The sequence below is a fragment of the Pongo abelii genome, chromosome 8, assembly GCF_028885655.2.
Source record: "Pongo abelii isolate AG06213 chromosome 8, NHGRI_mPonAbe1-v2.0_pri, whole genome shotgun sequence".
Taxonomy (NCBI): domain Eukaryota; kingdom Metazoa; phylum Chordata; class Mammalia; order Primates; family Hominidae; genus Pongo; species Pongo abelii.
The window spans coordinates 792,168-1,945,600 of NC_071993.2; the positions used below are offsets into that span (position 1 = coordinate 792,168).

The following is a 1,153,433-nucleotide window of genomic DNA, read 5'->3' on the forward strand; positions in this document are numbered from 1 at the left end:
GAGTCTGCGGCTCTGACAGCGCCCAGGGGATGCGGATTGGGCCACACTTTGACGAGGACTGGACTCTGACGTGCCTTTCACAGATGAAAGAAGGACAGGCAGGAGTCGAGGCAAGGAGTCGAGACAAGGCGAGCCTGTCGCCAGCAAGTCATGGAGTTGTGCAGGGTCTGCCGCAGAGCTCCCAGTGCACTCCGACCCCACCACCGGACCAGCTAGGCCAGACCCCCCGGGAGGCAAGCACCTCAGCTTTACAGTTTTCCCAGGTGGTTCTGAGTCACTGAGCCACAGGCAAGCCTGGAGCCAGGAACAGCTATGGAGGGTCCAGATGCAGATGCACTGAAGCCCACACCCGCTCCCCAGTCCAGCCCAGTGAGTGTGCATGTGTGCACCTGTGTGTGCAGGTATGTGTACCTGTGTGTCTGTGTACACGTATGAATGTGCGCATGTGCGCATGTCTGCCTGTGTGCATGCATGTGTATGTGTACATGTATGAGTGTGTGCATGCATTCCTGTCTGCCAGTGTGTGTACATGTATGTGTGCATGTGTGCCTGTGTGTGCATGTATGTGTGCACATCTGTGTGTGCACGTGTGTGTGCACTTATGTGTGCCTGTGTGTGCATCTACCTGGGTGTGCACGTTTGTGTGCCTGTGTGCATGTATGTGTGTGTATCTAGCTGTGTGTGCACGTTTGCGTGCCTGTGTGTATATCTGTGTCTGTGTGCACGTATATGTGCCTGTGTGCGCATCTACCTGGGTGTGCACATATGTGTGCCTGTGTGCGCATCTACCTGGGTGTGCACGTATGTGCATGTATGTGTGTGCATCTAGCTGTGTGTGCACGTTTGTGTGCCTGTGTATGTCTGTGTCTGTGTGCACATATATGTGCCTGTGTGCGCATCTACTTGGGTGTGCACGTATGTGTGCCTGTGTGCAGGCACCTAGTTGCCAAACAGATCATGCCGACTCACTAGTGATATGTTAACAATAAAACTGGATTGTCATCTTCGTAGAGCAGTAGTTCTCAAAGTCAGTTCTTCATCAGAAATCTAGGGGCCAGGCTTCCAGGCAGCTGTGACACAGGCCAACAGCCAAAAGCTGCAGGTATTGATCAGATTGCAGGGCGTCAGTCCTCCAAAAAAGGTGGGCACAGCTTGTCCATCAGGGTTGTGGGTTCAGGGCAGCTGTGTGGGGCCCCTTCTTCTCCCACCAGGATCTCTGCTCACACAAGGTGTGTGTGCCTCTCTGGGTGTTCACCTGATAATAGAAACCTGGTGGCCCAGTCTTCACTCACAAGCATAGGTCCCAGGCTGTTTACCAGCCTGTGAACTGGCTGTGTTGGAGTCAAATGCTCACCCCCAGTATGGTCAGCATTCACTGGGAATGGTCGTCTTGTGAAGCCTTGAGCACCACTGGGCAGGGGTGGGCGTCAGGGCCGGGCCATCCACGGGAATAACATGAATTAGAAAACAGAATACTACTAAGATATTTAAAATTTTTAGCCAGGTGTAATGGTGCACCCCTGTAGTCCCAGCTACTCGGGAGGCTGAGGTGGGAGGATCCACTGAGCCTGGGAGATGGAGGCTGCAGTGAGCCATGATGGCACCACCACACTCCAGCCTGGGCAATGGAACAAGACCGTGTCTCACCTTAAAAATAAAAGTGTTTTAAAGGCTCTCTAATGTTTCTTTTCATGCTTATTGTTGGAGATAGCTGCACCGAAAGACCACATTCTAAGTCACTGCTGTGTCAAATTAAGTCAGGGCTGCTGGATAACAGCTGTTCTATTGCTGTCACTGATTTCTGGTGTATCAAAAACAGTCCAAATGAAACATAAATGGGATGAGAAGGGGCTGGAAACCAGGAGAAATGGTGTAACATGTTGCAGACTTCAAAAACGGAGCTACAGCCATGGTTTTCCCATCTAGCACTCACCCTCTATAGCTTTGTTTCCTTAAAGTAAACGAGTCTGAGGAAAAAATGGCACAAGACATTGAACCATGCTATTAAGCATTTTTAAACAGTTCTTCTGACTTTCCCCTGGGGCTCAGCTCTGTTACAGGACCAAATGCTGGCCCAGCACTAGGGCCTGGGTGGAGCAGGATCTGTGATATTTGTGTAAACAATTTAGGACGTTAGGCCTAGAGTGCTTCCTTCTCAAAGGGCTCCTTTAACTCTCACTACTCCGTAAAATGAGCAGGGGAGAGCTGCTCATGCACATTTTAAACAAGTTCAAAGGATGCAGAGATTAGAAGATTCAACCCAGGTGTTCAGAGGCAACAGTGAATAAAAGTCAGGCTTGGAACCAGCTCTGAGAGTTGAAGGAAAATAAATTCAATATTAAAAAACCAACCATATTTCTATATGCTTGCAATGAACAGTTAAGCAATGGAAAAAATCACATCAAAATATGAAATCTCTACAGATAAATTTAACAAAAGGTGTGTAAGACCTAAGTATGTTGACTACCAAACACTGAAATTAAGTGAAACAGTGACAGTAAGACCTAAATAGAGAATCAGAGGACATAATACCGTCAAGATGTCAGTCAAGATGTCAGTCCTACCCAATGTCAGTCCTACCCAATGTCGGTACTACGCAATGTCAGTCCTACCCAATGTCGGTCCTACGCAATGTCGGTCCTACGCAATGTCGGTCACACCCAATGTCGGTCCTACCCAATGTCGGTCCTACGCAATGTCGGTCCTACGCAATGTCGGTACTACGCAATGTCAGTCCTACCCAATGTCGGTCCTACGCAATGTCGGTCCTACGCAATGTCAGTCACACCCAATGTCGGTCCTACCCAATGTCGGTCCTACGCAATGTCGGTCCTACCCAATGTCCGTCCTACGCAATGTCGGTCCTACGCAGTCAGTCCTACCCGATGTCGGTCCTACGTGATGTCGGTCCTACCCGATTTCGGTCCTACGCGATGTCGGTCCTACGTGATGTCAGTCCTACCCAATGTCAGTCCTACCCAATGGGTGTATAGATTCCCTGCAATCCCGATCAGAACCCCGGCAGGAAACGACAAGCTGCCACTAAAGCTTACATGGAAATACAAAAGACCTAGAATAGCCAAAATTACCTTGAAAATTAAGAACACAGTTAGGCTTGGAGCCGAGAAGGTTTCCCAGCTCCACACCTGGGCCCACCTCTGTGTACCTAGTGGCCGCCCCCTGGGTTCTCCCTTGGTGCTGGTGATTGTGCTGGCCATCGGAGGACCTGTGGGTGGACCCGTCCAGTCTAGCCCCGCACCCCTCCAACCCCCTCCTCCCCACCCTACCTCCGGGCTGAGCAGAGAGCTCAGACCTCTGTGCGCTCCAAGTATCAGCCCATTGCCTAAGGCAACAGAAAGCTTCTCCCAGTAAACAAGGATCCAGGATACACCCAGCCCCAGTGGCCACAGCCACTCCTACCCATACGCACCATCTACTGGCTTGTGGGTCAAACTGCACACCCCGATATAAAACCTGCTGAGAGAAGTGCATAAGGCTCTAGAGGCAAAGCCAAAAGACCCCACCTAGTACTCGCAACAGTCACAGCCCCCCACCAGGGGGTGGGGGAGGGATTAAAAGATAATATTACGGAGAAAGAAAGAGAAAAATCCTACCTGCAAGAAAATAATTACAAAAATTAGAAGTGCCAGCATCTCCAGATGAGCCAGCAGAAGAATTTTGGTGCCATGAAAAATGTGAATGTAGGGACACTTCCAAAGGATCCCAGTAGCTCTCCAGCAATGGTCCCTGACCAAAACAGAAACTCAGAAATGACAGGTAAGAAATGTAGGCATGGATTTCAAGGTAAGAGAGGAGACCACCCTCATATTGTCTTATGCCCAATTTCTGCCTCCAAAGAAAAAAGAAGTAAAAACTAAAAGGCAGAAATGAAATCCACAAGAAGACAGCCTGGCGCCATGCCCTGGGCCTGGTAGTTAAAAATCAACCGCTGACTTAACTGCTTGTGTTATCTATAGATTTCAGACATTGTATGGAAAAGCATCGTGAAAATCCCTGTCCTGTTCTGTTCCATTCTGATTACTGGTGCATGCAGGCCCCAGTCACTGCCCACTGCTTGCTCAATCGATCATGACCCTCTCACACAGACCCCCTTAGAACTGTAAGCCCTTAAAAGGGACAGGAACTGCTCACTCAGGGAGCTTGGTTTTTTGAGACATAAGTCTGCTGACACTCCCGGCCAAATAAAGCCCTTTCCTTCCTAAACTCGGTGTTTCAAGGGGTTTTGTCTGCAGCTCGTCCTGCTACAAAGGGAGCTTGACAAGATGCAAAACAGAGTTGAAAATTAGCACACAGAAACTTCTAAAGCCACCCAGGAAATGAAGGAAAAAATAAACATCTTAAAAATAAATAAATCAGAGCTTCTGTAACTGAAAAACTCATGGAATTTCAAAATACAATTGAAACTTTACCAATAGACTGGGCCAAACAGAATAAAGAATTTCAGAGCCTGAAGACCAGTCTTTTGAACTAACCCAGACAGACAAAAATATAGAAAAAAAATGTTTAATGAACAAAATCTTCAAGAAACACAGAATTACGTAAAGTGACCAAACCTACACATTATTGGCATTCCTGAGAAGGGAGAAAAAGTAAATAACCTGGAAAATATATTTGAGGGAATAGCTCAAGAAAATTTCCCTAATCTTGCTAGAGAGGTAGACATCCAGATAGAAGAAATCCAGGGAACATCTCTGATGTGGTTTGATTCTGTCCCCACCCATATCTCTTCTTGAATGGCAGCTCCCATAATCCCCACGTGTTGTGGGAGGGACCTGGTGGGAGATAACTGAATCACGGGGTTGGGTTTTCCCATGCTGTTCTCATGATAGTGAGTAAGTCTCATGAGATCTGATGGATTTATAAAGGGCAGTTCCCCTGCATACGCTCTCGTCTGCTGCCATGTAAAACATGCCGTTGCTCCTCCTTCGTCTTCCGCCATGATTGTGAGGCCTCTCCAGCCATGTAGAACTGTGAGTCCATTAAACCTCCCTTCCTTTATAAATTAACCAGTCACAGGTATGTCTTTATTAACAGTGTGAGAACAGACTAATACAGTAAATTGGTACCAGAAGTGGGTGTTCCTGTAAAGATATCCAAATATGTGAAAGCAACTTTGGGACTAGGTAACAGGCAGAGGTTGGAACAGTTTGGAGGGCCCAGAAGAAGATATGAAAATATGGGAAAATTTGGAACTTACTAGAGACTTGGAAGGCTCAGAAGAAAGGAAGATGTGGGAAAGTTTGGAACTTCCTAGAGATTTGTTGAATGTCTTTGACCAAAATGCTGATAGTGATATGGACAATAAAGTCCAGGCCAATGTGGTCTCAGATGGAGATGAGGAACTTGTTGGCAACTGGAGCAAAGGTGACCCTTGCTATGCTTTAGCAAAGACACTGGCAGCATTTGGCCCCTGCCCTAGAGATCTGTGGAACTTTGAACGTGAGAGATGATTTAGAGTATCTGGCAGAAGAAACTTCTAAGTGGCAAAGTGTTCAAGAGGAAGCAGAGGATAAAAGTTTGGCAAATTAGCAGCCTGACAATGCAGTAGACAAGAAAAACCCATTTTCTAGAGAGAAATTCAAGCCTGCTGTAGAAATCTGCATAAGTAACACTTGGTTAATCATGAAGACAATGGGGAAAATGTCTCCGGGGCGTATCAGAGACCTTCAAGGCAGCTTAGGAGTTAAAAATGGTTTTGTGGGCTGGACGCAGGGCCCCCCTGCTGTGTACAGCCTAGGGACTTGACACCCTGTGTCCCAGCTGCTCCAGCCATGGCTAAAAGGGGCCAAGGTACAGCTCTGGCCATGGCTTCAGAGAGTGAAAGCCCCAAGGTTTGGCAGCTTCTACATGGTGTTGGTCTTACAGGTGCACAGAAGATAAGAAATAAGGTTTGGAAACTTCCACGTAGATTTTAGAGGATGTATGGAAATGCCTGGATGTCCAGTCACAGGTGTGGCTGCAGGGGCAGAGGGCACCAAGTCCTCAGACTGCACAAAGCAGCAGGACCCTGAGCCCAACTCACAAAACCATTTTTTCCTCCTAGGCCTCCTGGCTTGTGATGTGAGGAGCTGCTCTGAAGACCTCTGACATGCCCTGGAGACATTTTGCCCATTGTCTTGATGATTAACATTTGGCTACTTGTTACTTATGCACATTTCTGCAGCTGGCTTAAATTTTTCATCAGAAAATTGGTTTTTCTTTTCTATTGCATTGTTAGGCTGCAAATTCTCTGAAATTTAGTGCTGTGCTTCCCTTTTAAACATAAGTTCCAATCCCAAGCCATATCTTTGGGAAGGAATGAAACTGAATGCTTTTAAGAGCACCAAAGTCATGTCTTGAACACTTTGCTGCTTAGAAATTTCTTCCACCAGATACTCTAAATCATCTCTCTCAAGTTCAAAGTTCCACAGATCTCTAGGGGGCAAAAGGATGCCAGTCTCTTTGCTAAAGCATAGCAAGAATCACCTTTGTCCAGTTCCCAGTAAGTTCCTCATCTTCATCTGAGAATATCTCAGCCTGGACTTTTTGGTGAAAACCATTCAACAAATCTCTAGGAAGTTCCAAACTTTCTCACATCTTCCTGTCTTCTTCTGAGTCCTCCAAACTGTTCCAACCTCTGCCTGTTATCCAGTTCCAAAGTTGCTTCCACATTTTTTTTTTTTTTTTTTTGAGATGGAGTCTCACTTTCTTCACCCAGGCTGGAATGCAGTGGCACGATCTTGACTTACTGCAACCTCGGCCTCCCGGGTTCAAGTGATTCTCCTGCCTCAGCCTCCTGAGCAGCTGGGATTACAGGCGCTTGCCACTATGCCTGGCTAATTTTTGTATTTTTAGTAGAGACGGGATTTCGCCATGTTGGCCAGGCTGGTCTCAAACTCCTGACCTAGGTGATCATCTGCCTCCCTTGGCCTCCCAAAGTGCTGGGATTACAGGCATGAGCCACCATGCCCGGCCTCAGGTATCTTAATAGCAGTACCCCACTCTACCAGTACCAATTTACTATATTAGTCCATTTTCATGCTGCTATAAAGAAATACTCAAGCATGGGTAATTTATTTAAAAAAAAAAAGAGAGAGGTTTAATGGACTCAGTTCCACATGGCTGGAGAGGCCTCACAATCATGGCAGAAGACAAAGGAGGAGCAAAGGCACATCTTACATGGTGGCAGGCAAGAGAGTGTGTGCAGGAGCCCTTTATAAAACCATCAGATCTCATGAGACTTCTTCACTATCATAAGAACAGCATAGGAAAAAGCCATCCCTATGATTTAATTACCCCCACTGGGTCCCTCCCATGACACATGGGGATTATGGGAGCTACCATTCAAGATGAGATTTGGGTGGGGACACAGCCAAACCATATCAGCCTCTGAGATCTATTCAAAATGAACATCACCAAGGCATATAGTCAACAGACAGTCCAAGGTCAACACACACAAACACACACACACACACAAATCTTAAAGGCTGCTAAAGAAAAAGGTCAGATTATGTGCAAAGGGAACCCCATAAGGCTAACAGCAGATGTCTCAGCAGAAACCTTACAAGTCAGGAGAGATTGGGAGCCTATTATCAGCATTCTTAAGGAAAAGAAATTCCAACCAAGAGTTTCGTATCCCACCAAACTAAGCTTCATAAGTGATGGAGAAATAACATCTTTTTCAGACAAGCAAGAGCTAAGGGAATTCATTGCCACTAGACCAGTCTTACAAGAGATCCTTAAGGGAACTCTGAACATGGAAACAAAATAATGATACCTGCTGCCACAAAAATAACTTAAGTACATAGCCCACAGACCCTATAAAGCAACCACACAATAAAAACTACAAAGCAACCATCTAACAACTTGATGATAGGATCAACACCTCACATATCAATATTATCCTTGAATGTAAGTGGTCTAAACACCCCACTTAAAAGGTACAGAGTGGCGAATTGAATAAAAAAGCAAAACACATCTTCAAGAGACCCATCTCACATGTAACAACACTGATAGGCTCAAAGTAAAGGGTTAGAGAAAGATCTACCACACAAATGGAAAAAAAAGAGCAGGGGTCACTATTCTTAGATGTTAAACCAACAACAGAAAAAAAGCGGGGGGCCAAGAAGGGCATTACATAATGATAAGGGGTTCAATTCAACAAGAAAACTATCCTAAATATATATGCATCCAACATTGGAGCACGCAGATTCATAAAACAAGTACACCTATGCCTACAAAAAGACTTAGACGGCCACACAATAGGAGGGGGGACTTCAATACCCCCCTGACAGCATTAGACAGATCATCAAGGAATAAAACTGACAAAGAAATTCTGGATTTAAATTCAACACTTGACCAATTGGACCTAATAGATATCTACAGAACCCTTCACCTATCAACCACAGAAAATACATTCTTCTCATCTGCACATAGAATATACTCTAAGATTGACCATATGCTTGGCCATAAAGCAAGTCTCAAGAAATTCAAACAAAACTGAAATCATGCCAACCATCCTCGGAGACCACAGTGGAATAAAAACAGAAATCAGTACCAAGAATATCTCTCAAAACCACACAACTACATGAAAATTAAACAATTTGCTCCTGAATGACTTTTGGGTAAACAACAAAATTAAGGCAGAAATCAAAAATTTCTTTGAAAAAAATGAAAACAGAGACACAATATACCAAAATATCTGGGATGCAGCAAAAGCAGTAATAAGATTAAAGTTTGTAGTGATAAACATCTATCTCAAAAAGTTATAAAGATCTCAAATTAGCAATCTAACATCACACGTAGTGGAACTAGAAAAACAAGAACAAACTAACCCCAAAACTAACAGAAGGAAAGAAATAACCAAAATCAGAGCAGAATTGAATGAAATTGAGATGAAAAAAATCCATACAAAAGATCAATGAAACTAATAGTTGGTTCTTTGAAAGACTAAACAAGATTGATAGACTGCTAGCTAGATTAACAAAGGAAACTTAAAATCTCCCACGATTGTACAGGAAAACAAACAAAAGAAAAACACTGAACAGACCAATACTGAGTTGTGAAATTGAAGCAGTAACCTACCAATCAAATAAAGCCATGGAATAGATGGATTCACAGCCAAAGTCTACGAGATATATAAAGAAGAGATGGTACCAATTCTACAGAAACTATTCCAAAAAATTGAGACGTGACCCTTCCCTAACTCATCTTACGAGGCCAGCATCAGCCTTTTACCAAAACCTATGCACCGATAACACTCAAGCTGAGATCCAAATCAAGAACACAGTCATATTCACAATAGCCAGAAAAAAAATACCTAGGAATACATCTAACCAAGGAGATGAAAAATCTCTACAAGAGAGCTAAAACATACTAATGAAAGAAATCACAGATGACACTAATAAATGGGAAAACATTCCATGCTCGTAGATTCGAAGAATCAATATAGTTTTTTTTTCTTTTTTAAATTTTTTTGAGACGGAGTCTCCCTCTGTCACCCAGGCTGGAGTGCAGTGGCGCAGTCTAGGCTCACCGCAAGCTCCGCCCCCCAGGTTCATGCCATTTTCCTGCCTCAGCCGCCTGTAGCTGGGACTACAGGAGCCCGCCACCACGCCCAGCTAGTTTTTTGTATTTTTAGTAGAGATGGGGTTTCACCGTATTAGCCAGCATAGTCTCGATCTCTTGACCTCGTGATCCACCCGCCTCGCCCTCCCAAAGTGCTGGGATTACGGGCATGAGCCACCATGCCCGGCAGAATCAATATAGTTAAAATGGCCATACTGCCCAAAGCAATCTATAGATTCAACGCATTCCTATCAAATTACCAACATCATTTTTCACTGAACTAGAAAAATTATGAAAAATTTTAGAACTATTCTAAAATTCATATTGAACAAAAAAAGAGCCAGAATAGCCAAATCAATCCTAAGCAAAATAATAATAATAATAAAGTTGGAAGCCTTGTATTACCTGACTTCAAATTATACTATAAGGCTACAGTAACCAAAACAGCATGGTACTGGTGCAAAAACAGATCCAAAGATCAGTGGAACAGAACAGAGAACCCAGAAATAAAGTCACACACTTACAGCCATCTGATCTTTGACAAAGTTGACAAAAATAAGCAATCGGGAAAGCACTCTCTATTTGACAAATGGTGCTGGGATAACTGGTTAGCCATATGCAGAATGACACTGGACCCCTACTTTCACAGATTTTTACAAAAATTAACTCAAGATGGATTAAAGATTTAAATGTAAGACCTCAAACTATACGCATCCTAGAAAAAGACACAGAAATCACCATTATGGAAATCGGCCTTGGCAAAGCATTTATGACTAAGTCCTCAGAAGCAATTGCAAGAAAAACAAAATTTGGCACAGACCTAATTAAACTAAAGAGCTTCTGCACAGCCAAAGAAACTATCAAAAGAGTAAACAGACGAACTACAGAATAGGGGAAAATATTTGCAAACTATGCATTCTACAAATATCTAATATCCAGAATCTATAAAAAAAGAAATCAACAAGCAAAAAACACACAAACCAATTTAAAAATGGGCAAAAGACATAAACAGACACTTCTCAAAAGAAGACACAAGTGACCAACAAATGTGAAAAAATGCTCCACATCACGAAACATCAGAGAAATGCAAGTCAAAACCACAATGAGATACCATCTCACACCAGTCAGAATGGCTGTGCTTTCAGATGTTGAGGTTTTTTTGAGACAGGGTCTTGGTCTGTTGACCAGGCTGGAGTGCAGTGGTACGATCACAGCACAGTGCAGCCTTCACCTCCTGGGCTTAAAAGGATCCTTTTACTTCATCCCCCTAAATGGCTGGGACTACAGGTGTGTGCCACCACACCCAGCTAGTTATTTTTATTTTTTGTAGAGACGAGGCCTTGCTATGTTGCCCAGGTTGGTCTCAAACTCCTGGGCTCAAGCAATCCTTCTGCCTTAGCCTCCCATAGTGCTGGGATTACAGATGTGAGCCATTGTGCCCAGCCAGAATCGCTATTATTAAAAAGTCAAAAAACAACAGATGCTGGGGAAGCTGCAGAGAAAAGGGAATGCTTATACACTGTTGGTGGGAATGTGGGGCCTGCGGTCCTGGCCTACGGGGAGACGCCATCCTACAAAATAAAATGTAGACATGAACACTCCACCCCGTCCCACGTGGCTGCAAACATCAGAGTCCTTTGGGGATCAGCTGTGCACAGTAACCCCAGGACAGAAGTGTGGAATCACAGCAATTAGCCACTCTACCCACAACTTCCAGCCTGTGAGCCAGGGACGAGGATGACGAGCCTCAGGCCTCCAGGGGCGTGACCCCCGTGTGCTGCCCCAGGTCTCACAAGACCCCAGGACACAGCTCTGGCCTGCAGCAGCCAGGACCGCCCTTCAGCCCCATGCCGTGTGACACAGTCATGGCCACACAACACAAACTGTCTACTTCATCATGTTTTACGTAGATTGTGTTGAAATGGTCCTATTTTGGGCAGAGTCAAATAAAATATTTCAAAAATCACTTCCCCTGTCTCCTGTTGGGCTTTTCTAGGGTAACAGGACGCTCCTACTCACACTGCAGGAGCCCCTCCAGAGTGGGGCTGGAAGCTTCTCTGGATTTACTGAGAAGAGGGCCCAGGGTTCTTGCCTGTGGGGGTGTCTGCCTGGCACTCACCGGCCAGCTTGCTGACCTGCAGGGAGGCCTGTGCACCCCAGTGGGGCTGGCTCCCACAGGCCCAGCTCGGCATCCAGGCTGTAGCCATCTTGCAGCCCATATGGCAGTACCGAGAGGGGGGTTGGTTTGGCAGTTTTCCTCCCATGGAACAGCCAGGACACCGTGAAGCTTGTCTCCTCCCCACCCTGACCCAGTCTTCCCCAAGCCCTGTCTCTCCAGGTCCGGTGTTTCAGGCTCGAATGGCATCTGAACAGGGCAGGAAATACCTCTTCCTGCCAAACCAGAGGTCAGGCGGGCGAAGGACATGAGGGTGGGGCCATCTGCTTCAGGAAACGAAGGCAGCTTCTCCTGGAGACATGGAGGGTCCACATTCGTGCCACCTAGGTTCCTGCTGTCTAGACGGGTAGGGCCCATGATCCCCACCTCTCCACACCTCCCACCGGCTGTCCTGCCCTGTCCTGTCTGTGCACAGAAGGGAGGTGTGGGTACCGAGGTGGTCCTGGGCTGGGGGCACGCTCTGGCCTTTCTCACCTTGAAGCTCCTCGGGGCTCTGCACTAGCAGCCCACAAGATGTGCGTGTTTCTAGGCCAGGTGGCCCCTTAGACTCTGCCACGCAGGGCCCCTCCCAACTTGAGTCACTGGCAGGGCACCCCCCAGCTCACTCTGTGCCCTCTGCAGGCTCAGCCCTGCTGGGAGGGAGGGCCAGTCCTGTGCAGAGGGGCCACGCCACGTTCCCTCCCATTCGTGGCCAGTGGGAGTGAACACAGGGTCGGTGGGTGAGCCGCCTGTAGTTTAGAAGGAAGAAGCAAAAAATTTAACAAACTTGAAATGTAAAAACCATGATTCTTACAGAAATACTATGTTCTTAAAGCATTTAAGATGGTGAGCTCTGCCACCATTTTTTCATGTTTTATATTTTACATTTAGGTTTGAGGTTTTCATTGTCATCATTAAATTTCAGTATATTTTCTGCAGTCATCCACAAAAATGGATCAGTAGCACAAAAGTGTTTCATCAGAACATAAATGTAACATAAATATTAGCTGGAACCATATAAAGTTGCTACTTGCTCACTTTGACCTCTAAAAACAGTAATTTCATCTGGCATGACCAAATGCAACTGTAAGTAACATGTATGTTTACAAGCAAAGCTGACTGGGCTCTCCAAGCACAGGGACAGCAAGATGAAGTTTGTAGGACACAGCTGGCGCCGATCACTCAGGGCATCCCTGAAAGTGGCTCTCCTGTGGCAGGGCCACCCACCCGGGAGGTCACAGCCGGGGTCACACGGAGCTGCAGGGTGGGGCTCTGCCTCCGCCGCTCCGGTGCGACAGCAGAACAGCAGGCATGACACGACACAGATGAGCCCGGCCCTGGCTCCTCAGGGAGGACCCTGTAGACCTACACTGGGGATGGTGGGTGCCCTGAGGAGGGGTCACCTCCCTGGCAGGCCCCTCCACTGGGCGCCACCCTGAGGTCTCTGGCTGCCAATGGGGCAGGACCACCTGAGTTTCCAATAGGAAGGATGAAGTCAAAATATGTATCCTGGGCAGTGACAGGCGTTTTTGCAGCTGCAAGGAGAAAACCTCCAAGATGCCTTCCCAGCCTTGGGATACCACAAACCCACTGTCCACAGGGCGGGTTTTGCACAGGAGTACCAGTGTCTCACACTTCAAGCTGTGCCGATTCTCCTCACCTGGGGAAAATGCTTACTTAAATGCTTGTTTACAACTGCTCTTGTCAAGGGTACCATAAAACTCCGTGTTCAGAATCTGGGAGCTGATGGCTTCCCATGGCCTAAGTGGGTGCTGGTGACATCCCCAGCGTGCAGCGTGGCTGGAGCCCCTGAACCCTGGCTGGGGCCACGTCCTCCTGTCACTTTGGGCTCCTCTGGCTAAAAGAGGAACCCTGCCTCTCCTCTCCCGGGCTCCTCTCTCCCCGCCTCTCCAGCTTGCAGTGGCAACACCACGAACCCACGTGAGCTCCACCCTGGGCTTGCTCTATGTTGATGGTTTCTTTCCCACCCTCCCCCGTCTCCCAGGTGGCCGGGGGCTCTTCCCATCCTTCCTGACCTTTCCCTCTAGGTTATTTCCTATGAGGCAAGCTCGCCTCGGAGGGGCGGCTGGAGGCTGAGGGCACGTGGGGGGCCCGGAGGGTGCAGGGGACGCCGAGGGCGCGGGGCCCAACCTCCGGCCAGCCGCCTGGATTCTGGTCTCTGCTCTGAGCGAGGTGCGTGGGTGCCTCCCTGCTTTGCAGCGGGGATGCAAAGGACCCCCGGGCTGCTGCGCGGAAAAAGGCGGACGGGGATCCAGGGCGCAAGCAGGGATGGAGGGAGAGGCCGGCACAGACGGCGGCAGGTGCGCGTGGTGAGGCCGCCCCACGCAGGGAGGGGAGGGGCGCGCAAGCCGGGACTTGCACCTGCACTGACTGAGCTGTGGACGCGGACTGGCGGCCTCTGCGGAGCTGCCTCTGGCACCTGTCCACAGCGTCTGGACACCGGGCTAGGAATGGACCCGGAAGCGTCCCCTCCCCAGGGGGTGCTGCAGGTACCCAGGGGAAGAGCATTCACAGGTGCCAGGCCCACGGGGCTCACGCCAGAAGTAGACCACTTAGACGACTACAAACGGTGCTCAGTGCTGGACGTAGGCAGGTGACAGGCGGCTGTCGGAGAGGGCGCCAGGCATCTCTGGGAAGGTAGAAACATCCTGCGAAAAGTGGGAGAAATTCCACGGGAAGGGGCCAGCAGGTCCCAGGCAGTGTGGGCAGAGAGTGTGGGGTCAGAGATGAAGCTGCAGGTGGGTTAAGGAGTGACTTGCAGGCGCGCGTCTAAACCTTATTTCTTCCTGCAGGAAACCATTGGAACGTTTAAAGCAAGGGAACAGGGCGCGCTCACTACCACCAAGGAACCCTCGGGCTGGGTGGAAAACGGGGCAGGGAGACTGGCGACGAGATGGCCGGTCTGGACAAGGCGGAGGCAGGAGTGGGCAGGACTCTCGGAAGGATCTGGGGAAGAACCAAGACTGGCCCAGGATTTGGGCTTGCCCGTCTGCGTGGGGGCTGCCCGTGGAGATGGGGTTCCTGTGAGGAGCAGGAGGATCCAGGCCGGAGGGTGAGTGGTCCCGTCTGAGATGTGGACTGACTGCAGGTGGCCACGCCAAGGACACAGTGAGACATGCGCTGGAGGCTGAGCAGGCTGGGGCTGAGGAGCTCGAATGTACTAAGTGGACGTATAATTACCCCTTCTTTCTTAATGGCCCCAATTTTGTTCAGGGACCCACCTCTCCAGTCACCATGCACCTTGGGGGAGGTGGCTCCACCCCTGAGCCCAGGATGGACCTCACTGACCTGAAAGCCCCTTCCCCGTGACGGTGTTTGGATCCTAAATCTAGCCAGTAAGATGTGAAATTTACTGGCAACTTGTTTCCTTATTCCCAAAGCCACACAAAAAGAAACTCGTCTCCCCACCCCCACCCCGAGGTTAAGATGTCTGGCTGCAACACTCCCAGCTGCCGCACACTCCTGCTGCCTGCCGAGGACGCTGCCACCACGGTGGCCCGGCATGGAGCTCTGCCTTCCTCTGCAGGGGACAGTACATCACACCTGCCCCCGGGCCCAGCCTGGGGCCTCTGTGCTTCCAGGCTGATGCATTTCAGCTGGTATGGAAGGTGTGGCATTGCACGAAGTAGAATAGAAAGGTGTGGGCCTGGAAGAAACTACCCAGTAGCAAAGTGCAGACACTGAAGAGGGCACTGCCCCCGCTGGCCTCAGGAAAGGGGATGCGCAGCAGCAGGAGAAGGTCAACTGGGAGCTGAGAGCACCAGAGGACTGAGAATTGGCAAATTACAATCCCCACGAAGGCAAAGAGAAAAAAGAAACAGCAGCAGGGAACAGCGAAAGGGCAGATGTAATTGGTCCATACGCAACAGTTGGAAGACTGAGGCTGGCAGAGTGGATTACAAAAACCCACCACTCCGTGCTGTCCACAAACTCCCTTCAGACGGGGCACAGGCGGGCTGAAAGTCAAAGGATGAAAAATGGCACGTCACACCGACAGGAGTGAAAAAGAAAGAGCTGGAATGGCTTTGTTACTATCAAAGTAAAACTTCAGAGCAAAGACAATTACTTGGGTCCAGGGTCCTAATGACAGATCTGTCCAACAAGAAGACACGGTGATCCTAAATATGCATGTGTGGAATATGTGCCGTTAGGACAGGGGTGAGGAACAGGCTGCGGCTGCTCACACTTGTAAGCGCCCCACATTTCTGCACATGTAGCTAACCTTAGAGAGAGCCTTTCTGTACACTCACATCCTATGTAGTAAACACATAGTGAGCTTCGGCTGGGAAAAGCGGCTGCTCCGGCCGAGGAAATCCTGGTCGTGGATGAAAATGCATCTCTGTGGGCCCTCACAGGCCCACGCAGAGGTGAATGAATTTGGCTGTCTTCTGCATCTGCATCTCCTGGACGCTCACTGATCTGCCCCGGGGCCTGGTGGTTGCTGTCCCAGCTTGGTCCTGCAAGCCCCTCTGGGTGGAGCTGCTCACTCCATGCTCCGGGGCTCATGCCTACAGGGAGGCCCAGCCTGTATCAGGATCCTCTTCACAACCTCCTGACCCCACCGGGCAGCCCTGCGGCCCTCCAGCTCCACCAGGGCAGGGCTAAGCCTCTCTGGCTGGCCTGGCATATATGCTCCAAGACGTCATACACTTGGCTATGGCCTGGGCTGACACAAGTTCCATAAGCACCTGAAGGCTGGTGCACAAGGGTCTCTGGCTAAGCCACCGCACGCTTAGGCTGTACCCTTCCTGGCCTACGGCCTCACCTGCTGTCCCTCCTCTCCATGGTGGAGACACCCACACACCTTCGTCTAAGCAGACCAGCAGTTGACTTGGATCGGAAACAGCTTGTGCCCAAGCAGGCCCAGCAACACATGTGGTCCTTCTTCAGTTGGTTCAATCCAATGCTTTAGAGAAACACGGGATTTTGGCATTATTAAAAGGTGTGGATATAGCAAGGAATGGAATACAACAACTTCAAACTTTGGGGGGCGGAATACGTAAACCTCTGACAGCCATGAGGAGACCGAGCCCTAGCTCTCTTGTGGGACCTGCTGACCCCAGCAGAGCCCTGCAGACAATCCACAGATACACGGTGGTCACTTCCATCCAGGGAGTTCTGGCAGGGTTTGTTATGTGGCAACAGCAAGTCAATACCTCATCCTAGTTCTTCCCAGGGCAGCGCTGTGCACAGAGAAGACACAAAATATACTTAGAGTTAATACACATTTACCGAGTATCTGCTAATTTGCAGATGGCGTGCTAAGGACAAGGGAGAGGCTGGTGATCCAGATGGCATAATTCCTGCCCTCAGGGAGCACAGTTAATCATACTGTGATGAGTTATATGAAGGAAATTCTCAGCAACACAGGATGATGGGTGAGTTAAATGCTACGGTGTTAGGACAGAAAGGGAAATAAGCAGTGTAGAATAGAGACCCGACAGACCCCAGGTTGAGATCCATGCGCACATGGGAAGTCTGCAAGTAACAGAAGCAGCACTGCAGACCAGTGCAGAGACAGTGAACTCACTGGTGATACTGGAAAAAGAGACTTTCCACATGGCATGAAGTAAAATTGGGTTCCTGCCTAAGCACACACACCACACACACGATTAGGCCCAGCTGGATTAAAGGCATGTGTGTGTGTGTGCATGTGCGCACACACACACACACGCACACATACACACAATTAACTTTATGACTCTGGAGTAGGGAAAGCCTTCTTAAGCAAGTCCAAGACACTCAACAAAGGAGAAGATTGACAAATTTTACTACACAACAATTAAACACCGTAAAAGATACTATTCTAAATGAAGAGTTAAGACAAATGGTAGATTGAAAGAAAATATTTGTAACATATATAACAAAGGATTAATAGCCTTAACAGATCAAGAATATTAATTCCATCAGAAAAAGATAGTAAAAATGGGAAGACGACATGAAAAGGCAATGCACAGAGGAGGAAGGCAGCAACATCTTAATCAGTCCCCCATCCACTCGGTGCCTGGCACAGGAGGGGCCCCGCCTCCCGCCAGCCTCTTCCTAGTGCAGACATCACTGCTGCCTAAGGATGAGTCCATCACCATGAGGACCCAACGTTAGCTCCAAACAGCTTCATGGACACAGCTTTGGAGAGAGTGCCATTTTAACAAAATCAAAGTCCTGATACAGGAACATCTATTTTTGCAGTAAATCTTGGCAGTCACAGTAATGACTGTCTCCGCATGAGCACTTGATGTTAATGCTCACTCTGAACCCCTAAAACACAAAGGGTGAGCCCCGTGTGCCACAGCCAGCCCCCACGTGGGTGAGAAGCCTTTAGGATCCAATCATATATGAGGCCCGTGTTTCTTTCTCATGCACTTATGGGAACAGACAAAAAAACTATGTTTAGAAAAGATGCATTATTGAAGAAATTTTAATTTTAAAAAAACAAAAGAAAAATTGAACAGTGCCTAAATCTTTATTTTCATAACCTACATTTTTTTTTTCAAATTAGACAGTTTTACACTGAATGACACAAAAGGAAACTTAAATTACCAATAGTTTACATGTAAGCTTGATTCCAGTCTTAATGAAGCAGAACAAAAACGAAACCCTCGAGGAGCGACCACATGACCTCCCCGCTGTGAGCTGCAGGCGGCCAGCGCCCTCGCCTCGATTGTCTGCAGCCCTGTAGTGGGCTGCGAGGCACGCAAGCCGCAACTACAGCTCGCCAGCGGGGCACGCAGACAGGCATGCACCACCACTACCCGTTGCCCGGATACACTGAACTGGTTTTTAAGCCTGAACTGCAGAGATCCTAATACAGCAACGCAGGACGTTTACTGCCACCCGCCAGTGACAGCTGGTGATGTGACAGTGGGTGAAAATGTCAAGACACTCACTCTCAGAGAACGAGACTCCACTTGAAATTCATGTCTGGTGAAACGGGACCAGGTTTTTATTCTTCTATTTCAAAATGATAAGCATCATCACACGATTTTACAAGTTAAAATGCCATTTGTCACTGCTGCATCTCTGATTCTATAACCTGAGATACTGCTGGGGGTAAAGGAGGGTGTTAACTTAAAAAAAAATGTATGAACGCCACTCTCATTGCTGTATGTGACACAGCACAGTTGGCATGGACCGCCACAGCTTCCTATTATGAAAACTCTCATTTTCTTCTGAGTGGAAACTCTTGAAGTAGTATCAGGTTTTTTCAGACATTATATAGCAATCTGTATTTCACCTTTGTTTAATTAAAAAGGATGCTATAAAAATCACATCCGAGCAAGGTTTCAGCTCTTGATGCAGAAGACTGCTGCTGGCTAGGCAGTAACTACAGTGTATTGACCGGATGGCAGCAGAGCCCTCCAGTGGCGACTGGCTAATGCACGCGCTGCCCTCCTCATGCAGCTGTTGAGCTCACACTTCAGTCGACAAAGTGAAGGACTAAGCTGGCTCTAACCACACACACACACTGCGCTGCAATGCTCACACCTTGGGGGAAAGGACTTCTCATTATTAAAAACCAAGGACTCACTGGTGGATGGGCAGGCCTTGTGTTTCAGGAATGGCTGATGGCGCCCTGGCCCTTCCGTAGCGAAGATGCACCTCGTAGGCCCAGGCCTCGAGGTTGCCTCCCAGCTTTCAGAGTATTGAGAGTTTGGGTTTCAGAGATCAATTATTTCTGACTTTTTTTTGGTCAGTGAACTGACAACTACAAAAAAAAAAATCCCCACGTTCTTTAAAATGCATTTGAAAAACACTAGCCCTGTGGCTATTTCTCTGTATTTGAATAATGGCAACTGCTTTAAAGGAAACGGTCAAATATGTCAGGCATGTTTTCCTCTGGCAAGGTCAATCATGCTTAGCTGCAGGTGATTTTAATTAGATTACTAGTCACCTTCACTTATGATCCGGCCAGTTTTTGCTCTCTATATACTTTAAAACTCTTTCACATTAGATATGATTAGTATGCATTTACATACATTTTAAAAGAGTATGAAAACATCTGGAGGCTTTTAATAAGACTTTCCAATTCCCTTTTGCAGCAAAGAGGCAGAATCAGTTCAACACACCGATGTAAGAAAAAAAGAAAATCTCAACAAATCAAAATAATATTCAAACCACAACATTTAGTTTATCTACATCCCGCTCAACAGCAACATTTATAATATATCAATAATCTGTATCAGAATTTTCTCTGTAGGGTACCTTTTTCATATGTTCTGATTATTTACAACTGTACAAGCGAAGCACACTCCAAGTGCACGTATTTAATACAGTATTGACTATTTGCATTTACAGGATTTTCCAACATTCTGAAAAAAGATCAACTGTTGAAGATCTTTAAGGTATATTACAAAAACTACTGCTAGCTCTTGTACTACAGTATGCTTACTCAGTAAAACTAGCGACAGGAGATCCACGCAGTAACTGAGTAACTCTGACCCACTCACGCCAACCCAGGGCCGGGCTCCATGGACTCTAAGCTGTCTTATACAAAAGTTAAGGCAAAGTCATTTTCAAGTTTAAATAAAATTCAAGTCTTTAAATATTGGATGGAAATAATTTTTTCTTAAAAAAAACCCTCAGTCTTGTTAAATAACATTTTGTGGAATAAAGTGTATGGTTACATTTAGCAGGAAATATTCTTATTTTAATGTTTGCTGCTTAGAATAAAGAAAAATTTGAGGCATTTTAAAACAAAATAATTTATATTTAACTTTATTATAAACTTGCTAACTTTAGTGCATCCTTGTTCTTCAGAAGTGCAGCACTTCTGGAAGTGAATCAATGAGGCCCTCGTCTTGGAGGTAAAAGAGCAGGAACTTTATCCTCCACCAGCCAAAGAGGGGGAAAAACCACAAACACCATTCTCTCACGATTACATAACTCTTAAATCCATGTGCTGATGCAGAGGTACAGGAAGATGTCCACACGGAGCTGAAGATGTGGACTCTCTCCAACCAGAGTGCTGGGGAACACGGACAGAAATGTGCACAGAGCAGGGCCGGGGCTGTCAGCTCACAGGGGTCAAAACAACATCATGGTACAACTTCTGGTAACATGTCAGTGGGCAACAAAGTGTATGTTTTCATTTAGGTCCTATTCACAATGTGCTTTGAATTTATATTACATAATAGCCACTTGAAACTGGAGTGAGAAGCTGGTTACTTGCTTGCAGTGCATCAGAACCAAGGTTTCTGGGGTGGCCCCTGCAGGTTCACTCTGCCCAGGAGATCAAAAAGGACACGCTCTCTACATTCTTAAATGCCACAGTCCCCTACCAACGGCTTAGGTGGAAGCACAGCTCCCACATCAGCACTGATGCCCTGGCGCGGCCAGCACTGCCTCTACGAGGCCACACCTGCCTCTCCCAAGGCCATTGGCCCTCATTCATCCGCGGGGACATTCTAGAGATATGCACTTGCAGACCAGTTACTTTAAAAAAAAAAAAAAAAAAAAAGCAGAGTTCCCTTAATTTAGAAAAACTCACTATATATAGCTTGCATTCAGAGCCACATGGAGGCTTAATAAAAAATACCAATTTGTTAGGATAAATGCTTTTTCTATCTTGGAAAAAAAAATCAGACTTATGCATCACCTCCAGTTAAGCACCAACCTAAAATAAGGTTTGTATTAATTAAATCCTGAAAAATCGATTTTTTTTCAAGAGGGGGAGAATCCAACTCACAGAAGAAAACCAACTTGAGGATCCCACAGGCCTCAGACACTGCAAGCTCCTAACCAGCGGCTCGCCCTCGCACTGAGTGGGAAGAGTGTCTCGTTTGTGGTTAACACAGCGCTCTGCGACCCCTCCCAGACCTACGGTTTTCACTGAGGAGACTTGGGGGGAGTGCTCTGCTCTCGGCTGAGACGCTTCCCCATGGCCGAGGGCGAGGGCCGGCCCCCCGCCGGCCGCCTCTGGTCTCTGGGGGCTCCAGGTGTGGACTTGAGGGCTGGGGGCTCCCGGTATCTCTCTGCGGACTCTGCCAGCTTCTTTTCCTCTTTCCCACAACCAACAGTGTTTGGCTTTTGTTCTTTTTGGGGTTGCAGTGGGGAAGAAGGAGGCTCTTTACTCGTTCTCTGACAAATCTCTGCGTAGCTGGGCTTTCGCAATTCCTGGAAACAGACAATCCTGGGTTACCTGTGTGAAATGGTGTCTCTAGGGACAAGACAGGAAATCAAGTTCACTTAAGATAAAAGAGTTTTCAACTGTAACTAAGTTTCCATCTTCACTAGTGTTTTTAACTTTTAAAAAGTTCATAAAATCTAATGATTTAGTTTCCCCTGCAGCATAACACTCCCTCTGTGCTACTGTAGTAATGGATAAAATTAGAAAAGGCATGACGAAGAAGAGTGCTGACTGAATGCCATCCCCTACCCAGCCCTAGGCCTGCTTGGGCAACGCAGAAGTCTAGGAAGAGTCCGGATGCTGCCCACACTGGCTCCGCCAGCTCAGGACAACAGAAGGGTGTCCCAGGTGCCCACGGTGGGCAGTGGACCCTCACACGGTACTCAACCCTGAAAGGCAAACTCCAAAAACAGTCTTTAAATAAAAATGTTTTGCACATTTCAAACTACAAAGGACTGGAAATGTATAAGAATGATGAAGACAGCTAAAATCTTCAAAGAAATGTGTAATAGGGTTTTCAGATAAGTGGAAGCATAAAGACTAAATAACAGAAAAGTAAAATATTTCCCTTAATTTTTTTTTTTTTTTTTGAGACACAGTCTCACTCTGTCGCCCAGGCTGGAGTGCAGTGGTGCAATCTCAGCTCACTGCAACCTCCGCCTTCCGGGTTCAAGTGATTCTCCTGGACTACAGGTGCCCACCACCAAACCCAGCTAATTTTTTGTATTTTTAGTAGAGACAGGGTTTCACCATGTTGGTCAGGACTGTCTGGATCTCCTGACCGCATGATCCACCTACCTCGGCCTCCCAAAGTGCTGGGATTACAGGCATGAGCCACCGCACCTGGCCTCTCCTTTTATTATTATTATTTATTATTAAAATTATTAATTTTAACCTATAAAAAAATCCTTTTTTAGACTCAGCCCAGGGGACAGTAAGGGATTAAACTCCCAAATTCAAGGAAAAAGCTCACCCAAGATCAAACTACAGAGGCCACAACTCAGAATAAGAGAGGCCACGGTTCACCCAGTAGGAAAAACAGCAGAAAGGAAGTCGCTGGGGTTCAGGCCTGCTGGGCCCACAGGGGTTGGAGGCTGGTGGGGCCACCATCTTGCTCTTCCTGTCTCTTCATCAGACACACGATGCGCACGCACGCAAACACACACGCGCGCGAAATGCTGAAATGATCCTAACGTCTATGGAGAAACAGGAGCTGGGGTCTTGTTACTACTCAAGAAACCTCTATTGAGCAACACTGAAATAAAAGGACTACATGGTGGTCTGAGAAAGAACTGGGGTAGTTAGTGGAAAATTATTAGCAAATATTAAAGGTATTTTGTACAGAAAACACAACACAGACAGACGCAAATAAAAACCCACCAAATTAGATGTGATTAAAAAACGAGCAGGTGCAGGAGTGCGCAGCGTCTGTTCACACCAGAGCCTCGCGGCTGTCGTGTAGGAAGGCAGGCGCAAGGTACGTACCGTGGCGACTCCGTTCACCTGCACCGATTTACATGCGGTCGCAGTGAGGGCGGGAGGAAGTCTGTCCACACTGTGGGTTTCCCTCTGTTTCTCCGCCACCTTGGGATCACTGTAAAAATGCCACCCAATAGTTGAATCTCATGCAACATCACGGGCCATTCAAGTCAGTCAACACCAAGGCGCTGGAAGAACACCAATACTCACTCGGGTAAATGAGCTGGGGAGGGGGATCGCTCGTACGTTGCTGATACAGCACAAGAAGCCGGCACCGAGGGCTCTCTGGAGACCACTACAGGAAGGGTGTTCATGCTTGCGTCTGCACTGAGGGTCTGAAACAGGGTCAAGAGTGTTCATCAGAGTCCTGCCGGCACTAAGCGGAGCTGGTACCAGTGCCCGTTCACCCCACCCGTGAACAGCCTTGGGAGAGCGGCACAAGGACACAGGGCAAGAGGGTCTTCTCCAGCAAAAATGTCACAGAACCCAGGACTATCCTCTGCCCCACAGAGAGCCCACCCTTCTCTTTCTCGGCAAATGCCCCACTGTTCTTACATCGCAGGCCCTTATCTCCTCTCCCGCAATGATGATCTACAAGCTTATTTCTTAACTGAACAGGCATCAAACACATCTCACCCACCTGGCACTTTGGGCCCAGCATGGCACGGCACAACTCAGCATATCTGCTGAGTGTCGAATCCTAACACAGTTCAACACAACTCATTCACACAGCTGAGAAAAAACAATTGGCGCCTCCACACCCGTACAAATGTGAGCTCCCAGCCCTCCCTGAATTCACAATCCCAGGAAGCAGGTGTGCGAATGCCCCCATCTCGACAGGTGAGGAAACTGAGGCCCAATACCTCCAAGTTAATTCGCCCAAGGCCAGGAAGCTAAGGACGGAGTGAAACTTATTCCCTCCTTACTCCAGCCAGCAATCCCTGTGCAGGGGCTATTTCATGTGTGCTTGATCTTATACATATGGCATTTGATGATACACTTGTCATGCAACTTAAAAAAGGCAGGAGGGCAGGTGATCTTCACACTTCTGCCCTTAGATGAAGGCTGACGACAGACCTAGAGGCCTTCCAGCTAGAGAACCAGAATCTGCTGCGATTCCTGTGCCCGACCAGCAGGAATCCAGCTTGGTGGAAACAGGATGGCAAAGGACTCCTTTTTAAAAGCTCATTTTAAATTCAGGGTAGGGGCCGGGTGCAGTGGCTCACGCCTATAATCCCAGCATTTTGGGAGGCTGAGGTGGACGGATCACCTGAGGTCAGGGGTTTGAGACCAGCCTGGCCAACATGGTGAAACCCCATCTCTACTAATAATACAAAAATTAGCTGGGTGTGGTGGTGCATGCCTGTAGTCCCAGCTACTCGGTAGGCCGAGGCAGGAGAATCACTTGAACCCAGGAGGCGGAGGTTGCAGGGAGCCAAGGTCATGCCACTGCACTCCAGCCTGGGTGACAGAGCAAGACTCTATCTTAAATAAACAAATTAATTAATTAATTCAGGATATGTTCAGTCCCAATGCAAATGAAATGCAGATCCACAACTGCAGGTCATGAAGCAAGTCAGAGTGACCATCACGAGCTCCATGTCAACAGGGGAAGGGCTGAACCCCATCATTTCTGGAGCCTCCACCCCACTTTGAAACCCAAGGGCCACACTGTTGACTCAAGAAGCTCCCAAGCAGCAGCAATGGAGCCCACTACACCTGGGTGGTGGCATAAGGCTCAGGGTCAGGCTTTTCAAAGAAGCAATTCTTTCTTCAAGAGAAACCTTACACAAGACTCAAACTGGGCACAGCGGTAGCTGCTGTTTCTGAAGCAGGGTTGGAGACCTGCCTCTTCTCCTCCACTCAATACCAAGGGGAGTAGGCTACAGTTGGAAAACTAGAATTCATGATCTTTAAAGTGAATTTCTTCTCAAGGCACTAATACCTTAGAAATGACAGTGTGGAAATTTAAGGTTAATGTGACAATCCTGGAATGTACTCAATCTCTAAACAGGAGCATGACCATCTACCAATATGAAAAGGACTAGACACGTCACCTGGCTTTCAGTGTAAAGATACTGCATCAAAATCCACCTTAAATTCTGCCCTAGGAAGTGACGAACGGTTCTATCTACTGCGGGGCCTTCCCTAAAGCCCAGGGTGGAAGAGACACTGACTCTGCAGACCTGGGTGGGGTAGCAAGTGGCACAGTCATGTGGCGTGGAACAGACACGTGGGGACTCTGGGGCACAGCTGGGGAAAGGGCCCCTGGCACAGGGGACACCGGCAACCAGGAGTGCTCAGCAGGTTCTTCCTGGGCTCTTCCTATGCACAGTAGGTAACTGGGCAGAAAACTTCCTCTGTACTTCCCAGAGCCTTCAACGCCAGGTGTGGCAGCTGGCCAAGTCCCACCTTCACCTCCTAAGCACATTAGAGGCCAGAGTGCTGGGCTGAGTGTCCTCTGTCATCCGCAGCTCGGGATGACTCCTGGGATGATGTTCACTGCAGTGGAGGCGGCACCTCGTGGGGCAGCCCAGACCTCACCAGAAGCCACCAACACTACAGTGAGGTTCTCCCAGGCTTCTTGCTCCTGTCTCATGGAGATTACTACACATTTTAATTATTTCCAATACAATTCAGATTTTTCTATTTCATTCTGTTGTTTTGTAAAATAAAGTCAGGTCTGAACTACAACAATGACAATGCAATGTAAGTTTCTGGGTGACAGAAAGGGTGTGTACGGCACATCATAGCACAGGTTTCTACCTCTGACTTCATCAGACAGCAATGTTAAGGAGAAGGCCCAGCCCTGGGTTCAAGGCTGGCCTTACTCCAAATCTGTGTGACCTCTGCAATCACGTGGCCTCCAAGCCTCTCTTATTAAAAACAAACATGTATAAAGAGCTCAGCAAAGTGCCTGACACGGAACCCGTACTTAGACACTGTTGGCAACTATTAGACATGCAATGTATCCCTTACCCTTTCTTTGGATGGTCCTATTATCAAGCTAGATAGCCTGTTTTCAAACAAGTCCTCTGTCTTCAAATTGCCGGCAGCTCCAGGTAATGGAGGGAAGCTGGACAGCCCCAGCTCGAAGCTTGGCGACGGAGGCTTTGGTGGCGTTGGAGACTGTGTCTGGCTGCTCTGCAACAGAATGACACCCCAGGGTCACGGTATGGAGAGAGAAGGCCAAGCAGCTTCTCGTTTCCACACCTGTCTAGAAAATAGCTGTAGAACCAAGCAGACCATTCAACCCAGACAAGGGCTTCCTCACCCAATTGAAGGTTCTCCCAAGCAATTTCAACCATCTAGAGCAGAGCTGTAAAACTGAAATCTCAAGGATGCTGCTGCCCAAGAGACGTGTCACAAAGGACACAGTGAGGCTAAGGTGACATCCAAAGAGCCATCCACCCATGGCTGCCAGCACTCACGAACAGCAGGGGCAGCTGAAGGCAAGGGAGACACTCTGGAGTGACTCCAGCCCACCAGATGGAAAGCAGGGCAGCCTGAGTCTAGACATTAAACTTTCTCACTTTCAGACAAGTGTTGTGTTATTACAGCATAGTTTTTAATGTGAGTCACAAGATAATTGTAAAAAACAAAATATGACACTCTCCACAACTCCACAACCTGTGTAAGAAATTTTACACACGTGCATCAAGAAAGCGGTTTAACAAAGGGAGGGGCTCGGATTCTCTGAAAATAAACTTAATGAAAGTTTCTATTTTTAAATAATTAAAAACAGGATTTGATAACAAATTCTAATCAGATTCTTTGACTTCACGAAAGCAAACTCAGTATAAGAAGAAGTGAGTGTACTTTGTAAGCCCAAATCTCAGGAGAAAGGCAGTAATACCTTTCATTGGAAAATGATCTATCAACCCGCTTTAACAAGCTGGCAGTCATTTTGTGAGTACGCAGTTCCTCAGCTGAAGGACACACGGCACAGAAAGGGGAAATGAGTTTACATTTAGTTTAGAAATGAATTTGTATTAACTAAAGAATACAACTATTTTTAGTTGAAACAATGAGCTACTCTGACCAGGAAGCAAAGATCCCATGGGATCCACCTAACTGGAGAGTGCCAACATTTCTCCAAAGTTTATACACAGGAAGGTGAATCCCTGCATCAGTAGATTCTAGAGAAAATATGTTAGAAGTGAAAGCAGGTCAAAGGATGAAAATGAATTCAGGCTGACACAAACCCCAGTCCAGTCTGTGTTGGGCTCTCCGCTTGCTTCTCTGCTCCATGGGACAGGTGCCTAATTTTAGCTTAGCTTTTCCCAGTAAGCTTGTTACCTACTGAGCAGCTGGCTGTTGTATGCTCTCTGTAACCTAGTGTTGTGAACATGATGCTCAAAATAATCCTGCAAAGCTCTAAGTTACACACGGCCACTGTGATGGCAAAGCGGTTTCTGAGGTGAACACAGCGTTTCAGAAGATAAGCATTATTAGAGAGACAGCCTTCCCAAAAAATGCATTTAAATCTCAACTCGTAGAAGCAAAAGAGGCAGGCAACAACTACCCAGATGTGGGAGTTACAAAATGACATCACCCACAGATGGGACTTGACTTGGAAGGCAGTGTTAAAATCCTCTAGGATCTGAGCACCTCTGGGTGAGGTCTGAGGACTGCTCAGGTCCCATGGGTGTGGTTAGGCCCGAGGCTCACACACTTTTACAGAAAAGGCATCTGGACCCTTCTGAGGTCCTGAGAGCACGTACATAAGACGATGGGTGTGCGCTCTGTAATCAACATAACACTGGGCCACACGCCGAAGCTTCTAAGCGGTCACAGTCATGAACACGTGCATCAGGAAAGCAAAACATAATGGAAGAGAAAGGGCTGTGGGAAAACATCATGGCAGGCACCACAGTGCCCCGTGTTTACATGCTTGCCTTGTTAGTCCAAATGGAATTCACCAATTCCAATTGGAATTAACCAGTAAAAACTGCCTCACCAACTGTTAAACAAAAACTCGACTAAGCTGACCTTATGAAAGGCACAATTTCTGAGTTCTAAACAGAGATTGTATCTTTTGTGATGAGAAAGCACCTGTGTGATGGCTTGAGCGGCTGGACCAGGATTTGTCCAGGTCTTCTCCAGCATTCCTTGTATGGAATTCCACATGTGCAAGCCTGTGGAGGCATCCCTCCCATCTTCGTGGGTACTGCTAACTGCCACCAAGCCGCCCCTCCCATCTTCATGGCTACTGCTAACTGCCACCATGCCGTCCCCCCCATCTTCGTGGGTACTGCTAACTCTGCCACCGTGCCATCCCACCACTGGCTGTGGAGAAGTCCATGCCATCCTCCACTAAAGACCAGCACAAACATTTTCCACAGGAGAAACTCTGTTTAATCAACCCAAGCAAAAATCACCATGTCTCATGTACTTACTGCCACAAAAACCTATCACTTATGTTTGGGTCTGTCCTGCCAGTAAGTTATAGCAGAAGGAGGTAATGCTTTCTACACAGCAGGAGAGTATTCGAAAGTTTTGAAGGAAAAACACCGACAAACAAATTGCTCCGTGGAAGACGCTTACTCTGCTCTTTGAAATGAATGCCTCCAGTCATTTCAGGCTCTCTGGTACAGCTGCCACACAGAAGAGCTCACGTGCACACCCGTGTGTAGGCTGCACTGCATGCGACAGCAAGCTCCTGGCCATGCCTATGCCACAGCACAACACGCCTGTGCACTATGGAGTCCCGTGCAGCACATTGCTATTTCCAAAACCTCTACAGTTGCTTCCTCCTAGGCCAGCCAGGGTGTCATTTATTACTTAGTGGATTTCACGTTACAAGTCTTTTGAAATGTTCATTCTTGTGTCTTAACCTTAATCCATTTAATTAAATCTCAGGTTTGGTATAAATTAGATTTAAATGTCTTGTCAAGAGGTATATGCTTTATGTACTCACTGTAAACTTCTCCTCCCTTTTCTTCCGGTAGCCAAAGGAATTCTTCCTAGAGGAGTGGAAAGTGAAAGACTGTTATTTTTTTTCCCACTTGGAGAATTTACTGTTGAGCACGTTTGCACTCACATAAAGTACACATCAATTCAGTCTTTATCACTTTGAAACCTTTCAAAGATGACTTTCAATTCTAAAATCCCAACTTTAAGAAGCATAAGCAGAACAACACAAAGTTGACAGCAAGGGACTAACGCGGAAGTCCAGGCAAGTGATAAAGAACGGAAGAAAACACTGACTGAAACCAACTCCCTGGTGCCTCCTTGGGATGTCTGTTAGGACATGAGTACTGAACATCCACTGGGTGGTAATGACAAGACACATAAAATCTGAGACTGAGCTCCATCAATGAGTTGTTTAAAATGGTGGTGAGAATTTTCCCGGTGCAGATTTGCTTTACATCAGATTTAAAAGATCCCAAATACCCCGTCCCATCCCTTCCTCTGCCCTCTCAGCTCCCTCCACTACTGCTTCAGTGGCCGATCCCTTCCCACGAAAACCACACAAGGACCTCTGTGCCCCCAAAGACTTCCTGCCCTCGCCTGCCAGCCTCAGGAGCCACATTCTGACCTCCCCATGCAGGCAGCAAGGCCACGCCACACACGCAGCTGATAACCACAGGACAGACACTGATTAAGTGGTGACTTCACGTGGAGACCTGGGACACTAGGATGGCCAAGACATTCCCATTTCCCTGGACAGGCTTATGTGGTCTAACAAGTCACATGACACACATTAATCTCAATTTATAATTTAATGGAATGCAAAGACTCCCCAAAGAGCCTCGTATTACATAACCTGGAAAGGAGTTAAGAAATAGTCTTGACTAATTCCTTCATTTACAGAAAACCAAAAAGTAGTCTTGCCTAAGATGGCCTAACATTGGCACACTCTGTGGAACCTTGGGCCAACCCCTCTAGGGCAAGGACAGCACAAACCTTTAGGATTCTGGAGCAAATCCCTATTATCTCCTACAGAAAACTTTCTGGAAATAGCTCCTGGCTTTCTCCTGGGGCCTTGCGGAGACTGCAGGCCAGACTATGGGACATGGATGAGTACTGAGCCACAAGTGGGGCATGAGTCCTGACAACCCAACCTCCTGTAGGAACAGGGGGCTTGGTGCTCCTTGTCCTGGATCCATGCCTGTGGCCTCACAGGGAGAGAGGGTCCTGGGCCTGCATTATGGACAGCTACCCCAGTACACACTTGGCTCAGCACCACTCCCTAATAGGGGGTGCTCCCAAAACCCAGGGAGCTGAACTCCCACTCCACTGCGCCAGGATTCAGAAGTAGTGGAAAGGTGGGGCTACAATGGCCCATGAGCAGAGCTAGGGATGCAACCAGATGAGTCTTCAGTGGGACAGGACTCAGCTGGCCCTGGGGACCTGGGAGGGGTGTGAGATGGATGGTGTCAGCACCTGCTTGCCCAGAGGCATTGCCCTGAGCGCTGGACGGAGGGACAGCAGCCACATGGGAAGAGGACACCCTGCAGGACTCAGCACAGGGCATCCCTCCACCAAGGGCAGCCTGCTCGTCACTACCGGCTGGGACGCAGGGGCACCCATCCCTTGGAACACAGTGGTGTCCAGGACACAGACTTCCTGCCATGGGGTCCTATCCCAGTCACCATCAGTGGGCCCAGCCAACACTCCCCACACCCTCACTGGGCTCCACGTAACCCATGTCAGTCCCAGAAGCCCACCTGCAGCCGTAGAACACTGTCAGCTGTCAGTGCCCATCATGCAGAGAGCAGGCTGGCCCAGCCAAGGCTCAGTGACAGGGCCATGGTGGGTTACAGCTCACAAGGGGTAGCAAGGGACCCAGGGTGGTCCCAGCACCATAGAGGAAACATCACTGTGACACCTGTGACTCTGAATGCAGTGGTGTGAAGGCCTGAGACCCTGAAGAGGTGTGCTTCCCCCAGCTGATCCTAACAGTAGCTCCACGAAGGCAGCCACCTGGCGCCTGGGGCTCCTCATGCCATTCAACCCAGCTGGGCCGTGCCCTGCCATGGCCACTATGCAAGGGTAGGGACATGTGTCTGGACTCTGGTAAGGGCTTCTCCAGGACATCTTAGCACTTTGGTCCAATAGAGAAAGTTAATGGAAACAAAACAAACCCTCCCAAAAAGAGGAGGTGGAGGCATGGCTGCTGTGGATCAGGTTCTCAGGGCAAGCAAGGCCTGGCGCACCTCCCTGCGAAACAGCACAAGCTCTTTCTCAAGACAGAGGGAAGGAGGAGGTTACGAAGCTCAGCTCTGGCTTCAGGACCCATTGCAGAAACAGGCTGCAGGAGTTGCATGCGCTTTCCCTGCCCACCGTGCCCGTGCTGGTGCGCGCTTCCTAAACCACTCCCTGCCCACCGTGCCCGTGCTGGTGCGCGCTTCCTAAACCACTCCCTGCCCATCGTGCCCGTGCTGGTGCGCGCTTCCTAAACCACTCCCTGCCCATCGTGCCCGTGCTGGTGCGCGCTTCCTAAACCACTCCCTGCCCACCGTGCCCGTGCTGGTGCGCGCTTCCTAAACCAATCCCTGCCCATCGTGCCCGTGCTGGTGCGCGCTTCCTAAACCACTCCCTGCCCATCGTGCCCGTGCTGGTGCGCGCTTCCTAAACCACTCCCTGCCGCAGTGCTCAGGTCTCAGGTGGGAGGACAGTTGTCCTCCCTTGGTGGGGAGATAGAGGGTCTCCATTGGTGCAAAATCTGCATCTGTCAGGCAAAAGCATAAACTTGTTACAGTTGCATTTGGAAGTTCAAGTATTACTGAAGAGTATCCTGGGTAGACCACATTCGTTAGCAAGCTTTGGACTCTCAGCTTCAAAGCCACCTGTATACATTTTGTGAGGCAGCTGGAATTCAACAAGCCCCACTTTCATTTGCCAGGAAACTCCTTGTGATGCTCTTATGAACAAGGCACACTGAAGAGAACAGGAGGCTGAAGCCGGGGGCCTTGTCCATCTAGTCTGCCTCCTTCCACACCATGCCTACAATTGATGCCCCTCAGAGGGAGCCACATGGCCTTGATGAGTGGGGCTCTGTCCCAGGTCTGAGCCCCAGCTCTGCAGCCCTCCTCCCTCCAAGCTTCTGGGCCTTAAGAACCCCAAACTGAGACCCAGGGCTAGCAACTGCTCCCTGAAGTCACTGACTCTCCATGACATGGTGGGCCCCTTTTGGCTTTGCATCTCCAAGGCCTGTTGAGCCAACCTGATGCCATGTTTCCTGTGAGACACAGCCCAGTGCCAACTCTCCCCGACCATGGTGCCTTCCAATGCCACTGCACAATCCCTGCAGGAACTACTATGTGCTCATTTAATCATTATGGGCAGGAATGAGATGCTTCTGATGCCTCTTCATGCTGAATTCTCACTGCACAGAGCGTGTGCACTGTGGCAGGCAGGAAGAGGAGCTTGCACATCAGGCATGGTGCTGTACACTTTGTATATAGAAAACTCTGAAAAAGCTCAGGAATTTAAGTCACTTGTTTGTCACTTATGAGAGGAAAATCCTGACAGTCCTCATCAAGGCAAGGACTGAGAAGACGAACTGGCCTTATCAACAATGGGCAGGTGCAGTGGCTCATGCCTGTAATCCCACCACTATGGAAGGCTGAGACACGAGGATGGCTCTAGGCCAGGAGTTCAAGACCAGCCTGGGCAACACAGCGAGATCCTGTCTCTACAAAATATTTAAAAACTAGCCAGGCATGGTGGTGTCCATTTGAAGTCCTAGCTTCTCAGCATGCTGAGGCAACAGGATTGCTTGAACCCAGGAGTTCAAGGCTGTAGTCAGTCATGATCATGCCACTGTACCCCAGCCTGGGCAACAGAGTGAGACCCTGTCTTAAAAACAAACAAACAAACAAACAAACAAAAACCTACTACAGGATTGATGCCAAAAAAATATTAAACAAAACCAAAAACAGTGGGCAGGAAGCACAGCTAAGACCCATCCTGGCTAGTTTCAACCCTCCAATGAGATGAGACTTCAGTGCTGATCTGCCTGGTTACCTGCTCCAGGCTCCACCTGCAGTGCCTGGTGCACACCCAGCTGGAGGGCGCCACGCCAGCAGCCATGGGGCAGAGCCTGGACACCGCCCTTGCAGAGAGGCCTGATGAGCCAGGGATGCTGCCAAGAGGAGACTGCAGGCACATGGGATGGAGTCTATGGCTGTTGAGCTCCAATGTTTCTACAAATAATGATCTAAAACAACTACAGTTCTCACTGAATCATTTCATATTCCAAAAAAGATGAAGCCATTTAAGTCTCAGCAATTACATAAAACCCTTTATGTTTATAGCCTTCAATTAGATTTTCTGTGACATATTTAAAGACAATTACAAAACATATCTAAATTAAATAATTTTTAAAATATTAGTTTATGATGTTACACAGTAACTGCTCAACAACTCACCTTCCCCTCCCTAAACCAGGAGAGGATTCGAGACTGCCTGGCTCCACACGCCCAGGCCCAGCCTCTCTCTTGGCATATGCTGAAGAAGGGTTTTGAATCCGTGTTCTAGTTTGACCTGCTTGCCTTGTTTGTGGGCTCCGGACACCATTAATTAATCGATCTGCAGTGAAGTTAAATATTGAAGGACTTTCTAATAACCCAGGTCCCCTCTCTGCACTAGGAATCGCATGCCGCAGATGAGATTTACTAGGATTCCTGTAAATAAAAATGGTTTTATGTGTTCAGTTATAAAACGATCAAGGCATTACATAACATGCATACTGACATGGAACAGCTAAGCTGAAATCTGGTTTCTGTTTAATAAAATATAAAAATAGGATTTGGAATGGTTAACTCCTAACGTATAGGATAATGCAAATCTGTTAACAATGTGCCACCATTATGCTTAGCTGTTTTTTAGTCCAGGCCCAAATTAAAATCAGGCACACCTGATGTGTACAAGTTGCCCAAAGCCTCCTCTCAGAGAGTCTGAGGCAGGCACCCATGCCAGATTGTAGTGCTTAGTCTTTACAGAATGCAGCTGTGTGCTTCAGGTGGCTCTGTCTGCGAGGAGCAGAACTAGTGATCAAAGCTCTCTCATCCCAGCTCCGGAAGGGCAGTAGCGCAAAGACCAACAGTGCTAGGACCGCCCCGGAACTTGCCTGCTTCGAGGAGGATACTGTCTGAGAGAAGTCAGAGGAGATGCCGCAGGCTTGAACGTTGGAGACGTAAACCCATTTATAAATCCAGTATTTGGAAATGGAGTTACCTAGATTCATTTGAAAACAGACAAGTAAATAAACCATAAAACAGACTTCAATTTCATTAATACCAACAAATCTGTGGAAACTGAGGGCATTTCTTGATGTTGTCAGAGTCATGACCCATGTTGAGACATGTATTTTACAATTTTATCACCAATGGGTGCTGTTTAGAAGTAGGCTGGAGCTTTTGTGCATCCTTTCAGCCAATCCTTACAACAATCCGGCGAGGAGAACTGACACATGCGGAAGCTGGCACTGAGAGGAAAGACGTGGTCGAGTGCATGGGCTCCAACAAGTGTTGTAACCATTAGCATGTCAGTCTGATACGACCTCCATCACTGGCAGGAAGTCAACAGTTCTTGATTCCTGATGGCTTTAATACAACTCATCAACATTCTCAATCTCAGGAGCATCTGCACACCCACTATTGCTCACTGGGCTTGATCCAACCACAGCCTGACAGGACCTTTACATTTACCTCGACACAAGTCCTGCTCTGCAGATCAGGGTATTTGCAGATCATCATTATTCCCCAAGTCACAAGGTATGTATGGCATGCAAATATACTAACATAAGATTCAGAAGAAAATTAGAAAGGGTCACAGAACCCCTAAAAGATCTTAAGTAGTTAAAAATATTGAGCATAGAATTTTAAGTATCGACCAACTATTTTTAAAATCTAGACACATACAAAAATAAGATAAAACTTAGTGTTAAAACAGTTCCTTTAAAAACAAACAAACAAACAAAACTCAAGATCATTCATTCCAATTCTCTAGCTTCCAGACCCATGGTTTCCAATACATTCCGAATCACTGATATTTCGCTCCTAATGCTCCTGACGCAGGGCACTTAGTTCCTGAGGGCCTTCCAGTCCACACCCTCAATGTCACTAAAGTGACAGAGATACGCATAGAGCCCTCCTTGTTTGGAGAAAAAGAGAAAGGAAAGGAAAAAAGCAAGTAATTCTCCTTAATTAGAGCTAACTGGAAGATATAACAGAAAAAGAATATTAGAGATAGCTTAGGACCAAAATAAAATCATACAAAAGGGAAGTTAGAATCTCCAATTTGCTACTTGAGAAACTCTTCAATCTGTAAGAATCGGATTCTTTAAAAATACATCACACATGGCCGGGTGTGGTGGCTCATGCCTATAACCCCAGCACTTTGGGAGGCCGAGGGGGGCGGATCACATGGTCAGGAGATCGAGACCATCCTGGCTAACATGGTGAAACCCCATCTCTACTAAAAATACAAAAAAATTAGCCGGGTGTGGTGGCGAGCGCCTGTAGTCCCAGCTACTCAAGAGGCTGAAGCCGGAGAATGGCGTGAAGCTGGGAGGCGGAGCTTGCACTGAGCCAAGATCTGGCCACTGCACTCCAGCCTGGGCGACAGAGCGAGACTCCGTCTCAAAAAAAAAAAAAGAAAAAGAAAATACATCACACATGAAGAGCCATGAATGCAGACCTAGATCTGAGGCTGTAAATCACAGGAAGAGCAATGAGGACTAGTCATTTCCAGCAAGTCATTTTACAGACAGAGCCCTGATATTCCAGTAATTTTGCTCAAGATAAAAAATAAAATTGGTCATATATAAAAAATAAAGTTGATTATTAATGCGTTCCTATTATTACTTGTTGGGGATTAATAGGCACGATCTCTTCAGTTGCAGAACAAGGGACTCACATGTTTTAGCACAAGTAAAAGGCTGCGATGGAGAGCCCCAGTTTCACAGACTCAGAGCACGACCAGCTGTCTGGCACACATCGCAACCTGAACATACAACACAACTCAAGGCCATAAGCTGACCCAGAACCCCAAGGATCCCCGAGAGGGTCAACCATTATTAAAGAAATGGAAGAAACAACTGCTGCAGGAAGAACTAAAAGGACAAGCATGGCAAGCCACCTGCAGCGATGATTCTTCAACACCCAGAGCCTACGGACTAAAGTCTCTCTGAGGTTCTCTCATGATATGCTTTTGGGAAAACGAAGTATTCAGCTATGGGTACACTTTCATAGAATGTGCTACTTCAAAAAGCCAGAAACTTTTCTTACCATTAGGACTTACTCAAAAGAGACAGAAGTAACTTTACCAAAGGTTCTTCTACTGCAGTGGTTCCAGACTCAGGGGGAATTGGGGTCCTCTGAAAATCTCTCCCTGTCCCCACCTGCCCTTCACACGGCCTGAGGAGCTATTTTCTAAATGGAGTATGGTTTCATTTCTCCGCTTAGAAACCTTAAACAACTTCCCACAAGCACTAGGCCAAAGCCCACATGCCTCAGGACAGCTAAGCACCTGCGCAGTTAGGCCTGGAAACTTCCAGCTCGCTCCCCAACTTCCTGCCACCGGTCTACACTTCAGCTCAGACACCCATGAATCCACCACCATCTTCTGTTCATGAAACTTCTTTCTCTTTGATTCCTTCTGAAAAACTCATACTTAACCTGAAAAGCTCAACCTAGATGACAACACAATCCCTGATAAGCCCTGTCAGTGTTCTGGCATTCTGTACATGTGTCTCCTTGGCATGTTTGACTTTTCCAGCCTGAGTTGTTTCATGGACCCGTATCTTTACTTTACGTGTATACAGGCACTTGTTTTCTCAAATTCTCTCTGCTCTGAACCTACCCTCCTTTTCTGCCTGTCAGCAGTGACGTCCCTGCACATCAGGGTGCCTGGCTCCCAGCCATCCGACCCTGAGGACCACCCAGTCTTTCCCTTAGTCCACAGCGAAACCCTGGACATGAACTCTTTTCAAAGTTACTAACTCAATTTCTGCTTTCTGACCATAACCTTCTATGTATGCTACCCTTCAATCTCTCCAATTCCAACTAACCTGCATTGCTACCTCATGCAAACCTCTAGTCCATGAACCCATCTTCACTTCTCAACTAGACTTCAGCTTCAAGGACATGCTCATCCGTGTATTGCTGACTCTCGTGAATCCAATGCCACCAAACTCATGCTAATTCCCACCCAGGACACACTTGATCTTTCAAGCATCTATAGCAGCACACAAAGAGACAATGTCTAGATCCAGTACAGACTTATGAACTCCAACCATAGGCCTTAACAAAGGCCAAGATCCATAAAAATTAATCATGTCGACCAACTCTCACACTGGTGAGAAGTGAGTAAAATAACGCTGGTAAAACAGCAGGCCTTCTCCTTGGCCTTGCTGTCAGAAGCCTATTAAACACCTCTTCCTCCTCAGTTAATCCCCCTTGCATTGTCCTCCGTGTAGGGGACACCAGGTACACTACAGCACTTATCGCCCTCTGTGTCTTGCTAAGAGCTGCATGACAAGAGGGGAGACGGGCTGTGCAAGGATTGTGATCACAGCAATCCAAAGTTCTTTATGCATAAGCTCTGTTCTCAGCTAAATTTAAAATCCCCCACATAACTTGAAGGTCTGTTTTAGTATGTCAGACTGCACACCTATCTGGCTTCCTATTAGATGAGGATTTTAATCCTTCAAATTATCTAGCATAGTGTCTACAACATCAATTCCTAGTAAAGAAATGACGTACCAAGGGTGGGTCAAGATAGCTGTGCGTTGCTGACCACGTCTGGGGCGTGATCAGGCTGTACAGGGGGAACTGCTGCTGGGGGCTGTACATGGGAGGGAAGTAGAACGACGTCGCGTAGCGCTGCTGGGCATACAGGCTCACGTCCAGGGGTCTAAATCCATTCTTTGGCAAAAATGTGTTTATAGCTATTGCCTTTGCTTTTATCCGTGCCTGTTTGAAAATATGTAAGTTTCTATTAGAATACTTAAGAACATCAATTTGCAAATAAACAAAGTATAACCAATGGTCTTGCTTACCTTAATTGGTTTTCCTTGAAAAGTTTTGACTTCTTCTCGAAGGTATTTGTAAGCCTAAGGGCAAAATTAAGTATAAAATTCCATTCGATTAACCTTATGAATAAGAGGCACCAATAGTTCACTCAATAGCTCAAATAGGGAAATACATAATTAAATTATGGTGAACAGAACCTAGGATAATGATTCTTGACACTCCCTGGGTCACAGATCCCTTAAAATAACCTCATAAGGGCTATGGAACATGTATCCCAAATTCTCACAAACAAGATTTGTACACAATTTTGTAAGTATTAACAGATGCCATAGAAGTCTCCCAAAGACCACTGGCTAAGAACCTTGACCTGGTGGAAAATGATGAATACTGAGTTCCTAGTATTAATCCCAATTTCAGATTAGGAGTATGCAGTTCAGGAAATACCAGACAGGAAGGAAAAGGATTAGGATCATAACATCCAAAAGTCATTCTTTACATATCTCCTTGTTCTTCTCCACATTAATTCTACATTAAACCCCTATAAAACTGTGAGGGCTCTGCACCTGATTCAATCTCATCCGACTACATTCGTCAAGCGGGCTGGCAGAGCTCACACTCCACTCCACAAAAATGGTTACTCTATCTTCCGTTCCCCTTTCCCCCTCCATCCAATTAAAACGCATCTTTCAGGTTTCTGTGTTTTCTTTTCTGAACTCCACATATTGTTTATATCATTTAACACTTTATAATACATGTGTTAGTTTCCTCACAAATAAGATGCTTCCCTTAAAGGCAGGAAAACTACTAACTCCTCACGCCTCCTTACAGAGCTTACTTCTCAATACCATTAAAAGCATCTTCCAAAATACAATGAAGTCTGCTGGGAGATGAAGATTAGGTTCAAATTTCCCCCCAAACACTTTGCAAATAGTAAAACTTCTCTGCCCAGATAGAAGAACACAACTGATTTTCCTAGGTTGCTTAGCTTGTTGTCCTTAGAAAGTAAAATCACATGCTTTTTATATAGCTATAAAAATTGTCCATACAAATACACTCATTTAAGTTTCTACAACTTGATTTCCTCTGCAGATTATATGCAAACTTACCATCACAAGTAATCTCAACGCCCAAGTTTAGTCCCAACATGCACTAATACTAAAAACTGGTAAACTATGCAATTCATAGGGTGATGGTGGAAAGAACTTACCTGTTGTGCATCAGCTTCTGTTTCAAATGTAATAAACCAATTATCATTATATGCAAATTCACAGTTTATAAATTTCGGTAAATTATCTCCTTTAAATAGTGCTTCTACTTCCTACAGGAAATAGAGATGTTAGAAATTAATTCTCAACAATGTCAGTTTTTGTCCTCACCAAAAATTTTTTTAACAAATGCATTCTCTTAAGGAACTATCCTTAAACAAACTAATGTACCATGATGCCTAGTAAATCTTTCTTCCAAAAAGGATGAGGGTTCAGCAGGGCTTCCAGAATTAGAATCACAATGCCATAGAGAAAAACAGTCACACAACTTACAGCTTCCCCTACTCTCAAGATACCATTAAGCTAAATTAATGTGAAAACTATCATATCATTTTCTGGGCTGATAACTGCACAACTTTAAAAAAAAAAAAAAAGGCAATTTAAGAAAAAAAAATTGCTTGGACTTCTGCTTCTGGCCATGATGGACTAGATTTACTCCCCCAGATGACTCAATTAAAAAACCAAAGACAAAATACATGAAGAACGGTTTCAGGCCCTGAACCCCAGCGTGTACACGAGTGTGATCCCTGAGAGGGACATGAACGGGGGGGTGGCCCTCAGTGCCTGGGCCGCAGAGCCGGCAGGGTAAGCCTGCAGATGGCCTTCCCCACATCTTCAGCCTGGGAAACAACCGCCTGAGGGATGAGAGGGAACAAGCCCAGGGAAGGCTCACCAAGAGAGGAATGGTTTGTTTTCCCACCAGCCACAGTGGAAAACTCTCCTAAACCCACAGGAGAGCAGGGACAGTGCTCAGAAGGGCACTGCTTCAGCAGTGGGGAAAATGAGCCCTAGAGAAAAGGCTGCTCTGATTCCACCTAGAAAGTTGGTTCCAGGTAACTTAACTGCATTTCAAAACAAAGCTCAAGAATATTTATTAGAATACAAAAATATTCAGTAAAGTAAAATTTAAAACTACGGGCATCTCCTCAAAAATCACAAAGCATGCAAAGAAATAGAAAAATATGACCTATAATGCAAAAGATTAGACCTAGAAATGACAGATATGATAGACTTAATACACATAAAACATTTACTGCATATATATTCCATATCCCATAAAAGGTAAAGACTGAGCATATTAAATACATATGGAAGATTTTTTTTAAGACCAAAATCAAACTTTACTGGAGATGAAAAATACAATGTCTGAAATTAAAACTACACTAAATAAGATTAACAGCTGGCTAGACACTTTCTGAAGAAAAGGACAAAAGGCGGAGGAAAACATTTAACAAAATAATGGCTTGATAAATTTCAGGTACAAGAAGTTTGAAAACTACACCAAAGCACACTGCAATCAACCTGCTTAAAACCAGTAGTAAAATCTTCACAGCAGCCAGAGAAAGACTTATTACATACAGAAGGATGGTGATAAAAACCACAGAAAACGTATACCAGAAGAGAGAGTATCTTTAAAACACAGAAAGGGAGGAAAAAACCCCATCAATCCAGAAACCTATATGCAGCAAAAATACCTTTCATAAATAAAGGTGAAATAAGATTTTCCCAAACATACTAAAGCTGAAAAAAACTCATCATTGGCAGACCTGTACAAGACATGCTAAAGGAATGTCCAGGCAGAAGGAAAGTCCAGATTGACATAAAGGAATGAGAAGCACTGTAAATGGCAAATACTGAATAAATATAAAACACGTTTTTCTTATTTTTAATCCCTTTTTAAAAATGACTTGTTTAAAGCAAACATAACGATGATGTATTGTGAGGCTTATGACTGTGTAGAATTAGAATGTGTGACAACAGCACAGGCTAGAAGTGGAGAATGGGACAGCATGGCTGTAAATGGGACAGCATGGCTGTAAGGTCAAGAGGCATGGTGCTCTGTGAATTACACGGACTCTAGTAAAGTTAGAGGGTCAGCTAAAAACCCTAAAGAAAGGGGGTCCAATATTTTGGCTTCCCTGGGACACATTGGAAGTAGAAGAATTGTCTTTGGCCACACATAAAATACACTAACACGATAGCTGATGAGCTTTTAAAAAAAAAAAAAACCTCATAATGTTTGAAGAAAGTTTACGCATTTGTGTTGAGCTGCATTCAAAGCCGTCCTGGGCGGCATGCGGCCCACGGGCTGGAGAAGCATGCCCTAAAGCACCACTAAAAAACAGAAACAAAGAGTTATACCTATTATGCCAAAAAAGGAGATAAAAACACACATTTAATCCCAAACTAAAGGAGGGGAAAGGGAAAGAAAATAAAGAAGAGAAGAGACAAAACAGAAAACAAACAGCAAGATGATCAATTTAAATTTAATCACATCATTACATCATTAACCTCTTAAATGTAGATGGGCTACACTCCCAATTAAAAGACAGAAATTGGGCCGGGCGCGGTGGCTCACGCCTGTAATCCCAGCACTTTGGGAGGCCGAGGAGGATGGATCATGAGGTCAAAAGATCGAGACCATCCTGGCCAACATTGTGAAACTCTGTCTCTACTAAAAGTACAAAATTAGCTTGGCATGGTGGCGCATGCCTGTAGTCCTAGCTACTCGGGAGGCTGAGGCAGGAGAACCACTTGAACCCGGGAGGCGGAGGTGGCAGTGAGCTGAGATCACACCACTGCACTCCAGCCTAGCAACAGAGCAAGATGCCATCTCAAAAAAAAAAAAAAAAGACAGAAATTTTCAGATTGGATATGAAAAGCAAGACCCAAATTATACACTGCTCAAAGAAATCCACTTTAAATATGAAAACACAAATGGGTTGGTTAAAAGAGGATAGAAAAGACATACCATACTAATGTCAATCAAGGAACGTGAGAGTGGCTATATTCACACCAGATTCCAGAGGAAAAACAGCAACAAGGAAAAACAGGGCCATTCCATAAAAAATTACTAGCCAGGTACACTTCAAAAAGTACAAAAGGGATTTGACAACCAAATGAACTACAAAAACAGTTTCCAGGGATTCTAATGCCCTATGTTGTTGTCCCATCACTGGTAAATGCTTACTGGTTAAAAGATAAAACACATCAATGCGAAGTCATACTTGACTAACGGTAAATTAGGATTATGACTTTTAAAGTCAAACAATAATACTTTAAGGCCACTAGACTATGAGTCTACTAGTGGCAAGAATGGTTGACTCCTCTGCCTCTGGGAAAATCCTATTTTTAAGAAAATCAGAATCAGTATTTAAAATGTACTAATCACTGACAAATACCTAGTGACATTTAAAGAAGAATTTTCTGGAAACTCCTAGCCTACATTTCTAAGACCCAGTAGAAGGGCTCTATAATAATTATAGAGTCCTTGGGAACTTATGTTCTTACGTGGATTGTTTTAGGCTACTTATTTTCCTTCCTTTTTTTCCCCAACTTTTAATTTATCAAAGAGTTTCCTTTAAACTTTCTCTCTTAAGACTTTCATTGCTCAAGTTTTACAACAGACATAAGGTCAGCAGTTTTGAATAATATAAATACTCCAAAATCAATGTCTACTGCTAAATGCAGAAAATTCTCCTTGGTTAAAGTTTTACAAACATTTCAAGTCTTAAAAATTAGGATCTATGTTTTAAATATTACTTTGCGTTAATACAGATGTCCAAATTAATCATAAGAAATATGCTGGTCCTCGGCTGGACACGGTGGCTCACACCTGTAATCCCAGCACTTTGGGAGGCAGTAATCCCAGCTACTCGGGAGGCTGAGGCAGGAGAAGCACTTGAACCCAGGAGGCGGAGGTTGCAGTGAGCCGAGATGGTGCCACTGCATGCCAGCCTGGGTGACAGAGCAAGACTCCATCTCAAAAAAAAAGAAAAAAAAAAAAAAAGAAAGCAAGAAATATGCTGGTCCTTCATATTCAGACCCTTAATAAAAATAGGAGGAAAAAATATAATCCTAAATTCTTTTTCTCCACATACTACAATATAGAACTAGTAAAGACAGGCTAAGTTGAACAGAAGGTAAAACTTGCTAGAATAAGACCATACTTATATGAGAGTAACAGAATTTCTTACGCTAGGCAGAGAGCTTTGTTGGAATCCTGCCCTTTGTCACATGACAGGGTTGTTTTCCTTAAGAAACTCTCACACACACTAACCCACTCGGACTGAAAAGCCTGAGCCGCAATGTCCATTTCCTCTGCAGAGAAGGTGTGTGGAAAGAGGTAGCATGAATGACGAGGCGGAAATCATGTGAGAGATGAGACCAACAACAAACCCAGGCTTCCTGTGTTCTGCGAGTCCCCAAAGCAGGCAGATTCCATTTTCTGAGGTAGGATAAACTAAGTTGCCAGCACCTTCTACAAAGACTTTACTTCATGATCTCAAGGTGTGACCATCAGTGTGTTTACTACACAAAGCAACTCAGTTTAGGCATCTGGACAAATAGTAGATTTTATAGCAACACATAACAGTAAATGGCTTTTCATTACTTTTAAGCTATCAGATACTGTGGTTCCCTAAAATTACTGCACCAGTCGGGTGGATCATGAGGTCAGGAGTTCTAGACCAGCCTGGCCAAGACGGTGAAACCCTCTACTAAACATAGAAAAATTAGCTGGGCGCAGTGACAGGCGCCTGTAATCCCAGCTACTCGGAAGGCTGAGGCAGGAGAACTGCTTGAGCCCGGGAGGTGGAGTTTGCAGTGAGCCGAGGTTGCGCCACTGTACTCCAGCCTGGGCAACAGAGCAAGACTCCATCTCAAAAAAAAAAAAAAAAAAATTACTGCCCAAGTTACCAGTTCTCTAAGAGTGGCCATGCTGGCTTGGACCAGGCCACACTGGTGGCTCAGGGAGTTATTCACGATGCCCCTTTGTCATAAAAATACTTGTTTTGAAAAGTTATTTATCACAAAAGTGCTCTTTTTCATTATTTGTGGGTTTACTAATCTTATTTTTAAATAAATATTTAAATGTGTTATTTTTAATTTCTAAATATAGAAATGCATAAACCTTCACTATCTAATTATAAGGAGTACTGAGATCAAAAGGTTTGGGAATCATTCCCTCCTACTCTGTAGCTCAGTGTGTGTAAATCCTGGGAAAACAGTGTTAATGTAAGTATTCATTCTAAAAAACACACAGCCCAAAAAAACACAAAAGTAAAAAAAAAATCAAAACCAACAAAGACCTTTGGGAAAATGTCCAAGTAACCTTCAGAGGAGAAATTACTTACTTCCACAGGGGTAGATTCAGATATTTCACGCAATATTACTATGCAGCGATTTTGATTTGGCCTTACTTTTTCTCCCTTTTCATCCACTTGGACTAAAGGTAAAGCTATAAAGAGAAGAAAAGTCAGTGGTGAAACAAAAATATTAAAATATGATATGCCAGTGGAATGTGTTACATTATACTCATATATTACTAAATAAGCTAAAGAAACCTGCAAATGGGCAAACTGTCAAAAATTCTGCTAGTTAACACAATCCAAAGGTTTTAAACCAATCTCACATGTTAGATTTTTCAAAACTAAGGAATATGGACATTTAAAATCCCGCAAGAGCCATAATGTATGTAACACTATGAAACAAAGGTTCTGAACAGCTCAAAAAAGCAGACGAAAATACAGGGTTAATGGCCTTCTCCTTTCCACAAGTACCTGAAGTGAAATAATCTTGTCTTATAACTTGTTTCTGTGTGCCCTTCCCTGGCTCCCTGATGATCATGTCTCACCTAACTGTCGTGCATCGTTTACATCAGGATGCTCATGTGACTACAGTAATAGGCCTAATTTAGATTTTGCCAGTTTTTACATAAATTGTGTTTTGGTGTCACATCTATGAAATTACGCAACGCGCAGATTCGAGTCACAGCAAGTAATGATCACAATTAGGGCTCAGAGGTGCCCACCGTCACAAAGACACAAATCACCAGCATCAGGATGAAAGAGGCAACATCATTACAGGTTCTATCAACAGGAAAAAGATAACAATGGAATATTATGAAAAAGTTCACACTAAGAAATTACATGAAACAGAAACATTCCTTAAAAGACATAAACCACCAAAGCTCACCCTACAAGAAAGGTAACTGGTGCATGACTGTAACTTAGTTTTTATATCTTAATCTGACAAAAGATCATAAAGACTCGTATGCTGAAAACTGCAAAACACTGCCAGAAGAACATTTTAAAGACCTACGTAAAGACATATTCTGTGCTTGTGGGTTGTAAAGCTTAACACTGGTAGAATGGGTAAATTCTTCTCGAGTGAATTTACAGAATCAATGCAATCCCAATAAAAACACCAACAGGACTTTTTGAAAAATTGTAATGATGATTCTAAAATTCATATAAAAATGCAAAACATTTAGAAGAGCCACAACAAAGCTGGAGGTTCTGAACCTACTTTAAGACTTACTATAACGTTACAGTGATCAAGACACTGTAGTGTTAGCATCAAATCAGACAAGTAATCAAGGGAATAAAACACACGTTTCAGAGAGACCAACACCCACGTGCACGGGCAGTCAACACGACAAGGCCCCAGACACGTGGGGTGCTGCAACAGATGCACATAGGATCCATACCCCACACCATGTACAAACATCAGCACAAAACAGATCACAGACTCAAATGTTCAAATGTAAAACATAAAACTAATAAAAGGAAAACTATTATAACCTTGGACCAAGCAAAGATTTCTTAGGTACAACACCAAAAGCAAGATCTGTAGCAGGAAAAAAATTTACAAATTGGACTATATAAAAAATGTCTACTTCTGCTTCTCAAAAGACACTGGTAGAACAAAAAAAAAACAGCTGTACACTGAGACAGCATATGTGTGATAAGGACTTGTATCCAGAATACCTGTAATACATATTCAAGTGTACACACACATCACTGACAATGTGACTGTGGAGCAAAGGAGCATCTTTTCAACAAGTGCTGCTAAACCACTCGACACCCACATGCAGAAAATTAATCTAGGTGCAGACCTGGCACCACCATTCATAAAAATTAACCCCAAATGGATCATGGACCTAAGTGTAAAATGCAAAACCTGAAGTCCTAGAAAACATAGGAGAAAATCTAGAAGACCTTGGGTCTGACAATATTTTCTTAGATACCACACTAAAGGCATGACCCATGAAAAAATTTCATTAACATTTAAAACTTCTGCTTTGTGAAAGGTGACATCGACAAGATGAGAAGCCACTGACTGATGGAAAATAGTTGCAAAAGACATATCTGATAAAGGACTGTTAACATCAAAATGCACAAAACTTAAAAACTCAACAATAAGAAAATGAACAAGATTAAAAAATGGGCAGAAGACCTGGACAGACACTTCACAGAAGATTTACAGAGGGCAAATCTACATATGGAAAAACGCTTCACATCATATGTCATAGGGAATGCAAATTAAGACATCAATGAGATGTCACTGCATACCTGTCAGCATGGCAAAAATCAAAAACAATGACACCAACAAATGCTGCTGAGGATGTGGAGCAACAGGAACTCTCATTCACTGCCAATGGGAATGCAAAGTGGTACATCCACTTTGGGAGACACTTTGGTGGCTTCTTACAAAACAAACAATATTCTTAGCATATGATCTGGCAATTGTGCTCCTTGGTATTTATCCAAAGGAGCTAAAAAATTATGTCCACGCAAAATCTGCATACAGATGTTTATAGCAACTTTACTCTTAACTGCCAAAACTTGGAAGTCATCAAGATGTCCTTCAGTGGGTAGATGGATAAACAAACTGTGGGACATCCAGACAATGAACTATTATTCAACACTAAAAAGAAATATGTATCAAGCCATGAAAAGACATGGAGGAACCTTCAACATATATTGCTAAGTGAAAGAAGCCAATCTGAAGAGGCTACATCCTATAGGATCCAACTCTAGGACATTCTGGAAAAGGCAAAACTACAGAGGCAGTAAAAAGATCAGTGGCTTCCAGCGACTGGGGGAGGCAGGGATGCATGGGTGGAGCTCAGAAGATGTTTAGGTCACTAAAATTACCCTATATGATACTGTAATGTCAGTAAAATTACCCTGTATGATACTGTAATGGTAGATAATGACCCTACACGGTTGTCTGAACCCACAGAATACACAATACCAAGTGAACCCTTATGTAAACCGTGGACTCCAGGTGATAATGATGTGTCAGTGTTGGTTTCATCAATTATAACAAATGTTCCTCTGCTGCGGAATGTTCATATGGGAAGAGGCCATGCATGTGTACAGGGGATATCATGGGAGATCTCTGTACTTTGCTCACAATTTTGCTGTGAATCTAAAACTGTTATAAAAAATAAAGTCTCCTTCTAAAGAAAGGACTCAATTGTTAATAAAACTAATAAAGTATGTGTGGGACATCTAAATAGACACTACTGCAAAGAAGAAAAAGGAAGGCAAATAAGCACATTTAAAAAATGCTCAACTTCATTAATTAGAGAAATAGATGTTAAAACCTCAACAAGATATCACTATATAGTTATTAGAAAACATAAAATTAACATGATTGCATACCAAGTGTCAGAAGGATATGGGGCAACTGGAGCTCTCATCCCTGCTGGTGGTGGCCAACCATAAAATGGTCCAACCACTTTGGAAAACAGGCAGGCGGTTTCACAGTTAATCACACACCTAACCACACAATCCAGACATTCCACTTGGGGCTATTTACCCAAAAGAGAGGGAAGCACATGGTCACACAGAGACTTTTACACAAGTGTCCACAGCAATTTGTAGTGGTCAAAACCTGGCAATAACCTAAATGTCTATAACTGGTAGGTGCATAAACCAACTGGGAATATCCATTTGAGAGAATACTTCCCAGCAAAAAGAAGCAATCACCTACTAATCCAGTAAACAACAATAGTTACGCCAGACCAAAAGAAAGTGATATTGCATAATTGACTCCATTTACATCAAATTTGTAAACACTGCAAGCTAATCCGTAGTGACAGGAAGCAAATCAGTGGTTGCCTGGGGAGGGGGTAGAGGAAGCTTGGCGGGGGTGGGCTGTGATGGCTGTTTGGTATCGTGATTGTGGTAGTTTCATGGGTGTATAAATATGTTAAAACTTACCAAATGTACACTTAGAATGCATAATTTATGGTATGTAAATTCTACCTCCATACAGGCAGGGGTGACACCCTCTGCACTTCATGCCTCACCCAACTCAGCTGCCCCCATGACGTGACACTGAATGATGAGCTTCAATCCCATTCATGCTTTCACACCATCTACGTGCTCCTCTGAACCCACAAAAATTCCTGTGCTTCAGCTTTACACACCCCCAAGCTTTATATACATGGTACCACCTTGCACAAATTTGGAAATATGCTTTTATAAACATTATAATTTTAAAATTTATTCTTGTTGGAATATGTAGGCCTAGCTCACTGTAACAGCTCTGGTACTCACTGTGTGTATATAACACAATGTATTTATTCTGGTGACAAATATTTTAGCATGTCTTTTTAATTAGCAGTTTTAGTTATATTAAGGGTAAAAACAGCACTTGACAGACATACTGGGACATGCGCTGTATGTTTATTGTGATATTAAAAATAATCTAGAAATGTAACTTATACAACTTAACACAAGAGCTGCAGTACTCAAAGGAAAATCATTCAGACAATCTTGAGTTTAATTTTTAAAAAGATAAAATTAAATATTCATCAAATATCTGCTGTGTGTCTGAGTCTCTGCTAGGTATTTTGGGCACAAGATTTAAACATAAGATGAGGACACGCATGGTGGCTCACACCTGTAATCTCAGGACTTTGGGAGACTGAAGTGGGCAGATCACTTGAGGTCAGAAGTTTGAGACCAGCCCTGCCAATGTGGTAAAACCTCGTCTCTACTGAAAGTACAAAAAATTAGCTGGGCGTGGTGGTGCATGCTTGTAATGCCCAGCTACTTGGGAGGCTGAGGTAGGAGAATTGCTTCAACACAGGAGGCAAAGGTTGCGGTGAGCTGAGATGGCACCACTGCACTCCAGCCTTGGCGACAGAGTGAGATTCCATCTCAAAAATAAATAAATTCATTCATCCATTCAACTTAATTTTAAAAAAAAGTAAGATGAGAACTTTGCTCCTGTGGACCTATTTATGACATTTTCATCCTCTTAGGAGCTACAATGAATGCAATAACTTGCTAACTATATTCTTATCACATAGGTTCTTACAAAGGCATGTACATTTCTGTCGAAAAATCGAGTGAAAAAAACAAAATGAGAAACTAAAGAGCTGAGTGCAAATAGATAAAAGGTAAGTCATAAAAAAGGCTGGAGGAGATGGGACGAAATAGGTGACAAGGCTGCCCTGGATCGCCTATGGGCAGGCGGGCTCTGTTACGCAACCACACAGAGCAATTTAATATCCTCATGGTTGGTGGAAACGACCCCTTGCCAGTAACAATCAACTGAGAAATCATCCCAGTGGGGCAGCAGCGTTTGCAAGGTCTGTCCTAAAAGGAATAACTAAACCTGAAACTCCTAATCATAACCAAAAAGACTTCAGAGTATAAACAGGGACAAGAATGCTGCTGGCCTTTCAAAGATGGGGCCCAATACAGCTGGCACAGACAACAGCTTCTGTTCTGCATGATGACACCAGGGAGCACGGCGCCATCCTGGGAGACAGCAGTGCCACTCTCAGAACTCACAGTCAATGGTAATTATGTTTGCCAGTTTCTTCACTGTCTCCAATAATTTAATAACCCATGCTATTTGTCTAAAAACAGAAAAATATAAAACTTTTATTTGTGAAAAGAAAAGCCAACTAAGTTCTAACATAAGATGCTCACTTTTTTATACTACTGTAAAGTCACGTTCATACAAGAAAAAAAAAAACCTGCACAGACTGTCGTCAGTACAGTTAAGCCAGGGACAATGTGAAAACCCTTCTATGTGAGTGTAGGCAGTGGACTTAATTGAGACTTGAAGTCAGGCTTAGCAATGTCCAATCACTCAAAACTATGTAGGGGGCACCATCCGCACTTAATGCTTAAACACTGATGTTGCCAAACTTCAAAGAAACAACTTCACTCACAACATAATTTTTTTTTTTTTTTTTTTGAGACGGAGTCTATCTCTGTCGCCAGGCTGGAGTGCAATGGTGTAATCTCAGCTAACTGCAACCTCCGCCTCCTGGGTTCAAGCGATTTCCCTGCCTCAGCCTCTCAAGTACCTGAGATTACAAGCACGCAGCACCACGCCCAGCTAATTTTTTGTATTTTAGTGGAGACGGGGTTTCACCATGTTGGCCAAGACAGTCTCAATCTCATGACCTCATGATCTGCCCAACTCGACCTCCAAAAGTGCTGAGATTACACGCGTAAGCCACCACACCGGGCCCACAACATAATGTTAAGAAAAATTGCAATAATTATTTCATCCAAACATAAACAGGAAGTTGCAATTTGAAAGAAACACCTTTAGTGGCAAAACTGTAACTAAAATGTATTTTACTTTAACTATAAATGTTATTTTTATTTTGTTTTTCACGAATGAAACAGCTATCTTTAAAATTCCCATTAACAAGATTCTTTTCTACTTCATATGTCCCAAAACTTGTCTGAGGTTTCATAATGGGTTCAACTGGCATTCCCAGGGACTATCAGGCACTACTCCAGAATTATTGGACCTGGGCAGAAAGGAACGGAAGGCCACAAAAGAATCTGATTCGCCATCAAGGACCTTAACGTTTGACGGCTACAGATTTAAAGGTTCACGCTGATAAGACAAATACTCTAAGGACAAGTATTATTAATTTAAAATCGTCATTTACTTACATCTTAGCACTTCCACAATCAAGTCCACATCAGTGCTGAGCTTCTTGATGTGGTCGAGGTTAGCCACCGTTGTGATTGGCACATACTGGTCACTATCCATCTGTGATATAAGATACATGTCACTAGCAAGGTTCTCCCTGTTGAAAGAAAACAATCTCTTTTAATCAACATTTCTTTAAAAGGAAGTTTCACCTACTGTAATTTCAGTTTCACAAGAGGCGTGAGTGTGGCATGGTATTGCTTTGGAGTTAAATCTCAGCCCAGGACCCATCTGTTATTTGCTATCTCTCCAGCCTCAGGTAAATTTTTTCAAAATCTCAGCCTTGGAGAGGCAGGGAGTGCAAAAGTAAAAGTATACTGCACTTTCTACAATCAAAATTCATGAGAAGATGGTTATTTTTAAATAAGATGTAATTATTTATAGCTGTCATTTTTGTCCTAAGAAGTATCTGAAGAGTTTATTAAAAATACATACAATTTTGTTAGGCTGGGCACAGTGGCTCACGCCTGGAATCCCAGCACTTTGGGGGGCCAAGGTAGGCAGATCACCTGGGCTCAGGAAGACCAGCCTGACCAACATGGTGAAACCCCATCTCTACTAAAAATACAAAAATTAGCCAGGCGTGGTGGCGGGCAGCTGTAATCCCAGCTACTCGGGAGGCTCGGGCAGGAGAATTGCTTGAACCCAAGAGGTGGAGGTTACAGTGAGCCAAGATCGCACCACTGCACTCCAGCCTGGGCGACAAGAGTGAAACTCCATCTCAAAAAAAAAAAGAAAGAAAAAAATTTAAAGTAAAGAAATCCAGCTCAACGAACAAGAAAGGAAAACATAAAAAGGCCAGGATAAGGTCATACCCAAAATTCCTCCCATAGACTCCAGAACACTCACTAGAGGGCCTCTATCCAGCCCTGGCTTCCCAGCAGCCAGAATTAAAAAGAAGGAAACAGTAACTTTACCCACAAAATCCAAAGGCAAGCCACAAATCATCAGCAGTTTGGGCCAAGATGAGCTATTTTTCTGGTGTTTTGGCCAAAGATCAATGTTTCCTGTGAATTCTCAAGGCATCATGTAATGTAGTGAACAAGGCCCTAAGAAACATTTCAAAACTGAGCACAGTGCTGGGTTCCTGGGGCCTCTGCTCAGTGTCCCTCGGTGAAGGCCCATGACTGCCGATCAAACAGAGGCCATGCAGGAGGAGGCCCTGCTCCACCCTCATCTCGGCCACCTTCCAGGTGTAGCTGATTCTGGCCCCATGGAGCTACAGATGGGTGTGAGTGGCAGAGAGCTCACACTTGTGCTCCACTAGGGTGTTCCACTGGTGCCCCTGCACCTTTTGCGTCTACTGTGTCATGGTGCGGTATGCTCAGACTCCAAACGTGGAACAGCATGGGCATGGGGAGGAGGCCAGCAGAGCCCCTCACACCTCCACCTCATACACCCCACAGGCTTCAAGGAGCCCCTAGCAGACACCTGTGTGGAATCCTCAGGGCTCCAGAGAAAACACTTGGAAAATCATCATCGACAGAAAACCTTATACACAGCCAATCGGTTGTTGTCATACTCAGAGAAATTACATCAAACCCAATCCCATCTTCCTTTATGTCCAGTTCTGCCATTGGAACTTTAAAGGTTTTACTAAGAAAAGGGTATTATTCAGGGGAAAGAAAAATGATTAAAAATGAGTGTTATATAAATAAAACAACTTGCTATCTCAGTGTCTGGTGTTTTCAGAAACAACGTGCCACATTTGTTCTCAAACTTCAGTGTGATGAAGTCTGATTCAGGAGCACAGGGCGGGCAGGCACTTTAGACGCATTCCAGACAGTGACCACCAAGATCACTGGGGACCACAGACATGAAGGTTACGTTCCATTCTCAAATGTCAAAAGATTGTTATTACTCAATATTCCAGGTCTTAATACACATATATATGGATATGAGTAGATACTCCTTCATAAAATATCACATTTGTATATACTTTAACTATTTGCACAATACCAGAAATATCAGGTACTAGAAAAACCACCACCAGCCTTACCTAGATAAGCAGAATTCCAATGTTTTTTTAAGTACTTCTCGGGGGTCTTCCTGGCTTTCTGGTTGAGACTCATTTCCTCCTACATAAAAGTAATAATCAACTTAGGAAAACCGGCTTAAAATTTAGGAAGCAGATAATTCAGTACAGCAGTTCTAATGCTTTCAACTTATGTTCTGACACAACTACATAAGTGTATACTAAGTAAGAAAAATGCTACTTTACCTATCAAAAAAGTAAATCACGCAAAAAAAACTATCCCTTTATCCCCCAAAACAAAAACAGCACAGTTTAGAAAAATAATCTAAGTCTCATTAGCAGAGTTCAGCAGGGGCTTTTTCTATCAGAAATGACAAGTGTAAGCTTAGTTAATGCCTTGTCTCACTGCAAAAAGAATTTTCAAGTAACCTACACAAACACAAACCCTAAACAATAATAAAATACAGAGGAAAAAATTAAAACAACAACAACAAAGATAACCAGCAAAAAACCAAGGCTGGAGATCAAACAGGCTCTAGGACTAGACAGTTTCTACAACAGAGGCTTCAATTCGCCTTCCAACTTCCAGAGTCGAAGGAACAAGTGAGAACTGTCATGTTACAGAATTCCCATAAGAGAATGATAAATAAACCAGATCTTCGAGAGGAAACAAAAGCTGGTTCTAAATCCTGGAAGAAATTTCTGAGAAGATGCCAGAGGGCATGGTGTGTGTGGTCACAGGCAGCATAGGGCTGTGAATTTGGAGCTCTAGAAGACAGAGCTGGTCTCTGGACACTGCATAAACAGGTATTTTAATAATGTTGAGATGACAGGCACTGAAATACTAAGAACTAAGTTTTTTCCTACATTCCTATATAAATTAGCATGGTACAATCATATAAGAGCCATGCTAACACAAGAGACACTTGTATCTTAAAAGTCAAAGTTAAAGACCATGAAAAGGCAAAGACAAAGTGGGGCGTTCAGGACAAATGAGAGAGACAGAGAGTTTGTATGGTGTTATACAATGAGCTTAGTAAAAATCCACCCCCATCAGCAAAAAGAAACCAAAACTGCTAAAGTAACCATAACACACAACCAAACCATGGGACTCAATGAGACTGAAAATGGAAAATTGAAAACACAACCTGATGCCACTGTCCATCTAGACTAAGGTGTCTCCGGGTCACTCATCTAAATTCACACTCCACTCCCCATGTTTAATAGGTATTTACTAAATATTTCCATGTGCCAGGCACTATGGCAGGCTCTGTGAATTCAGCCTGAATAAGGCAAAGCCTGTGCTCTCGTGAAGCCAACACTCTAGTGGGAGAGGCAGATAACAGACAGTTAACCAGTAACTACAGTAACTATACACATCACGTCAGACAGAAACGGACACTGAGGAAACAACCCAGGATGAGGGGCAGCAAGGCCTGGTGCCATCCAGACAGGAAGTGCCATGTGATCTGATAGAGGAGGGGTGGGGCACGCAGGAAGGTGGGAAGTGTGTTCTAAGTGGGGAGCCTCAAGCACAGGGGTCCCAAGGTGGGGCCTCTCAAGGGGTAGAGTCCAGCAGTAGGAGGCCAGCACAGCTGAGAAGACGGGTGACAGACACAGTAAGAAATGAGGTCACAGAGGCTGGTGTGTGTGAGTGGGATCAAGGAGGACACTAAAGAACCCTAAACGTAATAGAAAACCAATTCAAGGCTAACATTTTGAAAATCTCTCTCTGGTTCCTGTAGACAGACTGTGCAGGCACCAGCTGGAAGCTAATGCAATCATCGAGGACAGGGCACTAGGGAGGACTCTCCAAGTGACAGATGATGCCAAAGCCACTAGGGAGGGAAGAAAAGCAGCCCAGGACTGAACCCGGGACACTCCCACCTTCAGCAGGAGGCAAGCGCATGAGGGCCAAGGACACAGGCCCACAGCCAGCAAGGTGGGAAGACCACTAGGATACTGGGAAGTCAGGAGCCAAGAGAATCATCCACTATAACATGACACAGTAGAGCCAGGTAAGTTAAGAAGTTGAAACTAACTACTAGATCTGGCTGCACCGGGGTCACTAAAGAGCTCGACAAATGCTGCTTAGGACAGCTGTCTACCTGGACTGCACTCAACAGGGAATGGAAACAAGCAGACCTGGACTGCACTCAACAGGGAATGGAAGCAAGGAGATGGGACAGCAAGCAGACAGCTGCAGTGTTCTACAGTGGAAGATGGGCTGCCCGGGGTGGCTTCACCTAAGATGAGAGATAATACCACCTTAGAAAGATGGGGAGTGACCCAACTATGCAAGAAACGCCTGGCACTGCAGACAGAGCAGACTGAGGAACAAAGACAATGACAAGTGAGACGGGCTCTCAGGGAGACTGGAGGTTGGGCACACGGTGTTGGTAAGACGAAGGCCATCTGCCGCCAGGTAGATGGAGTCACAGGGGCTAGGTTAACTTTCCCTTTAAAACCACCAAGAAACCAAATAAGACAGATGAAATGACAGTTTTCCAGATGTGGGACATAGAGCAACAAAGGACATGGATTCCTATGTGACATGAAACTTTTTTCTTTTTTTTTTTCCGAGACGGAGCCTTGCTCTGTCACCCAGACTGGAGTGCAGTAGCGCGGTCTTGCAACCTTGCCTCACTGCAACCTCCACCTCCCGGGTTTAAGTGATTCTCCTACCTCGGCCTCCTGAGTAGCTGGGATTACAGGTGCACACCACCAGGCCCGGCTAATTTTTTTTGGTATTTTTAGTAGAGACAGGGTTTCACCATGTTGGTCAGGCTGGTCTCGAACTCCTGACCTCGTGATCCGCCCACCTCGGCCTCCCAAAGTGCTGGGATTCCAGGCGTGAGCCACCATGCCCAGCTTGACATGAGACATTAAAGTAACTCCCACACGTCCAGCCCACTGCCCTGAGGGAAGTCCCAGGCTGTGCCCAGGGAGTGGGAAGTCAGGTGGGAACCCAGTGTATGGCTGTGTGGAAGAGAAAAAGAGAATGCAGGAGATGGGGAGGCTGATTGCATAGGCCAGACAGCAGGAGGAGCTCCAGAGAACCACAGGGCCCAGGGCCCATCACGTTGTCAGCCAGGTTCTTTGCAAACCACGGATGTGATGAAACTACCCAAGGCTCGTGGAAGAACCACCTGAGAGGATCAGAAGTATAACAATATATGTCATTCACGTGCAGAGCCTGAAATGGTTAACCCTCCCCACCAGAAAATCTTCTGATTCCCGGAGCCCTGCCTTGGTGACAGGAAACAGGCCCCACACAGAACCATCTCACTCACACCTAACATCTTAAAAACAAGATATGAAAGGATCACACTGTTTCCAAGAAACTTGGCTGCATCCCAGAACATATATCAAATATTTAAAGAAATACAAAAATACTAAGCCCTGAATAAAGTAAAACTCAATCTAACCAAAAATTACCATGCATGCAAAGAAAGAAGCAGGAAGACATGACCCATGACAATGAGAAGTAGCAACCAACAGAAGCCAATCCAGAACTGACACACATGTTAAAATTAACTGAAAAGGATGTTAAAAATTATCATAACTGTATTCCATATGTTCACGAAGTCAGGTAAGGATATAAAAGTTACAAAAAAAAAGAAAAAAAGAAAAAACTTATAGAGATGAAAACTCCAATGTCTGATATTAAAAATACTTGATGAGATTAACAACAGGGTAAGCATTACAGCAGACTCGGGAACCTGAAGACACAGTAACAGAAGCTTCCCAAAATCAAATAGAAAAATGAGAAACACAACCAGCTCAGAGGATCAGTAAGCTGCGGACAACATCGAGCAGCTCAGCTCAAGTGTAACAGCAGACCCTGACATAGTCAGCCCCCAACACAGAGAAAATCTACACACGGGAATAGACAGCACCAGAAACCACCATGACACGGATAAACATGTATGCTGTTTTGCTTGTTATAATTTAAATCTCTTTTAAAAATAACTGACTTTTAAATAAAAATAAAAACAATATATTGTCAGTTTATAGCATAAGTAACTGCAAAAGGCATGATGACCAAAGCATCCGGGCCACGAGAGAAACGGTGGCAGACTGCCCTGATGCTGTGCTCTATGTGAAGCAGCACGCAGCCACCTCTAGGTAGACTGTTAGCCAGAGGAAGTGGAGCAAAACGCAAAGAAATCATTAAAACAGCGAAACGAAGAAGGCTACTCCAAAGGAAAACAGAAAAAGAGGGAAAGAGGAACGAAGAACAGATGGGACAAAAAGAAACAGAACACGTCTAGCACTCAATCTTGGTTTCTGATATCACTGTCCAATGACGGACCCGGCGCTCCTTGGAGAAATGGCTGATTCTAAGGCTGAAGCAAGGAGAAGCAAAACAAAACAAAACAAAACAAAACAAAATAACCACAAAATGCCCTACGTTGATGGGGCATGTCAAAGGGAGCCGACCAGAACTCCTGATGGCCAAAGCTAGAAGAACAATTTGAGCAACAAAATAAAGCAGTATTGGATTATAACCAAAAGTATAAAACAAACATTCTTGAATCCACACTGCTATAAAGAGTTGAATAAGTAAATAAATAAAGGAGAAGAGACAAATCTCTCATACATAAGAATTTTAAATAATTTACGAAGATTTGTGTCCTCATGGAGGGGGACCATAAATCCCCAATTCCTTACGTGTGGGCTGTATGCAGCAACTTCCTTCCAAACAGTACAACATGGAAATGGGGAGGGAAAGGGTAACTTCATAGTGAGAAACCCAGTAAACAGCCAGGTGATCAAGATCAACACCAACAGTGGTAAGTCACGTTGACAGTGTGCACCCTTGATATATGTGATAAAAGTGGTGTTTTACCTTCTCAAACCCATTAACACTATAGTATCATAACGACAAAAACATCAAATTCTAATAGAAGAGAATGTTGTTACAAAATACTTGACTAGTACTCTTCACAACGATTATATCAAAACTACCACAAACAAGGAAAGCCTGGGAAACTGTTACAGCCAAGAGGAGCCTAAGGAGACATAACAATGAAATATAATGTGGTTCTCAGCTGAGATCCCGCAACAGAAAAAGGACGTTAGGTTACGATGTATCACTACTGGTTCAGTGATTGGGACAAATGTACCATATTAATGTAAGATGTCAGTAATAGGAAAAACTGGGTGCCAGGTATATGGGAATTATGTGTGTTCAATCATCTCAATTTTTCTCTAAGTCTAAAACTATTCTAAAACGAATAGCAAGATGAGAGACCTAAACCTAACCAAAGCAATTACCACACTAAATGTTAACATTCTAACTAGAGGACAAAAAAGCAAAACCCAAATGTTATGTTATCTACAGCAAATGCACTTTATTAGATACACAAATAGGTTAAAGTAAAAAGGACATAAGATATACCATACTAAGGCTAGTCAACAGAAACCTGGAGTGATTACATTAATGTGAGACAAAGTAAATTGAGAGCAAAGACTAAAGATAAAGAGAGGGGCCAATGAATCAAGAGGCCACAAAAATCTTAACAAGTCTTCAAAATACGTGAAGCAAAAACTGATAAAACTAAAAGGATAAACAGACACATGCAAAAATTAACAGAACCTTTCTTTCAATAGTTGACAGAACAAGTAGGCAGAAATCAGAAAGAGTACAGTAATCTTGAACACTACCACTGAACCTGACCTCATTAACACTGACAAAATATTCCCCATAGCAACAGCAAAACACACATTCTTCTCAAGGACAAATGGAATATTTAACAAGACAGCCCATATTTGATGCCATACAATAAGACTTAATATATTTAAAGAAATTCAAGTCATACAAAGTATGTTCTTTGACCACAATGAAATTAAACTAGAAATTAATAAAAGCAAGATCCCTGGAAAACCCCCAAATATTTGTAAACTAAATCAAATATCTCTAAATTATCTATGAGTCAAAGAAAAAAGAATCAAAAAAGAAATAAAGTGTTTGGAAGTAACTGAAAATGAAAAAATGCATCTAAATTTGAGAGATTCTGCTTAAGCACTACTTATGGGGAAAATAGTAAAACTAAATGACTGTATCAGAAAATAAGAAAGGCCTCATATTAATGAGCTCTGCTTCCACCTTAGGACACAGAAGAAAGGGTAAATTAAACCCAAATAAATCGTAAGAGAGTATATTACAAACATCAGAAGAAAGAATGAAATAGGAAAGAGTAAAACAAATGAGAAAAATCGATAAAATGAAAACACTAACATTTTCTCTTTTTTTTGAGATGGAGTTTCGCTCTGTCCCCCATGCTGGAGTGCAACGGTGCGATCCTGGCTCAGTGCAACCTCCATTTCCTGGGTTCAAGCAGTTCTGCCTCAGCCTCCTGAGAAGCTGGGACCACAGGCACCCGCCACCACACCCGGCTAATTTTTGTATTTTTAGTAGAGATGGGGTTTCACTACGTTGGCCAGGCTGGTCTCGAACTCTTGACCTCAGATGATCTGCCTGCCTCGGCCTCTCAAAGTGCTGGGATTACAGGTGTGAACCACCGTGCCCAAAAGAAAACACTTTTTGATAAGGTCAATAAAACTAACAAACCTCTACCCAGATTGATTGGGGTTATAAAGAAGACACAAACTATCAATAACAGAGATGAGTGATGTAACATGACTACAGATTTCACAGGTGATAACAGAGTATTATGAACAACTCTGTGCTGTAAATCCCACAATTCAGATGAAACAGACCAAATCTTTGTAACTATATAAACCAAAGCTCCCTCAAGAAGAAATAAATGAGTAGCACTATGAAAAAATAAACTGTAGTTGCAAGCTTTCCCACAAATAAAACTCCTGCCCAGGTGGGACGCGGTGGCTCACGCTTGTAATCTCAGCATTTAGAGAGGCTGAGGTGAGCGGATCACTTCAGCTCAGGAGTTTGGAGACCAGCCTGAGCAACATGGTGAAACTCCGTCTCTACAGAAAATACAAAAATAAGCCAGGCGTGGTGGTGTGCTACTGTAGTCCAAGCTACTTGGGAGGCTAAGGCGGGAGAATCGCCTGAGACCAGGTTAGGACTGAGTGAGCCATGATGATGCTACTGCACTCAAGCCTGGGTGGCAGAGCAAGACTCTGTGAGTAACTAAGTAAGTTTAGTAAAGTAAGAAAGGAAACAAGAAAAAAGGAAAACTCCTGCCCACATGACTTGTTTCACTTCCTCATATGAGGGTGAAATAACACATAACCTCTTCCAAAAACTTAAATAGAAAGAAAAACACTGAAATGAAAACTAGAAACCAAGATCCCAGGTGTAAAAATTCTAAGCAAAGTTTTGGTAAATGGAATCCAATAGTATATCCAAAGTATACTGTATCATGATCTACAGAGGTTTAGACCACAAATGTTGGTATCACATTTGGAAAACAATTAATACAATTCATCCGAACACACTAAAAAACAACAAATATATGCCCATCCCCATAGATGACAAATTACAATATTCATTCCTCATAAACACCTCTCAGCAAACCAGGAAAAGAAGAGTGCCTCATCAACATATAAAGGGCACAGACCTAAAACCACCACTAATGTTATACTTCATGGTGAAATACTGAGTGCCTCTCGTAAGACCAGGGACAACCCAAACGTTTGTTCATTCTTTCCACTTCTGTTCACCTTTGTATTGGAGAGCCTATCTAGTACAACGGGGCAGGATAAAGAAATAAAAGGCATCAAGATTGGAAAGAAAGCAAAACAGTCTTCATTCTAAAATAATCCAATCATCTGTGTAGAAAATCCAATGTAATCTACAAAAAAGTGTCTAAAACTAATAAGTGAGCATAACAAAATTTCTGGGTTTGGACTGAATACATAAAAATTAATGTTTTGATATACTAGTAACAAACAACTGCAAATACAAATTTTAAAAATCACTTACAATAGCACCAAAAAATATAAAATACTTATAAACTGGATAAAAGATGTAAAAGACCAGTACACTGAAAACCAAAAAATACTTCTGAGAGAAATTAAAGATCTAAACAAGTAAGAGATAGATCTTGTTCATGGATATTGTTCAGATGTCAATGTTCTCCAACTGATCTATAGATTCAGTGAACCCCCCGCCAACAAAAATCTCAGCACTTTGTAGATATTAACAACGTCATTCTAATTTGCATGGAAATACACAGGAACTGGAATTTAAAAAGTAACTATGAAATATAAAGTTGGAAGGCTATCACTACCTAATATCAAGAATTATTAACAGTACAGGCATACCTCAGAGATATCATGGGTTCAGTTCCAGAGTGCTGCAATCAAGCAAATATTGCAATAAAGCAAGTCACACAAAATTCTGTTTTCCCAGTGAATATAAAAATTATGAGTACACTAAACTGTTGTATATTAAATGTGAGATAGCAGTATGTCCTTTAAAAAAAAAAAAAAACTACAATACCTTCATTTAAACATACTCTATTGCTGGCTGGGCATGCTGGCTCAGGCCTGCAATCCCAGCACTTTGGGAGGCCGAGGCAAGTGGAACACCTGGGGTCAGGAGTTCAAGACCAGCCTGGCTAACATGGCAAAACCCTGTCTCTAATAAAAATACAAAAATTAGCTGGGCATGGTGACACATGCCTGTAGTCCCAGCTACTTGGGAGGCTGAGGCACAAAAATCACTTGAACCCTGGAGGCAGAGGCTGCAATGAGCTGTGATCATGCCACTGCACTCCAGCCTAAGTGACGGAGTGAGATTATGTCTAGAAAAAAAAATCAATAAAAAGAATCTATTGTTGGAAAATGTTAACGATCATCTGAGCCTTCAGCAAATAATAATCTTTTTTGCTGGTCCTGCCTTGATGATGAGGGCTGACTGTTCAGGATGGTGGTTGCTGAAAACTCGGGTGGCTGTGGCAATTTCTTAAGACAACAGCGAAGTATATAACGTGGACGGACTCTTGCTTTCACCAAAGATTTCTCTGCAGCGTGTGATGCTGTTTGATATCATTTTGTCAACAGTGCGACTTCATTCAAAATTAGAGTCAATCCTCTCAAACCCTGCTGCTGCTTTATCAACTAGGTTTATGGAATATTCTAAATCCTTTGTTGTCATTTCAACAATATTCACAGCGTCTTCACCAGGAATAGATTCTAACTCAAGAAACCATTTTCTTTGCTCATCCATAAGAAGCAAGTTTTACGCATTCAAGTTGTACATGAGATTGCAGCAATTCAGTCATATTTTCAGGCTCTGCTTCTGATTCCAGTTCTCCTCCTATTTCCACTCCCTCTGCAGTGACTTTCTCCACTGAAGTCGTGAACCCTCAATGTCCTCCATGAGGGCTGGAATCAACGTCACTGAAGTCGTGAACCCTCAATGTCCTCCATGAGGGCTGGAATCAACGTCACTGAAGTCGTGAAGCCTCAATGTCCTCCATGAGGGCTGGAATCAACGTCTCTGGTTAAGGTTGACATTTTGACTTTCCCTCATGAATCACAAATGTTCTTAACAGCATCTAGAATGGTGACTCCTTTCCAGAATCCATCAGAGGAACCATGATCTATAGCAGCTAGAGCCTTATGGAATGTATTTTTTAAATAAGAAAATCTGAAAAACACAATGACTCCTTGATCCATGGGCTACAGAATGGATGTTGTGTTAGCAGCCATGAAATCAACATTCGTCTCCTTGTACACCTGTCAGAGCTCTTGGGTAACCAGGTACATTTTCAATGAGAAATTAAAATCTGAAAAATATCTTTTTTTTTTTTTCCTGAGCAGTAGGTCTAAACAGTAAGCTTAAAATATTCAGTAAACCATGATGTAAACAGATGTCCTGTCATCCAGGCTTTGTTGTTCCACTTAACACAGGGAGAGCAAATTTAGCATCATTCTTATGGGCCCTAGGATTTTCAGAATGGGAAATGAGCACTGGCTTCAAGTTAATGTCACCAGCTCCATTAGGCCCTAACAAGAGAGTTGGTTTCTAATGTTGAAACCAGGATTAACTTCTTCTCTTTAGCTATGAAAGTCCTAGATAACATCTCCTTCTAATATAAGGCTATTTTGTCTCGACTGAAAATCTGTCATTTACTGTAGCCATCTTCATCAATTATCTTACCCAGATCTTCTGGATAACTTGCTGTTTCACCTTGCATTTTTATGTTATGGAGACTGCTTCTTTTCTTTAACTTCATGAAATAACCTCTGTGAGCTTCAAACTTTTCTTCTGCAGCTTCCTCACCTCTCAGCCTTCACAGAACTTAAGAGAGTTAGGGTCTTGCTCTGGATTAGACTTTGGCTTAAGGGAATGTTGTGACTGGTTTTTCTATCCAGATCAAAGTTTCTCCATCTCAGCAAAAAGGCTGTTTTGCTTTCTTATCATTTCTGGGTTCACTGGAGGTGCACTTAATTTCCTTCAATAACTTTTCCTTTGCACTTACAGCTTGGTTAACTGTTTGGCTCCAGAGACCGAGTTTTCGGCCTATCTCAGGCCTTTGACATTCCTTGCTCACTAAGCTTAACCACTTCTAGTTTTTGATTAAAAGTGAGATAAGTAAAACTCTTCCTTTCACTGGAACCCTCAGAAGAGGGAATGTAGGGCTATTAATTGGCCTAATTTCAATACTGTCATGTCTCAGGGAAAGGCCCAAGCAAAGAGAGAGAGAGAGACAAGGGAAGAGCCAGTTAGTGGAGCAGTCAGAACACACACGTCATTTATATATTAAGTTTGCCACCTTAAATGGCATGGCTCCTGGCACCCCAAAACAATGGCAGTAGTACAAAACACCAAAGATCATCAATCACCATTAGCATTAATAATAATGAAAAGACTTAAAATATTGTGAGAATTATGAAAATGTGACACAGAGACATGAAATGAATACATGCTATTGGAAAAATGATGCCAATTACTTGCTTGATGCAGGGTTGCCACAAAACTTCAATTTATAAAGAAGGTGGTAGCTGCAAAGCACAATGAAGAGCAGCACAATCAAGCAAGCTCTGCCGACAATCCAAGCAGTGCACTACTGGAGTCAAAGCGGGCTAGCACATCAATGAACAGAAGAGACAGTCCAAAAATAAATCCAGACCTACGTGGACAAACGACTTCTGACAAAGGTGCAAAGGCAACACAGCAGAGAGAAGTCTTTCAACAAATAGTGCTGCAATAGCTGCAGATTCCTATGCACAAAATGAAAATAACTTTGATCCATATTTCATACCTTATACAAAAACTAACCTAAAATAGACCTAGAAATGTAAAATCTAAAGCAATTAAACTTATAGGAGGAATATAAACCAAAAGGAAGAGCCATAGAAGAAAAAAATGATAAACTTGATTATACAAGAAATTTTAAACTGCTTTTCAAAAATACTCCAGGAGAACAAAGTACATTGCGTATCTGTACTTACATCCAAAACATATAAATAACTATCAAAAGTAAATAATAAAACAACCCAATAAGAAAATGCACAAACAGGAACAACACCAAATAAAATATATGCATTACAAAAAAATGCTGCAACTTCAGGTTCTACATGTGAGAAGCCTGGAAGTTATCACTCTGGTCTGACAAGTAAAAAATCTAAAAAGAACAATTAACAACTCCTCTTAGATCTTAAGTAAGGTCACAAGGCAAACAACTGCTGCCAAATTGGAAAAACAGACAGATAAATAGAGAAGCGATCACAATATATGGAGCAGAAATCTTTGCAGGAACCAGGGCAAGGACAGAAAACACTGTCCTGGAACTGATGAACTGCTGGAGGCTCAGGGTGGCCAAGTCTGAGAGTTAAAAACTGCAGGGAGTCTCAGTCATTGGCGGGTGAGGGGTTCCTGCACTTTTGTGAGTTATACTTTCTGGAGCTCCATCAGGTCCTCATAGTGAATACTAGAGAAAAATCCCTTTGTGCTTCCGGCAGGGGTAGGAGAAAAGTAACCATTTTGAAAAATACCAGAGCACTCTGTTCTTAACAAGGTCTGCCCTCAGGAAAGACAGTTTAACCAGAGTCCAACTTGCTGGGGTTTAATCAGAGCAGAACATACCTAGAGGAAGGGAAATACCTAGCTCCTGCCTCCTCTAGTCATGCTGCCCCACCTAAGAGGGGAGGAAAAAAAAGAAGCTCCTGTGAGCTTCACAGTCCAGGGCCCGGGTTCACTACAGACTTGAGACTCCCAGGCCTCTTACGGAAGGCATCCCCTGCCCACACCTCACCCCACAGCACTGAAGGCATAGTCACCACAGTGCCTTCCACCCAGCACGTCACAGTTGGCTCTCAAGAAAGTTACAAGGCATACACAAAGGCCAAAAACACAATGTCAAGAGCAGAGCATTAGGACTAGGCAAGACAGAGAAGTTAGAATTATGAGAAAGGGAATTTAAAAGAACTAGGATAAGATGCTAAGGGCTCAAATGGATAAAGGAGACAGCAGGTAAGAACAGGTGGGCAATGCAAGCAGAGAGATGGAAATCCCAAGGGGGAAAAAAAAAAAGAAGTGTGAGACATGAAAACTACCGTAACGGAAATGTAGACTGCCTTTGATGGGCTATTAGGAGACTGGACATGGATGAGGATCTATCAAGAGAAACCTCTGCTGGGACTCAGAAAACAATACCCTAAAATGAAGGCCTCAGAAACAAAAGTTTTTTGGGTCTTGTTTTATGTCCTTGAGAGCTTGAACTGTGACCAAGTGGGAGCACTCTTTGGTCTCCACCATTGGGGGAGGTACAATTTTCGGATCAAGTCAGGTGGCCGGTCTGAAAACAGGAACCCAAGACTTTTTCTTCTGCATACGTCAAGTGCTCGGGAGTTTGTCTTAGTAAGAGGTCCCATGTGTAAGGGGCTTTTGTCATCTCAACTCCTGCTGCCTGGTTAGTCTGTGTCAACAAGAGTCTTTGCTGATTGAGCTCATTCCTGACAGTGAATGTTTTGTGGGAGATATCTTTGGAATTGTGTCTTCTATGTCCTCTCCAGGATCTATCCTGGACTGTATACACCACTGAAAATTCTAAATGTCAATGGCCAAAAGACGGATCCTTTAAATTAGAATTGTAAATTTAAAAAAGGATTTTAGAAATCTCATCCTAAACAACTGATAAAAACATCAAGAGCAAAAAGGGCGCTTGGCATCACTAACCATTAGGAAACGCAAGCCAATTTCTAGAAAGACCCAACAGTGCTATGGTTAGCCTTAAAAATTCTCTTTAAAATTAAAGCAAAAATCTGACCTGAAACAAAATTAAAAATTTTTTAAGCTTAAACTCCTACTTTGGATTCCCCTATTGGTTAACAGTGAGGGCTGCTCTATATTCTTGTAGGCCGACAGTTAAAATTCCAGGCTTTCCCTTCGGTGGCCTATTAGACACACAGCCCAATGCAACAGAAGAGAGGGCTGAGAAAGAAATCCTTGCATACATGGCCAATTGCTTTTTTTAACAGGCGTGCCACGACTGTTCTATAGAGAAAGGTCAGTCTTTTCAATAAATAGTGCAAGGACAACTGGATATCCACATGCAAAAACAAAGCGGGATCCATACTTTATACCATATACAAAAATTAACTCAAAATGATCAAAGATCTGAATGTAAGACTCGAAACGATAAAACTCAGATGAAAACACAGACAAAACCTTCATTATAATGAATTCAACAATGTTATCTTAGCTATGACACCAAAGGCATAGGCAGCCCAACAAAAAATAAACAAACTGAACATTATGAACATTTTAAATTTTGTACATCAAAAGACACTTTGAATAAAATAAAAAGGCAACCCATATAATGGAAGAAAATAATTGTGATTGATGTATCTGATCAGGGATTAATATACAGAATATATTGAGAACTCCTAAAGACATTAACAAAAACCTGATTCAAAAACAGGCAAAGGCCTTGAATAGACATTTATCCAAAGAAGACAAATGGCCAATAAGAACAAACCATTAGGGAAATGCGAGCCAAAACTACAAAGATATACCCACTAGAATGACTACTATCAAAAAAATCAGAAAATAGGCTGGGCGCAGTGGCTCACGCCTGTAATCACAGCACTTTGGCAGGCCGAGGTGGGCAAATCACCTGAGGTCAGGAGTTCGAACCCAGCCTGGACAACATGGTTGAACCCTGTCTCTACAAAAAATACAAAAGTTAGCTGGGTATGGTGGCTCACGCCTGTAATCCCAGCACTTTGGGAGGGAGATGGGTGGAGGTCAGGAGTTTGAGACCAGCCTGACCAACATGGTGAAACCCCGTCTCTACTAAAAATACAAAATTTAGCTGGGCGTGGTGGCTCACACCTGTAATCTAGGCTACTTGGGAGGCTGAGGCAGGAGAAATGCTTGAACCCAGGAGGTGGACATTGTAGTGAGCTGAGATTGCTCCAGTGCACTCCAGCCTGGGCAACAGAATGATTCCATTTCAAAAAAAAAAAAAAAAAATCAGAAAATAACAAGTATTGGCAAGGATTTAATAAAATTGGAACCCTTCCTTGTACACTGATGGTGGGAAGGTAAAATAGTACGGCCTGTATGGAAAACTGTATGGTGATTCCACCAAAAAAAGTTAAACATAAGAATTACCATATGATCCAGAAATTCTACTTCTGGAAGGCAGTTCGTCAGCTTTCAACAAAACTAAACATACTCTGACCTTATGATCCAGCAATCATACTCCTGGGTATTTACCCAAAGGAGTTAAAAACTTCCTTCCATACAAAAACCTGCACATGAATGCTAACAGCCTCTTTATTTGTAATTGCCAAAACCTGGAAACAACCAAGATGTCCTTCAGTAGGTGAATGAATAAGTGATTTGTAGTATGTCCAGACAATGCAATGTTATTCAGTACTAAAAAGAAATGAGTTATCAAGCCTTGAAGACATGGAGGAAGCTTAAATGTATGTTACTAAATGAAAGAAACCAATCTAAGAAGGCTACATCCTACAGGATTCCAACCCTATGACATTCTGGGAAAGGTAAAACTATGGAGACAATGAAAAAACCAATGGATGCGAGGGGTTGGGGGAGTGAGGGGTGAGTAGGCACAACACAGATGACTTTTAGGGCAGGGAAACTACTTTCTCTGATGATACAATGGAGGGCACACGTCATTATACATTTCTCCAAACCCACAGAACATACAACACCAAGAGTGAGCCCTCATGTAAACTGTAGACTCCAGGTAATAATGATGTGCCAATATCGGATCATCAATTGTAACAAAGGCACCCTCTGGTGAGGGAGTGTGGATAGTGGAGGAGGCCATGCATGTGTGGGGGTGAGGGGAGGGGAGTATATGGGAGATCTCTATACCTTCCACTAAAACTCGCTGTGAACCTGAAAGTGCTCTAAAAAATAGTCTTTTTTTAAAAAGGATGTTTGATAGCATTAGTCCTTAGGGACACATAAATTAAAGCCACAGTAAGATTCTACTGTCTCCCTTTTACAACAGCTAAAATTAAAGACTGACCCTGAGGTCATAAGGGTCATAAGGATGTGGTGCTTTAATCCACCACTGGTTGAGAATAGAAAATGGTACCACCACTTTGGAAAACTGCCTTACCATTTCTTAAAAGGATAAACATGCCTACCAGATGATCCAGCTACTCCATTCCTAGGTATTTTACCCAAGAGAAATGAAAACATATATGAAATCTTGCTGACAAACGTTCACTTTTATGAACACTTTTTTTATTGGCAAAGCCACATTTTGAAAACAATCCCAAAATCCATGAATAGGGGAATGGAAAAACAAACTGTGATATATCCATATCATGAATACTTCTCAGCAATAAAAATAAATGATTAATTCATGTTACAACATGAATCAATCTCAAAAATAGTAACCTAAGTCAGACAAAAACAGTACACACTGTCAAATTCTATCACATGTCTGTTGTCCAGCAACTTGTGGGGCGGGCTGATGCAGGAGGATCTCTTGAGCCCAGGAGTTCCATTTTTTTTTTTTTTTTAAAGAGAAAAAAATCTACGAAATGCAAACTGACATATAGTGATGGAAAACAGACCACTGGGCCGGGCACGGGGGCTCACGCCTGTACTCCCAGCACTTTGGGAGGCCGAGGTGGGTGGGTCAAGAGGTCGGGAGATCAAGACCATCCTGGCTAACACGGTGAAACCCCGTCTCTACTAAAAATACAAAAAATTAGCCAGGCGTGGTGGTGGGCGCCTGTAGTCCCAGCTACTGGGGAGGCTGACGCAGGAGAATGGCGTGAACCCGGGAGGCGGAGGTTGCAGTGGGCCGAGATCGCGCCCCTGCACTCCAGCCTGGGTGACACAGCGAGACTCCATCTCAAAAAAAAAAGACCCCTAGATCGCGCCCCTGCACTCCAGCCGGGGCGACACAGCGAGACTCCGTCTCAAAAAAAAGACCCCTAGATCGCGCCCCTGCACTCCAGCCTGGGAGACACAGCGAGACTCCGTCTCAAAAAAAAGACCCCTAGATCGCGCCCCTGCACTCCAGCCTGGGGGACACAGCGAGACTCCGTCTCAAAAAAAAGACCCCCTAGATCGCGCCCCTGCACTCCAGCCTGGGGGACACAGCGACACTCCGTCTCAAAAAAAAGACCCCTAGATCGCGCCCCTGCACTCCAGCCTGGGAGACACAGCGAGACTCCGTCTCAAAAAAAAAGACCCCTAGATCGCGCCCCTGCACTCCAGCCGGGGCGACACAGCGAGACTCCGTCTCAAAAAAAAGACCCCTAGATCGCGCCCCTGCACTCCAGCCTGGGAGACACAGCGAGACTCCGTCTCAAAAAAAAGACCCCTAGATCGCGCCCCTGCACTCCAGCCTGGGAGACACAGCGAGACTCCGTCTCAAAAAAAAGACCCCTAGATCGCGCCCCTGCACTCCAGCCTGGGGGACACAGCGAGACTCCGTCTCAAAAAAAAGACCCCTAGATCGCGCCCCTGCACTCCAGCCTGGGGGACACAGCGACACTCCGTCTCAAAAAAAAGACCCCTAGATCGCGCCCCTGCACTCCAGCCTGGGGGACACAGCGAGACTCCGTCTCAAAAAAAAGACCCCTAGATCGCGCCCCTGCACTCCAGCCTGGGGGACACAGCGACACTCCGTCTCAAAAAAAAGACCCCTAGATCGCGCCCCTGCACTCCAGCCTGGGGGACACAGCGAGACTCCGTCTCAAAAAAAAGACCCCTAGATCGCGCCCCTGCACTCCAGCCTGGGAGACACAGCGACACTCCGTCTCAAAAAAAAGACCCCTAGATCGCGCCCCTGCACTCCAGCCTGGGGGACACAGCGACACTCCGTCTCAAAAAAAAGACCCCTAGATCGCGCCCCTGCACTCCAGCCTGGGAGACACAGCGAGACTCCGTCTCAAAAAAAAGACCCCTAGATCGCGCCCCTGCACTCCAGCCTGGGGGACACAGCGAGACTCCGTCTCAAAAAAAAGACCCCTAGATCGCGCCCCTGCACTCCAGCCTGGGGGACACAGCGAGACTCCGTCTCAAAAAAAAGACCCCTAGATCGCGCCCCTGCACTCCAGCCTGGGAGACACAGCGACACTCCGTCTCAAAAAAAAGACCCCTAGATCGCGCCCCTGCACTCCAGCCTGGGGGACACAGCGACACTCCGTCTCAAAAAAAAGACCCCTAGATCGCGCCCCTGCACTCCAGCCTGGGAGACACAGCGAGACTCCGTCTCAAAAAAAAGACCCCTAGATCGCGCCCCTGCACTCCAGCCTGGGGGACACAGCGAGACTCCGTCTCAAAAAAAAGACCCCTAGATCGCGCCCCTGCACTCCAGCCTAGGGGACACAGCGAGACTCCGTCTCAAAAAAAAGACCCCTAGATCGCGCCCCTGCACTCCAGCCTGGGAGACACAGCGACACTCCGTTTCAAAAAAAAGACCCCTAGATCGCGCCCCTGCACTCCAGCCTGGGAGACACAGCGAGACTCCGTCTCAAAAAAAAGACCCCTAGATCGCGCCCCTGCACTCCAGCCTGGGGGACACAGCGAGACTCCGTCTCAAAAAAAAGACCCCTAGATCGCGCCCCTGCACTCCAGCCTGGGGGACACAGCGAGACTCCGTCTCAAAAAAAAGACCCCTGGTTCCGCGGAGAAAGCAGAGGGCACAGGAAGCTCTTTCTGGTGTTTGGGATGTTCGTGATCTTGATTGTGACGAGGATTTTACAGATACAGAACAACTTATCAAACTGGGTGCACAAAGCAAAGACGAATGAAAGAGGTGACAAATCAATAATGTGTTATTTCCTCAATTGTCCTTAAGCTATGGAAAATCTGGGGTATACCTGAAGTATATGATGTTTATTGTACATCAGCTATGCCTCACTAATGCTTTATAGGAGTGAGGGAGGGAGTAGGGGGAGGGAGATGAAGGAGGAAGACAGAGCAGAAGGTATTCTTTTTCTTCTTTTGAAAATAGTTTTAAATACCCCTTTTAAAAAGAATCACCTTTTGAAATTAAACTTTCCAGAATATACTTTAACATGTTGTTATTTCACTTTTGATAATGTTCCCTATCTTCTATCTTCAGACAGATTTTAACATGTTATTTCACTTTTGGTAACGTTATCTATCTCCCATCTTCAGGCCGATTTTCACAAGTTATTTCACTGTTGATAACATTACCCATCTTCCATCCTCAAGACAGATCTTCACATCTGTCTACCTCCTATCTATCTTCCATCTTCTGTATAAATTCTGACCCCAGTTCAAGATTAGGTCATTTCAATTTAGTCTGAAACTTAAATTGTTTATTTTGAACCCTTTTACTTCCCGCCATTAGGATTCTCACTCCCTCAATGTATAATGCCTTTTTATCTTTTGTAAAAATCTGTTTTAATGATGAGCATTCCTTTCCTTTGCCATCTTAAATTCAATGGACTCTAACATGACTCCAATTTATCCCAATGTTCTGCCATTCCCAAGTCACTAACCAGTTACCAGTGAATTAACAAGGGGGATGTAATCAAATTACATTGCTGAATACTGGCACTTCCTCAGATTTAGAAAACTGCTCATGTAGACGGGAAATTCACTTTATGCAAATTCAAGATGGCAAATTTATATTTACAAGAAACAAACATGGCTTAATTTTTGTACCTTTATAAATACTTGATTCATTTTACCAATTATTATTTAAAGCAATAAGCTCCACTGAAGTTAAACAAAAAAAAAACAACCGTCACAGAACATCTACACATTTTCCCTCTGAAGTGACAGTTTCTGACTGTGACAGTCTTAAGCCAATGAAGTCACTCTGTATGGCTGTGCCTTACAGCATCGAGGTCTGGCCTCTCCAGCCCTGCCCAGTGCATTCCCTGGACACTGGGATGATGAAAAGTCCATGCAAGTGGGGTGGGAGAGGGGACAGGGACTGGTTAAGAACAACTGTGGTAATAAAAATGAAAACATGGGAGGCCGAGGCGGGCAGATCACGAGGTCAGGAGATCGAGACCATCCCGGCTAACATGGTGAAACCCCATCTTTACTAAAAATACAAAAAATTAGCCGGGCGTGGTGGCGGACGCCTGTAGTCCCAGCTACTCAGGAGGCTGAGGCAGGAGAACGGCGTGAACTCAGGAGGTGGAGCCTGCAGTGAGCCGATATCGCGCCACTGCACTCCAGGCTGGGTGACAGAGTGAGACTCCGTCTCAAAAAAAAAAATGAAAACATGAAAAAATTCCTGCATTTCCAGTAACGTGTGTGTGGTACACTCCATAACTGGGCCTGAACATCCCCTTTCCCACCTACTCTCTTCCTTTCCATTTTTTAGCCACTACTACATACTGAGGTACTTACAACCCTACATGAGAACAAGAGATTCTATCCAGATGGTCTTACGTTTGCTTTCCTCCAAGCCATTCTTTCACACTCCTGCAAAATTTACCTTCCCCAAACAACTTATTTTCTTCATGTCACTCATTTCCTCATCAACAGGAAAGAAGTTCAAATGCGAATGGCTTCTAAGACTTGCAAATGGGGCCTCAATTGCCCCTACCTACAATACCACAGCATTCCCTCTCTATCCCCCTCCCTTTACCCAAACTGTCTCACTCTCAAATCCAACATTAACGTTCCACCTCTGCACCTTTACTGCCACTTCGCACTACTAAATAGGTTTCTTTTTTTTTTTTTGAGACAGAGTCTCGCTCTGTCGCCCAGGCTGGAGTACAGTGGCGCGATCTCGGCTCACTGCAAGCTCCGCCTCCAGGCTCACGCCATTCTCCTGCCTCAGCCTCCCGAATAGCTGGGACTACAGGCGCCCACCACCACACCCAGCTGATTTTTTTGTATTTTTTTTAGTAGAGACGGGGTTTTACCATGTTAGCCAGGATGGTATCGATCTCCTGACCTCATGATCTGCCCGCCTCAGCCTCCCGAAGTGCTGGGATTACAGGCATGAGCCACTGCACCCGGCCCAGGCTTCATCTTTTGAGACCTTACATTCTCCATGGCACCCTACCTAACCAGGGCCTCTCATCTTCTCTGCATCCACATAAGAGTGAGTTTAAAGTAGAATTAAAAGGAGGCAAAGAAAGACACATTGTTTAGAGAATGTTAATACGCTAAATAAAAAAAATAAATAAAGCAGCCCATATTCCCTGGGAAAATGCACCCATAAGATATGTTTACCTGTCTCGCTATTTTCAGGCAGAGAGTCGTATTCTGAGGGACCCAGAGCGAGAGTGTTCATGTCTGCTGGGTCCGACTCCTGCAGGTCTGGCAATGCGGCATTCTCATGGCCCTGGTCACCATCACCATTGGCATCTGATCCTACAATTAGGAGTTTACCCCAAAAATGCAGGGTTAGAAGCATAACTTTCTCTTAAAACAAAGCTTACACTTGCAGTGACTCAACTTCTTTGGACTGTAAAAGACCTCTGGGCTCTCAAGCACTGCCACATACCATGACACAGTTATGAATGAGCAACATCTTAAAGACAGATTAAAATGGCAACAAAAGCACAGGCCTGAAAGCAGGGGCTGCACACCACGGCCATGCTCAACTTACTCTGCGGGCCACGGTCTGCGTGGTGGCCAGCCACCTCCTCCCACGCAGCACTCACACCGTCAGCAGCACTGCTTGCTTCCAGATGTAACACAGGAGCCCCCCACACTTCTGCATTAGGGTTCAGCTCTGAAACCTTAGTTGCTGGTACCTAGGAAGAAATATGAGATAGACATTTGTATCCAAATGTCAACCAAATACAATTTTACTCATTAATGCAGAGTTAAGAGACATCTGATATAGGCTCCAAAGGCTCAGCCTATGTATTTATAAACACCTTTGGAATGAAATCAGTTTCAAAATTAAAAAAAAAAAAAAGCACTCAGGATTCCATTAAATTCCCCCCAAGTTTTAAGTTCCTCCTCCCAAGACCAAGGCTTGCAGAGATGGGGAAGGACAGGCCTGCCACCAAAAGATTCAGTGTTCCACAAACTATACCTGAGGAATAGCTGGTAACTTCCTAGACTCCTAATAAAATCACAATTCAGGGTTTTACAAACTTGAATACAACGTAGATGAATAAAATTCTAATTAGAAAGCTTAAACAAGTCAGCAGTGCGCAGTGGCTCACGCCTGTAATCCCAGCACTTTGGGAGGCCAAGGCGGGCGGATCACCTGAGGCCAGAAGTTCATGACCAGCCTGGCCAACATGGAGAAACCCTGTCTCTACTAAAAATACAAAATTAGCCAGGCATGGTGGCGTGCGCCTGTAATCCCAGCTACTTGAGAGGCTAAGGCAGGAGAATGACTTGAACCCAGGAGGCGGGGGTTGCAGTAAGCTGAGATCGCACCATTGCACCCAACCTGGGTGACAGAGCAGAACTCCATCTCTAAAACAAAAAAAGGAAAGAAAGCTTCAAAAAGTCACATAAACAAAAGGTGTAGAAGATGAAAATTGCTCCTAAGAATGAAGGTGTTCTAACAGGTCTGTCAGGGATACTGTAGGATAAGAAAGCTCAGGCATCCTTTGAGGAAGAAGATAAAATATGTCATACTTTTCACAGAACTACCTGTTCCCATTCCCAATAGAGCTTCAGTATCACCTTGAAAGAGAATCCACAGGTGACCATGAAGCTGCTAGTCCAGTGTTCTGGACAACGGGCTCTCAGATCACTGAGGCTGAGGCCAAAGCTGCCGTGGACAGCTGTGGAACATGGGCTAAACCTCACCTGGAAGACAGCACAACAACATGATGCCTGGCACGTACCAAGTTCATCGGCCATCATGACAGTCACGCATGCTCTGTTAGTCCGACAGGGCAGTCCTCTACTCAAAACCCTCCTGCATCAGCTTGGCTCATTTGGAGTAAAAGACGAAGTTCCCACTGCAGCCACAGTGCCCTCCTGTGCTCACCGCTCCCTGGCCTTGTCCATTTCCAGGCACACTGACCTCCTTGCTGTCTCTGGGCACACTGCCACTTTTGCTCTTCCCGTCCGTCTGTCCAGAACATCCTGCCCAGAGACTGGGGACTGGTGGTCCTTCCTGACACAGCGTATAAACCCACAACAGTCCCCCACCATGTGGATACTCCTTACTCCCCTGATTCTTCTGATACAAGCCTTTCTTATGCTTACATAAGCACTCCCCAAAGCCTAAAGAAAAGTCAAATGTCCAAACACAATCCTTCAACAAACTTACACATGATTTGCCTTTTCAAATGTACCACCCACCTTCACACCACAGTGCAGGAAGCCAAAGCTTCTGGAGGAAGGGACAGGTCCCTGGTCCCCAGTGCCCCTTGGACCCAGGCTGCAAGCTGGGAGCAGTTACACTGCACTACCCCAGCATGCAGCATAGACACACCAGTTTCTGTGGCCCAGAACACAGGAGAAGGGCTGGGAAGTACCACCATGAGCCGTCAAAAAAACAAAGGGTGCATTAACAATTTTTAAAAGACAGAATAAATCCACATTGACTCAGGTGATGGGGCTGGTAGTAAAAAACATAAAACTATTTCTGAAACTGAGAGAAGGCAGCTGATGTGGTTTGTTCATTCCTGCTCCTCCAGTCACTGGACCACCAATGAGCATCATGCCCATAAAACCAGATGTTTAAATGAGTACCTATCTGGAATTCTTTTTACTTTTTTTTTTTTTAAGTACTGGTGATAGGGCAAATAATTGGGTTCCTTCAAGAATATTATAATCAAGAAACACCACTTCTTCAACTTTCCCTCTGGCATTGCATCTAAACTTCATTTTTGGCCTCTGCTTCTGCACAGTGTTACTTGCTCTCTTCTCTCTCATCCACCCATCTGTCCAACAAGTGCCTCTGACATGTTCACCAGCATGCTTGTGCCAGGCACGGCGCTGAGCTGGCAGGTGTGATGGTGAAGGAAGCAGACAGGAGCTCATGGAGCTACATGAGGGGGCAGGAGACAGCCACAGGTCACCCACAACACTGCCTCTGGCAGCATTTACGCCGTTCCACCTGATCTGTTGTCTTCATAAATTCATTTCTCTATTCTCTTTCCTACTCTAATACTTCCATACATCGCCTTTCCTAATTAGACCCAGTCTCTTTTCACCACCACCACACAATCCAGTTTTCCGGCCTCGGTTCCATTCCATCCACTTAGCTGGCTCCCTTCAGCTCACGCACATACTACACGTGCTTTAAATTCCCAACACTAACTAACAGTAACGTTCTCTATTATTAGTACCTTTCGCAGTGGACTGTCCTATAGTACCAAAATACATTTTGTAGTTTATTAATACAGACCAACAGCACTTTGAAAGCAGTGACAGCATGGCTGTTGGGGCTCCCGTGGCCCTCGCGTTCCTCCCGTTCCAGGGTGGCAGTCACCATGGGCATTTTGCTCACCGCAGTACTGCTGATGGCTAGCACAGCCCTGAATTCAGTAGGGAGGTGCTCAAGATATATGACGAATGCATCAATGTTTACTAAATAACATAAATTTATATTTTCCACTATTTGACAACTTCTGCAAGGTTGTATGCCACAAATGACTAGGACTCTACCCTTAACCAATGACTACCTCTTAGTGAAGAAGTCCAAATCAAGTGTATGCAGTTAGGAAATGTTCAATCAATACTGTGACTGAAGAGATGTGACCAGGAATGAAAGAATGAAGATGTCTTTTAAGGCTTGATGACATTCGAGGATCTACCACGTGCTGAGCACATTCTATGCACTTCCTTGTACTGAATCAGAACAAGTCTTGGAGGTCGTTATTCACTGGACTCATTTCACAAATGAAAAAACCAAGGCAGAGAAAGGTTGAGTAACTTCCCCATAAAAACGATGGTAATTAGAAAGTTAGATTCTAAGCAATTGCGTTCAGCAAAATTCAACATTCATCAAGAGTTCATTAACTTATAATTTACGAGAAATAGTTTGTATTAAACAAAGATCTGAATCTCCTACTATTTCTATAAAGTATGGTTATTCTCTTGCAGTAATATGGAACTCTAAATGGTTACCAAGAACTCCAGCGTCGGCCAGGTGTGGTGGCTCATGCCTGTAATCCCAGCATGTTGGGAGGCCAAGATGGGCAGATCACTTGTGGTCAGGAGTTCAAGGCCAGCCTGGCCAACATGGTGAAACCCTGTCTCTACTAAAAATACAAAAGTTAGCTGGGTGTGGTGGCACACACCTGTAATCCCAGCTACTTGGGAGGCTGAGGCAGGAGAATCATTTGAACTCAGGAGCCGGAGGTTGCAGTGAGCTGAGATGGTACCACTGCACTCCAGCCTGGGTGACAGAGCAAGACTCCATCCTTAAAAAAAAAAAAAACAAAAAAAACTCCAGTGTCGTCTGCTTGACTATAAGTCTTATTTTTCCATTAAAAATGTATGGCTAAGCAATGGTTATTAAAACCACAGGCAAGCTGACCTTAACAGCCTCATTCCAAAGTGAACATGCCTGAGTTCTGATGCTTTAAATAAACCCTTCTACCCCACCCCAACCTGTGCGAAACAATATGCTCCATTTTGAAAAATAACGTATCAATTAGTAAGTTTGTATAACTACCGATACGAGACAGAACAGTCTCTCCGACAAGTTCCTGAGTAGGAACTAGAGTGACTAATGCTGGAGAAGGGGGACTGGCCGGTGAGGTACAGAAAGCAGGTGAGAGATAGGGGAAAGAAACATTCCATGCAAGCACCAACCACTCCTACAGATGCACTAAAAAGCTTAGTAATTCAGGGCAATTTGCTGACTCCAGAACCATACAAGGCTCTACCTCCAGTTCTTTATTTGTGAAATGGAGTAATAGCTGCTATATTAAGATTTGCTTAAAAAAAAAAAAGACACCTGTAACAGCACTTTGAAAATTGAAGCTCTGAAAGGCAAGGCACCATCGTTTAAACATGGTAATGCCTCATATTAGAATACTGTTTGGGAATACCTCATAATGGAAAAGCTAATTTAAAACTGGAAGCACACCTCTCACTTAGGCATCATTTATGCTCTTTGTTGACGTCTGAGGCAGTGACACTGGTAACTGAAAATTACGTCACTTCTGTAAAAGATTAACTGCAGATTATCTTAAAGATGCAGTTTTATACTGTTTTGCCTCCACAACTATTTAAGGAGCAAAACTAATGAATTTGAACATAACTCTCTCCAGAAAAACTCCCAATGTGGGCACGGAAATAAAAGAGGTTGATGGATCATTCCTTACGCTACATAAGGGGATTTCTACTTGTTTATTTCCATATAGTAAGTGTTGACATTTGAGCCATCTCTACCTCCTTAATATCAATACTTTTCCTTGCTTCACTGCCCACAAAAATCATGAATAAACCACTGGTTGAATAATGAGATCTTGCTACTCTGAGTATGTGCTTTCAATCACACCGCTTCGATAAATGTCTGTTTTCTGAGCAAAACTAATTTCCTGTTGTTGAATGATGTTGACATTTATTACAGAATTTCTGGAAAGATGCTCAAATTAGCTGCCCATAGAATCATTTGCTAAGCTTCTTCCAAACCAGAGGGACAGCCTTAACTCGGGGTTCTGAAAAAGAAAGAGCTCCGCAGTAATTCTAACTGCAAGACAGAACCAAGATTTCATAGCCAGCTAAAAGCAGCAAATTCTACCTGCCTCAGACACACACAAAGATCTCAGGAAGAACAGATTTTCAGGTAAGTTTGTCTTCTGCAGTGTGACTTATACCTTCAATGGGCTCACATGCTTATCGAATCAACTACACTGCCCACAAGATAAGATGCCCTCAAAGGGCTCTGACCGCACTGCAGCCAGGAAGACAGAGAGCTGGCAAAATTCACAGACAGAAAAAAGTCAACACAGAGCTCAGGGCATGCTTTAGTGCTAACAAGAGTTTGCACACAAACTCTGGCTTAAGTACACCAAACAAGAATTCATATTCTCCAATTTGAAAATCATTAATGTTATAGTAATTCACAGCCATATATAAGCATTCAAACAACTACCCACTGTTTAGAGTAAATCTTTATTAAGTTAAAAACAATTAAAATGGGCCAGCCCGGTGGCTCATGCCTGCAATGCCAGCACTTTGGGAGGCTGAGGCAGGTGGATCTCCTGAGGTCAGGAGTTCAAAACCGGCCTGGCCAACATAGCGAAATCCCATCTCTAAAAATACAAAAATCAGCCAGGCATAGTGGCACATGCCTGTAATCCCAATTACTCAGGAGGCTGAGTCACGAGAATTACTTGAACCCGGCAATCACTTGAACTTCGGAGGTGGAGGTTGCAGTGAGCCGAGATCGCGCCACTCTAACCTGGGTGACAAAGCAAGACTCTGTCTCAAAAAATAAATAAAAATAATAATCATAATAAATTAAAATGTATAGCCCAGCATACTGCAGCACAATAGAAAACATACTTACGAACTGTCCATCTCTATCATGCCATCCCCAAACAACACCGTCCTCTGACACCAGTAGCTGAGGAGTGTTTTCTGAAAACAAAGCAATTTCCAAGGCCTGTGGCTTATGGTGCAGATCCTCACTAAATACTGTTTCACCTTCTAGAGCACCTTTTGTGACTGTATTAGTCCAGAGATAGCCCATTTGATATCCACCACAACCACTGGCCAGTCTTTCAGAAAATGCTGGATTTCCTAACCCTCCCATCGGGTAATAGGAAAATTCACTCAAAAAACGGGAGACTCCTTCTGGGAAACTCTGCCAATCCACTTTTGAGGGATGTTCACATCTATTTAGGACACCTTCTGTGAATGATACAATGTGGCCACTACTTGGTACGACAGTGTCTTTGCTGTCCACGGGGACAGCGGGAATCCCCTGGGCTGCGTCGCAGGGGGCAGCTGTGTATCTGTCCGCTAGGGTGGGATCAACACCAACCAGAAAGAAATGGCCACTGGAAGCGTCACGTGACTCTATTTTCTCAAAACTCACCTTAGCATTTCCCATAAAACCCATTTCACAATTTAAAGTCGACTGTGTGAGAGTGGGCTTGGCGTTTCCTCCTCTGAAATGGTGTGCACTTTCACTCGTCCCACATGGACCTAGGCAGTCAATAATTTTGGGGTCAATACTATCTTTCTCCAAATAAAGTCTCTCTTCCTCTTCTTTACATGTTAGTTTTGGTTTACTCAACCCTGATGTATTATTACCAAAGATACCAGAAGCTTCTTCAATTGATTCAGAGGAAATTCCCTTCCATTTTGGGCTTTTACCACTACTAACAGAATTCTCTACTATTTCTGACTTCTGTATAAGTGGATTAACACTTGGACTTAAAGGTGGTAACACATTAAGACCATTATATTTGCAGTCGTATACTCGGTGTGTTTCATAATTTTTTTCTATTTGATTAGTTTCAAAATCAGCGTTCTCTGTTGCACTAGAACTAACGCAGGAGAGTACATCCTGACTTGGCACTGCCTCATATCTTTGTGTACCTGTTTCCCACTCATAGGTTGTTTTAGAATCTGACTTGACAGTCTGTATGTCATCTTCACTTGTCTCTCTATACTTTGCTTGCAGTGATTCTTTTTCACCACCTTCTAACCTTTGAGGGTCACTCAGCTGGTCTCCTGACACACTGACTGAACTCTTCACACATATTTCACCCTCTGTTTCATCACCTGGGCTTGTTTCCCTCTCTTCTTCCTCTGTGCAGGTAAAAATAAATGTGGAGGAAATACAGTTACTGTGAAGAGATCTGGAGTGACTGGGAGACTTGCCATCGGGGGGCACTCCTTGTCCCATGCTAAGCTTTAGGCCATCTCTCCTCTGCACCGTCCCCTTCGTGTCCACCACACGCTCCATGCAAGTTTGGTCACAGGTCTGTGTTGCAGCCTCATCTGCTTGACACCAAGATTTCGACTCAAAAGCCCTTACACCATGACCCTCAGCCTTCCAAACGCCAATTCTGCCCTCTTCTTGGTAAAAGGCACTATTTTCAGATTGCAGAGACACCTCACCTCTGTCTGGCAGCAGGGGACTTCTGGCATCCAGGCTGCAGTCCCCTCTGCGCTGCGCCTTCCTGACTTGTCCGGGGACAGGTTCCAGCTCCCAGCAGTCATCAAGCTGGCTTGGGGCTGCTTCTCTTGAATTAGCGTGACCTGAGAGACACCCACTTCCAAATCTCACTGCAGTGATAGGCCTCTTAGGACTTAAATCAATTCTATCTAGACCAATGGGAAGGATACTATCTGATTTGTTAACATCCAAGTAGAAATCATTGTTGTCTCTTAGTGGTGTGATAGAGTTATTTTCTCTCTCCTTTTTAGAATGTAAACTCTGGTCGACAATAACTGTTACCACCTCCGGGTCATCACTCCCTGCAACATATGCAGTGTCAGTACAAAAGCTACCAGGTGAATGTGCAGTGTCAGTACGGAAGCCACCAGGTGGATGATCCATCTCACTTCCTACTCCTGAGTTATGGCTCTCACTTTCTTCCAGGACACACGCATGTCTTAGTGAGTCACTGTCCATGTTGTTATTTAATTCAGGGAGTAGGTCAATACCATGTAGTGCGCTGCTTTCTGCATAATTTTTAGGGAATTCAGTGCAAGCTTCTGCCTGTAAAGCCTCCACCTGCACGTTATCGGCATTTGCTTCACAAGGTGCATGGCTGAACGCCACAGGCTCAGGGCAAGGCTTGGTTTTCCCACTGCATTCCTCTGTCCTTTCACCTGGACCCAGCGTGTCCCAAGGCGAGAGCTCTTCCTGCCGTGGCTCTGGCTCGCCCACCCCTGACACGGCACGCAAGGCTGAAGGCACAGCAGAGCAACACTCTCCTCTTGCAGCTACTGTGTCTGCCCAGGTGCCCAACTCCTCTGCCATGCTTGGGCAGGCAGAGTCGGCAACACAAATGCTGTGAAACTTGCACTCTCCTGAATCCTGACATTGTTGATCATCAATACCAATAGGGTTTCCATCTTTCTTCTCCCTATCGGATAAGTCTAAAGACTTACTCTCATCACCACTGCTGAGGTGAATGCTGACCACCATTTCTTTCTCTACTAAAGAGTTTTTACAAGTAGCTGGGTAACAGTGCAGATGGCCACTCACAAAGGTTTCCTCCTGCAGGCCTCGGTCAGAAGGCACCAGCACACATGAGAAAGGCTCCTCATCTTCCCAACAACCTTGTCGGCTGCCGTTACCCACACACAGTAGATCACAGACCCCCTCAGAATTCTGCTCATTAACAACAATATTTGAATTCTTGTCATTCTCATCCAAGTTTTCATACCTTGTTAAGAATGTATATATAAAAGAGGAAAGAGGGTTCAATAACTGTTTGGGTCTATGACCCTGTTTGTGCCCAGACCCTGCGAAAATCCTTGTCCGCGCGCTAACGCCAGCGGCACTGCTGGCTCCACTGCCAATACGGTGAACCTGCTCACCTTCGAGGGGATCAAATAATGAAGATAAAGTTTTACTTATCTTGTTTTCTGGTTCCTTCTCCTCCACAGATTTTTGTAACAGGCCAGTTTTTTCACTGTCACTGTCACTACTTAGTTCTTTGCTGAAGCAACAGCCCATGTTTGAGAGCTCACAAGCACACGACAGGCGTGCCGATCCCGAGCCTCCACAGACGCACCTCACATTAACTTGCTATAATTTCTGAGGAGAAGCCAACACCCAGAGACCAAAAATAACCCCTTGCACAGCGGTCACATGTTCCTGCCACTCAAACCCAAATCCTAATGACAACAGAGCCCAACTGACAGCCAGCATATTCCATGTGCCCAATTCCAAACAGGATCAGGATCCAAAAGCTCAGAACAGCAGCAAGAATGCTGCACTGTATTTTTTCTTATTCTCATAAACTCAATAAAACATAACTTAAAATATTATCCCAGCCAGAAAGATTTCAGGCTTCTGGTTTTTCTACAGTGTTCCAGTATTTCCCAAATTATATTTCAATGGGATGGTGGTAACTAAATAAAATAGTTCATAAATTCCCCCAAAAGAAAACAGTAACAGAATTTTGTTCCGTAAAATATATAGCTACTCACAGTTGTATCTAATTTTCTAGCTTTATGAAATGATGTCTGAAATAAATAGCAATTAAAAAAAGACGAAAAAATCAAAGGAGAGCAAAAAAATAAGTAGCAATAAAAATAGTATCTGTAGGTCTCAAGAAATTATTACTAATTGTGTCAGGTGTGAAAATGGAATGATGTCAGTTAGGGATGCATGCTGAAGTATCTGGGATAAAGCGACACATTATCTACAATTTGCTTTAAAATACCCTAGCAAATATAGTAAATATATACACACATATATAAAAGTTAAAACAGTCATGTGCATAGGTGGAGGAAAAGATTTAAAGACAGTAGTCCAGGCCAGACGTGGTGGCTCATGCCTGTAATTCCAGCACTTTGGGAGGCCGAGGCGGGTGGATCACCAGAGGTCAGGAGTTTCAAGACCAGTCCAGCCAACATGGTGAAAACCCGTCTCTACTAAAACTACAAAAAATTAGCTGAGCATGGGAGTGCGTGCCTGTAGTTCCAGCTACTCGGAAGGCTGAGGCAGGAGAATCACTTGAACCCAGGTGGCAGAGGTTGCAATGAGCCGAGATTGCGCCACTGCACTCCAGCCTGGGTGACAAGAGCGAGACTCCATCTCAAAAAAAAAACAAAACAAAACAGTAGTCGAATGTGGGGATGGGTAATGTTCAAGTTAATGATGCTGCACTTGGTTCATGGTATTATTCTCTTCACTTCTGCAGATGTCTGAGCACTCCAATTAAGAAAAAGGAAGGAACAAGAAAAAAAAGAGAAAATAGATCTACAAGCTCTGGTACCAGAACTAGAAAGTCTCTTGAAAGTACTTGATGCAGGAACGCACAGCTGCCATCTGGTGAAAAACAGGCGTTGTCCACAACTAAACAAGTTGCTCAGGTACTATGTGGTCCAGTCCCTAACTGTGGACTCATGTAATGGGTCTTGTCTTACGTTGACACCTGTAATGTTTTGCTTTTAGTATAAGTAATTCTTTTTCTTATTACGGTTCTGACATGCTATGTGAAAAACAAAATAATTCTTTTAATTCCTCTGCAAGAGAGATTTTGCTGTTTCTTTAACCTACGAGTTATGACTGGTGTCCTATTAATGTTCTACTTTTTGAAAATATTAACATTTTTATGATAAAAAGTTTAGGAATTACACTTAAACATAACGGTAACAGGAACACTTCTGAATATACTAAAATTCAAGTACTGAAATCATCATAATAATAATGACTATGATGATAATGGTAGTCAACCCTTTATATAGCACTATGTGTCACAAAATATTAATTACATCTATGCATCCATTTTGTCGCACGTCTTAATTTGCACTCTTAACAACCCCCAAGGTAGATACTACTAATTCACTGTACAGATAAGGGAAATGAGGCACCAAGAACTTTAGTAGCAGCTTCGAATGACAAAACAAAACTCAGACCATACATTGACCATACTGTTATGCTACTCAAAGAGAATTAAATATCTACATGGAAAAAACGTTCTGCACTAAAGACACAAACGATTCATACCAGCTGTAGAATGAAAGGACACAGTAAAGCAGACAAGCTCACAAAATCACCTGCCTGGGTTTGAGTCTCAGCTCCATTTTTACATGTGTCATTTCTGGCAAATTATTTAACCTCTTTGTCTCAGTTTTCTCATTTGTAAAATGGAGCCAACACCGACATCTATTTTAAAGAGCTGTTATGCAGACTTTAAGCAGTTGGAATAGAATCCCAGAGTCCCACTTCAGAGTCCCCCATAATCTGGCCCCAGCCTGCCTCTATGATCTCGGCTAAGATACCATTCCCCCAACCTCTTCTATCTCATACTAACCAAAGCCAGCACACTGCCTCAATGTTGTTTCTTTCTGCAGTCTCCTCCCCACACTTTTCAAGCCTTAAAGTCCTTTGTGAAGCCATTCTGTGCTGCTCTAACAGAATACCTGAGATGGGGCAATTTATAAAGAACAGAGATTATTTCACACAAGTTTGGAGGCTGAGAGTCTCAAGTCGAGAGGCTGCTTCTGGAGAGGCCTTTGTGCTACACCATCACACACGTGACGAGATGGAGTCACTCCCGCCACAATGTTACTCATCCACTCCTCCACTTGTGAAGGCAGAGCCTGGTGTCCTTATCACTCCTTAGAAGGCCCTACCTCCCAATGCTGCTGCACGGTGGACTGATTTTCCAACACATGAACTTTAGGGGGCACGTAAAAACCACAGCATTCCATTCCAGCTCCCACAATTCATGTCCTTCTTATAATGCAAAAAATACTCATTCCATCCCAATACCTCCAATAGTCTTAACTCATTTCAGCATCATCTTAAAAGTCCAGCATCTCATCTGAATCAGATAGGGTGAGACTCAAGGCACAATTCACCCCAAGATCAATTCCTCTCCAGCCCTGAGTGTTGAAAGTAACAAGTTATGTGTTTCCAAAATACAACGGTGGGACAGCCACACACACACAAAAAATTCCCGACCAGGTGCAGTGGCTCACGCCTGTAATCCCAGCACTTAGGGAGGCCAAAGCAGGCGGATCACCTGAGATCAAAAGTTCGAGACCAGCCTGACCAACATGGAGAAACCCCGTCTCTACTAATACAAAAAATTAGCCGGGTGTGGTGGTGCATGCTTGTAATCCCAGCTACTCGAGACGCTGAGGCAGGAGAATCATTTGAACCCTGCGGGGCAGAGGTTGCAGTGAGCAGATATCACACCACTGCACTCCAGCCTGGGCAACAAGAGCAAAACTCTATCTCAGAAAAAAGAAAAAAAAAAAAATCTCTTTCCAAAAGGGAGAAATAGGCAAGAAGAAGCAAGAGGTCCCAAGTTCAAGACCCAACAGGGCAGACAATATTAAATATTAAGCCTCTCTGGAGAATCATCTCCTTTGACTCCACGTCCCAACCCTCTGGGCACAGTGGAACAGGGTTGGGTCTCCAGGGCTTCAGGCAGCCCCACCCGATGGCTTTGCTGGGCTCAGTCCACCCAGCAGCTGTCAGGGGTTGGAGTCTCCTGCCCACAGCTCTCCCAGGCTGATGCTGCAAGCTGGCAGCTCCACAGTTCAAGGTTCCCAGGCCACTCTCGCCACTCTACTAGGCAATGCCCTGGTGGGGCTTCTCTGCAGCAGGTTCAACTCCAGATTTCTGCTTGCCATTGCCCGAGTACAGGCTCTCTGCAGTTGCTCTGCTCCTGTGACAAGTCTCTGCCTGGGCCTCCAGGCTGTCCATGACATCTCTTGAAATCTAGGTGGAGGCTGCCCCGCAGCTCTAGCATTCTTCTTGCCTGAAAAATCAGCACCACATGGATGCCACCAAGGTTTATGACTTGTACCTTCTGGAGCCGCAGCTCAAGCCACCACTGGGCCCACTCGAGCCGCAGCTGGGGTGACTGAGGAGCAATGCACCAGACGTGGGGAGCAGAGGTCCGAGGCGGCTCCGGGCAGCAAGCCTGTGGAGGGCCCCCAGTGCTCATCTAGCAAAACCCTTCTGCCCTCCTAGAGGGCAAATGTGATGGGCCTGTGATGGGGCAACAGCCGTAAAGATATCTGAAATCGCCTCGCCAACACAGCAAGACCCCATCTCTACAAATAAAAATTAAAAGTTAGCTGGGTGTGGGGGTGCGTGTCTGTAGTCCCAGCTACACGGGAGGCTGAGGCAGGAGGATCACTTGAGTCCAAAAGTTCGAGGCTGCAGTGAGCTATTACTGTTCCACTGCACTCCAGCCTGGGTGACAGAGCAAGACCCTGTCTCTAAAAAAACAAACAAAACAAAACAAACAATTCTGAAAAGCCTTTCAGATGGCTGAAAGAGCTGGGTGTTTTAAATTATTTCCTTCTGGTTTCTCTTTTTAAATGAAATAATGGTGCCAAATACAAAGTATTTCCTCTTGAGTTTGGACTCTGAAGCCAGATTGCCTGGGTTCCAATCCTGGTTCTACCACTTTTTAGTCCAGTAATCTTGGGGATAAATTACTTGCGCCTCTCTGTGTCTCAGTGTCCTCATTTGTAAAATGGGGATAACAGTACCTGGGGTTAGACAGGAATTAATGAGTAAACGAAGTGTTAGGGGGTGCACAGGAAGAGCCATGAGGGTCTGCAGTGATTACCACCATATGTGACATATTCTTTTATACTGGAGACATTTATGGAGCACCTACCTGTCAGGAAGGCACTGGGATACATCAATAAACAAAACCAAACCCCAGATTTGATGGAGCTCGCATTCTAGTCCAGGGAGACAAACACTAAATCTAACAAATACCTAACACTGTTAGAAGGTGCTAACTGCTACACGTAAAGGGTCTGAGGCAAGCCAGAAGTGAGGAGACGGATGCGGATCGATAGGGCTCGCTGAGAAGGTGAGGCCGAGACTGAGAAAGGTAAGAGAATAAGCCTCAGAGACTTCTGGGAAAGGGGCACACCAGAACCAATCGAGGCAGAGAGCCCTGCGGTAAGGTGATGCTGGAATGGTCAAGGGTCAAGAGCCCACTGGGGCTGGAGCAGCGTGCCAGAGGAGAGCCAGTGGGCAGCAGAGTCAGAGAGGACAAGTGCCAGACTATGAAGGCTAGGGACCTGCCAGGACTCAGGCTGACTGTGATGTTGAGCACAGGAGTGGCAGGTTCTGACTTGGCCTTCTCGAAGGGATCCTCTGGCCACTGTGTTAGAAAGGAAGGGTGGGGGCTGGGCGCGGTGGCTCACACTTGTAATCCCAGCACTTTGGGAGGCCGAGGTGGGCGGATCACGAGGTCAGGAGATCGAGACCACGGTGAAACCCTATCTCTACTAAAAATATAAAAAATTAGCCGGGTGTGGTGGCGGGTGCCTGTAATCCCAGCTACTCAGAGAGGCTGAGGCAGGAGAATGGCGTGAACCCGGGAGGCGGAGCTTGCAGTGTGCCAAGATCGCGCCACTGCACTCCAGCACTCCAGCCTGGGTGACAGAGCGAGACTCCGTCTCAAAAAAAAAAAAAGAAAGAAAAAAGAAAGGAAGGGTGGGTTGGGGACACCAGTGAGGAGTGACTGCAGCTGTCCAGGTGAGAAGCACTGGCTTCATGAGATGAGAAGTCCAAACAAAGAATGAAGCAGCCTGACCATCTCAGAAACTCTGACACCCCTGCGTGACTCATGTATCTCATCTACACAAGTTCCCTGATTTGAAGATACACATTTCTCCTACTTTCGCAATTTCTATAATCGTGACATGTCTTCGAATTGCTGCCAAAACTGAAAATTGCTGTTTCAGGATCTGGCAGTGGATTACCTACGTGTGTTTATTTTGCAGAAATACACTGAGTTGTACTTTTACAATCTGTGCACAAAGCTGTATGTGTTGTACTTCTACACATATGTAAGGACACCGGGGCCTATGAAGGCAGCCAGTTGCCAGGCAGCGGACTCCGACACATCTGTCGCTTCCTCCCAGTGATGTGACTATTCTCTCAGTACAACTGTTTGCATGGTACTGCCACACAAAGTTGATTTATGAATCTACTATTGAACAAAATGCCTTAATAGCAATTAAACTGAATCCTAAAATGAAAAAGAGTTTGCAAAAAACTATTTGTCATATTCTAAATGATGCAAATACTAAGCAATAAAATTACTAATTTTTTTACAGAAATTACAAAATGTTCTAAGTTGAGAGATGTTTTTACTGATCCCAGTGCCTTGAAAGACTACTATTACATCTGTCACACTTCCACAAGAGAAGTTTTAGCAGCATGTAACTCATTTACACAAGGATAAAACTAAGAATAGTAAGCCAAACAGAGAATGAAGACATCCCTCTATTTTTAAATATGCCTTGGAGCTAAAAAGATCAGGTGTATGTGTTATAGAAAGCATTCCTTCTGTCAGTGGCCAAAATGCTACAATCAAAATGTTACAATACTGTGTCATCAAAAAGAAATATCCTACATTAAAAAGGATCTACTCCGTCTCAGCACGAATATATTCTAATAGGAAAAGAGGGCATCTGGTTAGAGTATCCCCCATCCTGGGGCAAGTTCTCCGAAGTTACCAGGAGACCAAGAACCGTGCATACACTCTGGGGGTAAATGGATTGTTTTGTCACTAAATCATGCTGAGGTAAAGGCAGCTTTACACTTCCTGACATAGTAACAAACATATTTCTAAGACAGGAAACTGTATCAACAACCTTAAGGAAAGTTCTTAGGTCTTTTGTTTTTATTTTTTTAGAGTCAGGGTCTCCCTCTGTCACCCAGGCTGGAGTGCAGTGGTGCAATCACAGCTCACTGCAGCCTCGACCTGCTGGGCTCAAGCAATCCTCCCCCATCAGCCACCTGAGTAGCTGAGACAGCAGGCCCACACCACCATGACTGTTCTTTTTTGCTTTGTAGATATGGGGTCTTGAACTGGGCTCAAGCAATCCTCCCGCCTTGGCCTCCCAAAGTGCTGGGATTTATAGGTGTGAGCCACTACACCCGGCCAAGTCTTTTCTTTTTTTTTTTTTTTTTTGAGACAGAGTTTTGCTCTTGTTGCCCAGGCTGGAGTGCAATGGCACTATCTCGGCTCAATGCAACCTCCGCCTCCCGGGTTCAAGCGATTCTCCTGTCTCAGCCTCCCAAGTAGCTGGGATTACAGGCATGCACCACCATACCCGGCTAATTTTTGTAGTAGAGACGGGGTCTCATCATATTGGTCAGGCTGGTCTTGAACTCCTGACCTCAGGTGATCCGCCCGCCTCGGCCTCCCAAAGTGTTGGGATTACATGCGTGAGCCACCGCACCCAGCCCAAGTCTGTTCTTAAACAGATTGACAAGGTGGCAACAACCTGCCAAAAGGTTTAACCTGCAAGATTAACATGCTAAGAGCAGCCACATGTCATTTGCGTACAAATACAGGAGTTGGATATTTTCATAGAAATTCAAGCTTTCTGATTGCTAAGCCTACTCTTATTCAAAATATAGGCCTGCAATAATTAATCTGAATTGCTAATTAATAGTTATTCATTCAGAAGCTGTGTCACCAAAAGGCAAAGGTGGTTTTTTTGAAAACTGATAAAGGAAGGGACTAAAGTTTTTTGGTATTACCATCTGTAAAGGAGTTAAAAAAAAAAAAATTCTGGGCCGGCTGCAGTGGCTCATGCCTGTAATCCCAACAACTTGGGAGGCCAAGGCGGGCAGATCACTTGAGGCCAGAGTTCGAGACCAGCTTGGGCAACATGGCGAAACCCCATCTCTACGAAAAATACAAAAATTAGCCAAGCATGGTGGCGCACGCCTGTAATTCCAGCTACTCAGGAGGCTGAGGCACAAGAATAGCTTGAACCCGGGAGGCAGAGGCTGCAGTGAGCAGAGATCGCACTACTGCACTCTAGCCAGCCTGAGTAACAGAGTGAGGCTGACTCAAAAAAAAAATCATTCTGATATAGATGTTTTGCTGAACTGTACATAGAGTTTAGTATGAGGACGAGTTAGATTTCCAATTTCAGCTTTCCAGTTTCACACTATGATTAGAAAAGACTTGCTGTGACTTTGCATCTTTCTTCTGAGGAGGTAATTTAACATAAACAGTTTTACCTAATATTACCTGTCCCTTAAACATCATCATTCACTCACATTCCTCTCAAACCTGCTGTGGATTTATGATAAAACACAACAGGATCATTTCAACAGAAAATGGTTTCCAGGCTGATGTAGTGTCTCCAAGGGAAAAGCAGCTACTTGGCTGGTCACTGGAGTCCCTGAGTGGGCTTCAGGAGGGGCAAAAAGCCGCTGAGAATGATGTTTGCTATAGATGAAGTTTGTGGCGCTAACAGGGAAGGTAAAGAACCTTTAACCAAACAACATTGTTGCCGAATACCAGTGGTCAGGTATTTTTTCTTCCTCAAGAAGGAGAACTCATCGCAGTGGCCCACTGCCAGTGGTCACTCTTCATCATAAACACCCTCAAAACCCTTTCAATCCCCTCTCGCTTTCTATCACCTTACCTTCAAAGCCAAGATCTTAGGAGGAATGTCACTGTCTAAGTTGTGTCTACCACTCCTGTCTCTCGCCCACTGCAATCTGGCTTTTGCTCCTATCAGTCCTGGGAAATACTCTTGCTAAGGTCACAACTGACCCCTCGCTTTGTTACTTTACTACACTTCACTTGAGTCAGCCTCTCTGCCTCTGTCTCCACCCCACACTGTCCTCTGGTTTTCCTCCCATCCCTCTGACCACTCCCCGTCCTAGTTTCCTTCCTGTTTCTGATATATTGAGGGACTAGAGAGTTTCATCACTGTCCCTGCCTGGAACTCAGGTAAACTTAATGCAAAGTACTGTAATCATAACTATTAGTACGATATACTTCAAAATCAGTAGATCCTTATTACCTCAAGGTGAGAACATTCAAACTGACCTCGCTTGACTAGGGGCAAGATAAAGAGTGCTTCTTCTAGACTCACCTACGTCTCAGTGCCTCCCGCCTCCAGGTGTACGCTCATCTTTTACCTAAGGCTCACACACAATGTGATCATGCAATCTTGCATGCTGTGTTAGGGCTCCTTGAAGACGTGTATCCCATGCTCATCTGAACAACCTCTCCATAGAAAATGTCTTAGCCATCATTATCACTTGCACTCAGTTTTGATGAATGGATGGATGCTCAAATTTTATGCAGGCAGTACTAGCTGCTTGCCTACTAGACACAACGCATTGAGCTGGCCACAGAAGGGGACAGAATGCACAGACACAGAGCATGTTTGTGGTTGCCCAAGGATGCCCCCATCCTTAGAAAAAGGGCCTAACTATAAGTGGGCCTGGAGGTGGGCTGGGGGTTTAATGGGGTAATGTAAAAGTTCTAAGACTACATTATGGTGATGATTGCACAACTCAGTAATCTACTAAAAACAATTCAGTTGCATACTTTAAATGGGTGAGTTTTACAGAATGTAAATTACACTTTATTAATAAAGTTTTTTTTTTTAATGAACAGAACACAGTACCAGAAGTTTACAGTTTAGTGAAGAAAACATATGTACACAAATTTGAGTAATTCTGACAATCACGTCACTCATAATATACTATTCTCATACTAAATAGGGAAACCATATATATTTTTTTTCTGAGACGGAGTTTCGCTCTGTTGCCTAAGCTGGAGTGTGGTGGCACGATCTCGGCTCACTACACGCTCTGCCTCCCAGGTGAACACCATTCTCCTGCCTCAGCCTCCCGAGTAGCTGGGACTACAGGCGTGTGCCACCACACCCGGCTAATTTTTTGTATTTTTAGTAGAGACAGGGTTTCACCGTGTTAGCCATGATGGTCTCGATCTCAGGGAAACCATATTCTTACAATCTAATAGAGATCACTTTTTTGTGTTCTTTGGCTAACCCTGTAAATAGTTACTAGCTCAGTAAGTTTTCTGGAGAGGGCAGGAAGCTGTATAATAAATACAACTAAATAGTACCAGTGGATAAATGCAAACCTGCTCCTGAATTATTCATGTATTTCTTTGGGTATCTCTATTGCAAGTCTCCTCCTATTCAACTCTGACAGAATGGCTAAACTGTAAATAGCCTGGGTCCTCAACCCTGACTGCTAAATGTATTCACTTGCCCATCATAACAACTGGCTGAGCACTGCCACCTAATCACTAAACCAACGCAAACTCCTGGGCAACTATGAAGCATGCAACTCTCCACCTGCCACCTAATCACTAAACCAACGCAAACTCCTGGTCAACTATGAAGCACGCAACTCTCCACCTGCCACCTAATCACTAAACCAACGCAAACTCCTGGGCAACTATGAAGCATGTAACTCTCCACACCTTTAGGTGCACTATGAACAATGCTAATTAGAAAACATTCATAGCAATGCCTACAATAGGTTTCTAAAGATGTCTGAATATTATGTTGGACTGAAAGTCAACCATGGAGAGAATAGGAATTTGTTGAAGCAAACAAACTCCCTTAAATATTTATACTCAAGGGATATCTATTTTATGTCTTATATAATTTTCTTCTTAGACTACCAAAGGTCTTCTATTTGGATATTTTTAAAAAACCAATGTGCGCCGGGCACGGTAGCTCATGCCTGTAATCCCAGCACTTTGGAAGGCCGAGGCAGGCAGATCACCTGAGGTCACAAGTTCAATACCAGCCTGACCAACATGGTGAAACCATGTCTCTACTAAAAACACAAAATTATCCAGGTGTGATGGCGCATGCCTGTAATCCCAGCTACTCGGGAGGCTGAGGCAGGAGAATCCCTTGAACCCAGGAGGTGGAGGTTGCAGTGACCGAGATCGCACCATTGCACACCAGCCTGGGCAACAAGAGGGAAACTCTGTCTCAAAAAAATAATAATAATAAAATTAAATTAAAAATCAATGTAAAACAGAATACACAAAAATTTTACATAAATAATATATTTATAAAATATAATAATTTGGAAAGTGTCTTTTGTTTTTTTAAAATTCTTCTTTGTTAAAAGCTGGCCGGGCATGGTGGCTCACACCTGTAATCCTAGCCCTTTGGGAGGCCAAGGCGGGAAGATCACTTTGAGTTCAGAAGCTCGAGACTAGCCTGGGCAACACAGTGAGACCTCATCTCTATTTGAAAAAAAAAAAAAAAAAAAATTAGATTAACAATCCAACTCCTCAATTCCTACATGAACTGCTTATAATGGGGGGGAATAGATGAGATTTATGGTAATTCTTATTTTTTACATAAAATATTTTTACTTTTTAAATTTTATGCAATTTATAAGACCCATTGATCAAACTGAATTTCGAGTAGTAGCTCTCTGAAGCACTTTATATATGCATATGCAAATGATGAAAGGCAGGATTTAAAAACCAATGAATTCTACTTCCTTATTCTTTCATTAATCACAGCTAAAATGTGAAACAAATTTTCTGAGTAAAAGCTTACTATTCAATTTGTGTGGTTTAAGGAACACAAGCTACCAAAATGTAAAGCTACTCATATACATACAACAGATTATCAATGATACAATAAAAATTTTGTAATTAATATTTGAAAATAAATTAATCTAAATGGTATGCTGCTGTTGGCAGAACTGCACACAAAACAGATACACACAGAAGCTAGAAAGGACATACAGTATTGACAGTTACCATACCCAGGGGGTGTGGTGATGAATGGATCCCCTACCACAACTTTTTGAGAAATATCTACATTTTCTAATTTTTGTTACAATAAACATTTTTCTTAAGGAAGTATCTCTGAGCCTTGACTGTGATTAAACAATCTGTGATTAATCTCAAAATTGAATTACCTGACTCAAAGGTGGGATGGAACTTGTCTGAGAAGTGGTTTGAGATATAGGACCATTCATCTGTAAAATTGAAAACAAAGACAACATCAGTACAATGTTTAAAAAGAAACAACAACATATTTTCAAACCACAGTAATTAGGCAAAACTAAATCCACCAAGAAATGCACATTTCATATGACAAATTCATGAATTCATAAGATATTCAGAATCTAGGAGCCTTAAAATTTTTAAATTCTGAATGAACATCATAGATAAAGTTCTTTGTAGATTCAATGGGGAAAACTAAGAAAAGCTACTTTGCTCAAAGCCATTTTGGAACTTTAAATATTACTGCTTCACATAAAATGTTTAAATGAACAAAAGTAGTCAAAAAAATTTATATTAAAATCCTAACTCTTTAAATACATCCTACTATAGTGACTATAATGTTATTAAACTATTTACAAATCACTACATATCCTTGATTTAAAAAATAAATGGATTTAAGTATCTAGAGCTATAACAATTTTGTTTTTGTTATCATCTACTACTTATAGTTTCCTCTACTAAGCTACCTCTACATTTTTCAGACTGATGGGGCTCAGGACTTTCTCTCCAAAAAATATGGCACATTGACATTTGAGGAAACAGCAGAATCAGGCCATGGAAACTAGAAAGAATTCTCCTTACCCCTTCTCCCTTGAAGCAGGCCATAAAACACAGCTGACATTCCCCTGAAGACCCTTCCAGAGGGGCCCTGCTCTGTACCAGGAGGAGTATCACACAGGGATGTCAAGAAAAACCTGAACACACCAGCCTTGCTAAGTTTCTCCAGTTTATTAGCTCTAGGTCACATCCCTTTTGTCCAATCATGCTTCTCCACAACCGTCAACATCTGCATTAGACTTCGCAAAAAAAAAAAAAAAAAAATACAGTTTTCCCTATTTCTTTGGTTCTTCCTTTGTGGAGGCTCCCATGTCACATACAACTTATTACTAAATAAATGTGCATGCTTTTCTCTTGTTCATCTGTCTTTTGTTGCAGGGGTCTCAGCCATGATCCTCAGATGGGTAAGAAATCTGTTCTCCCCTACGAGACTCTAATCATCTGTATGCAGATCCTAAGATGTGCCAGTGTTCCTGTTTAGAACTCCTTACTAACTCCAATATAGAGTCCTTTATCAAAAAAAGCAATGGACTCCCCACCACCCCATTCGACAGCACCCACCAGATGAGCGCTGTCCTTGCCCTCCTGGACTCTCTGCGTCTGCGGTTCAGCCACAACCTTAGCGTCCTGATCAGAAGTCATGGGCTCCACTGGGAGAAGTGTAATGCTAACCTCAGGATGCTGTAAAATGGCAAAGACATTAAATAGGTCATTTGAAGGCCACAGTATGATTATTTAAATAAAATTAAAATCCTCAAGTTTTCCAGGACACACGTTTATCCCTCTGAATTCAAAAAAGTTTAAAGAAGTCTTGCCATATGCATACCTTACTCACCAAGAAGTGATACTTAATTTTTTAAATAAGTAAGTTTCTTCTTCACACCATTTTGGTGAAGATGGCTACACTGGAAAACTTGGAAACCCATGTGCTGACACAAATAAACCCATTTGTGCCTGGAAACTCAAGTCTTTTAAAAAAAACAGAAAATTGAAGGCTTATATAAGGAACTCGCACCACTCGATAGAAAAATAAATAAATAAATAAATAAATAACCTGATTAAAAAATGGTCAAAGGCATGAACAGGCACTTTTCCCAAGACAACAGAAAAATGGCAATAGAAATAAGAAAAGGTGCTCAGCATCATTAATTATTGGGGAAATGCAGAACAAAACCACAATGATATTTCACCTCACAACTGTCAGAATGACTATTATCAGTCAGACAAGAGACAACAGGGCGTGGAAGAAACAGAACCTTTGCACACTGTTGGTGGGAATGTAAATTGGTGCAGCCATTATGAAAACAGTATGGAAGTTGCTCAAAAATTTGAAAATAGAACTACCATATTATCCTTTCTGAGTATTTATCCAAAGGCAATGAAATCACCACCTCACAAGAATATCTGCACTCCCATGTGGATTGCAGCATTATTCACAATAGTCAAGACATAGAAACCACCTAGTTCTCCATCAATGGACAAATGGATATAGAAATTGTGATGTGTGTATCTGTCTGTCTATGCTATGGAATGATGTATTTACTCAGCCTTTAAAAAGAAGGAAGCCCAGTCGTATGCTATAACATGGGTGAACCTGAAGGATATTATGCCAAGTGAAATACGCCAGCACAAAAACACAAATACTGCATGATCTCACTCATATGTGAAAGCTACTATCTTAAAAAGTCAAATACATAGAAACAGAGAATAAAATGGTGACTAATCACCGGGCACGGTAGCTCAAGCCTATAATCCCAGCACTTTGGGAGGCCGAGGCAGGCAGATCACCTGAGGTCAGGAGTTCGAGACCTATCTGACCAACATGGAGAAATCCAGTCTCTACTAAAAATATAAAATTAGTTGGGTGTGGTGGCGCATGCCTGTAATTCCAGCTACTACAGGCTGAGGCACAAGAATTGCTTGAACCCAGGAGGCGGGGGTTGCAGTGAGCCGAGATAGTGCCATTGTACTCCAGACTGGGCAACAAGAGTGAAACTCTGCCTCACACACACACACACACACACACACACACACAAAATGGTGACTACCAGGGGGCTAGCAGGTAAGGAGGAAATGAAGAGATCAATGTCAAAGGGTACCAAGTTACAGATATTTTGGATGAGTAAGTCTAGAGATCTGATGTACAACATAAGGCCTATAGTTGTAATATTGTATTGTACACTCGAAACTTGCTGAGAGTATATTTTAGGTGCTCTTACTAACACAAAAGAAGGGTAAAACTATATGAAATGATGGCTATATTAATGGGCTGGACTCCAGTAACCACTTCACTATGTATATCAAAATATCATGCTATATACCTTATGTATACACAATTCAAAAAAAAAAAAAAAAAAGGTCAGGTGTGGTGGCTCATACCTATAAATCCCAGCACTTTGGGAGGCTGAGGTGGATGGATCACCTGAGGTAAGGAGTTCGAGACCAGCCTGGCCAACATGGTGAAACCTCATCTCTCCAAAAACTTTAAAAATTAGCCAGGAACGGTGGCGGGCACCTGTAGTCCCAGCTATTTGGGAGGCTGAGGCAGAATAATCACTTGAACCTGGGAGGCAGAGGTTGCAGTGAGCCGAGATCATGCCACTGCACTACAGCCTGGGCAACAGAGTGAGACTCCATCAAAACAATAAAAAATACAAAATAACAGAAACCTGGCAGGGCGCAGTGGCTCACACCTATAATCCCAGCACTTTGGGAGGCCGAGGAGGGCAGATCACTTGAGGCCAGGAGTTCCAGACCAGCCTGGCCAACATTGTGAAACCCAATCTCTACTAAAAATACAAAAATTAGCCAGGCATGGTGGCACATGCCTGTATAATCCCAGCTACTCGGGAGGCTGAGACACTAGAATCGCGTGAACCAGGAGGTGGAGGTTGCAGTGAGCTGAGATCTCGCCACTGCACTCCCGCCTCGGCAACAGAGCAAAACTCTGTCTTAAAAACAAATAACAGGCCAGGTGCAGTGGCTCACGCCTGTAATCCCAGCACTTTGGGAGGCCAAGGCAGGTGGATCACCTGAGGCCAGGAGTTTGAGACCAGCCTGGCCAACATGACGAAACCCCATCTCTACTGAAAATACAAAAATGAGCTGGGCCTGGTGGCACATGCCTGGAGTCCCAGCTACTCAGGAGGCTGAGACACTAGAATTGTTTGAACCTGAGAGAGGCAGAGGTTGCAGTGAGCTGAGATCACATCACGGCACTCCAGCCTGGGTGACAGAGCAAGACTGTCTCAAAAACACACACACACACACACACACACACACACACACACACACACAAACCCAGAAAATTACAAAGTTAATAGGACTCCAGAAATAAAAAGTTGATGAATGCTAAATTTAGATATATTTAAGTGTCCTCACTTATCATCATCAATAGGTTCTTGGAAACTGACTTCAAGCGAAAGGATGTGTAGCAAAATCAATTGTACCACAGGCACAAACAAGTGTTAAGTTCCTACAGCATATTTCCAGTCACAAAAATATCACCAAACTTCTAAATAAAGACCCAAAACTCCTTCTAATATTTAAAATGGCAATAAATATGAGCCACACACATTTTTAAAAGATTAACAAGGAAGACAATTACGTACCTAATTTCGGGTGAGTCAGAAAGTGACAGTGGTCATAATGGTGGCATAACCACCACTGGATTTAACCAATCAAGGAATAAATGTTTGCAAAGTGAAAACTGTAAGAATATTATGGCAGGGCGCAGTGGTTCACACCTATAATCCCGCACTTTGGGAGGCTAAGGCAAGCAGAATGCTTGAGCCCAAGAGTTGGAGACCAGCATGGACAACATGGCGACACTCATCTCTACACAAAATACAAAAATTAGCCGGGTGTGGTGGCATGCGCCTGTAGTCCCAGCTCCTTGGGAGACTGGGATAGGAGGACCACCTGAGCCCAGGAGGTGGAGGTTGCAGTAAGCTGAGATCGCACCGCTGCACTCCATCCTAGGGGACAGAATAAGATCCTGTCTCAAAAAATAAAAATAAAAATAATATTTTATTATTATATATTATTATTATATTATAATTATATTATATTATATATTATGTAATATAATTATATAATATATTATATAATTATTATATTACATAATATATATTATGTAATTATTATATAATATATTACTATATAATATATAATATATATAATGTATAGAATATAATATTATTATATTATAATAATATTATAAAAAGAATATTGGTACCACCAAGCAGTTAAAAAACAAACTAATGATAACAAATAGGGCAGGCTCGCTGAGCACTTTATTTGTTGTGCATTTATATTATTATAGTAGACTTTATGAATTTTTGTTTCACAACAATTTATATTCATCCATTCATTTCTCAACCTGCTTATTCCAGTTCAGGGTGACAGGTGGCCAGAGCCTATCCCAGCAGTTCAAGGAGCAAGGTGGGAACCAGCCCGGAGAGGACACCATCCCATCACAGGGCCACTCACACACACACCCACACTCTCACTCAGACTGGGACCAGGAAGACATGCAAATCCACCGAACGTGCACACCTTTGGGATGTGGGAGGAAACTGGAATACCCGTAAAGAAAACACACAGACATGGAGAGAACATGCCAACTCCACACAGACAGTGGTCCTGGCCAGGAACTGACTTCTTTCTCATCATGTTGAAATGACATTGAAAGAAATGATGTTTTTCAAAGTGGTTCTTCATGAAGCATTTACTCAATCCAATGTCTAGACACTAAACTTCGCATGTAACATCTCATTCAATTTTCCCAAACAACGTAAGAAGTAACTGGATCACCAGTACTTTGGGAGGCTGAGGCGGGCGGATCACCTGAGGTCAGGAGTTCAAGACCAGCCTGGCCAAAGTGGTGAAACACCATCTCTACTAAAAATTAGCCAGGTGTGGTGGCAGGTGCCTGTAATCCCAGCTACTCAGGAGGCTGAGGCAGGAGAATCACTTGAACCCAGGAGGTGGAGGTTGCAGTGAGCCGAGATCACCCCTAAGCATACTCTAGCCTAAGCGACAGAGTGAAACTCTCTCAAAAGGATCAGAAGGGATAACTGTAACAATCCCGTATCCTTAGGATTCCTAGACATCCAGGTCTGACTTCAAGGCATTTCTTTTCACTGCAAGCTACACTGCTTCCCAAACAAGATAAATATTGTTATTTAACCCAGGTATCTTTTTAGGTACATCTGAAAACGTACATCAGACTGTCAGAAAAAATACCTTTAAAAGTGTAACTATTTTTGTCTTACTAGGTAGCTGTACAGGTTTTCCACGGTATAGTGGAGCTCCCTATTCTCAATAATCTGCTTGTGATAAAGTCTCAAAAACCTTGTTAATGAAATAATCTGATGATCAAAGGCAATCTCATCCAATTGTGTAAATTGTATCATCAATCACAAAAACATCTAAATGCTATCAAACAGAGCCAGAAATGTAAGCTAGCAGAGAAAAAAATGCTTGAAATAAATATGGGATGTATGACAAATATTACACTTTAACAGATATATTTCATTTTAATGTATATGTATCTTCTTTTTATGTCTGTGTAGTACCAACATCTTATTAAACCAAGAAAAGAGTGAATCAATTTAAAGAAATATATTAAGTATTAGTATAAATGCTATCGGGACTCAAAACGATCTTGAAAACAGAATGTAACTAAATGTTAGAAGACACAGATTTCGGGAACATCTGGACTGAGATTCTAGGTCCTTGGTTCTCAGGCCTCGGATGCAATGAAGAATCCCTGGAGCAAATTGTGATTTTGCAATTTTGTAGTTCGGACTTTTTTATTATTTTTTTTAACTATGTAGGTGATTCTGAAAAACCTGAGCAAATACTTCCAGGTGATGTTGAAGTAACACACAAGGGGAGTAGCTCCCACTCCCTGAGGTGGTTTTCTATGAGAGAACAGATGGATTCCATTGTAAAAGAAACCTACATGTCATTAAACATCAATTCTCACACAACCATGAAATCCAGAAACTAAAGACATATTAATAGCTTAGCAATCAAATGGGCAAGTCATAGAAGGCGCTGTGGATGCTTTTGCCAACACTAACTTCCAGATTTTTAAGATTCTTATGATAGCCAAAGGGAAAAATAAAAATCAACTAAAATAACACTTTATTTAATACCTGTATTTTTTTAGACAATTGGAATTTACATACCTCCTGATGGAAATACCAGCAATACCATATATGAAGTGGTCTTGCAAAAAAAAAAAAAGGTAACAAAAACCAAAATGTGATCATGGCCCTGAATCTTATTACGAACTAACCGCAAATACAAGAGCCAGGGTCCAGCAAGGGGCTCCACGCAGCGGGGAGTTTCGGAACAACTGGCTTCTTCAACACAAAAGGAGACGTAAGACACACGCTGGTCAGTCAGACTATGGCTTTACTTGGATAAAGGAAACAACCCAACTACTAAAAAAGAAAAACAATAATAAGAGAAACAACAGTAAAAGGACAACTGATAATACTAAAAAATGATTCTAGTTTCTCAGATGGGATAATGATGCGGTTATGTTTAATAAAAAGGAAACCCTATCTTTTAGAGATGTATATTGAAATATTTACAGGGAAAATAATACAATGTGTGAAATTTTCCTCAAAGTACTACGTGGGGCAGAGACCCAGAGGTTCGTTATTCTTCCACCTGAGAGAAGGAAGTTCACTATACTATTCTGTCTACCTTTGTACATTTGAAATTTTCTATAATAAAAGGTTAAAAAGTAACCATGCCACAGTCTCAGCACAACACAGTGATCCCAACTTGAACACTCTGCATCCTATCTATTAAAAAAAGTAACCTTTACACCAATGTATCTCTTAATTACTAATCTGATAGTTTTTCAAAAAAGGCTTATAAAGTTTTCCAACAGAAGGGATTACTGATAGTCACCTCATTTAAACAGTTAATAACGTATCATTTTAACGCTTTTTAAATTTACCTAATGTGTGAATCTAGAATGAGATTTAAAGAATGATACGAGTATTGACAGCTGTTTCAATAAATAACAAATTTTTTGTTACTGGTTCAAGAGACCTAAAATATTTTGAGACTTAAAATATACCAACTATTGCCTCCCGGCATGGCCTAAAAGCAGATCTCTAGATTGTAAAGGGAAATATTCAAGGGGAGAAAAGAATCCTCCAGCCAAAGCAAAGTACTTCCACACAGCAGATCAAGGAGTTGAAGGCAGGCTCCACACTCGCCAGTGCCTTACACCACTCGCAGGCCTTAGTGAATTGGAGAGGAGGGTTTTATTTAATGTCTCTTTATGTAAAAAGCAGAGAGAATAAGTCCAAGGGTTCTCCCTTTCTATCTGTGCCTCTATGCTAGTAACACATTTTTAACCTCATCTGTCAAAGCTACCATCTAAAAAAGAAGTTTTATCAACCTTGTTCAACACTTGGGAGAACATAACTCTCTTAAATCAGTTTCTAAAAATTTCTCTTCATGTACACCAGAAATGTGTATTGCATGATTAAACAGTTATTATGGTCTTTCTAGACACACAAGACAATCTTAAAAATATAACACCATCTCAAATAAACAACTATATGTCAGCTTGGTGACATAATGATTTAGAGAAAAATTATCATTAATTTTTTCTTTTTGAGACAGAGTATCACTCTGTCGCCCAGGCTGGAGTGCAGTGGCGCGATCTCAGCTCACTGCAAGCTCCACCTCCCAGGTTCATGCCATTCTCCTGCCTCAGCCTCCCGAGTAGCTGGGACTACAGGCGCCCGCCACCACGCCCAGCTAATTTTTTGTATTGTTAGTAGAGACAGGGTTTCACTGTGTTAGCCAGGATGATCTCGATCTCCTGACCTCGTGATCCGCCCACCTCAGCCTCCCAAAGTGCTGGGATTACAGGCGTGAGCCACCGCGCATGGCAAAATTATTGTTAATTTAAAGGACAGCTATTTACACACAAAACCCTACAAATTCACCAAGAGAAAAAATTTTTTTTTTTTTTTTTTTATACAGAGTCTTGCTCTGTCACCCAGGCTGGGGCGCAATGGCACTATCTCGGCTCACTGCAACCTCTGCCTCCCGGGCTCAGGCAATTCTCATGCCTCAGCCTCCTGAATAGCTGGGATTACAGGTGTGCAACACCATACCCTTTTTTTTTTTTTTTTCCAGTAGAGACAGGATTTTGTCATGTTGGTCAGGCTGGTCTTGAACTCCTGACCTCATGTGATCCACCCATCTCGGCCTCCCAAAGTGCTGGGATTACAGGAGTGAGCCCCTGTGCCTGGCCACGCCAAGAAATCTTAAAATGTACTCAGTAGGCTTGTTCTTTGAGGTAAATGTTGGTATTATTATTTTGAAGCTATTTTACATATTATATATATACATGCCTACACATATTCGCACTGAACAAGATAAAGTTGATAAGAATTTCCTTAATGTTAGGTACACAAATTTTCAACACAAAAGGAGATATGAATACCAAATTAAAGAAGCTAAGTAAACTCCACGTGGTCATTTTTTAAAACTGGAAGTGTAACTTTTTCAACTACAGTACAGGCTTCCTTTGCGATACACCACTGTTACCACTGACATCCTTTTCCTATTCTGGGCTCTCATCTTGGACCTCATGCTGTACTTAGCTGTCCTTCCGTTGAGTCTCCTTTAAACTGCAGCAGCTCCTCAGTCTTGCCTTATTCATCTACGCTTTTCCAGAGTACTAGTTAATTACTTTGTAGAATGCTCCTCAATTTGAGATGAGCCTGGGCCATCTTACCATGAAGCAGGAAGCCATGAAGACAACTGGTCCCATCAGGAAGACACAGAGGCCACAGCAAAGGGAGGGAGGGATTCCCAATAGCCATGCATGGGACCACATCAGGATCAGGAAGAATGAACGGAAAACAAGTCGGCAGCAATCATGAGAGCTACCACCACCACCACAGTGCTCGCCTTGGGACTGCAGGACACCCATTCATTATTCCCAAGATCACTAAAGGACAACAGTTATTTCAAGCTGCTGTTCCTGGATGAACTGCATTTCTGAATAACCAAAAAGCTGGTCAGGGCAAGAACCACAGTCAATGGGGAGTGAATGACAGGATCAGAAAAATCAAAATATCCCAATATCTACTACAATAATAAAGTCAATAATCATTGATGTCTGCGGAAATTATCAAGTGAAGAACGTGACGGGAGGTTTCCAAATGGTTAAGTGAGACACTGACTGAAGCTATTTTTCAGTATTATCATTAAAACTGGGCCTCTAGGCATTATATTTTCGACATGATCAAAGACTACCATCCGCAAAGTACTCGTGCCAAAAAAAGAGCCTGTATTTAATCACACCTCTAGATCTCACTCCCAATTTAAAGGGAATTCTAGGGAAATACATGTTAAATCACAGCAGCACAAAGCCATCATCTAAATCCAAAATGTGGGCAAGAGAGATGACCTCATTTCTATAGCAAATAAAAGATATTTAAAAGGAGAGCTATTTTTATTGCCACAGAATTGAAAAGCCTTAACCAAAATAATCTAATGTGATGCAAGAACTGTGTTTGGATCCTGAGTCAAATAAATTAGGTTTAAAATGACATACAAAAACTTTTAAGGTTGCCTAGGTAATAAAGACATAGAAAACTTTTTGACATAGAAAAACTTTTCAGGTTGCCTAGGTAATAAAGACATGATAAAATTACTATTAATTTTATTGAGTTCCAATGATAGTATTGTTATATTTATTTTAAAAGATCTTGTTTATAACAGCTAGAAACTAAAAGACTCATGAATAAAGATGTACATCTGGAATTTGCTTTAGAATGTGCCAATTTTTTTCGGTAAGTTTAAGGGGAGAGAAGAAATAAAAATACATGAATGGCGGCAAGCTGATGGTAGCTAAAGCTAGATGACTGGTAAACTGAGGATCACTATAGTATCCTCTCTACTTCTATGTGTTTAAAACTGTCCACAATAAGCCAGGCACGGTGGCTCACATCTGTAATCCCAGCACTTTGGGAGGCCAAGGTGGGCGGACTGCCTGAGCTCAGGAGTTTGTGACCAGCCTCGGCAACACAGTGAAACCCTGTCTCTACTAAAATACAAAAAATTAGCTGCGCATGGCGGCGTGCGCCCGTAGTCCCAGCTACTTGAGAGCCTAAGGCAGGAGAACTGCTTGAATCCGGGAGGCAGAGGTTGCAGTGAGCCAAGATCACGCCACTCCACTCCAGCCTGGGCAACAGAGTGAGACTCAGTCTCAAAAAATAAAATAAAATAAAATAACATAAAATAAAATAAAAAATAAATAAAATTGCCCACAATAATAACTAAAAGAAAACCTAACTTGGATATATTATCAGTACACACTTAAGACTTCATATGCTTATTTCTATTTAAAATTTGTATTAATGAAATAATACTAAATGTGTAAACAAATTTATTAACAATGTTCACAGCAGCTTAGCAAAAAAAAAAAAAAAAAAAAATGGTGGAAATAAAAACACAGAAAGTAGGCTCATGCCTGTAATCCCAACACTTTGGGAGACCAAGGTAGGGAGATCACATGAAGTCAGTTCAAAACCAACCTGCCTAACCAGGCTGGTGAAACCATGTGTCTACTAAAATAAATTCAAAAATTCCCAGCTACTCGGGAGGCTGAAGCATGAGAATCACTTGAATCCAGGAGGTGGAGATTGCAGTGAGCTAAAAGCGCACCACTATACTCCAGCCTGGGCAACAGAGCAAGACTCCATCTCAAAAAAAAAAAAAAAAAAAGCAAAGCAAAAACGAATGCAGTATGTTACAATTACTTAAAATACTCTTACTTAAAAAAAAGACAAAACTGTAGATACTAAAGTTGCAATGTATTTATAAAAATTCAAATTTTATAAGTACGTAAAAACAAGAAACTAGAAGAAAATATACCAAAAGACTAACAATGTGTGATTAACTTGTTTACTTCATCTCCCAGAGTCTGTTTTCTAAATAGCGTATTATTTTTATTACACATCTTAATAAAACATCCAGCTTGCTGATTCCATCAGTTGCTGAGTCCAAGGTCCCCTGCCATCTTTCCCACAGAAAGGGCACTGTTGCCCATGCAGGAGAAGCTGCCCATGCAGGAGAAGCATCTAAGTCACTTTGCAGTTGTTTTTCAATACAGACTAATCAAGTGCAATTCAGTGAGCAAATTTTCTTGTGAAACTACACTGCTCAGTCCTGTTCACTAAGATAATGGTTCTCAACGTGTGGTGTAGGCATAGTCCAGAGCCCCAGAAACACTTCCAGTGGGGCCACAAAGTCAAACCATTCTCAAAATAATGCAAAGATGTTCTCTGCTTTTTTCACTCTCATTCTCTCCTCACAAAACGACAGTGGAGTTTTGGTATAGCATCAAAGAATATTCAATATTCATTTATATGAAATGACCACTAAAATAATAAAATAAATTACCTGAGGCCAGATTTCCTTCACACACTTCAACCAAAATAACACAGTACTAAGAGATGAAATGCAAAAGCAGATAAGAATCCAGCCAAGATTCTATTAAGTCAGACATTAAAGAGATTTACAAAACATGAAAAAACAATGCCACTCTTCCCAATAAATTATTTTTTGTTTTGGAAAATACTGCTACCTATCATAAACAATGTTATTTATATTACCTAATGAGTTTGTTATTATTAAAAATGTATATTTCTAATATTAATTGATTCTTGATACCTAACAGAGTAAATACAGATAGAGATAAACCATAGATGGAGACAAACCATATAATAAACTCAAGCTTTTAGGCATCTTCAGTAATGTTTAACAGCATAAAGAGGTCCTTAGACCAAAAGCTTGAGAACCACTCCGCTAATACAAACCCTTAAAACCTAGTTCTCAAGGACAGATGCCCATGTTCATGGATGGAAAGACATCCCATGTTTATGAATAGGAAGACATCCCATGTTTACAGATGGGAAGACATGGTATTTTTACAATGCCAACAAACCCCAAATTAAGCTACAGATTGAATATAATCCCTATCAAAATTCACTTCTGTGGTAGAATTTTTTTTTTTCTTTTTTTTTTTTTTTTTTGCAGAAATTGCTGAGCTGATCCTAAAATTCCTATGGAAATGCAAGGGACCCAGAATAGCCAAATCAATCTTGAGAAAGAATAAAATTGAAAGACTCACACACTTCCTAATTTCAAATCTTACTACAAAGCTACAGTAATCAAGCCAGCATGGTACTGGCATAGACCAGACAAATAGATCAATGCAACAGAAACGAGAGTCCAGAAAGAAACCCTTACATTTATAGACAACTGATTTTCCACAAAGGTGTCAAGACCAGTTGAGGGGAAAAGAACAATCTTGTCAACAAATGGTGCTGGGACAACTAAATGTCAACATGAAAATAAAGAAGCTGGGCTCCTACCTCAACATACACAAAAATTAAGGCAAAATGAACCAAAGAACTAAATGTAAAAGCTAAAACTATATGACTTGGAAGAAAACAGCAGTAAATCTTCATAAACTTGTATTAAGCAATGGTTTATTATGACACTAAAAGTATAAACAAGAAGAAAAAAATATACCGGATTTCATCAAAACAAAAAACTTTTGCCCTTCAAAGCACACTATCAAGAAAGTGAAAAGATAACCCAAAGAATGGGAAAAAACACTTGCAAATCATATATCCAATACAGGACATATATCTAGAATATATAAACAATTCCTAAAACTTAATAATAATGAGACAAATAACCCAATTTAAAAATTGGCAAATGAGAACCCGGCACGGTGGCTCACACCTGTAATCCCAGCATTTTCGGAGACCAAGGCAGGCAGATTATTTGAGGTCAGGAGTTCGAGACCAGCCTGGCCAACATGGTGAGACCCTGTCTCTACTAAAAATACAAAAATTAGGCAGGCATGGTAGTGGGCGCCTATAATCTCAGCTACTTGGGAGGCTGAGGCAGGAGAATCACTTGAACTTGGGAGGCGGAGGTTGCAGTGAGCCAAGATCACGCCACTGCACTCCAGCCTGGGCGACAAAGCGAGGCTCCATCTCAAAAAAAAAAAAAAATTGGCAAATGATCCGAATGAACGTTTTCCCAAAGAAGATATACAAATGGCCGCCAAGCACATGAAAAGATCGTCCACATCATTTGTCATGAGGGAAATACAAATCAAAACACAAAATACCACTTTGAAATGAAATTAAATGAAGTAAATACAGAAAATTAAAACAAAAATACCACTTTGCATCCACTTCGATGACTATTATCAGAAAGACAGGTAATATCAAGTGTGGCAAGTACATTCAGAAACGACAATCTTCACACACTGCTGGTACAAATATAAAACAGAGCAGCCACTATAGGAAGCAGTCTGGCAGTTTCTCAATATGTTAAACACAGAGTTACCATATGACCTAGTCATTCTACTCCTAGGGATATATCCCAGATAACTGAAAACATGTATCTGCCTGAAAACCTGTATGTGAATTTTCAAAGCAACATTATTCGTAACAGCCAAAAAGTAGAAACAACCCAAATAACAAACTACTAGGTTAAGAGCCTCCCTTTTGTACATGTGTCTGGCATAACTCATTGGATTTTCAAATAATAGCAAAAATCATAATTTCAGAACTTGATAATTTCTAAGAAAATCAAAATAAAGAGGCATTTCCTAAACAGCAGGTAATTCTTTTCTGGTATGAAAGGGTAATGTGGAAACACAAATTACTTGTCTCTGAATCAGAAACCTGGAAAGAAAAAGAATGAGTCTGGTAAGGATTATTCTAAGTGCTTTCTCCACGTTACCAAATAAACTTAATTCTGTTAATTAGGTTCCATGCCTATTTAGCAGAGCAAGAAATTAAGATCAGGGATAATTTAAGGTCACAAAGCTACTAAGTTCAGTGAGGCTATATTAACGCACATATAATTTTGCTATTCAACTATATGTGCCTGGAGATCATTTAAGTACTACAGGCAATTCACTCTATCAATCCCTGCGTGTGGGTGAATGTTCCATCGTAACATGACCTCAGAGAAGTGCACCTACAGTTTCCTTAGCTCGTCTTCATTCCTCCTTCCCTTTTACAGTAATATTCACTGCACCAATGTACAGATCATGATTTTAGCATGTAAAGATAAGCATCTTTTTTCTTACAATATGGTACTTAAATATAAGCTAAATACTTCTCTTTTTATACAACAAAAACAGTGATTTGATTCAATGCCAGAATAAAACTGGTATTGGAACAATTGTACCAGTGATAATATTAAATACATTGTACCTTACACGGGGATCTTCAAGTATATTGATGATTTTTGCATTATGGGTTGACCTTAGAATAGACATTTCCCATGAGAGTGTGCTGTATGGGAGCCAAATATAAAACCTCTCTCCTGAATCTAAAAACATTATTCTGAAGTCAGGAACTCCCTACTCAAAACAGATTATTCCCTGTTCTGTCTGCCATGTTCTGCACATTCTATTGCCTTTTCCTGGAACACAGCTATCCCTGTGTTTTATCTTATCTACAGCACACAGTGATACTGAGAACAGGACAGAAATACATATCCCACCAATGATATATTACAACTTACCTTGATCATCTTCCTTTTGTTATTAACATTCAAATACATGCAGTTTTACTACAGTGTTGTCTAAGTACTCCATTTCTTTATTTGTAAAGTTTGCTAAGTTATCTTCTAACTCTAATTGTCTATGATTAGGAACAATGAGTTAAGGGATGGCACACGAGCAGAGATGGACAGCACAAGCTGCTCCTAGACAGACATGTGTTCCAAGAACTCCAACATAATTAAGACCCTTTTACAAAAACCTGTAAATGAATATTCAACTAGATAAGTAAACAGAAATTTACCTAAATAAGGAAAAAGGGCTATTAAGAACTTTAGAGATTGCCTTAATTAAGTACTATACAGTCTCCTTGGGAGTCAATTAGAAAAAGTCAAAATGTGTTACTTTTAATGTCCAAACATAATTTGTAGAAAACAGTTTACCACCTAGACTGTGATCCCTTTGAAGCTACATAAATTGATCAGAAAAAAAAAACGATGACAGAAGCTAAATCAAATCATCAGAAGCACAATCATGGCCAGGCACAGTGGCTCACGCCTGTAATCCCAGCACTTTGGGAGGCTGAGGCGGGTGGATCATCTGAGGTCAGGAGTTTGAGACAAGCCTGACCAACATGATGAAACCCCGTCTCTCCTAAAAAAATACAAAACTTAGCCAGGAATGGTGGCATGCGCCTGTAATCTCAGCTACTGGGGAGGCTGAGGCAGGAGAATTGCTTGAACCTGGGAGGAGGAGGTTGCAGTGAGCCAAGATCGCGCCATTGCACTCCAGCCTGGGCAACAAGAACAAAACTCCATCTCAAAAAATAAAAATAAAAAAATAATAATAATAAAAAGCACAGTCATAGCATTCTAGGATCGGAAAGAAGGATGTCTTTTTTTTTTTTTTTTTTTGAGGTAGGGTCTCACTTTTTCACCCATGCTGGAGTGCAGTGGCCCAATCTCAACTCATTGCAGCCTCGACCTTCTGGGTCCAAGTGATCCTCCTGCTTCAGCTCCCCAGGTAGCTGGAACTACAGGAGCATGCCACAAAGCCCAGCTAAAAAGGATTTTTTTTTTTTTTTTTTTTTAACTCTGTTTTTTAAACTCTGTTGCCCAGGCTGGAGTGCAGTGGCACAATCTCGGCTCACTGTAAACCCCGCCTCCCGAGTTCAAGCGATTCTCCTGCCTCAGCCTCCCAGGTAGCTGGGACTACAGGTGCACACCACCACGCTTGGCTAATTTTTGTATGTTTAGAGAGACGGTGTTTCACCACACTGGCCAGGCTGGTCTCGAACTCCTGACCTCATGATCTGCCTGCCTCAGCCTCCCAAAGTGCTGGGATTACAGGTGTGAGCCACCAGCGCCTGGCCTCTTTTTTTTTTTTTGAGATGGAGTCTTGCTCTTTTTGCCCAGGCTGGAGTGCAATGGCACAATCTCAGCTAACTGCAACCTCTGCCTCCTGGGTTCAAGCGATTCTCCTGCCTCAGCCTCATGAGTAGCTGGGATTATAGGCACCTGCCACCATGCCCGGCTAATTTTTTATACTGTTAGTAGAGACGAGGTTTCACCATGTTGGCCAGGCTGGTTTTGAACTCCTAACCTCCTGATCCGCCCGCCTCGGCCTCCCAAAGTGCTGGGATTACAGGAGTGAGCCACCGCACCCAGCAGAAGGATATATTTCTTAATAGAAATTTTCATTATGATTCCCACATGTCCATACCTAAATAAAAAAGTGCAGAAAATAAAATACAATAGGAATTATAGTTCCTTATCCATCTGCCTTGTGCTGTTAGTTGGATGATATGGTTTATCTCACAGCTGCCAGCACCACTCTGTAATATTTGAAATGCACATTCTTATCTTACAATAGAATAATTTGAGAGCATCTTAAGGCAGATTATTTTATGTTCCTTCCATGTACCTTATACAGATCATATACTCAAGTGAATCTGTAAGCTTGAATAGTGGGAACATTTACAGAGCAACAGACTGCTGCTTCCAACAAAACTGTTATTTTAGTCTTTTGTTTTTTTCAAGATTCAGTATCTCTATGATACTGAATCTTGTTCGTTTCATGTTCTTATAGTAAATGTGTCACTCAAAGATACTGACGGATAAAAGAAATGCGTCCAATCTCAGTAGAGTAGTTGTTTAATTATACATTTAAACTGGCACTCAACACTGGAGTATTCCTAAGGAGATGCTGCCAATGAATTTCAAGATTAATTTTGTAAAATGTCCTTTATATGTGTACATCGGTGCTTCTATTGAAAAAAACAGCAGTGAGAAAATGTGAATTTTTAGTTTGAGTTGGTTCTCCTCCTAAGGAGGACATAATCAGACACAAGATACAAAAACTTATTTCTTAGCAAGATCTGATTGAAAAAGTACCTATATGAGAAGACCACCAAATAATATACTTTCAAAATCTTCCTGTTTTTAAATTTAAAACGTGTCTACTAAGTCAACACAAAAAAAAGGAAAATGGTCCCCTCCACCGTTAAGGCCTGTGACTGGGTCTACGACATTATCTTCTGGAGAGTACAATCTTTTGAAAAGACCATTTTAGCTAGGATTCTTACCAAAACATAATACAAAACAACCACCGAAATTGGAGTTTAGATCATCTCATTAATAACCCTCTGGCTAGGAGAGCATTTTACTCATTAAACCTTTGACGAACTCAAAAACCACCACTCTTGGTTATAAAGAAGCTGAAATAAAGTATCTGAACCAAATGCACAGAACATTGTTTTGCACAAGCCCTAAGCTGCAGCAGTGCAAATCACGGCCCTCAGAGTACCACTTCTTGCTTTTATCCCGTGCTACACCTTTTCCAGTAAAGAGCTTCTTAGGAAAGGTTTCCACATCTTTTCACACACTTTCACAAGGGGAAAAGCAAATGGAAAAGTTGACAACTACATTAGGAGTATCTTTTTAGGACACAAGCTTAGCTAATTCACACAGCTTCCTTTGTCAAATACTGGACTACCAGGAAGCACCAAAACCAAAATCTGCAGTCTAAGCAGGGCACAGCTGCAGCACGTTCACTTCATTTAACCTCAAGTTGAAGCAGAGACATAAAATCTTTTTTTTTTTTAAATTTTGAGATAGAGTCTCACTCTGTTGCCCAGGCTGGAGTGCAATGGTGCCATCTCAGCTCACTGCAACCTCCACCTCCCAGGTTCAAGTGATTCTCCTGCCTCAGCCTCCCAAGTACCTAGGATTGCAGGTGTGCACCACCACACTCAGCTAGTTTTTGTATTTTTAGTAGAGACAGGGTTTCACCATATTGGCCAGGCTGGTCTCAACCTGACCTCAAGTGATCCGCCCACTTCGGCCTCGAAAAGTGCTGGGATTACCGGTGTGAGCCACTGTACCTGGCCTAAAATCTTTTAAATATAGACGTTAAATTACCTGGTTGAAAAGCTAGTTGTCTCTTTTGTCCAGTCTGTTTAGAATATATTCTAACCTCCATTTTTCTGTCCATCAGCAATTTATTCCATTAGAAATTACTTCTCATGTTGAGAATGTCAACCTGGACAAACAAGATTCAACTTAACCTGGCAGGATGTGTGCTGGATGCCCAGGAAGCCTCTCCTGACTTGCAAGCGTCCCCTACTTCCACTCTTCCGCATCCTTCAGACCCACCTGCTCACTGCTGCACTCCCGCTCACTTATGCCATCTCTCAGCCATGGACTGATCTCGCAGATGGCAAACAAAGTATAGCCAGAGTACAGAGGAGAAAAGGCAACTTCCTGTTGATGTTTCACATGCAATCTTACCTTTTGGATAAAGAGCAGAACTGCCTGATTCAATCTTTTATAATTTACTTTTACCTTAAGGAATTGCATATATAAACTTATCTTACTGCACAGCTTTAATTCCATTTTGAATATGTGAGTATTTTCTTGAGATTATTGATAGTCTCCATAAAAATCTTTGCTTCCTCTCATTTACATCTGAAAACAAAACAAAACAAAAATGCTGATGGACAAACGTAGTAGCACTGGCATACACCTGAACCAAGGAAAAGCCAGAATTGGCAGCACAGCACACAGGGCCTTCCTCGTCAGGAATGCACCTTGGAGAGTACACCGCTTCACTCTGCTGGGTGGAAAAGGTCTCTCTCCACCTCATTTCCAATGGATCCTGCATTTATTCAAGGAATACAGATCATGTTCTATTGAGCTTTCCAATTCATAATCACAGAACTACAGTTTCCAATTGAAAATACATAATACTCAAAGAGTAAGATGGGGAAGTGGTGAGTAAACTCATTTTTTAGAGTGGCAAAATGTCAGAGCTGAGAAGCAGCTCGGAGCTGCTTTAATCCTGTGCGGCTCAAATGGGAACGCATATTTGTCCCTAACAATGAGTCAGAGAACCATGAAATGATACATCAATTAATTTTGTTAAAAAAAACCTTGACACTCAACACTGACAGAATACAAGCTGAGCAGCACTAATCTGAAAATCTGAAATCTGAAATCCTCCAAAATCTAAAACTTTTTGAGCACCAACATGACATCACAAGTGAAAAATTCTGATGTTTCTTCTCACCTACGAAAATTAAACACAATCCAAGCACAATGATGCATACCTGTAGTCCTAGCTACTTAGGAAGCTGAGGCAAAAGGATTACTTGAGCTCAGGAGTTCAAAACCAATATGGGCAGCATAGCGACACTCTGTCCCCTAAAAGAGAAATAAAATAGGCCGGGTGCAGTGGCTCACACCTATAATCCCAGCACTTTGGGAGGCCAAGAATGGCAGATCACTTGAGCTCAGGAGCTTGAGACCAGCCTGGGCAACACAGTAATATCCTGTCTCTATAAAAAAATACAAAAATTAGTCAAGTATGGTGACATGTGCCTGTAGTCCCAGGAACTTGAGAGGCTAAAGCAAGAGGCTCACTTGAGCCTGGGGGGCGGGGGGACATTAAGCCGAGATCATGCCACTGCACTCCAGCCTGGGCAACAGAGGAAGACTGTCTCAAAATAAAATAAAAAATAACATAACATAAAAATACATAAAACATAGTGTACAGTGACCTTTTAATCACAACACAGCATCGTAGGTGGAGACTGAAAAGTCTGCTGCTGCTGTTATCTGACGGCTGATCCAGGTACTGTGGCGATGTTACTGGGCTGGTTAGTTACCTGAGCACATCATTTCCTCACTGTATTAATGCTATGTCATGTTCTTCACTGCTGAGTACTCCCATGTGAGCAAGGCTAAGAAGATGACTGCCACTTGGTAGCATATAAATCCAGAACCAGGCACGATGGTGACATTAAGCAACCAGACTGTCCACATGGGTGGCTGGGATGCTGACATCTTTGCTTTCTGATGGTTCAATGTACAGACCTCATTTGACACTAAATTTATTTAAAACATTGTATAAAAGTACCTTCAGGCTATGTGTATAAGGTGTATACGAAACAATTCTGTGTTTAGACTCAGATCCCATCCCCAAGATACCTCATTATGTATATGCAAATATCCCAAACTCCAAAAATAACTGAAATACAAAACACTTCTGGCCTCAAGCATTTCAAATAAGGGATACTCAACCTATAGTTATAAAAATGTCTTCCTCAAGTTATTAATACAGCCCTGGAGGCATTCCCTAAAGTCTTATTATCTGAACCTGCAAATTACCTTCCTTAATAATTAAATGCCATTTAACAGTGTTATAAGTGGTGATAAAATACACCTTATTTTACATATGCATTAATGCGAAGTCTTCCTTTCTTGAATTTAATATTCCTAATAGATACGTATTTCTTAGCACTTCAGTGAAAGGGAAATATTCCATAACAATTATAATAATCCTATATAGCTCTTGAAAATCACACCTCAGAAGTCAAGACAAGGAATCTAAATAGAGCAGACATAAAACATTTGACCAAAGTCAGGATCCCATCTTCATTAGTCCCTCCATGCCCAGTCTAGATCCCATTTACTCCTGTCTTTGCAATTATGCTTTTTTTTTCCGTTATGTTCAATCCTTCCCTGTCACTGTTTCAACAGCTTATTCTGTCGCAAAAGAAAGAAAGTGAAGGTGGGGAGGGGAGGAGCTGAGGAGCAGGGAAGGAGGGCAGAATAAGCGGGACTGGATGTCCTCCTGGCCTCCTGCTGAAGAGGCAGCTCTCAACTGTTTCTATCTCCAACCTCCCAGAATACGTTCCTTCTACAAGCACCAGCCTCCTGCTTGCTGCTGGACAGGGAGGACCTCTCACAGCACAGTGGAACAGACCAGCCTTTCCCTTGAAGCTCACTCTACCCTCTTCCACTTCATCTGCTTTCTCAGCCTCTCAGGAATGCTCTTCTGCACTAAGTAGGGCAAAAGCTCTCTTGCCCTGTGCAATCCAAAGAAATAGTAAATCAAACGGGCAATCATAAAGAGGAATACATAAATATTTAGCTATTTTATACATCTTCATTCACGTGGGCCTTTTTCTGAGACTTGGTCAATTAGATATTATTTCTTTCTCACATAAACCACATCCATAATGCATCAGCAAAGATCTTCCTTGTTTTTAAAGCGCAGCTGAGAGACCGGAAAACACTCTGAATAGTACAATGCTTCCAGGACTCTTCTTCAGTTTTTGTCCTTATCTTTATACCTAATCCATCAGCAGTTTCTCTGGGATTTGTTTTCGAGATACTCCAGTTTTCAAATGAGTAACTGCTTTTACACTATTCTGATCAATTTATATTAATTAAATCACACAGCTGCACGAATGAGTATGATCGATGAACAAGTTTGGAAGCTGACCTGGCTTTAGTAAGCACACAACTCCACTGGTGGGAAGAGGGAACAGCCCTGCTGAAGAGAAGCCCAGCCCCAGTGTGGTGCAACCCACAGGTATGCATGGATCCACAGACAGCGTTGATCCTCGTGACAGGCCACGGTATGTGTGCAAAGAAGTCTACCTCCTTGTCTCCTTGAGTTATGCTCCTGTGCTCCCAGTTTCTCATGGCTTCTGTTCACAACCATATGCTCAATTTCAGCACAAAATTATCTAAGTGAATGTCCAGTGAACATCTTACGATCCCACAGAGTTCTCAAAATCAATTCCCTACTTCTCATTTAAAACAAATACGAACTGATAACCAATCTCTCTTATTGAAGGACATATCATTGACTCAGGTGCCCAAGGCAGAAACTTGCAAATACAGCTTTAACTTCTGCTCAAGTAAGTTTCTAACCCCGTCATGAAACTCTGCAGAAAACCACCATCTGAACTGAATTACCACCCAGTTTCTTAAACCATCTCCCTTCTTCCCACCTCCCCGAACTCCACAGATTCCTCCAGACTGCCCTCCCTAAAGCAAGGGACTCGCAACTGAAACCTTCTGACAGGCTGCACCAGGATAAAGTGAAAAGAACCATAGCTACTGAGATGCTCTCCCCATCCTCCCACAAAGCCTGGGTTGGTTATTCTATGTACTCCTGCAAACCTTTACACCCAGGAATGCAGCATATCAAATTATCATCCTCACTCCAACACAAGAGTTTTATCACTCGGAGGTCAGAAATATGTCTACCCTGTTCACTGTTATATCCCTAACACAGTACCTAACGAGTAAAATCTCAGTAAATACATTAATAATTTATTATCTTGTGGCAACAACGTGGGAAAAATTAACTAGCATTTAAAATATGAAGCCCAGAAAATGGGATGAGTCCAAAGAATGGCCTCTGCTGGTGCACTTTCCAAGTGGTGTAATAAGGGAAAAGGCAATATTCACAGCTGAGGGCAAAATTACTTTGAGTTAATTTTCATTTTCATTTTATTTTATTCTCTAGACTTTGTATATGCATACATGCATGTCCGTTTAAGTGTGCACTTGGGATCTAAACATACAAAAGAGTTAAATACAAAGTGATGACTTAAAATTTTTAATTGTATTATCCAAACAAATCGCTAAACAAGTTCCAAAGTGGCAAACACACACTAAAACAATTGTTTGTACTGGGGATGTGAGGCTGTGAAGCATATATCTTTGGTCCTCCTCCCGTTTCACGGCATAGAATTCCTCAATTCCCTGCAGTCTCCAAAGTCCTAAATGTCTTTCTGTATACTGATGATACGACTGCGCTGTCCCAAGGTGCTTCCAGGATGTCGTTTTGTATACTGATGATACGACTGGGCTGTCCTAAGGTGGTTCCAGGATGGGAACTAGTCACCAGAAAGACCGAGGCAGAATTAGACGGTTGGGACTTGCAGCCCACTCCCAATCTCCACGTAGGGGAAAGTGGCAGAAGGTTGATCATCAATGGCCAATGATTTAAGCAATCATGGCTATGTCATGGAGTTTCCACAAAAACCCTAGGCCGGGTGCGGTGGCTCACGCATGTAATCCCAGCACTTTGGGAGGCCGAGGCGGGCGCATCACCTGAGGTTAGGAGTTCAAGACCAGCCTGGCCAACATGGTGAAACCCCATCTCTACTAAAAATACAAAAATTAGCTGGGCCTGGTGGCAGGCACCTGTAATCCCAGCTACTCGGGAGGCTGAGGCAGGAGAATCACTTGAACCCGGGAAGCGGAGGTTGCAGTGAGCCTGAGCCGAGATCATGCCACTGCACTCCAGCCTGGGTGACAGAGTAAGTCTCCATCCCAACAACAAACAAAAAAGGACTAGGTTTGGGGAGCTTCCAGATAGCTGAACACGTGGAGGTTGTTAAAGGGTGGCGGCCCAAAGAGGGCATGGGAGCCCCTTGCCCTTCCCCCACACCTTGCCCTACACATCTCGTCATCTGCATCCTTTGTAATATCCTTCAAAATAAACCAGGAAACATGTTTTCCTTACTTCCGTGAGTCTATCAAGCAAAGTAATGGAACCCAAAGAGGGGGCCATGGGGATCCTGAGAAGCATGGGTAAACAACCTGTGGCGTGGGAGTGGCATCAGAAGGGGCAGTCTTGCAGGACTGAGCCCTCATCCTGTGGGACCTGACACTATCTCCAGGTAGTGTTGAGACTGAAGGGGAGGGTGCCCCACTGGTGTCTGCTGTAAAACTGACTGGTTGCTGGTGGGGAGAAATCCCCGCACACTTCTTGGTGACCAGCGGTCACAGAATTCTTCTGGGTTGACTGTTGTGACGCGAGAGCAAAGGAGAACCCGTTTTTTCTTCAGGAGGGAAAGGTCAAAAAATCCTTTCCAAAATATACTGAAAGCTATGATACAGAATTCAGAAGTTCCAGGACTCCTCCAAGTTCATCTACAAACAAGAAAAGGAAACGTCAAGGAGTGCAGGCTGCAGCATGGGGGGGCCTCCCTTGCCAGGTGGTGAGGGGCCGACCCACCTCTCCTCCTTCGGGGGACACCTGAAACAGCACAATGCCTGGCACACAGCGTGTGTTACACACCACAGCCAGTGTTACACACCACAGCCAAACGGCAGGCGTGGGAGCTATGAAATTCCAAGTTGCGGCCAGGCGCGGTGGCTCATGCCTGTAATCCCAGAACTTTGGAAGGCCGAGGCGGGCGGATCACAAGGTCAGGAGATCAAGATCAACCTGGCTAACACGGTGAAACCCCGTCTCTACTAAAAATACAAAAAATTAGCCGGGCATGGTGGCGGGTGCTTGTATTCCCAGCTACTCGGGAGGCTGAGGCAGGAAAATGGCGTGAACCCAGGAGGCAGAGCTTGCAGTGAGCCGAGATGGCGCCACTGCACTCCAGCCTGGGCGACAAAGCAAGACTCCGTCTCAAAAAAAAAGGAAATTCCAAGTTGCTCAGAGAGTCAAAGTCACTGACTCCAAGCACAGAATCCAACAACAATCTTCAAATATTAGGCAATACACCTGCAGACCAGAACTGTTTCCCGGACAACAATGCAAACTGTTTAATATTAAAATAAAATGAATGTCCCCTAAAATTGTTACTTACAAAAGTACTTTTTACAAAAGAGACCGGGTGCTGTGGCTCATGCCTGTAATCCCGGCACTTTGCGGGGCCGAGGCAGGTGGACCACCTAAGGGCAGGAGTTCAAGACCAGCCTGGCCAACATGGTGAAACCTTGTCTCTACTAAAAGTACAAAAATTAGCCAGGCGTTTTGGCGGGAGCCTGTAATCCCAGCTACTCGGGAGGCTGAGGCTGGAGAATCACTTGAACCCAGGAAGCAGAGGTTGCAGTGAGCTGAGATCGCGCCACTGCACTCCAGCCTGGGTAACAAGAATAAAACTCCATCTCAAAAAAAAAAAAAAAAAAGAATTTAAGTTCCAAGATTTTTTTTTTAATCTTATTTTGGTTTACTATTCCAAATGACAATTACCTAAGACATAGCAGTACCATCTCCACTCTATAAACAAATTGGATTACAACTATAGGCCAGTTATGGTTATATGCCTACTTCAATAGACAATGTGACTGAGAAAAGAAAAACAGCTCAGAGCAGTTGAGCTATGTGAGGTATGCAGGCCCAGAGAGCCATGAGTGTGGGACTTGTCATGCCTCCCGCCCCAGATCCATGCTGAGCACAATTGTTTAAAGTCATTTTGTTCCTGACTGGCTGCCTTACCCTTATCTTCATGTTCCTGAAATCTATGACAACAATGAACAATGTACAGCCAATCAATAGCTTCTGTTATGTTGATGTATTTTTTTTTGTAAACAACTCAGGAACTGCCTTTTTTCCCTTTAAAAATCTACTTCCAGCTTCTGCTAATGGGGTGTATACTCAGAGCAACCTGAATCCATCCACCTGGGCTGCAATCCTCAGGCTTGGCCCAAATCGACCCTCTACTTATATTAATTTTGCCTCAGCTTCTTTCTTTTAGGCTGACATACCTGATATAAGACAGCAGGATTCAGAATGTCTCCCCTCAATCACTTGGTTTTTCTGAGAGCGGCACTGGGAACCAGTGTGACACTCTCCATCTTCAGAGGTCTCATGTAGTGTTTTGTGTGAGGTCTCCTGAAATTGGAACTCCCATTCTTTGGCTGAACATCTAGACTTTACTTGGACTGTTTTTCAAACTCCCTCTTTCCTTTAAGAGTGAGGGCTTTGCTGTCTTTGGACAAGAGATTGGGGTAAAGAGTTCCGCAGACAACTGCCTTCTTTCTGCCTCTGCCTCAAGGCCAAGATTTTGGGTCAAGGTTTTTCCACCTCTGCCTCATGGCAGAGGTTTGGGATAAAGGACTGGCAGATACTGGTGGTTATGTTTTACAGAGCATGCTTTTAAGATTGCAGCTGTTTTCTATCATTTGAAAATCTGGGCTTAGCCTTTCATTTGTGACCAACTCCTGTTAGTTTCCAACTGAAAAGTACACAGCCTTTTTGCTCCTCCAGATGGGGGTGAGGGTCTGGTCCCCCGTACCTTGCTTGAGCACTCCCGTCCCCTGGCAGTTAGGGGACAGTCCAGGATACATCACACTTAGACCCTAAACACATTCCCAGCCTTTTGTCACTTTTCAAAAGTTAGTAAATTATACAAAATTGGACTTTACAATCTGAGCACTCGTTGTAGAAACATCAGCTGGATGTATGTGCACTTACGGGGCACTCTCTTACATTTAGAAAGTAGAGCCACCTAACACAGGACAGCTGTAAGCAGCAGTAGCCAAAATGAGGATCCTTTAAGTGTCTAAAATAATTAATTTGTGTACCTAATTGGGGGAAAAGCTGACTTTAGAACCAGAGAAACTAAATGGGAAACCTACTTTATGTTTGTGCTGAAATCTGATAATAAGATTTGAAAACATTCTTTTTCAGAGTTCTACGGTCAGAAGTATAAAAAGCTGATACTTTGGCTACTGCTTTTTTGGAAGGAAAAAAAAAAGCTTTCTGCTTTTTCCTCTTTTGGATCCTGTTTCTGGGAACTCTTTTCAGTCAACTGAAACTCATCTTAAAATGTGTTTGATCCATGTTTGTTTCCTGTCTTGTTGGTATGATTTTTGTTGAGGAAAATACAAAACTTAATTTCCCTTTCAGAAAGCTTAAGATCTCCCTAAAATGGTTCCTCTGAGACTTGTTCTTCTGTTTCCTTCCACACTTCTACTCCTTCTTCCTTTTGCCATATTTGATACATGAAGAAATCTAGAGGAGACTTCTAATGACTCTGAGACCCGCTTAGGAACACAGAAAGGGGCAACACTCACCCACTTCTGGAAGGGTCTTCTGTTTTCATTACGGAGTCTGAAGAGTTGTGAGTAGTTTCCTCTCAGGTCTAAAGCTCTGCTCCCTTTTGCATTGTGCTGTCCAATTTCGTGGTTTTCAGGGGCTTTAGGGATTACTTTACACTGTGAGAGAGAGCCTGACTTCTGTGTGTGCGATGGCGGACAGGTCACTGGTGAAAGCTGCAGTTTGGGAAGTGGCTGACTAAAGAGTTGTTACTGCAGGATGGCTACTGTTTCTTTACACATTTAGACAGATGCAGTTTGAACACCTGGAGGTTATGAGAGTGCTCACCACCAAGTGATAAGATTCCCATATGGGATGGGCTGCTCACAGTGGGCTGACTGGGCCACTCACCAACCTTGAGCGAATGTCCTTGCAGTGAGAAGCACTGTGGAAGCTCTGCGTGACAGGTGTTATGGCGTTTCCCTCCTTTGGGGGGACCCAAGATTCAGTCTATTAATAAAAGTAGAATCCTTGATTTTTAAAGATCTAGATCAAGGGTATCCAATCTTTGGCTTCCCGGGGCCACACTGATCTTGGGCCACACATAAAATACACTAACACTAATGACAGCTGATGAGATGCTTAAAAAAAAGAGAGAGAGAGAAAAGAAAAGAAAAAAAAAATCGCAAAAAAAAAAAAATCTTCATACTGTTTTAAGAACATTTACAAATTTGTGTTGGGCCGCATTCAAAGCCATCCCAGGCCGAGGGTAGGACAGGCTTGATCTAGATCCTCTGCTTTTCATCTGTGCCTGCTTTTCAAATTTAAGTATTAGGCCCTAGAAACTGCAAATGTTTTCTTTTTCCACTCATTAAAGTCAGTAATCTAACCAAGAAACATCTACGTTGGAAGACCACCTATCTAACCAAACTGCTCTCCAATATATGACTTTCTATGTCCGAGCGCATTGGCTCACACCTGTAATCTCAGCACTTTGGGAGGCTGAGGCGGACAGATCCCTTGGGCTCAAGAGGTCAAAACCAGCCTGGGCAACATGGAGAAACCTCGTCTTGACAAAAAAAAAAAAAAAAAAAATTCAAAAAAAAAAAAAAAATTAGCAGGACACGGTGGCGCGCGCCTGTGGTCCCAGCTACTCGGGAGGCTAACATGGAGGGATCACTTGGGCCTGGGAGGCAGAGGTTGCAGAGGTCACTGCACTCCAACCTGAATGACAGTGAGACCCCATCAAAAACAAAAACACAAAATAAGACTTTCTGACATTTAGCTAGCTATCCTGAACCTCTTTATAAAAGAAACTGACATCTGTAAGGGCATCTCCCTTCCGGCACTCAAGCCACTATAAACTTTTACAATGAAAAAAACACTGGCTTAAAGTTTACAGAGCAAACCTTACCTTTGCTTGATGCTTTTCCTGGCAATTCCTGACTATCCCTTTTTCATTCAACAAATAATAGCGCTTAGATCTAAGTTCTCTGCCTTTGGGATGTAAGTTTTCACCTGAGAGTCATGTGTTTGGAAGTGAAAATTTAGGGTTGCCTAGCAATCTGAATTGTTTAGGGGAATGGAACAGATAATTAAGAGACTGATAGTCTAAAAGAGGGGAGGGATTATTTTCACTAGCAAATGAAAAATCTTATAAAACTATAAGATCTGCTTCTGTTAGTGCAGCTGCATGTCTTTACTTTTATGTATCATATATATGTGATATTTCACTACCAAAATATATGAAAGACCTCTAATTAACCAGCTTAAAGAAAACACAAGTGCTTAAATCAAATATTTCATCAGACAAATAGAAACTCAAATGTCTTTTAGTTCATGACTTGGGTAGATCTTTGGTAAATAAAGATTAGTTTGTTGGTTTAATGAAAGGAGCTGTGTCTTCTCATCAGCAAATACTCATTCATTTAACTCTAGGGTTTCACAGGCTGTAGAAATGATTAACAAAGAAATAAATTGAGATGATGGATAGCTTTGTTTAATGAACTATTCAAGCATAATAACTGTTAAGAATGAATAAATTAGGGCCAGGTGCAGTGGCTCACACCTGTAATCCCATCACTAGGAGTTCCAGACCAGCCAGGCCAATACAGTGAAACCCCCTCTCTACTAAAAATACAAAAATTAGCTGGGCATAGCAGCGCACGCCTGTAGTCCCAGCTACTTGGGACGCTGAGGTGGGTGTATCACCTAAACCCAGGAGGCTGACGTTGCAGTGAGCTGAGATTAAGCCACTGCACTCCAGCCTGGGTGACACAGTAAGGCTGCGTCTCAAAAAAAAATAAAAATAACAAAGAGTAAATTAGATGAATGTAAATGAGATATTTATAAACAAACTTTTCATAGTTTCACAAACCCTTTTCAAAAATTTAATCTTAAAGCCATGTTATGTTAATTAACAGATAATCATAAAATATCTATGTCATTTATAGGGTACAGAAAAGTTAAATATATTTAGGTTATAAACAAAATATATTTAGGTTATAAACAAAAATTGAAGAAATATTAAGAAATTGTTTTCATGTGGTATAAAACAGTTCAAAATTACTTCCTGGGTTTTTCACTGGAAATTCGAGTTACTAAGAGTTAAAATTGTAGTTACTATATATAATTAAAACTATTAGGTATAAGAAACAACTTTATATACAGAGTATATTTTAAAAGATGTAAGGAAAGTTGAAAAGAGAAAGTAATTGTTTTTCCCTTGTACACAAAGATCTTTGTATGGTCAAAATGATAAGGGGGAAAGGAAAGTAAGTTTTTCTCTTAAGGTAAAATGCCAATATAAAAAAGAAAGGTAGGTTGCAGTGAGCCAAGATTGCGCCACTGCACTCCAGCCTGGGCTACAGAGGAAGACTCAGCCAAAAAAAAAAAAAGTCGAGTCAGGCATGGTGGCTCGCGCCTGTAATCCCAGCACTTTGGGAGGCCAAGGTGGGTGGATCACGAGGTCAGGAGTTCAAGACCAACCTGACCAACATGGTGAGACTCCATCTCTACTAAAAATACAAAAATTAGCTGGGCATGGTGGCGCGTGCCTGTAATCCCAGCCACTCGAGAGGCTGAGACAAGAGAATTGCTTGAACCGAGACCCGGGAGGCGGACGTTGCAGTGAGCCGAGATCACACCACTGCACTCCAGCCTGGGCTACAGAGGTAGACTCAGTGCCCTGCCCGCCCCCACCGCCCACCCCATGCAAAAAAAAAAAAAAAAAAAAAGAGGTATAGGTCAAAATCAAAGGCTTCAGCAAGTTGTAGACCATTTGTGGAAGATTAATCTTGTGAAAAAAATATTGTGTCTAATCAAGCTTGCTAAATTAGAAGAGAATTATTTAGTTTTGCTAAAATTGAACATTAATATTCAACGTACACTAATGCAGGGCCAGAGTCTGGGCCCCTGTGTCAGAAAAGCAGACTTTTCTTGGAGCACTGGTCTGCTCTTTAATAAAAAATTTTAAGTGGTTGTAAAAAGTTTATGGAAATTTTATCTTGCATGGTCCAAGCTGATTGAGATTTGATGGACAGTTTTATTAAAATAGCTTTATACTCAGGATGCTGAGGTGGAAGGATCACTGGAGCCCAGGAGTTTGAGGCTGCAGCGAGCTATGATCACACCACTACACTCCACCCCAGGCAACAGAGCAGACCCTGTTTCCAGGGGGAAAAAAAAAAAAGGCTCTAGCACTGACAATATACTGATGCAAAGGTAAAATTTATTTTTTTCTTTTGAACAAGATGTTCATATAATATTAATGAGGATAACAAAAGACTTTTGTTCACCTTTTGAATAAGCTGCAAAAAAAAAAATTCTGTTGGTCTCATGCTGTCTTTTTAGGTCTTTTGATTGTTTAGAAAACTGAGTATCAAAAAAGAGTAAAGGTTTTTGTTTTTTTGGCCGGGTGTGGTGGCTCACACCTGTAATCCCAACACTTTGGGAGGCCGAGGTGGGTGGATCACGAGACCATCCTGGCTAACAGGGTGAAACCCCATCTTTACTAAAAATACAAAAAATTAGCCGGATGTGGTGGTGGGCGCCTGTAGTCCCAGCTACTCAGGAGGCTGAGGCAGGAGAATGGCAACTCAGGAGGCTGAGGCAGGAGAATGGCAACTCAGGAGGCTGAGGCAGGAGAATGGCAACTCAGGAGTCTGAGGCAGAAGAATGGCATGAACCCAGGAGGCAGAGGTTGCAGCGAGCCCAGATGGCGCCACTGCATTCCAGCCTGGGCGACAGAGCGAGACTCCGCCTCAAAAAAAAAAAAAAAAAAAAGGTTTTTGCCTTTTGAAATATTTCAATTATCTGGCTAAATGACTATTATTTTACAGCAACCTGTGACTGTTTTGAACAACATCCTTTAATATTTGACACATTTCCCAAAATCAACTTTCAAATTCTAAAATTAAGTCTTTTCCAAAAGGAACCCCCTGGAAGTCCGAGAGAGACCTATTAGGCTTAATTGGTATGTTAAAACTGTATGTGAAGCTTCGTCAAATAAGAAATGGTGTTTAACTTTGGGTTATATTTGTGTGCATGTTATTAATGTGTGTTCCAAAATTATATGAGATTTCTGAAATCCTGATATGTCTTGATATGTCAGACAAATTATGGTTATTATGTTAAATTGTTGTATGCCACAAAAATAACCAAATTTCCTTGTAAATTGTGTCTTTAACAGTAGCTACTCTAAGTCTTTTGGCATCCACAGACAATTATTGTTCTACTTTGACTCTTCTCAGAAAGTAGTTTACACTTGGCTACAGTCAAAAATTTGCTTTTTCTTCAAGGGAATTCATGGAAAATAATTTTTTTTTTAAGAGACAAGGTCTCGGCCGGGCGCGATGGCTCACGCCTGTAATCCCATCACTTTGGGAGGCCAAGGCAGGCAGATCACCTGAGGTCAGGAGTTCAAGACCAGCCTGACCAACACGGAGAAACCCCATCTCTACTAAAAATACAAAACTAGCCAGGCGTGGTGGCGCATGCCTGTAATCCCAGATACTTGGGAGGCCGCGGCAGGAGAATCACTTGAATCTGTGAGGTGGAGGTTGCAGTGAGCCGAGATCACGCCATTGCACTCCAGCCTGGGCAACAAGAGTGAAACTCCGTCTCAAAAAAAATAAATAAAGAGACAAGGTCTCGCTCTGTTGTGTAGATTAGAGTGTAGCGGCACCTTCTAACTCACTACAACCTCAAACTCCTGGACTTAAGTGATCCTCCCACCTCAGCCTCCCGAGTAGCTACAACTATAAGCACACACCACCACACCAGGCTAATTTTTCAATTTTTTTTCGAGATGGGGGTCTTGCTATGTTGCCCAGGCTGGTCTTGAACTCATGGCCTCAAGCGATCCTCCCTTCTTGGCCTCCTAAAGTGCTGAGATTATAGCCATGAGCCACTGCACCAGGTGGTAAGTACTCTTGAATACAAGTTTCTGATAATTTTGAAGATCATTATCATTGGAGTAAGTAAAAACTTTCAGAACTCTAATAAACTGTTGTGTTCATGAAGATTGCTAACTCTGTATATCAAGCAGAATAAAACTTAATTACATGGGACTGAAATTACAGATGACTGAAATGATTTTTACGACTTTTTGTTTGAAACATTGCTGATTCTTTTCATGTTTTGTTTTCCCAAGTCGAGGAAGCTTTTTTCTTTCAAGCTTTTTATAGCTTGTAGCAAATGGGTAAAACATAACTTTATAAGCAAGACTGAAACATTGACCTTACTCTCTACCTTATTTCTCCAAAATGTATAAACTATTCATGAGTATTCTTATTTTATGACAGTCTAACTATATGCGTTTTAAGTTCAATAAAAACCGGTTTATTGTAACAGGACACAATTAAGACACTGGTTATTCTATCGACGCTCTTGACTGGAATGGCGTATATGAAGATATGACCAGACTGGTTTAAAGAACTGAGGTTGATTATGTAGAGCCAATAAAAAGCCTGTTGGAAAGACTAGCCTGGTACCTTGTTTACATGGCTCCTTTACAAGGTTCCTGATGTGCAGCAAGTAAAAGAATCTTACTTTCTGACATGCCCAGGAACCTCAAGATATTTTGCGACCTCAAGAAGAGAGGAATTCACCCAATTCATGTAAGTATTACCAGCATAGTCCTTGGCTTGGCTTCCTAGCCTTGAGGCTTTATAGTTGAATCCAAAATTCCTTATGAAAGTTCCAACAAAGACAACTTAAAGAAACTATATGGCCAATCATTATTCTTGTTGTATTTTATGCAAATAATCAGCCCAAATATAATACTAAAACTTATTTTGCAAGTAAGCTGGTCCTCCTAAGATTTATATCTTTGGTAAAAATGGGGACTGGAGAGAGAAAAAATTATGCTTAAGAAAACTATAGTATCCATGTTATTAGACTCCAGCCTTAACCATTGTTTTTGAGTTTTTATTGTTTTCCTACAATTTGGACTGAATCCCCAATGTAATAGGATTTTTACTATGTATTTTATTGTTTTACCTCTAAGAAAACCAAAAGCATGAAATTCAAAGACTACAGAAGATTTAACAAGCAATGACAGTTCCATAAATCAGTGACTTGACTGAGGGCTGAGAATGAGCCTTCCCAGCACCGTCATACATCATTCCATCATAAAAATCCACTTGTAACTGCCGCTGAGCAACTTGGTCTATGCTCCTGGGTTGCAATCATCATGCTTGGCCCAAATAAACTCTTTACTCAGCTTCTTCATTTTAGGTCAACACTAACATCACAAAAAAAGTTTCAGACAGGCCGGGGATGACGGCACATGCCTGTAATCCCAGTGCTTTTGAAGGCCAAGGCAGGAGGATTGCTTGAGCCCAGGAGTTTGAGACCACCCTGTGCAACAAGACGAAAACCCATCTCTACAAAAAAATACAAAAATTAGCCAGGTGTGGTGGCACGTGCCTGTAGTCCCAGCTACTTGGGAGGCTGAGGAGGGAGGACTGCTTGAGACTGGGAGGTCAAGACCACTATAAGCCAAGATCACGCCACTGCACTCCAGCCTGGCAACAGAGTGAGACCCTGTCTCAAAAAAAAAAAAAAAAAAACAGTTTCGGGCAAACTATAAGAATCAGCCATTGAAAATTCCCATCACTTCCAATGATTCTGAATTACTGTTCGGAAATGTAGATAACTTTTCTCAATCTTGTAGTGTAAGATATCTCTGGCTTCAAAGATAACCACAATGGGCCAGGCGCGGTGGCTCATGCCTGTAATCCCAGCACTTTGGGAGGCCGAGGTGGGTGGATCACGAGGTCAGGAGATCGCAACCATCCTGGCCAACACGGTGAAACCCCATCTCTAATAAAAAAAAAATACAAAAAAATTAGCTGGGCGTGGTGATGGGCGCCTGTAGTCCCAGCTACTAGGGAGGCTGAGGCAGGAGAATGGCGTGAACCCGGGAGGCGCAGCTTGCAGTGAGCGAGATCAAGCCACTGCACTCCAGCCTGGGCAACTGAGTGAGACTCTGTCTCAAAAAAAAAAAAAACCACAGTGAAAATTACTATTAATACTTTCTGTTTAACAGTAATTATTAAACTATTAAATATTTAAATATTTCAGTTATTAAACTATTAAGTACAGGGCCTGTATCTCTGATGCTGAACTATGATGTGTGACTTAAGCCTCCAAATACATCATGTTATTTGGATCCAAGGTGCTGCACAGAACGCTGACCCTTTCTAAGAGTTGGGTATTACTTGCAAAAGGCTTATAAGCATCGGTGCATGGGTGGTTCAGTGGTAGAATTCTCGCCTGCCACGCAAAAGGCTTATAAGCAAGAAGCTAGAAAGTTCCCATTTTCTGTTGTTCCTGTATTGGATGATGTAAAGCCAACTGTCACCAAGACTCAGTTTCCCAAACAGTAAAACAAGCGTTCTGAAGAATAAATGGGGAAAAAGCGGGGGGGGGGGGGCCTTTCAATCCTCTGAATTACAATTCCAATACATTGTTGAGGGTGGGAGTTGTTGCAATTTGCAGTAGTTTCTTAGAGTGTAAGATAGCTGTGTGAAAGATCCTGACACACACCACAGTTGCCTGAGGACAGTAAACCAAAGGCCAGGAAAGCTCACAGCAAGTCACATTATCTCTAGTGTGAGTTCCTCTACACAAAGGTGACGGGTACGAACACAGGTGTTGAAGTTGGATCCGAGCCTGCACACAGACTCCTGAGTTAACAGCGTGGACGTTAAAATGAACAACTCTCCCTGAATGCTTTAGGAAGAAAACCATTTAATTTACATGAATTTCTCTTAGACTGTTTCTCAAAGATGAACTGTAAGCTGCAGTCTGATTACATGATACAAACCGGAGGGTGTTAACCAGAACACCAGTTAGCACCTCCCTATTTGGATTAAGGTTAATGGATTATCTAAAATGACAAAACACTTAATTTTCCTGGAGTAAATATATTTCAATCTTTTAAAAAGCACAGTCTAATAACTGCTTTAAAAATCTACCTCAAAAAGTTAAAACACTTATTTAAATTATCTAACATACATAAAATTAATGCTTTCACCAACTTCTTTTGATACACTACAGTGGAGGGTACGCCTTAATAGCGACCACAGTAAACTCTGCAATTACAGGGCAACGGGATGCTGGACTTAAAGAGGAGGCTCGTTACAGTCCTGGCTCTGTCACCAACTAGCCAGCTGTATCTCTAATTAATTTTACCTCATGGGCTTCAGTTTCTGAGTCTTCAGAGATCTAAAATCCTAAGTCTGCAACTGCAATATTACACTGTTTTTCTGACAATTATTTTCACAAACTAGTTACCAAATCTCAGTTGACAAAATAATGTAGAACAAAACTCAAAGTCTTAGAATATAAACATCTTACTTCAAAAGTACTATTTAATTCACACCTAACATTATATGAATTAAGAATTAATCAGGCCAGGCACAGTGGCTCAGGCCTGTAATCCCAGCACTTTTGAGAGGCCGAGGCAGGCAGATCACTTGAGGCCAGGAGTTGCAGACCAGCCTGGCCAATATGGAGAAACCCTGTCTCTACTAAAACTATAAAAATAAGCTGAGCATGGTGATGTGCCTGTAGTCCTGGCTACTCTGGAGGTTGAAGCACGAGAATCACTTGAAACCAGGAGGTGACGATTGCAGTGAGCCAAGATACAGCCACTGCACTTCAGCCTAGGGCACAAAGTGAGACTCTGTCTCAAAAAAAAAGAATTAAAAAGAATTAAAAGTTCCTTCAGTCTTTTAATTCCAGACTGATAACGATGGAACTGATAAAAAGAAAACACTCCATGCAACTGGGTTAAGGCTGATTAAATGTTATGTTCACTATTATTATTATTAAACATTTCATAAATATATGCTTTACAATAAATTTACCTAACCACACCTCCCAACATCAAATTGAAAACTGGAAGTTAAGGGTCAGGCATGGTGGCTCACACCTGTAATCCCAGCACTTTGGGAGACCAAGGCAGGCAGATCACCTGAGGTGGGGAGTTCGAGAGCAGCCTGACCAACATGGAGAAACCCTGTCTCTACTAAAAATACAAAACTAGCCAGGCATGGTGGCGCATGCCTGTAATCCCAGCTACTCAGGAGGCTGGGGCAGGAGAATCGCTTGAACCCAGGAGGTGGAGGTTGCAGTGAGCCAAGATCGCACCATTGCACTCCAGCCCGGGCAACAAGAGCGAAACTCCATCTCAAAAAAAAAAAAAAGAAAGAAAGAAAACTGGAAGTTAATGATCCAGCATTTATTTGCCTTGCTCATATAATTATCTAATACAATTTGTGGCCATATAACGATTTTGGGAAAACATCTAGTCTATAGCTATTTATGTTGAGCTGTAACTTCATGTGATTTCATGAAAAACCTAGTCTCAATAACAGAATAAAACTACCACTTCTTTCTTTCCCATAAAGTTGGCAGGCGGAGGCGGGGCCGGGGAGGACTACCACAATGACCAACACACTTCCAAAATTCTGAACTTACAGGAAATAGTATGCCAAGAATCTGTGCGGCCTTGCCTGAAAGATAATAAAACTTGTGGTCACTCGGAATCCCAAGGCACACTGCAAAAGTTTACTCTTCACTGGAATTTCGCCAGGTCATGGAGATTTTTAAGTGCCTCAATGCTTCTACAGTCTATTTGGCAATTCTATGTTCCACTTCCAGTCCTTTCATGCTTAGGTTTAACTCTTCTGTACTGAGCCCTAAAGAATAATGATTTCAGCAGAAGAGATTAAATTCATCAGTGTATACAAGGAAATGGGAAGAGCTGTGAAAAACTGAAGGCCATGTGCACACACAGCAACACTGGTAATACTGCTTCCCATATTCATTCTTTGGTCTTCACTGACAGTGTGAGGAAGCAACTAATGCTGATTCATCAGTTACTCATTTTCACAATGGTCAGTACTCCAAGTCAGCAGTAACCAACCTGTTTTGGCACGAGGGACTGACAGGTTTCATGCGAAACAATTTTTCCACAGACAGAGCGGAGGGGTCAGGGGGTGGGGGGTGGTGAGGAGAATGCTTTCAGGATGAAACTGTTCCACCTCAGATCATCAGGCATTAGATTCTCATAAGGAGCATGCGACCTAGATCCCTTGCATGTGCAGTGCACAGTAGGATTTGAGCTCTTATGAGAATCTAGCGCAACTGCTCATCTGAGAGGAGGTGGAGCTCAGGCAGTTCTGCTCGCTCACCCTGCTGCTCACCTCCTGCTGTGCAGCACAGTTCCTAACAGGCCATGATGGGTACCGGTCAACAACCTGGGAGTTAGGGACCCCTGCTCCAAGTGACCCACTGAAAGGCAACCTGATCTAGCAATCTAGCCTGGTAACAGTTGTCAATGGAGCAAGGCACAGGGGCTCACACTCATATTCCCAGCAACCTGGGAGGCTGAGGCTGGAGGATCACTTGAGGCCAGGAGACTGAGGCCAGCCTGGGTAACACGGCAAGACCTCATGTCTCAAAAAATTATTTAAATAGCCAGGAGGATCACTGGAGCTCAGAAATTGGAGGCTGCAGTGAGCAATGGCCACGCCACTGCACTCCACTCCTGCAGCCTGGGCAACAGAATGAGACCCCGTCTCTTAAATAAATAAATAAATAAATAACAAGTATCACTGGAGGTATGGATATTAACCACAGAGGAATATGGAACATAGAACTTAAAATCATGCCAGGCAGGCCGGGCACAGTGGCTCACGCCTGTAATCTCAACACTTTGGGAGGCAAAGGTGGGCAGATTGCTTGAGGTCAGGAGATCAAGACCATCCTGGCTAACATGGTGAAACCCCGTCTCTACTAAAAATACAAAGAAATCAGCTGGGCGTGGTGGCACACGCCTGCAGTCCCAGTTACTCGGAAGGCTGAGGCAGGAGAATGGTGTGAACCTGGGAGGCAGAACTTCCAGTGAGCGGAGACTGCACCACTGCACTCCGGCCTGGGCAACAGGTGAGACTCCACCTCAAAAAAAAAAAAAAACAAATCATGCCAGACAAAAGTCCACCCAAAAAGACTTTCACAGTAAGCTGCTGTATTTACAGTACTCAAGAAACACTAAATGCCAGTGTTCTATCAGTGGTTTAAATGTTTTTAACCTCCTAAAAGCACAAGAGACAATGCTTTTATCCTTTCAAATGTCTAGATTTTTAGAAGGTAACTTCCCATAGGGACTTCAAGTCTACTTTTAAAGTCAGGACTGAATGGTTAAAGCAATGAACTAGAAATCCATTGGGGTTTCCCGGCACAGATCTGAATCCTACCAATTACCGCATCTTTTCCTTTGCAAACGTGATTTACTGACCCCTCCATCCTCCAGATGGAGAGCCTGGTATTTATTACCTCTCAGGAAGAAGTGTGACTGCTCCCCAACCTGACTAAACTTTCCCCCTTTATGGACCCAGTAAAAAAAAAAAATCTGTACGTTCCTCCTAAAGGTTACTGGTATTCTCTGACTGATAAGGCAAAAATTACAGACGATAATCCCAACAAGGAAATACAAATATGTAATCAACAAAGATAAAAAGAATGCTCAGAAAAGCATGAAGCCACCTTTAAAGAAAATTTTAAAAGACTTGATATTTTTAAAAAGAGAATGTTCAACATGCTAACAGATAACAATCACTGAAGCAATTTGTAAATCTATACCAAATTGATCACTAGGTTTTTATCTCTGTATTTTGAGCACTGACAATAAAAACAAAGCTCTCTGAAATGTGAAAACAAAATGTTCTCATTTTTCAGAGACATTCCTAAAAAAGGCATGTTTGAAATTATCTGAAATAACAAACATATTTTAAACAACTGGCAAATATTAGCAAATTTAAGACATATTTTCTAAACAATTTTTAAAGCATTTTTAGGCCAGGTGCAATGGCTCACATCTGTAATCCCAACACTCTGGGACTGCCTGAACCCAGGAATTCGAGACCAGACTGGGCAACATAGTAAGACCTGCCACCTCTACAAAAAAAATTTTTTTTTTAAATTAGCCAGGTGTGGTGGCATGCACCCATGGGTCCCAGCTACTCGGGAGGCTGAGGTGGCAAGATCGCTCAAGCCCAGGTCGAGGCTGCAGAGAGCTGTGAGCATGCCACTGGACTCCAGCCTGGGTGACACAAACTGTCTCAAAAAAATAAAATATTTTTTAAACACACACGATTATATGTAATACAAATTAAAGGGATTTTAAGGAAGCTGGCTGGTCTCATTCAGACTGGGGCTTGGCCTTTTCAACTATGAAGAGAGGTGTACACAAGAAGAAAGAGGTTCCCTACCTTGCTGTCCAGTAACACCCACATGTGACCACTCCCTGCTTCCACACCACTCTGCAAAGCAGAATCATCTAAAAAAGACAATTCTATGACGTAAAATCCTCCAACTGCTTCCCACTGGTGTTAGGATAAAGGGCAAAATAATCAACTTATATGGGACCTCCCAAGCTCTGTAAAATAAAACTCTCCACCTACCTCCCAGCCGCGTTCTCTTCCTTCAGCCTTGTTCACACACTAGTTCCTTCAAAGCACTCTGCACCTTCCCACTTGGGGCACTACACAGGTAATTCTCTCTGCTGACCCCTCACTCCACCACCATCCCTCCAATCTCGGTGCCACCATCACAACCTCAGGGAAGCCTCCTGACCCGTCCCCTCCAGGCCAGATCTTAGTGCCCTGCACTTTCCTATTGGATTATGTGATTGTCCACCTATCTCAATGGACAGCAAACTCCAAGAGATGGCAATCTATCCCTCTTGTTCACCATACTGGGATCTACTCATCAACTATTTAGTGCATGCTACGTACCAGATATTGTTCTAAGGCTTAGGTTCATACTGAGGAGCAAAATATAAATCTTGATTTCATAAGAGTTTACATTCAAGCATGAGAAGACGGGCCATACATAAAATAAGTAAATTATATGGCATGTTATAGTGTCATAAACACTACGAAAAAAATACAGCAAGAAAGGGAGACATGGAGAGCGCAGGGCAGGATACACCATAATATATGTGACTGTTGTAGCAGACTATCCAAAGAAGCATGGAGCTGAGAGCCAGCCACTTCCAGAGGCCAGTCTCTACGGCTTTACATAGAACAATGCACTTTCCTATTCCTGCTGGATGACGGGCCTTACAGAAAAATCCTGTTGCCTTTCATCTTTGCATCCCTAGCGTTCAACTCGTCAGAACCCCTGCCACAGGAAGAAAATGAACCCTCTTCTTACCTCTCAGTGGCCCTCCTTTATGCCAGGCCCTTTAGCAATACTTAACAGAAAATAAAAAACGGGAAAACATCCACTAAAGTTTAAAAGATACATTTTCAATATTGCGATTGTTTTATTTTGGGTTAACATGATGTTTTTATTTTAAAGCAAAATAAAGGTAAGAAATTCTATGGCTATCAAAAAGGGGGCATTTATTTATTTTATTTCATTTTTTTTGAGACAGAGCCTCACTCTGTCGCCCAGGCTGGAGTGCAGTGGTGTGATCTCAGATCACTGCAACCTCTGCCTCCCAGGTTTAATCAATTCTCCCACCTCAGCCACCCAAGTAGCTGGGATTACGAGCACACACCACCACGCCTGGCTACTTTTTGTCTTTTTAGTAGAGACGGGGTTTCACCATGTTGGCCAGGCTGGTCTCGAACTCCTAACCTCAGGTGATCCACCCGCCTCGGCCTCCCAGAGTGCTGGGATTACAGGCATGAATCAAAGTGCCCGGCCGAAAAAGGGGACGTTTTTAAAGACTGAGAAACAGTATAATTTAAAGGTCATGTGGTTAAATTACTCTATCTGAAAATACTTTATGCACTATACGTAGCTATGAAAAGTCAGTTAAAAATCTGTAAATATAGCTTTTATACTCTATAAGAAACTTTCTAATGTATCCTTTCTGAGTAAAGATTTTCCTATTTGATTTTGATTTCCTATTTTCCTATTTGAGTAAAGATTTTCCTATTTGTTTACAGAAATGTGCAAGTATACAATCAGCAAACAATTTCTCTGGAACACAGGTGGGAGATGTCTTTGAGCATTCTTATCTCTTTACTTGAATTAATTTCACTAAACATCTACAGTGTACCAGTCCCTGGACTGGGCAGAGGTGACAAGCATAAAAAGAGAATCTCACTCACAAGGAGCTTACATTAATTATGTGCTAAGTAACACAAAGGTACTTAGTTGCTACAGAAACAGAGAAGCATAATCTCAGAAGTTAAGGCAAAGCAGTCTGGAGGACTCCTAAAATATCTTTTTAAGGATGGTTTAAGGAGCTAAGTAAAAATTTTTAAAATTTTTTTAAAGGAGGTGGACATTCAATTTCAGGCAAAGAATCTACCAACAGCAATGGCTACAACGTTTGCAACACCAAGGCAGGAGACGGAGGCGTGGTCCTGACTAAAAGGTGGGGCTGGGCAAGAAGGAAGACACAGAAGTGGAAGCACACACAGGGCGAGGCCTAGGGCAGTCCTGATGAGTTTCTGAAAAGAGGCCAGCCATCAGGCTATGCCACACTCTGGCTACAGTGTGACTAAAATGATTTGTGTAAATAAAAGAGCATTTTATTGGGCAAATTTATGCACAGCAGACTTCATAAAGAACATTTTCAGCAAAGATCAAGTCTCATCTCTATGATTATCATACGCCCCCTAAAAAATTAAGTAGTACGCTTTCAAATTTGTGTTAAACATGGCCGGGCGCAGTGGCTCACGCCTGTAATCCCAGCACTCTGGGAGGCCAAGGCAGATGGGTCACTTGAGGTCAGGAGTTCAAGACCAGCCTGGCCAACATGGTGAAACCCAATTTGTACTAAAGTACAAAAATTAGCCGGGCGTGGTGGCACGCACCTGTATGTAGTCCCAGCTACTCAGGAGGCTGAGGCAGGGGAATCGCTTAAACCCTGGAGGCAGAGGTTGCAGTGAGCCGTGATCATGCCAGTGCACTCCAGCCTGGGCAACAGAACGAGACTCGGTCTCAAAAAAAAAAAAAAAACACACAACTTGCGTTAAATATGAAATACTTTCAATATTACAATGTACTCCATGGTCTAGGTCTCCTAACCAGAGCAATGGGGTTGATGGGAAAGAAGATGTAAAACCAGTAGCATCACTGAACTGCAAATCCTTTATGGTTGAAATAGGAGCCATGACAGCTTCACCAGAAAAACTATGAGAAGACAGAGTTTATAAAGGCATTGAACGGACAAAAGCTATTAAGGTATGGGGTGGCAGGGGGTAGTGAGAAAGAGAAGGGAAGGAAACACAGCTGAGTTAACAATTTTCCTTGTTCCTAAGGAAGGCATTTACACACAGGAAAAACAAAGCATTAGAACGTTAGGGGAAAAAACTTTCAAGTTGGAATTTATCTTCCTTCTTTTGAGAACCTAGCAGTTTTCTACCTTACAATTCCATGTTCTAAAAAAGGAATTCATTTTCTAATCAAAATAACTCTAGAAGTAGAGTAGTTACAAAGATATCAACAAGCATAAGAGCAAAAAGTTTAAACTGAACTAAACTCAGACCTGATGAGGTTAACTCTCTGAGTGCCTCATTTACTTCGTACTCTAAAATAAGCTTTTAGACAAAAAGGAAAACTCTTCACATCAATAAAGTTCTACAAAAGAGCATAAGCAAGCAAACCCTTACAGCAGTGTCTGTTTTTAACAAGGTATTTTCCAAAAACATGACTTCAGTGTTCATGTCTTCTCCCCATTGAAAAAAGGTTGTTTTGAGAATTTTGTAGAAGAAATTACAAGAATATACTCCAAGATTTTTGTGCAATTTATCAATCTGAAAAGAATATCCCTAAATCTGACACAATCTATAAGAGTACTGTATGCATGATAAAAGCATATTTAAAACTTGTATCTTTGGCCGGGTGCCGTGGCTCACGCCTGCAATCCCAGCACTATGGGAGGCCGAGGCGGGTGAATCACCTGAGGTCAGGAGTTCAAGGCCAGCCTGGCCAACATGGTGAAACCCCATGTCTACTAAAAATACAAAAAAAAAAATTAGCCAGGTGTGGTGGAGGGCACCTGTAATCCCAGCTACTCGGGAGGCTGAGGCAGGAGAATCACTTGAACCCGAGAGGCGGAGGTTGCAGTGAGCCAAGAACGCACCATTGCACTCCAGCTTGGGCGACAAGAGTGAAACTCCGCCTCAGGGGAAAAAAAAAAAACTTGTACCTTTAACACTAGGATAAAAACAAATGAAATTGACTGATGGTAACACATCTACATAGCTTTTTTACAACCTCGAGAGACCCTAACATAGACAACACATTACTAAAATTGGAAGACCTAGATTATAATCCTAGCTATCACTATTTTGACGGAAAATATGAATTTTAACATGACAATGAAATAACAGTGAAAGCAGTTTGTCAGCCACTCCTTGGCTGGTAAGATCTACCATACCCTATCACTACAAAAACTTGCAAATCTATGTAGAGTAGCTGCAGCTACCTGAAGGCACTGTTCATTGTAAACACCATTAACAATTTGATGTCCCAATTTGCATGTTTTGGGGGTGGGAGGAGACAAGGTCTCACTGTTGTCCAGGATGGAGTGCAGTGGCAGGATCATGGCTCACTGCAGCCTCAACCTCCCAGGCTCAAGCCTCAACCTCCCACTTCAGCTTCTCCAACAGCTGGACTACAGGTGTGAGCCACCATGCCTGGCTAATTTTTTGATTTTTTGGTAGAGATGAGGTCTCTCTATGTTGCCCAGGCTGGTGAACTCCTGGGCTCCTAAACTCACCTAGGCCTCCCAAAGTGCTGGGATTACAGGAATGAGCCACCTCACCCAGCCTGCACGTATTTTAGAACTACATTTTAAGATAATGTGAAGACTGCTTCATAAAAACAGCTTAAATATATACTTGTCAAAACTTGTGCTTACTTATGGAAATTGCATTAAATTCAATAAATTCTTTAAATCTCACTTTTAAAAATGGCAATCTTCCCGAACATTAAACCAAATTACATTTCTCTCTGAATTTGCTGCCACTTAATTTCAGCTACTCTTCTACAGAACTGTACCCATGTTATCTTTTTTTCTGTCTGGTTCCTACTCAAAAATAGTGGAACTGCTTTCTCCAAATATGCATTCTGTGCTCAGAAGCTCTTTTCTCTGCCCAGATACATGTGTAAACAAGCCAAAAACAAAAACAAAAAAACAAAAACAAAAACAAAACTTTCTGCTAATAAATTGACAGCTACAAGGTAGAATATTTTAAAAATTCAGTAAGCTGGGCGCGGTGGCTCCTCCCAACACTTTGAGAGGCCGAGGCAGGTGGATCACTTGAGGCCAGGAGTTCGAGACCAGCCTGGGCAACATGCTGAAACCCCGTCGCTACTAAAAATACAAAAATTAGCCAGGTGTGGTGGCACGTGCCTGTAATCCCAGCTACTCGGGAGGCTGAGGCAGGAGAATAACTTGAAGACCTAGGAGGTGGAGGTTGCAGTGAGTTGAGATCGTGTCACTGCACTCCATCCTGGGTGACAGAGCAAGACTCCAACTCGGGGGGGAAGAAAAAAATCAGTAATAGTAAAAATAGCAAAAACAGACAACATTTCCATGTTTGTGTTACAACAGTCCTAAAAAAATGAGATTATCATCATCCCCGTTACAGTTGAGAAAATGTAGGCAACACAAGGGTAACTTCTAATGAATAAACCATGCCTTTGTTTCATATAAGTCAACTCAACTCACATTAACTTTTCAAAATATCGGATAAAATTTATTTCTAACCAATGCAAGTTTCAAAGATAAGTACACAAATTAAATTTATGATTAAATAATAAGCTTGTTAATCTGATGCCTTTCGGAACGCATTTCACTTAGCAAACCTCAATTAAGCTATTTCTTATATGGTTTGATTACAAAACTGCCTTTCAGCATATTAAATACAAGGAGAAAAAACTGAAAAGCCACAACCATTTCAACTTCTGTAAATTACCCTGACTGTAATGAGGGGCGCCAGGCAGGTTGGGGAAGTATGGAAATTGCACACTGCACACGCCACCTGACCACCAAGAAAAAAGAGGACACCACTCTTCCCCACCGTGGCCTTCACAAACTACAACTCAGCACCTATTTCAAGTGCATTTAAATATTCAAACAACTGAAACTAAGAGAAAAAAACTTTCGAAAGGGAAAATAACTTTGTCCCCTTCAATGTTCACCTTGGAGTTCCTCTTATCTCTAGAAAAAAGCCTCATGCATACTGTTTATACTTACAAACTCCAGTGCCCTGTCAAGGAAAACCTTCCTGTTTTCTCAGTTATCCAAAACTTCAAACTTCCAATTTACTATTAAGACAAGTTATTGGGCATCCACTTAGAGAATCTCAAACGAAAGCCAGATAGGAGGTAGTTTTCTACAGTTAGCTTTCTCAAGTTTCATCTCAGCCAAGTTTTAAGAACGTTTTACGTAAAAATAAGGGGAAAAGCAAAATTACATTCGCATGAAGTTTCGATGCACAACGGCACTGAGACGAAAAGACTCTTAACGCTCCCAAGCACACCCTGAGAGGCAGGTGCAGCAGCTTTCCGATGGCTCCTCTGCCGCCCGTGTATCCCAGCCCCAAGACCAACACAGGCAATCTTCACATCTGACTTTATTTTTTTAACTCCTTCAGATCCACCTCTGCTCAAGTCTATCAACAGGAAAACAGGAGCGTTCCAAACACACACCGAGCAACAGGATCCCAACTTCCTGGTTCTAAAGGAATGCGATGCCCTGATGACCCGTCCCGCCCCGCACCCGCACGGCAGCCTACCCGGGCTCCGGAGGGACCAAGGGGCGAGCGGCAAGGCTGGCGCCGCACTGCGGGTGCCGGCGCCCGCCCGGCCTGGGGGCGCTCGCGGCCCGCGACCCCGGCCCCGCCCAGGCCCTGCACGACCCCCGTCCTCGCCGGCCTTCACCCAGCCCCGGCCACCCGACCCTGACCCCGGCCCGGTCTTCCGGGCACCGAGCTCCGTCGACTCCCGCCTCGCCTCAGCGGGTCCTCCTCAGCCCCGGCCTTCCCCTAACCCGGCCCCGGCCCTCCTCGGCCCGTTTTCCCCTGCCCCGGCCCCGGTCCTCCTCAGCCCCGGCTTTCCCTGGCCCTGGCCCCGGTCCTCCTCAGCCCTGACCCTTCCCGTACCCTAGCCCTGGTCCTCCTCAACCCGGCCCCGGCCTTCCCTTGCCCCGGCCCCTGCCCCGGCCCCGGCCCCGGCCCCGGCCCCTGCCCAGGCCCGACCCTGCCCGCCGCGGCCGCGTCCTCCGGGAAGATGGCGGCGCAGTGACAGACGGCGCGGCGCGGGTCCGAGCTGGGCCGAGAGGGACCGCCCGCCGCGGCCTAGGGTGCCTCACCTGTCAGCGCCGCCGCCCCGCCCGACCGGCCGCCCGCGGGCTCCTCGCCTCAGCCCCGGGGCCCGGCGGCCGCGCCACACGCGGGGACGGCGAGGAGAGAGACGGCAGGGAGAGGCGGCGCGGCCGGGCCGGGCCGGGCCGGAGGTAGGGGAGAGGGCGGGCGCGAGCTGGCGGCGGCGGCTGCGGCGGATTCTTCCCCTTTCGGGCCCGAAAATGTCTCAACCCCGGGACTCCAGATCCCCAACGCTCCTTCCCGTTCGCGTGAGAACACACAGCTCCCACTTCCGGGGCCCTGCGGAAGTCCCGCCCCCGCGCGGACCCGCGCCCCGCGCCCTGAACTCGCGCACTCACCCGCCGGTCCCGCGGACTGGCGCTCCGCACCCGGGAGAGCTCACGTCATGGCGTTGCGGCGCGCTGATTGGGCGCACCCGACGTCCGGCCCGCCCCGCCGCCTTCTTGGCCTCTCCGCGCGTACACCCTGCTCGCGGCCTTGCGATTGGCGCGTGCGCGCACATCGCCCCGCCCCGCGCACGCCGCACGTCCGCCCTGCGTGCCGTCCCCGGCGCGACCAGAGCGCCTGACGCTGGGGGCCCGTGTGGGCCCTGACTTCCGGAGGGCTGGGCCCTGGTCCTCCGCCACCGCGTGCGCCCCTTAGAGACTCCTACCCGCCGCCCAGGACGGATGGCGACCCCGGCCCTAGCCCGTCCCCAGACCCTGGACCAAGGCCCCGGCCCTGCCCCGAACCTCTCATCCCACCCCCGGGACCCAGGCCCAGGCTCTGCCCCGAACCCCATACCCGGGACCCAGGCCCCGGCCCCGGCCCTGGCCCGAACGCCCCACCCCACACACAGGACACAGGCCCCGGCCCTTCCTCGAACTCCCACCCCACAGCTGGGATCAAGGTTCTGGCCCTGCCCCGAACACCCCACCCCACACCCGGGACCCAGGCCCCGGTCCTGCCCCGAACTCCCAACCCACACCCAGGACCCAGGCCCCGGCCCTGCCCCGAACTCCCACCCCACACCCGGGACCAAGGTCCCAGCCCTGCCCCGAATGCCACACCCCACACCCAGGACACAGGCCCCAGCCCTGCCCCGAACTCCCACCCCACAGCTGGGATCAAGGTTCTGGCCCTGCCCCGAACTCCCACCCCACACCTGGGATCAAGGTCCCGGCCCTGCCCCGAACTCCCCACCCGACACCTGGGACCCAGGCCCCGGCCCTGCCCCAAACTCCCACCCCACACCCGGGACCAAGGCCCCGGCACTGCCCCGAACGCCCCACCAGGGACCCAGGCCCCAGCCCTATCTCGAACTCCCGCCCCACACCTGAGACGAAGGTCCCGGCCCCGAACTCCCAATCCCACACCCAGGACCCAGGCCCCAGCTCTGCCCTGAACTCCCCACCCTACACCCGTCACCAAGGCCCCGGCCCTGCCCCGAATCCCCGCCCCACACCCCTAACCAAGGCCTCGGTTCAGCCCCGGAATCCCCAACCCCACACCTGGGATCAAGGCCCTGGCCCTTCCCCAAACCCCCAACCCACACCCGGGACCAAGGCCCCGGCCCCACGTTTCCCAGAGGCGCTGGGTTCGGGCCCACGTTGCAACGAGTCAGATGCTCTTGGTAGCTCAGGGAGGCGTTCACACTCCTGCCGTTTCCCTGAGGATGGTGACGACTCCGAGCTATAGCAGCATACTTTACCTACTCCTGAACAGTTTATGGAAGAAAAGGAAACCAAACAAAGTATGTTGCATTTCCCTTAAGCTTGCTGCGTGATTTCCTGGTTTCTGCTCTGATTGGCTACATATACACATATTATCAATTATTCCAAATTTTAGGTTTGTTCCCCCATTAAAACGGCTTTTCAGGGATACCATATTCATGGTTAACCGTGTACCTGTGCTTACAACTGCTTTTTTAATTTTGTTTTTTGATACAGGGTCTTGCTCTATGCAGGTCTGCACTCTGAGCTCAGAGTGCTGTCCGGGGCCCCCAAAATCTGGGATTAGAGATGGGAGCCGCTGTACCCAGCCTGTGCTTATAATTTTTCGTACTCAGCGTTCAAATGCTGACAATTCTACATTTTGGAAGAAAGTCTCTCCGACTTCCCATAGTGGGTAGACTGTTGACATCAAGGTTGGGTGCCTTCTTTGTGAAACCTTGTTGCATCCTAGCTTTAAGGGAATTTGCAAGTTAAATAATTATATTCATAGCAATGTTTTTAAAGAACATTTAACGACATAAGACAGATTTCCTTTAATATTAAAGGCATGTACATATTTCAGAAAACTTGCTTACCTGGACAACCTGCCCTGCCCAGTAGCCCATAGTGTCCTTGCTTAGGTGCCTGGTTCCTTTACCTCCACGGATAACCTACAGGAGCTTACTCTTGGTTCATAACATTGCTAGGGCCATTGATGTGGTATAAGTCTAGGAATTCTGCCCCAAAATTGGTAGGTTAAACTTTTTTTTTTTTTGAGACTGACTCTCCCTCTGTCTCCCCGGCTGGAGTGCAGTGGCATAATCTCGGCTCACTGCAACCTCGGTCTCCTGGGTTCAAGTGATTCTCCTGCCTCAGCCTCCGGAGTAGCTGGGACTACAGCCGCATGCCACCACGCCCAGCTAATTTTTTGTATTTTTACTAGAGATGGGGTTTCACCGTGTTAGCCAGAATGGTCTTGATCTCCTGACCTCATGATCCGCCTGCCTCAGCCTCCCAAAGTGCTGGGATTACAGGCGTGAGCCACCGTTTTCCTGGCTGGTAGGTTAAACTTCAATCTTTTTTGTCTATGTCTACATTCCAGCAGACATGTATGTCTTACCTATTACGAAAGAAAGTAATGGGATGGGTTCAGTGGCTCATGTCTGTAATCCCACACTTTAGGAGGCCAAGGCAGGCAGATCGCCCAAAGCCAAGAGTTTAAGACCAGTCTGGGCAATATGTCGAAGCCCCGTTTCTTTAAAAAATTATAAAAAAGTAGCCGGGCATGTGGTGCATGGCTGTGGTTCCAGCTACTCAGGAGGCTGAGGTGGGAGGATCGCTTGAGGTTGAGGTTGAGGCTGCAGTGAGCTGTGATTGTGCCACTGCATTCCAGCCTGGGTGACAGAGCGAGACCCTGTCTCAAAAAAAGAAAAAGAAAAAACCAAAACTAAAACTAAAAGAATTCCATCTCTTATTTCTCTTTGTATTGTGTAATCCTTTCCAACAATCAGAACTGGGCTTTTTGTTCCCTCATGATCTTCTTTTTTTCAAACCTGCGTTTCAGAAGAAACATCCATTTTCACCTTTAGATGTGAGGTTATAACATGAAATACATTTTCATGGCATTTCTACTTAGACAAGATCAGTTTTTTTAAACTTTAGTATAAATTTCTCAAACCATGGTCAGATACTCCCTCATTTCCCATGTCAAGTGGTTACAAATTCTGTCAATCCTACCTAAAAACTCTTTCCTTCTCCCCCTCCCCCAAGTGGTTTTGCCTGTTTTTACTGCTCACCTGGTTTGATTCAGTAGCATCGCTGTTGGTCTCTGCTACAGTCCATTACTCACAGTGCCAGCACACGTTTCCTTAAAAAGCCTCATCACCATCCTCCTGCAATGCGACCTTCACCGGCTCCCTGTTGCCTGCCTAGGAGGATAAAGTCCAAGTTCTCTTATGGAAAGAAGACCCTTCACACGCTAGTTCCAGCCTGTCTTCAGCCCAGCCCCCTGTGTTTCCTTTCCTGCCTTATCCTAAGACACCCTTACCTTCCAATTACACTCACTTTCCAAGCATTTTTGAAGGTATTGAGGGAGTTGATGAGTCTACACTTGAATAAAATACAGACTTTACACTCCAGACTGCACAGTTGACAGGTAAGTCCACAGTTCATAGTGTGGACAGTCCTATACAAAGAAATGGAGAGGTGCCCCAGCTCCAGACGCTGCGCTGCTCTGGAAGTCGAGGGCGGCATTCTTTTGGAGCCTAAGCACTTAGGTCCTAATGAGTGTGAGTCCCCTGGCCTCAAATGTGCTTCCTCTACTTGGATGTCTCTTCCTGGCGGAATCTCGCTTATTTTTCAAGTTACAGCCCAAATGTCAACCACTGAAGTCTTTTAGACAGTTGATTTTCCTTCCGGGCCCTATTATTAGCACTCTGTTTGTAGCTCTGTTGAGCTTCATCACATCATACAATTTTCAGCTGACACTACTGTCATCCCAAAGAAATGGTCAGGCCGCAAGGGCAGAGGCAGCGAGGGCAGTGATCTTGGGACAAAGTCTCTACCGAACAAATACAGCATGTGTATTTCTCCAGCAAAGGCCTACATTTCAACTGGTGTCTGAGAACATTGTTTTGTTTTTCTTTTTTCTTTTCTCTTTTTTTTTTTTTTTTTTTGAGTCTCCCTCTGTCTCCCAGGCTGGAGTGCAGTGGCACAATCTTGCTCACTGCAACCTGTGCCTACCGAGTTCAAGTCATTCTCCTGCCTCAGCCTCCCGAGTAGCTGGGATTACAGGGATGCACCATGACACCCAGCTAATTTTTGTTGTTTTTGTTTGTTTGTTTTTTGTTTTTAGTAGAGTCAGGGTTTCATCATGTTGGTCAGGCTGGTCTCGAACTCCTGACCTCAAGTGATCTACCTGCTTCGGCCTCCCAAAAATGCTAGGATTACAGGTGAATATTCTTTTCTTTTATCCCCAAGCATTTTCTGTGAAAAAATAAACACCACTTCTCCATTGTGTAGCCGCACTGCTCAAAAATTTATTTTTGATGATTTAGGACTATTCCTTTGCCTATTAATTAAACAAATATTCACTGAGTACCTACTCGGTCTCAGGGACTGCTAATGCTGCAAAGACCAGGGGAGCATCACAGATGAGAAGCAGGCAACCAGGGATGGAGGGTGAGGATGAGGGATGGAGGGTGAGGATGAGGGATGGATGGTGAGGTGAGGCTGTATAGAGTGCTTGGGTGGCTCACAAGCAGGGTCTAAGCCAGCTTAAGAAGGAACCAGAAAACGATGACTAAGCCAGGGCCAGAGACAAACCATCCACGAGAAGGACACAGGTGGGAAGAAGGAGGCAGTGAGTCACGATTTACTATGAGGCAGGCGAGACGCAGTAGCTCAAACCTATAATCCCAGCAAGTTGGGAGGCCGAGGAGGGTGGATCATCTGATGTCAGGAGTTCAAGACCAGCCTGGCCAACATGGTGAAACCCCTGTCTCTAGTAAAAATACAAAAAAATGAGCTGGGCGTGGTGGCAGTCGCCTGTAGTCCCAGCTACTAGTGAGGCTGAGGCAGGAGAATTGCTTAAACCCAGGAGGTGGAGGTTGCAGTGAGCGAGATCGTGCCATTGCACTCCAGTCTGGGCAACAAGAGTGAAACTGTCTCAAAAAAAAAAAAAAAAAAAAAAAAACCAGATTTACTATGAGGCAAGAAAGACCCTTAGAAGGTTTTGCTATGGAGTATCTCCAGCCACAAAAGCCACTCCAATAGAAACACAATAAGGAACTGGCCTAGGCAAATTAGGTGGAAGTGTTAAAATGAAGAATGGTGGTAATACATTTGAATACTCTGAGTAAAAAAGAACGCATGAGCTTTTACAGATACTAAGAAATATACATGAGTGGGTAAGTAAAAAATAGTAGCAATGAGGAAGGAAAAAAGAAAGCTCTTCTTTACAGTAAAGTGCTGACTAATATATGAAGAAGAGATTTTTTTATTTTTATTTTTGGAGACAGGGTATTGCCCTGTCGCCCAGGCTGGAGTGCAGTGGCACAATCCCAGCTCACTGCAGTCTCGACCTCCTGGGCTCTAGTGATCCTCCTGCCACAGCTTCCCAAGTAGCTAGGACTACAGGCATGTGCCACCATGCCCAGCTAATTTTTGCATTTTTTGTAGATACAAGGTTTCATCATGTTGCTCAGGCTGGTCTCGAACTCCTGGGCTGAAGCAATCCGCTTACTTCGACCTCCCAAAATGCTGGGATTACAGATGTGAGCCACCACACCTGGCCGGAATTATTTTAAAAATCACTATCTTGTAACCACCAGAATTCTGGCAGGAATCACAGATGAATGCTAAAATCATTGGGTGAAATTCTGTTGAGGATATAGATTATGTACACCACCTCAAAGCTTATTAATTGCTTGCTGCTTATTAAATTCAAAGGGAAAGGAGTATTTTTACAGTGAACAAATATGGTAGACCCCATCTGAATCAAATAATCAACGTTAGCATCACTAATAATGGCGGCCTGACCCCCCCTCCCCCACACCACTATGTGTCTGTCTCAGTTATATGGTATTCCGGCTAAAATTCACAAACTTATCATGAGGAACAATCAGACAAACTCAAATTGAAGGATATTCTGCAAATGGCCCATAATCTTTAAAAATGTCAAGGTCATAAAAGACAATGAACACTTGAGGAAGTTTTCCAAATTATAGGAGACTAAGGAGAGAACTCAAGCACGACATGGGCAATCCTAGATTAGCTCCGAGGTCAGAGTAAACATTAGCTGTGATTAACATTACTGGATTTTATTTTATTTTATTTATTTTATTTATTTTTTTTTGAGACAGAATCTTGCTCTGTCTCCCAGGCTGGAGTGCAGTGGTGTGATCTCGGCTCACTGCAACCTCCACCTCCCGGGTTCAAGTGATTGTTGTGCCTCAGCCTCCTAAGTAGCTGGGACTACAGGCACGCACCACCACACCTGGCTAACTTTTTGTATTTTTAGTAGACAGGGTTTCTTCATGTTTTCCAGGCTGGTCTTGAACTCCTGGACTCAAGTGATCTATGCCTGCCTTAGCCTCCCAAAGTGCTGGGATTACAGGTGTGAGCCACTACGGCCGGTTTGGGATTTGAGTATGGACTGTGTGTCAGTCTTCTAACCAAGGCTAAATTTCTTGAATTGGTTCTTTTTCTTTTTTTTTTTTTGGAGACGGAGTCTCGCTCTGTCACCCAGGCTGGAGTGCAGTGGCGTGATTTGGGCTCACTACAAGCTCTGCCTCCCGGGTTCACGCCATTCTCCTGCCTCAGCCTCCCGAGTAGCTGGGACTACAGGTGCCCAGCACCACGCCCGGCTAATTTTTGTTGTATTTTTTAGTAAAGACAGGGTTTCACCATGTTAGCCAGGATAGGCTTGATCTCCTGACCTCGTGATCCGCCCGCCTCGGCCTCCCAAAGTGCTGGGATTACAGGCGTGAGCCACCGCGCCCAGCCGAATTGGTTCATTGTTTTATGGCTGTGTAAGAGAATGTCTTTTATCTTAGGAGATAGCAATGAATTATTTAGGGGTGAGGGGTTAAGATATCTGCAAGTTTCTCTCAAAAAGTTTAGTGAAATATACACACACATATGAATGTGTGTGTCTGTATGTATGTGTCTATATATACATCTCTCTCTGTCAGAGAACATGACAAAACCTTAATTGGTAAATCCAAGGGTAGGATATATAAGTGGCTGCAATTTGTCTGTAAACTTGTAATTCTTCAAAATAGAGAGTTATCTTATAGAGACACATACTGCAGTTATTGATGATGCCATGGTATTATGTTTAGGATTTTCTTCTAAATAATCTAAAGAGGAAGCAGTTAGTAGAGACAGGTAAGAAATAATGGACAAGCTGGTGTGGTGAAAATTGTTGAAGCTGGGTGTGATGGATACAGGCAGGGTTCCTGACACTCTTCTCCCTGCTTTTGCATGTTTTTAATTCCCTATGGCAATAAAAACATAGTAATGAGATGGAGGATTTTAATTTGTCATAGACATTCTATGACAGTGTATGGCTCAAAAAGCAGTCAGAGAGGACTCCACCCTTCCTGGCTGTAGGAAAGAGCTCTGGGTCTCCCAGCCTGGGAAGCCAGGGGGGCTGCATTGGAGTTGAATGAAGGAGTCCCGCTCAGGCGAGGAGGGTACAGGCTTGGCAGGAGGGGATGGCACAGGAGGGAGCAGCCAGGGACAAAGGAACCGCATGGGTGAGGCCTGTTAGGAGGTTTAGGGTCTGCAGGAACATGGAATTTTGGAAAGACCCTCTCTAGGGGGAGATGAGAAACTCTGCTGTGGTGTATTTTGTTACTCTGTAGGGCTACAGCCTTTGCAGAAACCCACATTAAAGGCCTAGGCTGCCCTGAAATGGCTTCTTGAAGTTGGATGTGTGTTTCCTTTGAAACTAACACCACTCTGGCCTAAGATGTCTGGGGCTGCAGCTTATATTCATGTGATTTCTTGCAGAAATCTGCTGGGGTGTTTAACCTACATAGCACCCGTCTGCACGTAGGCATAAAATTATCTTCTAGGCCTGAGAAAAGGCTGCACTTGCACCTTGATGACTTGCCTGGCCTTAGCCCTCATAAAGAAGAGGAATGAGTTGATGAGACATGAGATTTGGGAAAGACTCCCCAGTTGAGGATTGGATGTTTCAGGAAGAGGCAGAGAACCAGACTTTGTAAGCACCTGGAGAACTGGCAAAGTGGACATTGTTTTTAATACAGCATCTCTGGAGACTTGACTTTTTTTTTTTTTTTTTTTGAGACAGAGTCTTGCTCTGTCACCCAGGCTAGATTGCAGTGGTGTGATCTCGGCTCACTGCAACCTCCACCTCCCAGGTTCAAGCGGTTCTCGTGCCTCAGCCTCCTGAGTAGCTGGGATTACTGGCATGTGCCACCATGCCCGGCTAATTTTTTTTTTTTTTTTTTGAGACGAAGTTTCACTCTTGTTGCCCAGGCTGGAGTGCAATGGTGCGATCTTGGCTCACCGCAACATCCACCTCCCGGGTTCAAGTGATTCTCCTGCCTCAGCCTCCCGAGTAGCTGGGATTACAGGCAAGCGCCACCACACCCGGCTAATTTTGTATTTTTAGTAGGGACGGGGTTTCTCCATATTGGTCAGGCTGGTCTCAAACTCTTGACCTCAGGTGATCCGCCCGCCTCGGCCTCCCAAAGTGCTGGGATTACAGGCGTGAGCCCCCGTGTGCGGACTTAATTTTTATATTTTTAGCAGAGATGAGGTTTCACCATGTTGGCCAGGCTGGTCTCAAACTCCTGACCTCAAGTGATCCTCCCACCTTGGCCTCCCAAAGTGCTGGGATTGCAGGCATGAGCCATCACGCCCAGCTAATTTTTGTATTTTTAGTAGAAACAGGGTTTTGCCATGTTAGCCAGGCTCTTCTTGAACGCCTGGCCTTCAGTGATCAGCCTGCCTCAGCCTCCCAGAGTGCTGGGATTACAGGCGTGGGCCACCGTGCCCAGCCTTGACTCTTAAGGGGGATGAGTGGTGGGTTGCAGTGGCTCACGTCTGTAATCTTTTTTTTTTTTTTTTTGAGACGGAGTCTCGCTCTGTCACCAGGCTGGAGCTCAGTGGCGCGATCTCGGCTCACTGCAACCTCCGCTTCCCAGGTTCAAATGATTCTCCTGCCTCAGCCTCCCGAGTAGCTGGGATTACAGGCACACACCACCACGCCCAGCTAGTTTTTGTATTTTTGGTAGAGACGGGGTTTCACCATGTTAGCCAGGATGGTCTCGATCTCCTGACCTCATGATCCGCCCGCCTCGGCCTCCCAAAGTGCTGGGATTACAGGCGTGAGCCACCATGCCCGTCCCACATCTGTAGTCTTAACTCTTTGGGAGGCCCTAAGTCACTGGGAAAGGTGATGAGGATACAAACTCCAAGGTAAAGTTCCAGCTTTCAGAGCATGCAATGAAGCAGGAACTAAAACAATACATAAACCCAGGCTTGTCAGCAGTGCAGCAGGGGCTGTGATGAAGGAGCACAAGGAAGGGGGGACCAGATGTGTGTGTGTGTGTGTGCACGGGGCACCTGCACAGAGGCCAGGTGTGTATGTGTAAGGCGCCTGCCCTGCCTGGGTGTGTGTGTGCGCGCACGCGCGCGGGGCACCTGCCCAGAGGCCAGGTGTGTGTGTGTAAGGCACCTGCCTTGCCTGGGTGTGTGTGTGTGTGCACGCACGCGGGGCACCTGCCCAGAGGCCGGGTGTGTGTGTGTAAGGCGCCTGTCCTGCCTGGGGGTGTGTGTGTGTGCGCGCGCGGGGCACCTGCCCAGAGGCCGGGTGTGTGTGTGTAAGGCGCCTGTCCTGCCTGGGGGGGTGTGTGTGTGCGCGCGCGGGGCACCTGCCCAGAGGCGGGGTGTGTGTGTGTAAGGCGCCTGCCCTTCCTGGGTGTGTGTGTGCGCGCACGCGGGGCACCTGCCCAGAAGTAGCTGGGATTACAGGCGCCTGCCACCACACCTGGCTAATTTTTGTATGTTTGGTAGAGATGGGGTCTCACCATGTTGGCCAGGCTGGTCTTGAACTCCTGACCTCAGGTGATGCGCCCGCCTCGGCCTCCTGAGTGCTGGGATTGCAGGCACCAGCCACAGCCCCCGGCCTGATCTTGCTCTTCAAGCGACTGCGATTCCACCTGGTGCTCTGGTGCTCTGGTGTTCCGTGGCCGGTTTACCAGAAGAGCAATGCTTCTGTGGTGCTATATTGTTATTTCAGTTATTTTTTTATTTTTTATTTTTTGTCTTTTTTGTTTGTTTGTTTTGTTTTGTTTTGTTTGAGACAGGGCCTCAGCCTGTCACCTAGACTGGAGTGCAGTGGTGTGATCATAGCTCCCTGCAGCCTCTAACTCCTGGGCTCAAGAGATCCTCCCACCTCAGCCTCCTAAGTACCTGGGATTATAGGCTCAAACTAGCATGTATGGCTCAGTACATTTTTTAAAAAATCTGAATTATGTATATCTTGAACTATACCTAGAGAAGTATACATTGGTTGAAATTTTGAGGTGAACAAATGTGCCACTGTTCAGAAACATTCTAATCACATTCTCCACTTTTTGAAATTCCCCAAGGTATCTATTTTTGCCTTAATTTATATTCCCTATGTTAAGAAGGGCATTTGAGCACATTTCATGTTTGTTAGCTATTTCTATTTTTCCCTTGCCTGTTTAGATCTAGATTTATTACAAGAAGTCCATGATGGAGACAGCTCAGGAATGGAAGAGGTGAGAAATAATTCTGTCAAGGAATATGGGGGGTGTCATAGGGAACAGGGAGATGAGGGCAGAGAAGGGATTGAAGCTGCCCGATTGCGTGACCTTCCCAGGATCCCAATCCCTCACTGCTTCCAGTGCCAGATTCCATGTTCCTCCTCTCCCCCAAGTTTTCTCTCCGGAGTCAGATGCATTTCCCTAAAATAATTTATTTTAACCAGGATCTTCTTTTACGAATGTTCTGTTTGCACAGACTCAAGCCCAGAGATCAGAAGAACCTCTGTCCCGGAAGTCGGTTCTCTTTCCAATGGAACAGCCTCTGCAAAGTGTACCACACGATGAGTTAATATATCTCACTTTTTAAAAGAAAGATACTGATATGCCACTGATGTGGTTTGGATGTGCATCCCTCCACTCCCACCCACAGTCCCATGCTAGGAGTGTCACTCATATTCAGCTTTGAATCAATGGGGAACCCATACAGGAAGATCGTAAGAAATACGGAAAATTCTGATTATTTTGTGATTCCATCAGATAAGAAAAGAACTTCCCTCTCCTGGAAATCTCACTCTGAGGGGAGCCAGCTGACATGTCTTAGGCCTCCCTGCACCCTTGGGAGAGGCCCACATGGAGAGAAGCCCACAGCCAAGGAGGCCTCTTGGAAGTGGACCCTCCAGCCTCACTCCAGCTTTCAGATGATCACAGCCCAAGCTGACTTTTTTTTTTTTTTTTGAGACAGAGTCTCACTCTGTCACCCAGGCTGGAGTGCAGTGACATGGTCTCGGCTCACTACAGCTTCCGCCTCCTGGGTTCAAGAGATTCTCCTGCCTTGGCCTCCCAAGTAGCTGGGATTACAGGCACACACCACCACCCCTGGCTGATTTTTGTAATTTTAGTAGAGACAGGGTTTCATCATGTTGCCCAGGTTGGTCTTGAACTCCTGACCTCAGGTGATCTGCCTAGCTCGGCCTCCCAAAGTGCTGGGATTACAGGCATGAGCCACCGCACCTGGCCTCACAAGTCCTTTCTGAAACCACAGATGGGCACTTTGCCTGCTGTGTGTTATTCTGGGACTTCAGCAGCCTCCCTCCTCCTGTCACCTCCATCCTTCTGTGGGATGCACGTGGAGCCTCTTCACAGGACAGCAAGCATTTGAACATAGCAGGAGGATGACCTGGGGCCAGGGTTTGTTTTGTTTTGTTTCATTTTGTCTTTTCGAGACAGGGCCTCACTCTGTCACCCAGGTGGGAGTGCAGTGGTGCGATCATGGCTCACTGCAGCCTCAACCTCCTGGGCGCAGATGATCCTCCCACCTCATCCTTTTGAGTAGCTGGGACCACAGGCATGTGCCACCACACAGGGCCGGTTTTCAGCCTCCATTCTGAGTGGTTAGGATTTCTGTTGAATTCTTTTTCCAAGAGGTGATTGGGTGAGCTAAGACTGACATTATAAAGTATTTTTAAAACAAGGTTGTGAAGGAAGCAGTGGGTGGCGAGGGTGATGGAGTGGAGGGAAGGTGCAGGAGGGCCTGGGTCGGGAGGGTGCGGGGAGCACAGCAGCATTTCCGGGGTAATTGTGTCTACTTCGCAGCTTTTTTGGTGGTGTCCACATAAGCTCCACAACATTAGAGCCGCTGCTTTATCCCCAGAACCTGATACAGGCACCATCGAGGCTCACTGCAGCCTCAGCGGGACGGGTGCCTTACAGCCCTACAGGGCTGCAGAAAATACGGAAGAACATGAATAGCATGATTCAAAAAGAAAAAGCGATCTTACTGGTGCATAACAAAGGGAATTAGGAAGAAATGAACCAAAGACACATTGAATTTTGAGGTCAGACTTGTCTGTTTCTTTAGAATTCTCGGTAAAGTACTGAACATTGGCTGCACAAATTATTTACACATTTGTCACCATGTAGCTGAGGACTGAAACTTCAACATTCACCTGCTACCAACCTCCGAACAGTGGCTATGTTTGTATCAAGAGTTACCTGAATTGTAGGTGGGGAAGTCTAAATATTCCTATTAAAGACAATTGTATTCAAGGCCTGGCTGGTGAGACCTGTTTCCTGGGAAGGTAGTTAGTTGGTTTTCACCACAGGGAGAACCTGGACATCTTCATTCAACATCATCAGCCTGGGGTATGGCTCCTAGAAGAGGTTGGAGGGGGGATCTTGGAGCTGGCAGATTTGGGTTTGCATGTCAACCCCCAGCTTGCCCCTCCCCTGTCACCCCCAAGTCTCTGCTTCCCCATCTGTGTGGGGACAGACCTCACGTTGCAATGCTGCTGTAGGTGTGAAGAAACAGCATAGCCTACGTGCCTGCCACTCAGCCAGCGCTGGGGAAACAGCACTCCTTTCCTGCCAGCGCCAGTGCCGGGGCAAACGCCGGCTGTGGGCATCTGCTCTCAGCCCCACACGTGTCTGGGCGTTGCCCCCGCCCTGCCCTGGTGTCTGCCCGTGACTCACTATTCCTGCTGCCTTCAGCTTTGAGTTCCTGTTTCCCATCTTGAAGTCCTGGCCCTAACTTCCAGTTTCTGTTTCTGGTGTTCTTTGATTTCTAATTAAATACAGTCCCTAAATGGTTGGCTGAAGTCGGTGTCTAAAGGCGATTCTCTGACACTGTGAATCTCAGGAGTACATTACAGTCCAAGTCGTACTTACAATTAGTGGCCAGTAAATTGCTGATAGTCTAACAAATGTTAGCAATTTGGAATTCAAGAAGTGTTTGTTGATACTTGTGTTTATGGATTTTAAAATGTTTCCAATTTTTTACCTATTACAAAAAATACAAGCATAGATTGTAACCATGTTTTTAATTCATATTTTATAAATGCATTTTTAAAAATAAAGACATTTTTAAGGCTGGGCATGGTGGCTCACCCCTGTAATCTCAGCACTTTGGGAGGTCAAGGCAGGTGGATCACTTGAGGTCAGAAGTTCAAGACCAGCCTGGCCAACATGGTGAAACCTGGTCTCTACTAAAAATACAAAAATTAGCTGGGCATTATGGTAGGCACCTGTAATCCCAGCTATTCAGGAGGCTGAGGCATGAGAATCACTTGAACCCAGGAGGCAGAGGTTGCAGTGAGCCGAGATCACACCACTGCCCTCCAGCCTGGGTGACAGAGTGAGACTCTGTCTCAAAAAAAAAGACATGGTCCAGGCATGGTGGCTCACGCCTGTAATCCCAGCACTTTGGGAGGCGAAGGCGGGCGGATGACGAGGTCAGGAGATCGAGACCATCCTGGCTAACACGGTGAAACCCCGTCTCTACTAACAATACAAAAAAATTAGCTGGGCGTGATGGCAGGCGCCTGTAGTCCCAGCTACTCGGGAGGCTGAGGCAGAAGAATGGGGTGAACCCGGGAGGCGGAGCTTGCAGTGAGCCAAGATCACGCCACTGCACTCCAGCCTGGGCAACAGAGCGAGACTCCATCTCAGAAAAAAAAAAAAAGACATTTTAGCATTACTGTCTGTTAGGAACTGAATGTATGTGTCCCTCCACAAATTCACGGTGATGCCTTAACCCCAACCATGGCTCTCTTTCGAATAAGGAAGTATTTATAGTTAGTTAAGGTTGTAAGGGTGGGGCCCTGATCCAATGAGATTGTGTCCTTATAAGAAGAGACAGCAGAGCCCTCTGTCCTGGGAAGACACTGCGAGAAGCTGCCATCTGCCTGCCAGGGAGAGGCCCTCAGCAGGAACAACCTTGACGGCCCCCTGGTCTCTGACTCCAGAGCTGCGAGAACATAAGCCCAGCCTGTGGTGTTTTGTTACGGCCGGTGGAGTAGACTCATATCCCATGCAGTGGTGTGTCTATGAGCCTTCTTTACATCTTGAACTGAAGTTAACTTACAGCCAGGAAAAACTCAATTACAAGAGGATAAATCCCAGAAAAAAGGTCTCTCTATGGATATGATTTGCTGCTGCTTCTTCACGTTTATTGTTTTTTGGTTGATACCACATTACAGAATACTGAAAATCCACTAGCAAACACAAAAATGGCCTTTTAAACATTTTGCATACTGTCTGAAAATTTCTGGGGACGCCTTTACACCCCTTTCCCTTCTGTGGGAAACTTTCTAGGAGCTGAAGTTTCTACGCCAATTACATCAGCTGGCTCTAAAGCGAAAATACAAAGATTCTTAAATTGTCTGATTAGGGATAATTGTGATTTTTAAAGTGACATTTATCCAAAAGGATGTAGAAAGGTAAGCAAGTTCCTTACCTGATTCACTCTTAGGTCGGTTAGAGTGGCAGTTTCTGTTTCTCCAGTTATGAAAGAATCTCACAGGGTTAGGGAATAGGCCTTTCCTTTAAACTTTGTCTTGTAATTCAGTGTGGTAACATGACGGGACCCCTCTCTCTCTCTAACTTTTGGCAAGTTATTTAACCTCCTTGGGGCTTGTTTCTTCCATTTGTTGAATGAAATACTGAACTAGAAACTATTCTGTGACTGAACAGAGCAGTTATATCAATTTTTTTATCTTACAAGTTCATCTCCTTCCTCTTCCTTGCCACCCTCCCTCTTCTTTGTGGAAAACATTCAGTGATGAGAACTTAAGTCAAAGGTGCCTGGCCATGAGAACTTCCATACTTTTGACTCTGAAACACCTTTTTTTTTTCCTTTTGAGACAGAGTCTTGCTCTGTTGCCCAGGCTGGAATTCAGTGGCGCAATTTTGGCTCGCTGCAACCTCTGCCTCCTGGGTTCAAGCGATTTCTCATGCCTTAACCTCCCGAGTAGCTGGGATAACAGGCACGTGCCACCACATCTGGCTAATTTTTATATTTTTAGTAGAGACAAGTTTCACCATGTTGATCACGCTGGTCTTGAGCTCCTGACCTCAGGTGATCCACCCACCTCGGTCTCCCAAAGTGCTGGGATTACAGGTGTGAGCCACTGCGCCCAGCCGGAAGCACTTTTATCTGCCAATCTCCAGAAGTAAACCTATTTCAGACTGACAAGGAAGCAAGGCAGCGTTTCGTCATCTGCGTGTCTTGCCGGTTCTTGCCGATAAACAAACAAAGTTCTGTTCTGCTTCTTTCAAGCATGGAAGATACAAGGCACAGTTCCATTCAGCAAGACAAACAGCAAACGTGCTGTGGCTCTCGGGGGCAGGATGGCCATTGAGTGACCCACATATTCTGAGGCCATCACAACCCCGTCCCAGGCAGTCAGGACACACCACGCAGTCCCAGGAAGACGAAAGAAGTGACAGCCTGCTACAACAGAACAAAATGTTCTGTGGCCCTGGAAGAAGGAGGCTGAGGAGTCTTCGATTTTCTTGATTGACTGAGGAATACTGGTTTCTTCTTTAAATGTAAAAACTCCCAAATCATGACCTTAATGAAATGGGTTTTTTGTTTTGTTTTGTTTTTTGAGACAGAGTTTCACTCTTGTTGCCCAGGCTGGAGTGCAATGGCGTGATCTCGGCTCACCGCAACCTCCGCCTCCCAGGTTCAAGCGATTCTCCTGCCTCAGCCTCCCAAGTAGCTGGGATTACAGGGATGTGCCACCACGCCCAGCTCATGTTTTTGCATTTTAGTAGAGACGGGGTTTCTCCATGTTGGTCGGGCTGGTCTCGAACGTCTGACCTCAGGTGATCTGTCCGCCTCGGCCTCCACAAGTGCTGGGATTACAGGCATGAGCCACTGCACCCGGCCAATGAAATGTTTTTAAATTAACAAATCAAGCAAAAGTGGTTGAAAACTTACCACGCTGAAACTGCTGGCAGTGTGATAGTGGACCTGAGACCTGAGGAGGGCAGCATGGGAGACCTCCGAGAGTGAGGTCCTCCTGCCTGGAGCCGCGCCCACCGCCCACCGCCCACCGCCCACCGCCCACCGCCCACCGCCGAGATTCCTGCGCTGCTCCCTGCTGATGGGGCCCAAGGCATGCATTCATTCAGCTCACACACGGTCAAAGACCCGGCTCCAAATACAAAGCCATGCTGCCTGATTTTTAAAATTAAACTGTTAATTTTGAGATAATTGTAGGTTCATATGCATTTGTAAGGAATAATACAGAGAGGTCTTGTGCAGCCTCTACCCAGTTTTCCCCAATGGTTGCATCTTGTTATTTTTTTATTTTTTATTTTTTTTTGAGGGTCTCACTCTGTCACCCAGGCTGGAGTACAGTGACCTGATCTCGGCTCCCTGCAACCCCCGCCTCCCAGGTTCAACCGATTCTCCTGCCTTAGCCTCCCAAGTAGCTGGGATGACAGGTGCCCACCACCACAACTGGCTAATTTTTGGCATTTTTAGTAGAGACGGGGTTTCACCATGTTGGTCAGGCAGGTCTCGAACTCCTGACCTTAGGTGATGCACCCACCTGGGCCTCCCAAAGTGCTGGGATTATAGGCATCAGCCACCATGCCTGGCCTCAGTGGTCGCATCTTGCACAATTGGGGGACAATATCAGGATCCTGACTTGTGGCCCAGGCACAGCCATCTACCCCCACAGGACCTTCCGCTCCCTTTAAAGCCACAGAACTTCCCTCCCATCCCTGCCTCTTTCTCGGCCCTGGTAGGGTCTCCATTGCTGTACTTGGATCATTTCAAGAATGTTCTATAAATGGAATCTCATGGTGTACCACCTTTTGGTCTGGACTCCCTTCACCAGGGCCACTCTCTGAAGGTTTGTTCAGGCCGTGATGTGTACGCTCATAGCTTGTTCCTTTTCACTGCAGAGTATACTCCATAGTGTGGGTTACGACCGTCTGCTTGACCACACACCGGTTCAAGGCCATCTCAGTAGCTTCCAGTTTTTGACCATTATGAATAAAGCTACTACAAACAGTTGTGTACAAGTTTTCATGTGAACGTCAGTCTTTGTTTTCTCCGGGATGAACGCCCTGGCCCGAAGTTGCCAGGTCCGACAGTGGTTGCATGTTTAGTTTGTTAAGAAACTGCCAACCTGTTTTCCAGGCGGTCGTACCATCTTACATCCCACCAGCCAGGCGTGAGTGAGTGATCTCCAACTGTTTTCCAGGCGGCTGTTTTCCAGGCGGCTGTACCATCTTACATCCCACCAGCCCCACGAGAGTGATCTCCAAGCCGTTTTCCAGGCGGCTGTACCATCTTACATCCCACCAGCCCCACATGAGTGATCTCCAAGCCGTTTTCTAGGCGGCTGTACCATCTTACATCCCACCAGCCCCGCGAGAGTGATCTCCAAGCCGTTTTCCAGGCGGCTGTACCATCTTACATCCCACCAGCCCCGCGAGAGTGATCTCCAAGCCGTTTTCCAGGCGGCTGTACCATCTTACATCCCACCAGCCCCACGCGAGTGATCTCCAAGCCGTTTTCCAGGCGGCTGTACCATCTTACATCCCACCAGCCCCGCGCGAGTGATCTCCAAGCCGTTTTCCAGGCGGCTGTACCATCTTACATCCCACCAGCCCCGCGCGAGTGATCTCCAAGCCGTTTTCCAGGCGGCTGTACCATCTTACATCCCACCAGCCCCGCGCGAGTGATCTCCAAGCCGTTTTCCAGGCGGCTGTACCATCTTACATCCCACCAGCCCCGCGCGAGTGATCTCCAAGCCGTTTTCCAGGCGGCTGTACCATCTTACATCCCACCAGCCCCACGCGAGTGATCTCCAAGCTGTTTTCTAGGCGGCTGTACCATCTTACATCCCACCAGTTCCACATGAGTGATCTCCAAGCCGTTTTCCAGGCGGCTGTACCATCTTACATCCCACCAGCCCTGCGTGAGTGATCTGCTCTCCCTGTCCTCACCCACGTGCGGCTGCATCACCCTGTTATTTTCAGCCATGTGGATAGATGTGCAGGGCTGTCTTGTTGTTGTTTTAATTTGCATTTCCCCAAGGGCCCACTATGTTCGGTATCATTCTCTCGGACGTCTCTTCTTGTGCTTATTTGCCATTCGTATCCTCTTTGGTGAAATGTTGTTTTCCTGTCTTTTGCCAATTTTTCTAACTGGACTGCACTTTTTTTTTTTCTTTTTTTGACACAGGGTTTCACTGTGTTGTCGAGGCTGCAGTGCAGTGGTGCGATAATAGCTCTCTGCAGCCTCAGCCTTCCAGGTAGCTGGGACTACAGGTGCATGCCACCACGCCCAGCTAATTTTTGTTTTTTCTGTATAGTTGAGGTTTTGCCATGTTGCCCACGCTGGTCTCGACCTCCTGGGCTAAAGCAATCCACCCTCCTTGGCCTTCCAAAGTGCTGGGATTACAGGTGTGAGCCACTGTGCCTGGCCTTAGCTTTTTTTTTTTAACCATTGAGTTTTGAGAGTTCTTTGTATATTTGAGGCACTAGTCTGTGTTGGATATGTAGTCTGAATATATTCAGAATATTTTCTCTCAGTTTGTAGCTTGTCTTTTCATCTTCTTAACATAGCCTTTTGCAGAGCAAAAGTTTTTATTTTTTGTGAAGTCCAGTTTTTTTTGTGAAGTCCAGTTTTTCTATTTTTCCTTTTATATATTATGATGCTGGTAAGAAATCTTATATATTATCATGCTAGTAAGAAATCATTTCTTAGTCTTCAATCCCAAAGATTTTCTCTGTTTATTTTCTAAAAGGTTGATAGTTTTGCATTTTACATTTAAGTCTGTGATCCATTTTGAAATCAGGTAGATTGAGTCCATCGCTTTATTCCTTTTCAAAATTGCTTTAGCTACTCTCATTCCTTTGTCTGTACATATAGATTTTAGAAAAATATTCTCTATATCTTCATGATATTTGCTGGCATTTCAATAGGAATTGCATTAAATCTATATATCATTTTGGAAAAATGAAATTTTTGCTATAATGGGTCTTCCAATCGATGAACACCCTGCGTCTCTCTCTTTATTTAGGCTTTCTTTGATTTCTTTCACTGGCATTTTGTAGTTTTCAGCATATAGATCCTGTGCATGTCTTAGATTTATACCTAAGTATTTTTTTGAGTGACTGTAAATAATATTGTATTATTCACTTTGGTGTCTTTGTATTCATTACTAGTATATAGAAATATTATTGAATTTTGTATGTTTATCATGTATCCTTTGATCCTGATGAACTCACTTGCTAGTTGTAGGAGGGTTTTTTTTTTGAGATTCCTTGGGATTTTCTCTGTGGACAATCATGTCATCTGCAAATAGGGACAGCTTCCTTCCATCCTTCCTTCCTTCCTGCCTGCCTGTCTGCCTTCCTTCTCTCTCTCTCAGTCTCTCTCTCTTTCTTCTTTTCCCTTTATTTTCTTTTTTTGCCTTATTGCAATAGCTAGGACTGCCAGCACCATGTTGAATACCGTGGTGATAACAGACATCCTTGCCTTGTTCCTGATCTCAGGCTGGGGGCTTTCAGTCTTTTCCATTAAGTATCCTGTTAGCTGCAGGTGTTTTATAGATGTTCTTTATTAAGTTGAGGAAGCTTCCCTTTATTTCTACTTTTTAACAGTTTTTTAGGTGGGGTGCGGTGGCTCATGCCTGTAATCCCAGCACTTTGGGAGGCTGAGGCAGGTGGATCACCTGAGGTCAGGAGTTTGAGACCAGCCTGGCCAATATGGTGAAACCCTGTCTCTACTAAAATACAAAACTTAGCCGGGCGTGGTGGTGGTGCCTGTAATCCCAGCTACTCGGGAGGCTGAGGCAACTAGATCCACTTGAACCCAGGAGGTGGAGGCTGCAATGAGCCGAGATTGTGCCACTGCACTCCAGTCTGGGCGGCAGAGCCAGACTCTGTCAAAAAAAAAAAAAAAAAAAAAAGTCCACTCTGCAGAGATGGCTGAATTAAAAACAATGTCCACTTTGCCAGGAACTTCAAACAGGAGACCAAGTGGTGCCTTTATGGACATCCAGGGTGACGTTGCATCCCAGGACAAGAAGATGCTGCCACTAGGAGCCACAGATATAGAGCTCCAGGGAGTTTAACATACAACCTTTAAAAGGAAAAAATCACACCAGCCCAGAATCAACTGCATAACATACAACCTTTAAAAAGAAGAAATCGGCCAGGTGCGGTGGCTCACGCCTATAATCCCAGCACTTTGGAAGGCCAAAAGTAGGCGGATCACAAGGTCAGGAGATTGAGACCATCCTGGCTAACACGGTGAAACCCCATCTCTACTAAAAATTAAAAAAAATTAGCCAGGCGTGGTGGCAGGCACCTGTAGTCCCAGCTACTTGGGAGGCTGAGGCAGGAAAATGGCGTGAACCTGGGAGGCACAGCTTGCAGTGAGCTGAGATCAAGACGCTGCACTCCAGCCTGGGTGACAGAGCGAGACTCCGTCTCAAAAAAAAAAAAAAGAAAGGAAGAAATCACACCAGTCCAGAATCAACTGCATAACAGACAACCTTTAAAAGGAAGAAATCACACCAGTCCAGAATCAACTGCATAACAGACAACCTTTAGAAGGAAGAAATCACACCAGTCCAGAATCAACTGCATAACAGACAACCTTTAGAAGGAAGAAATCATACCAGCCCAGAATCAACTGCATAACAGACAACCTTTAGAAGAAAGAAATCACACCAGCCCAGAATCAACTGCATAACAGAACGGGCCCCAGTGTGTGATTGGCAGGATTTGCTGGAGGACGTCTCCTAGGATGCGCTAGAAGCATAAAGAGACGCCGGTTGTGAGGCTTCTGCCTCAGGACTCGTGGACTAGGCAATCCAGGCCTCTGGAGACCACTGAAGAGGCAGCATTCGAAGTCTTCTGGAAAACATCAGAGGACTAACAGGACATGAAGAATCCCTGAGCAAGCTCCAAGGAAAGACGGGAGCTCGCTTCAGCCTGGAGGCGTTTGCTGAGTGGGAGCAAGGGGAAGGCAAGGTGCAAGGCGGAGGCCAGGCCTGCCAGGCAGAGCCACATGGGTTTATCCTGGAGTCCTGTCTGTGTGTGACATCGGCCGGGAGGGCTGCACCCTCACTCACACAGGTGGCCGGGCAGCCCAGGAAGTCCCAGGCACTCAGGCTGGATCTCCGTGGCCTTGGGAACATGCTTATTTGTTTTTGCGCCGTCTGCAGCACTTTGAGCTGCAAAGGCGAGACCACCTACAGCCTCAGCCAAAGACCCGTCTTTTACGGTAGCCCGTGTCCACCAGCCCGTCCTTTACGGTAGCCCGTGTCCACCAGCCCGTCCTTTACGGTAGCCCATGTCCACCAGCCCGTCTTTTACGGTAGCCCGTGTCCACCAGCCCGTCCTTTATGGGAGTCCCTGTCCACCAGCCTGTCCTTTACGGTAGCCCGTGTCCACCAGCCCGTCTTTTACGGTAGCCCATGTCCACCAGCCCGTCTTTTACGGTAGTCTGTGTCCACCAGCCTGTCTTTTACGGGAGTCCGTGTCCACCAGCCCGGCTGGGAAAGGGCTCCTGCTCCAGGCCTCCTCCATGTGGACGCGGACGAAAAGGGGGCTCTAAACAACCAGTAGGAAAGAAGCGTGTGATAAGGACACTCTCCGGCCGTGGTAAATGTGATGGAAAGACGGAGGTGTGAGGCAGAGCCAGGGAGGGTGGCCGGGCTCATTCAGACCAGTGGGTCAGAGAAGGGGTGCAAAAAGTTGGGCCCCGTGGAATGGGAGTCGGGACGTGGCCTTGGCTGCCGGAGGTCAGGAGGAGGACACAGCTACTGCGTGGAGTCAAGGGCTGACAGGCCACAGAACCTAAATGGGACCCGTGGGTCTGGGGGTGCTGCCATGAGTGGCAGCGGGGTCCTTCAGGGTACGGGCCGGGCACATTCGCTCAGCGCTGGTGCGACACATGCATGGCAGATGTCTCCTCCCCGCACTTCCCAGGACAGCTCCCATCCCACGGCCACACTCTCTGGCAGCTCTGACACTCCTCCCAACAGTAGGCTCACATTCCCTCCCTCTTCACCCCAGTGGGCTTCCGAGGTGGTGGAGGTAACACCCCGACTTCTGAACTGAGGGCCCCACCCCTGCCTCACTTCAGTCTGCCCCTGCCCCCTCGCCCAAGCTAGGACTGCAGCCCGTGGGGGGCCCACACCACAGGCGCCAGGCAGGCTATGGGGTGGCAGCTTAGGCAGGTGTCTGAGTACACTGCTAGGTCATTCTTCCTTGTCCCTAGTCCCCAAGGGATTAGAAGTGTTTCTAGCACGTCCATGCTTCCTGAGATGACTCCCTGTTCTGTGGTTTTGGTGCCAGTAATTGATAAACCTCCAAAATGCTGCTGATCGGACTGTGTCCTCGCTCCTAACACTAAGACCTTCAGCTCGGGCCGTTGCCTCTTCAATAAGACACTCCACGGCCCCTCCACACGTGTCTCCACCTGTTGCCCAGGACGGGGAGTTTACGTTTGCTAACACCATGGTTATTAAAGAGCTTTTCCGGGCTGCCTGACTTCAAAATCTGGGGAGCTTAGTGTTCTTTCTGCTTTCAGTTGTAGCAGGAAATAAACAAAGTAAAGACTGCCCTATTCGCTGGAATAACTTGAAACTGCACTGTTAATAAAAAAAAAAAAAAAAAAAAAGAACTCTAATCCTTTGAAAATCCTGGCAGAAAGGAAACTGTGAAAGGCCATTCGGAAACCTGGCCTCAAGTTCCTCTTCTCGCTCCCACCTGAGGCGACCGTTCCCCCTCTCACGCCCGCCTGAGGCGACTGTTCCCTGCTGGCAGAGCGTCCTTCCCTCCCATCCTGGCCCCTGCAGTTTGAGGCTCCCACTTCCTGCCCCAGTGCCTGCCAGGCGCCCCACAGAGGTGGCGACACAGGCTCTGCAGGACAGAGGCCCCTGCCAGGTTTCCGGCTAATCCACCAAATGGGCACCTTCTTTGCACAGCGGCTCTGGGAGCTGACTCAGATGGCAGTGACTCCATGAACCCTGACAGATTCCATCAAATTACACCCAAGCCAACCCCTACAGCTGAGCGTGATGGCAGCTTGGAGCTGGACGGACACCGCAAACTACACAGTTATGTTATGGGAGTACGTATGAGCCCCTGACTATGGGCCCAAGAGTACACCTGCGTCTAAGGGGTTCAAGCAGTGTTGTCTCACTCAGAAATTCTTTTTTTTGAGACAGAGTCTCACTGTGTCCCCAGGCTGGAGTGCAGCAGCGCGATCTCGGCTCACTGCAAGCTCCACCTCCCGGGTTCACGCCATTCTCCTTGCCTCAGCCTGCCGAGTAGCTGGGACTACAGGCGCCCGCCACCACGCCCGGCTAATTTTTTGTATTTTTAGTAGAGACAGAGCTTCACCGTGTTAGCCAGGATGGTCTCGATCTCCTGACCTTGCGACCCGCCCGCCTCAGTCTCCCAAAGTGCTGGGATGACAGGCGTGAGCCACTGCACCCGGCCCAGAAATTCTTTAACTTAGGATTCCAATCAGCCTAAAAGACAAGCACTAAGCAGGTTCTGACTGGACTGCTCCCTGGAGGGTGGGCTGTGGGCTGCAGGATCCGGGGCTCCCACACCTGCTGCTGGAGCCATGACCTGCAGCCAAGAGGAAAGTCCCTCCAGGCCCAAGGTATGTGGCTGGAGCTAGGCCTGGGCGGTCAGGAGAAGGGTAAAGACACCGCAGGAGCTCTTAATTTGGGCTAGGAAGGCGATGCATGAGATATGATGTAGGCAGACACTGAAGAAGAGCTTGACATCTCCAAGGCCTCGTCTGGAACCTGAGACACGGTGAACAGTTTGCTCCTTTACATCCTGTCATTCTGTGATGGGAATGAACTCCAAATGGGAAAACAGCAAAGCGTCAAATCCCAAACCAGCAGCCCTGCTCACTATTCGGAAGCACTTTTGTGATGGGAGAGTGCAAGCTGGTCCTTCCGGGGAATCTGGTCCTTCTCCTGAACCCTCTTCTTTTTTTACTTTTATTTTTATTTTTGAAACAGGGTCTTGCTCTGTCACCCAGGCTGGAGTGCAGTGGCATGATCTCAGCTCACTGCAACCTCCACCTCAGGGTTCAAGTGATTATCCTGCCTCAGCCTCCTGAGTAGCTGAGATTACAGGCATGTGCCATCACACTCGGCTGATTTGTGTTTTGTTTTTGGTAGAGACAGGGTTTCACCATGTTGGTCAGGCTGGTCTTGAACTCCTGACCTCAAGTGATCCACCCACCTCAGCCTCCCAAAGTGCTGGGATTACAGGCGTGCGCCACCATGGCCAGCCTGTAGTTCACTACTCTATTGGCAATTTTGGGATTGATGATGAATGTTTTTAGATACTTATATGAATTGCTTATTTGTCGATTTTGGAGCTGGTGTTCTTATTTTATTGTTGGACTTTGTATACCAAAAATATAAATGCTTTTTAATATGTGATGGGATTATTTTTTGGGTTATATGTATTCTTAATTGTGTTCTTATGACACTCAAATATAATAAAAATTTTATAAGGTTAAATCTAAGCTTTGGAGGGGGTATGATTTTGGCCTTTTGAATCATGCTTAGAGATTTTATAAAATATTCTTGCCTGTAATCTTACCCTTTTCAATTCATTTTCTTTCTTTTTTTTTTTTTTTTTTTCCTTGGTCTGACTCTATTGCCCAGGCTGGAGTGCAGTGGTGTGGTCTTGGTTCACCGCAACCTCTGCCTCCCTGGTTCAAGCCCTCCTCCCTCTTCAGCCTCCTCAGTAGCTGGGACCACAAGTGTGCACCACCATGCCTGGCTAATTTTTGCATTGTTTGTAGAGATGGGGTTTTGCCATATTGCCGAGACTGGTCTCAAACTCCTGGGCTCAAACAATCCATCTGCCTCAGCCTCCCAGGGTGCTAGGATTACAGGTGTGAGCCACGGTGCCTGGCCTCCAATTAATTTTCTACGCGTAACTGTGGTGATATTTCTAAAATGCCCACTGGTTTTGTCACTTGGATTTGCTTAAAATCCACCCAGTGCTCCCCACAGCTCTTGGGCTGAAGGGTCCCTGAGAGCTGACCTGTCTTGCTGGTCAGCTGCTCCCTGGCTTAGCTGGGTGCTTGCAAACATGCCTCTTCTGGGACCTGTTTATCTGACCACTATCAGGCCCAGGGACGCCGGCTGCACCTGGGCACAGACACCCCGTGAAAGCACCTTGTTCCTCACGCTCAGTGCCTTGGCATGCACCGCTACCTTTCCTGATGTTCTTTCTACTTCTTCAATTGACCTTTGAAATGTTTAAGCATCCTGCAGCCTAAGGCAGGTCTCTTTCTCTTGATGGCTGCCAAGAAAAGCACCTGTGAAGCCTTGCTGGGGGTGTTGGTGCAGGTGCTGTCCACCCACCGGGGAAGGCAGGGGCCTCTGCACACCCCACACCTCTGATTTATATCTTCCCCTAAAATTATGTTATAAACATCCTTCCTTGTTAGCACAGAAGTACCTGCCTCAAGTCTTCATAGCTCCACAGTCACCTAAAGGGACGGGTGAATCCGTTTAGCTGCTTTCTCTGCTGACCTCATCCAAGTCTCACCACCCAGTGTTTCTCCTGTAAATGGTATAGCTTCACGTAGACATGCTGACAATGTTCATGGGGGTCCACGTGGAGTCACAGGCCTGCTGCCCACATCATCCACTATGCCAGCTTAGACTTAAAGGACTTATCAGAGACTTCAGGTTGAACATGAAACATTAGTTCTGAAAGAACAGAAAGAAACAAAACACATTAGACCAGAAGGACAAAGAGCCTGGGAAGAGCAACTTCAGCCAGGATGGGGTGGCATTTGGAAGAGTGGAGTCTCTGGGCAGAGGAAGGACGCTCCGCCTGAGGTCCCAGGAGGCAATGGCCCTGGGCTGGTGGCTGCCGAGTCCCTGGAGATGGCAGGGCAGGGCAGGTGGACAAGGTGTGGTTGACAGTGGGTGATGGCTGAGTTTGGATATAGATTGTGTGGTCCCAGGACACCCTCAGAGAAGTTTGGAAAATTTATTCCTGAAAATGTGAGATGTACTGGGCTTCAGGGGTGTGGAAATATGTGTATTCTCCCCTAGTGATGCAACTGCTGGGAAGGGAAATTTGGCAGCATTTGTTGGTGAAAGGTGTAAAGCAGGCATTCCTGCTGGTTCAGCAATCCTACCTCCTCATCAATCCACCTCCCCGTCAATCCCCCTCCCCATCAATCCACCTCCCCGTCAGTCCACCTCCTCGTCAATCCACCTCCCCGTCAATCCCCCTCCCCATCAATCCACCTCCCCGTCAATCCACCTCCCCGTCAATCCACCTCCCCGTCAATCCCCCTCCCCGTCAGTCCACCTCCCCATCAATCCCCCTCCCCGTCAATCCCACCTCCCCGTCAATCCCCCTCCCCGTCAATCCCCCTCCCCGTCAATCCCACCTGCCTGTCAATCCACCTCCCCGTCAATCCCCCTCCCCGTCAATCCCCCTCCCCGTCAATCCCCCTCCCCGTCAATCCCACCTGCCCGTCAATCCACCTCCCCATCAATCCCCCTCCCCGTCAATCCCCCTCCCCGTCAATCCCACCTGCCCGTCAGTCCACCTCCCCGTCAGTCCACCTCCCCGTCAATCCACCTCCCCGTCAGTCCACCTCCCCGTCAATCCCCCTCCCCGTCAATCCACCTCCCTGTCAATCCCACCTCCTCGTCAATCTCACCTCCTCATGTCCCCTCATGAGTCACCCACACATGGGCATCCTTCATTGTGAAACGTGTTGCAGTTGTTGGAAACAAGATTGTTCAACAATAGAAAGAACGAGCTATGAAGCCATGAAAAGGCATGGAGGAACCTTGAACGCACGTCACTAAGTGGAAGAAGCCGATTTGAAAAAGCCACATTCTCTATGAGTCCAACGACAGGACGTTTTAGAAAAGGCGGATCTGGGGATAATAAGATCAGTAATAAGATGAGTGATTGCCAGGGGTTGACAGAGGGGGAGGGATGAAAGGGGGAGCACAGAGGATTACTAGGCCAGTAAAATGATTCTGTAGGATACTGTAGTGGTGGATCCAAGTCATCATACATTTGTCCAAACCCATAGGATGTACAACAGCAAGACTGACCCCCAGTGTAAACTGTGGACTAAGAACGGGAGGGAGACGCTGGGTATGGTGGGAGGTGCTGGGTATGGTGGCTCACTCCTGTAATCCCGGCACTTTGGGAGGCCAAGGAGGGTGGATCATTTGAGGTCAGGAGTTTGAGACCAGCTTGTCCAACATGGTGAAACCCCATCTCTACTAAAAATATTACAAAAATTAGCTGGGTGTGGTAGCACACCTGTAATCTCAGCTACTTGGGAGGCTGAGGCAGGAGAATCACTTGAACCTGGGAGGCGGAGGTTGCAGTGAGCCAAGATCATGCCACTGCACTCCAGCCTGGGCAGCAAGAGCGAGACTCTGTCTCAAAAAAAAAAAAAAAAAAAAAAAAAAAAAAAAAAAAAAGAATGGAAGAGAGGGTCATTACCAAATGATTGATGAATTAATTATGTAATTAATATGGTTAATTTCATGGACTCCTTAGAGCATTGAGGATTCCACTCTGGCATGTAAGGAGCTGGGATGTCATCATTTATATCCTCAGAACAAGAAAAAAGTGGAACAATGTGAAAATCAACACCTTTTCTTTGGTCTGCCACAGAATCGAGGCATAGGGAAAAATCACTGCTCAAACCCTAGAGAGGCAGGAGAACACAGAGGAGCACAGCTGAACGGAGCAGAAGCCGCGTGTGGCTCCAGCACCAGCAGGAACGCCAAACTGCCACTGATGCCTGCTGGAGTGTGGGAAGAAAAAACCATCTACCTAAGTTCTGTGTCCAGTGAAATTACCTGAGGGGATTTGTTGTCAGTAGATCTGCCTTGTTAGAAATGTTAAAAGAAGTTCTTCAGAGAAGGAAAATGATATAGGTCAGAAACTCATATTTCTCCTTGGCTCGTTGATGGCTGTTGTCTTAGTCCATTCGTGTTGCTATAAAGGCACACCTGAGGCTGGGTAATTCATAAAGAAAGGAGGTTTATTTGGCTCACAGTTCTGCGGGCTGTACAAGAACATGGTACCAGCTTCTGCTTCAGGTGAGGCCTCGGGAAAGTCCACTCATGGCGGCGTGGTGCCAGCCTCTGCTTCAGGTGAGGCCTCGGGAAGGTCCACTTATGGCAGCGTGGTGCCAGCCTCTGCTTCAGGTGAGGCCTCGGGAAGGTCCACTTATGGCAGCGTGGTGCCAGCCTCTGCTTCAGGTGGCCTCAGGAAGGTCCACTCATGGCAGAAGGTGAAGAGGAGCTGCTTGTACAGAGATGATATGGCCAGAGAGGAGACGAGAGAGAGGGGGCAGGCACCAGGCTCTTTTTAACAATGAGCTCTTGGGGGAACTCATAGAGCAAGAACTCTCTCATTCCTGCCAGGACAGCACCAGCCATTCATGAGGGATCCAGCTGCATAACAAGAACACCTCCCACTGGGCCCCACCTCCAACACTGGGGATCACATTTCAACATGAGGTTTGGGGAGACAAATATCCAAACCACAGCAGGCAACTTCTCCCTGTGTCTTCCTTTCATCTTCCCTCTGTGCACTTGTGTGTCCCAATCTCCTCTTCTTATAAGAATACCAATCCTAGGCCGGACATGGTGGCTCACACATGTAATCCCAGCACTTTGGGAGGCCAAGGCCGGTGCATCACCTAAGGTCAGGAGTTCGAGACCAGCCTGGCCAACGTGGCGAAACCCCATCTCTGCTAAAAATACAAAAAAAATTAGCCAGGTGTGGTAGCTCATGCCTGTAATTCCAGCTACTTGGGAGACTGCGGCAGGAGAATCGCTTGAACCCAGGAGGCAGAGGTTGCAGTGAGCAGAGATCGCACCATTGGACTCCAGCCTGGGCAGTAAGAGTGAAACTCTGTCTCAAAAAAAAAAAAAAAAAAAAAAAGAATACCAATCCTTTTGGGTTAGGGCCCAACAATATGACTTCATTTAACCTTATTACACTCATATAGGCCCTATCTGCAAATGCAGTCACATGGGGGGTTAGGACTTCAACATGTAAATTTGGGGACACACAACTCAGTCCATAAGAGTCCAAGGGAGAGGTCAAGGCTTAAAATAAGAATCTGGCTTCCTTGACACAGAGATGACTGTACTCCGTAACCCTCCTCCTGTCGTGTGAGGGACAAACCTGTTAGCTTTGTGTGATACAAATCCTGTGATTATGCAATGTCATGTGGCAAAAGGGATTTATAGATGGAATCAAGATCCCAAGCCAGTTGACTCAGTTAATCAAAAGAAAAATAATATCGAGTAGGCCTGACCCAATCAGGTGAGCTCTTGAAAAGCAAAATTTTCCTCTGGCTGGCCTTAAGGAAGAATGCAGAGACCTAAGCTTTGAACCCCCACTGGCCAACAGCCAGCCAAAGCCAGGGACCTCCCTCAGACAACCACAGGGTCTGACTTCTGCCACAGCCTCAGTGAGCTCGGAAGACCACCTGAACCCCAGATGCAGCCTCCCGAGACCCTGGGCAGAGGGCTGAGCTTCACGTGCACGGAATTCTGACCTACAGAAGCTGAGGTGATAGCTGGATGTTGCTCTCCACTCTAAGCTTGTGCTAAATTGTGCAGCAGTAGCGTTCCCCACACTTGCCATGCCATTTCCTTTCTCCTCCTTCCTCCAGCCTGTGGCCAGGTGCCTGCTCTCTGCACCCCATATACCATGGTAGTCCAGGCCTTGGTCCTCCCCAGCCCCAGGATCACCACAGTGACCTGCTATTTTTAACCATATGTTTAAAATAGGGTAGGAAGACAGAAGCATGTCAAGTTCATGAAGCTTGAGTTCCAGAGACACCCTGACTTCACAAGTGAGTGACCGTGGATCTTTCTCACCCCATCATCTTCTTTCTTGGTTCATTTTCACCACGTGCTTCTTATCCATCACGTTGCTATTCCTCGACATGTGCTCTGAGGTCCACCCGTTGCACATGGCTTGGGGAGCTGGGGCCCTGCCTCCAACATGCAGAATCTGAATGATCAGCACAGGGCCGGGCATTTGCCTGTTCTCCGGGGGGCTTTTGGATATATTAAAATGTCATAATTCCTCTGGCATCTAAACAGAAGTGTGGGAGATAGAAAGATGAGTGGGTTATGGTCCCCATCTTCCAGGAGTTTACAAATTCAACCTAATAAAGAGGAAAAGATGCCTTCAATGACAATGTAAGGGAGTGTCTGAGTCCATTTTGCAATGTGATAGCAGAACACCACGGGCTGGGTAATTCAGAAATAGTCGACGTTTATTTGGCTCATGGTTCCAGAGGCTGGGAAGTCCAAGATCGAGGGTCCTTCTTGCCATGTCATGACATGGTGGAAGGCGTCAGTTACACGGCAAGAGAGAGCACGGGCTCAAAGTCACATCAGCATTAATCCCTTCATAAGGCTGGAGCCCTCGTGGCCCAAACACCCCCCATATGGCCCCACCTCCCAGTGCTGTTGCCTTGGGGATGAAGTTTCCAATATGTATTTTTTGGGGGACACATTCAAACCATAGCAGGGAGAATGTGGTAAGTTCTATAAACAAGCTCTAAGGCCTAAAAATGTAGATGCCCCCATTTATAAACCTGGCTGTGAGTTGAGGGTGATCCGAATCTTTTTATTTATATTTTTGAGACAAAGTCTTGCTCTGTTGCCCAGGCTAGAGTGCAGTGGCGTGCTCTCTGCTCACTGTAATCTCCGCCTCCCAGGTTCAGATGATTCTCCTGTCTCAGCCTCCTGAGTAGCTGTGATTACAGGCGCCCACCACCATGCCTGGCTAATTTTTGTATTTTTAGTAGAGACAGGTTTCACCATGTTGGCCAGGCTGGTCTCGAACTCCTGACCTCGTGATCTGCCTGCCTCAGCCTCCCAGAGTGCTGGGATTACAGGCATGGGTCACCACACCCAGCCCAGATTCATTTTTTTTAAATATGGTTTTAGTAATATTTTAGTAACATTAGTTACATCTGTTTTTTTTTTTCTGTGGACTAGGGCACAGTCCCCAGAAATCTGTGGATTAGGGCCAAGGATAGATGAAGGAACCTGAAACCAGGATGTCAAATGTTGTTGCAGCAGATGATCAATTTGGGCTCCATAAAAACTGGAATGTGCTGAAGTTAGCAGAGGTCTGGCTCAATGGACATGTCAGACGTCAGAGGCCACGTCGATGTTAAAGGTCATGGGCCACAAAACGCAGGGTCCAAGTGTAAGCCCAGAGTGACACCGGGTTTCCTGACCCCTCTGAGGATAACGCTGTTGGCCCCGCTAACGAATGAGGGTGTTTGTGATGAAAAGGCGACAGCGGCCAGGACTATGCTGACTGTGGGGTGCCGGGGCTGCGGGGAGAGAGGGACCTCACCAGCCATGTGTTTGTCGTGGGCGTGGACAGCTCAGGACAGCACAGGACAGCACAGCTCTGAGAGGGGTGGACAAGATAAACACCTACTGTGGGGCCAGGCCTCACCGGGAGCCCTGGGAGTGAGGCTGATGGAACACTGACACACACTCGGTGTAGACGCACAGGCTATGACGAATGACCCCAGGCGGGGCCTCCACCCGGGGCTGCCTTGCACGCTGAGCCCCGAGAGGGCTGCCTGGGAGCCATGCAGGGTCAGGCCGGGAGTGGACGGGGGACCTGCTAGGTCCTTACGGCTCAGCACCCGCCTGCCCGTGGTCCACACAGCTAGGGAGAACGGGTCCTTCCAGCCGTGTGTCTGCGTCTGTCCTGCCAGGAGTGCCCGTGGGGCAAGGCCGGGCTGAGGGCCCCACTTGGCTGTCGGCGTCTCCCACGGTGGTGCTCAGTGGAGCGTCCCAAGGACAGAAGGCAGTGGTGCTGATTCACTTCTGAGGCACAATCAGAAACCAAGGTCCTGCCTTGACTCTGAGGCCCCCAAGGCCTGGGCTGGTTTCTCTGGCCTCATTTCCCCACCTCTGTGAGGCTCCTGGGTCATCTCAAAGACACGGTGCCCGCTCCTCCCCATTTCTCGGTTACACAATTTGAAGGCAATCCATATTTTCAAGCAGCTTACAGTCTGGTCGGAGACACCAAGAATGCAGCAGACGCGATGGAAGAATTAGCAACTGACAGATATTTGTATATAAGCAGAAACAAACTAAAGAAGAAAGGAAACATGCCATTTAGAGTCATTTCTGCACTAACCAGGTGCTGATTAGTTAAATAATCGATGAAACGGTTGTTTATGCGCCAAGTCGTTCAAACATTTGTTAACTGGCACCTCCTAGATACCAAGAGCCGGTGCTGTGAAGAAAACACGGTGATGTCACACGCTGGGAGGTGACTGCCTTCTGGGAGAGAGTTATGTCTGCTGCTTAACATGAGCAATAAACAGGTGACATTCTGGTTTAGAATCATCAACTGATTTATGTCAAACAAGCAAAGGAAGCAGCCATGGAAACAGAGCCCAGGCCCCTTCCTGGCAGTGGCTTTGCTGTTTAGGAGAGAGGCCTCATGGTGGACTCACTCATTATTTTAATTTATCCCTGTTTGGAGCATAACGTTGTTTGAAAAAGCAGAAAGGGACTTACGTGTAGGTGAATTGAATACACAGTGGGTTCTCGTATGTGAGGGTTTTGTGTGTGTTTGTGTGTGTTTGTGATTTTATTTTGTTTCTATCCAAAAATCTCTCTAAAAAGACAGTAGAGGCGAGGAAGATAGAGAAGGAGAAAAAGAAGAAGGAGGAGGCTGGGTGTGGTGGCTCACATCTGTGATTCCAGCACATTGGGAGGCCAAGGCAGGAGAATTCATTGAGGCCAGGAGTTCAAGACCAGCCTGGGTAACATAGTGAGACCCCATCTCTATAAAAAATTTTAAAAAATAGCCAGGCATGGTGGCGCACACATGTAGTCCCAACTACTTAGGAGGCTGAGGTGGGAGGATCACTTGAGCCCAGGAGTTTGAGGCTGCAGTGAGCCATGATCGCACCACTGCACTCCAGCCTGGTTGACAGAGCCTGACCCTGTCTCAATAAACAGGAGGAAAGAAGAATGTGGCACAAGCCTTTGAGGACAAAAGGAACAGAAGAGGAGGCATGGATGAGGAGCCGTGGGAGCTGGGTCAGCGGTGTCCGCACATCCTACTGAGGAAGCCGAAGGCTGGTGGAGCCGCAGGCAAACACATTTGCAGCTCAAACTGGAGAGGCACAGAACGGGAGTGTCAGCACCCATGGGAGTCGGGCAAAGGCAGGCCTGAAATAAAAGGCTTGCTGGAGACAGGGCAAGAAGCCTGCTCCTCCACCTCTCACAGAAGGTGAGTGACCCCCACTGTGGCTGACGTCTGCAGAAGGTGTGTTCTCTGGACCACACAGAGACAGGTCTCTCCTGGGATGGTTTGAGTCTGAGGCCACCCCCTCTTCCCCACTTGGCCCTCAGAACACTGGCAGCCAAAGGATTATCGTCTCCAAGACAAGGCATTCAAACCCTTTCCTTTAAAGGATCTCATTCATCCATTTGGAAAGCCACAAAGATCCTAACAGGAAGGGTCTCCGATGAGGCCTCTCCCAGGATCACGGAACAATGTGGCCACACACAGAGCTGCAGTCAGCCTGGTAGTGCCTGATTTGCTGGGTGGACAGCCCCAAATCTTCAGACTCCTGGGGAAAGCACCCACGGTCAAGTTCACACACAAACAGGACAAACGGAAAGCTATTCAGAGGAAATGGTGCAGCACAGGGAGAACACCTCAAGGAGTAAAAGTGCTGGAATTTACATCCTTAGAAAGAGGAGTAGACATTGAACACATGAAACAAGAACAGAACACCTTAAAAAGGAATGTATTAAACAAAAGCTTGTACAAAAAAATTAAACTATGAGAGCAAAAATGCCAACCTCAAAAGAAAGGTTGGAAGATAAAATCTTTAAAAACTCTCAGAAGGTGAAACCAAAAGACAAAGAGATGAAAAATAAAAGAATAAAGATACATTTTTGGTTCAGTGGGGAGCTAAAACATTTAAAAGAAACGAGTTCCAGCCTGAGCAAAGAATGAACAAGACTCACAAGGCATGTCACGAAATCGCAGAACTCTAGGGAGGAGGAGGCTCAACCCTTGCTGCAGAGAGAATAGGAAGTCAACCTGACACTGGGCCAGGCGGAGGCAACCCCGGACTTCGGGGGCAACAGAGGGAGGAATGCCAGGAATTCCGTGGGCACACCATCTTCATTAAGCTTCCTCACCCAGCCACGATCTCGGCTCACTGCAACCTCCGCCTCCTGGGCTCAAGCAATTCTCCGGCCTCAGCCTCCCGAGTAGCTGGGATTACAGGCGTGTGCCACCATGCCCCACTAATTTTTTGTGTTTTTAGTAGAAACAGGGTTTCACCACATTGGCCAGGCTGGTCTCGAACTCCTGACCTCAGGCGATCCGCCTGCCTCGGCCTCCCAAAGTGCTGGGATTACAGGCATGAGCCACCGCACCCGGCCCTGTTTTCTATTTTCTAGAGCAGTGTTTTTGATGGACTGTGTTATCCCCTCATATGTGTGGTTCTGGCTCAGGAAATAGTCAAGCAGAGGCTTCTAGAAATGGATAAAAGATTGGATTCAATTCCCACTAAGATTCCTTCTGTCTCCAAGACCCTATAATCCTTATGGCATGAAAACCTCATTAACATGAAACCTGGTAATTTGTAGTTTGTACTAATCATACTGAGCTCAAGTTGGAGTGCAGCGTTGAGCTAATAAAAAGGCTTTCCCAGCAAGTAATGCTGCTTAAGAACAAACTGAGGTCAAACTTTATAAATGCACCATACAAGCAGTTTGTGTGATAATTAAAATAGTTCTTGGAGATAGTTTCCAAAGAATGTTTTTCTACTTAGCAACCCTTTATTAGCATATTTTTTGGTTACTGAATATACTTGACTTTTCCCTCATTCCACAGCCTTCCCTCCAATTAGCCTAAATTGATGGGGTTTTACCCCATGTAAGCATCTTGACTATCGCCGCAGAAAGAAGATGTGAATGAGAGTCCTCTAATCTAAGGAACAAAGACAGGTCACTGAGGACGGAGACTGACTTCCACTTGGCTGTTGTCAATAGGATTTTCCTGAAAGCTCAGCCTCTGACAATTTCACGTGCTTTGTTGATGATATCTCAAAGAGCTAACATTCCTTGAGCCACAAAGAAGAACGTGGCTGACGGAATGAAGTGATGGCAACATCGGGAGGAAATGCCATCTTCTTCGGAGTCTGGTAGCTGTGGGCGTGAGCGCCTTCGCGTGTGATGGCTTCTTGCGTGACAGCAAGCACACATCCTGGGGAAAGGGCTAGAAAGAGAATAGGCAGTTCTATCTAACTGCAAATGCAATATAAATCACAGAATGCTGTGTCTGGGGAGAAAGCTGTTATGATCTTACGCTTTACTCATTGTGCATTCCCCGGAACAATGGCTATTCTCCAAGCCCTGTGACCTTCGGCGTCGGTAGAACACATCTTCCATGTGCCCTTGGGCCTTGGCACTGTGTCTTAAGAGAGACTTGGGCAGACAAGTGCAGACTGAGATAAGGTAAAACACCAGGAACTCTGTCTTATGAGGAATAGTGGAAGGAAACGGGAATAATTTCTGGATTGGATAGGATTTCAGGCAAACACGAAAGATCTTTTCAAATATTTGGGAGGAAAGTAAGGGGAAAAAATGGTTCCTTTTACGAGGTAGGCAGTGACAACCTGTATTATGTCTGCCTCCATTTACCTTCCCCGTTTGTTCTCCCATCTCCCAACTCCACTCCAGGTGACGGTTCAGACTTTGAATTCGGCTGCTGCGGGTGTCTTTCAGAAAGCTTGATGACAAGCACTCTTCCTGACTTTTATAAAAGCTAGGAAGAATGTAGTGGTAGGGTAGATAGAGGAGTGATGCATTTAAGAATTAGGAGAAAAGGCTCGGCACGGTGGCTCACACCTGTAGTCCCAGCACTTTGGGAGGCAGAGGTGGGTAGATTACTTGAGGCCAGGAATTTGAGACCAGCCTGGCCAACATGGCAAAATCCTGTGTCTACTAAAAATACAGAAATTAGCCAGGCATGGTGGCGCACGCCTGTAGTCCCAGTTACTCAGGAGACTGAGGCACAAGAATTGCTTGAACCAGGAGGTGGAGGCCGCAGTGAGCCAAGATTGCGTCATTGCACTCCAGCCTGAACTGCACAGCAAGACTCTGTCTCAAAAAAAAAAAAAAAGAAAAGAAAATTAGGAGAAAAAGAACTGTTCTGGGAAGAAGGGAATGGAACTATCCCAAGATTAGAGGAAGGCTGACTCCCATTTTATGGAGACGTCCAAAAGAGAGGACCTCAGGTGCAGCTGACAGGAGTTCGTGACCTGCATGCCCACGTGGAAGGTAAGGGACCCTGAGCATTTCAGCAGTCATGAGCCCACGTGGAAGGTAAGGGACCCTGAGCATTTCAGCAGTCATGAGCCCACGTGGAAGGTAAGGGACCGTGAGCATTTCAGCAGTCATGAGCCCACGTGGAAGGTAAGGGACCCTGAGCATTTCAGCAGTTATGAGCCCACGTGGAAGGTAAGGGACCGTGAGCATTTCAGCAGTCATGAGCCCAGATGGAAGGTAAGGGACCGTGAGCATTTCAGTAGTCATGAGCCCACGTGGAAGGTAAGGGACCGTGAGCATTTCAGTAGTCATGAGCCCAGATGGAAGGTAAGGGACCGTGAGCATTTCAGCAGTCATGAGCCCACGTGGAAGGTAAGGGACCGTGAGCAATTCAGCAGTCATGAGCCCAGATGGAAGGTAAGGGACCGTGAGCATTTCAGCAGTCATGAGCCCAGATGGAAGGTAAGGGACCGTGAGCATTTCAGCAGTCATGAGCCCACGTGGAAGGTAAGGGACCGTGAGCATTTCAGTAGTCATGAGCCCACGTGGAAGGTAAGGGACCGTGAGCATTTCAGCAGTCATGAGCCCACGTGGAAGGTAAGGGACCGTGAGCATTTCAGCAGTCATGAGCCCACGTGGAAGGTAAGGGACTGTGAGCATTTCAGTAGTCATGAGCCCACGTGGAAGGTAAGGGACCGTGAGCATTTCAGTAGTCATGAGCCCACGTGGAAGGTAAGGGACCGTGAGCATTTCAGCAGTCATGAGCCCACGTGGAAGGTAAGGGACTGTGAGCATTTCAGCAGTCATGAGCCCGGACTGACGCCTACAGGAGGTCCCTGGGTGCTTGGCTCTGCGCCAATTCTGGTGACCTCTTCGTTGCCCCAGGGCCGTCAGGCAGTGACTGGGAACTAATAACGACTGAGATGAAGTGTCGCCACAATGCTGATGGAAGGAGGCTTAGACATGAATGTAAATTGACTTAAATAAATTACTTTGTTGCATGCCTGTATTTATGGATTAGATGACTATACATTTATACAGCTCAAGGACAGATCAAGGACCAATGAGTAGAAGGTTCTGGAAGGAAGATTTAGTTAATGCAAAAAGAAATTTCTAAGCATTGTCACTCCCAGCGGTAGGAGAGTGCTTTTGGAAGCCAGAGCTCCTGCCACAGGGCAGAACACTAACACCCATCTTTCAGGGGTGTTTTAAGGGAAAATTCCATGATGGGTGTCACACACTGGATTAAGCAATATCTTCCATCCCTCCCAAATCTGGGGTTCTGTCATTCTATGAATTATCAGAATCCCTGGCTCACAAGTGGGACTGGACTGAGGCTCTAAGAGCTTGTAAATATTTGCACAGCCGTCCTTTGAAAGCACTCATCGGGACTTCTGTGCCATAACACTCTGCCCTGAGTGACCGCCGAAGTGTTTATTTTATTCTGGATCCTCGAATGGGTGACTGAACTCATTTGCAAACAGGGAAAATTCAGCCGTGTCAGCTTTGATTGCTCTCAAGGTCAGAGGTGTTGTTTTCTTTCTTGATGTGTAAGGAATGTGTTTTTTCTTCTTATGGTAACTGTAAGACTGGACTGAGCATAAAGAGAGAAGACATTTGAAGTACATGTTGCAAGTAGAGCTGGAGGGATTCGGGGCAAAGGAAATGGAAGGCAGAGTCTGGGAAGAGACAGTGCAAGTATTAAGGTTACTTCCCAGCCCAGCTGAGCGTTTTATGATGGATGCGTCAGGGCTCCAAGTGTTGGCCTTGGCTCGACTGCCCTGAGATTGCTCTGCTGTGTGTCAGAGGACATCATCAGTGTTTGCAAAATCCAATTAAAGCAGCATTAGTGCACACGGGCACGCTGAGCCGCCCAGCACATTTCATGCCCAGTCCCTCTGGCAGTTCTGCAAGCCCAGCCACAGTTTTAGAAAAGAGGTATTTGGGTAAGTCTTTGGAACAGAATTTTTTTCTCCAGTTTAAATTATTTTTCATTTTATTGAAAACTTCCAGAGCTCCATTTGGTTCAAATATCAAAGCAGGGAAAAGAAACTTTTCCTTCCTTTTTGTGACATGCTTATAAAAATTATTTTTGTCACTCTTAGGTGAATTATTAGCAAGTATAATGTAATGCTGCTGAGATTAAGCACAAGGACAGGGGAGACGCAAGGCAGGAAGGCTCGGCTCCCACCCCTCGCTCCTTAGATGCAGAATGTGGAACTGAATCGCAGCTGTTACTGCTACGTAATCCAGGGATACTAGGAAGTAGAAGTGGCCCAAGCTATTTTATAACAATAGTAGGAAAATACATTTTCCTCAATTTGTAAAGATTTCTAATTTTGATTATGTATCAGTCCATAATCCGAATGTACATCCACATGGTGAAATTGTTTTGCATAATCTGTTTTAGGCCATGGCAGAGTTGCCTTTACTGGAGGAACTCTCCTGCTAATAACCATGATAACTTCTGTATTAGATATTAAAACAACAGTTTGAAGGCCCTAGAGATCACCCAGAAGCTGACAGAAACTGGAAGGGCAAAACCCTTGCAATACGGGAGGCAAACTGAACAAACTTGGTGTAGCCACATGAATCTGACTATTTGCTGAGGGCGCTTCCCAGTTCATGCAGGGCGTGTGAAGATAGAGTTCAAACGAGAAGTGCCAATGTTCTGAACGTGGCAGTTTGTCTGTGTCCCTGGAGTTCACGTGCTGGAAGCTGAGTTGCTCTTCTAACTGTGTTGGGGACTTTCTGAGATGGTTAGGCCTGAGGCTTTGCCCCTGTGGATGGAATATGCTTCTGTGTCGGGAGTGGATTCATTGTCTAGGGAGGTGGCTCCTGATAAGTTCATCCCCATTCCTCTCTCTCTCTTTTTTTTTTTTTTTTTTTTTTGAGACGGAGTTTTGCAATTGTTGCCCAGGCTGGAGTAGTGTAGTAGTGCAATCTCAGCTCACTGCAACCTCTGCCTCCCAGGTTCAAGAGATTCTTCTGCCTCAGCCTCCTGAGTAGCTGGGACTACAGGCATGTGTCACCACGCCTGGGTAATTTTTGTATTTTTAGTAGAGACGGGGTTTTGCCATGTTGGCCAGACTTGTCTTGAACTCCTGACCTCAGGTGATCTGCCTGCCTCAGCCTCCCAAAGTGCTGGGATTACAGGCATGAGCAACCGCACCCAGCCTCTCTCTGTCTCTTGCACCCACTTCCACCAGGGGAAGGCCCTCACCAGATGCGGGCACTATGCTCTTGGACTTCCCAGCCTCCAGAACCATGAGCCAAAAAAACTTCTATTCCTGATGTATTACCCAGTCTGTGGAATTGTGGCGGGACCGTCCACAGCTCTCGTTCTATTCTCAGAGGGGTGACAGGTTCCAAAGGGGTTCATGTCCACTCATGTAGAAGTCAGAGGAAGACAGATCACATAGCCACAGCATCAGAGTTAGACCAAGAAAGGGGTGTTTAGAGACTTCCAAGCAATCATGAAACATTCCATTTCTATGTAAGCCGTTTGACTGGTATGAAGTATGCACTTGCTGAGAATCAAACACTGAGAATATCAGGCATTCTGCACTGAGATCTGATATTGACAAGTAAATGACATAAGGCGGAGAAAAGTAGCTAGAAAACAAGGAAGATACAGCCCTGGGTAGCTGCCTTCTTTCCCCTCTCCAAGGCCACACATGCTGCCCAGCAGGTCTTGGCATTGCAGAGAATGCTGGCAGTTCTGTCTGTGGTTTGTTTGGAGGGCTCGCTGCTGAGCCACATCGAGTTTTCTGGAGACGCATCAGCTAAGCTACTGAGACCATGCTCAGTTCCTCCCCGTGCAGTGGGCGTTACCACTGTGATTCTGTGGGTGGGACAAGGAGGCAAGGAGGCTAATGGGAGAAGTCAAGGGGCAAGTGCCCACTCAGTACCCATTCAGCTGCTCACCGTGTGCTGCGGGCTGCCTTTCTTGCAGAGAGTAAAGGAGCTCTGGTCTGGTGATGGAGGTGGATGTGCTATGAGAGTCCCACCTGCCAAAGCCCCGATGGAAATGGGCCCAGACTGCTGGTGAGTGCAGCAGGGACGACTCACTGGGGCAGGGGGAGCTCGCAGGGTGGCTGGGATGGCACAACCCCTTCCTCACACAGGGCATGGCACACCCCACTCCTATAAAAAAAACAACCACTCAGTTCTCACTTAAAAATCCGAACATGATCCACTTTTGGTGAACTTTTTTTTTTTTTTGAGACGGAGTCTTGCCCTGTCACCCAGGCTGGAGTGCAGTGGCGCGATCTTGGCTCACTGCAAGCTCCGCCTCCCGGGTTCACGCCATTCTCCTGCCTCAGCCTCTCAAGTAGCTGGGACTACAGGCGCCCGCCACCACGCCTGGCTGATTTTTTGTATTTTTAGTAGAGACAGGGTTTCACCATGTTAGCCAGGATGGTCTCGATCTCCTGACCTCGTGATCCACCTGCCTCGGCCTCCCAAAGTGCTGGGATTACAGGTGTGAGCCACTGCTCCTGGCCTGTTGAACTTTTAACATACTTCCCTGTGCTCTAGCCACAGCCACACTGGTTCCCATTAGCTAAATTTTTAACCATACAGTATTGTCATTTGCATGCTGTAGTTAAGAGCTTCCAGAGGTTACATGCACTAGATCTTAACAGCTTAGCCCTCATGAATAACATGTTATCTTCCACCATCCCAGGGAAGCAGTGATACTGTGGAGCGAGAAAAGTGCATTCTCCCAGGATTTCTGCCGTGTTTTCATGCTGAGGTGTGACAGAGTATTTCCAGTCCCTTAACTCTGGTCCATTACCTTAAGTTAGGTGGGAATAACCTTAGGAAGTGCCCTTTCCCTGTGTGGTCCTTTACAACCTTCAAAACTCCCAAGGATGAACCCAACTTGACAAACATCAACAGCTCCCCGTGTCCCAAAGGTGGACAGTCGGAGAACCTGGGGAGTGAGCCTGCTTCCGCACAGCTAGTCAAACATCACACCTTTTGTGCGAGGTCTGGGAGAGCTGGTTTGGAGTGGCAAACCCTCGATTCAACCTCCAGACAGCACGGGGTAACCAGGAGGGGCAGTGGTCAAGGCCCCATGAGGAGCGACTCAGCGGGTGCTTTGTCTACACAGCTCACTCCCACGGAGACCCAGGGTGGGTAGGAAGGGGTTTTCCCCTTGAGGAGTGTTCCCTGGGGAGTTTGCCTCTTTCCCCCATTAACTCTTTCTCCAGACAATGCTGAGTTTCTAAAACCGCAACTTCCCAGGGAGCCTTGCCGTGGGAAATGTGTCTGAGTGTTTCTCAGAGAGGCCTGGGTGCCCACTGCCTGTGTGGTCTCAGCTTCCTTCATTGTTCCAGGCCTCGGTTTCCTTATCTATAAACTGGGAATGTGAAAGCCTCTCCTGAAGCCTTACTCTCGGGACTAGAAATAACTCACGTAAAGCAAGGGGCTGGCGTGCACACTGTCATCTAGAAAGCACTGCTCTGACCTGGGCTGCTTGTCTCAGAACACAGAAACGAGGCCAGGCCACTGGTCCGAGCTCCCTCGGCCATTAGGCCAGACTGTAATGGGTTCTGTGTTTACAGAAGTTCAACAAGATGTAGTTTACCTCAACCGTGAAACACCTGCTAATACAGACCTCAAGGGTGCTGTGAAGATTAAACAGCTTCATACTCATCGAAAGCTTGGAGCACCACAACATTCAACAAATGTTGGCTGTCACTGTTGCACAGACACTCAACCCTCTCACTCTGTCATTCAAGGGTCTGGGGACAGGCATGAGATGATAGTGTGATTGGGAAAGTAGCGGTGGAGGTGGAAGCCAGGGCAGGCTCAGGAGGCTCAAGACCTGGCACTGTTCGGTGGCTGGGATGGGGTCTGGCCTCTGCAGGCCCTGCCTGGCTCCTTCTGTGTCCACTAGTCACCACCACAGTGGATCAAACCAGCACACAGAAATGCCTGTGCTTCAGAGGAAGTCACTTACATAAAAATTTGATGTTTAAAAGGGAAATACATACAAGTTACTTTTACGATTTTATAGGTTCTCAGCAGTCAGAAAAAGTAGCAAATCTATTAATCAGAAATAGTTTACAATACAGTTCTCAGATGATGTGGTTGTTTGAATTAATTCTCCTAACAGCATCCACCCGTGGTGTCCCGAGCACGCGTGTTCTGATGCAGCAATAATTACATGTTGTTTTATTTACTGATGTCTCCACGTGTTTAGTACAGGGTCTGCCACACAGCTGGAGCTCAGTGTCTGTTGAATTCAGTTACGATGCACTAAACACCCTGAGGTGTACTCCTAGAATTTCTTCTTATTCTTCTCCCAGTCACTGGGGCACAAGCCCTGCCTAGATTTTCATATACAAAATGTTAGGTTTGAAGAAATGGAAGAAATGCTGTTTTCTTACGTGCAATCAAGGAGCTACTTTCAAGGGAGCTCCACTGAGTGGCGAATTGTCTGAATGCACACAGATCTCTTGGGGTGGATGTGACAGAAGCCAGGCAGTGTGAAGTGGGAAACACAATAGGAAGGCAAGAATCATGGCCCAGCCTAGTAGAATGTAGGCCTGTTGCGTAATGTGCGGCCCGGCCTAGTAGAATGTAGGCCTGTCGTGCAACGTGTGGACCCGGCCTAGTAGAAGGTAGGCCTGCCACATAATGTGCAGTCTGGCCTAGTAGAAGGTAGGCCTGTCATGCAACGTGTGGACCCGGCCTAGTAGAATGTAGGCCTGTCGCGTAACGTGTGGACCCGGCCTAGTAGAAGGTAGGCCTGTCGTGCAACGTGTGGACCCAGCCTAGTAGAATGTAGGCCTGTCGTGTATTGTGGGGCCCGGCCTAGCAGAAGGTAGGCCTGTCCTGTAATGTGTGGACCCGACCTAGGAGAAGGTAGGCCTGTTGCGTAATGTGTGGACCCGGCCTAGTAGAAGGTAGGCCTGTCGTGTAACGTTGGACCCGGCCTAGTAAAATGTAGGCCTGTCGCGTAACGTTGGACCCGGCCTAGTAGAATGTAGGCCTGTCGCGTAACGTGTGGACCCGGCCTAGTAGAAGGTAGGCCTGTCGCGTAACGTTGGACCTGGCCTAGTAGAATGTAGGCCTGTCATGCAATGTGTGGACCCGGCCTAGTAGAAGGTAGGCCTGTCACGTAATGTGCAGCCTGGCCTAGTAGAAGGTAGGCCTGTCGCGTAATGTGCAGCCTGGCCTAGTAGAAGGTAGGCCTGTTGCGTAATGTGTGGACCCGGCCTAGTTGAACGTAGGCCTGTTGTGTAATGTGTGGAACTTGCTTTCTTGTCTGCAAAATGAGACACTTGAGGAACAGATCTTTCACTTAGCAGAGAGGAATCAGTGGCATGAGTTTAAATCAGTGAGTCTACCGTAAGGTATTTACATAATGCTGAATTTACTTTATTCATTCATTTATTTATTTATTTTTACCGACAGGGTCTGGCTGTCTCCCAGGCAGGAATGCAGTGGTGTGATCACAGGTCACTGTAGCCTCTACTTCCTGGGCTCAAATGATCCTCCCACCTCAGCCTCCTGAGTAGCTGGGACTACAGGAACTTGCCACCATGCACAGCTAATTATTTTATCTTTTGTAGAGATGGGATCTCACTGTTGCCCTCTTGAACTCCTGGGCTCAAGAGATCCTCCCAGCTGGGTGCTGTGATGCACACCTGTATTCCCAGCTATTCGGGAGGCTGAGGCAGGAGAATCACTTGAACCTGGGAGGTCAAGGCTGCAGTGAGCCAAGATAGTGCCACTGCACTCCAGCCTGGGTCTGGGCTACAAAGCGAGATCCTATCTCAGAAAAAAAAAAAAAAAAAGAGAGAGAGAGAGATCCTCCCGCTTCAGCCTCCTGAGGTGTTGGGATTATAGGCATGAGCCAACGTGCTGGCCTAGAGTTCTTTTTCTTGTCATTATTCCCTAAACAATACAGTACAACAACAATTTATATATCATTTACGTTGTATTAGGTATTATAAATCACCTAGAGATGACAAAGTACACAGGAGGATTGCATAGGTTATATGCAAATACTATGCCATTTTATACCAGGGACTTGAGCATCCACCGATGTGGGTGTCCACAGGGATTCCTGGAACCAATGCTCCACCCATACCAAGGGATGACTACATACAAAGACCCTGATGAAAGGCAAGGGTAGACTGAGGTCACTGGGTGTGGGGGTGGGTGAGGCAACTCTACCCACACTGCCACACTTTAAAAGTGAGCCCCCCGCCTAGGGTGTGCCAGATGAACTACCCTATCCCATAGGCTATTTCTATAGAGTTACAAACAGAATAATGGGGCTGAAGAATGAGGCCACACATTCAGGAGCCGCCTCTAGGCTGGAAACAGTATTTCCACTATTCACTTTTCTTCATCAGTCTTGCCCCAGGTTTGACCATTTAGTCTTTTCATTATCAACTTTTGTTTTATACAGCATGAATTTCTGCTCATTCCTTCATTTTATTTGTTCTTTTACCTTATTTTGCTGTTCTTAAATTTAAGATGGATGTTTACCTCGTTAACTTTCAGGTAGAATTTTATACTCATGTACAGAGAAACGAGTTTCTCTTTGTAAGTCAATTTTTGCATTCTATATTTCAAGGTTATGTTATTGGTTTACATTAAAGTTATCTTTATGAATTAAACATTTATTGTACTTATTAACACATTTGGATTTATAGCTACCATATTATTTGTGGTTTTTCCATTTTTTTCTGTTTCTTTTCACTTTTTTCTTGCCTTCATTTCAATTAGCTTTTGTTAACCATTTTAGGTCTTTTTTCTACTAATTTGGAAGTTATACATTCTGCTTGTGTAGTTATAACCATTAACCTAGGAATTATAACAGGGATACTTAATTTACCAAGTCTGAAGTTCATCAGTACTTTACCCTAGTTCTGAAAGTAGGACCTAGAACTCTTAACTCTATCCCTTTCTTGATTTATAGGCCTTACTAATTATGTGTTAAAATGTAATAAGATATTACTATTGTTTTTTATGCACTTTATTTGTTCCTCATACTGATCACTTTGCTTCTACTGCAAGTATATTATTTAAACTTTCTTTTAGAAAAGGTTGGCTTATGGTAAGATTTCTCAGTGTTCCTTTGTCTGTAAATGTTTTTCTCCTCGTCCTTAAAGGATATTTTCTCTGGGCATCGAATTCTAGTTTGGCAGCATTGTTTGTTTTTTTCCCTCCCTCATCATATTGAAGATATTCCACTGTCTCCTGTCTCTCAATGTTACTGTTGAGTAGTCAGCTGTCACACTCACTGTTGCTCTTTTGATGGCAATCTGGCTTTTCCTTTCAGTTGCTTTTAACAAATTGTTCTTGTCTTTGGTATTCTGCGTTCTGATTATGATTTCTTATTTATCTTTCTGGTACTTTGTCTTTCCTGGAAAAATCTTAGTCTTTATATCTTCAAACATTGCCTCCTTCCCTTGCTCCTTCTCCTGTCCTTCTGGAGTACTTATTGGACAAACATTTGTTCTCAATCCTACTGGTCTTCTCAATCGATTTCAATCTGCTTAAGTTCAGTGTTGTGTGTTTTCCATTTGCCCCTCCAGATTGTGTCTTCCTCTGCCCTGCTCTATGCCCCTGAAGTTGACTTCTACAGACTGGATGTCCAGGCCCTCTTGCATTCTGGCTGTTGAGTTAGCCAAAGGGAGGCCCCCGCAGAATTATAAGGAGGAGAGACTGCTCTGGTTATTAATTTCTCTCACTCCCTTTCTGCAGGGCTGAGGCTTGGTGTCATTGTGTTCCTCTATGGCTGTGGCTCCCACCTGGGGCCCTTCTACATGGCTTTAGCATTTGCTAGGTTCTACCATTGCCTTGCCCCTCAGTCCTATGAATTGTGATGGCTTCCCACAGTTGCCAGTTAACTGGGTCCTTCGTCATCCTTTGTTGGTTCTTTTAACCCAGCTAACACTTCTGTTAATAGTGTCTTCAGCCGGATGCAGTGGCTGATGCCTGTAATCCCAGCACTTTGGGAGGCTCAGGTGGGTGGATCATGAGGTCAGGGATCGAGACCATCCTGGCAAACATGGTGAAACCCCATCTCTACTAAACATACAAAAAATTAGCCGGGTGTGGTGGTGGGCACCTGTAGTCCCAGCTACTCAGGAGGCTGAGGCAGGAGAACGGTGTGAACCTGGGAGGCGGAGCTTGCAGTGAGCTGAGATCACACCACTGCACTCCAGCCTGGGTGACAGAGTGAGACTCCATCTCAAAACAAAACAAAACAAAAAATAGAGTCTTCTAAAAAATTGATTCATGGCTGGATGCAGTGGCTCACTCCTGTAATCCCACCACTTTGGAAGGCCGAGGTGGGCAGATCACGAAGTCAGGAGTTCGAGACCAGCCTGGCCAACATAGTGAAACCCCATCTCTACTAAAAATACAAAAAAAATTTAGCTGGGCATGGTGGTGGGCGCCTGTAATCCCAGCTACTCGGGAGGCTGAGGCAGGAGAATCGGTTGAACCTGGGAGGCAGAGGTTGCAGTGAGCCAAGATTGCGCCACTGCACTCCAGTCCAGGTGACAGTGTGAGACTCCATCTCAAAAATAAATAAATAAATAAAATAAAAAATTATATTCATTTAAATTCTTCGAACGTGCCATCTATTTCCTGCCTGAAGCAGGAACTAATATAAATTTATATTTCTCACTACTTTTTTGTGATTTGAATTTCTTTTCATCTACATTTCAGTTCTCTACTTCTCTTCAGCTATCTCTATTCTGCTGTTAAAACTGTCTATTAAGTTTTCATTTTCAGTAATTAGTTTTTTTTAAATCAGGAAAGTTCAGTGAGATTTTTTCCAAGTCTTCTTGGTTAAGTTTTATAGCCTGCGTTTCTTTCTTTTCCTTTCTGCATAGATTTAAAGTTTGTGTATTACTTATTTAAACATAAGAAACAATATTATTTTGTATCTTGTGTCCTGTAATTCCAAAACCTGAAGTCTTTGTGATTTATCTTATTTGTTGTTTCTGCTGGTTCTTGTTCTTAATGCCTTGTTTTCTTTTGGATTTAATGATTTCTTTATTATGAGTTATTCATTTTCCATGGAAAATTATTTGTAGGTATTCTTGGGGGCCTGGTATGAAAACAAGTTTCTTCAGAAAAAATTGTGCTGTTTTGCCAAGTTCACTCTAAGAACAGCATGAGGCCTAGGGTTTGGCTACAACTTCTCAGGGGCCTCCTTTACCCATTTTCTTAGTGCTCAGTGTGCACCCTTTGGGACCCAGCTTTATAGAGTGAATACTCTATTCACCTTTGGTAGCCCTAGGCTTTATTTCCAGTGCCTCATCCCCACAAGACTATAAACACCAAAACTGGAGTTCACTCAGTTCAGCAAATGCTCTGAGAGTGAAAACTCGTGCAGAGCTCCATCTGAGTACCTGCTTTCACTGACACTTTTTTTCAAAGTGTATTAGGCCATTCTTGCATTGCTATAAACAACTACCTAAGACTAGGTAATTTATAAAGAAAATAGGTTTCATTGGCTCATAGCTCTTCAGGCTATACAGGAAGCATGGTGCTGACATCTGCTCAGCTTCTAGGGAGGCCTCAGGAAGCTTACAATCATGGTGGCTGGTGAAAGGGGAGTAGGACGTTACATGGTGAAAGCTGCAGCAAGAGGTGGGGGAGGTGCCATGCACTTTAAAATGGCCAGATCTCAGGAGAATTCACTCACCATTGCAAAGACAGCACCAAGCCATGAGGGATCCGCCCCCACGACCCAAACACCTCTCACCAGGCCCCACTTTCAGCACTAATTCAACATGAGATTTGGTCAGGGACAAATATCCAAACTCTATCATTCTACTCCTCATCCCTCCCAAATTTCATGTCCCTCTCACATTGTAAAATACAATCATGCCTTCCCAATAGTCCCCTAAAATCTTAACTTGTTCCAGCATTAACTCAAAAGTCCAAAGTCTCATCTGAGACAGTAAAGTACCTTCTACCAATAAGCCTGTAAAAAAAAAAAAAAAAAAGTTATTTACTTCCAAGACACAGTGGAGATAGAGGCAGCATTGGGTAAACATTCCCATTCCAAAAGGGAGAAATCAGCCAAAAGAAAGGCACTACAGGCCCCAGGCAAACAAAACCTAGCAAGGCAGTCATTAAATCTTAAGGCTCCAAAATAACCTCCTTTGACTCCATGTCTCACATCCAGGGCACACTGCTGCAAGGGTGGTCTTCCAAGGCCTTGGGCAGCTCTGCCCCTATGGCTTTGCAGGGTTCAGCCCCCTGGGCTGCTCTCACCAGTTGGAGTTGAATGCTTGTGGCTTTTCCAGGTGTAGGGTGCAAGCTGCTGGTGGATCTACCATTCCGGTTTCTGGAGGATGATGGTCCCCTTCTCACAGCTCCACTAGGCAGTGCCCCACTGGAGACTCTATGTGGGGGCTCTAACCTCACATTGCTCCTTGGCACTGCCATGGCAAAGGTTCTCTGTGAGGGCTCTGTCCCTGCAGCAGGCTTCTCTGTGCACTCAGACTTTCTCATACATCCTCTGAAATCTAGGTGGAGGCCACCAAGAGTTCTTCATCCTTGCATTCTGTGTACCTGCATGCTTAACACCATGCAGGAGCTGCCAAGGGTTATGTTCTCCAAAGGGGCAGCCCAAGCTGTACCTGGGCCCCTTTGAACCACAGCTGGAGCTCAGCAGCTGAAATGTGGGAAGCAATGTGCCAAGGCCGTGCAGGGCAATGGATACCCTGGGCCTGACCTGTGAAACCATTCTGCCCTCCTAGGCCTCTGGGCCTATGATGGGAGGGGCTCCTGGGAAGATCTCTGAAATGCCTTCAAGCCTTTTTCCCTATTATCTTGGCTCGCTTTTAGTTATGCAAATATCCCTAGCAAGTGGTCATTCTGCAGCCTGCTTAAGTTCCTCTCCTTAAAAAGCTTTTTCTTTCTGTGCCACATGGCCAGGCTGCAGATTTTCCAAACTTTTATACTCTGCTTCCTGTTTAAATGTAAGTTCCAACGTTAGGTCATTTCTTTGCTCCCCCATCTGAGGTAAGCTGTTAGAATTAGCCAGGCTATCTCTTGAACACTTTGCTGCTTAGTAATTTCTCCTGCCAGATGCCCTAAATCATCACTTTTTAGTTCAAACTTCCACAGATCCCCAGGGCACGACTAGAATGCAGCCAAGCTCTTTGCTAAGGCATAACAAGGGTGACTTTTGATCCAGTTCCCAATAATTTCCTCATTTCTATCTGAGACCTCAGCAGCCTGGACTTCACTGTCCATATCACTATCAGTATTTTGGTCACAACCATTGAACCAGTCTCTAAGACATTCTAAGCTTTCCCTCATCATCCTGTCTTCCTCTGAGCCCTCCAAAGTCTTCCAACCTCTGCCTGTTACCTAGTTCCAAAGTTAATTTTACATTTTCAGATATCTTTATAGCAATGCTCCACTCGTTGGTACCAATTTTCTGTGATCCAAACACCTCGCACGAGGCCCCACCTCCAGCACTGGGGATTACAATTCAGTATGAGATTTGGGTGGGAAAAATACCCAAACTATATCACTAAGAAATATTTAGATAACTTTAAAGGGTGTTTAAAACATATTTTAGGTACTTTGTACTGTTTTTTTGTTTTGTTTTGTTTTGTTTTGTTTTTTGAGATGGAGTCGCACTCTGTCACCCAGACTGGAGCGCAGTGGTATGATCTCGGCTCACCGCAACCTCTGCTACCCAGGTTCAAGCGATTCTCCTGCTCAGCTTCCAGAGTAGCTGGGATTACAGGCGCCTGCCACTGTGCCCAGCTAATTTTTGTAGTTTTAGTAGATATGGGGTTTCACATCTTGGCCAGGCTGGTCTTGAACTCCTGACCTCATGATCCACCTGCCTTGGCCTCCCAAGGTGCTGGATTACAGGCATAAGCCACCGCATCCAGCCATGTACTGTTTTCAATATGAGACTGTTCTTTATCCCTAGCTGACCATGTAAAAGAAATGGCACTTGTTTTAAAATTTGTTATTATGTGTGGAACAGATAATGTCTGAAATTGCCTGAATCTAGCAGCAGGCAGCAGGCAGCAGGGTAAACATGCTTTTAGCATATATGTGCTAATCAAAGCTATTCTTGATCTGCTACTTTTTCAACCTACAGCTTTTTTTTTCTTTCTTTTTTTTTTTTTTTGAGATGGAATCTTACTATGTTGCCCAGGCTGGAGTGCAGTGGCACAATCTTGGCTCACTGCAACCTCCTGCCTCAAGCAATTTTCCCGCTTCAGCCTACAAGTGCGTGCAACCATGCCCAGCTAGGTTTAGTATTTTTAGTAGAGATGGAGTTTTGCCATTTTGGCCAGGCTGGTCTCGAACTCCTGACCTCCAGTGATCTGCCCACCTTGGCCTCCCAAAGTGCTGCGATTACAGGCGTGAGACACTGCACCCAGTCTCAACCTATAACTTTTTATATTTAAAAAAATAATTTGGACTAGACCACATTTTCTCATGGCAGAGTGGGCCAGTCAAGTAAAAAGGGAAAAAAGAGCAAATTGTGATGAGTTGACAAAATGGAAAACGCTATCTAGATAAAGCCACACATAGCAGGCAATAACATATTGCCTCAAAATATGAAATCATGAAGTTTTTACATATCTACTTCTAAAATTTACTATTTAAAGTTATTAAAATTCTGTATGATTGAATTTTCTCCACCAATCACATGGTCTCCTAGTACTTTCCCATTTTGAATGTGTTTCAACTTCTGTTTACGGAGGATTGGCATGGCAGTCTGCCATAGAAATTTTGGAAATGAGAATAACTTAAAATAAAAAAGTGGTCTGCATTAATCCCAATGGAAAGCGAGCTATGAAGATGATCAGCTGAAACAGACTATAAGGAGAAAGGAAACAGGATAGGAGTTATTTGCTGGGTAGGGATCATTCACGAGAGTTCCTTTATGTTTTCTTAAGAGTTTGGATTTTCTTCTTTGTCAGTCCCCAGGTATACTGATGCTTTAATGGAGTTTTTAAATGAATGAACATTTATGAAGAAAGACCTGCATGAGTCAATATTAGCCTGGGACAGAGGAACAGAAGAGAGTTTATTACCTGTCTCTTTATATAACGGTCATAGGTTCGGATTTTCTAAACGTAAGTATTTTGACATTATACGTTGTACCATATTTGGATTAATTATCAATTTAACACAGATTTAAAGAGCATCTGCTTTAGATGCCAACGCAGTAGGCATCAGTACTGTTTACAAATAACTCTGTTATTCTTAACTCATTGTCCAGAAATAGGCCCATGGGAGCTGAGACGGAAACATTTAATTGTCAAACTCATTCCCCTTTCCTCAGCATAGCTATTGTCAATCTTTACTCCAGGACTCTGATCCCTCAATGACCATCCTGAACAGAGGCCCCTGCTGACCTGTGGTGAGTATCTTAACCAGCTTGGGCTGCCATAACAAAATACCAGACTGAGTGGCTTAAACAACAGAAAATTTTCTTTTCACAGTTTTGGAGACTGGAAGGTCAAGATCAGGACACCAGCATAGTTGGGTTCTGGTGCAGCCTCTTCCTGGCTTGTTGAAAGCTGCCTTCTCTCTCTGCTCACATCGTCTCTCCTTGGTGCATGCATGGGGTCAGGGAAGCCTGGGAGCAGCTCTCTGGTGTCTTTTCTCATAAGTGTGCTAATTCCATCAGGAGAGCTCCAGCCTCTTGACCTTTTCTGAACCAAATTACCTCCCCAAGGCTCCATCTCCAAACACCTTAACACTGGGAGACAGGGCTTTCACATATGAATTTGGGGAGACTTAATTTGGTCCACGGCAGTGAGCATGGAGCATCAGAGAGAAATAACCGATGCTGAGATTTGGAGACTATTTGTTATCACAGGATAATTTAGACTGTCCAGACACATACATTCTGATAGTGAATATTATTATTTTTATACTTCTATGCTTTTGTGAGGAAATAATATGTTTTTAATTAAAAATAATAGCAGGAAAGGCACTTAGCTTACTATTAGTCTAGAAGTTGGTGGCAGGACTGGAATTGAAATTTTAAGCCTCCTCCCTCTGGAAAACGGAAATTGCTAAAGCATTATGGTTTCCTTCTACAGACCTTCAAAATCAATTATTAAACTTGTGACAATGACGTCACATCATCAAAATGAATTTTTTTCACTGTTTTTAACCTGAGGGTCAGACATCACAACCACCTGCTTAACCAGCTTCCAGAAACACTAAGGATTCAGATGTCTGTTGCAACATGAAACTTGTCTTTGCTTATCTCGAGTATCTTTTTGGGTACAGCACAGAATGCTAATCTTAAGAAATTCTGCCTGCAGATATTTAGAATCATTTGGAAACTGATCATACAAGCATAAGTACATGCATTCCAAAGACGTGTATGTTTATTATCACAAATCTTCTCTAGGAAAAGAGATCGCAAGATTTCCATTAAACCTAAAATTGTTCCTTTATGGAACAGCAGAATGCAAAGAATGTTTTTAACAGTGTGTCAATAGAATGACTCGTACTCAACCCATAGAAATACCCCTTATCAGCAGCTCTGACGTGAGCAAGGGCAGAAGTTCATTAGCACAGGTGCCTGTCATGATCCACACACAGGAACGGAATTCTCACAGAAAAAACACAACCTGTCTGCATATGCAAACAGTGCTTTAGTGAAACACAGGTGCTGGGGGATTATTGACAGCATATGACCCCAAGTGCAATCCATCATGTACCTCCATTTAAATACCAAACAATTCATGACCAGCCTGGACAACATGGCGAAATCTCCCCTCTACTAAAAAATACAAAAAGTAGCCGGGTGTGGTGGCGTGCACCTGTAGTCCCAGCTACTCGGGAGGCTGAGGCACTTAACTCTGAGAATTGCTTAAACCTGGGAGGTGGAGGTTGCAGTGAGCCAAGATCATACCACTGCACTCCAGCCTGGGTGATAGAGTGACACCCTGTCTCATAAACAAAGAAACAAACAAACAAATACCAAACAAGGTAATAACTCTAAAGAGGTCAAGAACAAAGCCACTCTCAGCTGGCAGTGCAAAAGGAGAGTGGCTTTGGAGTTCCATGCGCCCTGAACCCACCTCCAGTTGTGTCTCTCCAGCTGTGTGACGGTGGGCAAGCACTCCACCACCTCAAAGCCAGCACTCTTGTCTGTGAAACACAGACAATCACACCCACCTCACTATGCTGTCCCGAGAAGAAAGCAAGTGACCTGGCATGTGGTGGAGGCTCCCTGCATTGCAGTTGTTAAGGTTCAATGATAATTTAATAAATAGAACAAAAGTTTAGCAAATATTATTGTAACTAAGCAGCTAATAAGAACATAGATAATACATAATAATGCATAACTAATAATACACAATCTCTTTGCTCACTTATTAATGCCTGTACAATAGGGTTAGTGAAAAGCTAAAATAATTCACACAAAGTATTTTTAACATGCCTGGTAGATAGTAAGTGAGCAAAGAGTGAAGAAACAGAGGCCTGGTGAAGCTGAGACATTTTCCCAGGATCACAGCGGGTGGAGCTGTATCTCAGAAACGAAGCTCACACTCTTAACTCACTGCGTAATTCTGCAGAGAATGTCAGGCTGCACCTTTGGCCCGAAGGGTGGCTCTCATGCCATTGCTGCCTTCCACAAAGGAGGTGTTTCCTTAGACCTCCCTGTCGACAGCTTTCCTCTTTATGGCACAGTGTGGAGTTCTGACCCACTTCAGGGTTGTGCAGAGGGGGTCTCACAGTACTGTAATTCAGTAGGACTACTTGAGTATTGCAGAAGCCAGATTCCAACTGCTACAGCCCCAACGACATCAGGAACTTACTGAAGCCAACATTCAATCAACGGAGTTCCACGGTCAGTGTGAATGCTCTTGGCAGTGCTGCCTGAGGTGAGGGATGGCAAAAAAGTAAGACACAATTCCTGTCCACAAAGAGCTGGCTACTTCTTTTGGAAACAAGATGTACACAAGGAAGCATCTAGGTACAAAGCAGCATGTGACTCGTTCTGAATGAGTCCCTGTGGGGATCCAGGGAAATGGCCGACGGGCCCAATGGAGCACTCATAGGACCCTCTAAGACCGGATGCCTACTGATGGCTAATCCCCATGTAAAGGCTCCTTTCAGGCAGGAAGTTCAGTTCTGCAAAATGTACCTTTCATCCATCAGAATTACAGCAACGAGAAGGTAAAACAGAAAAGACCAAGCCCACAAAATAAAAAGGCCTGAAAAACAAAGCTTTTTACTGAGAAGTGCCTCGCAGTCAGAAGCTTTGCAGAGTACCCTTGAGAGCATCCTTTACTACAGCTGAGAAGTACCTTTCTCTGTCACAAGGTACACACTCGGAGGCGTCCTGGTAGCTGGAACATCTGTTAACACAGTCAGGAACTGGCAGTGTGCCTCTTACTGCAGGAAGCATTTCCGACACTCCTCAGAAAAGGCCTTTAGAGTTTGGCTTCCCCAGAGAGGCCCAGAAGTGTATGACAGAGAAACTTCTCCTAGTGGTGTAGAACACATACTTGCCCCCAAGAAGCTATACTCAGCCAGAAAATCACAAGAACAGGCAAGGATGTTGATTCTCATCAACGCACACATGGTGTAAGATGCTTGGTACCTTATCATTGTTATAGCTCTGGGGCCATGATGAGTCATTACGGTTGTGCATTCACAGACATGCCTTTGTAGCTGAACAAGTTAAAAGCAGGTGGCTCATGCCTGTAATCTCAGCACTTTGGGAGGCCAAGGCGGGTGGATCACTTGAGGTCAGGGTTTGAGACCAGCCTGGCTAATATGGTAAAACCCTGTCTCTACTAAAAATACAAAATATTAGCCGGGAGTAGTGGCAGGTGCCTGTAATCCCAGCTACTCGGGAGGCTGAGGCAGGAGAATGGCTTGAACCCTGGAGGCGGAGGTTGCAGTGAGCTGAGATCGCGCCACTGCGCTCCAGCCTGCGCGACAGAGTGAGACTCCGTCTCAAAAAAAAAAAAAAAAAAAAAAAAAAAGAATTAAAGAAAGGATGTTTGCGCCCATCTGAAGCAAAGTATTGACTGGACTTATCTAAATACCGGATTAAAAGAAAAAGAGGAACTGGCTGTATCAGAGTGAGAGAAAGTGGGAGAGGTTGAGGAAACATACAAGAACCTAAAAGAAAGGGCAATAAGTATGAGCATAGCTTTGCTAATCTCAGAAATGGTGGCCAGAACTGTCCTGTGGTTTGGCAAATGATCATAGCCAGCAAATCCTAATTACCCTAGAAGCTTCCTTTAGAAGTGCCACAAAGATGTAGGAGGTATGCTTATCCGCCTTGTGACACAAAAATGGAAGCATAGTTAATAGATGAGAAAAGCATGACTCAGAATGATTTTCAATATTGGAATGCTGGGAATTTATGAGAGGTATTTTCGCGTAAGAATAATAGGACTTGTTTAAAAGGATTGGAGAGTGGGGGGCATCCCAGATGCGTGAGAAGCAGTATAGCTAATGGTTAGAAGCAGGTTTGCTGGAGCCAGGCTGCCTGGGTTCAAAGCCCACCTCTGCTGCCTGTTAGCTTGTTAGCTGCACAACCACGGGGTGCTTTCGAGCCTTGTGTGCCTTTGTTTCCCCACGCACTTCATGAGGCTGTTGCAGAAATTAAACGAGTTAATATATAGTCAACAGCTCTGAACACTGCTTGACTGAGTCAGCCCTACCTAACGTTTAATTTAAAGGATGTGGCCCTGGGTTCCCAAAGGGAGCGGCCACTCTATTCACAAACATTAAAGCAGTAAAGGCTCCATCCTCATCAACCTTCTCCTCAGTTGGACCCCACAGGACTGTCTCTCGCAACTGTTCCCTTGGCTCTCCTAAGGCACTGTGCGGAACCAGCTGCACCTCTTTTGCTTTAGATCAGGCTTTCCCTTCTCCGCCCGTTTTGGGATTTAACAAGCACGAGAAAGGAGGGCTGCAGGGAAGCCGCGAGGGCCTCCTCACCACGGCCCGGGATCAGGTCCCACGCGCGAGGCCGGGGTGGGGGCGTCACCTGCTCCACACCCAGAGCCTGGGCACGCCCCGCACGCGCGGCTTCCTGCTCCTCTGCGGGGCTCGCCGCGACCCAGGACCCCCAGACTCCCGGATCCCCTAGACCCTCTGGACTCCAAAGCCCCGCAACCTCCAAATCCCAAGACCCCGAACCCTCGAACCCTGGCCCAGGGCGGGTGGCTGGGGGCCTGAACCCGCTCCAGAAACCCGCAGGGCAGTCTGTCGGAAGCCCCCGCTTTACTCAGCAGGAATGTAGTCTCCGCGCTCCCCCTAAAACCCGGGTGTCCTCTCCCCTGCACCCTCGCTCCTGGGGCCCCCACACGCCCTCCGTGGCGGACCTCCAGGCCGGGCGGGTGCGCTGTGCAACGCGGAAAGCGCCATAGACCACGCAAGACACGTTTGGCTGAGCTCCCGGAAGTGACGTACCTTAGGCGCCCGACAGTTGTAGTACCACCCGCGCCCGACGGCGGAAGTTCCGGGAGTGCCAAGTACCCGCGTGCATACGGCAGCCGGCATGGCGCATTACAACTTCAAGAAAATTACGGTGGTGCCGTCCGCCAAGGTAGGCGGCTCTGGGAGGGCCACTGCGACTTTCGCCTTCTCCTTAGCTGGTCCCCAGGGAGGGTCCGGGCCTGTAGCCGTGGGAGAGCGGTCGCCTTCCGCTCGCCCACCCCCCGCTCCTGGGCCCGACCGTCTGGCCGCGTACTCGGTATCATTTCCCCTCCCCCAGCAGAATCCGGGGTCCACCAGAGATCGGATCCCCCAGAGACCGGGGTCCACCTAAGACCGTGGTCCACCCAAAGACTGAGGGCCCCCAGAGATCGGGGTACACCCAGAGTAGGGTTCCCTGGAGGGGCCCCGGGTGACGATGTGGGCGAGTGGAGGGGGACCCCGACATGTGAGGGAGGAAGCGTTCCGTGGTGCGTGATGAGCCTTCGGATTCTGGGTTTGGCGTAGCCCCCTCCCCTCTCAGGAATCCTCGGTTCGTTGTTCTCGTGATTTAACGTTTCTTAATTTTTAAGTCATTCTCTTTCACTGTTAGATTTGGGAATACCTGTTCTTTTTCAGACCATAGTAAGCCCAGACTAAATTTTTACAACGTTGGTTGGTGTGGCAAGAATGAGTCAACAAGTGTTGAGTATTAGAACTTTTTTTTTTTTTTTTTGAGACAGAGTTTTTCGCTCTTGTTTCCCAGGCTGGAGCGCGGTCTCGGCTCACTGCAACCTCCACCTCCCGCGTTCAAGCGATTCTCCTGCTTCAGCCTCCCGAGTAACAGGGATTACAGGCGTTCTGTCACATCTCTTGATCGATTGTAGTATTTTCTTTCTTTCTTTTTGAGATGGAGTCTTGCTCTGTTGCCCCGGTTGGAGCGCAGTGGTATGATCCTGGCTGACTGCAGCCTCCGCCTCCCAGGTTCAGGTGATTCTCCTGCCTCAGCCTCCCGAGTAGCTGGGATTACAGGCGCGCGCCACCAGGCCTGGCTAATTTTTGTATTTTCCGTAGAGATGGGGTTTCACCATGTTGGCCAGACTGGTCTTGAACTCCTGATCTCAAGTGATCCACTTGCCTCAGCCTCCCAAAGTGTTGGGATTACAGGCATGAGCTACCGCGCCCAGCCAGATTGTAGTATTTTGGAGTGCAGGAGTCATGTCTTATTTGTATTTTTGGTCAACCATCTCTCAAGTTTGTTGAAGGAATTTGCTCTTTGGATTATATGAACTTTGTTCATGTTATTGACTTATGTGGAGAACTTTAGAATATATTATACACCATCCGTCTTCTGTGGAGTGAGATTTGTATTTTTAGAGAACAGATGACTTTACTTATCTAAAAGATGGGCGATGGTAATTGTTTGGTGATTGGAAGTAAAAAAAAAAAAAAAATAACGTCAGGAAAGTATGGTATTCAGTTCATTTTAGAAGATGTTGAGTGAGTGCCTGTCCTGTGCATCGGGTACTGTGTTAAAAAAAGGCATTAGATAAAATACCTGCCTCTTTGGAAGTCATTTTCAAGAGGGGTAAGTCGAGGCCGGGCGCGGTGGCTCACGCCTGTAATCCCAGCACTTTGGGAGGCCGAGGCGGGCGGATCACGAGGTCAGGAGATCGAGACCATCCTGGCTAACACGGTGAAACCCCGTCTCTACTAAAAATACAAAAAAATTAGCTGGGCATGGTGGTGGGCGCCTGTAGTCCCAGCTGCTGGGGAGGCTGAGGCAGGAGAATGGCGTGAACCCAGGAGGCGGAGCTTGCAGTGAGCCAAGATCGCGCCACTGCACTCCAGCCTGAGCAACAGAGCAAGACTCCGTCTCAAAAAAAAAAAAAAGAGGGGTAAGTCGCATCTCGTATGACCGTACTAGAAATAAACCATTGTTATCATGGAGGATACACATGAATTGGGAGAGGAGAAGAGTGTGGTTAGCTGTGGTAAGTTGGAGAGTCAGGGGGAACCTTATGAAGTAGGTAACCTTTGACTTGGTCCCCCTTCAGGATGTGTGAACACCATTAGGTGTAGAAGAATGTAGAGAAGAACTTGTGTGGGCCCAGAGGGGAGACCGTGTGTTTCCCTCATAGTACTTGGCAGACTGTTCTGATCACCCGTTTACTTGTCTCACTTGTAGGCCCAGAGGGGAGACTGTGCGTGCCCCTCATAGTACAATACGTGGGAGACTGTGTTGTGCCCACCTGTTTACTTCTGTCACTGGACCCTGAATTCCATGAAGGAAGGGACAGTATCTTGTTCATTATCTTCAGCACCCAAGTATCCCTAACAACCTTTGTATGAAATAATATTGAGTTAATCAAATTGTTGAATTAATCAAAGTGTTCAAGAAAAAAGATCAAGTAATATTGTGTGGCTAGATACATTGGATTTAGGAATCCTGGGGATCGAATCGTTATTAAAGAGAAGTGCTGACTCTTTGCACTGGGTAACTCATGCAAAAATCCTTCATCTCCTCACATAGTTCCCTTCCATCTCTTAAGAAATTATAAACAATGGATTTTAGTTTTACCTGTTATTTTATGTACTTTCAAAGTCAAAGGTATGCATAAAGAAATGGGAGGATTGTTTCTTTTTCTCAACTATTTTTTCTAATTTATGGTTTGAGTTCTCTGATTATTTAAGTTTCAAAGGTTCTTAGGTGTTTGGAAATTAAGATAGCATCAAGAAGTATGGCATAAAATTTATCTTAGCAGCCATGTGTTTCAAGATGGACAAGGTTGTACATAAAACGTTTAGTTAGTAAATTTTTGTAATTTAAAATATGTAGTACTGTAAGATATTAGTGTTTTAAGAAGGTTTCAGGGCCGGGCATGGTGGCTCACGCCTGTAATCCCAGCACTCTGGGAGGCCGAGGCAGGTGGATCACGAGGTCAGGATATCAAGACCATCCTGGCTAACATGGTGAAACCCCGTCTCTACTAAAAATGCAAAAAAATTAGCTGGGCGTGGTGGCAGGCGCCTGTAGTCCCAGCTACTCCGGAGGCTGAGGCAGGAGAATGGCGTGAACCCGGGAGGCGGAGCTTGCAGTGAGCCGAGATCGCGTCACTGCGCTCCAGCTTGGGCGACAGAGCGAGACTCCATCTCAAAAAAAAAAAAAACAAAAAAAAAACAACAAGGTTTCAAGTAAATGGATGAAAAGTAGACACTTTTGATGTAATTATGTTTTATTTTCTTTAATTGCAGGACTTTATAGACCTCACGTTGTCGAAGACTCAACGAAAGACTCCAACCGTTATTCATAAACATTACCAAATACATCGCATTAGACATTTTTACATGAGAAAAGTCAAATTTACTCAACAGAATTACCATGATAGACTTTCACAAATTCTAACAGATTTCCCTAAATTGGATGTAAGTGACTTGGGGTTCTATGGTTATGTAAATATGAGCCTTCAGAGAACCAGCGTTTAACCGGTTTGGTGTACTCATTTGACAGAAAAGGAAACAAAATAATTGACTTAGATTACTCAGTAAGTTAGTAGCAAAGAACTAATTTGTTGAATTAATAAAAGTGAGAACAGAATTTGGGTTTTTTGATCCCCTAGTATTCTTTCTTTCCTCCAACCAAACCCCACCTAAGGAGGCCCGAAGCTGTCTTCTCAGGCTTTCTGTGTAAACCCTGGACTTGCAGGTGCCAACCCAAGTGTTCATGATAGCTGTGGGTTATGAACACAGAAGCTAGCAGCTCACTGGTTGTCTGGCTTCATCTCCTCCACCTTCTTTCCAAGGGTTTTTTTTTCCTCTGGGCTCAGCTTGGGTCAGTGGCGTAAGATCCACCACTGTTTGTGATCTTGTTGCTTCATCAGCTGATGACGGTCAGTTCAGCACTGACTGTTTTCTTCTTTGGCAAGAAGAGATCACATGGGAGCTGTGACTTTTGAATGAAGCCAGAAACCTTGAGCTCCTTTCTCTGCTGCACATTGCAGTTTGCCTGTTTCTTTTTTTCTTTTTTTGGGGGGGGGGGACTGAGTCTCACTCTGTTGTTGCCCGGGCTGGAGTGCAGTGGCGCGATCTTGGCTCACTGAAGTCTCTACCTTCTGGATTCAAGCAATTCTTGTGCCTCAGCCTCCCGTGTAGCTGGGATTACAGGTGTATACCACCACGCCTGACTAATTTTTGTATTTTTAGTAGAGACGGGGTTTCACCATGTTGGCCAGGCTGGTCTTGAACTCCTGACCTCAAATGATCTACCTGCCTCAGCCTCCCAAAGTGCTGGGATTACAGGCATGAGCCACCATGCCCAGTCTGCCTATTTCTTTAGCTGTAGAAAAGCAAGAGCAGAAACTGCTTGGCAAACTAACAAAGCCTTATGACACCACGTGTGGGGTAATGCAGTTGCAAGGTTAATTGAGGTTGTGAAAGGCGTGGGGATCAGCAGTATAGTCTCAAAGCCTAAATCTGCCGTTGCCCCAGAATAGTCCCTGAAGGCAGGTGTAGGCAGAGAGAAACATTTGGCTTCTGTGACAGTACTTCGTATTTAAACAAGTTATAATGGCTTTTTTTTTTTTAAAGCCGGAGTCTCGCAATCTCGGCTCACTGCAACCTCCACCTCCCAGGTTCAAGCGATTCTCCTGCCTCAGCCTCCCAAGTAGCTGGGATTACAGGTGCCCACCACCATGCCTGGCTAGTTTTTTATTTTTAGTAGAGACAGGGTTTCACCATGTTGGCCAGGTTTGTCTCGAACTCCTGACCTCAGGTGATCCGCCTGCCTTGGCCTCCCAAAGTGCTGGGATTACAGGTGTGAGCCGCCGCACCCGGCCAATAATGGCTTATTTTTAAAATACAGAAGTGCTTAAAATAAAATACAAAAATTCTTGCTAGAGGACAGACACTTAGGTTGTATCTATCTAGGATTTGACACAGTTGCTCAGTAGATGTTTGTTGAATGAGTGAATGGTTTCTTGGGAAAGGTCAGGTACTAGAGGGTACCTGGGGGTGAAGAAAGTGATAAAATGAGATTTTTTGTTTTTTTGTTTGTTTTTTTGAGACAGAGTCTTGTTCTGTTGCCCAGGCTGGAGTATAATGGCGTGATCTCAGCTCACTGTAACCTCCTTCTAGGTTCAAGTGATTCTCCCACCTCAGCCTCCCGAGTAGCTGGAATTACAGGCATGTGCCACTATGCCTGGCTAATTTTTGTGTTTTTTTAGTAGAGACGAGGTTTCTCCATGTTGGCCAGGCTGGTCTCGAACTCCTGACCTCAGGTGATCTGCCTGCCTTGGCCTCCCAAAGTGCTGGGATTACAGGCGTGAGCCACAGTGCCTGGCCAAGAATGAGATTATTCTCATTTGATATTAGGAAACATTTGATTTGATTTGATATTAGGAAACATTTGATTTTAGCCAACAACATATTTTGATCTACTTAGTATCAGATTTTTGTGGTTCTTTTTAAGAAGTTTTGTCTTTTTCATCCTCAGTGTTATAGCCATCAGAGGTAGGAGAGTTCAAATGTATTAACATTCTATTACTCCTTTTAAAGCCAGGACTAGTTATCTGAGAACAGCTTCAGAGTGGAGGGTTAGATATTAAGTTGTCGTTCACTGAATGCTTATTGTCTGTCAGGTACTGTTCTGAGCACTAGGGATCCAGAGGTGGTAAAGGTTGCTGCTCTCCTTCTGGTAGAGAAAAGACAGTAAATAGCGTGTCAGATGAATGCAATGAAGCCATAGAAGGGAATAGGGAGTATCTGTGTGGGGAGAGGGTGTCAGGCCTGTAGTCAAAGAAGCAGGAGACCCAGGAGGTGAGACGGGGTAGGGAGGTGAACACTGGGACGTGGGATTGGAGATGGTAGTCAAGGGTCGAGTTTATATGCACTGGTGAGATATCTCAGGAGATGCTGGCCTGGTGATTTAAAATGCATTAGTAAAATGTAGACGACATTTAAATCTGTCTGAGATTACCTTGGAAGGGAATGTAGGAAGAAGGGTGCTGTGGGGAGCATGAATGTTTGGGGTAGAGCTGTGAGCAGTAGCCAGCACAGGGCTTAGAGGGGTCAGACTCTCCACCTGGAAGCTGTGAGGAGAATACTACAGGCAGGATGCATGGCCAGCCCGCAGCGCTTCAAGAGGTCTGTGAGATAAAGACAGAATTGGGCATTGGGAGGTCCTTGGCGAGCTTGTAGGCTATTTAGATGGAGTGGTGGACACAGACTTCTGGAGAGTGGGTTCAAGAGCGGGAGGAGAGGAGAGACACAGCATCTCTTGGGAGCAAAGAGAGGGAATGGAATTGGAAGGATTTTGGGGCTATGGAAATTTTTAATGTTTTTCCTAAAGATTGAGAAATAACGGCAAATTTTTAGGCTGATGGGAATAGTCAGGTGAAGGGAAGAATTTCTAGGGCTGAGTTCCTGAGCAACAGGAAGGGTACATGCAGGGTCGGGGGCTGGTCATTGCTGGGTCGCACAGCTCCACCACTGCACTGGGAGCGAGGTGGGTGGGAGCCGTGACCATTGGCACCCGCCTCCCTTCTGAGGCTTGTTTTCTCAGAGGACTAAATAGACAGGGCCCCTGGCCAGGAGAGGGAACTGGGGAGGAGACACTGCAGGCTTGAAGGGAGAGGGAAAGAAATTGTTCTTCAAATGGTGCTTCTATGTAGGGATGAGAAACTGCTGGCCCAAAGTGACCATGGTGTGCTTTTGTTTGTTTGTTACAGGATATTCATCCGTTCTATGCCGATTTGATGAATATTCTCTACGACAAGGATCATTACAAGTTGGCTCTGGGGCAAATAAATATTGCTAAAAATTTAGTGGACAAGTAAGGTACTTTTTTACTGTAGTGTCTTTTAAGTTATCGAAAGTGGAAAAAAGCTAATATTTTTTATTTTTTATAGTGTTGCTAAAGATTATGTGCGACTGATGAAGTACGGCGACTCTCTCTACCGCTGCAAACAGCTGAAGCGTGCGGCCCTGGGACGGATGTGCACGGTGATCAAGAGGCAGAAGCAGAGTTTGGAGTATTTGGAGCAAGGTACTTGTCATGCGTCTGCAGGAACCGTGTTAGCATCCTACTGAGAGGATGCGTCCTTGTTGAGGGCTTGAGATGTCTGTTTTTGTTGTATTTTGGAGATGACGGGGTCAGTTATTTTTCCTAGCTTTACCTGTGAGAAACAGTAATAGGCTGGTTTTTATTGAAAAAGTGCTAGCACTTAAAATACTTACAAATCAATAGCACTGATAAGAAAATTTATATATTTCATATTTAATAGGTAAGGCACAGACAAAAAAGTCATGAGAAAATACTGAAAAGTATAAAAACTAAGGTGGCTCAAAGTTTATTATTGACTTTTTAATTTTTTTATTTTATTTATTTATTTTTTAAACCAGATTTTCTCTATGACTTTATTTCCTGAATTCATTCTCAAAGATGATGCCATGTATAGAACCCCTTTATAGATGGAGACCTCTTGTTTACTTCAGACTCTGAGCTTCTTGTATAAACTACAGTAAAAATTATCTAATCCCAGATTCTTCTCTAAAGTATACTGGATTATGATATTAACATATTTTATCAATTCTAAGAGGTTAATTTCTTCACATTTTATTTATTGTTTTATTTTATTATTATTATACTTTAAGTTCTAGGGTACATGTGCTCAATGTGCTGGTTAGTTACATATGTATACATGTGCCATGCTGGTGTGCTGCATCCATTAACTCGTCATTTAGCATTAGGTATATCTCCTAATGCTAGACTTTTTTATTTTTAAAAATACTTTTATTTAATAGGACTTTCTGAATTAATGTAGTAGGATTCTATTGAAACAATTACTTGCTTATTTATTTGTGTGTATTCTTACATGACAAATTATTTTGACTCATTTGGTTTTGTTTTCCCTCCTGCATCTTAGAAATAATTTTTAACAAAATTTATGGTACTTGGATGCTTTGCAGGTGCTTTCCTACACATCTGTGTGGTCGTCAGGATGGCCCGGGGGTGCCACCCTGGAGCCGTGTTTGTTACAGATGAGGTGGCAGAATGGCAGTAACCCATGTTGTAGCCAGAGCGGCATGGCGTGCAGGCTTCAAAGTACACTGTTTCCCTAATGTCATCTTGCTAATGAGAATTGTCTGGACACTTCCAGACATGCTGTTGGCCCCATCTTTCACCTAATGAGTTAAAACATGGGCTTAGAAGGGCTGAGGAATATGATTCTTACTGGAGCCAAACTTTGGAAATAACAATTGAATATACTATGTATATACTATTACTCTCTGCAACTATTTTCTCCATCACTTTTGCATTACAAAAGTTGGAGTAAGATTCATATCACCACAGGCCTGGACTGTAACTAAGTTGAAAAGAAAATTTAAAGCAAATCTTAAACTTCGAGTTTCTTAATTTTTCAATTTGAACTTTTCCTAGTGCGTCAGCATTTATCCCGTTTGCCAACCATTGATCCGAATACCAGGACCCTGCTTTTGTGTGGGTACCCAAATGTTGGGAAGTCCAGCTTCATCAACAAGGTTGGTCTGGTTTTTACCGTAAAGCAAATCATCTGACTATTTTAGGTCAGTGTTACTGTATTCTGACGGCATGGGATTCAGGATGGCCTTGGTAATAATTTTGGCCTCTGAGTTGGTCCTTGAGTAAACACTGCCCTGGTCTGCAGGAGGCCCCGGTGCCTGAGTACGCCTGAGTTCCTCTTGGAGAGGATTGACTTTGTCTGTATCTACATTTATATTACTATTACAGAAGCCATTACTTTTTGTTCTTGTGTGTGTCCTATAATTTCTAAGGAATTTGAGACATGTAAGGGCATTTTTGTTGACAACTGGAGAGGTTTTCTTGGGTGTTGTTGGCCAGTCCTGGAATGGCTATGCCAGAGGGGCTCTGGTGGCAGGTGACACTCACCCAGCTGGGGTCTTCCCGTCTGCAGCTGCATCTGAGTGATCTGTTACCTTGGTTGCTGTGTCAGCTTTCACATGAAATTGTATGTGGTCCAGTAGAGGGACGGTGCTGAGTCGCTCTTTCCCTGGGTGAGCTCACTGACTAAGATAAGCGTAACATTTAAGGGACTCGGTCATTTGGTGCTTCAGGAAAATTTGGCTGAGTTTCAGGGACCCAGGAAGAGGCAAAGCAACATTTAAAATGTGAATTTACAACCAGCAACAGCTCATGTGCCAAGAAAATTGTCAAATTTTATGGCTTACTCAGTGCCAAGATCACTTTATTTTTAGTTAAAAAAATTTTTATCTTTTTTTTTTTGTTGAAACTTTTTCTTTTTGAGACAGGGTCTCGCTCTGTTGCCCAGGCTGAAGTGCAGTGGTGCAGACATGGCTCGCTGCAGGCTCAACCTTCTGGGCCCAAACAGTCCTCCCACCTCAGCCACCCAAGTAGCTGGGACCACAGGTGCACACCATCGCACCTGTTTAATTTTTTTTGTTTTTTGTGGAAATGGAGTCTCACTGTGTTCCCCAGGCTGATCTCAAACTCCCGAGCTCAAGCCATCCTCCTGCCTCAGCCTCCCGAAGTGCTGGGATTACAGGCATGAACCCCTCCACCCTGCCTTAAGGCCACTTTTGCTTTGAAATAGATTTGTGAGTTTTATTTTGTCTACAGGTTGCTGTGACGTGGTGACCAGCAAAGCTCTGCAGGGTCCTTGCTGATGTTTCAAATGCTTGTCAGCTCTGAACCCGCCACAGTGAGCCAGTGCTCTGTGGCCGATTTGGTGGCCACTGGACCAGGTGGCTTTTTAAATTGCAGTTTAATTCAGCCAAATGAAAATTTCAACTCCTCAGTCACATGAGCCACATACTGAAAGTTCGTTAGCAGTGCGTGACTGGTGGCCCGGTTTGGACAGTGCAGACAGAACATTCCTGTCATCATCAAGAGCTCTGCGGGCATTGCAGGTGGTCGGGCAGGACGTGGGAGGGTGAGGGGAGGTGGTGGCTGTCCTCCAAATGCCGGCCCTCACGCTGTCCTAGTACCCCAGTCCTTGGCCTGGTGGTGTAAAGGGAGAGGTACCAGGCTCCTGTTTGATGCAGTTTTATCATGTGAGGTTTCTTCTGTGGTTTTTTCCTACCCAAAATTAGTCTTGTTAAAACACACCAGATCCCATGTGTACACAGAGGAAATGAGGTGATTCTGAAAGTTCTCACTGTTGTTCCAGGTGACAAGAGCAGACGTGGATGTCCAGCCGTATGCGTTCACAACCAAGTCTCTGTTTGTTGGGCACATGGATTATAAGTATCTACGTTGGCAGGTGAGAGTCTTGTCTTTATTTATTTATTTATTTATTTTGAGTTGGAGTCTCACTCTTGTTGCCCAGGCTGGAGTGCAGTGGCGTGATCTCAGTCCACTGCAACCTTCACCTCCCAGGTTCAAGCGATTCTCCTGCCTCAGCCTTTCAAGTAGCAGGGATTACAGGTGCGCACCACCACGACCAGCCAATTTTTGTGTTTTTTTAGTAGAGAGTGGGTTTCACCACGTTGGCCAGGCCGGTCTTGCACTCCTGACTTCAGGTGATCTGCCCGTCTTGGCCTCCCAAAGTGCTAGGATTACAGGTGTGAGTCACACTGCACCTGGCGAGAGTCTTGTCTTAGAACAAATATCTTGGTTTATCAAGAACTTGAAATTTCTCTGTCATCATAAAGAAAACTCGTCTGAGCTCGGGATGCACAAGAACAGGTCGCATGTCTCTGATACAATTCAGGGGAGGCAGCCAGCTGCCAGTGTGGATTTCTGTATTTTGTTAACATAAAATGAAATTATCTTTGTGTCATTTGTAACTCTGTTATCAGAAATGGCATATGTACAGTTTAAAAGCATGAAGCAGGCTGGGCACGGTGGTTCGCGCCTGTAATCCCAACACTTTGGGAGGCCAAGGCGGGCAGCTAACGTGAGGTCAGAAGTTCGAGATCGGCCTGGCCAACATGGCGAAACCCTGTCTCTACTAAAAATACAAAAATTAGCTGAGCGTGGTGGTGGGCGCCTGTAATCCCAGCTACTTGGAAGGCTGAGGCTGGAGAATCGCTTGAACCCGGAAGGTGGAGGTTGCAGTGAGCCGAGATTGTGCCATTGCACTCCAGCCTGGGCGACAGGAGCGAAACTCTGTCTCAAAAAAAATAAATAAATACAAGCAAGAAGCAATGTTTCCACACTCTAATTTTATAAATTGTGAAGAAAGTAATTCCTAAGACATGGGAGGGTTCTCAGTTATCCCAGTTTTTGTGTTTTATGATGTCACTGGTAAAAAGAGGAGTCATTTCTCTCAGCGTCATGGCTAGCATTTCTTTGAGCTCTACAGGGTTCCTCCTCCCTTTTTTGATGTTTAAATAGTATGTACTTTTCTGTCACTGGTTTACTTTCTGGTGTTCAGTTTGGGAGACCTACTTTTTTTTTTTTTTTTTTCTTTGAGATGGAGTCTCTGTCGCCCAGGCTGGAGTGCAGTGTCACTATCTCGGCTCACTGCAAGCTCTGCCTCCCCAGTTCACGCCATTCTCCTGCCTCAGCCTCCCAAGTAGCTGGGACTACAGGTGCCCGCCACCACGCCCAGCTAATTTTTTGTACTTTTAGTAGAGATGGGGTTTTGCCATGTTAGCCAGAATGGTCTTGATCTGACCTCGTGATCCACCCGCCTTGGCCTCCCAGAGTTCTGGGATTACAGGTGTGAGCCACTGCACCCAGCCCTACTTTTTTTTTTTTTTAATACAATTCTCCTGTAAGATTATTAGGTCTGGTTGGACGTGTGTGAGTGACTTCTGGGATGTGCTGAACGAGAAGCTCGTGGGTGAGTGTGCTTTCAGTGACAAGGTCTGGCTGTGTTAGGTTGTAGACACTCCTGGGATCCTGGACCACCCTCTGGAGGATAGGAACACCATCGAGATGCAGGCCATCACTGCCCTGGCCCACCTCCGTGCTGCAGTCCTGTATGTGATGGATTTGTCTGAGCAGTGTGGGCATGGGCTGAGGGAGCAGCTAGAACTCTTCCAGAACATCAGACCTCTCTTCATCAACAAGGTATATGTGGTCACTCGTGTTTTGCTTCGTATCCTGCAGTATGAGAATAATGATTTCATTACTTTTCTTCCTTGCCTAGCCTCTCATAGTTGTAGCCAACAAATGTGATGTGAAGAGAATAGCTGAACTTTCTGAAGATGATCAGGTAAATCACGTTAATATTTTGAATATTTCTTACCAATTCTGAATTCTCAGACAACCAAAGTTTAGATGAAGGAATTTTAACAATACTAGTACACAATTGTACTTTATAGTTGAGATAATATCCTCAGTGGTTTAGTGAAAAGACATAATAAAAACCTAGTTATTGGCAAACTGAAACGAAAACATAGATTTCTGGATTCTTTGTTCTTGAGTGTGTAGAAGCATCTGTATTTGATGGGTTGGACTTTTGGAACATGTGATTACTTAGGAGAGAACTGTTGGAAAAGGGTGCTCACAGGTGTTACTTCATAAAACAGGTTCTGTGATTAAATGAGTTTGGAAACTAATGATTGAGTGAAGGAGAAAGAGGATCTTGGAATTTGGGGCTTTCTGGATCTGGATCTATGAGTGAGACGTGCCTGCTAGCTTTCTCCAAGAGGCAGGCAGTATTGTTGGACATAATTTTTCAAACTAATTGAATCCTACAACCCTTTTTAATAGGCATCCTTCACGATAGATGCTTTTAGAAGCGTGCACTGGTGGAGTGGCTTTCAAATTGTGGTCCTGGACCAGCAATGTCAGCATCACCTTCTTCATTTCTTCCTTCATTTCCTCATTGATCTATTGGTCATTTTGGGACATGTTTATAATTCCCATGGGTTTTTTTTTTTTTTTTTACAGTTTTGAAAGTTTCTCTTGGTATTGATTTCTAGTTTTATTCCATTGTGGTCTGAAAAGATACTTGTCAGTTTTTAAAAATTGATGAGATTTGTTTTGTGGCCTAACATATGGTCTATCCTGGAGAATGTTTCATGGACTGAGGAGAAGAATGTGTATTATGCAGCCGTTGGGTGACATGTTCTGTAGATGTTTGGTCTACAGTGCACTTTTTTTTTTTTATTTATTTTTTTATTTTTTTTTGAGACCGAGTCTCACTCTGTCACCGAGGCTGGAGTGCAGTGGCACGGTCTCTGCTCACTGCAGCCTCTGCCTCCAAGCTTCAAGTGATTCTCCTGCCTCAGCCTCCTGAGTAGCTGGGATTACAGGCGTGCACCACCACACCGAGCTAATTTTTTGTATTTTTAGTAGAGAGGGTTTCACCATGTCGGCCAGGCTGGTCTCGAATTTATGACCTCAAGTGATCCACCCACCTTGGCCTCCCAGAGTGTTGGGATTATAGGCGTGAGCCACTGCGCCTGGCCTACAGTGCACTTTAAATCCAGTATTTGTTGATTCTTTTTTGCCTAGGATCTGTCTAATGTTGCGAGTCTGATGTTGATGTCCCCAAATATTATTGACCCCTTTTATTATTATATAATGACCTTCTTGTCTCTTTTTATTGTTTTTGACTTAAAATCTGCTTTATCTGATAGAAGTATAGCTATTCCTACTTGCTTTTAGTTTCCATCTGTGTAGAATATCTTTTTGCATCCCTTCGTTTTCAGTCTATGTGTGTCTTTACAGGTTAAGTGAATTTCTTGGATACTTTTTCATGTTTTCATGATAGTGATTATTGTCTTCGCTTCCAGATGTAGGACTTTCTTAAGTATATCTTGTAAGGCTGGTGTAGTAGTGACGAATTCTCTCAGTTTTTGCTTTTCTCGGAAAGAATTTATTTCTCCCTTATTTCTGAAGGATAGCTTTGCTGGATGTAATATAGTTGGCTGGCAGTCTTCTTTTTTTTCTTCAACACCTTGAATATATGTCATCCCATTCTCTCCTGGCGTGCAAGGTTTCTGCAAAGAAATCTGCTGTTAGGCTAATGGGGATTTTCTTATATGTGACTTCAAGCTTTTCTCTAGCTGCTTTTAGAATTTCCTTTGTATTTGACTTTTGACAGTTTGACTATAATGTGCCTTGGGGAAGACCTTTCTGGGCTGACTCCATTTGGGAATCCTTGAACTTCCTGGTTTTAGATGTCTATACCTCTCCCCAGTCTTGGAAAGTTTTCAGCTATCTCATTAAATAGGTTACTAAGCCTTTTCCCGTCTCTTCTCCTTCTTGAACTCCCATAATGCCAACAGGTATTCACTTAATGTTGTCCCGTAAATCTTATAGGCTTCCTTCATTCTTTTTCATTCTTCCTGCTTTTTTTTCTCTCTCACTAGGTAGTTTCAAATGACAGAGATTTTTTTCTGCTTCATCCAGTGTGCTGTTAAAACTGTCTATTGTATTATCTCATCCATTGAATTCCTCAGCTACAGGATTTCTGTTTGACTCTTTTTTACAATTTCTGTCTCAATTTAAGTTCTTGTTCATGTCATGAAATTGTTTTCCTGATTTTGTTGAATTGTCTATCTGTATTTTGTTTCTCATTGAGTTTCCTTCAAAAAAGTTATTATTTTGAATTCTCTTTCTGGCAATTCATTGATTTCCTTTTCATTAGAGTCTGTTCCTAAAGAGTTAATATTCCTTTCATGATTTCTTATTTCCTTGATTTTTCATGTTTCTTGTGTCCCTGCATTGATGTCTCTGCATCTGGCAGAACAAGAGCCTCTTTTATACTTTCTTCTAGAGTGGCTTTCATGGAGAGACTTTCACCTCACTTGGGTTTTGCTGTGCCATTTGGGAAGGGAACCGTGACTTTCTGGATAGGAGCAGTGACATTGTTTCTGTGAAGCTTCCTCACCTCCATGAAATGTTGGCAATAACTGGGTGGCTCAGTGGCCTCAGCTCTGGAAGTTTGTGCCAGTGGTGGTGTACGTTTTTAATGTCCTTGGTGTCAGGGGCTTTTGGGGTCCTGCTATTCTTGTTTTTCCCACAATGGGGGACTTATCTGAGGGGACCTTTCTTGGTGTCAGGTCTGACATGGTCTGCAAGCAGCTGCCACAGTGCTGGGTTTCAGCTACAGGTACTCAGGGTAGCTGTGGGACTGGGGTCCTAGCCTTAGGGTCTTGTGTACCTATCATGGCCTGGCCTTGGGATGCAGGTTTATTCTCTGTGGTGGATCTCTGATCCTGAAGCACCCCTAGCAGCTTAAGCCCACAGGGCAAGGTTGTAGCTGTGACTCCACCCATGGGGTCCGGGCACAGTCCTGGCCTGACTCCAGGGAAGATGTACTCTGGAGGTTTGAGCCTGGGAAGCAGGGTAGAGCTATACTTCAGAAACCTGAGCCAGTAGGGAGGGCTTAGTGTCAGCTTGAGGGGAACTCTGGACCCTGGGATGGTGGGGCCCAGCAGTATCCCAGACTCTCTGATGCCAGGTGAGGTGGCAGCAAGGACCCTAGAATGGACTAGTCCAGCTGCCATTTGGGCCCTAGAGGACAGGGAGGAGGACAGCAGTGACTCCATTTCCTGGAAAGAGTGGTGACTCTGCAGCTCAGACTGTAGAGTTAGTCCCGCTCCAGGGAGCAGGTGCTGGAGCTGTTTGCGTGGTGGGGCAGGTGCCTCTGCTTAGCCCCTGCCCTGTTTCCCTGGGGTGTGGAGTACAGTGTCAGCTCCTCCCCATGGTGTGTGGCTGCTCAGCTTGGGCCTGAGGGTTGTGACTCTTCTGGGCGGCCCAGGCAGACAAGGGTGTCCTGAGAGGCCACGGTGCTATTTACCAGGAGGCAGGGTACCGTTGGGTGCTGGAGCAAGGGCTGGTGGAGGGGCTCCACCTCCACCAAGGCCTGCTAGGAAGGGGGGTAACAGCTGCTCGCAGCTGGCTTGGGGATGTTGGGCCACCAGGTTTGGGTAGTTTGGAGGCAGTTTAGCCTCAGGGATGAAGGGGAGCTGTGGCCACTTTCCCCTGAGCAAGACATACTCCAGCCGCAGTTCCAGTCCCAAGATGACGGGGTATAGCTGCCCCATGGGCCCAACAGACAGGGCCCAGTGTCAGCTCCTTCTGTGTGGGAGCACAGCTGTGAGGATGCCAGGGGGATCCGGTGGTGAGGGCTGTGGGTGTCCAGAGCGGTGGTGGGGCTGCTGCCATCCTCTTGCTTACCCCCTCGCCGTAGGGAGAACCTTCTCCTGGGTCCCGTTGCATCCCAACTGTGGGGTGGGTTGCTGGCTGCCCAGCGTTTTTTTTTGGTTTGTTTGTTTGTTTGTTTTAAGACGAGTCACACTCTGTCGCCGAGGCTGGAGTGCAGTGGCGCGATCTCTGCTTACTGCAAGCTCCGCCTCCCGGGTTCACGCCATTCTCCTGCCTCAGCCTCCTGAGTAGCTGGGACTACAGGCGCCCGCCACCATGCCTGGCTAATTTTTTGTATTTTTAGTAGAGATGGGGTTTCACCATGTTAGCCAGGATGACCTTGATCTCCTGACCTCGTGATCCACCCGCCTCGGCCTCCCAAAGGCTGGGATTACAGGCGTGAGCCACCGCGCCTGGCCCCTGGTGTTTTCTTTGGGCTATATTTCATCGTCTTGTGTTTTTCTGCTCCCCAGGGTGCCTGTCACTCCTGTGATGCCCTCTGGAGCTCCCCCTCAGTTATTAACATGTAGTTGTTCGTTATTCTGATTGCCTCTGTTGTGGGGACAGATGTGGGGCCCCTGGTCGACCATCCGTGGGGGACAGATGCGGGGGCCCCTGGTCGACCATCCGTGGGGGACAGATGCGGGGGCCGCTGGTCGACCATCCGTGGGGGACAGATGCGGGGGCCGCTGGTCGACCATCCGTGGGGGACAGATGCGGGGGCCCCTGGTCGACCATCCGTGGGGGACAGATGCGGGGGCCCCTGGTCGACCATCCATGGGGGACAGATGCGGGGGCCCCTGGTCGACCATCCGTGGGGGACAGATGCGGGGGCCGCTGGTCGACCATCCGTGGGGGACAGATGCGGGGGCCGCTGGTCGACCATCCGTGGGGGACAGATGCGGGGGCCGCTGGCCGCTGGTCGACCATCCGTGGGGGACAGATGCGGGGGCCCCTGGTCGACCATCCGTGGGGGACAGATGCGGGGGCCCCTGGTCGACCATCCGTGGGGGACAGATGTGGGGGCCGCTGGTCGACCATCCGTGGGGGACAGATGTGGGGGCCGCTGGTCGACCATCCGTGGGGGACAGATGTGGGGGCCGCTGGTCGACCATCCGTGGGGGACAGATGTGGGGGCCCCTGGTCGACCATCCGTGGGGGACAGATGTGGGGGCCGCTGGTCGACCATCCGTGGGGGACAGATGTGGGGGCCCCTGGTCGACCATCCGTGGGGGACAGATGTGGGGGCCCCTGGTCGACCATCCGTGGGGGACAGATGTGGGGGCCCCTGGTCGACCATCCGTGGGGGACAGATGTGGGGGCCGCTGGTCGACCATCCGTGGGGGACAGATGTGGGGGCCGCTGGTCGACCATCCGTGGGGGACAGATGTGGGGGCCGCTGGTCGACCATCCGTGGGGGCCAGATGTGGGGGCCGCTGGTCGACCATCCGTGGGGGACAGATGTGGGGGCCGCTGGTCGACCATCCGTGGGGGACAGATGTGGGGGCCGCTGGTCGACCATCCGTGGGGGACAGATGTGGGGGCCGCTGGTCGACCATCCGTGGGGGACAGATGTGGGGGCCGCTGGTCGACCATCCGTGGGGGACAGGTGTGGGGCCGCTGGTCGACCATCCGTGGGGGACAGGTGTGGGGGCCGCTGGTCGACCATCCGTGGGGGACAGGTGTGGGGGCCGCTGGTCGACCATCCGTGGGGGACAGATGTGGGGGCCGCTGGTCGACCATCTGTTTGATGTCATGTTTTCTTGATCATAGAAGAATATGAAGAAAATAACTGTTTTTAGGATATGTCGGTTTTTTAAGACTTTGAAACAGCCACAGATGTTTACATTTGCATCCTCCATTTGCAGAACTGTACAGTTTGTTCCATAGGGAACTGGAAATGAATAATACGTCTCTCATTTTTTCTTTGCATTCCCAGAAAATATTTACAGATTTGCAGTCTGAAGGATTCCCTGTAATAGAGACCAGCACCCTGACTGAGGAAGGTGTTATTAAAGTTAAAACAGAGGTCAGTGCTGCCTTAAGTCAGGTATCAGTCTTTTTACTGTGTCTTGTTTGATTCAAGTCAGTCGTGGGGAGAAAATAGTTTTCTTTCTAGACATTATTAACACTTGGAGCCCTTGCAGTAGCGAGGCGGGTGGTGTGCGAGAGCGGGGCATGAAGATAGACCCTTCTAAGACCCACTTTGCCCCCAGTGGACAGTGGGGTGTAAGGGGATGCTTTGCTCTTCTCACCCGAAACAACTTTACCCTAAAGCAGCTGTTGTCTCTGGCCTTCTAATATTTCAGTAGCAAGTGCAGTGAAAATTATTTCTATGGAACCTGTTCAGAAGTAGAAGGGAGAGAAGTCTGAAAAGCAGAACAGCTTTTGCAGGAGGCAGTCGGCTGCTGGATTTCACATGCTGTCCTAATTACTTTGTATTTCATGTTGTTTTTATCTCAAATAAAAGGACATTTCTGGCTGGGCACGGTGGCTCACACCTGTAATCCCAGCACTTTGGGAGGCTGAAGCGGGTAGATCACCCAAGGTCGGGAGTTCGAGACCAGCCTGGCCAACGTGGTGAAACTCCGTCTCTCATAAAAATACAAAATTAGCCGGGCATGGTAGTGCATGCCTGTAATCCCAGCTACTCGGGAGGCTGAGGCAGGAGAATCGTTTGAACCTGGGAGGCGGAGGTTGCGGTGAGCTGAGATGGTGCCACTGCACTCCAGCCTGGGCAGCAAGAGCGAGATACCATCTCAAAAAAAAAGATGGCGCTCCTGATGCCGTGGTGGCACTCAGGGCTTTCTTGCTCGGTTAGAGTCCTGAGGGGCAACATTGCCTCCAGTTTGTGAAGGGCTGTTGGAGGGCACCCTGCGTCTGTGCAGAGGGTCACTGTGGCGGGAGAGAGGCCTGGGCACTGGAGATGCACCTTTCCTCAGGGCCACTTCCACCTGGGCCTCAGAGAGTGTGGCCCCCTACGTGTTAGTTACCTTGAGGGAAAAGGCTCAGTGGCTCTGATCTGTGGCTCCTCCTGGAACCTGTAGCCGGAGGCTGCTGGAGGATGCGTTTGTGACTGTGCCTTCTTTTTTATGTTATTAGGCTTGTGATAGGCTTTTGGCTCATCGAGTGGAAACCAAAATGAAGGGAAATAAAGTGAACGAGGTGCTGAATAGACTGCACCTGGCTGTCCCAACCAGGAGGGACGATAAGGTAAGATGGCCCCTGGGACAGCCGTGGGCTCACGGTACTGTCAGCAGGTGCTGTCCGCGTGCCTTTTCCAGAAGCCTCCCATGCAGCTTCACACACTCGCAGGTGGATCTTGTGGGTGGGCCTCAGTTTCACCTTCTTGCATACAGTAAAGGATCGAGAAGGTGAAGAAAGTGCAGAACGCCACATGGCACCCGTTTCCCACTGCATGACGCAGTCACTGTTAGTTTATCCTTCCAGAAATGTTTCTGACATAGAAGATTAATTTCTAAAAAGTTCTTTAAACACAGATGGAAATCTGTTTCATTCTTTAAATTTTCATTTTTTTGGCTGGGGGAGGTGGCTCACACCTGTAATCCCGGCACTTTGGGAGGCCAAGGTGGGAAGATTGCTTAAGCCCAGGAGTTCTTGACCAGCCTGGGCAACATAATGGCACCCTGTCTCTATGAAAAATAAATAAAATAAGTTTTCATTGTTTTGTCCATTGTGGATGGGCACAGATCGTTACGCTGTGTCTTCGTGTTTTACTGCAAATGTGTCTGCACTTCACCATGTGGTGTTGACAACGTTCCTGTCCCACAGACGCCTTCCTGGTGTGTGCTGCACTGACACTGGAGGCTGTGTGCTTCTCTCTGTCTTTCCTTGTGTCCTTGGCGTGGTCGGGCGCTGACTCTGTCAGTCTTGTGTAAAGATGATTTTATTGTTGTGTGTTTATGTAATGCTGGGTGCGGTTGAACATGTTTGTCTGCTTATTGGCCTTTTCAAAGTTCTTTAGGCTGTTTATCTTTTTCTTGCTGATTATATTACAAAGGTTGGATTCTTGTCAGATACATTGTAAATATTTTTTTTCTCTTTTTGTCACTTGCCTTTTTAACTTCAAATGTGCTGTACATTTTTGAACTATTAACATATATTAATATTTTATTTCTGGCTGTTTAGGTTTGCACTGTACATAGAAAGGCTTACCATTCATTCCAAAGTCATTTTAAAAGTATCTTTTCTTGCCGGATGCAGTGGCTCACGCCTGTAATCCCAGCACTCTGGGAGGCTGAGGCGGGTGGATCACCTGAGGTCAAGAGTTTGAGACCAGCCTGGCCGTCATGGTGAAACCCCATCTCTGCTAAAAATACGAAAATTAGTTGGGCGCGCACCTGTAATTCTAGCTATTCAGGAGGCTGAGGCGGGAGAATCGCTTGAACCTGGGAGGCGGAGGTTGCAGTGAGCTGAGATCACTCCATTGCACTCTAGCCTGGGTGACAAGAGTGAGACTCTGTCAAAAAAAAAAATATATCTTTTATACTTGCATTAAAAATTAGCTTTTTTGGATAGTCTTCACCTGTCTTGAGTTGGTTATGTTGTGAGGATGGAGGTTGCACTCCGTTTCAAGTGGTTGGCATTTCTGACCTGAGTATTGGAAATTTTATGTTTCCATTGAATTCTTATATGCACTTGAGTTTATGTCTGAATTTCTTTCATTTGTTGATCCAGTGTTATTTCTTACCACTTTCTTCTTCCATAATTTTTCACGATAATCATGATTTCTGTTTTTCCTGGATAAACTTTGGAATCACTTTGTGGAGTCCTCCTGGTCTCTGTGCTCAAAGTGACCCTGAACCCACTCCTCTCCCCTAAAGTAATCTTTTGGTTGTTAATTGGTCTGGGTATGAACCCACTCCTCTCCCCTAAAATAATCTGTTGGTTGTTAATTGGTCTGGGTATGGTTTTCTGTTCCCCTTACACGTAGGGAATTTGTTCCTACTTTTTCGGCTTTGTAAGTTTCTCATTCAGCAGGCATTTCACATAAATATTTTATATGGGATCTTCTCAGGAGAGGCCCCCTTTCATCCCTGAAGGAGTGGTGGCTCGCAGGAAGAGGATGGAAACGGAGGAGCCGAAGAAGAAGAGGGTATGCTGCCAGAGCTCTCGCCCGGTGTTCTCACTGGGGGAGGCAGGCCGTGTGTGCCCGTCATGGGGCCCTGGGGCATCAAACAGGAGCCACGGGTGCCCAGGCACTGGCCCCGTCAGGCTGCGGACACAGCAGTGAGTCCCCCTGCAGAAGCCTCTCTCGTGGAGCTCTTTGGCCTGAGGGAAGATGGCTGTGAACCAAATGCACGAGGGGGATAGACAGTCCCCAGACGGCCAGAAACAGCCTCTTCCTACCAGAACCCAAAGGCCGGCCCCACAGACAGGGAGATAAGAAACAGCCTTCCTACCAGAATGGAAGGTGAACCCCACTGATACTGAGAGGATTGGAGAAAAGATTGTTTCAAGTGACAAGGGGCAGAGCATTTCTGGATCTGAAAGGCAAAATGAAGCTGATGATAATTTCTCTTTCCATTGCAGGAACGAGATCTTGAACTGGAAATGGGAGATGATTATATTTTGGATCTTCAGAGTAAGGGCCAGAGTGTGATCATTATTATAAAATGCCAATTGGACGTGAAATATTTCAGAAAAGGGGGGAAAGACTTTAATGAGTAGTAAAAGTGTTTCAGCATATTTGTCAACTTTTAATTTCTTGAAGATTAAAAGTTGCATCCTGAGGGCCAGGTGCAGTGGCTCACGCCTGTAATCACAGCACTTTGGATTGCCTGTGCCCAGGAGTTTGAGAGCAACCTGGGCAACATGGCAGAACCCCGTCTCTACAAAAAATACAAAGATTAGCCGGGTGTGGTGGCATGTGCCTGTAGTCCTAGCGACACGGGAGGCTGAGGTGGGAGGATCACTGGACCCTAGGTGGTCAAGGCTGCAGTGGGCAGAACTTGTACCACTGCCTTCCAGCCTGGCGGACAGAGCGAGACCCTGTCTCAAAGAAAAGGTGCATACTGATAGCACTCAGAGGGAGTTCTTCCATTGTTTCCTGTTGTTTTGGGATGGTGGGGTGATTTTTGTAGCTTTCTCCGCCTGTGGGTGTTGAATGAGGCTGATGTGTTGATGCTGCTGCGTGTGGAATTGCATGTCGTGCTCTCTTCTGCGGTGGAGTCGCTGACTTGCCGTCAGTCACAACTCATTTTACGCACGTAGTACTTGAAGATATTAAAAACTACTGTAAATGTAACCACCTTTTTTTTAACTTTAGAGTACTGGGATTTAATGAATTCGTCTGAAAAACATGATAAGATACCAGAAATCTGGGAAGGCCATAATATAGCTGATTATATTGATCCAGCCATCATGAAGGTTTGTGTCACTTTTTAAATTGTGGATTGTTTTCCTTTTTATTATAATAGTATTGCTGGAAGATAGCAGCACGGCTTCGGCTCAGCTGGGCTTGTCCCCTTCATTCTGCACCCCTCCATCTTGACTCTGCCCCCTCCCCCCACCACCGGAGACTCTGGTGGAGATGCTGGGCCCCTTCGTTCTCCTGCACCCCTCCATCCTGACTGTGCCCCCTGCACCACCTTCCCCACCCTGTGTCTCCACCAGGCCCTTAATGGGCTCTGCTGTGCTGGACCCTCTTCCTCGGGGGCTCTGCTCTGTCACATCTTTTTCCTGCCTCAATCCCCTCCCTACTTGCTTTTTCTTAGCATATAAATGTCCACAAGTTTTACTCATCTTTTTAAAAAACGAAAACATACTTAGACCGTGTCCTCCATTAGTTGCTACCCTGCCTTCTCTCAGCTGAGCTGTCTGAAACATGCTAACATGCTTATACAATACTTGCTGTCCTGCCGCCTTCTCTCAGCTGAGCTGTCTGAAACATGCTTTTTATACAATACTTGCTGCCCTGCCTTCTCTCAGCTGAGCTGCCTGAAACATGCTTTTTATACGACACTTGCCATCTGCATGTCCCACATGTCCCTCCTTGGTTCCCACAGGCACTCCGTCATTGAGTTCACATTTTCAGTCTCGTGGTCTCTGTGCTCCCTGTGCCTCCATAGCAGATTCTGGGATAGCAGATTCTGGGGGCAGCATCTCAATTTCATTGGTGCTGGAGGAGTAGCCTCAGGGCATCTGCTCTCACCACTGCTGGGGGCCCCCGTCCAGCCCGTGCACTCACTGTCCCTGCGGTGGCCGCCTGCCTTCCCAGCCTCTTCCTCTCTGCAGTCTGCACTCCCAGGTGCGAGAAGCCTTGAGACTTCCCTCCTCCAGCACAGCTGTGCCCATGCCATCCCCTTCCACGAGGCCTGGCCCCCCAGTCTCACCCTCTGCACTCCTGGCCAGTCTCACGCAGGCACATCTGCCTGTTGGGCTCCTGACCGGGTTGCTTCATTAGGGTGTGATAAATATGTGTGTATTTTAGTTTTCATTTTTGTCTTATTTGTAGCCAGTGAGGTTGTATTTGGGGTGACATTAGAATGGATACATGGGATGTGGCACGAATTCAGTTTCTCAGGACTCAGTTCGTTTTGTGTGTCTGCCAGGAGCATTGGAAGTGAAGGAGGTGGTCTCTGCGCATTTTTAGCCTTGGAATTTAATTGTTTTAAAAAAAGGAAATGGTGCACAGGGGTTACTGACATGCTGGCAGCTGGCATTCACGTGGTCTCCATTTTCTTCACAGAACCCTCCCTGTGAGGTAAATGGCACATAGGCAGGGCCCAGGTGGGGACCGTTCCAGGGCAGTTGCTGTGTCCTCCGAGGCAGGGAAACATAGCTCCCATACACACACTGCCACACTCACTGACTTAGGGGTTTTCTCATTGTTAATTTTGCTTAATTACAACTCTATTTTTAAAGAAATTGGAAGAATTAGAAAAAGAAGAAGAGCTGAGAACAGCTGCTGGAGAGTATGACAGTGTATCTGAGAGTGAAGACGAAGAGATGCTGGAAATCCGACAGCTGGCAAAGCAGATTCGAGAGAAAAAGAAGTTGAAAATTCTGGAGTCCAAAGAAAAGAATACACAGGGACCCAGGATGCCACGAACTGCTAAGAAGGCAAGTTTGTGTCTTTCCAAAGAGGTGTGATCTAGTTTTTGCAAATTGGATTCCTGTGTGATCATTGCTAAATAACAACTTTTCAACCCATTTATGGCCATAAGATTGCACATTCTTGTTTTATTGGTGTATGGATTTGCCAGATTGCTCACATCCTGATCTTTTATATTCTTTACTGTGTCCTTTCTTGGTGACTTTCAGCTTCGAGTTTGGCACTACTCTAGATCCAGTCATTTTGCAGTTGTACAGATTAAAACTGTAATTTATGGTTCACAGACGTTCAAGGCTATCAGTTAACATTTTCCTGTTCTTTTTTCTTTCTCTTTTTTTTTAGGGGGGAGATGGAGTCTTGCTGTGTCGCCCAGGCTGGAGTGTGATAGCGCCATCTTGGCTCACTGCAGCCTCCACCTCCTGGGTTCAAGCAATTCTCCTGCCTCAGCCTCCCGAGTAGCTGGGATTACAGGCACCTGCCACTACGTCTGGCTAACTTTTGTATTTTTAGTAGAGATGGGGTTTCACCATGTTGGCCAGGCTGGTCTCAAACTCCTGACCTCAAGTGATCTGCCTGCTTTGGCCTCCCAAAGTGCTGAGATTACAGGCGTGAGCCACTGCGCCCGGCTGGTTTTCTTGTTCTTTAATTTCTGCATTAAATGTGGACTCTTTAGGCCGGGCTCTATGGCTCACGCCTGTAATCCCAGCACTTTGGGAGGCTGAGGTGGGCGGATCACGAGGTCAGGAGATCGAGACCATCCTAGCTAACATGGCGAAACCCCATCTCTACTAAAAATACACAAAATTAGCCAGGCGTGGTGGCGGGCGCCTGTAGTCCCAGCTACTGGGGAGGCTGAGGCAGGAGAATGGTGTGAACCCGGGAGGCAGAGCTTGCAGTGAGCCGAGATCGTGCCACTGCACTCCAGCCTGAGCAACAGAGCAAGACTCCGTCTCAAAAAATAAAAAATTAAAAAAAAAAAATCTGGACTCTTTAGCAATTTACAGAAACCCGACGCCGTCTACAAAAGGCAATTTATTGGCTCTGTGGCAGGGCGGGAAGAAGAAAGCGCACATGTGGGCAGTTAACATGTAACCAGAGAAGTCACCTGACATTCAGGATGCCTCTCAGCGGGTCTTCCTGTTTGAATACACTGTTTCCCTATGGTGGCAAGTGACTGGTTATGGTGGGCTTGGACATTTTTGTACTTGTCCAGGTGGGGCTCAGCCATCGCTGGGAGGAGAGAGGTTGGCGCACTGCCTTTGTCTGAGGCCACCTCGCTAACGTCAGCTTTAGTGTCTCACCTCTGATGGAGATGGTCACTCTCTCCCCTGTGTTGCGGTGAAGAATAGACAGACGTGGAGGATACGCTGATTCTTCCCACAGCAACTGCTCCGTTAATGTTAGTTTTCGTGGGATTTAATTGAGCTATCCGAAAACATGAAAGCGAGGCCCAGTAAAAATTACAGCTTCTAAAATAAGTATATTATAATTGTTGCAAAATATATATACATATATATTGCCTTGAAGTTTTTTTCAACATTTCGTCAAACTAATTTAAAGCAAATATTTCTTTTTATCCTTCTCAGGTTCAGAGGACAGTTTTGGAGAAGGAGATGCGTAGTCTTGGTGTTGACATGGACGATAAAGACGACGTGAGTGTGGGGGCGGTTCATGTGTTTATGTGGTTTTTTTAATAAAGAAAATTGGCCGGGCGTGGTGGCTTATGCCTGTAATCCCAACACTTTGGGAGGCCAAGGCGGGCAGATCATGATGTCAGGGGTTCGAGACCAGCCTGGCCAACATGGTGAAACCCAGTCTGTACTAAAAAAATACAAAAAATTAGCTGGGCGTGGTGGCAGGCGCCTGTAATCCCAGCTACTCAGGATGCTGAGGCAGGAGAATTGCTTGAATTTGGGAGGCAGAGATTGCAGTGAGCCAAGATTGCACCACTGTACTCCAGCCTGGGCGACAGAGTGAGACTCCATCTCAAAAAAAAAAGAAAGAAAGAAAACCAGGGTTTTGGAAAGCCATGGGAATGTGGGAAATTGTAGCAAAAAGAAATGAGAGCTTCCAGTTTTTCTCTTTTGAGATTTGCTGGCCCTGGGACTGACTTGAAGTGATGGGTTGAGGATTCCCTGACCCTGGGTCTGGGTTGAAGTGGTGGATTGAGGCTGCACTCCAGCCTGGGCAATAGAGCAAGACTGTGTCTCAAAAGAAAAAAAGCTCCACAGCCAGCACGAGGCAGCTCTGTGACGTGCCCAGGGTGTATCCACAGCTAGCACGAGGCCACGCCATGACGTGCCCAGGGTGTGGCTGCAGACCCTGTCCTCTAGATGTGCAGTTTGCAGTTTCCATCTGATGGTTTCTGTCTGATGGTTGTCTCTTTGTGTTCATATCAGTAACCCCCAAAATGGGGCAATGAGGGAGAGAGCATTATTTATATCTGAAATATAAATTGTGATGCTATACTGTAATAATCACTTTTAAATGAGAGTTCTAAGTTTCTTTAAGTGGAGTTAAAATCAGCTTTCTTACATAAAGCAGCTTCCGTTAAGTGAATAAGAATATTTGACCAACAACTAATGTGAAATTGTTACTAATGTGAACTTGAAATGGTGTCACTAATATGAAAATACTGTGTGTATTTTCAAGATCTTTAGCCCACGTGGTAATGCTTCAAACACTCCTCTCCTCCCCTCTTGCTGGAGTGACTTCATGCCTGTCGCTGAGCCTGGGAGCGGGGTGGGGTCCTGATCGCTGAGCTTAGGAGCGGGGCTGGGGTCCTGAGCGCTGAGCACTGAGGCTGTGAGCAGGGCTGGGGTCCTGAGCGCTGAGCCTAGGAGTGGGGCTGGGGTCCTGAGCGCTGAGCCTGGGAGCGATGCTGGGGTCCTGAGCGCTGAGCCTGGGAGCAGGGCTGGGGTCCTGAGCTCTGAGCACTGAGCCTGGGAGTGGACCTGGGGTCCTGAGCGCTGAGCCTAGGAGCGGGGCTGGGGTCCTGAGAGCTGAGCATTGCTTCCCCTGCTTTGCAGGCCCACTACGCAGTCCAGGCAAGAAGATCCCGGAGCATCACTAGGAAAAGAAAGCGGGAAGACTCTGCTCCCCCGTCCTCTGTGGCCCGGAGTCGGAGTTGCTCTCGAACTCCACGTGACGTTTCTGGTCTTAGGGATGTCAAGGTCAGTCTCTGTGTTGTGTAATGTAATAAAATGACAGTCTCTGTTGTTTATTGCACAGGATTCAGGGCAAACACCAGCAGTTGCCGTTTGCAGGAGCTATGGCAGTGGTTGTGTGCACTGCGTGCCCTCGTTTTGTGGCATCCTTTAGAGGAGAGCACGGGTCAGGGTGCAGGTGGACGCCCCTGACAGCTGCCCTGGATGGACCCCTCCCTGGCACTTTCCTTTTGTGGAGGGTGGCCAGAGCATGGTCTGACAGCACTAGCAGTCTGGGCTTAGACCCTGCTGTCTGAAGAGGGCCAGGAAGTGGCCACTGCTAAGCACCAGGAGGCCTCAAGTCCCAGCAAGCCTCCCATGGGAGGAACAGCAGAGGGAACTCCTGGGTTGATTGGCGGGTGATCCTGCTCATCCTTAGGTTGCAGGATTGTTCCCCGCAGGTGGAGAGCTTGAGTCACATTTAGTTTATTTGTAGTGTCTTTTGGCAAAGACACTTTAGATGTACACAGTCTGTCTTGCGGAAATGTCCTTTTATTAAACACAACTTTTAGTTTCAGCGTTGTGGTAATGGAGATGCAGGAGAGTCTGTATAAACTGCAGTCTCCTTCATGGAAGCCTGAGCTTCACTCCTCTGTGCCATTGCCATCTTGAAACCTGCCTGTTAATATTGGCATTGCCACTTGTCAGTCAGACCTGAGGAAAACAGGTTCATGGGCCTGAGTCCTTAGCTTGTGTAAGAGGGAGTTAAAACAGATGTGTGCTAACCTTCTAGGTCTAAAGCGTATCTAGTCCTGGGTATAAAGCTTGTCCTGGGTATCATTTTCATCCAGTCTTTATACAAAAATACTCATTGAGTTCCTGCAGATAACTGTGCTGGGCTTAAGAGAAAAGAAATGTAACAGGGTCTCTTCACTGAACAGACCTGAGCCATTACACAGATTGTTACCCAGTAGTTAAAATTCAGAATGGAAAATTGGTTTTAAGTAATGAACATACTTTATTTTTTTCTCCTCCTTTTAGATGGTGAAGAAAGCCAAGACTATGATGAGGAATGCTCAGAAGAAGATGAATCGTTTGGGGAAGAAAGGGGAGGCGGATAGACACGTGTTTGATATGAAGCCCAAGCACTTGCTGTCTGGGAAGAGGAAAGCTGGTAAAAAGGACAGGAGATAGTATTCGTTTGGTTGGCGTGGCTCGGCTAGACTGTCGCTGTTTATTTCCTGGCTTGGCACAGTATGGTTTCATGAAATTGGAGTTCTGTATAAACTGAAAAAGACAAAATAAGTAAAGCACTTGTTGCTTTGCTGAAAACTATGGTTAATCCTATATAGATGTGGGAAATTTTTGTCACTGCATAATATTACAAATATTTTGAGTAGACAATGTTTCCACATTTAATGGAGTATCAGTTGCTTCAGATTTTCAGAACTGGGACGATTTACTGGTGTAACTGGGTTGTTTTTGATGGAGAAAAACCTTATTTTCTTTTGTAAGAGCTGAGAGCAAACACATTTGTGAGTGTGTTGGAATCCCGTGCTTAAAATACCCTCTTAAATTATTTTCTAGTCTTATTGTACAATGTCTCATTGTATTCTGTCTTCAACTATTTTATCCAAAATAAACCTCCAGAAGAAAGTAGTTTTCATTTACTTAGCTCATGTTTTGGTTTAGTTATAGTCGCTATTGATTTGGCCAAATAAAAAGGCAAAAAACATATGACATTTCTATTTTGTTTTAAAGCAAAAATACTTTTGGGGGAGTAAAATGTTGCTGGGGGCATTAGGCAATTAAATATGGGCGTTCTCCTATTTCTGTGTCCGGTCCCTGAAGTTACATGTTCAGTAAAACACAAACACCCCCAATACCACCTCAGACGCACCTGCTGGGGAGCGTTGGGGTGAAGAGCTGTGCGGTCGGAGGGACCTGCCCAGGGGTCCGTGTGCTCCTGGAGCCCCAAAGACACACAGGGATCCAAGAGCCACCACAGATAAGTTATCAAGTCACAGTCAACATCATAGCTGAGGAAAGGATTTTAGTTAATCACACTTCTGGATTACATGTGGCAATTTTAAAAATTTACCAGGTCTGGGCTGGGTGCAGGGGCTCAAGCCTGTAGTTCCAGCACTTTGGGAGGCCGAGGTGGGCAGATCAGGAGATCAGGAGTTCGAGACCAACCTGGCCAATTTGTAAAAATACAAAAATTAGCCATGCGTGGTTGTGGGCATCTGTAATCCCAGCTACTCCGGAGGCTGAGGCAGGAGAATCGCTTGAGCCCAGGAGGCGGAGGTTGCAGTGAGCCGAGATCGTGCCACTGCACTCCAGCCTGGGTGACAGAGCGAGACTCTGTGTCAAAAAAAACAAAAAATTACCAGGTCTGGTTTTTGAAATTCTTTCTCCGTATTAAACACCAAAACTTAACGTATAGTTTACTTTGTGTTAAACAACAACAGTATGGCCGGGCGCGGTGGCTCACACCTGGAATCCCAGCACTTTGGGAGGCTGAGGTGGGCGGATCACAAGGTCAGGAGATCGAGACCATCCTGGCTAAAACGGTGAAACCCCGTCTCTACTAAAAATACAAAAAATTAGCTGGGCGTGGTGGCGGGCGCCTGTAGTCCCAGCTACTCGGGAGGCTGAGGCAGGAGAATGGCATGAACCCGGGAGGCGGAGGTTGCAGTGAGCCGAGATGGCACCACTGCACTCCAGCCTGGGCGACAGAGTGAGACTCCATCTCAAAAAAAAAAAAAAAAATACCAGGTCTGGTTTTTGAAATTCTTTCTCCGTATTAAACACCAGAACTTAACATATAGTTTACTTTGTGTTAAACAACAACAGTGTGTTTTAAAGCAAGTATGTCTTTATTTGTAAGCATATTACTGAAACATAATCAAATGAACAGAAGTGGATAAACGTCGAGTCACTTGGCTGAGGCATACACGTCTTCTGTACTGCTTGTATTAGGGTGCAAGATTGAATGTGTCTTTTTTTAAAAAATGCAACCTTGTGTTGCACTCTGAAATAAGTGATTTAAAAAGAAAAAGATGATGCAGAGATCCCATCCTGACCTTGGAGGCTTGGATAAAGCTGTGGGGAGACAGCCTCACGGTCCAGCCAGGCTAGTTCGCCTGCTTCAGAACTCTCAAGATCTCCCCAACAGTCTGCTGTTAATCGAACAAGTGCTTATAAAATGGAAATTGGGACAAAGGAAACATTAAATTTCCTCCCTGCAACCAGGCAGATGAGAAACACAGAAATAAGGAAAAGGGAAAATTAAGATATGACAAAGTTGATGAAAAGGTTAAAATAGTGATTTATAGATGATGGGCAATCAAGTGCCCCTTTTGCCCTGTTTTTTTGGAGAGGGTATGTCATTGCCTCGATGGTGTGTCTGCCTGCACTGAGGGCATTACACACGGCTGACTCAACCTCTCTGCCTCTCATACTCTGTGTATTTTGTGAAGCTCCACAAACGGGGTCACATCATCCAGGTGAGGCCACCACCGGTACAGAAACCTCTTGGCAATGGTTCTTAGCCAGGGGGTGACTTTGACTTCACCCCTGGCCCCCCTCTCCAGGAGCTCCTGCAGCTCCTCCTGGGACAGGTAGAGGATGCTTATTGTTTCACTGGGATCCGGGTTCACGGTGACATTTTTCCTCACAAGCAGAAGGTAACAAATTTCATGCTCTCCCCAAATTCTGTCTGATTTTGCCTTGTGGTGATAGATTGTCATGAACACAATGTCCTCTGGAGAAATCTATTGACAGAAATTGGTGCAGTGTTAACAACACTAATGTAAAACACAGAATTTACAGAAAAATAGAGAAAATAAACACATTTGTTTTCCTCAGAAAATGAACACTTTCTTTGGTAATTGATAATTTCCAAAACCTTAATTTTAGCTAAGTAAATTTTTGTGGACTCAAGTCTGAATGATAAACTGGCTTTGGTTTCTTGGTTCCAGTAAACCTGTCTGTCTTCATTTAAAGAACTAACACTGTCACACACACATCCTCAACAGAAAACCCCATAGAAACCGGCCAGCATTGTCAGGAGAACATCCATCCTCTCTTAAACGTGTTCTTGAATGGATGAAGGTAACACACATGCTCACAGGATCCTGGGCATTCTTTCTAGTGGACACTTGAATTTCTTTTTTTTTTTTTTTTTTGAGATGGAGTCTCGCTCTGTCGCCAGGCTGGAGTGCAGTAGCACAATCCCGGCTCACTGCAACCTCTGCCTTCCAAGTAGCTGGGATTACAGGTGTGTGCCACTATGCCCAGCTAAGTTTTGTACTTTTAATAGAGACGGGGTTTCACCATATTGGCCAGGATGGTCTTGATCTCTTGACCTTGTGATCCGCCCGCCTCGGCCTCCCAAAGTGCTGGGATTACAGGCGTGAGCCACCGCATCCGGCTTGAATTTCCTCTTCAGTGTGTGGTCGACAGATTCCTGCACAGCCTCAACCCTGCCTGGGACACATAGGGACTCACACTGCCCCATCCACAGCTACATTCACAGCCCCATTCACAGCCCCATTACAGCCCCATTCACAGCCCCATCCACAGCCCCATTTACAGCCTCATTACAGCCCATCCACAGCCCATTCACAGCTCATTCACAGCCCCATGCACAGCCCCATTTACAGCTCCATTACAGCCCATCCACAGCCCATTCACAGCCCCATTACAGCCCATCCACAGCCCATTCACAGCCCCATTACAGCCCATCCACAGCCCATCCACATCCCATTCACAGCCCCATCCACAGCCCATCCACAGCCCCATTACAGCCCATCCACATCCCATTCACAGCCCCATCCACAGCCCCATTACAGCCCATCCACAGCCCATTCACAGCCCCATCCACAGCGCCATTACAGCCCATCCATAGCCCATCCACAGCCCATTCACAGCCCCATCCACAGCCCCATTCACAGCCCCATTCACAGCCCCATCCACAGCCCCATTACAGCCCATCCACAGCCCATTCACAGCCCCATCCACAGCCCCATTACAGCCCATCCACAGCCCATTCACAGCCCCATCCACAGCCCCATTCACAGCCCCATTCACAGCCCCATCCACAGCCCCATTACAGCCCATCCACAGCCCCATTACAGCCTATCCATAGCCCATTCACAGCTCATTCACAGCCCCATCCACAGCCCCATTCACAGCCCCATCCACAGCCCCATCCTTCATCCTCATGGTGCTTCATGAGGTCAACGGCGTAGATCCAGCCTGGACTTTGTTCACCGTCTGCCTGCTGCCAACCTGGACTCCCGTGGACACAGCTGAGACTGGGTGCTGTGTGTACCTGCTCCCCAGGAATTCCCAGCTCTGCTTGCAGACGCTTCTGGGCTGCCTGCCTCACTCCGATGGCATCCTTTTCTTCCAGTTCTGCTGGGTTGTATAATGGGTGGCTACTACAGGAGTCAGTAAAATACCCTGGAAAAAATGCATGTGGGAACATCCCTCTTTATTCCTGAAAAGTGAATATATTAAATACAAATGCAGATGCTTCAGGTAAAACCATCATCCGTCATCAGCAGAAGACAGCCTGGCGGGGGGAGTGGGTTTGTCATGGGCTCTCAGAGCAGCACCCGCCTCCAGCCTCCACAGCCGTGGGCTTGGTGAGGGTCTTCCACATGACCACCTGGCGGGGCTGGCCCTGACTGCTCCTGCGGCCCGTCCTGCAGCCCGTCCTGCAGATGTGCACACACATGTCCCGTGGCACTATCCCAGTATGTCTTAGGAGAGGGACTGGTTCCCACTCAGTTTTGTACCCACAGAGGACCTGAGATCCCATGGGGTGGCAGGAGGAGGTGGTGGGGCTGCGGGGTGGCTGGCTGCACCAGCTGGGCTGCACTTTGAGGGTGGTGATCAGTGAGCATGGTTTCATAGGAAGACTGCTGGAATACCTTTGACCAAGTTTCCTTACTGAAAGGTTCTACTTAATTTACCCAAGTAAGAGCAATAGCACTATGACGGGAGGTCACACTCTCCTCAGTAAATCTCTGTTCCCTCTCGTTCCTCAGACCCTCAGTGCTTCCTCTTCTGCAAGGAGTTTGGCTGAAGTTGAATCCACTCTTGCAAGTACAAGAGCTGGTACTCCCACCTGCCCCTATGCATCCTGGAGGCAGCTAACATGATAGGAAATCTTAGCTCCAGGGGCTTTATTTGCAAACTGTTGACTATGTACTACAGTTGACCCTCTTAACTTTGCAGCTCCTGAATTTTTCTGAAACAAACTTTGCATTCAGCTCCGTCAAGGAGCCAGTGAGTACAACTTGACCAGCAAATATGGTGGTGGATTTGGGAATGGGCAGCATGTACCCACTGCGGCTCCGAGGAAGAACTAAGGGAGGAGACAACCTCGGCCACAGCTGGCCGTGCTTAGCCATTAGCTTTAATGGGTCAGGCAAGGTCTGGTTTCGAAAATTTGAGGACAGCCTAGGCCAAAACACTTTAAATGACCACAATTGACGTAAATGCTGTTCCCCTCTAAAAAGAAATTTTTTGTCCGGGCGCGGTGGCTCATGCCTGTAATCCCAGTACTTTTGGAGGCCGAGACAAGCAGATCACGAGGTCAGGAGATCGAGACCATCCTGGCTAACACGGTGAAACCCCGTCTCTACTAAAAATACAAAAAATTACCCGGGCGTGGTGGTGGGCGCCAGTAGTCCCAGCTACTTGGGAGCCTGAGGCAGGAGAATGGCGTGACCGAGGAGGCGGAGCTTGCAGTGAGCTGAGATCGCGCCACTGCACTCCAGCCTGGGTGACTAAGCCAGACTCCATCTCCAAAAAAAAAAAAATTTTAAGTTGTAATTTTAAGAAGTACAAGATAATTAAAACTCTAAGACCTGTAAGATAATTTTTATTATTATTACCTAGATAATTTTATGCTAAATGCTATTTTAATCCCCTAAATCCTTAGGTTGATAAATTCCTCTGCATTTAAGTAACTTGCCATTGCAAAGAAACAACAAAACAAAAAACCCCAGAAACTCCTATAGTTGCTTAATTTTTTAAAAAAGAAAACCCAGCCTACTGAAGAGCTATCAGCATAATTAGCATCTGCCTGAGCTGCCGATTTTCTCCAGGATGAGCTGACAGCTCACCACAGTGGGGCACCGACCACCAGAGAGTTTCTGTCCCAGATTCCTCAGGTCAAATCACATGGAGATGTTCTCTTCAGTCAGGGGCTCAGTTGAATGGACTCACCAGGAAACGTGACTTTCGTGTCCAACCTCTGCTGTATCAGGATTCGAGTCTCGGTGTTAAACAAGACAACACTGAAGGCTCGGTGTAGCAGCCCTGCAAAGGTAAGTGCCATTTGTGTGAGCACATGCCTGGAGTCTGTACGATCGTCCTTCATGCTTTTTGTCCTCAGTCTGTTTCTCATAGAAGAGCCTGTGATTGTGGCACCTGGGCAGGGCAAAGGGGACTGCTGGCTGCCAAACACGCGTTTCAGAATCTCAGCGGATTAGAACACTCGGGAAACTAAGAATAGATCTACCAGATGACCCAGAAATTCCACTACCGGGCAAATATCCAAAATAAAAGAGATCAGTCTATCAGAGAGATATTGCACCATTCGTGTGTGCTGAGCACCATTTACGACAGCCAAGATATGAGATCAACCTGTGTCCGTGGAGGTATGAAGGGTTGAAAACATGAGGGTTAGATACACAGTGGAATACCATTCCACCACAAAAGAAGAATGAAATCGGGCTGGGTGCGGTGGCTCACGCCTGTAATCCCAGCACTTTGGGAGGCCGAAGTGGGTGGATCACGAGGTCAGGAGATCAAGACCACCCTGGCTAACACGGTGAAACCCCGTCTCTGCTAAAAATACAAAAAAATTAGCCAGGCGTGGTGGCGGGCACCTGTAGTTCAAGCTACTCGGGAGGCTGAGGCAAGAGAATAGCATGAACCCAGGAGGCAGAGCTGGCAGTGAGCCGAGATTGCGCCACTGCATTCCAGCCTGGGCAATGGAGCAAGACTCTGTCTCAAAAAAAAAAGAAGAATGAAATCCTGTCATTTGTAGCAACATGGATGGAACTGGAGGCCATTGTGTTAAGTGGAACAAACCTGGCACAGAAAAACAAGTATCACATGTTCTCAGTGCTATGTGGGCTCTGAAGAAGTTGATCTCATGGAGGCAGAAAACACAATGCTAGACACCAGAGGCTGCAAAGGGCAGTGGGGAGGGATGAAGAGAGGGTGGTTAATAGGTATAAACATACAGCGATAGAGAAGGAATAATATCAGCTCTTCAACAGCACAGTAGGGTGACTGTAGTTGACAACAGTGTATTATATGTTTCAATGTGGCTAGAACAGAAGATTTGGAATGTTCCCAACACAAAGATATGATGAATGTTTGAGGTGATGGATATCCCAAATGCCCTATTTGATCATTATGCATGACATGCTGGTATCAAACTATCACATGTACCCCATTATTATGTATAATTATTACGTATTTATTAAAAAGACACAAAAATGAAAATAAGAAAAAAATAATAAAATGGCTTAAGATGGTCAAAGAAAACCAGAGCTGGACAGGAGTTAAAGCAGGAAAGTCTGACTTTATTGAGAACCCTTTCAATAGGGGAAAGAGACCTCCACGTAGAACCAGCCTAACTCTGCACACAACACCCAAGGAGCAGGCTGAGGTCTGTGGATTAAAAGTTACTAAGAGAAAACATCAGTGGGAAGGGGGTTCTGGCTACACCGACCTAACAAGACTTGCTGAAGACAGGCCTGTGTGATCAGACATCACCTGGGGGGTATGGGGTTGAGGAATTTAATCAGATGCCAAGGTCAGGGTTCTCGCTAAATCAAGCTAGTAGAATTCTTGCTAAAACAGGATCTTACGAGGAAGAGCACGGATGCCTAGGAGAAGGTACAGGAGCCTGACCAAGGCTTGACCAAGCAAAGACGTCATCCAGGTGCTGTTCCCCGAGCCTTCTAAAGACGGCACAGCAAGCGCACAGGTGACCCAGTGGTCGCCTCCTAGACGGAAAGGCCTAGCCTCTCTACTTTCTTCTCTCTAGGTTGCTGTCGGGTGGGAAAAATGGGAAAACCCTGGGAACTGGACAGAGAAAATGGGCGGGGGCCACCTTTCTCAATGTTTTCGTTCAGATGGCAATTCCTCTTGGTGTCGGCACCAATAACCTTATCATTCTCATCCACAACAATCAGCATTTCCTCCAAGCGCTGCAACTGACGCCTGTCAACCCAGTCAAGATTTATGTCAGACACAGCTGCTGGCTGTGATCCGACCTGAAATGCCTCTTTATGTGAAAGATATTGCCATCTCGTTTTTGCTATTTGTTACCAACCACATTAGGATTTAGCATACACCTTCTCCATAAGTGACAGAAATTGTGTTGAAGCAGCACAGTTGTGAGATATGGAAGGTGAATCATCTGTTTCTAATGTGGTGTCTTTCTGAACGGGAAATCTTGGGTACATACATACTCCTCATGTTTTCCAGGTTTCCTTTAGTGAAGATTTAAAGAATCCCCGCCCCACCACACACACACACACACACACACACACACACACACACACACAACACACCGAGGTAAACTGTAGGTAACACTCTTTGTACAAGTTTTTGGGGAAAAGTGCAGCCCTGTGCAAAACCACTGGACCTGGATCAGACGTGGAGAAACACACAGCCTTGTAGGAAAGCTACGCCACCCACAGACGGCCTATGATCCTCTTCAGTGCAAAGCAGATTCTCAGGTGACGATCTTCTCACAAAATGTTTTCAGGGCCAGGAGCGGTGGCTCACGTCTGTAATCCCAGTACTTTGGGAGGCCGAGGTAGGAGGATCACTTGAGGTCAAGAGTTTGAGGCCAGCCTGGCCAACATGGTGAAACCCTGTCTCTACTAAAAAATACAAAAATTAGCCAGGCCTGGTGGCACACGCCTGTAATCCCAGGTACTCAGGAGGCTGAGGCAGGAGAATCACTTGAACCTGGGAAGCAGAGGTTGCAGTGAGCCGAGATTGCACCACTGCTCTCCAGCCTGGGCAGACAGAGTGAAACTCTGTCTCAAAAAAAAAAAAAAATGTTTTCAGGGTCATTTATCTTCATGTAAAACCTTCTCATCCTCCTTTTCTACTTTTTAAAAAAATGCATTCACATCTGTCCATTATCATTACTGTTATTATTTTCAGCAATCTGCTCCTCCTCTTTGCAAATGGCTGTTTGACTTAATGCGTGGATGTGAGATACAATAGAAATACAGAGAAAACAATTACTGAATATGTACAAATTTAGATCATAAAAGAATTTCCACTAGGTAAAACATATGCACTAACCTCTCTCGGAAGCTGGAGACTCCTGGGTATCAGATGTGGAACTGAATGTGCAAGATGAACCAGGGCCCTTTAATACCTGGGGATGTAGAAAGATATCAGCTAAGGCAATCTGACATTTTTTTATTCTCAACAAGAAAGCACACCCTGGTCTCTCTCTATCTCTCCATCTCTTTCTCTCTATCTTTGTCCCTCTCAATTGAATGATAATAGAAAATTGTTTTGACACAACCTCACTTTAAAAAATGCTTTTAGTTTTTAAACCTAGGGTAAGTTATTTTCTACTCTATAGCTTTTTTTTTTTTTTTTTTTTTTTTTGAGATGATGTCTAGCTCTGTTGCCCAGGCCAGAGTGCAGTGGCATGATCTCGGCTGACTGCAACCTCTGCCTCCTGGGTTCGGGCGATTCTCCTGCCTCAGCATCCCGAGTAGCTGAGATTACAGGCGCCCGCCATCACGCCCAGCTAATTTTTTTGTATTTTTAGTAGAGACAAGGTTTCACCATGTTGGCCAGGCTGGTCTCCATCTCCTGACCTCAGGTGATCCACCCGCCTCGGCCTCCCAAAGTGCTGGGGTTACAGGCTTGAGCCACCGCACCTGGCAACATTAGCATTTTAATCTATGATTAAGGTAGCATTTAAAATAGCTAGAAAAAGGTACATTATTTAAGAATTGATGATATAACTGGCTAGTTTTTAGAAATAAAGTTATATCTTTTTCTCTAATGTCATATTAGAGACTTCCATGTGAATTTAAGATTTAATTTTTTTAAAATGAAAGCATAAAAGTACTAGAAACGTATATGGATGAATAATTACATGATATTCTGTAAAGAAAAATCTTTACAGGCAAGACACCAAGTTGGAACTCTAGACACACAAAAAATGGTAGATTTAAATACCTTAAAATAATCCTTCATGTCAGCAAAGCCTTGATAAAAGAAAAATAAAAATTATAAAATGTTTTATCTTGATAAAATATTACAGATAAAGATTTAATATCCTTAAGACAAGAAGAGTTCTAATTTTACAATTAAAACCATGTAATTTTAGTAGAAAATTATATAAGAGCATCGACATACAACTCAAAAATGAGGGAGACTGTTGTGTAAAGATGTCACCATTTGGTATTTAAATCCACCCTTAAGATGGATTTGACTTGTATCTGTTTGATTGTTGTTATGAAACATGTTGGTGTACGTGGGCTAGAGTTTCTTCAGATTTAATTTAAATATGTAATTTGGCCGGGCATGATGGCTCATGCCTGTAATCTCAGCATTTTGGGAGGCTGATGTGGGCAGATGACTTGAGGTCAGGAGTTACAGACCAGCCTGGCCAACATGGTGAAACCCTGTCTCTACTAAAAATACACAAAAAAGTGTAGCCGGGCATGGTGGTGGGTGCCCGTAATCCCAGCTACGGAGGCTGAGGCAGGAGAAGCACTTGAATCCGGGGGGTGGAGATTGCAGTGAGCTGAGATCACGCCACCACACTCCAGCCTGTGTGACAGAGCCGAGAGCACGCCACCGCACTCCAGCCTGGGTGACAGAGCGAGACTGCATCTCAAAATAATAATAATAATAATAATGTAAATATGTAATTGATCTTTGCCTCATTTAACTGGTTTTCAACAACATGCACTCCCTCTTGCTCCATTTCTTGGCTTATCTAACATCAGTTCCAGGAAAGCCTATTGTTCTTTCTGGGTAAGGAGGCTGGGATGCTTTACCTTTACTTCATCTACCTTGAGATAGGGACAGTTCTTCCCTTAAGCATATTTTTATTTAGAAATTGTGCCATTTGTACATTTCCTGGATCATAGCTCTTACTTGAACAGACCTGTATCCTACCACTCTGTTACCTTTTAATCCTGTGCAGGGTCCGCCTAGAGGGATGAAGGACTTCTCAATAGTCCCATTTCTTTTTTGTCCCTTTTCTGAGGCTCCAGAGGCAAAAATCTTACTATTTAAAAAACCTTGAAAATATAATTTTTTGCACTGTTTCATTATCTATTTAATTTTTTTTTTATTTATTTGAGACAGAGTCTCACTCTGTAGCCCAGGCCGGACGGAGTGCAGCGGCTCACTGCAACCTCCACCTCCTGGGTCCTGGTTCAAGCAATTCTCCTGCCTCAGCCTCCCACGTAGCTGGGATTACAGGCATGTGCCACCACGCCTGGCTAATTTTTGTATTTTTAGTAAAGACGGGGTTTCACCATCTTGGCCAGGCTGGTCTTGAACTCTTGATCTCATGATCCACCTGCCTCGGCCTCCCAAAGTGCTGGGGTTACAGGTGTGAGCCACCGTGCCCTTCAATGGCATATTTTTAATTCACTTGCTGTATATATCATCCCAGATTTTAAAAAGAAAAAATAAAGGTGGCAAATGGAAGAGAAAAATAATAAAGATTGTGACTGAAATTACAGAATAAATTCTTAGAATAACTGAACATCAATAAATAAATGCAAGACCTTGGAAACCAATGTGTTTGGAAGAGCTAAAAAACTGTATAATTTCTTGCCTATCATATTCCAAATATTATCTACCAACTAAAGCTCTGGGCCAAATAGTTTTGCAAGTGGGTTCTGTTAAAATATCAAAAAAAGTTTGCCATATCTGTCAGTTCTCTTAGGGAATATGAGGAGAGAAGCACGATGGATGCATGACTCAGCTGACTTTGGCACAGATAATACAGAACAAAAATAACACAACAGCAGTGATGGGTAATATTCTATAAAAAGATTAATGTGTTTTGCTCTTTTGTCGTTCCATAAGTTCACCTTTACACATGTAATTTTTAGTTATGTAGAAAATCAAAAGGCTATGCCTGAAATGTTTTCCCTAGAAATCAGTTCTGAGACTCAGAAATAAATGGTCTGTTTGAAACTTGTTTCTTTTGCAGTCAGAAGAGTAAGAATGGGAAAATGATATTCTTGTAAAGATCTAAAAAATAATAAATAAGTCTATGAATTAGGCTTTGAGGAAGAAATTAATATACAATACTGTACCTGTTATAATCCAACAACTCTAATAATAATAATAATAATAATAATAAGGCAGCCAGACACACATTGTGTGCTTCCTTTGTCCCAGTTTCTATTTTGAGAGTTTAATGTATATTAATTCATTTGGTCCTCACAACAACTTTTTGAGATAAGCATTATTTTTTATTCTCACAGCATCGATAAGGAACTGAAGCACAGAGAAGTAAATTACCTGCCCAAGGCAATGTGGCTTCAGATGCAGTTGAGCCCCCAGAATCTGTGCAATTTAACATGTTGGAATTGTCACTACCAAATTAAGCACTGAAAGCTTTACAGGCAAATGTTATCAAAATTTCAAGGAAGGCATTGTCATTCTCTGTAAAATGTTCTAGGGGATAAAAAAGGAGGGAAACCCTTCGCTAGGTTGATCTGGGCAAAAGGTTCTGACACATAAAGCACACAAAAAACATCATGAAGGAAAGGAAGAAAGACATTTTGATTAGGCTATATGCGGAGAATTTTCTTAAGAGAGGTTGTGACAACTTTAAGAATGACAGTTGATGACCTATAGTGCTGCAGGTAGGAGGTTAAGAATAAACTCTAGCAATAAATGATTACATTTGATTAAGGCAAATTAGAAGCAACAGAAAGGGCTCTAGATATCAGTGAAATATAGAGAAAGACATGGAGGCCAAGACTGGGAAAAGCAAGTAAAAAGAAATGGAAGTGGAAAGAGATAAAAAGGAGTAGGCCAAGTATTGTAGGTATGAAAGAGAGGGTAAAACAAATACAGCATGTGCTAAGGGGTATCCTTGAACAAGAGAACCATAATAATAAAGAAAAATGTCCCAGACATACAAGACGACTTAAATCCACAGATGAAAAGGGCTTGCCATGTTCCAGAAATACCGACACATTAACGTCAACATTGGGGTAGCCTTCTCAGATCTCTGAGAAAACTGCTGCATGCAGAAGAGAACACCCACCCCCAACACCATCACTCCATCTCCTAGGCATTGTACAACCCTAATCCTCTGCTTTCCACCTAGAATGATGGGTGATCCATGTACTTACCAAAAGTCACTTCTTGGGTCAGGTGTGGTGGCTCACGCCTGTAATCCCAGCACTTTGGGAGGCTGAGGCGGGTGGATCACCTGAGGTCAGGAGTTTGAGATGAGCCTGGCCAACATGGTGAAGCCCCATCTTTACTAAAAATAGAAAAAAGGGCCGGGCGCGGTGGCTCACGCCTGTAATCCCAGCACTTTGGGAGGCCCAGGCAGGTGGATCACAAGGTCAGGAGATCGAGACCATCCTGGCTAACACGGTGAAACCCCGTTCTCTACTAAAAATACAAAAAAATTAGCTGGGCGTGGTGGCGGACGCCTGTAGTCCCAGCTACTCGGGAGGCTGAGGCAGGAGAGTGGCGTGAACTCGGGAGGCCGAGCTTGCCGTGAGCAGAGATCGCCCCACTGCACTCCAGCCTGGGCGACAGAGCGAGACTGTCTCAAAAACAAACAAAAAACAAAAACAAAAAACTAACTTCTTCTTCAGCAGATTCACCCACAGTCACCTACTCAAAGACATCGTCCAGCAGTTTTCCCTTTTTCTTCTCTGTCATCACATTTTCTCTCTCTGATGGAATTCTCCTATCAGTCTGCAAGCATGTGACTATGATTTCATTTAAGTAACAGCTAGTTTTTTAGACCTCATTTGCCCAGCAAGCTACTCCACTGCTGCTCTGCTCTCCTTTGCAGGAACACTCTTAGAAAACTTCCTTCATGCTCACTATATCCAATTCCTTTCTCTAATATTTCTCGTTCCTTTTCTCACATTTAAAACTATCAAGTAACTTAACCTAAATTGTTAAGTACAGTTGTTGAGCTGTTCAAATTTTCAACTCCTATCAACAAAATTCCAAAGAACAAGCTTCTAAGATAACCACTTCCTGATATTTGATAACATAGGTTAAAATTTCTGTAAATATCTTAAGAGATTATACTCAAATCCATATGTTGGAAAACGGTGATCAATAAAATTTTGGCAGTGAGGAAAATAAAAATAACTTTCCATAATAGGGTTATTTTTATCTATATAAATCAAGAAAGAATTAACACTTTAGCTATGATCAGAAAAGATGAGGCCCTTGGTATTAATGGGAAAATTTGGAAGAGATAATTAATTTGGGAGGGCTTCTAGAACAAGTACTCAGTGAGAAGTGTTCAATAATAAGTAAAATGACACATATGTGATTGATGTCTTAAGGCTGTTGACAGCAGCCCTCCTAAATGAATCTGCAATATGCTACTAAATCCATACCATTTGCCTCCTCTAATATATACATATTTTGAGACGGAGTCTTGCTCTGTCGCCAGGCTGGCGTGCAATGGCATGATCTCGGCTCACTGCAACATCCGCCTCCTGGGTCCAAGCAATTCTCCTACCTCAGCCTCTTGAGTAGCTGGGACTACAGGTGCACGCTGCCACCCCTGGTTAATTTTTTTTTTTGTATTTTAGTAGAGATGGGGTTTCACCATGCTGCCCAGGCTGGTCTCAAACTCCTGAGCTCAGGCAATCCGCCTGCCTTGGCCTCCCAAAATGTTAGGATTACAGGCGTGAGCCACTGCGCCTGGACCTCCTCAAGTATTTGGCCAAGCCACGCAGTCTTTAAGCTCCCATGTCTGTCCATGATTATAGGTTTATAATTTGGAACTTCGGTTATTTAATTAATTAAAAATATTCAGATATATCCTGCAAATAAATACAAAGTTTTTGTACTCAGCATCTTTAGTGCACTTTCCCACAATGAGTTGTATGTAAATGAAAAAAATAGATAAATGCAAGCATGTAAATCAGCTCCTATTATTAACCATTTACTTAGCTCAAGTTTATTTACACCTGAATGAAAATTTCCATTTGCATCAAAAATATATTCGTATACTCCTAAGGCAGTGTCCGGCGCAGTGGCTCACGCCTGTAATCCTAGCACTTTGGGAGGCTGAGGCGGGTGGATTACTTGGGCCCAGGCATCCAGCCTGGACAACATGGCAAGAGCCATCTCTACAAAAAATACAAAAACTTAGCCAGGCGTGGTGGTGTGCACCTGTAGTCCCAGCTACTCTGGAGGCTGAGATGGGAGAATCGCCTGAGCCTCGGAGGTCAAGGCTGTAGTGAGCTGGGATTGCGCCACTGTACTCCAGCCTGGATTACATATATTTGTATATTCCTAACGCACATAATGAACCTAGGTCACCAAAACTAAAAGATATTCTAGACCAAAATTTTGACTGTAATTTAATAACCTTGTACAAACCCTCTACAGCTGCACATTACCAAAGCTAGTATCACCGTGCCTAGTGGCTTACTGCCTCATTCAATTGAAAAGATCAAACTAATTCAGTCCTGCTCTCCAAAGAACACTTTTTCGGAATGGGCTCTCAGACTTTTTCTGAACGGGCTCTCAGATTCTGCTTTCCTAAGAAAGACTGTTGAGGTAGCTCTTTTTCTGAATGGGTTCTCAGATTCTGCTTTCCTAAGAAAGTGTGTTGAGCTATAGTTCTACAGCATTGTTCAGTGCAAAGATAGGGTTGGCTATAGGTTTTCAGAAGGTGACCTTTATCAGGTTGAAGAAGTTCCCTTCTCCTCTTTCTTTGTTGAGATTTTATCATGAATTGATGTTGAGTTTTGTCAAATGTTTTTTCTGCATTTCTACTGAAATGAGTCTTGTGGTCTTTTCCCCTTTATTTTAGCAATATGGTGTATCATAGTAATTGATTTTCAGATGTTAAACTAGCCTTGCTTTCTCGAAATAAATCCCACTTGGTCATGGAGTATATTCTTTTTATATGTTGCTGGTTTCTGTTAATATTTTAAGATTTTTGTGTCTGTATTTGTGTCTGATATAGTTTTCTTGTAATAACTATTATAAATAGTTATTGTGTGGCTTGGCCAAATATTGGAGGAGGTGAATTGTGTGGATTCAGTAGCAAATTGCAGATTCATTTAAGAGGGCTGCTGTCATCAGCCTTAAGATACCAATCACACTGGGCGCAGTGGCTCATGCCTGTAATCCCAGCACTTTGGGTGGCTGAGGTGGGTGGATCACAAGGTCAGGAGTTCAAGACCAGCCTGGCCAACATGGTGAAACCCCATCTCTACTAAAAATACAAACATTAGCCGGGCGTGGTGGCAGGCGCCTGTAATCCCAGCTACTCGGGAGGCTGAGGCAGAGAATCGCTTGAACTGAGGAGGCAGAGGTTGTAGTGAGCTGAGATCGTGCCATTACACTCCAGCCTGGGCAACAGAGCAAGACAACGACTCAAAAAAAAAAAAAAAAAAAAAGATATCCATCCCATATGTGTCATTTTACTTACTATTGAACACTTCTCAATAGAAATCTTTTTGCTATATTTGAGATATCCCACTTTCTTCTGCATATGCTATTGGGAGATAGGATAACCAAAAATATTATATATAAAATATAAAATAACAATATATAAAATAACTAATATAATAACTGTAATATAACTATATATAGCTATATATGTACATATAACTGCAATATAACCATAATATATAAAATAATTAATATAACATAGTTATAAAATAATATATATAAAACTAATACAATAACACCAATGTATAAAAAATGTAAAATAACTAAAATACATTGTTATAGTTTCTTGTAATAAGCAAAAGAAAGTGATCCTTTTTCCTCTAACTCTTGGATGTGTTTATGAAGGACTGGTAATATTTCTTATTGTTTTATTATTTTTAAGACAGAGTTTGGCTCTTGTTGTCCAGGCTGGAGTGCAATGGCGCGATCTGGGTTCACTGCAACCTCTGCCTCCCAGGTTCAAGTGATTCTCCTGCCTCAGCCTTCTGAATAGCTGGAATTACAGGCGTGTGCCACCACACCCAGCTAATTTTGTATTTTTAGTAGAAACAGGGTTTCACCGTGTTGGTCAGGCTGGTCTTGAACTCCTGACCTCAGGTGATCCTCCCGCTTCAACCTCCCAAAGTGTTGGGATTACAGGCGTGAGCCACCGTGCCCTGCCAATACTTCTTCTTTAAGTGTTTGGTAGAACTCACTGGTGAGGCCACTGGGCCTTGCCATTTCTTCATGGGAAGATTTTAATTACTATGCCTTAGCTGGGTAATACAAAGATGTACCTGCATTATTTTGGATTTTTGTCATTTGTGCATTCTCTCTGTTCTTCTTGATCATTCTAGTCAATTTTTTTTACCAACTTTGTTGCTCTTTTTTTTTTTTTTTTTTCCAGACAGTCTCACTCTGTTGCCCAGGATGAAGTGCAGTGGTGCGATCTTGGCTCACCACAACCTCTGCCTCCCGGGTTCAAGCAATTTTTGTGCCTCAGCCCCCTGCCCCTTCCTGTTCCTCCTTCCTCCTGCTGAGTAGCTGGGATTACAGGCACACACCACCATGCCCGGCTAATTTTTGTAGAGATGGGGTTTCACCATGTCACCCAGGCTGGTCTCAAACTCCTAGCCTCAAGTGATCTGTCAGTCTTGGCCTCCCAAAGTGCTGGGATCACTAGAAGCTTTTCAATTTTTTTATTCCAAAGCTATCTAATGCAGTTTTTGCTATATTTGAGATATCTCATTTTCTTCTGCATATGCTGTTGGGAGATAGGAAAGATTTTGGAAAATGTGTAAGAAAAAGGAAGATATTAAAAACATACTAAGATTGTATGTAGGGAAAGGTTACACCTCTAAATTTGATAATGTGCATTAAATCGACAAATCCTTGAAAAGCACAGCTCGATAAATCTAACAAAAGAAGAAAAAGAAAATGTGAAGAGTTGAATATATGTGAAAGAAATGTAAGTTCATTTTTCTTTTTTTTCTTTTTTTTTTGAGACGGTGTCTTGCTCTGTATCCCAGGCTGGAGTGCAGTGGGGCGATCTCCGCTCACTGCAAGCTCCGCCTCCTGGGTTCACGCCATTCTCCTGCCTCAGCCTCCCGTGTAGCTGGGATTACAGGTGCCTGACACCGCGCCTGGCTAAATTTTTGTATTTTTTAGTAGAGATGGGGTTTCACCGTGTTAGCCAGGATGGTCTCGATCTCCTGACCTTGTGATCTGCCCGCCTCGGCCTCCCAAAGTGCTGGGATTACAGGCATGAGCCACCGCGCCCGGCCGTAAGTTCATTATTAAAATGGGCCCCACATCCATGTGAATGGGGGTCAATCTCAGACTTAGCTTTAATTTTCGGCCATGAGAAGACTACTGCTCTTCCTCCAACACTCACTTCTCTATTTTCTCTATCATTTGATCCTCTCTCCTGTACAACTGGGTGGTATTTAACCACGTTTAGGCTCAGGTATAACCCAAGCTCTGAAACTGTAATAGAAAATTAAGTAAATGAAAGGCAAAAAATAAAAGACTTAAAAATAAGGTTTAAGATGTTATTCATCTAGGAGGCTGAATAACGATACATATAAATGTTTTTGTTGTATATGTGTATATATTTTTTATGAATAGAGTTGTTCCTATTATGTTGTATCTTGTAATAATTATTAATGACAAGGTTCATAAATAGCTAGATGTTAACACAACTGGCCAAACTCCAGTGACAAGAGCACTGTTACAATCAGTAAGTAGGACCAACCTGCTAAGACTTGAGCTCAGAGCTCATGGATGGCCCAGGTCAAGGCCCAGTGGTTGTGATGAGATGCCAGGAAACCTTACCCACTGGATGCCTGTGTTGTGCCATGACGCTGTAAGTAGTCTCTGTGGGTACACTGCCAGTAGACTTTTGGCATACGTGTGTGGGCTAGTATTTTCAGGCCAACAAACTATCCCTCTCTCATTATTTACTATTTTTGTGCAGCAATTTGGTTTTACTGTTGGTTCTTACTCCGGTCTTGCCCCAAGTTCAATACTTTGGTTCTTCTCTTCTTGACTTATTCCCTAAGCTTTCCCTGTCCTGATTCCCTGAGAACAATTCCCTTTCCTCTGAATTGGGATCCTATTTCTACCCCCTGCATACATACCCCTCTTAGTTCTTCTGGGTAAATTTCTATGCCCATTAACTCTAGACATACATTTGTAAATTACTGAGACCCTAAATTGAGAATTATGTTTGCCATTACTTTTAAAAGTGTAATCTGAATCTCAGCACTTTGGGAGGCTGAGGCGGCGGATCACGAGGTCAGGAGATTGAGACCATCCTGGCTAACAGGGTGAAACCCCGTCTCTACTAAAAATACAAAAAATTAGCCAGGCGCGGTGGCGGGTGCCTGTAGTCCCAGCTACTCGGGAGGCTGAGGCAGGAGAATGGAGTGAACCTGGGAGGCGGAGCTTGCAGTGAGCCGAGATCGCGCCACTGCACCCCAGCCTGGGCGACAGAGCGAGACTCCATCTCAAAAAAAAAAAAAAGGTGTAATCTGTTTTTTTGCCTCCCAAAATCACTTATATATAAACACATTAAAGTGGGTCACCGTGTCACATCTTGGGCTTCCTGGGACAAGAATCAACTGGCACATGCCTGGCCAAAGTGCTCAAATCAATCTGCAAACCGTGGTCACAGAGCCAGTCAGAGAGTCTTATGGCTTTCATTGTAGCTTCTCCGTGGAATATTTTCAAGGACATGTGTGTACTTTAGGATGTTCACATGTCATGATTAAGTTGTAAATTTCAAAAATTCTAAGAATGCCTCTTGTTGGCCAGAAGTATAAAAATTGCAAAGATTTTAAATAAAATCATCTTTCAATCATACTTAAATAGGTCTATGAAGTCTCCATCTCTTCCTCTGGAAAGTAACTTAAGGGCTGTGAAGAACATTGTGCATAATGAAACTGAGAAGGGCTGTTCTCCCTGGGAACAGAAAGGTCACTGTCTTTGCTCAACAAACAGCCTAAAGCCAGGAACGCAGGCCTCCCCAGGCCTCTTGGCCGCCTCTCAAGCTTCCTCAATAAAAAATTCACATGGAAGACATTTTATTCTATCTTCTCTTCCTTCTTTCTTCGCTTTAGCTAATAATTATTGAGTTCTGTTTATGTTCTGGAAACAGTTCTAGAATTTCTGTGATAAGAAACAGAGACCCCAGCAGTGAATCTGCTGGGGCCAATGGCTGTCGGGGCATCCTTCAAAACTGGGCCCATTTGGTTCTTTTAAAAAAAAATAATGTCCAGTTCCTCTAAAAATTCTGTCATGACTTTTATTTCCTCAATGTTGAGCTTTGTGTTTTAGGTTTGTGCCTGCTGATGTTCTCTGGGCCCTGAAGTCACTATTGCTGGCTCGTGTGCTGGCCACTTGGTCGTGCTGGCCTGTCTCCTACCGGGTGGACGCCCAGCGAGCTCTGCATGCTGTGTATGACAAAGACATGGGGGCTGTTTGGAGTCTGTGATGTGCTATTGTCCTCCAGATAATGGTTTTCTGCAAGAAACTAGAGAAGTAACTATCTCAGATTTCCCTAATAAAAACAGGTTTTGAGCCAGTTCCAGGCTGGCCCTAAATTCCTCTTCCTAGCACGTGAAGCCTGGGAAGCTCTCTGTGGGCCTTGCCCTTGGCAGCTGTCGCTCCTGGTCTCTGCTCCCCATTCCTGTCTGGCTACTGGAAGCACCTCTCCGTTGCCCAGCCTCTCTGTTGCTTTACTGGAACTGGGCAATGCCCCTTGGGAAAAGCAGCACAGGTTTTCTTCTCCTAGACTTTGCCCTGTGCTTCTTTTCAGAGCTATTTGGTCTCTGACATTCTCTCTCAGGTTTTTCCAGCGTTCTTGGGAGGTGGGCTGTGCCACTGTCTGGCCCACCTGGCCCACCATTATCTGAAGGGAAGCATGAACAGCCTTTGACGTGGGAGTGGCGACTACTGAGAGGGAACCGTCTGTACACAAGCGATGTAGCCTTATGAGACCCGTGAGTATACGCTTAAGTTTTTTGTTTTTTGTTTTTTTTTTGAGATGGAGTCTCGCTCTGTCCCCGAGGCTGGAGTGCAGTGGCGCAATCTCAGCTCACAGCAAGCTCCGCCTCCTGGATTCATGCCATTTTCCTGCCTCAGCCTCCCTAGCAGCTGAGACTACAAGCACCTGCCACCACGCCCTGCTAATTTTTGTATTTTTACTAGAGATGGAGTTTCCCCATGTTGGCCAGGCTGGTCTCAAAACTCCTGACCTCGTGATCTACCTGCCTCGGCCTCCCAAAGTGCTGGGATTACAGGCGTGAGCCACCGCGCCCGGCCAACGCTTAAGTTTTTATTAATAATTTACTCCAAGTCACTGAGCTCCGACTTCATGCTCGTGATTCAGATTTGAGTCCTGGGAAGATCATCTGAGATGACGTTTAAGCCAAGGGTTTAAATGAGTCAGATTCAGCCACGTGCAGACTAAGGCAGTGCAGGTTCCAGGCAGAAGGGAAAGCACGTGGACACGCTGAGATGCAGGCAAGGCCTCACAGCCGGAGCTGGCTTGTCACCTGGCGTGGGAACACCTTTCCTGTTCAGACTCTGTGTGCTCCTTTTAATCTGTGTCAGGGCATGTGATCGAGCAGCACGTGACCAACCCCACTGCAGCATCTGTCCCCCGTGGCGTGGGGGTGGGGACAGAGTTCTTTTCCTACAGCATAAGTGTGTCGTGTCAACCAACGCCGTGTCAGCTGCCAGTAGGGGCCCACGGGCATGGGGACCGGACGCACACTGTGGGAGCTGACCTTGCTGTCTTCTCTCAGGAGTGGAGCCCCAACCCACGCAGGGTGTGTCTTCATGGCTTTTCCTGGCCAGTCTGATACCAAGATGCAGTGGCCAGAAGCGCCTGCACTTCCGCTCCTGTCAAGGTGAGATGCCACTTGCTCTCCACTGGTTCTCTATCAGTGCTGAGCTCTATTCTCTAGAGCGCACGGATTCTATATTGTGTTAAGCTGTCACTTAAAAACGCACAAATTGTTTCCATCAATCCTAACATTCACCCATGTAATTAACACCCTATCAACACAGAGAACACTTCCAAAATCTCACAAGGCTCCCTGCGCCCCCTGGAAGTAGCCTCTATTCTTGCCTACATCTTAATTGGTTTAGCCTATTTTTGACATTTATTTCACTGGACTCACATGTGCCTTTTGTATCCGGCTTCTTCCACTCAAGATTGGGTCTGTGGATTTACTCACACTGCTGTGTATAGCAGGACTGCTCCCGCGGCATGGCAGCATCCGACTGTGTGAACACCAAGGCTGACGTAATCACTGCAGATATTCTGCAGGGGCGTCCCTGGGCTAGAGACTGGACATGTAGTAAAGAGCTCCGTGAGCGAGGCAAGCCCTGAACCCACACTGTATCACCTACTTATAGGGGCGTCCCTGGGCTAGAGACTGGACATGTAGCAAAGAGCTCCGTGAGCGAGGCAAGCCCTGAACCCACACTGTCACCTACTTATAGGGGCATCCCTGGGCTAGAGACTGGACATGCAGCAAAGAGCTCCGTGAGCGAGGCAAGCCCTGAACCCACACTATCACCTACTTATATAGGGCAGTGCATAAAAATCTAGGAAACACCTAGTTTCTCAAAGTAACAACGAATATGTCAGTGACTTCCCAGCTCAAGAATATGCTGCATTCGTTCTCTGCTAAGTTAGTAAAATGGCAACAAAGGAATGCAGAACCATGCACATTTGTCTCCTGCCAGGTCCAACTCGTTTGACTTTAGTAGATAGTGGCCAACAGCTCCATGGTAGCAGACATGCTCATAAGCAGTTACTTTATATTCCGTCAACACTTGGTGATGTAGGTCCTTTAATTTCGGGTTTCAATTTGCATCTACCCAGTGATTAATGAGGTTAAGCTCCTTTTCATGTTTAACACCCAAATTTTAATAGACTTTATTCTTTAGAGCAGTTCAGGTTCACAGCAAAATTGGGTGGAAGGTAGGGAGTTTCCATAGACCCCCAGCCCCTCCACACACACAGGCTCCCCCACTATCAACATCCCCATCGGAGTGGTCCATTTGTTACAGCCGATAGATGTACATCAACACATCGTTATCACCTGGAGTCGTTTACATGAGGCTTGCTCTTGGTGTTGGACAAATGCATAATGACCTATATCCACCAATTCAGTACCATGCAGAAGAGTTTCACTGCCCTAAAAATCCTGTGCCCTGCTCACTCATTCCTCCCTCCCCTCTCACCCCTGGTTTTTTACTGTTTCCAGTTTTCCCTTTACTGGAATGTTGCAGAATTGGACTCCTTCAGGATATAGTCTTTTCATGCTTCTTTCAGCAACATGCACCTAACTTTCCTCCCAGTCTTTGTGGCTTGATAGCTCATTTCTTTTTAGTGCCAAATAACAATCTACTGTCTGGATATATCAGTTTACTTATGCATTCACCTATATGCATATAAAATAGAGGAGAGAATGCGGTGTTGGAAATTTACGTTTGGGAGTCTAAACCATGTATGGCAAATAAGTATAAAGTATGTGTGAAAATTGTAAAGCAGAAAGCTGTCAGGATACCTGAATACACACAAATACACACTTCAGTTCATGCTATAAAATGTTATAAAATGTGTAAGTACATACTTAGGGCTGAAAAAGCACCCAGAGAGGAAGGGTGAAGAAGAGGTGTATCTGAAATAATAAAAAGAAAATCTGTCAAGAGGGGATCTAGAGTACCTAATCCCATGAGGAACTCCCAACCCTAGTGAGGGTCCAAGGGACAGATCCAAGTGAGAGGATGAAACCATGCACAAGCACCCCCTAGGGGGCAGGTGGAGAGCAGTTCCCACACGGACCCACTGCAGGTACAACCTGGGCTTGTCCCCAGGGAGCAGGTAGAGGGCGGTTCCCACAGGGACCCACTGCAGGTACGACCTGGACTTGTCCCCAGGGAGCAGGTGGAGGGCAGTCCCCACAGCCACCCACTGTGGGTACGACCTGGACTTGTCCCCAGGTGCCAGGGCCAAGTAAGAAGAAAATGTGCCTTCCTTCCTATTACACCATTTCTGTTTTGGTCTCTTTCTCTTCATAATATAGGTAGGGAAACAGAATCAGCAATTATTAGAAAGCCACCTCTACTTTGTCCTTAAAGGAGTTGGCAATGGTTTGACCAGAATCAAACAAGTATATATTTTGGAGATTAAGAGTTTAAAAAAGTTTAAGAAAAAAAAAAATTATAGGTATCATTTAGCTTTCAAGTTCAAAACCAACACATCTGCCTTTGGGGTCAGAAGCAGCTATATCTAGGAGAGGGATACTCCTCTTTATAAAAGATGAAGGAGTTCTAAGGAGTTTATCAGGTCAAAAGACATTCCTACTTAGATTTTCTGGATGGCATCCTAGTAATATTACAACAGTAGTATCTAACTCTTGCTAAGTACTTAACAAGCTGCTGGGTAAGTGTCTAAGGGTCCCATGTCCAATTCAGTAGCCATGGCAACTCACAGTTATCACATAACTAATTATATGTGGCTTTCAGCCTAAAACTTCCTAGAAAATATAACTAAAAAAATTAGAAACAATACTATAAATGCAACAGAAACTATACAGGCAATATCCTATTAGTGTATCAAAATTTTAACAAACTAAACACAGTATTAAATTGCAATTTTTTTTACTTTTCAATAAAATACTTGCTAAACAGTCTTGTCTGAAATTATAAATTGCCCAAAGTTAACCATAAATGAGTCATTCTATTGAATTTAACATTTAACTTTGCAAGAAATAAATTTTTATTTTTCTTTATTATCATACAGCATTTAAGCATAATAAAGCTGTCTTGAGATTTCAAATCTGAGACCTCTATGGCAAGTTTATAAAAAGTACATTGATCAAGGTACAATAATATACACATTCCATAATCTCATCTATTTCACATTAACACTGGCCTTTGTCGTTGTTATTTTTTTCTCCCTACAATATTTCCTGACTCTGTAGGACAGTGGTTCTCAGTTGGGGGTTGACTCTGTCCCCTAGGGGCATCTGGCAACATCTGGTATAATTGTGGGTGTCACAGAAGAGGGATGCAAACAGCATCCAGTGTGCAGTTCAGGGATGCTGCTCACCATCCTATAATGCACAGCATGGACCTCCAACACAAGGATTTTATCCAGCCCAAATGTCAACAGTATTAAGTTTAAGCAACTCTTATCGAGTGGGACTCAATTCCCATTTTATGAACACCTCTGTGCCCACTGTAATTCTGAAAACACAGACTTTGCTAACTGGTAAATACTATTTAAAAGAAGATTTAACCTGTCAATATCACTTATCAAAAGCAGTGGCTGACTGTAAGTATCACGTTTCCAGAATGAATAAACCACACAATCAACTCAGAATGATACAAATTAGGGTCCATGTCATTTAATTTCCCTTGAACCTGCTCTGCTAGTTTAATCTGCTAATATGAAAGTTAATTAAGACTGTTTTGAAGGAGTGAGGCTATAGTTTCCTTTGCACATTTTTCTGAACTACGATAAAAATTTAATGATACATAAAGCACCTGGCAAATAGCAAGTGCTCTGCAAGTGCTCCGGAAATGTTTATCACAGCTTACTAAAAACACAGGGCTTCACTCATTTGTTCAAATTTCCCATAAGCATGTATCTGCAAAGGTTAAATTAAGTTTTGTTTGCTCTCTCTCATTTTACAATAATCTCTCACAAATGTCGCTTAGAAACAGAACACATATCCAGGGTGTGTGATACAAAATTATAAGTTAGTTTTTTCCACACAAGTTTTAAAGTATCAGTGTATATAATACATTAATGATAGTACTAAATGACAGAATAAATTTAATGATAAATTAATGATAGAACTAAATTTAAAAGGAAAAAGTCATTCTAAGTTTGTTAAGCAGAGAAATTTTTCAGTAATCATTTACATACATATTCAGATTCTGTATATTTTCTCATGGTCAACAAACTGATTCAAATGATTTAAGTTATCCCACCATTTAAAGAGAAAAGTCTCTGCAATAATTTTAAACCATGGCGTTATCTTAATTTCACCACTGGCTGCTTTTTTCAGAAGTTCTTTTAGTTCTTCCTTTGACACATAACAATAGCTTTTAATCTCATTGGGATCTGGATTCAAAGTTACATTCTTCCTCACCAACAAAATGTAATCAATTTCATGTTCACCCCAGATACCATCAGACTGAGCTTTGTAGTGAATTCGTGTTAAATAATTAATTTCTTCTGGAGGAACCTAAGACATTAAAAAAAAAAAGTAATTAAAACATTGGCCACAGCAACAACAAAACCCTAAAATTAGCTCACTGCATTACAGCGACATCTTGAACAGGAGTATAGTTTTAGGATTAGAACTTTTAAAGCATTAATCTCCTATCAACGGTATATGGAAATCTTAATACTATATATGGAAGAATGATTACATTATTAGTTTTAAATGTTTGCATTTTTTCCTGTAGGACCAAACAGATAAGTTTTTTTTTTTTTTTTAATGTTAAAAAAAGGGGCAGTCACTCAAACTAGAAATGTGACATTCTTTTTTTCTTTTTTTTTTTTTGAGACGGAGTCTTGCTGTCACCCAAGCTGGAGTGCAGTGGTGTGATCTCAGCTCACTGCAACCTTCGCCTCCCGGGTTCAAGCGATTCTCCTGCCTCAGCCTCCTGAGTTGCTGGGATTACAGGCGTGCCGCCCCACCATGCCCAGCTAATTTTTGTATTTTTAGAAGACACGGGGTTTCATCATGTTGGTCAGGCTGGTCTCGAACTCCTGACCTCGTGATCCACCTGCCTCGGCCTCCCAAGGTGCTGGGATTACAGGCATGAGCCACCACGCCCGGCCCGACATTTTTCTTTTTCATATTTTAAAATTGCTTTTTGGAAAATATAGATAAGAAATACTTTATTTATCCAGGTCTTATTTAAGGGGGACAATTCTAAGAAAAAAAATTATTTCAATTAAACCAATTAGATTTATGGTTCATATTCCTAAGAACTTCTGTAAGAAAATCTTCACCTTTTTTTGTAGTGGGGGAGTTTCAGGTGAAAACTGGAAAACCTGCTAGTCAAATTCTACAAGAGTTGTAACACTTGAAAATATTCATCTTAGATTTGATCAATTATAGAAATATTCAAACTTAAATAGTGCTTAACAGATCAATCCATCCCGGTATCGAGCTAAGTTGTGACGAGTGATATTAAGAAATCAAAATTTAAATAATCTTTATTCAAGATGGTTTGTGGGGCTAACTCATAACTCAGGAGGTTACCAAGCAGAGAACTACATTTGAATTTAAAAATTTTATTAAAAACCTTTTTAAAGTATGTTTAGGTTTCAGCTTGTATGATTGTGTAGTAGAGCTGGTTACCTCTTCCAAGGGAATTCCTAGCTCAGCTTTCAGCCGCCTCTGTGCCGCTCGCCTCACTCCAAGGGCGTCATTTTCCTCAAGCTCACCTGGATTACTTAATGGATGACTACAACAAGTATTAGTAAAACAACCTGGAAAATGTTAATACAGAGACAGATCAACTTTTCTTCAAAGTAGGTCTGACAGATCAAGAAAAAGTTTTATAAGTAACTGAAAAATGAAACGATTTTTAAGGATTTTAAAATCAGTTATAATGGGCTATCAGTAATTATTTTAAGGATTTTAAAATTGGTTATAATGGGCTATCAGTAATTATTTTAAGGATTTTGAAATGAGTTATAATGGGCTATCAGTAATTATGTTGTGAAACAGACTACATTTGTAGGTAAGTTCCTTATTAATGCTTCTTCAACCAAAAAAGATCGAAGTATAGATAATACAGATTAAAGATAAATATGTAAATTATACACATTGCCCAATTGCTTGTTAGTTCTTATTTTTTCTTGCTGTTGTATTAGGTTGTACTCATTGTGTAAATTCACTTTATGCAGAATATAAAATTATGCCATTCACAGGATTTCCCTTTGTGACCTTGGCTCCCAGAATTCAGAATGATAAAAAGTCAAATTAACGTACAAACACAATATTGTACATTAAAAGTGTACTAACCTGGAAAGGTAATCTTAGCATCTGATCTTTGCTGTAGCAGAAGCTTATTTTCGGTGTTGAATAAGAAGACACTAAAAGCTCGATGCAATAATCCTGAAAGCAAAAGAAATAACAATTAATTTAGCCTTAAGTACCAGTTATTTGCCAAATTCTCTCCGTGCAGTTCAGAATAACATTAGTAACTTGCTGCTACTTTTGCTTTTCCCCATGGTTTATCCACATGCATAGTCTCTGCATGGCTGTGGTGAGGAAGAGCTCTGCACTGGGCAAGGAAGTTGGCCGTCGAGTGAAGGAAATGGTGATGCTGGTGGCCCCTTTCCTGCAGTCAAGTTCCCTATCAAGGACATTCAGTTCTCGGAAAGTGTTGAAGGCACACGCTTCCCTGCATGGTGCCCGCTTCTCTCCATTCTCTAGAAATATTAGAGGCTAGGCTGCTGCTGTATGTCAGGGCTAGTCCCTCTTTTATGAATCCAGAATAACTCTGAAGAAGCCCAGTAAAAGGCATGAAGTGAAGAGAAATCGCTGTAACAGGAAGACAGCAAAGCAGATGCTAATGACTACACTATTTAACGAACTGGAACCAACAAGAAAATACAGTATTACTGAAGACTGCACTTCCTTGAACAGAGTGCTCTTCTCAGCAAATCGGAAATGCCTACACAAATTGCTTTACAAGAAAGACTATTTTAAAACAGCACCTTTCTCAATGTTCTCATTCAGGTGACAATTCTTCTTGGTCTCAGCCCCAATTTTATTGTCATTTTCATCAATAAGGATACACATCTCTGCCAGGAGTTGAACCTGTTGCTTGTCGAGGTGGTCAGTGTTTATTTCAGGCATCATTACAAAATGTCTTATCTGTCCTAGAACACTAATATTAAAGGAAAAGAGAAAGAAAGGCCATCATATATTTTTCTGAATGTCATATAAACACAGGTTAATAATGATGCTGCTTCCCCATCTGCAGTTGTACCACTCTGCATCCCCACAGGGACCCCAAGAACGCTGCCAGCTGGCTGCTCAGCACTATCTCAGTCATCATTTCTCCTACAGGTTTCACAGCTGGCCTTTTATCACAGTCATGCTCCTAAACGCCAAGCTCAACGTTCCACTCTAAATTCTTGACTTCTGAGATCCTCTGCAGCACTTGATACTCAATCCTTTTTCCAGTGTACTTTTCTTCTCTGGTTTTTGGCCCCAAACTAACTTTTCATCCTGCTTTTCCACACCAGCTTCTGTAATCTCTAGAATGTGCTCCCATTGCTGTCCTGAATTGTCTTTCCCACTGCCTGTCTCTGCATAGTTGCTCAAGATTGCCACAGGCCAATCTTGGTTGAAATCCATTTTTTCAAGGCACAACTCATGTGCCAGACATCCAATAACCTTTCTACCAATGTCACAGTAAGACTTAATCCAGTTTTTCTCAACCCAAGCTCCTGATCAGAAAAATGATTTTCCCCCAGGACAGTACTTAGCTGATATCATTCTAGATAAACAGGAGAAGACTTAATTCGTTATATTCAATAGATGCTTTAAGGTAGTGCTTGGCAAATTTTTTCTGTGAAGGGCCAGGGAGTATGAACTCTGCCTGTGTAACATTAAAATAGTCACAGGCAATAGGTGAACTGGGCAATATGTAAACTGAGTGTGGGTGCATGCCAATATTTATGGACACTGAAATATTTATGGACACTGAATTACATTTAATTTTCATGGTCACAAAGTATTTTGATTCTTCTCCATCCGTTTAAATATGAGAAAAACACTCAGCTCACAGGACGTAACAACAGGCAGCAGGCCAGATTTGGCCTGTAGGCCATAGGTTGGCCCATCCCTACCTTAGTGCATCAAGCATTAATTTTCTGAACCCCCATTTATCCCTCCCATGTGATTAAAATGTAAAGCACTTATTAGGGTACTTTCAGTATTCTGACTCACACTTTTACACATCTATATCCAGCAGCGTCTAAGCTTTCTAACCTTTGTATCCTTCAGGGCACCTTTACATAGCCTGACTTTGAAGTTTTCTATTCCCTTTTTAATTCTCCTTTATTTCTGAATGAATTATAATTTTTTTTTGTTTTTTGATTTTTCTACACAATATATTTTGAAGATCCCATGTGCTCCACTTTCTATGTGACTCTATTTCAAATACATAGATTTTACTGAAATACTTTTTTGTTTCTGAGAGGGAGTCTCGTTTTGTTGCCCAGGCTGGAGTGCAATGGCGCAATCTCAGCTCACTACAACCCCCACCTCCTGGGTTCAAGTGATTCTCCTGCCTTGACCTCCCAAGTAGCTGGGACTACAGGCGTGCAACATCACGCCAGGCTAATTTTTGTATTTTTAGTAGAGTTGAGGTTTTGCCATGCTGGCCATGCAGATCTCGAACTCCTAACCTCAGGAGATCTGCCCGCTTTGGCCTCCCAAAGTGTTGAGATTACAGGAGTGAGCCACCACACCTGGACCACTGAAATACTTTCAACAGAGTTCAAGCATACTGCAGAATGTACACGAAGTGTTTAAACAGCTACTTAATACAAAGTTCTAGACCCACATAGGGTCTGAGTGTGTGTGTGTGTGTGTGAATGCGTGTGTCAGGAGTCAGTGATGATGGAGAGATTGATATCTAATACAAAAAATCTGAAATAAGGTTAATGATTAAAACAAATCAAGAGGGAAAATAATGTGAAAAGGAAGTCGACTTCAGAGTTAGCCTCAATTTTAGAAAGATTTCCTACTTCTATAGGCTAGTTTTATATACAGTCATCCTTTGGTATATATGGGAGTTGGTTCCAGGACCTCCCACAGCTACCAAAATTTGAGGATGCGGATGTTTCAGATATAAAATGGCATATTTGCAGACCACCTGTGTATATCCTACTGTATACATACATGTGTCACATGATGGTGTTTCCGTACACTACAGACTGCATATACTATAGTGGTTCCATAAAATTATAACAGAACTGACATATTCGTATTGCTAATGATGTTGTAACCATTGTAACATCGGAGCACAACACATCACGTTTTCTATGTTTAGATACACAAATACTTGCTGTTGTGTTACAACTGCCCACATTATTCAGCACAGTAACACACTGTCCAAATTTAGGCCTGAAGCAACAGGAAAAATAGCCTAGAAGCAACTGGCTACACCACACAGCCCAGCTGCTCCACTGTCTGTCTACACCACACAGCCCAGCTGCTCCACTGTCTGTCTACACCACACAGCCCAGCTGCTCCACTGTCTGTCTACACCACACAGCCCAGCTGCTCCACTGTCTGTCTACACCACACAGCCCAGCTGCTCCACTGTCTACACCACACAGCTCAGTTGCTCCACTGTCTACACCACACAGCTCAGCTCCTCCACTGTCACACCACACAGCCCAGCTGCTCCACTGTCTACACCACACAGCCCAGCTGCTCCACTGTCTACACCACACAGCCCAGCTGCTCCACTGTCTACACCACACAGCCCAGCTTCTCCACTGTCTACACCACACAGCCCAGCTTCTCCACTGTCTACACCACACAGCCCAGCTTCTCCACTGTCTACACCACACAGCCCAGCTGCTCCACTGTGTACACCACACAGCTCATCTGCTCCACTGTCTGTCTACACCACACAGCCCAGCTGCTCCACTGTCTAGGTCTGCGTCAGTGCACTCTGCTTCCACAATGATGAAACTACCTAATGATGAACTTCTCCAAAGTATCCTTGTTAAATGATGCGGGCGTAACGTTAAATTATCATCTGTAGATGATCTCTTATAATATCTAAAACATGTAAATCCTACATAAATAGTTGTGCTGTATTGTTTACAGAATAAGTCTGTATATGTTTAGTACAGAGGAAATTTTTTTCCAAATATTTTATAATGTGCAGTTTGTTAAATCCATGGATATGGACCCCAAGGATACAGTAGGCCAACTGTATATTAGGTGATCACTAAGATAGGTTTCGTTACTACATAATTACTAGACTTTTTGACACGACATTTTTTTCCGGGGGGATGGGGCTGGGTCTTGCTGTGTCTGTCGCCCAGGCTGGAGTGCAGTGGCGCGATCTCGGCTCACTGCAGCCTTCGCCTCCGCCTCCCAAAGTGCTGTGATTAAAGGCGTGCACCACCGCCCAGCTGTAATGACAATTGCTCTGTCAGGATTTTCAGAATTCAGATTTTAAAACTAAGCTGCATAATCACAAGATAAAATGAATATGTCTATTTATGCGCTTAAAGAATACCATGTAGTAGACGCGGGAACACATCCCCCAACCCAAGAAAAAGGTCTAGTTCCATCTATGCGGTGCTCCCCATCTCTTCTCCTGCTCCATTCCCAGGAGAAGCGCCTTGAATGTGTTGCTGTCACCCCCTTGCACGGACGCAGGTGTATGCACCCGTGTCACACGCGTGGACTCGGCACGGGGAGGCCGGTGTCGTCACGTTCGTGTTTCTGACGATGCTGTCTACGCTTGTTTCTGAATTCTCTAAGGGGAGACTCGCAACTCTTAGTCTCCTGCCACTCGGTTTCCAATTCCACGAGTTCCTAAACCTGAGGTGACTGTGCGCAGACGACGATCTTTTCCACTGACAAAGAATGGCAAAGTCTCTGACGCCCCGACCCACGCCTCCGCCTTCCACGTGGCGCGGGCGCCCACCACAGCCTGGGACGGCCCGGCCTCTCTCCAGTTCGGGAGACCAGCGCCGCCACCCCCAGCTGTCCAGGCCTCAGCGCCGAGACCTCACCGGTGGCTCAGACCTCCGGCCTCCTCCCCGCCCCGTCCCGCAGCTCCCCGATGCCGCCCTGCCCGTCTCTCGAACTCCGCCGCCCGTCCACAGTACCTGATCAGCCTCCGGCCACGGACACCGGCCGGTCCCGGAGCGCGTCCGCTTTGAGCACTGTCCGCGGCGCGCACCGCCCACTGGCCCCGCCCCCGGGCCGCGCAGCCAATCGCCTGCGCAAGCGCCAGTCCGCGCCACATCGCCCGGCCAATTGGCGCCCGTACGCGCCTGACGACACAATCTCGCCAAGCTTCGCCTGGTGGTGCCACCTCCCGGGCCTGTGGCAACCGCAGACGCGCGAAGCACCGGGAACCTGAGCCGTGAGCTCGGTTTCTGGCCGCCCTTAAGGGGGTCAACACGCCCCACCCCCAGTTCCGCAGAGGCAGCGTCCCGCGACTGGGCGGTGCCCGAGACCACAGCAGCCGCCAGCCAATCAGGCTTTCGATCCTGCCGTGCGAGCCCGAGGCGCTGCGAATGGTGCCTATCGTCAGACGTCTCGAGGCTCGCGTTTGGGCAGCGAAGCCCTCCCAGTCGGAAAGCGCCCGGGCGCCAAGCCGGGTAGCCGGAAGCTCGGCGTCCCATGGGCGCGGCCTCCGCGTGGCTGGACTAATGGAAACGGAGGAAAGGCGGGACGTACTGCTGACTGGCTGGCCGGGGGTCCCCCTCCCGAGTTCCGCCGCTGGGACTACAGCGTCTGGCTGCACGGGGAGGTCTTGTACGTCCAGAACGGTGGCTGTTCTGCGGTTTCTGCGACCGGGACGAAGGGGGAGCAGAGCCGCGGGAGGTCGGGGGTGTAGGGCGTTCCACGCTATGTTGGGAGTGTTCGCTTTCGGGGTACATGACAGGACGTTCTAAATGTTTTTTTTTTTTTTTGAGACAGTTTCGCTCTTGTTCCCCAGGCTAGAGTGCAATGGTGCAGTCTCCGCTCACAGCAACATCCGCCGCCCGGGTTATTTTGTATTTTTAGTAGAGACGGGTTTCCCCATGTTGGTCAGGCTGGTCTGGAACTCCTGACCTCAAGAAGTGATCTTCTCGGCTCAGCTTACCAAAGTGCTGGGATTCCGGGTGTGAGCCACCACGCCTAGCCCTCTGAACTTTTAAATAATCGTGAAATCTACGCGCAGCTGAAGCGAATTCAGCTGTTTCCTCTACCTTTTGTGTGGAATTTAAAATACTGAACTTGTGAGATGAACCTGGTGGGCACCAGTTCTCAAACTTCTTGGTTTCAGGACGCTTGCACACTATTAAAATGTACTGAGGATCCCCAAAAGCTTTTGCTCACTGTTGTTCACTACTGCTATTTACTAACGTAGAAATTAAACATATTAAAATATTCACTTAAAAAACACATGACACTAACATAAGTTACATTTTTATTAAAAATCTTTTACAGACAAAAAACAGACTTTGATTTTGTTTTATATGTTGGCAGATCTCTTTCATGTCTGGCTTCACACAGATAAGAAAATCTGGCTTCCCGCATGCGCAGCAAGTCCTCACTGCTGTCAGTGCGTTCTTGGGAATTAGGACTTTAAGTGAAACAATGTATAGCAAAACCAATTTTACCAGAGGCTAAAAAATAAGGATTAAGTTCCTAAAGCATACTTCTGGCCAAGGAAAAAAAAATCACTAAGCTTCTAAAGGCCAAAGTATTCTAATATTAAACATTGAAATAAATGTGAGCTATACATACATTTAAGAAAGATGAATAAAAAACAAGATAATTACTAAATTATTCCAGTTCTGAGTCATGTGTAGCTTAAGCCTGTTTCAGTAGCTCAGGGCACAAAGAGGGAACCAGCCCTGGACAGGACGCCATTCCATCACAGGGCCACTCACACACCCACACTCAGACTGGGACAGTGAAGACACACCAGTTCACCTCACGTGCACACCTTTGGGATGTGGCAAGAACTGCAGTACCCAGAGAAAACCTATGCAGGTGTGGCGAGAACACGTAAACACCACGAAGACTGCCCCTGGCTGGGAGTCTTTTTCTCATCAGTGTTACAAAGAAATGAATGAGCACCTGTTGTATGCAGTTTGAAACTTCAGAAGTATTTTTAATAGCCTTTTCAAATTATCTTGGTTATTCTTTTTCGATACTACTACCCCAAAACACGAGTGGTGGATTTTCCAATTACTATTTGGAATGTGAAACCACTTCAATGGACATTTTGTACTTGTTACGTTAAAACTCATTATTTTTGACTGTACCTCGAACGCCTATTTTCCTATGCGTGATGTTGAAATGTCATGCATTGGTCATTTGGAAAATACTCATTTACTGAATTAAACAGATCTTCCAAATGATAAAACATTTCATTATTCAATATCAATCACATTGTTAATATCACTAGTAATCTCATCAGAAAAGTTGTTAAGTATTGGGAAGCTAAAGTATTGTAGCACTGGCTTCCACATAAAGTCACCAAGTTCTTGATGGTTTTAAGTTTTTTTTTTATTTGAATTTTTGCATGAAAATTCAACCATTATTGGCAACAAGTACAGAGAATTATGTTCCTTGAAGTGGCACGAACATATTTATTTTCACGAAAATGTCTGCCAAATATCTAGGTTTGAATACCGCAGTTTATCTGTCAGTTCTTTCCAGTATAAGTGGTATTTCATGAAAAAAGCAGCTAGTTAGTTTAGCTTACAACTCAAATGTTCCCACAAGTTCTTTTCCTGGAGACAACAATCATAATTCAGTATGTAGCAGAAGTGCTTTATGTGTATTTCCCATTTTGTTATAGAGAATATTAGATGAGTACTGAATGGTCGAGATGATTAAAGTTAATATTTTTTACTGCTAACCATCAGCTGAGCCTTCAGTGAGTCATAATCTTTTTGCTGGTGGAGGGTTTTGCCTCAATGTTGATGGCTGTTGATCAAGGTGGTGCTTGAAAGTTGGGGTGGCTGTGGCAGTTTCTTAAAATAAGACAGTAAAGAAATTTGTCACATTGATTGACTCTTCATGAAAATTTTTTTTTTTGAGACAGAGTCTCACTCTTTCACCCAGGCTGAAGTGCAGCGGTGTGATCTTGGCTCACTGTAACCTCCACTTCCCGGGTTCAAGCAATTCTCCTACCTCAGCCTCATAAGTAGCTGGCACTATGGGCGCATGTCACCATGCCCGGCTAATTTTTGTATTATTAGTAGAGCTGGGGTTTCACCATGTTGGCCAGGCTGGTCTCGAACTCCTGACCTTGTGATCTGCCCACCTTGGCCTCTCAAAGTGCTGGGATTATAGGCGTGAGCCACCGCACCTGGCCAGGAAAACTTTCAAAATTAGAGTCAGTCCTCTCAAACCCTGCTGTTACTTCATAAACTAAGTCTATGGAGTATTCTAAATCCTTTGTTATCATTTCAACAGTGTTCACATCTTCACCAGGATTAGGTTCCATCTCAAGAGACCACATTCTTTGTTCATCCACAAGAAGCAACTGCTTATCCATTCATGTTTTATTATGCTAGTGCAGTGATTCAGTTACATCTTCAGGCAGCCATAGCCTTACAAAATGTATTTCTTAAATAATGAGACTTGAAAGTCAAAATGACTCCTTGACCTATGGGCTGCAGAAGGGATGTTGTGTTAGCAGGCATGAAATCAACATGAATCTCCTTGTATATCTCCATCAGAGCTCTTGGGTGAACAGGAGCACTGTAAATCAGCAGTAATATTTTGAAAGAAAATCTTTTTTTTCCTGAGCAGTAGGTCTCAACAGTGGGCTGAAAATATATAGTAAACCACACTGTGTAAGTAGATGTGCTGTCATCCAGGCTTTGTTGTTCTATCTACCCAGCAGAGGCAGAGTAGAATTAGCATAATGCTTAAGGACTCTAGGATTTTCAGAATAATAAATAAGCACTGGCTTCAACATAAAGTCATCAGCTGCACTAGCCCCCTAGCAAGGGTCAGCCTGTCTTTTGGAGCCCTGAAGCCAGGCTTTGAGTTCTCCTCTCTAGCTATGACAGTCCTGGGTGGCATCTTTTCCCAAAATAAGGTTGTTTCAACTCCAATGAAAACCCGTTGTTTAGCAAAGCTGCCGTCATCAGTGATCTTAGGTAGATCTCCTAGATGACTTGTTGCTTTATCTTGCACTTTTTTTTTTGAGATGGAGTCTCACTCTGTTACCCATGCTGGAGTGCAGTGGTGTGATCTTGGCTTATAGCAACCTCCACCTCCTGGGTTCAAGTGATCCTCCTGCCTTAGCCTCCTGAGTAGCTGGGACTACAGGCGTGTGCCACCACACCCAGCTAATTTTTGTATTTTTAGTGGAGGCAGCGTTTCACCATGTTGGCCAGGCTGGTCTTGAACTCCTGACCTCAGGTGATCCACTTGCACTGGCCTCCCAAAGTGCTGGAATTACAGGCATGAGCCACCACGCCTGGCCTATCTTGCACTTCTGTATTATAGAGACAGCTTCTTTCCTTCAGCCTCATGAACCAACCTCTGATAGCTTCAGACTTTTCTTCTGCAGCTTCCTTACCTCTCTTAGCCTTCAGAGAACTGAAGAGAGTTAGGGCCTTACTCTGGATTAGGCTTTGTTTAACGGAATATTGTGGCTGGTTTAATCTATACAGACCACTCAGAGTTTCTCCATATCAGCAATAAAGCTGTTTTATTTTCTTTTCATTTGTGTATTCACTGGAAGAGCACTTGAAATTTCCTTCAAGAACTTTTCCTTTTCATTCACAACTTGGCTGTTTCAACATGCCTTCCTCACTATGCTTAATCATTAATCATTTCTAGTTTTGATTTAAAGTAAGAGATGTGCGACTCATTCTTTTATGAAACAGTAGCCATTTTAGGGCTATTAATTGCCTGATTTTTTTTTTTTTTTGAGTCAGGGTCTTGCTTTGCTGCCCATGCTGAAGTGCAGTGGCGTGATCATGGCTCACTGCAGCCTGGAACTCCTGGGCTCAAGCAATCCTCCTGCTTTAGTCTCCCAAGTAGCTGGGACTACAGGCATGAGCCACCACCATGCCTGGCCCCTAATTTCAGTATTGCCGTGTCTCAAGGATAGAGAGGTCTGAGCAGGAGAGAGAGAGAAGGAGGCAGCTGGTCAGTGGAGTGGTCAGAACACATGAAACATTTATTGACTCAGTTTGCTGTCTTATATAGGGGTGGTTCATGGTGCCCCCCAAACAATTATGACAGTAATATCAAAGATCACTAATCACAGATCACCATAACTGATTTAATAATGGAAACATTTGAAACATTCCAAGAATTACCGAAATGTGACACAGAGACATGAAGTGAGCACATACTGTTAGAAAAATGGTGCTGATAGACTTGCTTCATGCAGGGCTGCCACAAATCTCCACTTTGTAAGAAACATAATACCTGTGAAGTACAATAAAGTGATACACATGAAAATAGTTGTGCCTGTTATATGACATATATACGCGTATATATATATAACTTGAGAATTTATGAAGCAACATGTCAAACAGCTTATAACACTATAGTGTACTAACTATCCAAGTGTTTGAGACACAGTTAAAATAATCGGTAATGAGGACAATGACAGAATATCTAGTAAATCTTAATTCCCTATCAAACCATGCTCAAAAATGAGTCTTAGTAAATTCAGCATTGTTGCCCTATGTCAGGGACAAAGTACATGTATATTGCATAGATAGACATGTGACAAAATAGAAATTGGTTTTCTGAGACAGGATTCCCCGCAGCTTCTGCAGGAGGGAGAATGTAATTGGACACCAGGATTGCAATCATAACCTTTTATAATTTCAGCTAGTTTTGTGTCTTTTAAAAAAATTACATTGGATAGTTATTTCAGGATACAGTGTGTTATGGGTTAAATTGTGTCCCCCCTTCAAATTCATGTGTTAAAGACCTCACTTCCAATATTTTACAATGTGACCTTATTTGGAAACAGGGTTGTTGTGGATATGATTAAATATGAGGTCATATTAAAGTAGCACCTACCATACTCCAATATGACTGATGTCCTCATAAAAAGAACGCTAAGTGTGCAGACAGACACGGACATGGAAAACGTCATGTGAAGACTGGCGGGGGTATGCTGCCACAAGCCAAGGAATGCCCAGACCCTGAGAAGCACTAACAGGCTCCCATCACAGCTCTCAGAAGGAACCAACCCTGCCAATACCTTGATTTGGGACTTCCAGCCAGACCTCTGACAATAAATTTGTTTAAGTTGCCTAGTTTGCAGTATTTTGTTCCTGCAGCCCTAGCACATCAACAGTGAAAAGAACATGGGCTCTGATGTCAGCCTTTAGTCTCTGCCCTGCTGCACGATTATTTTTGACTTTTGACAAGTCATTTCCACATTCTCATGCTTAAAATTCAATTTAGAATAACTTCTACTTTATTGGATTCTTTTGGGGATCAAATTAGTTACAAAAGACGTAAAGTGACCGACCCTCAAAAAATGATTTCTTTCCCTTGTTCTGTGATGTCATGCATTCAGTTATTTTCAGTGACTTTTGTGGAATCCTAAATATATCAACTTAAAAAATTACATTAACGATATTCTTGGTTACCTGACTGTGGTGCGGTGCTGCAAAATAAAACCACCTATTAGAATGTGGGTTAATTAGATGGGACACTGCGATTTACAAAGCTTTCTATTTGCTGCCATGCCCAGCAGAATGTCTTTGCATACTAGGTACTAAATAAAATTATGTTACTTAAATGTCACAACCTCTAAAAGTTTAAAAAATGACTTCTCTAAAAAGTCAAATATTTTTTCCTTGGCGTTCCTCTTACAGAATTGTTTTTAGTGATAAAGTTTTATTAATATACTTAATGCAGAAATAACCTCATTTTTTTTTTTTTTTTTGGTAATCTGGATCCCCTAAATAGAATGCTAAATTTGTTTCTTGTGCAACAAACAAGTTACCACTTCTGACTCTTCATCTTGAGCTTCCTTTTTTTTTGAGACGGAGTCTCGCTCTGTCTCAGGCTGGAGTGCAGAGGCGCGATCTCGGCTCACTGCAACCTCCGCCTCCCGGGTTCAAGCGATTCTCCTGCCTCAGCCTTCCGAGTAGCAGGAGTTACAGGCGTGCGCCGCCACGCCTGGCTAGTTTTTTTATTTTTAGTAGAGACAGGGTTTCACCATGTTGGCCAGGCTGGTCTCGACCTCCTGATCTCGTGATACGTCGGCCTCGGCCTCCCGAAGTGTTGGGATTACAGGCTTGAGTCACCGCGCCTGGCCTTGAGCTTCATTTTTAAAGGAAGGAGCAGGAATGTTAACCTACACACAAAAAAAATGCTTTCACGCTCGATTTACTCTAGGTGGGCTTCAAATGCGCGGTTAGAGCTTTCTGCTGAGCGTTGAGACCGCTGTTTACGTAAGGACCATCATGCGTCGTTTCCAACCTAGATTCTAAGAAAAAAGCGGCCCAAGTCCCACCTTTCGCAGGGAACAGCTGATTCTGTTTTTCCTTCCCAGCCAATGGTGATCAAAAGCTTCAGGACGCGGGTGAGTCACTGCGGAGGAGCCGAACACTGACCGCGCCGTCCCTGCCAGGCTCCCGCGCGGCCGGCAGCGCGGCCCTGTGCTCAGGCGGCCCCCGGTCTCAGGCCTCAGGCGGACCGCGCCCCGGGCTCGTTGCCCTCCCGCCCCGGCTGCCGGGCTGCGGGGCAGATGGACTCGGAGCGCCCCGCCGGTGAGTAGCTACGACCCCCGAGGCCACCTTTCCGCGAACCGCTTGGCGGCAGGAGTAGGTGACCAAGGGTGGGGACGTTGGCCCAGCAGCCGAAAGGGGTCTTCAGCGCGCCCCGACCCCTCGGGGCTGCGGGGCGGAAGCCGGGGCGTGACTTCCGGCGCCGCCGGGTGTGGGACGGAGGTGTGGGGCGGAGGTGTGGGGCGGCTTTCGGCGGCCCCAGAGGCGCGGGACTGGGGCGGGATTTCCGGCGTCGCCGGAAGTGCATTAGCGCCAGGTCGGGGTTGTGGGGTCGCGTCAGTGCGGAGACAGCGGTGTCCTGCGCGTCGCTGGGTCAGTACTGGGGCCGCGTCCTAGGGACTCACTGGCGGTGCGCGACCCGGGCTGGCTCCGGGGGTGGCGGGCGCAGCTGCTGTGACAGGTGAGTGCCGCCATCTTCCTACCTGTCGGGCGCCGAGTCCTTCCCCGGATGCCCCGGAGTCCGGACACTGCAGGGCTCCTGGGGGTGCAGGGGCAGTCGGGGCATAGTGGTGGATGGGGTGCAGGTGGGCTTGGAATGCGGAGGGTCCGTGGTGGTGCAGGAGGAGTCGGGTCCCAGGAGGGCCCGTGGCGGTGCAGGAAGGGCCGTGGTGCAGAAGGGTTCAGGATTCAAGGGAAGTCGGGGCGCAAGAATAGTCCGTGGAGGTGCCAGAGGGACCAGGGTGCGGGAGAGATCGGGACCCGGGGCGGTGCAGAAGAGGTCGGAGTCCAGGAAGAGTCGGGGCGCTGGAGGGCCCGGGGCGGCGCTGGAGGGGTTGGGGGCAGAAGGGTTCAGCCCGGGGTCTCTCCCCGCCCCCTTTGCTTCGGCCTGGGCATCCCGGGAAAGGGCGTCTCCAGGGAAGCACTTGGGAGGCCCTTCAGAGAGGAGGATGGCCTTCCTTCTATCCAAACAGTGGGGATGGTCGGCTTCAAGAAGGGTGGTGAGTGCGGAGTGACGGATGCTGAAGTGATTAACACAGCGCCATGATATTGTTCCCCTTTTGAAGACTTCCTTTTCCTTCCCTTCCCCCTGAAAGCAGCCACCGCTGGAGGGAAACATTTTAAGACAGCTGTTCACCGGAATAACACAAGAGCAACAATAATAATGTACTCATTTACTAAACAAAGTTGAATAAATACATTTTTCCAGGTTGTGAGCGAAAATGGCTTAAGGTCTGCCAGGTTTTTAGAGATTTTGTCATTTAACTTAAATGGTAAAACATTCGTCCCTTGAAGCGGATACCATTATAGAAAAGTGTTAATTGCTTGGAAGTTTCATTTATTGAAGTTCAAGTGTTTTTCTCTTAAATTCAGTATGTTGGCCTGTGAGTTACGGTCATAAAAGTATTGCAGGAATTATTTACCTCTGAATGAGAAAGCTCAAGATAGTTATATCTCCAGGAACTTTCTACGTCTTCTGAACTTCCCCCAACCCCAGCACACACACACACGATCAAATTCGAGTCTTTCAAAATAGCTTTTGATATGTCCCAGGAGTTGAACACGGTATCTAAATATGAACTGACCAACGTGGAACGAATGGAGTGATCTGTTATCCCCTGGGTTTGGACGCTGCCTTTCTATTACTGCTCACAGGAGACGGAGTAGGGACTCATGTACACTGGCCACGTCTCAACAGCAGTGTGACCTTGGGCAAGGCCTTCCTAAGTCCCCACTCCCTGTCCTCTAACATGGTGCTCATATCAGCCTCATTTTGTTATTGGGAAGGTTACGTTATGTAATATATGCCAGCCATTCTTGCAAAGTGCTGTATACAGGAGATCTTGAGTGAGTGTGTTTCCCTCCTCCTCTTTTTGGGTAGCTATGTTACACTGTTCACTTTGGGCATTTGCCCTGAAGTAAAATCCCTAAGTCCCTTTCGCTGAGGTGAAACTAGATAGAGTTTTCATATTTATCCTGTCTTATTTTTTCAGGGAAAAGATTTTACATCTGTTGAATTTCATCCTTGGTTGAAAGTTGTTCTTTTAACTACTGAGATCTTTTGAAAATCTTGATGGCTATTTATCTGATTAATGGTGTTTCCTCATTGATTGTCATCCACAGAATTGATGGGGTATGTATTCCATGCCTTCATTGCGTCAATGAGAAAACATTTTAGGCAGGTTAATACTGATGACAGATTTCTGAGGTTGCCTGTAGAGACCATTCTCTTCCTCGATATTGCTCAGAAGTTGAATTTGGTGTCTCAGCCCACTAGGAATTTGTCTAACAGTGTTATTATGATAAAATGTTACTACAAACTTGATTAAACTTCTGGTGGAAATTCCATCACATTTTATTCAATTTTCAATTTATTTCTCCAATTTATTTTTAATGCCACGTGGACATTATATTCCTTAACCATTCTTTTGCATGTGATTAACATTTGTGAAATGAACCATTTAAGCAAGTGTTTTTGCTTTGATGAAAGAAAAATGTTTAAAATCCTACTGGATATGAAACCGAAAGTAATGTTTTGTGTTTTTTGTTTCAAATGAAAGTGTAAATTAAGAATTTGTTGGCAGGGCGTGGTGGCTCACACCTGTAATCCCAGCACTTTGGGAAGCTGAGGTGGGCAGATCACCTGAGGTCAGCAGTCAAGACCACCCTGGCCAGCATGGTAAAGTCCTGTCTCTACTAAAAATACAAAAATCAGTTGGGCATGGTGGCGGGCACTTGTAATCCCAGCTACTCAGGAGGCTGAGGCAGAAGAATCACTTGAACTCAGGAGGCATAGGTTGTGGTGAGCCGAGATCACGCCACTGCCCTCCAGCCTGGGGGGACAGAGCGAGATTCTGTGTCAAAAAGAAAAGAATTTGTCGTATTGCTGTTTAAAGCTACTTTGGTTATGTTATCTGCCTTCCTGAAATTATCCACACTTAGGAGAATGACAATTTCTGTAGCTACAAATTAATTAATATTGGAAATATTGAAAAGAATCTGGCCAGGCACAGTGGCTCACTCCTGTAATCCCAGCACTTTGGGAGGCCGAGTCACGTGGATCACGAGGTCAGGAGTTCAAGACCAGCCTGGCCAAGATGGTGAAACCCCGTCTCTACTGAAAATACAAAAAATTAGCCAGGCATGGTGGTGGGTGCTTGTAACCCCAACTAGTCGGGAGGCTGAGGCAGAGAATTGGTTGAACCCGAGAGGTGGAGGTTGCAGTGGGTCGACATCGCGCCACTGCACTCCAGCCTGGGCGACAGAGCGAAACTCTGTCTCAAAAACAAAAGAAAAAAAATATATAGAAAAGAATCTTTTGAGAAAGAGCAGAAAGCTAAGTGTTCATTGATGCTGTTTAATATTACAGCATTTCTGTCGCCCAGGATATGCCGCGGAATATCTCAGCTCACTACAGCCTCCACCTCCCAGGGTGGAGCAATTCTCGTGCCTCAGCCTCCGGGGTAGTTGGGAGGTGTGCACCATCACGCCCAGCTGATTTTTGTATTTTAGTAGAGATGGGGTTTCACCTTGTTGGCCAGGCTGGTCTTAAACTCCTGACCTCAGATGATCCGCCTGCCTGGGCCTCCCAAAAGGCTGGGATTACGGGCGTGAGCCACCATGCCTGGCCCAATATTACAGCATTTCTAAACATGAGGAATTTAGCTTGCTAACACAAAGTGTGTTTATGGGTTTCATTAATTAGTTGAATGTTTGGCCAGTGCCTGCCGTGTGTAGAGCACTGTGCTGCATCAAAGCTGTGTGCCTATTGTTTCTGACTGCTTACAAACAGTAGGGGTATATTACGTACATGGCAACATATACTAAGGGCAGGACAGACTGTAAATGAGTCAGGAGTTCAGAAGGAGAGTTTATTCTGTTAAATCCATGGTAGGATAAAGAGATTGAATTTTTAGAGGGGACTATTTATAGTTTCTTGAAAATAATGTTTTATTGAAAACCAGAAGGACATTTAATCTCCATAAGCCTTCTTTTTAATATGGTAATCTGTCCAATAATATTGGATAAATGTGAATATTTTGAAGGAAAATAATTACGTTTTGGAATCTCAGGTTTCTCTTTGCTTGTATTTAGGTAAAACAGTGCATAGAGGTTAAAGAAGCTTATATTTGGAGTGAAGAAGTTTGTTTTTTCTCTTTACAGTTATATAATCAGTTTATTAGTGTTTAGTCTGTTAAATACAATCGGGCGCCACATAACAAATGATGTTTTGGTCAACAACAGACCTCATGTAAGATGGTGGTCCCATAAGATTGTAATACTCTATTTTTACTGTACCTTTCCTATGTGTAGATATGTTTAGATACACAAATAGATACCATTGTGTCACAGTTGCCTGCAGTATTTAGTACAGTAACATGCTGTGCAGGGTTGTAGGCTAGGAGCAGCAGGCTCGGCCATCTAGCCTAAGTGTGGAGTAGGCTGTGCACCTAGCTTTGTGTAAGTGTACTCTGTGATGTTCCCACAGTGATGAAATCACCTAACGATGCATCTCTCAGAACCTGTCCCCATCCTTAAGCGATGTATGACTGTGCTGAAAGGCTCTTAATTGGATTTGGGAACTCTGTCTCATAGGAATGTTATGAAGATTAGTGACTCTTTGTATTTATTGATCCATTTAAGCCTTACAGCAATTCTTTGTAGTAGCTCTTCAGCCTCTGGTAGATCTGCCAGTCCACCAACTTTCTTCCAGTATCTCTCCATTAATTCTTTCTGTTTTCACTTCCCTTCTTGTCTATTTTAGATTCCATGGTATACCATTTCAGTAGTTTTACAAACACCTGCCACTTCCTTGTCCCTCTTCCCATGATACCAACCTGAAAACCCCCTAAACTTGTTATTAAACATTTAAATAAGATTTATGCTACTACTGGTTGAGCATTCTAATCCAAAAATTCAAAATCCACAGTGCTCCAAAATCCAAAACTTTTTGAGTGCTAACATGACACAAGTAGAAATTTCCACACCTTGCCTTGTGACAGACAGGTTGTAGTCAAAATGTGGGTGTGCAACATAGTTTATTCAGGATCCCCTAGTGCAAAATAAAATTACCTTCAGGGGGCCTGCTGTGGTGGCTCAGGCCAGTAATCCCAGCACTTTGGGAGGGCGAGCTGGGCAGACCACTTGAGGCCAGGAGTTCGAAACCACCTCGCCAACATGGCGAAACCCCGTCTCTCTTAAAAATAGAAATATTAGCTGGGCATGGTGTTGAGTGCCTGTAATTCCAGCTACTTGGGAGGCTGAGGCAGGAGAATTGCTTGAACCTGGGAAATGGAAGTTGCAGTGAACTGAGGTTAACGCCACTGCACTCTAGCCTGGGCTACCGTGGAGACTCCATCTCAAAAAAAAAAAAAAAAAATTACCTTCAGGCTACGTGCATGAGGTATACATGAAACATAAATGAACTTTGTGTTTTGCCTTGGGTCCCATCCTTAGGATATCTTATTACATATATGCGGATATTCCAAAATCTGAAAGCGTCTGAATTCTGAAACACTTCTGGTCTTGAGCTTTTTTTTTTTTTTTTTTTTTTTGGGCCAAGGACTGAGTTTCCATGGAGGATCTGGTGTGAAAGGAAGGAAGTGGTGATAGGACCAATACAGACGCTGGGAAAAAATGTGGAGGGTGTGAATACAGAGATGATAAGATTACTCCAGTATGAAAAAATCTGTATTTGGTGCCAAGTTCCAGGGAGGTGATTGTAGGAAATCCATACATTTGGTTGCAGTTGATCAGCAGAAAAAGATTGCCAGTGGTGTTGACTATTTTGTGAAGTGGCGAAGAAAGCAAGCTAAACCAAAGAGAACACCGTGTAACTTATGGAGAGGCTGGAATAGCCAGTGAGATAAAATCAGTGATCCAAAACTTATAATTTTGATGAGAAAGGAAAGGTGATATTGTAATCTCTGCATTTTTGGTAACCAACTTGTAGAATGTCTGGAATGCATCAGAATGTTTCTACAGATGAAGTTCTTAAGAGAGGGAAGGGAAACCCTTTGCTGGTTTTATTTACTTCATTTAACTGAAGATAGAGTCTCCCTTTTTCTCTGAGGCCATATCAGGACAGCTTTCACAGGCTTTTGGTGTGGTTTCTTTTTCTCCTTTACAAAACATACTCCATAAACTACAAAGTAACTGTTTTATGTTGTAAAGCAAGACTTACTTCTCCTTTAAAAATAGGCCTACACATATGCAATTTCAGAATAAAAGATGATTCTTGGCTTTCTGCTTGCGGAAAGATGGAGACTTATTTTTCCTTATTCCTCCCACTAAGTACATCTAAAAACACTGGACATATATAAAACAAATGTGAGAGTGGGCCGAGCACAGTGGCTCATGCCTGTAATCCAAGCACTTTGGGAGCCTGAGGTGGGCAGATCACAAGGTCAGGAGTTCGAGACCACCCTGGTCAATATGGTGAAACCTTGTCTCCACTAAAAATACAATAATTAGCCAGATGTGCTCGTGGGCACCTGTAGTCCCAGCTACTTGGGAGGCTGAGGCAGGAGAATTGCTTGAACCCAGGAGGCGGAGGTTGCAGTAAGCCAAGATTGTGCCATTGCACTCCAGCCTGGGGAACAGAGCGAGACTGTGTTAAAAAAAAAAAAAGAGACTGAAAGATGGAGAAAAGAAAGTAGCCTTGCTTCGTACATTGGGACCACAGAAATGACACCAAACTTAGTTCTGTGAGTTTTCTTTTTGCCTCATGTATCTCATATATTGTGCTGGATAAGCTAGCAGCGCAGGTATAAAAGGACTCAGACAAAACAAGGCCCAAGAAAAGCCTGCTCTCTGTGTCTGAAAGACCAGGAAGGGGGCAGCCTACAAATCAGAGAACTTTTCGACGGTAAGTACTTTCCTCCAGCTAAATATCACAGGAAACCCTGCAGCACCACCCTTATCCTGCTAATCAGAGAACTTTTTGACGGTAAGTACTTTCCTCCAGCTAAATATCTCAGGAAACCCTGCAGCACCACCCTCACCCTACTAATCAGAGGCTGGGCAGGTACTTCAGATTCCCACTCATGACAAGCCGGGATGAGATGCTCCTCTCTGCAGGGTTGCTGTCAGAGAAGGTTGACTGAGGAGTTGGGGTTTTACATCTGCTGGGTGGTGACAGAGCACAACCTCCGTTCTGCTAGAGTATCGTAAGAGGGACCTTGCAAAACTCAGGAACTTTACTGCTGCCCTGTGGTCATGAGGCTACCCCTCCATGGTGTGGGGGAGACTGTATAGGGAGCAGCAGGGAGGCAGCCCTGATTCAGCCTTGGTGGTGGGAGTGGAGGTTTGGGAGGAGGCTGAACTTTCCTTCTCATGCAGGGGTCCGTGGAGGCTGAGTGGGAATCTCAACTTCCACCTCACCGTCCACATCCACCTGGCAGAGGCCTGCTCTAACAGAAGACTTACATCAGATCCTGAGTCTGATGTCAGGGTTTCAATGGAAAGTCACTCATAGGAAAGTCACTGCATTCCAGCCTGGGCGACAGAGCGAGACTCTGTCTCAAAAAAAAAAAAAGAAAAGTGTTTTACTGGGGTGGTAGACACCCTAAATAGCCTGTCTTGATGACTATGTGTTGTGTACCTGGTGCAAAGTTTCTCATGTATGACATAAATTTTCATAAAATGTAGTGACAATACCAAGTGCTGGGGTGAGGATGTGGATAACTGAATCTCTCATGTGTTGCTGATGGGAATGTAGAATGAAACAGCCACCCTGGAAAATACTGATAGTTTGACACTCTTAGACAAAAACCACAAAAACTAAACATGATTAAATATAAGCAATTCTGTTTCCAGGTATACCCAAGAGAAATAAAAGTATACACATACAAGAAATTTGCACATTAACCTTCATAATAACCTAAAATATGGAAACAACTAAATGTCTATCAGTTGTATTTGGCAATAAAAGGGAATACATTACCACTATGCTACAACGTAGATGGACTTTGAAATCATTGTGCTAAGTGAAAGAAGCCAGTTGTCATAGACCAGCGCGTGTATTGTATGATTCCATTTTTATGAAATGGCCAGAACAGGCAGATTCATATGGAGAGAAAGTAAATTAGTGGTGCCTAGCGCTAGCTGGGAAGTGGGTGAGAGAAATGAGGAGTGAGGGCAAATAGGTGCGGGGTTTCTTTTTGGGGTGATAAAAATGTATGGTGATTGTGGTAATGATTGCATAACTTCCCGAGTATACTGAGAGTCATTGAATTGTTCACTTTAAACAGGTGTCTTACATGGTGTGTGAATCATATATCAAGATTTCTTTTAAAGCTAAATATACATTTACCCTGTGACTGAGCAGCCTTATCCTTGGGCTGTTTATCCAAAAGAAATGAGAACTTAGATTCACATAAAACCCTGTATATTATTGTTCATGGCAACTTTATTGGTAATAGTAAAAAAATGGAAAGAATATATATATATATATATTTTTTTTTTTGCAGCAAGTGAATGGTTAAACAAATGGTTAAATGTCCATACTGTGGACACTAGCTAGTAATAAAAAGGAAGAAACTGTTGATACATGCAGAAAATTGGTTGGATCGTAACCATTAAATTGAGTGGAAAAAAGAATCTCAAAAAGGGTGCCTGCTCTTTGATCATATTTACATAACATTCTCAAAATGACACACTTGTAGAGATGGTTACAGATTAATGGTTATCAGGAGTTGAGGGATGGTGCCAGGGAGTTGGGGTAACTAATGGGTAGTGTGGGTGATCTGTATGGTTAGGGGAGTGTTTTGTATCTTGAACATGTGGCACCTAAAGGAATTTATATATGTAACAGCGTGACAACTATACACACATTATACTAATGTTAGTTTGTTGGTTTAGTGAAATTAACAAACTAACAAATTAACAAATTGTACTGTAATGATGTAAGATGTAACCACTGGGGAAATATGGACCATCTTTGCAACTTCCTGTGAATCTGCAGTTATTTCAAAATAAAAAGTTGAGGCCAGGCACGATAGCTCACATCTGTAATCCTAGCACTTTGGGAGACTGAGGTGGGTGGATCACCTGAGGTCAAGAGTTCGAGACCAACCTGGTCAACATGGCGAAACCCTGTATCTACTAAAAATACAAAAATTAGCTGGGCATGGTGGTGCATGCCTGTAGTCCCAGTTACTCGGGAGGCTGAGACACGAGATTCTTGCTTGAACTTGGGGGATGGAGGTTGCAGTGAGCTGAGATGGTGCCACTCCACTCTAGCCTGGGAGACAGAGCAAGACTCCATCTCAAAAAAAAATAAAAAATAAAAAAATAAAAAAAGTGGGAACTTCATAAGTCACACGACTGTTTTGGTTGAGAATTAAGTTAAAGCTTTTAAAATCTGTCCTAAATAATAGGCAAACTGTCTTCCAGGTTTCTGACATTTTTGGGTTATGCTTGGCTTTTAAAAAAGTTTTAATAACAAAATTTATATATGAGAGTTCTGCATAGTATGTAAGAAACAGGAAACAAAGCTAAACTGTATATACTCACATTCATATTTAGAAAGATATTTAGAAGAGATATTTAGAAAAATGCTACGACTTCCTTGAATTCTAAGGTTAAATATGTTGATTTCTACTGTTTTATTTATAATATTAAAAATAAATGAAGTGAATTTTTATAAGTGACAATATTTTCTCTTAGAAAAATATTTTCAGCCTTGGTATTTAGAATTATAATTAGAATGCTTAATAAACTGAATAGGAAAGATCTTGTTTATGTTATTAATAACCTTTATGGTAGACACTCTAAATTTTTTGTGAATACATTTCATCTCTGTTAAGAATACTGTCTTTTATGTGTAGATAAACTTATTTTTCAAAACAGTCTGACTTGTTTAAAAAGAAGGGAACGCTAGTGATTTTAAAATATTGTAGAAAAGGAATCATTTTATAACAAAGTAAGGAGGTGTTAGGGCTTATTGAGTAAGTGAGAGCCGTTCGGAAGGAAAGGAGTAGCATTTCAGGGATGTGTGTCTGCACCTGGTAATGTCTAAGGAGTTGATAATGAAGAGGGCTGGGCACACCAGAAATAAGGTCTTGCCTTGAGGCACAGGCTATTGCTGTTGCGTAAGTCACCATTGTAACTGTCTACTTGGAATTTAGATGTTTACATAGTCGTTCCGTGTATTTTAAAGGTTAGCGTGTTTTTCTGTTATGCTGATATATTCACAGAACCATCCCCTACTCTTGGGACTTGGGCCAGTCTTTTCTCTAAATGAAGATGATGGAGGCATGTTGGCTTCTGGGAGGTCGTGGGCGTGTCCTGCTTTGCCTTTGACTGCATTTGGGCAGGCATTCTGGGACAGTGGGGTGCTGGCCTGACGATAGGATTGTGTTCATGGGAGGAGGGATCAGTAATAGCAAAACGTCAACAGGTCATGTTCCAAATAGCAAAATCTGTAGTCGAAGAAAGAAGACATGTGTGTAAATATATTACCTAAGATTGTAGTAAGTAATGTAGTGATATAATTGGGAGGAAGGATGGATAATAACAGGAAATGAGTAGAAAATGCCCAAAGTGGGTAAATCATAATGTTTAAATTAGAGATTTGAATAACTTAATCACTCGTGGTTAGTTTGAATTGAGATATGCTGTAAATATACACGCTGAATTTCAAAGAGGTAATCATAAAATATCCCATTGTTTTTTATGTTGACTATAAAACATTTTAAATGTATTGGGTTAAGTAAATCATTAAAAGTAATTTCATATGCTTTTATTTTTAAAAATGTGGACACTGGAAAATTTACGTCCATGACTTGTATTATATTCCTGTTGGACAGCATGAGTCTAGAATCTGTAATCTAGAATATGCAATTAACATTGGTTCCCTCGGGGGAGTAGACTGTGCCTGGGGAACGTTGGGTTAAGGGAGAGCTATTTTTTTTTTTTAATTTTAAACCTCTTTTTTGCCATTTGATACTTAAGATGTTAATGAAATTTGATAAAGAAATTACTTTTTAAATAAAGGCTGTGGTCCCTACCTTAAAACATCTTAATTTGTCATATTCCAAATTATATAGTTAATGTTAACCATAGTAAGGAAGCTTGTAATTAAAAGTCATCATTATCTTGTTCACTGTTTTTCTTTTGTTTCAACTCGCTGTATCAGAAACACTGTTTTTTCTTGCTGTTTTTAGCTTATTGCAGGAGTGACCAGGACACTACCTCCTAGAAGTAATGCCCACAGAAAGCGCAAGTTGTTCGACTGCTCGCCAAACAAAACAGAAGCGCAAATCCCATAGCCTTTCTATACGAAGAACTAACAGCTCGGAGCAGGAGAGGACGGGACTGCCAAGAGACATGTTAGAAGGACAAGTAAGCTACGATTGATCAGGGCCTTATTGGTTGATTTATTTTTGAGACAGAGTTTCGCTCTTGTTTCCCTGGCTGGAGTGCAATGGCGCGATCTCCGCTCACCACAACCTCCGCCTCCTGAGTGGAAGCGATTCTCCTGCCTCAGCCTACTGAGTAGCTGGGATTACAGGCGTGCGCCACCATGCCCGGCTGATTTTGTATTTTTAGTAGAGACGGGGTTTCACCATGTTGGTCAGGCTGGTCTCCAACTCCTAACCCCAGGTGATCCACCCGCCTTGGCCTCCCAAAGTGTTAGGATTACAGGCATGAGCCACCGGGCCTGGGATCAAGGCCTTATTTTAAAGATGGTGATTGTGTCTGTAATGTTATAAAAGTAGCCAAATATATAAAGGTCTCGAAAGTAGAAAATAAGGGTTGAGTTACTAAAAAAAGATCACCCCTCCCAAACACCCCCAAAATAAACTCATTAAAACTTCTATCAAATACAACAGCATACACAGATGGGTTAGCATATGTATACTAAGTAATAACATATCAAAGTAGGTATGAGAGTTTGGATTAGTTTTATTCTTCGTACAGGCTTGTGGACAGTACAATTCTGGGTTTTCTGTCTCTAATAGTCTCAAGAAAAGAAGAGTATCATATCCTTTTAATGATCTCTTTCTGTTCTCTGAAGAGTTTTTGGAATCAGATCTTTTAGTGACTTTGCCTAGGTTTATCCTTGTCTGCTGCAGTGAGTGTGTCATCCTTGGATTAAAATGAACTAATTATTTTTGATAAAGATAAGTTTTGCTTATACGTTCTCTAGTTCGTTTATAGCTGATGAAATTCTGTCAGAATTTTTAAAGAGTATTGTGAAGCCTAGACGCAGTATATTTATATTAAAATAAGCTCTAGATATACCTAATATATGGTTATATATGTATATAACTATATATAAACTTAAAACCATTCCTTCACAATTAGAGCAAATTCATCAGCCATAATGCTGTAGGAATATAAAGCTTAAACCTGAGAAATTGGCTTCTGTGAATATTGGATCTTGTTAGGACCATGTGGGTAACTTTATGCCAGGACTTCGAGGCCGGGACCTCTACACTGAGTACAACAGTGTGAACCCAGAACCTGACATGACTGTTGCCACGAAGAGGATCTTCACCTCAAATTAGATGATTATGCATTGAATAAATAAACCAATACCTGGTTCTAATTTCTATAAAAAGTGATTATATTTTAACTTAGTGTTCAAAAAAATTACAAAAATAGCTTTGGTATTCTTAGTGTATTACTTTGCTAGGACTCCCATAACATAATGTCACAGACTGGGTAGCTTAACAGACTGGGCAGCTTAAACAACAGACATTTATTTTCTCATGATCCTTCCAGGCAGCTGGAAGTCCTAGATCAAGGTGTGAGCAGGGCTGGTTCCTCCTGAGGCCTCTGTGGCTCGCCAACACCATCTTCTCCCTGTGTCCTCACAGAGTTGTCCCTCTCTGCGTGTCTTGTCCTAGTCTCTTCTTACGAGGACCCCTGTCGTACTGGAGGGCCCTCCTTTATGACCTCATTTTACTCTCACCACCTCTTTCAGGGCCCTGCTTCCAAACAGTCGCATGCTGAGGTCCTGGGCCTGTGGACTTCAGCATGGGACTTCTAGGGGACTCTGTTCAACACAGCACTTAGGAGACAGCAGAGCTATGCGGCAGGACTCCTGTGATGGGGGCAGTGTCTGTATCTGTATCTGCTGTCTGATGTGGGAACCACCAGTCACATGTGGCTGCTGAGCACTTGAAATGTAGCCAGTGTCCTGGGACATGAAATTTTAATTTTTAAAACTTTTAATTACATTGAAATTTACATAGTCAGATGTGGCAAGTGGCTACCCTATTGGACAGTGTGAGTAAGCAGTCAAAGATAGGTTTTCCTAATTTGTAGGTTCACGTACATCTCTAGCAGTGGAAACCCTGCAGCCTCCCCTGCTGGCATATTCTAGAGTTGTCTCCTGCCTGGGGTGAATGTGTTCTCTGGGCCGTGAATGCCCATTTTCCTTTGTGACACAGCACAGGCGGTGACCGCATCTCATGGTAACCCTCACGAAGGTAGCTCAGAGGTCTCCAAGCCGCACGGCCTCGTCCTCTGCACCACCTTCGGCCTGTGTCTCCCACGCTCGCTCCCTATACGGAGCTCATTTGTTCAATGAGCAGTGATTTGGAGTGGGACCAGTCAGCGTGTTCTGTAAGTGGCCCGCGTGAGGTGCTCTGCCTTCCCCCTGCCGTGGGCGGGAGAGAGCTGTGGTGTCTGCTGCACGCGTTTGGCATGGTAGGTGTGAGGGAGGCGATCTCAGAACAGGAAGGTGGTGATTAAGGTAGGAGTGGCCTCGTTCTAGACAGTGTAGAGTGACGCCCTTTCAGTTGTTGAGGAGCAGCAATATAGAAGAGAGGGCAGATGAGTCTGAGGCAGACATCGTATTAGGTTTAACTTTATACGTCTCAGATTTGCCAGTCTGAAGTAGTTTAGAAAGCCAGGTTCGTGCAGGCACGGGAGGTCTGTCATTGCCGAGAACTGCGACGTCCACGTGCACACAGTGCTGGCTGCGGCCTGAAGAGCTGGCTGCTTCCTGCACGTGCGTGCCGCAGCTTTCAGGTGTGTGTTGGTGTCGATGTGATGAAACAAATTCATTTAAAAGCTTTGCTGAGTCATAGCAGTAGTGTCTTGAGTTTTCTCAAGTGGTACCAAAAGTTCAACAACTCGTTTGAGAGTCTGTGAAATTGAATGGCACAGAAAGGGAGAACTGATGGAAAAGGCTGAAAGTCATTTTGTAAGCGTGCTCTTCCTGGGCTCAAGTTGCCCTCTAGTGGGACAAGTCCTCATTTCTCTGTGCATTTGATTTCTTGATTATAAAGTGAGGTTAATGCTGACTTCTCAGCTTTCTTTTCCATAGCAATTCCTTTTTTTTAAAAAAATTATACTTTAAGTTCTGGGGTACATGTGCAGAACGAGCAGGTTTGTTACGTAGGTATACATGTGCCATGGTGGTTTGCTGCACCCATCAACCTGTCACCTACATAAGGCATTTCTCCTAATGCTATCCTTCCCCCAGCCCCCCAACGCCCCGACAGGCCCGGTGTGTGATGTTCCCCTCCCTGTGTCCATGTGTTAGCAATTACTTTTATATTAATATGCACTTAATATTCAAGTATATATGACATGATGTAATTAGTTGCTGAACAATAAGAGCCTTAAAACATGACGGGTATAGATGAGTAGGAACTGATTCTGTAGGAGGAGATTGGCCTCGTGTAGGAGTCAGAAGGGCTTCCGAGGAGTTGATGCTTGTGGGGAGGGATGTTCACAGAGAGGGAATGGGGCGTGCAGAGGCCACAGGGCAGGGAAAATACTAATAGTGATTCTCAGTTCAGTGCAAGCTTATGTTTCGTAGTTATTGGAACTTCTTCTTTTTTTTTTTTTTTTTTGAGACAGTCTCACTCCGTTGTCCAGGCTAGAGTGCAGTAGTGGTCTTGGCTCACTGCAACCTCTACCTCCTGGGTTCTAGCGATTCTCATGCCTCAGCCTCCCAAATAGCTGGGATTACAGGTGCCCGCCACCACTCCTGGTTAATTTTTGTATTTTTAGTAGAGACGGAGTTTAACCATGTTGGCCAGGCTGGTCTCGAACTCCTGACTTCAGGTGATCTGCCCACCTTGGCCTCCCAAAGTGCTGGGATTACAGGCGTGAGCCACCGTGCCTGGCTGGGACGTCCTTTTTGATGGCCTAGTTTTAATTTTTATAGTTACATTTTCCTTTCTTTTTTTTTCATGTTCTTCATTGGTTTTAGAAGGATGTTTAGAGGCTATAGTACCAATTCAGTAGATTCAGTATTTAATGTAGTATATATATGTGTGTGTGTGTGTAGTTTGTAACATTTTTGTGAGAAATCTGTGATAACTGTAAAACTCACATTGCTAAAATGCTGTCATTTTTCCCTAAAATTTCTGTCTTTTAAGTTAATCTCAGAATCTGAATAAATATAATGCATCTTTTTTAAAAGTTTACAACTCAGCCAGGCGCGGTGGCTCACACCTGTAATCCTAGAGCTTTGGGAGGCCAAGGTGGGCGGATCATGAGGTCAGGAGATCGAGATCATCCTGCCTAACACTGTGAAACCACGTCTTAACTGAAAATACGAAAAATCAGCTGAGTGTGGTGGTGGGCGACTGTAGTCCCAGCTACTCAGGAGGCTGAGGCAGGAGAATGGCACGAACCTGGGAGGCGGAGCTTGCAGTGAGCCAAGATCCCGCTGCTGCACTCCAGCCTGGGTGACAGAGTGAGACTCCATCTCAAAAAAAAAAAAAGTTTACAACTCATCAGAATAAAAAAGTTTATGCTATATGTAAATTTGAAAAGTCCCATTAAGTATCAGCCAGGCACAGTGGCTCACGCCTGTAATTCCAGCACTTTGGGAGGCTGAGGCGGGTGGATCATGAGGTCAGGAGATTGAGCGTCCTGGCCAACATGGTGAAATCCCATCTCTACTAGAACTACAAAAATTAGCTGGGTGTGGTGGTGCGCACCTATAGTCCCAGCTACTGGGGAGGCTGAGGCAGGAGAATTGCTTGAACCTGGGAGGCGGAGCGTGCAGTGAGCTGAGACCACACCATTGCACTCCAGCCTGGGTGACAGAGCGAGACTCTGTCTCAAAAAAAAAAAAAAAAAAAAAAGGTAAGTATTGAAACACTATTTTAGAAATATTTGATGGGGATTTTTTTTTGAAAATTACTCTGGGTGTTGGGAGTAGGGGACACATACCAAATAGTACATAGGCCATGCCCTCAGGGAGGTTGGAGTGGCACATGGCTGTATCTAGCAGGCTCCTGTTGACTGGTGGGTCCAAGCAGTGAGTGCCTGTTATGATATGTTTGGTGCTCAGGACCTGCTTACTTGCTGGACCACACTTGACGATGTAGCTCCTTCCCTTCGCCTTCCCAGGGGTGCGGGAAACACACAGGCATGAAGAGCGTGGCCCGGGCGGGAAATTAAAAGTTAATGTTTTCACTCAATTAATAGACATTTGGCTCTTTTTTGTGAAATTTTTCTTTTTTTCGTCTTCACAACACTCTTTTAGGTGTTATGTAGAGTGATGGGAAGAGTGACTGTGCTTTTGCTTGAAGTGCAGTGGGTATGGCGGGAACTCTGCAAAGGTGCCTCTTCCATGAGGGTCTAGCAGATTAAAATACTTGTAGGAGAGCGTATGATGGCACTCAGAGGCTGTTTATAATAGTTCATTTATGGGAGCTGCCGCCTTTCTCTACAAATTTGGAAGTTTTAAAATAAGGTAGGCTTATGTCCTCTCTTGTAAAGGGAAAAATTGTGTTATTTTGAAGGAGTGTTTGTTTTTAAATCCCATATCATACTAGGTAGCCATTTATGCAATTTGATTTATAGTCTCCTTGGCAGAAATTTGGAACTTTAAACTCTTTAAGCATTTTATGTATAAAAATATGTAATAATACAAAATAAGAGTTTAGAATAAAAGATAATTCACTTTGGAAAAAGCATATTTGTACTTAGAGTTTTTCATTCATTCATTCATTTTAAACAAAGTCTTCTTCTGCAGGATTCTAAACTGCCTTCCTCGGTTCGCAGTACACTTCTGGAACTGTTTGGTCAAATAGAAAGAGAATTTGAAAACCTTTATATTGAAAACTTAGAATGTGAGTATCTCCTATTTTAATATACTTTTATAGCTTTACCTATCCATAGTCAAATTTATGAATAGACATTCATCACTATATTAGTTTTCTGTTCTGCTGTAGTAAACTTAAACTTATTTTAGTGGCTTAAACTAACACAGATTTGTCATCTTGCAGTTCTGTGGGTCTGGTATAATTCCCACGAGGACTCTGTCTCAAAAATAAATAAAAATAAAAAAAATACATGGAACTTATAATTTTCCTACACCAAGTACACCATAAATTGAGAAAACATTGATTTACTTTTTTATTAATATACCATCATTTGAAAATTGATGCATATACTATATCTGACTTATTAAAGGCAAATCAAAACAATTTTGAATTAGCTTGGCTTTAATTTTTCTTTCTTTTTTTATTTTGGAAGTAATGGCCATATGTGCTTAAAAATTTATCAGACAGTATAAAAAGAAATCTACCATTACCCCTCAAGCCCATCGCACTCTTCAAAGGAAGACATTTTCTGCATGTTTTTGCTTTTGGTTCTTTTGGTGGTTAGTCCTGTGAATGTAAGTAATCATCTTCTGGTTTTAGATCTATCCGCTTTAGTGTTAATGCTTCACAGTGAAATAAACAGGTCCTTTTCGCTGCTCTATTACTTGCCAGTTTTTCTTCTTCTAGGGTTTGTGTTTGTAAAATTTATATATATAAAGACAGGGTCTCACTGTGTTGCCCAGGCTGGTCTCAAACCCCTGGGCTTAAGTGGTCTTCCCACCTCGGCCTCCCAAAGTGCTGGGATTATAGGTGTGAGCCACCACACCCAAACTATAAAATTTGTATTAGACAAATGTAACTATAATCAAGTCTTTCATACTTTGTCTACAGGTTGATTCCAAAAGTTGAATACTAACAAAGAGCATTTCCATTGTTAAGCTGTTTTTCACTCTGTAACTAAGTGGTGTGGTTGGATGAATAATGAAGAGAATATAATCTTATGTCATTTAAACTTTGCTTTTGGAAATTTTAATGTTAATACAGGATTCTCCTTTTTAAAGAGTCCACCTTTACAATTCATAGAGGGAAAAATTATTTCAACTTTTTTTTTTTTTTTTGAGACAAAATCTTGCTCTATCACCTAGGCTGGAGTGCAGCGGCACGATCTAGGCTCACTGCAACCTCCGCCTCCCAAGTTCAAGCGATTCTCATGCCTCAGCCTCCCAAGTAGCTGGGATCACAGGCACCCACCACCACGCCTGGGTAATTTTTGTATTTTTAGTAGAGAAGGGGTTTTGCCATGTTGGCCAGGCTGGTCTTGAACCTCTGGCCTCAAGTGATCTGCCTGCCTCGGCCTCCAACATTGTTGGGATTACAGGCATGAGCTAATGTGCCCAGCCCAGAATAATGTTTTTAATCGTGCAGAATCAAGCACTATGGAAACTATGCTGAAATGCAGGTGCTGTCTTTGAGACCCTGATAGCAGTGTCTTCCACAGTGTAGCAAGTGTGTGAGCTTTTACTTTTGGAATGGTATCTTGAATGGTTTCTTTCTTTTTTTTTTTTTTTTTTTTTAGATGGAGTCTCACTCTGTTGTCCAGGCTGGAGTGCAGTGGCACGATCTCGGCTCATGCAATCTCTGCCTCCCGGGTTCAAGCATTTCTCCTGCCTCAGCCTCCTGAGTAGCTGGGATTACAGGCATGCACCACTATACCCGGCTAATTTTTGTATTTTTAGTAGAGACAGGGTTTCACCCTGTTGGTCAGGCTGGTCTCAAACTCCTGACCTCGTGATCCACCTGCCTCGGCCTCCCAAAGTGCTGGGATTACAGGCGTGAGCCACCGCACCCAGCCTCGAATGATTTCTTTAGTTTTTTGAGAACTCTATGAATTGTGATCTTGCTTATTAGAATATTATTCATGTCTTTGTTTATATAACACTAATATATAGCATTTTTTCTGTGTGCAAGTTTTGGAAGTGGTGAGTACACTTAAACATAAAAACATACTTTAGATTTTTGAAAACTTTTTTCTTCCCAGTACGTAGAGAAATCGACACTCTTAATGAACGTTTAGCTGCTGAAGGACAAGCGATTGATGGAGCAGAACTGAGTAAGGGCCAACTCAAAACAAAAGGTAAGGTGAATTCTCATGAAAGTCTTGTCCTGCAGATTATATATGCAGGAAATTTGGAATTTAGTGAAGGATGCTGGCTGGTTTGCGTTTTGCTGTCAGCAGACCTTGAACTATCTAATTCAGGTGTGGGTCTAGGAGAATAAGGAGCTCGGTTCTTGTCCCTGTTCTGCCATGGCTCTGTCACTAGGGTCAAATGAGCCTTTCTGGGCCCCCTTTCTTCCTGTGCAAGACACAAGACCCATTTGCGAGGCTGTGGGTCTTTGATTGTGTGATTGTGTTTGATTGTCACTCTCTGTCCCTGCAGCCAGTCACAGCACCAGCCAGCTCTCCCAGAAACTGAAGACCACTTACAAGGCTTCCACCAGCAAGGTACGCAGGCCACCGGCTCTCAAGCCATCACGTGGTAGCTAAGGTGTGCACATGTGTGCTTTAAGTTGCATATTTTCCAATTAGAAAGGATAGTAGAAAAAGATAAATGGTTTTAAGGGAAATTTAGTGTTTTAAAGGAATGTCCTGGCTGGGCATGGTGGCTCATGCCTGTAATCCCAGCACTTTGGGAGGCTGAGGTGGGTGGATCACTTGAGGTCAGGAGTTTGAGACCAGCTTGGACAACGTGGTGAAACCCTGTCTCTACTAAAAATACAAAAATTAGCTGGGCGTGGTGGCGGGTGCCTGTAATCCCAGCTACTTGAGAGGCTGAGGCATGAGAATCGCTTAAGCCTGGGAGGTGGAGGTTGCAGTGAGCTGAGCTTACACCACCACACTCTAGCCTGGGCAACAGAGCGGGATTCTGACTCCAAAAAAAAAAAAAAAAAAAAAGAATGTCAGTATGCAGGCATTTACATAGTAGCTTACCCTAGTACCTATGGGGATTAATATATGATGTATTAGTAAATATAGTCTTTAGAGGGAATATATAATTTTTGTTGTTAATTGGCTTAATATAAAGGATCTGAATTTGAAGGAAGCTAATAAATAGGTACAAATTAGTGAAAATTATGTTCTGAGCTAAAGTTACATTTTAGTTCATTATGTTCTTTTCCTCAGTTTCCTAAGTGTGATCAGGAAGTGAAGGTCTGTCTCTGAGGCAAATAGGGATGTTCATGGTGTTTTGTATTTTCTTAAAGTACCTCGTGCTGACCTTCTTAAAGTGGAAAGGGTTTAATTGTTTGGGAATTCATTTGTCTGTGATGGATTACTATCAAGTGATATTTTGAGGTAATTTTGTATGCATCTGTACTTTGGCATATTTCAAGGATACAAAAGATAAATTGAAATTTTCAGTGATTTTGCTATGATGGTGTAAGTAGTTCTTGTTAGCTTTTTATTTTTCCAATTTGTTTCCTTGAGTTTAAAGTTACTTAGCATGACATCTATAGTAAGATTAACTGCAATTAATAGAGCAAATTTGGTCCTTCTGCCATTTGTCCTCACTTGATAGTCTTTGGTAATTCTTTGTTATTCAAAAGAAAATCTGAAATTGTTGGTATTTTCTACTGTACTTTCCTTTGATAACATCTAGAATGTAAGTTGCTAATTTATTTGATTTTTTTTGGCCATGTAATGTCTAGCTTATACTTACAAGTTTTGAACTTTTTAATAAATTAACTTGAAGCTTTTTCTTCATAATGAAGTGTGAAATTATGTTCTTCCTCATTTAATTTCTTATTACATTATCTTGGATTATGTTGCTTTTTCTGGTGTGTACAGTTGTATATATACAATGTATGGTGTTGGAATTCCAAAAGTTTCTCATTATTACTGAAGTAGAAGAAGAAATGATTATATAAAGTTGTCCTTTACCATGAGCAGTAAAAAATAAGATTTGGATAAGGGTAAGGATATGTATAGTAATGCTTTGCCTTAAAAAATGTATTAGAGATATTTAAAGCCGAGTCATTTTAGGTACTAGAAATTCATCTGAATTTATAAGAAGCATATTACTAATGATCTTTATAGCCTTTGCACACTGCCCGTACCCATTGTAAAAAATAACTATGAAAATATAAGACATCTGAAGATTGAAGAAATAATTTGGTAACAGAATGTATTCTGATTCGTACTACAGTGTGGGTTCTTGGTGCCAAAGCTAAGCATGAATGCAACAAGAGAAAGGCTACAGTCTAGCTTCATTACTTTCCCTCCTGCTGACCCAGAGCCACGAGAAGCAAGTAACGTGCCTGGTGGGATAGCGGGAACACAAAAGTGTGTTACGTGAACGCAGAAGAGGTTTTTCCCCTTCCTGGGTGGCTAATGAGATTTCTGATGCCTACGGGGGAGGGAAGTGAGGAAGTCTAACCTGCAGCCCACTTTAAAGAAACTTATAAAAATCAGAAAGGGCTTTTTCCACAAAGAAAGACACTTATCTTCTCAAAAATATTTGCAAACATTTTCACAACTGTGCTTTAGATTGCGCCGCAGTTAAAATGATCTGGGATGACGGGCGTGAGCGTCAGTTTGCTGCTTCATTCTGCTGCTTTTCTGTTATGAACGTTCCCTCTAAGTAATTCAGTCTGTTTTGTTGGGCCTCTTGGTAGTGACGACTAAGTCAGCTTTTCTAAGGAAAAAGAGTTAAGGTAATAAATGGTCAAAGTGCAGTGGGCATTTTGGAAGCAACACATGAGAAAATATTTGAAAACGGCGCATCATCTCCTGCACAGCTCCAGCCGCACAGCTCCAGCAGCAGTGCAGTCGGAGCCTCTGGGAAGGAGCCACTCTGTTCTTACCCTGCGAATGGAGCAGGTGAAGAATGTAACTCTAGTAGTTTGTTTCTTATAATACTGTTATTAATGTTAGAAGTGGTGAGAGACTTGGAAAATGAAATTTACCACAATACTGTTACTTATGTTAGAAATGGTGAGAGACATGGAAAATGAAATTTACTACAATACGGTTATTAATGTTAGAAATGGTGAGAGACTTGGAAAGTGAAATTTACCACAGCTTATTATGGTGGGAGGTTGTGTGTGTCCTTTAATTTAACTCCCTCTTAAAATGTTACAATATTATTTAACATCTGAATGACACTTTCTGTAAGCAAAAGCATCTCCCATGTTGTGGAGGCATAATTTTGCTGGATTGAATAGGATATTAGTGTTCAGAAAGAAAAGAGGATAATGATGGGTTTGAGGTTGAACAAGTGCTTTTGCAATTCCTGTGACCAGTTCCATTGGAAGTTCTTTCTGTTACTGGTGAAAATGTTGGCCTCTTCCTCAGCCTTTTATGTCACTGTATCTGAGGAGAATAACTCGAGGGTGCAGACCCAAATGCATGTGACAGTGGGTTGTGCTTTCATGGTCTTAGGAAGAATGAATTTAGATGTGTTTTTCAGGGCTATGCCAAATCAGTGTTTAAAACAAGTTGTGTAATGCCACTGATTTTAGTTCTTCACTTGGTTTTTTTGTTTTATTCTGAAAAGTCTACATTATTCTGATTTACTTAACAGCTGGACAGCTGTTTTCTTACCGAAGAAAAATTTAAAAAGCAAACTCTGCAGAAATCGTTGTGTTGAATTCGTTTCTTCCTCACTCACTTCATATTTTTCATGACAAGAGGACATGAGAACTGTCTGCCGTGTGTGTCGTCATTCGAGACGATGCCTTTCTGTGGTCCGTGATGTGTTCGTGTTGTCTCCTGCTGGGCTGAGCATGTCCAAAAGGCCAGGGGCCCACGGCCGCGCTGCCCTGCATCCTCATAGCTGGTGCCTGTTCTGAGCGAGCGCCCAGTCTCGGGCAAACCGGCACACCTATTAGTGTCGTCTTTTGATTCGTCCCCACCACAGGCTTTTTTTACACTTGATGATACGTGGTTGGTGTAAATACTCAAAAACAGCAAAATGTGAACATGTACAGCGATCAGTGTTATTAGCTAAAGTTAAGGGTTTGGGATGTCCTTACTGACTTTTTTGTGTCTGAGTGGCTAGCTAACGATTTGTTTTTTTTGAGAATTTGGAAATTTTGTCTCATGGTTTGGGTTTGGGGGAGAGGACCTGAAACACCTAAATCCACCCTTCTGCAGTGAGACCTTCCATGCCTGGCTGTCAGACTGAGGTGGGGGAGCATGTACAGGTCGCCGTGAGAGCTGCACGCATTCTCTGTGATAAGAGCTGAACCTACCACCCTTTCCACACAGGGCATTTCAGCTCACACTTGCGCTGTGTTCCTTGATGCTTTAACTGTCCTAGTCAGTGATTTGTGCATTTTCCAAGACGTCTTTTTCGTTTTCTCTTTCTTGACTTAGAAAAATTTACATCAGTAAATTGTTTCACAAGATTCCCCATCTCGGTTTCAGATTGTCTCCAGCTTTAAGACCACGACATCGCGAGCTGCCTGCCAGCTCGTGAAGGAGTACATCGGCCACCGGGACGGCATCTGGGATGTCAGCGTGGCCAAGACACAGCCAGTGGTGCTCGGGACTGCATCGGCCGGTGAGTCGCACACGGACCTGGCCAGCCTGCAGAAGCATGGCTGTGCCTAATCCCTGAGTGACGGACATTCACTTTTCTGTGGCAGAGGAACCCTCGATGCAAAAGTGTCATGGAGGAGTCAGTGGAACCCACACATTAGCCCTTGGTGATGCTTAGTGCTGTGGCCTGCAGTCCTGCATTCCGTGGTCTCGTGGGAGGGTGTGCAGCTGCATCCTGCGTTCCATGCTCCCATGAATAGATGTGCATCTGCACCCTGTCTTTTCCAGGTCCCCGTGGGTAGGGCGTTGCAACTCACAGTGAACCAAGTATCTGAGGAAAGAAATACTTGTTTGGAATGGATTTAACTTAAATGTGTTGAGGAAGCAGTGTTCCAATTATTTGTTTTCATTTTCTTTTTTGAGACGGAGTCTCGCTCTGTCACCCAGGCTGGAGTGCAGTGGCACAATCTCGGCTCACTGCAACCTCCGCCACCTCCTGGGTTCAAGCGATTCTCCTGCCTCAGTCTCCCAAGTAGCTGGGACTACAGGTGCCCGCCACCACGGCCGGCTAATTTTTTTTTTTTTTTTTTGTATTTTTAGTAGAGGCGGGGTTTCACCGTTTAGCCAGGATGGTCTTGATCTCCTGACCTTGTGACCCGCCTGCCTTGGCCTCCCAAAGTGTTGGGATTACAGGCATGAGCCATCGTGCCTGGCCCTCTTTTTCTTATCCATAGCCAAGTGTGTTTCTGATTTGTAGATGTATTTGACTTTTTTCCCACAAGTGGAGTACAGTTGAGGGACAGTACTTTGGTACTCACTGAAAGTGAGCACTACCTGGGCATGTAGCCAGCAGTGGAGGCTGATGGCCTCTCCCAGCAGGTGTTTGCCCACACAGTCACAGGGGCAGAGTGTGGAAAGCGACCCTTTGTTTTCTCTAAAAAAAAGATATTTTATGAAAGCTATCTAAGGTGGCATAATACCCCTTGAGATAAAAATTGCTCAAATTACAAATGGTGCTCATTGAAAATGCCGTCCCAGCTTGTGAGACGTTAATCGCTCACAGGACTCTGCTTTTTAGAGGCAGAAGTGAATGTGATAAACCACTTGAACAGCAAAGAAAGTTCTTGCTCCTCTTTGAAACTGTTTTCATGGATGAGCGCCTTGGATTGCTTTGGAAATCATAGTTTTAAAAAAAGAATAAAAAGGTCCTTTCTGATATTTCAGAAATTTCATTTGGCTAATTGGTGCTTATTTCTCAGATTTTCCCATTAAATCTACTTAAAAAAATAATGGCTATAAGAGAAAGAGAAAGGCCCAAAGATCCAAAGACATGCTTATCTCAACAGTTGTAACTGGATTTGGATGCTGTTTGAATTTGAACTCTGGGGGATGTTCTGGAACATTTTAATACTTTAATAAAGTAATGAAACTGTGATGGGAACGACCTCTGTCTGTCATTTTCCAGCATGATGCAGCCAGCCTGATAGTAAAGTAGGAAATCGAGTCTCTGGTTGTCCGTTAGCTGACTCCATGGCCTCAGGCAGGTCACAGCTTCTCCCATTTGGGAAATGTTTTCTTTGATCAGTTGAAGCGTACAGAGTAATAGAATCAAAGGTGGAAGAGATATCAGTGGTAGTGTAACTTCCCATTTTTAGAGTATTTGTCTTATTCTTTCTTTTGAAAAACTATAAACTGATGATAGCTAAGTTCTGACTTCCTCATTTCCATCTTGCAGATCACACGGCTTTGCTGTGGAGCATAGAGACCGGGAAGTGCCTAGTCAAGTACGCAGGCCACGTGGGCTCAGGTAAGCACTGCCTAAGGAGTGCCGTAGCCAGAGGCCATTGCCTCCTCCAGTGTGTTTTTAAAATCGTGCATGATAAAGCCAGCTGCTACTCCGTAGGAAGCCTTACTGTTTCGGTTGTCAGGGGACAGTGTGGTCTGTGCAGAGACTGGGATAACTCTGTCTTGAGCTTGTATGGGCTCAATAACAGGGAAAAGCTTAACTCCCTAAACAATGTACATATCGTCTTAGTCTGCATTTTATTTAATGTTGTATATAAACCATATGTAGGAAATTTTGTAACTGAAATGTGTGCATTATTTATCACAAAATACATATCTGTTTTAGAGGTTTACTTTTGATGTAGTGATAACTTGGATGTATTCAATAAAGGATACTCCATGAATGTGCTTGCGTGCCTGTAGTTAATGCTGTCCACGTAGTTAATGCTGTCCACGTAGTTAACGCTGTCCACGTAGCTCTTTTCTGCCTTTTCACTTAGAGCTGTGTGTGTACCAGTTTCCTGACCAGACTTTGTTTCTGTTTCCTCTCGCATGTGTTGTGTGGTTCCTTTCCCCGCAGTGCCCTCTTCACCTGCTCACTCGCTCTCCTTCACACCCTCCACGCTGCCAGGCTGACAGGTGGCATCGTCTGTGTGCACAGAGGGACAGGTGTGGGTGGGGCCCGTGGCTCTGAGCGCCTGTCTGCCTGTCCCCAGGGCCCTGATGAGCTGTGGAGCCTTCCCCTCCCCTTTCCCAGGACCTCCTCTCCTTCGGCCATTCCTGCTGTCACCGTGTCTTCTCTTTCTTGCCCTGGACATTTCCCCTTAGTGTGTAGACAGGCTGGCGCCTTACCCATGTTAGACCCCCTCCTCCGTGCTGCCTTCTTACCTGTCTTCCTCCCCTGGCATCCCACAGACTGGCTGGGGTGCCACAGTGTCACCTGCAGTTTTCTAGCAGTGCCTAGCGTGTGTGTGATTGGTGCTCAAATGTAGAGCAAAATGCTATTACAGGAACGAGCACTGTATTCTGTTTCCTCATTCAAATTTCCTCTTCAAAAACGTTAAAAAAAATTAAATATATGTGCATAGGCTAAAAACTTAAGACTTGAAAGTCAAAATGACTCCTTGATCCCTGGGCTGCAGAATGGATGTTGTGTTAGTAGGCATGAAATCAGCATTCATCTTGTACATCTCCATCAGAGCTCTTGGATGAGCAGGTGCATTGTCAATGAGCCAGTTGTATTATGAAAGTTGTAGATCTTAATAGTAGGCTTAAAATACTCAGTTAACAATGCTGTCATCAGATGTACTGTCATCCATGCTTTGTTGTTCCATTTATGGAGGACAGGTAGAGGAGATGTAGTGTAATTCTTAAGGGCCCTGGGATTTTTGGAATGGCAAGTGAGCATTGACTTCAGCTGAAAGTCACCAGCCGCATTCACTTCTAACAAGAGTCAGCCTGTCCCTTGAAGTTTTGAAGGAGAGATGTCTCCTCTCTAGCTAGGAAAGTACTAGATGGCATATTCTTTCAATATAAGGCTGTTTGTTTGCATTCAAAACCTGTTGTTTAGAGTAACCATCTTCACCAATGAGCTCAGCTGGATCTTCTGGAGAACTTGCTGCAGCTTCTCCATCAGCACTTGCTGCTTCACCTTATACTTTTATGTTGTGGAGACGGCGTCTTAAACCTCATAAACAACTCTCTGCCAGCTTCCAGCTTTTCTTCCGCAGCTCCCTCACCTCTCACAGCCCTCAAGGAATTGAAGAGAGTCAGGGCCCTGCTCTGAATTAGGCTGCGGCTAAAGGGAATGTTGTGGCTGGTTTAATCAGTCCCGACCACTCAAACTTGCTGTGTATCGGCGTTCTTATGATTTGTGTGTTCACCGGAATAGCGCTTTTACTTTCCTTCGAGAACTTTTCCTTTGCATTCAGAAGTTGGCTGTTTGGTGCAAGATGCCCAGCTTTCAGCCTGTCTCAGCTTTTGACTTGCCTTCCTCACTAAGCTTAATCATTTCTAGCTTTTGATTTAAAGGGAGCAATGTGCAACTCTTCCTTTCATTGGAATAGTTAGAGGCCATTGTAGGGTTATGAATTGGCCTAATTTTAGTATTGTTTTGTCTCAGGGAGTAGAGAGGCCTGAGCAGAGGGAGAGATGAGAGAAAGGCTGGTTGGTGGAGCAGTCGTAACTCCCACAACATTTATTGAGTAAGTTTGTGGTCTTATGTGGGTGTGGTTTGTGCCTCCCCCCAAAATGGCAATGGTAGCATCAGAGATCACAGGTCGCTATTAACAGATATAATAATAATGCAAAAATCCAAGGTCAAAGTGCTGGCAAAAAGAAATTAAAAAAAAAAAAAGAAAAAGTTTGAAATATTGCAAGGATTACCAACGTGTCACAGACACATGAAGTGAACACATGCTGTTGGAAAAATGGTGGCAATTAGGTGTTCAACGCAGGGTTGCCACAAACCCTCAATTTGTAAAAAATCCAGTACCTACAAAGCGCAGTAAAGTGAAGGGTAATAAAACGGAGTATGCCTGCATCCACACACAGACATGTACATACACGCATAGTCATTTCTCTTCTCTAGAGGGGATTTAATTTTCCCTTGGCCAGCAGATAGAGTGGATGGCAAGCCTTGATTGACTTAAGGGTTGGTGGCCAATGGGTTTCAGGCTTTCGGGGCTCTGCTGTTCCTCTCGCTTTCCCTTGTTCTAAGGGAGTTGTCTTTCAAGGGTGTGCCTTCACAGGCCCCGAGCTTTAGTTTCATCTGCCAGTCCTCTCCGTGTTAGCTCTTAGAGGCTGCTTTCTGCTTGGTGTCCGCCCTCATGGCCATTTTAGGTGCTGTCAGTGCCTGGGGGAGGCGAGCAGCTGGCCCGCTCCTTCCTGGCTGCCTCTCCTGAGGGATCCGGCCTCAGCTCCTGTCACGGCCCCTCACGTCTGGACTGCACCCTCGCTCTGGCTGGTCTCTGTGCCTTGAGGGAGTGCGTCAGGTAGTGGGGCTTTCAGTGCTTCCCTCTGGGGCCTCTGGGCCTGGGGGCCTCAGGGCTTCCATGATGACTTAAAGCCTTTTGTTTATTTTTTGCTGTTTATCTGCAGCTTTTATAATTAATTCTAGTAGGGGGTTTGAGTGGATCCATAGAGGCTGCCTTGTCCCAGCAGGAAGAAGTCTCTTCCTGTTCTTATGCCTGGCTTGTTTTTTGTTGGCTTTCCGTTCTTCACGCAGGTTAATTGAACCTTCCCGTGTTCACCCACTCACCGTCACCATCTGCTCTTCTGGCCTCCAGTATTTGGTGTCGTCTCTTCGCTTATCGTTTCTTTAGTTCTTTCTTTGTGGGTCTGTGCCTGTTTCTTCCAGGATGCCTCCTGCATTTAGAGAGGTGTCAGAGAGGGGAGAAGACGCCTGTGTTTCTGGCACATTGTCGTGTTGCGTGTGTTTCTCCTCTTCCTCCTGGGGCTTGTGTTTGTGTTTTTCCACTAGGGGATTTTTCTTTTTTTGAGACGGAGTCCCACTCTGTCACCCAGGCTGGAGTGCAGTGGTACGATCTCCATTCGCTGCAACCTCCGCCTCCTACGTTGAAACGATTCTCCTGCTTCAGCCTCCCGAGTAGCTGGGATTACAGGTGCCCGCACCATGCCTGGCTAAATTTTGTATTTTTTTTAAATTTATTTTTAATTAATTTATTTTTTGAGATGGAGTCTTGCTCTGTCACCAGGCTGGAGTGCAGTGGTAGGATCTCGGCTCACTGCAACTTCCGCATCCCTGGTTCAAAGGATTGTCCTGCTTCGGCCTCCCGAGTAGCTGGGAGTACAGGCACATGCCACCACGCCCAGCTAAGTTTTGTATTTTTAGTAGACATAGGGTTTCACCATGTTGGTCAGGCTGGTCTTGAACTCCCGACATCAGGCGATCCGCCCGTCTCGGCCTCCCAAAGTGTTGGGATTACAGGTGTGAGCCACCGTGCCTGGCCTGGAGATGTTTTGATCTCTAAGTTGACCTAACTAAAGGGAGTGGTGGGGCTGGTGGGAGTTGAATCAGTACAACTCTACAAGGAGATGGTGTCGACCCTGAATCACACTCTGCCTCTTTCCTCTTGGGTCCTCTGCGCAAAATGCCCAACAGCAGACTCCCCGCTCTGGCCCCCAGGAGAGGAAAATGGGTGAGGGTCCCAGTTTCACTGTGTCTGCGCCTCTCAGAGGCAGAGGTGACACTGGTGGCAGAGGTTGTTGTCCCCTTTGTTCTTCTCTCTTTAGATTTCAGCTTAAATTTTATGACAGTTAAATGTGCACGTGATGGAAAGAGCCAGTGCCTTTGACACTGGATGAAGGGTAGCCGTGGCTGGCATCCCCGTTTCCGCTCCCCTCGTGGCCGCTGTGGATTGGGTCAGGTGCCCATGGATTCTGCTGCCGCGCCTTTAAATCATGGCTCACAGTGCTGCCCCGGCCTTCCTGCTCCAGCCCGCCTGTTGACCGTCCACTGTGGAAGGTGACCGGGGATGATTGAGCTCTCTCGAGGGCCTTGTTAAACAGGCGTGGTTTCCATCCTCACCCCAACATGATTCTGTGCCGATCTTGTAAGATAAGGGGTCAGTTTTCACATTATTATGCCTGTGTGAGCAGCGCTGCAAAGAAACTGCCTCCACAGCTCCCGTCACCATGTGCCTGCCCTCCCCCTCCTTTGTGGTGTGGTGCCTTCCACCCACACCCCACAGTGGCCCAGCTTCGTTTGTGATTAGCTGAAGGTTGGGATAGAAATGATAAAGTGAAAACTGATCATTGATCTTACCAAAATTTCTCATCGAAATTGGAAGCATTAATACTGTTTGTTAGTGGTTCTAGTGATCATTTGGTTTTAGCTCCATTGAGTGCTTAAGTTTATTGCTTATAAGTGTACATGGTTTCCACCAGTTTTTCCCACAGCTATCTGTATTTTAATATTAATAATGAGGCTATCTTCTAGCATTTTTCATTTAGTTCCTTAGAAAAATATAATTCTAATGGTATAGCTACCAACATTTTGTTACGGAGATAACCTATTCAGATTTGGTAAAATTTCCTATATGTTCTATGTTAGGGACATGCATTTTCTTCACAAGGGGTGGAAATAAGGGTTGGTGTCCCCAGAGTGACACGAGTCAGCTCTTTGCTCTGCTGACTGGTGCTGACTGACGGTAGCTCACCCCATCCCAATCCCTGTCATTTGCTTCGGGAAGATCCCAGGTGGGCAGTGTGGGCTCCAGACTAGGTCAGGCCTGTGGAGCCGGGCTGTGTGTTCAATGCTGGCATTTATGTGTGTGCTTGTGGTCTTGCTGACCACATGTCAAGCTATTCTGTCTACATTCAAGACAGGAGCAAGGGGGAAGGTGAAGTGCCAGGGTCTCATGCTCCTTTTTCAAGAAAATGATAGCTTCCTCAGACCTCTGGCCGGGCGCGGTGGCTCACACCTGTAATCCCAGCACTTTGGGAGGCCGAAGTGGGCAGGAATTTGAGACCAGCCTGGGCAACATGGCAAGACCCTGTCTCTACTAAAAATACAAAAGACCGTGTCTCTACTAAAAATACAAAAGACCCTGTCTTTTTTTTTTGAGACGGAGTCTCGCTCTGTGGCCCAGGCTGGAGTGCAGTGGCGCGATCTCGGCTCACTGCAAGCTCCGCCCCCCCCGGGTTCACGCCATTCTCCTGCCTCAGCCTCCCGAGTAGCTGGGACTACAGGCGCCCGCCACAGTCCCCAGCTAATTTTTTGCATTTTTAGTAGAGACGGGGTTTCACCGTGGTCTCAATCTCCTGACCTCGTGGTCCACCTGCCTTGGCCTCCTAAAGTGCTGGTATTACAGGCGTTAGCCACTGTGCCTGGCCCGACGCTGTCTTTACTAAAAATGGCAAGACCCTGTCTGTACTAAAAATACAAAGAAACCCCAAACTAGTCAGGTGTGGTGGTACATTCTTGTGGTCCCAGCTACTTGGGAGGCTAAGGTGGGAGGATCACCTGAGTCTTGAAGGTCAAAGCTGTAGTGAGCTGAGATCGCGCCATTGCATTCCAGCCTAGGCAACCAGAGTGAGACCCTATCTCACCAAAAAAAAAAAAAAAAAAAAAAAAAAAAAAAGACCTCTGCCAAATACTGCTTTTGTAAAGAGAGTAGGAGGACATCATAGCCTGCATAACCCAGTCCTGATTCATTCTCTGAGGCTGGCAGAGATTATGCTCTCTGGGGTCCTGGGGTCTCTACTAGTCACAGAACAGATTGGGGTCCTCAGGCTGGGAAGGAAGGCGGGTGGGGCAGGGCTTATGGTAATAAATTGTGTCTGCCACACTATAATTTGTCTTCACCCGTTGTCATAATTATGTTTTCTTTTTTTATCCTGATTTATTTTTAGCTAAAAATGACATCTTTGTCTATAAAAAGAACTAGATGATGAATATCCTTTTCCTGGGGTCCTAAACTGTAGCGATTTGGTGGTTCATACCTTAGTTGTTTTTATTGTGCCTCTGTTCTAATTCACACATTTATCTATAATTTAACTGAGTGGAGGATCTAATATTGAACTCATAGTTCTTTTAATGTTGACTTTGAAATACACGCTATAGCTAATAAATGTTGATAACATGTTTTTGTCACTTTAAACCTGTTTTTATCATATTTTTATTTTGCAGTAAATTCTATCAAATTTCATCCCTCAGAGCAGTTGGCTCTCACTGGTATGTTGATTTTTTTCTTTATTGAACAAATGATAGATGATCTTAAAACAACTATAAATATTCCTTTCTTATCGTAGCAGAATAAATCCATGGCTTTTATGAAAGTTAATCTTTAGTAGACATTTTATCAATTAAATGAGAAATGGATAAAGGAAAAGACATTGAGCAGTACTTTCTAGAGACAGTAGTGGATAAGCAGTTGGATTTATTGTGAGATGAAGATGGCTTCACGGTCTTCTCGAAGCCTTTCCGTACAGCATCACCATGTTTGTTGTTCTCCCCGCGGTTCCTGTAGACGGAGCTCCTTGAGGCCCTGTGGTTATCATTCTGTTCCTTTAGATTGTAGGGATCTGATACGGAGAAAAGAGAAAAGTAGCACAGAGACACGGCAAGTTGCCAATGTCAGCATTTTTACTTCTTTCTGGGTAATTTACCTAACCCGTGGTAGCTTGGATTTGCCATAATTTCAGAGTAGTTTTAAAAACGTGCCTTCCTTGGTTGCTTTTGGAGGGTAACCTTACAGTACTGAGGACTTTTCCTGTGAGATTGTCAGACCCCCACAGATCCCCATGATAGCCCAGGGACATTGGTGATGATGTCGAAGGATGTGTGTAGGCTTTCAGTAGACCAGAGGTCCTTATGATTTTTCTGTAAAGGAATAAGCAGTGAATATTTTCATCTTTGCGGGACATTCAGGCTCTGTCGCCAGTACTGAGTTCTGCTGTTGCAGCATAAAAGCAGCAGACAGTACACTGATGAGTGGACATGGCTGTGTCTACTTATTCACAAAAGTGGGTGGCTGTCTGAGTTTCGCCTATGGGCCAAATTGTGCTGACCCAGGAATAGAACACCGAGGTTGAGATGACTGGCCGCTTCATGCAGGTGGAGTTGTTTAAGAAGGAGCCCCAGCGACAGGTCCTTCCAGTGTGTGGGATGCAGCGAGTCATGCGGTTTGGTTGGAGTTTCTATGTGAGAGGGAAATGTGGTGGGAGGGTTAGACTGAGAGTCATTTTGAGCAGGCCTAGACCACATAGCTGACTTTCACCTTCATACGTGTGTGAAGACTGAAGCAGACAAGGAGTTTACACCTTACGAAGTTGGCGGTTTGCGGGATGATTGGAAAGGGGCAAGGAGACTGGTGGCAGTTAGATGTGTCCAGATTCAAACCAAAGGAAAAGAGGGTGGAACCAGACACATCCAGGAACTGATGAAGACTTGGAAACATGAGGTAATGAGTGTAGAGAGGGGAGAGTTAGACTAGGAAACGTGAGGTAATGGTCATAGAGAGGAGAGTTAGACTGGGAAACGTGAGATAATGGGGATAGAGAGGAGAGTTACACTGGGAAACGTGAGGTAATGAACATGGAGAGTGGAGAGTTAGACTTGGAAACAGGAGATAATGGGCATAGAGAAGGGAGAGTTAGACTGGGAAACATGAGGTAATGGGGATAGAGAGGAGGGTTAGACTAGGAAACGTGAGGTAATGGGTATAGAGAGGAGAGTTAGACTGGGAAACGTGAGGTAATGGGTATAGAGAGGAGAGTTAGACTGGGAAACGAGGTAATGAGCATGGAGAGAGGAGGGTTAGAGGAGAAACATGAGGTAACGAGCATGGAGAGGAGGGTTAGACTAGGAAAAGTGAGGTAAGGAGCATGGAGAGAGGAGGGTTAGATTGGGAAACGTGAGGTAATGGGGATAGAGAGGAGGTTAGACTGGGAAATGTGAGGTAACGGGCATGGAGAGGGCAGAGTTAGACCGGGAAACGTGAGGTAACTAGCATGGAGAGAGGAAAGTTAGACTGGGAAACGTGAGGTAACAGGCATGGAGAGAGGAGAGTTAGAGGGGAAATGAGGTAACGAGCATGGAGAGAGGAGGGTTAGACTAGGAAAAGTGAGGTAACGAGCATGGAGAGAGGAGGGTTAGACTAGGAAAAGTGAGGTAACGAGCATGGAGAGAGGAGGGTTAGACTGGGAAATGTGAGGTAACGAGCATGGAGAGGGGAGAGTTAGACTGGGAAACATGAGCTAATGGGGATAGAGAGGACAGTTAGACTGGGAAACGTGAGGTAACGAGCATGGAGAGAGGAGGGTTAGACTGGGAAATGTCAGGTAACGAGCATGGAGAGGGGAGAGTTAGACTCGGATTGGGCATGATGTTGATTTGAGGAGGAGTTGCAAGTCCGGGCAGTACATTCATTTGCATAAAACGTGCTGCATCAGCTCAGAGCAGCTCCTTTAGAGAAGTTGGGTGGCAGTGAAGAGAAGGTGGAAGCCAGCCTGCCCGTGTGTGGGTGAGACGTGGCCATGCTGGTGTCCGAGGCCTGTTCTGTGCCCTGCAGTGCTGTCCTTTTGTCTTTCCAATCCTCAGTCAAAGCGTTTCCTCGCAAACTGGCTGCTGAAAACAGAGCGAGACCGGAGCCGCACACATGAGTAGTGCTGATAGGTGCCTGGCCCATTGAAAGGGCCTCTGTGTTGAATGGATGGAGATGAGTGTCGCTTTCCCGAACATCTCAGAGTTGATTGCAGCTCTAAGTTCTGATATGATAGGGTTTCTTAGGTTAGATAGATGGAGAGGAAAATCTACTATCTGTACATTTTCTCTGAACTTCCAGGACTTTCTATGCTAAAATGAAAGGTGAAATAGTTTTATAAGTAATCATTATTTCCTCAATTTTGGACATGTACTCTCTTTTCAATAGCATTATGCAGTCTCAGAAAAGAGTTATTTAAGTAAAAAGTACATTCATCTCACTAAGTGGTCACTAAGCCGGAAAGGTCTGACTGCTGTTGCTTAGCCGTAGTGGCGGTGAAGAGCGCATTTTACCATGGTCTGTGCCTTGGGTAACTTTCCCCGATTTCTCTCTTCAGCTTCTGGAGATCAGACTGCTCATATCTGGAGATACGCGGTGCAGCTGCCGACACCCCAGCCTGTTGCTGACACTAGTGTAAGCACCTTTCCTTACCTGCGAGTGTGTAGGATGCTGATGTCTGCGAATCTGAGAATCCATTTATAATATCGTCATGGACGGAATGTTTGTGTCCCCCCAAGTTCAGTGTTGAAGGCCTCACCCCCGGTATGGTTGAATTTGGAGATTGGGCCTCTAAGGAAGTAGGTAAGGTTCAGTGAGGTTGCATGAGGTCCTCATAAGAGGAGACAGTGGAGAGCTCACCTGTGTTCTCAATCTCTTTGTCACGTCATGTAAGAGCAGAGCCAGAGGGCGGCCGTCTGTAAGGATGAGCCCGCCCCAGAACCTGAATTGGCTTGATCTTGGACTTCCAGCCTCCAGAACTGTGAGAAAATAAGTTTCTGTTTTTTATAAATCACCCAGTCTGTGGTATTTTGTTACGGCAGCCAGAGCAAACTAAGACAGATTTTAGTACCACAAAGTGGGGAGCTGCTTAAGAAATGCCTGAAAATGTGGACATGGCTTTGGGACTGGGAATGGGTAGATGCTGCAGGCGTTTTCAGGTACCTGCTGGAGAAAGCCTCGATAGCTGTGAAGAGCTTGTTGGTAGAAATATGGACATTGATGGTGACTCGGGTGAAGGCTCAGAGAGGAAAGGGGAGAGCTGGAGAGAAAGCTTCTAGTGTCTCAGAGAATGCAGGTATCATAGACAGAATGTTGTGGAGAAGTGGATGTTGAAGGCCCTTCTGCTGAGGCTTAGAGGAGGCGAGGGACAGATTACAGAGAACCGGAAGAAAGTGATCCTCATTACAAAATGGCGGAGGACTTGGCTGAGCTGAGATCTTGTGAATGAAATTTTGAAGGTGCAGCCTGGCTGCTCTCCTCGCTTATAATAAAGTATGAAAGGACGGAGATACTCTGAAAGAGTTGTTAAGGAAAAGGGGATGAGAACTTGTAAGATTTGGGAAATCCCCAGCCTATGCCTGTTACGAAAAAAAGAGAAAGCCTGTTCCGAAGATAATATGCAGAGTTTGTCTGAACAGTCAGTTGACAGGGAGGTGAGTGTGGGTGGAAGCCAAGGCTTTAAGCACCCACCGCAGCAGGGTCCAGGACTGGAGATGGGATTACACCCAGAGACCCCGTCAGCTCGAACCAGAGGAGACACGGTGGGGACAGAATGAAGGAAGGCATCAGACTGCTGGGATTCCACAGCACGGAAACCAGAGCTGCCTGGGCGAGAACCTTTACCATCCTTCAAGATGAGGGAAGAATGTCCCTGAAGGTGATTCTGAGATTGGCACGGCTGCAGCTCTCACTGCAGTCCTAGGACGAGGGCCTGTTTCTTCCTTGGTTTCGAAGTGTGGGAGCCTCCTTGGTTTCAGGGCCAGGTTGCCCATGGTCCAGTGCTGTGGGGGTGGGGTTGCCAGGCTGAGCCAAGGGGGTGACGCCCCTGCCCCAGCATGCCTGGAGGGTGGCGCATCCAGACCAAGAGGGTCTCTCTGGAGCCTGAAGAGCTCGTGGAGTTTGCCTTGTGGGGTTTTGGACTTGCTTGGGCCCCGCCACCCTTTCCCTGTTGCCTCTTTCTCTCTTTTGGAAAGGGAGCGTCTGTCCAGTGCCTGCCCTACTGTTGTATTTTGGGAACATGTAACTTGTTTGGGTTCCGTGGTTTACGGCTGGAGGGGAGCTCAGCTTCAGGGTGGGCGAATTGAACTCTGAGTCCCACCCAGTCCTGATTCAGGTGATGTTTTGTTGAGACTTGGGACTTCACACCTTAGCGCTGATGCTGGAATAAGACTTCTGGGGCTGTTGGGATGGGATGACTGTATTTGCCATGCAAGAAGGACATGAATTTAGGGGAGGCCAGGGACAGGATGTTCTCAACTGAATGTCTCCATCCCCCAGAAATCTGTGTTGAAGCCCTAACCCCCAGCGTGGCTGTATTTGGAGATGGGGCCTCTGAGGAAGTGGTTAAAGCAAAATGAGGTAGTGGAGGGGATGCCCTGATCCCATAGGATGAGTGTGTCCTTGTCAGAAGAGACACCAGACAGCTCACCATTATGGCTGCCCTTGTGTGTGCATGCTCTCTCTCTCTCCCTTTCCCCATCTGTCCGTTTTTTTTTTGTTTTTTGTTTCTTTTTGAGATGGAGTCTCGCTCTGTTGCCCAGGCTGGAGTGCAGTGGTGTGATCTTGGCTCACTGCAACCTCTGCCTCCTGGATTCAAGGGATTCTCCTGCCTCAGCCTCCCGAGTAGCTGGGACTGCAGGTGCGTCCCACCACACCCAGCTAATTTTTGTATTTTTAGTAGAGACGGGATTTCACCATGTTGGCCAGATGGTCTCAATCTCTTGACCTCGTGATCCGCCCTCCTTGGCCTCCCAAAGTGCTGGGATTACAGGCGTGAGCCACTGTGCCCAGCCTCTCTGTGCTAATATTAATAGAAGAGCCCCTGTGGGCACGCGGCAGGATGGCAGGGGCACACGGCAGGATGGCGGTGCCACACATTGGAAGAGGAGACTCACCAGAAGCTGCACTGGTTGACACCTTGGTCATGGACTTAGAGTCTCCAGAACTGGAAAATAACTAATTTCTGTTGTTGAAGCCTTTTGGCCTGTAGTCTTGTGTTTTGGCAGCCTGTATTGACTGAGACAGTGCCTAGAAAGACGCTCCTTCACCTCCGTATGCATGCATCTGCTCCAGCCTTCCTTTCAACAGACAGTAAACGTTTACCATCCACTCTCTTACAGTTTATGTTTGGATCCTGTTTCTTACTGTTTCATCTGTTTAATATTAGACATCTGGTGTATCTTTCATGGACTTTTATCATCACATCAACTAATGGCCTGTATGACATCAATTTTATGTGGTTCAAATTTAAACGTAGGTAACAAAAGATGTGTATTGAGAAGAATGAATTCATGTATTTATACCATAAATTCATAAAATTCTTCACTTACTGTTTGCCTTGTGCTCTCTGTGGTAGCCCAGTGCCCTATGTTTATGATCACAAAGAGGCCTGAATGTTTCTCTGAGAGCAGTTATCTCCCTAGTTTCAATGACAGGATAAATGTTAGTGGCGTGATCTTCCCACATGCTCAGCCCCCCCGTTCAGTGCCTAAACAGGTGGGAACAGTGCCAGGCAGACAGTGTAAATCACATACACGTCTAGAAGTTTCAGTTTGTATTGGGCTGTGATTGTTGTAAGGATGAGAGTAATCTAGTTTTGATATTTTCATCTTGGAATATTCCTTGAGTTTTCTGCTTTGTGAACATTCTAAACACTGTTCTATGTGGAGATAGTTAAGCAGTTAATAAATTCCAGTGATAAATGAGTTTTCTTTAGTCCTAATAGAGGTTATAATAGTTCATTTTTAACTGCATGTATTGTGTATTAACACAGTTTTGTTCTCTTTGTGGAACTGCCAGACTATTCATTATGTAGCGCATAACACTGTCCACTAACACGCACATTTAGTGATGAAACAAGTGAAATGTGCGCTGATGGTGGGCGTGGTGGAGAGGTGAGGACGGTGAGCATTGATAATTAGGAAATTCAAAATGTGCACTAATGGTGGGTGTGGTGGAGAGGTGAGGAGGGTCAGCATTGATGCTTAGGCAATTCAAAGGAGTGATGTGCCGTGACTTGAGCTGTCCTGGTAGCACTTGAGCTGTCCTGGTAGCACTGCACACACAGTTGTGTTGGGCCCTCCCTAATAAAGAGGAGGCAATGCAGCCTGTGGACGGCCAGGTCCCTGCAGAAACGGCGTGGGAGGCTCCTTCCAGCACTACTGGATGAAATGAGTCTCCTTAGGTGGAAAGCAGTTTTGTTTTCTGAAGCTTTTGCCGGCCAGTGTTGACTCTTGATTTGCTTAGCAGTTCTAATTTTAAATTTTAACACAAACTCTAATCTGTTAAAATCTGTGTTCATCTTGAATCATTATAGCTTTTGGGCAGATGTCTTGTGTTTTAAAATTTGCATCTGTGAGTTTTGCTTGACATCCACAGTGTTGATAAGGAAGTGTTTGGGTGGCATAGTGGAAACAGATTTAGACCAACAGAATGACTGTCACATGTGAGTTAGGTTACACTGAGTTACTCGTTTAACTTCGTCAGCCTTCTTTTTCTTCTTTGAGGGGTTTACCCTGTGGCTGCTCCTGGCTGTTTGCTATGCTCCCTCCAGAGCCGTTTTCCCAGCCGCGTGCAGTGCTGTCACCTGTCACCCCGTGCCTTCAAGGTGATGTCCCGAGTACCCCCCTGCTGCAGCCTGTCTGGGGGCCTCTGCCAGCCTTGTGAGCCTCGGGCCCCCCGTCCCGACTGAGCTGCGCGTGCCGCCCTGAACTTGCTGTCTCTGGGTGTTCCTTTCCTTGTGCCACCCGTCTCAGGAAACGTCCCTGTCTGTCACCCAGTGCTTTAGACCAAACACCTTTCCACGGTCTGAACGCCTGTATTGTTCTCTTACTGCCTGTGGAAATCACCCTGTCAGCCACTCCTGCAGCAGAGGGCGCTTCGGTTCTTTCTTCCCGCCCTGCTCCAGGCCACCCTCTCTCACCTGCACTTCTCTCATCTCCTGTCCGTCTCCCCCGTTGTTTTCTGGGGCTGCCATAACAAAGTGCCACAGGCAGGGTGACTTCTAAACAACAGATCCGTGTTCCCACAGTCCTGGAGGCTGGAAGCCCGAGATGAGGGTGTGAGCAGGGCTGGTTCCTCCTGAGGCGTCTTTCCATGGCTCATAGATGGCGTCTTCTCCTGGGTCCTTCATCCCTCTGGGAGTGTCTGTGCCCTCATCTCTTCTTACAAGGACGTCAGTCCTATTGGAATAGGATCCACTCTCGTGGTCTCATTTTACCTTAATCACCTCTTTAAAGCCCCTTTCTCCGAACAGCCACATTGTGAGGTCCTGGGGTGAGGACTTCAATACAGGAATTTGGGTCCACAGTTCTGCCCGTAGCAGCCCCTTCCGCTGTTCCCTCCGCAGTTTGTTCACACAGCACACACCGGGCATCACATCCCGCTGACAGCCGTCTGGTGATTTTGCATCACACGGAATAAAACCTGGTGTCTTTTCCAGTCTCCCGGGATTACAGGAGCTGTTCCCGACTTTGCCTCCCCTAGCTGTTCCGCACATGGCGGGAATGTTGTTCCTCAGCCCGGGCGAGCCTTACTTAACCCTTCCTTTCCTCACATCTGACTCACGTGCGACCTCATCAGAGAGTCCCTCCTCAGTAATTCTATGTAAAATAGCAGCCGCCATCCAGCTGCCCCTTGTCCTGTTTTATTTTACTTCATAGAACTTACTACCACCTTACTCTGTCTCCATGTTGACTTGTGTTCCCGTGCTGCCCTGCATCCATGTGATATGTGTTCCCGTGCTGCCCTGCGTCCCTGTGACGTGTTTACGTACTGCCGTGCATCCATGTGACGTGGGTTCCCGTGCTGCCGTGCGTCCGTGTGACGTGCGTTCCCGTGCTGCCGTGCGTCCGTGTGACGTGCGTTCCCGTGCTGCCGTGCGTCCCTGTGACGTGCGTTCCCTTGCTGCTGTGCGTCCATGTGACGTGCGTTCCCTTGCTGCTGTGCGTACCTGTGACGTGCGTTCTCGTGCTGCTGTGCGTCCCTGTGACGTGGGAACCCGTGCTGTTGTGCGTCCTTGTGACGTGTTCTGGTGCAGCTGTGTGTCCATGTGACGTGTTCCCGTGCTGCTGTGCGTCCCTGTGATGTGCGTTCCCGTGCTGCTGTGCATCCCTGTGACGTGGGATCCCGTGCTGCTGTGCGTCCCTGTGATGTGCGTTCCCTAGTAATGTGTATGTGCTCATGACGTTCCTGTGTTAGGCCATTCTTGCATTGCTATAAAAAATATTTGAGACCGGGTAATTTATAAAGAAAAGAGGCTTAATTGGCTGGTTCTGCAGGCTGTACAGGAAGCGTGGCACCAGCATCTGCTTGGCTTCTGGGGAGGCTTCAGGGAGCTTGGAGCTTTCACTCACAGCAGAAGGCGAAGCAGGAGAAGGCATCATGTGATGGAAACAGGAGCAAGGCGGGGGCGGGGGGTGCCCCACATCCAAACAGCCAGATCTCGTGAGAGCTCAGTCACTATTGTGAGGTCAGCACCAGGCTATGAGGAATCCTCCCCCGTGAGCCAGACACCCCCATCAGGCCCCGCCTCCAACACAGGGGATTCCAGTTCAGCATGAGATTTGGGCTGGGACAAATTTCCAAACTCTATCAGTTCCAGTACTAGTACTTGTGTACATATGACATACCTCCCCATACTAACGTGTGTGTGTGTGTGTGTGATCTCTCTCTTTTGCTGGAACATAGGTTCTCTGAGGGCAGGGGCTTTACCAGGGGTCTTCACTCCAGAGTTCCTACCTGCTAGATTGAGCGTAGTTTTGCATGTGTGCATGTCAGAAGCCATCTGTCCTCTTCTGCACTGTGTAAGCAGCACCTGGGCTGGGGGTGGGGACTGGCACTCTGTCAGCCCCTGATAAATATTTGTTGGATGAATATACAGATTTTCTTACAGAGCTGGCTGTAATGTGTTTGTTTTAGCCTTGGCCTTTGACAGGGGCTTGATGTTACAAAGGAAAATAGACTCTTATGACTATAGCAATAGAATTCTAAGTATATTTTAAATAGGGTCTTGAGAATGAAAATGCTTTTTTGTAATGTGATAAATTACTGACTTTCATTTGTATTTGGTGAGTTTTACATTGCATTTCTACTAGTAACTGATGAAAACTTAAATGTTGAAAATAATTTTATTTACCATTCTGTTGATGCGTGGAAATAAATGGTAGTTCAGTTGACAGTGTTGTGGATTCCACTTTTTTTCTGTACGAGATGGTTGTAGAGTTGATGGGTGTTCACGGGCAGCAGTTATGGGTCAGAGGAGGACATACTCATCACAGTGGCCAGCACCGGGCTCCTAGTGGTGGCCATCATGATGGATATGTCCTCAAGAGATTAATGAGAACCATCTATTTTGTAGCTATGTCAGAAGAAACTCAAGATTTCCAGGAAATGTCTTTCTTTTCTGGCCTTCCCTTTGGCAGCAGATATCTGGGGAAGATGAAGTAGAGTGCTCTGACAAGGACGAGCCCGACCTCGATGGGGACGTGTCCAGCGACTGCCCCACCATCCGCGTCCCACTGACATCCCTCAAGAGCCACCAGGGCGTGGTCATCGCCGCTGACTGGCTGGTTGGGGGGAAGCAGGCCGTGACTGCCTCCTGGGACCGGACGGCAAACCTGTACGACGTGGAGACGTCCGAGCTCGTTCACTCTCTGACAGGTGCCTGGGTTCTCTGAGTCCGCCGCCTCCTGGCTGTGCATGTTAGTTTATGTCCATGGGTTATGTCTGACCTTGCCAGTTACTTCTTGACCAGAATGAGTCTGTCTTCTTGGCTCTTCCGTGGTAATTTTTGGAGATTCTTTGTATTAATAATAGAACTATTGGTAGCTAAATTTATTTTGTCTTCAGGGGTTTTAAATTGTAGCATGTGGTATCTAGATATTGGACATATGGTAGTTGTATTAGTTTTCCATTGCTCTGTAACAAATTTCCACGATCTTAGTGTCTTAAAACGACAGGAATTGACGGCCTCATGGTTTCCCAGGTCAGGAATTCTGGGCCCGTGGTAGCTGCTCTTTTCCCTGGGCCCTCAAAGACCTAAGTGAGGGTGCTGCCTGGTCAGGACTTCCCCGAGGCTGCGGTCCTTTTCCAAGCCTGCTGGTCATTGGAGGAGCTCCTTCTTGTGGCTGGAGTTTGAGGCCCTGTCTTCTTGCTGGCTGTCAGCCGGGGCTCCTCTGGGCATGCAGAGGCTGTGCCTGGCCCCGGGGTCCCTGCACAGGGCATGCCTTTCCCACACAGCAGCCGCTTTCCTCTGCAGCTGGAGGTCCCCTGCTGCTCTGAACTCTCCAACTTCTGGGACCCTTTTTAAGGGCTAGGCCAGACCACCCAGGACAATCTTCCCTTTGATGGACTCAAAGTCAACTCATTTAGGGACCTTAATTACATCTGCAAAATCCTTTTTGCCTTACAATGTATCATAATTACCAGAAAGATAATCTCATCCTATTTACAGGCTCTGCCCTAACTGAAGGGAAGGGTGTTAGGCATGTACGGGGTGGGGGTGGCTTGGGGCCATCTTGAGATTCTGCCTGCTGAAGTTGCTTCTGCGAATCTGTCTCTAAGTGCATTTCCTGCATGAGCGTTAAAGATTGTATTTGACTGAGGACCCATAGTGTTGTATCATTAGAAGATATTCTAAGCAAAGAATTAAGATTTAAGTGGTTCTCACATTCAACCTGTTAATTTGCCTGACCTTCTAACTGTTAGGGTCAGAAAATGGGTTATGCACCTGTTTGGTTTTCTGTTCCTTTGACATGGTCGGCTGAAAGGACTTCAGCTTCTGAGGGAAAACCTGCCCCACTGTGACCCACATGCTGCTGAGTGATTCCATTAGGTCAGGTTCACATTCTCAGAGAGACGGCTTCTTGGGTTCTTGTGGTGTTGAAAAGCGTCTCTCTCAGTGTGCTCCTCAGGTGATGACCTTGTGTTTTGCCATCTTGGTTACAGGGCACGACCAGGAGTTGACGCACTGCTGCACACACCCCACCCAGCGGCTCGTGGTGACCTCCTCCCGTGACACGACTTTCCGCCTCTGGGATTTCAGGGACCCCTCCATCCACTCGGTGAATGTTTTCCAGGGACACACGGAGTGAGTTGTGGTAGTTTAGACATCTGTCCTTAGTCATGAAAAAGTTCTGTGGGTTGACATGAAAACTTAATTCTAGCCTTAATTTTCAGTATTTCCAACTCTACTATCTTTCAAAAAAATGACTACCTTTCAACTTCTGCTATTCTTTTTCTAAACATTTATCTCCATTTTGGCTATTTCAAAGGATATAGGAGATTAAGAGAAGGCACCCTCTGATGTTCTCTCAAGAAGTTTAATGCAGACAGAATGGGGGAGTGGGTGGAGAGGGTTAGAGAAGAGCAGGGCTGCCAGAGCCTGTGGCTGCCAGAGCCTGTAGCTGAGCACAGGAGCTGGCCACGCCACCATGGGAGCTGCGGTAGCTGTTACTGCTACCCATGGGGCATCTCCTGGATCTTTTCCATCTAGTTTTTGTTTTTACACGTGTCTGCGTGGTACATTCTGGGAGAAGGTACACACATAGATGCGCAAACACAGACATAGACGCTCAATCCAGTGTGTCCCTCTCTGCTTGGGTTTCTCTCCGGCAACTCAAGCATAAGGTCTTTTTTTTCCTGAGACGGAGTCTCGCTCTTTTGCCCAGGCCGGACTGCAGTGGCGCTATCTCAGCTCACTGCAAGCTCCGCCTCCCGGGTTCACGCCATTCTCCTGCCTCAGCCTCCCGAGTAGCTGGGACTATAGGCACCCGCCACCACGCCTGGCTAGTTTTTTGTATTTTTAGTAGAGATGGGGTTTCACTGTGATAGCCAGGATGGTCTCTATCTCCTGACGTCGTGATCTGCCTGTCTCGGCCTCCCAAAGTGCTGGGATTACAGGCGTGAGCCACCGCACCCGGCCGTGTAAGGTCTTAACAGAACTCTTCAGTTCTTTCCGTGACCGCCTCCTTCCCCCAGTCTGGCCCAGCTCAGTCAATGATGAGACCGTCTGCCCAGTCACGGGGGCTGTCTACCTAGAGTGTTCCCTGGTTCTTCTCTTTTAATCTGTGTTCCCCATTCCCCCATCATGCCCCATTGTGGTCCACTGGCAAGTCTCCTGCCAGCCATGCCTGTGGGATCTTCCGGGCCGCTCCTCGCTCCTCACTCCTCCGTGCTCCCCCTACCTCCCACCAGTGCTGCTCTCCACCCTGACGTCTGGATAAGCAGTGCGCATTGAAAGGTTTATAAATGAACTCTAAATATGAAAATCTGTTTTATATGTTTAACGTTAGTGACTAAGTTTTAGATTTAATGTTCAAAATGTTAGTAAGATGTTGGAGAGGAAAATAGGACTTCTTGTTTGTTTGTTTGTTTGTTAATAGACGGAGTCTGTTTCTGTCGCCCAGGCTGGAGTGCAGTGGCACGATCTCGGCTCACTGCAACCTCTGCCTCCTGGGTTCGAGCAATTCTCCTGCCTCAGCCTCCCTAGTAGCTGGGATTACAGGCGCCCGCCACCACGCCTGGTTAATTTTTGTATTTTTAGTAGAGATGGGGTTTTACCATGTTGGTTGGACTGGTCTTGAGCTCCTAACCTCAGGTGATCCCCCTGCCTCAGCCTACCAAAGTGCTGGGATTATAGGTGTGAGCCATCACGTCTGGCCAGGACAACGTTTTTAAGAAGAAGCTTGAGATTGGAAAGCTAATTCCTTGACTCTGAGGCTGGAATGGGAGCAGGCAGCAGTCACGACCATGTGTAGAGATCTTTATGGCAGCCTGGGTCTGTTCTGGGGGCATCACACGCATTAAACTGCTCCGTCTTGACATCAGGTCAGCGTTTATTCTGCCAGCTCCGTCAGTGATAGCGTCAGTGATAGCCACAGTAATACAGACCTCCCGGCGGTCAGTGGCTGAACACAGCACTGTGTTGCTGCTGCATCAGGGTGTAGCAGGCTCTGAGCTGGGCCCCCACGAGCTCCGCCACATGGGCCTGACCCTGCTGCAGGCCAGCTCATTGGTGAGGAAGATGCTGCAGCTCGGGGCGCGCTGCTTCCCATGCATGTTAGCTTGGATGTAGTGCTCCCTGACGTCCACCAGATGCAGAGGGGCCCCATAGCAAAGCCCTGGCTGGACCTGGGCCCGCCACCTGGCAACACTGTGCAGGGCGGGGCAGAGGGGCCGCATGACTGCCCTGCTGTTCCTCATGAGAATTCACTGGAAGTGCAGTTGGAGGCCTAGAGGACAGGAGGAGCAAGACGATCTCACTCCTGCACCTGCAGTGCTTTCCTAAGCTTTTTGCTTAGAAAAGTTTCAAGCCTACATAAAAACCAACAGAGCAGTACACTGTACCCACAAACCCTTCACCTAGGTTCGCCTGTTGTATTGCAGCACTGCTGTCTCTCTTTACACATGTGTACACACCTCTGTCTGAAACACACGCCCACTAGCCCTTCACCTAGGTTCACCTGTTGTATTGCAGCACCGCTCTCTTTACACACGTGTACACACCGCTGTCTGTAACACACAACACGCACTACCCTGTCACCTAGGTTCGCCTGTTGTATTGCAGCACTGCTCTCTTTACACATGTGTACACGCCTCTTTCTGAAACACACGCCCACTTCCCCTTCACCTAGGTTCGCCTGTTGTTGTATTGCAGCACTGCTGTCTCTCTTTACACATGTGTACACACCTGTCTGTAACAGACATGCCCACTTATCCTTCACCTAGGTTCGCCTGTTGTTGTATTGCAGCACTGCTGTCTCTGTAGATGTGTACACAGCTCTCTCTATAACACACACTTGTATATTTTCTTCGGCTGAGCCCTTTGAAAGGAAAACTCCAGCATGCATTTTCTAAGAATAAGGATGTTCTCCTAATACAGTACCATTGTTCAAATAAGAAAATTAGTAAAAATTCTATGGCATCCTTTATCTGGTCCATATTTAAATTTACTCAGTTCTCCCCAAAATGTCTTTGATACTTTTTTTAGAGCTAGGATTTAATGAGGATTCTCTCATCACATTTAGATATTATGTCCTTTGGCTTCTTTTAATCTAGAATGGTCCTTCCCCCATTTTTTATTACTTTTTAGGATATTGAGTTTTTTGGTGAAGAATCCAAGCCTGCTCTTTTGTAGAATGCCCCTCATTTTGCATTTTTCTTATGACTTCCTTTAAAGTGCCCCTCTGCTGTGCTATTGGTGTGCTGAAGCGCTCCTGTGGTTAAGATGGCGTCTGCAGGTCTGCCTGCCAGAGGTGCTCTCCTGTTTCAAATAGTGAAGCGACACTATTCCACAGATGTTAATTCCCCAGTGACCTTTCCTTGGTCCAGGGCCTCAGCTCATTGTTATGTTGAGTCCTGCAGAAGGGGATCTTTGTAATTCTGTCTACACTGGTTAGTTGGCACTGTGTTTTTTGAGTGTTGGCGAGCATATAGACATCTGCACTTTGTTGGTGTTGGTGGTTGTGATCCCTGTGGTTGCTTTGGTTTTGGCTTCTGAGTGCCCCCCACCACCCCACTGTGGGACCTGCAGGGCCCTGAGTGCCACCATCCTGGCACAGCTCCCCGCCCCAGGCTGGGACGACCCAGCAGCTCTCACTGCATTGACTCACACAGAAATCTGTCAGAGCTTTGAGAACTGGGTGAAGGAGGGTAGTTTTGTGTCTAGAGAGCAGGGCAGCTTCCTGTGTGCTTCCGATATGGGGGTTGCAGGGATAGGCCAGTGTGCCCTGCCGTGCGTGTCCCCTTTGAGGGCAGGATGGAAAGGCCGAAGAATTCTGTCCAGAGGAGGACGCAGTGGAGCCAGGGCTTGGTGAGTTGCTGGTTTGTGCCAGGCACTGTTGGAGCCCCTGGCATCACCCCAGTTCAGAGAGAGAAACCGAGGCATGAGGAGGCCAGGTGGTTTGCTGAGGGTTTGGCTCTAGGGGGTCATTCCAGAGCAGTCCCTCCTGGTGCCTTCAGGGTGCCTCTTGTGTTATTTAAGACCTTTCTAGTCCTGTATTGTCTCTGTTCAGTTGCCATATTTAATTGGAAGATTTTATTTTTGTTTTGTGTAAAGAGAAAAGTTTTTGTATTTATATCACCACAGTTGATGGCAAGTGCATGTTTTCGCTTCTAAGGCTGTTGCAACCATGTAGTCTTGGCCATTTGACTGTGAGGTGTAGTCAATGCTGGTGGCATCTTTAAAATATCTGCTTGGGCTGGGCGCGGTGGCTAACGCCTGTAATCCCAGCACTTTGGGGATCACCTGAGGTTGGGAGTTTGAGACCAGTTTGACCAACATGGAGAGACTCTGTCTCTACTAAAAATACAAAATTAGCCAGGTGTGGTGGCGCACGCCTGTAATCTCAGGTACTTGGGAGGCTGAGGCAGGAGAATCTCTTGAACCTGGGAGGTGAAGGTTGCAGTGAGCCGAGATGCCGCCGTTGCATTCCAGCCTGGGCAATGAGTGAAACTCCAAACTCTGTCTCAGAAAAAAAAAAATCTGGTTAATTTGTGGTACATTTTTGCAGTTAGTGGATACATGAAACAATGGTTGTTTTTTAGAGAGCTGTACTTATGAAGAATGTAGTAACTGTTATGAAGGAGTTCTTATTAATGTGGACCTATGAATACAGCTTCCTAGGGTTTATGTCTTCCTATTGGAATCAGGTGTGGGGGTGGAGTGTGTAATTCCCGTGTGCCCTTTTTCCCACGTGGGTCTTCCAAGCTGTAGGCTGTGCTTCCATTCACCTGAACTGTGGGGATGAGGTGAACGTGGACCAGACCTGCCCTGGCCATGCGTACTCAGATCGTTTATGCTTTCTTTTTTCTTACTCAAATTATCATGAACTAGCATATATTGTTGATGTGTACATCCAAAAATACGTTTTGAAAAGATCTCTCTTTGGTGCTAATTTTGTTGCTGTGTCGGGGTGAGTCCGCTGGGCTCTTGGACATTCAGCTTCCCCTCACCGGCCTGGCGCTTGCTCAGCTGTGCTCATGCAGGAGGAGGGCTTGGTCAGCAGGTGGAGCCGTGGACGCCTTTATTGAACACAAACTCGTCCTTCCTGACATCAGATCAGCTGTAAGCCTTTAGACATGCCTCATAATGAGAAAAGCAGGAAATGAGTCATTTTACAAAAATGTTTCATCTGAGGTGTCTTAGTACACTTGCCTTTGTCTCTGGCATGGGTTTTGTAGGTTCGAGCCAATACGACAAATAAAACCTACAGAGTGCGTGATCCTTACAAATGTGTAGAGCTGTGCATCCCTGCCACAACACACCTGGGTGAGCTCCTGGCAGTGCGGGTTTAGTTCCTGAGATGTGCGTCCGCGCCACCGCACACCTGGGTGAGGGCCTCAGTGCGGGTTTAGTTCCTGAGATGTGCGTCCGCGCCACCGCACACCTGGGTGCGGGCCTCAGTGCGGGTTTAGTTCCTTAAGATGTGCGTCCGCGCCGCAGCATACCTGGGTGAGCTCCTGGCAGTGCGGGTGTAGTTCCTGAGATGTGCGTCCGCGCCGCCGCACACCTGGGTGAGGGCCTCAGTGCGGGTTTAGTTCCTGAGATGTGCGTCCGCGCCACCGCACACCTGGGTGAGGGCCCACGTGCGGCTTTAGTTCTTGACTAAGAGGTGCATCCACGCCACAGCAGAAGTGCGGGCTTAGTTCCTGAGATGTGCACCCGAGCCACAGTACACCTGGGTGACTACCAGAGTGCGGGTTTAGGTCCTGAGATGTGCATCGGCGCCACAGCACACCTGGGTGAGGTCCGGGGTGCGGGTTTAGTTCCTAAGAGGAATGGCCAGGTTGTGTGTGTGTTTTTAGTTTGATCACTTGTCTGGGACGTTCTGAACATGACTTGTAAGAGCACACCCTGGGTCTCCTGCCTTCCCTGCCACCATGTCATTCTGAGGGATCCTCTGCTCCAGGGGCTTCTCTGCAGTGGCCACGGCATTGCCAAGGACATCCGTAAGCCTCCGATGCGTGTCCAGTGTGTTAGCGCCCAGACCCATGGGGCCTGGCACCCTGATAGGTGGGAATGTTCGCCCAGGGCCTGGCCTGAGGCCTGCAGGACTATCTGCTCATCCAGGAAGTAGCTCTGTCGGTTTTCCAGGGTGATCCTGATTTCTTTTCACTAGTTCTTTTCGTGAGCATTGAAAGCAAAAGTCAGACACGTGTTCTTAGAAGTTTGCTGTTCTTGTTGATGTAGGCTGGAAAGTTATATGCAGGATGTTTTTAGTGATATCCCTTAAACAGAGGCAGTATTTCTTCAACATATGTGACTAAAAATACCCGTTGTCACGTAATTTATATTAACATGATGTGGAATGTGCTTTTCAAAGTTTTATCTTAGGGCGTATTTTCACTTGTAGCAACTAAGCATAAATTCTTTAGTATAGTATATTAGAATCTAATGTTTTTTATAATGTAAATAATTAACTGTCTTGTTAAGGTGAATTGCTGTATATTGGGTTTTCTTAAGGCAAGAAGTAGCTCTAAAGGCTTAAGGGTAACTGGCCCAGTTTTGTGATCCAGTTTTCAGGAGAGATTTTTCCCCACTTTCATTTTTTTCTTGCTGTAATCCCCATACTTTTACTTGCATTCTGTACCTTTTTGAAAGACTGGAATTTGAGTTCCAGCGCTTCACTGTAAGAAAGAAAAGCGTAGCGAAATGGGTCCCCTGAAACGTGTGGTCATTACCTTTGCTGGATGGGGATGGAGCTCTGTGCTGTGAGCTGCGGAAGGCTTTGATCCTACGTGTTTAGAAGGACCAGTCGCCTTTTTCTTTTGATGTGTCTTATTTCTTTTCACTCTGTGTTATGGCATCTCTGTATTATAGCAGGAATTTTACCATGATAGTACTTAGTTGGCGTAACTGTGTGGCTGTTTTTATTTGACTGTTTGTTAGTGACCCAGCGTGTACTGATTTATATGAAAAGCAATTTTAGATACTTCATATAGCAGAAATGTGAAGTTGTAGTATGTGTTGTTCTTAGAAATAATAAAAAGGCTTAATTTGAAAATTTCAGTGTGTTACAGGAATTCAGCTGTTGGTAGCTATTTCTCTCTCTTTTTTTTTTGAGACAGAGTCTCGCTCTGTTGCCCAGGCTGGAGTGCAGTGGCGCAATCTCGGCTCACTGCAACCTCCACCTCCTGAGTTGAAGCGATTCCCCTGCCTCAGCCTCCCGAGTAGCTGGGACTACAGGCACGTGCCTTGGTGGCTATTTCTTATACCTTGTTTGATTGCACTCTGTAGATTGATGTTTTTTACAAATGAAGGTCTGTGGAGCCCAGCCCTGGCCGAGCAGGTCTGTTGGTGCCAGTTTTCCAACAGCATGTGCTCACTTCCTGCCTCTCTCTCACATTTTGGCCATTCTCACAATATTTCTTACTTTTTCGTTGTGATTATGTGAGGGTGGTCAGTGACTTTTGCTGTAACTGTTATAATTGGTTTTGAGGCCCTGGGAACCTTGCCCATAGAAGACAGTGAACTTAGTCGATAAATCGTTGTGTGTTCCGACTGCCCCACTAACTGGCCATTCCTTCGTCTCTCATCTTCTCCTAAGGCCTCTGACTCCCTGAGTGAGACACAACACTATTGAAATTAGGTCAATTAACATCCCTATAGCAGCCTCTCAGTGTTGAAATGAAGAGTTGCCTGTCCCTCACTTGAAAGCTGGAAATGACGAAGCTTAGTGAGGAAGATGTGTCGAAGGCAGAGAGGCTGAAAGCTGGGCGTCCTGCACCCGACAGCCAGGTTCTGAATGCAAAGGAAAAGTTCTGGAAGGAAAGTAAAACTGCTACTCCAGTGAACACACGAATGATAAGAACACAATCCTAATCCTGATATGAAGGAAGTTTGAGTGGTCTGGATTGATTAAACCAGCCGCAACATTCCCTTTAGCCAAAGCCTAATCCAGAGCAGGGCCCTGACTCGTCAATCCTGTGAGGGCTTAGAGAGGTGAGGGAGCTGCGGAAGAAAAGCTGGAAGCTGGCAGAGGTTGGTTTATGAGGTTTAAGGAAGGAAGCCGTGTCCATAACATGAGAGTGCAAGGTGAAGCAGCAAGTGCTGATGGAGAAGCTGCAGCAGGTTCTCCAGAAGATCCAGCTGAGATCATCAATGAAGATGACTGTGTTTAATAACAGATTTTCAGTGTAGACAAAACAGCCTTCTGTTAAAGAAGATGCCATCTAGAACTTTCCTAGCTAGAGAAGAGAAGTCACTGCCTGGCTTTAAAGGACAGACTGATGCTCTTGTGAGGGGCTAGTACAGCTGGTGACTTATAGTTGAAGCCAGTGCCCATTTACCATTCTGAAAGTCCTGGGGCCCTTAAGAATGATGTGAAACCTACTCTGCCTGTGCTCTATAAATGGATCACCAAAGGCTGGATGAGAGCACATCTGTTTACACCATGGTTTCTGAATATTTTAAGCCTATTGTTGAGGCTACTGCTCAGGAAAAAAGATTTTTTCAAAATTGTCCTGCTTATTGACAGTGCACCTAAGGGCTCTGACGGAGATGTACAAGGAGATGAATGGTGTTTTCATGCCTGGTAACACAACCCCCATTCTGCAGCCCATGGTTCAAGGACTCATTTTGACTTTCGAGTCTTATTATTTAAAAAATACACTTCATAAGGCTATAGCTGCCATAGATAGTGATTCCTCTGATGGACCTTGGCAACGTCAATTGAGCACCTTCTGGAAAGGATTTATCATTCTGGTCGCCATTCAGAACACTTGTGATTCATGGGAGAAGGTCAAAATGTCACAGGAATTTGAGAGACATTGAGGGGTTCAAGGCTTCAATGGAGAAAGTCACTGCAGGTGTGGTGGAAACAGGAAGATAACTAGGATTAGAAGTGGATCCTGAAGATGGGACTGAATTGCTACAATCTCATGATAAACTTGAATGGACGAGGAACTGCTTCTTATGGATGAGCAAAGAGTGGTTTCTTGAGTGGGAATGTACTCTTGGTGAAGATGCTGTGACCATTGTTTAAATGACAGCAAAGGATTTTGAATATTCCATAAACTTCAGTGGTAAAGCAGTGGTAGGATTTGAGAGGACTGACTCCAGTTTTGAAGTTCAATTGTGGGTAAAAATTGCCTTTTTTTTTTTTTGAGATGGGAGTCTCACCCTGTTGCCTAGGCTATAGTGCAGTGGTGCTATCTTGGCTCACTGCAGCCTCCACCTCCCAGGTTCAAACGATTCTTCTGCCTCAGCCTCCCAAGTAGCTGGGATTACAGGCACCTGCCACCATGCCTGGCTAATTTTTACATTTTTAGTAGAGACAGGGTTTCATCATGTTGGCCAAGCTGGTCTCAAACTGCTAACCTCAAATGATCCACCTGCCTTGGCCTCCCAAAGTGCTGGGATTACAGGCATGAGCCACCATGCCTGGCCCCAGTAAAATGCTTTTAAACAGCATCACATGCGGTAGGGAAATCTTTTGTAAAAGGAGGAATCAATTGCTATAGCAGACTCTATTGCTGTCCTATTTTAAGAAATTGCCCCAGCCTTCAGCAGCCACCACCCTGATCAGTCAGCAGCCATCAGCATCGAGGCAGGACCCTCCACCAGCAAAAAGATTATGACTCACCAAAGGCTCAGATGACTGTTAGTGTTTTTTAGTGGTAAAACTTATCTTACTTAAGAAATGCACATTGCGTTTTTAGTGGTAATGTGGTTGCTCACTTAACAGACTACAGGATGGTGTGGCTATGGCTTCTGTATGCACCGGAAAACCAGACAGCTCTTGTGATCCGCCGTACTGCAATCTTCACCTCACAGCGTGGTCTGGAATGAACGGAACCCGCAGAAGCTCCGAGATTGCCTGTGTTTGTCCTAACCACCAGGAGCTGCAGCTGGAAGTCAGTGCTTTTCACTTGAACTAAGTTCTTTTCCGTTCGCGTGTTTTTCACCCGGCAGTGTCATTCCATAAGCCTGGCCCTCTCCTGGCTGCTGCATTCCCTTGCACACACCCAGGGGGCTGAACCCACACGCAGGCCATTCCAGCGTCGGCCCTCACTGTGCAGACCGTGGGTGAATAGATGTGCCTGCAAGAGGCTTTTGCTGTCATGACATTTGCCTGTTTAGATCTCAGCCTCAGCCCTCAGACCCCCCTCAGCACACCCCAGTCCCGTAGAGTTTTTCTCCCCTCCCCATCTCCCTTTTTTGTTTGTTTTTTTTATTGTTGTTATTTTGGTTGCTATAAAAAGGAGCTGACAGGCAAGGCGTCACTGGCCATTAAGCCTCCTCTGTGGGTGGCGGGTGGCTCTGCCTTGTGCCGGGCTGGCAGTGTTTGCAATGCGGATAAACTTCAGCATTGAAAAAAATAGGAGATCATCTCAACATGGATGCAATATTTGAGGATGCAAAGTTTTTTTGTTTTCTTCCTTTTTAATTCTTTACAAACGATTTTAACTTTATTCCCAAAATGTGGTCTTTGGTGCTTTCTTCTAAAGAAAACAAAACACACATCTAACCAAACAAAATTTTAAAAAATCAGTTGAGAAATTATAATGATCACTTTGAAGTGATGACATGTTTGTGTGCTTTTATTTCCAAACACCTGGGAGAGAGATTTGGTACTAAACACTGAGTTCTAGATTGTGTGCTCAGAAAGGTAAACACAGTTTTGCACCTTGTGTCATGGTGTTAACAGTTTTCTTTATGCTTTTAAAGGGAAAAGATATTTGGAAATTGACATTTTGAACTGGATGATGGGGTGGTCTTGGGTGTTTCCTGTGTATTAGTTAGTGAATGTTTTGTCTTGTGACCACAGAAACTGCCAAGGAGACGTTAGCAGATACAGTGCGCAGCTGGGCACACCTAGGCCCAGTGGTTCTTTCTGTGCAAAGGAGAATCCTTGTCTCTTACCAGCAGAGCAGCACTGGCCGTGCCACCACTTGCAGAGCTGCCGTTCCATCTGCCCCTCTCAGTGTCCTGTGCTATGAACCTAACAGTAACTTCCTGAGCCAGTCCCTTGTTGATGCATGTTTTTAAATTTTTATTGGTTTATTTTTTTGAGACAGGGCCTCACCCTCTCACCTAGGCTAGACTGCAGTGGCATGATCATGGCTCCTGGGCTCAAGTGATCCTCCCACCTCACCCTCCTGAGTAGCAGGGACTACAGGGCTGTGCCACCACTCCCTGCTAATGTTTGTATTTTTTGTAGAGACGGAGTCTCACCATGTTGCTTAGGCTGCTCTCGAAATCTTGGCCTCAAGTGATCCTCTTGCCTCAGCCTCCAAAGTGCTGGGATTACAGGCATGACCCACTGAGCCTGGCTGCCTGTTGATGCGTTTTAAAGTTGCTTCCAAGTTAGAATATTGTTTTTAAAAGTGAGAAGAGATTTAGTGTATCTCTGTTTTACCCTTTTAAAGTTCCTCATTTAAGAAGGGCTACTCAGGAACTCATAAATAAGGACTTAAGGAAATGATTGCGTTTGAATCGCTTTACTCGACAGCTTTGTTTCGGCCTGTCAGATTCTGTCACTTTTCTTTGAGATGACTGTAAGACAGCTATCAGGCTATTGACACATACTCAAAACTTCCTAACTGTGAGGTACTTCAGGACAGACTCCAGAGACAGGTGGGGGTGTCTGAGTCCACAAGTCAGCAGAAACCAGCATGATACGCAGAGCGGGCAGCGTGGGGGAGGGGTGGCTGCCTAAAGCGTCAGCTGACGTTTGGAAAAGATGGTGGTGACCATGCTGTGTGCGTGGCCACTGCAGAGCCAGGGCCCGGGTGGCATGTGAGCCTCTTATCAGCATCTGCACTGCGTGCACTCAGCCACCCTCAGCCAGCTCTGCCTGAAGTGCCTGCACACATCTGAGCCGCGTGCACTCAGCCACCCTCAGCCAGCCCTGCTTGAAGTCCCTGCACACATCTGCGCTGCATGCACTCAGCCACCCTCAGCCAGCTCTGCCTGAAGTCCCTGCACGCTTCTGAGCTGCAGGGTTTCTGGTGCTCAGCAGCAGAGCAGAGAAACACTTCATTTAACACCGTCTTTGGAGAGCACGATGTTCCACAGAAGCGATTTCTCCAATGATCCCTCAAGAACCAACACTTTGTAAAAAAAGACTATTTCGTGTGTGTGTGTAAGAGAGGGACATACCAGCGCTTTAGGAGTGTGCACGCACTGCCACACTGCCTCCCTACCCTGATGGTCCCGCAGCCTGGGCGTTACTGTTTGTCTCTGTTGTGTGTTTTGTTTCAGCTTCTCTGGAAGTCAGTTGTTGCTTTTTGCCATTTTTGGTGCTGGTTTCTAATGCTGTTTCTCACTCAATCCCACTGATTTCTCTTACTTACTTCTCCTGAACATTCTAAAACTGATACGTAGAAATGAAAATGAACCCTGAATAAAAGACTAAGGGCCATTCCTATGAAGAAAAAACATGAGTGCATGGGCGTTAGGAATTTCTTCTATATACCAGAAAGCCATGCTGCAAAACAAGTTAAGAGCATATATTTGGAAAATACATCTGTATAGGCTCCTGCAGATGCAGTAGTTGTAAGAAACGGTCTCTGTCCTTAGTAGCCTTGACATTCTAGCATGATAAGATCAGTACACGAGACAGAGCAGAGCAAGAGAACACAGAGCTGAGTGCTGTTACTGAGTCCAGGCAGCACAGGTCAGTGCTTCTGTAATGGGTCTTCTTTCTTTGTGTCATAGCCAAGGTGAAGCTCTTCAGCTAGCAGAAGAGTGTTCTCACTGTGCCCCCATAGCTCATGGACTTGATCTTTAGAATCTTATTTTTGGCCGGGTGAGGTGGTCAGGTTATACTGAACTAAATGTTTTCTTTGAATAGTCTGTGGAAAGGTTCTTACTAACTCAGTTAGTCAAATCTTAGGGAGGCTTTAGCATAGTCTGAAGTCACTTTAGAAGCCCTTCTCTGTGGGCCGTGGTAAACACAGATATTGCAGAGGCTTCTTGTAGCTTTGCTGTGGTGCCTGTTGGCAGCACTTCCAGGCCTTAGGGTGCTGTTGTGCGCCTAACACTGCTGACCTTATAATATAAGTGGCCAGTCACTTGCCCCCTTCGCTGGGAGGAGGGAGGTGTCACTGGAGTGACTTTACCTCCTCCTCTGCTGCACACTGTCTCACGAGGAGTGGGTCCTGCACACAGCCAGTGCTTAATAAATATTTGTTGCATGAACAGTTCTGTAGTGCAGCCCTTATCAGTGACTTAATTGGGAAATCTCTCATTATTTCTGCCGAGAGGGGTTTGGGGAGTAGCATGGCCCCATGAGACTATTGAGGTAGAACTATGCATTAGGAGAACTGACTTCTCCAGGGAACAATTGAATTTGAAATTCTGAAAAAGAATCACATGTGATACATACTTGATTTTTGCTTTGATTGATTTTTATCTTAAGGGTCCACTTTTTTGGGCGGTAGCCATCAAGGAGTATTTAGAAATGTGTCTTATTTGAATGTGACTTTTCCGTTTTTTGGTCAGTCCTCTGAGTTCGTCAAATGAATGCTTGTGTGAGTTCTTGAATTCCAAAAGGCGTGGGTGATGAGAAAGGCCGGGATGGAGCTTCGGAGACCCCGAGTGTGCATTTGGGCTGCCTGGCTGTGAAGAGAAGACCTGATTAATGTCTTAGGAGTTGGATTTCATGCAGATAGCTTGGAAATTGCAGGAAGGGCTCTGATGACTCCGAACACAATGCAGCTACCCCACGTCTTCCCTTGCGCTGTGAAGTGCCGTCTCCGAGGGGCACCCGGGGGTCCTGGCTGGCTTGTTGGGGTGTCCTTTGGTTACTTACTCAGGGCACTGTTTTAAAGTCAGGACTGTTGGCAACACAGGTGTTGTACTTTTATATCAGCGCTGTAATAGAACAGTTGACCTGCCAAAGTAATAAAGTAATAAAGCCACAGTGGTGCCTGTTTCACAGCTGTTCATTTTTAAAGATCTGTTCTCGGTACCTTGACTGAGAAGCCTGGGTTCCAAGGAAGGGGCTGCCGTCCAGAGGCCTCCCCCTCACGCACCCTTGCTCTCTGTGGACACACAGGCGTGCTCCTCAGATGTAAACACATTACCTTGAGGAAGCTGCGTTTTAAAAATAGGAAAGGAAACGATCGTCAGTGTTTGATGTCGTGCCGGAAAAGCACTCCCATCAGCGCTTTGTGGCCCAGTGTTTTCCACATGGTGTCTTCTTTTCCTTAGCAGTGAAATTTCGGCAGATTGTTACGCAGAAGTGGTTCTGTGTCTCTGTGTGACTGGGAGACAGCTGTTCGTCCTAATGAGGATGCCAGCTTCGCGGCGTTTCCGCTGATGGAGACCCGCGGAGGGAGCGGAATGTTCCAGACCAGGCAGTGGTGTGCGGCGAGGAGGTGCTGCACTGTCAGCTGGAGGAGCACGCTCGGCTGCCCCACACGACAAGATAAATGAGTTTGCCGGGGTTTGGCAGCATTGGAACCATTTCCAGTGCACGGCCGTGCGCGCCAGCCTCCCCGTGGGACCTGTGGGCTGAGGGTGCCTTGGAAACTGCTGCCTCTTTGCCAGTTCTTTTTTCTTTTGATGTCCGACAATACTTGTCAGGATTGTGATTTATTAAAAACCTAATGTCTTTTAGCGTTTCATTAACATGGAGTTAGGCGATCTTTTGTTGAGCCTTTTTTCCTATTAATTTAGCAGAATGTTCACTGAAACTTAACTTGGCCAAACCTCCTGAAGACTCCAGTTCAAAGAGAAGTTGGGGGCACCTCTCCTCTCGCTCTTCCAGGCTCTCCCAGCAGCCGGAGTCCTCTAAGCCTCATTGTAACCTTCTCACTGAAGCGTGGCGGCGTCTGATTTATAGTCAAGCCCTCACGTTGTTCTTTATTTTTTTAGATGAAGACTCTGGAGGAGTTACTGGGTTGATTTTGCAGTCTCTCTTCTCTGCCCATGCTGCTCTCGTAACCCGTGCTGCTCTCGTTACCCGGGCTGGGCGTTTGCTTGTGTCCTGCCCCGTGTGATGCCGTGGTTTCCAGTCGGGCAGTTTCCCCCCAGGAGACAGTGTTTGTTGTCACCCCTGGGGAGGGGTCTGCTCTAGTTTCTAATGTGCCTGGGCAGGGCGGCTGCTACATCCACAGGCCAGGATGCTGCACCACAGGGAAGGGCCCCGAGCAGACATCAGGTCCTAGCGGGGGAATAAGTGTCAGCAAATGTGCACCACAGCTGTGGGCACCACGACCAGGCCTTTGAGAAGGCAGATGTGAAAACGGTTGCCGCCACATCATCCCGACTGTGTTCCGGGGCCTCGGTGTCGGAGCGTGTTGCCAGGTGTTGTTGACACACCTTGATTCTCAGTAGCTTTGCTGTACTTCGATGCTATTTTTAAAAACCTTGTCTTAATGCAGTGGAACTTAGACTTAATTAGAACTCAGCTGGTGTCCACTAAATGAGGAGGATTTTCATAAATGGGCTTGGTGACTGGATGGTGTTTCTCTCATCCAGGGCTGCATAGAGCATGAAATCCCATGTCACGGTACAGCTTCAGTGGCTGGGACAACTGGTATTTAACTGGACTCCAGAGTTCCAAGCGATTTTGATGGACCAGATCTCGGTGAGGGTAGATGTGGAAACCAAGCTTTTGGTCCACGTTAAATTAGTGATTTGTGATGACCAGAGGACACTTCCTTCATGGATAGGTGGAAATTCACGTGCTTATCATCTCGTAGGTATCTCAGCCGCTTCAGTGAGGGGTGAGGCGGGTTTTGAGCCCCTGTACAGAGTGACCCCAGTTTTTGTGCCCTGGGAGACAGTGTAGGGGTCAAGCCTGTGTCTCTCTGAGAAGGCACTGCCCCTGCATCTCAGGATCTGCCCACTCTGCCCTGAAGTCAGACCATGTCTTTTCTGGGTGGGCCACTCATGCCCAGTCGCATGGCGAGCATGGGGACCCACCCCAGCCCTGAGCCAGGCAGGACACGCAGCCCCCTGGCCGTTGCTGAAGACAGCGGTGGATCATGCCTGGATTGTGTGCCCTTAGCTCACAGGGAAAGTAAGGTTTTTATCCCATTCTTTTTACTGAACTTTGCCAGTGAGCAAAGAGGTGATTCAATTTTCTTCTTCAAATGTCATTTTATTATTTGAGTTCTAAATACCTTCTGGCAAGTGCCAGAGACTTTCCTTTGATCACTGGTTAAGGTAGTCACCCCAGCCACTGCCAGCACGGCCTCAGCTGGTGAGGACATGGTTTCCTCTGCAGATTTTGCCTGCGTTTCTTCAGTGATTCTCAGTGCAATTCAAGTGATAACATCCTTTGTTTATATGTTTAATCCAATTTTACCATTAGTAAGAGTATTTAATATACTTAGCACCATGTCAAACACTTTTTTTTACATTTCAAAAGAAAAGTTTATGAAAGAGTTTAACATAAACTGATGAAACCTTTCTTCCCCCTCTCTTCTTGTTTTTATGGTACTTTTCATCTTTAGGGCATGGGTCTTCCATCTTAGCCATTTCAGGGCCTCTTCAGTTCCTCGAGCCTCTCCCTGAGGGCCACATATTTCAACACATTTGAATTAAAAAGAAAACTATTAATTATTATTTTGGATTTATAGAAGCAGGTTCTAAGAGTGGTTGTGATGTTGAATTTTTCTCCTCAAACTTTTTAAGATAGAGATTGTGGTTAAATATACATAATATGAAACTTACTATTTTAGCTGTTTTGATGTGTGTATTTCAGTGGCATTAAATCAATTCACATTGTTGTACAACCACAGCACTATTTCCTGTGCTTTTTCATTATCTCAAATGGAAACTCTGCACTTGTGAAACTATTCATGCCCATCCCCCAGACCCCGAGAACCTCTGTTCTACTTCCTGTGTCTATTAATTTGCCTAGTCCAGGGATCTTAGATGAGGGAGATTCTTGAAAGTTCATTCATGTCATAGCATGTGTTAGAGTTCCTTTTTTACGACTGAATAATATTCCATTGTGTGTACACGCCGCATTAAATCCATCTGCTGATGGACATGTGGGTTGTTTGCACCTCTTTGGCCGTTGTCAGTAATGCTACTGTGAACGCTGGTGTGTGGGGCTTCTTGGCTGTTTGTATCTCTTCTTTGGGAAGATGTTGATCCAAGTCCTTTGTCCGTGTTTGAATTGTTGAGTTGTCAGAGTGTTTTTCTCTAACTCCTGTGTTATGATTACATTGATTGAGAGTTGTTGTTGGAATGAATTTCTTTTAAATTCCTTTAAATTCTCTGCTATAGACCAAGATATGTTATGATTACATTGATTGACAGTTGTTGTTGGAATGGATTTTTTAAATTCTCTGCCATAGACCCAGATGTGTAGACATTTGGGCGTGTTCTGTCCAACCCTACTTTCTGTAACCTCTTTGCGTTCCGTTGCCTGGAGATGTGGAATAGAGTAGAATGGACTGTGTGTTTCTAATCCACTGGGAAGAAATCAGTTGTCCTTTTCTTGCACTGGTGGAGAGGCTTTGGGAGACGGTAGCAGTTTGTAGGGGAGAGAGCTGTGAGTTTGTGCTTCTCCGACCTCCTTCCCACCCACTTAGTCAGGGTTGTGTGTGGGGTGTGGTGTCGCGTCCTGCACCTGCTGTTGCATCTGACTCTGTGCCTTTGCTCGTAGCACTGTGACTTCTGCCGTGTTCACCGTGGGAGACAACGTGGTTTCAGGCAGCGATGACCGCACGGTGAAAGTCTGGGACTTGAAAAATATGAGATCCCCCATTGCAACTATTCGCACGGACTCTGCCATTAACAGGTAAAGTCAAACTGTTGGTTAAGTAAGTGGCTTAGTTTGATGGGAAAGGGTTGATTGTGATTTCATGTTTTATTCATGGAGGTTTAATTGATAGAACCCCGGGAACAATGGTTTAGGCTCCTTTGTCCTCTAATGCAGTTTCAGTATTCCATGAAAACTTAAACTAACTTAGCCTAAAACCAGGTTGGATCAGTGAGATTTGTAAGAATGAGAATGACCCGTTTGTGGCAGATATGCAGGGCTTCTCTTGACTTCTTGTGAGGATTGGTCTTGTGTCTGGGTGGGTCTGGTTCTACCATTGAGCAGTGTGTGTGTGTGTGTATTGTGTGTATGTGCATGGGGTCTGTGTGATCTTGTAGCTACGTGTGAGTAACTTGGTCTCTTTTGAATACCGTAAGCAGGTGGTCCACACAGTGTGTTCATGTAGTCGGCCTTGAAGTGTGAATAATACGGAACCTCCTGCTTCATTGTCTGTCAACTCAAAAACTTACAGTGTCACTGTTTCGTGCACAACCCACTTTTACTTCTTCTTTGCAGGATCAATGTATGTGTTGGCCAAAAAATCATAGCCCTCCCCCATGACAACCGACAAGTGAGACTGTTTGATATGTCAGGAGTGCGCCTGGCGCGGCTTCCCCGGAGCAGCCGACAGGTAACAGCACGGTTGGTGTGCATACGCAGGGCATGGTGGAGGAGGACGGGTAGAGATATTTTACATTCTCATTTTCTTACTAAGTCTTTGCATGCTAAGTTTTCCTTGGAAATGCTTGAGCTGTATTTAGAGTTCATAAAATTTAAAATTGAAGAAGTAGAGTTGTACACCCAAGTTATTCCACACCTACTTCAGTGTTTTTTTTTTTTTTTTTTTTTTTTTTTGCTGTTGAGATGGAGTTTTGCTCTTGTTGCCCAGGCTGGAGTGCAGTGGCATGATCTCACGGCAACCTCTGTCTCCCGGGTTCAAGCAATCCTTCTGCCTCAGCCTCAGCCTCCCGAGTAGCTGAGATTACAGGCATGCGCCACCACGCCTGGCTAATTTTGTTAGGCTGGTTAGTTGGTCAGGCTGGTCTTGAACTCCTGACCTCAGGTGATCTGCCCTCCTCGGCCTCCCAAAGTGCTAGGATTACAGGCGTGAGCCACCGCACCCAGCCCAGTGTTCTTAATACCATGATCGGTTTTTAAGTTTAAAAATAAAGAAAACATGCAGTTCCTCTGTTTCACAGCCACGCTGAACGAGCTCTTTGGTGCACGTGTTAGTGGTGGTGGCTCTCTAGGGAAGCAGTCGTAGATGTCTGCAGTTGTGTCTGTGCAGATCGGAAGTGTTGAGTGGGCATTGTGGCCAGGCAGAAGCTGGGTTGGTTGTAGGCTGTGGGGGTCTTTAAGGTGGGACCTCTTCCACCTCCAGCCAGAAAAACACGTTTCTATGGCAGGCTGTTGCAACAGGAAGAAATCTATTTAAATGTTAGTTTCTTGTTAGTGAAGGGTTGTTCCTTGCTAACTTCGGAAGACGGCGGAGGGAGTTTCTCGCTATGTGCTGTTCAGCCCACCCGTCCTGGTTGCCTGGAAGGCGCAAAGAGAATCGAGACTCCACGGCACCCGCACAGATGCAGAGGCCCAGGGGGCCTGGGGGCCAGTGTTCAGATTTCCTGGCGACTCTGATGTGCTCTGCAGTCGGGCCTCACTGTAATGTGGGTGGCGTTTGCTGTTGGCTCTCCCCCGGGAGGTCACAGGGGCAGCTGCTCTGCGCAGAAGCTCCCTGTGGTCAGCGGCTGGTCGTGGTGGCTCACGCCTGTAATCATAGTACTTTGGGAGGCCAAGGCGGGCAGATCACGAGGTTATGAGATCGAGACCATCCTGACTAACAGGGTGAAACCCTGTCTCTACTAAAAATACAAAAAAATTAGCCAGGCGTGGTGGCGGGCACCTGTAGTCCCAGCTACTCAGGAGGCTGAGGCAGGAGAATAGCGTGAACCCGGGAGGCGGAGGTTGCAGTGAGCTGAGATCGCACCACTGCACTCCAGCCTGGGCGACAGAGCGAGACTCCGTCTCAAAAAAAAAAAAAAAAAACAACTCCCTGTGGTTGAGGCAGCGTCTCCCCAGCCTTGTGCGTAATGGTGCCCCCCCACAGAGGATCCCTCTTTCCTGTCGTCTTTTGATTTTGTTGGAGTACTGTCTGGATACCTGTGTGAGTAAATGGATTTGTTCCCGAGGCCTCCTGTGGCTGCACAGGGCCACATGCCTGCCGGCAGCTCGGGTGGCCCCCTCAGTGCCTCAGTGCCTCTGTGTCTCCTTCTGTGGACACCAGCTCATGGCTCGTGGGCTGCAGCTGCTCTGCACGGGGTGTGAGCCTCAGAAACTGCAGGCAGGCCGGGTGGTCAGGGAGGCACGTGCGAAAGTGGGGGTTCTCTCAGAGCAGCAACACCTTTTCTTCAAGTGGCACAGACTTTCTGGAAATGAGCTTCCCTGAGACCAGGTGTCTCTTCAGTCCCCTTCCTGGCATGAGAGTGCACTGTTTGAAGTTAATTATTGAGTTTTTACTCCTCGATACACATCAAAATAGTGGAGTAGAAAAATTTCATGAAATTAGAGTAACTAAAATATGCTTCACAACCCCTAACACAGCCATAAATTGCTTGTCCTGGGGAAGCTTTTCATGTTTTGTTAACAGCTGAGTATCACTCGTGTCCTCTCAGCTGCATCTTACACACAGTAGAATGTTCTCTTTTCAGCGTGCCTGTGTGGATTGTAAAATTTCTGTGCAACATGTAAAATTTGCATTTTGAAGCACAAATTTATGAGAACTATTTGTTTATGACTGTGAACTATGACTTTATTACTTTGAGAGTATTTTCCCTCAGAAAAACGGAATTCTGAATGGTTCTTCTTGGCCCTAATTCTGTGTAGACAGTTTTATTTTCAGTTATCTGTGAACATTCAACTTTGTTGATGTTGTAGGATTCTGTTGTGCCTGGGTTTATTCCCTCCTAAAGTGGTATGTGAAATAGATTTATTTTTAAGATTAATGAATGTGATTTAACTTTATTTAGAACTTGTAGCACCTCTTCAGATAAATAAATGTGGTTTTCAGTGTCACAGAACCCTGCTGGAAATCACTGACTTATACTGTTCTTACTTCTTCAGCTGACCGACTTGAAAAAGAGAAAACAAAACACTTATTTGAGCCTTTAAGTAGTGGAGTGAAAGGGACTGATTGAAAATATTTCCCTGTAGTGTTGGAGTAGGTGTCACTTCCCAGTGTGAGTTTTGGGAAAGTGAGCTTGGTGGAGAGTCAGGAGGTCCGAGGTCAGGGTTCCTGTGAAGAGCAGGCTCATTGGACGCGAGGGTCCCTGCACGAGGGTCTCTGTGATGTGGAGGCTCACGGGGCACGAGGGTCCCTATGAAGTGGGTGCTCACGGGGCGCGAGGGTCCCTGCATGAGGGTCTCTGTGAAGTGGAGGCTCACGGAGTGTGAGGGTCCCTGTGACGTGGAGGCTCACGGGGCTCAAGGATCCTCGTGAAGTGGAGGCCCACGGGGCCCCGTGCTGAGCGTCCTGGAGCACATCACGTGCACTGGGGCTCACGACGGCATGGCGCATCTTCAGGGTGCATCTGCTTCCTGGGTGGCGATGCTGTGGGCACATGAGAGATGGAAATCCCATGGGAGCTCTACCGGAGGTGAAAGCCTGGCTGGCTTTCTTCTGGAAGCTCTTTGTCTTTGGCACTTCTGCAGCGAATGCCTTGAGTTTCACTGTGAAGAGCTCTTGCCCACAGCCTTGGTTTTACCTCCAGTTAGTGGATGCATTGCTGCTTCCTTTTTTGTGCCTTTTGTAACCCTTTGTTATGTGGTCTTTCTTAAAATCATTTTATTTTTCTGGCCTTTTGTGGATCTCTCTCCAGATGTATAAATAGCTATTGTGGTTCTCTCTCCAGATCTATAAATAGCATATTTATAGGTGAATATTTTGCAGGAAAATTTTATGCCATTCTATGAGTGTTTCTTAATCTGTCAGCTTCACTTAATACTGACTCACTCTTGTACCTGATGCTGTAACAGCAACGTATGAGAGCTGTTGTGTAATTTAGAAAATGCAGATGGGTGCTAAGGCACTGCTTACAGATATTCTAAATGTTGGCTAAGAGCCTGCATCTGCTACATACATATACACCGATATGCTATTGCTCTGTCACATATTTTGCAGTAACTTTTCCAACATGCTGATGTTTAACTGGAATTGCTGAAGATGGCAGGAATCTACCTAAAAAGCCATTTATTTATCCTTGTTTTATATGACACCAAATGTATTTTTCTAGTTCTTTTATTACTGAAGTCAATTATTTGTTAAAATGCAATTTGAAGTCTTTGAGTGAATATCATTTAATTTACCCCTAAATATCTCCTAGCTTCATTTATTCAAAAGTTTCACATTGATCATTTATTTATTATTTTGTCTGACTGTAATCTTACTCATTTTCTTAAAGAAGGACTCATACAGTGCTTTTGGGGCAGGTTCCACCAACCCTTGTGCTCACTGGTGTCTTGGCGTCACTCATCTTGGCCTGGCTGCACGTCCTGGCCGCTCTGCCGTGCTCGGCGGTCCATGCTTGGTGTTCCATGCTCGGTGGTCCTGCTCAGTGGTCTGTGCTTGGCGGTCCATGTTCTATGGTCCATGGGGTGCTCGGTGGTCCGTGCTCGGCGGCGGTTGGTGCTCGGCAGTCCGTGATCTGTGGTCCATGCACAGCGGTCCGTGATCTGTGGTCCATGCTTGGTGGTCCGTGCTCGGCGATCCGTGGGACTAATCCTGCACACCATGTTGTTTTCCTGTAACTTTTGTACTTTGAGTGATGTGGTTATTCATTTCACTGAGGTCTGATAAATCTTACTTTCGGGAATAATGCACTGATTTTGGTTTGTTTGATCATCCCTAGGGCCACAGGAGAATGGTGTGCTGCTCGGCATGGAGCGAAGACCACCCCGTGTGCAATCTGTTCACCTGTGGGTTTGACCGGCAAGCCATTGGTTGGAACATCAACATCCCTGCATTGCTACAAGAAAAATAAGGACACCGGCAGTCCTTAGTTTCACTGTTTGCCAGCACAGACCTTTGATGGGTGCAGGCTTTTCTGCGTATTAATCAGCCATTTTTGTGAGAGTTTGACCCTGGGAAGGGTGCTTTGTATATGTTCTTTTCATATAGTGCCCAGCTTGCATGAAATGTACAGAGAAATGTGTGGTCGTATTTTTTACTTTTGTCTTATATATATATGTATATTGGGTCCTCTGGGCAGTAGAGGCGAAGCTCACCTCCCATGTAGCACATGAAATGCTTGTGAGTTGTTGACATTGGACAGGTGACTAGTAGGGCATTACATTTGTGTGAATTAAATGTGAACTTCTGTATTACGTTGTGGCATCGGCAGTCCTGCGTTCCCTGGAGTAACTGTACGTATCTGCCTGTGCTGGGAAGACTGTGGGGCTGCCTGTGTTGGCTGGCGACCAGCAGGATCGCTCCAGGATTTTGTGTTTACCTCGCGTGAAGTTCAGCACGTGCTGTTGTGTAGTCAGCTTCCACTCTAATTTCTGTTACAGTTCTGCAAAGGTAACCTGGAGTTTAGAAGTTAAAAAAAAGCATGGGACGTTGGATTTGCACCATTTGGAGTTTCTTTAGGAAAGAAAAGTTTTCTGCTTTTTTATAGAAAATCATTTCAATCTCCCGAGGTCTCATGCTAGCAAATTTTGAAATAGGATTCTAATCACCGATTTCAAATATTAAGCAAAATGTAAAGCACTTTAATTTATAGCTATGGTTATAAACAGGTTTTAGATGTTTCAAATGACTTGTCCACTGAATGTGACTTGACCTTGATAAGAGGCCCTGCCGCCTGTACACAGAGCCCAGTTAATTCTCTGCACCTCGGTTGTGTGCTTCCGAATGGGCTCACTCCCGTGGTGGTGTTTGAGAGCCAACAACACTACCTCAGAGACGGGTCTTTGGGAAACTTTGGGTCTCACTGTTGCCTGGCTGGAGCACTTTGGTTTATAGCTGGAATACTGAGTTCAGTTCAGAAGGCAGGAAAGACAGTCACACCGACGTGTCCTGAAGGTGTAGGCTCTCCACTTAGGCGCACAAGCTGACGGCTGCAGCCAGCAGGCCCCGGTGATGAGACACTTCCAGGTCCTGTGGTGGGGACGCCTCTCAGTGCCAGTCCTGCCACTGCTGAGGGAGCCTGGTGTTCTTGCCTTCTTGGAAATTACTGCTCACCTGGTATGTTAATGTTTCTTGCTGAGTTACAGTTTTGATAAAGAGGCTCTCATTTCCTGCGTCTTGTATTTTCAATACGTCCACCTGGAGGCTCACCACTTGGAGAGACACAGGAAGGTAATATTTACAGCTGTCACGTGACATCCCCAGGTCTTTGTGTTTTGCCCTGTTTTACAGTGAGGTAGGAGGGAACCCATCTGGGGACTGGTAGATGCAGGTGCAGTAGGACGTGGGACTTTCGGACCCGTCCTTTGGTGCAGCTCACCAGGGATGGGAGGCACCTCCCTACTTGGGCCTTCAGGAGCTGGTCCAAGGGGCTTCGAATCTAAGTCATCCAGAATGACTCTGAAATGACTGACAGCCCCGGGCCCAAGAAAAACCGATAACCACCTCAGATGGATCTGACGTGGCTAAGGGACAAACAGCAAATATTTCAGTCATTTTGATTTTACAAATAAAAAATGTGTTGTGTTTTTGTCCAACATTATTTCCTGACTGCACTGTTCTGAGAACGGAGTCCACCTGGTCCCTCTGGTTGATTAGAATCTCAGGTTTCAGCTCCTGCTGTCCTGAGCGAACTTGCCTGATGCAGGGCTGTGCTGTGTCCAGATGTTGCTGGGGCCTCACTTTTTCTCTTGGCTGGAGGTCCAATTGCCAGAGCCTCCCACACTGCACATGCGAAGGTCTGAGCCCAGGGCAGCTTCCAGGGCCACTGCACAGGCCACCTGCTTGGGTCCCTCGGAGTTTAGTTTGAAAGTCTGGGTGTCTTAGGATGATGGTTAGGAACATTGAAAAATGGCTGCAAATAGCCAAATCAAACTTAAGAACAAGATCTCTGCCAGATTAAACATTTTTGAAGCTTTTAAAAATCAATATTCCTAGTGGCCATTGAGTTCCAGGCACACTGGTGCCCTTTACTGCCACAGCTGCTCACCTTCTCTGGCAAACTGGAGGGACCTCAGAAACTGGACTCCTACATGTCCTTGGGGGCGCAGCCCTGTGGTGCTCAGGCAGAGCTCTCAGGAGCCGGGGCACCTTGCTGTTCGCTGCTGTGTCGTCTTCTAATGTGAGCTCATCCACTGCTGCTGCAGCGTGGTAATCAGGAGTCACAGACAAGATCGGGGATGGTGTGTGTGTGTGCGTGTGCACGTGTGTGTGGCTAAATTAAGTCATACTGTCAACCACATGTGATCTCGTCTGAAACAGTGTTTGGAAGTGGGAACAGTTTTGTCCTGTATGCTGATGTGTCCAGAATTTCATTTAATGATAGACGGAAAATGTGTGGTTACTGAAAAGTGTGTATCGATTCAGAATTTCATAAGAGCCATGCTGTTGGGCAAAGCAACTCTTTTTCAACCACTGCTCATCAGTTTCTGTAGAGACAAAAACTCTGTACATATTTTGGAATCTGAAGAATCCTATGTAAATCATTTGTTACTTAAATCTGTGAAAAACATGTTTCTTTGGAGGAAAATGTATGCATTTATAAGTGTTCTGTGGAATCAGTTTTTATTGTATCAATATAATTGTCTCTAAGTGTTGAGTGTCTTCATTGCAATATGAAATTCATTAAAATGTCCATGTTCCGTAATTACTATTATAAAAGCTTTGTGTTATTGGGAGTCTTATTATTTTTATAGTTTTTCATGTTTTGCTTTGGTGAAACATTGTGAATGACTATATAAACATCACGATGACCTAGAAATTGAACAAATATAATATTGGTCACTCGAAAAATTTTTAGACTTAAAAAGTCAATTGTGTTTTCTGTCTATCTCTTATGCTAACATTAAACAATACATAATTATGTTGCTTCATCCCTCATCAGGACCCCGAAAACTTCCAAAAGGGTTAACAATTTGACATAATTTTTCGTAAAGTTCCTCAGTATAATAAAATGCTCATACTGTTCTCATTGCAGTAAGCTTGTTTGAAAGTTAAAAAAAAATACAGTTACAGAAAGTAGGTGCCATTTTCTGTGGGAGAATGCAAACCAGGTTGGGAGTGGCTCCTGGGGCCTCCTGGTGCATGGCCATGTCTCACCCACGTGCGGAGGCTGAGGCTGTGGCTGAGGCCATGGCTGAAGCCGAGGCCGAGGCTGAGACCAGGACTGGTGCTGTGGCTGTGGCTGAGGCTGAGGCCTAGGTTGGGGCTGATGCTGAGGCGGAGGCTTTGGTTGAGGCTGTGGCCGAGGCTGAGACCAGGGCTGTGGCTGTGGTGGTGGTGGTGGCTGAGGCTGAGGCTGAGGCGGAGGCGGAGGTGGAGGTGGTGGCTGAGGCTGAGGCTGTGGCTGTGGCTGAGGCTGAGGTTGCTGCAGTCTCAGCAGATGGAGAGGCTGGGAGAGTTCTTGAGCAGATAGTGACTCCTTCACACTGGCGATGCCACTGCCTAAGCTGCGTTGGCGCTGGGAGTATCTTCACACCCAGAAAGGCAGACCATTTCTCCACTGGTTACTTAACTTTCTCACCTTCCTCCTTAAATAGCCTGAGATTATTGTCTAAATTTCATAATGTTACATCTTCAGTGAATTTAAAAGTTTGTGCTCCATTAGTATCCAGAATCCAGATAGAAATGCTTACACATTGCGGTGATTTCACCAAAACGCCAGGGCACTGGTCTCCCTTACTATCCATAGGTTTACTGTTTTTCCCTAATAACTTAGAATTTAAAAAATTATGCTAAAATTTGGGAACACCTGAATTTATTATATGTAACATATACAATTCATCTTATAGTGGGAAGAAGCTGAAAATGAAATTAGCTAAAAGTCTTGTGTGTTTTTTTTTTTAAATTAAAACAATTTTTTTTGAGACAGGGTCTCACTGTGTTGTCTAGGCTGGTCTCGAACTCCTAAGCTCAAGCAATTGCTCACCTTTGCCTCCCAAAGTGCTAGGATTATAGGCTTGAGCCACCACGCCTGGCCAAAAGTCTTGTGTAATTTAAAATTAATTTTAGTAGAATATCTTTTATTAAGCAGCTTTTGGTCAAAATGAAAATGAACTAAGCAGGTTCATTGGAGACGCAGGAGCTCTGTGTGGAAGTCAAGCGAGAGTTTCCTGGGGCCTCTTGGTTTGTGGGCCGAGTGGAGAATAGTGAGGAGCTGCCTTGGGTATCAGGTCATGGAGGCTTCTCTGAGGTTAGTCAAGGCACCAGGAAGTGGTGGGGAGAGTTCCCAGTGAGCAGAGTGCCATAAGCAAAAACAAGGTGAGCTTGGCACACTTCAGGTGCTGAGATAAGAGTGTGACCAGAGTGCAGGTGAAAGGTGGTGGCCCTGGGGGGCTGAGGTGACATGCAGGCACCGTCTCACACAGAAGCTCTGGGGAAGAGTGTGGATTTCATCCTCTGCACCTGAAAGGGTGAAGATCAGAAGTGGGGAGACTGCCCAGTCATCCAGGTGAAGGATGTTGGTTGCTCGGGCTGTTGTTGGCAGTAGGATGGAGAAAGAGGATGGATTGAGATCTAAGGGTTAGAACAGGCAGTTCTTGCTGGAAAGAAGTGTTCTTCATTCTACAGTTCAGAATACATCTAGGAAAGGTATTGACTGTGCAGGCATTTCTTAGTGTACTCAAAAGATGTTTCAAGCACCGACAACCTAAAATATATGATCAGGATTTTCCCCTTAAAGGGTTGATGATGAGTTAGGAAATGTCAGTCACAACTTAGAGACATTATTATCTTAGCTAAGTTCATCTGTCACCCATGCTGATGAGCACTTTGCCCCCCCCCCCCACTCCACAGACTCTGCCTCCCTCTCACTGGGCACCACGTCTGCCTCTCACATGGATGCTGTCGTAGTGGTCATGCCCTGGTATGTGACACCCTGTCTAGGCATGATTGATTGGGGGTGGGAGGGTCTCAGGCCTTCAGACTTGGCCTGGAACACCACCACCAGCTGTCTTGGGCCTCTAGTTTGCAGATGACAGACAGCAGGACTTCTCAGCCTCCATAATCACATGAGCCAGTCCCTCATCACAAGTCTTTGTGTATCTATATACACCCTATTGGTTCTGTTTCTCTGGAGAACCCTGACTAATACAGTGACCTATTTAGTTAATGGTTCTAGTACCATTTGTTATCCACATGAAATGAAATAATCTATTTGGATCCCTACCTCACACCAAACAAAAATGAATTCCAGCATTAACTGTTAAATTTTAAAGGAGAAACATCAAAATTAAAATTTTTTTTATAACTTTAGGTATATTAAAGTTCTTTAAAAATGCATTAAGCATGCTAGAAAAGATGGATGAATTCAACTACATTAAAATTAAAAGATTCTGTTCATTATAAGACACCTTTAGGGTGAAATGATAAACCACAAGTGGTAGTTGCAACATATATAATTCACAAAGGACTGCTATCCAGGATAGTGAACAAAATAAGATTTTATATGTCTATAGGAGAATTGGAAATTGAACAGCAGACCTGAATAGGTATGTAACAAAAGAGAAAATATGAGTAGCCAATAACAAAATACAGAAATTGAGGACATGAAAATTAAGGCCAAAATGAAATGCCATTTCACAGTCATTAGATTGGAGGGAAAATCTGTGGAGCATATATAGACTACTGGAACTTTGCACCCTGTTGGTTGGGGCCTAAAGTAATACAGCAACTTTGGAAACAACATCTTGCAAGTCTGGCTGTGTGCATACCTCTGTGCCCAGCACACTAGATGTGTGTTTAGAATACGGTTGATTATGCTGTAATGTCTAGAGCATTTGCATTAGAATCGTCTTGAGTGTTTGTTAAAATGGAGACCTCTGGGTCTCTAGAAGCTACTGACTCTCAATCTCTGGGGAATGGTGACCTGTCTTTTATAATAAACATGCTCTCACTTGGGATTCTACTGTCCAGTTTGAGAACCACTGTTCTAAAGAACTTGAACATGTGCTGGGGGACTGTGCAGGATGATAGCACCAAACTAGAAACAACACAAACGTATCCACAGGGGTAAACTGGCAAATCTACACAGAGGTAGAACAGAGCAGTAAAATCGGAGAACACCACGCTAAATGCAATCCTTGATCTTAGGAACATAATGTGGAATGAAAACATAGGCACTGAAGACCATAGACATATGAAACCATTTTCATAAAGTACAAAAACAAGCAAAACCAAACCACGTCTGCCAGTCCGTCTATCTAATCCATGGTCACATATTTTGGGGGCAGAGGGTAGGACTTGGAAGAGCTCAGAATTGGCAGTGTTTGGTTCTTAATTTGGATGGTGGGAACATGTTTTTTTTTGAGACAGTGTCTCACTGTGTCACCCAGGCTGGAGCACACTGGCTCAATCATGGCTCACTGCAGCCTCGACCTCCTAGGCTCAATCGATCCTCCCACATCAGCCTCCCTAGTAGCTGGGACTACAGATGCATGCCACCACACCTGGGTAATTTTTGTATGTTTTTTTAGAGACGGGGTTTCGCCATGTTGCCCAGGCTGGTCTTGAACTCCTGGGCTCAAGCAATCTGAGTATTCATACTTTATAATACTTTATAATTAGAAGGAATTTTTTATACTATTCCTTCAGTGTACCTAATATTATATAATTAAAAGAGTAAGAAATTCTAAAGAGAAAGGGTGTGTTATTCCAAAGATGGATAAAGTGAGTGCTGATAAGATGGGGGATTTATACCGATATTTTTTGATAGCATCAGTTTTAAACTCATCACTGAAGAGCCATATTTTATTCACTTCACATATTAGTACTTTTTCCATTTATAAACGTAGTTTTATTATTCTAAACTGTCTGATATTCAGGCAGTATGCACATTTCATAGGAGGAAACACAAAGCCAATTTTGCTCCAAGATAATGTTCTTGAGAAAATGGTCACTGAGGAAGTTGTTGAAAGGCAGTGTGTTACACTGTGTCAAAACTGGGCTGCTTTCAAATACATTTTAGAAATCCCAGCTGTAAAGTAAGAAATGTAATAAGGATTTCATTTGCCAGGTGTGATCATAAAACAATAAAAGTAGTTTTCTAATGTTGCTCATAAACTGGGACTGAAAATCATTTCAAATCCAGGAGACAGTCCAAAATGGTTATTGAGCAATGGCCACATATTGGAATAAAAATTTTTATTTTCAGTCTGTGTTTTGGGAAAACAGCATTTCACTGCATAGGTGGATAAGTTCTAGAATACTGGCTAAACATATAATCATTTTCTATAATGCATATGCATTACAAAAGTTTTCTAGCTCTTGAAGTATTATGGAGTTTTCTAGCTCCATAATACACAAAAATGTTCTACTGATAAACTTTATTTTCTTTCTTTTTCAGTAATAAAATTAATTGTATATGTTCTCTGACCACTCCCTGTCAGAAGGAGGTAATTTTAGTTTTCCTCTCTTTTGAAACAGCTTTGTTCTGGTATTCTGGTGTAACAGACAACACACCAGACATATTTAAGGTATAAAACGTGATTTCCTTTGACAGGCATTTACCATGAAATCATCCCCACAACTGAAATCATGCACAATCCCCGAAGGAAGTCACCCGGGCCCTTCCGTGTTCCCTGCACTGCCCTTCCTCACCCCCACTCCACCCTTGGGGAAACACTGGTCTACCTTCTGTCACTAGAGATTAATTTGCATTTTCTATAATTTTGTATAAATGCAGTTATACAGTATGTATTTTTTGGTTTCTTTCACTTAGAAAAATTATTTTGAAAGATTAATTTTATTGCATATCCCAATCTATTTCTTCTCATTGTGAGTAGGATTTTCTCGTGTGGATAAACCACATTCATCTGTTTACCTGCCGATGGACATTTAGATTGTTTCCAGTTTTTGGCTATTTCAAATAAAGCTGGTATGAACACTTGTGTACAAGTCTCTGTGCTGACATGTTTTCATTCTCCTGGGCAAATTACTGTAAATGCTGATTTTGAACTCTGAGAGCCTGCCATACCTTTCCCGATGTGCCTGTTCTGGAGACCTCTGGTTTCCATTCCAACATGGAAAAGAGCTTGGAAGTTGTTTCTCTCTCCCTCACCATAAAAAGGCAAAAAACAGAAAACAGTGATTTTTCTTAGATCACAACAGAGAGTTGTGGTCACAGGGCAAACTGCTGACCCCAAAACTGGAGAAACAGGCAGATACAGAGAACGATGGCTTCCGGAAGAGCAGCTGCTAGAGCCAGAAATGGGTAGGGACCCCACATGGGGCCGTGGAGGCATTGATGGAGGCTGGGGCTGCTGTGGAGTGAGGGCTCCCAGATGTCTGGTCTGCTGGCTGCCTCAGTTTCATGGGTTCTCCTTCCAGGATCACCACCAAGTTCCTATGGTGAAGACGGGAGAAGGATCCCCTCCAGTGTGGCGAGGGGAGGGAAAGTGACTGTGAATTCAGCTAGAGCTTTCTCCCTACAGACCCACTCTGCAAGGGCAAGGCCTTCACCAGCACATCTGACTTGGGGGGAGGGAAAATCACTCGGCTCCAGCCTCTTAGCCTTTCTGTCTCAGGGGGCAGTACCCTGAGGATCATTTGTGAAGGTCACAGCCGCAGTGTGCAGGCCCCCTGAAAACACGAGACCAAATCATGGGACTACAGACCCCCCCTCCCCTTTCCCTCCCCTGCCTTCCCTTTCCTCCCCTCCCCTTCTCCTTGCCTCCCCTTCCCCTCCCCTCCCCTTCCTTTCCCCTTCCCTCCCCTAACCCTCCCCTTCCCCTCCCCTCCCCTCTTCCACCTGGCCTCACAACTACAGAGCTCCTGAATAAGGACAGTCAAGGGGGCCACAGCTCTGACTCTACTTAAGAAGGAGTTTCAAGGGAAATCAAGACAACAGGGAAGACAAAAGCAAAGACACCAGAGGAGATTGGAGCCTTGCAGCTACAGCAGACAATGAGCCCAGCCTCCCTCCTAGACAGAGGCATAAAACCTCACACCAAAGGCTTGCTTACCTCAGTGCCTTCTGCTGAATACATCATGTTTAAGCTTTCAGCTGAATATGAGAAGGCATGCCAAAAGTCAAAACACAGTCTGAAGAGACAAAATATCAGACCAGACTCAGATATGGTAGAGACACTGGAATTAGCAGACACAAATTTAAAAACACCTATGATGAGTATGCCAAGGGCTCAAGTGGGAAAAGTGAACAACAGGCAAGAACAGTTGGGTAATGTAGGCAGAGAAATGGAAATTTTAAGAACAAAAAGAAATACTAGAAATAGAAAACACTGTAATAGAAATGGAGAATGCTTTTGGTTGGCTCTTAGCAGACTACACATGGCTGAGAAAAGCATCAGTGAACTTCAAGACAGGTCAATAGAAACCACTCAAACTGAAGAGCAAAGTGAAAAAAGAATGAAAAAGGCAGAATGGTATCCAAGATTTGTGGCACAATCACAAAAGATACAATATGTGTGTTTGGGAATACCAGGAGGAGAAAGAGAAAGGATGAGGTGAAAGATGTAAAGTAATAGTTGAAACCTTTCCAAAATTAATAGGAAAAACCAGACTACAAATCAAGAAAGCTCAGGGAATAAATACCAAATAGGTAAATACCAAGACACTTGGTCAACACTTAGGCACATTATATTCAAACTGCAGAAAACCAAAGACAAAAAGAAAATCTTGAAAGAAGTCAGGGCAAAAATACTTTATCTATGGAGGAACGATAATAATAATGACATCAGATGTCAGGAACCAATGCAACTAAGAAGAGAACGGAGTGAAATGTTTAAAGTCTGGAAAGAAACGAACATCAATAAAGAATTTTGTGTCCAGAGAATTGTCCTGCAAAAGTGAGGGAGAAATAGTTTCTGAGATGAAAACAGAGGAAATATGTGCATTTATCTGTATCCTGCAGTTTAAAAAAAATTTACCAGTCAGTTATAATCACTTTTAGTACAAGTTCTGTCAGATTTTCTACCTCGGGATAGTAGCAGTTGGTTTATTTTCTTACTTTGATGTATTGTGATCATGAGAACCCTTAATACAATGTGGGACCAAAGTGGGGAAGGTGAACTCCATGTTGTTCCTGATCTGAAAGAGAAAGCACTCAGTATATCACCATTAATTAGGATATTAGCTCTATGTTTTCCACAGGTATTCATCAAGTTGAAGGAGTTCTCTTCACTGATTGCTGAAGAGTTATTAACAGAAATGGATGTAGGATATTTTTTCCGATTTTTTTAGTGCTTATTGAGATAGCCATATTGTTTTTCTTTTATAGGTTGTTAATATGATTTATATTAATGGATTTATGAATGTTAATCTTGCATTTTTGAAGATAAACCCAGTTTTGTCATACTGTACTATTTTTTATATTGCTGCATTTGATTTACAATTATTTTGTTAAGGATTTTTGTGTCTATGTTCATGAGAGAGACTGGGCTGCAGTTTTCTTCTGAAGTTTCTGTCTGATTTTAGTATCAGCGTAATGCAGGCCTCATAGAGTTGGAAAGCTTTCCTTATTCTTCAGTTTTCTGAAAGAGTTTGTGTAGAATTGGTATTATTTTTACCTTAAATGATAGAATTCATGAGTGAAGCAATATGGATATGGAGTTTTCTTTGTGAAAAGGTTTTAAACTATAAGTTAAATGTATTAGATACGGGGATATTCAGGTTATTGATTTCTACTTGAGTTAAATGTTGACAGCTTATGTTTTTTGAGGAATTCCTTCATTTCACCTAAGCTATTTATTGGCATAAAGTTGTTCATATTCCATTCTCATCCTTTAATATCTGTAGAATCTATCATAATGTCACCTCTGTCACTCCTGATATTGGTAATTATGTCTTCCTTTGTTTCCTGATTAATCTGGCTGAAGGTCTATCAATTTTATTGATACTCTTAATGAACAAAATGTTGGTTCATTGATTTTTCTGTTTTGTTTGGTATTTTATTGTTTTCTGCTCTGATTTGTATTATTTCCTTTCTTCTCATTACTTTTGAGTTCACTTTGTTCTTCTTTTTTCACTTAAGGTGGAAGCTGAGATCTTTGATTTAAATCGAAGTTAGAAAATTACATTTCCATATCTAACTGTGTAGATGGGAACTTTTAAAATAGGTGACACATTGTGTTTTTTTTTGTTTTTTGGTTGTTGTTATTGTTGCTATTGTTTTTAAGTGAAAACATTTTATTAGGAAAAGTAAAGTCACAAAAACATAAAAGTCATCTTTACCAGAATGAAACCATGTTTCATAGCCCTTTATCTTTATGAAACATTGTACAGTTACTTTACAGTTATTTTCTTTTTTTCTCAAGAATGGAATGTGTATTTTTCAAATGTAAAATTGAACTTAAATTTAAAACATCATAATCTGGAGTGGTTGAAATGTGCCTCTGTATGGAAAATGCATGGGGATGATTAATTATCCTAATTCAGTGCCATCAGATGCAGCCTTGGGTGCTCAGACAGCTCCTATGTCAGGCTTCCCTTTTCCAGCCCATTTGAAAAAAAGAATGGGGCTGGGTGGTGCGGGGCTTGGTACCTTTCCATGAGGCCAGGGTGTCCTGGTGGCAAGGCTCTTAGCAAACCTCTCCTCCCAGCCACGACAGATTTTCTTCTCTTTCCTGCCTTTCTGCTGTTGCTGTCTGTCCCAGGTCACATGCTGTCCTCAGCAACGGGATCATTTAACGATGCTCCCAGCCTCTGGCTTTACATTTCTCTCCTTGTAGATAAGTTTGTTTATGAAAGGTGTTATTTTCTTACCAACAGCTAAGATGTCTTGAGGGACTGATTAATGATACTCCTAGCCCAAACTAAAACAGGCTGAAGCAGCGTTGTGCTTCCATTTCTTTCTTTCTTTTCATTTTTTGGCTGAAGTCTTGTGCTTGCGTTGTTACATTTAGCTTCACTCCATGGTTTTGCAGCATCTTTTGAAGTCACATATGGACTAGAGCGCACTCTGAACAAGGGAGGACCACACTGTTGCCCTTTCTGGGTTAGGCCCCTCCAGCAGGCAGTGAAGATATCTCCAGTTCTCGCATGGCTACTTCAGGAAAGGGTGAAATGCCAACCATGGGCGACACAGCAGGCCTGCAATAGAGATTGCCCAGGAATCGTCAGTATCCACTGCAAGGAACTCACCCCATGTTTGATATGTTTGGGAAGCAGCATGTATTTCCTGTTAATTTTCTAGTTCGTGGTTATGTTCCGTATTTCAAAGATTTCCAAATGTGCCAGGAAAGAGGAGCCTCACAATATTCCATCCAAGTAACGACTGCCCGTGGGATGAAGAACCCATTTAAAATGCTGTCTCTTCCAGCCGCTCTGTAAATGACTGGATGCTCTGGAGAGTGGGTTCAACGCTGTCAGAAAACAGTGCGTGACTAGTGCAGCCCTCTTGAGTGAGCGACTGATGGGACTGTGGCAATTCTCCTGAGTGAGTGACCGGAGAGGCCCAGGCAGCTCTCCTGAGTGAGCGACCGGTGGGACTGTGGCAATTCTCCTGAGTGAGTGACCGGAGAGGCCCAGGCAGCTCTCCTGAGTGAGCGACTGCTGGGACCATGGCAATTCTCCTGAGGAAGGGACCAGAGGGGCCCAGGCAGCTCTCCTGAGTGAGCAACTGGTGGGACCGGGGCAGCTCTCCTGAGTGAGCGACTGGTGGGATCGTGGCAATTCTCCTGAGTAAGTGACCAGAGGGGCCCGGGCAGCTCTCCTGAGTGAGCGACTGGTGGGGCCCGAGCAATTCTCCTGAGTGATCGACTGGTGGGACCGTGGCAATTCTCCTGAGTGAGTGACTGGTGAGGCCCGGGCAATTCTCCTGAGTGACCAGAGGGGCCGGGACAGCTCTCCTGAGTGAATGACTGGTGGGGCCCGGGCAGCTCTCCTGAGTGAGCGGCTGGTGGGACTGTGGCAATTCTCCTGAGTAAGTGACCGGAGGGGCCCGGGCACCTATCCTGAGTGAGTGACTGGAGGGGCCTGGGCAGCTCTCCTGAGTGAGTGGCCGGTGAGGCGATCCTCCCTGCTGATTTTGTAAGGAAAGAGCCTTACCAGACCCCAAAGACCACTCCCAAGGGTGCCTTCAGACATAGTCTCTGGTATTTTTTTAAACTAATATTTAAATGTTACCAACATTTATGAAGCAAAAGGTTTAAAATTCAGATTTTTGACTTTTCTTGTAAGTATTAGAATACCAGACAAAACTGGGCCAGCATCTCCACGTTGCAACTGGTAGAGCTGCAGAGGGGCCACCCTGTCTAGATACCTGAGCCAGGACCAGGTCAGCGCACCGTCCTTAACTGCCGGGCTCCTACAGGAATTTGAATTTGCACCCTATGAAACGCATGCTGGCCACTTTCTAAATTTTCTCTTTGAGCCAACGTCTGTGCAGATCTCCAGACTCTGCCACCTGGATGTCATGGATGTCTTGGATGGCAGAAACTCATAATATCAACATTTATTTTTCCACAGCATTTTATTATGAAAATTTTCAAACCTACAGAAAAATTGAAAGATTTTTTTCAGTGAAAGCGCATATTTCCACCACTTAACTTTATGATTAACATTTTACATTCCTGTTTTATCACATATTCATCTATTCTCTATCCCTCTACCAAACCATTTTATCTTTAGATGTTAGTTTTTAGGGCAATTTTAGGCTTACAGCAAAGTTGAGCAGGAAATGACAGTTGTTGCATATCCCTCTGCCCCCACACATGCACGGCCTCCTCCACTGTCAGCATCCCCCACCAGAGGGTGCACTCATTACAATTGAAGAGTCAACATTGTCACATCATTATCACCCCAAATCCACAGTTTACATTAGGGTTCACTCTCGGTTTTGGACATTCTATGGGTTTGGACAAATGTATAATGACATGGATCCATCATTTTAGTATCATGCACAGTAGTGCCGCTGCTCCAAAGAAACGTCTGTGCTCCACCTATTCATCCCTCCCTCTCCTCAGCCTTGGCAGCCACTGATTTTTTAAAAAATTACCTTCACTTATAGTTTTGCCTTCAGAATGTCAGAGTTGGAATCCTATAGCATGTAGCCTTTTCAGATTGGCTTCTTTCACTTAGCAATATGCATTTAAGGTTCCTGCATGTCTTTTCATGGGTTGATAACTCATTTCTGTTTACTACTGAATCATATTCCATTGTCTGGATGTCCCAGAGTTTATCCATTCACCCACTGAAGGACATCTTGGTTACTTCCAAGTTTTGGCAATTATGAATAAAAATGTTATAAACATCTGTGTGCAAGTCTTTGTGTAGACATAAATTTTCAACTTCTTTGGGTAAATACCAAGAACAGCAACTTTTGGATCATATGGTAAGAGTATGTTTAGTTTTTTAAGAAATTGCCAAACTACCACATATGGTTTGGCTGTGTCCTTACCTGAATGTCATCTTGAATTGTAACTCCCACAATTCCCACGTGTTGTGGGAGGAACCCGGAGGGAGGTGATTGAATTATGGGGGTGGGTCTTTCCTGCACTGTTCTCATCATAGTGAATGAGTCTCAAGAGATCTGATGGTTTTAAAAAGAGGAGTTCCCCCTGCACAAACTCTCTCTTTGCCCACCACTATCCATGTAAGACTTGCTCCTCCTTGCATTCTGTTATGATTGTGAGGTCTCCCCAGCTTTGTGGCACTATAAGTCCATTAAACCTCTTTTTCTTCCCAGTCTTGGGTATGTCTTTATCAGCAGCATGAAAACGGACTAATACGCTACCTTTCAAAGTAGCTGCACCATTTTGCCCTCCCACCAGAAGTGAATGAAGGATCCTGTTGCTCCATATCCCTGTCAGCATTTGGTATTGTCAGTATTTTGGATTTTGGCCATTGTAATAGGTGTATGGTAGTATCTCATTATCACATTGTTTTTTTAACTTACAATTCCTTAATGACATATGTTGATGAATATCTTTTCATGTGCTTACTTGCCATCTGTATGTCTTCTCTGGTGAAGTGTCTGTTCAGACCTTTGGCCCATTTTTAAGTTGGGTTATTTTCTTTTTTTTTGTTGAGACAGAGTCTCGCTCTGTCACCCAGACTGGAGTGCACTGGCACGATCTCGGCTCACTGCAAGCTCTGCCTCCCAGATTCATGCTGTCCTCCTGCCTCAGCCTCCCGAGTAGCTTATTATTGAGTTTTAAGAGTTCTTTGTATATTTTGGATAACAGTCTTTTATCAAATGTGTCTTTTGCAAGTACTTTCTCCTATCCTGTGGCTGGCTCCAGGATCTGTAGTGATATCCTCTATTTTGTAATTTTGGTGATTTGTACCTTCTGTTTATCTTTGTCAGCCTAGGTAGAGGTCTATCAATTTTATTGATTTCCTTTTGGGGGTGTGGGGGTGGAGAAGTAGCTTTTTGTCTCATTGATTTTCTCTCTTGTTTTCCTTTTAATTAATTTCAGTTTTAATCTTTGTTATTTCCCCTTTCTGCTTGTTTTGGATTTACTCTGCCTTTTCTAATTTCTTGAGGTAAGAACTTAAATGATTGATTTCTTTCTTCTTTTCTAATATAAATGTTATGTGCTATAAATTTCCCTGTTGGAATTGCTTTAGTGATATCCCACACATTTTGGTGTGTTTATTTTAATTTGTATCCAGTTCCATGCATTTTAAATTTCTTTTAAAACTTTCCATTTGACCTATGGTTCATTTAGAAGTATGTTGTTAATTTCAAGTGCTTGGATGTTTTCCTGTTCTTTCTGCTATTGATTCTAATTCTGCTATTTGTTTGTTCCACTGTGGTCAGAGAACATACTGCATGATTTCAATTATTTAACATTTCCCAAGTTTTGCTTTTATGGCCCAGGATATGTTCTATTTTGTTACAAGTTTGATGAGTGCATACAAAGAATCTCTATTCTGCTGTCATTGGATGGAGTCTTCTGTAAAATTCAATAGATCTCATTGGTCAATGTTGCTTTCTTTTATACTTTTGATGAATTTTTCTTGTACTATAAATTGTTGAGAGTGGGGTGATGAAATTCTCAATATAATTGTGGATTTGTCTATTTATTCTTTCAACCTTGTTTTGCTTCATGTATTTTGAAGCTCTGTTGTTTGGTGCATACATATTTAAGATCATTATGTCTTCTCATTTATCCTTTTATCATCATGTAATGTCCCACTTTATCCCTAGTAATTTTATTTGCCCTGAAGTCTACATTTTTTTGATATTAATATAACTACTCTGGCTTTAATTTATTTATTTTATTTTATTTTATTCTATATTTTGAAACAGGGTCTCTTTCTGTCACCCAGGCTGGAGTGCAGTGGTATGATCATGGCTCACTACAGCCTTGAACCCCTGGCTCAAGCAATCCTCTTGCCTCAGTCTCCCTAGTAACTGGGACTACAGGCATGTGCCACCATACTTGGCTTGCTTTTTTAAATTAATGTTTGCATGATATATCTTTTTCCATCCTTATCCTTTTTGTTTCAAGTTAAGAAAAAAGATAAGGGTGTCTGAAGTGAGTTTCTTGTAGGCAGCATATAGTTGAGTCAGGTTTTTAAAAAATTCATCCTGCCAATTGCTGACTTTTAATTGCTATATTTAGACTAATTACATTTAAAATAATTATTGATATGTTAGGACTTAAGAATGTTGTCTCTTGTTTCCTTTATCATTTCTGTTTTCTTGCCTTCTTATATGTTATTTGGACTTTTTTTTACAATTCCATTTTGATTTATTTGTAGTGTTTATGAGTATACTGTTTCATATAATTTCGATTAGTTGCTTTAAGTATTACAATATACATACACAACATCACAATCTAGTGGTATCAGTATCTATCTTAGCACTTTGAGTGAAATGTACAAAACTTACTTTCAATTAGTACAATTTGTTCTTTCTACTTTTAAAATATTGTCATGAGTATTGCTCTGACAATAAAATTGTCTCAAGTATTTGCTCTGCATACATCAACCACCACATCGGATGGTTTTCTCATTTTTGCTTCAACCATCAAATATGATTTTAAAAACTCATGAGGAAAAGAATAGTGTGTCTATTTATCCCTATTTTTACCTATTTATATGTTCTTCCTTCTTTTCTGAGGTTCCAAGTCTTCTCTTGCTCTAATTTCCTTTCTGTTTGGAGAGCTTCCTTTAGCCACATTTTAAGTATAGGTCTACTAGCAACACATCCCTTTATATATTTTCATCTGAAAACATCTTTATTCCTCTCTCATTCCTGAGGGATATTTTTGCTGGATATAAAATTTAGGGTTGACAATCCTTTTAGCACTTGAAAACTGTTGTACCACCCTCTATTGGCCTCCATGGTTTCAGATTAGAAATCTAATATATTTGAGTAGGTTTTCCACTGTTGGTAATATGCTGCTTCTTCTTGGCAGCTTTTTTTTTTTTCTTTTTCTTCTTCTTTTTTTGAGATGGAGTCTCGCTCTGTTGCCCAGGCTGGAGTGCAGTGGCATATCTCCACTCACTGCAAGCTCCACCTCCCGGGTTCACGTCATTCTCCTGCCTCAGCCTCCCGTGTAGCTGGGACTACAGGCACCTGCCACCATGCCCGGCTAATTTTTTGCATTTTTTTAGTAGAGACGGGGTTTTACCATGTTAGCCAGGATGGTCTCGATCTCCTGACCTCGTGATCGACCCACCTCGGCCTCCCACAGTGCTGGGATTACAGGCTTGGCAGCTTTTAAACATGTTTTTATTAGTTTGTAGTCTTTAGAAGTTTAGTTACAATGTGTCTTGGCATGAATTTCTTTGGGTTTATCCTGCTTGGGACTTACCAAGATTCTTTAGTCTTTAGGTTTATGTCTTTTGCCAAATTTGGCCAATTTTCAGCTATGATTTCTTTGAATCATTTTCTCAGCCCCACACACTTTCTCCTGTCCTTCTGGGACTCTGATGGCATGAATTTTGATTTTGTTTTTGTTATTGTTCCATTGGTCCTTAAAGCTCAGTTCATTTTTTTTAAATCTATTTTTTTTCTCTGTTGGTTAGACTGTGTAGTTTCTATTGTTCTATCATGAAATTCACTGATCCTCTCTTTGGTATATTTATTCTGCCATTGAGCTCATGCATTGAGTTTTTTTTTTTGTTTCAGTTGTATTTTGGGGTTCCACAATTTCTGTTTGATTCTTTTTGTATCTTCTATTTATTTGCTAAGTCTTTCTCCTTTTTCACTTGGTTCAAGAGTATTTGTAATTGTTATTGTCTTTGAGTGGGGGGTGATTCTGGTCCTACAGGAGGGCACCTCTCAGGCCACTTGGTGTTGGCAGAATGCTCACTGTTTGCTAGTGCCACTCAGAAGGGTGGAGTGCATTTCCACAAGTCTCCTGGTGCTTCTTAGTTTTTGGGAGGTGGGTGAGAAACCCCGAGCTGCAGGGTGGACAGTGCTTCCCCAGGCCTCACGGTGTGTGTAGGGGGAGGAGGGAGACCCTGGGCTTGTGAGGGGGAGAACATTTACCCAGGTCAGCTGGTGTTGATGGGCCCTATTCATGCTTGCTGGCACCTCTGGCGGTGGGCACAGTTTGTGGTGAAAAGTCCTTCCGGAGCTGCCTGGTGGGCCCTGGGCCAGAAAGGTTTTCCTGTGCTGCCTGGTGCCTGTAGCTGTCCTGCTCAGTCCCTGTCTGTGTCACCTGATTCCTGCTGGTGTTGCCCGCTGGTGCTCTCCTGAACCACTGGTGCCCATGGGTGTGGGGTGGGACGTTGGGCCTGTGGGTGGGGAGTGCTTTCTGGGCCACCCATGCCAGAGGGGCTTCTGGTTGTTCCCAGCTGACGTGGCTGCTGAGGCTAGAGGTGCTTCCCAGGGCCACTTGCTGGTGCTCAGCGGGAGTCAGTAGACCTCAGGACTGTGGGTGGAGACTCCACCAGACCACCCAGTGCTGCAGAGGCTCCTGGCTGACCTCTGCTGGCACCACGGACAGAGCAGAAAAGTATCCAAGAAAGATTGGGCTGGTTTCTGCCGCTTGGTGGGGTTGAGTAAGCTGGAGGTCTGGGCCTGGGCTGCCTTCTGCCCGCAGGTGGGGGTGGGAGCACTGGGATGCTGCCCTTCCTCAAGTCCTCAGGGCCTCTCCACAATCTGCTCTCCCCCTCCCACCTGTCAGACCCTTCCTTTGATTGTCACCTCCTGGGGAGGAGCAGGGAGGGAGGAGTCTATGCTGCCTCGTCAGAATCAGAAGTTGTTAAATCTTAACAGTGTCGTAGGAGGAAAAGTGGTTTTAAATTTTGATGAAATCCAAATAATCAACTTTTTAAAAAGCCTTTAACAACTCTCTGTCTCCTGTGCAGGGGTTGTCAAACTTTCTTAAAGGGTCAGATAGTGAATATTTTAAGCTTTGTGGGCCATGTGATCTTGGCTGGAACTGTTTGAGTGCTGTGGTAGCATGAACACCACCATAGACAGTATGCAAATGATGGGCGTGGCTGTGTCCCAGTAAAACTTTATTCAGATAAACACGCAGTGGGCTGGGTGTGGTGGCTCACCCCTGTAATCCCAGCCCTTTGGGAGGCTGAGGCGGGCAGATCACCTGAGGTCAGGAGTTCAAGACCAGCCTGGCCAACATGGCGAAACCCCATCTCTGCTAAAAATACCAAAAAAATTAGCCGGGCGTGGTGGATCTCAGCTACTCAGGTGGCTGAGGCAGGAGAATTGCTTGCTTGAAACCAGGAGGCAAAGGTTGTAGTGAAGATTGGGCTGCTGCACCCGAGCCAGGGCACCCGAGCCGGGGCAAGAGAGAGGCTCCATCTCAAAAAAAAAAAAAAAAAAAAAAGCCGTGGGATGGATCTGGCCCAGGGGCTGTGGTTTGCTGACCTCTGGTCTAGAGGATAAAACTGGGTGCGGCAGTTGACACCCCCATGATTGGACCCTTGCATTCTCTGTGGCTCTACCCAATTAGACGCTGACCCGAAGTCCTTCGTGCATTAAGCTGTGGACCACGCACCTGGAACAGGCTGTCTCCCTCTCCCCAGCCGTTCTGTGGACCATGGGCCTGGGACACGCTTTCTCCCTCTCTCCAGCCTCCTTCTGGAGAGAATGCGACTCACACATTAAGATTAACCTTAAAGATCAGGCCACTATCAACCTTTTTAACCCCTCTGATGCTGGCACTCCCTCCAAGTGTGTGCCGCAGTGTCTGTCATATTTTACTGTCATCGTTTGTTGTATTTTTACCATCATAGAGGCCACGGATCTATCGGGAACCATGTCTCCTTCCCGGCATTACACCTAACTCGTGGCAGCACTGACTGAGGAAGTGCTGACCTTTCGTTCCATTCAGACTTAGTTAAAGAGAAAATGCTTGTCGGGTGACTGGAGGAGGATGGGTTCTTAAGTGAGTGGAACTTGGCCCAGTGGCGTTGCCTAAAGCTGCCGCCCTTCCTGGGCTTCTGCATCTCACGCTCATCTCCCAGGTTCCTGCCCCTCTCACCTTACCGGCCTAGGAGATGAGCGGCCTCCATCCCTTACAACTATGCACAGCATGGCAATTCCCCACAGAGACCGTCTTTTCCCCTTGATCCTAACTCAAAGCGTAGGCAGTTTTCCCTGACTCTGTTTCTGTTTTCTGCATAGGGTATTAGGGGCTAGTTATCTCCTCAGTACATTTCTCTATATCTTGAAAAAAAGCTTAATACACAAAAGCAGCAAGTACAATTTTTCAGCTTATACATTGTCAGCAACCTCTCTTCCACCATATAACCTCACATTTAGAAGCATTACAGTCCCATGGCGCGTCCTAGGCACAGTCTCTCTAGCCTTAGAAAGCTAATGTCATCTTAACCTTGCAGCCACAGCCACCAGCTGTGAAGACCGGGGCCAGAGGAAGCTGAAGTGTGGTGAGCGGGTTGCTATGGCAGTTATCAGCACTTTAAAATATCACAGGGCGGAAATTGCTTCGCTCAGCAGTGTCTGTTTTAATCTGCACATTAGTCCTTTCTGCAAATCAGTGCATGGTAGGAAACTGATCTGCTGTTAGATTGAGTGGCTCCACAGTCCCTCTTTGTGGAGGGGGAGAGATAAGGGAGAGGAACAGTTCCCAACAACCTCTGCCTCTTCTGCCACCATGGATTCCGCTGACAGGAGAGGCCTTCTTGCCACTCAGGAGCCTGTGTGCCCTGGACAAGCTGGGATGAGAGCTGCTGGGCGGCGCACACAGGGGGCACAGGCCACTCGATCATGGTTGGCTTTGTCCTCAGGCTCCCTTCCCAGGGATGCTTCCCTCCTGATCCATCCTCAGACAGGTGGCCCTCTCCTGACTTCCCTCCATCACACACACGTGTATACACATGCACACATGCGAGCACACATATGAGGACACATGCACATGCATGCACCACAAAAAATGCACATACGTACACATGCACCACACAATATACCCATGTGAGCATGCACATGTGAGCACACACACATATATACATGCATGTGAGCATGCAGAGGTATCCACACACCACACACATACATGCACATGTGTGAGTGCACACATGTGCCCACACACGACAGAGGCACCCTTGGCCCTGCTCTCTGCTCCAGCTGCAGAAGTCCCTGCCCCCGCTTTGATGGTGTGGTTGTGGTGCACGGAAATAGTCAATCCAGTACCTGCTTCAGCCCAGGGCAGAGGGGCGTGATGGACAGATGCCCAAGTGTGAGCGAGTGTGCATGTGGCCGTCTGAGTGCGTGTGCTGCTGAGCATGGAGGGCCAACGGATCCACATGTGACAAGTGGAGCGCTGAGGTGGGCCTGGGCACTTTGTGGTGAAATTTGCAAAGGTCTGTGAGACAAGAGGGAGCCTGGAGAAGAGGCCCTGGAGCACCAGGTGTCCTAGAGAAGAGGCCCTGGAGCACCGGGTGTCCTAGAGAAGAGGCCCTGGAGCACCGGGTGTCCTGGAGGGAAGAGGCCCTGGAGCACCGGGTGTCCTGGAGGGAAGAGGCCCTGGAGCACCGGGTGTCCTGGAGGGAAGAGGCCCTGGAGCACCGGGTGTCCTGGAGGGAAGAGGCCCTGGAGCACCGGGTGTCCTGGAGGGAAGAGGCCCTGGAGCACCGGGTGTCCTGGAGGGAAGAGGCCCTGGAGCACCGGGTGTCCTGGAGGGAAGAGGCCCTGGAGCACCGGGTGTCCTGGAGGGAAGAGGCCCTGGAGCACCGGGTGTCCTGGAGGGAGGGTCAGAGATGAAGGCTGACGGTCACAGGAGAGAGGAAGAGGGAGGAGTGAGGAAGGATGGGGAAGAAGAGGAGAAGACGGGGTGGACCAGCCGAGTCCGTGAAGGCCGAGGTGGGCGTGCAGCATCATTTTCTACCTTCACAAGATGTTCTCTATGAGAAGCACCAGTAGAGCAGTGAGGCTCTATCCTGACAGCAGCATTAGGCTCTCTTAGTTATTCACAAAGGCCTGGACCCGGAGGGACTGAGTCCACGGAGCTCCTCCACGATTCCTCATTTCCTCCCGGGCGCTGGAGCCTGGTGGGCCAGGCGTGGCCACAACCTCTGCGTTGAGTCAGTAAATCTGGGGCTTCCCACATCCATCTGTGGCATGGAGGGAGCCATCTCTGGACACTACCAGAATGTGGTCAAGAACCCAAAAGCCTCATGAGCAGGGGTGTGGTGGGGAGACAAGAATTAATACTGCCTTTATCAGCCACTCCATCGTGCATCAGGTAGCACCATTTACATCTCGTCCGAAGAACACAGCCTTGTGGCTTGTTTGCAAAGAACAGTGCTTGTCCTGTAAGTCAGAGCCTCAAAGAATGAGTTGATCTCAGGTTCTGAAATATTTCTTATGTTTTGGTTCAGGAGTTTTAGTGAAATAAAAGATGGATCTAATTTGAACTGGTTCAACAGGTAATCACAAGTTGAGCTGATTCATCTAGAAAAAAGATGACTTTCTGGGCTCTTTCATTCTTTAGTTTGGTTCACAGCCTCGTTAGACATTAACAGAGGAACCTAGTGAGGGTTATTGTGAATAGGAGAGTGTGTAACCTGTGTGGCATGCAGCCTTCTCAGCTAAACATGGACCTCAACGCCCTTCCTACCATAGCAGCCACAAGCCAGAAACATCAGCCACTGTCTCTGGAGAGCGCCTGGCTGTTTGGGTCTCATCTGTCTCCAAGATTTGGTGGGTGATTCACTCAAGTACCAGTGCTGTTCACGAGAGCCTTCCAGGCATGGGGTGTTGTGCAGCTTCTAAGTGTCTAAGAGTAGGGCCCAGGACTGTGCCCGGCATTGACCTACAGTTATTTTTTGTTTTGTTTTATTTTTTTGAGACAGGGTCTCACTGTCACCCAGGCTGGAATGCAGTGGCACGATCTCAGCTCACTGCAACCTCTGCCTCCCAGGTTCAAGCCATTCTCCTGCCTCACCCTCCCGAGTAGCTGGGATTACAAGGCGCCTGCCACCACGTCCAGCTAATTTTTGTATTTTTAGTAGAGACGGAGTTTCACCATGTTGGCCAGGCTGGTCTTGAACTCCTGACCTCAGGTGATCTGCCCACCTCGGCCTCCCAAAGTGCTGGGATTACAGGCGTGAACCACTGTGCCCGGCCTGACCCACAGTTGATGGTGGACCATGCGCTTTGATGCATCAGTCTAGTGTCACCGTTGGAATGCAGAAACTTTTATCTGGAGATGTAAACGGAAAAGGGGTTGAGTGTCCTGAGAGCCTTCTGCACGGGAGCAGCTCCAGTCTCAGTCCATATTCCATGGCTGACCACAGAATCTGCCAAGAGCTGTCCTCGGGAACAGCAGGTGTCCAGCGTATCCTGCCGCCACCTGACCCAGAAACTCTGTGATTTTATGTCCTTTATCAAGCAGACAGAATTCTCCATGGTTGCTATTGTTTAAAAGCTATGGCTCCTGATTAAAAAGTCATGAGCATGCCGTTAGCAGAACTGAGCCCTCGCTTTAAGGAGCTGAGGATCCAGCATCTGATGTCCATGCAGGAGGCAGGGGGTTCCCCAGATCCGAGGGGTTCAGATGCAGGACGGCCCAGCAGAGCGAGAGGATGTGTGCCCCACAGCACACAGGAGGCAGGGGGTTCCCCACATCCGAGGGGTTCAGATGCTGGATGGCCCAGCAGAGCCAGACGACGTGTGCCCCACGGCACACCGAAGTGAACCACAGAGCGATGACTCTCTTTGAGACAGAACCATGAGGAAGAGGCAGAAGCTTCCTAACTCAGTCTCTCCTGGAATCCAACTTAAGAAGAGCCCTGCCCAGCCTGCACTCACCGTCAGCGCACTCCCACACGTGCACACAGGGTAGACAGTCACGGCTTCTGCACTGGATAACCGACGCCTTGCAGAGAAGCGACTGAGCTCACAGACCCACTTGGAGATGTTAAACATTGGCTTGGGCAGAGAATGGATCAGGAGCTCCTGACCACCCCAGTTCGATTCTCCAAACCTCTGAGAGTAGGCATTTGTGCTGACTGGCAGTACCCAGAGGGCCGACATCCGTTGCCTGCAAGGATTGACTAGGAAGCTGGACAGCTTTCAAGTACATCTAACAGTCATGGCAAGTCTAATGCTGGTAAATGGTGCAGAATCAATCATGCAGTCCAGTTTTGATGCAGTTCTAAAACCTCATATTCCTGACTAAGGAAGCCAGAGGTAAAGGGACAATGGTCTCTTTCTTCCCCTGAAGTTATTTCTGTTAGCTGGCAAACCAGAGACCACATGAGAAAGAGAAGAAACAGGTTTTCTCGGAGGTCTTTCCGGTGTGCAAGGCCTGCCTAGACAAAATATGGTTCAAACTCCGCCAAAAATATTCATAGAAGACACATTTGAGATCATTTGTTTTCTTCCTGCCTTTTTGGGAAAAAAAGAATTGCTTTGTTTTGTGAATATATGTACATATTAGGTATAAAAAAACATGTAGGCTTCGGTTTGTATTCAAAGACTTCCAGTGAAACTGTGATAGTCTAAATTGCACTGTGTTGTTTTTCAAGGAAACACTCAGTACAGCCACGCAGCCTGTGCAGGGTGACATCATAGGGGCCTGGGGTGGGAAAGGGCAACACCACCGCACACCCCCACCCCACTGGTGTCTCCGTCCCTCCCACGGGCCCTGCCCGCCTGACTCAGACAAGGGCCAGCCTCAGTTCTGGCTGGAAAGAAGTCAGCCGTTCCCTCCCCACATCTCCAGGTGCCTTCTCAGTCCTCCTGCACAACTTCCTTCTGTCTTTCCTCTCTTCTGTGCTGTTCTGTTTCCTGTTCTAATCGCTCCCCTCTTCTCTTCCCCAGGGCTCTGGCTCTCCAGGTCCTCCTCCAGCCTCTGTCACTTGTCTGTCTCCCTCGCCTGCATTCGCTGGATTCTCACAATTCATCCCACATGGAGCACCTGATAGCCTTCCTGCCAGTGTCAGGGAGCAGGGCAGGGGCGCGAAACCCTGGGAAGCGAATGGAAGCTCCCGGGGGGCTGCCCAACATGCACCTTTGCAGATCTTCAAAGACGCTCGCCAGTGATGCCAGGACGAAACACTTTGCAAACTTCTCTTCTAAGAACAAACCTTCACCAGACATTATCTTTAGTTAAAAAGCCAGTATTTTAACTTTTTCTACCTATTGATTTTCTATCTATTGATAGCTTCTTATCAGGACAGTGTCCTGAGCAGTACAGGAAAATCTGTACTTATACAGGATATTATAGAATTTTCTGAGAAATAGGAAAATCTATTTATTGGCGAAAGCTGCTGTGTGAGTTTCCTGGGGCTGCTGTCATGAACACAAACTCAAGAGGCTGAACACAGGTTTGTTATTTCACAGTCTGTGGGTTAGAGTCCGACACGGTGTCCACTGAGTGATAGCCGGGCCCCTTCTGGCAGCTCTGGGGAGATGCCATTTCCCTTCCAGCCTCCGGGACCCCCTTGGAGGTCCCTCCCTATCCTCACAGCCACAGATGGCCCCATCTGCCCCATCCTTCCCTCATCCAGTCTCCCTCTGCCTCTTCTGCCAGCTTCCATGTAAGGGCCCTTGAGGTTACATGGGGTACACCCAGATGATCCAGGACAGCCTCCCTATTTCAAGGTCGGCTGAGTAGCTACCTCCTTTCCCTGAAGCTTTAATCCCTCACCATGGAGTGTTACGCAGTTGCAGAGCCTGGGATGGGGACGAGGATGTTTTTGAGGGACTATGACTCTGCCTACCACAGCTGGTATAAATCTTAGATTACACTGAAATAAATTCCTTTTCATGACCAGCATATGAACCAAACTAATCATATAATGTTTGAAAAGATCACTGTAGCTTTAAATTCTATGTGCTTATAACATGTTTACATTTGCTAGGCTTTGTAATAACTCTTTCATCTTCAACCATTCTCTAAAAATGTGTTTTCTAGCCTGTATTAGCTCTCTTTTTTTCTCTCCAAACCAGATAACAGTTGTTTAGCAGGAGAAGCCTTTCTCTGGGTCTCAATTTCCGTGTCTCTAAAATGAGATTTTTAGGCTTCCTGCCAATTTGTCATAAACGTCAGAGTGATAAAATATGGTCTCTGTCACAAAGAAATTTTCAATATTTAAGGGGAGATAAGAGATCACCCCAAATGTTGAGAAATTTTGCAAGATTGCTTATATTTTTATTTGACCTCTTTATGGAAATACCAGCGTTCAAGGGCGTGTAGTTCATATCCAAGAATTTACCTACAAATGTTAGCCTAGGTCAGGACCTGCCTTTTCTAGGAAGGCCTGAGCCGTCTTTGGAGTGGGTGTCAATGCAGGCCGGGGAGCCGGAGGAAGTGGGCCTTTCACCCCGCTGTGTTCATACTTTGCTGCAGCAGCTGGGTGGTTATCGGGTTGTTTGGGAGTTTTGCAGTTTCTAGTTCTTCCTGAGGCATTGTGTGGGATTCCAGCTCATCCCCATGCAATGTGACATTTGGGAAACAGACAAGCTGTCTATTGGGTTAGAAGGCGCCCAGGGGAAGATCCATGGACAACCCTTCACCTGGAGATTTAAAATCTACAATAAAGAAAGCATCTTGAGGCCCTTGAGATGTGTACCTGGTTTTATGGCCAGAGCAGCGTCTGCATCTCCGTCTCTCTCTGTTGGCTCTCCCGCGATGAGTGTCTCCTCATCTCACGGAGGCCCTCCCTGGTTCCCGGGGGCCCTCCCTCTGCCCCCAGCCGCATGGCCTCTTTTCTTCTCTGTAACCTGCTATGGTTTCTGCAGAGGTGCCCCACCTGCCTGCCACGGAGGGCCGTTCCTGCCTCCCCTCTGATCCCGTCAGGACAGGCTGGAGCTTGTCAGTCACTTATGCCCTTTCCTGTCCTGCGTGCGAGTCATCTGCTTGGGTCTCCAGCTACCCTGGGGATGTGGAGTGTTGGGGACGAGGACAGGGCTGCCTGACCCCAGCCATCCTCAGGCTCCACCCCATGTCCCGGGGCAGGCTGGGTTCTGTGGCTATGCCCCCTGGGCCCTATATCCCCAGGGCAGGCTACGCTCTGTGGCTGTGGCCCCTCGGTCCCGTGTCCCCAGGGCTGGGCTCTGTGGCTATGCCCCCCACTCAGGCCCCGTGTCCCCAGGGCTGAGCTCTGTGGCTGTGCCCCCCGGGCCCCCCCAGCACTGCATGGTGCTGTCATTGGCCTGTCAGGGCCGTGATGCTGTTTGCTTTGAAACATGCCCATCAACAGCCTCTGTTAAAACTGCCCAGGCTTTTGATGCCCCGATTGAAGGAACTCGCAGGCCTGCCTGAGCCTTATTCATTAACCTTTTCCACACTGTTTAGAAGCACAGAGAGACTCATCAGCTCAGTGGCGAGGGTTTTGTTTCTGAGCCTGAGAAGCATGTTTGCTGCTGCATCTGATTTCCTTCAGTAAACCTGAGATCACGTGATGGTGAGACCGGTCAGGGACTCCAAGCAGGGTCTGGTGAAGAGGTGACTGTCACACAGCACTGATGGCAATGCTCACGCTGCACATGTGTCCTCAGCGGGTCCGTGTGGGTGCGTGTTCTCCTGTGCGAAGGGAGCCACCTTTTGAGAGCCCCATGGCTGTTTGTGTGGACGCCTTCTAGAGGAAAAGGCCCCTGGGGTCTGTGATGTGCATCTGAGGAAAAGGGCTCCCCTGGGGCAGCGGTCCCAGGAGGTCATCTTCTCGCTCATCTTTTTCTTTCTCACTTTGCTCTCAAGGTCAGGGGCACTGGGAGGTGCAGCCACGTCTTCACAGCCCTGCTGTGGGGGCGGTCTTGGGTGGAAGAGGCCGTGTGGGTGCTGGAGCCAGCTGTGGGTCCCACCCCATCACCGCCATCGAGTGACCACAGCAATCAGCACACATCCTAAAAGCACCTTGACAGTCATTACCGGCAAAACACACTTGAGAGAGAGTTTAACATCACGACACGCTCACCACGGAGGCGAACGGCTCCCGAGTGATCCCGCGTGTGTGTGTGTGCAGCATGTGTTGACATGAGAGAAACAGACAGGGAGAGAGGCAGAGACAGGCAGGGAGAGACAGAAATACGGAGAGACAGAGAGAGACAGGAAGAGACAGAGAGACAGAGTGAGATAGTAAGATACAGAGAGAGATGGACAGGGAGAGACAGGTAGGGAAGGACAGAGACAGGGAGAGACAGAGAGAGACAGGGACAGAGAGAGATGGGGAGAGACAGAGAAGCAGAGACAGACAGGGAGAGACACAGAGAGAGACAGGGACAGTAAGAGATAGACAGAGACAGGGAGAGACATCTAACTCTAAATGTGGCAGAGGCTGGTGGGTGTGATCAGGGTCAGGGGGCATGTGGGGGGTGGCGAGCAGAGGTGCTGGGGTCTGTGTGGGAAGCTCAAAGGCGGGAATGGAAGATCCCCTGTATGCAGAGGCCTCTGTTGACTTGCAGGTTGACAGCTGACTCCTTCTTTTTCACCTGCCACAGCCCCCGTGTAGGGACCAATCAAAATTTTTTCACTGAAACGTGTGCAGGCAATCATGGGGAGAGGAAATGGCCATCGGGGGGTGGGGGGAGACTTGGAGAAAACCAGGCAGAGCTCTTGGCTTTTGAAGCATAGGGGAGCTTCCTAGGCTTTTGAGAGGAGGACCAGTGCGTTGCGGTTATTTCTGAGGAAGCACCACCTTCACCGGCTCATCCAGGATGGGGGGGGGGGGGGGGGAGGAGAAGCTGTCACGGCCAAGGGACTAAGGAGATACTCGTGATACCACCTCAGGATTCTGCAGAATCTGGCCTCGAACTGAACTCGGGAGAGAAAGAATCAATGATGACTGCAAAATTTTGAGAGTGGAGAACCGAGGAAGAAGGAATTGAAAAGTAAAAAAGGGAAAAAAAAGATAATTGAGTTCAGTTTTCCAAATGTCAGATTTCCAATCTGTGTGGGACGTGGCTAACGCTTCCTTCCACAGTCATCGAAAGCAGGGTCACCTTTGGCTGGCGCGGCGTGAGGGCCGCACCCGGGCAACAGAGAGAGTGGCCTGCTCAATGCCACGTGACCTGCACAGCCACAGGGTTCCATTTCCTTCACGTTTTTTTTTTTTCTTTCTTTTCTTCCTTCCTTATCTCCCTCCCTCCCTTTCTCTCTTTTCCTCCCCTTCCTTTCCTTTTCCTTCCTTCCTCCCCTCCCCTCTCTTCTTTTCTTTCTTGGAGTCTCACTCTATTGCCCAGGCTGGAGTGCAATGACACGATCTCCGCTCATTGCAACCTCCGCCTCCTGGGGTCAAGCGATTCTCCTACTTCAGCCTCTCGAGTAGCTGGGATTACAGGTGCATGCCACCATGCCCGGCTAATTTTTGTATTTTTAATAGAGATGGAGTTTCACCATGCCGGCCAGGCTGGTCTCGAACTCCTAACCTCGTGATCCGCCTGCCTCCGCCTCCCAAAGTGCTGGGATTACAGGTGTGAGCCACCGCGCCCAGCCTCCTTCACTTTTTTTTCAAAAGCAAGAGCACCCTCACGTACACTGGGAGCTCACTTGAGCACCTTGGTGCTTCGCCAGTGAAGGAGGGCTTGGGAGCCGCTTTGACCGTCATTAAAACAGCATTTCAATGATAATACATCAAAAATGTAGTAATATGAAAACTGAAAAACTCCAGTGATGTTTCAAAGCAATGCAGTTTAAAAAACCAATTCAATCCATTAACCAAAATAAACTTGGGGGAAACAACGCATTTTCTATGCTGGCAAGCAGATGTCCAAGACTGCGTCTGTCTGGGGTGAAAATGCAGGTTGCATCCTGCAGAAAGCCAGCATGGGGACGGGCTGCTCACCTCCCAGGGCGGCAAGGCAGCCGCTGACTCCAGCAGGCCTTGAAACCTCCCCTGCAAACGTGAGTATCGTCTCAGGCAGCGCGGCCGCCAAGGTCTCACTGTATCATTCCAAAGCGGGCGAATTTCGAAACATCCAGCTGCTGGCAGCAGTAGCAGCACCCACCATGAGGCTCCAGGCATTCGGATGCCGCCAGCGAGGCCAGCAAGCCCACCTTTCCCTGAGCTGCAGTTCGGCTTTCTTCCTCCAGGAGCAGGGAGGTGGCTTCAGGAACCCGCTGGAGGAGACAAGGAGTCTCCGTGGTCTCAGCCCTCGCTTTGCGCATGGGCTCTGGCCTCGGCACCGGGGCATCTCCATCCTCCCGAGGGCAGTCGGAGGCTGAATGTCTTCAACAGGAGCACAGGCAGGAAAGAGCTCAGATGTGCTCAGGGCCGGGGTCCACCCCTGTTCTGTGAGAGGAAGGCTGTGAAAATCCAAGAGACAATGTCAAAGCCTTGTTTTCCAACACGCTGGCCTGCGCGCCCTACGCTTTATGCAGATGAGGGATGGCGCAAGCACAGGCCTGCTCGCCACAGGCTTTATGCAGATGAGGGATGACGCAGGCACAGGCCTGCGCGCAGGGCTTTAGGCAGAGGAGGCATGAGGCAGGCACAGGCCTTTGCGCCGCACGCTTTATGCAGATGAGGGACGACGCCAGGCACAGGTCTGGGCGCCTCAGGCTTTATGCGGATGAGGGATGACGCCACGCACAGCGCCTCACGCTTTATGCAGATAAGGGATGACGCAGGCACAGGCCTGCGCGCCGCACGCTTTACGTAGATGAGGGATGGCGCAGGCGCAGGCCTGCGCGCCACACGCTTTACCTAGATGAGGGATGGCGCAGGTACAGGCCTGCGTGCCTCACGTTTTATGCACATGAGGGATGACGCAGGCACAGGAATTGGCACAACCTGAAGTCAGCTCTGCAGCTTTCCAAGGTATGAACGCCCGGGGAGCCAGCGCAGACCCCACCACATCCCACTGGGCCCTGTGTCCCTGGAAAAGGACATTTCAGCTGAGCTCGGAAGGCTGAGAACAGTTTCCAAAGATACCTGTGATTCTGGTCTCCATTTGTGTCCCAAATGAAATCGAGTGAAATGAAATATATATATATATATATATATATATATATATATATATATATATATAGTTTTTGAGGTTTTGACAGACCCTAAGTCATAGTAGTTTAAAGAAGACAAAAACTTTATTTTCCTCCCCAATGTGAAACTGTTTTAATTAGTTAGGATTAGTTTCAGTGGTGAATGTTAGAAAACCCCAAATAATAGAGGCCAAACCCTTGCTATTTGGAGTGTCGTCAGCATTTCAGCAGGAGATAATCTAAGTCACAAGTCCAGGCTCTCTGGTCAGAACTTGCATTTTGACAAGATCTGCAGGTGAGTTATAGGCATGCTAAGCTTTGAAATAAAACGGGGGTTTACTTCTCTTTCATATATAAGTCTGGAAATGATCTCCCAACACTCAGTATGTGCCCCAGGAAGTCAGCAAGCCAGGATTTTTTTTTTTTTGTTTTCATCTTCCAGCTTCGTTCTGCGTGTCCTGTACTCAACAGTCATCTCATGCTGCAGGGTGGCTGCGTGTGCTCCGTACATCACACCCATATTTCAGGTAGGGACGGTTCCCGGAGGGTGCTCAGCACCATTCCGACTACTGCTGGCTGGCACGTTCGCACGTGGCCATGCCAGCTCCAAGGACGATGCCGACATCCTGCTGGCTGGCACTTCCGTACGTGGCCATGTTAGCTGAGAGGGTGATGCCAACATCCTGCTGGCTGGCATGTTTGCATGCAGCCATGTTAGCTGCGAGGACAATCCTTCTGCAACTTTTGGTTTCTTCCCTTTCATCCTCCCACCCCTGACCGTTTTTGCCTGGGAGCAAGTGCCTAATAAATCACCTGCACTCAAATCTTTGGCTCAGACACTTTCTGAGAGAACCCAAGCCGAGACAGATAATGCAATCAACACTACCACTCACTTAGTTGCCAGCTGGGTGGAGAGTGGGTTGCTCTTCCAAGATGCTTTTCAGCCTCTGAAGGCACATTTCCAGAAGGTCCTGTCTGTTTGGGCTACTTGCTTCCAGAACAATTGCATCTGGCTGGATAGCTAATGAGCGATAAGGCCTGCAAACCTCAAGCCATATCTTTAAAGATGAGGGCCCTGATGTTCCACAGCGTGGGACGTTACTGGGGTCCAGCCAGTTATGTTCTGGGAGCTGCCTGAATGAAAATCAATTTGTTATTTTAGTTGGTTGGCTTGTTTAAAAAAAAAATTAAATAACAAGAAATAAGAAAAAACATGCAATGGCTTTGAGGTAGAAGAGAAAATCCAGTGAGCCCTCTCTGTGCCTCTGGCAGAAGAAACTGAAGATTTGCATTTAGAAAAATGCCTCCTCAACTTTGGCGGCACCTGATGGTTCATGGTTCCTAAAATTAGGAAATGCTAGAGCCTTGGTTCTTTTTTTTTTTTTTTTTTGACAGAGTCTCACTCTCATCAGGCTGGAGTGCAGTGGCGTGATCTCGGCTCACTGCAACCTCCACCTCCTGGGTTCAAGTGATTCTCCTGCCTCAGCCTCCCGAGTAGCTGGGACTACAGGCGCCCACCACCATGCCTGGCTTATTTTTGTATTTTTAGTAGAGACGGGGTTTCACCATGTTGGCCAGCATGGTCTCGATCTCTTGACCTCGTATCCACCCACCTCGGCCTCCCAAAGTGCTGGGATTACAGGCTTGAGGCACTGCGCGACCCTTGGTTCTATGCGAGTATTTCGGAGACAATTAGACGAACATCCCATAGCCCCATTTTGAAGCCTGCCATTGTGTCGGCTGCAGTGAATTCTGGGAGTGGAGGTGGCTGGAGGGAAAGAGTTGGGAGTCTTGTTTTGTTTTGTGTTTCCTGGAGGAGTTTTGGGTTCTGCGGGATAATATGTGCTTGCATGTGCAGCAGGAGTAACATTCCCATTTCTCACGGCAGTTCAGTCCCTGAGCAGACGGGAGAGGTGAAATAGAAACACACGTTACAGAAGAGAGATGCTTTCTTAAGGGCACAGGGACCGTGACACATTGCTTTGATGAACGGTGATGGAGTCACACATGGGAAAATTCAGCATGGACACACCAGTCTCACTATTGAGACATCTGCATTGTATGGGAGCTAATGGCTTTGAATGAGCCCACATTCATTTTTCTAGCAGTTTTGATACTAACATAAAGAGAGAATGTGTGTGGACGGAGGAGGCTGCCCTGCACAGACTCTGGGTGTACTTTGTGCCAGTGACATTTTGTTCCACAGTGATTTTGCTTGTTCCAGTTTTTCTGAAAGGAAAGCATCCCCACAGTTTTGGAGGCTGCTGTTTCTCTCATGCCACATGTGAAGATTTGTGGGGTTCACAGTCTGCGACTGTGCTGTCCGGCATCGATTCCATTCACATTGGTTCTTACTTTCAAAGTCTATTCTGTTACGGGGAGAAGACTGCACATATAACGCAGCTCTGCATGGAAAGCCTTCCGCCTGGAGGTGAGCCTTCCTAGAGGTGTGGCTTTGCCCTCTGTCTTGAACAGGCTGTGAGCCGTTTTGTCATTTGGGGTTTCTAGATGCAAACAGCAGAAGCTGCTGGCCAATCACCAAACGGAACGTGCTGTTAGGATATCAGGGCCCGGGAGCTGCAGCAATGTGGGCTGACAGCAGAGAGCTAAGGCACTTTCTGAGGTGAGGAGCTGGGCTGCTGTGCCGGAGACGGCTGGGCAGAAGCAGTTAGCGGGGCGTTTCCTTGTGTCCTTAGTTCAAGAGTCGCAGTTTCAGGAGTGAGCATCTCAGAGGTCAGGGTTCATTCACATGCCACCTCCCTTCTCACTGTGTCATTGGGGAGGGGCGCATCTGGACCCTCTGGCTCCTGTGGCAAGAAATGGTCCCATCAAGTCATCCAAGGGCCTGGAAGGCTCCCAAGGAAAGCAGGAGGGGTGGGTGCTGAGCAGCGTCCAGCAGCAAAGGTAGGCTCCAGCCCCGCAGGTGTGGCTGCGCCATCCCAGGGAACGTGCCCCAGTAAATGCTGGTGCTGTTCTCATTACAGGTGGGGTTGGTTTCACTGGACAGGTGGCGCTTCCTCACCTCTTGCCCTCTGGACCCACGGCAGGCACTTTCCAGGGCAGATCACGTGGGCATGCGGTCTGGCTGCTGGGTCCACGCGGGTTCTCAATTGTGACCTGGCTTGCAAGCTGTTTCCACAGTCGGATAAATGAAGCAGTTGGGGAAGTATCCGCAAACTCTTACAATGAGTGTGTGATAATGACACACGCGTGGCCCTTCTAAGACCTCCGCTAGACCATATCAGTGACTGTGCTCATGAGCGCGGACCTCCGCTAGGCGTTATCAGTGTGAGCACGGACCTCCGCTAGGCGTTTTCAGTGACTGTGCTCATGAGCGCAGACCTCCGCTAGGCGATGTCAGTGATTGTGCTCATGAGCGCGGACCTCTGCTAGGCGTTATCAGTGACTGTGCTCGTGAACATGGACCTCCTAGGCATTCTCAGTGACTGTGCTCATGAGCGCCGACCTCTGCTAGGCGATATCAGGGACTGTGCTCATGAGTGCAGACCTCCGCTAGTGTTATCAGTGACTATGCTTGTGAGCGCGGACCTCTGCTAGGCGATGTCAGTGATTGTGCTCATGAGCACGGACCACCGCCAGGCATTTTCAGTGACTGTGCTCATGCCGCCAGGCATTTTCAGTGACTGTGCTCATGAGCGCGGACCTCCGCTAGGCATTTTCAGTGACTGTGCTCATGAGCGTGGACCTCCGCTAGGCATTTTCAGTGACTGTGCTCATGAGCGTGGACCTCCGCTAGGCATTTTCAGTGACTGTGCTCATGAGCGTGGCCCTCCGCTAGGCGATGTCAGTGATTGTGCTCATGATTGCGGACCTCGGCTAGGCAATGTCAGTGATTGTGCTCATGAGCGCGGACCTCCGCTAGGCGTTATCAGTGACTGTGCTCATGAACGCGGACCTCCTAGGCATTCTCAGTGACTGTGCTCATGAGTGCCGACCTCTGCTAGGTGATATCAGGGACTGTGCTCGTGAGCGCGGACCTCCGCTAGGCGTTATCAGTGACTGTGCTCGTGAGTGCGTACCTCTGCTAGGCGATGTCAGTGATTGTGCTCATGAGCACGGGCCTCCGCTAGGCATTATCAGTGACTGTGCTCATGAGCGAGGACCTCCGCTAGGCATTAGCAGTGACTGTGCTCATGAGCGCGGACTTTCGCCAGCCACGCTTCCGAGGAGTGGGGTCTTTCTCAGCTCTGCCTCTCCCAGGTGACCATATTGTGAAGACGATGCATTCTTTATACACAAGTTCTGTGTGTGTGTGTGTGTGTTTGTGTGTGTGTGTTCCACACACAGGACCAAAGTTGAGATAGGCGCACATTTTCTTGGTCCCACTGGTGGCCCCAGTCGGCTGTCAGAAGTGGGCGTGCTCCACATGTACCCACCATGTCAGGGCACAGTGCTCACATTTCACACCTCAGCAGGTGCCTTGATGTTGACCAGAGGCCCCAAAATCGTCTCTTTCTGTGACTTCCAGATCTTAGATTCCCAGGAACCGGGAAACGCAGTTAGTATCTTTTGGGTCCAAGAAACTTTGTCAGAGCCCTTGTGGGAGAACCATAGATTCTCACTGGATAAACAGAGGAGCTTCGTGTTAGAGAAACCGCCTGTCTCCCCACATTCTCAGGTTTCTGGAGAGCAGCTGAAAGCCATCTGGGTGGAGGTTAAGAGCTCCAACTGTGTAGCTTTTATGTATCGGGCAAGTTGCTTAAGCTCTTTAATGCTGTTTCCTCATTTATTGTGTGAGGCCAAAAATACCCATTCCTTAAAGTTGTGAGGATTAAAAACAGTAATGAAAAGTGAGTGGCAAGTGCCGAGTACATAGTCAAGTACCTGGTACTTTTTAGTGTAAGGTAAGTAGCAAGAAAGCATGAAACTTATTTCCATTTACTCTTACTACATGCGGTAAACCATCTACGCACAGAGCACTGCATTGGGTGCCATGAATGACAGAATAAGAGTAACAGGTGCATGAAAAGCTTAAAAGACAAATGAGACAGAGCTAGGTTGCAGAAGACTTAAAAAGTTTATGTATTTAACTTTTAATGGACACACTGTACATGTTTATGGGGTACGATTTGTTGTTCCCATGCATATCTGTGTTGTGTAATGATCCAATCAGGGTAGTGTGCATGCCCGTTTCCTCAAGGGTGGATCATTATGCGTATCATCATGCATCATCATGTATCATGCATGTACCATCATCATGCATCATTATGCATCATCATGCCTGTATCATTATGTATCACCTCATGCATATATTATAATGTATCACCTCGTGCATGTATTATCATGTATCACCATGCATGTATTGTGTATGTACCATCATCATGCATCATTAGGCATCATTGTGCATGTATCATCACCTCATGCGTGTTATTATGTATCACCTCATGCATGTATCATGCGTGTACCATCATCATGTATCATTAGGCATCATTGTGCATGTATCACTGTGTATCATTATGTGTCATCATGCATCGCCCCATGCGTGTATCATTTCTTTGTGGTGAGAACATTCAGAAGCCTCTCTTCTCACTATCTTGTTGTATACGCTATTTTATTGTTAACCAAAGTCAGCCTATTGTGCAGTAGAACAATCTCTCCTCATCCCCTGTCCTCATCCTCCCCTCCCAAGCTTCCATAACCACTGTTTACTCTCTGCTCCTAGGAGATCAACTTAAACTTTTGTGTTATTTTTGGATTTCACATACAAGAAATCCATACAAGAGCTCCATATGAGATCACCCAGTACTTGTTTCTGTGTACCTGGCTTATTTCACTTAACATGATGTCCAAGCTCATCCATATTGTCACAGATGCTGGGATATCTTTTTTTTTCATGGGAGAGTGGTATTCCATTGTGTATCTACGCCACATTTTCTTTATTCATTCTCCATTGTTGGGCACCAAGGGCGATTCCATACCTTGGTGATTATGAACATGCTGCGATAAGTGTGGGGGTGCCGATGTCTCTTCAACCCACGGATTTCCTGTCACCTAGGTCTTTACCCAGCAATGGGTTGCTGAGTCCCATGGTAGTTCTATTTGTGTTTTTTTGACGAACCTCTCTGCTGTTTTCCTGAGTGGCTGTACAGAGCTAGAGAACTTTAGGTCTGTGACAGATAAGTCCTCCAGTACACATGCCATTTTCAGAAGGGCAAACTGTAGCCCAGAAAGGTCGGGTGCCTTGACCAAGGCAGGCACAGTGAGAAAGGGGCAGTGTTAGGACTGCAACTGGTTTTCCTCTCCAGTCTCTTTTGTGAAGATCGGATGCTAAGGTCATATAGGAAGCACTATGCATTATGTAGTAGGTGCTATGTGCCATACATTAAGATTACATTGTAAATAGCAGGTGCTATGTATTGTATATTAGCATAATGCACTGGGTCCTGTTGTCTGGGAGCCTGGCACCTGGAAGCTTCAAAGAACTTACAAGGTCCACAGGAAGGAACCTGGGACAGCCCAGGGGGCATCACTGAAAGAATTGGCCTGGACCAGAAGCCCCCAGCTCACCTGGGGGGAGCAGGGGGAGGATAGGGGTGCAGGACGAGCACTGGGGGTGCATGGGAGAGGAGGGTGCAAGGACCTTGCTGGCTGAGAAGACAGCGGGAATGGCGGGTCCTGGGAGAGGGGAGGAGGGGAGGCAGGCCACCGGCCACCCTGGCTTCAGCCAGGAGACCCACTTCAGAGGCTCAAAGGGTCCTAAGTTCGTGGAGATGGTGCAGCCACAGTGGGAAGCCAAGCCCCATGCTGGATGCTCAGATTGAGGGGGCTCCTGAGGGGCTGCGTTCCTCTCTCCAGGGGCCATGGGACAGCGGCTGCTCGTCTCAGGTATTTATTGGGTTTTTCACCACCTGCCAGGACTTTGCTGCCCACGTCACACATTTCATGTAACCTGCAGGTGTAGAGGCCTCATTTTCAGACAAAGATGAACTAAGATCAGAAAGTGTCTTGTCGGAGGTCACGGCTGGAACCAGATGGTCAGGCTCAGGCTGGGGCTGGCTTCCTTCGGTGTGATGCATGGCTCCCGTGTCACCTTTCCCTGACTATCAGGAGCTCCCAGAGGCCAAGGATGGGGTGGCCGCCTGGACAATTCAGACCTAAGGAAGGGCTCCTGGCCTCTTCCCTGAGAGCTTCTAAGCTGACTGCTCTCTTCCTGCTCAGCAGCTCATGACCCCCGGTGGCTTCCTTGAGCTGGGACTTGACTGAAACCCCTGGGACTGGCCCTCCAGCCACCCTGACCTCAGGGGGTCGAGGTGCTCACTGGGCCAGCGCTCAGGAGGCTCCGTGCCGGCTGGAACACTGGGAAACCCTCTATCTGAAGCTTTGACCCGGGGAAGAGCCTGGAGAGGTGACGTCCTGGCAGGCCTTTCCCACAAACCCCAGAATCAGAAGTGGCCACACCAGGTCCAGCACCCACGGCAGCAGCAGGAGCCATTTCCAGGGGCAGCTTTGGGGATTATCTCCACTATAATTGTCCTTCCAAGTGAAAGGGGCTTAAAAAGACCCCTGAGCAGGAGAGAAAAAGTATCTTCAAAGCGAACTCCCTTCGTCTTAAAGGAAGTAAGTGTCTGCGCTAGCCTCTTGGTCATCGCATCTCAGTAGAATTTTAGGCTCCGTCACTCCTGTGACTTAATTCAATTGGCATCGATATTTTGAAAATAATGATTTTTCCTAATTGTAAATGTGAAATGTATTAATTATAGAAACATCATCCACAAGCCTCTCACTCAGAGAGAGACGCCGATAACTGTTTCTTTCCAGGGAGGAGTACATTAGTACATTCCACTGTCCCGTTTTCCCACCGCACCGCAAGGCCTGATGCTTTCCTCTGTCATGAATGGCTCTGATACAACGTGAAATGGAATTCCATCTCAGACATGCACCGTGATCACTCACCCCTCACTCCTCAATGCCTGTGTGTCATTGAGCACCTCACCTGTGCTATGTATTTCCCTTTAGGGTCACAAAAGAATTGCTCTGTAATCTCTGTGGGCAAGGAGATTTCTTCTGAGTTTGATTGGTTTTTCTGTTTTCTTAGGATAGAAATTTTTCTAGCAGTCATTGGTCTATTGAAAACACAAATAAGCCTCATTTCATACACTAGAAAACTTCATAATAAAAGGTTTATATTTGCCATGAGAAGAAACAAAATGTTGTCTTAAATGCATTCACATACCCTAAGAAAAATGGTATGAAACGGTCAAGGAAAAGTTCCTTCTGATAGTGAAAAAATTCACTCCCTTATTAAACCAATGATGAAGTTGCACTAGATTAGAATTTAGTTCCGAAACTCTATGCTTTTAGGTATTTGGTCCGTTAGGATTTCCTGGTGGGGGACACGCACGCGTAAGTCTCTTGACGGTGGGGCTCTGGTTCCCTGGCCGAGACCACAGATGTGTCTCCAGGCAGGTACTTCCTCTGCAAGTGTCTGATGACCACAGTGAGGTGTGTGTGTTGATAATAATCTACTGTCATAGACACCTTACCTTATTATGCTGAACCAGGAAGGGCACAATTGATATTCTCAGGTTTTTTAATCCTTTAAGAAGAAAAGATAATTAAAAAAATCTTTTCACTCAAGAAGCATACGATAGAATCTGATGATACAGACAAAGGGTATGCCCACTGATTTGAAAATTACAGATTGAATCCCTGAGACAAATATCTCCCCTGCTTTCAGGTAAATCACTGTCTACAGGTGAGATAACCATGTATAAAATTACATCAAATTGTGTTGTGTGTTTTGATTCCTTTGAAATAAGGGCTTCTCCTTTATCCACACCACTATCAATGAAGAGTTATTGACACTCTATTAGCTAATCATAACAACCATTATTTATTAGTGACTATTACATATCAGATATTTTATACACTTTATTTTTAGTCTTCCAAAAACCCTGCATGAGAGCTGCTCTTTTTTTTTTTTTTTTTTTTTTTGAGAGGGAGTTTCTCTCTTGTTGCCCAGGCTGCAGTAAAACGGCACAATCTCAGCTTACTGCAACCTCCACCTCCTGGGTTCAAGCGATTCTCCTGCCTCAGTCTCCCAAGTAGCTTGGATTACAGGTGCCACCACACCTGGCTAATTTTGTATTTTTAGTGGAGACGGGGTTGCACCATGTTGGCCAGGCTGGTCTTGAACTCCCGATCTCAGGTGATCTGCCCGCCTTGGTCTCCCAAAGTTCTGGGATTACAGGTGTGAGCCACTGCACCCGGCCTGAGCTGCTATTGTTCTTATGTGATAGAAAGGAAAGCACGTTGGAGGTATTAGTTAGCCAGGTGGTGGGGCCAGGCTGCACATCCAGGCTGACTTTTCTCCGCACGGCCATAAGAATCCCACCGCCGGCAGCACCTCCCAGAGGATCGCACTCTCCAGGCGCTAATGAGTGCTTTTAGGTACAACTTGCTGTGTTCTGTCTCTGTATGGTCAAATTAAGCATTCAGTTTTAATTAAACTAATAAGAGGTGTCATTGGATGTGGTTAGAAAAGTGTGGCATGTTCTGACACCCAGTAGTTTTAAATATCTTCATCTGCTGCGTGGTTTACGTGCACCACAATGGCAGGACCCAGTGAGTTAGGTTCCCGCTGGGCACAGGGCTGGCTCACAGGGTCCTAGTGAGGGTGGAGGTGTGCACGGGTGGCCTTGGCATGTCCTCAGCCTCCCCTGTGGGCTGTGGGCTGTGGGCTGCAGGCTGGGCCGTGCCTGTATCTGGGCAGCTTGTCCAGGGCTCCCTGGTATGACTTCCTTTGATGCCCATAGCAGCCCCGTGGGGCGGCTAGAAGTTTGTGTTTCAGGAGGAACTGATGTACCTTCCTTTCCTTTTGGCTTTGTAGTGCTTTCCTCGTTCATTCATGAGCCCCAAGAATAGAATCTGAAGGCTTACTTTCTACAAGGCAAATCACATCTCCTGGCTCGGAAGGGCCGGGGCAGCAGGGGAAAGAAAGTTGTGCAGATTCGAGTCTGAGTGACCCATGGTGGGGTGCAGGGGGAGGCGGTCCCTGGACGCAGCTGGGCAGCCCTCGGTACCTGGCCAGGCCCTACAGTGGCCACCCCATGCCCCTCCCAGTGCCTTCACCACCACAGCCCCATGCCCTGCTGTACTCCCAGCACAACCTCGGGAGGCTGAGTAAGCACCTGAGTGGGAAGAGGGGGCTTCCGAGACCATGCACGTCCCACAGCTCCAGGGACGTGTCCGACGTTTCCACGGGGGAGTCGTGTTTTCTTGTGTTGTCTAAGCCACTGCTGTTTCGTCGTCTGCTAAAGCAGCTGAAATGGTTTCCCAGACAGAGGGAGAGAGCACTTTGCTAAATGTGCTTTGCTGAGGAATTCCTGTTCCTCCTACAGTACCCCAGTCTCCGATGACACCTGGAATTGAGCTGGGGCCACGGAGCCGCCCCTTGGCTGGTCAGGGTGGGCTGTTTATTGCCCGTAAGCAGCAGCCACGCCCCTGTCCTTGGCCTCCGAGCTGTGTGAGGATGGCTCACACCAGCAATGCCAAGATTGGCTCAGGGTGTCCAAGTGCACATACTATTTTGGGGAATTCTATCCACCAAAATTTATTGGCTTGTACGAGAAGCCATGATCTTCTTTGTCTTTTATTTAATGATACATAATGTCCACATGAACCAGGCAACTTCAGAAGAGAGCAGCAGAGTTTGAATCTTCTGTTTCATCCTGAGCCAGCAGCAAGGGACTCCCAGGAGGAGTTGAGTTTGACGCCCGCACTCCTCTCTCAGCGGCCAAGCTTGCCCCTTCCCCAAAAGTGCAGGGTCCTGAGGTCTCTTGTCTCATGACACATCCAGGTGGCAGGCACCATTGGGGCTGCCATTATCCACAGATGAACTAGCAAACTTGAGGGAGTCTAATGCTTTTCTGAAATGACAGCCAGAAAGTGGCAGAGCTCTTTCGTTCCAAAGCCCTCTCTCCTTCACAAAGAGCTGGCTGCATGCGGGGCTGGGAGTTTCAGGAGACAGGGAGGAAGCACCAACATCTTCACTTGCAAAAAACTCATGCTCAGCCTAAAAGTCTTAAACGTGGGAAGCCACCAGGCATGGTGAGGTGGTGTGTCGCCTCGTGCACATCTGTGTGGTGTAGGGGACGCCATTTGGGGGCATTGCCAAGAAAAACGAGCAGGGCCAGGGCCGATGGAGGCCGGGGTTAGGAGGGCCCTGGAGGGATGGGCAAGCACACGCGAGTGGCGATCAGGGAGTGGTGATCAAGCCGCCCTCAAGAAGCCATGACAAGGGTTCCGGGAAGCTGATGAAAGGCCCAGATCTGGGCATCGCCAGCACACGGAGGGCTGAGTGGGCAGGAGAGGCCTAAAGAGCAAAGGGCACTCAGAGCCTGGAGAACAATCGGCCCAAGGGGTGTCCAGGAGGCTGGCACGGAGGGGGCTGGTGCCCATGCCTGATCACACAGCTCTTGCCCCTGCTCCCTTCTGAGCCTCTCGTGTGCTAAATCTAGCACACACACACACACACATGCACACAGACGTACACATGCATGCATGTGCAACATGGCACACACATGCACACATGTGCACACAGCACACACATGCATACACACATGTGCACACAGCACACACATGCACAGAGCACACGCACACACATGTCCAGTGCACACACAACATATGCTCACATACATGCATACACATGCACACAATGCAACATGTGTACACATGTGCAAAGCACACACGTGCACACTCGTGTACACACTCCCCACAGAGTTCTGACTGGAAATGCTCAGGCAGGAGCAGCGTTGGAAGGACGCCCCTGGTGGGCACGGAGACAGGACATAACCCACACTAGCCCAGGACACCATCAGCTCCTCTACCCCAGGCTGTTGCCCTCGGAAGAGCAGTGGCCCCTACCCCGTGGGATCCCTCATGCCCTCCTGCTCCCCTCTGTCTGAGACCCACCAGCCCACTGTTGCATCTTTGGGGTCTCTTCCCTTTCCTCTCATTCGGAGCCATGCGCTGTCCCCCGGCCCAGGCATCCGTGTCCACGCTGCTGACTGCCCCACCAGTGGCGAGAGGCTGCCTGGGATCTTCCCTTTACAAGAAAGAAGAGAAGGGATAAATACTTATTTTTCCTTCTCAGGGACAGTAATAATGGTCATTTTCCTTTCCTTTTCTTCTTAAACATCTCATTATGGAAATGTTCAAACACCTGCAAAGTAGAACAGAATGAGCCCCAATGCCATAATCTCTGGGCCACGTCCTTTGATCTGGTCCCCACCGACCCTCCCATGTCCCAAGCTGATTCCTTTGAGGCAAACATCGATGACATCTGGGCATTGGATTCTGAAACGTGAGTGTGAAGGAGATGGGGCCTGTGGCTACTAAGTCTGCTCAGAAATCGTAGCCTTCGGGGAATTGATCACTATTTTGAAATGTCAGAACATGCGGACAGGGAAGAACTTAGTTGAAGTTTTGCTGTGACGAGGGCGCGTCTTCAGGAAGAGGCTTGTGCGGCATCAACCTCAGCTTCTCATAAGGCGACGTTGGTCGCGCTATTCTTGGTTATTCCATAAAATCTTACGGTCTTGTGACGTGTTGGTTGTTTTTTTATATGTATGACTAAGCCTAGCACGCCAGGCCCCCGGGACGCTGATTTACAGGCTGTGTCCTCTCAGTGACAGTGCCCAGCTCCCGTTTTCTGCATCCTGCAGTAAGAGCTGTTAACAACACAGAACTCACTGCACACAGCAGCAGAGGGAGCGGCTCCCCTCCAGCCTCTTGGGCTCTCCTCGCCTGTTTTCTGCACCAGAGAGTGAGCTACGGGGCAGCCTGGCCTTGTCCTCTCGTTCCCTCAGCCACTAGCACAGTGCCTCATAGGTAGTAGGTGCTTAATAGATAATCAACTAAACTCCTTTCAAGCTACATAAAGTACCCGTATTTAGCTTCATGAAATTGCATGAGAGATTTGGCTTGTGTTGGTTGAGTGAGAAAAAGCAGCTCCTGGGGCCTCTGGTGATCAGCTTCAGCCTTGGGCATGTCTGCGGCTCCGTCTCTGGCCTCCCCCAACACCTGTGAGACCCTAGGTCATGCTTGGCCAGGCCTGGCGAGGAATTTCTGAATCTACTTTACATTCTTTTGAAAAATGATCTGGTGTGGAGTTAGCTGCTGAGGGAGGCCAAGAGGTTTGTGTGCAGTGCTGGAGGGATCCAGAGGGCTGGGCAGTCCTAGGATGATGTGGGGCCCTGAGTCCCAGGCCCTGAGCCCATGGGCACGAGGGGCAGGTTGACTGGGAGCAGTTGCATTGCACCAGGTGCTGTGACTCTTAGATGCCAGTGTGCCCTCGAGCGCTGTTTAATTCCTCCTCCATCAGAGGGCACGGGGCAGGACACAGAAGCTTCGACATGGACTGGCTGTGTGCAGGGGCCTGGAGAACAGAACGTGTCACTGGAACAGCATATGCAGAACCAGCCAGGGCGCAATACACTTATAGAACCGCACAGGATCCGCTCGCAGGCTGGAACACGTGCTTGCTCCGGTGCTAACTTTGTGTCCAGGCACAGAATTGAGCCCATTCCCAACCCGCGAGTGGGTCCCTGTTGTGTTCATCTGAATAAGATGAAATGAAACACTGGTGGAGGTAGCATCCCGGGTCTCAGCAGTCACAGGTGCGCACAAACACAGGGCGTGGGCTCCACCTGCTGTCCTCAGTGGCCCACATGCACAGGTGGTGTTCAGAATGTGACGACAGCTGGGGTTTGTTTGTTCGTTTTATTGAGACACAAGGTCTCAAGGTCTCACTCCATTGCCCAGGCTGTAGTGCAGCAGCGTGAGCAGAGCTCATTGCAGCTTCATCTTCCGAGGCCCAAGTGATCCTCCCAGGCCCAAGCGATCCTCCCACCTCAGCCTCCTGAGTAGCTGAGACCACAGGCTGCTACCACCACACCTGGCTAATTTTTGTAGTTTTCTTTTGTAGAGATGGGGTCTTGCTATGTTGCTCAGGCTGGCCTCAAACTCCTGGCCTCAAGTGATCCTCCCACCTTGGCCACCCGAAGTGTTGGGATTGCAGGTGTGAGCCACCACCCCAGGCCCTGATATTTTTGATATTGACTGAATACTGAAAGGATAAAAAACTCCTACCGAGCTGACGACGAGGCTGTCTCTTTCACTGTCCAGAGAGGAGTGCTGGGGGCCCGCAGTGCTCAGGGGCTGTGGATGAGAATGTGGACAATCACTTTTCCCTGTGCTTGGCTTCTCAAGCAACCATCTCGTACCTCAGGGATAGAGCTGTGGGCTCGTGGTCTATGGAGAGACCACATACTCAGGACAGAGCTGTGTGCTCCTGGTCTACAAAGGGGCCAAGCCCTCAAGACAGAGCTGTGTGCACGTGGTCTATGGAGGGGCCACATACTCAGGGCAGAGATGGGTGTGTGTGGTCTAGGGAGGGGCCACGTCCTCAGGGCAGAGCTGTGGGCTCATGGTCTATGGAGGGGCCACGTCCTCAGGGCAGAGCTGTGTGCATGTGGTCTATGGAGGGGCCACGTCCTCAGGACAGAGCAGGACAGAGATGGGTGTGTGTGGTCTAGGGAGGGGCTACGTCCTCAGGACAGAGCTGTGTGCTCGTGGTCTAGGGAGGGGCCACATCCTCAGGACAGAGCTGTGGGCTCATGGTCTATGGAGGGGCCACGTCCTCAGGGCAGAGCTGTGTGCAGCCACGTCCTCAGGACAGAGATGGGTGTGTGTGGTCTAGGGAGGGGCTACGTCCTCAGGACAGAGCTGTGGGCTCATGGTCTATGGAGGGGCCACGTCCTCAGGGCAGAGCTGTGTGCTCGTGGTCGTCTCCCTACCACTCTACTCCAGCCCCCTGATTGCACACAGCATCCCCTTCCCATCACTCCATACCAAGCCCACTCCTTGACAGAGCCAAATGTTCCATCCATGAAGATTCGTGAGGTCATTTCCTTCGGTGCGTGAGGCACATTCTCCTGTGGTCCTGAGCTCTGAGCAGTGGGAACATGCAGAGGTTGTCAGCCACCTCAGTTTTGGGTTTCGTCAAGCAATGTGTAATCCTCACAGGCCAGCGGATGGAGGCCAACTGCTCTGGGGTCCTTTGTATTTGTGCTCATGATTTCCCTCAGTCTCCTCCCAGCTTCATCTGTGTTGATGAAAGGCTTTCTTTTGGGAAAGCTGGCCCTTTAAGGGCAGTGCCTTTCTGAAAGCCTCCAGGGAGAGTGCATTTCTGTCATCAAGTTTAACCCAACTAACGGAACTGGATTTAATAGATTCAAAGCAGGCCGGGCACACGCCTGTAATCCCAGCACTTTGGGAGGCTGAGGCGGGTGGATCACGAGGTCAGGAGATTGAGACCATCCTGGCTAACACAGTGAAACCCCATCTCTACTAAAAATACAAAAGATTAGCTGGGTGTGGTGGTGGCGCCTGTAATCTCAGCTACTCGGAAGGCTGAGGCAGGAGAATGGTGTGAACCTGGGAGATGGAGCTTGCAGTGAGCCAAGACCGCACCACTGCACTCCAGCCTGGGTGACAGCGCGAGACTCTGTCTCAAAAAAAAAAATAGATTCAAAGCGGACAAAGGTGTGTCAATCACAGAGTGGTGTGTCAGTCACAGAGCAGTGTGTCAATCACAGAGCATAAGGACCACTGCTGTGGCCACTTTGTCCTGCAACCCCATGCACACCTATCAGATTTTGAGAATCAGAGTGGCTGGTGGTTACTTTCTTTGGAAACATGCACTTAGCTGAAACCTCTTACTAAGATGATTTATCATCAACTTCAGGTTTCATGCTTTAAAAAAATTCTCAACAAGAAAGAAAAATGACATAGGAGACGAGGCTGTCTGGGGTGAGGGCAGGCTTGAAGAAAGACTGGGCAGATGTGTGGAGCCGTTATGTTTGGAGGGGTTACCAAGAAGCAGACCCCCCATTGGCAAGAATGAGGGCCTTTTTGGGTAGGAGGGCTCCTCTGTGAGTGACAGCAAAGACCAACCCCAGGAGCCACTTCTGGGCTACGAAGAGATGAGGCTGGAGACCTTTCTGTCCCTGGGCCATTAAACCATCCCTCCCAACACTCTGATTCTCCACGCTCAGTGACTCTTGCCAGGGACCACTGACCCACCTTGCAACTCTGATGCCTTTGAGGTTCATCTTGAACCCTCTTTATACCTGCAGGTCTTCTTCATTCTCTGCCCATAACCCTGACCCCTTGTTTTGCTGTCTATGGGGTAATTTATCATAAGGCCCAAGAAATGAGATGCTCTTTAGGGCACTGACACCCAACCCAGAGGAACGGCCCCGACCTGTGGATGAGGGGGAGGCATCAGAATCTTCTGGGGTGTTTTCAGAGCCCCCCCATCTCCGCCTCTGCCCCCACCTGAGACCCCCCGCACACTCCCTTGAGTGGAGAATCACTGTGGTTAATGTGAAACACACTGACAAAAAAAAAAAAAAAATGCAGGCACCCACGGCCTGGCCTGAAGGGAGGTAGGGTGGGACTGGAGACGCGGGGTGGACGAGAGCAACACCTCCAAACAAGACGTCTTATCCCGGCCCCTCCGGCTGCAGCGTTGGAGCCCCGTACTCAGCATGGCTGTAATTTTAGTCTATTTCCTGGGTGACAGTGAGAAATCAAAGTCCCTTCAGCCAGCACAGGGATGTCCCTTTCTGGGCCTGCCGTGCCCACAGTTAGGTCCCTGGTAAGCAAGATGTGTCATGGGGAAAACACTCTACTGGATTCTGGGGTGCTCAGTCCACACAGACTGATGTGGAGCTGCGGTGCAAGCCCCTGAGATGTTTAGGAATCCCTTACACCCCAGTTCCCACCTGGCTTAGTATTCTACATGAAATTACCAGCCACACCCATGCTCCGTGTGTTATGGTAAATCTACAGCAAATCTGGAAGAGGACTCAGAACATCGAACATCTCAGATTTCATAACCCTTCAACCCCTCAAGCCTCCAACAGCAGCCCTGGGAAGTAGGAGGCTAAGGCTGTGTTCACACACTGGTGAGAAAACTGAGGCGCAAAGTCACGCACGCAGTGATTAATTCATTTTATGCAGTTAATGAGAAGCGGGCTCAAGGCTTGAAGGGAGCTCTTTTCACTTCCAGCCCTGTGCTATTATAATGAGTTCATTTACAGTAAATCTTAAGGCTAATGTCGGGGTAGTGACTGCTGCTCAGGCAGAGGCCACTAGTTGATGTGACTATTATAAAAAGGAAAAGGTTTTGTTTGTTTGTTTGTTTTGAGACGGAGTCTCACTCTGTCACCAGGCTGGAGTGCAGTGGCCTGATCTCAGCTCACTGCAACCTCCGCCTCCCGGGTTCAAGCAATTCCCCTGCCTCAGCTTCCCAAGTAGCTGGGATTACAGGCATGCGCCACCATGCCGGGCTAATTTTTTGTATTTTAGTATAGATGGGGTTTCACCATGTTGGCCAGGCTGCTCTCGATCTCCTGACCTCGTGTTCCGCTGGCCTCTGCCTCCCAAAGTGCTGGGATTCCAGGCGTGAGCCACCGCACCCGTCCAGGAAAAGGTTTTAGAGCTGATTATGTCCTTTCTTTGGGGTGGGTGGACACATTATATAGTCTTGAGACCCCCAGAACTTTGCTTGATGAAAAAGGCCCAACAACCCAGGAAAGAACAATTTTACTTAATATTTTTATTCACTTAACAGAAACATTCACTTATCAGATATTACTGAAGTACAATTTACAGAACTTAGAGGCAAATTAACATATGTAAATTCATATTTTAAGGTTTTGGATTTTTTTACAAATATTACAAATGTACATCCATTGATACAATATTGTCATTCAATCATGCTTTTTATGTACATACCTTCAATTAGAATTACTATGTGTTAATTTCATTTTGCTTACAAAATGCTGAAAACTAACGGGGCGCACTGGGAGATATTTTTTTTTACCGATGCATAAACTGCAGAGAGATAGAAATCTAGGGCCTGTGTGAAAAGAGGCACTGGGACCCAGGTGATCTTGCCTTGGTGTTTAGGGGATGCTCATCCCTCCAACCTTGGCTTTAGGATGATGAGTTGGGAAATAAAGTGTTCCTCTCACCAGGGTTTGATCTGTCTACGGTTCCCGCAGGAGTGATATGGTTTGGTGCGAATCTCTAGAGGCCAGCGCGGTGGCTCATGCCTGTAGTCCCAGCACTCTGGGAGGCCGGGGTGGGCAGATCATTTGAGGCCAGGAGTTCGAGACTAGCCTGGGCAACGTGGCGAGACCCCCTCTCTACCAAAAATATAAAAATTAGCCAATCTCATAAGCCGGTCTCAAAAAAGTAAATAGATCTCTAGAGATGTGGCCACCAGCGTTCCTTCTGGTGGGAGGTCAGAACATGTGGAAACATTCAGGAGAGTCCAAAAATGACTGCAGCGACTCCCTGTGCACAAGGCATCAGGAACCCAGCGGGGCTCCCCCAGCCCCAGCATGAACCTGTTGTGTAGGAACCCAGCAGGGCTCTCAGCCCTGGCATGAACCTGCTGCGTGGATCCCTCGTAGGGGGGTTGGTGCCTGAGACCTCCTCCTGGGTGGGGGCCACGGCAGCAGAACAAAGGAGCCAGGAGTTTTGAGACAGGGACTAACAAGACAGCAAGAAAGGGAAGAGGTGGGGAGGAGAGAAAGGGGCGAGAAGGGAAGTGAAGAGGCTGAGGGGAGAGTGAGCTGAGGGTGGTGCCAGCCGCCTCTCAGGCTTCCCAGAAACAGCCTGAGAAGGAAGCTCCTCTGTCTTCACCACATCTCTGGTCAGTCCCTGTGGCCTCTGCTCCTGCCTCCTCACTTCCCCACCATCCTTCCTTCACTTTCTCGGATTCAGAATTTGTGGGAGAAGTTTGACAGGGGCCACCAGCAGCCCAGTGTTTCCAGAGACAGCCCTGCTCCTGCAGTGGCGAGGGACCTGGACAGCAGCAAGGCCTATGCCATGTCCTCCAGCCACCCGCCTAGCCCCACACGGTGGCAAAATACCAAAAGACCCTAAAATACCACCGAGGCGGGGGGCGGTCTGTCCCTGCTAAGAGCTGCCTGGGGGTGCTACGGTCTCTCCTGCAACACAGAGCTTCTAAATTTCCACCTCCAACCGCGAGCTCTGCAAAAACCGCAGGCGAGGACAGGCTTTGGAGGTGTGTGGGATGGTGGCTCCCTGATGTGGACTAGGAGACTCTGCAGCCTCCTTGAGGGCCGCGGGAAGCCCACAGAGCCTCGCCGGGTTCTGTCGGATGTTACGAGAGGCGGCTGCAGCGATCCAACGGCAGTACATAAAAAGAAAGGCTCTCAGCTTCCCTTTGGTCTCTGTTAGAAAGTGATACTTATTGTATTTTGGGCCAATTAATCAGATTATTTTATTAGAATGGCTTCTTAAAAAAGGGCATGTAAGTTTCCCTAAATTAAAAATGTCTACTTTATGTACGTCTCAAATGTCTTTGTTTTAAACAATATACTATAGACACATCTTGAAATTTATCATCTAAAAATAGGATTTCATCAAAATACTCTAACTATTCTGGGCATTGCTATCCTCTGTATTTACTGTTTATGGCTCTCCAGACGTGATAAAACATTATATCCAAAAAAAAAAAAAAAAAGCTTGTGACTTTGTTGATAAGAAAAGCTCCCTGTGAAAACAAAATGAGATGGAGAAATATGATCTGTGTGTTTCTTTGAAAAGGAACCCAGCTTGATGTTTCTGAGGAACAGGACTCATCACAAAGTCAGCATGGTGTGATAGATATATACAGATGTAAAGAGAATTGCAGGAATGGAAAGGAAACAATAGCTATCGACCGGCACATCCTTTCCTCGGCAAAAAACAAAACCCACAGAAACCCTAACTCCATCCCTTGACATCACACATGGCTGCAAAACCGGGGCTGGAGGTGGACAGCAGAGGCTGCCTGGCCACGCGGCAGCTCCCTGCGCTCCATCCTGCAAAAAGGCCAGAAACCACCAGACACTAACTTTTTGGCTAAGAAGCAGGCCGGAAACCATATTGCTGATCTTCCTGATGGAAAAGCAGTGTGTGTTTTGGAAGCAGATTAAGGTGGCATTGGTTTTATGAGGACTTTCGTCGGGGCCTAAGCAGGCATGAATACAGACTACAGAAAATCTGAAGCAAGGGGCTTGGCGGTGCCAGGTGGTGGGAAGTGCAGGGAAGCTGGGTGGTGATTTCGAGGTGGACTTGGAGGGGCGGGCCTGACTTCATCAGCTCCCCTTGTGTCATGCCCAGCGTATTTTCAGGGTGAGAGAAAGTGACCCGTCCCCTCACTTGGAGGGGAATGCGTGGCCACTCTTAAGACCAATTCAGTGGTCAAAACTGCAGGGCAGACCTGGCCTGAAAATGGTGCTGGGATGTTCTGACCTGGACCCGAGGGCGAAATCCTCAGGCTTCAACACCAGCCCTTCCATCTCTGCAGAGGTGGCACAGCCCCTCCAGGCACATCCAGGGCTGTGGGAATCCTGGGACCCAGCCCCTTCGAGCACACCTGGGGCTGTAGAAATGCTGGGACCCAGCTCTTCCGGGAACTCTTGGGGCTGTGGGAATCCTGGGACCTGGGTCTTCCAGGCACACCTGGGGCTGCGGGAATCCTGGGACCCGGCCCCTTCAGGCACTCTTGGTGCTGTGGAATCCTAGGACCTGGCCCTTCCTGGCTGTGTCAGGCCCTGCCAGTTGGGAGCAGCCTGCGTGTGGCGTGATCTGGTGTGGCGTGCCTCCTGCATGTGGGGTCACCTCTGACTGCCTCGACTACCTTCTCCTTTCACTACCCAGGGCCTGGGACCCTCCTCTCCTTACGTGGGGTCCCCTCTGCAGCCCACATCCCCTCTGACAGATCCCTCCATGGAAAAGCTCCAGCACCTCAACCTCACTCTGGCTGCATTGGAAACTCTTCTCTCGCTATCAACCTTCTCTGAAGAGCTTTAATCTCTCCTTCCATGGAGTCTCCTGTGGACTTAATAAACAAATCCATTACACTTGTACTAATGGGTAGCATGGAATTAATGTGTGGCTTTCTCCAGATGTGGATGTTGATATTTCGGTAAAGTCTGAGTTGTTTCTGGAAGGTCAGTGCCTGAGACAAAACGAATCCCAACCCCACAGCTGCGGCTTCATGGTGCTGGCCACTGGGTGGCCGAGCGCTTTCTGAGTCCCATGAATCAGGCCCTGTGTCTTCCCTGTGACAGTGAAGTCTGCTTACAACACAGGCCCCCTCGCTGCAGAAACAGTGTGATTTGGAGCCCACTGGGACAAAGCATCATATGCTTCTCTAGCCAACATCTCAGATGAAGGTGATTTGAGGCCTGGGTGGGAGACTTCAGCCAGGAGCTGGCCGTGCCCCCACACATTCAGGGGAACGCTTACTTCTGACGGCTGCGAACGTCTGAGCCACCCATCGCCTCTCGACTCTAAGTTCTCTAAGCTTCATCCTAGTGATGTCAAGTTACCAGAACTTAATAGAAACTGTTCGTTTGAGCTTAGCTTTTGCACTGAATTAAGATTTCATTTATTTTTGCAATTTTTATAAAAGATTAATGTGAGTCCTTTATTTGAAAAAATGTTCTCGTATCTTTTGAAATTTTATCTGGAAGAAGTTGTCTACTCCAGTGCCTGTTTTCTCTTCTAAAAGAACTTGAGTGATAAATTTGGCCTGATTTTAAATCCCAGGAAAAATTTCTATTTCCATACTAATATCTCTACTTCTTATTATCTTGTAACAAATAGCTACAACTCAGTTTCATTTCTGCCTTCTCATTATGATAACTGTAATTTATAGCACTTGACTACGTCCAGCACGATATTATTCTTGCACTTTCTGGGGTGGTCAGCTGGGATTCTTTCTGGGAAGCCCACACCCCAGAGGTGGACACCACCATGCTTTGCCGTCCGCCATCACTGTCATGAACTTCAGAGATGGATTTTTTAGGTTGGAGAAATGACAGACTGGCTATCTAGCGTGATGAATGTTAGAAATGAGTTCTCGGAGGTGAGATGACAGCAGCTCGAGGTACATGGATTATGTAAAGATACTTGGAAAAGAGCCTGACCCTGTATGAATACAGCGCCTTGTCTCTCAGGGATGACACTGTGGGCTAAAGCCCCCGTGTCCCGTCTCCACTGTGAGCTGAAGGTCTCTGGTGTTGGAAGCCTGCTCTGAGGGTTGCAGAATCCTGCCTCTTACAGTTTTTCGCAGCTGAACTTTTTTGGGGTCTTGTCCTGCAAAGTGTTGATTGGAGAATCTGAAAGAGTAGAGAGCTGGTAGCCTCTCAAGCTGAAGGTAAAGGTTGTTTTGATTTTATTTTGTGCTTGCTTTCTAATGAAAATTTATTTAAAAAGTCAGAATTTGATCAAAGACTTGGTCTCCTTATTACCTGGTAAGGAGGTTATAGGGTGGTAGCTAACCCTTACACAACCCAGACCTCAGTGGCTCTCAGTATCGGCCACCATAAACCAAACGCCATGATGGACTGAACAGGTGTGGGCTGGGTGTTTCCAGGCTCCCCACATCTACAGTGCGCGTGGGCCGGGTGTTTCCGGGCTCCCCACGTCTGCAGCACGTGTGGGCCGGGTGTTTCCAGACTCCCCACATCTGCAGCGTGCGTGGGCCGGGTGTTTCCAGACTCCCCACATCTGCAGCACATGTGGGCCGGGTGTTTCCAGACTCCCCACATCTGCAGCACGTGTGGGCTGGGTGTTTCCAGGCTTCCCACATCTGCAGTGTGCATGGGCCGGGTGTTTCCAGACTCCCCACATCTGCAGTGCACGTGGGCTGGGTGTTTCCAGGCTCCCCACATCTGCAGCGCACGTGGGCTGGGTGTTTCCAGACTCCCCACATCTGCAGCACGCGTGGGCCAGGTGTTTCTGGGCTCCCCACATCTGCAGCGCGTGTGGGCCGGGTGTTTCCGGGCTCCTTGCATCACAGGTCTTAACTCTGCCTCACAGGGGTTTTGGAAACTGTTCCTTCACTTTGTGGGAATGGCTTTCGTTTCTCTGGTTCTATTTTAGGTGTTCGGTAATGTCGTACATCTTAAATCTTTTTTGAAAGGAGGTGGAGTATAAAAACCTAAATGAATACTGAAAATAATAGAGGATTCTTATTGGTTTCTCTGGGGCTGGGGTGGGCATGGCTTTTCTCTTTGCTTGTGGCTTATCTTCATGTGCCCCCTCAAGCTAATGAGACCCCAGCATCACCAAGAGGTGCACGCAGGGGTGGGGTGCAGGGATGGGGCCTGAGGCTCACTCCTGCCTGGTGTCGTGTTGGTGCCTCCTTCCAAGGCTGCAGCTAAAACCCCTTTGCCTGAATGGAGCCCCTCCCTCAGACTCCACAGGAAGAGTCAGTGCTAACTCAACAGTGCGTGTGCCCCTGGGTGTGGCAGACAGAGTTCTGGGGCCAGCGATCTGGAAAGAGGCACGTTCTGAATTCGTCTCGTTGCTTGTTCAAACATTGCACACTCGCATGTTTCTGGAACTCCAAAGTAAAACGAATGCAGGGAACTGGCCGACCCGCCACGTCGCCCCCCAGACACGGTCCCGTCCCTCCGACGTCCCGCTCAGCTCCAGCAGCCAGGAGCCCGCAGCCTAGAGAGTCAGTAGAAACTGCTGCTGCTCTGGCGGTTTCCTCACCCAGGTGCCCAGGCCAGCCTTCTGAAAGGCCTTGAACAGCTGCTGTTTCACAGACTGGTAGGTGTGCGCCCCCAGCTTGGCCTCACAGTACATGGAGGGCGTGTCTCCGGGGCTGGGTGTCCGTGTGCTCAGCTGCGGACAAGAAGGAGAAAGAGCCAATCAGACACCAGCAGAAAAGGAGCTTCTGCCAGGTGAGTTTCACATGCCAGGCATCAGCTCCTGGCCTTGGCCTTTTGCCTTTCTTTCTCCCACTATTACAGAGAGCAACTGTGACCAGGTCCTCTGGCAATTCCACAGGAAACCTAGTCATCAAGGAAACCCGCTTCATCCGAGGTGTGAATGATCAATGAGCGGAGAAACTTGACTGCTATTAAAAGTATGAACACTGTGTAGGGGCTCCAGGCAGGGTTGGGGACAGAGGGGGACAGTGGGAGCTAAAACAGCGTCACAGTGGGCAGGGAGCAGGCTGGTGAGAGTCATGTTGTCGGCCGAGCAGGAGGATGATGGAGCTGGGGCGTTTCCTCTGTTAGCTTTCTGAGGTGTGCCAGGCAAAGCTTTGCAGCAACACAAGACAGGGATCAAATGCAGCTCTGATCCCCCCACCATGGGGTGGGGAGGCCAGGAGGGAAGAGGATGGGGCTGTGGGGGAGCTCTGAATCCCACAGTGGGTCTTCCAGGGAGGCACTCACCAGGGGGTCACCTCGAGCACGTGCAAGAGGAGAGGGCCCTTTTGCTCAGCAGGACAGCATCGATGCTTCCCTGACCTTCCAAGTCTCCAGGAGAAGGGAGACCCGGGCAGTGCCCTTGAGTGGACAGGACAGAGGCTGAGAGCTGCAGGATGCTGGGCATCTCGGCCGAGCTCAGAGCTAATATGTGCAATTCTGAGTGTCCTCTAAGTTTATTTTAGGCATTAGTATACCTACCCTGCTCTACAGTTGACAAATCAGCAACACTATTTTTCCTGCTTGGAGTCATTGCTTGGATTAAAAAGTATGGAAAAATGAGAGAGGCATTTTTTATGTGTTGGCTGGTTTTTCTGTTATTTGTTGTTTTTGGTTACAGTCTATGCTTTGGAAATGCATACAGATATGGATTTTGATTTAAAATCCAGAAATATCGCTGTTATCCCTACTTGTGAAGGAGAAACTTGCTCCTAATTGTGGATGTGGTGGAAATGCTTGGGCTTTGGGGTTGGGAGAAATTCGAATCCTGAGATTCATTACCTGTGAAATTTTGGGGAAATTACACAATTTTTCCAAGTGTTGGTTTCCTGATGTCTAAACTGGGAATAGTATCGACTTCAAAAGTCCCCAAGAGCTGCTCCTGGGACACCCCAAATGAAGCAGATGGTGCCGTGCCGGCTACATCAGGGGTTCAGCAATGAGCTCCTTTCCTGCTTCTGCAGCTCCAGGCTGGTCTGGGGGCGGTGCCTGGGGTAGCAGGGTCTCAAGCCTACGGGGGAAACGCTGCTGGCCTGGGCAGCTGGGAAAAGGACACGTGACGGGCGCTGGGTTTTGTGTCCTGCATCTCCCTCCCGGCAGACCAAGTGTTGGCCTCTCCCGAGAGCTTGCTCAGGGCTGGAGCCAGGGTCTGGCTGGGCCCAGTTTCCCTCCAAGGATGGGTGCGACCTACCCTGCCATACAGCTGTGCCCACCGTGCAGACAGCATGTGCTTGCAGAGCCGGGACGGGCCCCCGCTGCTCCTCCGCCCAGTGGTGGCATTGATGATCTCCAGGTCTGCGCTGCCCACGACCCAGTTCACGCTGAAGGGGGGTGACTTCCCCGGCTGGCGCGCTTCGGCGTCACTCACGCCTGTCGGGGAGATGGGGAAAGGCGGGCGTTAATATTCCTGGCCTCACACGGGGCTCCCCCAAGGGCAGCTGCGGGGAAACGGAGCCTGTGTGTGAGCAGGAATGGTCCTCCGTTTTCATCCTCAGGAGTGGCCAGTTCACATGTCACCCGCAGGGTGGAGGCTGCAAATTGGGCAGGACCGTGGTGGCTGCCTCGGGTCCACGGCGTTGCTGCACCTGCATCAACCTTCTAATTGAAAAGATTTTAATAGTCTGGCGATAATAAAGCTCCGTCCAGATTCCCCCCCCCTTCTATAAATATTTGTTGAGTGAATGAATGGACAGAGCCACGTTGGAAGTGATCTGAGAGTGTGTTTATCGGGCACCTCTGCAGGCCCCGCTCTGCTGGAGGCAAAACACCGGGACTAGTAAGCAACACGCAGCTCCCTGGCCCCCTTGGGTTTACAGTTTAGCTGATGAGAAAAACAAAACAAAACGAAACAAAACAATAAAAACCAGGCAGAAATGAGTGTAGGATCAGTTGATCTGCAATGTGATCCCAGAACCGCACTGGCTACAGAGTGTGTGAGACTCAGTGCAAAGCGGAAATATGGGGCCTTTTGTTCGAAAGTTACGAAGAATTTTGAGATGACAGTGGGGGCATTAAACCAAGTGCGGGTTTGTCTAAGCTCGGGTGCCTGTGTGAGCTGCAGGGCTGCACGCCCACAATGCTGGTCCTGTCCAGAGATAGCCGGCATCTTCAGGGAAGCCCTCATTTCGAAAGTGTTGCCTCTTGTGTGCTTGGACTTCTAACCTGGACCACACAGTCCTTGTAGCCCGGCTCACACTGCAGAAGGTGGATGAGGAGGTCTCCACTCTGGGGTGGCATCTGCTTTGCAGCTGGGGGTGGTGCACTTTCTGGCTTCCAACTGTGGCCCCAGCCCTAACTCCTTGAGGTGCTCCTGTGCTGATTAGGGCTTCTGGACATGCTGCCACGAGATGTTTGGAAATGCCAGGGGGCACCTGCCGAGACCCTGCCCTGTGACAGCCTGAGGATTCCAACACAGGAGATTCGGGTGCAGCTGAGCCCCCCCACTTCATTGTCTCTTTCAGTCCCTTCTGAAGGCTGCATTTGACAATGTGACCCTCGGGGTGGGGAAGGCATCAGAGGAATACAGGCTGTGGGAGGCCAGAGGCAGCACCCCGGGGACAAAGCCCGATGCTTCCCATGCCCAGGGCTTCCTCATGGACCCAGCATAGTCGACATGGCCCTCAGACGTCCATGGGCGGTGGGGGGAGTCACGTGCTGTTTGGCCCTGTCTCTGCTCAGAGTCTCATAGGAAGACGCATGGTCCACACAAAAGTGAGTCGGCAGGGAGTCCAGGCTCCCGCTCACAGCAGTGGCGTTGAGATGCTTGGTCTATATAACCCAAGATCCCTTTTCCCATTGGTGCCTCCTGAATCTCCCACCTCCCGCGGCACCTGCAGGGCTTGTCCCCGACGCGTTCCCCAAGCCCTGCTGGCCGGGTGTCTCCCCCTCATTCATGCCTCCTCACAGGTCAGCTCTGCCTCTCCAGCCCTTCCTGCCTTCCTGGGCTGCTGTCCTGTGGTGCTCGGAGGGGAGCGGGGCCCCTGAGTTCTCGGGGGCCTGTCATGCATCACGTGAGATAGCGGCGCCTGCAGAGAAGAACTTTGTGTCTTGGCCAGGGCATTGCATACAGGCCACCCAAGTGCCTGCTCAGGTCCCTGGGAAGCCACTGGCTATTGGTGGAGAGGCCCAGGTGTCAGCCTTGGTCTGAGAGCAAAGACCTGGTGGGCTGAGCTGGTGTGAGTGGGTTCTGGCCGTAGCAGACTGCTGGGAGGAAGCTGTCCCCACATCACGTGGTAGCACAGCTCACAACACCTTCCTGCAAGCAGGCTTCATTTAAATTTGGGGAAGACCCACTCACTACAGAGTTGCACAGCCACAGACCCCAGATCCTCTGCTGCTCCCAGCTTCATCCACGAACCTGAGCTCTGTGGACAGACCGAGCACGTGGCCCATTTGCCACCTAATTCGAAAGTCACCTGGCGAGCTTCTGCTGGCCACGGACAGGCGATGTGGGACACCCAAGCGAATCCCGTTCATGTCAGCTCTTCCTTTCTCCTTCAAGTGATTCATGGTGGCAGCTGCCACCCCGAGAGCCGGGAGGGACAATCTGGCCCATTGGCCGCTGTGGCTGTCCTACTAGGCAGGGGCCGCCTGGGCAGGAGGAGCCAGCCACCAAGGCCAGGGATGACCGGGCACCGGGAGAGGCAGTCACCACCCTGATCTGTGCGCACTGGGCAGCCTCCCCTCCTCCTCCCGCTCCCGTCCTTCTGGTCTCCATGACCATCCGGGCCAACCACTGAGGTGCGAAGCTGCAAAGTCTGAACTCAGAGGAAAGCCTTGGGAGCCTGAGGTCTACACAGGACCTCCTGGTTCCTTGTCAGGATGCCCTGGCTCTGGCCTGTGCCTCTCCCCCTTCTCTTTGTGGAGGATGATGTGGGCAAGTTGCTGCTGGCCCTTGGCCAGCTGCTGTCTGATAGGGCTTCCTCCCAACGCTCCTGGCTGCCAGGCATGACGAGGCCCAAACACCACCGGGAAGGCAGCTGTGAGGACGTGGGTGTGAACCCAGCACGTGCACTGCTTCACACATGGGGGACAGAAGGAAGGAGCTGGCGGGGCAGCGAGGGAGGCACTGGCGGGTAGGCTGCAGGGTCCAACCTTGCCCGGGGGTTTCTCCTCACCGGGGTGTGGTCCCATGTGTCCATGTGTGCACAGGGAGGACAGCGTCTGCTGTAAACACCTCAGCTCACCTGTGATGATGTGAATCACACTGCAAATCATTCAATTCTAACTACAACAGCCCCACAGGCTACTATTTAACATAGAAAGTGGTGAAAACCCAGGAGCAATCTTCAATATCCGAGTCTGTCCATGACCCCGGAGGTGCAAAACGCACCCCAGGGGTCTCTCCCACTGAGCAGGAACCAGGTGGCTGGAGTTCCAGGCGGTTTGAGCTCTGTGGCCCGAGGTCATCCTCCACTTACCACTCTGTGACAGGTGACTTCTCTGCTTCACGAGGTGATGTGAAGATCAAACCAGGCAAATGAGAGCACTTTTGGAGCACCCAGGCTGTGAATGCTGCTGTTTTCATCTGAAGGAGGATTTGAAGGCCGGCTGCAGTTTGTTTCATGCTCTCCAAGTCACACAGATCAAACATGTTTCTAGTTAGATCACAGGGAACGTTTCCAACTTAGTTACAATCACCTAATTGTGTCCAGGGAATGGAAGAACCGACCAACAAGCAAAGTTCAGTTCCTTGTTCCTTTCACGGAAAACACATTCTGTTCCCTTTATTTGTCCTCTGCAGGGGACAGGACCATGTGCTTACGCTTTGAGCTTCTAGGGAAGGGTCTGCTCCCCTCTGTGTTCTGCTGGCGAGAGAAAAACTTCCCAAGGCAGCCTGGAAGAATAGCAGTCCTTTTTTTCCTTCTACCTTCTTGTCTTTTTTTTTTAAAATAAACCTTTCATAGAGAGAGAGTGTTGGGATGTTTCCTGAATACTCATACGGACAGTAGTTTCTGACATCGCTGTAACTAACATCTGCAGCTGATCACGCCCATGGAGTGGGAACCATAGCCCAGATCCCTCAAGTCTAATGTGCAGAGAGACACGGAGCGGGAACCATGGCCCAGATCCCTGGAGTCTAATGTGCAGAGAGACAGATGCTCACGGATGCTCGTGTCAGTCTCACTGTTAGGTTTGCATTTAATGACTCTTTCTGTGGGACAGATCCCTCATGGTGAGAGGAAGTGCAGTCAGGAGCGGGCTGCTTGCTCTGAGGAACCAGAAGTTTCCTTCTCCAGTGCGGCCAGCAGCCAGGCCCTCTTCCCACGCTGGGGCCCAGCCCTCCCGCAGCAGGTGCCCAGGCTCCAGGAAGGCCATCTCCTCCTCACCGACATGGAAGGACCATGGCCTCATGTGCGCTTTCACTCTCTTTCCATTTCCCCGCGGCCCAAATCACCCTCACGGAGGTAACTCCCCATCCTGGGATGTCTCCTGAGGACACTACAGCATTGGGACATCAGGTCACTCCAGGCTCTTCCTTTCTTTGTTTTATTTATTTTACCCTGGGGGAGCCACTTGGTTTCTCAGGAGCCTTCTGCTCATACATGAATGATCTCACTCATGGTGCACTGATTTTATAATTTTCCACCAATTTCCCAGGTGCTTTATGAAGACATGCAGAGTCTTCTGGGAGCTGGTCCAGTTGCTCGCTCACGGCGTTCCTGTCGAGCACCTTCCTGGCCGTGGAGAAGTGGGTTTCGAAAGGGTTGAAGGGTGTTAGGGCTAAACTTTAACTCAGCTGGATTGCATTGCTAGTGGTAGTTGTGGATAGAGCCAGACAAGGTGAAGACACATGTGCTCAGGCCTAGAAATGAAAGCCTGGCTTGTGTTTAACTCCTGTGGCTGGAAATGTGAAAATGCATTAACTCCTGGCTCATTCCTCCTGAAGTGGGCATCAGCTGATTGAAGATGGAACTCGAGTCCCAAGGACAGAGGACGTCTGCAGCTGCGGGGGCACCTACTCAGGCCTGTCCCACCCTGTTCCTCAAGATAACACAGCAGCACATACCTAGTGACCCAGTCCACCCAAAACACATGGTGCTACCTCCTTTCCCCAGAACACATGGCACTACCTCCTTTCCCCAGAACACGTGGCGCTACCTCCTTTCCCCAGAACATGTGGTGCTACCTCCTTTCCCCAGAACACGTGGCACTACCTCCTTTCCCCAGAACACGTGGCGCTACCTCCTTTCCCCAGAACACGTGGCGCTACCTCCCTTCCCCAGTTCACAGCATGAAATGTCTCCTGGAGGGGATTCAGGGAATCTCCAGCAGTGAAAGGTGCCAACAGACCTGTGGCAATTGAGGGACGGAGCCTGTGTCATCTGCACTCAGAAAACATGAGCATCAGCAGCTGAGCTCCGAGGAGAAACACGTCCTCCCAAGAAATTGCACGCAGATACCCCAGTGCTGTGGACAAACACGTACACGTGCTTGCACAGGGGTCCCGCGCTTCTCACTCTGCAGGCCGCCCTGTGAGGCCAAAATTCCTGTGAACCTCTGGCATCCAGAAGCTACAACAAATCCAAATTAACCTTATGGAACACTTCTGTGATGCACCTCCTGCCTTCGGTGAATGGCAACACAGGAACAGTACTAGGCACCTCCTGCCTTCAGTGAATGGCAACACAGGAACAATGCTGGGCACCTCCTGCCTTCGGTGAACGGCAACACAGGAACAATGCTGGGCACCTCCTGCCTTCGGTGAATGGCAACACAGGAACAATGCTGGGCACCTCCTGCCTTCGGTGAACGGCAACACAGGAACAATGCTGGGCACCTCCTGCCTTCGGTGAATGGCAACACAGGAACAATGCTGGGCACCTCCTGCCTTCGGTGAATGGCAACACAGGAACAGTACTGTGTATTCTAATGTGGTTTCCACATGCACAGAAAATTGTACTTTTGTAGGCTGTATTTGTTTTAGGTGATTGCTGGAACACACTGCTGCACATGTGGTGGTGTAAAAGAGCAGAAATCTGTCCTCTCGTAGCTCTGGAGGCTGGAAGTCTGAAGGTGCGGGCAGGGCTGTACCTCCTCCAGAGGCTCTGGAGAGACCCCTCCTTGACTCTCCCAGCCTCTGCTCAATCCCAGGCTCCCTGGCTTGTGGTGGCTTCATTCCTGTCTCTGCCTGCATCTTCACCGGCTTCTCTGCATGTGCCATATCTCCCCTGCCTCCCTCTTCTAAGGACAGAGGTGGCTGCAGGCAGGACCCACTGAGATAATTCAGATCATCTTCCATCTCATGATCCTTAGTTTACTCACATCTGCAAAGACCCCTTTTTTCAGACAAGGTAATTTACAGGTCAGGGATTAGGACTTGGCATTGGTGGGGGCCGTTATCCAGCCCACTGGGAGTGAACTTTGGGACTGGTCTAAGTACAGAGTGAGCAGCGCTTTTCCCGGAGGAGGGGTAGCCCCACGCTCTGGGCCCCACACTCCACAGAACAGGGGCTTGCACGCTCTGGGCCCCACACTTTGCAGAATGGGGGTTTGCACGCTCTGGGCCCCACACTGCATAGAAAAGGGGTTTGCAGGTGGCAGCTCATGGGCTACTTCTCCCCGCATCTGTTTCTTTCCCTCTGGACCTTCTGTGTGTGATGAGGACCAGCAGGGCTCACGGTCCAGGAGGGTGGGGGGCCGGGGTTGCCCAGAGAGCAGTTCTGTGCCACTGGCTGGGTGTGCAGAGCGACCTGGGGATGCACGGGGCGCCCGGCACGTGCACCTGCTGAGTGAGGGTGGCCTCCGTCGGGTAGGACCTTGGATTTGAAAATCTATGTAGGAAGCCCAAGGAAGGGTGAGGAAAAAAGGTGTCCCTGAAACACTGTGTAGCCTGGTGGTGAGCAGGGTCGGGCCGCACATTTTTTTAGTAATTGCTCCCAAGCGGCCTTGGGAATAACGCCCTTGCTACCTGAGCAGCTTCTCCCTGAGCCGTCTGTAATGGAACCACGCTCACAGACGCTTGTTAGACCTGGTACGTAACTCAGGGATGTGTTGGCATTTATTAATTTGTAAATATACCATGCAGCATATGGGCCATTCATCTTTGATAACATTTTTTAGGGAGCTGTCTTATTTCAGAGTAAATCTGTATAGGAATAAGCTGGTCTCCTGGAGCCTTTGACATTAATATTCTGCCAGGCTGTCTGGTATACAGAGATCGGCATGATGAGATTGTGTGACCTTTTTGCTAAACGCACACAATCGTGTTAAGAGTGGGCTCTGGCAGCAGAGCAAAGCTGGACTCACTTCTGTGACATACTGGCAGTGTGGCCTCCAACAAGTTAATTAACCACTCCTACCAGCACCGCTTCAGCTACCACCACAACCACTACTGTTACGTCATCATTACTAGGACCAGTGGGGGTGAATCCACAATTCATCTGTGAAAGTGAGTTTTACTGTGGCTCGTGGAGCTATAAAAAGATGCCTGACTTGAAGAAAATCCTTATTTACCTTTTTAAAAAGGCATTATGTAAGTGAGACATTACAGCCTTTCTTCAGATAGTGAGCCTACTATATTTACAATGTAACTCACTTTCCCAAAATTAAATTTACACAAGACATTTCAGGAGTATAATTTTTACATGCAGTGAGGCAAGTCTGTGTCACTGGGTAGCACTGCATTGAATTTTGCAGAGTGAATGAAATAGCATGCCATCTGGGCCTGCACAGATTCATAGAGCTAAAGGAATCAGAGAGATCTCCTGAGTTTTCTATATGGCCAGACACGCTGTGGGGTCTTTCTCTCTCTCACGCACACCCACACACCCTTAATGGAAATAGGGCTGGTAAATTTAATGTGGACTTATGGATTTTGGGTAACTAACTTCTAAGGCTGTATTAATGCCGTTTTATTCATTATCATTGATATGAATGTCTTTATAATTGCCAGTAATTTTATAGCTGCTGTCTTGCTTTGATACAGCGCATTCCATAAGAAACATAAAATGTACTATGGAGGCTGGAGGTGGTGGGGTTAACTGAGGATGGACAGCTGGTTCTTTCTGCTGTGAGACAGTCCTAAAAACTTCTGTGGGTTCGGCCTGGCGTGGTGGCTCACGCCTGTAATCCAGCACTTTGGGAGGCCAAGGCGGGTGGGTCATGAGCCATGACCATCCTGGCTAACACGGTGAAACCCCGTCTCTATTAAAAATACAAAAAAAAATTAGCTGGCGTGGTGGCGGGTGCCTGTAGTCCCAGCTACTTGGGAGGCTGAGGCAGGAGAATGGCATGAACCCGGGAGGCAGAGGTTGCAGTGAGCCGAGATCGCGCCACTGCACTCCAGCCTGGGCGACAGAGCGAGACTCCATCTCAAAAGAAAAAAAATTCTGTGGGTTCCTGCAAGCCGGAAGGGAATATGAATGTTGAAAACACAGAGGCCATGGTGGCTTTTCCTCGCCTTCCCTCATGTGACTGGTTTGAGGTGGAGGTGTTGAGGGTGGAAGGCAGGCGTCTGCAGGGCGTGGAATGGGCCATGCTGGCTGCACTGTCTGTGAATGTCCCGGGTGCGAGTTCTGTTGGGACGGCAGTGATGTCCGGGGATGCCAAGGCCTGGGCGGTGTCCTCTCAGGAGGGTTTGTGCCTCCACTGATCTCTAGGAACTTTATTCCTAAGAGACCGCCGAGGAGTCGCGAGGATGGACGACTGCTCAGGTTCCTCCGAGTTTAAAGTGCAGAGGCTCATAGGAGGCTTCAGAAGATGTGAAATTTCCATGGCAGAGGAAAGAATCTGCATTTTTCATTTTTCAGCCTGATAATGACATGACTTTTGGCTTCTGTAAGGATTGTCATTATTTCAAAAGATATGGGACAAAGGGACTTTGGGGGAATGGGGTCTTTTGCTGTTCCAAATTATGTATTTTTGTGCCTTAGTACTCAAAATGTAGTAATATGCCAGGTTTCAAACTGGATAAAAGTGTGGCTGGTTTTCATTGCTCTTCAGTCCGCATTACTCATTTGAGACTGTTTTTCTTAAGCCCAAATAACACATTGAGTGTTTCCTGGAGAGTGAGTCCACCAGAGTTAGACTCTGTCAGTGTTTGTCTGCAAACGCTGTCTCACCTTCGTTTTTGAAGGATACTTTTTCTTGATATCAGATCGTAAGTTGAGATTGTTTTTCTATTGGCATTTTAAAGATGCCATTTCATTGTTTTTTTGTCTTCTGAGAATCAGTTACCAGTCTGATTTAGCTCCTTTGAAGTGAGTTTGTCTTTCATTTCCTGACTGCTTTTAAGATTTTTTTGGTCTCTGTTTTTCAGCAATTTAACCACTGAGATGAGAATTAAAAAAAATTATTCTTGGAGTATAATGTGCTTTTCAGATCTGCATTTGGATGCTTTTTGTTGTCTTGGAAAATTCTTAGTTATGATCTCTTTAAATATCTCTCCTGTTCCATTACTTTTTCTTTCTTTTTCTGGAACTCTTATTACATGCATTCAGACTTTCCTGCTCTCTTTGCTCTCTCTTGTACTTTCTGTGTGTGATGGTTCATTTTATATGTCCCCTTGGCTAGGCTATAGCACCCAACTAGATTAACTGCGAGATTAACCAGCAGTCCCAGGTATTGCTGGGAAGGCACATTCAATGCGATTAACATTTAACTCATTAGACTTTGAATAGAGCAGGTTATGCTCTGCAACATGGCTGTGCCTCGTCCAATCTGCCGAAGGCCTGAAGAGCAAAGACGCAGGTTCTGTGAAGAGAAATAAATTCTGCCTCCACACGGCCTGTGGACTCTAGACGTGCCACTTCCGCTACTGCTGAAACTCCCAGCTTGCCGGCCTGCCCTTGCCACTTCCACTCCTGCTGAAACTTCCAGCTTGCCGGCCTGCCCTTGCCACTTCCGCTGCTGCTGAAACTTCCAGCTTGCCGGCCTGCCCTTGCCACTTCCGCTCCTGCTGAAACTTCCAGCTTGCCGGCCTGCCCTTGCCACTTCCACTCCTGCTGAAACTCCCAGCTTGGCGGCCTGCCCTGTGCATTTTAGACTTGCCAGCCTACACGATTGCATGAGCCGATTCCTTAAAATAAATATCTATCAATCTCTATCTATCTATCATCTATCATCTGTCTATCATCTATTATCTATCATCTATCTATTATCTATTATCTATCTATCCATTTATCTGTCTATCAATCAATCATCTATCTATTCATCCATCCTCCATACATCGTTTCTGCCTTCTGTGCTGCATTCTGGATGTTTTCTTCAGAACTGTGCTCCCATTTATTCTCTCTTGTGCTGTGTTTATTTGGTATTAAACCATCCTCTGTTAAACAAATTATTTTATTTTCTGTATTTCTGAAATTCCTATTTGGTTCTGTTTTTTTCTGAGCTTTCATCTCTCCCTCTAAGTGTTCCATCTTGCTTTAGGAAATGTCCTTTCTCCTGAGCATGGTCATATTAGGGTCTGTGTCTGAAACTCCAACTGGAGCGTCTGTCTTGCTGCCTGTTGTTTCTTCTGGATTTGGGTTTTATCTCCTGTGTCTGCTTATTTTTTGTGTGTGGCAATATTCTATTTATAATTTTTCTTTAGAGCTATTTTGATCTAACGAGTAAGAGGACCATTTTAATTTAAATCAGGAGTGGAGACCATTTCAAGCTGTAAACACTGTAAGGGGCTGTTTGCCTTGAGCCCACCTTGGCCCTGGGAGGCAGGCCCACCCACCCCCTTAGTCTCCCGTGGGTGCTGAAGCACCTCTCAGCCCTTCAGCTTCTCAGGGACTCTTACGGGAAGATCTCCCCTCCCATCCCTGTCCTTCCCCAGGTCCTGGCCTGGCAACTCTTCCCTCTCCTGTTCACTCTTTGGTGCCTCCAAGGAGAATTGCAGGTGCCCCTGCCAACATCTCCCGCCGTCCTCAGGGTTTGCGGTGCAGTCCCATGGGGAGTGGGATTCTCCAGCTTTACAGAACCTTCAGGGAACCATCATTCAATATCTGTCAATGCTGTACACAGTTTTTTTTTTTTTTTTTTTTTAAGGTAAGGGTCTTTAGTCCCTTGTTAAGTTTTATGACTGGCAAACATTTCTCTCTCAGAATGGCAGAGTTTCGCGTGCCTGGGTAGGAGAGCACATCTAGGCAGAGATGACGTTGAAAGGTTTTCATGCCAGAGAAACCTCAGAGTTTTGACTCCAGGGGTGCGGCTGTGAGCAGTGAGGGATGTCCATGGAGAGGCTGATCCCAGTTCAGAAGAAGCGGGATGGTGCTATCAGCCTGAGGCTTCTGAATCCTTGGAGAGGCTGATCCTGGTTCAGAAGAAGAGGGATGGTGCTATCAGCCCCAGGCTTCTGAATCCTTGGAGAGGCTGATCCTGGTTCAGAAGAAGAGGGATGGTGCTATCAGCCCCAGGCTTCTGAATCCTTGGAGAGGCTGATCCTGGTTCAGAAGAAGAGGGATGGTGCTCTTAGCGTGAGGCTTCTGAAGGAGGTACGGCTTACTGCAGCAGGGCGAGGCTTTCTAGCCCCTGAGCCAGCAAAGCACAGGGGGGAGAGTCTGGCATCCTAAGATGATGGCGGGAGCCAGTTGGCTTTTATGGCACCGTCCTAGTCTGCGCTTTTCCCGTTAGCCTTGCGACCACCTTCGTAACCCCACCGAATCGAGGCCCATGTGATTGTTTCAGGTCTGGGAACCAAACAGCAGCCTGAAACCAGCTCGAATCTTCCCTTGGTGAGAAGGGAGAGGAAGCCTGCTGCAGCCTTTCCAGAGCGCCTCTCTCTCCCGCCCGCTTACCTCACACTCTCAGCCCAACCCTGCCGGTTTCCCAAAACCCTGTGGGAGCCCTTCTCCCAGCTCCATTCCGTCATTCCTCTAGGACTCTGCGCAGTGTCACTGCCACACCGAGAGTGCTCCTGACCCTTTTATTAGGGCTGAGGGTCACTTTTTAATCCTTCTTTTGTCTTGTTTTTTTTTTTTTGACAAAGCACTTATATTTTGTTTGTCCGTCTCCCCTACTGGAATGCAATCACCCTGAGGTATGGATTTTTGACTGTTTTGTTCAGTGCTCTATTCTTAGTGTAGGATTGTGCCTGGCACTTTGTAAATCATCAATACACATTTGCTGAATGATTAAGCAAATGCCTGAATTATGCTGATCAATTTCTTGATGTTGGATACATTTAATGTATTGACAATGGAAGTATTTTCCTGGAGTTAATGATACAATTCTCAGGAGCAATGTAATTAAGTTCGTTGCTTAAATTCTACTGGGAAACAATTCCTTAACATCATGGTGGAAATTAAATGAAAATTAATTATTATACAAAATATTTTTAAAAGGATTCTCCAGAAAATGAAAACAAGGTTTTTCAATAATTTTAAATGTATCATAAGCTATGTGCCATCTAATTTGCCTAGAAAGTTCTGTGCTAATCTATAAAAATGTCTTATTAAATAGTTCTTTGTTGAATTTAACTTTTTTAGTTTTCATGAAAAGAGATATTAGGATTTCTTTTCTTTTTTTTTTTTTTTTTTTTTTTTTGTAGACATGGGGTCTGGCTATGTTGGCCAGGCTGGTCTCAAACTCCTGGCCTCAAGTGATCCTCCCACCTCAGCCTTCCAAAGTGCTCGGATTACAGGCATGAGCCATCACGCTTAGCTAAGACTGCTTTTTAGATTATTCTAGCAAGATTTATAATTTTTTCCACCAAAAATTCCTGCAAGGGCACAGGATAAATTCCTAGCTCTAGTGACTGTAAGAAACAGCAGGCTGCTAAAATATTTTTGTAATGCTTATGTGTTTATTACTAAACATTTGTAAAAATTTTGTAGGTTACTCCAAAATAGACCTCTGTTTTAATGTAAAAGTAATATTGCAAATCACTTACCATCTGGATAAAATATTTGCTACTGCTTCACTATGTTATTTTGCAAAATACTCTTAATTATCATTAATTTCAGAAATTTCTCCTGAATTAAAGAGGCCTGATACTCCATAGAAGTTTCCTCAACTTAGTGTGACAACATTTTGAAAATCTGGACTCATAAAAAAATATGGACATAAATGGCAACAGAGAGAGACTTTGAATGCCAAAAATAGGTGGCATTGGGAAAATTCATAAGCTATTAGTTTTGGTACACATTTCAGTACGTATCTAACTTCACATTTCAGTTCATATGTAACTTCTTTCTGACAAATGGTGTTGCTGTGAAACACGGATGCCTGAAAGGGCTTCGGATGCCCCAGCTGGCCCTTTTCACACTCCAGGAAAGTGTGTGCTGTGAAGGAAGACAGCCCGTGTTCTCCTCTATTTTATCACCAGCACTGCAATGTTCATCACACAAACATAAACCAAGAGTCTTAAACAAGTCATGGTTCAAACAATCAATTCTCTGGGTCCATCTCTCAGATTTCATGTTCATTGCCAAGACCTTGAGGTGGGCTGTAAAAATAATCACAGTTTTATCTTCAGTGTGGACTAAGAAATTAATCATTGACAACATATCTGTTTAATATGCCATTAACACAAACAGCGAATTTATCCTACCCAGATTTTTTTCCCTTTTTTTTTTTTTTTTCCTTGATGAAGAGAAATAAAAATTTAGCCTTGATGTTGAAAGCTCAGAGAAGCATATATCCTCAGTGTGGTGGAACAGCCTGTCAAAGTGGCTATTTCATCTCACTTTTTCCTAAAAGGATGATTATTCAAAGCATAGATTTTTATTAATTACTATCCCCATCATTTTGTTCATCTTACTGAATTCACTGAGAAGGACCAAGGGCAAACTCCTTTAGGCTATCTGTACTCAGGAAATAATGCAACTTTTGCTGAAGGATTCAGGGTTTGAGACAGCCTCGAAATGGGCTTCTGGTCCTGAAGTTTTGCCACAGGTTTAGACTGGAAAGTGCAGAATTTTTCAAGTATATCCTTCAAGAACATTACTATGCATCCCATGACTGTGTGCGTAAGGGTATCTTTTTCAGCTTGGTTGCTTCTTTTTAACTCAGAGCTGATTTAGCCATATCTAAATAGCTGGGCCTCGTTCTGCTAATACATAATCTTCATCTTCTAAGGCAATTCTGAAAACTGACCTTGAGGGAAGCTTCAAGCAAACTTCATTTGCTTATTTGAGGGTATTATTATCCCTGTGCAAGATCTCTTTCTTTTGGTGCAAGAAATTCTGATGATTTCTTTTCAAAATTTGCATGATTAGTTTTTAAATGTCCATCAAGAACAATGCAGGGACAGCTTAGGCGTTGCATGCAGGCAAGGTACCAAGATTTAGGCTCATTTGCGTCTCCAAAATAATGAAAACCAGATTCCTAATAAGCATGTAAATGGAGGCTGAAATATTTAGTCAGGCTGCACTGGCTGTGGTGTGGCAGGTGCCACCTGGGATCAGGAGTAGGCAGGTGCCACCTGGGATCGGAAGCAGACAGGTGTCTCTCGGGCTTGGCTATTATCTGTGCTACTCAGTGATGTCAGGTGGATCTGAATTTCTCTAATTGTGTTTTCTAAAATTCACTGTGTTCACACTTAGGATTAGAAATTCCTGTTTTTATTTATGTTGACATGTTCCCAGATGGACACGATTGAAAATCAGCACTGGGAGACTGGCTGCTGAGGGTAACATGCCAGTGCCCAGGGAGGGCAAAACCTGCTCCGTTGATGGTGGCTTGGGGAGGACGCGGTTGCATTTGTACTCTGTATTTCCTTGTGCTGCGCAAGCTTAAATAAGCCCTTCAGTAGGTGCTGGACACAGAACGGGGATGGCCTAAGGAAAACACGCAGAAAAAGAGCGCAGGGGCCACTCGCCAAACAGGTGAAAATCCTCTCCTTGCTGGGGCAGAGGTTTTCTCCGTTTCCCCCACATATCTGCCTGATTCTGCCACAGGCAGGCCCTTCAGAGAGCTCTCCCACTCCAGCAAGGGAGGCTGACTCAAAGACCTGGTGTTCTGCAGGCCCCAGCATGAGGCTGGCAGTGATTAGGAAACCCACCCCCCGCTTCCCGTTGTTCCTGTGAAAGGCCAGGAGTCGCCTCCTGTCAGTGTGTCTTTCACAAAACCCTCCCGAGACCACTTCCTGGTCTTTCTAGGGCACCTCATAGCTGCCAAGGGACTCTTCATCCTTGCAACTGACTGTGTGCCAGGCAGCCCGGGCAGGCCCCAGGTAACGTGGGGAAGTGGAGGCTTGGGGAGGCTCGGGTCTCTGAGGACATCTGGGCTGTGGGGAATCCTGGTGTGGAGCTGGCCCAGTACTCGCGGAGTCACCTTGCAGCCTCTGAAGGGTGTGGAGGGACCGGGGCCCTGGGTCCCAAAGACTCGCTCTGGCCACGTGACCTTGGTGCCCCCCCCCCCCCCCCCGGCCACCTGGCTTTTCCTCAGCATCGCCTCCTGTGGGTGGCCAGGTGGGCAGGTGGGGCCTCTTGGGTGAGCCCAGCACCAGCGATTCTGTTTTCAGAGCTCCTTCAGACACCGCTGTGAAAACAGCACCATCACACATTCGCGAATTCACATCAGGACCTGGTCTATTGCTATATGCAGAGAGATGCTGAAACCTTTCATCATTTTTTCTTTTTAAAATTGTAGGACTTTGCCCATTAAATCCTAAATTGCCACTAGCCAACATGGGTGCAGTCTGCGAGGGATGGCACCGCCGGGCACACCTGCGTCTGGCCTGGTGGTGGGAAGGAGGTGGAGGGCCCCCGGGACGGGGGTTCTTACCGCTGAGGAGAGGCCGGTTGTGCCGGTAGGAGGCGGGCAGCTGGCCGACACCCTCCATGCGGTGGCTCATGACGCGTGCGAGGTGGCCCGTGTGGTGCAGGCTGCCCACCACGATGCTCTGCAGGTACACGGGCTCCACGAAGTGGGACAGGAGCGCGCCCTGCAGCCCCAGGACGTTCCACCTGTGGGAAGAGCCGGCAGTCAGCGGAGCCCCACCCGGGAGCTCAGGGAGCCCAGTCCTCTCTGCCCGTCTGCGGCCTGGTCCTGAGGACCTCTCAGTCTTCCCATCGTGTGGACCTGGGGGGGCTCCCCGGGAGTGCCCCAGACTCAACCCAGCCATCACGGGGGCTCTGGGGACACTGTTGCCTGGGACTGGGCTCCACAGGCCCCTGTGTGCTAACAAATGCTGCTCTCTTTTCTGAAAATGAGTCGTTAGAGTGGAAGCTGTTATGTTGTCTGTGGGACTTAGAATTAGATTTTCGAAAAAGATACTCTGTCCCAAAAGTGAATCTGAATTTTTCTTTATATTAGCTGGAAAATATTATAAATGAAATTTGTTTATTTTAGTTGAGGGAAAAATACTTTGTACTCCCTTTGTCCTTAGCAGTCAAAATGACCTATTGTGTTGAAATTACGTTAACTAATGACCTTGTTTTGGTCTGGACATGATTTTGGTTTCAGAAGCCCAGATTGGAGATGAACAACAAGGCCATTTTGTTTGAAATGAATATAGCTCTGGGTGAATGTTTTTGCTTCCTCAAGCAAAAATGCCAAGAGCACTGACATTTTTTCCCCTTAAATTTGGGTGGCAAGAGGTTCCATGTGTGTGTTTTTCGAAGCAACATTCTATGGTTTCCACTCTAAATAATGTGCTTAAAATCCTACCTCCTTCAGCAGTGAGCGTTATGTAGCTAATTTCTTACATCATTGTTCTTTTCATTAATTAACATTTCTCCACTGTTAGAGCAATTACTGCCGTCCCCGCATGCAGCGTCTCTTTTCATGATTAATAAGGAGTCATTACATTTCCCTTCCTGAAGCAGTCAATTAACACAGAATTCTTTCCATTAATTACCGAATCTACCTGGAGAGTAATCTTCTCCGAGAACCTGTGACACCAGTTGCTTTAAAAAGTTCTCTTTAAATTTTATTCCCAAAACTCAAGCAATTTAGCCAGCGATATTAATTTGCCTCAGAAGCATCTCCGTGAATGAGAAACATCTTTTAATCTCATGCAAGAAAAGGCAGCCATCTGGCTGGTGGGGGTTTCGGGGAGCCGCTCTCCCTGTCTCCCTCTGCAAATGCAGGTCATTAAAGTAATGTGCTCATCTACATAAAACTCAAATGGAATATAAAAGGTAATATTTATATACAAACAATTTAGTCCTGCAATTTAAACAGTCATTGGTTTTATGAAACATTTACTTCAGTCTATCAGATTTGCATAACTTCATTTAAAAAAATATTGTGGTCATTTCTACAAGTCACGGTGCTTCTCCCAGAAAGCATGAGAAGGGCTGACCACTAGATGCGCGAGTTTCTACCAGAGGGGCGAGGTCGGGTGCTCTGAAGGGTAGGATGAGACGGAGGCCACAGAGCGCCTGTCACTGAGGGCCCTTCATTCCGCAGAGTGTCTGCCTGGATCTCGGATGGTCGGAGGCCACACAGCGCCTGTCACCGAGGACCTTCATTCCACAGAGTGTCTGCCTGGATCTCAGATGGTCGGAGGCCACACAGCGCCTGTCATGAGGACCTTCATTCCACAGCGTGTCTGCCTGGATCTCAGATGGTCGGAGGCCACACAGCACCTGTCATGAGGACCTTCATTCCACAGTGTGTCTGCCTAGATCTTGGACGGTCAGAGGTCACAGAGCACCTGTCACCGAGGACCTTCATTCCACAGATTCCACAGCGTGTCTCCCTGGATCTTGGATGGTGGCTCTTCAGAGTCAATCTTTTCCTTGATGTTCACTGATAAGTCAGAGAATGGCAACAAATCCTGGGAAAGGAGATTTTTTGTAACAGAGCTTTTCCTTCAGGGAACAATGAGCAGTGTTTTCTGTTGTTTTTTTTTTTTAAATAGAGACATGGTTTTGCCATATTGCCCAGGTTGGTCTTGAACTCCTGGGTTCAAGCGATCCTCCCACCTCAGCCTCCCTAAGTGCTGGGATTACAAGTGCGAGCCACTGCACCCGGTCTTTGTGTGTGTGTTTTTTTTAGACAGAGTCTCACTCTGTCACCCAGGCTGGAGTATGGTGGTGCAAGTGGTGCAACCATAGCTCGCCGCAGCCTAATTATTTTGTATTTTTTCATAGAGGCAGAGTCTTGCTATGATGCCCAGGCTGGTCTCGAACTCCTGGGCTCAAGCCATCCACCAACCTTGGCCTCCCACAGTGCTGGGACCACAGGCGTGAGTCACCACGTCCAGCCAATGCTGACATTTTTGAGGAGCAGTTGAGGGATTTGACTTGTTCCCTTGAATCTGAGACCAGAGGACAGACCAAAAGCTGGGAGGAAATTCAGCAGCGTGGCCTTCCTCAGGACGTGAGATGCCCGTCCTCAGATTTGGAGATGCCGGAAAACAAGGCCCAGGAAAGGACCCCGTGCAGAGCCCAGGGCTCCGGGTTCTGTGGTCCCAGTGGGTCTGTTAATTCTCAGACTGTTAGTGCAGTCTTAAAATGTCTTATAAAGCAGGGCAAGGTACATTTCTGCCATGTGTAACAAAGCACCTTTGTGAAATAAGCCATGAGTTAAAAAGTAAAATTGAGATTCCTGGAAGAGATGCCTCAGTGTTAGAGGCCATCAGAGCACGGGCTTTGAACAAAACTTCTGGAATGTATGTGAGTGGCTGTGATGCTGCAAGACTGTCAGAAGACAAATAACTTCTCTATCTGGTTCCCACCTAATAACCTTTACAATAAAGAGGAAATCAACCTTCTCCTTGCCTGGCTACCAGAGATTAAACTTATTCTGCTAACACGATCAATAAAACCAAATGTCTTTCTGAATATGAGCTGGAGAATTTTCAGCATTCAGGATTGAATGGAAAAATGCCTCTCCTTTTGTTCAAACAGCTGATATTACTGCAACGTTGACAGAAAAAAAACCCATGTCTAGTTTTCAATATAGATAATCCCTAAATAAATATATTTTTGTCTGTTTGTCAATCATTGAAATACCACAGATAAGTGAGGAAGGTCTTGGAAAAAGGCTGCCGCTCTTTAGCCAGGAGATGCAACCTGCTCACTGAGTCCAGGCCGCGGCCTCCAGGCCACAATGGAAGGAAAGACAGGTCTCCGGTGGGTTGATGACACCTCAGGCTGTCCCTGCAGGTGCGCCGGCATCAGGCAGGGAACAGGACCACCCTTGCCTGTTTTGCACGCTTTGGTTTTCCGCCATGACGCGGCCCTGTGAGGAGATGTAACTCTAAAGTTACATGAAGCCTGCGGCAAAGTCCTCAGCTGCCACCCGGCCCGGCGTCCACAGCTCTGCAGGGCTGGCTCTCAGGCCTGCTGCTGGGATTGTCTGGGAGCTTTGAGGATCTCCAGAGGCCTGGCTCCCCCAAGGATTTTGGTGTGACTGGGGAGTCAGTGTGGCCATCAGCTTTCTCGGTGCCGCCCATGTGATTCTCATGTGAGCCAGGGTTGAGGACTTCTGCAGCAAAGCGGCACATTTGGAGCCAACAGTCAGGTACCAGTTAGGTCGTGGTGCTGGTCAGTAGGGCCTCCCTGACCTTTCTCTTGCTGCTCTGAGCGACTGGTTTCTCAGTGGTCCTCAAAGTGGGATGCCTGGGCCAGCCATGGAGCATCACCTGAGAACTTGATAGAAATGCAGATTCCTGGCTGCACCCCGGAGCTGCCGGCTCTTGAACTCTGGGGTGGGGCCCAGCGGTGCAAGTTCTAAGGAGCCTCCAGGTGGTTCTGAGGCTGCTCAGTTCGAGAACCACCGTCTCCGTGTTGGTTCTGGGGTCACAGTAACTGTACCTACCTTTCACAGCATTGGAAGAGCACAGGAAACAGTTGAATCTCTGGCCGGTCTGGGGGTGACATTTCTCTCCCTCCACACCCTACCCCCAAACCCTGTCTCACACCTTCTTCCTCCCACCTTTTGACAAGACAGGTAATAAGTCTGAGATGTCTCTGCATACAGGCCCCACCCCATATCCAGGCCACTCAGACCTATTCTGGGGGCCTTTCTAGGTGAAAGAGAAGCCAGCAGCCTTTTGACTCAATAACACGCTTGCTAGGAATTCACCCAGCATCTGCATTCTCAATGGAACGCCTGATGTATGGATGGGGCCAGTCTTGAAGGGGCTGTTTGTAATTGCAAAGCAGGCAAAGCACAGCAAAACAGAAACGGGAAATCACGTAAGTGCGTCTTAACAGGGAACTGGTTACATAAATGATGGTGCATTATTGACGCCCTGGCCTGCCTGACCGTGGGTCCCACAGCTCCTGTGCCTCTGAGGTGGGCCTGGCTTGCTGGGACGCCCTCAGGGCCAGGAGGCCACAGCTGCCCCACCTGCACTTTCTGCCACGTGGACGCTCCGCCCCTCACCGGCTCCTGCCGGCCTCGCCCATCACATCACGTAGGACGCTTGTGACTGCTCTAAAAACACAGGGCTTTCACGCTGTCCCCTCCAAGGTCCCCTCCTGTGTCCAGCACCATCGTGACTGCCTCCTGCCGGGCTGCCCCTGCCTGGCCCTCAGGTGCCTGTGGTTTAAATCTCCTGGCATTGCTGAGCACGGGTCTGGTGTGCAGATTGAGGTGACTGATGTGTAGGAGGAAGCTGATGGATGGTTCGTCCCTTCGCCAGCAGCTGTGTTGTGTTCAAAGGTGGAAACAAACCAGCTAGGCTCTCAGTGACCCCACCCCACAGGCATTTCCTCAACGTGACTGTGACACCCACAGGTGGGCCTGCACCTGCCTTGAGCCTCTGCAGCTTGGGACGCCTCAGCCTGAGGTACTGGGATGATGCCGCCTGGGACTGGGTCCTGTGATCTCCTGGGTGCTCCCTCAGGTCCCGGCCACCATTCTGCAGAGACTCCTGAGTCCATGAAGTGGATCCAGGGCTTCCACCCACCCCAGCTGATCTGCCAGGAAAGGGGTCCCTGCTGCCCGGGGGCTGCCTCGGCTGGCGCCACGTGGGGATGAAGTGAGCCAACCCCTGAGCTCAAAGGGAGGGCTTGGGAGTACACGAGGGCCTTCTTGTTTTAGGGCTGCCTAAAACAACAGGTTTTAGGTGGTCCTAGGGTTTTGGGGTGGTTTGCTTCACAGCAGGAGACAACTCACTGGAGCCCGTGGCACAGCCCGAGGGGTCTCTGGGTTGCCCACAGCTTCCCCAGGAGCTTACACAGGTCAGGCCAAGGGGAAGGGAGCGCAGTGCACACCCCCAGGCTCTGCGGTCCAAATGCTTGTGTTCCCAAAAATTCACATGGAATCCTCATCTCCCAGAGTGCTCCCCAGCCCCTTCCACCATAGGAGGACGCGGCACAGGGCGCTCTTACCACCTGGGAAGCAGAGCCTCACCAGACACGGAAACCGCTGGAGCAGAGACCTTGGCCTTCAGCCTCCAGCGCCAAGAGGAGTGGATTCCTATGGTGGGCCAGCGTGTTCCGCCGTGGTGGCCGGGATGGACCGAGACTGGGTGGACGCCATCCTGACTGCTGATGTTTGGGGTGTGAGGCATCTGGGGGCATGGGGCAGCCCGCTGGGGCCGGGTGGAGGTCACGGGTCAGCCCGCTGGGGTCAGGTGGGGTCACGGGGCAGCCCGCTGGGGTCAGGTGGGGTCACGGGTCAGCCCGCTGGGGTCAGGTGGGGGTCACGGGCAGCCCGCTGGGGTCAGGTTGGGTTACTGGGCAGCCCGCTGGGGTCAGGTTGGGGTACTGGGCAGCTGGGGTCAGGTGGGGTGGGTGGGATATTCAGCCGCTTCCGATTATTTTCAGTAAATTACTTCCAGGCCACACGTCTCATTTCTCTTCTGAAAAACCCATCTCAAAAACTCCCTTTCTCTTGATACTTTTCTGGCCAAGTCTACCCTGCAACATGCTGGTAAAACGTAAAATTCCTTCGCACGAGAGCGAAGAGGATGATCCCCAGGTGCGTCTCTCCATTCCCGGGTCCTAACGATTGCTCTTTATGCGGGCTACCTGTGCGGGGGCCACGCTCTCTCACTGGGAGGATGGTTTCTGGGACATGCGGCGTCTCCTCCTCGTGCCTGTGCGGTCTGAGAGAACTGCGGGGTCTCCTCGTGCCTGTGCGGTCTGAGAGAACTGCGGGGTCTCCTCCTGTTGCCTGTGCGGTCTGAGAGAACTGCGGGATCTCCTCGTGCCTGTGCGGTCTGAGAGAACTGCGGGATCTCCTCGTGCCTGTGCGGTCTGAGAGAACTGCGGGGTCTCCTCCTCGTGCCTGTGCAGTCTGAGAGAACTGCGGCGTCTCCTCCTGTTGCCTGTGCGGTCTGAGAGAACTGCGGCGTCTCCTCGTGCCTGTGCGGTCTGAGAGAACTGCGGCGTCTCCTCCTGTTGTCTGTGCGGTCTGAGAGAACTGCGGCGTCTCCTCGTGCCTGTGCGGTCTGAGAGAACTGCGGGATCTCCTCGTGCCTGTGCGGTCTGAGAGAACTGCGGTGGCCCCTCATGGGCCTCTTGGTTCTGGGGACAGAGGACACTTTTCACTCAGCCCGGGGACCTTTGGTTCTTTCTGTGAAGATGGCGGCCGTGAGATGACGCCTTGTGACTCAGGTACCTCAGCCCTGCGCCTCCGTCTCTGCGTCTCTGTATTGAGTTGGTGGCGTCCACACTGTCTGGGTCATTGCTGAGCGTCCCAGGTCCCCACTCAGCCCGGCCTCATGTTTTCTCTTGTCCCCCTGACTGGAGTTCCAGTTCTTACTTTGCAGATGCTGGGCTTGTCACCCTCTGCCGTCTCCACAGCATCTGGGCGGGGTCCCCCCAGGAGCTGGGCTCTGGTCTCAGGAGCTGTGGCTGAGGTCGGTGGTGCTGGTGCAGGAGGGCAGAGCCGCGGAGGCGGTGGGGCTGCTGATTTTTTCATTATTACTTTTTATACTTGATAAGTGTTAGTGAATTGATCACTGCTTCTTTCCTCACTAGAGGTGTTATGTCACTTAAGGCTGGGCGTGGTGGCTTACCCCTGTAATCCCAGCACTTTGGAAGGCTGAGGCGGGTGGATCACTTGAGATCAGGAGTTTGAGACCAGCCTGGCCAACATGGCGAAACCCTGTCTCTACTGAAAATACAAAAATTAGCCGGGAGTGGTGCTGTATGCCTGTAATCCCAGCTACTCGGGAGGCTAAGGCAGAGAATTGCTTGAACCTGGGAGGCGGAGGCTGCAGTGAGCTGGGAACACGCCATTGCACTCCAGCCTGGGTGACAAGAGCGAGACTTCATCTCAATCTGTACAATCTATATTTTAAAAGAAGTAAAAATATTTTTAAACCAGACTGGGGGAACTTTGAGTTCGGTGTTTAAAAGCAGTTCTGTTAGGAAGGACCTACACTCTGAGATTAGAACAATGAACATCACTCGTTTGACCTCAGTGGAGTCAACAAATCATGGAGGAAGGCATCAGAATTGTTCCCAGGTGGGCTGCGTGGCCAAGAGGAGGCATGAGAAGCTGTTGTTGAGGGAACATTGAGCAGCTGATCTCTAGGCAGGGGGAGATGGCACTCTGCACAGGCTAAAATTTGGGTTTAGAAATCAGCCAGTGCCGTATTCCCCAGAGAGCAGCTGTAATTTCTTATGGTTCATTTTCATGGAGAAAGTTTTAATCTGTTCATTTAAAGACACATTGTGATCAATAATCAAGCTCAGGTACTTAAAATTAGAAACCATATCCGAAGGAACATTAGTTCCAGGAGATTTAGATTTTTTATATGCCACTCAATGTTTGATTCTTAGAGACAAAAGCTAAAAGCACCTCTGTGGTTTTTCCCATTCTTTTAGGAGCCTGGGGTTTGGCTGTTAGTGAGAGTGTAGCCTGGCTCCATAGAGCTGGAAAAACAGGCCGCATCCACAGGCCTTCAGGATGGGACTGTTATGCCTGCGGCATCCAACCCTCATCCCACGCAGGGGCAGGGTTTGGTCTCCAGGGTGCTCCTTAGCCTTACCTTTTGGCTTTGCAGGTCAATTCTCATTGACTTGTGACCACCCACTTTCTGCAGTTCCATCCCATCTTCCCAGGGCTATGGTGGTGGTAGGATTTTAGGAATCAAGTTTACTGTGACTTTATCTGTTCTCTGATTTCCTGAAGACCAAATAAATGGGTGATTTCTCTTGCCTGCCAGTGCCAGCCTCCTAGGGCTGCTGTGGGACAACCACAGTGGGGTGACTCAAAACAGGGATGTTCCCCCAGTTCTGGAGGCCAGAGTCTGAAAAGGCGTCTGCTGGGTAGTGCTTCCCCTGGGTGCATGTGGCTGGTGCCACCCCCCAGGGTCCCTGTCCTCCAAGCACCCACTGCCCCTGAGGTCACAGAGGAGGCCAAGGACACCTGGGCGTGTCTGTCCCTGGCCCCAGCACTCAGGAGCAGGCAGCCGGGCCCCATGCTGGACTCTGTCCCTGCCTCCCATCCTCTCACCTCCCTGCTTCCCAAGCCCCTTCGCATCAGCACGAGGCCCTGGGCAGACTGAGGTGCCTCAGGGACATGGGACGCTAGAGCGTCCTCTCATGGCCTGGACCCCCAGTGGGCCTGGCTGCACATTAGTCCATTTCATCTGGGCTGGTCTTAGCGACCAGGCAGCACCCATGGGCTCTAAGTGGTCACGTAATCATCAAGTCAGTGGTGTTTGCCGAGCTCCTGAGGTGTGAGGACACAGTTCTAAGTGCCACAGGGAGGGCCTGGTTCCTGCCCTCCGGGAGGGCCTGATTTGTCAGGGGAGACAAGATGGTCACAGGCCCTTGGCCCAGGAACAGGGGCTTCTGAGCAGGGGCCTGGCCTACAGCTTTCTCTGCTGGGGTGCCCGGAGCCTGATGAGTGGTCGGTGCTGTCAGGGCACTGAGGCAGATGGGGTGGGGGTTCTGCCCAGCAAACAGGCTCAGGGTGTCCTTTTGTGGTTCATCATGGGTCCCCAGAGACCACGGTGGATTTCAGATGCAGTGAGGGGCATGTGGCTGCCAATACCCCCAGATCCTTCTGAATGGCGGAGAACATTAGGTGTGCATTGCGGGAGACACGCAGGATGGAGACAAACGACTCATTCAGTGATCCCCAGAGCAACGCTGAGGGCGCCTGAGAGGGAATCACAACCCCATCAGCACATGGTGACCTGCCTCAGCCCTTAGGTGTGGGGACGGCCACACCATCACTGTCACCCACAACATCACCCACACCCATGCCCACGCCTACACTGTCACCCATGCCCACACCTACAGCCTGACCCACACCATCACCCACACTATCACTGACACCCATGCCCACGCCTACATCATCACCCACACCCACACCTACAGCCTCGCCCACACCCACACCATCACCCACACCATCACTGACACCCATGCCCACACCTACACCGTCACCCATGCCCACGCCTACACCGTCACCCATGCCCACACCTACAGCCTCACCCACAGCAACACCCACACCCATGCCCACGCCTACACCATCACCATGCCCACACCTACAGCCTCACCCACATCCATGCCATCACCCACACCCACAGCATCACCCACACCCACAGCATCACCCACACCCACAGCATCACCCACACCTACAGCCTCGCCCACACCCGCACCATCGCCCACACCCATGCCCATGCCTACACCGTCACCCATGCCCACACCTACAGCCTCGCCCACACCCACACGCCCACACCACACTGTCATCCACACCCTTTCCCAACTCGAGTACTCTCCTGTGCCCCGGTGCACTGAACGACTGTGGCCCCAGGAGGAGGCCAGAAGCCCGCACAGAGGACGGAGGGGATATTAGATGATGTGTAAGGAAATGTGACAAAAGTTTTCTCCACAATGTTTTATGGCTCATTCTAAGCCACTGTAAAAATTTCAAGATTTCTATCACACACTTTCATATTTTGCTGTAAACTGATCTTACCACTGACATTGTGAAGTGAAATCTATTATTATTCATAGAACTCCATACCCAGAAGAAGGTCTGCTGTCACCCAAGAATATTACTATGGGTATTATTGATCCTAAAGGCGATGCCTGTGCATTACTTTTGATCTGTAGGTGGGAAGTAATGTAGCTGTGTTGTTTGTTTAGATCTTTTGATACAAAAGATCATTTTTCTTTGATATCAAAGGGAAATTGCAAAGAGAATGACCTATTTGTCTGACGGACGCACTTTCTGTACCTTAATGATACATACAATTCTATCCATTTATTCTAATTTTAATACATGAAAGTGGCACGAAGTCAGAGATCAAAAGCCAGCCAGACATTTATCTCACGGCTGCTCAAACAGAATTGCATCTATTCCCAGAGAAATTTCTAAACGAAGAAGCAAATATGACCACGGGTTCCCGGCCTTGTGTGGGATGAGACTCGTGTTGTCTAGGAGAGAAAATCTGTAGGTTTCACTGGTTTTAGCACATCCCTAAAATGTATGACCAGCACACATACCTTTGGAGCCCTGGCCAAAGTTAGTGGCTGAGCAGAAGACGCATGCTTCACCTCCGTAAAGTTGTCTGCGTGGCACATCAGAAGCCTGTAGTTCTTTCAACTTCCAGTTCTCAGGGCGTTGTCAATCACGTCGCAGTGATTCCTATTTCACATCGTGGCCATTCTGACAAAAGAGCAGGTTTCCTTCATTCATGAGCGCTGTGAGCAGTTCCTGGATGCTGACCGTGTGGAGCACTTTGTACTTCATGGGGGTGTAAAGAAGCCTGGCAGGCGGACCTCAGGCAGACAGAAAGGCGGGGACGGTTGGAAGCAGTCCCTTCCTGCGCTGGGGCCTCCCCACGGTGTAGACGTCTCCTTGGGACGAGTCTCAGTGGAGCCATCATAGCCAAGTCAGCTGGCGCTTGAAGGCTGCTGCAGCTAGCACCAGGGCAATGCGGAGGCTGCACTTGCCAGCCTGTGCCAGGGAGGCTCCGGGCACTCTCCCTGCCAGCGCACCAAGGTGTTGCCAAAGGCGCTGTGAGGGGTTCAAAGCCCTTGTCCCCTCCTGCTGTGGCTCAGCCTCCCATCGCTCCCTCCCTCCCTCCTATCATCTTCTATCATCTATTGATCAGTCATCTAATCTATAATCTATCTATCTAATCTATCATCTATCATCTAATTTTCATCTGTCATCTATCATCATCATCTACCTATCATCTATCATCTGTTATCATCTATCATCTGTTATCATCTATCATCTATTAACTATCATCTAATCTACATATATCGTCTATCTGTCATCTCTCGATCTATGTATGCCTGCTATGTGCTGTATCATCTATCTGTCATCTATCGATCTATGTATGTCTGCTGTGTTCCCGCACCCACCGTGCCAGACACTGAATGCATGATGTGGAAAGAGACAAGGTCCCCACCTGCCAGAAGCTTAGAGTTTGGTGGGAAGGATGGATTCTAAGGAGGGTGAGGGCTTCCCGGGTTCAGACAGTGGACTCCAGCAGCCTCAAATATATTATTTCTGGACAAGACTGTGGTATGCTGCTAACAATCACTCTAGAAAGAAAGAAACCAGCATGTGTGTGTAGCTTTCCAATTTCCATGGCATAAGCACCATCACTATGGCCAATTTCAAGGCCCCAGTGTGAAGTCACTGAGCAGGTTTGGGCAGCGATGAAGAGGTTTGGAAAACAGCAGGATTTTGTGGTATTTCCACCACACAGATACAAGAGGTGTAAATAATTTCAAGAGCACAAATAACAGTAAAATAATTTGGAGTGGTGAGTTTTGAGTACCTGTTACCTTTGTTTTACTATATTTAGTTCTAAGTTTATGTAATTTAGTTTTTAATAATGACATTTGACAACCAACTTTCAAAACTGCCTGCACATCTCATCATGGCCCTCAGGACGAGGCTGGCTTCTGTGCGTCCTGCGCCGGGCACGGTGCCTCACGTGAGGTCGTTTCCACGGCCACGTGTGTCTTCCTGCCGCTTCACAGACGGTGACTTCCACCTCCGTGTCCTCAGACTCCACTCTCCACAGAGCCCTGACTGTCATTAACTCCCTGACTTAGAATATTTCATCCGTATTTGTGCATGAAGGGTCCTTTATGTTGAATGTTATTTAAGCCCTAGGTTTAATTTTTGTTTTTGTACAGGACAGAAAACAGATGAACACATACGTTATCAGATGGTGTCTCTGTACAAATAATGCACGGCCCAGATGCTTATGGTCTGGAATCATTAGCATAACATATGCTTCCACTCAGAAACGGCAAGTGCGGCGCAATTCTGAAACAGCTCCTGCCTTAGCACGGACGTCCTGGTCTATGCTCAGGTCTGATTTTGGCAGATACACAAGTACCTTCTTGCCAAAGGCTGTGTCCCCATGTCACTGCTTGTGCCTGGCCCAGAGCAGAGGCTGCAAGTGGTGGCACCACTTCTGTCATTGTCGGGACCACGGTTGCCCCTCCTCCCCCTCCTGCTAAACCAACAAGGGCTGTTGACAGAGGGCCCCTGAGGACCACTGAGGGCCACTGAGTGCACTCCACCATGGCAGGCACCCTGCAGCTGAGCGGCCCTGAGTCCACCTCACCGTGGCAGACACCCTGCAGCCAAGTGGCACCGGTGAGCCCTTGGAGATCAGAACTCAGACACAGAAGCAGACAGTACCTGGAGCTGAACCCCTGCAGGCTCCATGCAGGGAACAGCGTGGCAGCAGGACCCGAGGAGGGAAAGACTTTGGGGAAGAGGGAGGGAGGCAGAAGGAGCAGCTCAGGGAGCTCATCAGTGAGGGAGGGTGAGTGCAGCAGAGATGAAGAGATGAGATACGCACAGCCAGGGAGGAGGATGAGATGGAGAGGGAGAGACAAAGACTGAGAGAGAAAGACAGAGACAGAAACAGACAAGGACAGAGATAAAAAGACAAAGACAGACAGAGATGGGCACACACAGAGAAAGAGACAGAGAGACAAGGACAGAGATGAAGAGACAAAGCTAGAGACAGAGACAGAGGGAGAGACATAGAGACAGATGCAGAGACAGAGAGAGGCCGAGAGCGAGAGAAGGAGGGAGAAGAGATGACGGGGACAAGGGGAAGCCAAGTCTAAGAGAGGAGAGAACCAGTGACAGAACCAGAAGGTGGGCTGGGCTTCGAGGGGCCTGGGCCAGTGGCTGGGGGCATTTCAAGCCTTGCCTGCACCCCCACACCTGGGCACCCCCCTGTGCACTGCACCCCTGTCTTGTCACGAGACTCGGGGGTGAAGCACTTGTGAATGGAGAGAGAGGACACAACTCTGTTCTAACCCGGCGGGCGCTTAGGATTAATTCCTGGACAAATTCAGGAGTTCTCACTCTAGCCGCCCAGAGCCACGGGTGTGACAATTTCCACAAACTTGTATTCTCTTTTCAAAAGGAGTCTAGAATCGCCCCCAAATCCCGGACACTGAAAGCCCCTGGCTGGGAAGCAGTGTAGACCTTTGTTTTTCAAGGAGATTTTGTTAGAGAGAGAAAACCCTGCACCGTGAGTGGCCACTGAGTGCTTGGACCTGCCAGTGTTGTGTGGGTTTGCACCTGTGTCCAGTGTCTCGTGGGTTTGCACCTGTGCCCGGACCTGCCAGCATTGCGTGGATTTGCACGTGTGTCCAGCGTCTCATGGGTTTGCACCTGTGCCCGGACCTGTCAGCGTCGCATGGGTTTGCACCTGTGTCTGGCGTCCCGTGGGTTTGCACCTGTGCCCCGACCTGCCAGCGTTGTGTGGGTTTGCGCCTGTGCCCAGACCTGCCGGCATCTCGTGGGTTTGCACCTGTGTCCAGCATCGTGTAGGTTTGCAACTGTGCCCAGACCTGCTGGCATCGCGTGGGTTCGCACCTGTGTCCAGCGTCGTGTAGGTTTGCACCTGTACCCGGACCTGCCGGTGTTGCGTAGGTTTGCACCTGTGTCCAGCGTCGTGTAGGTTTGCGCCTGTGTCCAGCATCATGTAGGTTTGCACCTGTGTCCAGCGTCGTGTAGGTTTGCACCTGTGCCCAGACCTGCTGGCGTCACGTGGGTTTGCACCTGTGCCTGGACCTGCCTGCGTCACGTGTGTTTGCCCCTGTGCCCGGACCTGCTGGCGTCGCGTGGGTTTGCACCTGTACCCAGCATCGCGTGGGTTTGCACCTGTGCCTGGACCTGCCGGCGTCGTGTGGGTTTGCACCTGTGTCCAGCATTGCGTGGGTTTGCACCTGTGTCCAGCATCGCGTGGGTTTGCACCTGCGTTTAGTCCACCATCTATGGATGTTGAAGATCCTAGGGACGGCCAAGTTTCAATTCTGTAGGTGCTAATTTACTTCATTTTTCTGGGGCACCAGAGAGTAAATTTAGAAACCCAATGCTATCTTAGGGCACCAAGAGAATTTCAGTTGAGGTGAAAATTACTGCTTTTTCCCCATCATGAATAGATGAAAACATTACAAAGGAGGAATACATTTTCTTCTGAAAAATGAGCTATTTGTCGACAATGGGCTGTTCCCTTTGATGCAGAAACCATGGCTTTGGTCTGCTGTCATTAGGCTGATCCTGCGGCTCCCCAGCCAGGAGCGCCCAGAGCTGGGAAGGAAAGGGCACCATTTTCCCCAGCTCTCCCACGATTTCCATGAGAAGGTGGAACCACTGTTGTCAGGGCTGGGGTTTCATCTGCCTGGAGTCCAGAAGCTGGTCTGTGTAGATCCCGGGAAGCAGAGCTGTAGGGGCCTGCAGGGCGGGGGCAGGTGTGGCGGGGGTCTCCCCTTTTCTCCTGGGCTCTGTGTCCCCTGACATCCCCCCTGACCTCCAGCCCCTTGGGTTTTGTGGACGGACCAGGGCCCAGCGCTCGGGTTTAGGATGGGTAAACAGTTGTCCTGTTATCTGTTGGGCACATGGCAGGTGCCTGTCCCGTGCAGGCACTGCCTGCCCCATGGGCGTCTGTCTGTGCCAGAACCCTGGGGTGGCTGTGTTTTGAAGTGGATTTTACGGGGGCTGGCTGGGCCCACCCTCTCCCTTCTCTCCCCAGATCCTGCTGTGGTTGTCGGCAGCCCAGGACCCCGTGGGCATAAAAGCCTCCATGCAAGCATCAGAGGTGATGTGCCAGGTCCTCCTCAGGCCTTGGGCTTCCTGGCCCTCCCCACTCAGCCTCCTTGCTGCACATCCTGGGGACCAACCTTTGCATCTCCTGCCTGGCTTCACTCCAGCTGCAGATGACAGAGGAACAGGATGACCAGAGTGTCCAAGGGTGTTCTGGGTCACTCAACCCAGACTTCCTGTGACCACGTTGTTGTTAGTTTTTTTAATCAGGCTTGCGGGGAGTTCATGGCTCTTTTAGGGAAACTCATGCTGTCCCCACACCTGTGACCCCTATTTTCCAAACCAAAGTTACAGAAATGTCCTGCATTGGGGATGGTGCTTTCGGGGCATCAGACCAACGTGGGGGAGGTCTTGGGGCCTCAGATCAACGTTGGGGAGGTCTCAGGTCCTCAGATCCATGTTGGGGAGGCCTCAGTGTGTCAGACCAATGTGGGGGAGGCCTCGGGGCATCAGAGCAATGTGGGGGAGGTCTCGGGGCCTCAGGCCAACGTGGGGGAGGTCTCGGGGCATCAGACCATGGCCAGAGAGGTCTCAGGGCGTGAGTCCGAGGTCGGGGGAGGTCTCAGGGTGTCAGACCAATGTGGAGGAGGTCTTGGGGGGTCAGACCGAGGACAGGGGGACAGGGAGGTCTTGGGATGTTAGACCGAGGTTGGGGGAGGTCTCAGGGCATCAGACTAACCTGGGGGAGGTCTTGGGGCATCAGACTGAGGTTGGGGGAGGTCTTAGGTTATCAGACTGAGGCCAAGGAGGTCTCGGGGCATCAGACTGAGGTTGGGAGAGGTCTTGGGGCATCAGGCCGAGGTATGGGGAGGTCTCAACGTGTCAGACCAAGGTTGGGGAAGGTCTTGGGCAGAGCAGCTCGGGAGCTTGGGGCGTGGCAGCGACTGGAGGTGCTGGGAGGGAGGTGGGTGCCCATTCTGCACCTTCCTGCTCCTCTGCACAGAGCTCAGCCGAGACACCTCATCCTGAGACCTCCACATGGAGGCTTTGAAAACTCCTTTCAAGAAGACAATATCTCAGGGGATGGTGCAGGAGAGGTGTTCCACCCAGCTGACCTCAAGACCTGTGGCTGTCCCTGAACTTTAGTCAGGTTTTGGTGGAAAGCCCAGTGGGGTGGGAGGCCCTGGCTTCTCGTTAGCCTATGGCCACCCTGACTGGCCGGCAGCCTCAGGCCAGGCTGTGTTTGCCCCATGCAGCCACAGCCTGGGGTTGCCGGGCCTTGCTCAGGGCTGTTTGCCTCTGCAGTGGCAGCCTGGGGTGGCAGGGCCTTGTTCCCTCGGGGACTCGGGGTGCCTTGGCCTCAGGGTGTGGGACTGAACACGCGGAACGGCTGTGGAGTTCCACGGCTCAGGCACAGGGCCCTGACCGCATGTGCCCAGCATCTCTGACCTCACCAGAAGTGGGACGCAGGGAGCCTGGGGCTTGGCACTCTCCACCGGCCGCAGCCAACATCCTCGAGAGGAAGCCGTGGGCCTCACCTGGCGATCTTGTCCGTGCAGGACATGGTGATCAGCTGCTCCCCCAGCAGGACGCCGTCCCAGGTCTGCACTGCGCTGGGGCCACGCACAGGGACCGTCCCTTCCCCGGACTCGATCTTGGTGCGCAGGTGCCCGCGGAACTTCCTGACCAGGTGTTTGCTGCTGTGCACTAGGAGATAAAAGGGCGGGGAGGGGTGAGAAGAGGGAAGCCGCCTTGGTTTTGGGACGTGGGAGAAGAGGAAGGACTGCAACAGAGGTCAAAGGGCCCCTCGCCATGGCTGGGCGTTTGGCACGAGGAAGGGGCTTCAGAAGTAAGCGACATGTGGAGGTGGGCTCCAGAGCCACACCATCCCGCCTGGGCTGGGCCAACTTCCCAGTCAAGGGTCAGGGAATAAAAACCCCAGGCTTCTTGGGCCAGACTCTCTTTTTACCAACACCCACCTCTGCTGCATGAGTGCAGCCACGGGCTGGACCGTGCTCAGGCCAGCAAGGGTCCACTGCATCCTCAATGCTTCCTTTATGGACGCAGACTTGAACACGCAGTTGGATGTGTCATTTTCAGAGGTTGTAAAATACCGTTTTTCTCACTTTTCAGCCATTAAAAATGTAAATATTTATGCTTTAGCTGGAGGGCTGTGCAGACATAGGTGGTGAGTGGGACTCAGCTCTTACCCTGGCCCAGGTGTCAGTCCCAGCTCCATGGTAAGCTGGTTGTGTAACCTTGGGAAAGTGTCTCAAAGTCACTGTGACCCGGTTACTTCCTCTAACGACAGGGGTAATAGCAGTGCTTGCCACCCAGGCTGTGAGGAGTCGGCGAGGTGGCTCCTGTGAAGGTGCTGGGGTCGCCTGGGCACCTCCGCTCTTGCTGCATCCCCTAATTACCGAGGGTCCCCATGGGCAGGAGCTCTGCCAGGCCCAGAAGTGACGGAGCCTCTGGTGGGTCTCTGTGGGTCCCTCAGGTGTTCTGTGTTCTCCTTTCCAGGGTCCCCTTGACACCCCCCGCCCCCCATACCACATTCCCCACAATTACTTCGAGAACTAGCATGAGCAAGAGGAAGCTTAAATTTATGTTTCTCTTTCTTTGAAAAAATTTTGTATGTTTTTGTTTTGTTTTGTTTTGTTTGAGATGGAGTCTCGCTCTGTTACCCAGGCTGGAGTGCAGTGGCGCGATCTCGGCTCACTGCAACCTCCGCCGCCCAGGTTCAAGAGATTCTCCTGCCTCAGCCTCCTGAGTAGCTGGGACTACAAGTGCTCATCACCACACCCGGCTAATTTTTGTATTTTCAGTAGAGATGGGGTTTTGCCATGTTGGCTAGGTTGGTCTCGAACTCCTGACCTCAGGTGATCTGCCCACCTCAGCCTCCCAAACTGCTGGGATTACAGGCCTGAGTCACTGCACCCAGCCAAAATCTTGTATGTTAAATCTGGATTATATTGTAATATGGAAATGACCCACTGCTTTGCATTTGAATTATATAAAAAATAGTATAGTGATTCTATCATTTACATACATATGATAACATAAGTGAATATTAAATGCTTTCTTTAGAAAGTTCCTATTGAAGTTTTAGAAGCTGTGGAAATGGAATTTCTCCCTCACTTTCCCCCACTGACAGTGCTTGATATGGCTGGGATCTGTGTCCCCACCGAAATCCATGTTGACATGTAATTCGGTGACAGTGTCAGAGGTGGAATTTGGTGGGAGATGATTGGATCATGGGGTGGATTTCTCATGCCCAGTTTAGTACTGTCCCCTTGGTGCTGTCCTTGTGGCAGTGAATTTTTCTCATGAAATCTGGTCATTTAAAAGTGTGTGGCATCTCCCCCACCCTCTCACTCCTGCTCTGGCCATGTCACCTTCTGCCATGATTGTGAGCTTCCTGAGGCCTCCCCAGAAGCCAAGCAGATGCCAGTATCATGCTTCCTGTACAGCCTGCGGAACCTCGAGCCAATTAAACCTCTTTTCTTTATAAATTACCCAGTCTCAGGTATTTCTCTAGAGCAATGCGAGAATGGACTAATACAGTGCTGAATGGTAACTAATGCTTGGGTTTATATAGGAACTTTCTCCTAAAGATCCCAAGTAATTTCCAGTGTATTTTCTAACTGTCTCTAAGAGCTGACATTCTTTCGCTATACATCATAGTACCTAAGGCTATGCCTTGGGAAGAAAGATCGCTGCATTCTTTGGAGAAAAAACCCTTTGAGAGGCTTCAGATGGCTTTTCACTTTGTAACCAACTAGATACTTGATGAGATAAAATTTGGACCAGTCTTTGAGTCATTCATGGAAAAAAGAGCCAAGGAGAGGTATTGAGCCTGGGCAGGCACAGCAAATAAATGCCCAGCCCTTCCCCAGACAAAGCACAAATCTCCTCTTTGCAGCTTTAATGGTGATGGTGATGGTGATAACGGAGGGTGACGGTGATGGTGATGGTGAAGATGATGGTGATGATGGTGGTGGTGAAGATGGTGTTATGATGGTGATGATGGTGATGGTGATGATGGTGATGATGATGGTAATGGTGGTGGTGATGATGGTGATGGTGATGATGATGGTAATGGTGATGATGGTGGTGGTGAAGATGGTGATATGATGGTGATGATGGTGATGGTGATGATGATGGTAATGGTGGTGGTGATGATGGTGATGATGATGGTGATGGTGGTGATGGTGGTGGTGATGATGGTGATGGTGATGATGGTGATGATGGTAATGGTGATGATGATGGTGAAGATAATGATGGCAATGGTGATGATGATGGTGATGGTAATGGTGGTGGTGGTGATGGTGATGATGGTGGTGATGGTGATGGTGGTGGTGGTGATGATGGCGATGGTGGTGGTGATGATGGTGATGATGGTCATGATGGTGATGCTGATGATGGTGGTGATGATAAATTGTACATAAAATAGTTTGTATGACTCAAAACGCTTGGTTTAAACTGTTTGCAGGTGGGGTCTTTATGAACATCAACTTTCTGTGGAAGGCAACATTGAAAGCTTGGAGAGCCATCACACCTCACAGTTTCCACAACATGACCACAATATTAGGGACTCTACTCTTCCATTTGGGGGATATTTTCTCAGGGAATGTGGTTGTTGCTGTCCTTCCATTTCTGTTAATTATAGTATTCTTATATTCTCCCAACGTTTCAACTATTGTGGTCTTTTTCGAGATCTTGAAAGTTGCCTATTATATTTTAAGGCCTTTCTAAATTTTTACCAGTTGCTACTGCACAACTAACTTTCCATGAAGTACACTTGATAGCCTGTTAATGCCATGACAACAGGGAGGCCTGGCTTTAATTAATAACGAGTTCCTAGGAGTTAACCCAAAGTTTTCAGGTTAGACTAATTTTGCCTGAGGAGCCAGGTGCATGAAATGCTCCTGAGTGTTTATTTTTGGAGGTGTTCGGTCTTGGGCTGCCTTCTCCACAGGCTCCCTGATGAGTTTGAGTAGCCCCAGGGTGGCTGGAATGTCAGTGATCCTGCAGAGCGCATTTCCTCTGGCTCTTTCCTGGCTAATTGTGAGAGGTGGGAAGGAGTTGAAGATGCCACTTAAGGCTGAACAAAATGCCAATCCAACCAGCAGTTGCAGGCAGCTGGCCTTAAATGATGTGTAGTGGATTTAGAGTGTGCCTGAGACAGTGAAAGCGTAGAACCTCAAACTCCTGACTGCTGTGTCTACATAGATGATCCAAATCCATCCAAACATTCTGGTCCAATTCTGACAGTCCAAATCATCAGACTCTTCATTACAGTGCTTATTAACCTATATAAAACCCTAGATAAAACCCTTGTCTTTTGAGGTCAATATCAAGGTAAATAAGGATAGTTTTTAGATCCTCATTTCTTTTTTTTTTTAATTTTATTATTATTATACTTTAAGTTTTAGGGTACATGTGCACAACGTGCAGGTTTGTTACATATGTATACATGTGCCATGTTGGTGTGCTGCACTCAGTAACTTGTCATTTAGCATTAGGTATATCTCCTAATGCTATCCCTCCCCCCTCCCCCCACCCCACAACAGTCCCCGGTGTGTGATGTTCCCCTTCCTGTATCCATGTGTTCTCACTGTTCAATTCCCACCTATGAGTGAGAACATGCGGTGTTTGGTTTTTTGTCCTTGTGCTAGTTTGCTGAGAATGATGGTTTCCAGTTTCATCCATGTCCCTACAAAGAACATGAACTCATCCTTTTTTATGGCTGCATAGTATTCCATGGTATGTATGTGCCACATTTTCTTAATCCAGTCTGTCATTGTTGGACATTTAGGTTGGTTCCAAGTCTTTGCTATTGTGAATAATGCTGCAATAAACATATGTGTGCATGTGTCTTTATAGCAGCATGATTTATAATCCTTTGGGTATATACCCAGTAATGGGATGGCTGGGTCAAATGGTATTTCTAGTTCCAGATCCCTGAGGAATCACCAGACTGACTTCCACAATGGTTGAACTAGTTTACAGTTCCACCAACAGTGTAAAAGTGTTCCTATTTCTCCACATGCTCTCCAGCACCTGTTATTTCCTGACTTTTTACTGATCGCCATTCTAACTGGTGTGAGATGGTATCTCATTGTGGTTTTGATTTGCACTTCTCTGATGGCCAGTGATGATGAGCATTTTTTCATGTGTCTTTTGGCTGCATAAATGTCTTCTTTTGAGAAGTGTCTGTTCATATCCTTTGCCCACTTTTTGATGGGGTTGTTTGTTTTTTTCTTGTAAATTTGTTTGAGTTCATTGTAGATTCTGGATATTAGCCCTTTGTCAGATGAGTAGATTGCAAAAATTTTCTCCCATTCTGTAGGTTGCCTGTTCACTCTGATGGTAGTTTCTTTTGCTGTGCAGAAGCTCTTTAGTTTAATTAGATCCCATTTGTCAATTTTAGCTTTTGTTGCCATTGCTTTGGTGTTTTAGACATGAAGTCCTTGCCTGTGCCTATGTCCTGAATGGTATTGGCTAGGTTTTCTTCTAGGGTTTTTATAGTTTTAGGTCTAACATTGAAGTCTTGAATTAATTTTTGTATAAGGTGTAAAGAGAGGATCCAGTTTCAGCTTTCTACATATGGCTAGCCAGTTTTCCCAGCACCATTTATTAAATAGGGAATCCTTTCTCCATTTCTTGTTTTTGTCAGGTTTGTCAAAGATCAGATAGTTGTAGATATGCAGCATTATTTCTGAGTACTCTGTTCTGTTCCATTGATCTATATCTCTGTTTTGGTACCAGTACCATGCTGTTTTGGTTACTGTAGCCTTGTAGTATAGTTTGAAGTCAGGTAGTGTGATGCCTCCAGCTTTGTTCTTTTGGCTTAGGATTGACTTGGTGATGCAGGCTCTTTTTTTGGTTCCATATGAACTTTAAAGTAGTTTTTTCCAATTCTGTGAAGAAAGTCATTGGTAGCTTGATGGGGATGGCATTGAATCTATAAATTACCTTGGGCAGTATGGCCGTTTTCACGATATTGATTCTTCCTACCCATGAGCATGGAATGTTCTTCCATTTGTTTGTATCCTCTTTTATTTCATTGAGCAGTGGTTTGTAGTTCTCATTGAAGAGGTCCTTCACATCCCTTGTAAGTTGGATTCCTAGGTATTTCATTCTCTTTGAAGCAATTGTGAATGGAATTCACTCATGATTTGGCTCTCTTTATCTGTTATTAGTGTATAAGAATGCATGTGATTTTTGTACATTGATTTTGTATCCTGAGACTTTGCTGAAGTTGCTTATCAGCTTGAGGAGATTTTGGGCTGAGACGGTGGGGTTTTCTAAATATACAATCATGTCATCTGCAAACAGGGACAATTTGACTTCCTCTTTTCCTGATTGAATACCCTTTATTTCCTTCTCCTGCCTGATTGCCCTGGCCAGAACTTCCAACACTATGTTGAATAGGAGTGGTGAGAGAAGGCATCCCTCTCACTGTCTTGTGCCAGTTTTCAAAGGGAATGCTTCCAGTTTTTGCCCATTCAGCATGATATTGGCTGTGGGTTTGTCATAGATAGCTCTTATTATTTTGAGATATGTCCCATCAATACCTAATTTATTGAGAGTTTTTAGCATGAAGGGTTGTTGAATTTTGTCAAAGGCCTTTTCTGCATCTATTGAGATAATCATGTGGTTTTTGTCTTCGGTTCTGTTTATATGCTGGATTACATTTATTGATTTTCATATGTTGGACCAGCCTTGCATCCCAGGGATGAAGCCCACTTGATCATGGTGGATAAGCTTTTTGATGTGCTGCTGAATTCGGTTTGCCAGTATTTTATTGAGGATTTTTGCATCAATGTTCATCAAGGATATTGGTCTAAAATTCTCTTTTTTTGTTGTGTCTCTGCCAGGCTTTGGTATCAGGATGATGCTGGCCTCATAAAATGAATTAGGGAGGATTCCCTCTTTTTCTATTGATTGGAATAGTTTCAGAAGGAATGGTACCAGCTCCTCTTTGTACCTCTGGTAGAATTCGGCTGTGAATCCATCTGGTCCTGGACATTTTTTGATTGGTAAGCTATTGATTATTGCCTCAATTTCAGAGCCTGTTATTGGTCTATTCAGAGATTCAACTTCTTCCTGGTTTAGTCTTGGGAGAGTGTATGTGTCGAGGAATTTATCCATTTCTTCTAGATTTTTCTAGTTTATTTGCGTAGAGGTGTTTATAGTATTCTCTGATGGTAGTTTGTATTTCTGTGGGATTGGTGGTGATATCCCCTTTATCATTTTTTATTGCATCTATTTGATTCTTCTCTCTTTTCTTCTTTATTAGTCTTGCTAGTGGTCTATCAGTTTTGTTGATCTTTTCAAAAAATCAGCTCCTGGATTCATTAATTTTTGAAGGGTTTTTTGTGTCTCTATTTCCTTCACTTCTGCTCTGATCTTAGTTATTTCTTGCCTTCTGCTAGCTTTTGAATGTGTTTGCTCTTGCTTTTCTAGTTCTTTTAATTGTGATGTTAGGGTGTCAATTTTAGATCTTTCCTGCTTTCTCTTGTGGGCATTTAGTGCTATAAATTTCCCTCTACACACTGCTTTGAATGTGTCCCAGAGATTCTGCTACGTTGTGTCTTTGTTCTCATTGGTTTCAAAGAACATCTTTATTTCTGCCTTCATTTCATTATTTACCCAGTAGTCATTCAGGAGCAGGTTGTTCAGTTTCCATGTAATTGAGTGGTTTTGAGTGAGTTTCTTAATCCTGAGTTCTAGTTTGATTGCACTGTGGTCTGAGAGACAGTTTGTTGTAATTTCTGTTCTTTTACATTTGCTGAGGAGTGCTTTACTTCCAACTATGTGGTCAATTTTGGAATAGGTGTGGTGTGGTGCTGAAAAGAATGTACATTCTGTTGATTTGGGGTGGAGAGTTCTGTAGATATCTGTTAGGTTTGCTTGGTGCAGAGCTGAGTTTAATTCCTGGATATGCTTGTTAACTTTGTGTCTTGTTGATCTGTCTAATGTTGACAGTGGGGTGTTAAAGTCTCCCATTATTATTGTTTGGGAGTCTAAGTCTCTTTGTATATCACTAAGGACTTGCTTTGTGAATCTGGGTGCTCCTGTATTGGGTGCATATGTATTTAGGATAGTTAGTTCTTCTTGTTGAATTGATCCCTTTACCATTATGTAATGGCCTTCTTTGTCTCTTTTGATCTTTGTTGGTTTAAAGGCTGTTTTATCAGAGACTAGGATTGCAACCCCTACCTTTGTTTTCCATTTGCTTGGTAGATCTTCCTCCATCCCTTTATTTTGAGCCTATGTGTGTCCGTGCACATGAGGTGGGTTTCCTGAATACAGCACACTGATGGGTCTTGAGTGTTTATCCAATTGGTGAGTCTGTGTCTTTTTATTGGAGCATTTAGCCCATTTACATTTAAAGTTAATATTGTTATGTGTGAATTTGATCCTGTCATTATGATGTTAGCTGGTTATTTTGCTCGTTAGTTGATGCAGTTTCTTCCTAGGCTTGATGGTCTTTACAATTTGGCATGTTTTTGCAGTGGCTGGTACCAGTTGTTCCTTTCCATGTTTAGTGCTTCCTTGAGGAGCTCTTGTAGGGCAGGCCTGGTGGTGACAAAATCTCTCAGCATTTGCTTGTCTGTAAAGTATTTTATTTCTCCTTCACTTATGAAGCTTAGTTTGGCTGGATATGAAATTCTGGGTTGAAAATTCTTTTCTTTAAGAATGTTGAATATTGGTCCCCACTCTCTTCTGGCTTATAGAGTTTCTGCCGAGCGATCAGCTGTTAGTCTGATGGGCTTCCCTTTGTGGGTAACCTGACCTTTCTCTCTGGCTGCCCTTAACATTTTTTCCTTCATTTCAACTTTGGTGAATCCGACAATTATGTGTCTTGGAGTTGCTCTTCTCGAGGAGTATCTTTGTGGCATTCTCCGTATTTCCTGAATTTGAATTTTGGCCTTCCTTGCTAGATTGGGGACATTCTCCTGGATGATATCCTGCAGAGTGTTTTCTAACTTGGTTCCATTCTCCCCGTCACCTTCAGGTACACCAATGAGACGTAGATTTGGTCTTTTCACATAGTCCCATATTTCTTGGAGGCTTTGTTTGTTTCTTTTTATTCTTTTTTCTCTAAACTTCTTGCTTCATTTCATTCATTTGATCTTCCGTCACTGATACCCTTTCTTCCAGTTGATCGCATCGGCTACTGAGGCTTCTGCATTCGTCACGTAGCTCTCGTGCCTTGATTTTCAGCTCCATCAGGTCCTTTAAGGACTTCTCTGCATTGGTTATTCTAGTTATCCATTTGTCTAATTTTTTTTCAAAGCTTTTAACTTCTTTGCCATTGGTTCAAATTTCCTCCTGTAGCTCGGAGTAGTTTGATCGTCTGAAGCCTTCTTCTCTCAACTTGTCAAAATCATTCTCCGTCCAGCTTTCTTCCGTTGCTGGTGAGGAGCTATGTTCCTTTGGAGGAGGAGAGGCGCTCTGATTTTTAGAGTTTCCAGTTTTTCTGCTCTGTTTTTTTCCCCATCTTTGTGGTTTTATCTACTTTTGGTCTTTGATGATGGTGATGTACAGATGGGTTTTTGGTGTGGATGTCCTTTCTGTTTGTTAGTTTTCCTTCTAACAGACAGGACCCTCAGCTGCAGGTCTGTTGGAGTTTACTGGAGGTCTACTCCAGACCCTGTTTGCCTGGGTATCAGCAGCAGTGGCTGCAGAACAGTGGATTTTGGTGACCCGCAAATGCTGCTGCCTGATCATTCCTCTGGAAGTTTTGTCTCAGAGGAGTACCTGGCCGGGTGAGGTGTCAGTCTGCCTCTACTGGGGGGTGCCTCCCAGTTAGGCTACTCGGGGGTCAGGGACCCACTTGAGGAGGCAGTCTGCCTGTTCTCAGATCTCAAGCTGCTTGCTGGGAGAACCACTACTCTCTTCAAAGCTGTCAGAGAGGGACATTTAAGTCTGCAGAGATTACTGCTGTCTTTTTGTTTGTCTATGCCCTGCCCCTAGAGGTGAAGCCTACAGAGGCAGGCAGGCCTTCTTGAGCTGTGGTGGGCTCCACCCAGTTCGAGCTTCTGGGTGGCTTTGTTTACCTAATCAAACAACTAACTCGGCAATGGCGGGCGCCGCCCCCCCCGAACTCCAGCCTCACTGCCGCCTTGCAGTTTGATCTTGGACTGCTGTGCTAGCAATGAGCGAGACTCCATGGGCGTAGGACCCTCCGAGCCAGCTGCAGGATATAATCTCCTGGTGTGCCATTTTTTAAGCCCATTGGAAAAGCACAGTATTAGGGTGGGAGTCACCCAATTTTCCAGGTGCCATCTGTCACCCCTTTCTTTGATTAGGAAAGGGAATTCCCCGACCCCTTGCACTTCCCAGGTGAGGCGATGCCTCGCCCTGCTTTGGCTTGCACACGGTGCGCTGCACCCACTGTCCTGCACCTACTGTCTGGCACTCCCCAGTGAGATGAACCCGGTACCTCAGTTGGAAATGCAGAAATCACCCGTCTTCTGCGTCGCTCACGCTGGGAGCTGTAGACCGGAGCTGTTCCTATTCGGCCATCTTGGCTCCTCCCCCTAGATCCTCATTTCTAAATGAGGACGTGCTTTAGAAAATTGTTCAAGTGAATCTTTTATTTTTAGGGGAGAATCAAAAGGAGTTGGAGACAAACAACAAGAGGTTTGTCCCCTGGGGAGCTAAAGATTTATCTAAAAAGCGATGAATGGTTGCTACAATCACAAGGGGGAGAGAGAGCACCAAAAATGATACAAACCACAGGCATGAGAAAAGAGGAAAATATTTTTAAACACCAAATAAATTTTAGATTTTCAAACTGTCTTCAAAAGGCATATCCCAGAAAGTCTGCCTGTGAAGCAACCCAGTATTCATTGTAATAATACTATCCACAGTAGTTACCATGTGGCCATGTGGGTGCACTTTGCCATATTTGATTGATGATGATGATGATAGTGATGCTGGATTATAAGGCCATTAAAATTCATTATCCTACAATGCACGGATATTATCATATTTTGCATATTTCTGTAACTCAATGGGAAAATCTGAAGACAGGAATTTAAGGAACTATATTTTATATTCCCTGACTTCCTATGGGATTTTGGTTAAATATCTTGAACTACCTTTCTAATTATTGAATATAATTGGCTTAGAACGTACTAGGCTCATAGCATGAACTTGTAGGTAAATATATGACATAATCTATTTTTCTTGGCATTTTCTGGACACAGACTGGAGAATTGAAGCTGCTAAGTTCTCAGAAAATGGCTGTAAGAACTGAGTTTACCAGGTTATTTAAAAACCATGCCAAGAAAGAAGAATTTGCAGGCAGGTCATTGGTGGGTTGGGAGGAGAGGAGCTGCTCAACCACAGTGAAGTACAGAGATCCTCATCTTCTGCTCCATCTGGGCTCTTTCAGAACTGCTTGAGTTCTATCCCAGGCCTCCCAGGGCCACTAAGGGACCCGTCACCCTCTGAGTCTGTGCTGAGAGCAGTCATTGGAACCCTGACTCTAACATAGACACGCACAGCATGTTCTCCTGGCTGTGGGAATAAATGTCTTTCAGGCATTTGTCCCTGCCTTAACTGACCTGGCCCTTCTAGGTCCGGGGAAAGCCACAGATGTGGCAGTTTTGAGTCGCCTGAGATGAATGGAGTAGCCCTGGGTTGCATGACATTGAAGACTGAGTCCGCGGTCCCTGTCGCAAAGCAACTTTCCCCTCGGTCGCATGCGATGCGCCACAAACACTTTTCACTCCTGCCCGTGATGCCACAGAGTTGGGAGTCCGGCCATAAGCTCTGCCTGGCCTCTGCAGACAGACAGGCTACCAGGCTGTCCATGCCTCCAAGCCCTTTCTACAAAGCCAGCAAGGAAACAAATGCCCAGTCTGAAGAGATGATTTAAGGAGTTCAAACCTGGTGGCTCAAAACCCGACCTGTGCTCAGAAAACTAGAGTCTTGGATGCCTCTCTGCCCCGAATGCATCAGAATCTCGGCCAGAGTGCATGGGGGTGAGCTGCATTGGTAAACACTGGCCTGGGACCGTGGTAGATAAGCCAGAGCTGGAAACAACAAACTTTGAATGCCTTCCGAAGCTAGCAGGCGACAGCTCCCGAAATACCTGAGACCAACTGGCATTGATACCATGTCTAAGGCCTCCAGGAATGGGGAACTTATGATCTAGACAAATGTTTTTGAGGGGAAAAATAAAATCGGGACATCTAGAATTTCTCGAGCCACATGCATCCCAGGAAAGTGGGGCTTGATGGCAACTCCAGGGCCCTCGTGTTGTGTCTAAGACTTGGAGCCCCTGAGCCTGGGCCTCGGGTGGCTGGGGCTCGGGGAACTCCTGGTCCTGCTGAGCTGGACCCAGGTTGCTGCTGGGAGGCAGCTGCTCAGCAGCCACCAGAGTCAGAAGTGTGCTCCTAGAAACCCCAAGTCAGACTCGCTTCTCTCCTGGGCCTTTGGTTACATGACACTTACTGTAATGATTATTTAAACCTATCTACAGAAATTTTTTCTTATGCTCTATTCTGTGTTCCTTCATTTTTAAAAGAAGGGGGAACAATCTTGGGCACAAAACTTCTCTTTGACTTAATCACTTCATGGTTATATTGATAGATCTGATGCGTCAGATACCTGTGGTTTGCTTGTGTGTGCACATATGCTTATGTATGTGTGTGTGCACATGTGCTTATGTGTTTGTGCACACGTGCTTATGTATCTGTGTATATGTGCAGATGTGCTTATGTACATGTGTTTGTGCACACATGTGCTTATGTACATGTTTGTGTGCACATGTGCTTGTCTGTGCACATGTACGTATGTGTGCACACATGTGCTTATGTATGCATGTTCATGTGTGCACATGTGATTATGTACGTGTACATATGTGCTTACGTTTGTGTGTGCACATGTGCTTATGTGTTTGTGCCTGTGTGCATGTACTTATATATGTTTTTTGTGCACATGTGCTTATGTGTGTTTGTGTGCACATGTGCTTCTGTGTGTGTTTGTGTATGTATGGGTATATATGTTTCAGAAAGGGAGAAGTCTGGCACAGTTGAGAGAGAGGTTAGTAGGCGTGGCCACTGTGGAGATGCACAATAGCTTGATGCAGGCCAAAGGGGAGATTGAGGAAGTGATGAGCTCAAGTGACCAGGACCAAGCACTGCGCTGGTGAGAGGAGACACGGCAGGTCCAGAAGGGGCCAGAGGCAGAGAGCACTGGAGAAGACTGAGACATCCATGCAGAGTCTCCTTCGGTTTCAGATGAGCTCCTCTGGCCCTCAGCAAAGGTCTCGGTGGAGGGGACTGAGCTCTCTGCACTCTGCGGCCTCTGCATTTGTGAGAATAACATCGTGGCCCTCAGGGCTTCTTTCGTTCCCTGGGCTTCTTTTGGGAGTGTGGGCCTCTGAATTGGAGGGGCAGTGCCGCTGGGTTTCTGCAGGGTTAATCCATAGGAGGGAGGCAGTGCCAGCTGCAGACCTCTGGGAACAGTGCAAACTGGAGGTGTCCAGCTCCCGCTGCCAGCCGTTCCTTTGGGGGCTTGTCACCATGGACACTGCCCTTGGCTAGCCCTGGAGGAGCCCCTCACAGCAAAAGCCTGGCCACTTGCATCCCCTTATCTATGGTCCAACACTCTTTAAAGGGTAACAAAGACATACACCGCCTGAGTTAGCAACGTGGAGACCCCTGCCTCTTATTGTAAAGGAGCTTAAAGCATCTCTCTGCAGGGGAAATGGCAGGAGTTGTTCCTGAGGGTCTCTGCCTTCCTCAGGCAGTTCGAAGGATGCAGAGCCAGCTCTCTGAAGGGTCCTTCCAAGCAGAGAACAGCAGGAACTTGAGTTCTCCTGCCTTTACTGAGTGACTTTGGCAGACGAGTCCCTGTTATAGGACAGTTCACCAAGTACCTTCCTTCTCCACGCTCTCCAGATAGGAGAGCGGAGGAGGGGCACCAGCCCAATGCAGAGGCAGGGAGGAGCGGCACCAGCCCAATGCAGAGGCAGGGAGGAGCGGCACCAGCCAATACAGAGGCAGGGAGGAGCGGCACCAGCCAATGCAGAGGCAGGAAGGAGCGGCACCAGCCAATGCAGAGGCACGGAGGAGGGGCACCAGCCCAATGCAGAGGCGCAGCGCAGGCAGGAGTTTCTCAGTGTTGCCTGGCATATCTGCTGCACAAATGTGAGAAAAATTTTTTCTCCTACCAGCACCTGCCACTTCTTAAAAGCACCATGAAATAAAAGACATCTGTGTCTGGAAGTGAAGCTCAGGGTGCCTCGGAGAATGCATTTGTTCTTCTAAAGCACAGACACTGCAGCTGGAAGTGAGGGCTGGCTGGAGAGGCTGCCGTTGGTGATCGACGTACAGAGGCGTGGGAGGCCCAGTGGACTAGAACTGTCCCCTGGGGAGACCACAGGGTGTCAGGCGTGGACAAGGCTCCTGCTGTTCTCAGCCCTCTCCCAGCTCCCCCAGGGACACATTAGCTAAGGAAGAGGCTGGATAACTTAGCGCCAACCCCAAGCATTTGGCGGGACATTTCCTCTCGATTCTGAGGGTTCCTAGCTGGGTCTTTACGATGCCAACCCTTTAAAGAAGAATGGAAAGGTAATTCCCAGTAGCTGTCCAATGGACCAGATTTCACAAAATTCCCAATAGCTGTGCAGTGCACCAGATTTCACAGTTTTATAGGGTGAGCTGGTATCATGTAGCTCTGGCTTGCTGAATATGTCCAGTGAAAATGAAGCCATTCTTGGTGCTTTTTCTGTCTCTCTGTTCCTGAGTTGGCCTGGTAGTGGGGGGTGCCCTGTGTGATCTTGTGGGGCCACACTGGGCTCCCTTTCCTCTGGGGAGGGCTGTGTCCACTTCTCAGGTGCTCAGGCCGCCCCGCCTCTCTCCCTCCTGCAGGAAGTTCCTTTAAAAGTCCCTGATGTTGAACAGGCTTCCTTTTCTTCATTCCCAGTTTGACGGGATTCTCTCATTTAATTTCCAAAGGGTGTGGAAATGCTACCCAAATTTACTACGGGATTCTCTCATTTAATTTCCAAAGGGTGTGGAAATGCTACCCAAATTTACTTACAGAGAATCCTATCCAGCCATCCCAGAGGATCCACTTACAGAGAACCCTATCCAGCCATCCCAGAGGATCCACTTACAGAGAACCCTGTCCAGCCATCCCAGAGGATCCACTTACAGAGAACCCTATCCAGCCATCCCAAAGGGAAAGCAGTGGGGCTGGAGGGAAGTCTGCAAAAAGGAGTAGGAATGTTTCTGGGCCAGCATCGCATGTGAGGACTGCAGAATCAGGCTAAGCTCATGTGAGATTAAAGACAGCATTTTCCCCACACCTTCTTGTCTTTGGTGGAGGCTGCATGACAAGCCTGGACAACAGCAGGGCGTTACAAAAATGCTTAATTTTCCTTACCTTGGTAACTAAAACACCATGTAGCCTTCCACCGGAGGAGAGTCAGGCCAAAGCCAAGCCTTAATAGCTATGTGCTGTCCATGTATGTCTACCAGAGATTTCCTCCCTCATCAGGACTGGACCCCTCATCATACACATATCACATACACCACACACACCACACACATAGCACACACACCACTCCATACACCACGTGCATTGTCTGCATCGAAAGATCTGCCTGGAACTGCTTCTGGAAAGGGTGTGGGAGCATGTGAATGTGTGTGTGGTGTATGTGATATGCATGTGTATGTGGCATACGTGTGTGGTGTGTGTGGTCTGTGTGTGGTGTGTGTGGTATGCATGTGGTGCATGTGGCATGTGTGTGGTATATGTGGTGTGTGTGTGCAGTGTCTGTGGTATGCGTGTAGTGTATGTGGTATGTGTGTGGTATATGTGGTGTGTGTGGTGTATGTGGTTTGTGTGTAGTGTGATATGCATGTGGTATATGTGGTGTGTGGTGTGTGTGGTATGTGTGTGTGATATATGTGGTATGCATGTGTGGTGTATGTGGTTTGTGTGTGGTGTATGTGGTATGTGTGTGTTTTGTGTGTGTGGTGTGTGTGGTATATGTGTGTGTGTGGTATATGTGGTGTGTGTGTGGTGTATGTGGTATGAGTGTGTTTTGTGGTGTGTGTGGTGTGTGTGGTATATGTGGTGTGTGTGTGGTGTATGTGGTATATACATATATGTATGTGACATATGCAGATAGCACTAAGCAATAGGATTTCATCATTAAAATGAAAGGAGTTTCCCTGAAGCACCTTTTCTTTTATCATGGAGTTGCTGATGTCAAGGGTGACATCAAGGGAGAGCCCCGCCCTGCCCTCCAACCCTGGCAATCGCAGCATCACTGCCCTTTGCTGATGGAAAGGACAGAGGGGTGGGGGCTGCATGGATGCATTCTGTTCCACCTCCACCGATAAATGCTCACAGGGCGGGTTTGCAATGGAACTTTATAGTTCACCTGGGGAGACCCCTTTGCAGGGAATCACTCATCCCTGGCTTGGTTGCAAAAGCTGAGCTTTTTTCCTCCCCAGCGCTGTGAGCAAAGGCAAGCAGAGCCAGTCGGAATTTGCTCCCAGCCTGCGTAACTCTCACTGGCCTTCCCTTCATTCCATTTTCCCAGCCCAGGACACAGGGAATGTCTGAGTTATTAAAGCAGAGAACTATGGCAATTAGGTAGCTAATTTTAGGCCTCAGACTACTCTTCTGCCAATCACTTGAGCATTTCAGACTAAGATTTTGGAGGCATGGTTATCCCACTAATTGTAGATGCAATCCCCTTCCAGTATCCAAAGGCCCCACACACCGTGTCCCCACACTGGGCTATGAAAGCCCAGGACAGAGTCCCAGATAGAGGGAGCTGGGGGCTGTTGGCCTACAGAAGGTAAAAGCGTCGTCTCTTACGGTCTGTGGTGATCTCGTAGGGAGAGTGGAGTCTTGCGTCTCCACAGGGGGAGGTGCTCACGTAGAGATGGAAGAGGATGTTTTCTCGCAGCCGGTAGCCACCTTCTTTTAACCGCACGAATATTGATCGCTCCGAGTCCTCGCGCCGCTTGCTAGGGTAACAAAGAGGTTTGGGGTCATTTATCACAAACCAAACCAGAGACGTTCCAACCAGGTGAACGCTTGAGTCCTGTTTTGTAGAGTTGTTCCCCAAGTTTTCCTTTATATTTTTCCTTTTTTTTTTTTTTTTTTTTTGAGATAGAGTCTTGTTCTGTCGCCCAGGCTGTAGTGCAATGGTGCGATCTTGGCTCACTGCAACTTCCACCCACTGAGTTCAAGCAATTCTTCTGCCTTGAGTATCAAGCGATACTCAGCCTCCCGAGCAGCTGGGATTACAGGCGCACGCCACCACGCCTAGTTCACTTTTGTATTTTTAGTAGATACGGGGTTTCACCATGTTGGCCAGGTTTGTCTTGAACTCCCGGCCTCAGGTGATCCACCCACCTCAGACTCCCAAAGTGCTGGGATTACAGGTGTGAGCTGCTGCGCCTGGCCCCCAAGTTTCTCCTTCTTCACACCCCATAGTGTGTCTTTTCCCTGCACCAACACTTCTAGAAGAAGCAGCAATGAAACTACATGAATGCGAACATGACTGGCAGAAACCCCGCTTTCTTACCCCTATTGACATTTACCTGTCAGGGTTATTATTATTCTTTTCTAAAGATAAGGTCTTGCTCTGTTGCTGCCCATGCCGGAGTGCAGTAGCGTGATCATGGCTTACTCTAGCCTGGGCTTCCCAGGCTCAAGTGATCCTCCTGCCTCAGCCTCCCAAGTAGCTGGGACTACAGGTGTACACCACCATGTGAGGCTAATTTATTTACTTTTTTTGTAGAGACAGGGTCTTGCTTTGTTGCCCCGAGTGGCCTGGAACCCCTGGGCTCAAGCGATCCACTTGCCCCAGGCTCTGAAAGTGCTGGGATTACAGGTGCGAGCCACCATGAACCTTTTTTTATTTTTATTTGAGATGGAGTCTCGCTTTGTCCCAGGCTGCAGTGCAGTGGTGCAATCTTGGCTCACTGCAACCTCTGCCCCCTGGGTTTGAACGATTCTCCTGCCTCAGCCTCCTGAGTAGTTGGGATTACAGGTTCATGCCACCATACCCAGCTAATTTTTGTATTTTTAGTAGAGACAGGGTTTTGCCATGTTGGGCAGGCTGGTCTTGAACTCCTGACTTCAGGTGATCCACCTGCCTTGGCCCCCCAGAGAGCTGGGATTATAGGCATGAGCCACCGCACCCAGCCCCACCATGATCTTTTACCAAGCCATTTTTTCCCATTGCTGTTCACCCACATCTATCTGTCTATACACCTGTGATTCTGTGGATTTGCCAGTGCTGCTCATGGCCATACCTCACAGTGGACTGTGGGTTTGACGCAGCCTAAGTGGGCAGCTTGTGTGTGATTCAAAGGAGGAAAGGAGCTATAGGAAGGCCTGGGCTCGGTCACCAGCACGGGCGGGAGTGGAGAGCTGTGGGGAAACGGCTTTCCTTCTGCATCCAGCCATGACCCAGGTGGGGTGGGAGAGGTCCCAGCCTCTCTCTGATGGTGAATCATTTGGCCTGTTGCAAAACTCCCACCAGCTGTGAAGCTCGAGCTGAGCAGCCCCACTTCGGCCCCACCGGAGGGGGCGCTGAACGAATGCACCTGCATTTCCTTCTTCAGTGTTTATTCCCTGCTTCCTGGTGTTTATTCCCTCTGTCCCGGTGTTTATTCCCCTGCGTCCCGGTGTTTATTCCCTCCGTCCCGGTGTTTATTCCCTGCCTCCCGGTGTTTATTCCCTGCGTCATGGTATTTATTCCCTCCGTCCCGGTGTTTATTCCCCTGCGTCCCAGTGTTTATTCCCCTGTTTCCCGGTGTTTATTCCCTGCCTCCCGATGTTTATTCCCTGCGTCATGGTGTTTATTCCCTGCGTCCCAGTGTTTATTCCCTGCGTCCCGGTGTTTATTCCCTGCCTCCCGGTGTTTATTCCCCTGTGTCCCGGTGTTTATTCCCTGCTTCCTGGTCATCTACTTTCTGCTGGTCTTGCTGTTTTCACACATTCTGCCCCATGGGTGATGGATTGTGTTCTGTGGGGCCCTGAGATCACACAGGTAAAGAACAGACATTTTCTCCACAGGAAGCCCTTGCGGCATCCAGCAGCCTTCCTGCCTCTGTGCCTAGACTCCGCCCACAGCTACCGTCCCCCACTGCCCCAGCTGCCTCCCCCAGGAACCTTGGCAAATGTGTCCCAAGCCTGGGCCCCAGCGCAGGGCCTGTCAGCCACGTGGCTGCCCTGGACCCCTCTCCCCTGTGCTCCTTCCCCATGCAGGGCAGGCATCAGGTGCACCTGTCTGTGGACCTCCCAGCTGGTGGCACAGCACCAAGCATGTAACCAGCTTCTGGTAAATATTGGCCCAGTTGCCTTCTCTGACACAACAAGAGTGAGCGATCTTGGAGATAGTCCCAGTTGAGCAGGTGGACATTTAGGAGAAATCCTTCCCTACATTCTGAGATATTTCTGTTCTGCCATATCCAACTCCTGCCGCACCCCGCAGGCCTCAGGGAACTGAGGGATGGGTTCAACCTGTGGCTCCCTGCTCAGAGGCTCAGATAAGAATGAGCTGAGTGTGGGCTGAGCACAGTGGCTCATGCCTGTAATCCCAGCACTTTGGGAGGCTGAGACGGGTGGACCACTTGAGGTCAGGAGTTTGAGAGCAGTCTAGCCAACGTGATGAAACCCCGTCTCTACTAAAAATACAAAAATTAGCCAGGTGTGATGGTGAACGCCTGTAGTCCCAGCTACTCAGGAGGTTGAGGGTGGGAGAATTGCTTCAACCCGGGAGGCAGAGGTTGCAGTGAGCCAAGATCATGCCATTGCACTCCAGCCTGGGCGACAGAGCAAGACTCCATCTCAAAAAAAAAAAAAAAAAAAAAAGAATGAGCTGAATGTGTTAAGGTGTTGTTTCCAGCAGCGTCTGCTTAGGGCTGCACGTGGGCCTTTCTCCTTTTGTGTGGCTTTTGCACAGCTAATGGGCATGGAGATGACCCTCGCCAAAGCCCCCCAAGGTCCTATTACTCATGGATTTGAGGAACGCAGATGGCTTCAAGGGATGTGAAAGAGGAGACAGGAGACACAGGAGGGAGCGTTTTGGGCAAGGAGCCCACAGTCAGCCCTTGGGACTGAACGGCCCAGCCTGGGGGTGTGTCGGAGAGGCCACGTGCTGCAAACCACCTGGGTTTTGCTCCCGTCTAAGGTGTCTCAGGGACAGGAGGCTGCCCCATGACAGCCACCAATGCCTGATGGCCAGAGCAGGCCAGGGAACCCCAGGAATCCCAATACTGGGGCACAGTTCTCAGGGCCTCAGCGGCCTCTTCACATGTACTTGGCACAGAAGGCAAGAAGACAGCGTGTCTCCAAGCCACTCCTTGGGCACTGCACTCACGTTCTCTGAGGGCAACGACGGAAAAGGGGGCAGTGCAGGAATGTGGGGGGCGTGGGGAACCGAGGCCAGGAGAGGGTGGCCTTGCCCAGGAGGATGAGGGCTGCAAAGGTGTTTTCTGGAGGGAAACGTGGAGTAAGGAGGAAGCCTGGAATTTTAGCATCTTCCCAGCCCGCACGGCGGCTCTATTGGTGTGCCAGGGATGTCTCTAGTCTGAATAAAAAGGGATGCTTCCTGGCTCACCCTGTGCCAGGATAGAGGGAAGCGTGTTCTGAGCCAGGCATGGGGCCCTCTCTGCTCCCTGGCAGCCCCCAGCCGCGGCATCCGCCTACCCTGGAGCCCGTCACCAGCCGCTCACCTCAGGTGCAGCTCCAGCTGCGTGTAGAGGAAGTGCAGCAACGCCCGCCGGGCCACGACCTCCGCGTGGCAGTCATTCACCACCAGCCCCTGGTCACTGAGGTGCTCGCCGCTGATGCACTTGGTCCCCGAGGACAGGGCCACGACCTGCGCCTGCCGAGCATCCAGGCCTGGGGACACAGACAGTGTCAGAGCAGCGCGGCCCACGGCCTCTGTCTCCCTCCTTCTCAGTCTTTTCAGGGTCTCACAACAGCGGTTTCCATGGGTTAGGAAACCTTGGAAACACTGCATTTTGAGAGCTGGGAAGCGAGGCTTCTGTGTGCCCCGGGCCGTCACAGGTGACCGCCCACCTGAGGGAGTCCCATCTACTCCATGGCGGCCTGAGACCGCGCTCAAAGTGCCTCTGTTATCCTTAAGGTTGCTGAAATGCTCCTTAGGCACCATAGGAGCAGAGTTTTGAGGTCAAACTTACTACCAGGGCAGTTTTCTCCACCTGTGAGTCCCAGGTCCCCTGTGAGTGGGAGCAGTGCTGGCTGCGGCCTGGGCTTCCTGCCCAGCCTCTAACCACCTTTGTGCTTTCTCCTGTCCTCCAACGGGATCAGGGCAGGACAGGAGCTGATGAACCCTTCACCCTAACACAGAAACACAGGACAGGAACTGATGAACCTGTCACACTAACACAGAAACGCAGGACAGGAGCTGATGAACCTGTCACACTAACACAGAAAGGAGGCTGGATGTGTCATTTTAACCATAGTCAAAGGAACCCCATCCACAAAAATGATACTCTCTTCAGGGACTGAAAACAAACAAAACAAACCTCAAAAACAACCCCCAACGTAATGTCCTTAAAGTATAATATCCATCACTTTGTTTAAGGAGAAGCTGGAAGACACAAGCCAATGTTTGCTCTGCTCTAACAGGTCTGTGTGGATGTGTATTTTCTCTTCACTTAGATGGTGAATTCCTTGAGGACGTGAGTCAGAATTTCCACCAAATACTCCAAGCAGGGGCTCCCTAGGGAGTCCGTGTCATTAGACGGGTCAGTGTTGCCGATCCAATAACAAATCCATCATCCAGGCCCTTCGGCTGGAGGTGGCAGGTATGTTGCGGGCGCCCAGGAGCCTTGGGATGTGACAGCCACTGGCTGGGCCCAGATCCCAGGCCAAGTGAGGGCAGCACAGAGACTTGTTAGCCGCTGACTGCGGCCACGTCCACGGAGTTACCTGGTAAATACATGTCCGGATCATTTGTTGGAAGAGATGACATGCAAATTAATGTCATGCCAGAAGCAGACCTCCCTCCCATCTTAAATAAAATCAACTTCCCCACGGCAAACAGTGCTGGGCTGGTCATGAGCACTTCTCACACACTTGTTCCTCTGATGTGACTTTTTCTCCCCTGAGAACTTAGTTCTTGAGCCCTGAGGGCATCTGCCCTCTCTGGGCCTCACTGCGGGATCTATCTTTGCGAGATAAAAGGGTGGTGTCAGCAGCTACCAGTGACAGCCAGGGAGAATTCGGGGCCGGGAGGGACTGAGCACTGGGAAAGTGCCCCGCAGAGGCCCAGTGGCATCCTTGCCCCCGTGGGTCTGCAGCTGGGGTCTGTCTGTCCAGTCTCCTTCCTTCTAGCACAGCCCCCGCCTCCTGCCCATGTCCACTGCTCTCTCCGCTCATCCCAGCTTCTCCCAGCAGCCCCCGTTTCTGTGCCTGAAGAGAACTCCATGGTCCTGGTCCTGTTGTCTACCCACTGCCCCCTCCCTGGTGGGACTGGACTGCTCCTGAGCTCAGGAAGTGACCAGACTTCCCCACGCCACTTTAATCAGAACAGGACACGACCAGCCCCCCTGAGTTTCCTCCCCCAGGAAAGTTCCTGAGCAGCTGCCGGGTTCCAGGTCCAGGCCTCCTCCTCTCTCAGCCATCCTGGGGGTGGGGGCTCCCTCCCAGCGGGGGTGCCAGAAGTGGAGGAGCAGATGGGACCAGGATCTAAGGCTATAGGGAGCCGGGGTGGGTGGCTGCTACTGACTCTGCCAGGGGTGGGAGCCACCGTCTCACTCAGGCCATCAGTGACGTGGACTGTTGAGAAATGGTTCACAAGGACAACATCGTGATGCAGAAACCACCCCGCAGGTTCCAGCTTCGTTACAGTATTTAGAGAAACGGGAAACACATTGATAACGATTCCTAACAAGTTTCAGTGTTCATGACTGGTGCACGTGCGGTCTCTGGTGGAAACGGACAACTCTTCAGGAATAGGTGCGTGGCCCATGAGGCCCTGGCCTGCTCCTCCTCTTTGGATACTGTGGAAATTGGAGCTGTAGAAAAAAGCAACTGCTTTCCCTTCACCCCTCATTGATCCCCAGCTCCGTTTGGCTCCAGACTCTGCTACACTCAGCACAATGACGTGGCCCAAGAAGGGCACTGTTTGCATATTCGGTTTTCATGATTCCCACCCCCACAGCCAGCACCACGCTCCCAACACAGGAGGAGACGCGAAGCCTGGACCGAGGGAGATGACGCGGTCAGAAACGGCTGCAGCACGAGACGTCATATGAGAAATGTCGCGGAAGTGCTGTACACAGAATGTCACCAGCATGACGGTGAGGGAGAGAGAGGGAGAAAAGAGAGAGATGGACTCACACCCAGGGAGCTTCTGCACAGGTGGTGGGAGGAGGCGTCCTAGGCAGAGTGGGCATGGCAGCCAGAGGCACCGATGGGAAAGGGCACAGGCGTATTCCGCGTAATCTGCGTATTCTGCGGGACGTTAGAGCCCGTGGGAGATGTGTGTGGGAAAGTGGCGAAGCTTCAAAGGTGGGTGGAAATCTGTCACAGAGGCCTTGAATACCACCCTGAAGATCTAGCTCTTCACCAATAGACAATGGGAGCTGTGAAAGGGTTTTCCGGAAGGACAGCAGTACTGTTGCCCATGAGTGAGTGCTGGGTTGCACAGGAGGAGAGAAGGGGCCAGGACACTGGGTGGGAGGCTGGGGCTGGACATGGTGCATGAGGACTTAGGAAGTGCCCTCAGGAGTGGATTGGTGGGAGGGACCCAGAGAGCACAGCAAGGACCGAATCCACAGGATTTGGGAAATTTACACAGAGGATGAGGGAGAGGAAGAAGCCAGAAAATGTGCTTGAGTACCACACATTACAAATGAGAAACAGGAAGATTTTTATTTATTTATTTATTTATTTTAAGTTTTAGGGTACATGTACACAACGTGCAGGTTAGTTACATATGTATACATGTGCCATGTTGGTGTGCTGCACCCGTTAACTTGTCATTTAACATTAGGTATATCTCCTAATGCTATCTTTCCCCCCACCCCACAATAGGCCCCAGTGTGTGATGTTTCCCTTCCTCTGTCCATGTGTTCTCATTGTTCAATTCCCACCTATGAGTGAGGACATGCAGTGTTTGGTTTTTTGTCCTTGTGATAGTTTGCTGAGAATGATGGTTTCCAGCTTCATCTATGTCCCTACAATGGACATGAACTCATCCTTTTTTATGGCTGCATAGTATTCCATGGTGTATATGTGCCACATTTTCTTCATCCGGTCTATCATTGTTGGACATTTGGCTTGGTTCCAAGTCTTTGCTATTGTGAATAGTGCTGCAATAAACATACGTGTGCATGTGTCTTTATAGCAGCATGATTTATAATCCTTTGGGTATATACCCAGTAATGGGATTGCTGGGTCAAATGGTATTTCTAGTTCTAGATCCCTGAGGAATCGCCACACTGTCTTCCACAATGGTTGAACTAGTTTACGGTCCCACCAACAGTGTAAAAGTGTTCCTATTTCTCCACATCCTCTCCAGCACCTGTTGTTTCCTGACTTTTTACTGATCGCCATTCTAACTGGTGTGAGATGGTATCTCATTGTGATTTTGATTTGCATTTCTCTGATGGCCAGTGATGATGAGCATTTTTCCATGTGTCTTTTGGCTGCATAAATGTCTTCTTTTGAGAAGTGTCTGTTCATATCCTTCACCCACTTTTTGATGGGGTTGTTTAATTTTTCTTGTAAATTTGTTTGAGTTCATTGTAGATTCTGGATATTAGCCCTTTGTCAGATGAGTGGGTTGCAAAAATTTTCTCCCATTCTATAGGTTGCCTGTTCACTCTGATGGTGGTATCTTTTGCTGTGCAGAAGCTCTTTAATTAGATCCCATTTTTCAATTTTGGCTTTTGTTGCCATTGCTTTTGGTGTTTTAGACATGAAGTCCTTGCCCATGCCTATGTCCTGAATGGTATTGCCTAGGTTTTCTTCTAGGGTTTTTATGGTTTTAGGTCTAACATTTAAGTCTTTAATGCATCTTGAATTAATTTTTGTATAAGATGTAAGGAAGGGATCCAGTTTCAGCTTTCTACATATGGCTAGCCAGTTTTCCCAGCACCATTTATTAAATAGGGAATCCTTTCCCCATTGCTTATTTTTGTCAGGTTTGTCAAAGATCAGATAGTTGTAGATATGTGGCATTATGTCAGAGGGCTCTGTTCTGTTCCATTGGTCTATATCTCTGTTTTGGTACCAGTACCATGCTGTTTTGGTTACTGTAGCCTTGTAGTATAGTTTGAAGTCAGGTAGCGTGATGCCTCCAGCTTTGTTCTTTTGGCTTAGGATTAACTTGGCGATGCAGGCTCTTTTTTGTTTCCATATAAACTTTAAAGTAGTTTTTTCCAATTCTGTGAAGAAAGTCATTGGTAGCTTGATGGGGATGGCATTGAATCTATAAATTACCTTGGGCAGTATGGCCATTTTCATGATATTGATTCTTCCCACCCATGAGCATGGAATGTTCTTCCATTTGTTTGTATCCTCTTTTATTTCATTGAGTAGTGGTTTGTAGTTCTCCTTGAAGAGGTCCTTCACATCCCTTGTAAGTTGGATTCCTAGGTATTGTATTCTCTTTGAAGCAATTGTGAATGGGAGTTCATTCATTATTTGGCTCTCTGTTTGTCTGTTATTGGTGTAGAAGGATGCTTGTGATTTTTGTACATTGATTTTGTATCTTGAGACTTTGCTGAAGTTGCCTGTCAGCTTAAGGAGATTTTGGGCTGAGTCGATGGGGTTTTCTAGATATACAATCATGTCATCTGCAAACAGGGACAATTTGACTTTCTCTTTTCCTAATTGAATACCCTTTATTTCCTTCTCCTGCCTGATTGCCCCGGCCAGAACTTCCAACACTATGTTGAGTAGGAGTGGTGAGAGAGGGCATCCCTGTCTTGTGCCAGTTTTCAAAGGGAATGCTTCCAGTTTTTGCCCATTCAGTATGATATTGGCTGTGGGTTTGTCATAGATAGCTCTTATTATTTTGAGATATGTCCCATTAATGAAGAATGGCCAAATTTGGGGCTGACCGATTTAATTTGGGGGAAAGGAGAGGGCGGGTGTCATCATTTCTCCCCTCGGTGCCATGAGGATGATGAGGCATCAGGCAGCATAGTCAGGTGGAGAAGAGAGCTCAGTAGCAGTTAAAGACTGCGAGCAAAAAGGTGTCAAAAACAGAAACGGCCCCAACCAGCATTCAGATAAACACGCTTAACACCCCCGTCACAGGGGACAGCGTAAGGGTGCTGCCACCATGGCGGGGCCACAGGCAGGTCAAGGCCACTCATACCTATGGGGAGAAATGGGGTCCTTGGTTTATGGGCATCACCCTCCAGGTACAAACCAGTGGCATTTGGGGCTGTGTCAACCCTTCACAGAAGTGTCTAATATCTCCTTTTTCGGTGCTCTGGTTCCCCACATGGAGATCCTTGATTGCTGGAGTCGGGGTGAGGCCACGCCAAGCTGTATGGGCACCAAAAATGCTCTGCATTCAATGAGCAATGCTTTGTGTAAAAATGTGCCCGAAGCCAGGCCGCCTTGCAGCAGTGGCTGGGTCAGGGATGCTTCAGCAGGGGCTGGGTCGGGGATGCTCCAGCAGGGTCTGGGTCGGGGATGCTCCAGCAGCTTATTAAGTCAGGAAGACAGGATGGGGCAGCAAAGACGCCAGGTGAGGGGAGGCTGTACTGAGGTCCCATGTCCAGCTGACCCAACAGGAAGCTCTGGAGTGTAAGGCAAAGGTGTGCGATGTGTCAATAATGAGCTGTGGGCGCTCCCAGGCATGCAGGAGGTGCAGGAAGACTTAGGCAGTCCTCCTGACATCCCTTCTCCAGCTGACCCAGCAGGAAGCTCTGGAGTGTGAGGCAAGGGTGTGTGATGTGTCAGTAACGAGCTGTGGGTGCTCCCAGGCATGCAGGCTTCTGGTGACCAGGGCCATTCTCAGGAGGAGGCCGCAGCTGTGAGCTGCTCCTGGCCGGTACTCGGAGCCAGGAGATCAGGAAGCCCAGGATGGGGCGGCTGTGGTGCCAACAGCATTTACTCCAATCCTTCCAATGATGCTGTTAAGCCAATAAAACGCAAGTTTGTATAGAAGCATTACTCCATACATAGTGGCTGTTGGTGATCTCTTTTCTTATAAATGGCTATTGAGAGTAAAACTACTACCTTCTGTAAGACAACATGAGAAGTAGTCACAGAAAATGTACGTATACGAATTTCTATAGAATAAGTGGAAAAGCTGGCCAAAGAGCAGGGCTACTGCACCCCCGCCAAAGCACCAAGCACAGTGAGTTTTGTAGAATTCGACTGAACCTTTAAGTAGCAGATGGTTTCAAGGCAATTTTAAGTGTTCCGGAGCATGTAAAGACAAGAGAAGCCTTCAGGTTGTATGTTATCATGGAATGCCTAAATCATTGCCATACTGACGTAGACTACACAACAAAGAAGACAACAGAGGACCCTCAGTTAGACAAAATACTAGCCATCAAGTAGCAGAGGAAAAGAGCACTACAGTACGTCCCTGCAACGTGGGCTTATTTCTGAAATGTGAAAATCAATTATATTAAAAAATTAAGGCCAGGCACACAGTGGTTCACACCTGTAATCCCAGCACTTTGGGAGGCTGAGGACAGTGGATTGCTTAAGGCCAGGAGTTTGAGACCAGCCTGGGCAACATAGCCAGACCACAAGTCTACAAAAAATATGAAAAGTAGCTTGGTGTTGAGGCGTGAGCCTGTAGTCCCAGCTACTAAAGAGACTGAGGTGGGAGGATCACTTGAGCCGTGGAGGTGGAGGTTGGAGTGAGCTGAGATTGCGCCACTGCTCTCCAGCCTGGGTAACAGAGCAAGACCCTGTCTCAAAAAAAAAAAAAAAAAGGATTTATATGCAATACAAAAATAAGCATAATTACAGACACTGATAAGGCATCTGACAAAATAAAACAACTGCTTTTGATAAAACATTGAGTTTTTATCAAAACTCAACTGTCAAGTGGAACAGAGGGATTTTTTTCCTGAATGTGATTTTATGCATACACACACACACACACACACACGAGTATCATGCTCTATGGGGAAGCACTCCAGGCATTTTTATGACCATTCAGGAACGTCTGCTACAGCCATTGATGAGCACAACAAGAGAAAGAAATTAGCTCTATAGTAATTGGAGAGGGGCAGGTAACACAAGCACTGTCTGAACATGTTATGATTCTGTGTCTGGAAACCTCCAGAGAATCCAGTTGACATACTACTAGAAACAATGAGAGAGCTTAATATGGTGAAAGGGTTCCAAGTTAATATACAGAAATCAATAACTTTCATATAGACACACAGCAACTAGAGAGACACTGTAAAGGAAAAAATGACTCCATTTATAATGGCAGCAAACAAGATAATAGGAATAAGTTTACCAAGAAATGACCAAGGACTATAGTAAATAAAACTTCAAAATCCTATTGAAGGACACAACGAAATTTAAACAAACAGGAAGACATGCCACATTTTTGGATAGGGAGGTTTAACATAATGAATCCTCTCTTAAATGATTTATAAAGTTAACAGGATTCCCAAAGAAACAGCAATAGTGCTTTGTTTTGGACAAGACACCTGGTTAAAAAGTATAATTTTGTTTTGCTTTGCCATTGCTATGGCTTGGGTATGGTTTATTTGTAGCCAAAACTCCTGTTGAGATTTTGTCCTCAGTGTGGCGGTGTTGGGGGGGATGGGACCTAGTGGGAGGTGTTTGGGTCATTGGGTGGATTCCTTATGAAGGGCTTGGTGCTGTCCTCAAGGCAGTGAGTTCTTGCTCTGGCAAGATGGATTAGTCTTCAAGGAAATGGGTTCATTCCTGTGAGAGTCGGCTGTAATGAAGCCACGATGCCCCTTAGTCTTCAAGGAAATGCATTAGTTCCCATGAGCGTGGGCTGTAATGAAGCCATGATGCCCCTCTGGTTTTCTCTTTGCAAGTGTCTGCTTCCCCCTTGACCTTCTCCATCATGTTATGATGCAGAAAAAAAGCTCTCACCAGAATCCACTGCCATGCCCTTAAACTTCCCAGCCTGCAGAACCATGAGCTAGATAAACCACTATTTTTTATAAAGTACCCAGTCTCATGTATTCTGTTATAGCAACACAAAATGAACTAAGATAGTTATTTGTTTTTAACTGGGCAAGCTAATTCTAAAAGGAAACCCAGAAAATTCTGAAAGAGAAGGCTAATGCTGGAGACAAGCCCTAGTGTACATCAAGCAGGTTATAGAGGCTCCATGCCAGGTCACTGTGGGGATGGGCTGTGAAGTGAAACAGGTGGAACAAAGTGGGGAGTCCAGAAATTGACCCAACACGTGCAGGAATTTAGTATAGGCCAAAGGTAATCACATTTCAAACCACTGAGGCAAAGAGAGACCATCCAATTAATGGTATCTAACAACTGCATAGTCATCTGAGAAATAAAATTGCATCTTTATCTGACACCATGTACCGGTGTAAATTCCAAATGATCAATATTTAGATGTAAGAAATGAAAAACTGTATTTGAATGTTATAGCATCTTTACCCATAATTGCCAAAACTTGGAAACAAGCAAGATATCTTTCAGCAGGTGAATGGATGAATAAACCATGGTACATTCAGACAATGGAATATTACTCAGCACTAAAAATAAATCAGTTATCAAGCCATGAACAGACATGGAGGAAAGTTCAATAAAAGTTAAGTAAAAGAAGCTGATCTGAAAAGGCTACATATTGTATGATTTCAACTACAGGGCATTCTGGAAAAGGCAAAACTATGGAGATATGTAAAAAAGTCAGTGGTTGCCAGGGGATGAGGCGGGGAAGGGATGAATAGATGGAGAACAGAGGATTTTTTAGGGCAGTGAAACCACTCTGTATGATGGTACAATGGTGGATCCATGTCATTATACATTTGTCCAAACCCATAGAATGTCCAGCACCAGGAGTGAACCCTAACACAAAGAATGGTTTTTGGGTGATTAAAGAAATAAAGATGCATATGTCATAAAGAAAATAAGGGATAATGTATAAACTTGGTGGGTACTATGGTTTAAATGTGGTGTTTTCTCCAAAATTTATATTGAAACTTAATCCTCATTGTGGTGGTATTAAAAGGTGGGGCCTTTAGGAGGTGATTAGGGGATGAGGGCTCACCTTCATGAATGGATTAATACCCCTATAAAAGAGACTTCAGACAGAGTCCAGCCCTCTTTTGCCCTCCATCCCATCTGCCATGTGAGGATACAGTGTTCCTCCCCTCCAAATGATGTAGCAACGGCACCATCCTGGAGGCAGAGTGCAGCCCTCTCGACACCAAGCCTGCTGACGTCTGGATTTTGGACTTCCCAGCCCCCAGAGCTGTGAGCCATGAACTTCTGTTGTTTATAAATGGCTCAATCTGAGGTACTTTGTTGCAGCAGCACAAATGGATGCAGACACAGGGCTTCTCCCCAGCACATTACCCATCTCTAGACAATGTCTGGGAATGGGCTTTTATTTATTTACTTGGAACTAAGTCATTCTCAGCCTGTTCCAATGTTTTAAAGGTACATTCCTTATACTATATCTGGTTTTGGAGGAAAAGGATTACCAAATTTCTAAGAAGAAAACTGAAAGTAAAATATACCAAATAGCATCAAAGAAATACATTTCAAAATTATAGAAGATAGAGAGAGAAAGGAATAATTTTTACTCCACATGTACACTGCCCCAAGGGTGTCATGTGTAATTAATTCTGACTCCCTGTTTCCTAGAACTGTGCCCACTGAATTTAATGACTCGATAACAGGGTTTCCACACCTTCTCTTGAGAAAGACACTTCCACAGTTTATCAGCGCTCAGTGTTAGGAAACCTTCTTCAATGTTCAGCCTAACTGACCTTCTGTACAATTTCAGTCCACTTCCCAGACTTCATCTTTAAAGCTCCCAGTCTCCTTGTGGTTGGTATTCTCTGAATACTCGCAGTGAATATCATGATCGGCCCGCAGTCCCACGTCTAGTCATTATTTGGCCAAAGTCTATGTTTTATTTTCAATCTTTTCCTGCAAGACAATTTTTTTTTAATCTTCTAGTGTTTCTGCTTCCATTCTCTATATTCCCTCTAATTAGTTCGAAATCAGGTAGATTTTAAAATGTCTGGCTTGGGGACATCTTGTCTGTTGGGGACATGATTGGACTGAGACTGAAAGGAAACAGCTTTGCTTTTGACAGGGGAGATTTTTCTTCCACTAGGGTCTTGATTTATGGCTTTCCTCAGGAATCAGAAGACACCAGTGTCCCCTGGGCTTTTATTCTCTAAACATTTCAAATGCATTGATTTTGGAAGGAAAACAAGTTATGTGTAAATGTTTTGTGCTCTCCTCTATGAATGACAATACATCTGGGGAATATCAGATAACAAAGCACTGTAGTCAGAGTTTAACAGGCTCTAGGGCACAGGTAGTCCTGTTTCTGCTGCTTACTTGAGGCAAGAATTTAATTGTGTTCAGTTGTCTTGTTTGGAAAAAGTTTTTAAAGATTAAAGAAAATAATGCGAAGTTCTTAACATGTGCCTGATACACAGCAAAAATGCCGCCATCTTTAGCTATTATGATACATATATTTCTATTCTCTTGTAATCATATTTGTTTTTCCATCTGCAACCAGGATGTTTCTGTGACTTCCCTTGCTAGAATAACACACACAAAACCATGTGTTCCATTATTACTTCTACTGACTATGAAGCACATGTTCTTGCAATGAGAACAAGAGGGCTGGTATGGGAAAGCTTAAAGACAAGACACATTCAAGAACACCTTTCAACTAAATCTGACCATGGCATTGCACCATGGGCCAAATAACAATTCCAGGATGAGCACTCACTTGCTTTAAAGTATCAAGGGCATATTTTAATGTATTTCCGTTTGTTTATCCATCCATTCATTCAATGGGCATTAAACACCTAACTTATTCAAGGGAAAGAGGATAAAAAACTGTGCAGTCTCAAAGCTCCTTTCACAGCGCATGCTCACAGGCAGGGAGAAGGCAGCATGGCAGGAGAGCAGAAACTCACTGTGGTTGGGCTACACCAGCTGTAGGGACGCCTTCTCAGAGGAGGGGGCAACCGTGGATGTCAAAGCCAGTGTTAAGAGAGGGAGAGAGAAGAGACCTGTGTCCTGGACTAGAAGGTGTGTAACCACTGGCCACGTAAAGGAGGAAGAGTAGCTGAAGAGTGGGAGCAGCCTGCATGAAAACAAGGAGCTCTGTGGTGAGGATGCGGTGGCATCTGTGGTTAGGATGCTATGGACTCTATGGATAGGATGCAGTGGGCTCTGCGGTTAGGATGCGGTGGGCTCTGTGGGTAAAATGTGGTGGGCTCTGGTTAGGATGCGGTGGGATCTGGTTAAGATGCGATGGGCTCTGGGTTAGGATACAGTGGGTTCTGTGTTTAGGATGAGGTGGGCTCTGTGGTTAGGTTAGGATATGGTGGGCTATGGTTAGGATGCAGAGGGCTCTGTGGTTAGGATGAGGTGGGCTCTGTGGTTAGGATATGGTGGGCTATGGTTAGGATGTGATGGGTTCTGTGGTTAGGATGTGGTGGACTCTGGTTAGGATGTGGTGGACTCTGTGGTTAGGATGCAGAGAGCTCTGTGGTTAGGATGCAGAGGGCTCTGTGGTTAGGATGCAGAGGGCTCTGCGGTTAGGATGAGGTGGGCTCTGTGGTCAGGATGCGGTGGGCTCTGTGGTTAGGATGCAGAGGGCTCTGCGGTTAGGATGAGGTGGGCTCTGTGGTCAGGATGCGGTGGGCTCTGTGGTTAGGATATGGTAGGCTCTGTGGTTAGGATGAGGTGGGCTCTATGGTCAGGATGCAGAGGGCTCTGTGGTTAGGATGCCGTGGTCTCTGGTTAGGATGCAGCGGATTCCGTGGTTAGAATGCAGTGGGCTCTGTGGTTAGGACATGGTGGACTCTGTGGTTAGGATGGGGCGGATCTGTGTGGTTACTGGTGTAGAACTCCAGTGCCTGTGGGGCAGTAGTAGTTTCTGGAGGGCCTCCTGTTTTATGGGTGACATCACCAGAACTGTCTACCTTCTTCCCAGGTACTCCTGAGTGGAGATGATGAGTAGAAGCCTTGCCCACCATGTAGCCTTCACCAGAACTGGGAGAATTGCTCTCTGCATAAAAGATATCAAGCAAGTTTTGGCCATTCTTTCTTATACTTGAGTGATCAGAGGAATCTTTTGGTGTTGAAATCACAGATGTGGCTCCAGCCTCCTATAAATCAAGAACCCCAAAGCTATTGAATGAGTGTCTCCTTGTGAGGTTCCTGAAAATCTGTTTTTAGGCAATGTTTTCAGGTTATTTTTATGGTCAGGTGAATTTGGGGAGCACAAGTATGTGAAAAAAAGCAGATGCAGAATATTCACTTTTTCACCTGGCTGTGTGATGTCATTGGATGCAGTTTGGGAATAGGTGCTCTTCACTGAGGCAGATTCTTTGGTTTGATAATTTGAAAGAGAAACCAATGAATCGAGGGGCAGTTTCTCTTGAGCGTTGCACACATACGGTGCTCAGTAGATTCGAGGCATCTACAAAGAAAACCCACTCTGTGGGCATCCACAGATGCCGCGGTCCCCATTTGCTGTACTGGAGCTTCAAAGAATGGCAGGCAACTGATTAGTGAATCCCAAATGCTGACTCTGTCCAACTCTGTGAACACGCCGTGAAAGCCAGGGTTTCTCAGTCTCAGCACTTAGTTGTCAGGATAAGCACAGTAATCACATACTCATTAATTTCCTTATAAAATGCTCCCAGAGGACATGCCACCCTCACTTTCAGGTGCTGAGACTGCCAGTCATGCTGGGGCTCAGCCCCAGTGAGAGAGCAAGTGGGGCCAGTGCTCCGAGCTCCTCATGGGGCCAAAACATGAGGGAGTGCTTGGATCCAGGAATGTCAGAAATGAATAACTCTGCTGTTTCAACACTCATTCTTTTTCCTTCCAAAATGGCTGGGGCTTGCTTTGTAGACACAGATTCACATGTTGGTCTGACAGGAAAAGAGGCAGTCACTGGCCCTGGGTGCCATGTCACGTAGATTGTCCTCATCAGTGCAGCTGACGCTCACCAAGCCTCCTATGCCAGGCACATGTGAGCGCTGGGTCTACACACTAATCAAACATGCTGCTCACTCCACATAACATACAACACGACAAAGGCACTGAGAGAGCCCAGAAACCATGCCAGGCTGACGCTGGCTGCTGTCCACCTGTGATGGCCTCGGGCGCTGTGGCCCCCACTACAACCCAAAGAGGGTCAGCCCATGGACAGGGATGTGACCAGATGTCAGCTGGTCAACACTCTTTGCTGTTCCCCATCAGGGAATGGAACTTCTCTAAACCTGATGGGCTGTCAGTGAGATTAGAGGTAAGAGGGAGGAAACTCAGGAGATGCCAGTGACCTTTCTGTGGGCCTTGGGCGGGGAGCCGGCTGCATGGTTTGCTAGACAGTGCGACCTCATAAGAGTGGAGGGGATCCCTCCCAAACATGTCACACGTGTGTCTGTGACTCATGGTGGGTCAAACACACTACAGCCCCATCAGAGGGCAGGACAAGCTGGGCCCTGACACAGGCGATGTCCAGGCAAGCAAGCACATTGACAACCACATGTCAGCCCTGGGACCTAATGGTGTTTACATGACAGTGGCACATCTGGCACATTCTCCTACTGAATTAACTTGACTTTTCCGAAGTATACTTTTGGGGCATGAGAATGGACAGGCAGATGCAGCGGTATTTTTTGCTGCACAGACCTCTCCACACTCATCCCAGCACAGTGCTCAACTTGGAGTATTGCCCAGTATTACAGCTCAATAACGAAGAGGGACTTGAGGATCCAGGAGATGTGAGCAGGCACTGTGGATGCCTGCACCAGTGTTGGTTCTTGAACATCCAGCTCCAAGCTGTCCTCCCTCACTGGCTCTGCTGTGGAGACCGAGATGTAAATCTCTCCCTTTCCAACTCTCTCCGCTACTTCCTGCACAGCTGAGTGGCCAGCAGCAAAATCCTGGCCAAAAGAAGTCTGTGGGATGGAACATGTCCTCCTCCTGCCCTGATGGGGTCTGAGAGCATGAACTGCAGCAGTGGGCGGGATGAGGAGACGCCAGGGGGCCACAGACCCTGAAACCACAGGGGCTGAATGGCACCTGCCACCACTGTCTGGCACATGGGCCACTGTTGGTTACTGAGACAATAAAAAGGTGCTTGTTTGCAACACTGCTAATCAGCTGTCTCACTTCCTGCAGCCAGTGGCATTCCGAGTGGATAAAACCTCCAAATGCATAGAATTTGGGGTAGGATACCACATGCATCAAAAGATGGGGCCAGGTGAGCTTATGAGAAGGTTATTAGTTATGTTCCTCAACATCAACACTGCGAGGTTTCACTGGATATAAATATGGTAATTTCACATTTAGTAAATATATTCAATGCCCTCTTCCTACCCCCAAGAAAGAGGTAGAATGACAACAAACGCTTTGCAATTAATAGATTGAAAAGTCTATTTATCTCCTCATTTGCATTGGGTCGAGCAAGCTCTTCACCCCATTAGTAACTCATTCTTTTATATCAAAGGAACAAATAGGAAACACCTGGTCTGATCGATGAATGGTCTCTTCCTTCTCCCACCGAGGATGGCTGACAAGGTCTCCTCACTGGCACTAAAACCAGAAATAATGAGAGCGTGAAGCCTGCGCTCATAAATAATTCATGGACTAAATATTGTAAGTGACAGTGCTTTCTTCATCTGTAAGCAACCACTTGGTATGCTCGTTTTTGTTCTGTTTTTAAGAAGATCATATTTGAATCAGCTCAGAGGGGCGCTGTGTTCAGGCCCTGTGAGCTCCACGCCCTCTCTGCTGACCTCTAATACTTTCTATTCTTTTCTTGACTGAGGTGTGGGTTCCCCGGGCTCAAATCTGGCTGGCTAGTTAGAGCACCCATTCTTGGGTAATGACCCAACCACACAGGGAGGCACTGACCTAAGTTGGGGAGGCTGCCCTGAACCCGCTGTCGATTGTAGCTTCACGCTCTCCTCTCCTTCTCTGCCTTCCACTGACCTTGTCATTGACTGGCTCCTCCCTGAGCCACCTGTTGCCAGGATGGCCCCAAAGCTGAGACTGCTTTCCTCCATCGGGAGCTCCTCCTCAGCCCGAGACTCCGCCTCCCTTCCTCTTCAGGGTCAGCACTCAGGGATCAGATGCCCACCCCCTCTCTAACCTGGGAGCCTGCCTCCATGCACACCTCTTCCTGTCATCAGTGTGGTGAAGCTGCTGCAGGGGCTGGGTCCAGAGCGCTGTGCATGAGGGCTTCAAAAGTCCAACAGAGGAGCAGAAGGAGACACAGACACGCTGTGCAGTGAGGGTGTGTGGGAAAGAGAGGTGCAGGGAGAGGAAAGTTTGGTTATAACAGCATAGGGCAGGAAGCCAGGAGACCCTTTGTTTCTTGGGGTGAATTATCCCCAGGTTCCAACGTGGATGTGTCTGGAACAGCATCACAGGTTCCTCCAGTGTTTCCGCAGGGAAGCCCTTTCAATATCACCTAATGCAGATGGACACATCTTGACAATTTAAATATGGGGTCTACTGGGGAACGAGGGAGTGTAAACCATGACCCCAGGTGCACGCATTTGAAAGTCCACACTTCAGAGGGTTACAGCTTCACTCAGTTTCACATTTGTTCACTAATTAGCCCGAATCCTTTAGAATATATCTCCATCCACACAGTGGGGACCCTGTCAACAATGATTAACTCCTGCTCACAGATAATGCACAGTCATTTCCTGAAGCTTCTTTTTTCCTTCTCCCTCCCTTTCCTTGCTCTCTCTTTTTCTCTTTCTCTCTCCCTCCCTCCCTAACTCTTTTTCTTTCTTGCCCTCTTTCTTAAGTGTGCTTAACCAGAGCATGGTTAGGGTAAACATAAGAATATTTTAGCTTGTTAGGAAGAAACTCCATCAACTAATGAGCAAAATAACCAGCTAACATCATAATGACAGGATCAAATTCACACATAACAATACTAACCTTAAATGTAAATGGGCTAAATGCTCCAATTAAAAGGCACAGACTGGCAAATTGGAAAAAGAGTCAAGACCCATCAGTGTGCTATATTCAGGAAACCCATCTCACGTGCAGAGACACACATAGGCTCAAAATAAAGGGATGGAAGAAGGTCTACCAAGCAAATGGAAAACAAAGAAAGGCAGGGGTTGCAATCCTAGTCTCTGATAAAACAGCCTTTAAACCAACAAAGATCAAAAGAGACAAAGAAGGCCATTACATAATGGTAAAGGGATCAATTCAACAAGAAGAACGAACTATTCTAAATATATATGCACCCAATACAGGAGCACCCAGATTCATAAAGCAAGTCTTTAGAGACCTACAAAGAGACTTAGACTCCCACACAATAATAACGGGAGACTTTAACACCCCACTGTCAACATTAGACAGATCAATGAGACAGAAAGTTAACAAGGATATTCAGGAATTGAACTCAGCTCTGCACCAAGCGGACGTAATAGACATCTACAGAACTCTCCACCCCAAATCAACAAAATGTACATTCTTTTCAGCACCACACCACACCTATTCCAAAATTGACCACATAGTTGGAAGTAAAGCACTCCTCAGCAAATGTAAAAGAACAGAAATTATGACAAACTGTCCCTCAGACCACAGTGCAATCAAACTAGAACTGAGGATTAAGAAACTCACTCAAAACCGCTCAATTACATGGAAACTGAACAACCTGCTCCTGAATGACTACTGGGTACATAACGAAATGAAGGCAGAAATAAAGATGTTCTTTGAAACCAACGAGAACAAAGACACAACATACCAGAATCTCTGGGACACATTCAAAGCAGTGTGTAGAGGGAAATTTATAGCACTAAATGCCCACAAGAGAAAGCAGGAAAGATCTAAAATTGACACCCTAACATCACAATTAAAAGAACTAGAGAAGCAAGAGCAAACACATTCAAAAGCTAGCAGAAGGCAAGAAATAACTAAGATCAGAGCAGAACTGAAGGAAATAGAGACACAAAAAACCCTTCAAAAAATCAATGAATCCAGGAGCTGGTTTTTTGAAAAGATCAACAAAATTGATAGACGGGTAGCAAGACTAATAAAGAAGAAGAGAGAAGAATCAAATAGATGCAATAAAAATTGATAAAGGGGATATCACCACCAATCCCACAGAAATACAAACTACCATCAGAGAATACTATAAACACCTCTACGCAAATAAACTAGAAAAATCTAGAAGAAATGGATAAATTCCTCGACACATACACCCTCCCAAGACTAAACAAGGAAGAAGTTGAATCTCTGAATAGACCAATAACAGGCTCTGAAATTGAGACAATAATTAATAGCTAAAGAACCAAAAAAACTCCAGGACCAGAAGGATTCACAGCCGAATTCTACCAGAGGTACAAGGAGGAGCTGGTACCATTCCTTCTGAAACTATTCCAATCAATAGAAAGAGAGGGAATCCTCCCTAACTCATTTTATGAGGCCAGCATCATCCTGATACCAAAGCCTGGCAGAGACACAACAAAAAAAGAGAATTTTAGACCAATATCCTTGATGAACATTGATGCAAAAATCCTCAATAAAATACTGGCAAACCGAATCCAGCAACACATCAAAAAGCTTATCCACCATGATCAAGTGGGCTTCATCCCTGGGACGCAAGGCTGGTTCAACATACGAAAATCAATAAACGTAATCCAGCATATAAACAGAACCAAAGACAAAAAGCACGTGATTATCTCAGTAGATGCAGAAAAGGCCTTTGACAAAATTCAATAACCTTCATGCTAAAAACTCTCAATAAATTAGGTATTGATGGGACGTATCTCAAAATAATAAGAGCTATCTATGACAAACGCACAGCCAATATCATACTGAATGGACAAAAACTGGAAGCATTCCCTTTGAAAACTGGCACAAGACAGGGATGCCCTCTCTCACCACTCCTATTCAACATAGTGTTGGAAGTTCTGGCCAGGGTAATCAGGCAGGAGAAGGAAATAAAGGGTGTTCAATTAGGAAAGAGGAAATCAAATTGTCCCTGTTTGCAGATGACATGATTGTATATTTAGGAAACCCCATCGTCTCAGCCCAAAATCTCCTCAAGCTGATAAGCAACTTCAGCAAAGTCTCAGGATACAAAATCAATGTGCAAAAATCACAAGCATTCTTATACACCAATAACAGACAGAGCCAAATCATGAGTGAACTCCCATTCACAATTGCTTCAAAGAGAATAAAATACCTAGGAATCCAACTTACAAGGGATGTGAAGGACCTCTTCAAGGAGAACTACAAACCACTGCTCAAGGAAATAAAAGAGGATACAAACAAAAGGAAGAACATTCCATGCTCATGGATAGGAAGAATCAATATTGTGAAAATGGCCACACTGCCCAAGGTAATTTATAGATTCAATGCCATCCTCATCAAGCTACCAATGACTTTCTTCACAGAACTGGAAAAAACTACCTTAAAGTTCATATGGAACCAAAAAAGAGCCCGCATCGCCAAGTCAATCCTAAGCCAAAAGAACAAAGCTGGAGGCATCACGCTACCTGACTTCAAACTATACTACAAGGCTACAGTAACCAAAACAGCATGGTACTGGTACCAAAACAGAGATATAGACCAATGGAACAGAACAGAGCCCTCCGAAATAATGCCACATATCTACAACTATCTGATCTTAGACAAATCTGACAAAAATAAGCAATGGGGAAAGGATTCCCTATTTAATAAATGGTGCTGGGAAAACTAGCTGGCCATATGTAGAAAGCTGAAACTGGATCCCTTCCTTACATCTTATACAAAAATTAATTCAAGATGGATTAAAGACTTAAATGTTAGACCTAAAGCCATAAAAACCCTAGAAGAAAACCTAGGCAATACCATTCAGGACATAGGCATGGGCAAGGACTTCATGTCTAAAACACCAAAAGCAATGGCAACAAAAGCCAAAATTGACAAATGGGATGTAATTAAACCAAAGAGCTTCTGCACAGCAAAAGAAACCACCATCAGAGTGAACAGGCAACCTACAGAATGGGAGAAAATTTTTGCAACCCACTCATCTGACAAAGGGCTAATATCCAGAATCTACAATGAACTCAAACAAATTTACAAGAAAAATCAAACAACCCCATCAAAAAGTGGGTGAAGGATATGAACAGACACTTCTCAAAAGAAGACATTTATGCAGCCAAAAGACACATGAAAAAATGCTCATCATCACTGGCCATCAGAGAAATGCAAATCAAAACCACAATGAGATACCATCTCACACCAATTAGAATGGCGATCAATAAAAAGTCAGGAAAGAACAGGTGCTGGGGAGGATGTGGAGAAATAGGAACACTTTTACACTGTTGGTGGGACTGTAAACTAGTTCAACCATTGTGGAAGACAGTGTGGCGATTCCTCAGGGATCTAGAACTAGAAATACCATTTGACCCAGCCATCCCATTACTGGGTATATACCCAAAGGATTATAAATCATGCTGCTATAAAGACACATGCACACGTATGTTTATTGTGGCACTATTCACAATAGCAAAGACTTGGAACCAAGCCAAATGTCCAACAATGATAGACTGGATGAAGAAAATGTGACACATATACACCATGGAATACTATGCAACCATAAAAAATGATGAGTTCATGTCCTTTGTAGGGACATGGATGAAGCTGGAAACCATCATTCTCAGCAAACTATCACAAGGACAAAAAACCAAAAACCGCATGTTCTCACTCAGAAGTGGGAATTGAATAATGACAACACATGGACACGGGAAGGGGAACATCACACACTGGGGCCTGTTGTGGGGTGGGGGGAGGGGGGAGGGATAGCATTAGGAGATAAACCTAATGCTAAATGATGAGTTGATGGGTGCGGCACACCAACATGGCACATGTATACATATGTAGCAGACTTGCACTTGTGCACATGTACACTAAAACAAAGTATAATAATAATAGTAAAGAATATTTTAGCTTGTTGAATAATAGGAGAATGTGGCTTTACACACCCCAAACATTGCCTGGCATGCAGGTAAACACTGGATGCTAGCGTCCTTTATTTTTTCACCAACAAAGTTAGTGTTATGCTTCCATTAAAAAAAGACTTATAGTCAAAGAGACCAGAATAAAATGAGCTTAGTTGTGTTGCCTTGAGATAAAATATAGTGTTGGATTTTCTTTTCTTGGTGAAGCATTTTGGACAATTAGATTGAAGATAGAATTGAATGCTCAGTTATGAGTTAATAATCAGAAAAGTGAAGAAGTGTTTGAACAGCTTTGATTGGAGTACTAGACCTTGAGAGAGTGTAGGAAAAATATTTATTTTCTCCTCCATTTCTCATGTATTTCCATCTACCCATTTCCTTACTTGGGATAAATGAAGGCATTTGGTGAGGATTTAACTCACGGTCAGGGCTGCCAGTCTTCTCCTTAGTTAATTCAGCCTTGAGGGTTTTCATCGGCACCCTGTGAATTATTCCAGGCTAAACTATTTAAATGAGCCATGAGTGGGATTCGGGTGGAACAAATGTCCAGTCATTGATTTTCTTTTCCTCTCCATTTTGAGGAGGGATGTTTAGTAGAAATGTGTCAGCATTCACACTACGCAAGGGTCAGCATTGGTGTAGTGAAATCTGTCCTGCATCTTATAGTTTAAACCTAACAGTTTAAACCAAAGATTTAAAATCAATTGCCCATCAGTGCTCCTTATTGTACTGAGCTGTCGGCCTCCATGAATCTTAATGTGCCTGAACAGACCCACAGAGACACAGCATCAGCCTCACATTTCTCGGTATCCACTTAGCAATCATTAAGATCAATTCCTTGTAATACAGATGATAATTCACCATCTTTCATCACAGCATGAGGTTTCTGTTTAGGGTTTTTTGTCCAGTTCATTTGTTTCAGCTTATCTTCCTCATGCCCAACTGGATGCAAATAAAAAGACCTTGCTTTTAATTTTAAGATCAAAGTGACTGCCAGTCATTCAGGGGAGACAACGGAAGGAAAGGTTTTGAAAAAATTGGGGGAATAAACTCCTTATACTCCGCTTCTCTTAGGTCCTTGTGAAGATGAACTTACACAGATGCTGTTTGTATGATGGAAAGTGAAGTTTTAACTGTATTTAAACTGTCATGGTTTCTAAAGTGCAAATGGGAAAATCATGTTTGATAACTAGCTTTATCTGATACAACACAATAACACAATTCTTTATTCAAGCCGAAAGCGTGGCACGGACAGTACGGACACATTTCTTTACCTTAAGTGCTCATTTTAGGTTCAAAGCCAAACATATGCAGCAAAACATAGTCTACATTTCAAAACTTGGAAAACTTATGCTCCATCATGGAATTAATTGGCACTTTTGTATTTTCCCTAATAAGAGAGGCCGGACCACTTCCCTCAGAAGGGTTTCCTAGTTGTCCTGGGCTGTTTTTACAAAGTTCAACACTACCAGGCTGTTTTCAAGAAATATGCATTTTTCCAGGGCAGTTGTTAAGTCCAAGAAATTTGTGGAATGATAAAGCTGGACCTTAGTTTAAATGGGAAAGAATATTTATAAAAGCCGTATTTTCAGAATATGTTTTGTAGGCTAGACTAGCAAAAGTTTAAACATGAGCCCCTAAAAATGTACTCTAGAAAACTCCTCTTTTCTAGTTATTTACTTAATAAACTCAGAAAAATAATTTTCCATGAAGCAGTAATGCATGGTCACCACCGGGCCTTGATGCCTACTTCCAAAAGGCACCTGGAGCTGGGAAGGATAAAGGACCATCAGCTCTACATTTCAGCTCTGCCCCGCCCTCAGGGCATCAGGAAAGCCACTTGGCCTCTTCATCTTCGTGTCTGCATTTCCTAAAGTACTAATAAGAATTCCTGCCTTCCCCACTTATCAGGGTTATGTCAATCAAACTGATTAGTGTATGTAAAAATGCTGTCAAAATTATAAATCTGCGTATTAAATGCAAGGCATCAACTATCAACAACCCCTTTAAGAATCATTCTCTCATGAAACACAAGAGTTTCTAAATAAAGCGGTACCCTGACAGTTTGGCTAGTAAGTGCTGTAGGGGTTCAAAAGGATGGGGGAGAACATTTGCTTCTCTTTTTCCAGTGAAAGGAGAGGATTCGGGAGGGAACAACGCTGAACTACTGTGTGATGGAGAGAAGGGTTGAGTGGGACCCATGCCCTCCCAGAAGACGCCCTGAGCGGGGGCCCAGGGTCCCCTAGAAGACGGCGTGAGCCAGGTCCACGCTCCCCCGGAAGATGACCTGAGCTGGGCCCGCGCCCTTCCAGAAGAATGCCTGAGCGGGGGCCCAGGCTACCCCGGAAGACGGCCTGAGCCGGGTCCACGCTCCCCCGGAAGACGGCCTGAGAGAGGGGGCCCATGCCCTCCCGGAAGACGGCCTGAGCTGGGTCCACAGCTTCCCGGAAGACGGCCTGAGTCAGGTCCACGTTCCACCGGGAGACGGCCTGAGTCAGGTCCACGTTCCACCGGGAGACGGCCTGAGTCAGGTCCACGCTCCACCGGTAGACAGCTTCAGCACGGGCGAGGCTCCTCCGGAAGACCTGAGCAACGGCCCATGCCCTCCCAGGAGACGACCTGAGCGGGGTCCAGGCTCCCCCGGAAGACACGGTCCACGCCCTCTGAGAAGATGGCGTGTGGGTCGGCGCCGAGAAGGAGTGGAGAGAATGAGAACAAAGCTTCCCAGTGGCAGAGAGAGCAGCTGTCTTCAAGGTCGGGCCTGGGAGGGCCCAGCCTCGGTGCCTGTAGGTCTGGGGGCAACAGGGCATGTGCTCCTGGCATAGGGCTCGCTGGATTATTTTAAATAAATGGCTATGGCCGTTGGCCAAGCGACCTGCTCTCTGGGGAGAATGTCTGAGGGTGGAAGCATTTGTTCAGCATGAAAGATGGAGTCCCACCCTACAGGGAGGGAAGGACCACCTGAGAAGGGTCCAGGGCTGGCTGGGACCCCACCTCATTGGCGCTGTGGTGGGGGGTGCGGGTGGGGCCGTGCCCACGAATCCTAAGGAGACCTGAGCTGATGGAAATGGGCCCTGGGCCACCTTCCCATCCGGGCGGGAGCCTGTGGGAGAAGGACCAGCCGGCCACCACCGCAGAAGACACCAGGCCAGCGCCTACAATAGCAATCTAACGTCTCGTTCACAAGTGTGTGTATTCAGTCGAGAGCCATCAGCAGGACACGGGAGAAAGACCACGTGAAACAGAAAGCCACTGCCCCTGGCCTGGAGGACACGGGCCAGGGCGTCTCCTCAGAGGAGTTGAGCAGAAGTTACAGCTACAGAACAAGAGGCTCCCTTGAAAAAGGAAGAGTGGAGGATAAGGGAAAGAAATAATGAAAATAGGTTGCAGAAATTAGGAGGGAAAGGCAGTTTATGAGCTGTAGGATAAATTTAAGAAATCTCCAAAAACATCGAGTAAAAGAATGAAGAGACTAAAATTTTAAAAGTAAAAGCAGAAAATACAGAGTATTGAAAATTTAACAAAAATGTGTGTAAATGAAGGAATTCATGAAACAAATGACATAAAACTGTACAAATAGCTTAAATATGTCAAGAGAAGTGAATGGCTTACACCTAAACATATTCTTAAGTCCAAGTTAAAAAAAAAAAAGACCTTTTCCCCTCCCGGGTAGGTGTGGGTGCTGGTCGCTGCAGAGAAAATGTGAGGCAGGTCAGAAATATTGGATAAAAGATAATGGAAACATTACTTCAAAATACTGAGGGAAAATAATTGAAAGCTTAGAATTCCCCACCTGGGAATCTATTGAGAGAGATGAGAAGCAATTCAAGGCATTTTGAGATGTGGGAATATTCACAAAGTTGATCTCCCATCGTTTTAGATGATGCTTCTTGAGGAAGCTCTCTGTGAGGGGAGACAAAGTGGGGAAGAAGACAATGATTACAGAGGTGGTGTCCCACTGGAAGAGCAGGACGCGGGGTCTGCAGAGCATGTGCCTCGATAGGCCTGGCCTGGGAGTTCTCCGGGAGAGAGGCAGGTACCCTCTGTGAGATGCTTCCACAGAGGCCTCGTGACTTAGCACGTATGGTAAAGGCACAATCTTCCTCTTTTTTTTCAGTAAGAAAAAAAAGACATTCCAGAAAAAAACACGCACAATATTTCAAAAGCGATATAAGCAAGTCTAGCAACACAAGTGAATCAAACTTAAACACAACACGACTTGGAGCTGGGGTTGGAGGCAGAGCCTCTGTGTGTCCTGACGCCAGGCAGCCAGGCTCCCTTTCCAAGGGAACTGTGCTGGGAGGGTTGAACGTGGTTCTGCTTGGCTCTGTGGTGGGAATATCTACAACACTCTCATCAGATAAATGCTGTTCAGCTGTTACAATCACTCAAAAGATAAAATAGAGAAGCCTTAATTATGGGCATAAGAAAGGATATAAATACCAGTGATGATGGTGTAAAGATGTAACATGTATAACTGAGAGAGGCTGGCTAGTGGGGAAGGGGCTGAGGGCTGCCACCCTCAACGCACAGAACAGGAAGTGAAACCACACCTTCTAAATTTGATGCAATAAGAAATAAAGGTTTATCTATAATTGCGCATTACAAACATAATAATGGAAAATGAAAAGTATCAAATGTTAATAGCATGAGACAATAGATGTTATCTAGAACTGAAAGTCTAGAAATATAGAAGTATATAGTACTTAGAGTCACAAGAAAAAAATTTGAAATGGTTAGAGGTGGCTTCTGAGAGTGAAGGGGAGTGAGGGGTGGAGTGGGAGAATACGGCTTTTCATTCAGAAGTTCTTTAGAATCTTTACCATATGACTGCATTAATTTGATTAAAAAAACTTCTGTTCATAAGTATATATTTCTGTGATTATATTTCTCATAATGGCTAAGAAATGGTCTCTGATTCATAAACAGAACTTTTAGGAGCTAATAAATGTGAGTGAATTGGCATCCCATCCACTGGAGGGGCAAATCAAATTGTGTTTTATTTCAAAATAAGTTTAATTTTAAAACATTGTGACATATACAGCAACTAGAACAAGACATATTACTCTGAGAATTTCTTAGGTATTTGCTTGAATAACTGAACTAGAATTAAGATGAAATGGCACATCAACTTTAAGTAAATGAGTATCTAAAAATGTTTGGTATTAGTAATTTTGCACATTTCTAATTTTTTAAAATCAGTGTTTATCTCTTTACAATAGGAAAGTAAATTTCAGCAAGTTATTCTTCAGTGTTCAGAAGTCACTAATTAGTGAAGCTCTACCTTGTGAAGTCTCATTTTCATATAGTAAGTTTAATTCATATAGATAAATTGCCTACACATAAAGCATTGTATTCACTGGCAACTTAGAAGTATCATTTCCCCACAAGCCTCTAAAACATTACTATTTTCCACATGAAGTTTGAGAGTAGCTTCCAAAACTTGCCAGATTTGTTTCCCAGAAAGATGGAAAGATATTGAGTTCCGGTGCTGAGAAATGCTAAAAACTTACTTTCCAGGTCATACTGACTTATGCCTCTGGGGCTGGAAGTGCATGGCACAATAAGGAAGCCAGGGTGGCTGGTGCCCCTCCCCTCCCCCTTCTGCTCCCTCCCCCTACCCTTCCTCCTTTCCTTTTCATACCAAGACACTAATTTAACCTGAGTTATTCAGAAATCTGTAGCAGAAATCTGTGTAACACTCCACATTTTAAAATTTACCAAAGTTTTGTTTATATGGACCAGCAACTCTGTGTGTATATAATTCTTTTATAGTTCTTTTATATTGGATTTAAATTGTTCTTTATGAAGCATTCCCCACTGGAACATAAGAGCCACAAGGGTCGGCATTTGGTCTCTTGTTCTCTGCTGATTCCCCAGAACTTTGTATGCCAGGCACCGACTAAATAATTTGTAAATAGTGCCATTACCAATAATTAACTAACACTTACATGGTACTTGCCATGGGCTAGGTAACTTTCTAAGCGCTGGAAATACATGAACACATTTAGCCTTCAAAATAACCTGATCAGGTAGGTGTTGCTGTTATCCCGATTTTAAAGGTGAGAGAACAGAGTCCCAGTGAGGCTCAGTGGCTGGTCATGGGTCGCAGAGCTCTGTGCAGGTGGGGCCAGATTCTGTGCTAGGATGATGCTCTTGGCCTGCCAAACTCACTGCTCCCTCGGTGAGAATGCTGTACCCTGAGTGGGGGCTGTGTCTCTTCCTCACAGCCCCGTGGGCCTACAGAGCAGTGCCCAGTGTATGGCGGTGCCCAGCTGATGGCTGCATGCTGGAGGATGAAGGAATGGTCACCTCCAGCAGGGATGAGCTTGGTGGAGGTGAACTCTTAGCCCTCAATTTAGAACATTCCTAATTCCACAAAGAGGCAGGTGTCATCTGTGTCTGAAAGGGGGCCAGGTGCTGGTGGCCAGGGCGGGGCTGGTATATTTATATACTGGATGATGTGTTTATAAAGCAACTTTACCTTTCAAAGAATCTCATATTCTAGATCTCACCCAGTTACATTGTGAGGAAGCAGCTTCATTTTCATTTTACCAGGAGGCCCACATTGGGAAGATTACACAGCCAAGACATGGCGCTGGGTTCCAGTGTTCCCACACCCAGCAAGATTGGAGAGGACCCTGTGGCCCAGCGTGGCTGAGAACCATGCCAGTCATCTGGTCCTTTATTTTTTTAACATAAATATGTTTGTATGTCAGGTCGATGGTCTTTTTCCGCCTTAGATTTTGCCGGCACATGCAGAGCAAGCGTGTGTGTGAAACTTAATCCAAAGGTCAGTGACTATTTCACAGTGATGACTCTCATGTGTGAGAGTGTAATGAGTGTGACGAGAAGGTCATGACACACTCGTGAAAAACTTTGGAAATGGAAATGGTTGAATTCAAATAACCAGCTGGCTTGTTATCAATGGGTTGGTGGCTCATTGTTTCCACAGGGCCGATTGATCAAATTTAGCCCTCATTCATTTTCCCCCATCCTGGCTGACTGGAGAGGCTGCCTCCTTGGTTCTCAGCATGCCCCTCGCGGCTGGGTCACCCTTGTTTCTCAGAGTGGAATTCCCTCCCTGTGAGTTTGAGATGGGGAATCTTGGCAGAAAGGAGAGCATTCCGGGGTGGGTTACACCCCAAAGAGAGGGACTTAGGACTCTCAGGAAACTTGGGTTCTCCAGAAGGGGCTGTCCAGGCCCCCCAGAGATGGGGGATGCCCACGCAGAGCTGGGCCCCGGCAGCCTAATCACAGCACCATGGTCAGGATGGCTTTTCCTGCTAATATGCTGTGGCCACTGATATCTGTGTATGCTATAATATTTTGTCTTTGTCGCAGCTTTTTGTGGAAGAGAGAGCCTTTGGCCTCCAAGATCAGGTAGATGCTAATGCTCCTTTCTTTAGAGATGAAAATGCCCACAGGAAAAGAGGAGGTGGCTACCTTTGGTCATGACGATTCCTGCCAGCGCTTTGTGGCGGGCGTGCGTGGGCGTGAGGTCCATCGTCACCTCGCGGAACTTCTGTGTGACCAGCTGGGATATGGAGTCTGCCAATTCCTGAAAGACACAAGCACAGGCCTCCACGTTGGGCTGAGCAGGTGCCGCGGAGGATGATGGGGCACTGTCCTCCCCGTCCTCACAGCCTCATCCCCGTGTGGCCACAGGTGGGCCTGCTCTCTTCCCTTCCTCACAGCCTTGTCCCCACGTGACCACACATGGCCTCTCTCTGGCTGTGCCCCCAAAACTCAAAATCATATTGAGTGGCTTATGAGTGGTTAACCCCAGCATTACTCTCAGCAGAAACCCTGAGCTCTGCCAGCCTCCCCATGGAAACAGTGTCCACTTCCCCTCCCTGCCTCTCAGAGCAGTGGCTGGAGGAGTCTTTCAGGGATGATGGGCCAGCACAGTCTTCTGAGTATTCCAGAGCCAGTGTCTACACAGCCAGCAGTCTCTCAAGGTGCTCCTCGGGCTAAATGGCTGGCGCTGTGGCTCACTCCACAACCTCTTCTCACCATCCTGCACATGCACACAGATGCACACATTCACATGCAACACACAACACACCTAGGGCACACGTGAACACACGCGTGTGCACACACGCATATGCACACACAGGCACACATGTGCGTATGTGCACACACAGGCACACAGACACATAACACGTGTGCCCTTGCACACCCCTTAACATAATCCGATTAGTGATAAGGTGACTCCTGGTCTGTGGGAAGACAGCACACACAGTAGCATGTGACTCCACATGGTGCAGCCAGAGTGTGGCTCTGTGGCTGCCCTTTCCCCGGCTCCTCTGGGCCCAAGTCTGCAGCACTGCTCTTTCCTTGACATGGGGCCCTAAGCTTTTCATCGGGGGCAGTTTGGCTGGCATAGCCGTTGCAAGCCTTGGAGTAGGGAAGCCTGGTTGGACCCTCAGTTCTGCCACTCAGGAGCCTGGATGAGTCGTTAACACCTTGGAGCCCATTTTCCTAATTTACAAGTGAATCATCTTCATTTCCACCTTATGGTGTTTTTGTAAGGATTAAATGTAATACGGCATCTTAAGTGCTCAGCACAGTGCCCCACACTTGGTAGGAAGTGCTCAGAGATGACGGCTGTGACTATTACTCTTATTATTTTCATCATTATCATCATCTCCCCCAGTCACCACAGGCATTGCCTGAGCCTCTGAGCAGCCAAATCAATTCATTATCTCATCCATGAGGCAGGAAACAGTCCCTTTTCCTGATGGACTGGGCTTCCCCGTTTCTACCAGGCATGTGTTGATGTTGATACTGTGCAGGCATTGGGCCTGGTTTCCACATTTCCACCAGGTGTGTGTGGACGCTGATGCTGTGCAGGCATTGCTGCTGATAAGGACAGCTCTCTGATTAATAATGATAAGAAAGATAGACAGTTTTTAAAAATCCCACTTCTAGGCAATAAAACATGTTTGTGTGAAAACAGCTCTGCCTGCCAGAAGCGAAAAACCTGCCACAAAACAACCTAGCACCTCTCCCTCTTAATTCTTCTGCAGTAAAGGGTGGAGGTGCAGGGCCCAGCGTAGTCTCCTCTGCTTACCCCGGGGTTTCAGGGCCCCAAGCCGCTGTAGCCCGTGGATGATGTCAGCTACTTTTCCCACTGTGTTGTGAATCAATATGGAAGCCCCACATAGCAGATGAAAGGCACCCCGACCTTTCAGGGACTGCTGTGAGCCTGGAGTCTTCCTGGGTGCTCCCAGCCCAGGCTGCTCCCGGCTGTCCTGTCTTTCATGTCTGGAATCAGGTCCAGAGAGGGAAACCTGTGTCCTGGATATCCCGTGTGCTGTGTCCTGGGGCTGCTGGAAAAATACCCTTAACTGGGGGTCTTTAAACAACAGGGATTCATCCTCCCACAGCTCTGGAGGCAGAGATCTGAGACTGAGGTGTCCAGGGGCGGTGCTCCCTCCTGAGGCTCTGGGGAGCCTTCCCGCCTCTGCCAGCTCCAGGACTCCGGGCATCCCTGGGCGGTGGCCGCATCCCTGCAGTCTCCTTTTTTCTGCCTTCTCCTCTGTGTCTGTGTCTGCTCTTCTGCCTCTTGTAGGGACAACTGTCATTGAATTTAGGGCCCACTTGGGCAATCCAGGATGAGGCCATCTCAAAGTCCTTAACTTGAGGATATCTGCAGAGAACTTTTTCTCAGTCACTGTCATGGGGTTGGATGTGTCTTTCTGGGGCCACTGTTCAACCTGCTGCACCCTCGTTTACTCTTTCAATGCATGCTGTCAAGGGAGAGCATGATTCTTAATTTTCTTCTTCTTCTTTGAGACAGGGTCTCTCTCTGCTACCCACGCTGGAGTGCAGTGGCACCATCATGGCTCACTGCAACCTTGAACTTTTGGGCTCAAATGATCCTCCCACCTCAGCCTCCCAAAGTGCTAGGATTACAGGCTCCAGTCACTGGGCCAGGCCCCTGTGATAACCTGGTCTTCCTTGGTGCCCAAATCAAACACAGTTGCCATGAACGACGTCCACAAGGTGGGTGGCAGGCGGGAGCCTTCGTGACGGTCCTTGGTTCTCACCTAGAAGGCTGGCTGCCCACATGTAAAGGTCAGGCCTGGCTGTGAGGTCGTCTGGCCCTGCCTGTGCCCCCCATGGCCTTGCACGCTGAACTCTGAGCTGGGGTGGAGAAGAAGATGCAGGAGGACAGAGGCCCACGGAGTCCTGGAGCCCCGAGAGGCCTCAGCTGTCACCTCAGGCCTTGAGAAATCAGCTTCTGAGCACCATGACAGACGGTGAAGGTGACATCAGCAGCCCCACCACAGGCTTCTGCAGGGCATGTGCTGCTAGCCCCATCCTGCCAGGACCTCCCGCATCTCCCAGGGGAAGCATCCGGGCACAGGGTTGATGGGGCAGCCCTGCCTCTGGGACCGGGTGACGGGTGGGACCTCTGCCAGGCCCAGGGCTCATGGGTGCCAGCAGGTCTGGGAGGTGGGGAGGCTGGTGCTGGGCCTTGACTTGGGGTGCTCATCCTCACCGGCCCCACACAGGGGATGGGGCACTGAAGGGCTCCCCACTGGGCAGAGGGTCTAGAAAGCCTTGTCCGAAGCTGATGTCTGAGATAAACCTTGAAGGAAGAACAGGAGAGCTTCCCTTTCTCAGGTGACAGAACACAGGCTGCTCTCCCGCCGGCCCGCCCCATGGCACATGGGCAGGCGAGGGCAGCACCGATCAGCATTGCTGCACAGGCATCCCGGACTCCAGCCACGGGGACACTTCCCCAGCCCGGGTGGTGGCCGTGGCAGCCTGGGGGCCACATCTGCCCCACAGGGTTCACTGTCGTTCCCAGCTCTGGTGTCCGATTCTGGGTGATTCATGGGTGTTAATGTTGATTCAAGGACAGAACTACATCTTTTGCTTCTAAAACAGCTTTTGTGGTGCCAGGCATCTGATTCCAGCACACGCTGTGCTCCGCAGTTATTCCAAATGTGTGTAGCTGTTTGTTTTTTTTTAGGATGAAGTTTCAAATATCTAAGAAGTGATAGCTTGTCCAGCACAGGAGGCCTCTCTGTGTCACTTTGTGTCTGCTTGAGAGGCTCCAGCACAGGACATCAGGATGGTCTCAGACCACTGAGTCATAACAGTGCGTGCAAAAATAGATTTCACTGTGGAAACCTAGGGAGTGCTCTGTCCCCTTAGAGATGGGAAGACACACAAAGAGTGACAGCAGGGACTCGTTCTGAGCAGGTGCAGTACCAGCCCAGGAAGGTGACAATATTATCCTTTTTAGCTATTGAAGCAACATAACCAGTCACACAGCAGAGGGTGGCAGAGACGGGATGTACCCCAGCCATCTTGACCTTGACCCTTGCACTGAACTGGTGACCAGATTGCTCCGAGGAAAAGCAGGATCTGAACTCAAGGATGGCCGCAGGCTTCGCTGCCTCTGGGTGCAGGCTGGAGCAGCCGCGGCCAGGACAGAACACCGGTGAAGGCGGCCGGCACCCTGAGAAGGTGGCGGCCCTCGGAGGGGGGTCCGTGGTGGAGCCTGGCCACCCGCTTTCCGCACCCTGCAGGCCTCTACCCCTGCCCTAGGCTCCCGCTATGAACCAAGCAGCCTGAGCCCTGGCCGCTCCGTTGTGGGGTCATTTGAGGAACAGCTGGGGTGGAATGAATCACATTTGGTTTGGGCCCTCAGCATTTCCACAGACGAAGGCCTCCTCGACTCACTGGGGAGGGCTTGCATGGCCAGCAGATGCCAGGTGGACAGTGATGCTCAGCCTTCTTCCAGAGTGACAAGGGCCCCTGGCTGGTAGAGACGGCCTTGAACTGACAGAGCAGAATGGAGATATTGCCGGCCGGGCGGTTCCAGCCACCCCAGCTGGAGGAGGTGGATGGCGCAGCTGCCAGCCAGGAGGCCATGGCACCCACATGTGCACATTCAGTCCTGCAGGTTGGCTCCAGGCAGCGGCCACGGTGCCCTCAAGGGCAGGGCACTTCCACAGGTCCACACATTCCTGACTCCACAGCTGGTCTTTTTTTTTTTTTAAATTTAAGTGTTAGGGTACATGTGCACAACATGCAGGTTAGTTACATATGTATACATGTGCCATGTTGGTGTGCTGCACCCATCAACTCATCATTTAACATTAGGTATATCTCCTAATGCTATCCCTCCCCTCTCCCCCCACCCCACAACGGCCATGGTGTGTGATGTTCCCCTTCCTGTGTCCATGTGTTCTCATTGTTCAATTCCCACCTATGAGTGAGGACATGCGGTGTTTGGTCTTTTGTCCTTGTGATAGTTTTGCTGAGAATGATGGTTTCCAGCTTCATCCATGTCCCTACAAAGGACATGAACTCATCATTTTTTATGGCTGCGTAGTATTTCATGGTGTATATGTGTCACATTTTCTTCATCCAGTCTATCATTGTTGGACATTTGGCTTGGTTCCAAGTCTTTGCTATTGTGAATAGTGCCACAATAAACATACGTGTGCATGTGTCTTTATAGCAGCATGATTTATAATCCTTTGGGTACATACCCAGTAATGGGATTGCTGGGTCAAATGGTATTTCTAGTTCTAGATCCCTGAGGAATCGCCACACTGACTTCCACAATGGTTGAACTAGTTTACAGTCCCACCAACAGTGTAAAAGTGTTCCTAATTCTCTACATCCTCTCCAGCACCTGTTGTTTCCTGACGTTTTAATGATCGCCATTCTAACTGGTGTGAGATGGTATCTCATTGTGGTTTTGATTTGCATTTCTCTGATGGCCAGTGATGATGAGCATTTTTTCATGTGTCTTTTGGCTGCATAAATGTCTTCTTTAGAGAAGTGTCTGTTCATATCCTTTGCCCACTTTGTGATGGGGCTGTTTGTTTTTTTCTTGTAGATTTGTTTGAGTTCATTGTAGATTCTGGATATTAGCCCTTTGTCAGATGAGTAGATTGCAAAAATTTTCTCCCATTCTGTAGGTTGCCTGTTCACTCTGATGGTAGTTTCTTTTGCTGTGCAGAAGCTCTTTAGTTTAATTAGATCCCATTTGTCAATTTTGGCTTTTGTTGCCATTGCTTTTGTGTTTTAGACGTGAAGTCCTTGCCCATATGCATCCAATACAGGAGCACCCAGATTCATAAAGCAAGTCCTTAGAGACCTACAAAGAGACTTAGACTCCCACACAATAATAATGGGAGACTTTAACACCCCACTGTCAACATTAGACAGATCAACGAGACAGAAAGTTAACAAGGATATCCAGGAATTGAACTCAGCTCTGCACCAAGCAGACCTAATAGACATCTACAGAACTCTCCACCCCAAATCAACAGAATACACATTCTTCTCAGCACCACACCGCACTTATTCCAAAATTGACCACTTAGTTGGAAATAAAGCACTCCTCAGCAAATGTAAAAGAACAGAAATTACAACAGACTGTCTCTCAGACCACAGTGCAATCAAACTAGAACTCAGGATTAAGAAACTCACTCAAAACCACTCGACTACATGGAAACTGAACAACCTGCTCCTGAATGACTACTGGGTACATAACGAAATGAAGGCAGAAATAAAGATGTTCTTTGAAACCAACGAGAACAAAGACACAACATACCAGAATCTCTGGGACACATTCAAAGCAGTGTGTAGAGGGAAATTTATAGCAGTAAATGCCCACAAGAGAAAGCAGGAAAGATCTAAAATTGACACCCTAACATCACAATTAAAAGAACCAGAGAAGCAAGAGCAAACACATTCAAAAGCTAGCAGAAGGCAAGAAATAACTAAGATCAGAGCAGAACTGAAGGAAATAAAGACATAAAAAACCCTTCAAAAAATCAATGAATCCAGGAGCTGGTTTTTTTGAAAAGATCAACAAAATTGATAGATGGCTAGCAAGACTAATAAAGAAGAGAGAAGAATCAGATAGACGCAATAAAACATGATAAAGGGGATATCACCACCAATCCCACAGAAATACAAACTACCATCAGAGAATACTATAAACACCTCTACGCAAATAAACTAGAAAATCTAGAAGAAATGGATAAATTCCTCAACACATACACCCTCCCAAGACTAAACCAGGAAGAAGTTGAATCTCTGAATAGACCAATAACAGGCTCTGAAATTAAGGCAATAATTAATAGCTTACCAACCAAAAAAACTCCAGGACCAGATGGATTCACAGCCAAATTCTACCAGAGGTACAAGGAGGAGCTGGTACCATTCCTTCTGAAACTATTCCAATCAATAGAAAAAGAGGGAATCCTCCCTAACTCATTTTATGAGGCCAGCATCATCCTGATACCAAAGCCTGGCAGAGACACAACAAAAAAAGAGAATTTTAGACCAATATCCGTGATGAACATCAATGCAAAAATCCTCAATAAAATACTGGTAAACCAAATCCAGCAACACATCAAAAAGCTTATCCGCCATGATCAACTGGGCTTCTTTCTTTCTTCCCTTTCTTTCTTTTCTTTTCTTTCTCCTTCCTTCCTTCCTTCTCTCCCTCTTTCTTTCTTTCCTTTTTGAGACAGAGTCTAGTTCTGTCACCCAGGCTGGACCTCAGTCCAGCTCACTGCTGGACTGTCACCCAGGCTGGACCTCAGTCTCGGCTCACTGCAACCTGCGCCTCCCAGGTTCAAGCAATTCTAGTGCCTCAGCCTCCCGAGTAGCTGGGACTGTAGGCACGTGCCAGTATGCCTGGCTAATTTTAGTTTATTTTGTACTTTTTAGTAGAGATGGGGTTTTGCCATGTTGGCCAGGTTGGTCTAGCACTCCTGACCTCAGGTGATCCTCCTGCCTTGGCCTCCCAAAAGTGCCTGGATTACAGGTGTGAGCCACCACACCTGGTCCTTTTTTTCTTTTTCTTTTTTTAAATTTCAACTTATATTTTGGGTTTGGTAGGTACATGTGCAGGTTTGAGTGATGCTGAGGTTTGGTGTATGAGTGACCCAGGTAGTGAGCACAGTACTCAGTAGTTAGTTTCTCAACCCCCTCCCTCCCTCCGGTATTCCCCAGTGTCTGCTCTTCCTGTCTTGATGTCTGTGAGTACTCCATGTTTAGCTTCCACTCGTAAGTGAGAACATGCGGTATTTGGCTTTCTTTTTCTGTTAATTCGTTTAGGATGACGGCCTCCAGCTGCATCCATGTAGCTGCAAAGAACATGATTTCATTCTTTTTTTTTTTATGGCATAGCCTGTTTCTCAATCCATTATGTCCTGCCCTGCCTCAGTCTCTAAAACTCCTTCCTAGGCCCAAAAGGTTTCCTGTTCCCCTGTTTGGAGGTCCTCTCCCTCATCTGCAATCCACTGCCTTTAGAACTCCAGCAACATTCATGTAGGGGTCGATTCATGTTTTTCCTGCACAATTACCTAACAGTTCATGTTTTATGGTGTGACTCCCATGCAGTGCTGCATCTGTGGCTGGGAGCATGGCTTGGATGTGTTTTGCTTTTTCATGGTCCTGCCATAGCACCATGAGTGATCACGGCTGTCATCAACAGTGGTGTACCTCTCGAATGAATGACTGCGTGTATGGATAAGTGAAACTCAGGGATGAATTATCTTTTAAAAAGTAAAAATTTCAGAAAAAAGTTGGTTATTATTTTTCCCACCAGTTATTATCAGCATTTATTTCCCAACCTTATCATGCTGTCTTCATCTGCTGGGGCTGCCATAAAAGAAAACCATAGTCTGGGCAGCTTAAGCAATGGAAATTAACGTTCTTAACGGTTCTGAAAGGTGAAGTCCAGGTTTCAGGTGTCGGCCAGGTCAGTTTCCTTCTGAGGCCTTTTCTTTTGGCGCGTGGGTGCCACCATCTTGTCGTGTGCTACATGAACTCTCCTTTGTGTATGCGTGAAGACAGAGCAGGACCAGACTCCATGGCATCATTTGTTTGTCTGTTCGTTTTTGAGACACGGTCTCCCTCTGTTGCTCAGGCTGGAGCGCAGTGGCATGATCATAGCTCACTGCAGCCTCAACTTCCAGGGCCCAAGTAATCCTCTTAGCTCAGCCTGCCAAGTAGTTGGGACCACAGGCACAGGGTGCCATACCTGGCTAATTTTTCAATATTTTGTAGAGGTAGGGTCTCACTATGTTGCTCAGGCTGGTCTCAAACTCCTGGGCTCAAGCAGTCCTCCTGCCTTGGCCTCCCAAAGTGCTGGGATTACAGGTGTGAGTCACCGTGCCTGGCCTGTGGGGTCATCTTTAATGAGGACACTAATCCACTGGATCAGCTGCCTCAACTCCATGACCTCATTTTGCCATAAGTACTTCCTTAGGGTTTTGGACTTGCTTGGGCCCTGCCACCCTTTCCTTGTTGCCTCTTTCTCTCTCTTGGAAAGGGACGTCTACTCCATGCCTGGCTCACTGTTATATTTTGGGAACATGAACTTGTTTGGGTTCCGTGGTTCACGGCTGGAGGGGAGAGCTCAGCTTCAGGGTGGGCGAATCACACTCTGAGTCCCACCCATTCCTGATTCAGGTGAATTTTTGTTGAGGCTCAGGACTTCACAACTTAGCGCTGATGCTGGAATGAGTTAAGACTTCTGGGGCTGTTGGGATGGGATGAGTGCATTTGCCATGCAAGAAGGACATGAATTTGGGGGAGGTCAGGGACAGGATGTTCTCAACTGAATGTCTGTGGCAGCATCACCTCGTTGGCTCAGAGTGAGTGAGCTCACTCTCTGGTGTCACCTCTTAGAAGGACACTAATCCCATCAGATCAGGGCCCCACTCTCATGGCCTCACTTAACCTGAACTACTTCCTTAGAGGCCCCATCTCCAAATACAGCCACACTGGGAATTAGGGCTTCAACATATGAATTTCGGGGGACACAAACATTAGTTCCATCAAACAAAACATGATGTCACCTGAGCGCCTCCCTTTCTGAACCCATGTCATGTGTTAGCCTGGTGGATACACCTTAGGGGCAGGCACCACTTGCTCTCTGCCCCTCATAGGCTTTATCCAGAAACATGTGGACATGTAGGTGTGGACTGTCCCTCTCCTTCCTTGACACATGACATCTCCTTGCTTCCAGCATCGAGGAGGGCCGTGTGACCAGGGCTGCCTGTTGAGTGCTGGAGGAAATTGTGTCTGCCATTTTTAGGTGTGGATCCTGAAATTCCTAGGTGACGCTCCGTGAAATTCCTGAGTGATGCTCTGTGAAATTCCTGAGTGATGCCCCGTGAAATTCCTAAGTGACGCTCTGTGAAATTCCTGAGTGACGCTCTGTGAAATTCCTGAGTGATGCTCCGTGAAATTCCTAAGTGACGCTCCGTGTTCGCCTCCTAGGCTCTTTTCCTCCTCTTCCTCAATCCCCCGTTTCTCTCTTCCCAAGCTGGATTCAGAGAACCCCAGGATGGAGCCACGAGAGGGTTGGGGCCAGGGTGAAGGAGTTAGCTACAAGCTGAGCACTGCACGGCTTATTTATAGTGCGCCACTGGCTTTGGGGGCTATGGGTTACGGCAACAATGTTATTTACTCTGAGTCATAGAGGAGAGAAATCCATGAGAAAAAGACAAAACGTGGCAATCAAATTGAAGACTTATGCAAATAGTGCATAAAATCTTACAACTTATAAATAGCAAATATCTCTGCACCATAACTCATGATTGATTTGACATGTGTGGTGGATCCATGATGAGTTGGTCTATTGTTGGTGTCACACGTTTGGTGGGTCCAGATGATGACCTCATCTCCACTTAGGGGCTCTTCAGGCCTGGAGGCAGGTCTTGAGCATGTGCTGGGGGGGTCCCCAGGCCTCAGGGATTAGCTCCTCCTCACTGTTCTGCTGGCCAGTAGGAAACATTTTTGTTATGAAAGCAGCCATTATTAGGGCCTCACCTATGGAATGGTAGATTTCTGTGTGTTGGTGGTTTGTGGATTCAGATATGCAATAGGAGGCCCAGGCAAAGCACCATGTGCTTATATGCTTTGTGCTGGTCGATCCTGGTCCAGTGGAAAGATGTGGATTGGATAGCTCCAACACTTGTTTCCAAGAATCTGTCCAGCTCTCATGCAAGTGCAGCCTTGGTGAAAGACAATTTGTGTGATTTCTCAGCACGGTGCCAGCAGGGCTCAGGAGCAGCACTGAGGGGTGCACAGAGACTGTCACCCCAGAGCGCCCCAGCATCCTGCCCCTCAGGGACCGCAGGGCTGCGTGGGGAGGACGTGACACTAGGTTCCTGGGTGACTGCTCTCGCTACACTCCTAAGCCCAGGAAACTTCCATGAGAACTTTTTTTTCCCTTTTTTTTTAAAAAGCCAACCCCATCTCCTCCTCTATAATCCTTTTCTCTTTATTCTAATTGAGGGGCGCTTGACATTTATATGAAGCATATTTTTCAACTAACATTTTATAAAGTCAAATGTAAAAAGAGAAAAGCAAAAATTTGAAAAACTTTCCTTACTTTGGGTGGTGAACTAATTAAAATGTAGAGAGATTTGTAGTGAGCTGGTTAAATGTTCTCTCTTTGATATTTAACCAGCGTGATTTCCCATGATGGCTTCAGCAAGTCTCACCTCCTGGCTGGGGTCCCCACAGGCTGGCACAGCTCAGCTCCAGTGACAACCTCACTGCCTGAGTAATTAGTCTCTTTCTCCAGAATGTGGAGTTAGAATGGGTTGTGTTGGGGTCCCATTTACTCACTGCAGATCTTCCTCCCCTCCCTGTCCTTTCGAGACCACCTTGGTGTTTACGTGGTGCTCAGAGACCTGATATATTTCTGTGCTTAGCCACAAACCCATCTTACTGATAACCAACATGGCTTTCAACACAGATCTTGCTGTTTTGCACTGCATCCTTCCATTTCCCCAGTGAAGCCCTTTCTGTGTCTCTCCACAGAACTGTGTCTACTGTGCCACAGGTATTTTAGTTTTTAATTAAATCACATACATGATTGCTGCTCTATGTAGTTTTCCATAGTTGAATTACTGTATGTAAATGACACTGCCATTGATGACATAGGGTATAAGAAGCTAGACAGCAGCTTAGAATTCAGATAGGGAGACATACTTCTTTAACACTAGGGATTTTTAATGTTTTAATCACTTGGGATATAATATATACAGTCAACTTTGGTTACTGCAAACCCAACTAATCAGACTTTGCAATAATGTGATTTTCTTCCCCACCTGGAACTTGGTTTACAGGAGAAGCAGCTAAAGTGCTCAAAAATAAGCTTGTGCCTGATTAGTTTTATGCATGCAAATTACAGAATACGCCCATGGGCCCGCAAGGGGTTCATTTCATCTCCCAGGATGGATAAATGCATTCAGATTTAGTGTTCTGAGCACATGGGCCAAGTTATATTGCATGGTCCCTTTCTAAAATAAGGGAAGACACTTTCCCATAACCCTGAGGACTGAGTTATCTCATTGTGTATTATGGCCAATCCACACCTTCCCGTCGTATCTTTCAATTCAGTGCCTGCGTCAGAAGTTCTACAGATGCTCCTAGGGTGCTCAAAAACCATGTGCTTACTAATTCTGTCCACTTGAACTCGCATCATAGAAGGTAGACAAACCTATGTTTCTCTGTGGAGATTAAATGCCAGCTCCTTTATAAAGGCTTCCCAGCATGGGAACCCTTGGTGTCCTACAGCACTTTGAAGCTGTGTCCTTTCCTGGCATAATTTGTAGGCTTGTCTTTCTCTTGTACATGTCATACATGTGCAATATACCACAGACCTTGTGGACAGGTGGTTACTGTTTCTACTGACTTTCTGTTGGTTAATAGGAGTTCTAGCTAAGGTCATTGAAATCGTGCTACTTGCCAGACAGTTTCTAAATGCTTTAGGTGCATGTTTTCAATTAAGCCTCATAAACCACTTTATAGTTAAGGGGCTGCAATCATCTCTATCTTTGTTAACAATCCTGTGAATTAATGGTAGTGTGCACAGCTTAGGATACGTGTCCTATAGGTGGCTCATTGGTGGAGTGTTGTCCATCATGGGAATGACTAGTATAGACAGCCTATAACACATGCCTGAGCAGTGGAGTGTTGTCCATCATGAGAATAACCAGTGTAGACAGCCTATGGCCTGTGTCCTTCATGTGGCTCACTGGACTTGTACAGATACTTGCAGGAGGAAGAGGCCACTTCTGGGTAGGGACTGGGAGTGGGGTAGTCAGGGAAGACTCCCTGGAAGAGACAGTTTCTTTCTGGGCTTTGAAGGAATCACATAATCTAAATTGTCAGGGATTAAATGATCATAAAAACATAGCCTAAAGCAGTTCAGAGGTGGAAACATTTGTTTCTGGGATAAGAACAAAGAGTAGATCAGCCTGGCCTGAGTAAGAATTTGTGCAGAGTAGTTATGAGAAATTAAACTGAAAGGGCCACTCACTACAGGAGAGTGTAGGCCAAGGAGTTCATCTGTTAATTCATCAAATATTTATGGAATGCTTCTCAGGGTCAGGCACAATTATACCTGCCAGGGATGGATCAGCACAAGAAACAGGCAGAGATAGCTTCTGCGTGAAGCTCAGACATCACCCAGGCACATGATGTCCTTTGAGGGACCCTGACCAGCAGGGTGACAAGGCTGGGTCTGCAGCTGTGTGAGGGGCCACATGTCCTGGTGAGGACAGTGATCCAGGGCCTGGCACCGAGGGTATGTCTCAGTCATGGTAAGGTCAGCAGTTTGTCGTTTTGCTTCGCTTCAAGCACCCTAGATGTAAGCTGGATTATGAGGATGCTCTCAGGGCTAGGAATGTTAAACTGTTGCACTGGAACTGCACTATAGCTGTTGCTACCAATGGCTGCCTCCACCCACAGCATGGGCAGCACCCTGCGAGGCTCTTGATTGAGATCCCTGCTGGGAACTGTTAACACATTATTTAATCCACCCAACAACTGTGTGAAGAACTGTCCCATTTTATAACTGCAGCAAAAGAGGTTTAGGGAGATTTGGTAGCTTGGCCAAAGGTCTAAAGCAAGCAAGTAGTTGAGGCAGAAATGGGGTTGTTTCAGGTCTGAATCTGAGCTGTGGCAGCCTATCTTCGTGGACACTATCTGATGCTCTTTTGAGGTGGATTCCCAAAAGGTCTCAGAAAACAAATCCAACCATATGCTGTAAATCCTTGAGATAAAGAACTCAGCACATCTGTGGGGTCCAACTCCAGTCCTTGAGTGGCAGAGGAAGGTGGGACTTAGAGACCCTCATGGTCTGGTCCACCTTCAGTCCTTGAGGGGAGGCACAGTTAGAGTCCTAGCAGTGACTCCCCCTCCAGACAATGTCAGGAAGGCATAGGTTGCCGTCCAGATGCCCCACCTCCTTCAGAGGACAGGTGGGTGGCTGGGGAGGGGCTGAGAGAGGCTAGACTGGGGGCAGGTGAGATGGTGCTTTGCAATATAGAAAGCCCTGCACAGAGAGACTCTAAAACCTGTTCAAAAAAGCCTGAATAATCAACAGAAAAGTCATCTGCAGCATAAATTCTTTTTTTGCATATGAAAAAGAGAGACATCCGGCTGTACCCATTATTGTTGGTGATTTAGCCATTTAGAAAATGCCTGCTGACAACCTACAGAATGGGAGAAAATGTTTCCAACCTGCTCGTCTGACAAAGGGCTAATATCCAGAATCTACAATGAACTCAAACAAATTTACAAGAAAAAAACAAACAACCCCATCAAAAAGTGGGCGAAGGATATGAACATAAATGCAGCCAAAAAACACATGAAAAAATGCTCATCATCACTGGCCATCAGAGAAATGCAAATCAAAACCACAATGAGATACAATCTCACACCAGTTAGAATGGTGATCATTAAAAAGTCAGGAAACAATAGGTGCTGGAGAGGATGTGGAGAAATAGGAACACTTTTACACTGTTGGTGGGACTGTAAACTAGTTCAACCATTGTGGAAGTCAGTGTGGCGATTCCTCAGGGATCTAGAACTAGAAATACCATTTGACCCAGCCATCCCATTACTGGGTATGTACCCAAAGGATTATAAATCATGCTGCTATAAAGACACATGCACACGTATGTTCATTGTGGCACTATTCACAATAGCAAAGACTTGGAACCAACACAAATGTCCAACAATGATAGACTGGATGAAGAAAATGTGGCACATGTGCACCATGGAATACTATGCAGCCATATAAAAGGATGAGTTTATGTCCTTTGTAGGGACATGGATGAAGCTGGAAACCATCATTCTCAGCAAACTATCACAAGGACAAAAAAACCAAACACCACATGTTCTCACTCATAGGTGGGAATTGAACAATGAGAACACATGGATACAGGAAGGGGAACATCACACACCAGGGCCTATTTTGGGGTAGGGGGAGGGGGGAGGGATAGCATTAGGAGATAAACCTAATGCTAAATGATGAGTTGATGGGTGCAGCACACCAACGTGGCACATGTATACATATGTAACAAACCTGCACGTTGTGCACATGTACCCTAAAACTTAAAGTATAATAATAAAAAAACTAGAAAAAACAAAACAAAACCAAAAAAGAAAATGCCTGCTGAAGGGTCTCTTGGCAGCGGGGCAGGGTTAATGTGTCTTCCACAATTCTTTCATGCCTCCCGGGAAAGAACTCACACCGTGGGGAAACGCCCCCTCCGGTGAACCCTTACAAAGCAGCTCGGCTTCTCGAAGGGACGATGGTGGTAGGTGGGACTGGGTGGGTGGGGGGTTCTGGAGAATCCTTGGTGATGCCCTGAGGCTTTGCCTGGAGCCCTCGGAGCAGAGGTTTGAGATACGCAGCCTTGAAGCTATGAATGCACAAATGGGCACCGGCTGCACATTGGACCAGCAATGGTCAGAGGAGAGGGTGTGTGGTTTCTCGTTACACGATAGTGATAACCAGGTGCTTCCAGCTCCAGAGTTAAGTGGGGAGTCGGCCCCCCATTTGATGAGCTGTGCATTCCTGTGCTTAACAGAAAAGCAAACCAAAAGGCTGCTCCGTTAGCTTCCACTTTTTCTTGCCCACATTTTGCCTATTGGCTCCGATTACCATGGCAAATTACCAGCATTATTCACATTGGAAAATGAACTTTAAATGGGAACATTGCAAGACTAAAACTTTACTCATTTCCAACACTCATATTTTGAATGGCATGAATAAATAAAATGTGCTCAAATTTGCAGTAGTAGTCCTCAGGGTAAAATTGACATTCAGCCGAAGTGGCGGGATACTAAAATCCATAGATTATAAAGGAGAAAGCCTTTAGTAAATATTTTCCCATTGAAATCCTGTCTTTGGGTTTATACTGCTGAAAAATCAGAAAGGTTAGATTTGCATGTGGGTGGGGCAACACGGAATCCAGGACCGATGCCCGGAGTCCCCAGGCTCCTTTCCCCTTTGAACTTTGTTTTGCAGTGGGGGCGGGTGGTGGGGCAGTGGGGGCGGGTGGTGGGGCAGTGGGGGCGGGTGGTGCCTCACTGGAGAGAGCCAAGAGGGGGCTTGGGAGGGCAGATGGCAGAGGGAGGCAGGGCATACCTTGGAGCCGCCTCTCAAACAACCCACCCCATCTAGACCCGGGAAGTAGGGGAAACACTGCCAGGAAAGTCCAGCCAAACACAAACTGAAGCCTCCGGGGTAATCAGAGAAAATGGAAGATGATCTTCCCTGACTTCCATCTTCATATCCCTTTGTGTTTCTGTGGAAGAGGCAGTCTCTATGTCATGTAACGAGCCCTGTTTTCTGACAATTACAATAAAGCTTCATTAATTTCAAAATCAGGGACTGGTAAAAACTGATGTCCAACCAAATAGTTCAAATTATCTGACTATTCAATTATTCTAAATCTCAAATGACCTAAAGGCGGATGGCAAATTTGAGTGAAGGCATGAAAAGGAAAGTCCCTTATTGTAGCCATTGTATGGTGGGAAAAGCCCTAAACTTGGGATCAGAAGAACCGGAGTTGAGTTCTGCCACCACCTTCCCCCAGCTGCATGACCACCACGGGGCAATTGGGGTCTCCGAGCCATGGGTTCCTCCTCTGCAAGAGGCATCATCATAATCCCCCCTCAAGGCCAAGGTTCTGTGTCTTGGCACAGAGATGTGCGCCTGCAGCATCCTGCACTCATCTCTTCAGTAGGAACAGTGCTGGTGTCACAGGGGTGTTATGAGGTTGGATGATAGTGGATGGAGGTGCTTAGCCTGGTGCCCGGCACTAAGCTCAGCATCCAGCACTCAAATACCAGCTGCTGTTGTTATTGCCATTATCATCCAACTGTGTGCAAACATAATAATTTTTAGAAAAAATACAGAAATAACTCACCCCCACGTGCCTCATCCTTCAAATTAAAATAACCTGTTTAAAGGGTACATTTTGATACAATTAAGTATGCAGGCACATGCAGTTTTGAGGGGGCGTATGTTGGGGTGACCTTTCCTGTGACTCACTTGAAGTTGGCCTCTGTCTTGGCTAACTCTCTGACTTTGCTGCTGCTGCTGGTGAGGCCTGTGCCCCACGACTGTGCTCACAGGACGGTCCCCTTAAAAGAACGTGAATAATGAGTTCAATCATAAGGAAATCAAAGCTACATAGTTAGCCTTTTAGAGTTTTATTCTTAATTCACAAATAATAATTGTATATATGTATTGGGTGCAATGTGATGTCTTGATACATATACACATTGTGGGATGATCATATCAGGCTGACATATCCACCACCTCAAAGACTTACTGTAATGAGAGCATTTACAGTCCTTTCTTTTGGCTGTCCTGAAATACATGATACATTATCATTAACTATGGTCACCGTGCTGTGTGACAGATCCCCAGAACCTGTCCCTCCTGTCTGCCTGAAACCTTGCGCCCTCTGACGGACATCCTAGCCCCTGGTAACTGCCTTTCTCCTCTCCATTTCCATGAGAGTTCTGCAGCCATGCACATAGATGCTGGGTAGATTTTGGACCCAAAGCCAACCTTAGGAGGAAATTACACATATATCAGCTGTGCCATTTAATCACTTACAGTGAAATCATCAATCTATTTTTGGTGAGGAAATGCTCATCAGTGAAACTGCCTGCTCACTATTTAATTACATGTACCTTTATTTCTGTTTAAATTGGAAGCTAGCGTCTGAGGCAACAGCACATTCAAAGGTTAAGTCAGTGTGCTTTGGAGTTATGCCGTCGGCTGTGTGGCCCTCTAAGCATTGTTTTCTGATCTAAGTGTTCCTTCCTCTCTGATTTCACAGCTTGGGTGTGTTATTTTGTGACTGTTGACACAAACATTGTCCTCGTCAAACTGGTCGCCCGAGGACAAGGACTCAGTCTCACTCCTCATTGCAATTGCAACATCCACTGAGTGCGCACGGCGGGCCCCCATCCCAAAGCACGCTTGCCTCTGGGTCAGCTCATGCACTGCTGTCTCTGAAGCCCTGCCATAAAGGGAAGCCGGAAAGAAGCTGAGGGAGTGTCTGTCAGAGCCCTGATTGCAGACAGGCTCGGCCATGCCCAGAACGTCACAGACACCAGTTCTCAAGCATTTCTGCTTTTATTTCACCCCCATCCCTGTCCCTCGGGAAAAAGAATCAATCAGAATTTATTGTGCAAGGCACTGATGAAAGACAGGGCAAAATAAGACAAGGTCCTCTACATTATGCAGCCTAGAATATGAAACAGGAAACACAAAACATCATGTGATAAATGGCAGCTGACATTTCTCAAGGGCTGACTGCATATCAGGTGCTCTTCTAAGTAACAGCGAGTGTCATTTCTGTTCATCTACATTGTAATCCTAAGAGGCAGTTACGATTATTATCCTGTTTTACAGATGAACAAGCCAAGGCCGAGGAAAATAAAATTCCTTGTCTAGCACACAGGTAGTAAGTTGTGGGTCTAGAAGTCACACTAGTTCCATGAGGCCCCACAATGCGTGCTGCCTCTGAGACACTGAGGAGAGAGAGGAGGTGCCTTGGTCACAGCTCCCACCCTCAGATGAGATGAGCCTGCAGGTAGGGGCCTGCCATGGCAAATGCTGCCTCTTAGACGAATTGGGGTAGGAGCTTAGGGGAGCAAATGACCCTCAACCTCCTGGAGCAGGCAGGCAGCCACCTGCATCAAGACCACGGGTGCTTCTGCGGGTCTTAAGCCCCTTCCCCACTCCCTGAATAGGGGTTTCTGACAGAGGATGCCGAGGCACTCTGACATGTGACGTGGTTGTCTAAACACTGGTGTAAGCCAAAAATAAAATTCTAAGGCCCCCCAACCATCCAAATGGACCCCTCCTCTCAGCCAAGGGCATTCCAGAGTTAACCTGAAAAACTGGTTCAGGCATGATGGAAGAGGGGTTTGGACATGCCTCATGATACCTCCCTCCATTGTGGAATTCAGGAAAAGCCAACCAGCCTTAACATCAACACAGACCTGAGTCCGATGAGAAACAGTGACCATTTGTTCCCTCCAAAGCCTCCTACCCAGAGATCTGCACGGTCAAACCCTGGTCTCCACACCTCTTATCCTAACCCAGACCTTCCTTTCTACTGATCATAACTCTTTCAACCAATTGCCAATCAGAAAAATGTTATGACCTGGAAGCCGCTGCTTTGAGTTGTCCCATCTTTCCCACTGAACCAATGTCAATCCTACACGTATTGAATGATGCCTCAATTCTCTCTAAAATGTATAAAACCAAGCTGTGCTCCGACCACACTGGGCACACGGCGTCAGGACCTCCTGAGGCTGTGTCACATGTGTGTCCTTAACCTCGGCAAAATAAACTTTCTAAATTGGTTGAGGCTTGTCTCAGATACTTTTGGGTTCATGTTGGGGACCTGGAAGAGTGAGGTGGAGGCCTTCATGGGGAGGCCTCTGCCCACGGCACCATCAGGAAGCCCGAGTCTGCCACAGCTGCTGGGTGGGACAGACCAGGGTGCTCCCGACGGGCAGACCCATCCCAATTTCTGAGGTGGAAAACCAGACTTGGGCCTCCCACTGCCCACCTCCTGCTTCCTCTCACTGGCTCAGTGGCCAGGACCCATTCTCTCTGCCCCTCCCTTTGGTCTATGCAGGCCTCACACCATGCATTGCTGCTGGGTGACAAGACAGCCCACAGGATCCAGCCCCTGGGAGGACAGCCCGACCCTCACTCCACGGTGGGTGTGCCACAGCCAGCACGCAGGAGCAGGTGTGTTCCACACCAGGAAGGTGCAGGTAGGCGTTTGCCAAACAATAGCCTCCGGCCTGCAGCAGGAAGGCCTTCCCACGTGTGTGAGGAGATGCATTAGAGCAGGCATGGCATAGGCTAGTGGCTGGGCACAGCTTTAACTTCCAGGGTTACAGACATTGAGGCATTTCAGTCTTGTGTTGTTAGCATGTTTTAATCCGACATAATTAGTTACAGTAAAGAATCCATCTACGGAAAATGAAGAAAATACGGCTTTAAAATTAAGGATCTGCGTAGAGCGAAAGCAGGGACTGAGTCCTATGAGGCTGAGTCTCTCTTGGTGCCTGAGGCTTTGCAAGGTTGGGAGCTGACTACCTTTTCCCCCGTGTCTGACAAGTGGATTCTGTCCTCTGCATGTTGCTGTTTATTTTATGAATCAGCCCCAGCCATTGTCCAGCTCACGGGCACCTCCAGCAGAGAGTGGAGGCCTGCAGGGACTCACAGGTGACCCACGCCTGCAGCAGAGTGGAGAAGGGCCTCCCTCCTGGTCAGCGGAAGGACATCAATGCTGAAGCCAGATGCTGCAGTCCCCAGGACCAGGTGTCCACACCCCCACTGCACGGATGAGACAATCAGCACAGAGAGGTGGGCTGGCTCACTGACACGGGCTCAGACAGTTGGTGGGAGGCTTGGAATCAAATCCCAATCCCTATGTTTAAATTCTAGCTCCAAAATCTGGGCTCCTGACCATGATGTTAGAGGTGCCTTCCAAGGGCTTTTCACTAATTGAGGATTTCAAACAAGCCTGAGATAAGAGATCCCACATTCAGCCTTGAGCAACTGAGGGTTGAGGGTTGTGTGCGCTGACATCTGTCTGTCTACCTGTTGATTATGTAAAGTAGTTGTCCACAGTTTCCTGAATCGTTAAATATCCACAAATCTGTTTACACACATTAACAGTAGTTACTGCTTTAGCAATCAACTTCAAATTTGAATACCATTAAAACACAGAAAATAAACTAAAAACCACATTGGGAAGATGCATATTTCTGTTTTTTGTGTGAAACTGGTGCTTTCTGGTCTACTCAGGAAGATATTTTGAGCCCAGGTTTAATTAGGATCTTTAAATTCTCATTTGTGTGCTGACAACGAGGGTGCTAACAGATGAGGTCCTCTGTTTGGGGCTGAATCATGGTTATTTGCATTCATCTGGATTTAAAAAGATAAAAACCAGAAGAATCATTTCAGGCCATCTAGAGAAAAAGATTCCCCTAGAAAAAGTAGTTGTTTCATAAAGAAAGTAATATTTACTTCCCAGCTTCTGTTAAATTCAAGAAAAGCCTTTAAGTGAGCATCTAAGAAATGCCAACCCCTCTTCTGCAAAATCACCAGGGAGGCTGATGTTACGCAGGCTTCCAATGCCACAGAGGTGGGGGCCCTCAGACCCCTTTGTCCCATGACTTTGCCCCTGAGTCTTTCCCTGTCCTGACAGCAGGATCTGGAGAACAGAAATCAGTGGATGAAAATTGCCAAGTTGTTCCCAATGCACCTGGGTCCCTGAGGCAGGCTGGGTGCTGCTGCTGAGCATCCTGCGCCACTGAGCATCCTGCGGGCTCCCAGAGGAGCGGGGTCGGAGCTCCTTCACAGCTCAGTGTGTGTAGAAAACGCAGTCCTCTGGTCCATGTTCCCTCCTCACAGCAAAACCACCAACACCTTTGTAATGCCATGTTCCCTGCACAATCCTGCAATATTTTTATTTTGTTTATTTACATACCCGATGCTCCTGGTGGAGTAAAAGCAACTGCATGGAGTGAGGGTGAAAAGTAAGCATCTCAGACGAAGCCACAGATGGCCCAACCTTGGCCGGGTGAAGTTTTAAATTTGGACAAACATGCAACCAAGACGGCTCCTGTGTTGTCCTGTAGGAAGCTGAGCTCAGCCCTGCGGCATGCATGGTGTGTGGGTTCCATTAGATTTTCGTCCGGTGTCTGGAGGGCCTAGAGAAAGGCAGGAGAGGAGAAGGAGCCTGTGTTTCCCTAGAGAGGACCTCGAGGCCTGGCTGGGCAGAGGCTTCGTGCCTGGCACTGCGGCAGGTCAGGGGCTGTGTGGCGGCAGAAGGCACGTCGTGGCTGTGTCAATGGAGCTGCGCCCTCCAAGTTACCAATCCCAGTGGGGGTGTTTGTGTCTGCCACCAACTTTCCTAAGACTCTGACCTCACCAACCACTCAGAAAGCAGCGTTCACCACTATCGATGTGCCTGTGTTAAGTTGACTTGACCTTGTCTGCACTGGGTGTTTCCAGATGGTCTGGGAGTGGGCAGGGGAGGGCACCTCACTCTGTGACCCAGGCTGGTCTCGAACTCCTGGCCTCAAGCCATCCTCCCGCCTCAGCCTCCCACAGCGCTGAGATTACAGGTGTGAGCCACCGCACCTGGCTAGAATCTTGTTTTTCACTCCCAGGGAGCATTGAAACAGAGTAGTCACAAGATAAATGTTTAGAAAAAAATTTAAAAGTTGCATATATTACTGTCACAGGATTAGTAATTGTCACTCTACTGTGAAGCCTTTTTATCCCCCTCACTTAGACAAAAGGCTTGTGACCTGAGGCCCTTCTCTATTAAGTGATTCTCTTTCAAATCACAGCACGCATAGACATTCAGTATATCTTTTCTGATAAAATTAGGTACGTGTTTTCTTCCTACCCTGTTGTACCAGGAATCAAAATGTCTGTATCACTCTCAAGTTCTGTCACCATGAAATCTTGCTGGGTCTTGTCACTGCTCCACGGGACAAAATGTGATGAACAGAGGTGGTTCGGGTGCTGTGCTTCTGAGAGGAGTGACTCGGGTCTCCTGGCTGAGGCTGCGAGGTCACTGCCCGCTGACGGCCCACTTGCCAGGATGTCCTGGCCTGAGGACATCCCAACGGGGAACAGAGGTCGAATGGCGTGTGGCTGCTTGGAGCCTGTTCTCCAGAGAAAGCTCCTTGTTCGAGGAAGGTTTCTGACACCAGAACTCATTCTGGTTTCTTGTCAGTAACTGGAGGGGAAAATCCAAAGCCTTTGTTGCTAAGATACGTAACATCCTTCCATGGAGAGATGGAAGGAGAGAGAGAGGGGGAAGGAGAGAGAGAGGGAGAGGGAGAGGGAGGGAAGGAGGGAGAGGGAGGGAAGGAGGGAGAGGGAGGGAAGGAGGGAGAGGGAGGGAAGGAGGGAGAGGGGAGGCGAGAGAGAGAGAGGGACACAGAGAGGAAGAAAGAGAGGGAGAGAGAGGGAGGGAAAGGGGGGAGAGGAGGGAGAGAAAGAGGGAGGGAAGGGGAGAGAAAGAAAGGGACATAGGGAAGGAAAGAGAGGGAGAGAGGCAGGGTAAGAAAGGGGGAGAGGGGGAGAGAAAGACAGGAATAGAAAAAAGGAGGGAGGGAGAGAGGGACAGAGAGGGAGGGAGGGAAGGAGGGAGGGAGGGAAGGAGGGAGAGGAAGAGCAGGGAGAGACAGGGGGGAAGGGAGGTGGGGGAAAGAGAGGAGAGAGAGGGAGAAAGAGAAGGGAGAGAAGAAGGGAGGAAGATAGATTTCAAAGCAGTTTTACTCTTCATGTGGTCTGTTTTAGCCCCTTCCTCCTCTGCCTTTCTTCTTGTGTGTGTTTTAAAAGCTATTAATCAGTTTTAGAAAGCAAATCTCTGCCTCTTTTGGGAGCATCTCAGATTTTTCTTTTGCATTTTCAGGGCATTGTCGCTGGAAAGGCTCAAGCATGCTGGACAAACTGTTATACCAGTGGAAGTCTGTCCAGTTTCTGATAAAACCAAAACTAATTTATTTTTTGTTTATCCTCCACTACCTTTGACAAAGCTTCCTCTGGAGATGTATATCTTCATTCCCCACTCCTTTCTATGTCATCTCTTTTTGTTTTGTTTTGCAACTGACAAGGGGAAAAAAATCTGACACCAACCTCGGAAGATGGTAATGCATTCAAGGCTTTTCTTCCCTCTCAGATGTGATAAAAATCTTGCCTAAAACCATGTCCAACCTTTTCAGCAGAAAGTCCAGATGGCTGTGCAGCCTGTGTAACAGACTTTACTCACTGATGCCTCTCAGAGTGTCGGCAGGGCAATGTCTTTCTCGCAGCAGAAATGCAAAACAAAAGACAGCATCTGTGGTTTGGGGGGGGATGGGGGTGCTGATGGTCGTCTGGGAGTGCAAACAAAGAAAAAACTTAGAGCAGGCTCAGAAGAGAACTTCCCACGAATGAGAATTCCATCAGGTGGGCTGCAGTGTGAGGAGGAGATGGATGAAAATCAGCTGCAGTGGGTACGAGAATAGATCATTTGAGATGAGGAAGAATTTAACTTTTCCACCACTGAAGATGAGTGACTGCCGATAGAATCAGCTCTGTGGTGGCCGCATCTCTCCATCGGGGTGTGCTTGCAGTTCTGTTATGAGAAATTCCATTTCTGATGCTAACCATATGCAGATGGCTGAGGTCCACATGAGCAGTGTGTGTGCAAGAACAGAGGCCCACGAAGACTTGTGATGCCCGGGACCTGGCGGGGTGACGTGGCTCCTCACTTACCCATCTTCAGTGTGAGGACGAATTCCTCATTTCTGTCGGCCACAGCTGCACACTCTGAGTGTGTGCTGGTGGGCCCTTGACTCACCTGATGGCGTTCCACCTTACAGCTGGGGAAACTGATTCTCGAAGAAGATGGCAACCCCTTGCGTTGTTTGACTGATAACCAGGCAGAGGGTTCCAGCGATGTCGTCCCTAGGATTTCTCCAGCTCTGACATGACTGTCTCACTTCCCCCATCCAGTGATGGTAACCGCTGGGTCACACTGCCTTGCCTTTCTGTTATCTTGCCCCCAACATCAAAGCTTCGCTGAGCTCATTATTACACCTGTGATGGAATTCCAGTCAAGCCATCTCCTTCCCTGAGTTGAAAATTGCCTCTCCCCTGATGCCAGCCCTAATTAGCCCTACCCAATTCTGACAACCCGTGTGCCCACAGCATGGAGTGGTGGCTCTCAGCCTTGTCTGCAAATTGCGTTCTCCTGGGGAGATTTAAAAACAGTCCCCTGCCAAGGCCCCGACCTAGACCAATTGTGATGGGATGCCTGGGCTGGGGCCAGGATGTCTCTGTTTGTCAAAGCAGATTTCTGTGTGCTGCTGGAGTGTGGAGTCACTGGCAGCAGGTAAGCAGCTGGCTTCTGCGGGAACGGCCCACATCCTTTCCTGGTGAAACATGTTGAATATCTTCATTATGTGTGTTCCTCTCACTTCAGCTGTGGAAATGCCGGTGTTCCAGGAAGGCCAGGACAAGGCCTTTCTGTTTGAGGTCATGGCATTATGTCTGGTGCAGAGCTTGACATGTGACATTTGTCGCTGTTGGTTGGCTGATTGATGGGGGCTGGGGAGTGTGAATGTGACATGGGGTGTGGGAGAGAAACATCAGAGGAGCTAAAAACCAAGAAATGACCTTCAAGGTGCTGCAAAATCTTGGGAAGAGTGTGAGAGTTGGGTGCAGGAAGGTATGCTGGGGTTACAGATATTTACATCCCAGGCATGTGTTGAAGTGGATTGCTGTGCACTTTTGACCTCTTTAAGCCACTTAGGTAATAATCAGATAGATCGTAACAATTTCACCAGACAATGTTGGGGACAACATCAGAGATGTCCGATGCAATTTAGGAGAAAGAGTACAACGGACAGGGAGGACGAGAGGACCCTGAGTGCCGCTCTCTCTGGTGGTGGGAGTCTGGGCTCTGAGCTGACGTGTGCACCTCTGTTTCTTCAATGACCTCTCTTGATAAGATTTTGGATCTGCCTCTAGAATCCTGACTTATTTAGAGATCAGAAATAGTAGAATGCATGAAGGTTCTCATTAAGAATTTTTGCTTTTTAGAGTTACCTAAGTTTAAAATACAGAATAATGATAAATGGTTTTATTTTATTCTTTCAAAATATTTTTCAGAGAAATAATCTAATAGCATTGAATATGGGAGAAGTACAGCTTCTTTAAGACCCTGATTTGCAGACTGTAGTAGGAAAAGGTGGCCTACGTGTGGTGCAGCAGTAAGCTCTTGCTGTGTAACGACCATCCCCAAGTGCAACGGCTCAGTCAGCAAGCATTTGCTCCTCACTCAGGAGCCTGTGGTTGGACTGGGGTGGGGTGATTTAGGCTGGCCTGTGCAGCTTGGCTTCCAGCTGTGCTGTGGGGTCAGGCCCGCTCCATGTGCCACTCCCTTTGGATCAGCCCCTCTGGAGACACCTTCCTGTCATGGTGCTGGCAGATGTGCCAGGGTCCAAGTCCAGCTGCTTAAGTGAACTTCAAACCTCTGCTTATTGGGTCCCTCCAGTCCCACTGGCCTAAGCAGGATCCGTGTGTAAGACAAACATGAATGGGAAGGAAAAGTGTGTTCCCTCCACGGAGGAGGGAGAGAAGGTGAATATTTACTGACCTGTAATCTAACCCATCTCAACAGCTTAGTGTGTGCAGAGTGTAGAAAAATGTGAAGGCTCCAGAAAGTGTGCATTAAAGTTTTCCTTCCCCATGGCTGGTCTCTCTTTCACAGTAGAGATGCTGCTTAACCCCATTATCAGAGGACAGGATTGAAAAGGTTATTGGCTACTGATGTTTCCATAACGTATTCTATGCCTTTCCAGACAACTGCCACATTGAGACACCTAACTGGTGGGGGAGAATTGAGGGATGGGCCTGGTGCATGGGGGTCTTCCGGTGGTGCTATGGGGTACAGAAGGCCAAGTGCTCTGTCACAAATGTTGGGGGAGGGCAGGGAGAAGGGGTCAGCATGGTTGTCTGCAGCTTTGCCTGGGACTGTCTGCATTTAGCATCTTTCCATCCACAACATATGTAATGACCCCAAAACTCCTGGGACATAATCAAGTGTGGAAAGGAGGAGGCCCTGCTGTCTGTGTTCTAAGCTCAACAACAGAATTGGAAAACGGGAGAGTAGTTTTTAGCCACCCTCACTTCTACCACAAAATTCCTTTTTCACTCATCCCTTTCTCCTTCCTTACTGCCAGAAAAAATACGCTCCTTCTCCGCTCCCAGCCTGGCTCCTTGCTAAGATGCTCGGCGCTGTCCTGCCCACTGCCTTCAGGGCAGTAACAGTCTGTCTTTTCTAACTCCCGTCTCTCCAGTATTTTATTTGTGTAATTTTTGGTGTTTTCCTTTTCTTTCCCTCCTATACAAAATACCTGTCTAAACATACGAACAAAAATAAGTATCCTGGATTCAATAGTATCCCCCAAATTTAGGTCTACCCAGAACCTCAGAGCATAATGTTATTTGGAAATAGGGTGTTTGCAGATGTGATTAGTAAAGGATTTAGAAATGAAATTATCCTGGCCTTAGAGGAAGCCCTAAATCCAGAGACTGGTGTCTTTATTGCAGGGAGGAAGGGAGGCGTAGCCCCGTCAGCCTTGGGTATGGAGGGAGGCCTAGCCCCAGTCGGCCTTGGGTATGGAGGGAGGCATAGCCCCCATAGGTCTTGGGTATGGAGGGAGGCGTAGCCCCCGTCGGCCTTGGGTATGGAGGGAGGCGTAGCCCAGTCGGCCTTGGGTATGGAGGGAGGCGTAGCCCCTGTCGGCCTTGGGTATGGAGGGAGGCGTAGCCCCAGTCGGCCTTGGGTATGGAGGGAGGCGTAGCCCCCATAGGTCTTGGGTATGGAGGGAGGCGTAGCCCCCATAGGTCTTGGGTATGGAGGGAGGCGTAGCCCCCATAGGTCTTGGGTATGGAGGGAGGCGTAGCCCCAGTCGGCCTTGGGTATGGAGGGAGGCATAGCCCCCATAGGTCTTGGGTATGGAGGGAGGCGTAGCCCCCATAGGTCTTGGGTATGGAGGGAGGCGTAGCCCCCATAGGTCTTGGGTATGGAGGGAGGCGTAGCCCCAGTCGGCCTTGGGTATGGAGGGAGGCGTAGCCCCATAGGTCTTGGGTATGGAGGGAGGCGTAGCCCCCGTCGGCCTTGGGTACGGACCCGCAGGTGGTATGTTTCTTCACTGCAACTGAGCCCCATTAGCTCAAAGCTTGCCAGAGCCAAACTCAAGTTTTTACACATCCAGTTATTTTAAAAATAGCCCAAACAAGCAGATTTTTAGCCATTGAAAGGGTATCTGCTTGGCACTCCCTGTGAAACCTTACCATAGAGCTGTTCCCCACTGATAAGATGGGGCCTTGTTGTTATAAGACCACAGGCCGTTCAGACCCCGAAGAACCCTCTGACCCAGAGACCCCCAGGGCGGCTGCGTGGCATTGCCTGGACACGGAGCCCCCTCTGAACCCCTCTTCCCGGCAGCTGTCTCGCCCTCCTCTCCTCTTGGAACAGTCTTAGGCCGTGACAGATGCCCCTGCATGCAAATCTATCCAAGCGCCAGCCTCGTACAGCCCGTGTGTGCTCCTGCCACCTGGGGGCACATCTTTTTCCTTGGTAAGCCCTGAAACTCCCCCAGTCTAGAGACGTGGGCACAGCCAGGACAGCAGCAGCCATGGAGGCAGGGGCTGGAGGGATGCAGCCACAGCCCAGGGGCAGAGGATCCCCAGCCATGACTGGAGGCCAGGAGAGAGGGTGGGACAGATGCCCCTTAGAATCAGAAGGAACCAGCCCTGCCCACACCTCGAGGTCGGCTCTGTCTCAAGAATAAATTTCTTTCGTTTCAGCCACCTGGGTGTGGTCACTTGCTATAGCGGCCGAGGAGCTCTCACAAACACAGCCTTGCTTTCTCCTTCCCTCCCTCATATTTGAGATAGCAAAAAATGGACCATTCTGTCATTTATTCATTTCAGAAACACACACACAGTCTCCATCGTGCCCCCCACATGCCAGGCAGCAAACGAAATGGACAGAGATCTGTCTTTCCGGGAGACCAAAATGTAGGGAGTAGATGCTATTGAAAAAAATAATACAAGTTTAGAAAGACAAAATGAAGTTTCTCACAATTGCTTTGTGAACACAGCTTGGGGAAAACAGCCAGCTATGTTTTTATGTTTTTTGCCAAGGAAGGTTTTTTGGAGTGGCTGGACTTAAGGGTTTCCATGAAATGTGCTCTGGGTGATCCTGGGGGCACATCCCAGGGCCGAGCAGCCATTGTCTATTCAAAGTGAGGTTTTCCCTTCACCTAATTTACAGCCTATATTTGAGATGCTATTGCGCTCAAAACATAGGCAGGATGGTATGCACAAAATTCACCTTGAGGGAGCCCAGAGAAGACTTCATAGAGACAGGCAATAGCCAAACTGAGGCAAGGAAGGGCCTCTGTTTTGGAAGAAACAGGACACATGTGGATGGAGAAGACAAATACTGGGCTCAAGCAGGAGCTCCCCTCAAGGGCACATGCCCCACTGCAGAGTGCAGTGCAATGCTGCCGACTGTCCCATGTGCGATGGGAATTTTTTTTTCTTTTTTTTTTTTTTTTTTTTTTTTAGACTTGCCCAGGCTGGAGTGCAGTGGCACGCTCTCGGCTCACTGCAGCCTCCACCTCTGGGCCTCAAGCAATCCTCTCACTTTAGCCTCTTGAGAAGCTAGGACCACTGACGTGCATCACCATGCCTGGGTAAGTTTTTATTTTTATTTTTCGTAGAGATGGGGTTTCACTATGGTGCCCAGGTTGGTCTTGAACTTCTGGGCTCAAGTGATCCTCCTGCCTTGGCCTCCCAAAGTGCTGGGATTACAGGTGTGAGTCACCGTGCCCAGCTGCAATGCCATTTTTATTTGACGATGGATAATGATTCTCCCTGATGATGAATAGTGAAGCCAGCTGGAAGACACATACTCTTAAATGTCTTGCGTGTTAAGAAGGAAAGCGTAAGTGACTAGGAGACCAGATCACAGGGACCCCAGCTAATCCGGGGAGTCAGGAAGGGGCCCCCAGACAAGGAAACCCACAAGCAGAGCCCAGAAGACATCAGGAGCCTGCCTGCAAAAGCCAGGAAGTGCAGAACCAGTGCGCGCAGAGTGTGAGGGGCACCTGCATCACTGGGGGACGTGGACATGGCCACAGCCCCGGCCTGGACTGCCCCTCACATGTCAGCAGGGGTATCCTTCCCCTGCCCCTGGCGAAGATCTAGCAGACTGCAGGCATTAGAAAATTCTAGAGTCACTTTAAGTCGCAAGCAGTGACTCCTTTGGTGATTTTAAGTGTGCAGCCCAGTATGTTAGCCACTAGTTTGGATGGTATGCAAATGAGAACTCTGCCCTGGCTGATCGCCTGTGTGAGATTCTCAGCCCTGACCACAGGAGGATGAGGCTGTGTCCTGCAGACCTCATGGGGAAGCTGCCCTCCCATCCCAGACTGGTGCACGGCTTGGTGCAGCAGTTTTCTGTAGGGCGTGGAGCTAAGGACATTTCATCCATCAGGCTTGGGACTCTTCCACCCCTGGGCTTCGCCTCCTCCTGCTTCCTGACCTCCTGGGTCATGAGGCAGCAGCAGCCTTTGGTTTGGGCTCCTGGGCAAAGAGCGGGTCCCACACTCTGGTCCCCTGTGCTCCCGGGGGCCATGTGGACACCCTGGCCTCTTCCCTACTCTGTGTCTCCAAGTGAATAAAGTACAGTTGCTACTTGAATGTGGCTCATTGTCCTAACGGCCACTTCACGCCTGGCCATCGACCACATGCTGGAGTTACCTACCTCACCAGGGGGGCCGGGTGGAGGACCCTGGAGGCAGAGGTCCTTTTCCTCGGTTCCCCACCATCCTGGCCATACCCACCGCACTTGTCTTATCTCGCAGGCATGAGATTTTCCCACTCTGTCCTCCAGCTGTTTAAAGATGCTTCCCTTTTTTGGTGCTTTTGGGATTTTTAAAAACAAAAACTATCATAGTTGCCTCTTAAGTAGTGTCTCTGCTTCTTATCTGTCTTACTTCCAAACCCTTTTAGCCTTGCTGGTGGCTTAAGTTTTCTTACATGCAGGTATAATGGCATCTACAGATGGACACCCATCGAAGGCTGCTCTCGCAGCAGGGATGGTTCTTCCACATCCCCTCCTGTTCCTACAGTGACGGCTGCTCCCAGCCTCACACACCACACCACACAGCCAGGCTGATGTCAGCTCTACACACCCCACACCACCTCTCCCTGGGGTACCCCCACGCCTCTCCTCCTGACATTGCTGGGCTCACACAGACACCTCCTCCTCCACTAATCAATTCCCCCCATGTGTGCTCCTATAACACTTAAAAATATCTTTCCTGTGTTACTCATGACATGGTATAATTTGTTCATTCATTCAATGAATATTTACTGAAGACCTGTTCAAAATGCTTCTTTAGGTGCCTCCCTGAGCATAGCAATTGTATCTTCCTCATTTTAAAATTCCTCGTGGCTTCATAGATGCTCAGTAAATATTCACTGAAAAGGGATTTGGATTTGAAATCAAAACATACAGATGTGAATCTGCTGCCGTGCACTGCCTGGCTGTGGGCAATCATTTACCCTGCTTTTGGAGGCTTGTTTTTCTCATCCATGAGATGTTACAATCTCACTTGTTCTTTCACCTTGATGTGGTCACTATGGCAAAAGAGAGGAAATGTAGGCCAAGGTGTTTAGAAGATAAAGCAATATGCAATGTAAGATGCTGCTGTGATTGTCAGGGTTGTGACATGCTTCTGGGATCAGTGATCAAGGAGCTGAATTGGCCCTGGTGTCCACTCTACTGCCAGACCATGGTGTCATCTCCCACTTAAAAACCACTGGTTCTGAGAGGAATTGACCAAATACAGGGCACATGAGCACTGGTCAGAAAGCTCACTCCTCTTGGTAAAATACTGAGGAATTACGAAACGCTTTCTTGTCTCTTCAGTTATGGTACTGATGATAAAATCACGGCGCAGGGATTTAACAGGTCCACACAGTTATGGACTCTGTGCGTGCTAATGTTAAAGATAATAAGATAAAATGTTTACTTAATTCCGTTAAAAATAAAATACGGAAGTGACTTAACTGCTGAATGTTCATAGAGATGAGAAAAATTAAGTGGCCAAGCAAAAGTCATCAACTCTGGTTACCACCAACAGAGGGTGATAGCAGCCTTTGATACGGAGATAGGCTTGAACAGGTGAATTTTAGAACCTAAACAGATGATAAATGGAAGCGCTTACATACATTATTGAAAATGAAACCCATCAAAATATTGAATATCAATGCCCAATATAAAACCGTTAAGAAAATCAACCTTAAACAGAAAACTTTCTTTTCTTGATGCTTCTCTCTTCTCTCTGTCTCTCTCTCTCTCCCTCTGTTCCTCCCTCCTTCCCTCCCTCCTCAGGGTTCATTAATTTGGCTGATTAAATACTAGGGTGACTGCTTAGAATTTAGAGTGAAGACCAGGCATCCCTGAGAAATCATTATGGATTTCTTGCGGTTTATTTCCTGTCATTGAATTTTGTGCTGACAGCTCTGGTATAATCCTGCCAGGTAGCTAATTTTTAACAAATAGACTTTATATTTTAAAGCAGTTTTAGGTTCAAAGCAAAACTGGGCAGAAGCTACAGAGACATTCCCTATACCTGCTGCCCCCACACATGCACCTACTCCTCTATCATCAAAAGTCCCCACAATTGCTGACCTTACAGTGACACATCACCACCACCCAGAGCCCACGGTTCACAGGAGGGCTCACTCTGGTGTTGTGCACTGCATGGGTTTGACAAATGCATAAAATGTTTCTCCCACTGTAGTACACACGGAGCTGTTTCCCTGCCCTAAAATCCCCTGTGCTCCACCTACTCAGCCCTCCTTCCTCCAGCCCCTGGTAGCCCCTGATCCTTCCACTGTCTCCATGGGCTTGCCTTTTCCAGAATGTCCTGTAGATGGAATCATACAACATGTATCCTTTCCGGATGGGCTTATTTCACTCAGCAATATGCATTTACGCTTCCTCCCTGTCTTACTTCTTTGTAGTGCTGACTCATATTCCATTGTCTGGGTGGATGGGAGTTTGTGTAGCCACTGGCTTACTGAAGGGCGTTTTCATTGCTTTCATGTTTTGGCAACTATGATAAAGCTACTATAAACATCCATGTGCCTTTTTCTGTGTGGACACAAATTTTCAATTCATCTGGGTAAAGACCAAGGAGTGTGATTGCTGAACCATATGGTCAGAGTATGTTTAGTTTCATAAGAAACTGCCACGCTGTGGCACCAAAATGTGTGTGCAGCAAAATGGTGGCTGCACCATTTTGCACTCCCACCAGCAGCGACTGAAGTTCCTGTTGCTCCACACCCTCACCGGCATTTGGTGGTGTCAGTGTTCTGGGTTTTGGTACTGGTATCTTAGCATTGCTTTAATTTGCATTTCTAGGTAGCTATTTTTCCATCATATAATTTATTTTTGTGGATGATTAGCAGGTCAGGGAGCTCTTTAACACAGACCACCTCTATTTCTATTTTTTTTGGAAAGGACAGGATAAATAGAGCATGGAATGCACATTTTTCTCTAGCACTTTATTTTCTCAGCTGGAAAAGGGTTGGAGAAGTGGTTTTCTAGGATAAACAGATGCGGTTTCTTATAAAGTTGGTTTTGGCAATGATCAAATTCCATCACATTCCTAAGATTTCCTACAGGGGAAAAGTCCCCAAAAAGGCAATCTTTTTTTAATAAAATTCAGTTGTTTAACTGATGGATATTTAGACTAACCGAAGTCCATGCCTCTGACAGCAAACCATACAGACATTTTTGTGTGTTGGGTTTTAGGAATTTGCACTTGAAGGAATGATATTTGGGATGTGTCTGAGGTTGCCTCTAGGGGGTTCAGGACTCCATACCCAGAGGGTGACTGATAAACATTGCCTGTCATGTTGGGTATTGAGCACCAAACTTGATCCGGAAAGAAATGTGCCATTGCTGGAGAGTGCGAGGTTGCCTCTCAGTGGATCCTGACTCTTGGGTCTGAATCTCGCCCCGTGCCTATAGACCAACATCCTCCATGCCGACCGTGGCCTTGTCATTGTGGAAAGTGCCTTTTCAGCCGGGCGTGCGCTGGCAGCGCTCCCTGGGATACAAAAGGCCTGTCTAGTGGGCCAGGGCTGGCTCCTAGGATGGGGATTCTGCAAGACCTGTGAGTCGTCCTGGGAGGTCCGGTGGCTACCACTGGGATGTTTGTTTCTGGCTTAGGTTTAATATTTGAAAAGTTTTGTGAAATGTGCCAGGATGGATGATTATCATTCCAACAACAGAAATTTCAGCAGAATTACATGTTAACATTTCCCCTAAGCACAAGCCTCCCTGGTTCAGGGCCTGGCAAGGCAGGATGAGCCACTAGGTTCTGGTCTTCAGATGCTAGTCTCCAGGCTGGTGGTGCTGGAGAAGTCAGCCCCGGATTTCGACGGGAGGGAGGTGCTCTCTGGGGTGCAGCCCATCTCCCTCACGAAGCACTGCAACCTCTCAGCTTCCCATTTGCTGCTCTCCCGGCCCCGTTTTAATTCAGGATGTTCCTGAGGTTCCCTTCAGTTCCCAGCTTTTGCAGCTGTGTGGACTGCCACCTGCGGGCACACCTGGGGCCACATCATTCCACCTGGAATCTCCATCTTCAGCATCTTTCATCCCTGAGATTCCAGTTTAATTTCATCCTTTGTTTCCATGCTCTGTGGGTCTTCATGTGTTTCCTTTAACTTCTATCCTTCATTCTCCAATTTCACCTGCTTCTCAGTGCTTGATTTCACCAAAGTCTCTATAATTTCCTGCTGCTTTGTTTATTAAGTCACTCATCAGATGTTGAATGGGGCTTATTTTGGACCGAGCACTGTGCCAGGTGCTGCTGTCACGCTGAGTGAGCAGTCTGAAGGTGTTTGCATTTACGCAGAGGTACAACTTCTGACTTCCACCATTCCTGGCGCTGAGAGACACTCCCAGATGTTAAAATATTCACCAGTCCTGGAGAAACAGCCGGCACTGATGCTCAGCACTCCTGCTAACCTATGGAGATATTGGAATCAATGAGAAAAACTTCATTGACTCCGAATAACATTCCTTCACTGACTCCGAATAACATTCCTTGGATGAAAGAAAAACAGAGGAAGAAGAGGCAAGAATCCATCTAAACCTACTTTCTAAGCCCTGGAGGCCCCAGAAGTGAAAGTCCTCAACCACAAATTATTTTACTAATTTACTGAGCAGACATTTCTGGAGGGCCCACTCGGTGCTGGGCACTGTTGCAGGCAGGGAGTAGTGATGGGGTGACGGTGGAGGCTGCTGCGCTCCAGTCGGGACTAGGTCCTCATGGTACCCCTGGAGGGGATCTCTGTGGTTGGGATGGGGATAAGTGGAGAGGGGAGGAGGCTCTCCAGGCCCCCGGCACCTCAAGCTCCTGTCCCGTTTCACTCCGACTCTCATTTCCCCAAGGGAGAGGCAGGGAAAGAGGAGACAGGATTGTAAAGACAAGGAGTAGTTTTTAGTAACTTGGATTAAAAATAAATTGAGGTTAAAGGTTGAACTTAGTGACAATATTTTGACCTACAAGAATGCAAATTTCATATATTTCAACTTAATAGCTAAAATGTGTGTTTTGGAGTAAATGTGGATTTCGATTATTCACATAATGTTGCCACTGGTCTGCCACAATGTAGATCTGGCTATAGGCAAATGAAGAGTGAGACAGCCTCAATAGCTCCAGAGCTGGGCAGCATGGAGCCACGAAGACCAATGCTCGTGGGGGTCACTCAGGAGACCTGACTATAGATCCAAGCGTTGCCTTTAAACAGTTGTGTGATCTCAAGGAAACCTCATTTCTCCTTCCACGGGGACTGATGGGAACACCAGCTCCATGCTGGTGCTGGCCCTGTCCCCTGCCACACATAACTGAGTGCCCACGCCAGGCACTTGCGCTGCTGCTGATGGCATGACTTTTGTTTCTGGTGTCAGTTTTGTTTAGGCTTTTGGGGGGGAAAAAGCCTAACAAAAGGCTTTCCAGGAGCAGGGATTGGCTGGGGCCCATGTGAAGCGTCTCCTGTTTTGGTAACAGGTGTGATCCTTCAGATGCTTAGTGGGTTCTTCCGGGAAATGAAAAAAAAATGACACCTGACGTTGTTGTTTAATATCTGAGTACACCTGCATCTTCCATGTTCAGATACTCTGAACTCAGAAGATAGGTGAAGAGCTGGCCAAGGCGCCTGGAGTGTCCTCCTGCCTGCTCCATAGAGACCCCACCACACAGATGAAGACCCTGAGTGAGGAGAGAGCCTGCAAAGCTCAACACTCCCCCTGGCTCTGTCAGCTCTGGGTCCCAGCAAAGACCTTGCTGCTTCTCTCTCCCACTGGGACCCCTGTCACTGCTACCTGGATGCTTGTTCCTCAAGCTGGCACCCAAGCTACCATCTCCACCCTACAATGATGGAAGCATAGTTAAATGAAGCTCTTTCTGGAGCCAATGGGCTGGATCTTAAGCCTCCCTGAGAATGTAAGTGTAATTTAGGAAAGTGGAAGGAATGATTGAGTCTGCGTCCTAATCCCTGAGAGTCTGTACTCACTCAAGTGAGCAGCCTAATCCTCCTGGTACCTGCGGCCTCAGGATGGAATCCTTAATTACCAGAGTCTCATTTCTGCTTCACGAGCACTACCGGAGTAGCATCTGTCACTCAAATAAACTCATGTGAAAATAAAGTATTAACATCAGTAATTCAGCTTGGAGGTGAAATGGAACAGAAAAATAACTTTCTGGCTTGCCGTGTCCTGGATTTGCAGGTGGCCAGTTTCACTGACTCTTGCTTCTCCCTCTCCTTGGAGCATGCGAACCTGGGTGGGTGCCGGCTGGCATGCACCAGAGATGCAGTGGGGGATGCAGCTTCCACCAGGGTGTGGGGGATGCACTTTCTGGAAGCAAGGGCAACAGCCATACCTTCTTCCAGCAGCCCCTGTGTCCACCTCCAGGTCAGAGTGAGCCCCCGGCAGGCCCCAGGCTGGCTCTGAGGCTGATGCAGCAGGTTCAGTTATTCTGCTGTGGCCTGAATGTGGGTTTCTCTTCACTTCATCACATTTTGGCTTCAACACTGAACAGATTTCAAAGATCACCCGAAGTCCCCTGTCTCCAGGACGTCTCTCCTGATTTCTCATTTCTGGAGTGATTATGAAGACAGCCAAGTTTACCAGTTGTTTATGATTTCACTCCAGGTGCGGTGATAAGCATGCACATCTCTCTTTGGCTGTCACAGTAACCCTTTGAGGTACGCGCTGCCACGTTTCCCATTTAGAGAGAAGGAAAAAGACGCAGAGAGGTGAGGTACCTGCCCAACCCGCATGGGCAGGTGAGAACCAGGGTCCAAACCTGGCCTTCCTTTCCTGCCTGTCTTTCCTCTGTGGAGGTGTCACTGCCATGCTGCACACAGCTGCCATGCGGTGCTCTGTTCCAGGTGCCTGTGCCTGTGACCCCTCTGCCCATGAGGCTGGGAACAGCCACTGCCGCACTGAGCTTCTGTGTCTTCTATTTTGTGTGTTTCGCCATCTTTTTATAGATGGTAGGGGATGGAGTGGACACAGGAGGGCAGCAGGAGAGGGGGTGGGAAGATGCGATCTTGGGGTTTTCTCACCATTTCACCTGACCAGAGGCCGGAACTTCATTTGGAATTCTTCAGCCTTTACATCCAATGATACAGTTGGGGCCATTCGTCCATTCCTCAGCAAGCATCTGCTGAAGGCCTGGTGAGAGCCAGGAACCAGCCGTGGAGTGGGGTGGGTGTGCCCAGGTGAGTCCAGGGTCTCAGGGTCTTATCTGTGTGGGGGAGGGCCCATTGGGGGACAGCTTTTGGGAGAAGGACGAAGGCGGATGGGCCCTGAGTGCCTCTGAAGTGACTCAGAGCTGTGGCCTGAACTTCTGAAAGATGCCCCTTCCACCTGTCCCCCAACTCCACTCCTTGGGCCTTCCACAGCCAGGGGTGTCCTGCTGCCTGCCAAGGGGTCCCCACAGTGGACGACAGATGGCAGAATGTTCACGAGGCCTCACTGAGTGCCAGGCACTGGGAACTAAGCGGTGGAACTGGGACTGCCCATTCCAAAACGTGTCTCTGCCATTCACGAGCGATTGTCCCTTTCAAGTGTGGGCCAATTGTAGTGACAAGAGTCCCTGCTCACAGAAAGCACCGATGCTTCCACAGCAGAGCCCGCCACTGTGAGGCACCACCTCCTGGGATAACAGGGGAAACACAACTAAAACAGGGCACAGGGTTACCTCTGCCCAGCCAAGATGGCTTCCTGCCCTGTCAGAGGGAGGGGTGGCAGAACCACACTGGCCACACGCACCACAGAGAAGACACCTGCACACCCATCCGAGTTAATCGAGGGGCCTCACCTGCACACTGCAAACTTCCCTTGTGCAAAAGTTTCACAGAAACGTGCTTGCATCAACCTTCCTTCTGAGGTTGTAGGGACTCCCAAACGCCTGTGGCTGTGGGTCCTGCCTCCCAGCGTCCTCCTGCAGCCAGCTGGCAATGCTAAACACCCACACCATGTCTTTTGCTAACTAGTAATATTTCTGAAACCTGCTATGTCTGAAAACCAGTCACTTGGAACATTCTGCAGGGCGATCTCCAGCCTCCACTCTTGAGGAAGGAGAGGAAGTCGTGGAAGCCACACAGCCCGTGCCACAGCTCAGAAGCCCTGTGGACCCGAGGCTCAGAGACATCGGCCCTGGCCTTAGGACCTACTCATTTAGGAATCTGACATTCTGGATTATTATTTTGAACTCTGTCTTCCCGTTGTTCTAGGAACCATCATAATCGTTTTGAAAACCACCAAGAGGAGAGCTGCCAACCATCGACACCTGCTCCCCAGCAGAGCTGAGAAGGTTTCTCTGCAGCCCCCTCCCTTTCAGTAACGACATCTCCCCTCGCAGGTCAGCAGCCCTGCCCACAGCTGGCTCCACTTGCCCCGTCCTCCTAGGAAGTCCCTTGTGAGAAGCAAAGCCAGACAGACTATAGCTGGGGGCCCTAAGTCAGCAGATGGGCCCTGCCCTCCCGGGTCTGTCCCTGCAGCCAGTCCTTCCTCCTCCTCTTCCTGGTCGACTTCTTCCTTCCCACATCGGCCCTTCCACGGCCAGTGCCCCTCCATCCTCCTCACTGCTCGGCCTCCAGGGAGACCTCTTCCCACACTCGCCCTGGCCTTCTGGCTGCCTCTGACCCACGTGACAGACCTGAGCTTAGGGTTTCACAGGAGGGTCTCAAATATGGCATGCGAAGGTGCAGAGCTGAGTCTGAGGTGCCCGAGATGTGACAATAATCTGCCAACCACCTGAGGGGAGAGGGGCCCCTGAGAGCATCTCTGTTAGACACGACCCAAACAGAAGCAACAAAAGTGCTCCCGGATGTCTGAAGGCTTCAGTGGCCCTCCAGGAGGTACATGGCCTCCGATGCCTGCGCCTGGGCTGCTCTGAACACTGTGGTGTCCAGAGTGAACTCAAGGCCCTCTCTGGCCTTAGATATTTCACTGTTGGTGCAAAATTCCCCAGAATTTATTTTATTGTCCTAATGGGAACAGGGAAGTTCACGCAGAGGGCATCAGCCGCACTCTCAACCCCTTCCCGATCATCGCCTTTCTCACGGAGAGAAGCCTCCCCGAGGTTCCAACATGAGGACGTAGGGTACAGTTAAGGGGTCCTGGGCAGGGAGCCCTGAGTTCCTCTGCCCCCCGAGTCTCTCTGGGAGTTTGGGAAAGTGGTCAGGAGGGGAGGCCAGGATGATTTGAGTTGGTGCAGACTCTTCTTCCCCTGAGTGGGGTGGGGGCTTGCAGGGGCTCCTGGGCCTCTGCATCAGCCCCAGCCAACGCACATGGCTTCCACGGTTTCCACCTTCATTGACTGCTGCTGGGGCACCCAGCACGGCTGAGTGAGCGCAAAGCGTCCTGAGTGCGGCGTTTGGCATGGCTGATGTTTCTAAGCCTCCCAGCAAGCCATACATCATGAAATATTGATATGGTTCCACTAGACTGCTGCACCTGACATTTGATTTATAGCTTTAGGTGTTCTTTTTTAATTCTAAACAGTCAATGAGGGATCAAAGGAAATGTCACATTTGTAGGGCTCAAGCTCAGAGGGGCTCCTCAGAAGCCGGGCAGGGAGGTGCTGTGGTTGCTCCCATAATGGACCCTTCCCTGGCCTCCCAGGGAGGGGCTGTGAGGGGCCCCTATGCAGGTGAAGACACCCTTTCCCTATGCCCCAGCATCTCAAATATTTACCACATTAAATATCAGCCTCCAGAATATTGCCTTCATTTAAGCTTTTCACGTTCCAATGATTTTTTATTATTTCCATCGACCAAAATAAATGAAGAAAATGTTTTAGACTACACTTGAAAGCATGTAAAAATCAATAACTGGATTTTAAAAGATTTAAAATGTCTTGAATACATTCATTTTCAAACATTTTCCTGTGATCTTTAAATAGCTTTTCTTGGAGCATAACAGTTTTTTGAAAAGTCAAATATGGAGCATTAAGGGTATAATTACCATTTTAATTATAACTCAATCATCCTATCTGCTTTGCATAGAAATTAAAGCTTTTATGTCAGGATTTTGGGCACTCACAAATGTTCAGGAGCAATTAATGTTAAAAGTTTAATTTTTTTAAAGACTGAGTGTGAACTTTGCAGTTCTTAATTTCCTTCTTGCTCAGATGGGGCAGCAGAGATGCTCCCACTTGTCGTATAATTTCTGAAGTGAGTTCATTTCCCCTTCCGAGTCAGCTCCCACATCCCTGTGACAGGCGGCATCACACAGCAGGGAAGGGAGTGGATGGTTCCAGGCTGCTGGGCTTGGGCCCTGCTCTGCCGTGGCGAGGGCGGCTTCCCTGAGTCCAGGCTCGCCTCACCCAGCTTCCTCGCCCATAACGTGGCCTTGTCGCAGCCCTTGCCTTGTGGGGTTGCTGCAGGACTCCTGTGAGTGGCAGCGTGTGAGGTGCTGACGGCAGTGTCGGCCACGGTGCACGCCCTGTGCTGGCCTCATTATTTTCCAGAGTCCCCTTTTTGGTTTGATCTAAAATAATCCCAGTCATTCTGGGAGTCATTGATTTTCCTCCTACCCGGAATAGGATTGTTTAAAAAATGGTACAACTGTAAATCCTTTGTATTCAGAGCAGTACTTATTAGATCACAAAACAGCACAAAGCCCTGAGAATCTCGCAGAAGCAGGGTCCTCTACTGCTGTGCTCTCCCCACACCCCATGTGCACTGGCCTGGCTATAAAGTGACAAGGCTGCTTTCAAAGTCTTTATTTTGCATTAATGAAAATGCCATTTGGCTAAAACTTAACTAGATTTTCATTGAATTTTGCCCTGAGAAGGAAATACTAAAATGATAGATTTTCCCATCATTTTTCCGCAAATGAGTAATGTGCTTAGCTCTTCACTCCGGAGGCACAAGGTTGCAGTTTTGTGTGTGTGTGTCTGTGCATGCTTGTGTGCAAAATGCAGCCTGGACATTTTTCTCCCAGTTAAACCCCCGGTCTAAGATCTGGTCCATTTCCTCTTGAGTTGCCACTGCTCAGGCTGGAAGGAAAAATCATTTTTATGGGCACTGCCGTGGCAAAATAAAATAATTCCATTTTTAGAAAGGCTGTGGCGTAGGCCCCTCCCTTCCTGTATGTTTTTGCTGACAGCCTTGCTCTGCTTCACTTTTTATTTTAGCCGATTTTTATGTTTTTTTAGTTTCCTCACTTGTGCTTAAAGTCTTATATTAGAAAAAAATGAATGGAGGCAGGCAGACATAATTTAAAAATAATTATTATGCCATGTCTTCTATACCTTGTACCAGATAATGTTCCCTGAGACTTAATCACTGAATATCACTTACATAATCAGGCATAATCCCAAGCGTAATTACAAAACATCCCATAATCTCCACAAGCCTGACAGGCATAGTCGATTTTCTTCGTAAGTTGTTGTACGGATTTTTCTAGAACACTGAGGGTTTCACGTAATTTTTTAATTTTTGGTGAAGGGAAATGATTAAACATTTAAGTGAACATGATTTAGTTTTGATGGCTCTGGGAGAGTCTTTATATAAACAAGATCACTTCTGGGAAGACATCCCTTTCTTAGGCGCCGTCTTCTGGTTTGGGTTTGGTGCAGGAGTTGGCAATGTTTTTGGGGTAAGTCCAATTCCCTGATGTTGCTGGTGCATCCGTCTGCCTCTCTCACTCCTTGGGCAGCACTGAGGGCTTCATACCCCTGGGTCCCCCGAAAGCCCATCAGCAGGGGGCACAGGCAGGGGTAGGCCTGGGGGGTGGGTCAGTTTGTGTGGCTCTGGTCTCTGTGGGCCGGCCACACCCCTCCACTGGGGGCCCAGCTTGGAATGGTGGCTGGACACATGGCTGCCTCTCTGCACCCCAGCCTTCCCGTCTTGAGCTTGGTACCCATCCCGTCACTTCTCTAAAGCCTGCCTACTCCCTGCCAGTGCCCCTTTACTCGACTCTCCCTCAATCCCCGGTGTGAATGCCGGGTAACTGCTGGACCCTGATCTATAAAAACATTAACATTAGGAGAAGGCCCTGTCTCCTCTGACTGGGTGTGAAGTATTGGCCACTTATAAACCTGCATTCTGCATAGCTGGGCAATTTAAGATGGTGAAGAATATACTATACTTTTGTTAGACACTGTAAAATCTGTCAGTTTCTACTATTTATTATTAGTATCACAGTAACACAATCAATCAAATAAAAGAGAAAAAATTCCACCCACAGAGAAGCGTGCAGTCACAGGTGACGGATCCTGTGACAGGAACGTGGTAAAGCCCATCATGGTATGATTTGGTACCATTTGTTTATTTTTGCAACCTCTTACAGCCCATAAGATGCTAGAAGCTCCCTTTAAATTCAAACACTGACAGCTCCCTGCAGAATTTGAGAACCATGCAGGAGTGAGATCGATCATGGGCTGGGCCGGAGAGATGTGGGAAAGCCAGACCATTCGCTAGAAACAAGCAGTACCATTTGCATTCCTGGTGTGGGGAATGGCTTGGATTCATTTATTATTCATCCATGCCTTTGTGGATTTCTCAGTGCACACATAATCGCTGAGTGCTGGGGTTCAGATTCCACCTGATCTCTCGGGGCATTGCTGCCCTCATGTACAAGTGGGGGCAACAATACTTGCTCATTCAACTCAGGATTTATACAAAGGCCGCTTGAGACTGTGTTTGGGAAGGCCTTCTGTGACCTCTAAAGTGTTGTCAAAGTATAATTTGTCCCTGTCAGAAGGAATATCGGGGAGTGTGGGAATCTCTTGTTACTGTGTTGGCCACAGTGGGAATAATCTAGTTCCCACATTTCCAATGGAGAAAGCATCTCTCAGATCACACCCCACAAATTCCCGTGGTGGGTAAAGGGTCTGCCAGCCTCCAGACAGGCATCTGTTCAAGCAGAAAATGACCCAGGGTAGATGGACCGTGCTCCAAAGGCTTATGAATGTGGCCAGCGGCCTTAATTTCTGTTGTCTGCTTATAACTCCATCCAAAATCCTGGCTGGAGATGATAAAAAAAGATTCAAGGAGCTCAGAGTAAGAGGGACACGTGACCTGCTCAGATGCTGACCCATGCCACATAGTGACAGTGATGAAAACAGAGTGAAGAATAAGGCCAGATCTATAGGATGGGGCTGGTGTCTTAGGAACAGACTTCCTTACACACAGAGATACAGCATATAGTATAAGAGGAGGGACACCCCAAAACAAAGAGGAAGTAAGTTCAGTAAAGGTTTCTAGGCCGACTGTCACAAGCAACCATGATCTTGCCTGTAGATCATACCTCAAGATGTATTACGGGTAGGTAGAATAAAACAGAAAAATAGCACAGAAGAGCAAACATGAATGTTTACCAAACTTCCTGGGGGTGGGTGCAGAAGATCTTTCAAAGCATAAAAGCAGAAGGATAAGTCATAGAGCTGACAGATAGATTACCTGGAAATTAAAATTTTCTCTGTATCAAAAACCCTCAATCATAATCAAAATAAAACGCAAAATAAAAGACATATTCAGGTAATAACTATGGATTAGCAAGATCTCAAACAAAATGATTATAATCACATCTTGGTTGATAAGAACTCATTGCACAAATTCCTCTTATATCAGAACTTGAAAAGAGTCTATTCCACGACGAATGGATAGCTGGCATTTTTCCTTCTACAGAGTGTTGGGGACTATGCAATGCGTGTTTCCCTCTGTCTTGGATGCCAAGGCATTCTGTGCCCTGTCTGAGTACCTACCTTAGCTTGTTGTACTTACTTCCTGGAACATGACTTCTCCTGGGAATTAGACAGTATAAATGTAATGATGTAGCTGAATGCCTGGCTAGTTAGAGAGTTGCCACGTTGTCTTTTCCTTATGAATATAAATATTTCCTTTGTATGGATTCCCAGCAGTGGGACTGCTGGACCGATGTGTATAAATGTTTCTGAAGTTATTGGTGTGTATTGCCAAATTGTTTTGTGCAAGGTGCAGCCCACCAGCAGTGTGTGCACGTAACACTGCCCTCACCCTCTACAGCATTGGGGCTATGCTCATGTAGACCAGACCTCAGCTCACCTCTTACTACTCCCTTCCTGTTCCTCATTCCAGCATCTTCACATCTTGTCTCCATCCTCAGACTCACAGTGGCCTCCAGCCGCCCAACCACTCCCATTCAAATGGAAAGCATGCATTGAAGTTGAGTCCCTCCCATGAGGCTGGTAGGACGCTTCTTGCCATTCTGGTGTCCCATGATGTGCTATGGAGAACGGAGTGAGTCTCAATAAACATCATTGTCTTTAACATAGCAAAGTGGGGCTCCCCAAAAGTATGTGAATTTTAAAAGGGTGAAGGCAGTGATTTGTCCAAATAGATCATCCAAATTTAGGGTCTGGTATCTAGCATCTTTCAAATCACACCATGTAGATGTCACTTTGATTTTAGGGGAGTTGGGCTTACTGAGGAGGCCAGTATCTGAGCTCAGGCAAGACCTCAGTTTCACGTCTTAGGGTATCTCCTTGGTGAAGGCAAAGTGCCCCCCTCTCAGGCTAAGAAAAACCACTGGACCATGGTGTATCAGATAGTTCTTAGTCATAATATATACAATTTAACAACTATCTGCAAAGTGAGAATTTTTCCACAATGAATTATTTGGTAGCTTTGGTGTTGATTTTATAGCTGTCCTTCTGCCAGAGAACAGCGATGCTGAGATTTGCTGTCAGTCTGTTGGTCCTATTTTTCTATAATGAGAGATGATGTGGTGAGCTACAAAATAAGAGACAGATGATAAAATAATTCCTTAAGAAAAAAATATTAGAATACAATGGACAGGCAGGCAAATGATAAAATGCCTCTTTCCTGTTTTTTAAGCACTGTAATAAAACATTTTGGAGGTGGGGCATTGTGGATGTGCAGTGCCGTATTGTAATCGTAAACAGAACTGAACTGGCCCAGATTCAGAGCCTGTGGCAGCACAGGGTCATTTGGATTCATTGTTCAATGGGAACATATTTTACTGTGAAATGTTCTGATGACATTAGAATGTAAAGTTCCTACAACCTGAACAACAGGTTTCATTCTGACTTCCATCTGTCATACTGAGGTACCATATGACTCTGTAGTTAAAAACCAATATAAATAATTTGGAACCCAAATCCATCCCATTGGCTCTTTATAGTTCTCCCCATATGATGGTGTCATACAGATCTCTCCTCCTGCACACTTTGCAGAAGCACTGTCCAAATCTTGCCTCGTGGAAATCACCTCTTCTCTCTTGCGGAGAGCAAGCCCATGATGTTGTCCTCATCCAGAAGATCCCCGCCTATCCTGCCTTTAAACAGCGCATTGAGAGCAAAGGTGACTGCACTGCCTGCCATCCTCAGATACAGAAGTATGCTATTAATTTTTAATTTTTATTTTTTAGAGACAGGGTCTTGCTGTCTCCCAGGCTGGAGTGCAGTGACACGATCCTAGCTCACAGCAGCTTTGAACTCCTGGGCTCAAGTGATCCCCTCGCCTCAGCCTCCTGAGTAGCTGGGACTAAAAGTGCTCATCACTGCGCCCTGCTAATATTTTCAAATTTTTTTGTAGGGATGGGGGTCTCATTACGTTGCCCAGGCTGGTCTCAAATTCCCTGCCTTAAACAATCCTCTCACCTCAGCCTCCCAAAGCGCTGGGATTAGAGGTGTGAGCCACCATGCTACTGATGCTACTATTTTAATATCCTCCTTCTCTTAAACAAATCATCATACTCTGTTCCAGGGAGAATTTCCCAGCTGCGAGGGCTTTTGTCTAGGTTGAAAATGGCATGGGTTGGTAAGCCCTGTACTCTAACGTAGAAGGAATGAGGCTAGGTAGGTTCCATGGATGTCGTTCCTGCCTGTGGGCATGTGTGTCCCACAGCTGATTGGGAAGGGGAAGAGAGAGGAAGGGAGCACGAATGAGGAGGGAAGGAGAGAGGCTCTGGGGAGGACTTTGGGTTCTCGGTGAGGGATGAGAGCCACAGAAGACACAGAAATGCTCCCTCTGCGTTGTTTCCATCCTGCCTCCTCCTCCCTCCTCTGAGCACCCAGCCCTGGACTCAGGAGACACCAGTTGATACCTGGTGATATTTCTAAATAACTCAGTGCAGAGAAACTGCAGGATTCAACATTCCTCGCTGTGTTTTTAATGAAGCCCTTGAAGCTTGGTGAGAGGTGATGGCAGAGATGGAAATAATTTCGGACGGGCACTTTCTGTTGGTAGAAAGGACTCAGCCCATTTGTTAAGAACCTTGTCTTGGGAACTATTTTGTCTTTTTCAAAAAACTCAGTATAGGATGGAAGAAAAAGCCCAGGCTTCAGAGCAAGGTGGACTATAGTTTAAATTCAAATGCTGCTCTCACCTTCTGTCTCTGTCCTTTTACTTCTTCTAATTCTCCAAACTGAGTATTTGAGTTAGATTTCTTCATGACTTACTACAGAGGTCTTTGGTTTAGGCAATGTGGCGATTAATCTAGGTAGTTTAGGGAGATTTACCAGATTGGAGAATGATGAGAAAAGAACAGATGATACCTATGAGGCTAATATTGAGGAAGGAGAATACAATATTAACAAAACAGGCAAGGGAATTTAAGCCATTTGGCCATTTGGAGCCATTAAGTGAAGGAAAAATAGAAAATTGACAGATCATAAGAGCCATTGGCACATCACCCACTGTAATACAATATTATCTTCTATGTCCAGAAGAATGGAAGGTCTAGACAAAAATGTTATACTTGATACACTCTATTCAAGAAGAACAGGTATGGCATTTATAATTATTTCTACCCAAGTTACTTAAAGAAAAACATTTGGCATTAAAGTGTATAATTTTAAATTGTTTCAAAATTCAAGTTAATGTAATTGCTCTCTTTTTCATGATGTACATAAATAAGATGGCATCAGTAGCCCATACTTGGAACAGATTTGATTCAACTTTCTGTACCACATTTGGCACCAGGAGAAACCTGACACTACTCTGATACACGTACTACAATGGTGGTGTTAGAATCAGGAAAACAGTACCCTTCTTTGGTTGGTTAGTGGAAAGTTTTTAAAAAGTATATCAGAATTTCAAAAAGTATTGAAGGTTAATAAAGGAGGAAAGCCCTTTTTGTTTTGTGAAATGAATTAACACAGTAATGCATTTAGAACTGTGTCTGAATCTGAGGAAGGCTATCTAAATTTTAGTTAATATTGTCATCATCCTCTTCATCATACTTCACAGACTCTACGGGATACTTTGAAATTGTAAAAAAAAAAAAAAACACTGTTAGGATATGTATGACAAAAATTACAAAATGCTGTCAAAAAATCAAAGAAGACCTAAATTAATAGAGAGACATGCCGTATTCACAGATTGGAAGACTGAAATAGAAGAAATGTCAATTATTCCAAAATTGACCTATAGTTTGGTGCAATCTAAATTTTAGTTAATATTGTCATCATCCTCTTCATCATACTTCACAGACTCTACGGGATACTTTGAAATTGTAAAAAAAAAACACTGTTAGGATATGTATGACAAAAATTACAAAATGCTGACAAAAAATCAAAGAAGACCTAAATTAATAGAAAGACATGCTGTATTCACAGATTGGAAGACTGAAATAGAAGAAATGGCAATTATTCCAAAATTGACCTATAGTTTGGTGCAATTCTTAACAAAATACCAGCAAATATTTTGTAGACATAGACAAGCTTATTCTAAAATATGTATATAAATGTTTAAGTCCTAGAATAACTGAAATGCCAACTTTATGAAAAAGGAGAGTAAAGTGGAAGGAATCACTCTACTGAATATTAAGGTTTACTCTATAGCTATAGTAATTGATGGTGTGATATTGGTGGATGGACGGATGCATGGGTCCATAGAGCAAAATAGAGAACCCAGTAAAGGTACAAAGGTAATTCAGTGGAGGAAACACAGCCTTAAAAAAAAAGTAAACTGTAAATCCCACATCTCCATGTCTTATACAAAAGCTTATACAAAAGTAACTAAAAGTAGACCACAGACGTAAACTATAAAACTTTTAGGAAAAAAAAACAGGAGAAAATCTTTGGGATCTAGAGCAAGATGAAGATACCTTAGATTCGATACCAAAAGCACCATCCATAAAAGGAAAAATGGAAGAAATGGATTTCATCTAAATGGAAAGCTTTCATTCTGTGAAAGATTGCCTTAAAGGGATGAACAACAAGCTATAAACTGTGAGGAAATATCTGCAACTCACTTGCCTGACAAAGAACTAGTGTCTAGACTACACAAAGAACTCAAAACTTATCAGCAAAAACAAACAAATTAGAAATGGGCAAGAGACACAAAGACTTTTCAGTGAAGACGATACATGGATATATGGATAGGCACATGATAAGATGCTAAACTATATTAGTCATTCAGGAAATGCAAATGAAAACCACACAAGGTACCATATGAGTCCACACATCACAGAATGGTTGTTGTGAAAAGCAGTGGCCACAATAAAGGCTGAGAAGAGCCTGGGTGGGTCCCTCAATGCCTTGTCTGAGAGATGGAACAGTGCAGCCACTCTAGAGGGATGTTTCTTATTAAACTAAACGTGATTACAATGCAAACCACTAATTAAACTCTTGGGCATTTACCCCAGAGGGCATGGAAATTTATGCTCACACAGAAAATTTGTAGTGATGTTTATAGCAGCTGCGTTCATATGAGCCCCAAACTGGAATCTGCCCAGATGTTCTTTCACAGGTTAATGCTTAGACGAATTGCAATGTGGCTTATTGTGGAATACTACTCAGCAGTGAAAAGGAACGAAATATGAATGAATGCAAGAGCTGGATGAGTGTGCGAAGAATTATGCTGAGTGAAAAGACATGATTCCAAATACATACTGCATGATTGCATTTATATAATATTTATGAAATATCAAAATTATAGAAATGGAGAACAGACCAGTGGCCACCAGATATTAAACTTATGGGGAGTGGGGTTGGAAGGTGGCTGTATGTCATCAACGGGCCCTGTGGGATGGGTGATCTGTGTCCTGACAGTGCAGGTGGGCACACAACCTACACCTGGGATAAAATTACATGGAGCTAAACAAACGCAAGTGCAATTAAAACTGGGGAAATGAGCGAGCCAGGGGATTGTCAATGCGTCTGTTTGTGAGGCGTTGTGCTCTGGCTCTTCAAGGTATAACTACTGAGGGACACTGGGCACAGGTACATGGGCTTTTTCTGTACTATGTCCTAGAACAGCTGTGAATCTACAATTGTCAGAACTAAAAGCTTAAACATGCACTTACACTCACACACAAAGTTCTGGGCCTCACGCCAAACCTACAAATCTGTACTCTTGGGAAGGGAAGCTACAGTGTCTGCTCCACATGCTGCTCGGGGGTTCTGCAAAGGACCCAGCCTGACATGTCACAGATAGTGTCCATTAACCTCCATGGACACAGAGTCCTCTACCGGGGGGGTCCCTCCTCATGAGAACATCCCGAACGCTGGGGCCGTTCCTCACCTCGCTTCACCTCTTCATGAGGACTTCCGACTGCACGCCTAACACTTTGCTTCCTCTCCTGCACCCCAAGTGTATTCTATGCTCTCACCTCCTATGTTTTAGCTGTTTGGGGCGAGGGTTCATATCCTCACGTTCTAGCAGCACTCCTGCATGTACTGGAGAGTTCTGATGTTTTCCTATGGAGGGACTGAGTAGCACTCCCGCATGTAACTCACTGCGAACAGTTTGGGTAAAATGTAAAGTGGAATTGGAAGCTGACTTCCCTCCATATTTAAATATTTCTGTCACTCAGGAAAAGAAATAAGAAAAGTATTCAAAATGGGACAAGACTCCGGGACCCCATCTGTTTTTCCAGCTCCGCCTTCCTCCTCCATGGAGACTGTTCACCAGGCGGTTGTGAGACAGCCCCTGAAGTCCCCCCACATCTTTCTTGTACTAGAGACTCAAGTTTCCTTCTCAGTCCTGCGAGAAGGAAGACCATGTGGGACGGAGGAAAGCACTGGGCACCTACACTTCTGAAAATAGATGCCTAAGAGCCATCGACTGCCATTAGAATATCTGCACCTGAGAACAAGCTGTTCATTCTGGAGGTGAATTAATCATCCCAAAGCCCGGGACATAGTGATTCTCCTGTTTAAACTAACGCCTCAGAATATAGTTTCTGTAAGTTTACAATACTTGCTTTGCTGAGATAGTTTACTAATCAACTCTCTCACACGAAACCATTCGAATCGAAGAGAGAAGGCAATAAAAAGTTAAAACAGTAGATATGTAAACAGTAAGATATTCTTATCTTGGAAAACTGAATGCAAGTGAATTTGACCATTCCCCCCACACTTGGTAAAACTTACCCATTTTGTGTCTTGTCCACAGAGTGAAACACACAGAGAACAGAAAGTCACTATCTGCAGCTTCACTGTGCTGCTAGGAACTTTGCAGCACACAAGGCTGAGCTGATTTTAACTCACTAATTATGATGCTCTGGGGAAGTGCCTTGGTAACTGAGTCCCTCACTAGGAAAACATCAGAACTATCCAATAACTCCAGGCGGGCACCCATGGAGGGGCACAAGTGTAATTGCTGAACTATCTGAACCATTCTGTGACGTGGGCAAACTGAGAAGGGTGATCTGGCAGGAAAGGCGAGACCCCACGAGGGAGATGACCCCGTGCTAATTCCGTTTCTGTCACTGTCTATGAACTCGGAAAAGTAACCGTTTCTGTCACTGTTTTTATATGAACTTGGGAAAGTAACTTTTCTCTGGATCCCAACATGAAATTTGACTATAAAAGCCGAGGAAGATGGAGGAGGAAATGAGCAGAAGAAAAAGAAGAAAAACAGGAAGCACAAGAATGTTAAACCCATAGAGCTCCTTCTCACGACACAGTGCCTCCTCACAGCTCAGCGTCTCCTCACAGCGCCTCCCCATGGCATGGCGCCTCCCGACAGCACGGCGCCTCTGGTGGCACAGCGCCTCCTCACAGTTCAGCGCCTCCTCACAGTTCAGCTCCTCCTCACAGCACAGCACCTCCCCACGGCACAGCACCTCCTCGCAGTTCAGCGCCTCCTCGCGGCACAGCGCCTCCTCGCGGCACAGCTCCTCCTCGCGGCTCAGCTCAGCGCCTCCCCGCGGCACAGCGCCTCCCCACGGCACAGCGCCTCCCCATGGCACAGCACCTCCTTGCAGTTCAGCGCCTCCTCACGGCTCAGCGCCTCCCCACGGCACAGCACCTCACTGCACAGCGCCTCCCCATGGCACAGCACCTCACTGCACAGCGCCTCCTCACGGCTCAGCGCCTCCTCACAGTTCAGTGCCTCCCATGGCACAGCACCTCACTGCACAGCGCCTCCTCACGGCACAGCGCCTCCCCACGGCTCAGCGCCTCCCCACAGCACAGCGCCTCCTCACAGTTCAGTGTCTCACCACTACTCAGCGCCTCCTCACGGCACAGCGCCTCCTCACGGCACAGCGCCTCCTCACGGCACAGCGCCTCCTCACGGCACAGCGCCTCCTCACGGCACAGCACCTCACTGCACAGCGCCTCCTCACGGCTCAGCGCCTCCCCACGGCACAGCACCTCACTGCACAGCGCCTCCTCACGGCTCAGCGCCTCCCCACGGCACAGCACCTCCTTGCAGTTCAGCGCCTCCTCACGGCTCAGCGCCTCCCCATGGCACAGCACCTCACTGCACAGCACCTCCCCATGGCACAGCGCCTCCCCATGGCTCAGCGCCTCCTCACGGCACAGCGCCTCCTCACGGCACAGCGCCTCCTCACGGCACAGCACCTCACTGCACAGCGCCTCCTCACGGCTCAGCGCCTCCCCATGGCACAGCACCTCCTTGCAGTTCAGCGCCTCCTCACGGCACAGCACCTCACTGCACAGCGCCTCCTCACGGCTCAGCGCCTCCTCACAGTTCAGTGCCTCCCATGGCACAGCACCTCACTGCACAGCGCCTCCTCACGGCTCAGTGCCTCCTCACGGCTCAGCACCTCACTGCACAGCGCCTCCTCACAGCTCAGCGCCTCCCCACGGCACAGCACCTCACTGCACAGCGCCTCCTCACAGCTCAGCGCCTCCCCACGGCACAGCACCTCACTGCACAGCGCCTCCTCACAGCTCAGCGCCTCCCCACGGCACAGCACCTCCTCACAGTTCAGTGTCTCACCACTACTCAGCGCCTCCTCACCGCGCCTCCCCACAGCACGGCGCCTCCTCATTCCGGGGGCACGGATTGCAGAGAAGTTGCGCTGGAGGAAATGACATGCAAGGAAGCCTTACAATAACCCAGTCGGGAAATGGTGGGACCCACATGAAGCAGCTCAGCAGGCGCGGAAAGGCAGCGCAGGCTCCGGAAATGTTGAAATAGAGGCGTCAATGTGTGTTGGAAGGACCACACCCATGACGTGGAGATGAGCGATTGTGGCGGCACAGGGACCCCTCTATGGGAGGCAAAGAGGGATTCTGGAACCCCTGGCTGTAGTCTACGAAGGGCAGCATCCAGGAAATTGGCAGTTAACAGCAGTGGAGGGTGGAAGGGACAGGACTGCAAAATGGCATTGGCCTCGAAGAAAGGCTCTTACGGGTGGAAAAGTGGGTTTAGAAGTTGTGTTAGGGAATTGGTAGACACCATGCCAGTGTGATGAAATGAGCAGACACTACCTGAAAATCAACCACGTAACGTTCAGTTATTCCATTCCAACCCATGTCCTGTTTTTTCTTGAACAGTGCAAACATTAGTACACACTTCAATTATTCTTATCATCATATTTTGCAGACATTCCTGGAGCGGGACAGCCTCCTGGGAGTGTTTACAGAACAGAGGGGAAGGGATTATGCCAGCGTAAACATTCCCCTCCAGAGCTTGGCATGTAAAACTTCGATTTCATTTTGCTTACCAAGAAGCAGTGCAAGGCCAAGCATAGTGGCTCATATCTGTAATCCCAGCACTTTGAGATGTATGAGGCAGGCGGATTACTTGGGCCCAGGAGTTTGAGACCAGGCTGGGCAACATAGTGAGACACCTGACTCTACAAAAAATAGAAAAAATAACTGGTCATGGTGGTGTGTGTCTGCAGTCCCAGCCACTTGGGAGGCTGAGGTGGGAGAATCACCTGAACCCAGGTGGGAAAGTCAAGGCTGCAGTCAGCCATGATTGCACCACTGCACTCCAGCTGGGGTGACAGAACAAGACCCTGTCTTTAAAAAAAAAAAAAAAGCAGGACTGCAGAAGTTAGTTGCTGTGCTAATTTATGACACATCTGGTTCAGACACGCTGCTCTGATTAAATATGAAGTTCACACCCCAGTGTGGGCAGCCTGTGGCAAGTATGCAGATAAAGGATTTAACAAAGCACTGCGATATTACATTTCAGTGCGACAGAGAGCGTCTCAGCAGCTGTCTGTATTTTGTGCCTGCTGCCAATTGAGATGTGAAAATTGTCAGACTATTTCTAAATGGAAATCTAGGCATTCACAGTAATGAACATGTGAATAAAAAAATAAGAAAAACCTCTACTGTTAAATTTGTTCCAGTGATTCTTAAGAGTTTAAATGATCAAATCTCTAAAAATGTATCACTTGTTTAAGCTCTTTCAGACTGGAAGCAGGATGCCCTGACCTTTTGAAATTCTAAACTCACTGTCCATGTGGGAAGGCTGTGGCCTGACCTGGTTGGGTGCCCGAGCCACACCCAGGGCGCCTGGGTTCTATAGAAAACGTCTTTAGGCTGAGTGTCTTGGTCTCCTGACCCTTGCTGGGATTCAGGTGGTGGTTTCTGCCCCATCAGCTCCCCTGCACTTGGCTGCTCCATCTGGGTCCTCTAGTGGGCATCGGTCTAGCGGGTTCATTAATCCCTCCGCCTCCCTGATGACTCCTTTTAAGATCTGTTTATTCGGTGGTGTGGGACAAACAACATCCCTGCCAGGCACTGGTCCCTGATTCTGGAGCCGCGCACCACCTGGGGGCTTGGTTTGTTCTGGGAAATAGGACTGGACAGAAGCATTTGTAAGAGTGTGGGCGGGACCAGGCAGGGGTGGTTATCCCGATTTGCTGATGCTCCTCATGAAGACTCCAGACCAGGGGCTGTGAATCAGGGCCTCAGAACTAGTAAAGCCAGGTAGAAGAAGTGCCTTTTTTTTTTTTCTCTTAAACACGTTTAGATAGGACGGGAATGTTTTCCAGGGCTGGATGACCTGTTCAATGATGCATTATCTCTTCCCTTGCATGGTATTTTATGATTTTGGATATTTCTATGAAAGTAGGGAATACCTGGATAATCAGTGAATTTTACCCACGTTCTTTTGTATGTAAGGGTGGTAATAGGGACTTCTTCACAAGGAGGGTTGAGTCAGGGTCGATTCAGCCATGGGCTGTCCTAGGGTGTTGGCAGGCATCTGAGAGGCAGCTGGTAGAGGATGTGCAGCTGTGAGCCTTTCCCGGCTTAGGCTGGCCATGGTCATGGCCTCAGGGCACCATGCTTGGAGCTGGTGACCTTCGATTGCATGATATGCACCCCAAGTACTTCGGAGCATTCTCTCCACATTTGCATGCTCATTCATTTATAGATGATCTATAAATCACTCTATTAATGTAATTTGTAAAACATATACAAAAATATAAATTTAAAATGATGAGATATGCTCAGACAGGAATAAAAATGAATTTCCTCAACCTGATAAACAGCATCTACAAAACTCCCACAGTCAACACCACGTGAAATGGGGAAATGCTGGGCTTGTCCCCTGAGAGCAGAACTGGGGCAAAGACGTTGGCTCTCTACTCAACACTGCACTGAAGATTCCAGATGAAATGCTTAAACCCTTAGAAGAAAGCATAGAAGTAAATCTCTGTGCTCTTGCTTTAGGCAATGATTCATTAGCTAGGACACCAAAAGCACAAGTCATGAAAGGAAAAAATAGATAAATTGGGCTTCATCAGAATAAAAAAGTTTGGTACTTTAAAGGACACCATTAAGAAAATGAAAAGACAACCCACAGAATGGGAGAAAATATTTGTAGGTCATATATCTGATGAGGCACTGATAAGAGATTCTCCTATGTCTGATAATGGTATGATATACCCGAATACATAATAACATTTTATACTCAGCAATAAGTAGGCCCAAATAAAAATAGATCAAGGATTAGAATACATATTTCTCCAAAGAAGACATAGAAATGGCAAATGGTACATTAAAAGATGCTCAATATCATTAATATTTAGAGAAATTAAAATCAAAACTACAATGAGACAGCATTTCACACCCACTAGGGTGGCTACAATCAGAAAGACAGATAATAACAAGTGTTGACAAGGATGTGGAGAAATTGGAACCCTCATACATTTCTGGTGGGATTCAAAATGATGCAACCACCTTGGAAATTTCCCAGAATGTTAAATACATTTTAACTCATCAATCCTACTGCCAAATATATACCCAAGAGAAATAAAAACATATATCTACATAAAACCACATATTCAAATGTTCACAGTGGCAATATTCATAATAGACAAAAAGTAGAAATGACCCAAATGTTGGATGGATCAACTGACAAATGGATAAATGAGATTCTGGACATCCATACAGTGGAATATTACTCAGCTATAAAAAGAAATGAAGTTCTGATGTATGCCACACCCTAAAGACACCAAATTTAGTGAGAGAAGCCAGACACAAATGCTCACTTATGTGTGATTCTATTTACATGAAATGTCCAGAATAGGCAAATCATAGAGACAGAAAGATCAGTGATTGCTAGGGGCCGGGGAAGGGAAAATGCTAACAGGTTTGTTCTGAGGTCAGAAAAATGCTCCAAAATTCCTATCCAAAGATAAGAATGATGGTTGCAGAACACTGTGAATATAGTAAAGACCTTTGAATTGTACTTTAAAGGGTGATTTTTATGGTATCTGATTTATAGCTCAATAAAGTTGTTATAAAAATACTGAGATCAAAGTATCAGTAAAAGTTCTAGATTTTTTTCCTTTACCTCAATGAATCATCTACATACCCCACACTTTGAAGACTTTAACACACTACACTAGTGAATTCTGGACCCAGATATTTGGAATTATTCAGAGAGCTTTTAGGGGTTTTCAGAGATTTCCTTCCCCATGGTATGGTGGTGGTTATTTGAACAGTTTGGGAAATTTTCAGAAAAGATACTCCTGCAGTTGTCAGATTGGCTGCAACACTTGGCTTTAGTTGGCAGGGCTCCAGGTGCCATCTGCCATTTTCTTTAGTCATATTCATCTGAAGAAGTCAAAGTCTTAAATCTGCCAAGCAGGCAAGAATGGACACACTTGCTGGGTGTGGTGGCTCACATCTGTAATCCCAACACTTTGAGAAGCTGAAGCAGGCAGATTGCCTGAGCTCAGGAATTTGAGAGTGGCCTGGACAACATAATGAGACCTCATCTCCACAAAACAATAAAAAATTAGCCAGGTGCGGTGGTGGACGTCTGTAGTCCCAGCTACATGGGGGGCTGAAGTAGGGACTGAAGTGGGAGGTTTGCTTGAGCCCGGGAAGTTGAGGCTGCAGTGAGCTGGTGTTGCACCACTGCATTCCAGTCTGGGTGATGGAGTGAGAGACCTTGTCTCAGGAAAAAAAGATAAATAAATAAAAAATAAAAGAGTGGATAGACTGGTTAACTAGCATCACTTTTTTTTTTGCCATCTAACAGGTATTAAATATCTTTTGTTGATTAAAAATATTACAGTAAAGAATGGCATATTTTTGATATTTTGAGTTGAGAATTCAAAAGTCTTCCAGACAGCACAGGACGTTGGCCCCCTGACCTCAGAGGAGAGACACATCAAAGAGAATTCCCCATGTGCAGGACTGGAGACTTCCAATGTCCCTCCCACTCTAAGTTGTAATTCTGATCTGTGATGGCGTCTGTCCAATAGAGACACAACTGCTCGTTAATTTGATTAATTCAGACAAGATATATCAATTTATTTGAGGAAGAACCCCAAAGCTTCATGTGATTTGTTTGACTAAATTGTCTAATTGATTAAGTTGTAAGAATTTCTCTGATTACATTGGAAGCAGAGTTACTGTTTTCCCTCTCTCTAGATTTTGAGTTGTCCATTTTTCCCCATCCCCACAATCAATGGGAGAGACACTTGCGTTGAAGGTGGCAGAGCCAGTGATCTGACAACCTTCCTCTGTTAGCCCAGATTTCTGGTCTCCAGCCACCTCCTGCTATTGAGTTTTGACTCCAATTGCAAGTGGCCATCTCAGAACACAAATCCTTCAGCTCATTAGAGAAAAGTGCTTGATCCGTTTCTTATTCAATTGCCAAGATCATTACATGTGCCCCAGACTTGGCTGAGTTAACTCCATTTCTACTAGCTTTTCTCCTGGTTTTGATTAACTTTGATGTCATAATTGCTTAGTTTGGAGTCATCTGATGTTACACAATCTTTAGGCACCTAGTGATGCTTTGCTGGGAAGAAGCTGTGGTCTCAGTGTGTGCCAGGCCCTGTACCTTTGTCTACCATGGCCCTGTGAGCTGGGTGCCCTTACCATCCAAATTTTCTGCAGCAGAGTGGGCCACATGCTGAAAGAAGGCCTCACAGGGAGAGCCAGGGTTCAGATCCTGAGTTGGGCTCCCAGGTCCAGGACCTCAACCAACACGTGAAACTGCCTCTCTGTGCTCAGATGGGCCCCACTTAATTTTGAGGGTATTTTTAGTCTCTAGAGGTAATTTTCCTTACACCTCAGCACATTGTTTTTCTCATCATATTAATACATGATACTTGTAATAGGCAAAGTGTATATGTGTAACAGAAAATTTTATATAGAAAAAGAATGCAGAAAGGAGGCTGGGGAAAGAGATGATGATGATTTATCAACTGCAGACCTCAAAGTCCAATAAAATGAAAAGGAAGCAGCAGCCCGTGAGCTACTATCTGTGGGGCCGATGGTGAGAGGAGCCGTCTCAGGTGGGACTGCCTGTGCCCTCGGTTCATCCTACTTACCTGTAATGCCACAGGGATGCTAATTCCTAGGGACAAAAAGGCAGCCCAAACCTAAAACACAATTCCTGCTTCCTTTGCTACCCAGACTGATGAAATAAAAACCTCTCAAAGAAAACAGACACCAAGCACCCCAGTGGTCTTTTTACAAACCCCCATAGCCCCATTATAGAAATGCCCACATGGCAGGTTACTCAGACAGGCCGGAAAAACTAGACTGGACACACAATGAAGGTTATTTCTGCCAAGGCGTGTCTTTAACTTTTTAGGTAGGCAGGGGCCATGGCAAGATGCAGACTCGTGGGCAGAGGCCAGAGGCTGCTTTGTGTTTCCTGGAGCAGCGGTGTGGCAGGAAACATGGAAGAAGCGGTGGGGTGGCCTAGGTGGGTGTTTAGTGATCTCCAGAAAGTGGAATAATTAATTTGTTAATTAATTACATTCGTATGGAAGAGATCAGGCCACGGCTTTTGGTCGAATACATTTGAAAATATTTTATCAAATGCCCTGCTTGCTGTGACTGTCAAGTGCCATGAGCAGCGATGTTTAAAGCTGTCATTGTGAGCCTCATGGACTCCTCACTGCGCTTCCTACTGAGAAATATGCTTCCAGAGAGTAGGAATATTTCTCTGCACATGGGTGCACACACGTGTGCATGTGTTTGTATATAATACATTTATAGTGTATTGCATGTTTATATGTGTATATATATAAATGCATTTATTATCATTCGTATCTGCAAATCTGGCTACTCACATGTAGGTTCCTTGGTCAAGATTTATAACCTTAATAGATGAATCTTTAAGATTGCAAGGCCGATTATTTTCTGTGTTATTTGAAGTTTTCCTTTTATAAATAAAGTTTCTTCAAGAAGTCAACAATATTTGTATAGAGTTAAAATTAGCCTCTTATTTTAATGTTTGATTTTTTAAAGGGTGTGTCACTTGTTTGTGAAACACCTGTGTGTAGCTGTGCCGTTGCTGCAAAGGGTCTTCATTTCTGGGACTGGAGCTGGTCCTCGCTCCTCAGTGCTTTGACAAAACCCTCAGTGCATTTCCAGAATGGCACCAGAAGATTAACTGTCATTATTTGTCCTCACTTCAAACTCTTCCCAGAGCTTAATTCTAACATTTCCTCATGATTAAAAATCATGTGGGGCCCTTGTTAAAAGTGCAGCCCAAGATAGTATGGTTTGGTAGCTCTGGGGTAAGTGCCCAGGAGCTACATTTTAAACATGACACCCAGCCACGTCTTATGTGTGTGGGTTACAATTCAGACCGTGAGGTTTTCTCAGGCGCGATGGGTTTGTCTTGCTTGTCTCTGTGTGTTCCAGCTACCTGTGCCTGGGGCAGATAGTACTTATTGAGGATGTCTGTGAGATGTATAGATGGATGGAGAGCGGGAATGATGGAAGGAGGGATGGAGGGTGGGAGGGATGGATAGAAGGATGGAGGAAGGAATGGAGGAAGGGATGGAGGGAGATATGCAGGGATGGAAGGAGGGATGAAGGGAGGGATGGAAGGAGGGATGAAGGGAGGGCTGGAAGGAGGGATGAAGGGAGGGATGAAGGAAGGGAGAGAAGGAGGGATGATGGGAGAAAAGGATAGAGGGGTGGATGACAGAAGGGATGGAGGGAAGGATGGAGGGAGAAATAGAGGAAGGGATGGGTAAACAGGGAAGGAGGGTGGGGGGTGAAGGAATGGGGGAAGGGTAGAAGGACAGATGGATGGAGGGTTGGAGGGAGGAAATGATGGAGAGAGGGGTGGAAAGATGGATGAGGGATGGAAACCTGTCTCCTTGCAGGAAGGCTTGACTGCTTGCAAGCCACTGGTTGGGCTATAACAAACTTGGGCAGTCATTTATATCTTTTCTAAAACCTGAGGAACATTTTGATATATCTTAAATAAGAATAAGTGAGTCCTATCCTAAATAGGAAATACTCTGTCACTTTTCTCTGATTTCAAAAGCCATCAAAGCAGAATGTGCACATCCCGATTACCTCATTGTTTCTGCACCAGCTCACTGCCGGGCTTATCCTGTTTGGCAAACGCAAATTAGAGAGATGCCTGCGTTACAGACACGCTGCAATCCCTGTGTCTTCACACTGAATTTGGAATTGAATAGTGCTAAATGGGTCTTCACATTTGGCTTTGGTGGTTAATTTGACCATTCATAGCATGTTTTCATGTTTCCTCATGACAAATGTAAACATAATCAGCTCTTATTCAAAAATAATTTGGTTGTAGAATGCAGTGATTTCTAAACATGTCCTCCATTTTAAGAAACTCTAATATGCAAACATTCGAATTCATGGAGTGCATAAATTCAGCATCTATTCTTCTCACAGATTCTTGGCTTTGGGCTTCACTGCAGGAGGCCTACAAACAATGGGATCCTGTAATGCATTTAAGATGTTACCCACTTGGCAATAATTGGATGACTCTTTAAGGAATGTAGTAGCACCTCCATTAAAGCAATTATCTTGTTATTGTGTGGCTATTTCCATATCTGTTTCTCTGGTTCACTGTTTCTTAATAAATGTTATCCTGTTTATCTTTGTTTCCTCAGTGTCTTAAATACCCAGTTCCTAATCAATGCTTTAGGCATTTAAAGGGTATTCTCACACATCTCTGCATCTCTCAACACTTCTGAAGCATCATGGGAAACCCACCCCTCATATTTAGGAAATGAACATCCTTACAGTTAGGCAGATCATCCTGTATCATGATGTACGAGTACCGCATAGCCATGGGAGGGAAATGAAGGGTTTAAAGACTCCTTGGATATTTCTTCATATTATAAAATAAGAATGACCTTTGCAGCTCTACTTAGGTTCAGCTGCTTGTGAATTACGAGGGGTTCCTCAAGGAACAGACATTTCCTAGAGCCTCCTCACCCTCAGAAGACCACAAAACTTCTCTGCAGAAAGTATTACAATTTCTCAGTCCACTGAGGACTCCCTGTGTCAGGTGAAATTTTATTATTGTCCTTAGCATTGAAAGAATTGCTTGCAGGCTGTTTCAGCTCATTTCTTTCCATTGTCATTGGTGATTCTCAGCGGTGGTAACCTTTACAGTGCATGTGTGGTCTCCTCCTCTGCTCCGATTCCTGACTCTTCTCTTCTTTTCCATCTAAACAGAGTACACAGCCCTGCCACAGATAATGACTCCAGATAGCCAAAAATCAGCGAGCAGGAGATTAGTGGACTGGGTTATTTTATAACTAATCCAAATAATGATTTTTCCCTTTTTTATTTAAAGATTTGTGTGTGTGTGTGTGTGTGCGTGTGTGTGCGTGTGTTTTAGATATAACGAAGAATGAACTTTTCCAAAGGTCACTTAATTACTAGGGGAAAATAGAAAGTGTTCCAGATAGTGCATGTTTATAAGCATGTGGTGTGTGTGTGCACTTGTCTCCATATTAAATTTTTGGGCCAAATAATCAAGTATTAGGAAACGCAAAATACCCAGAGTGATTCTCACTCAGGATTTAGACTCTAATGGCAAGCTGTAATGGCTCACCTGCATGGACTTCAGTCAGAGAAGGTGCACACTCGCCTTAGATGGCAGGCTGGGCTCGACTACAGCAAATGCTGGGCATCCCGCCGAGTAGTCCTTTTCTGAGTGGTTGTTGTCAGTGATGCCATTGAAATGCTCAAGAAATGAGCTGAAACATCCTGCAAACAATTCTTCCATGGTAAGAACTACAATAAAACTTCACCTGACACAGAGAGGCCTCAGCAGACTGAAAAAGTGTAATTTTTTCTGGAGAGAAGTTTTGTGGTCTTCTGAGGGTAAGCAGGTGCATGCGCCGGGGTTACCCATCCCTCCCATTGAGGCCTCATTATCACCTCAACTTTACCCTGGGGCTGGAGTGCAGGGATTAGAATAAAATTTCTGATACCCATTGTTTCATTTAGGCCACTCCAATTATTGATACAAATTTACTATATTGATTTTATTGCATTTAATTCCCATTTCGAATACCAGGAGAAGTTAAGGAATTGGGTCATAAAATCTTTAAGATATTTGGTCAGACTATAAAAGGGGAGTGCCCTTAATTCACAAAGGGGAGAAGTCATAGGATTTGCTTCCCAGGTCTTGGTCCAGCCCAGCCTTCTTCACCTCGTGCACACTACACACATGCTGGATGCTCTGCTGAAGTTGTGTTGTCACCTGGGACTGACATGTGCTTGTCATGGCATCATTTAATACAGCCATGGTGCTTTGCAAAATGGGGTAGAATCATTGGAGAAAATCATCATGGCTCGAAATAAAAGCATCTATTTTACATGAGAAATATTCACTGAAGCTAGTCCATGTGGAAGGAACTTTGAGGAAAAACTACATTGCCCAAACTCTACAGACAATTCATTAAAAATAGGGAGTGTCTTAAGGAATGTGGCAGGCATTTCTCCTTTTATTCATGCTGGCAGACTGATAAGTGCTTAACCGAACATGGCTTCAGAGCTTCGGCCCAAATGCTTAAATTCATTCAACAAAAAGCTCAACTATCTTGGGCCGCACAGCGTCAGTGGACTGTTCCCAGTTCACTGAGTCTGGTCCGTAATAACCACATTGCAGATAAACTTCATTTTTGAAATCATTTTTTCCCATTTCCAATTTCTCTTCTTCAGATCCCTATCATATAAAATTCTCAGTTTTAACTATTTCCTCAAAAACAAAAACAAAAACAATCCTGTAGAGGCGAAATGCTGAAACAAGAAAACCAGGCCCCCTAGTCAAGTGAGGTGTTGTTTAGAATGACACAGGGTTTTAAAATGGCAAGAATTCTCTATTTAGGTTGGCCTCAAACATGGACCAGCTAGTTCTCAATTAGGCAATTTCTGTCTGTTTCATAAATGAATCTAAGACACGAATGGAAGTGGTGGCTCCTACAAGGGCCAGCTCACAGCCCCAGCCTTAGGTCACCCCCTGACATTTTGGCATGGTGGATACAGAGGTGGAGGAAGGATTTCCAGGCTGAAGACGACAAATCTGCCCCTTCTTCTTCACCAGCTACCAGGTTCCAGGTTCTGGAAACAGGGCGGTGGGCAGGCTTCCTTGCATGGGCTGGAGGGCAGGGTGGCTGTGAGCTCACTCACCCCAACATTTGTCTCATTCCCAGCAGCTCCGGACCTTGAGGGCTGATCTTCCCAACTCATCTCCACATTCCAACACCAGCAGCCTCCGATGGGTCTCATACTCTGGATTCAAAGCATCGCTTCTCTTGAGAGGCTTTCCTCATTTTGGTTGGATAGGTTGTATCTTTCCAAGTTTCGGACAGTGTTTCCCGTCTGTTGGGTTTCTCCTCCCTGGACCCCACACTAGCCGGGTTGCTTGGCCACGCCCTGTGCTGAACGGAGATGTCTTCCTGCCACGCCTGTAGCCTAGCGTGGACCCCCACAGCCCAGCATAGCCTCTTCTCAGGTTAACCCTGCCCCATTGAAAGGGTGGGTCAAATCTGCAGTTTTCAGGGCTGGCAACATGGTGACCACGATTCACACATTGCTAAGTGCATCCTGCACCTTGCGTTGACCCCAAGTCTACGGGACTAAGGGGAAGCCATCTTGTTTTGGGTCCCATTCCTGCCGACTGCACTTTTACGGGAGGAGTCACTCAGAGCCTTCGTTTCATTCATGTAACAGGTTGTGAGGAGGTGGAGACAAACTCTGGCTGTTTTTACTGTTTTCACTTTCATCTTGCCTCTCACATCCCTACATTTGCTCTGATTACAGAAGGGATTAAAAACAGGTAAACAAAATCAAACAACACCAAACAGCATAAAATCAACCCATCCAGGCTGCAGTGGATTCTTGCCAAACTTTGAAAATTCTCCAAGTCAATACTTCCGTTAGAAAAGAGCTTTTCTGGCCATGAAAAGCTGAGCAGCAGCAATCTGCAGAGGGAGCGGGTGTGGGGCTGCTCTGGCCCCTGCTCTGAAGCCCCACTGGGAGCTCAGAGGATGAAGAAACATCCATCGATGGCAGGTGCCAGCTCACCTGTGACCAAGTGCAGACTTTCAAAAAGGAATGCATTCCCAACAATATGACCCAGAAGGTTTGGAATAACTGCTTTTGATAGAAGTTTCGACGGTTTTGAAGTTACTCTCACAGCAGCACTACTGCATTCTGGCTTGGTGTCTCCAGAGGGGCAGGGGTGGGCTCACAGCTGGGGGTGGGCAGTGGAGAGGGAACATGCCACACCTGTGATTATCAACTTTCCTGTATGCTGTGGCCCCAGACAGCCGAGAGCCACGTGGGTCCGGAACTGAATCAGCATCCACCAGAGAACCACATGCCCCACAGTGGCGATAACCAGCATCCACCAGAGAACCACGTGCCCCACAGTGGTGGTAATAAGCATCCAGCAGAGAACAACATGTCCCACAGTGGTGATAATCAGCATCAGCCAGAGAACCACCTGCCCTGCAGTGGCGAGAACCAGCATCCACCAGAGAACCACATGCCCCACAGCAGCAATAACCAGCATCCACCAAAGAATCACGTGCCCTACAGCAGTGGTAACAAGCATCCAGCAGAGAATAACGTGTTCCACAGTGGCAATAACCAGCATCCACCAGAGAACCACCTGCCCGCAGTGGCGAGAACCAGCATCCGCCAGAGAACCATGTGCCCCACAGCGCTGGTAATAAGCATCCAGCAGAGAATAGCATGTCCCACAGCGGCGATAATCAGCATCAGCCAGAGAACCACCTGCCCTGCAGTGGCGAAAACCAGCATCCACCAGAGAACCACGCACCCCACAACAGCAATAACCAGCATCCACCAGAGAACCACGCACCCCACAGCAGCAATAACCAGCATCCACCAGAGAACCACGCACCCCACAGCGGCAATAACCAGCATCCACCAGAGAACCACGTACCCCACAGCGGCAATAACCAGCATCCACCAGAGAATCAAGCACCCCACAGCAGAAATAACCAGCATCCACCAGAGAACAACGCGCCCCACAGTGGCAATAACCAGCATCCACCAGAGAACCACGTACCCCACAGCGGCAATAACCAGCATCCACCAGAGAACAAAGTGTCCCGCAGTGGTGATAATCAGCATCAGCCAGAGAACCACATGCCCCAAAGCAGTGATAACCAGCATCCACCAGAGAACCACGCGCCCCACAGCGGCAATAACCAGCATCCACCAGAGAACCACGCACCCCACAGCGGTGATAACCAGCATCCACCAGAGAACAAAGTGTCCCGCAGTGGTGATAATCAGCATCAGCCAGAGAACCACGTGCCCCAAAGCAGCCATAACCAGCATCCACCAGAGAACAACGTGCCCCGTAACGGCGACAATCAGCATCAGCCAGAGAACCACATGCCCCACAGCGGCAATAGCCAGCATCCACCAGAGAACCATGTGCCCCACAGCGGGGATAACCAGCATCCACCAGAGAACAAAGTGTCCCGCAGTGGTGATAATCAGCATCAGCCAGAGAACCACGCGCCCCAAAGCAGCGATAACCAGCATCCACCTGAGAACAATGTGCCCCGCAGTGGCAATTTCCTCCAGATGGAATGGGGCTCTTTTGTGATATCTCTTTCCTGAGCCACTTTCACCCTCTTACTCTTCTTTCTGATTTGTGCACCCCAGGCTTATTGATCATGGTATTGCTACATGTTTCTTTCAGCCAGGTTTTGTCTGGAATTTAGTCAGAACTAAGCTGTAGCTGTGTAGGAATGTGTGGTTGGCTGGCAGTGCCCACATCTTCGGGTGTCCCATCCTCCTGCTCACTCTCAAAGATGGGCAGTTATGGTGAAGACAGTGAGAGTCTTCACCATAGAACCACATGCTTTTCATGAATTTTTAACCCTCTGCCTGGATGTCCCATTCTATCATTAAAACCACCCTGTGATGGACCCCCTTCCTCAGCTTCCCCACGCCATGGAGAAGTCTGAGGCAAGTCCCTCAAACACACATGGCCCCACAGAACCACGACTGATGCCCACAGGGCCTTGACTCTGAGGCCTCTGCTCAACCGCCGTGCACGCTGCTTGGTTGTCTGCTCACATTAAACATCACAGCATCAAGAAACATTCAGGGAACGGTGACTCCTGACTCCTGCAGTCTTCTTCGGGTGGGCCATTCCTAGGGATGAGGAGGAGCTTTGGGAAGCTGGTCTTTCCCTCTCTCCTCCTCTTGGAGATCGCAGACCCACGGGAGGAGAGTACCCTGAGATGCTCTCAGACATGGGTGGGGTGGGGGTTGAAAGTCTCAGCCTCATCCAGCCCTGCCTGTGATGGGCTAGCACTTGAGGACATCAGCAGCACTCTGGCTCTGAGTTAGGAAACCTACTGCCCCAACGGTTCAGCCACCTCTGCATCTTTGTCCACCTGACTGTATTGCAATGGGGTGACAAGCTGATTAGGAAAAGAGGTGTTTTGCTGTGATCAGTTCTCATCTTCTCTCCCAAATTTATTACTCTTTTTAGTTAGTCCTTTTTTTGAACAAAAGTCTCCTCCCTGCATCTCAAAAACAAGAGCCTTGTTTGTGAATCACATAAGAAAGTGATCTCCAAATTGGGGAATGCACAAAAGTTGGAGAAAAACGTTGGAACTTCAACTTAAGAGACTTGTGTGATAAAAAATGCTTTTGCAGACACAAGAACAGGGTGTGGTCATGATCTGTTGGTTCCCAACAACACAAGGAGAAAGAATGGAGCATAAAAGATCTAGGATGAAGAAAAATGAGAGCTATACACAAGACATGAAGTTAATCAGGGCTTTTCTGACATAGGAAGTCATAGGAAGCCTGTACATAAAAACCAGGTTTTCAAACAACCCCATAAAAAAGTGGGCAAAGGACATGCACAGACACCTCTCAAAAGAAGACATCCATGCAGTCAATAAGCATATGAAAAAAAGCTCAACATCACTGATCACTAGAGAAATGCAAATCAAAACCACAATGAGATACCATCTCACACCAGTCAGAATGGCTAGTACTAAAAAGTCCAAAAATAACAGATGCTGGCGAGAAAAAAGAATGGAAAGTAAATTAGCTCAGTGGAAATGAGCTAGTGGGAATGTAAGTCAGCTCGGCCATTGTGGAAAGCAATTTGGCAAATTCTCAAAGAACTTAAAACAGAACTACCATCTGACCCAGCAGCCCCACTACTGAGTATATACCCAAAGGAATATAAATTGTTCTACCACAGACACACATGCACACGCATGCCCATCGCAGCACTATCCACAATCGCAAAGTCATGGAATCAACCTAAATGCCCATCCATGGTGGACTGGATACAGAAAATATGCTACATATACACCATGGAATACTACGCAGCCCTAAAAAAGAACCAGATCATGTCTTCTGCAGGAACATGGATGGAGCCGGAGGCCCTTATCCTAAGCAAACTAATGCAGGAAGAGAAAGCCAAATATCCATGTTCTCACCTATATGTGGGAGCGAAACACTGGGCACCTATGGCCACAAATGGGGGAGCAACAGATACTGGGAACTACTTGAGGGTGAAGGGTGGGAGGAGGGTGAGGACTGAAAATCCACCTCTCAGGCACTATGCTAATCACATGGGTAACAAAACAATCTGTACACCAAAGCCCCACAACACACAATTTACCCATGTAGCAAACGTGCACATGTAACCTTGAATCTAAAATAAGAGTTAAAAAAACCCAGGTTTTGCAGGAGGCATCTGTGTGTGATTGAGCAGGGCGGGGTCCTCCTAATCATGGCTCTCCCACCTGCGGCTGCGAGTCCTCACCCAAGCCACCTGCCTCACAGGATTTGGATTCCATTTCTGTGAGATAATGGACTGAGTCAATGTTTCTAAAATTCTACCAGCATCCGATTTACTCATCAAACCAACAGACCAAGCTACAAGGCAGGGAAATAGGTTCCTTTGTTCAGCAGCGAGAGGACTCAGTCAAGGTCATGTGTGAACTCTTGGAGCCTGGGTGGCTGTCACGACAATGACCTGGTGAGAACGTGATGCCTCAGCATGCCCAAAGCTGCATGGCAGGAGAAGGAAGGGCTCAGAATATTTTTTTCTGGTGTTGTTTGGGAATAAGCCTGCCTTTAGTAAAGAATTAAAGTTACACTCACAGAGGGAAGGTAAAAGGCAAGAATTGTCACAAAGCATAAATGGGAGCTGAATGCTGAGTATAAGAGGGGAGACACCTGGGCAGGTGACCGGACCGGCCAGGCTGCTGCAGGAGGCCGACCCCAGCACCCTTCTGGCAGCCACAGGGGGTCCCACACGGACCCCATGCCTTTCACAGACTGTTTCCCAGGAGGCCAAATGTCAGCAACGGGTGCTAGGAAGGTGGTCAGAGCGAAAGCCGCAGACATGGCTGTGACTTCTGGGACGGGCACGGCGAGGCACGTTCACACACACTGCATCGTGGGGCCCCAAATGAACCAGCAGGTCGGCGTCAGCACCCACATTCTACGAGTGGGCAGGAGAGGAGCCCTCAGCCTGGCTGTGCTGGGGGTTGGGCCAGGCCCACACCCATGTGCCTGCTGTCTCTCCATGTGGCCTTCACTGTGTTTCCAAGCTCTGCGCATAATGTCCTCCCAGGCCAAGAAATAAAACAGACGTGGGACTCGGTGGCGCCAAAGAGGCAGGCGGCCCCCTCAGGGAACACATAGCTGCCCAGAAGGGCACGTGGAGGAAACCGCCGCAGCCTGAGGGGTGAGGATGCTTCACTCTCATGCCAGACCCACCTGTCACGGTGGTCACCCCTCACGAGGCCTCGTCAGACCCAGAATGGTGTCAGCATGGGCTGGACTGCACAGTCCAGGGACTCTTTCATGGGCCAGTGCCCTCTGACCTTAGAGGTGCTCAGAGAAGCTCCCTCCTTTGGAAACCCTGGCTGCTCCACAGGCGAGGTAGCTCAGAGTCTGCAGACGTTGCTTCGGGCACCCAGCTGGCAAGACGCAGAGCCAGGTTTAAGTTCACGTCCTCCAGCTTCCTGGAAGGCTTTCCTTTGATTCCATCAGAATGGACACACCAGGACCTTTTCGGCACCCTGTGGACACTCCTGTGACCACAGTTGTCACAGCTCAACTGACCCCATGTCCTCCTGCCCTTGGGAACTGAGCCAGCCCAGCCTCGTGCACACAGCTCTGCTGGTGACCTGGGCTCCCGTCTGGGGAGCTGGCTGGACAGAAGGGCTGCTGCTGTGTTTCCCCCCGTGACTGTGATTGTGAGGACAGCACCCCTTCTTTTTTGAGGGACAGGACAAGAATTGTAGGGTCATGTACAGAGGCCACATGGACGCATGACTCTGCCTTTTCCAGCCTATTCTTAGCATTTGAATTCCTGTTTCTTGGCATGCAGAACAACTCTGCATGGATGCTGCAGGCTGACACGTGTGCTTGACGGAAGGATATTCATTTAGATTTCTCAGTTTAGATAACTGAATAAAGCCTCTACACCAAACCCTGCAACCTGAGAGCCATTTTACTAAATACTTTTCATTTTACTAAAATCATCACAAACGAACCCTGGTTAAGGCAAAAGGACAGACTGCCGGCGGAGGATGGCTTTCACCACTGTGTGTATTATCATCATGATCAGAAGGAAAATGCCCTGTATTTTTTTAAAGACCCATTCACACTTAGTGTTTGTATAGTAACTTTTGTTCTGTTCGCCTTTAATTTTGAATACTTGAGTGAATTCACAATTCCACTGTGTGCATTAATTTAGAAAAATGCATTTTAAAAACATTTAATCACGGTGCCATTGTTACAAACTCTCGTTCCACTTTATTACTCCCCATGAACCGACGGGGTCTCAGATGTATGGGTGAGAGAGTGGCCAGAATGTGGCAGTGAAGGAGATGGGGCTTGAGATTGGGAATAACGAGTTCGTCTCTCACCAACCGGCGAGAACCCCTCAGCCCCTCAGTTCCTGCCCCTCTTGTGGGTGCTGTGAACACAGGCGCCCTCCAACTCTGGGGGACCTGAGGTTGTCACCACATTTTACTTAAAAATGCAGCATATGAGACAGTTGTTGACAGGGGCATGAACTGGCTTTCAGTGTTACTGAGTCTTGCTCTTCAGAATGATCTGGGAGCGTTTGTGGGGAGGAAGAGATAAAACACCTAGAGATGTGGCATATTTAAACAGATTTGACCCCCAGCCATGCTGCAGGCTCCAGCCTTTACAGAGTCACTTGGTACTAGGGAACTAAAGGCAAGAGCAAGGCCATCAGAGGCACAAGGTGCCAGGGGCGCCCCACCCCGTCTCCTGCTCCAGACACTACCTGGGGCAGCGGGCCAGGAGCCAGGCCCATGTCAGTTGAGGGCACCTGGGTCCTCACCGCCTTCTCCCATCTGCCCAGGGTCCTCTGTTTCCCGTGGGTTTGGAAAGCTAGAATGTAACGGAAAATACTACAGGAGTGAGAAAATAGAAGCTCCAGTTTTGGGCAAAATGCTGCAGATTGCATGTCAATGGGGACGGGTGCGTGTTTGCTGCTCTTCAAATGTTACCAAGAAAGCGGCCCTCAGCCTATGTGCCCATATTGGATACATCATGTTGACATATGGACATCTTACACGGATTCTATTTTCTCAGGATGTGAGAACTGCATGTGAACATTCCATCACAGATCCTTATTTTCAAGATGAGGAAGTGTAGGCCCAGAGGGGCCCAGGACTGGCCCATTCACTTTGGTTCTGCTCAGCTTTCCCAGCCCCGCACACCAGCCCTCAACATGTTACTCCAGAAATGGGATTAGAGGAGCTCGTCTGGATTTTCCCTGAAATCCCTGCTCCCTTTCCCGCCTTCCCGATCATAAAGTTGCAGTGAGTCGCGTCGGAGGACCGAGGCTTCGTCTCCACAGCCGGCGTCCCTGGGACAAGAATGAGATTGCCAAATGCCACTCTAAGCACGGTTCACGCATCTGCCCATTTCATTCTCCCAGCCGCTCTGTGAGTGACTGCTTTTGGTATCATCTCATTTAGGAATGAGGAGAAACCAGGGCACGGGTACTTGGCACTCAAGGACTTAGGTCCCACAGCTGGTAAGCGGATGCAGGAGACTGGCTCTGGAGACGAAGCTCACCACCTTCTCCAGGGCTGTGGACGGCAGCCGTGTGACCTGTCCCCTGCCCAGGAGACCACTGAAGAGCACACAGATCAGGAGCCAGGAGGCCTCAGCCCTCACCTCAGCTCTCCACGCCCATCGGCTGCAAGACCCTCAGTAAGACCACGGGTGCCTCGACCCGGCCGGTGCACAAGGAGCACAGCATCAATGCCTCCCGACAGCACTCACAGGTGACACCCTCCTCTGGACCCCACGTACGCAGTGCACTGAAGGCACCCCCAGTGGACACCAGGATTGCTGAGAAGGGGGTTGGAACAGGCTCAGGGTATTTGGGAGATGAATGGGAAGAGAGAGGCAGTAAAAGATGGAGGTAGAGAGATACAGGGACAGAGAGGGATACGGAGACAGAGACAGACACAGAGACAGAGACAGGGAGAGATAGGAGCAGAGAGAGACAGAAAGAGACAGACCCAGAGAGACAGAGAGAGAGACAGGGACCGAGAGAGACAGAGACAGAAGAGGGAGACAGAGACAGAGCGAAACAGAGACAGCGGGAATGTGAATCCTGGGCCCCTGCAGGGCTATCTCAGTCCTGTGGTGCAGTGATTTGCTGAGCATGGGGTGTGCCCTGCATTGCTGGGGGCTGGGGTGGGAGTGGCTACAAAGTCATTTCTTATGGGAGGAACATTTCCCTGTTGTTTCTAAACTCTCAGGAAACTGTCTGATGCCTCTAAAGAAACCACTGTTGCCTGCACTCATGGAAAGCTGATTCAAGAAGGGGTCTGGGGAGTCTGGGATGTGGGTTTCCTGGGCAAGTGGTTGGGGGGCCTCTGTGGTGCCTCTGAGCCTGCAGGTCTTGCTGCTGCTGCCACTCCTGATCTGTCAGGCGACGCCCGAGCCCTGGAGCCTGTGACTCTTGCCAGCCTGAGCAGTGCTTGCTCCCTGCGGGGTTGGCCCAGACTCTGTCTGGAGTGGGTGGTCTGGGGCCCTTGGCCAGGCGGTGCCTCCCTCGGCTGCCTCCATCTGAGGCCCTCCCTGCAGCTCTGCCCCCCAGCCCTTGTGCCCTGCTATCCTCCTCCCACTTCCTCTGCTCTGTCTGCTGTTGGTTTCCAAGGGAACCTGAGCTGACCCTGGGAGAAGCAGAATTAAGGGCTGTGAAGGCCCTGAGATGGGGTCCAGGTCCCGAATGCTGGCTTTGGGCTCTATCCAGACACGCTGAGACTGTGTGAGGATGGCGGGGCTGCTGCTGAGGCCAACGCTGGGAGCTGAGTGCCCATGCACCCCAGGGCTGTCCCCTCAGAGAGCCCAGCACCTATCCATGTCAGCTCTGGGGCTCATGGGAGGCACGGGCAGGCATGCAAGCAACAGCAGCCCAGGGAGTCACCAGGTGCTGCGAGAACGATGGAAAGAGGCCTGTGTGACAATGGGCGAAGGAGAGAGGACTCAGGGGATGTGACAATGGGCTCAGGGGATGTGACAATGGGCTCAGGGGAGAGGGCTCAGGGGATGTGACAATGGGTGAAGGAGAGGTGTCAGGCCTCTGAGCCTAAGCTAAGCCATCATATCCCCTGTGACCTGCAGGTACACATCTAGATGGCCGGTTCCTGCCTTAACTGATGATATTGTCTTGTGAAATTCCTTCTCCTGGCTCATCCTGGCTCAAAAGCTCCCCCACTGAGCACCTTGTGACCCCACCCCTGCCCACCAGAGAACAACCCCCCTTTTTCCTTTACCCACACAAATCCTGTAAAACGGTACCATCCCTATCTCCCTTCGCTGACTCTCTTTTCGGACTCAGCCCGCCTGAACCCAGGTGAAATAAACAGCCTTGTTGCCCACGCAAAACCTGTTTGGTGGTCCCTTCACACGGACGCGCATGAAGTTTGGTGCCGTGACTCGGATCAGGGGACCTCCCTTAGGAGATCAATCCCCTGTCCTCCTGCTGTTTGCTCTGTGAGAAAGATCCACCTACGACCTCGGGTCCTCAGACCAACCAGCCCAAGGAACATCTCGCCAATTTTAAATCCGGTAAGTGGCCTCTTTTTAGTCTCTTCAACCTCCCTCACTATCCCTTCAATCTTGGCGCCACCCTTCAATCTCTCCCTTCTCTTAATTTCAATTCCTTTCATTTTTGGTAGAGACAAAGGAGACACATTTTATCCGTGGACCCAAAACTGCGGCGCCGGTCACGGACTCGGGAAGGCAGCCTTCCCTTGGTGTTTAATCATTGTGGGGATGCCTCTGTGGTTATTCACCCACGTTCCATTGGTGTCTGATCTCCGTGGGGACGCCTACCTTGGTCATTCACCCATGTTCCCTTGGTGGCAAGTCAACTGCAGGGACGCCTGCTTTGGCTGCTCACGCAGGTTGCAGCCCAGGGCTTCTCCCCACCCCCCTTCTCCGTGTCCCTACCCTTCTCTTTAAACTTGCCTCCTTCACCATGGGCAACCTTCCACCCTCCATTCCTCCTTCTTCTCCCTTAGCCTGTGTTCTCAAGAACTTAAAACCTCTTCAACTCTCGCCTGGCCTAAAATCTAAGCATCTTATTTTCTTCTGCAACACCGCTTGGCCCCAATACAAACTTGACAATGGTTCTAAATGGCCAGAAAACAGCACTTTCGATTTCTCCATCCTACAAGATCTAAATAATTCTTGTCGTAAAATAGGCAAACGGTCTGAAGTGCCTGACGTCCAGGCATTCTTTTACACATCCCTAGTCTGTTCCCAATTCAACTCATCCCAAATATTCCTTCTTTCCCTCCCCTCAGTCCCAATCCCAAGCGTCCCTGAGTCTTTCCTCTTTCTAATCTTCCTTTTCTACAGACCCATCTGACCCCTCCCCTCCTCCCCAGGCTGCTCCTCGCCAGGCTGAGCTAGGTCCCAATTCTTCATCAGCCTCCGCTCCTCTACCCAATAATCTTTTTATCACCTCCCCTCCTCACACCCGGTCGGGCTTACAGTTTCGTTCTGTAACTAGCCCTCCCCCACCTGCCCAGCAATTTCCTCTTAAAAGGTTGCTAGAGCTAAAGGCATAGTCAAGGTTAATGCTCCTTTTTCTTTATCCGACCTCTCCCAAACAGTTAGCGTTTAAGCTCTTTCATCAAATATAAAAACCCAGCCCAGTTCATGGCTTGTTTGGCAGCAACCCTGAGACGCTTTACAGCCCTAGACCCTAAAAGGTCAAAAGGTCATCTTATTCTCAATATACATTTTATTACCCAATCCACTCCCGACATTAAATAAAACTCCAAAAATTAAATTCTGGCCCTCAAACCCCACAACAGGACTTAATTGTACACCTCGCCTTCAAGGTGTACAATAATAAAGTAGAGTCAGCCAAGTAGCAATGTATTTCTGAGTTGCAATTCCTTGCCTCCACTGTGAGACAAACCCCAGCCACATCTCCAGCACACAAGAACTCGAAACGCCTGAACTGCAGCTGCCAGGGTTTCCTCCAGGCCTGTTTCCCCTAGGAGCTTGCTACAAGTGCCAGAAATCTGGCCACCAGGCCAAGGAATGCCCACAGCCCAGGATTCCTCCTAAGCCGTGTCCCATCTGTGCAGGACCCCACTGAAAATCAGACTGTTCAACTCACCTGGCTGCCACTCCCAGAGCCCCTGGAACTCTGGCCCAAGGCTCTCTGACTCCTTCCCAGATCTTCTCAGCTTAGTGCTTGAAGACTGATGCTGCCCGATCGCCTCAGAAGCCTCCTGGACCATCAGGGATGCCGAGCTTTGGGTAACTCACAGTGGAAGGTAAGTCCGTCCCCTTCTTCATCAATATGGAGGCTACCCACTCCACATTACCTTCTTTTCAAGGGCCTGTTTCCCTTGCCTCCATAACTGTTGTGGGTATTGACGGCCAGGCTTCTAAACCTCTTAAAACTCCCCAACTCTGGTGCTAACTTAGACAATACTCTTTTAAGCACTCCTTTTAGTTATCCCCACCTGCCCAGTTCCCTTATTAGGCCGAGACACTTTAACTAAATTATCTGCTTCCCTGACTATTCCCTGACTATTCATTGCCGCCATTTCCCCCAGTTCAAAGCCTCCTTCACATCCTCCCCTTGTATCTCCCCACCTTAACCCACAAGTATAAGACACCTCTACTCCCTCCTTAGCGACCGATCATGCACCCCTTACCATCCCATTAAAACCTAATCATGCTTACCCCACTCAATGCCAATATCCCATCCCATAGCACGCTTTAAAAGTATTAAAGTCTGTTATCACTCGCCTGCTACAGCATGGCCTTTTAAAGCCTATAACCTCCCCTTACAATTCCCCCATTTTACCTGTCCTAAAACCAGATAAGGCTTACAGGTTAGTTCAGGATCTGTGCCTTATCAACCAAATTGTTTTGCCTATCCACCCATGGTGCCAAACCCATATACTCTCCTATCCTCAATACCCCCCTCCACAACCCATTATTCTGCTCTGGATCTCAAACATGCTTTCTTTACTATTCCTTTGCACCCATCATCCCAGCCTCTCTTCGCTTTCACTTGGACTGACCCTGACACCCATCAGGCTCAGCAAATTACCTGGGCTGTACTGCCGCAAGCCTTCACAGACAGCTCCCATTACTTCAGTCAAGCCCAAATTTCTTCCTCATCTGTTACCTATCTCGGTGTAATTCTCATAAAAACACACGTGCTCTCCCTGCCAATCGTGTCCAGCTGATCTCTCAAACCCCAATACCTTCTACTAAACAACTCCTTTCCTTCCTAGGCATGGTTAGATACTTTTGACTTTAGATACCTGGTTTTGCCATCCTAACAAAACCATTATATAAACTCATAAAAGGAAACCTAGCTGACCCCGCAGATCCTAAATCCTTTCCCCACTCCTCTTTCCGTTCCCTAAAGACAGCTTTAGAGACTGCCCCCATCCTAGCTCTCCCTGACTCATCCCAACCCTTTTCATTACCCACAGCCGAAATGCAGGGCTATGCAGTCAGAATTCTTACACAAGAACCGGGACTGCGCCCTGTAGCCTTTTTATCCAAACAACTTGACCTTACTGTTTTAGCCTAGCCCTCATGTCTGCGTGCAGTGGCTGCCACTGCCTTAATACTTTTAGAGGCCCTCAAAATCACAAACTATGCTCAACTCACTCTCTGCAGTTCTCATAACTTCCAAAATCTACTTTCTTCCTCATACCTGACGCATATACTTTCTGCTCCCCAGCTCCTTCAGCTATACTCACTCTTTGTTGAGTCTCCCACAATTACCATTGTTCCTGGCCCGGACTTCAATCCAGCCTCCCACATTATTCCTGATACCACACCTGACCCTCATGACTGTATCTCTCTGATCCACCTGACATTCACCCCATTTCCCCGTATTTCCTTCTTCCCTGTTCCTCACCTTGATCACATTTAGTTTATTGATGGCAGTTCCACCAGGCCTAATCGCCACACACCAGGAAAGGCAGGCTATACTATAGTACAAGCCACCAGCCCTCCTCTTAGAACCTCTCATTTCCTTTCCATTGTAGAAATCTATCCTCAAGGAAATCACCTCTCAGTGTTCCATCTGCTGTTCTGCTACTCCTCAGGGATTATTCAGGCCCCCTCCCTTCCCTACACATCAAGCTCGGGGATTTGCCCCCACCCAGGACTGGCAACTCTTAACTCCCTCTTAGAGTGGATAGATGATCTTTGCTGGCAGGGGACCCTCCAATACTTTCACCTTGATGAAGTTCTATTCTTTCCCATTCTTATGCCACCCTCTACCTCTCCCCAGCTATCTCCACCACACTATCAACCTTACCCATTCTCTCCTAGCCGTTTCTAATCCCTCCTTAGTGAACAACTGCTGGCTTTGCATTTCTTTCTTCCAGTGCCTACACAGCTGTCCCCGCCTTACATGCAGACTAGGCAACATCTCCTGTCTCCTTACACTTCCGAACTTCCTTTAACAGCCCTACCTTTACCCTCCTGAAGAACTCATTTACTTTCTAGACAGGTCCAGCAAGACCTCCCCAGACATCTCACACCAGCAAGCTGCTGCCCTCCTCCGCACTTACTGAAAAAACCTTTCTCCTTATATCAACTGTACTCCCCCCATATTTGGACCTCTCACAACACAAACTACTACTCCTGTGGCCGCTCCTTTATGTATCTCTCAGCAAAGACCCACTGGAATTCCCCTAGGTAACCTTTCACCTTCTTGATGTTCCTTTACTCATCTCCAAAGCCCAACTACACACATCACTGAAACAATTAGAGCCTTCCAGTTCCGTATTACAGACAAGCCCTCTATCAATACTGGCAAACTTAAAAACCAGTAATTATTGCTAGGAAGACACTTACCCTGTATTTCACTCTATCCTTGGCTACCTTCCCCTTGCTTATCAGACTCTCCTCCCACACCCTCTTCTTGTTTACGTATACCCAGCCCCGTAAATAACAGTGAGAGGTTGCTCGTAGACACTCGAACAAAACCGTATCCAGGCCATCACCAATAATTCTACACGACAAATGTTTCTTCTAACTACCCCACAATATCACTCCTTACCACAAAATCTTCCTTCAGCTTAATCTCTCCCACTCTAGGTTCCCACGCTGCCTCTAATCCCGCTAGAAGCAGCCCTGAGAAACATCACCCATTATCTCTCCATACCACCCCCAAAAATTTTCGCCTCCCCAACACTTTACCACTATTTCGTTTTATTTTTCTTATTAATATAAGAAGACAGGAATGTCAGGCCTCTGAGCCCAAGCTGAGCCATCATTTCCCCTGTGACCTGCACATACACATCCAGATGGCCGGTTCCTGCCTTAACTGATGACATTATCTTGTGAAATTCCTTCTCCTGGCTCATCCTGGCTCAAAAGCTCCCCTACTGAGCACCTTGTGACCCCCCCACTCCTGCCTGCCAGAGAACAACCCCCCTTTTTCCTTTACCTACCCAAATCCTATAAAATGGCCCCACCCCTATCTCCCTTCACTGACTCTCTTTTTAGACTCAGCCCGCCTGCACCCAGGTGAAATAAACAGCCTTGTTGCTCACACAAAGCCTGTTTGGTGGTCTCTTCACACGGACATGCATGAAAAGAGGGGCCTCAGGGGATGTGACAATGGGCGAAGGAGAGGGGGTTCGGGGAGAGGGATCAGGGGAGCAGGGCCCTCCTGGGCATCCTTGGAGAGGGAAGGTGGCACCCCATGTGCTCTCCCACATCCCCTCTCCTCTCTTGGATGCACCTCTTTCCTTTCTCTGGTTCATTTAAACGTTGGCTCTTCCCAGTTGCCATCTCCTTTAGCTGACCCTGTCCTTTTTGGTGTAATGATGAATCCCAAAGGAAGGGGGCTCAGCCATCCTAATGGAGCCATTGTCTACCCCAGGGAGGCTGTAGGCTCTCTGCTTACAGAGCCACCTTCCCATGGGGAGCAAGCCCCTCTAGCCTGTGAGCTCCATGGAGGTACCCAAGGCAGCACCAGCCCAGGAGGGCAGTGGAGCCCCTGTAGGCAGGTGACCCGATCCTCTCCAGCTTGCACCTCCCTGAGGGCTCCCACGAGGATCCCATGTGTTCAGGAGTCTCCAACTGCCAGGACATGATGCCCAGGTGTGTGTCCCTCCCCTGGCTGCTCACCTCCTCCCACACAGTCGGGCTCTGCAGTCTGTCAATCAACTCTTCCCTGCCAGTCAGCCCACCGTGGTTTCTCCCTGTTTGGAACCAATAACAAACACTCTTTTGTTACTCTTGCTGTGCTAAAACATAGATCTCTATTTTAATTAACAGTGTTCTGTGTCCTCCATCAGCCTAAAGCCCTTGGGGGCTGGGAGGATGGAGCAGGCTGGAGTCTTGAGGATGAGCCCCAGCCCCACAGAAGCTGAGCTCTGCTGTCTGTAACTGTCCTCCCTGCTCCACCCCTCAGTGACTAGACTTTGGACGTGGGACTCAGGTCTCCGGAAACTCAATGTCCTCCCCTGTAAAACAGACCTCAAAAATTTTAAATGAGGGTTACTGTGCATGTAAAGCACTTAGAATAATGTGTGACCCAGATTAAGTGCCTGGGAAATATTAGCTGCTAATGGCACTGTTTTCATCATCAGTAATCATGGCTGTGAAATAGAGACAAGTGGTGAAGCTTGGCTTACAGGCCCTGCTTAACTAATGAACAGTCATATTAACCATATTTGAAAATTCCGAACATGGTATTGGGAACCTATAGGCTTAAATACATATCAGTTACATATTACAATTTCACCTAACATGTTTTAGTAGGAAGTAGGGTGGCAGAAGCTATTATATAAATGTATATTGTACATTGCATACATTGTATACACATACATTGTGATTGCATATACATTGTATAATGTATGCTGTACATTGTGTAAACATATATACATTGTGTAAACATATCACAATTGTATATATATTGTATACATATGTTGTAGAAATATATAGCATACATTGTATATACATTGTATACAGGTATAGTGTATAAATGTATATCATATTGTATTTACATTGTATAAATGCATAAATGTATTGCTAAGCATCTACGAAGCCTCTAGTGCCTCATTAAGGAGGGATTTTCTGAAAGTTTTTTTTTCCATGTGTAACGACAATGAGTGATCTCTCGCTCTTTTTCTGGCCATCAGCACCTCTTTCATAGACCCAGGACATGAAGAAAGCCAGAAGGTTTGGGGATGGCTGGATCTGCAGGACGGTTTTTCCTTCCCTAAAAGAGCACCTTGCCTTCCTGCATGGACCACAGGATGGTGTGTGTGGCCACAAAGCCCAGAAGGTGAGGTGCTGAAAGCAAGCAAGCTGCTGGGATTATTCCTGCTTCGAAGCAGGTGACGTGGCCATACGTGCGTGGGAAGAATGGTCCCAGAGACACAGGCAGCCAGCTGGGGTGGAAGGGCGTCCTGGGGACCCACCCCCTGGAGGGCTTCACAGAGAACAGAACCGCCTGGGGTGAGCTGGTGGAAAACAACAGAACTTCACACAGGCCCAAACAGTCCATTACCAGGACCCAGAACCTCAGCTTCAACGAGGCCCTGCTTGTCCCCAGTGACTGAAGCCTCCCAGGGCACTTAGCTGACCTGGGGATGATGGAGGGGAGTTGGGGCTTTCATGCTGGTCTTCCAGGGAAGCCTTAGGGCTGGCCCAAGTCTGGACGAAAAGCTGCATGTAGGAGTGACACCATCTTAAAGCCCATTCGTTGGAAGCCATCATGATGAAAAATGGCACACGCTGCTCTTCAGTCTCACCTCCCTCCACCCTTCTCAAGCAAAGCACCAACAACACACTCATCACCACTTCTAAGACATGAGAACTAACTTCAAACAAGCCAATTGTGAAATCCTGATTTTTCTCCCTAAGTAAGTTATGGAATTATTGAAAACCATTAGGAACGAAGGGCAGATTCCTACCTAACTGGTCTCTCTTCAGTCTTCTCCCTGAGTTATACACTGAGACCTTTGCCATGATAGAAATGACGTTTGTTTTAACCCTGGATTCCTGGGCTTTATGGTCAGGAGGGTTCTTCTAGGGCCCCCACTCACAGTAAGCCCTTTGTAATTTTACACATAAGTGAAATCAACAGTGACTGTCCGCACGGGGGGATAAAAGAGTTCCGCCAGCAAAAGGGCAGAGACGTGAAACCAAACTCAGGACACTGCAAAGATGCTTGGCTCCTGGCCCGCTTGTGATTATCCGTCCTCCACTCGATTTATTCACAAAGTGAGTGAGACTGAATGGCTGGTTTCTAGCCAGAGGGGACTGCAATATTTGAGTGAGGGAGACAGGAAAAGACCCGAAAATCATTAGTGTCCCCACCCCAGGACACTGGCATATCTGTGACCTCTCTGAGTGCTCTGAGAAAAATGAGGGAGGTTGGTGGGCACAGCAGCAGACAGGTGGCTGCTGGAGTCTCCCTCTTCCCACGGGACCCTCCTCTCCCTGGCACCACACTCTCACCCCCTTTCTCGCTTTTCAGTTGCAAGGAGGGATGCATGGTTTTTCTTTTGGCAAATAAAATATAAGACATCTGGTTAAATTTGAATTTCAGATAAACAATAACAATTTTTAAATGTAAGCTTGTCACTGTATTTTATCTGGTAACCCCTTGCAAGGAGCCTGCAGACCCCAAGCAAATGTCTTCTCTTAATCTAGAAAACACCTTCACCCAGGATGGGAGCGACATGAGCCATCAGGCCTTTTGTTTGCTTTTAATATACTTTGGTGTGGGAATAAGTATCTTAAATAATTGAACCTGTAATTGCATCATAAAAACAATGATGCTAATACAAATAACAGCCAACAAGCATGGAGCGCTTACTCTATTGTTGTAGACACACAAGCCCCAGAAAAACTCTGTGCAGAGGAGAAAACTGAGCCACGGACATGTTAGCAACTTGCTGAATTAAAGATCTTTTGGTAGGTCTCTGAAATGCTCACACAGGACAAGCAGGTTTTTCCTATCTTTGCACAAAGCTCTGTGGACTGTCTTTCTCTCTAGTATAGATCTATATACACACATATCTGCATGTGCATCCTGCATAGTGTGTGTGAGAGAGGAAGTAACTGAGAGAGAGAAAGAGACAGAGACAGAGACAGACAGAGAAGGAGAAAGAAATTACCCTGGACTTAGCTCTGGGCATCAAAGAAGTGGCTTCATCTTGACTGGCTGTCTCAACTGATTGAAACCATTCTCAATAATTGGTCATGATTTTTCTGCAAGGATTCAGCTGCATATTTCTTGGTGTGGGGACAGAGGATGAACCCCTCAGGCTTTCCTCTCACTACGGTGTCTCTGGTGGGAACAGTTGGGGATGCAAAGCCATTATGATGTTGGATAGGAGAGAAACCTGCTGTGCTCTCAGCCCTTGAGGACTGCTTGGTGAGAATGTGGAGCCAGGTCCATCTCAGGAGGAAAAAGCCCAAACTCTAGGCTTCTTCTCCCAGGGACTTCACAGACACTTTTTATGTCTTTAATACCTGCATTCCCAGACCCAAACCTGCAGTTCCCAGTTCAAACACCTGGTTCTAGTGCCTTTTCCACTGCCCAGGGATGCCCGAGGTGCCACCCCTCCCTCCCAGTCTCTCCAACTCTTTATGCAAATGTAAAGAACTTCTCGCTGGCAGGGAATAATTCTCACAAGGCTGGGTGGCAATGGAAAGTTTTTTTTTTTTCAGCAAAACAAAGATTCTTTTAACATTTATAGAAAGTCATTCAAGGAACTGTTTCTCTTTCTGAAGGCACTAGTTTGGAGTATGGACTGAGTGTGGGAGAGTGCGGGGTGAGGGTGTGTGGACAACAGGGTGTCTGTGCCTGACATGAAAATTTAAAAAACAAAGAAATAAAGGGGGTATTTGAGGGTGAAAGATAAACTCACAAAGAAGTCAATAAACTTCCTTTTCAGAGTTACTGAGTACACAGGTGACTTTTACTGATTTATTTATTTTTACTGGCATTATAATGTACTTTATTCTCCTTTCTAAATAGTTTTCACAGAAAGAAAATGCTGAAAAGCGTTCCTTTATGGTTGCGTTTTTGCTTAGGAATTCTTTTCAAGCTAGGGGTGGGGAGCAAACTGAAGAGAGATGTAGGTTTTGTGATTTTATCATTTTTTATGATGATGCCTCCAGGTAGCACATATTTATATCCTGACACAGTCTTGTTCTTACTTCTGAGTACCCAGTTAACCTAGAGGAGTCTTGAGTGGACTGCAGATGAGGAGAGCATGAGAGATTTGCAATGGGCTAGGCAGGTGCACCTGAGCAGGCACTGCCCCTATCAGCTGATGCTCATGGAGAGGAGACTGGCCTGCAAACCCTCTGCCAGTACTGTAAACCCTACATGTTTAGGTCTGGTGTGAGTTCTAAGGAATCTGATAAATGCCTGCTTTTGTCACTCTGGCTGACTCGGATCCCATGAAGCTGACAGGTTAGATGAGTCTGATCCTGAGAAACCCCCCCGGGTGCAGGAAATAGTGAAAATCAGATAGGAAGAAGCCACACCTGTGATTTTAATCTTTATGAAAATATCATGCTCCTGAACTTCCTCTTTCAAAATCCAGATGACACACAAGTCTATCGTACGCCATCTTTACCACTGGAGGGTGACTTCACGTGTTTATAAGGAAGCTGATATTGTGAATCCCAACCACCACAACGCTCACCCTTACAGACACACTACGCAGGTCTCCGAGGGCCTTTGGGAGGCCCTGCTTCCTGCGAGCTGTCCCAGCAGGACAGAGACTCTTCCCGCTGCGGCCCTGCCGTTCCAGGCCGAGGCTGTGAGCAGCACCATGACAGGCTCTGGCCGCACTGGCTCTCAGCAGTGTGGGTCTCTGACCAACCGACGAGCTGGACCTCCCTCGAGAACCCACTGGGTTCTTGCAGTAGGCTCCTCAGCGGGGTCTAAACACGCCACTCAGATGATTCCTATGCACCATCATATTGGAAACTTTTCTCATTGACTGTTACTTAATGAGGAGACTTCCCTCCAGGGTGGTTCTGAAGCTTCCTTCGTAGGAGCAAGCCTTTGGCAGAGAGCACTGAGCAGCATCTTTGCTGGCTTCTACCGAAACACCATGTGGATCCAGACGTGGGTTTGTCGTCCTGCACGTGGAAACCATCCCTGCATGGGGTGAGCCTGGGACTGTGGGCTGAGAACTTCCAGCACCGGGGCCGGCACCCAAGTGCAGAGACTGCATCGTTCCAGCAGGAGGCGCTGCTTCCAGGCTCCCTGGACGGACTCCAGGAGGGCGGCCTTTCCCCGCAGCCCCAGAGGTGGGCCTGCCCTTTTCCCAGCGTGGGACACAGCCCAGGAACACGCATGGCTTGCCCTCCAGACACAGGTGCTAACAGGGTCGTCAGACAAGGGCCAGGGACTCAGGCCTTTAGGAACTTCAGCTCCAGAGCCACCATGCGGTGGGACCAGGGGTCTGCGTGAACAGGAAGCAAGCTGTGTAGACGGGGGTCCATGAAGTAGAGACAGGGTTTTGGGGGAAGGTTGGGGCAGGGCAAAGCCACATTTACAGCAATTTCTGAAATCTTTTCATTTTTTCCCCCTGAATCACATCCATAATAGGATTTGAATTTAATAAACTGCTGAAGGTTCCTGGCCCTGAGTCCCAGTGTCCTCCCAGCCCCCGCCCAGCTGTGGGTGTGGGTGGGGAGCGGTACAGGGAGGGGAATGGGGCCCTGGGACGCCGCGCACCGAGTAGTGATGAATGGCCCGAAACCCTCGCTCTGCTCTGCGCCCTTCATCATCCAGTCGGGGTAGTTAGGGACTGTCAGAGAAAAATAATTTAGTGGCCATGGCTCTAACTGATGTGCTGCATTCTGGGGTCAAATGGCTATTACAAAGTAGTGGTGCTGCCTGGTTTCTCCATCGTGAGAGCTCAGGGCTGACAACATGAAAGAAAAAGGCATTGCAGCCAGAATTCACTGACATTCTTCACATTTCACAGGAGTGGGACGCAGGAGAGGGGCTGGGGAGGGTGGAAGGATGTTTCCTGCTTAACAGATTCAACAGAAGAGTGGCAGGCTCAGCTGGGTGAGCAAGGTATCCCAGTGACGGGGGACACGCCCCAGACCATGGGTGCTGGGGCTTCTCAGAGGAGGTGGCAGGAGACCCGAGCCTGCCAAGGTTGCACCCAAGGTCGTGGGCAGCGTTAGGAGGGCTCTCTCCCAGTCCCCCCATCCCCCCCCAGGCTGCAGGGGTGAAGTGGCTTCCAGGACGGTCACTGGTAAGTTTAAGCTACAGAGAGTGTAGAAACAGGGTGAAAAAGGAAGACAGAGGGGAGTAAATAAGAAGGAGGTGTAAGAAAAGACCAAGCCAGGCCCCAGGGCCCTTGCGAGGAAGTGCCCAGGGACTTTTGTGGAAGCCATCCTTGCTGTCAGCCACCTTGTTTTTACTTACATTGTGTTTTTATTTGAGGGCGAGTTTGGACGGCAAGACTGATGGAGATTGTGGTCTAAATCCCTCTAACCCACTCCTTAAAATGACCACCAGATGTTCCACAAGTACTTGAAAATGAATGAGTGGCTTCCTGAGAGGCAGAAGGCAGGGGTGTGCCCTACCCCACACTGGCCAAGAGTTCAACAAGCATTGGTTGACAAGTGAATAGTGAGCACTTGAACCCAGTCACAATTCAAGATGAGGTCTCTGCCACGACGCACGTGGTCCGTGTCACCCTCCAGTCTCCCTGAGCAGCGTCTGAGGTTCGAGTGGGACCCTACGTTCGTGAAGAGATTTATCATCTCCCCAGGCAAAATAACGGATTCTGTCCTAGGTGTTGTGATGTGACGATGGTGGCGATCACAGCCATAACTTACAATTATTGCATACTTAGGACGAGTCCCGCACTGGGCTAAGTGCTTTTTAACTATGTGAAATGTTTCTTTCCTTGATTGATGCCAAAATGAATAAAGATAATTTTCTGTGTCTGCTACATTAGTGATGCCCACAAATAATTCTGAACATGATAAGAGAAAAGATAATTTGCATAAATCAGCCATTGCAAGACTTGGCAGGATAAGATTGTTTTAAAATGGTATCAGAAGAGTTTCTGACAGATACCAGGCAGGAGAATAGGGTCTGGAGGCAGGAACATAAGGCCGGTGCACACTGACTTCCTAGAGCTGAATCAAATGGAAATACTTCAGCGATGACAGGAAATGTCCTCTGCATTTACACAGGGCCTACACCGAGTAACCAATGGAAACCTCTAGAGGGTATTTAAACCCCAGAAACTTCAGTAACGGGCTCTTGGGTCCCTGTGCTCAGGCGCTCCCTCCCGGTGGAGTGTGCTTTCATTTCCCATAAATATCTGCTTTTGTTGCTTCGTTCTTTCCTTGCTTTGTGTGTTTTGTCCAGTTCTTTGCTCAAGGCGCCAACAACCTGGACACCTTCAACCGGTAACGCCCAGACCGTTGAGAACATGTCTGGAGTGAGTGAAGGTAATCGCAGGTTAGAAGGCGGACCCACAGCTGCGCAGGAAGGAACCAGAGGGGTCCTGCCGGGCAGAGTGAGGCCCAGCTCCCCACTCTCGCTCCGGCCTCCTCAGCCTCCCAGCGCGATTCTCCCTTGGACCAGGGACCCCGTCTGGATCCTGCCGGGCTGGCGGCCTCCCCGGCCGCACCCAGGCACAGGGCGCCTCCCTGGTGGAAAACTTGACCCCAGTTTTACCCGGCACGACCATCCGACCCCACGCGTGGAGACCCAGTCACGGACGAAGCCTGGCACGGGGGAACCGTCCCTCCCCCTGCAGACAGAGGCGCCCTGGCCGCTCCCCACCCGGCCTCGCCGTCTCCTCCCGGGCAGCCGCATCGTCACCCTCAAAACCGCCGGCAGCACCAGTTCTCCCATCACCTCACCGGGCCGGGAGACATTCTTTCCCCTCCCGCTCCACGCGGCCGCTCCTTTTCCGAGAAGCCTGGACGCCACTCCCAACAGGGAAAGGTCGGGGTCTCCCCCGCGCCCCCAGCGCCGCCCGTTCCCCCTGCACCCGCCGCGCCCCTCACCTGCGGCATTGGTGTCCTCCTGGCCCTGCCGGGCGCGTGGCCGGGCATCTGGATGTCGAAGAGCGCCTGCAGCGCGGCCTGCGCGGCCTGACCCCGGGCCAGCTTCTTGCTGCGCCCCGAGCCCTCGAACGTCCTGCCGTCCACGCTCACGGCCATCACGAAGCTCCGCGCGCGCCGCTCGGCCGGTTCCGCCAGACACACGTAGCGCAGCCCGGCGCGCAGGCGGTTCAGCAGCACCACCGGGTTGCGCTCGCCCGGGGCCGCGGGGGTCGCGGGGGTCGGGCCCACCAGGTCCAGCGCGCGGCACAGCAGCCGCCGTCGCCCGTAGGCCGCGGACAGAAGCGCGGCGTCCCCGGGGCGGCCTCCCGGGAGACCGGGGCGCGGCGCCGGGGGCTCGAACTCCTGGAAGAGCGTGTCGGGGAAATCGGCCTGGTCGGAGGTGAAGTCCGTGCCGGGGCCCGGGTCCCCGCCCATGGCCAGGTGCGCCTGGCAGGCGTTGGGGAACTGCACGAAGGACCTGAGTGCCAGCTCGGCCGCGCGCATCTTGGCCTTCTTCTTGGTGGGGCCAGTGCCCTCGAACGTGAGCCCGTTCACCTCCACCGCTACCGCGAAGACCGGGGCATGCACTGGGCCCGTCTGCGACACTGTCCGGTACTGCAGGCCCGGCCTCAGCTCGTGCAGCTGCACCAGCGCGTTCTTGGGCGCCACCGACCACGACAGCTTCTTCCAGACCAGCTGCAGTTTGCACAAGTGGCTCCCATTCCCCTCCTCCAGCGGCCGCTTCCTCTTCGCGCCGGGCGCACCGCCCCGGGCCCGGTCCCCGGAGGGCGGTGTCCGCGCGGCCAGGTTGCCCACGTTGCGGTTCTCCTTCACCTCCGCGCTGCTGGTACCTGGAGGGGAGAACAGACCAGTCAGGAGCCTGGGCGGGCGCCGGCAGGTCGATGGGCACAGCAGGCACTCCCTGAGGGTCCCCGTCCCAGCGCCCTCGCCGCTCGCGCCTCAGGCTAGGCCTGAGAAATGACTGTGGCCGCCGGAGGGAGGGAGTCCCTGGGAGCCTATGGCCCATGCGGGGAAGCAGCCTCCCTGGTCCCTTGCTGAGGGCCAGTGGCTAGGAGCTGTCCTCTTCTGGGCTGGCTCCTGCTTTAAGTGCGGCTGTGTCTCACAAACAGACAAGCGCCCCTGACTTTGTACAAGTTTTGGGCAATGTCAAAGGTCAGAGAGGCCTTTCCTGGGGTGGTGTGGTCTAGTGTCCCCCTTCCCACCTGCTACAGGGACCTCCAGGCCCGTTGCCCAATGCCCCCCCAGTACTGACGGGCAGGGGGTCCAGCCCCCAAACTCTGCTTCCTCATTCACAGCCAGAGGCAGACAGGTGGTGTCTCCTGAGACCTCCCTGGAGGAAACCCTAGGAGCTGGCCCAGGTGAGGCACTGCGGCCTTGGGGTGAGTCCCTGGCCTTTCTCCTGGAGAAGGGGCACACCTATTCAGTAAATACGGTTGGTCCTCTGTATTCCTGAGTTCCCCATCTATGGATTCAACTAACTGTGGAGAGAAAGTATTCGGGAAAAAATGGATGAATCACTACGGAACGTGTACAGACTTTTTTCTTGTTATTAGTCCCTAAACAATACAGTATAACAACGATTCGCATAGCGTTTACATTGCATTAGGCAGCATGTGTCATCCCGAGATGATTTAAAGTACAGGCACGCCTCCTTGTTCGGCTTCCCAGGTATCGTGTTATTCACTAATCCAAGGTTCGTGGCAACCCTGAGTTGAGCAACTCTATCAGCCCATTGGTCCCACACCATGCGCTCACCTTATGCCTCTGTGTCACATTTTGGTATTTTTTTTTTTTTTTTTTGAGATGGAATCTCACTCTGTTGCCCAGGCTGGAGTGCAGTGGCGTGATCTTGGCCCACTGCAACCTCTGCCTCCCAGATTCAAGCGATTCTTCTGCTTCAGCCTCCCAAGTAGCTGGGATTACAGGCACCCACCACCATGCCTGGCTAATTTTTATATTTTTGTAGAGATGGGATTTTGCCATGTTGGCTAGGCAGGTCTCGAGCTCCCAACCTCAGGTGATCTGCCCGCCTCCGTCTCCCAAAGTGCTGGGATTACGGATGAGAGCCACCGCGCCTGGCCACATTTTGGTAATTCTCAAAATATTTCAAACTTTCCCATTATTATGTCTGTTAAGGTGCCCTCTGATGCTTGATCTTTGATGTTACTACGGTGATTGTCTTGGGGTGTCATGGATCGCACCCATTTAAGACGGCAAACTTAGTAAGTGTTGTGTGTGTTCCCACCGCTCCACGGACCGGCCGTTCCCTCATCTCTCTCCCTCTGCTCAGGCCTCCCTGAGAAGCCCCAATATTGAAATTAGGCCACTTAATAACCCTGCAGTGGCCCCTAAGTGTTTAGTGAAAGGAAGAGTCACTCCTCTCTCACTTTAAATCAAATGTAGGGAGAAGGCATGATGATGGCCAAGATGGGTCGAAAGCTGGTCCCTTGGAGGAACCCAGGCCACTTGCTTGGTTTCTGCCCCTGGGAGTCTTACCACCTTCATCAGACTGGCAAGCACTTTAAAAAGACCTGTAATGTCCCAGTGTTTTCAGGGTAGGCACCATGGGTCGGTGGTCAGGAGTGCAAGCACAGCTCCTTTGGAAAGCATTTTGGGAGCATCGGGCAAGAATAAAGAAACACACACCTTAATCAGCAATTCTGCCGCTGGAGATGCACGCTAGAGAAACCTTCATACACACAGGCAGAACTGAACAAAGGTGTGCGCTGCAGCATGCTTTCACAAAACTGAAAACTTTGAAAATGCCCAAGTTGCTATGGTTAGAGGAATGATGAGTCATCAGTGAAATAATCACACTACAGAATACTGTATAGCAGTTGCATGTAATGGACTATGTCTGTATGCTTCAATGTAGATGAATCTCAAGAAATAGGATGCCAGATAATAAAACTGACTTGCAAAGTAACCCATAGGATAGGATATTATTATTATAAGAACACCAACGTGCTATATTCTTCATGCAGCCATGCGTCTGTGACAAGGCTGCTGACGCGTGGGTAATAAAGATCCAGTCCAGTCTCCCCTGGGGAGTGCAGGAGGGAAGCGCAATGAGGGGCTGGGAGGTGACTTCATGTGTGACTTCAGTGCTTTATTTCTTTTGCAGAAAATGCTCTGAAGTCAATTTAGCAAAATCATCATTTGCCAGCTGGGGTGAGGGATGCATTTGATGATGATTTAATTTTTCTGGACTGACCATCCTGGACCACTGTTTTCTGGCAAAGCTGTTCCATTAGGGAATCTCAGCCATGGATGGCCCCACGACCTGATGGGTCCATACTGCCCTCACTGGTGAATGTGCTTCTGGAAGGCTCCATCAGGGTTTACTACAAAATACTCTGAGAATTATGGTAGTGGGCTGTGCCCTTGCCTCACCCTGAGGCTTGGCTCATGCAGAACCCGGACTTTGCTGCTTCCCATTGCCCCAGTCAGCCCTGGGGAGGGTATTAATGTCCGATTTTCTCAGTGGGGAAGTTCCTTTACTGAGGTTGCAGAGTTTATTAGTTGGTCGTGGTGCAGTTCAGTCCTAGGCATCGGATCACCCTCGTCTGTGTTGTTGCTGTAAAGGTGATTTTATGGAAACTGATTACTTCCATCATTGTCTCGGCCTATGTACAGTAACACCCTTTTCTGGGCCCTCTGGAAGAGGAAGATGAAGCTGAGCCCACAGGCTGCCCCACGTGTGACCGGATGGTGAGCTGTCCCGGGCAAGAACACGCAGGCTTCCCCTTACTCATCGGCTTTGTCCATGGGGACAGGCTCTTTTGCCGCGTGTGGATGAGTTTTTTCTCATTAAGCAAGTGGAAGCTTGAGGCAATTTTTACAGCTAACCCACAGCTTAGAAATAGAGGTTGAGTGCAGCTGGATGTTGACACGTGGACCTGCTGGCCATGTGGCCCCAAAGCCAAGCAGGAATGAGGCCTGGCTGGCCCAGCCCCACACTCCCCGCCACTCAGCTTATGACATCGTTGTTGGAGAATAATAAAAACGTACATTTCATAGGCACAAAAGATGCCTTTGAAAATCAGGCACCTTTGCGAGGTATCCTGACATTGGAGAATGTTCTTCTCAGGTTGCGCACTGCCTGCCCGTTCAGCTCGGGGTGAAACCATCCGCCTCTTGGCCTCAACTGTCACCACCACCTGGGTTCTCCTGCAGAAGGCTCTGGGCTCTGCTTGGAAAGTGCTCTCTGTTTGCTAAAATCTCTATTTCTCATTTGAATTTTTTGAATTGTGAGGTGGCTCTGTTGTTTTCCCTGGCAATTATGTCTAAAAAAGTATTAGGTTTGGGGAGGTAATTTTGTTCAAAATGTGGATCTGAGAGCTTGATCAGTTACAGGTGCACAACATTCATTTACAGTTGATGAAGGCAGAAACAGTTACCTTCTGAGGAGAAAGTGCTGAGTGCAAATGCTTTTGTTAATCATTATGCACTTTGGGTATACATATAGCACTGCTCTACTGTTTAATGTGTTTCAGGCCAAGGGTTAGCAGATGAGATTAACCATGTGATTTTCCAAATTGAACTTAAAGATGGAGCAAAAAACCCAACAAGATCAACCCCCCAACCCCATACTAGATTGCATAGAGATTTGCTTGGTACTCTGTAATTTCTTATTGATTTCTCGCAAGGTGGGGATGGACGAGACTGTCAGTGTGATTACAGTGGCTGGCGTTATTGCATGACCTTTGCTGGATCTCAGATCAGAACTCACAGAGCAACGCTTTGCCGCTAGCTGCAATGCTATGCCTCTTCCTGACTCAATGTCCTATGACTCTCAGAATTAAAGTTTTCCATGGCATAAACCACGAATGTCAGATTGTGGTGTGAGGGCCTCTTTCATAATAATCAGTAATTGATAATGAGAGCATACTTCAGGGGCCTGTCCTGGACACACCAGCTGGGCCCTCTGGGGGTGATACCACCTGATTAGGGTTTGGAATCCTCTGCACAGGCCCCGATTCCCATTTCCCTGATGGGGGAGCCCAGCACAGAGGCCACAGCCCAGCTGTGGCCTCTGCATGGAGCTGTGGGGAATGAGGGCGCAGCGGACGCTCCGGGCTCTGCTCCATCGTCCAGGGGTGCGTGACCCTGGGCAAGTCACTCAGTCTGGCCAACTGATTTTTTAAGGCAGAAAATGAAGATTTAAAAAATATTTGCCTTATAAGGTTCTTACAGGGACAAACGGAGGCAGCACATCAATGGGCTGAGCGAGAGTCGGCCGTGGGGGAACATTGGACGCATTTTGAAAACACAGCAGGGAAATGGTGGGGCAGACACTTCTCACCCTCCTCTCACCCGCGTCTCGCCCACTCTTGCTTCTCTTCGTCCAGGCCCCGCTTCTCTCCCTGCTCATCTTTTTCCCTGAGCTTCTCCGTGTACTTTGCAGGAATTCCAGGGCACCCGGAAGAAGGGTTTCCAGGGCCTCACGTCTGAGAGTCGCGAGCTGTGGCGGGGGTCGCGTCTCCCGCCTTGAGAGGAGTTTTTGAGGGAGTTTTGCTCCCTCAGAAGGGCTGAGAGCAGCATTAGCTTTTCCACCCACAACAAAGCCTCCTCTCTCTCTGGCTGGCAAGGCAAGAGTTCGTTCTCACAAAACCTTCCAGAACCTACTGAGTCAGGTAACAGTGCAGGTGCCTGAGGCATACGAAGGGAAAAACAGGCTTTGCCTCTTTGGTCCCTCAGGCCCAAGTGGGAGAAGCCTTGACACTATGGCCCTGTGACAGTCGTGGGGCCGGGCTGGGTGAGGGTCGGGCAGGGTGAGGGCCGGGCACGGTGAGGGTGGGAGCCGAGCTCACCCTGTGGACCTGTGACAGTCGTGGGGCCGGGCTGGGTGAGGGTGGGAGCCAAGCTTGCCCTGTGGCTCTGTGAGAGCTGTGGGGCCGGGCTGGGTGAGGGTGGGAGCTGAGCTGGCCCTGTGGACCTGTGACAGTCCTGGGGCCGGGCTGGGTGAGGGTTGGGAGCTGGTCCTAGGGGAGTGGTGCTCTGGGCTCTGAGGCTGTTGGAAAATGGAGGAGCTCATGTCCAGGTGCTGCCCCTGCTGGCCTCTTGCTGTAGCGACTGCATGTGAATCACTCACAGCTTCAACGCCGACTTTACAAATTAACTTTTTTTCCTTCCACACGGAAGGTATTAAATGTGTTACGCTCCCCTCCCCGACCCACGAAATTAGTCTCATTTTTTTTTCTCCATATAATCAACAGGTTTCTCACACTCAGTCATCATATATAGAAACTAGAGATAAAACATCAGGAGACCAGGAAAACACCTGCCTCTAAGTAGAAAGCTATTGATGGAAAGCTATTGTTGATGCACCTGCTTGGTGGGTCTCAGAGCCAAATTCCTGCACTCACCAGCGTCTCCACTCAACAGGCCACACCCTGGGGGTGAGGGGAGCTGGGGGACTCTCGGCCTCCCCTCTTCATGCTGCCCTATGGAAGTTACTCCCTGGGTTGTGTCCCAAACCCCTCACTCTTTCTCTGTGCGCCCCAAGTCTGGGTGTTCCCGCCGGCCAGCAGGGAAGATGATAGTGGCTGTTACCCAAACATAAGGCAGTGGAAGGTACAGGTGATCATTTGCTTGACTGTGGTAACTACTTCACTAAGTGAAAGTGTAACGAAACATCATGATGTACACCTGAAATATACACAATAAAATACATTTTAAAAAGCCAGCCTGACTTAGGCTCACAAAGCCTGATTAGCCCACCGATGGGCAGCTCTGCCCTTGCTCTGAGAGGGTGGGCATGGCCACACCCCTCCTGAGTCATCCCCTCTGTCTCTGATCCCCAGAGCAGGCACACTGAGCTTTTCCCTGGCTCCCACTTTTTGTATTTTGTCCCTGTCTTCTCTCGGGAAGCTGTCTCCAAAGCTCACGGCACAGGTTGGTGAATGGACTCGTTGTCTCTGGGGCACAGAGGTGGATTCCAGCGGCTGGGTGCTGGCAGTGTGACCTGGCCAATCACGCGGTTCACAACAGAACCTACCACATGGGCCTTGTTAGATCAATGGAGACAGTGCGTGTAACAGTTTTAGCAAGCTCTGTCAAATGTTGCAGACACTCAGAATGCGTGATTTCAGCAACACATCAAAAAGATAATTCATCATGATCAAGTGTGTTTTATTCTAGAGATGCAAGGATGAATCCGCATCTACAAATCCATAAATGTGATTTACCACACAAACAGAACTAAAAACAAAAACCATAGGGTCATCTCAACAGATGTATAAAAGGCATTTGATAAAATCCAACATCCCTTCATGATAAAAACTGTCAACAAACTAGGCATTGTAGACACATACCTCAAAATAATAAGAGCCATCTATGACAAACCCACAGCCAACGTCACGCTTAATGGGGAAAATTTGAAAGCATTTCCCTAAGGACTGGAACCAGATGATGTCCACTCTCACTACTTCTACTTAAAATAGTACTGGAAGTCCTAACCAGAGCAATCAGGCAAGAGAAAGAAATAAAAGACATCCAAATTGGAAAAGAGGAAGTGAAACTATTTCTGTTCCCTGATGACATAAATGTGTGTATATCTAGGAAACCCTAAAGACTCCTCTAAAAGACTCCTAGACTTGATAAATGGCTTCAGTAAAGTTTCAGGATACAAAATCAATGTACAAAAATTAGTAGCATTTCTATACATCAATAATGTTTAAGCTGAGAAACAAATCAAGAACTCAATCCCATTTACAATAGCCACACACACAAAACAAAATACCTAGGAATACATTTAACCAAGGAGATGGAAGATAGCTACAAGGAGAGCTACAAAACACTGATGAAAGAAATTGTAGACACAAACCAATGGAAAACCATCCCATGCTCATGGATTGGAAGAATCAATATTGTTAAAATGTCCACATTGCCTAAAGCAATCAGCAGATTCAATGCAATCTCTATCAAATTCCAACATTATTTTTCACAGAATTAGAAAAAACAATCCTAAAGTTCATATAAAACCAAAAACAGACCCTGAATAGCTAAAGCAGTCCTGAGAAAAAGAACAGATCCAGATGTATCACATTGCCTGACTTTAAATTATACTACAAGTCTATAGTAAGAACAGGATGGTATTGGTACGAAGATAGACACAGAGACCCATGGAACAGAGTAGAGAACCCGGAAATAAAGTGGTCCATCTCCAGCCATCTGATCCTCAACAAAGCTGACAAAAATAAACAATGGGGAAAGGACATCCTAGTCAATAAATGGTGCTGGGAAATTGGCTATCCATATGCAGAAGAATGAAACTGGACCCCTATCCCTCACCACATACAAAAATTAATTCAACAATGGATTAAAGACTTAAACATAGGACCTGAAACTATAAAAATCCTGGAAGAAAACCTAGGAAAAACTTCTGGACATTGGCCTAGGCAAAAGATTTATGATGAAGGCCCCAAAAGGAAATGCACAAACCCAGAAACAGACAAAGTGGACTTAATTAAACTAACAAGCTTCTGCACAGCAAAAAAATAAAATAAAAAAGTAAACAGACAACCTACAAAATGGGATAAAATATTTGCAAATTATGCCTCTGACGAAGGGCTAATATCCAGAATCTAGATGGAATTCAAATAACTTAGCAAGAAAAAACCAAACAACTCCACAAAAAATTGGGCAAAGGGCATGAACAGACATTTCTCAAAAGAAAAAAAATGTAAGCAGCCAACAAGCATATGATAAAATGCTCAACATCATAGGGGAAATGCAAATTAAAATCACACTGAGATATCATCTTACTCCAGTCAGAATGGCTATTATTAAAAAGTAAAAGAAAATCCAACATGTTTGTGTGGATGCAGAGAAAAGGGGATGCTTGTGCACTGTTGGTAGAAACGTAAACTAATTCCACTTCTATGGAAAACAGCATAGAGATTTCTCAAGGAACTACGAATAGAACCACCATTTGACCCAAAATTGTACTGGTGGGCATCTACCCAAAGGATAAGAAAATCATTACATAAAAAAGACAACTGTACGTGTATGTTCACCTCAGCACTACTGACAATAGCAAAGACATGGAACCAACCTAAATGTCCATCAACAGTGGATGGATAAAGAAAATGTAGTACATATACACCATGGAATACTATGTATCCATAAAAAAGAGTAAAATTATGTCCTTTGCAGCAATGTGAATGGAGCTGGAGGCCATTATCCTAAATGAACTAACTCAGAAACAGAAAGACAAATACTGCATATTCTCATTTATGAGTGGGAGCTAAACGATGGGTACACATGGACATAAAGATGGAAACAACAGACACTGAGGACTTGAGAAGGGGGGAGAGTAGGAGATGGGTAAGGTTTGAAAAATAAGCTATCAGTACAATGTTCACTATTTGGGTAATGGGTACACTAGCAGCCCAATCCCCACCAGGGTGCAGTATACCCATGGGACAAACATGCACATGTATCCCTAAGCCTAAAATAAAATGAAATTACATTAAAAAAAAGTTTTGGCATGACCTATCAAATGTTGCAGGCCCTCAGAACACATTAATTGTGACCACAAAAGACACTGTAAGCCACCAACACCTTTTGAGGGCATGAAGAGGGACGTGTGGGGCCCACCTCACAGGGTGGTGCCCGGGATTTGGGATCAAGGGGTTTGAGGGGCCGGCATTATAAAAATGATGTGATTCGGAAAATGCATTTATTTGCACTTGGAACAATTCAAATGGACAGTTCAAAATAGAATATAAGAATTGGTGATTCCTTTATTCCCCTCTGAAATTTATTATCCCAAATAATTATTATTCTTGCCAGTCATAATTGCATACTCATAGTATATTAAAGCTGGGAGTAGGTCTGCAAGAAACTCATGTGCTTATACCAGGGCAGACGGGGAACCACTTGCTATGTCAGCTGCATATCAGGATTCTTAGAAAGGTTTAGCATCTAACCAAGGAGATGAAAGATAGCTACAAGGAGAGCTACAAAACACTGAGAAAAGAAATTGAGACACAAACAAATGGAAAACCATCCCATGCTCATGGAATGGAAGAATCAATATTGCTAAAATGTCCATATTGCCCCAAACACTCAGCATTCAATGTCATCCCCTTGTCAAATTGCCAAAGTTATTTTTCACAGAATTAGAAAAAACAATCCTAAAGTTCATATGGAATCAAAACAGATCCCGACTAGACAAAGCAGTCTTGAGAAAAAGAACAGGAGAGTACCACTCTCTGTCTGTCTCTGTGTCTCTCTCTGTCTCTCTCAGTCTTTGTCTCACTGTGTCTCTCTGTCTCTACCCGTTTCTATCTCTGACACACACACACACACACACACACACACACGCTTCTTGTTGGTTAAGGCTCCTCAGAGTCACTCACTCAGACTGGAAACTGATTCTTACTAACCCCTGGAGAGCTCCAGCTGGTAAACAGTGCCTGAGTGTGTAACATAACCAGTGTGCGTACAAGTGTGTGCCCGAGAATGTGCCTGTGTGTGCACGTGTAATTGTGCATGTAAGTGTGACTGTGTGCATGCATGTGCGTGTGCATTATGTCTACTTTGCGTGCATGTGTGTGTATGCATTTGTGTGGACACCTACATCAGCCCGGTGGGAAATGGCAGGGGAACTGGGCAGAAAGCAGGATGGCATGGTGGCCCTGGGGAGACAGCACAGCTCCCCTGCCCTCTTACCCTCACTGGGACTCACACCACACTTCTTCTCCCTGGAAAATTCCTGATGTGGACTCCACGCACCTTTCCTGATGAAACCCGCTCCCAGTGAAACTCCGTGGGTGGCATCCCGGCCGCCCACACCTTGGCATGTCCTCCTGCCTCTGCACCCCAGCCAAGCACCTCATTCTGGAGACCTCTTAGAATGAGGCATCTGTGAACTGTGGCTTCTCTGAGGTCTTTGTGGGCGGCACCAGGTTTTCAGAGAGCTGCATGTATCCTTCCACTGTAGAAATTAGAGAAAAGCAGGCAAATAATTTGGAACTACTGATAAATACCACAAGCCACGGTAATAGGACGATCATGAGCAATTTGAAAACTCAGGGAGGCATCTGCACGGGAAAATGCAAAATGAAATGATTTCCTTCCACTCTCCTACGGGCGTCCTCCAGAGCCTCGTACGCACGTGACCTTGTTTGATACAGTGTCCGGAATGTGGTGCTAAGTTTGAAGTTTCAATGCATTAAAGGATAGCATTTTGGGGAGAAAGGCCAACGTTTTATATTGTCATGACTGTGGTGAAACTTTGGCTTTCCAAGTGAAAGCTGTTTTGGCTGTGCAAAGCCGGATGGCCTAGGCTGCTGTTGTTCAAAGGTGGAGAGCAGGTGCGGGTGGGGTCAGGCCTGGTGGGTCTGCCCGTCCTCTGCCTGCCGTATGCAGGGCTGCGCTTGCTCCAGAGCTCAGGCATCCTCTCCTCTGGCTCCCGCTGTCCGTCCTCTGCTGGGCCGTTTGCACTCCCGGCTTCCCCTGTGCGGTGTCATTGGGACTGCCTGCATCACTAATAATGACGCTGCATGTCTGCGGGTCAGACGGGCTCCCGGGAGTTAGCCAGGCAGCGCGCCACGCTACATTGGAAGAGATAATGTTGCTCCTGGTGAAGGTTATTCTGCGGCCAAGCAGCCCTTTCCCTCCATGAAGCCCCGCTTAGGGGCGGGAAGGCAGGTGCCTGGGTTCTCCAGGGCAAGGCAGAGGGTCTGGAAGTGACAGGAGGCAGGCTGGGGCCGGGGGCGGGAGGCAGTGGCTCCTGGCATTTGTGGAGTGGACACTGGCAGGCTGGGCAGCTGCAGAAGGGCCTCCTTCAAAGACTCCTCACGCAGGACCCCATGGGGCTGGGCCTGTGGTGCATGGGACTCAGGAAGGAGCAGGTGCGGCTGCCAGGAGACCTCTTTTCGGCACAACTCCAGGGCCCAGGGCCGCCTTTGTGCCGGGCAGCCTTGGACTCAGCTGGTCTTCGCAGAACTGGGTCGGATCCCAACCTCTGGGCAGTGGTCAGCAGAGAGGTGACAGTGGCCAGATGGCAGGGATTCATGGCTGCTCAGTATTGGAAGAGAAAGCTTCTCAGAATTAACTGCCCCGGGGCAGACACTCCTTACAAACGTGGAGTTGTTCGGTCCACTCAGCCCAGACCAGCCTGTGGGTGATGGGCTTCCAGATGCGGCTCCCAGGCCCACTTCCCACAGGTATAGGGCATGGTGTGTGCCCTGCGAGCCTGTTGCCCGCTCTGCACCCTTAGATGAGGGGCACTCAGCCCCAGACAAAAGCCATGACCCTGTGAGGTTGTGGGCATCCAGCATCCACAGGGAAGCACATGGGATTCCCCAAAGGTGGAATACACGCCAGGTGGGATGAGAACTGTCCTCGCGTCGGAGCCCCTAGACACATAGACTCACAGGGTGTGAAACACGGGAGGCCAGAGGAGGCAGGGCAAGGTCATGTGTGCTTCTACCACCCACCCTCGCTCCTGACATATGTGCGTGCACACACGTGCACAGATTCACACACCACACACATGCACACACGCACACATGTGCACACACATGCACACATGCACACACATGCACACAGACACACACCACACACATGCACACAGACTCACACCACACACATGCACACACATGCACTCACCACACACATGCACACATACACGTGCACACACTACACACATTCACACATATGCACATGACACACATGCATGTGAACTCCCACACCACACACATGTGCACATACCACACTTGCCACACATGCACACATGCACACAGACACCACACACATGCACACATGCACACATATGCACGACACATATGCACATGAACTCACACACCCCACACACGTGCCACACACACCACACATGCACACACGCACACAGACTCATACCACACACATGCACACACGCACACGTGCACACACATGCACACATACACACGACACATATGCACGTGAACTCACACACCCCACACACGTGCACATACCACACTCACCACACATGCCACATGCATGAACACACATCACGACACACACACACACACACACGCACATCTTTTTCTACCTTCCCGTGCATCTGGATTACAAATGGATAAGGCCGCGCTGGCAATGCCACAGGGATCTACGAAGGGAGGGCTGATTCATTTGCCGGTTTGTCTTTGAACAATCTATGAAAATAAAGTAAATAAACAGCATCTACACAAAGGGGAGCAACTAGTTCATTGGTTGAAAATGAGACTCAAGCATTTCAAGAGCATTTTAACTACCATAAATAATTTAAAGTTATTGTTACCTCTAAGTTTCTACCCATTAGCGTGGAGGCTCTGAGAGGTAATGTTCACAGCCCAAGGCAGCTTGGCTGCCAGGACAGAGCCTGAAAGGCTTCCAGAAAGTCCAGGAAGTCTTGGCCTCATCAGGCCCTCTCCTCTCCTCACTGCCCAGTGTGGGGGTTCTTACGGCAGGGCAGGGGAAGGAGAAGCTCCTACGTGGGGTGGGGACGTCCCTCTCTCAGGAATCTCACGGGCAGAGCAGTAACTTTCCCATGTAGTCAGGTGGTTTATTTCTCCAGGTCTTGGCCTCTAGTTGCTATAGAAAGGCGGCTGCTGCACCTCTGTAAGTTTGAAACCATTCGCTCCGCACCCCAAATGTCCTCTGGCCCTTGCTGAAGCTTCATTTCTTTTTCTCCTGAGGGAGACCAGCTCCAGCCGGGATCCCAGCAGCTCCAGGTGTGGAGGAGGAGGAAACAGTGAACTTCCCCTTCCCACGTGTTTCCAGGTCCACACGTCAGGCTCAGCTTTGGCGGGTGGTAGGGGGGTGGCGTGTGTGCTCCTGGAGTATGTGTGCGCATGTGCATGTGTGCTCCTGGGGTGTGTGCGCATGTGCGTGTGTGCTCCTGGGGTGTGTGTGTTTGTGTGCGCCCCTGGGGTGTGTGTGTTTGGTGCGCCCCTGGGGTGTGTGTGTTTGTGTGTGCTCCTGGGGTGTGTGTGTTTGTGTTCGCCCCTGGGGTGTATGTGTTTGTTTGTGCTCCTGGGGTGTGTGTGCACATGTGCGTGTGTGCTCCTGGGGTGTGTGTGCACATGTGCATGTGTGCTCCTGGGGTGTGTGTGCGCATGTGCGTGTGTACTCCTGGGGTGTGTGTTTGTGTGCGCCCCTGGGGTGTGTGTGTGTATGTGCATGTGTGCTCCTGGGGTGTGTGCGCATGTGCGTGTGTGCTCCTGGGGTGTGTGTGCGTGTGTGTGTGTGCTCCTGGGGTGTATGTGTTTGTGCTGCTGGGGTGTGTGTGAGCATGTGCATGTGTGCTCCTGGGGTGTGTGTGCATATGTGCATGTGTGCTCCTGGGGTGTGTGTACGCATGTGCGTGTGTGTTCCTGGGGTGTGTGTGCACGTGTGTGTGTGCACGTGTGTGTGTGCGCTCCTGGGGTTGTGTGTTTGTGCTGCTGGGGTGTGTGTGAGCATGTGCATGTGTGCTCCTGGGGTGTGTGTGCACACATGCACGTGCCTGATGTGTGCTCCTGGGGTGTGTGTGCATATGTGCGTGTGTGCTCTTGGGGGATGTGTGTGCATGTGCGTGTGTGCTCCTGGGGTGTGTGTGCTCATGTGCGTGTGTACTCCTGGGGTGTGTGTGTTTGTGTGTGCTCCTGGGGTGTGTGTGTTTGTGTGTGCTCCTGGGGTGTGTGCGCACACATGCACGTGCCTGGTGTGTGCTTTTTACTTTCTCTATCCCAGATTCCAGAAGTAGTGATCAATAAATGGACTCATCTGGAAATTTTCCAATTTGGGTCACCAGAGAACAGAAGAAACCTGTGTCAAAGTTTGGCTTGAGTCTCAAGCTGTGCTGGGGAGGGAGCACAGAGTCTGGGCCGAGCCCTTTCTAGTGCCGGCACAACCTCCTCCTAACCCCCTCCTTCCAGGTCTAGAAGAGAAGGGGTCCAAAAGAGGGCACTGACCTTCGCTCTGGTCCTGACACTCAAAGGCTGTGATGCTGCTTTTGCGGAACAACCTCCATTTCCACTATGGTTAATTACTATGCTGTCTGGGAAGTGCTGTTTCCCAGGCTGATGGCAAAGTACACGGCTCCCCTTGCAGACCCCTCCCACTGCCTCTTGTTGGTGTGACCAGCAATCACAGGGTCACCTCTGCTCCTCCCCGTCCCACGACAACAGGCGTGTGCTGACCTCTTCCTGGTAGAAAAAGGAGCCATCTGCCAGGTGGTGTTAAAATTTGAGGAGCTGTTCCCATGGTGTGGAATGTCTTGTCCTCTTTGTTAAATGCCTGGCAATTTGCTGTGAACCAGAGGCCAGCTCCTGCAGCCACACACTCCTGGATCCTCACCCCCGCAGTCTGCTCCCAAGACGCCGCTCAGATCCCTTTCCTAAACCAGCCTGGTGCCATCCTGAGGACACTGCTTGGCCCCTTTCCAGTTTCATGTGCCAGAAATATTTGCACAGGAGGGGCTCCCATCCAGCCCTTTCCTTGTTAAATACTTGTACAAACCGTGCTCTAAGACACCGTGACCATTGTTCTTTCTGGTTTGATGGAAAAACAAAGGAAGGAGAGGAGAGAATAGTCCAAGAAAACTGGTTAATTTCTTGGAAAAATTTCTCAGTCCCACAGACATTACTGACACTTTCCTGCCCTTTAGGTAAGGAAGGGATGCTAGGTGAGGATGGGACCACAGGTGAGGATGAGACTGCAGGTGTGGGTAAGATTCCAGGTGAGGGTGGGACCACAGGTGAGGATAGGATTCCAGGTGAGGATGGGACTGAAGATGAGAATGGGACCACAGGTGAGGATGAGACTGCAGATGTGGGTAAGATTCCAGGTGCGGGTGGGACCACAGGTGAGGATAGGATTCCAGGTGAGGACAGAATTGAAGGTGCAGGTGGGATTGCAGGGAAGATGGGGGTTCTGTGGAGGAATGAGAGCAGATACTGTCTCTCCAGGTAAGACCAAACAGACCCTCCCAGATGACCCCAGGTATCTCAGGTTTTGGGGACAGCGGGGACCCCTGCACTCAGCATACAGGGGCATTTGTGTACTTCGGGGAAGGGAAGCTGCTTACTGAGGGTGTCTTCATCCTCCGTGTTTGTGGTGCCAGGACTCAGGTGCTTGAAGGGAGCGAGGAAGGTTGACAATATGTTCACTTTATCTGGAAAGAAAAGAACAGGAAATGCACTTTTGACATGGAGTTTCGGAAAAACTCAATGCTTTTATAAGTTCTTATTACTGAAGGTTGGACAAGGGAGGTGGAAAGGTCACTTTGGTTTCAGCCATTTCATTCTGGTTCAGTCTTTCGTTGAATATCTGACAGCATTTTATCAAATTCCTCTCTCCACTCAATTTAAAACTCTACGATTTCCTTCTTTCTCCTTCTCTTATTTTGGCATCTCCCTTCATCTTGCCCGTGTCCCTTAAAACTTTAAGCAGCTACCTCCAGGGTGACGACCTTGCATCTTTTTACAAAATCCTGGGTAGGGCAGAGCCTTCTGTCGAGATCATTTCACAGAGATGGGCTAAAACGAGTAAAACAATCTCACAATTAAAAGAGCATGGTGCAAATAAAGCCAAGACTATCTTTCCCTATTAGTGCAGAATTTGCTTTCTGGGCTTGACATGCATTAAAAATAAAGGACCTGTCACTTAGCCGGCGTTTGGCAGAAGTAGAGGAGGGGAGGAGGGAGCTAGCGGTGTGGGGCAGAGCACGCACAGTCCTCCCAGAAACGGCCAAGCGTCCTCAACACGGTGGCTGGAATTCCAGGGACTGCCTCTGCCTGAAGCCTGTGGCCGGGTGAGCAAAGGCCAAGCAGGTCCTGCCTCCTGGGTCCCCACCACTCTGAGTGCAGCACCGCTGTGGAAACAGATCCAGCCAGGAAATGCCACTCCTCACCAATAAAGCCTGCTTTTTCACTCCCATGGTCTCAGCAATTTATTTCACCAATAGAGAGATTAAGGAATGGTGGGTTCGAGGTATGATTGAGAGAAATAAAAACGACTAATAAAGGGATCCGAAAGAAAAGCTCCTTATTTTAGAGATTTCCACCACCTAAATTAAGCCATCGCACTCGGGAGTATTGGTTCACACGCAGAACTCACTGCACTGCAGAGGAGACGCCAACAGAGACACAGCACAGGGAGCCCCTGGCTCCCAGATGTCCTCCAGCCCGCACGGTTCACATGTACCATTACAAACCTGGACCGCACTGATTAAGACGCCCCAGGTGGAAATAATCAGCGTTGCTCATCCAACACGGTGCTCATCCAACACGGTGCAGAGCACGACAGAAGCATGTCCTAGCGTCCCTGCTAAGTTCCAGGGCACTGGCTGTGGGATTGGCTACTTTGCTACGCGGGATTCTTCCCTCTGCTTTGGAAGCTGTGGGTACCCGCGGATGGGATTTCCCAGGAGGTCACTGAGTTTACATCACCCTGTAATGAGGACGGCTGTCCACAGGTGCCCCACCGTGGCACTGTATACCCCCTCCAGTGTGATTTCTCAAGAAAACATGAACTGCTGGTTTCATCTGCCCTTGGCCTTCAGGCGTCCAGACCCAGCCTGAAACTGGCTCTTTTTCTTTTGAGGCTGAGCCTGTTTTCTCCTTAGCCAAGATTTCCAGAGTCCAGGAGCTTTCCCATTGAAATTCATTCTGGAACTTGTTAACAGCTGTTGCTTCCAGTAGGGATGGGCAACAGAGAGAACAATAAATAACTCAAATATAAAATGCCTGTGCCTTCTTTGTTCTACCAAACTAGAATAAACCAGGGAAGGGTTTGCTCTCCTAAACCCTCGCAGCCCAAGCTAATTTACTACCAGAGAATGAAATATCTTGCTTGAGTTATAATTTCATTAAGGGAGTCCAATAATGTTACACTAAGAGTGTGAAGCTCAAATGATTTAGTCTGGAGGATCTCAAGATGAAATTACATTTTTAATAAAGTAGGGCTACAGCCAAACCCTCACAAAAATGCACTAAACTATTTCAGACTTTACTTTAGCAAAATTGTAAGATATTTAAGGATTGTTTTAGATCCATCAAAGTTTTTACTTTCTGATGTTGCTAGATTTATCCAATAAAAATTCAGGACATCCAGTTTAAATTGAGTTGTAGATAAACAATAGATAATTTTTTAGTGTATACACATTCAGTGTATACACATTTAGTGTATACACATTTCTAACATTGTGTGGGACACACATAAATATATATTTGTGTATATATATATATACACACACACACATATATACTTAAAAACCTTATTCATGGTTTGTCTGAAATTCAGTGGAAGGTGAAGGACTTCAATAGACATTTCTCCAAGGAAGATGCACTAATGTCAATAAGCACATGGAAATGTAATCAACATCACTAATCATTAGGGAAATGCAAATCCAAACCACAATGAAATACCACCTCACACCCATTAGGACGGCTATTACATAAACAAAGCAAAGCCAGAAGATAATGTGTTGGTGAGGACATGGAGAAATGAGAGCCCTCTGGGAATGTAAAATGGGGGAACCAGCAGTTCTGCCTGCCAGCAGGTCAATGCCCAAATAATTGAAACTCAAGGAGAGATCTGCACCCTCATATCCTCGGCAACATTGTGCACCAGAGCCTAGAGGTGCAAGCAACTCAAGTGTCCTTCAGTGGATGAGTGGATAAGTGAAATGCTGTACAGCCAAGCAACAGATTAGGCAGCCTTAAAAAAAGGGAAATCCTGCCATTTGCAACCAGTGTGTATGAAACTGGAGGACCTCATCCTAAGTGAAATGTCAGGCATAGAAAGACAAATACTAGCGCATGATCTCACTCGTACGTGGAATCTAAAAAAGTTGAATTCGTAGAAGCAGAGAGCAGCATGGTGGCTGCCAGGGTCCATGGGGTGACGGGAGAAGGGAGAGAGTGAGGAGATGTTGGTCTAGGGTACAAACTTCCAGTGATAGGATGAATGAGTTTTGGGGTCTTAATGAGCAGCATGGGGACTCTGGCTAATAACATGTATTGCCCACTTGAAAGGAGATAAGAGAGTGGATTTTAAGCATCCTTATCCCCCACAGTGGTAACTATGGCTGGTTACAGATGTGTTAATTAATTTGTGGTGATCATTACCCAATGTATATATCAAATCATCACATTGTACTTCCAATATATTCAACTTTTATTTGTCAAATAAACATTTTAAAATTAAAATAAATATGTAAAAAACAATGGCAAAACAAAATCAAATGTAACTGGGCATCCTGTATTTTCTCTGATGCTCCTAGTTGTGCCTAACCAACTTCTCTTTCCACGAGTGCAGTGGACTTCAGATTTCATGGGACAGCTTGAGCAACCAAACTGAAGCAAAGGAAACAGAAAGCCAGCAGAATTGCTAACACTTATTTATTGCTAACAAGTACACCTGAAATTCCAGCTATGCTCTGCAATCACCATGAAGGAACATAAGCTCTGGGAGAGAAGCAATTATTTCTAAGAAAGGGCAGACCGCATCTTTAGAGTGTTCTTAGAAAAGAGGTGAAGAATTACATTTTTAATATAGAAAAAGTACAACAGAAGTTCTTTGACGTCAGGGCCTCTCTTTGTGGTTTCCTCGGAACTCATTGTCCGTTTGGGATCTGATGTATATTATATTAGTTCAATATGAGTGGAACTCCGATATTCAGCTAATTCGATTTTTTGCATGTTTCTCATTGTCATCTTTTGGAAATCTGGTTTTACTCAAGCTTCTGATGAAAAAAGGATGCCATACTTTTTTTTTTTCCTCAATTCTGGACCTTTGGTGTGTGCTGGGAGAAGCTGCATCACAGGGCTCCCCACGCTACCGCCGCCTCCCCATCCTCTGGGTAATGCCTAGAAGAGGGGGCCGGGCTGGCCAGGTGTTACTCTAGAAACGTCAGGGGTCGGCTGGGCACTCCCCGCTCCTCAGCTGCTCATGTCCTGGGTTCTTGAGCTCGGGCTCCCATCATCGAATATGGACCAGCTGGAAACTGACCTGGGGGACGCAGTGGCCCGGGGCCGGCCCTGGTCTAAGAGTCAAGAGTCATTTTCAGGAAAGGTCTGATGGTTGTTTTTAATGTATGACTTGAAAGTTCTAGGACACTTGCTTTATAAACCTTGTTACTCACTGTGCAATAAATGGCATTTACGTGAAGCAATTTTATGTATTTTAGGGGGCATCTGGGTGAGCATCTGGAGGGCACAGAAGCCCTTGCCTGGAACCATGTGCAGCCATGAAGTGCAGTTGGCATCTGCAACACTGAGGTTCTGAGGTTATTGCCGGTTTTTCATATTATGACAGTTTGGGAGAATTACTACACTGTCAGGGCTGAGGGAAAGAGATACTCACGGGAATAATTTTTAGGTATTTTCAGATTTCCTAATCATCTTGTTTAGAAACAAAATGTCCTGAGTTAATAGTTTACTTATTGTTTCTTGTTAACATCTTGGGGTGAGGATTTTTCTTGAGTATGATTAAAAAAAAAAAAAAGCGATGGCTTATTTTACCTGAAAGGCACATGTGGATATGCCAGCAGTTTTTCATGCAGTATCAGGAATTCATGAGTCCCCTGAATTCATGGCCTTCCCCAGAATGCTTGATATGAATTATCAGACTTTAAGAACATGTGGTTGAAGTATTAGGTGTTAGTGTACTTTGCAAAATCAAAATAACCGCACATACTGAGGATACCTGGTTACTTGGTTATTAGTCACACTGCATAATTACCGGGACACGTCTTAGCTTTCTTGATGTATTTATTCTGTAAAGAATCTGAGACATTGAGAAGTTAGTGGATGTGCCCAGGACTATCTATAAGGTCCTCAGCACATCCCAGGCTTCCAGCCTGCAGCTGCCTTCCTCACTGAGCAAAGGCTACTTAAGGAGATCCTCACCTTCCTGTCTTTTTCTGCCTGAGTAAAGTTTATCCTTGTAGTGGCTGCTGAATTTTCTGGATTTTTCTTCCTTGCCTTGCCTTTGTTAAATTTTATTTAACCTTCTATGTTTCATTTGTCATATCTTTAAGATCAGAATAGCATCTTTGTTTCTTGGGCCACAAAAGGAAGAATAGTGCAATAAATAGTTTTTAATTCAAGTATGAAAAGCATTTAAATTTAGGGTCTGGTTAATATTTCGTAGAAAAATCAGATGGACTCTCCTCTCTGCAGAAGTAATCACATACGATGTATTCATAAACAAGTTACTGGGGTGGCTGAAAGCCCCAGGGATAGACGGTGCAGAGGAACATTCCCTCATCGTGAAGAAGGAGAGCCAGTTCTCTACGCTTCCCGGTCCAAGGACCATGACTCAACACCATTAGCAGAGTGGGGCACAGTGAGTTTTCAGTTCTGTCTTACCAAATTCTTTCTGATCTATTGAAACCAAGAAGGGAAATGGTAAGTGCATTACAGCCTCCTCCAAAGCCAGCCTGGGGAATACAGGAGTGTGTGAAGTGATCTTGAGCCCACATCACAGTCCTAGAAAGGGCAGGAAGGAAGGATTGCTGGCCATGAATGCACAAGCCTCTGGGCAGGTTGAGGGAGTTGCAGTTCACCAGCTGTCTCATTGTAAACAACAGCAAAACTGGACAAAGTCTATGAAACAACCGTTTTCAGAGTTTGGATGCCAGGCAGTGCATGACCATTGTTCCTGAGAAAAGGAAAGCATGTGAGTGCATCCCACAGCTCCACAAGCTTCCCACCTGGAAGCTCTTTTCAGCAGTAGAAAAGTGGACCTGAAGAAGAACACAGCAGCACTGATAAGCTGAGAAGGCAAAAACCAAAGTTTGTGGTGCTGAGACAACTAGAATTTGAGGGCAGAAGGAAGCTGCTTCAGAGATCTGGTGGGGCCACTGCTGGATGTGGTTGAGACTCAGCCCCGCATGAGAAGGAGAGACTCAGATTTCACAGAGAGCAGCAGCTGGGGACCTGCGAGCTAAATGAAAATTCAAATGATGGCACAATGCTGAAAGTCTGGCATTCTGATCAGGTGGAATCATAGATCACTGAAGAGCTAGGATTTAGCTGGGATTGTAAAAAGGTCATGTTTTAGGACTAGGAATACTCTAGTCCTAGATTAAGAACTGCCATGAACATGTGCTAACAAAGACTTAAAACAAGCTTTGAAATGATCTAGTTGATCATTTCAACTAGAAATTGGTCAGTAATAAACTACCCTTGGTCAGTAATAAGCTACCTGCTAGAAGAAACTCCAGGAACACCGTGAAATCCATATTCTGAACAACATGGTATCCACAAAGCCCAGCAAATAATGATATAGTAATAGTAATGACATTGCTAGAAGTGAGAAGCAACAGGAGAATATGACCTATCATCAGAAAAAAATATAGTTGAAGTAAAAAGATCTAATGATGCTGAAATTAGCAGATAAGGACATTAAATAGATGTTAGAAATATTTTTAAGAATTTAAAAATCAAGGGGACATGATAAGTAAGTAGATGGGGAATCTTGGTAAAGAAATGGAAACTATATAAATAAAAAAATTCTCAAGCTCAAAAACATAACATTTGAAATGAAAAAATTTACTGGATGGGTTTCACATTAGATATGTCATTTTGCAAAACATATCAGTAAATTTGAAGGCAGATCAATAGAAATAATCAAAACTAAGCACAGGGAGAAATAGAAAAGGTGAAAAAAGTGACAGACTCAATGATCTGTTGGACAATATAAAGCAGTCTAACTTACGTATAATTGGAATTCAAGAAAAAAATGGAAAAACTGTTAAGGTAGAAAATGTACTTTAAATAATAGTTTAAAAGTTTTCAATTTTTTAAGACACATCAAATCACAGATCCAAATATCTCAATCAAACTTACATAGAATAAATCTGCGGAAGACTGTACCAATCAGCACAGCCAAATTCCTGAAAACAAAAGATAGGGAAAGTATTTTCAAAGTAGCCAGAGAAACAAGACATCTTACATACAGAGCAATTGCAATGAGAATGACAGAATACAAATTTAAATTCTGCTAAAAGACTATTAACTCTTTAAATACAAGATAATGACAGTGTACTGTAATGTTTATTGTATATTTAGAAAATATATAAAAAGAGCAGCACACACCTTGGTATGGGGTAAATATAATTATTCTGTTGTAAGTTCCTTCCTTTGATCATGAGGTAGTTGGCTGTGATAAGTTAAACATGCATGCTTTAATCTCTAGATCAGTCACTAAAAATAATACAAAGAGGTATAGCTAAAAAATCAACAGAAAAGATAAAATAAAATACTAAAAATGATCAGTTTGTTGAAAAAGGCAAAGAAGGAGAAACATAAAAGAAAGAATAAACAGAAAAAAATTAGCAATATGGTACACTTAAATCCAAATATGTCAGTAATTACATTAAATGTAAATAGAGTAAGTACTCCAATTAAAATGCAGAGATATTCAAATTGTATTTAAAAAACAAAACTTATATTTTTGATTGCTACAAAAACCTACTTCAAATATAAAAATGTAGATAGGTTAAAAGTCCAATGATTGAAAAAGATACATCATGTAAATGCTTATTTTAAGAAAGATGGAATGGCTATGTTAACAAGAGACACAGTAGTTTTCAAAATATGAAATATTGCCAGGGATTAAGAAAGACATCATAATGATCAAGTCATCAGGATAATATAATAATTGTTGGTGTTTATGCACTCAACAGAGTTTTAAACAACATGAATAAAAAACTAACAAAATGAAGGAGGGTAGAAACATACATAATGATAGTTTGAGATCTTAACCTTCCTCCCCTAGTTACTGATAGAACAAGTAGTGAGAAAAAGGCTGTATAGAACAAAAAATTAGAAGAATGCTAACAGCTAACTTGACCTAAATTACATTTATAGAACACTGTATAGAGTATTTGCTGAGATGGACTATACACTACAAAATAAAAAAGGTCTCAATAAACTTTATAGGTTTGAAATAATAAAAATGTATTTTCTGGCCACAATATAGTTATGTTAAATATATGTAACAAAAAGATATATGGAAAATCTCTATATACTCAGAAATTAAATATCACGATTTTAAGTGACCCAAGAGTTAAAAGAGAAATCACAGGAAAATTAAAGCCTCTTTATTCTCAGTGATGATGAAAGTATAACATAACACAATTTGTGAAACAGAGTTGAAGCAATGCTGAGAGACACATTTTAGCTCTAAATTTATGCTTATATATGAAAAGAAGAAATGTCCAACATTATCTAAGCTTCCACTGTCAGAAGCTAAAAAGGAAAAAAAAAAGAGAGTAAATCAAACTAAAGTTGTTAGAGGAAGAAAATACTAAAATTAATAGTAGGAGTCAAAATAGGAAGTGGAAAACAATAGGGAAAAAACCCTAATGAAACAAAAAAATTGGCTCTTGGAATAGGTTTGATAAATCTCAAGTTAGATTAATCATGAAAAGGGAAAAAAAACTTCCATGTTTTCTAATTAGAAATAAATAAGAGGATCTTACTACAGTTCCTGCAGTCGTTAAATAAGAATATGGGAATAATGTAAACTATTGTATGCTAGTCAGTGAAAAACATAGTTGCAATGAGAACATTCTTTGAAAGGCACACACTGTCGAAGTTCACTGATGGAGAAGCAGAAAACCAGAAGAGTGCAATATATATTAAGGAAATTTAATTCATAGTAAAAACCACCTCACATGTAAACTAGGCTCAGATAGCTCCCTCTGGTGAACTGCAAGAAATATTTAAAGAAGAAATTTTACCAATTCTGTGCAAAATTTTCTACAAAAATGGAAGCGGGGGGCGACTATCAAAATTATTTGATGATGCCAATGTTAATCTAAAGCCAAAACCAATCAATGGTGTTATAAGAAAAAAACCTATGGACCCATGGTCCTCACGAGCAGATGGGTTTTTAACAAAATATTAGCAAATCAAGTTCATCCCTATATAAAAATGTTAATGTATCATGAACCAGTGTGGTTCATCCCAGAATGCAAGATTGGTTTACAGTTTGAAAATCAATCAATGTAATTCACAACCTTAACATAATAAAGGGGGAAAAATAATAGTATCTTAATAGATGCAGAAAAAACATTTGAAAAAGACAGGCCAAACCTCCACATATTTACAAACTATTGCTAAAATAAGTTAAAGATAAATAAATAAAAAGATACACCATTTTCAAAGAATTCAAGATTCAATATTGTTGTAATATAAATTGTCCCCTAATTTATCTATGGATACAAAAACCCATTCTTCACGAAAATTCTCAATACACAAAGGACTAGAAGAAAATTTCCTCAAATTGATACAGGACATATCCAAAAGTTATAGCTAGTATTATATTTAATGATGAAAGAGTGAATGATTTCCTTGTGGCATTGGGAACAAGGCAGGGATGTCTGCCTTCACCACTTCTATTCAACATTGGACAGAGGTCTTAGTGTGATAAGGCAAGAAAATAAAAGTCACAGAGATTGGAAAGGAAGTAGAACTGACTTTATCCTCATGGCATGATCATATACGTAGAAATTCCTAAGGAAAGATGAAAACAACTACCAGAACTAATAAGTGAATTCAGCAAGGTCACAGGACAGAACTCCAATATACAAAAGTCTACATGCTTCTATGTACCAGTAATGAAAAAGTGGAAAATTAAATTAACAAACAATACTCTTAGGACAAAAAGGTATAAAATACTTAGGTATAATTTGAAGAAAAAAAAAGACATGCCAAACCTCTACACTCACATTTACAAACTATTGCTAAAATAAGTTTAAAAAGACCTAAATAAATAGAAATATATGCCATTTTCACAGAATCTAAGATTCAATATTGTTACAATATCAACTGTTCCCTAATTTATCTATAGATATGATTTGATCCCAATCAGCACCCTTGTTGAAATTGAAGGATAATTTTGAAGTTTATATGGAAATGCAAAAGACCCAGAATAGTCGAAACAATATTGACACTGCAGAACAAATACAATGTAGTAATGGCATAAGGCTAGATAAGTACCAGTGGAACAAAAAGGGAAGTCTAGGAATAGAATCAAGTCTGTATGATCAATTGATTTTCAACAAAGGTACCAAAGCAAGTTGATGAAGAAAGTCTTTTTAATAAATAGTTCTAAGAAACTAGACAACATATTGAAAAAAATGATCCTGAGCCCTACCTCACATCGCATGTGAAAATGATCACAAGATGGATCATAGAACTAAATGAAAAAGCTAAAACTATAAAATTTTTAAGAAGAAAATTGAAGAGATTACTTTCATGATTTTCATGTAGGGAAGGATTTCTTAGCTAGGAGATAGAAAGCACTAACTACAAAAGAAAAAAATGACAAATTAGTTTTCATCAAATTGGAAAAATTTAGCTCATTGAAATACACTGTTGATTAAGCTAAAAGGAATGGATAGATTGGGATGATATATTTACAATCAAGATGACTGTTTTGTATCCAGAATATAAAAACTCTTGCAACTTAATAATAAAGGATAACAAACCTCCACTTAAAAAAGTGGGCAACATACTTGAGCAGAAACTTCACTATGGAAGACACTACAAAGACATACAAATAGCCAATAAGCACCTCCAAAAGACCAGCCTGGGCCACATGGTAAAACCCCGTCTCTACAAAAAATACAAAAATTAGCTGGGTGTGGTGGTGGGTGCCTATAATCCCAGCTACTTGGGAGGCTAAAGGTCAAGAATCACTTGAATCGAGGAGGCAGAGGTTGCAGTGAGCTGAGATCATGCCACTGCACTCCAGCATGGGCGACAGACAGAGTGAGACTCTGACCCAAAAATAAATAAATAAATAAATAAAAAATAATGTCAGTAACCATGTGGAAAATCAGAGCTCATACCTTGGTATAATAACTTCAAGAAACTTTGGAAAATGTCTTGGTTAATAAATACACACCTTTCCTACAAATTACCACCTCCACTTCTAGATATTTAACCAAGATAAATGAAACGTATATGTTCACAAAAAGACTCACATAGGGATATTTATTCAAACTATTCATCACAGCTTAAAACGGGAGATATCCCAAATGCCCATCAAGAGAAGAATGGATACATTAATTGTGGTGCATTTATACAATGAATTACTCTTCAGTAAAACAAAACAAAATGAGTGAAATATTAAAATTTTACATTATGATATAGATGGATTTCAAAAAATTTTACATTATGATATAGATGGATTTCAAAAGCATTATGCTGAGCAAAAACATCTGGGCATAAAAAGGAATATGCAGTGTGGTTCCATTTACATAAAGTTCCAGGAGGCTTTCAGCACTCCGTGGAGAAAGCAGAGCATGAGTGTCTCTGAGGGGTCCTTGTAGATTGTGGGGAAGAGGCGGAAGTGGGCTTCTGCTGGTGAAATGAAAAGATGCTGTATTTAGATGGGGCAGGTGCTACGTGTGTGCATGCATTTGTCATTGGACTGTAACGTGTGCGGTTTGTACATTTTGCCATATGTAAATTATACTTCCATTATTAAAAACAATTAAAAAACAAAAATCATGACTGGACAAGAAAATAAATGATGTAAAGGAAGCCTCAAAGAATTGTTGAATCTATAAAGAAGAAAATTGAGGATGATAGATATTAAATGAAGATCTCTGCTGGGAAAGCATATCTGCTTATGCCTCTACTTATCAGGACTTTGGGTTTCCGTTTTCTTTTTTATTCCCCCTATTTTATAGATGTGAAAGCTCAAATATATTAAAAAGCCTTAGACATTGCAATAAGAAAAATTACAGTCTCAAAGACAAAGTCCTTCGGAGCCAACTTTGGATTTGCAGAGCCTCTGCATCTACGTAAAGCGAAGGGGGAGTAACCAGTGAGGGGCAAACAAGAGCTCCAGAAAGCTGCAAGCTGGGATCAGAAATGTGAGACTCAGGCCTGAAGGAAATAATGTATGCAGTGGTCCATTTCCAAGACAACGTGCCTTAAATCGGCTTAGGTCAGCAAACTACAGAAAAAACAGGATATACTAGGCCCTTGCTTGGATAGCCGACACCTGCTTTTTTGGCCCACCCCCCTGCCACCTTAGTTGCCCTCACCTGAACCAAAGAAGTTTAGTCTAAGATGAAAGTTTACTAGCCTGCGAAATAGCTCGTTTTGTCTGTTCTTTTTAGCCTGCCCAGCTACTTAGGTCACAAGTCAAATACCTGAAGAGCCCCTGAGCTGACTGGGATTGCAATGCGTTGTGGGTTGCAATAAAGTACAGCAAGACAACCCTAAAGAAAACACCTAAAGCCACTGCCCAACAACCAATAGGTGACGTCTGGGAAGACTGTGACCCCATAGTGCTCAGCCTATGAGGGACCGGGGGAGGGACCTGTGCACTAGGGGATAAATTGCTTGTTGAAACTGTGCTGGGTGTGCCTGCCCATCAGACACCTGATCTTGCAAGACCATCATTAAAAGTCTCACTGTCGCTGTTCTCTGGGTCTCTGAGTCCATTCTTTGGGTTTGGACGAGTGAGTTTGTTTCTCACAGGCCCAACCACACATGCCTTGGTGGTCTCTGAGGCCTCAGTTTACCCACGATGATTTGAGGGACTGTGAAAAGATCCATGTTTTTGGAGTCCTCTTTGTGGATTGAAACCCTGTTTCATTTACAAACAGTTTATCAAGCAATTTTTAGCAAGTATGATGAAAACTTAAAAACATCTTTTGGTGCATGATGATATGTCAGTTATCTGGAAGCTCATTCATGTGAAATAACATATTGGCTGGAAGTTTCAATAAAAATGATAATAAAATAACTGCCACGATGTCTAAGAATTGGATTTTTTTTTTTTTGAGACACAGTCTCACTCTGTCACCCAGGCTGGAGTGCAGTGGTGTGATCTCGGTTCACTGCAGCCTCAACCTCCTGGGCTCAAGCGATCCTCCCACCCCAGCCTCCTGAATAGCTGGTGCCCACCACCATGCCTGGTTAATTTTTATATTTTTTGTAGAGACGGGGTTTTGGCATGTTGCCCAGGCTGGTCTCAAACTCCTGAGCTCAAGCAATCTGCCTGCCTCACCCTCCCAAAGTGCTGGGATTACAGGTGTGAGCCACCGTGCCTGGCCAGAATTTGATCTAATACTCTGCCTCCTAAAAAGCACTAAATATTTCATAGGATAGGCTATTAAAAATACATAAATCGAGCACTTTGAGTCTGTCCTTATTTCAAAAATTGAAAGTGAGGTTTGCAGTTCTGCCTTTCCCTTTTGTGGACCACGTCCATTCCACATCTCGCAAAGCTCTGCACTCCTGAATAGTTATATAACTGGGATGGGGGCTGACAGTTGGAGTCCACAGAACTCTCTTGGTGCCCTCAGGCTACAATACTTCAGCCTCTGTTACAAGTTTCCTTCTCATGTTTTCCTTTTGCCAAAACACGCTCTGACAGATGGCCTCCCTCAGGCTTGACCCACTTTCTCCATAGCTGTATATTCGAACAGAATACAGGTATGTTTTCAAATGGATGCACTTCTATCTAAACACAAAAGCAAATCAGTGTGGACAGGTGGGATGCCCTGAGAAGTAAGGGGATGATTAACCTCCACGCAGGCAGGAGGAAAGAGTAACATTGCGGACGAAAGGCAAGGAGTTCGTCTCACAGGTTTTCAGAAACATGGGCTTTAAAACGCCATCTCCAAGCTCCCGTCCTGTGAACAACACAGGAAGCTCAGGCAACTTTTAAAGAGATTCTGGGTCTGCACTGCGTTTTGTAAAACACAAGAAGGTTTGATTCTTTTGGTGAATCTCTTCTGGCAATTTCAGAGACGGACATGATTCATGGGTTTGGTCCTGAAAGCGTCCAGTTAAAATGGAGGTGGCATGCCGTGTGAGCCACACGTTCATTGTCATGGGCTGAACGATGTCCTCCAAGAATTCATGCTGAAGTCTAACCCCCCAGTCCCTCAGAATATGACCGTATTTGGAGAGAGTTTCTTTAAAGAGGTAATTGTGTTAAAAGAAAACATACAACTCCTAATTTCCTTCTCAAAGTCCCCAAATTTGTAGGAAGTAATCTCTCTGTGAAAGTGGCAGTGAGCCTCTGGCAGTGACAGGAGCTCCTAGTAGCTGTGCATGTAAAAACATCACTTCCAACACATAGGGCTCAAAGCAGTGCTATCAACTAGTCACATAGCCAAATTTGAGCTATTGGTGGAATGTGTCCTTTTTTTCATGGTTTAATTTCTTTTTCTCTTTGTTGGTTAAAATCTTTCTAGTATTTTTTAATTTTAATTTTTGTGGGTACATAGTAGGTGTATCTATTTATGGGACACGAGATGTTTTGATACAGGCGTGCAATGCGTAACAATCACATCATGGAAAATGTGGTATCCATCCCCTCAAGATTTATCCTTTGTGTTACAAATAATCCAATTATACTCAGTTATTTTAAAATGTACAATTACATTATTATTGGCTCTATTCATCCTGTGGTGTTATCAAAAACTAGGTCTTCTTCATTCTTCCCAGTTTTTTTTTTTTTTTTGGTACGCATTAGCCATCACCACCTTCCCCATCTCATGGTTTAATTTCTAAGGCATTTTGTTCTCTTCCCAGGTAGCTTTCCTCAAAGCCAGGGCACTGGGACATTCCTGTGTCAACACTGGGACCCATGACAGGGCAGGGTTTTGACAGCGACTGTGGTGCTGTGCACAGTCTCAAAGACCACCCAGGTCACGCTTTATGCACCACACTCCAGCTAACCTTGGAAAAAGCTGAAACGCCAACATGGACACACACCAGATTGTTCTGTGTGCCCTTCCAGATGTGAGCGGTGGGCACAGATACAGATGGTCCCTCAAATGATTGATGGGAAAAGGTGACTCCTTGCAAGAAAGTATATTTAAATTAGGAAAATAGTCTAAAGCTGTGTGTTCACACTTCACAAGGAGAAACTCACAGCTTTCCAAAGGATTAGCCAAGGCTCAGCCAGATTTGCAAAGTTCTAGACACGAGTGCTCCTCCTGGGAGTGGAGTCTCCAGAAGTTGCCTGACATCATCCTCATCCTTTCAGGGTGGTGTCCTCCGTGAACTCTGCCTTAGAGTGCAATAATTAATAGCACTTGCTCCCACTCACTCATCCCAGGTTTAGAAGAGAAAGTGCAGAGCCATCCCACGTGCGAAAGAAGCTCCTTTGGGAGGCGGGTGGCCTGAAGGCAACCATACTCTAATCCCCAATCAGCTTCTGATTCCAAGGCCAAATTCCTCACCTCCTACTGGAAGCTTATCTGATTGTTCTGTAGGATTTCCGAATCCATCTACTCAAAACTGGACAAGCATGTCCTGTGAAGATGCAGTGTGTCCTCGTTCCTCTGACCCATTTAACGCCATCCGCCCGGGGCCCAGCCTCAAGGCCCGCGGGTCACCTCTGCCTGCCTGTTGTCCTCACTGCACCTGTTAAATGCCTCAGCTTCTCTAGAGGGTCCCTCCTGCTGTTTCTCTGCTCCACAGCCTGTTCCTGCCGCTTTGGTTCTCATCTGGGCTTTGCAATAATCTCCTATTTATCATGTTCACCGATCTATTTGTTAACTGGTTGCCAAAGTCACTTTTCTTGAGTGGATGTTGTGCAAAGGCCCAGGAGGGGAGAGGCAGGGACCTCGTAGAATTTCATGGAGGCTCGTGTGGCCAGTGCTGGGGGGTCAAAGGTGGGTCACGAGCCAGGGAGGAGAGAGTCAGGCCCACTGGGCTCCCTGCACTGCATGAAATCACTGACAACCTGCCTGGGGCCTCAGGAACGTCAAAGGGTCTGAAGCCAGGGCCTGAGATGAGACTTGCATTCTGCAAAGACCTCATAGGAGTGTCTAAGGGGAGGAGTTGCTTCCTCTCCCTGCTAAGGAAGAGGGGCACCCCAGACACCAGGACTCACTGTGCACAGGTCATTTTTTCTTTTCTTCCTTCTTCCTCCCTCCTCCTCCTTCTTCTTCTTCCTCTCTCTCTCTCTTTCTTTCTTTCGACAAGGTCTTGCTCTGTCCCCAGGCTGGAGTGTAGTGCCACAATCACAGCTCCCTGCAGCCTTGAACTCCTGGGCTCAATTGATCCTTCCTCGGCCTCCCAAATAGCTGGGACTACAGATGTGTGCCACCACAACTGGCTATTGTTTTATATTCACTAGAGATGAGGGCTTGCTATATTGCCTGGGACGTCAGCCTCCCAAAGTGTTGGGATTACAGATGTAAGCCACCGTGGCTGGCCAAGATCTTTTATTCTCCAAGCCTAATCTGTTCTTTCTGAATTCACTGCTCAGAGCTGCAGCCCGACGGCTGATGACACCGTCTTGAATTGAAGCCTAATGCAGAAGTCAGACTTTAAGCCCCATGGTGAGTGGGTGAGCCAGGGACCTTGGCTACCTCCCTCCTGTCTCCAACCCAGGACTCTCCGACGGTCCTGGGAGGAGCTCGATGAAGGCCTCAGCTTCCCAGAGGTCCTGGCAGTTCCTTGATAAAAGAATGGCAAGGTCCTTCCTGCCCTCCTCTAACTCCTCCAGCCCTGACGACCCCAGCCTTACACTTGCTGTTACTGGGAGCCCAGGGGGCGGTGATGGGCCACCAGGCACTTCTCCCCAGCGGGGCGTCTGCTCCCTGAGGGCCCAGGCTGCCTCCTTCGGTGGCTCCAGGTTCCAGTGCAGGGGCTGTGAGATTCTTCCGAGTGCTGGACCTCCCTACAGCTGTTGTCCTCATCCCTGCGACGCAGACCATCCCCATCTGTGTCCTGGGGAGCTGCGGGAATCAATGAGACAAGGATAGGGAGTGCAGCATGGTGGGGGGCTGCCCTCCTGTGATGGCCAGGCCCGGCTCACTGCGTCTCATAGTGGCTGCCTTCAGCAACCCCAGCTTTCCCAGGCCTTGCTGACGCTTGCCTTTCTGAAGCTAGTCATGACCAGCACTTTGCTTTATTTTCTACCGAGCTTATTTGGAATGGGAAGTGCAGCGTTGTGAACCCTCCTAGCAGGGTGCCCTGTCCTCCGCTGACCGGACTGAGCCACATTGTCTGCTCCGAGTCCACGTTTCTTCAGCACTGGTCCAAATGTGGGCCATTTCTCACCTTTTCTACGAATTAGACATTCTAGTTAACTGGAAAGCGAGCAATGATCGCGTAAGTAATTTGTTTAGAGAGCAGGTCAAAGAGTTAATAGCTGAGCTTGCAAGTCTAAATCTAATTATTTCCTCAGCACTGAGCTCCTGGCTGGTACATGGGATGGGTTTTATTATTTTGAGCCTCCTCTCTCCTCTCCTTGTGCGACTCTCTCCAGCCCTGAGAGCGCTGCTGGACTGAACTTCCCATCCCTGTCCCCACGCCCTCAGTGACCCATCGCAGCTGCACGGGTGGGCGCCCACACCTCGGCCAACACGTCCTTCACGCCCGTCTCTGGTGAGTTTGGGCTATTTGAACAAAGGCTGGAAAAGCCTGTCATTCATTCCTTCCATCATTCATTTGTTCAACAAAAACTTGCTAGGCACGTGCTGTGTCCCAGGATCTAAGATTCCAGCCCTGAGCTCCTGTCCTGCTCCATTTCCTCCCTGCCATCCCCGCCTCCAGTGTCCCTGTGATGCCTGCTAACCTCTCGCCTCTCCCCTCCTGAGTGCAGGCTTCCTGGGTCACCGTCCGCCTCTCCCCTCCTGAGTGCAGGCTTCCTGGGTCACCGTCTGCCTCTCCCCTCCTGAGTGCAGGCTTCCTGGGTCACCGTTCTCCTCTCCTCCCCTGAGTGCAGGCTTCTTGGGTCACCGTCCGCCTCTCCTCCCCTGAGTGCAGGCTTCCTGGGTCACCGTTCTCCTCTCCTCCCCTGAGTGCCGGCTTCCTGGGTCACTGTCCGCCTCTCCCCTCCTGAGTGCAGGCTTCCTGGGTCACCGTCTGCCTCTCCTCCCCTGAGTGCAGGCTTCCTGGGTCACCGTCTGTCTCTCCCCTCCCGAGTGCAGGCTTCCTGGGGCAGGGCTTTGCCTGCTTCCTGCAATTGTGTCCAGGGTGCGGGAAGCTGCCCAGCACAGGCAGGGGCTCTGACATGGGGTGAAAGACCATGAGTGCTGCTCGGGACATCTGGCCTTTCGCGTGTACATGGTTGGGAGGGAGACAGGTTTCTTCCTTGGTCCTCCCATTTGCTCCTGTTTTTCAGGGCCCCTCCTCTCCGACACTAAGCCCTCCCCACCCTCTCCCTGTGAGCTCCAGTGAAGACCCCTCTCTAGGAGCCCCTAACGCCAGTTCCAGATAAACCTTCTGTTTTTCCTAAAACTGTCAGAACCCAGTTCTAGTGCAGAGGTAAGACAACCGAAAAACGTGAATTTGCCATTTCTTTGAGAAATCTGTAATAGGCTAAGGAACAATTGATCAATATAAATAAAGTTTTAACGGTGGAATTTCAGGTATTGGCATAGACGGAGAAGAGACTTCCGTGCCTCTGACCCTCAAATTACCCAGCTCTCGGCTCTGTGTGGGTTGGCGTGCCCGTTTACGTGAGAAGCCAGGTTCACATTTGGGAAGAAGAGATTTTCTCCCTCTGCAGCAGCAGCGCAGGCTGCACGAGGTCGCTGGGGAAAACAGACCGCTCTGTCTTTGGGGTCTTGACAGGTAGTGTGGTTTGCCAGAGAACCACCAAAGAGCCTTCCAGCAACTTCCAAGAGTGGCAGTTACTTCAGCCCTGGGAAGTCTCTCCTCAGAGCCTGGCACAGGTTTTGGTATCAGCGGGGCCACGACAAGTGTTCACTGAATGAATAAATGAACGACATGGGATGTAGGAAACATGAAATAAAATGAACTGAGAAGATTTGCAGGGACTGGTTATTTCGTCCATCTCCAAACACAGAGGAAACACCCTGACTGCCCCTGGCCGCCTGCAGGGGCCAACGGCAATCAGGCCCCTGTGCTGAAGTGTGGGCTGTTTTCTAAGAGGCTGAAGGAGGGTATTTATAGTTCATGGGTAGCAAGAAGAAACCACCTCTGGAGATCTCGTCCTCTCTCAGAAATCTTTGCGATGATATGAAGAGGGATGGTGTTTTGGGCCCGTGATAGGCGACGCCACCCCAGATTTGCAGATGAGACCCTTTTATGGGAGAGGTAGGCACTGGTCAAATGGCATTTATAAAGAATCTGGCCAATAATATCTTTTTTTTTTTTTTTTGGCTCCTGGTTTTCATTACCACTCAGCATTTCCCACCTTTCCGACTGAAGTTCAGTCAATTACCAGGGTCTAGCAGGGTCCCCGGCCCGATGCCTGGGTCCCGCTGCCTCTCAGCTTCCCGGGAAGTGGCTAATGAGTGCTGAGATACAATAGGGGGAGTGTGACAGATGCTCTGTGGGGGTCGTCCTGCTATGTGATGATCACGCCCTGAGATGGATTCGTAAATGTGGTCTTTCCTACGTTCAGGGTTTTTGTAATATTATTTGAAGGATGCACCAGCTTGTCATTGAGTGTGCCAGGGAACCACTGACCAGAGAAGTTTATTTGCACTGTGTCATTAGGACTATAAGTAATAATAACAACAATAATAATGAAACAAAGGGAAGAAAACCCGGCAGGGGGCTGCCCTTGAGAGTGCCCTGAGGGACACACAGGAGGCCCTGGTGGGAGGCTGCCCCAAGGAAGCCGTGCATTCTAGGATGTCACAGCCTGCATCCGGGCCTGTGCTTGGGAGGTGCCAGTGCAGTCGCACTTTCCATTTCTGTCTCTTATTTTGGAGGTTGGCTTTGAGGGATGAGGACAAACATGAGGAGCGAGAATTAGCAGGTTCAGATCAGAGGAAAGCATGAACTGCAGGTGGAATGGGGTGTGTGGTGGGCAGGGTTGGAGGCACCGCTGTGGGGGATAAGGGAGTGTAGGCAGGGAGGGGACAGGCTCCAGGGCTCTGCCTGCCACAGGGAGCCAGCACCTGCAGCTGTCCTGCTTCTGTCTCTCCTGCGTGGGCCGGCAGAGCAGCGTGGGCTCCCCCAGGCCACTTCCACCACAGGGCTGAGCCCTGGGCCTCCCCAAGTCCGAGTCTGGGCAGCAGTTTTACCATAAAAGGCACATTTAGCAAACACACCTCAGGGCCTGGACTCCGTGTCACAAATGCCTGGAGTGCACAGAGCGAGACACATCGCGGTGAATCGCTGGCCTCTCACTGCTCCCAGCGACCAGCAAAGCAAGTCACGGCAGCACATGGAGACAGATTTTCTGGGAGAAAGGCAGCCACAGTGCTCTCTATTAGATGCCCTGAAAATCAATCCGCAGCCCACTCCAGCCTGGTAAAATTAGATCTAAAACTGGTTAATTTAGTTTCAGGAGTGTTTTCCCACCCGATGCCAGGCCTGAAGACACCATGCGGTAAAGCACCCTGAGCTACTGCCAGCCCCGTGCTCCTCCTCTGGGTGGGGACAATGCAGTGCTCCATGGCACTGAGGGGCTGGTGCCAGGGACGAGATGGCACCTCTCCCCTCTGCACCTCATCACTGTGAGCCTCCTTTTCGTGCTTTTCTTCTGCATTCCACACGGTTTGTAAAAAGGTGTGGCATGTGGATGTTTTTAATTTGCCTGAGTGGGAGGGCTTATGGTTTTGGAGTCGGATCCTTGGGACAGCTGAATGCTCTAGGAAGCAGCTGTTTTGCAGCTAAGGCCTCAGCGAGGGCTGAGTCAGGGAGGGCCAGGAACAACCTCAAGGCAGGAGTGAAGAAGGCGTGAGAATCATCACCTCCTCCATTGGAACCTTAACCGCTGGGGCCCCTGACCATGATTGGAAAATTGGAAAGAGCAAGCACAGTATCAGAGAGTCCCAGGACCCCTCGCCAGGGTCCCAGCCTGGGTGGGCACTCCCACGATTTCATGCCTCCCATTGTGTGTCCCAGCAGCCACAGACACTGTCAGGGCCAGCGTCACCCTCCCCACCTCCTGGATGAGAAGGAGCCTCCAGAGCAGCTGAGGGACCCACCGTGGAGGCAGCCGGGTGGGGGACAGGGCCCGGTGTGTGTGGTCTGGTCGTGACTTTCCCAAAAGGCATGACCCATGGGAAGGAGGAGCGATGATGGTAAGCGGCACAGAGCCCTGCGGGGACCGGGGTTTTGCAACACCCCGGCTTTCAGTCATGCTGCGGGAAGCCTGGGTCCTCTCCCTGTCAGAGAAGACAGCTGGCTTCTTGGGTTTCACAGCACACGGGTACCCCCGGTTCCAGGACTGACTGTGGAGGGCAGGTGCCAGCGCTGTTCGGGGCCTCCGGTGATGGTCCCAGCTCCCTTCCCACAAAGGCCAGATGCAGCCTTGGAATCCTCTGACACTTGGATCCCCATGGATCCAATGGGAGCTTACGTGCTGTGAAGATGGCGGTGAATTTTAAATGGCGCCAGCAAGGAGGCTACACTGTGTATCCTGTGTCCCCACTTCTACCGAAGAGCGGCAGCTTCACGGCGGTTTGGGAGTGGGGTCCAGGCTCTGTTCTGCAGAGTCCCTGTTTTTCTGCGAACCTCACCCTCTCTAGAGGGGAATGAGCCACTGAGCAGGCAGAGTTTCTTGCTTGTCTTTAGCAAAGTCTCAGGATACAAAATCAATGTACAAAAATCACAAGCATTCTTATACACCAATAACAGACAAACAGAGAGCCAAATCATGAGTGAACTCCCATTCACAATTGCTTCAAAGAGAATAAAATACCTAGGAATCCAACTTACAAGGGATGTGAAGGACCTCTTCAAGGAGAACTACAAACCACTGCACAATGAAATAAGAGAGGATACAAACAAATGGAAGAACATTCCATGCTCATGGGTAGGAAGAATCAATATTGTGAAAATGGCCATACTGCCCAATGTAATTTATAGATTCAATGCCATCCCCATCAAGCTACCAATGACTTTCTTCACAGAATTGGAAAAAACTACTTTAAAGTTCATATGGAACCACAAAAGAGCCCGCATGGCCAAGTCAATCCTAAGCCAAAAGAACAAAGCTGGAGGCATCACGTTACCTGACTTCAAACTATACTACAAGGCTACAGTAACCAAAACAGCATGGTACTGGTACCAAAACAGAGATATAGATCAATGGAACAGAACAGAGCCCTCAGAAATAATGCCGCATATCTACAACTATCTGATCTTTGACAAACCTGACAAAAACAAGCAATGGGGAAAGGATTCCCTATTTAATAAATGGTGCTGGGAAAACTGGCTAGCCATATGTAGAAAGCTGAAACTGGATCCCTTCCTTACACCTTATACAAAAATTAATTCAAGATGGATTAAAGACTTAAACGTTAGACCTAAAACCATAAAAACCCTAGAAGAAAACCTAGGCATTACCATTCAGGACATAGGCATAGGCAAGGACTTCATGTGTAAAACACCGAAAGCAATGGCAACAAAAGCCAAAATTGACAAATGGGATCTAATTAAACTAAAGAGCTTCTGCACAGCAAAAGAAACCACCATCAGAGTGAACAGGCAACCTACAAAATGGGAGAAAATTTTCACAACCTACTCATCTGACAAAGGGCTAATATCCAGAATCTACAATGAACTCAAACAAATTTACAAGAAAAAAAAAACATCAAAAAATGGGCAAAGGACATGAACAAACACTTCTCAAAAGAAGATATTTATGCAGCCAAAAAACCCATGAAAAAATGCTCATCATCACTGGCCATCAGAGAAATGCAAATCAAAACCACAATGAGATACCATCTCACACCAGTTAGAATGGCAATCATTAAAAAGTCAGGAAACAACAGGTGCTGGAGAGAATGTGGAGAAATAGGAATACTTTTACACTGTTGGTGGGACTGTAAACTAGTTCAACCATTGTGGAAGTCAGTGTGGCGATTCCTCAGGGTTCTAGAACTAGAAATACCATTTGACCCAACCATCCCATTACTGGGTATATGCCCAAAGGACTATAAATCATGCTGCTATAAAGACACATGCACACGTATGTTTATTGCACCACTATTCACAATAGCAAAGACTTGGAACCAACCCAAATGTCCAACAATGATAGACTGGATTAAGAAAATGTGGCACATATACACCATGGAATACTATGCAGCCATAAAAAAGGATGAGTTCATGTCCTTTGTAGGGACATGGATGAAATTGGAAATCATCATTCTCAGTAAACTATCGCAAGAACAAAAAACCAAACACCGCATATTCTCACTCATAGGTGGGAATTGAACAATGAGAACACATGGATACAGGAAGGGGAACATCACACTCTGGGGACTGTTGTGGGGTGGGAGGAGGGGAGAGGGATAGCATTAGGAGATATACCTAATGTAAATGATGAGTTACTGGGTGCAGCACACCAACATGGCACATGTATACATATGTAACTAACCTGCACATTGTGCACATGTACCCTAAAACTTAAAAGTATAATAAAAAAAAAAAAAAAAAAAAAGAAAACTGCAGTGAGGCCTGGGGAGCAGTTCCCAAAGTGTGTTCTGCCAAACACACAGAGGTGCTAGTGCCCAGAGCATTCTCATGAGCGTGTACTTGTGGAGGGCTGAGTTCTACAGAATTAAGTGGATTTCTTTATGGAAGGGCTTCCCGGGGCTTGTAATGCACATTGTGCTGATACAATTTGAAAATCTCCAAAATGGAGTAAACACGCAGCCTCTCTCGTGACCTGGGAACTCGATTTTCACGAGCATCTCACGGAACTTCTGTTCCACGAGACACACTGGAGAAGTGCTGACATCTGGGGTGTCACGAGGCCTGGCTAATGTCTTGGGAACTGCCCTGCAGACACTTCCTAAGCGAAGCAGCGGACAGACCTCATTTAGCCTGTGCTAAGCTCCAGGATGAGGGGTAGGGAAGGAAGGCTGCCTCATTCTGCTCTGGTCCAAAGTCAGTGTTTATGCGTGCATGTGCCCATCTGGCCAGGGGTAGGGCGTGTTCTAAAATCTACTCCTGAGCGATTTGCTCATCAACAGCTATTCTGCACACACACGTGGGGAGCCTGCCACGTGCCCACTCTGCTTTGCCTGGTGGAGTCAGGGGAGAATAGAACAGAGGGAGTTTCACTGAGAAAAAATGCTGTGTGGAATTGGTGTGTGGTTAGCATAGACACAGCCTGGAAATGCGCGCTAGTGCAGTATGTCATTTACATCAAACTGTGAATTCTCAAATATGTGAATCAATCAAAGACGGCTGATGGAGGGGCTCAGCCAATGGCGCACACTGTCATCGAGTCAGAGGCTGCCCCACTTCAGTGGAGAGTCATCCTGCCTTCCCAGCCATCAGCTCCCATCTCCTTCTGGTCAGAGGAAGCCTCCTCCCTGGGGCCACCCCTCCTGCCCCGCAGCTTCCTGAGTGGATGAGGCTGACCCCTCAGCTCCAACGGGGGCTCCGATTAACCTGATCAGCATAAACCTACTCTCCTGGCAAAAAGGGACTCCAGAATTTGCAGTGTCCAGTGTAAAACAGAAATGTTTGAAAATCACTAAGAATTTCAAGATGGTGCCAGCAGAGCATGAAGCTCAGGCCAGGACCTTCCAAGTGGAACTGGCTGGCTCCTGCCCCACGCCCAGATGCCACCCTCCTCCCTGGTGTTTGTTCCGTGACGGGCACAGGACTCAGCTCAGAGCGGTGGAAGTCAGTCTTCCTGCTGGGGCAGGTGCGCTCGTGCGCCTGGAGCTCTGCTGGGTCCTGCAGGCACCGTGTGCAGCTCTCGTGGAAGCAGCCGGAGGTGGGGATGGAGAAAGGCCAGCTGCTGCCTCCACTGGACCCTGACCCCAGCCGCTGCTCAACTTTTCAGTCCCACGAGGCAAGATTTTGCCTTCTCACACGTGCAACCAAAGAGGTCCTGATCTGTACACTCCTTGTGACCAAATACCTCAAGCGTCTTCTCTGGGCTCGGAGTCCCCCATGTGTAAAGGGGCAATCACGACGTGTCTTTCAGTCATTGCAGGGGCCCCATCTGGGTCGTCACTCACACCCCAGACACAGGAGCAAGGCTAAGCCTGGTGCTGGTCAGGTGTGGGCTGTGCTTGAAATTATATACATGTTTTTTAAGGGCTTTTGCTACTTTTGTCAGTAAGAGCCATTCTTGTTCATTCCTGCCTTATTCGTGCCAGAATGAACCAACTTAGGCAGCAGCTCTGGGTGAGCTGACAGGGAAGCCACTTCGACAAGCTCAGAGCTTGCACTCCATGTGAGGGGCCCGGCAGCTGCCCACTCTGAGGGAGGGCACCGTGGCCCTGGGCGTAGCTGATCTGCAGACTCCCGAGCTGTCATTCTCAGAGCTGCAGCCTGGGACCCACTTGACCTGCAGCAAGGACAAGTTCCTCTGTAACCCACAGGCTTTCTCATGCAATGCAGTATTGGAGACATGTCCCTCCTGGTCTCCTGTTGCCCCTAAATCTGCTTTCATTCACCATTGCAGTGCTCCTACTGTCCCCACTCCCTAGACTTCTCTGCTCCTGCCTCCCTGATTAGAGGCTGCCAGAACACACCTGTGTCATCTGGGTGTGTCTGCAGGGTGCTGTCCTGTGAATATCAACCAGGCCAGTAGTTGTGGGGAGCGACATTGCACCCCAGGGTCACCAGCCACCCCCCATCCACTCTCAGCAAGCCAGGGTCAGGGGCTTCCTGTGGTGCAGGGGCTTCTATCTCCCCACAGCTGGAAAGCTCTAGGCCAACGAGGATGAAACAGCTCCCAGCGCAGGGCTCCTGCTACCTCGGTGCTTTCCTAAAGATGAGCTCTAGAGGCCAAGCTGCTTACTTAGTTAAAACAAGCGTTTTGGCTCAGAAGCAGGAGAAGCTGCTGCCAGGAGCTCTCTATGCTTGGCCAGGAGGCGAGCAGGACCCAGGGAAGGGCATGGAGCGGCTCATGGGGGACCTCGGGAGATGCCCAGGCTGGTCTCGCAGGCCCCACCATTGGGGGCCTGATGGGGCTAAGCATCTCCCCTTGGCAGGTGCTGAGGTGCCCCTCAGTGCCCAGGGCAAATAACTCTGCAGAGATGCTGCCCATTTGCCGGCTGCCATCCAGCAGATGCCAGGGAGACGCTGCGTGGTGATGAGGGCACAAGAACTGGCGCGGGCTCCACTCCTCCCGCCTGTGCCCTGAAAAAAAATGTGTCATTGTGTCACTCGATTTTCTCAGTGACAACCATGTGGGGCTCTGCAGGTAGAAAAGCGACCACTTGTGCCAGGCACTGAGCTGAGCTGAATCCAACTTCAGCAAAACCTCTCCGCTCTGGTGCCTGGTGAGTCTCTTAAAGCTGCTCAGAGACCTGTGAGCTCGTCAGCTTCGGGGCAAGTTCCTTCCACTTGACCAGCCAGCAGTGACATTCGTGGACCCAAAGGACCCTGGACAGACCCATGAGGGCAAGTGATGGGCAACTGTTTTGAACTCTCCAAAAGGGAGCTGGAACAGAATATATTAGGACCATCTTTCCCATCCCAGCGAGACATGGGTGAATTCCCCGGGAGCTCATGCTTTCTACATTGGTTCTTTTCGTTAGATTGTTTAAGAACACGCAGCTTGTTGAAGCAGCAGGACCCTGTGTCCCTTTATGTGCAAATTAAATCTCAGGTCGAAGCCTCCTATGTACAATTCCCGGTGCCTGCATGGAGGACCGTTGTGTCCTCAGAAACTGCTCCCAGCTCTGAGGGCTCCCAGAGCCTGTGGGGTTATGCGGGGCCCAGCTGACAAACCACAGAGGTAACGGGGCAGAGGTAACGCTGCCCAGGCCCCCATTCTGCATGTTGCTCCTGTGCCAGATGCAGTAAGAGGCTCAGAGTTAAGGAGAATTCACATTTACCACATCCTGACTGTGTTCCAAAAATGCGTGAAGCATTGATTTAGATATGTTCCCTCAACCACTGCTCGTGGGGTCTTCTGAGCTACCTACAATTACTCTCCTTCCGATCTTGAGCTTCAATTTGCTGAAACTCAGGCTGACTCTAGCGCCTTCACAGAATGAGAAATCTCCAGAAATAAGGGTTCAAGATTCAATGTGGTCAGGAGTTCGGGACCAGCCTGGCCAACGTGGCAAAATGCTGTCTCTACTAAAAATACAAAAATGAGCCAGAGGTGATAGTAGGTGCCTGTAATCCCAGCTACTCAGGAGGCTGAGGCAGGAGAAACACTTGAACCTGGGAGGCAGAGGTTGCAGTGAGCAGAGATCGTGCCACTGCACTCCAGCCTGGAAGAGAGTGAGATTCAGTCTTAAAAAAAAAAAAAAAAAAAAATTTAAGGTGTTTCTTGGGAAATGTACCAGAATCCACCCATATCTTCACAACATATGTTGACGCCTCTAAGAAGCTGTGCACCAAGATACACCCGTTTATTAAACCCCCTAGATACACCTGTTTATTAAACCCTTCGCCAAGATGCACCTGTTTATTAAGTCCTTCTCCAAGATACACCTGTTTGTTAAACCCTCCGCCAAGATATACCCATTTATTAAACCCTTCACCACGATACACCCGTTTATTAAACCCTTACCCTAGATACCCCCTTTTATTAAACCCTTCTCCAAGATACACCTGTTTCTTAAACCCTTCTCCTAGATACACCCGTATATTAAACCCTTTGCCAAGATACACCCATTTATTAAACCCTTCCCCTAGATACACCCATTTATTAAACCTTTCCCCTAGATACACCCATTTATTAAACCCTTTGCCAAGATACACCTGTTTATTAAACCCTTTGCCAAGATACACCTGTTTCTTAAACCCTTCCCCTAGATACACCCATATATTAAACCCTTTGCCAAGATACACCCGTTTATTAAATCCTTCCCCTAGATACATCCATTTATTAAATGCTTCACCAAGATACACTCATTTATTAAACCATTCCCCTAGATACACCCATTTATTAAACCCTTCCCCTAGATACGATTAAACCTTTCTCCAAGATACACCCGTTTATTAAATCCTTCCCCTAGATACGATTAAACCTTTCTCCAAGATACACCCGTTTATTAAATCCTTCCCCTAGATACACCCGTTTATTAAACCCTCCCCCTAGATATACCCATTTATTAAATCCTTCGTGAAGATACACCCATTTATTAAACCGTTCGCCTAGATACACATGTTTATTCAACCCTTCACCTGTAGACTTGGGCTATGTGTTGTTCTTTTTAAAATCTCCGGCCACAGTGTGGATTTTCACTGTGATGAGCTTGCTGAAGGATCTGTGGATTGAGATGTCACCCTGGTCCTCACCCGGCTGCTCTCCTTGCAGGACTGGTTAGCCCAGGGCCTGCTTCCTTCTGTGTGTGGGCCCTCCCCAGGGGCTCAGGTAGGGAGCTGAAGTACTCACCTCACCCTCAGGACACTTGCTATCCGTGATCACCTTGCCATGGTACCTGCTTTCCATCCAGCCCTGAAGTCGCGTGGGCTCAGTACCCGGGAAGGAGAGAGTGGCCTGAGGGACCTCGTGGCAGGCTGGAGGGGTCACTGAAACCCACAGAGGATCATCTCCTAAAGTGTCTCCTTTCTTCTTCTTCATCTCTGTGGCTTCCCTACCTGGGGGCCACTGGTCGCTAGAAATAAACTTGGCCTTGACTTTCCCTCCTATGGGTTGATGGGTCTTTCAAACTTTGGTGGAACTCCAAATTTAATTTTGGGCCTGTTGGCTAGGGATGTTCCCTTTTCCCAGGTTGTCTAAAATAAAGAAGGCTTTGGCGGGGGAGCACTGGCCCCCTTGTGACTGCTGTGAGGGTGAGTGCCAGGGTGGATCTGGGGCTGCCCACGGATTCGATGGCACCAACGCCCTTTCCCCCACTTTCAACCCACTGGCCCTGCAGCTGGGGCCCTGATTCCTGCACGTCCCAGAACTGGACGAGGATTGCCGGCTTTCCTACTTCACAGATGATGAATGGGGGGAGTGGGACAGCTTGCAGGACAAGAGGAGGAGCTTATGCCCCCCACACCAGAAGCAGCCCTCCTTGGGATGGTCGGAGGACGCTAGTGATCTGGGCCCTGGGGGATGCGTCTCCTCCTTTGGCTGTGCGACTGCATAAAGCAGGCATCCATGAAGCCCACTTATTTTTACGACCTGACATTAAATCAAATGTGTTATTTTATGCAGGTGCTTACAAAGTCCACTGAGTAGCCTCTGATGGCTCCCTGGTTCCCTAACACAGTGGCAGGACTGGCACAGACCGAACAGACCCCACATTGATTTGCTGTTCCTGGGACAGGACAGGAATAGCTGGGCAGCACCACTGACTCCTGGGAAGCAGGACGATGACCTGCAGTCACCTGCAGCTCCTGTGCTGTCCTCTGTCTTCTACAAGTGCCATTGGAAGGGGTCCCGGGTCCGACATCTCCGGTGTCCTTCTGAGCCACAGCTACTCCTGAAGAGGGTACAACGGCCGGGGTGGGGGTCTCTGGCTTAACCCCTGGTGGTGATCCCATTGGTGACCCACTGGCCTTTTTCTCTGCAGGGCTATGCTGCCCTTAAAAAATGGTTTCAGGTTGAGAGAGACTCAGAGGCTTGGGGAAGTTGACGGTAGGGGGCAGGGAGTCATTCCTTCCTGGGGCCTCAGCCTGCATTCTGTTGGATTACGCCTCAGCCCAGGAGTCCCGGCTGCCCTTCCTTGGGGCATAGTGCTAGCCCAGCACTGGCAGAGATGATCTCCCTGGGGCTTCTGAGAATTCAAGATCCTGGCATCAGATGAGTGACAGTGTTTTGAGAGCACTCAACCTGCTTCCCAAGGTGGTGCCCTCCCCCGCCTCCAGGATGGCAGATTCTCCCGAGCATGTCCTGGGGGCTGCTCTCGCCCAGCCTCCATCTCCAGGCCCTCGTTCCCCTCTGCATGACTGTTCTGTGGGGGGAACTGGGCAGACAGACCCAAACCCTTCCAGCAGAAGAGAGAAGTGAGGAGGCTGGAGGCCAATGCTTTCTTTGACTCTAAAATGAATTATCTCAGTATTATAGAAAATATAAAAATATACAATATTTAAAAAGGAAATTGCATTGTCTCACACCCCACTTCCAAGGGCTCACACTGTTAATTATTTTGCAGAATATTTTATACTGTCTTAGCTTGAGAGGCAAGATATTAGACGCATAGAAATTGGATTTAATTTGTAAATATGCATGCATGCATCCTTCTTAATGAAGCTAAGATCATGCTTTATATGGTTTGGCAATCCCCTTTCCCATTTAATATTACATTGTGAACATTTTTATTATCTAAAATATTCTTTAAAACATGAGTTAAAATGTCTATATAACACGTTCCAATGAAAATATGTCTCACGGCATGGTCGACCATTCCCAGATTGCTGGATATACAGGGAGCATCAGTGTTTTTAGATATTGTGTAGATATGTGCTCACATGTGATATGCATATGTATTATTAATAATGCTGCACTGAACATCTTTACACATGAGTCTTGCACCACATCTATGAGGATCTTTCAGTTTACACTCTTAGAGATGCAATAGCTGAGCAAAAGGGAGTCAAGAATGTCAGGGCTCTCGATTTCCAAAATCAAATTATTTTTAGAGTCACACCGAGTCCCAGGGCCACCCGTCCAGCATGAATATACCCATCTCACTCAACCCTTGCCAGCTGTGAGTGCAATTTTAAAACCATCGGAAACCAGAAAGTCACCCTATGGCTTTGACCTGTCCTTGTTGGTAACTAGGGAGGCTCGGCTGTTGTGTGTCTTGGTGAGCCTGTGTGAATCCTGTGTTCACTGGGCTCTCGATTTAACTTGTCTCTGAGCCTCTGTGGACTGAGAAGAGACCATGGCTGCACACTTGTAGCTGGGAATTGTGTCTGCACAAGCACACAGGGAGTGGCCTGGGTCTTGCTCTGTCTGCCTGGGACCCAATGCCTGCTGCAGGCTCAGAGGATGAGGGTGGCCGCGGCTCTTTACCCACTGTCCCTGCAGCTGGGCTGGCCGGGTTGTGTTCCACCCCTGGAGCTGCTGGCTCTGTGGTGTTGTATTGCAGTCAGCGATTGCAGAGGAGGCTGGGCTGGCTGTGCTGCACTCTGGGGAGACCTAATTAGCTCCTGCTCACTCCTTAGGCTGATGCCCATGTCTCAGTCTACTCTGGACCCTTGGACATGCTCTGTTCACACCAGACACACCCCTGCAGCCTGCTTGGCCCATGGAGCCACTGCATCCAGCCCGGGGCAGGTATCTCTGCCTTCCTCGCCCTGCCCTGCCTGACAGCGGGCTCCCACCTTCCTGGCCCCGCCCTGCCTGACAGCGGGCTCCCCCCTTCCTCGCCCCACCCTGCCTGACAGCCGGCTCCCCCCTTCCTCGCCCCGCCCTGCCTGACAGCGGGCTCCGCCTTTCGTCAGTGCATTCTGCAACCTTGACTCGACCTGCAGCTAAACAGAGAATTTTTCTCTTTTCAGATGTTTCATCTCTGTGGCCACCTGAACCCCATCTGTGTGGGGCGTGTGGCTTGGCCATCGCTGTGGCGATGGATTCTCGGTGGTGCCGAGGCCCGGCCGTGGTCGTTGGGAAGGATTCTCCTCGCTGCTGCCATGAGCACAGTATCAGGGATGGAAAGGTTTGGGCCAGAGGACTTCTCAGGCTGAGATAATGTAATCTCATTTCCTGAGAGCAAAATAATAAAACAAGGAGTGATGTATTCCCTTCTCTAGGCAGGCAGACAACAGAGATGTCAATTAAATCTAAAGGCCTACTCCTATTCAGCAGAAAATGGCTGCTGCTCTGGAAATATTACGAAGTTAGGAGATCACTGGAGTCTAAATAACAGTTGATGGTGTAGCATCTGGTCCGACCGCCTCTCCTCGGTGTCTGCCGCGGCAGCTGTGGTGGTTTTCCTGTTTGAAGAACCCCTGTCATCCTTCACTTTCAGGGTCAGCCAGTCTGTGCTTTGATTCACCACAGGGACGAGCAGGAATCGTCGGTGCAATTTTACCTGCGTAAACAGGCGAACCTTCTTCCACTGAGCTTCTGCCTTGAGACGTCTGAGAGTGCCACCTGATCACTTGGCAGCTGTTTCAGCTGCCTGGATGGAGGGGAGTCCAGTCAGTTACGGCCTCTCCCTCTCCTGAGCTGCACCCTGGCCTCCTGGAGGCGAGGGGCTGAGTCTCAGATCCCGGACTTTGGTGCAGAGCAGGAAGCCCTGTCCTTGGTCTGCTCCAGGCTGTGCCGGTGTCTGCGCTCCTCCCTCGAGGCGCCTGCAGGGAAACTGCATCCTGCTCTGCTCTCTGCAGCCTTTGGGACCAGGGCACGGCCATCCAGACACGGCCTTAGCTTCCTTGTCTCTCCTGGGCCTGGTGGGTAGGTGAGATCTGTCCCCAGCCTCTGTGGGCCTGGAGAATCTCAGGGGCCTGGTTCAGGCCTTCTGCACTTGTCTGCTCCAGGCTGCATGGAGGCTGAGGCACAGGTGCATCCATGAGGCTGCGGGGAACCCTGGCTTCGGGGGGACACTGTGCTGCTCCTTCAAGTGCATCGGAGGCTCCATCGTTAGCCCACCCGTCCCCACCAGCCCAGGGTGGGAGCAGCCTACAGCACCACGTCCTCTCCAGGCCACCAGTGGGAGGTTCAAGAGAAACCTGGGCTTCCAGAAGCAATGTTCTCCTAACTCTTACCCAAGTTACTGCTGGACCCAAGATTCTGTGAACCCAAAGTGGGAATTTGAAGCTTTTTCCTCCTCGGGTGACTTTCTGACTGTATCCCTGGGCCAGGTTAGCTTCACTAAAGTGACAGGCACCCCAGATGTGGTCCTGAGTGGGTGCCGGGGATGGGCGGTCGGTGCTGAGTAGACACATTGCAGCAACACCACAGAGGCCCCACAGTGTGTCGGGTGTGAGCTCCGCCGGCAAGAAGCGGATCGAATCTTCCGTGCATGGCTGCTGTGGGTACTTCCTGAGGCGCCATTTACAAAGGTCTTAGACGCAAGTGCCTGGCCTACAGCAAGTGCCCCTAAGTGCTTGATAAATACACACAGTTCTGTAGCAAAAGCTATTTTGTTTCTCTGCATTTTCAACCAAAATTTGAAAGACATTGCTTTCAGCTAGCAGTGTAGATTTCTATACATAAAGACCTGAAAACTGCTATTTAAAACAACCTTTACTCAGAGTGGACTTAGAAAGGACGCATCAGGCTGAGAGGAGCAGAGAGGCCTGATGTGTTCATTCCCTTCTTGCCGTGGTCAAGTTATCAGGAATTTGAGGAGTGTGCTTGTCTTCTGAGAAATTCTCAGACTCCAGGGCACGCGTTGGGGAAGGATGCCCTCAAGATGTCTGTGCCTTGTCAAGGGCCCTTTTCTCCGCTGAGCTGAGGCTCGGGACGGTGCTGGACGGGTTCGGAGCGTGCTGCATCCTGCGAGCCCGGAGACCTCGGGGATGGTTAGAGGACAGCTCAGTTCCCAGGAAACACTCGGGTCTTTAAAAGGAAGTTGCAAACCCTCTTAAAGAGCTGGACTTCTTTTGTCTGTTTACTGTATCACCTTGAAGTCTTTACTGAACAGTTGATTAAAAGATGTGTTTTTTTTTGAACAAATAACTTAAAAAATTTATAAATCCATGTTTAAATGAAGCCCGGGCTTTAGCTATGTGAGGTTGTGACTTTATTATTATTATTATTTTTGCTTTTAAAATAGCTCTCTATTTTATTTTAAAGCAATTATATCCATACATTCAAAAAAGTCCAAAACAGCAGAAAATATTTCCTTTGAGACAACGCATAAAGCACAAAATAATCCTCGTATCTGCCAGAGGATGGGTCGGACGGCATTTCAGGTAATCAACTCAGGAAAAACAGAAGGCTTCTGAGGGTAATGGACCATGTAAGGAGTCAATTTGTGGTTGCCGGGCGCATCCCTGCTCAGACCTGGGCAGGGCAGGTGGGTGTGGGGGCACGGCTTTCGGGGCTCATCCTCCCCCACCACCTGTGGGAAGCTACGTTGCTTCTCGACGTCTCAATTTTCTCCTCTTTACTATAAAAATAGCAGCTACCTCATAGAATTGTCTTGAATATCAAGTAAGGAAATCCACGTGCAATGTTTTTGTGACTTTAACGTAGGTTCCTCTTCCTCGGTTCATTTCCCTGCCTGTCTCCAGCTGCCCACCCTAATGGAGAGGGGTCTTGCCCACTGCCTCAGGGCTGGCGGGAGGGTGGAGGGGCCTTCGGGCTGTGGGCTCCATGGGGATTTGGGCATGGCTGCTTCTCAGCAGAGGAGCCACAGGAGCTTGGCAGAGCCCAGCAGTGCACACTCTAGAATGGTCTAGAATGGTCTGCAGGCAGGAGATGGGTGTTAGAATCCACCCAGGTGGCTGATAGCCTAGGAACCACTTGAGCAGTTGTTGTATGGTGAGGGCGGGGGCCCAGCCAGGGCAGCAGGGGTCCCAGTGAGAACATGAGTGGAAGATGGTGCAGGAAGGGGGTCCCCAGACAATGTCCCAGCCCTAATCCGGACACTAACACAGCAATGGGGAAGGGGGTGCTCTGTGGATAGAAACGGCGCCCGGTCTCACAGAATGGAGGCAGAGTTTCAGAGCAGGAAAGTCTATTTCATCATGCCCAAGCTCTCGGTCTTGAATTCACACAAAAACCATGTGGGTCCTAACAGCAACCCAGCCAGTGTCAGCGATGGCTTGTGTAACTGGAATACCATAAATTACAGCTGAAGTGCACACAGCCTGTGTCGTGCACCTGCTCGGGTCTAACCATCTTATGAAAGGGTCCGGCTATCAGCCCTGTTTTGCAGAGAAGAAATCTGGACACAGGAAGCGCAGCCGTGAACCCCAGGGCAGGGAAGCCAAGATTCTCACACAGGCCCCGCCCCTGGGGCCGGGCCTCCTGTTCTGCCCAGCGACCTCAGCCTCGCGTTGAGAATCTTACAGACTGAGCGCTGATGATGCTCCCAGGCACAATGACAAATTCATCCTTTTTATTTTTTGGTCAAAACTCAAATAATCTTTAGTAAAAACCAATTTGTAAATTATGCATCCATTCTGCCATGATGGATAGAAAAGTTTTGCGATACCCAGTGAACATTGGGGATGAGTTCAGTCAAGCAGGTAAAGAAATCCTTGTCTTGCAGTTGCAGGTCTCACGGTGATGTCCCCTCAGTGAAGCCCAAAAAACAATGTGTGCTCGCTGGGTGCCAGACCCACATCAGGGACTCTATTTGTTCTTCAGACGCTGTTCAGGTCCCACTCCCTGGAAGCCTCCCCGATACTCCTTTCCTCAACAGCCTGGCTCAGGGGGCTGCCCTGCACAGCCATGGCCTCCAGCCAGCTACCCTCACTGTCCTGGAATTGCTCAACCTACCCCCTACCCAGCTTTGTTTCCTTGATAGGGGGAATACAGTGAGCACTTAGCTGATGGGCAGATTATTGGGAAAAGCTGAGTGTTGGGAGAAGCTGAGGCAGGGCTTGCATGTCTGACATAATGTAAAAGAGTCTTAGAACATGTCCGGGGTCCAGGGTCTAAAACCCCTTCTGGCCTTTGGAACACCAAGCTCTGTGCTAAAGGGTGGGAGGCTACCCTGACGTACCATAATCTAAGCCCAGGGCATAACATCCCTCGTGGCTTGGATAGAATCCAGTGCTCATGGCTCTGGAATGTGTCTAGATTTGCTGGCTACTTGCTCCTTGCTCTCCCAGGATCAATTGTATCTTGAGTTAAAAGAACCTGCTGTCCATTATCTCAAGTAGCGGAACATATGCTAAACCATCACAGCTGTAAATCATGTGCTTAATGCAACATGCCCTCTCGACCTCCACATTCTCATCACCTGTTTCTTTGTTGGATTACCAATAAATAGCATGTGCTCCCAGAGCTCGGGGCCTTTGCAGCCTCCATGATCACGATGGCCCCCTGGTCCCACCTTTACTTCTCGAACTGTCTTTTTCTCAATCCTTTGACTCTGCTGGACTTTGTCACCCCCATGACCTGGTGTTGGGTCTGATCACCCCAACACAGATGGACAGAAGGATGGATGGAGAGACAGCTGGCTAGGTGGATGTTGGGGGCTGGATGAGTGGCTCATGGATGGTTAGAGAGATGGATAAAGGAATGGTGAATGAATGGATAGATAGGTGGATGGATGGATGGCGGATGGGTGGGTGGCTATATGGTGAATGGACAGGATGATAGAAGGTGGATGGATGAATGGATAGATGGATGATAGATGGATGGATGGATCGGGGAATGTTTGGGTGGATCATGGGTGGGTGGATGGATGGTGGACCAATGGACGGATGGTGAATGGATGGGCAGAGGGATGATGGGTAGATGGGTGGATGTATGGTGGATGGATATAAGGATGGGTATATGGATAGATGGGTGGGTGAACAGATGGTGGATGGATGGGTGGATGGGCGGATGGATGGGCAGATAGATGGGTACAAAGGTACATGAGTGGTTAGATGCTGGAAGGCTGGGTGGGTATATAATGATAGAATGAGCAGATAAATGGTGAATGGATGGATGGATGGTGGGATGGATGGGTGGATCATGGATGGATGGATGGATATAAGAATGGGTATATGGAGAGATGGATAGATGAGTGGATGAATAGATGGTGGATGAATGGATGACAGATGAGTTGATGAGTGGATGGATGAATGGATGATTGATACATGAGTTGGCAGTCGATGACAGACAACTAGATAAACACAACACCTCTTCAGCATGGTAAGAAATATTTGGGAATAGGGTGACTCTCTCTAATTAAGACTTAAATCACTTTTTTGTTTGAGTATGTGTCATGAAATGATAATTTGATTGGCTATTTCTTAGTCATTTCATCAAGTCAATTCTATGCAAATAAGAAAACTGCCATAATATAGCAGATTAGCTTTTTATTAAAATTAAAAATAATAATTTAATTTACATTAAGGCTAAAACTAAATTAGAAAAGTTATTTGATTCTGTTGATCATAGAGTCAAAATAAAATTATCATCTTATGTGAAAAATTATCACTTTCTCAAATGCCACCTCTTCCATGCAGCCCTATTTATTGCCCCTAAAGCAGTAGTGTCTCTCTTCTCTGAGAATTGATGGAACTCCTAGGGTAGTCATGTTATAGAGCCTGGATATGAGGCTGGTTCTACCACTCACCAGCCGTGTGATCACAGCCTACTGAGTGAGTATCTCTAGACCTCAGTTTCCCACTCCATAAATGGGAAATAACAGTAGGACCAAACTCAAGACCTGCCATGGTGCTTAACAAGCAGTACACATGACATCACTGTGCCATCCTTGAAGATCTAAGTAGACATTACTTCTTGTGATTGCCTGTCTTATTTCCCTCCTGCAGGTTCTTAGATGGACTGGTCTGTGAATCACATGAACATATGCGGTTCATATTCATAAACACTTATTCACACACACACAGATATGTACACATGTACATTTGCATGTAAGACAGGATTTGGCAAATAGAAGATATTTTTGAATAAATGAATTATTGGGCAACTCATGCTGCCAAAAGTTGAGAGATGAAACTAAATGAAGGCCCAGCTGGGGTGAGTGTGCCTGTGGGTGTTTGTTGAGGGGACGCCAATCATTCTATTGCACTTCGGTTGCAGCTGGTTCCTCCTCTAACCTACTCTGGGGTTCAAAGTCAGCACAGGAGGCCCAGAGGAGTGAGCACCTGGCCATTGGCCGGCCCCTGTGGGTCTCTTTCTCTCTGTTGATTCACAGCCTCCCTGTGGATGGGCCGGGTGGAGAGCTAGAGCAGGTAACTGGCTGGGATCCAGGAAAGGCCCTTGTGGGGCTGCACAGGCAGGGGCCCTGGAGTTTCTCACCCAGGCTGCGCTGATGCACGCAGGTCTGTACCATGCACCTGGCTCCATCACCACCCTTGTGGGGTCTGGGAGGATGGCAGTCAGCCAGGTGCTCCACTCCAGAGAATGGGGCCCATGAACTCACTCAGTTTCCATGACAGCCAGATCCCCACTAGTAAGTCACGTGGTGAAACCCCATTAGGGCAGCCAACTTTTCACGTTGGTAGCGCCGGGCTTGCTGATGTGGGAAAGAAAAGGTGTCGGCCTGGGGCACGACCATCCACAGCTGAGAAGGGAGGTGGGTGCAGCATGGGTCCCCCAGAAACATTCCATGTGGACACATCAGACCCCCCGGCTTAGGAGTTGTTACTGCAGAAGTGTTTGAGAAACTGTGTGGATGGTGGCCTGCAGTGTAGACCAGATAGTCAGGAAGCATAGATCAGATGGCCAGAAAGTGTGGGATGTAATAGATGGGCAGGAAGTGTAGACCAGATGGCCAGGAAGTGTAGACCAGATGGCCAGGAAGTGTTGACTAGATGGGCAGGAAGTGTAGACCAGATGGCCAGGAAGTGTTGACTAGATGGGCAGGAAGTGTTGACTAGATGGGCAGGAAGTGTAGACCAGATGGCCAGGAAGTGTTGACTAGATGGGCAGGAAGTGTAGACCAGATGGCCAGGAAGTGTAGACCAGATGGCCAGGAAGTGTTGACTAGATGGGCAGGAAATGTTGACTAGATGGGCAGGAAGTGTTGACTAGATGGCCAGGAAGTGTAGATCAGATGGCCAGGAAGTGTTGACTAGATGGGCAGGAAGTGTTGACTAGATGGGCAGGAAGTGTAGACCAGATGGCCAGGAAGTGTTGACTAGATGGGCAGGAAGTGTTGACTAGATGGGCAGGAAGTGTTGACTAGATGGGCAGGAAGTGTAGATCAAGACAGTCAAGAAGTGTAGACCAGATGGCCAGGATATGTAAACTAGATAGTCAGGAAGTGCAGAACAGACTGTCAGAAAGTATAGAACAGCTGGTCAGGAAGTATAGACTAGACAGTCAGGAAGTTGGTCAGGGTAGATGATCAGGAAGTGTAGCCCAGAGGGTTGGGAAGTGATCGATGAGCAATTTCTGAGGCACTCTGCTAATTGCCTTGCATTAATTGTCTTACTGACTCATAAGAACGATGAAGGGTTGTTGAAGGATGGATTTTATTATCATTCCTATTTTACACGTGAACGAACACAGTGGAGTAAGTGATATTCCTAAAATCACATCAAAACTGGCAGGTATGGAGTTTGCACCGTTTGCCTGACACACGGACAGGAGTCTGTGCTCTCTTTTGTCTGGGTTCTGTATTGGTGGCTGGGTGGTTTTTGCCTCCCCATTCTTCACTCCTGTGCTATGGGCCAGCGTTGCACCTCCTGGGGTAGGCCCCACTCCTCTGGACTGAGCGCCCTGCCTGGCCTGGGCTCTGCGTGCTTCTTAGGGTGTGCGGTGGCTGGCCCTCCAGGGCTCACAGTAGAAGCCTGCAGGGCAAGTGGCAGCCATGTGCGTTGAGGCCATGCGCTGTGGGCCCGAAAGCACTGCAAAGTTTAGGCAGGAAGAGCAGACGCCAGGGTGCATGGGGAAAATGGCGGACAGAGATCTGCATATTTGTTCACAGATCACAATGTTTAGAAGCTTTAAAGAATAAGCCCCTTGCAGTACATTTAAAAGCCGATGAAGGTCATTCCACATCCTTTGCTGAGATGTCTGGGGAGACTTGACTTTGGAGCAGACGGCCCAGGCAAGGAGGTTCACAATTGCACATCCTCTGTCGGTGGAGGGACGTTTCCGTAAACCAAAGGGAGTTGCCCATCTAGGATCATCTTCATCGTGTTGTGGTGTTTTGTTAAACTGTCCACAGAAACCAAGCAGCCTAGTCCTGGTGTGGGGAAGCGTCTCCTTAGAATTTCAAGTCGGCTATGAGCACCCCTGGAGCTCCCGGGAAACACTGTGGGCTCAGGGTCAGGCCTCGAGCTTTAAGATGCAGCAGGGACCTGCCCTGTGGCTTTGCTCTGTCCCAGGCAGCCCCATCTCCTTTCTCCAGGGCTGCTCTGGCAAATCCCCTGCCGAGACGCCACGTGGGAGCCTCCTTGTGTGTGGGCTCTGGCTAGAGGCAGACGAGGTCCGAGGTGCCAAGGAGAAGCTTGGACACTTGAATGTCACTTAACTAATTTCCTTCCAGGCACCAACAAAATAATTGGAATGGCATCGACAAGGTGAAAAAAAAAGCCTGCAGTAAAAAGCAATCGTCTGAAGCTTCTGGTGTCTTGAGGAAATTATTTCCGCTATTATCTTTCACGCAGGACTCTAGACTGGCCAGAGTAGTCCGTATTATTATGTGACTATCCAGACTATTTCCTCCTCAGCACCCTAGCTAGTTTTAGGCTGAGCAACACTGATACAATAGTGATTTTAAACTCAATGAGCATTCCAAAGTTCAGCAAATATATCAAGCCTTTCAAAGTTTCTGCAGGATAACTCTGAGAAAAAAAATCTGTGTCTTGATTTTTGTCAATTGTCTTGGAAAATTTCCCTTTTCTGTTTCATGCGTGCTGTCAGAAACCAGCCAAGTGTGTCCCACGCCCCTTTGGTATGTAGGCTGCATGGCCGAGGGAAGAAAAGGGTTCACTTGGAACCCTGGATCTTGGTTGCATAGTGTGGCTAAGAAAAGGGATGTTTAGACAACATTGGTTTTCAGAAAAATGAAACTAAAGCAGGAGCCTAAATATACACAAAAATGTACAGTGACATGTCTTTTTCTTTTTTTTTTTTTTTTGAGATAGAGTTTTGTTCTTGTTGCCCAGGCTGGAGCGCAATGGCATGATCTTGGCTCACTGCAACCTCCACCTCCTGTGTTCAAGTGATTCTCCTGCCTCACCTCCCAAGTAGCTGGGATTACAGGCACCTGCCACCACACCTGTCTAATTTTTGTATTTTTTTAGTAGAGATGGGGTTTCACCATGTTGGTCAGGCTGGTCTCAAACTCCTGACCTCATTTTATTGATCATTTTACCTTTTTGGTGTCTAAGAATCTACTCTCAATTTAATATATAATTTTAGCTTGGAATTTAATGTATGGACAGTGGAAAATTACTATCAAACACTTTAAAAAAAATCCAGCAGAATCCATATGAGGTTTATCTTGGCTCATGCATATGCTCCCCTATGTAGACCGAGTTATAGAAAACCACGGGCCAGTTTATGGAGGGCACAGCCTCACTGGGTGGAACCGGTACCCAGAGGGACGGTGAGCCCAGAAGGTTGGTGCTGCAGTAAATTAAGACTGATATAGAGATGTTTGTGGGTTTTATTAAAGTCTCATGATGTCCCTAAGCAGTTCTTGTTATATAACAGAATGAATTATATCGTCCAAGGTTATTGCTCAGATAACCTACTGGAAATGATAGTTTTCCTCCTTCATTACATGAATCTAAATGTTAACTAAGTGCTTGTTAGCTTTTCACATCACATCGGAGGGATTCATTAGCTCTCACATCTCTGCATATGTGCTTTAAGAGTCTTTAGATTAAAGATGAATCAAAGTGATTCAGTTCTGTAAGTTTTGGACTAGAAATCAGAGTCTCTCTGGACATCATCTGAGTGTAAAATGTAGCACAAATTGCCTTTAAAAATTAATAATTTACCAAATCTATCAGCTAAGCCCAGTCTGGCTTGAGAAGATAAGTAAAATAAATATTGTAAAGTCAATTTTTAATAATCTGTGGCATGAAATTTAAGCACAAGAGAAAACATTTAGCAATTAGGCAGGAACATTCGGTGCATGATTAAATGTGAATAATAATACATATTTAAAGACCCCATACCTTACCTGCTAGCAGGAAATATTTAAAGTTCTAATCTACTACACAGCACAGCTCATGCCGTTTCTTTGTTTAATGAGCGCTTGCCTTGTGATTTTCATGTTTGAACAGTTACTTTATAAGTATTTTTACATGGACAGCTACGAGTAAGGCTGACAAAGAGTAGCACAGACAGATATGTGGTGGGGGATTGTCAGGCCAGCGCAGCCACGGAAAATAATATAATCAGATCCTTCATCATGCTGGTAACCAGTGGTTGGGTGTATTCATCTAATTATTGAGACAGCACATTCACATCTGAGGGATTTTATTATAAGAGGTTTATAAAATTTAGAGTTGAAGCTGATCTGTCTCTATCTACCAAATAGAAGCTGGACTCAGGACCATAGTTTTTCATGATGAAGAATCAAATCCTTGATGAATGATGGCAGGTCCTCATCTTCCAGAAAGAGGAATAAAAATAAAAAAGGCAGAGGAAAGGAAATAGCTCTGCTGAGAAACAGAGGGTGAGCGAGCACAGCACTGGCAGAGAGGGAGCCGCTGCCTGCCGCTGAAAACACAGGCTCTGCACCCAGGGCACAGAAGCAGGAGAAGATGTAATTCTCGAGGACCACATTGATTAACGCCCGCCCAGGGCCAGCCACAAATTAGAGCCCCGTCCTGAAAGAAGCAGTGCTATGTCTTGTAAGGCATGCTTCCAAAGGAGCTTGCATTGCACACACCCCGGAGCAAACCGGCAAGTAGAGAAGACGGACACTTCCCAATGAAAGCGAAATGTTCCTGCCTGCCCTGCGCCCTCGGTTCTCCTTCCTCTCTCTGCTCTCACAGGGTGGTGTTACACCTCCGCTGTTCTCCATCTAGTGTGTTTGTGAAACACTCGCCTCCAGGGGGAGCTCGAAGCTTTCCCGCCCTTCACCTCTGATCAGAGTGCTGATGTGAGCCAGGTCCCCAGGATGGCGGGGGCATTGGCTGGAGGAGGGCTGGGGCTCCTTCAGACCTGCCTTGATTAACCCGGACCAAAGGGGCCCTCTGCACTGGAGCGTTACAGTCAAAACACAGCCTGTGCACCTGCCCGTCGGTTCCATAGTGTTTGTCTCCTGCTTGGTTTGTGGGCCAGGTGGCTGGTCAGGATCTGCGGGACCTAACCCCACCCACGTTCAGCTGTGAGGAGATTAAAGGGTCTCAGGTGGTCAGGCTCTGCAGGACCTAACCCCACCCATGCTCAGCTGTGAGGAGATTAAAGGGTCTCACTGTCTCAGGGTCAGGTTCCAGGCTGGCTTCTGGCGATTTCACAGAAGTCACTAAATCTTTTTGGGTAACAGTGGGCTTACTCCTAAAAGCAGTGGGAGGTGGGGGGGTCAGGGAACAATTTGAACTTATTCTTCTCTAGATTCTCTTTCATTACAGAATGTTATTCCCACTGAATAAATATTTATTCATACCTACTGTGGGCCAGACACTATCCTGGGCCCTGGGGCTATAGCAGTGAACAAAGTAGACAAAAATCTTGCCTTTATAAAATGCACATGCTGAGAGTTAAGACTCATGATGCTCAGATGGGGCTGCTGTTGTGGCAGTCAGGAGAACCCATGCTGTTAGTGTTGACTGTTTGTTTTGTCCTTTCCATTGTAAGATTCACCCCATTGTCTCCTAAAGTGAACCCCAGGGCAGGGAACATGTTGACAGGGAGGTGGTCTAATCTAAATCCAGCTAGAACACTTGGAGAGCTCCTAGACCGAAACAGGGAGAAGGAAGCACATTTTGGATGATTGTATTTGTTCCTTGATGGGTCTTCTGAGGAAGAACTACGTGCCCATTGCATGTGCTATTTCCATCTCAGGTTATTTGAAGAGAATACGGAGGAGAAGCAGCCCCAGGCACCTACTCTAGTGGTAGAGTGGCAGGCTTGAGGTGCCTGCATCTGAAAGCTGCTGTGAGTTAAGGAAGCCCCCAACAAAAGGCCCAACAATGGGCAACGTCCCCCATCAAAGCCATGGACATGTCCCTGGCAACAGACTTGGCTCTTGACTTCCACGAGTTTTTAAGCCAAGGTTGGCAAGAGGAATAGAACAGGGATGTCAAGGTACATCAAAGGAAAGATTCAAAATATATGGAATCCATGAGGCCACATAGGATATTTCACAGCTTTATGCTTTTCTGATAAATCCTGGAAGACTTAATATAAGGTCAGAAGTTTTCAGTGCTCTGATTCTGTAAATTTATTTACAGAGACAGCTGTCCTAGGATGGAATAAGGACTCATGAGTGAGAGGGAGGTACTGTCAACACTTTCAGGCCAGACCAGCGGCTCATGCTTTGGAGACCAGGGCTGCAGGTGGGGGCACAGGTGGACCTCAATCCACCTGGACACTCCACCAGAGGGGAAGACGCAGTGAGAGGTGGCGCCCTGTGGCTGAGCTGACAGCACTGGTCTCAGGGCAGGGAGAGGAGCCCGCAGGTCACAATGGCCTTGGTGACCCCAGCCTGCAGGTCACATGTCCCTTACCTGGGAGCCATCTACTCTGGAAACCATGGATACCTACACATCTGTGCAAAATTGACACAGTGCCTCAGTTATTTGGGGAAGGCTGACCAGTGAACTCTGATAAATTGCTGTAACAATGATCACTCATCTGTCAATGTGTCACCAAGCATAGGCTGTGTACACCGTGCAGACTGTAGGGACCCACTGGGCTTTCGGCCTGCGGCACCGAGGTATAAAGGGCATTAGTGTACATCCTATGGCCACACGCAAACTCCGCCTGGGGTCCACCCCATCGTTCTGCACTCCATTTTGCAGATGGAGCCCACCGAGTCTCCCTAGAAACAATGGCTTGGATCCTGGGAGCAGCGGCACCCACCTGTCTGGTTCTTATGGCTGAGAGCCCTGCAGCTAGACGTTCTGTGAGCCTGTGTTCCCATTTTATGGAGACTCAGAGAGGCACTTGCCTTGTGCATTTCTCCTGGAGCCTACACCACAGAAGGGGACCCTTGGCCAGCAGTCTCTCTGCTCAGAGTCCCCGAGTCTCCACAGGTGGCCGTGGCCATTGGGTTCCAGCTCAGCTCTCACCTTTGCCACCGCCTTCCCAGCCCTCGCTAAGCTGGAGTCCTGGCCTGGGCCCTTGTCCCAGCTTCACGCCATTGCTCACACCCTTGGCCCCCTCCCTTCCTGTAATCACTGTCCTTCTTTTCCCCTCTAATCTGAGTCCTGTTTATTCCTTAAAACTCAGCTCAACTCCCGTGTTCTCCCTGAGGGATTCTGCAAGCCTTCTAGAAACCCCTCCAGCCTCCTGGCTCCTGAGCACCTGGCCTTGAGCCTGCAGCCACCTTGCCCAGCACTGCTTGGTCCTGGAAGTGTGGCTGCTGCATGTTCATGGTGCTAGGGGGACTCAAAGGTTCTGGGGGAGGCAGGGACTACTCTTCAGTTGTCTTTGCTACCTTCCTAGGGCCTAATGAGTTCCATGCCACTATGTATGCAGCAGGTCCACTATGTATGCAGTAAGATCACTGTGTATGCAGTAGGTCCACTATGTATGCAGTAAGACCACTGTGTATGCAGTAGGTCCACTATGCATGCAGTAAGACCACTGTGTATGCAGTAGGTCCACTATGCATGCAGTAAGATCACTATGCATGCAGTAAATCCACTATGTATGCAGCAGGACCACTATGTATGCAGTAAGACCACTATGTATGCAGTAGGTCCACTATGTATGTAGTAGATCTGCAAAGACTTTGCTGATTGACCTGAGGAAGGATAGGAGGATATGAATGTTTTTCCTGTGGCTTTGGGAGTAAGAAGCATTTAGGGCTACACACCTGACTATCTCCTGGCCCAATGGATGCTCTGTAGGCCTGTGTGAGAGCAAGAAGAAAGGCTGAACACCCCTGTGAGAACCATGTCAGAGCCATGGCTCCAAAAATCATGGGAGATGACATGCTCTGAGGCCTCTTCCTCGTGTTTACTGACTCGTGGCAAAGCGTGGATTCTTGCGGGTATTTACGAATGACTTCCATTTACCACTGGACAGTTCTATTGCTGAATGGTCTGATTTCCTGGATTATGTCCTAAGAAAGTTTAGGACAGGGCACTGTGGCCAGCCCCCCAAAGTGGTCATTTAGTGCCCACGGAAGCTTGGTGCTTTGTGTGTCATGATGGTGCATCAGGAGATTGCAAAAAATAAGAGAGAGATAAATAAAAAGTAAAAGGCACAGATGGGGCATGGACAGCTTCTCATTGCTTGTTCCATGTGATGGAACTCAACACATCTGCTCTGCTGCGGAAAGCATCTTTGCACTAATTTGTTTGTCAGTGTCCATTGAGAGGACGATCTGTCATCCCGTCGCATTTTGGTTGCCCCGAGATGTTTGAAGACAAGGCTAGCCACAAATTGGAACTGTGGCCACTGGGGAGTAAGTGGTGGAAACCACCAGCTGTTCTAAGTAACATCAACTGTGATTTTTTTGTAAAGCTGAAATTTCAACCTAAGGTCTCCAAAAGCATTTAGCAGCCACATGAAAAAAAGCTAATCACCGTAACAGAAGAGTGAGTCTCTTCTAACGCACGTCCCGGGGCGCGTGCTTCGAAGCCTTGTTACAGCTGGAAAAACAAAAGAAGGGGGTGGTCAGAATTCAATGAGCCTGGAACCTCTATTTTGCTCCTTGGTATTTTAAGTCTTTCTGGTCAAAGGTAACAAGCATTATCCTGTAATTGGACTAGGGTTTCAGGAACGAGAATTGAGATTTCATTGTGCTACTGCATTTGATTTCCTGATCAAATGCTGTGATCTGGTCATGGCTTTCCTGTCCCATATACCACCTGTTTCTCAGGACACTTTACGCTGAACAGCACTCATCTATTTGGGTTTTTGTTTCTCTGAATTCATTTTAATCTTCCCGGAGCATAGAGACTATGCTTTGTCCAAAACACAATAGATGCTCAACAAATGTTGCTTTGATTGAATCAATTCAAGTTTGTATCCTTCAAGCAATACCTGAAGTATCTAATCTTTTATACTGAATGTGTTGCTGTCCAGGATTCCAGGGATTTGCTTGCATATTCTCAGTCCTCTGTCAATGGGCAGGTCTCTGTGGAGCACTGCGGTGTGGGAGCCTGGGCTCACTCACTCTGCTTAGATCTTGTAGAAGACGGTTGGATCTAAGCAGAATCTTCCATATACGGCCTCTCAAGTTGCCAACCCGTAAAAACCAGCTGTGCTCCTGGCTCAGCGACCCTTCAGTCCCTGCCTTTCTCTGACTTCTCTTCCTTGTCAGCAGGTCAGTTTGTAGCCTGAACTGCATGATGGAGATTGAGCTGGATGTATTTTAATTGCCATGAAGACATCATGGGTAGGAAGCATGCATGCTGGAGTAGATTAGCAAACGTTGACTCCTGCCAAAAGCCACAGCCTTCCAACTGCAACTCAGTGGTCAGAGGAGGATGAGCAAAAGTGGAGGAGAGAGAATGACCCGATGTGGAGCTGAGCGGTGAGGGCTAATCTCACAGAGGGATGTTACTCAAAAATGCAGAAACGGGTTCTTTCAGGAGGTTAGAGTTTCCTTCCTCGACTCAGGCAGTCATTCTGAGCATTGTGGCATTTGTCAGAAGGTTGTGTTTATGTTTTATGCTTGATCTATAATGACACAACAAAACTCGTATAGAGAAGGGGAATCAAGATCTGATGTGTAAAAGAGCCTGTGGTTTAAAATATGGAGGTATTTTGGGCTCCCTGGTGAGAGGTGAAGCCGAGCAATGCAGCACACAGATGAGCTCTGCAGCGCCAGCCTCGTTAGGTCGGCCCGCGTGGTCCTCTGAAATGTACAGTTCTGTTGTCTTCACTGTGTATAAACAGAACAAGGAGAGAACTGCCTTATTCCTGAGCATTGGCCTTTTAAAATCCTTTCTTTTTCTCTTTAAATTTCATGTTCCCTTGTCATGGTTGCTGTAAAACCAAAGCCCTCTTCTGCGTGGTGATTTGGAGAACACAGTCAGCATGCACACGCATCATTCTTCAGGTGCAGCTATGATGGAAGGATGGTCCTGTCTCATGCCTACACCTGTGAGGCCTCAGTTCTGCCTCTCTCCCCTGTTGTGGGCTTGGAAGGAAAAGCCTCCAGCTCCGAGTCTGCTGCCAGGTGGAGGTTCTTCCATTTGATAAGGTGAGGAGTGTGAATGGATGGAGCTGAGCTTCTGAGACTTGGAGACCAGTGAACCTGCTTGCCATGCTGGGCAAGAGAGCCCAGGGGCTGGCCCAGGAGAGGCGGCAAGGCCGTGTGCAGACACTTTGCCCCTGGTTGACTCTGACGGTGCTTACTCCACCACTGCATCCCTTCTATACCCTGCTTCTCCCAACAGACAAGGGGCAGACTCCTAAGAAGGCAGCTTTGTGTTGGACAAAACACAGTGGGGACAGGAACCTAAAGCAGCTGTGAAAGAGCCGGAGGACCCCTGTCCCCAAACCCTGCCCATTGGGAAGAGGCCACAGAGCTATGTGTCAGCCTCACGCTTGGGCAGACCACTGCAGGCACATGTGTACTCCGCTGGGCTCCAGGGGCCTGATTTTTTAACTTATCCCTGAGATTGAGTTATAAAATTTAGATCCCCCATAAGTAGACTTACATGGAGTCCCAACTGATTTCTGATAAGGGTGAAAAAGGAATTCACTGGAGGACAGGTCACCTTTTTAGAACATGGTGTGGGAGTTCTCAGATGTGACACCGAGTACAATTCATAAAAGAGAAAATGCAGACATCAGACCTCATCAGAATTAAAAGCTGTTCTGTTCTGCAGAAGACTCTGTTAAGAGGGTATGAGAAGCTCAAGATGAAGATAAAGTATTTGCAAACCACATGTCTAGCAAAGGACTTATGTCTAAAAAAATATAAAGAACTCTCAAAACTTAGTAACAAAGTCGGCAATACCATTAGAAATGGGCAAAAGACAAGAAAAGATGTTTCACTGAAGATGAAATACAGTTGGCAAATAAGCATATGAAAAGATGTTCAATGTCATTAGCTATTAAGGAGATGCAAACTGAAACTACAGTGAGATGTTACCATATACCTGGCAGAATGGCTTGATTGAAAAGTAGTGACCACACCAAATGCTGGTGAAGATATAGGGAAACTGGATCATTCATACGTTGATGGTGGGAAAGTAAAATGTTACAGCCACTCTGGAGAATAGTTTGGCAGTTTCTTATAAAACTAAACATGCAACTGCCACATGACCCGGAGGTCACATTTTTGGGCATTAATCCTGGAGGAATGGAAATTTATGTTTGCATAAAAACCTGTACATGGATGTTTATAGCAGCTTTATTTGTAATAGCTCCACACTGAAATTAGTTCAGACCAGGTGTTCATCAGTGGTGAATGGTTAAACACACCATGGTCATACACACTGCTCAACAATAAGAGGAAATTAACTATCTGTATACACAACTTAGATAAATCTCCTAGGAATCATGCTGAATGAAAAAAGCCAGTCCCATTTTTTTAATTTTTTGAGACAGTCTTACTCTGTCACCCAGGCTGGAGTGCAGTGATGCAATCTTGATCTCGGCTCACTGCAACCTTTGCCTCCCAGGTTCAAGTGATTCTTGTGCCTCAGCCTCCAGAGTAGCTAGGATTACAGGCGTGTGCCACCACGCCTGGCTAATTTTTTTTGTATTTTTAGTAGAGATGAGGTTTCACCATATTGGCCAGGCTGGTCTCGAACTTCTAACCTCAAGAGATCTGCCTGCCTCAGCCTCCCAAAGTGCTGGGATTACAGGTGTGAGCCACCACACCTGGCTCCAAAATGTTTTTATTCCTATTTTTTTTTTTTGACAGAGTCTTGTTTTGTCACCCAGGCTGGAGTGCAGTGGCGCTATCTTGGCTCACTGCAAGCTCCGCCTCCCGGATTCATGCCATTCTCCTGCCTCAGCCTCCAGAGTAGCTGGGACTACAGGCACCCATCACCACGCCCAGCTAATTTTTTGTATTTTTAGTAGAGATGGAGTTTCACCATGTTAGCCAGGATGGTCTCGATCTCCTGACCTCGTGATCCGCCTGCCTCGGCCTCCCAAAGTGCTGGGATTACAGGCATAAGCCACCGCGTCCAGCCTTTTATTCCTTTTATATGACATTTTTGAAATGACTAAACTATGGAAATGGAGAACAGATTAGTGGTTGTCATGGATTAGAGATTGGGGGCTGGGGATGGGAGGGAGGTGGGCGTGCTTATGAAAGGACAACATGGGGACCTTGTGGTGACGGGACGTTCTGGGTTCTTCACAGTGATGGTGGAGGTACAAGCCTACACCTGTGATAAAATTACATAGATTTAAACACATGCACTTACACACACACACACACACACACACACGGACAAGTAAACAAGTAAAACAGGAAATCTGAATAAGGTGGGTGGAGGGCACCAGTGTCTATATTCTGGTCTGAATCAGGTGGGTGGGGGGCACCAGTGTCTATATTCTGGTTGTGATGGTGTGCTCTAGTTTTGCTAGTTGTTATCATGGAGGGAAGCCGGGTACGAGGTATGTGGGCACTTCTGTAATGCCTCTTACAATGGCATGTGCGTCCATAAACTTAAAAGTCTAATTAAAAATTGTTAAATGCTTACAGGGTTATATGGGTTTTATGTTTGCATAAATCTCATAATCAAAATCTTAAATCATGATCATGAACTGCAGTGGTGCTCCTGGTGGTGTTTTAGCTGATGAAATTACATTAACCTGCCTTCCGTAGGACGAAACACTCACCACTCAAAAGTGTACCCAACAGCCTGCAAACAACATAAACTGAAACCTTTAGTATGCAGATGGAAATTCTCATTCTCAATAAGATGACTCTGTAAAGACAATATGGTAAAATATTAGCCTATAGATTCGGGCCCAACCCACATGGATGCTGCAGACGTGAACGCAGGACAAAGGTTATTGCTCTCTCTGGTACACACATGAAGACTGTCTTTCCATGAAAGCAGCCTCTGTGGGCTCTAGGCCTTGCAAGAAGCATTATTCAGCTTCTATGTTCTGCTGATATGTTTGCTTAAATGAAGATGCATTAGATATGAATCCTGCTGGGCTGGTCTACACCATGCTTATAAAGACAGTCACTTTGAATACCTGGCTTTAGGAATCCTGCTAAAGATTAGATACAATCTTTCTCTTCCTTATCTTACTGCTTTTTTCTATAACTGCTATTTTTGCTTTTCCTCTTCTCTTTCCCTCCTCTCCCCTCCTTTTTCCTCCCCTGTCCTACTCCTCTCTCCTCCCCTCATCTCCTTTCTTTGTTGCTAGCAAATCCACTCTTAAAGAACAGCTAAGGGAATTTCTCTAAGCAGAAATGAAATAATAACAGAAGAAGGCTTGGGGCTTCAAAATGGAAAGAACAACATTGAAATGAGTAAAAATAGTGCTAAGTATCCTTTTCCTCATGTGGCGCATTCTCTATATAGAGGATACTTATGACAATTGTATTTAGAAAGTATGGAGTGTAAGAGAACTAAGTGAAAATGAACTGTCTATGCTTTACTTGAAGTGGCAAGGCACTGATGTCAGTAGACCACGGTTTGGTGTAGATGCATACTGAGATACAAAGAGCAACTGATAAGAAAACTGTAAAAGGCAAACACTAAAAAATTATGAATAAATCAAGGTAGAATCCTTAAGAATATTCAAATAAGCCACAGTAATGTAAAAAGGAAATAAGCAGAATAAGAGGCAGAGGAACAAACAAAACAAATAATAAAATGGAAGATTTAAGCCTTGATATGTCAATAATTATGCTAATTGTAAATGGCCTATAACACTAATTAAAGACAGAGATTGGCTGAGTGGATTTTTAAAAAACCCACAAAAACATGATTCAACAATATGCTGTCTATGTAAAACTCACTTAAATTACAATGACATATGTGGATTGAAATTAAAAGGATGGGAAAATATATACTGTATAAGTAGTAATTAAAAAATCAGTAGCCAGGTGTGGTGGCATGCACCTGTAATCGCAGCTACTTGGGAGGCTGAGGCAGGAGAATCACTTGAATCTGGGAGGTGGAGGTTGCAGTGAGCTGAGATCATGCCTCTGCACTCCAACCTGGGCAACAGAGTGAGACTCCATCTCGAAAAAAAAAAATCAGGAGTGTCTATATGAAATTATATAAAGAAGACTCATAGCCAAGAAAATCACTGAAGGCAAAGAGGGAAATTATATAATGATAAAAGGATTGATCCACTGGGAAGACATAACTATCCTAAATTTAGTGCATGTTCCAAACAACAAAACATCAAAATATATAAAGCAAAAAGTTATAGACCTGAAATGAGAAGTAGGCAAATCAATAGTTACCTTGGGGGCCATCAATACCCTGCTGTCAGTAATTGATAGAACTGCTAGACTAAAAGTCAGCAAGGATATAGAAGACTTGAACAACACCATCAACTAACAGGATCTAATTGACATTTTAGAATATTTTCACAGAATATGTCACAGAATTGCCATCAACAACAAAGAATACACATATTTTTCAATTTCTTCTGAAACACTCATCAATATATACCATATACTGAGCTACTAAACAAATCTCAACAAATTTAAAATAATAAAAATCATATAGTGTGTTCCTTGACCATAAAGGAATTAAACCAGAAATCAATAATAGAAAGACAACAGAAAAGTCTTCAAACATTTGGAAATTAAACAACACACTTCTAAATAATCCATGTATCAGAGAAAAAATCTCAAAGGTAATACAAATGCATTGAACTGAATGAAAATGAAAATACAAAAGCTCCAATGTTAAAGTGCAGCTAAAGGAGTACTGAGAGGGAAATTTATAGCACATTTAGCACTTATACATATTTATAATTGATCTAGAATGCTTACATTAGCAATGAAGAAAGGTCTCAAATCAATGGTGCAAGTTTCTATTTTATAAAACTATAAAAAAACTAGAAAAATAAACCCAAAGCAAGCAGAATTAAAGAATACAGATGAGAGAAGAAATCAATGAAATTGAAAACAAGAAAACAGAAAATCAGTGAAATGAAACTAGTTCTTCCAAAAAATCTATAAAACTGAAAAATGTTTTGCAAGACTGAGAAAGGTACACAAAGAGAGAAACACAAATCTCTGGTATCAGGAATGAAAGAGGTGCTATTACTATAGAACGTGTAGTTTTTAAAACAATAAGGGAAAACTGTGAACAATTTTAAGTTCACAAATTCCACACTTAGAGGAAATGGCTCGTAGAAAACCATAAACTACAAAAACTCAACCAAGATGGAATAGCTAACCTGAATAGTCTTATAACCATTAAGTGAACTCATAATTTAAAATCTCCCAGGAAAGAAATATTCAGGTTCAGCTCCGCACCACACTTCAGATTAGGTCAGGCACCCACTTCTGCTTTAGTTCCTGTTCTTTTCCTTCACGCCACGCATCACAGTTCATAATAATATATTAATATGATTATCTTATTAAGCCGCTCTCCCAGAATCCTATAAATTCCATGACTATGTTACTTATTTTATGTCTCCAGCATAAAGCCTGACACCTCATGAAAAATGCAGGGATAGTAACTGAATGAATGAATGAATGAATGAATGATATCTTTGAATGATAGAAACATAGCTCTCAGGGTGTCTTATTTAACTTGTGATATATTGAGAAATTGCCCTAGTATATCAAGATGGAATTTGTTTAGCTTGGCAATGTCTTCATCATTGACAAATATTAGCTCATGAGGTCAGTCAAGGGCTGGCTGGCTAGAGGAAAAAGTAAATAGAGGTATGAAGGAAGCGCAGGCCCCTAATTCTCTAAAGTTTTACACAATAGAGTTTGTCTTCCATTTCATGAAGTCTTAGCCAGTGACTGTAACCTTTACCTTTTTACTTTTGCTGGCAATATTTTTTCATGAGGGTATTTTAATCTAGGATGCACGTTCACTTATCTAAGTGAAAAGTCCCAAGTCGAGACGTTCCAAATCTCTTTAATGGAGGTTGCAATGACGACTTATTTTCTTTGTCTGGGAACATAACCTTGCTGTCTGGCTGTGGTACAGATTGCTGTTCAATATGCTTATATAAGTATGCTTAATATGAATATGCTTATTCAAAGAATCAATGCAAAGGTCCCCAGGGCTCCACTTTCTCTTTTGCTTTGCATTGTTATTGATTATTGTCCTTGGGGAGATGGTCACCTCGGGCAGGGAAGGCTGCGGCTGACCCAGGCATCCCCCAAGGGCAAGGGTGGTTCTGCTCAGCTGGAAGCCAGGATCTCGCACAGCCATAGCCTCTTTCTAAATATCTCCTGAACAATGAATACGTGGTTCAATGGATCCTCAGTTTAAAAGGAGATCCCAGGTGAAGATGAACCTGGCTGATATACATCCTTAAAAAGAAAAAACTAACAAGCCAAAAAAATCTCCCATTTTCTAAAAAAATCCTGGTCTGGAAAGAATTCAAGCCATTTCAACTCCGATGTAAGCTTTGGGAATGGAATTATCATAATCAAAGAGAAAATGAAGTTAAGAGAGTAGGAAGAGGAGTTATGCAAGGAAAGGCGAAGCTTGAGAAAGAACACGGTGGGATAGCCAGGACCACAGCATTCTCCGAATTGTGGCAGCTGGTGTGAAGTGAGGGCTAGGGTCTCTCGTGTGTGCCCAGGACATCTTGCATGCATGGATGTGCTGCACTGGCCGATGTCATTCTCACTGCCCCACAAGCCTGCAGGGAGGACGTATGGTTTGCTCTGTGACTGATTTTAAAGTGATCTCAGGGAAGAAGAGGAAAAGGCAGAGAGTATTGTCACCAGGGAAGTGGATTAAAACGTGTGGATAAGCTGCTGCATCAAAGTCTCCTGTAATCCTCATCACCTCTTTACAAAACGAATGAGTCCGGCTTCCCAGATGCGGACGTTCAGGTGGTGAGGTTGTCGGTGGTGAGGTTGTTGCTCGGCCAAGATCACATCCATAGATGACTGAGGGGTGGAGCAGGGATTCGACCCACTTTGTCCAACCCTGAGCCTGAATGTCCCTCCCAGGACCACCTCCTACCAACCCTGAGTTGGGATGAGGACTGCTGCCCTGCCCCACTGACAGGAAATTGTGGGGAGAAGAATACAGGAAGATGGAAATGCAGCACAGAGATAATTTAAAGGATCAGTAGCAAGAAGTTCCATTTATGTGTATAGAATGTCTGAAAAATTTAAATGATTCCTTCAGAAATTTAATAATTTTGTAAATATAGGTCTAAGATGAATCAAATTTTCTGCTAAGATACATATATGGTGACATTACCATTATACTGTTGACTGTAAATGTAACTGAATGTGCAATTATGGTATCATTTGACGAGTTGGTGCATATTGAACACATACTATAGAACACTGTGACTATTTTAATATTTAGGTGCTGATTTTTTTGTAATCAGAAAGAAAACAACTATATTTTCAAGCATATGTTAAAAAAAGGGTTTGAGTTTTCGGTGAAGCTATTAGATTCAGAGTAGGCTGATAATGAGAGATTTAAAATAACATGAAGAGGTGATGTACACAGAGGCTGGTATGAGAAATTCCACATTAACTGTAATTTGAAAATGTTTTGCCTCTCACCGCTTTTTGCATTTAAAATGGAGATGTCTGGCCCTCACTCTCCAAGGCCTGCTGTCTTTGTGTCAGGTTTCGGCTCCCGCTGGGGCCTCAGATGTGCGGGTGTGGCAGGCCAGGTCTCACTAATACAGGCCTCCATAACAACTGTTTCAGTATTGACTGAGTGGTGAAGTTAAATATTAAAAGCCAGTGCCCTTATACAAAGGCTGGAATAGAACAAAAGCCCACCAAGAGTTTTGCCCAGGCCTTTCCTGGGCCTTAAAGCATGACAAAATAACGAAGGAATTCTTAACAGGACCCATTTAGAATTAAACAAGCTTTATTGGGGTTCTGAAGAAACTCCCCAAACCTCCATGATTTAGCAGGAGACAAGGGTAATCACCCCAGCACCTGGACCCATTTAGATGAAGTAAACTTACTGAGCCTCCAGAGGAAGGTCTTCAGGACTCGACCTTAGTTATAGACTAGAAGTTAATCACTTATGTCTTTAGATGAATGCACACTTACACATAGACATAGAGCTTAGAAGGTATAGAAGCTCTGGAAAACTTTGTAATTCTGAGTTGGTCTGGCGATATTTTCCGCTCCTTCTGCTTGTAACCAGTTACACAAAGAAAAACTCTCTTCCTCCTCAGTTCATCTGCATCTCGTTATTGGGCAGAGAGAAATAGCAGCCCAACCCTCAGTTTGGTCCGGGAACAAGGGGACTCGGGCTCCCAGCTTCATTGGGGGAAGATTCAGATCCTCAAAAAATTAAAACACAGCACGGGCCTGGGTCCCCTGGGAGGCCATGGAGCACGAAGGAGGGTACAGAACCACCCCCCCGGCCCCAGGCCGGCTGTGCCTCCAACGAGAGGTGCCCCCGGGCTGTGGATGCCCAGATTAGGGGGAAGGTGGGGCGGCTGGTGCTGCCTGGGGGGCTGGGAGCAGATGAACGGCTGGAGCTCAGACAGGTGTTGGTGAGACAAGAGCGGGGCTCAGGCCTGCTTCCAAGCTGATGCTTTTGCATAAAATGAACTCAACGGAGGGTTTGAAGCTTTCCTCCCCTCAGTGTTACTCCTGGTGGAGAAAGCTTGTTAAAGATGTTCTAATCTCTGCTGTGGTGAAAGCCAGGACCATTAACTCAGGGGGCCTGTGTTCCTTCCGCTTGAGGGCAGAGCCTTTGCTACCCCGGGCTGAGCCTCCCTCTGCACCAGGACCCTTAACCAGGGGACCTGTGTTCCTTCTGCTTGAGGGCCGAGCCTTCACCACCCTGAGCTGAGCCTGCCTCTGCACCATCCTGCAGTGTCCTCTCATCCAAACGGTGGCCGCCCTGCCAGTCCCCTCTCTCTCCTCCCACTTCCTGGGCGAGACTTTAGGGTTCACAGCATCGTTCCAAAGCCTGAACGGGAGAATTTAAACTCAGGCCTGCCTGCGTCCAGCACGGGTCCTGTCCTGTCCCTGGCTGCCACCTGCCTCCCTGTTGGCCACCCCAGCGGGCAACGTGAGGCTGGAAGGATGTGGCCTCTGGGAAGGTTTTAGTCCACATGTCACTCATAATATGACATTCAGCAAAATGAGTAAAAATGTTTCAAAGGGAAAATGATTTTATAGAAAGGGATGGGTGACCTTAATGATAAAATTGCTTTGCTAGAGCGTGTTGCTTGTGACAGCACCACCTTTCTGTTCCTGACAATGTTTGTCTTATTAAGTAAATAAACGTTAGCTGAGTTGAATGAAATTATGTACAAACCAGAGAAGACGGGAGGATGTTTGAGGCTCGAGCCCCTGTCATCACCTTTTGTAATATAACTTCATTTTGTAATGGAAGTGGCTCTTGCGAGGCTGTGTGTGTATGTGATGTGTGCGTGTGTGCACGCTTGTGTGTGGGTGTACAATGAACACCTCTATTCAAATAGAGCAGATCTTCAGAAGCCACTTGGATTGATCTGTTAATTTTCCAGAATTTTACAATATGGAGAATCATCACAAGGGAAACCTATACTATCCTAGCAGCTACTTTTTAAAAATTCTTTTTGTAATTAGCCTAGGTCTCTTTTTGTTTTAAAGAAAGTCTTCACTGATTTTTAACGATCACACTTACTTCTCGTGAGCAAAAGCCGATAATGTCTGCAGTTTCAAAGGTAATTATGCCTGGCTTCTCATCCAGCAGCTACTCTGATATTCCAAAATAATAATATTAATGTTACCATTGGAACTGGGTTATTCTTCATACGATACTTTGTAGTATTGTAACCATCTTTATAATAATAAAACGGCATTTATATGATGAACACTTAATTTTTGTTTTCTAAAATTTCCCACCTCTCAAAGCTTTTAGGAAAGAGAACATTAAAAGATGTTAATGCACACAGATACATCTAAATTTCCCTTGGGGAGAAGCTACCTTAACTGCCATTTCAAGTCTTACACTTTTGCTTTAAACGAGTGATTTCATTTAAATAAAAGTCTTATTTTCTGTGATGAAAATTCAGCTGCTCCTTGTAACCCTGAAGCATCTTGATTTATTATTGACTATATCTTCTTTCAAGCAGAATATTCTTCTCAAAGACATTATGCAGGAATTCTTATATTTCTTATTGTTTGGCATTTTCTATTAATCTCACCACATCTGTTTTCATGCTATTTGGATAAAAAATCAGAAAAGTACAGTAGTTACATATTTTGATAAATACAATTGCAAGAATCAACACATTCTGTTCACCTGAAGGAGCCTGTCTAATGTGTGCTGTTAGTTGCATTAAGGAACTCTTAGAAATTTAAAAAGCATTTTCAATAGGGCAAAGGTTTTCTTTAGTTCTTTAGTAAAAAATGTACAGACTTCATTAAAATATATTTTAGAAATTACTTTGTAAAAGATGTAAATGGGAAAAAACATTTTATATGAATTTGTCTTCCAAAAAAATTTGGTATATATATAGACATATACATATATACACACACACATCCACATACATATATATATAGCTAACTTTCCATATGTGTGTGTATGTATATATGTGGATGAATGTAAAGTTAGTTGTAGCTTATTATATCGTTTCCGTCTATGTATAGTTGCAATTCATACATATTTATAGTACATATGCATAGAGTCCCAGGACACACATGCTTATGGTACAAAGACTAAGAAGCGACTCCAGCCACGACGCTTACGGCAGACACGCAGCCACGGGTTTATTAGGAGCCCGAGTGAAGTCTCTTCTTTGCACAGCAGTTGTGTGCCTGGCTCTGCGCTGATCTAAAAGGTATCTCCTGCCTTAAGAGAGTTGAGTGACTCACCTGAGTTGATTGGGAAATTATTAAGGCAAGAAATATGGGAAGAAGGGAGGAATCCAAGTGCATTTGAGCCCTGATGAGGATCCTGGCCTTGGAAGGGCGTCGTGGGCAGGAGTGGGGTTTGGACAGTGATAGCGGGTCCTGTGGGGAAGGAAGCCAGCGTTTCAGGCTGGAGTGAAGCTTCTTTGGAGGTGAAAAGTGACATGGGATGTGCAGGAAACAGTAAAACTTAAAATGGGCCGAGGATGGGACGTGTAGGGCAGATGGAATAAACAGGAGCAGAATAATTCCAGTTACGCTGAGCAGATCTGTTATCTTTAATCTCCAACGCAAGGCTCCCCACCCGAGGTCTCACTTCTCAGGAACATTATCCCAGCTGGCGTGACCCCGTTTACTCATGAGAACCGCTTCGTCCCCTTCCCTTCCTGCCACTCTCACTCCCTCCTCTCCTCTGGGCAGAGTGGCTGAAGCAGGGTGGACAGCCGAAGGCCCTGAAGAACACCAGCTCTGGCCTTGGGAGTGAGATGCACCTTCCCTCTCCTCAGTGGACGGAGCAGGTCCTTCACTATGGGGCTCCTGAGTCTCTCCCAGGACAGAGGCAGGCCCTTCATGGTGGGGCTTCCGAGTCTCCTCAGCAGATGGAGACAGGTCCTTCACTACAGGGCTCCTGAGTTTCTCCCAGGAGGGAGGCAGGCCATTCACTACTGGGCTCCTGAGTCTCCTCAGTGGACAGAAGCAGGTTCTTCACTATGGGGCTCCTGAGTCTCCCCCGGGACGGAGGCAGGTCCTTCACTATGGGGCTACTGAGTCTCCCCCAGGATGGAGGCACGTCCTTCACTATGGGGCTACTGAATCTCCCCGGGACGGAGGCAGGTCCTTCACTATGGGGCTCCTGGATCTCCTTGGTTGACGGAGACAGGTCCTTCACTATGGAGCTTCTGAGTCTCCCCCAGGATGGAGGCAGGTCCTTCACTATGGGGCTTCTGGGTCTCCTCCAGGATGGAGGCAGGTCCTTCACTATGGGGCTACTGAGTCTCCGCTGCACATTAGCGCTGACGAGCTGAGCAGCACCTGGGCTCAGAGACAGCCTGGATTCCAAACTGAACATGGCCACTGATAAGCTAGGTGACCATGGGACAGTCATTCTGATCCTCATGGTGTGGACCATGTCTAATATTAAATCTAATATTATATCTCTAGTCCTTAATATTCCACACCTTTGCTACAACCACCTTTTTTTTTTTTTTATACCATCTTTAAAACTGGTAGCACCTGGCTCAGAGATTGCTTTTTGGAGCCAGAGCCCACGATATACCCCCACATTGTGACACAATTTCAATGTCATGGTAATGAATGACATCAGCTACACATAATATTTTCAATTTTAATTCTTAGTTTTGCACAACCTAATTTATTTGTAGCCTGTCCTGGGGGCAGCTCTGTACTGGTTTCCTGAAAAATGTCTAAACTCTAACATAAATTAATCAAGATCATGCAACACTCTGGTCCAAGGTAAGCTATGAGCCAAGTGTTATTTGTAAAGTGTTTCCTAATGTGTTTCCAAAGTCCAATGGAACAAATGCATGAAATGCCAGGAGATGAAACTGTTTTAAGTCATGAAATGGGGTCCTCAGGAGAACATGAGCACAAACTTCAGGTGAGTTTTACAGCCATTTTTGTGCCTTAGCCAAGGTGCTCACAGACATGACAATGAAAATTCATGTGTTCAAGCCTCACTCCAGCCTTTGCTAGACCTAGAGGAATGAATAGCTAGCACTATTCACTCATAACACTGCAGGACATTTTGTGATTATACTTTATAGGTTCACTGGTGGACCAGTTTCTCAGCTCGCTTGGTAGTGTCAGCTGAATCATTTCCCTAAGTAGGACTGTCAGGTAGACTAGATGTCAGCTTTTGCATCTGTGCAGTAGACAACTAGGTTCACTTGCTGTTGGGTAGTTAATAACATCTGCCTCCTGAATTGCCTCTCATTATGCATTTAGAGAAGAATATCCTTGATTCCTTGGGAAAAAAATAGAAAAAGAATATGTCTAGCAAAATCTTTTACCTGCAACTTGTCTAAAAAAATTGTTTTTTGGAAAAGCAATATTCCTATCTGCTGTTTTTATTGTTTTTGCTTCAGATGCACTGTTTTTAACATAAGCTTTCTAACATCTGAAAGAAAGAAGAGTTAGTGTGGCTAATCTTTCAGAATAAAGAGACAACTTCTCAAAGGAAAGAAGATTTGATGCAGAAAATCCATTGTTTATATATGATTCTTAGTTTTGGAAGACACTCAATAATAAATAATAAGAGTTAAAGATATTTTCCAAGTCCTTTAGACATATTATCTCATTAAACTCACATTCAATCCTTCCTATGAAGTAGGTATTACTCTTCACTTACACAAAATCACACAGGAAGTAAATCAATCATTTTTACTATTCTCATGACATATTTGTCTTTTTTTCTGTGACAATCTATTAATGTTGTAATAATCAAAAGAAATTTTAAAATTTGTTGAAATGCTGATGATTCCAGTGCTTAATAATGTATAGAATCTCCTTTAATTTTCAAAATTGACATTGATAATAAGATATTCATCTCTGTATTTTACGCGGATGAGGGAATTGAGCTTAGAGAAATTTAAAAACTTGTGCTAATTCTGTTATCCTGAATTCTCTTCTTATACTGTGGAAATAAATATTCATTTGATTTTATATTACAAGTCAATTCCCAAGTAAATGTGTGGATATTCAACACCCTGGTCCCAATTAACAATGAAGAAACAAAACAAAACAAAATTCAGTTTCAGTCTGATTTTTAAACAATGCATGCTAAAACGTCCTTGAAATAGGATCTTTCTCTAACTTTCCCATAACTATAAAGTTAAATACCCCATGGGGTATATTAGGCTAATAAAATTTAGACAATATAACTGTATAAGATCTGGATTATTCAAAATTTCTCCAACAGCTTATCTCCTTATTACCCTGACCCAATAAATACTTTCCCTTTTCCCAAGAACCCCTTCTGGGGAAGATCAGAAGACAGTTCAGGTTTTCCTCCTGGGTAGGTGAGGTTTCCTAATGTCTTTGTCAAATTTCTCCCTGGTTAGGTCTTGTCTGTGCCCCCACCACTAAGCCTCACCCTGTGGAATTCATGTCTTCACATTTTAATCTAAATTTTAAGTTTCCTCTTTGTTAGTATGTGTTAATGTTTCATGTTTTCAATGTGGAGCTCAAACCACAGGCCTGCCAGAGACGGCCATGCTGTGCTTGAAGCAGAACTGAAAAACAAAAACATTCACACACAAAATAGAAAACCACATATTTTCACTTAATAGCTACTCTGTCAGTTCAAATAATGACAGTGTTATTCCAGGCTCACCCCGGTGCTACCCCGACAATAAAAATTCCTACAAAATGAAGGGACCAGCAGCTGTACTCTTGAGAGTGAGACACTGTTCTTACGAGATTAAATGAAAAGATCAATAAGAACCAAGCTACCTGTTGTACTGTATATGGTAAAAGCACAGAAGATAGAAAAGTTCAGTTTAACACTTTGCCGTTTTGATTTTTTTTCTTGGAAAACTTGGGAGAGAAACAGAGTATTCTGACCTAGTATAAGATAAACAGACCAAGAGATGCTCGAGGGGTATGACCACCTGAGCTGAATGGACAAGAGGGAAAGCAAAAACAAGGAAGATGGGGAAATGTAATGAGCCAGTCTGAAAAGGGAGTTGACTGTACTTAAACTGATAGAAGACAGTAAAGTAGATGAGATGGGACAAGAGCAAAGAGGGATGAAAACTACTTCAGCACAAAAGACTAAATTGAAATAACACCTACAATGGGTTGAGAAGGCCTGGAGAGAAGTGAATGAATAAAAACAACAAACAAACAAACAACTGAAACTTCTAGGATGAGACCAAGTACAAAGTGATTTAAATTTTTCCTCTAAGTAGGCATAAGCCAAGGGGGGAAAGCACCCAAATTGAAAGCTTATTTTTCTGTCCTCTGCTTGGGACTCATTTTTCCCTAGGAGAGCTTTTGCCCCATTTCATGAGGGAGAATGTGAGCAACCTGGAACCCACCTCTGGTTCTTGCTGAAGACCTTTCTTTGCCATTTACGCTCCCTGAAAACTAACTGTCTTCAGTTTCCTTTCTTATTATGCAGGCTAATTAATTCTTTAATGTTAATAATATATTCCATTTGTTAAATATTATACAGTTTTTGGTCTGCCATTCATAACAAGTTCTTTGATTCCCCTGGCAAATTGAATTAGTATTTGTATTTAACCACGTCCTTCAGTTTTCAAGTTCTTCAGCTGTCTATTGAAGGAATCACCTCTGTGTGTGGGATCAGAAGACAATGAAAAATTCAACACCTTTCTAGTCACCATTTTAATGTATTAAGGCTATTATTACAAATAATGAGAAACCTCCTTTTTTTCAGATATCAGTATGGGTTTAGCTGATTTCACAGCTAATTCGTCATAGCTTGGACTTAAGTGAGAATAAAAGGTTCAAGAGTAAAACTCGATTAAATGAGAGTTATCTAAGAATACTGAGAAAGTTATTGCAAGAGATGATAAAAACTAAATAAAAGGAGGACTTGAAGTCAGTGGATTATCTTTTTCTGGAGAGTATTAGAAAAAAAAGGAAGGTAAAGAAATGTTTCCCTATTCAGCATGGGGGAGTAGAAATCTACCACTACTGCAGGTTAACACAAGTGCTATTCATCTATCTATCTATCTATCTATCTATCTATCTATCTATCTATCTATCCATCCATCCATCTATCTATCCATCCATCCACCCACTCATTCATCCATCTGTCCATCCGTCCATCCATCCATCCATCCATCCATCCATCCATCCACCACTCTATCCATTCACCATCCTTCTATCTACATCCATTATTCTATCCATCTATTCATCCATCTATCCATCCACCCACCCATTCATTCATCCATCCATCTACCTAGCCACTCACTCATTCATCCATCCACCCACCCACCCACTCATCCATCCATCCATCCATCCACCCACCCACCCATCTATCCATCCATTCACCATCCATCTATATCCATCCATCCATCCATCCACTCATTCATCCTTTCATCCACCCAGCCATCCACCCACCCACCCCATCCATCCATTCACCATCCATCTATCTACATCCATCCATCTATCCACCCACCCACCCATCTATCCACTGACCATCCATCTATCTATATTCTCCTTCCATCTATCCATCCATCCACCCACCCATCCATTCATCCACCCACTCATCCATCCACTCACAATCTATCCATCTACATCCATCCATCCATCCATCCATCCACCCACCCATCCATTCATTCATGCATTCACCATGCATTCACCATCCATCCATCTACATTCATCCGTCCATCCATTCATCCATCCACCCACCCATCCATCCATCCATCCATTCATTCACCATCCATCCACTCACCATCTATCTACATTCATGTTTTCATTCATCCATCCACCCACCAACCCATCCATCCATCCATCCACCCGCCCATCCATTCATTCACCATCCATCAATCTACATCCATTCTTCCATCCATCCATCCACCCACCCATCCACCCACCCACCCATCTATTCATTCACCATCCACCTACATCCATCCTTTCATCTGTCCATTCATTATTCATCCCTCTACATCAATTTATCCTTCCATCCATTCATTCATCCACACATTCATTCATTCATTCACCATCCATCCATCTACATTCATCCTTCCATCCATTCAACCATCCACTCACCCATCCATCCATTCACCATCCATCCACTCACCATCTATCTATCTACATTCATGTTTTCATTTATCCTTCCACCCACCAACCCATCCATCCATCCACCCACCCTTCCATTCATTCACCATCCATCCATGTCCATCCATTCTTCCATCCATCCATCCACCCAGCCATCCACCCACCTACCCATTTATTCATTCACCATCCGCCTACATCCATCCTTTCATCTGTCCATTCATTATTCATCCCTCTACATCAATTTATCCTTCCATCCATCCATTCATCCACCCATTCATCATCCATCTACATCCATCCATCCTTCCATCTATCCACGCATCTATCCATCCATCCACCCACCCACCCATCCATTCACCATCCATCCACCCATCCTTCCATCCATCCATCTGTCCACTCATCCTTCTGTCCATACATCTAAACTCATCCATCCGTCCTTCCATTATTTACATGTTGCATGTACTCACTAGTAAATCACATGCTGTGAGGAAATCAGAAATTTAATATAGAACCGTGGTCTTAAAAACTTATTCTTCAGTTGAGAAAATTAAAAATTGCCAGTAAAGTAGGAGAATACACTTGCAGTGGTACAAATAAGAACAGTAGTGGTCAAAGAAAAGGAAAGTTAAAAGGTGACTGGAGAGGCCAGGGAATGAGCTAATGGGCTAATAAGCTGACCCATGTGATGGAAGGAAGTTTGTTAAGAGTGAGACATACGGTTGACGATTTGGATAGGACAGTTATGCAATGTAAATGACAAAACTCGATAGTGGGCCATTCAATATTTTAGGGGAAGGAAGAGCAGGTGAAAAATCCATAGCTTTTCTTTCGATATTATAGTCCAAAGTGAGACTGCATAAACTCTCTCTCACCATGTAAAGCTCCTCCTCCCTAGGGTAATGTTCTATCTTTAACACTGTAGGACGGGGAATGGAAGGGAGGGATCAAGGAAACATGAGGTCATTAAGTTAATGCTTTGCCTTGTCGTGGACCAGGACAAGAAGGCTGAAATAAGGCTGTGTTTTTGTTCTTCCACTTTCTGGACAAAATTCTTTGGTCAAGTCATTTAGTCTTCTTGAACCTGTGCGTCTCCATTTCTGGAATGGAAATATTATTATTATTATGACTACAGCTACCTCAGATGATTATTGTGAAGATAGGAAAGAATTTTGTGAACTACCCAAATGGTACCCCAACACACAAATTGTCATAGTAAGAAAAATAGCACCCCAGCTTTCTGGACATTTGTACAAATGTACAAGCTATGTTACATGCACCTATTTATTCAATCTTCACAATGACTTTATGGCGTAGGTGTTACTATTTTTCCCACTTAACAAATGGGCAAACTGAGGCAGAGATTTTCAGTGGCACAGTGTGTAAGTATGAGTGCTGAGGTCAGGGCTTAGGCGGGGCCAGAGGCCTGCAGGGAGGCAGTGCTGAAGCAGGAGACACGCTGGGCACGGAGGCAGAAAGCCTGGGCTCCCATTCCTGTTCGTCAGTGAATAGCTGTGCCCCTCAGGGCAGTCACTTGAACTCTGTATGCCAGTTTTCATACTTTTTAAAGGAATAATTTGTCATCTTTCTTACAGTGTTCTTGTGACAGTTAAAACATTCATGTATGCAAGTTCACCCATTATAGTGCTTGGTTCAGAGTGGACTTTGATGAGTTTTGCTTTTTTGTGAACATATTCAACCATTTCTCACTTATTGATACTCCTTCCAAAGTGCCTGACTTAGGCCCTGGGAGGGTTGATGGCCTCAGAGTGTTTCAACCTATGCAATTGTCAAGCGTTTATTTCATTTTTCTTAATTGAATTATAGCACTTGGGTTCTTGAAGCTCATGACTTCATTTAGGAAATATTTGAAAATTGATTATTTAATCACTTAATTGTAAAACATGAATGAAATTTCTTAGTTAATTAAAGCTGCGGATAAGGATTTAATTATAACTTTATATGCCAGATTTACTCAAAGCATCTTACGGATGAGGATTCAATTAGGAGCCTTCGGATGCATGGGTCAGTGGGATACTACCTACAGCAATGCGTGGAATGGCTTAGAGCAGCGTAGCCAGAAGCACTTTATAACAGAAGCTTGGAGAGCAGGACACAACTTCTGGTTGCACAGGTATCTGAGATTATTCTGGAAAAATTATTTAACCTCTTTAGGTTTCAGTTTTCTCATCTGTAAAATGGGATTTTTATATCTCTTTCCAAAAGATATTGTAAGGATCAAGTTATTTTCCCCTGTGGCTCATGGCAGGTAACAATTAACCTGGCTCTCAGGTGTGGGGAGAAAGGAGATGGCTGTAAAGGATGTCACTGTAATTCCACCAGGCGGAACAAAAAGGGAAGAGAGTACAGAAGTCCAGCCATATAGCTTCTGCATTTTTGAGTGAAGACAGATCATATGTAATTTTTTTTTGTTTTTGTTTTGTTTGGTTGTTTCTTTTTAAAATGTTGTTGCAGATTCAGGGGTACATGTGCAGGTTTGTTATACAGGTAAACTTGTGTCACAGGGGTTTGCTGTACAGATTGTAATGGCACCAGGTAATAAGCATAGTACCTGACTGGTAGTTTTTTGATCTCCATCCTCCTTTCACCTCCATCCTCAAGTAGGCCCTGGCGTCTATTGTTTCCTTTTTCATGTACCTGTGTTTTCATCATTTAACTCCTGCTTTTAAGTGAGAACTTGTGGTATTTGGTTTTCTGTTGCTGTGTTAGTTTGTTTAGGATCATGGCCTCCAGCTTCACCCACATTGCTGCAAAAGCATGATCTTGTTCTTTTTTTATAGCTGCATAGTATTCCATGGTATATATGTAGCACATTTTCTGTATCCAGTTTACCACTGATGGGCATTCAGGTTGATTCCATGTATTTGCTACTGTGAACAGTGCTGCAATGAACATATGCGTGCATGTGTCTTTATGGTATAGAAAAACAGTATTACAAATCTATAGGCTAAATTTATGTTCTTTAGTTATCAAAGGGGAAAGGTAATTATATCCTTGGTGGTGTTTGATTTGCGTAATAAAGATGTTTGAAAGAAACATGTTAGTGGTGTTGGAAAACATGTAAGACAATGTCTATGAAGAGGTGAGAGGAAGATTAGGTTTTGGGCTGACAGGCTCTCTCTACCTCCATGAAACAAATGTGAATGAGACACAGGGTATGGCTCCCTTTGATATTTAAATGTTAAGTGTCTACTACAAAGTGAACATGGGTTTTATGTATATGCATGTGTCAGGAGCCCCTTCATGGATATCCACAGCTCCTTCTGTCACCTGTTGAATATGTACGTTTAGCCAACCTATTCAGCATAGAGCTGCTGCCCAAATCCCTCCTCCTTGGAAGTGCCCATTTCTGGTCTTGGCATGAAGCTCTTCTTCCCAGCCTGTGAGATGGCCATGCTTCTCTCAGGTGCTTTCTTATGAAAGTTTTCACAGATCACTTGCATGGTGATAGGGTTCATGGACAAGCCCATCTCACATAGCTTCTTATGTTAACATCTTTATTTCCTGCAGATTGAACCTAGAAAGACTGGTTGGGCCAGACATGTAAGTTTCCCTCAGTCCAGCAGCTAAGCAGGAACTCTGTGCCTTATATGGCCTTGGAAAGGAAACCGTGCTTGGTCTAAATCAACAGCTTTCCTTTGTTGACCTATCACTGCTGGACTGTAATACTGACTTGAAATGAAAGGGAGCCATACCCACCCAGAAGCCACCACCTTCCCACCAACAGCCGGAGCCTCAGCCTGCTGACCCCATGACTGACATCTCAGGGGTCCCCAGCTCACCTCGTAAGCATGACTGCCCCGTGCACACTACACCACAAGACACACATGCAGCCTGATCCTGCCCATACACTCTGGAGAAGTGAGTTCGGGGAGAAAAGGGCTCTGGGTAAGTGTGTCCTGCACACCGGGATTCAAGAATGAATGGTTGTGGTCACTGGTGGTCCTGGCTCTATCCTTGGTCTTTCCATGAGTCTGGATGAGATCAGGTCCCCCTCACCCGAGTGACCTCCACTCCTTTTCTTTATTGCCAGGAACAGTCAGCCCCACATGCTATTATCAATAACTGTCACTTTCCCACATTTGCCCAAGACTCTGCCTCGGTCAGGGCAGCTCTTTGGCCAGTATCCCTTACCTTTTTAATAGGATCCGGTGAGATCTCCCAGCTGGACCCCGTGCCCCTTCACATCCCAGTGACCCATCCTGTATCAGCCTGTATCGTTTAGCTGCCCCCTCCACTGTGCTGAGTGTGTGCAACGCATCCCTATAGTAAAAGTTCTTAAGAAGTCCCATATCCATTGGTCCTGTATGTTTTCTCCTCTTTTATCCCAGGTGTCTCCTGTGACTTCTGTTTCCTCTCCCCTAATTCCTTTCAGGACCCTCTGCACTAGCACATCAGATAGCTTCATAAAGCCTCCTGGAACAGAAATTAGATGCTCATCCAGAGAGAATTCCCAGAGGAGAAGCCGAAGAGAACACGCCTGAAATCTCATGCAAATCCCCGAGAGTCAGGACCTCATGGGAAGAAATTCAAGGTATTCCTTTAAAGGAGGGGACACAGTGAGGCTCATCCTCAGGGCTTTGTGCAAAGTGCTTCCCCCCAGATTGAAATATAGGCAGTATCTCCAGGTCCAATTTAATCTCTATTAGGCACTCAATGGCTAAATTAAGGACTTTACGGATACCTAATTTAGATAAACCCTTAACTATTAACCTCCAATAATGTCATCATTTCACTGAGTAGAAAAGAAAACATCTGGGTGAGTTCAATTAGCCAAGGGCGTGGAGGAGAGGCCTGCACTGTGCCCGTGCATGCTAATTTTGTCTCGCTGACCCTGACGGAGGAGCTGGCTGCAAGGAGGCTGCCGCCAGCATGACGCTTGAATGGAAGGAGGCTGCCGCCAGCATGACACTTGAAGGTGGCCACCCTGCCCTCCTGGGAAGAGCTTCCCGAGAGTCTCCACACTGAGAGCACAGGTGGAGGGAGCCCCACGCTCCTGTCGAGAGGGAGGAATTCCTCCTGCATAGCCCTGGTCCTCAGTTGCAAGCCTGCTTCTTTTCCTGCCCTCTGAAAATGAGGACAACTCATCTTATTTTATGCAATTACAGTCTGTTATGTAAAAGACATTCATAATCTTTGGAAAATCATTATGGGTGTGTCTGTCCACTTCGTTTCTTGCGGCTGGAAGGGTGCTTTTTCTTTAGCCGCTGTGGCTGCATTTTGGTCGCTATAGGAGGCACCCAGAGCCGCCCCTGCCTTCTGCTCTCCTGGCTTGGGTGATGATGATTCAGCACCGGACTCTCATGTCGGACGCCCAGATGATGCCTCCTGCACCTGTGAATGCCTCCCTCGCCCCCTTGGATCTGTCACTCATTGTGTTCACACCTACCTTTTGCTGGCTCCTTTTGTTGAGGATGTCTGGTTCTTCCCCAGGGGAAACTGATCACAAAGGGGACTGAACAAGAACAGGCTGCCTAAAGCTATTTGATGAGGATCTGAGTGCAGGCAGATTTATTCTGAAGGTCATGGCAGGGAACATGGGTGAGTGGCGAGGAAGGGAGGTGAGGGGAGACAGAAGTCCCTGCTTGCATGGGGCCCCTGGGGCTTTGGAGGCTGCAGGAGCATGCCTCAGCGTTGTTCCAGCCTGAAAACCCAAGATTTGGGGTGTTATCTGCCACCTGACCCTCCACGAGTTGAAGGCTGATGCTGAGGGGTGGAAAAGTGGTGACTTTTGGGTGACCCCACTGGCCCTCACCATAGCTGGGCACAGCACACAGTCAGATGTGCTGGCAGGGAGCTCCTGTGCACAGGCACAGCAGCCTTGAGAAAAGCAGAGGGAGCTGATGGTGTCTGCTGTGTGCAAGCCAGAAACACAGAGAGATGTGTGTGCCAATAAAACCTGGAAAATAAACATGTCCTCATAGCCTGGGGACTCTGGGAAGTCCTATAGCAAAGAAGAAGCCTGGCCTGTCCATCTTTGTGTGACAAGTGTTTGCAGGAAATAGTTCATCATAAAACGCTTTTTCTCAGGTGACAACTAGGAATCACCTAGGACACAATATGAAATGGTGAACCAGCGACACAGGTGAAAATGCCCTCCCAGTATGGGAAAGATGGCAGAGTATTCAACAGGGACACAGGAGCAGTGTTTATCCTCTGGAGGGAGCAAACAGTGGAGTGTGCACCTTACTCAGCCACCAACATTGCACCTGGCGGTGCTGCCCTGACACCTGAGGACTCATAGGGCCAAGTGAGGCTCAGAGTGTGAGGCAACTTGGACTGATCCCTAGGTGGACAGCAGGATGAGAGCCACCTGTGCAGGAAGAGGGAACACAGCTGCAGAGAAGGGGACACACCTGTATGAGGAGGGGACATACCTGTATGAGGAGGGGACTCACCTGTATGAGGAAGGGACACACACCTGTCTGAAGAAGGGACACACCTGTATGAGGAGGGGCTCACCTGTATAAGGAGGGGACACACCTTCCTGAGAAGGGGACACATCTGTATGAGAAGGGGACACACCTGTATGAGGAGGGGACATACCTGTATGAGGAGGGGACTCACCTGTATGAGGAAGGGACACACACCTGACTGAAGAAGGGACACACCTGTATGAGGAGGGGACACAGCTGTATGAGGAGGGGCTCACCTGTATAAGGAGGGGACACACCTTCCTGAGAAGGGGACACATCTGTATGAGAAGGGGACACACCTGTATAACAGGGGACACATCCGTATGAGTAGGAATTACACCCATATGAGGAGGGACACATCCATATGAGGAGTAAGTACACCCATATGAGGAGGAAGTACACCGAACACACCTGCAGAGGAAGGGAGCCCCCACCATGTGCCAGGGCCCCATGGACATGAGATCATGAGAGACATCTGGTCTCTCTTCTTGCCCACATGTGAGACAGATGGGAAATTTTGGCATTTTCTTTATAGACTTAGAGAAGAGAATGAGCGGACTTTTTTTTTTAGAGAGGTCACAGGACATCTCAGTGGCTTGTTAAAGGACAGCCTTATGAACGGTACCTAGGAATCATGGATGTGGAGTTGGAGGCAGTGTGGGAGCTGAGGGGAGGTCTGCTGCCATGCACCCCTGCTGGTCAGAGCAGATGCCTGGCCAGGAGGCTGACACACCCCCTTGGGATTAGAGCCGCTGTCACCATCACACCACTGGGTGTAGTTTGATCCAAGACAGCAGCTTTCCAGCTGCAGGAATTCAGTGGAATCATGACGGCATACACAGGGAGACAGCAAATGTGAAAGCACTGGTCAACTGTCGCACATGTAAATCTAAGTCCACGGCCCACAAAAATCAGCTCTGTGTCTTGGGTTTAAATAATCGTGGGAAAAATAGTAATAATAATAATAATAACAATAATTTAAAAACTTCTTGGTTTTCTGTCTCTCCATGACTTCCTAGTTCTTTTACTCAGCTCAAAGACTTTCTTAGAAATACAGGTGATGCCATGGAATACTATGCAGCCATAAAAAAGGTTGAGTTCATGTCCTTTGCAGGGACATAGATGAAGCTGGAAACCATCATTTTCAGCAAACTAACACAAGAACAGAAAACCAAACACTGCATGTTCTCACTCATAAGTGGGAGCTGAACAATGAGAACTCATGGACACGGGGGGGAGGGGGGGATATCACACACTGGGGCCTGTCAGGGTGTGGGGGACTAGGGGAGGGACAGCACTAGGAGAACTACCTAATGTAGGTGACAGGTTAATGGGTGCAGCAAACCACCATGGCACGTGTATACCTATGTAACAAATCTGCACATTCTGCACATGTACCCCAGAACTTAAAGTATAATAAAAAAAGAAGACATGAAAAAAACACTTTTGTATTTTTAGCTAGCTTATGCAGCTAATACATTCATTTAAAAAAGAAATACAGGCGACAGCAGTGGTTCTCCACATCAGTGTATGCCAGTCACCAGGCTTTGTCACAACGCATTCTGGTGGGCTGTGCAGAGCCTGGGCCTCAGTGGGGTCGGGCTGGGCCTGCCAATCTGCATTTCCAGCTCGTCCCAGGTGCCACTGCTGCTGTCATTGGGGCCACACTTTGAGGACCCTGCATCTGTGACACCTAGTCCCTTACCTAGAATTTAATTCCACATCCTCTCTCCCCTCCCCCACGTCTGCAAAAAATGGCCTTGAAGGAGTTGTATCAACAAGACATTAGACAAGGCAGCTCTTGCCTGTCTCCCCATGGAATAATCAAGTAAATCATTGGCTTTTCCTTTTGTTGATTGTGCCCTTTGATGCTCAAGAAATTTTTAATGTGATGATGTTCAATTTCTGCCTTTTGTTTCTTGAGATTTTGGTGTCATATCTGAGAAATTCATTTGCCAAATCCAATGTCATGATGCTTCCCCTATGTTTTCTTCTAAGAAAATTTTAGCTTTTACATTTAGATCTTTGATCCATGTTGAATTGATTTTTGTATATGGTGTAATGTAAGGGTTTAACGTCATTCCTTTGGATGTGAATATCCAGGTTTCTCAGCACTGTTTCTTGAGAACACTGTCCTCTCTCCACCAAATGGTCTCGGTACCCTTTTCCAAAAGGCAACCCACAGAATGGGAGAAAATACTTGCAAATCATAGATCTGATGCGAATTGGTTTCTAGACGATATTAAAAATTCCTACTACTGAACACACACATGAAACAAAGAATCTAATTAAAAAATAGGCACAGGACTTGAACAGACATTTCTCCAAAGAAGGTAAACAAACCGCCAGTACGCACATGGAAAGAAGCTCAACGTCATAATCATTAGGGAAATGCAAACCAAAACTGCGAGATACCGCCTCATACTCACTGGAATGGCTACTGCAAGGGTTAGTGAGAATGTGGGAAAAAAATGGAACGCTATGCACTGATGGTGGCGATGTAAGATGGTGCAGCTGCTCTAGAAAATGGTGTGGCTGTTTTCAGAAAATTAAAAATAAAATTGCCACAGAATCGAGCAATTCTTCTAGTTATATAGTTTATTGGTCTGTTCCCATGCTGCAAATAAAGACATACTTGAGACTGGGTAATTTATAAAGGAAAGAGGTTTCATGGACTCACAGTTCCACATGGCTTGGGAGGCCTCACAGTCATGGTGGAAGGGGAATAAGGAGCAAAGTCACGTCTTACATGGCGGCAGGTAGGAGAGCATATGAAGGGGAACTGCCCTTTATTAAACCATCAGATCTCATGAGATTTTTTTCACTGTCATGAGAAGAGCATGGGAAAGACCTACCCCCATGATTCAGTTACCTCCCACTGGGTTGCTCCTATGACACATGGGAATTGTGAGAGCTACAATTCAAGATGAGATTTGGGTGGGAACACAGAGCCAAACCATATCATAGACCCAATGGAATTGAAAGCAGGGACTTGAAGATAATTTATACATCCGTGTTCATGGCAGCACAATTTATGATGGGCAAAATTTGGAAGCATCTATCCATTGACAGATGAATGTGCAAAGAAAATGTGGAATATCCACTATTCAGCCTAAAAAGGAAGAACATTCTGACACATGTTACAACATGGATGAACCATAGGGACCATCTACAATGAAAACTAAGCCAGTCACAAAAGGACAAACAATGAACAATGTCACCTGCATGAGGTCCCTGGAGTCCTCACACCCACAGAGACAGGAAGTAGAGGGTGGTTGCTGGGGCCAGGGAGGGTAATGGGCTTAGTGTTTCGTGGGGGCAGAGTTTCCGTTCTGGAAGATGAAACTTTCTGTAGATGGATGGTGGTGATTGCTGCACAACTGTGTGAATGTACTTAGTGCCACTGACCTATACACTCAAAAGTGGATCAGAGGGTACATTTTGTGTTATGTATATTTTACCATAATTTTAAAAAAAAGAACAGAAAAAAGAAGACCCTTGCCGAGCTTTACAAGCAACTCAGTCTTGTCTTCAAATATTCTTCATAAATTGAGATGGTGCCAGGTTGCTGTTTAATACCAACAAGTGACAGAGGAAATTCTAAATAAGTTTAGTCACGTCGCAGAAATTTGCTTACGAAACACGAGACTGGAATCAAACTCCTTTAGGGCTTTTTCCCCTCAGTGGAAAGAGTGGATACCTTGTCACTGAACAACGTGATTTTCCCAGGTACAGTTTATTTACAGGAAACGCCACATCCTGCTTACACTTATGAATAGTTGGCAGCTGGCTTTAGGGAGGATGGATTGCCGGTGAGAGGAGGCGCTTTGTTAAGGACCAGATGCTGCCCTGTTCTTTTGCCAGGTGCAAATCAAGCACCACCTGGAAGAAATGTAATCATTTGAGATGTCTTTAAAAATAGTCACTCTCTGAATTTAAAATATTAATTTAAAACAATTATGATGAGCAAAATAATTAGGAAATACAGACTTCCTAAGTTAGGGAGCCAGGCTATTCAGACTATGATAATATTGAATTACTTATGTATCATAGATTAAGCAGCTAGATCTAAGTGAACAAAAATAAAAAAAATAGAGAAAACAGAAGCAATAATTGAATAATAATGCACAGATTAAAAAGAAAACAATTTGATGTTTCTTTATGGAAAGTTAAGCTCTGGCCAGAGCTAAGTTGGAGGTATTGCTGTTTCTTTCTCTAAAAAAGTTTAATGTGTTGGATCCAGTTTTTTCATAGCATTAGAAGAATTCTTTTTGGGATTACTTTTTTAAAAATTAATATTCTTACTACTACTACTATATTTGAGGGAACTGAGCCATTTATGATTGTCAATTTCCAAATTTCTTCATGGATACGGATTCATTTCTGATTCATTGAACTGTAAACTTATGTTTATAGGGAAGAACTGACCAAAAGCAAGTGATTTTTGTATCTAGAAACTATTCCCCCCTTCTGTCTATTTCTCACCTATCATCACACAAATATGTCTTCCATGAATGCACGCAAAAGAACACATAATATTAAACAAAAGGGATTCGTTTTTCTTTAATGTTTGTCACTTAAAGGATTGTACTAGTTCAGAACTTGGCGAACTCGTGCATAAAAGAGTGGTTGAAAAGTTTCACTTACAATAGCACATTCAGAATAAATCATATGGCTATAATTATTTGTATGCTTTTCCAGGCACATTAACTAAGCTAAACTCAATATATCATTTCATGCATAATTAAAGATTTAAGATCAATGAAACTTACACTCTTTATCTAGTTTCACCTAGGGACCCGGTGAGGGAAAAAGCTTAGAAAACGTTTTAGACGTTATCTGCTAGTAAGAACGGAAACCACTGTAATTCCTTGTCCCTGTGTTAAACAATACTGGGACCAGCAAAAGGATCTTCCCTGATTTCTCCAGGAAATACCTGCCCGTGAGAGCTAAGCCTGGGAACCAACCAACCAAGTCACATCCTTCTCAACACCAGCAATGGCTCCTGGAGGCTCCCGCCCGGAAGACGTCTGCTCTTCCTACCAACCTAAAGTTTCCTCATTAACTCTGCCCCATACAAGCCAGTTCTTGGCTCTCATGCCTCCCATCCTTGGCCCAAAACCTATAAACACCCCACCCTAATTTTCTGCTTTTAGCTCCTGCCAGGCTGCAACCCCCACCTCACTGCAGGGGGTCTTGAACCCCCCCACCTCACTGCAGGGGGTCTCGTGAACCCAGCTCTGCCTCAGCAACGATCCTGCAAGCGGCCATTTTGGGGACTTGACGGTTGATGGAATTAATCATCAAGGTGTGCTTGAGACGCACGGGGCGTGGTAAAAAGGGTCACTAGTGGCCCTTCCTTGCCCTTTCCCCTTAAACATATTTCTCTTTTACTTTGGGTAAAATAAACAGTTGAGACTTCTTTAAGAAAATAGGATCTTCTGACTGCCTGAGAAAGATCAATTTCTTTTTTTCTTTTGAGACAGAGTCTCGCACTGTTGCCTGAGCTGGAGTGTAGTGGCACGATCTTGGCTCACTGCAACCTCCCCCTCCCAGGTTCAAGCGATTCTCCTGCCTCAGCCTCCCGAGTAGCTGAGATTACAGGCAAGCGCCACCACACCTGGCTAATTTTTTGTATTTTTAGTAGGGACGGGGTTTCACCGTGTTGGCCAGGCTGGTCTCAAACTCCTGACCTTGTGATCTGCCCGCCTCGGCCTCCCAAAGTGCTGGGATTACAGGTGTGAACCACTGTGCCAGCAGAAAGATCAATTTCTTTTCTCGGAAAGAGATGACATGGCACAATCTCCTGCGACAGGTTTTCATCCTAAACGACACATTTTGCCTGAACAAAATAAAACCACTCAAAACTACAAAGTAAATCTTCAGAGAATAATTTTCTGGACAACTGGAATAAGAAATAAATTTAGACATAAGGCTCAGCTTGCTGCAGAGGAGTGGTGAGCATGAGGGCTGGCCAGGGCGCTGGACACAACCATTGAGACACAGCCAGTGTCCACCTCTAACCCTGATTCCAGGAGGGTTCCGAGTTCACTGGGACAAGCCGTCCTCGCTTTAAGGTGGCTGCTCATCTCAGGGTCTGTCTTTGTCTTCTGATGCTCCCAGGGCCAGGCTTCTCCCAGCTGTGGGTGGAAGGTGCACCCCATTAACCCACACACATAAAAACATCTTGCTGCAGCCTAGGAGTCTCTGCTATGACTCGGGAAATAAAACGGAATCTTGGGACCCCACACTCACTCTGCCAAAAAGAAAGTTACGCTTCAGAGCTGAGCCACGTGATACTGCTTTCCTTTTGTTCCTGAACACGGAGCTACAATTCCACAGCCTCATCCCTAAGCCAGGTTCCCACAGTGACAGAAAGCCACATAGCTCCCTGATGGCCTCCTTCACAAACTGCTCACAAGGAAATTCCTGGTGAACCCCTAAATCCCTCAACCTTTCAGGATAGATATCCCCCTGTTTCTAGCCCTAAATCCGAGTTCTGTGGAATCTCACCCTGACAATGTCAATGACCAGCTCATCTTCACAGGTAGAGGGCAAAGACCCGAACAAAAATCATCCCTCTGCCCAAAATCATCCCGCCGCCCAACCCGAGGTGAATGCATCATTGGCCTTTTCCTGCACCCCTTCTCTTTGCACGTAAAATGTAGATTCACATCAAAGCCTCCAAGAACATAACCATTTGCCTCATTGCCGACCCTCCCTCCTTCTTTCTCTCCTGCTCTCTCTTTCCCCTTTAAATATCGAAGTTCCCCAAACGCTCTTTAGAAAAGGCACAGGTGATGGACACTCATGTGACTTTTGGTTCTTTTCCCAGATGCATCGTCACACTCAGGCCAAACAAACCTCTCTCAATGGAGGTGTCACTGTGGTGAACCCTCTCTAGGCCTGTGTCCATCTGTCTGAACCTCTGGAGGTCTCCACAGGAAGAAGAGCGTGCGCCCACATTTAAATTTCTTGCAAATACTTCCCATCTGCAAAATAGGATCTTCTGAAGCTTGCAGTTGCTGTCAATCTCCTGGCCCTAATGAGCTGCCAGGAGAAGAAGGAAAGGTCCCACTTGAGAATGAGAACTTGGGGTCTAGCAGGCTTCTCTTTCCCTGATGAAACAATTGAGGCTTTTCTATGAAATTAAGCTTCTTTGCATTTTAATATATATTGTAAGTTTTTATTGATCACTAAAAACAACGAAAAAAAGAAAGTCAAGAAGTCCTGCTCAAGAACTGAAGATGCCCCTCTTAGCCCTATCCCGGGAGAGGCTCACCTATGCAGAGGGAGGCCCTGCAGACCCCCCTTTCCTTCTCCACTTGGGGGTCCGCTGCTACGGCTTCCACGGTGCCTTCTGGTCTGGCATCTTTGCTTTTGCATTTTTCTGCCTGCCCCTCACTCCGGGAGCTAAAAATCAATTAGTTCTTAAATAACGAGGGCAGTACCCACCTAAATGAACCTCATGGGGAAGGCTTCTGTGAAATGAGGACCCATCCAGCAGCAAACATAGTCTTTTCTTCATGCGTACATTTTTAAATTTAACACTAGATTTGCTTCAAGTATGACAGAACAAATACTCAAAGGAACAAATATATTTAAAAAGGTACTTTCCAAAAGAAGACACTTATGCAGCCAAAATCATATGAAAAAAGCTCAACATCACTGATCATTAGAGAAATGCAAATAAAAACCATAATGAGGTACCATCTCACACCAGTCAGAATGGCTATTATTAAAAAGTCAAAAAATAACAGATGCTGGTGAGGTTGTGGAGAAAAAGGAACATTTAAACACTGTGGGTGTGAGTGCAAATTAGCTCAACCATTGTGGAAAGCAGTGTGGTAATTCCTCAAAGAACCATTTGACCCAGTAATCCCATTACTAGTTATATACCGAAAGGAGTATAAATCATCTATCATAAAGACACATGCACATGTATGTTCACTGCAGCACTACTCACAATAGCAAGACATGGAAGCAACCTAAATGTCCATCAACGACAGACTAGATACGGAACATGAGGTACATATACACCATGGAATACTATGCAGCCCTACAAAAATGAGATCACGTCCTTTGCTGGAACATGGATGGAGCTGGAGCCATTCTCCTTAGCAAATTAACACGGGGTCAGAAAACCAAACACCTCATGTTCTCACTTACAAGTGAGAGCTAAATGATGAGGACACAAGGGCCGGGTACAGTGGCTTATGCCTGTAATCTTAGCATTTTGGGAGGCCAAGGAGGGGTGGATCACCTGAGGTCAGGAGTTTGAGACCAGCCTGGCCAACATGGCCAAACCCCGTCTCTACTAAAAATACAAAATTAGCCGGGCGTGTGGCGCATGCCTGTAATCCCAGCTACTCGGGAGGGTGAGGCAGGAGAATCACTTGAATCCAGGCAGCGGAGGTTGCAGTGAGCCAAGATTGGGCCATTATACTCCAGCCTGGGCAACAAGATTGAACCTCTGTCTCAAAAAAAAAAAAAAAAAAAAAAAAGAATGATGAAGCCACATGGACTCAGAGAGGGGAACAACACACACTGGGGTTGTTGGAGGGTGGAGGCAGGAGGAGGGAGAGCATCAGGAAAAATAATCAATGGCCATGAGGCTTAACACCTGGCTGACATAATCTGTGCAGCAAACCCCTCTGACCTGAGTTTACCTGCGTAGCAAACCTGCCTGTGACCTGAGTTTACCTGCGTAGCAAATCTGCCTGTGACCTGAGCTTACCTGTGTAACAAACCTGCACATGGACCCCTGAACTTAAAACTTAAAAAAAACAATTTTATGTGCAATACCCTGACAGGTTTTGTGGCTAAATTTAAATATTAATTTGGACATTGTATATTCTGTTGTTTTTGATTATCTTTACTAAGATGAGAAAAGTAGTCAATGGAATTAACTACCTTAAAATCAGTATCTGCTGCATGCCAGGGACGGCAACCGAAGAAATCATTTCAGCAACAATGTGACACTTCAAACCTCCAGAAGAAGTGCCATATCAATGACATCATGACAAACGCCCCAGACCGAATTATTTCTGTGTCAGAGTCACTCATTATAGCTCTGGCTCTTGCAGGTCATCTCCCATTTAGGAGAACTTGTCCTATTGTCTTCATCAGAACACATGTACTTGTCAGGCCTGCTGTCATGATGTTTGGTTCAGAAAATATGGTCACTGTAATTATAGCTGTTCCCGGGTGAGGAAATGAGAATCCGACTCGTAATCCTTTTGTCATTGACTTGGATGATTTATTTCTCACTGAATGAGAATGGAGAAAATTCAAGGGCAATTTATCTAATTCTTTCCCTGTGCATATATATATATATATTTTTTTAAAAAAATTTGCCCCGGTCAGAAAAAGCACATTTTCCAGAGGGATTCTTTAATGATATTGATCTCTTGTACATTACCTGGCCTCTGGTAGACCTTACGTGATTGTCCCAATTAAGCTACCAGGTGAGTTTCTTAATCTTTTTTTTTCTTTCTTTCTTGAACCATCACAGATAATTTTAAAGTTGTTTTTAGGCCAGGTGCAGTGGTTCACTCCTGAAATCCCAGCACTTCGGGAGGCTGAGGCGGGCGCATCACCTGAGACCAGGAGTTTAAGACCATCCTGGCCAACATGGTGAAACACCCTCTCTACTAAAAATACAAAAAAATTAGCCAGGTGTGGTGGCATGCACCTGTAATTTCAGCTACTGGGGAGGCCGAGGCGGGAGAATCGCTTGAACTGGGGAGGCGGAGGTTGCAATGAGCTGAGATCACATCACTGCACTCCAGCCTGGGCAACAGAGTGAGACACCATCTCAAAAAAAAATTTTAGTTGTTAATTATTAAAAGTTGTTTTAATAATTACTTTGCCATCGGGTTCTATTTTCCTAAGCAAAATGATCACAGTGTGTGTTCAGCTTCTCTGCCCCTCTTGACAGGATATAGCCATTCCCCCCTCAGCCCTGCCCACTTCCCACCACCCCCAGGCCCCCTGAGCACCCAGCAGCAACCCTCAGCCAGAGCCTGCCTCGGCCACAGCTCAGGGCTCTGCCAGCTCCACTGTTGAAGCCCTTATGTCACCTGTGTGTGTGTTCTCTTGGCCAAGTGTCCCCAGCAAGCCTTTTAGTGAAAGAGAGCTTCAAGGGGAGAGGCAAAATAGTGGCAAAAAGCAAATTATTACAGTCTGTGACAAAAGGTACTCCACACAAGCCTCTACCTGCTGCCAGGGCTGCGTCCTAACCAAAGACAGCCAGGCAATGATGGTGACTTTCGGAATGGGATGAGGCTGGGGGCTTGAGAGTTGCCCAGTTAGGGCGTGTGCATGAGTGTAGTGTGCCTGTGTGTATGTACCTGTGTGTATGAACATGAGTGTATGTGCATGTGTGTATGTGCATGTGTTTATGTGCCTGTGTGTATGTGTTCATGTGTGTGTGCATGTGTGTGTGCCTGTGTGTGTGTATGTGCATGTGTGTATGTGCAAGTGTTTATGTGCCTGTGTGTATGTGTGCATGTGTGTGTGCCTGTGTGTATGTGCATGTGTTTATGTGCCTGTGTGTATGTGCGCATGTGTGTGCGCCTGTGTGTATGTGCATGTGTGTATGTGCATGTGTTTATGTGCCTGTGTGTATGTGTGCATGTGTGTGTGCCTGTGTGTATGTGCCTGTGTGTATGTATGCATGTGTGTGCGCCTGTGTGTATGTGCATGAGTGTATGTGCATATGTGTATGTGCCTGTGTGTATGTATGCATGCATGTGTGCATGTGTTTATGTGTGCATGTGTTTATGTGTGTGCATGTGTGGTGTGCATGTATGTACATGTGTGTATGCATGTGTATGTGAATGTGTGTAGTGTGCATGAGTGTAGGCATATGCATTTATATACCATTGTGAAGGAAATAACTGATAAATAGAAATGTTATTTAAAACAAGAAACAGCGTCGAAACACATCCTCCACTCCGGATGCAGCAGGGAAAGTACGTTTCCGGGGCTGGGTGGGGTGGGACGCAGCTGGTGGGGCAGGTGGGAAGTGTGTCGATTTAGGGAGGCCTGAGTGAGCTGAGCATAGTAACCAGGGGTCATGGTGGGTTTGTGGGCCTTTGAGAAGGACGTGATCTCCACCCAGAGTGATGAGTGGGATTGGGGGCTGCAGTGGGGGCAGAGGAAGTCAGCCCATGGTGCCTGGGCGGTGTGTGGGTGCAGGTGCCTGTGGTGTTCAGCAGTGTTTCCTCTCTGGGGTGTTCACAGCATTTGGTGGAGGCCGTTATTCCAGCACTCGTCGCACAGAATCGCTGCGTGTGGCCCTCGCTGATGAAGCTGCCTCCCGCCCTCCTGTGTCCCTGGTCCCTGCTCAGAAACCTCCGTGTGTCGTTGGCGAAGAGAAGCGTGTCCTGGTCAGTGATGCAGATGCAGACACTGGTGGAAGTGGCAGCAGGTTTAATGCCATCAGCTCTTCCGCTAAAGTGGTTAACCCAGGCTTAAGAAGCGCACATATTCATCTTAGAATGAGAATCTATTTACGTCTGATAAATAAAATGCCTTCATTTTTTCTAGTGTGTACAACAAACAAAAGTTCTATTTTATTTTTCATAATAGACCCAGACATGATTCTGTCTCCACTTGTGCTACTGAAAGGATTTCTGGCACAAATGTAGCTTAAGATTCAACTTAAATAGTTTGGGCCTTATTAAGAACTTGTGCTCTTTGAAGTGCACTAAGAATGAAAAGAAAAGTCACAGACAGGGAGAAAAGATTTGCAGATCACACAGCCAATGCCGGACCAGTATCCAGAACAGGGAGAGCACTCTCAAAACTCAAAATTAAGAGGATAAGTAACTCAACAAAAAAATGGTAAAGGGATTTGAGCAGACACTTTGCCGAAGAAGATGTATGAGAGACACAAGAACACAAAGGACAGCCAGCACCATCAGTCATTAGGAAAGCGCAAACGCAAACCCCCGTAAGATGCCTGGACATACCTGCAAGAGTGGCTACAATAAAACAACCACAGAGAAGCGGACGGCAGTGAATGCTGACAAGGATGCGGAGGAGCCAGGACGGCCACACACGTGCTGGGGGCAGTCACAGCGGGCAGCACGCTGGAGAAGAGGGTGGACACCCACTCTCCCACACACATGTGCTGGGGGCAGTCACAGCGGGCAGCGTGCTGGAGAGGGTGGACACACACTCCCCCACACACGTCCTGGGGGCAGTCACAGCGGGCAGTGCAGCGGAGAAGACGGTGGACACACACTCCCCGGAGGCCCTGGCGACACCAGCCTCAGTCACCTTCCGCAGGGTGAGGACGCTCACACCCCCTCCAAGACCCGCATGGGACTGCCCACAGCGGCTTGGTTCATCGTCACCCTAAACTGGAAACAGTGACATGTTTTCCTATCAGGGAGAATGGAGAAGTCAACGCGGCTCCTCCCTGGGATGAAACACGACCCAGCCATGCCCAGGAAGGAGCTGCCGACAGCGAAACTCAGACACGTCCTGCTCGGTGACAGGCACGGGCTCAGGTGACTGAGGATGACTCCGTTTATGTGTCCTTCTCAAAATGGCAAAGTTACAGGGTCGGGAGGCAAAGCTGTGGTCTGTAGAGCCTGGGGTGGGAGCAGGAATGGGCCACAGAGGGTGCGAGAGGGTTCCCGGTGGTGGAGATATTTTACATTTGATGGTGCTTTTCAGCCATGTGTGCTTGTCAAAACCCAGCACCGTGCACTGAAAGACTGAATTTTCCTGTTAATGATACCTCAGTGAAACCTCAGCCAAGGTGAAGGGAGCAGCCAGGGCTTCTCTTAGTTGGAAAACATCGAAGGAGTGTTTGGAGCTGCCTGTCCCTCCGAGGCACCAGGGGGTCGGGGATGTGACTGTCCTTGGGGACCGTGACGACCGCAGTGCCCACGCAGTGAGCCCCAGAATTGCCCTGTAGACCAGCTCACTCAAGCAAAGCTGCCTCTGGCAGGGCAATTTCCCTGTAGAGAGTATGTGCCTTTTGACTTTACCTGTCCTCAGACTGACCTTTGCTCATGAGAATAGTGAAAAACGCAACCTGGGTGGAGGTTTAAGATGCTGATGAGGCAAGCTATGTATGGACAAGCATGGACAGCTACTGCATGTGCACCCAGAGGGTCACCCAGAATGTGCGTACCAGCAACAACACCTCTCCCACCCCCACACGAACAGTGGTGTGGGACCCCCAGAGCCGGAGGCTCCCTTGGGCAGTCCTGGCTGACTCACTCTCCATCAGCCACGCTGACTCGTCTTTCAGAGTGTACTTTTGCTTTTGCATTTAGTTTGCAGAGGGTTCTTTCTCTGTTGCAATAAACTGCTTTCTACTGCTGTGTGTCTCTTTAAATTCTTTTAAACTAAGAAGACAAGAACTGAAGGCTCTCAACTGCCATCAACAATGGGAGCAGCTAAACACGACCCAGGCAAGACCTCCCGTCCAAAGGGTTAAACCGGTAGTCCACTGCTGACTCCACAACTCTGCCCTTGTTCTTACACCAAAGCTCCCTCCAGAGGGCCTGTGGGTGACGTGAAGCTGGCCTCGGACACCACATCTTCTGGCTTCCCCGGCCTCCGGCCCTGTTGTTTCCTGGACCTTGGCCACGGCTGAAGTTCAGGTTCCTTGTGATAACAGGCTGCTGATGGCTTCTGATCAATGAAAAACGGGGCAAAGATGGTTCTTCTCCTCCCTCCCGGTCCCTTGCATGTTAGGGAAATTTGAGTAGCACAAAGAGAGATGGCCTCCCTGAGGGTCTTCACAGGGCCCCATCCAAGTGTCTCCAGGATGTGGGCAGCTCCCTGAGCACACGGAGGTCCTTGCGACAGCCGCACACGTGGTCGGGGATGAAAATGTTTCTTTCTCTGGGAATCCTGGGGTGGGAGCCTCACCTAGTGGCTAGGCAGACACACAGCACAGGGTGGATTCAGGCCCGCCCCACCCTGCGAGAGAGGAGGGGCCACTCTCAGGAACACGGGAGGCGGTTGATTGTGACCAAAGGCTCTGCCATGGGGACTAATTCCCACCCCTGGAATTCAGTAGACTTTTCTGTTGTTGGATCCCCGGAAAGCCCCAAATCAAGTTTGAATTTCTCTATGGAAGACTCTAGCACCTGGAACCACAGAGCACGTTCCCCGTGACATGGGACGTGACACTGCTTGTCAGAAGCCGCCTGGGTCTTTGGGACAGATTCTACGTTAATGTAAACTGGAACCCAGGGAAGGTAAACTGAGGCACGGCCCTGCGTGTTGACTTCAGGGTGGTTGGAGAGTTCTATGGAGAGGAAGGAACGTGGTGAGTGGTGGAGACAGGATTCAGGGCGCCATTCTGAAGGACCGGCCTTCAGCAGGGAACTCCGTATTCTGGTTTCCAGTCTATTTACAGCATCTCTCTTGCTCTCACTTTCTCTCCCCTTTCCTGCCATGCTTTGATCCATTCTCGTAAAGCAGGAGAGAGACTCCTTGGTTTATAGCCACCGTCTAAATATTGTGATGCTTTCTGTGTGAGCATGGCAGTCACTCTGTTTCTGTCTTTAATACTGTAACTGCTCATCGGTTTAGCCTTCGCTACCAACTGGAGAAATGCAGAAGATTCAGGGGGATCATTTGTGAGAAAAGGCATCGCCGTTCTTCAAGCCCCCATCTTCAAAGCAAACATCTCTCTGGCAGAACCCAAGAAAAATTCCAGTTGGGTTTTCAAGAGCTAATTAAGTCACCGCACAGCTTCATGCGAAATCCTTCTCCCTCCCCATCTCCTTCTCAGTTTCTTCAAGATTAGGCTGAGGTTGGAAAGCAAACCCGAGAACAGCTCCATCCGCGTTATTTCTGGGCTGTGTTGATGCATGAAGCCACATCTGGCTCAGGGTGGAGACTCAGGGTCTGGGCAAGGTGACAAATCCAAAGGCACCTGCTGTCGAGCGAGGACTGAAGCCACCGCTGACGCTGTGCCCAGCAAAACCAGCACACGCGGACTATTAACTGGTCGACTTTGCCTCTGGGGGCGTGGAAGGTAGAATCAAAGTGAATAATGTAAGCATTCCCGAGGCAGTGCCGGCACACCCTGCTCTGGGAAAATAAAAATAAATGTTGATGCTGGTGGGTTGTAAAATCCCCTACCACTTCCCTTATTCCATCCTGTGCTTTTGAGTCGAGCACATTAAACTCACCAGGGGAGACTGGCTCTGACACAGCGTCATGTCCCTCTTCCTGAAACGAAAGCCGTCTGTCTGACGAGGACATTGAGGACCCGTAATTTACTACCTCTGCTGCAATTCTAAATGCTCCCCCACCGCAGGGATTGAAACGTTCTTCCTATAATTATAGTGGAATCAAAAGGCTAGCCGGCTAATGCGTGGACCTTCTGTGCCAGCTATTTATAATAGGGGCTTCTCAGTCAATATGTTGTTTTTAATATGTCATCCATATGAGGTTGTCAGGATCAACCTGTCCTTATTTTCTTTGTTTTTCCCCTAAAATAATATTATTACTTAAACATTTAAATATTTGTGAGACTAAAAAGGAAAAGAAAAATACCCGAAAATGTAAAACCCAGCCAAGCCCCGTTGCCTCTTGCTAGGCCATGGAAGGGTTCTTTGGGAGGGAGGCCCAGGATGGGGTGTTGCTGGCTGCCTGAGACCAAGGGGGCTCTCTGGGAAAGCAGGCTCCACACTCTGGGCCTGTTAGTCCGGGTCCCTGGTGAGAGTGGCCTTCTCTCTTTGGGAAACACTTCTGCTCCCTGGCGGTGTGGCGTCAATGGGGAGACGCTACCTAGTGTGGCCCAAGATGCGCTTTTGTCCAACTCATCCCACCCACAAATCCGGGTGTGGTGCAGCTTCGTGGATATCTCACAGGTCACAGTGTTATTCTGGCATCCGAATCCCCCAGCTCTGCTATCCATATGCTCTCCAATGAAGAAGGTGGCAGGCAGCGGCTGGTGCTGGAGAAGCCTCTAGGTCTGCCAAAGTGTGGTTTCGGCAGTTGGGGCCGGAGGCTCCCCCAGCAAGCAGCAGTGCTACCCAACCCATTTTGGCCCAAGGACAAGGGGTGCCTTCCTTCTTCTGACTCAGACCCCCGGCTACCTCTCCCTTTCACCTGCGGAAGCGACGGGGCATGCATGGCAAAGCTGCCGCAGAACAGGTGTGGAGGTGATGGTGAGTGGCAAACCTCCGTGCCCAAATGGGGCACAGCTTGTACTTTCTTGAGTGGCTGAATTTGAAAGCTTGAAGAAGCCTGCAGGATCCACAACAATACTTTTGTTATTTTGCACATGAGAACGCTGCGGCTCAGAATATTGGGGCGTCTTGCCCAGGTGGCCCCGCTGGTCTGATGGGGTCCCCTGATTGCTCCCGCGTGTTCTTTCCAACACAGCGACGCTTTCTCGCTACCCAGTCTGTTCAGATTGCCCTCTAGGAATTGGAAACAGCCCCCAGATGCATCCATTTCTTCTCTTTCTACATAAAGTGCTGATCACAGACACTGAAAGAGTCATTTCTATTAGAGACGGGAATGTTGGACTGGGTTTAATGTGGATGTTTCTACAGCAGAACTAACAGAGCAGCACCTCCCCAGTGCCCCCTGCAAAGCGCCGTGGTCTGCGCACGGCTCCGGGAGGTCACAGCCTTCCCTTTATTGGCAAACGCAAAGCTGGCAGACAACACTTAGGAGTCACATCTCTAAGTCCACTGTCTTTATTCTCTTCCCTACTCGGATTTCTTTTTCGGTATTCTGATCTTAGAATTTGTGCTGAAAAAGTGAAAAAAAAATTTGAAAACTGCTGGATTCTCCAGATTTCACTGGAGCTATCTGATGAAAATTATCACATTTTTAATACCAAACTTTTACATTTTTACACAAGTTCTTGAGACGTCCCAAATTATGAAAACCTCTAGAATAGATTTGTGGGAGAATAATTGTCTCAACCATCCAGAAATCAGTTTATTGAATTGGTTGGTTTGATGTTAGTTGTCGTAATTGATGACTGTTGCCTTCTGAGGAGAGAACAAAAAAGAAAACAGTGCTTTATCCTCAAGGCACCTGTGGGCTAAGAGGAGCCAGTAACACCTGGAGCTGTGATACTAGAAAAACGTAACATGGGAGGAAGCTGTAGAGTGCTATGAAAATCCACGAAAGTATGACAACGGCTAGAGAGATGGTAAACGGACTCCATGGCAGGTGCATCACACGGGTGGAGTGATTTCAAAATCATAGAATGAATCCAACCAGATGGAAAAAACAATCAGGTCTTGGAGAAAAGAATAAACAGGGCTCTCCTAGGGAATGATGGGAGTTCAGTTTGGATGAAGCAAAGTGTCCTTCCAGGGGGCATGAGGCCGGCTTGCCTGGGAGCCCTAGTAGGCTGGACTTTGTCAAGGGAACAACAGAGAACTGGAGACTCCCGGGCCTGGAGCGACCTTCCAAGGTCATCCAGCCCGACCCTCTCCCAAGGTCATCTGACCTGACCCTCTCCCAGCTGCGTCCATCCCGTCTCACACCTTCCCAGCCATGGGCCTGGGCAAATGACGCCATGAGCCACTTACACATCCATTTCTGCTCAGCTGTAGCAAAACCAGTCAGATTAAAAAATAACTTTTCAGTACAAGTGCGTTCCAGGTCATGATGCACTTATGTACTTTATCAAAATGTGTATCGCCTACTCCTAGTCCAACTGCAGTACACACGTCTTTCCATATCCACGCACAGCACATCCCTCGCTGAGATGCTGCTGATGCATATACGCATCGCTCTGCGCTGTAGGCCCTGTGGGGCTAACAATGGCATCCCATGAGATCACCGAAAATGTCAAATTAACAGAACTTTATACTTAGCAAAATGAAAATTGGCAACTCAAAACCATGACTAACTCAAAATAACAAGGGCTCTTCCCCTGACTGCAGGAATTCTGGGAGCCCTTTCACAGCCAGGACTTACTGTAAATGCATAATTTCAGTCTTTATTAACTCAAGAACACCAAGTTTTAGCAAATTTTATGACTCATGTAGTGTAACGTGTGTAAATGATCATTAGATGTAAAAATAGATAAAAATCCATGGCATCAATTTCTTGTAAGAACCAGAGAAAAGAGAACCTATAAAAACACCTCCTGGCCGGGCGCGGTGGCTCATGCCTATAATTTCAGCACTTTGGGAGGCCGAGGTGGGTGGATCACAAGGTCAGGAGATCGAGACCACCCTGGCTAACACGGTGAAACCCCGTCTCTACTAAAAATACAAAAATTAGCTGGGTGCAGTGCGGGTGCCTGTAATCCCAGCTACTGGGGAGGCTGAGGCAGAAGAATGGTGTGAACCCGGGAGACAGAGCTTGCAGTGAGCTGAGATGGCGCCACTGTACTCCAGCCTGGGCGACAGAGCGAGACTCCGTCTAAAAAAAACAAAAACAAAAAAACCTAAAAAACACCTCCCATTTCTTAACAGCCTGGCAACCTACTGGGAATGATCCCACAGGGGTGATTTTTTTCAACCTCAAAAGAATGGAAACTCACGATTCCACAAAGGATTTCATTCCACAGAACACTCCAGAGAGGTTTTCTTCTGTTAGTACCAGCATTCTCCTTGTAAAACCTTCCCACCGTTCTCCTTCTGAAGCTCCACAGAGTGAGTAGAACTCTGTCTCCGTGTGTCCACTATGGGACGACACCTAATTGCTCTTCTCCAGTTTTATTTGGTGGGAGGCCGGAGGTGAAACTAAGAGCCAACTTTGTATAATTTTTTTTTTTTTTTTTGAGATGGAGTTTCACTCTTGTTGCCCAGGCTGGAGTGCAATGGTGAGGTCTCAGCTCACCGCAACCTCTGCCTCCCAGGTTCAAGCGATTCTCCTGCCTCAGCCTCGTGAGTAGCTGGGATTACAGGCATACGCCACCATGCCTGGCTAATTTTTTGTATTTTTAGTAAAAACAGTGTTTCTCCATGTTGGTCAGGCTGGTCTTGAACTCCTGACCTCAGGTGATCCGCCCGCCTTGGCCTCCCAAAGTGCTGGGATTATAGGCATGAGCCACCACGCCCGGCCTGTATAATTTCTTGTTAAACTTTATGTTGCTTAGTTGCTTACATTATTGTAATTTGGTGAAATACTTTTGCATCCTAATTCTGATATTTGCTACATTATGTGTGCTTCCCAGGTCCCTGTACCTTCAGGAATTTATGGCCGTGTACACATGTTAGACACTGAATAACACAGGACCAAGGAGAGAAACTTGTATCTCACCCTTCACATCCACCTTCCTGTGAACAGCGGTCTCTGGGTACCGTCATTTGAACAAAAAAGTACTTTAATTTTTGGTTGTGGTCATTTAACTAATTACACATCATGTTTATTTATGCTATAATTCAATCCACACTACACCATCTTGCCCTCAGAGGAGACCCTACAATCTAAGAGTTCAACAAGCACATTGAGCCTCTACTGAGCGCCAGTGAGACGGCTGAGATGGGAGAGAGGCGGCACCCGCACGAGAAGGGCTTGTCTTGCTGCTTCTTTACAGCAAATGCATCTCGATGGCAAGCGCAATGGCCGTGTATAGGGTCTCAGGAGGAGGTGCTGTGGCCGTGGCATCACCCAGGGAACCCTTTTCTCCAGCTGACCACGCATGAGGGGCAAGGGTGACCACAGGAGGAACTGCCCAAGCAGAGACTGAGGGCCATGCGGCTTGGGGGTCAGCCAGGTGTGAGGAGCTCTGGGCCATAGGGGTGAGGGCCACACGGCTCAGGGATCAGCCAGGTGTGATGAGCTCCAGACTGTGGGGGTGTGCACAAGTGGACACCGGGCCAGGAGAGTCTTCCTCACCATTCCGGGGACTTAGAGCTATGCTGGGAGAAGGACCAGTTAGAGGACAGAAATGTCGTGCCTTCGAGAAAGATGGTGGCCATGGCCCAGCAGCCTCCTGGTCTCACAATCTAGAAACACCTGAAAAGGAAACCAGTCCGGCACAACCTCTCGATCACTCTGTGCAATCACTTTTTGCCTGTGTTAAGTATTAATAAGTGATTTATTAAGTAATTTTAGCGATGGGAGGGTGCTGCCTGGGGCTCTGCAGGGTGGGGCAGGGCCACGCTCCTTACACTGATGTGAGGAGGCATGAGCAGGGGAGAAGAGGGCTCCCACCCACAGCAGGAGTGTCGGGTGCCATCAGGCGGTGGTCAGGTGGCCGTCACACTGTCTCTCTATGGTAATAGTTGGTCACAGCCAGCGCCAGGAAAAAGCATCTCCCAATAGATAGAAATGCTTGGGACTGGTGATCAGCAGCTTCCCGATAGGATCTCAGGAACTGGGCAAGTGGGCTCAGGCGTGTGCATGTGGACAGCCCACTCCAAGTGAAGAATCACTGGGGAAGGAACGCAGGGCCCTGGAAGCATGACAACGGATAAAACCCCAAGTCACAGGTCAAACCGCGCACCTGTCCTTTGGAAGAGGCTTGGGCCTCTTCCAGATATAATTTCCTTCCCCTCATTCCTGCTCTGAAGATTTTAAATAAACTCTCACTCCTGCTCTAAAACTTGCCTCGGTCTCTTCTTCTGCCTTATGGCCCTCAGGTGAATTCTTTCTTCTGAGGTTGCCTGCTACAGACCCTAATGGATACAAATTTGCTGCTGGGATGATTGGATCTGTTTTTTTTTTTTTTTTTTCCTGACAGGGCCTCACTCTGTTGCTCAGGCTGGAGTGCAGTGGTGTGATCTGTCTCACTGAAACCTCCACTTTCCGGGCTCAAGGGATTCTCCTGCCTCAGCCTCCTGAGAAGCTGGGACTACAGACGTGCCACCACTCCTGGCTAATTGTTTTGGTATTTTTTGTAGAGATGGGGGTCTCACTATGTTACCTAGGCTGCTCTTGAACTCCTAGGCTCAAGCTATCCACCTGTGTCCCAAAGTGTTGGGATTACAGGCATGAGCCACAGCACCTGGCCTCGGATCTGCATTTTAAAGCGTCACTCTGTCCCCAGAGCCACAGCCATCTATAGAGGTCTATAGACATTAGGGAAATTTATTGGACTCATGGACTGGAAATCTGGGATAAGGAGAGAAGGGTTTTTGGGCAATTTGGGTGGCTTCTGGGGTGTTCACCAGGATGAAAAGTGTGAGAAAAGAACAAACCTTCGTGGTGGGGACAGGTGTCGAGTTCCACCCTAGCGCTGAAGCACAGCTGATCACGGGGGAGCCCTCGAGAGGGGGCTGGGTAGTTTCTAGTGCAGGAGACGTGCCTTTCCTTGCTGAGCCCCTGGATCATGGGGGAGCCCTCGATGGGGGCCGGGTAGTTTCTAGCTCAGGAGACACACCTTTCCTTGCTGAGCCCCCGGATCATGGGGGAGCCCTCGACGGGGGGCCGGGTAGTTTCTAGCTCAGGAGACGTGCCTTTCGTTGCTGAGACCCCATCCCACTGAGCACCTGTTCTTCCATTGCTGGCGTCCTCTCCACTTTGTGTGAACGTCTCAGGTTTGATTCCCTGCATGGCCTTCGTGTGTATCTCACAGCACACATCTCTTCTGTAAATTAAAAGGCATCTTCTCCACGGACACCCTGCTCTTTCCTCCTGAGCTCCCAGCATCCTTGTGTAAATTCCAGGGAAATCGAGGGTAAAACTCGTTCCCGGCCCTCTGGGAGGGGATGGTGGGAGGGGATGGCCCTGGGGAGGGTGAGAGGTCACCAGCTGCAGTTTGGGGATGGGCTGCCAGGAGGGAAATGTCTGGGACACACGGGGCTCAGAGCAGGGGCAGCCCGGTCTACACTGGGGGTCAGTGGGTCTTCAGAGAGACCGATGGACACACAGGCCTCTTCTGGGGGCTAGGAGGAGGGGGATGCATCCCAGGAGGCTGGTGGCACCCAAGCAGGACTGTGAACTGAGTGACACAGCTGGAGCGGACGCGCGAGGCGATGCTGTGTCCATACATGCAAACATGACACAGGCCACATCCGTGTCCCAAGCACCTGGGAGAGGCTCTCAGTCTCCATTTGCTGAGTGAGACCGTCCGCCCACCAAGAGGCAGATCCAGTTCACCTGAGCCCAGGATACAGGGGAGAGAATGCGTGGGAATGGATGAGCCCCAGGCAGCGGGTGGGTTGACTGGGCGGGGCATCCAAGCCTTGGGGAGATGAGATTTACGTGTGCGAAGTCGGGATGGAAACGCCTGTGTAAGAGTGCTGAGCAGGATGCCGGGAGGAGGCGGCTTCAGAAAGGCAAGGATGCTCGCAGGACTGCGTGTCACGGAGAGTCCCGCACCACGTGGCTGGACTGAGCCTGGGGCCTCAGTGACTGAGGCAGCTGTCGGTTGCCCTGGAGGGAGTGCTGCCTGTGAATCTATTGCACAGTGGGTCGGATCCTGGTCTAACGGCGCCACACCCATGGGGACCCCCACGGGCTGCTGCTACAGAGCAGCGGGTGCCAGCAGGTCAGGCGCTCAGGAAGAGTTGAGGAGAAATCAAGGTGGCGTCTTCAAGCTCAGTCAGCAGGAGGACCCCCGGGGAGGGTCCGGCACTCAGGAGCCCCCGGGGGCAGGAGGGGCCTCTTCCTTCGAGACTGAAGCCAGAGGCAGGTCCCCTTCTGCTGCTCTAGGGGCTTAGGTGGTTTTGAATAACTACTGTGGAGAAAGGAAACTTTACCCCAGGCTGGGTTTGACAGTGTATCTGGCCACCTTTTCCCCTTCGGCTTCCTGGTTGGTTTTGTCAGGAGTCTGTTTCAGGTGCTGTGAGGGGAAGGCAGGGGTCTTCACTCTCATCTCTTGCTTTGTGTCCCTGAGCAGCACATCACCCATCCTGGGCCTCAACGGCCTCCTCTGTGGGGAGGGGACGGCAGGGGAGGGGCCTGGAGTCTCCAGAGTTGTGCTGTGCAGACAGGGAAATCCTTGAAGTACCCTCAGGATTGCCCCAAAGGAATTTGAAAATTGGAAGAGAAGGAGACACACGTCAGGAAGACAAACAAAAGATGTGACACCTTGTTTTTTTCACCTGGCACATTCTGGCATATTTTTTAAAGTTCAGCCGTTTGAGCCAGACCTTATTATGGGAATTCTATGAACGCTTGATGTTTGATGGATGTTTTGCATAAATTTGGAACTGAAGTTTGAAGAGAGATAGGGCTGCCCAATGGAAAGAAAATGTGGAAATCAATTACCCTTTGCGTGGAAACTTATCTCAGGATGCAAAGGCCACCGGCAATGAGGAGGGAAATGCCCCCATGGCCGGAGGTAATTGTGTGAATTTTCTAGGCCACAGAGGATGGTTTCTTCACTACAAAACACTAACATTTTTGTTTCAGCCAAGTCTAGGTGGCAGTCTTTTGTCTCAGAGACAGTTAAGTGTTACTGTGAGAAAATTCTCAGCTGCTTTGAAAACAGTGAAAACTCTTTGCATTTTTAACAAAAGAAATGCATTTTGAAGGTGGGAAATTGTCACTAGTGATTAAAGAGAAAGCTCTGCAGAAGTAAAACATCCTTTGAAGGGGTGAGAGAAGGAGAAGGAGAGAAAAAAGGAACAGAGAGAGACAGAAAAAGAAAGGGTGAGGAAGAGGGAGGAAGAGGGAGAGGCAGGGAGAGATGAGGGCTGCAGGAAGGAGCCTGGAGTGGAGCCAGGTGGGCCTGCCTCAGGCGGGGGCCAGTGTGGAGGTCAAGGTCCAGCCCAGGGCACCCAACTGCGGGTCTCTGGCAAGGGCCCTTGGCAGGGAGGAGTCCCAGGCCCTGCAGGGCAGAGTTGGGCTGAGTGGGGAGAAGGCCACACCTGGGGCTCAGGTGGTTGCTTTCAGCGTCCTCATAAAAGTCCAGTTCTTGGGGGATGAATTCCAGGCTCCTGAAGACACCTGGGCTGCCTGATTGACAGCCCAGAAGCCGAGGCCTGAACGCATCTGCCAGGTGGTTATTGCTCTGCTTCCATGGAAACGCACGCAGGACGGGGGGGCCGAGGTGAGGTTTTAAAGACAGCCTTCTTTTTATAACTTCTCTACCTTATCCTCTTCCATCTGACCGCCGTTCCCATGGCAACCAGATCAGAAGGCCATCGGCCTCACGAACTCTGATTTGCACGGTGGATTTGCCAAGTGCCAGGCACCGCCGTGCATCCAGGGAGGGAGAGGCGTCCCTGTGCATCCGAGTCACCCGAGGCCGGCTGGATGGAAAGGGCCCGGAGGTTGCAGGTCCCACTACCCTCTGGGGTGTGGAGGGAACTCTAATTTCTGAACCCAGCCTGGGTGCCACGAGTGAGGGTGGCCACATGACGTTCACACACTCGGGAACACTCCTGGCCCACAGGGACTTCCTTTCTTAACAATCAGAGACACAAGTGCTGGGCTGCCCGTGGGTTCTGGATGCTGACCTTGTGGCAAATCATGATGAGTCTCCCCAGATCCCCACCTGGCCTATGATCCAACCCCTAGAGCACCTTCACAGCCACGCAAGGACACCCACCCACTGCGCAGTGCTGCCTCTCACTCATGGCTGTGAAACTTGGGTTGCCTGATCCTTCAAACCCTGGCTTTCTCCTCTGACCCATGGCTAACACCACTTCCTTACAGGAGAGGTGACTGCACTGATCAAAAGTGTGGAGTCCTGATAAGACTAGTAAGTAACATTGAGGAAGGTGCTACAGGTTGGGGAGAACAGTCGTTCTGAGAGACGGCCAATCACAGGCAACTGCTGGCATGACATCCTGTTCCCAAACACCTCACTCCACAAGTAGCCCCAGCAGCATGACCTTATCTGCCCATGGCCCCTTCCAGCATAACCCTATATAGCTTCCTTCCAGCCCTGCTTCTTTGCAGAAGGCCCCTTTTCTGCTGTGCCGCCCATTGCTTTCTTGCAACGTATCTTTGTACTTTCTCTAATAAATCTGCCTTCTTTACCCATGACTGTCTTGGTAAATTCTTTTACCACCCGTGACACCAGCCCCAGCCATTGCACCCACAACAACACAGTGATGTGCCAGAAACAATGAAAAGCCATCCACACATAGATAAAAATATGGGGACCAACATGAAGCATCACCCTGTGTGCCTCTTTCCAGATGATAGGTGGGGTGCTTAATTTTCAGAGAACGCCTTTGTGACTATTTCCCTTCAACATAAATAGAGACCACAGCCACATGTTATTTCAGGCTAGTTTAAATCTAACTTGGGACTTCTGTGGGCCACAAATGTCTTTGACAATCCTGTGGTGGGCAGGTGCCTCCCCAGAACGCTTCTCACAGGTGCAATGGGAGGTTCCCTCCTGCCCTGACGTGCATCCTGGGGAAAAGCCCCTCTGCTGGAGGACTTAGAGGGTCCGTGTGGGATCCTGTCATGCCCAGGTAAACTGCCCCACTGTGTGCCTGTGCGTCGGTTCTCTCCCTGTGAAAAACCTGGGTGCAGCAAACTTCCCGGAGCCTTTACTGAGCTGTGCATGAGTATCTGGGCCTGAAAAGCCAAAGAAGATGCCAGTGCTGCCCTAACAGGCAGAGACTCCAGTCATGGGAGCTCTGCTAGGCCTCTGTAGCCCTAGAACAGTGTGCAGTGTCTTAGGAAGTACATAGCATTCAGGCGTGGTGTTATTCTCTTTCGTGTCTCAGTAAAACTCTGAGCTGCACAGATGTGATGGAAGCCCTGGGAACAGCGTCACGGATGTCAGAGGGGGTGGTTCTTCTGTGTCTCACCCTGGCATTGGCACAGGGCGTGGAGGTTTCCATGGCTGGATGTAAGTAGAGTCACAAGAATCCTTCTGTCATCTGCTCTACACTTCCTTAGTATCTCTGTTTAAGTAACTTAATACCCTGGGTCCAACTCTTAAATTTGTTGGGGGAAAATGTCCTAACTCTAGACACAGACATTGTTGTTTGAAAGATTTCAGCTTCTCAAAATGATGATGAGCACCGTCACTAACTGCTGACCATCAGGAGAACGTCAAAATAAGGACCATCAGATGGGAGAGTGCCAAAATAAGGGCCTTTGGACGGGAGAGCACCAAAATAAGGACCCTCAGATGGGAGAGCACCAAAATAAGGACCCTTAGTCAGGAGAGCACCAAAATAAGGACCCTTGGACAGCAGAGCGCCAAAATAAAGACCCTCGGACGGAAGAGCGCCAAAATAAGGACCCTCCGATGGGAGAGCACCAAAACAAGGACCCTTGGACGTGAGAGCACCAAAATAAGGACCTTCAGATGGGAGAGAGACAAAATAAGGACCCTCAGACGGGAGAGCACCACAATAAGGGCCTTCAGATAGGAGAGAGACAAACTAAGGACCCTTGGACTAGAGAGCCAAAATGGGGACCCTCAGACGGGAGGGTGCTAAAATAAGGAACCTCAGATGGGAGAGAGCCAAAAAGGGGACCCTCAGGTGGGAGAGAACCAAGATGGGGACCCTTGGAGGAGGAGGGGCCTGCAAACAGAAGGGTCTTCACCAACGAATCCAATAGCTGGTAGCACCCTCCCGAAAGGTAAGCCAGCAGTCTATGGCATAGCAGTCAAGAGGGGAGTGGGGCTGCAGGTGTCTTGGGCAGGGGCAGCATAGGTTGTATATGTGTGGCCACATCTCAGCCTCTCAGCTACAGGGTGACCTATCTGGGACAACCAGGATCCCAGTTAGTAGCTGCAGTACAGAGTCCAATTCTTAAGGCAGGAGTTAGGCTGGAGGCTGGGACTCCATTCAGAGGGACTGTTTGGAGTGAGGACCGGGGGTACAGACCAGAACCCAGGCAAGGCAGCAGCCATGTGGAGCGGGAAGAAGCCCTGATGTTTGACAGGTTTGCTGGGGCCCAGGAAGTAGCAGATCACCCATGACACGTGAATGACAAGTTAGGGATAGCAGATTCCTTTCAGACCCTCGGCCTCACATGGTGGGTTTGCGTGGCTTCAGGTCTGGGACAGCAGAGGCTGGGAGATGGAGTTTTGGTAGAGCAGCTCAGAGGAGTAGAGTAGGTAGGATCTCACAGCCTAGCTTTTGATTGAAAACCTGTTTCTGACAGGAGCCCAGCACAGCCTGCTGGGGAGAGCAGGAAATCCAGAGTTGGGTTCTGCCTCCTAAACCACGGGTGGCATTTGGGCACATGGAGGGCAGAGCCCTATAGGGAGGGGAGAGGCTGAAGAGGGGTGGCGGCTCCAACATGTAACTGGTTTCCACCAATAACACCAGGCAGGAGGTCAATTTACTTAGTTACTTGAGGGATGGGTTTTACTATTGATTTATGTTGATCAAAGCTGAGAACAATGATTTACAGGGAAGTGTATTTGAAGGACATACACTTTATTCATTTGTCAAAAGAAGGTTTAGCTTCTCTCAATATCAAGACAAAACATCAAAGGACTCCACGCTTAAGCCAGGTTCTTTGGGGCCCTCCATAGACGTGCTTTACTCCACAGACGTGCTTTACTCCATTGCATTTTGGATCACGCACCCAAATGACACACAGAAGAGATGGTAGGAGCTGTTTTTAAAAACTCAACAAACTGGAAATAGAAAGAAATGCTCTCAACTTGATAAAAAATATATATATATATATAACCCTACAGCGAAAATCGTACTCAGTGGTAAAAGACAGAAAACGTTTCCTCTAGAACAGGAAAAAGAGAAAGATACTCACTTTACCACTTTTATTTAATATAGTATTGGAAATTTTGGCCAGAGCAATTAGGCAAGATGAAAGAAGTAAAAGGCATCCTACTTGGAAAAAGAATTAAAATTATCTGTTTGCAGGCGACATGATATCACATGTAGAAAAACTAAAAGCATTGTTAGAACTAATAAATGAATTCAACAAAATTGCAGAATATAAAATCAACACTTAAAATTAGTTGCATTTCTATGTACAAACAATGATCAATCTGAAAAGGAAATTAAGAAAAACTTCTGGCCAGGCGCGGTGGCTCACGCCTGTAATCCCAGCACTTTGGGAGGCCGAGGCAGGTGGGTCACGAGGTCAGGAGATCGAGACCATCCTGGCTAACATGGTGAAACCCTGTCTCTACTAAAAATACAAAAAATTAGCTGGGCATGGTGGCTGGCACCCGTAGTCCCAGCTACTCGGGAGGCTGAGGCAGGAGAATGGTGTGAACCTGGGAGGCGGAGCTTGCAGTGAGCCAAGATCGTGCCACTACACTCCAGCCTGGGTGAAAGAGCGAGCGAGACTCTGTCTCAAAAAGAAAAAAAAAAGTTCTATTTATGGTCTCATCTAAAAGAATAAAATACTTAGGGATAAACTTAACCAAGGAGGTAAAAGACTTGTATACTGAAAACTACAGAACATTGTTGAAAAAAATGAAAGACATAAATAACTGGAAAGACATCTTATGAATGGAAGGCTTAATATTATTAAGTGGATAACACTACCCAATGCAATCCACATATTCAATGCAATCTCTATCAACATCCCAAGGACTTTTCTTTCAGAAATAGAAAAACCCATCCTAAAATTCATGGAATCTAGAGGAGCCTTGAATGGTCAAAATAATCTTTAAGAAAAGGAGAACAAAGTTGGAGAACTCCTGACTTCACTTCCTGACTTCAAAACATACTACAAAGCTACAAATCAAAACAGAGTGGTGTTAGCATACCACACACAGACCAATGAAAGAGAACAGAGGGCTCAGAAACAAACCTTTGCGTATGTAGTCAAATGAATTTGGACAAAGGTGCTGCAACCAGTCAATGCAGAAAGGATAGTCTTTTCAACAAGTGGTGCTGGGAAAACTGAATATTCACATGTAAAAGAGTGAAGTAACACCAGCTGCAAAAACGAACTCAAAATGGATCAAATACCCAAATATATGACCTAAAACTATAGAACTTGTAGAAAAGCTCATAAGGGAAAAGCCTCATGACACTAGGTTTGGCACTGATTTCTTGGAATGACACCAAAAGCATAGGTGATGAAAGAAGAAACAGAAAAATTGTACTTCACATTTAAAAGCTTTTGTTCCTCAAAGGACACCATCAAGAGAGTGAAATAGAAACCCACAGAATGGGAGAAAATATTTGCAAATCATATATTTGATGAGAGATTAATATCCAGAATATATAAAGAAATATGAGCTGGGCACAGTGGCTCACGCATAATCCCAGCTGAAGTGTGCAGATCAGTTGAGGTCAGGAGTTTGAGACCAGCCTGGCTAACATGGTGAAACCCCATCTCTACTAAAAATACAAAAATTAGCCAGGTGTGGTGGTGGGTGCCTGTAATCCCAGCTACTCAGGAGGCTGAAGCAGGAGAATCACTTGAACCCAGGAGGTGAGGGTTGCAGTGAGCTGAGATTGTGCCACTGCACTCCAGCCTGGATGACAGAGCGAGACTCCATCTCAAAAAAAAAAAAAAAAAAAAACGATACAAGTCAACAACACTTAAACCATCCAACTTAAAAGATTTGAAGAGACATTTATCCAAAGAAAATGTACAAATGGACACTAAACATATGAAAAGATGCTCAACATGACAAACTATTAGAGAAATAAAAATCAAAACCGTGAGAGACCACTTCACACTCATGAGGATGGCTATTACTAAAAAACACCCACAGGAAATATAATTATTGGTGAGAATGTGGAGAAACTGAAACGTGTAAATTGCCAGTGTGAATATAAGGTGGTGCAGCCACTGGGGAGAACGGTATGGTGGTTCCTTGGGAAAAATAAGCATGATTCATAACTTGCACTTGTGGGTATATGTCCCAAATAATTGAAAGTGGGGCTAGAATAGATATTCAATAACCATGTATAAAACAGCATTATTCACAACAGCTAAAAGTTAGAAACAACCCAAGTGTCCATCAGTGCACGAATGGATATCCATACAATGGGCTGGAATTCTGATTCATGCATAATGGAGGCATTAGGCTAAGTGAGATGAGCCGGCCACTAAAGGACAAATCCTGTGTGATTCCACTCGTATGAGGGACCGAGAGTTGTCAAATTCGTAGAGACCAAAAGCAAAATAGAGGTTACCAGGAGGAGAAGGGGGAGTTCGTGTTTAATGGGGACAGAGTTTCAGTTTGGAAGATGAAATGGTTCTGTGGGTGGATGGTGAGATGTTGGCACAACAGTGAGAAGGTGCTTAACATGACGAAACTGTACACTAAAAAGTGGTAAATTTTGTATTGTGTGTATTTTACCACAAAAAAGATGAAACACCCACATACCCAGCAAAGCTATCTCACGACATTCTTGTTGCCTGCATTGGAATGCAGTGAGGATGACATCCTTTATCAGGACTGCTTATGTGGACACTCGTGCGAGACCCTTCTTCCATCTGTGTTCTAGGTTTCTCAGGGGCCATGGACAGACATTGTTGCCTATGAATAGCAAGTTCACAAAACTCTGAAGCTGTCAAAATTTTCTTTATACTTGGGCTGCAAGGAAGCCCCATGCTAAATTTGTAGCTCAACTTGTAAATTGCCCATGTATGTGTTCTAACTTTCCAATGAAATTACGTTTCTATTTTTCCCGTTTCTGGATATGATTTTAATGTATTTCATTTCCTGTTTTGTTACACTAAAAGTATCCTAGTTACTGAATTCAGTGTTCCTGTAAACTGTGTTGTGCTAATTATTATAACTAAATAGAGCTTTGAACCTATGGTACACATTTTTATTTCTCCTTGGTTTCCCTTTTTTTTTCTAAAAGTCCCATAGGATTTAAATTACAGATTCAAATGATGCTAAAAGTAAAAGCTGAGAATAATAGTACATTTCAAAATGGCATATTTCAACACGTTTCTGTTTCAAACAAAGTAGTTATTTTGTTAGTCATTTTTCTGGACACTGTGAGCTCAAGGTCTTTTGAGATCTAGGAAACCCCGTTACTGAAACCACACTGTTCTAATGGTGTAAGAAGTCACAGAATCCTGAACAACAACTTTACAGTTCGATGGTAATTCCAAGACAATGGTACAGTCGTTTCGTCCTAGCTATACAAATGTTCACCGAAAACAATACTTAGCTCCCTAGAGAGCAAATACTTTTCAAGAGCATTTTTTCCTTGAGAAGAAATACAGCTCTCTGTGGAAAAGTCAGAAATCTCTTTGTCCTTTCTATCCCAGAGTATTATTTTTCTGGTCTTTCAGTGGTGCTCTTTACCTGATAATACCCAGAAAGTCAGTTTGATTATTACGTGATGCCAACAAAAGTGTTTGAAAATGATGAAGCAACTAATGAAAACAAACAAACACACAAAAATAGCCACAAAAGCCCCCCCTGGAACTGATGAAGTCTAGCTGTGTTATTTTTTATTTTTTGGTGACGCTTGATTCCTCTCTTGTCACTGATGTCCCAGGGCCAGGGCCACCCTTGAATGACTCTCTTGAGAGATTTAGCATTTACAGGTTTAAAAAGACAGCACCTACAGGAGAGACTGTAATATGACACTGTTTAATCAAGTTAGTGTTGAGCTTGTTATAACTGTTTCGACTTTCAAAGTATTTACAAATCAACAGTGCTGGAATTATCCCTCCAGTTTCAAATATGACATGGAAGTAACTTAAATGAAAACATCCTTTCTTATTCCGCCATGCGCCAGGGGATTTTTCTTCCCCTGAATGAAAGTGTCAGCATCTCATTTATTAACAATGCAGATACACATCAAAGCCACTATTGAATCTGTCTCTCCCCATTTACTTTGCCTTCCTATTTCTACACCCTATATTTCTTGTTCAACGAATTGTTCTTGATGTGACGTCTTCACAATAAGCCCATAAGCACAACTGAAACACAATTTCCTGCTAGCTTCAGTCAAGATACATTAATCCTCTCGATATTTCCCAGGACAATACTATCTCTCCTCTGCAGACTTTATTTCTCTCATTTGGCTGAGAAGGAGAAAAATCCTTGAAAATTGGTTTGAAAAGTGGTGTGCAAAAACAGTCAGAGCTAAAATTTCTTGGGCACACAATTTTCTTTAAATGCTCGCATGTTCATGATGCGCCCTCACGTTAAACACTCGTGTGTGAGAAACTGAGAATGAGAAGTTGCCAGACAGCTGAGCATCCCTATGCTGCTGCCGCCCACCGCTCAAGCTCAGAACTAGAGCCCTGTCCACGCTGTCGCCCCTTCCTGTGGCTCCAAGTCTGTTCTGTTCAAGTCACTTCTCCATGAAAACTCTGAGTGGAGCATAAGGAATGGGAAGAAGCCCAAGCCATTCATCTTATAGACTTGGGCAACCACATGGCATTTATTCTCCAGATTATTCATTTGATGGGGACCTATGGCAAATGCTCTGGTAGCTACACTAATTGCCTTACTGCATAGGTAGGTATGCATGCATGCATGCAGGTTTGGAGGCACATGTGTAAGTGCGTGTGTCTGTGGGTGTGGAGGTGTGTATGTAGGCATGCATGTAGGTACATATGCAGGTAGGGATGGATGTAGGTACAAATGCAGGTACACATGTAGACATCCACCTATATTGGCATGCAGGTGTGTATATAGGCACCTATGCAGATATGTGTGTAGGCACATATGTAGCTATGTAGGTAGATTTGTAGGTGCACTTGCAGGTAGGTGTGCAGGTGTCTATGCACATAGGTATGGATATGGGTACAGATGCAGCTATGCATGTAGGTATGTGCCTATGTTGGCATTCAGGTATGTATATAGGTACATATGTAAGTATGTAGGTGGATTTGTAGGTGCACTTGCCGGTAGGTACCTATGTAGGTACATAGGTGGATTTCTATGTGCACTTGTAGGTAGGTATGCATGTAGATACCTATGTAGGTATGTAGGTGGATTTGTAGGTAGCTATGCATGTAGATACCTATGTAGGTATGTAGGTGGATTTGTAGGTGTACTTGGAGGTAGGTACCTATGTAGGTATATAGGTAGATTTGTAGGTGCACTTGTGGGCATGTGTGTACATATACAGATGTGTAGGTAGATTTGTAAGTGCACTTATAGATAGATCTCTACCTAGGAAGCATGGATATAGGTGCAGATGCAAGCAGACATGTAGGCATGTACCTATGGCAGCATGTGGGGGGAGATGTAGGCACCACGCAGCTCCGCAAGCAGCCTGCATCAACGACCCTTACCGGCCAGTCTCTGGCCGCTGCCCACTTGCAGTGGGTGGGGGCAGAGGAGTCCACCAAGTGTCCCAGGTCTCGTCAGCATAGTTGATGACTCTCCTCGTCTGATCCCCAAGGCTGAAACACTAACTTGTTCATTACTGTCCTGTCACCTTGTCACAACACAAGCCCCGATGGGATGGAATAATAGCGCTCTGTCTATGGTGAAGGCTTAGGCTTTGCAGAATTGTTTGGGGTGAGAATGAGGCAGCCCTGATCCCCCATGTTTATTCCTCTGTCTCACCCACCTTGAGTGTTTGAAACCAGAAATGATTCTAATTCAGACTTGCAATGTGATTCTAATTGACAAAATATTGGCCTTGGCTTGGAATGTTCAAGTTATGTCCAATGAGAAATAAAATATATGACTCTCCCTCCCTATTCTGACTGCATCATTGGATTCCAGCAATTGAATGTTTGTGAAGACCTGGCAGGGAATTAAAATCTATTTCAGTTGGCAGAAGCTGCGAGGTGCTGTATTTCTGGCCTATGTATGGTCGTATTGAAGGGAGGAGACGCACAGTTCCTAGAGGTGCCACATCGGCTACTCATTCATCTTTGAGTTTTGTGGTTGGGCCAATTATCTCAAGCTCTACTGTAAACCTCGTTAGAGGAAAAACACAATGAAAATGTGTGTGTGCATGTGTATGTGTGTGGACGCCTGTGCGTGTGTTGTTAAGCACATCTCAGAGACGCTTTATAGATGGCATCTATTCCAGGTTTATCTGTTTGGGAGATGATAAATAGAATTCTTAATTATTGCATTATTCTCTCTAAATTTCAGATCATTAATATATTCTACATAGGTAACTCTAGATGGATAATTAAGTAAATCATCTGGAGAGTCGAACAATATAGACACAAAGTCTGCACATTTCAGGTGGAGCTATTAAAAATACCAAGGTCTTTAGGGAATGGCTATGTCTGGCCAGAGTTAACCAAGCTGGGTTTATAACAGATTTGCTTTGGCTGTGTATTAAGCAGTTAGGGCTGCTTTCATATAAATATATTCTACTGTGTTTTCCTTGGACTGTGTTTTATTTTCTTATTTTTGACAGAAATATGGGTATACAGACCTCAAGAAAAAGCAGGGGTGCAAAAGTAACGACAGCCAGCCATCAGCATCAGCCTCAGCCTCAGCCTCAGAACTGAGGGTGACCAGGGTTGGTGGGGACTGACCGGAGACACCACAGCTCATTGCTACCACATGGGAAGGCATCCAGGACTGCCAGATATTTCAGGAGAAGCAGAAATCTCGATTTACTGGTGTAAGAGGTTCCCACATTTAAAATGCAAGAGGAGTGAACGTCACTGGAATTGAGATAGATGAAGTACATGTAACTGGTTTAGGGTTGGAAGAGGAAAGAAGAGAGAACACGCGAATCTCTGTTCTAAGTTTCCCACTCATTCCTCCCACACAGACCTCTGTGCTCTCAGCGCTCATTGTGTGTAAGAATTATCTGCAAGAACTCTAGAAAGTCACAGAGCCCTGGGCCCTACCAGAGAGGCTCATCAGCTGCGTGCGAGGGTGCCGTGGGAGCCCAGATGCTGGGGAGGCTGGATTTCAGCCCTGCTCCCCTTGGCCAAGGCCTTGGATAGCAAACTTGGAAAATCAAACCAAATCCGTCTACAACTGGGTGAGACTCAGGTGAAGGGTTGTCAAGTTATCTGGTGATTCTGATGCAGCACTGGGGTTGGGAACGCCAGTAACATTTAAATTACTTGAGCTCTTCAGTTGCAAGTTATTTAAAACAAGCGAAAACAAAAAAGACTAAATAAACATTCTCCACACATACACTCACACTTCTCGTAAACAGAATTTGGCAAGATAAGCCCTTGCTGGTCTGGGAGCTGGCCTTCTTTATAGCTCTTGAGGGGAAGGAGAGGAGATGCCTGCTGCTGAGTGGAGACCCTGTGGGCTCACCCATGCCCTGCCCTGCCCTGCTCCCAGCCCTGGGCTGTGGGCAAAGCTATAGCCTCACACTTCATTTTGGGCCAAGGGTTAGGTGAGGTAAATAAAGGTCATGGAACATGACTCGGGATATCTGACTTATTCCTAAAGTGTAGTTGGAATAAAGCAGGAAGAAAAGAATATAGACATTCGGGAATGGACATGGTTTAGGGAAAAATTTTAGGTATTACAAAATGTGCAAAAAGATGTTTGTTTTGCAATTTATGTTTTCAGGCCAGTGTGAACTAAATACAGATTGACAGCTCTGAAGAACCAAGAGTGGTCGGAAAAACGAAAGTGTGGTGGTATCTCTTCATCTACTGAGAGTTAAAAACACGTGCCCCGGGTATGAGGAGAGCTTCGCATGATTCCACAGAGGAGGAAGAAAAAAGGAAACAAACAAAGAGATGAAAGGGAATTTGTTGAATTTACAACGAATTGGAGTCTTTCCATTGTACTAATTTAAAAATTAATATATCAGCTTCTAATTTTTCATAAATTGTGGAAATTTCCAAGAAGGTTATGTATGTTTCTTGGTTTGCTTTGCAAAAGCACTCAATATAAAGAATCCATTCCATTACTTTTTATGTATTAAAATCTCTCTTAAGCATCTGACTATTTCATAATTTATAAGCTAGTGTAGACTTTTGAGGCAAGCATTTTCTTTGAAAAGATACAGACATTATCTCAGATTTGGCAAAAAAAAAAAAAAAGGATGTACAAACATTGCACATTTGGCACTGCCTTTTAAAGCACATTCAAAAATGATCCACGGCAAAGTGAAAATGGTAATATTTGCTCACATCACATGAGCAGGTCTGAGTAGCCAATGACCTGTGTCTGGGTTGCTGGTGTGATGTATTACAGTTTCTACAATTTGCTGCAGGCAGAAATCTTAATTAAGGCCTTTCCTAAAGAGTGACCTTCAGGGAGGGCATTACTGAATTGGTGTGAAAATAGACAAGTGGCCAAATGGCCCTGGTGGGATGGTGGAGAACTTGGATATCTCTCTCCCACCAAAGAATGGGGTGTGTTGGATATAGGCCAGGCTGCAGGACCAATGATCAATGATCAATGAGCCCTGCACCCCATGAAAGATCCTAACACTGGGGAGACGTGAAAGGGAGGCCTTTTCTTTTTGGCGAATGCACATCCGCTCCTCACACTGGAAATTCTGCGTCTCCCTGCATGCCTGTCTTCTCTGTGAATTCTGGGCCTGCGCGAGTCTGTGAAGAGCAAGGCTCCCCAACAGCATACGTGTATCTGTGTTTCCTCGGGGGAAAACGCTCGCATATCTGCGGTCCTTGACGATACCGTCTGACAGGTTTTAGAAGGAGATGGTTTCTTCTTGGTCAGCAAACCAGGATGAGACGGGAACACATTCCGATCTGGTCAGGGAGACTTTATACAGCGTTTGCCCTCCTTTTTGAGAGAAATTGGAAGGCATCCTCCACTAAGGTGAAGATGGTTGTGCAGCTTCAGGGGGCACAGGCTCCTGGCCAGGTGCCAGCAAGCGCGACTGCGCACCTCGGATCAGTGAGGCTTACTTCTGCCAGATTTCTCGCGGCTGTGTGAAGTATTACAGCCAAATGTCTCTCAATTTTCTCATTTCTTGGCCAAAGTTACTCCCTGATACTTTAACTATAAGACATTGATCAGCTTCTCATGCACTCGTGGAGGCCCACGGATGCACCTGACCTTCCCTTTCAGCAAGGTGTGACCGTGCATCTCTGGGAGCTTCTGCACCGGATGCACCTGACCTTCTCTTTCAGTAAGGTGTGACCATGCTTCTCTGGGAGCTTCTGCACTCAGGGCAGTGGATCTACCCAAGTTGTCTGGTCACATTTCTCAGTATCCTCTGATCTAACATTTTCCTGTGAGTCCAGAGGAACAAATACCTTCACAGCCGCCACTTAATGTATTGCCCATTAGTAGCGGATCCACAGGTTTCGATCTTTCTGTTTGCATTAGCAGAAGAAAAACAACAAAGTCAATCTCAGAGTTTTTTAAACCATTGGGAAAACTATAAAGATGGCAAATGGTTTTGAGTAACAATTCTTAGGCAGAAGACATCACGGTTATTTCAACCTCCCTGGTCTTTAGGTAAGACGATCTCTGAACATCTCAAACCAGCACTTTCTGAAGCCTAGAAGAATATGTAAGGAAGAAAAGACTCCAACACAATTGTATACAAGAAACGCTGGATGAGTTTAGCATATTAGGATCAAACACTCTTGGGTGTCTCTCTTGGGTGAAATACCTGGTGAGTCTGAATGAGAGGGGGACAAAATACTGTGGGATATTTAAATTAAAATGTCTCTATACACCACATACTTTCATATCATGAGGGCCTGTCTATGCAAGCTGCTGCTACAGGTGCATGGACAACCAAGACCTCACCCTTGCAGCTGACTGACAATTCCATGATAAACAGAAGCACACATTAGCTGTCAGGTAAGTGAGCCTGTGCAAGGTGCTGTCTTCAGAGAATACATGAAGAACCAGGAGGCCCAGGAGAAGAAGCAACACTAACAAAGGCCTAGGAGAAGAAGCAAGCCTAACGCCAGCCCCTTTAGTGGAAGACTTCATCCAGGATGTGCCTTGGGAACTTGCCCTGGAGGAAGAGTAGGATTCCACCACTCAGAAAGGCAATAATGGGACGATAATAGCAGGCAATAGTATACTATAGATTATATGGAAATAATAATTAAGAACAGTAGGTTAAATGTTAAGATAATCTTATATCTGTAAGCACTTAACTGTTTACAAGGTAAGTTCCAATATATTAATTCAAATGACCACTGAAAAAATCCTCTGAGGTTTCTTTTACTACTGCTTTTAATTTTTATTTTAATTTAATTTTGTTTTTCTGAGACAGAGTCTTGCTCTGTGGCCCAGGCTGGAGTGCAGTGACACAATCTTGGCTTACTGCAACCTCTGCTTCCTGGGTTCAAATGATTCACCTGCCTCAGCTTCCCCAGTAGCTGGGATTACAGGTGTGTGCCACCCCGCTCAGCTAATGTTTGTATTTTTAGTAGAGATGGGGTTTCTCCATGTTGTCCAGGCTGGTCTTGAACTCCTGACCTCAAGTGATCTGCTCTCTTTGGCTTCCCAAAGTGCTGGAATCACCCGCCTGAGCCAAGACACCCAGCCTGCTATTGTTTTTTAAATAAGCCGTTAAATGGCTCACCCAAGACAATATACACATGAAAGTAAGAATCCAGAGCTGAACTTGGTTCTCTGTTTGCAGGGACCATACCCCTGTTGTCTCATGAACTGCATATGTCAGCAGATAGGATGCCATGTCTAAGCCTTACGGGTTTACCATGCTGAAGGAAGAGGACCTTGAAGCCCACATCATGGCAGGTGTTTCATATCTGTTGGGAAAAATGAAAAAGTAACTGGCCAGAGGAATTGCCTTCTGCAGTCCTCACAATTTTATGATTTCTTTTTTTTTATCTATTTATTTGTTATTTTTTTTAAGAGACAGACTCTTGCTCTGTGGCCCAGGTTGAAGTGTAGTGGAATGACCATGGCTCACACAAGCCTCAACCAGGCTTAAGCAATCCTCCCACCTCAGCCTCCCAAGTAGTTGGGATTACAGGCGTAAGCCACCACACCCTGCTAATTATTTTTATTTTTTGTAGAGACGGGGTTGTGCCACCTTGCCCAGGCTGGTCTGGAACTCCTGGGCTCAAGCAATCCTCCCATCTCGGCCTCCTAAAGTGCTAGGATTACAGGCATGAGCCACCGTGCCTGGCCTATTATTTCTTTTTAGGAACCATTTTGAATCCTTTTATTTAACCAGAGTTTTACAATCTTACTGACACCTAGCATTTGTGTGCCTACAGAATGTTAAGAAATCCTGATAACTCAAAAAAGCCCATTCTTTGTTTCACCATTTTGTCAGCTCCACAGTCATCCTGCCTGACAATTAGCAGGGTCAATTCATAAGGAGTCCCAAACCAAAACACACTGTTTCTGTGGAAAATAAAAATGGAATAAATGAAGTCAGATTTAATGAGACCCACAGTCTGGAGAAAATTCTACCCCTGGACTTGACAGTGAGCCTGCCATAACCTACCTTTCTTTATCTTTTTGTGTATACTTGCTACCCCTCAACAAGGCAAGGAGCTTGTCTGTAGCAAGATTTCAGAAAAAAAGAAAAAGAAATCAGAGTGGAAAGACCTTTCTGTCTCCGCTGTTCATGGCTGAGTGATTCGCCTCTTTGAGTTGTAGTTTCTCCTGTTAAAAAGTAGATAAATTTCCCTTGCTTGTCTAACTGGATTGTTGTAAAAATCAAAGGAGATAAGACAGCAGAAAGCTACTTCTAATTTGTAAATTGCTACAAAATGAGAGTTATTGTTATGTATCTCTCTTGGCCTTTAATAGTTGTTGATAACATCATTTTTGTGATATAAGCATCACTCATTTGTTCTATAACTCTTCATTGAGTCTCTGCTTTTTGATTTGGGGAACTGAGTAGCAGGCAAGACAGGGAAGCATACAGTTTAGTGGCAGAAGGCAGAGTGAACCATCAATAAGTGAACAGTAAGCGCCACACAGAGAAGTAAAACTAAGTAATGGGATGAGAATGAGAATGGCTGGGGGAGGGGCTTCAGAGATAGGGATTGTTATGGGTTCAATGGTGTCCCACCCAGAAAATACGTGTTGGTGTCCTAACCCATGGGACCTCAGGATGTGACTGTGTTTGGATATTGGGTCCTAGCTCGTTAAGAGAGACCCCACTGGGGTAGAGTGGGTCCATGGTCCAGTATGTTGGTGTCCTTATCACAGAGAGTCATGAGGGGACACAGGAGAGTACCACATGATGCTAAGGCAGAGATTGAAGGAGCAGGAAGGATCGTCCCCTGGAGCCTTCAGAGGGAGTGCAGTCCTGCTGACACCTTGATTCTGGACTTCTGGCTTCCAGAACTATGAGAGGATGGATTTCAGCTGCTTTTAGTGCCCAGGTTTGCAGGACTTTGTGTTGGCAGCCCTAGAAGACTAATGGGTGGTCCAAGAACACCTGTCTACAGGTACAGCATTTCACCTGGGACTCGACCAAGGAGAGAGGCAGGGATGCAAGTCAGGGAGTGTCCCGGGTGCTGGGGGACCCCGGCCTTCTGAGCCTCACAATCAGAAGGTGGGCAAGACAGCTGGAGGGGAGCAGGTAGGGAAGGAGGTGGGAGATGAGGCCAGGAGGGAGAGCAGGGCTTTGTAGGGGGAGGTGATGTGCTTGGACTTCATGCCAAGTACCATGAGAGGCCTAAGAGAGCTTTAAATACAGGTCGCTGCTGACACGGAGCTCAGGCCTTGATGGGAGTGTCTAATCCCCACGCACTTGCTGAACAAGGCCACACGAAATGCTCCCAAGAAGGACTGTGACTTTAAAACCCTAAAAGGGACAGGTCACTGCACATTTTTAAAGTTTGTGACATGACATTTTCTGTTGCTATTCAATAGTTGTAAAAATGCTTCATCAGAACTTTTAAACCATGCAACAGCCACCACCTAATGTACACTTCGATTAAGTCAGTAAAATTGGCTCCAGACTCAGAAATCAAATCGGGATTCCAATTTTTGGCAACATAGTATCTATCATAGTATTTTATTTTTGCTATTGGATAATAGAAGTATGCATGCTATTTGTAAAGTATTAGGTGGTGCAGGTTACAGAAAAATTTAAATTCCTAATTTTTAAGTGCTAATTTTCAGTCAGTAGCTTTGTTCCATCTTTTTGTTTATTTCTTTGGGTATATTTTTGTATTAAGTAGACATAGTTTAGTTTCAGATCATGATAGATTCAGGTCACAATAATGAATACATAAAGATTCAGAGGATAAAATAATGGCAAATTGGTCTGTTTCTCTGTGTGCTACAAAGAATGAACTAACTAAGGAATCAGAAAGTGCAAGTTCACACTTGATTCATGGTCCTCTTGCTGATCTCTCTGAACCTGTTTCCTCAATTAATTAATTCTTTCCTTAATTTACCAAGTGTTTGTTCGTTGTTCAGTGCTGAGAGGACCATACTGTAAGACTGGTGTGATCCTGTCTTTAATCTGCAAAGTAGAGATGGAATCCAAGCATTATTATTCTAGGCACAGCATAATATGGCATTCTTTTTTTTTTTTTTTGAGATGGAGTCTCGCTCTTTCACCCAGGCTGGAGTGCAATGGCATGATCTCAGCTCACTGCAACCTCCGCCTCCTGGGTTCAAGCGATTCTCCTGCCTCAGCCTCCTGAGCTGGGATTACAGGCATGTGCCACTACGCCTGGCTAATTTTTGTATTTTTAGTAGAGATGGGTGTTTTCATGTTGTCCAGGCTGGTCTCGAACTCCTGACCTTGTGATCCACCTGCCTCGGCCTCCCAAAGTGCTGAGATTACATGTGAGCCACCACACCTGGCCCATAATATGGCATTCTTATGCCAAGTATAGTACCTGGTTTACAAGAGACAAGAATGATCATTTGCATGGTTTCTTACTCAGGACACTAATTTTAGGTATTCAATAGAAAAGTTAGCAAAATCACAAACAGGAATAAATGTTAAGTATATTTCCCTCCATTTTTTCTCCTATAAATAGACTTTAAAATCATGAAGGAATGAGCCCATAGACGATGTCCATGTCTCCTGAGAGGCAGCTTTGGGTCTGAGGTCAATCAACTACTTTTGATTGAATAGTGTCCTGTGTGGATTTCTGTTCTTTATTTACTTTGAAATATGTAAATATTTGCATAGATGGTAAATGGAAATGGTGTACTTGTCGGTGAACCTCTGTTTGATTACTAAAGCCATAATAATAACACCACCAGCTATGAATGCTAAGCAAAAATGACCCTTTCTTCTAATTTTTCAATCTGTGGACTACAACAGCACTCTTGGGGACAATAACCCGCACAATAGATTAAAAGCCTGTTAAATGTGATTTTCAGCTTGGCAGAACACCAACTGCCTAGTACCCTTTAGCTACACTTTTTTTTTGAAGTATGGCAAACTTACTATATCCAGGTGACAATAGTAATGTATCATTTTAGAGTGATTAAATAATTGTACAAATAAATGGAATTAGGCTTACTGTCTGACTCCTAAATACAAAACTCAGGCGGAGCCAAGGGGTGAGTTGTGGGGGTCTTTGACCTCCCAAATGTTTACCATGTACTCCAAACCTCCCTCGACAAATGTATAATCTAGTAGAAGTACACCTGGTGGATTAGTGGAGCTTCAGGAAGAACCATCTCCCATTCTCCAAACTACAGTCTGTCCTATTTTGAAAATCTGGAGGTATCTCTCGCTAAAAACATAAAAGATTTAAAGATTTTTCTAGGTTTTCTCTTTTTTTCTACTTTAAATTCTCAACCAAAACAGAGGCATAATTTATATATATGTTTTAGTAGGAAGTTTCAGATTATCTCCTAATTTTAAATAGTTTGATTCTGGTTAAAATAATTTTTAGACCACAGTTTACATGATTCGGCTGATTTGAAAATTGCTTTTTATCATAATTAGTAGAAATTGGTGAACTGAACTCCCTTAAGTCTGCTACAAAACCAACCTTGCAAGAATATTTCTTCCATTAAAGCACATGGCTTTAAGAGAATTGCCAATAAAAAGCAAACAGTTAGAAGATTCTTGCTGGAGGAAACATTCAAGTTGTATATCAAATACATACAATGTATATCAAGTAGTTCATGTTCACATTTATTTACAAAACTCCAGAGGATTTCTACTGTGCTAAGGACAAAAGGAGAGCTCATAATTTCTAAATTTAATAAAAAATATCATAGAGGTTATTTTGCCAAATGAAAATAAATCCAATACAACACTACTATGCAATGGGTTTAAACATTTATACCCAGGTTGATGAATAGAATTCCGGCCCAATGCTACATTTTGGCAGAACATAGTCTTAGAAAAGATTTGGAGCAGGCTCCAGTCTTTAAGATGGGTAAGCTTTAGAGGAGCCTTAGAAATATTCCATGCCATTAGTTAGAATACAATGAAAACTAAACTTTTCTAGTCATTGTGGTCATCATTATTAACATGATGGTCATCATACATATTAATATAATCATCACCATCATCATAGTCATCATCATCACCATCATTATTACCAACAGCATCACCATCATCATCATCATTATCATTGTTATCATCATCATCATTGGTATAAACATCATCACTATCATCATCACCACCATTATCATTGTCATCAACATTACCATCATCTTCATCACTATCATTATTATCATCATAATCACCTTCATTAGTATCAACATTATCACCACCATCATCATCATTGTCATCACCATCACCATCATTGTGATCATCACCATCATTGCCGTGATTATCATTGCTATTGTCATCTTCATAGTCATCATCATCACCATCGTTAGTATCAACCTCATCACTGACATCATTATCTTCATCATCACCATCACTATTACAATCGTCATCACCATCATCATTGTCATCAACATCATCATCACTATCATTATCTTAGTCATCATAATCACCGTCATTATTATTAACATAATCATCACCATCATTATCATATTCATTATCATCATTCATTATCATCATTATCATTATCATTATCTTAGTCATCATAATCACCATCATTATTATTAACATCATCATCATCATCACCATCATCATCACTGATGACAAATCATCAGTGGTGATTTGTCATTATCACCATCATCATCAACTTTATCATCATCCTAGCCACCATCATCAGTATCAACATCATCATTAATATCCACATCATCACCTCCATCATCATCGTCATCAGCACCATCATTATTACCAACTTTACCATCCTCACCATCTTCATCATCATTTAGTATCAACATTATCATTAGTATCAACATCACCAACGCCATCATCATCATTGTCATCACCATCACCATATCATTGTCATGATCACCATCATCACCATGATCATCATTGCTATCATCATCATCATAGTCATCATCATAACCATCATTAGTGTCAACATTGATACTAATCAGTCAGTCATTATCATCATTATTATCATCATATCATCATCATCATCATCACCATCATCATCATCATCATGGTTATCATCATAATCATATTCATCATAATCACCATCATTATCAACTTAATTATCATCACCATCATCATCATGAATGCCATCATCACCATAATTAGTATCAACATAATCACTGTTATCATCATTGTCATTATCACCAGCATCATGATCACCGTCATCATCATCATCACCACCATTGTCATCATTATCATTATGTAACTTAACTTTTCTCATATGGAGAGCAACGCACACTGGGCTATGAACAATGGGGAAATTACTGTGTACTTTGGCTTCTTAGGCTGAGACATTAAGTAGAAACAACCACATGTTAAGAGGTCTTAGATAGATATTTATAGCACCATGACCCAGTGGCAAGGACCTGGAATGCAGACTCAGAAGACCTTAGTCCAGCCCTGCCTCTAGCTGGACCTGTGACAGTGACAGTGACCCTGTCACTGGCTTTTGAATCTCAGGTATGCCCCTTAAGTTCTATAAGCCTAAGTTGTTACATCAATGAAATGGGATAATAATAATAACACTTGTCTAAGAAGTTGTTGTGAATGTCACACAATATCCTTACTAACATCTTCATTTTGCAAGGAGAAAACCAAGCTTATGAAGATTAAGTAACATATACAAGGAAGCACAGATGTTAACTGACGGAATCTGAGCATGAACTAGGGTCTTTTTGATTAGAGAATTCGTGCCCCAAACCGCTTGTCATACTGCCTTCATCATATGAAATATTGCACATTTAATAGTGTTCCTCTCCATTTTTAGAGACTCACCAAAAATTTCTAAATAAGTTTGTGGAAATATGCAGAAAACACATGTTCATTTGAGACAAATTTTAGAGAAAGAGCTTTCTGAAATAAAGGCTAATTTAGAAACCATTTTCTAATTCATCAGTTCCTCTCAGTTGTATTAAACACTTATTGTTCTTCTTTCTCTTATAAATGATTGATTCAAAACTATTTATAAATTACATATATAAGTACACACAGACACACAGTCACAAGCATCAGTTATGCTTTTTAGACACTAATCCTAAATCTCTTCAATCTGAAATTATATTTCATAAAGAACTTGTTCTGAGGAAATAAAATTATATATAAATGTCACTTCTATTTTCCAATCATTTATAAGTTAATTGAGGGGATCTCACATACATTCCTGAGACATCTGCAGAAGTAACCACTTTAAAGTATAAATTCCATAGAATTTGAAGGGGGTGGAGTTTAATGTTGGTTGATGAGGTGGAAATGACTTCCTGGAGGGCATGGAAATTGAGGCATGGAAGGGAATGTGTCTGGGTAGGATGGGAGAGAATAACTCAGTTTTAGAGGTAGAGAAAATTAACATTTCTGGGTGGCAAAAATAAAAAAATCTCATTAAATCAAATATTTGTGTGTATATGGAAAAGCAGAAACTCTCATTCAGCGCTTTTGGTGGTATAAGTCAGTAGATACCTTGGAAAACTGTTTGGGCTGGGCATGGTGGCTCACGCTTGTAATCCCAGCACTTTGGGAGGCTGAGGCGGCTGGATCACCTAGGGTCAGGAGTTCGAGACCAACCTGGCCAACATGGTGAAACCCATCTTTACTAAAAATATAAAAAATTGGCCGGGCATGGTGGCAGGTGCCTGTAATCCCAGCTACTTTGGGAGGCTGAGGCTGGAGAATCACTTGAACCCAAGAGGCGGAGGTTGCAGTAAGCCAAGATTGCACCCTTGCACTCCAGCCTGGGCAACAAGAGTGAAACTCTGTCTCAAATAAATAAATAAATAAATAAATAAATAAATAATTTTTTAAAAAAGGAAAATAAAAGAAAACTATTTGGAGTGATCTCATATGTGTGAAAATACACATGGCCTATGACCAGGTAATCTCACTCATACATTTATAAACAAGAGAAACTGCTAGGATACAAAAAAAATTATTCTTTATAAAAACCAAAAGTGGAAATCATCCATCTATGTTGGAATGAATAATTTTATGTGTTCAAAATTTTAATGTGCTCAAAATATAATAAACATGACACATGCAATAACATGGATGAATTTCACCAATACAATGGTGAATGAAAGACATAAAACACAAGTTATAGGCATAGGCTTTTGTAAAATTTCAGAAAAGACCAAAATCAAAAAATGTTGTTTAGGAATACATCACTGACTCATCACTTACTCATCATTCGTTCATTATTCACTCATCACTCACTCATTATTCACCTGTTACTCACTCATCATTTATCATTCAGTCATTACTCATACATCACTCAACACTCACTCATCACACAACACTCATTCATCATTCATCACTCACTCATTACTCATTTATTACTCATCGTTCAGTGCTCATTCATCACTCACTAATCACTCACTCAATACTCATTACTCAACACTCATTCATTACTCATCATTCACTCATTACTCATCATTAATCATTCAGTCATTACTCACTCATCACTCACTCATCCCTCAACACTCATTCATCACTCATCACTCACTCATTACTCATTTATTACTCATCATTCATCATTCACTCATCACTAATCACTTATCATTACTCAACACTCATTCATTACTCATCATTCACTCATTACTCATGCATCATTCATCGTTCCCTCATTGCTCACTCACACTCACTCATCACTCAACATTCATTCATTACTCATCACGCATTCATTACTCACTGAATTAACCATTCAGTCATTACTCACTCATTACTCATCACTCCCTAATCACTCACTTATTACTTGCTCATGTATCAGTCATTACTCACTCATCACTCACTCGATACTCTATTACTTATTACTCACTAATCGCTTACTCATTACTCACTCATCATTCAGTCATCAGCCACTCATCACTCACCTATCACTCACTCATTACTCACTCAAACTTATTCATCACTCACTCATGTCTCACTCATCACTCATCACTCACTCATCATTCATCACCCACCACTCACTCATTTTTACTCAAATGAGTATTCATTACTCATCACTCACTCAACACTCACTCACCAATATAGGTACCTCTCTGACTACATGAAGAAGTGATTTTGATATCTTTTAACCCTTAATCAGATATAAAATGATAGCCCATAGGTTTCATATGAACTGCACAACATATTTTATTAGGTATCATTTGCTTTGTGAATTTTTTGTATAGTTCTACACAGAAAAGCTAGATTCAAGAGTTCCTTTGAAGAGCTGGAGTTGTTTGTCAGGCCTGGGTCCCTGCTTCTGAGCAGTGCCTCCCACTGAACCCCGCACTGAAGTGCTCTGTTCTCATTATCCCACCCGTGTTCTTGTTTAGGCACCTATTGTCTCACCCCATGTGTAATGACCTGTCTGTTCTCTGTTGTTATTTCAGTTTTCTCCCTGAACTCTAAGGACATTTAACCTAAGTGTTACATGAATCAAAGTGCTAGTGTGTTTTTCTCTGTCTTTGGAAAGTTATAGAAGGTAAAATCGGCATGACTTTGAAGCAATTATTCCAGTAGAAATTCGGTTTTCATAGCTACCAAAAAGGGCTGCATGACAAAAACAGTGGCAATTCCCAAATGCATCTTGATACTTCTAGGTTGATTCTAAATGATAACTTATTAACATAAAATAATAATTTAGTTAATTATATTTTTAGTTCTTCATAAATACCTACAGCACAAAAGGGTAAAAATAATTTTGGGGTGAGTTGTAGCAAAGAAAATTTTGATTAGGGCAATAAAAGAGAGGTAAAATAGATACACAGCAAAAACATTTAATCTTGTCCAGCTGTTATAGGTGGGCTGCATATTTAGAGAGGAGCTTCCTAGCTGCCAATGCAAAGAAATTATTCTGACCTTTGCAAGATTCACAATAATCATGGGATAAAAACAAAACACTTGTTCTGGAAAAGCACTGTTGTGCTGTCCCTGAAACCTAGAGTCATATTGTCTAGTGCACCTTTTTAAATTTTACTTTATTTTTAATTTTGAGACAGAGTCTTGCTCTGTCTCCCAGGCTGGAGTGCAGAAGCCTGATCACGGCTCATTGCAACCTCCATCTCCCAGGTTCAAGCAATTCTCCTGCCTCAGCCTCCCAAGTAGCTGGGATTACAGACATGCACCACCATGCCCAGCTAATTTTTGTATTTTTAGTAGAGACGGGGTTTCATCATGTTGGTCAGGCTGGTCTTGAACTCCTGACCTTGTGATCCGCCCACCTCAGCCTCCCAAAGTGCTGGGATTATAGGCGTGAGCCACTGCGTCCGGCCTCTAGTGCACCTTTTTAAAGAAGTGATGGGTGGTGTGTTTGGGCAGCTTAAACATTCCTGCAGTAAAAGGGGGAGTTTAACTTGCTAGCTATGTAGAGAAACAGTTTTGAGTCTCCTGGAATTGTACACAGAATTTGGTGTGCATGTATACATGATTTTTCTAGAGTTAAATATCCAGAACTTTCTCCGGGTTCTCAAAGGCAGCATTCTCTTCAATGTGCCCCACAGCCCAGTTGCATCAGAAGCACTCAGGGAGCTTGGTAAATTGCAGAGTACTGGGCCCTACATGAATCAGAGTCACTGGAGGTGGAACTCAAGAATCTGCATTAGAATGGCTCTTTCTCTCTCTTCCCCCACAACATGTACACAAACCAATTCTTGTGTCTGTTTATTACCATTATCTTTAATTCAATTAAAAATGAAAAATAGCAAAAATCAATTTAGCAGAAAGCAATTCCACAGAGGGGCCCAATCAAAACAGCTCGAATATATTGCTCGCCAGTAGCCTGTTTTGATCCAAGGGTAAAATGTAAACTAGCCAGGGGAATTTATGGACTTCATGTCCTTCAGCCAATCCTCCATAAATATCATTTCTCCCCATTGGGCATTTCAGGAGGATTAGAAAACAGAATTCTTTTTTTCTTCACTGACAAGAACCTGGAGGGTGGAAATTCAGTGTTCCAACTAAGCACTAAGCCATTTGATTAATCAACTGGGCAGAGGACAGGATTAAGGTTTTATTCTCTTCTTTCGAAGAACTCTGCCTGGCTGAAGGGTCACCACTGCACCCAGTACCAAAGTAGGTCAATGGATGTTACCTGTGGGAATAGCCTGGTGAGATCTGAAATAAAAACTGCAATTGTAAGGAAACTTCCAGGACATTGAGGCTGATCACTGACCACCAGGTAAACTGGCAAGGAAGGATGCCACACAGTGTCCAACTGGGTGCCATCAAGAACTGACACAATAGCTGTTGCTTTCACAGTGAAAGAAGGCTTCTCGTTCACCAGCCTCAGTGGGGGCCCAGCCCCTCCTGCACCTGCTGCCCCCAGCAGGGCTCTGTGATGCTGCATCTCCCACAACTGTCCAGCCAGTCATGCTAAAGACCCCTTACTTCCTGGAGCATTTCTAATTTTAAATTTTGTGCACCCACACCAGGAAAGAAGGTTTAGTTCTGTACTCTGGACAAGTATATGACTGTGTGCACACAGGCAGACCCACATATCCTTGGTCTCTCAAGAGCGATAAAAGGTGCTTTTGCAAACTATAGGCTTCCTTCAAAATCCTGAGATTCCCAGCAAGGTTTTGGGTCACCCCTCCCAGGCTTGAATCAGTGACACGGCAACCCATGGAAGAAGCAAGTCCACTAAATTTACTTGTGTTTGAAGAGGAGTTAAGCTGGAGCTGTCACCCGCTTGCAGGGGCCTCAGTCCTGCCTCTGTCAGGGCCTCTGGCCTGTGGACGGAAGTCTGAGTGGGTGTCACTTGGGTGCATGAGCTGGTCCTCAGGGTGAAGTTCAGGTTGTGTAGTTTAAAACATCCATTTTCTAACCAGTGTTACTTTAATCTTTATTTGTTTTCTCACAACACTTAGATGGAAAAAGAAACGGGATCATGTTGTCTGGTTATTGCATTAAAAATCTTTAAGCATGCTGGAAAGAATTATTTTTCAATAAATTTTGGTAAGATGTCTGCATTTTGGAGAGAGCTTGGTAATAGCATGAGCATATGGTGCCATTTATTTTCTGTCACCATCTTATTCATTTCCTTATTTTTTGTGGCAATCTAGCCTTATCTTAATTATGTTTTAAATAACTTTTGGAGGAAGCATTAAGGAATAGCAATGAGATTAACCCTAAACACTCATATCATATGCACATCCAAGGAAAAATCTAAAAGAATACAGCAGCTATCTCCACTATTTAGAGCTTTACTCAGTAAATTATTTTCCTCAAAATAACACATACACATTTAATTTTTAGGAAGAGAACAGTGGATTATGCAATATCAGGCTTTCGTGAAGGGATTTTTTGTTGTTGTTGTTCAGTCTGTAGCCCAGGCTGGAGTGCAGCTCACTGCAACTTCTGCCCCCCAGGCTCAAGCGATCCTCCTTGCTCAGCTTCCTGAGTAGCTAGGAAAACAGGCACACGCCACCATACCCAGCTATTTTTTTTTTTTTTTGTAGAGATGGGGTTTGGCCATGTTGCCCAGTCTGGTCTCAAACTTCCGGACTCCAGAGACCTCCTTGTGCCCCTGAAGACCTTGATCCTTGATAAGTCACAGGGAAGCAGAAAAGCAGTCAATTCACTTCCAGCCCCCCTTTCAGCACCTGTGAGCCCTTCACATTCATTGTATCATTTCTTTTACACAGCACGATATAGATCTTGGTCGGCAAACATTTTCCCTAAAGGGCAGTGATGTGGTTCTGATCTGTGTCCCCATCCACATCTCATGATGAAATGTAATCCCCAGGGTTGGAGGTGGGGCTTGGTGGGAGGTGATTGGATCATGGAGGTGGATTTCTCATGAATGGTTTAGCACCATCCTCTTGAGCTCTGGCGAGATCTCGTCTCTAACAGTGTAGCCCCGCCCACGCCCCACCTCCTTGCTCCTGCTCTGCCATGTGACATGCCTGCTCCGTCTTCACCTTCTGCCATGATTGGAAACTTCCTGAGGCCTCCCCAGAAGTCAAGCAGATGCCAGCTTCATGCTGCCTGTACAGCCTGCAGAATCGTGAGCCATTTAAACCTCTTTTCTTTATACATGGTTCAGTCTCAGGTATTTATTGATAGCAATGCAAGAATGGCTTAATACAGGCCAGAGAGTAGGAGTTTGTGATCATTCAGCCTCTTTCCCAATCCTCCACTCTGCCAGTATTTCATGAAGCAGGCGCAAATGACATGGAAGTGGCCATGTTCAGTGAACTTGGATTCCATCGCTTGAACTGGTTCCTTCACTTCCATGCTGAGGTCCTGGATCTGCAGCTCCAACCCGCTTTAAATCCCTCAACACGGAGCCCATCGCTTCCAGCAGCAGCTCTCACACTGCGAGCGGGCATGCTCTGTCCCAGGTAACACCTGCACACCTTTCTTCACAGCCCATGAGCCAGTCCTACTGTTTTCTCCCATGAAGCCAATCCTTTCATTTCTCCAAAACACAGCCCACCCCTTACTTTTTCCCCTCCTTAATGGGAAATAATGCATCTGGCTCTGGAAATTCTGAGCATGTCTGAGTGCACGTCTCGTTGCAGACATGTGTGTACGCAGGCATTATGTAGCCAGCCCGGCCATATTAGGGACTTTTGCTGCAGACCCCTGACTCGGCTGGCTGTGCACTGCGTGGAGCCCCACGTGCGTGGGCCTGGACACTCACATGGAGCTCCTGCCGTGGTGGTAAAATATTGTGGACTGCTTGGCTGACTACACGGGTCAGCTGCTGCAAAAAGCCAGTCTGCAGGTGGGGCAGTCCAGGACCGTTTCCGTGACAAAAGGAGAAAAACAATGACCTTGAAGTAAAATTTGTATAAAGCTACATTTTTTTCAATATTTAAAAAATTCTTAAAAAGTATTCTTACTATTCATTTTTTGCTATTAATATACAAGGGGGTAGTTGTTGCCGGCTTCATGCTGTGCCTGGAACTCTTTTTTGAAATTGCTCTGGACTGAAATCCCTGAATCTGGGACCCAGGTTCTAGGAAAGCAAACACACACACATGCATGTGCACACACACACACGTACATATACACAGAGACACACACACGACACACAGAACACATGCACACGCAATGCACACACACACGCACACACATGCACACATGATGCACACACAACACACAGACACAGACACGTGTGCATGACACACAGACACATGCATACAGACACACAGAAACACTGACACACACAGGACACACACATGCACACACAGACACACGCACGACATAGACACACACATACTGATACACACAAAACACACATGCACACAAACACACATGCACACACAGAAACACACACACCAACGACAAATCAACCTCACTGTGTGCATTGCATTGCCCCATTTAACCCGCATCCTGCGCTGTTGGAAAGTGTGTATGTGATCATGACGCTGAGGAAGATGACAGCACAGAGGGAAGACAGCACCTGCAAGGGATCGGAGGGTGGGTTTTTTTTTTTTTTTTTTTGCAACAAATAACTCAGATGCCAGTTTTCCTTTCCAGGGAAGTTTTATGGTTGAGTTAGCTGTCTTAGGGAGGCGAAATGATTTCCCTAAGGCATCGTCTGACTCACATCCACACACACCTTCCCTCGGAAAAGCCTCGTTCTGCCTGAATTGAAACCAGCGCCTCCAGCCCTGAGCCAGTTGGCCTCACCGTGCCCCAGCCAGGCGCGTCAGCCGCTTCCCCACACCGTGGTTCTGCCACTCCCGTCCCCACCATGGCAGCCGCCTCCCCGCGCCCTTGGTTCTGCCACTCCTGTCCCCACCGTCTGTGCTCCAGACATCTTCTTGAATTAGGAGGACTCAAAACCAGAAGCTCCATTGTGTTCCATTTCTGTGTGAGTGAGTGTGTGACATCTTACAAAAAAGTAATAAATAATCTTTCAATGTACCCTTTTCCTTGACTTTTTCCATTCTTCGTATCATAATCAGAGTACACTTTAATAATCATCTAATCGTTTCTGGTTGTTTCTCTTAAAATCTGATCATCTATGATCTGATTATTATTTTATCTGATAATCTATTATTAGATTTTAAGAGAAACAGTTTCTGGGGAGATGATGTGCATCTCACCTATTGGACTTTTTACTGTCTGTGGTGACGGTCCTTTGGAATGGTTTTCATGTAGAAACGAATAATATTACAGTATTGGTCACGAAGAAATTTAACGACAACTGAATTTGTTTATGAAAGTTTGAATTCTGTCATGTGGCTCATTTCAACTTCTCCTCCTGCAACCCTTCTGAAATAGAGAAATTCTGCCCATAATATTTATTATTTCTGGGGGGGGAGAAATGCTAGAATGCCTAATGGAAGCTTCCAGATGATAAAAGTCCCAGGTCTAGCAGGAAGCCCACAGGCAGTTCAATTCCCCCACTACAGTATTTGCATGTTTGAGGCTCATGTTCCTAAGCTCCAGACACCAGCAAAACTTTGCAGCACCTTTCTTTACGCTTTTCTGTTAGTTTCAGCGACAGCCTGTCTAGGCATGACCTTCTAGAAAGAAAACCGTAATAATGCTAAGAACGGTAGCTCTATTTACTGAGGACCATCTGGGCTCCGGGCGTCCTGCCGACCCACTGTGCACAGTCTCATGTGGCTGTCCACACAGCCCTGGGAGAAGGAGATTCTTGTTGTGTTCATCTCATAAAAGAGGAAAATTAAATGTAGGGGAGAAACTTGCTATAAGTACCCGCTGTGGACTGGCTGTGGGGTCCCCCAAATTCCTATGTTGGTACCCCAACCCCAAAGGGATGGTATTAGGAGGTGGAGCCTTTGGGAGGTGATTTGGTCATGGGGGTGGGGCCCAGTGATGGGATCAGTGCCCTTCTAAGGAAAGACGTGAGGGCCCTGGTTTCATCCCTCTCTGATCCCTGCCGTGTGAGGACATAGTGAGCAGGTGGCTGGCTGCAGGCTGGAGGCCAGGATGTCAGGAGGCAGGTCTTCTCCACAATCCGGATCTGCTGCCTGGACAGTAGGATCCCAGTCTGTGGCACTCAGGGACCAATGTCCACTGCCTAAGCCACCCAGCCTGTGCCCCGCTGCTATGGCTGCCCAAGACGGTGGCCAAGATGGAAGCACTTCTTAGTCCTAGGGTGTTACTCAGTGATGCTCCCGAGTCCTAGGGTGTTACTCAGTGACGCTTCTGAGTCCTAGGGTGTTACTCACTGATTCTTCCAGTGGCTGTCGAGTGACTTCCCTATAGGAGGGCAGAGCTGTGATCAATAAATATGGAAGCCAGGAGGACAGTAGTTGATGCTGCTACAGAGGAAGGAAACAGAGTGGACTCAGATGTGCTGGCTGTAGAAGAGGAGCTTGTTTTAGGTGAGGGAACCTCAGGAGGCCCTGGAGTCAAGAGGCAGCAAGACCAGACCCACCGGAGAGGCCGGCATGAGCCTTGGCACCGCGCAGCAAGGCTGCACCTGCCCCCTTCACCAGGCTGTATCCAGAGCTCCCTGCTATCCACGCACCCCAGCTCCTGCTCACGCCGCCCTTCAAGGCCTCTCGTGAGCACACATGGCAGTCCCTTCTGAGTGCCTACTTCACTAGGTGAATCTGACGACCACCTAGAGGGAAACATGACCTCCGTCTGGAGATGTTTACCCTCGACCAGGTGGCAGCTTTGAATGGCAGGGACTGGAATCTACCAGTGTAGCTCCTGTGCGGGCATCGGCTCAGGATGGGAGACAGGCTGAGTTCCAACGTCTTCCAGGACTTGGTGGAGGGGCAGGGTGCTGTCTGAAGGGCTTTCCTCGGCTCGTTGTGAGTCCTAAGTGCCAGGTGTCAGGTGTGCAGTGACTTCATTAGGCATATGCAGCTTTCCTGTCACGTACATGGGAAGAACCGGAGGAGAAGAGCTGGGAGCAGCCATCCCTCCCAGTCCTGGATTTGACCACGGTGCCCTTCTTGCCGTCTTCTCCAGGGTGGGACAGGCAGCGATGGCTCTTCCACTGGCCTCTGGGTCCTTCAGAACTAGTGACGTGGTCAGTGCTGTTCTTTAATTTTAGGGATGTCTGGTCCAAGGTTCCACAATTGACTGACTGTGTGACCTTGGGGAAACCTCACCTTTCTAAACCTCACAAGGGAGATCACACAATTCCCGAGTGGTGCGTTCATCAGGAAGGTCAAGCGAGGTCACGCATAAACGTGAATTATCCAGCAGCACACGGCCAGCGAGCCCTTGACACTGGTGTTGGCGTTGGATGAATAGGGTGTGTTTGAGGGCCCCTTGGTGGTTGAGAGTCCTCACTGTCACCGACCTCCTTCCATCCCCAGGACGGGCATCTTGCAGAACCTCAATGGACGTCAGTGCTGTCCCCGCAGCTGGTGAAGACACACGCTGTGATCAGAGGCTGCGTCTGGACCTTGGCTTGGCCAAGCTATGTGTGAGCATGAAGCTTGTTTCCTTCTCTCAAACATGGGGAGAACCCAGTAAACCTGCCTGGCAGAGTCGTTGGGAGACTCCCAGGAGGCCCTTGGATTCACTTGCCTCCATTATTGTTTTCACGCTGACTTCTAAAGAAGTCGTGTTAGCCGGGCGCGGTGGCTCACGCGTGTAATCCCAGCACTTCGAGAGACCAAGGCCGGCTGATTGTCTGAGGTCAGGAGTTTGAGACCAGCCCAGCCAACATGGTGAAACCCGTCTCCACAGAAAGTACAAAAATTAGCCGGATGTGGTGGTGGGCACCTGTATTCCCAGCTACTCAGGAGGCTGAGGTGGGAGAATCGCCTGAATCTGGGAGGTGGAGGTTGCAGTGAGCTGAGATCACACCACTGCACTCCAGCCTGGGTGACAGAGCGAGACTCCATCTCAAAATAAATAAAGAAGGAAAGAAGTCGTGCTTATTCTGTCAGTCCCTAAGAAATCAACCTTGATTTTAGTAGATGCTGGAAGGCTGCAGAGCTCCTGAAAGCCCAGCCCTGAACCCAGGCTCTGCGGAGGCCATTCCTTCTCCTCTGGCTTCAGGTGAGAAATCGTCTGGCCCTGCGGTCCCTCGGCCTCAGCATGAAGGCTGGGGAGCTAAGCGAGGAGTTTGGGCGTTTCTAGAAGAGGAGTCTATGAATAGACCCTATTTTGTAGCATCTGGGAGGGGCTGGTCGGTCTATAAAAACCTCGATAATCGTGCCTCGTTTCCCACTTTCACTGCGTGCCATGCCCTCGGTGATTAGCGTGTTTTTCAGACTAACAGCAACAGTATGTTGGACTGAATGCCACCTCCTGGGTAAAATGATCAATCTCTTTGACTTCTGCAGTAAACACGTTCCATCGGGAGGTCACTAATATGCTTTTATGACCTCACTGTTGGAGATGATACCATTACCAAGCTTGATAAACTGTTCTTCAGAGGCTTGCTTTTAATTTTATTTTTTATGCAATCATGGGGGACTATAACCAATAAATTTAGCTCGATGCTTTCTCACTATTAACTAATTCTGAAGAAGCCCTCGGGGGTTTGTCAGGCACAAATCCTTCAAAGAATTTGTACAGGATATTGGAAATGATATTCACCCGGGGACAGAGGTTTAAGCCTGAGCTGCTACTGTTTTCTTTGCCATTAGAGTTACAACTTGGCTAAATGTCATTTAGTCAAAATGCTGGATTCTGCAGGATTTGCAGATAGGCTTGACTATTTGTCTTTAATAAATTCATTGACTCACATAAGAGGTATTAGATTATTTGTTTGACAAAAGGATGTGTAAGTGGCACCAGACTGCTGATGTGCAGGTTCTCATTAGGTCTGTGCAGGCTCAAAAGTGCTCAAATCCAAATTAAGCTCCAGAGCCTTTTTGGAAAACATTGTAACAGCTGTGAAATGGAAAGGGGAATTCAGATGACAGCCTGGCTAGGGATCTTATCTTAAAGGGGCATCAGCTAAAGCCATGTCTGTGGTACAAAACCACGGGCCTGGCTATTTTCTTCTTTCTTTATGTCAAGGAGAGAGCTTCTTAAAATTATGCTTTAATGCTTGCATTGCTTCTGAGGTTCTGATGTCTTAAAATCCCATTTGCTTCCCTTTCTTTCTCTTTCCCTTTCTTTCTTTCTTTCTTTCTTTCTTTCTTTCTTTCATTCATTCTTTCTTTCTTTCTCTCTCTTTTTCTTTCTTTCAACAACATCTTGCTCTGTTGCCCAGGCTGGAGTGCAGTGGCACAATCTCGGCTCACTGCAGCCTTGAGCTCCTGGGCTCAAGTGATTCTCCTGTCTCAGCATCATGAGTAGCTGGAATGACAGGTGTGTGCCATGATATCCAGCAAATTGATATTTCTTTAGAGTTGCGGTCTCACTATGTTGCCCAGGCTTGTCTCGAACTCCTGAGCTCAAGCAATCCTCCCTCCTCAGCATCCCAAAGTGTTGGGATGACAAGGGTGAGCCACTGTGCAGGCACCAGAAGTGATTTCTGGCTATTGTTTTCAACCACTGAGGACACCTATTGCCGAATGTTTATTTTCAAACCAAAGCTAAAATTTGAAAGGTGTCTTAAACTAACTGTGGGAATCATTTCTTGGTTGAATTTCATATGCATACATCTATCTGGAGACCTTGGAGATGAAGGATAGAATCAATGATACCTTAGAGTCCTTTGTGATTCTATTGTAATTATCGTAATTACTGTTAATCTCAGACTAATAACTCCCCCACCCCCTACAGTCCCTTCTTCACTGGAATCTAGCCTAACGTCAGGCTAGAACACTGAAAGCTTTTGCCACAAAACCAGTAATCATCAAATACCATTATAGATGGAACTCTCAATTCCAAAGCTCTCTCTGTCTCTCTCTTTCTTTCTTGATGCTGTCACCCAGGATGGAGTGCATTGCAATGATCATGGCTCACTGCAGCCTCAACCTTCTGGCTCAAGTGATCCTACCACCTCAGCCTCCTGAGTAGCTGGGACTATAGGTGCATGCTACCATGTCTGGTTAATTTTTAAAATTATTTTGTAGAGATGGGGTTTTGTCACATGGGCCAGGCTGGTCTTGAACTCCTGGGCTCAAGCCTTGGCCTCCTAAAATGCTGGGATTACAGATGTGACCACCGTGCCTGGCTCCTGTTCTATTGCTTGTTTTGATCCATTTGTTTGTGTACTGCTGGGGTGGGTGGGCGTATTGGCTGGATGCACTTATAATATTGTTAAAAGCTAAGGTGAAATGCTATGTTCAAGGGATAGATTATGTATCAGAATGCCTTTTTGTTAAAGCAATACATATTTATTGAACACCTACCCCATGGTGGGCTTTGATCTCATGCCTGGAATTCAACAGTAAACAGAACAGGGGGACTCTCTTTCTTCAGGTAGCTCCTATTCCAGTGGGGGGAGACATGTGTGGGATGTGCCAAGGGGTGAGAAGTTACATGGAGAACAGAAAAGCAAAGTCAATGAGGTAGGGATTCCTGTGGCATGGGGGGTGGGGGCAGTGTCAACATTTGATGCTACATCTGTGAGCCCGGTCTGAAAGGAGTGAAGAATCAGTCCAGGAAGAATTGGCTGAGACACATATGAGCCATTAATGCCACTACACTGGATACCAAGACATGGATGCTGTCTACACTGGATACTAAGATCTCGATGGTGTCTACACTGGACACCAAGACATCGATGCTGTCCACACTAGATACCGAGACTTTGATACTGTCTACACTGGATACCAAGACATGGATGCTGTCTATACTGGATATCAAGACATGGATGCTGTCTACACTGCATACCAAGATGTTGATGCTGTCTGCACTGGACACCAAGACGTCAATGCTATCTACACTGGACACCAAGACATCGATGCTGTCTACACTAGATACCAAGACTTTGATACTGTCTACACTGGATACCAAGACATAGATGCTGTCTACACTGGATACCAAGAGGTTTATGCTGTCTACACTAGATACCAAGACTTTGATGCTGTCTACACTGGGTACTAAGACATGGATGCTGTCTACATTGGATACCAAGGGGTCGATGCTGTCTACACTGGATATCAAGACATAGATGCTGTCTACACTGCATACCAAGATGTTGATGCTGTCTACACTGGACACCAAGACGTCAATGCTGTCTACACTGGACACCAAGACATTGATGCTGTCCACACTAGATACCAAGACTTTGATACTGTCTACACTGGATACCAAGACATGGATGCTGTCTACACTGGATACCAAGAGGTCAATGCTGTCTACACTGCATACCAAGATGTTGATGCTGTCTACACTGGACACCAAGACGTTGATGCTTCTACACTGGATACTAAGATGTCAGTGCTGTCTACACTGGATACCAAGACATTGATGCTGCTATGCTGGATACCAAGATGCTGATACTGTCTACACTGGATACCAAGATGCTGATGCTGCTACACTGGATACCAATACATCAATTAAGTCTACACTGGATACCAAGACTTTGATGCTGTCTACACTGGATACCAAGATGGGTGTTTCACGTTGGCCATCTAATCCTCAAAGCAACAGAATGAGGTCAGTATCATCATATGCATTTCATAGATGAGAAGTCTGAAGTCCAAAGAGTGGAAGCTATTTCCAAATAAATCCAAGTCGCATGACATGGAGAACAGCCGGGATGCAAATTCAAGAGCATAAGATTCTGAAGCAAATTATTTCCCTCCAAGTTTCTGCTCTCATTGCCAGACAACACCTTCTCAGGGGTCATATCTTCAGCCACAAGCAAGGTGTGTGGACATTGGAAGAGTTGTTTGTCCCCCATGGACGTGGAGCAGGTGCTCTTATGTGTCCCAGTGAGATGCAGGAGCTGTGTGCTGATCTTGTCATGTCAGGGACACATCCGGAGTCTGTGCTGGGCTCACCCGCGGCTGCCACCAGCCTTTCACACAGCAGGAAATCAACAAGGACTTGGTAAAGACAATGGGCTCTGCCAAGCTGCTTACTTTAAAGTTCACCTGACACGTTTACACTCAGGGAGAGTGACGAGGTCTGGAGAGCGAACGTGAAGAATGAAGACTACAGCTGATGACACTGCATAGATTCTAGTGCTCCTACCACATCCACACTGAATGGTAACTTTGGAAGGTGATGGGCATGTTGGTTTGTTTGACTGTAGTATTCATTTCACTATTTGTATGTATATCAAAACATCGTGTTGTACACCTTAGATATATACAATAACAGTAAATAAAAAAATTACCAGAATGTTCACTAGTTCCAAGAAACCTATTTTAATCTTGAGCTGCCAGAAACCCATAGCCCATACATTAACGACAAAACGTAACTAGAAACGCTCCTCGAAGACCCTCAGTGACAAGGCTGGCTATGACGGGATGACGGCCACCATCAGGCCTGTTCCCTGAAGCTGGCAGCGCCCCGCAGCCGACCCTGGCAGGAGGGCACTCCAGAGTGTGTGGCTGGTGATGACGGCCGTCCTCCATGGCTCAGGATCCTCTTCTTGCCTGCGTGGAGTTCGTGGCTCTGCTCTGGCTCTGGTGTTCCCACTGTGGTTCTGGCCGGGCGTCTCTCATGATGGAGCGTGGTGGGAAAGGCTACTTTGGGGTGGAATTATCCAAACGCACGGCAGTGCTGGGGATCCAGGGCAGCCCTGAGGAGAGGGGCACGGGTTCTGCAACCCCTTCACCCAGGTGCACGCTCAGAAGCTCAGCGCCTGTGTGGAGGGACTCCGTGTCAGGAACAACCAGGGATTTGCTGGAGAAGGAGACGCTCTGGGCCGGTAGAGTTGGATCACAGCTAATCATGCTGGCTTGAAGTGATAGCCGGTGAATGCTTGTCTATCTCGTGTTCTATCACCTCTCTGGCTGCCTCTTACTGTTCAACTCTCCATTTTCTGAGCTCTGTTTACCCTGTTCTATCTAAAACACTTAAATTTGTTTTAAATGAAGCTGTGTATAAACAAAATAACAAAAATACAGCCGGGGGCAATGGCTCATGCCTGTAATCCCAGCATTGTAGGATGCTGAGGCAGGAGGATCACTTGAGCTCAGGATTTAGAGACCAGTCTGGGCAACATAGTGAGACCCTGTTTCTACTAAAAACAAAAAATTAGCCAGACCAATCGTTTGAGCCTGGGAGATCGAGGCAGCAGTGAGCTAGATAGCTCTCTGCACTCCAGAGTTGGGTGACAGTGTGAGACGCTGTCTCAAAATACATATATATGTATGTATATTATATAAAATAACAAAAATACGTAAATATATAAAAATATACCTGATATTGCTGATACAGAGGACTCCTGAATGTTCAGAAGGATGGCTCTGACACTTTGGGACAATAGTTGGGGAATTAGTAAATCACACACTTCCACGGCCCTCAATTTCAGGGTAACAGCCGTCAGTTCTCCACTGCTTTTCAATTATTTGAACAATAAATGAATTTTGAATTTTAATGTTTCTCAGTGACCATGTAGTACTGAGTATGTTTTTTGATGCCCATTATCTGGGATGTATTTTCCTCCTCCCTCCTCCCTCAGCGGGGCTTGTTTCTGGCTGCCCCCACACAGTCTGATAGAACTTGGTTCCCTCTAGACATGTCCAGATCTGGTATGTCCTGCACGGCAGCCCCTGGCCTCCTATGGCCTTGGAGTGCTTGAGATGTGGCCGCCGAGACAGAGGAACTGAATTTTAAGTTGTATTTAATTTTGATTGAATTAGAGTTGTCACCTGTGGCAGATGGCTACTGCACTGGACCACCACCCAAGAAGCTTAAAATCCCAGGACACTCAAATGTGGGTGGGTTTTGTGTTGTGAGAACAAGAAATCCTTTATGAAGAGGTTTTTACACCTTGCCAAGTACATGGAAAATTATGCAATTTGGCCACGTTGCAGGATGGAGTGGAGCCCTCGCTGCTCACGGCAAGACCAGAAGTGGAGTGTGGGGTTTGAGCACTCTGTGAATTCTCATCATGACCACAGTAGAGAAAGGACACAGAAAAGGGGCGAAAGAGACAATAAAATGGAAAGGCACGCTGTGAACAGGCGTTTTCACTGGAAGGCTTTTGTTTTATAGCTGAAACCCAAATCTACCGGCCAAGTTCAAATTAAATTTTAGCTGGAGGCTTTGCAGAAAACCTGTTGCAGCAGCAATAGTGCAACATCATTGCAAAAAAGAACAAAGTTGGAGAGGAAAACTATGGAATAGCCAGGAAGCAGACCGAATGTCAGCCTCAATGAGGCCAGAAGAAGCCTCAGTGAGGCCACAGCAGCACAGAGCAGGGGCAGGCGGGCACACGGTGTGGCTCGTGCCTGGATCCCCCACTGGGAACTTGGTGCCCGATGGCTGGTGCACTGGACCCTGACTCCCTGAGCCGACAGAGTCCAGGTGAACACAGCACGTCTGTTTCCAGGTGGGAAACCCTCTGCCTGGCTGCCGCCGTGATCCAGTGGATCTGAGATCACAACCATTACAGCTTTCTGGGTGATCAGGGGGACATTCACACCGCAGAAGAGTAAGCACATCCCAGCAAGGTCATCCTGCAGCCAAGACCCAGGTCAGTTCTGGAGAAGCTGAAGGCGTAGGAAACCCCACCAGCCTTGGGAGGCTCCCCAGGCCCCAGAGTGACCCCATTCTTGGAGCACTGGTCCTCTGTCCCCACAGTGAGAGGGTGGACCCCATTGCCTTCCACAGCTGTGCTGACACCTGCCCACCCACCCCTCAGCCAGAGTCACTCAGGTGCCTAAGAAAAAAGTAACTTCAGATCCCAAAGTGTTTCTTCCAGGCCCAGAAGGTGCAGGAAGCGGCCAGCCACTGACTGCCCAGCTGGCACCTGCAGCAATGATGCTATTCTCACTCAGCCGATTTGTGAGCAGATTTTTCTGATTCTTTGATTCTTCTTTGTGAGATTTAAGGAAAGCCTATGTGACAGTGCCACTATCGCCTCTCCGAATTCTTGCTGTCTGCTCATGGTCAACACGGAGTGTGCAGTGCTAAGATGTCTTCCACGCCTGGACTTTGCCTCCGTATCTGTGGGCAGGAGATCTGAGCCAGTGCCAGATGTGGACAAAACTCAAGTCAGACTCCAGAGGATGGTCCTACTGTCAATCAGACCAGGGGTGCCCTGACCACACCCTCTTCCCAGAGGACGACCCTACTGCGATACAGACCGGGGTGCTCTGACCACATCCTCTTCCCAGAGGACGGCCCTACTGTGAATCAGACCAGGGGTGCCCTGACCACACCCTCTTCCCAGCCCTGCTGTGATACAGACTGGGGTGCTCTGACCACACCCTCTTCCCAGAGGACGGCCCTACTGTGAATCAGACCTAGGTGCTCTGACCACACCCTCTTCCCAGAGGACGGCCCTGCTGTGATACAGACCGGGGTGCTCTGACCCTCTTCCCTTTGCCACCTCCATGCCTGGACTTCTAGCAGCACCTGCATCGCTTTGTCCAAGGTTTTCTCTTCTGCTAGGGTCAGCTTTGCCATGTCCTTGGGCCAGCAGGGCTGGGGGGGCCCTCCCAGGAGCTACCATGGACTAAGAATGGGGCCGTGGGCGCAGGACGCCTGGCTCCCACCTCCCCCACAGGGCGTGGTTCTGATGCACGTGTTTCAAGCCCTGCAGTTTCCCCAGAAGGGCCACCCACCAGTTGCTCACAGGGTAGCAGGCTCAAGGCCGGCCTCACTGCGGGCTGACCTTCCTTCCTCGTGTCCTGCAGCTGCGTCCCTTACCCTTACCCCAAATAAACCACCTTCCCTCCATCCTGACCCGAGGCCCTCTCCTTTCCCAGGACAATGGAGGCCGGCAGGTGAGCTCTGACAGGTGTGTTTAACAACCATGGGTGCAACAGAGGCGGCTTTCCCTGCTCCCTTTCCCTCCTCCTTTCCCTCCTCCTTTCCCGAGGTGCAGCTGGATTCAGAGCTTCCCACCTACTTGTGACAAGCGTGCATTCTCGACATATGCGCTTCAGACCAAATGCCTGCTTGTTCACCTGTGCGGGCTCTGTGCGGGCTGCTCTGCGCTGTGCGGGCTGCTCTGTGCTGTGTGGGCTGCTCTGAGCTGTGCGGGCTGCTCTGTGCTGTGTGGCTGCTCTGTCTGGGCTGCTCTGTGCCGTGCGGGCTGCTCTGTGCCGTGCAGGCTGCTGTGTGCTGTGCAGGCTGCTGTGTGCTGTGCGGGCTGCTCTGAGCTGTGCGGGCTGCTCTGTGCTGTGTGGCTGCTCTGTGTGGACTGCTCTGTGCCGTGCGGGCTGCTCTGTGTGGGCTGCTCTGTGCCGGCTGCTGTGTGCTGTGCGGGCTGCTCTGCGCTGTGCGGGCTGCTCTGTGCTGTGCGGGCTGCTCTGTGCCGTTTGCTCTGTGCTGTGCGGGCTGCTCTGCTCTGTGCGGGCTGCTCTGTGCTGTGTGGGCTGCTCTGTGCCGGCTGCTCTGTGCTGTGTGGGTTGCTCTGTGCTGGTGCGGGCTGCTCTGTGCGGGCTGCTGTGTGCTGTGCGGGCTGCTCTGCTCTGTGCGGGCTGCTCTGTGCCGGCTTCTCTGTGCTGTGTGGGTTGCTCTGTGCTGGTGCGGGCTGCTCTGTGTGGGCTGCTGTGTGCTGTGCGGGCTGCTCTGCTCTGTGCGGGCTGCTCTGTGCTGTGCGGGCTGCTCTATGCTTGGGAAAATGAAGGTTGGCATAATATCCTGGGGCAATGCCATCCTGTTGTATGCCTTAATAAGGCTAGAAAGAAAACATTTTCCTCGAGCTGCATGCGAATATCGCCCAAAGTGCAGCTCCCCGCGGAGGCCCCGTGCACCCTTCCGACTGTGATGCGACAGAGATGGGGGAAAATGAGTTAAAGTATGAGGATAATCGGTAAAGTGACACAAAAAGGTTGCGAATGGCCCCACTTGAAGCGTTTGTATTTTAAAGGTCTCAGTAATGACAGCGCATGGAAGTTTGCTGGGTAGTTTATTCTAGACACGTGTGTTTGTAACTCAGCCTTTCACGTGCTGGGTTTTAGGAGTCATTATTCATCTGAAGTAGCAGAAAAGGGCCGGCTTTTCCCCTACGCCGGCCAGTCCTTTCCCAGTTTTTCATCCGAGCACTTGCTGTGGGAGGAACATTTGATCCCAGCGGTCGTGGCGTCAGGCCGCCTGCTCACTGGAGGGAGGATTTCCATTAGAAAATTTCAAATTCAAAGTTGGAGGCGGCCGCACTGAGAGTGTGAGAGATAATGTCACTCAGACGTGGCCGCTGAAAGTAACTCTTGCATCGTGCCTTCCTTTTTTGGAAAAGGGCACTACCATATGTGCTTAAATGGTGAATTGGACAGGAAGTGATTCAAATTCATTTTTTTCTCCTTCAGATCATTTAGGCAAATTAATATCCAATAGCACATTTTTCTTGTCCTTCTTTATATTCTCACTAAAAGCAAAGCAAGGTAGAGACATCCTGGAATGCTGTAATCTTCTCTGGGGTAAAAGCAATTATGGAAACTGGTATTATCAGGAAAAAAGCTCTATTAGGTAGTAAGCCTAGAATTCCACTTGAAGGTTCAGTAAATCAGCTCTTGATATGGCTGGGAAAGGATGGGAAAACTTGCTTTCTTTCATATATTGGAATTTAAGTTTTTAAATTTTGCCTTTCCTTTTCTTATTTTCCTGGTCTGCCCCCACCAATGCCCACCAAGTGAATTTGCTAATGCCATGTGTCACCTCGCTTAATAATGAGGATTTTGTCAGAATACTTGCACACGCGGCTTTCCGGGACACCGTCCCAAGGTGGGGTGGACCCAGCGACTGTGGGAGTCCATTTCCCTGAGAATCACGAGATGGGATTTTGTCCTCGGTCGTATGATCAGCTAGCCAGGAAGTTACTTAATTTTACTAGTCTCTGCTTCCTCCTGTGAATCACCAGGATAGGCACTCTGTGAGGAAAGGGATTCCCGAGCTACCCTTTCCCCGCAGCTCAGCCCCAAAGAACAGGACAGAGCCTTTGCATAGCAGGCGCTCACTAAATATTCCCTGAGTGAATGAAAGGGGGCAAAATTCACATCCCTATCAGTCCCACATCACTCTGAAATAGGCCTTCCTGTGGGGAGGTAAAAAGAATTCAAGAATAGAAAGACAGATGAAACAAAACAGGCGATATTTATTACTTTGTACGTGAGAGGCCAACCCGTCAGAAAAGCAAGCGCTCCAGCAGCGAGAGTGATGGATCCGAAACTCCCCGATCAGATCAGAAGATGCTGTGTCGGCCGCATGAGCTTCAGTCTCAGCCCTCTAAGTAGAAGCAGTGAAGTCAGACAAAGTGAACTCAGAGCTGATCCACTCTGCCACCTTCTCACTCCAGAACCCCCTGGATGACCTGTTCAATTCCCACACAAGCGATGACTTCTAGAGTTTCCAGGTGAATGCTCCCAATTTCACCTCACATCTGTATCTGTTTGCCTCGGAATGCGTCTGTAGCCCGTGAGGACGGAGCTCTGCACACCCAATCTCCTGGAAACAATAACGTCCCTGGACCTCCCCAAGGGGTGTCAGATGGAGCCTTCCATGCAACATCTCCACGTGGTGTGGTCATACGTCTGTATTCCGTGTAATGTCTGCATGTTGTATGGTCACTCACCTGCATTGCGTGTAACGTCTGTACATGGTGTGGTCATATGCATTCATTCCATGTAACGTCTGCCTGTGATACTGTCACATGCATGCATTCTGTGTAACGTCTGCAGGTGGTGTGGTCATACGTATGCGTTTGTGTAGTGTCTGTATGTTGGTATTGTCATATGTATGCATTCTGTGTAACATCCACATGTGGTGTTATATGCTTGCATCATAGGGGCCTACTTTTGTGTCCGAGGAGCTCCCTGAAGGACCCTGCAGCTGGGCCAGCAGAGAGCCATCATCCCCGGTGCCCTGCTGTGGTTCAGGTGGTGTGGATGGGAGGTGTGGTGCTCTCTGTTAGCCCCAGGCCCTACCTTTGGGTCCGTTTGACTTCTCTGTTGCTGTGATGCCCATATTATCAGAACATGAAAAAGTCATGCCACTCAGGATTTGGGACTGGCCATGGCACAGTTAGCAAAACCAATGGCCTGAGGATTTTTCGCCCTACATCATGGATCTTGTAACTCTTACCTCCCTTCGCCCTGCATGGATCTTGTAACTCTTACCTCCCTTTGCCCTGCATGGATCTTGTAACTCTTACCTCCCTTTACCCTGCATGGATCTTGTAACTCTTACCTCCCTTTGCCCTGCATGGATCTTGTAACTCTTACCTCCCTCTGATTCCTTGAAATGGTAACCATAGGGTATTCAAATAATTGCCATGTAGGCTGCCTTCTGCCAGCTAGAAATGTCTTTTCAGAAGCTCACACACCCCGGGCAAATCCTTTCCTCTAGAATGAGTCCCTTGCTGTCCCCACCTGGGAATTCCACTTCAGAAGAGGCTCTACTGAGCATGTGGGAAAAGCTCGCATTGGCATATTTGCTAGTGTTTTCCATATAACCAAAATGTTTAAGTAGAGTAAATATCCAACAAAAACTAAATTAAGTGTATCCATACACAGGAGCATATGCGGTTTTAACTTGGTAGCACATTTGCTTAGAGATTTTCATATAATACATTGTTAGGTTAAAACTCCAGTTTCTGACTGAACTGTATGCATCATATGACCCTGTTTTTGTAATAAAACTGTATTTATATTTACAGTTTGCAAATGTCTATATATGTATGTGTATAAAAATATATCTGGAAGGACACAAACCAAAATTGAAAAAGCACTTATATCTGGCTGGTGGGGTTATGAGTGACTTTTCACTTTCATTTTTAATATCTGTCTGAATTCTCTAGACTTTTACCATGGTCATACTTTACATTTTTTAAAACACACACATGAAAAGCTAAACTTAGGGAAGAAAGAACAATGGGTCAGACTTTCCCATCTGACATCTGATGATAACTAAATCATTTAGGCCAATTAATTAATAGATGTAGGGAACATTTGCTAATCACCAAACTTGCATTACTTTTTGACATTTCAATACAAAGTGGTGAGAACCACATTGCTTAGTTTGTCTGCTGTTTGGCCAAAATGGCTAGACTAAAAATATGAGTTAAGGTCATTCTGCGTGCATTTTTGGCTAATATGTATCACCTCCTATGATAAGAAAATTATGGAAAAATTACTTTACACATTTCCTGGGTGGTGGGCACTGAGGCTTCTCAGAGAACACTATTTTCTACACAATGTTGATATCAAATGATATCTGAATATTTACTACATATATAGCAGTGAGATGCAAGCTTTTCAGACGGTTCCTGGACCTTTTCCATTTCTGAGAATAAGACCTCGATTTACGCAGAAATGTTTAATTTGACAGAATACATTTCAGAAACGTCAAATGTGTTAGTCTAGGTCCAGCCCCACTGTCATCCTGAAGTTTTATTCTTTGAGTTCAGGACCACTTGGAATAGACCCTGAGGCTACTCCTCGGGGACTCAGAATTAATACTCCCATGTGCTCAGCAAGTACAGGCGGCCCGGAGTTGGGTGAGGTGGCTGTAGAAACTCTGTATTAGTCATAGAAACTGCATGTTTAAAAGCTCTGTTTATGACGGGCATGGCACCCCACCATAGATGAGTTGGGTCCCAGGTGTCTCGGGTGACAATAGAATGTAGTGGTTAAAAGCAAGTCTTTGAAGCCCAATGGACTCAGGTGTGAATTCGGACTCAGCTCCTAACCACCTGTACTGTCTTGGACATTGAAAACCTCGCTTCAGTCTTTTATATACATATTCCCTACATAAACCAAAAATAACATTCTAAGGCCCCCTAAGCTTCTGAATGCACTTCCTCCCCAGCCAGGGCTCTTTTAAAATGTAACCTGAGAGACTGTTTGAGGCCATGATGGGAAGTGGGGGTCAGACATGCCTCATGATGCCTCTCTGGCATTAACAGCAACGCAGACCTTAAGTCTGACAAGAAACATTTACAGCCTCTTCTCTCTGAAGCCTGCTACCTGGAGGCTTCATCTGTGTGATAAAACTTCGATCTCCACCAACTCTTATTGCAACCCAGATGTTTCTTTCTATTGATTCCAGGACTTTGGACAAATTCAACCAATTGTCAAACAGAAAATGTTTAAATCTATCTATAAGTTGGAAGTGCACCCCCCCATCCACCCCCCACTACCCCCAACCCCTTCTCTGCTTCAAGTTTTTCCACCTTTCTGGACCAAACCAATGTATTTCTTAAATGTATTTGATTGAAGTCTCATAGCTCCCTACAATATATAAAACCAAGCTGCCCCCCGACCACCTTGGACACATGTTCTCAGGATCTCCTGAGGGCTGTGTCGTGGGCCGAGTCACTCATATTTGGCTTATAATAAATCTTTTCAACTATTTTACAGAGTTGGACTCTTTTCATTGACACTTAGTTAAACATGTCTACCCCACAAGATTGTTGAGAAAAATGAAAGGAATTTCTGATAACCACACAATTGTCAGGAGCAAGGGAAACATTCAGTGAACGGTAATCATCATTATTTTAGTGTTGAGACCCTGCCTTTGTGATATTGTCAGAGTTGCTAAAATACATGGCTACCTCTCAGTTCTCAGACAGCCTCACGTTTGAAGTAGCTGCTAGTAACAGAGGTTGTCTTCGTATAACCCGATAGACAGGGATCAAAGACAATTGATCTCTGGCCTCACAAACTACAACAATGAGAGAAAAAGCCACAGGACACTGCCTCTAAGAGGGGAGGTGGAAGGCAGGAAAATTCGCTGTGGGATGTCTGATGCCTGTGAGTCAGAGGGCAGTAAAACAAAGGGTGGCTGAAGGCCTTTCCTGCAAACCAGAAACCAGTGTCCCCAGCTAGCCATGGGGTAAACCCTGACTCCCAGGAAGGTCCAGGCCCAGATGCCACCTCCTGTCTGTGATGAGGACATGAGGACAACGTCTCTACTTTTGCATGCTCCAGCTCCTTCTGTCACTCAGTGTGGGTGTCAGGTGGTCCAGTGTGTACTAGGGACTCTTACACATGCATGCCAACCCTACACATATCCCTCTTCTCAGCAATCATTCCTCTCCTTCTTCCTTTGCCCTTTTATGCGTTAGTTATTAAACTCGTGGATCTTAGCCTCATTTTTCGGTAGCCTCTAAAGACTGTTGCACTTCTACTTCTCAGAACACTTCCGAGGTCCTTGGAGGACAGCGTGCCTGCAGCTCAGGCCAGGCCCCTTCATGCTGGGCTCCAAGCTCACCGTGGCTCCTAACCAGACACCTCATTTATGCTGCTTCAGTCCCCATGGCAGGAGGGACTCTCCTCTCTCTCACGAGCCCGACGATCACGATGTTATTGCTTATAAAGCCCTTAAGCTCTCTTTCAGGTGTGTTTCAAATCGTTATCTCCTTACACTGACCAGACAATGTGAGTCTGCTGCCTGGTGACATCATCCTCTTGTTAGAAGAGCACCGACTCACATTTCTATAGCAAATCGATAACACTATGTGACAAATCCAAAATCGACAATGGCTATTTCTTAGTTTTAGGTTTTATTTTTCTTCAGAGAGAAACAAGTATGGCAAATATCTATGAATTTCTGTTTAATCTGATGACAAATTAATTAATAATGATAACAAATGGTTATCTACTTAGATATGTAATGTAGGCATTGGAAGTAATATTTTATCCTAACATTAGAACCAAGATTTTGTGTAAGTGCAAAGAGGACATAGTCTCCACTCCACTGTGTTACAGATCAGGAAGTTGGAGGTGGCTCGGTTACGGGATTAAGTTACACACATATCACGCAGCCCTGAGCTGGGGAAACCAAGAACAAAGCCCCTATGCTTGCTGGGCCGTTCCACCCACTCATGTTAGATTTGTGTAAAGAACCTGCCGGAGGCTTCGTCTGGAACAGCACCTCAGTCTCATTCATCTCTATCACGAGTTTCTGCATTTTGATCATGAGCCTGTTTCAACATTTCAGATTCTCCACTCATCATTAAAATAACTTTATTCCAAGCTTGCAGCTTCCAAATTAATACTGACTCTTTCCTTATCAGAAACAAGCAATGACTTAGAGTATCACCGAAATAAAATCAGAATGTTTTACCTTGAGGCTTAATTCTCTCTAAAATCTAGTCAGATGCTCCACATCCTGGTTTTACCATCGTATCAGCACAAATCTTGAACATTTCATTTTCTAATCTGTCATCCTTTTAATCTCCTATTTTATAAATGCTCTTTTCTGTATAAATGGCCTGCATATTATAAACAGTATTGAATAGCTTGTTTCTTTCTCTAATCAGCCTGATTTGTCTACTCAATATCCACCCATGCATCCATCCATCCATCCGTCCTTCCACTCATTCATTCACCTATTCATTTTTTAATTAAGCATTCATTAATTTATTCAGCACTTACTATATTCTAGAAAGTATCCTGGGGATATGAAGATAGATAGATAGATAGATAGATAGATAGATAGATGGGTGGTTTAGAGAGAGAGAGAAAATAGTTGATAGGTAGATAATTCTTTGTCATTATCTTTAAGGTACACAAAATTTTGTAGGGGAGTCTGAGATACACAAACTTCTTATAATACAATGAATGTATTTGGTACAATAGAGCAAAAATAGGGTCAGGGCTTTATGGCTACTAAGCCTTGCAGGTGTTTTGATGCCTATGGAATCACCACATATAAGTCCCACTAATTCAGTTGCCATTTGTGACTAACGTGTCCAATATTCAGTAGGAAAGATGTAAAAGAAAATAATTAGAGTTCCTTAATATCTCTTTGGTCCACCAGCAGGCATCCATGTTTGTGATCTTCTGGGCAATTTTCAGACCTGCTGGCATCACAAATTCCTCCAACTAGACTTGGATAATGGGTCAATCAGCAAGAAGCACTTTTCCTGAGCCCAAGTCCTAAAACCTCCACAGCAACAGCCCTTATGAAAAATGTAGTGTCTCCCACTTCTACTTTCTATTGCCTTTTTGTTTGGCTTTCACAGGAATCTATTTCTGAGTGTTTACTGTAGGCAGACACTTTCCTCATCTCCACCTTTGATTACCAGAACAGCGTAGCCCGGTGGCTGCCCAGGGGGAGGTGGTGAGCAGGGTCAGAGTGCACACAAGCGTGTGTTCATGTGTGCTGTGTACATGTGCTGCAGGGCTCCAGGAACTGCTGGTTATCACAGTGAGTGGCAACACGAAGGCCTGTAATTCTATGTTGAAAATAATATTTCCAGCCTAGAACTTGCAGTCTGGCTGGAATGAAATACACAGAAAATAGTCAGGATAGTCCAATCTATGTCTGAGCCTCCAGATTTAAAGATAATTTATATCCACAAATACATACTGCTATGTCTTTTTACCTTTCCATTTTCACAGCTAGCTGCCAATTTAAGTAAGCATCCTTGCTTTAGTTAAGGGCTTTAGTAATAAAATAATAATAACTTCACAAACCGGAAGAGATTCTATAAATCCTGAGTTTCACACCAGAAAACCACCCCAGAAAACACTTTTTGTACTAATAGCTGTAAAAAAAGTCAGGAACCTGACTTAAATAATTGCTTTCCTTTGTGTGTGTTTGGGGGAGGAGGAATTTCTGGTTCTACTTGTAACACGGGCATGTGAGGTTACACACAGATTTCTTTCCTGGAAAATTGGAAATAATCATAATCAAAACTGTAAAATGATCAAATACTGGCGCAATTATTTTCTTCAAGAATCTCACAACTTCATCTGGGGGAGTGGATCTGAAATCTAAAATCTGAAAACATTTATTTCACTTTATGATTCTTTTTATTCCACATTCTTCTCTAACTTTTTCCTCGACTGCAACATTGGTGTCTCTGTTCCTCATGGTCTCTTCACCTCAGCCGTGCAGTTCTGTGCGTATCTAGGGGGCCTTTCAGTTCAAAGTACATCAGCAGCCCGACGCTGGTGGCGCACGTTTTCCTGTCGGCTCTGTGGGTTGCATCTGTGTCCCATTACCTCGGAGGGGTTGTGTGTGTGTCCTGAGAGGGAGGCAGCCTGGGAAGCCAGGGTGGCTTGCAAAAGATGCCCGCCATTTGCACAGAGCTAGCCGAGGCATCTGGCCTGTGTGAGCGTGTGTGCCTGTGTGCGTGTGCATGTATGGGTGTGCAATGTATGCTCATGTGCGTGTGTGTGTTTATGTGCGTGTATGTGCGTGTGTGTGTGTGAGCATGTAGGTGTGTGTGTGCGCACGTGTATGCTCAAGTGCTTGTGTGTGTGTACGCATGTCCAAGTGCGTTTATGTGCGTGTATGTGCATGTGTGTGTGAGCGTGTATGCTCATGTGCGTGTGTGTCTGTGTGTGAGCGTGTATGGGTGTGTGTGCATGTATGCTTATGTGCATGTGTACGGGCATTTATGTGCATGTATGCACGTGTTTGTGTGTGAATGTATGCATGCGTGTGCATGTGTGTTGAGGGGGAGTTACTCAGGAAGCGAGGGACAGGGCCTGTCCTGGGTAGAGACAGCTTCCTGGGGAAAGCCTTGTTCTAAGGCAGCAGGGCGGTCTCGCACTTGCACGGCTGCTCCTGGGATTTGGAAAGGACACAGGTGGGAAGTTGGAGAGATGGTCTGGGGCAGTTGGAGTAGATGGGGCAGGTGGGGCAGATGGGCCAGGTGGGGCAGGTGGGGCAGTCATTAACGAGCATGCCTGGAACCCCATCCCTAACCTTGTAGAGGAGGCAAAGAGCTGTCCAACTGTCTCTTAAGAGTGGCACAGTCAGTGCTATGGTTTGGAGGTTTGTCCCCTCCAGATCTCACGTTGAAACGTGATCCCCAGTGTTGGAGGTGGGGCCTGGTGGGGGATGCTGGGGTCAGGGGTGGATCCCTCATGAGTGTCTTGGTGCTGTCCTCCTGGTCATGAATGAGTTCTTGCTCCGCGCGTTGCAGTGAGAGCTGATTGGTAGGAAGAGCCTGGCCCCTCCCACCGCCTGTCCCACCACATGATCTCTGCAAAGGCAGCTCCCCTCCCCCTCGGCCACGAGTGAAGCTTCCTGGGGCCTCACCAGATGCAGATGCTGGTGCCACGCTTCCTGTACAGCGTGCAGAGCCATGGCTGCGCAAACCTTTCTTCTTCATAAATCACCCAGCCTCGGGTGTTCCTTTCTAGCAACACACACGGACTAAGCCGGATGACATGAAGTAGTTGTTCCCACCTCCTCCTGGCACCTCCCTGACTCACGCACTTGGTGCGTGGAGGGGTCGTGAGCGGGCACAGGCAGCCACTTCGCTGCTTGCCTCATCAGCCCCACAGTTCCCCACAGGTAAGTCCTGGCATACAAACATCCCCTGCGTCTTAATTCGCGTTTGTTAATAATTATGTGAAATAGAGAAAACAATTTATTTGTGCACAGCTCTGACTTCCAAACGAAACCACTCCAGCTTTTTGGAAGCTTCCGCATTTGGGGATGATATTAACCAAGTGACCACAGACGAGAGAGGCACTGCCCTTCTCTTCAACCCAGAAACTGATCAGGAGCCTGAAGAGAATGACAAAGGGAAAGAATTCCAACAGGAACTTCTCCCTCCGCTTCCCTCAGTTTAAAACTACAGTGCTCGCCACAGAATCTCACTTCCAGTTCCTTGTGGAGATCTGCTTCTTGTACTTATCGCATCCTCATTTACGATATGACTCTGCTAGTATTTTAAATACATGTCTAGCGTTCCTTATAGAGACATTCTCATCCCCACATAGATCGGTGGTTATGAGAGAGTTTTCTTTCCTATGCCTAGGATTCTGTTTTGATGATTTTTACGGGGTTTGCTTATAGTAGTAACTCAGCAAACTGCCTGATGATATTTAAAAACTTCTTCCTCCTTGATTTTCATTTTAAATGAAGCAAACACAATAATCCACAAAAACTAAATTAAAATCAATGCCCTTAACATGACTGGCAAGAAGAATGCTATTTCTGTTGTAAAAAGACTTGATAAACATAACAGGATGATTAGAAAGACTTGCTGTAAAAAGACGATATACATAACAGGATGATTAGAAAGTTAAAAATATAATATTGTAAGATGCTATTTGGTTTGGTAAGATGGGGGTCAGATAGTCTATTAGAATAATTTTCTTCCGTTTGATCACACATCTCATCAGAGGAGCAGGACAGTCGTCCAGCGTGAGATATTTGAAGGGGTGTTGGCAAGAACATCAGATGGACAACAGGGGAGAGGGGCCCAGCTGCACGGGGAGAAGCGGATGAGGGATGGGTCTTTGCTGTCGTCAACATTCACAAATCTATCATTCTGGATGCACAAATTAAAATTATTCACTAAGCAAGAATGCCATTGAACTGTACCTTATAAAAATCCTGGAGTAAGTAGAAAAATGCCAGGCTGATATATCTGTGCAGTAAGAGACATATAATCCTGCCTCCATCAATAACAGCCCCCATACTTTATGGACTCCCCTCTTGGAGGTGGCTGTGAATAACCCGAATGCGTGCGCAGCCTCTCGACAAACTCGTGTCCGCGGCTGTGGGCTACGTTCTCGCCAATGACTGTGTCTCCGGCCAGCACACCTGAGTTTACTGCATTAACGTTACTGTGCGATACAACAGCTCCGCGCCTCCTGTGAGTGCCCGTGATCACTTCCTAAACTGCTGGTCTACCCAGATTTTTAAAGTGACATATCAAACACTGTTCCTCCATTTCTGGTTCCTTTCACGCTGCATTTGTATCGATGTTTGGAACCCCTGGCCACATTTCATATTTATATAACTGATCTGACAGTGCACGTGAGTCGAGCAGTTACTTATTGAGTCCCTGCTATATGTGAGGCTCTCAGGAAGGACTTACGGATGCGCCAAAGTACTGCTGATGATAATGGTGTGAGGAACACACTTTTAGTCCTGTTTTATAGAGGTAAACCATGGCACAGAATTTCACGTTACTCGTCTGAGGTCTTTGGTCATCCCAGCAGTGCCCAATGTGAGCCCTCTCCAGTTCTGCATGGTTTTCCCATCACCCACACCTCTCCCGTCGTGCTGGTTGATGGCACTCTTGCCCGTTGGGTGAGAAAGCCCTTTCCTGGACAGGTGATGCCCTTTGTAGTGAAAACAGTTAGATGCTGTCATGTTTGGTCAGAAGCCGAACCACAGATTTTAGAATGAGGCAATGATGGCCTGAGAGGGAAGAGGCAATGATGGCCTGAGAGGGAAGAGGCAATGATGGCCTGAGAGGGAAGTGGATTCTGTTGACACCAGCAGAATGTGTGGAATTGGGATTTTGAAAGTGTATTTACCCAGTGGCATGTGGTCCCAAGCGGGATCTGCCCTCTATGAGCTCCAGACTGGACTCGTCCTGCCCCTGTGGTCTGTCCCTTCCTAGGTTCCCACGGTTCTCTCTTTCCCCACAATGTAGCTTTGCTTTGGATTAGTTTTTGGGACAAGATGTTGCTTGTGAGGTGGGCCTGACTGCAGGAGCCAAGCAGCACCACCCCCGCAAATCCTCCAATCAGTCCACATACCATGCCCAACACAAATCCTCCAATCAGTCCACACACCGTGACCAACACAAACCCTCCAGTCAGTCCACGCACCATCCCAACACAAACCCTCCAATCAGTCCACACACCATCCCCAACACAAATCCTCCAGTCAGTTCACACACCATCCCCAACACAAATCCTCCAATCAGTCCACACACCATTCCCAACACAAATCCTCCAACCAGTCCACGCACCGTGACAACACAAACCCTCCAATCAGTCCACGCACCGTGACAACACAAACCCTCCAATCAGTCCACGCACTGTGACAACACAAATCCTCCAATCAGTCCACGCACCATCCCAACACAAATCTTCCAATCAGTCCACACACCGTGACCAACACAAACCCTCCAATCAGTCCACGCACCATCCCAACACAAATCCTCCAATCAGTCCACACACCATCCCCAACACAAACCCTCCAATCAGTCCACACACCATCCCCAACACAAACCCTCCAATCAGTCCACACACCATCCCCAACACAAACCCTCCAATCAGTCCACGCACCATCCCCAACACAAATCCTCCAATCAGTCCACGCACCATCCGCAACACAAATCCTCCAATCAGTCCACGCACCATGCCCAACACAAATCCTCCAATCAGTCCACGCACCATCCCCAACACAAATCCTCCAATCAGTCCACGTACCATGCCCAACACAAATCCTCCAATCAGTCCACGCACCGTGACCAATACAAACCCTCCAATCAGTCCACACACCATCCCCAACACAAATCCTCCAATCAGTCCACGCACCGTGACCAACACTGCGTGTCCCCCACAGATTGAGGGGGAAGATTAGAGGAGGCGAAGACCTGAGAAATCTGACTCCCTGGGGTCATCAGCACCCGCGAGACATCTGCCTGAGTCCGCCCCTGCACAGTGGCTATGGCCATCCTTGGCCCTGGGCCCCACACCCTTCCACTCTTCTGATGTAACGTCACCTCTCCTGTGACCCCTTCCATAGTTTTCCCCTCATCGACACCCTTATCACCAGATTCTAAACATTTTCAAATCTCCCCCATTTAAAAAATAGCCCTCGTTGGAGCCCCTCTGCCCCTGCAACTCAGTAGCTTCCATGGGAGGGGGAGGCTTCCCCAGGAGACAGAACGATGTTCACAGAAACTATTGGTTGTGAGACTTGCGGGCAGTGCTGCTGCATGTAGAGGGCAGAGTTCAGGGGCACGCGCAGGGCAAAGGACAGGGTATCTCCATCACCAGTGCGTGGCTGGGAAGCCACTCTCTGCTCCCCTGTGACTACAGACACATATCCACTGCCCCATGCCACCAAGGACACCCATCCACTGATCCCTGCCACTGCAGGGACCCGTCCATTGCTTCTGCCACCGTGGGCACCCATCCACTGCCCCTGCCACTGTGGGCACCTGTCCACTGCTCCTGCCACTGCAAGCACCCTCCACTGCTCCTGCCACTGCAACCACCCTCCACTGCCCCTGCCACTGCGGGCACCCGTCCACTGCTCCTGCCAATGCGGGCACCCGTCCACTGTCCCTGTCAATGTGGGCACCCGTCCACTACCTCATGCCACCATGGGCACCTATCCACTGCTCCTGCCAGTGCAGGTACCCGTCCACTGCCCCTGCCAATGTGGGCACCCATCCACTGCTCCTGCCACCTTGGGCACCCGTCTACTGCCCCTGCCACCGCAGGCACCCACCACACTGCTCCTGCCACCATGGGCACCCATCCACTGCCTCGTGCCTTTCTCCTCTGCTCACCTGTTGCCCCTGCTATGGGATGTGGAGTGTGCAGCCGAGTTGCCTGACCGAAATGCCCCTCTCAGAGCTCAGTGAGAGTCTCCCTCCTGGCACCCAGGTGAAGGGACATTATTCAGACCTCATCCTGCATGGCGTCTGCCCCAAGGCCTCCCACACCCACAACATTCCCTCCTCCTGAAACACTTGCGTCCTGGGTTTCCTCATCCAGTTTCCAAACCCAGCACCCGGGCCCCAGTCACTTCATCTTCTCCAGCCTGCCCAGGTCCTTGTGAGAGCGTCTCACTGAATTATCTCTCTGCATGGCCACCGCCTCAGCCAGGGTCACTTGGCCTCTGTGGGAGCCACAGGACAAGACTCCTTGTGGCCTGCTCTTCACATGGAGCCTGAGTGGGCTTTTCTGTTCATCAGCCTCATCTGCCCCTGCACCCAAAGCCCTCCATGCACACCGCCTGCTTGTCGGTTTCTAAACAAGATCTGTGAGGTGTGGGATGTGGGCCCCCCATACTCTCCAAACTCCTCTCAGGTCATGGCCCACACTCTCCCTGCTCATGGCATCTCTGGGTTCTCTCTCCAGCTCACCGAGCTCATTTCCCATGTATGCCTTTGCCTTGAGACTTGCTCCCCTTCACCTCTGGAAACCCGCTTGTCACTCAGCACTCAGCACCCAGGTCTCAGCACTCAGCACCCAGCACTCAGGTCTCAGTACTCAGCACTCAGGTCTCAGTACTCAGCACTCAGGTCTCAGCACTCAGCACCCAGCACTCAGGTCTCAGTACTCAGCACTCAGGTCTTGGCACTCAGCACCCAGCACTCAGGTCTCAGTACTCAGCACCCAGCACTCAGGTCTCAGTACTCAGCACTCAGGTCTCAGTACTCAGCACTCAGGGCTCAGCACTCAGCACCCAGCACTCAGGTCTCAGTACTCAGCACTCAGGTCAGTCATTGCTTCTTCAGCAAGGTCGGCCCTGAGCATTTCTGTCTCCCATTAGGTTGGATGCTTGAATGAGGCTTTCAGACAAGCCCTGCGCTATCATAGCTGGTGAACCACGGCCTACCATGTGCTCCAGGATGTCCTGCCCATGGGCCACCCATAGGTTCGCTGAGCACCTCCCCCTGCACTATATCCCACACACGGAGTGGGCAGAGTAACCACGGAATGATCTAGTAAATTAGGGAGTGGCCAAACAGGCCTTGCCTTTTTGGGAGTACAGGATCATTTCACAAGTCGATCCCATCAGGACAAAGCGAGTGTGGAGGCTGCTGCATGCCAAGGGCTCCTCCTCCAGGCAGCCCTTCTCGAGAGACATGGCCAGTTCTCCAAAGATTCAAATTTTTCTGGGCCTCTGGCTGTTGACAGTTCCTTAATTAAAAATCCTCCTTCCAGCCCCCAAATGGACACCTATCTGCAATATTCCACACCACGTGCAGCTCAGTCAAGCATTTTACTCATTGCAGTGATAACTGTGCAGGCTGATCATTGTTACAGCCACACAGTAATAGTGCCCTAGAGGCCGGGCGCGGTGGCTCACACCTGTAATCCCAGCACTTTGGGAGGCCGAGTGGGTGGATCACGAGGTCTGGAGTTTGAGACCATCCTGGCCAACATGATGAAACCCTGTCTCTACTAAAAATACAAAAATTAGCCAGACGTGGTGTCAAATGCCTGTAATCCTAGCTACTCAGGAGGCTGAGGCAGGAGAATCGCTTGAACCCTGGAGGCGGAGGTTGCAGTGAGCCGAGATTGCGCCACTGCACTGCAGCCTGGGCGACAGAGCGAGACTTCGTCTCAAAAAAAAAAAAAAAATAGTGCCCTAGAATTCCAGCTTTCCTCCTAACAGCACACGTGGTCCACATCCCGTGTCTGATTCCCACCCCCACTCAAGTTGCTCCGGCATTCTGTGTATTTTCTGTATGTTATTTTCAAAAAGACACCATCCAGTATTGTAGGCTGCAAACTTACATCAAATGGTTTCATGCCTGTGATTTGAATCAGAGCAAAACATCCCTGGGCACCTGGGCACTGTCCCCGAAGAGTTAATTATGGTGCTCCCACTGTGTGCTGTCTGCAGGCGTTTTCCTGTATCAGCCCGCACCATTCCCTGAAGACAGACCGTCCTGTGATGCTTTCTCGAGGTTGCTTTCTCCCTCGAAGACATAATGTCTATCTCTAATTCCCACACTGATTTTCTTTCTTTTAAGAAACCAACAAAACCAGTATCAAAAACAGCTGTTCACCCTCATCATCTGAAAGCATGGGAACCCACTCTCCCCCGTGATTTCCCGTTCTGATCTTGATGACCCCTGGCTCCCTGTGTCTGTTCATGGGGCCTTCGGTGTGGGCTCCTGTTTGTGGAGCCTCAGTGGCCCGTCCCTGGGTCCTTCTGCCATGGGCCTGTAGCTGGGAAATTCACCCCGGCATTGACCAGGGGAAGGTGTGATTCCCTGTGGAGTTGGGAAGTTTCCCAGGGGTCAGGCATTGGGTGCTGCCCCAGTGCGTGTTATGGGCAGCTGTCCACTGCGTGCAGGGCCACTGAGATGCCAAGAGGTCATCACGGGCCTCTTCTCATTTCAGTGTCAGCTGTGATGATCAGAAACGAAACATTTCTTTAGGGGGATGTGACTGCTGGCTATGGCGCCGGGACTCTTCTCCCAGTGGGTCAATCGCACCTTCACTCTGGGCAGGTGAGGGCACAGGCAGGAGCCTGAATGTGCAGGTGCACGCAGGCCAGGCGGAGAACGGGCACTTCTCCAGGAACTTAAATCTTGATAATGAGGTGCATCTGAACCCCTCAGGCTGCCCCAGGAGCTTCGCCTCACCTGCGGGCATCCGGTGGTGTCTGTAATGACCCCGCTCTGAAATGAACGGGAGGAACCACATCCTGTGTGTTACCCCAGGGGAAGGACAGGGCAGGGGCTGGCCTCCACCCTCCTCGAAGCAAACTCTCATTAGATGTTCCTGCTGGGCCCTGGAGAGTAACGAGCCAGCTGATTGCTGTCTCTAGTGTAAACATTAGTGTAAACCTCACCTTTTTTTTTTTCTTCCTGAAACAGAGCCTTTCTCCATTCCCCAGGCTGGAGTGCAGTGGCGCGATCTCGGCTCACCGCAACCTCCGCCTCCCTGGTTCAAGCGATTCTCCTGCCTCAGCCTCCCAGGTAGCTGGGATTACAGGCATGCACCACCATGCCTGGCTCATTTTTTTTTTTTGTATTTTTAGGAGAGATGGGGTTTCACTATGTTGGCCAGGCTGGTCTCAAACTTCTGACCTCGTGATCTGCCCACCCTGCCCTCCCAAAGTCCTGGGATTACAGGCATGAGCCACTGCACCCAGCCAAACATCACCTTTTAATCACGAACCTGAGAGCTGTGACTCTGGCATTGCCACGTGCGAGTCCCCCTAGGAACCCAGGCCACGCTGGGAGCACCGTGGGGCTGTTTAGGGACTCAAGGCCATGCCAGGTCCTGACTCCATGATGCCTCCCAAGGGTGAGCAGTGGGTTCTTGCCTTTGCCACAAAAGATGCTGCCCTTGGGAATACCAGGACGAGTTAATGATTTCTGAGCATATTTCCTAAACTATGTTCCAAGGAACACCACAGCTAGAGGTTTGAAAGGAATTTAGGAAAGATCTTATGCATATTCCATTTCCTCCTCGGAGTAACATCAGCATATGAAATGCCCAGACAAGTCCTGTGCCGAAGAGAAGCATCCACCCTCCCCCTCTGTCAGCAGACGGGACCCTCATGGCCCCAAGGGAGGCTAGTCCACGTTCACCACACACGCATTCCGAGAAGTGGTTTTTAACGTAATCATTTAGGAGTATTTTTGTAAATAACTTTCTGATTACCAAAACCATAATTACAGGATTTTAATTATTTCATGGATATGCAGGTTGAAGAGACTGGGTTTTGGTGACTTTGATGGGGAGGGAGAGAGAGAGAGAGAGAGAGATTGATTTAGTTTCTAAGGAGACAAACACTAGGGTTAAGAAGGATTAGAAGGTGATTTTCCTGCATTGAAATAGTTTTTTTTTTTTTTAAGAAGGAGTTTCACTTTGTCGCCCAGGCTGGAGTGTAAGGGCATGATCTTGGCTCACTGAAACTTCTGCCTCCCGGGTTCAACCGATTCTCCTGCCTCAGCCTCCCAAGTAGCTGGGATTACAGGCGCCTGCCACCATGCCTGGCTAATTTTTGTATTTTTAGTAGAGACGGGGGCTTCACCGTGTTGGCCAGGCATGTCTTGAACTCCTGACCTCAGGTGATCCACCCACCTTAGCCTCCCAAAGTGCTGGGATTACAGGCATGAGCCACCGCTCCCGGCCTCTTGTACTGAAGTCTAAAAGCCAGAACAACCTGGAGGCTTTTGGCGTTTCTGCCTTTGCGTTCCAATGTCCATTCCCGTCTGAGCAGTCATTTCTGCTTAATTCCGCCATTACTTCCTCCCTTGATGCTTCTGAAACTATCTCCTCGCAGATGATCCCTGCATTAGTTGGCAGAGCTGATGGTGTTCCCTGTTTTACCCTGTGGTCTCATTTCCGGATGCTGCTACCGATGCCCGTCTCTAGGGCTCCCTGCCCACGCGTGCAGCCTCGTCACTGAGAGGGAAGTGGCTGGAGAGGTGTCCAGATCCGGAAAGACTGAATGAGCCAGGACCAGGCAACAGCACGCAGGCCACGCCTCCCCAACCCATGGGTCCCGAACAGGATTTTGGTGACACGCAACACCCCTGTAGCTCCTGCTCTGATCCATGATGGTGAGGGAGGTTCCCATGGTCACGCATGTGCTGGGATTCTGCTCTTTACGCCGTCCCGGGGCAACACAGACATCAGCTCTTCTCTCCTCCAGCTGAGCAAATGTAAGCTGTCCAGGAGAATCCATCCCAGCTGCTAACAAAATCTTCAGACGAGAGTCAGTCTGATTCGGAGTGAAATGAAATGAGCATTCGGCAATACCTCCGTGCGGGTGCAGCTAAGTTCTTGGTAAACACAATATTCCAAGGTGATACTGAGCTCTGCTTCCTCAGATTAAATGTATCTCGTTCTTAGATTTGCTCAGGCACTTTATGGCTTCTGCAAATGACAGCCTCGGCACTGCAAAGTAATTCCACACTGTCATATTTGTCTTTGGAAATTGTAACAAATTATGGTGATTTATAACATCAAACTCAACTCCCATTTTTCCCCAGACAGCAATGTCGCTGATGGCGAGATTCCGGGCCATCCATTTATCCTGTGTGGAGGCTGACAGTGACGCATGCCTCATCTGCTGCCAAGATACTGGGTTCCCTTGAGGGGACTCTGTCGACATAACTCACGCCGTCCTGGGTGGCTCGCACCTCTGCTTACCTGCGGCCTCCTAACCAGCTGTGACTTCTCGCCCGGTGAGTGGCTCAGGCCCTGAGTCTCCTTGCCCCGACCTCGCCCCTGTGAGTCCATAGAGGTTCAGAGTTGTTCTGCTGAGGCGTGGGTGCCAGGGTGTTTTCAGGGCCTGTCTGGGGAGTGCCGCCCTCTCTCGCCCCAGTCTTTTCCTTTCATTTGAAAGGAAGGCAAACATCAAATCTCTCTCCCATGGTTTCACAGACGACTTGGAATCCTGGCCTTTTAGGGTAGAAAGAGAACACAGAGATCCCGGCCCGTCAACCAAGCCCCAGAAACATGGGCAGCAGCGGGAGAGTGACCAGGCTCCTGGCAGGGTGGGTCCAACCCTGTGTTGTGCCCCTGATTCAGACGTTGAAGCCCCAACTCCAGAGGCTGGCATGAGGAGGTGGTTCCTGGGGAGGTGATTTGGGTTAGACGGGGTCCTGAGGGTGGGGCCCTCACGATTAGAAGAGAAAGAGACCGAGCTCTTGCTCTCTGCCATGTGAGGACACAGAAAGTGCCATCTACAAGCCAGGAAGGGGCCTTCATGGCAATCCTAGCGGGCTGGATGTTGGTCTTGGGTTTCCAGCCTTCAGAACTGAGAAATAAACATTTATCGTTTAAACCACCAAATCTATGTATTTTGTGATAGCAGCTGAGTGGGCGAAGACACCTTCCTCCCAGCGCCGTGTCGCCCAAAAACCTCGAGGCTTCTCCGTCGGCAATGGACTGGGAAGGCAGGTCTGCACCTGCATCTCCACTTCCCACCTCTTTTCAGATTATTCACGGCTCTAGAATCTAGCTTATGTGTTTATTTTCTGCATGCTGTAACTAGGACTCTGGCTCTAGACAAGCAAAATGTTCCCAAGAAAAATGAGAAAATAAAAATTGCTCTTTTTCAATTGGGAAATGGTTCCCTGTCTAATAAATGGTGCTGGGAAAACTGGCTAGCCATATGCAGAAAACAAACTGGACCCCTTCCTTTTACTTATACAAAAATTGACTTAAGATGGATTAAAGACTTAAATGTAAAACCCCAAACCATAAAAACCCTAGAAGAAAACCTAGGCAATGCCATTCAGGACATAGTCATGGGCAAAGACTTCATGATGAAAACACCAAAAGCAATTGCAACAAAAGCCAAAATTGATCGAATTAAACTAAAGAGATTCTGCACAGCAAAAGAAACTATCATCAGAGTGAACAAACAGCCTACAGAATGGGACAAAAATTTTGCAAGCTACCCATCTGACAAAGGTCTAATATCCAGACTGTATAAGGAACATAAACAAATTTACAAGAAAAAAACAAACAACTCTTTCAAAAAGTGGGCAAGGATATGAACAGACACTTCTCAAAAGAAGACATTTATGAGGCCAACAAACATGAAAAAAGCTCATCATCACTGGTCATTAGAGAAATGCAAATCAAAACCACAATGAGATACTATCTCATGCCAGTCAGAGTGGCAATGATTAAAAAGTCAAGAAACAATAAATGTCAGCAAGGCTGCAGAGAAATTGGAACACTTTTACACTGTTGGTGGGAATATAAATTAGTTCTACAATTGTGGAAGACAGTGCGACGATTCCTCAAGGATCAAGAGCCAGAAATACCATTTGGCCCAGCAATCCCATTACTGGGTATATAGCCAAAAGAATATAAATCATTCTACTATAAAGACACATGCACATGTATGTTTATTGCAACACTGTTCACAATAGCAAAGACTTGGAACTAACCCAAATGCCCATCAATGATAGACTGAAAAAAGAAAACATGGCATATATACACCATGGAATACTATGCAGTCATAAAAAGGAAGGAGATCATGTCCTTTGCAGGGACATGGATGAAGCTGGAAACCATCGTCCTCAGCAAACTATCACAAGAACAGAAAACCAAACACAGCATGTTCTCACTCATAAGTGGGAGTTGAACAATGAGAACACATGGACACAGGGAGGGGAACATCACACACTGGGACCTGTCAGGGGGTGAGGGGTGAGGGGAGGGAGAGCATTAGGACAAATACCTAATGCATACTGGTCTTAAAACCTAGATGACAGGTTGACAGGTGCAGCAAACCCCCATGGCACATGTATACCTATGTAACAAACCTGCAAGTTCTGCACATGTATCCTGGAATTTAAAGTAAAAAAGAAAAAGAATTGCTTTTTTAAAAAAATTGAAAGTTCAGAACTGCAAGCAGTAGCTCCTCCTAGAGCAAGGTGGTGAAGGGCTCAAGTTGGAGTGCTTCTGAGATGCACACGGATGACACAGAGGCCTGGGAGAGCTCCCTGCCCGCCTCCCTTCCCTTCCCTCTCGGGGCCAATGCCGCATTCTTGCATATGCCCAGAGAGCCTGGCAGTCTCTCCGGTGCCTGTGTCTGTGGCTGTGGCTGCGGGGGTCGCAGGCCTCTGGGAAGGAGGGAGCCCGCGGGTCTGTGCCGGCTGGTGGGCGTCCCACAGGACTCTTGATCTGGGACTGGCCAGACGGCGAAGCCCCTTCCAGAGCACAGCAAGAGGGGTCTCCTCTGATCCCTCCTTCACCCTCTCCTCAATTTGCATTAGACACAGGGGATCCAGGAGTGAGACAGGACATCCCCAAGCATCTGGTAGAGGAGAGAGAAGCAGGCAGCTGTGGCAGAGCCCAGTGTGAGTTATCTCAGAGGACCACGCGGCCCCCGGAGGACATGCTGGACACACACCTGACCCAGACCTGCGGGAAGAGTGAGAGGTATGGAGGCCACAGGGCACTTGGAGGACGGCCATCACGTGGTGGACGGGGAGCGTTCTGCCCATGGACGCGGCCTGGGTGAAGGTACAGTAGGCTGAGGCCAGGCACACCGAGGGCTCGAGGTCCTTTAGTGCCACTAGAGCACATCACAACGTCGGGGCCATGGGAGATGAGGACAGGAACTCAGCAGAAATCAGGGCAGGAGAAGCCTCTGCTGCCCATGCCGCCTGACCCTGGCTGCTGCCGCACGCAGTGGACACTCAGCTCCACCCCTGGAGGGAGAGTGACAGGCTCTGCCTGCCCAGAGGTTCACACTTCACGGCATCCCATCCACCCTTACCAAGGCCTCTCTGCTGTCCTGTGGGTCTCAGAGGGTGCAGGCGTCATTCTCACGACAGGTGAGGGGTCTCAGGCCAGAGAGGGCAGAAACCTGCCTGGCTCCACACAGCATGCACGTCAGCCCTGGGATGTGAGTTTCTGCATCCTACAGCCAGAGTTTCCTCTAGGAGACTGTAGCAGAGGGGAGGCAAGGCCAGAGCGGGTATAACAGAAACTCCAGGGGCAGCACTCCGGGTTCAAACCTGGCCTTAGGATGTAGCTGCTCTGGGACTATGCACCTTACTTCATATTTCCTGAACGCCTTGTCTCTCGTTTATTTTTTGGTCCAGCAGTGCAACAGGTGTGCTACCCACTTGCTAGTGAGCATGAAGGGGCCTGGAGTCCTTCTCTGCCTAAGCTTTGCAGGTGTTAAGCGCTCATGCCACAGTGGCTGGTGCCATTTTCTCCGTGCCGTGGTCTGGCCTGATGCAAACCCATCAACAAGTGCTGTGTGCCTGGCTTCCAAGGCTACAGAAAGGGGACACTGGGCCTGTTGGCTTTGAAGTGTAAGTAACCTCTCCGGGACTAGGCTAACTATGGTGGTCTCGTTTCTCTCAAACAGGAAACGAAACACAACTGGCAAGGTAGAGGGTACACCAGAAATTAGGGAGGCCCACCCATGGTGTTTGGAACCCTGAAGTTGCCCAGGAGAGCTAGTTATTGCCTTCACTTTGCGAGGGAATTTAAAGCGGCACACTCCTGTTTGACGATTTCGCTTTTATTTACAGGGGCTGGATCAAACGTATATTTTATGTGATAAGTAGAAAGTGTCAAAATGAGCCACACATAAAGTGGTGACAAAAGAAATCATTTCAATAAAATTACATAATGTAAAACAAAATCTTAGAAACAGCCCCCATTAAATATGATTTGCATGCAACATAACATTATACAATTTTTGACACTCTGCAGAGAGGTATTGGGTCGGAAGTAGCTATGTTTAGAAAGCAATTTGCAGAATTTCTGTTCTTTTAGTGGTTTGAAAGCAGTGATAATTTTTTTTTCTTTTGGTGGTTGACAAGTGAACAAAAACCAATAATTGAATAGTACCATTTTACCCAGAAGGCAAGCTGATAATTAGAGGTGTAACAGACAGTTTGAATTTTATCTGAATCGTGGCAGCTCCGACTTGTTTTTAAAATCTGGGAACCAAATCAAGGCCCCGATTCTCAACAATATAAGAAGAAAACAGGATTTTATTTGCAGTTGCTCGTTCTTGGCTGACACATGTGTTTTGGTCCCTAAAGGGTAGCCCATGGGTCCTGAGATGAGCAAGTCCACATCTGATTTGGGAAATGAAGAGTTTCTTGGTGGCCAACATGGTCAGTAGGAGAATGAAAATAAACTCAGTCTGTGCCACCGAGGGCACGTCAGGCAACAGCCCCCGCCCTCCTGGCCCGGCTGCCTCAGGGAATGTTCCAGGGCATGTGAGTCTCACCTGCGGCCTTGGAAGGTAGCACCCCACTCAGATGCAATCTGAACCCCGTGATCACAGCCGCCCAGACCCCACTCAGACGCAGTTCAGACCCTGGATCACAGCCACCAAGACCCCACTCAGATGCAATTTGAACCCTGTGATCACAGCCGCCCAGACCCCACTCAGATGCAGGTCAGATCCTGTGATCACAGCCGCCCAGACCCCACTCAGACGCAGTTTGGACCCTGGATCACAGCCACCCAGATCCCCACTCAGACGCAGTTCAGATCCTGTGATCATAGCCACCCAGATCCCCACTCAGATGCAGTTTGGACCCTGGATCACAGCCACCCAGATCCCCACTCAGACGCAGTTCAGATCCTGTGATCACAGCCACCCAGATCCCCACTCAGATGCAGTTTGGACCCTGGATCACAGCCGCCCACACCCCACTCAGACGCAGTTCAGATCCTGTGATCACAGCCACCCAGATCCCCACTCAGATGCAGTTTGGACCCTGGATCACAGCTGTCCGTCCGCCTGAGCAGATTCTTGTCCAGGTGTTTCTCCACTTGCAACTCTGCGGCTGGGCAGCTTCAGGCCTGTTACAGCGACGGTGCGGCTTCCCTGCCTGTGTTGTTGGGGAGGGTGGGATTCCACCCCTGGGGCGGTGTGGGGTGCCTTCCCTGCTCTCCCTGCTCTCTGTGTTCCCATGCTGCAGGATGGCGGTGTTGAGAGCCAGAAACGAAACCCTGAGAAGCAGAAGCCAGGCATCCTGCCTGCCCTCCTCCGCCAGGCCTCGTCTGGAGGGCTGCGCCAGGTCCTTCCAACTTTAAAGAGTTGTCTGTGAAGGGCGTCCTGCAGGTGGGTCTGCAGTGCAGTCAAGGCCTCCTGCAATTAATATGCTGGGAACACATTTTAAATAGCTCCCTCCTCCCTTGAATAGCAGACGCGGACAACAAGCCTGTTATTTAGTATTCCATTTTTGATAGCTCATTGTATCTAAAAAGAGATCAATTAAAGCTCTCACAAACCTCTCCAGCTTAATTGAAGGACAATTTAGACATCACAGTAACAGCAGATCTGCCGTCCATTGCCGCTTTTATTCGGGCTGGGAGCTATTCACGTCTCCCACACACCCTCGCAGATGAAGAGATTTCAACTGGAAAAGAAACGCTACCATCAGAGGAAAGATAAATTGTCACCAACTTCATTCTTCAACGGATGAAGGGAGCTTTTGAAATAAAAAATAGACCCGAACAATGATGTGGTGGAATTATTTGTGCCTGTGCTCTCCTGAGCAGCCAGGGCCTGCGTTCCTTCTTCTTCCCTGTGAAGGGGCAGCGCTGGGCCCGCTTATTAGCGCAACAGCAAAGATGCGTTAAGTTTACAGCCCGCCCGTGACGTGAGGCAGCTCTGGCCAGAAATCTCAAGTTCATCCCAACAAGTCAATTTTGTCTGTATTTTAAGAACTTATCTCTTGCAAAATGGGAACTTAACGTGTTTGTGGTGGCCCACAGATAGCTGTTACTGAAAGCGAGAATTGCAGGTGACCAAAAAAAAAAAACCAAAAAACCAAAAAAACACACACAAAATGGTGACCTCAGGGACGTGACGAACAGGCAATGATGGCTTCACTGTGTGTTTTCCTGACCGTGGAGTAGAGCCATCCCAGGCAGACTCTCTGGGCCCTGCTCAGGACAGTCATGAAACCTCATGCTATTGTTATATGAATATTGAAAGCAACGCCAGGGTCTGAGAGGGCAGTGGGGTGAGCCTGGCCTGGGGCAGGTGGCACCAGGGCTGCTGAGTTTCCAGGGGCATCAGCTGGTGAGTGGCCACAACCCCTCCCGTTGGTCACCACCTGGTGGGCTGCGGCATGAAGCCCCCAGGGGTGTGGAATGTTGGGCTGTGTGCCACCTTCAGGGGCTCTGATGGGCAGCTCCACTCCTTGGCCCAGGGAAGGCTTCTCAGGAGCAGGCTTGGGGGTCTGCGGCTTTTCACATGGGACGTGGACTAGCTGCTCGCCTGAGGGACCACCCTTCTGGATTCCAGAGGACCCAGCCAGAGTCGTCATGGCAGGGTCTGCAGGGTTGGAGAAGGCTCTGTTGGGGCCGGGCACAGCAGGTGATGGCAGGAGGATAATGCCAGGGCCTGGACAGGGGGTAGAGGGTTGGGAATGGATGCACAGGTACAGACCCTGCTCTTACGTCTAGGAGACGGGTATAGCCTATGCGATGTGTAATGTGTACATACAGTGTGAAATGTATGTAGCATGTAAAGTACACATAATAAAGTTTATATAATATGTAAATTACAAATACTATGTCAAGTGTACATACCACGTAAAGTCTATAGAACACGTAGGGTGTATACGATATGTAAAGACTATGTAATATGTCAAGTAAACAAAATACATATGGTCTATATAATGCAAAGTGTCTACATTATATATAAAGTCTACATATTAGGTAAAGTCTATATAATACGTGAAGTCTATAATAGCAAAGTATACACACACACACACACACACACACACACACACATATGTCCCTTTCAGCAGGAATGTGGATGGTCCCTGGGAAGTTTGGTAGGCTTAGTGAACTGACTTTTGCTGAGCACCCAGTAATGGGAGTTGAAATACCAGCTCCATCTCTCCACCTGTCTCATAGCTGTTGGCCTTGGCATTCTGAGCCTCTGTGTCATGGGGTGCCACTTCATTCTGAAGAGTGTGTAGCACAGTGCAGCCATGGCTCCACGCTTCCTAACGAGTATTGATCCCACTAGGGAATATTTTCAGAACCAGATACAGTGGGTGCAATTCACACCAGCATCCTTCTCTGGAAGACTAGCTACATTTTGCACTTTACTTCCATTTTCTATCCTTCTTATGTATAAAGATAGTTCAAAATAATTAAAATCAGTGTGATCTGAACATTTGGAGGGTGTTTGTAACAGTAAACCATAGATTCTTTGGGATATAAGATAAAGGAAAACAAGTAGAACAGAAACGAGAATGGATTTCCTTGTACACAAAGTTAGAAGAGAGTTTCAGTGAGCTCTTGCGGGCAGTGACCTTGACTGTGTGAATTTTGTCTCTTTCCTGACTTTTTCCTCCCCTTCCTCCCCTTCCCTTGAGGAAGATGGCCTTGGTTAGCCAGGGAGGGTCCTCGTGGAGCTCTGGGAATGCTGTGGCCTTAGCAGCTGAAGGGTATTACCTGTTCGTGGGTGTGGGCAGCCTTGGCAGGGATGGCGGAGGGGCCTATGCTGACTGCACTGCACTCCATGAAAAGCAACAAGGAAACCCCAAGGTCAGCAGAGGCAGAAGCGCAGTGAGGGCACACAGGGCATGTAGTCAGTGCCCTGCACACTCTGGTGTTGGGAGCAGTCAGCAGAATGGCTGGTGCTAGTGGGCAGGATGAGGGAGGCTGCAGGGAGCACAGATTTCAAACTGACCCAACAGTCCCATAGCTTTTCGAAATGAACAGAGAAATGGACCCTTCTGGTCCTAAAGCTTGAAAATTACATTTGTTTTATCTGAGTTTCTTCCTCAGGAAATGGCCCTCAGTCCTTTAAAAAAAAAAAAAAAGCACCAAGGAGCTGAAACTCACCAGATCACTGCATCGGAACAGCAAGACACCAGCCCCTCGCCTGCCTTGACTGCCTTTGCGACCAGCTGCTGCCTGTTGACTGATGGCTCATCTTAACTCTCCCTGGTTCCTGTTTTCCCGCACATGGTTACATTTCTTCCCTGCTATGTGAACTCCCGATTTTAGTCGGTCCGGGAGATGGATTTGAGACTGAGCTCTCCTCTCCTCTGCGTCAGCAGTACTCGTTGTCTCAGTGATTGGCTTTCTGTGCAGAGAGCAGCGGACGTAGGTCAAACCGCTGGTGTTTCAGCAACAGGTTCCTGCACTTATAGACCAGCCTCCACTGGGTGGGAAGGCTCTCCCGTGCTTCTGTTACCACTGTTGACCAGCCCTAAAATTACCGCCTGCAACTCGCAGTGAAAAAGTCTGCCTGTCTGTCCTGCTCCTGACTTTGACGAGAAATGGTGAGGAGCTGGGGAACAGCCTGGGGACACTGTGGCTCTCCAATCACAACGCTGTCACCACAAGTCACTGGAGAAGGGGCAGCAGCTCTCCCTGTGTCCTGGGTCTCATCTTAGACAAGAGCGCCACCCTGTACCAGGTATCTCTTGCCCCTTAAAGCAGATGATAAAGCCTTTGCAGAAAGGCCACATCCCAGCCGGAGGATGGTAATGATGTTTAGGAGATCACAGCTGGGCGAAGGGTGAAAACAACGCCGCGAGGTCGAAAGGCTGCAGAACCCATTACCCATCTCCCGATAGCCATTCCGACGGAAGGCCCTGACAAATGACTCCCTGCAAAGCCGGATAAGCCCTCTGCATCCATCGGCTAATGCCAGGCAAGGCAGGAAAGCGATGAGGGCTGGCTGGAGGCAGGGCTGCCAGGAAGGGAGGGTCTGTGAAGTGCGAACACACTCGCTGGTTTTGGGGAAAGGGTGAACAACCCAGTGAGCACTGCATGTTAGGAACAGACGCAGTAAACACAGCCCGGCAGGAGCAGACAGAAGCTGTTCATCGAGAGCGGGACCCGGGTGGGAGGCCTTGGCTACACAGACACAGGACCTGAAGATAAGATACTGTGGCGTGTCGGTCACCACTGTGTGTGCATAGAGGTGCAGGTGATGTCATCGCCTCTGGGGAAACTGGGAGAGAGGCTGCGCAGGTGTATACACTGTGGGGTGGGGAGAGAGGCTGTGCAGGTGTATACACTGTGGGGGTGGGGAAAGAGGCTGTGCAGGTGTATACACTGTGGGGTGGGGAGAGAGAGGCTGTGCAGGTATATGCACTGTGGGGAGGGAGAGAGGCTGAACAGGTGTATGCACTGTGGGGTGGGGGAGAGAGAGGCTGTGCAGGTGTATACACTGTGGGGAGGGAGAGAGGTTGCACAGGTGTTTGCACTGTGGGGTGGGGGAGAGAGAGGCTGCACTGGTGTATGCACTGTGGGGAGGGGTCAAGAGGCTGCACAGGTCTATGTGCTGTGTGTGGGGGAGAGGCTGCACTGGTGTGTGCACTGTGGGGAGGGGTCAAGAGGCTGCACAGGTGTATACACTGTGGGGAGGGGGAGAGAGGCATTGGTTTGTCATTGCAGGACTGATCTGGAGGCCAGAGCCAAGACTCAGGGCAGGGCTGTTGGTGAGGCCCCTAACAGGCCTGGGAAGGCCTCTCCTGGTCACAGTGTTTTGTGGGCCTGAGGGTTCGGGCCACTTGGTACTTGCTTGACCAGATAGTTTATTTTAATGATGGAATTATAGAGAATTTCTGTTTTCCCTCTGGGAGACTGGAGTCTGAGCCACTGTGGTCCGTCACACAGACACTGCCTCCTTAAGTGACTGACCCTCAATAAAAACCTTGGACACCGAAGCTCAGGTAAGCTTTCCCAGCTGAACCTTGGACCTGGAGGCTCAGGTGAGTTTCCCAGCTGGTGACATTGCACACTTTGTCACCATCATTTCTGGGGGAACTAAGCCCATTCCCGCAACTCACTGGGCAAGGACACCTGGAGGCACATGCCTGGATTCTCCTTGTTGTCATCCAGGCTCCCCTCCCTTTGCTGGTGACAATTTATGGACTTTCACAAAGTTAAACAATGGCTGCTGGTGCACCAGCCTTACCCAGTGAGTACCAGTGAGTTCAGAGGCCAAGGGTGGTTTCAGGGACCCCCAGCATAGCCAAAGACCCCTTCACTGACATGGTGAATACACTGTGTAGGTCCAGAGACAGTGATGACAAACTAAGTTTCACAGACTTTGTATTTGGGAAGGCCAGTGAGATATCCCAGCCAAGATACCCTGGAGGCAGTGGAGCAGGGTGAATAAAGTCTCACCAGAGGGTCAGATTTGGAAAATGCGTGGGTTGCAGTTGAAGCCACAGATGTGAATTGCAGTCCAGTAAGTGTAGGGGAAGTAAAGGTCTAGGATAAGGACAGAAAGAGAAACTGGCACTGGCAGAAAGAAACAGGAAGAGAAAAAGCCAGCAGAGGCTGCATGGAAACTACCACACTCAAGGGAGGTTGGCTAATGGTGTCATGTGATGCCAGGACACCTGGCGAGTTAGGAACCTGGGAAGAGTTATTTTGTGACCTGGGCTGACAGTTTTATTAAAAGGGACAAGTGAGTGGCCAGATTGTGAGGGGCCAAGGCAGGCCCGGTGGGAATGAGGGGATCTGGCTGGGCCACAGGGGCGCGGGAGAGAGGCGTTGGTTTGTCGTTGTTCTTGAATTAAGCATGTTGAGTTGCCAACTACAAGATGCTAAAAGAGAGGGAAAATCTGAAGACGTCTGAGGGGAACTGCAGCCAGGTTTTACTACAGGGTGGGAGCAGAGGCTGGCGTCTGGTACACGGAGTTCAAAACACTAGGGGGGAGTCACTTTAGCTGGGGGGTCCCCTCCTCTCTCACTGAAAGGTGGAGTGGGGTGGGGCGTGGAGCTGGGGGGTCCCCTCCTCTCACTGAAAGGCGGAGTGGGGTGGGGCATGGAGCAGACATGGCCGAGTGTGTAAGTTGGAACTCAGCAGGCAAACAAGTTTCCTCAAAAAAATTCAACTGTCTCTGTTTAGCAGGGACACAAGGCGCTCTTTTCGAAAGCCCTGGGAGTGGATGGATTGTGATTCATCTTTGTTATTTGATTATTCCAAAGGTATATTTGTGGGAGAAATGCAGGAAGGAAGGAGGGAGACGGGAGGAGGGTGCAGGGGTGAGCAGGGTGCCCGGGGCTGGTGTTTGCACCCTGTGGCATGGATTTGTCCTGATTGTGCTAAGAGAAGACGCTGCCTCCTGTTCTTCCTCTGAGACCCACCCATGGTCAAACAGTTTAAATAAGAGGCGAACGCAATGCAGAGCACGACATTGAGAGAACTGCGTAAGAGAGAACACAATGCACTCTTCCTCCTCATTGTCACAGAGTTGGCCAAACCCATTGTCCCCATTCTCTAGACTCCAAAACTGATGCCTTGGAAAGGCAGGACATATCACAGGGTGCCCAGCGGGACAACCCGATCCCTGCTCAAGCGTGGGAACGACCCCAGACTCTTCCTTCCAGCCAACTGTGATCCCGGAGAGATGGCAGCCAGGAGAGCCTCTCACTCCCTCTCTTGGGTACTGGGTCTGCAGCGTGAGATTAGATGGAGCTCTCCGTGCCCATCCAGGAAGCCTTGAGTTTCTGTTAATATGCAATACAAGCTTACAATAGAGGGAATCCCTCCAAAACACAACACACCATGTTGTTTATAAGAGGCTACCAGGGACTGAAAAGTAAACACACAAAGACAAACAAAGTCTTCCCTACACCCAGCAGGGCCAAAGAGATTTTTCCCTCTTTCCAATAAGCTCTGAGAAATGGGGTCCCTGCTCCCCACACCACAGCCCACACCTGGAACCCCTCCCCACTGCAGGCTGCCCGGCCACCTGCTCCACTGTACTTGGCAAACACACAACTACATTTTGTTTGTTTTCCTCTCTGGGCCTCTGATCAAATTTTTAAGCACCTCCTTGTTGCTTTATTCTCCCTGAATCTCCTGGAAGTGCTAACCTCAAAGTACCACGGAAAATGCCTTCCTAGAGTACCTTTGGCCTGACACGGCGAACAGCAGCTATTTTCTGAGAAAGCTCATTCTTTGGAGAGTCTCAGTGTAATTGCACTGATTGTGCTGGCTCTGGAAACCTCAGAGCCACCATAGGTCTTTGAAAACCAACGAATATGAGTCAACACATTTTTGCAGCTAATGACGCTCTCTAGTTGATAAATGCGGATGGCCCAATTTACCACTATTTACTGGAGATATAAATGGCACGAACCTCAGGCCCCTCAGGGAGGTTACAGCCACACAGACCGACACTGGAGAGGTTTTAGTGTAATAATGCAGTCTCATGGCTTTGGAATGAAAGGAACTGATTTTGGAATTTGTTAGAGTCGTGGGCGCTAGAAGGGATTTGGAGACCAGTACATACCTCGGTTGTACAGACAAGAAAACCGCAACCCCGAGTGCTTAGTCATTTGGCAAGAGCGAAGGTGAAGAGATGGTAGATCTAGAGCGCAGAGTCTCCGCCTCACGGTCCCCACGCTTCCCAGGCCGCCGTGCGAGCCCTGTTTGTGCCGCAACAGGATGAATCGTGTGGAGTTCGGAGACTAAAGGTGCACTGTGCTTTTAAAATAAAAAGGACAGCAGAAAAGGGGCTGTTCTGGGCTGTATTCGGCCCTGTCAAAATTCACACGTAGAAACCCTGACTCCCAGGACCTCAGAAGGTGACAGTGTTTGGAGATGGTGTCCTTAGAGAGCTGATGAAGATAAATGAAGTCATATGACTGGACCCTGGTCCAACCTGCCTGGTGTCCTTATAAGAAGAGATGAGGACACAGACACACAGGAGGAGGACTCTGTGAGGACACAGAGAGAAGACGCCATCTGCAAGCCACGGAGAGGCCTCAGGAGGAACCAGGCCCATAGATACCTTGATCTCGGGTTGCCAGCCTCTATGACTGTGACAACGTGAATGTCTATTATTGAAACCACCTGGGCTGTGGTCTTATGACAGCCCCAGGAAACTTATAGGGACCAACTAAATTATTCTCCATTTGCTTAAGAGAGGAAAACATGTTGTCCGGGCTGCCACAGTGGTAAAGTCCTTCTCACCTTCACCCAGACAATTTCTCAATGATCCAGAAGATGCAAAAGAGGCAGGCTCGAGTCTAACAGGACCGCGCTGCCAGGAGCAGGCCTCACACCTTCCCTTCCTGGGCGGCTGTCCCTCTGCCCGCCCTTCCTGCCATCCCTCTATTGTAGAACTGGTAAAACTTCCATTATTATTTTTAAAGCAAAAATTAAATAATTTTAAGGTCTTTCTTCCAATGACATCTCACCTGGTAACCCAGAAATGAAACAAGAAAATGGAGGAAGCCCCTGAGTCACCGGGGCCTGGGGATTGGCTCCAAAATCTCCTTCCTGCCCCTCCGGAGGCCGATGGGCCCCAGGTCCAGCGATGGCCAAATCGAAGGTCCTGCCGGGCTTCTGGCTGTGAATGTCTCCTGGACACAACGTACCAAACAGATAGGTGCTCTGAGAAGTGAGGGCTGAGCTGGGCTTGTCAGAACGTGCTGGGAAAGGCAGAGAGAATGGGACTGACTGGCCTTTATACTGCAGATATGGAGTCCCGGCCTCAGGAGGGGCAGCGTGGCCACCCCACGGGGGCGGAGTGAGGTTAGTGAGGCTGAGGGGCTCCAGGTAGCCTCCTGCGTGGGGCACGCGGGCTCTGGCCAAGCCCTCCTTCCTCACGTGACCTGAGTCTCCTCTCTCACAGCCGATCACGGAACCATACAGTCCCAATCATGCCAGCAAGTCATTATCGATCAGGGGTTAAAGGCTGCTCCTGGCCACTCCCACTCCGAGCAGGTAGCTCTGCAGCCCCCAGGATGCCCATGGGGGGAGCTGGCCTGTGGCCAGGAGCCTTTCCTTTGCAGCTCGTGGACTGCACTCCAGGGCAGCCATGGCCCATGCCGTGTAAGTGGATACAGCCTCGGGTTTCACTGCACTCTCCCTCCTCTCTGGCTAGTTTGGGGCCCTGTCCTTGGGGCATTAGGGGCGTGAAATGCCTGCAGACCCACGGGTGATGCCCTTTTGAGAGTGGGTGAAGAGAAGTGGGAGGCACAGCCCCAGTGCTTGCCCCAGGGGGCCGGAGGGAGCAGGATCTGTGTGTTTACCCCACAGTGGCTCCAGAGAACATGGGCGGCTGTCCTGCCCAGCACTCAGTGAGGGGCTGCCAAGGTCAGCTTCGGGGAACAGTCAATCAACACATCTACTGGGGACAGGAGGAGGGAGGGAAGGGGAGGAGGGCGTGAAGAGCCTTTTTCTGGCCTGGTCCTGCCCAGCACTCAGTGAGGGGCTGCCAAGGTCAGCTTCGGGGAACAGTCAATCAACACATCTACTGGGGACAGGAGGAGGGAGGGAAGGGGAGGAGGGCATGAAGAGTGGCCCTGGGGTCAGAGAGCACCTTCCTCTGGCCTGGTCCTGCCGGACACTCACCCCTGGCAGAAATGGAATGGATCCTTGTGGTCTTGGCAGGTATTGTATTGACCTAGATTTTCTGTATGTTTTGGTTTTTACCTCCGTGGAATGGAACCCTTAATTAATTCATTTGTTTAGCCACTCATTCAGCAAATGTTTGTCAGGATTTTTGAGGCAGAAACTGTATGTCACCCCCACGGTCTGTGCCCAGTCACTGTGGGAACATCCTGGGACATGGGGGGAGAGCAGTGTCACCCGCAGCTCCCTGCCGGAGACCCTGCCCCATTGCCAGGAGCACCGCGTCCTCGCAGCCCGGTCCAGCACTGTCATCTCTGAATGCCACCAGACACCAGGTGGCTCATAACATCGGGAAATGACTGTTTTAATCATTAATTACCAAATAAATGTCACTTTGCTGGTACAATATATGCAGTGATTTCTGTCATAAATTGACATCTGTAAGTCATAAATTGCTTAGTTTTAGCTGCTTTTAATTGCTGAATTTTCCCAGGCTACATGGTGCACACATTTTGGATCAGGTTCAAACTCCTCTGGCACCGGGCACCTTCTGGGAACTGGCATGGACGAGGCAGGCAGCGGTTTCTGACAGCGTCAGCAGTGCGAGGGGCATCTGACCTCTCACTAAAATGTTTGGCCTGCTCCCAGGAAGAGGCTTCCATGGAAAGCCAGAAGACCCTTTAATCAGAGAAGATGCTAGCCGGTCTCAAAGGAAGGATGCAGTTTCCGCCGTCGAAAATGGAAATCAAAGGAATGCGATGCTCTAATGGACTCGAGGAGGCCGGCTCTGTCTTGGCATTGTTCAGAAACATCCTGGCTTCTTCTCTGTTTGATTTCCAACAGGTTATTCCCAGAGGAACCACAGTCCTTTCTACCCAGAAGCCTAAAAATACATGCTTTTGAGAGCACTGCCAGAGTAGGTTAAGAATAAAGAAGGCGTTTGGAGCGCAGGCAGAAGAGACTTGTGCTCTTCTAAGCACAGCGACCGTGGCAGCAATAACGAGCTACAGAGGCCACACCCGCACACGGGAAACGCATTTCCCATCGCCCCAAACACAAGCCCCGCGCCTCTCGCCTGTAAAGGAAGTCCAGGCTCACTTAGAACCAGTAGAATTCTAAAATTACACAAATCAGCAGAGGAGGCCTGTAAACCGGAGTCCAGAAAGTCGGCTGGTGGAGGCTGTGCAGGGTCGGAACCTGCCCCCAGCGCTCAGCTCTGCTCCGTCCTCTCAGGGGGCCTGGGTCCCACAGCCCAGGGCAGAGACAGAATCTGGGGTCTGAGTTCCCCCCGGGTCCCCCAGGCTCATCTCAGCGGCTCTATTTCTCTTTCCCCCACCCATCTGCAGGGCAGGCCCTGGTCCCGTCTCCGGGTGGCCTGTGCCCTAGGCTCTGGGCTTCTTACTCAGCTACTCAGCTCTCCAGCATCCACCTAGCCTAGGGCAGGGGCAGGGGCGGGCCTGTGGCTTCCTCAACCCTGGCTGTTTTCGCGGGGCTCCCAGTCCTTCCGTGGCCCGTGGAATCACTTCCTAGGATTAAATTCCCTCTGGTTTAAACGCACAGAGTCATTTTGTTCTCACGGTTGGGCTGTCACAGAACCATCAATGAATGCTGTCTCTGTATGCTGGAGATTAAATGGTGTATGCTGGAGATTAAAACTTCACGTAAAAACACACCAAGAACCTCTGCCCTGGTCTCCACTGTCCCCCAGCCAGCATCCCCCCAAGTTCTGCTGGTGATGCTGAAGCACAACTTTCTTCCCCCGGGGGAGGTGACTTCTGGGCACAGACGGCTTCCCTTTGTTCTCCTGCCTTCACCACAGCCCCCAACAGTACTTCAGTTATTGTGGGCGTCAGTAGGTCCTTTCCGATTTCAAGCAACGTGTGTGTCCTGGGCCCGTCCTGCCTCTTATTTCTAGGATAGCTTTGTTTACACTACTAAAAAGGTATTTTTAAACATTTAACTTCAACTTTTCTTGTGGGTTCAGGAGGTGTGTGTGCAGGTTGTTACAGGGTATACTGTGTAACGCTGAGGTTTGGGATATGAATGATCTCATGCCCCAGGTAGTGAGCGTAGAACCAAATAGTTTTTCAACCCTGTCCCCCTGCCCCCTCCCAGGGTCCATTGCTCCCATCTTTATATCTGCGAGTATCCAATGTTTACCTTCTGCTTACGGGTCAGAACATGCACTATTTGTTTTTCTGTTTCTGCATTAATTTTCTTAGGATAATGACCTCTAGAGGCATCCATGTTGTGGCAGAGGACACGATTTCATTCTTTTTTTATGGCTGTGTAGTGTTCCATGGTGTCAATGGACCACATTTTCTTTATCCAGTTCGCCACTGATAGACACCTAGGCTGATTCCATGTCTTTGCTATTGAGAATGAACACAGGAGTGCATGTTATCTTTGTGGTAGGATGATTTACTTTCTTTCGGATATATATCCCAGTAATTAGATGGCTGGCTCAAATGGCAGTTGTCTTAAGTTTATATCCCAGTAATGGGATGGCTAGCTCAAATGGCAGTTGTCTTAAGTTCTTTGAGAAATCTCCAAATTGCTTCTCACAGTGGCTGAGCAAATTTACATTTCTACCAATCGCGATTAAGTGTTCCCTTTTCTCTGCAACCTCACAAGCATCTTATTTTTTGACTTTTTAATAATTGAAAAGGTATATATCTTAAATACAATTTGAAGCTCAATCATCCTTCATAAGAGAAGTGGGGGCTAATGAAGTTTCAGGGAACTCATGTCCTGTGCTTTCTTGAAGTGTGAGAAGTTTGACCGCAGGGACCATGAGTGTGCTCTTGCCAAAAATGAAGGATGGACCGGGGCTTGATTAAGAAACTGTGTCCCTGTGTCAGGTATGCGAGACTACAGGGCAGAGCTGAGGGCCTTATGAAAACATATATGGGCTGGGCATGGTGGTGGCTCACACCTGTAATCCCAGCTCTTTGGAAGGCCGAGGTGGTTGGATCACCTGAGGTCAGGAGTTCGAGATCAGCCTGGCCAACATGGTGAAACCCCGTCTCTACTAAAAATACAAAAATTAGCCTGGTTTGGTAGCAGGCACCTGTAACCCCAGCTACTCGGGAGGCTGAGGCAAGAGAATTGCTTGAACCCTGGAGGTGGAGGTTGCAGTGAGCCCAGATTGCACCACTGCACTCCAGCCTGGGTGCCAGAGTGAGACTCTGTCTGAAAAAACAAAACAAAACAAAAAACTGAAAACATATATGTTGTGCATGCTAATGAAAGAATGGGGAAACATTTGAAAATAAGAAATTGTGTTTTTCTTTGTCTATGTTTCATATATTCTGAATTATCAGCTCCTAGAGATTAGGGTCTGGAATCTTTCAATTCCTCACACTTTAATATGATGCTCAAGTGACGAAATTCCCAGGATGAGGGGGCAACTTCCCGTGGCTGGGAAACGAGGACACGGCTTCAGGGCGCCAGGGCTTCCTTCCCTCTTCACCCCACCAAGAGCACCTTCAAAGAAAGCCTTCCTCTCAAACAACAAGGCTTTTTTTTTTTTTTTTTTTTAAATTTCTTTACTGTGGGACAAATCTTTTTGCTTGAGAGGGTTCTATAAGAGGAAGGGTATAGATGCATTGTGTAGGAAACCTTGGATTTGTGTTTCCACTTTTCTTGGTGAAGCAATTCCCAACTCTACCCCGTGCTGATTCCAGAGTCCTGCCAGCAAAAATGCTCTACATCTTCCTCCTTGTCTCTAAATATTCCCTTCCCTCTTACTACCTGCTGGTACTTCGCAAACTTCACTGTGCATTCGAATCACCTGGGATCTTATTAAGCGGAGATTTCTACTCCATGGTCTGGGGAGGGCCTGAGCATTTGCTTTTTTCTTTCTCTTTTGCAGCTGTGGAGGATGCCCTGATGTCTGTTGTCATATCACATCACGCTGCAAGTACCCCGGCTGCAAGCAGAGCTCAACAAACTGGGACCGGAGGGCACATCCACCCTGCCTGCCCATATCAACAGAGTTTTGTGTGTGAGCCAGCCGGCCTCCAGGAAGACCCCAGATCTTCCTGCCCCTGACCACAGCCCTGTCCCTGGAAGCATATGCTGCAGACACTCGCTCTGCTGCAGATTTTCTGCACAACCCCTCCCCATGGGGGAAGGTTTGGTACCTGAATGAGGCCTCTTTTGACCTCTACTCCTATCATTATTTTTGGTGACCTCAATATTTATGAAGGTAATAACTTGGACTTTAATTCAGACAATTTTCACCTCCAGGAATCTTGTCCTGCATCTCACTTTTCTTCTTGAGTATTGTGGTCATCACCAAAACCTGTCCCTCCTCAGAAACCTCAGTTTAAGCATCCCACTGTCCGAGGGCACCTCTTTCCTTCCATTGCCTCAGTTTCAGGTGTCCAGTCCATGGCGCCCCCATCTTTGCCCAGTCACCATGTCCAGTCCACTGTGCTCCCATCTTTACCCAGTCACCGTGTCCAGTCCATGGCACCCCCATCTTTGCCCAGCCACCACCTCTCGTCTGAGGCCCCGTCCTCCCCTTGGTGCTGGGCTCCTGCCTGTCCCTCCTCTGTCAAGTGCACCTGGACCTGGGAGTGACCTTGGAGTGACCTTGACCCTGGCAGCTCCAACTCTCAACTCGTCTCAGCGCTGCACCAGAGCCCTTGAAACCTGGCTGGAGGGAAAGAGCAAACCCTGCCACCTGGAGTCGCCTAAAATTCACAGCCACAGGCCTCCAACAGGCCCCACGCTTCCCACCAGTCCAGCACATTTCCTGGTTAATTTATAATTCCGTTTTCCCGGGCAGCTATTTTGCAATTTCCAGGCTCAACAAAGCCTCCAACAGTCCTTCACCTTCCTAATTCTGAGCTGTTGCCCACACTTGTTTATTTTATCAAAAGAACTTCTGGGCCAGGTGTGGGGGCTCACGCCTGTAATCCCAGCACTTTGGGAGGCCCAGGCGGATGGATCACCTGAGGCCAGGTGTTCGAGACCAGCCTGACCAACATGGTGAAACCCCATCTCTAATACAAAATACACACACACAAAATTAGCTGGGGGTACTGGTGGGCATCTGTAATCCCAGGTACTCTGGAGGCTGAGGCATGAGAATCGTTTGAACCCGGGAGGTGGAGGTTGCGGTGAGCTGAGATCGTGCCACTGCACTCCAGCCTGCACAGCAGAGGGAGAACCTATCTAAAAACAAAACACAAAACAAAACAAAATCCATGATCTTCCAGCATCTGTGGCTGCCACATTCCCTGCCCTCCTTTTAAAGCAGCTGCAAGCAGCTGAGTTCCCAGCCTCAGTGGCATCACCCCAGCCCCAGCAGTGAGCATGGCTTCCACGCTTTTCATGGAGCAAAGAAAAAAGGAGCTTCCTGGACCCCCGACTCTGGAACCCTCACGTCTCCATCCTTCCCACCCCCAGGCTGTGCCCAGGCACCGTCTCCCCAGAGAGCCCCTGCATGCCCCATCTAAATCCGCATCCCACCTCTGCCCCCTTCTGTGGGTGCTCAGCCCCTGCATGCTCCATCTAAACTCAAATCCCACCTCTGCCCCCGCTCCGTGGGTGCTCAGCCCCCGCGTGCCCCATCTAAATTCACATTCCATCTCTGCCCCCCTCCATGGGTGCTCAGCCCCTGCATGCTCCATCTAAACTCGAATCCCACCTCTGCCCCTGCTCCGTCGGTGCTCAGCCCCCGAGTGCCCCATCTAAATCCACATCCCACCTCTGCCCCCCTCCATGGGTGCTCAGCTTGCCTTATTTTTCTTCAGAGCCATGACCACTTCCCAGCATAACACACATGTGTTTCTGTTTTATGTATGGATGTTTATGTTCCATGAGAACCAACACTGGGCTGGTTTGTTCGCATTTGGACTCAAAGCCTGGCACATGTGCATCTGCTGTCTGTGTCTGGCGCTGCTTTTGAGGCTTGGGAAAGGCGGGTAAAGTCTCCCAATCGCGTCCCCAGTGCTGAGACTGTCCACGCACACATCCACGTGAGGCTTTAAGACACTGATGCACTTCAGCTGCAGGGACTGTCAAATCCAAGCTCAGGAGAGAATGATGGGGTTTCCAAGATAAACGCCAGATACTTGCTTCTCCCCACCCAGGACTGCACATTGCTGTGGGCGAGGAGAGGCTGAACAGATCATGCTGCAGTGTGGATATCGTGTGGATATCGGTTTTGGCTGATAAGGGCTGTGATCGCTGGCTCTTAGAGCTGTCCCTGACAAGGTGTCAAGGGTCCTGAGATGCTAACGAGAGTGGTGAGGTCGGAGTCTCTCTAAGATCCTGCAAGTGACGCGGGTCACATCCCCTGGGGAGGGTCCTCCAGAGGCCGCTCCACTGGGTGGATGCCTGGGCCCCTGAGATAGGGGACTTTTCTTCCACCACGGGCCTGGCTCAAAGGACAGATGCCCTCCGGAGATGTGGCAGTTAAGCTACCGTGACAGGAGATGGGTGCTGACAAACAGATCCTAGTTCAGATTTTGACACAAGAAGGTCAGGAGGAGCCTGGGCCAGTGGGGGGATGGTGCTGAGGTCAGCGGTGGAGGAACAGGGTGAGAATCACACCAGAAAACAAATGCCTCGCTCAGTGACCCCACAGTCCTGCCCTGGGTTGATGGATGATTTTAGACATTTTAAGAAATTTCATAGGGTTTTCTGTAGATTTGACTGGTCTTTTCATGTTGGAGCAGGAAGTAAAAATGATAGGACTAAGCAAGGAAAAACAGTTTATAAAGAGGAGCCCACGTTGCTGTGACATTCTCATCATCGCTAGAGACAGGCAGCTTCTCAGAGCCGTGTCCTCACCCTCGGGGCAGCAGCGGGCTTCTGATTGTTAAACGATCCTGGGCTCTGCATCAGATCTGTGTAAGTGAGGAATCCCACTGCGTGGACGGCAGGTGAAAACTGTTAGTGTAAACAACCTATTTTCATATCTAGGACAAAGGTTAAGACGGGAGATTTTCTCCTTCCAAGGCCAACTTGGATTACTTATCTAACAAATCCTAAGGTTCCCAGACTAGTCAGCTCCCAAACGCATTTCTCTAAAAATTCCTGAAAAGAAGAGAGCCAAATGTTTGTGTTTTTCTGGACGCCCCCAACTGAAGCCTGTTCCTGAAATGCAGCCTTGAAAAGAATGGGATCTGCTTTCTCCCTTGTTCCTACCAAGAGGTCAGGAGTGATTATTAGAAACATTATTGGATCAAAACCACAATCGTTTTAGTAGAGCAGCAAGAGTTTAACAACTTCTTTCACCCATCACATGCAGCAGAAAATCAGACGAGAAGGATGCATTTCAATGACCCTGGTGCACCCTGCGTCGTCACGCACGCGTGAACACACGAGGGGCACCCTGCGTCGTCACACACACGTGAACACACGAGGGGCGGGTTGGATTGGAGAGTTCCCCTCTAGCAAAGCTGGAGAGTCTGGCCATCCTGGAAAGTCCAGGCAATTGTAAGACTGCAGTCAGGGAAGCTGGGAAAGGCAGAAAAAGCCACGCTGTCACCCAGGCAGGTGAGCAGGGTCAGGAGCCGAGGGTGTCGGAGCAGACACAGCCTCCCAGGGACTGTGGCCAGTCATCTGTCTATACTGAGCCCCAGACTGGGCAGCTGGCTGTTGCAGGGAGTTTGAAGACCTGCAGGAAATCCTTGCCTCTGAATAAGGTACACAGACAGAAAATGGTCCTCTCTTCCAAATACCTCTTGCCAAAATGTAGGGGAACCTCGCCTCTCTTTCTCCAGAAAGGGCCTCGTGTACTATAGACTTGCATTTCTAAATACCTGACCTAGAGTTTCAGATCCGTACTCACCGTCCAACAGAAACGTAACATGAGCCACACGGGTGCCATTAAATTTTCTACACGCTCAGTAAAAAACACAAGTGAAACTAATTTTAATAATAAATTTTATCATCCCAGTATGTCCAAAACATGATTATATCAACTTGTAATCAATATAAAGACATCAAGGAGATACTTGAAATTCATTTTTTTCTTTGAAATGTGTTGTGCGTGGGTCACTGGCGGCCCCTCTCTCTCCAGACCTGCCCAGCTCTGAGTGTGTAATTGGCACGTGTGCCCTGGCTGCGGGACTGGATGTCACAGACCCAGACAGCTTGTGTTTCAAATGCAAGGTACAGAGACATGAATTTATTTTCATCAGTCCCAAACTTGCTCATTTCCTTGACTGCCTAATTTTTTGGAATTGACTTCATATAGCATTCAACACATTCTTCAACAAATATTTCCTGAGGGCTTGTGATGGGCTCACCACTGTTTCAAGCACTGAAGATTTAACAAGACAAAACAAAATGAACAAAAGACCAAATTAGACCCCTTCTCTGTTCACCCAGGCTGGGAACCATATGATCATTTCGGAGCCTTTTCTTAATCCCAGATTTGGGGGAGTTGCCGGAACCTGCCAGTCCTCCCCTCTTTCCACCTGGTCCCCCATGCAGCTGCTGGGCCTGATCTTGGATGCTGATAAGAGCTTCCTAAATCAATCTCATGCACCGTACCCTAGAACTCCCCCCAGGTGGAGGTCTGAGAGGCTCCTCCTGCCCGCAGGCCTTCAGGGGCTCCCTGGCACTCAGGATCTTCCTGATGTGGCCCAGAGCCGCTTTCCCCAGCACCGCCACTCCCTCGGCACCCACTTCATGCTCACTCCATTTCCCCTCTCCCACTCTTGCCCATGCAACCAGGATTGCCACATCGTGTCTTTGCTCCTGATGCCTAGAAGCCCTGGAAATATGCACATCAGATCCTGCTAAAATGCTTCTGTGAACTGCAGTCGCCTCTGGGTGCAGCCCCAGCTCCCGAGCTCATCGCCTCCCAGGAGTGGTCTTGCCCCAGCCGGAGCCCGTCTCCCTCTGGCCATTCGCACTGCGGTTCTCAGGGGCACCCGCCATGTGTCCTCTCTTCTCCGGGACCCTTGGTTCTTCTGCCTGGAGCAGCCCCTCTCACGCAGCCCAACCCCCTCCCAAGCCCAGTCAACTTTTGTTCACCTTGAGCATTCATCTCTGGGCCCCTAGATCTGGCCATTCTCCTGCGATCATGTTCGGCTCATGCTGCCAATCCATGTCCCTCCCAGCCCCCATCACATGAGGCCCTCATCACTCGTGCAGCTGCCGTTTCTTTCTGGCAGGGAGGGCAGAGACCTTCTTGTCTCAAAAAGTTGCAGGACACAGAGGTTAGGATCGGGGCTCTGCCATCAGACCCACCTAGTTACAAGCCTCACTCCATCACTGGGACAAAAGGTTCCCAGGATTTCTGAACCTGCTCCTCAAGTGTGAGAGAACAAAATCTAGCCTGTCAGGTACATGCGGTGTGCTCATGAGCTGTCTCCCTGGAACTGGCTCAGTACATGCCAGTTACGATCTGTAATTGCTCATTTATCTCCAGCACCTGTGATAAGGCCTAGCACATAGAAGGTGCTAGTGAATATTCCTAAAAAGGAGAATGACGCTCCCCCGGTTGGAATACTTCCTGGAGCCTGGCGCTCGGCACTGGGCTAGACCTGAATTCAAATCATGGTCCTGCCAGTTACCAGCCTGCCATGACGGGCAGGCCACCTCACTTCTCTTTGCCTCACGTTCTTCAGTAGGACGGCCAAGGTCAGGCCTTTGCCCTTACAGGGGTGCGGGGAAGCCACCGCGTGGGCTGGAGACGATGCAGGTAACAGTGGTGTCCCTCATGGCAGAGACTCAAGAAATATGATTGAAGTTGTTATTACTATTCTTCCTCTTCTTCAATTGCTCCTTCAGCAAGTGTTTCCTTAATCTCTCAGCCAGAAAGAAGCGCTTCCCACGCTGAGCTCCCGCACCCTGTGGTGCTGTCTATGGCGAGAACGTCGTTCAGTTAAGGTGCTGACGTGAGTCCCTGCGTCCTCCACACGTGACCTCCTGAACCCTTTGAGCTGTCCAGGGTGAGAACATGGTCCCTCTAAGGTGCTGATCTGTGTCCCTGCGACTCCCCAGGTGACCTCCCACACCCTTTAGAGCTGTCCAGGGTGAGAACGTGGTCCCCCTAAGGTGTTGAAGTGTATCCCTGCATCCTCCCCACAAGGTCTCCCACACACTTTAGATCTGCCTATGGTGAGAACGTGGTTGCTCTAAGGTGCTCACGTGTGTCCCTGCATCCCCCCCATATGACCTCCTGCATCCATCTCCCACATCAGATGCTTGCTGCTGGCTGTAGCTTAGCTTAATCATCTTCTTATCCTCCTTGGTCACTTAAATATTAAGAGGCCATTGATGAAATTTTGTTGAATGAATATAAGGTCGCTACTACAATCGCGCCAGCTTATGGAACAAACAACGCTGACATGAGGAAGAGACAGAACTCCCTGTCTCTATAGGACATTTGATATTACTTTTATTATCTTTTTTTTTAATTTCTGCCTTTAAAACAAACTCAGAGCTTTGTAATAATAGCAATGCCTTTTGCCTTAACAGCTCTTAGGGTCAGTGGGTTGCAGGGTGAATTCAAGATTCCCGTGATCTCAATTCATCTAATTTCTAGAGAATTCGAGCAATGGCTCCTCCAGCGATTCAGGCCTGGCCTCAGCTGTAGACCTGCATCCCACCTGGCCTGGGGGCCGACGTGCAGCAGCACCGGTGCCTTCCCCTCCCTCCCGTGCAGGGCTCTCCACTCTCCTCGCCTGGAATGATAACATTCCTGTCCTACTGATTACGCTGGCACCAGGTCTTCTGTGAAATTTGCTTGAGAACATTTTAGGTTCTGGACCTCTCATTGCACTCTGGCCTATAATTTGCCCCATCATCATCTGTATGTCTCTCAGTCTACGACTTTGGATCTATTTATGTGCATTATTCTGGTTTCTTTATATGAAACCTCTTCTTGTGTCTTTTTCTGTTTTGGTCTAATTCCAGGAAAAATCATTTCCTGCAACACAGATCGAATGCGTCTTCATGAACCACTATAAATACATGGGTATGCATGCAATGTTATGCCTCCCCTCCCCCTTCTCTAAGCACGCCCTCTTCTCCGGTGCTGTCTATCTTTTTTTTATTTTTATTTTTTTTTGAGACGGAGTCTGGCTCTGTCGCCCAGGCTGGATGCAGTGGCGCGATCTCGGCTCACTGCAAGCTCCGCCTCCCGGGTTCACACCATTCTTCTGCCTCAGCCTCCCGAGTAGCTGGGACTACAGGCGCCCGCCACTACGCCTGGCTAATTTTTTGTATTTTTAGTGGAGACGGGGTTTCACCATGTTAGTCAGGATGGTCTCGATCTCCTAACCTCGTGATCTGCCCGCCTCGGCCTCCCAAAGGGCTGGGATTACAGGCGTGAGCCACTGCGCCCGGCCTATCTTTTTAGATCCACAGATATACTTGGAATTTCTGAAATGAAACTGAAAGTGTCTACAACAGGAGAAGAGGCTGAGGGGAGGCAGCAGGGAGCTGGGCCAATCTCTTGGGGGCCTTAGAAGCAATTAGGGAGCATTTTTGAAAGACGTCTAACTTCTGCCACCCAGGACAAGAGAGAATTTGAATACTAGAATTTGGCCACCTAGAATAATTTGCCTTACTCTGTTGAGTGAGGGCAAGCAGCTTTGTTTTTTTCCTCCTGTTTTCCACAATTTGTTCAGGCTGACTACACACTGTATTTGTGATATGCCAAAGACACTTATTTCATCAAGTATTAGGAAGGAGTATTTTATCCGAAGAAGATTCCTGGAGAGAAGGGAAATTTCGGTCATCTGTCTTGGAGGTTCGGTGTGTTCACGTGCTTCTCTGCGGCGGGCAGCATTGCCTGCTCTGGTCCTGCCTGTAACTCTGCGCCCCACCCTATCAGTCATCACCATCTCAGCTTAACTCTGCAAGCAAAGGAAGCCAGGATTGCAGAGCCCTCCATGTAGGCTGGTCCAAGAAGGACAGAGTTGAGAGATCTTGATACTTTTATCATCGTTACTTCTCCTGTAGGTTGAGCTCAGTCTAGCAAACAAAACAAAACTCCTCTGTGTAGAGTGAGTGTGTGTGTATCTAGTTGAGAATATTTTGTAATTGTTTGTAAGATGGTTTACTTCCTGTGAAGCTTTCACTCTCATTTCACATACCCAGAGTTAGCAATTGTTGGATTTGCCAGGGACAGACCCAGCTTTTGTCCCCGGTACCATGTAATTTCTGCTAGCACCCCCTTGCCCACTTAACAGGGTCCTGGTTTAGAAAAGGATTCATATTTTCAGTCTAAACATGTGTCTCCTTTAAAGAACGGTATTAAGAAATTGTTCTTTTTTCTCTTTTGTTAGCAATTCTAATTTGTTTTCCCAAGTTGCTACTCTAAAGACCAGGTACCATGAAATCCTAATTGCTTTCCCTCAATAGCTGTGCACACGAGAAAGTAATTTGGAAATAATGGACAGCGTTTTAGTGGTTACTGTGAGGAAAAAGAAGTGCATTCATTTTTCAGTAGAACAATTGTATGTGATTCAGTGATGTATATTTTCTAATAGCAGATGGCAGATTCAATGAGAGAAATTGCAACTCAAATCATTCGTTAAAAAATTCGTGTCACTTTGTTAGATGTGGTGATTGCATTCTAAACTGGAGGTTGAATTATACAGTTTAGTTTTACATATCCTGTTTAACTCTTCTATATATTCTGTATATCTACATATAACCATTTTAACTGCAAAATTCCATGCATGTGTATGTTCCTTTCTTAAATGTGTGCTTCTATATAACTACATTCTTTAAAATTCTAACATCTAGCTAAAACAATTTTTATGAACAGAAAATAATGTCACTATAATTGACTTAAAATTAATAGGAAGATCAGAAATGAAGAGGTATAAATATACAACACACCTGTCAGGAAAGAAAATAAAAACCCTGGGGTTTTGGAAATACAATGTAAGTAAGAATTCTTAATTGCATTCTCTTTAGTTTAGACTTCAGAGCAGACTTAGAATTGTGAAAGTTTAGAGAGCGAAGGACAAAGAGTAGGAAGGCCAGTGGGCTCCCATGTGGGTGAGGCTGAGGGTGACTGGGGGTCCCTGTAATGCTCAGAGGAAGTCTGTGGGTCCTCCCCCCACCGAGAAGCAGACCTGCTCACACTGATGCCTGTGCATTTGGAAGATTGGAGTCTGGTCTTTTGAAAACCTGCCCGTCCACTTCAAATCCTTTTCCAAGAAGCCTGAGATGACCCGGTACTTTCCAGATGCTCTTTCTCCCAACGTGCTTTGAACTCGGAGGCGTGAACCCAGTGCGGTGGGGTGGGTGGTGCCTGGATGTGGCTGTGGGTGTTGGCTTTAGCGTGGGTCTCTGCACCCTGCCCAAGGCGCACATCCCAGGTCTGTCCCTCCCACTCTCCCAGGCCAGGGGACCCTCACTGGCCACAATCCTTCCATCCATCTGTCAGGACCCAAAGCAAACTGCCCCTGCTCTGAAAAGGAAAGGAAAGGACGGTCAGCCCCTGCCAGGGGGCTTCGTGCCAAGACACAGGACATGGCCAGGCATGGGAGCTTCGTGCTTGTGCCTCTTAGCTCTGCCAGGGTGCCCCCACAGCCCTACCAGGGCACTACCGACTTCGAGGCTTCTGATGCTCGGTGTCTTGGAGGCAGACCTTCTTTTATCCTCTCTTCCTCACCACTATCTTCCTCACAAGGATTCGTCCACTGCCGTGTGCACAGCAGGGGCTCAAAGAGCGTTTGTTGAAGGAATGGGAAACTGAAGAATGGACGGTTACGTGCCTCACTCCAGGCCAAGGTGTTTAGCAGCCAGACAGGCCTGGGATCTGATCCCAACTCCTCAGGGTGCCCTTTGCCTCCTGCCTGCGGGAGCAGCTCAGAGACACCGTTGATGGCACGGCATCACCCCATCTGGAGCAGCTCGATTCTTGGGAACCCGTGTCACACAGCAGCGGCTGCCATTCTCTCTAACTCACAGGAAACTTAAACAGGTTCACAGGAAACACAACTGAAGAATACTGGATCATCTCAGTGACCAGCGAGAGACGGCGCAGTGGAAACCACCCAGGGACCTCACCTCACAGGGTCTGAGCTGCCACTGGGTAACCCTTGACATAGCTGAGGCGTTTCAACAGAGGCTTGGCCAGGCCTCCGCGGTCCTGACTCTGCCCTGGTGTCCTATATCGGTCTAGATGGAGCCCGGAACCACAGCTGCCAGGAAACGATCAGCGGGGAGGAGGGAGGGAAGGAAGGGCTCCTGCACTAGCAGCACAGAAAAGCAGCCCCAGTGGTCCAGCTGGAGGGGCCTCAGCGAACACGCAGTCCAGCTGCCGAGGCGTCTCCGCAGACACGACTCCCCACAACCAAACTTCTCACCAGTCAACCTACCCACGTGAAGTGTAACCCAGAAGTCTGTGGTTTTAGTAAAAGGCTATTTGCCAATTAAATAGTTTTAAAAATACCAAAAATATGAAAGAAGAAAAGAAAGAAAGAAAAGATGGAAGAAAGAAAGAAAAGGAAGGAAGAAAGAAAAGAAGGATGAAAGAAAGAAAAAAGAGAGGAAGGGAGGAAAGGAGGGAGGGAGGGAGGAAGGAAGGAAGGCAGGAAGGAAAGAAAGCTGGAGGTCTTCACATGGAGTTAACAATGTCACCGTTTCCTAAGGAGTTTGGAGACCAGGCCCTTGGAAAGGTAAGCAGATCTGATTTGCTGACACTGGGCCCAACTCCTGAAATGCTGACTTCTGAATCTAAACTGATATATATATCTATATATGAGCTAAATGGACAAAGCGCACATGGCAGAATCCCCCATTTGTCTTGAGCCTCTGTGGCTAGTTCAGTTCCCCAAGTGAGTAAGTTATGATTTCTATGACAACCTGGAAGGATCTGAGACAGGAGATGAGCCCGTTAGAAGGTGAGGTGAGATGGTGAGAGAGAGACACAGAGAGACAGAGACAGAGTAGGACAGAGACAGAGAGACAGAGAGAGACAGAGACAGAGCGGGACAGAGATAGAGAGACAGAGAGAAACAGAGAGACAGAGAGATATAAAGAGGGACAGAGACAGAGACAGACAGAGGGACAGAGAGACAGAGAGACATAAAGAGAGGGACAGAGACAAAGAGAGAGACAGAGAGTCAGAGAGAGACAGAGATATATAAGGAGAGGGACAGAGACAGAGAGAGGCAGAGACAGAGTGGGACAGAGATAGAGAGACAGAGAGAGACAGAGACAGAGTAGGACAGAGATAGAGAGACAGAGAGAGACAGAGACAGAGCGGGACAGAGATAGAGAGACAGAGAGAGACAGAGACAGAGCGGGACAGAGACAGACAGAGAGAAACAGAGAGACAGAGACAGAGTAGGACAGAGATAGAGAGACAGAGAGAGACAGAGACAGAGTGGGACAGAGGTAGAGAGACAGAGAGAGACAGAGACAGAGTGGGACAGAGATAGAGAGACAGAGAGAAACAGAGAGACAGAGAGATATAAAGAGGGACAGAGACAGACAGAGGGACAGAGAGACAGAGAGATATAAAGAGAGGGACAGAGACAAAGAGAGAGACAGAGAGTCAGAGAGAGACAGAGATATATAAGGAGAGGGACAGAGACAGAGAGAGGCAGAGACAGAGTGGGACAGAGATAGAGAGACAGAGAGAAACAGAGAGACAGAGAGATATAAAGAGGGACAGAGACAGAGACAGACAGAGGGACAGAGAGACAGATATAAAGAGAGGGACAGAGACAAAGAGAGAGACAGAGAGTCAGAGAGAGACAGAGATATATAAGGAGAGGGACAGAGAGAGACAGTGACCAAAAGAGAAGGTGGTGGGGCGGGGGGGAGGGAGGGAGGGAGAAAGAGAGAGAGAGAGAACTGGATCCAGAATGTACCCAGTGGCCTCCACAAACTCCAGCAGCCGCTGCTTCTTTGCTGTTTCTTGCCCGTTGTGTGGCACCAGACACACACCCTGTGTCACGAACCCCCAGCCTGCAGAACGTGAGCAGCAGGAGGCATGTAGAGAGGCTGGGCAGCTGGGGAGCAATCCTCTCTCATTCCCAGAGGGAGCGTGGCTGGTTTACCCAGCACCTAACAAGGTCAGCAAAGGTTGCCTCTGGGTTCCAACTCCATCTATTTTTCAGCTTCTGATTTTATTCTTAAATTCCGTTCTGATGAGCTGCAGAGGAGGAGGCCTTAGGAAGTAAGCATTTCTACCTTCGCATCTGTCTCCTTTTTAGAAATTAAATGCAGCCATTGTCATATCTTAAAATCAGTTTAGGGTTTAATTGGCCATAAATTTGATCATGTTTTGCCTTCACACTCTAGACACATAGAAATTATTTTCTAAAATATCATTTTTTTAAAAAAGTAATACTGCTCAAAATACTGTGATATTATGCTCAAGATCTCTTATAAATGACGTCCTAAAAGAATGGCAGCATTTGGCACTGCTTGTTTATTATCCCTACATTTTTATACTGCCTTGGGACATTGACAATTATTATTTAAATCAAAAAGGAAACCAAAAATAATTCACATTTTTGGTCACTGTTTTCTTCCTTGAATAAATCACTAAATCATGGCTGGGAACTCCATTTTGAAAGTAGCAGTTCCTCCTGTCATGAAACTACATATACTGATTTTTGTCACCAAGAACAAGATCTGTTGTCTCATTTACATATAAACATATATATGTTAAAATTACCTTAAAACTTCAGTATAATTTAAAAGATGTTAAATGCATCCCCTTATGACATATCGATTTGTGTGGTTTTATTTTTTAACAGTACATTTTGAAGTTGAGTGTGCCACTATTTAAAAATGTTTGTGGTATGGTGAGTACACACTAGGATTTAGCTTGAGACTGATGTTTTTTTAAGATGTACTAAACACGCATGTTCACTTTGCCGTCTCTCCCCCTCGGCGGTTGCTACCTGGGCTGATTAACCACGGCTTTCTCCCCTTTGCGTCCCCCAGCACCTGCACCTGGGAGGTGCTGGGTAGAATGCCCAGTGACGGTGGAGGGGAAGCAGGACGGGCACCACGCTCACTGCACGGCAGGAAAGGCCTCCCTCCTGAGTGTTTCTCTAAGCCTGGTGGCTTCAGGATTCGCTGATTTCTTGGTGAAGCCTCAGCTGAAGCACAGACCTTTTGCCTCGGATCACGCGGGCATCTTACATCATTTCTCTCACCAGAGACTCTCATGCTGCCTGGCCTGGCACAGCAACGGTTGAGCTGGGAGCGCACAGCTATGGGAGAAGACGGGGATTCTGACAGGGGAAAGACCAAAGTGAGCCCTGTTAGTGCTTCGGAAAGGCATGGGGGCTGGTTATTGTAGTGGCAGGGAGGATGCAGCAGATAGGAACCCACAGGGACAGGGGAGCGCTGGACCCGAGTGGGGACGCAGAGAGAACACCACATGCTGGAAACTTCCGGGAGGATGGGAGCCCGCACCCTGGAAACCAGAGGACTTGAGTGACAGGTGCAGGAGAGGCTGCTGTTCCAATCTTCTGAGAGCACAGTCTGGCCAACAGGGAACTCAGGGCAAACACCCGCTGGGCTTTAGGGTCTCCTGCCTCCCAGATAAAACCTGTTATTGGGTCTTCCAGTCTCATGGAATTGAAATGATTCCATTTATTTATTCCAATAAATAAATATCGAGTGATGTGAAAGAATCAGCGTTTCTAAGAATAATTTTTAATGCACTCGGAATTAAGGTAGAGTTAAAAGAAAGCCCACTCTAAAGTCTCTTCTTGAAGGCCCTCACATTTGAACATCTGCATCCAGCAAAGGAGACACACACTTTCCTGCAGAGCAAAACTGGGATCATACTGTATACTTTTAGAAGTGTAACTTTTGATCTATTTTTACTTTTTTTTTTTTTAAAAAAAGCATGTATGATAGGTTTGGTTTACAATTTCATGAAAATATTTGCATAGTGCTTGATACTGATACTATAGTTTATTTCAATCATGTTTGTGTTCTGCGATATTTTCTCATTATAAATTTAGGAAGTAAAACAGATAAATGGTGTGGAGTTGTTCAAAGCAAAATCACCACTGGGATTTGAAATGTTTTTCTGCTGCAAATGAGTAAGAATTGTGAATATTGTGGCAACTGCAGTTCCTGAGGAGCTATGAAGCCAGATACGTGGGTATCAGGACTCACTCTTTCATCTCCCCTTTCCTTTGGTTGCAGAGGTGAGAGTGCAGGTGAGCAGGCAGATGAGTATGCAGGTGAGTGGACAGGTGAGTAGGCAGGTGATGTGCTGGTGAGTGGACAGGTGAGTAGGCAGGTGAGTGTGCAGTTGAGTAGGCAGGTGAGTGTGCAGGTGAGTGGACAGGTGAGTAGGCAGGTGAGTGTGCAGGTGAGTGTGCAGGCGAATAGGCAGGTGATATGCTGGTGAGTGGACAGGTGAGTAGGCAGGTGAGTGTGCAGGTGAGTGTGCGGGCGAATAGGCAGGTGATATGCTGGTGAGTGGACAGGTGAGTGTGCAGGTGAGTGTGCAGGTGAGTGGACGGTCAGTAGGCAGTTGAGTGTGCAGGCGAATAGGCAGGTGATATGCTGGTGAGTGGACAGGTGAGTAGGCAGGTGAGTGTGCGGGCGAATAGGCAGGTGATATGCTGGTGAGTGGACAGGTGAGTGTGCAGGTGAGTGTGCAGGTGAGTGTGCTGGTGAGAAGGCAGGTGAGTGTGAAGATGAGTGAACAGGTGAGCTTGCAGGTGCGTGTGCAGGTGAGTGTGCAGGCGAATAGGCAGGTGATATGCTGGTGAGTGGACAGGTGAGTAGGCAGGTGAGTGTGCAGGTGAGTGTGCAGGTGAGTGTGCTGGTGAGAAGGCAGGTGAGTGTGAAGATGAGTGAACAGGTGAGCTCGCAGGTGCGTGTGCAGGTGAGTGTGCAGGTGAGCTCGCAGGTGCATGTGCAGGTGAGTGTGCAGGTAAGCTCGCAGGTGCGTGTGCAGGTGAGTGTGCAGGTGAGTGTGAAGATGAGTGGACAGGTGAGCTCGCAGGTGCGTGTGCAGGTGAGTGGACAGGTGAGCTCGCAGGTGCGTGTGCAGGTGAGTGTGCAGGTGAGCTCGCAGGTGCGTGTGCAGGTGAGTGGACAGGTGAGCTCGCAGGTGCGTGTGCAGGTGAGTGGACAGGTGAGCTCGCAGGTGCGTGTGCAGGTGAGTGGACAGGTGAGCTCGCAGGTGAGTGTGCAGGTGCGTGTGCAGGTGAGTGTGCAGGTGAGTGTGAAGATGAGTGTGCAGGTGAGCTCGCAGGTGCGTGTGCAGGTGAGTGTGCAGGTGAGCTCGCAGGTGCGTGTGCAGGTGAGTGTGCAGGTGAGTGTGAAGATGAGTGTGCAGGTGAGCTCGCAGGTGCGTGTGCAGGTGAGTGTGCAGGTGAGCTCGCAGGTGCGTGTGCAGGTGCGTGTGCAGGTGAGTGAACAGGTGAGTTCGCAGGTGCGTGTGCAGGTGAGTGTGCAGGTGAGAAGGCAGGTGAGTGTGCAGGTGAGTGAACAGGTGGGCTCGCAGGTGCGTGTGCAGGTGAGTGTGCAGGTGAGAAGGCAGGTGAGTGGGCAGGTGAGTGGACAGGTGGGCTCGCAGGTGAGTGTGCAGGTGAGAAGGCAGGTGAGTGTGCAGGTGAGTGAACAGGTGGGCTCGCAGGTGCGTGTGCAGGTGAGTGGGCACCTGTTTATCTCAGGTCTCTGCAGGGCTGAGCCAGGCAGGCATCAGGCAGCTGTGCTGCACCTGTTTATCTCAGGTCTCTGCAGGGCTGAGCCAGGCAGGCATCAGGCAGCTGTGCTGTACCTGTTTATCTCAGGTCTCTGCAGGGCTGAGCCAGGCAGGCATCAGGCAGCTGTGCTGTGAGGCCACCAGGACACAGAAGAGGGAAGATAAAAATGGCTGCAGGAGGCTCTTCGAGAACTGACGACGGGTGCCCTTTCTCATCCATCTGAATGACTGTGAGGGTGTTTGTTTTGTTTTGTAGCATGTTGGTTCGTATAGAAGAGACAAGTGCCCAAGGCTTGTCATTCTCACCTGTAAAATGGGAGGACCACCCCTGTGCCATGCTGGGCTGAGTACTGACTGGGTAGGATGTGGGCAGAACTTGGCATAATACTGAGCCCTCAGTAAACAGTAGATAAAGAAGAAAATAAACACAACGCTTTGTAAAGAGAGAGGGCTGGGGAAGAAGGACAGTGAAGAGGAGGTCACTGAGGGGGAGGATCCAGAGAGCAGGTGCTGCAGCCTGGGCTCCCCAGGGGCCCTCCTGAGCCGGGACTTCCCCTATGTGGACATTTGCTGCTGGTGCTTCTGGGCCCCAAGTGCTCCTAGTGTTCTTCTGCACCCATGCATGGCTTTTCCTTGCTTGGCTCACTCACACACCCTACTGCAGCACTGCAGGCGGGTCTCTTCCTGCAGCGGTGACCTTTCTCCACATCCACTGCCCGCCAGTGCTCATTTACATGGCCAGAGTGGCCCCAGCCTGTGAGAGGGTTGGCTTCAGCAGCCCAGGCTCGTGCAGGCCAGCGAGCTGTCAGCAGAGGTGGAGCTCAGAACAGGGCTTTGGGCTTCAGTTCAGGAGGCCAGTAAATGAACAGAGGATGCATCTGCTGACGTTTGTTTGGAGGCAGACAGTGGCTCTGTGTGCTTGTCTGGGGTGGGCCTGTCCCTGTCACTGATGGGGATGAGGGGCTCAGTGAGCCAGGGGACCAGGGCTCTCAGCTGGGAAAGGACAGCTTGAATGAGCCCAGGTGGGGCTGTCACCGGCACTCAACTGTGCTCAGGTTGCAACTCCCCACCCCATGCGCACCAGCTGTCAACTGTTGCTGCCTGGGATAAAAGGGCCTTCCCCCATTTCTCCCCATGTCACAGAAAAGCTTGGGGATGTGTTGAGTGTGGGGCGGAAACTGGTGAGACTGAAGTACACAGCAGAAAGTAAAGACGCCGTCAGCAGAGAGTCGGGCCAGTGCCTGGAACACCCTACCCTCACTCTCATTCCGTCCCCTGATGTCCATTTCTTAGAGAAGGTGAATAAATGGATCATGCACTGGCTACAGTGGCCTCCCCCTTCCCCTCCCAGTCCCAGGTGCACTCTGCACCTCCTTGCTTAGGCCTGAGGAAGAGCTCAGTGTCCTTGGGAGGTTGAGGAGGAAAATGCTGGGGTTCTTGTTATGACGTTCTCCATGCAGCAGGCACCCAGCAGGGTGGTGCTCTACCTGGCCCCTCAAGGCAAGATGATGGGGGCCAGGACTGGGGCACCCTGGGCTGCAAGCTCAATGGGGTCTTGTGAGGCCCTCGTGCTGCCCAGTGAGCCCGCTGCAGCAAGCTCCTCAACTGGCCATAGAGGTCAGTGACACCCAGTGAGATGGCCGCTGGGCAGGACACAAGACACGTCCTGCTAACCCTCCATCTGTCATGAACTACATCTCTTAACCTTTTGGGGCCTTTGTTTCTTATGTTAAAACAATGACAAGACCTCCGTGATGTACCTGGCATTTTTTGAAGATCAAAATGTCTTATATCTGAAAGACCTTTAGGAAAAAAATAAGATACCCACACAGGGAATCCTGAGGCTGCAAATCATGGAAGGTGGTGTCCTTCCCTCCGACCTGCCAGCTGAGCCGTCTGCTGAGCGAGGTGGAGCCACATGTGATGTGGGCCTAGAGCACAGAATGGAACAGCCTCTTACACATGCACAGCATGAAGGAAACAGCCGGTTTGAGGGCATTTTCTCGGAGGACATGAGTCAAACCTGCATAGATGATGAGGCATCAGGCTGGGACAAGGGCTTTGAGTTGAAGATTGAGAAACTGGTGTTGAAAGCAGAGGGGACATGGTGAAAGGTGGAGTTTTAGGAAAGAGAATTGGGCAGAGGACGGGAGCCAGAGGATGGGTTAGAAGTGGCACGAGTCTTCTTGGACTTTCCTAGAAAGCACCACAGAGAACAGACACTCCTGTTCCCAGCGTTTTGGAGGCTGGGTGACCAAGGTCAAGGTGTCGGCAGGGCTGGTTCCTCCTAAGGTCCCTGTCCTTATAGACCCTGCTGTCTCCCTGTGTCCTCACGGGGTCCTCCATCTGTGCACGTCTGTGTCCTAATCTCTGCTTTTATAAGGACACCATGCAGATTGGAGTAGGGTCCACCCTAAAGACCTCATTTTACTTAATTATCTCTGTAAAGACCCCACCTCCAAACCCAGTCAACTGCGGTCCTGGGGGTCAGACTTCAACCTGTGAATTCGGGAGACACATACAGCCTGGAAGAGGCAGCTATTTCAGTTACCTCACATGAGGCAGGAGGGGCTATGTTGGCAGAGTGGAGAGGAAAAGAGGATTTGAGGGGTGATCTCAGAATGTTGAGTGGCACTGCCAGGAGATCCAGGGGCAGCGATTCAGGGGCTGAGTTGACAGAAAAACAGAAGCCAAAAGAGAAACTGCGGGCAGTAACATTGTAACAGGTAACAGGGCTGAAACATTGTAACAGGTAACTGGGCTGCAACATTATAGCAGGTAACACGGCTGCAACACTGTAATAGGTAACTCAACTTCCTGACTGCCTTGTACAGGTTATTAAGCTGAATTGGTTTTGTGGGTGAATTAAGATTATTGATGGAGCTGAATGAATCAATAGCAGTAAAACCTTAGTAAGTAGTGCTAATTAATTCACCCCTCATGGAACGGCTTGCGATTGGATTTTATGAACAGAGCAATTCTGCTGTTTTTGTTTCTTAAAAAAAAAAATTAAAACTAATATATTCCCCTGGCTGCTTAAGAAGCTGCTATAAATTAATAGCCAGGCTGCTCAGCTCATTAAAAAGGTAGTGGCTGGATTCTGTATTCTCAGTGCTGATTATTTTTCTGGGAGGGAAATGCATGCTTGTTCTGGCAACTCACAGGTGGTGATCGTGGAGAATAATGGGTCTTAAAGATGCCAAAGCAGCACATTTCACAGCAGAGACACGGGAGAAAAGTAAGCAGACGGGCATGCAGCACTCAGCACCAGCACTGCCGGGTCAGAGGAGCCCTGGAGCCCCTTCCTGTTTGCACACCCTGGAGACACATGCGTGCAGAAGCTGCTCTGAGGGGCTCTGCACCCGGCTACCCTCTCTCCCCCTCGGTCCTCAGCCTCCTCCCTACCTGCTCCTGTGCCTCTGTGGCCCTGGGGTGGAGGAGGGTGGGAGGTTCAGCTGGGGGACTCTGTGGGATCCCCCTGTGGTCAAGCTCCATGGTTTCCAGATGGGGTCACAGAGACCCAGAGAGCCTGGCGGTTTGGCTCTGGCCTTGGGGCAGGGCCAGGGTCATTTCTGAATCAGCTCAGCCCAGTCCACCTGCATCCCTCCTCCACTGCACATTGTTCAGGAAACCCTTCCTGTCAGAGAGCCCATGAAGCCCCTCAAGTCAGAGAGGGGCACCTATAGCTGCAGAGCACACAGCCCATGGGAGGAGTGCTCAGGGGCCATGGGAGGGGGCCCAGGGCCACGGGAGGGGGTTCAGGATCTGTGGGAGGGGGCTCAGAGCCCCCTATCCAATAGGATAAGCCTATTGGAGGGGGTTCAAGGCCACTGGAGGGATGCTCAGGGCCACTAAAGGGAAGTTCAAGACCCATGGGAGGGGGCCCAGGGTCGCAGGAGGGGCTCAGGGTCACTGGAGGGGGCTCAGGGTCACTGGAGGGGCTCAGGGGGCATTGCAGGAGGGCTCTCCCTGCTGGACGTCCTGCAAATACGGTAGCAGCAGTTCATGCTATGGTTCTGTGGTGCTGGCAGGAGCCGAGAGGACTGAAGTTCCCGTGAACTGCAGGTGGGACCCCCGGGATAAGCAGTGCTAGGTCTGTGTCTCTGTTCAGTGATCCGCGGTCTCAAGTGGGTGAGGGGCAATGTGCAACCCCCATTTGGAGAGAGGTTATTATCAGTCTGTAGTGAGCAGAGGGGCACTGTGCACCCTCCAGTTGGAGATGGAGCAGTTGCCTTTCCTGAAGCTTTGAGTCCTGAAACCCGCATCCCCAGGGTCTCTCAAGGAAAGGCCCTTGGGGACAATGGCTGCATCACACATTGAAGGTGGAGGATGAGGAGGGGCGTGTGGACTTCATCAAGTGTGATTCAGGCCCCATTCTGCTGTGCGGCCCTGGGGCAGCAGCTGCTCGCCCTCTCCAAGCCTCAGTTCCCCTTCTGGCCTTGGAGGCAGTGAGGTGTCTCCAAGGGGCTGGGGCTGAGTGACAGCAGGCCTCAGGCTCTGGGCAGGTTGCTGGCCCAGGGAGGCTCAGCAGGTGCAGCAGTTGCTGTCCCCTTGGGTTCCCATGGCTGATTTAACAGATTCACTGCAGTTCTCAAAAAGGACCCCCCAACTTTCTCCACCTTGGAGAGCCCTAGGCCTGGGGTGGCTCAGACACAGCAAGGAAAGAAGCCCAGATGCGCTCTGGTGTAAGGCCATCCAGAAGCTACGGTGGTATGCTCACGCACACAGGAGGTGGATGGAAAGAAGCCAGGTGTGCCCTGGTGCAAGGCTGTCCCGGAAACTGCAGTAATACCCTCGTGCACACAGAAGGTGGATGGAAAGAAGCTCAGGTGCATCCTGGTGCAAGGCCATCCAGAAGCTACAGTGATACGCTCATGCACACAGGAGGTAGATGTTGCTTATTGAAATTAGAATCTGATCAGGTCTCCTTTATTTGGTCTGGTGACTCTATCCAAAAGCAGTGGTGTTTGTCCCCAGACTAGCACTGACGTCATTGAGACCAGGGCCTCTGACCAGGGCTGGCAGCTGCTAACGTGCCAGGCTGTAGGAAGGCCTTGTGGCTGTGGCTGGTGAGGGTGGTGCCCAGGGGACGGTGGGAAAGGATGGCGGGTGGAGTGAACGTGCAGCCCCACCAGCCCTGCTGCGCACGACACACAGGGAGCAGTGCAATGTGCTGCATGTGAGCTGTGTCCCCCAAAATCCCATGCTGAAGCCCTAACCCCCAGGACATCAGACGGTGACTGTATTTGGAGATCGGGGTCTTCAAACAGGTAATTAAGATAAAATGAGGTCATTAGGATGGGCACAAATCCGATCTGCCTGGTATCCTTATAAAAAGAGGAGACGAGGACACAGACACAACCAGAGGGATGACCCTATGAGGACACAGGGAGAAGACAGCATCTGCAAGCCATGAAGAGAAGCCTTAGGCAGAACCAGCCCTGTGGACACCCTGATCTCAGACTCCAGCTTCCAGGACTGTGGGAGCAGGGAAGTCAGTTGCTCCAGCCGCCCCATCTGCGGGGTTTCTTTCAGCAGACCCAGCAAAGCAAGGCGGTATGTGCTGTATCTCATTTATGCCTCGTCACCACCCCACAGGATGGAAATGTGAATGAGGTGAACTTTAGGGGTTCCCAGCACTTCCCGCAGCGGAATGGATGGCACGTGCAGAGGCAGGAGGGCCAGGCAGCAAAAAAGAGCAGGGGACAAAGCATGACGTCACACTCATCCCCGTTTTGAATACACATTTAAAAATATTTTGTTACTAAAATTTTCTTATTTTTCTTTAATGAGTTCATGTTAATTATGACATTTTTAAATTAAAAATATAAACAACTTCGTTTCATTTTATGACTGTGAGTGACTTTGAAACCTGCATGAGGCTTTATTTCTAGGACAGACTTGAGATTGAACAAGTCACTGGCAGTAGCAAGCTGGGAGCTGTGCTGGTGCAAAGGCAGCCCCGCCTGTGAGTGCTCGGCTTCCTGGGGCTCTTGGCGTGGATCTGGAGGCTCCCCTGGCAGCTGTGGGTGCTGTCGAGCCGGGTGCCCAAATCCTTGGCTGAACCACTGTTCTCCATGCGCTCACACTGTGTACCATGTTACCCCAAACACACATACAACCACTGTTCTCCATGAGCTCACACTGTGTACCATGTTACCCCAAACACACACAAAACCACTGTTCTCCATGAGCTCACACTGTGTACCATGTTACCCCAAACACACACACAACCACTGTTCTCCATGAGCTCACACTGTGTACCATGTTACCCCAAACACACACACAACCACTGTTCTCCATGCGCTCACACTGTGTACCATGTTACCCTAAACACACACACAACAACTGTTCTCCATGCGCTCACACTGTGTACCATGTTACCCCAAACACACACACATACACACACAGAGAGAAGTGTGTGCACACACGTGCTCATGCACACTCACACAGACTCAGGCACACATTCACACTGCACACAGGTACACCTATGTTTATACACACAGGCACACAGGTGGTTGTATACATAGACACATCCCCCCCATATATGCACACGCATGCATATACACACACCTACAAACACCACTAGCACCACAGGCCCACACTCATGCATTCTCCTGGGGGCCCTGGGAGAGCTTCCCCATGCGCCTGGTGAGGCTGGGCACTGGGGTCTGGGGTGGGACACACAGGAAGGATGCTGCAGCCAGGGGCAGAGGTGGGCAGGGCCCAGCAAGCCTGGCCCATCAGGACAGGAGGCAGGTGGGTAGTGAGTGGGATGGATCAGGGTACTACAAGGTGGGAGAGCCCCAGGTGCCCACACTGCCTCAGTTTACCCTGCCTTCCAGCTCTGATAGGCTGGCATCTTCCTAGCACAACCCTTTATATGAAGTACTTAGAGTCAGGCAGGTGAAGATGCTCAGCAGTCACAGACCTGTCATCTGGGAATGTCGGTCACCTGTTCGAGGGCAAATGCGCTGTCTCCCACGAGGCTTAGAGCCCTGGCAAAACCACACAATGAATAGAAGGCACAATTTACATCCTCCTACGATTGCCTGCATTAGACTCAGCCACATGGTTATGTGTGCCGCTGAATCATGTAATTTCTGCATTTTTTAAAGAAAGATGAAAATGGGGAAATTACAGTATGCACATAACAGCAAGTTAATCATCGGTTGGAATCAAGAGAATTGTTGACTACGATTTCAGAGATTGTGACTCAGCTATAAAGAGTACATGAGGAAACAGGTGTTCAATGAAACGGATCCCTTTCTGATTTAATCTGACAGTCACAGGCGTGGAAGGGACTCTAAAATACTCTCCAGTGAGGCAGCATGTCACAGACGCAGAGCACCTCGCTTTTCTAAGTGAAGCAGAAATACTTCCTAAAAAATAAAATAAAGACTCCAAATCTGAGCTAGTCAATTTAAATATGCTAGTTTATCATGTGAGAAAGAGGAAGGACGAACTTCTCAACAGAAGGCGAATTCCTTGGCCCCAACTGACACCTCTGAGGTTACCGCTGGTGACTTCTCATCCCAAACCCTCATCACACTTGGTCTGACTTCTGAGTGGTCCAGACACCCCGCACAGGCTGGCCATGGACGCCCAGATGTCATTCTCTCCCCGAATCTCCCCAGACACACCTGGTGTCTCTAGCTGCCACTCACCTTTCAGGACTGAGGGACTCCCTTTTGAAGTCTTGTCTGTTCACCCAGTAAACATTAGTTATCCCTGTTCACGAAAACAGTCTCCACGCCCCCAGGAATGTACAACTTGGACGAGGCAGACGAGCGAGTCACCGGTTGCCAAACAGTGCCCCCGAATTGTCTATGTTGTGTGCCAGCTTTCTTATTTTTAAAAAACCTTTATCATGGTTTCAGGAGTACGTGTACGTGTTTGTTGCACAGGTAAATCACGTGTTGCCAGGGTACATTGGTGTACAGATTATTTCACCACCCAGCTCATATGCAGAGTGGCTGATAGATGGTTTTTCAATCCTTGCCCTCCTCCCACCCTCCACCCTCAAGCAGGGTGTGTATTGGTCTTTCTTCGTGTCCATGAAGACTCAACGTCTAGCCACCACTTGTAAGTGAGAAAATGCGGTGTTTGGTTTTCTGTCCTGCATTAGTTCGCTTGGGATAATGCTATGCCGTATTTCTAAAATTGTGTATATATGTTGGTCTGGCATTGTAACTTATCTCTTCACGGGTCTTTCTTTCTGAGATGAGAAAAACTGTCTTAAAGCTTTTTTTTTTTAAAGATTTCATTTTTTTTAGAGGAGTTTGAGGTTCTCAGCAAAATAAAGAAGGTACAGAGAGCTCCCCTGTACCTCCTCCCCACAAATGCACAACCACCCCATTATCAAGTCCACAGATTAAGCTGGGGCTTACACTTGGTGTTGAACCTTCTATGGGCTTGAACAGATGGAGAGCGTCTTGGATCCACATTGGAACATCACACTGAGCAGAGTCCCTGACCTAAAAATCCGCCGTGCTCCTTCTGTTCCTCCCTCCTTCACCACAAGCCCTGGCCACCACTGCTCTGTTTTCATAGCTTTATGTTTTTAGAATGTTTTTTAGAACATACACCTTATAACCGTTTCAGACTGCCTCATTCACCTAGCAACGTGCATTTAAGATTCCTCCAGGTCCTTCCGTGGCTTGATCGCTCATTTCTCTCCGTGCTGAATCATGCTCCATCGTGCGGATGAAGCCCAGTGCTTATTCCCTCACACACTGAAGGGCATCTTGGTTGCCTCCTCTTCTGAATAAAGCCGCTATAAGCATCTGTGTGCAGGATTTTGTGTGGACATGTTTCCAGCTCCTTTGGGTAAATATTCAGTGTGGAGCTGCTGGAATACGTGGTGAAAATGTTTACGGCCCTCTATGTCCTCACCAATATACTGACTAGAAGCAGGGATAGAACCTGGTCTGGGAGAAGCCTGCTGTGGGGCCAGCAGTCCTCAAACAATGTTCAAGGTGCGGGGAAGAAACCTGGAGCCATGTGAGGCTTAAACCCATCAGACATTCCGCTCGTAGGCGCTTTCCCTGTGACGGCTACAGGGAAGCACACACCCAGTTCCACTGGAGCCCGGTTTCCAGGAAGGTGCTGCCTCTCCTGGTAGAGAAATGTCACCCTCTCCCCCGAGGACAGGAGCTCGGGCGGCCACGTGGCCCCTTCACTCCCAGAGCAGGAGGCTTGACAGTGGGGCCTGGGCCCTGGAGCCACCTCCTGAGTTCCCAGCCTGGCTCTACTTCTTGTTAGCTGTGACCTTGACCAGGTAATGAGCCTGAACATAAACCTGTAGAATGGAACAATAGTACCTACCGCAGGGGTAGGTCTAGAGTATCTGATAGTACTCACTTCATAGATAATTTTTTGAGTATTAAGTGTGTGTGTGTATACATATATACATGCATGTGTGTGAACATACATCTGGATAGAGCTAGATATAGACAGAGAATATATACACAGCACATACAGATGAGAGAACACACTCAGAGTCACATACACATACACAGACATAGTGCATAGAGACACAGATGCACCCAGATAGGCATAGAGATGACTTAGAAATAGATGTGGATGTGTGTGTGTGTGTGTGTGTGTGTGTGTGTGTGTGTGTGTAGAGAGGCCAAGATCTCAGCACGGTGCCCACACATGCTAAGTACACAGTGGCTGTTTTCTCTGCCCTGGAACAGGAAACTGCCTCCTCCCCGAGAGGCCACTTCCCCACTCACTGCGGTCCACTGAGCTTGGTTGACACTCGAGCTGCATAAACAGCACTTGACTCGAGGTCCGAGCAGACCTTCTTAATCTAATCAGCTCTAAAATACTTGCTGTCGAGGGCTAACAGCCTCTTGAAGAAACTTGGGATGATTCCACGTTTCATTTACATGATGGATGAGATGCAGAAATGGATTAAGTGGTAGATGAGCACCTTGGGACACAGGAAACCATTTGGAGTTGGAGTTGTCTCTGGCCCGGCTACTTCGGCGGCACTGGGAAGTGGTGTGACCCTGTGTTATCTGCTGGTGGCAGAGGGAGGGCCTCGCTGCCTCCCATGCTCAGTCTCAGGGCCCCTATCAGCAGCAGCCCTCACTGGGGTCTGCCCAGCATTGACCCACAGCTGGTAGATCCCTGCGTTTGACTCCACATTTTATGCCTTAGGAAGCAAAATCCATCTTCATGCTGCCCTGGTTTCCCTGACAGTGTCAGAAGACCAGAAATGGCCTTCGAAGAATAAATCCATGCATTTTTTTCTTGATATGTTTTCCATCTTTACTGGAGATGAATGACAGTCGTAGCTACAGAACGATGACCACTTCCATTGCAACTGCCACCATGTTTGAATGTAATGGGCACACCAAGCAGCACCCTCAGCCGAACAGTCATTGAGTGCCAGTGTGTGAACTCAAGCTACATCTGCTGGTGTCTGTGGCTCGACCCTAACCCTAGTGCAGATGCTACTGTCCTCAGGCTACTCAAGCTCCTCTTACCCTCCGTAAACTCCCATGAGTTCCACGTCACAGGGAAGCACGGTTGTCAGGAAGATCAACATCAGCCAGGCCCCATTCAGCACCCTCCTCGTAGTGCCCTTCAGCACTGATTTCATAATCATGGTGCCTCTGCTCAGACCCAGGGGCTGTAAGAGCCCCCCAGCTCTGCTGAGCGTGTTAATGACACTACAGAGCAGTCACGGGCCTGTCTTTGAAAGGCCTCCCTGGTGCATGGGCTAAGCCACTTGCGTCTCTGTATTCCCAGACACATCCACTTTGTATTTCTTGTCACCAATATTGCTCTTTCTCCCGCTGACTGTGATTTCATCTATCATCACAAAGTAATTGTTGGATTAAGGACGAACAGTTTTTCAGGATTTCAGCCATTGGGACTTCATGCCATAGATCAACACTTGACCTATTCTGCCTCCACAGAGGTCACGTTTCAACATGAAGTGTTTCAAAATTTCACCTCCCCAGAGAAAAGTAAAAAATGCCACATGATAAGAGGATGGCAAGGGGTCACTGTCATAAAAACAGTTTTAGAATTTTATATACTGACGGACCCTTAATGCAAATACGTTCTTGAGAATCTACAGAGCTTTGCATTTTACAGATAACTTTCAAGTGTGATTTATCATTTGGTCTTAGCAACAGCCCTGTGCAGTGTATAAAGCAGAATTTTTAAGATGAAGCAATGCAGGCCTAAAGGAGATGAATGGCTTACTAAAATAGATAATTAGGTCAACAAAGAACTCAGCCCACCCCCCAATCAGATGCTTAGGTATAAATCTAACGAATCATGTACAAGATATGAGGAAAACTACAAACTCAAAAGAAAGAAATTCAAGAACCAAATGAGAGAAATTCCATGTTCATGGATAGGAAGACTCAGTATTTTTAAGACGTCAGTTCTTCCTCACTTGATTTGTAGATTCAATATATTCTCAATCAAAATCTGAGCAAGTGATGTTGTGGATATCACCAAACTCATTCTAAAGTTTATGGGGAGAGGCAAAAGGCCCAGAGTAGCCAACACAATGCTGAAGGAGAAGCACAAACTGGTGAAAGAAAGGACAAATAGATCAGCGGAACAGAATAGAGAACCCAGAAATAGACCCACACAAATACAGGGTTAGGGTTAAGGGTTGATCGTTGACAGAGCAGCAAAGGTGCTATAATAATTAGACATCCACAAGCCAAAAAATGAGTCCAGACACAAATCTAACAACTTTTGTAAAAATTAATTCAAAATGAATCATAGACCTAAATGTAAAATGCAAAGCTATAAAACTCCTACAAGATGACACAGAAGAAAATGTAGATGACCTTAGGTATGGTGATGACTTTTTAGATACGACACCCAAGAAACAATCCATAAAAACAAAATCAATAAATGGGACTTAATTTCAAAACTTGTGCGTGGTAGAAGCCAACATCAAGAAAATGAGAAAGCATACCATAGATTAGAGGAAAATATAAAAAGGACACTTAAAACTCAACAATAGAAAAACAAACAACCCAATTAAAAAATGCACCTAGGACCTTAATTGATACTGCACCAAAGAAGAGATACAGATGGGAAATCAACCTATGAAAAAACGCCCCATATCATATGTCACTAGAGAATGCAGATAAAAACACCAGTGAGATGCCACTACACCCCTAATAGCATGGCCAAAATCCAGAACACAGACACCCCGGATGCTGGTGAGGATGTGGAGCAGCAGGAACTCCCATCATTGCTGGTGGGAATGCAAAATAGCACAGCTTCTGTGGATGACAGTTCCACGGTTTCTAACAAAAGTAAACATTCTTTGGTCATATGATCCAGAAATTGTGCTTCTTGGCATTTACTCAAAGGAGTTTAAAACTTATGTCCATGCAAAAACCTGCACTTGGATGGTTGTAGGAGCTTTATCCATGACTGCCAAAACTTGGAGCGACCGAGAGGCCCTTCAGTGGGTGAATGAATACATCGTCTGTGGTTCATCCAGATAATGGCATATTATCCAGCTATTCAGTGCTTGAAAGAAATGAGCTACAAAGCCACAAAAAGACACAGGGGAAATGTAAGTGCCTTTGCTAACTGAAAGAAGACAGACCATCTGAAAAGGCTACATCCTGTAGGAGTCCATCTCTAGGACGTTCTGGAAAAGGTGAAACTTTGCAGACAGTGAAAAGATCAGGGGTTGCCAGGGGTTGGAGGAGGGGGAGGTAAACAAGTGGAGCACACGGGATTTAGGACAGAAAAACCACCCTGTATGGTACTGTATACTGTAATGGTGGATACATGCCATTGTACATTTGTCTATACCCAGAGAATGTAGAATACATTCTGCTATGGTGAACCCTAATGTAAACTGTGAGCTCTCGGTGGGTGGTGGTGGTTGTCAATGTAGGTTCATCAATTACAACAAAAACCCCCTTTGATGGGCAGTGCAGACAGTGGGGGAGGCTGTGCCTGTGTCGGGGCTGGGGGCATGGGAGAACTCTGTACTCACCACTCGATTATGCCATGAACACCATGAAAGGAAAATAAATCTCAGGACCCCAAAACTGCTAAGCCAAAGGGAAAAGTCAAGTTGGGAACTGCACTGGACAAACCTGTTTTCCATTTCGTTCCTAAATAAGATCACTACAAAGATAAAAAAAGCTACTTGCTTCCCTCGTGATTGGCCCACAAGGAAATTCCCTGTGGACAAAGGACAGACAGAACTCAAAGTCATCCCCCTGTGGACCTGAGACATATATCTAATTGCTTCCTCTGCCCTATTGTTTATGTGACAATGCAGAGTCACTGAGCCAGACCAAGGCTTACGTGACGATTCCTGCTCTACCCTCCTTTCACATGGGAATTGTGTATTTGGTGAAAAGCTACCTATGTCCTGGAAGCCCCTGCTGACCTCAAGTTGTCCCAGCTTTCTAGACCAACTGATGTACATTTTACATAGACTGATATTGATTGATGTCTCATGTCTCCCTGAAATCTATAAAACCAAATGTGGCTGGGTGCGGTGGCTCATGCCTGTAATCCCAGCACTTCGGGAGGCCCAGGCAGGTAGATCACTTGGTCAGGAGATCGAGACCATCCTGGCCAACACGGTGAAACCCCGTCTCTACTAAAAATACAAAAAATTGGCCGGGTGTGGTGGTGGGCGCCTGTAGTCCCAGCTACTCAGGAGGCTGAGGCAGGAGAATGGCGTGAACCTGGGAGGCAGAGCTTGCAGTGAGCCGAGATAGCGCCACTGCACTCCAACCTGGGTGACAGAGCGAGACTCCATCTCAAACAAACAAACAAACAAAAAACCCCCAAAAACCAAACTGTGACCTGACCACCTTGGGCACACGTCATCAGGACCTCCTGAGGCTGTGTCATGGGTGCATCCCTAATTTTGGCAAAATAAACTTTCTAAATTGATTGAGACCTGTCTCAGGTATTTTCTGTTCACAAACCCCAAATTATTAAATTCTATTAACATCAAACAGCCACAAAAAGTACAACCCAGTTGTTCTGCCCCCAAGTCTTTGGCTTTCTACTCCTGCAGCAACTACAGGAAGTATGAGGCACAAAGGGCATTGGCTGAAGGACCCCCGGGAGCTTGATCTGAAAGCCACCAAATCCAGAAGGTGAGGCACCTGAGAGCAGCTGGCGGGATGGTCGGGAATGGCTCAGCCCACATTTTCAGATGCATTTGATTTCACTTCAGGAATAGAGTGAAGCCTTTCGTGTGGGAAGATCAATGCAGGCTGGCATTTCAACATGGTACTAAGGTCAGGATCTCACTTTCCTAAGTGATTACCTGCATCTCTGCCCCGAGGGGATCTGCTCACCTTACTCAATCAGGTGATGGTTAGATCTTTCTCAACACCTTTTTCTTTCAAGTAAATCTCAAGTTGCTTTGCCAGAAAACAAGGAAAAATGACTCCTTCCTACACAGAGAATGGATTCCTGGCTTCTCTGCGATTATTTAATGTCAGTGGAACAACATTCTCATTACTGTAGTTGGGAAGAAAAAAATGTGTTGCACAAGTGTGATTTCTATTCAGGATGTAGTGAGGGTTTGTAAGTAGCATAAAGAAATATATAAAGAGCCTCCTTTATTAACTCGTTAAAATATGAAACAATAAACAGAAATGAAATACAATGTAATGAAATCAATATATCAGTTAGGGTTGTTTTTAATTATAACTTAAATTAACCAGGGTATCTCCATTGTGCAAGAATTTATTTCCAAAACAAAAATGAAGTCTATAAACTTATACTCAATTACACCAGGGAATTGCAAATTTTCTGTCTTCCAGCATTCAAGATTTTTTTTTCATTTATGGCTAAAATTATTATAACTGCTTGTATACTCATTTCCTTTACTAAAGGAGCTTATTTCCTTTCTCGTGTGCACATAGTTTGACAGTAAAATTGATTTGTCCCTAAACAATGATTTTGACGTCAAAAACAAAACAAAACAAAACAAAATGAACAATGATTTCTGACATGAAGGCTCCAGGGATGTAGTCAGGTTCTGGGAGTCTGGGGGCCCTTTAGAGACCCTCAGGGGTCCTTCCAGCAAAGGAGAACTTCTGAGGTTCCAGTCCTCATCCAGACAGAAGAACTCAGTTTGCTTTAAATATAGGACTTTCTTGCTTCCTTTGAAAAATGAAAAAATGTTTGAAAACCACTCCTTCAGCAGGGTGTATGATCGTTGCATAGGTTCGGTTTCAGACAGAAGAAGGTGGTTCTGTGTGAATATGGTTATGCATTTGGTCTATTTGTTGATTTTTTTTTCATGAGCACTTACAAAGCAATATAGGTAAGTGTGGGGAGATAGCGTGGGTTCCCATGAGAAATAATCCTGATCTCTTTCTTGTGCCTCAGCTGAACAATTTGAAACCAAGCATTTTATTTTTTTCTGTGCTAAACAATTGATATGGTTTGGTTGTGTCCCCACCCAAATCTCATCTTTAATTGTAGCTCCCATAATTCCCACGTGTTGTGGGAGGGACCTGGCGGGAGGTAATTGAATCATGGGGGTGGTTCCCCCTGTACTATTCTCATGGTAGTGAGCCTTATGAGATCTAATGGTTTTATAAGGGGTTTCCCCTTTCTCTTGGCTCTCATTCTCTTTTGGCTGCCGCCATGTAAGATGTGCCTTTCATCTTCTGCCATGATTGTGAGGCTTCCCTAGCCTTGTGGAACTGTGAGTTCATTAAGCATCTTTTTCTTTACACATTACCCAGTCTCAGTTGTGTCTTCATCAGCAGCTGAAAATGGACTAATGCAACAATACTATGAAAAGGGGAAAATGACTTGGCTACAGTAAATCTTTCTTTGACCCAATTACAGGCTACACACCGAGGCCACCCTTGCTCAAGGCTCACTTCAAGACCCACCTTGCAGGACAAGCAGTTCTAAGCTCACAGGTCACACCCTCTCCCCAATCCCTCCAGTTGCTGCCCTGAAAGACCCACCTTAAAGCTGCCCAGCCCAGGCCTGAAACCCTGAACTTATCTTCCTCTACTCCCATTTTGAGATATCCTGGATGCTACATCAAGGTGGTTTTTTTATCTGCAGCGGGTCCAATAAGCCTGGATTTGGTGATCAACAAAGCCCTTCCTTGGGTTTTTGGAGCATCAGCAACGAATATAAGGAACTTGATAGGCCAAATGATGGGAATTTAATGTGCAGATTGTCTTAAACAGATTCCTCCTTGGTAGACAGAGGTAGGTAGGCCAGATGGTGCTGCTGTTGGGAGGATTTGCTGGTGAACAATCAAACACAGAAGGACGGCACCAAGAGTCACCCCTCTGCGGCTGCAACATCACCTGGATGAAGGCAGAGAAAACCTTTCTATGCCTGATACTGAGCTCGGAATTTTGGCCTAAGGAGGAGAAAGTGGGTTCGACAGCCAGAAATCAGGGAACAGAAGTGGGAAGACAGCTCGGCCCTGGATGGATGCCAGCCCCTTCCTTGGGGTTCACACTCAATTATGGAGGCAATGGGGTGTGGGATCTGCTTTGACACAAATTCATGAGAAAAAGATGTGGAGAGCTTTGCAGATGACAAGATCAATACAGACCAAGACAGAGCTCCCGACAGAGGCAGCGTGGCCTCCGATGCTTGGAGGAGTCGGCTTGAGGCCTGGCTGGCTTTGTTCTGATCAGGCCTATCCAGCCCAGAACCACAGCCCAGCACCGTCGTCCACATTTTAAAAAGCTCCCAAATCTAAAACCCTGTGGCTGGGAGACGTAACCTGAAGCAACCCAATGCTGTTTGTCTTCCTTGTGTACCCCTCTTCCTCTGACTATTCCTGTGTTCTCAGGCACAAGTTACTGGCATGGCTCCATCAGTCCACTGGTTATTATTTATGTGCACGGAATTCCTTCCTTTCACATCGGAAAGCCCCCGGTTCTGAATTCTGCCACATTTGTGGTGAACAGATGGTGGGAATTTTTAGGACTGACACTTCCATATGGAAACCTACCCACCTTCAGCCTGACCGCCAGCCTCCAGGGGAGAATGTATGGTGGAAAGGTGTGGACCCCCATGGTCAGGGTGTCCATGGTCAGGGCGTCCACGGTCAGGGCGTCCATGGTCAGGGCATCCACTGTCAGGGCATCCACGGTCAGGGTGTCCATGGTAGGGCATCCATGGTCGGGGCATCCACAGTCAGGGCATCCATGGTCAGGGCATCCACAGAGGGGTGTCTGCAGTCAGGGCATCCGTGGTCAGGATGTCCATGGTCGGGGTGTCCATGGTGGGGCATCCACGGTTGGGGCATCCACGGTCGGGGTGTCCACGGTCCAGGCGTCCACAGTCCGGGTGTCCATCTCCGTCAGAACCACGGGCCCTGCCTCTTTGGTCTATGCTTGTCCATGGCCACCCCTGAGTTAGAAGCCTGCTGGCTTCTCTCCTCGGCTGCTTGTCCCCCATCCCATGTTTCAGGAGGTTTTTATTTTTATTTTTCATTTATGAGATGGAGTCTCGCTCTGTCGCCCAGTCTGGAGTGCAATGGCATGATCTCGGCTCACCACAACCTCTGCTTCCTGAGTTCAAGCAATTCTCCTGTCTCAGCTTCCTGAGTAGCTGGGATTACAGGCACCTGCCACCATACCCAGCTAATTTTTTTGTTTGTAGGAGAGACGGGATTTCACCATATTGGCCAGGCTGGTCTCAAACTCCTGACCTCAGGTGATGCACCTGCCTTGGCCTCCCAAAGTGTCAGGTGGTTTTTAAACGGTCCTTCTGGCTTCAGGAGGTGCTCCTCTGGAGCCAGGCTGTGAGCTGTGGGCTGGCCTTGCTGGATTTGGAGAATGGACTTGAGAGAGTGTCCAGGCCCCTGTGGGCTGTGTGAGGTTGGCCTGGCTTGCTGGCGGAATCGCCTCCATGGTTGCTCCCAGGACCTCCATGTCTTGGGTGCCCATGTGGTATCGTCGCGAGGCCTAGTGGCGCCGAGCCTGCACAGGTCAGTGGCCTTGGTGACTTCCAGCTGTGCTCATTTTCACATCTTGGTTTTGGCACCCAGCCCATTAGGAGCCTCAGATTGCTTGGCCAGACTGGGATTGGCTATTCATACCAGGAATTCAGGTTTTAATTAAGCATGGGCAAAACAGGCTCAAGATAATAGCTCCATATGATGAAGTTCATTCCATAACGTTGCTGCTTCTAATGTGAATGGGTTCTCGATTTTTATTCTGAATTTCATTTTTATGAATAATATATCTGCATGGTTAAATAAAAAGTGGAAAACACATAAAAATAAGGCAGCAGTCCCCCCTCCCGCCCAGAGGCGTTTTCTCTGGACCTGGTTCCTCGTGGAGGCAGCACCTGTGTCTGCCATCGTGGTTCCCCTCTGGCCATTAAACGAGACGCTCTACAGTGCTGACCGGAGAAACCATGTGCTTTTGTCAGGCTTGGAGATTTGCAGCAGTCTTTTCATGTAGAGATTGTAAAAGTTGGTAGCATAGTCAAACTCATAGAAACAGAGAACAGAAGGGTGGTTGCCAGAGCCGGGGAGTGGTGCAGGGGGTTGCTGGTGTGAGGTGGATGGTTTCAGGGATGGGAGGAGTGCCTTCTGGAGACCCAATGCTCAGCGTGGGAAACGCAGTCAGTAACCATGCGTCGTCTGCTGCAGGAGCTGTGATGAGAGAGGCTCCAGGGTGCTTAGGTTACTCAGTAAAAGGGGAACTGACCACGTGAGGCCACAGGCGTGCTACTGAGCGCAGTTGTGGAAATCGTTTCACAACGTACGTGTGCATCTAAACACCACGCTGGGCTCCGTAAACAGGTGCAATTTCTATGTGTCAATTACACCTCAGTGAAACTGTTCTAAGAATCTGTGTCCGAAGCCTTTTTAATTCATCCTTTGTGGTTCCTCAGAAGAGGATTCCTCAACCTTGCCTGGGCTGGGGCCTCGGAGGGAGCCTGGTCCCCGGGTTATGGACTCCGCCTGAGTTTGACAGATGTGGGTGGGAGAAGCCGCCCTGAATCCAGAGGCAGCACCAGAGGCAGGACTGCTGCTGTCTCTGCCTTGGCCACACCGCAGGGCCGCTCGGAGGCTCCGCGAGGGCGTGCCATCCCCTTCCTTCTTTCCTCCCTCTCAAAAATGCCCCTTCGTTCCCCCACCGACAGCTCATTCCCGCTAAGCACCATTAAAGAGTTCGCTGCTGAGGGTCTACAGCTGCATTATTGGCGAATGCCTGGACCCGAAGGCATCGAGACAGCAGGGCTGCATTTGGGGGCAGGGGTCTTCATGAGAGCCCCAGAGTTCATTCTGTGCCCTTTTGGGGGTTGGGGGGCTGCTCCCTGTCTTCAGTGTCTGTGCAATTCAGAAAGTGCTCCCTGGGTGCCACTTCCCTCCACATTAAATGGATCTCTAGTTTCCCTGTCTCTGAATCTCTCTCACACACAGAGGCATGCACACACACACACACACACACACACACACGCACGCACTCACCAGGACCCCCCCCCACCTGCTGCCGTCTTGTTGGACTAGGCGGCAGATTGTGTTATGCTTGTCCGACATAATTCCACTTACGCCTCGACATGGAAAACTCCTTAGGGCAGGCACTTGGTTCAGCACAACTTCATCTATTATTCAGCAATCTCTGTGTAGCGCTGGTATCTTGTAAGTGATAAATTATTATAATGAAAGAAAATCTTCTTGCCAATTCATCTTGGAAAACACAAGATCGACCTCTGGCCGGCATCTTTCACTTCACCCACCAGCCTGTGGACAGCGGCTCTTGGGCCCTCCTGGGCAGGGGTTCCTGCTCTACGGCTGACCCTGGTACCTGGGCTTTTTACACCCCTGGTTTTCCCCGGATTCTCCTGTTAGGGTGGGATCCCTTTACAGTGAATTCAAGATCTTGTTTAGGAAGGTTTGGAAGAAGATGCTGAGAGCACCAGACACCCAGGACGGGATAAAATCCTTTTGATGACAATAATAAGCTCAGATGCCCTCGCAAGTATAACAAAGGCCAGCTCCTCCTCCGTGACACATGATCCCCTCTGTCACCCAGCTCCCCTCACCCAAGCCACACTCCATAGGTCTCCTCTCTGGCATGGTCCCCTCTGTCACCCAGCTCCCTTTGTCCAAGCCACGCTCCATAGGTCTCCTCTCTGGCATGGTCCCCTCTGTCACCCAGCTCCCTTCATCCAAGCCACCCTCCATAGGTCTCTTCTCTGGGATGGTCCCCTCTGTCACCCAGCTCCCTTCGTCCAGGCCACCCTCCGTAGGTCTCCTCTCTAGCATGGTCCCCTCTGTCACCCAGCTCCCCTCGCCCAAGCCACCCTCTGTAGGTCTCCTCTCTGGCATGGTCCCCTCTGTCACCCAGCTCCCTTCGTCCAAGCCACCCTCTGTAGGTCTCCTCTCTGGCACGGTCCCCTCTGTCACCCAGCTCCCTTCGTCCAAGCCACCCTCTGTAGGTCTCCTCTCTGGCACGGTCCCCTCTGTCACCCAGCTCCCCTCGCCCAAGCCACCCTCCATAAGTCTCCTCTCTGGCATGGTCCCCTCTGTCACCCAGCTCCCCTCGCCCAAGCCACCCTCCATAGGTCTCCTCTCTGGCATGGTCCCCTCTGTCACCCAGCTCCCTTCGTCCAAGCCACCCTCCGTAGGTCTCCTCTCTAACATGGTCCCCTCTGTCACCCAGCTCCCCTCACCCAAGCCACCCTCCGTAGGTCTCCTCTTTGGCATGGTCCCCTCTGTCACCCAACTCCCCTTGCCCTAGCCACGCTCCATAGGTCTCCTCTCTGGTTCAACAGTGTCAGGGGACCATGAGTGCCCAGTACTCTTGAGTTTATTTAAATCATATTAAACATCCTTTAGGTGACTGGTAATTAGAAATACAAGCAATGACAATTTTTTAAAATTTAAATTTCTCAAGTATGTTCCATTGTACACCATTTCTGTGAAGTAGTAATAAGCGAGGGCTTAAAGAAGCAGAGAGTTCTGTAGTTTCAAGAGTATAGAAAAGCCGTCTTTGAATTAATTAATTTATGATTTGGTTTATGTTTTTGCTTATAACTGAGGCTCCTCAGCAATATTACTGCAAACATGACTGCATGTACAAGGTTGATGATGGGCAACTTTTTCCAAGTTTATTTGACTTTTACCCTTCTCTCTCTTTTTTCCTAATACAGTGCTTGGTGGAATGGTTTGGTGGAATTTCATAAGAATGAGCCCTTGAGACTAGAATTTGACGATATGTGAAGTGCTTCTACATGACATCTTATGCCTGGCCCATCTCATGTGACTCAGAGAGCTGCAGGAGCCGTAACAGCCATCCAGTCAGCTGCGGCTGCTCCTCCTGATGTACTGACTTTAAAACATGTCTGTGAGGCCGGGTGCAGTGGCTCACGCTTGTAATCCCAGCACTTTGGGAGGCCGAGGCTGGTAGATCACGAGGTCAGGAGTTCAAGACCAGCCTCGCCAACATAGTGAAACCCTGTCTCTACTAAAAATACAAAAATTAGCCAGGCACGGTGGCGGGTGCCTGTAATCCCAGCTACTCGGGAGGCTGAGGCAGAATTGCTTAAAATCCAGGAGGCAGAGGTTGCAGGGACCTGAGATCATGCTACTGCACTCCAGCCTGGGCGATAGAGCAAGACTCCATCTCAAAAGAAAATCAAAAAACAAACAACAACAACAACAAAAACCACGTCTGCGTGACTGCCTTCCCGGGGCGAGGTAGCATGCCTCCTGTCTACGTAGCCATAGGTTTCTCTCTTCATTTTTCTCCTCAGGTCTTCTGTGGTGAGGCCATTTTCACCTCAAGTCTCCAAGAGCAGGGCCTTTCCACCTAGTCTGTTGGAAAGGATTTTGGCGTGGGTGTTTGCCATGAGCGGGTGTTGCTAACTCGCCATCGAACAGCCCAAACTCTCTGAGTGGGCTGAGCAAACACCCTGGCTCCAGCACAGGGCCTCAGACAGACCCTTCGCGGTGGCCTTAGCACTGAGAGAAACTCCCACTCCTCATTTTCTTGGCTAAGCAAGGGGCTCCTTTTCAGAATTAACAGTTAAAGCAGCTTAGGCTGCTGGAGCAAGATCAAGAGTCTGTGCTGGAGGATGCTTAAAGAGCCTCCAGTTTTTCAGCCAGTGGCATGATATCAGGTCCTGTAAGTGGAGACTCGCAGAATTGCACAATCAGGGCTCCCTTCCTCCCACCCCTTCGTTGTATCAGGGGCAGAGCAAGGCTTGAAGATGTGTGGCACACCTGTGGTGGGGTAGCCATCCGCGCATCCAGCACACAGCCGCTGAGCGCCCACTGCCTCCCCCATCTCTGCTGGGGACCAGGGCTGCGCTGCAGGATCTGAGAAAGTGCAGGAAGTGGTCTTTCCTCAGGAGCTTGGTGACTCATTCCTAGACCTGCCCGCCCAGCACAGACAATGCAGGGAGCCAGGTGGCATCTGGGGCGTGGCCTGAATGTCACACGGAAGCTGAGGCTTGGGAATGGTGCACTTATAACATAGCTGAGGTTCCTTCGGGTGGATAATCTTTGAGCTGGCTTTTGGAAAATAAGTAAACATTTGCAAGGCACAGAAAAAGATAAAAACTTTGCCCTCAGAGAGCAGACGATGTTTAAATTCAAGAAATGCACTCAAGAACAGCTTGCCTGCATGGAATTCCTGTGTGGAGAGGAGAGGGTCTCAGAGTAGAGCAACAGGGAGACTAGAAAGACCATCTGAGCACCAGGCAGTGGCATCAGACAGTATGGTATGGAGGCTGGGCTTCACCCCAGGGCACTGGCTAAGAACGTTCAGAAGGATCAACATAATCAGATTTGTATTAGAAAAAATAGTGCGGAGGGCAGATGTGGCAGGGGCGTCTGCTGGTCGGAACCATGGCTGCCGTCAGGGTCAGAGGCTGAGGGCTGAGGCTCAGTTGTCACTATGAGGCCAGGCTCTGGGATTCTTCCCTGTCCTCCCAGTCCAATGCCTTTTCCCTGGAGCTCCATGAAGGTACTGCTTGTTCTGCACAGACCCCAGAGAGACCAGAGATAAGTATTCTGCATGGTGCCTGTCTTCACAATTTCTACAATTCAGCCGAGAGACAAACTCCTCCCAGGTGAACCATTTTAAAAACATTTGGTGCTGGTCATAATGGACTTCAAAGCTGGTTTATGGGGATCCAGAGATGAGAGCAGCCCTAGGCCCAGCAGCATTGGACATCTACATGTTGGAGCCTACGGGGAGAATGAGCTCACTTCCAGGAAGGTAAACGTGCTGTGTTCCACAGCCCACTGGCCTCACTCATGCCTTCTGCAGTCTCCAGGTGTGTGCTTCACAGACAGGCTGCTCTGCCTACGGCTTTGTGGTCTGTTTCCACTTGCAGCCAGGTCTCACGGACACCCCTTCATGACTTGTTCACAGAAAGAGTGAAGGGGGCTCTCTTCGTGCTGGTAACCAGCCAGGTGCAAGAGGTGGATGACTGGATTTTGTGGACTGCTGGGTTGCATATATCTTTAGGATTATTGTCTTCTAAGAACTCGTATTCAAAAATGACAATAACATAGTTTGAAGTGGTACTCAATGGCAATGACATTTTTAGATGAGGAAAACAGTGATGGGCATCAATTGGAACGTCATGATTGTTTTTCTTATATCCCATTTACTTGTGGGGAAAAACCAACAACAAGTCTATCTTGTTTAGGAGTAAAATGGCTCAAGTATAAAGAAAATCTTCCATGAAGAGGGATCCTTTTGGCCTCCCTGTAAGCATTACTGCTCTATAAATGATTTAATAACACTAATAATGACAATCAGCAGCTAGGAGAATAGTCTGGCACCGGGAGAGAAATGTCACTTAACAAATATTCACGTGCAACCCCCTGTGCTAAGAGCTGAGTGAAGCCTCCTGGAGAGGCCTCATCAGGACAGAGGCTTACAGGAGAGATGCTCCCCGGGACAAGCCCTGATCCCTGCAGGGGCTGGGGAGGTGCCGAGGATGGACCCACTGGCTGAGTGGCTGAGGCCAGGGGAGCACTGCTCAGAACAGGATGAGGGAGTCTGTGTCACCTGGCCATGAGCCCCGGGCCACGGAGCACAACCGGACAGAAGCACCTCCGGGAAGGCCTGTGGGGTCTGTGGGGTCTCAGTGGGGAAGATGGCAATGTTGATGAAGTAGCAAAGCAAGGGTGTCTCGCAGCAGGAGGGAGAGTGGGAGCAAGCCAGGATTTACTGGCACCCAGAGGGTTTAGTCTTTTATTCCATTTCCCGTCACTGGTGCCCAGCATCTTCTTAGGCAAAAGGGAATGGCGGGGGGGCTTCGTCGCTGACTTCTCTCCACGGTGGGTAGCAGTGTGTGACTGTTAAAGGGAAAGTGAGCCTCCTGACCAGGAGCCATGAGACTCAAGAAAGTTCACTAGAACTACCGACCACAGGATTAAGGAATTATGATTATATAGGCACAGAGCATGGAATAATTATACATTATGCTGATGGTGCCTTTCTTTTGAAGAGTTGTAAGCCTTCATTAAAATCTTGCAAATGACAGTAATGAAATGAAAATAAAGCCTTTCAAGTGAAGCCTTCTGGGTGTTTTTCTTTTCTCTTTTGGGGGAGGGGGATACGTGTATATAGCAAAAATGAAGCAGATATTTAGGTGACTATGATTTTTACCATCTTTGAGGCAATTCCCAATTGATAGAGTAAACAGACAACCTACAGAATAGGAAAAATATTTGCAAACTTTGCATCTGACACAGGGTCAATACCCGGAATCTACAAGGAGCTCAAACAACTTAACAGAAAAAAAACAACCTCATTAAAAAGTGGGCACAGGACATGAGCAGACATTTTCAAAAAGAGACATATGAGGGGCCAAGAAACATATGAATTAACCATCATCACTAACCATCAGAGAAATGCAAATTAAAACCACAATGGGACACAGTCTCACAACAGTCAGAATGGCTGTTATTAAAAAGTCAAAGAACAACAGATATTGGTGAGCTTGTGAAGCAAAGGGAATGCTACTACGCTCTTGGTGAGAATGTAAATTAGTATAGCTTCTATTGAAAACAGCTTGGAGATTTCACAAAGAACTAAAAATAGAACTACCATTCAGTTCAGCAATCCCATTACTGGATATCTACCCAAAGGGAAAGAAATCATCGTATAAAAAAGATGTTTTCCTTCGTTTATTGCAGCGCTACTCATAATAGCAGAGCATGGAATCAACCTAAGTGTCCATCAGCGATGGACTGAATAAAGACAATGTGGTACATATACACTGTGGAATACTATGCAGCCATGAAAAAGAAAGAAGTCACGTCTTTTACAGCAACATGGATAGAGCAGGAGACCATTGTCCTAAGAGAAATGACTCAGAGTGTGTATCAAATGCCACATGTTCTGACTTGTAAGTAGGAGCTAAACAGTGAGTACCCATGTATACACTGAGTGGAAAAGTAGACACTGGAGGCTCCACAAGGCAGGAGGGCAAAGGTGGGGGCATGAGCTGAAATGTCACATGCTGGGTGCCCTGTTTACAATTCCGGTGGTGGGTGCACTGAGACATCCCCTGCTGGGTGCCCTGCTCACAATTCCAGCGGTGGGTGCACTAAACCCAGACTCCACCACTATCCAATATATGCATGGAAGAAATCTGCAGCTGTAGCCCCCAAATCTATAGAAATAAAATAAATCAAGATCATAACTTAAAATAACAAAAGCAAGTCCCCACAACCCAGCCTTGCTCAGATGCCCACAGTAGACAAAGTTCCGTGGAGAAATGGGTGGCGATGTGGCCCATTGCTTGGACCAAAATGGGTGGGGGATGTGGCCCATTGCTTGGAGTCCTGATGCTGAGCTACACACAATTCTGGAAGATCCTGACAGCAAGCTCCTGAGAGGAGAGCAGGAAGTGTCCCTGGGCAGGAGGAGCCCACAGAGGACGCAGAAGGCCCCAGGAGAGCCGGCGTGGGGACATGAAGGAGCTGGCTGTCTGGGGAGCTCTGGGTCAAAGCTTAAGCAAGCCAGGGAGAGTCCTGGCCCTCTGGTCAGGAGGCAGACTGGAATCCGCAGACAGAAGCGAAGGGCTCTCCCAGGCCACACACAGCCTGCAGCACCCAGGCAGGAATGAGTGAAGCCCAGGGGAGGGAGTGGATGCCGACGGGGTTCCCAACGGGAAGCCCAGGGCCTTGGGCCACGGTGCGCACCTGCTGTGTGGCTGGACAGAGGCGCAGCTGCCGGTGTGTGGCAGCCCCAGGCCCTCAGCTGTTAGCATGCAGCCCAGTATTGTAGCTCACAACCATGAGTGCCATGCTAACGGAAGGACTCAAAAGAAATCTTAATTGATAAATGGAGAAAGTGTGTACGTGTTTTGTGAGCTAACAGTGTATCTTAGATGTAAAATTCCAGCTTCCCAGTTTATGATTGGCACGGGCCATCCTCCCTGCAGTGTTGACTCACTTGACAAAGAGTTTCAGGGGCCGGGGTGGGGTGGAAACAAAGATGGAAAAGCCATGGAGAATCTCACTGTTCTACGACCAGAGACTGACCCACAGGCTTCTGTTGGCTGAGCTGCAAAATGAGGATGATGAGGGGTGAAATTCATACAAGAACTGTACAGATTAAGTGAGAAACATGTAAAGTGTGTGTCACTTTGACCTGCAAGCATGCAGTGATGACCGGTAGCTGCGAATACTGCCACTGTCATCACTGTCATCATTTCCACGACCACCTCACGTTATGATCCTGTGTACAGGGAAGCAGGTATTGGAAATATGGGTTTGGGGAGGGGGTAGTCCTGAACAGCCTTTAATTAGTATTTTAATACACATTCATAAGACAGATCGTGAAGTGGGTCAGCGAGAGGGTTTAGGAAAAAATTCGCACCTGGCCTCTTAAGTATCCCTTCCTCTGTCTGGAAGCCTGTGTGAAACTTTTTTTTTTTTTTTTTTTCATTTTTTGAGACAGGGTGCTGCTGTGTTGCCCAGGCTGGAGTAGAGTACTGTGGTGCTATCACAGCTCACTGGAACCTCTGCCTCCCTAGGCTCAAGTGATTCTCCCACCTCAGCCTCCCAAGTAGCTAGGACTCCAGGCATGCATCACCACACCTAATTTTTGTATTTTTTTTTCTGGAAATGGAGTTTCACCATGTTGCCCAGGCTGGTCTCAAACACCTGGGCTCCAGCGATCTGAGCACCTAGGCCTCCCAAAGTGCTGGGATTACAGACACGAGCTACTGTGCCCGGCCTGTGAAACAATCTGATGACAACAATTACTTCTACTTTTTAAGAAGTCATGAGGACTCCACGTGACAATGCCAGGTTCACCTGAGGGTAGGCCACATGTGGTATAAATAGTGCAGAAATAGGAGTTGCAGGAAAAGCAAATCTGCTGGCAGGGAGAAGCTGCAGCCTCAGATGGGCCCATTAGGTGTTTGCCTGGGATGGGGTGCTGAGGCCTGGCTACACTTAGGGAAACTGGCATTGGCAATACCTTATCCCAGCAACTGCTGGCCTTCATTGCCCGGGTCCAATCCTATTGTAAACACCTGATAGAGGATGGATATTAAGATTCAAGCAGGAGGCCTGGCACAGTGGCTCATGCCTATAATCCCAACACTTTGGGAAGCTGACGTGGGGGGATCATCTGAGGTCAGGAGTTCAAGACCAGCCTGGTCAACATGGCGAAAATCCCATCTCTACAAAAAATACAAAAAGTAGCCGGGCGTGGTGGTGTGCGCCTGTAATCCCAGCTACTCTGAAGTCCGAGTCATGAGAATCACTTGAACGCAGGAGGCGGAGGCTGCAATGAGCCGAAATTGCATCACTGCTCCCCAGCCTGGGCAACAGAGTGAGGTTCTGTCTCAAAAAAAAAAAAAAAAAAAAAAAAAAAAGATTCAATGTTACCAGAAAGGACACTAATTTATTATGTAATAGCTGCTCCGACTAGAAGGAGTCCCATTGACTTCCACTCTCCCATTCTTCCTATTTGGCAGGAAACTTAACAACGGCCCATGTTTGGGCAAATCTATGATTTTCTGAGGCCCCTGTTCCATAACATGGTGATGCTAAATCCCTCCTCCCAGGTGCATGTGAAAATGGCATTCTATGGTGGAGAGGAAGCAGCCAGCACGCAGCTCGTCAAGGCAGATTAGCTGGTGGGAGCGATGACGATGGCGGCCGCAGAAGCAGTGACTCTTGCAGCAGGGCCTTGCTCAGTCTCAGAGGCTGATGCTACGTCTAATTCATGAGAGGAAGTGAACTCTGAGTGTGAAGAGCCTGCAGTACTCAGACACAAGTTCAGACAGGTTGGCGCTGGCCACAGACCGGCTGCTCAGAGCAGAAAGCCAGTTTGCCCGTTCCCGTCCTCTTTGGAACACCCAACTCCTAGAGTCACAGAGACACCACGTGTGGCTCAGAGACTCAGCGGGAGCTTCCCTAGATTTTCGTGAAGCCTGTGAGTGGTCACTGGAGCCCAGGCATCAATGACCAACTGGAAGATACGACAGGTGGGTGCCCACCGGTGGCCATCGGACAGAATCCAGGATCAGCTCTGCAGTGGGCTCTAAGTTAACTTTTGTCCAGTTTTCTTGCCAGCATGCCCTTCTCACAGTAAACGGTTTCCTGTGCCCTGAAGGAATCTCCCCATCTCAGCCTTGCCAAATGCATTCAATTTTCCTGTAACAACATGATTTAAAGCCTACTTTAAAAAATAAACACCGATCTTAGCTATTGTGTCTTAGCCAGAGAGCTGGCCTCACAGGAAAAAGGCTCACGTCTGTTCCTTCTGCATGAAACTTGGCATGCTGTACACATGTTAGAAACATGTGCTGAGCTAATGAGCAGCTCACCAAAAAGAACCACAAAGCTGATCGGTGTCCAAGGAACGTTGGTGGGAGAGATGATGTGCTCCTGACGACAGCCACCTGCTCCCCCGAACGCCAGCATCAGCCGCTGCGGTCTGTGTTCTGGGGTACTTCCAGGCATCTTTCAAAGAAATCTTTAGGAACAGTTGTCACTGCAATCCTTGTGAGTCACAGTGAGAAAAGTTCAGTTTCAATAGAAAACTAAGCCAAAGATAAAACAAAACAAAAGCAAAAGCACTGAATGTGAGGGGGTCCCATTCCCTTTGTGGAAACCCAGGACTCGGCAGAAGTCATAGACGTTCTTAGCAGAGTCAACCATCACTACAGCAAGTTCTCCCTCAGAGATGGACTCTTGGAAGCCACTGGCAGGAGGGCTCATGGGAACCGGTGCGTGTTGGGTGCTGTGTGAAAACGGAGCAGGGACTGGCTCAGAGGGCCTGAAGGCGGCGGGGAAGTCACTACCCTATCACCCAGCGATGGCTGGCTATCCTGCGGCAGGGTCTGCTGACTCCACACGGGGGACTGACTCCCAGAGACCCTGATGTGGACTTTCTAACTGGCACCTACTGAATGCACACCACGGGCGGCCAGGCCACTTGGGTGGAGGAGCCGCTCCCCAAGGTTCCTTCTGTGCCTGCAGAGGCCTGAGAGCCAGGTCCACTCTGCTTTCAATGCCACTTTTGAGCTTGTTGTGTTTTTCCAGCGTCTCCCTCCCCAAATCAGCAATTCCTCACAACACGCTGAGGGAAGAACGGCTCCCAACGACAGGCCTCCCAAGGAATGGAGGAGGGGAAGCATGATTTTTCTTCTTTCCTCATCCCTCCGGCATCCATCGACTCTCCATGATAAATGAGGAGGGCACGGCCTCTTTTGTCATTGGAGAAACTGACTCCACATTGCACAGCCAGGGAGAGGCTATCCTGGCTATTTCCTCAAGAACGAACCTTGATGGTGGCTGTGCAGATACACACACACATCCACATACATCCACACACATACGCACACACACCTGTACATACACACAGACACACATCAACCCATACACCGGTACATACACATCCACACACATATACACACACACCTGTACATACACACACATATGCACACACACCTGTACATACACACACATCCACACACATATGCACACACACCTGTACATACACACACATCCACACACATATGCACGCCTATACATACACACACACACACCTGTGCATACACACATACACATAACACACAGACACACCTGTACACACACACATGAACACACACCTGTACACACACACACAACACGTACACACCTGTACACACATGCACACACATACACACAGCAACACGTGCACACACAAACACACGCACACACACATATCAACACAGGCACACACACACATCAACACACACAACTGTACACACACATACACACATCAACACGCACACATGCACACACACACCTGTACATACACACACACACGTCAATATACACACACACACAACAGACACCTGTACACACACACATACACACATGAACACACACACCTGTACATACACACTTATACACACATCAACACACACACACCTGTACACACATTCACACATGTGGCCGGGGTGGAGCTGGGATGAGGAAGACAGATTCTTCGGGCAATTGGTAGGCAGCCCCCCGGATGACAGCAGGGCTGTGTCGGGGACGGCTATGGCTGTGGCTCTTCCTGGTGCCACATTGACAATGGCCAGGAAGCAGCGCCGGCTTGGAGCCCAACCCCGGCAGTCGCTCTGCTCTAAGGACCTTTGCACCTCAAGGCCCTGAGTAGGGCCAGCCCTGCTACCTGGACAGAGATGAGGATCACAGGACTGAAGATTTCTGCTTGTGAAAAGGACGTCCCCTAACCTCCTACCCACAGCATCTGAAATCACCCTGATTAGAACGATTTCCTTGGCCGAAGGGAGGCCTGGGTGTCACCAAGAGAGCACGAGGTGCCCAGCGCCGTGGAGGGTTCTCTCTAAGCTGCCACTTGCACTTTTGTGGTTTACGTGACAGCTCACAATATGTACAGTGGTCATAAGTCACAGTCACATACAATTTTAGAGCTGTGATCTTTTTTCTTTACCATTTTCAAATTTTATTGTAAAACATGGAGTCCTAAAAATTTGATAATTTGCTTAGTCACAAACTATAGTATCAATATACAATCATATATATTTTATTTATTTATTTATTTAGAGACAGAGTTTCACTCTGTCTCCAGGCTGGAGTGCAGTGGCGTGATCTCAGCTCACTGCAACCTCTCTGCCTCCCGGGTTCAAGTGATTCTCCTGCCTCAGCCTCCTGAGTAGCTGGGATTACAGGTGCACACCACTCGCCTGACTAATTTTTGTATTTTTAGTAAAGATGGGGTTTCACCATGTTGGCCAGGCTGACCTCAAGTGATCCACCCACCTTGGCCTCCCAAAGTGCTGGGATTACAGGTGTGAGCCACTGCCCCCGGCCAATATTTTATATTTATATCTATCTATCGATCTAGTCAATACTCAGTCATCAATCAGCATTTACTATGAATTTTTCAGAAAAATATATTTGCTTCAGCTACTATAGAACCCAGATAAATTCTAGCTCTCAAGGAATGGCCTTATAAAGTGTCAACAATAAACAGTATTTCTCCAGAAGTTAGTAAATGTCAGAGCCTTTTTTGCATTATCTCATTTTAATCTTTACAAGAATTAGAATTATTTGATGTTGACCTGACATTGACTGTTTCTAGAAGAAACTGATGTTGAAGGCGTGGGTGACTTCCCTGTAATCTCCAGGCTGGGAACAGGCAGGAAGATTTGACCCAGATCCCTAGAGCCCTGGGTCAGCCCTTCCTGGAAAGGGAGAGGGAATGGATGGAGAATTACTCCTGGGAGAGGCCAGGCGCTGTTTTGTTTGCACTGCCACGTTTTACGTATTCACACCACAATCAGAAACACTGTAGCACAATTTAGGGGTAAAATACAAAGATCCTGGTTTTGTAGTGTTTTGAATCTTACATCTGCCATATATTCTCTTTACTGTTAACACCAAAAAGAAAGAGCTGCTGTGAATCTATTACCTGTAACCGGTCCTTGTCTCCTCTAAGCCTGTTCTTCCTTAATGCATGAGAACGTTACAATGAATTCATGCATCAACTATAGTGTCTGGTGTATTTTATTTGGTTCTAGATTCAGAGGGCACCCAATCACTTCTCGTGGTAAGTTTGGTGAGGATGTCTGTGTGCATGAAGCTCTGAGCAATACTACAAGTGTCTCCCAATTTTGTCATTTCTGCTATGGCGAAGATGCATGCTATAGCCAAAACTCAGAAAAGAGATAAAAAGGGCAGACTGTTATGGTCAGAGAACTCAAAAGGCACATTTTCCAAGCAATTATTTTTGTAACAGCAGAATAAACCCATTTATCTAATAGAGTTATAGTAATAAATGGTATATTACATTTTTCTGTAGGGATGATGAAAATGTCATCTAGATAAAGCCAGACTGAAAAAGCTGTTTCCAAACAGACCCTTGGGGCAGAATCCATGGTTCAGGTGAGTCCTCCCTTCCTGTCTCTTCTTCTGGCTGGCAAGCCATGTGTTGTCTTTGTGGCCTCAGTGGGTCCCCGAGCGCCTCGTTCCTTCAGCCTGGGGTTTACAGGGAACCCCTGAGGGCTTGCTGGTCACGGATGCAATCAGGTTCTTTGATTCCATGCAGCTCTTACTGTGATAATGTCACCTTCCCTTCTCTCAGAGGCATTGCCTGGGGAGCAAGGTGGGCCCGGAGGCTGCTGGGGCCCTTCCTTCCTTGCCAATCTCTGATTCTGGATTGAATGGGTGTGAATGGTCTCCTCTGAGAGCCTGGATTTAGGATTCAGTAAAAAGTCCAGGGTGACCATTTCCTACTGCACTTGTACTTATAATTCTACTTGTAACTTATTTTTAATATATGCAGTTTCTACTGGGATAAGGAAAATGCACTTACTTATTCAAGTCCTAGTAAGTTGCTTTTTGTAACTATTTTCTTAAAAAGTAAGTACCCAACCTACAGCTACTATTGCGTGAGGAGGCAAAACATTTTGGATATATAAAGAGGGCCCTTACCTTTGAAAAGAAATGAAATTTCTGCTTTAGATGTCTCAATAAGAGTGATGCAAAAGGTCTTCAACATATATTGGCTTAGAATATGAATTTATGGACAACTTAGAGAATGCTAAGAGGTCTAGCAGCCCATTATCTGGCAAATGAATGTCCAAAGTCAATGATTAGAATGAAATAAAATATTGATTTTCATGACAAAATGTCCATAGAACAATCAGTTTGGGTGAACAGCTGCACAGTTCTGGAATTTAAACATTCAAACAGTCTAGTGATCATGATGTTTATCAATCAATTTGTTAGTGATTTAGTTTAAAGGATGGCATTTGCAATATGTATATTTCTTTCATGTGAAAATTACGTGCAATTCAAGATCATTCCCGCTGGTGATTCCTGGGCCGGGTTTCAGGTTCTCCATGTTTCTTCCCCTGCTCTTTCCTTTCCTGTTGCCCAAGTTTGGGGGTGCGCCTGGTGTCCCAGCACCTTTCTGGGGGCCTACAGTCTTCACCCTATGGCACTAGTTCTCAAAGGTCTCCTCACCTAGGGCTTAGAAGTGCAAAGTCAAGCCCCAGCCCAGACTCTCTGAGCTGGAAACCTGGGGGAGGGGCGTCCTGGCTGTGCCTGGCAAGCCCCCAGGTAACCCTGGACACACCTGGTGAGGAGCATGAAAGAACGCTCTCCATGCAGGCAGGTGAGAGCCCTGCTTCACAGCCCAAGGGAGGGACGCGGGAAAGGTTTAGGGTCTGCAAGAGACAATATGCCTTTCAGACAGAGGCTGATTGGCAAAACATGCAATGAGATGAATCCTCCAAGCCTGTGTCCATCCCAAGTCCGAAGGAGACCACGAGAGAGCCAGCTAGAGCCCCACAGGTGGTCAAAAGGGAAGAAAAGGTGCAGGGAAGGGATGATTTCTTTCTGGCTGGAAGTTCTTTCTCCTCTAATCCAGCAGGTTTAGCGGTAGTAGAACCTGCTAACATGCAAGTAGAACATGGGAGTGTGGTTTGGGGCACTTGGAGAGCTGACGGACTCCTGCACAGACTGAACAGGAGACACACTGGGCTGGTACCTGCTTCCTGCATGGGGAACAGAAGCCAATGAAGCCAGGGCCCATTGAGTCAACAACAAGTGTGTGTCGGGCAATCTAAACCTGAGGTTCACATTACCCCAGTGAAACAGCCTGTGCTCTTGTGCCATTTTGTACTGATTTTGTCCATCCGTGACAAAATGTGGGGCAAATAGACCAGTAATTCAGGCAAAGAATGAAGAATTCCATCATCTACTTAAACAAACTGCTAAAAGGAGTGAGGATTTTTAACAACAAGAAAAACAAAGCAAAACATATAATGTCTACTCTGGACAGGTAACAACAATATACACATTTTGAAATGTCTATAATCCAACAACAAATATAAAATATAATTCATTTCAGTTGGGCCTTTTAACTTTGATAAATAAAATGAAAGTTTTAATTTTCTTCTCGCAAGTGGCTGATCCCTAACTCTGGTGGGCAGAAGTTGGGCTTCCCCTGGCCGAGGTCCCCGTGGGGTGAGCTGCCCCTCTTCCTCCATTCATGGACGATTCACCATGTCCATCAGAGGTTAGAGAGGACCCAGTTCCCTGTCACTTGTTAGTAATCCTAGGCCATTTAGGCTGAGACAAAGGTCTGAAGGACTCTGAAACTCTGGAGTCACAGAAATACAGTCCACGCTGTGTGTCCCAAGACCTAACCTTGGCTCTGAAGTTTCTCATCACCTAATGCTGTGATCTGTAGCTGAGACACGTTTGAGCCACAGGCTGCTGTCCTGCTTGAGAAATGATGGTGACCACATCCCAGACACGTGGCACCAGCTACCGAAGCCCTATTCACCTGCGGACCTGGAGGGACGCCCTGACCCAGGAGCTCTGCATCAGTGCCATTCACTCCTCCAGTAAAGTATGAGAGCCTGTTGATGCTGACACGATGGGAACCCTAGGGACCCTGCCCACAGCGACATGCATAGAATCGTGACTCCAGGCAGGGGACGTCACACGGCTGACCTCTGACTCCAGGGAGCATCTGCCCAGTGCCTCTGGACCTGCCTCGGGGCTCCAGCCATCACCCACACTGGACATCACGCGGCTGACCTCTGTGGGCTTAGGGCGTGGTCCTCCAGGCCTTGCACGAGCTTTAAGTGGAAAAGTGGCTTCTAATAGGTAAGTGGTGGTTGTTTTTAACATAGCTCCCAGCTTGATAATTTCAGAGACTGCTGTCTACCCACCACACCCCACACAACACTGTGCAAGGGCAATGCAATATAGCCCTGTCCCACGGGGGGCCAAGACCACAGCATCCACTGGAAACTGACCTAGGTTTCAGGGGGATTCTGAAAGAAGGGTAAAACACAACTTCTGGCGCCATCTATTTATCATCTTGTTCATGAAACAAGATCCATGCAAATGGAAAGTGATTTGACATAGTATAAAAGTCTGTGCCAACGTCTGGAGCGGGGTTTGGAAAGTCCATAAGATATTAAAGGAGGAAGAGGCATTTTGAGAAGACCTTTTGTATTTGCCTCACAGTTTATTTCCTGGATTTATGCTAACCAGGTCCCTCAGTCCCAGAGGTCATGGAGACGCAGTGTGCCTGTGCTGCTGCTGAGATGTTTGTCCAAGAGAATTTAAATCGTCCCCAGCAGCAGGAAATAGTGAGTGTGCAGTGCATGAAAGAACTCTACCACTCTATCTTCGGGGACCATTGACAGACAGGAGGAAGGAAGGGGGTGAGAGGAGGGAGAGAAGGAAAAAAGGAAGAAAAGGGGAAAAGAAGGGAGAAAGAGAAGGAAGGAGAATGAAGGAAGGAAAGTGGGAAGGAAGAGAAAGAAAGAAGGAAGGAGGGAAGGAGAGAGGAAGGAAAAAAGGAATGAGGAAGGAAGAAAGGAAGAAAAAGGAGAAATGAAGGGAGGGAGGGAAGGAGGGAGGACGAGAAGGAAGAAAAAAATGGAAGGAGGAGGAAAAAGTAAGAAAGAAAAAGAAAGAAAGGAAGGAAAGAAAAAAAGGAAGAATGAAAGAGAGAAAAAGAAAGAAAAAGAAGAAAGAAGGAAAGAAAGAAAAGGGAGGGAGGAGAAAGGAAGGAGAGAAGGAAGGCTGGGAGGGAGGGGAGATGGGGGTAGGGACAGCGTTTCCCTCCGCATTTCTGGCCCTTTATCTTGAGCCCCTGCAGGGTGCCCGATGGCCACGCCCTATTGTGCGTCCCTCTTGCAGCAACACCACATTAAACCGTGGCATCCTCTTGCGGCTGCCCCTGCAGATTGCACAGCTAATGCAGAAGGCTAGAAAGAAGGACCCGAAACGCCCACCAAACTATAAATTAAGGCGAAGAGCTCAGGAGCGATGTGCCCAGCGCCCGGTATCCCTGGCCTTTGGTCCCCTTGCAGGGAGCCTGACCCTGCTCCCAGAGATGCTTCTCAGATTCGCTCAGATCACAGGCGGGATGGGAATGTGCCGCGGGGCTGCTGCCTCACACGTCCGGGCTTAATAGACTTTTTTCCACTGATAAAAGACCACTAATGAGTTCATTTTCAAGCTATTAAACGGGCTATAATAGCTAGTTCTCCTGATGATTGCACAGAGACCTGCTGGTCACAGCGGGTTTGTCTCCCTGATTAACTCTTTGCTGCCGTGGTGCCAGGAGGCTGCGTGCCTGGGGAGGTGGTACCCCCACCTGCCAGCCCTGTCTGCTCCCATCTCCTGCTTTCAGGTTCTCAGGGCCAAGAAGCCTCCTGGCCCAAAGGACCCACAAATCTGCTCTCCTGCATGCATCCAACAGCTGCCATCTCTTCCCTTATAAGAAACCTTTGGTCCTAAGCCAGGGCATCAGCTGACTGGTTGCATGGAGGGTGTTTCAATATTCACATTTCACATGAGGGTCTGCGTGCTGTCTTAGCTGTGTGTCTGTAATCCTGAAAGAATGCCCTAGGAAGACGCTTCCCTTGGGGACACTCTTTTATCAACACAGGGAGCACATGGGCGGGGCTTTAACCCACACACTGGGCTCTAGAGGGCCCGGGTGAGCTGTGCAGCTGCGAAGAGTGTGTCCGCCATGTGTCTGTGGTAGTGACCACGCGTAGCGTTAGCAAATCGCCTCTCCAGGTGTCTGGTTAAACACCTTTCTCCAGCATCGGAGGGCAGGTGATGAATAGCGGGGGGCTGGCAGTCCCCGTCTGCCCTCTTCATTAGGATTGCAGCAGGCCGACTTCAGATGCTTCTGTTTAGTATAATTTTGTTTTCAGCTATTTAAGCAAAGGTGCCCAGAGACCTTCAAGCTTGGGCAGCCACCAGCTGAATTGGATTGCTGCATTTTTTTTTTTTTATTATTACTGCCTGTTTTCAAGATTGTTTTATTATGAGAGGCCCAATAGGTCAGAGATGTTAAATTGCAGTGATAAACGCTCCTAGGCCCCCTCCAGCCTGTTCTCAGGATCCTTCCAGAATCACCGTGGGCTCCCTGCCTCCCTTCAGCCCCAGCGCCCCTACACAGGCAGTTCTGCTGCTCAGCTCCAGCCTCTGCACAAGGTGCTCGCTGGGAACCCAGGCGCAGTCTCAACCATACGATATGTTCACAGGCCCCTTTCTCCTAGCCCAGACCCCAAGTCAAGGGCCAGAAACAGGCTTTGCTCCCCTCTGTTCCCACACTCAGTGATGAACATTGAATCTATGTCTTTGCAAAGATGGAAAAAAGAGATAATTTTCAGTAACTAGCACTACTTTTCTGGGTAAAACATGTGGACAGAAAGAAAAACGCTAGGCACTGGGGCCTGTAAACCTGTGTCATTGATGTGGGGTCGGGACAGGTGCCTGCCGGGGTCCTCATCCAGCACCAGCTGCTGAGCTGGTCATAAGGGGCTTCCTCGTCAGAGCCCTCGTCTAGGGACTTGCTGGGCCACGGATGCCTCTCTGTCCGGGGTCTTTTAGTTTGTGTCCCGGCATTTCACAAGGTCATAAGGCCAAGCAAGAATGCTTTAAGCAGGACTGTTCATGGAGATGGGCAGGCACACACACACACATGCACAGACACACATGTGCACAGGCGCACACACACATAAAGACAGACACACAGACACAGATATGCACACACAAAGACTCGCAGACACACCCATACATACACATACAAACACACATACACACATAAACATGTAAATGCACACACACAGACTCATAGACACACATATGAGGTGGGGGCTTTAACTCATGAATTTTGGGGTCCTATTCAGCCCATAAAATGTCCACCAAATTGTACACTAGTGGTAGGAAATACATAGGGTCCATACGACAACATCAACGTTACAAGCCTTTACTTTCCAGTCACTGATGCCGCGTGTGTGCAACTAGTCCTAAACCTCCCCAAACACACAAAGGGCAAAGGAGGGGGAGGAAACCTTCCCCGTGGACCCGGCTTTTCCCGGAAAGGCTCCCCGTGGACCCGGCTTTTCCCGGAAAGGCTGAGGAGTGTCACAGGCGGGGGGCTGGAGGCTCTCTCAGGCCCGTCTTGGAGGCAAGGAACGAATGCATCTTCCAGCGGCCAATGTTTCTTCTTCTCCTGAACCTTCAGTGTGCCCAAGGCCCATAAATCAGCGTGTGCTGCTAAAATCTGTAATACTCAGTTCCTCTCTCAACTTACTCTCAGAACAAATAATTTAAGATACTAAGACAGTGGCAGTATATTTGATCCAAGGGGGAAATTCACTCTCATTTCGTTGGAAAGCACCTGCCTGGATGAAATTCTCTCTCTAATAATTGATTTTCTCCCTCTTGCTGCTTCACTCGCTGGAGCTCCCCATTCCCCAAATGCTGGGGAGGTGGGGGGTCTCGTGGGATGAGAACTCGGCTCTCCCCCTCCACTCACATCCTTAATGCATCGTGGCCTCTTCCTCCCTCCTTGGGAACAAGGCACGGTCCCCCCATTGATGTTCCTAATACGGGAATATGACACATACATTAGGCTGAAGGAAAGGAGGAAAAAACATTTTTGCCTTTGGTATAATTTCAGCCCAGAAGTAGAGGATTCATTTCACACGACCTTAGCTCAAGGTGACTTGATATATCTTCCCAGCGATGAGATTTTTTTTGTGTCTCTCTTATACACCCGTCTCCTTCTGCAGGAAACTCTTGCAGCAGTGAAAAAAATGGACAGACAGAGCCCTGGGCAACCCTGGACCATGCACCCCGCATGCGTGGTGCCTGGGGGTGCAGCTGGGGCCTCTTCCCGCCCCCACCGGCCCTTGTCTCTTTCTGTTTCACCCCGTGTGAGCAAGGAGACCTGCTTTCAGAATCACAAGGAATTAGGCAGAACTCATCTCCCAGCGCTGGGCGGCACGATGAGGTTAGTTCAGCCCGATCGGGGAAATTGGAGTGGATCTTTCCAGCTGGTAGCTCCTGTGACTCAGTTCCTCCCCAGGGCTGAGCTGAGGGGGTCGCGTCTCCCACAGCTCATTAGCCATTAAGAGAAATTCAGAAAAGGCTGGGGTCGTCTTTTTCTGAATTGTGAGGAGGGGCGGCATCTTTGTACTTCTGCGCCAAGCACGAATCTGCCCTGCCGGAGGGAATGCGCGTGTTCCTCAAATAGAACACCGGAAGCCAGGACCGAAGAGCAGAGCAGCCACGGCCGCCCTCCCCAGCCAGGACCTGAGCCCTGATGCTCCAGACCCAGGAGCAGAGCAGCCACGGCCGCCCTCCCCAGCCAGGACCTGAGCCCTGATGCTCCAGACCCAGGAGCAGAGCAGCCACGGCCGCCCTCCCCAGCCAGGACCTGAGCCCTGATGCTCCAGACCCAGGAGCAGAGCAGCCACGGCCGCCCTCCCCAGCCAGGACCTGAGCCCTAATGCTCCAGACCCAGGAGCAGAGCAGCCGTGGCCGCCCCTCCCCAGCCAGGACCTGAGCCCTGAGCTCCAGACCCAGGAGCAGAGCAGCCGTGGCCGCCCCTCCCCAGCCAGGACCTGAGCCCTGAGCTCCAGACCCAGGAGCAGAGCAGCCACGGCCGCCCTCCCCAGCCAGGACCTGGGCCCTGATGCTCCAGACCCAGGAGCAGAGCAGCCACGGCCGCCCTCCCCAGCCAGGACCTGGGCCCTGATGCTCCAGACCCAGGAGCAGAGCAGCCACGGCCGCCCTCCCCAGCCAGGACCTGGGCCCTGATGCTCCAGACCCAGGAGCAGAGCAGCCACGGCCGCCCTCCCCAGCCAGGACCTGGGCCCTGAGCTCCAGACCCAGGAGCAGAGCAGCCATGGACGCCCTTCCCAGCCAGAACCTGAGCCCCGAGCTCCAGAGGGAGGGGCTGGACATAAGGAGGCGGTCACAGCACCGGGGGGGTCAAGCCTATTAAAAAGCAGCAGGTGGTCATGAAATGTTGTTGAAACAGAGGCTAAGACAGGGCTAGCAGTTGTTCCGTAGATATTACACATTCCTAATATTACTCATCTTCCCAACTCTGAGGCAGCCTCTATTATTGTCCTTGTTTATAGGTGAGAAAATTAGGGTTGAAAGTCATTAAATAACGTGTTCAAATCACCTGCCAGTGATAGAGCCAATATCGCAGCCCTGTGTGTTGCCTGAGGCTCTTCTCTTGAACCAGAGGTCAGCAAACTATGGCCCTTGAGCTGGAGCCAGCCAGCAGCCTGCATATCTTGTTATTTATTTATTTATTTGGCATCCATGAGGTAACAATGGTTTTTACATTTATAAAGGCTACATTGTATAAGCAGGTACATAATATCCTCGTTTTGCCTCTTGCTCTGCAAAACCTAAGCTACTCACTATCTGATCTTGAGGATAAGTGTGCAGAGCCCTATCTTAAACTATTGGCTTGTAGTGATTAGTAGCTGAAATAAATGTTGTTTTAAATTATAGTGTCTGAAGTTCTGATGAAAGCTGTTGATAATGGGTTGTGAACAAGTTAACACTTTCGTTTACTTCTAGAGTTAGAGCCCACATGAACTGAATGACTTTTAGTGGGCGTACAGAGCTTCAGAATTATAAAGGCTCTGATGGACAGCTCCCCGGCACGTGCCTGACAGAGATAAAAATAAACTTTACTGTTACCCTAACATCTCCAGAGTAAGATCTGTGGAAGGAGAAATGTACAAAGAAAGGCGTTTACTTACAGGAAGCAACATCGTTCTCAGAATGCCTTTGGGGCAAAACAAGCATTAGCCGTGCCTGAAATGTGTGTCTTGTGTGGTCAGTTGAATGTCTTCAGACCCATTCCATGAAAAGATTTTTTTTTTAAGCAAAAATATAAATGTCATGATTCTTCAATGGAATGTCTTTATAATTTTTTCTACTACTTCTTGTCGTTACTATTTTGAGGACAACATCCATGAGACATTCTTCAGTCCTCAGGATTACCTGTGATTTCACAGTGAATTTGAAAATCCACCCCAGCAGCAGGGTGGGGTAACTGTGCAGAGTTCCCAGCAACTCATGCAGCCACCCAAAACAAAAGGAGTATACAGCAGACGCTCATTTTTGTGAATGCAGAGCTGAGTAATCTATTAACACGTCAGTGTATCCAGGTTTACATGCTGTAATCGTGTTCACCCATGAGCTGGGATTTGCCTGGAAGTTATCTTTTGGTAGAGTCTTCAAAGGTGGAGTTGAATAGACATGTTTCTTATTAGCTGGTTTCTGCCACTTTATGATTAGAACACGATGCCTTCATGTACAAAGCTAATAACGGAGATAAGGCTGGATGGTGAGCCGAAAGCCCGCAGCTCTGCACCTGAGAGCAGCAAGCCAGTGGTTAAATGTGCGCGTGGAGCACGGGGAAATTCAAGGAGTTTATTTCTCCAGGCTTTCCAATTTGATTACTATAGAGTACAAAGCTATTAAAAATATGACCTTTGTATTTTTTTATACCTTGGCAAAAAGCCAGATAATAACTTTGTTTGACTTGGTTAGTGTGATAGAGTGCTTATTCAGATGGAAATAAAATGACTTTTCTTTACTGGAAATTATACCTTGAAGTCTAAATGTCCATCACTGATACAACACACAGACAGCCTGAAAACCACCGAGGCTGTTAAAGAGAAGAATACAGCATTTCCATTTTCTCAAAGGAAAAATTTATATTTTTGTACAGATGTCATCAACTTAACATGGTAAAAGGTAAATCTATTGTTTCAATACACAAGTTAAAAAAATTGATTACATTAACAGAATATCAAAACAATGTTTATTACAGCTTTAAAAAGCAAAATAGATACTGTTCTCTCCTTAAACCATTGTTTTCTCATTGGAACTTTTAAACTAGGCAAAGCGAAAACATTTGGCTACATCAGCCTGGGTTTTAATTTGAATTTTACAAAATACAGAAAAAGCAATGATTTTATTTATCTAAATTAAGGATCAATTTCTGAAAGTTCACGAAACATGGGAGATGTTGCTCTCAGGGTTTATAACGAGTGAAATAAAAAGCAGATTTTGTTGATGAGTTCCCATCCCATACAGAAAAATAGGTTCCCTCAATGTGTATTAGCAGAGAGGAGGTGTGTCTGTTTCAAGACTTAGTAAGAATTTTAGAAAAAATGCCCTTTTTGGCTGGGCGCGGTGGCTTACGCCTGTCATCCCAGCACTTTGGGAGGCCGAGGCGGGCGGATCACGAGGTCAGGAGATTGAGACCATCCTGGCTAACATGGTGAAACCCCGTCTCTACTAAAGATACAAAAAATTAGCCGGGCGTGGTGGCGGGGGCCTGTAGTCCCAGCTACTTGGGAGGCTGAGGCAGGAGAATGGCGTGAACCCGGGAGGCGGAGCTTGCAGTGAGCCGAGATCGCGCCACTGCACTCCAGCTGGGGCGACAGAGCGAGACTCTGTCTCAAGAAAAAATAATAAAATGACCTTTTTGTTTTGGGTTTAGGAACATAAACTGGTCTCAGGGGTTTATGGCTCTTTCTTCTCGTTGTTGGGGAGGAGCTCATGGGCCCTGGGTACACCTCGGTCTACTGAGAAGTGTATGTGTTAGATTGGTAAAAAACAGCAAACAAAGTTACTGCTGTCTGAGGCCTGAATTTTTAAATTTTTACTTTTTTGCTATTAGAAAATAATAACAAAAATTACAATAGTGAGAACAGGGTATGAAGGAAAGTTCTAGAATGGTCAGCAGGTGCACTGCTTCGTGGTCTGTCTGCCTCCGGGTTCACTCTCCACTGCCTGCCCCACCTTGGAGCCAATGCCCATGGCCTTGCCTTCCCGCCCTGCCACGCGGAGCTCACAGCAGCCTCCCAGATTGAAGTGTGCCTGCCCCTCCCCAGAGAAGCTGGGCATCCCCTCCAGCCCATGCTGGGGAGGCAGCACAGCCCTAGATGTGGCCCAGAACTCACTGCCATCGCCAGGTACCCATCACCCAGAGGCCCAGGATGCGCGGTGTGGTGGATGTGTCAGGGTGCACAGCTGTCTGGGTGGGGCACTGTCCACGCGGGAGAGTGTGTCTTACACCAAGTCTGATGCATGCCATTTCCCTCAGTCAGAAGGCACAGAATGCACAGACTCGAATGGGAATTGGGCTCTCCCACTGACACCCTCACTGGAAGGATGTGTTTCTTCCACCCCAGGACTTGGGTGTGCTGGATTTGGAGATGTAGTGAGCAAAGGAAGTGTTCCTCTACTGGAGAACATGGCCATGCTTCTGTAAGTAGGAGGCTGAGGCTGTTCCCAGGACACTTTCACCTCTCCAGTGTCAATGCCACTTGGCAGGGCAGGGGCTGCTGTCCTGAATACCACAGTGGGTGCTCCTACCCAGTGGGGCAGCAACACTGTGTTGTAAACACGCTGAATTCACCAGCCTCTGATGTTCATTTCATTTGTCAATGGGAAAATGTGACCCCTAAATAAGGAGAAAGCCACTGGAAATTGGATTCTACTGGAATGCAGGTTCAGATCACTCCGCCTGTCAAACTAGCAGAGGAGATGACAAAGTGTATCATCCATTTTACAATGCTGGTGGCAGGGGGAGGCTGGAATTCTACATTTAGGCTTTGTGCCCTCCTTCAGAAGTGAGGAATATGGCAGCTGTGTTTTATGTTGACTAATTTTACTTTTTCTCCCATTTTTCCTGCCACCACATAGGAGGGGCATTGATGGTGGCTTGCATTTCTATAGAGGATCCCAGTGGGAGTGGAACTGAATTGAAATCATCATTTAAAACTACTGCTGCTAGGAGAACTTTGTATTTCTCTTCTGTTGGGAACTTGAATGTTTCATCCAGAAAAAAAAGAAAAATGAGGATCAGAACCAGCAAGTAGTGCTAGATGTCTGTGTGCCCCTCCAGACACACTGTGCACCGCCCTGCTGTGCTCTGCATCCTGGGAACTGGCCTCAGACGGTTGCATTCTGTTGCTAGATGTTTGGGTGCCCGTCCAGACACACTCTGCACCACCCTGCTGAGCTCTGCATCCTGGAAACTGACCTCAGAGAGTTGCATTCTGTTGCTAGATGTTTGTGTGCCCGTCCAGACACACTCTGCACCGCCCTGCTGTGCTCTGCATCCTGGGAACTGGCCTCAGACGGTTGCATTCTGTTGCTAGATGTTTGTGTGCCCGTCCAGACACACTCTGCACCGCCCTGCTGTGCTCTGCATCCTGGGAACTGACCTCAGAGGGCTGCATTCTGTTGCTAGATGTTTGTGTGCCCATCCAGACACACTCCGCACCGCCCTGCTGTGCTCTGCATCCTGGGAACTGACCTCAGAGGGTTGCATTCTGTTGCTAGATGTTTGTGTGCCTGTCCAGACACTCCACACCACCTTGCTGAGTTCTGCATCCTGGGAACTGGCCTCAGAGGGCTGCATTCTGTTGCTAGATGTTTGTGTGCCCATCCAGACACACTCCGCACCGCCCTGCTGTGCTCTGCATCCTGGGAACTGACCTCAGAGGGTTGCATTCTGTTGCTAGATGTTTGTGTGCCTGTCCAGACACTCCACACCACCTTGCTGAGTTCTGTATCCTGGGAACTGGCCTCAGAGGGTTTTGCATTCTGTTGGTTTCAGTGATAGGGAGGGAGGCTCTAGGGTTAGTTTTCCTTCCAGTCTGTTTGACAGTTGCTGTGTTTCTTCTAAGCTCAAAACTTTTGTTGGACGGCTCTTCTCCGACTACAGATTTCCCTGAGTTCAGTGAATTGCTCTCCACTTTTTTCCCCGGAGGCTGCATCTCCCCAGGAACTTCATCATGTCCTTTAGTTTCTGTGACATTCTCTGCACCTTTACGAGGACTTCCTTTATTAAATTTCTTACTTAACCCTCTGAGTGTGCCATCTGCTGCCTGCCCAAACAAGTGCACGTAAGTTCCAGCCTTTACTCTAACACAATACCTTCAGGTGACTCATAGAATTGCTCTGTGAATTAGAAGAGCAGGCTTGTTTATGAAATTTTCTTATTTAAGATCCTGTGAGTCCAGCTTTATTTTAAAAAATCCACCACCATGACTATAACCTCTTTACTGCCACTCAACAACCCCAAATTATAATTGTTTAGTGGATATTGTAAAAGTATGTATAGCTTATCACCTTTTTAATAAGTCCAATGATGCTTCAAACTTAAGAGGAATGAGAAGATTCTACCAATTTTGAAAACTCACATACCCTATAGGAAATTCTGATTATTCAACTATAAGACACTTCATAATAATTTGCAAAGGTAATTTTTACTTTCAACAAGTCTTTTTTTTGTTCAAGTACAGTGTCACTAGGTTTAAAAATCAGTTGTTTTTTTTTTTTTTGAGACAGGGTCTTGCACTTCACACACGCTGGAGTCCAGTGGCCCAATCTTGGCTGACTGCAACCTCCATCCCTGGGGCTCAAGTGATGCTCCCCCCTCAGCCTCCCAAAAGTCAGATCTTAAGTGGTGCCACCTAGCAAGTTTGAGGTACTTAAAAATCTGTGACGTGGTAATCGACAGTTTCTCAATGAATTAAATACAAATAAAAGAGTATTGTTTTGTTGGAGAGATCATTGTGGCAGGCTCAACGAAAAAAAAATTAAAACCACTAAAAACAAATCACAGGTGAGATTTCCAGCAATGGCCATTTGAAGAGAAAATTAAACCCTCTCCTCCAAAAGCAACTATACAGCTGAAACCCCTGACCCCTGCAGCTTGTAGAAGTTCTGTCAGATTAAGGCAGGCTGTGAAGGAACTGTAGCTTCTTGCCTGCAATTAATGGATCACTTGGCTTGGAGCAATCAATGGTGTAAAATAATCAACAGAGGAGTTAAAGTGATACACTCAGTTATTCAGGAAGAGATTGAGAAGGTGAGAGACATGTGGAAAACAAATTGCAAAACGGTAAATGTAAATCCAGCCATATCAATAGTTGCATTAAATATGAATGGTCTAAACACCCAAATAAAAAGAGCAGAGATCATCAGATTAAATAAATAAGTAAGATTTAGCTACATGCTGTCTACAAGATACATTTTAGAATCAAAGATACAAATATGTTGAAAGAAAAAAAAAGAAAAAATACACACCATATAATGACTCTAAAAAAACTACATTTGCTGTATTATTTAATGATCGAACAATTAGGTGGAAAATTAAATGACAGTATTAATCAACTCAACCTATTTAACAAAAATAGACACTTCACGTAATAACTGCAGAACATGTATTTTTGTTTTTTCAGAGTCTCGCTCTGTCACCAGGCTGGAGTGCAGTGGTGCGATCTTGGCTCACTGCAAGCTCCACCTCCCAGGTTCAAGCAATTCTCCTGTCTCAGCCTCCCAAGTAGCTGGGATTACAGGGGTATGCCACCATGCCCAGCTAATTTTTGTATTTTTAGTAGAGATGGGGTTTTACCATGTTGGCCAGGAGGGTCTCAATTTCTTGACCTAGAGATCTGCCCATATTGGCCTCCCAAAGTGTTGGGATTACAGGCATGAGCCACCATGCCCAGCCCACATATTGTTTTTAAGGACAAGAAACATTTTACAAATAGATAATGTGCTAGATTAGAAAAAAAATCAATACATTTAATAGAACTGGCATCATATAATGATGTTTTTGACCACAATGAAAGTAAATCAGAAATGAACAACAGAAAGAAATCTGGAAAATCTGCAAATATTTAGAAATTAAACAATGTACTTCTAAATAACCCATGGATCAATAAAGGAAAAACAAGAAAAATAAGAAAAAAATTTAACTGCACTAAAAATTATATTAAAATTTATGGGGTGCAACTAAGACAGTAGATGGAAATTTATAGCTTTATACACCTATATCAGAAAAAGAGAAAGATCTCAAATCAATGTTCTAAACTTCTATGTGAATATAGTAGAAAAATAAGAGCAAACTAAAATCAAAGTAAGACATAATAAAGATTAGAGCAAAAATCCATGAAATAGAAAACCAAAAAAATCAACAAATTGACATATTTAGATTGACCAACCAGTAATAAGAGAGAGAAGACACAAATTATGAAAATTAGAAATGAAAGAAGAAACATTATCACCAATCTACAAAAATTAAAGGGGTCATAAGCGCATATTATGGGCAACTTTATGGCCCAAATGAAGCAACTTAGATGAGATAGGGGAAATTACTGGAAATGCGCAGGTTTCCAAAAATGACTAAACAGGAAATAAAAAAACTACAAAAATAACAACTAAGAAAATTAAACTAATAATTAGAGATCCCTTTACACAAAAAAAGGCCCAGGCCCAAATGGTGTCAGTGGTGAATTTGTTAAATAAAGAAAAAATACTAACAATCTTTTACAAACTGTTCTAGAAAATGCAGAAGGGGAGACGACTCTCCATTCATTCAGTTGTTCTAATATTATATTGATAGCAAGCACAAAAATATCACAAAAAGTATAGCCCAAGATTTCTTATGAATATGGATGTGAAACTATTAACACAACATCACCTAACTGAATCAAGCACCATATGAAAAGGGTGTATGTAAAGACCAAGTTAGATTTACGCCTACAGTGAAAAGTTGGCCTAAAATGTAAAAATCACCTAGTGTAATATACTACATTCATCAAATAAAGATCAGACACCTGATTATCACAATACATGCAGAAAAAAGTATTGGAAAAATCCAATACTCATTCATGACAAACTCCCTGAACAACTCTGAGTACAATGGAACTTCTGCAAGCTATAAAAGGGCATACATGAATCACTCATGCCCAGAGCCATCCTTAGTCATGAGTGGCTGAGTGCTTTCCCGTAGATCAGGGACAAGGCAAGGATATCTACTTTCACACTTGAATTCAACAGTATACTGCTGGTCCTTGCAAGTATGAGAACAAAACAAATAAACAAAATAAACAAACATGTCAATCATTCAAGGCATCCAGCATAGGAAATATTAAAATGTATTCATTTGTAGATGACATGAACATCTATGTAGAAAATCTGATAGAATCAACAAAAAATATATTAGAACTAGTAGGTATTTTAGCAAGATTGCAGGACACATGATTAGTATAAACATATCAATTGTCTTTTTATATATTACTAACAATCTAAAAAGAAAAACGAGAACATTGTTACATTTACAAGAGCCTCAAAAATAAATAACTAGGAATAGTTTCTTTTCTTCTTTTTTTTTTTTGAGACAGGGTCTCACTCTGTCACCTGGGCTGGAGTGCAGTGATATGATCACAGTTCACTGCAGCCTCAGCCTCCCAGGCTCAAGTGGTTCTCCTTCCTCAGCCTCTGGAATTGCTGGGACAGCAGGCACATGCCACCACATCCAGCTAGTTTTTGTATTACTTGTAGAGATGAGTTTTCACCGCATTAGGAATACGCTTAACAACAACAACAACAGTGAAATGAAGACTTGTGTACTGAAAACTACAAAACATTACTGAAAGAAATGAAAGGAGACCTAAGTAAATACGGAAAATTCCATATTTATGGATTAAAAGACTCAGTAATGTCAAGATGTCAAGATAACAATTCATCCCAAATTATCCATGGATTCAATGCAATCTCTGCCAAATCTCAAATCCCAGGAATTTTTTTTGTAGAAAATGACAAGCTCCTCCAAAAATATGTATGAAAATAAAATGCAAAGGATCTAATAGTAAAAAGAATTTTGCAAAAAAATAAAGAAAGAAAGAAAAAGGTTGGAAAACTTATACTAGCTGATTTCAAAATTTACTACCAAGGTAAGGTAATCTAGATAAATTGAACAGAGTTGAGGGTTCATGAATTAATGCTTACATCCATGGGCAACTAATTCCTCCAAAGGTACTAAGAAATTTCAATGGAGAAAGGATACTCTTTTCAAGAAATTGTTCTGGTACGACTGTATACTCACATTCAAAGAAATCAATATAGACCATTACCTTACACCGTACACAAAAATTAACTCACAATGAACCACAGACCTAAAGATCCTAGCTAAAATTTTAAAACTCCTAGAAGAAAACAGGAGAAAATCTTTGTTAGCTTGAATTTGGCAAATAATTCTTAGACACAACATAAAAAGCACAATTCATTAAAGGAAATATTAAAAAGTTGGACTTCATCAACTTTTAAAACTTTGAGCTTCAAAACACATCTTTAATGAAAAAATAAATCTTATACAGGTTGAAAATATTTACAAGTTATATATCTGATAAAGAACCTTTATCTAGAATATATGTAAAGAATCCTACAACTCAGTAATGACAAGAATCCAGTAAAGAGTAAAATTTTGAATAGTCATGCCACTAAAGAGGACATATAGAAAACAAAAACTTAAAAAGTTGTATACCGTCATTAGTAATTAGGGAAATGCAAATGAAACCACAATGAGATACAGCTATATACCCTCTAGAATAGCTCTAATTAAAAAGACAGAAAATACCAAGTGTTGGATGAACTATGAAAAGAGGCGACTCCTCATGCATGGCTGCTTGGCATTTAGAATGTGACAGCTACTTTGGAAAATTGTTTGTTTGTTTCTTAAATAGCTAAACATATACCCGCCATATAACAGAGTAATTCAGCACCTAGGCACCCACCCTGGAGGAATGAAAACACGTCCACGCAAAGGCACGTCAGGGAATACTCATGTGGCTTCATTCACAACAAGCAAGAGCTGATGACACCACAAATGTCCATCAACAGAGAGGGGGAGAAACAACAGGAACTCTATCCAAACCTTAGAATACCATTCCGTAGGCCAAAGGTGCAAACCACGGACACTCGCCACAACACAGATGATCCTCAAAAACATTGTGCTGAGCAGGAGTTGGAAGGAAGACGTGACGTATGGCATGATTCTATTTATACAAAATCTCCAAAAGAGGCAAATATCTAGAGATGGGGCGTCCATCAGTGGTTGCCCAGGGCTGGGGGTGGGATTGGATTGTTGCAAAAACATCCTTAAATAAATGAAAAAATAAGCTTCCTTCTGCAACATCAGAGCACACACATCCATGAAGCCCACATTCGCAAGAGGATGTGCAGGGGCATCCCAGGTGGTCATGGCAGCTCAACACTGTAGATGTGTGAAAATGATTGGATTGTGCACGAAACATGGGCAAAGTCTATGGAATGGAAACATGTCAGTAATGCTGCAACAAATACATGCACTGCAGACTACAGTAGTTTCTACTGTATAGCTAGAATGGCACTTACTTTATTACACTTGAGTAAGAATATAAACTGTTGTTTTGGGAAAATGTTTGTTAGAAAACTAGATTTCACACAGCCCATGGAATTTTTGTCACTACCCATGGAATTCCATTGTCAGCGCCTACACCCGCCTCCGCCGCCTCCCCAGGCATGGTCCACCGTGAGCCGTCACTGCTTTGAACTCCTTGTCTGTCCCGTTGCACCGTCATCACCTTCTGTGTCATCAGTGCGATTGCACATGCGTGGATTCCCTGCCTTACTGAATACACTGGAGACCTCCCTCCTGCCTACAGGACCAGGGGCCTTCACCCTCAGGAATGCCCTGTTCGAGGGCTGAGTGTTGCAGTCAAATAGTTAATGTTTGTAGCGCTTATTAGAGACTCACAGCATTTAATCCTCAAACAGCCCCTTCAGTAGGCACCATTATTATCATCACTTGTTCATGGGGCCACTGAGGCACAGCAAGATTAAATGATTTGCCCAAGGTAGCTCAGCTGGTGAAAGAGATTCAGGTTAAGAATTAAGGCCGGTGCAGTGGTTCACACCTGTGATCCAGCGATTTGGGAGGCTGAGGCAGGTCGATCACTTAAGCCCAAGAGTTTGAGACCAGCCTGGGCAACGTGGCAAAACCCCATCTCTACTAAAAACATAAAAAATTAGCCTGGCATGGTGGCACACGCCTGTAGTCCCAGCTATTTGGGAGGCTGAGGTCGGGGGATCACCTGAGCCCAGGAGGCTGAGACCCCAGTAGGCTTTGAAGGCATCACTGCACTCCTACCTGGGTGACAGAGTGAAATCCTGTCTCGGAAAAAACAAAAACAAAAACAAACAAAAACCAAAGAAAAAAAGAAAGAGAATAAGAATCCAGACTGCCTCCATTTTAAACCACTAAAGACGATTTGGGGTTCTCTCCGTATTATCTGATGCGACTCCAGGCTCCAGTGAGCATGCCGTCCTGCCTGGTCTCCTACCCGTGACTCCGAGCACAGCCCCACAGCTGGGAGCCGAGCACACCCTCACACCACGTCTCCCCACCGGCTGGGGTCCACGATGTACGCTTCCAGATGCTACTGTCATTTCCTGCGACAGCAGAACACACACATCCGTGAAGTCTATAATCACGAACTGAGCGAACCTCACGAGGTTATGACAATTCCCCACCTCCGAAAATAACATTGATGGATATGTTTTTAAGAGACTGACACATGTAACTCTTTATTAAAAAAATTATTAAATAACTCCTTGAAATAAAAAGGCAGTCATGTAATTAATAGTTATGTACTGCTTGACAGCATAATTACTCATTACCAATATGCAGGAACAAAATGACTTCTAATTTTATCTTCAGAGTCTTTAAAGGTAAAAAAGTACTTGAAAGGAAGTAAACTAGAAAGGGAAGATGGCTTTTGTGAGTGCTTGAGATTTTTCTTGACTTGGAATTAAAAAAATCTAAAGGTTAAATTACAGATGATGTTATGATGCATTTATTGAAGCAGGTGAATCATGAAAACCACTTGTATATCTCAATAAAAATAAATTAAACATACATATATGTAGAAGGCATTCTAACACCGTTTTCTCCCACTATTGTGTTAGCTACAGATTTTTCTTTTAACTGTCTGGGGAAATGTGAATTTATCTGCATCTGTTCAGAATTGGCCAAACACCTCCACAAATTGTTCAGAATTATTGACGAGTCCTGAGAGCTAAACCCCAAGAGACATTTTTCCAGCCTGTTTTCTGTGGTGCAGAAAGGAGCATGGTGTTGGGGAGCAGAGGCTGCTCTCAGCTCAGGTGCTGAGTCCAGGCATGTGTGGAGCCTGAGGCCGAACTCACCATCTTTACGCTCCTTTAAGGGAAAATACCCCTTTCCAGGGACAACTGGGAGACAGACAGTCGACGTGGGTTGCAATCCCAATGCCGGTTGCAGTGCTGAGGGCTGGCCCTTCAGGGGCAGCTTATGGGGACTGAGGTTTGCACCTTGGCACTGGTGGGGTGTTTAGAGCCCTGGATGGAAACAACCCTGGGATCCCAGTGAACGGACAGCAGGGAACGTTCCTCGGCGGGGACAATAAGCCTCTGGAGGTGCAGGGCTTGGTTTTGGAGTCTAAGCTCCGCAGGTGGAGGCGGCCGAACAGCTTGCTTGGGAGTCCCCACTGGCTTTGTGAAGAGCAGGGAAGGCATGGTGAGTGTCTGAGTGTCATCACATTAATACAGAATTGACATATGTCCACTGGCCATCAGACAGCAGACATGCCTTGGAAGGACAGCCTCCACAGATCCAGCCCATGGGACCCAGCCCTAGGTTGCTAAGTGTCCCCAGCGAGGCCTGCCCGACCCCTCCCACCCTCCTCCTGCTGAGCTGTGGCCTTCCCATGTCCTCATCACCAGCACAGCCATGCCTCCTGCTTCTGCCCTCTGTGTGCACCTGCCTGGCCACCCCGCTTCTCACGCCCCTGCCTGACCCTGCGCTTTCTCCAGCATGGACACAGGCCTCCACTGGACCTCGAACTCTAACCCCACGTCTGCCCACACTTGCTCCTGCATAGACACAGGCCTCCACTGGACCTCAGACGCTAACCCCACGTCTGCCCGCGCCTCAGGCACTTCCTGAACTCCAGGGCTTTCTCTGCTCAGCAGCCGAGGTCTTTTCCACAGGTGCTGCCTGGCTCTCCTCCCGTGGCTGTGAACTCCCCTGCACGTGTCATGGGAGCTCCCAGGCCATCCGTGAGGCAGACTGGCTCCTCTCAAACTCGCATGACGGCCTGTCCTCAGTGATATTTCCAGGCTGCCCCCACACTCGACAGGGAAGAAGAACCTGAACGACTTGCCAGGGCCATGGGCAGAGGGAAGGTGGCTACACACATCCTAGCGTCTGTCATTCACCACCTGTTAACAGCCATGCACGAAGCAACCTGCACGGTCTGAAGTGGCCCGATTGTTACATGTTGTATTATACATAGTTTACTATATATTTTAGAAATGCAAAAACCACAGTTACTTTTGCACCAACCTCATATAAACACGTATCAGTTTCTGCTGTGGTTATGCATCTCCAGCCTTCCCTCATCAACACCCACCCTGTGCCTTCCTCCTAAGAATCCCTCTCTGTGGGGTCCTGCTGCCCTCTCCTTGCCTGATGCACTCAGGTCCCACCTTTTCCCTGGGCCCCAGCGCACCCGCTAGCACCGCTTTCTGCCCACCCTGGCCTGGACGCCTCTCCCTCCCCACAGGCTCACACGTCGGTCACGGTCACCCACTCGAACTGGAGCCGGCCCCTGGGGTGAATCGTTAGCTCCTCGAGCACCGAGACTGAGACTTATACATTTTAATAACTTGGGACGTGCACAAGAAGGGGCTTGACGAGCCTCAGATTGATTTATTGATTTAGAGGTTGCTTTTCTAGCCAAAGCAATGGAAGATTAGACTCCTGGAAGATTGTATGGTAGAATTTGAGACATGAGAAGCACCGTGGTGATCACGGACACTTGACTCCATTCGGAGAGCAGGGCCCATCTGTGCATCCAAGATTGCCTCCCACAAAGGAGAGAAATTCTCCTCCATTCTTTCTCTTGATTGCCTTTCTATCTTAATTTTTTTTTCTCTCTCTCATCACCTTCTTACATCTGTTGCAGGTTAAAGGGCACAGTTCAATGTCTATCAGGAGAACTTTGACTTTAAACTTAAATCTCAGTCCTTGCACAGACCCCATAATCAAAGTAGAAAACCATAAGCTGTAAAAACTTCATGTAGAAGTTTGCCCACAGCTGCACAGCCATGGCTATGAAATCTAACGTTCCTAGATTTCTAATGGAATTAACTTCTACTGGTTTGTCATAAGAAATGGAGATGCAGAAGCACTGGCTGTTCTACAGATTACAGTAGAAAGAGTCATAGGGGTTTTCTCTGGCTTTTCTCTCTGCGGCAGCTGTCTGTACCGCTCTCTCCCAGAGTGATTTCTTTCCTTTTAATTGATCACCTGTTCTCTAATGTACAAAATCAAATAAAACTGAGACACAGCCTCGTAGAGATCACCTGTCTCTTTGGTCGTGTTTGTCTTCAAGGTGCCAGCACTTGAAGAGGTGGAGCTGGAGGGCATCAGCCATGGAAAAGGTGTGACTGCCCCCCGCATTGCCCCTCGTCCACTCACACTGCAGACAGGTCTGCGCTGTCTGAAATCAGCCTGACTCTCCATCCTGGAAAACCGCCGGCTGATGTGGGCTTTCGCCCATCCCTCTGTGACTGGCCTGAGCTCTGCCCTTGTTCACGTGTGGGGAGATCAGAGGCAGGAAAGACACATCCACCCTGGAGTGCCCTGGCGGCAGGTGCATGAGGGGCTGAGAGCAAACGGGCGGCGATGCATTGCCTGCAGCCTCCTCTGGCCTCCCTGGCATGCTTAGGGGGAAAAGCCGCTTCTGTGCACATCGTCAAGGAGCGAGGGGGCCTTATCAGTGCTTTATGATAATGGCACACAACCCTGCTAGCCGTGGGTAGTGCCTGTGATTACTTGCTTTCTACCGATGTTAGGCTGCGTTACGATTGGCACTCGCTGTTCAGCGCTTGCTAGGCTCTTAATTATTGTTGTGCAGCTCTAAACAATGCTTTCAAAACATTTTAGAATTTTGTTACTGTGAAGGCACCAGGAGGAACTTAATAAGCCAAGATTCTACATGAGAATGACACAGATATTAAAACAAAGAAAATAGTTTAATCACGGCCTTTTCTTCCACAGCTATGGCTAATAAAAATGTGTTTATGACACTTGGCCGAATGTCTCTAGAGACTCTCAACTGTCCAGGGTCCCTGTTTCATTCTGTACAAGAAACCTCCATGGGTGTGGAAGTCAGTCAGTTTCAAAGAAAAGAATTCGAATCCTGAGCTATTTTAACATGGATTTCTACATTTTAAATGAAATCCTTCTTTTCGGTGAACTGGGAGAAACACAAAGACTTTCCTGGTGTGTCTATCTCTTCTAGAAACCATGGAGAAAAATGAAACCAGTCCCCACCGTTTGCTCACGGCTGCCTCCCGCCAGGCCCTGGTCCCACTTCCAGGCCAGCGAATCACAGCTGCCCAGTGTCGTGACCACTGCGGGGGCCTCCCTGGTGTCCGTTGGGTTCTGACTCAAGATCGGTTTGTGCTTCCCTGTAGCTCCTGTGAGGGCTGGGCAGCTGGCCGGGTTTCATTTGTCTCATGAGGGGCTTGGAGACATTGACTAGAAGACAGAGAAAGGGGAGTGCTGAGACCCTCAGTGAGGACAGGCGTGAAACTGGCTCAAGCTGTTTGCCAGGGTGTCCCCTAGCAACACAGAGTCCACGAGTAACATGTTCCTTGGAAGTTTAGATTATTATTTTTTAATTTTGAGAATTTGTGGTTACTTGATTTACTCTTTCTCCTTTGTTTAGACAAGAAAACTAAGGCCCAGGGAATTGGACTCCCTGGTGAGTGATGAGCCAGGGCACGGTTTCTACCTGCCAGTTTGCAGTTGGTAAAAATCTGTTTCTGAGACAAGTGTGGGTTTACTCCTAGCCATGCTGTCCCCTGGGATTGGTGGAGACCTCCTCATCGTGACGGTCAGGACTTCACAGTGAGATTCTAATTCACTTCCCCCGTTACCTCCTGCTCCCATGGAGCTAAAGCCTCAGCGCCCAAGCTCCCCGCCCAGCGCCTAACACCCCCCAGCGCCCAAGTTCCCCCAGCACTCAAGCCCCTCAGGTCGTCACAAAGGCCAGGTGCTTCCGCTCTGGGTCTGTCCCCATCACCCGGGCATCTGCAGATCCTGCAAGTCCAGCTCACACCCCCCCCTTCACAAACTCCCCCAAACTGCCCTCCCTGACACGACACGTTGTCTCTCTAAACCCCTACAGCTTGTAAGCTGAGACACACAATTTGCCTGTGACCCTTAGGTGGCCTCTGTAGGGGTTACACAGCAGCCTCGCACATGCCGTTCTGAGAATGGCCGCTAAGTAAAACAGCATTAACACAAGGTGACCTGGACCAAGAGACAGGGAGTGAGACACAGAGAATTCGGGGGAAGGGAGGGTGAGGAGGGTGGAACCTGACAAAACCAACCCCTGTCATTCCTTCATCTACTTGCCTAACACCATCTGCCGAGCCCTTGTTCACCCCGGCAGTCACCCAGCCACACCCACTTGGTGCTTCACGGCCACCTAGACAGGAGCCTCTAGCCTTGCTTGCTAGAGCTGCAGTTGATTTATGAGATAACCCAGCAATGGCACCAGGTCCTTTGGCTTTGAGTGTTTCATCTTAGGAATAGGAGATAATTATTTCTTTATACATTTAGCAAACATTCATGAAGGGTCCAAAGTGGCCAGAGACCATTCTGGGTCCATGATTGGGACAGACTAGAGCTTGGCCCTCCCGACACTTATGTTCTCGTGAGGATGGGAGCAGATGACACTCGTACAGGTAACAGGATAATTTCAGATGGTGATCAACGCTGTACAGAAGCAAGGCAGGGCATAAAGGGGTGGGGAGGGCTTCCTACCCAGCGGTGACACCTTTCCCTGGGTACCAGCCTGTTCTCAGGGAGGGGGCGGAGGAAAGTGGCTTACCCTGTACCCTGGTTACAGTAAACTCTCTATCGGAAGCCACGAATCATTTACATTTCAGTCTCTACCCTCTCTCAGCTCTTGGGTCTCCCATGTTGACAGTGACTCTGGGCAGGGCGGAGGGGGTGTGTACTGGATCCAGAGGCTGAAGTTTCAGGCAGAGAAATGGCGACTCTATGAGTGCCTCAGTGCGTGTTTCCACAGGGTGGTTTATTAAAGGTCTATGTGCATTTTAGATTTCTGAATTACAGGAATACGAAGGAACACTTTGGGAGGCCGAGGTGGGTAGATCATGAGGTCAAGAGATTGAGACCAGCCTGGCCAACACTGTGGAACACCGTCTCTCCTAAAAGTACCAAAATTAGCCAGGTGTGGTGGTGGGCGCCTGTAGTCCCAGATACTCAGGAGGCTGAGGCAGGGGAATCACTTGAACCCAGGAGATGGAGGTTGCAGTGAGCCGAGATCATGCCATTGCACTCCAGCCTGGGTGACAGAGCGAGACTCCTTCTCAAAAATAAATAAATAAATAAATAAATAAATAAATAAATAAATAAATAAGAAAGAAAGAAAGAAAAAAAGAAAAGAATTATGAAGGAAATACTTATTTCTCAGCAGAGCCACCACCCGTGGTGAAGTGTGGGAAGAGAGTGGCCTGTGAACGAGTGCCCCAACAGTGAGTGCCCAGCTTCCCTGGAACAAGAAAAAAGGGTGTGCAACACGTTCGATGTGCCAGGTGCCTCCGCGTGGGGTCCCGACGCCATCCATGAACATCCACCTCCTCTCTTTCTACCCCATCTTCCTTCTTTTTGCTTTCTTCCTTCCTCCATTCCATTCAGCGAGGCCTGTAGAGCACCCACCACTACCTGGCACTGAGACAGGCTGGACGCGGCAGGGAACAGCTCACCCAGCTTCTGCCCATGGGGACCTGACAAAGGCTGCCTCAGGTTCCACTGTGAGGTCCCGTTCCTGGTGACTGGGCAGACTTGGGCTCAGGGCCAGCTGGTGTCATGCCAGGGCATATCACCTTCCCATGCCCGACGTCAGAGCGCAAAAAATATGCCTAACAGGAAACCCTAATGAACAGCAGTGCTTCCATCACTCTTTGATGCCTGGGAAGGACTTCTACATCCAGGAAGCGCTAGGTCACCCTTTGAACGTCAGTTACAGTTGCAGTGAGGTAGCTGGCAGATGAATGGGTCTGGTGATTTGATGATATCTGTCTACTGGAGATCTTAGGTAAAGGACGACGCTGTGTGGGCTGCAGTGTAGGACCAAGCTTCCATTCTCCTCCTGCTGCCAGATCTAGGAAAATGTGGCTCGGTTCACAGTTATGAAGGAAAATATGTATTTTTTAAATGGTAATTTGTAAAAACAATTGTGAGAATTTAATCAGATTATTGTAGTTATTCTGGAAATGTATAGTGTCATAGAAATTCTAAACAACAGCTTTTCTCTCTGTTAAAATTCTCACCTTTTTCTTCTGAAACTGCTACCCAGAGGTGTAGATAAGCGTGATCTTAGGGAGGAGCTTGCCATGCACTGCCTTAGGAGAATGCGTCTGCTCTTTACAGGGAAAAACAACATGGCAGTGGGAGGACTGAGACATTTTAATAAAATGCTGTTGATTTTCAACGGTATACATCTTAGAAACATCCTTGTTTTTAGCTAATATTTAAGCTGTTCCTAGGGCCATAAAATAATCTAAACTGGATAAATTCATCATTATACTAAATATCTTATGAAGAAAAACAACATAGATCTTAAACATCCAACTTCATAAACACACTTGTGCAGGCATGTGCCCACATGTGCACATCACACACATGCCACATGCATGCATACACTACACACGTATGCACACACTACACACATGCACACACACATGCACACACTACTCATGTGCACACACATGCACACGCAGTACACATATACTCACACAGGCTTGCAAACACAAGCACACACACTATGCATCTGCATACACACTATACATGCGCACACAAGTGTTTGCACACACACGCACACATGATGCATCTGCACACTACTCATGTGCACACAAGTGCTTGCACACACATGCATACACACTACACATGTGCACACACATGCACACACACTGGATACTCACAGCACTAGCCTTGTGACCAGGCATCTGCCCGTGTGGCTAGGCCTATGGAGAGGCTGTGGGCTGAGTTGTGGCCTTCACCCCAGAGACAGTGTCCATGACGGTCCTCCAAGTCTGGTGAGACTAGATGGGAAATAACTGCCCTAAAGCCCTGAGAAGTCAAGGACTGACGGCAGATCCTCACCCAGCCTCCTCCTCCCACTCACGGTGGGACTGCATGAAGTGGCATTGAATGGACAGAGACCTCACAGACCAGCAGTCACCAAGAACTACTCCCATCTGCACACTCGTTCCAGGTTAGCATGACGTGCTGTAAAGGCTCATCTTATGTGGCAACTTGACTAGGCTTGGGGCTGCCCAGGGGGCTGGTCAACTGTTATTTCTGGGTGTATCTGGGAGGATGTTTCTGGAAGAGACCAGCATTTGAAATGGTAAACTGAGTCAAGAAGCTCTGCCCTTGTCCATGTGGGTGGGTGCATCCAGTCCACAGAGGGCCAAATGGAACGGAAGCTGGGGGTAGGGTGGATCGCCTCTGCTGGAGTGGGCCTCCCTCTCCCCAGGGCCTCGCACTCCTCTGCTCCTGCTTCATCCTGCTTTTCCTGCTTCTCCTCCTGCTTCTCCTGCTTCTTCTGCCTCTGGACTCAGGCTGCGGCTGCACTGTTGGCTCCCCTGGTTCTGAGCCCTTTGGGCTTGGACTGAACTATGTCACTGATTTCGTGGTTCACCAGCGCCAAAGCAGGGATTGAGGGACGTCTTAGCCTCCATGATCACATGAGACAGTTCTCATAATAAACCTCCTCATACACAGGTTGAGTGTCCCTAATCAAAAAATCCAAAATCCGGAATGCTCCAAAGTTCAAAACTTTTTCAGTACCAACAGGAATTTCAAAGGAAATGCTCACTGGAGCATTTCAGATCTTGGATTTTCAGAGTGTGGACGCTGAACTGATGAGTGTATGGAAAATATTCCAAAATCTGAAAAAACCCAAATCCCAACTGAGCATCTCAGGTAAGGGATACTCAATGGGTCTGTCTATCTATCTCTATCTCTGTCTGTCTATCTATCTATCTATCTATCTATCTATCTATCTATCTATCTATCTGTCTATCTATCTATAATCTATCTATCTCTCTATGTAAACTATCTATCCATCCATCTATCATACTGGTTCTGTTTCTCTGGAGAACCCTGGCTAGTGCACACACTATCTTATATTGAATAATGCTGAGTAGTTTCCAAAATATTTTCACATGAAGTTTTGTCAGCTGACCTTCCAAGCTGGTGTTCAGGGGACAGGCTGCCCTGGGCTCTCCCTGAGGGTTTCAGCAGGCCTGGGGACTCAGTCCAAGCCCCTGACTCTGGCCCCTCCTGTAGTGTAGAGCAGCCTGCAGTCCAGGCCCCCAACTGTGACCCCTCCCCTAGTGTGGAGCAGCCTGAAGCCCGAGGGAGTGTCCTGTGCCAGCACCATGTGAACCCACGTGTCCAGGCGACTCACCATCCTACATGGCACCTCATGAGCCCCATGGAGCTCCTTGCCAGCACAGAGGGACACAGAGATCCTCCTCTCCACCCTCTCTTCACACCTCCCTTGATCTGCACATTTCTGCTGCCTGGCTGTGCTGTGGCTCCTGGGCCCCCTCTCCCACCCTCGCCTGCTCCTACCTCCCCTCTGTGCCTGTCCCCATGGGTGTGTTTCCTCCTCCCTCAACACCAGGAGGCCCCTGGGGCCACGCCCGCTCCAGAGTCAGATTCAAGGAAGCAGGTCCTTCAGCTGAAAGTGCACTCAATGGCCCAAGACCTAACCCATCTGTGAGAACGCTGGACATAGGCATTTGTATTTTGCAATCAGGCCACAGACACAGCACACAGAGGTGATGTTTCCTAAAGAAAACCACAGCGGGTGTTTTCCCAGGACTCTCCAGGTGTCCAGCCTAGGCAAGGGCAAGGTGACCTCAGAACTGGCTGTTCTCAATGCTGCTCCTTGGAAGTGCGGACCCTCAGGGACCATCTGAGCTGAGAGGAGGGGCGGCTGGCTGGCCCTGGGCTCCAGAGGCTCCTTCCTCCAGGCGCTCCTTCCTACCTGGAAGGGTGTGTTTCTTCTGGAGTTTGCAGGTTATGGTCACTCCAGGTGTACAAAGTGTTTGCAAATGAACCTGCCAAGTATTATCACATACTTGGCAAGATTCCTGCACTGAATTCATGTTTATTATAATACGTCACATGACCTCAAAACTTTAGAAGCAACACAATATCCATATAATCTTTCCAGTTGATACACTCTAAAGAGTTATATGTATGTGTAATAAAAATATTTTAATTGAATTCAATTCATTACCAGAACAACAAACACTGGTTAACTGAAAGCAATATAGAAGTGCAAATATTCATTAATAATCCATTTTTAACAAGCTCTAATAAGCTTTTCATAAAACCAGTAGTTACTTTCCAAAACAAACATTTTTTAATTTTTCTGATCTATTCTCATTCTAGTCGATTCTCGGTCACAGCTGGGTGTGGTTAAGCAAACCAATCTGTATTTGTAGAAGCTGGTTTTCATTTCAGCCCGGGAAAGCTGGCATAAACTTAAATATTTCTCTGGATCCAATACATATTAACTAAAATAAGTGTATTTGTGAAATTGAAAAGATTATAATATACACTGAAAGAGTTTATGGCATTTTTACAATTTCAAATGTATCTTACATAGAGGACTGCCTTTAAAAAATATCTACCATGGCTGCCACAGTTTAAAAATACACAATTTTAATAGGTTATTTTGAGAATGATCACCTTCCTTCATTATTTAAATCATTTCTAGAGTGAAATGTTCCTATGTTAATTTATTCAATAGAGAATTTGGAGTCAAGCTCTGTGCAAAGTGGTGAACTCGGCAGGCTGAGCAGTCCTGGCAGGTGCACGTCCTATGTAACTTAGAATATGTCTGCAGGATCTTCATCTAAGACGGTATGAGCCTTGAGACCACAGCGCTGTGCTTGCTGAAAGCATTAGTGTCAAATTTTCCCTTGGAGAAGACCAAACCAACAGGTCCCCTTGAGATGTGGCTCTGCCTAGTGTTGTGTTGAAATCTCCGGATGATGAAAACTCCCTGCTTTGTGGGTGATTGCCCTGCCCACTCTGAGCTTCCCTCCCTTGGGACAGCCTCACGTTGGATTGGGTTCAAAGCTCTCCCACTGTCTCTATCTCCCTTCCCTCCCTGTAAACGGAACTGGCTGGCCACATTTCTCTTAGAGAATTTAAAATCATTACTCAGTTACTCTTCGTTTATCTCAGACACATGTTGAGCGATTCTGGTGCCTTTTATCTTCACTGATTTCGTTCCTTGCAATAGGCTTTGGCTATCTCTGGACACCTCCTCATTCTATCCCTGGACAGTTGCTGGTGTGGCTGTCAAAGCCCCTCCACCGACCCAGAGGCCTCTTATCTAGCAACAGGGCTCTCTGGAACACTGTGCAGAAAACCTGATGTTAAAACAAACTAATAAAGAAACGAAGACACATAAAGGCCACTGGATAGGTAAACCCAGCTGTGATGAGGTCCACACGGGACATCAGTGCAGGGCTCCCAGGTGTGGCTCTGAGGCACGTTTTTGGAGGTCAGGTGCTCCTTTGTTAAAGCTGACTTTATACTGGGTACTGGTTTCCAGTACACAGAAGATAAGAAATAGCTCAAGGGAGCGAGTTGAGGGGGGTGCAAGACATAAAGCAAGGCTGGGAGAAAAACCAAAACTGGTCTAGGCAGACTGACTTTCTTAAAAAGTACTAAAGAGCCAGGTGCAGTGGCTCACGCCTGTAATCCCAATACTTTGGGAGGCTGAAGCAGGTGGATCACTTGAGCCCAGGAGTTTGAGACCAGCCTGGGCTACAAAGAAAAGTCCCATCTCTATAAAAAATATAAAAATTAACCAGACATGGTAGTGTGAGCCTGTAGTCCCAGCTACTCAGGAGGCTGAGGCAGGAGGATTGTTTGAGCCTCAGAGGTTGAGGCTGCAGTGAGCTGTGATTGCACCATTGCACTCTAGCCTGGGGGACAGTGAGAAACCCTGTAAAAAACCAAAAGAAATGGTGCCTATGTAATGTGGGGGTAGGCTCTGCACAGACCAGCAGTCGCAAGAGATACCACAGTTCATGCCACCAGTAACGCCAACAAGAATGTTGGTAAGAACACTTTGTTGATATAAATCTTGAACTTATTCAATTTTTATATATATAGATATTTGATATAAACCGATATGATGTATAATATACATATCAATATACAATGTATGAAATATATCATTATATAACATATATAATGTTGTTATATGTCATATATAACATATCACGAATTATATAACATATAATATTGATACGTAATATATATAATATTGATATATATCTATTTCTATGTAGAATATATATAATATCTCTCTCTATATATAAAATTTCCAACCAACACTTTTGGGTCACCTTTGTTTAACTTTTGGCTCTTACAATAACAGTCTTTCTTTTTTTTCTGAAAAGTGCCCTCATGATTTAATACTCATTCATGATTGAAAGGCTGTTGCTTAAATCTTACAGAATTAAAGGTGTCTGCAACACAACAGATGCAGACACACTGAAGGAATACTGCTGCCTGAGCCATTTTATTTTAAATTACTGAGATTTCTTTTACCACAAGTGGCTCTGCTCTAGCTAACATCAGATACTTGGCAGTTTATATTTCTGCCGTGATGATGTAAATCCTGTTTCCACAGAATCCTTTAAATTCCACACCTTGCCAGCTCGGAGTGGGAAGGAAGGAGCAGCGTTGCCTGTCACCAGCTTCATTCTTTAATTATGGCATTCTTCCTTGATTAGAGCTATAATCACATAGCAATCCCCAAATCTTGATTACTGGTGGAAAATGTGAGTCTAATGAAACCCATTATACTCTTGAAAAGCAAATACACTTTCTTTTAGAAGATGGCAAGGGTTTTTTTCTTAAACGATTACCCTCAACACAGAGTTTCAGGGTGTTGAAGTTTTCAAATAATTTTCCATAAAATAATGTATTTGTTCCTTGATCCTAAAGAGTTAGAATCCATGGCAACATGTAGGGAAAATATTGTAAGGTGAATTCTTGTCCTCTAACAGTATGATTCTTCTGATTAGATTTCTATCCCATCCCTATAAAATATAAATAACTTAAATGTGTTGCCACTCTTAAACTGCAGTTTCATACAATGATGTATTAATTGCTCACAATAATTTGCCTCCTCACCAAGTTAACGCGTCTGTGTGGCTCCTGTTTATGAGCAAAGCAAACCTCCTACTGCTCCAGCCTGCCTCCTAACGCCACCTCTGCTATTTCTCTACAGACACTGGTATCGGGGTGCTGAATGGAAAAGTAGAAATTAAAATGGAAAATTTATTTGTCTGGCATTGGAAAAAAAGCCAATATTTTTATGTGAGAATGAACAGTTGGAGCTGCTTCCACCAGGAGACAGAAAAGAGAGGTTTGGGGGAAAATGGGTCTTGGGTGGCTGGGAGGAGATGCTCCAGGCTGTTTTCCACATGGAGGAAACTTGGCAATAATGAAAGTTCCTTTTCTAGCTCTCATTAGTTGCCTCTGTATTTCCTGAATTACCCTGTCAAATTCAATACCCAATATAAATGAAGCAACTTTTAATCATTCCAGGAGAGATGGAGGACAGATGCAGATATTACACTTCAATATATGGAAATAGTCTCAAAATGTCATTAACTCGTGAATTAACAATGAGCTTTGATTGTTGAAAAAAGATGACATATTTCCCCATTTAGAGTTTGGGACAAGAAGTTAATTTAAATGCTAAAAGTACATATATTTGACTAACTTGATGTCAAATAAATCTCTTAGCCTTAATACAGAAATGGCATTTATAAAAGCCATAATGCATGTAGCTCAAGGCAAACTTTCTTAAACAGTTTGACTCAATTGAGACCTTATAAAGCTTTGGTCTATTGTTCCACTTTCATGAGGTTTTTTTTTTGGTCAGGCCAATTATAGCGAAGGATTCATATTTCAGGTGAACATTTATTGAGTGCTGACTGCTGGCCAAACATCGCTTTCTGTGCCTCGTGTGCATTACACAGTTTCTTACAACAAGCCGATGAGGCAGATAATTTTATCACCATCATTTTCCAGGTAAGTAGAATGAAACTTAGGATTAAATGTTTTTTTGTAAGGTTGCTCATCTAATAAATGGTGGTTCCCACTGCAGCCAGTCCTCTCCGTGTCTGCGAGATGACACAGCTGGACCCGACGAGCTGGGAGAAAAGGCAAAGTCACCACTCATCACTCATCTTCTATTTGCTTAAAATGGTGTGTCGGGGGCTCACCGTACTTCTCATCTCAGGGGCTCACACATACTTTTCATCTGTGCTCCCTCCATGCAGGTGACACAAGTCACACAGGTCTTTTTCTTAAAGGAGGTGGAGAGGCTGCCTTGCCTGCACTCACACGGACTTCCAGTGGGGAAGAAGCCGTCTTGGTGAGTATCTTGGTTTGAGACCATCAGGGCCATCCCCTCATCATGGTACAAGTGTTTGTGCAGTGAGGGTGGCAACAGCAGGGAAGAGACATGCTGTGGCCATCTACTAAAGCCAGAGTACTTCAGGAGAATGGGAGGGCCATGGTCCCATGGGCATGAGTGCTCTCCTGCTGCCTGCCAAGCCTGTCCTGGAACTGAGCCAGGAAGCTGACCACATCCAGGAGGCTGACCGCATCCAGGGGGCTGACTGCATCCAGGAGGCTGACTGCATGGTTATTCCTAGAGCAGGGCTTAGAGCCTGCGCTGTGGGCAGTCATGTGGCCCTGGAAGAGAAGTCCCCAGAGTCTTCAGGAACATCCCAGGGTCTTGGAATCAGAGAAGACCAAGAAATGCCACGAGCTTTGGGACTAGGTGAGCTTTATCTGGGTGTTTCTCCCTGGCTGGCCCACAATCCCAGACCATTCACGAGCAGCCTGATGATCACAGCTGATCCACTGCCCTAAGAAAGCTTTGGGCTCCAACATGACTTCTTGTTCTCATAAAACACAAAGAGGGCCGGGCGCGGTGGCTCACGCCTGTCATCCCAGCACTTTGGGAGGCCAAGGCGAGAGGATCATGAGGTCAGGAGTTCGAGACCATCCTGACCAACAGGGTGAAACCCGTCTCTACTAAAATACAAGAAATTAGCTGGGCGTGGTGGCGGGCGCCTGTAGTCCCAGCTACTCAGGAGGCTGAGGCAGGGGAATCACTTGAACCCAGGAGGCAGAGGTTGCAGCCAGCAGAGATCATGCCACTGCACTCCAGCCTGGGTGACAGAGTGAGACTCCGTCTCAAACAAAACAAAACAAAACAAACAAACAAACAAAAACACGAAGAGGGCTCAGGCCGAGCCTCAAAGCCATGATCTGCCCTTCTAACAGGCACAGTGGTTCTTTGTGGAACCACTCAGAAAAAAACTTCAGGCCTTAATGGGGTGTTGGTGGGAAGGTCTGAAGTGTGTTTTAATCCCACAGCCCGTAAACGCTGGATGCCATCGATGAGGGAGCATGGCGGCTATACTTACACACCTCTAGTGATGGGGAACTCACTATCTCCCAAGGGTGTTTTTCTGTTTCTCCCAAGGAAATTTACTCCATCCTTAGCCAGTTTGTTAGAGATTGTACCTTTGTAAAATTCAGTTTAGAAGTCTCATTTTCGTTGGACAATTATAGTCTTACTCCTTAAGTGGAAAGGGTTAAGTTCAAGCTCTCCTTCTAAATGCCTGCTTCTTTAATAGGGACACACTAGGGAGGGAGGGGTAGATATCACGGTTCCTGTCCAGTATGAGAATCACTAGTGTTGTTGAGAGAAAGTGACAAATAAACAGAATCAATTCTACCTTTTTTTAAGCAGGTTAAAAGCAAGTGTCGGAGCTTGCAGTTTGCTGCCATTAGAGGGGCTCCAGGGGCCCATTTACATTTTGACGTGAAATACGAGGAAAACACAATTGAGACAGAAACCATAAAAATGGCGGATGCTCTAAACTAAACCCACAAGTTAAGCTGAACATCTTAAGATTTTCCAGATAACAAACTACGTAGGTGAATCCTGTTGTTGCCTGGGAGATGCACACACACGCACAAACACACACACAGACACACACACATGCACACACATAAATGCCTATACACCATAAATATTTTTATGGACGATCTTCTGAAACACTATTAAACTATGAAGTATTTTGTTTGTTTTGTATATCACTTGAAAAATATATTAGTGAGAAGATAGACGTCTCAAAAGGAGACCAATGGTAAATGGTGAATTTTAGTAACAGAAAGTAAAGGATATAAGAAGAAAGCTTGGGGTGAGATGGTGAAGTGAATGTAACCCATCCCGGCTGGACAAAGCTGCCCTGTGGTCTCACCTGGCTACAATTGCAAGATCCCAAATTCACTCTTAGCTAACGTCAGCGAACCCATGAAAATCTTAGATTCTAGCGAAAAAGTATTCATTGTTTTGTCTTCATTCTCAGTTATCTTTGCTAAAAGGAAAGGTTAGCTAAATCTAAAAAACATTTTCATAAACTACAAATATATATTAAAAATATCTGTAATGGATATGAACACCATGTGTTACCAAGGGTGGATCTCATTATATTATTTAGCACCCAATATAAAATAATTCAATAAAAAGTCTCTGGGCATTTAAGTCTAAATCTAGCATTGACAAAGCATGGATTAGCTCCAAAAGGGTCTAAAAGCTGATAAATTCCAATCAAAGCAACAGCACGAAGTGGTGTGTTTCCACTTTGACCTGCCACGTGCTGACCTAGCATAACTGAAGTCAGCTGCTTTATTATAATTTCATAAAAACAAATGATGTGAACAACCCAATATCAGGTCTAAAACCCACATAGGCTGTTGTTTAAACCACAGCATTTTTTGAAGGAAATAAAAGGTCTGTATTTATTTCTAGAACACAGAAGCTACTGGGGTTTTAGCCAAAAACTCATCTGTAGTTAAAAGAGCAGCAGAAAGCTGATTCTTTAAGGACTTAGGGAGCACCTGTTTCACCATGTCTTTGCTGCGAGAGTGTGGCTGGGAGACTCTGGCCCTTCCTCCATCTGCACGTCTTGCCAGCATCTGCTAGCATTCTGCTTTCCAAGTTAGTCCGTTAAGATTATTTCCTTATAAATCTTTTTTAAAAAATGTGTTCCTGGCTGGGCGTGGTGGCTCACACCTGTCATCCCAGCACTTTGGGAGGCCAAGGTGGGTGGATCACCTGAGGTCAGGAGTTTGAGACCAGCCTGGCCAACATGATGAAACCCTGTCTCTACTAAAAATACAAAAATTAGCCAGGTGTGGTGGCGGGCGCCTGTAATCCCAGGTACTTGGGAGGCTGAGGCAGGAGAATCACTTGAAACCAGGAGGTGGAGGTTGAAGTGAGCTGAGATGGTGCCACTGCACTCCAGCCTGGGCTACAGAGCAAGACTCCATTTCAAAAAAAAAAAAAGTGCTCCTGTTATAACTAATTTACATTTTACCTCAGTATAAATATTTGACATTTATTATGGTTTCTTTTTATTTTTTAGACCAAAAAGTCTCATTCTCTGTATTTGTGCCATTAATGACTTCTTTTGAAAATTTGACCCAAAAGCTCAGAAATCAAAACCAGAACTTGTGTGAGGTCATAAACTTCAAAAGCACACAGGTTTTGTCTACCTTATATCAAACACACTCAAAGCATTGCTTGCCACATTGTCGATGCTCAATGATTACTTGTTGAATGAACAATCCACCCAAATCCTTTAACTTCAAATCTTCCTGAAACCCATATACTTGTCCCTGCAGAAAGGGACGCAGGCAGGTGGGTTCCCCTATCTTCCTGGGATGAGTTAAGTATTGTTAAACATCGTCAACCGCAGAGGCAGCCACATGTACATTTTGGGAAATTTATGTCAGTATTTATTACAATTAAGTATTTCCCAGTTGTTATTGCTCAAATAACATATTATAGCCAATCAGATCATTTGATCAGAAAAAACCACCACACTGATATAATTTATATAAAATAAAAGCAAGATAAAGTAGGAGCTATTAGAGATGACCTGCTACCAATAAGTATCACTCACCACAGGGCTTTCAAAATAGTGAATTAGCTCAAGGACATCTCACCATAGACACTCACACACTCACACTCACACATTTACCCACAAACTCACATCCACACTCACATGCACACACACTCACACTCCCTCACTCACACACCCGCTCACACTCAGTATTCAGACTCACACACATCCACACTCACACTTACACACACTCGCCCCTTGGCTGTGAACCGCAGGCAGGTATGTTCTGGGTGAAGTGGGAGAGGCAGACGGCCTCCACACTGACCCCTCTAAGTCTAGGAAACCTCCACCCTGCCGCCCCCTCCTAATTAGCAATGACATCAAAATGAACGGATTCCCACTGTGTGCAAGTGCAGGGCCAAGAGGCCTGGGTGTTTATTCAGGAAATGCACCTAATAAACAGGAGGTAGGCGCACCTCTCCACTTTACACCTGGGGAAACTGAGGCAGACACCCAAAGGCCATGGGGCTGGTAAGCAGCAAAGCTGGAATTTAAAACTCATCTCTAATGGACTGTACTCTGTCTTCCCTATTTAAGGTGCTACATTAAATAAGACATGCCATCAAACACAGAAAAAACAGATTTTTGCCTAAAGGGTGTTAATGATGTTTTACATGAAAGGGCTGGAATTTCCCTTTTGCAGCGTTTTCAGTACAAAGTCTCTGCGCCTATAAACTTAGGCACCTGCAGATGGAAGGTGAATGACTCATTTTTCCCCGCACTCACTTACATGTCAGATGAGGCAACTGCCAGTTACACCTGATACGTTACATTTTCCCAGACTGGAGGGCTACAGGCCACTCTGAGGGTCACCTGGAGGGTGGCTGATGGTGGGGGAGCTAGGGTTACTTCATGATTTCATCCCCCCAAAAACAAAAGCAACAGTGACGTCGGCTTCACCAGTATGGGGAAGTGGGTGAATAAGGTGGAAGAGGAGCTGCCATGACCTGGGAGAGGCCAGGAAGAACCCAAGTCCTGCTGCGACGCGCGTCAGAACCACGGACAGCTCTCGGTTCCCTGCCCCTTAGGGCTCCTGGGCTTCAATTCATGACCACAAAGGTCCCTTCCAGCCTCCGCATGCAGCTCCAAAATCAACTTTTTTTCTTTTTTTCTGTACAGAGGCATTGGGGCTAATTTGCTGTCTCTGCAGAAACCCAATCCCAGATCTCTAATTCCAATCTTGAGAATGATTTGGAGCCTGGGGAGTGACAGTGACAAGGTGCCTGGTGGATTAGGATGGTCCCTAGAGAAGTGGATGCTACATTAGGTCAGTAATGTGAAAGTAGGGCGGTGTGCTCTCCTCTCCCCAGGCTTCCTCACGGAGAGCTTCATTACCGAATCGCACACAGCCCACACGGCTGTCTCCCAGCCCCCCTCAGCCCAGGGTAAATAAAACTCCAGGTTATCTCAAAGGCAGGAGTGGAAGCAGCTAATGCGGGGAGATGGGGCCTTCATTATGCCATTTACACGAGCTGAGGATAAATGATCAAATTCCCTGTGTCAACCACAAAGAGCTCAAGGATAATTTTTAAATGCAGGAAGTATTCCTCCAGGGCTTTTGTATTTTCTTCCTCCAGGCTGCAGCCGCATTTGCGAGTGTGCCAAGCTACGCCACTACTGATTTACCGTGCTGGGAACAGCACTCCATCAATGTCCCCGAGCTGCCACTGCCACCAAGCTCCCCCTGTCCCCGGGCGTCTTGCTTACAGAAGAAAATTATTCACTTGCTTGTATTTTACATGCAAAACAAACTATTTTTAGCTGCCTACATCTATCACCTCCCTTTGCTATGCAGGCTTGGTCGGGGGAGCAGGGAGAAGGAGAAGGACAAAGGAGAGGAGAATTCTCAAATGTTCTTTAAAAAAGCAAAACGTGCACATGCTGGTGGTGACACAGGTTATCATCGGTGGTGACAGAGAAATGTGCAGGCTGTTCCCATTGCTGTCACATGAGCTTTGTCTTGTCCTGCCAGGCGCCTGTGCGGAGTGGACAGTCACTGATGCTGGCGGAGCACAAGCAATTTTTCTTGTCTCTACAAGAAAGGCTCCATGCAGTCTCCTGCTGCTGATGCCTCTCACACTTGTAAGGAGGGTGGGAAGCCTTTCAAATGACTTGCATTGGCACTGAATTCCTCTTCTTGAGGTTCTGGATTTTCACTTTGTTTTGTTAATGTTTAAATTTGTGACTTGAGATTTCACTCTCAAATAGTGATGGCTAGGGGCTTTTCCAGTGTGACTTTGTCATGCTAATTTTCACAAGCAGTTTCAAGAGTGCATGTCACACCTATACAAACACACACAAAAGAGGTCGAGGTAGACTGTAGAATGCCAACATTTGGATAAAGCGGGTGTTTACATGGTCAGCGTATATAAAAGGAATGTTATTTTGGCAAAAATGCCAGTGCATGGAAAACTGGCTTCAGAGAGAATCAGCGGGTCCTGGGATTCTGGCAGGGGTCTGGCCCCCTTTGCGGGAGATGTGGGATGACACAGGGACCAAGGTTCTGAGCACTTAAGACGCTTCAGTCAGATTAGCCAATAGCACGATTCACTCCATGCTCATTGCTGCATTGCTTATGCACGCATTGCTATGGTACAGCCCACTGGATGGGCTCTAAAGCCTTAGGTGTGGCAGAATCCACAGAGGCTGATTCTATATGTCCCTACTGGGAGGATAGAGGGACCAGGGTAGAGAGGCATGCCAGCCCATCGACCTCGAGCCTGCACAGCTATGGAACTCCCACCGCCCCTGCAGTGCCATTGCCTAGCAGAAATACGGGGGATGCAACTACTTTGTTACTTCCACATAAAGCCTCTAACTTGAGTTCTTGAAGTTTGTAAGAAGACAGCATCCACTTAAAGTCCAACTCTGAGTGTGACAGCTTCCTCACCTGGTCTAAGGATGCCTCAGTCACACAAAACCAAAACTCACTCCGGCAGTGTATTTAAACATACATCTAAGCACTCCTCAGACCGGTTGGAGACTCTGTCACAGCTAACCCAGCTCTGAGTCCATCCCTGGCACTTGCCTGACTCCCACCTCCCTGCCATCTACACCTCATCTCCATCACGAAACTCTGCAATGTTGAGCTGCCCCCTCTGCCTCTCCTCTCTGGAGTTCGCTTTAACGCCTACACCCCAATGCTTGGGATCTCTTCTTTTGCTCAAGACATCCTTTTTTCATCCCTCAGTCTTCTTCATTCATCAGGTTTATTCATTCATAAACTCAATCAGTCATTCCAGCACAGGGGAGGTGCGCTGTGAGGTGCTGTCTCTCCCTGCCTGGTGCAGCTCACCATCCCACAGACATGAGACAGATAATGACAAATCACAACCAGAGTGGCATTAGGAGGCGTGTCCCAGGGACACATGAGGATGGCATGTCAGATGCAGAGAGGTCCAGGAAAGGCTCCCAGAGGGAAGATCCCCATGCAGACTCTACAAGGTACACACAGGTAAGTTAGGGGCAGCTTAAAACCCCTGAGGGATTTCCATTAGGACACACCCAGGCCTATCCACTGGCCCAAGTGCTCTGAAAACGATGTGTCCTGGGGTCCAGCCTCGCTCGTGACAGTTCCCTTTACTGCTGCCGTCTTAGCCATGCTGGGCTTTGTCAAGCAGCAAAATGGCACAAGAGCTCAAGCCCCCATGCACACCCAGACCGTGTGCATCTTGAGTGACTATTTTCTAGCCTGGGCTCTCTCTCTGCATGTTCTTGGCATCCTTTGAATCCACAAACAATGAACAGTGGTCTCATTGAATAGGAAGAGAGCAAATCAGACACTGAAAGAAAAACTAATGGTGTGTGGGTCTTGATGACTATTGGGAAGGGCAGTGGCTTTAGCTGCTGGTGGTCGTGGCTGCACGGTGAACTCACACTGCTGCCAATGCAGTCACAGAAGACAGTCAGGTTGACCCCACTGGCAGCAAAATGCCAATCTTTCCATCAAGATGAGAGCGGGGCTCTGGACTCAAATCCAAACTTGCAATAGTCCCTTCTAGTCCTAAATTCTCTGCTCTTCACCAGTTTGCTATCTCTCAGACAACTCTCTCCCTTTTTGTTCATTTGTTTTCACATGTGGGAGGGGGCGTGTGATGTGCTATTTGAGGTGCTGATGAACTCAGCAAAGACCCTGGAGATACACTGAGTGTGATTTCTGCATGCTCCCCACAAGACACCAGCAACTGAGCATGCACCCTTGGTGCAGTCCTGCCAGTGCCTGCGTGCCTGCGACCAGCATGCAAGAGTTCCTCTGGATCCTAGAAATAAGGTGGCTGTCAGTGAGGGAGGCCAGTGAGAAAATGGAAAGGCCCCACCATTTTTGGGAGGATAAAATCCAGAGGAGAAAACTGCGTGCCGTGTTGCCACTGACACTCGCACGAGTTCCGTCCTCACTGCCAATGTTATTCATTACAGTGCCTGCTGCTCTGGAGGCATAATTTAAAAAGACGCATTACTGCAGAGACCCTCCCCAAGATAAGTCAGTACTCTGAGGCTCTTTCACTTCAAAGTCTTTTTCCAGGAACTTTAGAAAGAAGGAAGTGCTTTAGAGTTCTTTGTAGAAACAGACAATTGCAGAATTGCATGAGCCACTATTTTTTGTTAGCTGTGATTTCTTCTACCATTGGCTCCTTATGAAAAAAAGTGTGTGTGCATATATGTGTGCATGTATATATGTGTGTGCACATGTGTGTCTATATATGTATGTGTATACATGTGTGCACATATATGTGCATAAACATATGTGTGTATACCTGCATATATACATTTAAATGTGTATATGTATGTGTGTATACTTGTGTATATACATGTGTATATATGTGCCTGCATATATGTGTGTTTATATATGAGTATACGTGTATATATATATATCTGCATGTATGTGTGTGTATAGTGTGTGTATATATGTATGTGTGGAGATATGTATTTACGTGTGTGGATATATATGTGTGTGTGGGTATATGAGTATATATGTGTATATATGTGTATGTGTGTATACATGTGTTTATATGTGCATGTGTGTATATGTATGCACGTATATGTGTATATATGTATGCATGTATATGTTGTGTGTGTATATGTGTGGTGTGTGTATATATGTATATGTGTATGTACGTGTATATGTGTGTGTATATGTGTATATATGCATGTGTGTATGTGTATATGTGGTGTGTGTATATATGTGTGTATGTGTGAGTGTATGTATTATCTATACAATTTTTAAATTTAGGGTATATCTCGAACTGGAGGCTCCAATTTATGAGGCTAAAATGCCATTAAGCTGGTGTGAGAAATTCTAATTGAGTGGATACATGTCTTCTCTGAGCGGGATAATTTAGGGAAATCCAAGAAGACTGCGGTTTAAAGCCACATAGACATGTTAGCAGAAAGCTTAGGAAACTGAAAACACATTTTTATAGTTTTAAAAAGCTTCTGTTTTCTTTTTTCTGAAGTGTAACATTTCTCTGGCTTCTGAACTTCTGCAGGTGATTACATGAAGTTTACACTGTATCTGTGCTGCACTTTCCCCTTTGCTTCCTAAAATAATTCATCTTCCATAGTAACAGTCTCTTCAAAGCAGGATTTATCTCCAACCCTTTCACACACAACCAGGCACAAAGCCACGTTCTTTACCTTGAAGCTGGGACACAGGAAGCACCGTGAGCTTGATTTCCAGCTTCCTCCTCAAGCATCCCCAGGACCCTTCATAAACAGAATGAACTCAAGCTGGCTAAACTGCTTGTTTTAAAAGTGTGTTTTTTTAGGAAATACTTGTTCTGCCATCCCCCCCACAGTTTTACAAAGTAAATCACGTTGTGCTTGGAATCGTCCCTGCCTACGCTCGAGAACTGTTCACTTAGAAGATAAACATGTGGGTAAGCATTGGTCCACACGTATATTCGATCAAGAGACCCTGGCCCCCGTGGAAACATGTTTTCACGCAATCCAGCTCTGATACTCTTTGAGCTGCCTTTCTACTTTAATGCATGTTCCGAAGATGAATCTACCATTACGCTGACTAAGGAAGTCTAGTCATAGCGATAGCGGTGTCTTAGCAGCAGAAGTGATGGTTGGTTAACTGAGAGTGTTTTAGATGCCATCTGCATTAGAAAGTATCTTCCATGGGGTGGGCCATGGAGTCAGCACCACTGTTCTCGAGGGGCAGTCTCTCGAGCCCCTCATCTTACAAGGGAAACTGAGGCTGACATTCAACAACTGGTGCAATGTCAGCTGCAGGCAAGTAGGTGGTGCTGGACCTACTCAGCACCAGGCGGGCTGCCCCTCCATAGTTTGCAGTGATAATAAGGCACTTTACAGAGGATGCTACCATACTTGAAATCTTGAAAAAGTGGATGCTCTGGTGAAGCTCAGAGAGGCTGTGTGGGGTACCCGGGGTGCACAGGCACGGACCTCAGACGCAAACTCAACACATTCACGCCCATCTTTCCATTTATGTTTGGTTGGATCAGCCTAATTTGTTTGTATGGAATGAAACTCAGAAAAAAAAAAGGATGATTTACTTTTACAGCCTTTGAAATGTCCTTAGTCATGTACCTGTACTTGGTTTGAAATCGTATCATAAATTGGAATCAGGGAATTTGAAGGGAATTTTCAAAGTCTCTTGTGACTCTTCATGTGCAATCTCCAGCATCGAGTATTCCCCGATTTTCCACACGGGATACACTTTTCTATCATGATCTGGGCCCCTGTCCTGCCCTTCAACCACAGTTCATCTTTCCTGACCATTCTGTCCTATGATAACGTCTCCCTTTAATTTTCTCTATGGCTTATTTGACAGCTAACCTGTGTCCACTTTTCTGTTTTAACAGCTAGCTTCTCTACACAAGGTACGGGTGTCTCAAATGTTTAGGCACATATGCAAAATTCTAATTGGTTGATTGCCTTGCTAGAAATCTTGCCTATAACCTGGGCCAGATTGCCAGATGGGCCAGAGTGTGCTCCAGTCTCCGGATGTGTCCCTGGGCCAGCCAGGGTGTATCTCAGCCAGACAGCCACAAGATGCGGTGCTGGACACCCCAGTCCTGAGTTCACGGAGCTCTTGACTTTCTGGGTTTCAGCTGTATCATCAGTAAAAGTGCTGTATCTATTCAGGCAGAGGAGATGGTCTCTCCAGCTCCACTAGAGCTCTTAGATCTGTGATGCGCATGTAATTACTCCTAAAATTTCCTGAGACGATTTCTGAAATCACGAGGGAGTGGCTTCCTGAGGAGCGATGATTACACAAACCCGGGAGGACCTGGAGGTCCTGCTTCTGTCACTGGCTGGGCTGCATATCATACCTTTTCATAACTACAAACCCTCCCTAAGGGTCTTCCCAAGGTGAAATATCCAAGAACAATTAGACTGTATTTGCTCTTGCTGCTGTTCCCCATGGTGGACGCTTGCCATAAATATGGTGGTGGTGTCTGCAAGACTGGCTACGTTCATCACTGCTCTCACATTCTTTTTTGAAGCATAGATTAAGTGACAGCTCTACAAAGAGTGAGATTTATAGCCTAGTTTATGTTTTTTGGGGGAAAGAAATTCTTCAGTGTTTCTAGAAGCTACTTACCCTTGGTTGATGTCACTTAAAGGGGAAGAAAATGCTGGGTTTGCAAGGGGAGCCTCCTGGTGTTTTGAGTAGGTCAGCATCCACATTACCAGATGGTAAAGACACTTTGCTAGGACCTTTGACAAGCTAAGTACTCGAGGGGCTGTGATACTGAACGGGGTGGAGAATGGAGGCGGCTCATAAATAACGTGGGGCTGGTAGGCTGCAGCCCAGACATGACCACAGCGCAGGGAAACGCACCTCCGCCAGTCTTCGCGAACTTCACAGCACCTTCCAATACAAAAGTGTCAGATACTGATCTAACTGCATCAGAAGTCCTTGCTATCGGTCCGTGAAAGGTCTAATTTAATCTGTCCCTTACTATCTTAAATTAAACGGGCACATGACTCCACTGACCATCCACAAGGTCTTTCCTGGAGTGAAGCTTTAATTCTCTGTCCACCCACTGCAGTCCCGGATAGGGGAGTAAGAAGGCCTGACATTTAATGACACTTGAGGAAGATGTGCATGCCTAGAGTTTCTCAGCAGTGGGACATTTGCCCCTAGCAGAGGGTCGAGGGCCACTGGCAAATGCTGACGTGGATGTAGCAAGGTCACCAAAACCCCACGTGTCTGGGATGGTGGAGCAGCTTTTCCCAGCTCATGTGAGGACTGGCCAGCCACACAGTACCAGGCTGACTTTAGCAGCTTGGTCTCCAAAGCCGAGGTTATCTGAAGGACACCAGAGAGCTGTGTTTCTCCTTCTGTGCCAAGGTGAACACACAACGCTTCAGATGTTCCGTTCTCCCCTCGTGAGACAGACAGCCCGGCTTCTGTGTGGCTTTGGGGACAGGAGTGCCAGTCACTGGCCACAGAATGACAAATTGCCTCTCTGCCAATATCAGAGCAGGGACAGTTCTCGCCACAGTGTCCTCCAGATGGGCCCAATTAAACTATTAGCCAATGAGCAAGGTCTGACGGCTCCATTAGGAACACCCCTGTGCTTAAATAAACAGCTCAGAATAAATAGTCTCTGCATCAAGCCCTGGCTCGGCGAAGGCCCCATCCGGGCAAGGTCTCCAAGGTTGGCCCTGGCGAGCCCCAGGGGGTGTTGGGGTGGCTGGGGCAGGCTGCCCTCCCTGGTTCTTAGGGTCCTGCAAGCCACACTGCAGTGGGTGATGTGAGAGAGGAGGCAGCACTCCCAACTGCCATAGCCAGGGCCACGTTCTCCACCAGCTGTACCCCTTTGCTTGTGCACGCCTAGACAACCACATTCCCTGACTGGATGGAACTTCCAGAACCAGCCCCTGACCTCAGCACGCTAGTCCCTTGCCAGCTGTCTTTGCCACATAGAGAAATTTCAGGCCCGCGGTGTTTGGCTGTTCGTTGTTTGTAATTATTGCCAAGCAAGGGGCACATTTCATGCCGAATAAATGAAGACTGCCGTGAAGCAGGGCCTTGCTGCCTGAGCGTGGTGGGTGTGACTCTCGGGGGGAGCGGGGGCTGCCTGCCTGTGGGTGCTGCTTTCTCTCTGCCCGTGAAGGTGACCATCACACAGGCCCAGGGCCCCTCAGGGCTCTTCTCACCCCACACGACCCAGGGTTGGTTCCCAGTGGGAGCAGAGCCTGCCCAGGAGAGGCCGCTGTCTCCACTGGTCCAGCTTACACAAAGATCCATCGAAAAGCACCAGTTCTTGAGAAAAACGACACTATAAATAAAATGGTTTTCAATACAGAGAGCTGGGCCCCATCAGCCCTGCTGAGATCCTTGGGGATGGGGCTGCGCCTTTCTCTTTGTGATTATGGTCACTGTATTCCAATAATTTGGGTGAATTCTGATTGGCCATCCAATATCTTTGATGTTCTAGGAGGTCACACACTGCAAAAAGCAAAGTGGATCTGTCCCCTGCTTGCTTCTATTGGGAGGGGCCACCTCACGCCCTACAGCACAGCCCTGGCCAGTGACAGCTCAGCATGGCTGCCCAGTCTCAGCTTTTAACTGGGGCATCTGTTCTGCAAATGCTCCTGAGCACCCACTGCGCACCGGCCCTGCTACGGACATAGCAGTGACCAGGACTGCCAAGCCCCCTACTGGGTTTAATTCATTCCATGTAATCTCAGGCTTCTGCCAGCTCCCGGGAAGACCAGGCCATCTGTGCTCCTCCTGGGAGCACCCCACTTCCTTTCCAGAGCTCGGGGCTCGCCTGTTGGATTCTGTCCTCCCACCACTGACATCTGCTCCTAGGGGAGGAAGAGAAACTTCCTGGGGGCAAATTAGAAATAGCTAATTTGTGCAGTGTGCAAAAGAAAGTCATTGCTTGCTAGAATTGCTGTTATGATTTTTCCTTATTCATTAATTTCCTTTTGCTACTGGGTAGCATATTGTTGTTCTTGGTTTGTGTTGACCTTTTCAGTCCTCATGAAAGCAAGCCGTCCTGAGGCAGGCCTTCTTCGCACAGGTCAGCATCAGCAAGGGAGGCTCATTACCCATTTTTAATGCAGTTAGACAGATGGTGCTGAACTTGACTGTGTGCTTTCATTCCAAGAGATGCCCTCTTACCGCGCCCCCAAGACTAAGGTCTTGGTCTAGGACTGATAAACAAACTAGCCAATCCGTGACAGTGATGATGGAAGGGTGCGTGTGTGCAGAGTCGGGGGGAGGCATGCTCTCTCTGCTCTGCCCCTCTTGTGGCCGTCTACCAAGGCCAGTGTCCTCCCTGAGATGCCAAGCCCCCCAAACGATGGAGGCCTCCTCCCCCTGGGATCCTGATGACAACCATCTCAGGCACCCAATCACAGAGTGTTTGGAAATGGTCACTTAGAGCTTCCCTGCGAAAGGGCAGCTGATCCCAATGTGAGGCTGTTTTTGTCTCCAAGGGCCACCTTCCTGCGGAGGTGACTTGCATGAGGGGGTCAGCGTCCAGGGGAAATACGGGGCTGCTGCCAGAGCCTAGACACAGATGGGAGATGGTAAGGAGATCGATCGGTGCCCGGGCCCTGGCTTGCCTGGGGTCCCAGTCATGGCAGAAGGACTTGGGGAGACAGCAGGGAACAGAAACCCCTGCTCAGAGCTGCTCCTGAGACACAGAAAGAACCTCCCTTGCTGATGTCCGGCAGAGGGTGATGACAGTCCAGGGGCATGAGGAGGCTGGGGTTCGAGGCTTCTGTAGGCTCTGTGGGGTCCCAGGAATGTTGAGGGGCCCAGGAATGTGCCCACATTCGATCTTGGTCAGCGCTCTCCACCCTACGCCTTCTGTGCCTGCAGAGCCACAGGGTCTGGGTTTTGCCGCACCACATGTTCGGTCTCATCTCCCAAATCCTGTTAAATTTCCCTGAATTTAGGACCAGGCCCAATGCCATGGACACAGTAGACCCTCAATAAATGAGTAATCAAATTGATGGTGAAGAATTGATTTTTTTTCCTGTTAACCCTCCCTAGCAGGGTTTTTATTAATGGGGTTTTCAGCAGCCTGCGATTGAAAAGCCGCCTTGCCCCAGGGGACAATGAAGAAGTAAGTCAGGACCCCCAGGAGGGAGGCTCCGTGTGGCTAGGGGAGGGGAGTAACAGAATGAGCATAAAATCACAGGGAGATGCCCCACAGCTGCCCCAGGGGTCCTAGGGGCTGGCTCTGTGGAGGTAGAGGAGCAGAGGTGCCCTCAGCATTCGATGCTGCTGCCTGCGTCTGGGTCTCCTCTCCACGCCTGCTCCTTCCCCATCACTCTGGTCTCTGTGGCCACTGCAGGTGCTTTAAGCCACATCAAATCCACCTGAAATGGGGTGAAATGAATCTACCAATACCTGAATCAGTCAGTAGCAACCTGAGGTGATCATGTAGTTTTCCGGTTGCCTGAGGCTTGCATTTCAGGCTCAGCTTCAACAGGCTCCAGTGGCCATGGGGACAGGAAGTGCACGCCTCCCTCAAGGGTCTTAGCTTGCCTAGGGCTGCAGTGTGAGGGCCACATTTCGTGGGGGCCATCCCATGGCACTGGCTACCCCAGGGGTGCTGAGACAGGCCTGTTCCTGGAGACCACCTAGACCCTCCAATGTCACCTGCTTCTGTCTAAGCTCTGAAATCCCCTTCCCGCGTGGTGGTGCCGCCCCTGCACACCCCCACCCAGAACCCCTCTTCCCGCCTGTGCAGTGTGCCCCAGCTTCCCCGCAGGGTGGCAGTTCAGGGCTCACTCCCCGGCTTCCCACTCACTGCCCGCCTACCCCTCTAGACAGAGGTTCTGCCAGGGCGGGGCTTTCCTGCTTCCTTTGGTTCTGTCAGATCCCAGCATGGACCGATCCCGAAGTGCAGTCCCTCAGAGGGTGGAGTGGGCGTCTATGTGGGCCTATTTGGTAATGGTGGCAATGTCGCCTCTGCCTGGCGACTCTACCAGGTTGGCCCTGCGTGCTTCTGTGTGGTGCAGGTGAGCCTGGCTCAGGGCTGCTGATCACCGCAGCCCCTTCTCAGCCGCACGCCAGGCCCAAGGTGATGCATGCTGGGCCATGCCAGGCACCTGTGATGAAACGCTCAGTTGTGTGAAGGCGCTGGCCAGCCCACGAGAGCTGGAATGCCAGAGTCACACTCGGTTACAAGGTGGAGCCATCAGCACAGCAGGCAGGCGTGAGGGTGAGGACGCGGTCGGGAGGAATCTCACTTCCCCTGCAGACCCTTGGGAGAGACGCAGGGGACACAGGGCGAGGACTGGGAGGTGAGGTTCCAGCAGGGGCAGGGTTAGCCCTGCATGGCACCTTTCCGTGAGGTTTCTCTGTAGGGTGTCCCCTGAGCCCTGAGGCCACACTCTCCGGCTGCTGAACCTGCCTGCGCTGTGACAGTTCATTGTCCTGGAAAATAAGGCACTAGAACAGAGGGGATGTTGATAACTAAAGCCAAACCCTGTGCTGTGGAAAGCGGGTGCCCACTCAACACCCCAGGGTCTAAGGGGACCTGGCAGGTTTCACTCCCAGACTGGCCCTAATGCAGAAGAGAAGGGAGAAACCACCAGGTTCCCACATTGCTGTCCAGGCATCTTTTCCAGACTGAGTTTTCTGCAAGGCATGTCAGGTCCATCAGAGGTAAAAACTGCAACGTACACTTAATTATACCTAATTTGCTATTGATTAACCATTTATTCTAACAGAACCACTGTAAAACTGTCCTGTGTGTTTAACTATCAAAATAAAGGAGTGCTGACACCTTCTGCATTTTCAAACATTCTATGCTCCAGGTCAAAGTTCAGCATTTTTATTGACTCTAAAGAGGAGATGGAAAACCACATTAGAAAAAGTGGAATTAAAAAAAAAAGAAAACTGGAAATGTCTTTTTATTAGAAAACGGCCTCATGGGCACCGCTGGCTTTCAGGAGTAAATTCGTGGAGGGTCCCTTTCAATGTGTCAGTACTGGAACAAGCTAGGTTTTGAGTATATTCAGTAGCATCCTTGTTCAAAGTTAATCTTGTGGATATCAAACCATCTCTTGGAAGGAGGAAGAATATTTTCATGTTTACATTACAAAAGAGCTTATAAATTAGTGGGTTTCACTAAAAGTTGTATTGAAGTAAGCTGTGGGTTTTGTGTGAGGTGTGAGGTGTGCCCACACACTTACATATCTCGTTTATCTAGATTCATCCAGACAAAACAATGCTCATATTTAATTTTTTAGACAACTGAAATAAAGCTGTCTAAGATTAAAGTCTTTATAAAATTGTAAGCACTTTTATTAATGCATTTGTGGGATATTTTGCTTACTCCCCCTGCTTTTTAAAACAGAAACTACATCATAATGTAACCTTTTAAAAGTACTACATCGCCAAAATGGGCATCAATTAAAACCCTGGAGAGTAACTTTGAAATAATCTCCCTTGTGTTAGTAGAACAATGTATGCTCATCTGGGGCCTCGGATGACGTCGGACCTAGGGACTCATGGCGTCTCCTCCACCAGGAATCCCTGCCAGCCTCCCAGGGTCCACGTGTAATTCTACTTTTCTCTTCCGCCATGACTCCCAGCCCAAAGACAAACACTTCTTTGCAATCTCATATTGTGCTAATTTTACAGCATCTGATATTTTTGGGGTGGTATTAGACAGCTTCACTTTCATACTGGTTGAGAGGTTGGGAGAAAGAGAGAGAGAGGGAGAGAGAGAGCTGCTAATGATATATAACTCTATTCCTCTAGTGTGTGGTCTTGTGAATGATGCACCCTTGTTGCATAAAAGGCCTTTCTCTTCATATGGGGGTGTTGGCTATGACTTGAGATTTGGGAATCTCACTCTTCTTCATGTGGGATGTACCAGCTTTGACTCTGTGACTAGAACTGACTTCTTTAGGCCAATGTGCTCACTGGTATCAAATCAATGATAATAATGGTAATTAATCTTTTTTTAATGTGCCTATTATATATGGGAGGATTATCTTAAAATTAAAATTATCTTCAAGGCTTATTTATCCTGTTGCCCAGAGAATGCTGTGGATTTTTTTCCATGCCATGAAGTAGAGGCATTAGGATGGGCCAGAAAAAAACAAAGCAAATTCCTTCAAAGATAAGACGCTTTAAGTTGAAAAATCAAGGAGCTCTCTCTTCCTAAAGCAGTGATACCCATCTAGTGTTTTGTGGGTTTTTTTTTTTTTAACAAAAGTGCTCGTGAAGCTTAGGGTTTCTGATTAACTCAGTGATGCCAAATTCTATTTTTTTTTTTTTTTGCAACATACACCATAGAAAGCACGCAGCCTTGTGAAAATTCAAAAAGAGGTCTTCAGATTCAGTGTCTCCAGGTGGCCAATTTCTTCTGATCTAGATTTTCAAAAAAGTATGAAAGCAGCAAAAAGTTATTAATCAAAGCTCAATGGCACAGCTCAACTTCAATGTGTTGCTTCTGGTAGTACTGCAAATTCTAATTAATGGCTTGCTCATTGCACACAGGAAGTGAGACTTAGCCTTGGGAAAAGAAAGCAAGGAGTAACCCATGGAATTTGATAAATCATATTTTTTATGTTTAAAATTCCTTCTTTTTAAAAGCAGTGAAAATGTAACGCTTTCTCTTCCTCTTACTGGAAATTTTCAAATAATTTTGTCTTTCCTCCTCTCTTGGCCTCAGACAGATTATGGGGATAATGCACTCACCATCTCTCTCCCCTCTGAAGCCACGGTTTCCTGAAGGTCTCCCATTTCTGGAGTCTCTCAAGGCCTCCAACAGAAGGCGGCATCTCCTGTGCTGCAGGCGGTTACCAAGTAACAGACCTTAGAAGCCTTCCAAGGTCCAAGGATGTAAATGCAGTATGTCCTCTAAGCTGAGTGCAGGGTGCTGGAATCCCAGAGCCAGGGGCCATGGTGAGAGCTTTCTTTGCTGGGAGGCACGGATAGGATGAACTCCCTGGAGGTGGAAGGGCAGCCTCCCTCCCGGTCTTTCTCTCCTGTCTCTCCCTCTCTATCTGTGTCTCTGATTCTCTTTCTCTCTGCTCTCAGTTTCTCTCTGGTTCTTTTTCTCCTCGTCTCTGTGTCTCTCTTTATCTGATTCTGTCTGTATGTGTCTGCCTCAGTCTCTCTCTATCTCAGTCTCTCTCTCTCTTATCTGATTCTGTGTGTGTCTCTCTGTGTATCTCTTCTGTCTCTAGCTGTCTCTCTCTGTGTCTCTCTCTCTGATTCTCTCTCTCTGTCTCTATCTGATTCTGTCTGATGCTCTCTGTCTCTTTCTCTGCCTGTATCTTATTCTCCCTGTCTCTCTGTGTCTCTCTGTCTCTATCTGATTCTCTCTCTGTATGTCTCTCTGTCTGATTCTGTTTTTCTCTGTCTCTCTCTCTGTGTAGCTCTTCTGTCTCTGTCTCTCTCTATCTGATTCTCTCTGTCTCTATTGGATTCTCTCTGTCTCTGTCTGATTCTCTGTTTTTCTCTGTCTCTCTGTGTATCTCTTGTCTTTCTGTCTCTATCTGATTCTGTCTCTGTCTGATTCTCTCTGTTTTTCTCTCTCTGTGTATCTCATTTCTCTCTCTGTCTCTGATTCTCTCTGTCTCTCTTTCTCTCTCTCTCCCACTCCATTGGCATCAGCACAGGTCCCAGTGGTGCGGGGGAAGCTCCCAGCCATACAGGACAAGCCTCTGTCATGACAGCCCTTGCTGGTGTCTGCATCAGGAGGTCTCCTTGGCGATGAGGTCTAAGGAGCAACTGGCATCAGAACAGAGCCTCCAACCTGCCTTAAGTCGTCAAGACTTTGAAGCAAGAGCCTCAGATGCAATTAGCAGGACCTGCCTTTGTGTTGTGTGCTCTGAGCTAGTCTCGCGGAGCCTGCTATTGTTTGGGGTTCAGCTGTCAGTATTGTTATCCTGCAAAATCTCTGAGTTTCCACTTCTCTGTCCAAGTGCCATGAAGCCAGCCAAGTGGGGAGAAAGGGTTCTTCTGAGATTGATTTTTTCCCAGACACTGTGGTTCTGTTCAATTGAATTCACTCAAGTTGTGGTTAACATAAGCACTACGGAGAGTATGACATGTCAAATTAGCAGCTTTGCAAATCTCCTGTTAATTGTCAGCCTAATTAAAAAATTGCTAATTATAATGTTTATAACTTCAAATAACTGCTCAGCTATAAAGTAGGCCTGTCAGGTATAAACAGGGGACTGGAGGGAAAAAGTCAATCGACATCTGTTAATTTATCAGCGGCAGTACATCGAATTGAAAAATAGATTGCCTATTGCACTGTAAATCTGCATTACAATAAAAAGACCGAATCATTCCACACCTGCTAAATAAACGGGGATGGGAGTCCTTCCTGGCCTGCCCCGGGCTCCTCTGCTGCTCACATCCCTATCCTGTCTGAGAGCTGAGGGAAGGCCGGAGCCAGGCACAGGGACAGAAAATGGGGTCCCCACGCGACATCTAAAAAACGAAAAAACAAAACTGACTAAAACATGCACAGAAACACGATTCAGACAGTGGAAGCGGGGTGATCCCTCTTCCCTGGAAGGAAACTGGAGTCCCACTGCCGGCCCTGGTCACTTTAGTCTGAATTCTCAGTGCGTCTCCAGCTGTGGAACGATGAGGCTGGAATATGACGCGTTTGTCTCTAAGATCCGGGCAATCCCAGCCCAGCTTTCAGAGCCTGGTGAACTCGCCTATGCCCACATCTGCAGGGGGAGCTCCTGCTGGGCCCTGCCCCACCTGGGCGACCCATCATGCTGCTTCCGGGTTCCTCCACCTGCCTTCCTTCCTCTCCTCCAGCATCCTGTGAGACTCTGGGCAGGGGCTGTCTCCACCCTCCTCCTCCATTGCCTGCCCCGCCTGGGCGACCCATCATACTGCTTCCGGGTTCCTCCAACTGCCTTCCTTCCTCTCCTCCAGCATCCTGTGAGACTCTGGGCAGGGGCTGTCTCCACCCTCCTCCTCCATTGCCTGCCCCGCCTGGGCGACCCATCATGCTGCTTCCGGGTTCCTCCACCTGCCTTCCTTCCTCTCCTCCAGCGTCCTGTGAGACTCCAGGCAGGGGCTGTCTCCACCCTCCTCCTCCATTGCCTGCCCCGCCTGGGCAACCCATCATGCAGCTTCCTGGTTCATCTGCCTGCCTTCCTTGTTCTCCTCCAGTGTCCTGTGTCCACCCTCCTCCTCCATCACCCCCTTCCAGCCTGGGGAGTGGAGCATGCAGAGTAGAAGCTCCCTGTGACCGAGCCTATGCTCACAAAGCACTAGCTACTTCCTGGAGGAAAGTCATCAATCCCCTTCCGCAGGTGCACTAACAGCACTTGGGTGTTGTTTAGTTTGGTTCAACAAACATTTATTGAGCATTTCACTCTGTGTCAGGAATTATTAATTATTAATATATTCAGATGAGAGAAGCAAAGTCGGTCGTAAGGTTCCACCTTTGGGAAGTTTACAGATGAGCGTGACTATGCATGTTGGATTAAACTGGGGTGGAATGGTGGCCAGTCATGTCAGCCACAGGTAACTGCATGTAATGAGGGGTAAAGAAGGAAAGAAAAGCTCCAGCGTCTGGGGCTCCAGAGCCCTTGGGATTTTGCCCTGTCAACCAGGACACGTAAGGCCCAAGACCCCAGAAAAAGGGTGGATTTGTCTTATAATTGTGCCCCTCTGATGTTTCCTGTTGGGACCCCATGTATCAGGTGAGGGGAAGCAGAGTTGGATCCAGTGTCAGGGTATCCGTGGACACCTGCCCATCCCCAGCCCTGCACCTTGGCCCCAAAGTCTCTGAACTTTTGATCCTCACTGTGTCAGTACACGTCTGGCCTTGCCTTCATTCCACTGCATGTTTAACCACATTCTGATAGAGCAGGAGCATCGCCATCTTGGACAAACACCACCATTTTAAGTTCTCCTTGATTAAAAACCACCTAAATCCAGCCCCAAAACATCAGCCTAATGGCTAATGTCAGCATGACCAGAAACATTCCAACCCTTAGATAAACCCCCCTCTGACCAGAAACATGCCAACCGAGATAACCTCGTCTCCAAACAGAGGCATTCCAACCCTGCAATAAACTTTCCCTCACACAGAAACATTCCGAGCCTGCGATAAGCTCCCCTCCCTAAACCCTTAAATACCCTTAGTCTGTAAGAGAGCGCTCTGGACCAAAATCAGCCAGAAGCCCCTCTCAGGTTTATTTTCCAAAATAAACCTGTCTTTGACTGTGAGGCCACTTTTCATGTTTCCTTTCTTCTTTCTTTAACTCTTACACATTCCCCAGGCCCTGTCCCTGTCACTTTCTCTGGGTCAAAACTGGGTACGTTCCCCATGGTTTCGTGTACCTTAGCTAGAAGGAAGGTGGGTTTCCACGGTTTCCTGAGTCACAGATGGCCTATGTCTTGTAGGTTATCCCTTTCTTCCCCACCCTAACATCCTCTCATCTCATTTCCCAATAGGGGAGAAAAAGAATTAGAAAGCTTCACTGCCTTGGGCCAGGTTTCTTTCCTTCATTGTCTTTATTTTACGGGATGCCTTGGAAGTTGTCTGTCTGAAGAGGCAGCTAGGGTTGGGGGAGTGCCCCGGCAAGCACCTAGAGTGCAGACAAGTTAAGCAGAGGGTGGGCCTTAGCTGGGGAAGCAGAGCTAGGTGGGGAGTACAGAACCAGCCCAGAGCAGAGACAGAGGGAGGGCGCCATGTGAGGGTTGGCATTCACTGAGCAGATAGGAACCAGCGGTCACAGTGCCCAGGATCCTCTTCCAAACCCACCTCAGATAATATCACAATCACTCCCATTGCACAGACAGATACTTCAGACACTGACTTTCACACACTTGCCCTAAATTTCCCAAGTGCAAAGGGACGGGGAGAATCAGGCACTCAAGTCTCTTGGCAGCTTCACCGTCTTCCCTCCACGGAACCGCACTGCTACTGGGGAGGGAAAGGGGCTAGGAGCTATAAATCAGGCTGAAGAAAGGGAAATGCAGGCACTGAGGCAGCGGCAGACGCTCTGACAGATGAAGCCACACTGCAGCCGCTCCTCTCAGGGCACGTGCAGTGAGCCCAGGAGTCCCCAGGGAGGTCCACACCCTAAGCCCAGGACCCAGACATGTTACTTTTCAGGGTTGAAGGAGCTTTAAGGATGTGGTTGAGGTCACTGACCCTGCAGTGGGAGGATGTCCCAGACTATCCTTGGAAGGGTTATTGGCCCAATCCAATAACCCTTCAAAGCAGAGAACTTTCTCCCACTAAAATCAGAGAGGTTTGGGGGTGAGGGGAGCCCGGCCCACAGGTTTGAGGAGGAACTCATTCAGGCAGCCTCCAGGAGCCCAGGCTGGCCCTGGCTGAGAGGAGAGGAGAGGAGATGGGCCTCCAGCCTCGGCCTCAGGAACTGAATTCAGCCAGCGCCCTGATTGAACTGGGGCAGGGCCCTCAGAGCCCCCTGCAGAGCTTCCCCATGGACCCCTTCCCCCACCCAGAGCCTGGCCTGCCTGCTCTTGGCTCTGGCCTTGCAAAGCTTTGTTCAGAGGACTTGGTGCAGCCATGTGGGCCCAGACTTCTGACTCACGGAACCATGAGGTAACAAATGGCATGGTTTTGTGCTAAGTTTGTGGTCATTTTACCACAGCTATTAAAAACTAGAGCTAGTTTATTTTCTGTTCCAGAACTGTCAAATCTGGGTGAGGCTAGGGTCTGCAGTGAACTATGGCCCCTCACAACCCATGGCTTCCAGCAGGCCAGAGACAGAGGACAGCAGGGAGGAGTCCGCAGGCTCTGGCTGCCACGATTCACATCATTTCTGCTCCTGCTGTGACCACGTCGGGTGCCCAGGGTGTTCGGCAGGAAGTTGGGGCGACGTCTCCCAGCAGCGCCCCTCTAGGGGAAGGAGCACTGGCTCCTGATGGGCAGCGGCCACCTCTGCTCTGGTTTCTATGGACCAGACGTTTGTACACATGCGGCCTCGGAGCATCAGCAGAACGCCAGGTTGTGATCCAGAGAACTGCCAATCAACCAGACGCAGAACATGATGTCACCAGGGAGGCACAGGACAAAGCTAAATTTAAGTCCAATGGATGTGATTCGCTGCAATGTTCAATTGAATTATTTGGTAAATTCGGTTAATAAATTTTATAAATTCAATACATTTTAGACTGTACAATTAAAGTATTTTAAAAGTGATCAACTATTTTAGAGCAGTTTTCGGTTTACAGAAAAGTTGAGCAGAAAGTACAGAGACTTCCCATACATGCCGCCTCCCTGTACACAGTTTGTCCTACCATTAACATCTTGCATCCATGTGTGCTTTGATTACGATTGATGAAGCAATATTGATGCATTATTCTTGGCTATATTTACATCTGGGTTACTCTGCGTGGTGCGGCTCTGAGGATTTCGGCAAGTGCATCTCCCCGCTGTGGCTCCTACAGAGCACTGCCACTCCCGAAGCACCCTCCGTGCTCCGCCTGCTCATCCCTTCCTCCCCGCCACCCCTGGCAACCATGAATCTTTTTACTGTCTCCCCAGTTTTGCACTTTTCAGAACATCATAGAGTTGAAATCACACAGTTTGTAACCTTTTCAGATGGGCTTCTTTCACTTAATAATGTGCATTTAAACTTCCTTTATGTCTCTTCATGGCTTGATAGATGAATTTTTTTTTTTTTTTTTTGAGACAGAGTCTTGCTGTGTCACAGGCTGGAGTACAGTGACACAATCTCGGTTCACTGCAATCTCTGCCTCCCGGGTTCAAGTGATTCTTCTGCCTCAGCCTCCCGAGTAGCTGGGATTACAGGCACATGCTACCATGCCTGGCTAATTTTTGTGTTTTTAGTACACAGGGTTTTGTCATCTTGACCAGGCTGGTCTTGAACTCCTGACCTCAGGTGATCCACCTGCCTCGGCTTCCCAAAGTGCTGGGATTGCAGGCGTGAGCCACCATGCCTGGCCAGGTCATTTCTTTTTAGCATGAAATATCATTCCCTGGTCCGGATGTGCTACTGTTTATCCATTCACCCACTGAAGGACATCTGGCTGCTGCCGAGTTTCGGCAATGATGAATAGCGCGGCTGTAAACAGCTGTTTGTGTGCAGGTTTCTGTGTGCCCGTGTTTCCATGCCTGTGGGTCAGTGTGTGGGTTTCTGTGCACCCGTGTTTTCACGCCTGTGGGTCAGTGTGCGGGTTTCTGTGTGCCCGTGTTTCCGTGCCTGTGGGTCAGTATCGAGGTATGCACTTGCTGGATTGTATGATCAGAGTGTGTTCAGTTCTGCAGGAAACTTCCAGACCACCCTCCACAGTGGCTACACCATCCTGCACTCCCACCAGCAATGAATGAGGGTTCCTGTTGCTCCACATCCTTCAAAGACCTGACCTAATGACCCAAAAACGCTGCTGTCATGGCTTCTTTCTAAGAGGCTTCACAGTCCAGAGAACCGCATTTCACTAATGGCCTTTAGGAGTTGGTAAGAAAAGTTGCTGTTTAAGGCGAGCAGGCTGTGTGCTGGGCATCTCTCGTGTTCATCATCTCATTTCATCATCTCGGTGGTCTGGTAGGAGTGCACTAGCCTCCCTCAATTTCTGACAAGTAGCTGAAGACTGGGGAGGTGAACTAACTTCTCAAAGATCACAGTCAGCAGACGGCAAGGGGAACGTGGGACTCCCATGCGGCTGACTCCGGGGGCCCTGCTGTCCCCAGCCTAGGGTGCTGTGTGCTGCGTCCTCATCGCTCTGTTGCCAAATGGCTCCTCAAGACTGCCAGAGTGCTTCTGTGCCCCACTGAGTTGCGTGGGCTTAATTGCTTAGAATGAGATGGCAGAAGAAATGTTGAGAAGGGAAATGAAGAAAGCAGATGGCATTTGGGAGGCCACAGAACCGAAAGAAAGAACACCAGGGACCCGTGAGATTCAAGGAGTGTCATGTGGATACCTTGACCAGGACAAGGGGGAAGGATCCCCCGTATTTGGTCATTAAAATCTCTAGAGTTGCCAGAACTTCTTGTATTAAGTTTCACTTTTCCCACAGGAAGTACTGGAATCATAATTAAAGAAAAAAAAAGCTTAGGTCACTGCTAACTTCCAACTTCAACATCTTTAATTTTAGTTATTTCCCCTGGCTCGCTGGCTTATTGTCCTAGATCTTTCCTTAATATTTAAGACTTCATATAACAATTAATATAAAGCCTTCACCGCCATTTCCAGCTCATTGGAAATGCACGTGAGTGGGCGTTGTGTGCAGACACTGAGCGTGGCTGGGGGAGACGCCATGGAAACAGAGGACGCACCCGGACATGGGGAACTCGCGTCCACCCAGGGAATGGCAGACATCTGCCTCCACTGCCAACGCAGGAGCACTGGGCCCACCCCCGAGAGGACCTCCTCGAACGCATTCTGCACGCGGGGCACCCGAGGCCCAGAGAGGGAATCCCCAAGCACCCCACCCAGGTGGTGCATGGACAGTGCTAGGCCCTGCATGCCGGGGTCCAGCCCAAGGCTGCGGCCTGTGCCCCATGCCAAGAAGTGATCGTCCACTGGGAGGGGAAATGTCAGCCACTCTGATGCAGCTCAGGGAAATCCAACTCCTCCGTCCTGAGGACATCAAGAGTAAAAGGAGTGATGGCACAGGCCGGGGTCCGGGGGAAGGGAGGGGCATTTCTCTGGGAAGTCCCTGGAGATGACACTTCCCCGAGGGCCTGTCCCCCAGACGAGGCCTCAGGCCAGCGGCATGGAGGCTTCAAGGGCTCCTTGGGTTTGCAGCATCTCAGGGCTCACCAGAGGCCTCCAGGCCCACAGTAAATAAGGGTGTGGCACGGGGGCGTCAGAGGATAGACAAGGACAGCACGGGAACAAAGCACTCCAAGGGCTTAGCCCGACATTCAGGGACCCATGGAGTGGCCTGCAGGGAGCCAGGGACCAGCCACAGTCCTGCAAGGTGGAAGGACCGGGCGTGGAGGCTCCAGGCTGAGGCCAGCATTGGATAGGGTGGGCAGGGATTACTTAGGTGCCAAGAACCCAGGATTAGAGGAGATGGCACCGCCATAAAATGCCACGAGAGGTGCACACGAGAGTTCAGGGCTGCGTAGAACCGGGAGGGAGAGGAAGACCCTGCTGGAGCAAGTGCCAGGGTGACAGAGCCAGAGGCCTTTCTGAGACAGCACAGCCCCGAGGGTCGGCAGGGCACTGAGGGCCACCTGCCCTGCCTGCCCCACCAGGGCAAGCATCTGAATCCACATTTTCCTGTGCTGCAGTGCTGCAGCTCATCTGCGAGTCAGAGCCTCCGAAGGGGGGCCGGTGGCACATGTCCCAGCCTCTCTCTCCCAGGTAATCCTCATGACCAGACGCGGCTTTGCTACAAGACAGCTCAGACTGTGTTCCCCCAATCATGTTCCCGCAGGAAAGCTGCCCGAGGGTTTCTGTCATGCACACCCCACTGCCAGCCCATTAGCTCTCCCTGCTTCCCGTGGTCTGCCCCATCTGGGGTATCCAGCGTCCTCCTGCAGCTGAGGGTGAATTCTGAATGTTTTGCTAGAAACCATCTCATCAACATTCAGTTTCCTAACATTGGTTCCAATCCTGATTTTTAGTTTCATTGTTTTGAGGGGCGAGGGCATCTGGGCATCGGAAATGCGGGAACCCACACACGACTGTCATCCACCCATAAGCTCTGACATTTTTAACTTATATTTGAAAGACTCTGAGACTCAAGATGGCCAATATTTAACGGCATCAGCTTTGACCAGAACAGTTGCAATTATTTGGCATGATGTGTTCAACCCACCAAAGTTGACCAAGAGTTTTGTAGACCCATTTGCTCAGGGTAACATAAGAACTTTTGACAAACATGTATGTTTACGTACTTTCAGAATTTGTGTAGACTCTGAAAAGACCCCTGATGTAATCTACTAAAAACCTAGAGGGTTTTTAAGTTATTGTTATGTAATTAACATCTGTAACGGCAGTTGACCTAAGGAAATGTCTTTGCACTTATAGTAAGTACATTTGTGTGAGAAATTATTTGCGTAAATTGTCCCAAATAGAATTTAATTTAAAACCATAGATTTTATGATCTTGCTCATGAAAAGCTGAGAATGATGAATCAAACATTAAGTTAAATGTCACATGATAATTAGTCAGATATTGCGAGCTTACAACTAGGATCTTTTTGATTCTGTCTCTTTTCTTTAGGCATCAGGACTGAATCATAAGTTTTATGAGGCCTATAAAACATGCAAATCTCTGATTTAGCTATTTTTTAAGGACTGTAGAGACACTCAAATTTGGTGTATTTAAGTTGAACTCACATATAGTATATGTAAAATTGCATACAAAATTGCAAATGGGGTTCTTTGTAAATATCTTTGCTAATGAGAATATTTTAATTTCATAGATCATACCAGGAAAATAAATCATCCATTTACAAACAGCAGTTGCTTAAAAGATGTGGACTAGGCAATTTTTCCATCTCCAGTGGAACTGAGAGGCCCTTGTTTTCACAGCTGAATATTCAAAGGGTTGTTTACCATAATTGGAGGATGCTTGACAGTTTATGCAGCCCACACTTAGCAGGCTTCAGAATAGGTCCTGAATTATTTGTTGCAAGCCCTTAGATAAACAAGCAAGAATGCTGCTCAACTGTCCTAAAAAGCTACAAATTAGAGGTATTTTGGGTTACTCATAGTGATTTCTGAATGCAGTGGTAAAATTCTGATTTCCATTTGTATTAATTCTCTTTGTGAACTTTAAAAGAACTATCTTTCAAGTTTAATAACCTTTCTGAAAAAAAATCCTAACTGTAGATATTAACCTGAAACACAAGAAAATGGATCAGGTGGGGCCTCACCTGTGAGGCCTTGTTGGGAACATGTTGGGTGAGAACATTAGGTCAGTTCTCTCTGTGACAAGGACACCCTCCTTGGCTAAAGGCTGGTTGGGTTCTGTGAGCCCTCCCTGGATGAGGCGTTAGCAGGAATCCCGCTGAGCCAGTGGGCTGGATGCTCACCCTCACCCTTAATGATATTAACCGAGGCCCTCTGTGATTTTCTCTCCAGGCCCTTGCCCCACCACTCGGCTGCCATCCCCACTGGCCGCTGGTGCATTTGGACTTGGGTTCAGTCTCTCTCTCCTGTTGCAATAGTTTTGAGTGAAGTCCTCCTTCTTTGCTTAACTGGTGTCATGCAATTTTTCTTTTGCATGTGTTACAACTCATTAGAACCCAGTCAAGTGACACACTGCTCCTCTAGGAATGAGGCACAAAGGACATTGGAACAGTCAAAATACACTTCTCAAACTTTAGGCACTGACATGTGTGCTGTTAGTGCAGTGGAAAGCCCCTCAGATATGAATTCAGAGACAGTTTACCAATATTTTGGATAGGCATCTACAAAGCTTCGATTCGTGTGTGGTTTTCCAAGTCCCAGGGCATGCAAATGAGACAATTAGAAGCAGTGGTGGGGCTGATTGGCTCACTGGAGGTCGGGAAAAGTGGTGTGAATCACCCACGTTCAGGTCAAGAACTCAAACAGCAAATAGCAATTGGGGCTGAACACTGAAGGGACCAACACTGTCACCATCTCAAGAGGCCCTGTGTGCACTGTTCTGCGGCACTTTATGAGAACCAATTTTCATAATGATAAGCCCTGGTCCCCAAGGAAAGATTGATTTATGTTTCACATATTTATTAATGGAAGGAGAAGGGCATTCTAATCTTTTCGAGAGCTTTCTTTCAAAATAAAACAGTCCTCCTGTTGTGCTGCTCACAGTCTGCTTCTGTTACATCCAGGAGGACCATCTTCTGCGAGCTCTTGGTGGCAAAGGTCTTATTATGTGTGACAGAGCCTGGTTAGGTGGCACTGGCCCTGTAGGAAGGACCAATGCAGTAGCTAGTTTATTTTCACCTTGGGCCGGTTGGCCGTGACCGTCTCCCCTTGGCCCCTGGGGCTGGCCTGAGGACAACAGCAGGGAATTACGAATGGAGAGGACATTTTATGCAGCAAGCCAAGCCCTAGCCTGCTGCCTGCCTCATGCTGCAGTGAGATGAGGGGCCCAGGTCTGCAGGGCAGGGTGAGGTGGTACCTCCCAGGTGTCCTACAGGTGAGAGTCCTCATCAGGGCTTCACCAGGATCCCTCAGCTCCACAAAGAGCTGTGCAGGGCTAGTGAGGCCTGAGGAGACGATACCACGCGTGTCACCCCGGGGGGTTGACATCAACCCCTAGAAGGGAACAGAGGTCTCAGAGTCAGCCAATCTCGAGGACTTGAAAGTCAGGCTCCCTGGAAGCTTCCACCACCCACCCGCCTTGTGTGAAAGAAGCACACACACATAACACATAGAGACACACACAGACACATGCATACACACACACAGGGAGACACAAACACACACAGACACATGCAGACACACACACTCACAGGGAGACACAGCTAGACACACACACACTCACAAACACAGACACACTCAGAGAGACACACAGACACAAACACACAAACACAGACAGACACACACACAGACACATGCAGACACACACAGGGAGACACAAACACACACAGACACATGCAGACACACATACTCACAGGGAGACACATCTAGACACAGACACAGTCACAGAGACAGACACAGACACACTCAGAGAGACAAACACAGACACAAACACATATAGACACACTCATAGACACACAGACACAAACACACACAGACACATGCAGACACACACAAACACACACAGACACATGCAGACACACACACACAGGGAGACACACCTAGACACACACAGACACACTCACAGAGACAAACACAGACACACTCATAGAGACACAGACACACACACAGACACATGCAGACACACACAGGGAGACACAAACACACACAGACACATGCAGGCACACTCACAGGGAGACACACCTAGACACACACAGACACACTCACAGAGACAAACACAGACACACTCACAGAGAGACACACACAGACACAAACACACAGACACAGTCACAGACAAACACAAACACTCTCATAGAGAGACACAGACACACACACACTCATAGAGAGACACACAGACACAAACACACACAGACGCACTCACTGGGACAAACACAGACACACTCATAGAGAGATGCACACAGACACAAACACACACAGACACATGCAGACACACAGACACATGCAGACTCGCACACAGGAAGAAATCATTCACGTGTGGGTACAGGGCGTCTGTGAGTCTCACACTTGACCGTGTCTCCAGGCTGGAGCCTCAGGCCTTCATGAAGCCTCCCAGGTTCCCAGGGAGAAGACATAGCCCTGTGGAACCCTACACTAAACATTTTGAATATTTGGAAAGATATCTTTATAATCCAGCCCATATCAAACCTTCACTTTGCTTCTGTTAGCAGCCAATATGTTTGGGTATAATTTTCATACTAGTTTGTGTCATAGTAAGTTAAAGAGGTAGTATTTGGAAGGTTTCGCATCAAGATTTCCTTCCTAGCACATGGAATTTCAGAAATAACATTTATTACATTTCCCAAAGTTTGAACAGAGGTCCTTAGAGGACTGAACCCAGCAGCAGATGGATTTTACTTAGGGCATGTTATTTCAAAACATTCAAAGGATTCATCAGCTTATAAACCGAGATTTGTTCCAGTAAGATTTTGGCTACTGGCTTCCCTTGAAACACCAGGAGCTCCTGCTTCCTTGAACTTGAGTCACTGCTGGGAGCAGTTGTCGGTTGCTGACCAGCAGCCACCCCTCTCCCAGTGGCCCCGGCCCTGCCACACATACCAGCCCTGCCACACTTGACTCATTCCTGGAAGGAACCTGGTGCCTGGACACATGAGTGTGCAGCCCCACTGAAGCGCAACGCTCACTGTCGCTCAGGGCCTCGAGGCTCAGAAAGGGTGTGACTTAAACACCTCACGGAGGCCGGGCACACAGCAGGACCAACACTAAAGCTTCCTGAGCTGTCCAGCAGGTTTCTGCTTCTCAACGCGGCCCTGCCTGGTTCTGTAAGAGCATGAGCAGGTGATTAGGACGTCTGCGCAGGAGCAATGGCAAAAACGCTTCCAGACAATGGGAAACTCAGACGTCTGGAAGGGATGGGGGCAGAACGTCAGCGCCACAGACAAATGTGAATCAGGCTTATTACACATCTATTGAGTGAGTCGGCTGCACACCTTAAGCCTTTTCCTGATTCTGATTTTTAAATGGAATTTCGAATTCTTTCTATGAAAAGAAAATGAAAGGTCAAATACAGGTAATTTCATCTCTGTGCTGCTCATGCACATTTCAAATACAATCTTCCAGCTTGCTGCCTGTTCTTACACCTGCCGGTTACTTCTCCTCTTTCCAGGGACCCAGCCGGGGTGGGGGTGCTGGGCCCCGGCAAGCCACAGCGTCTGCTCTCATGATCTCGTCCCCACCCATATTGGGCCCCAAGAGGTCTGTGCTCTGCTCCTTTTCCTCCTCAGAACTTTCTATTCATTACATCCCAGCAGAGCACCTCACCACGGTTGCCCCAGGAAAGGATGCATGTGTGGTTTTGCTGTGCTTTTGTTTGTTTACAAAACTGATCATATTGGTTAGCTCCAGCCCAGATGTTGCAGAGGTTAAGTCTGCTATCAACCTGGAGATGTTCGGAAGGAGACAGCCATCACCACCCATCATGCCTGCTTTGCTGCTTCTGGTAACATGCATTTGCCTGCAGGCTCAGGGCACGTGGAAGGAGGTGTGAGGTAGAATCGGGACAGGGCCAACTTGCCCATGGGGGTGGCATCTCCCTCGTGCTTCTCTGGATTCTGTCACCTGTTCCAGTCCTGGGAATGGGCTGACAATTCATCTCCTCATTCTGTGCTTATAACATTGCATTCCCAGAGCATCGGTGCCACCTTTCCAGCTGCGACAGCGTGCCCTGTGTACCACATCCAGTAACCTGCAATTAGGAGACGCTCAATAACGCTGTGTCAAATTGAGGAACATGCAGCGAATCTGCCACAGACACTGACACCACGTCGCACCGACATGCCCAGGCACCTGGAAATCAGGAGTTAAGGAGACGTCACTGTTTCCCTTTTCCCTTGTCACTTGCACTGGGGGGAGTGGACTGTCTGTACCTAAAAGCCCTTTCTCACTGGATGTCTTTTGGCAACACACTTGCTCTTGATTCACACGCCCCTGTTCATGCACACTTCGGGGGGTGGAGGGGCGGCTAGAGCCCTACACCATCCCCGAGAGTCAGTATGTGAGGTGGGCACTGGGCAGAGCCCTACACCATCTCCCAGAGTCAGTATGTGAGGTGGGCGCTGGGCAGAGCCCTACACCATCTCCCAGAGTCAGTATGTGAGGTGGGCGCTGGGCAGAGCCCTACACCATCTCCCAGAGTCAGTATGTGAGGTGCTTGTCGGGGCACAGCCCTACACCATCCCCGAGAGTCAGTATGTGAGGTGGGCGTTGGGCAGAGCCCTACACCATCTCCCAGAGTCAGTATGTGAGGTGCTTGTTGGGGCACAGCCCTACACCATCCCCGAGAGTCAGTATGTGAGGTGCGTGTCGGGGCAGAGCCCTACACCACCCCCGAGAGTCAGTATGTGAGGTGGGTGTGGACAGCGGGTGTGCACAGCCTGCCATCATTTTCCTCTCCCTCTCAGTGTCTCCACGGGCACTGCCAACGCCCCGTCTTTCAGCCTCCTTTGCAGCTGGGGGCTCCTGTGGACCGCGGGCTGCCCAGGGATGTCCTGTGGGTTCCTGGGAAGGGCGCTGGGGTGTCGAGCACCTTGGCCATCCTAAACTTAAACACCACGCGGGCTCCTAATTAATCCTTCTTGAAGGAACGCTGCTGATTCCCTCGACATTACCAACAATCTGCGGTTGAACTATAGACATACCCCCGAGCGGGCATACTGAGAAGGAAAACAAAATCCCCCCGCCAGGAAGGTCCGCCTCTGACAGATGCAGCCTCCAGGCTGCACTTCTCCAAGAGCCCATCCTTTCTTCTCTGCAGGCCCCGCATAGCTCCTGCCTCCCTCCACGCACGCGCTTCCCCTTCCTCCCTCCAAGCCCCGCGCCTGCCTCCTTGCATGGACACACTTCCCCCTCCCTCCTTGCAGACCCTGCAAGGCTCCTGCCTCCCTCCAGGCACGCGCTTCCCTTTCCTCCGTTCAGGCCCCGCGCCTGCCTCCTCCACGCACCGCAAGGCTCCTGCCTCCCTCCACACACACACTTCCCCTTCCTCCCTCCTGCTAACACATATCCAGCAACCTCCAAGTCTGGTTTTCTTGATGGAGTAAGTCACTGAGGACAAATCATTTTACAAATGAGACAACTAAGAGCTAGAAATGGAGAGTAATTACTCAGGGTACTGCAGAAATCCGTAGGAGGGAAACACACTTTTAACCTACGGGTTTCATCCAGGGCTTGTCAGATGCCACCACACTTAGTTTCCGGAGACACCAACAGCCCAGAGAGGGCCAGGGGGACGAAGTGAGGCGTCTGTTTCTGCCTCAGACACACAGTTGTCGGCTGGACCAAATGGGCTTCACCTCATTCCTTTTGGTGTAGCCTCTCCCAGGGCCAGCAATACTGACTCGAGAGTTGATGGATGACTTGAAAAGTCTGTTATTCTGGCATTGGGAAGACTTCCAACTCACACTGTAAAAACATGAATTTTATAATAATAAGAAGTAAATATTGTTCAGTGAATATACATGTATGTGTATAATAGACCATATATATTTCAGATGCATAACAAGTGATTTGTAGATTTCATTTTATATGTGTGTGCATATGTGTGTGTGTGCGTGTGCGTGTGTGTGTGTGTGTATTTAGAGGCACTTTGTAAGTGGGCAACTTATGGTCAAAGTCTGGGACTTAAAATATCCTAAATGAACGTTCATAATTTTTTTTTTCTTAAGGGAAATATTGATGAAACCCGCTCGTTGAAACAAGAAGTTTGTAAAGATAAATCTTGCAAAATGATTTCTTTACTTTCTAGTAGTAGTCACAGAAACAAAGAAACATGTCACTTAGACCTTATTGAAGTAGCTGCGTGGGAGACATTTGATTATTCCAGGAAAGACACATGGCAGGATGAGAGTGTGAAAAATGAATACTGAACACTACGGGAATGTCGGGTCATAAAGATGACGAAGGAAACGGCGAATCCCTCCAATGGAGTCTGCTGCATGGACAGGGCTCAGGATGGGGAACAGGAGCCTTCAGGGCTGAGGCCGTGCAGCCACTGCCACCGTTCACTGCCAGGCAGGCCTTGCTGGGCATACTAGGAGGGGCAGCTGGGCTGTGTGCCCACTCAGCCACTTCCGGGATGGGATCCTAGGCCAGTTACTGACTTCTCCCTGCCTTCATCCTCTTATTCATAAAATAAAAGCAACAATCATATCTGCTTCATATTAAAGAAAGGTTATTGGGTGGATGTCAGAACAGCCAACATAAATGTGCAAAACTGAGTAACAACCAAGTAATGCATTAATAATCGGAGAGAGGTTCTATAGGAGAATATTTAGCTGCTACAATCCCCTGAAGTCGATGTCAGACCTGAGGGCTGCAAGGAGGCCGCTGGGAACAGCCCCGTCAGCCGGGGGCCCAGGAATCAGCCCTGTGCAGTGAGTGCGTTCTGTAATGTGTGCACCCTCTCTACTTCAGAAAAAAATATTCTTTGAAAGATGCATTTTTTTAAAGCTTCCAACCCCCTTGTGAGAAAATCGGCAACTGGGGGCCACAGCAGCCTCAAATTTACCAGTCCTACGTATGTGACTTGAGAGGGAGTTTCCTGCTGGATTTCAGTGAATGGCTGCATCTGTTTGCACTGACTGCACTTGGCTTCCTGGACTTCCTTGGTCGGCATTTTGGAAGCTTTGGGTGGCACTGAGATTTTCAATAGGAGCTATTTGTTATAATATGGGCTTGACCAATATTGATCTGGCTTGTAGTAAAAAGTCAGAATAAAAAGCTTATACAGCCTAGCATGAAATAGTCACAATCGTGATTTGATAAACTGTGCAAATATCGGCCAAAAACCTCAAGTTATTTGTGTCAAGCCCTTTGGTTGTGTTGCGGTTGGGAGGTCACAGAGTCCGTCCCGGTTTTGATTTCTAGCCTTTAGATCACAGTGTGATGCATCTCCTCTACTTGACTGGTCCCGGAGGTCACGTTCCACTCACTCATCAACTGTAAGTGAGTAAAAGCGGCGAAAATCATCATGGGGAAGTCCAAAACTTAAAATAAAAAAACTGGGGAAAGTTGAAGTCATTCAAGTCGGAAAGCCTCCGAAGACCTTTTCTGCTGTCTGCAAGATTTCAGAAGCAAAGGACCTTGGTTCAGGAGGTTTGGGTTCAAGGATGCATGGATGTTCTGGAGTTTGAGTTCAGGGATGTGTGGATGTTCTGGAGGTTTGGGGTCAGGGATGCATGGATATTCTGGAGGTTTCGGTTCAGGGATGCATGGATATTCTGGAGGTTTGGGTTGGGGGTACATGGATGTTCTGGAGGTTTGGGTTTGGGGGTGCATGGATGTTCTGGAGGTTTGGGTTCAGGGATGCGTGGATGTTCTGGAGGTTTGGGTTGGGGGGTACATGGATGTTCTGGAGGTTTGGGTTTGGGGCTGCATGGATGTTCTGGAGGTTTGGGTTCAGGATGTGTGGATGTTCTGGAGGTTTGGGTTGGAGGGTACATGGATGTTCTGGAGGTTTGGGTTCAGGGATGCATGGATGTTCTGGCTGAGAGCCTGGAGACCTAGGGTTAGTCACTCAGTCTCTGAGCTGGTGGTGTCTCATCTGTAACAGGTGAGATAACAAGGGAGGCCTTTGCAGGGAGTGAAGGGAAGCCATGTCTCTGATCCCTGCAGGAGGGCAGAGGCCAGCCTCAGCTCTGAGTGGAAGCTCAGAGGAAGGGGCTGCAGAGGTCCGTGTGGGTCAGAGCTGAATCTGCTCAGACTTGGAGCCCAGTTAGATGAAGATGTGGAGTAAGGGCTGCATCCCACCCACCCCTGACTTTGGTAAGAGGCTGTGAGTCAGGGCGGGTTTCTAACTCTTGACCTGAGCCCTTGTGCACAGGTGCTTCTGGGTTCCAGGATCCATCCCTGAAGGTTTGCAGGCATGTTAGGACAAAATTGCCATTTTGGGTCTTGGCAAATGTGCAATATCAAATTAAGTGAGTTAATAGGTAGTTGGGAAATTATTAGAGGGGCTCAAAGTCCCACTTGTGCTGCAGAAGACAGTAAGAGTCCCTATTTTCTCAGATCTGTCCGAAACTTTCTGTGAGTGCAGCTCACAGACCCAAGGGCCTCTAGACACCCCCACCCAGAACTGCTGAGTGAATGGTCAAGGCTTCCTTAGATAGTCCTGGCTCGTGAACCATTGACTTGTATAGACTTAGGCATTTTATACATTATTTAAAGTTCATGAATATATTAAGGCACGATGTTTGAAGCATATTTAGACATTCCTTTTAAAGAAAAATAGTTTTAACGGTGCACCTGAGCATGACATAAGCATAACCGTATTATCTTTTAAATGGAATTTTCCCCCTTCATTTTTATTTTTGAGATAGGATCTTGCAATATTCTCCAGGCTGGGGACCTCTGGGCTCAAGCAACCCTCCTACCTCGGCCTCTGGAGTAGCTGGGACTACAGGCACCACCATGCCTGGCTTCCCTGTCATTTTTATCTCAATTGTTTACAAGTTTAATGGGAATGAAACAAGAGGGTCTTAGAAACATTTAGGTGATTGCTTAAAAACTTCCACAGACACTTCTATTATTCATTTTAATTTTTTTTAAGATGGAAAGAGTGTTTCAAGGAAGTGAAGTGATGGTCACAGGCTAAGCATGAAGAGGATGGAGAGAAGGCGGGTGAGGCCCAGTGAGTGCTCAGAAACTCAGACCTCATGGGTCACTGTGGAGTGGAGGGCCCGCACATTTCTTCAGCATCAATCCTGTTCTCAGGGAGCCCGTTTATCTGGGGAGGAGCCCCCCTGACCTGCCTGTTCTGGAAAACAAGGACCCTTCACACTTATCAGGCAGCTGACACATCCCCTTCACCCCAGGACTAAGGAGCAAGGCTCAGGGCCTGAGGCCATTTCATCAACATGCTTAGTTTTAATTTAAAGAATAAGATAATAAATAAAGGAGCAGGTTTGGAGTGGAAAAACTGCACAGGAAGGTTCAGACCAAAATAACTGTTTCCTTCCAAAGGCTCAATTTCTGTTTGTAGCTGTGTTTGTTTGGTGTCTTTGGAGGAATTTCTCACTAGAGTCCTTAAACTGAAGCTGCCGACATCGACCACTCTATGCTTCAGCAGCAGGACTCGTTTTAGGCTTGCAAGATGGAAACAGGTGCCAAAGGTTTGTTTAAAGGGAGCCTGACATATTTAAAGGGAGCCTCCCCTAAATGATAGAACATGCTGGTACTGGGCGGGGCTGGGCTGGTGCTGCCTGGCTGGGAGGAGGTGAACATCTGCCCAGGAAGGGGTGTGCAGGGCTGTCAGCCACACTGAAGGGGGTCCCAGACGACAGGAGCCCTGGGGAGGGGGCAACAATGGGACCTGCTGGGAAGAAGGCAGGAGTGTCCTAGCCAGGACCCAAAGCCACATTTCTGCCAGGTGGAGCTCCTCCTGGCCTGCTGGTGTGTCATGGATTTGGAGCTCAAGAAGGCAGCTGTCTACCTGCTGTTGGATTCACTTTTCACCTTTTAAACCTCCACTACAGCTATGTATTTGCGTAACTCAGCTTTGGCTGTCACAGAGGGGAGCAGCTATGCCCATGGCTCCTGCACCTGCCCTGGACGCAGCACACACAGGCTGAACTCGGCAAGGCTGCTCTGTCTCTGCAGATCCAGGTTCTGTCCCACCTCCTGCTGAGGGACAGCCGGCAGGCCAGGCTTCCCTCACTCTCCCTAGGAAGCCAGGTCAGATGCTCTTTTAGCATGTATTTTGTATTCAGTAAATAAAGCTTTATGTCTTTTCACAGATAGCAGAGAACGACCATACGGTTACGAGCACGCTTTTTCCTCCAGTTCTTCCCTGTAAACTTGGATTCCGACATCCAGGAGACACCAAGGGAACAAACTGGACAATAAACACCACAGGCCTAGTGGTTTTAAAGGCCAATTTCTGTGGCTTCAAATTCCAAAGGAATGGGTGAGTGCAGATGGCAGGGGCTTGGCTGAGGGGCCGGTCACCCAGCAAATGCCCAGGGCAATGCCAGAGGACCTCAGGGTGAGCGGCCTCAGGGTGAGTGACCTCAGGGTGACTGTCCTCAGGGTGAGTGTCCTCGGGGTGAGCATCCTCAGGGTGAGGGACCTCGGGGTGAGCATCCTCAGGGTGAGGGACCTCGGGGTGAGCATCCTCAGGGTGAGCGTCCTCAGGGTGAGCGTCCTCAGGGTGAGGGACATCGGGGTGAGTGTTCTCAGGGTGAGCATCCTCAGGGTGAGGGACGTCGGGGTGAGCGTCCTCGGGGTGAGCATCCTCAGGGTGAGGGACCTCGGGGTGAGCATCCTCGGGGTGAGTGTCCTTGGGGTGAGCATCTGCACACCTTCCCTTTCAGCACTCGGGACAGTAACGAGCACAGGGTCACACTCAAGGTCACGGAGAACCTCGGGGCATGCAGGGGGGATGCCTGGACTTGCATCTCCCTCTCACCTGCTGTCTCCTTTTCAAGTCGCTTTTTATCCTCTACAATATCTTGAAAGCTCAGAGCTTGAAAAGACTTGGGGGTGCTTTACGCTCCCTGGAGTCCCTTTTACGGGTCTGGTATGGTTAGCAAGCTGCCGTAGTTCACAGCCAGGGGCCCAGTTCTTTTTAGGAGAGCGCCTTTTCTTGCAGGTAACTCCACTGTGGAGTTTGCCCGAGGTGCGGCTGGGCAGTAAGTGTGGCCCCTTCCCTTCCACATCTCAGCTGTTCCAACACCGAGAAGCTGCTTTCGTTTCTCCACCAAGCCCCCTCTCCCAGGCACTTGCTCCCCACTTTCCCATGGGCACTTGCTAGTGTCCTGTGTCTAATGTCCCTCCTGGACCCTGCTGCCTGGGGTTGTCTTATCCACCAGGTAAGACATGTCCTAGCACGGAGGAGGAGAGAGTACAGGTGCCCACGTGGTTGGCGGTGGGGCTGGCTCCCACATAGGCATTCAGGCCAATGCCCACTGGGTGCAGACATGAGCGAGTGAGTTCTCCTGTCCTTTCCCATCAGCTTCCATCAGTCACAATTTGGGGCAATTCTCACAATAAGAAGTGCAGGCCCTGGGCTCCATTTCCAGAGAGGCAGCTTTAAACAGCAAATATGGGGCAGTTGGTGTTTCATCTTTCCGAAGACAACCCAGTCGTGGAGAGAGAAAAGGCATCGAGGAGCTGCCCTCTCCTTCATCCTTCGAGGGGCGACCACACATTCCAGCAGCTGGGGACTGTCCTGGCCTCATTATGAATAGCGCCCTCTCTCACTTTTCAGAGTGTCCTGGTTTGGGTGATAAATAATGTGGGCACCCTATTTAGAGGAGATCTGTGCCGGGTGCCACAATAGCCGAGGAGTCTCTATTTCTCTCCCTGTAGTGTCTCATCAGACACATATCTTTCCAAGCAGAGCTAATTAGAATTTTGCATAAATGGAATTAGTAATGAGAGATTTACCCTTGTGCTATTATTTTGGCTTGAAATCTGTCCTGGACCGAATGGCTGATTTCAGTTGAGGTGATCGGGTGCCACTCAGTGCAACTCCTGGGCCCTTAAAATCTCATTTCATGTGACCTGGTTAATTGAGGTGTTTTTATGTTAATGCCTCATTATGGCCATGGTGGGAAGAGCTCCGGTTACAGGATGAAGAGCACTGTTCCCCAGGAGCACTCCGGTTTCCAGAGTATACAGCTGCAGACTGTTCTGACAAACTTGCGGCATCTAAGCCACTGTGCCACGATCTGTCGTTGAATGCGGAAATATTCCAGTGACTGGATCACTTGGGCTCAACACGGAAACTGAGTGCAGGGGATGCCTGCTGCCTGGACAACTGGACAAGCCCATTCCTTCTTAGTCTGTGGGTTGTCACTCTTAACATTGTTGACATTCATTTGGCACGCTGCACTTTCTCCCACTTAGAAATGTTCAAAGACAGGAAGCTTCCTTCCCACAGAGTCCAGTCAACAGCAGGCCCAGAGCAGCCTTAGCCACTGAACCTGCCAGGCAATGCTCCAGTGCCGTGGCCAGCGACCCCACTCCCCCAGGCCTCCCCAGCCTGTTTGCTTGGCACCCATTTCCCTACATATTCTTTCCTGTGTAATCCGCCACTCATACAAACTGCTTGGTGTTCTGGTCACTTCTGGAGCATTCTCGCATCGTCCATACTCTGTTCCTGAGTGCCTCCTTTTCCTCTCCTGCTTGAAATAACCTTTGGCTCCTCCCTCATCTGCTTCCATCTTTGCCCATCAACACCCTTCTCCGCCCACATACATACAGGGGCCAGTACAGTGTCCTCCGTAAAGACTCTGCTGATCATCTTAGCCAGGGCTGGTCCCCATCACCTGCCGGGACTCCCCGGCCAGGCACTTCCCACAGGCTGCATTATCTGTGTGTGTGGGCGCTTTTGGAAGTGGAGATAGAGCTAGGGTATTTTCCCACAGTGTTCTCCACCAAAGATTCCCAAGAACAGGGCATCCACTGAGGGATTGAAGGAGCGAGTGAAGATATTTACAGCTTTATTAGGGGAAGGCTCATCTGTCATTTATTACCTCCTCCCAAATCTTCAGGACAGTTTTGCTTTAATAATTCACTGTGAGTGTGCTTGGAGGAAATGTCTGATGCTGGCTTCTGGCTAGAGGTAACACAACGTAACAGGCATGTCTGGGTCATGCCAGGCCCTGGGGTGAGTTTTCAGGACACACACATACACTTGAAAAATAAAAACTCTCCTTTTACAGTCTACGAAGCCTGCAGCAGGGGACTGCATCCTCATCAGATCCTGTAATAATAATTGTTCTGGCCAGAAATGGGCAACTCCATAGTAGAACACAGTATTCTCATGCCAATAGTGAAGGGTGTGTGTCTATAAACAAGGGGTTAGGGACCCCCCTGGAGTCACGACTTAAATGGGCCTGAGAGAAGTGGGAAGCATCGGGTTTGAAGGCAGCCCCTGGACAGGAATAACGTAAGGATGCAGCAGCCTCATCTCAGGAATGAAGTGCAGTCTTCTCGTTATAGAAGCCACCTCCGCCTGCAGACACGTCTCCAACTTGTTTTTAGCTGATTTATTTTGCTCAGGGAGAAAAAGTTTACCTTGCAGTAGCAATGGAATAATTTTTATGTCCCAGCCATGCAGACCAGAATGCATTTCTCTCAAATTCATTTCCTTGAAGCAGTCTATTCTAAACCAGAACACATGTCGTATGGTTCTTAATATCCTTTTTCCCAACAACTTGTGGAAGAAAATTCTCAAAGAAAATATTGTTATGCCTGTTATAACTCCATTTCTCTATAAATGACTCCATTTCTTCCTGTGATGAGAAAGTCCAGAACTTAAAGAGGTAAACTGATATAGCTTAAAAAATAATAAATAAAAAACACCCTAAACCAGGAATTAGGCCACCTAGATTCTAGTCCTGGCTCTGCAATGAATTATCCGTGTGACTCTAGCAAATTGTTTGGCCTCAGGGTCATGGTTTTCCCACCTGTAAAATGAGGTGATCACAGGGCATGGTCCTGTGGTTTCTAAGAGCTCCACTATTCCACAATCCTCCAGTGAGCAGAGCTCTCAGAGACCCCGTGGCTGCACACAGGGCTACTGCTACTCTCAAGCAGCCCAGTCCAACTTCACGATGGGGCCTGATAACATGCATTTTACATGCAATCAAATACTGTCACCCCGTGAGACCCGGGTGTTTGGTGTGGCTCCCTGTGAGCAATCCTCCCAGCCACAGAGTCGTAGGTGAAAGTGCAGCACACTCTGCAGAGACTCAAGGGTGTGAGGGTGCATCTACGCAGCGAGTGAGGGCACCTGAGTGTGGACAGGTGGGGCAACAGCAGGGGATGGCAAAATGAAATTCCCGAGCTTCGGTGCTGTCAGCCAGAATACAACATTCTTTCCTTAACAGACACATATTTATGTGCCACGCAGACCCTGGGTGCTGGCATAGATATTTAAAATCGCTTTGAAATCTATTTTCTCAAACAGAATCACTTAATCTGACTCACGAAGGAAGAGTTGCAGTCAGTCAGGTGCAAAAAACATGGATGAGAGCTCCACAAAGATGGAAGAACATGGAGGAATAAGAGAGCACTGGGTGTCAAAGACCCAGAGGCCTCAGCATGAAGCCAGCAGCTCGTCCACAAGCTCAGATGCGAAGGAAGGACCAGGGTCCGTGCCTCTCCCGGGTTTCCTCCCATGCTTCTGCAGAGCCACTGAGGGTCTCGCCTAGAGGAACGGCAGCCAGATAATCTGCCTAACGAAGAAAGCAGCCTGGGAATCCACTTGCACTTTAAGGAAACCAGTATCCCCTGAAAGTCGGTCTTAGAAACCAACCAACCAACCAAAAATGACCCCAAACCAGAGACCCAAAAGGACCATGAGTATTGGGTAGTCTCTTTGCTTCATCTCCTCGGTTGGCCATTCTTTTCTGTGCAATCTGGGATTAAGCCGGGTTTGGGGTGTAATTTCTGAATGCCAACTGCATCTCCAATTGCAGTTAATGTCACTCAGCTGCTTCTCAGGGTTCAAACGCATTCTGTGTCACTCACAGCCTCCATTAGCAAGACCAGAGAGCAGAGGGGTCCCCCAACACCATTGCCAGGTGTGTCCTGGGAAGGAGTTGAGAACATTATGATGACTGTAAGAAATTTAAATTACACGTATTTACAGAAACAGAATAATATTCAAATCAGTACGTAATGCAGACAGCCAGGGGCAGATGGGTTCTCATGGCATTCAGAACCATCGAGGCAAGTGCTGCAGATGAGAGAGTGAGAGGCCGCAAAGCCCACGAGGCCAACACCTGATACAGCTCTTTAAAAATGGCCAGAATGCCGGGGGCAACACAGCACCGCGGAGGTGGGCTAAGAAGCACGTGGTTATTGAACATTGTCACTCATCACAGCTTCATTTGCGTGGAAGCAGAGATGACTACGCTGCTGCAGACAACATTTTGTGTGTTTTTCATGCTTTACTTCTGGGATAGACATGATTCCTCATTCACAGAGGAGAACAGTGGGATATTTGTGTGAGTTCACATAGGGAGAAACAAATAGCGCTAGCATTCCTACCGAGATAGGTCTGACCCCAGATGCAATTCACTTTTCCGAGGATTCGGGCATCTCTTCGTTCTAAATTAAATCTTATTTCTGAGAACTTTAAAACTGTGCTTCATAAGGAATTCAACTGACCTGATTGAGCACATTTGGGGGAACATGGCTCTAGAAGGAAGAAGTGAGATATGGAAAGAAGAAAACCAAACAAACTCACACGAAAAACTTCTAAATTTATTCGAAAGGCAGAAGAAGGAGTAAGCTCGAAAGATTTTGCAGTGATGAAAAGTTCAGAACCTCCCAGTTTCCGGGCGAGCTCCTTGAAGGCTGCAATGCACAGGGTCAAGGGGTCTGAAGCAGGGAGTGGGGTCTGTTTGCCCTGAGATCCACTTGGGTCTTGGTGCCCAGAATGGATGCTGGGGGAGAAACACTTGGTGTTTTTGTACCAGACTCACCAGGTAACTGTCGCCGAGTCAGGGCGGGTCATGGCAAATGTTTAGTGGGTTAGCCTTACACACAGATCTTATTTTGAGATACCAAGATGGATAGAAAGGAGAGAAAAAGACATCATGACTGTTTCTGAAGAAACTGTAGCTTGGAAATGATAGCTTGGTTTGGATGAGCAGAGAAACGCAGGCAAGGAAAAGAGTCACATAAGAAGGCGGTGGGGCCGAGTCCGAGGCCGGATGTGAGGGGCACACTCTGTAAACGGAGCCTTCCTGAGTCAGAGGAGACTGCACTGAACGATGCCCTCTCAAAAGGATTGTGCAAAGGGTGGCTTCAGTCAGCGTGAAAGACCACCACCAAAGAGCCAGGATCCCACACTAGTGTGGATGCCTGTGTGCTCTGATCATAACGAGACAATGATAAGACCTTCTTCAGGCAGTGAAGTGTGTTTCAAAAGCACATCTTAACGAATTTAAATAGGAGAAGGAAACTATGGAGTGATCCTTCAAAGCACAGAAGAAAACTCCATCTATAGACTCCAAGATGTTAAGTCCAAAATAACGTTCCTCTGAAATCCATGACAGAAAAACAGGCTTCTTTTTTAGAGAAGTTTTCTGAGAAGATGATGGAAAAACTAAAGACGTCTTTCTTAGCTACTAAATGTTTTCTTAATGCATTCAACAGGGCCTGTAGGAAAACCTAAAAAACATTTTTTTTAGAACTCAGAGAAGCATAGAATGTGAAGTGTTTGTTATAAGATTCAAAGTTAAAACTTTGTGGTGAAAAATGTATTTCTGTATATACACACACATATATATATATTCTCTATATCTGGAATAACATAATAGTCCCTGGAACTTTTCAAACAGAAAGAATGTGTGGGGCACTGAAGATATTTCTAACTGGATTGTAGAAAGTTCTAGATTTCCTTTTACTCTTGTCCCTTAACTAAAGGTTTATATGTCTCACCAAATGGGAATAGTGTTTTAACTACTTTTTAGCCACTCTGAGCCATTCATTTTGATTATTTTATAAACCCCAAACTGTTGTTTTAGTTATTAAATGGTGCTGAGACAGGTCAGGTTCTAGCAAACAGGAAAAGCTGATTTCACAGAAAGATTTTGCAGTTTGAAAAGTTGCGATGGAAATGCTTCATAAATGGACAGCAGAATGAACCCAGAAGCTCAGGAATGCATGAGTTCTGAGTGTGAGTTCTTATTCTTGTCTGTGCTCACAGGTGGGAGGTCAGAGAGGACCTGGAAGCCAAAGACAGTGCAAGTTCTGAGTGTGGGGCCTCATCCGTGCTCACGATTGGGTGGTCAGAGTGGACCCAGAAGCCAAGGACAGTGTGAGTTCTGAGTGTGGGTCCTCGTCCTTGCTCGTGGGTAGTGGGGGACTGTGGGATGAGGAGGATGGAGAAGACTGGACAGGATCATGTCAAGTCTGGAGGGCCAACAGTGATGCAGTTTAAGGAATGAAGCCAGATTCTCTTTCTATGAGCAGGGCATGTCTGCCAGCTGGCCGCCCAGGGTGCAAGCTGTGTGAGCGTGTGTGTTGGTGAGTGCATGAGTGTGTGAGTGGGTGTGAGTTTGTGTGAATGTGTGCCTGTGAGGGAGATAGAGACAGAGAAAGAAGGACAGAGACACAGCGGCCACCTGAATGAGCACACCAAGATCAACTTGACTCCCTGGGTGACAAAGTCAGTCCTCAGCATTGAGCAACACGAATGACTCCACACATGAGATTTCATGGGTACAGCTTCACCTTTCCCCCTTCTTCTGTTTCCTGTGCCTTGTACCTGACACATGGAATTCTAAATAACAGGCAGGTACCAAACCCATCACAGAGTGAAATAATATATTTGTAAAGGTGCTGAATCCTTGGGAAAATTTAGAATTTTCTCTGGAACAAAATTCTATAAATTCTCATTCCCTCATAAAATGGAATGTAAGAAATAACTCAAAGCCATTGTTAGGTTTTTGCTTGCTACATTAAAATGTGGACTGACCTTTCTCACTTTGCATACAGCACAAAGTAAACAGAGAAAAGGGAGGCGCCACAGGAGGGACTTACAGATGTTTCTCAGCACATCTTTAAAGAAATGAAGACACCCAAAGGGTCCTGCCCAGACCTCTCCTGGCTGGAATCAAGGTCCTGATGGGGATCATCATGGAAAATGCAGCCAACACTTGTGCCCCATGGGGCTGGGCTGTGGGAACAAGGACTTCAGCCCTCTGGGGGGGAGGCTGAGTATGCGCAGGGCGGACGTGGCTGGGTGGCCTCTGCCCGGGACAGATGGGCTGCAGTGTGGACTCTGCCTGGCTTGGACACTCCCACACCCACTCCAGGGGCTCAGCCTTCCCGGAATGGCTTCTGTTAATCTGTTTCCCATTCTTTTCCTTTCAAATTGAATCAGGCCTGAGAGGATAAACACTTCCATGTGAAATAAATCTTGGTATTTGAGGGCTATTAGGCTTTTCACCAGCTTCTTCAAAAAGTCTCTACAAAAACAAAAACAGAAACCCATGGAGGCTGGTTAGGGGGAGCAGCACTTTAATTTCAGGGTGGTGCTGATAGCCGGGCCATCGATCTGCAGGGGCAGGGGACGGGCCAAGGCCTCGGCGGGGGCTGTCTGTGGCCTGGGCTGGCGGTTAAATGAAATGAATGGCTCGGTCATAAACTGGTTGGAATGAATCAACTGAGTTGAACAAGGACAGGATCACGTGCTGGGAGAGTGAGAACCAAATAGGTTTAAAGGAAGCATACCTTGAAAACTACAGCTGCCGCTAGCTCTTGCAATCATGAAATTGATGAGCAGTTAATTTGTGTGAAAGTAGAGAAAGGTCTAACGGTGGTTGGGTGATAAGAAATAAAGGCTGTGGGTTGCTGATGGAGCCCATCAATCTTCCAGGAGTAGCCGAACGTTCCCTCGTCACATGAATAAGGAAAGGTACGGGACCGTGAACCCGCTGGGCTTCCGGCACACAATTAGCTGATGCCATGGTGCACCCCAGCTTGTCTCTCTCTGCAACATTATTTTGCTAATTAAGTTGTACACACTTTAAGGTCAAAGGCTCTGTCTTAGGCCGTTTTATGTGGTGGGTACAAGAATAATATGATATCACTTTTGTTAATTAAGGATACTATTGTAAGTGTCATATTAACATTAACAAATGTTTATTGTTGATTTCTCTAGCAAATGATCATTCCAAACAATAAATATGTTGAACTTTGACACGTGAAAGTTTCGGCTAACTAACTGTGATCAAAGTCTAAAATGAAGAAATTACATTTTTTTAACACGTTATTTGTATCCTATGGCCTACTTCCCAGCTGCAGTCAGCACACTGAGAGCCTGAGTCCCTCTTGCCTCCCACGGATCATGACATTGCGCTTTTTTCTTTTTTCTTTTCTTTTTTTTTTTTTGACAAATCTCGCTCTGTCACCCAGGCTGGAGTGCAGTGGCATGATCTCTTCTCATTGCAACTTCTGCCTCCTGGGTTCAAGCGATTCTCCTGCCTCAGCGTCCCTAGTAGCTTGGATTCAGGTATGTGCCAACACACCTAGCTGATTTTTGTATTTTTAGCAGAGATGGGTTTTCACCATGTTGTCCAGGCTGGTCTCAAACTCCTGAACTCAAGTGATCCACCCACCTCGGCCTCCCAATGTGCTGGGATTACAGCTGTGAGACACCACACCCAGCTGTGACATTTCTCTCATAGGGACTCCAGAAGTGGCTTCTCCTCCCTGCCTAAGTAAAGGAAGAGTTTCCTGAATTGTGAGTCATCTTGTAAATATGGCCACTATTGCATATTCTTACACAGCTATCTTTGGGACTTGATTGGATCTCAAAGCTAACATAGTAATAAAGCTGTGATCCAAAATTCTCAGACTTCAACTTTGGCACCACTAAGACAGCCTCGTTATTCTCTTTGATTAATTTTATAAGAGATTAAAGTTATGCATTAGATTCAAAAAATAAATTTTTAATAGTACAAATGCATTAAATTATTTAAATAATCATATTTTTTTCTGCAAAAAAAAAAAAAATTGAGGACAAGGATTTTCCTGCCAAGAGTATAAAGACCCCCGGCTCCAAGGCTGGGGACGGCTCAGCCGTGAATTGTGATGAGGACTCAGGGCCAGGCAGGAGGGGGCTCAGGTGCCACAGGAGTCACACCCTTGCTGAGGGGGGGAAAATCCACCCAACCTGGGTCTTCACTCCTTCCCAGATTAATGAAGTTTGAAGAGGAAAATATTCAAGTTGCCAGTGCGTATACAGTGACAGTTCTAAAGGGAGCAGTTTAAATGTTTGCTTGTCACATATGCCGTTAGATTCACAGCCTACTTTTAAAGGCTCTGAGCAGATGGCACTTTGCTTATAATATCATTTCTCCTCAAATATAGGGTAAAGGAATGCCTCAAAACACAATTATTTTAAGTAAAACAATGTAACCAAAAAGAAGCCTTCGTGTTGTCCCATTGTCTGGGCAGCAGGATGTGAGGGAGTGACTGTGCTGATTAGGATTTTTGGACATAAACAGCCAGTGGGGACCTGGGGGGGTTGAGTCCCAGTGAAGCCTGTGGGCTGTTCTGATCGCCCTGTCCCACCATCAGCCTCACACCTCATGGTGCACTCAGCCTGGCTGCACCCTTGGCCAGGGCTGGGACCCCAGTGGGAGCTGCAGCCTTGGGTATGGGTGAGCAGAGGTGGGGACATCCTCGTTTCTGCCCTGACCTCGTCTGCTGTTCCCTGACCTGGTTCATGTTGGTCCCACTCCGAGCTCCAGACCTTGGGGTGGGCAGTGAAGGGCTGGAGACCCTGAACTGCCATTCCTCCAGACAACACTCAGGGATGGCTCCGAGGGCAGGTGCGTTTCTCACTGAGATCTGCGCCAATAGAAATGGAAGGTACAATGGTGGCTTGAAAACATCACTGTGGCAGAAAAGCAGCAGCCCGGCGGGGTCCCTCTCCACCCCTTGCCTGGCCTTCTGACTATCATGTCACACACACTCAGCATCTCATCCAACCCCCTCCTGCAAAAAATAAAAAGATAACTGAGGGTGATTGCTCATTAAACGTAAAGGGAACTTCTACTGTACTGGCTCAGTTTGAGAGGGGAATGGTGACTTATGTTAGCGCTGACTCAACCCTGACCCTGTCTCATCACTGACATCACAACACCTTTTTATACACCTTCTTGGTTTTTCTACTTCTGTTACCTAAGCTGAGAGACAGAGATCTCTTTCCAAACATTTTAAGGTAAAAAAGTAGTAATGATTACAAACTGAAAAACATTTTCACAAAGAATACAATTATGTAATATTGGAAAATAAGTCGTGTTACTTCCTCAGTACATTTTGCAGGTGATCAGTGACTATCTGAGGCTGGTGATGCAGGGGTAAGAAGAATTTCCCAAGACAAGTGCCAGTAAAGAAAGGCAGATTTGTTAGAGAAAGTAGGAAAATATGTTGCAAGAAAGCAATGGGCAGTGTGGCAAGAGAGGAACTGGCTGCCAGGAGATGAAGGCTTGCTGGGGATTTTACAGGATGGTGCTTGTGCTGGAGAGGGCAGTACTGATAACGCCCAGGTTGCAGTGAGCTAACTTGCATTTTTCTAACAGCCGAGGCATTTGACGATACATTGAATTGTTTGATGATAAATTAGGCACAGGAAGATTGTAGGTGAGTTACCTGGACAGGAGGGCTACGTGCCCTGGACCCTGAAGGAAGGCAGACCTAGAGCTTATCTGCTTCCTCTGTTTCTTTTCCTTGGTCCCGCCAACCTGACTTGTTTTCCCTAATTAGGACTCCACAGTACTCCTTCACCCAGACCCAAGATCAATAATGTCTGTGTGTCCCTCTCTGGGGTTCTTTACACACATAAGGGCATCTGTATTCATGTGATATTTGAATAAACAGACATCACCACAATACCCTCAACAACACATCCTAGAGAGCATCCCACCTCATAGACCTGCCTATTGTTTTGTGTGGACATAAAATATTCCATTGTGATGGTGCCCTGCAGTTCACCTAACTTGACGGGTGTTCAGGCTGTCCACAGCAGGCTTTTGCTCTCAAGAAATGCTGCAATAAACATCCTTAGTCAAAATCTAATTTGCTGCCTATACACATATGTGTGCAAATATATGAGCTGTTTGCTAAGATGGACTTGTTGGGCTAGAGATACATGGATTTCAGATTTTGATAGTGTTAGATTGCTCACCGAGTAACAGTCGCCTCTACAATTAGGTAGGTGTCTCTATTTTCATCTCTGAGAAATTTTAAAAATCATACAATTGATGACTCCGCTATTAAAGAAACGATGATTTCAGAAAGAAAGAAATGTGGGGTTTTTTTGGTTTTGTTTTTTGTTTTTGTTTTTGCCAAGACTGCTTACCAAAGTCTTTGCTAACATCAATAAATTGTTATGGGAAGAAAACAAAGCATTGCACATTAAGGTGATAGCTATTCTTGGTCAAAAGCCACTATAAAAAAGCCAAATGAAATGAGAGATTAATTTCCATTATGAATTTGCAGCTAATGCCACAGAGCTGTGCAGCTTCTGTTTCTCAGCTTGTAGGAGCACATGCTCAGCTGAAGTTTAATGATATTTTCTTGCACAAGACACAGTAACAGAAAGCCTTGTTTTGATACCTAATTAAATGTGAACAAGCCGTTTTGGATGTTAGCAACTTATGACATGTCTGCTTCCAGATATTAAATACAAGTTGTCGTATGTGGGTGTAGAATTGCTGACCCAAAGCCTTTGTGTTAAATAAAAACTCTGCATTTGGTCAGACAGGGTGGTGAGTGTGGGGTCCCAAGCAGAGAGCCGTGGAGCTCTGAATACTTGTAATGATGCAGTGACAGGCATCAGAATTCCAGAGGTGATTACTCGTTTCCAGTCCTTCTACAGTGCAAGGGGTTCTTGAGGGCTGGTGAAAAATAACTGGAAGGAGAGAACGGCAGATGGGAGGGAGAGGAAGGCAGGCCCTGCCCGCCTCCTTGCTCCTTCCTGTCCCCATGCTCGGTGGAGCACTGCCTTGCTTTGCACACCCCACGTCGAGGAAGCCCAAGGCCTGCTGACTGCACCCCCTGGATGTCTTCCATGATCCAATCCCTCTGGGCCGGCCCTTCCTGTCACCCCCTCCCCAGCCTGCACACTGTCATCCGGCTCAGCCGGGTCTCCCCGATCCTCCTCCCTACTCTTGCACTTTGACGGTCCTTTCTCCGGGGACCACTGCGGGTCTCATCAAAATGCGCATCTATCCCTGTGCCCGGCACTCTGATGATGCCCGGCAGGTTTGCCCCTGCCTGCCTCTCAACCCCACGCTGTGCCTCTTTCCTTCTGGGTGCTGGTGACCCAACCCCTCTGCTATTATGGGCTGAATGGTGTCCCCCCAAATTCCCATGCTGAATCCCTAATCCCCAGGACTTCAGAAGAGACTGTATTTGGACATACCACCTGCAAAGAGGCAATTAACTTAAACTGAGGTGGCTGAGGTAGGGCTTCATCCAATAGTTCCAGGGTCCTGACAAGAAGAGGAGACTGGGGCACAGACACACATAGAGGGATGACCCTGTGAGGACACAGGGAGAAGACGCCCTCTACAAGCCAAGGAGAGAGGCCTCAGGAGAAACCAACCCTGATGACATTTTGACTTGGACTTCCAGCCTCCAGGACTGTGAGAAAATGTATTTGCATTGGTTAAGCTGCCTGGTCTGTGGTCTTTTGTTATGACAGCCCCAGAAAATGAACGCGATGGTTTTTCACTCCTGGAACTCATTTCTTGTGTCTCAGAGTCTATGTCCTTCCTCTCTGTGCTTGGACCTATGCCATCCAAGCAGAGACTGCTGGCCACAGGCTAGGACACACTCCATGACATGCACAGCACATCTCACCTGTGATGCTTAACGCTGACTACGTGTTGAAGGGGTAACATTTGCATCTCTACTGTCCACTGGGCTAAATAGAATGTACTGTTCACACCAACTTCACATACTTTTCCTTTTCACTGTGGCTCCTGGAATCGTTTCAGACCATACATGGCTCCCCGTGTGCTCACTGGGGCTGGGTCAGCTGCTTGTCCTGGTTCATCCCGCACCACCTCCCACCACATCCCACTCAGAGCCTTAATCATCCCTCCGTCTTGCTCAGATATGAGCCCTGACTCCACTTCTGTCCCCTCCAGATATGGGAGCTGTTGCTGCTGCCTGATCTCCGTTACCTGTACTCTCTCAGCCTCCAGATCATTACTAAATACGTGTGTGTGTGTGTGTGTGTGTGTGTGTGTGTGTGTGCGCGCGCGCGCGCGCGCGCGCACACATGCATGTATCTGACTACTGGATTCATGTCCACCATTTTAAAAAACATTAAGTTTCAAAGGAAAGTGTGTCTGCACCGCTCGCTGCTGTCTCATGCACAGCACAGTGCCTGGCATACATTTAGGGATCAATAAACAGAATTTTCTTACTGAACGGGTCTGAATCCCATTGTGTGTTCAGTAGTAAAACTGCAGTGAGCATTTCTGTCAACGGGAGCAACAGCAACAGTGTCTGAGGATTAGAGGTTAGAATTCAGAGCTATCACCTAAAAGCATCACATGGACATTTAAAATTCTCAGTAGAGCATTTTTTCCTTCTAATGAAGCTTTCCTAAACCTATGACGTTGGTTTAATTTCTGCAAGAGTTTCCTCCTTGTATTTGTTTAAATGGCCCCAGAAGCTCGGAAGGCAGGAAGTGGTTTGAAGGGGATGCAGACAGGGTTAGCTGGGGAGGCCGTCGCTGGGAGCCTGAGTCCATGGAGTCATCTGTTCTTGGGCCACTTTTAGATTCAGCCTTTGTGGACAAGCAGGGGTGTCCATAGGATTGTCCCAAATTCAGCAGGGATAGTTTTTGCTCAAGGAATAGAATGTTAGGGAAAGGCTGGCAGACTACCGAGCAGGAGCGTTTTCTCATTCAGTAGTGACAGCGAGTGAAGGGGAGGAATTGGAGGTCCAAACCACCTGTCAGATGCTTTATACATTCATAATTAACTGGACTGCTAACAAGGTCTGTCTAAAGTAAACACCTTCTCTGCTTGGCTCCTGAAGGGCTACAAACATTTTTTTCTAAAAACAATAAATGAATACATTAATGAATGAAATGAATGAATGAACACCATGGATAACAACACAGTGGAATCTCAGAATAAGAATGGTCAAAATACCATGAACAGACACTTCTCAAAAGAAGACATTTATGCAGCCAAAAGACACATGAAAAAATGCTCACCATCACTGGCCATCAGAGAAATGCAAATCAAAACCACAATGAGATACCATCTCACACCAGTTAGAATGGCGATCATTAAAAAGTCAGGAAACAACAGGTGCTGGAGAGGATGTGGAGAAATAGGAACACTTTTACACTGTTGGTGGGACTGTAAACTAGTTCAACCCTTGTGGAAGTCAGTGTGGCGATTCCTCAGGGATCTAGAACTAGAAATTCCATTCGACCCAGCCATCCCATTACTGGGTATATACCCAAAGGACTATAAATCATGCTGCTATAAAGACACATGCACACGTATGTTTATTGCCGCATTATTCACAATAGCAAAGACTTGGAACCAACCCAAATGTCCAACAATGATAGACTGGATTAAGAAAATGTGGCACATCTACACCATGGAATACTATGCAGCCATAAGAAATGATGAGTTCATGTCCTTTGTAGGGACATGGATGAAATTGGAAATCATCATTCTCAGTAAACTATCGCAAGAACAAAAAACCAAACACCGCATATTCTCACTCATAGGTGGGAATTGAACAATGAGAACACATGGACACAGGAAGGGGAACATCACACTTCAGGGACTGTTGTGGGTTGGGGGGAGGGGGGAGGGATAACATTGGGAGATATACCTAATGCTAGATGACGAGTTGGTGGGTGCAGTGCACCAGCATGGCACATGTATACATATGTAACTTACTGCACATTGGGCACATGTACCATAAAACCTAAAGTATAATAATAATAATAATTACAATAAAAGAAAAACAACAACAACAACAACAACAACAACAAAAAAAAAAAAAAAAAAAAAAGAATGGTCAAAATACGTGCTAAGGTGCAGCCAGGACAGCATTCAAGTCTTTTAATCTCAAGGTTCTATGTTAGACTATTTTAGTTAGCATGTTTGATAAGACTTGCAGACTTATTCATCCACAAACTTCTGGGCTCACAGAGCTGGCTTTCGTAACTTCTGTTCCTCTTCTAGCCTCTCTCCCATATTGGACCTCCCCATCCTCCAGGTGCTAGTCCTGAAGCCTTGAGTTTTTGGAAGACTCTTCCCTCTCCAGAAGGAAGGATTTGATATCATCACTTATACGTGGTGGAACTCATCAGCAGCCGTGAGCCAACTCCCTCAGGTGTTTCTAAGCCTTTTATCTCTAATTATGGAACAAACGGCTTTGTCTACTGTTGAAGGCTGTGAGGGCTCCGGGGAGAGTAAAAGCCTGGGGTTTCTGACCTGCAAAGGGCCTTGGCAACAATCCCTACTCAGTGCTTCATTTTCCGCATGAACAATCTGAGTCTGGGGAGATTAGAGCTTGTCAAGGCCGCCATGTTTAGCCTTGAGGGCAAACCACTTGGCTGTTGTGTGATGGCCAATGTGGGTAAGACGACCTGGAGACTGCAAAACAGGACCCCAAACCACCACCTGGAGCTCTTCCATCTCCTCTTCTCTCGTTTTTGTCATCATCCCCATATAGTAAAAGGATAAAAATATAACTCAAAACAATAATCTGAGATATGGAATAAATTATTTTTTCTATTGGATATAATTTAGAATGACTTCTTTTCAAAACAACCTGTGATATTGTTTTCCAAAAGAAGTTAATGGCAAACTCAGATGATAAAATTCTTATAAAGGATACTGAAATTCAGTCATTCTTTAATATATTTGACTCTTGTAACCATGACTACAAATGTGTCAGCTTCAATACAGTGATATTACCTTGTTTATAATACTAACCTAAGACTGTCACTGCAGAAGCAAAGTAGAGAAAAGGTTAAATTAAAAGAAAAATTACTTCAAATTTCTATGGTAGTTATATTGAGGAAATATAAGAAAAATAATGATTTATTGAAATTTCCTTTAAATAATGAATTAGGGCATTGTATAGTGTCTCTTGCAGACAGGCAGGCTGGTCATACAGGAATCCTGGTCCACCCCACAGGGTTTCCCAAAGTGTGCACCATGGAACACTAGCTCTTTGGAATGGCAGCAGACATTGCACAGAGAAATGATTCTTTAGCCAAAAAGCCTCAGTAAAACTTAAACGTTTCTCTAGTAATTGACTTCTTGGAGCCTTTAATATTTTAATATGATGTTATATATCTTGTTTGGGTTTATATCATGTAATTTTTCTGGTTCTTTTGATAATTATTAGAGCAGTTATTATTTTGTTCAGATTTAATTCCAAAGAGTATTTCTCAAACCATATTCTGTACGGTTTTACTACATGCATTCTCTACACGGAAATATTGATTAAGCATCACATCTTGCTGTGAAATTCGAAGTTTTTGAAATTCATGCTTAAAATAGCAAATTGTTTCATACATAATTGGAGTAATATGCTATTTAGCTAATCCATTGCCTTGCAAACTGTCAGGTAGAAGACGCAATCAATCTCTTCTGAGGGTCACTGGCGTGTATACAATGTGTATGCCTATTCTATGAGCTGGATGCTGATTTTTTGCTCTTAGTCTTTAATTGAACACAAATCAGGACTTTTAAACTGTACATGCACGACCCACAACCGGTTGCACTTCCTTTCACTAACAATGAGTCTGAGTGAAGTGTATGGGAAATAAATGCAATGGCCCCATTCAGGGAACGGTGGGGTCTGACTCACCTTATTCTCGGTCAGTCCCTAGAATATTTAACAATCACCACTCAAATCAATCAATCCTATTGAAGAGATTTTGAAATGAAACTAAAAGTAAGGTATATTTGGACAGTTAGAGAACTAGGTCAAGCACACTTATGTTTCTTCAGTCCAGGTTTTGGAAGCAGCAGGAGCTGGACAGACTCAGAGCCGAGGGAGGGAGGGTTATGGAATTAGGGTGAGCAGACGTGCTGGAGTGGGGTCTTTATGACTCACAGCAAAGGTGAGGCCTGTGGGTGGGAAGCAGAGGGGGCGCCCGAGCCACGTGCATCCTGGGGCTCTTTTTCACGTGAAGCCTCTGCATGGAAGGTTACACAGCTCCACACCTGCACCAGGAGGGAGACCTTGTGACTCGCCATGGTTCTCAGGGGCACCGGGATGAACAGGGATGTGTGGGTCATGGGCCCCCCATGCCAGATATGACTCCTCTTGGGTTTTGTGCAGTGAGGAGAATGGAAGCCTGCAAACAGTGCATCTGCTCAGCAGACGGTTCACTCACCACCAGCAGCCTCAGACGGTCAGGTCACTTCTTGGAACCTCTCATTCTGGACCCACAAAAAGAGACACCAGCTGCCCTGCATGGTGAAGTGAGGATAATCTTCTTCCTGGCAAGAATGGGCTCTGCAGAACCGACCAGGCCCACCGTGTACTTTGAGCACCCCCTCGCCAGCGGTGCAGCTCAGAGCAGACAGAGTGACCCCCGAGCCTCAGCTGTTCTCAGCATTAACAGGGTCACACAGCAAGGAGCAGAGCTCACATCAGATGCTCAGTAGTGACCGTTTTCTTCCTTTTACCTCAAGCTATCCACTTTAGGCGTCGTTACCATTGATTTAGTCACTCATTTATTCATTAACAGCTTATTAAACAACCTCATATATAGACAGTGAGAGTGCTATGGAGATAAAGAGGCAGAGGCAAAGGGCAGGAGCAAAGATCCATGTGTAGGTCTGTGTGTGCATGTATACACAGAAACATGCATAGTTGTGTGTGCATGTATACACATAAACATGCATGCATGTATGAGCGTATGTGCATGTATGCAAGAAACGTGTGTGCATGTATGCAAACATACATGTGAGAGCATACATGTGCATGTATACATGGAAACATACATGCATGTGTAGGTGTCTGAATGTGCATACACATGGGTGCATGTGTGTGTATATGTACGTTTGTGAGTGCATGCATGTGTGTGTACATGTGTGCATCCATGTACACACACATGCATGAGGGCACACACGTGCAGATGTGATTGTGAAAGTGTGCATATATGTATGCCTGTGGGATGTACATGTGTATGTGAGAGCGTATGTGTGTGCATGTATGTGTGGGGTGTGCCTGTGTATGCATGCTTATGTGTATATGTGCATCCATGCATGTCTGTGTGCATATATGCACACACATGTCCATGTTTGCATGTAGTATCACACATGCATGTTGTGTGTATGTGTTTGCATGTGTGTCTGTATGTGCACACATGCATGTGTGTCACGTTTATATGCCTGTGTATATGTGCGTATGTGCATGTTTGTGTGCACACATGTGCATTATGTATGTGTCTATATTTGTGTGTGCATGTGTGTTGTGCTTTGCATTTATATGTGCGCACATGTGTGTTTTGTGTTCATGTGCATTGTGTGTGCGTGTGTAGAGGCAGTGAGTAAGGTCGTGACAGACTTTATATGGAAATACACACATTTTTATCTTTTAAAATGGTGGAAATTATATATGATTTCTCCTGTTTTTTTTTACTTTGGTAGTGATAATATTTATGCTTTAAGCAGCCTTTTATTTCAACATTCCTAACATTCCTAACATTGTGATTAAAAGCCCTTTCCAATTGCTTTGTCCTCTGAGGGTATGTTATCAGAGGTGGTAGACATTTAGGCCTGGCAGCTGCATCCTGTTGAACTCCCAGTGTCCAGCTGACCTGCCCACCTGGACAGGCCGTCCCTCCGCTGAGAGATGGCTGCTTCTCAGGCCTGCCCAGGGTCTGGAGCCTGGGTGGCCGCCTCCTCCTGTAGGGCATTCTGCTCAGGACCAGGGACCTGGGGCTGAACTGCAAAGAGGCTAGAGGCAGCGACAAGGCGGATGCAGGTGACCCTTGGCACTCCTGACCCTGTACTCCCTCCCTTGGTCCCAGCCTCCACCAGCTTCTAGAGCAAGTTTGTCCAACCTGCAGCCTATGGGCCACATGCAGCCCGTGATGGCTTTGAATGCCCAGCACAAATTTGTAAGCTTTCTTAAAACATCATGAGATTATTTTGTGATTTTTTTTTTAGCTTATTAGCTATCGTTAATGTTAGTGTATTTTATGTGTGGCCCAAGACAGCTCTTCTTCCGATGTGGCCCAGGGAAGCCAAAAGATTGGACACTCCTGATCTAAGGGTTTTCATTTCTGTTTCTTCTCTTGAATCCACCTCCCTGCTCATCTGGATGGGGACTGCTCGGGCCTCTGTGTGCCAACACAGCTGTGGGTCTGGTTATTTGCCCACCCACACACCTAAACACACACGTCCCCACAGCCCTGTGTCGAGAGGGTCAGCCTCTCTTCGGAAAGGAAAATCAAACAAAATCCAGGGAAACTGATGAGATTTCCTTGAAAGCAACATGTTCGAGGTCTGCTCCCCTCCCGTCTTCCTTGTTGCTCGGTTTTCAGATGCCAGCAAGTCAGTAGCACGAACATTGACTGAACACTGAGCGAGACAGACACAGAGAACACATGGCTCAAACCTGCCCCATTGCTGGAGGCATCGATGCACAAGACGGTGAGAAGAAACTTGATGAGAAAGAAAAACTAGGAAGACATTGAGAAAGTGAGAAAAGATTCATCTACACAGACCAACAAAACTCCAAAAGAAGCCCCACAGTTGATACTGAAATGCCGTCTTCTCTAATGAGAAATTCGCTGCTTTGTGTGTCCATCCTGAACCCCAGACAAGGGTGGGTGGGAAGAGAAACCCCACAGGCTCCCTCTGCACACTCCCAGGATGCGCTGTGGTGTGAGTCCCTGGCGGGCTCATGGAAAAGCCTGGAATCAGCTGGGGCCCGTGACCTGAGCACGGTGCATTGAAGCCCTGATGGAATTCTTCAGTGGATCCTGTCATCCTCCAAATGCCCCGACTCCCTGCAACTTCTCTTTCGACTCGCTCACCCCGTAACCGTGAATCCATCCCTATTTGAAGGTTCCTCTCAAGAAGTACAGCGAGGCAGAAGTCAGGTTACTGGGCTGTGAGAAGCGGTTGGGAATGGATAGTTTCTTATGCAGTTCTCTAAACATTAAACAATAATACGTGACTTCCACCTGTCAGAAAAACTACACACCTTTGTTAGAATGATGAGTTTCCAATGGTTACATATTAATAAATCAACATCTCTACCTCTCCCACCGCCCTTTCTGGCTTCCCTATTTAGTAGTTACTCACATGCTCCCTGTCCCACGTACCAACATGTTTAATCAGATGGTAAAGATTTAAAACTCTTTTTCTTTTAAAATTGTAGCTGTTGCTTCTTTCTCTTTCTTATGAACAGCCTTAATCAAGTTTTCCCCTACACTGAAGATGCCACCCATTAGCAGGTGCGGGACACGGAACATTGCCACCTGTGGAATGAGGAATAGAGCTTGGAGGCCACTCTGACCTTTGAGAGCCACCTTCAACAAAGGCGGTCTCTGCAGCCACTGGAGGGGGCTCTGCAGCCTCCGCTGTCACGCACAGAGCATGGGGGAGAGACATACGCTTCCTCTTCCTGCCTTCCAGACAGCTGAAGATCCCCTTTCTTGTTGGAATAACAATATGTTGCTCATGGAAGGAAAAATTCGAACATTCTCATCCCTAATTCCCAGAACATCCCTGGGCTGACACTGCAGCTAGGTATGAGAGACACATAGGAGTAAAAACTTGATGGAAAAAGCAACTTCCAATGTTGGAAAAAGGCACATCTGTGTGTTGTGTAAAAGGGTAGTTAAAGGTGGAGCAGAACATTCAAAAATAGACTTAATTATAATAAAACAGTGGAGGTAGAAAGAGTTGAAGGGGCAAATGACTTTTTAAAAATTTATTATTATTATTTTTTAGATGGCATCTTGCTCTGTCGCTCAGGCTGGAATGCAGTGGCATTATCTCGGGTCACTGCAACCTCTGCCTCCCAGGTTCAAGCCATTCTCCCTGCCTCAGCCTCCTGAGTAGCTGGGATTACAGGCACCCACCACCAGGCTGAGCTAACTTTTGTATTTTTAGTAGAGACTGGGTTTCACCATGTTGGCCAGGCTGGTCTCAAGCTCCTGACCTCAACTAATAACACCGACCTCGGCCTCCCAAAGTGCTGGGATTACAGGCGTGAGCCACCTTGCCTGGCTGCCAATGACTTTTTTTAAACCTCATTTGGTCAAGGCTGACACTGCAGTGATTTTAAACATTATCAAATTAAACATGCATCCACTGCCAGCTGCAGCATACTGCAATCCCACTCCACCTGGAGACCAGGCACTCACCAATACACGCAATCCCACTCTACCAGGAGACCGGGCGCTCGCCAACACACACAATCCCACTCCACTGGGAGACCAGGCGCTCACCAGTACACACAATCCCACTCCACCGGGAGACCAGGTGCTCGCCAATACACGCAATCCCACCCCACCGAGAGACCAGGCGCTCGCCAATACACTCAATCCCACTCCAGCGGGAGACCAGGCACTCACCAATACATTCCATGGTATAGAGAAGTGTATATGCTTGGCTTGAGGGAAATGAAGAAAGACTGCGAAAGTTAAAGAAAGGCAAAGAGAAAGAAGTGGGAGAGAGAGTCATGCTCAGAGTTCACCTGCTGATGGAGAAGCCCTGATTGGCCATTCCCTGAAGATGAGGTGGAGGCTGCTTTCTGTATGTGATCAGGACAGATAATGCTTCATCCCACAGGGTAAATCCACCAATGACTGATAATGGAATTGTTCATCCACCTTCAAATGCATAAGGCAAATACACAGACTTAAGTATGAGAACAACTCATCATTGTAGCACTCTGTATAAAAGCACAATTTGTGAATTAAACTCAATTTTGACAGTAGTGGATAACCATAACCCATTCATTAGATGGAATTACCATGCAGTCACCACGTTTTAGAGACGACCCTCAAACCCCTCTTGAATACAAAGGCTGAGGTGGGAAGATGAAGGAAGAGGGTGAGGGTCTGGGGCCCTTGACTCTTCCTCTCTCTTGAGGTCTCTCTGTCCCAGCACCTGGGCAGGTAGGGAACCCCGAAAATCTGGGGATTTTCCTCCATGTCCATCACTCTCTTCCCTTTTCTTTCCATCTGTCTTGATTAAAATCCAGATTGCCCAAGCGATGGCTGCTAATCCACAAAGGTCACCCCTCTATTCTCAGACTCGCTGAACTCTGGTGCTCTGCTTTGCTTGAGCACCGTAAGACCTTCTGCCCCCATTCCCCAGGGTACATGCTCCTGCCGGCCTCTCTGTGCCCCGCATTTGGGAATGAATGCCTCACTGGCAGTGCTCTGGCTGATTTTCTCCCACAAGTTCAGACAAGATCTCAGACGGGCCCTCCTTTAGAGGAATGTTTCACCACATGCGATGATGAGTATGGGTTATTTTTAAAAGCAGATTGCAATGCAAGATTCAAGGTATGAGCCACTTGCTACAGTTATAAGCAGTAAGAATTAGCTACTGTTATCTTCAGATGGTAGGGATTCATTTTCATTGTCTTACTAACACCTTTCAGTATTTTCAGAAGTTTCTGCAATGAATCTTCAGTAATTGTATTATCAGAAAAGAGACACAAACACAATGAATACAGAGTGATTTTGAGTGTGGGATAGTGAGTTGCATGGAGAAGCAGACCCATTCACTGATTCACTGCACATGTTTATTAAGCACATGCTACACCAGGGGCTCATCTAAGTTCTCCAGATACAGCAATTAAAAGGAAAAAAGGATGAGGGCTTCGGTCCTAGTGGAACTGAGCATTTTCATGGGTGGAGGGCATGAGCATGATTAGCAAGGGGGTGGGGGCTGCAGGTTGAAGGGGCATCCAGGGAACGCCTGATGAGGAGGGTGACATTTGAGTGTACTTCTAAGGGAATAGAGGATGGAGCCTGTGGGGACCTGGAGGAGTGGAGCTCCACCCCAAGGCACAGCAGGTGCAAAGGCCTGGAGCCTGGATGCTGTTGCGCAGTGAGGAGGCTGAGGGGTGGGAGGAGACTTTTTTAAGATGAGAGAAATAGTAGTGTGTGTTTGAGTAGGCAGGGATGATCCAGCAGAGAGGGGAAACTTGATGGTTCAGGAGATGATGGAAGAACTGGAAAGTGAGGTATGCAGAGAGGGGAGACTTGATGGTGCAGGAGATGATGGAAGAACTGGAAAGTGAGGTATGTGGAGTCACATCTCCCTTAAAAATAGAATGGGGAGATTTTGCATCAAATTAATAGGATAAAACAGAGTATTAGCTGTTTAGCATAATAATCTTAAAATGATTAATTGATGATTTTGCCTGAATCCTCAGATGAATTTTTCATCTTGCAGCCTTGTGTGCATTTTAGGTAAGAGAACCCGATGGTCATTGTATCTGGGAGCATTTCTTTGAAAGCAAGGTGCTTTTTGAAAGTAGTATTTGGCCATATTAAGTCCACCAAATCTTTTGACCACTGTGCAGTATACACTGGCTTTCAACTGGATTCACATTTTGTTAAATGTGGTCAACCACGGGAATGAGTGACCTTGCTACTTTTACAGGGGACTTACTCCTAAGAGGCGGTGTCCAGCCAGGGGGAAGACCTAGCAAGCCGTGATTGATTTTAGTTAGTTTGTTGGATGCTACATTAGCTATCTATTGCTTTATGGCAAGTTACCTCAAGAGTTAGTATCTTAAAAGAACAAACACTATATCTAACTTCCTGTGGGTCCAGAATCCAGGAGCAGCCTCACTCTTTCTGTAAGACAGTGGTCCTGTCCCCAACCTTTCTGGCACCAGGGATAGCTGGTTTTGTGGAAGACAATTTTTACATGGACTGGGGGCTGCAGGGATGGTTTCAGGATGATTCAAGCACATTATATTTATTGTGCACTTTATTTCTATTAATATTACATTGTAATACATAATGAAATAATTATATAACTCAGCATAATGTAGAATCAGTGGGAGTCCTGAGCTTGTTTTCCTGCAACTAGATGGTCCCATCTGGGGATGATGGGAGACAGTGACAGATCATCAGACATTAGATTTTCATAAGGAGTCTGCAACCTGGATCCCTCACAAGCACAGTTAACAATAGGGTTCCCAATCCTATAGGAATCTAATGCCACTGTGACCTGACAGAAGGCAGAGCTCAGGCATAATGTGAGCGGCAGAGAGTGGCTGTAAATATAGATGAAGCCTTGCTCACTCACCTCCTGCTGCGCAGCCCAGCTCCTAGCAGGCCCTGGACCAGTACCAGTCCTTGGCCCGGGGGTTGGAAACGTCTGAGTTAAAGTATCTAACTCTGGGGTTTTGTGAGGGGTACATATAAAGTGGTTTGGAATCATGTGGGATCATTGATATTATTACAAAGAATAAATCTGATAGGGTCTCAGAGAGCCTGGAAGCATAGAATGATAAAAAAAAAAAGCTAGTGTGGGTTAAGAGGTTAAAGGGGCGGGGCGTGTTGAGAACGGTGAGCTTGCACATGCCGGCCTGAACCTCCACTCTCTCACTAAGGAGCCCAGCAGTTTATCATTTGAGCGGGAAAAGGGTGCAGGGGAGACCATGAGGGTGTGGGCACCACCCAGCCATGAGTCTCAGAGGCAATAACCCCACGAGCACAGACCCACAGGCAAAGCCCTGGAAGAAGTCCTTTCGAAGCTTTTCAATATGTGTGAAAAAAATTGCAGCTGAAATCCCATAATTTCATTAAAAAAATAAAGAAACAAATGTAGGTTTTTTCTATTATTTAATTAAAGCGGCATTTCTTCATTTTCCAAACCTCTGTGGCATCAGAATGGCTTAGACCCTAAAGTCCTCTTGATCTAATGACGAAACCACTTTGACACTTTGAGGACACAGGTGGATGGGCCAAGGGAGCCGTGCTTTGCAGGAGAGCAGGGGCTGCATTCTACTTGGTGCCTCTGCCCACTCTGTGCCGGTTTTGTGGCTGGGGAGGGTAGTGTGGTCTGGAAGAGTGGCCGGTATGATGGACAAGGCAGCCGACGTGGATGGCGCCGGGGGTCCTGGGGAACCGGAGAGGATGGACTGGGTCACTTGGTCACAGTGCCACCAGAGCCCCGGGGCAGCAGCAGGAGGAGAGGCGGCAGATGGGGTGAGAGGGGCTGCAAAGCCAGGTAGGTTCTCAGGATGTCGGGCAGGCAGCTGAGCGGGGGTTAATGAACAGAATGCAATGGAGATTGTTTACAGACGGTTTTGTAGAGAACAAGCTTAATCTGAAAATTTCAGACATAACTGTCCTGAAATGCAGGATGCGGCAATTAAGGTGAAGCAGTCTATTTGTTCCCATCATTCACCATCAGATGATTTTACATGTCTCCACCTAAAGCTGTTCTTACAAAGAAGCGTGCGAGGCCTCTCAATATTGTGCTGCTCTGAGGGTTCCAGGGATAGCTGCCGTCCGCCTCTGTGGATAATAACTCACAGGGACAATGAGAGGTATACTTGGGAAGTTATTTGAATTTGGAGATCAAATTTTGCTTTGATTGATTTTTTTTTTCTCTTAAGTATTTCTTCCCTAGCTATTCTAGGATCAGAAAGTGACAAAACACTTCGCGGTGAATTACAGTGGTTTAATGCCTTATTTTAAATTTATGTTTACCATTTTATCTTCTTGTTTTTTATTCTTTAGCTGAAGTTCTAGTACACGTGAATGCTTTACCAGCCATTAGCTGTGATTAGTGGAGCTGCAGTGAATGACGGTAATGTGAGCAGCATCAAATGTTGACCTGCTTTTATCAGAGAGCAGAGAATGTACAGAATCAGCTGTGTGCTCAAATTCACTTTGCTAAAACGCAAGTGTTTTCGCTCCCTACCCTGGAAGCATGGGCGATGCTTTTTCTCTCCTAAGTAGAGCTTGACTAGGGTCAAGGCCATGCTTATCGACATGGCTGACCATGTTTCTTGCCTCCCAGAAGCAGAACATTTCATGCATGAAAAACAGTGGGAAATGGGTACAAAGAGAACTGGGGAATAGGAACAGCTTGGGAGCAGAAGAGGTGAGCACCCCTAGGCTTCAAAAATCTCCTCTCCTTTGCTGCTTTTCCTGTGGGCTGGCCTTTGTCCCGGAAGCCAGAAGGCCAGCCACAGGCATTTACATATTCAGGTAACACATTTTGTACTGCAGTGATTTCTTCTTCTCAGGGCATCAAATCCAAATGGTGTTCCAGGAGAGTATTTTCGGTTCCTTTTGATTCCTCCAAGTATTTTTATTTCAAAGGAAAACAGTCCTACTTTTCAACAAACAGAGGGCCTGGAGCTAGACTAGAATCTGCAGGATGATGTTGCTTTCTGCAGTAATTGAGAATCAGAAGCCTGGTTTCTCAGGTATTTTTATCTTCTGCCTGTGTGTGAAGTCAAAAATCTTACTCCATTAAATAAACACACATTGATGTGCTAATCAGAAAGACAACACTGGCCTTATAACAGGAGGAGACTGATGGGGAACAAAAGAATCACACCCTCCATTGACGACAACCTCTCCGGGGACACCACAGTGGTGAATGGCAGGAAGTGGGGTTTTTGTTGGGCAGGAAGTAGGGTTTCATTGGTCAGGAAGTGGGATTTTCGTTGGGCAAAGGGTTTCCCCGGGCCTCCTGCATGGCTTCATGTGTTCCTCTCTTCAGGTACCTGGTCCAGAGTGAAGAGGGAGATACACCCCACAGAAAAAGTTTAGGATTTTTATTTCATCAAATGGATATCAAAATTATTTCCATCATAACAAAGATTGTTTCCAGAAAATATGCCCTTTTCCCCTGGATTCCTTTACAGGTGCTTCCTTCACGCGGTGTCCTGGATTCCTGCACCGGCGCACAGCTCAGCACCGCGGCCCTGATCTGCCCAGGACCTGCCCACAGGCGCCTCCTTTCTCTGCTTCCACCTCAGATCCACCTCGTCAGAGGAGGCAGAGGGAAGACTCCGAAGGAGGAAGAGAGGGGTGTGTCCCACGGGGCTTCAAATCCTCATGCATCCCGTTTCCCAGAATTTTCTGTGAACGTTTGTCTGTCCCAGTGAGAGCTCATCTTAATCTTGATTTGCAGCTTGTTTGGCCAGTGGTCTTCTCACAAGCAGGCATTTTCTCCACATTGTCTTTTGAACCTGGTTTCCTAATGTAGCCTTTGAGATGTCCTGATGCGGAAAATTAATCTTGTTACTTGATGAAGATGGTGTTTGAAAATCGATCCTGTGGCCTGGTCTGTTAGGTGGAGAGTGGTTCCTGTGCAGAACCACAGGACGGGTTCTCCTGTCTGTGTCTCACCTGAGGACGGGCAGACTCGGGCTGTCTGGAGAGTGTGGGTTAACCACTGTACAGGGATGCCTTCGTGGGCTTGGTTCGGCATAGTTAGACTTCTCCAAATATATATATGTATATATTTCATCTTCTCCTTTGTTTATAAACTAGACATTTGGCTCAGAAGACTGTGAAGATGAAGCTTGGTTAAAGCTGTTTCCTGCAGGCAGCACAGAATTCAGACCTTTGTCTGATTTGTCCTCTGCTTGTTGGGGAACCAGCTGGGTCCACACACAGCAGAGACAGCACTGGTCAGTGGGAGAGGTTGCAGGGGCTCTAAAAAGAGTTTCTGGCCTCCATTTTTTCTCATAATAAAAAATACTGTATTCAGAGTTGTTAACATTCTACAATGTGTTAAGCCTAAGACCCAGGTCCCTTCAGGAAAATGACATGGTAGCTTGTGCTCACATGAGGGTGGAAATGACAAGTATGCAATGCTGGAAGGCAGTGGCAAGCCGCAGCTCTGTCTGGTGCTCTGCTCCGTGCGGGCTGCCTTCTGTCCCTTGGGGTTCCAGTTTCTCCATAGCAGAGATTCTAGTTTAACTCGTATCTTTTGATGCCTGTTCAAAGTGGAAGATTATAGGAACTCAGGGGAGTTTTCTGTGTTACAGGAGAGGTGAGAAGATCAAAGGGGATGAAGAAAAGGGACGCTGGGCTCCAAAAGCCAGGGTGCCTACTTGCAGTTTAACCAGGGCAGACCCCACACCAAGCCTTGGTCTGAGAAGCCCAATCTGTTCCTCAAAGGAAAGAATGCATTTACTTGGGAAAATCTGCCCTGACTAAATATGTATTAATTTTCAATTGAAAGGGAAGTATGAATCTGTTTGCCTACTTCCTGGTCAGAATCTTTCAGCCAGGGACTGTGCTGGTGGACAAGACACAAGGCCCTTTAGTCAAGACGCTGATGGAGAACTTGCAGGAAAAGCTACAAGAAGAAGAACGTTCAAGGAGAGACATGGGCTTTGGGGGCAGCCGGGGTCCTGGGAGACATTCAGGTTCAAGTCCTAGTTTTGCTAAATTCAATATCATTTTAGGGCAAGATTTTCCTTTTCTGTAAAATGGGATAGTAGCATCTCCCTCCTGGGGTCACAGTGAGGATTTGGCGAGGATGTACACACAGAAGCACTTGGCACACGCCACATCACCATCACGTATGAAATCCTTTTTCCTTCTTTCTACAGTAACTGCAGAATCCATCCTCCAGTCTGCAAGCCACATCCGTGAACATGCAACCCCTGCTGTACGTGAGCAGAGGGCTGAGGGCATGGGTGGAAATCCATAGGAGAGGACTGGTGGTGGACACAAGACACACCTGAGGTAAGGAAAGGAGGAGGCCACGCAGGGAACATTTTAAATATGGAGGGAGGAGGGGAGGTCACGTCAGGTCCTGAGAAAACTTCTCAGCCTCCATGCTGACCCCATTGATCTAAACTAAGAATGCCTGTTTCACAGGTATTTCCTGCTCCAGTGCTGAATGAGTCTCTCTATGGAAGTCGCTAAGTGGAGACCTACTTGTGTTGCCTTTTATAATAAAGCTACTGTACAGTGTTTATGCTAAGTCTCTTAAGGGGATGGTTTAGACTTTCTGCAAATTGCTACAATGTACACAGCTAATTAATAACACACGTTCCTTCTGATGAGGGGGAAAGTATTTCTTGCCTAAAGAGGGATGTTGTTTAGTCTTGTAAAACTGTAGTTATGTGTTCTCTACGTCCTGCCAAGCATGTCTTCATAAAAATTAGAAAGAATCCATCTGTTTTCTTGCCACAGACTCTAATTTCTTTGTGAATCTTATTTGGATTTGAATTCCAATGAGCAAACAGCAAGGTTTGTGCAATGTTTGTTGGCTGCTGACTATGATGTGGAGGCTGGGTTTTCTTTTCCATTTTTCCTTTTCATATTGTCTTTGGAGAGACTTTTGATCTGAAGGAAGCTGAATTATGTGTCATTAGAAAGAGTGACCCTAAGCACAGGTGATGACTTAGGCTTCCAAGGGGGGAACATTCTGAAAGTATCTTCGAAGAGGACGAGTGGGAGAGTTCCAATGATGCTTCCCATGCTTTCTGTCTTTACAGATGACCCCATGCCTAGCTCTTCTTACAGGAAGCCCTTGGTACGTCCACACACCCCTCTCCTTCCCTTACCTCAACCAGACAACTACCTTAGCAGCTCAGCTGTGTTATTGAGACATTTCAGCGTGAAATTTGTTTTTCCTCACTGAACTTTAAGCAGAATTTCAAGTGCCAAGTCTCTAAAGCCAAGTGGGGCTATTAAGAGATAATTACTAATGATGCTAATTTGAGAAGTTGCTGCTATTTCCTTCCTGGTCATTTTACGTGCAGCTCTCCTGAGAGCACAGTCCCCTCGCAGGGCTAATAACCTTCTCTGCAAAGTGCTCAGTGGAGGACGGTTTGTCCTAAACTTCCACGCCCCAAACCCGGGAAGGTTCACAGTTGAGCGGAAAGGGTGGCTTTAGGGGAGTCTATGTCCTCATTGTTAATGATTTATACTAGTTATTACAGCTTCTCACAGGCCAGCAGTAGCTATTCCTTTATACTCAGCCCAGAAGAGTATATTTAATTTCTAACACAGCTGTGGTTTCCCCTTCATCATCTCTGAGTCTTAATAATGGATCCCAAGCATTGGAACTGTCCTCGGGGCCCTGCAGCACTGAATCAGAGGCTGGGGCCTTGTGTGACATTGATAATTACCATCCTTTCTCCAAAAAAGTTACTATTTAGGAGAAATATAATGGATAAGAAAAACAATTGCCGAAACTCCCTGGGTTCGAGTTGACCCTGCCACTGGGACACATGCACCCGGAAGATAAGCTGGAGGGATAAGGATGAGATGCCTGGGAATCCAGCCCGCACTTGGGTGCTGGGGGCGCCTTCCCCTCCTTCCCACTGTCACTGCCGCTTATTCACGGCACTCACAGGGCAGGGGAGAGATGAGGCTGGCTGGTAAATCTGGTGTGCTGATCAGCTTATCTGGGCTTACACCACACTGCCATGAGCGTGGACTGGAGAGAGGCACCAGGGCTGCCGCTGGGCACGTGACCGTGAGCTCCTGCAGACTCTCAGGCTCTTGCAGCCTCTCAGCTTTCACACCATGCTCCTACCTTCAGCTTCATCTTTACTGGCCAGAAAGACCACCCCAGGGCTTCACCTTCACTCCTTGTCTCATTTCTCAGCTTGTTCAGGCCAGTGTGAGAAGGAGGATGGCTTTGATATCTCCACAGATGCTTCCCAGGCCTGTCCGGTGGCACTGCAGGGTCAAATGTGACCAACCTAGAGGATCTAAGTTTTGGCCCAACCCCGTGTGCTCTGCATTTCCATGTTTGAAAGTCAGTTCTTGCAAACTCTCAGGGCACAGTCAGCCAGTGCCGTGTGTTACTCTGAGGCCTGGCCCACCCCGAGCTTGCCAGGCCCCAAAATAGGCTCACGATGGCCGGGGACAACAGCACCTAACCTCAGCATCGTCTGGGATGCCAGGCAGCCCCGTCTGGAAGCTCAGGGCTGGATCTCAGGCGTTAGTCCTTCCTGTTCAGCCAGTGGGGAGCTGACTTAAAACATGAGAAGCTGAGAACAAATTCAAGGTCTCCTATCTGGAGGGGAACCCGCTGGACACCCAGTGCCATGCTAAGGCCCCTGCTCTGAAGGACGCACCTGGGAAACTCCTACTCCTGGCCAGGACCAGCATGGATCCTGGGAACACCACCATAGCTGATGGGAGCACTGAGAATGTTGATAATTGGCACTGATTTTGTTCATCTGCTCTTTGCTATAGAACATAGTCTCATAGGGAATTCCTTACTAAGGTGTTTTCCTCCACTTGACAAAGAAGAAAAGGTGAGAATAACAACAGAGCTGGAGACCTTTAGAGCTGATTTCCAGCTGTGTGGGAACACAGTTGTGTCTTGTATGATAGCTTCCAACTAATAGGAGTTACAAGCATTGCCAAAGCTCTCGAGGCTTATGACTTATTTCTCTTTCCCATGAAAATAAGTAATGAAAGAGTTTCCCTCCTGCCCAGGCTGTTATACATTTACACGTACAGCTTCCTTCTTTATAAGGACTAGGATAAGAGGAGGCTCTGATGTTTCCAGGCTATTCCAGGTTCTAGTAGAATTCTTATAGCTGCCTAGAATTTTGTACAACTCTGAACCATGCTATCATGCCCCCCAAAGCATCCTGATAAGGAATTAAAACCTAGACAAATTCTCTGGACAGCTTATCCATTTAATGTTAGATGGATGTTGACTTCGGATTTTCCAGCCTTCTCCAAATGCTCATAATTTTAGTTACTCAAAATACACCCAGTAAAAATACATTTACAAATTATAAATTTGTAAGATACATTAAGAAAATACAACAATTGATAATGTTCGAAGCTGTATTTGAAACAGATGTTCTCAAATTCGTGCATGAAACTTCCTCTAGGACAAAGACCTGAGTGACAATGACTATTTTCTTTTTATGACTCAATATTTGCTTATCTCCTGACACAGTAATTGCTCAAAATGCGTTTTATACAACCTAGCCTAGCAGAAATGCAACAGATTTTTATTATGTAAAAATTAATATTTTTTGAAAGATTTCACACAGCTCTAGCAGGCAAAAATTACCTAGTTTGATGGCCTCAGTTTTATAAAAAGGTAAGAAGTTACAAGGTGTATTGCAGAATATGCTGTTTTTTTTTCTTCTTTGCGTGACTTCTGCATGAGGAGAGGCTGTGTGGAAGCACAGGGGGCAGGCACACTGTGTGTTCTCAAAGCTGAACTGGCTGTGGTCTGTGGGGAGTAATCCGGGAGGATTGGGAAAGCCCCCCTTATCCTACCCAGAAAGCTCTTCCAGTTACTGAAACCACCCTTACTTTTTTTTTTTTTTTTTTGAGATGGAGTCTCGCTCTGTCTCCCAGTCTGGACTGCAGTGGCGCCATCTCGGCTCACTACAAACTCCGCTTCCCGGGTTCACACCATTCTCCTGCCTCAGCCTCCCGAATAGCTGGGACTACAGGTGCCCACCACCACGCCCAACTAATTTTTTGTATTTTTAGTAGAGACAGGGTTTCACCATGTTGGCCAGGATGGTCTTAATCTCCTGACCTCATGATCTGCCCGTCTTGGCCTCCCAAAGTGCTGAGATTACTGGCGTGAGCCACCGCGCCCGGCCACCACCATTACTTTCACTGCATTGGTCAAAAATGATTTTTCCTACTAATGTGAAGCTCCTTAGCCCCGACAGCATAGTTTTCATCAGTCATGTGTACTTCCTTGTGAAATAGTCTATCAAATCGTTTCCACTGGTCAACTAGCTGACATCAGATTTTAATAGTAGCCAGTATGAGAAAAAAGCATAGTTGTTAGGAGACAGGGGATGGAGGCTGCAGACACGGGGTGCCTGGCGGGTACCGCTCACACCCTGGTACCGGGGAGGGGACTGCACACACCTGAGGAGGTGTGGGTGATGGGAGGCGAAGGCAGAGCCTGTAAAGTCCCATTCAGTTGATCTGTTTCAAGAAAGCTTAAGTGGATCCTACTGCGCTTGGGATGAAATTCTCTGTTCCCCAGACCGGCACCCACCCATCTTACCACAGAACTGTCTGGCCATGTGGAGAGTTAGAGAAGAACATTAGAACATTAATCCGGGCAGTGCTGCTCCCAGCATATTACAGTAGGATGGACAGGGGGTGGAGCTTGGTGAAAGAGGTGGGAAAGGAGCCAGGTGGACTCTTGATAAATACAAACAGAGCTGCCATCGCTCCGTGGGTGTAAATGGTCGCAGCAGGACGGTGCTGCAAGACTTTCTCACGTGGGTTCCAGGGGGGTTCAAAGAGCACTGGCAAAGCCACAATACTCTTCTATTTGGCCAAAAAGCAATGGGAAGAGAGTGTAGTGAACCTCAGCACCTGGGCTGCAGAAGCCTGTTAAACAAGCGCCATAGCCAGAATTCCTCCTGCTGCAGTACCTGGATGCTTCCATGATGAAGTGCCATGCTCCGGTCCCGTGGGGAACATGGAGAGATCAAAGTCACCCTTGTCACTTTAAAGCAAATTGTCAATGTATTGCATGTCCTCACTTCCTTGAGGATACAGAGAGCACCAAGTTGGAGGACTCCGGTTACAGATGTACATAAAATGATATCTGTCATATAAGCGTGGGTTAGGGTCAGATGCCTGGGGACCCAGTGGTCTACTGAACATGCTTCCTGGAACTCTGAGGGCAAAGCTTAGTTCCTTGTTTTGCATAAAGAGACTCTGTGTGTGATTTCACTTAAAAGATGTTTCATTGCTTCAAAAAAAGATTTGATGGGAAAATGTGTCTAGAAAATTTGAGAGGAAGGTACTCCTTGGACTGGATTGGTACTAAAACCAACCAAACAAAAACCAATGGACATTTCAGCAGTTTCTATTTAAAATTTGATGCCAGGATTTGAAATATTACAGTCAGTGTTCTACATGAATTTTGCACTGGTTGGAGGAAGGTTGGACGATTTAGATTGCGTTCTCAGCTGGCATTGTGAAGCACCTCCATAAACGACGTGTGAGTGTCGCTATCTAGAATGGGCACGAGGACCAAACAGATTTTAGGCACCATATATTTTTTAAGGCTAATTGCCAATCTCTCTTTCATTTATTAAAAACCAAAGCTAAAATAATTCACCTAATAAGCATGTCTAATCTGCATGAAGCCTTTAATTCATTGGTCAAAGCTGCCTCTAGGCACGCATCTAAACCAGCCAACGCCCACTTAATGCATTTTTGGATCCGTGCTCACGTTCAGAATGTGGAAACAGTCTTCTCTGTATTCAGCCTGAAGTAGTAAAAGCTATGCCTGGGTCCTAACTCTCTTCTTATGTTCCTTATTTAAGTAACTTTACTTGTCTTTCATTCTTTTAGATACATACCCTCCTCCCACAGAAGGCAGGAAGATCAATACCTGCCTTTGCAGTCCTGACACATCCATGCCTGTCTGAACCTTAGAAAGTGGCTCTACGAAGCCTGTGAGGGCTTTCATTTACCCAGGTGTGCATTTTATAGCTGATTCTCGCTGGACAGCCCATTGGAACCAGCTACTTAAAAGCCAGATGCTTCAGTGAAGCCTTAACAAGGGGCTTTTTAAGTTTTAGGGTACATGTGCACAACGTGCAGGTTTGTTACATATGTATACATGTGCCGTGTTGGTGTGCTGCACCCATTAACTGGTTATTTAGCATTAGGTATATCTCCTAATGCTATCCCTTCCCCCTCCCCCCACCCCACAACAGTCCCTGGTGTGTGATGTTCCCAACAAGGGGCTTTTATCATCATAATATCTGCTCTCATTCTTTCCTAAGTCAAATAACCCAATTCTTTTCTCTCTGTGGTGTGACATCCTGGTTTGATTGCTTTTATTAGAAAGCAAGAAGTCTCTAAATCATTATGTTTCCCTTTTTGCCTTGACTTCCAGGAAGCCCAGCATTTCATTCAATGCTCAGTTGCAGTAGTCTTATTATCCCCAGATTTTTCCAGTCTATGTGGAAGTGTATTTCCATTGGCAGAACTTTATCTATGCCTTTTATGGTAATCCTATGAAATTCTTTTTGGAAATAAGTACGGTTTGAAAATGAAATAAAAGTCACTAAGTGTATTTTTAATATTTGTTTTTACTGTAGAAATAGATTTTGATTAACTAATTGAGAAACTTTCAAGGTTGTTTAATATTAAATGTGATTTAAAAAAATTGTATATGAAAATTGACCCCCAAATCTAGGAAATGTAGGAAAGCTTAAGTATCCTGAAGCAGAAACCCAGTCAGTGGCTCCAAATCTGCTTCTCACCAGTGTTTCCACATCTGGCCTTCTTCTATCATCTTACAAAGGTCCTGAGAAGAAAACCATACGCTAGTTCTTATTTTCAAGCAGTTGAAACTAAACCCATTAATTTTATGCAAAAACAAAAAACAAACAAAAAACAAACAAACAAAAAAAACCAGGTATTAGAAGTACACAGAGCACTCCTGGAGCTACCAGCTGGTGCCCCTGAGGAAGCCAGGAGGCTCTGGAAGGTTCCAGAGCTGCCTTGCAGCACAGTGAGGCCATGGCCTCCTACACCGCTGCTCACCCCTCTGCCCCAGCTGCTGACGCAAGCTCTGGATACCCTTCTGAACAGCAGCAGGGCTGCAGGGAATGCTGCCTGCAGGTGGTGCTGTGAACACTCCTCTCCGGACTGCTAACTTGGTGCACCCTGTGGGTTCCACAGCTCAAGCCCAGCTGCTGTATGCATACTCCCCTCCCGACCGCTGAGTCAGTGTGCCCTGTGCGTTCCATCACGACTCATGCACACCTCCTGTGCACACTCCTCTCCCGATTGCTAACTGGGTGCACCCTGCGCATTCCACAATGACTCATGCACACCTGCTGTGCACACTCCTCTCCTGATTGCTAACTGGGTGCATCCTGCGCGTTCCACAACGACTCATGCACACCTGCTGTGCACACTCCTCACCCAACTGCTGACTCAGTTCTCCCTGTACGTTCCATCACGACTCATGCACACCTGCTGTGCACACTCCTCACCCAACTGCTGACTCAGTTCTCCCTGTACGTTCCATCACGACTCATGCACACCTGCTGAGCTCCAAAAACACACTGGGCAGCCTCTGTAACTGCCCCAGGCAGAAAGGTGCTTTAGACTCTGAAGAGTCAGAAAATGATAAACATTTGTCCAATACAGCTGGAGACAGTCATGAAGAAGGTGTGAAAGATCTAAAAAGACCATGATCCTTGGAAAGACAATAGACATTTCAGACAAAGTAAAAATTGTAGATTACTTGGTAGCCAGCTCCATTATGAAGCAGCCAGTGAAAGTTCTTGATATTGTGAATTAATCATTTGAGCATTTCCTAATTTTATTGCATTGATTGCTAATATTAAGTGAGGCATTAATGTACCATTCCCTCCAAAAAAGTTGTTTAAAGTTGAGATAAGTTTAGAAAACATGGCATGTGTCTCTTTTCCTTGGGGGTTCTCAATGTGAGTTACCTCTAAGAAGTCTTACAGCAAAACAACCTGATACAATTATATAAAGCAAAGTACCCCGAACTTTAAAAAATAAATATATATTACATGAAAGTTGATCTGGAAATTTTACTTTACTCCACTCCACAGTCGAAGTGGCATGCCGTGGATGCTTTGGAAGATTTAGGATTCCGAGATCTCTGAGTATATATCTCTTATGACTATTAAGGAACTATACTGTAGAGAATATCTACAAGAAAAAAGTCTACAAAATAGCCATAAAGTTTACATATACCTTGAATAATAATAAACCACATGCAGGCCTTTTGAATTCACTGGGATTGGAAGGGCTAAAGGCACTCCTAAAATTCCTAGAGAGCATGCTTCATCGCACACATTCATGTTATTCTGATCACATGTTTCACAACCAAGACGGGAAGCAGCCCCTCTGTCTCTGCTTGGGTTTGTAGTGTTTTTTTTTTTTTTTTTTTTTTTAAGTCTCTGAGCTCTTCCCATTTGCAGACACAGATTGGCCCATTTATTTCTCAAAGCAATTTTGGGGCAGAAACATTGTCCAGGGCCCTGTGTATTTGGTTATGCAGGAATCTGAGTCGGGGAAGCCCTGGGGACCCCGGGGCAGCTTGGCCTGTGTCAGTGACAAGTCCATCCTGACAGAGCCGCAGGTCTGAACCTCCCTCTGCACCCACTCCTCAGACGGGTCCTCACTCTCAGACCCTGCGCAAGAAGGGACTCCAGTCTCTTTCTTTCCTTTTTCTTTTCTTTTTTTTCTTTTCTTCTTTCTCTTTCATTTCTTTCTTCCTTTCTTTTCTTCCTTCCTTTCCTTTTTCCTTCCTTCCTTCTTCTTTTTTTTGAGACAGTCTCATTCTGTCACCAAGGCTGGAGTGCAATGGCACTATCTCAGCCCACTGTAACCTCCTTCTCCCGGGTTCAGGAGATTCTCCCACCCCAGCCTCCCGAGTAGCTGGGACTACAGGCACACACCACCATGCTGGACTAATTTTTGTATTTTTAGCAGAGATGGGGTTTCGTCATGTAGGCTAGGCTGGTCTTGAACTCTTGACCTCAAGTGATCCACCTGCCTGGGCCTCCCAAAGTCCTGGGATTATAGTGTTAGCCCCCACACCCAGACACCAGTCTCTTTCAATATGTATGCAGGCTAAGGGTGGCTTGCAAGCTGATTTTGGGTGGCATGTGAAAAACTTTTAAACATGTATTAAATGCCATCTTATATTTTAATGGGAACTAGAACAATATAATGCAGGCACATCAAACCCACAAGCCTATGAATAATATAGTTAGAGAAATGCTAATGAAGGAAGAAAGGAAGGGAGGCAAGGACGGAGGAGGAGGAAACCAAGAGGCACAAACACAGCAGCAGCAGAAAGTCCCTGTTTCCATCATGCTGAGAAAACCTAACACGCATCATAGGAAGGTGATGGCTGGGGCAGAAACTGAAAATATGGAATTCAAATAACTACAATTGGGGGAAACTTACATTTGGTTGCACTTTTTTGATTCTGGAGCTTAGCTCTTCCCACTCTCCATGTTCCTTGCCTGTGACTTGGAGGAATCATCCAGAACGTGGTCCTACCCACAGGCGTGGACGGCCGGGCTCCTGCTGGTAGGGAGGCTGCTTCCTCCCAGTGTTCTTGGGCACCTGTGGCCCCACTGCCCTGGGAACACGGCGGGGAATGAGCATGCTAGCCCCCAGGGCTGACCCGAAATGTCATTCTTGCCCTTCTGTGTGTGTGCATGCCTCCGTGTGAGTCCACAATCAAGTCTCTCTGCAAATGCTGGGCTGTCCTGTACCTCCTGCCTTGCCTCCATGTCTGAGCATTGCCCCATGGGAGGAATGAGACAGGGAGTGGCGTTTAGAGATTGCGGCTGGCAACACGGCTCTGAGCATCCCTAAGGCAGGGGCCAGGGTCTTCACAGCTGCTTTACCTAGGGGGGCAGCACGACCCAGTTGACAGGCAGAGGCCAGGCCCCCCGGTTGTGTTTCCGACTCTGCCCTCCCAGGAGGGGGCTCAGGCTCTGGCTTCCAGCTCCCAGACTGAGGTTCTTGTGGCCGGGACTGTCCCTGAGCCTTTTGGCAAGATGAGAGACTTTGCCATTCCATCTCAGTTGATTCTGAATTAAGGAACTTTGGAAATTTACCTTGATTGTAGTGGTCAGATTTTCCTATTTTTCTTAGCTGTATAATCTGCCTAAAAGTTTACCTTTACCTTCTTCTTTGTTGTTGTTGTTGTTTTTTGAGACGGCTGGAGTGCAGTGGCTTGATCTCAGCTCACTGCAACCTCTGCCTCCCAAGTTCAAGCAATTCTCCCACCTCAGCCTCCCAAGTAGTAGCTGGGATTACAGGTGTGTTTTACCATACCTGGCTAGTTTTTGTATTTTTAGTAGAAACAGGGTTTCACCATGTTGGCCAGGCTGGTCTTGAACTCCCGACCTCAGGTGATTGGCTCACCTCAGCCTCCCAAAATGCTGGGATTACAGGTGTGAGCCACCATGCCTGGCCACCTTTACCTTCTATAATGCCCGGGGCACTATAGTCTCACACACTCCTCTATTCTCTTGCTCTCCAAATTGGGATCCCATCATTTTATACCTCTGATTCTTCTCTCATGAAGTGCATTTCAAATCTTTGGATTTCAGAAAAAACAATGCCTTCTAAATTGAATATATAATATCTACAGAATAAACTAATTTGTTCCTTAGCTCCATTGAATCAGAAGCATTTTATACAGTGGCCTTTTGATAAAAAATGCTAAAAGAAACAAAACCAAAAATTGGCAAATGGGACCTAATTAAACTAAAGAGCTTCTGCACAGCAAAAGAAGCCATCAACAGAGCAACAGACAACCTGTGGATTGGGAGAAAATATTTGCAAACTGTGTATCCTACAAAGGTCCAGAATCTATAAGGAACCTAAACAAATCAACAAGCAAAAACAAACAACCCTATTAAAAAATGGGCAAAGACATGGTCACTTTCTCTAAGGAAGACAAACATGCAATCAACAAGCATATGAAAAACGTTGAGCATGACTAATCATTAGAGAAATGCAACTCAAAATCACCATGCAATACCATCTCATACCAGTCAGAATGGCTATGATAAAAAGTCAGAAGATAACAGATGTTGGCAAAGCTATGGAAAAAAGAGAATGCTTATACACTGTTGGTGGGAATGTAAATTAGCTCAGCCAACTTTTCCAAAGAACTTAAGACAGAACTACCATCCAACCCAGCAATCCCATTCCTGGGTGTATACCCACCCGCCCCCCCCACAAATAAATCATTCTGCTTAAAAGACACATGCACTTATATGTTAATTGCAGCACTATTCACAATGGCAAAGGCATGGAATCAATCTAGTGCCTATCGATGGTGGATTGGATAAAGAAAATGAGGTCCACATACACTGTGGAATATAATGCAGCCATGAAAAAGAATAAAATCATGTTCTTTGCAGCAACATGGATGCAGCTAGAGGCTGTTACCCTGAGAAAATTAACACAGGAACAGAAAACCAAATACCACATGTTCTCACTTATAAGTGGGAGGTAAACACTCAGTATTCATGGACACAGATATGGGAACAACACACACTGGGAACACTAGAAGGGGCTGGAGAAGAACAGGGGTTGAAAAACTGCCAGGTACTATGCTCACTCCCTGGCTGAGAAGATCCTATACCAAACCTCAGGGACACCCAATTTATTCAGGGAACAAACTCACACATGTTAACTGAATCTGAAATAAAAGTTGACTACCCCCTGAATCTAAAATAAAAGTAGAAAGAAAAGGTTAACTTGTAGATGGCAAAAAAAATTGCCAAAAGAGAAAGCTAGGGGTGGTCTTTATTTGAATATTTAGCAGAGTAATCAGTATTGTCTCATGGATGATGGGGTATAGGACTGTATGGGCTACTGCCTCACGTGTGAAATGGGACATTATTTCTACTTTGGCCCACACTGCAGGAGCACGTGGGGGCCTCTGGGCAACCTGGACATGTGGAAACCCTGTGGCAAAACATTTGGAGGAGCGGGAAGCTCACTCAAGGCAAATTTGGGGGCAGCAACTAATATCATATGGAAAAAGAAGAGGAGCTAGTATAAAAGACATTTATTAACGTGTGTGTGCCCGATGTCCTGGCGCCACTGGCTCGCTGCAGTGCTTCTGTCTGGAAGGTTTTCAGAAAGCAAAGCCGCCTTGAACATGCATCTTCCCATTGCTCAGATGAAGATGATTTCAAAAAAGAGAGTTCAATTGTGGAACTTTATAAGGAAGAATGCAGTTAACATAACTGAAAGCAAGGCCAGCACTTGCTAGAAGGAAATGCAGGAATAGATTAATTTGACAAACCTGCATCTCCAGCTCAAGTCTGGCCTTCCTCTGCTTGAGGGGATGTCAGCAGAAAGAAGGGCCCTGGCCCCAGCAGAGAAGTTAATTCATCATCATCAAAATTATGTAAATAATTCAAGTCATTTTTAAAAATAAAGCTATAAAGAGAAGAATACAAACCAAAATATTGCAAGAGGTGAAATTTTGCTGTATGTGTTCAGATAAGACCAAACGAATGTTGATGTTGACATAAAATAATTCAGAAAGAACAAGTATCAAACCCAGACTTTAAAAGCACCAGCTTACTATCGGCGTGTTTTCTGTATTTTCCCAAGTAGCTTTCACCTAGTGGGATTCTATTTATACTGAATTAGGTGGGCTTACTGTGTGCACACACATCATATGGCATGCAAAGACACACACACACGCTGGACACATTAGTGTTAGGTACACAGATTGCAAGTGATTTCTGTTGGAAGTCGGTTGGGACTTTGCATAGGAAGGTATTTTACACATAAAGAATTTTATGCATTATTGCAACAGCAGCGAAGCTCACAAAAGCCCATTTAAGCCAGATGTACAGAGGGCCTTGTGTGGCCTCAGTGTAACATACAATATTGTCTCAATGATGTGTCTGTTCTGGACTGAGCTCTGGATCTCAGGGACACAGCATTTGTGCTTTCATCTACCCTCAGCCTTGGCCTCATGCCAGCCCTTGGTCAGGGCTCCTGGGGTCCACAGAACTGACTGGAGAGGGGTCCAGAGAAATTGTCTCCATCTGCACCCTTGTCGAAGTTCAGCGGCATGAGGGGACCCCTCATTCCTGGCGATCAGGGATTGATACTTACTGGCCCATTGCTAACAAAGTGCCACCAAGAATCGGGGATTTGTTTACTATGTTTAAATGTTTAAAATGTTTAAATCTCAGAAGTCCTACCTGTGAATGTTTATGTAAAATGACTTTATAAGTAAGATTGGGAACAGATGGGAAGAGCCATTTTAGTCAGTTGGTGTGTCATGAAATTGTGTAGACTCTATTTCACTGTAAACCCTTTGTTACATTGTGGGGGTGCTACAATGTTACAACATGTTTTCTTAGGAGGGTCGCACTTACTTAACCTTTAAATTGACCCTTGCGGCCTAAGTCACTTAGAGTGAGTTCAAATTCCTGGCTATTATTGTGCATGCAGATTTATTTCTGTAATCTACTTTTCATTCATTGACTCACTGAGGTTAAAACAGAACATGCACATTTACCTGTGGGTTCATTTCCACTTTGTTTTACCAGCACTGACTCTGAACCAGTTAATCTAAGAAGTGACTTCTTGTTTATGCAGGCAAGTGGATGAAAGTATCCTCTACACAAACACACAGGGACACACAAGGGAATGCAGCGGGTCCTCATTGTAAATCTACATGCCCGGTAACCCTAAGCGTGAATATCAACCTGATAACCACACTTTGTAATTTTCAAATTTAGTTCCAGTGTTTTACTGAATGAATAATGTACTGTATTTTGTTGCATTTCTTGATAGCACATCAGCTTCCTATTTTTTCTGTTCTTCTTTTGGGAAATAGAATTAAAAATTCCCTCACCTCTCGTCTTAATTCATTGCATTCCTTAAAGATTTTTACCTTGTGCTGTAATTAATAATTATTTTGGAATTCAATGTACTTATTATATAAATATCTGAAAAATGAAGATGTTTGCCTATCTGAATTTAGTTCAACGACCTCTGCAGTTTCCTTTAACCCTCAAATCAAAAAGGTGTATTACTTAAGCAAGAAAAAGCACAGTGGAGTATGCCTATACATATGTGTATATTTACCTATATTCATATACATGTGTACACACATACATACACATGCACGCACAGGTGTGCACATACACACTAAGGTGTCCTGTATTCATATACGTGTGTACACATGCACATACATGCACATGCACACACAGGTGTGGACAACACATGCTCACTAAGGTGTGAGCTGGGCTGCACGCTATTCAGTATCTCCCTGGAAACGGGAGGGCATGCCCCTTCTCGGAAGGCCCTTGTGTGTCATGTTCCTGTGATGTAGCTTTTACTGCCACTGCTAACACACTGTTTCTGAGACTTCTGTTTTAACAGCAACATGGAAGAGTTTCCAGCAGTGTCTTTTCTAAGTGGTGATTCACTCTACATTGCCCAGAGAACATCTGCTCCTGAGTTTTGTGCTCCTGTCCTCTGGGGACCTGAGCTGTCCCCGTGGCCTTTCTGAACCCACCTGTTCAATCCTGCTCCAGGGCCTTGGTCCCTTCTTAAGCAAAGAACAGCCGGTGGGGCCGGAGGGACCAGGCTCTGATTCAGGCTTGCTCTCACCATCTCGCTTTCTTCGGTAGCAACTTGCATTCTTTGGGCCTCACTTCCCTCATCCACGAGACAGAGACACAGTTTAGTTGATGGTGTCTTAGGTCCTTTTTACCTCCCCATAAGAGAGTTATGAAGCAGACCTTATCCAACCTGGGAAAAGAACCGTCAGCAAGAGGTGAGAACGGTCCGCTTGCCACCTGCACAGGGGACAGCAGCCCTTCTTAGAATCACCACAGTTCTCTCCACCTTTAATGAGAAATGGGCACTTTCCAAAGGGCCAGGAATGGAGAAATCAAAAGGTGGAATGAAATAAAACCACTTAGCTTCGAACCACCCTGTTAGAGGGCACCACATGGCAAAGAAATCAAGGGGAATCTAATCAGAGGTTAGTTCAATTCCAAAAGTATTTCTCACCCTAGAGACATAATGGTTTCTCTAGCAGTGATGCTACAGGGATGAAGATGGGATTTGTGAATTTTCTGGCCCTTATTGAGGTAGAGATACTGTTTCTGGGAAAAGGGCGCTGATACCCTAACCGTAAGCTTTAGTTTTCAGAAAATGTTTCCGAAGGTGAATTTCTGTGGGTTTCTCTCTGTCATGGGCTGAATGGTGTTCCCCCAAAATTCACGCATTTATGTCCTGACCTGTGGTGCCTCACAGTGTGACCATATTTGAAGATGGGATCTTTAAAGAGGTGTGCAAGGTAAAATGAAGCTGAAAACATACAGCTGAAAAGCATGCAGCCAAGATTAAAAGCGTGTGCATGTGCCTGTGTGTCCGCAGGACTGGGGCTTTTCCTGCTGCTGGCTTTTCAGCTGCACCCATCTCTGCATCTGGCCCATGGAGAACCACGAGGTGCACAATTCTTGCCTGGCTAATTATTCTAACTGTAAAGAGCTGCTATCTGTGCCCTGGTGGTGTCGAAGGACATGCTCACAGGATCAAGTGAAAGCACTCTTCTCCCTGAGAGGTCAAGGCATGCCTCCTGCCTGGTTTATCTTCATTCCCAAGGGCCAGATTCATCAAGCTCCCAAAAGCATCTCCATCAGAGCCAGCCCCCCAAACCCCAGTAGCCTTGGAGGCTCCTTGTGTGCACAGCAGCAGGAGGGCCTGCCTGTCATCCTGGGTCCCCAACAGAAAGTGATGATGCTCCTCATTTCCATGGCCAGGGTCCCACTGTGCTCTCTGCCTCAGTGAGCCACAGCCTGGCGGGGTCCTGGAAGAGCTTCAGGTCCCATAGAGCAATAAAAGAAGATCCAAAGGAAAGAATAAATTGGTCCGGAAGTTCCATATTCAAAATGGGGGACCGTAGCCATGTCTACCCTTTGTGGGAGAGAGGATGTAACCTAGGGAGGGGGCCACAGAACTTTAATAAGCAGGGGTGTCCTGGGAGAATGTGGACAGCCACAATGCCTGATGAGGGGCCACAGGTACTTGCTGTAACCTCTCCACGCCAACGCTGTAAAACGAAGACAATAAATGTCACTGCCTTGTAGTGTTGTTGGGAGGATTAAATGAGGCAATGCACATGAAGCTGTTAGGACAGGATAAGGGCTCAGTAAATATTAGTTATTAATCCTTAGTTCCTATTGCCTAAGGGCCAAACGGACAATCAGTTAAACAGACGCACTGCACTGATTCACACCTGACTGAGCGCGTGGACCTTGCAGAGAAGGAGAGTCCCAACCAGATGAACCTGCCAGGACACATCCTCCCTGCATCGTGCTAACCTCAGGGGCTGTGTTAACATGCTGTAAAATAGATACATCCAATCTCATGAATTTTTAGTGAATATACTTTTGCCTGGGATGTGAGTAAAGGGCCACGTCCCTGACTCCTGAACCAGAGTGGTCTCGGCGATGTCACATGGCTGTGGCACACACGCGGTTCTATTTATTTCTTCTCCACCAAGGGTCGGGGGGCCTGTTTCTGACATGAGCCCAGACTAGAATGTCATTCCTTCTTGCAAAAATACATCAGGATAAATCACATGTCACTGCTTCAGAGTCACATGAAAAAACACTCGCAAGTGAGTCCTGCAGCCCAGAGGAAGAGATGCCCAGGACCCTGTAGCGGGGGAACACCCCCGCACCCAGAAGAGACACCCAGGACCCTGTAGTGGGGGAACACCCCCCCACCCAGAAGAGATGCCCAGAATCCCGCAGTGGGGGAATGGCACCCCCACCCACCCCACCCAGGGTGACACCCAAGAGAGCTGGGAGCAAAGACATTCACTTCCAGGACAGAAGGCCACGCTGCTGCACTCGTATCTGAAGTTTGAATGTCCTCAGCCGCAGATGTGTTTTTTGATATGAGTGACAAGAATGCTGACACAAGACACTAACCTTTTGAGAGGTGCAGGTGAAGCTGTCCTGGGAAACACTAAGGAATCAGCTCAGCCCGAACCGAAGGAAGGGGAGAAGTCCCAGGGAGAGAGGCATGACGGCCATTTCCTCAGCCACACTGGACTATGGATAAAATGTTTTCATAGTAAAAAGTACAGAGGCTAACGCCAGAATTCTACTGTGTTTATCAGTGATTATGCATAAATATGTACAAACAGTATACAGCATTCAATCTATTGACTGATTTCCATTTTAGCAACTCACATTTTTAGTTTCCCTGATATTCAAGTTTTGAGACATTAGCAAGTACTATTACGGATAAGGATCTCTGCCCAACTGCTGCAACCTGATGTTCAAGTTTTGAGGCATTACTAAGTACTATTATGGATAAGGATCTCTGCCCAGCTGCTGCAGCCAATATTCCTGTGGCCGAAAATGAGTAGAGCCCAGGCAAGTAGCACATGTGACAGAATTTTATTTATTCTCTACGGTGCGGTTGGGTGTAGCCTCTGCATATGTCTCCTGCTTGGTTAGTGTGTATGAGAGAAAAGGAACAGACGATAGATTGTTTAGATTCTAGATGATAGATGACAGATCAGTAAGGTAGATGGTAGATAGATGGATGATGGGTGATAGATATGATTCCAAAGTTATCTAATAAGATAAGACCAAGAGACATGCTGTCTACATAGAAACAAGGGTGACTACATAGAAACACTGGGTGACTGTTGCCTTTTCTGTTCCCTATCCGATATCCACAGTATTGCGTGGACGTGGTGCTGCCAGCACCTTCTGTGACTCTATGGATGACTGTAAATCATGTGAGACAGATGAACGCGTATCCTGCTTCTCATGACCGACCTCCAGGCAAAGAGATGCCATCCTTGGTCACAAACGAGGTCATGCTCTGTTGAGAGTCAGAGTCCTTGGTTTCCCCCGCTGCCTGGCTCTTTCATGAGATAGGCAGGCTGCACTTGCCCTGAGCTGCAAGAAGCCAGAGGGTCCTGGGCACTGGACAGTGCCTGGCTCTCCGTAGATGGGGAGCTGGGGACCTGCTTGCAGGTGAGGGACACTGGAGAGCAGCTGTGCATTCAGGAGGGAGGAGTGTGGGGAGGAGTGTGTGCATCCCAGTGAGACCTCAGGGGCCCACGCTGGAAGCACAGCAGAGGGGCCAGGGAGGGGGCCCGGGGAAGGACAGCGAGGGCGCCCGTCTTCAACAGAGACCACGGGATCACGGAGAAGGCAAGCCACATTCAGACTTGCTCTCTGGCGCTTTTAGAACATGTTCTAGAGCTTCTGTTCCTGCTTAATCTCTACCATGTAGCACAGTGACTGACAACGAAAGGTGTTCAGTAAATGTTTGCTGAATGGATAGACTCCAATTTACATAACTATGGCTTAAAAATAAACCCGACAGGGTGCTTTGTAAATGTACAATGTAAATCTGATAATAAATTCTACAACAAGCATGTATTCATGGTATGTGGTGAGACAGTCTCTAGGCTGGTTTCTGGGAGCCCAGAGATGTGGATTGTGGCCCCCATTCTAGAGAAATCCCAACAAAGGAGGAAGCACCAACAGCACCCACACCAGTGGGGAGCCCCACAGAGCAAGAGCCAAGAAGATATCTTCTCTGCTCGTCTCATCACCCCGAAGGTGGTCGTGGAAGCCACCTCCAAACCCTACTCCACACTGAGTGCTGCCCTGTGTAAAAGATGACAGCTCAGCCCATCTCTCCACAGCCTCCCCCGAAAATGTTCCCCTCTCCCAGAGTGTTCCGATTATTTCTTTAAGAAATTCTTATTACAAAAACGCAATCAGTTTTCTCAGTGGGTTTTAATTGAGTAGCTATTATGTTTTGATATTGTAGAAAGAATAGAAATATTCAAACTTAAAGGGGTTTATATTTTAACGGTTTAGTTTTATAAAGAACTTTCACTTGATATAATAAAGGAAATGCAATAGAAATCTATTTTTTGTAAGCCCATCTGATGATAATTTATATATATATAGTGTTGAGATCACCGAAGGTTATTTTTGTTCCCTGTTCGGATTTCGTGTGTGTGCCTGTGTATCTCCATAAACAATAGAAGCTCAGGAGGAAGGGCCACGTCCACTCCTTTTGCTCATGTTGTCGTGATGCCTCACTCTTTGCCTGTCTCACAGTAGGCACTGGAGATAGATTTACACATGAATAAATAAATAAGACTCATGTCCAATACGGTTTTTGTCTAAAGACACATATGATGTTTAAGGCAAAATTGCAAACAGAGCAGAATTGGATAGCATGCACCATACTTTGAAATCAAGTGTTCTTTCTGTGTTGGTAGCCACATAAAACAAAATGTAAGAAAGATGAACTTTAATCAGGCACAAGAAGAGTCTTGGAAGTTATTCTTTCTGTCTCTCTCTCCATTAAAATCCCTTCCTTCACACCAGTGTGGTGGTTGTTTCTCTTTTATGATGTAAGAAGATAGATTATTTTTTTATTAGTGGCAACGACAAAAAGATTTATTTCACTTGGTGTAAAATATACACAAAGGGAGACTTTAAACAATGAAGTTTTACAATTTTTACAATTAAGCAATCAGTGTTTCTCTCCATACTCTAAAACACAGTCACAACCAACATTCTTTTTCATTGCCTCCCAAAGAATTTGTGCTCTCAGAGGTTTAATGAAGATTTCTTTCTCTACATGATTTTTGTAATGTTTATATTAGACTGCTGCTGTTCTAGAGCTGGGGAGTCTTTTAACATTCCAACTTTCTCTATTTGAATAAACGCTTTTGTGCTTTACCTCTTGAGTTTGTCATCCTTCTATGTCGCATGCATATATTAGACATCTGCACAAACACACAAGAGCACATGTTAATGGCATGCCTTCTATTCATTACCCACATACAAGAGCCCATGTCATGATTTAACTTCCCTGAAGCAAAAATTTGATTAGAAACTCAGGTGATTACATAAAATTGTATGAACTCTCACATTTGTCATACTTAAAAACAAAGAACCTTAACTTCCTAAATGGCTAATAAATATTTCCCTGCATGTCAGTCAGTGCTGAATATATACCCATCTTTAGTTCCTGAGAGTGAAACAGTATAAGCATGTTGGAATAATGCTTTGCTACACATCAAAGCTATTATACTTCTAGAGACAACAGCTTTTGCTCTCAGTTCGGTATCACTCAGGGCTGTCAAAGTTTCTGCATTCCTCATGCTACTGTCATGGAGTTTTTCAAAAGCTACTGCTTGTCCTAGTACTTTTCCTAGAACTCCAACAATGATGTTTATCTCAAAATTATTTCTTCTTCAGAAAAAATTAGCATAGAATTCTGAGAATTTTCAAAATTTCTCCTTGAGCCATGTATTTTGGACTGAAAACTCTCTGTTAGAATTCTTTGAGAATCTGGATAGTCCTTTAAAAAGGTTATCTGTAGTAGTAACATTTAGAATTGAAGCACGAATAAAATATCTTTGTGTCTGTGGTTAAATTAGGCTACCTATGTTTTTCTTTACCTAAGGAATAGTAAAAGGTATTGTTTTTAAAAAAAACAAATCATTTGTAGATCCCCAAATTTATAAAAACAATGTCCTTTTTAATTGTACACATCAGATAGTGTCTGAGCTTGTATATATTTTACGTTTTTGTCCTCAGTCCTGAACACAGTCTAACACAAAGAAGGCAGGTACTTCCTTTAAGAATGCGGCTATTTTCACAGCTGTAAGCCCAATGCGAGCACAGCATCTGCTCCAGACAGGGATGAGTGAACCCAGCCAGACTTGGGGTTTGGAGGAGGTCAGAATCTATTCTGCTGATGTTTCTGTCATGTTTATTAAATTGTATTTTTTTCCCATATGCAATTACACTTTTAGGAAATATTGCAATTATTTTAAAGAGAGGACATTTTTGTACTTCCGGTGGACTTAAACTAATAAAACCTGCTTTTTGTTTAATCATTTTCAGTTCCCTAGGTATATGTTTTGAGCTCTCCTGCTATGGGTCTCAAGTCCTGCTTCTTAGCAACAGTAAGGACCCTCTACTCTTGTTTGTTTTTAGCCATAAGAAGAGATTTGACTTGGGTTAGCATTTTCAGGTAGGAGTAGGCTCCAGTTTCTGAGAACTGAGCTCCCCATCCTATTTTAATACCACCTTTGAGAAGATGTATTTGAGAAATCATGTCAGACATTACAAAATGATGAGGCAGAGCTTCCGTCTGTCAGCAGTGGGAAACAAGAATCAAATACTTCATCTCAAATAAATGGAGCAGCACAGATTAATTAAATCGATAAATTCTCCAAAGCACATCCTGGTTAAGGGGTTTAAAGGAATTCTTTCCATTATGTGCAAATCACCTGAAGGTGTTGAGCTATCATTTGGGTGTAAGATTCACTCCATCTATTAGAGGCCCTAGAGAAGTGGGTTTACAAATAGATTCTGAGCGATGTTCATTTTATTTATGATCCAAATGGCAAAACAGCCACGGAGAGAAACCTGAATCTGTTTTGCAAATGAGCTATCTGTTGTTGGCACCATTAAAAAGACGTGCAGTGATGAACGTGGCCAGATTTGAGTTAGAGATCCGTAGGAGTGAGACGGTACTTAACACCAAAAATAATAACTGCTCTCTTTCACCTTTGCATCCCCACGCTGGGTTTCTCTTTCTGATCTGTGGGAGATTTTGCTCGTACACAGTGTGGCCCTCTTCTGCGTGAGGCTTCAGCTGGTGTGACTATTTGCATCAGAACTGAATTAGCTGTTCAGTTACACAAACACGAGGGTCCTAGTTGCCCTCTGCCTTGGAAGCAGCTCAACGAAGCCACCTGAATTCCACAATTTTAAGTGTACACAGCTGAAAAAACTTTCAAAAATTTCACCTCTTAGAGAGTTGAAATAAATTTCCTTAAAATCTAAGTCACCTGAGTATTTATATCATATTTGTCTTCGAACTTAAGCACACATGCTACTCTTTGTTTATAGGAATGCATGATTTATTGGACACTATTTCTTAAGTATAAAATCCCCTCCTTAATATAAATATGGAATTTAGATGATCTGTCTGCTATGTTTTCAGATTAAAAAACTGAACATTAACTATTGATCATTTTTGTAATTTAAAACAGATGATACTAAATTCCAATATATATTTATTTTATAACCCAAAGAGGATTTACCAGACATTTTCCTGCCAGAAACTAGATACTAACTGTATTCATTCACCATCAATAAAATAATACAATATAATTATTTTGCTGCTCTTCCTACTCAATACCTATGACTGGAATAAAAGGTGATTAAATATCCACAGGGCATATGGAGGGCCTGGGAAATTCAGATTAACTCTTTATTTCCAAATATAGACCGTTCTTCAGAAAAGTCTGCTATCTTTGCAAGTGACCAAATTTTAGGGGCTGGAGGGAGATTGCGGATCTCTTGAAAAGCAAATATGTCAATTTCTAAGTTGCTAATATTTGGATGTGGTTTCCGGGAAAATGGATTCACTCATAAATTTGCAGATGGAGATTCAGGGCCTACGAGCCCTGTTTGCTAGGGCGTTGCTTAAACAATGTCAGGCAAGCAATCAGATAAAATAGCCCCGTCCTCCATTCCTTTCAAATCAAATAAACGAGTAAATAAAAGCCCAACTTTAATTGCTGAACAGGGATGTCTTGATACTAAGACAGTAACATATGCAAGCAGAAGAGGAGTTCTGGCTCCAAGTTCCTAAATTTCTCAATGTTCCCTTCCCTTCCTGTTTTCTAAAGTCTCACCAGAGCACGTTAGTTGTCCCTGTGAACCAAAAATTTTATAAGCATTGTTTCTTCTCTTTTTGAATGTAATGTCTCTATTTGATATTGGTACGTTCTTAATTGAGTTGTAATATATCAAAAGCTAGGAATAAACAATCGCCTCTGAAAAATCAAGTATTAAGCAGCATCTGTTTCTCTGAGTGGAGGAAAAACTTTTAATTGTAAAGATAGAGGTTAATTTAGTTTCATTCTATTCGCAAATACTTAGCAACACGAATCAGGTTCCTGGCCACACACCAGGCAGGGTGCAGCCCCTGCTGCTTTTCTTGAGCTATCCTAACCACAGAGACGGCATCAACACGCAGTAGTTTGAATATTCTGTGAAGGGCAGCCAGGCTTTTCATAGTTCACTTGGCATTCATTCACCTTTATTCGTATATTCGGTTTCAAAATGGCAATAAGCGCTTTTAAAGTCTTGCTTACAATGTGGAAAATTATCCTTTTAGAAGTCTTGTGAGCTAGTAATTAAGAACCAAATTTAAAACCGCAATATCTATTTTGACATAATATTTTTAAATGATGAGAAGCAGAATATTACAATAATTTTGGTTTAAGGAGTTGCTCAAAATTGTTCATATTGCAAAAATACTGACATTCATTTTCTACTATTTTGGAAAAAGTAGGGGGTATAAAAATTGCTCAAATGTTTCAGCTGCTTTTATCATGTATATACATATACATACATAGTAATATACATGTATATATATAATATGTATGTGTGTATATACATACTATATATGTATAGTTTTAAAATTGAACATTAAATGCTTTTAGGGCATAAGTTATCTTTTCATGCCTCAAAAAAAAAAAGACAATTTCCTTTTCTATGTTTCCTACGTAATGCTCCTCTGGGGTGTTTCTTCTGCAGGAACCGAGTCACCCCTGTTTAGATATGGATACACGAATCCCATGTTTTTATTCTACATTCAAACTCGCTCATCATATCTAATGCCCTTGAAGCAATCTCCAATTACTGTTATTACACGGGTCACTAGAAACCAGAGGCACTGATACAAAATTTTTAACAAGAGAAAGGGGGAAAAAAAGCACCACACAATTAGATGCTGGTTAACGGTTGAATCAATTTGATTTTATCACTAAATCCAGCCCTTCCTCTTGAGCTGTCAGTGAGCGAGATAAGCGGAGGATGTGGGGCTCCGGCCGGTGGTGCAGGGCTGTGTCCCTGGCCAGCCAGGGTGACACGGGCGGGGACGACTGTAGCATTGCAGGGGCTGCAGAGCCCACAGCCGCTCTGCCCTCATCCTCAGTACAATCTTTCTATTTCATTAATTTTTCATGGATTTTCATTTCACAGCAAGCCGGCGTCTGCCATCCATCTGCTCGACTTATTTTGTTCCTTTTGCCAACTTTTTATTTGCATTTCACAACATTCAGCAACCTGCCTCTTCTCCACACCTTCCCATGACTCATGGCTTTACTTTTATAGAGCTACCTCGTGCTCAAAATGCATTTTCAAGTTCCTAAAACTCTGTATAACCAACCACTCTAGAACAATACCTAAATTTCAAGTTAACTTATTTTGCTGTCAAGCGCCTCAAAGAGATGTCCTGTGCCAAAGCTCAAATGCAAAGCGACCGGCCCCGGATGATTGCGGATCCTGCATGGCCAGTCACCCCCGAAGCCCCTTCCCCTTTCCACTCTATGAAGATTGACACGCCGCTTCTAAAAACCCCAGCCTCCAATGTACCTTGTGGAACCAGCCTATTTTGGATTGGCTGTCAATCTATTTCCAAATATGTTTGCCTTGAAAGAGCCTTTTTCAAAGAAAAATTCTGGAAACTTCAGTCATTTTACACATTGTACACCGTAATGGGTAGAAGATTAAAAATATTTCATTTGCAAAATGCCTTTCATGCCAATGCACAGCTTCTTTTAGAAAAAAAATACATTCGCAAGAGAAAAACAGATAAACAAAACAGAATATATGCACTGTTTTAATAACTAAAAACATTTAAGAAATTCCTCATACATATTACCCTGAAGTTATTCCAGGGTTCAGAGAATTATTGGCATATTTTAAAGTGATTTATTTTTATATACTATAATGTTTTGATGAGTTCTGCCTCTTATTCTACCTGGTTGAACTGATATTAACCAAAAAAAAAACCTTTTTCCTTTTTACTTTTTGGTTAAAATGTATCCTTTTTTAATACTTACACATTGAGCTATTTTCTAAGACAGGCAGATATTATTCTATATAACCACATAATATGGACTTGGTTGTACATAATTACCTTGTATAATTCTACCAAGAACTATAAAATAAAGTGCAATCTCCTGGTGCTGTCTGTGAGAAATGAACTCCAGGGTTATTTAGTGATGGCAGGTAACAGTCTCCATAAACTCCAAGTGCTACTATTTTCCGAACGCCTCTGAGTGAGGCAGGCGCGGGACACACTGACGTGTCTGGCATGTGTCATGGGATATGAACATTGCTTTGCCATCGATGTAAAAATGAGAGAGGTTTTCCCTGTCCTTCTCACAGTTTTTTTTTTTTTTTTTTCCCCAGCAGCTTGTTCTCTCATATGAGAGTCAAATTTTGGCATTCTTTCATTTACATGAAAAATTTAAACCATTTATGAATAATTTCTAAAAGAAAGTCCCTGCAGAAAAATAACACAGAAAATGCAAAATTGTGCAACACTAGGTCCCAGTAAAATAACAGAAGTAGGATTGATGTGTGGGGAGACATATTCTGAGAATCTTCTTTAAAGTTTATCTGAGAGAGAAATACAGGTTTCTGCCAAATAATACCTGAAAGTCATATTCTGTGACAAAGGTGTTTTTTTTTTTTTTTAAAGATACATACAGCTTTCTTTGTGGCATTGTAACTAAAATATACCTTCCATAGGAAAAAATATCATTTCCAAGACTATGGATTATACTTAAGGAAAGTATTGTGTCCTGACCACACTTCAGCTGTAGCCCCGGTATGCTTTATTTCAGAGCTCACAGATCATTTTGATAAGAAGCATATCATGCCAAAGTCACTCTCAGAGTCACACATAGAAAAGGAGCCAGATGTCACCACACTGGGAAATTAAAGTTATCATGCATCTTCAAAAATGCTTCTTGTCCCTTAGACTAGGTGGAAATACGCATCTCACAGGCATGTATCTTAATTGTCTTCATTCCCCCATAAGAACAGCCCTTACCTTGTGCTTCTGTCAGTGTCTTCAGTCAGCACCCAACAGAGTCACACTAGAATTCCAGTCTCTCATACACACGTGGATTTTAAATTGTGGCAAGTATAGAGTTTTAATATCAGATAAGCTTAAAATTGAGGTTATTCTATTCATTTATGGTTGTTAAGATTCATGACAATTAGAACATAATTTAAACTCACCACTGTTTTTTATAAAATAAAAAAATCAGCATCTGTAATAACTAGGTATTATAGATGAAGTAATCAATTCCCAGGAAAATGCAAATAATTATTTAATGTGTCTCTTAGCTGGTTATGTTGCCTTTTAATTTGATCAGGTACATCTAAGTGGTTAACGTTTCCCCAAAAATTGAGTATTTAGCAGTTTGATTTGACTTTCCTATCAAGATAGCTGCTGGCAGGTGCCGTGGGAAATTCTCCCGCACACCAGAAATCTCTTCGTAACAGAAATCAGTGTACAAATCCTGAATGCCCTTTCCTGCTTCAATTTTTGGCTATGAAAATTAAGGGACTTGATATATTCAAAATAACCAAGGTGTGGAAATATTTGCTATAGGAGTTTTATTTTGAATGCTAAAGTTAAGTTTATAGCAAATGGAGTCTTTCCCCAGATTTCCTTTTTCCCCCTAAATTGAATACTTTCTAAGCTAGCATGACCGACGCTTCCTGGTAAGGCAAGTGAATTTGGAGAAAGGCAACACTTTTCTCCTGTTTATATTGCTATAAACTGCATTACTGCGAACTATTACTCCACATTCTTCAACTCTAAATATTTAAATAGACTAATCAAAAAATATTGGGAAATGTGAACACTTGAAGTGTAAAGATGATGCTTCCTTTTTCCTCTTTTAAAAGTCATATTCATTATTCAATCCGGTGACTTTCTCAATATCAATGCCACTTTGTGTTGGCATTATCTTTGGAGGACACTAACAGGTCTGTTTCAAAATGATAATTTCAAACAACAAAGTGAATCGCAAGAGCACACTTAGCAGCTGAGAGGTAAATGAGAACCACAACATCACCCCCCTTCTGAAACCAAATGCTCCAAAACCTTTTGAGGAAGTTGTGGGGGCCAATCCCTCCCAGTGGTCCTGACCTTCGGTCATAATGAATGACAGTTTGCTATTGACATTTATGCCTGCAGACTGTCTGGATAATTTCTATTATTGGAAGAAGCAATAAAGGACCTGGTGACGATTCGAGGGCAGTCAGGAAACGGTCTGGTAGAAACTTATCTTAGGCCAATGCAAAGATGAAAATTCTCCAGGAAAGATGGACAACCCCAAACACATCTAACGTTGCCTCCTGCTTTCAAACAACTGGCAAAGCTGATCAATTCTAGCTGTGTTTTTCCAACCGTTCTTTATACTTCTACCTCACTTAAAAAAAAATCAGCACATTTCAAATCATGATTAGAACTGAACTTTTTCCTGCAGTCTCACTAGGAGCTGACAATAACACAGGTTCCTCTAGGAGAGAAGGGTCGGCATGAGAAGAATCTTTTAATTATTCCTGGCATGCACGCAGGCTACGATGGCACTGGGGGCATTGCTGTCATATTGGAGCGATTGCTAATTTTGCACAATCCCCAGTGTGAAAGCCCTCGCTTGCTGTAGCATTGACTAACTTCAGCGCGGCCCAGCCCCAGGAATATCAGTAACAAGGCACAGCTGAGTTTGTCAGTGGCGACTGTCAGCCGGCTGCTCTTCCTGCTTTCCTGGTTAGAGGCTTTTTTTCTACCACTAACAAAATATGATGCTTCTTTCTGTTTTCCTGTATTCATTTTTGCTTATTTCTCCAAGGACGAGACCAATGTTCTCTTTACGTCCCAATGTTTACAAATCGACGGGCACCACACTGAGTAAAAACTGCCAGCTAATTTGGGGAGGCGATCGCAGGGCTTCACCTATCCCTTCCTCCGGGACAGTTTGGATGGGTGTAGCTGGCGCGAGGGCTCGTTCCCCCGTTTTTGGGTAATTCCTTTGGCACCGGGAGACGAGGTGGCCTCCGGAGGGTGGAAGGCAGTGCCAGCCCGGCGGGCCACTGGGGCCTGCGGGGCCTGGAGACGCGCGGGGTCCACGGGGAGCTCCTCGCCGCCCTCGCCCCACTTCGTCCCCGTCCCTCAAACATGTCGCCGCGTGGCTGCTCACTGTCCCCTCTGGGCTAGAGGAGGCCCCAGACATTTCCACGGGATCTGAACTCCCGAGCGCCCCGCACGGAGCAGCCATCCCGCCAGCACCCCAAAGTGAAGCTGCTCACAACGGACAAGCCCAGAGACCCCATGAGAGGCTGGGGTGGAGAAGCTGGGGGTGAAGGGGGGCAGGGGCCGGCGCGCCACGCTGTCCTTACCTTTCCGCTTGGACCTCCTCCTCCTCCTCCTCTTGGACTTGCATTTGAGTTGACTGCTCAGCCCTCCAGAACCTCTGCCGCTCCCCAGGACCGAGGCCATGGCCGAGACCCAGGCGCGAAGCCCAGAGCTGCCTCCCTCCTGCACCTGCACCTGCCTCCTTCCCGGCAGCCGCCGCCGCCGCTGCTGCTGCGAAGCTTGAGGTTGCAAACACGGGAGCGACTCACTTTTCAGAACTAAGCGGGAGAGCGCGCTCCGTCTCTCGAATTGTTCTCTATGACTTGCTCCCTCTGGGCTGGGGGCCTCGGCTGGGCGCCTGGAGCGAGCTGCTCCCTGGTCAGGGAGGGTGGGGAAGGGCGCGCGGCGTCCTGAGTGCTCCGAGCTTCCCGCGGGCTCTGCCTCCTGCTCTGGGCTTCCAGCGCAGGGAGGCTACTTTTGCGCCTCTGCTAGTTGTTTGGCACCAGCCACTTTGAAGCCAATCACGCAGGGAGCTTGTCTATTTGCTGCAGCAGCGTCTAATTAGATCCAATCACAACTGCTTTCTGGCTCTGACATCAGCAGCAGCACCAGCCGCACCGCCGCCTGGCAGCTTGCAAACTCAGCTCCCGTTTGGACGGTGAAGCTCCCAGGACCGGCGGCTGGAGGGAGGCTGCTCCCGGGGAGCAAGGACGCGGCACGGGTGCGTCTGGGAGAGACCGGGGGAGCCTCCGGGAGGGACCCTGCCCGGGAGGACGAGGCCTCCTGCCGCAGCCACGCGGACAGCTCAGTTCGCCCTGCTCAGAAAGACACAGGGACGTGTTTTTCCAACCAACAGTTTTTAACTAGTCAATTCGTTACCACGCTCCTTGCGTCAAGGGGGGGAAATACCTCTTTCAGAAATGCAGAGACCGCACTTCCTCAGAAACGGACTGAGGTTTGCATTTCCCCAGGAGACAGCGTCCTGAGGGGTATTTATTCCTCAGAGCCTGCATGCTTGTCTGTTTGCTTGTCTGTTTGCCTCTTCTTTCCCCCTCTGTATATTCCTTGGCCGTTTCCAATGCAAAAGATAAATCTTGCATAAAGACAGAGGTTTTGGGATCTGAGTCTGATTTTTGCCATCAGGAATTTCATGTGTTGCTTTATTTAGGGAACAATGACACAAAATGAAGAGAAGGCTCTCATCGGAGAGTTTTGTTGCCAAAGGTAATATCTGAATGAAAGAAAGTAACATTTACAAAGAGGTGGATTGTACATTGAAACAGTTTTAAGCAATTTTTTTTCCCCAGGAATGTCCTATGTTTCAAGATTATACTTATGGAACCCTGGAAGTCTTATGTAAAATATAAAGAGGAATATAATCTGGTAATCATCATTGCATCTTGTATTTAAATCACATAAGCTTTTAATTACAAGTCATGTTTTTAAAAAAATCCACTCTAAAATTCATTAGCACACATTAACATGTTAATATAAAAATGGCACACAAATATTTCTGCTATTCATTGCCTCACATGCAACCTTTTCAAGCTGCTTATGGGCCTAGAAATTTCCAGATAATTTTTATTATAAGAAAAAATAATCACTGTGGGGAACATTGGAAATAATTATGATGTTCCTGTGTTGTTATGTGCTGAGCTGACAGATCGTAGCTCAGTTTTCATTGATGAGAGAGAGTAAGACATTTGATTTCAAATCTTTACTGCTATGACCTTGGGTAAGTTAAACCGTGCCTCAGTTTCCTCATCTGTAAACTGGGGATAACAACGTCACCCACCTCATAAGTTCATTCATACTCATCGAGTCAGTATCAACCAGTAGAGACAGGAACTGGAACCTGTTAATTACTCTATGATTGTTTATTAAATTTTTTCCAGCAAACAATTTGGAAGGAATGAGCGTATGTTACAGACAGGCCTCAGAAAGACAGGGCTTCTGTGTTTTCCTTTTAGAATGTTGAACCTTCTAGTCCAAGTCAGACTGGGGACCACCATCAAACCAACACCCCTTTTCAGTGCTGGCTTCAACAACCCCGTTCCCATGACAGCACCGCTCAGCTCTGCTGATAATTCCCAGCGAGGGTTGAGAAGGCACATAGCTCTCTTACTTCCTCTCTGCAACACCCGAGATATTTGAGTGCTTAAACTATATTGAGAAACACAGCTCTAGGACTCTGCCTGTGAAACTTCTGAGCTTCACTCAATGTGCCTGCACTAATCCAGAGTTGCCCTATTTCTGTATCTGCAGAAAACCCATCAGGAGGTGGAGTTACCAAAGGAAGGTGCTTCAGAAGAGCTTCACACACACACACACACAGCCCCCACAAGGTGGTCAGCATTTATTAATGGCCCCAATAGCTCCATCATCACATGGAGCAGCGGTGCTGTCTGGGAGACTCGTATACACAGACCCTTGTTTCACTCAAAGGGCAGGTATGGTGGCCGGAAAGTAACGTGTCTGTTATATGTTCTTCTGATGTTGGTGGAGTGGGGAAACAAAACTGAAAACTGTCTTTGAACACTTCATTTAGACCTTAATTTGAAAGTTAGTTACGATCAAAATTTTGGCAAACCTTTTTCTTGAAGTTCCTCCAATTTGTTCATTTTTGTATAATTTATGAAAATGCTGTTTTCACAGATACTTGCTGTTTTCTGTATTTTATTTATTTTGCATAAGACGATGCATAATAGATGACGCTAGGGTGATGGCTGGGCAAGAAAGCCTTTGTTTCTCATCACAGAGGGGCTTTAAAGAAGAGGCTCGCAGCGACAAGTGCGTTAACTCCAGCGTGGTTTCCAGCACGTCTCACTCTGCTCTTGCAAGCAGGGCTGCGAGTGAGCAGTGCTGGTAAGCTGCCATTCCCCGATGAGCCTCCTCACCTCCTGCCTGTTCCCCACAGTGCCTCAGCGCAGCTTGGCAGCGTGGTGGGATGAGCAGCAGTTGGAAGAGGCTTCAGGAGCAGAAGCCAATCTCGCCCGGTGCCCATCAGGAGATGTCGCTGTGGTGTCCCCAGCTCTTCATGCTCAGTCCCTGCTCTTCCCACAGAACAAAGAACTAGCAGAGAGGTTGCAAGGAGGAACCAGGCAGCTACAAAGCCAACTGCAGCCCGGCATGAACCAATAGGGGTCAGGGGGAGATGGGCGAGGCATAGAAAGGAGCCCTTGGCTGGATGGAAGGGGCAGTGCTGCCTCTGCAGTGAGTCCCCACACCCAAGTGTCATGTGTGTGCTAGGAGGAGGAGTTTTCTCAATCAAGGCCAGAAAGGGTCCTCCTGTTGTCATTGCTTAAAGCTCCCCCGACTCACCGTTCCTCTCATCAGTCCTGCAATGTTACAGGTCTCCTGTGTGATATTTTGCTTGTTTCTTCAATGTCTGTCTCTCCATATATCACAAGCACCACAGAGGCAAAACCACGTCTCTCTGTGGCTTTGCTGCTGTGCAGGCACTGACCTGGGACACAAGTGTCCTTGCATGGCAGACGCTGATATTTACCACTGGGGCAGTGCTTGCTCTGCTCAAGGTATTGTTCTGAGCTTAAATGTTATAGTGACTCTCATTTAATGCACAAGACCTCGATGGCAGCAGTACTGAAACAATATTCTGAGCAGAGGCTCAGACAACTTAGGTAACTTGCTAGAAGTCACACGGGTTACTAGTCAGGATTCACATTCAGCACATCCTAATTTCACAGTCTGGGGTTGTTACCACTATGCCCTGCTGGTATTTTATCCTGCAGCCTGAAATTGGTAGATTTTGTGAACTTCTACAAGCCTTCTTGAGATAAGCAAAAAATACATTAAATAGTGACTCAAAGCTTCAGTAAGCCTATGTGTGTGCATAATACACACATATATAAATAAATCAGAATTTTTCTTTCCTCAGAACGAACATATGATATGGACAGAAAGACCTTATCATCCTCATTTTTCCCCTGAGGTTACAAAGGTGAAGTGTGAAGTCTGGATTCGTGTCATGTTGCCAGATAGCAGCAGAGCCATGACCCGAATGTAAGGTTCCAATACATCCCCAAAGTAACAGCCATGAGAAGTTTCATAGATTCATATAACTGCCCTGATCTTTTATTTCTGCAAAAGAGAGACCTAAGGCATCCTTCCTGCGGCTGACCACACAGCTTGCATCTTTTAACCCATATTTGGGTCATCTTGTGCCCACTCCCAAATGTTTTCCTTTCAACTCCTTGATCTGTCTGAAGACATGGACAACTATTCTTTGCTTCAAAGTCCTGATGGTCAATACTGGCTGACAATACTTCAGTTCTTAACGCATTGCAATGTGTGTCTTTCCAGACAGTTAATTTAAAGGGTTGGCTGACTTGATTTCTTATTGGCTTCCCAAAACAAATGAGAACACTGACAAACAAACATGATTTCTTTAGAATCAGAATTCTAGTTAATATCCCCTTCCCTCCATCAGACAATTTTACCAGGTGGAAAATAGCAGAACAAAGGATTCCCTGGAGATATTTGTGTTTGCTGACTCACTTTATCATCACATATGACACACAATTATGACTTTTTACAAGAAATAGCACAGGGGGACTTTTTTACTCTTTCATCTTCAGCCATTGCTCTTAAGTTTAAATAACACACATCAAAGAACTTGGGCATGAGACCTGAAAGTATTGCCAAAAAATATTGTGCAATATACCTGCTACGCCACATTCACGTGTATTCACATTCTCTTCAAAGGGCATGGAAGGAGGCTGGTGAAGGGGAGGGGGCAGCAGAGAAGTCCCAGGATGCAGAGAAGCATCTTGAATATGAAATTCTCTTTATCCTACACTTTTACCAGGGTAGTTTTTCCCTTTGTTCATTCTTTTTCTAGGAGGCATGCTTACGGTTTGAGAGCAGCAAATGCACACTTAGCAATTTCCTGAATAAACTTGGTGTGGAGCAGGTGGGCGGATCACCTGAGGTCAGGAGTTCGAGACCATCCTGACCAACATGGTGAAACCCCATCACTACTAAAAATACAAAAATTAGCGAGGTGTGGTTGTGCACAACTGTAGTCTCAGCTACTGGGGAGGCTGAGGCATGAGAATCACTTGAACCCAGGAGGCAGACGTTGCAGTGAGCCGAGATTGCACCTCTGCACTCCAGCCTGGGTGACAGAGTGAGACTCCATCTCAAAAAAATAATAAAAGATAAAATAAAATAAAATAAAAAGACACTACTTGGAAAATACAAGTGAAAAAAAAATCCTACATGTGTAATCACAAGAGCAGACTCCAAATCCTGCTTCTTTTGGTGCCATGAGTCTAATACATTGGGGAAGACATAACCCTTTCTGAACATCATCTGTAAAAGGAGGGAAAACGATGGCACAGAACTGCTGTGAAGATAAAGAAAAAGGATGCACATTTCTTTGTGAATGATCCTGAAATGCCAAGGTCGCGTAAGATGTTTAGAGTCTTCTTTTAACACAGTTGATTTTAATCACGAACGTACCTGTGCCCAGGTGAAAGCACTGAAAATCAAGATCGTCTTTAAGAGCAAGGGAACTCAGGGATGGAGGCTTCCATCCAACAAGCCGAGGAGACACCCAGGCCCATTTATTGTGCAGTGCAGGTGACCTCAAGTCATCAATCTTTCCTCAGTGCTAATTGTAACAGCTGATTCCATTTCTTCCTGAAGGTTCAGGTCGTTCGTGCAATGGCTCTGCCAGCTGCAGGGAGAATGTGCTGATCAGCTGTTTTATGATATCTGTGGCCTTTGGATAGAGTAAAGTATGGTATTTTACTACTGAATATTTGTGCAGGATATGAGAAATAATGACCTGAAATAATCCTCTTCAATATCCTAGATAGGTTCAATTACTTACGTTTACGTTGACAATGCCCTTGGTTGCCAGTTTCTGAAATGGGAAACCTTAATATTTTATGGAATCATAAAATTTACCGTTATTTAAAGCTACATTAATGCACGGACTACCCTCGGTGTTTCTTTGTGTCTTAAACGAGTATGGTTCAAAGAGTTATTTTCTTCACACTTTCCAAATCTTCTCTTTGAACCAGTGATTTTCAAAACGAACAATGTCATGTCCCCAGAGCGCTGTGTGACAGCGGGAAGAGAGGAGGAAAACAAAACACAGATGGAATTAATGGTTTGGGGTGTTAATCGATGTAATAAATTGAAAGGAAAGGATGAAAGCTTGTCGAGAATACATTTCTGTTATTTAAACTAGGGTAGGCTGATGTAATGAATTTATTTCAATTTTCCACTCTGATGTTTAAAGTCTAAACACTTCATTTCCTCCTCTGGCTTCCTCCGTTCTCCCGATATCTGAGGCGCAGGTGGTGCGCATCTGTGAGACTCCAATTCTTCATTTTCCGGCTCTCTCCCTGGTCTTGGCCTTCGGGGACCACATGCAGAGGCCTGAGTGGACGGCTGCTTGTCATGTGGTTTTGATGCTTGAACTGGCATCTCTGGCCATTGATAGCATTAATTTAAAAACCCTGGATTTTAATTCCGTACATTTGGTTCCAGCAGGGAGAGGAAGAGCCAGGGAAACCTTATTGGGTTCCAAGCAAGGATGAAGCCTGGGGAGCTGGGCAGCCTTGGGTTTCCGCCTCCCTGAGACCCCGGCCTGACTGGGATCCAGGTGGGGGTCAGTGAGAAGCCCCCAATGCAGTCCCTGCCACCTGTCTCATTTTTTTAAGTCAACAAATGAGTAAAATGGACAATCGCCGAGGGGATGCAGGGCTGCCCTGCGGGTCAAAACCACGTAATACTATCCCTTAACTGAGTGAGCGTGGGCTTCATGAAAGGTAACTGCTCACGTGAGCAGAAAATTTTGCTGAACTAGAATGGATGTGTGCAACAGCAGGCGATGAAGGACCTCGCTTTGCTACTATTGTATCCATTGGGTACTCAAAGGCTGGCCAGACAGCCAAATCTCCCGAAACGCAGTGACATCCTCTTATTCCTCAAAATCTTGGGTCCATGCAGAATAGGCCTTGCTCTGAGGACTAATATATATTAGGAGAGAAACCCTGTCCCACTCATGTCTGTGAAAAACAGCAGCACCTTCCGCCACAATTGCAAGAGAAATAAGGAAAGTGAACAGGACGCAGAGGAAGGGGTCCCTCCAGGACAGTGGCCGAGAGCAGAGTCCATCAGCTGTGGCCCCAGGGTGGATGGCAAAGCAGAGGCACCCCTGCAGCCATGGCAGATACGCTCGCGGGGTCTTGCTCCTGCTGGGGAGGAAAAGAGGGAAATGAAATTCATCCATGTCTCCTTCCCGTGAAGCTGCTCTTCTCAGCCTCACCCAAGCAATTTTGGTCATAATTCTGGGTTTTCAGCTTGGTAATTGTCCTAGAGACATTGGGGTTCCACTAACATTTTCTGAAAATGAAGCCAGTTTTCCACTTCCATACTTCCTTTTTCATATTTCCAGTGCTCAGAACAATTATTTATACGGCCATCCATGACTTCGAAACCCTGTCCCTGGGGGAAGCTCCCACTGATGGGCTCCAACCCGGGCCTGGCCTGTGCCAGGGGAAGCAGTATTTCCTCCAGGCATTTTGGTGAAGATTAAACCAGTTAACACTTGTAAGAGTTATTGGAACAGTGGAAATCTGTGTGTGCAGGTACAGGAAAATAACTCGAGCCAGCTGTTGTCTTGCAGAGCACCCTTCATGTCTGCAGGCAGCAGATGGGCTAGTGCCCTTCAGCCCCAGGAAGGGTCCCAGCACCGCAGTCGTTGCCCAGAGGGCAGAGCCGCTGGACTCCCAGTCTTGGCCCTACCGGCCACGTGGGCTGTGGCTTCACGTCCCCAATGTGCAGAAGGCACCGGGCTGTTACGTGGTTGAAGAATGTCAGCATTTGTGAGGCTCAGAACACTGCTGGGCGCACAGAGTGCTGTGCAGATATTTGTTATGTCATGGCAGAAAAATAAAAAAATGCAGGGAACTCACGCCATTGCTTTAGACAGCAGTGTCGAGGTTCTATTTTCACACCTGGAGTGCACCTTGGGAGTGTATTATACATGTGCCTATGGGTGGGTTTTCTCCTTATACTGTCTAACTACAGATACTAACTAAATGGACATATTTTATTTTGTTAGATTTTACACTGGGATGGCGTGGGGTGTTAGAGAATACAACTAACTTTCTTAGTGCAAGTCTCTATTTTAATAGATCCTTTGGTTCACCACAAATATTGTTAAAATATATTTGGGAAAAGTCACGGGAGAGACCATTGCAGTCTTTGAAGAAGAAAGAATGCAGAAAGACAAAGACTAAAACACATTCCAAGAGAAATGAGTAAGTACAAGGAAAACATGAAGCTGGTGGAATAGATGAGCGGGTCCCTCTGAGCCATGCACGCAGCGGTGTGTAGACACTGACCACAGGGAGGGAGTGGGTTTGGGAGCTAAGCAGGCCTCAGCCCAAGTCTCAGTTGAATCGCCTGAGCCGTGCACGCAGCGGTGTGTAGACACTGACCACAGGGAGGGAGTGGGTTTGGAGCCAAGCAGACCTCAGCCCAAGCTTAGTTGAGTCACCTGTTACCTACATGACAGCTGTGCTGTCCTCATCTGTGGGGTGTCCACATAAATATTCATCTCACGATGTTGTGAGGATCAGGCGAGGTTGCTCATGTGAAATGCCATGTTCCCAGGCACTCACAAACATCAGTAGAGTGTCACTGATAGCCTGTCGGACTGGGACATTGGTTTCCCTGCAATACTTAGGTTAATATGATCACTGTACACAGCAGTTTCCACGCTGATGCTTCAAAGCTTTGCTGGAATCCAACTGTCTGAGGTGGCATCCCAGAGTCATGGCACCAAGGCGTCCATGAAGCCTGGAGCAGCCTGGCTGTGGGTGGAAGGGACGCAGGGCTGTGGAAAGTCACCTTGGTTTTCATCCTGGCCCTCCACAGCTGCCAACACATCAGAGGGAGATCCGATTTCCAGGACAGTGGCAGTCAGTGATCTATGTAGATTGCAGTTCGAGTGCAATCAATGGATGCGACACATGGTCAGTGCTGGATCTAGTGAAGGTGGGGCTGTGTGAGCACTCAGATGGCAGTGCAGGGCATGGCAGGGCAGCAGCGTGTGGGTGCCTGTGCAGCCTCTGAGGCGGGTCTGTGCTGTTGTCCTCCGTAATTGCTGGTGGCAGCGGAACCCGCTGGGTGCGGAGGGCAAGCATGCATCTCACATCTGCTCTGCACTGCAATCTGTTCTGGGTGTCACCGGCTGATCCACGGTGTCAGTGACCACCTCCTGGCAGATCCGACGACCCTGAAAACACTCCTCCTCTTGGCCAGGAGTCAAGAGGCTGGTCATTAAAGCAATAATGAATCCCAGGCTCTCCTACAAAATGATGGGAAGGGAAAAATCACTTTGGGCTATTATTAAAATGTTTTCAATCTCTTTCGTATCCAGGAAACAGTTTCTGATAAATATAGGAAATATGCTAATATGGTCTTTCTTTTAAAAAAGGGAAAATTGAAAGATGCCATTTGAAAAAATCTAATCTTATATCTACAACCTACATGTACAATAATATTTCAGTTTTAGTGTTGGATTTTAATAATTTTGATGTGTAAGTTTTCATGATTTGTATCATTTGTAAATGTATTTCAATTTTCTTAAAAGAATATTTTCTAGCTGGGCACTTTGGGAGGCTGAGGCAGGAGGATTGCTAGAGCCCAGGAGTCAAGACAACCCTAGGCAACATAGTGAAACCCCACCTCTACAAGAAATGAAAAAAAAAATTAGGTGGGCCTGGTGATGCAAACTTGTAGTACCAGCTTCTCAGGAGGCTAAGGCAGGAGGATCGCTTGAGCCCAGGAGGTCCAGGCTCCGGTGAGCCATGGTTGTGCCACTGTACTCCAGCCTGGGCAACAGAGCAAGGCTCTGTCTCAAAAATAAAACAAAATGAAACAAAAACCAACTAACAAACAGACAAAAAGCGATGTTTTCTTTAGTTTTAATTGATAGTACAATATTGCTAAACACTGCTGTAATTGCACTTTTACTAGAGACTTAGTTTTATGGCTGAAATAACCATTTATTTATCTGAAAATGGTTGCATTAATAATTAAATATATTGCTTTTTTAGATTTTTTTAATCCTTAATTTAGTTTTAATGGGAAAATAAAGGCACTTTAAAATTGTTAATATAGTAATATGTGTATTCAAAAAAGTGCTAAGACCTCAAAATAAATTGGTGGGGTCTCTGCTCTCAGGTTGGACATATTCCCATGTATAATTGCAAACTGGATGCCCTGGAGATCAGATGCACATTTCCTTTGCTGGATAAGGAAACCTGGAGAGAATAAGACAGTCACGCAAGGCCTCTCGTGGGTGGCGAGGCTTTGTAGGGAGATTGCTGACCTCACACTTGTCCTTCCTCCACTACATCCTATTTAATCTATGTTTTCTACAGTGTATCTTTGCTTTTCAAATGACACATATTTGATGATCTCGCATCCATTGTCTTTCTCCAAACAGTGATTTACACCCACATTTAGGAAAATTATTTCAGTGGGGCCCAGGTTGTGAAATTCAAGAATGAGCATGTGGCCATGTTTTCTAGGGTTTATAGCACAAACAAACATGGCTTCCAGCAAAACAAATCTTTGATGAAAATTATTTTCCTTGGTAAACAACACACTTAATTTTATGTTTATAATAAGTTTTGTAAAGATTTCTAGAGCATGCCCCACAATTATTATAAACATTGTTGATGTCACATGAATCACCTGACATGTACGCGAGTGTCACATGAATCACCTGATGTGTACATGACTGTCACATGAATCGTGACATGTACATGAGTGTCACATGAATCGCCTGATGTGTATGCGAGTGTCACATGAATCGCCTGACGTGTATGTGAGTGTCACATGAATCTCCTGATGTGTACGCGAGTGTCACATGAATCGCCTGACATGTATGCGAGTGTCACATGAATCGCCTGATGTGTACGTGTCACATGGATTGCGTGACGTGTATGTGACTGTCACATGGATTGCCTGATGTGTATGCGAGTGTCACATGGATTGCGTGACGTGTACACGAGTGTCATATGAATCACGTGACGTGTACGTGAGTGCTTCCACCTCTGGCTCACGTGTCATTTTCCTCTGCGAAGCTGCAGGATCTGAACTCTGGAGGGTGAGATGGTGAGGGATGGGCGTGTCCTCCAGGTGCCCACATGGGGCCAGCTGCCTGAGTCAGCCCCGGTTTCCTGAGGAAGGACTCAAAAGGATTTTTTGGTTCATCCAGGTGAGTAAGTTCAGGTAAAGCCACCCAGAGTTGGGGAAAGGACCACCCAGATTTATCAGCACAGCCTACCTTGGACACAATTCTAAAGGGAACTTGGATTTAGACTCTTAAGTGAGCTTTTGTTTCTCTCGCTTTTCTCTAAATAATTTGATCTTCCTCATAGCATTGCATGGATTTTATAGGATGAAAGGAAGCCTTGAATGATCAACTGTAATAATGAATTTCCAAAGCTATCATAGCCGCAGAGGCTCCTCTTCAAATGAATGTGCATGTTGAAGGCTGATGACTTAATTCTTTGTGGCTGAGCTGCTGTGTGGGAAGCAGAGTGGGAACCCCTTGCTGTTCCTGGCCTCCGGGGCCATGAAGCGTTTCTCATCTAACACTAAGCAGGTCATTTAAGAAGCTCTATCTGATAACCTTGTTTAGAAATGTTTTATCCAGTTTTCTATCAAAATTAAAGTGAAACCTCTTTTACCAAGCTTCATTTCATTTCCTTTCCAACCAGGTGGCTTCTGCCTGTTTCAGTCATGCGCAGTGGACGTCTTGATTCATTTGTTGATCACAGGGTTTTCTGCTCTCTCTGCCCATGTGAAACAGAAAAATCATAGGTGGTTGTTATTTTAAAACCCCTTTGTTTTCAGAAATTAGAATTAGGATGGGATCCCTGATAACAGTGCAAACAATATTGATTTTCTGTTTGAATGATAGCACTTTTGATTTTCAGCTCAGTGTATAAGGGTCTTGAAGGTCTTTGCCCTCTTCCTTAGGAAAAAACTTTAAAAAATCCCTGAAAGTCAACAACTCTTCTTAGATTCTTCTGAGAGGTGAGGTCACAGGGAAAACTAGTACCCTAAAAGTTGTGGAAGCAGGTGTGTGGATAGAGAACCAACTTAGCAGAGCAGCTGTCCAGGAGGAGACACTTCTGTGGGAACAAGTGCCGACAGAAAACCTAAGCTGAGATTGAGGAGTGGCTGCACGCTCAGTGTGGATGAGTCAGAGGCACAAAAGCTCTGGAGGACTCAGTTATGGACAGCGGGGAGGGCATACATTTCCAAGTGTTACCTCCAGGAACTCAACCAGTTCTCACAGAGAAGGTCAGAGAAAAGGCTCCTCCTGCCTCTGGCAGTGGGAGGAGAAGGTGAAAGTGGGTCTTTTTGAAATAGGCTAGAGCGTTTATTTCACCTTAGAAAAGCCTGCTCTTGAGAGTAGTGGTTTTACCAAAGTCCAACCTATTGGGGTTTTATCTGGGTCTAACCCGCCTGGGAGAGGGGAAATGCCAAACCTCCACCCTGACCTTTCTGAACCATCTAAGGCTTGTTGTCTTGGGCCACACATATAATACACTAGTGACAGGTGATGAACTTAAATAAAAGTCAATGCATAATTTTCATGATATCTGCCACCACAGATAGGCAAAAAAAAGTCATTGCATTCAAAGGCTTGAACATGGCTGATCCAAGGGGGAGTGAAACAAACAAATAAAAATCAAACAATGCAAACACATCCGTGAAGGTCACAGGCCAGGGGACACAGGCTCACTAAAGACTAAGACCTAATCATAGGACTCTGGAACATGTCCCTCTCCTAACTCCTCACCACCACTTCGACAAGTCTTGTGTATAACAGCAGAAAAAAAGACTGACAGAACTGTGTGTCTCAGACCTATTTAAGAAGATGTCTCTATGGAAACCCAAAGACAACAAGAGAAACAAAAACACAGGACATCAGCTAGCTATGGCAAACAGGAAAGGTGACCTAACTCGTAGCTAGACAAATATCAGACCTCACACTGAAGGTCTATTCGCTGTTATCCCTTTCATCCAGCACATCATATATGACTTTCAACACAAAATTACAAGGCACCCTAAAGTCAATAAAACATAATTGGAGGAGGCAGAACCAGAATCACAACCATACTCAGGTATGGCAGAGATGTTGGAGTTATGAGACTGGGAACTTAGAACAGCTATGATGAATGTGCAAGGGCTTTAATGGAAAAAGTATATAACCTACAAGGACAGATGGGTAATGTAAGCAGAGAGATGAAAATACTAAGAAAGAATAAAAAGGAAATGCTGGAAACAAAAACTGTAACAGAAATGAATTCTGCCTTTATGGGCCATTCAGTAAACCAGACAGGGCTAAGGAAAGAATTAGTAAGCCCAAAGAAATGTTAAGAGAAACATCTGGAAGTGAAATGCGGAGACAAAGAGGAAGGAAAAAAGACACACCAGCTGATGCAAGACGTGTGGGACAATTACAAAAATTGTAATGAGAAATACCAGAAAGAAAGTAGATAAAAAGAAGTATTTGTAGTAAAAATGGCTGAAAATTATTCCACAACTAATGATAGATGTCAAACCATAGATCCGAGAAGCTCCAAGAACACCAGGAAAGATAAATACCAAAAAAATTTACACCTAAGCCTATCATGTTTAGACTGTAGAAGATCAAAGGAAAGGGAGTTTTAAAAGAAGTCCTTTAAAAGAGAGAGAGGGGTGGAAAAGAAACACCTTACCTCTAGAGGAACTAGGATAAGAATTATGTTAGACTTCTCTTCAGAAACCATGCAAGCAAGATGAGAGTGGAGTGAAATATTTAAAGTATTAGAAGAAAAAGAAGAAATACAAATGTAAAGTTCTGTGTCCAGCAAAATCATCCTTCAAAAGTGAAGAAGACAAGTCTGTGACTGAGATAAAATATTTACAAAAGACATATCTTATAAAGGACTGGTATCTAAAATATACATACAAAGCACTCTTAAAATTCCACAATTATAAAAAAGCCTATATTAAAAAGTGTGCAAAATATCTGAACAGGCACCTAACAAACATGATATACAGATAGCAAGTAAAGACATGTAAAGATATTCAGCATCATATGTCATTAGGAAATTGCAAATTAAAACAATAATAAGATATTACTACACACTTATTAGAATGATCAAAATCCAAAACACTGACATCATCAGATGTTGGTGAGGATGTGGAGCAACAGGAACTCTCATTCACTGCTGATGGAAATGCAAAATAGCACAGCCACTGTAGAAGCCAATTTGGCAGTTTCGTACAAAACTAAACATACTCTTAATATAACATGAAGCAATCATGCTCCTTGATATTTACCAAAATTAGTCAAAACATAAGTCTACACAAAACCTGCACACAAGTATTTACAGGAACTTTATTCATAGTTGCCAAAACTTGGATATAACCAAGACATTTTTCACTAGGTGAATGGATAACCAAACAGGTACATCCATAAGTGAAATACTATCCAGTGATAAAAAGTAATATATCAGACCAAGAAAAGATATGGAGAAAGGAATCTTAACTGCATCTTAAGTGAAAGAAGCCAATCCGAGAAAGTTGCATACTGTACAGTTCCAACTCTATGACATTCTGGAAAAGGAAACACTATAGAGGCAGTAAAAAGATCAGTGGCTGTCAGAGCTTGGAAGAGGAAGGGATGAACAGGAGGAGAACAGAAGATTTTTAGGGCAGGGAAACTTCTCTGTATGATGCTCTAATAATGTGGATATGTCTTGTTATAGATTTGTCAAAACCCATAAAATGTATAGCAAGAGTAAACCCTAATGTCAACTATAGACTCTGGGTGATAATGATGTCCCAATGTAGGTTTGTCAATTGAAAATGCACCATATTCATTCAAGATATTAACAGGAAAGTGAAGAAGAAAGAATTGATTTAGCAAGAATTTGGTTTACAGAAAAACTGAGTGGTGGAGATTAAAAAAAGCTACTAATTACAAAATTAAAAATTTAGACAAAAGATCTGTGGTTTTAGAGGTATTAGAGAGAAGGAAAAATATGTGCAAAAAGTATAAGGATCCATAGATATATCAGTGGAAATGGACATTTTACCACATGCTCATGTTTTATGACAAGGGACAAGATTCTCTAAGCTTTCCTTATAATGAGAATCATTCTGCTTAGGCGAGGCATATTATTTCATATTACTGGACACGGAGTCTCTTTGAATAGGAAAGTATTGCTAGGCACATATTTTGATAAATTATATACTACTAATTATCTTGACTGCTGGTAGATTACATGAGCTACTCAAAAATAGATGCCTGGTACAGCTTAATACAGTTCATTGATTTATTCCATCTCAATTTCATTTTAAAAGAGCTCAAAACAAAATGCCCTTCAGCTAGATACAACAATTTTCAGTACTTAGCTATGAGAACCCACAGAAAAATGACAAAAAATAGGTACCAAATATACTAAAATAAAAATCTTTGAGAGAATTTCATAGGGTCAGTACAGAGTCAATTCCATCTTATCATCGGTGATTCTCAACTTTATTTATTTATCAGAAAAGTTGGGGGAAAGTCGAGACATTGAAAAGCAATCTAAGGACTCCCAACTGCGTCTGAGATTGGAATCCAAATATTAGGACCTTTTAAAGCTCCACAGGCAACGTGAACCCACAGCCAAGTTTAATCACCACTGCTCTGCTCCATGCAAAGAGGAAGGTTGGGGACACTACTCTGCTCCACACACACAGTAAGGTTGGAGACACCACTCTGCTCCATCACACAGGAAGGCTGGGGACACAGCTCTGCTCCATGTATGCAGAAATATTGGGGACCCCTGCTCTGCTCCATCACACAGGAAGGCTGGGGACACAGCTCTGCACCATTAACACAGGAAGGCTGGGGACACTGCTCTGCTCCACACACAGGAAGTTTGGGAACACAGCTTTGCTCCATCACACTGGAAGGTTGGGAACACCACTCTGCACCATCCACACAGGAAGGATGGGGACACTACTCTGCTCCATACACACAGGAATGCTGGGGACCAGTGTTCTGCACCATCTACCTTGGAAGGTTGAGCAGAGCATTTTGCTCTAGCTAGGTAGGGCAATTTATTTCTCAACAACAGCTGAAGGGCATGTACTTATCAAGTAAGAAAGGAAAGTGCAGTAGGAATTGAGCATACCCATGCAGGAAAGCTGACTAGCAGGTTAATGTTATTTTCTCTTGCAATCAGCTGAAATACCCTAATAATGCTATTCTTCAACCTCAATTGCTTATTAAATAGCTAGGATAACAATTGCAAGTACATTCTCATTATTTAAGCTTTTTGGAATTGACCACACTCCCAATGAGGGTCTCATCTAAGAGTTATGATGTGAACACAAGGAATAGCAGAAATTATCCTTTCAAATATGGGCAATAACAGTGACCATGGCAGAAAAACACTGCTGTCGTGGTCTTCCTCCCATAGGATTACTCACTCATTCATGCACTCATTCATTGGCCAGATCTGTGTTAGCAAGCCTTAGAGCTAGGTATTCTCCAAAGCATTGAGGAAATTGGTAAGAAATGATTGACTTGTGGCAATGGCCTTCAAGACAAAGTGAGGCGTGAAGGCATCGGTGGGAATGTGTTAAGAGAGAGCAGTGCTGTCCATGGTCCACAGAAGTAGGCAGGGTAGGGTGGGAGGGATAAATTCTTTCCGTACACCCTGTCTGTGCAACTGGGCTGCAAAGTATTTGTGTGTTTGGAGGCATGGGGGGGATGTTCAAATTATTGATATAAAAGAGAAACAACTGTATTTATTTAGACTGTCCATCAAGCAAACTTGGGAAGATATGGTGTCATCAAGCTTCCCCTTGGGACATAGATGGTTAAAAAGAGAGGCTCACCCTACTCAGCAGGTGGCTTGAATCTGTCTCCTGGCTGTGATTTCAAACACACTGGAGCCTGTTCCTGATGGCAAGGTTCATGATGACAGCCACAATACTGCTCAATCTGATGTCCCAGAGGACCCAGGAAGGAGGCAGCTTTCTAAAAATGGCTATGAGAAAAAACAGTAAATCCACGTCTCTGTAAGTCTAAATACTTCCTGCCAATAGTGTTATAGATTACAGCTTCTACAATCATGAGAAACACTCACCTGGGGTTTGCTACCCACTGTATCTGGGTGTGGATATTAAAGACATTGTTCTAAATACAATTCTCTACAACTCAAAACAGAAATTTTCATCATCCTCATGCCTCAGAGGAAATGGCTTATTTTTGAAGCTCTATTAGTACATGTGCTCAAAACCCAAGTGTTTTTTTTCATATGTACGTTATGCCTTTGTTTTTATCTACGTTGTCTTTAAAAGTTTTTTGGTGTACATGGAAAAAAAATAAATGAAAGAGAATTTTCACATCTCTCTAGGTCTAATATAAATTCAAATCTTCAAGCTTAAGAAATTTAACAAATTTTGCTCTGGTTTTCAAAAGTAATTAGGTTTATAATTTTTTTTTCTAATTTGTTTCTGTTGTTGTAGTTTTCCTTGCCAATTATCAAAATGTTCTCTAGAAAACAAAAATGTTAAAAATGAAATTCAGATGTCTGGCTAGAGACCTCTTGTTATACAAGGATTTTGCCTATCTCGGTCATCAAGGCTGTAACAAACTAAGATCAAATCCAAAAGGCCCATCTATGTACATTTCTACATGTGTCAAAGTCATCATATTCTGGTGTAATTTCCAATTTTTTCCCCTCATAAGAATGGTGACTAAAGTTTTTTTTTTGATTTCTTGTATTATCTGTGTCTCTTGAAATGAATCATAACGTAAATTGGCAGGACTCGGGCTCTTTTACAGAAGATAAATGATTTTGTGATATTTTAAACGTTTCTGTTTGTTGGGAGAGTGTGTGCAGGGTGATTCATCTCAGCTCCACTTCCCTGTGAGAAACAAAGTCTCAGTGTAAAGCGATTTCGTCTTTTCTGTGTCGCAGAAGCATGGTCAGCATTGATGCTATTTAACATTTTATCAGCTGAGCACGAGAGGAGACAGGAGCTCTTTGAGCGCCCGGCGAAGGCCGTGTGGCTAATGCTGACCCCTGCTCGCTGGGCTGCAGGGTGCGGGAAGCAGCGACAATTACGGCTTCACTGCATTTTGGGAGACACAGGGGTCAGAACAATAGGATTGTTGTGCGGCCAGAGAGCGATAAATCAAGTCCTGCTTGCCTGTGCTGAGCTGCAGCCAGCCACTCAGGGCAAACATGGCTGAGCTGTCAGGACTGGCTGGAAAGTAAGGAACGGCCTTGGGCAGCCGCAGGGCACACTTTGCGTCACCTGGGGGGCTTGGGGTGGAGACACCTTGCACAGAAGCTGCCCCACTTTCCAAGTTCCCACTTCTCCTCACTCTTGGAAGAGGGAGATGAATCCATCTTTTACCTCTGAAACAGATTTCTCTGGAAGCTCTGAGTAGCTGGAGAGAAGCAGAGGCCCCTCTCTCTGTAGCTCTTCTTGCCGTCTCTTTCCCTCACCCCACACTCTTCAGCGCTGGACCTCTGGGGAAGGGCCGTTACACTGGGTTCCTTCCCGCAGGTGCTGCCCTGCTTGGGAGAAGCTGGCTTGGGACGAGGACGCTGCAGGCCTCCTGTTTGCTCAGATGCCAGTGTGTGAGGAGAGGGAGGGAGCAAAACAAACCCCACAGCTGAAAACAACACGACAGGGAAACACTGGAACCAAAGGTCCCACTGGAATGTAGAGAAACCACCTCTGCAGCTCCAGGCCTGTGGCTACCTGTAATAGGCTTTGTTTTTTTACCAGCATTTCGTAATAAATTAGTTCTCATTATGTAAAACATGCTTTTCTCTCCTTTGTTCTTGAAATAATACCAGGGAGTTCTTTCTTCTCTTGGTCACAAATGTGCTTCCCCAGCAGAGCTCACAGCCTCACTCACACAAGAGGGAGCCTGCTGGCCACACCCTCCACTCCAAGGCCATCCTGAGACTAACGCCTGCAGGTCTCTATTGCTGGGTTCTAGGAGAGTGCAGTACTATCATTGCTTATCAATGCTTCAAGTGCTGTATTTTCAGGCTAATGTAACTAACCAGAACCCTGTTTTCTCCCGAACACACACACACACACACACACACACACACACCCCCCCCCCCACACACACACCAGTAACAAATGACGCCAGAGACAGACTTTGTCCCGTGTGGCCACAGGGGGTCGCTGGAGAGCGCCGGTCCGGTCTTGCAGGCTCAGGGAGGTCTTCCTCCGGCCTTTCTTTTATCAGCAAAAGCATCCTCTAAGTCGTCAGGGACAACCTTGCTTTGCTTCAGAAAAAAATGAAGCACGAAAATGTAAGAAAAAAATCTATTGCTAAGTATTGAATAAAAGGGGATGCGGTGTGCGGATGAATAACTGGTTTGTGAACACAGCCCCCTGCAAAGACTGCTGTGGGACAGTCAGTGGGCAGCTAGGTGCCCAGGTGCTGAACTCCCAGAATAGAGCTGTGGAACCGTGCCAGCAAAACTGGCCTTAGAATAATTTAGAAAAGAAAATTTTATGATATGCTAAGATAATTATTAAAAACAGAAGAGAAAAAGTCCACACAAATGAACAGAAGGAACACGGTCATGTTTAGAGAGTATGTTTGAAAAACATAATAATTACTGTGCTTTACCTGGCAAAAATAAATTGAAAATTGAAATGCCGAATCTAAAATAGAAAGTGTAAAGGAAAATATTTATTTATTTTTTTTTGGTGTAACCTGCTGTATCGGAATGAATGGTTAGAGTTCATTCAGCACTTTGATAAGTATATCTACCTATATTTTGGTAAGTAAATTGCTGAGGTGGTTTAAAAAAACTCTAAGTGCATACACACTTGTTCGTGGAAATGAAGTTTTAGAATAAGACACAAAAAATTCACTTTGAGCTAGAAAAGTGAAAAAGACTTCTGAGAATTTTCAGTTACCAAGATTGAGTTATCCATCATGTAAATCTGAATGAGTAAAGGAAAGAATCATAGCCGATCAAAAAATACCTGAATACCTGCCACAGATAAGGCACACAGAAGATATTCTGCAGGGAATGTGTACATCATAATTCTTCAACTGTGTCGTATCAAAGGAATAGATGTCAAGGTATGAAAAGTTAACTAGTAATTCATATAGTCTTTAAACAAGTTCTGCTAATTTTGATATATACATACACACACATATACATATACATGCATTTACATATATGTATATGAAAATGCACATATATATTTTCATATATATAGAAAATGCATATATATGTGTATATGTATATGTGTATGTGTATACATACACACACACATACATATATATATATATATATATATATATATATACACGTGAATTAAGAGCAGATAAGGCTGGGGCATTCTGAGAATTCTTCATTTAGCAGGTGAGTTTTCATTAATCCAGTAAACAACTTTTGAGTATGTAATAACCTTGAAATAGAAAAATGGCTTTGCTTTATGTTGCAGATTTGTATGTTTGGAGGCAGGAGAGAGATTTCAGGCTGAAAGGCAGAAGGAAGGGGATAGTCTACTTTGTTTCAGGAGTTCTGAGGAAGTCATTCTGGGGGAGTTATTGAAAGGCTTTTAATGGAAGCATGGACATTTGAATTTTATTTTGTACAGAAGCTATAGAAAATGTTTCAGTAGAAGAGTGGTTGGCTGATATCAACACAAAGACAAGATCCACCTCAAAATGCTTTTTCTTGTACTCCTTCTATGCTGGGGAATATATTCCTTCCCACCTCCAATTTTTCTAATTCTGATTTGCCCCCTGAATGAAAAATTCTTAGGAGCCATGAGGGTTTGAAGCATATACGGTTGGCCTAGGCCCATAACCAACTGTATTAGTCATCACCTGCCAGGTGCTGCTGCAGTAACAAATACTCCTGGCATCTGAAAGGCTTACAAGAGCAAAGGCTCATTTCCAATACCATTGCCTGTCTGCTGTGGCCTTGCTCCACAAGGTCCTCCTCATCCTGAAATCCAGGGTGATGACAACCTTCATCTAGGGCTTTGCTGTGCTCAAAGTAGAAGGAAAAGAACAGTGGCCGAACCATGAGATGGCTTTCAAAGCTCCTGCTCAGCCATGATCAACATCACTTCCAGTCTCCTCTCATTGACCAAAGCAAGTAACATGGGCAGCCTGGAGTCGATGGGATGAGGCAGATGAGCCCATCGTGGGAAAGGGCTGGAATCATGGGAGTGGAGTGCAGTGATGCATCTTCATTCACATATGTCCACGTGACTCATGGACACCCAAACGAAAGGACTCAGAATCTTCCCCCAAGTGTTTTCTTTATCTTCTTTTTCTTTACTTTTGGCTTGAGCAGTGGGAGAGGGTGTGAGGAGGGAAGAGCCTCTCTCTGTTAGGAACCTGGGAATATGTGGTGGCAGAGCCCATGGAAGCTGTGGCAGCTGATAAGTCAAAGAAAATAGACTTGAGAAAATAAAGCCTCCGTGAAGAAGGAGCAAGGAGAGAATAAAAAACAAGGAGTGTGGCAGTTCAATGACACCTGCTTTTCCTGCAAGCTGGTTCTTTGAAAAACAGTAATTAAGTTGATAAGCTTGTAAAAGAACCTATCAAGAAAAAAGAGAAAAATACACACTTCCAATAGCAGTAATAAAAAAAAAAATCACCACACATCCTGATAACATCAGAAAGGCAATAAGGAAATATTATGAATCAACTTCATACCAATAAAATAGATAGCTAGATTAAATGGACAACTTCCTCAAAACACAATTTGCCAATATGGATGGAAATGAAATATGAAATCTGAGTATGACATTTATTAAGCAATTCTAATTTGTTATAAAAACATCTTCATTAAAAAAAGAAATTCTTGACACTCAGTCACACTAAATTTTGTGTAACATTGACAAAATAAATAATTCCAATCTTACCCCAAATCCTTCAGAAAATAGAGGGGAAAAGAACATTTTCTCCTCAATTTATAAAGATAGCATATTGCTGATACTAAAATGCAGCAAACTGAGAATTCAAGGCTACTTGCTTGATTCAATGAGGTGAACCTATGGAAAAGTCAACAGCAAACATCACAGTTAAGAGTATAATACTGAACATTTTCCACAAGGCCAGGAACATGGCAAGTGTATCCACTCTTGTTATTTCTATTAAACTTTGTACTTGAATTCCTAGCTAGTGCAATAAGGCATGAAAAAGAAATCAAGGTATAGATATGAGAGAGAAGTTAAACTGTGCTTATTCACAGCACAAGTGTAGAAAAATCTTAATAATTTACAATAAAGAATTCTACTGGAACTAGTAATGAATTTAGTACAAAGGACACTAAGTTAACATATAAAAATCCGTTGAATTTTATATGCTAGCAGCAAACTATGGAAAGGCAATTAAATAATTCCATCTTCAATAACCATTAGAACACATACAACTTTGATAAACAAATTTATCAAAGAAGCATAAGAACTATTGATATGGTTTGGTTGTGTCCTCACCCAAATCTCATCTTGAATTTTAACTCCCACAATTCCCACATGTTGTGGGAGGGACCCAGTGAGAGGTGATTGAGTTATAGGGGTAGGTCTTTCCTGTGCTGTTCTTGTGATAGTCAATGAGTCTCATGAGATTTAATGGTTTTAAAAATGGGAGTTCCCCTGCACAAACTCTCTTTTTGCCTGCTGCCAACCATGTAAGATGTGACTTGCTCTTCCTTGCCTTCTGCCATGATTGTGAGGCCTCCCCAGCCAGGTGGAGCAGTAAGTCCATTAAACCTCTTTTCTTTTGTAAATTGTCCAATCTTGGGTATGTTTTTATCAGCAGCAGTAAACAGACTAGTACAAATATTCTCTAAAAACTACAAAACATTCCTGAAGGAAATTAAGGAAGTCCTGAATAAATAGATATGTTAAGCATATGGATTTAAAAAATCAAAATTGTTAAAATGTAAACTCTTCCCAAACTATTCTACATTCTCTGCTATCCCAATAATAATGTAGGTGGCTTTTGGTGAAAGTTGATAGTCTTCTCTTAAACTTATGGACTTGCAAAGGATCTAGAATAGTCAAATTGATCTTGAAAATTAAGTACAAGGCTGGAGGACCTATAATACCTAACATCAAGACTTAAAACTGCAGCAATCAAGAAACTGAGTATTGGTCTATAGATAGGAAAAATGAATCCTCATAGTTCAACATATAGATCAACACCAATGCTGTCAATGGAATGTTTAGTTCCCACCACGTATGATCTACTTACCAATGGTGCTGGTGGTGCATGAGAAGCCAGGGGTCCCCAAACCTCTGCCTGGGCCTTAGTCTTCCTCTCTTGCCACTGCCAGGCTGGTGGTCAAAGTGTAGCATGCAAAGTCCGTGTTCAGTCAGGGATGAGCTCAGCCAAGTGTTTCTTGAAGACAGGGTCAGCCCAGCCACACAGGTGAAGAGGTGGGTGGTACTGGCAAAGCAGCAGGAGATAGCAGGGTGCTTGTCACAGCCAAGCTGTCCTCGGGAGCCTCCAACCAGCACCTGCCTCCCACCTTCTCACAGCCATCGCACAGGACAGCTTCTGTGGGCTGCAGGGTGGCCTCGGGAGAGACACATTGAGATGGGGACACAGAATGACAAGCCCTAGACTTCCCATTCATGATGGCAAACTGATTTTTTTTTTCTTTTAAGATGGAATTTTGCCCTTGTCGCCCAGGCTGGAGTGCAGTACTGCGATCTTGGCTTACTGCAACCTCTGCCTCCCAGGTTCAAGCAATTCTCCTGCCTCAGCATCCCCAGTAGCTGGGATTACAGGTGTGCACCACCAAGCCCGTCTAACTGTTTTGTATTTTTAGCAGAGACAGGGTTTCCCCATGTTGGCCAGGCTGGTCCCAAACTCCTGACCTCAGTGATCCACCTGCCTTGGCCTCCCAAAGTGCTGGGATTACAGGTATGAGCCACTGTTCCCGGCTGGCAAACTAATTTTTAAAGGCAACACCAAAGCAATTAAATGGTTAAACGAAGTCTTCTTAATTAATATATATATAAAAAAACCACCCTGAGCACTACCCCATGTCATATGTTAAAATAGAAAACACAACCCCCAAGTCACACGGTAGACAAAACTTAATTCAAGGTGGATCTTATATCTAACAATGAAAATGAAAACATAAAACTTCTAGCAGAAAATATAAGAGGATATTTTCACAAACCCAACGATAAAGATTTCTTACACAAGACCCAGAAATCACAATCATTAAAAAAGAAATAATTAGACTTCATAAAAGTTAAAAAAACTTCTCATCAAAATGCACCATTAAAATTTGTGAATGAGCAAAATAATGATTGGGAAAAAATATTTCCAAAATATGTATCTGGCAGGGGATATATATTGAGACTACAAAAAGAATCCCTGCAATTAAACAACAATAAAAAGCAAGAAAAAGTCTTGAACAACCACTTTACAAGAATACATATGAATGGTCGATAAGGAGATACAAGAATTTAACATCACTTGTGTTCAGAGAAATCCACACTGAAACCTCAATGCCACAACACTGCCCTCCGTCTAAAATGACTAACATTGAAACAGTGGACAAGACCAATTGTCAGTGAGGATGTTGAGCAGTCAGAATTCTTAAACATTGCTGGTAGGTGTTAACATTTTTCCACTTTGAAAAAATATGGCAGTATTTTTATAAAAGTAAAAGATACATCTTCTCTTTGATACAGCAATTCCACTCCTACTTATTTACCTAGGACAGATAAAAACTCTGGCCCCCTGCAAAAGGCTTGTCAAAGGTTGTCCATAGCATCTTCATTCATAATAGCTGCAGACTGGAAACAGTTCTGAAGTCCATGAAGAAGAGAACAGGTGTAGACAAATGGTCGGGCACTCGTAGATGTAACACTCCCCAGGGGTAACAGGGAGTCCACTATTGACAATGGACCAGTGTGGATCCATTGTAGGCATTTTGCTGAACGGAAGATGTTGGACACAAGAGTCCATACTGTATCACTTTATTTATGTCATGTTCTAGACTGGACAACCAAATCTATGCTAAAAAATAAACATGAAATGTGGCTGCTCCTTGTGGGGTGCAGGGATGGAGCAGGGGAGCTTTCTGGGGTGGTGAAAATGGGCTGCATCTTAATACAAATGAGGCAATCTGGAGCATCACTCTGTCAAAGCCGTGCTGTTAAGATGCATGCATTTTAGGGGATGTGCTACCTGTAAATAGGATATCTGTAAAATGAGTGGTAATTAAGAGTGGGTAGAATTACATTCCTAACAAAAATGACATTATGCGTAAATGGTTGAAGGCCAGCATGGTTATATTGGGTGGTTCACTTCACTGCCCTGTTCCCGATGTATGTTCTGCGTTTCCACACTAAATTGTTGTTAGCCCCCTTGTTGTCCCTTCCCATGGTGTGTGCTGGTCAGCCACACTTGTCACCGCCTTCTGCTCTGCGTGGTGTTAGATTGAGGTGGAGGAGAGAAAGGAGGATTGGAAATGTACTCCCTTTCTTAGGAAACCTTCCCATGGCTTTATTCTTCTCCTCTCACTAGAGTGATAAGTTGGGGAAAGCCGTTCAACTATGTGCACACAAATATAGATATAAACACCCTCTCAATTCCCAGTTCTCGGTGTCAGAATGAGTGTTGTTGGAACACAGCTGTTCTGTGTACATCTGCAGTGACTCTTCCCATAGCAAACTTGTGAGGAAAGAGGGAAGTGTAAGTCCCCACCCATTTGTCCAGATGGGCAGTTGGCTTGTCTGTGAGACTCCGTATCCTCCTGGTTGGACATTGCACACAAAACAGTTTATCTCTACGGAGGTTCAGTGTTCCAGGTAAATCACAGTGAAGCCAGCACCTGGGCCCCAGTGACTCTGTGTGCCCTCACCATGTCTGGCTGGGGCTCCCTCTGCAAAGAAGCCCATGGCCCGGGGCGGCCAGGCTCTAGGGATGGCCACTGCATGCCGGTGGGTTGTCCTGCCACCATTGTGAGGCACTGGGTGGGTTGTGAGCAGTCATGGCATCTTAGACATCCATCCCTACAGAGAGCTCCTGAGTGTGGCTGACATGTCCCTTTTACCTGGCTGCATCATTCTCAGGATAGGTGAGGTTCTCCTCCTCCATGCAGCCTTCCAAGTGGGGATGGATGTGAGGGTGGAATCCCATTGTTTAGCTGTAGGGGGTGTCCATGGGGTTTGGGAGCCTGGGACATCAGTGCCTGTGAGGTGGGACCTGTGCTCCCCCGTCTGTGGTAGCCACGCTGCCCTTTGTCATTCAATGCCTGCCCAGCCCTTTCCTCCCTACATCACTCAAGCATAAGAGTCCTCTTGGGATGACCCTGGAGGGCACCTCCTGATTTTGCCCCCCAGCCCAAAGGAAATCTGACAATTCAGAAGAAAATCAGCAGACTTCCGTGACTGAGCCGTATTAAGTGTGGGTGTCAATGTGGTCCATGCAGTGATACACGGGGGCTGAAATCTAAGACATGAAGCGAGCATTTAGATCCAAACTTCGTAACACCCGTGACAGAGTGTATTCTTATCAACATCATCAGATCTGCTGTTTTTACAGAAGTTTCATGGCTGCCCTGGTGACTAGTCATGTACACAAAATACAAATATTTTATGTCAAAACGCTTTTGAATCTTCCTAATATCTAAAATAACTGGTTGTTCTGCCATAACCATTTAATGAAGGCTAATTTGATTCAATGGGAATGGCCCAATACTATGAAAAGGAAGTTTCTACAATTCATCTGTTTAGAAGCTGTAGCAGGATTACTTACTGATAAACTAACAGCGGACACTAAGAGATGTCAGAGCATTTTGCTATTAAACATTGACCAACAAATTAGCATTAAGAAAAATGCATAACCTGCATAGTGATTCATGTGAACTGGACCATATACATTCTTGCCAGATAACCTATTAGTAAGTTTTGTGTCTTATACACATTTTAAATTGTTGTGAAAAATTACAAGAACTATTACTTTATTTTAAAAAACAGTGGTTTGTTTTTGACTCAGATGAAGAATGGAGCATAATTTTTGGAAGCCCTAAATGGATTATTTACAAACCCAAGTATTAATTCTAAATTCAAAACCCAGGAATATATTTTTCAGAAGTTCCTACTCCCACAATCTTCTCTCAAAAAATCAGAATTAAATTTATCAAGGTGTTATTTTTTTCAGTGGACTCATAAAACCATAGAAAATATGATATAACATTTGTTTCTTTAAACATATCTTCAGCCCCTTACAGATTACTCAAGTAAAATGCACTTAGAAACAAAGGCATGTCTCTTCATTCTCTGAGGTTAAAGTGAAAAGAGAAAAGAAAATCTAATAAATACCCATGAGAGCCACACATCAGACCCAGGGGTGGCTGTCTTCTGTGACTGAGGCAGACGTTTTAAAAACCCATGCAAACTCCTAGGTCAATAATTTACAAATACTCCCTAAATATGGAAAGAACTCCAATGACTTTCCAGGGGGCCCATTGCCCTGCAATTTTATAGTAGACATACAGGAAGGAGCTCATGTGATCAGACCCACTCCTCCATTTTGGATTTATTTATTACAAGACACATTACATTCTTCACAGTTTTTAATGTAAGTGAGAGTAAGAAAGCCAGGGGAAAAAAAACATAAATCCAAATACAAGCAAAAAAAATTTGCAAAATTCATCCATAAGATAGTTACTTGTAAGAAATATCATTTTGTTGTTTAAAAGCTAAAAAATGTTTGAACAAGTGAAGTAGCTCAAAACATGATTTTTCTTAGGGTGAAGTCAGTCTCTGAAAGAATGACTCAGTGGTGCATAAAGTAAACATTACTTGTGTATTCCGTGGGAGTTAGCAAGGACTGGAGAAGGACCAAAAACAGAAGCGACAGTCAAAAAGAGAGAAACAAACAAATAAACAAACAAAAACAGAAGAAAGAAAAGGCTGCTTCCTAACAAAACAACAAAACCAACAAAAAATGTTTTCTTGTTACAGGCAAATTTTCAAACAAGGAAATTCAAACTGCCCACAGTTATCATTTGAAATCTTAAAAGCAAAGAACCAGAGAACATTTGAGTTGGAGAGAACTTTGGTTAGAAAGGTGAATTAACGCAGAAACCAAAAATAAAACATATGTTCTCAGCTAAACAACGGGTTCACACGGACACAAAGATGGAAACAATAGATACTGAGATTCCAAAAGTGGGGAGGGAGAAAGGAGGGTCAGGGTTGAAGAACTGCCTACTGGGCGCCATGCTCACCATTTGGGTGGTGGGTTCGATGGAAGCCCAGCACCTGTGTCATGCAACATGTTCATGTAGTGAAGCTGCACGTGTAACCCCTGACACTAAAATAATAAAATACTTTTGAAAAGGGGATAAATTCCCAGGAGCTGAACCATCCCTCTACTCACCCACCTCCTCTAGGAGGTCTGCGAGAGACCACTTGGGTCATCTGGAAAGGGTCTTGGTCCCACAGAGTCGCATGTTTCTCCACCTCCCGGGCACCTCGCTGGCCACCAGCATGATCTTCTCATGATGACGCGATGCTATGAAAGTGATTATCTATTGATCCATGTGCTCAATTTTTAACATAGAAAGTCGATCCTCATTAGTCACAGATTCATAGTGATGAATTTGCCCACTTAGTACAATTTAGCTTGTTATCCCCAAGCTGGTGCTTGGGAAAGCTTCAAAGGGGTGAGAAGCTTGGGCAGTGAAGGCACGTGTTCCCTGCGGAAGCCAGGCTGTGTTATTCCTGCAGCTCTCATGCTGTGAACACGTGTTCTTTCCACGGCCTGTTCCATCCCTTGCGTTTTGCCGTTTCATGCCTTTTGCTGGCGATCTCGTTGTTTACAGCAATGCCCAGCACAGAACTGAGATGCTTCCCGGTGTGTGTGAGCATCAGCAGCTGGGATGTGCTTCCTTGGGAGAGTCTGTGTTAGAGAAGTTTTGGTCAGGCCTGGGTTATGGGGAATGGTCCTCGGGTCCAATGTCAATGAGTCCACAGTGGTTATTAAATACGGCATCTTTAAACAGAAGCAGACACCCAACAAGGTTAGCTATTGACTATTTGGTGAAAATGTGTGACCAGTGGCTTTCAGGAACCTAACCTTGTGTTTTCCAGGGCAGCAATGGTTCAGGCTGATTCAGGGTCAATTTGACTTCAGAGAACACGAGAATCTGTGTTTAAATCTGCACAGAACTCTTGGTTCACTTATTCCCTTCCAGGCCCTTTTTCATGCCTATCCCTGTGCTGGATGATGGGTTATAGTCAGGACCCGGGGCAGACACAGCCCTGTTCTCACCTTCTTTACAGTGAAGACTGACATAACACAATCAACCAGGTGGTTCCCCAGCTGAGGGTTCCATTCCCAAGACAGGCCCGCAGGCTCCGGGAGCGCTGACCTCACTGACCTGGCTGTTGCTCTCTCAGGAGGGTGGGAGGAGGTAGAGCACCAGGAAGAATAACTCCTGGGTCCCAGGCTCAGTATCTGGGTGACTAAATAATCTGTACAACACACCTCCTAACTAGGGACATGAGTTTACCTAGATTACAAAGCTGCACATGTACCCTGGAACCCAAAATAGAAGTTTTTTTTGTTTTTATTTTTAAGGTTTCCACTAAAAAGGTGACAACTGGGATGAGAACTGCTCAGGGATTGCGACTGAATGAATATGAAAGTGGGGGTGCAAAGAGTACCCCCCAAAGAAGGGGAAGGTTTTATTGAAAAAGCCCTGAGGCCAAAGAAGCAGTACCTTATCTAAAGGCTTCGTTCATAGAATGCCCTGATGCTGCAAGGTATTGGAGGTGGTCCCTGTCCACATCTAAAGATGAGGGACTCCAGGCTGAGAAAGAGAGCCACTTGCTGCAGATCACTCTTTCACGAAGGTCGTGGCTGCCCCTCCTGGGTAAAGTAGACAGCTTTTTGGTTGAAACCCTTGGTGATATTTAGTTAATTCCCCCAGTCTCTCACTCCACAGCCCTCCCCAACTTTCAGCTCCATCGTCCTGTCCTTTGAATCCCGTTGTCTGTATCTTACAGGAGAGAGAGCAAAGGGCTCTCCTTTTGCAAGGCTGTCCTGAAGTCTTAATTCCTCCCTTCCAAGAAAACCAGCAGCTGATCATCATCTTAAGCAGATCAGCACCAGCCGCCAGATGCTGTTCAGGCTTAAGTGCCCAGAAAGCTGCACAGATTAATTGCACACTCTGTGTCATTAACCTACAGGTCGGATTAGGTCACCTCGATTAAAAGCTGATGCTGGAAAGATTGAAAAGGATGAGAAAGTCCTGGATACGAAGGCAAAAACTTAAAGCACGAATGTCCCAATCCTCAGGGCTTTAAAACAACAGTCCAACAGTCTGATTCATTCAGAAATCCCTTCATCTGTTTTTTGTTCACACACTCACACAAACTCACACACATACATTTCCATCCTTTGCACGCATAAAGTTACTTTCAGAAGTTCAATCTACTGCCGTGATGAGATTCTTTTGCTGTCATTACTGATGTTGCTGGTTGTTTTGTTGTTGTTGTTGTTGTTTTGTGGGATAATAGTATGCTACAAACATTTATAAAAGTCCATTAAATTATAACACAAAACCCCCCAATGGCCAATTCTTTGTATAAAATTTGAGCCCGTTTGGTTGCCCTCAAAGCCTGCAGTAATGTGGTCATTTGCCGTGGAAGTGGGGTTTCCTGTGTTGCTTTCGTAATAGAGTCCTGTTACGGGTGAATTACCCGTGAGGACTGGTCACGTCCAGGTCTGTGAGTGCTTATGCCAATTTCAATCCCAAAGGAAATGGCCTGACTTACTTCTACTGATTGTTCTGTAGAGGGGTAAGATGTCTAAGTAGAGAGGAACAACTGCGGCAGAGCGGAACTTTCTATGCTTCGTGTCCTTTTATGGAAGCCTCATGAATCCTTCTGATGAAGAAATGAACGAAGTTTCACAAGTATGCCTTGGACGTGCAGGCCCCAAATCCTAAATTGGTGCAAAGGTTGTCCTCTCTTCTCTGATCCTTCTCTCTCTAGACTCTCCTTATAAATATGCCCACCCCTTCCGTTCCAGCCCACCAGCAACCGCCCCACCCCGCGGCCTCCACCCTACGTCCTCACAGGGGCCTGCTTTAGGGTCTTTCCCCTGTGACTCTTCCCCTGGTTGGAACAAAACAAGTCTATTGCAATACAGAACAAGGTGTTGACTGACACAGTGTGCCTCAATGGAAACCCAGAATCCTTCTTGCCCGAACCTCCAGGACTCTCCTGCTGAGATAGGCAGTCTGCAGTCTCGCTCTGTAACCCAGGCTGGAGTGCAGTGGCTTGATCTTGGCTCACTGCAACCTCCGCCTCCTGGATTCAAGCTATTCTCCTATCTCAGCTTCCCGAGTACCTGGGATTACAGGCGCCTGCCACCATGCCCGGCTAATCTTTGCATTTTTAGTAGAGACAGGGTTTCACCATGTTGCCCAGGCTGGTCTTGAACTCCTGACCTCAGGTGATCCACCGCCCCCCCGCCCCCGGCCTCCCAAAGTGCTGAGATTACAGGCATGAGCTACTGTGCCCAGCCCCGCTACTCATTTTATTTTTTTCAGCCTTCTTTGAAATAACCTAAATTTGACCAAGGAAATATATAAAAAGAATAATTATGCTAGTTTGGGGGCCTTCTGGAAAGATACTTGCTTCCTAATTAAAGGACAGAGGAGAGATTTCCAGCACTGTCTGCACCCTGTCTTCCTTGCTTCAGTACAAGGGACTCTGGCAGGTGTGGGGTCACATAAGCAGGGGGACAAAAACCAGCGATGCTCCCGACAGCAGAGTGGAAAGCTGTGGAAGGCAGGTAGACAGTGACACGGCGATTCTCCAGCTCACTCCGGCATTTGTGATAGAGATTAACCAGATGCTTTTGTTTCCTAACCCACACATGCACATGTCCTTGCAGCGGAGTACAACCTTAATTGATGCATTGCGGAAAACACTACTGTGCTTCGTCTAGGCTATAGGCTATATAGTAAGACCCCGTGCCTTCCCTGAGAGCCAGCATGGCGGGTGGACAGGTCAGAGATGTGGGTAAGAAGACCCTGTCTCTCAGACTCCAGGACTCAGGGTCCCAGCCCAGCCCCTCATCAGAACTCCAGCTCAGTCAACGTAGATTCTCTCATCTGTAAAATGATGATGGCAACACTCACTTCACAGACTTGTCATCAAGATTAGAGGAAATGATGATTACCAAACAGTGCCAGGCATTCCACACCTTCACAGAGCGTCCCCCTCAGCCCTCCCTGTTCAGCGATTTATTCCTGAATAGCAAATCACCTTGGAACTTCGAAGCTTAAAGCAACCAGCATTCAAATCTCATTCTTCCTGAGGCTGAGAAATCCAGAGGTGGCTCAGAGGGCTCCTGGTGTGGGCTGAGGATGCCATCTCATCTGAGGCTTGATTGGTGAGCATCTGCTTCCAAACGCGCTTCCGTGGTTTTTGGGCGAACACAAGACCTTCCTGGCTTTTGGATGGAGACTTTGGTTTCTCACGATGTGAACCTCTCCATAAGCTGCCAGAGTGTCCCTGCAACAGGGGAGCAGGTATCCTCCAGAGCAAGTGATGGGAGAGAGACAGAGAGTGAAGGGGAGAGAGAGAGAGAGAGAGAGAGAAAGAGAAAGAGAGAGAGCAGAGAGACAGAGAGAGGGCATCCAAGAAGCAAGCAGCAGTGTTTTGCAACTGCACCCCAAAATTGGCATTCCATAGCTCCTGCCTTTGCCATCAGTCACACATGGGACAGGTGAGCACCAGGAGGTGGTGGTAGGTAGGGCCACCCGGGAGGCTTCCTGACACAATGCTCAGAAGATGCTCTGGGGCACGTTCAGATTAAATCAATTGAAGCAGTAACAAACAGACACTAAGTTGATACAGAAATAATGGAAACTTCAAAATGATGATGGCAAGACCAAAGCTGTTCAATAAAAATGTTGGTCACCTACATAGGTGAGCCCTGTAGAGAATTTTAAATTTTCCAGTAGCCACGGTAAAAAGCCACAACATGGAACAACTTAATTTCACTAAGGCTCAATTTCTTCTCCCACGAAACAGAAACGTCTGGACTCCCCACTTACGAGGGCCATTGTGTAAACTGAATGGTGCCACTCAGGCCGCGCCTCACTGTGTCAAGCTCCCTAAATGTCGGGGACGCCATGACTGACACCGCTTTGTTTGGATTTGCTGTGACTTGGGTTCTTGCAGCCAGGGACCTGCACATAAAGAAACTAGATGGGGTGCTGAGCTGTTGACCTAATAAGGTTCTACAAAAGGCTGAAACATTTGATAATCATAATACCTTTTGCAACTGTTCTGTCATGAACAGGACTTTTATTGACAAAGTTTAGCCCCAAGACAACTTTTTAAAAAACATCTGGTTTTCTAAAACCATGTCTTCCTTGCTGTGATTGCATGGCAAGGTTACTGATGTGGGACGGCCACTCTCACACTCTGTTATTTTATCGCATTTTATGTTTAACAGATTGTAATTACATAAAATACTGTACATTCTCCCAAATGCTAATAATGACTGAGGATATATGAATGTATAAGTATTACTAATTTATTGTGCTGTTAAAAATGCAGTTTTATGAGAGTTTTAACTGGGTTAACCCTGTGTGTGTGTGCGTGTGAGAGAGAGAGTGAGTGAGAGAGAGAGGGAATTTTAATAGAGGGCAGTACCATTATTTAATCTTCTTTTTATCAAGTGAGTTTTCAAAATATATTTAAAATTCTCACCTCTCCACTTTCCTGATGGCATATTTGGTTTTATGCTAAACTGAATTCAGAAGATCCTGTTAATGAAGATGGTTTAATGCCTGTGCATTATTATAATGGACCCCTTTGTTCTGCAGTTTCCCTGCAACATGGACTAAGTCATTAATCAATGGGTGCTGAAAAATAATTGCCTAGTTCTTAACAATTGTCTATTGTTGAAGCATTTGGAATTTTAAGATAAAGATGTACAGGCTGCTCTAAAAAATGGTTTAAGATTCCCCTTCATGGAATCGTGGACATATTGTTGGAAGCAGGAAGCAGCTGACCCGGTTTTAATGCATTTTTGAGTCTCGCTGTTCAATTGCCTATTCAAATTGTGCTGGAAAAGTTGACTTCATTAATGTCGGAAATAATGATTTCATATTTTGTATTGAGCTGGCATGATTATTAAATGCAGAAATATCATAGAATTCTTCAGCATTTTGAAATCGAGTGAAGCATGTGAATAATCACAATGATAAATTTTTGTCTATTTAACATCAGTTTTTGTACATGGTACTCCCATCTTAGACACCTGCTATAAATAAGAACCCTGTATCTGAGTGATTACTATTCAGCAAGAAATATATGACTACACCACGCTGCTTTAGTGGCTCAAAATTAGACATCTTTCTCACTGAAAATGCTGTAATCTGAAATGTCAATAAATACATTTCATGCCATCTTATACTGTAAAAAATTACCCCTTAAATCTGTCAAGATCGAAGTCTAACTCATGGCCTAAAAAAAAAAGTAAATTCTAACTTGGGGAACAATGTGTGCCCCGATTTTTAAATGTGGCTCCCCTTCTAAATTTGCTGATATGACTAAGTCTCCCTAGACAGCATTTCCAGGGTCTGTCTTAAGACATGCTTATTTTTGGTATAGCAGTAACCTGTTACAGACTTTTTTTTTTTTTGAAACGGATTCTTGCTCTGTAGCCCAGGCTGGAGTGCAGTGGCGTGATCTCGGCTCACCGCAAGCTCCGCCTCCCGGGTTCACGCCATTCTCCTGCCTCAGCCTCCCGAGTAGCTGGGACTACAGGCGCCCACCACCACGCCCGGATATATTTTTTGTATTTTTAGTAGAGACGGGCTTTCACCATGTTAGCCAGGATGGTCTCGATCTCCTGACCTCGTGATCTGCCTGCCTCAGCCTCCCAAAGTGCTGGGATTACAGACGTGAGCCACAGCGCCTGGCCCAGACTTTAATTAATAATTATTATTGAGTGATTTTTATTTGGCGAGTACCTGGAATAAATACCATTTCTTAATTGGAGAAAAAAGTTAGCTGTGTTTGTCTCAATACCCCTTCCCCAGTGGGACCAATTGCAACTATTCTTTTTTCTCTTGTCTCTAACAAGGCAGTGAAAAATGATCAGGCTTCTGTCTCTTACATGTATTCAGCGAGTCTTCAGGGTATGTTAAGGCAGGAAGGCGCAGCTGGCCCCTCCCTCCACTTTAAAGTCTAGGAGGGTGAGGCTATGGAGAGCACCCGGCTTATTTCAATAAGAACTGTCTTTGGGGAGCTTCTCTGGGCAAAACATGACACACACACATTATCCCGTTGAGCCTTCACCTTCACCCAGCCAGAATGAGGAGACACATTGCCATGGTTGTACAGGTGAGGAAACGGGAGAATGGGCCACCCAAGCCATGCAGCTCGAATCCCAGAGACGTGATCAGAAACCAGTCTGCCTCACTCCAGAGTCCCCAGTTCTCCCTTCAGGCTGCTTTCCATTCTCAGTCTCACGCTCCTGAGGGAAGACAGAGCTCCTGACCCCAGAGCCCAGGTGATTTCCAAGGCATCAACTATGGTTTGACAGTGTCGGCTTTGGGGGCATTCAGGGCTCATGGCACCCAAGCACACACACTATTCGCTGGAGTAGTTCCAAGGGAAAAAATAGTGAATACATGTGTATGGATACATTTATACACATTAGTTCTTCATATTACATTGTATATATGCACGCAGATGCCTGTATTACATTACATGATGTATATTTAAACATATACATATGTCACATACACTATATTACATTGTGTATATATATATACGCATACATGTCTATGTATTCTGGCCTCTTTAGTAAGCAGTATGTGTGTTGGGGTGAATCAGAAACCACTCACATTTTTGCCTGTCCCACTTCCCTTTTCAAAAATGTTGATGGAAAAAAACAAAACACAACAAAACAAAGGAAAACCAAACACAACACTTTCTACCTCTGAAAACCTGGCCTGAACTCTTGATAATTGCTATGGTTTAAGTGTGTCCCCCAAATTTCATGTGTTGGAGACTTAATCCCTAGTTCGGTCATATTGAAAGTTGGGGCCTTTACGAGGTGATTGGATCATGAAGGCTCTGACTTCATGAATAGATTAATCTATTGGTGGACTAATGGATCAATAAATTAATGGGTTAATAGATTAATGGGTAATCATGGGAGTGGAACTGGTGGCCTTATAAAGAGAGGTCCTGGGGGTGACCACTGGTCGGAGCTCTCCCGAGGCCTCTGCACTCCGGCCAGTCCTCCTGCATGGACAGCTGTGGGGGTGACCACTGGTCGGAGCTCTCCCGAGGCCTCTGCATTCTGGCCAGCTCTCCTGCGTGGACAACTGTGGGGTGGCCGACCACTGGTTGGAGCTCTCCTGTGGTGTCTGCACTCCCGGCCAGTCCTCCTGCATGGACAGCCATGGAGGTGACCACTGGTCAGAGCTCTCCCTAGGCCTCTGCACTCTGGCAAGTCCAAATGGGTCTCGTCCTTTGCAGATACACGCTGGGCTCTCTGAGCAGCTCCTCCCTGGTTCCTCCTCAGGCTGGCATGAGCTGCCCCATCTTCTCACTGGAATATGGCACGTAAGATTACCCAGAATGTTTCTTCTAGATAAAGCACTGATCTTCTCAAGCTCTGCGTGTTTTCATACGCAAAGTTGAATGAGACCCAGTTCCAGGCCTAAATAGAAATACCTTTCCCGAGGAAATGGAATTTTAAATTCTTCTGCTTAATGACATATAAGGAAGAAAACGATTTTTTTTTTTTTTTTTTTTGAGACGGGGTTTCGCTGTGTCACCCAGGCTGGAGTGCAATGCCGTGATCTCAGCTCACTGCAACCTCCGCCTTCTGGGTTCAAACAATTCTCCTGCATCAGCCTCCTGAGTAGCTGGGATTACATGCATGCGCCACCACACCCGGCTAATTTTGTGTTTTTAGTAGAGACGGGGTTTCTCCATGTTGGTCAGGCTGGTCTCAAACTCCCAACTTCAGGTGATCCGCCCGCCTCAGCCTCCCAAAGTGCTGGGATTACAGGCGTGAGCCATCATGCCTGGCCGTGAGAGAATATTTAATGTAGTTTTTATTTAAAAATCTGTTTTTATTCAAATGTATCAATGTCAAAATCATATTGATCCATGCAATATGTTTATTAACTGGAAATAGGTGTTGGTGTTTTTCCAATCATTGTGATCCAAATCGCGTAGAACTTAGAATTGTCTCCATAAATAAACACATTCTGCTCATAAATAAATCATAATGTTTCGGAACACTGTGTTTAGAAGGGACTCTGCAAGTGCATTGACATTTGACTTATAATGAAAGATGAAGTAATTTTGGATGCTGGTGTGTTAGGATGTGTGTGTAATAGCTTTCAGTACCCAGTTATTTCAGGGACGATCTCTGCTACTGTCAGATGAAGACAAAACAAGAGAATGCTAGAAATTATCTACTCCTTCACTTTCTTGTATTTGGGGACAATTTGGAACTATAAGATAAAATTATACTTAAAAATAAATCAAATGAATGAACAAAGAAGAGAAGCAGATGAACAATGAAGAAACACAACCCCAAACCCTGTTTTGGTTTGCGGTAACTGAGCATGGGCTGTTTCTCTCCATGGCGGGGCTGGCCTGGTGTCGATAGGTTTTAGTGTACCGACATTCTGCTGTTTATGCTCATCGTTCTTGTAAGGAAGGCTCTCTCAGGTCTTGGAATGATGGCATTTATCCTGTGACTTTTATTAGACAGGGATATTAATTAAATGTAAAATTCCCTTAGGCTTATATGAAATTTAAAAATAGAAATATAAAAATTTATAGTAATAATAATGCTGTAAATCTAATCATTTTTAGTCCATTTAATTCTTTTAAGGAATTTTATGTATTTTGTCCTCTGTTACCAGATGCATGTCATAAATAAAAGTGATGATAGAACAGCTGGGAATATGTGGAAACATAATTCAGTTTTAGTGTTTGATATGGGACAGGGAACACAGTTAAGTCAGGTTATTTTTATGTTCCCATCTACTTGACGGGCGTCTCTAAAGCTACTGCAAAATCCATGTTGGAGACAGGACAGAGAAAAATGCTTTGCTGAGAGATGTCCTGCTTTTCACAGCGCGTGTTTCTGATGAGGGGTATTTAGCTTTTCATGAGGCCCATTTCCACGTGAATGCAGCTCCCCTTACGTCTGGACAGAGGTGGATGGAAATGGCACCCCGTACCTTAACCATTGTCTAGTATTATGTGCCTTATACCCTTGGCCCTGCCCCTGAAGTTTATTATTCTTCCTGATTATGTTGAGACCTCTTTATTTTGCATTTATTTCATTTTGGACTTATAGACATCCTTATAGTTTGTACTGTCATCTTCCTTTCTTCCCCTATCTCAGTCACCTTGACCAGATACAATGCTGGACCACGGCCAAGAAAAGCAAATTTAACAGGGCCATCTGTGAAGTCTCACCTTTAGAAGAAACAACTAAAACATCCGCCGCCGAAGTATAGATTTGGAGGGACTGTTGGGCCCAGACAGCCAGGCGTGGAGCTGGGAGTTTTGGTTGGCAATAAGCTTATAGTGAGCTGACAGTGTGAGTTCCGCGGACGGATTCAGAGCTAGAAAGAGTGAAATAGGAAGTATGGTCTGGGGCATGAGAGGGAGGTGACATTGATAATCTGTAATTTACTGAGAGAAGAGTGATCAAGATCACCTGGAGTATCAATCACTTGATAACTCTCATCGTGAGTGCTGTTGGGAGACACTGCTCAGTCTGCGGAGGACGGCAGAGCCAGTTTGCTCTGGCTTGGCCTGAGGAAGACACTGAGAGTCGTCGAAGCTGCCCTCGGTTATTGAAACTCTGTTTTGAGGGAGGTGGAGTGCTTTCCTCCACATGGCTCCAGGAGATTGGACAATGATGAGTGTCTGAGCATTGAAAAAAAAACCCATTTGTTATACAAAGCAGGAATTTCTTAATGAAGAGGGCCAGGTCTCAGTGAAGAGGGTTTCTCGGCAGGACGTGAAAACTTTCCACAGACTGGATGACTCTCCATCAGAAATACCGTGCAAAAGTTGGCTCTGTGAGTGAGAGGTAGCAGCAGAGGTGAGGTGGTTTTTGTTGTTGTTTTGTTTTGTTTGAGATGGAGTCTCGCTCTGTCACCCAGACTGGAGTACAGTAGTGTGATCTCGGCTCACTGCAACCTCCGCCTCCTGGGTTCAAGTGATTCTCCTGCCTCAGCCTCCCGAGCAGCTGGGACTACAGGCGTGTGCCACCATGCCCAGCTAATTTTTGTATTGTTAGTAGAGATGAGGTTTCACCGTGCTGGCCAGGATGGTCTCGATCTCTTGACATTGTGATCTGCCTGCCTTGGCCTCCCAAAGTGCTGGGATGACAGGCGTGAGCCACTGCGCCCGGCCAGGTGAACTTTACTGATGAGACGCTGCTGGGCCATCGGGACACCTGCAGTAGAAATGTTTACAAGGCAACAAAATGTGCAGTTCATGCAGTTCGTGCTCCAGACCCTCTCCCGGGTCTGCTTTTCCTCCTTTTTCTGTTCCCAGGAAGGGCTTTGGAATCAGACCTGGGCTCAGGTCCCAGCCCTGGCAAGTTCATGTGACACTGGTAAAGTCTGTGACACTGAGCAAGAGTGTCCTGGGATTTGGGCTGGGAATCTAAGCATGGTGAGCCCTGAACGAGTTGATGTGTGTGGTAAGGTGTCTGCCTGTGCTGGGTGCCCTGGAGAGGAAGGGGGTCAGAGATCACCATTGTTATCTAGGTCACCTCCTTACCTGGATGCCTGTCTCGCGTCTAATTCTCACCTGTTCTTCATACTGAGAGGTATTATGCTTCAATCTAGCATCTCGGTATCCTACCCCTCTATCCACACTGACCCTCCATGGAAACGCCCTGGTAGTCTTATTAAGAGTAGAGAGCTCAGCAGATATGAGCAGGGAAGCAGAGGCCCCGCCCCAGGACTGCCACGTGACCATCAGGTGATGGTCAGGCAGTTGTTAAACTTTCTCTCTAAAATAGTAATTGATCACAATCAGTGCCAGGGAAAGGCAGTCTCCCCATAGATAGAAAACACCTGAAGCTGGTGATCAACAGCTTCCCGATAAGACCTCCGGAGCTGGGCGAGCAAGCTCAAGCATATGCACTAAGAGGCAAAGTGGCAGAGTTTAATCATTGTATGACCTTCTAGGAAGCTCAGCTGCTAAGGGAAGAACGCCTCAAGTGAGCATGCGTACAATTCCAGTAAACACCGGGCCTGCGGATGGCACACCCCAAGGGAAGAACCAGGGGAGAAGAAATGCGAACCCCAGAGCCATGCCAACACAAAAAACCCCAAGTCAAGGGTGGATGGAGCACTGAGACCTCTCACATTGCCTGCTTGGCCCTCTTCCGAGTGTACTTTACTTCTTTTTGTTCCTGCTCTAAAACTTTAATAAACGCTCACTCCTGCTCTAAAACGCATCTTAATCTCTCACTCTGCCTTATGCCCCTTGGCCAAATTCTTTCTTTTGAAGAAGCAAGAATTGAGTTGCTGCAGACTCATACAGATTCACCTCTGCTAATGGTCTGTGAGGAAGTAATTCCGACTGCAGGTATGGCTGTAGCTGGGCTTTATTCGGTGCTGTAACTGGCCTGGCTCATGCCTCTCCCTCCTTCCCAGATGAGTGAGGGCACAACAGGGCAGTGACTACTCCTGGCACTTAAATCTCAGACTCTCGATATTTCATCTGATGAGAAAAAATAAATAAAGTGATTTGTAAAAGGATAAATCTGGGATGCTATGAATTTTAAACATGTAGCAGAAATATGTGTCATTTTAACTTTAAGAACAGCCACCGTATCCAACCAAGAAAGGTTAGCGTGTAAATAATATCCCTGCACTAGATTGTGGCCATCATGAGCTTCTCCCTGGGCGTTTGTAATCGACCTCACAGCGGCCTGTGAATAACCCCCAAATAGGGAGTTTTCCCTCTTTGTGAGATGTACATCCTAGAGTCAAAATCAGTGGAAAAAAAAAAAAAAAACCCAGGAAAAAACTGATGCTTACCCAAGAATGATTGTAATCACGAATTCAATTAAACAAACATTTTTTTCTTAAAAGATCCCAAATTTTAAAAGAGGTATTTTGTAATCAAAAAGAGCTGATGGCAAAACCCATCTTGCTTGTGGAATGTATTTCTTTCTTTAATTTGTGGCCGTCAAGATAAATGTTTAAATATCAGAACGTGAAAAGCACCGTGTCTACTATATTTAATATAATTATAATTTTTCAATATTTTATTAGCAACAAAATCATATGATAACGAGGCATATTAGCATATTTATAATTTTGCCCTTCTTACCCAGCAGGTTACTTGCAGGCTCTTTAATTTGAACAATCTTTTGTGTAAATGTAACTACCTTTCCATTGCTAACAACACCATTGACCCCATGTCAGGCAACATTATCTTTTCGGTAATTTGCACCAACAGCTGCATTGTGTTTCATTTAGCAGGACGCTTATCAGGGAAAGACAGGAAGAGAGACATCCACAGCTCCTTGTCGAATAAATGGAGGTGATAATAAAAAAACGATAGGACTTCAGGAAGCATATTGAGGAAGTGTACAGACAGGAGGCAGAGAGAGTATCTGGCCATTTGAGAGCAGAGAGAGGTAGGGCCAGGAATGCAGGAGGTGGCTCCAGCTCTGAGTGGCTTTGGGGTAGGAGCAGGCAGGTTGCAATTCCTTATTCCCAATTTCAGGTGCTTAAGAAACTCCACTTCTGGATTTGGGAGTTTGAAATACAGGATGCAATTGCAGAAATAGCCTGTAAAGATGGAAGTGGGGAGCTGGTTTCATGGTCTCTGAACCCTCCATGTAATTGGATGTTGGGGTGAGCCGAGATCATGCCACTGCACTCCAGCCTGGGTGACAGAGTCAGACTCTGTCTCAAAAATAAAATAAAATAAATAAATAAATAATAAAAATAAAAAAGGTGTGTTTGAGCCCAGTTATAATGACTTAAAATTCATGGTCCAAAACTGCAATTACTTTTGCACCAACCTAACAGTCAATGCCCTAAGAAAAGACTGTTGGCTCAGCAGGCCAGGGCCAGAGTAAATAGGAAATTTTCCCAAGGAAATTTGGGAAAGGAAAGAGGACTGCTGCAGGAAGTAAGATGGGAGAGAGAAGGGATAAAAGTTAGAGCAAGAGGGGTTTTCAGAACTCTTAGGCTGTTACCACAATCACCCCGGACGGGAGCGTTCGTCCAATTTTATTTACATCTTTAAGGACAGAGTGGTTCCAGTGGGCATTCAGCTACGTTTAAAAGTGACAGAAAGTATAAGAGAAAGGAAAACTAAGTCCTATGTGATTATCTTTCAAACTAAAATTGAAGCTTACGGTTTTTCTGCTGGGTTATGTGTGTGGATATTTAAAGTTCCAGTGGCTTCCCATCTCCGGCTATTATTTCTGTGGCATTCAGAATACAGGACTCTCCACTGACTGAATTGTCCAGTAGTATTAGGTCTTAATCAGCACAAAAGCATAAACAATCTGAAACATTGCAATAAAAACTTTCTACACCAATAGATAATGAAGGAAGAAGGAGATAAAAACAAACTTCTGAATACACATGTATTTATGCATGTCATGGAACGATCTGTTACAGTACGGAGATCAGTGACATGAGCAGGGCAGGAGAGGGCCCCCAATCCAGGAATGTCAGGTGACCCTCAGGTGATGGTCAGGCAGTTATTAAACTGTCTCTCCAAAATAATAATTGGTTGCAGCCGCTGCCAGGGAAAGGCAGTCTCTCCATAGAAAACACCTGAAGCTGATAATCAGCAGCTTCCCAGTAAGACCTCAGCAGCTGGACGAACAGACTCAAGTATGGGCACTAAGAGGCAAAATGGCGGAGTTTAACCAGTATATGACCTTCTTCTAGGACGCCCAACGGCTAAGGGAAGAACGCCTCAAGTGAGCATGCGCACAACTCCAGTAAACACGGTGCCTGTGGCCCTCCTGAGCACTAGCAGGTCGCTGTGCACGCGGACAGCACACCCCAAGGGAAGAACCAGGGGAGAAGAAATGCAAACCCCAGAGCCATGCCAACACAAAAAACCCCAAGTCAAGGGTGGATGGAGCATTGAGACCTCTCATATCGCCTGCTTGGCCCTCTTGCAAGTGTACTTTACTACCTTTTGTTCCTGCTCCAGAACTTTTTTTTTTTTTTGGAGAGGGAGCCTCGCTCTGTCGCCCAGGCTGGAGTGCAGTGGCGCGATCTCTGCTCACTGCAAGCTCCACCTCCCGGGTTCACGCTATTCTCCTGCCTCAGCATCCTGAGTAGCTGGGACTGCAGGCATCTGCCACCACGCCCAGCTAATTTTTTTTTTTTTTTTTTTTGTATTTTTAGTAGAGATGGGGTTTCACCGTGTTAGCCAGGATGATCTCGATCTCCTGACCTTGTGATCCGCCCACCTCGGCCTCCTAAAGTGCTGGAATTATAGGCGTGAGCCACCGCGCCTGGCCACTCTAAAACTTTTTAATAAACTCTCAATCCTGCTGTAAAACTTGCTTGTCTCTCCCTCTGCCTTAAACCCACTTCTGCCCCTCGGCTGAATTCTTTCCTCCTCTGAGGGAGAAGGCAAGGAGTGAGTTTGCTGCAGACCTGTTTGGATTTGCTGTTGGGGACACAGCTATTTTACTGGTATCCTTTTGGATCCTTTGACACTTTGTTTTAGTGCCATATTTCACAGGCAGTTCTGATATTTTAAAATCATTTTTGGAAGGAGACAACTTGCTTTGGATTATTTTTTGCCATGCACAATGAACGGAAATGTTGCAAATATGAACTTTCAATATCATTTGTAATTTTTTCATCAGAATATAAATTGCTGAACTTAGTAGTAGTTATCAGAAAATTGAGGGACAATAATTTAAGAAAAGGTCAGTGGAAGTAAAGTGTGGCTCTCAGAAACAAGGGGCTCCCCTAGTGGAAAAGGCAGGCTCAGATAGGGAAATAGCAGGGCAAAGGCTGTGAAAGGCAGGAGGATTTCACACCTATATGCCACTTACTCAGAGGTCGTGGACTGGCCATTTAATTTTTTGAAACTAATTTTCCTTATAAGAACAGATGTTAATAATGACCTGTCAAAAGTCATTTCCATCAGATACTATAATAACCTAGCTCAGTGCCTGGCACATGCAGTCACTTAATGAGTAGCAATTTTTATCTTTATCATTATTATTACTGCTAGTATCTTGCTTACTAACAGGTTGAATGCTGTTGACTTCCACTTGCCTACTGGTCCAAGCTTTAAAGCTTCTTGAGTGTTCCCTAGAATGTCTATCAACCTGATTAAGAAGAGTGTTTAGGCTTTTGAGATGGAATCATTGACTTCAAAGTGCTCAGACATTACTATTGCTTGTGTTTTTAATCTGAAAGAGAAGACAATTACAACAATTATTGATTCACAGGATTTTTGTGTTGGAAAGAACTTCAGATAATTTTGTTTTCTTTCTTTTCTTTTCTTTTTTTTTTTTTTGAGACGAAGTCTTGCTCTGTTGCCCAGGCTGGAGTGCAGTGGCACAATCCTGGCTCACTGCAACCTCCATCTCCCAGGTTCAAGTCATTCTCCCGCCTCAGCCTCCCAAGCTGGGATTACAGGCATGTGCTAATTTTTGTGTTTTTAACAGAGACGGAGTTTCACCATTGTTTGCCAGGCTGGTCTCAAACTCCTGACCTCAAGTGATCTGCCTACCTTGGCCTCCCAAAGTGCTGGGATTACAGGCGTGATCCACTGTGCTCAGCCAGACTTCAGATAATTCTTGAACCACTTCTCTGCAGCCACCACTGAGACTGAGGATGGCTAGGCCAACAAAAGTTCCCCTCTTCTGACCCATGCAGCTGTAGTTAAGTGAGAACAAGAATCCATGTCTCCTAGACACCACTGCGGGGTTTCCACCTTTTAAAATAGAGTATAGTTGGGCTTGTTAGTATCACAGCAGCCCTCTCTGGAGTATCAAAATACATGATATGACAAAAGTTAATTATACACAACCAGCCAAGGAAAAAATCTCAAACTGTAATTCACAGTTGAATCTTTATGGTTTCCATGGTAATGGGAAGTTGAGAGTGTTCAAATAGAGGAATCTTGCACAAAAAAAATGTGTTGGGTGATTTTTCCAACATCTCGTAAGTGGTTAATCAGGCCAGATCCATCGTGATGTTACTGGGAGCTGCGTGTCAGAGAAAAGAGCAAGCTCCGTTTCAGTGCCATCCGCGTGCAGCACCTGTGGCTCTCGCCGTGTGCTGGCTCTCCCCAGGCAGGGAGACAGTTAAATAATGAAGAAGGCACAGGCTTCCTGGGGCCCACGGGCCATTAGAAGGAATCCTTTTCCGCACCCCGGTCTGATGTTCTTCCTCATATTCAAGGTCGAGGTCTGCGTCCAGTGACCACAGTTGTGTCATTGACTGAGCCACAAAGAGGAAGCAAAGCAAGGAACACACAGGGGATGGAAGAATAACCAGAGGGAAGCTGGCCCACGGCTTTTTAATTTTGTATTTATTTTTTTGAGACCAAGTCTCACTCTGTCGCTCAGGCTGGAGTACCGTGGTGCAACCTTGGCCCACTGCAGCCTCTGACTCCTGGGTTCCAGTGATTCTCTTGCCTCAGCCTGCCGAGTAGCTGGGACTACAGGTGCGTGTCACCACGCCTGCCTAATTTTTGTATTTTTAGCAAAGATGGGGATTTCACCAGGGTGGCCAGGCTGGTCTCAAACTCCCGACCTCAAGTGATGTGCCGGCCTTGGCTTCCCAAAGTGCTGGGATTACAGGTATGAGCTACCGCACCCAGCCACACTCACAGCTCTTTATGATGTGGCTGACAGTGACTCCACTGCACAGCAGTGGCAGAATGGCTGCTCCTTGTTGATGCTGGGTCATAGACCTATGAGATTCATCTCACTGTTTTCTTCACTTTTATATAAATAAGAATTATAATAGAGGGAAAGAAAGATAACCAATACATACAATAGCTTCAAATCACAAAACGTCTTAAATATAAACTGGCAAAAAGTGCATATTAGTGTGGACAAAAAGAGTCAAGCTCTTTAAAACATATGAAAAGATTTATTCTGAGCCAAATATGAGTGACCATGGCCCGTGATGCAGCCCTCAGGAGACACTGAGAACATTTGCCCAAAGTGGTCCGGGCACAGTTTGGTTTTAACCATTTTAGGGAGATGTGAGGGGGGCAGGGAAGTGCTGCATAGAGAAGGGCAAGGTCCCGGGTGAAGGCTGCATCCTCTGGCCTGTGCCCATGCCCCTAAGTGAGAAAAGGTACTCCTGTTTTTGCACCTGGACGTTGCATTTTCCAAGCCCACTCTGGCCTGCTATGCCCCTTCCCATCCTGTGCGCATAAAAACCTAAGACCATAGTGGGCAGAGACACAAGTTGAGAAGAACAGAGGCACAGAGCAGGGCAGAGTGGACCTGGACCACAGGCACAAACCCCAGCCCCGTGCAGCACAGTTGCTTGTCCAGCGGGAAAGGTGGGAGCGCTGCCCTGCAGCGTGAGGACACACAAACTGCCGGTGATTGGCCAACAGACTCCTTCCAGAACAAACTGCATGATCCGGTACAAGGACATATCCAGAAAAAGCCTCCAGGTGGACCTATGGCCCTGGCCACAAAGTACGATGACCTTGAAATTCCACGTGAATGCCCCGGAAGACATGGACTCCAGAGGAGGCTCCGAACAGTCAGGTGGGCAGGTGTTCCTTGGACATCACAGTTCCAGGACCAGGACGGTCCCCGTGATGGAGATGGTCCCTCTGAATTTAAATTGTCCCAACAACACGGGCTCCTTCTCATCCACACATATCCTGCTGATGCCATGTATAGATGCAGCTCCCTTAAGGCACTGGGATGAGATAGAGCAGTGGAACGTTGGGGAAATGAGGAGCTTAAAATTATCCCCAAATAGATAAGATAAATTAAGAAATGAAATTTTGTAGCATGTGCCCATTCACAAACACTTTGAGATTCTCCTAAATATTTCAAATGGGATAAGGAAAGATATTTAAGCTGCCTAGCAGGGGAAAACTTGTTTTCAACATTAATGTTAGTATTTCGGAGGAAGAGCTTATTTTCCTCAATGTTATATAGGTTTATTAATTAATTCATCACCAATGTGCAAGCCAGCAGCTGCGGTGCTGTGTGCTTATTTTTAATGAAAACTAGAGGAAGACGTTTCATTTTTTAAAAATTATTTAAACATTAAAAATAATAATTCATAAATATTGTTTTTGCTTTATAATAAGAAAAAATAACAAAATATACTAATTCTTTCATCATTGGTTCAACGGATATGTAGAAGCCCCTTTTAAGATTCTCATTTTTTTTTCTAGTCTATCCTGCTACCTCTCTATCTTCACCATCATATCGAAACTTTAGTGAAAAAATTTAAAGCTCTTAACCAACAAGGTAAATATAAAGCGTACATAGTCTTCAGACAGACTGACTTTAAGCCAGGAGGAAACATTGGTGTTTCTTTCCACGGTCTAATCTGTATGTTGGTGAAATGATGCAGAGATCTTGGTGAAACAAAATGTATAGACAACCGTCACAGTCGATTTCATCTGCTTCCCAGAAAAAAGAAAATTCATGATGCACATCAGGGCATCTGAGACAAATGTGAGAAGCCTGTCCCAGAGCGTCTGTTCTAAGGATGCCTCCCACTGCGGTCAGTCCCCTCCTGCTGCTGCATATGCAGGCGGTTTTTTTTTTTCCTTTTCTTTTTTCTTTTCTTTTTTTTTGAGACGGAGTTTCGCTCTGTCGCCCAGGCTGGAGTGCAGTGGCGCAATCTTGGCTCACTGCAACCTCCGCCTCCCGGGTTCAAGCGATTCTCCTGCCTCAGTCTCCTGAATAGCTGCAGTTACAGGCATGGGCAACCATGCCCGGTTAATTTTTGTATTTTTAGTAGAGATGGGGTTTCACCATGTTGTCAGGCTAGTCTGGAACTTCTGATCTCAGGTGATCCGCCCGCCTTGGCCTTCCAAAGTGCTGGGATTACAGGCGTGAGCCACCGCGCCCTACCTATATTTTCTTTTCTTTTTTTTTTTAAATTGAAAATCCAATTTTATTTTTTTCCATGAATGCTTTATAATTTTTTTCCCTAGAGCAGTCTTTTTTTTAAAAATTTTATTATTATTATACTTTAAGTTTTAGGGTACATGTGCACAACGTGCAGGTTTGTTACATATGTATACATGTGCCATATTGGTGTGCTGCACCCATTAACTCATCATTTACATTAGGTATATCTCCTAATGCTATCCCTCCCGCCTCTCCCCACCCCACAACAGTCCGCGGTGTGTGATGTTCCCCTTCCTGTGTCCATGTGTTCTCATCTTTTCTTTTTTTTTTTAGACAGAGTCTAGTTCTGTTGCCCAGGCTGGGGTGCAGTGGCGCGATCTTGTGCCTGAACCTCCCAAGTAGCTGGGATTACAGGCGCGAGCCTCCGCGCCTGGCCATGTAGGCAGTTTCTAATTTACATCCTCATAAATGATGGCATCATGAACATACTCGCACACATGTCTTTCATCTGAATCTTTCAGATTGTGGAGGTAAAGGCGAAATTGATTCTTATCACAGAAATGTTGAGGAAAAGGACCTGAATTTTAAAGAAACATTGACAGGCAATTGCAAGGGAATTTATAGTATTCTAACACCTGTATTCCCATAGGCAATGCGTGATAACTCTCTTTTCACTATTCTTTTGCAAAGATTTAGTATTCTTATTAGACATAGCTTATGCCTTTTGGTACGTAAATTCTGGTATCTGGTATATTTTTGCATTTTATTGCTTATTCATGATATTGTTCACATTTTAATGTATTTATTGAGCTTTTTTCTTCTTTAGATATTTGAATTTATTTCTATTTTGTGTTCATGTTTTATTTATTTGTGAACCCTTTTGTATTAAGATTATTAACTCTTTATAATTCTTGAAGCTAATAATTTTCTGGGTTAATTGAGATTGTTTCTGAGAGGTGGCTGGAGGGATGACAGAGAGAGAGGAGAGAGAGAAAGAGAGAGAGAGAGAGAGAGAGAGAGAAAGAGAGAGGAAGGAGAGGAGGGAGGGGAGGGAGAAGGCAGTGTAATTTGCCTTTCTTTGCTTAGTTGCCTAGCAGAATTATACTAAGATTGTGGTCAATTGGGCTTATTTTAAGTGTACTTATTCAGAGTGGATAATATTGCCATATTTACCTAGTATTTCAGTTTGTTCTTTAGATGTTGGCTGTTTAATTAAGGGCTGTAAATGGCTACATGTAAAATAACACTTTGATAGTGGTTACCTGTATCTAACAATTTATTCAAAGACTCACTGTAGGTATTTTTCTTCATGCCACAAAAAGGAAAAGTTAGCATCAGTTCCATTTTTGAATGTGTAGAATGATTCACCGACAAAACCAGTTTATAAATTGCATCCACCAAGGAGATATTTAGGAAGGGAACATTATGTCACGAAGATCTATTTATTTAACCAGAACTTTGTAAACCTGTGAGATCATGTCGGCACCTGCTCATTCTGCTCCTTCTCCAGGAGGCACCTGTGCTCCTGCCTGAGTAATCCCAGCAGGCTACGCCAGCTGCGGAAGGCACATGGGCTAAGGAGGTGCTGTGCTCTCAGAACAAGTTGCCCGGGATGCAGGGGCTCAGGGCACAAGTGTGTGTCATCCTGCACCATGGAGGTCCTTGACTTCCCAGGTAATTGCCATGTCCAGAAAGGCAAAAAATAAACATAAAGCAAGTCAGAAATTAAGATTCAGAGAAGTTTTTCTTTGAAGGGAATCAAAGGTTGGGAGCAGAGGCTGAGAAGACCTATATGAGCAGTTCAAAGAAGAGGTGTTTTTTTTTATTATTATACTTTAAGTTCTGGGATACATGTGCAGAACATGCAGGTTTGTTACATAGGTATACACATGCCATGGTGGTTTGCTGCACCCATCAACCTGTCACCTACATTGGGTATTTCTCCTAATGCTATCCCTCCCCTAGCTCCCCATCCCCCAACAGACCCTGGTGTGTGATGTTCCCCTCCCTCTGTCTATGTGTTCTCATTGTTCAACTCCCACTTATGAGTGAGAATATGCAGTGTTTGGTTTTCTGTTCTTGTGATAGTTTGCTGAGAATGAAGGTTTCCAGCTTCATCCATGTTCCTGCAAAGGACATGAACTCATCCTTTTTTTATGGCTGTGTAGTATTCCATGGTGTATATGCGCCACATTTTCTTTATTCAGTCTGTCATTGATGGACATTTGGGTTGGTTCCAAGTCTTTGTTATTGTGAATAGTGCCACAATAAACATATGTGTGCATGTGTCTTTATAGTAGAATAATTTATAATCCCTTGGGTATATACCCAGTAATGGGATTGCTGGGTCAAATGGTATTTCTAGTTCTAGATCACTGAGGAATCACCACACTGTCTTCCACAATGGTTGAACTAATTTAAACTCCCACCAACAGTGTAAAAGCGTTCCTATTTCTCTACATCCTCTCCAGCATCTGTTGTTTCCTGACTTTTTAATGATCGCCATTCTAAATGGCATGAGATGGTATTTCATTGTGGTTTTGATTTGCATTTCTCTAATGACCAGTGATGATGAGCATTTTTTCATATGTTTGTTGACTGCACAAATGTCTTCTTTTGAGATGTGTCTGTTCATATCCTTTGCCCACTTTTTGATGTTTTTTTTTTTCTTGTGAATTTGTTTAAGTTCTTTGTAGATTCTGGATATTAGCCCTTTGTCAGATGAGTAGATTGCAAAAATTTTCTCCCAATCCATAGGTTGCCTGTTCACTCTGATGACAGTTTCCTTTGCTGTGCAGAAGCTCTTTAGTTTAATTAGATCCCATTTGTCAATTTTGGCTTCTGTTGCCTTTGCTTTTGGTGTTTTAGACATAAAGTCTTTGCCCATGCCTATGTCCTGAATGGTATTACTCAGGTTTTCTTCTGGGATTTTTATGGTTTTAGGTCTTACTTTTACGTCTTTACTCCATCTTGAGTTGATTTTTGTATAAGGTATAAGGAAGGGGTCCAGTTTCAGTTTTCTGCATATGGCTAGCCTGTTTTCCCAGAACCATTTATTAAATAGGGAAATTTTCCCCATTGCTTGTTTGTGTCGGGTTTGTCAAAGATTAGACAGTTGTAGATGTGTGGTGTTATTTCTGAGGCCTCTGTTCTGTTCCATTGGTCTATATATCTGTTTTGGTACCAGTATCATGCTGTTTTTGTTACTGTAGGCTTGTAGTATAGTTTGAAGTCAGGTAGCGTGATGGCTCCAGCTTTTTTTTTTTTTTTTCTTGCATAGGATTGTCTTGGCTATGTGGGCCCTTTTTTGGTTCCATATAAAGTTTAAAGTAGTTTTTTTCCCAATTCTGTGAAGAAAGTCAGTGGTAGCTTGATAGGGAAAGCATTGAATCTATAAATTACTTTGGGCAGTATGGCCATTTTAGAAGTGATTTTTAAACAGCGAGACCCTAACACTTAAAACCTTAGCAGCACAATGTTATGTTGGATCAGAATATAATGAAATGCCTGAGGTTTGGATTTGTAGTGTGATATTTTTCTCATTTGAGCTTGTTTTGTCTCTTCATCTGTGGCAATTTTTTTCTTTTGTAAAAGGGCATTTTAGGCTGGAAGTCCATCTGCTGCAATGCTGCCCTCACGGGCACCCCCACACCGGTCTGGCCCTTAGCATGTGCTGATGGTGGGGGATTGGGTGTTGTGAGGGTTCATTTTATGTGCAGCATTACTGGGCCACAGGGTGCCCAAATATTTGGTCAGATGTCCTTCTGGGTGTTTCTGTGGGGGTGTTTTTGGATGAGATTAACATTTGGATCAATAGGTTGAGGAGAACAGGTCCCTCTCCCAAACGCCAGTGAGCCTCATTGGATGGTGAAGTTTTGCATGGAACAAAACTGGCCTCCCCCAGGCCAGGACATCTCCTGCTTGGCAGCCTTTTTGCTGGGATGTTGGCTCTGCAGGTTTTGGACTTGCCAGCTCCCATGATCATGTGAATCTGTTCCTACAAACACGTGTGTGTGCGTGTGCATGTGTGTGTGTCTGACAGGGTGCTCTGTTTCTCTGGAGAACCCTGACCAACACAATTGCCTCACCATGAATAATGGAGCAGGTGAGTCTGCTTGGGCCCTAAGCTGGAGGAGGGCGGGGTGGGGGGGATGGAATAATCTTGTGTTTGCCCGTCAGCCTCTGTGCACCTGCTGAACTTGAGCGTGGATGACAGGAGTTTGTGATGACCACCACATTGTGCTCTGCAGTTGATGAGGCCCCTGCTGTCCTCCCTGAGTCTGCTCAGGCCCTAAGCTGGAGGAGGGCTGCGGGGGAGATGGAAGAACCCGTGTGGCTCTTGTGTTTGCCTGTCAGCCTCTGTGCACTTGCTGAGCTTGAGAGTGGATGACAGGAGTTTGCAAAGACCACCACAGTGTGCTCTGCAGTTGATGAGACCCCTGCTCTCCTCATTCTGAATGAACTCTGCCCTGTCACTGGAGAGTGCCAGCTTTGGGATCCTTCTGGCTGAGCTTGATAGTGGACGATAGGAGTTTGCAATGACCACCACAGTGTGCTCTGCAGTTGATGAGACCCCTGCTGTCCTTCTTCTGAATGAACCCTGCCCTGTCACTGGAGGGTGCCAGCCTTGGGATCATTCAGGGCTGCACTTGAATGACTGTTTGCCTATTTTTAAACAATTGTGACAGAGGTGAGGTTTGCTTCCAAAGATTCAGGGTCAGAGGGCACTGACCAGTGGTTGGTACCTTGTGATGAGCACATGTAAGAACTCCAATAACTTTCAGGAATAACTGATAATATATTCTGAAGGGGCTACTATTTAGATATAAAAACAAACTGTATTTTGTAATCACTGGGGTGAACTTGGGTGCATTTGGCTACATATCCTGTCAATCAATGCACAAAAAAGTTTTTTAAATATTCCAAAGTTCCAGTTTCTTTACTTAAAATGGAGATATGAGGAACTACCTATCACATAACACTTTTTACAATTAATATTTGATATAGACTTGAACTTGATATTGTTCCAGCGTGGTCATTCCTCCCCTGGAAGAGCCGAGATCGATCCCATAAACATAACAGGAATCTAAAAAAATGACTTAGAACCCAGAACACAGAGCCACTTTTTTTTCATATTTGAGGGGTTGGAACACATTTAATGGAGGAGCCAAATTCTGCGCTAAACAAAAGGAGACGATGGTTTCGTGGTCAGTGCAGATGCAGAGGAAGCTGGGATAGTAACGGGCAGGTGCCCAGGGGCTGTGTGTTGATAAGTGTGAAGACAGGCTCTGTGTGAGTGCACGTACGTGCAGGTGTGTGTATGTGTTCATGCCTGTGCACACACACACGTGCTTGCAGCCATGTATGTGTCTGCACGTGTTTCTGCATGTGTGTGTTTGCACCTGTGTGAGCACCTTTGCCAACGCACTCATATTTGTTTCCATGTACACATGTGTGTATGTGCTTATGTGCATGTGTGCAGTGTGTTTAGTGCAAAAGAGAACTGTAAGGAAGTAAGTCTGGAGAGGTGGGATGGATTTGCCACACAGAGACCAGGAAGCCTCTTTTCAAAGGTTGTCGGCTTTGCACTGGTAGTGGGCAGTTTAAAATAGAAGACGAAGAAATGACTTTACGCACACATCTAGAGGGAAGCACATTCACAGAGGTGCTTGGCAAAATAAAGTGTTGAATATGGTGAATTTAAAAAAATGAAGCTGCCTTTGGGAAGTTATAGAGAAATTCACGCACCAGTTTTCACTCTTAAGTCTTAGAAAAATCCTCAGCAGATAAAATATAAATTAATATGTTTTGTGAATAGCCAGAGATGTACTACTGAGATTCTTTTATGTGATAAGCTTTCACAATCTGTTTCAAGTTTTCATTTTTAAAAATATTTAATCTGTGCTCAAAAATTAATTTATATCTTGAAAAATGACAAAGCTCCTCACTAAGTCATAACTGGGTTCAACAGGATAGCAGTTGAATAGATGAATAGCCTTTTTTTGCATAGTGGTTACACTGAAAGCAGACATATGTTTTGCAATCTAATAATAACAAAAATTAAAATGACCTTTTATTGTTATTTCATACTAGTTTTTACAGTTGTGTGATTTCATTATACTCGTAGAATAGATATGTTATAAAAATCTTCCACTAAAAAATTATAGGCAATGCAATATATAGGTTGACTGCAAGAAAAGTTCCAATTAACAGGAGTAAAAATATTTTCTATCATTCATACGTTTTTATTATGCTTCCTGATAATTATTTAACAGAAGCTACATATTGTCAGTGTAGAACTTAATCAAACATGCTGCTCTTGATAAATCATGATTAGTAACTACATGCTCATAGTTTTAAATTCAAAATCTATGATCAGCAAGATAATATGATTTTACCTTTCATGAAATTCTGGAACAACCTTTATGACCATTTTATATCTTTAAATGTCAGATACTAGGATATATTAATAGAAAGGGCCCTTGACTGGTGGTCAGGTGCATAGTATGTAGCCCTGGTTCTGGTTGTCCTGTCAGCTTAGCCATTCTGAGTCTCTTTGATGTTACCTGTATAACGAGGGTGTTTGGGCCATGCGTTCTCTTGAATTCCTTGCTATTGTGAAATGATCAGATTTTCCTCTGCATGTAGGATTCAAAGAATTTGCAAAGTGTTGTATAGTTTTAATGCAAATTGTATTTAAGTCCATGCAATATAGTTATTTAGGTACATATAATAGAGTTAGAAAGAAGATAATAAATATGAAAGAATTACTGTTGGTAACCACATTTCTTTTGTAGTACTTTTTTCTTGGAAGTCAGCAATTTTGATGAGCAGCCAGGTGGTAGCATTTTAAGTCCAGCAGCCATTGCAGTCTTGTAACAAAGGGGTTCGCTGTCTATGCAAAAGAACTGCCTCAGGTGGTCAGCTTAAATCAAATAATATGCTTGGTTTAAAATGATACGAGAATTTCTATTGAGATAAGATAATTGAACAAATATTTTTTGACCATGTGTGTTAGTCCTGGGCCTGTTTTAGGCTCTATGAACATCTGTTTTAAGCATAAAACATACACATTCACTTCCCTGTGAACTCTAGGAAAAATCTGTAGTTCGATTTTTTGATCTGGTGCAGCTAAGGGGAGCTCGGGGGGAACAGCACATGAGCCTCAACGGTGAGGGGAAGAACCTGTTATGAGCTGGAAATGAGATGCGGGCCTAGGGGAGCCAGGGATCCGTTCTGAATTGGCTGCTTTTTGGAGGGATTAGCGAAAGTGAGGATTAATTCGGGATTAGGTGTTGCCATGAGTTAAGGGCAGTTTAGCAATCAGGTATCCAATTTCTAGGTGGAAATAGCAAAGCAGTTCTAGGGTGTTATTAGAAAGAAAGCAATTACCACTCAAAGAGGGGATTGTGATGGCATTTCACAGCTGCTGCGTCACCCCAGAGGAAGCTCTTCCTCAAAACCTGCAGCTGGCTTTATCTACGTCTCCTCCAAGTCTGGCCAATGACAGGGCTGTGCTTTTTCTTTTTAAAACTAGACAAGTTTATACCATTTTGAAATGATTTAAAAAGACCTCACTTAGTATGGTACCATGCTTATACGTAGTATGCAATAAACTACTTTGGGGAACGATGATGGGTAGGACTGGCGGAGTGTTGAAATTTCAGAGAATTGGTTGGCTCAATCCAAGGGCAGACAGACTCTGCAGCCAGGAACACAGTTTCTGCTGCAGCTGTGGAACTCCCCTTGGGAATATGGCTTCATCTCATCAACACTAACTTCTTCATTCGTGATGCCCGCAGTGATGCTAACACAGAAGTTAACATGAGAATAAAATGAGGTAAGGTATGTGAAATGTCCTATTCTCTCCATAACTGTACATGGTAGATACACAATGGCAAACTCATTGCTTATCCCTCTCCTCTTTGTTCTTCTTTTTTTTTAATCCTTCTGCCATTATTTTCTGTTCATACGATTCCAGATGGAAATAGATATGGTGGAACATTGAAAGGGATTTATTTGCTTAGTGGAAGTAACTGTATCTAGTGAACATTGGTCCAAAATGGTTTATAATGTTCACAAAAGTATTATGATTTTTACTGCATCCAAATCCTAATCCTTTTCACAGCTTGTTCCCAACTGCGGCATGCACCTTGGGCATTTGTTTAATGGAGGTGCCATCATTGTGGCCTCATATGTCTACACTGCTGGCTGTTTCAGCCTCCTGGGGATGCGGAGCAGCCTTTGGCATGGCTACAGTGGTATTCACTGTGAGGTCCACCCAGCCCAACTCAGCTGCAACCATGGTCATTTATCTCCCTCTTCCTCTTCTTCCTTCAGCATGGCATGGTAGATGGATTTGACCATCCTATGGTTAATGAGAGCAGCTGTGTAATAGAATCTGGGACTTAAGACCCCGTGCGGTGTCCTTTGACCAAGGAGCAACAAAAAGGGAGTGGCAGAAAAATCCCCTCCACTTCTCCCTCAATGGGTCTGTTCTGAGCCGGGGAGGCCAGCAAGACCTGTCTGAAGACAGCCTGCAAGGCTGAGCCGCCCTGCTGTTACTACCGAGTGCTTCTACTTCTGTTATTTAGCACCTTGAATATTTTTTCTTTTTCTTTCTTGCCCCACTTCCTTTTTTTTCCCTTAGTCTTTCTATGCTGGAATTGCACTTAATAAAAATCTCAGCATACAAATTTTGCCTGATTCTCCGTTTTCTAGGGAGCAGAGGGAATTAAGAAAACTGCTGCTGTGGGTTACTTTACAAGGCAGGTTTTTAGACTGGTCATTTGGAGGGAATGACCTCCACTGCCTCAGTTATTAGCACCCCGTGATGAGGAAAGCACAAGCCCTGTTCCAGGAAAAGGCACATGCCCAGAGCCTGAACTATCCTCAGTGGCAGAGAATGCTTTCCGTTTACAAAGCACTGTCCACTGGCTGCTACCGGGTCTGCATCCATAACTGGCCACACAGATGTGAATTAATTGTGATCTCAGTATTAGAGGCTCCTCATGTTCTATGGCTCCTGGAGGCAGCAGTAATGCGTCATCATTTGATGATGATCATGACACATTTGGGAACCACGCAGGAAGGAAAGAGTTGGTTACATCATCAGGTAGACCAGATGCCCATGCCACCTGCTTCTTTGGCCCTGATGTGCCTCATCCTCAGCTCCTACCTGGCCTCATGGTAGGTTTCCAGCATCAGCCGGCAGAGCATAAAGGGACTTGAGTGACATTCACAGAATTCATACAATACATTGCTCCTAGAACGATGTGGACTTTGGCTGCTCTGCAGCCCCTCTCAGCATTGCCCCTCAAAAACACGGATGCAGGGAAGCCCTCCAGGTGGTGAGTTGAGCAGTACATTTGGTTTTCCATTTTATTTGTAGGGAGATACTCAGGAATATATGCCAACTCGTGAAGGGTCATCAGTGCCTGAGCTGGAAACAGTGATCTCTGTCCTGGATGGCCACCTGCTTCTCCTGCACCTGCTCCCAGACCTTGCACAGTGGACCAGTAAACACTGTGGCTCTTTTGACCACAGTGAAGGGATGAAGTCTGCGTGTGGCTCTCAAAGCGTGGGCTGTCTCCTACCACTGCTGAATGTCCAACATTCCAGCAGCAGAGTCCACTGCTGGGTTCTGGGTGCAGCACCTTGGATGCCACGCTATGTAACAGACCACAGACCCTGCTTGCCTGAGAGGGGCAGCTCTTATCCTTATCATGACTGATGCACGCTGCAGAGATGGGAATGCCTTCCTGCCCAATAAACATCAGGCAGGACAAGCTGCTGAGGCCAAACTGACTGGTCAACAGACAGCACATCATACAAGTTTTCTCACCAAAAAGCTGTTAGGGAGGAATAGACAGGGGTGCACCAGGTGACTGAGGATAGGGAATGTGCTGCTCTTTCCCTGCAGCCACCGCCACCTCCTGCGTCAGCTGCAGAGTAGAGAGGTGATCACTCAGCCCAAGAGGGGCAAGCTTTTTTCTTCAGCATCTTTTCCATGTTCTTGGAACTCATGCAATTCAAAGGAAAAATAATGAATATGAAAGACAATATGGAAACACCTTCAGGATAAGTGGCAGAGTGGAGAACTCTCAGCAGAATGCAAAATGCCTCTTTTAGTAAGAAAACCATATGAGCTCACAGCCCCTTTGTAGGCACTCAGTAAGATTTTCAGAAAATTTACAATGGCTGTGATTCTCTACATATTTATTCAAAATATGATTAAATACATTTCCTACACATTATTAAAAGGCTGCATTGAAATTGGGAAGGTAAATATATATATGTGTGTATATATGTATATAAAATTATTATTATTATTATTTTGATATGGAGTCTTTCTCTGTCACCTAGGCTGGAGTGCAGTGGCACAATCTCAGCTCACTGTAACCTCCACGTCCTGGGTTCAAGCGATTCTCCAGCCTCAGCCTCAGGAGTAGCTGGGATTACAGGTGCGCGCCACCAAGCCCGGCTAATTTTTGTATTTTTAGTAGAGACGGGGTTTCACCATGTTGGCCAGGCTGGTCTCGAACTCCTGACCTCATGATCTGCCCACCTTGGCCTCCCAAAGTGCTGGGATTACAGGTGTGAACCACCGCACCCTGCCAGGTAAATATATTCTTACAAAAACATCAATTGAGATTTTTTCATGTTAAGAAATAAATTCTATATAGTGAAAGGATGAAAAATTGCATGGTATTTAGCCCAGACAATGTCAAACTAACCTTGCATTCCTGGTATAAACATAATTTGATAATGATGTACTGTATATGTGAAGTATACATATGTATGATGTATATATAGATGATGTGTATATATGAATATATACACACATACATATATATTTGGTAATGAAGTATTATATATAATATTACGTTCACACATAAAATATTAGAATAGTTTACTTTATCAATATTTTAGTATTTTGTTACCTTTTTAAATGAGTGATATTAGCCTGTAATTCTCCTTTATCTTTTAATCCTCAGTAACTGGATCATATGGAAAGTGCATGTTTAATTATTTAAGAAACCACCAAATTGTTTTCCAAAGTGGCTGTATCATTTTGCATTTCCACACACAAAGAATGAGAGTTCCTGCCTCTCCACATCCTCAACAGCGATTGATTTTGCCAGCGCTTTGGAATTTGGTCATTCTGGGTGTCTAGAGGTACCTAATCGTGGTTTTCATTTGTAATTTCCTAATGACATATGCTTACTTTCTTCCACACATCTTATTTGGTGAGGGATCTGTGTAGATATCTTGCCCAATTTTTTAATGATTTGTTTGTTTTCTTCTTGTAGAGTTTTAAGAGTCTCTATGTATTTCAGATACCAGTTCTTTATCAAATATGTGTTTCACAAAGGTTTTCTACTAGTCTGGTTTGTCTTCTTATTCTCTTAATAATGTATTTTGTACATTTTGATTTTCAATGAAGCCCATCTAATCAATTATTTCTTTCATGGATTGTGCCTTTGTTGTCATATCTAAAAAGTTATAGCCAAATTCAAGTTAATCTAAATTTTCTGCTATGTTATCTTCTAGGAGTTTTATAATTTTGTAGTTTGCATCTAGGTCTATGAATAATTTTGAGTTGATTTTTATGAAGGGTGTAGGTATGTGTCTAGATTCTTTTATTTTATTTTTTTTTTGTTTTTGCATGTCGATGTCCAGCTATTCTAGCATCGTTTGCTGAAAATACTGTCTTGTCCCCATTGTGTTGCCTTTATGCTTTGTCAAGACTATGTTTGTTTAGGTCAACCAATACCACACAGTTTTGCATATTGTAGCTTTATAGTAAGCTTTGATGTCAGGTAGTGTTAGTTCTCTGATTTTGTTTTACCTCCTTCAAAATTGTGCTGGCTCTCCTGGGGTTTTGGCCTCTTCATACAGATGTTATATTCAGTTTGTTCATATTCACAAAATAACTTGCTAAAATTTTGATGGGAATTGTGTTGATCAAACGGGGGAAGAACTGACATCTTGACAATATTGAGTCTTTCTCTCTATGCACATGGAATATCTCTCAATTTATTTGATTTTTCTGTGATTCTTTTAATCAGAGTTCTCAAAATTTAGTTTTCCTCATACAGATACTGTACACATTTTGCTACATTTGTACTTGTATTTCATTTTTGAAGTGCTGAGTAAGTGCTCTTGTGTTTTTGAATCAAATCCAATTGTTCATTGCTGGTATAAACAAAAGTGACTGGCTTTTGTATATTGACCTTAAATTCTCCAATAACTTCTTAGTTCAATTTTTTGCTACAATTATTAGTTTAATTATTTGCTACGATTTTTGTTGATTCTTTGGGATTTCCCACATTAAAATTATGTAATGTGTGAACAAAGTTTTATTTTTTCTTCCCAATTTGTATGCGTCTTCTTCCTTTTATGTCTTATTGTATCAGCTAAGATTTCTAGTAAGTGTTGAAATAAAAGAAGTGAGAGGAGACAGCCTTGTCTTCTTCCTGATCTCAGTGGGACTATTTTTTTATGATGAAAGGACAGAAGCCCATCTTCCTTCATAATGATAGGAAACCTTTATGAAACACTCAATATTTTAAATATTCAAAATATAGTAAAAAATTGCATTTTAATTTAGAGGTTGGAAAAACAAAACCAACACATAGAATACGATAAGCTAAATTTAGTAACATTAGTAACATTGTAAAATAAGATACTGGTATTTTAACAAGAGCACCCTGGGGAGAAAAATTCCTATTTAACAATTAAATGTCAACTTACTTTCTAAAGATAGATATGTGCTTAGGGTTGGCTCAACTTCATCCCCAAATTAAAAAGTCGCATAAAGATATGTAATCACACTGTCAGCAAGCACCTCATAAACTGTTCATTTGAAATGCCTGTCTATACAAATGATAAAATCAAATGGAAATGCATTTTCTTAGAATAGTGATGCCTAAAACATTACATGTGGTTTTTTTTTGTTGTTGTTTTCTTTTTTTTGCAGAGAAGTAACCATTGTCTGGTTGAAAGCATGTATTGGACTGTAGTATTTAAGAAGCTGGCAGAAAGCAGAATGACACATTCGGATGATGTGAAGAATGTTCTCAAGAGGCAATTCACATAAGTGTGGTAGAGTGGGGAAGCCGCCATGTGCTTGCAGTGACCTGGGGCTGGGAACAGGGCAAACTGATCCTCAGCATGATGATGAGGGAAAGAGAGCCCACCAGAATCTGGGGACAGGGAACTGTAGGGAGAGGCTTACCCATTCCCTCACCCCCGTCGGATCCCTGACTGTTTGTTAAGGCACAGAGCCAGTCTTTGCTACCCAAGAAAGCTAGACATACCCATATCCAAACTTCATCCCTTCCTTTTCCCAATTATCTGCTTGTCTTTGCAGTGACCAAACCCAATTAGAAGCAGATGGCCAGAGAGCCTTGGATACTGTTCACACAGGTGAGCTGCCCTGGACAGAAAACAGAGTGAGGAAGTGTGGAGGGTGCGTCTGGTGCTACAATCCCAAAGTGACCAGCCCAGAGATCTTATAGACGTGGTGTTTTAGATAAGGCAAAGGATGGTGTCAGTTAGCTCCCATTGCTACAGGGTGGAAAGGGGTCGTCTCTCCCAGTTACTTCCTGTTCACACTGCTTGATATTCACCTGTTAGATCTTCAGGACGACTGCCCAACATTCATCTCTCTATAGGGTGACACATTCATCAAAGGATATTTGCAGTTTAGTTGGATTTAGCATTGGCTCCAGCTGTGGTCACTGTTATGGAGCGCATGTTTGTGTCCCCTCAAAATATGTATGTTGGAATCCAGCCTCCAATGGATGGTATTAGGAGGTGGGCCTTTAGGAAGTGGTCAGATCATAAGGGTGGAGTCTCACGAAAGGGACTAGTTCCCTTATCCAAGCCCTTATATAGGAGCTCATAAATAAGTGTCCTATATGAGAGGGCTCTCTTGCTCTTCTCCACCATGTGAGGACACAGTGAGAAACTGGCCATAGGCAGGCTGGAAGACGGCCCTCACCAGAACCTCACCTTACAGGCACACTGATCTCAGAGTTCCACCCTTCTCAACTGTGAAAAATAAGTCTCCATTGTTTGTAAGCCACTTAGTTATGATATTTGGTTAACCAAATACCGTAAGCCAACAATAAGACCATAGCTGTGGTCAATTATGACAGAAATGACAGAAAATAGATGAAGCTTGGTGAGAGATGGGGGGGAAGACATGGCTTGCACAGATCTTGAGAAACAGTATCTTGGGAGGGAGAATGAAGTATCACAGAATAGAGGAGGAGAAGCATGGAGAACTCACGGAAAGACATCATTTTCCTCATATTGCCCTGGGGTGGCCTTGCAGAGGGATCCTGGCTGAGCAACTCAAATCAGCAACATGCAGGCAGTATCTGGGCTTCCCCTACACAAACATGCACACTCATGGGTGCAGGAGCGCCTGCTCACTCCTGCCCAGACCAGTCCCCACAACATGGAGTACGTGTGAAGTGAACCGTTTTATGGAGTCCCAAACAATAAAGGTTTCAACTGCAGTTCTGCCATATTTTTCCCTGTGATCTTGAGAAAAATCTCTTCATGTTGTTGGTTTTCAATATCCTCAACTTTAAAGTGTTGCACTAGGAATGACTCTTGCTGGCAGGTTCCCTGAGAAGCAGAGTCTGAAATTGGAGAGCTGGTAGATTGTTACTAGGTCAGTGAGAAGGGAGAGAAGAAAGCAGGAGAGAGAGCAGAGGGAGAAGGTGGGCTGGGGAAGCCGTGCCCCCAAAGGGCCTTCAGACTTGTCCTGAGTCGTGCCATGTGGGGGATCCTGTGGGGGGGTGGTGGACAGCTGAGGACCCTCAGAGCACCCCCAGCTGGAGGAATAGGTCCTCCAGTCCTGTGGGACAGGTCGGGGTGCAGCCCAGTGGCCACATCACCTACACAATGTAGCGGTGATGCAGATGGGATCTTACAGAATTATTAGTCACAATTAGCTTTTCAAATGATTCAAACAGAAAACACAGGCTTTCTTAGCCCTTTGACTACTGAATCACCGAGAATCCAGTTTAATTATAAATAGGTTATTTTTCTTTCCATCAAAATCTGCTTGGGTCCACATCTTATTTGGATATAATTATGATCAAATATCAAATAGTGGATTCTGGGTGAGTTAGCCCAGTTTCTCAGCAACTAATTATCTCACTGCATTGGCTTTTTCAGATATTTTCTCAGGCCTGGTTCTTTTTAATCCATTGAACGTTCTCTTGGAATTGGCCAATGTTATTTTCCCCAAGGTATGTCTCACCAGCCCTGAGTTGTTTTTTACTATTTGCATTCCTTTTAAAACTAAAAATATGTTGAGAGTCTCAAGTACCCAATGTAGGTATCAGTAGAGTACAAGGCTAGTGTGAAAGCCATATCCCTTAGAAGGTAGTAGGAATGGGAACTCATCTGACCTGAATAAAAACAGGACAGCAGAGAGAATAAAAAGATGCAGGTGGTAACATGGAAATAAAGACAAGGAAGAAGCAACGTGTGGAGAGAAACTTGCATGTGGACAGTGAGGAGAGGCAAGTCAGAGAAAGCTTCTTGCCTGATTAAATAGGGGTAAGAGTTTCTCTAATGACATATTATTATTATAATTTTTTCACTCAGGATACACTGTTAAGTGCCCAATGTAATTATAAGAGGCATCCTGGAAACCATTCCTAATGTTGGTTTTCTCCAATTGCACAGTGACATGAAACCCTACAGTATCAACATTGGATATATGTGGGTTTTATATCTACTGTGAATAAAATGAAAATATTTAGATTTGTATACTTGAAGTCAGAGATGAAGTGCTAACTCTTTATAATTAAACATAATTAAATATTATTAATTATAATTAAACATTTCTCTATCACTCTTTTCTATCACACAATGAAAGTTTTTTGGTAAAGACAGATCACTTGAATTCCATTTTGCCTATGGTGAAAATAATTATTTAAATGTAGTTTGTTATGAGATCAAGTTTTCTGTTCTGAGATAGAAAAAATGGTAATGAGTATCTTAGCTAAAACATAGAAATGTGCTAAAGATTTCATGAAGTGATTTTTCAAACTTGTTTTCATTCTTGCTTCCTATATACGCTCAAATATACTCATTGAATTTAAGCTTTGATAATTAGTAGTTTCTTATTTCTTATTAGATTTACTGGCAAATGGCTTCTTTTCTCTACTTTTTTTGTTCTGTTATGACTTACCTTTGACATACCTCAATCTCTCCCCCATATTCACACACCTCTTTGTAATTTAGTTATCAATATTCTTATTACAGTTTTATTTTTATTTTTTAAAGTAATCCAGTAAAGCATAGCTTTTCCATTATTTTCAACAACACTGTGTTGTTTTAAATGTATGCATCCCAGAAAAAGTATGTGAATGAAAGATGTTTTAAAAATTAATCTGATTCTTTTAGCAGGAGAACATAATCCATGTACAATTTTTGTCAAAACATAAATACTCTAAATTACTTTAGCCACAATACATTACATTTTTTTATTACACGTTTTGTTGTTTTCTTTTGATTGTGTGCTAATACTGATTGATGAAATATTATTGATTTCCATATTATATTACTAATAGTACTAGTGGATTCCTCTAAAGTTTGTATATATGCATTTAAATCTTAATGTCTTTATCAGCCTCCCTTGTATTGAATAATTTCTCTGGCTTGCACTGATATAAACATCCTTCCATATCTCTCCTACTTCTACTCTGACTGCCCACAGATAGCAGAAATTTATTTTTAATGACCTTTAATTTTAGGTTTATTTTAATTTTAGTTTTGTGTTTTGAAATTAAGTATCTCTAACTTTGCATTAAGTATCTTTAATTTTAAGACTGTTTTAAACCACTGCATTGACATTTATATACCACATCACCAACACTTACTTTGACCTGTACTCTGAATTGTATTGGAGTTAATGCTTATGGCAATTCCTTGTACTTTACATTTTCTTCTTTTCAGTGATTCTTGTTCTTGTGCTTTGCTTATTTGTTTAACTAACATATGAACCTAAGCATGCATTGTAGCTATGTTGTCAGAATCCTATTACTATGTTATAGAGCTTCAGCTTCATATACATTTAGTAAACTTGATTCTCATTTTTTGAGCTGCTGATTTTTCTGTTACCTAATTACATTCATAGGTCCATGTCTAAGGTAGCTGGTAAGTATCCAGTAAGTTAACAATTGAGGCCATTATATGGTTTTCCTAGGGGTCCTCTCTGGTGCCTTTCAGTTCCATGGAGGGCCCCCTCACCTGCAATGCACAATTAGGTGTTTTCCCAGGAAACAGAGATTTTCTATCCGAAGTATAGGCAGGGAGTCCACCACAGAGGAGAGCCTCCTGGGGTGAGGTGAGGCTTTGCGGCCCTTCTCCGTTCCCCCCAGAGTTCTCTGCAGAAGCGTTCACACTGGACACAGGAGGCGGCAGGTGCCAGGGCACTCAGGATGTGGCCAGCTTGAGGGAAGCTTTCCCAAGCACAGCCCTGGGGAAGCCCCACCCCTCAGACCCACTCCCTCGTGCCTGGTCTCAGCTTCTCTATCTTCTGGTGGTTAGCTGGGGGGAAGGCAAGTGTGCAGATTTCAATGGGAAGGGGCCGAAGTTGTGGGAGCAACATAGAGAAACACATCCTGTTATAAACAAGCTGTTTCTGGTTAGATGTTATTTTCATTACTTTTACTACATTTTTACTTTGTCTTTTGATGCCCCCAAATTGATTCTCTCAGGAAAGGGCCTACCATGGCAGAGGCTACATAGAGCAAGACCAACTAAGCAAAGTCCACTGAGGAGTGACTCGGTCACACTGCTTCGCTAGGACTCATTCCTTGTGAGCCAGCTTGCTCCACGGCTGTCCTCATCCTCAGCTCTGAGGTTTGGGGACTTTGTGACATTCCATCAGGGAGCGTGTTTCTCTGTTGGGCATCTCCTTGCCCCTCCCCATCGCTGACTCTTCACCAGTAATGGCAGTTTTCCCCACTGTCTTTTATATCTACCCAAAACGCCTTACCTTCTTTGATATCACACTTACTCCTTCAGACCAGAATTAATAGACATTTCTTTTAGTGAGTGGCACTAGGTGAGTGACGTTGCTTTTCTTTAAGATGGGAAATGTGGAAAAGTGCTGCGTTAAACAGGGTGGTTTTGGTGGTATTATTTTTGATATGCTTACAAGGAATATACATGAAGTTATCCAATAGGTAATCTAGAATTTAGAGAAAATAAGGCTTTGAACAATCAGTATGAGGGGATGAGATCCTTCAGGGTAGAGTATGATATACTGTTAGACAGATTTACTCAGCATTTCCTGATGTCAAACACACCTGCAAGTGCTTTATAAGCATTCACCAATTTAATCATCATATTTACTATGAGATAGATACCATTAGCATATATGTTTTAAAGAAGAAGAAACTGTGGCCCAGAAAGGTTAAGTGTCTATTATGTAAGATCTCACTGGGCAGAGACAGGGAGATTCAAAGGACAGAATCCTTGAAAACGTCAGTATGTAGAGACGGAAGAGAACGTGAAGTCTGTAATGAGACTAAGGAGATGCTGGAGGGCCAGGGACAGGCCGGAGAGGAGAGTTGGTGTTGGAGAGGCGAAGGGAGGAGATTCTGGAGGAGGGGCCTGTGGCTTCCAGGGAACATCCAGGGTGGTCACTGGAAAGCGGGAGGACGTGCAGGGGCCGTGTCCATGTGGTCACTGGGAACCTTCTCCTGGGAAGGTTCACAGTGGAAGGTCCCATTGAGGGGGGAGTGAGGGAAGGGTGAGGAGATGGGCATGGGTCTGCTCAGATGTGAGGGAGGAAGAGGATGGTGCGGCTACTATAATGCCACCCCATACGGAGACACAGGTGTGTGTGTGTGTGTGTGTGTGTGTCTGAGATGACCTGAGAGAGACCAAGTACTTGAACAAGAAGGAGAGGAGAAGCCAAACACCTAAGACCCCAATGACACCCACCTAGGAGCACACGGAATTAGGAATCAAGACCCCGGGAAGACTGGCCTTCCAAAAGAAGAATGGAGGTATACACATGTTGAGCCATGGGGACTGGGAGTGAAGAATCAAGAAAAGACAAAGTCTCTGATGAATCAGCTCCCAGGACAGCAAGCAATGGCCCTGTCTTGATTCTGCGACATTCACCAGGTGATACGAGGCCAGGCCAACAGACTTATGCATGTCAGCTGTGGTCCTTGCCAGAGGTCCCTATGTATTAAAACAGAACGATTCCACATCACTCTTACAGCTCACTCATCTGGTAGAATTAAAATAAAATTCCCCTTAAACACCTTGCCTTATAAAATGTCATTTTATCAGCTTCCTGTCTAATGTGCATATTTTGCATTATTTCTCTCTCAAAGACATTTGGTCCTAGCATGCATGCAGAACACACACATGCATGTACACATCTGCACACACATGCATAAGCATGCATGCATACACATGTATATACACATCTGCATACACATACACATGTACACATCTGTAAATACACATGCCTGCAGAACACACACACACATGCATGTACACATCTGCACACACATACACATACATGCAGAACAAACGCATGCATGTACACATCCACACACATACATATACAGAATACACACATGCATGTATACATCTGCACACACATACATATGGATGCACGCACACACTTGCACGTACATGCACACACACAGTCTCCCTCCTCCATGCACCCAAATCTCAGTTTTCTTCTCTGAGTTTCTGTAAGGAGCTCTGCTATACACCACTTACAACCTCAGAGCCCCAGGGAGGGTTTGTCTGTGGCAGTCCCAGGACTGCAATGCATTATTTGATTTTGTGTGAAAGCCATCCTTTGTATCTCATTTTTTGTCACAGGGTATCAAGTGCAGGTCTTTGTACAGAGCAGATTCTCAGTTATGGTTTATTGATTCATTGGTAGTGACTGATATTTTAGGAATTCTTTGCGTAGAATGATCACAGCCATGGTGCCCAGCAGAAGAAAAGGGCAGTGTCATGCCCTCTGGATGATTTGCAATGACAGGTATGGGTTTACACTTTTTCTCAGCATTCTTATATAATACAATAAGATGCTTGCTAAAAATACAAGTTTTAGATATTTTTTTTCCGCTTGGATTGGAACCGAATTGCTTTGCACATTCTTTGGAGAAAAAGCTGAAATCCTGTTAGCTAGCATTATGAGTCAGCTGTCTATATTTATGACAGAGATTTTATAGAGTGCATATATTTATTTGGAAATGGTGCCTGAGGGAATAAGGAAATCAAGATGAATGTCTTATGGTGTCTCTATATGATACCTGAGCAACTGTTGTAATTCTACCAATTCTGTAAAAAAGTCATGCAAGCATGCAAGTTAATTGGTTGGAATTCTGAGTGCAGAAAATCTGAGAGAATGAGTTTTTCAATTTCATCATTTTTGCTTGGTGTAGACACCATTCAAATAGTAAGAATCATATTGCATTTTAAAATGAAATCTATGAAGAATGTTTGCCACTATTTACTGGCCTCCCTCTCACACACTTATTTGTGATGGGGAGGCTACATTGTTTTGCTCCACAACAGGCATCAGAATACATTTTAGGGAGATAAAATCATGACTGGAAAAATATTTTCTACCCTTAGCACTGATCAAGGTAAGACCTTGGGTACTGGTGACTCCCAAGGTGTCAGAGAAAAGGCATGTTTCTTTGCATGATAAAACAAGTTGCATGTACTTATTGCTGTACAGAGAGGAAGAAAAAAAGAGCAACAGAGAGAGATGGTGAGGTTAGATAAGGAGACCAGAAGGAACATGGTTGATGTCACATTGCTCAAGAGAAGGCAAAGAGAGAGAACGCCAAGTGGGCAACATGAGCTTTGGAAAGCAGGGATGTCTGGAAGGGAAGGGTGACTGCAAGGCAGGTGCTTCTGTGCTCTGTGATCAGCGCCAGGCGTAGTTGGGCTACCGGGAACCTTGGAGAGAGTGCTCAGAAGTAGAGACTGGGGCTGGGGGGCTTTAAGGCTTGGTTTCCATTGCCCTAGAAAGGGGTAATCGGGAGGCCATTATTTAGATGGCAAGGGACAAGCTAAATTCAAGTTGTGTTTTTTGTGGCAACTGAAAGGACCACAGAATAATAAAGATATTACCAGTGCTTAAATATGTGTCAAGGCTGGGCGTGATGGCTCATGCCTGTAATCTCAACACTTTGGGAGGCTGAAAAGGGTGGATTGCCTGAGCCCAGGACCAACCTGGGCAACTTGGTGAAACCTTGTCTCTACAAAAACCCACAAATATTAGCCGGGTGAGGCGGTGCGCACCTGTGGTCCCAGCTACTCAGGAGGCTTGAGGTGGGAGGATCACTTGAGCACCAGGAAGCCAAGACTGTGGTGAGCTGTGATCGTGCTATTTATTTATACCTATTTATTACTCAGCTACCAACATCCATTTACTTAGCTGTTCAATTCCAGGGGAATGGATAGCAGTACCAGAATTTTTAACCTGCACACCCACAATAAACACATTATTAACTAGAACATCTTCCTACATAGAGAAATGTCATTTGTGAACAAAAGCAGTACTCCAGCCTGGGTAACAGAGTGAGACCCTGCCTCAAAAATAATAAATAAATAAGTGACAAGTCTGGTCATGAGGCTTCAATCACCCCAAGGAACTCTTCCTATAGAAAGTGCACGGTGGCACGCTCCCTGAAGCATGCCGATCCTTAGAATAGACCCACACGCGTGGAGGAGGGGACGCAGCAGAGGGGATGAGAGGTAAAGAGGGAAGGAGGGTGGCAGGCACACAGGAGATGGGCCCCTTTAGTGAGGGAGAGTGGACATGTGTTTGCAGAAGGTGAAAAGAAAAGAAGGAAAGGGCTTCGATTTCTGGTGAGAAGGGATATAGACAAAGCAATGAGAGTTCTACAACAGACACACCACAGAGATGCAATATATAGCGATACTGACCAACTCTCAGCGAGCACCCTGTCATCAGAGGTCCTTCAGGCTACATGCCCAGGGCCCTGCAGCGGGGCCTTCTCTCCACGCCCAGATCTCTCCACCACTTTGTTCCCTTCACATGTCTCCTCAATTTATTTTTATTTTTTATTTTTGAGATGGAGTCTTGCTGTGTCGCCCAGGCTGGAGTGCAACGGCACGATCTCGGCTCACTGCAACCTCCACCTCTCTGGTTCAAGCGATTCTCCCACCTCAGCCTTCTGGGGATTACAGGCGCGCTCTACCACACCCAGCTAATTTTTGTGTTTTTAGTAGAGGCAGGGTTTCACCATGTTGGCCAGGCTGGTCTCGAACTCCTGACTGCAGGTGATCCGCCTGCCTCAGTCGCCCGAAGTTTTGGTTGGGATTACACGCGTGAGCTACTGCGCCTGGCCATTTTCCTCAGTTCTTGAGGTCCTGCTATATGGGCTTCCAGACCTGTGAGTCCGTTGTCAGCACCGTCTCCCATTCTCAGCCCTGCCTTTCACCTCTTCCCTCAGGCTGACCAGAGCCTCAGGGCACAGCGGCCTTGGCTGCCTGCCTCTGAGGGGGCTGTTTTCCCCTCCCCCATCCTCCTGCCCAGCACCCCACGTGCAAGGTGGGCCCACCTTGATCCTCACTGGCGCATCCAGGCCGGGCCACTTCTGTTTCCTTTAAAACCTCAAGCCCTCAGGACACCAGGCTGTACCTGTTTGTTCCTGCACCACCTCGCCTGTGAATTTGGAGGTCACAGTTCAGCCTGTAAAGGACCTGCTTCTGTAGCTACAGAAACAACAGGGCTCCACCGTGATGCCGTTGAACGGACCACAACTTCAGCCCAGCCTGGCCCTGGTGAGGTAGCTGACACCCCCACAGCCTCACGGGCTTGTTTATGATGAATCTGAACAAATGGGTCTTTTCCTTCATTTCTTCAGCACGTATCCATGCTGTCAACTCTAGAATGGAGGAGCCTCTGGAGGAAGAGGGAGTCCTAGCTTCTTTAACCATCCTTAGGAGCACGGTTGGTGTGGGGTAAGCACAAAGATAGCCAGATAGATATTTTTGAAATTATGTCAATATGTAACAAGCAGGATTATCTTGTAAAAATCATATCTTAGGTTAGTCTACAAATGATAAACATTGGTAAAAATAAGAGTTTTCTTGCAACAAACCTCAAACGGGATGGAACCACCAAATGTAATACTCAATATAAATTATCATTTTTAGGAGATGAAATATCTTCCAGTTTTAATATAAAACCAAGGCCAAGGTGCATAAGGAAATTAATTTATGGAGGAGTAAGTGACACACAAGGAACATCTATATCTTGGAAAAATGTATCTGTGAGCAGAAACATATGGGGTTCTCTCTAAAATCATCAGCTTCCTCAGGCCCCATTAGGCATGCATTTTTCTAAATAGTTACTCTTAAACTTCATAAACAAGCCAAACAACATATGGAATGATGATGATCTGCATAAAATATGAGGTGGGAAATATCCCATCATTTCTTCCTAAGTGTGTTGCGCACTTCGTTTTTGGAAACAACAAACCCAAGAGCCAAAAAAAAAAAATGACTTCAATTTGTGATTAAATTTTAAAAAGGGCCTCTCCTCTTCCAAAATTCACCTGTTTTCCTGAGGCCCTCTGTCACTCCGCTTCAGTGTGGTACAGCATTTTCTCTTTGGAGTTTAGGGAACTCTTTCTGGCACCAGACAGATCTACTTTTCGGTAGGATGTCATCACACAATCCCTGCCATGTATTGCTGCTTCCACCTGAACAAACACAGTGACCCGAACAGGTTGGAGACATTCACTGTTGTGGGCAGATGCCACACCCAGTTCCTTTCCGTCGTTTTCCTCTGGGTTCAGTGACAATAAGTAGGTTGTTCTCACACCCTTGCAAGGGATGTTAAAACACACGTGTTTGTGATGAAGTGCGTTTTGGCTGCACTGGGAGAACCAGGGCACAGCACAGCTCGTGGCTTCTTTACCTTGACCCCATCCATGTGTAGGGAAGTCGGGAATGCAGTGATTTTACACCTCTCTGCCTGCTCTGCCTCTGGGGAGAGACTGGAGGGCGTGGTGACAAGTCGGGCAGAGACACTGAGAATGAAAATCTCGCACGTGTGGACGTTTATCCTATCATGTTCATTCACTCAATTCGTCCCTCCTTCATCCCTCCTTCGTCACACTCATCATGGGTCACCATATGTCAGGCTCTGTCTGCCACAAGACAACAAAGGCGAGTTAAGCCAGAAACAGGCCAGGCCATCAAGACCCCTGGAGAGGGAACTGGGCCCACCCCAGCCCTGCTGCAGCACCCAGGACTCAGTTTCCCCGTGGCTGCAGGTGTGGGTTCCAACACTCAGTGTTCCGGCTTCAGAGAGCGGCTGCATTTCTACATCACGTGAATGCACAAACCCTGGAACCTACAAACCCTGAAAAATATAAGTTCTTACTTTCCATGATACATCCTTACCTTGATTCACAATCAGAGACCAGAAGAAACCTGCGGGGCCATGACTTGCCCTGCTCTCCATGCAGAGCTGAAGTGAGCCCTGAGAGGCACACCCTGTCACCTCCGCCATCGTTAGAATAATCTGCCCAGCCTCTGCCTGCAATTGTTGTTTTGGAGAGTGGGATTCTCATATGGTTTACTGCTTCTGAGGGTTCTTCCTGGTCTCGGTGGTGTTTCGAGGATTAACTGTCGATGATGGACTCCTTACAAATGCAGCACAGAGATGCAGGTAGGCGATGACGCAGCGTGACGTGGCCACCCATCCTTTTCAGAACTGGCCTTTTCTCTCCATGCTACTTGCCTCATTTGGACACATATGAGATTGTTGCTGATGGGATATTTCCAAGGTCTAAGCAATCCTCTCTAACAGATAAGATATCTGCCACCAAAGCCAGATCTTGGCAGCCGTTAAGACAGAGTTCTGGCCGGGCCCGGTGACTTACACCTGTAATCCCAGCACTCTGGGAGGCTGAGGCGGGCAGATCACGAGGTCAGGAATTCGAGAACATCCTGGCCAATATGGTGAAACCCCGTCTCTACTAAAAATAGAAAATCAGCCAGGTGTGGTGGTGGGCACCTGTAGTCCCAGCTACGTGGGAGGCTGAGGCAGGAGAATCGCTTGAACCCAGGAGGCAGAGGTTGCAGTGAGCCGAGATGGTGCCACTGTACTCCCGCCTGGGCGATAGAGTGAGTCTCTGTCTAATAATAATAATAATTCTAACCCTCACCCCAGGCAGAGATGATGACAGTGTCAGATGGCAGTGTCAGACGGCAGGGGCTCAGGAGAATGAAGGCACAGACATCGGCCTCCTCCGTCAGAGCCCTCAGTGTGAGAGAGAGGAAGAAAATCTATCCTGCAGGTGCAGGTCTGGGTCCCACAGGTAACAGTGCCAGGGCATGGCCTTCATGGGGGAGGACCCAGGCCTGCACATGTGCCACCCTTGGACTCTCCCTCAGCTTGTGCCGCCCACCATGAGCTTTCCCGAGCAGAGCACGGCCCAGGCTGGCAGCGGGGGCCTCTCCAGGCTGGGTACAACCAATGCCAGTTCAAATGGAAATCTGGACACTTTGGCCGGGAGCCCTGTGCCTGGACAGGTGGGTGGGCTGGCCTGGGGGCCCCTGTAGCCAGAGAGAGGTGGCAAGCTTGGAGGTCTCCCGCAACAGAGATGGCACAGGGAGCGTGGCTGGGTCTCTGTCTCCTCCTAGCTGCCTTGGCAGATAGGCAGATAACAGGTGCAGCAGTGACCCCCTCTGCGGCAGATGAGGGAAGTGGCAGTGACTCCCTCTGGGAAGGAGGTCTGCTCTTGCTAAGGTTACCCCAGAAGCTGGGAGCAGAGGCAAAGGGAAAAAGAAAGGTGGCAAAGAAGAAACACACAAAAAGATGACTGGAACGGCATCAGAGAGCCACGAAAGGGAACATTTTGAATTTCCAGATATGGTGGTTCTTGGTAAAAGGGACATTCAGCAGCACACACTGGGCCACTGCAACCACAGCCAGGCACAGAGGAAAACTGTGCAAAGAGTTTGAGAGTGAAGAGCACACCTCCCTTCTTACCCAGCAGTTCTGCTCCTGGGAATGCATAACATAAAAACAAACAAGCCGGTGCGTTATTTCTACTCATTAAAATTAGAGTTCGCTGTGTAGGAGGTGATGTGAAAAATTTCCAATCATGTTTGAAACATGAACGTTGTGCTCCGCGTCTCGTGTCCGCCTGGCATGTGTTTCTCCGTGGTGCCCGGGGGAAGATTTGCGAGGCCCATGCTGCAGCGTTGGCGTCTGGCAGGCACAGAGGGCAGAGCAGCTGGGGGAGGCCAGGGCGACGGGAGCGCGCGCCAGAGAACCATGAGAGTCCTGGGAACCCAACGGTGCCACTGCCCGTCCCTGTGTGGGCGCCAGGCATGAGCTGCAGGATTGTCTCCAACACAGCAGAGCTGGGATATTTATAGATGAATGTTTTCTTTCTTATCACTTGTTTAGGTTGTTTTACTTTATCCTATTACTAGTGTAGTCCCCCTTACGCAGTTACTCAGTTATCCGTGGGCTACCCAAACTATGGCACAATAAAATATTTCGAAAGAGAGAGACCACATTCACATAACTTTTATTGGAGTATATTGTTATCATTGATCTATTTTTATTAGTTATCATTGTTAATCTCTTACTGTGCTTAATTTATAGACAACACTTTATCATAGATATGTAAGTACAGGGAAACATAATACAAGGCTTAGTGAAAGCTGCCATCTCTGGCACCCACAGGGGTCTTGGAACGAATCTTCCTTGGATACAAGGGAGATACCGTTTTATTATTATTATTGCTAGTTTTTACAGTAAGCACAAGTTATTATATAATTACAAAAAATCAGATAAAATGAAGCCCCGTTCACTCTGGACAAAGAATGGGTATTCATAATAAGAAAAGATTTGTAATTTTCTGGAGAGGAAGAACGATGGCTTCTCTCTCACCGTATTCTCTATGTCTAGCACAAGAATTTTACAGATGCTTTTAGTAAATATTCTTTAAAAGCAATTCTAATATTCAAGGACATTATTCACTATAAGAAATTTTTCTCATGAAATATGAGTAAAACAAATAGATGCCAAAGGAAAAGAAAAAGCACCAGTTTTATAGAAAATAAGTAGAGAAAATTTTTTAAAGATTCAGCATTAAACATTTTTTGGAATATGATAAAGCAATAAGTATACTCAAAATTCCAATTTTTAATCGAAATAAATATTTTCTCATTAAGACAATTTGAGCTTATTGCTGTTTCTATGTATAATTCCTTAAAATAACTGCTCCAGATGTTTCAGAGTTACCAGCGGAGGACAGTGGGGAGCTTCCACCTGACTTCACTTCTGCGTGAGGTGCCAGCCTGGGCTAGGTGCGGCCGCGTGCAGGCCTGTGCACGCACGCGCACGTCCACATGTTGCCCTAAACCCAGATGTGTTGAGAATCACCTAGCAACACGGTGCGGAGACTGGATCAGGCCGAGAAGCAGGGTGTATGCCAGCCGTGAGGGGAGAATGCTGCAGAGCTGGGTGTCACAACTGCTGGTTTCCTTTTAAGAAAACGTGTAAGATTAATTTCCAAGCTATGTATGCTGTGTAAGGTGCAGAGCTGAAACCAACCAACATCGTGTCTCATGTTCTAGGTGTGGGTGACATAATTTCACATCCCATTTAGTCATCCCAGATCTCCCTTGACAGACAGCAGCTGTCAAGAGACGGTTCTCACGCCAGCGAGGAGTGGAGGGTGCTGTCGGAAACCACTCCCAGAATCTCTGTCGTGTGTGTGTGTGTGTGTGTGATGTGAATATTCAGATGTGTATGTTGGTAATATATACACACATATGCATATTAGCCTGGATGTTCCAGGGAGCAGAAGCAATAGGAGATTTTTGATAGGAACCGGACTCACAGTGTGCTGGAGGCTGAGCTGGAGACCCGGGACAACTACTGTGGTGAGGTCCAGTCTGAGGCCAAGGTAGATCCGTGTCCCAGCTCAGACACTCAGGCAGAGAGAGAGAGTTCTTTTTTTTTTTTTTTTTTGAGATGGAGTCTCACTGTGGCCCAGGCTGGAGTGCAGTGGCGCGATCTCGGCTCACTGCAAGCTCCACCTCCTGGGTTCACGCCATTCTCCTGCCTCAGCCTCCCGAGTAGCTGGGACTACAGGCGCCCGCCACCACGCCTGGCTAATTTTTTGTATTTTTAGTAGAGACAAGGTTTCACCGTGTTAGCCAGGATGGTCTCGATCTCCTGACCTTGTGATCTGCCCGCCTCGGCCTCCCAAAGTGCTGGGATTGCAGGCGTGAGCCACCGCGCCCGGCCGAGAGAGAGTTCTTTATCACGCAGACTCTCTCTACTCGGCAGGACTTCAATGGTTTGGTGAGAACCATCCACCTTAGCGAGGGCAATTTGTTTTCTCAGTTTACTGATTCCAGTATTAATCATGTCCAGAAGCCTTCGCACAGACACCCCCAAAATCATAGTTAAATATCTGGGCATGCCACACCCAGCCAAGTTGACACATAAAATTAATTAATGCTATTAGTTATAACAGAGAAACACACAGAGAGGGATAGAGAGGCAGAGAAGAGAGGAGAAAAAAGAGCGAGGCTTTGAAAACGGCCCTTAAATTCTAGACACAGCTCTATTACTGACAAGAAGTGTAAAAGTTGGAAGTCCATTAACCTTTCAAAGTTAGAGTTCGTAAATTACAAAAATACTCCAAAACAAATATTTAGATTGTCATGGAAATTAGAGTGGCAGAAGAAATTGTAACCAAACTATATCCACAATAAAGCCACAAAACAGTCTCTAAGTTTATGAGACAACCTTGAGGAAATATGCAGACAGTCATCTTTCTCTGGTTTGCATGACTTACAATCTGATTTTCAGGTTTTGTCTTTAATATTAGTATAATCATAATCATTCCGCATGTTAGAATGGTGTTATCTGTTTCAGGACATAGAAAATTAAGAATAGGCCCAGGGAATTGTCTAACTTGTCATTTAAAAAAGAGTGTACAACATTTATTAAAACACCATATTTTCATCTCAGTATTCCATTTTTGATGACATATTTATTGAAATACCACTGTGCACACATATTTAAATTTATAGATTGTAAGTTTCTTGCTATATTCTATAGGAGGAAGTCTAAGAAATTATAAAATTATATGTATCTATACATACATACAGAGATGTGTGCAGATACAATGTAATAAATCTAACATTTAAAAAACAGATTTCCTCCTTTACTTCAAGTGTAAAAAATTCAAGATCAAGGGAAAAATAATATTTTAATTTGTATTGAGAGACATTGAATGTGTCCAAAACAGATAAGACCTATATATTCAACCATGGATCTATGCATATCTAATTTTGCAAATAAATGTTTGGAATGATTCTTTAAGTTACAATCCAATTTGTCCTTTACAAATGGATTACTATGGATTTATTAAATGTGTTCATTAGGCCTCCATAAGGGGCCTGCTGTGTTAGGAGGCAAACAGGAACAATTTGGAACAAATTTGTTATGTAAATAAATTAAGGCACGCGGACAAAAAGGAAATCTTGAGATTCCGTGGGCTTTATTTCCTTTAAAGAATAAAATGGCTCAGTCCACTTGGGTAATGGTTCCGCAAGCTCCTGTCCGGTGGGTCACTGACATAGTGTGAGATCATGTCAGCGCCTAGCAAAGCCACACATCTCTGGGCTTTCTGCTTTGGAATTTTCCGGAAAGGAATATGCTAATCATTTGAACCGCATGAAATTAAAGTGCATGCACATCAAAAAGCATCGATTATTTGTAGTTTTCCAGGATTCAACATAAATAGCCATTTAACAATCAGGGTCAGTGAATTTAAGGGAATATGAGAAAATACATAGATATTCACTCAGAGTAAAAATTGGGATTTGGGTTTCATAATAGCATTACTTGAAAGCAGATAACTTTGCAGGTCAGGTAGGTAATATTTGTCCTTAGAGGTTTTAAGCAATAAATTGAGCATTATTCAAATAGATGTAAATGAATGCATGAGAATAAAGATATGAACACAAATTTGGTACCACAAAGCAAAAGGTGATGACTAGATGTGCAGATTCATTAAATTACTGAATTAGCAATCACTCTCCCATAATTCTCGTCTGATTTCCAAATTATCTGCTTACCCTTCCTTCATTATTTTATATTTTATTCCCATTGAGTTGTTGACTCTTTTAGTCTGTATGTCTCAAGTTTGATTTATACTAACCACATGGTTTCTAAGCCCTGTCATTTTAAATGGCTTATTCCTAATCCTTTCCTTGATTATGTGTCAGACAAGTCCTACCCATCTTTCAGGCCCAATACTCAAGCTCCACTTCTCCTAGAATCTTCCCTGCTCCAAATATCATATTTCTCAATGTATCAGACACTTCAGAATAATTATTTTCTATACCCATAATTTATAGCATAAATATTATATTTTATTGAACATCAATTTCTCATGTGTACTTCTCCAGTTAGATTATTCATTCCCTAAACTTTGGGGTCAGCCTTAACCATTATATCCCCCAGGACATATAAGACCTTGATGATTAATTAGTTGTAATAACTTACTGCTTGTGAACTACACCTAACAGCTACCTATAGAACATTCCACCCAACAAGAAAGAATAGGTATTATCCTCCAGTGCATATAGGACATTCTTCCACATGGTCCATAATATACCATAGAAAAGCCTTAATACATTTAAATAATTAAAAAAATTTAAACGTAATATTTTCTAACCATAAAGGGGTTAAATTAGAAATCAACAATGGAAAGAAATTTGAAAAATTCACATGTATGTGGATATTAACACAGTCCTAAATAACCAATGAGTAAAAAAGAAATTGCAAGATACATTTTAAAATACTTCAAAATTAATGAAATGAGGACACAACATAACAAAGATTATGGGGGTGCAGCTAATGCAGTGTTTAAAGACAAATTTATGGCTGAAAATATACACATAAAGAAAGCCAGATAGATCTTTAATTGACAATCTAATCTCAAAATAAGACATCAGGTCAATGAAGAGCAAGCTAAACACAAAGCCATGAGAAGAAAGGAAATAACAAATATTAGAGAAGAATTAAATGAAATACAGAATAGAAAAGCCACAGAGAAAGCCAATAAAACTAAAAGTTGGTTATTTGAAAAGAAGAAAATTGACGGATTTTTAGCTAGACTGACCAAAGAGAAAGGGAAGAAGAATCATTTCCCAAAGGACCAAGAAAGAGGGACTTACTGACAATACTATAGAAATAAAAATTATTGTAAGATAATTGTTATAAGGTATACAATTGGCTAGCTGTGTAAAAGTTGGAAGTTCATTGACCCATGAACAACTGCATGACAGCAAATTAGATGGCTTAGATGAGATGGACAAGCATCCAGCAAGACAGAAACTATTCAAACTACACAAGAGGAGATAGATAATCTGAATGGGCTTAGTAAACAGATTAAAGGATTAAATTAGTAATCCCAAAACTACCCACCAAAAAAACCAAGACCTAGTTAGCTTTATTGTTACATTTTACCCAACACTTAATAATCAACATCAATTTTTCTCAAACTCTTAAAAAAATAGAAAACACTTTGCAACTTATTCCATGAGGCTGATATTACTCTCATAGCAAAATCCAGACAAAAGACATAGTGAGAAAATCAAACCACAGATTAACATATCTTAAAAACATAGATAAGAAAATTCTTCACAAAGTAGTAGCAAACAAAACAACCATCTACCTATAAAAGGAGTATATAACATGACCAAGAGGGATTTACCTATAAAAGAAAGATGGGATTAGCATCGTAAAATCAATTAATGAAATACACCATATCAATAGAATAAAGGAAAAACAAAACATAATCATCTCAACAGATTAAAAAAAGAGCATTTAATTAAATCCAACATTCTCCATGATAAAAATTGTTAACAAAATAAAAATGGAAGGGGTCTTCCTGGACCCGATAAAAGTCATCTATAAAACCCTCAAAGCCAACGTCATACTCAGTGGTAAAGCCTGAATGTTGTCTCAATAAAATAAGGAACAAGGCAGGATTCCACTCTTTTCACTTCTTTTCAATATTAAACTGGAAGATGTGGCTGGGACAAGTAGGGAAGCAAAAGAAATACCAGGCATCCAGATTGGAAAGGAAGAAGTGAAACCGTATGTAGCTGAAGATGACATAATTGTATATAGTAAATTCTAACAAATCTATTAAAATAATTAAAACTGCTAAACGACTTCAGAAATGTTGCGGTATGCAAAATTAATATATAAAAATTACTTCTATTTCTGTGCACTAGACATGAACAATTCAAAATTAAAATTAAGAAAAAAATTACTTACAATAGCACTGAATTAGGAATAATTATATCAAAAGAAGTGGGATGTTTGTGCTCTTAAAACTACAATAAATTGTTGAAAGAAATTAAGAAAGATCTAGATAAATAAAAAGATATCTCATATTCATGAAATGGACATCTTAATGTTGGTAACATTGGATACTATTCCAATTGATCTACAGATTGAATATAATCCTATCAAGATCCCAGATGTCTTCGGCACAGAAATTGACAAACTGATACTAAATTTGCATGAAAATTCAGATGGCCCAATATAAACCAAACCTTTTTGAAGAAGAAGACAAAGTTGAAGGATTTATGCTTTCTGATTTCAAAGCTTACAACAAAGCTATAGGAATCATGACAATGTGGAACTGACACAAAGATAGATATATGGACCAATGGGACAGCATGAAGAGTATGGAAATAAAGGGTGTCAAGACCACCCTATGGGGAAGCAATTGTGTTTTCAACACATGTTTCTAGGAACTGAATATCCATATGCAAGAGAATGAATTTGATCTCTGATTCACACCAAATACAAAATTAATCAAAGAGCTAAATACATGACATAAAACTTAAACTCTTACAAGAAACATAGGAGTAAATTGTTGTGCATTTGAATTAGGCAAGAGTTTCTTAGACATCAAAAGCATAAGTAATGAAACAAAAGATGGTAAATTGAATTTAATCAAAATTAAAAACTATTGTTCTTCAAAGGACAATAGTTCTTCTCTTTTTTGGAAGAATTTGAAGAGAATTACTATTAATTCATTATTAAGCATGTAGTAAAATTTATCAGAGAAACCTACTGTAAATGGATTTTTCTTTGTGGGTAGATTTTTTTATTACTAATTTAATATATTAGGGGTTGTGGGTCTAATCTGATTTTCCATTTCTTCTTGTGTCAGTTTTGGTAGTCCTTTTATTTCATCTAAGTTATCTAATTTGTTGGCAATTGGTTGTTTATAGTATTTCTATTAATCTTTTTTATTTCCTTAAGGTTGATTGTAATGTATCTTCTTTCACTTCTAATTTAGTAATTTGACCTTTTTGTCTTTTATTCTTGGTCAATATTCCAATGTGTTGTCAATTTTGTTTATATTTTTAAAGAATCAAAATTGAGGTTCATTGATTTTTCTCTCTTGTTTTTTCTATTGTCTAATTATTTTATGTCCTGACAATATTTATTATTCTTTTCCTTCTTATTTCTTTGGGTTTAGTTTGCTCTTCTATTTTTTATCCCCTTAAAATGGAAGATTAGTTTATATGTCTGCAATCTTTCTTCTTTCATAATGCTTACATTTCCAGTAACAAATTTTGATCTGAGCACTGCTTTCATTATATCTCATAAATTTTAGCGTATTTTGTTTTCATTTTCATTCATATTAATGTATTTTCTTATTTTCTTGTGATTCTCCATTTTTATTGGTTTTATAAAAAGTTGTTTAGTTTTCAGATATTTGTGAATTCTATTTTTTCTAATTTTGATCCTTTAAAGTCAGAGAACTTATGTTGATTTTTACATTTTTAACTTATTAAGACATATTTTATAGACTAACATGTGGTCTACCCTGGAGAATGTTCCATATACTCTTGAAAAAATTTTGTATTCTGCCATTGTTAGATGGGGTGTTCTATAGGTGCCATGTCCAGTTGGTATATAATTCAAGTCTTGTTTTCTTACTGATCTTCACTCTAGTGGCTCCATCAATTACTGAAAGTGGACTATTAAAATCTCTATTTTTGTAAAATGTGTATTTCTTCTTTCAAATTATATTTATAAAAGGGTTGATCCATTAAAAATATGTAACAATTACAAATACTTATTCACCTAAAAACAATGTACCAAACTGATGAAGCAAGTTAATCTTTGCTTAATTTTTACTTAAGTTATTAAATTAATTTTTCCTTCATCAGTTTGGTACTTTTTTTTAGGTGAATACAGATTTATAATTGTTACATATTTTTGATGAATTAACCCTTTTATAGACATATAATGTCCTTCTTTGTCCTTTATAACAATTCTTAATTTAAAGTCTATTTTGACTGATATTTGTATAGCCACCCCAGCTCTCTTTTGGTTACTATTCGCATAAATTACATCCTTTTACTTTCAATCCATTTGTGTCCTTGAATTTAAGATAAGTCTCTTATATATAACATACAGTATGATAATTTTTAAAATATGTTCTGACAATCTCTGCATTTTATCACGTAGAAGTTAGTCAATTACATTTAATGAAATTTCTGTTAAGTAAGGATTTCTGCCATTTAACTATTTATTTTATATATGTTTTATCCCTTTTTTCTCTCACTCTCTCCATCATTGCTTTCTTTTGCATTAAATATTTTCTAGTGTACAATTTCAATTCCTTTAACATTTCCTTTACTATATTTTTTGAGTTATTTTCGTAGTGGGTGTCCTGCAGAGTAAAATAAATATCTTAAATTGTACCAATCCAGTTTAAATTAATGCCAATTTAGTCTCAAAAATATTAAAAATTTTGCTTCTGTCTAGTTCTGCTCCCCACTTTTTGCTGTGATTTTCACAATGGCTTCTTTGTATAGTGTTTTACCATCAACCTAGATTTATAATTATTGTCTTACACAATCATTTTAAAAAAATAAGGTAAAGAAGGAGTTGTAAACAAAACAACTCACTTATACTGTTTTTATTTTTACTTATAGGGTTATCACCCCTTGAGTCCTTCATTATTTCAGGTGAATTTGAGATATTGTTGATTGTCCTTCTGTTTCAGCCTTAAAGACTCACTTTAGCGAACCTTGTAAGTTAGCACTAACAACAACAGATTCTGAGCTTTTGTTTATCTGGTAATGTTTTAATTTTTCTTTCATTTTTGAAGGCATAGCTTTTCTGGAAATAATATTCTTGGTTGACAGTGTTTTCTTCAACACTAAATATATCATCCCATTGCTTTCTGAACTTAATTGTTTCTAATGGGAAATGTGTTGTTAATTTTGCCAAGCATCCCTTGTGTGTTATAAGTTGTTTTCCTCCTACTGTTTTCAAGATTGTCTTTGACTTCCAACAATTCAGTTTTAACATGTCTTAGTTTAGATCTCCTGATTTTATCCTGATTGAGGTTTGTTGAACATTTTTATGTGTAGATTAAAACTTTTCTTTACCTTAGGGAAACTGTGGTTATTATTTTTTGAAATATTACTTGTGGCTCTTTCTCTCTCTGGTCTTTTTCTGAGGCCCATTTTGTGTATGCTTGTACATTTGATAGTCTCTTGCAGGTCTATACAACTCTACATTTAAAAAAATATTTTTTCTTTTTATTCTTCAGACTGTGTCATCTCAACTGACCTACCCTCAAGCTTACAGATTCTTTCTTCTGGCTGCACAAATCTTCTACTGAGACCTTGTAGTGTATTTTTCACTTCAGCTACAGTACTTCCCAGTTGGAGAATTTTCATCTAATTCTTTTGACTCCTCTCTAGTAGGTTTCCAGGGCTACTATAATGAAGTGCCACAAACTGGGTGGTTTAAACAACAGAAATGTATTGTCACACAGTTTCGGAGGCCGTAAGTTCAAAACCTCTGTGTCAGAAGCATTAGTTCCTTCTTAGGGCTCTGAGGGCAGGATCTGTTCCAGTCCTCTGTCCTTGGCTTGCAGCTGGCTGTCTTCTTCCTGCATGGCTCATGTCTCCATTCGTCTATACGTGCTTACGTGTCCAAATGTTCCTAATACGCCAGTCATATTGGATTAAAATCCACGCAGTTACCTCATTTTAACTTGGTTATCTCTGTAAAGATGCTCCTCCTCAAATAAGATTACACACTGAAATACTGGTGGTTTGGATTTCAACATACAAATTCCAGCGAATGTGAGCTGTTAACTTTTATGACTACCATTACACTGGGGAGAGAGAAATGGTACTGGGGTAAGTCAAATCTCTCCGGAGTTTGCTGTTCCTTCTGAGAATAAGCTCTTTTTTCTTAAAAAAGTGATCCCCCAGGGTGCTGCAAGCCTTTGGTTCATTTCCTGAGTTCTAAAAATGTTGAATCTAACAGTTTTGCCAGGTTTTCACAGCTTTTATAAAAAAACAGAATTTGGAGTTGTGTGCTTCACAATTTTCTATTTACTTGCTTTTAAAAGGTGTGTATGTATGTGTGTGTGTGTGCAACGACGCAAAGTTTTATAGTTTTACTTGTTTAGGACATGTGTGAAATAATTTTTAAAAACTCACTATTTTTCTTTAATAATATTTCTAATATTTGTTTAGTTTTTACATATAGTTATGTCATTTATTTTTAATTGTGAGAAAATATTCCATTGTGTGAATATATCAACATTTATGTATTTATTATTCTATCGATAGTCATTTTCCTCAGTTTTATTACAAACACTGATATTTGAACATTCTTATATGTGTTTCTTTGGGCCCGTGCTCAAGACTCTCTTTAGGGTGTACTCTAATACCAATGAGTTAAATTACAGACTCATAGATATGTACATCTTCAACACTACTAGCTAATGTCAAATTGTTTTTTTAAATATATTTCCCAATTTACACTTGCACCTACATGAAAGGAAGTGCATTTTGTTCTAGATATCCTTTCACAATTTGTATTGCTAGGTTTAATTTCTGTGAGTGTGTGTGGATACTTATCCATTTTGATTGCTGTTCATTGTAATTCTTAAATCTGAATCTATGCTTTGGTGTCTATAAATAATTTGGAAAATTTCTGTGACATTATTTATTCAGGTATGTCTTTTGCATGAGCAAATGCACTGGTCATCTTGGGGGAAATGTATTAATGGTCTTGATAACCTAGTAAGTTTTTGTTTGAATATCTTCATGAAGATTAGTGTTGTAAGTGAGTGTATGGCATTAAACAAAAATCATAAAAATGATTTTCCCCTATGGAAAGGAACAGTAGAAAAATGTTAGAACATCCATATGAACACCTCTTGAAAAACATATGAACATCAGTGATAGCTGCCTGTTTTTGTTTGGGCTGTAAGTGGAAGAAAAAACCCAAAATGATAATTCAGAATTTAGAACTTTTCTATCACATTGGTTTGGGGTTGGAATTTAAACAGCAAACTTCGTGTGCAAATGACACAAGCTGAAAAAATAATTAAACTTAAGGGATTTTAAATAAAAGCAAATCAACATAAAAGAGCTTATAATAAAAATAAAAAACACAGGAAAACACTGTGCTTTCTATTTTTATTATAAAACTAGAAAATAGATTTTTGTGGGTACAACACAATAATCAAAGTCAAAAAACACAAGAAAAGGTGGAATTAGACACTCAAGAACTAAACATAAGAGAGTAGTAATATTAAGATCAATTCTAAAAATATGGTTGAGTTGATTAAAACCGACCAAATAATAGAAGCCGTGATGTACGAAGAATGGGAAAATTGATATTTCTGTAAATTAAGTGGAGCATCTGCAAATTTAAAAGCATAGATATGGCAATTAAATCCAATTATTTGATATGTCTTAAGAAGGAATTAATGAACTAAATGGGTGATTGAGCTTTATAAATTTGACAGAATTGATTAGAGATGACAAAATAGAAAATATCAAATAGAAATGAAGAATTATGAAGGATGCAATGATAGACTCCAATTTCCATTAAAAGTATCAGAAGAGGGAAGTTGATAAGATGGAAGAGGAGAGATGATTCATTTTCCAGAAAGTGTGAACAAATACATTCCTCAAATTTTAGATTAACAAGGAACTCAAAATAGGACATATAAAAATAAATTACACTGAGACCATGTATTACAACTTCTCAATACCAAACAATGATGTTCTAAGACTGAAAACAAAAATAGATGATAAAAGGTACTGGAGCTCTATCCCCAGAGAGGTCGTTACTCAATAGTATGGGAAAATAAGGATGTTTCCATCTGATGGAAGTAACCACTTACATAAAAACATCTAACAGAGGATATTTTTCAAGAAAAATAAACTCTACATGATGGGTCTAGGATTCCAAAAATGAAAATGAGTAAAGATATTGGTAAACAAGAGAGGGAATTACATAAACATAGTCTGTATGGGAGACTAAAAAAAGATATACCCCATCACCTCCTCCAAATTATATCCTTGAGTATCCCTGAGTTCCACATCCACACATTCAACCCGTTGCTAGTTGAAAATATTTTAAACACAATAAAAATAATAATAATAAAAATAAAAATACAAATAAAAATAAAGCATAGCAAGTATTTACATATCATTTACATTGTATTAGGTGTTATAAGTAACCTATAGATTATTTAAAGTTTATGCAAGGATATGCATAGGTTATATGCAAATACTGCACCATTTGTACCTGACACTTGAGCATCTGTGAATTTTGATATCAATAGGGGATCCTGGAACCATTCCCTTGTGGATGCCAAGGGATGAATTTATCCATCTTCACTTTCTAATTCATGTAACATTAAAATATTACTTACAAAGAAGGGTCTTTGCATATGTAATAAAATGAAGTATCTTGAGATGTCATCATCCTGGATTATCTGAACACCCTCACAAGCATTCTTGTACGACAAGAGCAGAGGGAGCTTGGGCAGACACACAGGAGAAGATGTGTGTCCACAGAGACTGCAGCCATGTGGCCACAAGCCAAGGAGTGCCTGCAGTCACTAAAAGCTGGAAGAGACGGGAAGACTTCTACCTCGGGGCCTTCGGAGTGAGTGCACCTGTGCTGAAACCTCAACTTCAGACTTCTGGCCTCCAGGGCTGTGATGAGAACGGATTTCTTGTTTGAAGCCTCCCATTTCATACCTTGTTGCCACAGTGGCAAGGGACTAACACTTGGTAGGACCAATTTATTGAATGGACTGGACTCAATTGGAGTAGAGTGTCATTCATGAAATGGTACAAGAAGGATATAATGAAGATGTGAGCAAGAATTGATAAAATAGAGAAAAAAAAGGCCAAATTAATAATGAAAAATCCTGGCTCTCAGTAAAAACAATAAAACAGAAAAACCACCATTGAATGTAATCAAGGAAAAAAAGGAGCAAGTACACTTTGGGGCTGCCCATGATCCTCCAGATGTTGTATGGAAGGCTCCTCTGTGTAAGACATAGTGACAGGTGTTTGTCTTCCCATCCTACCCCATCACCTAATCAGTCTCACACACAGAAGAATTTGTATACACTTTTCTGGATAAATAAAATGCAACATTCGTATGGATCCTGTATTCATTTGTTCTCACACTGCTATAAGGACATACCTGAGGCTGGGTAATTTATAAAAGAAAGATGTTTAATTGACTCAGTTTTGCACAGCTGGGGAGGCCTCAGGAAACTTATGATCTTGGTGTAAGGGGAAGCAAACATGTCCTTCTTCATGTGGCAGAAGGAGAAAGAAGAATGAGAGCAAAGGGAGGAAAAGCCCCTTATAAAACCATCAGATCTCGTGAGAACTCACTGTCACAAGAGCAGTATAAGGGTAACCGCGTCCGTGATTCAATTACCTCCCACCATGTCCCTTCCGTGACATGTGGGGATTATAGGAGCTACAATTCGAGATGAGATTTGGGTGGGGACACAGACAAACCATATCAGACTCCTTATAAACAGACTTGCCATGTGTAAAACTCATAATAAACACGAAAGTAAATGCCTGTTAAGGAGGAGCAAGCTGGTTCTGAACTTTATGGTCCTGAATGGCAGAGGATCATCCTCTGCCATCACCATAGATACATCTAACCAGCTGAGGCTTCTAAGAGCCCTGAGCAGGAATGGGCTGCACCTGTCCCAAACCCAGAAAAAGCTGACACCTGTGTGCAGAACTGGCTCCACTAGGAAGCAGGTATAGGAAAAAGGTGATCTCGAGGTGATTCTTAACACACTAAAGAGAAAATAATGCAATCAGTTTCTATGTCCCATGGGGGGTCCAAATGACAGACAGGTGTGTATGTAAGGTGAACCAGAACTTGAAAAACAAAAGGAACAACGTGGCAAAGAATAATTTTGGCTTTAGATCCAAGGGGGTGAAACTGTGTGTGTCCAGAATATGACACAGGATGAGGGTGTCAGTTTCCTGTGGACAACTGGCCAGGCAGTGCAGCAGGGGAGGGGCATGGGGAGGAGGGGAGCTCTACACGCTCTTAGGTGTCCAGGGAGAAGTGGAAATTCCCAGCAACTAAAAGTCCAAAAACATCAGGGAATGTCCAGACTCCAAGGGAAATTGGTAATCTCTGGTCTTCTTTTAGCACAACTATCTTGGCACCATTGTCTATTATTGCCCTAGAACCCTGACCCTGTGTATCTCTGTCCTCTTTCCAGGAAGAGGTGGCTTAAAGAGATGACTTAAATAGGACACACACCTCTTACTTAGCCGTTTTTTCTCTCATCCCTGCCAGAGTATGCCTATCCCAAAATGCAAACCCAAAGAGACATTTTGATAGATGAATGTGCTTTTGAAAGTTTAAACCAAATCCTTGCCATTATTTATAACTTTTCATCTTAACAGTGCAGTTTTTTTTGTCTTGCATAAATACAAAAGTTATCTCTTAAACTACTCCAGATAAAATTTTTTTACAGCTCTTCACCGCCTCATTCACTTTCTCTTTATAAGTTTCTCTTTTCGAATCCTATTATCCCCTCAAGCATTGCACATAATTTTTCTCTGCTTGTACTGGCTTGCTAACTCCAATTCTTTATTGCATGTAGGGTATTTGTTCATGCTTACGATCTAGATCTCACCAACCATCAATTGAGTTGAAAGTCTCCACGGTGCCTCTTCCAGCAATGAATCTCTTACTTTATTCTCATCAGCATCATCTTCCACATCATTTCATCTTCACTTTTATTTAATGCTTTGTGTCAATTTCTCTATTCCAGCTGAAATTGTTACTTTGTCACATCATCAGCTAAATATTAACCATCAAGTCTCTCTCTATCTCTCTCGTTTTCAATCTTTCTCTCCCTCTCATAAGCAACCTTGAGCTTCACCTTCAGTTGAGATGCTGGCAATTAGTAATATCTATAATATTTCTGGCCAGGGTATTTGCATAACTTTATGGAATACCTATATGCAAGGCACTTTGCCCAGAGTTGTGAAGTAGTTATCAATAACTCAGACTTATTTTTGCTCTGAAGCAGTTTATTGTGCACCACAGAAGTTAAGATATGCATTTGTATACATGAATACAAACAGTTTTATCACCCAACAAAATATGATTATGACCATGTTGGTGATGCTATTGCCCTGGGAGTGGAGATTAAAGTCAGAACCGCAGCTTGCTCAGGTGACTGGGGCAAGAAGTGGAAGAGGTGGTATTTGAGTTAAGATTTGAATAGCAACCAAGGTACTCAGAGAGGAAAGGCAGACAAGCTGGACCAGGGAAGTCAGCTAGACAAGATCTTTAACAATCTATGTTCATAAACATTACATTGATAGAGACTTAACATTAAAATAGGGTGGGATCAACTTTTCTGCAAGTGGAAGAGTTTTAGAGATTCTCATCTTTAATCTAGCGATAATGATTAGAATGTCCATGCATCTGCAGATACGATATTTTAAATCAAGCCAACCTCCTGGTCCTGCTGTGAAAGCATCATTGAATAATGATAGTTACACAACATGGAATCTTCAATATGTAGGTCTCAGTTCCAGAAATCTTGAGTGTTGGTGCCCAGAAGATTTTCTCCTGTGAACACAAAGGAGAAAATACAGCTTAGGACCTGTGATGGAGAGCAGGCATTCTCTTTTCAGTATGCTGAGAAGAAATTTCTCAGATCCCGATTTCTAGTGCAAAACGGTTTCTTCCACATCTCTGTTAAATGTTCTTTTGCTATTCCCTGTGAAGCAGGTTGATTTTATTAAGGTATGAAGGTTCTCCTAGTGACTCGAGATTGGCTTGGTCTTCGTCTTTCCCAGGTCATTCTGGAACACTGGAGATTCCAGAGCTGTTATGCATCGTTCCAGGACATGATCCAGGCTTAGGGCTTCCAGGCTTTGGCAGTGAGGAGGGAATGGGGACTCGACCGTGGAGAAGACAGGATTCCTCTTTGGTTGATAACTCAAAAAACCACAGGGATGCTCCATGACTATTACAAGACTTCAAAATTACAGTTAATTTGAAGGTAACGCGGCTTACATATTTCCTCCAAGTAGTAACACCATTGTCTGCCATGTTTGTAGACCCAGTGTTCTTGCCTGGGACCCCCCCCCCTTGCTTAGTGGTCAGCAGCTAAGACAGAACTGCCTGCCCTCCCCCCCACGGCATTCTTCACTGAACTCCAGGGGCCTCCTTCTGTTGGTTTCCCTTCCACGCCACTGGTGCTCATTTTCTCCCAGTCTGGGTCCTCGACCTCTCCATCTTCTGATAAGCACTCGGTCCTCTAGCCCCCATGGATTTCTCTCTTCACTTACCTCTGTGATGATTCCATCCATTCTCCTAGCACCTGTACGACTCGGTTCATCAGTGGCCTCCTGAACTGAAGATGTCCACCACCAAATCCATCTTCATCTTTCCTCCACCCACAGACCTAAGCTTGATCTTGCAAATTCTTCATGTCTGTAAATGGCAATTTTGTTCTTTCAACTTTTTGAGCAAAAACTCACACATACTCTTGATTTTTCCTTTTTCTTAGTTCCCATGCTCAATTGCTAGCATATGCTGTTGAATTTGACCTCCAAACCTGCAGTGTTCAATGGCTGCTTATTCACCCTGTGTCCAGTCTAGGCGGAGGCAAAGCATCCCTTACTGAGTTGATGGCAGCTGCTGGTTTCAGATTTACTTCCTCCTTTTATCACCCTGCACCATCGCCCCCAGCTTTCTTCTCTCCACAGCCATCAGCATGATCCACTTAATGTAGGAACATGCCACTTTCTGCTCAAATCCACCCGAAGTGAAAACCATAGTCCCTCAGGGCCCCAGGCCTGACACAGGCCAGTCTTCATTATCTCCAGTGACACTTCTTGGGGACTTCTCTCTTCAATGATCTTCTCTAGAAGCCTTGACTTCCTTGCTGCCCCTCAAACAGATGGAGAGCATCACAACAGATTCTACAACATTAAAAGGGTTACAAGGTAATCTAATGATCAACAAATTGGTGGGAACAGACAGGTTCTTCTAAAGCCAGCAGTCACGTTATTCCCACCTCCACATCCTTTCTTCCTCACATCTCTCTGACTGACCCCCTGCCTTCCTCTTTCCCTCCCAAGGATGCTCATGATTGCAGAGGAGCCACCTAGAAAATCCAGGAACACCTCCCACCTCAAGGCCCTAACTTAATGACACCTGCAAAGTCCCTTTTGCCACATAAGTTAATGTAATATCTTCATGAGTTCTGGAGATGAAGATGTGGATATCTTTGGGGGTCATTATTCTGCCCACCACCAGATAACAGACTTAAATGTAAAAGCTGAAAATGTAAAGTGTATATAAAAAATTGAATATTTTTGAGACTTTGGGGTCAACTATTTCTTATATATTACACAAAAAAGCAATAAACAAAAAGGAAATAAATATTTAAAATATCCCTTTTTCAATAGATAATAATAAGAATATGAAAAGTCAAATCACAGATTCAGAGAACATATTTGTAAAACACACATTTGATACAGGATTTGTATCCAGAATATATGAAGAATTCCCATGGGAGGGATGAAACGTCAAACAACCCAGTGACATTGGGCAGCAGACGTAAATTTACAAGAGAGGGTCTTGGCATGGCCATGAGTGATGGAGACAGGTGCATGGCCCATGTGCAGACACTGGTGTGGAGTCCCTGAGGAAGGACGTGCCACCACTTTCTAGGAGAGTGTTTAGCGGGCAGCCCCTGGGCATAGGGTGTGCCAAGTTGTGAGGAGCTGCCCTGCCTGAGGCCATGGCCATCCAAGGCTCAATGGGACACAGCTTATTGTCCATGTTTACTTTGGAGGTCCCTGCTAGGTCCACTGAGACCTCGTCAAGCCTGCACCTCAATTCAACTTCTCCCTCTGCTTAATTCACTTTCTCCACATTGCTTTCACTGTTGTTGATCCCTTAAAAAGTATACTTCTCATACTCCATCAGAGTTTACATTTAGACAATGTATCTGTGACATGTGATAGTCACATGAGCAATAATCTTTGACACTCCTAAGCATTGTTTATCTGAAAACTGTGAATTAAAACCACTAAGAGACACCACTTTACATCCATGAGACTGGCTGAAATGGAAAGACTGCCCACACCAAGTTCTGGTGATGTTTTGAGAAAGTGGAACTCTGTCCATTGATTGGGGACTGAAAAACGGCAAAACTATTTGAAAGCAATTTGACAAATTCTTATATAGTTAAATCAATCCAATTGCTTGATAATTTCACTCCTATTTCCTACCACAAATAAAAATCTTGAATGAGTCAGTGAAAATGAGCAACAGATTTGGACATCTCTGGGTGTCACGGCTTCAGCAGGTCCCTCCATTCAGGGTCCCTGACTTCCTGCAACACTACAATTTATGTGCAGAGATTGCAGTAAAGATAGGTGTAAGAAATTATAAAAGTATTAATTTGGAGAACTAGCAAATGTCCATGAAACCATCACAATTTCTGTTCTTCTGTCACGGCATCAGCAGGTCCCTCTGTTCAGGGTCCCTGACTTCCCGCAACATCTGGGGTGGATTGTGTTTTCCAATGTGGCCACAGCAATACTTCCAGTCCTCTTCCAGAATCGTGCTGCTCCCCCACCAAGAGGCTGATTCTCTTACTCTTTTCACAGAAATGTGACTGTCCTTTTTTGGCTGCCTTGACTAATAGAAGGTGGTAGAAGTGAGACTGAGTCATAGACAGCAAAATGCCTCTTCCAGGTCTTTCTCTCTCAGGACAACTGCCCTTTGTACCCAGCCTCCATGTTGGGAGGAAGCTCAGGCCATGTGTGGAGGCATCAGGGCCAACAGTCCCCACTAAGAGCTTGAAGCTACCACCAGCCTCAACTACCACAAACACCAACCAGTGAGCCTCAAGAAGATCCCAGTCCACAGCCTGTTCCACTCCAGTGGTGTCAGGAAGCTGAGATAAGCTCTCCCTGCTAAGAATTAACTGATTTGCTGATTAATGAGCAAAATAAATGTCATAATTTCCCTAAATTCTACACAAGACATTTCGCACTATTTGCAATAGCAAAGACATGGAATCAACCTAGATATGCATCAGTAGTAGACTGGATAAAGAAAATGTGGTACATGTATACCCATGGAATACTACACAGCCATCAGTAGTAGACTGGATAAAGAAAATGTGGTACATGTATACCATGGAATACTACACAGCCATAAGAAAGAACAAAATCACATCTTTTGCAACAACACTGATGCAGCTAGAGGTCATTATTCTAAGTGTATTAATGCAGGAACAGAAAACCAAATCCTACACACATTCTTACTTAGAAGCAGGAGCTAAATATGGAGTACACACAGACACAAAGAGGGAATAATAGATGCCAGATCATACTTGAGGGTGGAGGGAGGGTGGAAGTTGAGGCTAGAAAAACTGCTTATTAATTCCCATGCTGGCTACCTGGGTGATAAAATCATTGAAAACTGCTTATTGGTTCCCGTGCTGACTACCTGGGCGATAAAATCATTTGAACAGCAAACCCCAGTGACACTCAATTTACCCATGTAACAAACCAGTACACATACCCCCGAACTTAAAATAAAAGTTAAAAAAGAGAAAAGAAAGGTCTACAAATGGTCAAAAAGCACATAAAAATTCCCCAAATCAGAAATCATTCTGGAATTGCAGATTAAAATCACAATGAGGCACCACTATGCACTCATTAGGAGAAGTAAAATCAAAATGGTGACAATGGCAGTGTCAGGAGGGCATAGAGCAACTGACATCCCCACTATTCAGACACTCTGGAAAATATTTTCACATGAAAATAAAAAAGTTAAACATGTACTTACAAAAACCCAGCAATTCAGCTCATGGGTATTTATGCAAAATAAAAATTTTAAAAGCTTATACAAAAACCTGTACATGAATGTTCATAGAAATTTTATTCGTAATAGCCCCAAATTGGAACAAATACATATACCTATCAACTGGTGAATAAATGGGTGAGAAAACTGTTATATTCCTACAGTGGACGGCCAGATGGTTCTCAAAACTGTGTTATAGTCCTACAGTGGATGGCCAGATGGTTCTTAAAACTGTTATATTCCTACAGTGGACGGCCAGATGGTTCTTAAAACTGTGTTATATTCCTACAGTGGATGGCCGGATGGTTTTTAGAACTGTTATATTCCTATAGTGGACGGCCAGATGGTTCTTGAAACTGTGTTATATTCCTACAGTGGAAGGCCGGATTGTTCTTAAAACTGTGTTATATTCCTATAGTGGATGGCCGGATGGTTCTTGAAACTGTGTTATATTCCTACAGTGGATGGCCAGATGGTTCTTAAAACTGTGTTATATTCCTACAGTGGACGGCCAGATGGTTCTTGAAACTGTGTTATAATCCTACAGTGGACGGCCAGATGGTTCTTGGAGATTGAAGATGCAGGGAGGGATCTACCTCAAATGATGGTAAGAAAACTTTGGGGGTGATGGGGAGGGTCTGTTTATTAATCATGATGCCGACTCCACAGGAGCATACACCTCTGAAAATCAATAGATTGTGACTTTAAATGAGAGCATTTTATTCTAAGTGAATGATACATCAATGAATTTTCTATTAAAAACATGTTCAGGGGAGGAGCCAAGATGGCCGAATAGGAACAGCTCCGGTCCACAGCTCCCAGCGCGAGCGACGCAGAAGACGGGTGATTTCTGCATTTCCATCTGAGGTACCGTGTTCATCTCACTAGGGAGTGCCAGACAGTGGGCGCAGGTCAGTGGGTGAGCGCACCGTGCGCCAGCCGAAGCAGGGGCGAGGCATTGCCTCACTCGGGAAGCGCAAGGGGTCAGGGAGTTCCCCTTCCAGAGGTGACAGACGGCACCTGGAAAATCGGGCCACTCCCACCCGAATACTGTGCTTTTCCGACGGGCTTAGGAAACGGTGCCCCAGGAGAGTATAGCCCGCACCTGGCTCAGAGGGTCCTACGCCCACGGAGTCTCGCTGATTGCTAGCACAGCAGTCTGAGATCAAGCAGCAAGTCGGCAGCGAGGCTGGGGGAGGGGCGCCCGCCATTGCCCAGGCTCGCTTAGGTAAACAAAGCAGCCTGGAAGCTTGAACTGGGTGGAGCCCACCACAGCTCAAGGAGGCCTGCCTGCCTCTGTAGGCTCCACCTCTGGGGGCAGGGCACAGACAAACAAAAAGACAGCAGTAACCTCTGCAGACTTAAATGTCCCTGTCTGACAGCTGTGAGGAGAGCAGTGGTTCTCCCAGCACGCAGCTGGAGATCTGAGAACGGGCTGACTGCCTCCTCAAGTGGGTCCCTGACCCCTGACCCCCGAGCAGCCTAACTGGGAGGCACCCCCCAGCAGGGGCAGACTGACACCTCACACGGCCGGCCAGGTACTCCAACAGACCTGCAGCTGAGGGTTCTGTCTGTTAGAAGGAAAACTAACAGAAAGGACATCCACACCAAAAACCCATCTGTACATCACCATCATCAAAGACCAAAAGTAGATAAAACCACAAAGATGGGGAAAAAACAGAGCAGAAAAACTGGAAACTCTAAAAACCAGAGTACCTCTCCTCCTCCAAAGGAACGCAGTTCCTCACCAGCAACAGAACAAAGCTGGACGGAGAATGACTTTGACGAGCTGAGAGAAGAAGGCTTCAGACGATCAAATTACTCCGAGCTACGGGAGGATATTCAATCCAAAGGCAAAGAAGTTGAAAACTTTGAAAAAAATTTAGAAGAATGTATAACTAGAATAACCAATACAGAGAAGTGCTTAAAGGAGCTGATGGAGCTGAAAACCAAGGCTCGAGAACTACGTGAAGAATGCAGAAGCCTCAGGAGCCGATGCGATCAAATGGAAGAAAGGGTATCAGCCCTGGAAGATGAAATGAATGAAATGAAGCGAGAAGGGAAGTTTAGAGAAAAAAGAATAAAAAGAAACGAGCAAAGCCTCCAAGAAATGTGGGACTATGTGAAAAGACCAAATCTACGTCTGATTGGTGTACCTGAAAGTGATGGGGAGAATGGAAACAAGTTGGAAAACACTCTGCAGGATATTATCCAGGAGAACTTCCCCAATCTAGCAAGGCAGGCCAACATTCAGATTCAGGAAATACAGAGAACGCCACAAAGATACTCTTCGAGAAGAGCAACTCCAAGACACATAATTGTCAGATTCACCAAAGTTGAAATGAAGGAAAAAATGTTAAGGGCAGCCAGAGAGAAAGGACGGGTTACCATCAAAGGGAAGCCCATCAGACTAACAGCGGATCTCTCGGCAGAAACCCTACAAGCCAGAAGAGAGTGGGGGCCAATATTCAACATTCTTAAAGAAAAGAATTTTCAACCCAGAATTTCATATCCTGCCAAACTAAGCTTCATAAGTGAAGGAGAAATAAAATACTTTACAGACAAGCAAATGCTGAGAGATTTTGTCACCACCAGGCCTTCCCTAAAAGAGCTCTTGAAGGAAGCGCTAAACATGGAAAGGCACAACCGGTACCAGCCACTGCAAAATCATACCGAAATGTAAAGACCATTGAGACTAGGAAGAGACTGCATCAACTAACGAGCAAAACATCGAGCTAACATCATAATGACAGGATCAAATTCACACATAACAATATTAACTTTAAATGTAAATGGACTAAATGGTCCAATTAAAAGACACAGACTGGCAAATTGGATAAAGACTCAAGACCCATCAGTGTGCTGTATTCAGGAAACCCATCTCACGTGCAGAGACACACATAGGCTCAAAATAAAAGGATGGAGGAAGATCTACCAAGCAAATGGAAAACAAAAAAAGGCAGGGGTTGCAATCCTAGTCTCTGATAAAACAGACTTTAAACCAACAAAGATCAAAAGAGACAAAGAAGGCCATTACATAATGGTAAAGGGATTAATTCAACAAGAAGAGCTAACTATCCTAAATATATATGCACCCAATACAGGAGCACCCAGATTCATAAAGCAAGTCCTGAGTGACCTACAAAGAGACTTAGACTCCCACACATTAATAATGGGAGACTTTAACACCCCACTGTCAACATTAGACAGATCAACGAGACAGAAAGTCAACAAGGATACCCAGGAATTGAACTCAGCTCTGCACCAAGCAGACCTAATAGACATCTACAGAACTCTCCACCCCAAATCAACAGAATATACATTTTTTTCAGCACCACACCACACCTATTCCAAAATTGACCATATCCTTGGAAGTAAAGCTCTCCTCAATAAATGTAAAAGAAAAGAAATTGTAACAAACTGTCTCTCAGATCACAGTGCAATCAAGCTGGAACTCAGGATTAAGAATCTCACTCAAAACCGCTCAACTACGTGGAAACTGAACAACCTGCTCCTGAATGACTACTGGGTACATAACGAAATGAAGGCAGAAATAAAGATGTTCTTTGAAACCAACGAGAACCAAGACACAACATACCAGAATCTCTGGGATGCATTCAAAGCAGTGTGTAGAGGGAAATTTATAGCACTAAATGCCCACAAGAGAAAGCAGGAAAGATCCAAAATTGACACCCTAACATCACAATTAAAAGAACTAGAAAAGCAAGAGCAAACACATTCAAAAGCTAGCAGAAGGCAAGAAATAACTAAAATCAGAGCAGAACTGAAGGAAATAGAGACACAAAAAACCCTTCAAAAAATAAATGAATCCAGGAGCTGGTTTTTTGAGAGGATCAACAAAATTGATAGACCGCTAGCAAGATTAATAAAGAAAAAAAGAGAGAAGAATCAAATAGATGCAATAAAAAATGATAAAGGGGATATCACCACCGATCCCACAGAAATACAAAGTACCATCAGAGAATATTACAAACACCTCTATGCAAATAAACTAGAAAATCTAGAAGAAATGGATAAATTCCTCAACACATACACCCTCCCAAGACTAAACCAAGAAGAAGTTCAATCTCTGAATAGACCAATAACAGGAGCTGAAATTATGGCAATAATCAATAGCTTACCAACCAAAAAAAGTCCAGGACCAGATGGGTTCACAGCCGAATTCTACCAGAGGTACAAGGAGGAGCTGGTACCATTCCTTCTGAAACTATTCCAATCAATAGAAAAAGAGGGAATCCTCCCTAACTCATTTTATGAGGCCAGCATCATCCTGATACCAAAGCCTGGCAGAGACACAACAAAAAAAAGAGAATTTTAGACCAATATCCTTGATGAACATTGATGCAAAAATCCTCAATAAAATACTGGCAAACAGAATCCAGCAGCACATCAAAAAGCTTATCCACCATGATCAAGTGGGCTTCATCCCTGGGATGCAAGGCTGGTTCAATATACGCAAATCAATAAATGTAATCCAGCATATAAACAGAACCAAAGACAAAAACCACATGATTATCTCAATAGATGCAGAAAAGGCCTTTGACAAAATTCAACAACCCTTCATGCTAAAAACTCTCAATAAATTAGGAATTGATGGGACGTATCTCAAAATAATAAGAGCTATTTATGACAAACCCACAGCCAATATCATACTGAATGGGCAAAAACTGAAAGCATTCCCTTTGAAAACTGGCACAAGACAGGGATGCCCTCTCTCGCCACTTCTATTCAACATAGTGTTGGAAGTTCTGGCCAGGGCAATTAGGCAGGAGAAGGAAATCAAGGGTATTCAATTAGGAAAAGAGGAAGTCAAATTGTCCCTGTTTGCAGATGACATGATAGTATATCTAGAAAACCCCATTGTCTCAGCCCAAAATCTCCTTAAGCTGATAAGCAACTTCAGCAAAGTCTCAGGATACAAAATCAATGTGCAAAAATCACAAGCATTCTTATACATCAATAACAGACAAACAGAGAGCCAAATCATGAGTGAACTCCCATTCACAATTGCTTCAAAGAGAATAAAATACCTAGGAATCCAACTTACAAGGGATGTGAAAGACCTCTTCAAGGAGAACTACAAACCACTGCTCAAGGAAATAAAAGAGGATACAAACAAATGGAAGAACATTCCATGCTCATGGGTAGGAAGAATCAATATCATGAAAATGGCCATCCTTCCCAAGGTAATTTACAGATTCAATGCCATCCCCATCAAGCTACCAATGACTTTCTTCACAGAATTGGAAAAAACTACTTTAAAGTTCATATGGAACCAAAAAAGAGCCCGCATCGCCAAGTCAATCCTGAGCCAAAAGAACAAAGCTGGAGGCATCACGCTACCTGACTTCAAACTATACTACAAGGCTACAGTAACCAAAACAGCATGGTACTGGTACGAAAACAGAGATATAGATCAATGGAACAGAACAGAGCCGTCAGAAATAATGCCACATATCTACAACCATCTGATCTTTGACAAACCTGAGAAAAACAAGAAATGGGGAAAGGATTCCCTATTTAATAAATGGTGCTGGGAAAACTGGCTAGCCATATGTAGAAAGCTGAAACTGGATCCCTTCCTTACACCTTATACAAAAATCAATTCAAGATGGATTAAAGACTTAAATGTTAGACCTAAAACCATAAAAACCCTAGAAGAAAACCTAGGCAATACCATTCAGGACATAGGCATGGGCAAGGACTTCATGTCTAAAACACCAAAAGCAATGGCAACAAAAGCCAAAATTGACAAATGGGATCTAATTAAACTAAAGAGCTTCTGCACAGCAAAGGAAACTACCATCAGAGTGAACAGGCAACCTACAAAATGGGAGAAAATTTTCGCAACCTACTCATCTGACAAAGGGCTAATATCCAGAATCTACAATGAACTCCAACAAATTTACAAGAAAAAAACAAACAACCCCATCAAAAAGTGGGCGAAGGACATGAACAGACACTTCTCAAAAGAAGACATTTATGCAGCCAAAAGACACATGAAAAAATGCTCACCATCACTGGCCATCAGAGAAATGCAAATCAAAACCACAATGAGATACCATCTCACACCAGTTAGAATGGCAATCATTAAAAAGTCAGGAAACAACAGGTGCTGGAGAGGATGTGGAGAAATAGGAACACTTTTACACTGTTGGTGGGACTGTAAACTAGTTCAACCATTGTGGAAGTCAGTGTGGCGATTCCTCAGGGATCTAGAACTAGAAATTCCATTCGACCCAGCCATCCCATTACTGGGTATATACCCAAAGGACTATAAATCATGCTGCTATAAAGACACATGCACACGTATGTTTATTGCGGCATTATTCACAATAGCAAAGACTTGGAACCAACCCAAATGTCCAACAATGATAGACTGGATTAAGAAAATGTGGCACATCTACACCATGGAATACTATGCAGCCATAAGAAATGATGAGTTCATGTCCTTTGTAGGGACATGGATGAAATTGGAAATCATCATTCTCAGTAAACTATCGCAAGAACAAAAAACCAAACACCGCATATTCTCACTCATAGGTGGGAATTGAACAATGAGAACACATGGACACAGGAAGGGGAACATCACACTTCAGGGACTGTTGTGGGTTGGGGGGAGGGGGGAGGGATAACATTGGGAGATATACCTAATGCTAGATGACGAGTTGGTGGGTGCAGTGCACCAGCATGGCACATGTATACATATGTAACTTACTGCACATTGGGCACATGTACCATAAAACCTAAAGTATAATAATAATAATAATAATAATAATTACAATAAAAGAAAAAAAAAACAAAAAAAAACATGTTCACGGAAACACATGTGCAAGAATCTTTGTAGCTTCATTATTCACAGTCTAAATAAGGCCTTTTGCTTTTTCTGTTGCTCTATGATTAAAAAAATTAATGTAGAAAAAAATGAATATTTCTCAGGCACATTACAGTTTATTATGTTTTCCTTTTTGTAAAACCAACATGTTTAAAATGTCTGAGAAATAAAAGAATATACAAAAAATAATTAACTGTAAGACTATTCTAATCACTATTAACTTTATGTGTGTTTTCTTCCAGTTTTATAAAAATTATGTTTAACATAATTTAGACTATTGCATTAGTTTATCATTAATGTTATCAATAATAATTATTTATAAATATGTTTCCCGGTTGTTCACATCATATACTTTAATAGACCCTTTGTTATGTCATTAAATTCATAACTGATTTAAAGTTAGCATAGAAATCTCCTTTTGAACAAATGAAGGTTAGAGCAAAAGAAATGGATCTTTCCTGTATGAGATCACACATCTCATGGATTGGGCTTTCCAAACCTGGTCTTGGCTGATAAAAGGAAATTTGAGAAACAGTAGCTCAGACTTGCCTATCTAAACGACTGTTGTGAAAAAGATTATTCAAAATATTCTTTTAGTGAAAATAATCCTGAGCTATATATGACATACATCTAAGTATGTCTATACTAACTGGCACATTTCATTGTATAATCCCTGGACAATTAACATTTAATGAAAAGCTTTCAAATAAGTAAATTTGTGCCATCTTAAATTAAATTGTGATGATTTGATTTCCACTGGAAATCTCATAAGAAAACAAGAAGACATTTCTTAGGAAACAAATGTACTATTAATTCAACAGAGAATAGAAAGTGATGTCTCTAGTTTGCTATAAAAGATAAGACAATTTTTTCATATTTGGATAAAAAGCATTATAATTAGGGCACTAATTGGGGGCCAGGGACTTTAAGTGGAGTTATGTTACAATTTTGTTTATACCGTAAAAATAGTTATATTTTTTTCTTTAAACACATCACAAGAGAACAATGAATTAACTGAAAGTTGCGATTAATATGTAAAAATTGACTTTGCAATTGGTGATAAGAATTTGAAATCTAAAAAAACTGAAAATGTGTTAAAATTGATATGCATAGGTGTCAACAATTTTCTGGAAACTCTCTTGCTTTCCAAGAGGGTATTTTGAGCACTTGAGAGGAGCGATGGCCTCCTTTCATGACTGACATGCTGTGCATTACTATAACGCGCTCTGTTAGCATGGTAATTACACCCTGCACAGACAGGGTGCAGGATAATCACCACCTGTAAGTGTTTACAAGAGAAAAGACATGCTACAAGAAATGGAACTGTATTACTTTAGACCTAATTATTAGCATTCTCTCACAATCATCTCATGGTCTTAGAAATACATGATACTTCTCATTTCCCTATCATTTTTAATGTCTGACACCAAAATTAGAATATTGAGAAGGTCACAGAGAACTGAATTCCAGAATGATCCTTCATTACTTAGTGTTCTCACTGATTTTTTCTTACCTTGGCTATTTTTTGCTAGTTAATGTCGGATTTTTTTACCCATTGAGTATTTTTTATCCCTGAATTACTCATCAAAGGTCCACATGACATTTTTTCAACTTGATGTTTCCTTCATAAATCTTCTTGCAGCTATAGTTTCCTCCTTTCCGTTCTCAGAGTTGAGATTTCCATGGCTTCAAACAAGGACTACTTGAATGGCAGATACAGTCCCTGATGAACATGTATTGGTATAGAGATATAAGGGGTAAAAGTCACCTCCCGGCTTCAAGTAGCTCATAAGTTAGTAGATATGGTGAGTAAATAAACACACATATGTGCACATGTGCACATGTACGCACACAAGCACAATATACAACTCACACACACGTGCACTCATGAACAGCTGCACATATACACACATACATATGCACATGCAAGTACGGTGTGATCTGTGCCTTTTCAACCAGCTAATCACCAGGCAAGGGATACAGAAGGCTGCCTCTGGTGTGAATAGAGGACACTATATCCAAAGCATAGTCATAGTTACTTACACATGCTTGAAGTATTCGTAGTGTGTCACGGTCTTAGAAAAGGTTGCACACAGGTTGCAGGCCCTTGGCTGGCACTGTCTTTGCTCAACAACATGGGCTCCTCTCACATGAGCCAGCGGTTTAACCACTGGCTTCACCATGGGTGAAAAGTGGAGCTGTGGCTTTTCATAAGAGGCTGGATTGGGACACCTGGAATAAGAAAATTGCTCACCATTTGCAGAGGGACAGAGGCCCTGGAAATGCCATCAATAGACCTCAGTGCTTGTGAAATGGTGACACTGGACTGGTGGCAGCCAGCTTGCAGATATGGGCAGGGAGATCCCAAACCTAATGTCACCAGCCCAGTGGACAATGCCATGGTGGAGAAACATGTGGGTATCACACTGATAGACCAGCAACCAGATAATCCACACCCAGCACCCCACCTGTCCTGCAGCTTCAGGGACCTCCTTAAATTCCACAGGAGTTTGGTCAAGAAAACAGGTTTCATTATGAAGGCATCTAAATACCTGAGGGTCCTCAAAACCAAAGCTTAGGCAAGAAAGAACTCAGCAGGAATGCAGGTGTGGGATTTAGAGAGATGCTTTTGCCATGGCTCACCTTGGAGTGGTGGCCTCTGACTTCCAAGCTAGGATTGGAGAGATGCTCTTGCCATGGCTCACCTTGGAGGGGTGGCCTCTGACCTCCAGGCTGGGTAGGGGCCATGTGCAGGCAGGTTTCTGCTCATCCTGGCATGTCCCCCTGCTCCTGGCCGCAGCCACACACACCCAGAATTCTTTACTTTAATGGCCTTTGTGATCTTTATAAGAAGTTTATTTTCGTTTGTTGACTTTTATAAGGAATTGTGATTATATATTTTTATTTTCTCACTCATTTGACTGCAAGTTCCTTGAAGACAGATGAAATTCACTCCTGCCGTATCTCCACCCCTAAGCGCAGTGTTCAGCAAACATTTGTCAAATTGTGCTAAAAAGGGAGGGGAGTTAAAATATTTAATAAGAACTTTGCAAACATTTTTCTGTTCATGTGTCAATAAAATTCCAAAGGATTGGATTTGAAAGATTCAACAGAGAAATAACCTGTTGAAATTGTTCTCACCACACACACACACTCTCACACACACACACACGGTAACTATGTGAGTAATGGTAATACTTGATTGTGGTGACTCTTTCACAAAGTACAGCAACGCATTGAGTAGTGTACCTTGAACATATGCGATTTTTATTTGTCAGGTATATTTCAAAAAAGCTGAAACAAAAGAAAGTTCTTAATCCTACTAGAAATCAAAGGCCTTTTACAGCTTAAAATACACAACACCTCAAAGAAAATCAAAAGCTGAAAGGCGCAGGAATTTTACAGCTTTCCGTTTTATGGCAAGTACATATCCTATGTGATAATCAAATTTTCACCTTTAAAGGTAAAAGTTAGCAAGAAACATCATTAGCTAGCTCATCCAAATCATGAAATAACATATTTTTATTTAAAGTTCAGTTGAGAATACCTGAAATTGGTACTCATATGTAATATTTGCCAGAAATTCAAGGAGAACACACACACACACAGATATTCCACACAGAAATTTATTCAGGTATTTATTATATTTTTCTATTGGTCAGGCATCATAGAACTCCTTTTCTCATGGAGTTTCTATTTACTCTGAAACAAAATAAGTAAAATATTAGCAAAATAGCCGTTGTGTGAAGAAGGAGCCATGAGTAGTCTTGAGAAAGAGAAAACAAGCAAGTGGGTAAGCAGTCCAGGCATGCAGGATCTGCTGTTTGCAGCAATGTGGTCCTGGGGGGCCTTCCTAGAAAAGCTGAATTTCAGTGTTGTCCGGAAAATGGGAAGGAAGCGATCTAATGCAGAGATCTAGTAAGAGACATTGTCAAGTAGAGGGACAGGGCAGTGCAAAGACCCTGGGGCAGGGACCCTGTGGTGCTGGAGGGACCAGGTGCCAGTGTCGTGAGAGCTGACTTCCGCAAGAGTGAGGTGGGGTCCCCTCTATAGGGCTTGGCTGGCCAGTGGAATGGCAGGTCTTTCCAAACCTAGAGGGGGCCAAGTGTGTTTCAGAACTTGAACTTACCCAGATTTTCAGAAAGGTAATTAGAAATCAAAGTTTTCTAACTAGAAATCATATTCACAAATACATTTAAAAGGCCAGGCCTGGTGGCTCACACCTGTAATCCCAGTACTTTGGAAAGCTGAGGTAGGCAGATCATTTGAGGTCAGGAGTTCAAGACCCGCCTGACCAACATGGTGAAAACCCATCTCTACTAAAATATAAAAATTGTCCAGGCGTGGTGGTGGGTGCCTGTAATCCCAACTACTTGAGAGGCTGAGGCGGGAGAATCACTTGAACCTGGGAGGTGGAGGTTGCAGTGAGCCGAGATCGTACCACTGCACTCCAGCCTGGGCGACAGAGTGAGACTCCCTCTCAAAAAAAAAAAAAAAAAAAAAAAAAAAAATGGCTCACGCCTCTAATCCCAGCACTTTGGGAGGCTGAGGTGGGCGGATCACATGAGGTCAGAAGTTTGAGATCAGCCTGCCCAACATGGAGAAACCCCATCTCTACTAAAAATACAAAATTAGCCTGGCGTGATGGCGCATGCCTGTAATCTCAGTTACTTGGGAAGCTGAGGCAGGAGAATTGCTTGAACATGGGAGGCAGAGGTGGTGGTGAGCTGAGATCGCACCATTGTACTCTAGCCTGGGCAACAAGAAACTCCATCTAAAAAAAAAAAAGCCCGAAAACCCTGTCTAAAAAAAAAAAAACACGTAATTTTCTGCATATTACCATTAACACACAGTCTCCCATGGGGTCTGGGTATTGCCCTGTGATTGTTTATGTGGACAGAACAGCAGAGAAAAGGTGGAAAGAACAAAGGTGAGAGGCAGCTCTCATTTCAGACCAGAACACCTTCTGTTGTACTGGAAGTTTTGGCTTTCAACTCTGACTATTTGGTCTTGAGGAACTCAGAATTGTTGAAAGGGATTGGGACCTTGGCCTTTTGTTTTGATTCTGAATAAGATGTGGTACAAGGAGAAGGGAAGGAAGACTGATGCTTTTAACACATCCCTGGTAGCTGTGTGGAGATGGTGACCAGAACAATCTAGAACCAGTTGTTTGCTGCACTCAATTATATGAGGCGCGATACGTGTCTTACTTTCTTTATGCGTATTGTGTAACTGAGACACCATGCGATGGGTTTTAGTATGTCCAATTTGCTCAGTATCCATGCCTTAAAATGTTTAAGTTCATATTCTCCATTAGCTCTTTTTCCTAGGTCTTTCCTTTGTAGTGTTTCTGTAAAGTAGACCTACAAACTGTATGGATGAAATTATTTATTTATTTATTTATTTATTTATTTATTTATTGAGACAGAGCTTCGCTTTTGCTGCCTAGGCTAGAGTGCAATGGCACGATCCTGGCTTACTGCAACCTCTGCCTCCCGGGTTCAAGTGGTTCTCCTGTCTCAGCCTCCCAAATAGCTGGGATGACAGGCACGCACCACCATGCCAGGCTAAGTTTGTATTTTTAGTAGAGACGGGGTTTCTCCATGTTGGTCAGGCTGGTCTCGAACTCCCAACCTCAGGTGATCTGCCCGCTTCAGCCTCCCAAAGTGCTGGGGTTACAGGCATGAGCCACCAAGCCCGGCCAAAATATATTTTTTTACTTTTCTGTTTACCTTGCATTTTCTGAAAATTCCTTTTGTTGTTTGTATCACACCCTGGTATGCTGGCGTTCTATCATCTGCAAACTGTTAAGTCTATTTTGAGCACGGACAATAATTGTTTCCACTGAGATCTCATTGCAACAGCTGATAAAGAAGTGAGACCCATAGCTACCAGAGTGATAATATCTGGATGTCACAAATGCCTGATCCTGGTTTCCTCTATGCACATTTAAACATGTCTTATACACATCACACTGCTACATGGTCTTTGGTGTCCTGAATAGAAATTAAATGACTTGATTCATGGTGGGTTTTCTCTTGTCTCTCATTTTCCTTGTTGTCGAGTTAATATTTTCAACATTTATCCTAAAATGTAACATGAGGGACCAACCTCATTTCTAGCCTAGGGAAGAAACTCCCCTGATAAGTACATGTACATGTCTGTCAGGGTCTGGATGGTCACTGAGCCGAGGGAAGAGGGTGGTGCCTGGTGGGCTTCCCACTGCCCAGGATGGGGCTGTCCGTGTATTTGTTTGTTGACTTGAAGCCATATGACTGGAACTGCCTCCTTTTCTTTTCTGTTTTTTCTTTCTTTTTTACTTTTTTTAAACAACGAGTGGGTTTCTGTGTACACTGACTCTTGTGGCTGCACTGGTGATGGGCTGGAGGAGGCATCTCGAGGGGCCAGAGCCCACCTTTGTTTCCTCTGGGATCTGAAGTGGAAACGCATCCCTGGGGTGAATCCTTGCTTCTCCAGGGCGGCTGTTCTCCCTGCACAGGATTCTGGCCAGCAGAGGACACATACTTGGAGCTGCTTTGGTCTTCTTCGTGAGGAAGAGGCCACCTGCGCACAGCTGGGTGTAACACGCCCCTGCCTGGCTGCCTGGCATGGTGATCAGCCCCTGTCCCAGGGAACCTGCTCGCTTCTCCCCGTCTGTTCCTCTAGGACAGTTCTCCTGAGCCTAGGGCAGTGCCTGGCACACAGTGAGTCTTACTGACCCATGCATGTCAAATGAACAAATGCTCAACAGTATTTCCGAGACCACTGTAACTTCAAAAATGTCAGTATCTCCCTTCGGTCTGGGGATCTTGTAATTGCAGAATCACCTTGGAAATGCGCACTGGGTCTATTCAGCCCAGTTGGTCGGTCACAGTGTAACTGGAGACGTTCCCTTGGCTCAGAGGGTGCTCTTGAAGCCACGCACAGCCGGGGCCCCAAGGAGGGATCATTCTGTTTTTGTGTTTTTCTGATTTCTCTTTATAAAACTTTCCCCTAGTAATTACTATTTCAAAGAGAATGGGAGCATATTAGCCAGGTATATGCTCTACAGCAGGATCTCTGTCTTGAAAAGACGATAATTAAAAATAATAACAGAAGAGAGGTCACACTATCACTTATCTCAACATTTGTCTAGTTATTTCTGAATAATTTATCCAAGCTTGTATGATATTCAGGTATTTGGAAATAATATATAATTTTAAGTTGATTTTAATACCCTATAAGCCTGTTTTTTCCTGTAATTTAAACAATAGATAACATATTTTAAAAATAAAAACAAATAACATAATTCCTTTTGAATGGCTGGCTACCTTTGTCACAAAATTCTTAGGTGAATTCCTCTTTTACTGAAATTCTTACCGGGCTGGAAAGCAGGAAAGCTGCCCCTAAGCTTTTGTGTCAGATAAATCCAGTGGCATTTCTTGACTTCTATTTTTCTATATATACATCTTTAAAAAATTAAATAATATTATCTGTAGTGTCTCTTACAGCTGGAAGATCGCATATGCTTTCCCTGCCATTTCTCTGTGTGGCACTATAGTTGCTATTACTAAGATACAAAGCAATTAGGATAGAAGCTGCTGGATATTGAAATATTGGTCAGCACTGATATTATACTCAGGTGTGGGTTGTAGTTTTGAAAAATAAGGTAAGATGCAATTTGTACCCTCTAAGAACTCTTTTGATAAATAAGACAAAAATAAACGAAAGAACTAAAAGACAGAAATGGACAGTGTGAAACTGGATGTCAAAGATGTGGAGGGGAGAAGGGGAGTCAGGAACAAGGGCTGGAGGAGAGTCAGGATGTCAGAGGCTCCTGGGAGGCAGTGGCAGTGGAGACCCGAGCCTGGGTGAGGCCAGGGATCTGGCACCTTCTGTAAATGCTGCTTAAATGGCTCAATACTGGACAGAGGGCTGTGGGTGGATAGGGGAGGAGGAAAAAGGAGGAGAACAACTCTGCGTCCCTCAGTCTGGGAGGACTCAGCAGAGCCTCGGTTACACAGGTGATGGAAGAGGCTGACGAAGCAGACAGGATGTGGAAGTTACCTGGACCTGCCTGCCCAGGCTCAGGGCAGAGGGAGGAGGTCATGCCACCAGAACCCCAGACCTGGGCACCCATCCCGAGGCCCCACAGGGCAGGCTGGGGTGCGAGAAGCTCAGCTTCCCGCCTGCTGCTCCCTCTCTCACCTGGACCTCTGTTGTGGAACCAGCTGTCACCTGAGGCCGTGGGACAAGGGCCAGGGACCTGAAGACAGGAACTGGCCAATGGAGGTGGCCACATCCATCCAACACCTGAGATGTGCTGGCCACGTGGCAGGATTCTGTGCCATGAATTTTAGAGACCACAAAATGAAGGTATAGAAAGATTTGATAGCGTACTCTTCCCATCTAACTGACATTTTGTATCCCTTGACCAACATGTCCCCACCGCACAGCCCAAGCCCCTGGCGATAATCATTCCTTTCTCTACTTCTACAGGTTCAACATCTTCAGCCTCCACATGCAAGTGAGTCTGTGCAGCATTCATTTTTCTGTGCCTGGCTTACTGCATGGAACACGAAGTCCTCCAGGTTCAAGATCTATCGGACAACGTGGTGACTTAGTGGATAACTGTGATGGTTAATATTAAGTGTCAACTTGATTAGATTGAAGGATGCAAAGTATTGATCCTGGGTGTGTCTGTGAGGGAGCTGCCAAAGGAGATTAACATTTGAGTCAGTGGACTGGGAGAGGCAGACCCACCTTTAATTTGGGTGAGCACCTTCTAACCAGCTGCCAGCATGGCTGGAATAAAGCAGGCAGGAGAAGGTGGAATGAGCAGACTTGCGAGTCTCCAGCCTGCATCTTTCTCCCATGCTGGATACTTCCTGCTGTAGAACATCAGACTCCAAGTTCTTCGGCTTTTGGACCCTTGAATTTACATCAGTGGTTTACCAGGGGCTCTCGGGTCTTTGGCCACAGACTCTCGGTTGCACTGTCGGCTTCCCTAGTGCAGGGAAGCTTTCAGGACCTGGACTGATCCATCACCGGCCTCCTTGCTCCTCAACTTGCAGACAGACTATTGTGGGACTTCACCTTGTGATCCTGTGAGTCAACTCTTCTTAATAAGCTTCTTTACATATATACATCTATCCTATTAGTTCTGTCCCTCTGGAGAACCCTAATACAATAACAATATAATATATGTTTGAAAATTGCTAAAAGAGGAATTTTAAGTGTTCTCACCTTATGAGAATATGAGGTGACGTATGTTAATTAGCTCAATTTAGTCATTTCACAAGGCAGACAAATTTTGGAACATGTTGTACATGATGGATTGAATATAGACAATTTTTATGTGTCAGTTATAAAAATGAAAAATAAAGAACCTGGGAATTTCTCACCAGGGAAGGGTCTTTTAGAATCAACAAGGACTTTCAGATTCCTATATCCTCTTCTCATGTCGCTCGGGGTGGAAGATGTTTTTATATCTATATGAACAGAAAAGGCCTGCAGTTGTTAATTACTTGTCGTATTAAAGCCCACAGGCTACACTGTAGAACTACAACTTAGAAATTAAAACAAAGATTTACAATTTTTTAAAAAAGTAAATAATGCTAATAGGGTTGCAAAACTACTAAACAGAAGGAAATTGTGAGTTTCTGATTGTGGTGATGAGTCCTTGCTTTTCTCACTGTAGGTACAAGAAATGCTCGAATGGGTGGGTTCCAACACACTCCGGTAAATACTGGCCAGCTATTCTTTGATGGGTTAGACTATTTATTGTTATATGGTACACAGTAGGATATGGGGGTGGGGACATTTAATAAAGGGCTTTGGGCTTAAACATGAACCAAAGGAGCTCCTGAAGCCATCATGGGTCTTCAGTGATGCTTCCTCCAGGAGCCAGATGGCTGCAGCCCAGGCTGAAAGGATCCAGGTGCTGCACACAAAGTTCTAATGGAATATTTCAGAGAGAGAAAAACCAATCAACAGGAAAAGGAGGGTCTGTGAAAATGATTTATCGTGTGGTTGACATGCAACATTCTTACCGTGACTTACGTAAAGGATTTGGAATGGTATTATCAAACTCAATTGCAATGAAAATGATCAATACCAGTGAATTTTTATAGATGAATCCCACTTTTCAAAATACTTGGTAAGATTTTGATTAGTTTTGAAACAATGCCCAGTTCATAGTTTGATGCACACTGAGGGCTGAGTGGTTCTAAGTATTCTACATTTCAGGCCTGTTTTCCCTTTTTTGAGGTTGGCATCTGAAGCACATATTGAAGAACGTGAAGAATGTGTTTCTTATTCAGAGTACACTGGAAAAATACCAGGAAAAATACTAGGAATTTCTAGTCCAGTATTCCTTTTCTGCATCCATGTATCAACCACAAGTACAAGATATATTTTAAATATGTATAATGTACATTTTGCTGCAGGTCTCATGATGTCCATCTTCGACCTGGGTGCAGAGTGCTGGGTTCCTGCTTTCCAGGGAGGGGAAATTGGAGAAGGAAGATACCAATTAATTTCCCAAAGATTGTAGGAGATGCTGATGGTATCAAGGAATTATCATGAACACCTAAATTTACACCATCTATATATCTATGTATCTATGTATCTGTGTATGTATGTATGTGTGTGTGTATCTATGTATGTATCAATCAGTTGATCATCCATTTATCTATCTCTATATCTAGATAAGTCTACATATCTAGATATATCTATACAGATATCTATATATACTGATACATTAATACATCTATAGATGCATAGTGGATATAGATATCTATATATGTCTAGATATGTCTGCATATCTAGATATATCTATGTAGATACCTATAGATACTGATGCATTGATACATCCATAGATGCATAGTGGATATCGATATCTATATATCTATATCTAGATATGTCTGCATATCTAGATATATCTATATAGATATCTATAGATACTGATACATTGATACCTCTATAGATGCATAGTGGATATTGATATCTATATATCTATATCTAGATATGTCTACATATCTAGATATATCTATATAGATATCTATAGATATTGATACATTGATACATCTATAGATACATAATGGATATTGATATCTATATATCTATATGTATCTGTATATCTATATCTATCTACATCTGGATTTAGATATATAGATACACAGATTTAGATTGGCAGATATACATCACGGTCTATCTGTAAAGCAGGCTTTGGTGCAAGGCTGAATATTAGGGAGAATTAGATCAGAGCGCCTAATTGTTATAGGATAGAAAAGACAGAATAAAATAGATGGACTGGAACACTCAGGTGTAAAAGGAGCTGTTTCCCACCCTGCTTTCCCTCAAGCAATTCTGCACAAGCAGAATTTTTTTATATACATCCTTTAAGACATTTAGGTTCTTGAGTTTTGCAGCTAGATCTCATATTTGAGGATGCTTTTTGTATATTTCTCTTCAACTGCTTTTTAAAACCAATAATTATCATTTCAAAGACAAGGGTTGCATATAAACCAGATGGTTGTGTTCATGTATATGAGGTATAGTACTAAATTTAGGGACTTTTTTTAGCTTCTTAAAAATACTCTCATTAAAAATAAGATCATGACATGAGTCAACTCATCAAAAGGACACGTTTTTCACTGGGAGTTTTTGCACTCCTGTTCTCTTCACACAAAGACCAGATAATCACAGACTTATTAGCTGAAGAATGATCAGGGGAAGTTCATGTGTTGGATTACAAAATGTTTTGTGGTTAAAAAAGAGCTCTCATGTTTCAAAAAGGTCTACAGATGTTCGCAAAATTATAAGCTGGCCAACTGGAATCCAGAGTTAAACTGATGAACTGTTTCCTACTGATTATTTTATAAAAGAGATGAACTGATAGAGCAATGACTCCATTTAATATGAATGTTTAAGATGATTAAATGTCAAGGAGTGTCCTGCCGTCAATAAGTGAAGAACTTGGTATGTTAGTATGTCTCCTTAATGCAGCTCTACAAAGTGAGGAGATGATGACAGTTGAGGTGACATATAATCACCAAGCATCAGACACATTTTATTTTCTCACATGGAAATCAGAACCCTTGGAAGGAAATATTTTCCTCAAGAAGACATGCATTTGTCCTGGAGCATGGAGACCTCTGGACTCTAATCTTTTCAACCAATGACCAAAATAAACCCGGGCAATTGTCCTTAAATATCTCTGGCACAGTATTGTCAACAGTAAAATAAAATGTTTAATGAACATTTAAGATTGCTCTTCAACCTATCACGTCTTTCTTCTTTAAGGGCCAGCTACTCTTCCTTCAGGGAGGTGAGTGTTTGTTTTGGCCATCTGGCTTAAATAGGAGCTACCATCATTTGAACCCCTTCACCATAGCCACAGATGGTAGTGTGAGGGTGAGGATTTGATCTGGATGTGGTCTAATTCATTTTCTGGCCAGACATGATGGCTCACGCCTGTAACCCCAGCACTTTGGGGGGTAGAGGCACGCAGATCACCTGAGGTTAGGAGTTCAAGAGTAGCCTGGCTAACATGGTGAAACCCCGTCTGTACTAAAAATACAACAACAACAACAAAATTAGCTGGGCTTGGTGGTGCATGCCTATAATTCTACCTACTAGGGAGACTGAGGCAGGAGAATCGCTTGAACCTGGGAGGCGGAGGCTGTAGTAAGCAGAGATTGCGCCATTGCACTCCAGTCTGGGCAACAAGAGTGAAACTTCATCTCAAAAATAAAAAATAAAAGTAAAATAATAAATTCATTTTCTTAGATTTTCCCAAACTACAGGTGGAAAAAGAAAGATACTTTCTCTTATGGTCATGAGATTTTAACATTAAAAGGAATTTAAGTGTCCGTCAAGCAGGAAAGGTATCACGTGTTTTCCACAACGCACACTGTGTGCAGACAGCATGAACAAAGTCCTTCCATGCACTCCCAGGCGTGAACCTCAAAGCCACAACACTGAGCAAGAGAAGCCAGTTCGAGAGGGTGCATACTGGGTAAGTCCCTTTATATAAAGCTGTTTTAAAGGCAACCACAATCTGTGCTGTTAGCCACGGGGCGGCTACTTTCTGTTACGGTCAGTGAGCAGAAGCAGCCACAGGAAGGGGCCTGGGGGCACTGGCTATGACCTGGGAGTTAATGATAGAGGTTCACTTTGTAAAGTCAACTTATTGTGCACTTATGATTTTCACACGTTTGAATTTCTCTACTTTAAATAAGCTTTTCTAAAATAAGTAACTACTATATAGCCATGAAGAAGAATGCAGAAAGTCTGCAGGTACTGGCATAAAACAATTTGCAAAATATGTGGATAAGTGGAAAGAATCAAGAAGGAGAGTGCTGAGAATGGAACACATCCACAAAAGGATCCCCACACATGCATACACATGTGCATACATGTACACATACATGGGCACACACATGCACACACACATCCACACAAGGACCTCACACATGCACACATGTGTGCACACACAGACATGAACACACATTCAAAGACCCTCATACATGCACAGATGTGCACACACATCCATACAAGGACCCCCACACATGCACATACAGACAGGCACACACATACACACAAAGACCCACATATATGTACACACACGTGCACACACATGCACACAAAGGAGATATACCTAATGTAAATGATAAGTTAATGGGTACAGCACACCAACATGGCACATGTATACATATGTAACAAACCTGCACGTTGTGCACATGTACCCTAGAAGTTAAAGTATAATAAAAAAAGACCCACATACATGCACATACATGTGCTCACATATACATGCATACACGTGTACAAACATGGATACACATATGTACACACACTGTGTACACAGGATACCTCTACAGTGGTATACAATATACTAAAAACTCCAGCTTCAGTGGGTTATGGTGGTTATTTCCACTTTTGAAGTGAGTTCCCCTTGTATGTATTCCCTATTACAAAATAATATTTAAGAATAAAAAAGTCAACATACATTTTTTGCTTTATATAACATAATTTTTTTCAATTACATGAAAATCTTTAATTAGCATTTAGGTTTATGTTTGGACAAGCTCATGACAAACAAATATTTCTGTTTACTTTTCTGATGTTTTCCCTATATTTTAGATTAATTCATAATTGATCAAAGAGGCATGCCATTAAAATTGAGAAATGTTATTAGTCTGTTAATCTTTGTATTATTTGCTAATCTAAATGCAGACTTTCTAGAAAAAAAAAGTCAAAATTGTCAAACTCTATATGGCTACACTATGTGTGTAAAATGGTTTAATAATTTTTACAAATCCAAGAATGTTTTAATTTGCTAATTTTTTTCTTATTGATCACTTAAAAGACATTTATCTTCTCTTGATAAATTTAACGAGACCTTTAATTTCCTCGAAGATGTTTCAGTGTGCCAGTAGGAAACAAGCATATTTTCGTTTCTATGATAGAGACAATTTTTCTGGTCAGAGTGTTGCTGTTTTAGGTGTGTGGATTATAAACAGTGACGCTTTACGCAAGTTACTTAAACTCTCTCAGCCTGTTTTCATGGCTCCAAGTGGGAGATTAAATATCCTGCTCACAACAGCAGGTAATGCCTTTGCTTTGTTCATTATGATTTTCCCAGGGCCAAGGATGATGCCTGCCTGGATCAGTATTTGGCATCTCTTAAAACTCCACCAACATTTGTTGAATGAGTGAATGATTGACGATGGAGAGATATGTATAAAACACCTGGATCTGCATCTTTCGTATTCCACATGTGTGGAAAATGGAGATTGGATACTAAGCTAGGATTTCACTGTATACTTTTGATGCAATATTTTTGAGTACATTCAATAAAATTAATGAAATTCTAGGCATGAAACTGCGTGGTAGTTTTTGGTTTCAGTAAGGAAAAGGCCTGCTTTGCCTGCAGGTGTTGGCGTTCTGTTTTTCTTTCTCTTCGATGGAGAAAGCTACTAGGGCAGGTAGAGAACTCTCATCTTCAACGATTCCATGAGGCTTGGGAGCATATTGATCGGCTTTGGTGTCCACTTGATAGCAATGTAGACAGAGCCATAGTTTGCCTTTTCCAGTGTGAGCTTCAGGCACCAAAGCCACGTCTGTGTGCTGGCAAGTTTGCAGGTCCAGGAGCACTGGGGAATTGTGTCTTTGTTTTTCACCTTAACATCATTGTGGTGGCAATTAGGGTGCCGTTTCTGAGATGCTAACCTCTGAGGGTTTCCTAAGTAGGGATCATCCATGTGGCAGGGAGCGAGTGCGGCCAAACAGAATATTAGTAGTGTCCTCCTGAATGCAGGGGAGGTTTCCCTAGAAACCAAGGGCCTAAAAAATCTATTAAGTTATATATATATTCTTGTTATTTATATCCTTGTTTGGTTTTATAGTCAATCTGGGATACATTCTTCAAACTTAAGGCATAGTAGTTTAACTTTTCGTTCTTCAGAATTCCTGAAATTCAGTGATTATAGTGATGATGGTGATGATGATGATGACGATGATGATGACAATAATAACAGCTAATATTCATGGATGGCTTTGGCATAATTCAGGAAGATATATCTCCATCTCTCCATCTATTTGTCATCTATCTGTCTGTCTGTCTATATCTATCTATCTCTATCATCTATCCATCTATATATACCTATAAATCATCTATCATCATTTATATTTAAATATTCAAAGCATGCAGACAGGGGTATTACTCCTGGCTTTCTGGATGGCATTTGAGGCACAGATTGGTGCGTGAATCTGGCGGGGTCACAGAGCCCCAGCGGTTCAGCTTTATTTGAATCCCTTCAACCTAACTGTAGAGCCTGGATTGTGGATGGAATAAAATTTTATGTGAATGAAAAACAAAACGAAGGGAAAATTTAAGTTAGATAATGCTTCATATGAATTATTAAATATGTGTGTGCATATCTGTTGATAATTATAAAATGATATTCAATACTGAATCTTGATAGGTGAAAGTACTTGACTAAATGATGAAAATCAGTGTGTTTACGAGTCCCATGGAGTCTCTTTTGCCCTTCAGTAATCCATTCATCTGTCACAGCCCGCAGAGAGTTAAAGACTCTGCATCTCCAGGGACCAGAGTCTGTTCAGGAAATAATGTGAGGACCTGTCTGTTTCTCTCATTATAGCCAGGGACAAGGAAAGTAGGAAAGAGAAAACTCACCAACAAGGCTATCAATAGAGAGGGAGATAGCAGCAAGATGGGCCATTTAGAAATACGAACATAAATCTCACATCAATGTCGCTAACACGGGGTTCATTCCTGTGTGTGTGTTCTTGTGTGTGTGTGGGGGGGCAAGTATATAAATATACAATGTGTGCATATATTTTTCAGATGATTTAAAATCTTCCTTTCACAGGTATAAATTGAATAAACACATACATCACAAGATCATCTAGTTGTTATAGCGTTCTCCCCTCTAAACAGCTTTTGAAAGCACACAAACTTGACAATTTATGCAAAGCATTTGTGAAGATTTTAACAGACTTTTTAGTAGTGAACGGACTAAATATACTGGAGCTCTGAATTGCACTTCGAGTCTGAACAGACTCCGTAAACAATGAAAAATCTATATCACATTTCATACATTGACTTAAAATTTGTGGAAGTCAGAGTAGTTCTAATTCATGAAATACATTTATAAAATCTCCGGAGAAATTTTTAAAAAAGACTCATCCTGACCCTATAGTGAATGACCCTTTTCATCCAGTTTGGGGGTCATTTATTTCTGATTATTATATTATGGATTATATGTATAAAAATGAGAGGAAAATTTGTATTATTCACTTTGAAGGCTCTTTTTATTAAGAGAAGAAATAAAATTCAATGAAAGTCATTTTGCTGATAATTATAATGAAATATGAAGTGTTGTGAATATATTCTATTGCAGGCAATATAGGAAAAAAATGACTCTATCTGCTCAATGATGATTTATTGGGTAGTTTCCACAAAGCTCGGTCCCGGTTCAGATGTGAGCATCAAAGAATTCTTGGTAAGGTTGCTTCTGAAGGGGGTTTTGGGTTGAAATAGCAGGAGAACCAAGGGCAATCTTGTCTTAATGTCAAGAATCTTAACCATTTAGCATGATGCCTGGGGCAGTGCCAGTTACCAGTGACAGCTCCACCCATGATATGGTCTAGACAGACCGTCTTGGTGGCCGCAGGGAGGGCGAGCTGTGACTGAGCACATCAGAAGCTTGACACAGGCCATGGTTTTCGGGATGAAACAAGTTGGATAGAATTCTGCACACCTGTGAACAAACAGTCTTCACATTTTTTAATTTCCAAATTTTGATACATCATATTTTCTAACCTGCCTAATACAATCCTGCTTTTATAAAAAGTAACAGTGATGCCAAACCAGGTATGAACAGATGAAAGCAATTGTGCTAGAAAGACGTAAAGACACACATTGAGATGTGGTTCCCAGAAACATGCCGGTCGAAGACCAGGAGCTGCCCCTAAGGGGTCAAGAGGTCAGTTTCGTGTCTTCCCTCCTGGGCAGCTGACCGCTGCCGCTTGGGGCCTGGGGATGCGGTGCTTAGTGCCCAGGGGTGTGGGGAGGGCATTTATTGCCCAGGGGTGTGGGGAGGGCAAGCAAAGGCTTTAAAGTGAATGGCCTGGGTCCAGGTACCATAATGGTGCTTTCAAACACAATTGAGTGTTTTAACTGTGAATAATGAACCTGAGGAAATTTCGATTACAAAAAATTAAATCTAGAGTGTACATTTTGAAAGGAGCTCAATTTTCAGAGGAATCAGAGGGCTTCAGATCTCTTACATATTTTAATCCAAATAGTTTAAAACTGGAATTTAAAATTCAGGACGATAATCTAAAGCCACAAAGAAACTTTGAAAAATACATTTAATGGTTTTCATTAGGCTCTATAATGTTTTGGTGGGAACATAGCTTAGCAATTAAAAAGCCCAACTTTTACAGTGATATATGAGAAACTATAAGTACCAGAAGCCAAGCCCAAAAACCTGGTTAGTGATAGTATTTGGACTCAAACCCTGCTCTCCTGACTGTAATCACTGAGTGTTTTCAGCTACACATCCAAGGCAAATTGGTTGCAATGCCATTTACTGGAACCTGTTCACTAGATCTTCAATTGACCATTAATTGGATGTGGGAGCTGGAACAGGTTTTGTCCTTTCTCCTGGGCCCCACCGTTTTCTTATTTGCAGAGTTGGGTTAACAATAATGCCTACATCACAGGGTTGTGTTGCAAGTTATGTGAATGGAACACACATAAACCCACTTGCACAGTACCTGGCATACCTCATTTTATCTGTTGTTATGGAAAATAAGAGTAGTCAATGAGAAACTTGCATTAATGCCTGACACCTGAGTAAATAGCTGGGATACGAGCACACATACGTGTGATTTCATAATTAAGTCAATTTAGCCTTGAGTGTATTGTACCATTTAGACTGACACCGTCTGGAGAAGTTTCATCAGTCCATTTATACAAATTGCCACTGAATTCCGCTAAATATAAAATGCTTTCATCCCAGAAAAACTTAAAACTCATGAAGCACTAAAGGGAAGGTAATAGGACTCCATGGCTAAAGATGTCCAAGGCGATTTATAAATCAAGAGAAACAATAAAATGGAACATCCATGAAGGCTTGAAGGAACAAATCATTGTTATAAATTCTCATAAGGGTATTTTAGGTTCTGTGGCAATGCCTCAAACAAGTTGAAATTTATTGGATTTGTTTTATGGGTTGAACAATCTCTCATTGTCACCTCAACTCTTTTTGATTTACGTTAATGAAGATAAAAAGGTTGGAAATATCTGAGATTGAAAGACCCTGTTAGATTTATAACCAGGGAGTTGCAAGTTATTTAGCTTACTGTGCACCAACATAATTTAAAATATAGGAATGTTCGAGCACTTCTGTCTGATTTGAAAAGCTTGAAATGAATATCACAATAGTAACTTCTGTGTACAAGTGATTTTAAACATCATCTGGCAGATTCTTCTCGAATTAATTTACTATATAAAGCATGAAGAAAACTTCCAGGAACATGAATTTACTAATAACCCTCAGATATATTCAGTATATTGTCAAGAATTTGGAGGTATCTACACAGATGTGCCATGAATTTCTCTTTGCTTAGAATTAATCAGAAATTAAAATAACATCTTTCCTTATTTATATATGAAACCACTTTTATTTAGTTCAGAATACAGGTACCAGAGACAAGAAAGCAGGCAAATCGGGAAGACAGAATCTAAAAAATTTCAGTATGTACCATGCCAAATTTTGATAAAATTATCTACCACAGCACTGAAGTGTCTTACCCATCCTTCATATTCCAGTGAGAAATCAAGAGGAAAATGCTTGATAAACAAAGTGGCATCCACGTGATGTAATAAAGGGAAATAGGCATTAACATCATTGCTGTGGACGCATTTCACTGTAGGTTACCTGTACTCCAGCGGTTTATTTCTAAACAACGAACTTAAAACAGTTGAGGAGTTAGGACTTGATCAAGGTAGGATGTGATTCTCGCCTTTTAACTTTAAAACAAGATTTCATGCATTTCAAATCCAATTAGTTCATTTGGTAAAATTGACCTTCCCAATAACCTTTTTTCAAATACAGGATGCTGGTCTCTGTTTCTCATTAGCAGAAACAGCTATGTCAAATGCTACTTTTAAACCTATGTTCTGATTCAAATTTAGTAGATCTAATAATAAAGAATACCTTAGGCTTTGCAGCTGCATCCATTTGTACATGCAAATTCAGTAATTGCTTATATAAATTGGGTAAACTGTACATGAAAACAAGCTGTTAAATGTTCAATTAATCAGTTTGCAAAAAAATCTCTCGATGTTCTTGCTACCAGCAAACTCTTCCCCAGATCATTCATGTGAGCTGAAAACAATCTAATATTTCATCTGCACATGGAACAAGGTTCCTTTGTTTCCTGTGACTTGGCTCTGGTTCCCTCGTTCACTCAGCACCATTCTCTATCCACATCCTGAGTGTCAGCACAGAGACTGTGGCATACAAGGCAGGTGCAAGTCCCACCCAGCTCAACAGCGGTGATGTGAGTAAAATTACTTATCCTCCAGTTTTGGTTCTATGATATTCTTTCTTCCATGTGGCTCAAAAGGTAGACAGAAGGATACTATGAATATAATGCAATATTGAGATCCAGTTCTGACTCACCACAATTAGAATTTGTAGAAAATAACTTCTGTGTTTTGACAAATTCCTCCTGTGCACAACTACGGGGTTCAGCGGGGTCTCACTCACGTTGCCCTGTGTTCTGTGAGTCCACACTGTGCCTGTGTTCATCCTCTTTCTCATTCCCCTTGTGGTGGTCTCGAGTGGGGCTCCTCAGAGCCTGTGAATCCTTGGGGAAATGTGTTAAACTGTGAATTTCAACATGGGGGTCTGCGTTGGAGCTGGAGAATCAGAACATCTGACAAGCTCTAGGCAAGGCTGATGCTCTGTGTCGCCGAGCTGCATGGTTGGTGGCCAGGGTGGAGCAGAGGCTGCATTCTGTGTTTGCTCCACTGGCTTCTACTTCTAGATTGGTTTCCCCAAATTAGAATCTAGTTAGAGCACAAGGAAGGTGTTTTTAATGAAGGTAATCATGCAGGAATGGGCAATAGCCTTGTGCATATAAATCAAGGAACACCGGAATTAACAAACCATCCTCCGTACGTCCCAGGTTTTCCTAACTTATTTTCTGGATGAGAAGCATGAGAATGCAACCCATAGTCTTCATGATAGGAAACGGGAGTAGCTGCTCATGGGGAAGGAGATGGTCCCTGGTACCTCTCAGCATCCTCACAACCACCCTTTCCATGACCCATGTCTGCTGCCTACGAGAACTCATCTTAGGGTGGTTAAGTAATTTTCCCAATTTCACACTCCCTGTAAGTGGTGGAGCTGCAATTCTCAGCCAATTGTGTGTGATGCCAGAACTTATGCTAGGCAAAAGCTCTCTGGCTATCACTCAGCGATCACGGCTGTTTGCATCTTGATACAATTGTTCGGTGGGTGGTAGAGGGCACGTTATGCAGAGAAATGGAAGAACATTGATTTTATCAGCCCATATGATTTAAATCATCAAAATGTGACACTACTCATGTTTCTTGAAATGATGACCTATTCATGAATTTGGATTTCTATGTTTCTCAGATTTAATGAAGATATAGTTCGGTGGCATTCCATGAAAGTTCCTATTAATATGTATGTGCAACAGAAAAAAGTCACTTCTCAAGATGTGCATTTGAATATGCGGTTTAAAAAATCCTTTCCAAAGTGAAAAGACAACGTGATCACAGCATTTAGGCCAAGAAGTTCTGAAGAATTATTTTGTTATCTAGTTCTTCTGAGAATTGAAGAAACTTTCTTTTTTTAAAAAGTCAAATACATGAGTATAAAAATAAAATGTTCTTCTCATTTTGGGGTATTTTCTTCCTCTCCTTTGCGCATAACCTATCGGAAACATGAAAACTTTGTCTCGGCTTTCTTTTGGAGAGACAGGAGGATTCAGTCCTGTTTCTCGCCGGGTGCGATGTGATGCTGCGACCTGAGCTCCCAGGTAAAGGTGAAAGCTGCATTTCTGAGAGCATGGTTTGAGAAGAAGCATATTCCCCTTTATTCTGACTTTTTGGACAATATATGAAGATGTTTGTGTAGTTTTGAACCTCACACATTAATAACGGCATAGGGGATGTGGGGTTTTTAAAAAAAATAGTGGTGGGGATGATAGGACGTCCTTGGAGTAACTGTTGAAATTCTAGCCTGGGGAGGCGGAGAGTTGGAGGGACAACACGTTTTCCAGGAATATGAAGGGTGGACCTCTGGATTCAGCTAAATCCAATGTGTGAAATTTAAAGGAGGCAGCTTTGGGCTCAATAAGAAGAAGCTGCTGATCTCCAGTACTTTGGTTTTTTGAGTTGTGGGTGCAGGGGACAGGCAGAGGCCGGCTATCCGCAGAGTCCAGTGCTGTGGGAAGGATTTAAGTATTGGAAGAAGGAGGCAGAGGGGTCATCCACGGGGCCCTCTCATTGGAGGCGCTGTCCAGGTGGGGGCCCTGTCCTTTGAAGCCACCACCTGCAGGCAGGCACTGGTAAGAGTCAGGTTGGTTTAGACAGGACAGTGGGTGAACCCCTGAGCCACCTGAGCTTTATTCTCCTTCTTTTCAAGTATTAATATCTCTCTCCCTTACGTGTCCTCGCCGTTCCCACTTCTCTCTGGATCAATGGCCAAGTTCCTCTAGTCTGATGGTGCGTTCAGTCCTGGAGTTGAAGTTACTCTAGCAGCTTCCCCACCCTGCGCCGACACATAGCCATGCACCTGCACAGCGGCCCCTGCTGGCCCGAGGGACCGTGCGGAGGTGGGCCCCAGCGGTGAATGAAGGGGCTCCGCCAGGCGGGTGGTGGCCTATTAACTTTCCAGGTGACAAGCCAGGGGGATGGTTTACATTATGGTCCTTTATTAGAAACCCTCGAGCCATGCCTGCAACGGGACTCACTTCACTGTCCAAATCGATTGCTGTGCCTGAGAGTAAGCACCGGGAAAACGGCAGCACTGAGGCCTCAGCAGGCTGGGCTGCGTGGACGGACGGCGTGCAGCAGAGCCTGGGGCGGGGGTGAAGGAGCATCCAGCCCCACCCTGTCCAGAACGGGAGATTGGCGTGTTTCCCTTCGAAGGGGTCGAGAGAGCTGCACCCCTTAATCCCTGGAATGGGACGACATAAGAAGTCAAGAAGAATGTCAATGTCGTTAAAGGAAAAGGAAATATAAATTTCGAATTCATCTTCTGACGGAAGTGAAGGCAGTTTTCTAAGTTTCACAGGGAACATAAATGTAAGTACATTTCCTAATTAATATTCAAGTAGACTAAATAAATAACAATGGAATCGGGTGCCCGAATCCCACGGGCATTTTCAGTACTCAGATTTTTCTTTGACCCTCTGCTAATTACTTCCTACCTCTTTTCAGTTCTCGCACCGCAAATCTGACTTTTAACTTTCTTAATCAATTTCTCAAAAAACTACAGGGCAGAAACCATTTTTCTTTGTTGATACATGACCTGGTTTGGGCACAAGAAGCTAAAACACTTGTTAAGAGGAGCCAAGTAGAGGTGTATTTCATCTGAATGTGAACTTTGATATAGCCCTCGCTTGAGTCACACTTGTCAGTTTTATATTCATGTCAGAAATGGCTTGAAAATTATATTAAATTTATGTGTTTGCATATATATTTGTATTATATGTCATGTACTTATGCATGTGAAGACTATTAAAATTAAGAACTATTTTTTTAAAGCTTAGATAAGATATGTATAAGTGTGTAAGCATGTGTGTGTGTATGTGGTGTTTATGTAAAAAAAAGAGGAGAGAAAGAAAAAAGAGATGAAGTGAAATATAGGCCTAGTACCAAGTAGATGATCAAAGATTCTAACTGGTATTTAGACAACAGAGGGAATAGAGGAGGGTTTGTGGTGGAAGGGATATGTTCCCAATGTAGAATGAAATATTTGGAGAAAAATCCAGTTATTTATTTATTCATTGACTTATTTTCTGATTCAGTAATTATTTACTCTCTAGTGCCTTACACACTGTCATGTGCCTGATACTGCATGTGGACATAGGCAGTGAAATAGTACAGATCTGTCTCCTGTCTTCTTGGAGCATAGATTATATTAGAAGGTGCACTCATCAAATCATCACTCAGAAGAAAGTATATAAGATAGCAACTGCAACAAGAGCCTTGAGAGGGGGGCCCATGGAGCACTTAGGGGCTGTGATGGAGCACTGAAATAACCCTGCATGTCAGGGAGGGTGAGGAGGATAATTGACTTGTCTAATGACAATCACAGATATATTCTGATAAATTAAATTAAATGTGTACATGCAGATCTTAGAAAAAATTAAAAATTTCAGGCCAGGCACAGTGGCTCACACCTGTAATTCCAGCACTTTGGGAGGCTGAGACAGGAGGATTGCTTGAGTCCAGGAGTTTGAGACCACTCTGAGCAACACACTGAGACCCCATCTCTACAGACTAGACTAGACTAGACTAGACTAAAATTGGCTGGGTGTGGTGCACACCTGTGATCTCAGCTACTCAGGAGGTAGTGGCAAGAGGACGACTTGAGCCCAGGAGGTCGGGACTGCAGTGAGCTGTGATCATGCCACTGCACTCCAGCCTGGGTGACAGAGCGAGACCTTGTCTCAGAAAAATAAAATAAAATAAATAAATAAATAAATAAATTAAACATTTTAAAGCATAGCTGATAAGCCAATAGTAAAATAAAATGGAATAATAATAATACTCACTTCACACAAGGCAATACATAGAAAGAGGATAAAATGAGTAAAGAACAGATGGGGAAATGGAAAACAACTAACGAACTACTGCATTTAAACACAACCACGTTAATAATTTTATTAAATGTAAATGATATTATCAGAGATTCTCACTTTAGATAAAAAGCAAGACGTGAGAGGATGTCTATTTAAACCCTTTTTAAGTATAAAGACATAAAATTATAAGACAAAATTCAAAGAATGCTAAGCAAACACTAGCCCAAAGTAAGCTTAAGTAGCTAATCAATATCAAATTAGACTGCCTAAGGAGAAGTATTACCAGGTATAAAGAGATACATATAATATTGAAGAAGTTAATTCGTCTAGGAAAAAAACGTTATTCTTAAATGTCTATGCAACTAATAACAAAGATTCAAGGTAAATCTGACAGAACTAAAAAAGAAAATAGATGAATCCAAAATTGTTGGATTTATCTACTTGTTTTTGGAGTATTTAACATCCCTCTCTTATCAATTGATGGAATTATTAGATACAGTGAAATGAGAGTCCGGAAGCCCTGAACAGCCCTGCCATCCCAACTTGAGCTTATTGACATTTGCTGATTACTGCACCCAAATGCAGAGGGGTATGGATAATGTTCTAGTGAACATACAGTAGTGATCAAGACAGTACTCCTGGCCATAAAACACATATTAACAGGTATAAAGTCACTGAAATAATACTAAGTGTGTTCTCTGAACACACCAGAATTAAATTAAAATTAAAATTCAGGAACACAAAGGTATCTTGACAATATCCAACAACAACAGTATTTTACATACAATGGTCAAAGAAGAAATATCAGAAAAGTTATAATTTATTATAATTGAATAAAAATGTAGTAGAATTCATAAAATTGGGTAAGATGCAGCTAAAGCAGTGCCTACAGGAGACTTTATAGCCTTAAAATGTTTGTATTAGAAAAGGAAAGAAAGTTTCAATTCCATGATATAAGTTGCAGGATTATGAATTAAAAAAAGCAAAGCTAATTAAATGCAAAAAGGTGAAAAGGAAGATTGTAAAGATAAGAAAAGAAATAGAAAACAGAAAAATGTAGAGAAAATAAGTGACACCAAAACTAATCCTTTGAAAAGATAAATAAGATTTCTAAAACTCTAACTAGTGTGATTAAGGGAAAAAAAAGAAATACACAAATTTCCAATATTAGGAATGAAATTAATGAGGTTATTATAAACTCTAGTGGTAATAAAACATGAGATATTAAAATAAAGGTAAGTCAATATATTTGAGGGATTAAAAAGAAAGTTTCCAATCTCGACCAAGAAGTAGATCAACAAAATCATCATTAACTCACTAAAGAAATAAAATTACAGGCCTGTATATTTTCCCTGATAAAATTTACAAAATCATTTATGAAAAAAATACTCATAATTCAGCACAATGTCTTCCAAAAAATAAAAGAGGACAGATCACATTCTCAACTTATTTGATGAGACTAGAACTACTGTGAAAGCAAAACCATAGAAAGACATTACAGGAAAAAGAGCATACTACAGAACAACACTCCACATACACAGGGACAAATAAAATCGCTAACACAATTTTGAGAAGTGAAATCCAGCAAATGAGAAAATGTAGGATGACTCATTGAAATTCATCCCCGGAATGTAAGGTTGTTTCGACATTTGAAAACAAGTAAGTGTAGTTCCCAATATCAATATGTTAAACAAGGGCCCGGGAGTGGTGGCTCATGTCTGCAATACCAGCTCTTTGGGAGGCCAAAGCAGGTGGATCACTTGAGGTCTAGAATTTGAGACCAGCCTGGGCAACATGGTGAAACCCTGTCTCTACTAGAAATTCAAAAATTATCCAGACATGATGGTGGGTGCCTGTAATCCCAGCACTTTGGGAGGTCAAGGTGGGCAATCACTTGAGATAAGAAGTTTGAGATCAGTGTGGCCAGCATGGTGAAAGCCTGTCTCTACTAAAAATACAAAAATTAGCCAGGCATGATGGCAGGTGCCTGTAATCCCAGCTACTTGGGAGGCTGAGGCAGAAGAATCACTTGAACCTGTGAGACAGAGGTTGCAGTGAGCTGAGATCATGGCACTGCACTCCAGCCTGGGCACCAGAGCAAGATTCCGTCTCGGAAAAAAAAAATACACACATCAAAAAATGTGTATGATAATGTTATATAATTTTGGACAAAATCTGGTCCCAATGAAAACTCTCAGCAAAGTAGAAAAAGAAGACGTCTTCAACCTGATAACAAAACTTCCTCAATCTGTAAGAAATTTCATACTTAATGGTGAAAGTCTTTTCCGTGAAGATGGGAAACAAGGCTTGGAGTTTCTCCCTTACAACTCCTATTCAATATTGTACAGGTAACCAAAACAAAAAGGCAAGAAAAATATTGTTTAGACATAGATATTGGAAAGGCAACATAAAACATGTCTGTATTGGAAGATAAAATAATTTTCAAAGAAAGTCCTAAAAGTCTACAAAAATGCACTGGAATAGATGAGATTAGCAAATTAACAGAAAACAGACTCAGAATACAGAAATCAATAGTTTTTCTATATATTATCAACAAAAATTAGAAATTAAAATTAACAAAATACATTAAAATTGCATAAAAACTATGGAATTGTTAGGGATAAAACTAAAATATATGTGTAAAAATTCTTTGCTGAAATCTACTACCAGCTGGGCGTGGTGTCTCATGCCTGTGATCCTAGCATTTTGGGTAGCCGAGGCAGGTGGATCACCTGAGGTCAGAAGTTTGAGACCAACCTGGCCAACATGGCGAAACCCTGTCTCTACTAAAAATACAAAAATCAGCTGGATGTGGTGGCGGGTGCCTGTACTCCCAGCTACTCAGGAGGCTAAGGCAGGAGAATTGCTTGAACCCAGGGGGTGGAGGTTGCAGTGAGCTGAGATTGCGCCATTGCACTCCAGCCTGGGCAAAAGATTGAAACTCCATCTCAAATAAAAAAAAAAAAAGAAAGAAAACTACTACCAAATATTGCGGAGATAAATTGAGTAAACCTAAATTAATTTCTTAAGAAGAAATATATACTACGTTTATGGTATATATTTACCATAAAACTCATACAGTAAAATTGTCAATTATCACAAAACTGAATTATAGGTTTAACACAATCAAAATGACAGCAGCCTATTTGTGTTGAAATTTACAAGGTCTTTCTAAAATGTATAAGGAAAACAAATGACCTAGAATAGCCAAAGTGATTTTGAAAAAACAACGCTCCTGATTTCAGGTCTTTTAGTAAAGGTAGAGCAATCCAGAGAGTTAGAGCAATCCAGAGAGTATACATTGGCATAATCATTGCTATATAGATCAATGAACCAGAACAGAAAGACTCTCAATGATTCTTGACAACTGAGCCAAGGAGGTTTAATAAAAAAATATTCAATGAATAGTGCTGGAACAATTGAGTATCCGTATGTACAAAAGTGAACTAGGACGTAAAACTCACACATCAAATGTTAAAAAAAAAATGGGTAAATCTGACTTAAATTAAAATTAAAATTAAATTAAAAATGCCTAACTTTTGAAAGACATTGTGAGGTAAATGAAGAAACAAGACACACAGGATAGAAGAAAATATTTGAAAAACACATATCTGGTGAAAGACTAGTAACAAAATTACACAAAGAATTATTTAAACTCAAAATAAAAAGACAAATACTGGCCGGGTGCGGTGGCTCAAGCCTGTAATCCCAGTACTTTGAGAGACTGAGGCAAGAGAATCACATCAGGTCAGGAGTTCCAGACCAGCCTGGTCAACATGGTGAAACCCCGTCTCTACTAAAAAAGTACAAAATCTAGCCAGGTGTCAGGTGTCATGACGGACACCTGTAATCCCTGCTACTTGGGAGGCTGAGACAAGAGAATTGCTTGGCTCTGGGAGGCAGAGGTTGCAGTGAGCTGAGATTGGGTTGCTGCACTCCAGCCTGGGCAACAAGAGCAAACCTCTGTCTAAAGAAAAAAAAAAAAGACAAATACTCCAATATATCATGGGCAAAATATTTGAACATTTAGTCAAAGAAATATAGATGTTAAATAAGCATATGAAAAGATGTTCAATCTCATCAGTAATTTCATTACTTAATGAAATACAAATTAAAACCACAATGTGATATCATACCACGACACTTCCAGAATGACTAAAAACAGGCAAATACAAAACAGTGTGGAGCAATTGGTATGCTTACACATTGTTATGGAAAATGCAAAATGGCGTAAGCAATTCTGAAAACAGTGTGGCCGTTTCTTACACGATTAAACATAAACTTATAAGCAGCAATCTAACTATAGTGAAATGAGATATAATCATGAAATTAATATTAAATACTAATTCACATTACGTGACCTGAAACGAAAACAACTACTTTAGTTGTAATTCCCAATATGGTGGGGAAGCCAGTGTCCATCCACTTTTTAATAGATTGATACATTGTGGTACATGCATATAATGGAAAAGGACTTGGCGCTAAGGTCGAATGCTTCGTACAATAGGACTGATGAATGTCAACAGTGCCACGTGGAGTTAAAGAAATCAGACACGGAAGCTACATTCATATGACTGCAATGAGAGGTCATTCCGAAAAAGACAAAATTAAGGATGGGAATCGGATCAGCATTTACCAGAGGCTGTGAGTGGGGACAGGAGATCACTGCAGAGGTGAATAAAGGAACTTTTAGGGTGATGAAAATGCTCCATCTCTTGATTTTGGTCATGGTTAAAAGTCTTACGATACTTTGTCAAAGCTCATTACGTTGCACCCTTACAAAGAATGAATTTTACCATTTGCCAATTACTCCTCTAACAAGGCGATTAAAGAGAAAATAAAAATTCCCACCTTACTGTGGTAAATGGATTGCCAAACAAGCAAGAATCCCTGCAGTGGGAGCCAGTGAGGTCTCCTGGTGCCAAGACTGTCTAGAATCACTTTGCCTTCTAGTTTGATGAAATGAGTTGAGACACGCAATACTGTTGCGACACTCTCTGGCACTCAATAAATATCAGTTATTGTCATATGCACTTAGTGACAACCCTCAAATATTTTACCAATGTCACATTTTAGTAAGATGAGCTGTACAATATTATCTCCGCTTAAGCAAGATCGTTGTTCTGTCTCCTCCCACGCCTGAGCTAATCATCCTATTAAGAGCAGCTGAACACGGGGCTGCAGGTTCTGCTCCCTGCTAATAACAGTGGTTCTCACCCTGGGAGGCCTTAAGACCTCTCTTCTCTAATTTTATAGATAAAAAGTTTTCTTGGGCTGATGCTGGCACTGTCTGCAGGGGCAAAGGAATAGAGGGGCTGACCTCCTCCTGCTCCCTGGGATTTTGGATACCTTTGGAATTGGATTTAAAACAATGACTTGACCAGGCACGTTGGCTCACATCTGTAATCCCAGCACTTTGGGAGGCCGAGGCGGGTGGATCAGGAGGTCAAGAGATTGAGACCATTCTGGACAACATGGTGAAACCTCCTCTCTACTGAAAATACAAAAATTAGCCAGGCGTGGTGGCGGGTGCCTGTAGTCCCAGCTACTCGGGAGGCTGAGGAAGAAAAATCGCTTGAACCTGGGAGGCAGAGATCGCAGTGAGCCAAGGTCGTGCCACTGCACTCCAGCCTGGGTGACAGAGCGAGGCTCAGTCTCAAAAAAATAAAAATAAAAATAATAAATAAATAAATAAATAAATAAGAGACTTTACTCATACATTCCAGTAAGAGTAACTCGACTTTCACTCTTGTCTCAATTTTATTCACATTTATTGATATTCCTTTGGCATAAAATATTCTCCACGAGCTATTGTCTTTTACCAAAGTTTGTGATTTATTCATTTTCAACTGTCTTGGACTCCTTGATTTTTCACTTTTATCTTAAACAACGATTTAGCATGCGCTGTACAGGGGGCTTTCTCTTGATACCTAACTGAATGCTGTACTGGATCCTGTGCCCAAGAGATCATTTGAGAGTCTGCTTGCATTTAATATGTTTAATGGAAATTTAATGTTCTCACAATTGTTTTTGCCCTCCCAGTAGCACTGAATTATTTATGAACAACCTCAAATCTCTCTAAGTAAAACACGGTGCTTTTAATGAGCCAGCGATCACAGTTCAGTCAGGGAGACGGTGGCTGAGGACACCAGGCCTGACACTTAAGTGCTGCCCTTTCCCTGCGTACCAATTATGGTTACTGTAACTTGGGCAGTATCAGGGAAGGGCTGCCCCCACCACCCTACCTCACAAAAATGTGTTTCTTATATTAAAACTCTCACGCACACACACACACGCACTCTCTCTCTCTCTCTCTCCTTTGTTAAGGTATCTCTCTGTTCGTACTTGGTCTGACGGTGAAGCCACAGGGGCCCTGAGCCCTGTGAGTGCTGTCCCCGCCCCAGGGCGACATCGGCAGTGCCTGTGTATGAGGCCCGGGGGCACACAGCGCCTTCAGTCTCCCAGTGTGCTGCCTGTCTGCCTTGGAGGTAGCCTTACTCCCTGGGACATGTCCAAGAAACTGAAACCAGTGGGCAGATTTGGATTCCAGCTCCTCACCTGACGGATGACCCCAGCCTGCTCTGCTATGAAACAGAGCACAGCAGTGATTACTGTAAAACGCTGTTGTAAAGGTTCCAGGAAGTATTCCTGAAGTTCCTGGCCACTGGCTCACACATACAAGATGCTGAATGAGTAATGGCTGTTTCTGGCATTATTGTATTGGACCCTTCGGAATAACATTTGTGTAAATGCCCTTTATTTTGTCCCAAACAATGGAACTATAAGAAAAAGGGCAATGAAGTTTTTGAGGGGAGAATTCTACTGGACAATTCCTCATTTTTCTTTGTTTGGGTAGGGGTGGCACCAAAAGGGTCATGTAGATTTTGCCCAGGTATTAAAGTTTATGTGTTAGTTCCATAATCTGATGAATATTTAGTGGGCACATCTCAGGTGTGCTGTGATCATGACGTCCCTCTCCGTGGCCCTCTCCTGTGCTACGGACTAGACGGGACATGAGTACGGGGAACTCCAGCCATGATGACTGCGGTACTCAGAACCGTTCTCTGTAGTTGTATCAAGTGCTGGTCGGTTTCTCCTACGAAGGAGATCGTGTTATAACCTAGGAAGATATCGGAGACTGTGAGTCTCTGTATTGAAAGAGACATTACAGGATTCCAAGAATGGGGTTGAACCTTGACCAAGAGATGTTTCTGAAAATGAGTTAGAATAAAAAGACATGAGGAAATTGTCTTAGGTTTTTGTTTTAAAAATGTTTCTGTGCTCCTTTTTAAAGTCAGCAACTTTGAAAAATAAAATAAAATAAATGCTCAGCCTACCCTTGCTATTCTTCGTGGGAGACTGGAGTGACTTCTCCTTTCTTCTTTCTTCTCATTTGGACAGAGCCGCTCAGGGTTGAGGAGGCAAGAACACAGAACCCACGTTCCAGGTGCTGTGTTCTGGGATTACAGGCATGAGCCACCACACCCAGCCCCTATTCTATTAATACCCCCTGGTGGGGGGCTCTGATGGCATCAGCTTGTGTGTGGAAGCTTCCCTTTGTAACGTAATCAGCAAATGGAAGCTGCATCCCTTTAAACCCTTGCCATCACTTCTGCGTGTGGTAAAATCAGGGTGGAAACCTGGCCCATTCCATTCCTTGCGCTGAGAGTGAAAATGACCTGCATGCCAATCAGAAACCATGAACAAACCTGCACTTTCTGCACATGTATCTCAGAACTTAAAGTAAAATTTAAAAAAGAAAAAAAGAAAGAAATCACGCCTAGGTAGCGTGACCAAGCGATCTCTCTTCCACTTGATGAATTTTTATATACTTTTGTGTGTGGAATATCTGAACATGCCCACAGCTAGCATGCTGCAGATTTTCGGCCCTCAGTCAAAGAAAAAAAAACCAGATGAATAATTTGAAGGGGCCCAGCACAGTGGCTCATGCCTATAATCCTAGCACTTTGGGAGGCTAAGGTGGGCGGATTGCCTGAGCTGAGGAGATCGAGACCAGCCTGGGCAAAATGGTGAAACCCCATCTCTACTAAATACAAAAAATTAGCCGGGCGTGGTGACACGTGCCTGTAGTCCCAATTACTTGGGAGGCTGAGGCAGTAGAATTGCTTGAACTCAGGAGGTGGAGGTTGCAGGAACTCAGGAGCCAAGATTGCGCCACTGCACTCTAGCCTGGGTGACAGAGCGAGACTGTCTCCCAAAATAGATAGATAGATAGATAGATAGATAGATAGATAGATAGATAGATAAATAAATAAATAATTTGAAGGAAGCCTTTCCTGTCAGAGTTCATCTTCTTGAAAAACAAGGAAATTCACATTATTTTCATCAGTTGCATTTTCTATGTGAGTATAATCTACATGAGTGACATAGATGCCATTCCTAATTTCCAAGAAGATAACACAGGCACATTGAAAATGTCGCAGACATAAAGTCAATTTAAGCCAGGGGGTGTATCTAAAAATTTACTATAAACTTTTCCTGTACCCTGAATTGTAGGCATTGTGTGGAGCTTTAGGGCAGGCGGCAGCAGATGTAAAAGTTTGCAATTGTGCTGGAGGAATGGACCATCTAAACAGGGTAGTCAGAAACATAAATACCCGGAGAAAAGGATGTGCTAATGGGGATGTGTTTATCAAATATAATGGAAATAAGCGATTGACTTTTTCTTTGATAAAATTTGGATCAGTTTATCACATAGGTAATATTTGAATTGGATCCTGAAGAGTTAGCAGGAATTTGACGAGTGAAGACGAGTTGGTCTGTGAAGAGGAGGCAGCCTGTGGCAGGTGAATGCCATTCACATCCGCCAGGGCCTGACAGCACCAGGGAGAGTGGGTGCCAGTCTGCCCCTGTCCTGAGAGCTGAGCTTCAGGGCCAACGGGGCAAGTGGCTCAGGACCCACTCAAGGTGCCTGTGGTGGGAGGACAGACCAGCCCTCCAAGGTGAACTAAAAAAACACATGCCAGTGAGTTTTAAAGCTGAAGGCTGGAAAGCTCTTCTCCATTGCAGGGCTCTGAGATACCGGCTTGGCTTTCACAGGATACTCAGCTGTGCGTGGGGTGTCCTCTGAGATTCTACTAATTGCTTTGCAGGTCTAAACATACCACACGATGCTGTCAGGGATTGCTATGGATAGCCAACTCCATTCTGCTAAACAAAACCAGTAATTTGGAAAAATTGCAGCCCTGGATGCCATCGTTGGTACCACAAGGATGGCCTCCCTGTTAACTGTTAAAAAAAAATTGGCGGCACACCAGGCCAAGGAAGGCCTCTGTGTAAGTGCGGAATATGACAATCCTTTAGGAAAAAAAGCAAAATAGAAAACTGAATGAATTTTTGATGATTTAACCTAGGACAGTGGGGTCTTAGAGGGCTGTGGCTGTTTCATTTGGAATAGTTATTTTGTAACAAAAAGGGCATATCCTGCTTCCCAGCCTTAACCATATGCAAACACTGTTTAGCAACTTGTTCCTAATGGCACCTTCCTCTGAATAGCTGGTTCGCCATGGAACAGACACTTATGAGGCCTGTGGTTCATCTTCCTAGAGATTCCTGTAAACACTGGTGTGTGGACACACCTGAGCTCTACAAGCCGAACGCCCGTACCCAGTGCCACTTTGTTTTTCTATTCAACCCCCTCCCCAGAATTTTGCAGTCTCAGAGAGGAAGCATCTTCACTAAAAAGTTCTTCTACTTGCCCCATTCTTAATATTCTGTATTGAAGGAAAGGATTATTCTGGCTCAAGGCTTTTCTCCCTCAGACGAAATGATGTGGCATAAGATTCATCACCAGTTGAGTGAACTTCCTAGGGGCACAGACAGGACAGCTGTCCCCATCGGAGGCACAGAAGAGTGAGGAGGACTTTTATTTTCCTTTCAGAGTCAGCAAGCTTTAACATAAGCTGCCTCCTCTCGTCCTCTTATTCTCTAGAAGTGCATAGCTGTGGCTGTGCAGTCTCTTCATATTAACTCAGTCTCTCAGGCCACTGCATAGGCAAATATGCTTGTGTGTATCTGCCGAGCAGGATTTTAGTAAAAAGCACAAGCCAGGAAAACGCCAGACTGAGTCTTTGTCATGGGTGCAGGTCAAGTCTGCTCCCTGGCCACATAGAGCAGGCCTGGTTTCCCGTTTCTGTGATTGTCTTTTGAATGTGTAACATCAACAGTCATGTTCCACCTGACATTTCTTAATTTTTTTTCATATTGTTCATCTCATGTGGTCTTACATTCAGAGATTGAGCTGTTGTGTCATATTCTGGAAGCATTCCAGGTCACTATCGCTCCTCTTTTCAAAAGGTTGTGGGAAAACAAAATATAATTTCAGGCTAAGTTCTCGTGAGGATCTAACCTTTCTATACCATAATGCCTTTGAACCCACAGTCAGGCTGCGGCTTGTTTTCCCTCCATTTCCAAAGGTGCTTTCTCATTTTGAAATCTTAATGCTTAGGTAAGACAGACAGCAGTTTTGGAGGAGAAAAGAGGTGGACGCTGAAACTCAACAGCATATTTTGTTGGGGGATTGTCCACTCATTGCCATGAATTCAGAACTTGCCGTTTTGAGTTCCTCATTATGTCTGCTTAGTCATAAAATAGAGGCTTTCCTCTTTCCTGTCCATTTGCTGATTACATTACAATGGGAAGCTTCCACACACAAGCTGATGCTGTAAGAACCCCCCCCCCCCCGCCATCACCAGGAGATGTGAATAGGAAAAGGGGTTGGGTGCAGTGGCTCATGCCTGTAATCCCAGAATTTTGAGAGGCCAAGGTGGCAGGATTGCTTGAGGTCTGGAGTTCAAGACCAGCCTGGGCAACATAGCAAGACCTGTCTCTACAAAAAATAAAAATGAAAATTAGCCAGATGTGGTGGCACACATCTGTAGTCTCAGCTATTAGGAAGGTTAAGGTGGGAGGATGGCTTGAGCCCAGGAGTTAGAGGCTGCAGTGAGCTGTGATCCCACCACTGCACTCCAGCCTGGGTGAGAGAATGAGACCGTGTCTGAAAACAGAAAAGAAAAGAAATGAAAATGTTTGTGAAACATCTGAGGGTTTAAGATGAAGCGTAACTTGTTGAATATAGTGTTCTATCCTTCCTATTAAGGGGAAATTAGTTGCCACATTTGAAAGCCTCAATCTGAGCGGGAAATATGTGGTTTAGTGTGTGAACAAAAAGAGTAAATACACTCATTTATCACAGGGCTTGGCCCCAGCTCCCAGCCTCCTGTTGTCCAAGTCCCCCCGCTGCCTGGCCTGAACAGAGCATTCGCAGGATGCTGCGTTTTCTCCTGGGAGCTCTTCCCGTCTGCCCCTCCGGAGGCTCCTTTCCTTGTGATTTTGTTCTTCCGGTTACACACGGGAAGAACACTGCCATGACCACTGCTTACATAACCATTTTTGCTGCTGCGATGCCCAAGCGTTAACACATACTGGATTTTTATTACTACATGTCAGGCACCATGCTAAGGACTTGCATGAGAACATAACCATGCGTGGTGTAGAATATTACCCTACTCATTTTGCAGGTGAGAAAACCGAGGCTGGGAGGCATAAGGCAGTTGCTGAGGCACCTATTTTTCGAGTGTGACTCCAGATGCCACGTCTGAATCCAGAACCCCAATTGCTCTGCCTTTCTGATGGAAGTATCCCCTGCCACCTAGAAACAGCCACATATCTGAAGAAAATGAAACAATCAATCAAACAGAAAGGCCACGTTGCGTATTCCAGGACGGTTGGTGTCATCAATAATGAATGTGTCTGTGCATGAGTGAGGCTTGCGGTTGGGCAAAGCACTCGGCCACCCTCCTGCAGAACCTGATTCTCCAATGTGTGGCATTTACTAATGAAGCTGGGAGCTGCAGCGTCTGTGGGGGAAAATGTCTACAACTGCAGCGAACAAGTGAGAATTTATCTGATTCATAAAATTGACACCTGCAGCCTTAGTACCCTGGGCCAATGTTAAACAAACATTTTCAAAACAGTAAAATCCAGGAAGCTCTGAAGCACTCTAGTGAATTGAAGCCCATTTCCTGTGCCTTCTTTCTGGGTCCAAGTCGGTTTACTGCTCAGTCTCTTGGGCAGGGTCACAGCAGAGGCAGCTGTGCAGTCAGGGCACAGAGGGGCGGGCTGGGGTCTGGGGCGATGCCACAAGCTGATGAGCCAGTGGCCAGAGGACAGCACCAGGCATCTCTTGGGGGTCTCTCCTTCCTCCAAGAAAGAACCAAGGAATTTATATGGGTGTTCTCTCAGTGGAGGCTGTGGCTACTCTTAAACCGAGCCTCCTCTTTATCCTTTCCCACATCCCTCACTGCCATGGAGCCTTCTCCTCCTAAAGTGCTTGAAGCGGGGAGCTTTCTGGTGGAAAACTCATATGGCTGGGAAGGAAAGCTCTCTAGAAATGTCCTTCCTAGAAAAGCTCTTCCTTTATGTGCAGCAGAAGAAACTACTTTAACCACTAGCAGATGTGAAAAGTTAAATTGTTTTGGAAAATCATTAAATTTGTTTAAAAATTGTAAAATTGTAGGTAACTACAATTTTAAAAGGGGAGGCAAACAGATAATGCCATAAACAGCCAAATGCCTGCCTCCCCGAAACCACAATTATTAATATTACGTCATATTGGCCTTACAATTTTAATGAAATAAGTAAAATATTACAGATATAATTAGAATCTTCAGTATAGTGATAGTTCACCCTCAAAAACAAGAAAGAATCATTCTAATCTCTGATCTACATGTAAGCTATGGATGTCACATTTATCTGTCTTCTCTCTAATCTATAACCTATAAATCTATCATATCTATCTATCTATCTATCATCTATCTATCTATTGCCTATCATCTATCATCTCTATCCATCTATCTATAATCTATCAATCATCTATTATCTATCATCTCTATTTATCTATCTAGTCTAATATCTATCTATCCATCTTTTTCTATCTATTCATTTGTCATCCATCTAATCTATCATCTTTCCATCTACTTAACATCTATTTATCTATCTCATCTATGTATCTATGTAGCTATCTATGATCTATTTATCTATTATCGGTGTCATCTAAGCGATCTAATGTCTATCCATCTACCTAACACCTATCTATCTCATCTCTCTATGTATCTATCTATCTACTATTTAGATATCGTCTATCTATCTATGTATAAATCTGTGCCTCTATCCTTCATCTCTTTATCATCTACATATCCATTGACCTACCTGTCTCTGAACTATGGCTCATATTTATTGTCTGTATTGAGACAACTTGAATCAGGGAAGAACACCTGACTTGGCGGCTGAGATGTTCCAAATCAAAACACCTCAGACTTTGTAAAATGTCACCCCTGCCCAGCAGGACATGTGGAATTGTATCACATCCAGAAAGTATTTAATGACCTGATTAGTGATGAGCCTGGCCTGCTTCAGCTGTGGATCCCATCCCTTGTCAACAGCAAACACTGAGCAATGGCACTCCTCATTTCTTAACTGGTGCTTTTTAGACAACGGTGTGTATGGAAACAGGGTTGTAGGAAGCCAAAAGCCCTGTAAAAATGTGGTGTAGTATCCCGGTCACCTCCTCCTGGGAGGGTTTGGCTTCCTGCCATTTCTATTCCGAGGCAGGCACTGGCACGCTTGTTTCTGATCCTGGCTGGCGAGTGGCAGAGGGCATTCCAATTATTATGGAAATTCACTGAGGGAAGAGGAACCTTGCCACTTCATCCCCACCCTGCACGGCACCTTCACAGTCCCATGCAGATGAGGGCTGTTCAATAAATATTGTGTATTGAGCCAAGAGGGGATGACAGATAACTGGAATTAAGATGAGGCGGATGACACATGGCGCCAGAGTCATTTTATTCGATTATTGAATCAGAAAGTTCTCAGAAATAGTATTTACATATAGTCATGGGACAATAAAAATTCCACAAAATTTTATTTTTAAAGAGAGAGGGTCTTAGTTTCCTTTGCCACTCCCTTCCGTCTTATCTCAAATAGCTTTGTGGGTCCTTCTGTGCCCTCTCTTCCAAGTAGAAATTTCTTTCCCACAGTGAGCCATCCCCTTAATCTCCTCCACTTCAAAGGATGCATAAGAGTTTCACACACCTCTGTGAGCAGCTGGGAAGATCTTGGAATATCAGCTTCCCTCCTTCTTCCCTCTTCAGTAATCCATTTCTTTAATACCAACTTAAAGTGAGTTATATTTGACAGCATTGCACAAGCCATGATTGCACGGCTATTGCTATCTGTGAAAAGATTCATTTGGATCTTTGGCATGTATATTTCAGAATCCTGTACGGTCTTGGTTTCCATAGATTCCGTAGCTTCTACTTTTGCACAGCTCCATTGTTTCATGTTTAGTGTTGCTGAACAAAAGAAGAGGCTTTCTCTTTGCTTCGTCTTCTGTTTTCATGTGGTTGCTTCTTGATCCCCCCACGTAGCAGCAGGAATACTGCATGGTTCTTGTCCAGGAATACAGAAATTGTGCAAAATAAACCAAAGTACAAACGAAAATATGAGGCCTTCTTGCTCTTTTTGTAGGTAATACAATTGGTGTCTGAATCATTTGATTTACAAGGGGAAGTAAAAATGTTTTGTGTGTGTCTGTGTGTGTATTAATCAACAGTTAACAAATTAATACATATTCTAAACATAGCAGGAATAGTGGCTGTTTTGCATGCAATTAGTTGTTTTCTATTTAATAACTCTTTTGGCCTGCTACGTTTAATCATGTCATAAGGTGTCTCCATCATATTAACTGTTGAATCCTTGCTAGGATGATTGGATTAGTTATCTGATTAGTTTATCCTGTAACTGTTTAATGCCTTTACTGGATTTCATTGCATTATGATTCAGTTACATGAAAACTGCAATTTACCTGTAACTGACTCATCCAATCTCAATTTCATTTCTGAATTTGGCTTTTTAGAACAAACAATTCAAGAATAAATTTATAACAGAAGTGCACTCATAAAAACAAATTACTAGGGTTTCTGAAGTTAAATCTAAAGAACTCTGCCCTGAGAAATCACATCTACTTCAAATAATCAAATATACGTTTAGTTTCAGCCACCAATCACTTCTAAGGAGGAACAATCTACAGACACTATTTTAGGAATACAAAAACTATTTGTTATGTAGAAACTTCACGCCTTCTAAACCACTAATTACTAAGCATAGAGAGGTTTGCAAAATAAGCAGTATATTATTAGTAACTGGGCATAATTGATCATCATTTATTGGTGTAAATAATAAGGACAACAACATGGTCCATCTTCGATCAAGGGCAGAGTATTATGCAAGAGGAGCATGGACTCTGGACTGCACCTGTGATGCCACAGAAATGCGCGGCCCCACCTGCTCAATGAGTGCTGGTCACATTGGCCCACGTCTTCCCTGCCTGTCCTTACCCTGGGAAACAGTTTGACAGAGGCACAGCCTGCACAGAACCCATGTCCACTCGTATTTCGTAGGTGGAAGCACTGAGACATGGTGAGGAGCTTTGATAGGACCGTCTCAAGTTCAGAGAGCTAGAATATTTAACAAGCAGCACCAGGGATGAGGCAGGATTGGATCCAAGGTGATTTCCTGCTATGCAAATTGGGATTTTTTTTTTTTGCTTTAATTGCCCTGCATTCCATTTCCTTCATCCTTTATAATGGAGATGATAATGCCCATCTCAAGAATGGTCGGAACTCAGTGAGATAGTGGAAAGCACCTGGCATAAGGCAGTTTACACAAGATCATTAGTCAATAGCTCTGCTCGTAGTTAATGCATAGTATTGACAATTTTTATTGAGTAGGGAGTTTGACTTGAATTACCCTATTTAATCTTTATACTGACAGATAATAGTATAAACTCCATTTTACAAATGAGGAAACTAAAATTTGAAGACACCTGATAATTTGAAGCTGTGCAGGAATTTGACCAAGGCCAGATTAAACTAAATAGAGAAGTTGGGATTGGCCCAGATCCCTCCACCCAGCAGCTGAGGCTTTTGCCCCCAGTGACACACCAAGGACATCATTGCTGTCAGGAGCACAGAGGCCTCAGAGATCCCCTGCCTCTCACTATCCCACCTGGATGGGGAGTTTCCCAGGTCCTCCACCCACCATGAGGCCAGCAAAAGCTTTCAGTCTGGATAAAGACCTTGACCTTTCATATCAGAGAAAGACACTGTTGTGGTCTGTGTCTTATAAATGAATGTTCATGTTGAGGAGGCGAATTCAGCAAAAGGTTAGACAATCAGGACGATGTGACAAGTACGGGCACACCTTGATTTATGGAGCTTCACTTCACGGCACTTCACAGATCATGTGTTTCTTACAAATTGAAGGTTCATGGCAACCCTGCATTGTGCAAGTTTACCAGCGGCATTTTCCCACAGTGTGTGCTCACTTCGGGTCTCCGTGTCACGTTTTGATAATTCTCCCAATGTTCCGAAGTTTTTCATTATTATTATGTCTGGTTTAGTGCCCTGTGGTCAGTGATGTTTGATGCCACTGCTGTAACTGTTTTGGGGCACCACAGACCATGTCCATAGAAGGTGGCAAACTTCATGAATAGATGTGTCTTCTGACTGCTCCACTGACCCGCCATTCTCCCGTCTTCTTCTGTCTCCTCAGGCCTCCTTATTCCCTGAAATACAGCAATATTAAAAGTCAGCCCCAGTCAGTAACCCTACAATGAACTCTAACTGCACAAGTAAAATAAAAATTTATACTTCTCTTCCTTTAAATGCAAAGCTAGAAATGATTAATCTTAGTGAGGAAGGCATATTGAAAATTGAGACAGACCAAGAGCTAGGCCTCTTGTGCCAAACAGCCAAGTGGCCAATGCAAAGAACAAGTTCTTGGAGAAGTTAGAAGTACTACACCAGTGAACACACAGATGATAAGAAGTGAAACAACCTCATTGCTGAGATGGAGATCTGACAGAAGATCAAACCAGCCACAGCATTCCCTTAAGTGGAAGCCTAATTCAGAGCAAGGCCATCACTCTCTTCGATTGTGCAGAGGCTGAGAAAGGTGAGGAAACTGCAGAAGAGAAGTTTGAAGCTGTGAGGTTGAAGGAAAGAAGCCATCCGTGTAACGTAAAAGTGCAAACTGAAGCTGCATGTGCTGATGGAGAAGCTGCAGCAAGTCCTCCAGAAGATCTAGCGAAGATCATTGATAAAGGTGGCTACTCTAAACAACAGGTTTTAAATGTAGATGAAATAGCCTTCTTTTGGAAAGAAAATGCCATCTTGAACTTTCAGAGCTAGAGATGAGAAGTCAATGTCTTGCTTCAAAACTTCAAAGGACAGGCTGACCCTCTTGTTAGGGGCTAATATAGCTGGTGACTTTAACTTGAAGCCAATATTTATTTACGACTCCGAAAGTCATAGGGCCCTTAATAATTATGCTAAATCTACTCTGCCTGTGCTCTAGAAATGGAACAACAAAGCTTGGGTGACAGCACATCTGTTTACAGCATGGTTTACCCAATATTTTAAGCCCACTGTTGAGACTTACTGCTCAGAAAAAAGCTTCCCTTCAAATTGTTACTGCTCATTGACAAGGTACCTGGTCACCCAGGAGCCCTGATGGAGAAGTGCAAGGAGATAATGCTGTTTGCATTCATGTGCCTGGTAACACAACTTCCATTCTGGAGCCCAGGGATCAAGGAGTCATTTTGACTTTCAAGTCTTATGATTTAAGAAATACATTTCAGGCCGGGTGTGGTGGCTCACACCTGTAATCCCAGCACACTGGGATGCCAAGGTGGGTGGATCACCTGAGATCAGGAGTTCAAGACCAGCTTGACCAATGTGGTGAAACCCCATCTCTACTAACAATACAAAAATTAGACAGGCATGGTGGTGGGCACCTGCAATTCCAGCTACTCAGGCGGCTGAGGCAGGAGAATTGCTTGAACCCGGGGGTGGAGGTTGCAGTGAGCTGAGACTGCGCCACTGCACTCTAGCCTGGGAGACAGAGTGAGACTGTCTCAAAAAAAAAAAAAAAGGGAAATACATTTTGAAAGGCTATAGTAGCCATAGACAGTGAGTCCTCTGATGGATCTGGGCAAAGTAAATTGAAAACTTTCTGGAAAGGACTCATTCTCCTAGGTGCCATTAGTAACACTAGTTATTTATAGAACAAGGTCCAAATATCAACATTACCAGAAGTTTTGAAGAAGCTAATTTTCAACCCTCGTAGATGAGTGTGAGGGATTGAACACTTTGGTGGAGGGAATAACTGCAGAAGTGGTGGAAATAGCAAGAGAACTGGAATTAGAAGTGGAGCCTGAAGATGGGAATGAATTGCAATCTCATGAGGAAACTTGAATGGACACGGAATTGCTTCTTAGGGATGAAGAAAGAAAGTGGTTTTTTGAGTTGGAATGTACCCCTGGTGAAGATGCTGTAAACATTGTTGAAATGAGAACAAAGGATTGAGAATATTATATACGCTTAGTTGATAAAGAAGCAGCAGAGATTGAGAGGATTAACTGCAATTTTGAAAGAAGTCCTACTGTGGGTAAAATTATATTAACAGCATCACATGCCACAGGAAATGTCTCATTAAAGGAAGAGTCAATTGATGCCCCAAACTTCACTGCCTTATTTTAAGAAATTGCCACAGCCACCCTACCCTTCATAACCGCCACGCTGTTCAGTCGGCTGCCATCACCATGGAGGCAGGACCCTTCACCAGTGAGTGATCATGACTCGTGAAGGCTCAGATGATCCTTAGCATTTTGGGGGCAATAAAGTATTCTTTAGTGAAGATGTGCACTTTTTCTAGACATGATGTTCTTGCATACTTAATAGACTACGGTATGGTGTAAACATAACTTTTAGATGCATAAGAAATCCAAAAATTTATGTGACTTGCTTTGTTGTGATGTTCGCTTTCTTGTGATGTTCTGGAACCAAACCCATCATATCTCTGAGGTTTGTCTGTGTACAGTCGACCTTCAATATTCATGGGCTCCATATCTGTGGCTTCAACTAACCACAAATCAAAAATGTTTGGGGAAAAGAAACTAAGTCTGTACTGAACACGTACAAATGTGTTTTTGGTCATCATTTCCTAAACTATAAGGTAGGACAACTTTTTACATAGCTCTTATATTGTATTCAATATCATAGATAATCTAGAAATGATTTACAGTATGTAGGAGGATGTTTGTAGGTTACCTGCAAATACTCCATAATGTTCAATAAGGGACTTGACCATCCAAGGGTTTTGGTATCTGTGGGAGGTCCTGGAACCAATTCTTCATGGATATTGTGGGATGACTGTGCAACGATACGGAAGGCAATGAAGAGGGAAGTAAAGATTTGGAGACTGAATCTCTGATGTTTACTTAGTGTTTTATATACAAGCCCTGTGCACGATGAGTTTCTCTACACGCAACTTCATTTAATTCCCAGGATGGCCATATGAAGGCACCTTCATCTTCTCTGGTTTGAAAATAAGGAACCAAACCCAGAACACTTCAGGAACTTGCCCACATTTGTCCAGTGGGTTCAGGAACTAGTTAGACTTTCAACTCCAATTTCCACTCTGCCTTTGACATTTTTTCAATTTCACCCAGCTAATTTTAACAGCAACACTTCCCAAAATACATCCACACTTGCCTGGATGCATGCAAAGCCAACTGAATGTGGAAATACGCTTCTTTCTCTGAGGTTTTTGTTGTTTTTTTCTGTCTGCTTTGGGGCTTCCTCACGTCTTCCTCTCCCCAGGATGCCTGGGTAGCTTGCTGATGAGTTACTCATGCTCTGAGCCATTCTGCATCCATGAAGTGGTAGGAAGTGCCAGTGCATTTTCTATTTTTACTTTTAGCTAGGACTCCAGTAGAAGACTGATTAGTTTATTTAATAATCCATCCACTACACAATCTATCGATGTAACCAAATTGCACATGTAGCCCATAAATTTTTACAAACAAAAAATGTGTAAATAAAATAAAATGTTTCATGAGAAAGTATTTTTTCCTCTCTTGTATCATCTCTTTCCAAATTTCTTGTTTGAAATTCCTCAACAGTGGATATAGGGAAATACCAATATAACTAACTAAATATAATACGTATGTGTACACATAAACATATATACATATATAATTATGCACTTACATAAATTATATACCTATAATTTCAGAGAATACTTTTTGACTCCTCTCTTTATTCAGTGTCTGTATCATAAAGTGAATGGGATGTGGTGCTTGACTTTTTGCAAAGATAAATATTTCCTTTTCAGTTTAATGGTTGTTCCTAAAAGTGAGATGAGATTGATTTGACTTGTATGACAGCAAGTCCAAACATGGCTATTATTTAATAGCCTCCTGTAATTCTGAAAGTTCTCTAGTGAAGGACAAACAGTTAAAACAAGCTTAATGAAAAAAATATTCATTGTAATCAGCCTGCTTCATTTTATTTATAAAGAAATATTCCAACTGCAATATATGCATGTAAATCCACACCATATAATGCTTTTAAATGAAAAAAAAAAAGCTATGGCAGTTGTTAAAATGGTAAGGAAGACTTTATTGTAGACTATTGCAATGGGAAAAATATCAAACTAAATTCTAAACACACTAAGAACAAGTGGGGATTTATAGTCAAGAAACAGAGTGTGGGCTCTGTGCATGAAAAATTACCAAGAGGAGGCTTCCAGAATAGGGTGATTCTCCCTACACAGACCTAGCAGAATTGTTGCCAAAACTGGGCTCAGTAAAGACACACAAGAAAGTCCAAGTTCAAGTTCAGATGGAAAAGAGAACACAGCAGAGCCAGACTAAAGTTTGGTCGAGGAGAGAGCCTTTGTCAATGTACATAAATAAATACTAAAACGTACATAAATACTGCAATGCACATGAATACTACAGTGTACATAAATACTACATAAACACTGCAATGTATGTAAATACTACATAAATACTGCAATGTACATAAATAGTACAGTGTACATAAATACTAAATAAATACTGCAATGTACATGAATACTACATAAATACTGCAATGTACATAAATACCACATAAATACTTCAATGTGCATAAATACTACATAAATACTGCAATGTACATAAATACTACAATGTACATAAATACTACATAAATGCTCCATCAATACTACAATGTACTTACTATGTAAATACTACAATGTACATGAATACTGCATAAATACTACCATGTACATAAATACTTCACTGTACATAAATACTACACCATAGCATGGTAAAATTTCCATTCATTTAAAGTTCATCCCCTATATGCAATTACACAATTTACATTTTACTTTTCCCTGCTGTACTGAGAGGTCTTTTTACATTTAGTCAGCTCAAGCTTCTTATCCTAGACTTTTAGCAAATGTGATAAAAACAAGACCAAAATCCTCAGAAACATCTCTCCTCAAAGGTCTTTGTCCTGAGTTTCTAGAACGCATTAAGTTATTATGTATCACTAATGTATTTTTGTCAGGGGATGATTTTTGAGACATTTGACATTTAAGACAGATGCTAATGAAAACATAAGTTTATTTTTACCTTTCCTACTAAAAATCAGTTTTGGTAAATGAACATGACCTTTTCTTCTTTTCACAGAAATTCATCCCAATGCCAACCAAGGTGCCACCTGACCACCCAAAATGCTCCTCCTTGCCACCTCATTTTTGTTCACCAGGAGCAGCAGAGACACCCACTGTTGTTGACAGTGGATATGCGACTTACATTTTCAGGAATTTAACTCAGGCTGTCCCCAGTCCTTGGGAGAACAAGGTCCCTCTTGGTGCATTCATCTTTAATCAGATGGCATAAAATTTTTCTACCTCAATCTGCACCTCCTCAATTATTTCCAAGTATTTCCACAAGGCACCCACTTCTCCCAAGATATTTTAATGCCCTTCCTGTTGAAATATGGACAATGGCTCTTGTAGAATCCACGGACACATAGGCCAACTGTCCAGATTCCTGGACTCCATCAGAGACCTGCTGTGTGGCCTCTCAAAGACCAGGGCGTGTTTCTCTCTTGCAGCCCAACCACAGACTCTTCCTGAGATGGAGGTATGGCTCATGCAGTGACAGGTCCATCACTGCAGGGTGTGGGAAGTGGGAGGCCCAACGACATCACCCCAGTCCCTGCGACCTGCACGTGCTGTCGTCTTGTGTGGCAAAAGGGTCTTTGCAGCTGTCCTTAGGATTATGGAACCTGAAAATAGATTGTCTAGGGTTATTTAGGTGGGCCCTATTTAACCACAGGGGCCTTTGAAAGCAGACAGTTTCACTGGGCCAAAGGCAGGGAAAGGGGCACAGAGAGTCCACGTGGGAGAGGCTCTTGACCTGACATTGCAGCAGGGGCCACGTGGAAACTGATGGGGAATGTGGGGGCCTCTAGAGGAAAAGACCAGTCCTGGCTGACGAAATGGTGCCCATATCAGAGGACAGGACACACTGGAGAAAGCAGTCCCCGGCTGAGGACACAGAGGAGAAGACGGATACCCAAATCAGAGGATGGGATGGACCAGAGGAGGCAGGGACTCAGTCCCACTGCTACAAGAACTGAACTCAGCCAGCACCCTGGGGAGTGCCTCCTTCCCTGGCGTCTCTGGTAAATAATGCAGCCCTGCAGGAGACTTGAGCTCAGCCCATGAGATCCTGTGCCGAGGACACAGCGGAGCCCACACTGACTTCCAATCTATAGAACAGCGAGAGACAATAAAGCTCTGCGGTTTGAAGCTGACAAGTTGGTGGTGATTAGTTAAGACAGCAGAAGAAAATGAGATTAAACAGTAATGTTCTATGGACTAATGGTGAGAATCAACCTGCAGAGAGGACTCAGGGGCCCAGGCTCACCTCCTCCCAGTCACCAAGGAGCAGGCATTTAGGTCAAATTCCTTCCTGAGTTAATCCTGGTAAAATGAAGAGGCCATCCCAGGAATACAGCTCTTACAGGTAGAAGTCAGAGAAAAGAAATCTTCCCATCCGAACAGTCATCCCCACCGTGAGCATGTGCACCCGCAGGACTCCCAGGTTGCAATCCTCTTCTGAAAGTCCCCGAGGGGTTCCGGTCTCTAGTCGGCCCCATCCTCGATTTGGGGCACCTGAGTTGACACTGGGCTTGTGTCTGGAACTGGGTTTGTCAAATGCTCACCAGCCCTTCCCAGGGACCCTTTTCCTCCAGTCTCTGGCTGGTGTATGGAGTGCCTGAGAAGCAGATATGGACAGCAGAGCGTGCCTAGCACCAGAGCCCAGATATGCCTGATCTCCAGCTTTGACATTGCCAAGAATTCTTGCATTCGTCCTCATGTGCTAGATCTCAACGCCACTCGGGGTGGATCCTGCATCCATGTGAGATGTGGGTGTTGAGCGTGGGCCATCATCCTGGGGCCCACGGTGGCTGTGCTTCCTGAGCCCTATTCCTCTGCCTTGGTCCGGGTGCCTCCCACTTCAGGCTGTGCTGTGGATATCTCCTTGCGCTTCTGCACAAGGCCCCACTAGGTTTTGATGACTTAAGGGAACACAGTATCTTGGATCAGTAATAAGACATTTGGGGGTATTTTAAATCCATCAGATCTTGCTCATGGGTACAGTTCCTGGAGTGAAGCCCAGGACTCTGTGGATGTAACAAGTGTCTCCAGGTGGCTCTGGACAGTGAGGGGCTCATTGAGGACCTCTGCCCAAGGGATCCGTGACTACTCCAGGGATCTGTGGCTGTCATGAGCATCTCCAGGTGGTCCTGGGCCGTGGGGGGATCACTGAGGACCACTGCTCAAGGGATCCGTGACTACTCCAGGACTCTGTGGCTGTCACAGCATCTCCAGGTGGCCCTGGGCAGTGGGGGGATCATTGAGGACCACTGCTCAAGGGACTACTCCAGGGATCTGTGGCTGTCATGAGCATCTCCAGGTGGCCCTGGGCTATGGGGGGATCACTGAGGACCACTGCTCAAGGGATGCTTTCTTATTCCCTCAGCCCCAGCCAGAGTATCCCACCCAAGCTGGGTGATTCTGATAAACACAGTTCTCACTCCAGTACAAATGGCTGATGACTTGTGAAAACTTGTCATACTCCTAACCTCAGAGAGTGAACAAATGGGCCTTTTCCACAGGAAAGAAGGCAGGGAAAGCGGCAGAGAAAGTCCACGTGGGATAGGCTCATAGCAGAGCCACAGTGGTCCTGGCCGACCCCTGTCCTGGGCTCCCCCCAGCATCTTCGCCCACTGGCCTGTACCACCTGCTCACAGCCCACATGTTAGCAGAGTCTGATGCATGGGCAGGCAGGAAACACACCACTGGGGCTGAACCCTGTGATTTTATGCTCTGAAGAGCTTGCCTGTGGGAACCAATCCCCTAAAATTGGATGTTTTCTTTTATATTGGAAAACAATAAAAAGGATGGTTAAAAATCAATTGAATGTTTGACCCGCATATAAATGAAAGAAACTTCGGTTCTGTCCCATGGAAACAGTGCCCTCAGGTTAGGGTGGAAATTGCTTTGTCATAACGTTGTCAACAACCTCCTGTGATAACATCTTATTCCAATTCTCCAAAGAGACAACAAGTGTTATTAGTTTGTACTCTTCTGTAGGATTGATCTCAATTTGTTTTTCCCCTTCAGCCTAGATATTATTCCATTTCATGATTTACAGCTCAGAAGCCAAGAGTACTTTAGAGTCTGCAGTTGATAACCAGGGTAAATAATGGATGGGCTGGGCTGCTCAAGGCAGTGGGTACCCTAACCTGCATGCTATCATGCTGAGCAATGGTGGGATCCAGGAGCTAGGCTCCTAGAACAGGACCCGAGTTGCTTAGTCTATAATAATTAGATCTGCACATAGGGTGCAAGTGATGAGAGAGAGAAGAGAGGGGAAAGAGAGAGGAGAGGGAGGAAGAGGAAAAGAGAGAGAGAAAGAGAGAAAGAGAGAGAGAGAGAGAGGGGGAGAGGGACGAAGAGGAAGAGAGAGAGGGAGAGGGATGAAGAGGAAAAGAGAGAAAGAGAAAGAGAGAAAGAGAGAGAGAGAGAGAGGGCTCCAGGAACTGGGATCCTAAAACAGGACCCATGTTGCTCAGTCTATAATAATTAGATATGCACATAGGGCATGGAGTGATGTGAGAGAGAGAAGAGAGGGACGAGAGAGGAGAGGGAGGAAGAGGAAAAGAGAGAAAGTGAAAGAGAGAGGAAGAGGAAGAGAGAAAGAGAGGGAGAGGGAGAGAAAGAGGGCTCCAGGAGCTGGGATCCTAAAAGAGGACCTGTGTTGCTCAATTTATAATAATTAGATCTGCATATAAGGGCATGGAGTGATGAGACACAGAAAGGGAGGGAGAGAGGAGGAAGGGATGAGAGAGGAGATGAAAAGAGTGGAAGAAAAAGAGAGAAAGAGAAACAGAGGGAAAGGGAGAGAGAAAGGGGTTAGGGGACAGGAAGGGAGAGATAGATAAAGACAGGGCGAAGGAAGAAGAAAGAATATTCATTTGAAGTTTTCAAATACTCCAACTAACTTGCCCACTCAACATATGTTCACTGGCAAATTATGAAACCCACCCACACTGTGATTTGCATTTTTTGGATCACGGTGATAAAGCGAAGTGATTCCCACATCCATTGAAACACACAGGTACTGGAAAATGTTCACTTAAATCTCACACCCAGAAAGAAACTAAAAGCTGTAGCTATGAGGTGGGTAACTGGCGTGTGCCGTGCGTGCTGAGATGACATTTCTGCACTCATGCAGGGGGCGTTCCCAAGGGCTGCCCTTTGTGGAGCTGCCAGGATCAGCTTAGAAATGACCAAGGGGCTGTGGGATGTTAGGATCAATGGGAAGTCTTCTGTCCCCTTGGAGCTCAGCGTCCAGGTGAGAAAACAAACCCAGGACAGAACAGGAGGGATTCTGCCAGTCCGGGCGGTGTGAACCGAAGCCCCATTCTCAGGTTTCTTCTGGGAGAAAGGAGTGGGTTTACAGGAAGTTATGTTGGATGGCTGATCCCTGTAGACACAGGAGATGTGGTGCTGGGGTGCTGCTAGGCTGGTGAAAAAGGGGTTCTTTCCCAAAAATGTTCCTAAGGGAGGCCACCCCTGTGGATACAATTGTCAAAACGAACATCTTTTTTTGTTTGTTTTTTTGAGATGGAGTCTTGCTCTGTTGCCCAGGCTGGAGTGCAGTGGCATGATCTTGGCTCACTGCAACCTCCACCTCCTAGGTTCAAGCGATTCTCCTGCCTCAGCCTCCCAAGTAGCTGGGATTACAGGCGCCTGCCATGCCTGGCTAACTTTTATATTTTTAGTAGAGATGGATTTCACCATGTTGGTCAGGCTGGTCTTGAACTCTTGGCCTCATGATCAGGAGGTCACTATTCTGTTGTGATTGGGAGGCCCGCCTCGGCCTCTTAAAGTGCTGGGATTACAGGCATCAGTCACTGTGCCCGGCCAGAACATTTTCAATAATAGTATCAAACTTCCTAGTCTGATTGTCTACAGAGGAGCAGAGATCTTCTCAGTGAGGCCCTGCAAGGAATGGTGAGCACAGGTGAGTGGAGCCTGGGTGGGCAGAGCTGTAAGAGGGATTCATGTGTTTCTGTTCCAAGTTCATCATTTTGTGTTCTCCCATTTGTAGCTAAGAACTTTCTTTTTCAAAATACATTTTCTTTAGAAATTGTGGACTAATTATAAACACAAAAATTTGCACTCTAGGAAAAACATAAATGTTTTTTATTTGGATTTATAGAAGAGTGACCTGTTTCTTAGTAGAGCTGTAAACTGAGGTCTCGATTTGAAATCCTCAGGAGGACAACTAAATTTGGAATTCTTAGGAAGACAACTAAATCCTTAACATGTTTAAACTTGAAAAGTGACCATTCATTGTGAATAAAACAAAGGACCAAAAACACATTACTCAAAAGAAAAAAAGCCACCTCTTTAAAAAAAAAATACAGACAAAAAAAAAAAACCCTTGTTTTTACTGCTCTTCTCCACGAGATGTGTCCAGTTGCTTTGCACACTCTGAGGCAACAGCACTTGCTCCTCCCGGAAGCAGTGATGGGTTAGTAATGGATGAGGTGCGTTTTTTCAGGCACGTAATAAGCTTGGGCCATTCCACGCCAAGCAGAGCTATAGCAGTGTAAGGTCACCAGCATTTCCATTAGGGAGGAAATAGCGTCAAGCCATAACAACCTTTAACTTCGGTTTTCGCTGCAGTCAATACGGTTAAAGAGGACATTGAAAGAGCCGATGTAACATGCTCCTTATTCATGGACTCGGTCCCCTTCCCTGCCCACATGGTGCTTTCATGTTGGTGCCTCCCATGGGGTGGGGACAGAGGAGGTAGCAGGAACCAGACAGCAATTCGTCAGGTGCTATAAAGTCCAAGCAGCTGTGACATCTCCTTAGAGGGATACTTCTGTTGAACCTTTCTTTTTTCAGTGAACTTTGAGTGGTTGGGTTTGTTGGCCTTTTTTTCACCTCTTCTCAGTCTATATTTATGAAATAGAAGTAACTTGAAGACACAGGAGGAAGCTGAGTGTAGGGCCAGGTGCGAGGAGCCCCCTTCAAGCCCTCTGGATCCAGCCCCTCTGGCCCGCCTTGGGTTTATCTGAGGACCTTCATACCTACGGACATTTTAACAGGTTAAAACCAAACACTGACTCTTTCCTTTCCCAGGAAGGCAAACATAGTAGAAATATGAAATAAGAGCTGTACAAAGGTATTTAATAAACTCTTTCTTTGCTCATGGGGCTAAGGACAAGGTGAAAGTCCCTCAGTCTTTCCTTTAGTTGGATGAAAATTTCATGATGAATGGAACTTCAATGCCATGAAGAAGATGAAATAACAAAGAAATTAAATAATCACTGATCCCAACACAAGTGTGACTCAAACCAAAATATGTTTCGGGGGAACCCTCAACCCACCTGCTGGTCTCAGAAGCAGCAGTAGAGGTAGCGGATGGAGGAGAGTGGGCTGCCTGACACCACCATCAGCTCTGGGGGCCCCAGCAGCCCCCAGGAGGGGATCCCCTCCTCCTCCCCCGGAGGCTCCTCCCAAGGGCCCATGCTCTTGGTGGCGAGGGAGCAGTGTGGGGGACTTGGAAGTTAAGAAGCCTGAGAATTCATAGGCAGAAGCTGCTCAGATGAAAAATTGATGCTGCCAATTTGAGTTTTTTGTTTTCTTTTTAATTTATTGTCTTTTTAAAAATAGCAGTTTTGGTTTTCAGAAAAGTTGAGAGAAATATGCAGAAAGTTCCCATATGAACGCTTCCCAACGTTCTCCTCTTACTAACATCTTGCCTCAGTGTGGTACATTTGTTACTGTTGATTAGGCAATGATAATACAGAATATTGTTCACCAAAGTCCATGGTTCCATTGAGGTATGCGCCTAGTGTTGCACATTCTATGGGTTTTGGCAAATGGATAACAGGTAACCACCACTGTGGCATCACACAGAGTTGTTTCCCTGCCCTAAAAATCCTCTGCACTCTGCCTGTTCATCCCTCCTCCCCATCTCGTGATCTTTTTACTTTCTCCATAGTTTTGCCTTGTCTAGAAAGTCCCATAGTCAGAATCGTGACGTCTGTAGCCTTTTCAGATTGGATCTTTTCCCTTAGTGATATGCATTTAAGATTTTTCTGTGCCTTTTTACTGCTTGATAGCTCATTTTTTAGCACCAAATATCACCGCATTGTCCGGACGCTCCACGGCTTGTCTCTTCACCCACTGAAGGACACCTTGGTTGCTTCCAAGTTTGGGCAATCGTCAATAAAGCTGCTGTAGACACGCATGTGCAGGTTTCTGTGTGGACATATGTTTGTAACTTATTTGAGTAAATACCAAGGACAGCGATCGCTGGATCATATGGTACAAGTTTTGCAAAACACAACTTTTCAAAAAAGTTTTTAAAGAAACTGCCAAATTGTCTTCCAAAGCAGCAGCCCTATTTTGCATTCTCACTAAGAACGACTGAGAGTTCCTGTTGCTCCACATCCTTGTCAGCATTTGGTGTTGTCAATGTTTTGGATTTGGGCCATGCTAGTAGGGGTGCAGTGGGATCTCATTGCCATTTTAATTTGCATTTCCCTTGATGACATATGATGTGGAGTATCTTTTTGTATTCCTATATGCCATGTATATATATTTTTTGGTACTAGATGTCTGTTCAGATATTTTGCCCATTTTTTAATTGAGTTACTTTGTTTCCTCATGGATAAGTTTTAAAAGTTCTCAGTCATTTGTCAGTTTTTAAATTTGGAAATACTTTCTCCCAGTCTCTGACTTATCTTTTTGTTCTCTTACTAGTGTCTTTTGCAGAACAAGTTTTTAAATTTGAATAAAGTCTAAGTTATCATTTTTTTCATGGAATATATTTTTAGTGTTGTGTCTAAAAAGTCATTCCCAGATCCAAGGTTACCTAGATCTTCTCTGATGTTATCTGCTAGGAGTTTTAGAGTTTTATGTTTTACATATAGCTCTGTGATCTACTTTGAGTTAATTATTGTGAAATTACCTATAGTCTGTGTCTAGAATTCATTTTTGCAGGTGGATAGCTATGTGTTCCAGCACCGTTGGTTGAAGACACCATCTGACCTCCTTTGAATTCCGTTGATCCTTTGTCAGAGTTCAATGGACTATATTTGTGTGGGTCTATTTCTGGGCTCTCTGTTCTGCTCCATTGATCTTTGTGCCCCTTCTCTTGCTAATGCCACCCTGCCTTGATTCCTGTTGCTTCATAGTAAGCCTCCATGCTGGGCAGTGTCTGTCCTCTGACTTTGCTCTTTCCCTTCAGTATTGTGCTTGTTTTTTCTGGATCTTTTAAATTTATAGATAAACTTTAGAATCAGAATTGTTGTCAATAAAATAACTTGCTGAAATTTTAATTGAGATTGCACCGAATCTATCCATCAATCCGGGAAAAACTGACATCTTGAGAATGCTGAATTGCTGCCTATTAAAAAATTTATAAAGAAGCAAATGTGAGGCTTATAACTGAAAATGTATACTTTAGAATTTCAAATTCCCCCCATGAATTCTATACAATTATTTTAAACTTGACTACTTCAGGTTTATTTTAGCTTTTGCAATATATCAAATTAATATTTGAAGTTAATTCTGAAATCACATGATTTGTACTATCAGTTGATTGTCATTCTTAAGCACCCATTTATTTTTCTGCAGAGAATGGTTGAGATACATACAAGAGGAGCTTTTAACAGGAAAAATTATCAAGTGAAATTGTGATTGTCTAACAAATACCTTTTCATTCCTGGAAAAATATAGCATTGTGTTACATTGAAAGAGATTCTGTATTTTCTGTACAGAAGTAAGGTGCAGATATTTAACTGTCACTGATAGCAGCCTAATGCTAAAGTGTCTTTTATAAAGAAAATAAATAATCTGCTTCCAAAATAAAGGGCTCCTGATAACAACAATAAATTTTTTAAAATCTATTTTCTAAGAGACCTGCAAGGAGATTATAGCAACAGTTATCTTTTAGTGGAAATAATTTGTGTGTAATCGGAATTTAAAGATGGAATGATCTGGATGATTGTGTTATGTTATGCCGTGGTTACTGAGGTTAGCAGCTTGGGGCATTGAGGTCATTAGACAAGGGTCATGACTTAGGACTTATGAGGCCGGGATAGATACACTCAGTGCCTCTAACACAGTCTCTCTCAAGGCATGACCAGCTATCTTGCAAGGTTGACGGTCAGAGGAAAACTGTGGGCGTGCCTGGAGTAATCTTGGCAAACCCCACTGGGCCATGGGAGGGGGTGGCCGGTTCAGAGCACAAGACTTTGTGAATTGAAACAGAAACAGCACTGTATGTAGATACAATAAAGCATGAATTCTCCAAAGTAAAACTCACATAAATGTGGGATTCAGCATTCTTCCTTATCTTAATATTATTGCATCCTGTTCTTTTTTATTTTTTAAATATGGCTTTTAGAATCATTTTTTAAATTTAAGTTTAATTTAATTTTTAATTGGCAGATACTAATAGTTTGTAATATATTTATGGGATAAGATGTGATGTTTCGATGTGTTTACATTGTAGAATAATTAAATCAAGTTATTTAGCAAATTCATCACTGCAAATAATTATCTTTTTTTTCTGGTAAAAACATTGAACATCTACTGTTTTAGTAATTTTGAAATATACCATGCATTATTATTAATGATAGTCACCATTCTGTGCAATCAATCGCTAAACCTATTCCTCCTGTATAACTGCAACTTTGCACCCTTGGACCAATGTCTCACCCTGCCCTGCAGACCCCAGTCCTGGCCCTGGTCATGGGAATTCTACTCTGCTTCTGTGAGTTCCTCTTTTGTAGGTTCTTCTGTAGGTTCTGTGAGTCCTCTTTTGAGATCAGGCAACATTTGTCTTTCTGTGCCTGGCTTATTTCTCTTCATTTTCTTCATTTTATTGTCATTGATTTAGTTAATTTGGTGTTTTCAGTCATATCGTGAGATGCCAGTAAACATTCGTTGCCATTTAAACATTGAGTCATTTGTTACATAAAATCAAATGATTAATAAGCTTAGCAAGACTAGGCAGAAATAATTCAGTAAAATGTACGGGAGAAGTTTTACTTTTTATTTTCTGTCACATTTAATGTAATCATTCTACATTTTCCTTTTTATGTCACCAAACTGGTGCATTTTTGATGCTGTGAACTAAAAAAAAAAAAAAAAAATCAGGCCGCGGTGACTCATGCCTGTAATCCCAGCACTTTGAAAGGCTGAGGTGGGAGGATTGTTTGAGCCCAGGAGTTCAAGACCAGCCTGGGCAACATGGTGAAATCTGTCTCTATGAAAAATACAAAAAAGAAAAGAAATTAGCCGGGCATGGTGGCCCATGCCTGTAGTCCCAGTTACAAGGGAGGCTGAGTTAGGAGGATCACTTGAGTCTAGGAGATTGAGGCTGCAGTCAGCCGTGATTGCACCACTGCACTCCAGCCTGGCAGACAGTGAGACCCTGTCAAAAAAAAAAAAAAAAAAAAGCCATATTGCTACACTGTATTTTTAAGGCTTCAGCTGTTCAAGTTTTTAAAGTGTTGCATGTGTAAAAGCCAGACCATTTTGCAACCTGATAAGTGACAAAAATTTGTATGACTGTGGACTCTGAATCAGAGAAGAGTGTGACGGGGAAGACAGGGGGCTACACTTAGGGCTTGCTCCTCCCTATTGCCAATAACGGATATTCATTTCTCTTGGTGATGTCAGTGGGAAGCTGGAAATGCACTCAAGTCAAACATTATTCTTGTCCAAAAAGTTTGAGTTGAAGAGACTGTTGTTGTAGAAACAAAAGAGAGAGATATATACACACATATATCTCTCTCTTTATACACACATATGTACACATATATCAATATCTATATCTATATCTATGTGTATATGATGAACACTGGAAACACAGACAAGAAGAAACGAAGCACGCAGCTCATGTGAATGTGTCAGCAGCTGTCCTGTACCTTGAGCGACCCATTTGTCAACTGAACTGCCCAAAATATTCCTGGAAGCTTCACATGTCCCAAAGGCCATTATTATTTGTGAGCTAACATGTAAAGTTTATCATTATAATTTTGGCAGCCATTGAAAACAAAACCATCTTAACATCAAATTAATACTTTCACCTGATTCAGGATACCTCCTATAAATATATCAAGGTGCAAACGTCTCCGACACCATCATTAAACATGCTAACTCTGTTACCAGGCAACACTTTCCTTAATCTCTGCATTCAAACAGAGAATGTCAAGTTTTAGTATCTCATAGAAATTGACTCGGGGAAAATCACCAGCATCATGCAGGAATTTGCTTAGGACAAGAAGATACGTTTTGATTTTCAAGTGAAGGATGTGTTGCTTTAAGTTCTATGACATTTTAATGCATTTCAGTATTTGGACAGATGCCATTTTAAAATAAATGCACTTGTGCCCTAAGTCATAATACTCTTTTTTTGTTTATCGAGACAGGGTCTGGCTTTGTTGTCCAGACTGGAGTGTGGTGATGCAATCATGACTCACTGCAGCCTCAAGTAGCTGGGACCACAGGCACACACCACCATGCTCAGCTAATTTTTTATATATATATATATATATATATATATATTTATATATATATATTTATATATATATTTATATATTTATATATATATATATATTTATATATATATTTATATATTTATATATATTTATATATATTTTATATATATATATTTATATAAATATATATATATATTTTTTTTTTGTAGAGATGGGGTTTAGCTATGTTGCCCAGGCTGGTCTCGAACTCCTGAGCTCAAGTGATCCTCCTGCCTTGGTATCCCAAAGTGTTGGAATTACAGACATGAGCCAGCATGCCTGGCTGATACTCTTCTATAGATGGCACAGTTGAGATTTTCTTAGGGATTCAAGTGGGAGAAACAAGATGCCTATAAATTTGTATTCTTGCTCTACCACCTTGATTATGCCCATTCCTCAAAATTTTTCCACCTGTGATGTTGCAAGAAGAGGGAGTGGGAAGAAAGAAGGGAGAAAATCTAAGTGGTGAGAGAGATGTGGAGAGATCTGCGAGCATCTGTTCAAAGGGGTTTCTACAAGGAACTCAAAACAGGCCATTCTTTCCCATTTCTATCATCATCTTTGTTTCTTGTTCATACATAACCCGTCCAACCCAAGTCCTGTGCTCAAGGACTTGTTGTGGGAGAAGGATGCAGATTACAGACATGGACAGGTGCTTTGCAACCTCCAGCAGCAAGAACTGGGAGTTTCCCCAGGCCTTGAACCTGGGCTTGACTTTGACTTGCACCTGTCAATTGACTGGTGGAGGCGTTGTTGGAGGCTCTGGGTCTTGTTTGCAGGAGGTCTAATGGTTTATTCTGTTGCCCATGGATCTCTGCCAGCCTGTGGGAAAGATGGGACAGCCTTGCTGGGGAGAAAGACTCCACGTGGAGCGGAGGTGCCCAGTCCCTGGTGACATTTCCCTCGGCCGGCTGGGCCCTGGCGGACTTTGTAGTGTGACCACAGACACTTTATGATCCCTGTTGAGAAAAACTGTCCAGCTCATCTCAAGCCCGATTGAACACCTGGTTGTTGTTTTAAACCACGAAATTTGGAAGTGGTTTATTACTTAGAAGCTCGCGGATGGAAAAATTGCTACCTGGAAGAGGAAGGCTGAAATCAACAGCAATAACAACACAACAAACTAAAACATGTGACGTTGGCTTTGGGATGAGGTAGGGAGCAGAGGCTGGGGACAAGGACTGGAAAATGACGTGCAGGTTTTCAGTGGAAAACTCCACGAAAAGCTGGAAGATGCTGGCCCATGTTATGTTGAAGCCAGAGAATTAGCACAATGTCTTCAGCGATCTCTTGGGTGAGAGAAAATGGGTCCCATCAATGTGTGGACCTTGTGGAGGTGATTTCCAGGCAAAATGTTGAAAGTGTAAGTTGGTTCCTTTTTTTGCTATTTATGAGAGGACATAGGAAAAGGGAGGTGAACTCAAGAAATGATTGTTCAGCTTGGATGCATTATTTTGCAGGAATCTACAGTAGGCAGGTCTTGCTAGTGTGAAAAACAAATCCGCTTCTCCTCCGTGGGATCCACAGCTGGTAAAAGGCCCTCAATGCGCCATGAGGCCTGGAGCCAAAGGTTACATCTAGGGGGTGGTAGGACTGTTTGTTAGGACTTCTGATACGATTAAAGCGCTACAGAGAAGACCCTTTCAGCTCTAAGGAAGGGCTTCTAAGAATCAAGGAGTGCAGTCTGTTAGAAGCTTAATCTCAAAGTATCTGGAAGCGAGGTTGAGAAAGAAACATGTCTCAAAAACATTTGAGGGTGTGGCTTTGGTTGACTGTAGAGGGCTAGCTTGTAATATATGAAAAGCTCACGAAACTTTTTAGAGTGTTGTGCATGAAAATGTAACATGATGTTGTGCTAGGAGGGCCTGAGAGGGATAAAAGGCCAAAGAGGCCCCCGGTCTTCCACAGGCAGGAAGCGAGGTGAGGAAGGCCCTATCTGCAAAGCCAGAGGTTTCTGTGGAAAAGGAAGAGTGTCTTGGAGGAGGATGATAAGAGCCCAGTGGGTGAAACCAAGAGCTGGAGGGAGCAACAGAGAAGGAAGCCCCTTGCAGGGCACGGCAGGACCAAAGTGCCAGGGCTTCTGAGAGAGGATGGTCTGAAGGGAGGCTCCCGAGGGGCAGAGCTGAGGCCTGATGTGGGCACTGCCAGCGCCGCTAACAGGGAAACGGCAGCTGCCTTGGAAGAATCTCAGAGGTGTTTCGGAACAGGAACTACATCACTCCTTGCCTTCCTTCACCGTCCCAGTGGCCGCACCTATCAATACGTATGCTGTCCCCAGAACACCAGTGTGTTTTGTGTGTGTGAAAGACAGAAACTGACATTCTAATTCAAAGGTTTCTGGATCACTAGGGGTTGACTTTGAGGAGTCACGTCTGGACACGATGTGAATGAGGAGATGCTGGACTTTGGGCTGAATTCTATGGTAGGATGAGGCATCGGGGGCTGTGGGTAGGGTGACAGCTCTGGGCATGTGGGAGGGGTGCAGCTTAGTCATGCCAGAGAGTGAATTGTTGATAATCGATCAACGTAGTGTGGTCCCATGTGAATCACACCAATCTCAGAGTAACCCACCTGAGGTAGGGCTCAGGCCTTCGGCTTGCTTTGGCTGATGAGACAAGAGCCCTTGTGGTTTCAACCCAGCCGTGCACAGTGCTCACCCCACGGGGCTTGCTCACGCCTGCTGCTGGAGTGCAGCCACCTGGCAGCCTGATTGATTACGAACAACCTGTGGGCTGGGGCCTCCACTGTCCCTGCTGACCGCCAGCCAACGTGCACATATGTGAGAGAGGCTGTGCAGACTCGTAAATGGTACTTCATTGCCACCAGCAAAATATATCCTGTGTCAAGGACAGAACTTTAGAGTAAAATGGTCTGGGTCACCTCACGATTCCCATTCTTAGGCTATTTTTTTACAGCTTCTTGCTCAGAAATAAATGTGTCATATTTTCAATTTGTAATGTGGCGAGCAATGCGGTTTCTTTTCTTTGATTCTAGAATTTGTTTGTGTAAATATGCCTTTGACATAGATGATATGCAAGATACAGAACTTGAAAAATGTGTATACCCGTTCTCCTTGGGCAGAACTCTCATCGGAGCCTTTGTTCGTTGTTTTACTCATAAGGTTAGGCTCAGCTTTTGTAATGAACAAGTACTTTAATTCTGTTCCAGTTCTTACTGATGATGCAATATTTTTTACCTTTATCTACCTGAAGATAAGATCAATATGGTTGAATGAAGTCTGCTGTTTATTGCTGGTATGACCAGCTTATTGCTAGTGTAACCGTAAGTATGAGCAGATATTTACAACTAAGTTTGCTTGTTTACTTGTTTGTTTGTTTGTTTAAGTAGGTCTGACTCCCAGATTCTGCAAAGCCTGACTTAGAGCATTGATAATGGGAATCTTACCTGTCTATCAACAACCCCTTCCACACGGACTCACTTTTCCTCAGCCTCTCCGTGGCTTGTCCTTTGAATGCTATCATTCTGGCTTTATTACTGTCATTTTTGAAACAGGGCAGTATATGTTGCTGACATTATTAGCATAGATATCCCTGAAATGTATAATTTCAGATGTTCACAGGCTGCGGTGGCTGACACTGGCCCCCCTCAAGCTGTCAGAGCCGTGGGGTGGCGCCCCTCGTGCCCCTTGGAACCGACGATCCTGGGAGTCTTCTCCACATGAGTTGTGAAAGCTGCACTCCAAGGGATGCCTGTGTTGGTCGTATTTGTGTGTGTGTGTGTGGGTGTGTGTGTGTTACCACTTAATACAGAAGCACCACGCATACCAGGAGAAACAGCCTCTGTCTAGTGAATGCATTCTTTTACATTAAATATTTTAGAAGGCGTGCAACGGGGCTTTCTACTTCTGTTTCCAGCTACGAAGAAATGACTGGTAGAAGATGAGCTCCTCCTGTAACAACGAGGAAAATGGAAAAAAAATTATAAGGAGTGATTGTTTTCAGACTTTGGACAAAGATAATACCATGCTGTCATCACTTGATGGATGGTATTTATTGTAGAAAAAGGAGGCTAATGAGGTGAGTTCCACATTCATGCTGGTTCTTGGTCTGGGGACAGTTTTCCACCTCAAGGCAAACTCTGGAGCTCAGTGGAGTGCGGTGACCCCACAGAGCGGAGGACGAGGCAGGACTCACAGCCTGGCAGCTGTGAGTCTTCTGTGTGGCTTGGCCCAGAGCAGAAGGCACTGTGCAGAGCAGGGCACGGAGTTCCAGGCAGAGTGTGTGCAGCAGGAGTGGAAATCACGCGGAATGTTATTTTGAAGGCAAAGTAGTAGAGCCATTTTGGAACATAATTTGGCAGTTTCTTTTCAGCTTAAACATACTTTTACTGTATAGGTCAATTAGTAAATGAAAACAAGAGAAATCAAAATGTACCTTGACAAAAGTCTTGTATCTGTATATTCATAAAAAGCTTTATTTAAATAGTCAACATTTGCAGAGAAACCCAAAGTCCATCAGACCAATAGAGATGAACACATTGTGGTTCTATCTACATAACAGAATACTATTTAGCCAAAAAAAGACACAGATGGCTAATCCATGCAACAACCTGGGAGATTCTCAAAAGCGTGATGCTGAGTGAAAAGACAAGACATACAAGATTACATATTGTATAATTTAGGTCCATAAAGTTTTAAATTTCATACAATGCAACGCTATAGTGGTAAAAAGCAAATAAGTCATTGCTTAGACCAGGTAGCATGGGAGAGATTCACTGCAAAGAAGTGGTAGGAAAATTTGGGGGTGACAAACCTTTATGCTATGACTGTGCTGCTGATTCCAAGGCTGGACATGGTGCCCAACCTCAAGTTATAAACTTGAAGAATTTTATTAAAATATATCATGCTTCAATAAAGCTGCTATAAAAGTGAATAGAAATAGTCTTTGTCAGACAAATACAAGCTGAGAGAAAACGTTGCCAGCAGCCCTGCACTGCAAGAAATGTTAAAATAAGTTATTCATGCAGAAGAAAAATTTCACCAGACGGAAACTTGTATAACAGAAAGAAATGAAGAGCACCAGAAATTGTAAATACAGGCAGACATATCAAAGACGTATTTTCTCACTTGTTAAACTTTTTAACCGATCTTTGACTCTTTAATAAAAAAGAGGACAGGAATGTATTGTTGGATTTATAACAAATCTAGATTTAAAGTGCGTGACAGCAAAACAAAAACCAAACGGTAGTAGGGGAGTGGAATTATGGTGTTTACATGCACCTACACTGCACGTGAAGGTTCGCTGAGATCGGTAACAGTGATATGCTGCAGACCCAAGTGCTACCACTGAAAAATAAAGAGATACACCTGTTACGCCATCTTGGAGGTCAGATTGAATCTTAAAATCCTTCCACTAATTCTTATGCAGATAGGGAAAAATAAACAATGGTCACGTTAGACAAAAGGGAAGCTCAGAGCAAGATAGTAGATTTAAACTTAGATATTTTTAGAGTACCTCAGTTATATAGTAAGCTTACCAATTAGTAGGTGGAGTGCTTCGTCAAGAAAACAAACCACCAAAGATTACTTAAAAAAGGAATATGATGCACTTTGGGAGGCAGAGGCAGGCAGATCACGAGGTCAGGAGTTTGAGACCAGCCTGGCTAACATGGTGAGACCCCATCTCTAATAAAAATACAAAAATTAGCTGGGTGTGGTGGTGCGCACCTGTAACCCCAGCTACTCAGGAGGCTGAGGCAGGAGAATCACTTGAACCCAGGAGGTAGAGTTTGCAGTGAGCTGAGATCAGGCCATTGCACTCCAGCCTGGATGACAAGACCAAGACTCCTTCAAAAAAAAAAAAGGAGTATGACTTGTTCTAGATCTAGTAAATAAATAAAATCATAAATTACAGTCATCACTAAAATCATTTTCTTAAAGAATATTCCAGTCCCAGTGGCTTTACTGATGATTACTGTCAAATAAATAAAGGATATGTAATACCATTTTACATATTCTTTTCCAGAAAATAGAAGACTTAAGAAGTAGTCAATCCATTTAATGAGGTCAGTATTTCCCAAAATCATGAACACATGTAACAATAAAAGCAAAGTACGTGCCAATATTTTCATGAACATAGATAAAATAATCCTTAATAAAAATTTAGATCAGCAAATCCAGCTATATTAAAAATTGCACATTATGAGCAAGTTTATCTAAAGAATGTAATTTTAATTTAACATTTGGAAATTCCTCAACCTGTATATTAACAGACTTTTAAATAAGAGCTGCATGATGTTCTCAATAGATGCAAAAAGGGCACTTGAGAAAATCAAAATTTGTTCAGATAAAACCTACCAACAAACAGGGAAGAGAAGCTTACTTTTTCAATATGATAAGTGACATCCATGAGTTATCTATAGCTAAGATTTGGCAGAGTTAAATTTCTTGCAAGTTATGGTATAGGACATGAGTTCCTGTTCTCACTACTTTGCTTCAGTATGGGATAAAAGTTTCTAGCCCATGCAATATGGCAAGAAAAATAAATAATGATCATAAATATTAAAATTTCTATTTGCATGATGCTTAGTTGGATATGCAAAAAAATGCAGTCTACTGGAATTAATGTGAATTTAGCAAAGTTTCAGGATGTCAATTTACTATACAAACGCCAATTGTATTTTCTCATATTAGCAATGAATAATGAAAAATGTCATTTAGAAAAGCATTTATAGTAGCATAAAGACACTAAATACTTTTAAAACTCTTTAATAACAGCTAAAGTATATTACAGAAAAGACTGCAAAATAAAGCTAAAGGGAAATTTAAAAGATCTTAAAGATTTGAGTGTTATATAATGTTCATGAATTGGAAGACCCAGCATTGCTGTTATTCTCTACCAATTAATCTGCAGGTTTAATGCAATCAAAACAAAAGTCCCAGGAGGCTTTATTTTGTAGAAATTGACAAGCAGAGTCTATAATTTTATATGGAAATTCAAAGCACTCAGAATATCCCAGAAAAGCTTAGGTAAAAATAAAAGAATGGGAGGACTTACTTGGTCTTATTTCATGACTTACTATAAATTTGTAGTCAATAATAGAGTATATTGTTTGTATACCATTAGAAAATTAGGCCAATATAGCAAATGAGGAGTCCAAAAATGTACTCATACTCATTTGGCTGTTTGATTACCAACCAAGGCTCCACCATAATTGAGTAGCAAATGTAGGTTCTCACAATCAATTGTTGCTGAAATAAAAGAATATTGATTTCGAATAAAATTAACTTTGACTGCTACCACGTAGATAATTTAAATTGGAATTAAGACATTTAACAGTATAAATATTGTAGAAGACAACACTAAATAATATTTTCACAGCTTTAAGATTGGTACAATTTTTTGAACAAACAGCACAGAAGAAAAGCATGGAACATATAGGAAGAAAGATAAATTTAGCTTCATCACAAATGAGCATTCCTGCTTATCAAAAGAAACTGTAAGAACTGGAAAGAGAAGCCACAAATATTATATATATATATGTCAAAAGACTTTCATCTATAATATATATAAAGAAATCCCTCAAGAGCAAAACTCAAAATAAAACCAAGAAATCCCTTTAATGAGAACTCCCTTTAATCATAAATTAAAAAATAACCAAATAAATAGAAAATAGAGAAAAGACTTAATCGGTTACCTCCCATAAATAGACATATAAATGGCTAATAAGCAAACAAAAGGTGCTCAACATCATTAGTCACCAGAAAATTGCAAGTTAAAACCACAGTGAGATATTCCCATTTTTATACTACAGTGTGACATTAAAATGATTGAAAATACTAATAACAAATCTTGGCAAAAATGTAGATCAACTGGAATTTACAAACATTGCTACCTGAAGTGTAAAATGATACAACTTTGTTGGAAAACTGCCTACAAATTTCTAATAAACTTAAACACATATGTTCATGAGACCCAATGAAAAAATATGTTCACTTCTTTTCTACCTGTAAGTAAAAAAAAAAAAAATCTTTACCTTACCAGGTACCTGCTTACCAGACTACCTACTTACAGGAGGAAAAGAAATGAAAAAAACCTATAATAATTCTCTAGGCATGTTTTTATTAATAATATCAAAAAACAAAAAGAAAAAACAAAAACTTGTAAAAAAATTTTTATTTTTATAGGTTTTTGGGGAACAGATGGTATTTGGTTACATGAGTAAATTTTTTAGTGGTGATTTTTGAGATTTTTGGTGCACCCATCACCTGAACAGTATGCACTGAACCCAATTTGTAGTCTTCTATCCCTCACCCCTTTCTCACTCTTTCCCACCAAGTCCTTAAAATCCATTGTATCATTCTTATGCCTTTGCATATTCATAGCTTAGCTCCTACTTATGAGTGAGAACATGCAATATTTGGTTTTCCATTCCTGAATTACTTTGCTTAGGATAATATTCTCCAATCCCATCTAGGTTGCTGTGAATGCCATTAATTCATTCCTTTTTATGGCTAAGTAGTATTCCATTGTGTATATATACCATAGTTTCTTTATCCATTCATTGATTGATGGGCAATTGGGTTGGTTCCACATTTTTGCAATTGAGAATTGTGCTGCTATAAACATGCATGTGCAAGTATCTTTTTCAAAGAATGACTTCTTTCCCTCTGGGTAGATACCCAGGAGTGAGATTGCTGGATCAAATGGTAGTTCTACTTTTAGTTCTTTAAGGAATCTCCATACTGTTTTCCATAGTTGTTGTACTAGTTTACATTCCCACCAGCAGTGTAGAAGTGCTCCCTTTTCACTGCATCCATGCCAACATCTATTATTTTCTGATTTTTTGATTATGGCCATTCTTCTGGGAGTAAGGTGGTATTGCATTGCAGGTTTGATTTGCATTTCCCTGATCATTAGTAATGTTGAGCATTTTTTCATATGTTTGTTGGCCACTTGTATATCTTCTTTTGAGAATTGTCTTTGCATGTCCTTAGCTCACTTTTTGATAAGATTGCTTGTCTTTATCTTGATAATTTGTTTGAGTTTGTTATAGATTCTGTATATTTGTCCTTCATCAGATGTGTAGATTGTGAAGATTTTCTACCACTCTGTGGGTTGTCTGTTCACTCTACTATTCCTTTTGCCGTGCAAAAGCTCTTTAGTTTAATTAGGTCCCAACTATTTATCTTTGTTTTTATTGCATTTGCTTTTGGGTGCTTGGTTATGAAATCCTTGCCTAAGCCAATGTCTGGGAGGGAGTTTCCAATTTTATCTTCCAGAATTTTTATAGTTTCAGGTCTCAGATTTAGGTCCTTGAGTTGATTTTTGTATAAGGTAGAGATGAGGATCCAGTTTCATTCTCCTACATGTGGCTTGCTAATGCAGGAGAATGAATAACCAAATTATGGTCTTATTCATATGATGGAGTACTATCAGCAATAGAGCAGAACAATCTACTGATACAACACAGAGGATATTAAAAGTGAATGCCAAGCAAAAGAAGTCAGATGGAAAAGAGTCTATCCTATATTATTTCACTGACTTAAAGTTTTTGAACAAGCAAAACCAATCTTTGAATTGACTGTGAGAATATATAGTTAGAAAGAGGCATGAGAGAAAATGCAAGGACGATAAAAATATTCTGAATCTATCAGGGTGGTACCTACCTTGGTATATACACATGTAGAGATTCATTGAGATGGGTAATTGTGACTTATACTTTTGTTATATGTAAATATAGAGCAATAAGCTATCTTTTCTTTTATTATTATTATTATTATACTTTAAGTTTTAGGGTACATGTGCACAATGTGCAGGTTAGTTACATATGTATACATGTGCCATGCTGGTGTGCTGCACCCATTAACTCGTCATTTAGCATTAGGTATATCTCCTAATGCTATCCCTCCCCACTCCCCCCACCCCACAGCAGTCCCCAGAGTGTGATGTTCCCCTTCCTGTTTCCATGTGTTCTCATTGTTCAATTCCTACAATGTCTATCAAATATGGTTTCATTTTAATATTTGTGGGGTTTTTTTAGCTAGAATCTATGGCTTTTTACAGTCATCCCCAGTGAATAGTTTTGGATAGCATGGGATAAGAAAAAGGAATAAATTTTAGCCCTTAAAGCTAATTTAGTTAATGTCCAAATCTGACCTCTTTTGGTTTTCTAGTATTAACAAGTTGACTTTTTTTTTTTTTTTTTTTTTTTTTTTTGAGACGGAGTCTCTCTCTGTCGCCCAGGGCAGAGTGCGGTGGTGCGATCTCGGCTCACTGCAAGCTCCGCCTCCCGGGTTCATGCCATTCTCCTGCCTCAGCCTCCCGAGTAGCTGGGACTACAGGCGCCCGCCACCACGCCTGGCTAATTTTTTGTATTTTTAGTAGAGATGGGGTTTCACCGTGTTAGCCAGGATGGTCTTGATCTCCCGACCTTGTGACCTGCCTGCCTCGACCTCCCAAAGTGCTGGGATTACAGGCATGAGCCACTGCGCCCGGCCAGCAAGTTAACTTCTTACCTTACAAGGCTCAAAACAAACGCCAGAATAGCATAATATGCCCGGGAGGAGGCGGGAAGGGCCTCCTGTGGTCACTAAGGAAGAATGCTCTGGCCATCAGCTTGTCCATTTCCTGATTGACTACAGGACTGACTTGTAGGCCTAAAATGTTGAAAGATCGAAAACGCCAGGGATTGTGAATTAATCCGAGGACTGCATTTTATATTTTGTACAATATATTTTTATACAATAAAATTATTTATTCAAGTGAATCCATTTCATCAAAATTTATCTATTAAAATCAGTCATATCAGTAGCTTACTTTTTTTTTTTTGGTGGATGGTTTACTAGGAACACATCGAATAGAGGATAATGGGGTGTACTTTTCTTGTGTTTTCCCTGCTGCCATTGGCTGGCTGTGTGCCTGGGTTTACATCTAACCAGCCCACCTCAGGATCTTTCCATATTGACCTTTCCAGAGCCAGTAATCGACCTTCCCTTTGGTCTTGGATACAGCATTTATTCTAGTACATCTTTCATTGTAATGCTCATTAGATGGTATTTTCCCTGTTGAGGATTAAGTTTTGTCCCAGAATGACTTACTGTCTCCCCAAAGAACTGACAAAAGAGGTCAAACAATCACACAGATGAACAGTCATTTGACAGCTTTTCCTCGGACAGCTCCCCAATCTTCCCTTGCCCACCCAGGAGGGGCTGTGGTTCTCCTCACCCTCCTCAGCGCAGCTCTCAGCCTGCTAGCTCTCCCTCAGTGGATTCCGCTCCTCTTCCTCTATTCTCAGGTTGTGGGATTTTAATGTTTGTATGACAGTGGGCTGAATGGTAGATGTTCTCTGCAAAATCTTATCTTTTTCTACATTTTTTCCATCTCTTAAAAAGATAATATTTTCTTCCACATTTTATATGTTTCTCAAAATACTTGCCATTTCAAAAATTTATTATATAATCTCAGGGGAAAGATAGGGTATAAAGCATAATATTTACTGTACCAGACACATCCAACCCCAGTTAGAGCTCCATGACTACCTCTGCTTCTGCTCCTTGACCTTTGCCATTGGATTTTCCCAACAATCCATTCAAGGGCACTGTTTCCTCTCATTCCCTTCCTTCCTTCCTTCCTTCCTTCCTTTCTTCCTGTTGTACTTCCCTTTCTATTCTTAAGTTTCCCATCTGTTTATATTTGTTGTGCAGTTCTTGTACTCATTTACTAGAATAATTTTCCATAGGTTTTTGTTGTTGTTGTTGATTTAAGTCCCAATCTAGAATTCCTGCATTTGCCTATCTCTGGGTTTTGTTCAGTCCTGTCTTGGTAGATGTCAAATTTCCTTGCTTCTTCAAGTATCAACTAACTTTTTATTGGATTTCAGGTATATTGTGTAAGAAGTCCAGAAGATAATTAGATGCACCATTTTTACACCCAGAAAACTCCATGCCTCTTGTGATAGGAGGCCAATTTGGGTCTTGGGTTAATCTACTCTGTGGCTGAGTTCAATCTGGGATTTATTTTTCCTAACTATAGTCAATTCGCTCTGAGGTGCTAATAATTTGAGAGCAGTGTGAGAAGAGTTTTTGAAGAGGTGAGTGCCTAGGAGTCTTTGTTTGTTCTTCTCAATGTCTTAGTCTTTCCCCCAGACTTGAGCAGGACCAGCCCTGGGGTTCTCTGCTCCCGTGCTCTGCCTGAAGCTTTTTATGAGCATAAAGGTGAGACCCATCAATAAGGACAGGCAGGTGAAAGCCAACCCTTCATGGGGTTCCTCACGGCTTTCACCCACCATTCCGACGGGTACTTGGCCCTAAAGTCCATGGAAATTCTAGTGCCATGTTCTTACCTGCCCCTTCCTCCATGGAGGGCAGCTCCCTCCCTGATCTGTGATTCCGGTGAAGATAAAAGTCACTGAGCATCTCCCCCTCCAAGGAGGGGACTCATCTTCCCGGCCCATTGGGTTTCTCTCTCTCCTCCACTCTCGGATGGGCGTCGAGGCCTTCTCACTCTGGAGAGTCTTTGAGTGGTGTCTGTTGTCATGGCAATGTGATGCTTTCTTTCAACTTTCTGTGTCTTGAGCAGAAATAAAGAATTTAATATATTTGTAAAGAATTATTAAATAAAAAGGAAATAACCAATAACAACTAGCCGCATGTCTACCAATATGTCACTGTCAAGTACCCCTCTTGAGTTTTAAATAGCAGGTAAGTGTAGAAACTTTTTTTTTTTTTTTTGAGATGGAGTCTCACTCTGTCACCCAGGCTGGAGTGCAGTGGCACTATCTGGGCTCACTGCAACCTCTGCCTCCTGAGTTCAAGAGATTCTCCTGCCTCAGCCTCCCAAGTAGCTGGGATTACAGGCATGTGCCACCACACCCAGCTAATTTTTGTATTTTTGTAGAGACGAGGTTTCACCATGTTGGCCAGGCTGGTCTTGAACTCCTGACCTCAGGCAATCCACCCACCTCAGCCTCCCAAAGTGCTGGGATTACAGGAGTGAGCCAGAGTGCCCAGCTAGAACTTATATTGAAGAGCAGCTGGCCTGTCCCTGGCACCTGCTCTCTGATTGCTACTCTTCGACCTCTCTCTTCTTGCATTTTGGTCATCACCATACGGATGAGCCCGTCTCTTGGTTCCAGGGTGCTCTGCACCTTATCGCAGACTTAGGTGGAATGCCACATTTGAGTATGACATGAGTTGCTATCTCACCCTCCTCTTGAACTCCGCCTCCCCACGTTTCTCCAGAAAAATAGATCCACACACGCAGGGTTTTTGGATAGAATATCAACATTACCTGAGGACCAGAGCAGGTGCTTTATAAAGGATGCTGCATAGGCAACGGAGGCTCCTTCAGGTGCACTGCTCTCCTTGGAGGACTTGTTTGCCCATCACTGGCCTCCTGTCCCCATGTGCAGCACTCAGCTTCATTGCCAATCCTCTCTCTCCTGTGACTTTCCCCCAAGAATTCTCTATTCTAATCCATTAATTATGCAGAATTGCTTCTTTCTGTTCTATAAAACATAGCCGTAGCCTAAACAAAATATCCCTCCAACGCAGAAATGACCTTACCAGAGGCTTAGAAAGTAAGACTACCTCTGAGTTGTTACATTTAAAATGTACTAGTGTTGCATCCATTAATATACTTACGCTTTTTGATCTATTTTCTCATATCTCTATGTACACATGTCCTCAGTGCAGGATATTCAGACATGACAATGATATTTGTGGATATAGAATAGATTAGAATGCCTTACAATTCTTTTTAAAATTGTTATTTGTATAATTTTAGGGGGTACAGGTACAATTTTGTTACAAGCACAGACTGCATAGTGGTGATGTCAGGGCGTTTGTGATATCCATCATCCAAATAACATATATTGTACCCATTAAGTAATTTCTCTTGGAATTCTCACTGAACCACAACTATACCAGATGGTTATGAAAGGCTGCCCCCAGTGGCTAGATAATGTTGAGAGAATCACACCAAATATCAAAAGCATTAGAACTCTTTCATTTTATGTTAAAAATTAATCTAAATGTAGCATTCTACTCCCTGTTTTAAACTTAATTTTATATGAAATATTAATTTTATATATGTTTGTATATATACATATATGTATGTGTGTTTGCATGTGTATCCCATTTATACATACAATATATGTTATTCTGTGGGCTCCAGGGTCTTCTGAAACATAATTGCGTATATTTACAATTTTCGGAGAAACACAGGGACATCTTTTTCACATCTTCCCTGACGTACTGCGTTGGCATGTAACGATTCAAGACTGCAGCTCACAGTGTCCTCTCCTCCACATTCCTCTGGAATTTTATATTTTATTAAATCCTACCCTTGAACACTCAGCAAGTGCCCCTCTTACCAATGTTTTGCCTACCCTATCCAGAGATCGCAGATGGAGATTTCAATCCAGGTCTTATTTTCGCTGTGTTTGCCGTGTTTAGTGCCCTCCCTGAGCGGCTGCCAGCGAGGCACCTGGCCCAGCTGAGATGGATGTCCTCTCCCCAGCACACGGTTGCATGGGACGCCTCTGCCCACCTGACCTCAGACTAATTGTACAATTAGTGCTGTAATATAAAGTCTCTGAGTGAACACAAGTTCCCTGGTGCCATGATTAACTCCTGGGCTCCGAGGCAGCAGGAACCTTCACAAAGTGCAAACTAATTAATGTTGGAGGACACGAGTGAGGACAAGGGAGGTCATGGAGCTGGAGGCTCGCGACAGAGCCGACGGCAACAGAAATCAAAGTGCAGCTACAGCAGGCGCAATGGAGATTTTTTTCAAACTGAATTTTACTATTTTCTCTTCATTTCTCTTATTATTTTCTCCTGACTTTGCATACATGAGGCTGGGGGGATATAGAAAAGAAAGATATTTTTATAATGATGCAGCTCTGAACAGCTTATCTGCTGTATGTTTCAATATACTTAATAGAAAATTAATACTTAATTTATTAAAAAATAAGCATTTTGAAACATACAGCAGATAAGCTGTTCAGAGGGCCACAGCCTCAATGGCTGGAGGAATCCTGTGACTGGGAAAGTCCATGTTTTCACCGATCTTTGTTAGACAGTCGTGGGAAGCATGGCCGATATGGGCTTGGGGATTAAAAATTGCTGTTCTGGCCATGTTGCCATCAACTCCCAATATAAGACACACGGGAAGATTAAAAAAATAAACACAAGCAGCAAAAGTGAAATAAAAATACCAGTAAAAAATAATGATGCTATTCCTGTAGTTTATGAAACTGAGTGAAGAAAAAGATCTCTCTAGAATCAAAAAGTGTTACCTTAAAATTCTCCTAATTAATCCTACCATAGGCAAATCTGAAAAAAATATTGCTCCTTGATCTTTGTGACTTTTTACTGATAGGAGTTATTGCTAAGTGGCAAAAGGCAAAAACAAACAAAAAAGCACCATAGTATACACCATAGTATACACTGTAGTATAAACCATAGTATACACCATAGTATACACCATAGTATACACCATAGTACACACCATAGTATATACCGTGGTACACACCATAGTATACTCCATAGTATACACCATAGTATACACCATAGTATACACCACAATATACACCACAGTATACACCACAGTATACACCATAGTATACACCATAGTATACACCGTAGTACACACCATAGTATACACCATAGTATACACCATAGCATACACCACAGTATACACCACAGTATACACCATAGTATACACCATAGCATACACCGTAGTACACACCATAGTATACACCACAGTATACATCATAGTATACACCATGGCATACAGCATAGTATACACCATAGTACTCACCATAGTACATCCCATAGTATGCACCATAGTATGCAACACGGTATACATCACAGTATACACCATAGTATACACCATAGTACACACTGTAGTATACACCACAATATACACCACAGTATACACTACAGTATACACCATAGTTTACACCATACTATACACCATAGTATACACCATAGCATCCACCATAGTAGACACCATAGTATACACCGTAGTACACACCTAGTATACTCCATAGTATATACTGCAGTATACACCATAGTATACACCATAGTACACACCATAGTATACACCATAGTATACACCACGGTAGACATCATAGTATACACCGTAGTACACACCATAGTATACTCCATAGTATACACTGCAGTATACACCACAGTATACACTGTAGTACACACCATAGTATACACCATAGTATACACCACAGTATACATCATAGTATACACCATGGTATACACCATAGTATACACCATAGTACTCACCATAGTACATCCCATAGTATGCACCATAGTATGCAACACGGTATACATCACAGTATACACCATAGTATACACCATAGTACACACCGTAGTATACACCACAATATACACCACAGTATACATCACAGTATACACCATAGTTTACACCATACTATACACCATAGTATACACCATAGCATCCACCATAGTATCCACCATTCTTAGCAGGATGTGTTCTAGAAATTTAAAAATCCATCCTGACACTTTGGTGGAAATCTGTAAGGTGATCTATATTAGAGATAAATGCTAATTATTTGACAGACCAGCTAGAGGAACTTACAGGACACATGGAATGCAATGACCCATGCAGTGGTGAGTGTGACAGTGAAGAAAATGAGAAAGAAAATCATCCCCACCCCGGGTTGTTGGAGACACTGATCCAAACTGGTGGTGATCGTGATGCACTTGAAGGCTTGCTAGTAAGTCAATGCCTTTGAACCCAGCCGTGAGATATCCAGTGATCGAATACTATGTTTTGGATAACAGTTGAATATTTGACATCCAAATTAAATTCACTTTGAGCACGTAAGACTCTCGTGAAGTAGCCAAAGGCAGCACTTGAACTGTTTATAGCACGCACACATTAATGTAATCTGTTCTGCAGATCGTAAGGCTCATTAGTATATTATAGGATCCTGGAACCCCTGGGGTGAAGAAATCTCTCATACCTTGTTAAATCCAAAGCTTCTTGCTTTTTTTTCAATCCACAGGACCCCATTTCAAACAGCATTTTAAAATGGAAAACACTTTAAGGTATGCTGGTGTATGGTGTGCTTATTTATGGAAAAAAATGCAGCCCTTCAAACAGGGCCAAGGAGTGGCAATGAGTGGTTTTCTCCTCGCAGTATTCTCATGTTTGGGTTAAGCTGTACTAAGTGAGTTGGACTCTGTCAAGAATTCAGTAAATTCTGCAAGGACATTTTAAAAAAGATTATTCATATGAACCCTCCTCCACTCTAACTTTCCCATGAGAAAGACTAGTTTGAAAGGTCAGCTGAGCGCCCTTTCTTATGATAGAACTGACATCTGCAAAGTGGTAACTGACTGTCCCTGGCTCCTGTCCACTCCAGGGCAGAGCAGATGGACGGAAGTGTGCAGTCTTGGACAGCAATTTGTTTGTAATCTTTCAATTTATTTGTAATCTTTGGATCATTGTAAGTGCATTAAAAGGCAGCTCAGTGGGTCACAGCCTGATTCAGACATTTGTCTGCTTTACCAACCTTGGGTGGGAAATAAAAGCAGTGCTTTGCTAAATTAAGTTGTAAATGATTCACTGATCCAAAGAGATTATTGTGACAGTCAGACTAAATTTTCTTTCTGGGGAGTAAAAACTGACATTGAACAACTTTCTGATGCGGCGGAGAAAAAAATCCTGTTCCTGCAAGTCCTAAAGTGATAAACTGGGAAGTGTTTTCAAATCTCAGTGTTGTTATTTCATTGTACCTATAGTTTGATTTATTTTTCTTTTAGCTCTTCCTATTTGTAATAATCCCATTTACCTAGCTCAATATGACCTCAGAGCCCATAAAAACACCCTATGCATTTTATCTCTAATTTTAGTTGATAAATTACACATACCTAATGTATCAACTAAAATTAGAATGTATGCACGTAGAAGTATATCTATATGTGTATATACACATGTGTAAATATGTGTATATGTACACACATACAGATATATGTGCATATATTCTAATATATTGTCTATAATTCTTTTGTATTTGTATTAAAAGATTGGAGCAAACGTGATTTTATGATGGTCTCAGTTTTTACTTTTTTATTTACTTTCCATTCCATGTGCTGATATCATTTGCTGCAGCCTCAGCACAGTTACATCAATGCAGCCTGCAAGAAGACACACTCCTGGGGTCAGATCATTAGAGGGACTTTAATCTTTTAGAACAATGTTTCAATACTGTTTACACCAGGGGCTTTCTTGTACAAACCGTCTTTACACAAGACAAGAATAACGTAGGAAAGAACTATTTGTCTCTGATCTGTGCAAAGAAGGAGAGCAAACGGGAATCCTCAGGGGCTTTTCGTCTTTTAAACCTACCAGGAGGAGATTAATCAAAGATATCTATGCTGTCTGATGTACAATCAGTTACATAGCTGCAGTGCCATTGATCAAGTTATGGTGGAATAACAGAATCCCAGCATCCGCAGCAGCGACATGGTGGGGGCAGAAACCCCAGGACTGCACGCTGTTCACAGAGCAACGTCGGTGAGGAAGTGTGAGTTCACTGCTTCTTCCAGGAAGTCTCCGTTGCCAGCCTTTTATCTATGCAGAGTCTCAGTCTTTTTTTAATTTTTTAATTTTTTTTATTTTTTTTGAGATGGAGTCTCGCTCTGTCGGCCGGGCTGGAGTGCAGTGGCGCGATCTCGGTTCACTGCAAGCTCTGCCTCCCGGGTTCACACCATTCTCCTGCCTCAACCTCCCGAGTAGCTGGGACTACAGGCGCCTGCCACCACGCCCAGCTAATTTTTTTGTATTTTTAGTAGAGATGGGGTTTCTCAGTCTCATCAGCATTGGTTTGCTTGTGATTTAATCCACGTTTTGTTGTACATTTCACACATACCAAGCACTTTTTTATTTAATTAAATGTGATCTTATTTAATACTCACCATGATGAGTGAAATAAGCCTGAGAGTATTTAAAGAGTATTGTGAGCTCTTGCCCTGTCCCAGGCCCCTGTAATAGACATGTCAAAATAGAAGATACTGTATTGTAGGTACTTCCTTCAGCTCTCATAGTAATCAAAGTTCAAGATGTCTTTCTATATAATTCAGTCTATTAAACATGCAGCAAACATTCCATGGGTAGGGGGCTTAGGAAATGATAGAGATCAACAGTCAGGCTATCCCACTAACTAGTTTGTGTAAGTTTCTTTTGTATTTCTGGTGTCTGCTCCTTCAATTAAAATGTGTTGTCTTTATGGTTGTGTACGTCTATATTTTTGGTTCTATTGTTCTCACTTAAAGATATAGTCACTTTTTTTTTTGCGATACATGTGAGACATATGAACACTATTTTTTTTTTTTTCAGACAGTGTCTGGCTCTGTCACTGAGGCTGGAGTGCAGTGGCACGATCTTGGCTCACTGCAACCTCCACCTCCTGGATTCAAGCGATTTGTCTGCCTCAGCCTACAGAGTAGCTGGGACTACAGGCGCGTGCCACTACGTCTGGCTAATTTTGGTATTCTTAGTAGGGATGGGGTTTCACCATAATGGCCAGGTTGGTCTCGAGTTCCTGACCTCGTGATCCACCAGCCTTGGCCTCCCAAAGTGCTGGGATTACATATCAACTCTATTTTTATGAAAAATAATTTTTCTTGAGACAGTTTCACCCTCTGTCAGTGCGGTGGTGCAATCACAGCTCACTGCAGCCTTGACCTCTCGAGCCCAAGTGATTCTCCTGCCTCAGCCTCTCAAGTAGCTGAGACCACAGGCACACACCACCACACCCAGCTAATTAATTTTAAATTTAATTATATTTTCTTGTAGAGGCAGGGTCTCATTATGTTACCCAGACTGGTGTGGAACTCCTGGGCTCAAGGAATCCTCTCAGTTTGGCCTTGCAAAGTTCTGGCATTACAGGCATGAGCCACTGCACCCAGCCTGAAAAGTAATTTCTGTATTTAAAAAACATGCAATATCAAATTGAGAGTAATGCATTTTAAATTAGATGCCTTGGATTAGCTGCAAAGGGAATGAGTATATCTTATTGAAATTTTTTTTAATGAAGAGAGAGTAGTTGAGAGAGTGAAAACACATTTCCTGGACTTAATGAAAGAAGAACCCCCCCCCCCAAAAAAGTAAGTAGATCTAATTTAAAAAACCCAGGCCAGGCATGGGAGTAAAGTAGATCTAATTAAAAAAACCCAGGCCAGCACTTTGGGAGGCTGAGGCGGGTGGATCACCTGAGGTCGGGAGTAGAGACAGGTCTCTACTAAAAATACGAAAAATTAGCTGGGCATGGTGGTGCATGCCTGTGATTTCAGCTACTCAGGAGGCTGAGGCAGGAGAATCGCTTGAACCCGGGAGGCAGAGGTTGTGCTGAGCCGAGATCACACCACTGCACTCCAGCCTGGGTGACAAGAGCAAAACTCTATCTCAAAAACAAACAAACAAAACAAACAAAAATCCCCAAAGAACAAAAAGTAACAGAGGGTGATCAAGTAATGTCTCAGAGGAATTTGAACCAGAGGAAGTAAAACATGACTTTAATAAGGCAGAAAAACAAAGCAAACAAATAAAGTTTTGTCTTAGATATTGAGGCTTTGGTGAGTTGAAGAACAGGTGGGGCTCGTGAAAAGTAGCAGAGTCAAGGGATGACAAGCACATAAAATAACCCATGGTAGCTGAAGAAGTGGAAACCGCTCAGAGTGTCCTAGAATATTTGATGCATTTTTTTTCTGGCATTACTGCAGAATACATCCCAATAAGGAAGTATGCAAAGAAAACAGATTTGTAGTATGGTCAAGTGTGATACAAATAGATTTTTCCAAAACATGGTCAGTGGGTTTGAAGTTTCTGGCAAGAGAAAAATATGACAGACAAAGCCATTCAAAATATTTTTGGTCAGCAGGTGAGTTATGTGGTCCACTGACATGCAGGGAACTTGGGAAACACTGAAGGATCTCCTGAGATTATGCAGAGGAGAAATGAGGAGAGAAGCTCAGCCAAGGCAACCCGCTGGTTAACTTCTGGGTGTGCACGCGAGGGAGGAAGCACAGCTAGCATTTAATCCAGTCTCAAATGAGGCCAAAGGCAGAGGGGAAGGAAGGAAAGTCCAGAAACCAGGGCAGAAGAATCGGGGTCTCAATACAGTGGTTAGAAATGGCAGATCAATAACAGCCATGACTGTGGAGTCCTAATAAGGGAACAGGAGCCAGGCTGCAGGGAGATGGGGAAAGCAAAAAGCAGAAGCAGACATGCTGTAAGCCTGCCTTTCTTTATGGTGCAGTACACACAGCCCTCCTGTGCAAATAACTGACAATCTTCCTGGGCCCAGCTATCGCCAGACCCTGTGCTGATAGAAAAATGCCGGTTAGCTCACTGCAACCTTGGTGTTATTTGTACTGCACGTGGCTCTCTCCAGCACAAGCACCATCCTATAAAATCCCCAGCAAGTCTCTGTCCCCTTGCAGCCAGCTCTACTCTTGCTGACTTGCCCGTTGCTTTCTTGCAACATATTTTCCTACTTTCTCTAATGAACCTTCATTTCTTTACCTACAACTGTCTTGCTAAATTCTTTTTACTGCCTGAGCCACACTGATCACAGATAGTCACTACCCGTGACAATGCCCCTTATTAATAAGCATATAGTGGAGTTTAAAACTGATTGATTCCATATACTCATTCAAATATATTACAAATACATTCAAATATATTATAAATGCACATGATTTGCATATAGTTATTCATACAATTCTGTGTTATACAAACTGTTTTATAGTATTTTTCCTCTTCATATTATATTGTGACAGCATCCTATAATGTTTGAATTATTTCTAAAATGCATTTTTATAGCTACATAATATTCCACTGTGTGGAGGTAATAATGATTTAATTGATATGTTATTAAATACTGAAGGATTTTTTAAAATATATTTTCTTATTTATAAAAATGTTGCTATCCATGATTGTTTGCTTTGAATAACAGACTTGAAAGAAAATGAGCAGTCTGAAAGAAATGATATTTAAAATTTTTGATCCATATTATAAATAATTATTTAAAAATATTTGACCAATTTATAATTAAACCAGAATATTTTCTTACATCCTCATTTTATGATTAATATAGATTCTATTACAACAATGTTAAGTTTACAGCAAAATGTAGTGGAAAGTACAGAGCATTCTCGTATACCCCTTCCTAACATAAGGCAAAAGCGACCTCATTAGCAGCATCTCCCCTATGGGTTGCTGTGCATGCTACAATTTTGTTATTCCACCATAGCTTGATCAATGGCAGTGCAACTCTGTAACTGATTGTACAGCAGGAAGCATAGATATCTTAACAGTACATTTGTTACAATTGATGAAACTACACTGATACATAATTATCATGCAAAACCCATAGTTTATGCTGGGATTTCCTCCTGGTGTTATAAATTACACGTGTTTAGACAAATGTATAATGACGTGTCCACCATTACAGTATCATACAGGGTAGTTTCACTGCCCTAAACATCCCCTGTGCCCTGTTCCTCCCTCCCTTCCTCAACCACTGATCTTTTCACCATCTCCATTGTTTTTCATTTTTCAGAATGTCACGTAGACAGGTTTATACAGGATGTAGCCTTTTCAGATTGACTTCTTTCTCTTAGTAACATACATTTAAGTTTCTTCCATGTCTTTTCATGGCTTCATAGCTCATTTATTTTAAGTATTGAACGACATTCCACTGTCTGGATGGAGCACAGTTGATTTGTCCATTCACTCACTGAAGGAAATCTTAGTTTCTTTCAAGGTTTGGCAATTATGAATAAAGCTGTTATAAACTTCTGTATGCAGGTTTTTGTGTAGACAAAACTTTTTAACTCTTTTGAATAAATAGCAAGACACACAATTGCTGAATTCCATGGTAAGAGTATGTTTAGTTTTTAAAGAAACTGTCAAACTGTCTTCCACAGTGGCAGCACCATTTTGCATTTTGCACCATTTCCACCAGCAATGAATGAGAATTCCTGTTGCTCCACATCCTCACCAGTTTGGTGGTGTCAGCGTTTTGCATTTTGATCATGCTAATAGGTGTATAGTAGCAGTTCACTGTGAACTTGCCAATTCCTGGTAACATAGGGTTTTTCGATTTTTTCATGGCCCTATTTTTCATCTTTATATCTTCTTTGGTGAAGTGTCTGTTCATATATTTTGCCCATTTCTTAACTAGATTGTTTGTTTTCTTATTGTTGAATTTTAAGAGGTCTTTGTATATTTTGAATACCAATTCTTCATGAGATATGTCTCTTGAAAATATTTTTTTCTCAGTCTGTGGCTTATTTTTTCGTTACCTTAACTGTATCTTTTGCAGAACAGAAATTTTTTATTTTAACCAAGTCCAGCTTACTATTTTTTTTTCATGGGTCATACTTTCAGTGTTGTATCTAAAACATTATTGCTAAATCCAGGGTCACCTAGATTTTCATATGTTATCTTCTTGGGGATTCATACTTTTGCATTTTACACTCAGTTCTAGCATCCATTCTGAGTTAATTTTTGTGAACGTATATAAGGTCAATGTTACAGTTCTTTTTTTTTTTTTTTTGGCATGTGGATGTCCAGTTGTTCCAGCACCATTTGTCAAAAAGATTCTTTTCTCCAATGAGTTGTCTTTGCTTCTTTGTCAACGATCAGGTGACTATATTCATGTGAGCCCATTTCTGGGGTCTCTATCTTACGACACTGATCTATTTGTCTAGTCTTTACCAGCACTGCATGGTCTAGATTAATGTATCTTTAGAAAAAGTCTCAAAGTTGAGTAATACTAGTTCTGTGTTTTCCTATCCATACATACCTATGATGACGTCTATTTTATGAATTAGGCACAGTAAGAAATTAACAAGAATAACTAATAATAAAACATAACAATCATAGCAATATACTGAATATACTGTTACAAAAGTTATATGAATGTGTTCTCTCTCTTTCTCAAAATATCTTCCTGTACTGCACTCACGTATTTTAGAACCACAGTTGGCCACTGTTAACTGAAACTGTGGAAAATTAATATGCAGTTGGGGGGACTTCTGTTCTGGACGGAATTCTCTATCAAACTCCTATTTTAACTGACTTTCATACACAGCTGGAATGCTTGCTTTTTCAGATATTCTGGCATAGGAGAAGGCTGATAAAAGTTGATTTTGGTGGGAATAGTTCCCCATCATCTCTCCAGGCTCTGCTCAAAGGAAACCATGCCTCTGTTAGCTGCATGGGCTAGAGATGGCCAGACAGCAAGACGAGATTTTCCTAGAGAAATCTTTCCTAGTTGATAGAGGATAGCATTGGCCCTTAAGAATGACCCAGGGGTAGCTCTTATTCTTCTTCTTTTTTCTCCTGATTCTAAACAATGTCTCTGAATTTCAAGTAGAAAATCTGAAACCATCATTCACACAATAATGCTGAATTAATTTAAGCTGTGTGTAAAAAATGGGTATGTGTTGGGATTTACGATTTGAAATGTTGAAATTGATGACTATTTGCTGGATCGATGACTGACAATTCCTTCTGTTATTGGCATCTGTGGTCCATGGCACTAGAGTGAAAATCCCATGCCTCTTGAGAAAATCAATCCAAACAATTTCTATTGTGTATGTTAACATTTTGGAAATGATTCAACCACTTGAGCCACTTAAGCATCTCTTGAATCAGAAAGCATCTTTTGGGGATAGAAGAAGGACTCTCTGTATTGGAGGGAAACATGGCACTCCAGGTGGCCCCCAAATCCTTGCTTCCTCGGGTGTCAATGTGTCTAGCGATGCATTGCAAGCAAGCCTTCATGGATATTTCTCCTCCAGTCAACTTCTCATTCCAAATTCATTCTACACACACTTCGAAGGGTGAGCCAATGCCATTCCTACTCAGTTCCTCTACTCCACACTGTATAATTCAAAAATAATAACCCAAGATCATCTGTTTCCAACAGAAGGTTCCAGAGTCAGGCCAGTATACTTTTATCCACAATCATGACACTCCATCTAAATCTTATGACCACTGCCAGAAGGCAGAGAAATAAGCCTACCATTGATATCCATACTGAAGACACACAAAAAAGGAAAGGAGGAAGCTGAAGTACTAAAGAATATGGGTGCATACACACACACACAAAGGCACACACACAAGCACACACACACATATGCACATGCACACACGCACCACACACACATGCACACAGGCACACAGGCATGTGCACACGCACATACACACATGCACACACATGGACACACACACGTGCACACGCGCATGCACAGGTGCACACACATACAGAGGAACTAATTCAAAAACAGAGCGATCATCCCTTCAAATCTGCACACCTACAATTTCCTCCAAATTATTCTTTTCCTAAGCAACAACTTGTGGATAATGAATCATTTTTAAAATCACAGAACTTTGTTTTTGGGGTGTAGACACTTTGTGCAGATAGTAAAGACAGTTAAATCATGCAAAAAAATGTTTACTCTGAAGGTGTCAATTTGAATGCAATTATAGTCCATTCACAAGAAACAGCAAAGAGATGCAGAGCTCAAACCCCTCCTGACCTTTGGATAGAGAAATTGCAAAATGATGAAGACTCTGATTGGATTTATTTTTTATTTTGTAGGAGGCTGAAGAAGCTGAAGACGATATCTGTACAGCTACTTATTTATTTGATGCTTACTTATTTCATACTTATTTTACGTGGGGTAGCAAAAATTATGCTGCAATGCCATTGTGAGTGCCCCATTCACACAGGTAGAGAGTGTCTATAGAAAAGCACTAAGGATAAAATCAGTGAATCAAAGTTGTTGGCATATATGCATTTCTAGATATTGTCAAATTACTTCCCAATGGGTTCTTCTGACATCCTTTATGGACAATATATGAGACAATCTGTTTTTCTCTGCCTAAGTTAGATATCTCTATTTATCAATCTATTGATCTATCAACCTATTGAGCTACTCATCTATCTATCTGTCTGTCTGTCTGGCTGTCTGTCTATCTATCTATCTATCTATGTATCTATCTATCATCTATCTATCTATCTATCTATCTATCTATCTATTATCTATCTATCTATCTATCTGCCTATATGTCTGTCTGTCATCATTTTTATCACTCAAATAGGTGAAAAATTGTGTCTCTATTGGCTTTTTATTTTTATTTCTATTATTAAAAGATAATTTGGACATCTTTTCATATGTTTAAAAAACAATGAGTTTTCTTTTCTATAAAATATGTATAGTGTAACATAGTTTTTTATATACACATACAATTTGAGTATCAACTAATTTTTAGGACTTCAATATATGTTACAATAGATCAACAGCTACAATTCTTGATATAATAAAAATTACATTTTTTTTTCCTAATTTGTAATCTTTGAACTCATTTGGTGTCTTTTTTTTTTTTGGTTGTAAAGGTGTGTGTGTGTGTGTGTGTGTATGCATGTGTGTGATCTAGCTTTTCACTTATTTCTTCTCAACTATGACATAGTTTTAGGAAGACATTTCCTACTTTGAGATTCCATCACATTTTATGCTAGTTCTTTTATGATTTTAATTGATTTATGTTATACTTTCTTATTCAAATCAAAATTACTTTGGTTTAAGTTATAAAGTAATGATTCAAATGATTACTTTCCAGTTGGCTATCCAGCAATATTTATGGATCATTTCCGGTGATGAAATCCTATGCACTAACATGGATGGGTCTCCACGGGACTCTGAGCTGCGCCCCAGCCATGACCTTCCTGTGTGTAAGGTGACACTGCGGAGGGTGCCTCAGAGCAGCGTCACTGCTTCGGACACAGCTCGTGTGCCCCAGGATCGGGTCTACCCAATCTCTCTCTTGGATCTTGATTTCCTTCCAGATTGAGAGCACAGTGGCCGCAGCAGTCCCAGCATTTCTTAAATCCCGGATTGTCTTGCTTTTTTCAAGGCGAGATCTGGGGCCCCGCTTAGTCCTTATTCCCGTTTCCCAGGGCTTTACCGCAGGTCCCTTGAGTTTGGTGCCGTGAAGATTCCAGGGCCCATTTCCGACCTGGCAGCATCTGAAGGGGCTCTGGACCCTTCTGTCACATGATCTGAGGCTGATTTTGGCAACAGTGGAGTCTGAGAGGCTTTCCTCTCTCTAAGACAAGGCAGAGCTGGGCACACCCACGGGTAATCCAAGACAGAGTGGCCCTGTACCTCCCGGGCCCTCCCACTTACAACTAAAACATCCCAGCATCTCAGAAGCATGGGGAGTCCCTGAAAGGAAGAAAGAAGGAGGTGGGTGCCCTGGAGGCCTCTGCTCAGCACCCTCCATGATCAAGCTCTCAGCATCAGTATAGTGTGATGTCCCAGGACACATGTGGCACAGAAGGAAGATGGTGGGTGCTCTGGAGGACTCTGCTCAGCACCTTTCATGATCAAGCTCTCAGCATCAGTATACTGTGATGTCCCCAGCACACATGTGGCACAGAAGGAAGATGATGGGTGCCCTGGAGGCCTCCACTCAGCACCCTCCATGATCAAGCTCTCAGCATCAGTATAGTGTGATGTCCCCAGCACACATGTGGCACAGAAGGAAGATGATGGGTGCCCTGGAGGCCTCCGCTCAGCACCCTCCATGATCAAGCTGTCAGCATCAGTATAGTGTGATGTCCTCAGCAAACATGTGGCACAGAAGGAAGATGGTGGGTGCTCTGGAGGCCTCTGCTCAGCACCTTCCATGATCAAGCTCTCAACATCAGTATAGTGTGATGTCCTCAGCAAACATGTGGCACAGAAGGAAGATGGTGGGTGCCCTGGAGGCCTCTGCTCAGCACCTTCCATGATCAAGCTCTCAGCATCAGTATAGTGTGATGTCCTCAGCAAACATGTGGCACAGAAGGAAGATGGTGGGTGCTCTGGAGGACTCTGCTCAGCACCTTTCATGATCAAGCTCTCAACATCAGTATAGTGTGATGTCCCAGCACACATGTGGCACAGAAGGAAGATGATGGGTGCCCTGGAGGCCTCCGCTCAGCACCCTCCATGATCAAGCTGTCAGCATCAGTATAGTGTGATGTCCTCAGCAAACATGTGGCACAGAAGGAAGATGGTGGGTGCCCTGGAGGCCTCCGCTCAGCACCCTCCATGATCAAGCTGTCAGCATCAGTATAGTGTGATGTCCTCAGCAAACATGTGGCACAGAAGGAAGATGGTGGGTGCTCTGGAGGACTCTGCTCAGCACCTTTCATGATCAAGCTCTCAACATCAGTATAGTGTGATGTCCCAGCACACATGTGGCACAGAAGGACACATGGCAGCCCCACAGCCAGATCACACTCAATAGTGAAGGGCTGAGAGCTTTCCCTCTAACATTGAGAGCAAGGGTAGGGTGCCCACCACCAAACACACACTTCTATTCACCATCAAAGTGGAAGTTCTAGCCAGAGCAATCAGGCAAGAAAAGGAAATAAAAGGCATCCAAAGACAAAAAGAAGTAGTTAAATAGTCTGTTTTCTGATGACAAAATCTAATGTATAGAAAACCTGAAAGATTCCACCAAAAAACTGTTAGAACTGACAAATATCTATTATAACATTTGTTTCTCTTTAGTAATAGTATTTAAATTTCATAATTTTCATATTAAACTTTTAATAACATTTCTATATATTCTATTGGACTTTTAATACAGAATTATATGCACTGGATAATGAGGGTGTTATTCCTTTTTGCAAAAGTTTATAGATTTCATTATTTTTTTCTTCCTTTATTAAATGGGTTAGCACTTCAGTAATGTACAGAATAAATGTAAGCAGAGAAGGCATCTTCATCTTGATTGAGTGAGAAAGATTTCAACATTTCTCCAGCAAATATCGTGATTCCATTATTTTGTATATACCCTTTCCTTAAGATGAAGGGTATTCAATTAGATTTTTAGAATGCTATTTTTAAATTAATTATGAATGAGTTTTTAACTATATCAATTTCATTGTTTAAGGATATTTGAATCTATATTCATGAATGACTTTGGCCTATATTTCATCGTTATTTCCCTGTCAAGATCTGGCATCAGTTTTTTCTTCTGGCATGTTAAATTGGTTAGAGTGTGTTTAATAATTCTCTGTTGTCTGAAAAATTTTGTAAAAAATTGGTATTATTCCTTCATTAAATATTTGGTAAAATTCACTAATATAGTTTCTGTGGTCTGCAGTTTTCATAATAGTTTCATTTTATTTACAAATTTTATGAAGATTTAAATTTCTATATCTATTTGATCAGGCTTTGTGAAGTATGTTTTTTGAGGATTAATCTATTTAATATGTACTTCAAAATCGTGGGCATTATATTTTCCTTTATATATTTCTATTATATAGAAATATATATTTGTATATTTACTCTATATTATTATATAGTTACACTATACTCATTATATATATATATATTTCTCTGTTAAAAACTTTGAAAGTGGTAATGATATACATTTGTTATTTCTAATATTGGTTATTTCTATTGCCTTTTTTTCTCCATCAGTGTTCTCAGGGGCTTATCAACATTACACAGTTTTTTAAAAAGCTAATTCTAGGTTTTGTTGATCTGTCTAGGGCATATTTATATGTTGTTTGCTGTTCCTTTGATTTCTACCATTATTGCTAATATTTGGTCCTTTGTACTTTCTTCTAAAAGTAAATTATGTAAACATCCATCTCATTAAGTGTAAAAAGAACAATAAATTATTTTTAAAATTTCATATCAAAATTTATAGTAAGTAAATTTTTAGTCCTGAATTTTTTCTAATATCTTTTATCACAGATTATTCTTTATCATATGGGCAAGTGAGATGCACTGCCCTCAATTTCCAAATTTATATGGATGCTGTAGAAGTATTGTTTGAGATTTGCAGGATGAAGAGCATACCCTTTGTATGACTTTAAATCTTTGCAGTGTGTTGGGCCTTGTATGGCATTATCGAAACCAGAAAGCTCTAGTAACAATTTCATAGATTATTTATTTGTTAAAAATTTAAGTAATAAATATTCCAAAGTAAACATATTAAAAATCTATCTCTGGTGTCTGTCCAGGCAGGGTGGTTCATGCCTGCAATCCCAGCACTTTGGGAGGCTGGAGCAGGAGGATCACTTAGATCCAGGAGTGTGAAAGCAGCTGGCAACGTAGTGAGACTGTGTCTCTACAAAAAAAAGAAAAAAATAAAAATTAGCCGATCTGGTGGTGCACGCCTATAGTCCCAGTTACTTGGGAGACTGAGGTGGGAGGATGGTGTCAGCCCCGGGGAGGTTGAGGCTGCAGTGGGCACTCTAGCCTAAGTAACAGAGACCCAGTCTCAAAAAACAAACAAACAAAACCCCCCCAAACCCCAAAACAAACCAACAGAAAAAATACATTTCTGACATCTAAAAGTTTATGGATATTAGAGAAACAGGGAATAAGCAAGTAAAAACATGTTTAAATAATTAAAACTCTAACAAAATCATAATAAGAGAGGTAAAGTAAAATATGGCTTACAGTTTGGCTAAGTATGGAATTTCCTGTGGGATGTACACACATTTTCTCCACGGCTGACATCTAACATTTTTCTGTAGGTAAAGTGTATATATTCAAGCAAGGCTGAAGCATTTGTGATTCGTTTTGGGGACGTAGGTCATGTCTTCCGAGTAGATCTGGTATCTTCTCCTTCTAAAGAGTGTGGGAAATGGTGCATAGCATGTACAGAACACACTCTTTTATATTTTGATTAAGTTTTGTTATGTCAAAGTAAACGCTGATCCCTCCATTCCTGATAAATCACCTAGAAAAATGTGGCTGGCAGCAGGCCGTTCTTGGCCCATTCTGAGCACTAAGGAGGCAGGGATGAAAATGTGATAGCGAGAGGCAATTTGACAGATAGTGATCATGAATCCCAGAGTTCAGGACTCCAGCGAGGGAGAGGAAGGAAAATAACAGAGGGAAAGTGGGCATTGGGAGGTGAGATTCTAGTCTCGCCACCTCTGTCTATCCTGCATGGGAGAGCCGTGGAAAATACTTGGTGAAACACTTTTCCTCATTTCTTAGTTTCCTCATTTCTTAGTTTAAAAATAAAATTTAGTTTTTTTACTCACACTTTCTTTAACACATTCTAACCAATGTGATACAAAAACCTAACAGCTGGAATGAAAGATTAACAGGTTTATATATATATTACGTATATAATACATATATAATAATGTATAATACAGAGAAGGAAACATTCTTAAAGCCTAGAAAACTAATTCAATCGAACACATTATTGAACACACTATGTCCTCCCAATAGTAAATGTTGAAAGTCACAGAGACAGATAACGCCCCGCTGCACAACAGAAATTAATAAACTTTAAACAAGGCATAATTTTAAAATGGTGTCTTTCTATTCTGCCCTTTTTGCAAAACAGAAAAATAAAATATTTCATCAATGTAAAAAAAAAACTGGTACTAAATTTTGTTGGCTTTACATTTCTAAGAACAGAAATACAAGAAATATTAACACATTAAAAGGCCCAGTGTACTTCCTCATTCTAGAAAAACAAATTTAAAAACCAGAGAAAGAACTATTAAGAATCAGATGACATCATGTTACATTAGACAAGTGGAAAAATAAAGTCCAAGGATAGCAAAGATTTTCCTATAATTAGAAAAGGTAAAACCAAATTCAACCCTTGCAAATGCAATTGTTCTTTATGAGAAGAAATACAAATATCTGGATTTGTATAGGATCCAGGATATTTTCCTTATGATTCTACCAGAAGTAAATCTAACACCACATGTTTTTCAGATAAGTCTTGATATTATTGGTGTCTCTCTCCATAAGGTTGAAAAGAAAGTCATTACCCAATGTAATAAGAAATGTAGATTTATTCACTGACCTGTTCCAAATGGTGCCTGTTATTCTGTCCTTTGGCAACATTCTTTGAATGTCAAAGAATTTTAGTATTTGAAATTATCATTAAATACAAACATCATGCTGAAATTTTCAAATATGGTAGCATTTGTGATTCTCCCCATCAGCACGAATGTCTCAGTGATCATAATTATTCTCACCATCATTGAACTTCTTAGTTACTGCATACGTAATGTATAGTGACAAACTCACCCAGGCCATTTGCCTGATTTTCTATTAATCTTACAACAACTCTGAAGTTGATGGAGTTTAAAACGATATGCAGAAAGAAAGTGAAATGTTGTTCCCCTTCCTGTGTCCATGTGTTCTCATTGTTCAATTCTCACCTATGAGTGAGAACATGTGGTGTTTGGTTTTTTGCCCTTGCAATAATTTGCTGAGAATGATGGTTTCCAGCTTCATCCATGTCCCTACAAACGACATGAATTCATCCTTTTTTATGGCTGCATAGTATTCCATGGTGTATATGTGCCACATTTTCTTAATCCAGTCTATCATTGTTGGACATTTGGGATGGTCCCAAGTCTTTGCTATTGTGAATAGTGCCGCAATAAACATATGTGTGCATGTGTCTTCATCACACACCAGGGACTGTTGTGGGGTGGGGGGAGGGGGGAGGGATAGCATTAGGAGATATACCTAATGCTAAATGATGAGTTAATGGGTGCAGCACACCAGCATGGCACATGTATACATATGTAACAAACCTGCACATTGTGCACATGTACCCTAAAACTTAAAGTATAATAATAATAAAATGAAATAAAAAATAAATTTGAGAAGCATAAAAAAAGAAAAGAAAGTGAAATGCTGGTAGTTTGAGACTGCCTCAATTTGGTATCCAGATGCAGTCTTTTTATTGAGTATACAGTTTTACTCTTAGTCATGGGTGGATGCCTTACCCAGGAGTGGACAACAGGAATTGGAGTGATTCTTAGAGGGCAGTAGGCAGACATTGCACATGATGGACAAGGATGGATATGGAAATGACTTTCTGATAATAGAGGTGGAATACAATGGTCTCTGGTTTTCGTTGTTGTTTTTGAAATTTTGTCTGAGAGTTTTGCAAAGATGAGAAGGGACGTGATTATATGGTAAAAGGGGAAATTAATTGGATTCAAATTAATTGGAGCAAATCTCAGCTAATTAACTGGAATCCTTGGGCCCGTATTTAGTGAGAATATATTCAGTACTTTGCCACAACTCCCAAAATACACGAACGTTTGCTATGCATGTAAGAGTATGGAGATTTTACTGAATACTTTATGGGAAAGTGGAAGCAAAGAATGCCTTGCACAAGACATGGAGATCTTGAGTTATTTTCTCTTTAAACATCTCTGCAATTGTCCCCAAATCACTCCTCAGTTGCCAGTGGCCTGGTTTCTTTCTCTTTAGTCCACGTGACATTTGTATTCCCAGTGTTTTCAAGAGATAGTTAGCTCTGAATATTCAGGTAAAACCCAAAACCTAGTAACTTAGCAGATTCGAAAACGTCCTGCGGAAAGTATTTTAAGAGTATATATCTTGCTCTGTCATGCCCTGGGGGCCTCACCCATGAATCTGAGGATATTATCAGGTATTAATTCAGGAGGACCAGTGGCCTCTACTGGAGAGTGGGAAGTGAGATTTGCCTCTAATAAAAGATTTTCTCCATAGCCTTGGGTCATTTGTCACATTTGCTTATTTTACTTTGTTTGCTGACTTACCCTGTTTCACAAGCTCAAGCAGCAGGATAAAAATCGATTTTTTTTTCTGTGTAGAAGAAAACAGTGAGAGTCAGGAACAGAATATAAATCAGATGATCTAATAAAGGGTGGGTCAGGATAATATCCCAATGCCTCAAATCACTCTTTCTTTGACTACAAGTTGCATGCATTTGTAAGGCCTGAGAACTACAACTACATTTCAAACAGATCATAATAGAACTATAAAAATCAGACAACAAGCACCACTCACCACATAACAAGCACCACTCACCATGCATGAGATGCAGGAATAGCATTTGCTATAGCGATAGGTCTTCTGCTGATAAATTTGTGAAAGAACAGCATTGGATTAGCTAAAGTCATTAAGATTTTTAAAGCTGGTGAAATTTTTTGCCTCCTCAAATAGGAGGTGCAGCTTTTCATGAACACATGTACACCTCAGGGTGAGGTCCTTGTATTTTTCATTATATAAGTCATATGTTATATGTTACATTACATATTACTGGGACAATTTCATGCAACCATATAGCTGGAGACTGCATAAACTCTGGTGTTGCTGTTTATATGAACTATGAGACTGGTGCCTCCTGAGGAATATTGCACATGATAATTCCTGGAGACCTGCAGTGCATTGTCATATGTATACATGGTATGTAACATATATCATACTTATTGGCATATTATCATATATATATAATGTCATATATATTTTATGTATATCATACTATATCCCACCCTCTCTTTCCTCTCTCTCACATATGTGAATATTTGATGATGTTTAGTAAAACAACAACAGTAAGAGAAAACTGTGCCCCTGCTTCACAGTGGACATACATGAATGTTACAAAATGTGACAGTTCTACCATTTCAATCATGAAATTTTATTTTTCAGCTTCCAAAGTAGGATACGAGGATGGCCCAGTAAGACTTAGTGGTGAGGGACCTTCTCTGTGTATTACCACCCATGAATGATGTGCTGTGGATACCGAAGGAGTCGTGTTATACAAGTCATTTTCTACAAATTCTTTTATTGTTATCTAGAAAAAATATACAAATGCATCTTCTTACAAAAGGTAAGAGGAAACTCAAATAATACGAACACTGCTAATATTAATGAGAGTAATAATAACATAATTAACAACTATTCAGAGACACAGAATAGTGAACTAGAGTAGTCTTCAAAATTGAGATAAGTTGGAGCTATTTTCAGTTGGGATTCTTAATTATATTTAAGTACAAAACTCTGGAGAATCTATGCTGTTTTATAGTATAATTAATTCTTATTTCTTTTATTAAAATTGTGTGTGAATGTATTTCCTCATGGGAAAGAATCCTATAACTGGGGTAAATTCTTCCCAACCCACTCTCCACTGGACTCAGGTGGATTCACAGGGAACAGTTTCTCAGGATGACTTTCCCATAATTCCCTTTCCAGTTTCTCAGGATGACCTTCCCACAATTTCCTCCCCAGTTTCTCAGGATGACCTTCCCACAATTTCCTCCCAAGCTTCTCAGGATGACCTTCCCACAATTTCCTCCCAAGCTTCTCAGGATGACCTTCCCACAATTTCCTCTCCAGTTTCTCAGGATGAACTTCCCGTAATTCCCTCCCCAGTTTCTCAGGATGACTTTCCTATAATTCTCTCTCCAGTTTCTCAGGATGACCTTCCCACAATTTCCTCCCCAGTTTCTCAGGATGACCTTCCCACAATTCCCTCCCCAGTTTCTCAGGATGACCTTCCCACAGTTCCCTCCCCAATTTCTCAGGATGACCTTCCCACAATTTCCTCCCCAGTTTCTCAGGATGACCTTCCCACAATTTCCTCCCCAGTTTCTCAGGATGACCTTTCCACAATTTCCTCCCCATTTTTTCAGGATGACCTTTCCATAATTCCCTCCCCATTGGCTTCGACGTCCTCTGAGAGATGCTCCTTGAATAATGGTGCCCAGGGAGATGCAGCTCTTAGACTTGGATTCGCTAATGTTCAAACATTTAGTCTGTTTACTAAACAATTGCACATGATGCCGTGAGACCCTCTGGAATTCAGTGATGACATACAATTGAAAGACGGTCACATTTAGTTTTGATTTATTAAAAGGCTAACACTTTGATTAGTCAATACAATACATTGATCATATGAATAATGATCTATCTTACCTTACCTACTGGGTAGCTGAGGCATGTGCTTCTTCCTATGAGAATCTGTTTTGGTCTTGTGCATTGTGTTTTACAGGGCTCATGTCAAAAGCCACATGAGATTACTCAAATTTGGACTATTTATTTATTTTCAGGGTTGCCCCCCTTTTAATTAGATCAGGTCTTTTCAATACCACACTCTGCCTTGAAGCATAGCCCCTGGCATCTCACCCTTTCTGAGTTCAGCTGAGTAAGGAAACACGTTGAGGACATCATCTACTGCATTGATCAATCACGCTCAGTGGAGACAAATGTATGTTTAAAAACATTTCCTCTGAATCTTTGCCTGAAAGGGCTTTTTCTTTTTCCAATGAATTAATATGCTTTTGTAATTTTATGCTAAAATACGACAAATGAAAGATATTTTTCTTTTTCAACTTTTACTCTTACGAAAGAAATGGCTCCAGTATCACGTCTTCAAGTAAATTGTCCCCAACTTTTCCAGATAGTGCCCATTTATTATGCCATGACATCATTTTGTTTCCTCTAGACCACATAGTTTTTAAAGGTACATTCATCGTATAATTATTTAACTTCGATTTAGCCAGCCACAGTGTAACCTATAAAGGCTCACATATGTGTTTCTAAACGCCATTCATTTTCTAGTGGCCATAAAAGCTGTGGAGCACAGGTAGAATTTAAAGAAGTAAACATTGTCAAAGTAATCAATACATCAAGATATACTTTTAGTATTAATAGCTTTCCTGGACTATTTTTCAAATATATAATTCTTACCCTTAATGTTCATCTATTTTTCTCTTTGGCTTTATTTTTTTGAGAAAAAGTCATTTCAAAAACTGTATTTCCTTTTTCCAAAATTATTCTTTATCTATCTATCTATCTATCTATCTATCTATCTATCATCTATCTATCATCTATCATCATCTATCTATCCATTTATCCACATATTTATCTATCATCTATCTATATCATTAGTAAAACTGTTTACTGAATTTTAAAAGTGGTAGTATTAAAAATATGATCAAGGCTGGGCGCTGTGGCTTACACCTATAATCCCAGCACTTTGGGAGGTCAAGGCTGGCTTGATGCCAGGAGTTTGAGACCATTCTGGCCAACACGATGAAACCCCATCACTACTAAAAATATAAAAATTAGCCGGGCATGGTAGTGAATGCCTATAATTCCAGCTACTAGGGAGGCTGAGGCAGGAGAATCACTTGAACCCAGGGGGCGGAGGTTGCCGTGAGCTGAGATCCTGACATTGCACTCCATCCTGGGCAACAGATCGAGACTCTGTGTCAAAACATTTTTTTTTTAATCAAGTCTTTCTAATAATTTCCAGTTATTTGTTATTTATTGAGAAAATTAGCATATTTTTAAGAAAAATAGCAAATTTTACCTGTAAATTGCATTTGGGGTGGTTATCTCTAGTTAAACTATTCTTTCTGACACATGATCTGCCATGAGTAGTGACTTCAAACTTTTCCATTAGTTTTCACGTAGTTCAACGTCCAAGGGATTACGTGTGAGTTGAATTCTGTTTTAGCTTACAAGAATCTACAACAAATCACACTACATTTTCCTCACATTTCTAATAACATTGACATTATAAAACGTGTTTGTGTAATGGATCAATTTTTTAAAAATTCGATGATAAGATATTATTTTTTTATTTTTATTTTTATGGATACATTATAGTTGTACATATTTATTGGGGTACATGTGATATTTTGATACAAACATATAATGTATACCAATCAAGTCTGGGTAGTCGAAATCTATTACCTCAAACATTTATTATTTCTTTGTGCTAGGAACATTCCCTATATATTCTAGTCTAGTCATTTTGAGATAATACAATAAATTATTGTTAACTATAGTTGCCTTACTGTGCTACCAAACTCTAGATCTTACTTCTTCTATTTAATGGGAGATCTTAAAATTTAAATAGTTGGCTTAATATTAATTTCTGTTTAGTTTTTATTCATGGAACATTATTAATGTCATTTGTCAATGTCTCAATATTTCATAAATTGTAAAAAGAATAAATGTTCTGTTTTATTTTATATCATATGACTTAATTTCTCTGTGATTTCTATATCTTTGCCAGTTTCCTGCATTTAATTAAATAAAATCTTCAACAAATCAATAATCATGGTTTAACAACTGAACTATTTCTTTTGAAACAAAATTGGTGTGTCTGGTAGGATGCATTTTATGAAAACCAAATAACTCTAGTAATTACATTTTAAAATGATTATTATTTGTTCATTAACTTTCATCAGAGTAAATTGAGAAGATTCCATTAGAATTTCAAACCGTTTCATATCCTCTGGACTCAAGGCTCACCAACAAAGTTTAAAGTTTCTTCCACAGTACATTGTTTAAATTTCCTTCTATAGTTCATTGTTTCAATCTTTGGTATTTAATTTTCTGTGAAAATTATTTGGCATATAGTAGAAAACTTTTAAAATATTTTATTTTTTATTGTATCAGTCAGAGAAAATTTCATGTGGCAAATCAGTGCCAAAATAAAACCTTCAGAAACTCTTCCAAGATTTTGACTAAAACCATATATTTTTTCTATAAATTTAATAGTATGATGTCTACTAAAATCCAATAATTTTCACTCACAGTTTTTTACTAAATGGAAACTTTAAAGCACAAACAAACCTTTGATACATCATTTCATATGCTGATCCTTCCGGTTCCATGAGATTAAAAAATGAAATTATCTTAAGGTCTGAATTTTACATTTTAAGGAAATTATTTAAACACATTTATTTATAAGAAGTAAATATTCATAGATTATTATTGAAAATGCATTATCTTAATTATTGACTTTTAAAATTTAATTTTCTCATGAAAATAGATACCTATTTTTAAAGCAGGTAAAGCATATATCTATCTATTAATATTGTTTTCAAGCCTTAGTAAATCATAAGTGTCTGAAAGTGCATGGTTATTTTTAACTATTAAGTACATATGGTTAAAAACTGTCATTTTACTTTCTGTGTTGTTTGTTTGCTTTTTTAACACTCTTGAAAAAATAATTTGTTTTTTAGTATAGTGTTTTAATTAAAAATTTAATTTGTTTACATCATTTCTTCATTAATGATTGCACATTTTGCCCATTAAAATCTGTACCTTAAATCAAATATAATCCTATTCTGATGAAATATCCAAGTATCAGCACTTTTAGGTTTTATTGATGTAACTTTTGAGCACCATTTGCCTTCAACATTATGTCACCAGCAGTACAACTCCACTCACTATTTATTTGAAATATATTTGTTCAATTTTACTGATTCTTATAGACAAAATATAGTCCTGCCTATTCTGATTTCTATGATGTCATACATTTTCCAGACTATTTTTGTTACTAATATCATTGCTTTTCCCCCAAGCCATTTTAAAGATCTAAATTTTTTCTTAATGTTTTATTAAAGATTCTCCAATTTATAAATATATGCATTCCATAGTAAGTACTTACACAAGTGCTGTCCATGTGGATATTAAAGGCAATGAAAAAGATATTTTATCCAGGAGTAGTAGAAACAACTAAATAATAGGAGTATAATAAAACTGATAATTCTAATAATACTACAGTTTAGAACGTATTACAAAGAATGTGCAGTTCAATCACTCTGTCTATGTGATCTCAGATCAAATAGATCAGAAGATATGCTCATGATTTTACCACTGACTTCAGTAACTATTTACCAAGTGGTACAGCAATATGTTAAACAAAAGCCATACCAGTGGTTACTGGCTGAAAACCAATTATGGCATGATCTGTCATTTCCATGACTCCCTCCTCGAAATCATTCACTGTTGAATCCATTGATATCCCAGGTAAACAATCCCAACAATCTGTCATCTAACTTTGTTATATGAACTATTTGAGAGAATGTTTGTTTCTTAAACATTGGGATAACTGTCAAAATTAGAATAACCTTCCCTGATATTTTTATTCTCTTCCTCCAACTCTGTTAGTTTTTCTTTCTTTCTTTTTTTTTTTTAACAGCCTTATCATTTGGAAGTTTGATTTTCAGTTTTTTTAATATATTCTGGAAAATCGGCTTTCAAGAAAAATCTCCTCAGCATTCTTTTTAGCTGCAACCCATATGTTTTGATTTCTTCTTATACTTATGACTATTCAGTTAAATATTTTCTTCTTTCTGCTGTAATGTTCTTTTGTGGCTCATGAATTATTTAACAGTGTAGTCTTTATTTCCATACACTTGAGTATTTTCTAGTTATCTTTCTGTTATTAACATCCACCTTAATTCCATTTTAGTCCAATATATTCTTGACAATTTCGATCTTCTGAGATTTTCTGATTGTTTGATGACTGAAGATATGGTCAATTCTAAGAAATAGCTCAGATATACCTCATAATAATGTATGTCTCAGTTGTTTGTGACTCCTGAATACTCCCTGATACATTCACCTGTCTATTTTATTAGTAATTACAAGTGTTAAAATCTCTTACTATGATCATGTACTTGCTTATATCTACTCTCAATTCTGTTAATTTTTGCAGTATATATTTGAAGTCTTGTTATTGGCTACATATAGATTTAAAATTATAACAGCTCCCAGTGAATCGTCTACTAATCACAAAGTGTCCCTTTTTATTTTAAGTAATCCTTCTTTAATTGAACTATTCTTTATATGCTGTTCATACAAATAACCTAGATTTCTTTTGTTAGTGTTTTTGTGGTATACCTTTTCTTATGTTTTTACTGTCAAAATTACCAACTCCTATATTTAAGTTTTGTGTCTTATAATGTGCAACATTATTCTTCTTTTCTCGATCTGACTGTCTTGATTCTTAGTTAGAATACTTAATTCAGCAAAATTTTAAAATAGTTTTTCCCCCAAAATATTTATTTCATAATACTAGGAGCATTTGTATCTTTCCTATATTTTTGAGTAATTTTAGTCAAATATTTATTTTCTCTCCATTAATTTTTTACTTATGGACTCACTCTACCATTTTAGCAAAAATTTTAACATGGAACCTCACCTTACAGAATCTTACATTTAGATTCATACAGAATCTCACTTTATATTCTTAACATTTGTGAAGATGGTGATTCTTTATCTCAACTTACCACCCTGCACCTTTTGCATTTTTTTTTTGCCCTGCACTGAAACACCATAGGGCCAGTAATAATATTAATTTTGCAGGTCAATATTTAGCCAGTGGTCAATTTTATGTAGTTACATAATAACCCTCGCTGTTGATCTTTGTTCTTTCCTATAATTTTATCTTAACTCTTAGCTCATTTTCTTTCTGCTTGAAGAACTACTTTTAGTATTTCTCTTAGTGTAGGTTTGCTGGTAAAAAAAATTCTGAGTTTTTCTTCATCATAAAATCATTATTTCATTTTCACTCTTGAAAGGTGTTATTGATTCTGGTTTGGTAATTACTTTCTTTTAGGACATTAAGATGCCTTTTCATTGTCTTCTGGATTCCAAAATTTTTGTTCAGTATTAAGCTTTTAGTTTTAACGATACTCCCTTAAAATTCATTTTTTATTATTCCTTTTTTTTCTGGCTGCTGCTTTTTTTCCATCAATCTATTTTACACCCATATGTTTCCCTTGCACTGATCCTATTGGAGATTTGCAGAACATTGTGCATTGCAGAATCTGTCAAGTTCCTTGGTTTTGTAAAGTCGCCAGCTATTTTTTTTTAAATAGTACTCCTGCCTCATTTACTTGTTTTTTTTCTCGTGTATTATAATTACATGTATGTTAGATCTTTTTCAAATATGTCCATGTATCTTTATTTTTCCCTTCTTCTTACCCTTTCTTTATTTCCTGTGTTTAACTCTAGTATTTTCTGTTGTCCCAAATTTCCTTTCACCATTGTCTCATCTACTGTTGAATACATGATTACAAGGGCCTTTATTTTTTTTATTGTACTTTTAGTTCTAAAACTTGACTTTTATTTTTAGATTCTAATTCCCTGGAAAAGTTCTCCACATTTTTATCTGTTTCATTTGCTGTAATTCTCCAACTTGTTGAACAATTTGATTATCATAATTTCATAGAGCTTTTCAGAATACTTCACTCCAGCAGGTGACTGCATAATTGTGGGCACAGGCCCTGTGCTCATTACATGGAACGTGGTGGTAAGTGAAGTATAGACATGGTCTTAGTCCTAATGGATATTCTGGTATAGTGGGGAAGGTAACATGGTCTGTGTACTTTTTATTATACAGATTGTATGAGTAACACCACATTATTAATACTCAAATGTCATCTTTACAACATGAAGAGAAACCATTACAAATAAAAAAAACTAATATACACAGTAAGAGGAATAAACTAAGTAAAATATATCAGTTATTGGAATATAATTAGAAATATAAAGATTACTTTTAAACTTTTATACCTCCATTAGTTTTCTTAATTAAAAAAATTTCCAAACTTATTGAGGTATAATTGAGAAATAAAATTATGTGATTTAAGATCTATGATATGATGATTTTATGTGTATGTATGGTAATGTATATAGTGAAAAGATCACTGTCACCAATGTAGTTAATAACACAACTATCACCTCACCCGGTTACCTTTTTGTTTTGTTTTGCCTTGCCTTGTGGTTAAGACATTTAAGTGAATTTCAAGTACATAATTCAAAGTTGTTAGCTACAGTCACCATGCTGTATGTTAGATTCCCAGAAGTTATTCATCTCAGAAGTGAAAGTTTGTGCTCATCCACCAACAACTCCCCATTCTCCACCCCTGCTCTCTGCTTCTATGAGTTCTTTTGTAGATCCACATATAGGAGGGTATTTGTCCTTCTGTGCCTGGCTTATTTCACTTAACATAATGTGCCTAGGTTAATCCACATTGTAACAAATAAATACAATTTATTTAGCTCTGAATATCATAAAATATCATAAATACAATTTTAGTTTTGGCAATACCTTAACAATATTTCTAACTCTGTTATTGTTTATAATAGTGGGTAGAAACTGAGAACAATTTTAAACTTTCTTAGTTTTATGTGTCTTTTAGTGTTACATGACTCTAATTATTTCTGAAAAGGAGAAGAGCTGAGAATGTAAAGTCCAAATTTACATTTGTAAGTATATGCTTGTGATATATTAAAAATAAAGTGCCTTCTATCCATTTTTAAGCCCTAGCCCAAATGTCACTTCCTTCAAAATGTTTACTATAATGTTTTTCACCAAAATTTGCCTTTCTCCACCTAAAACCATAATTTTGATAGTATAGTTGTGAGCATATAGTTTGGCATTTATTTATTCTCGACTTGTGTGGACTTACGTTGTTTGAAATTTTTTTGACTGCTGAACACATTTTGATCTTTTTCCCCACTCATATTTCTTGATAAGTTCCACTGACCGTCTCCCGTGCTGTGTGGTGCTGACCGGCACTCTTAGTGCAAACCAGCTGCTCACTGTGTGTTTGGAGTCCACACACAGACACCACGACAAGCCTCTAGAGTTATCCAGCTGTTCTTCTAGCTCACACAACTTCAAAAAAACATTTTCTTTGCATGTTTTACTTTCATATCGTGAAATCCCTGCTGTGGGTCTCCATCTATAGGCATATGGGACTCTTCTTCTATCATGACTGGTATTGGGGTCTATGTATATATTACATAAATAAGGGCGAGAGACTGCCTGGATGCAGTCAGAAAATGGGAGTGAATAAATAACTGGGTAAGAAGCAGTCCCTACGGCATTTTCCCATACAACTATGTGCTTATTCTTTCAATTTTTTTTATTTCCTCTATATAGGGACCTCAGATATTGTCACAAATCTCAGTGTAATTTTGTGTTGCATGTTTTTGAAATTTTTGGAAAAAACTAAGAATGGTTCCACTACTTGAAAAGAAATCTGTCAGGAAAAGTGGGCTATAAAAAACTCAAAAGGCACATTGAGATTGTATGTGTTATGCATACATTAGGTATATGTTTTTATTTTATTTGAGTTCTTTACCTGTCAATTTTAAGAAAACTGCAAGTACAGTGAAGCAGTCAAAAGTTAAATGATATGGAAATTCACTTAAGATGATTTCCTTGTTTTAAGCACTTGCATCTCTTTCTGGATGGGCATGAGAAAGAGGGTGTGGAAATTAGCTTTTGGATGGCATGGGATTGAACAAGATCAGCTTAGTGAGCAAAGCGCTGAAAAGCAAACTTGCATCTGCCAGAACATTCCCATTAATGGATATAGCCTTTTCTAATCCTTTATCCTGGATGTGCAATAATGCAATGCCCACTAGGAAATTAAAGCTTTAAAATGACAGCTATGAATTATATTGATGGATAGTAAAGAAGATGACAAAAAATGCATTTCTAAAAATTGTTTTGCAAAGACTCTCCATCAGGTTCTGTGGAAGACAATCTGCGAGGGGTAATTACAGTTGGGTGAACGCCCTGGTCCTGTGCTTTGGGACAAGCAAAGCATTGAACTAATTAAAGAGACACATCATGGGAGCTGCCAATACTGAGGAAAATGTCAAGGTTCAAATTTTAAGACCAAATGAATATATTCAAATTCTTAGACTACATCATCGTGGAACTCAGTGTCGATGCAGTTTTCAAAATTAAAGTTGCATAAAGTTGTTATGTTTAAGGAGATAACAAAATAATTTGATCAGTCACTATAAATGCATTACAATTAAAATGAAAAGTAAGACAGTGTGTGAAAGCTGTTACCTAGCTCATATTCTCACACTTTCCCCAATTTGGTACTGCCTGAAGGAAAATTAATGTTAGGGAGCATGACATTTTAATGATTTGTCTTCAGACTGATGATTCACATGTACATTGAACACTTTCATCAAAATTCATAAACTTGGCAACATTAGTATCATTTTTAATACAGCGAATAAAATGTGACCTACCCTAATTATATAAAAAAAATTATGACTCTGATAGATACCCTGCAAAATCAATCTTATTAAATGCCACTGGTTGCTAATTGCGTTTTTACAGACAATGACCTGTTAGTTCTTCTTAATTCGGCAGCTTGACATTGCTGTTTAATAAAATTATACATGAAGATAGTGATTTTTAAAATTGTGCTTTGGTTGTCAAAGTGCATTTTCCCCTACTCCCAGTCCCACAAGACACATGATTGAATAAACTTTCCATTTGATCATCATGTCGTTTCTCCACTGCTAAAATAAATTTACTATAGTTGGGAACCACAGTCTTCCCGTTCATGTATCAGAGACCACAGCAGTGATAGAAGAAGCATTAAGTTACCACTTTAAGGTATAAAAAAAACTATATAGACTGAACAACCAAGTTGATTATGCTAAGACAGGAATTTAATAAAATCTTTCTTCTCACCTCTACATAGACATCCATGAAACATATTTATGAGTATAATAAAATCCATGCATGTATAGAAAAGACTCATCTACCTTACAAAAACCAAGATGGCAAGTTTTCAGAATTGAGTACAGCAATTGGTCAGTTAGTGAATATTTTATTTTCATGTTTAATCAGAGGGCACCATAAAATAAGATCTATTTATATGTATAGTTCTGAACTTCAAATTACAGATTGCAGCAAGATTATGTAATTGACTGGTTGTATATACCTTTTTGTCTCTTGGGATTTAAATTCTTTCTCTAACATCTCCATGCAAATAACTACTTTCTCCTTAAAAGGCTGATGCTGGCTGGTGAAGAAACCAGGCTGAATTGGGCTGAGTCCTTTGCGTAAATTCCTCATTGGCTTCTAGGCCATCTGCTTTCTCCCTTGCCACGCTCCCTGTGCCCTGCTCTGAGCTTTAAAATGCCCTTACTCTCTGGGTGCAGGCCGACACCCTTCCTGATGCCCACCGTATTTCTCAATGAATGCATAGGAGCAATCACATACATGCCTTCTTTTCACTGTATTTATTTTCTAATGGATATTGTTCTTTCAGTCAGATTTAAAAAATTGCTGGAGGGCTGAGACTTTCTTATGTGTTTTTATTTCTAGCACTTGCCAAAGTGGCTGGTGCCCCCATGGGAATTAATATATTTCGTCTTTTAAAAACACTACTAAATAGGCTTGCAATGACGAGCAAAATCTCTGCTTTTTTGAGGAGTCTGAATTGACTTTCTGCAGAGAGAAATCCCCACACCCTGTTTCAAATAACGTTGGTTCCTCTGGGGAGAGCTGTGGGTCTGTCTGTTCTCGCCGCCTGCCTCTGCTTCTGGCAAAATCTCTGAGTCACTTCTCCCAAGCTGGTGCAGGGACGGTGGCCACTTCTCTCAAAGTGACACCTGCTTTATGGGCGGAACATGGGCCAGGTGAAGCGGCTTCCAGTTTTCTAATTTGGATTTCTGTGTGCAACCTCCATCATCCAGGCCCACCAGGGTGCAGGGGACCTGAGTTCTGATGTTCCTGGCTTGTCTTCCCTGGAGTCGAGCCTCTGTCCTCTGAGAGGGCCCTGGGGGGCAAGGCAGCCCCAAACTCTCGAGGAACTTGTCCTCTGCATCATGGAGCTGTGGGGGATGAGAAAGGCTGGAGACCTGCCCTCCCACGGAGACACCAGGCCCTTCTTTAGGCTCTGTGGGGGGTGTTCTGTCCCATCTACTCTGCGCGCAGTCCCAAAGAGGGGCTCACCTCACTGAGCTGAGGGCTGGAGGGAAGAGTGAAGCACAGACTCTCGCTGCTGTTGTGAACTTCAGCCAATTTCATGAATAGATGTTTCTTTATTAGCCATACACTCGGATAATTTCTGGACACTTAAGAATTTTTTAAGGCCGGGCACAGTGGCTCGCTCCTGTAATCTTAGCACTTTGAGAGGCCAAGGTGGGTGGATCACCTGAGGTCAAGAGTTCAAGACTAGCCTGGGCAACATGGTGAAACCCTGTCTCTACTAAAAATACAAAAATTAGCTGGGCACACTGGTGCCTGCCTGTAATTCTAGGTACTTGGGAGGCTGAGGCAGGAGAATTGCTTGAGGAGGAGGTTGCAGTGAGCTGAGATTACACCATTGCACTCCAGCCTGGGTGACAGAGCAAGACTCTGTCTCAGAAAAATAAATAAACAAATAAATAAATAAATAATTATTAATAATCATTAATAATTAATAATTATTATTATATTTTAATACATAATTTGTTTTTAATATATAATTGTTTTTCTGGGGCTTGATTCCCTGGAACTCCATATACTGCCATTCGGGAATGCATGCCCACCAGTCCTAGTTGGAAGCAGTGTTTGCTTTGTCTTCTATTTACTGATGGGGTTCGTCTAAAATTCCCCTGATATATATTTTTTCTTAATTCAGAAATGCTTTGGCTTGTTTCAGTTTGAAATCTAAAGATTCACATTTGTATTGCTTTGTTTCAGTCATTAGAGTGTCTGTCCCAAGGTGGTCACATTCATATTTATAAAAACTTGAAGCAATCTTCATTAGTTTCCAGGATAAAAATATTGTTTAATTGAAAAGAAGTTAAAGAGAATTGTAAGGAAACAGTAGAAATATAAATGAGCAAGGATTATATTAACAGTTTTCTATTTAAAACTAGTTGCTATTAAGTCAATATGAGTAATGGAGATTGGGTATTTATGTGTAATAAATGTTATCATTTTTAATGTAAGGCTATTTAATATAAAAAATAAAATGCCCAATTTTATAAATCTTCTATAAGTTCAAATTTGCTGAGTTAAGAATCAACTACTTTAGATTGTAGCCTTATATGTGTATAACAAATTTATATGTATCTGGACATTAAATTTATTGAGACATTAAATTTATTGAGACATTTCCTTATCTTGATCTTTGATACTCATTGTGCATTACAGAGAGGTTCATACACAATAGATTTGCAGGGACTTAATTTTTTGTATAAAAAGCTCTTTAGGAAAAAAAAAGTAACTTTCTTACCAACATTTATGTTGAGTCAAGATTAACTAAAATATATTTAATTATCATCTAACTCCAACATTTACTTAGAGCCACAATAATATTCTCTAGGGAATAAAGAGATGCACACTTTTAGATGGTACAAAATATTCTGTTTTAGAAAATGATCCTCCCTGTGACGGTGCAGTCTCTCCACTACACCGTGGCTGCTCAAAATCTCTCAGTGCAATTTCTGGGCTAGAGCCCCACATTCTGGAAATTTCCCGGCCTGCATGCACTTCCTTGCCTCTTTTTTTTTTTGTCCTTGTCAGGGGGGTAATCTATTTTAGATGTCTAGCCAGTCTTACAATTAATCTGACCTCTTATGTTACCAGAATGCTATATTTTACTTCTTTTTTTTCTTTTCTACCAGGTGAGACTTTGTATTTTAATTTGCTATTCCAATCTCAAACTAGAGACCAACTTGATCATGAGGACATTAAGAACAACCTTAGAAGCAGAATAGTTTTAAAGAATTGCCTGGAATATCATAAAGAGTTATATAATTATATTATGAAGTCATACTCCTTCCAACCCTGTGTTTTCAGCTAACACACAATAATTGAGCCTTTATTAAGTTCAAAGCATTGCAAATTAAATGAATAAATAAAAGAAAGAATAAATCTCTAATAAAATGTGCTCATGTGCTTTCAGAGTCTAGTAAAGTCAACCCTGTATAAATCTATGGAAGAAACTGTGTTGCATAACAGATGCTTATGTTTGATTGATTTAAATTAAATACTTGTACAACTGATGTTTGTTTAAGGCTATTTATAAAAAAGAAGAAACATTAATCAAGTTAACTAGAATCTGAGTTTCTTGTTCATCTTTGAATGACATTCTCCTAGTACAGTTGATAAAAAAATGAGTTTAATTCACGTTTGAAACATGAATAAATGAGTAAACCAATTGTGATAAGCAAAAACACTTGTATTGAAATCAGAACAGCTGTATGTGATTTGGCTATATATGGTTTTGTGTATATGTATACATACAAATGTTAAAAGTTAAATTATCATTTCAGTCTCATTAGAAGGCTTTTTCTTCAAATGGTATAACTCAGTTCACATTTCCTGCTTATTTCCAGATATATTAAAAGACGTATTAGGAATGGGTGCAGTGGTTCACGCCTGTAATCCTAGCACTTTGGGAGGCCCAGCCCGGAGGATCACTTGAGTCTAGGAGTGCCAGATTAGCCTGGGAAATATAGGTAGACCCTATCTCTATAAAAATTTTCAAAATCAGCTGGGGATGGTGCTTACCTGAGGTCCCAGCCACTCAGAAGGATGAGGTGGGAGGATCGCTTGAGCCCAGGAGGTCGAGGCTACAGTGAGTCACGATTGCACCATTGCACTCCAGCATAGGTGACAGAGCAACAAACTGTCTCAAGAAATAAATGGGGGGAGGGGTTATTTCTAATGGCTCAAAAGAGAAGATTTAACATGTGTCAGAACATATTTTGAATAACAATTTGTTATTTGGAAGAAAATGTTTCATTTTCTTTCATTTTCAAGAGGTTTCATTACCTATGAAACCTCTCATTTGGATTAACCACTGAAGCAGCTTGCTAAACTCAGTCATGGATATCCATTCAGGAAAGAATGTAAGAGCATCTAACTTTATATCCTCGTTTCCTTTTGACTCCACTTAAATTATACCACATGAATTATAAAGGAAATGGCATGGTAAACTCGCTGCAACCCTGCAAACTGTGATGGGACCATCAGCATATAGAATTTTTCAACAGATTTCTGAATTGAAGAAAGTTAATGTGCCTGCCTTGAATAGCACAGTGGAGTAAACTACAGGAAAATATAGGGCCTAGAGGGCATGCACACGGGAGCTGACCTGCAGCACAGCAGAGACACACAGGCCCTGAGCTCTGAAACTGTCAGAGCGGAATGAGACGTGGGGTGAAAATAGAAGGGTTATTTAAATGTATATCAATATGACTTTCTGTCTATATCCCTGTTCCAAATTCATAAATAATGTGGCTACCCGCAAAGCGTTCACAGCCATCATTCCCACCTCAGCAACACAGTGGAGGCACATTTATTAAAATATGGACAGAAGTATCCAGAACAAATCATGGAGGAAAGCTAATGGGAGTCCTTGACCTCTTAGAACTACGCAGCAAGCTGGAGTGTGGTGTCACCTCCTCCAAATGGTCTGCTCCCAAATGACTTACCCGCATGCACGCACTCATCACAAACCCTCCTGTTATAAGACATGAATGCAAGATCGAGTAGAAACGTACATGCAAGGAAAATCTTTAACATTGAATTTAAAATTCCAGTTAAACAGAAAACTATTTCTAAATGAAACAAAGGAAGAAAACCTTAGAATTAGAAGAATTAGACTTAAATTAGAAGAATTAAACTTAGAATTTAGAAGAATTCAAGAAGATGTTTTATCCATAAAAGAAGAACTGGATTTTATGAATAAGAAATAATTGGAAAATGTAAATTTTTTAAGAAGACAATTGTGTTTGCTGAAATTGAAAACAAAAGCTTGGAAAATAAGGCTATGGAAGTCTCACAAAACATGAAACTAAATTACAAGGTTCAGAGTATGTCAGAAAAACATTAAGAGAGAGGAACCCAAGTGATGGGTCCAACATCTGACTAATAGGATTTCAAGAAAGGGAACATAGAGAAAGTGAAGGAGAGAAAATTATCAAATAAATTGCAGAAGGGATCTCTTAGTGACAAAAGGCATGTGTGTTCTAAGAGGAAGCCTTATTAAGTGTCAAACAGCATGTTTTAAAAACACACCCATCTATCCAACACTGTGAGCTTGTAGAAGTACAATGATAAAGCAAAGATCATGGAAATCCTCATTTCTTATGAATTTCTTCACTGTAAATGAAGATCGCACTCGTTGGTATTCCACGTCTACAAGTTAAATTGGACAATTATATAAAATGAAACAATTTCATCAAAGTGTTTTCAGGAAATGCTTTTAATACTTTTATATCCTCATCTAAAATATGAATAGCAGAGTCTACCAAGGCACCCTAGACTGGGAAACATTCAAGCACTGGTGGGTTGATCCTCCCATGCAGATATTCTGGAAGCATTGCTTGAGGTCATTCTCCTGGGAAGCGGCGCTAAGCCCAGGCCAAGCGAAAGGGAACCTGGGATGGGAGGAGAAAAGGGTCCCGCATGGAGGAGTGATCTGGGCACATGGCAGGCTGACAGCTGTGGGCACAGACCCAATACTTTCCATTAGAGCAAAAGGAGGAGGGCCCAGGAAGGAGAGCTCTGTGTAGAGAGAATTCTGGAGGCTAGACAGTGTGATGAAATGTTGGAAGAAATCAGTCATATGACGAAAGCAGAGAATTCAAGGACATTCTTTAAAATCATGTCAATGTGAACACCAAGAAGCATTTAAGGAAGTTGTCGAAGAAAAGAAATTTCCTCCTAGGAAACTGTTGAATCATTATCTTAGTCTGTAGTGTAGCAACTTTTACACATAATGCTATGAAGCCCTGTATTTTCAATTAGAATCAATGGGCAGATAAAACAGGAAAGAGTGATGTTTAAGAGTGTGATGGAAATGTTACTAAACCAAACTTTGAAAAATATAGTCAACAGAGAGAGAAGAGGTGAACGCAGATGGGGGCACATTCACATCCTTATTGTACAAAGTGCAGAATCTAAATATGGACTCCAAATTTGATGAAAAATAAAAAGTAGTTTAACTATAGATACTTAAAAATCACCCAGTTAATCGACAGGTGTTGAATTGCACCGAGAAGGTAGACAGGTAGAGAGGTGATGGGGAGTGTGAACAAATGGAACCACCACCTGTAATGCTAAACAGATTATCATAAATTAGCCACTTGTTTCTCCTCTTTACTGCCATATATGGAGGCAACTTCCAGAACAACTTAAAACAGAAAGGTGTATAAATGTTAAACATTTTGAAACCAGTGTTTTGGGATCTACTAGGGATGGGAAGATTCAGGGTTGTGGAGTAAACAAGTCTGTTTAATCAGTAATCCCACAACGATTTGATTTGGCAACTGTCTATTATTTCCAAAATAATTCAATTTACAAGTTAAACAAACACGGTAGTGGAAGTGTGATTTTTAATTTGTAGATAAGAACACTGAATCTTATAATGCAAGGTAGCTTTGCCCCACATCTGGCTAGTAGAGAAGAAAGGGCTGGACAGCCTGTCTTGGTCTCATGCTCTTTGCCCCAAAATACAGTAAAGGAGTTTGTGAGGTGGAAGTTTCCAGAAAGGCTGGTGATTCTCTCAGACTCTTATATTCTGGGAAAACAACGTTCAACCCAAGCCGACATTGATATTGTGCAGAGGATGGGCTAAAGAGGGTGAGGAGAGCCCCACACAACTTCCTTTACACGTGGAGTGGGGATGGTTCCCACTGGGAAAGAACTATGCCATTTGCTGCTCGCTTAGAACTGAGAGTTATTATTTTTTTCTTTCCTGTTAGAATGAAGGAACAATGGGCTCTGGATAAGAATCTGCTACTCATTTTAAATACCTAATAAAAGTCCTGCGTATGCACTTGAAGTTCCATCCCTGCGGGGAGGAAAGGAGAAGCCCAGGAAATATTTGAACGCAGGTTTGAGGTTATTTGAATGACTAACAAAACTACTAACAACATTTATTCCTAATGAAACTGAAGATATGATTAGAGTTTCTTTTTGAGCAAGCACAGCGTCTCCTGGCAACCACTGATTTTATTTGAAAAGAAGTGCCTTTACCATATCATAAGGAGTTTACCTGACTCTGGGACTCAATTGTTAAAATATTGAAGTATTGTGACTTATTGTAATCAAGTCTGCATGCAATTTTCTCTATAAAATAATTGTAAGCTTCCACTGTATTGAAGTGGAAAGCTTCCACTGTATTGCTTTCTAATAAAAAACCCATGTTAAAGAGGGGAAATTTTCATTAAATTCTAAAAGAATTGTTTGTTTGATTACCATCTAACATGTAGAAAATTTTGCAAGAATTTAAATCTGAGAGATGTCATAATTAATCACTATTTCTTATTCTAACAGACAGCATAATACACATAAAATTAGTACTGATGGGGAAAATAATTCAGTAATATGTAGTTTATATGTAGATTTTTTTTTCTGAATATCTTTGGAAAATGTACAATTTTCAGAAGAAGGCAAAGGCCATAAATGTGCAAACTGTGAGGTCCTGTGTAACCTTCTTTTGTCCTGTGTCACTTACTTCAAACTTCTGCTTGTATGGTTTCTAATAATAAATTTTTATACATAAAACTGAAGATTGGTGATAAGATGATGAAGTATAAAATAAATTGCTTTATATTATTTAAAGTATAATAGACATTCTTTTAGTACAAAAATATATTCTAAAAAAAATCAGGCCAGGTGTGGTGGCTCACGCCTGTAATCCCAGTACTTTGGGTGGCCAAGGCAGGTGGATCTCTTGAGGTCAAGAGTTTGAGACCAGCCAGGCCAACGTGGTGAAGCCCCCTCTCTACTAAAAATACAAAAATTAGCCAGGCATGGTGGTGGGTGCCTGTAATCCCAGCTACTTGGGAGGCTGAGGCAGGAGAATCTCTTGAACCCTGGGAGGCAGAGGTTCCAGTGAGCCAAGACTGTGCCACTGCACTCCAGCCTGGGTGGAAAAGCGAGACTCCATCTCAAATAATAATAATAATAAAATAACATCAGTGTTTAAAGTGAAGAGGAGAAAGATTGAGATATCTGTTCATTATATGTAGATAAATTAAATGTTTTATCATCTTTACTCCTTTTGTCAGTATAAAAGTTACACGTTTTTAATAAACATACAATGATCACAGAGATGGTTGAAGGTGTCTGTAACCACTTTCCACCTTAGCAACAGTTAATCACTGCTGTCGTTTGCTGCATAATTTTCCAGATGAGTTTTCTTCGTTACAGCAAAATGTTTTATATTTCCAGTAGATGTGCTGTTTTGTGACTATAGCTTTCCCACTTACCAGCGTATTGTATATTTGGCATCTTTTCAACTGTTCTTTAAAGACACATTGCCATCAGAGAGGCTTAAACTTCTTTCAACAAGATCTTTTTTTAGACTTAAAAAGTTCTTAAGATTAGTCTAAACAGTATTACTATACTGTTCAACATATAAATACACTATTTAAATGTGTCTCTAGTCTTGATGGCAAGTAGTAATGAGAAAAAAGAAAGACTTTGAAGACTGCCATAGTTAATGTTCCCACTATGTTAGTCTCTATGTATTTAAAGAGAAAAAAAAAGCTAACTACTTCTTTTATTAAAATACCCATTCTGTTAGCAACCATGTGACGTATAGTATATGAAATACCAATATCCATTCAAGGAAATTTATTTATTTATTTATTTATTTATTTTGAGACAGGGTCTTGCTCTGTCGCCCAGGCTGGAGTGCAGTGGTGCAATCTTGGTTCACTGCAACCCCTTCCTCCTAGGTTCAGGTGACTCTGTGCCTCAGCTTCCCAAGTAGCTGGGATTAGAGGCATGTGCCACCATGCCCAGCTAATTCTTGTATTTTTGGTGCAGATGGGGTTTTACTCTGTTAGCCATGTTGGTATTGGACTCCTGGCTTCAAGTGATCAGTCTGCCTCGGCCTCCCAAAGGGGTGGGATTACAGGTGTGAGACACCACGCCTGGCCTCATTTCAGTAATTTTAACAGTACAATTGTCTTTCCTCATTGCCCCTTGATCCCAGAAAGCCTGGTGGATAGAATGGCTTTCTGTAGAGAGGGAGGGAGGAGGAGAAAGAGAGAGAGAAAGAGGAGAGAGAGAGGAGAGAGAGAGAAAGAGGAGAGAGAGAGGAGAGAGAGAGAAAGAGGAGAGAGGGAGGAGAGAGAGAAAGATGGGTGCATAAAGAAGGAGAGAAGGAGGGAGGGAGGAGAAGAGAGAGGGAGGAGGAGGAGAAGAGAGAGAGATAAAGGAGAGAAGGAGGGAGGGAGAGAGCAAGAGAGGGTAGAGAGAGGAGGAGGGAGGGAAGGAGAGAGACAGAGAGGGAGAGAGAGAAGGAGCGAGGGAGAGTGGAGGAAAGAGGGGGAGGGAAGAAGAAGGCGAATAGAAGTAAAAATTAAGCAGAGAAATGAAATCACATTTGTTTTTAAAGAAGGGAAGAATAGCAACATTTTTAAAGTGGATGGTATTAAACCTGGAAAATGAAACTGAATAATAATAGAAGAGTTGGTGGGGTAGGGGAACCAGAGGCCCGCTGGGTAACGCCCTCTAGAAGGCTAAGGGCTTTTCTGGAGAAGCAGGGCCAGACCCTCCCTGCTGCCTGGGAAGGTGGAACTCGGGGTGCTGGGGAAGGCTGAGGCCTGGAAATGCTGCTGGTCTGGGCGATGTCTCATCTGACTGCTCCAAATGGAAGCAGGAACACCGCCGCTAAGGGGGAAGATGGGCTGGGGCTGTAGTGAGGGCAGAGAGGAGGTACTGGGTGAAATGATGGGCTAGGGATGGGGGCCCTGAGTGCACCCGGGACTTCTGGCGACTGCACAGACCCGCCCAGGGCTCGGGGGGTCTCACTGATGCAATAAATGGCTGTACATTTCCCCCATTTTTAATTACAGAGAAAGGAAGTGTTACTTTGCAGCAGACTTGCATCTCTTCAAAAACTCTTCTATTACAGGCAGCAAAATGCCCCGCCAGGCAGACAGAAGTCAAATCCCCTGGCAGTGATGCACATGAAGCTCTGGGTATCAGTAGTTCACATTTAATAATATGCCCGTCATAAAACTCATAACCTAAATTCAAAAGCCTTTCAAAAACACTCAGTAAGGTGGAATACAAGGACAATACTAATTATAAACTTTGCGGAGTTATGTAGGGAGATTAACGCACCTCAGCAAATATGTTTTCCTGAGACCCAGTGCGGGCTGGAGCGCTAGTCCACGGATTGTCCGAGACCCCCTTATTGCTGCTTCGAGGCGTGCGTGGTCGGGGGTTTACATATTCATTCAGCAGCCAGCTCGGAGCCGCACTTCAGCAGGTCATGAGCGCCCACGGAGATGAATCAGCTACTGGCACCAACCACCACCACAGCCATATGCAGCGGATTTTATTTTATTTTATGTGTATTTCTCCAGACCACCCACTAAATTTTATTTCTTTTTCCAGGCTGCGTCCCTACGCTTAGTTTAGAAACAAGACACGATATTGCACTCCTGTTTTCACACTTAAAACATAGTATAGGGACGGGTACGGTGGCTCACGCCTATAATCCCAGCACTTTGGGAGGCCGAAGTGGGTGGATCACCTGAGATCAGAAGTTCAAGACCAGCCTGGTCTACACGGTGGAACCCCGTTTTTACTAAAAATACAAAAATTAGCTGGGCTTGGTGGCGTGTGCCTGTGATCCCAGCTACTCCAGAGGCTGAGGCAGGAGAATCGCTTTGAACTCAGGAGGCGGAGGTTGCAGTGAGCCAAGATTGCGCCATTGTGCTCCAGCCTGGGCAACAAGAGGGAAACTTCATCTCAAAAAAAAAAAAAAAAATGTATAATAACATTGATTTCTGATCTCTCTTCATTTGGGATTATATGTTTAGATGCCAATGACTTGAAAATGGGATGGGCCTGAAAGAAGGAGATAATAGAATTATCCTACTGGATTTGTTCAAGTCTGCAATATTGGATGAGAATGCAAATGTATGTAGCTGAAAAATGCATCTTCTTTTTTTCCAGATTAAAGCATCTTTCACTGTGTGAGTGCTGGGTATTCTTGTGATCTTTCTTGTGGGTAGGAAACTTTCCTGCACTTATCTCCAGACAACGTTTAATATTACAGTTCTTACATTTTCATCCACTGAGGCAGGTGTGTGCTGGTTATGTCTCTGCAGATTTAATTTGCATTTTTTGAGGGATAGTGTGTTTGAGTACTTTTATATCACTTATTGGCCACTTGAAAATAGTCTTTTGTGCAGTACTCTTTATGAATTTCCCCATATTATAATGGGTTATTTATCTTTGTATTGCTCCGTAAAAATACTTTGTCTATTTTGAATGCTATTCATTGTTGATTCTAAGTGTTAAAAAATCTTCTAGGCTATTGCTTGACATTTGGCTCTCAATAGAGTCTTTTGATAAATGGAAATGCTTAATGCCTTGGCTTCTGTTTATAAATTGTACCTACCCTGATGTCATGAACATATTTTATTTTGTTAACTTTATTAACTTCCACAGGTATATGTAAAGACCACCTGTTACTTATTTTTCTGTTAGATTTTGTGTCAGAGGTGAAGAGACTCTTTTCTTTCTGTACAGCACCATGTGTCCATCATTTACTACTAAAATAGTGCTGCACAGGGAGCCACACTGAAGCCCAGTGACTCGACAGAATGAAAGCTTACCCAGCGTGCCAGGCGGAGGGTCAGCGGTTGAGGCTGGATGGGCCTCAGGCGCTCCAGCACCTGCTTGTGGGTCAGCTGAAATATGGCCGAAGAGACTAGACTATGCCACTTGGGTCTCATTTTCTTCTCTGTATCTATTGATCTAAAGATGTGACTATGTCATTTTATTTCTAGATTGTTAATTGAAATGTAATGAATATGTTTTTTAGCTTGAATCATCATTGCATCGCTACAGTAATTCTAAGTTGAATTTGATGTATTGGTCTTAATTTTTACATTTCTTTCTTTCTTTATTTTTGAGACAGGGTCCCACTCTGTTGCCCAGGGTGGAGTGCAGTGGTGCAATCATGGTTCAGTGCAGCAGCCTCGACCTCTTGGGTTCAAGTGATCCTCCCACCTCAGCCTCCCATGTAGCTGGGACTACAGGCATGCACTACCACCATTTCCATTTTTTTTTTCTTTTTTGTAGAGATGGCCCAGGCTGCTCTCAAACTCCAGAGCTCAAGTGATCCACTACCTTGGCCTCTCAAAGTGCTGGGATTACAGGCATGAACCACTGTGCCTGGCCAATTTTGGCATTTCTGAATTAGATTTGTGTGACAGCTAATTTTATATGTCAACTTGGCTGAGCTATGGTGTCCAGCCATTTGACTGGACGTGCCTTGAAGACATTTTGTGATATGGTTGACATTTGCATCCATGGACTTCAAGCAAAGCAGATTATTCTTCACAACGTGGCCTCCTCTAAATAGCTGCAGTTCTTGAGTGTAGACTGAGCTCTCCTGGGAAGGAAGGACTTTGTCTCCCTAGACCTCTCTTCGTGTGTGGGGGTGTGTGTGTGTGTGTGTGTGCATGCATGTGTATGTTCTGGGGCCCAGAACAATCAGAAAGTCTCGGTAGCAAATCCAGCTTTGTGCAAGCTGATCTGCTGCTTGATCTGCTGCTTAGGCCACGTGATCCAGCAGACCCAATGGAGCCTGAAGTGTCTGTGGCAGAGAGGGACGCTGCATGGGGCCTTTGCTGAATTGTAGTGAAGGCCTTTAGGATTTTGGAGGAAGGTCTTGCCATCATCCTAGATGACTACTCTCCTGTTGAGAGAAAGCTCAGTGTTGGCCTGTTACTGGGTTTTAATAGAAGCTGGCCGCCTGACCATGGACCACCTAGTTGCTGTGTGACCTGAGCTGCCCAGCATAAGCCGGGGACACTGACCCACCACTCTACAACACTGGGTGTGCACAGCCACCCTCCATCCTCAAACAGAAGCAGCAGAGCGTGACCAGTGCTGAGCAGGTCCTGGAGACACAAGTGAGTCACACAAGGCAGTGGCCGAAGTGCCCACGGCCCCCACTGTGGCCGCACTGCCTTCTTTCCCCAAGCCTGCACCTGTGGCCTCACGGGGAGATCCCTAGGGTCTGTTGACAGAGGAAGAGAAGACCTGGGCCTGAGTTACAGATGGTTCTGCACGGCATGCAGGCAGCACACAGGAGTGGATGCTGGCAGCACCAAGCCCCTGTGAGGTGTCCCCAAAGGACAACGGACAAGGGAAATCCCCCCAGGGCAGAACTCCAGCAGTGCCCATGGATGTTCTTTTTTATTCTTGTTTTTCATGTGTGTGTGTGTGTGTCTGCGCATGCACGTGTGTGTGGAGAGAGAGAAAGATGATAATTATCGTCTTCTATTTAGAATATATTGCCTTTCATGTTTTATTTCCTAGTGATGTCCAATATTTGTGTTGTAAGCAAACAGTATCTGAATTTGCCCCAGAAATGCATATTTATTTATTCAAATATTAATACAGGTAAAATAATCTTTGTGTATCTATTATGATAACTTGAACTTGTCAGGGTGGTAATGACACAATAGGGGTGCAGCCATTAGAACAGATATGTGTGAAGAAGAAACACAGAAGCAAGGATTCTAATTTCCCAAGACCCATGTACCCTTTTCTAAAACTTATTTTATTTTTGTACATATATATACTTTTAGTAGAGATGGGGTTTCACCATGTTGTCCAGGCTGGTCTCAAATTCTTGGACTCAAACAATCCATCCACTTTAGTCTCCCAAAGTGCTGGGATTATAAAGCGTGGGCCACTAAGTCTGTCCCGTACCAATTTTTTAAATGAATAGTCTTTGCTTTGAGGAGCCCCTCCTGTGTTCATGGGCCCCACCTCCATGTGTAATCATGGGATAGGCTGGATCCGCTGACATTAAGAAGGTGGTTATTCAAAACACACAGCAATGATAAGCAACAAAATTTGGACCCTGAAAAATCAAGATGAATACCAAAGCACCTGATAAAATTATTGCATTTGGCAGGGTGTGGTGGGTCACACCTGTAATCCCAGCACTGGCTTACACACCTGTAATCCCAGCACTGCATTTGGCAGGCTGAGGTGGGTGGATCTCTTGAGCCCAGGAGTCCAAGACTAGCCTGGGCAACATAGCAAGACCCCATCTCTACAAAAAAACACAAAAATTAACCAGGCATTGTGGTACGCACCTGTGGTCCCAGCTACTCGGGAGGCTGAGGTGGGAGGATTACCTGAGCATGGGGAAGTTGAGGCTGCAGTGAGCCAAGACAACACCACTGCACTCTAGCCTGGGAAACAGAGTGAGCCCCTATCTCAAAAAATAATAATAAAAAATAATAACTGCATTTGTCTATGACTACAGATTGTACATACTACACAAATAAGTGATGAAAAGAGAGGGTAAATCTGTTGCAGGATCATGAGGGTACATATGATATGGGCAGAAACCCCTGGATAGAAGGAGGAGAAGCAGAGCTGGGCCCCATCACATTTTGCATTTGAGCTCTTCTATTAATAGCCTGAGATTATTATGGCTTTGCAAAAAATTTAAATCATTTGAATCCATTATCGATCATTGTGTCTGTGAACAAGCTCCTCATATAGCTAACAGTCTTCTCTTTTTAATTGGTGGTTTGAGAGTCATATAATTTAATGACCAACATAGGATTGATAAATTGATTAAATGCATAAAAACAAAACCAAACTCAAACACTCTTCTGCATTTTGACCCAATGTCTACAGTGAGTACATTGTGATACTTAACAGAATAACTTGATAGCATTCCATTAGAATCATTACTGCCTAATTTATTTAATGCAGATTCCATAGAAACACACACATGAAATGGCGATTTAATAAAATCACCTGAATTCCTAAAAATTTTTAAATCTGTTTGAAATATTAATTCTATAATTAGTTTCATTTCTTATTGTTCTGTTTAACATGTCACATAAACATATTTGTATACTATTTATACTCACTGAGTTTTGGAAGCATAAAAATGAAAAATAATAAAACTGTCAAATATGTTTATACTCAGTGAGTATACATAGTACAGGGAAAATCTGAAATAGAAAAACTTAGTTGAATATCTACAATTTTAAATTATTCTTTGGGTAACAATTTTGTTCATTTTTATTCAAGAAAATACAAATCCTTGTTTGTGGGGCTCAGCATCATGCTACGTTACACTATTGGCTCCATCTTCTCATGTATGACAATCAAGGCCCAAGCAGGAAACAGTTGTTTATAAAATTGGGTAACTGAAAAATGAAATTAACAAAGGGAGTGGTGCCAAGTTATGTGGGCAGATGGCAGGAAACCCCCACGCGACCCGGAGCACAGTGGCAGTAAATATCAATTCCGTGGAGAATGCTGTCGTTTTCTGAGTGAGGCCTGCTTCCTGGAAAAGCGCAGACAGGAACAGCTTCATGTTTTATCAACTTCATACTAATATTTTGCTTTGAGAGTCATTCCTTAGAAAGTAAATTGCACAAAGAACCCAAATAATTTTGTTAGAATGTTGAATCCATTCAGGCATTTCCCAAAGAACCTGGAGAAAACTGGCTTCATAAGGGATTGAGTTCGAAGTTACATCACTAGATCATTTTAAAGCCAATCCTAAGGCCATTGTATTGTCAGTTTTGGAACCCTAAGCTTACTGATAAGTTCAGAAAATTGCAAGTCATATTCTAGTCTTCTGGAATTCAGGCATATTTTTGCTTTCTGCATTCAGGTATATTTTTATTAGTACATTTATGACACAAATCTAATGTTTTGGCTTAAAGCAATACAAATGAGGACTGACCTGAAAGCATGCATTTGAATCTTGAGTCTCTTTCTGTTTCTCTCCCGGTTTATTTCTTCCTGTGGTGTCTACTTTACAACACAGGGTGCACAGCACACTCAGGGCCCCGTCGTAACACCCACTCCTGTGAGCTTCTCTTCCCCATCCATGGGAAGAATTCAGGCACAGACCTTCAAAGTAATCATTTTCTCAAAAATATTCGAGTCAGCCCCACCGCCCACTTGATGAAAGCCGTCATAGCCGTGAGTAACATCGGGGCATAACATCGCGTCCTGCGGAAGGCCAAGCACCTACCAGGTGCTAGCACACATCATAAAAGGGCCAATGGCAACATAAATAAATGCCTCTTGGTGGCCGAGCCGAAAAACCTGAAATGCACTTTTGAAGTGAAACGGCCATTTCTGCAAAGAGCGGAAAGGTAGCTGGTAAACGCAGTAGGAATATAGGCACAAAGCGTGGTGAGAGACTCGCCTAGCGCTTTCCTCGGTTTCTCCCAGGGCTTCCACATCACCAGCTTCTCCCTGCTCTCCTCCCCAACCCCAAAGTAACATCTTTCATGCAGAGAAAATGAGGGGAGGCAAACTGAGATTGATAAGTGAATGACGATCCTTATGACCATGACTTTAGGCCTAAAAATAAGGAAGGCCAAGCTTTTCTTCCCGTCCAGTCCTAACACCTTGGTGTACAGGATCCTTGACTTTCCTGCTTGTGAATCGATACCATTTGGTTCCTTTTGGCCGGCAGTGAACACTTTCTCTGTAGCATTAATGATCAATTGACAGAAGGGCTCCACAGATGATGTGTCCTTTAGATCACAGAGATTGGAGAGTGCAAGACAGGAGGCAAGATGCCTCCCCCAACAAGAAGACACCCATGGCAGATCCTTAAGGTTGGATGTATCTGCATAAAGTTAAACCTTCGGACCTAGGCGCCCCACGCAGGCCCAGATGGTGAGTGCTGCCTCAGCCTCCAGAGCTTCCCAGGCTCCAAAGAATTCAGTCGAGGGTCCCATTAGCAGTGCATGGAGGCAGCTTATGCTATTTATGGTCAACACCAGCTTAGGTTTGCTCTGTACATGTGCCTGTGGAAAAATAGGATGTAGGAAAACTTTGATTTTATTTAATCAGAGGTGATGAGCAACTAACCAAAGCATAGTTAAGATCATCTCAACATCGTCCACTTAGACCCCCTCCAGGGGCCCATTGTGTTGATTTTCCGAGTTCTCCTTGGGACATGGGCTCTGGGGAGCAGGAGGCCTCATGAGAAAAGTTCCGTTTTTAGCTGAGCCTTCTGAATAGTAGGAGATGAACAGATTCAAAGTCACAAAGATGTTAATCTCCAAATACCATAAGTTTATTATACCACTGACGAGGAGTCCATTTCTTTCGTGACTAATGTTGATGGCTTTTGCTGAAGTAATTCAAGTTGATCTTTAGAGCTGAGTGTAATCTATTATTTTTTAATGGAAAAGGGTCTCATTAAATATTTATTCACTGCCTTGTGCAGCAGTGAGTCTTGAGGCGCTGACGACTCCTGCCTGCTGACCAATGGCTTTTCCACACGTGTCGTTAACATGGCTGTTGTGTCACCAAAAATAACACACGGTCAAACTACTGCCTCGGGGAAAGCTGGAGACACTCAGTATCATTGAACTCTCCAAGTTTAACGAAGGCAGAGATTAATATCATACACAGAAAGGTAGAAAGAAATGCAAAACAAGATGGACACGGACAGTTCTGGCTTCAGTCAATGTTCTAGAACTTGGTTCTACTCTTTCTAGGACTTGTTTTGTCCTAGCTTAAAGATGACATCAAATATTAGTCAACCAATATTTGGGATATAAACAGAGTGTCTCAAGCTTCACTAGCTAATGGGTGTGAACATGTTGTTTTATGTTTTCAATTATGTTAATATTTCAAATATTACTTTTCCTGAGTTTCTTTCAATTTGATTAAAGTCCAGTCATTTTCTGGGATTATATTCAGAATTGACTCCCACGAATATCCTTGCTGGATGGGCCTGGCTGCCTCCCCACTGCAGCCGCCATTCTCAGGGAAAACGTGAAGTCCACCAATTCATATTCTCTGAGTCCTCACACTGGTCCCTAATGTTCCCGCCACATCATCATCATCATTAAGTCCAAGATTTACCTTTATTTATCTCTTCACTGTGGCAATCGGGAAGCCACTTTTTAAGTCAGGTGGGAGTGGGTGGCCCTGTCTTTTATTTATATTCATTCCAAGAGAAACCCAGAGCTAAGCCCTAAAGAGTTAAAAGACAAAAACAAAGCAAGCGCATATATACACAACTCACTTTGCACTCACACTGTCTAGGCAAAGAAGGAGGACTGGCCCATGCTGTCAGTTATATATTATACACAGAATCTCACATTCCCCTGGAATCTCCAGGCCATGATGTTGCATCAAAACCAGTTGAGACACCTAATCCCTTTAGAATTTTCTGCAAGCAATCCTTTACTGCAAGCTACACTTGGGAGGGCTCTGTTCCTGACCATCAGGTGTGCATTTATTGCTCTGAACATCAATGATGGCCCAAATCCAAATTCTATTTTTATTTTTTGATGGGAATCAGATAGTAATGTGATTAAATGTGTGGGAGAGAGCTTGGGTGAGGCTTTGGGGTCCTCATCCAAACCCCAAGTCAGAGGCAGGAAATGGTGAGCCTTAACCCATGGAGAATCAGCATCTGATAGGCCCCACATGACTTCTGTGTGTACCATGCTGAGCTTTTATTTTTCTTGCTGTTATTAAGGTACAACATCTACTTTTTTGTAATTTATAGTTTAAGAAAAGTATTTCATTGCATATGACTGTTGTCTAAGACTTTGAATCAGTATTATTAAAAAAGTGACTTAGTACCAGTGAGTGGTAGCCTAATTGTCTTGGGAAGCTGAGAAAAGAACAGAGGTGAAATAAATATGCAAAATATGCCCTCTTTGGGGTGCACAAGAAAACCAAAGAATGCCATGACATGCTCTCTATGTAAAGGTTTCAAAGTAGTTCAAATACAGACAAGCGGTGTGAGAACTGAGTGGTCAATAGTGGGGTGCTCTCCCGTGGGACTCCAGAATAAGCTGCTAACCCAGGGTCCTCCCTAAGCAGTGGGTCGCATTGCTGGGCTCATCTTGGCACTCACACAGGGGCAACAGCTTGTTAGCATTAAGCCTAGCAGAAAATATCCCAGAAAAATGTTGTTGTCAATATGTTTGGTATATTAGGTTGGGTAGCAATATCAAATAATTGCATTGCATGAATTAAATCAAGTAATTAGAGGACATTAAATAAAACTACATAATGTAGGTCAACTCTGATGGGAATTAGGTGAATTTTTTCCATCCCTTTATGAGTGGTTGCTCTATCAGTTTGTGCGAGCCTGACCTGGTATAAAGTTCTGTCTCTAATCTCCAACTTGCTGATCCAAACTAAAACTTGAGAAGGCTGCAGAGCCAACTCTGCTGACATCACACCTCCAGGGAGAGATGAGGGGAACATTGTTTTCATTGTGTCTTCCTTAACAGATATGTAAAGCAAAGACAATTAAAACACCTCCCAGGAGGAGCCAAAGGATGTTGTTCATAAAATCGTTCTCAAGATGACCTCTCAGCCATAAGTGAAACCCAGCATGCACACCCCACGAACTCTAATACCAACAGGAAGTGGTGACCTCTCAGCCACAGGTGAAACCCAGCGTGTGCACCCCATGAACTCTAATACCAACAGGAATTATGTTCTGAGTTCCCTTCTTCCATGGTTGTTTTTAAGCATAGACTCATATACCAATAAATCATTTCCTTAAAGTCTGTTTCTAAAGTGATCTATTATTGTGATTCTACTCCATAACCTCATTAAAACTATGCAAAATATTCCTTGTTAGATTTAGGTCACATGTATCCCAATTACATGAAAACATTCTCACTAAAATTTCCGGTATCCATTTTTCTAGTTAAATAACCTTCATTTCACCAAATTACTCCAATGTTGACTGTATGTAGCAATTATGTTTGTGTTGTATATTCAAACATGTATAGTACTTCATGGTAGCAATTACCCATTTCTTTTTAGAGCTAGTAGTTCTTTGTTCTTCACCCATTTCAAGATTATTCCTTCTTCTTCACTTCAAGTAGTTAATTCACTTTTCTTAGAAACCAGTGAGTACTGAAGATACTGTTTTTCATGCTTACAGCCATTCCACATCTACTTGTAGCTCTATTTGTAAAGTTTAATTAATTCTTTAATCCTGCTGCTGCTTTTGTTTCACGAGCTAGTATCTCGAACGGTTTTTAAATGGGTGTAAATGTACTCTGCTTTGCTGACACGCTTAAGTACCTCTTCTCGGCTGCTCTACGTGCTACTGACAAATTGAAGACATTATTAGACGAGAAAAAGTAAATAATCATACTTTTCCTGAGAAATCCAAACACATTTTAACATAGCTCTAAAATGTTCATACATTTTGTGTGAAGAAAGTGTAGGAAAAACGATATCCATAATTTATGGGTAAAATATTTGTGTGACGAGATGGTAAGGCATGTTTTCAAAAGGCAGAATTTTTTCCTTTAGTCCAGGTTTTTGTTGTTGTTGTCTTAGGTAAATCTCACACCGTTTTCCCATTACGTGTGAAGATAACCTAGTGGTCTCCCGAAGGATGGGGTGGGGGCTTCTGTGGCTGTAGTCAGGACATAGAAGGTGGAGATTTCAGGCATGTGACGCGTGAACCCAGCCAAAGCCAACCTGTGTCTGTGCCCTCTCTGCAAGGGTCCCTACAGCCACCATCCAAACTACAGCTTCCAGTGGCTGCATGGCCAACCCTGCAGACATCACATCTCTAGGGAAGAGGCCAGGGGATCCTTCTAAACAAGGGGTTAACTCAACTTCTGTGGTTTATAGCCATATAATTTACTCTTTTTCTCCCTTTACTCCCTACAGGTCCCCCCTTTTATTCAGAAGTCCCCTCCCCAAGCAGTTTGCAAAACTCTCTCTTCATCTCAGTCTCCACAGAACAACGTGATTCTGTTTGTTTATTTATTTATTTATTTATTTATTTATTTATTTTATTTTATTTTTTTGTGTGTGTGATGGAGTCTCACTCTGTCACCCAGGCTGGAGTGCAGTGGTATGATCTTGGCTCACCACAACCTCCGCCTCCCGGGTTCAGGTGATTCTCCTGCCTCAGCCTCCCAAGTAGGTGGGACTACAGGCATGTGCCATCATGCCTGGCTAATTTTTGTATTTTTAGTAGAGACGGAGTTTCACCATGTTGGCCAGGCTGGTCTCGAACTCCTGACCTCGTGATCTGCCTGCCTCTGCCTCCCAAAGTGTTAGGATTACAGGCGTGAGCCACTGCACCTGGCCGGTGATTCCGTTCTTATGCCTGACGCCTTCTGTCGCGGGAGCCCTCCCACCCTGGTGCGCCTTGTCTTGCCCCTTCTTCTCAGCAGTACTTCACCCAGCACATATCCTTTCTGTACTAAAAATGTATGATTTTTCTGCCATTCTTTATTCCTCCTTTCTTGAATCATTAACAAATTGACCACACCTTTACTATTGTTGGAAAGTAGTAAAATTGGACACATCTAACCTCTCCTTTTTTGTCTTTTAAAATTTTCCTACTGGCTGGTTGGGAATTCATTCATTCACTTATTTATTCATTTATTAATCAATCAATTGATACTTATTGATCACTTTTTCTGCACCAACCACTGTGTTAAGAGAGCAGGAACTCAACATCTAAGCCTGTCAAGGGGGAAGAACGTAAGCTACAGACAGATGACTGTGTGTTTTCTGGGCATGTGTCCAGGATCACAGACTTTTCTCAAATCTACTCTATAGGGATTGTCAAGGGATATATGCTTCCTTATTTTTTTTTATTTAGAGTTCCACACTGTAGACATAGTTTCATGGAACACTTAGCTATTTTTGGTGAATGTGGAGGAAATGGGTCCCCAGGGAATGAGAACAGGTAAGAAGGGGGTGGGGCTTAGTCCCAGGGGACAGAGATTAGAGTGCAGCCTACTTTGCTCTAAGCACCAAACAAATTGGGGAGCTCTAGACATCCATGGATTCTCTGTGGGCCAAAACAAAGCCCATCTGGTATGTTTCTAGGGCCCAGGATCCAGATGCGTGCAGGTGACTGTCAGTCACAGAAGCTGAGGCATGAAGAGGAGGAGTGGGAGCGGATTCAATGGTTACAAAGTAAAGACGTTTATAAACAACCTTTAAGCCAGGCGCAGTGGCTCATGCCTGTAATCTCAGCACTCTGAGAGGCCGAGGCAGGCGGATCACTTGAGGTGAGGAATTTGAGACCAAACTGTACAATATGGTGAAACCCCGTCTCTACTAAAAAATAATAATAAAAAAAAATAGCTGGGCACAGTGGCACATGCCTGTAATCCCAGCTACTTAGGAGGCTGAGGCAGGAGAATCATTTGAACCTAGGAGGTGGAGGTTCCCGTGAGCCAAGATTGTGCCACTGCACTCCAACCTGGGTGTTGCAGCGAGACTCCATCTCAAAAATAAGTAAATAAATAAATAAATAAACAATCTTTAGTACCGACTATGGGTATAGTAGTGATGAACAACAAGTGAGACAATAAAACAAATGCGAAAACATCAATCCCAGGTGCTTTTCCAGTGCCAGCTTCCAGGATTTGGGATCCAAGAGAAGCAGCTTATAAAATGAGGATGGCAGACAGGTACGGAGGGGCTTAGAAAACTAAACTCAGGCTGATGTGTTTGATGTGTTACCTTCTGACATTGAAAACAATCCCAGGTCAAGCTCTGAATTAACGGATGTTTTGGACTGCAGGGTTTTTCCGTGTTTTCCTGGTGGGAATTGCTCAGAGTTGCCTCTTTAGGGATTTCACACATTTCAAAACAGTTTAACCTACCTTTTAACTAGTAATGCTTGTGTGCCCTGACTTATTTTTAAACGATGCCTTTGACAATTAAGCTTTATAGCATAATTCTGCTCAACAAAGGGTTCAGGAGCTGACACTCTTGGAGCAGGCTGTGGGGTGCTTACCGAAGACCCTGGGCCCCTCAGTGATGGTCACAGTGTACAGCAGCCTGACCTGCCAGGGCCCAGGTGCAGCGCAGAAGCCAGAAGCCCTTGAGAATTAACAACCTAACCCTAAGGGAGCTGGTGCATAATGCTGCCAGCTCCCACACGCCCCAGAGTGGGCAGATCCCAGCCAAGGGGTCCAAACTGATATCCATGGATCTCCAGCCTGGACTGAGGTCCACTTACTCACGGTGGATACTGGCTTTGGACTGGAGCCAATACTGGCTGTCTCTACTTTCCTGAGTAACTCCCTAACTTTTACCAGGATGTCCCAGGGTCACCTCCCAATAAAAGCCATACCTCACATCTTTGTCTGGGTGTCCACTTTCTGGGTGAACCTGAACTAAGAGAGCCTTCATACTTTATATGAAAGCATATTTCTATTAACTTATTGTGTACTGGTCTAAAAAGATAGCCTTCTGTGAATGTTTAGTTTGCTCTATCATTGTCTCATAAATCAACATCACAGGAACCTTAATCCTGTTTCCTGTTCTCTCTAAATTCCCTTCATCATGGATTCATCTTTTCTGGATGGACTTCTATTAGGAGATACATTGCTGACTGGATAGGAACTATCCTCTTCTATCCCAAGGCACATGATAGCAGAAACAGGGAAATCCACCTCTTAGCAGAGTAGGATTCCATTAAAATAGATAAAATATTGACCAAGGTTAGATAAGAAGGAGGTCAGGGAATAAAAATGGAAAGAACCAATTAGATATGGGAATTGAGAAGAAAGTAGAGGAGTCCTCCATGTCAATGAGAGAAAAATTCTCCAAGGATGTGTCTTCTTTGATAAGTTGCTCTGTTGACATTACCAAAGCAGTGAATTTCTGCATAATGTTCTTATCTTAGGCAGGTGGAATGAAGGAAGCTGGAGTAAATGAGACCAGTGAAGGAGGCACAATTTGCAGAGTACATTTTTGTCCAGTGTTCTCCCTTTGCTAGAGAGATATATCACAAAAGTAAGCTGACTGAATTAGAAAGAGATGGCTTCAAAGTAGAAGGCAATGTCTTCAAGATTAATTAACTAACAATAAAGAAACCTTGTCCACTCCAAAGAATTAATCAATATTAATCCCTTTTCCTCTTTTTCTTTATTTGCATGATGAGACATCCTGATACATCAGGACTCTGTAACAAAGTATCACAAACTGGGTAGCTTGAAACCACAGAAATGTATCATGTCCCAGTTCTGAGGCAGAAGCCCAGCATCAAAGGGTCCACAGGGACATCCTTCCTTTGAAACGCTCGGGAAATCCTTCCTTTCCTCTCCCAAGCTTCTGGTGGTTTTCTTGCCATCTTTGAGGTTCCTTGGTTTGCAGTTGTATAATTTCAACCTGAGCCTTATTGTCACCTGGGGCTTTCCTGTCTGTCTCTGACGTTCTGTGGCTGTCTTTCTTTCTTTTTGTTTTTGTTTTTTGAGATGGAGTCTTGCTCTGTCACCCAGGCTGGAGTGCAGTGGTGCGATCTCAGCTCACTGCGAGCTCCTCCTCCCGGGTTCACGCCATTCTCCTGCCTCAGCCTCCTGAGTAGCTGGGACTACAGACGCCCGCCACCATGCCTGGCTAATTTTTTGTATTTTTAGTAGAGATGGGGTTTCACCGTGTTAGCCAGGATGGTCTCGATCTCCTGACCTGGTGATCCACCTGC

General features: G+C 45.4%; 7 protein-coding genes, 1 long non-coding RNA gene, 1 other non-coding gene and 1 pseudogene across 38 annotated transcripts; 4 read left to right on the forward strand and 6 right to left on the reverse strand.

Annotated features, from left to right (window-relative positions):
- Positions 1–18,143: 18,143 nt before the first annotated feature.
- LARP4B (La ribonucleoprotein 4B) lies at positions 18,144–142,648 on the reverse strand. 4 transcript variants are annotated; one of them, XM_063727457.1, is made up of 18 exons: positions 142,558–142,648; positions 96,236–96,355; positions 95,029–95,088; positions 74,335–74,482; positions 73,956–74,096; positions 53,366–53,444; positions 51,327–51,463; positions 44,736–44,839; positions 39,543–39,653; positions 38,362–38,415; positions 38,066–38,275; positions 34,429–34,535; positions 33,728–33,982; positions 29,269–29,314; positions 26,328–26,492; positions 23,559–23,683; positions 23,355–23,463; positions 18,144–21,856 (listed from the first exon to the last, which is right to left on the reverse strand). In XM_063727457.1, the coding sequence occupies exons 2-18, from the start codon at positions 96,314–96,316 to the stop codon at positions 21,569–21,571; spliced, it is 2,220 nt and encodes a 739-aa protein (XP_063583527.1). In that variant the 5' UTR covers positions 96,317–96,355; positions 142,558–142,648; the 3' UTR covers positions 18,144–21,568. The 4 variants fall into 4 exon arrangements, with proteins under 4 accessions (XP_063583527.1, XP_024109355.2, XP_054379105.1 ...); XM_024253587.3 differs by lacking the exon at positions 142,558–142,648 and adding an exon at positions 142,207–142,485; XM_054523130.2 differs by lacking the exon at positions 142,558–142,648 and adding an exon at positions 94,246–94,339 and having other exon boundaries at positions 96,236–96,300.
- A 56,414-nt stretch (positions 142,649–199,062) lies between these two features.
- Positions 199,063–228,722, forward strand: GTPBP4 (GTP binding protein 4). Of its 2 annotated transcripts, none has more exons than XM_024254036.3 (17): positions 199,063–199,907; positions 203,030–203,200; positions 206,500–206,603; positions 206,680–206,816; positions 208,212–208,312; positions 209,959–210,051; positions 211,617–211,808; positions 211,888–211,953; positions 217,780–217,869; positions 218,943–219,053; positions 220,879–220,956; positions 221,394–221,445; positions 222,130–222,230; positions 223,728–223,925; positions 225,504–225,569; positions 226,947–227,090; positions 228,105–228,722. In XM_024254036.3, the coding sequence occupies exons 1-17, from the start codon at positions 199,860–199,862 to the stop codon at positions 228,255–228,257; spliced, it is 1,905 nt and encodes a 634-aa protein (XP_024109804.2). In that variant the 5' UTR covers positions 199,063–199,859; the 3' UTR covers positions 228,258–228,722. The 2 variants fall into 2 exon arrangements, with proteins under 2 accessions (XP_024109804.2, XP_054379107.1); XM_054523132.2 differs by lacking the exon at positions 199,063–199,907 and adding an exon at positions 200,307–200,327.
- Positions 228,723–229,923: 1,201 nt separating this feature from the next.
- IDI2 (isopentenyl-diphosphate delta isomerase 2) lies at positions 229,924–242,000 on the reverse strand. Its single transcript, XM_063727465.1, has 6 exons — positions 241,475–242,000; positions 238,320–238,348; positions 237,423–237,498; positions 234,309–234,401; positions 232,402–232,532; positions 229,924–230,839 (listed from the first exon to the last, which is right to left on the reverse strand). The coding sequence occupies exons 2-6, from the start codon at positions 238,335–238,337 to the stop codon at positions 230,522–230,524; spliced, it is 636 nt and encodes a 211-aa protein (XP_063583535.1). The 5' UTR covers positions 238,338–238,348; positions 241,475–242,000; the 3' UTR covers positions 229,924–230,521.
- Positions 242,001–249,321: 7,321 nt separating this feature from the next.
- LOC100937091 (uncharacterized protein IDI2-AS1-like) lies at positions 249,322–257,246 on the forward strand (annotated as a pseudogene). The gene is made up of 2 exons (XR_008510741.1): positions 249,322–250,186; positions 256,574–257,246. The product of XR_008510741.1 is annotated as an uncharacterized protein IDI2-AS1-like (transcript).
- Positions 253,048–261,270, reverse strand: IDI1 (isopentenyl-diphosphate delta isomerase 1). 2 transcript variants are annotated; one of them, NM_001132596.1, is given in 5 exon segments: positions 253,054–254,548; positions 255,677–255,807; positions 256,346–256,438; positions 257,044–257,216; positions 261,196–261,270. In NM_001132596.1, coding segments are annotated over 4 exon segments (687 nt in total). In that variant the 5' UTR covers positions 257,189–257,216; positions 261,196–261,270; the 3' UTR covers positions 253,054–254,230.
- LOC112135315 (U7 small nuclear RNA) lies at positions 255,338–255,400 on the reverse strand. The gene has a single exon (XR_002916615.1). It is a non-coding gene; the product is annotated as a U7 small nuclear RNA (small nuclear RNA).
- Positions 261,271–268,294: 7,024 nt separating the features above from the next.
- Positions 268,295–337,901, forward strand: WDR37 (WD repeat domain 37). 13 transcript variants are annotated; one of them, XM_063727006.1, is made up of 15 exons: positions 268,310–268,800; positions 270,750–270,889; positions 279,924–280,101; positions 285,713–285,809; positions 287,821–287,916; positions 288,221–288,285; positions 292,207–292,342; positions 294,056–294,127; positions 300,758–300,802; positions 303,670–303,746; positions 310,757–310,991; positions 312,279–312,420; positions 329,906–330,040; positions 330,578–330,692; positions 334,963–337,901. In XM_063727006.1, exons 3-15 carry the CDS (start codon positions 279,964–279,966, stop codon positions 335,092–335,094), a joined length of 1,485 nt encoding a protein of 494 aa, XP_063583076.1. In that variant the 5' UTR covers positions 268,310–268,800; positions 270,750–270,889; positions 279,924–279,963; the 3' UTR covers positions 335,095–337,901.
- Positions 300,991–309,790, reverse strand: LOC129048411 (uncharacterized). 12 transcript variants are annotated; one of them, XR_008510747.1, is made up of 3 exons: positions 309,006–309,771; positions 303,972–304,090; positions 300,991–301,152 (listed from the first exon to the last, which is right to left on the reverse strand). XR_008510747.1 is itself a non-coding variant. In XM_054523138.1 (3 exons), the coding sequence occupies exons 1-3, from the start codon at positions 309,249–309,251 to the stop codon at positions 301,138–301,140; spliced, it is 375 nt and encodes a 124-aa protein (XP_054379113.1). In that variant the 5' UTR covers positions 309,252–309,771; the 3' UTR covers positions 300,991–301,137. The 12 variants fall into 12 exon arrangements, 5 of the variants coding, with proteins under 5 accessions (XP_054379113.1, XP_054379109.1, XP_054379108.1 ...); XR_008510746.1 differs by having other exon boundaries at positions 300,991–303,424; XR_008510745.1 differs by having other exon boundaries at positions 300,991–303,424; positions 303,972–308,512.
- A 52,013-nt stretch (positions 337,902–389,914) lies between the features above and the next one.
- Positions 389,915–925,248, reverse strand: ADARB2 (adenosine deaminase RNA specific B2 (inactive)). Its single transcript, XM_024253699.2, has 10 exons — positions 924,795–925,248; positions 574,645–574,731; positions 558,543–559,432; positions 471,957–472,071; positions 444,090–444,258; positions 440,215–440,366; positions 423,885–424,053; positions 407,224–407,405; positions 391,757–391,935; positions 389,915–390,256 (listed from the first exon to the last, which is right to left on the reverse strand). Exons 1-10 carry the CDS (start codon positions 924,892–924,894, stop codon positions 390,080–390,082), a joined length of 2,220 nt encoding a protein of 739 aa, XP_024109467.2. The 5' UTR covers positions 924,895–925,248; the 3' UTR covers positions 389,915–390,079.
- On the forward strand, positions 591,784–593,332 carry LOC129048412 (uncharacterized). Its single transcript, XR_008510749.1, has 3 exons — positions 591,784–591,949; positions 592,689–592,831; positions 592,936–593,332. It is a non-coding gene; the product is annotated as an uncharacterized LOC129048412 (long non-coding RNA).
- Positions 925,249–1,153,433: the final 228,185 nt, after the last annotated feature.

Bases quoted from the DNA above. Each gene is read 5' to 3' on its own strand.
- WDR37 (XM_024252918.3), top strand. From the start codon at position 279,964: ATGCCCACAGAAAGCGCAAGTTGTTCGACTGCTCGCCAAACAAAACAG. The intron at 330,041-330,577 runs GTAAAGTCAAAC...TCTTCTTTGCAG, and splicing joins ACGGACTCTGCCATTAACAG to GATCAATGTATGTGTTGGCC. The intron at 330,693-334,962 runs GTAACAGCACGG...GATCATCCCTAG, and splicing joins TTCCCCGGAGCAGCCGACAG to GGCCACAGGAGAATGGTGTG.
- ADARB2 (XM_024253699.2), bottom strand. From the start codon at position 924,894: ATGGCCTCGGTCCTGGGGAGCGGCAGAGGTTCTGGAGGGCTGAGCAGT. The intron at 574,732-924,794 runs GTAAGGACAGCG...TTTTCTTTCCAG, and splicing joins GAGGAGGTCCAAGCGGAAAG to ATAAAGTGAACATATTGTCA. The intron at 559,433-574,644 runs GTAAGCAGCTTC...TCTCCCCTCCAG, and splicing joins GGAGGATGAAGACACCCTCA to GTACCAGCAGCGCGGAGGTG.
- LOC129048411 (XM_054523133.1), bottom strand. From the start codon at position 309,251: ATGGACGCACAGCAGCAAGGGAACGCACGTCACAGGGACGCACGGCAG. The intron at 304,091-309,010 runs GTAAGGTGGTAG...ATTTTCTCACAG, and splicing joins CAAGTCAACATGGAGACAGA to TTCTGGAGGCTGGAAGTCCA. The intron at 303,425-303,971 runs GTGAGCTCTCCA...CTTTCATTTTAG, and splicing joins CAAAGAGATTGAGAACACAG to CATAGAAAGTCCTGGAAGTT.
- GTPBP4 (XM_024254036.3), top strand. From the start codon at position 199,860: ATGGCGCATTACAACTTCAAGAAAATTACGGTGGTGCCGTCCGCCAAG. The intron at 199,908-203,029 runs GTAGGCGGCTCT...CTTTAATTGCAG, and splicing joins CGGTGGTGCCGTCCGCCAAG to GACTTTATAGACCTCACGTT. The intron at 206,817-208,211 runs GTACTTGTCATG...AACTTTTCCTAG, and splicing joins TTTGGAGTATTTGGAGCAAG to TGCGTCAGCATTTATCCCGT.
- IDI1 (XM_054521584.2), bottom strand. From the start codon at position 260,652: ATGGAACTAGACCTTTTTCTTGGGTTGGGGGATGTGTTCCCGCGTCTA. The intron at 255,808-256,345 runs GTTAGTACACTT...AACATTTTCCAG, and splicing joins TGCTAAGATTACCTTTCCAG to GTTGTTTTACTAATACTTGT. The intron at 254,549-255,676 runs GTAACCAGCTCT...TTAATGTCTTAG, and splicing joins TAGGAATTCCCTTGGAAGAG to GTTCCTCCAGAAGAAATTAA.
- LARP4B (XM_063727457.1), bottom strand. From the start codon at position 96,316: ATGACTTCTGATCAGGACGCTAAGGTTGTGGCTGAACCGCAGACGCAG. The intron at 44,840-51,326 runs GTAAGTAAATGA...TTCTCTTTATAG, and splicing joins GATTGTGGAAGTGCTAAGAT to CTTTACCTTTAGTCCAAGTG. The intron at 33,983-34,428 runs GCAAGTTCCGGG...TTTTATTTACAG, and splicing joins CAGTATCCTCCTCGAAGCAG to GAATCCTAGTAAATCTCATC.
- IDI2 (XM_063727465.1), bottom strand. The intron at 234,402-237,422 runs GTTAGTGCATAT...TTACCTTTGCAG, and splicing joins GTCTCCAGCTTCCGAGAGAG to GGCTGCTACACCGAGCCTTC. The intron at 230,840-232,401 runs GTACACACAGCA...TTCTGTCAATAG, and splicing joins TGGGAATTCCTGGGGAGCAG to ATTTCTCCAGAGGACATTGT.